The sequence below is a fragment of the Podarcis tiliguerta genome (genome assembly GCF_965153285.1).
Source record: "Podarcis tiliguerta genome assembly, chromosome: 6".
NCBI classification, from domain to species: domain Eukaryota; kingdom Metazoa; phylum Chordata; class Lepidosauria; order Squamata; family Lacertidae; genus Podarcis; species Podarcis tiliguerta.
This window is the reverse complement of record NC_139539.1, coordinates 88,388,534-89,381,302: the sequence shown is the minus strand read 5'-3', so window position 1 is coordinate 89,381,302 and position 992,769 is coordinate 88,388,534. Positions and strand designations below refer to the sequence as shown.

Genomic DNA, 992,769 nt, shown 5'->3' with positions numbered 1-992,769 from the left:
GCTAATTCTGTTTCCGGTGATAAAAACCCATCTGTTTCCACTAAAAAACCTTTCAGGGGATCGTTTGCAACACTTTGGCACCATTTTTGAGTGAATTCCAGAACGTCACATTTTTGCTGAAATTCTGACCGCGCGGCTTAGGGATTTTTTCAAAAAAAGTTGTTCAGACGTCGAGGGCTAATTCTTTTTCCGATGATAAAAACCCATCTGTTTCCACCGAAAAACCTTTCAGGGGATCGTTTGCAACAGTTTGGCACCATTTTTGAGGGAATTCCAGAACGTCAGATTTTTGCTGAAATTCTGACCGTGCGGCTTAGGGATCTTTTCAAAAAAAGTTGTTTAGACGTCGAGGGCTAATTCTGTTTCCGATCATAAAAACCCATCTGTTTCCACCGAAAAACCTTTCAGAGGATCGTTTGCAACACTTTGGCACCATTTTTGAGTGAATTGCAGAACGTCACATTTTTGCTGAAATTCTGACCGCGCGGCTTAGGGATTTTTTCAAAAAAAGTTGTTTAGACGTCGCGGGCTAATTCTGTTTCCGATGATAAAAACCCATCTGTTTCAACTGAAAAACCTTTCAGGGGATCGTTTGCAACACTTTGGCACAATTTTTGACTGAATTGCCGAAGTCAGATTTTTTCTGAAATTGTGACCGCGCGGCTTAGGGATTTTTTCAAAAAAATATTTTTCTGCCGGTTAAGTTGTCGAGGGCTGTTTCCTTGTCCTGTGATAAGAAGCCTTCTGTTTCGACCGCCAAACCTTTCAGGGGAGCGTTTGCAACCGTTGGGGACCATTTTTGAGTGAATTCCCGAAAGTCAGATTTTTTCTGAAATTGTGACCCCGGGGCTTAGGGATTTTTTCAAAAAAATTTTTTTCTGCCGGTTAAGTTGTCGAGGGCTGATTTCTTGTCCTGTGATAAAAAGCCTTCTGTTTCGACCGCTAAACCTTTCAGGGGAGCGTTTGCAACCGTTGGGGACCATTTTTGAGTGAATTGCCGAAAGTCAGATTTTTTCTGAAATTGTGACCCCGGGGCTTAGGGATTTTTTCAAAAAAATATTTTTCTGCCGGTTAAGTTGTCGGGGTCTGATTTCTTGTCCTGTGATAAAAAGCCTTCTGTTTCAACCGCCAAACCTTTCAGGGGAGCGTTTGGAACCGTTGGGGACCATTTTTGACTGAATTGCCGAAAGTCAGATTTTTTCTGAAATTGTGACCCCGGGGCTTAGGGATTTTTTCAAAAAAATATTTTTCTGCCGGTTAAGTTGTCGAGGGCTGATTCCTTGTCCTGTGATAAGAAGCCTTCTGTTTCGACCGCCAAACCTTTCAGGGGAGCGTTTGCAACCGTTGGGGACCATTTTTGAGTGAATTCCCGAAAGTCAGATTTTTTCTGAAATTGTGACCCCGGGGCTTAGGGATTTTTTCAAAAAAAAATTTTTCTGCCGGTTAAGTTGTCGAGGGCTGATTTCTTGTCCTGTGATAAAAAGCCTTCTGTTTCGACCGCCAAACCTTTCAGGGCAGCGTTTCAACCGTTGGGGACCATTTTTGAGTGAATTCCAGAAAGTCAGATTTTTTCTGAAATTGTGACCCTGGGGCTTAGGGATTTTTTCAAAAAAATATTTTTCTGCTGGTTAAGTTGTCGAGGGCTGATTTCTTGTCCTGTGATAAAAAGCCTTCTGTTTGGACCGCCAAACCTTTCAGGGGAGCGTTTGCAACCGTTGGGGACCATTTTTGAATGAATTCCAGAAAGTCAGATTTTTTCTGAAATTGTGACCCCGGGGCTTAGGGATTTTTTCAAAAAAATATTTTTCTGCCGGTTAAGTTGTCGAGGGCTGATTTCTTGTCCTGTGATAAGAAGCCTTCTGTTTCGACCGGCAAACCTTTCAGGGGAGCGTTGGCAACCGTTGGGGACCATTTTTGAGTGAATTCCCGAAAGTCAGATTTTTTCTGAAATTGTGACCCCGGGGCTTAGGGATTTTTTCAAAAAAAAATTTTTCTGCCGGTTAAGTTGTCGAGGGCTGATTTCTTGTCCTGTGATAAAAAGCCTTCTGTTTCGACCGCCAAACCTTTCAGGGCAGCGTTTCAACCGTTGGGGACCATTTTTGAGTGAATTCCAGAAAGTCAGATTTTTTCTGAAATTGTGACCCTGGGGCTTAGGGATTTTTTCAAAAAAATATTTTTCTGCTGGTTAAGTTGTCGAGGGCTGATTTCTTGTCCTGTGATAAAAAGCCTTCTGTTTGGACCGCCAAACCTTTCAGGGGAGCGTTTGCAACCGTTGGGGACCATTTTTGAATGAATTCCAGAAAGTCAGATTTTTTCTGAAATTGTGACCCCGGGGCTTAGGGATTTTTTCAAAAAAATATTTTTCTGCCGGTTAAGTTGTCGAGGGCTGATTTCTTGTCCTGTGATAAGAAGCCTTCTGTTTCGACCGGCAAACCTTTCAGGGGAGCGTTGGCAACCGTTGGGGACCATTTTTGAGTGTTTTGCCGAAAGTCAGATTTTTTCTGAAATTGTGACCCCGAGGCTTAGGGATTTTTTCAAAAAAATATTTTTCTGCCGGTTAAGTTGTCGAGGGCTGATTTCTTGTCCTGTGATAAAAAGCCTTCTGTTTCGACCGCCAAACCTTTCAGGGGAGCGTTTGGATACTTTGGGGACCATTTTTGAGTGAATTCCAGAAAGTCAGATTTTTTCTGAAATTGTGACCCCGGGGCTTAGGGATTTTTTCAAAAAAATATTTTTCTTCCGGTTAAGTTGTCGAGGTCTGATTTCTTGTCCTGTGATAAAAAGCCTTCTGTTTCGACCGCCAAACCTTTCAGGGGAGCGTTTGCAACCGTTGGGGACCATTTTTGAGCGAATTCCCGAAAGTCAGATTTTTACTGAAATTGTGACCCCGGGGCTTAGGGATTTTTTCAAAAAAATATTTTTGTGCCGGTTAAGTTGTCGAGGGCTGATTTCTTGTCCTGTGATAAAAAGCCTTCTGTTTCGACCGCCAAACCTTTCAGGGGAGCGTTTGCAACCGTTGGGGCCCATTTTTGAGTGAATTCCCGAAAGTCAGATTTTTTCTGAAATTGTGACCCCGAGGCTTAGGGATTTTTTCAAAAAAATATTTTTCTGCCGGTTAAGTTGTCGAGGTCTGATTTCTTGTCCGGTGATAAGAAGCCTTCTGTTTCGACCGCCAAACCTTTCATGGGAGCGTTTGGAACCGTTGGGGACCATTTTTGAGTGTTTTGCCGAAAGTCAGATTTTTTCTGAAATTGTGACCCCGAGGCTTAGGGGTTTTTTCAAAAAAATATTTTTCTGCTGGTTAAGTTGTCGAGGTCTGATTTCTTGTCCTGTGATAAGAAGCCTTCTGTTTCGACCGGCAAACCTTTCAGGGGAGCGTTTGCAACCGTTGGGGACCATTTTTGAGTGAATTGCCGAAAGTCAGATTTTTTCTGAAATTGTGACCCCGGGGCTTAGGTTTTTTTTCAAAAAAATATTTTTCTGCCGGTTAAGTTGTCGAGGGCTGATTTCTTGTCCTGTGATAAGAAGCCTTCTGTTTCGACCGCCAAACCTTTCAGGGGAGCGTTTGCAACTGTTGGGGACCATTTTTGAGTGAATTGCCAAAAGTCAGATTTTTTCTGAAATTGTGACCACGGGGCTTAGGGATTTTTTCAAAAAAATATTTTTCTGCCGGTTAAGTTGTCGAGGGCTGATTTCTTGTCCTGTGATAAGAAGCCTTCTGTTTCGACCGCCAAACCTTTCAGGGGAGCGTTTGCAACCGTAGGGGACCATTTTTGAGTGAATTCCAGAAAGTCAGATTATTTCTGAAATTGTGACCCCGGGGCTTAAGGATTTTTTTCAAAAAAATATTTTTCTGCCGGTTAAGTTGTCGAGGGCTGATTTCTTCTCCTGTGATAAAAAGCCTTCTGTTTCGACCGCCAAACCTTTCAGGGGAGCATTTGCAACCATTGGGGACCATTTTTGAGTGAATTGCCGAAAGTCAGATTTTTTTCTGAAATTGTGACCCAGGGGCTTTGGTTTTTTTTCAAAAAAATATTTTTCTGCCGGTTAAGTTGTGGAGGTCTGATTTCTTGTCCTGTGATAAAAAGCCTTCTGTTTTGACCGCCCAAGCTGTCAGGGGAGCGTTTGCAACCGTTGGGGACCATTTTTGAGTGAATTGCCGAAAGTCAGATTTTTTCTGAAATTGTGACCCCGGGGCTTAGGTTTTTTTTCAAAAAAATATTTTTCTACCGGTTAAGTTGTCGAGGGCTGATTTCTTGTCCTCTGATAAAAAGCCTTCGGTTTCGACCGCCAAACCTTTCAGGGGAGCATTTGCAGCCGTTGGGGACCATTTTTGAGTGAATTCCAGAAAGTCAGATTTTTTCTGAAATTGTGACCCCGGGGCTTAGGGATTTTTTCAAAAAAATATATTTCTGCCGGTTAAGTTGTCGAGGGCTGATTTCTTGTCCTGTGATAAAAAGCCTTCTGTTTTGACTGCCAAACCTTTCAGGGGAGCGTTTGCAACCGTTGGGGACCATTTCTGAGTGAATTGCCGAAAGTCAGTTTTTTTCTGAAATTGTGTCCCCGGGGCTTAGGTTTTTTTTCAAAAAAATATTTTTCTGCCGGTTAAGTTGTCGAGGTCTGTTTTCTTGTCCTGTGATAAGAAGCCTTCTGTTTCGACCGCCAAACCTTTCACGGGAGCGTTTGCAACCGTTGGGGCCCATTTTTGAGTGAATTCCCGAAAGTCAGATTTTTTCTGAAATTGTGACCCCGGGGCTTAGGGATTTTTTCAAAAAAATATTTTTCTGCCGCTTAAGTTGTCGAGGTCTGATTTCTTGTCCTGTGATAAGAAGCCTTCTGTTTCGACCGGCAAACCTTTCAGGGGAGCGTTTGCAACCGTTGGGGACCATTTTTGAGTGTTTTGCCGAAAGTCAGATTTTTTCTGAAATTGTGACCCCGGGGCTTAGGGATTTTTTCAAAAAAATATTTTTCTGCTGGTTAAGTTGTCGAGGGCTGATTTCTTGTCCTGTGATAAAAAGCCTTCTGTTTCGACCGCCAAACCTTTCAGGGGAGCGTTTGCAACCGTTGGGGACCATTTTGAGTGTTTTGCCGAAAGTCAGATTTTTTGTGAAATTGTGACCCCGGGGCTTAGGGATTTTTTCAAAAAAATATTTTTGTGCCGGTTAAGTTGTCGAAGGCTGATTTCTTGTCCTGTGATAAGAAGCCTTCTGTTTCGACCGGCAAACCTTTCAGGGGAGCGTTTGCAACCGTTGGGGACCATTTTGAGTGTTTTGCCGAAAGTCAGATTTTTTGTGAAATTGTGACCCCGGGGCTTAGGGATTCTTTCAAAAAAATATTTTTGTGCCGGTTAAGTTGTCGAAGGCTGATTTCTTGTCCTGTGATAAAAAGCCTTCTGTTTCGACCGGAAAACCTTTCAGGGGAGCGTTTGGAAACGTTGGGGACCATTTTCGAGTGAATTACAGAAAGTCAGATTTTTTCTGAAATTGTGACCCCGGGGCTTAGGGATTTTTTCAAAAAAATATTTTTCTTCCGGTTAAGTTGTCGAGGTCTGATTTCTTGTCCTGTGATAAAAAGCCTTCTGTTTCGACCGCCAAACCTTTCAGGGGAGCGTTTGCAACCATTGGGGACCATTTTTGAGTGAATTGCCGAAAGTCAGATTTTTTCTGAAATTGTGACCCCGGGGCTTAGGGATTTTTTCAAAAAAATATTTTTGTGCCGGTTAAGTTGTCGAGTCCTGATTTAGTGTCCTTTGATAAAAAGCCTTCTGTTTCGACCGCCAAACCTTTCAGGGGAGCGTTTGCAACCGTTGGGGACCATTTTTGAGTGAATTCCCGAAAGTCAGATTTTTTCTGAAATTGTGACCCCGGGGCTTAGGTTTTTTTTCAAAAAAATATTTTTCTGCCGGTTAAGTTGTCGAGGGCTGATTTCTTGTCCTGTGATAAAAAGCCTTCTGTTTCGACCGCCAAACCTTTCAGGGGAGCGTTTGGAACCGTTGGGGACCATTTTTGAGTGAATTGCCGAAAGTCAGATTTTTTCTGAAATTGTGACCCCGGGGCTTAGGGATTTTTTCAAAAAAATATTTTTCTGCCGGTTAAGTTGTCGAGGGCTGATTTCTTGTCCTGTGATAAGAAGCCTTCGGTTTCGACCGGCAAACCTTTCAGGGGAGCGTTTGCAACCGTTGGGGACCATTTTGAGTGTTTTGCTGAAAGTCAGATTTTTTGTGAAATTGTGACCCCGGGGCTTAGGGATTTTTTCAAAAAAAATTTTTTCTGCCGGTTAAGTTGTCGAGGGCTGATTTCTTGTCCTGTGATAAAAAGCCTTCTGTTTCGACCGCCAAACCTTTCAGGGCAGCGTTTCAACCGTTGGGGACCATTTTTGAGTGAATTCCAGAAAGTCAGATGTTTTCTGAAATTGTGATCCCGGGGCTTAGGGATTTTTTCAAAAAAATATTTTTCTGCTGGTTAAGTTGTCGAGGGCTGATTTCTTGTCCTGTGATAAAAAGCCTTCTGTTTCGACCGCCAAACCTTTCAGGGGAGCGTTTGCAACCGTTGGGGACTATTTTTGAATGAATTCCAGAAAGTCAGATTTTTTCTGAAATTGTGACCCCGGGGCTTAGGGATTTTTTTCAAAAAAATATTTTTCTGCCGGTTAAGTTGTCGAGGGCTGATTTCTTGTCCTGTGATAAAAAGCCTTCTGTTTCGACCGCCAAACCTTTCAGGGGAGCCTTTGCAACCGTTCGGGACCATTTTTGAGTGTTTTGCCGAAAGTCAGATTTTTTCTGAAATTGTGACCCCGGGGCTTAGGGATTTTTTCAAAAAAATATTTTTCTGCCGGTTAAGTTGTCGAGGTCTGATTCCTTGTCCTGTGATAAGAAGCCTTCTGTTTCGACCGGCAAACCTTTCAGGGGAGCGTTTGGAACCGTTGGGGACCATTTTTGACTGAATTGCCGAAAGTCAGATTTTTTCTGAAATTGTGACCCCGGGGCTTAGGGATTTTTTCAAAAAAATATTTTTCTGCCGGTTAAGTTGTCGAGGGCTGATTCCTTGTCCTGTGATAAGAAGCCTTCTGTTTCGACCGCCAAACCTTTCAGGGGAGCGTTTGCAACCGTTGGGGACCATTTTTGAGTGAATTCCCGAAAGTCAGATTTTTTCTGAAATTGTGACCCCGGGGCTTAGGGATTTTTTCAAAAAAAATTTTTTCTGCCGGTTAAGTTGTCGAGGGCTGATTTCTTGTCCTGTGATAAAAAGCCTTCTGTTTCGACCGCTAAACCTTTCAGGGGAGCGTTTGCAACCGTTGGGGACCATTTTTGAGTGAATTGCCGAAAGTCAGATTTTTTCTGAAATTGTGACCCCGGGGCTTAGGGATTTTTTCAAAAAAATATTTTTCTGCCGTTTAAGTTGTCGAGTGCTGATTTAGTGTCCTTTGATAAAAAGCCTTCTGTTTCGACCGCCAAACCTTTCAGGGGAGCCTTTGCAACCGTTCGGGACCATTTTTGAGTGTTTTGCCGAAAGTCAGATTTTTTCTGAAATTGTGACCCCGGGGCTTAGGGATTTTTTCAAAAAAATATTTTTCTGCCGGTTAAGTTGTCGGGGTCTGATTTCTTGTCCTGTGATAAAAAGCCTTCTGTTTCGACCGCCAAACCTTTCAGGGGAGCGTTTGGAACCGTTGGGGACCATTTTTGACTGAATTGCCGAACGTCAGATTTTTTCTGAAATTGTGACCCCGGGGCTTAGGGATTTTTTCAAAAAAATATTTTTCTGCCCGTTAAGTTGTCGAGGGCTGATTCCTTGTCCTGTGATAAGAAGCCTTCTGTTTCGACCGCCAAACCTTTCAGGGGAGCGTTTGCAACCGTTGGGGACCATTTTTGAGTGAATTCCCGAAAGTCAGATTTTTTCTGAAATTGTGACCCCGGGGCTTAGGGATTTTTTCAAAAAAAAATTTTTCTGCCGGTTAAGTTGTCGAGGGCTGATTTCTTGTCCTGTGATAAAAAGCCTTCTGTTTCGACCGCCAAACCTTTCAGGGCAGCGTTTCAACCGTTGGGGACCATTTTTGAGTGAATTCCAGAAAGTCAGATGTTTTCTGAAATTGTGATCCCGGGGCTTAGGGATTTTTTCAAAAAAATATTTTTCTGCTGGTTAAGTTGTCGAGGGCTGATTTCTTGTCCTGTGATAAAAAGCCTTCTGTTTCGACCGCCAAACCTTTCAGGGGAGCGTTTGCAACCATTGGGGACCATTTTTGAATGAATTCCAGAAAGTCAGATTTTTTCTGAAATTGTGACCCCGGGGCTTAGGGATTTTTTCAAAAAAATATTTTTCTGCCGGTTAAGTTGTCGAGGGCTGATTTCTTGTCCTGTGATAAGAAGCCTTCTGTTTCGACCGGCAAACCTTTCAGGGGAGCGTTGGCAACCGTTGGGGACCATTTTTGAGTGTTTTGCCGAAAGTCAGATTTTTTCTGAAATTGTGACCCCGAGGCTTAGGGATTTTTTCAAAAAAATATTTTTCTGCCGGTTAAGTTGTCGAGGGCTGATTTCTTGTCCTGTGATAAAAAGCCTTCTGTTTCGACCGCCAAACCTTTCAGGGGAGCGTTTGGATACTTTGGGGACCATTTTTGAGTGAATTCCAGAAAGTCAGATTTTTTCTGAAATTGTGACCCCGGGGCTTAGGGATTTTTTCAAAAAAATATTTTTCTTCCGGTTAAGTTGTCGAGGTCTGATTTCTTGTCCTGTGATAAAAAGCCTTCTGTTTCGACCGCCAAACCTTTCAGGGGAGCGTTTGCAACCGTTGGGGCCCATTTTTGAGTGAATTCCCGAAAGTCAGATTTTTTCTGAAATTGTGACCCCGAGGCTTAGGGATTTTTTCAAAAAAATATTTTTCTGCCGGTTAAGTTGTCGAGGTCTGATTTCTTGTCCGGTCATAAGAAGCCTTCTGTTTCGACCGCCAAACCTTTCAGGGGAGCGTTTGGAACCGTTGGGGACCATTTTTGAGTGTTTTGCCGAAAGTCAGATTTTTTCTGAAATTGTGACCCCGAGGCTTAGGGGTTTTTTCAAAAAAATATTTTTCTGCTGGTTAAGTTGTCGAGGTCTGATTTCTTGTCCTGTGATAAGAAGCCTTCTGTTTCGACCGGCAAACCTTTCAGGGGAGCGTTTGCAACCGTTGGGGACCATTTTTGAGTGAATTGCCGAAAGTCAGATTTTTTCTGAAATTGTGACCCCGGGGCTTAGGTTTTTTTTCAAAAAAATATTTTTCTGCCGGTTAAGTTGTCGAGGGCTGATTTCTTGTCCTGTGATAAGAAGCCTTCTGTTTCGACCGCCAAACCTTTCAGGGGAGCGTTTGCAACTGTTGGGGACCATTTTTGAGTGAATTGCCAAAAGTCAGATTTTTTCTGAAATTGTGACCACGGGGCTTAGGGATTTTTTCAAAAAAATATTTTTCTGCCGGTTAAGTTGTCGAGGGCTGATTTCTTGTCCTGTGATAAGAAGCCTTCTGTTTCGACCGCCAAACCTTTCAGGGGAGCGTTTGCAACCGTAGGGGACCATTTTTGAGTGAATTCCAGAAAGTCAGATTATTTCTGAAATTGTGACCCCGGGGCTTAAGGATTTTTTTCAAAAAAATATTTTTCTGCCGGTTAAGTTGTCGAGGGCTGATTTCTTCTCCTGTGATAAAAAGCCTTCTGTTTCGACCGCCAAACCTTTCAGGGGAGCATTTGCAACCATTGGGGACCATTTTTGAGTGAATTGCCGAAAGTCAGATTTTTTTCTGAAATTGTGACCCAGGGGCTTTGGTTTTTTTTCAAAAAAATATTTTTCTGCCGGTTAAGTTGTGGAGGTCTGATTTCTTGTCCTGTGATAAAAAGCCTTCTGTTTTGACCGCCCAAGCTGTCAGGGGAGCGTTTGCAACCGTTGGGGACCATTTTTGAGTGAATTGCCGAAAGTCAGATTTTTTCTGAAATTGTGACCCCGGGGCTTAGGTTTTTTTTCAAAAAAATATTTTTCTACCGGTTAAGTTGTCGAGGGCTGATTTCTTGTCCTCTGATAAAAAGCCTTCGGTTTCGACCGCCAAACCTTTCAGGGGAGCATTTGCAGCCGTTGGGGACCATTTTTGAGTGAATTCCAGAAAGTCAGATTTTTTCTGAAATTGTGACCCCGGGGCTTAGGGATTTTTTCAAAAAAATATTTTTCTGCCGCTTAAGTTGTCGAGGTCTGATTTCTTGTCCTGTGATAAGAAGCCTTCTGTTTTGACCGGCAAACCTTTCAGGGGAGCGTTTGCAACCGTTGGGGACCATTTTTGAGTGTTTTGCCGAAAGTCAGATTTTTTCTGAAATTGTGACCCCGGGGCTTAGGGATTTTTTCAAAAAAATATTTTTCTGCCGGTTAAGTTGTCGAGGGCTGATTTCTTGTCCTGTGATAAAAAGCCTTCTGTTTCGACCGCCAAACCTTTCAGGGGAGCGTTTGCAACCGTTGGGGACCATTTTGAGTGATTTGCCGAAAGTCAGATTTTTTGTGAAATTGTGACCCCGGGGCTTAGGGATTTTTTCAAAAAAATATTTTTGTGCCGGTTAAGTTGTCGAAGGCTGATTTCTTGTCCTGTGATAAGAAGCCTTCTGTTTCGACCGGCAAACCTTTCAGGGGAGCGTTTGCAACCGTTGGCGACCATTTTGAGTGTTTTGCCGAAAGTCAGATTTTTTGTGAAATTGTGACCCCGGGGCTTAGGGATTCTTTCAAAAAAATATTTTTGTGCCGGTTAAGTTGTCGAAGGCTGATTTCTTGTCCTGTGATAAAAAGCCTTCTGTTTCGACCGGAAAACCTTTCAGGGGAGCGTTTGGAAACGTTGGGGACCATTTTTGAGTGAATTACAGAAAGTCAGATTTTTTCTGAAATTGTGACCCCGGGGCTTAGGGATTTTTTCAAAAAAATATTTTTCTTCCGGTTAAGTTGTCGAGGTCTGATTTCTTGTCCTGTGATAAAAAGCCTTCTGTTTCGACCGCCAAACCTTTCAGGGGAGCGTTTGCAACCGTTGGGGACCATTTTTGAGTGAATTGCCGAAAGTCAGATTTTTTCTGAAATTGTGACCCCGGGGCTTAGGGATTTTTTCAAAAAAATATTTTTGTGCCGGTTAAGTTGTCGAGTCCTGATTTAGTGTCCTTTGATAAAAAGCCTTCTGTTTCGACCGCCAAACCTTTCAGGGGAGCGTTTGCAACCGTTGGGGACCATTTTTGAGTGAATTGCCGAAAGTCAGATTTTTTCTGAAATTGTGACCCCGGGGCTTAGGGATTTTTTCAAAAAAATATTTTTCTGCCGGTTAAGTTGTCGAGGGCTGATTTCTTGTCCTGTGATAAGAAGCCTTCTGTTTTGACCGGCAAACCTTTCAGGGGAGCGTTTGGATACGTTGGGGACCATTTTTGAGTGAATTACAGAAAGTCAGATTTTTTCTGAAATTGTGACCCCGGGGCTTAGGGATTTTTTCAAAAAAATATTTTTCTGCCGGTTAAGTTGTCGAGGGCTGATTTCTTGTCCTGTGATAAAAAGCCTTCTGTTTCGACCGCCAAACCTTTTAGGGGAGCGTTTGCAATCGTTCGGGACCATTTTTGAGTGAATTGCCGAAAGTCAGATTTTTTCTGAAATTGTGACCCCGGGGCTTAGGGATTTTTTCAAAAAAATATTTTTCTGCCGGATTAGTTGTCGAGGGCTGATTTCTTGTCCTGTGATAAGAAGCCTTCTGTTTCGACCGCCAAACCTTTCAGGGGAGCGTTTGGAACCGTTGGGGACCATTTTTGAGTGTTTTACCGAAAGTCAGATTTTTTCTGAAATTGTGACCCCGGGGCTTAGGGATTTTTTCAAAAAAATATTTTTCTGCCTGTTAAGTTGTCGAGGGCTGATTTCTTGTCCTGTGATAAAAAGCCTTCTCTTTCGACCGCCAAACCTTTCAGGGCAGCGTTTGCAACCGTTGGGGACCATTTTTGAGTGAATTCCAGAAAGTCAGATTTTTTCTGAAATTGTGACCCCGGGGCTTAGGGATTTTTTCAAAAAAAATTTTTTCTTCCGGTTAAGTTGTCGAGGTCTGATTTCTTGTCCTGTGATAAAAAGCCTTCTGTTTCGACCGCCAAACCTTTCAGGGGAGCGTTTGGAACCGTTGGGGACCATTTTTGAGTGTTTTGCCGAAAGTCAGATTTTTTCTGAAATTGTGACCCCGGGGCTTACGGATTTTTTCAAAAAAATATTTTTCTGCCGGATAAGTTGTCGAGGGCTGATTTCTTGTCCTGTGATAAAAAGCCTTCTGTTTTGACCGCCCAAGCTGTCAGGGGAGCGTTTGCAACCGTTGGGGACCATTTTTGAGTGAATTGCCGAAAGTCAGATTTTTTCTGAAATTGTGACCCCGGGGCTTAGGTTTTTTTTCAAAAAAATATTTTTCTACCGGTTAAGTTGTCGAGGGCTGATTTCTTGTCCTCTGATAAAAAGCCTTCGGTTTCGACCGCCAAACCTTTCAGGGGAGCATTTGCAGCCGTTGGGGACCATTTTTGAGTGAATTCCAGAAAGTCAGATTTTTTCTGAAATTGTGACCCCGGGGCTTAGGGATTTTTTCAAAAAAATATATTTCTGCCGGTTAAGTTGTCGAGGGCTGATTTCTTGTCCTGTGATAAAAAGCCTTCTGTTTTGACCGCCAAACCTTTCAGGGGAGCGTTTGCAACCGTTGGGGACCATTTTTGAGTGAATTCCCGAAAGTCAGATTTTTACTGAAATTGTGACCCCGGGGCTTAGGGATTTTTTCAAAAAAATATTTTTCTGCCGGTTAAGTTGTCGAGGTCTGATTTCTTGTCCTGTGATAAGAAGCCTTCTGTTTCGACCGCCAAACCTTTCAGGGGAGCGTTTGCAACCGTTGGGGACCATTTTTGAGTGAATTGCCGAAAGTCAGATTTTTTCTGAAATTGTGACCCCGGGGCTTAGGGATTTTTTCAAAAAAATATTTTTGTGCCGGTTAAGTTGTCGAGTCCTGATTTAGTGTCCATTGATAAAAAGCCTTCTGTTTCGACCGCCAAACCTTTCAGGGGAGCGTTTGCAACCGTTGGGGACCATTTTTGAGTGAATTGCCGAAAGTCAGATTTTTTCTGAAATTGTGACCCCGGGGCTTAGGGATTTTTTCAAAAAAATATTTTTCTGCCGGTTAAGTTGTCGAGTGCTGATTTAGTGTCCTTTGATAAAAAGCCTTCTGTTTCGACCGCCAAACCTTTCAGGGGAGCGTTTGCAACCGTTGGGGACCATTTTTGAGTGAATTCCCGAAAGTCAGATTTTTTCTGAAATTGTGACCCCGGGGCTTAGGTTTTTTTTCAAAAAAATATTTTTCTGCCGGTTAAGTTGTCGAGGGCTGATTTCTTGTCCTGTGATAAAAAGCCTTCTGTTTCGACCGCCAAACCTTTCAGGGGAGCGTTTGGAACCGTTGGGGACCATTTTTGAGTGAATTGCCGAAAGTCAGATTTTTTCTGAAATTGTGACCCCGGGGCTTAGGGATTTTTTCAAAAAAATATTTTTCTGCCGGTTAAGTTGTCGAGGGCTGATTTCTTGTCCTGTGATAAGAAGCCTTCTGTTTCGACCGGCAAACCTTTCAGGGGAGCGTTTGCAACCGTTGGGGACCATTTTGAGTGTTTTGCTGAAAGTCAGATTTTTTGTGAAATTGTGACCCCGGGGCTTAGGGATTTTTTCAAAAAAATATTTTTCTGCCGGTTAAGTTGTCGAAGGCTGATTTCTTGTCCTCTGATAAAAAGCCTTCGGTTTCGACCGCCAAACCTTTCAGGGGAGCATTTGCAGCCGTTGGGGACCATTTTTGAGTGAATTCCAGAAAGTCAGATTTTTTCTGAAATTCTGACCCCGGGGCTTAGGGATTTTTTCAAAAAAATATATTTCTGCCGGTTAAGTTGTCGAGGGCTGATTTCTTGTCCTGTGATAAAAAGCCTTCTGTTTTGACCGCCAAACCTTTCAGGGGAGCGTTTGCAACCGTTGGGGACCATTTTTGAGTGAATTCCCGAAAGTCAGATTTTTACTGAAATTGTGACCCCGGGGCTTAGGGATTTTTTCAAAAAAATATTTTTCTGCCGGTTAAGTTGTCGAGGTCTGATTTCTTGTCCTGTGATAAGAAGCCTTCTGTTTCGACCGCCAAACCTTTCAGGGGAGCGTTTGCAACCGTTGGGGACCATTTTTGAGTGAATTGCCGAAAGTCAGATTTTTTCTGAAATTGTGACCCCGGGGCTTAGGGATTTTTTCAAAAAAATATTTTTGTGCCGGTTAAGTTGTCGAGTCCTGATTTAGTGTCCATTGATAAAAAGCCTTCTGTTTCGACCGCCAAACCTTTCAGGGGAGCGTTTGCAACCGTTGGGGACCATTTTTGAGTGAATTGCCGAAAGTCAGATTTTTTCTGAAATTGTGACCCCGGGGCTTAGGGATTTTTTCAAAAAAATATTTTTCTGCCGGTTAAGTTGTCGAGTGCTGATTTAGTGTCCTTTGATAAAAAGCCTTCTGTTTCGACCGCCAAACCTTTCAGGGGAGCGTTTGCAACCGTTGGGGACCATTTTTGAGTGAATTCCCGAAAGTCAGATTTTTTCTGAAATTGTGACCCCGGGGCTTAGGTTTTTTTTCAAAAAAATATTTTTCTGCCGGTTAAGTTGTCGAGGGCTGATTTCTTGTCCTGTGATAAAAAGCCTTCTGTTTCGACCGCCAAACCTTTCAGGGGAGCGTTTGGAACCGTTGGGGACCATTTTTGAGTGAATTGCCGAAAGTCAGATTTTTTCTGAAATTGTGACCCCGGGGCTTAGGGATTTTTTCAAAAAAATATTTTTCTGCCGGTTAAGTTGTCGAGGGCTGATTTCTTGTCCTGTGATAAGAAGCCTTCTGTTTCGACCGGCAAACCTTTCAGGGGAGCGTTTGCAACCGTTGGGGACCATTTTGAGTGTTTTGCTGAAAGTCAGATTTTTTGTGAAATTGTGACCCCGGGGCTTAGGGATTTTTTCAAAAAAATATTTTTCTGCCGGTTAAGTTGTCGAAGGCTGATTTCTTGTCCTGTGATAAAAAGCCTTCTGTTTCGACCGGCAAACCTTTCAGGGGAGCGTTTGGATACGTTGGGGACCATTTTTGAGTGAATTACAGAAAGTCAGATTTTTTCTGAAATTGTGACCCCGGGGCTTAGGGATATTTTCAAAAAAATATTTTCTGCCGGTTAAGTTGTCGAGGGCTGATTTCTTGTCCTGTGATAAAAAGCCTTCTGTTTCGACCGCCAAACCTTTTAGGGGAGCGTTTGCAATCGTTCGGGACCATTTTTGAGTGAATTGCCGAAAGTCAGATTTTTTCTGAAATTGTGACCCCGGGGCTTAGGGATTTTTTCAAAAAAATATTTTTCTGCCGGATTAGTTGTCGAGGGCTGATTTCTTGTCCTGTGATAAGAAGCCTTCTGTTTCGACCGCCAAACCTTTCAGGGGAGCGTTTGGAACCGTTGGGGACCATTTTTGAGTGTTTTACCGAAAGTCAGATTTTTTCTGAAATTGTGACCCCGGGGCTTAGGGATTTTTTCAAAAAAATATTTTTCTGCCTGTTAAGTTGTCGAGGGCTGATTTCTTGTCCTGTGATAAAAAGCCTTCTCTTTCGACCGCCAAACCTTTCAGGGCAGCGTTTGCAACCGTTGGGGACCATTTTTGAGTGAATTCCAGAAAGTCAGATTTTTTCTGAAATTGTGACCCCGGGGCTTAGGGATTTTTTCAAAAAAAAATTTTTCTTCCGGTTAAGTTGTCGAGGTCTGATTTCTTGTCCTGTGATAAAAAGCCTTCTGTTTCGACCGCCAAACCTTTCAGGGGAGCGTTTGGAACCGTTGGGGACCATTTTTGAGTGTTTTGCCGAAAGTCAGATTTTTTCTGAAATTGTGACCCCGGGGCTTACGGATTTTTTCAAAAAAATATTTTTCTGCCGGATAAGTTGTCGAGGGCTGATTTCTTGTCCTGTGATAAAAAGCCTTCTGTTTTGACCGCCCAAGCTGTCAGGGGAGCGTTTGCAACCGTTGGGGACCATTTTTGAGTGAATTGCCGAAAGTCAGATTTTTTCTGAAATTGTGACCCCGGGGCTTAGGTTTTTTTTCAAAAAAATATTTTTCTACCGGTTAAGTTGTCGAGGGCTGATTTCTTGTCCTCTGATAAAAAGCCTTCGGTTTCGACCGCCAAACCTTTCAGGGGAGCATTTGCAGCCGTTGGGGACCATTTTTGAGTGAATTCCAGAAAGTCAGATTTTTTCTGAAATTGTGACCCCGGGGCTTAGGGATTTTTTCAAAAAAATATATTTCTGCCGGTTAAGTTGTCGAGGGCTGATTTCTTGTCCTGTGATAAAAAGCCTTCTGTTTCGACCGCCAAACCTTTCAGGGGAGCGTTTGCAACCGTTGGGGACCATTTTTGAGTGAATTCCCGAAAGTCAGATTTTTACTGAAATTGTGACCCCGGGGCTTAGGGATTTTTTCAAAAAAATATTTTTCTGCCGGTTAAGTTGTCGAGGTCTGATTTCTTGTCCTGTGATAAGAAGCCTTCTGTTTCGACCGGCAAACCTTTCAGGGGAGCGTTTGCAACCGTTGGGGACCATTTTTGAGTGAATTGCCGAAAGTCAGATGTTTTCTGAAATTGTGACCCCGGGGCTTAGGGATTTTTTCAAAAAAATATTTTTCTGCCGGTTAAGTTGTCGAGGGCTGATTTCTTGTCCTGTGATAAAAAGCCTTCTGTTTCGACCGCCAAACCTTTTAGGGGAGCGTTTGCAATCGTTCGGGACCATTTTTGAGTGAATTCCCGAAAGTCAGATTTTTTCTGAAATTGTGACCCCGGGGCTTAGGGATTTTTTCAAAAAAATCTTTTTCTGCCGGTTAAGTTGTCGAGGGCTGATTTCTTGTCCTGTGATAAGAAGCCTTCTGTTTCGACCGCCAAACCTTTCAGGGGAGCGTTTGGAACCGTTGGGGACCATTTTTGAGTGTTTTACCGAAAGTCAGATTTTTTCTGAAATTGTGACCCCGGAGCTTAGGGATTTTTTCAAAAAAATATTTTTCTGCCGGTTAAGTTGTCGAGGGCTGATTTCTTGTCCTGTGATAAAAAGCCTTCTCTTTCGACCGCCAAACCTTTCAGGGCAGCGTTTGCAACCGTTGGGGACCATTTTTGAGTGAATTCCAGAAAGTCAGATTTTTTCTGAAATTGTGATCCCGGGGCTTAGGGATTTTTTCAAAAAAATATTTTTCTGCCGGTTAAGTTGTCGAGGGCTGATTTCTTGTCCTGTGATAAAAAGCCTTCTGTTTCGACCGCCAAACCTTTCAGGGGAGCGTTTGCAACCGTTGGGGACCATTTTTGAATGAATTCCAGAAAGTCAGATTTTTTCTGAAATTGTGACCCCGGGGCTTAGGGATTTTTTTCAAAAAAATATTTTTCTGCCAGTTAAGTTGTCGAGGGCTGATTTCTTGTCCTGTGATAAAAAGCCTTCTGTTTCGACCGCCAAACCTTTCAGGGGAGCGTTTGCAATCGTTGGGGACCATTTTTGAGTGAATTCCCGAAAGTCAGATTTTTTCTGAAATTGTGACCCCGGGGCTTAGGGATTTTTTCAAAAAAATATTTTTCTGCCGGTTGAGTTGTCGATGGCTGATTTCTTGTCCTGTGATAAAAAGCCTTCTGTTTCGACCGCCAAACCTTTCAGGGGAGCGTTTGGATACTTTAGGGACCATTTTTGAGTGAATTGCCGAAAGTCAGATGTTTTCTGAAATTGTGACCCCGGGGCTTAGGGATTTTTTCAAAAAAATATTTTTCTGCCGGTTAAGTTGTCGAGGGCTGATTTCTTGTCCTGTGATAAAAAGCCTTCTGTTTCGACCGCCAAACCTTTTAGGGGAGCGTTTGCAATCGTTCGGGACCATTTTTGAGTGAATTCCCGAAAGTCAGATTTTTTCTGAAATTGTGACCCCGGGGCTTAGGGATTTTTTCAAAAAAATCTTTTTCTGCCGGTTAAGTTGTCGAGGGCTGATTTCTTGTCCTGTGATAAAAAGCCTTCTGTTTCGACCGCCAAACCTTTCAGGGGAGCGTTTGGATACTTTGGGGACCATTTTTGAGTGAATTCCAGAAAGTCAGATTTTTTCTGAAATTGTGACCCCGGGGCTTACGGATTTTTTCAAAAAAATATTTTTCTTCCGGTTAAGTTGTCGAGGGCTGATTTCTTGTCCTGTGATAAAAAGCCTTCTGTTTCGACCGCCAAACCTTTCAGGGGAGCGTTTGCAACCGTTGGGGACCATTTTTGAGTGAATTCCCGAAAGTCAGATTTTTACTGAAATTGTGACCCCGGGGCTTAGGGATTTTTTCAAAAAAATATTTTTCTGCCGGTTAAGTTGTCGAGGTCTGATTTCTTGTCCTGTGATAAGAAGCCTTCTGTTTCGACCGGCAAACCTTTCAGGGGAGCGTTTGCAACCGTTGGGGACCATTTTTGAGTGAATTGCCGAAAGTCAGATGTTTTCTGAAATTGTGACCCCGGGGCTTAGGGATTTTTTCAAAAAAATATTTTTCTGCCGGTTAAGTTGTCGAGGGCTGATTTCTTGTCCTGTGATAAAAAGCCTTCTGTTTCGACCGCCAAACCTTTTAGGGGAGCGTTTGCAATCGTTCGGGACCATTTTTGAGTGAATTCCCGAAAGTCAGATTTTTTCTGAAATTGTGACCCCGGGGCTTAGGGATTTTTTCAAAAAAATCTTTTTCTGCCGGTTAAGTTGTCGAGGGCTGATTTCTTGTCCTGTGATAAGAAGCCTTCTGTTTCGACCGCCAAACCTTTCAGGGGAGCGTTTGGAACCGTTGGGGACCATTTTTGAGTGTTTTACCGAAAGTCAGATTTTTTCTGAAATTGTGATCCCGGGGCTTAGGGATTTTTTCAAAAAAATATTTTTCTGCCGGTTAAGTTGTCGAGGGCTGATTTCTTGTCCTGTGATAAAAAGCCTTCTGTTTCGACCGCCAAACCTTTCAGGGGAGCGTTTGCAACCGTTGGGGACCATTTTTGAATGAATTCCAGAAAGTCAGATTTTTTCTGAAATTGTGACCCCGGGGCTTAGGGATTTTTTTCAAAAAAATATTTTTCTGCCAGTTAAGTTGTCGAGGGCTGATTTCTTGTCCTGTGATAAAAAGCCTTCTGTTTCGACCGCCAAACCTTTCAGGGGAGCGTTTGCAATCGTTGGGGACCATTTTTGAGTGAATTCCCGAAAGTCAGATTTTTTCTGAAATTGTGACCCCGGGGCTTAGGGATTTTTTCAAAAAAATATTTTTCTGCCGGTTGAGTTGTCGATGGCTGATTTCTTGTCCTGTGATAAAAAGCCTTCTGTTTCGACCGCCAAACCTTTCAGGGGAGCGTTTGGATACTTTGGGGACCATTTTTGAGTGAATTGCCGAAAGTCAGATGTTTTCTGAAATTGTGACCCCGGGGCTTAGGGATTTTTTCAAAAAAATATTTTTCTGCCGGTTAAGTTGTCGAGGGCTGATTTCTTGTCCTGTGATAAAAAGCCTTCTGTTTCGACCGCCAAACCTTTTAGGGGAGCGTTTGCAATCGTTCGGGACCATTTTTGAGTGAATTCCCGAAAGTCAGATTTTTTCTGAAATTGTGACCCCGGGGCTTAGGGATTTTTTCAAAAAAATCTTTTTCTGCCGGTTAAGTTGTCGAGGGCTGATTTCTTGTCCTGTGATAAAAAGCCTTCTGTTTCGACCGCCAAACCTTTCAGGGGAGCGTTTGGATACTTTGGGGACCATTTTTGAGTGAATTCCAGAAAGTCAGATTTTTTCTGAAATTGTGACCCCGGGGCTTACGGATTTTTTCAAAAAAATATTTTTCTTCCGGTTAAGTTGTCGAGGGCTGATTTCTTGTCCTGTGATAAAAAGCCTTCTGTTTCGACCGCCAAACCTTTCAGGGGAGCGTTTGCAACCGTTGGGGACCATTTTTGAGTGAATTCCCGAAAGTCAGATTTTTACTGAAATTGTGACCCCGGGGCTTAGGGATTTTTTCAAAAAAATATTTTTCTGCCGGTTAAGTTGTCGAGGTCTGATTTCTTGTCCTGTGATAAGAAGCCTTCTGTTTCGACCGGCAAACCTTTCAGGGGAGCGTTTGCAACCGTTGGGGACCATTTTTGAGTGAATTGCCGAAAGTCAGATGTTTTCTGAAATTGTGACCCCGGGGCTTAGGGATTTTTTCAAAAAAATATTTTTCTGCCGGTTAAGTTGTCGAGGGCTGATTTCTTGTGCTGTGATAAAAAGCCTTCTGTTTCGACCGCCAAACCTTTTAGGGGAGCGTTTGCAATCGTTCGGGACCATTTTTGAGTGAATTCCCGAAAGTCAGATTTTTTCTGAAATTGTGACCCCGGGGCTTAGGGATTTTTTCAAAAAAATCTTTTTCTGCCGGTTAAGTTGTCGAGGGCTGATTTCTTGTCCTGTGATAAGAAGCCTTCTGTTTCGACCGCCAAACCTTTCAGGGGAGCGTTTGGAACCGTTGGGGACCATTTTTGAGTGTTTTACCGAAAGTCAGCTTTTTTCTGAAATTGTGACCCCGGGGCTTAGGGATTTTTTCAAAAAAATATTTTTCTGCCGGTTAAGTTGTCGAGGGCTGATTTCTTGTCCTGTGATAAAAAGCCTTCTCTTTCGACCGCCAAACCTTTCAGGGCAGCGTTTGCAACCGTTGGGGACCATTTTTGAGTGAATTCCAGAAAGTCAGATTTTTTCTGAAATTGTGATCCCGGGGCTTAGGGATTTTTTCAAAAAAATCTTTTTCTGCCGGTTAAGTTGTCGAGGGCTGATTTCTTGTCCTGTGATAAGAAGCCTTCTGTTTCGACCGCCAAACCTTTCAGGGGAGCGTTTGCAACCGTTGGGGACCATTTTTGAGTGAATTCCCGAAAGTCAGACTTTTTCTGAAATTGTGACCCCGGGGTTTAGGGATTTTTTCAAAAAAAATTTTTTCTTCCGGTTAAGTTGTTGAGGTCTGATTTCTTGTCCTGTGATAAAAAGCCTTCTGTTTCGACCGCCAAACCTTTCAGGGGAGCGTTTGGAACCGTTGGGGACCATTTTTGAGTGTTTTGCCGAAAGTCAGATTTTTTCAGAAATTGTGACCCCGGGGCTTACGGATTTTTTCAAAAAAATATTTTTCTGCCGGATAAGTTGTGGAGGGCTGATTTCTTGTCCTGTGATAAGAAGCCTTCTGTTTCGACCGCCAAACCTTTCAGGGGAGCGTTTGGATACTTTGGGGACCATTTTTGAGTGAATTCCAGAAAGTCAGATTTTTTCTGAAATTGTGACCCCGGGGCTTAGGGATTTTTTCAAAAAAATATTTTTCTGCCGGTTAAGTTGTCGAGGTCTGATTTCTTGTCCGGTGATAAGAAGCCTTCTGTTTCGACCGCCAAACCTTTCAGGGGAGCGTTTGGAACCGTTGGGGACCATTTTTGAGTGTTTTGCCGAAAGTCAGATTTTTTCTGAAATTGTGACCCCGGGGCTTAGGTTTTTTTTCAAAAAAATATTTTTCTGCCGGTTAAGTTGTCGAGTGCTGATTTAGTGTCCTTTGATAAAAAGCCTTCGGTTTTGACCGGCAAACCTTTCAGGGGAGCGTTTGCAACCGTTGGGGACCATTTTTGAGTGAATTGCCGAAAGTCAGATTTTTTCTGAAATTGTGACCCCGGGGCTTAGGGATTTTTTCATAAAAATATTTTTCTTCCGGTTAAGTTGTCGAGGGCTGATTTCTTGTCCTGTGATAAAAAGCCTTCTGTTTCGACCGCCAAACCTTTCAGGGGAGCGTTTGCAACCGTTGGGGACCATTTTTGAGTGAATTCCCGAAAGTCAGATTTTTACTGAAATTGTGACCCCGGGGCTTAGGGATTTTTTCAAAAAAATATTTTTCTGCCGGTTAAGTTGTCGAGGTCTGATTTCTTGTCCTGTGATAAGAAGCCTTCTGTTTCGACCGGCAAACCTTTCAGGGGAGCGTTTGCAACCGTTGGGGACCATTTTTGAGTGAATTGCCGAAAGTCAGATGTTTTCTGAAATTGTTACCCCGGGGCTTAGGGATTTTTTCAAAAAAATATTTTTCTGCCGGTTAAGTTGTCGAGGGCTGATTTCTTGTCCTTTGATAAAAAGCCTTCTGTTTCGACCGCCAAACCTTTTAGGGGAGCGTTTGCAATCGTTCGGGACCATTTTTGAGTGAATTCCCGAAAGTCAGATTTTTTCTGAAATTGTGACCCCGGGGCTTAGGGATTTTTTCAAAAAAATCTTTTTCTGCCGGTTAAGTTGTCGAGGGTTGATTTCTTGTCCTGTGATAAGAAGCCTTCTGTTTCGACCGCCAAACCTTTCAGGGGAGCGTTTGGAACCGTTGGGGACCATTTTTGAGTGTTTTACCGAAAGTCAGATTTTTTCTGAAATTGTGACCCCGGGGCTTAGGGATTTTTTCAAAAAAATATTTTTCTGCCGGTTAAGTTGTCGAGGGCTGATTTCTTGTCCTGTGATAAAAAGCCTTCTGTTTCGACCGCCAAACCTTTCAGGGGAGCGTTTGCAACCGTTGGGGACCATTTTTGAGTGAATTCCCGAAAGTCAGATTTTTACTGAAATTGTGACCCCGGGGCTTAGGGATTTTTTCAAAAAAATATTTTTCTGCCGGTTAAGTTGTCGAGGTCTGATTTCTTGTCCTGTGATAAGAAGCCTTCTGTTTCGACCGGCAAACCTTTCAGGGGAGCGTTTGCAACCGTTGGGGACCATTTTTGAGTGAATTGCCGAAAGTCAGATGTTTTCTGAAATTGTTACCCCGGGGCTTAGGGATTTTTTCAAAAAAATATTTTTCTGCCGGTTAAGTTGTCGAGGGCTGATTTCTTGTCCTGTGATAAAAAGCCTTCTGTTTCGACCGCCAAACCTTTTAGGGGAGCGTTTGCAATCGTTCGGGACCATTTTTGAGTGAATTCCCGAAAGTCAGATTTTTTCTGAAATTGTGACCCCGGGGCTTAGGGATTTTTTCAAAAAAATCTTTTTCTGCCGGTTAAGTTGTCGAGGGCTGATTTCTTGTCCTGTGATAAGAAGCCTTCTGTTTCGACCGCCAAACCTTTCAGGGGAGCGTTTGGAACCGTTGGGGACCATTTTTGAGTGTTTTACCGAAAGTCAGATTTTTTCTGAAATTGTGACCCCGGGGCTTAGGGATTTTTTCAAAAAAATATTTTTCTGCCGGTTAAGTTGTCGAGGGCTGATTTCTTGTCCTGTGATAAAAAGCCTTCTCTTTCGACCGCCAAACCTTTCAGGGCAGCGTTTGCAACCGTTGGGGACCATTTTTGAGTGAATTCCAGAAAGTCAGATTTTTTCTGAAATTGTGATCCCGGGGCTTAGGGATTTTTTCAAAATAATATTTTTCTGCCGGTTAAGTTGTCGAGGGCTGATTTGTTGTCCTGTGATAAAAAGCCTTCTGTTTCGACCGCCAAACCTTTCAGGGGAGCGTTTGCAACCGTTGGGGACCATTTTTGAATGAATTCCAGAAAGTCAGTTTTTTTCTGAAATTGTGACCCCGGGGCTTAGGGATTTTTTTCAAAAAAATATTTTTCTGCCAGTTAAGTTGTCGAGGGCTGATTTCTTGTCCTGTGATAAAAAGCCTTCTGTTTCGACCGCCAAACCTTTCAGGGGAGCGTTTGCAATCGTTGGGGACCATTTTTGAGTGAATTCCCGAAAGTCAGATTTTTTCTGAAATTGTGACCCCGGGGCTTAGGGATTTTTTCAAAAAAATATTTTTCTGCCGGTTGAGTTGTCGATGGCTGATTTCTTGTCCTGTGATAAAAAGCCTTCTGTTTCGACCGCCAAACCTTTCAGGGGAGCGTTTGCAACCGTTGGGGACCATTTTTGAGTGAATTCCCGAAAGTCAGACTTTTTCTGAAATTGTGACCCCGGGGCTTAGGGATTTTTTCAAAAAAAATTTTTTCTTCCGGTTAAGTTGTCGAGGTCTGATTTCTTGTCCTGTGATAAAAAGCCTTCTGTTTCGACCGCCAAACCTTTCAGGGGAGTGTTTGGAACCGTTGGGGACCATTTTTGAGTGTTTTGCCGAAAGTCAGATTTTTTCTGAAATTGTGACCCCGGGGCTTACGGATTTTTTCAAAAAAATATTTTTCTGCCGGATAAGTTGTGGAGGGCTGATTTCTTGTCCTGTGATAAAAAGCCTTTTGTTTCGACCGCCAAACCTTTCAGGGGAGCGTTTGGATACTTTGGGGACCATTTTTGAGTGAATTCCAGAAAGTCAGATTTTTTCTGAAATTGTGACCCCGGGGCTTAGGGATTTTTTCAAAAAAATATTTTTCTTCCGGTTAAGTTGTTGCGGGCTGATTTCTTGTCCTGTGATAAAAAGCCTTCTGTTTCGACCGCCAAACCTTTCAGGAGAGCGTTTGCAACCGTTGGGGACCATTTTTGAGTGAATTCCCGAAAGTCAGATTTTTACTGAAATTGTGACCCCGGGGCTTAGGGATTTTTTCAAAAAAATATTTTTCTGCCGGTTAAGTTGTCGAGGGCTGATTTCTTGTCCTGTGATAAAAAGCCTTCTGTTTCGACCGCCAAACCTTTCAGGGCAGCGTTTGCAACCGTTGGGGCCCATTTTTGAGTGAATTCCCGAAAGTCAGATTTTTTCTGAAATTGTGACCCCGAGGCTTAGGGATTTTTTCAAAAAAAATATTTTTCTGCCGGTTAAGTTGTCGAGGTCTGATTTCTTGTCCGGTGATAAGAAGCCTTCTGTTTCGACCGCCAAACCTTTCAGGGGAGCGTTTGGAACCGTTGGGGACCATTTTTGAGTGTTTTGCCGAAAGTCAGATTTTTTCTGAAATTGTGACCCCGGGGCTTAGGTTTTTTTTCAAAAAAATATTTTTCTGCCGGTTAAGTTGTCGAGTGCTGATTTAGTGTCCTTTGATAAAAAGCCTTCGGTTTCGACCGGCAAACCTTTCAGGGGAGCGTTTGCAACCGTTGGGGACCATTTCTGAGTGAATTGCCGAAAGTCAGATTTTTTCTGAAATTGTGACCCCGGGGCTTAGGTTTTTTTTCAAAAAAATATTTTTCTGCCGGTTAAGTTGTCGAGGTCTGATTTCTTGTCCTGTGATAAGAAGCCTTCTGTTTCGACCGCCAAACCTTTCAGGGGAGCGTTTGCAACTGTTGGGGACCATTTTTGAGTGAATTGCTGAAAGTCAGATTTTTTCTGAAATTGTGACCCCGCGGCTTAGGGATTTTTTCAAAAAAATATTTTTCTGCCGGTTAAGTTGTCGAGGGCTGATTTCTTGTCCTGTGATAAGAAGCCTTCTGTTTCGACCGCCAAACCTTTCAGGGGAGCGTTTGCAACCGTAGGGGACCATTTTTGAGTGAATTCCAGAAAGTCAGATTTTTTCTGAAATTGTGACCCCGGGGCTTAGGGATTTTTTCAAAAAAATATTTTTCTTCCGGTTAAGTTGTCGAGGGCTGATTTCTTGTCCTGTGATAAAAAGCCTTCTGTTTCGACCGCCAAACCTTTCAGGGGAGCGTTTGCAACCGTTGGGGACCATTTTTGAGTGAATTCCCGAAAGTCAGATTTTTACTGAAATTGTGACCCCGGGGCTTAGGGATTTTTTCAAAAAAATATTTTTCTGCCGGTTAAGTTGTCGAGGTCTGATTTCTTGTCCTGTGATAAGAAGCCTTCTGTTTCGACCGGCAAACCTTTCAGGGGAGCGTTTGCAACCGTTGGGGACCATTTTTGAGTGAATTGCCGAAAGTCAGATGTTTTCTGAAATTGTTACCCCGGGGCTTAGGGATTTTTTCAAAAAAATATTTTTCTGCCGGTTAAGTTGTCGAGGGCTGATTTCTTGTCCTGTGATAAAAAGCCTTCTGTTTCGACCGCCAAACCTTTTAGGGGAGCGTTTGCAATCGTTTGGGACCATTTTTGAGTGAATTCCCGAAAGTCAGATTTTTTCTGAAATTGTGACCCCGGGGCTTAGGGATTTTTTCAAAAAAATCTTTTTCTGCCGGTTAAGTTGTCGAGGGCTGATTTCTTGTCCTGTGATAAGAAGCCTTCTGTTTCGACCGCCAAACCTTTCAGGGGAGCGTTTGGAACCGTTGGGGACCATTTTTGAGTGTTTTACCGAAAGTCAGATTTTTTCTGAAATTGTGACCCCGGGGCTTAGGGATTTTTTCAAAAAAATATTTTTCTGCCGGTTAAGTTGTCGAGGGCTGATTTCTTGTCCTGTGATAAAAAGCCTTCTCTTTCGACCGCCAAACCTTTCAGGGCAGCGTTTGCAACCGTTGGGGACCATTTTTGAGTGAATTCCCGAAAGTCAGACTTTTTCTGAAATTGTGACCCCGGGGCTTAGGGATTTTTTCAAAAAAAAATTTTTCTTCCGGTTAAGTTGTCGAGGTCTGATTTCTTGTCCTGTGATAAAAAGCCTTCTGTTTCGACCGCCAAACCTTTCAGGGGAGTGTTTGGAACCGTTGGGGACCATTTTTGAGTGTTTTGCCGAAAGTCAGATTTTTTCTGAAATTGTGACCCCGGGGCTTACGGATTTTTTCAAAAAAATATTTTTCTGCCGGATAAGTTGTGGAGGGCTGATTTCTTGTCCTGTGATAAAAAGCCTTCTGTTTCGACCGCCAAACCTTTCAGGGGAGCGTTTGGATACTTTGGGGACCATTTTTGAGTGAATTCCAGAAAGTCAGATTTTTTCTGAAATTGTGACCCCGGGGCTTAGGGATTTTTTCAAAAAAATATTTTTCTTCCGGTTAAGTTGTTGCGGGCTGATTTCTTGTCCTGTGATAAAAAGCCTTCTGTTTCGACCGCCAAACCTTTTAGGGGAGCGTTTGCAATCGTTCGGGACCATTTTTGAGTGAATTCCCGAAAGTCAGATTTTTTCTGAAATTGTGACCCCGGGGCTTAGGGATTTTTTCAAAAAAATCTTTTTCTGCCGGTTAAGTTGTCGAGGGCTGATTTCTTGTCCTGTGATAAGAAGCCTTCTGTTTCGACCGCCAAACCTTTCAGGGGAGCGTTTGGAACCGTTGGGGACCATTTTTGAGTGTTTTACCGAAAGTCAGCTTTTTTCTGAAATTGTGACCCCGGGGCTTAGGGATTTTTTCAAAAAAATATTTTTCTGCCGGTTAAGTTGTCGAGGGCTGATTTCTTGTCCTGTGATAAAAAGCCTTCTCTTTCGACCGCCAAACCTTTCAGGGCAGCGTTTGCAACCGTTGGGGACCATTTTTGAGTGAATTCCAGAAAGTCAGATTTTTTCTGAAATTGTGATCCCGGGGCTTAGGGATTTTTTCAAAATAATATTTTTCTGCCGGTTAAGTTGTCGAGGGCTGATTTGTTGTCCTGTGATAAAAAGCCTTCTGTTTCGACCGCCAAACCTTTCAGGGGAGCGTTTGCAACCGTTGGGGACCATTTTTGAATGAATTCCAGAAAGTCAGTTTTTTTCTGAAATTGTGACCCCGGGGCTTAGGGATTTTTTTCAAAAAAATATTTTTCTGCCAGTTAAGTTGTCGAGGGCTGATTTCTTGTCCTGTGATAAAAAGCCTTCTGTTTCGACCGCCAAACCTTTCAGGGGAGCGTTTGCAATCGTTGGGGACCATTTTTGAGTGAATTCCCGAAAGTCAGATTTTTTCTGAAATTGTGACCCCGGGGCTTAGGGATTTTTTCAAAAAAATATTTTTCTGCCGGTTGAGTTGTCGATGGCTGATTTCTTGTCCTGTGATAAAAAGCCTTCTGTTTCGACCGCCAAACCTTTCAGGGGAGCGTTTGCAACCGTTGGGGACCATTTTTGAGTGAATTCCCGAAAGTCAGACTTTTTCTGAAATTGTGACCCCGGGGCTTAGGGATTTTTTCAAAAAAAAAATTTTCTTCCGGTTAAGTTGTCGAGGTCTGATTTCTTGTCCTGTGATAAAAAGCCTTCTGTTTCGACCGCCAAACCTTTCAGGGGAGTGTTTGGAACCGTTGGGGACCATTTTTGAGTGTTTTGCCGAAAGTCAGATTTTTTCTGAAATTGTGACCCCGGGGCTTACGGATTTTTTCAAAAAAATATTTTTCTGCCGGATAAGTTGTGGAGGGCTGATTTCTTGTCCTGTGATAAAAAGCCTTCTGTTTCGACCGCCAAACCTTTCAGGGTAGCGTTTGGATACTTTGGGGACCATTTTTGAGTGAATTCCAGAAAGTCAGATTTTTTCTGAAATTGTGACCCCGGGGCTTAGGGATTTTTTCAAAAAAATATTTTTCTTCCGGTTAAGTTGTTGCGGGCTGATTTCTTGTCCTGTGATAAAAAGCCTTCTGTTTCGACCGCCAAACCTTTCACGAGAGCGTTTGCAATCGTTCGGGACCATTTTTGAGTGAATTCCCGAAAGTCAGATTTTTACTGAAATTGTGACCCCGGGGCTTAGGGATTTTTTCAAAAAAATATTTTTCTGCCGGTTAAGTTGTCGAGGGCTGATTTCTTGTCCTGTGATAAAAAGCCTTCTGTTTCGACCGCCAAACCTTTCAGGGCAGCGTTTGCAACCGTTGGGGCCCATTTTTGAGTGAATTCCCGAAAGTCAGATTTTTTCTGAAATTGTGACCCCGAGGCTTAGGGATTTTTTCAAAAAAAATATTTTTCTGCCGGTTAAGTTGTCGAGGTCTGATTTCTTGTCCGGTGATAAGAAGCCTTCTGTTTCGACCGCCAAACCTTTCAGGGGAGCGTTTGGAACCGTTGGGGACCATTTTTGAGTGTTTTGCCGAAAGTCAGATTTTTTCTGAAATTGTGACCCCGGGGCTTAGGTTTTTTTTCAAAAAAATATTTTTCTGCCGGTTAAGTTGTCGAGTGCTGATTTAGTGTCCTTTGATAAAAAGCCTTCGGTTTCGACCGGCAAACCTTTCAGGGGAGCGTTTGCAACCGTTGGGGACCATTTTTGAGTGAATTGCCGGAAGTCAGATTTTTTCTGAAATTGTGACCCCGGGGCTTAGGTTTTTTTTCAAAAAAATATTTTTCTGCCGGTTAAGTTGTCGAGGTCTGATTTCTTGTCCTGTGATAAGAAGCCTTCTGTTTCGACCGCCAAACCTTTCAGGGGAGCGTTTGCAACTGTTGGGGACCATTTTTGAGTGAATTGCTGAAAGTCAGATTTTTTCTGAAATTGTGACCCCGGGGCTTAGGGATTTTTTCAAAAAAATATTTTTCTGCCGGTTAAGTTGTCGAGGGCTGATTTCTTGTCCTGTGATAAGAAGCCTTCTGTTTCGACCGCCAAACCTTTCAGGGGAGCGTTTGCAACCGTAGGGGACCATTTTTGAGTGAATTCCAGAAAGTCAGATTTTTTCTGAAATTGTGACCCCGGGGCTTAAGGATTTTTTTCAAAAAAATATTTTTCTGCCGGTTAAGTTGTCGAGGGCTGATTTCTTGTCCTGTGATAAAAAGCCTTCTGTTTCGACCGCCCAACCTTTCAGGGGAGCATTTGCAACCATTGGGGACCATTTTTGAGTGAATTGCCGAAAGTCAGATTTTTTCTGAAATTGTGACCCCGGGGCTTTGGTTTTTTTTCAAAAAAATATTTTTCTGCCGGTTAAGTTGTGGAGGTCTGATTTCTTGTCCTGTGATAAAAAGCCTTCTGTTTTGACCGCCCAAGCTGTCAGGGGAGCGTTTGCAACCGTTGGGGACCATTTTTGAGTGAATTGCCGAAAGTCAGATTTTTTCTGAAATTGTGACCCCGGGGCTTTGGTTTTTTTTCAAAAAAATATTTTTCTGCCGGTTAAGTTGTGGAGGTCTGATTTCTTGTCCTGTGATAAAAAGCCTTCTGTTTTGACCGCCCAAGCTGTCAGGGGAGCGTTTGCAACCGTTGGGGACCATTTTTGAGTGAATTGCCGAAAGTCAGATTTTTTCTGAAATTGTGACCCCGGGGCTTAGGTTTTTTTTCAAAAAAATATTTTTCTGCCGGTTAAGTTGTCGAGGGCTGATTTCTTCTCCTGTGATAAAAAGCCTTCTGTTTCGACCGCCAAACCTTTCAGGGGAGCATTTGCAGCCGTTGGGGACCATTTTTGAGTGAATTCCAGAAAGTCAGATTTTTTCTGAAATTGTGACCCCGGGGCTTAGGGATTTTTTCAAAAAAATATTTTTCTTCCGGTTAAGTTGTCGAGGTCTGATTTCTTGTCCTGTGATAAAAAGCCTTCTGTTTTGACCGCCAAACCTTTCAGGGGAGCGTTTGCAACCGTTGGGGACCATTTCTGAGTGAATTGCCGAAAGTCAGTTTTTTTCTGAAATTGTGTCCCCGGGGCTTAGGTTTTTTTTCAAAAAAATATTTTTCTGCCGGTTAAGTTGTCGAGGGCTGATTTCTTGTCCTGTGATAAAAAGCCTTCTGTTTCGACCGCCAAACCTTTCAGGGGAGCATTTGCAGCCGTTGGGGACCATTTTTGAGTGAATTCCAGAAAGTCAGATTTTTTCTGAAATTGTGACCCCGGGGCTTAGGGACTGTTTCAAAAAAATATTTTTCTTCCGGTTAAGTTGTCGAGGTCTGATTTCTTGTCCTGTGATAAAAAGCCTTCTGTTTTGACCGCCAAACCTTTCAGGGGAGCGTTTGCAACCGTTGGGGACCATTTCTGAGTGAATTGCCGAAAGCCAGGTTTTTTCTGAAATTGTGTCCCCGGGGCTTAGGTTTTTTTTTCAAAAAAATATTTTTCTGCCGGTTAAGTTGTCGAGGTCTGTTTTCTTGTCCTGTGATAAGAAGCCTTCTGTTTCGACCGCCAAACCTTTCAGGGCAGCGTTTGCAACCGTTGGGGACCATTTTTGAGTGAATTCCAGAAAGTCAGATTTTTTCTGAAATTGTGACCCCGGGGCTTAGGGATTTTTTCAAAAAAATATTTTTCTGCCGGTTAAGTTGTCGAGGGCTGATTTCTTGTCCTGTGATAAAAAGCCTTCTGTTTCGACCGCCAAACCTTTCAGGGGAGCGTTTGCAACCGTTGGGGACCATTTCTGAATGAATTCCAGAAAGTCAGATTTTTTCTGAAATTGTGACCCCGGGGCTTAGGGATTTTTTCAAAAAAATATTTTTCTGCCGGTTAAGTTGTCGAGGTCTGATTTCTTGTCCTGTGATAAAAAGCCTTCTGTTTCGACCGCCAAACCTTTCAGGGGAGCGTTTGCAACCGTTGGGGACCATTTTTGAATGAATTCCAGAAAGTCAGATTTTTTCTGAAATTGTGACCCCGGGGCTTAGGGATTTTTTTCAAAAAAATATTTTTCTGCCGGTTAAGTTGTCGAGGGCTGATTTCTCGTCCTGTGATAAGAAGCCTTCTGTTTCGACCGCCAAACCTTTCAGGGGAGTGTTTGCAACCGTTGGGGACCATTTTTGAGTGAATTGCCGAAAGTCAGTTTTTTTCTGAAATTGTGACCCCGGGGCTTAGGTTTTTTTTCAAAAAAATATTTTTCTGCCGGTTAAGTTGTCGAGGTCTGATTTCTTGTCCTGTGATAAGAAGCCTTCTTTTTCGACCACCAAACCTTTCAGGGGAGCGTTTGGAACCGTTGGGGACCATTTTTCAGTGAATTCCCGAAAGTCAGATTTTTTCTGAAATTCTGACCCCGGGGCTTAGGGATTTTTTCAAAAAAATATTTTTCTGCCGGTTAAGTTGTCGAGTACTGATTTAGTGTCCTTTGATAAAAAGCCTTCTGTTTCGACCGCCAAACCTTTCAGGGGAGCGTTTGCAACCGTTGGGGACCATTTTTGAGTGAATTGCCGAAAGTCAGATTTTTTCTGAAATTGTGACCCCGGGGCTTAGGTTTTTTTTCAAAAAAATATTTTTCTGCCGGTTAAGTTGTCGAGGTCTGATTTCTTGTCCTGTGATAAGAAGGCTTCTGTTTCGACCGCCAAACCTTTCAGGGGAGCGTTTGCAACCGTTCGGGACCATTTTTGAGTGTTTTGTCGAAAGTCAGATTTTTTCTGAAATTGTGACCCCGAGGCTTAGGTTTTTTTTCAAAAAAATATTTTTCTGCCGGTTAAGTTGTCAAGGTCTGTTTTCTTGTCCTGTGATAAGAAGCCTTCTGTTTCGACCGCCAAACCTTTCAGGGCAGCGTTTGCAACCGTTGGGGACCATTTTTGAGTGAATTCCAGAAAGTCAGATTTTTTCTGAAATTGTGACCCCGGGGCTTAGGGATTTTTTCAAAAAAATATTTTTCTGCCGGTTAAGTTGTCGAGGTCTGATTTCTTGTCCTGTGATAAAAAGCCTTCTGTTTCGACCGCCAAACCTTTCAGGGGAGCGTTTGCAACCGTTGGGGCCCATTTTTGAGTGAATTCCCGAAAGTCAGATTTTTTCTGAAATTGTGACCCCGGGGCTTAGGTTTTTTTTCAAAAAAATATTTTTCTGCCGGTTAAGTTGTCGAGGTCTGATTTCTTGTCCTGTGATAAGAAGGCTTCTGTTTCGACCGCCAAACCTTTCAGGGGAGCGTTTGCAACCGTTCGGGACCATTTTTGAGTGTTTTGTCGAAAGTCAGATTTTTTCTGAAATTGTGACCCCGAGGCTTAGGTTTTTTTTCAAAAAAATATTTTTCTGCCGGTTAAGTTGTCAAGGTCTGTTTTCTTGTCCTGTGATAAGAAGCCTTCTGTTTCGACCGCCAAACCTTTTAGGGCAGCGTTTGCAACCGTTGGGGACCATTTTTTGAGTGAATTCCAGAAAGTCAGATTTTTTCTGAAATTGTGACCCCGGGCCTTAGGGATTTTTTCAAAAAAATATTTTTCTTCCGGTTAAGTTGTCGAGGTCTGATTTCTTGTCCTGTGATAAAAAGCCTTCTGTTTCGACCGCCAAACCTTTCAGGGGAGCGTTTGCAACCGTTGGGGCCCATTTTTGAGTGAATTCCCGAAAGTCAGATTTTTTCTGAAATTGTGACCCCGGGGCTTAGGGATTTTTTCAAAAAAATATTTTTCTGCCGGTTAAGTTGTCGAGGTCTGATTTCTTGTCCTGTGATAAGAAGCCTTCTGTTTCGACCGCCAAACCTTTCAGGGGAGCGTTTGCAACCGTTCGGGACCATTTTTGAGTCTTTTGCCGAAAGTCAGATTTTTTCTGAAATTGTGACCCCGGGGCTTAGGTTTTTTTTCAAAAAAATATTTTTCTGCCGGTTAAGTTGTCGAGGGCTGATTTCTTGTCCTGTGATAAAAAGCCTTCTGTTTCGACCGCCAAACCTTTCAGGGGAGCGTTTGCAACCGTTGGGGCCCATTTTTGAGTGAATTCCCGAAATTCAGATTTTTTCTGAAATTGTGACCCCGGGGCTTAGGGATTTTTTCAAAAAAATATTTTTCTGCAGGTTAAGTTGTCGAGGGCTGATTTCTTGTCCTGTGATAAGAAGCCTTCTGTTTCGACTGGCAAACCGTTCAGGGGAGCGTTTGCAACCGTTGGGGACCATTTTTGAGTGAATTCCCGAAAGTCAGATTTTTTCTGAAATTGTGAGCCCGGGGCTTAGGGATTTTTTCAAAAAAATATTTTTCTGCCGGTTAAGTTGTCGAGGGCTGATTTCTTGTCCTGTGATAAGAAGCCTTCTGTTTCGACCGCCAAACCTTACAGGGGAACGTTTGGAACCGTTGGGGACCATTTTTGAGTGAATTGCCGAAAGTCAGATTTTTTCTGAAATTGTGACCCCGGGGCTTAGGGATTTTTTCAAAAAAATATTTTTCTGCCGGTTAAGTTGTCGAGGTCCGATTTCTTGTCCTGTGATAAGAAGCCTTCTGTTTCGACCGCCAAACCTTTCAGGGCAGCGTTTGCAACCGTTGGGGACCATTTTTGAGTGAATTCCAGAAAGTCAGATTTTTTCTGAAATTGTGACCCCGGGGCTTAGGGATTTTTTCAAAAAAATATTTTTCTGCCGCTTAAGTTGTCGAGGTCTGATTTCTTGTCCTGTGATAAAAAGCCTTCTGTTTCGACCGCCAAACCTTTCAGGGGAGCGTTTGCAACCGTTGGGGCCCATTTTTGAGTGAATTCCCGAAAGTCAGATTTTTTCTGAAATTGTGACCCCGGGGCTTAGGGATTTTTTCAAAAAAATATTTTTCTGCCGGTTAAGTTGTCGAGGTCTGATTTCTTGTCCTGTGATAAGAAGCCTTCTGTTTCGACCGCCAAACCTTTCAGGGGAGCGTATGCAACCGTTCGGGACCATTTTTGAGTGTTTTGCCGAAAGTCAGATTTTTTCTGAAATTGTGACACCGGGGCTTAGGGATTTTTTCAAAAAAATATTTTTCTGCCGGTTAAGTTGTCGAGGGCTGATTTCTTGTCCTGTGATAAAAAGCCTTCTGTTTCGACCGCCAAACCTTTCAGGGGAGCGTTTGCAACCGTTGGGGCCCATTTTTGAGTGAATTCCCGAAATTCAGATTTTTTCTGAAATTGTGACCCCGGGGCTTAGGGATTTTTTCAAAAAAATATTTTTCTGCCGGTTAAGTTGTCGAGGGCTGATTTCTTGTCCTGTGATAAGAAGCCTTCTGTTTCGACCGCCAAACCGTTCAGGGGAGCGTTTGCAACCGTTGGGGACCATTTTTGAGTGAATTCCCGAAAGTCAGATTTTTTCTGAAATTGTGACCCCGGGGCTTAGGGATTTTTTCAAAAAAATATTTTTCTGCCGGTTAAGTTGTCGAGGGCTGATTTCTTGTCCTGTGATAAGAAGCCTTCTGTTTCGACTGCCAAACCTTTCAGGGGAACGTTTGGAACCGTTGGGGACCATTTTTGAGTGAATTGCCGAAAGTCAGATTTTTTCTGAAATTGTGACCCCGGGGCTTAGGGATTTTTTCAAAAAAATATTTTTCTGCCGGTTAAGTTGTCGAGGTCTGATTTCTTGTCCTGTGATAAGAAGCCTTCTGTTTTGACCGGCAAACCTTTCAGGGGAGCGTTTGCAACCGTTGGGGACCATTTTTGAGTGTTTTTTCGAAAGTCAGATTTTTTCTGAAATTGTGACCCCGGGGCTTAGGGATTTTTTCAAAAAAATATTTTTGTGCCGGTTAAGTTGTCGAGGGCTGATTTCTTGTCCTGTGATAAAGAGCCTTCTGTTTCGACCGCCAAACCTTTCAGGGGAGCGTTTGGAAACGTTGGGGACCATTTTTGAGTGAATTCCAGAAAGTCAGATTTTTTCTGAAATTGTGACCCTGGGGCTTAGGGAATTTTTCAAAAAAATATTTTTGTGCCGTTTAAGTTGTCGAGGGCTGATTTCTTGTCCTGTGATAAAAAGCCTTCTGTTTCGACCGCCAAAGCTTTCAGGGGAGCGTTTGGAAAGGTTGGGGACCATTTTTGAGTGAATTCCCGAAAGTCAGATTTTTTCTGAAATTGTGACCCCGGGGCTTAGGGATTTTTTCAAAAAAATATTTTTCTGCCGGTTAAGTTGTCGAGGGCTGATTTCTTGTCCTGTGATAAGAAGCCTTCTGTTTCGACCGGCAAACCTTTCAGGGGAGCGTTTGCAACCGTTGGGGACCATTTTTGAGTGTTTTGCCGAAAGTCAGATTTTTTCTGAAATTGTGACCCCGGGGCTTACGGATTTTTTCAAAAAAATATTTTTCTGCCGGATAAGTTGTCGAGGGCTGATTTCTTGTCCTGTGATAAAAAGCCTTCTGTTTCGACCGCCAAACCTTTCAGGGGAGCGTTTGGATACGTTGGGGACCATTTTTGAGTGAATTCCAGAAAGTCAGATTTTTTCTGAAATTGTGACCCCGGGGCTTAGGGATTTTTTCAAAAAAATATTTTTCTTCCGGTTAAGTTGTCGAGGTCTGATTTCTTGTCCAGTGATAAAAAGCCTTCTGTTTCGACCGCCAAACCTTTCAGGGGAGCGTTTGCAACCGTTGGGGCCCATTTTTGAGTGAATTCCCGAAAGTCAGATTTTTTCTGAAATTGTGACCCCGGGGCTTAGGGATTTTCTCAAAAAAATATTTTTCTGCCGCTTAAGTTGTCGAGGTCTGATTTCTTGTCCTGTGATAAGAAGCCTTCTGTTTCGACCGGCAAACCTTTCAGGGGAGCGTTTGCAACCGTTGGGGACCATTTTTGAGTGTTTTGCCGAAAGTCAGATTTTTTCTGAAATTGTGACCCCGGGGCTTAGGGATTTTTTCAAAAAAATATTTTTCTGCCGGTTAAGTTGTCGAGGGCTGATTTCTTGTCCTGTGATAAAAAGCCTTCTGTTTCGACCGCCAAAGATTTCAGGGGAGCGTTTGCAACCGTTGGGGCCCATTTTTGAGTGAATTCCCGAAAGTCAGATTTTTTCTCAAATTGTGACCCCGGGGCTTAGGGATTTTTTCAAAAAAATATTTTTCTGCAGGTTAAGTTGTCGAGGGCTGATTTCTTGTCCTGTGATAAAAAGCCTTCTGTTTCGACCGCCAAACCTTTCAGGGGAGCGTTTGCAACCGTTGGGGCCCATTTTTGAGTGAATTCCCGAAAGTTAGATTTTTTCTGAAATTGTGACCCCGGGGCTTAGGTTTTTTTTTCAAAAAAATATTTTTCTGCCGATTAAGTTGTCGAGGGCTGATTTCTTGTCCAGTGATAAAAAGCCTTCTGTTTCGACCGCCAAACCTTTCAGGGGAGCGTTTGCAACCGTTGGGGCCCATTTTTGAGTGAATTCCCAAAAGTCAGATTTTTTCTGAAATTGTGACTCCGGGGCTTAGGGATTTTTTCAAAAAAATATTTTTCTGCCGGTTAAGTTGTCGAGGTCTGATTTCTTGTCCTGTGATAAGAAGCCTCCTGTTTCGACCGGCAAACCTTTCAGGGGAGCGTTTGCAACCGTTCGGAACCATTTTTTAGTGTTTTGCCGAAAGTCAGATTTTTTGTGAAATTGTGACCCCGGGGCTTAGGGATTTTTTCAAAAAAATATTTTTCTATCGGTTAAGTTGTCGAGGGCTGATTTCTTGTCCTGTGATAAAAGGCCTTCTGTTTCGACCGCCAAACCTTTCAGGGGAGCGTTTGCAACCGTTGGGGCCCATTTTTGAGTGAATTCCCGAAAGTCAGATTTTTTCTGAAATTGTGACCCCGGGGCTTACGGATTTTTTCAAAAAAATATTTTTCTGCCAGATAAGTTGTCGAGGGCTGATTTCTTGTCCTGTGATAAAAAGCCTTCTGTTTCGACCGCCAAACCTTTCAGGGGAGCGTTTGGATACGTTGGGGACCATTTTTGAGTGAATTCCAGAAAGTCAGATTTTTTCTGAAATTGTGACCCCGGGGCTTAGGGATTTTTTCAAAAAAATATTTTTCTGCCGGTTAAGTTGTCGAGGGCTGATTTCTTGTCCTGTGATAAAAAGCCTTCTGTTTCGACCGCCAAACCTTTCAGGGGAGCGTTTGCAACCGTTCGGAACCATTTTTTAGTGTTTTGCCGATAGTCAGATTTTTTCTGAAATTGTGACCCCGGGGCTTAGGGATTTTTTCAAAAAAATATTTTTCTATCGGTTAAGTTGTCGAGGGCTGATTTCTTGTCCTGTGATAAAAAGCCGTCTGTTTCGACCGCCAAACCTTTCAGGGGAGCGTTTGCAACCGTTGGGGCCCATTTTTGAGTGAATTCCCGAAAGTCAGATTTTTTCTGAAATTGTGACTCCGGGGCTTAGGGATTTTTTCAAAAAAAATATTTTTCTGCCGGTTAAGTTGTCGAGGTCTGATTTCTTGTCCTGTGATAAGAAGCCTTCTGTTTCGACCGGCAAACCTTTCAGGGGAGCGTTTGCAACCGTTGGGGACCATTTTTGAGTGTTTTGCCGAAAGTCAGATTTTTTCTGAAATTGTGACCCCGGGGCTTACGGATTTTTTCAAAAAAATATTTTTCTGCCAGATAAGTTGTCGAGGGCTGATTTCTTGTCCTGTGATAAAAAGCCTTCTGTTTCGACCGCCAAACCTTTCAGGGGAGCGTTTGCAACCGTTGGGGCCCATTTTTGAGTGAATTCCAGAAAGTCAGATTTTTTCTGAAATTGTGACCCCGGGGCTTAGGGATTTTTTCAAAAAAATATTTTTATTCCGGTTAAGTTGTCGAGGTCTGATTTCTTGTCCAGTGATAAAAAGCCTTCTGTTTCGACCGCCAAACCTTTCAGGGGAGCGTTTGGAACCGTTGGGGACCATTTTTGAGTGTTTTACCGAAAGTCAGATTTTTTCTGAAATTGTGACCCCGGGGCTTAGGGATTTTTTCAAAAAAATATTTTTCTGCCACTTAAGTTGTCGAGGTCTGATTTCTTGTCCTGTGATAAGAAGCCTTCTGTTTCGACCGGCAAACCTTTCAGGGGAGCGTTTGCAACCGTTGGGGACCATTTTTGAGTGTTTTGCCGAAAGTCAGATTTTTTCTGAAATTGTGACCCCGGGGCTTAGGGATTTTTTCAAAAAAATATTTTTCTGCCGGTTAAGTTGTCGAGGGCTGATTTCTTGTCCTGTGATAAAAAGCCTTCTGTTTCGACCGCCAAACCTTTCAGGGGAGCGTTTGCAACCGTTGGGGCCCATTTTTGAGTGAATTCCCGAAAGTCAGATTTTTTCTGAAATTGTGACCCCGGGGCTTACGGATTTTTTCAAAAAAATATTTTTCTGCCGTTTAAGTTGTCGAGGGCTGATTTCTTGTCCTGTGATAAGAAGCCTTCTGTTTCGACCGGCAAACCTTTCAGGGGAGCGTTTGCAACCGTTGGGGACCATTTTGAGTGTTTTGCCGAAAGTCAGATTTTTTGTGAAATTGTGACCCCGGGGCTTAGGGATTTTTTCAAAAAAATATTTTTCTGCCGGTTAAGTTGTCGAGTGCTGATTTAGTGTACTTTGATAAAAAGCCTTCTGTTTCGACCGCCAAACCTTTCAGGGGAGCGTTTGCAACCGTTGGGGACCATTTTTGAGTGAATTCCCGAAAGTCAGATTTTTTCTGAAATTGTGACCCCGGGGCTTAGGTTTTTTTTCAAAAAAATATTTTTCTGCCGATTAAGTTGTCGAGGGCTGATTTCTTGTCCAGTGATAAAAAGCCTTCTGTTTCGACCGCCAAACCTTTCAGGGCAGCGTTTGCAATCGTTGGGGCCCATTTTTGAGTGAATTCCCAAAAGTCAGATTTTTTCTGAAATTGTGACTCCGGGGCTTAGGGATTTTTTCAAAAAAATATTTTTCTGCCGGTTAAGTTGTCGAGGTCTGATTTCTTGTCCTGTGATAAGAAGCCTTCTTTTTCGACCGGCAAACCTTTCAGGGGAGCGTTTGCAACCGTTGGGGACCATTTTTGAGTGTTTTGCCGAAAGTCAGATTTTTTCTGAAATTGTGACCCCGGGGCTTAGGGATTTTTTCAAAAAAATATTTTTCTGCCGGTTAAGTTGTCGAGGGCTGATTTCTTGTCCTGTGATAAAAAGCCTTCTGTTTCGACCGCCAAACCTTTCAGGGGAGCGTTTGCAACCGTTGGGGCCCATTTTTGAGTGAATTCCCGAAAGTCAGATTTTTTCTGAAATTGTGACCCCGGGGCTTAGGGATTTTTTCAAAAAAATATTTTTCTGCCGGTTAAGTTGTCGAGGGCTGATTTCTTGTCCTGTGATAAGAAGCCTTCTGTTTCGACCGGCAAACCTTTCAGGGGAGCGTTTGCAACCGTTGGGGACCATTTTGAGTGTTTTGCCGAAAGTCAGATTTTTTGTGAAATTGTGACCCCGGGGCTTACGGATTTTTTCAAAAAAATTTTTTTGTGCCGGTTAAGTTGTCGAAGGCTGATTTCTTGTCCTGTGATAAAAAGCCTTCTGTTTCGACCGGCAAACCTTTCAGGGGAGCGTTTGGAAACGTTGGGGACCATTTTTGAGTGAATTGCAGAAAGTCAGATTTTTTCTGAAATTGTGACCCCGGGGCTTAGGGATTTTTTCAAAAAAATATTTTTCTTCCGGTTAAGTTGTCGAGGTCTGATTTCTTGTCCTGTGATAAAAAGCCTTCTGTTTCGACCGCCAAACCTTTCAGGGGAGCGTTTGCAACCGTTGGGGACCATTTTTGAGTGACTTCCCGAAAGTCAGATTTTTTCTGAAATTGTGACCCCGGGGCTTAGGTTTTTTTTCAAAAAAATATTTTTCTGCCGATTAAGTTGTCGAGGGCTGATTTCTTGTCCTGTGATAAAAAGCCTTCTGTTTCGACCGCCAAACCTTTCAGGGGAGCGTTTGCAACCGTTGGGGCCCATTTTTGAGTGAATTCCCAAAATTAAGATTTTTTCTGAAATTGTGACTCCGGGGCTTAGGGATTTTTTCAAAAAAATATTTTTCTGCCGGTTAAGTTGTCGAGGTCTGATCTCTTGTCCTGTGATAAAAAGCCTTCTGTTTCGACCGCCAAACCTTTCAGGGGAGCGTTTGCAACCGTTGGGGACCATTTTTGAGTGAATTCCCGAAAGTCAGATTTTTTCTGAAATTGTGACCCCGGGGCTTAGGGATTTTTTCAAAAAAATATTTTTCTTCCGGTTAAGTTGTCGAGTGCTGATTTAGTGTCCTTTGATAAAAAGCCTTCTGTTTCGACCGCCAAACCTTTCAGGGGAGCGTTTGGAACCGTTGGGGACCATTTTTGAGTGAATTGCCGAAAGTCAGTTTTTTTCTGAAATTGTGACCCCGGGGCATAGGGATTTTTTCAAAAAAATATTTTTCTGCCGGTTAAGTTGTCGAGGGCTGATTCCTTGTCCTGTGATAAGAAGCCTTCTGTTTCGACCGGCAAACCTTTCAGGGGAGCGTTTGCAACCGTTGGGGCCCATTTTTGAGTGAATTCCCGAAAGTCAGATTTTTTCTGAAATTGTGACCCCGGGGCTTAGGGATTTTTTCAAAAAAATATTTTTCTGCCGGTTAAGTTGTCGAGGGCTGATTTCTTGTCCTGTGATAAGAAGCCTTCTGTTTCGACCGGCAAACCTTTCAGGGGAGCGTTTGCAACCGTTGGGGACCATTTTGAGTGTTTTGCCGAAAGTCAGATTTTTTGTGAAATTGTGACCCCGGGGCTTAGGGATTTTTTCAAAAAAATATTTTTGTGCCGGTTAAGTTGTCGAAGGCTGATTTCTTGTCCTGTGATAAAAAGCCTTCTGTTTCGACCGGCAAACCTTTCAGGGGAGCGTTTGGAAACGTTGGGGACCATTTTTGAGTGAATTGCAGAAAGTCAGATTTTTTCTGAAATTGTGACCCCGGGGCTTAGGGATTTTTTCAAAAAAATATTTTTCTTCCGGTTAAGTTGTCGAGGTCTGATTTCTTGTCCTGTGATAAAAAGCCTTCTGTTTCGACCGCCAAACCTTTCAGGGGAGCGTTTGCAACCGTTGGGGACCATTTTTGAGTGAATTGCCGAAAGTCGGATTTTTTCTGAAATTGTGACCCCGGGGCTTAGGGATTTTTTCAAAAAAATATTTTTCTTCCGGTTAAGTTGTCGAGTGCTGATTTAGTGTCCTTTGATAAAAAGCCTTCTGTTTCGACCGCCAAAGCTTTCAGGGGAGCGTTTGCAACCGTTGGGGACCATTTTTTTAGTGACTTCCCGAAAGTCAGATTTTTTCTGAAATTGTGACCCCGGGGCTTAGGTTTTTTTTCAAAAAAATATTTTTCTGCTGATTAAGTTGTCGAGGGCTGATTTCTTGTCCTGTGATAAAAAGCCTTCTGTTTCGACCGCCAAACCTTTCAGGGGAGCGTTTGCAACCGTTGGGGCCCATTTTTGAGTGAATTCCCAAAATTAAGATTTTTTCTGAAATTGTGACTCCGGGGCTTAGGGATTTTTTCAAAAAAATATTTTTTTGCCGGTTAAGTTGTCGAGGTCTGATTTCTTGTCCTGTGATAAGAAGCCTTCTGTTTCGACCGGCAAACCTTTCAGGGGAGCGTTTGCAACCGTTCGGGACCATTTTTGAGTGTTTTGCCGAAAGTCAGATTTTTTCTGAAATTGTGACCTCGGGGCTTAGGGATTTTATCAAAAAAATATTTTTCTGCCGGTTAAGTTGTCGAGGTCTGATTTCTTGTCCTGTGATAAAAAGCCTTCTGTTTCGACCGCCAAACCTTTCAGGGGAGCGTTTGGAACCGTTGGGGACCATTTTTGAGTGAATTGCCGAAAGTCAGTTTTTTTCTGAAATTGTGACCCCGGGGCATAGGGATTTTTTCAAAAAAATATTTTTCTGCCGGTTAAGTTGTCGAGGGCTGATTCCTTGTCCTGTGATAAGAAGCCTTCTGTTTCGACCGGCAAACCTTTCAGGGGAGCGTTTGCAACCGTTGGGGCCCATTTTTGAGTGAATTCCCGAAAGTCAGATTTTTTCTGAAATTGTGACCCCGGGGCTTAGGGATTTTTTCAAAAAAATATTTTTCTGCCGGTTAAGTTGTCGAGGGCTGATTTCTTGTCCTGTGATAAGAAGCCTTCTGTTTCGACCGGCAAACCTTTCAGGGGAGCGTTTGCAACCGTTGGGGACCATTTTGAGTGTTTTGCCGAAAGTCAGATTTTTTGTGAAATTGTGACCCCGGGGCTTAGGGATTTTTTCAAAAAAATATTTTTGTGCCGGTTAAGTTGTCGAAGACTGATTTCTTGTCCTGTGATAAAAAGCCTTCTGTTTCGACCACCAAACCTTTCAGGGGAGCGTTTGGAAACGTTGAGTGAATTACAGAAAGTCAGATTTTTTCTGAAATTGTGACCCCGGTGCTTAGGGATTTTTTCAAAAAAATATTTTTCTTCCGGTTAAGTTGTCGAGGTCTGATTTCTTGTCCTGTGATAAAAAGCCTTCTGTTTCGACCGCCAAACCTTTCAGGGGAGCGTTTGCAACCGTTGGGGTCCATTTTTGAGTGAATTGCCGAAAGTCAGATTTTTTCTGAAATTGTGACCCCGGGGCTTAGGGATTTTTTCAAAAAAATATTTTTCTGCCGGTTAAGTTGTCGAGTGCTGATTTAGTGTCCTTTGATAAAAAGCCTTCTGTTTCGACCGCCAAACCTTTCAGGGGAGCGTTTGCAACCGTTGGGGACCATTTTTGAGTGAATTCCCGAAAGTCAGATTTTTTCTGAATTTGTGACCCCGGGGCTTAGGTTTTTTTTCAAAAAAATATTTTTCTGCCGATTAAGTTGTCGAGGGCTGATTTCTTGTCCTGTGATAAAAAGCCTTCTGTTTCGACCGCCAAACCTTTCAGGGGAGCGTTTGCAACCGTTGGGGACCATTTTTGAGTGAATTCCCGAAAGTCAGATTTTTTCTGAAATTGTGACCCCGGGGCTTACGGATTTTTTCAAAAAAAAAAATTTCTGCCGGTTAAGTTGTCGAGGGCTGATTTCTTGTCCTGTGATAAAAAGCCTTCTGTTTCGACCGCCAAACCTTTCAGGGCAGCGTTTGCAACCGTTGGGGACCATTTTTGAGTGAATTCCAGAAAGTCAGATTTTTTCTGAAATTGTGACCCCGGGCCTTAGGGATTTTTTCAAAAAAATATTTTTCTGCCGGTTAAGTTGTCGAGTGCTGATTTAGTGTCCTTTGATAAAAAGCCTTCTGTTTCGACCGCCAAACCTTTCAGGGGAGCGTTTGCAACCGTTGGGGACCATTTTTGAGTGAATTCCCGAAAGTCAGATTTTTTCTGAAATTGTGACCCCGGGGCTTAGGTTTTTTTTCAAAAAAATATTTTTCTGCCGATTAAGTTGTCGAGGGCTGATTTCTTGTCCTGTGATAAAAAGCCTTCTGTTTCGACCGCCAAACCTTTCAGGGGAGCGTTTGCAACCGTTGGGGACCATTTTTGAGTGAATTCCCGAAAGTCAGATTTTTTCTGAAATTGTGACCCCGGGGCTTAGGTTTTTTTTCAAAAAAATATTTTTCTGCCGATTAAGTTGTCGAGGGCTGATTTCTTGTCCTGTGATAAAAAGCCTTCTGTTTCGACCGCCAAACCTTTCAGGGGAGCGTTTGGAACCGTTGCGGACCATTTTTGAGTGAATTGCCGAAAGTCAGATTTTTTCTGAAATTGTGACCCCGGGGCTTAGGGATTTTTTCAAAAAAATATTTTTCTGCCGGTTAAGTTGTCGAGGGCTGATTCCTTGTCCTGTGATAAGAAGCCTTCTGTTTCGACCGCAAAACCTTTCAGGGGAGCGTTTGCAACCGTTGGGGACCATTTTTGAGTGAATTCCCGAAAGTCAGATTTTTTCTGAAATTGTGACCCCGGGGCTTAGGGATTTTTTCAAAAAAATTTTTTTCTGCCGGTTAAGTTGTCGAGGGCTGATTTCTTGTCCTGTGATAAAAAGCCTTCTGTTTCGACCGCCAAACCTTTCAGGGGAGCGTTTGCAACCGTTGGGGACCATTTTTGAATGAATTCCAGAAAGTCAGATTTTTTCTGAAATTGTGACCCCGGGGCTTAGGGATTTTTTTCAAAAAAATATTTTTCTGCCGGTTACGTTGTCGAGGGCTGATTTCTTGTCCTGTGATAAAAAGCCTTCTGTTTCGACCGGCAAACCTTTCAGGGGAGCGTTTGCAACCGTTGGGGACCATTTTTGAGTGAATTCCAGAAAGTCAGATTTTTTCTGAAATTGTGACCCCGGGGCTTAGGGATTTTTTCAAAAAAATATTTTTCTGCCGGTTAAGTTGTCGAGTGCTGATTTAGTGTCCTTTGATAAAAAGCCTTCTGTTTCGACCGCCAAACCTTTCAGGGGAGCGTTTGCAACCGTTGGGGACCATTTTTGAGTGAATTCCCGAAAGTCAGATTTTTTCTGAAATTGTGACCCCGGGGCTTAGGTTTTTTTTCAAAAAAATATTTTTCTGCCGATTAAGTTGTCGAGGGCTGATTTCTTGTCCTGTGATAAAAAGCCTTCTGTTTCGACCGCAAAACCTTTCAGGGGAGCGTTTGCAACCGTTGGGGACCATTTTTGAGTGAATTCCCGAAAGTCAGATTTTTTCTGAAATTGTGACCCCGGGGCTTAGGGATTTTTTCAAAAAAAAAATTTCTGCCGGTTAAGTTGTCGAGGGCTGATTTCTTGTCCTGTGATAAAAAGCCTTCTGTTTCGACCGCCAAACCTTTCAGGGCAGTGTTTGCAACCGTTGGGGACCATTTTTGAGTGAATTCCAGAAAGTCAGATTTTTTCTGAAATTGTGACCCCGGGGCTTAGGGATTTTTTCAAAAAAATATTTTTCTGCTGGTTAAGTTGTCGAGGGCTGATTTCTTGTCCTGTGATAAAAAGCCTTCTGTTTCGACCGCCAAACCTTTCAGGGGAGCGTTTGCAACCGTTGGGGACCATTTTTGAATGAATTCCAGAAAGTCAGATTTTTTCTGAAATTGTGACCCCGGGGCTTAGGGATTTTTTTCAAAAAAATATTTTTCTGCCGGTTACGTTGTCGAGGGCTGATTTCTTGTCCTGTGATAAAAAGCCTTCTGTTTCGACCGGCAAACCTTTCAGGGGAGCGTTTGCAACCGTTGGGGACCATTTTTGAGTGTTTTGCCGAAAGTCAGATTTTTTCTGAAATTGTGACCCCGGGGCTTAGGGATTTTTTCAAAAAAATATTTTTCTGCCGGTTAAGTTGTCGAGGGCTGATTTCTTGTCCTGTGATAAGAAGCCTTCTGTTTCGACCACCAAACCTTTCAGGGGAGCGTTTGGAACCGTTGGGGCCCATTTTTGATTGAATTCCCGAAAGTCAGATTTTTTCTGAAATTGTGACCCCGGGGCTTAGGGATTTTTTCAAAAAAATATTTTTTTGCCGGTTAAGTTGTCGAGGGCTGATTTCTTGTCCTGTGATAAGAAGCCTTCTGTTTCGACCGGCAAACCTTTCAGGGGAGCGTTTGCAACCGTTGGGGAACATTTTGAGTGTTTTGCCGAAAGTCAGATTTTTTGTGAAATTGTGACCCCGGGGCTTAGGGATTTTTTCAAAAAAATATTTTTGTGCCGGTTAAGTTGTCGAATGCTGATTTCTTGTCCTGTGATAAAAAGCCTTCTGTTTCGACCGGCAAACCTTTCAGGGGAGCGTTTGGAAACGTTGGGGACCATTTTTGAGTGAATTCCCGAAAGTCAGATTTTTTCTGAAATTGTGACCCCGGGGCTTAGGGATTTTTTCAAAAAAATATTTTTCTGCCGGTTAAGTTGTCGAGTGCTGATTTAGTGTCCTTTGATAAAAAGCCTTCTGTTTCGACCGCCAAACCTTTCAGGGGAGCGTTTGCAACCGTTGGGGACCATTTTTGAGTGAATTCCCGAAAGTCAGATTTTTTCTGAAATTGTGACCCCGGGGCTTAGGTTTTTTTTCAAAAAAATATTTTTCTGCCGATTAAGTTGTCGAGGGCTGATTTCTTGTCCTGTGATAAAAAGCCTTCTGTTTCGACCGTCAAACATTTCAGGGGAGCGTTTGTAACCGTTGGGGCCCATTTTTGAGTGAATTCCCGAAAGTCAGATTTTTTCTGAAATTGTGACTCCGGGGCTTAGGGATTTTTTCAAAAAAATATTTTTCTGCCGGTTAAGTTGTCGCGGTCTGATTTCTTGTCCTGTGATAAGAAGCCTTCTCTTTCGACCGGCAAACCTTTCAGGGGAGCGTTTGCAACCGTTCGGGACCATTTTTGAGTGTTTTGCCGAAAGTCAGATTTTTTCTGAAATTGTGACCCCGGGGCTTAGGGATTTTTTCAAAAAAATATTTTTCTGCCGGTTAAGTTGTCGAGGTCTGATTTCTTGTCCTGTGATAAAAAGCCTTCTGTTTCGACCGCCAAACCTTTCAGGGGAGCGTTTGGAACCGTTGGGGACCATTTTTGAGTGAATTGCCGAAAGTCAGATTTTTTCTGAAATTGTGACCCCGGGGCTTAGGGATTTTTTCAAAAAAATATTTTTCTGCCGGTTAAGTTGTCGAGGGCTGATTCCTTGTCCTGTGATAAAAAGCCTTCTGTTTCGACCGCCAAACCTTTCAGGGCAGCGTTTGCAACCGTTGGGGACCATTTTTGAGTGAATTCCAGAAAGTCAGATTTTTTCTGAAATTGTGATCCCGGGGCTTAGGGATTTTTTCAAAAAAATATTTTTTTGCTGGTTAAGTTGTCGAGGGCTGATTTCTTGTCCTGTGATAAAAAGCCTTCTGTTTCGACCGCCAAACCTTTCAGGGGAGCGTTTGCAACCGTTGGGGACCATTTTTGAATGAATTGCCGAAAGTCAGATTTTTTCTGAAATTGTGACCCCGGGGCTTAGGGATTTTTTTCAAAAAATTTTTTTTCTGCCGGTTAAGTTGTCGAGGGCTGATTTCTTGTCCTGTGATAAAAAGCCTTCTGTTTCGACCGCCAAACCTTTCAGGGGAGCGTTTGCAATCGTTGGGGACCATTTTTGAGTGAATTCCCGAAAGTCAGATTTTTTCTGAAATTGTGACCCCGGGGCTTAGGGATTTTTTCAAAAAAATATTTTTCTGCCGGTTAAGTTGTCGAGGGCTGATTTCTTGTCCTGTGATAAAAAGCCTTCTGTTTCGACCGGCAAACCTTTCAGGGGAGCGTTTGCAATCGTTGGGCACCATTTTTGAGTGAATTCCCGAAAGTCAGATTTTTTCTGAAATTGTGACCCCGGGGCTTAGGGATTTTTTCAAAAAAATATTTTTCTGCCGGTTAAGTTGTCGAGGGCTGATTTCTTGTCCTGTGATAAAAAGCCTTCTGTTTCGACCGCCAAACCTTTCAGGGGAGCGATTGCAACCGTTGGGGACCATTTTTGAGTGAATTCCCGAAAGTCAGACTTTTTCTGAAATTGTGACCCCGGGGCTTAGGGATTTTTTCAAAAAAATATTTTTCTGCCGGTTAAGTTGTCGAGGGCTGATTTCTTGTCCTGTGATAAAAAGCCTTCTGTTTCGACCGCCAAACCTTTCAGGGCAGCGTTTGCAACCGTTGGGGACCATTTTTGAGTGAATTCCAGAAAGTCAGATTTTTTCTGAAATTGTGATCCCGGGGCTTAGGGATTTTTTCAAAAAAATATTTTTCTGCTGGTTAAGTTGTCGAGGGCTGATTTCTTGTCCTGTGATAAAAAGCCTTCTGTTTCGACCGCCAAACCTTTCAGGGGAGCGTTTGCAACCGTGGGGGACCATTTTTGAATGAATTGCCGAAAGTCAGATTTTTTCTGAAATTGTGACCCCGGGGCTTAGGGATTTTTTTCAAAAAAATTTTTTTCTGCCGGTTAAGTTGTCGAGGGCTGATTTCTTGTCCTGTGATAAAAAGCCTTCTGTTTCGACCGCCAAACCTTTCAGGGGAGCGTTTGCAATCGTTGGGGCCCATTTTTGAGTGAATTCCCGAAAGTCAGATTTTTTCTGAAATTGTGACTCCGGGGCTTAGGGATTTTTTCAAAAAAATATTTTTCTGCCGGTTAAGTTGTCGAGGTCTGATTTCTTGTCCTGTGATAAGAAGCCTTCTCTTTCGACCGGCAAACCTTTCAGGGGAGCGTTTGCAACCGTTCGGGACCATTTTTGAGTGTTTTGCCGAAAGTCAGATTTTTTCTGAAATTGTGCCCCTGGGGCTTAGGGATTTTTTCAAAAAAATATTTTTCTGCCGGTTAAGTTGTCGAGGTCTGATTTCTTGTCCTGTGATAAAAAGCCTTCTGTTTCGACCGCCAAACCTTTCAGGGGAGCGTTTGGAACCGTTGGGGACCATTTTTGAGTGAATTGCCGAAAGTCAGATTTTTTCTGAAATTGTGACCCCGGGGCTTAGGGATTTTTTCAAAAAAATATTTTTCTGCCGGTTAAGTTGTCGAGGTCTGATTTCTTGTCCTGTGATAAGAAGCCTTCTCTTTCGACCGGCAAACCTTTCAGGGGAGCGTTTGCAACCGTTCGGGACCATTTTTGAGTGTTTTGCCGAAAGTCAGATTTTTTCTGAAATTGTGACCCTGGGGCTTAGGGATTTTTTCAAAAAAATATTTTTCTGCCGGTTAAGTTGTCGAGGTCTGATTTCTTGTCCTGTGATAAAAAGCCTTCTGTTTCGACCGCCAAACCTTTCAGGGGAGCGTTTGGAACCGTTGGGGACCATTTTTGAGTGAATTGCCGAAAGTCAGATTTTTTCTGAAATTGTGACCCCGGGGCTTAGGGATTTTTTCAAAAAAATATTTTTCTGCCGGTTAAGTTGTCGAGGGCTGATTCCTTGTCCTGTGATAAGAAGCCTTCTGTTTCGACCGCCAAACCTTTCAGGGGAGCGTTTGCAACCGTTGGGGACCATTTTTGAGTGAATTCCCGAAAGTCAGATTTTTTCTGAAATTGTGACCCCGGGGCTTAGGGATTTTTTCAAAAAAAAATTTTTCTGCCGGTTAAGTTGTCGAGGGCTGATTTCTTGTCCTGTGATAAAAAGCCTTCTGTTTCGACCGCCAAACCTTTCAGGGCAGCGTTTGCAACCGTTGGGGACCATTTTTGAGTGAATTCCAGAAAGTCAGATTTTTTCTGAAATTGTGATCCCGGGGCTTAGGGATTTTTTCAAAAAAATATTTTTCTGCTGGTTAAGTTGTCGAGGGCTGATTTCTTGTCCTGTGATAAAAAGCCTTCTGTTTCGACCGCCAAAACTTTCAGGGGAGCGTTTGCAACCGTTGGGGACCATTTTTGAATGAATTGCCGAAAGTCAGATTTTTTCTGAAATTGTGACCCCGGGGCTTAGGGATTTTTTCAAAAAAATATTTTTCTGCCGGTTAAGTTGTCGAGGGCTGATTTCTTGTCCTGTGATAAAAAGCCTTCTGTTTCGACCGGCAAACCTTTCAGGGGAGCGTTTGCAATCGTTGGGCACCATTTTTGAGTGAATTACAGAAAGTCAGATTTTTTCTGAAATTGTGACCCCGGGGCTTAGGGATTTTTTCAAAAAAATATTTTTCTGCCGGTTAAGTTGTCGAGGTCTGATTTCTTGTCCTGTGATAAAAAGCCTTCTGTTTCGACCGCCAAACCTTTCAGGGGAGCGTTTGCAACCGTTGGGGACCATTTTTGAGTGAATTGCCGAAAGTCGGATTTTTTCTGAAATTGTGACCCCGGGGCTTAGGGATTTTTTCAAAAAAATATTTTTCTTCCGGTTAAGTTGTCGAGTGCTGATTTAGTGTCCTTTGATAAAAAGCCTTCTGTTTCGACCGCCAAACCTTTCAGGCGAGCGTTTGCAACCGTTGGGGACCATTTTTGAGTGACTTCCCGAAAGTCAGATTTTTTCTGAAATTGTGACCCCGGGGCTTAGGTTTTTTTTCAAAAAAATATTTTTCTGCCGATTAAGTTGTCGAGGGCTGATTTCTTGTCCTGTGATAAAAAGCCTTCTGTTTCGACCGCCAAACCTTTCAGGGGAGCGTTTGCAACCGTTGGGGCCCATTTTTGAGTGAATTCCCAAAATTAAGATTTTTTCTGAAATTGTGACTCCGGGGCTTAGGGATTTTTTCAAAAAAATATTTTTCTGCCGGTTAAGTTGTCGAGGTCTGATTTCTTGTCCTGTGATAAGAAGCCTTCTGTTTCGACCGGCAAACCTTTCAGGGGAGCGTTTGCAACCGTTCGGGACCATTTTTGAGTGTTTTGCCGAAAGTCAGATTTTTTCTGAAATTGTGACCTCGGGGCTTAGGGATTTTTTCAAAAAAATATTTTTCTGCCGGTTAAGTTGTCGAGGTCTGATTTCTTGTCCTGTGATAAAAAGCCTTCTGTTTCGACCGCCAAACCTTTCAGGGGAGCGTTTGGAACCGTTGGGGACCATTTTTGAGTGAATTGCCGAAAGTCAGTTTTTTTCTGAAATTGTGACCCCGGGGCATAGGGATTTTTTCAAAAAAATATTTTTCTGCCGGTTATGTTGTCGAGGGCTGATTCCTTGTCCTGTGATAAGAAGCCTTCTGTTTCGACCGGCAAACCTTTCAGGGGAGCGTTTGCAACCGTTGGGGCCCATTTTTGAGTGAATTCCCGAAAGTCAGATTTTTTCTGAAATTGTGACCCCGGGGCTTAGGGATTTTATCAAAAAAATATTTTTCTGCCGGTTAAGTTGTCGAGGGCTGATTTCTTGTCCTGTGATAAGAAGCCTTCTGTTTCGACCGCCAAACCTTTCAGGGGAGCGTTTGCAACCGTTGGGGACCATTTTTGAATGAATTGCCGAAAGTCAGATTTTTTCTGAAATTGTGACCCCGGGGCTTAGGGATTTTTTTCAAAATTTTTTTTTTCTGCCGGTTAAGTTGTCGAGGGCTGATTTCTTGTCCTGTGATAAAAAGCCTTCTGTTTCGACCGCCAAACCTTTCAGGGGAGCGTTTGCAATCGTTGGGGAGCATTTTTGAGTGAATTCCCGAAAGTCAGATTTTTTCTGAAATTGTGACCCCGGGGCTTAGGGATTTTTTCAAAAAAATATTTTTCTGCCGGTTAAGTTGTCGAGGGCTGATTTCTTGTCCTGTGATAAAAAGCCTTCTGTTTCGACCGGCAAACCTTTCAGGGGAGCGTTTGCAATCGTTGGGGACCATTTTTGAGTGAATTGCCGAAAGTCAGATTTTTTCTGAAATTGTGACCCCGGGGCTTAGGGATTTTTTCAAAAAAATATTTTTCTGCCGGTTAAGTTGTCGAGGGCTGATTTCTTGTCCTGTGATAAAAAGCCTTCTGTTTCGACCGCCAAACCTTTCAGGGGAGCGATTGCAACCGTTGGGGACCATTTTTGAGTGAATTCCCGAAAGTCAGACTTTTTCTGAAATTGTGACCCCGGGGCTTAGGGATTTTTTCAAAAAAATTTTTTTCTGCCGGTTAAGTTGTCGAGGGCTGATTTCTTGTCCTGTGATAAAAAGCCTTCCGTTTCGACCGGCAAACCTTTCAGGGGAGCGTTTGGAAACGTTGGGGACCATTTTTGAGTGAATTACAGAAAGTCAGATTTTTTCTGAAATTGTGACCCCGGGGCTTAGGGATTTTTTCAAAAAAATATTTTTCTGCCGGTTAAGTTGTCGAGGTCTGATTTCTTGTCCTGTGATAAAAAGCCTTCTGTTTCGACCGCCAAACCTTTCAGGGGAGCGTTTGCAACCGTTGGGGACCATTTTTGAGTGAATTGCCGAAAGTCGGATTTTTTCTGAAATTGTGACCCCGGGGCTTAGGGATTTTTTCAAAAAAATATTTTTCTTCCGGTTAAGTTGTCGAGTGCTGATTTAGTGTCCTTTGATAAAAAGCCTTCTGTTTCGACCGCCAAACCTTTCAGGCGAGCGTTTGCAACCGTTGGGGACCATTTTTGAGTGACTTCCCGAAAGTCAGATTTTTTCTGAAATTGTGACCCCGGGGCTTAGGTTTTTTTTCAAAAAAATATTTTTCTGCCGATTAAGTTGTCGAGGGCTGATTTTTTGTCCTGTGATAAAAAGCCTTCTGTTTCGACCGCCGAACCTTTCAGGGGAGCGTTTGCAACCGTTGGGGCCCATTTTTGAGTGAATTCACAAAATTAAGATTTTTTCTGAAATTGTGACTCCGGGGCTTAGGGATTTTTTCAAAAAAATATTTTTCTGCCGGTTAAGTTGTCGAGGTCTGATTTCTTGTCCTGTGATAAGAAGCCTTCTGTTTCGACCGGCAAACCTTTCAGGGGAGCGTTTGCAACCGTTCGGGACCATTTTTGAGTGTTTTGCCGAAAGTCAGATTTTTTCTGAAATTGTGACCTCGGGGCTTAGGGATTTTTTCAAAAAAATATTTTTCTGCCGGTTAAGTTGTCGAGGTCTGATTTCTTGTCCTGTGATAAAAAGCCTTCTGTTTCGACCGCCAAACCTTTCAGGGGAGCGTTTGGAACCGTTGGGGACCATTTTTGAGTGAATTGCCGAAAGTCAGTTTTTTTCTGAAATTGTGACCCCGGGGCATAGGGATTTTTTCAAAAAAATATTTTTCTGCCGGTTATGTTGTCGAGGGCTGATTCCTTGTCCTGTGATAAGAAGCCTTCTGTTTCGACCGGCAAACCTTTCAGGGGAGCGTTTGCAACCGTTGGGGCCCATTTTTGAGTGAATTCCCGAAAGTCAGATTTTTTCTGAAATTGTGACCCCGGGGCTTAGGGATTTTATCAAAAAAATATTTTTCTGCCGGTTAAGTTGTCGAGGGCTGATTTCTTGTCCTGTGATAAGAAGCCTTCTGTTTCGACCGCCAAACCTTTCAGGGGAGCGTTTGCAACCGTTGGGGACCATTTTTGAATGAATTGCCGAAAGTCAGATTTTTTCTGAAATTGTGACCCCGGGGCTTAGGGATTTTTTCAAAAAAATTTTTTTCTGCCGGTTAAGTTGTCGAGGGCTGATTTCTTGTCCTGTGATAAAAAGCCTTCTGTTTCGACCGCCAAACCTTTCAGGGCAGCGTTTGCAACCGTTGGGGACCATTTTTGAGTGAATTCCAGAAAGTCAGATTTTTTCTGAAATTGTGATCCCGGGGCTTAGGGATTTTTTCAAAAAAATATTTTTCTGCTGGTTAAGTTGTCGAGGGCTGATTTCTTGTCCTGTGATAAAAAGCCTTCTGTTTCGACCGCCAAACCTTTCAGGGGAGCGTTTGCAACCGTGGGGGACCATTTTTGAATGAATTGCCGAAAGTCAGATTTTTTCTGAAATTGTGACCCCGGGGCTTAGGGATTTTTTTCAAAAAAATTTTTTTCTGCCGGTTAAGTTGTCGAGGGCTGATTTCTTGTCCTGTGATAAAAAGCCTTCTGTTTCGACCGCCAAACCTTTCAGGGGAGCGTTTGCAATCGTTGGGGCCCATTTTTGAGTGAATTCCCGAAAGTCAGATTTTTTCTGAAATTGTGACCCCGGGGCTTAGGGATTTTTTCAAAAAAATATTTTTCTGCCGGTTAAGTTGTCGAGGGCTGATTTCTTGTCCTGTGATAAAAAGCCTTCTGTTTCGACCGCCAAACCTTTCAGGGGAGCGTTTGCAACCGTGGGGGACCATTTTTGAATGAATTGCCAAAAGTCAGATTTTTTCTGAAATTGTGACCCCGGGGCTTAGGGATTTTTTTCAAATAAATTTTTTTCTGCCGGTTAAGTTGTCGAGGGCTGATTTCTTGTCCTGTGATAAAAAGCCTTCTGTTTCGACCGCCAAACCTTTCAGGGGAGCGTTTGCAATCGTTGGGGCCCATTTTTGAGTGAATTCCCGAAAGTCAGATTTTTTCTGAAATTGTGACTCCGGGGCTTAGGGATTTTTTCAAAAAAATATTTTTCTGCCGGTTAAGTTGTCGAGGTCTGATTTCTTGTCCTGTGATAAGAAGCCTGCTCTTTCGACCGGCAAACCTTTCAGGGGAGCGTTTGCAACCGTTCGGGACCATTTTTGAGTGTTTTGCCGAAAGTCAGATTTTTTCTGAAATTGTGACCCCGGGGCTTAGGGATTTTTTCAAAAAAATATTTTTCTGCCGGTTAAGTTGTCGAGGTCTGATTTCTTGTCCTGTGATAAAAAGCCTTCTGTTTCGACCGCCAAACCTTTCAGGGGAGCGTTTGGAACCGTTGGGGACCATTTTTGAGTGAAATGCCGAAAGTCAGATTTTTTCTGAAATTGTGACCCCGGGGCTTAGGGATTTTTTCAAAAAAATATTTTTCTGCCGGTTAAGTTGTCGAGGGCTGATTCCTTGTCCTGTGATAAGAAGCCTTCTGTTTCGACCGCCAAACCTTTCAGGGCAGCGTTTGCAACCGTTGGGGACCATTTTTGAGTGAATTCCAGAAAGTCAGATTTTTTCTGAAATTGTGATCCCGGGGCTTAGGGATTTTTTCAAAAAAATATTTTTCTGCTGGTTAAGTTGTCGAGGGCTGATTTCTTGTCCTGTGATAAAAAGCCTTCTGTTTCGACCGCCAAACCTTTCAGGGGAGCGTTTGCAACCGTTGGGGACCATTTTTGAATGAATTGCCGAAAGTCAGATTTTTTCTGAAATTGTGACCCCGGGGCTTAGGGATTTTTTTCAAAAAATTTTTTTTCTGCCGGTTAAGTTGTCGAGGGCTGATTTCTTGTCCTGTGATAAAAAGCCTTCTGTTTCGACCGCCAAACCTTTCAGGGGAGCGTTTGCAATCGTTGGGGACCATTTTTGAGTGAATTCCCGAAAGTCAGATTTTTTCTGAAATTGTGACCCCGGGGCTTAGGGATTTTTTCAAAAAAATATTTTTCTGCCGGTTAAGTTGTCGAGGGCTGATTTCTTGTCCTGTGATAAAAAGCCTTCTGTTTCGACCGCCAAACCTTTCAGGGTAGCGTTTGCAATCGTTGGGCACCATTTTTGAGTGAATTCCCGAAAGTCAGATTTTTTCTGAAATTGTGACCCCGGGGCTTAGGGATTTTTTCAAAAAAATATTTTTCTGCCGGTTAAGTTGTCGAGGGCTGATTTCTTGTCCTGTGATAAAAAGCCTTCTGTTTCGACCGCCAAACCTTTCAGGGGAGCGATTGCAACCGTTGGGGACCATTTTTGAGTGAATTCCCGAAAGTCAGACTTTTTCTGAAATTGTGACCCCGGGGCTTAGGGATTTTTTCAAAAAAATATTTTTCTGCCGGTTAAGTTGTCGAGGGCTGATTTCTTGTCCTGTGATAAAAAGCCTTCTGTTTCGACCGCCAAACCTTTCAGGGGAGCGTTTGCAATCGTTGGGCACCATTTTTGAGTGAATTCCCGAAAGTCAGATTTTTTCTGAAATTGTGACCCCGGGGCTTAGGGATTTTTTCAAAAAAATATTTTTCTGCCGGTTAAGTTGTCGAGGGCTGATTTCTTGTCCTGTGATAAAAAGCCTTCTGTTTCGACCGCCAAACCTTTCAGGGGAGCGATTGCAACCGTTGGGGACCATTTTTGAGTGAATTCCCGAAAGTCAGACTTTTTCTGAAATTGTGACCCCGGGGCTTAGGGATTTTTTCAAAAAAATTTTTTTCTGCCGGTTAAGTTGTCGAGGGCTGATTTCTTGTCCTGTGATAAAAAGCCTTCTGTTTCGACCGCCAAACCTTTCAGGGCAGCGTTTGCAACCGTTGGGGACCATTTTTGAGTGAATTCCAGAAAGTCAGATTTTTTCTGAAATTGTGATCCCGGGGCTTAGGGATTTTTTCAAAAAAATATTTTTCTGCTGGTTAAGTTGTCGAGGGCTGATTTCTTGTCCTGTGATAAAAAGCCTTCTGTTTCGACCGCCAAACCTTTCAGGGGAGCGTTTGCAACCGTGGGGGACCATTTTTGAATGAATTGCCGAAAGTCAGATTTTTTCTGAAATTGTGACCCCGGGGCTTAGGGATTTTTTTCAAAAAAAATTTTTTCTGCCGGTTAAGTTGTCGAGGGCTGATTTCTTGTCCTGTGATAAAAAGCCTTCTGTTTCGACCGCCAAACCTTTCAGGGGAGCGTTTGCAATCGTTGGGGACCATTTTTGAGTGAATTCCCGAAAGTCAGATTTTTTCTGAAATTGTGACCCCGGGGCTTAGGGATTTTTTCAAAAAAATTTTTTTCTGCCGGTTAAGTTGTCGAGGGCTGATTTCTTGTCCTGTGATAAAAAGCCTTCTGTTTCGACCGCCAAACCTTTCAGGGCAGCGTTTGCAACCGTTGGGGACCATTTTTGAGTGAATTCCAGAAAGTCAGATTTTTTCTGAAATTGTGATCCCGGGGCTTAGGGATTTTTTCAAAAAAATATTTTTCTGCTGGTTAAGTTGTCGAGGGCTGATTTCTTGTCCTGTGATAAAAAGCCTTCTGTTTCGACCGCCAAACCTTTCAGGGGAGCGTTTGCAACCGTAGGGGACCATTTTTGAATGAATTGCCGAAAGTCAGATTTTTTCTGAAATTGTGACCCCGGGGCTTAGGGATTTTTTCAAAAAAATATTTTTCTGCCGGTTAAGTTGTCGAGGGCTGATTTCTTGTCCTGTGATAAAAAGCCTTCTGTTTCGACCGCCAAACCTTTCAGGGCAGCGTTTGCAACCGCTGGGGACCATTTTTGAGTGAATTCCAGAAAGTGAGATTTTTTCTGAAATTGTGACCCCGGGGCTTAGGGATTTTTTCAAAAAAATATTTTTCTTCCGGTTAAGTTGTCGAGGTCTGATTTCTTGTCCTGTGATAAAAAGCCTTCTGTTTCGACCGGCAAACCTTTCAGGGGAGCGTTTGCAATCGTTGGGCACCATTTTTGAGTGAATTCGCGAAAGTCAGATTTTTTCTGAAATTGTGACCCCGGGGCTTAGGGATTTTTTCAAAAAAATATTTTTCTGCTGGTTAAGTTGTCGAGGGCTGATTTCTTGTCCTGTGATAAAAAGTCTTCTGTTTTGACCGCCAAACCTTTCAGGGGAGCGTTTGCAACCGTTGGGGACCATTTTGAGTGTTTTGCCGAAAGTCAGATTTTTTGTGAAATTGTGACCCCGGGGCTTAGGGATTTTTTCAAAAAAATATTTTTGTGCCGGTTAAGTTGTCGAAGGCTGATTTCTTGTCCTGTGATAAAAAGCCTTCTGTTTCGACCGGCAAACCTTTCAGGGGAGCGTTTGGAAACGTTGGGGCCCATTTTTGAGTGAATTACAGAAAGTCAGATTTTTTCTGAAATTGTGACCCCGGGGCTTAGGGATTTTTTCAAAAAAATATTTTTCTGCCGGTTAAGTTGTCGAGGTCTGATTTCTTGTCCTGTGATAAAAAGCCTTCTGTTTCGACCGCCAAACCTTTCAGGGGAGCGTTTGCAACCGTTGGGGACCATTTTTGAGTGAATTGCCGAAAGTCGGATTTTTTCTGAAATTGTGACCCCGGGGCTTAGGGATTTTTTCAAAAAAATATTTTTCTTCCGGTTAAGTTGTCGAGTGCTGATTTAGTGTCCTTTGATAAAAAGCCTTCTGTTTCGACCGCCAAACCTTTCAGGCGAGCGTTTGCAACCGTTGGGGACCATTTTTGAGTGACTTCCCGAAAGTCAGATTTTTTCTGAAATTGTGACCCCGGGGCTTAGGTTTTTTTTCAAAAAAATATTTTTCTGCCGATTAAGTTGTCGAGGGCTGATTTCTTGTCCTGTGATAAAAAGCCTTCTGTTTCGACCGCCAAACCTTTCAGGGGAGCGTTTGCAACCGTTGGGGCCCATTTTTGAGTGAATTCCCGAAAGTCAGATTTTTTCTGAAATTGTGACTCCGGGGCTTAGGGATTTTTTCAAAAAAATATTTTTCTGCCGGTTAAGTTGTCGAGGGCTGATTCCTTGTCCTGTGATAAGAAGCCTTCTGTTTCGACCGCCAAACCTTTCAGGGGAGCGTTTGCAACCGTTGGGGACCATTTTTGAGTGAATTCCCGAAAGTCAGATTTTTTCTGAAATTGTGACCCCGGGGCTTACGGATTTTTTCAAAAAAAAAAATTTCTGCCGGTTAAGTTGTCGAGGGCTGATTTCTTGTCCTGTGATAAAAAGCCTTCTGTTTCGACCGCCAAACCTTTCAGGGCAGCGTTTGCAACCGTTGGGGACCATTTTTGAGTGAATTCCAGAAAGTCAGATTTTTTCTGAAATTGTGACCCCGGGGCTTAGGGATTTTTTCAAAAAAATATTTTTCTGCCGGTTAAGTTGTCGAGTGCTGATTTAGTGTCCTTTGATAAAAAGCCTTCTGTTTCGACCGCCAAACCTTTCAGGGGAGCGTTTGCAACCGTTGGGGACCATTTTTAAGTGAATTCCCGAAAGTCAGATTTTTTCTGAAATTGTGACCCCGGGGCTTAGGTTTTTTTTCAAAAAAATATTTTTCTGCCGATTAAGTTGTCGAGGGCTGATTTCTTGTCCTGTGATAAAAAGCCTTCTGTTTCGACCGCCAAACCTTTCAGGGGAGCGTTTGCAACCGTTGGGGCCCATTTTTGAGTGAATTCCCGAAAGTCAGATTTTTTCTGAAATTGTGACTCCGGGGCTTAGGGATTTTTTCAAAAAAATATTTTTCTGCCGGTTAAGTTGTCGAGGGCTGATTCCTTGTCCTGTGATAAGAAGCCTTCTGTTTCGACCGCCAAACCTTTCAGGGGAGCGTTTGCAACCGTTGGGGACCATTTTTGAGTGAATTCCCGAAAGTCAGATTTTTTCTGAAATTGTGACCCCGGGGCTTACGGATTTTTTTAAAAAAAAAAATTTCTGCCGGTTAAGTTGTCGAGGGCTGATTTCTTGTCCTGTGATAAAAAGCCTTCTGTTTCGACCGCCAAACCTTTCAGGGCAGCGTTTGCAACCGTTGGGGACCATTTTTGAGTGAATTCCAGAAAGTCAGATTTTTTCTGAAATTGTGACCCCGGGGCTTAGGGATTTTTTCAAAAAAATATTTTTCTGCCGGTTAAGTTGTCGAGTGCTGATTTAGTGTCCTTTGATAAAAAGCCTTCTGTTTCGACCGCCAAACCTTTCAGGGGAGCGTTTGCAACCGTTGGGGACCATTTTTGAGTGAATTCCCGAAAGTCAGATTTTTTCTGAAATTGTGACCCCGGGGCTTAGGTTTTTTTTCAAAAAAATATTTTTCTGCCGATTAAGTTGTCGAGGGCTGATTTCTTGTCCTGTGATAAAAAGCCTTCTGTTTCGACCGCCAAACCTTTCAGGGGAGCGTTTGGAACCGTTGCGGACCATTTTTGAGTGAATTGCCGAAAGTCAGATTTTTTCTGAAATTGTGACCCCGGGGCTTAGGGATTTTTTCAAAAAAATATTTTTCTGCCGGTTAAGTTGTCGAGGGCTGATTCCTTGTCCTGTGATAAGAAGCCTTCTGTTTCGACCGCAAAACCTTTCAGGGGAGCGTTTGCAACCGTTGGGGACCATTTTTGAGTGAATTCCCGAAAGTCAGATTTTTTCTGAAATTGTGACCCCGGGGCTTAGGGATTTTTTCAAAAAAATTTTTTTCTGCCGGTTAAGTTGTCGAGGGCTGATTTCTTGTCCTGTGATAAAAAGCCTTCTGTTTCGACCGCCAAACCTTTCAGGGGAGCGTTTGCAACCGTTGGGGCCCATTTTTGAGTGAATTCCCGAAAGTCAGATTTTTTCTGAAATTGTGACCCCGGGGCTTAGGGATTTTTTTCAAAAAAATATTTTTCTGCCGGTTACGTTGTCGAGGGCTGATTTCTTGTCCTGTGATAAAAAGCCTTCTGTTTCGACCGGCAAACCTTTCAGGGCAGTGTTTGCAACCGTTGGGGACCATTTTTGAGTGAATTCCAGAAAGTCAGATTTTTTCTGAAATTGTGACCCCGGGGCTTAGGGATTTTTTTCAAAAAAATATTTTTCTGCCGGTTACGTTGTCGAGGGCTGATTTCTTGTCCTGTGATAAAAAGCCTTCTGTTTCGACCGGCAAACCTTTCAGGGGAGTGTTTGCAACCGTTGCGGACCATTTTTGAGTGAATTCCAGAAAGTCAGATTTTTTCTGAAATTGTGACCCCGGGGCTTAGGGATTTTTTCAAAAAAATATTTTTCTGCCGGTTAAGTTGTCGAGGGCTGATTTCTTGTCCTGTGATAAGAAGCCTTCTGATTCGACCGGCAAACCTTTCAGGGGAGCGTTTGCAACCGTTGGGGAACATTTTGAGTGTTTTGCCGAAAGTCAGATTTTTTGTGAAATTGTGACCCCGGGGCTTAGGGATTTTTTCAAAAAAATATTTTTGTGCCGGTTAAGTTGTCGAATGCTGATTTCTTGTCCTGTGATAAAAAGCCTTCTGTTTCGACCGGCAAACCTTTCAGGGGAGCGTTTGGAAACGTTGGGGACCATTTTTGAGTGAATTACAGAAAGTCAGATTTTTTCTGAAATTGTGACCCCGGGGCTTAGGGATTTTTTCAAAAAAATATTTTTCTTCCGGTTAAGTTGTCGAGGGCTGATTTCTTGTCCTGTGATAAAAAGCCTTCTGTTTCGACCGGCAAACCTTTCAGGGCAGTGTTTGCAACCGTTGGGGACCATTTTTGAGTGAATTGCCGAAAGTCAGATTTTTTCTGAAATTGTGACCCCGGGGCTTAGGGATTTTTTTCAAAAAAATATTTTTCTGCCGGTTACGTTGTCGAGGGCTGATTTCTTGTCCTGTGATAAAAAGCCTTCTGTTTCGACCGGCAAACCTTTCAGGGGAGTGTTTGCAACCGTTGCGGACCATTTTTGAGTGAATTCCAGAAAGTCAGATTTTTTCTGAAATTGTGACCCCGGGGCTTAGGGATTTTTTCAAAAAAATATTTTTCTGCCGGTTAAGTTGTCGAGGGCTGATTTCTTGTCCTGTGATAAGAAGCCTTCTGATTCGACCGGCAAACCTTTCAGGGGAGCGTTTGCAACCGTTGGGGAACATTTTGAGTGTTTTGCCGAAAGTCAGATTTTTTGTGAAATTGTGACCCCGGGGCTTAGGGATTTTTTCAAAAAAATATTTTTGTGCCGGTTAAGTTGTCGAATGCTGATTTCTTGTCCTGTGATAAAAAGCCTTCTGTTTCGACCGGCAAACCTTTCAGGGGAGCGTTTGGAAACGTTGGGGACCATTTTTGAGTGAATTACAGAAAGTCAGATTTTTTCTGAAATTGTGACCCCGGGGCTTAGGGATTTTTTCAAAAAAATATTTTTCTTCCGGTTAAGTTGTCGAGGTCTGATTTCTTGTCCTGTGATAAAAAGCCTTCTGTTTCGACCGCCAAACCTTTCAGGGGAGCGTTTGCAACCGTTGGGGACCATTTTTGAGTGAATTGCCGAAAGTCAGATTTTTTCTGAAATTGTGACCCCGGGGCTTAGGGATTTTTTCAAAAAAATATTTTTCTGCCGGTTAAGTTGTCGAGTGCTGATTTAGTGTCCTTTGATAAAAAGCCTTCTGTTTCGACCGCCAAACCTTTCAGGGGAGCGTTTGCAACCGTTGGGGACCATTTTGAGTGTTTTGCCGAAAGTCAGATTTTTTGTGAAATTGTGACCCCGGGGCTTAGGGATTTTTTCAAAAAAATATTTTTCTGCCGGTTAAGTTGTCGAGTGCTGATTTCTTGTCCTGTGATAAAAAGCCTTCTGTTTCGACCGGCAAACCTTTCAGGGGAGCGTTTGGAAACGTTGGGGACCATTTTTGAGTGAATTACAGAAAGTCAGATTTTTTCTGAAATTGTGACCCCGGGGCTTAGGGATTTTTTCAAAAAAATATTTTTCTTCCGGTTAAGTTGTCGAGGCCTGATTTCTTGTCCTGTGATAAAAAGCCTTCTGTTTCGACCGCCAAACCTTTCAGGGGAGCGTTTGCAACCGTTGGGGACCATTTTTGAGTGAATTCCCGAAAGTCAGATTTTTTCTGTAATTGTGACCCCGGGGCTTAGGTTTTTTTTCAAAAAAATATTTTTCTGCCGGTTAAGTTGTCGAGGTCTGATTTCTTGTCCTGTGATAAAAAGCCTTCTGTTTCGACCGCCAAACATTTCAGGGCAGCGTTTGCAACCGTTGGGGACCATTTTTGAGTGAATTCCAGAAAGTCAGATTTTTTCTGAAATTGTGATCCCGGGGCTTAGGGATTTTTTCAAAAAAATATTTTTCTGCTGGTTAAGTTGTCGAGGGCTGATTTCTTGTCCTGTGATAAAAAGCCTTCTGTTTCGACCGCCAAACCTTTCAGGGGAGCGTTTGCAACCGTTGGGGACCATTTTTGAATGAATTCCAGAAAGTCAGATTTTTTCTGAAATTGTGACCCCGGGGCTTAGGGATTTTTTTCAAAAAAATATTTTTCTGCCGGTTACGTTGTCGAGGGCTGATTTCTTGTCCTGTGATAAAAAGCCTTCTGTTTCGACCGGCAAACCTTTCAGGGCAGCGTTTGCAACCGTTGGGGACCATTTTTGAGTGTTTTGCCGAAAGTCAGATTTTTTCTGAAATTGTGACCCCGGGGCTTAGGGATTTTTTCAAAAAAATATTTTTCTGCCGGTTAAGTTGTCGAGGGCTGATTTCTTGTCCTGTGATAAGAAGCCTTCTGTTTCGACCGCCAAACCTTTCAGGGGAGCGTTTGCAACCGTTGGGGCCCATTTTTGATTGAATTCCCGAAAGTCAGATTTTTTCTGAAATTGTGACCCCGGGGCTTAGGGATTTTTTCAAAAAAATATTTTTCTGCCGGTTAGGTTGTCGAGGGCTGATTTCTTGTCCTGTGATAAGAAGCCTTCTGTTTCGACCGGCAAACCTTTCAGGGGAGCGTTTGCAACCGTTGGGGACCATTTTGAGTGTTTTGCCGAAAGTCAGATTTTTTGTGAAATTGTGACCCCGGGGCTTAGGGATTTTTTCAAAAAAATATTTTTGTGCCGGTTAAGTTGTCGAATGCTGATTTCTTGTCCTGTGATAAAAAGCCTTCTGTTTCGACCGGCAAACCTTTCAGGGGAGCGTTTGGAAACGTTGGGGACCATTTTTGAGTGAATTACAGAAAGTCAGATTTTTTCTGAAATTGTGACCCCGGGGCTTAGGGATTTTTTCAAAAAAATATTTTTCTGCCGATTAAGTTGTCGAGGGCTGATTTCTTGTCCTGTGATAAAAAGCCTTCTGTTTCGACCGCCAAACCTTTCAGGGGAGCGTTTGCAACCGTTGGGGCCCATTTTTGAGTGAATTCCCGAAAGTCAGATTTTTTCTGAAATTGTGACTCCGGGGCTTAGGGATTTTTTCAAAAAAATATTTTTCTGCCGGTTAAGTTGTCGAGGTCTGATTTCTTGTCCTGTGATAAGAAGCCTTCTCTTTCGACCGGCAAACCTTTCAGGGGAGCGTTTGCAACCGTTCGGGACCATTTTTGAGTGTTTTGCCGAAAGTCAGATTTTTTCTGAAATTGTGATCCCGGGGCTTAGGGATTTTTTCAAAAAAATATTTTTCTGCTGGTTAAGTTGTCGAGGGCTGATTTCTTGTCCTGTGATAAAAAGCCTTCTGTTTCGACCGCCAAACCTTTCAGGGGAGCGTTTGCAACCGTAGGGGACCATTTTTGAATGAATTGCCGAAAGTCAGATTTTTTCTGAAATTGTGACCCCGGGGCTTAGGGATTTTTTCAAAAAAATATTTTTCTGCCGGTTAAGTTGTCGAGGGCTGATTTCTTGTCCTGTGATAAAAAGCCTTCTGTTTCGACCGCCAAACCTTTCAGGGCAGCGTTTGCAACCGCTGGGGACCATTTTTGAGTGAATTCCAGAAAGTGAGATTTTTTCTGAAATTGTGACCCCGGGGCTTAGGGATTTTTTCAAAAAAATATTTTTCTTCCGGTTAAGTTGTCGAGGTCTGATTTCTTGTCCTGTGATAAAAAGCCTTCTGTTTCGACCGGCAAACCTTTCAGGGGAGCGTTTGCAATCGTTGGGCACCATTTTTGAGTGAATTCCCGAAAGTCAGATTTTTTCTGAAATTGTGACCCCGGGGCTTAGGGATTTTTTCAAAAAAATATTTTTCTGCTGGTTAAGTTGTCGAGGGCTGATTTCTTGTCCTGTGATAAAAAGTCTTCTGTTTTGACCGCCAAACCTTTCAGGGGAGCGTTTGCAACCGTTGGGGACCATTTTGAGTGTTTTGCCGAAAGTCAGATTTTTTGTGAAATTGTGACCCCGGGGCTTAGGGATTTTTTCAAAAAAATATTTTTGTGCCGGTTAAGTTGTCGAAGGCTGATTTCTTGTCCTGTGATAAAAAGCCTTCTGTTTCGACCGGCAAACCTTTCAGGGGAGCGTTTGGAAACGTTGGGGCCCATTTTTGAGTGAATTACAGAAAGTCAGATTTTTTCTGAAATTGTGACCCCGGGGCTTAGGGATTTTTTCAAAAAAATATTTTTCTGCCGGTTAAGTTGTCGAGGTCTGATTTCTTGTCCTGTGATAAAAAGCCTTCTGTTTCGACCGCCAAACCTTTCAGGGGAGCGTTTGCAACCGTTGGGGACCATTTTTGAGTGAATTGCCGAAAGTCGGATTTTTTCTGAAATTGTGACCCCGGGGCTTAGGGATTTTTTCAAAAAAATATTTTTCTTCCGGTTAAGTTGTCGAGTGCTGATTTAGTGTCCTTTGATAAAAAGCCTTCTGTTTCGACCGCCAAACCTTTCAGGCGAGCGTTTGCAACCGTTGGGGACCATTTTTGAGTGACTTCCCGAAAGTCAGATTTTTTCTGAAATTGTGACCCCGGGGCTTAGGTTTTTTTTCAAAAAAATATTTTTCTGCCGATTAAGTTGTCGAGGGCTGATTTCTTGTCCTGTGATAAAAAGCCTTCTGTTTCGACCGCCAAACCTTTCAGGGGAGCGTTTGCAACCGTTGGGGCCCATTTTTGAGTGAATTCCCAAAATTAAGATTTTTTCTGAAATTGTGACTCCGGGGCTTAGGGATTTTTTCAAAAAAATATTTTTCTGCCGGTTAAGTTGTCGAGGTCTGATTTCTTGTCCTGTGATAAGAAGCCTTCTGTTTCGACCGGCAAACCTTTCAGGGGAGCGTTTGCAACCGTTCGGGACCATTTTTGAGTGTTTTGCCGAAAGTCAGATTTTTTCTGAAATTGTGACCTCGGGGCTTAGGGATTTTTTCAAAAAAATATTTTTCTGCCGGTTAAGTTGTCGAGGTCTGATTTCTTGTCCTGTGATAAAAAGCCTTCTGTTTCGACCGCCAAACCTTTCAGGGGAGCGTTTGGAACCGTTGGGGACCATTTTTGAGTGAATTGCCGAAAGTCAGTTTTTTTCTGAAATTGTGACCCCGGGGCATAGGGATTTTTTCAAAAAAATATTTTTCTGCCGGTTAAGTTGTCGAGGGCTGATTCCTTGTCCTGCGATAAGAAGCCTTCTGTTTCGACCGCCAAACCTTTCAGGGGAGCGTTTGCAACCGTTGGGGCCCATTTTTGAGTGAATTCCCGAAAGTCAGATTTTTTCTGAAATTGTGACCCCGGGGCTTACGGATTTTATCAAAAAAATATTTTTCTGCCGGTTAAGTTGTCGAGGGCTGATTTCTTGTCCTGTGATAAGAAGCCTTCTGTTTCGACCGGCAAACCTTTCAGGGGAGCGTTTGCAACCGTTGGGGACCATTTTGAGTGTCTTGCCGAAAGTCAGATTTTTTGTGAAATTGTGACCCCGGGGCTTAGGGATTTTTTCAAAAAAATATTTTTGTGCCGGTTAAGTTGTCGAAGACTGATTTCTTGTCCTGTGATAAAAAGCCTTCTGTTTCGACCACCAAACCTTTCAGGGGAGCGTTTGGAAACGTTGAGTGAATTACAGAAAGTCAGATTTTTTCTGAAATTGTGACCCCGGTGCTTAGGGATTTTTTCAAAAAAATATTTTTCTTCCGGTTAAGTTGTCGAGGTCTGATTTCTTGTCCTGTGATAAAAAGCCTTCTGTTTCGACCGCCAAACCTTTCAGGGGAGCGCTTGCAACCGTTGGGGACCATTTTTGAGTGAATTGCCGAAAGTCAGATTTTTTCTGAAATTGTGACCCCGGGGCTTAGGGATTTTTTCAAAAAAATATTTTTCTGCCGGTTAAGTTGTCGAGTGCTGATTTAGTGTCCTTTGATAAAAAGCCTTCTGTTTCGACCGCCAAACCTTTCAGGGGAGCGTTTGCAACCGTTGGGGACCATTTTTAAGTGAATTCCCGAAAGTCAGATTTTTTCTGAAATTGTGACCCCGGGGCTTAGGTTTTTTTTCAAAAAAATATTTTTCTGCCGATTAAGTTGTCGAGGGCTGATTTCTTGTCCTGTGATGAAAAGCCTTCTGTTTCGACCGCCAAACCTTTCAGGGGAGCGTTTGCAACCGTTGGGGCCCATTTTTGAGTGAATTCCCGAAAGTCAGATTTTTTCTGAAATTGTGACTCCGGGGCTTAGGGATTTTTTCAAAAAAATATTTTTCTGCCGGTTAAGTTGTCGAGGGCTGATTCCTTGTCCTGTGATAAGAAGCCTTCTGTTTCGACCGCCAAACCTTTCAGGGGAGCGTTTGCAACCGTTGGGGACCATTTTTGAGTGAATTCCCGAAAGTCAGATTTTTTCTGAAATTGTGACCCCGGGGCTTACGGATTTTTTCAAAAAAAAAAATTTCTGCCGGTTAAGTTGTCGAGGGCTGATTTCTTGTCCTGTGATAAAAAGCCTTCTGTTTCGACCGCCAAACCTTTCAGGGCAGCGTTTGCAACCGTTGGGGACCATTTTTGAGTGAATTCCAGAAAGTCAGATTTTTTCTGAAATTGTGACCCCGGGGCTTAGGGATTTTTTCAAAAAAATATTTTTCTGCCGGTTAAGTTGTCGAGTGCTGATTTAGTGTCCTTTGATAAAAAGCCTTCTGTTTCGACCGCCAAACCTTTCAGGGGAGCGTTTGCAACCGTTGGGGACCATTTTTAAGTGAATTCCCGAAAGTCAGATTTTTTCTGAAATTGTGACCCCGGGGCTTAGGTTTTTTTTCAAAAAAATATTTTTCTGCCGATTAAGTTGTCGAGGGCTGATTTCTTGTCCTGTGATAAAAAGCCTTCTGTTTCGACCGCCAAACCTTTCAGGGGAGCGTTTGCAACCGTTGGGGCCCATTTTTGAGTGAATTCCCGAAAGTCAGATTTTTTCTGAAATTGTGACTCCGGGGCTTAGGGATTTTTTCAAAAAAATATTTTTCTGCCGGTTAAGTTGTCGAGGGCTGATTCCTTGTCCTGTGATAAGAAGCCTTCTGTTTCGACCGCCAAACCTTTCAGGGGAGCGTTTGCAACCGTTGGGGACCATTTTTGAGTGAATTCCCGAAAGTCAGATTTTTTCTGAAATTGTGACCCCGGGGCTTACGGATTTTTTCAAAAAAAAAAATTTCTGCCGGTTAAGTTGTCGAGGGCTGATTTCTTGTCCTGTGATAAAAAGCCTTCTGTTTCGACCGCCAAACCTTTCAGGGCAGCGTTTGCAACCGTTGGGGACCATTTTTGAGTGAATTCCAGAAAGTCAGATTTTTTCTGAAATTGTGACCCCGGGGCTTAGGGATTTTTTCAAAAAAATATTTTTCTGCCGGTTAAGTTGTCGAGTGCTGATTTAGTGTCCTTTGATAAAAAGCCTTCTGTTTCGACCGCCAAACCTTTCAGGGGAGCGTTTGCAACCGTTGGGGACCATTTTTGAGTGAATTCCCGAAAGGCAGATTTTTTCTGAAATTGTGACCCCGGGGCTTAGGTTTTTTTTCAAAAAAATATTTTTCTGCCGATTAAGTTGTCGAGGGCTGATTTCTTGTCCTGTGATAAAAAGCCTTCTGTTTCGACCGCCAAACCTTTCAGGGGAGCGTTTGGAACCGTTGCGGACCATTTTTGAGTGAATTGCCGAAAGTCAGATTTTTTCTGAAATTGTGACCCCGGGGCTTAGGGATTTTTTCAAAAAAATATTTTTCTGCCGGTTAAGTTGTCGAGGGCTGATTCCTTGTCCTGTGATAAGAAGCCTTCTGTTTCGACCGCAAAACCTTTCAGGGGAGCGTTTGCAACCGTTGGGGACCATTTTTGAGTGAATTCCCGAAAGTCAGATTTTTTCTGAAATTGTGACCCCGGGGCTTAGGGATTTTTTCAAAAAAAATTTTTTCTGCCGGTTAAGTTGTCGAGGGCTGATTTCTTGTCCTGTGATAAAAAGCCTTCTGTTTCGACCGCCAAACCTTTCAGGGGAGCGTTTGCAACCGTTGGGGCCCATTTTTGAGTGAATTCCCGAAAGTCAGATTTTTTCTGAAATTGTGACCCCGGGGCTTAGGGATTTTTTTCAAAAAAATATTTTTCTGCCGGTTACGTTGTCGAGGGCTGATTTCTTGTCCTGTGATAAAAAGCCTTCTGTTTCGACCGGCAAACCTTTCAGGGGAGCGTTTGCAACCGTTGCGGACCATTTTTGAGTGAATTCCAGAAAGTCAGATTTTTTCTGAAATTGTGACCCCGGGGCTTAGGGATTTTTTCAAAAAAATATTTTTCTGCCGGTTAAGTTGTCGAGGGCTGATTTCTTGTCCTGTGATAAGAAGCCTTCTGATTCGACCGGCAAACCTTTCAGGGGAGCGTTTGCAACCGTTGGGGAACATTTTGAGTGTTTTGCCGAAAGTCAGATTTTTTGTGAAATTGTGACCCCGGGGCTTAGGGATTTTTTCAAAAAAATATTTTTGTGCCGGTTAAGTTGTCGAATGCTGATTTCTTGTCCTGTGATAAAAAGCCTTCTGTTTCGACCGGCAAACCTTTCAGGGGAGCGTTTGGAAACGTTGGGGACCATTTTTGAGTGAATTACAGAAAGTCAGATTTTTTCTGAAATTGTGACCCCGGGGCTTAGGGATTTTTTCAAAAAAATATTTTTCTTCCGGTTAAGTTGTCGAGGTCTGATTTCTTGTCCTGTGATAAAAAGCCTTCTGTTTCGACCGCCAAACCTTTCAGGGGAGCGTTTGCAACCGTTGGGGACCATTTTTGAGTGAATTGCCGAAAGTCAGATTTTTTCTGAAATTGTGACCCCGGGGCTTAGGGATTTTTTCAAAAAAATATTTTTCTGCCGGTTAAGTTGTCGAGTGCTGATTTAGTGTCCTTTGATAAAAAGCCTTCTGTTTCGACCGCCAAACCTTTCAGGGGAGCGTTTGCAACCGTTGGGGACCATTTTGAGTGTTTTGCCGAAAGTCAGATTTTTTGTGAAATTGTGACCCCGGGGCTTAGGGATTTTTTCAAAAAAATATTTTTCTGCCGGTTAAGTTGTCGAGTGCTGATTTCTTGTCCTGTGATAAAAAGCCTTCTGTTTCGACCGGCAAACCTTTCAGGGGAGCGTTTGGAAACGTTGGGGACCATTTTTGAGTGAATTACAGAAAGTCAGATTTTTTCTGAAATTGTGACCCCGGGGCTTAGGGATTTTTTCAAAAAAATATTTTTCTTCCGGTTAAGTTGTCGAGGCCTGATTTCTTGTCCTGTGATAAAAAGCCTTCTGTTTCGACCGCCAAACCTTTCAGGGGAGCGTTTGCAACCGTTGGGGACCATTTTTGAGTGAATTCCCGAAAGTCAGATTTTTTCTGTAATTGTGACCCCGGGGCTTAGGTTTTTTTTCAAAAAAATATTTTTCTGCCGGTTAAGTTGTCGAGGTCTGATTTCTTGTCCTGTGATAAAAAGCCTTCTGTTTCGACCGCCAAACATTTCAGGGCAGCGTTTGCAACCGTTGGGGACCATTTTTGAGTGAATTCCAGAAAGTCAGATTTTTTCTGAAATTGTGATCCCGGGGCTTAGGGATTTTTTCAAAAAAATATTTTTCTGCTGGTTAAGTTGTCGAGGGCTGATTTCTTGTCCTGTGATAAAAAGCCTTCTGTTTCGACCGCCAAACCTTTCAGGGGAGCGTTTGCAACCGTTGGGGACCATTTTTGAATGAATTCCAGAAAGTCAGATTTTTTCTGAAATTGTGACCCCGGGGCTTAGGGATTTTTTTCAAAAAAATATTTTTCTGCCGGTTACGTTGTCGAGGGCTGATTTCTTGTCCTGTGATAAAAAGCCTTCTGTTTCGACCGGCAAACCTTTCAGGGCAGCGTTTGCAACCGTTGGGGACCATTTTTGAGTGTTTTGCCGAAAGTCAGATTTTTTCTGAAATTGTGACCCCGGGGCTTAGGGATTTTTTCAAAAAAATATTTTTCTGCCGGTTAAGTTGTCGAGGGCTGATTTCTTGTCCTGTGATAAGAAGCCTTCTGTTTCGACCGCCAAACCTTTCAGGGGAGCGTTTGCAACCGTTGGGGCCCATTTTTGATTGAATTCCCGAAAGTCAGATTTTTTCTGAAATTGTGACCCCGGGGCTTAGGGATTTTTTCAAAAAAATATTTTTCTGCCGGTTAGGTTGTCGAGGGCTGATTTCTTGTCCTGTGATAAGAAGCCTTCTGTTTCGACCGGCAAACCTTTCAGGGGAGCGTTTGCAACCGTTGGGGACCATTTTGAGTGTTTTGCCGAAAGTCAGATTTTTTGTGAAATTGTGACCCCGGGGCTTAGGGATTTTTTCAAAAAAATATTTTTGTGCCGGTTAAGTTGTCGAATGCTGATTTCTTGTCCTGTGATAAAAAGCCTTCTGTTTCGACCGGCAAACCTTTCAGGGGAGCGTTTGGAAACGTTGGGGACCATTTTTGAGTGAATTACAGAAAGTCAGATTTTTTCTGAAATTGTGACCCCGGGGCTTAGGGATTTTTTCAAAAAAATATTTTTCTGCCGATTAAGTTGTCGAGGGCTGATTTCTTGTCCTGTGATAAAAAGCCTTCTGTTTCGACCGCCAAACCTTTCAGGGGAGCGTTTGCAACCGTTGGGGCCCATTTTTGAGTGAATTCCCGAAAGTCAGATTTTTTCTGAAATTGTGACTCCGGGGCTTAGGGATTTTTTCAAAAAAATATTTTTCTGCCGGTTAAGTTGTCGAGGTCTGATTTCTTGTCCTGTGATAAGAAGCCTTCTCTTTCGACCGGCAAACCTTTCAGGGGAGCGTTTGCAACCGTTCGGGACCATTTTTGAGTGTTTTGCCGAAAGTCAGATTTTTTCTGAAATTGTGACCCCGGGGCTTAGGGATTTTTTCAAAAAAATATTTTTCTGCCAGTTAAGTTGTCGAGGGCTGATTCCTTGTCCTGTGATAAGAAGCCTTCTGTTTCGACCGCCAAACCTTTCAGGGGAGCGTTTGCAACCGTTGGGGACCATTTTTGAGTGAATTCCCGAAAGTCAGATTTTTTCTGAAATTGTGACCCCGGGGCTTAGGGATTTTTTCAAAAAAAAAATTTTCTGCCGGTTAAGTTGTCGAGGGCTGATTTCTTGTCCTGTGATAAAAAGCCTTCTGTTTCGACCGGCAAACCTTTCAGGGCAGCGTTTGCAACCGTTGGGGACCATTTTTGAGTGAATTCCAGAAAGTCAGATTTTTTCTGAAATTGTGATCCCGGGGCTTAGGGATTTTTTCAAAAAAATATTTTTCTGCCGGTTAAGTTGTCGAGGGCTGATTTCTTGTCCTGTGATAAAAAGCCTTCTGTTTCGACCGCCAAACCTTTCAGGGGAGCGTTTGCAACCGTTGGGGACCATTTTTGAATGAATTGCCGAAAGTCAGATTTTTTCTGAAATTGTGACCCCGGGGCTTAGGGATTTTTTTCAAAAAAATTTTTTTCTGCCGGTTAAGTTGTCGAGGGCTGATTTCTTGTCCTGTGATAAAAAGCCTTCTGTTTCGACCGGCAAACCTTTCAGGGGAGCGTTTGCAATCGTTGGGCACCATTTTTGAGTGAATTCCCGAAAGTCAGATTTTTTCTGAAATTGTGACCCTGGGGCTTAGGGATTTTTTCAAAAAAATATTTTTCTGCTGGTTAAGTTGTCGAGGGCTGATTTCTTGTCCTGTGATAAAAAGCCTTCTGTTTCGACCGCCAAACCTTTCAGGGGAGCGTTTGCAACCGTTGGGGACCATTTTTAAATGAATTGCCGAAAGTCAGATTTTTTCTGAAATTGTGACCCCGGGGCTTAGGGATTTTTTTCAAAAAAATTTTTTTCTGCCGGTTAAGTTGTCGAGGGCTGATTTCTTGTCCTGTGATAAAAAGCCTTCTGTTTCGACCGCCAAACCTTTCAGGGGAGCGTTTGCAACCGTTGGGGACCATTTTTAAATGAATTGCCGAAAGTCAGATTTTTTCTGAAATTGTGACCCCGGGGCTTAGGGATTTTTTTCAAAAAAAATTTTTTCTGCCGGTTAAGTTGTCGAGGGCTGATTTCTTGTCCTGTGATAAAAAGCCTTCTGTTTCGACCGCCAAACCTTTCAGGGGAGCGTTTGCAATCGTTGGGGACCATTTTTGAGTGAATTCCCGAAAGTCAGATTTTTTCTGAAATTGTGACCCCGGGGCTTAGGGATTTTTTCAAAAAAATATTTTTCTGCCGGTTAAGTTGTCGAGGGCTGATTTCTTGTCCTGTGATAAAAAGCCTTCTGTTTCGACCGCCAAACCTTTCAGGGCAGCGTTTGCAACCGTTGGGGACCATTTTTGAGTGAATTCCAGAAAGTCAGATTTTTTCTGAAATTGTGACCCCGGGGCTTAGGGATTTTTTCAAAAAAATATTTTTCTGCCGGTTAAGTTGTCGAGGGCTGATTTCTTGTCCTGTGATAAAAAGCCTTCTGTTTCGACCGCCAAACCTTTCAGGGGAGCGTTTGCAATCGTTGGGCACCATTTTTGAGTGAATTCCCGAAAGTCAGATTTTTTCTGAAATTGTGACCCCGGGGCTTAGGGATTTTTTCAAAAAAATATTTTTCTGCCGGTTAAGTTGTCGAGGGCTGATTTCTTGTCCTGTGATAAAAAGCCTTCTGTTTCGACCGCCAAACCTTTCAGGGGAGCGATTGCAACCGTTGGGGACCATTTTTGAGTGAATTCCCGAAAGTCAGACTTTTTCTGAAATTGTGACCCCGGGGCTTAGGGATTTTTTCAAAAAAATATTTTTCTGCCGGTTAAGTTGTCGAGGGCTGATTTCTTGTCCTGTGATAAAAAGCCTTCTGTTTCGACCGCCAAACCTTTCAGAGGAGCGTTTGGAACCGTTGGGGACCATTTTTGAGTGAATTCCCGAAAGTCAGATTTTTTCTGAAATTGTGACCCCGGGGCTTAGGGATTTTTTCAAAAAAATATTTTTCTGCCGGTTAAGTTGTCGAGGTCTGATTTCTTGTCCTGTGATAAGAAGCCTTCTGTTTCGACCGGCAAACCTTTCAGGGGAGCGTTTGCAACCGTTGGGGACCATTTTTGAGTGTTTTGCCGAAAGTCAGATTTTTTCTGAAATTGTGACCCCGGGGCTTAGGGATTTTTTCAAAAAAATATTTTTCTGCCGGTTAAGTTGTCGAGGGCTGATTTCTTGTCCTGTGATAAGAAGCCTTCTGTTTCGACCGGCAAACCTTTCAGGGGAGTGTTTACAACCGTTGGGGACCATTTTTGAGTGAATTGCCGAAAGTCAGTTTTTTTCTGAAATTGTGACGCCGGGGCTTAGGTTTTTTTTCAAAAAAATATTTTTCTGCCGGTTAAGTTGTCGAGGTCTGATTTCTTGTCCTGTGATAAGAAGCCTTCTGTTTCGACCGCCAAACCTTTCAGGGGAGCGTTTGGAACCGTTGGGGACCATTTTTGAGTGAATTCCCGAAAGTCAGATTTTTTCTGAAATTGTGACTCCGGGGCTTAGGGATTTTTTCAAAAAAATATTTTTCTGCCGGTTGTCGAGTGCTGATTTAGTGTCCTTTGATAAAAAGCCTTCTGTTTCGACCGCCAAACCTTTCAGGGGAGCCTTTGCAACCGTTGGGGACCATTTTTGAGTGAATTGCCGAAAGTCAGATTTTTTCTGAAATTGTGACCTCGGGGCTTAGGTTTTTTTTCAAAAAAATATTTTTCTGCCGGTTAAGTTGTCGAGGGCTGATTTCTTGTCCTGTGATAAAAAGCCTTCTGTTTCGACCGCCAAACCGTTCAGGGGAGCGTTTGGAACCGTTGGGGCCCATTTTTGAGTGAATTCCCGAAAGTCACATTTTTTCTGAAATTGTGACCCAGAGGCTTAGGGATTTTTTCAAAAAAATATTTTTCTGCCGGTTAAGTTGTCGAGGTCTGATTTCTTGTCCTGTGATAAGAAGCCTTCTGTTTCGACCGGCAAACCTTTCAGGGGAGCGTTTGCAACCGTTGGGGACCATTTTTGAGTGAATTGCCGAAAGTCAGATTTTTTCTGAAATTGTGACCGCGGGGCTTAGGTTTTTTTTCAAAAAAATATTTTTCTGCCGGTTAAGTTGTCGAGGGCTGATTTCTTGTCCTGTGATAAAAAGCCTTCTGTTTCGACCACCAAACCTTTCAGGGGAGCGTTTGCAACCGTTGGGGCCCATTTTTGAGTGAATTCCCGAAAGTCAGATTTTTTCTGAAATTGTGACCCCGGGGCTTAGGGATTTTTTCAAAAAAATATTTTTCTGCCGGTTAAGTTTTCGAGGGCTGATTTCTTGTCCTGTGATAAAAAGCCTTCTGTTTCGACCGCCAAACCTTTCAGGGCAGCGTTTGCAACCGTTGGGGACCATTTTTGAGTGAATTCCCGAAAGTCAGATTATTTCTGAAATTGTGACCCCGGGGCTTAGGGATTTTTTCAAAAAAATATTTTTCTGCCGGTTAAGTTGTCGAGGTCTGATTTCTTGTCCTGTGATAAGAAGCCTTCTGTTTCGACCGCCAAACCTTTCAGGGGAGCGTTTGCAACCGTTGGGGCCCATTTTTGAGTGTTTTGCCGAAAGTCAGATTTTTTCTGAAATTGTGACCCCGGGGCTTAGCTTTTTTTCAAAAAAATATTTTTCTGCCGGTTAAGTTGTCGAGGTCTGATTTCTTGTCCTGTGATAAAAAGCCTTGTGTTTTGACCGCCAAACCTTTCAGGGGAGCGTTTGCAACCGTTGGGGACCATTTTTGAGTGAATTCCCGAAAGTCAGATTTTTTCTGAAATTGTGACCCCGGGGCTTAGGGATTTTTTCAAAAAAATATTTTTCTGCCGGTTAAGTTGTCGAGGGCTGATTTCTTGTCCTGTGATAAGAAGCCTTCTATTTCGACCGCCAAACCTTTCAGGGGAACGTTTGGAACCGCTGGGGACCATTTTTGAGTGAATTGCCGAAAGTCAGTTTTTTTCTGAAATTGTGACCCCGGGGCTTAGGTTTTTTTTCAAAAAAATATTTTTCTGCCGGTTAAGTTGTCGAGGTCTGATTTCTTGTCCTGTGATAAGAAGCCTTCTGTTTCTGCCGGCAAACCTTTCAGGGGAGCGCTTGCAACCGTTGGGGACCATTTTTGAGTGAATTCCCGAAAGTCAGATTTTTTCTGAAATTGTGACCCCGGGGCTTAGGGATTTTTTCAAAAAAATATTTTTGTGCCGGTTAAGTTGTCGAGGGCTGATTTCTTGTCCTGTGATAAAAAGCCTTCTGTTTCGACCGGCAAACCTTTCAGGGGAGCGTTTGCAACCGTTGGGGACCATTTTTGAGTGAATTGCCGAAAGTCAGATTTTTTCTGAAATTGTGACCTCGGGGCTTAGGTTTTTTTTCAAAAAAATATCTTTCTGCCGGTTAAGTTGTCGAGGGCTGATTTCTTGTCCTGTGATAAAAAGCCTTCTGTTTCGACCGCCAAACCTTTCAGGGGAGCGTTTGGAACCGTTGGGGCCCATTTTTGAGTGAATTCCCGAAAGTCATATTTTTTCTGAAATTGTGACCCCGAGGCTTAGGGATTTTTTCAAAAAAATATTTTTCTGCCGGTTAAGTTGTCGAGGTCTGATTTCTTGTCCTGTGATAAGAAGCCTTCTGTTTCGACCGGCAAACCTTTCAGGGGAGCGTTTGCAATCGTTGGGGACCATTTTTGAGTGAATTGCCGAAAGTCAGATTTTTTCTGAAATTGTGACCGCGGGGCTTAGGTTTTTTTACAAAAAAATATTTTTCTGCCTGTTAAGTTGTCGAGGGCTGATTTCTTGTCCTGTGATAAAAAGCCTTCTGTTTCGACCACCAAACCTTTCAGGGCAGCGTTTGCAACCGTTGGGGACCATTTTTGAGTGAATTCCCGAAAGTCAGATTATTTCTGAAATTGTGACCCCGGGTCTTAGGGATTTTTTCAAAAAAATATTTTTGTGCCGGTTAAGTTTTCGAGGTCTGATTTCTTGTCCTGTGATAAGAAGCCTTCTGTTTCGACCGCCAAACCTTTCAGGGCAGCGTTTGCAACCGTTGGGGACCATTTTTGAGTGAATTACAGAAAGTCAGATTATTTCTGAAATTGTGACCCCGGGGCTTAGGGATTTTTTCAAAAAAATATTTTTCTGCCGGTTAAGTTGTCGAGGTCTGATTTCTTGTCCTGTCATAAGAAGCCTTCTGTTTCGACCGGCAAACCTTTCAGGGGAGCGTTTGCAACCGTTGGGGCCCATTTTTGAGTGTTTTGCCGAAAGTCAGATTTTTTCTGAAATTGTGACCCCGGGGCTTAGGTTTTTTTTCAAAAAAATATTTTTCTGCCGGTTAAGTTGTCGAGGTCTGATTTCTTGTCCTGTGATAAAAAGCCTTCTGTTTTGACCGCCAAACCTTTCAGGGGAGCGTTTGCAACCGTTGGGGACCATTTTTGAGTGAATTCCCGAAAGTCAGATTTTTTCTGAAATTGTGACCCCGGGGCTTAGGGATTTTTTCAAAAAAATATTTTTCTGCCGGTTAAGTTGTCGAGGGCTGATTTCTTGTCCTGTGATAAGAAGCCTTCTGTTTCGACCGCCAAACCTTTCAGGGGAACGTTTGGAACCGTTGGGGACCATTTTTGAGTGAATTGCCGAAAGTCAGTTTTTTTCTGAAATTGTGACCCCGGGGCTTAGGTTTTTTTTCAAAAAAATATTTTTCTGCCGGTTAAGTTGTCGAGGTCTGATTTCTTGTCCTGTGATAAGAAGCCTTCTGTTTCTGCCGGCAAACCTTTCAGGGGAGCGCTTGCAACCGTTGGGGACCATTTTTGAGTGAATTCCCAAAAGTCAGATTTTTTCTGAAATTGTGACCCCGGGGCTTAGGGATTTTTTCAAAAAAATATTTTTGTGCCGGTTAAGTTGTCGAGGGCTGATTTCTTGTCCTGTGATAAGAAGCCTTCTGTTTCGACCGGCAAACCTTTCAGGGGAGTGTTTACAACCGTTGGGGACCATTTTTGAGTGAATTCCCGAAAGTCAGTTTTTTTCTGAAATTGTGACCCCGGGGCTTAGGTTTTTTTTCAAAAAAATATTTTTCTGCCGGTTAAGTTGTCGAGGTCTGATTTCTTGTCCTGTGATAAGAAGCCTTCTGTTTCGACCGCCAAACCTTTCAGGGGAGCGTTTGGAACCGTTGGGGACCATTTTTGAGTGAATTCCCGAAAGTCAGATTTTTTCTGAAATTGTGACTCCGGGGCTTAGGGATTTTTTCAAAAAAATATTTTTCTGCCGGTTGTCGAGTGCTGATTTAGTGTCCTTTGATCAAAAGCCTTCTGTTTCGACCGCCAAACCTTTCAGGGGAGCCTTTGCAACCGTTGGGGACCATTTTTGAGTGAATTGCCGAAAGTCAGATTTTTTCTGAAATTGTGACCTCGGGGCTTAGGTTTTTTTTCAAAAAAATATTTTTCTGCCGGTTAAGTTGTCGAGGGCTGATTTCTTGTCCTGTGATAAAAAGCCTTCTGTTTCGACCGCCAAACCGTTCAGGGGAGCGTTTGGAACCGTTGGGGCCCATTTTTGAGTGAATTCCCGAAAGTCACATTTTTTCTGAAATTGTGACCCAGAGGCTTAGGGATTTTTTCAAAAAAATATTTTTGTGCCGGTTAAGTTTTCGAGGGCTGATTTCTTGTCCTGTGATAAGAAGCCTTCTGTTTCGACCGCCAAACCTTTCAGGGCAGCGTTTGCAACCGTTGGGGACCATTTTTGAGTGAATTCCCGAAAGTCAGATTATTTCTGAAATTGTGACCCCGGGGCTTAGGGATTTTTTCAAAAAAATATTTTTCTGCCGGTTAAGTTGTCGAGGTCTGATTTCTTGTCCTGTCATAAGAAGCCTTCTGTTTCGACCGGCAAACCTTTCAGGGGAGCGTTTGCAACCGTTGGGGCCCATTTTTGAGTGTTTTGCCGAAAGTCAGATTTTTTCTGAAATTGTGACCCCGGGGCTTAGGTTTTTTTTCAAAAAAATATTTTTCTGCCGGTTAAGTTGTCGAGGTCTGATTTCTTGTCCTGTGATAAAAAGCCTTCTGTTTTGACCGCCAAACCTTTCAGGGGAGCGTTTGCAACCGTTGGGGACCATTTTTGAGTGAATTCCCGAAAGTCAGATTTTTTCTGAAATTGTGACCCCGGGGCTTAGGGATTTTTTCAAAAAAATATTTTTCTGCCGGTTAAGTTGTCGAGGGCTGATTTCTTGTCCTGTGATAAGAAGCCTTCTGTTTCGACCGCCAAACCTTTCAGGGGAACGTTTGGAACCGTTGGGGACCATTTTTGAGTGAATTGCCGAAAGTCAGTTTTTTTCTGAAATTGTGACCCCGGGGCTTAGGTTTTTTTTCAAAAAAATATTTTTCTGCCGGTTAAGTTGTCGAGGTCTGATTTCTTGTCCTGTGATAAGAAGCCTTCTGTTTCTGCCGGCAAACCTTTCAGGGGAGCGCTTGCAACCGTTGGGGACCATTTTTGAGTGAATTCCCGAAAGTCAGATTTTTTCTGAAATTGTGACCCCGGGGCTTAGGGATTTTTTCAAAAAAATATTTTTGTGCCGGTTAAGTTGTCGAGGGCTGATTTCTTGTCCTGTGATAAGAAGCCTTCTGTTTCGACCGGCAAACCTTTCAGGGGAGTGTTTACAACCGTTGGGGACCATTTTTGAGTGAATTGCCGAAAGTCAGTTTTTTTCTGAAATTGTGACCCCGGGGCTTAGGGTTTTTTTCAAAAAAATATTTTTCTGCCGGTTAAGTTGTCGAGGTCTGATTTCTTGTCCTGTGATAAGAAGCCTTCTGTTTCGACCGCCAAACCTTTCAGGGGAGCGTTTGGAACCGTTGGGGACCATTTTTGAGTGAATTCCCGAAAGTCAGATTTTTTCTGAAATTGTGACTCCGGGGCTTAGGGATTTTTTCAAAAAAATATTTTTCTGCCGGTTGTCGAGTGCTGATTTAGTGTCCTTTGATAAAAAGCCTTCTGTTTCGACCGCCAAACCTTTCAGGGGAGCCTTTGCAACCGTTGGGGACCATTTTTGAGTGAATTGCCGAAAGTCAGATTTTTTCTGAAATTGTGACCTCGGGGCTTAGGTTTTTTTTCAAAAAAATATTTTTCTGCCGGTTAAGTTGTCGAGGGCTGATTTCTTGTCCTGTGATAAAAAGCCTTCTGTTTCGACCGCCAAACCGTTCAGGGGAGCGTTTGGAACCGTTGGGGCCCATTTTTGAGTGAATTCCCGAAAGTCACATTTTTTCTGAAATTGTGACCCAGAGGCTTAGGGATTTTTTCAAAAAAATATTTTTCTGCCGGTTAAGTTGTCGAGGTCTGATTTCTTGTCCTGTGATAAGAAGCCTTCTGTTTCGACCGGCAAACCTTTCAGGGGAGCGTTTGCAACCGTTGGCGACCATTTTTGAGTGAATTGCCGAAAGTCAGATTTTTTCTGAAATTGTGACCGCGGGGCTTAGGTTTTTTTTCAAAAAAATATTTTTCTGCCGGTTAAGTTGTCGAGGGCTGATTTCTTGTCCTGTGATAAAAAGCCTTCTGTTTCGACCACCAAACCTTTCAGGGGAGCGTTTGCAACCGTTGGGGCCCATTTTTGAGTGAATTCCCGAAAGTCAGATTTTTTCTGAAATTGTGACCCCGGGGCTTAGGGATTTTTTCAAAAAAATATTTTTCTGCCGGTTAAGTTTTCGAGGGCTGATTTCTTGTCCTGTGATAAAAAGCCTTCTGTTTCGACCGCCAAACCTTTCAGGGCAGCGTTTGCAACCGTTGGGGACCATTTTTGAGTGAATTCCCGAAAGTCAGATTATTTCTGAAATTGTGACCCCGGGGCTTAGGGATTTTTTCAAAAAAATATTTTTCTGCCGGTTAAGTTGTCGAGGTCTGATTTCTTGTCCTGTGATAAGAAGCCTTCTGTTTCGACCGCCAAACCTTTCAGGGGAGCGTTTGCAACCGTTGGGGCCCATTTTTGAGTGTTTTGCCGAAAGTCAGATTTTTTCTGAAATTGTGACCCCGGGGCTTAGCTTTTTTTCAAAAAAATATTTTTCTGCCGGTTAAGTTGTCGAGGTCTGATTTCTTGTCCTGTGATAAAAAGCCTTGTGTTTTGACCGCCAAACCTTTCAGGGGAGCGTTTGCAACCGTTGGGGACCATTTTTGAGTGAATTCCCGAAAGTCAGATTTTTTCTGAAATTGTGACCCCGGGGCTTAGGGATTTTTTCAAAAAAATATTTTTCTGCCGGTTAAGTTGTCGAGGGCTGATTTCTTGTCCTGTGATAAGAAGCCTTCTATTTCGACCGCCAAACCTTTCAGGGGAACGTTTGGAACCGCTGGGGACCATTTTTGAGTGAATTGCCGAAAGTCAGTTTTTTTCTGAAATTGTGACCCCGGGGCTTAGGTTTTTTTTCAAAAAAATATTTTTCTGCCGGTTAAGTTGTCGAGGTCTGATTTCTTGTCCTGTGATAAGAAGCCTTCTGTTTCTGCCGGCAAACCTTTCAGGGGAGCGCTTGCAACCGTTGGGGACCATTTTTGAGTGAATTCCCGAAAGTCAGATTTTTTCTGAAATTGTGACCCCGGGGCTTAGGGATTTTTTCAAAAAAATATTTTTGTGCCGGTTAAGTTGTCGAGGGCTGATTTCTTGTCCTGTGATAAAAAGCCTTCTGTTTCGACCGGCAAACCTTTCAGGGGAGCGTTTGCAACCGTTGGGGACCATTTTTGAGTGAATTGCCGAAAGTCAGATTTTTTCTGAAATTGTGACCTCGGGGCTTAGGTTTTTTTTCAAAAAAATATCTTTCTGCCGGTTAAGTTGTCGAGGGCTGATTTCTTGTCCTGTGATAAAAAGCCTTCTGTTTCGACCGCCAAACCTTTCAGGGGAGCGTTTGGAACCGTTGGGGCCCATTTTTGAGTGAATTCCCGAAAGTCATATTTTTTCTGAAATTGTGACCCCGAGGCTTAGGGATTTTTTCAAAAAAATATTTTTCTGCCGGTTAAGTTGTCGAGGTCTGATTTCTTGTCCTGTGATAAGAAGCCTTCTGTTTCGACCGGCAAACCTTTCAGGGGAGCGTTTGCAATCGTTGGGGACCATTTTTGAGTGAATTGCCGAAAGTCAGATTTTTTCTGAAATTGTGACCGCGGGGCTTAGGTTTTTTTACAAAAAAATATTTTTCTGCCTGTTAAGTTGTCGAGGGCTGATTTCTTGTCCTGTGATAAAAAGCCTTCTGTTTCGACCACCAAACCTTTCAGGGCAGCGTTTGCAACCGTTGGGGACCATTTTTGAGTGAATTCCCGAAAGTCAGATTATTTCTGAAATTGTGACCCCGGGGCTTAGGGATTTTTTCAAAAAAATATTTTTGTGCCGGTTAAGTTTTCGAGGTCTGATTTCTTGTCCTGTGATAAGAAGCCTTCTGTTTCGACCGCCAAACCTTTCAGGGGAGCGTTTGCAACCGTTGGGGACCATTTTTGAGTGAATTCCCGAAAGTCAGATTATTTCTGAAATTGTGACCCCGGGGCTTAGGGATTTTTTCAAAAAAATATTTTTCTGCCGGTTAAGTTGTCGAGGTCTGATTTCTTGTCCTGTCATAAGAAGCCTTCTGTTTCGACCGGCAAACCTTTCAGGGGAGCGTTTGCAACCGTTGGGGCCCATTTTTGAGTGTTTTGCCGAAAGTCAGATTTTTTCTGAAATTGTGACCCCGGGGCTTAGGTTTTTTTTCAAAAAAATATTTTTCTGCCGGTTAAGTTGTCGAGGTCTGATTTCTTGTCCTGTGATAAAAAGCCTTCTGTTTTGACCGCCAAACCTTTCAGGGGAGCGTTTGCAACCGTTGGGGACCATTTTTGAGTGAATTCCCGAAAGTCAGATTTTTTCTGAAATTGTGACCCCGGGGCTTAGGGATTTTTTCAAAAAAATATTTTTCTGCCGGTTAAGTTGTCGAGGGCTGATTTCTTGTCCTGTGATAAGAAGCCTTCTGTTTCGACCGCCAAACCTTTCAGGGGAACGTTTGGAACCGTTGGGGACCATTTTTGAGTGAATTGCCGAAAGTCAGTTTTTTTCTGAAATTGTGACCCCGGGGCTTATGTTTTTTTTCAAAAAAATATTTTTCTGCCGGTTAAGTTGTCGAGGTCTGATTTCTTGTCCTGTGATAAGAAGCCTTCTGTTTCTGCCGGCAAACCTTTCAGGGGAGCGCTTGCAACCGTTGGGGACCATTTTTGAGTGAATTCCCGAAAGTCAGATTTTTTCTGAAATTGTGACCCCGGGGCTTAGGGATTTTTTCAAAAAAATATTTTTGTGCCGGTTAAGTTGTCGAGGGCTGATTTCTTGTCCTGTGATAAGAAGCCTTCTGTTTCGACCGGCAAACCTTTCAGGGGAGTGTTTACAACCGTTGGGGACCATTTTTGAGTGAATTCCCGAAAGTCAGTTTTTTTCTGAAATTGTGACCCCGGGGCTTAGGTTTTTTTTCAAAAAAATATTTTTCTGCCGGTTAAGTTGTCGAGGTCTGATTTCTTGTCCTGTGATAAGAAGCCTTCTGTTTCGACCGCCAAACCTTTCAGGGGAGCGTTTGGAACCGTTGGGGACCATTTTTGAGTGAATTCCCGAAAGTCAGATTTTTTCTGAAATTGTGACTCCGGGGCTTAGGGATTTTTTCAAAAAAATATTTTTCTGCCGGTTGTCGAGTGCTGATTTAGTGTCCTTTGATAAAAAGCCTTCTGTTTCGACCGCCAAACCTTTCAGGGGAGCCTTTGCAACCGTTGGGGACCATTTTTGAGTGAATTGCCGAAAGTCAGATTTTTTCTGAAATTGTGACCTCGGGGCTTAGGTTTTTTTTCAAAAAAATATTTTTCTGCCGGTTAAGTTGTCGAGGGCTGATTTCTTGTCCTGTGATAAAAAGCCTTCTGTTTCGACCGCCAAACCGTTCAGGGGAGCGTTTGGAACCGTTGGGGCCCATTTTTGAGTGAATTCCCGAAAGTCACATTTTTTCTGAAATTGTGACCCAGAGGCTTAGGGATTTTTTCAAAAAAATATTTTTGTGCCGGTTAAGTTTTCGAGGGCTGATTTCTTGTCCTGTGATAAGAAGCCTTCTGTTTCGACCGCCAAACCTTTCAGGGCAGCGTTTGCAACCGTTGGGGACCATTTTTGAGTGAATTCCCGAAAGTCAGATTATTTCTGAAATTGTGACCCCGGGGCTTAGGGATTTTTTCAAAAAAATATTTTTCTGCCGGTTAAGTTGTCGAGGTCTGATTTCTTGTCCTGTCATAAGAAGCCTTCTGTTTCGACCGGCAAACCTTTCAGGGGAGCGTTTGCAACCGTTGGGGCCCATTTTTGAGTGTTTTGCCGAAAGTCAGTTTTTTTCTGAAATTGTGACCCCGGGGCTTAGGTTTTTTTTCAAAAAAATATTTTTCTGCCGGTTAAGTTGTCGAGGTCTGATTTCTTGTCCTGTGATAAGAAGCCTTCTGTTTCTGCCGGCAAACCTTTCAGGGGAGCGCTTGCAACCGTTGGGGACCATTTTTGAGTGAATTCCCGAAAGTCAGATTTTTTCTGAAATTGTGACCCCGGGGCTTAGGGATTTTTTCAAAAAAATATTTTTGTGCCGGTTAAGTTGTCGAGGGCTGATTTCTTGTCCTGTGATAAGAAGCCTTCTGTTTCGACCGGCAAACCTTTCAGGGGAGTGTTTACAACCGTTGGGGACCATTTTTGAGTGAATTGCCGAAAGTCAGTTTTTTTCTGAAATTGTGACCCCGGGGCTTAGGGTTTTTTTCAAAAAAATATTTTTCTGCCGGTTAAGTTGTCGAGGTCTGATTTCTTGTCCTGTGATAAGAAGCCTTCTGTTTCGACCGCCAAACCTTTCAGGGGAGCGTTTGGAACCGTTGGGGACCATTTTTGAGTGAATTCCCGAAAGTCAGATTTTTTCTGAAATTGTGACTCCGGGGCTTAGGGATTTTTTCAAAAAAATATTTTTCTGCCGGTTGTCGAGTGCTGATTTAGTGTCCTTTGATAAAAAGCCGTCTGTTTCGACCGCCAAACCTTTCAGGGGAGCCTTTGCAACCGTTGGGGACCATTTTTGAGTGAATTGCCGAAAGTCAGATTTTTTCTGAAATTGTGACCTCGGGGCTTAGGTTTTTTTTCAAAAAAAATATTTTTCTGCCGGTTAAGTTGTCGAGGGCTGATTTCTTGTCCTGTGATAAAAAGCCTTCTGTTTCGACCGCCAAACCGTTCAGGGGAGCGTTTGGAACCGTTGGGGCCCATTTTTGAGTGAATTCCCGAAAGTCACATTTTTTCTGAAATTGTGACCCAGAGGCTTAGGGATTTTTTCAAAAAAATATTTTTCTGCCGGTTAAGTTGTCGAGGTCTGATTTCTTGTCCTGTGATAAGAAGCCTTCTGTTTCGACCGGCAAACCTTTCAGGGGAGCGTTTGCAACCGTTGGCGACCATTTTTGAGTGAATTGCCGAAAGTCAGATTTTTTCTGAAATTGTGACCGCGGGGCTTAGGTTTTTTTTCAAAAAAATATTTTTCTGCCGGTTAAGTTGTCGAGGGCTGATTTCTTGTCCTGTGATAAAAAGCCTTCTGTTTCGACCACCAAACCTTTCAGGGGAGCGTTTGCAACCGTTGGGGCCCATTTTTGAGTGAATTCCCGAAAGTCAGATTTTTTCTGAAATTGTGACCCCGGGGCTTAGGGATTTTTTCAAAAAAATATTTTTCTGCCGGTTAAGTTGTCGAGGGCTGATTTCTTGTCCTGTGATAAAAAGCCTTCTGTTTCGATCGCCAAACCTTTCAGGGGAGCGTTTGCAACCATTGGGGACCATTTTTGAGTGAATTCCCGAAAGTCAGATTTTTTCTGAAATTGTGACCCCGAGGCTTAGGGATTTTTTCAAAAAAATATTTTTGTGCCGGTTAAGTTTTCGAGGGCTGATTTCTTGTCCTGTGATAAAAAGCCTTCTGTTTCGACCGCCAAACCTTTCAGGGCAGCGTTTGCAACCGTTGGGGACCATTTTTGAGTGAATTCCTGAAAGTCAGATTATTTCTGAAATTGTGACCCCGGGGCTTAGGGATTTTTTCAAAAAAATATTTTTCTGCCGGTTAAGTTGTCGAGGTCTGATTTCTTGTCCTGTGATAAGAAGCCTTCTGTTTCGATCGCCAAACCTTTCAGGGGAACGTTTGGAACCGCTGGGGACCATTTTTGAGTGAATTGCCGAAAGTCAGTTTTTTTCTGAAATTGTGACCCCGGGGCTTAGGTTTTTTTTCAAAAAAATATTTTTCTGCCGGTTAAGTTGTCGAGGTCTGATTTCTTGTCCTGTGATAAGAAGCCTTCTGTTTCTGCCGGCAAACCTTTCAGGGGAGCGCTTGCAACCGTTGGGGACCATTTTTGAGTGAATTCCCGAAAGTCAGATTTTTTCTGAAATTGTGACCCCGGGGCTTAGGGATTTTTTCAAAAAAATATTTTTGTGCCGGTTAAGTTGTCGAGGGCTGATTTCTTGTCCTGTGATAAGAAGCCTTCTGTTTCGACCGGCAAACCTTTCAGGGGAGTGTTTGCAACCGTTGGGGACCATTTTTGAGTGAATTGCCGAAAGTCAGTTTTTTTCTGAAATTGTGACCCCGGGGCTTAGGTTTTTTTTCAAAAAAATATTTTTCTGCCGGTTAAGTTGTCGAGGTCTGATTTCTTGTCCTGTGATAAGAAGCCTTCTGTTTCGACCGCCAAACCTTTCAGGGGAGCGTTTGGAACCGTTGGGGACCATTTTTGAGTGAATTCCCGAAAGTCAGATTTTTTCTGAAATTGTGACTCCGGGGCTTAGGGATTTTTTCAAAAAAATATTTTTCTGCCGGTTAAGTTGTCGAGTGCTGATTTAGTGTCCTTTGATAAAAAGCCTTCTGTTTCGACCGCCAAACCTTTCAGGGGAGCGTTTGCAACCGTTGGGGACCATTTTTGAGTGAATTGCCGAAAGTCAGATTTTTTCTGAAATTGTGACCTCGGGGCTTAGGTTTTTTTTCAAAAAAATATCTTTCTGCCGGTTAAGTTGTCGAGGGCTGATTTCTTGTCCTGTGATAAAAAGCCTTCTGTTTCGACCGCCAAACCTTTCAGGGGAGCGTTTGGAACCGTTGGGGCCCATTTTTGAGTGAATTCCCGAAAGTCATATTTTTTCTGAAATTGTGACCCCGAGGCTTAGGGATTTTTTCAAAAAAATATTTTTCTGCCGGTTAAGTTGTCGAGGTCTGATTTCTTGTCCTGTGATAAGAAGCCTTCTGTTTCGACCGGCAAACCTTTCAGGGGAGCGTTTGCAATCGTTGGGGACCATTTTTGAGTGAATTGCCGAAAGTCAGATTTTTTCTGAAATTGTGACCCCGGGGCTTAGGGCTTTTTTAAAAAAATATTTTTCTGCTGGTTAAGTTGTCGAGGGCTGATTTCTTGTCCTCTGATAAGAAGCCTTCTGTTTCGACCGCCAAACCTTTCAGGGGAGCGTTTGTAACCGTTGGGGACCATTTTTGAGTGAATTCCCGAAAGTCAGATTTTTTCTGAAATTGTGACCCCGGGGCTTAGGGATTTTTTCAAAAAAATATTTTTGTGCCGGTTAAGTTTTCGAGGGCTGATTTCTTGTCCTGTGATAAAAAGCCTTCTGTTTCGACCGCCAAACCTTTCAGGGGAGCGTTTGGAACCGTTGGGGACCATTTTTGAGTGAATTCCCGAGAGTCAGATTATTTCTGAAATTGTGACCCCGGGGCTTAGGTTTTTTTTCAAAAAAATATTTTTTCTGCCGGTTAAGTTGTCGAGGGCTGATTTCTTGTCCTGTGATAAGAAGCCTTCTGTTTCGACCGCCAAACCTTTCAGGGGAGCGTTTGCAACCGTTGGGGACCATTTTTGAGTGAATTCCCGAAAGTCAGTTTTTTTCTGAAATTGTGACCCCGGGGCTTAGGTTTTTTTTCAAAAAAATATTTTTTCTGCCGGTTAAGTTGTCGAGGGCTGATTTCTTGTCCTGTGATAAAAAGCCTTCTGTTTCGACCGCCAAACCTTTCAGGGGAGCGTTTGCAACCGTTGGGGACCATTTTTGAGTGAATTCCCGAAAGTCAGTTTTTTTCTGAAATTGTGACCCCGGGGCTTAGGTTTTTTTTCAAAAAAATATTTTTCTGCCGGTTACGTTGTCGAGGGCTGATTTCTTGTCCTGTGATAAAAAGCCTTCTGTTTCGACCGGCAAACCTTTCAGGGGAGCGTTTGCAACCGTTGCGGACCATTTTTGAGTGAATTCCAGAAAGTCAGATTTTTTCTGAAATTGTGACCCCGGGGCTTAGGGATTTTTTCAAAAAAATATTTTTCTGCCGGTTAAGTTGTCGAGGGCTGATTTCTTGTCCTGTGATAAGAAGCCTTCTGATTCGACCGGCAAACCTTTCAGGGGAGCGTTTGCAACCGTTGGGGAACATTTTGAGTGTTTTGCCGAAAGTCAGATTTTTTGTGAAATTGTGACCCCGGGGCTTAGGGATTTTTTCAAAAAAATATTTTTGTGCCGGTTAAGTTGTCGAATGCTGATTTCTTGTCCTGTGATAAAAAGCCTTCTGTTTCGACCGGCAAACCTTTCAGGGGAGCGTTTGGAAACGTTGGGGACCATTTTTGAGTGAATTACAGAAAGTCAGATTTTTTCTGAAATTGTGACCCCGGGGCTTAGGGATTTTTTCAAAAAAATATTTTTCTTCCGGTTAAGTTGTCGAGGTCTGATTTCTTGTCCTGTGATAAAAAGCCTTCTGTTTCGACCGCCAAACCTTTCAGGGGAGCGTTTGCAACCGTTGGGGACCATTTTTGAGTGAATTGCCGAAAGTCAGATTTTTTCTGAAATTGTGACCCCGGGGCTTAGGGATTTTTTCAAAAAAATATTTTTCTGCCGGTTAAGTTGTCGAGTGCTGATTTAGTGTCCTTTGATAAAAAGCCTTCTGTTTCGACCGCCAAACCTTTCAGGGGAGCGTTTGCAACCGTTGGGGACCATTTTGAGTGTTTTGCCGAAAGTCAGATTTTTTGTGAAATTGTGACCCCGGGGCTTAGGGATTTTTTCAAAAAAATATTTTTCTGCCGGTTAAGTTGTCGAGTGCTGATTTCTTGTCCTGTGATGAAAAGCCTTCTGTTTCGACCGGCAAACCTTTCAGGGGAGCGTTTGGAAACGTTGGGGACCATTTTTGAGTGAATTACAGAAAGTCAGATTTTTTCTGAAATTGTGACCCCGGGGCTTAGGGATTTTTTCAAAAAAATATTTTTCTTCCGGTTAAGTTGTCGAGGCCTGATTTCTTGTCCTGTGATAAAAAGCCTTCTGTTTCGACCGCCAAACCTTTCAGGGGAGCGTTTGCAACCGTTGGGGACCATTTTTGAGTGAATTCCCGAAAGTCAGATTTTTTCTGTAATTGTGACCCCGGGGCTTAGGTTTTTTTTCAAAAAAATATTTTTCTGCCGGTTAAGTTGTCGAGGTCTGATTTCTTGTCCTGTGATAAAAAGCCTTCTGTTTCGACCGCCAAACATTTCAGGGCAGCGTTTGCAACCGTTGGGGACCATTTTTGAGTGAATTCCAGAAAGTCAGATTTTTTCTGAAATTGTGATCCCGGGGCTTAGGGATTTTTTCAAAAAAATATTTTTCTGCTGGTTAAGTTGTCGAGGGCTGATTTCTTGTCCTGTGATAAAAAGCCTTCTGTTTCGACCGCCAAACCTTTCAGGGGAGCGTTTGCAACCGTTGGGGACCATTTTTGAATGAATTCCAGAAAGTCAGATTTTTTCTGAAATTGTGACCCCGGGGCTTAGGGATTTTTTTCAAAAAAATATTTTTCTGCCGGTTACGTTGTCGAGGGCTGATTTCTTGTCCTGTGATAAAAAGCCTTCTGTTTCGACCGGCAAACCTTTCAGGGCAGCGTTTGCAACCGTTGGGGACCATTTTTGAGTGTTTTGCCGAAAGTCAGATTTTTTCTGAAATTGTGACCCCGGGGCTTAGGGATTTTTTCAAAAAAATATTTTTCTGCCGGTTAAGTTGTCGAGGGCTGATTTCTTGTCCTGTGATAAGAAGCCTTCTGTTTCGACCGCCAAACCTTTCAGGGGAGCGTTTGCAACCGTTGGGGCCCATTTTTGATTGAATTCCCGAAAGTCAGATTTTTTCTGAAATTGTGACCCCGGGGCTTAGGGATTTTTTCAAAAAAATATTTTTCTGCCGGTTAGGTTGTCGAGGGCTGATTTCTTGTCCTGTGATAAGAAGCCTTCTGTTTCGACCGGCAAACCTTTCAGGGGAGCGTTTGCAACCGTTGGGGACCATTTTGAGTGTTTTGCCGAAAGTCAGATTTTTTGTGAAATTGTGACCCCGGGGCTTAGGGATTTTTTCAAAAAAATATTTTTGTGCCGGTTAAGTTGTCGAATGCTGATTTCTTGTCCTGTGATAAAAAGCCTTCTGTTTCGACCGGCAAACCTTTCAGGGGAGCGTTTGGAAACGTTGGGGACCATTTTTGAGTGAATTACAGAAAGTCAGATTTTTTCTGAAATTGTGACCCCGGGGCTTAGGGATTTTTTCAAAAAAATATTTTTCTGCCGATTAAGTTGTCGAGGGCTGATTTCTTGTCCTGTGATAAAAAGCCTTCTGTTTCGACCGCCAAACCTTTCAGGGGAGCGTTTGCAACCGTTGGGGCCCATTTTTGAGTGAATTCCCGAAAGTCAGATTTTTTCTGAAATTGTGACTCCGGGGCTTAGGGATTTTTTCAAAAAAATATTTTTCTGCCGGTTAAGTTGTCGAGGTCTGATTTCTTGTCCTGTGATAAGAAGCCTTCTCTTTCGACCGGCAAACCTTTCAGGGGAGCGTTTGCAACCGTTCGGGACCATTTTTGAGTGTTTTGCCGAAAGTCAGATTTTTTCTGAAATTGTGACCCCGGGGCTTAGGGATTTTTTCAAAAAAATATTTTTCTGCCAGTTAAGTTGTCGAGGGCTGATTCCTTGTCCTGTGATAAGAAGCCTTCTGTTTCGACCGCCAAACCTTTCAGGGGAGCGTTTGCAACCGTTGGGGACCATTTTTGAGTGAATTCCCGAAAGTCAGATTTTTTCTGAAATTGTGACCCCGGGGCTTAGGGATTTTTTCAAAAAAAAATTTTTCTGCCGGTTAAGTTGTCGAGGGCTGATTTCTTGTCCTGTGATAAAAAGCCTTCTGTTTCGACCGGCAAACCTTTCAGGGCAGCGTTTGCAACCGTTGGGGACCATTTTTGAGTGAATTCCAGAAAGTCAGATTTTTTCTGAAATTGTGATCCCGGGGCTTAGGGATTTTTTCAAAAAAATATTTTTCTGCCGGTTAAGTTGTCGAGGGCTGATTTCTTGTCCTGTGATAAAAAGCCTTCTGTTTCGACCGCCAAACCTTTCAGGGGAGCGTTTGCAACCGTTGGGGACCATTTTTGAATGAATTGCCGAAAGTCAGATTTTTTCTGAAATTGTGACCCCGGGGCTTAGGGATTTTTTTCAAAAAAATTTTTTTCTGCCGGTTAAGTTGTCGAGGGCTGATTTCTTGTCCTGTGATAAAAAGCCTTCTGTTTCGACCGGCAAACCTTTCAGGGGAGCGTTTGCAATCGTTGGGCACCATTTTTGAGTGAATTCCCGAAAGTCAGATTTTTTCTGAAATTGTGACCCTGGGGCTTAGGGATTTTTTCAAAAAAATATTTTTCTGCTGGTTAAGTTGTCGAGGGCTGATTTCTTGTCCTGTGATAAAAAGCCTTCTGTTTCGACCGCCAAACCTTTCAGGGGAGCGTTTGCAACCGTTGGGGACCATTTTTAAATGAATTGCCGAAAGTCAGATTTTTTCTGAAATTGTGACCCCGGGGCTTAGGGATTTTTTTCAAAAAAATTTTTTTCTGCCGGTTAAGTTGTCGAGGGCTGATTTCTTGTCCTGTGATAAAAAGCCTTCTGTTTCGACCGCCAAACCTTTCAGGGGAGCGTTTGCAACCGTTGGGGACCATTTTTAAATGAATTGCCGAAAGTCAGATTTTTTCTGAAATTGTGACCCCGGGGCTTAGGGATTTTTTTCAAAAAAAATTTTTTCTGCCGGTTAAGTTGTCGAGGGCTGATTTCTTGTCCTGTGATAAAAAGCCTTCTGTTTCGACCGCCAAACCTTTCAGGGGAGCGTTTGCAATCGTTGGGGACCATTTTTGAGTGAATTCCCGAAAGTCAGATTTTTTCTGAAATTGTGACCCCGGGGCTTAGGGATTTTTTCAAAAAAATATTTTTCTGCCGGTTAAGTTGTCGAGGGCTGATTTCTTGTCCTGTGATAAAAAGCCTTCTGTTTCGACCGCCAAACCTTTCAGGGCAGCGTTTGCAACCGTTGGGGACCATTTTTGAGTGAATTCCAGAAAGTCAGATTTTTTCTGAAATTGTGACCCCGGGGCTTAGGGATTTTTTCAAAAAAATATTTTTCTGCCGGTTAAGTTGTCGAGGGCTGATTTCTTGTCCTGTGATAAAAAGCCTTCTGTTTCGACCGCCAAACCTTTCAGGGGAGCGTTTGCAATCGTTGGGCACCATTTTTGAGTGAATTCCCGAAAGTCAGATTTTTTCTGAAATTGTGACCCCGGGGCTTAGGGATTTTTTCAAAAAAATATTTTTCTGCCGGTTAAGTTGTCGAGGGCTGATTTCTTGTCCTGTGATAAAAAGCCTTCTGTTTCGACCGCCAAACCTTTCAGGGGAGCGATTGCAACCGTTGGGGACCATTTTTGAGTGAATTCCCGAAAGTCAGACTTTTTCTGAAATTGTGACCCCGGGGCTTAGGGATTTTTTCAAAAAAATATTTTTCTGCCGGTTAAGTTGTCGAGGGCTGATTTCTTGTCCTGTGATAAAAAGCCTTCTGTTTCGACCGCCAAACCTTTCAGAGGAGCGTTTGGAACCGTTGGGGACCATTTTTGAGTGAATTCCCGAAAGTCAGATTTTTTCTGAAATTGTGACCCCGGGGCTTAGGGATTTTTTCAAAAAAATATTTTTCTGCCGGTTAAGTTGTCGAGGTCTGATTTCTTGTCCTGTGATAAGAAGCCTTCTGTTTCGACCGGCAAACCTTTCAGGGGAGCGTTTGCAACCGTTGGGGACCATTTTTGAGTGTTTTGCCGAAAGTCAGATTTTTTCTGAAATTGTGACCCCGGGGCTTAGGGATTTTTTCAAAAAAATATTTTTCTGCCGGTTAAGTTGTCGAGGGCTGATTTCTTGTCCTGTGATAAGAAGCCTTCTGTTTCGACCGGCAAACCTTTCAGGGGAGTGTTTACAACCGTTGGGGACCATTTTTGAGTGAATTGCCGAAAGTCAGTTTTTTTCTGAAATTGTGACGCCGGGGCTTAGGTTTTTTTTCAAAAAAATATTTTTCTGCCGGTTAAGTTGTCGAGGTCTGATTTCTTGTCCTGTGATAAGAAGCCTTCTGTTTCGACCGCCAAACCTTTCAGGGGAGCGTTTGGAACCGTTGGGGACCATTTTTGAGTGAATTCCCGAAAGTCAGATTTTTTCTGAAATTGTGACTCCGGGGCTTAGGGATTTTTTCAAAAAAATATTTTTCTGCCGGTTGTCGAGTGCTGATTTAGTGTCCTTTGATAAAAAGCCTTCTGTTTCGACCGCCAAACCTTTCAGGGGAGCCTTTGCAACCGTTGGGGACCATTTTTGAGTGAATTGCCGAAAGTCAGATTTTTTCTGAAATTGTGACCTCGGGGCTTAGGTTTTTTTTCAAAAAAATATTTTTCTGCCGGTTAAGTTGTCGAGGGCTGATTTCTTGTCCTGTGATAAAAAGCCTTCTGTTTCGACCGCCAAACCGTTCAGGGGAGCGTTTGGAACCGTTGGGGCCCATTTTTGAGTGAATTCCCGAAAGTCACATTTTTTCTGAAATTGTGACCCAGAGGCTTAGGGATTTTTTCAAAAAAATATTTTTCTGCCGGTTAAGTTGTCGAGGTCTGATTTCTTGTCCTGTGATAAGAAGCCTTCTGTTTCGACCGGCAAACCTTTCAGGGGAGCGTTTGCAACCGTTGGGGACCATTTTTGAGTGAATTGCCGAAAGTCAGATTTTTTCTGAAATTGTGACCGCGGGGCTTAGGTTTTTTTTCAAAAAAATATTTTTCTGCCGGTTAAGTTGTCGAGGGCTGATTTCTTGTCCTGTGATAAAAAGCCTTCTGTTTCGACCACCAAACCTTTCAGGGGAGCGTTTGCAACCGTTGGGGCCCATTTTTGAGTGAATTCCCGAAAGTCAGATTTTTTCTGAAATTGTGACCCCGGGGCTTAGGGATTTTTTCAAAAAAATATTTTTCTGCCGGTTAAGTTTTCGAGGGCTGATTTCTTGTCCTGTGATAAAAAGCCTTCTGTTTCGACCGCCAAACCTTTCAGGGCAGCGTTTGCAACCGTTGGGGACCATTTTTGAGTGAATTCCCGAAAGTCAGATTATTTCTGAAATTGTGACCCCGGGGCTTAGGGATTTTTTCAAAAAAATATTTTTCTGCCGGTTAAGTTGTCGAGGTCTGATTTCTTGTCCTGTGATAAGAAGCCTTCTGTTTCGACCGCCAAACCTTTCAGGGGAGCGTTTGCAACCGTTGGGGCCCATTTTTGAGTGTTTTGCCGAAAGTCAGATTTTTTCTGAAATTGTGACCCCGGGGCTTAGCTTTTTTTCAAAAAAATATTTTTCTGCCGGTTAAGTTGTCGAGGTCTGATTTCTTGTCCTGTGATAAAAAGCCTTGTGTTTTGACCGCCAAACCTTTCAGGGGAGCGTTTGCAACCGTTGGGGACCATTTTTGAGTGAATTCCCGAAAGTCAGATTTTTTCTGAAATTGTGACCCCGGGGCTTAGGGATTTTTTCAAAAAAATATTTTTCTGCCGGTTAAGTTGTCGAGGGCTGATTTCTTGTCCTGTGATAAGAAGCCTTCTATTTCGACCGCCAAACCTTTCAGGGGAACGTTTGGAACCGCTGGGGACCATTTTTGAGTGAATTGCCGAAAGTCAGTTTTTTTCTGAAATTGTGACCCCGGGGCTTAGGTTTTTTTTCAAAAAAATATTTTTCTGCCGGTTAAGTTGTCGAGGTCTGATTTCTTGTCCTGTGATAAGAAGCCTTCTGTTTCTGCCGGCAAACCTTTCAGGGGAGCGCTTGCAACCGTTGGGGACCATTTTTGAGTGAATTCCCGAAAGTCAGATTTTTTCTGAAATTGTGACCCCGGGGCTTAGGGATTTTTTCAAAAAAATATTTTTGTGCCGGTTAAGTTGTCGAGGGCTGATTTCTTGTCCTGTGATAAAAAGCCTTCTGTTTCGACCGGCAAACCTTTCAGGGGAGCGTTTGCAACCGTTGGGGACCATTTTTGAGTGAATTGCCGAAAGTCAGATTTTTTCTGAAATTGTGACCTCGGGGCTTAGGTTTTTTTTCAAAAAAATATCTTTCTGCCGGTTAAGTTGTCGAGGGCTGATTTCTTGTCCTGTGATAAAAAGCCTTCTGTTTCGACCGCCAAACCTTTCAGGGGAGCGTTTGGAACCGTTGGGGCCCATTTTTGAGTGAATTCCCGAAAGTCATATTTTTTCTGAAATTGTGACCCCGAGGCTTAGGGATTTTTTCAAAAAAATATTTTTCTGCCGGTTAAGTTGTCGAGGTCTGATTTCTTGTCCTGTGATAAGAAGCCTTCTGTTTCGACCGGCAAACCTTTCAGGGGAGCGTTTGCAATCGTTGGGGACCATTTTTGAGTGAATTGCCGAAAGTCAGATTTTTTCTGAAATTGTGACCGCGGGGCTTAGGTTTTTTTACAAAAAAATATTTTTCTGCCTGTTAAGTTGTCGAGGGCTGATTTCTTGTCCTGTGATAAAAAGCCTTCTGTTTCGACCACCAAACCTTTCAGGGCAGCGTTTGCAACCGTTGGGGACCATTTTTGAGTGAATTCCCGAAAGTCAGATTATTTCTGAAATTGTGACCCCGGGTCTTAGGGATTTTTTCAAAAAAATATTTTTGTGCCGGTTAAGTTTTCGAGGTCTGATTTCTTGTCCTGTGATAAGAAGCCTTCTGTTTCGACCGCCAAACCTTTCAGGGCAGCGTTTGCAACCGTTGGGGACCATTTTTGAGTGAATTACAGAAAGTCAGATTATTTCTGAAATTGTGACCCCGGGGCTTAGGGATTTTTTCAAAAAAATATTTTTCTGCCGGTTAAGTTGTCGAGGTCTGATTTCTTGTCCTGTCATAAGAAGCCTTCTGTTTCGACCGGCAAACCTTTCAGGGGAGCGTTTGCAACCGTTGGGGCCCATTTTTGAGTGTTTTGCCGAAAGTCAGATTTTTTCTGAAATTGTGACCCCGGGGCTTAGGTTTTTTTTCAAAAAAATATTTTTCTGCCGGTTAAGTTGTCGAGGTCTGATTTCTTGTCCTGTGATAAAAAGCCTTCTGTTTTGACCGCCAAACCTTTCAGGGGAGCGTTTGCAACCGTTGGGGACCATTTTTGAGTGAATTCCCGAAAGTCAGATTTTTTCTGAAATTGTGACCCCGGGGCTTAGGGATTTTTTCAAAAAAATATTTTTCTGCCGGTTAAGTTGTCGAGGGCTGATTTCTTGTCCTGTGATAAGAAGCCTTCTGTTTCGACCGCCAAACCTTTCAGGGGAACGTTTGGAACCGTTGGGGACCATTTTTGAGTGAATTGCCGAAAGTCAGTTTTTTTCTGAAATTGTGACCCCGGGGCTTATGTTTTTTTTCAAAAAAATATTTTTCTGCCGGTTAAGTTGTCGAGGTCTGATTTCTTGTCCTGTGATAAGAAGCCTTCTGTTTCTGCCGGCAAACCTTTCAGGGGAGCGCTTGCAACCGTTGGGGACCATTTTTGAGTGAATTCCCGAAAGTCAGATTTTTTCTGAAATTGTGACCCCGGGGCTTAGGGATTTTTTCAAAAAAATATTTTTGTGCCGGTTAAGTTGTCGAGGGCTGATTTCTTGTCCTGTGATAAGAAGCCTTCTGTTTCGACCGGCAAACCTTTCAGGGGAGTGTTTACAACCGTTGGGGACCATTTTTGAGTGAATTCCCGAAAGTCAGTTTTTTTCTGAAATTGTGACCCCGGGGCTTAGGTTTTTTTTCAAAAAAATATTTTTCTGCCGGTTAAGTTGTCGAGGTCTGATTTCTTGTCCTGTGATAAGAAGCCTTCTGTTTCGACCGCCAAACCTTTCAGGGGAGCGTTTGGAACCGTTGGGGACCATTTTTGAGTGAATTCCCGAAAGTCAGATTTTTTCTGAAATTGTGACTCCGGGGCTTAGGGATTTTTTCAAAAAAATATTTTTCTGCCGGTTGTCGAGTGCTGATTTAGTGTCCTTTGATCAAAAGCCTTCTGTTTCGACCGCCAAACCTTTCAGGGGAGCCTTTGCAACCGTTGGGGACCATTTTTGAGTGAATTGCCGAAAGTCAGATTTTTTCTGAAATTGTGACCTCGGGGCTTAGGTTTTTTTTCAAAAAAATATTTTTCTGCCGGTTAAGTTGTCGAGGGCTGATTTCTTGTCCTGTGATAAAAAGCCTTCTGTTTCGACCGCCAAACCGTTCAGGGGAGCGTTTGGAACCGTTGGGGCCCATTTTTGAGTGAATTCCCGAAAGTCACATTTTTTCTGAAATTGTGACCCAGAGGCTTAGGGATTTTTTCAAAAAAATATTTTTGTGCCGGTTAAGTTTTCGAGGGCTGATTTCTTGTCCTGTGATAAGAAGCCTTCTGTTTCGACCGCCAAACCTTTCAGGGCAGCGTTTGCAACCGTTGGGGACCATTTTTGAGTGAATTCCCGAAAGTCAGATTATTTCTGAAATTGTGACCCCGGGGCTTAGGGATTTTTTCAAAAAAATATTTTTCTGCCGGTTAAGTTGTCGAGGTCTGATTTCTTGTCCTGTCATAAGAAGCCTTCTGTTTCGACCGGCAAACCTTTCAGGGGAGCGTTTGCAACCGTTGGGGCCCATTTTTGAGTGTTTTGCCGAAAGTCAGATTTTTTCTGAAATTGTGACCCCGGGGCTTAGGTTTTTTTTCAAAAAAATATTTTTCTGCCGGTTAAGTTGTCGAGGTCTGATTTCTTGTCCTGTGATAAAAAGCCTTCTGTTTTGACCGCCAAACCTTTCAGGGGAGCGTTTGCAACCGTTGGGGACCATTTTTGAGTGAATTCCCGAAAGTCAGATTTTTTCTGAAATTGTGACCCCGGGGCTTAGGGATTTTTTCAAAAAAATATTTTTCTGCCGGTTAAGTTGTCGAGGGCTGATTTCTTGTCCTGTGATAAGAAGCCTTCTGTTTCGACCGCCAAACCTTTCAGGGGAACGTTTGGAACCGTTGGGGACCATTTTTGAGTGAATTGCCGAAAGTCAGTTTTTTTCTGAAATTGTGACCCCGGGGCTTAGGTTTTTTTTCAAAAAAATATTTTTCTGCCGGTTAAGTTGTCGAGGTCTGATTTCTTGTCCTGTGATAAGAAGCCTTCTGTTTCTGCCGGCAAACCTTTCAGGGGAGCGCTTGCAACCGTTGGGGACCATTTTTGAGTGAATTCCCGAAAGTCAGATTTTTTCTGAAATTGTGACCCCGGGGCTTAGGGATTTTTTCAAAAAAATATTTTTGTGCCGGTTAAGTTGTCGAGGGCTGATTTCTTGTCCTGTGATAAGAAGCCTTCTGTTTCGACCGGCAAACCTTTCAGGGGAGTGTTTACAACCGTTGGGGACCATTTTTGAGTGAATTGCCGAAAGTCAGTTTTTTTCTGAAATTGTGACCCCGGGGCTTAGGGTTTTTTTCAAAAAAATATTTTTCTGCCGGTTAAGTTGTCGAGGTCTGATTTCTTGTCCTGTGATAAGAAGCCTTCTGTTTCGACCGCCAAACCTTTCAGGGGAGCGTTTGGAACCGTTGGGGACCATTTTTGAGTGAATTCCCGAAAGTCAGATTTTTTCTGAAATTGTGACTCCGGGGCTTAGGGATTTTTTCAAAAAAATATTTTTCTGCCGGTTGTCGAGTGCTGATTTAGTGTCCTTTGATAAAAAGCCTTCTGTTTCGACCGCCAAACCTTTCAGGGGAGCCTTTGCAACCGTTGGGGACCATTTTTGAGTGAATTGCCGAAAGTCAGATTTTTTCTGAAATTGTGACCTCGGGGCTTAGGTTTTTTTTCAAAAAAATATTTTTCTGCCGGTTAAGTTGTCGAGGGCTGATTTCTTGTCCTGTGATAAAAAGCCTTCTGTTTCGACCGCCAAACCGTTCAGGGGAGCGTTTGGAACCGTTGGGGCCCATTTTTGAGTGAATTCCCGAAAGTCACATTTTTTCTGAAATTGTGACCCAGAGGCTTAGGGATTTTTTCAAAAAAATATTTTTCTGCCGGTTAAGTTGTCGAGGTCTGATTTCTTGTCCTGTGATAAGAAGCCTTCTGTTTCGACCGGCAAACCTTTCAGGGGAGCGTTTGCAACCGTTGGCGACCATTTTTGAGTGAATTGCCGAAAGTCAGATTTTTTCTGAAATTGTGACCGCGGGGCTTAGGTTTTTTTTCAAAAAAATATTTTTCTGCCGGTTAAGTTGTCGAGGGCTGATTTCTTGTCCTGTGATAAAAAGCCTTCTGTTTCGACCACCAAACCTTTCAGGGGAGCGTTTGCAACCGTTGGGGCCCATTTTTGAGTGAATTCCCGAAAGTCAGATTTTTTCTGAAATTGTGACCCCGGGGCTTAGGGATTTTTTCAAAAAAATATTTTTCTGCCGGTTAAGTTTTCGAGGGCTGATTTCTTGTCCTGTGATAAAAAGCCTTCTGTTTCGACCGCCAAACCTTTCAGGGCAGCGTTTGCAACCGTTGGGGACCATTTTTGAGTGAATTCCCGAAAGTCAGATTATTTCTGAAATTGTGACCCCGGGGCTTAGGGATTTTTTCAAAAAAATATTTTTCTGCCGGTTAAGTTGTCGAGGTCTGATTTCTTGTCCTGTGATAAGAAGCCTTCTGTTTCGACCGCCAAACCTTTCAGGGGAGCGTTTGCAACCGTTGGGGCCCATTTTTGAGTGTTTTGCCGAAAGTCAGATTTTTTCTGAAATTGTGACCCCGGGGCTTAGCTTTTTTTCAAAAAAATATTTTTCTGCCGGTTAAGTTGTCGAGGTCTGATTTCTTGTCCTGTGATAAAAAGCCTTGTGTTTTGACCGCCAAACCTTTCAGGGGAGCGTTTGCAACCGTTGGGGACCATTTTTGAGTGAATTCCCGAAAGTCAGATTTTTTCTGAAATTGTGACCCCGGGGCTTAGGGATTTTTTCAAAAAAATATTTTTCTGCCGGTTAAGTTGTCGAGGGCTGATTTCTTGTCCTGTGATAAGAAGCCTTCTATTTCGACCGCCAAACCTTTCAGGGGAACGTTTGGAACCGCTGGGGACCATTTTTGAGTGAATTGCCGAAAGTCAGTTTTTTTCTGAAATTGTGACCCCGGGGCTTAGGTTTTTTTTCAAAAAAATATTTTTCTGCCGGTTAAGTTGTCGAGGTCTGATTTCTTGTCCTGTGATAAGAAGCCTTCTGTTTCTGCCGGCAAACCTTTCAGGGGAGCGCTTGCAACCGTTGGGGACCATTTTTGAGTGAATTCCCGAAAGTCAGATTTTTTCTGAAATTGTGACCCCGGGGCTTAGGGATTTTTTCAAAAAAATATTTTTGTGCCGGTTAAGTTGTCGAGGGCTGATTTCTTGTCCTGTGATAAAAAGCCTTCTGTTTCGACCGGCAAACCTTTCAGGGGAGCGTTTGCAACCGTTGGGGACCATTTTTGAGTGAATTGCCGAAAGTCAGATTTTTTCTGAAATTGTGACCTCGGGGCTTAGGTTTTTTTTCAAAAAAATATCTTTCTGCCGGTTAAGTTGTCGAGGGCTGATTTCTTGTCCTGTGATAAAAAGCCTTCTGTTTCGACCGCCAAACCTTTCAGGGGAGCGTTTGGAACCGTTGGGGCCCATTTTTGAGTGAATTCCCGAAAGTCATATTTTTTCTGAAATTGTGACCCCGAGGCTTAGGGATTTTTTCAAAAAAATATTTTTCTGCCGGTTAAGTTGTCGAGGTCTGATTTCTTGTCCTGTGATAAGAAGCCTTCTGTTTCGACCGGCAAACCTTTCAGGGGAGCGTTTGCAATCGTTGGGGACCATTTTTGAGTGAATTGCCGAAAGTCAGATTTTTTCTGAAATTGTGACCGCGGGGCTTAGGTTTTTTTACAAAAAAATATTTTTCTGCCTGTTAAGTTGTCGAGGGCTGATTTCTTGTCCTGTGATAAAAAGCCTTCTGTTTCGACCACCAAACCTTTCAGGGCAGCGTTTGCAACCGTTGGGGACCATTTTTGAGTGAATTCCCGAAAGTCAGATTATTTCTGAAATTGTGACCCCGGGGCTTAGGGATTTTTTCAAAAAAATATTTTTGTGCCGGTTAAGTTTTCGAGGTCTGATTTCTTGTCCTGTGATAAGAAGCCTTCTGTTTCGACCGCCAAACCTTTCAGGGGAGCGTTTGCAACCGTTGGGGACCATTTTTGAGTGAATTCCCGAAAGTCAGATTATTTCTGAAATTGTGACCCCGGGGCTTAGGGATTTTTTCAAAAAAATATTTTTCTGCCGGTTAAGTTGTCGAGGTCTGATTTCTTGTCCTGTCATAAGAAGCCTTCTGTTTCGACCGGCAAACCTTTCAGGGGAGCGTTTGCAACCGTTGGGGCCCATTTTTGAGTGTTTTGCCGAAAGTCAGATTTTTTCTGAAATTGTGACCCCGGGGCTTAGGTTTTTTTTCAAAAAAATATTTTTCTGCCGGTTAAGTTGTCGAGGTCTGATTTCTTGTCCTGTGATAAAAAGCCTTCTGTTTTGACCGCCAAACCTTTCAGGGGAGCGTTTGCAACCGTTGGGGACCATTTTTGAGTGAATTCCCGAAAGTCAGATTTTTTCTGAAATTGTGACCCCGGGGCTTAGGGATTTTTTCAAAAAAATATTTTTCTGCCGGTTAAGTTGTCGAGGGCTGATTTCTTGTCCTGTGATAAGAAGCCTTCTGTTTCGACCGCCAAACCTTTCAGGGGAACGTTTGGAACCGTTGGGGACCATTTTTGAGTGAATTGCCGAAAGTCAGTTTTTTTCTGAAATTGTGACCCCGGGGCTTATGTTTTTTTTCAAAAAAATATTTTTCTGCCGGTTAAGTTGTCGAGGTCTGATTTCTTGTCCTGTGATAAGAAGCCTTCTGTTTCTGCCGGCAAACCTTTCAGGGGAGCGCTTGCAACCGTTGGGGACCATTTTTGAGTGAATTCCCGAAAGTCAGATTTTTTCTGAAATTGTGACCCCGGGGCTTAGGGATTTTTTCAAAAAAATATTTTTGTGCCGGTTAAGTTGTCGAGGGCTGATTTCTTGTCCTGTGATAAGAAGCCTTCTGTTTCGACCGGCAAACCTTTCAGGGGAGTGTTTACAACCGTTGGGGACCATTTTTGAGTGAATTCCCGAAAGTCAGTTTTTTTCTGAAATTGTGACCCCGGGGCTTAGGTTTTTTTTCAAAAAAATATTTTTCTGCCGGTTAAGTTGTCGAGGTCTGATTTCTTGTCCTGTGATAAGAAGCCTTCTGTTTCGACCGCCAAACCTTTCAGGGGAGCGTTTGGAACCGTTGGGGACCATTTTTGAGTGAATTCCCGAAAGTCAGATTTTTTCTGAAATTGTGACTCCGGGGCTTAGGGATTTTTTCAAAAAAATATTTTTCTGCCGGTTGTCGAGTGCTGATTTAGTGTCCTTTGATAAAAAGCCTTCTGTTTCGACCGCCAAACCTTTCAGGGGAGCCTTTGCAACCGTTGGGGACCATTTTTGAGTGAATTGCCGAAAGTCAGATTTTTTCTGAAATTGTGACCTCGGGGCTTAGGTTTTTTTTCAAAAAAATATTTTTCTGCCGGTTAAGTTGTCGAGGGCTGATTTCTTGTCCTGTGATAAAAAGCCTTCTGTTTCGACCGCCAAACCGTTCAGGGGAGCGTTTGGAACCGTTGGGGCCCATTTTTGAGTGAATTCCCGAAAGTCACATTTTTTCTGAAATTGTGACCCAGAGGCTTAGGGATTTTTTCAAAAAAATATTTTTGTGCCGGTTAAGTTTTCGAGGGCTGATTTCTTGTCCTGTGATAAGAAGCCTTCTGTTTCGACCGCCAAACCTTTCAGGGCAGCGTTTGCAACCGTTGGGGACCATTTTTGAGTGAATTCCCGAAAGTCAGATTATTTCTGAAATTGTGACCCCGGGGCTTAGGGATTTTTTCAAAAAAATATTTTTCTGCCGGTTAAGTTGTCGAGGTCTGATTTCTTGTCCTGTCATAAGAAGCCTTCTGTTTCGACCGGCAAACCTTTCAGGGGAGCGTTTGCAACCGTTGGGGCCCATTTTTGAGTGTTTTGCCGAAAGTCAGTTTTTTTCTGAAATTGTGACCCCGGGGCTTAGGTTTTTTTTCAAAAAAATATTTTTCTGCCGGTTAAGTTGTCGAGGTCTGATTTCTTGTCCTGTGATAAGAAGCCTTCTGTTTCTGCCGGCAAACCTTTCAGGGGAGCGCTTGCAACCGTTGGGGACCATTTTTGAGTGAATTCCCGAAAGTCAGATTTTTTCTGAAATTGTGACCCCGGGGCTTAGGGATTTTTTCAAAAAAATATTTTTGTGCCGGTTAAGTTGTCGAGGGCTGATTTCTTGTCCTGTGATAAGAAGCCTTCTGTTTCGACCGGCAAACCTTTCAGGGGAGTGTTTACAACCGTTGGGGACCATTTTTGAGTGAATTGCCGAAAGTCAGTTTTTTTCTGAAATTGTGACCCCGGGGCTTAGGGTTTTTTTCAAAAAAATATTTTTCTGCCGGTTAAGTTGTCGAGGTCTGATTTCTTGTCCTGTGATAAGAAGCCTTCTGTTTCGACCGCCAAACCTTTCAGGGGAGCGTTTGGAACCGTTGGGGACCATTTTTGAGTGAATTCCCGAAAGTCAGATTTTTTCTGAAATTGTGACTCCGGGGCTTAGGGATTTTTTCAAAAAAATATTTTTCTGCCGGTTGTCGAGTGCTGATTTAGTGTCCTTTGATAAAAAGCCGTCTGTTTCGACCGCCAAACCTTTCAGGGGAGCCTTTGCAACCGTTGGGGACCATTTTTGAGTGAATTGCCGAAAGTCAGATTTTTTCTGAAATTGTGACCTCGGGGCTTAGGTTTTTTTTCAAAAAAAATATTTTTCTGCCGGTTAAGTTGTCGAGGGCTGATTTCTTGTCCTGTGATAAAAAGCCTTCTGTTTCGACCGCCAAACCGTTCAGGGGAGCGTTTGGAACCGTTGGGGCCCATTTTTGAGTGAATTCCCGAAAGTCACATTTTTTCTGAAATTGTGACCCAGAGGCTTAGGGATTTTTTCAAAAAAATATTTTTCTGCCGGTTAAGTTGTCGAGGTCTGATTTCTTGTCCTGTGATAAGAAGCCTTCTGTTTCGACCGGCAAACCTTTCAGGGGAGCGTTTGCAACCGTTGGCGACCATTTTTGAGTGAATTGCCGAAAGTCAGATTTTTTCTGAAATTGTGACCGCGGGGCTTAGGTTTTTTTTCAAAAAAATATTTTTCTGCCGGTTAAGTTGTCGAGGGCTGATTTCTTGTCCTGTGATAAAAAGCCTTCTGTTTCGACCACCAAACCTTTCAGGGGAGCGTTTGCAACCGTTGGGGCCCATTTTTGAGTGAATTCCCGAAAGTCAGATTTTTTCTGAAATTGTGACCCCGGGGCTTAGGGATTTTTTCAAAAAAATATTTTTCTGCCGGTTAAGTTGTCGAGGGCTGATTTCTTGTCCTGTGATAAAAAGCCTTCTGTTTCGATCGCCAAACCTTTCAGGGGAGCGTTTGCAACCATTGGGGACCATTTTTGAGTGAATTCCCGAAAGTCAGATTTTTTCTGAAATTGTGACCCCGAGGCTTAGGGATTTTTTCAAAAAAATATTTTTGTGCCGGTTAAGTTTTCGAGGGCTGATTTCTTGTCCTGTGATAAAAAGCCTTCTGTTTCGACCGCCAAACCTTTCAGGGCAGCGTTTGCAACCGTTGGGGACCATTTTTGAGTGAATTCCTGAAAGTCAGATTATTTCTGAAATTGTGACCCCGGGGCTTAGGGATTTTTTCAAAAAAATATTTTTCTGCCGGTTAAGTTGTCGAGGTCTGATTTCTTGTCCTGTGATAAGAAGCCTTCTGTTTCGATCGCCAAACCTTTCAGGGGAACGTTTGGAACCGCTGGGGACCATTTTTGAGTGAATTGCCGAAAGTCAGTTTTTTTCTGAAATTGTGACCCCGGGGCTTAGGTTTTTTTTCAAAAAAATATTTTTCTGCCGGTTAAGTTGTCGAGGTCTGATTTCTTGTCCTGTGATAAGAAGCCTTCTGTTTCTGCCGGCAAACCTTTCAGGGGAGCGCTTGCAACCGTTGGGGACCATTTTTGAGTGAATTCCCGAAAGTCAGATTTTTTCTGAAATTGTGACCCCGGGGCTTAGGGATTTTTTCAAAAAAATATTTTTGTGCCGGTTAAGTTGTCGAGGGCTGATTTCTTGTCCTGTGATAAGAAGCCTTCTGTTTCGACCGGCAAACCTTTCAGGGGAGTGTTTGCAACCGTTGGGGACCATTTTTGAGTGAATTGCCGAAAGTCAGTTTTTTTCTGAAATTGTGACCCCGGGGCTTAGGTTTTTTTTCAAAAAAATATTTTTCTGCCGGTTAAGTTGTCGAGGTCTGATTTCTTGTCCTGTGATAAGAAGCCTTCTGTTTCGACCGCCAAACCTTTCAGGGGAGCGTTTGGAACCGTTGGGGACCATTTTTGAGTGAATTCCCGAAAGTCAGATTTTTTCTGAAATTGTGACTCCGGGGCTTAGGGATTTTTTCAAAAAAATATTTTTCTGCCGGTTAAGTTGTCGAGTGCTGATTTAGTGTCCTTTGATAAAAAGCCTTCTGTTTCGACCGCCAAACCTTTCAGGGGAGCGTTTGCAACCGTTGGGGACCATTTTTGAGTGAATTGCCGAAAGTCAGATTTTTTCTGAAATTGTGACCTCGGGGCTTAGGTTTTTTTTCAAAAAAATATCTTTCTGCCGGTTAAGTTGTCGAGGGCTGATTTCTTGTCCTGTGATAAAAAGCCTTCTGTTTCGACCGCCAAACCTTTCAGGGGAGCGTTTGGAACCGTTGGGGCCCATTTTTGAGTGAATTCCCGAAAGTCATATTTTTTCTGAAATTGTGACCCCGAGGCTTAGGGATTTTTTCAAAAAAATATTTTTCTGCCGGTTAAGTTGTCGAGGTCTGATTTCTTGTCCTGTGATAAGAAGCCTTCTGTTTCGACCGGCAAACCTTTCAGGGGAGCGTTTGCAATCGTTGGGGACCATTTTTGAGTGAATTGCCGAAAGTCAGATTTTTTCTGAAATTGTGACCCCGGGGCTTAGGGCTTTTTTAAAAAAATATTTTTCTGCTGGTTAAGTTGTCGAGGGCTGATTTCTTGTCCTCTGATAAGAAGCCTTCTGTTTCGACCGCCAAACCTTTCAGGGGAGCGTTTGTAACCGTTGGGGACCATTTTTGAGTGAATTCCCGAAAGTCAGATTTTTTCTGAAATTGTGACCCCGGGGCTTAGGGATTTTTTCAAAAAAATATTTTTGTGCCGGTTAAGTTTTCGAGGGCTGATTTCTTGTCCTGTGATAAAAAGCCTTCTGTTTCGACCGCCAAACCTTTCAGGGGAGCGTTTGGAACCGTTGGGGACCATTTTTGAGTGAATTCCCGAGAGTCAGATTATTTCTGAAATTGTGACCCCGGGGCTTAGGTTTTTTTTCAAAAAAATATTTTTTCTGCCGGTTAAGTTGTCGAGGGCTGATTTCTTGTCCTGTGATAAGAAGCCTTCTGTTTCGACCGCCAAACCTTTCAGGGGAGCGTATGCAACCGTTGGGGACCATTTTTGAGTGAATTCCCGAAAGTCAGATTTTTTCTGAAATTGTGACCCCGGGGCTTAGGGATTTTTTCAAAAAAATATTTTTCTGCCGGTTAAGTTGTCGAGTGCTGATTTAGTGTCCTTTGATAAAAAGCCTTCTGTTTCGACCGCCAAACCTTTCAGGGGAGCGTTTGCAACCGTTGGGGACCATTTTTAAGTGAATTCCCGAAAGTCAGATTTTTTCTGAAATTGTGACCCCGGGGCTTAGGGATTTTTTCAAAAAAATATTTTTCTGCCGGTTAAGTTGTCGAGGTCTGATTTCTTGTCCTGTGATAAAAAGCCTTCTGTTTCGACCGCCAAACCTTTCAGGGGAGCGTTTGCAACTGTTGGGGACCATTTTTGAGTGAATTCCAGAAAGTCTGATTTTTTCTGAAATTGTGACCCCGGGGCTTAGGGATTTTTTCAAAAAAATATTTTTCTGCCGGTTAAGTTGTCGAGGGCTGATTTCTTGTCCTGTGATAAAAAGCCTTCTGTTTCGACCGCCAAACCTTTCAGGGGAGCGTTTGAAACCGTTGGGGACCATTTTTGAGTGAATTCCCGAAAGTCAGATTTTTTCTGAAATTGTGACCCCGGGGCTTAGGGATTTTTTCAAAAAAATATTTTTCTGCCGGTTAAGTTGTCGAGGGCTGGTTTCTTGTCCTGTGAAAAGAAGCCTTCTGTTTCGACCGCCAAACCTTTCAGGGGAACGTTTGGAACCGTTGGGGACCATTTTTGAGTGAATTTCCGAAAGTCAGATTTTTTCTGAAATTGTGACCCCGGGGCTTAGGGATTTTTTCAAAAAAATATTTTTCTGCCGGTTAAGTTGTCGAGGTCTGATTTCTTGTCCTGTGATAAGAAGCCTTCTGTTTCGACCGGCAAACCTTTTAGGGGAGCGTTTGCAACCGTTGGGGACCATTTTTGAGTGTTTTGCCGAAAGTCAGATTTTTTCTGAAATTGTGACCCCGGGGCTTAGGGTTTTTTTCAAAAAAATATTTTTGTGCCGGTTAAGTTTTCGAGGGCTGATTTCTTGTCCTTTGATAAAAAGCCTTGTGTTTCGACCGCCAAACCTTTCAGGGGAGCGTTTGGAAACGTTGGGGACCATTTTTGAGTGAATTCCAGAAAGTCAGATTTTTTCTGAAATTGTGACCCCGGGGCTTAGGGATTTTTTCAAAAAAATATTTTTCTTCCGGTTAAGTTGTCGAGGTCTGATTTCTTGTCCTGTGATAAAAAGCCTTCTGTTTCGACCGCCAAACCTTTCAGGGGAGCGTTTGCAACCGTTGGGGACCATTTTTGAGTGAATTCCCGAAAGTCAGATTTTTTCTGAAATTGTGACCCCGGGGCTTAGGGATTTTTTCAAAAAAATATTTTTCTGCCGGTTAAGTTGTCGAGGGCTGATTTAGTGTCCTTTGATAAAAAGCCTTCTGTTTCGATCGCCAAACCTTTCAGGGGAGCGTTTGGAACCGTTGGGGACCATTTTTGAGTGTTTTGCCGAAAGTCAGATTTTTTCTGAAATTGTGACCCCGGGGCTTAGGGATTTTTTAAAAAAAACATTTTTCTGCCAGTTAAGTTGTCGAGGTCTGATTTCTTGTCCTGTGATAAAAAGCCTTCTGTTTCGACCGCCAAACCTTTCAGGGGAGCGTTTGGAACCGTTGGGGACCATTTTTGAGTGTTTTGCCGAAAGTCAGATTTTTTCTGAAATTGTGACCCCGGGGCTTAGGGATTTTTTTAAAAAAAAATATTTTTCTGCCAGTTAAGTTGTCGAGGTCTGATTTCTTGTCCTGTGATAAGAAGCCTTCTGTTTCGACCGCCAAACCTTTCAGGGGAGCGTTTGCAATCGTTGGGGACCATTTTTGAGTGAATTCCAGAAAGTCTGATTTTTTCTGAAATTGTGACCGCGGGGCTTAGGTTTTTTTTCAAAAAAATATTTTCCTGTCGGTTAAGTTGTCGAGGGCTGATTTCTTGTCCTGTGATAAAAAGCCTTCTGTTTCGACCACCAAACCTTTCAGGGGAGCGTTTGCAACCGTTGGGACCCATTTTTGAGTGAATTCCCGAAAGTCAGATTTTTTCTGAAATTGTGACCCCGGGGCTTAGGGATTTTTTAAAAAAATATTTTTCTGCCGGTTAAGTTGTCGAGGGCTGATTTCTTGTCCTCTGATAAGAAGCCTTCTGTTTCGACCGCCAAACCTTTCAGGGGAGCGTTTGCAACCGTTGGGGACCATTTTTGAGTGAATTCCCGAAAGTCAGATTTTTTCTGAAATTGTGACCCCGGGGCTTAGGGATTTTTTCAAAAAAATATTTTTGTGCCGGTTAAGTTTTCGAGGGCTGATTTCTTGTCCTGTGATAAAAAGCCTTCTGTTTCGACCGCCAAACCTTTCAGGGGAGCGTTTGGAACCGTTGGGGACCATTTTTGAGTGAATTCCCGAAAGTCAGATTATTTCTGAAATTGTGACCCCGGAGCTTAGGTTTTTTTTCAAAAAAATATTTTTTCTGCCGGTTAAGTTGTCGAGGGCTGATTTCTTGTCCTGTGATAAGAAGCCTTCTGTTTCGACCGCCAAACCTTTCAGGGGAGCGTATGCAACCGTTGGGGACCATTTTTGAGTGAATTCCCGAAAGTCAGATTTTTTCTGAAATTGTGACCCCGGGGCTTAGGGATTTTTTCAAAAAAATATTTTTCTGCCGGTTAAGTTGTCGAGTGCTGATTTAGTGTCCTTTGATAAAAAGCCTTCTGTTTCGACCGCCAAACCTTTCAGGGGAGCGTTTGCAACCGTTGGGGACCATTTTTAAGTGAATTCCCGAAAGTCAGATTTTTTCTGAAATTGTGACCCCGGGGCTTAGGGATTTTTTCAAAAAAATATTTTTCTGCCGGTTAAGTTGTCGAGTGCTGATTTAGTGTCCTTTGATAAAAAGCCTTCTGTTTCGACCGCCAAACCTTTCAGGGGAGCGTTTGCAACCGTTGGGGACCATTTTTGAGTGAATTGCCGAAAGTCAGATTTTTTCTGAAATTGTGACCCCGGGGCTTACGGATTTTTTCAAAAAAATATTTTTCTGCCGGTTAAGTTGTCGAGGTCTGATTTCTTGTCCTGTGATAAGAAGCCTTCTGTTTCGACCGCCAAACCTTTCAGGGGAGCGTTTGCAACTGTTGGGGACCATTTTTGAGTGAATTCCAGAAAGTCTGATTTTTTCTGAAATTGTGACCCCGGGGCTTAGGGATTTTTTCAAAAAAATATTTTTCTGCCGGTTAAGTTGTCGAGGGCTGATTTCTTGTCCTGTGATAAAAAGCCTTCTGTTTCGACCGCCAAACCTTTCAGGGGAGCGTTTGAAACCGTTGGGGACCATTTTTGAGTGAATTCCCGAAAGTCAGATTTTTTCTGAAATTGTGACCCCGGGGCTTAGGGATTTTTTCAAAAAAATATTTTTCTGCCGGTTAAGTTGTCGAGGGCTGGTTTCTTGTCCTGTGAAAAGAAGCCTTCTGTTTCGACCGCCAAACCTTTCAGGGGAACGTTTGGAACCGTTGGGGACCATTTTTGAGTGAATTCCCGAAAGTCAGATTTTTTCTGAAATTGTGACCCCGGGGCTTAGGGATTTTTTCAAAAAAATATTTTTCTGCCGGTTAAGTTGTCGAGGTCTGATTTCTTGTCCTGTGATAAGAAGCCTTCTGTTTCGACCGGCAAACCTTTTAGGGGAGCGTTTGCAACCGTTGGGGACCATTTTTGAGTGTTTTGCCGAAAGTCAGATTTTTTCTGAAATTGTGACCCCGGGGCTTAGGGTTTTTTTCAAAAAAATATTTTTGTGCCGGTTAAGTTTTCGAGGGCTGATTTCTTGTCCTTTGATAAAAAGCCTTGTGTTTCGACCGCCAAACCTTTCAGGGGAGCGTTTGGAAACGTTGGGGACCATTTTTGAGTGAATTCCAGAAAGTCAGATTTTTTCTGAAATTGTGACCCCGGGGCTTAGGGATTTTTTCAAAAAAATATTTTTCTTCCGGTTAAGTTGTCGAGGTCTGATTTCTTGTCCTGTGATAAAAAGCCTTCTGTTTCGACCGCCAAACCTTTCAGGGGAGCGTTTGAAACCGTTGGGGACCATTTTTGAGTGAATTCCCGAAAGTCAGATTTTTTCTGAAATTGTGACCCCGGGGCTTAGGGATTTTTTCAAAAAAATATTTTTCTGCCGGTTAAGTTGTCGAGGGCTGGTTTCTTGTCCTGTGAAAAGAAGCCTTCTGTTTCGACCGCCAAACCTTTCAGGGGAACGTTTGGAACCGTTGGGGACCATTTTTGAGTGAATTTCCGAAAGTCAGATTTTTTCTGAAATTGTGACCCCGGGGCTTAGGGATTTTTTCAAAAAAATATTTTTCTGCCGGTTAAGTTGTCGAGGTCTGATTTCTTGTCCTGTGATAAGAAGCCTTCTGTTTCGACCGGCAAACCTTTTAGGGGAGCATTTGCAACCGTTGGGGACCATTTTTGAGTGTTTTGCCGAAAGTCAGATTTTTTCTGAAATTGTGACCCCGGGGCTTAGGGTTTTTTTCAAAAAAATATTTTTGTGCCGGTTAAGTTTTCGAGGGCTGATTTCTTGTCCTTTGATAAAAAGCCTTCTGTTTCGACCGCCAAACCTTTCAGGGGAGCGTTTGGAAACGTTGGGGACCATTTTTGAGTGAATTCCAGAAAGTCAGATTTTTTCTGAAATTGTGACCCCGGGGCTTAGGGATTTTTTCAAAAAAATATTTTTCTTCCGGTTAAGTTGTCGAGGTCTGATTTCTTGTCCTGTGATAAAAAGCCTTCTGTTTCGACCGCCAAACCTTTCAGGGGAGCGTTTGCAACCGTTGGGGACCATTTTTGAGTGAATTCCCGAAAGTCAGATTTTTTCTGAAATTGTGACCCCGGGGCTTAGGGATTTTTTCAAAAAAATATTTTTCTGCCGGTTAAGTTGTCGAGGGCTGATTTAGTGTCCTTTGATAAAAAGCCTTCTGTTTCGATCGCCAAACCTTTCAGGGGAGCGTTTGGAACCGTTGGGGACCATTTTTGAGTGTTTTGCCGAAAGTCAGATTTTTTCTGAAATTGTGACCCCGGGGCTTAGGGATTTTTTTAAAAAAACATTTTTCTGCCAGTCAAGTTGTCGAGGTCTGATTTCTTGTCCTGTGATAAAAAGCCTTCTGTTTCGACCGCCAAACCTTTCAGGGGAGCGTTTGGAACCGTTGGGGACCATTTTTGAGGGAATTGCCGAAAGTCAGATTTTTTCTGAAATTGTGACCCCGGGGCTTAGGTTTTTTTTCAAAAAAATATTGTTCTGCCGGTTAAGTTGTCGAGGGCTGATTTCTTGTCCTGTGATAAAAAGCCTTCTGTTTCGACCGCCAATCCTTTCAGGGGAACGTTTGCAACCGTCGGGGACAATTTTTGAGTGAATTCCCGAAAGTCAGATTTTTTCTGAAATTGTGACCCCGGGGCTTAGGGATTTTTTCAAAAAAATATTTTTCTGCCGGTTAAGTTGTCGAGGGCTGATTTAGTGTCCTTTGATAAAAAGCCTTCTGTTTCGACCGCCAAACCTTTCAGGGGAGCGTTTGCAACCGTTGGGGACCATTTTTGAGTGAATTCCCGAAAGTCAGATTTTTTCTGAAATTGTGACCCCGGGGCTTAGGTTTTTTTTCAAAAAAATATTTTTCTACCGGTTAAGTTGTCGAGGGCTGATTTCTTGTCCTGTGATAAAAAGCCTTCTGTTTCGACCGGCAAACCTTTCAGGGGAGCGTTTGCAATCGTTGGGGACCATTTTTGAGTGAATTGCCGAAAGTCAGATTTTTTCTGAAATTGTGACCCCGGGGCTTAGGGCTTTTTTAAAAAAATATTTTTCTGCCGGTTAAGTTGTCGAGGGCTGATTTCTTGTCCTCTGATAAGAAGCCTTCTGTTTCGACCGCCAAACCTTTCAGGGGAGCGTTTGCAACCGTTGGGGACCATTTTTGAGTGAATTCCCGAAAGTCAGATTTTTTCTGAAATTGTGACCCCGGGGCTTAGGGATTTTTTCAAAAAAATATTTTTGTGCCGGTTAAGTTTTCGAGGGCTGATTTCTTGTCCTGTGATAAAAAGCCTTCTGTTTCGACCGCCAAACCTTTCAGGGGAGCGTTTGGAACCGTTGGGGACCATTTTTGAGTGAATTCCCGAAAGTCAGATTATTTCTGAAATTGTGACCCCGGGGCTTAGGTTTTTTTTCAAAAAAATATTTTTTCTGCCGGTTAAGTTGTCGAGGGCTGATTTCTTGTCCTGTGATAAGAAGCCTTCTGTTTCGACCGCCAAACCTTTCAGGGGAGCGTATGCAACCGTTGGGGACCATTTTTGAGTGAATTCCCGAAAGTCAGATTTTTTCTGAAATTGTGACCCCGGGGCTTAGGGATTTTTTCAAAAAAATATTTTTCTGCCGGTTAAGTTGTCGAGTGCTGATTTAGTGTCCTTTGATAAAAAGCCTTCTGTTTCGACCGCCAAACCTTTCAGGGGAGCGTTTGCAACCGTTGGGGACCATTTTTAAGTGAATTGCCGAAAGTCAGATTTTTTCAGAAATTGTGACCCCGGGGCTTAGGTTTTTTTTCAAAAAAATATCTTTCTGCCGGTTAAGTTGTCGAGGGCTGATTTCTTGTCCTGTGATAAAAAGCCTTCTGTTTCGACCGCCAAACCTTTCAGGGGAGCGTTTGCAACCGTTGGGGACCATTTTTGAGTGAATTCCCGAAAGTCAGATTTTTTTCTGAAATTGTGACCCCGAGGCTTAGGGATTTTTTTAAAAAAATATTTTTCTGCCGGTTAAGTTGTCGAGGTCTGATTTCTTGTCCTGTGATAAGAAGCCTTCTGTTTCGACTGGCAAACCTTTCAGGGGAGCGTTTGCAACCGTTCGGGACCATTTTTGAGTGTTTTGCTGAAAGTCAGATTTTTTCTGAAATTGTGACCCCGAGGCTTAGGGATTTTTTCAAAAAAAAATTTTTCTGCCGGTTAAGTTGTCGAGGTCTGATTTCTTGTCCTCTGATAAAAAGCCTTCTGTTTCGACCGCCAAACCTTTCAGGGGAGCGTTTGCAACCGTTGGGGACCATTTTTGAGTGAATTGCCGAAAGTCAGATTTTTTCTGAAATTGTGACCCCGGGGCTTACGGATTTTTTCAAAAAAATATTTTTCTGCCGGTTAAGTTGTCGAGGTCTGATTTCTTGTCCTGTGATAAGAAGCCTTCTGTTTCGACCGCCAAACCTTTCAGGGGAGCGTTTGCAACTGTTGGGGACCATTTTTGAGTGAATTCCAGAAAGTCTGATTTTTTCTGAAATTGTGACCCCGGGGCTTAGGGATTTTTTCAAAAAAATATTTTTCTGCCGGTTAAGTTGTCGAGGGCTGATTTCTTGTCCTGTGATAAAAAGCCTTCTGTTTCGACCGCCAAACCTTTCAGGGGAGCGTTTGAAACCGTTGGGGACCATTTTTGAGTGAATTCCCGAAAGTCAGATTTTTTCTGAAATTGTGACCCCGGGGCTTAGGGATTTTTTCAAAAAAATATTTTTCTGCCGGTTAAGTTGTCGAGGGCTGGTTTCTTGTCCTGTGAAAAGAAGCCTTCTGTTTCGACCGCCAAACCTTTCAGGGGAACGTTTGGAACCGTTGGGGACCATTTTTGAGTGAATTTCCGAAAGTCAGATTTTTTCTGAAATTGTGACCCCGGGGCTTAGGGATTTTTTCAAAAAAATATTTTTCTGCCGGTTAAGTTGTCGAGGTCTGATTTCTTGTCCTGTGATAAGAAGCCTTCTGTTTCGACCGGCAAACCTTTTAGGGGAGCGTTTGCAACCGTTGGGGACCATTTTTGAGTGTTTTGCCGAAAGTCAGATTTTTTCTGAAATTGTGACCCCGGGGCTTAGGGTTTTTTTCAAAAAAATATTTTTGTGCCGGTTAAGTTTTCGAGGGCTGATTTCTTGTCCTTTGATAAAAAGCCTTCTGTTTCGACCGCCAAACCTTTCAGGGGAGCGTTTGGAAACGTTGGGGACCATTTTTGAGTGAATTCCAGAAAGTCAGATTTTTTCTGAAATTGTGACCCCGGGGCTTAGGGATTTTTTCAAAAAAATATTTTTCTTCCGGTTAAGTTGTCGAGGTCTGATTTCTTGTCCTGTGATAAAAAGCCTTCTGTTTCGACCGCCAAACCTTTCAGGGGAGCGTTTGAAACCGTTGGGGACCATTTTTGAGTGAATTCCCGAAAGTCAGATTTTTTCTGAAATTGTGACCCCGGGGCTTAGGGATTTTTTCAAAAAAATATTTTTCTGCCGGTTAAGTTGTCGAGGGCTGGTTTCTTGTCCTGTGAAAAGAAGCCTTCTGTTTCGACCGCCAAACCTTTCAGGGGAACGTTTGGAACCGTTGGGGACCATTTTTGAGTGAATTTCCGAAAGTCAGATTTTTTCTGAAATTGTGACCCCGGGGCTTAGGGATTTTTTCAAAAAAATATTTTTCTGCCGGTTAAGTTGTCGAGGTCTGATTTCTTGTCCTGTGATAAGAAGCCTTCTGTTTCGACCGGCAAACCTTTTAGGGGAGCGTTTGCAACCGTTGGGGACCATTTTTGAGTGTTTTGCCGAAAGTCAGATTTTTTCTGAAATTGTGACCCCGGGGCTTAGGGTTTTTTTCAAAAAAATATTTTTGTGCCGGTTAAGTTTTCGAGGGCTGATTTCTTGTCCTTTGATAAAAAGCCTTCTGTTTCGACCGCCAAACCTTTCAGGGGAGCGTTTGGAAACGTTGGGGACCATTTTTGAGTGAATTCCAGAAAGTCAGATTTTTTCTGAAATTGTGACCCCGGGGCTTAGGGATTTTTTCAAAAAAATATTTTTCTTCCGGTTAAGTTGTCGAGGTCTGATTTCTTGTCCTGTGATAAAAAGCCTTCTGTTTTGACCGCCAAACCTTTCAGGGGAGCGTTTGCAACCGTTGGGGACCATTTTTGAGTGAATTCCCGAAAGTCAGATTTTTTCTGAAATTGTGACCCCGGGGCTTAGGGATTTTTTCAAAAAAATATTTTTCTGCCGGTTAAGTTGTCGAGGGCTGATTTGGTGTCCTTTGATAAAAAGCCTTCTGTTTCGATCGCCAAACCTTTCAGGGGAGCGTTTGGAACCGTTGGGGACCATTTTTGAGTGTTTTGCCGAAAGTCAGATTTTTTCTGAAATTGTGACCCCGGGGCTTAGGGATTTTTTTAAAAAAACATTTTTCTGCCAGTTAAGTTGTCGAGGTCTGATTTCTTGTCCTGTGATAAAAAGCCTTCTGTTTCGACCGCCAAACCTGTCAGGGGAGCGTTTGGAACCGTTGGGGACCATTTTTGAGTGTTTTGCCGAAAGTCAGATTTTTTCTGAAATTGTGACCCCGGGGCTTAGGGATTTTTTTTAAAAAAAATATTTTTCTGCCAGTTAAGTTGTCGAGGTCTGATTTCTTGTCCTGTGATAAGAAGCCTTCTGTTTCGACCGTCAAACCTTTCAGGGGAGCGTTTGCAACCGTTGGGGACCATTTTTGAGTGAATTCCAGAAAGTCTGATTTTTTCTGAAATTGTGACCCCGGGGCTTAGGTTTTTTTTCAAAAAAATATTTTCCTGTCGGTTAAGTTGTCGAGGGCTGATTTCTTGTCCTGTGATAAAAAGCCTTCTGTTTCGACCGCCAAACCTTTCAGGGGAGCGTTTGCAACCGTTGGGGCCCATTTTTGAGTGAATTCCCGAAAGTCAGATTTTTTCTGAAATTGTGACCCCGAGGCTTAGGGATTTTTTCAAAAAAATATTTTTCTGCCGGTTAAGTTGTCGAGGTCTGATTTCTTGTCCTGTGATAAAAAGCCTTCTGTTTCGACCGCCAAACCTTTCAGGGGAGCGTTTGCAACCGTTGGGGACCATTTTTGAGTGAATTTCCGAAAGTCAGATTTTTTCTGAAATTGTGACCCCGGGGCTTAGGGATTTTTTCAAAAAAATATTTTTCTGCCGGTTAAGTTTTCGAGGTCTGATTTCTTGTCCTGTGATAAGAAGCCTTCTGTTTCGACCGGCAAACCTTTCAGGGGAGCGTTTGCAACCGTTGGGGATCATTTTTGAGTGTTTTGACGAAAGTCAGATTTTTTCTGAAATTGTGACCCCGGGGCTTAGGGATTTTTTCAAAAAAATATTTTTGTGCCGGTTAAGTTTTCGAGGGCTGATTTCTTGTCCTTTGATAAAAAGCCTTCTGTTTCGACCACCAAACCTTTCAGGGGAGCGTTTGGAAACGTTGGGGACCATTTTTGAGTGAATTCCAGAAAGTCAGATTTTTTCTGAAATTGTGACCCCGGGGCTTAGGGATTTTTTCAAAAAAATATTTTTCTTCCGGTTAAGTTGTCGAGGTCTGATTTCTTGTCCTGTGATAAAAAGCCTTCTGTTTCGACTGCCAAACCTTTCAGGGGAGCGTTTGCAACCGTTGGGGACCATTTTTGAGTGAATTCCCGAAAGTCAGATTTTTTCTGAAATTGTGACCCCGGGGCTTAGGGATTTTTTCAAAAAAATATTTTTCTGCCGGTTAAGTTGTCGAGGGCTGATTTAGTGTCCTTTGATAAAAAGCCTTCTGTTTCGATCGCCAAACCTTTCAGGGGAGCGTTTGGAACCGTTGGGGACCATTTTTGAGTGTTTTGCCGAAAGTCAGATTTTTTCTGAAATTGTGACCCCGGGGCTTAGGGATTTTTTTAAAAAAACATTTTTCTGCCAGTCAAGTTGTCGAGGTCTGATTTCTTGTCCTGTGATAAAAAGCCTTCTGTTTCGACCGCCAAACCTTTCAGGGGAGCGTTTGGAACCGTTGGGGACCATTTTTGAGGGAATTGCCGAAAGTCAGATTTTTTCTGAAATTGTGACCCCGGGGCTTAGGTTTTTTTTCAAAAAAATATTGTTCTGCCGGTTAAGTTGTCGAGGGCTGATTTCTTGTCCTGTGATAAAAAGCCTTCTGTTTCGACCGCCAATCCTTTCAGGGGAACGTTTGCAACCGTCGGGGACAATTTTTGAGTGAATTCCCGAAAGTCAGATTTTTTCTGAAATTGTGACCCCGGGGCTTAGGGATTTTTTCAAAAAAATATTTTTCTGCCGGTTAAGTTGTCGAGGGCTGATTTAGTGTCCTTTGATAAAAAGCCTTCTGTTTCGACCGCCAAACCTTTCAGGGGAGCGTTTGCAACCGTTGGGGACCATTTTTGAGTGAATTCCCGAAAGTCAGATTTTTTCTGAAATTGTGACCCCGGGGCTTAGGTTTTTTTTCAAAAAAATATTTTTCTACCGGTTAAGTTGTCGAGGGCTGATTTCTTGTCCTGTGATAAAAAGCCTTCTGTTTCGACCGCCAAACCTTTCAGGGGAGCGTTTGCAACCGTTGGGGACCATTTTTGAGGGAATTGCCGAAAGTCAGTTTTTTTCTGAAATTGTGACCCCGGGGCTTAGGGATTTTTTCAAAAAAATATTTTTCCGCCGGTTAAGTTGTCGAGGGCTGATTCCTTGTCCTGTGATAAGAAGCCTTCTGTTTCGACCGCCAAACCTTTCAGGGGAGCGTTTGCAACCGTTGGGGACCATTTTTGAGTGAATTCCCGAAAGTCAGATTTTTTCTGAAATTGTGACCCCGGGGCTTAGGGATTTTTTCAAAAAAAAGTTTTTCTGCCGGTTAAGTTGTCGAGGCCTGATTTCTTGTCCTGTGATAAGAAGCCTTCTGTTTCGACCGCCAAACCTTTCAGGGCAGCGTTTGCAACCGTTGGGGACCATTTTTGAGTGAATTGCCGAAAGTCAGTTTTTTTCTGAAATTGTGACCCCGGGGCTTAGGGATTTTTTCAAAAAAATATTTTTCTGCCGGTTAAGTTGTCGAGGGCTGATTCTTTGTCCTGTGATAAGAAGCCTTCTGTTTCGACCGCCAAACCTTTCAGGGGAGCGTTTGCAACCGTTGGGGACCATTTTTGAGTGAATTCCAGAAAGTCAGATTTTTTCTGAAATTGTGACCCCGGGGCTTAGGGATTTTTTTCAAAAAAATATTTTTCTGCCGGTTAAGTTGTCGAGGGCTGATTTCTTGTCCTGTGATAAAAAGCCTTCTGTTTCGACCGCCAAACCTTTCAGGGGAGCGTTTGCAATCGTTGGGGACCATTTTTGAGTGAATTCCCGACAGTCAGATTTTTTCTGACTTTCTCAGATTTTTCACAGATTTTCTCTGTGTTTGCAGGGCAGCGGCTGAAGAAGGAGCCAAAAGGGGTTTCTTGTGTGTGTGATTCTTGTGGCTGATTAGCTGCTTTCCCTGGTCAAAGGTCAGAGGGGGCAGGGTTTCTGTTGAGGCAGGTGATTAGCTGTGGGAGGAGCTTATCAGTGTTTGCAGGGCAGCGGCTGAAGAAGGAGCCAAAAGGGGTTTCTTGTGTGTGTGATTCTTGTGGCTGATTAGCTGCTTTCCCTGGTCAAAGGTCAGAGGGGGCAGGGTTTCTGTTGAGGCAGGTGATTAGCTGTGGGAGGAGCTTATCAGTGTTTGCAGGGCTGAAGGAGGAGCCAAAAGGGGTTTCTTGTGTGTGTGATTCTTGTGGCTGATTAGCTGCTTTCCCAGGTCAAAGGTCAGAGGGGGCAGGGTTTCTGTTGAGGCAGGTGATTAGCTGTGGGAGGAGCTTATCAGTGTTTGCAGGGCAGCGGCTGAAGAAGGAGCCAAAAGGGGTTTCTTGTGTGTGTGATTCTTGTGGCTGATTAGCTGCTTTCCCTGGTCAAAGGTCAGAGGGGGCAGGGTTTCTGTTGAGGCAGGTGATTAGCTGTGGGAGGAGCTTATCAGTGTTTGCAGGGCAGCGGCTGAAGAAGGAGCCAAAAGGGGTTGTTTGTGTGTGTGATTCTTGTGGCTGATTAGCTGCTTTCCCTGGTCAAAGGTCAGAGGGGGCAGGGTTTCTGTTGAGGCAGGTGATTAGCTGTGGGAGGAGCTTATCAGTGTTTGCAGGGCAGCGGCTGAAGAAGGAGCCAAAAGGGGCTTGTGTGTGTGATTCTTGTGGCTGATTAGCTGCTTTCCCTGGTCAAAGGTCAGAGGGGGCAGGGTTTCTGTTGAGGCAGGTGATTAGCTGTGGGAGGAGCTTATCAGTGTTTGCAGGGCAGCGGCTGAAGAAGGAGCCAAAAGGGGTTTCTTGTGTGTGTGATTCTTGTGGCTGATTAGCTGCTTTCCCTGGTCAAAGGTCAGAGGGGGCAGGGTTTCTGTTGAGGCAGGTGATTAGCTGTGGGAGGAGCTTATCAGTGTTTGCAGGGCAGCGGCGCGCGCCTATCGACGCGCGCAGTTTGAACCATCTTTTAGATTTAGGGGAGCTAGCCTCAAGCCCAAAGACACATTCTCAAGATGGAGGGGGAGGGAACAGCTGCAGTCGCCTGCGGTTCCTGCGCAATGTTTGCCATCTTGCCAAAGGTTGCAGGCAGCTTTACGTGCAGCAATTGCATGTTGATTGCCCTCCTAAAAGACAAAGTCCAGCAACTGGAGGAACGTGTAGCTACGCTCCAAAGAATTAGAGAGCTGGAGCTCTTCTTGGAAGCAACAGAGCACACCGTCTCCACCAAGGAGGAGACAGGGGACTCCCCTGAGGAGGCGGCTAGTTCACCAACACAGGAGCCCGATATGTGGAGAAACGTGACTCAAAGAAGTAGGAGGCCCAGGGTTCGCTCTGATTGTCTAGAAATACACAATCGCTTTGAGGTCCTCTCCCCTAGCATGGAAGACGAAGAGCAGACTCCATTTGAGGATCTCTCCCTCATTACAGTCGATCACGTATATGAAGATGAGCAGCAAAGTCAGTCCTCAGGGAATGTGCAGGCGACCTTGGAACGGACCGCTCACGGAAGAACCCTGACCAAACCTAAGAGAAGGCGTGTAGTGGTGATAGGGGATTCCTTACTGAGGGGAACAGAAGCAGTGATCTGTGGGCCTGACAAGATGTCTCGGGAAGTGTGCTGTCTCCCCGGGGCTAAGATCCAAGATGTAACTGAACGACTGCAAGGAATCATAAAACCCACTGACAAATACCCCTTCCTCTTGGTCCATGTGGGAACCAATGACACTGCAAGCAATAGCCTCCAGAAGATCAAAAGAGACTACGAGGCTCTGGGCAGGAAATTGAAGCAATTAAATGCACAAATCGTCATCTCATCTGTCCTCCCAGTTGAACGACGGGGCCCAGGGAGAGAGAGGAAAATAGTGGAAGTAAACAGCTGGCTTCGCAAATGGTGTAAACAGGAACGGTTTGGATTCTTAGATCACGGACTGCAGTTTCTTGAGGATGGACTTCTGGCAAGCGATGGGCTGCACCTCACAACGGTTGGGAGGAATGTTTTTGCCAAAAAACTAAGAAACCTCATCAGGAGGGCTTTAAACTGACTAATGCGGGGGAGGGAGACAGTGCTCCTGAAGGTAGGAGTCTATTAATTGATGAAGATGATCATCCAAATGTCATAGACCAAATGGAGCAAACAGCAAGCAGACCTAGTAGTGGGAGGAAAAAATCCTTAAATAAGAGACACGGGGGAATGACTAATGGACTTCAATGTCTGTACACTAATGCACAAAGCATGGGAAATAAACAAGATGAGCTTGAGCTCTTGGTACAGCAAACTAAATATGACATAATAGGCATCACTGAAACCTGGTGGGATAAGTCCCACGATTGGAATGTAAAAATGGAGGGATACAATCTATTTCAGAGAAACAGACCAGACAAGAAAGGAGGAGGAGTGGCGTTATATGTCAGGGATGTGTATACCTGTGAAGAGATCCAAGATTTAGAACCTCAAAGCCAAAGTGAGAGCATTTGGGTCAAAATTAAGGGAGAGAAGAATAATAGTGACCTCATTGTGGGAGTTTACTATAGATCCCCAAGCCAAACGGAGGACATAGATGATGCCTTCCTGGAACAGATGGCCAAGCATGCAAAAGGAAGGGAGATAGTAGTAATGGGGGACTTCAATTACCCGGATATTTGTTGGATGTCAAACTCAGCCAAGAGCATAAGGTCAAACAGATTCCTCACTGGCCTTGCAGACAACTTCATTGTCCAGAAAGTGGGAGAAGCAACAAGAGGAACAGCCATTTTAGATCTGGTCCTAACCAATGTCGATGACCTGGTTAATGGGGTAGAAGTGGAAGGATCATTAGGCGCAAGTGATCATGCTCTTCTGAAGTTTACTATACAACGGAAAGGAGCAGCCAAGCATACTAGGACTCAATTTCTTGACTTTAAGAAAGCCGACTTCATAAAACTTAGGGAAGTGCTGGGTGAGATCCCATGGACAGTAATACTAAAAGGAAAGGGAGTTCATGATGGCTGGGAGTTTGTTAAGAGGGAGATAGTAAAAGCACAACTTCAGGCAATACCAATGAGACGGAAACATGGAAGGTGCCTAAAGAAGCCAGGGTGGCTATCTAAAGAACTTTTAACTGAGTTAAGATTAAAAAAGGATGTGTACAAAAAATGGAAAAGGGGGGAAACCACCAAAGAGGAATTCAAACAAATAGCCAGCACGTGTAGACACAAAGTCAGAAAAGCTAAAGCACAGAATGAACTCAGGCTTGCTAGAGAGGTTAAAAGCAACAAAAAAGGCTTCTATGGGTATGTTCGTAGCAAAAGGAAGAACAAAGAAACAGTGGGGTCACTCAGAGGAGAAGATGGTGAAATGCAAACAGGGGACACAGAAAGGGCTGAACTCCTCAATGCCTTCTTTGCCTCAGTCTTCTCCGATAAAGAAAACAATGCCCGACCTGAAGAATTTGGAGGAAATGATTCAGCAGAGGAAACACAGCCCAGAATAACTAAGGAGATAGTACAAGAATACTTGGCTAGTTTAGATGTATTCAAGTCTCCAGGGCCAGATGAACTGCATCCAAGAGTATTAAAAGAACTGGCAGATGTGATCTCAGAACCACTGGCAGTCATCTTTGAGAATTCCTGGAGAACAGGCGAAGTCCCGGCAGACTGGAGGAGGGCAAATGTTGTCCCTATTTTCAAAAAGGGGAAAAGAGAGGACCCAAATAATTACCGCCCAGTCAGTCTAACATCAATACCAGGGAAGATTCTGGAGCAGATCATTAAGCAAACAATCTGTGAGCACCTAGAAAGGAATGCTGTGATCACCAATAGTCAGCATGGATTTCTGAAAAATAAGTCATGTCAGACTAACCTGATCTCATTTTTTGACAGAATTACAAGCCTGGTAGATGAAGGGAACGCAGTGGATGTAGTCTACCTTGATTTCAGCAAGGCATTTGACAAGGTGCCCCATGATATTCTTGTAAAGAAGCTGGTAAAATGCGGTCTTGACTATGCTACCACTCAGTGGATTTGTAACTGGCTGACTGACCGGACCCAAAGGGTGCTCATCAATGGTTCCTCTTCATCCTGGAGAAGAGTGACTAGTGGGGTGCCACAGGGTTCTGTCTTGGGCCCGGTCTTATTCAACATCTTTATCAACGACTTGGATGATGGACTCAAGGGCATCCTGATCAAATTTGCAGATGACACCAAACTGGGAGGGGTGGCTAACACCCCAGAAGACAGGATCACACTTCAAAACGACCTTGACAGATTAGAGAACTGGGCCAAAACAAACAAGATGAATTTTAACAGGGAGAAATGTAAAGTATTGCACTTGGGCAAAAAAAATGAGAGGCACAAATACAAGATGGGTGACACCTGGCTTGAGAGCAGTACATGTGAAAAGGATCTAGGAGTCTTGGTTGACCACAAACTTAACATGAGCCAACAGTGTGACGCGGCAGCTAAAAAAGCCAATGCAATTCTGGGCTGCATCAATAGGAGTATAGCATCTAGATCAAGGGAAGTTATAGTGCCACTGTATTCTGCTCTGGTCAGACCTCACCTGGAGTACTGTGTCCAGTTCTGGGCACCACAGTTCAAGAAGGACACTGACAAACTAGAACGTGTACAGAGGAGGGCAACCAAAATGGTCAAAGGCCTGGAAACAATGCCTTATGAGGATCGGCTAAGGGAGCTGGGCATGTTTAGCCTGGAGAAGAGGAGGTTAAGGGGTGATATGATAGCCATGTTCAAATATATAAAAGGATGTCACATAGAGGAGGGAGAAAGGTTGTTTTCTGCTGCTCCAGAGAAGCGGACACGGAGCAATGGATACAAACTACAAGAAAGAAGATTCCACCTAAACATTAGGAAGAACTTCCTGACAGTAAGAGCTGTTCGACAGTGGAATTTGCTGCCAAGGAGTGTGGTGGAGTCTCCTTCTTTGGAGGTCTTTAAGCAGAGGCTTGACAACCATATGTCAGGAGTGCTCTGATGGTGTTTCCTGCTTGGCAGGGGGTTGGACTCGATGACCCTTGTGGTCTCTTCCAACTCTATGATTCTATGATTCTATGATTCTATGATTTTCTGAAATTGTGACCCCGGGGCTTAGGGATTTTTTCAAAAAAATATTTTTCTGCCGGTTAAGTTGTCGAGGGCTGATTTCTTGTCCTGTGATAAGAAGCCTTCTGTTTCGACCGCCAATCCTTTCAGGGGAACGTTTGCAACCGTTGGGGACCATTTTTGAGTGAATTCCAGAAAGTCAGATTTTTTCTGAAATTGTGACCCCGGGGCTTAGGGAGTTTTTTCAAAAAAATATTTTTCTGCCGGTTAAGTTGTCGAGGGCTGATTTCTTGTCCTGTGATAAAAAGCCTTCTGTTTCGACCGCCAAACCTTTCAGGGGAGCGTTTGCAACCGTTGGGGACCATTTTTGAGTGAATTCCCGAAAGTCAGATTTTTTCTGAAATTGTGACCCCGGGGCTTAGGGATTTTTTCAAAAAAATATTTTTCTGCCAGTTAAGTTGTCGAGGTCTCATTTCTTGTCCTGTGATAAGAAGCCTTCTGTTTCGACCGCCAAACCTTTCAGGGGAGCGTTTGCAACCGTTCGCGACCATTTTTGAGTGTTTTGCCGAAAGTCAGATTTTTTCTGAAATTGTGACCCCGGGGCTTAGGGATTTTTTCAAAAAAATATTTTTCTGCCGGTTAAGTTGTCGAGGTCTGATTTCTTGTCCTGTGATAAAAAGCCTTCTGTTTCGACCGCCAAACCTTTCAGGGGAGCGTTTGGAACCGTTGGGGACCATTTTTGAGTGTTTTGCCGAAAGTCAGATTTTTTTCTGAAATTGTGACCCCGGGGCTTAGGGATTTTTTCAAAGAAATATTTTTCTGCCGGTTAAGTTGTCGAGGTCTGATTTCTTGTCCTGTGATAAAAAGCCTTCTGTTTCGACCGCCAAACCTTTCAGGGGAGCGTTTGGAACCGTTGGGGACCATTTTTGAGGGAATTGCCGAAAGTCAGATTTTTTCTGAAATTGTGACCCCGGGGCTTAGGGATTTTTGTCAAAAAAATATTTTTCTTCCGGTTAAGTTGTCGAGGGCTGATTTCTTGTCCTGTGATAAAAAGCCTTCTGTTTCGACCGCCAAACCTTTCAGGGGAGCGTTTGCAACCGTTGGGGACAATTTTTGAGTGAATTGCCGAAAGTCAGATTTTTTCTGAAATTGTGACCCCGGGGCTTAGGGATTTTTTCAAAAAAATATTTTTCTGCCGGTTAAGTTGTCGAGGGCTGATTTCTTGTCCTGTGATAAGAAGCCTTCTGTTTCGACCGCCAAACCTTTCAGGGGAGCGTTTGCAACCGTTGGAGACCATTTTTGAGTGAATTCCCGAAAGTCAGATTTTTTCTGAAATTGTGACCCCGGGGCTTAGGGATTTTTTCAAAAAAATATTTTTCTGCCGGTTAAGTTGTCGAGGGCTGATTTCTTGTCCTGTGATAAGAAGCCTTCTGTTTCGACCGCCAAACCTTTCAGGGGAGCGTTTGCAACCGTTGGAGACCATTTTTGAGTGAATTCCCGAAAGTCAGATTTTTTCTGAAATTGTGACCCCGGGGCTTAGGGATTTTTTCAAAAAAATATTTTTCTGCCGTTTAAGTTGTCGAGGTCTGATTTCTTGTCCTGTGATAAAAAGCCTTCTGTTTCGACCGCCAAACCTTTCAGGGGAGCGTTTGGAACCGTTGGGGACCATTTTTGAGTGTTTTGCCGAAAGTCAGATTTTTTTCTGAAATTGTGACCCCGGGGCTTAGGGATTTTTGTCAAAAAAATATTTTTCTGCTGGTTAAGTTGTCGAGGGCTGATTTCTTGTCCTGTGATAAAAAGCCTTCTGTTTCGACCGCCAAACCTTTCAGGGGAGCGTTTGGAACCGTTGGGGACCATTTTTGAGGGAATTGCCGAAAGTCAGATTTTTTCTGAAATTGTGACCCCGGGGCTTAGGGATTTTTTCAAAAAAATATTTTTCTGCCGGTTAAGTTGTCGAGGGCTGATTTCTTGTCCTGTGATAAGAAGCCTTCTGTTTCGACCGCCAAACCTTTCAGGGGAGCGTTTGCAACCGTTGGGGACCATTTTTGAGTGAATTCCCGAAAGTCAGATTTTTTCTGAAATTGTGACCCCGGGGCTTAGGGATTTTTTCAAAAAAATATTTTTCTGCCGTTTAAGTTGTCGAGGGCTGATTTCTTGTCCTGTGATAAAATGCCTTCTGTTTCGACCGCCAAACCTTTCAGGGGAGCGTTTGCAACCGTTGGGGACCATTTTTGAGTGAATTCCCGAAAGTCAGATTTTTTCTGAAATTGTGACCCCGGGGCTTAGGGATTTTTTCAAAAAAATATTTTTCTGCCAGTTAAGTTGTCGAGGTCTCATTTCTTGTCCTGTGATAAGAAGCCTTCTGTTTCGACCGCCAAACCTTTCAGGGGAGCGTTTGCAACCGTTCGCGACCATTTTTGAGTGTTTTGCCGAAAGTCAGATTTTTTCTGAAATTGTGACCCCGGGGCTTAGGGATTTTTTCAAAAAAATATTTTTCTGCCGGTTAAGTTGTCGAGGTCTGATTTCTTGTCCTGTGATAAAAAGCCTTCTGTTTCGACCGCCAAACCTTTCAGGGGAGCGTTTGGAACCGTTGGGGACCATTTTTGAGTGTTTTGCCGAAAGTCAGATTTTTTTCTGAAATTGTGACCCCGGGGCTTAGGGATTTTTTCAAAGAAATATTTTTCTGCCGGTTAAGTTGTCGAGGTCTGATTTCTTGTCCTGTGATAAAAAGCCTTCTGTTTCGACCGCCAAACCTTTCAGGGGAGCGTTTGGAACCGTTGGGGACCATTTTTGAGGGAATTGCCGAAAGTCAGATTTTTTCTGAAATTGTGACCCCGGGGCTTAGGGATTTTTGTCAAAAAAATATTTTTCTTCCGGTTAAGTTGTCGAGGGCTGATTTCTTGTCCTGTGATAAAAAGCCTTCTGTTTCGACCGCCAAACCTTTCAGGGGAGCGTTTGCAACCGTTGGGGACAATTTTTGAGTGAATTGCCGAAAGTCAGATTTTTTCTGAAATTGTGACCCCGGGGCTTAGGGATTTTTTCAAAAAAATATTTTTCTGCCGGTTAAGTTGTCGAGGGCTGATTTCTTGTCCTGTGATAAGAAGCCTTCTGTTTCGACCGCCAAACCTTTCAGGGGAGCGTTTGCAACCGTTGGGGACCATTTTTGAGTGAATTCCAGAAAGTCAGATTTTTTCTGAAATTGTGACCTCGGGGCTTAGGGATTTTTTCAAAAAAATATTTTTCTGCCGGTTAAGTTGTTGAGGGCTGATTTCATGTCCTGTGATAAAAAGCCTTCTGCTTCGACCGCCAAACCTTTCAGGGGAGCGTTTGCAACCGTTGGGGACCATTTTTGAGTGAATTCCCGAAAGTGAGATTTTTTCTGAAATTGGGACCCCGGGGCTTAGGGATTTTTTCAAAAAAATATTTTTCTGCCGGTTAAGTTGTCGAGGTCTGATTTCTTGTCCTGTGATAAGAAGCCTTCTGTTTCGACCGCCAAACCTTTCAGGGGAGCGTTTGCAACCGTTCGCGACCATTTTTGAGTGTTTTGCCGAAAGTCAGATTTTTTCTGAAATTGTGACCCCGGGGCTTAGGAATTTTTTCAAAAAAATATTTTTCTGCCGGTTAAGTTGTCGAGGGCTGATTTCTTGTCCTGTGATAAAAAGCCTTCTGTTTCGACCGCCAAACCTTTCAGGGGAGCGTTTGCAACCGTTGGGGACCATTTTTGAGTGAATTCCCGAAAGTCAGATTTTTTCTGAAATTGTGACCCCGGGGCTTAGGGATTTTTTCAAAAAAATATTTTTCTGCCAGTTAAGTTGTTGAGGTCTGATTTCTTGTCCTGTGATAAGAAGCCTTCTGTTTCGACCGCCAAACGTTTCAGGGGAGCGTTTGCAACCGTTCGCGACCATTTTTGAGTGTTTTGCCGAAAGTCAGATTTTTTCTGAAATTGTGACCCCGGGGCTTAGGGATTTTTTCAAAAAAATATTTTTCTGCCGGTTAAGTTGTCGAGGTCTGATTTCTTGTCCTGTGATAAAAAGCCTTCTGTTTCGACCGCCAAACCTTTCAGGGGAGCGTTTGGAACCGTTGGGGACCATTTTTGAGTGTTTTGCCGAAAGTCAGATTTTTTTCTGAAATTGTGACCCCGGGGCTTAGGGATTTTTTCAAAGAAATATTTTTCTGCCGGTTAAGTTGTTGAGGTCTGATTTCTTGTCCTGTGATAAAAAGCCTTCTGTTTCGACCGCCAAACCTTTCAGGGGAGCGTTTGGAACCGTTGGGGACCATTTTTGAGGGAATTACCGAAAGTCAGATTTTTTCTGAAATTGTGACCCCGGGGCTTAGGGATTTTTGTCAAAAAAATATTTTTCTTCCGGTTAAGTTGTCGAGGGCTGATTTCTTGTCCTGTGATAAAAAGCCTTCTGTTTCGACCGCCAAACCTTTCAGGGGAGCGTTTGCAACCGTTGGGGACAATTTTTGAGTGAATTGCCGAAAGTCAGATTTTTTCTGAAATTGTGACCCCGGGGCTTAGGGATTTTTTCAAAAAAATATTTTTCTGCCGGTTAAGTTGTCGAGGGCTGATTTCTTGTCCTGTGATAAGAAGCCTTCTGTTTCGACCGCCAAACCTTTCAGGGGAGCGTTTGCAACCGTTGGGGACCATTTTTGAGTGAATTCCCGAAAGTCAGATTTTTTCTGAAATTGTGACGCCGGGGCTTAGGGATTTTTTCAAAAAAATATTTTTCTGCCGTTTAAGTTGTCGAGGGCTGATTTCTTGTCCTGTGATAAGAAGCCTTCTGTTTCGACCGGCAAACCTTTCAGGGGAGCGTTTGCAACCGTTGGGGACCATTTTTGAGTGTTTTGCCGAAAGTCAGATTTTTTCTGAAATTGTGACCCCGGGGCTTAGGGATTTTTTCAAAAAAATATTTTTGTGCCGGTTAAGTTTTCGAGGGCTCATTTCTTGTCCTGTGATAAAAAGCCTTCTGTTTCGACCGCCAAACCTTTCAGGGGAGCGTTTGGAAACGTTGGGGACCATTTTTGAGTGAATTCCAGAAAGTCAGATTTTTTCTGAAATTGTGACCTCGGGGCTTAGGGATTTTTTCAAAAAAATATTTTTCTTCCGGTTAAGTTGTCGAGGTCTGATTTCTTGTCCTGTGATAAAAAGCCTTCTGTTTCGACCGCCAAACCTTTCAGGGGAGCGTTTTCAACCGTTGGGGACCATTTTTGAGTGAATTCCCAAAAGTCAGATTTTTTGCGAAATTGTGACCCCGGGGCTTAGGGATTTTTTCAAAAAAATATTTTTCTGCCAGTTAAGTTGTCGAGGTCTGATTTCTTGTCCTGTGATAAGAAGCCTTCTGTTTCGACCGCCAAACCTTTCAGGGGAGCGTTTGCAACCGTTCGCGACCATTTTTGAGTGTTTTGCCGAAAGTCAGATTTTTTCTGAAATTGTGACCCCGGGGCTTAGGGATTTTTTCAAAAAAATATTTTTCTGCCGGTTAAGCTGTCGAGGTCTGATTTCTTGTCCTGTGATAAAAAGCCTTCTGTTTCGACCGCCAAACCTTTCAGGGGAGCGTTTGGAACCGTTGGGGACCATTTTTGAGTGTTTTGCCGAAAGTCAGATTTTTTCTGAAATTGTGACCCCGGGGCTTAGGGATTTCTTCAAAAAAATATTTTTCTGCCCGTTAAGTTGTCGAGGGCTGATTTCTTGTCCTGTGATAAAAAGCCTTCTGTTTCGACCGCCAAACCTTTCAGGGGAGCGTTTGGAACCGTTGGGGACCATTTTTGAGGGAATTGCCGAAAGTCAGATTTTTTCTGAAATTGTGACCCCGGGGCTTAGGTTTTTTTTCAAAAAAATATTGTTCTGCCGGTTAAGTTGTCGAGGGCTGATTTCTTGTCCTGTGATAAAAAGCCTTCTGTTTCGACCGCCAATCCTTTCAGGGGAGCGTTTGCAACCGTTGGGGACCATTTTTGAGTGAATTCCCGAAAGTCAGATTTTTTCTGAAATTGTGACCCCGGGGCTTAGGAATTTTTTCAAAAAAATATTTTTCTCCCGGTTAAATTGTCGAGGGCTGATTTCTTGTCCTGTGATAAAAAGCCTTCTGTTTCGTCCGCCAAACCTTTCAGGGGAGCGTTTGGAACCGTTGGGGACCATTTTTGAGTGTTTTGCCGAAAGTCAGATTTTTTTCTGAAATTGTGACCCCGGGGCTTAGGGATTTTTTCAAAGAAATATTTTTCTGCCGGTTAAGTTGTCGAGGTCTGATTTCTTGTCCTGTGATAAAAAGCCTTCTGTTTCGACCGCCAAACCTTTCAGGGGAGCGTTTGGAACCGTTGGGGACCATTTTTGAGGGAATTGCCGAAAGTCAGATTTTTTCTGAAATTGTGACCCCGGGGCTTAGGGATTTTTGTCAAAAAAATATTTTTCTTCCGGTTAAGTTGTCGATGGCTGATTTCTTGTCCTGTGATAAAAAGCCTTCTGTTTCGACCGCCAAACCTTTCAGGGGAGCGTTTGCAACCGTTGGGGACAATTTTTGAGTGAATTGCCGAAAGTCAGATTTTTTCTGAAATTGTGACCCCGGGGCTTAGGGATTTTTTCAAAAAAATATTTTTCTGCCGGTTAAGTTGTCGAGGGCTGATTTCTTGTCCTGTGATAAGAAGCCTTCTGTTTCGACCGCCAAACCTTTCAGGGGAGCGTTTGCAACCGTTGGGGACCATTTTTGAGTGAATTCCCGAAAGTCAGATTTTTTCTGAAATTGTGACCCCGGGGCTTAGGGATTTTTTCAAAAAAATATTTTTCTGCCGTTTAAGTTGTCGAGGGCTGATTTCTTGTCCTGTGATAAGAAGCCTTCTGTTTCGACCGGCAGACCTTTCAGGGGAGCGTTTGCAACCGTTGGGGACCATTTTTGAGTGTTTTGCCGAAAGTCAGATTTTTTCTGAAATTGTGACCCCGGGGCTTAGGGATTTTTTCAAAAAAATATTTTTGTGCCGGTTAAGTTTTCGAGGGCTCATTTCTTGTCCTGTGATAAAAAGCCTTCTGTTTCGACCGCCAAACCTTTCAAGGGAGCGTTTGAAAACGTTGGGGACCATTTTTGAGTGAATTCCAGAAAGTCAGATTTTTTCTGAAATTGTGACCTCGGGGCTTAGGGATTTTTTCAAAAAAATATTTTTCTGCCGGTTAAGTTGTTGAGGGCTGATTTCATGTCCTGTGATAAAAAGCCTTCTGCTTCGACCGCCAAACCTTCCAGGGGAGCGTTTGCAACCGTTGGGGACCATTTTTGAGTGAATTCCCGAAAGTGAGATTTTTTCTGAAATTGGGACCCCGGGGCTTAGGGATTTTTTCAAAAAAATATTTTTCTGCCGGTTAAGTTGTCGAGGTCTGATTTCTTGTCCTGTGATAAGAAGCCTTCTGTTTCGACCGCCAAACCTTTCAGGGGAGCGTTTGCAACCGTTCGCGACCATTTTTGAGTGTTTTGCCGAAAGTCAGATTTTTTCTGAAATTGTGACCCCGGGGCTTAGGAATTTTTTCAAAAAAATATTTTTCTGCCGGTTAAGTTGTCGAGGGCTGATTTCTTGTCCTGTGATAAAAAGCCTTCTGTTTCGACCGCCAAACCTTTCAGGGGAGCGTTTGCAACCGTTGGGGAACATTTTTGAGTGAATTCCCGAAAGTCAGATTTTTTCTGAAATTGTGACCCCGGGGCTTAGGGATTTTTTCAAAAAAATATTTTTCTGCCAGTTAAGTTGTTGAGGTCTGATTTCTTGTCCTGTGATAAGAAGCCTTCTGTTTCGACCGCCAAACGTTTCAGGGGAGCGTTTGCAACCGTTCGCGACCATTTTTGAGTGTTTTGCCGAAAGTCAGATTTTTTCTGAAATTGTGACACCGGGGCTTAGGGATTTTTTCAAAAAAATATTTTTCTGCCGGTTAAGTTGTCGAGGTCTGATTTCTTGTCCTGTGATAAAAAGCCTTCTGTTTCGACCGCCAAACCTTTCAGGGGAGCGTTTGGAACCGTTGGGGACCATTTTTGAGTGTTTTGCCGAAAGTCAGATTTTTTTCTGAAATTGTGACCCCGGGGCTTAGGGATTTTTTCAAAGAAATATTTTTCTGCCGGTTAAGTTGTTGAGGTCTGATTTCTTGTCCTGTGATAAAAAGCCTTCTGTTTCGACCGCCAAACCTTTCAGGGGAGCGTTTGGAACCGTTGGGGACCATTTTTGAGGGAATTACCGAAAGTCAGATTTTTTCTGAAATTGTGACCCCGGGGCTTAGGGATTTTTGTCAAAAAAATATTTTTCTTCCGGTTAAGTTGTCGAGGGCTGATTTCTTGTCCTGTGATAAAAAGCCTTCTGTTTCGACCGCCAAACCTTTCAGGGGAGCGTTTGCAACCGTTGGGGACAATTTTTGAGTGAATTGCCGAAAGTCAGATTTTTTCTGAAATTGTGACCCCGGGGCTTAGGGATTTTTTCAAAAAAATATTTTTCTGCCGGTTAAGTTGTCAAGGGCTGATTTCTTGTCCTGTGATAAGAAGCCTTCTGTTTCGACCGCCAAACCTTTCAGGGGAGCGTTTGCAACCGTTGGGGACCATTTTTGAGTGAATTCCCGAAAGTCAGATTTTTTCTGAAATTGTGACGCCGGGGCTTAGGGATTTTTTCAAAAAAATATTTTTCTGCCGTTTAAGTTGTCGAGGGCTGATTTCTTGTCCTGTGATAAGAAGCCTTCTGTTTCGACCGGCAAACCTTTCAGGGGAGCGTTTGCAACCGTTGGGGACCATTTTTGAGTGTTTTGCCGAAAGTCAGATTTTTTCTGAAATTGTGACCCCGGGGCTTAGGGATTTTTTCAAAAAAATATTTTTGTGCCGGTTAAGTTTTCGAGGGCTCATTTCTTGTCCTGTGATAAAAAGCCTTCTGTTTCGACCGCCAAACCTTTCAGGGGAGCGTTTGGAAACGTTGGGGACCATTTTTGAGTGAATTCCAGAAAGTCAGATTTTTTCTGAAATTGTGACCTCGGGGCTTAGGGATTTTTTCAAAAAAATATTTTTCTTCCGGTTAAGTTGTCGAGGTCTGATTTCTTGTCCTGTGATAAAAAGCCTTCTGTTTCGACCGCCAAACCTTTCAGGGGAGCGTTTGGAACCGTTGGGGACCATTTTTGAGGGAATTGCCGAAAGTCAGATTTTTTCTGAAATTGTGACCCCGGGGCTTAGGGATTTTTTCAAAAAAATATTTTTCTGCCAGTTAAGTTGTCGAGGGCTGATTCCTTGTCCTGTGATAAGAAGCCTTCTGTTTCGACCGCCAAACCTTTCAGGGGAGCGTTTGCAACCGTTCGCGACCATTTTTGAGTGTTTTGCCGAAAGTCAGATTTTTTCTGAAATTGTGACCCCGGGGCTTAGGGATTTTTTCAAAAAAATATTTTTCTGCCGGTTAAGCTGTCGAGGTCTGATTTCTTGTCCTGTGATAAAAAGCCTTCTGTTTCGACCGCCAAACCTTTCAGGGGAGCGTTTGGAACCGTTGGGGACCATTTTTGAGTGTTTTGCCGAAAGTCAGATTTTTTCTGAAATTGTGACCCCGGGGCTTAGGGATTTCTTCAAAAAAATATTTTTCTGCCCGTTAAGTTGTCGAGGGCTGATTTCTTGTCCTGTGATAAAAAGCCTTCTGTTTCGACCGCCAAACCTTTCAGGGGAGCGTTTGGAACCGTTGGGGACCATTTTTGAGGGAATTGCCGAAAGTCAGATTTTTTCTGAAATTGTGACCCCGGGGCTTAGGTTTTTTTTCAAAAAAATATTGTTCTGCCGGTTAAGTTGTCGAGGGCTGATTTCTTGTCCTGTGATAAAAAGCCTTCTGTTTCGACCGCCAATCCTTTCAGGGGAGCGTTTGCAACCGTTGGGGACCATTTTTGAGTGAATTCCCGAAAGTCAGATTTTTTCTGAAATTGTGACCCCGGGGCTTAGGAATTTTTTCAAAAAAATATTTTTCTCCCGGTTAAATTGTCGAGGGCTGATTTCTTGTCCTGTGATAAAAAGTCTTCTGTTTCGACCGCCAATCCTTTCAGCGGAGTGTTTGCAACCGTTGGGGACCACTTTTGAGTGAATTGCCGAAAGCCAGTTTTTTTCTGAAATTGTGACCCCGGGGCTTAGGGATTTTTTCAAAAAAATATTTTTCTGCCAGTTAAGTTGTCGAGGTCTGATTTCTTGTCCTGTGAGAGGAAGCCTTCTGCTTCGACCGCCAAACCTTTCAGGGGAGCGCTTGCAACCGTTGGGGACCATTTTTGAGTGAATTCCCGAAAGTCAGATTTTTTCTGAAATTGTGACCCCGGGGCTTAGGAATTTTTTCAAAAAAATATTTTTCTCCCGGTTAAATTGTCGAGGGCTGATTTCTTGTCCTGTGATAAAAAGCCTTCTGTTTCGACCGCCAATCCTTTCAGCGGAGCGTTTGGAACCGTTGGGGACCATTTTTGAGTGAATTGCCGAAAGTCAGATTTTTTCTGAAATTGTGACCCCGGGGCTTAGGGATTTTTTCAAAAAAATATTTTTCTGCCGGTTAAGTTGTCGAGGGCTGATTTCTTGTCCTGTGATAAGAAGCCTTCTGTTTCGACCGCCAAACCTTTCAGGGGAGCGTTTGAAACCGTTGGGGACCATTTTTGAGTGAATTCCCGAAAGTCAGATTTTTTCTGAAATTGTGACCCCGGGGCTTAGGGATTTTTTCAAAAACATATTTTTCTGCCGGTTAAGTTGTCGAGGGCTGATTCCTTGTCCTGTGATAAGAAGCCTTCTGTTTCGACCGCCAAACCTTTCAGGGGAGCGTTTGCAATCGTTGGGGACCATTTTTGAGTGTTTTGCCGAAAGTCAGATTTTTTCTGAAATTGTGACCCCGGGGCTTAGGTTTTTTTTTCAAAAAAATTTTGTTCTGCCGGTTAAGTTGTGGAGGGCTGATTTCTTGTCCTGTGATAAAAAGCCTTCTTTTTCGACCACCAATCCTTTCAGGGGAACGTTTGCAACCGTTGGGGACCATTTTTGAGTGAATTCCCGAATGTCAGATTTATTCTGAAATTGTGACCCCGGGGCTTAGGAATTTTTTCAAAAAAATATTTTTCTGCCGGTTAAGTTGTCGAGGTCTGATTTCTTGTCCTGTGATAAGAAGCCTTCTGTTTCGACCGCCAATCCTTTCAGGGGAACGTTTGCAACCGTTGGGGACCATTTTTGAGTGAATTCCAGAAAGTCAGATTTTTTCTGAAATTGTGACCCCGGGGCTTAGGGAGTTTTTTCAAAAAAATATTTTTCTGCCGGTTAAGTTGTCGAGGGCTGATTTCTTGTCCTGTGATAAAAAGCCTTCTGTTTCGACCGCCAAACCTTTCAGGGGAGCGTTTGCAACCGTTGGGGACCATTTTTGAGTGAATTCCAGAAAGTCAGATTTTTTCTGAAATTGTGACCCCGGGGCTTAGGGATTTTTTCAAAAAAATATTTTTCTGCCGGTTAAGTTGTCGAGGTCTGATTTCTTGTCCTGTGATAAGAAGCCTTCTGTTGCGACCGCCAATCCGTTCAGGGGAACGTTTGCAACCGTTGGGGACCATTTTTGAGGGAATTGCCAAAAGTCAGATTTTTTCTGAAATTGTGACCCCGGGGCTTAGGAATTTTTTCAAAAAAATATTTTTCTGCCGGTTAAGTTGTCGAGGTCTCATTTCTTGTCCTGTGATAAGAAGCCTTCTGTTTCGACCGCCAAACGTTTCAGGGGAGCGTTTGCAACCGTTCGCGACCATTTTTGAGTGTTTTGCCGAAAGTCAGATTTTTTCTGAAATTGTGACCCCGGGGCTTAGGGATTTTTTCAAAAAAATATTTTTCTGCCGGTTAAGTTGTCGAGGTCTGATTTCTTGTCCTGTGATAAAAAGCCTTCTGTTTCGACCGCCAAACCTTTCAGGGGAGCGTTTGGAACCGTTGGGGACCATTTTTGAGTGTTTTGCCGAAAGTCAGATTTTTTTCTGAAATTGTGACCCCGGGGCTTAGGGATTTTTTCAAAGAAATATTTTTCTGCCGGTTAAGTTGTTGAGGTCTGATTTCTTGTCCTGTGATAAAAAGCCTTCTGTTTCGACCGCCAAACCTTTCAGGGGAGCGTTTGGAACCGTTGGGGACCATTTTTGAGGGAATTACCGAAAGTCAGATTTTTTCTGAAATTGTGACCCCGGGGCTTAGGGATTTTTGTCAAAAAAATATTTTTCTTCCGGTTAAGTTGTCGAGGGCTGATTTCTTGTCCTGTGATAAAAAGCCTTCTGTTTCGACCGCCAAACCTTTCAGGGGAGCGTTTGCAACCGTTGGGGACAATTTTTGAGTGAATTGCCGAAAGTCAGATTTTTTCTGAAATTGTGACCCCGGGGCTTAGGGATTTTTTCAAAAAAATATTTTTCTGCCGGTTAAGTTGTCGAGGGCTGATTTCTTGTCCTGTGATAAGAAGCCTTCTGTTTCGACCGCCAAACCTTTCAGGGGAGCGTTTGCAACCGTTGGGGACCATTTTTGAGTGAATTCCCGAAAGTCAGATTTTTTCTGAAATTGTGACGCCGGGGCTTAGGGATTTTTTCAAAAAAATATTTTTCTGCCGTTTAAGTTGTCGAGGGCTGATTTCTTGTCCTGTGATAAGAAGCCTTCTGTTTCGACCGGCAAACCTTTCAGAGGAGCGTTTGCAACCGTTGGGGACCATTTTTGAGTGTTTTGCCGAAAGTCAGATTTTTTCTGAAATTGTGACCCCGGGGCTTAGGGATTTTTTCAAAAAAATATTTTTGTGCCGGTTAAGTTTTCGAGGGCTGATTCCTTGTCCTGTGATAAGAAGCCTTCTGTTTCGACCGCCAAACCTTTCAGGGGAGCGTTTGCAATCGTTGGGGACCATTTTTGAGTGTTTTGCCGAAAGTCAGATTTTTTCTGAAATTGTGACCCCGGGGCTTAGGTTTTTTTTCAAAAAAATTTTGTTCTGCCGGTTAAGTTGTGGAGGGCTGATTTCTTGTCCTGTGATAAAAAGCCTTCTTTTTCGACCACCAATCCTTTCAGGGGAACGTTTGCAACAGTTGGGGACCATTTTTGAGTGAATTCCCGAATGTCAGATTTATTCTGAAATTGTGACCCCGGGGCTTAGGAATTTTTTCAAAAAAATATTTTTCTGCCGGTTAAGTTGTCGAGGTCTGATTTCTTGTCCTGTGATAAGAAGCCTTCTGTTTCGACCGCCAATCCTTTCAGGGGAACGTTTGCAACCGTTGGGGACCATTTTTGAGTGAATTCCAGAAAGTCAGATTTTTTCTGAAATTGTGACCCCGGGGCTTAGGGATTTTTTCAAAAAAATATTTTTCTGCCGGTTAAGTTGTCGAGGTCTGATTTCTTGTCCTGTGATAAGAAGCCTTCTGTTGCGACCGCCAATCCGTTCAGGGGAACGTTTGCAACCGTTGGGGACCATTTTTGAGGGAATTGCCGAAAGTCAGATTTTTTCTGAAATTGTGACCCCGGGGCTTAGGAATTTTTTCAAAAAAATATTTTTCTGCCGGTTAAGTTGTCGAGGTCTCATTTCTTGTCCTGTGATAAGAAGCCTTCTGTTTCGACCGCCAAACGTTTCAGGGGAGCGTTTGCAACCGTTCGCGACCATTTTTGAGTGTTTTGCCGAAAGTCAGATTTTTTCTGAAATTGTGACCCCGGGGCTTAGGGATTTTTTCAAAAAAATATTTTTCTGCCGGTTAAGTTGTCGAGGTCTGATTTCTTGTCCTGTGATAAAAAGCCTTCTGTTTCGACCGCCAAACCTTTCAGGGGAGCGTTTGGAACCGTTGGGGACCATTTTTGAGTGTTTTGCCGAAAGTCAGATTTTTTTCTGAAATTGTGACCCCGGGGCTTAGGGATTTTTTCAAAGAAATATTTTTCTGCCGGTTAAGTTGTTGAGGTCTGATTTCTTGTCCTGTGATAAAAAGCCTTCTGTTTCGACCGCCAAACCTTTCAGGGGAGCGTTTGGAACCGTTGGGGACCATTTTTGAGGGAATTACCGAAAGTCAGATTTTTTCTGAAATTGTGACCCCGGGGCTTAGGGATTTTTGTCAAAAAAATATTTTTCTTCCGGTTAAGTTGTCGAGGGCTGATTTCTTGTCCTGTGATAAAAAGCCTTCTGTTTCGACCGCCAAACCTTTCAGGGGAGCGTTTGCAACCGTTGGGGACAATTTTTGAGTGAATTGCCGAAAGTCAGATTTTTTCTGAAATTGTGACCCCGGGGCTTAGGGATTTTTTCAAAAAAATATTTTTCTGCCGGTTAAGTTGTCGAGGGCTGATTTCTTGTCCTGTGATAAGAAGCCTTCTGTTTCGACCGCCAAACCTTTCAGGGGAGCGTTTGCAACCGTTGGGGACCATTTTTGAGTGAATTCCCGAAAGTCAGATTTTTTCTGAAATTGTGACGCCGGGGCTTAGGGATTTTTTCAAAAAAATATTTTTCTGCCGTTTAAGTTGTCGAGGGCTGATTTCTTGTCCTGTGATAAGAAGCCTTCTGTTTCGACCGGCAAACCTTTCAGAGGAGCGTTTGCAACCGTTGGGGACCATTTTTGAGTGTTTTGCCGAAAGTCAGATTTTTTCTGAAATTGTGACCCCGGGGCTTAGGGATTTTTTCAAAAAAATATTTTTGTGCCGGTTAAGTTTTCGAGGGCTCATTTCTTGTCCTGTGATAAAAAGCCTTCTGTTTCGACCGCCAAACCTTTCAGGGGAGCGTTTGGAAACGTTGGGGACCATTTTTGAGTGAATTCCAGAAAGTCAGATTTTTTCTGAAATTGTGACCTCGGGGCTTAGGGATTTTTTCAAAAAAATATTTTTCTGCCAGTTAAGTTGTCGAGGTCTGATTTCTTGTCCTGTGATAAGAAGCCTTCTGTTTCGACCGCCAAACCTTTCAGGGGAGCCTTTGCAACCGTTCGCGACCATTTTTGAGTGTTTTGCCGAAAGTCAGATTTTTTCTGAAATTGTGACCCCGGGGCTTAGGGATTTTTTCAAAAAAATATTTTTCTGCCGGTTAAGTTGTCGAGGTCTGATTTCTTGTCCTGTGATAAAAAGCCTTCTGTTTCGACCGCCAAACCTTTCAGGGGAGCGTTTGGAACCGTTGTGGACCATTTTTGAGTGTTTTGCCGAAAGTCAGATTTTTTCTGAAATTGTGACCCCGGGGCTTAGGGATTTCTTCAAAAAAATATTTTTCTGCCCGTTAAGTTGTCGAGGGCTGATTTCTTGTCCTGTGATAAAAAGCCTTCTGTTTCGACCGCCAAACCTTTCAGGGGAGCGTTTGGAACCGTTGGGGACCATTTTTGAGGGAATTGCCGAAAGTCAGATTTTTTCTGAAATTGTGACCCCGGGGCTTAGGTTTTTTTTCAAAAAAATATTGTTCTGCCGGTTAAGTTGTCGAGGGCTGATTTCTTGTCCTGTGTTAAAAAGCCTTCTGTTTCGACCGCCAATCCTTTCAGGGGAACGTTTGCAACCGTTGGGGACCATTTTTGAGTGAATTCCCGAAAGTCAGATTTTTTCTGAAATTGTGACCCCGGGGCTTAGGAATTTTTTCAAAAAAATATTTTTCTGCCGGTTAAGTTGTGTAGGGCTGATTCCTTGTCCTGTGATAAGAAGCCTTCTGTTTCGACCGCCAAACCTTTCAGGGGAGCGTTTGCAACCGTTGGGGACCATTTTTGAGTGAATTCCAGAAAGTCAGTTTTTTTCTGAAATTGTGACCCCGGGGCTTAGGGAGTTTTTTCAAAAAAATATTTTTCTGCCGGTTAAGTTGTCGAGGGCTGATTTCTTGTCCTGTGATAAAAAGCCTTCTGTTTCGACCGGCAGACCTTTCAGGGGAGCGTTTGCAACCGTTGGGGACCATTTTTGAGTGTTTTGCCGAAAGTCAGATTTTTTCTGAAATTGTGACCCCGGGGCTTAGGGATTTTTTCAAAAAAATATTTTTCTGCCGGTTAAGTTTTCGAGGGCTCATTTCTTGTCCTGTGATAAAAAGCCTTCTGTTTCGACCGCCAAACCTTTCAAGGGAGCGTTTGGAAACGTTGGGGACCATTTTTGAGTGAATTCCAGAAAGTCAGATTTTTTTCTGAAATTGTGACCCCGGGGCTTAGGGATTTTTTCAAAAAAATATTTTTCTGCCAGTTAAGTTGTCGAGGTCTCATTTCTTGTCCTGTGATAAGAAGCCTTCTGTTTCGACCGCCAAACCTTTCAGGGGAGCGTTTGGAACCGTTGGGGACCATTTTTGAGTGTTTTGCCGAAAGTCAGATTTTTTTCTGAAATTGTGACCCCGGGGCTTAGGGATTTTTTCAAAGAAATATTTTTCTGCCGGTTAAGTTGTCGAGGTCTGATTTCTTGTCCTGTGATAAAAAGCCTTCTGTTTCGACCGCCAAACCTTTCAGGGGAGCGTTTGGAACCGTTGGGGACCATTTTTGAGGGAATTGCCGAAAGTCAGATTTTTTCTGAAATTGTGACCCCGGGGCTTAGGGATTTTTGTCAAAAAAATATTTTTCTTCCGGTTAAGTTGTCGAGGGCTGATTTCTTGTCCTGTGATAAAAAGCCTTCTGTTTCGACCGCCAAACCTTTCAGGGGAGCGTTTGCAACCGTTGGGGACAATTTTTGAGTGAATTGCCGAAAGTCAGATTTTTTCTGAAATTGTGACCCCGGGGCTTAGGGATTTTTTCAAAAACATATTTTTCTGCCGGTTAAGTTGTCGAGGGCTGATTCCTTGTCCTGTGATAAGAAGCCTTCTGTTTCGACCTCCAAACCTTTCAGGGGAGCGTTTGCAATCGTTGGGGACGATTTTTGAGTGAATTCCAGAAAGTCAGATTTTTTCTGAAATTGTGACCCCGGGGCTTAGGGATTTTTTTAAAAAAAATATTTTTCTGCCGGTTAAGTTGTCGAGGGCTGATTTCTTGTCCTGTGATAAAAAGCCTTCTGTTTCGACCGCCAAACCTTTCAGGGGAGCGTTTGCAATCGTTGGGGACCATTTTTGAGTGTTTTGCCGAAAGTCAGATTTTTTCTGAAATTGTGACCCCGGGGCTTAGGGATTTTTTCAAAAAAATATTTTTCTGCCGGTTAAGTTGTCGAGGTCTGATTTAGTGTCCTTTGATCAAAAGCCTTCTGTTTCGACCGCCAAACCTTTCAGGGGAGCGTTTGCAACCGTTGGGGACCATTTTTGAGTGAATTCCCGAAAGTCAGATTTTTTCTGAAATTGTGACCCCGGGGCTTAGGTTTTTTCTCAAAAAAATATTTTTCTGCCGGTTAAGTTGTCGAGGGCTGATTTCTTGTCCTGTGATAAAAAGCCTTCTATTTCGACCGCCAAACCTTTCAGGGGAGCGTTTGCAACCGTTGGGGACCATTTTTGAGTGAATTGCCGAAAGTCAGATTTTTTCTGAAATTGTGACCCCGGGGCTTAGGGATTTTTTAAAAAAATATTTTTCTGCCGGTTAAGTTGTCGAGGGCTGATTCCTTGTCCTGTGATAAGAAGCCTTCTGTTTCGACCGCCAAACCTTTCAGGGGAGCGTTTGCAACCGTTGTGGACCATTTTTGAGTGAATTCCAGAAAGTCAGTTTTTTTCTGAAATTGTGACCCCGGGGCTTAGGGAGTTTTTTCAAAAAAATATTTTTCTGCCGGTTAAGTTGTCGAGGGCTGATTTCTTGTCCTGTGATAAAAAGCCTTCTGTTTCGACCGCCAAACCTTTCAGGGGAGCGTTTGCAACCGTTGGGGACCATTTTTGAGTGAATTCCAGAAAGTCAGATTTTTTCTGAAATTGTGACCCCGGGGCTTAGGGATTTTTTCAAAAAAATATTTTTCTGCCGGTTAAGTTGTCGAGGTCTGATTTCTTGTCCTGTGATAAAAAGCCTTCTGTTTCGACCGCCAAACGTTTCAGGGGAGCGTTTGGAACCGTTGGGGACCATTTTTGAGGGAATTGCCGAAAGTCAGATTTTTTCTGAAATTGTGACCCCGGGGCTTAGGTTTTTTTTCAAAAAAATATTGTTCTGCCGGTTAATTTGTCGAGGGCTGATTTCTTGTCCTGTGATAAAAAGCCTTCTTTTTCGACCGCCAATCCTTTCAGGGGAACGTTTGCAACCGTTGGGGACCATTTTTGAGTGAATTGCCGAAAGTCAGTTTTTTTCTGAAATTGTGACCCCGGGGCTTAGGGATTTTTTCAAAGAAATATTTTTCTGCCGGTTAAGTTGTCGAGGGCTGATTCTTTGTCCTGTGATAAAAAGCCTTCTGTTTCGACCGCCAAACCTTTCAGGGGAGCGTTTGGAACCGTTGGGGACCATTTTTGAGGGAATTGCCGAAAGTCAGATTTTTTCTGAAATTGTGACCCCGGGGCTTAGGGATTTTTGTCAAAAAAATATTTTTCTTCCGGTTAAGTTGTCGAGGGCTGATTTCTTGTCCTGTGATAAAAAGCCTTCTGTTTCGACCGCCAAACCTTTCAGGGGAGCGTTTGCAACCGTTGGGGACAATTTTTGAGTGAATTGCCGAAAGTCAGATTTTTTCTGAAATTGTGACCCCGGGGCTTAGGTTTTTTTTCAAAAACATATTTTTCTGCCGGTTAAGTTGTCGAGGGCTGATTCCTTGTCCTGTGATAAGAAGCCTTCTGTTTCGACCTCCAAACCTTTCAGGGGAGCGTTTGCAATCGTTGGGGACGATTTTTGAGTGAATTCCAGAAAGTCAGATTTTTTCTGAAATTGTGACCCCGGGGCTTAGGGATTTTTTTAAAAAAAATATTTTTCTGCCGGTTAAGTTGTCGAGGGCTGATTTCTTGTCCTGTGATAAAAAGCCTTCTGTTTCGACCGCCAAACCTTTCAGGGGAGCGTTTGCAATCGTTGGGGACCATTTTTGAGTGTTTTGCCGAAAGTCAGATTTTTTCTGAAATTGTGACCCCGGGGCTTAGGGATTTTTTCAAAAAAATATTTTTCTGCCGGTTAAGTTGTCGAGGTCTGATTTAGTGTCCTTTGATCAAAAGCCTTCTGTTTCGACCGCCAAACCTTTCAGGGGAGCGTTTGCAACCGTTGGGGACCATTTTTGAGTGAATTCCCGAAAGTCAGATTTTTTCTGAAATTGTGACCCCGGGGCTTAGGTTTTTTCTCAAAAAAATATTTTTCTGCCGGTTAAGTTGTCGAGGGCTGATTTCTTGTCCTGTGATAAAAAGCCTTCTATTTCGACCGCCAAACCTTTCAGGGGAGCGTTTGCAACCGTTGGGGACCATTTTTGAGTGAATTGCCGAAAGTCAGATTTTTTCTGAAATTGTGACCCCGGGGCTTAGGGATTTTTTAAAAAAATATTTTTCTGCCGGTTAAGTTGTCGAGGGCTGATTCCTTGTCCTGTGATAAGAAGCCTTCTGTTTCGACCGCCAAACCTTTCAGGGGAGCGTTTGCAAGCGTTGTGGACCATTTTTGAGTGAATTCCAGAAAGTCAGTTTTTTTCTGAAATTGTGACCCCGGGGCTTAGGGAGTTTTTTCAAAAAAATATTTTTCTGCCGGTTAAGTTGTCGAGGGCTGATTTCTTGTCCTGTGATAAAAAGCCTTCTGTTTCGACCGCCAAACCTTTCAGGGGAGCGTTTGCAACCGTTGGGGACCATTTTTGAGTGAATTCCAGAAAGTCAGATTTTTTCTGAAATTGTGACCCCGGGGCTTAGGGATTTTTTCAAAAAAATATTTTTCTGCCGGTTAAGTTGTGGAGGTCTGATTTCTTGTCCTGTGATAAAAAGCCTTCTGTTTTGACCGCCCAAGCTGTCAGGGGAGCGTTTGCAACCGTTGGGGACCATTTTTGAGTGTTTTGCCGAAAGTCAGATTTTTTCTGAAATTGTGACCCCGGGGCTTAGGGATTTTTTCAAAAACATATTTTTCTGCCGGTTAAGTTGTCGAGGGCTGATTCCTTGTCCTGTGATAAGAAGCCTTCTGTTTCGACCGCCAAACCTTTCAGGGGAGCGTTTGCAATCGTTGGGGACCATTTTTGAGTGTTTTGCCGAAAGTCAGATTTTTTCTGAAATTGTGACCCCGGGTCTTAGGTTTTTTTTCAAAAAAATATTGTTCTGCCGGTTAAGTTGTCGAGGTCTGATTTCTTGTCCTGTGATAAAAAGCCTTCTGTTTCGACCGCCAAACCTTTCAGGGGAGCGTTTGCAATCGTTGGGGACCATTTTTGAGTGAATTCCAGAAAGTCAGATTTTTTCTGAAATTGTGACCCCGGGGCTTAGGGATTTTTTTCAAAAAAATATTTTTCTGCCGGTTAAGTTGTCGAGGGCTGATTTCTTGTCCTGTGATAAAAAGCCTTCTGTTTCGACCGCCAAACCTTTCAGGGGAGCGTTTGCAACCGTTGGGGACCATTTTTGAGTGAATTCCCGAAAGTCAGATTTTTTCTGAAATTGTGAACCCGGGGCTTAGGGATTTTTTCAAAAAAATATTTTTCTGCCGGTTAAGTTGTCGAGGTCTGATTTCTTGTCCTGTGATAAAAAGCCTTCTGTTTCGACCGCCAAACGTTTCAGGGGAGCGTTTGGAACCGTTGGGGACCATTTTTGAGGGAATTGCCGAAAGTCAGATTTTTTCTGAAATTGTGACCCCGGGGCTTAGGTTTTTTTTCAAAAAAATATTGTTCTGCCGGTTAATTTGTCGAGGGCTGATTTCTTGTCCTGTGATAAAAAGCCTTCTTTTTCGACCGCCAATCCTTTCAGGGGAACGTTTGCAACCGTTGGGGACCATTTTTGAGTGAATTCCCGAATGTCAGATTTATTCTGAAATTGTGACCCCGGGGCTTAGGAATTTTTTCAAAAAAATATTTTTCTGCCGGTTAAGTTGTCGAGGGCTGATTTAGTGTCCTTTGATAAAAAGCCTTCTATTTCGACCGCCAAACCTTTCAGGGGAGCGTTTGCAACCGTTGGGGACCATTTTTGAGTGAATTGCCGAAAGTCAGTTTTTTTCTGAAATTGTGACCCCGGGGCTTAGGGATTTTTTCAAAAAAATATTTTTCTGCCGGTTAAGTTGTCGAGGGCTGATTCTTTGTCCTGTGAGAAGAAGCCTTCTGTTTCGACCGCCAAACCTTTCAGGGGAGCGTTTGCAACCGTTGGGGACCATTTTTGAGTGAATTCCAGAAAGTCAGATTTTTTCTGAAATTGTGACCCCGGGGCTTAGGGAGTTTTTTCAAAAAAATATTTTTCTGCCGGTTAAGTTGTCGAGGGCTGATTTCTTGTCCTGTGATAAAAAGCCTTCTGTTTCGACCACTGTATTCTGTTTGTGCCACTGTATTCTGCTCTGGTCAGACCTCACCTGGAGTACTGTGTCCAGTTCTGGGCACCACAGTTCAAGAAGGACACTGACAAACTAGAACGTGTACAGAGGAGGGCAACCAAAATGGTCAAAGGCCTGGAAACAATGCCTTATGAGGATCGGCTAAGGGAGCTGGGCATGTTTAGCCTGGAGAAGAGGAGGTTAAGGGGTGATATGATAGCCATGTTCAAATATATAAAAGGATGTCACATAGAGGAGGGAGAAAGGTTGTTTTCTGCTGCTCCAGAGAAGCGGACACGGAGCAATGGATACAAACTACAAGAAAGAAGATTCCACCTAAACATTAGGAAGAACTTCCTGACAGTAAGAGCTGTTCGACAGTGGAATTTGCTGCCAAGGAGTGTGGTGGAGTCTCCTTCTTTGGAGGTCTTTAAGCAGAGGCTTGACAACCATATGTCAGGAGTGCTCTGATGGTGTTTCCTGCTTGGCAGGGGGTTGGACTCGATGACCCTTGTGGTCTCTTCCAACTCTATGATTCTATGATTCTATGATTCTATGACCGCCAAACCTTTCAGGGGAGCGTTTGCAACCGTTGGGGACCATTTTTGAGTGAATTCCAGAAAGTCAGATTTTTTCTGAAATCGTGACCCCGGGGCTTAGGGATTTTTTCAAAAAAATATTTTTCTGCCGGTTAAGTTGTCGAGGTCTGATTTCTTGTCCTGTGATAAGAAGCCTTCTGTTTCGACCGCCAATCCTTTCAGGGGAACGTTTGCAACCGTTGGGGACCATTTTTGAGTGAATTCCAGAAAGTCAGATTTTTTCTGAAATTGTGACCCCGGGGCTTAGGGAGTTTTTTCAAAAAAATATTTTTCTGCCGGTTAAGTTGTCGAGGGCTGATTTCTTGTCCTGTGATAAAAAGCCTTCTGTTTCGACCGCCAAACCTTTCAGGGGAGCGTTTGCAACCGTTGGGGACCATTTTTGAGTGAATTCCAGAAAGTCAGATTTTTTCTGAAATTGTGACCCCGGGGCTTAGGGATTTTTTCAAAAAAATATTTTTCTGCCGGTTAAGTTGTCGAGGTCTGATTTCTTGTCCTGTGATAAGAAGCCTTCTGTTTCGACCGCCAAACCTTTCAGGGGAGCGTTTGGAACCGTTCGCGACCATTTTTGAGTGTTTTGCCGAAAGTCAGATTTTTTCTGAAATTGTGACCCCGGGGCTTAGGTTTTTTTTCAAAAAAATATTGTTCTGCCGGTTAAATTGTCGAGGGCTGATTTCTTGTCCTGTGATAAAAAGCCTTCTGTTTCGACCGCCAATCCTTTCAGCGGAGTGTTTGCAACCATTGGGGACCATTTTTGAGTGAATTGCCGAAAGCCAGATTTTTTCTGAAATTGTGACCCCGGGGCTTAGGGATTTTTTCAAAAAAATATTTTTCTGCCAGTTAAGTTGTCGAGGTCTGATTTCTTGTCCTGTGATAAGAAGCCTTCTGTTTCGACCGCCAAACCTTTCAGGGGAGCGTTTGGAACCGTTGGGGACCATTTTTGAGGGAATTGCCGAAAGTCAGATTTTTTCTGAAATTGTGACCCCGAGGCTTAGGTTTTTTTTCAAAAAAATATTGTTCTGCCGGTTAAGTTGTCGAGGGCTGATTTCTTGTCCTGTGATAAAAAGCCTTCTGTTTCGACCGCCAATCCTTTCAGGGCAACCGTTGGGGACCATTTTTGAGTGAATTCCCGAAAGTCAGATTTTTTCTGAAATTGTGACCCCGGGGCTTAGGAATTTTTTCAAAAAAATATTTTTCTGCCGGTTAAATTGTCGAGGGCTGATTTCTTGTCCTGTGATAAAAAGCCTTCTGTTTCGACCGCCAATCCTTTCAGCGGAGTGTTTGCAACCATTGGGGACCATTTTTGAGTGAATTGCCGAAAGCCAGATTTTTTCTGAAATTGTGACCCCGGGGCTTAGGGATTTTTTCAAAAAAATATTTTTCTGCCAGTTAAGTTGTCGAGGTCTGATTTCTTGTCCTGTGATAAGAAGCCTTCTGTTTCGACCGCCAAACCTTTCAGGGGAGCGTTTGCAACCGTTCGCGACCATTTTTGAGTGTTTTGCCGAAAGTCAGATTTTTTCTGAAATTGTGACCCCGGGGCTTAGGGATTTTTTCAAAAAAATATTTTTCTGCCGGTTAAGTTGTCGAGGTCTGATTTCTTGTCCTGTGATAAAAAGCCTTCTGTTTCGAATGCCAAACCTTTCAGGGGAGCGTTTGGAACCGTTGGGGACCATTTTTGAGTGTTTTGCCGAAAGTCAGATTTTTTCTGAAATTGTGACCCCGGGGCTTAGGGATTTTTTCAAAAAAATATTTTTCTGCCGGTTAAGTTGTCGAGGTCTGATTTCTTGTCCTGTGATAAAAAGCCTTCTGTTTCGACCGGCAAACATTTCAGGGGAGCATTTGCAACCGTTGGGGACCATTTTTGAGTGAATTCCCGAAAGTCAGATTTTTTCTGAAATTGTGACCCCGGGGCTTAGGGATTTTTTCAAAAAAATATTTTTCTGCCGGTTAAGTTGTTGAGGGCTGATTTCTTGTCCTGTGATAAAAAGCCTTCTGTTTCGACCGCCAAACCTTTCAGGGGAGCGTTTGCAACCGTTGGGGACCATTTTTGAGTGAATTGCCGAAGGTCAGATTTTTTCTGAAATTGTGACCCCGGGGCTTAGGGATTTTTTTCAAAAAAATATTTTTCTGCCGGTTAAGTTGTCGAGGGCTGATTTCTTGTCCTGTGATAAAAAGCCTTCTGTTTCGACTGCCAAACCTTTCAGGGGAGCGTTTGCAATCGTTGGGGACCATTTTTGAGTGAATTCCCGAAAATCAGATTTTTTCTGAAATTGTGACCCCGGGGCTTAGGGATTTTTTCAAAAAAATATTTTTCTGCCGGTTAAGTTGTTGAGGGCTGATTTCTTGTCCTGTGATAAAAAGCCTTCTGTTTCGACCGCCAAACCTTTCAGGGGAGCGTTTGGAAACGTTGGGGACCATTTTTGAGTGAATTCCAGAAAGTCAGATTTTTTCTGAAATTGTGACCCCGGGGCTTAGGGATTTTTTCAAAAAAAAAATTTTCTGCCGGTTAGGTTGTTGAGGACTGATTTCTTGTCCTGTGATAAAAAGCCTTCTGTTTCGACCGCAAACCTTTCAGGGCAGCGTTGGCAACCGTTGGGGACCATTTTTGAGTGAATTCCAGAAAGTCAGATTTTTTCTGAAATTGTGACCCCGGGGCTTAGGGATTTTTTCAAAAAAATATTTTTCTGCCGGTTAAGTTGTGGAGGTCTGATTTCTTGTCCTGTGATAAAAAGCCTTCTGTTTTGACCGCCCAAGCTGTCAGGGGAGCGTTTGCAACCGTTGGGGACCATTTTTGAGTGTTTTGCCAAAAGTCAGATTTTTTCTGAAATTGTGACCCCGGGGCTTAGGGATTTTTTCAAAAAAAAAAAATTTCTGCCGGTTAAGTTGTTGAGGGCTGATTTCTTGTCCTGTGATAAAAAGCCTTCTGTTTCGACCGCAAACCTTTCAGGGCAGCGTTGGCAACCGTTGGGGACCATTTTTGAGTGAATTCCAGAAAGTCAGATTTTTTCTGAAATTGTGACCCCGGGGCTTAGGGATTTTTTCAAAAAAATATTTTTCTGCCGGTTAAGTTGTCGAGGGCTGATTTCTTGTCCTGTGATAAAAAGCCTTCTGTTTCGACCGCCAAACCTTTCAGGGGAGCGTTTGCAACCGTTGGGGACCATTTTTGAGTGAATTCCCGAAAGTCAGATTTTTTCTGAAATTGTGACCCCGGGGCTTAGGGATTTTTTCAATAAAATATTTTTCTGCCTGTTAAGTTGTCGAGGGCTGATTTCTTGTCCTGTTATAAAAAGCCTTCTGTTTCGACCGGCAAACATTTCAGGGGAGCATTTGCAACCGTTGGGGACCATTTTTGAGTGAATTGCCGAAAGTCAGATTTTTTCTGAAATTGTGACCCCGGGGGCTCAGCTATTTTTTCAAAAAAATATTTTTCTGCCGGTTAAGTTGTAGAGGTCTGATTTCTTGTCCTGTGATAAGAAGCCTTCTGTTTCGACCGCCAAACCTTTCAGGGGAGCGTTTGCAACCGTTGGGGACCATTTTTGAGTGAATTGCCGAAAGTCAGATTTTTTCTGAAATTGTGACCCCGGGGCTTAGGGATTTTTTCAAAAAATATTTTTCTTCCGGTTAAGCTGTTGAGATCTGATTTCTTGTCCTGTGATAAGAAGCCTTCTGTTTCGACCGCCATACCTTTCAGGGGAGCGTTTGCAACCGTTGGGGACCATTTTTGAGTGAATTGCCGAAAGTCAGATTTTTTCTGAAATTGTGACCCCGGGGCTTAGGGATTTTTGTCAAAAAAATATTTTTCTTCCGGTTAAGTTGTCGAGGGCTGATTTCTTGTCCTGTGATAAAAAGCCTTCTGTTTCGACCGCCAAACCTTTCAGGGGAGCGTTTGCAACCGTTGGGGACCATTTTTGAGTGAATTCCCGAAAGTCAGATTTTTTCTGAAATTGTGACCCCGGGGCTTAGGGATTTTTTCAAAAAAATATTTTTCTGCCGTTTAAGTTGTCGAGGGCTGATTTCTTGTCCTGTGATAAGAAGCCTTCTGTTTCGACCGGCAAACCTTTCAGGGGAGCGTTTGCAACCGTTGGGGACCATTTTTGAGTGTTTTGCCGAAAGTCAGATTTTTTCTGAAATTGTGACCCCGGGGCTTAGGGATTTTTTCAAAAAAATATTTTTGTGCCGGTTAAGTTTTCGAGGGCTGATTTCTTGTCCTGTGATAAAAAGCCTTCTGTTTCGACCGCCAAACCTTTCAGGGGAGCGTTTGGAAACGTTGGGGACCATTTTTGAGTGAATTCCAGAAAGTCAGATTTTTTCTGAAATTGTGACCTCGGGGCTTAGGGATTTTTTCAAAAAAATATTTTTCTTCCGGTTAAGTTGTCGAGGTCTGATTTCTTGTCCTGTGATAAGAAGCCTTCTGTTTCGACCGGCAAACCTTTCAGGGGAGCGTTTGCAACCGTTGGGGACCATTTTTGAGTGTTTTGCCGAAAGTCAGATTTTTTCTGAAATTGTGACCCCGGGGCTTAGGTTTTTTTTCAAAAACATATTTTTCTGCCCGTTAAGTTGTCGAGGGCTGATTTCTTGTCCTGTGATAAAAAGCCTTCTGTTTCGACCGCCAAACCTTTCAGGGGAGCCTTTGGAAACGTTGGGGACCATTTTTGAGTGAATTGCCGAAAGTCAGATTTTTTCTGAAATTGTGACCCCGGGGCTTAGGGATTTTTTCAAAAAAAAATTTTTCTGCCGGTTAAGTTGTTGAGGGCTGATTTCTTGTCCTGTGATAAAAAGCCTTCTGTTTCGACCGCCAAACCTTTCAGGGCAGCGTTTGCAACCGTTGGGGACCATTTTTGAGTGAATTCCCGAAAGTCAGATTTTTTTCTGAAATTGTGACCCCGGGGCTTAGGGATTTTTTCAAAAAAATATTTTTCTGCCGGTTAAGTTGTTGAGGGCTGATTTCTTGTCCTGTGATAAAAAGCCTTCTGTTTCGACCGCGAAACCTTTCAGGGGAGCGTTTGCAACCGTTGGGGAACATTTTTGAGTGAATTCCCGAAAGTCAGATTTTTTCTGAAATTGTGACCCCCGGGGCTTAGGGATTTTTTGAAAAAAAAATTTTTCTGCCGGTTAAGTTGTCGACGGCTGATTTCTTGTCCTGTGATAAAAAGCCTTCTGTTTCGACTGCCAAACCTTTCAGGGCAGCGTTTGCAACCGTTGGGGACCATTTTTGTGTTAATTCCAGAAAGTCAGATTTTTTCTGAAATTGTGACCCCGGGGCTTAGGTTTTTTTTCAAAAAAATATTTTTCTGTCCGTTAAGTTGTCGAGGGCTGATTTCTTGTCCTGTGATAAAAAGCCTTCTGCTTCGACCGCCAAACCTTTCAGGGGAGCGTTTGCAACCGTTGGGGACCATTTTTGAGTGAATTCCAGAAAGTCAGATTTTTTCTGAAATTGTGACCCTAATTGTGCTTAGGGATTTTTTCAAAAAAATATTTTTCTGCCGGTTAAGTTGTCGAGGTCTGATTTCTTGTCCTGTGATAAGAAACCTTCTGTTTCGACCGCCAATCCTTTCAGGGGAACGTTTGCAAGCGTTGGGGACCATTTTTGAGGGAATTGCCAAAAGTCAGATTTTTTTCTGAAATTGTGACCCCGGGGCTTAGGAATTTTTTCAAAAAAATATTTTTCTGCCGGTTAAGTTGTCGAGGGCTGATTTCTTGTCCTGTGATAAAAAGCCTTCTGTTTCGACCGCCAAACCTTTCAGGGGAGCGTTTGCAACCGTTGGGGACCATTTTTGAGTGTTTTGCCAAAAGTCAGATTTTTTCTGAAATTGTGACCCCGGGGCTTAGGGATTTTTTCAAAAAAATATTTTTCTGCCGGTTAAGTTGTGGAGGTCTGATTTCTTGTCCTGTGATAAAAAGCCTTCTGTTTTGACCGCCCAAGCTGTCAGGGGAGCGTTTGCAACCGTTGGGGACCATTTTTGAGTGTTTTGCCGAAAGTCAGATTTTTTCTGAAATTGTGACCCCGGGGCTTAGGGATTTTTTCAAAAAAAAAAAAATTTCTGCCGGTTAAGTTGTTGAGGGCTGATTTCTTGTCCTGTGATAAAAAGCCTTCTGTTTCGACCGCAAACCTTTCAGGGCAGCGTTGGCAACCGTTGGGGACCATTTTTGAGTGAATTCCAGAAAGTCAGATTTTTTCTGAAATTGTGACCCCGGGGCTTAGGGATTTTTTCAAAAAAATATTTTTCTGCCGGTTAAGTTGTCGAGGGCTGATTTCTTGTCCTGTGATAAAAAGCCTTCTGTTTCGACCGCCAAACCTTTCAGGGGAGCGTTTGCAACCGTTGGGGACCATTTTTGAGTGAATTCCCGAAAGTCAGATTTTTTCTGAAATTGTGACCCCGGGGCTTAGGGATTTTTTCAATAAAATATTTTTCTGCCTGTTAAGTTGTCGAGGGCTGATTTCTTGTCCTGTTATAAAAAGCCTTCTGTTTCGACCGGCAAACATTTCAGGGGAGCATTTGCAACCGTTGGGGACCATTTTTGAGTGAATTGCCGAAAGTCAGATTTTTTCTGAAATTGTGACCCCGGGGGCTCAGCTATTTTTTCAAAAAAATATTTTTCTGCCGGTTAAGTTGTAGAGGTCTGATTTCTTGTCCTGTGATAAGAAGCCTTCTGTTTCGACCGCCAAACCTTTCAGGGGAGCGTTTGCAACCGTTGGGGACCATTTTTGAGTGAATTGCCGAAAGTCAGATTTTTTCTGAAATTGTGACCCCGGGGCTTAGGGATTTTTTCAAAAAATATTTTTCTGCCGGTTAAGCTGTTGAGATCTGATTTCTTGTCCTGTGATAAGAAGCCTTCTGTTTCGACCGCCATACCTTTCAGGGGAGCGTTTGCAACCGTTGGGGACCATTTTTGAGTGAATTGCCGAAAGTCAGATTTTTTCTGAAATTGTGACCCCGGGGCTTAGGGATTTTTGTCAAAAAAATATTTTTCTTCCGGTTAAGTTGTCGAGGGCTGATTTCTTGTCCTGTGATAAAAAGCCTTCTGTTTCGACCGCCAAACCTTTCAGGGGAGCGTTTGCAACCGTTGGGGACCATTTTTGAGTGAATTCCCGAAAGTCAGATTTTTTCTGAAATTGTGACCCCGGGGCTTAGGGATTTTTTCAAAAAAATATTTTTCTGCCGTTTAAGTTGTCGAGGGCTGATTTCTTGTCCTGTGATAAGAAGCCTTCTGTTTCGACCGGCAAACCTTTCAGGGGAGCGTTTGCAACCGTTGGGGACCATTTTTGAGTGTTTTGCCGAAAGTCAGATTTTTTCTGAAATTGTGACCCCGGGGCTTAGGGATTTTTTCAAAAAAATATTTTTGTGCCGGTTAAGTTTTCGAGGGCTGATTTCTTGTCCTGTGATAAAAAGCCTTCTGTTTCGACCGCCAAACCTTTCAGGGGAGCGTTTGGAAACGTTGGGGACCATTTTTGAGTGAATTCCAGAAAGTCAGATTTTTTCTGAAATTGTGACCTCGGGGCTTAGGGATTTTTTCAAAAAAATATTTTTCTTCCGGTTAAGTTGTCGAGGGCTGATTTCTTGTCCTGTGATAAGAAGCCTTCTGTTTCGACCGGCAAACCTTTCAGGGGAGCGTTTGCAACCGTTGGGGACCATTTTTGAGTGTTTTGCCGAAAGTCAGATTTTTTCTGAAATTGTGACCCCGGGGCTTAGGTTTTTTTTCAAAAACAAGTCAAAAGTCAAAACCTTTATTGCATTAGCAAACTGCCATAGCAAAATAAGACAATACAAAAAAAAAAAAAAAAAAAAAGACAAACTAGAGACAAGCAACCCAGCAAAATTCAGGTGTTTTGGCTGGCGTAGTGACATTTAAGTTACCCGAAGACAATAATGCAAAGATATAATAGCCAGCGCCCAAAAACTAGTATGCGGGTATATATAAAGCACAAAATGGCCCCAGAACAGACTCAGCATATTGAGTTAAAAGTAATAAAAAGATTAAAACAGGTCCAGGTCTAGGGCACGCTACCCTGTCAGAGTAGCCCTGAGTTTCAGAGCCTGCACTATGAATATTGCCACCCCACGTGAGATTTGGGGATTTGCGTCCACAAGAAGCGATTTCAAACAGTCTTCCTTAGATGTAATGGTGGACGGGATCAAAAGGAGGAGCTTAGATCTTATTGGCTCATAAATAGGGCAGTAGAAAAAGAAATGTATGAAGTCCTCTACTTCATTCATTGTGCATGGACATAGACGCTGGGTAATAGGGGTCTTAGAATAAATCCCCTGCAGGAAGGCCGTGGGTATAGAATGGAAGCGGGCCATAGTAAACGCTCTTCTCAAGTTGGGCTCCGTCAGGTCTATCAAGTAGTTGGCAAGTGATCTTACCACTTTCACTTTAGGGAGCCACATGGAGAGGCGAGCTGAGGTGGACTGTGCCCGGTCCATGGCCTCGTCTCTTGTAAGAATCCAGGCCCGGATTTTATGTTTGTCCCAAGAGGACAGCGAGTCAAGATTTGGGAGAGAGTAGCGTGCAGTAATAGTCACCATGGCCTTGGACCATTTATTGCTTTGAGAACACGTTAAAAAGGCTTGCCTGGCTAGTAGGGGACCTGGGGCATTGATTAATTTACAATAAAAGCTAATAATTCTAATGTGGGCTCTCGCAACAATGGAGGGGAGGCCCAGTTCTGTTCTTAACTGTGCTGCAACCGAGCCCTTGGGGAGACCCAGTATCTTCCGTGCAAAAGAGTTTTGTAGAATCTCCAGCCGTTGTAGTGTTTTTAAATTCCACCCCCAGATTTCAACCCCATACAATAACATCGGGAGGACTTTGCTGATAAATGCTTTCCTGATTGGTGGAACCAGCTGGCCGCCTTTTGCATAGTAGAATTTCTCCAAGGCTTTGATGGTTCTGCGGGCAGCCAGGATGGTTGTATTTAAGTGAGCTGACCAGCTAAGCCCATGCTGAAAAATGATACCCAAATACTTGAATGCTGAACAATGTTCAATAGAATGGCCCTCAAAATTCCAGAGTGACTTCCGAGTTTTCATGCCAAAAGTAAGAATTTTGGTTTTGGCGAAATTAATTTTAAGGGAGTTGGTATCACAATATGTCATGAGCCCTCTGAGCATGTTGTTTAAGCCCAGCTTGGTTAATGACAGTATCACCATGTCGTCCGCATAGAGTAATATGGGGATCTTGAGCTGTTGTAAGGAGGGGGCAGATTGATTTAGGGCCTTCGTAGTTGTGACGATGTCATTGATATAGAAATTGAATAGAAAAGGGGCCAAGAGGCAGCCCTGTTTGACCCCTTTATTCAGAGGGAAAGAATCAGAAAGAGCTCCCAGAGGGCCGAATTTTACTCTGGCCGATATGTCATTATGAATTTCCATAAGAAGGAGGAGGAGTCTCTTATCTATGCTGGTATGACTAAGCTTCTGCCATAGCCTATCTCTGGGAATGGAGTCAAAGGCGGAGGTCAGGTCCACAAAAGCCGCGTGTAGTTTGCAGTTGAACCTGTTTAGGTATTTATCAATCAGGGTAAGTAGAACAAGACATTGGCCAGATGTGCTGTGACCTTTGCGGAAGCCAGCCTGTTCCGGATGGAATAGCTTTGTTTCTTCTGCCCACTCAATTAATTTCTCTAGCAAGAATCTAGAGTAAACCTTGTATGATATGTCCAACAGGCTGATAGGTCGGTAGTTGCGCGGATCTTGTGGGTCCCCCTTTTTATGTATTGGGATAACTATGCTCTGTTTCCAGTTAGGTGGAATCTTAAGAGTAGCATTAATGGTGGTAAAGAGAGATGCTAAGATAGGGGCCCACCACGACTGGTTCGATAAGAATACCTCAGGTGGTATCATATCCTCCCCCGGGGATTTATCCCCTGATAGCATGCTAATTAGTTGAGTACATCTCTCTGGGGAAACTGGCTCCCAGGTGGGCAAGGCAGATGCTGGAAGGGTGGTGACTACATTTACGTCAGAATCTGAGGTGGAATACAGCTGAGCAAAGTGAGAGTGCCAGCTGGCTGCTGTGATGTTATTAACAATGAATGAGGGGGGTCTTAGACCTGCATTAATTAAATTCCAAAATTTCTTGTCGTCACGGGTTTTAATGGCCACTGACAGAGCCGACCAGCGTTCTTTCGCAAAGAGCAATTTCTTATGTTGGAGCAGCTTCTTATAGTATGAACGAAATTGGGCTAACTCCCTGATTTTGCTCTGAGTGCTGTCTGCTTTCATGTCTGACTGGAGAAATCTAAGCCTACTTCTGCACTGTTTGCATTCTTGGTCGAACCAGGTTTGATTCTTCCAGGATAGAATCGCACGGGAAGGTTTCGTAAGCGACGGGAGCAAGTAGACTAGAATTTGCTGGAAAATTGAGAAATGATTCACATTCGTTGTTAACAGCTGAGCTTTCAGGGCTAGGATCTCAGGGGAATTTAGGAGGACTTTTATGTCTTGCTCCAGGTAGATGTCCCACTTCTTGCGTCCGGGGGCCAGGGTCGATGAATCCTGGGGGTGTGGTGAGCTGGGAGGCCCCAGCTGTGTGTGGTGAAAGGAGATGGCAATTGGAAGGTGGTCACTTTCGGTTCTGTTGAACACATTGAAACAGTATGCCTCATCATTAAATGCTGAGGAGGACCAGATGTAATCTATAACACTTGCCCCTCTAGATCCTAGAAAAGTATAGTATCCCCCGGACCAGTCTTTGGGTGTGCCGTGCAAGCTGTGCAGAATTCCAGAAAGTCAGATTTTTTCTGAAATTGTGACCCCGGGGCTTAGGGATTTTTTCAAAAACATATTTTTCTGCCCGTTAAGTTGTCGAGGGCTGATTTCTTGTCCTGTGATAAAAAGCCTTCTGTTTCAACCGCCAAACCTTTCAGGGGAGCCTTTGGAAACGTTGGGGACCATTTTTGAGTGAATTGCCGAAAGTCAGATTTTTTCTGAAATTGTGACCCCGGGGCTTAGGGATTTTTTCAAAAAAAAAATTTTCTGCCGGTTAAGTTGTTGAGGGCTGATTTCTTGTCCTGTGATAAAAAGCCTTCTGTTTCGACCGCCAAACCTTTCAGGGCAGCGTTTGCAACCGTTGGGGACCATTTTTGAGTGAATTCCCGAAAGTCAGATTTTTTTCTGAAATTGTGACCCCGGGGCTTAGGGATTTTTTCAAAAAAATATTTTTCTGCCGGTTAAGTTGTTGAGGGCTGATTTCTTGTCCTGTGATAAAAAGCCTTCTGTTTCGACCGCGAAACCTTTCAGGGGAGCGTTTGCAACCGTTGGGGAACATTTTTGAGTGAATTCCCGAAAGTCAGATTTTTTCTGAAATTGTGACCCCGGGGCTTAGGGATTTTTTGAAAAAAAAATTTTTCTGCCGGTTAAGTTGTCGACGGCTGATTTCTTGTCCTGTGATAAAAAGCCTTCTGTTTCGACTGCCAAACCTTTCAGGGCAGCGTTTGCAACCGTTGGGGACCATTTTTGTGTTAATTCCAGAAAGTCAGATTTTTTCTGAAATTGTGACCCCGGGGCTTAGGTTTTTTTTCAAAAAAATATTTTTCTGTCCGTTAAGTTGTCGAGGGCTGATTTCTTGTCCTGTGATAAAAAGCCTTCTGCTTCGACCGCCAAACCTTTCAGGGGAGCGTTTGCAACCGTTGGGGACCATTTTTGAGTGAATTCCAGAAAGTCAGATTTTTTCTGAAATTGTGACCCTAATTGTGCTTAGGGATTTTTTCAAAAAAATATTTTTCTGCCGGTTAAGTTGTCGAGGTCTGATTTCTTGTCCTGTGATAAGAAACCTTCTGTTTCGACCGCCAATCCTTTCAGGGGAACGTTTGCAAGCGTTGGGGACCATTTTTGAGGGAATTGCCAAAAGTCAGATTTTTTTCTGAAATTGTGACCCCGGGGCTTAGGAATTTTTTCAAAAAAATATTTTTCTGCCGGTTAAGTTGTTGAGGGCTGATTTCTTGTCCTGTGATAAAAAGCCTTCTGTTTCGACCGCCAAACCTTTCAGGGGAGCGTTTGCAACCGTTGGGGACCATTTTTGAGGGAATTGCCAAAAGTCAGATTTTTTTCTGAAATTGTGACCCCGGGGCTTAGGGATTTTTTCAAAAAAATATTTTTCTGCCGGTTAAGTTGTTGAGGGCTGATTTCTTGTCCTGTGATAAAAAGCCTTCTGTTTCGACCGCGAAACCTTTCAGGGGAGCGTTTGCAACCGTTGGGGAACATTTTTGAGTGAATTCCCGAAAGTCAGATTTTTTCTGAAATTGTGACCCCGGGGCTTAGGGATTTTTTGAAAAAAAATTTTTTCTGCCGGTTAAGTTGTCGACGGCTGATTTCTTGTCCTGTGATAAAAAGCCTTCTGTTTCGACTGCCAAACCTTTCAGGGCAGCGTTTGCAACCGTTGGGGACCATTTTTGTGTTAATTCCAGAAAGTCAGATTTTTTCTGAAATTGTGACCCCGGGGCTTAGGTTTTTTTTCAAAAAAATATTTTTCTGTCCGTTAAGTTGTCGAGGGCTGATTTCTTGTCCTGTGATAAAAAGCCTTCTGCTTCGACCGCCAAACCTTTCAGGGGAGCGTTTGCAACCGTTGGGGACCATTTTTGAGTGAATTCCAGAAAGTCAGATTTTTTCTGAAATTGTGACCCTAATTGTGCTTAGGGATTTTTTCAAAAAAATATTTTTCTGCCGGTTAAGTTGTCGAGGTCTGATTTCTTGTCCTGTGATAAGAAACCTTCTGTTTCGACCGCCAATCCTTTCAGGGGAACGTTTGCAAGCGTTGGGGACCATTTTTGAGGGAATTGCCAAAAGTCAGATTTTTTTCTGAAATTGTGACCCCGGGGCTTAGGAATTTTTTCAAAAAAATATTTTTCTGCCGGTTAAGTTGTCGAGGGCTGATTTCTTGTCCTGTGATAAAAAGCCTTCTGTTTCGACCGCCAAACCTTTCAGGGGAGCGTTTGCAACCGTTGGGGACCATTTTTGAGTGTTTTGCCAAAAGTCAGATTTTTTCTGAAATTGTGACCCCGGGGCTTAGGGATTTTTTCAAAAAAATATTTTTCTGCCGGTTAAGTTGTCGAGATCTGATTTCTTGTCCTTTGATAAAAAGCCTTCTGTTTCGACCGCCAAACCTTTCAGGGGAGCGTTTGGAACCGTTGGGGACCATTTTTGAGTGTTTTGCCGAAAGTCAGATTTTTTCTGAAATTGTGACCCCGGGGATAAGTTTTTTTTTTCAAAAAAATATTGTTCTGCCGGTTAAGTTGTCGAGGGCTGATTTCTTGTCCTGTGATAAAAAGCCTTCTTTTTCGACCGCCAATCCTTTCAGGGGAACGTTTGCAACCGTTGGGGACCATTTTTGAGTGAATTCCCGAAAGTCAGATTTTTTCTGAAATTGTGACCCCGGGGCTTAGGAATTTTTTCAAAAAAATATTTTTCTGCCGGTTAAGTTGTCGAGTGCTGATATAGTATCCTGTGATAAAAAGCCTTCTGTTTCGACCGCCAAACCTTTCAGTGGAGCGTTTGCAACCGTTGGGGACCATTTTTGAGTGAATTCCCGAAAGTCAGATTTTTTCTGAAATTGTGACCCCGGGGCTTAGGGATTTTCTCAAAAAAATATTTTTCTTCCGGTTAAGTTGTCGAGGTCTGATTTCTTGTCCTGTGATAAGAAGCCTTCTGTTTCGACCGCCAAACCTTTCAGGGGAGCGTTTGCAACCGTTCGCGACCATTTTTGAGTGTTTTGCCGAAAGTCAGATTTTTTTCTGAAATTGTGACCCCGGGTCTTAGGGATTTTTTCAAAAAAATATTTTTCTGCCGGTTAAGTTGTCGAGGTCTGATTTCTTGTCCTGTGATAAAAAGCCTTCTGTTTCGACCGCCAAACCTTTCAGGGGAGCGTTTGGAACCGTTGGGGACCATTTTTGAGGGAATTGCCGAAAGTCAGATTTTTTCTGAAATTGTGACCCCGGGGCTTAGGGATTTTTTCAAAAAAATATTTTTCTGCCGGTTAAGTTGTCGAGGGCTGATTCCTTGTCCTGTGATAAGAAGCCTTCTGTTTCGACCGCCAAACCTTTCAGGGGAGCGTTTGCAACCGTTGGGGACCATTTTTGAGTGAATTCCCGAAAGTCAGATTTTTTCTGAAATTGTGACCCCGGGGCTTAGGGATTTTTTTCAAAAAAATATTTTTCTGCCGGTTAAGTTGTCGAGGGCTGATTTCTTGTCCTGTGATAAAAAGCCTTCTGTTTCGACCGCCAAACCTTTCAGGGGAGTGTTTGCAATCGTTGGGTACCATTTTTGAGTGAATTCCCGAAAGTCAGATTTTTTCTGAAATTGTGACCCCGGGGCTTAGGGATTTTTTCAAAAAAATATTTTTCTGCCGATTAAGTTGTTGAGGGCTGATTTCTTGTCCTGTGATAAAAAGCCTTCTGTTTCGACCGCCAAACCTTTCAGGGGAGCGTTTGCAACCGTTGGGGACCATTTTTGAGTGAATTCCCGAAAGTCAGATTTTTTCTGAAATTGTGACCCCGGGGCTTAGGAATTTTTTCAAAAAAATATTTTTCTGCCGGTTAAGTTGTCGAGTGCTGATATAGTGTTCTTTGATAAAAAGCCTTCTGTTTCGACCGCCAAACCTTTCAGGGGAGTGTTTGCAACCGTTGGGGACCATTTTTGAGTGAATTCCCGAAAGTCAGATTTTTTCTGAAATTGTGACCCCGGGGCTTAGGGATTTTTTTCAAAAAAATATTTTTCTGCCGGTTAAGTTGCCGAGGGCTGATTTCTTGTCCTGTGATAAAAAGCCTTCTGTTTCGACCGCCAAACCTTTCAGGGGAGCGTTTGCAATCGTTGGGGACCATTTTTGAGTGAATTCCCGAAAGTCAGATTTTTTCTGAAATTGTGACCCCGGGGCTTAGGGATTTTTTCAAAAAAATATTTTTCTGCCGGTTAAGTTGTTGAGGGCTGATTTCTTGTCCTGTGATAAAAAGCCTTCTGTTTCGACCGCCAAACCTTTCAGGGGAGCGTTTGCAACCGTTGGGGACCATTTTTGAGTGAATTCCCGAAAGTCAGATTTTTTCTGAAATTGTGACCCCGGGGCTTAGGGATTTTTTCAAAAAAAAGATTTTCTGCCGGTTAAGTTGTTGAGGGCTGATTTCTTGTCCTGTGATAAAAAGCCTTCTGTTTCGACCGCCAAAAGTTTCAGGGCAGCGTTTGCAACCGTTGGGGAACATTTTTGAGTGAATTCCAGAAAGTCAGATTTTTTCTGAAATTGTGACCCCGGGGCTTAGGGATTTTTTCAAAAAAAAAATTTTCTGCCGGTTAAGTTGTTGAGGGCTGATTTCTTGTCCTGTGATAAAAAGCCTTCTGTTTCGACCGCCAAACCTTTCAGGGCAGCGTTTGCAACCGTTGGGGACCATTTTTGAGTGAATTCCAGAAAGTCAGATTTTTTCTGAAATTGTGACCCCGAGGCTTAGGGATTTTTTTCAAAAAAATATTTTTCTGCCGGTTAAGTTGTCGAGGGCTGATTTCTTGTCCTGTGATAAAAAGCCTTCTGTTTCGAATGCCAAACCTTTCAGGGGAGCGTTTGGAACCGTTGGGGACCATTTTTGAGTGAATTCCCGAAAGTCAGATTTTTTCTGAAATTGTGACCCCGGGGCTTAGGGATTTTTTCAAAAAAATATTTTTCTGCCAGTTAAGTTGTCGAGGTCTGATTTCTTGTCCTGTGATAAGAAGCCTTCTGTTTCGACCGCCAAACCTTTCAGGGGAGCGTTTGCAACCGTTCGCGACCATTTTTGAGTGTTTTGCCGAAAGTCAGATTTTTTCTGAAATTGTGACCCCGGGGCTTAGGTTTTTTTTCAAAAAAATATTGTTCTGCCGGTTAAATTGTCGAGGGCTGATTTCTTGTCCTGTGATAAAAAGCCTTCTGTTTCGACCGCCAATCCTTTCAGCGGAGTGTTTGCAACCATTGGGGACCATTTTTGAGTGAATTGCCGAAAGCCAGATTTTTTCTGAAATTGTGACCCCGGGGCTTAGGGATTTTTTCAAAAAAATATTTTTCTGCCAGTTAAGTTGTCGAGGTCTGATTTCTTGTCCTGTGATAAGAAGCCTTCTGTTTCGACCGCCAAACCTTTCAGGGGAGCGTTTGCAACCGTTGGGGACCATTTTTGAGTGTTTTGCCGAAAGTCAGATTTTTTCTGAAATTGTGACCCCGGGGCTTAGGGATTTTTTCAAAAAAATATTTTTCTGCCCGTTAAGTTGTCGAGGGCTGATTTCTTGTGCTGTGATAAAAAGCCTTCTGTTTCGACCGCCAAACCTTTCAGGGGAGCGTTTGGAACCGTTGGGGACCATTTTTGAGGGAATTGCCGAAAGTCAGATTTTTTCTGAAATTGTGACCCCGAGGCTTAGGTTTTTTTTCAAAAAAATATTGTTCTGCCGGTTAAGTTGTCGAGGGCTGATTTCTTGTCCTGTGATAAAAAGCCTTCTGTTTCGACCGCCAATCCTTTCAGGGGAGTGTTTGCAACCATTGGGGACCATTTTTGAGTGAATTGCCGAAAGCCAGATTTTTTCTGAAATTGTGACCCCGGGGCTTAGGGATTTTTTCAAAAAAATATTTTTCTGCCAGTTAAGTTGTCGAGGTCTGATTTCTTGTCCTGTGATAAGAAGCCTTCTGTTTCAACCGCCAAACCTTTCAGGGGAGCGTTTGCAACCGTTCGCGACCATTTTTGAGTGTTTTGCCGAAAGTCAGATTTTTTCTGAAATTGTGACCCCGGGGCTTAGGGATTTTTTCAAAAAAATATTTTTCTGCCGGTTAAGTTGTCGAGGTCTGATTTCTTGTCCTGTGATAAAAAGCCTTCTGTTTCGAATGCCAAACCTTTCAGGGGAGCGTTTGGAACCGTTGGGGACCATTTTTGAGTGTTTTGCCGAAAGTCAGATTTTTTCTGAAATTGTGACCCCGGGGGCTCAGCTATTTTTTCAAAAAAATATTTTTCTGCCGGTTAAGTTGTTGAGGGCTGATTTCTTGTCCTGTGATAAAAAGCCTTCTGTTTCGACCGCCAAACCTTTCAGGGGAGCGTTTGCAACCGTTGGGGACCATTTTTGAGTGAATTCCCGAAAGTCAGATTTTTTCTGGAATTGTAACCCCGGGGCTTAGGGATTTTTTCAAAAAATATTTTTCTGCCGTTTAAGTTGTCGAGGGCTGATTTCTTGTCCTGTGATAAGAAGCCTTCTGTTTCGACCGGCAAACCTTTCAGGGGAGCGTTTGCAACCGTTGGGGACCATTTTTGAGTGAATTCCCGAAAGTCAGATTTTTTCTGAAATTGTGACCCCGGGGCTTAGGGATTTTTTCAAAAAAATATTTTTCTGCCGGTTAAGTTGTCGAGGTCTGATTTCTTGTCCTGTGATAAGAAGCCTTCTGTTTCGACCGCCAAACCTTTCAGGGGAGCGTTTGCAACCGTTCGCGACCATTTTTGAGTGTTTTGCCGAAAGTCAGATTTTTTCTGAAATTGTGACCCCGGGGCTTAGGTTTTTTTTCAAAAAAATATTGTTCTGCCGGTTAAATTGTCGAGGGCTGATTTCTTGTCCTGTGATAAAAAGCCTTCTGTTTCGACCGCCAATCCTTTCAGCGGAGTGTTTGCAACCATTGGGGACCATTTTTGAGTGAATTGCCGAAAGCCAGATTTTTTCTGAAATTGTGACCCCGGGGCTTAGGGATTTTTTCAAAAAAATATTTTTCTGCCAGTTAAGTTGTCGAGGTCTGATTTCTTGTCCTGTGATAAGAAGCCTTCTGTTTCGACCGCCAAACCTTTCAGGGGAGCGTTTGCAACCGTTGGGGACCATTTTTGAGTGTTTTGCCGAAAGTCAGATTTTTTCTGAAATTGTGACCCCGGGGCTTAGGGATTTTTTCAAAAAAATATTTTTCTGCCCGTTAAGTTGTCGAGGGCTGATTTCTTGTCCTGTGATAAAAAGCCTTCTGTTTCGACCGCCAAACCTTTCAGGGGAGCGTTTGGAACCGTTGGGGACCATTTTTGAGGGAATTGCCGAAAGTCAGATTTTTTCTGAAATTGTGACCCCGAGGCTTAGGTTTTTTTTCAAAAAAATATTGTTCTGCCGGTTAAGTTGTCGAGGGCTGATTTCTTGTCCTGTGATAAAAAGCCTTCTGTTTCGACCGCCAATCCTTTCAGGGGAGTGTTTGCAACCATTGGGGACCATTTTTGAGTGAATTGCCGAAAGCCAGATTTTTTCTGAAATTGTGACCCCGGGGCTTAGGGATTTTTTCAAAAAAATATTTTTCTGCCAGTTAAGTTGTCGAGGTCTGATTTCTTGTCCTGTGATAAGAAGCCTTCTGTTTCGACCGCCAAACCTTTCAGGGGAGCGTTTGCAACCGTTCGCGACCATTTTTGAGTGTTTTGCCGAAAGTCAGATTTTTTCTGAAATTGTGACCCCGGGGCTTAGGGATTTTTTCAAAAAAATATTTTTCTGCCGGTTAAGTTGTCGAGGTCTGATTTCTTGTCCTGTGATAAAAAGCCTTCTGTTTCGAATGCCAAACCTTTCAGGGGAGCGTTTGGAACCGTTGGGGACCATTTTTGAGTGTTTTGCCGAAAGTCAGATTTTTTCTGAAATTGTGACCCCGGGGGCTCAGCTATTTTTTCAAAAAAATATTTTTCTGCCGGTTAAGTTGTTGAGGGCTGATTTCTTGTCCTGTGATAAAAAGCCTTCTGTTTCGACCGCCAAACCTTTCAGGGGAGCGTTTGCAACCGTTGGGGACCATTTTTGAGTGAATTCCCGAAAGTCAGATTTTTTCTGGAATTGTAACCCCGGGGCTTAGGGATTTTTTCAAAAAAATATTTTTCTGCCGTTTAAGTTGTCGAGGGCTGATTTCTTGTCCTGTGATAAGAAGCCTTCTGTTTCGACCGCCAAACCTTTCAGGGGAGCGTTTGCAACCGTTGGGGACCATTTTTGAGTGTTTTGCCGAAAGTCAGATTTTTTCTGAAATTGTGACCCCGGGGCTTAGGGATTTTTTCAAAAAAATATTTTTCTGCCGTTTAAGTTGTCGAGGGCTGATTTCTTGTCCTGTGATAAGAAGCCTTCTGTTTCGACCGGCAAACCTTTCAGGGGAGCGTTTGCAACCGTTGGGGACCATTTTTGAGTGAATTCCCGAAAGTCAGATTTTTTCTGAAATTGTGACCCCGGGGCTTAGGGATTTTTTCAAAAACATATTTTTCTGCCGGTTAAGTTGTCGAGGGCTGATTCCTTGTCCTGTGATAAGAAGCCTTCTGTTTCGACCGCCAAACCTTTCAGGGGAGCGTTTGCAACCATTGGGGACCATTTTTGAGTGAATTGCCGAAAGCCAGATTTTTTCTGAAATTGTGACCCCGGGGCTTAGGGATTTTTTCAAAAAAATATTTTTCTGCCAGTTAAGTTGTCGAGGTCTGATTTCTTGTCCTGTGATAAGAAGCCTTCTGTTTCGACCGCCAAACCTTTCAGGGGAGCGTTTTCAACCTTTGGGGACCATTTTTGAGTGTTTTGCCGAAAGTCAGATTTTTTCTGAAATTGTGACCCCGGGGCTAGGGATTTTTTCAAAAAAATATTTTTCTGCCCGTTAAGTTGTCGAGGTCTGATTTCTTGTCCTGTGATAAAAAGCCTTCTGTTTCAAATGCCAAACCTTTCAGGGGAGCGTTTGGAACCGTTGGGGACCATTTTTGAGGGAATTGCCGAAAGTCAGATTTTTTCTGAAATTGTGACCCCGGGGCTTAGGGATTTTTTCAAAAAAATATTTTTCTGCCGGTTAAGTTGTCGAGGTCTGATTTCTTGTCCTGTGATAAAAAGCCTTCTGTTTCGACCGGCAAACATTTCAGGGGAGCATTTGCAACCGTTGGGGACCATTTTTGAGTGAATTGCCGAAAGTCAGATTTTTTCTGAAATTGTGACCCCGGGGGCTCAGCTATTTTTTCAAAAAAATATTTTTCTGCCGGTTAAGTTGTTGAGGGCTGATTTCTTGTCCTGTGATAAAAAGCCTTCTGTTTCGACCGCCAAACCTTTCAGGGGAGCGTTTGCAACCGTTGGGGACCATTTTTGAGTGAATTCCCGAAAGTCAGATTTTTTCTGGAATTGTAACCCCGGGGCTTAGGGATTTTTTCAAAAAAATATTTTTCTGCCGTTTAAGTTGTCGAGGGCTGATTTCTTGTCCTGTGATAAGAAGCCTTCTGTTTCGACCGGCAAACCTTTCAGGGGAGCGTTTGCAACCGTTGGGGACCATTTTTGAGTGAATTCCCGAAAGTCAGATTTTTTCTGAAATTGTGACCCCGGGGCTTAGGGATTTTTTCAAAAACATATTTTTCTGCCGGTTAAGTTGTCGAGGGCTGATTCCTTGTCCTGTGATAAGAAGCCTTCTGTTTCGACCGCCAAACCTTTCAGGGGAGCGTTTGCAACCGTTGGGGACCATTTTTGAGTGAATTCCAGAAAGTCAGATTTTTTTCTGAAATTGTGACCCCGGGGTTTAGGGATTTTTTTCAAAAAAATATTTTTCTGCCGGTTAAGTTGTCGAGGGCTGATTTCTTGTCCTGTGATAAAAAGCCTTCTGTTTCGACCGCCAAACCTTTCAGGGGAGCGTTTGGAACCGTTGGGGACCATTTTTGAGTGAATTGCCGAAAGTCAGATTTTTTCTGAAATTGTGACCCCGGGGCTTAGGGATTTTTGTCAAAAAAATATTTTTCTTCCGGTTAAGTTGTCGAGGGCTGATTTCTTGTCCTGTGATAAAAAGCCTTCTGTTTCGACCGCCAAACCTTTCAGGGGAGCGTTTGCAACCGTTGGGGACCATTTTTGAGTGAATTCCCGAAAGTCAGATTTTTTCTGAAATTGTGACCCCGGGGCTTAGGGATTTTTTCAAAAAAAAAAATTTTCTGCCGGTTAAGTTGTTGAGGGCTGATTTCTTGTCCTGTGATAAAAAGCCTTCTGTTTCGACCGCAAACCTTTCAGGGCAGCGTTGGCAACCGTTGGGGACCATTTTTGAGTGAATTCCAGAAAGTCAGATTTTTTCTGAAATTGTGACCCCGGGGCTTAGGGATTTTTTCAAAAAAATATTTTTCTGCCGGTTAAGTTGTTGAGGGCTGATTTCTTGTCCTGTGATAAAAAGCCTTCTGTTTCGACCGCCAAACCTTTCAGGGGAGCGTTTGCAACCGTTGGGGACCATTTTTGAGTGAATTCCCGAAAGTCAGATTTTTTCTGAAATTGTGACCCTGGGGCTTAGGGATTTTTTCAAAAAAAAAAATTTTCTGCCGGTTAAGTTGTTGAGGGCTGATTTCTTGTCCTGTGATAAAAAGCCTTCTGTTTCGACCGCCAAACCTTTCAGGGCAGCGTTTGCAACCGTTGGGGACCATTTTTGAGTGAATTCCAGAAAGTCAGATTTTTTCTGAAATTGTGACCCCGGGGCTTAGGTTTTTTTTCAAAAACATATTTTTCTACCGGTTAAGTTGTCGAGGGCTGATTTCTTGTCCTGTGATAAAAAGCCTTCTGCTTCGACCGCCAAACCTTTCAGGGGAGCGTTTGCAACCATTGGGGACCATTTTTGAGTGAATTGCCGAAAGCCAGATTTTTTCTGAAATTGTGACCCCGGGGCTTAGGGATTTTTTCAATAAAATATTTTTCTGCCTGTTAAGTTGTCGAGGGCTGATTTCTTGTCCTGTGATAAAAAGCCTTCTGTTTCGACCGGCAAACATTTCAGGGGAGCATTTGCAACCGTTGGGGACCATTTTTGAGTGAATTGCCGAAAGTCAGATTTTTTCTGAAATTGTGACCCCGGGGGCTCAGCTATTTTTTCAAAAAAATATTTTTCTGCCCGTTAGGTTGTAGAGGTCTGATTTCTTGTCCTGTGATAAGAAGCCTTCTGTTTCGACCGCCAAACCTTTCAGGGGAGCGTTTGCAACCGTTGGGGACCATTTTTGAGGGAATTGCCGAAAGTCAGATTTTTTCTGAAATTGTGACCCCGGGGCTTAGGGATTTTTTCAAAAAAATATTTTTCTGCCCGTTAAGTTGTCGAGGTATGATTTCTTGTCCTGTGATAAAAAGCCTTCTGTTTTGACCGCCAAACCTTTCAGGGGAGCGTTTGGAACCGTTGGGGACCATTTTTGAGGGAATTGCCGAAAGTCAGATTTTTTCTGAAATTGTGACCCCGAGGCTTAGGTTTTTTTTCAAAAAAATATTGTTCTGCCGGTTAAGTTGTCGAGGGCTGATTTCTTGTCCTGTGATAAGAAGCCTTCTGTTTCGACCGCCAATCCTTTCAGGGGAGTGTTTGCAACCATTGGGGACCATTTTTTGAGTGAATTCCAGAAAGTCAGATTTTTTCTGAAATTGTGACCCCGGGGCTTAGGGATTTTTTCAAAAAAATATTTTTCTGCCAGTTAAGTTGTCGAGGTCTGATTTCTTGTCCTGTGATAAGAAGCCTTCTGTTTCGACCGCCAAACCTTTCAGGGGAGCGTTTGCAACCGTTCGCGACCATTTTTGAGTGTTTTGCCGAAAGTCAGATTTTTTCTGAAATTGTGACCCCGGGGCTTAGGGATTTTTTCAAAAAAATATTTTTCTGCCGGTTAAGTTGTCGAGGTCTGATTTCTTGTCCTGTGATAAAAAGCCTTCTGTTTCGAATGCCAAACCTTTCAGGGGAGCGTTTGGAACCGTTGGGGACCATTTTTGAGTGTTTTGCCGAAAGTCAGATTTTTTCTGAAATTGTGACCCCGGGGCTTAGGGATTTTTTCAAAAAAATATTTTTCTGCCGGTTAAGTTGTTGAGGGCTGATTTCTTGTCCTGTGATAAAAAGCCTTCTGTTTCGACCGCCAAACCTTTCAGGGGAGCGTTTGCAACCGTTGGGGACCATTTTTGAGTGAATTCCCGAAAGTCAGATTTTTTCTGGAATTGTAACCCCGGGGCTTAGGGATTTTTTCAAAAAAATATTTTTCTGCCGTTTAAGTTGTCGAGGGCTGATTTCTTGTCCTGTGATAAGAAGCCTTCTGTTTCGACCGCCAAACCTTTCAGGGGAGCGTTTGCAACCGTTGGGGACCATTTTTGAGTGAATTCCCGAAAGTCAGATTTTTTCTGAAATTGTGACCCCGGGGCTTAGGGATTTTTTCAAAAACATATTTTTCTGCCGGTTAAGTTGTCGAGGGCTGATTCCTTGTCCTGTGATAAGAAGCCTTCTGTTTCGACCGCCAAACCTTTCAGGGGAGCGTTTGCAACCGTTGGGGACCATTTTTGAGTGAATTCCAGAAAGTCAGATTTTTTTCTGAAATTGTGACCCCGGGGTTTAGGGATTTTTTTCAAAAAAATATTTTTCTGCCGGTTAAGTTGTCGAGGGCTGATTTCTTGTCCTGTGATAAAAAGCCTTCTGTTTCGACCGCCAAACCTTTCAGGGGAGCGTTTGGAACCGTTGGGGACCATTTTTGAGTGAATTGCCGAAAGTCAGATTTTTTCTGAAATTGTGACCCCGGGGCTTAGGGATTTTTGTCAAAAAAATATTTTTCTTCCGGTTAAGTTGTCGAGGGCTGATTTCTTGTCCTGTGATAAAAAGCCTTCTGTTTCGACCGCCAAACCTTTCAGGGGAGCGTTTGCAACCGTTGGGGACCATTTTTGAGTGAATTCCCGAAAGTCAGATTTTTTCTGAAATTGTGACCCCGGGGCTTAGGGATTTTTTCAAAAAAAAAAATTTTCTGCCGGTTAAGTTGTTGAGGGCTGATTTCTTGTCCTGTGATAAAAAGCCTTCTGTTTCGACCGCAAACCTTTCAGGGCAGCGTTGGCAACCGTTGGGGACCATTTTTGAGTGAATTCCAGAAAGTCAGATTTTTTCTGAAATTGTGACCCCGGGGCTTAGGGATTTTTTCAAAAAAATATTTTTCTGCCGGTTAAGTTGTTGAGGGCTGATTTCTTGTCCTGTGATAAAAAGCCTTCTGTTTCGACCGCCAAACCTTTCAGGGGAGCGTTTGCAACCGTTGGGGACCATTTTTGAGTGAATTCCCGAAAGTCAGATTTTTTCTGAAATTGTGACCCTGGGGCTTAGGGATTTTTTCAAAAAAAAAAAATTTCTGCCGGTTAAGTTGTTGAGGGCTGATTTCTTGTCCTGTGATAAAAAGCCTTCTGTTTCGACCGCCAAACCTTTCAGGGGAGCGTTTGCAACCGTTGGGGACCATTTTTGAGTGAATTGCCGAAAGTCAGATTTTTTCTGAAATTGTGACCCCGGGGCTTAGGTTTTTTTTCAAAAACATATTTTTCTACCGGTTAAGTTGTCGAGGGCTGATTTCTTGTCCTGTGATAAAAAGCCTTCTGCTTCGACCGCCAAACCTTTCAGGGGAGCGTTTGCAACCATTGGGGACCATTTTTGAGTGAATTGCCGAAAGCCAGATTTTTTCTGAAATTGTGACCCCGGGGCTTAGGGATTTTTTCAATAAAATCTTTTTCTGCCTGTTAAGTTGTCGAGGGCTGATTTCTTGTCCTGTGATAAAAAGCCTTCTGTTTCGACCGGCAAACATTTCAGGGGAGCATTTGCAACCGTTGGGGACCATTTTTGAGTGAATTGCCGAAAGTCAGATTTTTTCTGAAATTGTGACCCCGGGGGCTCAGCTATTTTTTCAAAAAAATATTTTTCTGCCGGTTAAGTTGTAGAGGTCTGATTTCTTGTCCTGTGATAAGAAGCCTTCTGTTTCGACCGCCAAACCTTTCAGGGGAGCGTTTGCAACCGTTGGGGACCATTTTTGAGTGAATTGCCGAAAGTCAGATTTTTTCTGAAATTGTGACCCCGGGGCTTAGGGATTTTTTCAAAAAAATATTTTTCTGCCGGTTAAGTTGTTGAGATCTGATTTCTTGTCCTGTGATAAGAAGCCTTCTGTTTCGACCGCCATACCTTTCAGGGGAGCGTTTGCAACCGTTGGGGACCATTTTTGAGTGAATTGCCGAAAGTCAGATTTTTTCTGAAATTGTGACCCCGGGGCTTAGGGATTTTTGTCAAAAAAATATTTTTCTTCCGGTTAAGTTGTCGAGGGCTGATTTCTTGTCCTGTGATAAAAAGCCTTCTGTTTCGACCGCCAAACCTTTCAGGGGAGCGTTTGCAACCGTTGGGGACCATTTTTGAGTGAATTCCCGAAAGTCAGATTTTTTCTGAAATTGTGACCCCGGGGCTTAGGGATTTTTTCAAAAAAATATTTTTCTGCCGTTTAAGTTGTCGAGGGCTGATTTCTTGTCCTGTGATACGAAGCCTTCTGTTTCGACCGGCAAACCTTTCAGGGGAGCGTTTGCAACCGTTGGGGGCCATTTTTGAGTGTTTTGCCGAAAGTCAGATTTTTTCTGAAATTGTGACCCCGGGGCTTAGGGATTTTTTCAAAAAAATATTTTTGTGCCGGTTAAGTTTTCGAGGGCTGATTTCTTGTCCTGTGATAAAAAGCCTTCTGTTTCGACCGCCAAACCTTTCAGGGGAGCGTTTGGAAACGTTGGGGACCATTTTTGAGTGAATTCCAGAAAGTCAGATTTTTTCTGAAATTGTGACCTCGGGGCTTAGGGATTTTTTCAAAAAAATATTTTTCTTCCGGTTAACTTGTCGAGGTCTGATTTCTTGTCCTGTGATAAGAAGCCTTCTGTTTCGACCGGCAAACCTTTCAGGGGAGCGTTTGCAACCGTTGGGGACCATTTTTGAGTGTTTTGCCGAAAGTCAGATTTTTTCTGAAATTGTGACCCCGGGGCTTAGGGATTTTTTCAATAAAATATTTTTCTGCCTGTTAAGTTGTCGAGGGCTGATTTCTTGTCCTGTGATAAAAAGCCTTCTGTTTCGACCGGCAAACATTTCAGGGGAGCATTTGCAACCGTTGGGGACATTTTTGAGTGAATTGCCGAAAGTCAGATTTTTTCTGAAATTGTGACCCCGGGGGCTCAGCTATTTTTTCAAAAAAATATTTTTCTGCCGGTTAAGTTGTAGAGGTCTGATTTCTTGTCCTGTGATAAGAAGCCTTCTGTTTCGACCGCCAAACCTTTCAGGGGAGCGTTTGCAACCGTTGGGGACCATTTTTGAGTGAATTGCCGAAAGTCAGATTTTTTCTGAAATTGTGACCCCGGGGCTTAGGGATTTTTTCAAAAAAATATTTTTCTGCCGGTTAAGTTGTTGAGATCTGATTTCTTGTCCTGTGATAAGAAGCCTTCTGTTTCGACCGCCATACATTTCAGGGGAGCGTTTGCAACCGTTGGGGACCATTTTTGAGTGAATTGCCGAAAGTCAGATTTTTTCTGAAATTGTGACCCCGGGGCTTAGGGATTTTTGTCAAAAAAATATTTTTCTTCCGGTTAAGTTGTCGAGGGCTGATTTCTTGTCCTGTGATAAAAAGCCTTCTGTTTCGACCGCCAAACCTTTCAGGGGAGCGTTTGCAACCGTTGGGGACCATTTTTGAGTGAATTCCCGAAAGTCAGATTTTTTCTGAAGTTGTGACCCCGGGGCTTAGGGATTTTTTCAAAAAAATATTTTTCTGCCGTTTAAGTTGTCGAGGGCTGATTTCTTGTCCTGTGATAAGAAGCCTTCTGTTTCGACCGGCAAACCTTTCAGGGGAGCGTTTGCAACCGTTGGGGACCATTTTTGAGTGTTTTGCCGAAAGTCAGATTTTTTCTGAAATTGTGACCCCGGGGCTTAGGGATTTTTTCAAAAAAATATTTTTGTGCCGGTTAAGTTTTCGAGGGCTGATTTCTTGTCCTGTGATAAAAAGCCTTCTGTTTCGACCGCCAAACCTTTCAGGGGAGCGTTTTGAAACGTTGGGGACCATTTTTGAGTGAATTCCAGAAAGTCAGATTTTTTCTGAAATTGTGACCTCGGGGCTTAGGGATTTTTTCAAAAAAATATTTTTCTTCCGGTTAAGTTGTCGAGGTCTGATTTCTTGTTCTGTGATAAGAAGCCTTCTGTTTCGACCGGCAAACCTTTCAGGGGAGCGTTTGCAACCGTTGGGGACCATTTTTGAGTGTTTTGCCGAAAGTCAGATTTTTTCTGAAATTGTGACCCCGGGGCTTAGGTTTTTTTCCAAAAACATATTTTTCTGCCGGTTAAGTTGTCGAGGGCTGATTTCTTGTCCTGTGATAAAAAGCCTTCTGCTTCGACCGCCAAACCTTTCAGGGGAGCGTTTGCAACCGTTGGGGACCATTTTTGAGTGAATTCCCAAAAGTCAGATTTTTTCTGAAATTGTGACCTCGGGGCTTAGGGATTTTTTCAAAAAAACATTTTTCTGCCGGTCAAGTTGTCGAGGGCTGATTTCTTGTCCTGTGATAAAAAGCCTTCTGTTTCGACCGCCAAACCTTTCAGGGGAGCGTTTGCAACCGTTGGGGACCATTTTTGAGTGAATTGCCGAAAGTCAGATTTTTTCTGAAATTGTGACCCCGGGGCTTAGGGATTTTTTCAAAAAAATATTTTTCTGCCGGTTAAGTTGTTGAGGGCTGATTTCTTGTCCTGTGATAAAAAGCCTTCTGTTTCGACCGCCAAACCTTTCAGGGGAGCGTTTGCAACCGTTGGGGACCATTTTTGAGTGAATTCCCGAAAGTCAGATTTTTTCTGAAATTGTGACCCCGGGGCTTAGGGATTTTTTCAAAAAAAAAATTTTCTGCCGGTTAAGTTGTTGAGGGCTGATTTCTTGTCCTGTGATAAAAAGCCTTCTGTTTCGACCGCCAAACCTTTCAGGGCAGCGTTTGCAACCGTTGGGGACCATTTTTGAGTGAATTCCCGAAAGTCAGATTTTTTTCTGAAATTGTGACCCCGGGGCTTAGGGATTTTTTCAAAAAAATATTTTTCTGCCGGTTAAGTTGTTGAGGGCTGATTTCTTGTCCTGTGATAAAAAGCCTTCTGTTTCGACCGCGAAACCTTTCAGGGGAGCGTTTGCAACCGTTGGGGAACATTTTTGAGTGAATTCCCGAAAGTCAGATTTTTTCTGAAATTGTGACCCCGGGGCTTAGGGATTTTTTGAAAAAAATTTTTTTCTGCCGGTTAAGTTGTCGACGGCTGATTTCTTGTCCTGTGATAAAAAGCCTTCTGTTTCGACCGCCAAACCTTTCAGGGCAGCGTTTGCAACCGTTGGGGACCATTTTTGTGTTAATTCCAGAAAGTCAGATTTTTTCTGAAATTGTGACCCCGGGGCTTAGGTTTTTTTTCAAAAAAATATTTTTCTGTCCGTTAAGTTGTCGAGGGCTGATTTCTTGTCCTGTGATAAAAAGCCTTCTGCTTCGACCGCCAAACCTTTCAGGGGAGCGTTTGCAACCGTTGGGGACCATTTTTGAGTGAATTCCAGAAAGTCAGATTTTTTCTGAAATTGTGACCCTAATTGTGCTTAGGGATTTTTTCAAAAAAATATTTTTCTGCCGGTTAAGTTGTCGAGGTCTGATTTCTTGTCCTGTGATAAGAAACCTTCTGTTTCGACCGCCAATCCTTTCAGGGGAACGTTTGCAAGCGTTGGGGACCATTTTTGAGGGAATTGCCAAAAGTCAGATTTTTTTCTGAAATTGTGACCCCGGGGCTTAGGAATTTTTTCAAAGAAATATTTTTCTGCTGGTTAAGTTGTCGAGGGCTGATTTCTTGTCCTGTGATAAAAAGCCTTCTGTTTCGACCGCCAAACCTTTCAGGGGAGCGTTTGCAACCGTTGGGGACCATTTTTGAGTGTTTTGCCGAAAGTCAGATTTTTTCTGAAATTGTGACCCCGGGGCTTAGGGATTTTTTCAAAAAAATATTTTTCTGCCGGTTAAGTTGTCGAGATCTGATTTCTTGTCCTGTGATAAAAAGCCTTCTGTTTCGACCGCCAAACCTTTCAGGGGAGCGTTTGGAACCGTTGGGGACCATTTTTGAGTGTTTTGCCGAAAGTCAGATTTTTTCTGAAATTGTGACCCCGGGGATTAGGTTTTTTTTCAAAAAAATATTGTTCTGCCGGTTAAGTTGTCGAGTGCTGATATAGTATCCTGTGATAAAAAGCCTTCTGTTTCGACCGCCAAACCTTTCAGGGGAGCGTTTGCAACCGTTGGGGACCATTTTTGAGTGAATTCCCGAAAGTCAGATTTTTTCTGAAATTGTGACCCCGGGGCTTAGGGATTTTTTCAAAAAAATATTTTTCTTCCGGTTAAGTTGTCGAGGTCTGATTTCTTGTCCTGTGATAAGAAGCCTTCTGTTTCGACCTCCAAACCTTTCAGGGGAGCGTTTGCAACCGTTCGCGACCATTTTTGAGTGTTTTGCCGAAAGTCAGATTTTTTCTGAAATTGTGACCCCGGGGCTTAGGGATTTTTTTCAAAAAAATATTTTTCTGCCGGTTAAGTTGTCGAGGGCTGATTTCTTGTCCTGTGATAAAAAGCTTTCTGTTTCGACCGCCAAACCTTTCAGGGGAGCGTTTGCAATCGTTGGGTACCATTTTTGAGTGAATTCCCGAAAGTCAGATTTTTTCTGAAATTGTGACCCCGGGGCTTAGGGATTTTTTCAAAAAAATATTTTTCTGCCGGTTAAGTTGTTGAGGGCTGATTTCTTGTCCTGTGATAAAAAGCCTTCTGTTTCGACCGCCAAACCTTTCAGGGGAGCGTTTGCAACCGTTGGGGACCATTTTTGAGTGAATTCCCGAAAGTCAGATTTTTTCTGAAATTGTGACCCCGGGGCTTAGGAATTTTTTCAAAAAAATATTTTTCTGCCGGTTAAGTTGTCGAGTGCTGATATAGTGTTCTTTGATTAAAAGCCTTCTGTTTCGACCGCCAAACCTTTCAGGGGAGCGTTTGCAACCGTTGGGAACCATTTTTGAGGGAATTCCCGAAAGTCAGATTTTTTCTGAAATTGTGACCCCGGGGCTTAGGGATTTTTTTCAAAAAAATATTTTTCTGCCGGTTAAGTTACCGAGGGCTGATTTCTTGTCCTGTGATAAAAAGCCTTCTGTTTCGACCGCCAAACCTTTCAGGGGAGCGTTTGCAATCGTTGGGGACCATTTTTGAGTGAATTCCCGAAAGTCAGATTTTTTCTGAAATTGTGACCCCGGGCCTTAGGGATTTTTTCAAAAAAATATTTTTCTGCCGGTTAAGTTGTTGAGGGCTGATTTCTTGTCCTGTGATAAAAAGCCTTCTGTTTCGACCGCCAAACCTTTCAGGGGAGCGTTTGCAACCGTTGGGGACCATTTTTGAGTGAATTCCCGAAAGTCAGATTTTTTCTGAAATTGTGACCCCGGGGCTTAGGGATTTTTTCAAAAAAAAGATTTTCTGCCGGTTAAGTTGTTGAGGGCTGATTTCTTGTCCTGTGATAAAAAGCCTTCTGTTTCGACCGCCAAAACTTTCAGGGCAGCGTTTGCAACCGTTGGGGACCATTTTTGAGTGAATTCCCGAAAGTCAGATTTTTTCTGAAATTGTGACCCCGGGCTTAGGGATTTTTTCAAAAAAATATTTTTCTGCCGGTTAAGTTGTTGAGGGCTGATTTCTTGTCCTGTGATAAAAAGCCTTCTGTTTCGACCGCGAAACCTTTTAGGGGAGCGTTTGCAACCGTTGGGGAACATTTTTGAGTGAATTCCCGAAAGTCAGATTTTTTCTGAAATTGTGACCCCGGGGCTTAGGGATTTTTTCAAAAAAAAAATTTTCTGCCGGTTAAGTTGTTGAGGGCTGATTTCTTGTCCTGTGATAAAAAGCCTTCTGTTTCGACCGCCAAACCTTTCAGGGCAGCGTTTGCAACCGTTGGGGACCATTTTTGAGTGAATTCCAGAAAGTCAGATTTTTTCTGAAATTGTGACCCCGAGGCTTAGGGATTTTTTTCAAAAAAATATTTTTTCTTCCGGTTAAGTTGTCGAGGGCTGATTTCTTGTCCTGTGATAAAAAGCCTTCTGTTTCGACCGCCAAACCTTTCAGGGCAGCGTTTGCAATCGTTGGGGACCATTTTTGAGTGAATTCCCGAAAGTCAGATTTTTTCTGAAATTGTGACCCCGGGGCTTAGGGATTTTTTCAAAAAAATATTTTTCTGCCGGTTAAGTTGTCGAGGGCTGATTTCTTGTCCTGTGATAAAAAGCCTTCTGTTTCGACCGCCAAACCTTTCAGGGGAGCGTTTGCAACCGTTGGGGACCATTTTTGAGTGAATTCCCGAAAGTCAGATTTTTTCTGAAATTGTGACCCCGGGGCTTAGGGATTTTTTCAAAAAAATATTTTTCTGCCGGTTCAGTTGTTGAGGGCTGATTTCTTGTCCTGTGATAAAAAGCCTTCTGTTTCGACCGCCAAACCTTTCAGGGCAGCGTTTGCAACCGTTGGGGACCATTTTTGAGTGAATTCCAGAAAGTCAGATTTTTTCTGAAATTGTGACCCCGGGGCTTAGGTTTTTTTTCAAAAACATATTTTTCTGCCCGTTAAGTTGTCGAGGGCTGATTTCTTGTCCTGTGATAAAAAGCCTTCTGCTTCGACCGCCAAACCTTTCAGGGGAGCGTTTGCAACCGTTGGGGACCATTTTTGAGTGAATTCCCGAAAGTCAGATTTTTTCTGAAATTGTGACCCCGAGGCTTAGGGATTTTTTTCAAAAAAATATTTTCTGCCGGTTAAGTTGTCGACGGCTGATTTCTTGTCCTGTGATAAAAAGCCTTCTGTTTCGACCGCCAAACCTTTCAGGGCAGCGTTTGCAACCGTTGGGGACCATTTTTGTGTGAATTCCAGAAAGTCAGATTTTTTCTGAAATTGTGACCCTAATTGTGCTTAGGGATTTTTTCAAAAAAATATTTTTCTGTCCGTTAAGTTGTCGAGGGCTGATTTCTTGTCCTGTGATAAAAAGCCTTCTGCTTCGACCGCCAAACCTTTCAGGAGAGCGTTTGCAACCGTTGGGGAACATTTTTGAGTGAATTCCAGAAAGTCAGATTTTTTCTGAAATTGTGACCCTAATTGTGCTTAGGGATTTTTTCAAAAAAATATTTTTCTGCCGGTTAAGTTGTCGAGGTCTGATTTCTTGTCCTGTGATAAGAAACCTTCTGTTTCGACCGCCAATCCTTTCAGGGGAACGTTTGCAAGCGTTGGGGACCATTTTTGAGGGAATTGCCAAAAGTCAGATTTTTTTCTGAAATTGTGACCCCGGGGCTTAGGAATTTGTTCAAAAAAATATTTTTCTGCCCGTTAAGTTGTCGAGGGCTGATTTCTTGTCCTGTGATAAAAAGCCTTCTGTTTCGACCGCCAAACCTTTCAGGGGAGCGTTTGGAACCGTTGGGGACCATTTTTGAGTGTTTTGCCGAAAGTCAGATTTTTTCTGAAATTGTGACCCCGGGGCTTAGGGATTTTTTCAAAAAAATATTTTTCTGCCGGTTAAGTTGTCGAGATCTGATTTCTTGTCCTGTGATAAAAAGCCTTCTGTTTCGACCGCCAAACCTTTCAGGGGAGCGTTTGGAACCGTTGGGGACCATTTTTGAGTGTTTTGCCGAAAGTCAGATTTTTTCTGAAATTGTGACCCCGGGGATTAGGTTTTTTTTCAAAAAAATATTGTTCTGCCGGTTAAGTTGTCGAGGGCTGATTTCTTGTCCTGTGATAAAAAGCCTTCTTTTTCGACCGCCAATCCTTTCAGGGGAACGTTTGCAACCGTTGGGGACCATTTTTGAGTGAATTCCCGAAAGTCAGATTTTTTCTGAAATTGTGACCCCGGGGCTTAGGAATTTTTTCAAAAAAATATTTTTCTGCCGGTTAAGTTGTCGAGTGCTGATATAGTATCCTGTGATAAAAAGCCTTCTGTTTCGACCGCCAAACCTTTCAGGGGAGCGTTTGCAACCGTTGGGGACCATTTTTGAGTGAATTCCCGAAAGTCAGATTTTTTCTGAAATTGTGACCCCGGGGCTTACGGATTTTTTCAAAAAAATATTTTTCTTCCGGTTAAGTTGTCGAGGGCTGATTTCTTGTCCTGTGATAAGAAGCCTTCTGTTTCGACCGCCAAACCTTTCAGGGGAGCGTTTGCAACCGTTCGCGACCATTTTTGAGTGTTTTGCCGAAAGTCAGATTTTTTTCTGAAATTGTGACCCCGGGTCTTAGGGATTTTTTCAAAAAAATATTTTTCTGCCGGTTAAGTTGTCGAGGTCTGCTTTCTTGTCCTGTGATAAAAAGCCTTCTGTTTCGACCGCCAAACCTTTCAGGGGAGCGTTTGCAACCGTTGGGGACCATTTTTGAGTGAATTCCCGAAAGTCAGATTTTTTCTGAAATTGTGACCCCGGGGCTTAGGGATTTTTTCAAAAAAAAGATTTTCTGCCGGTTAAGTTGTTGAGGGCTGATTTCTTGTCCTGTGATAAAAAGCCTTCTGTTTCGACCGCCAAAACTTTCAGGGCAGCGTTTGCAACCGTTGGGGACCATTTTTGAGTGAATTCCCGAAAGTCAGATTTTTTCTGAAATTGTGACCCCGGGCTTAGGGATTTTTTCAAAAAAATATTTTTCTGCCGGTTAAGTTGTTGAGGGCTGATTTCTTGTCCTGTGATAAAAAGCCTTCTGTTTCGACCGCGAAACCTTTTAGGGGAGCGTTTGCAACCGTTGGGGAACATTTTTGAGTGAATTCCCGAAAGTCAGATTTTTTCTGAAATTGTGACCCCGGGGCTTAGGGATTTTTTCAAAAAAAAAATTTTCTGCCGGTTAAGTTGTTGAGGGCTGATTTCTTGTCCTGTGATAAAAAGCCTTCTGTTTCGACCGCCAAACCTTTCAGGGCAGCGTTTGCAACCGTTGGGGACCATTTTTGAGTGAATTCCAGAAAGTCAGATTTTTTCTGAAATTGTGACCCCGAGGCTTAGGGATTTTTTTCAAAAAAATATTTTTTCTGCCGGTTAAGTTGTCGAGGGCTGATTTCTTGTCCTGTGATAAAAAGCCTTCTGTTTCGACCGCCAAACCTTTCAGGGCAGCGTTTGCAATCGTTGGGGACCATTTTTGAGTGAATTCCCGAAAGTCAGATTTTTTCTGAAATTGTGACCCCGGGGCTTAGGGATTTTTTCAAAAAAATATTTTTCTGCCGGTTAAGTTGTCGAGGGCTGATTTCTTGTCCTGTGATAAAAAGCCTTCTGTTTCGACCGCCAAACCTTTCAGGGGAGCGTTTGCAACCGTTGGGGACCATTTTTGAGTGAATTCCCGAAAGTCAGATTTTTTCTGAAATTGTGACCCCGGGGCTTAGGGATTTTTTCAAAAAAATATTTTTCTGCCGGTTCAGTTGTTGAGGGCTGATTTCTTGTCCTGTGATAAAAAGCCTTCTGTTTCGACCGCCAAACCTTTCAGGGCAGCGTTTGCAACCGTTGGGGACCATTTTTGAGTGAATTCCAGAAAGTCAGATTTTTTCTGAAATTGTGACCCCGGGGCTTAGGTTTTTTTTCAAAAACATATTTTTCTGCCCGTTAAGTTGTCGAGGGCTGATTTCTTGTCCTGTGATAAAAAGCCTTCTGCTTCGACCGCCAAACCTTTCAGGGGAGCGTTTGCAACCGTTGGGGACCATTTTTGAGTGAATTCCCGAAAGTCAGATTTTTTCTGAAATTGTGACCCCGAGGCTTAGGGATTTTTTTCAAAAAAATATTTTCTGCCGGTTAAGTTGTCGACGGCTGATTTCTTGTCCTGTGATAAAAAGCCTTCTGTTTCGACCGCCAAACCTTTCAGGGCAGCGTTTGCAACCGTTGGGGACCATTTTTGTGTGAATTCCAGAAAGTCAGATTTTTTCTGAAATTGTGACCCTAATTGTGCTTAGGGATTTTTTCAAAAAAATATTTTTCTGTCCGTTAAGTTGTCGAGGGCTGATTTCTTGTCCTGTGATAAAAAGCCTTCTGCTTCGACCGCCAAACCTTTCAGGAGAGCGTTTGCAACCGTTGGGGAACATTTTTGAGTGAATTCCAGAAAGTCAGATTTTTTCTGAAATTGTGACCCTAATTGTGCTTAGGGATTTTTTCAAAAAAATATTTTTCTGCCGGTTAAGTTGTCGAGGTCTGATTTCTTGTCCTGTGATAAGAAACCTTCTGTTTCGACCGCCAATCCTTTCAGGGGAACGTTTGCAAGCGTTGGGGACCATTTTTGAGGGAATTGCCAAAAGTCAGATTTTTTTCTGAAATTGTGACCCCGGGGCTTAGGAATTTGTTCAAAAAAATATTTTTCTGCCCGTTAAGTTGTCGAGGGCTGATTTCTTGTCCTGTGATAAAAAGCCTTCTGTTTCGACCGCCAAACCTTTCAGGGGAGCGTTTGGAACCGTTGGGGACCATTTTTGAGTGTTTTGCCGAAAGTCAGATTTTTTCTGAAATTGTGACCCCGGGGCTTAGGGATTTTTTCAAAAAAATATTTTTCTGCCGGTTAAGTTGTCGAGATCTGATTTCTTGTCCTGTGATAAAAAGCCTTCTGTTTCGACCGCCAAACCTTTCAGGGGAGCGTTTGGAACCGTTGGGGACCATTTTTGAGTGTTTTGCCGAAAGTCAGATTTTTTCTGAAATTGTGACCCCGGGGATTAGGTTTTTTTTCAAAAAAATATTGTTCTGCCGGTTAAGTTGTCGAGGGCTGATTTCTTGTCCTGTGATAAAAAGCCTTCTTTTTCGACCGCCAATCCTTTCAGGGGAACGTTTGCAACCGTTGGGGACCATTTTTGAGTGAATTCCCGAAAGTCAGATTTTTTCTGAAATTGTGACCCCGGGGCTTAGGAATTTTTTCAAAAAAATATTTTTCTGCCGGTTAAGTTGTCGAGTGCTGATATAGTATCCTGTGATAAAAAGCCTTCTGTTTCGACCGCCAAACCTTTCAGGGGAGCGTTTGCAACCGTTGGGGACCATTTTTGAGTGAATTCCCGAAAGTCAGATTTTTTCTGAAATTGTGACCCCGGGGCTTACGGATTTTTTCAAAAAAATATTTTTCTTCCGGTTAAGTTGTCGAGGTCTGATTTCTTGTCCTGTGATAAGAAGCCTTCTGTTTCGACCGCCAAACCTTTCAGGGGAGCGTTTGCAACCGTTCGCGACCATTTTTGAGTGTTTTGCCGAAAGTCAGATTTTTTTCTGAAATTGTGACCCCGGGTCTTAGGGATTTTTTCAAAAAAATATTTTTCTGCCGGTTAAGTTGTCGAGGTCTGCTTTCTTGTCCTGTGATAAAAAGCCTTCTGTTTCGACCGCCAAACCTTTCAGGGGAGCGTTTGGAACCGTTGGGGACCATTTTTGAGGGAATTGCCGAAAGTCAGATTTTTTCTGAAATTGTGACCCCGGGGCTTAGGGATTTTTTCAAAAAAATATTGCTCTGCCGGTTAACTTGTCGAGGGCTGATTTCTTGTCCTGTGATAAAAAGCCTTCTGTTTCGACCGCCAAACCTTTCAGGGGAGTGTTTGCAACCGTTGGGGACCATTTTTGAGTGAATTCCCGAAAGTCAGATTTTTTCTGAAATTGTGACCCCGGGGCTTAGGAATTTTTTCAAAAAAATATTTTTCTGCCGGTTAAGTTGTCGAGTGCTGATATAGTGTCCTTTGATAAAAAGCCTTCTGTTTCGACCGCCAAACCTTTCAGGGGAGCGTTTGCAACCGTTGGGGACCATTTTTGAGTGAATTCCCGAAAGTCAGATTTTTTCTGAAATTGTGACCCCGAGGCTTAGGGATTTTTTCAAAAAAATATTTTTCGGCCGGTTAAGTTGTCGAGGTGTGATTTCTTGTCCTGTGATAAGAAGCCTTCTGTTTCGACCGCCAAACCTTTCAGGGGAGCGTTTGGAACCGTTGGGGACCATTTTTGAGTGTTTTGCCGAAAGTCAGATTTTTTCTGAAATTGTGACCCCGAGGTTTAGGGATTTTTTCAAAAAAATATTTTTCTGCCGGTTAAGTTGTCGAGGTCTGATTTCTTGTCCTGTGATAAAAAGCCTTCTGTTTCGACCGCCCAAGCTGTCAGGGGAGCGTTTGCAACCGTTGGGGACGATTTTTGAGTGAATTGCCGAAAGTCAGATTTTTTCTGAAATTGTGACCCCGGGGCTTAGGGATTTTTTCAAAAAAATATTTTTCTGCCGGTTAAGTTGTCGAGGTCTGATTTCTTGTCCTGTGATAAGAAGCCTTCTGTTTCGACCGCCAATCCTTTCAGGGGAGCGTTTGCAACTGTTGGGGACCATTTTTGAGGGAATTGCCGAAAGTCAGATTTTTTCTGAAATTGTGACCCCGGGGCTTAGGAATTTTTTCAAAAAAATATTTTTCTGCCGGTTAAGTTGTCGAGGGCTGATTTCTTGTCCTGTGATAAAAAGCCTTCTGTTTCGACCGCCAAACCATTCAGGGCAGCGTTTGCAACCGTTGGGGTCCATTTTTGAGTGAATTCCAGAAAGTCAGATTTTTTCTGAAATTGTGACCCTAATTGTGCTTAGGGATTTTTTCAAAAAAATATTGTTCTGCCGGTTAAGTTGTCGAGGTCTGATTTCTTGTCCTGTGATAAAAAGCCTTCTGTTTCAACCGCCCAAGCTGTCAGGGGAGCGTTTGCAACCGTTGGGGACGATTTTTGAGTGAATTGCCGAAAGTCAGTTTTTTTCTGAAATTGTGACCCCGGGGCTTAGGGATTTTTTCAAAAAATATTTTTCTGCCGTTTAAGTTGTCGAGGTCTGATTTCTTGTCCTGTGATAAGAAGCCTTCTGTTTCGACCGCCAATCCTTTCAGGGGAGCGTTTGCAACTGTTGGGGACCATTTTTGAGGGAATTGCCGAAAGTCAGATTTTTTCTGAAATTGTGACCCCGGGGCTTAGGAATTTTTTCAAAAAAATATTTTTCTGCTGGTTAAGTTGTCGAGGGCTGGTTTCTTGTCCTTTGATAAGAAGCCTTCTGTTTCGACCGCCAAACCTTTCAGGGGAGCGTTTGCAACCGTAGGGGACGATTTTTGAGTGAATTGCCGAAAGTCAGATTTTTTCTGAAATTGTGACCCCGGGGCTTAGGGATTTTTTCAAAAAAATATTTTTCTGCCGGTTAAGTTGTCGAGGTCTGATTTCTTGTCCTGTGATAAAAAGCCTTCTGTTTCGACCGCCAAACCTTTCAGGGGAGCGTTTGCAACCGTTCGCGACAATTTTTGAGTGAATTGCCGAAAGTCAGATTTTTTCTGAAATTGTGACCCCGGGGCTTAGGTTTTTTTTCAAAAAAATATTTTTCTGCCGGTTAAGTTGTCGAGGGCTGATTTATTGTCCTGTGATAAAAAGCCTTCTGTTTCGACCGCCCAAGCTGTCAGGGGAGCGTTTGCAACCGTTGGGGACCATTTTTGAGTGAATTGCCGAAAGTCAGATTTTTTCTGAAATTGTGACCCCGGGGCTTAGGTTTTTTTTCAAAAAAATATTTTTCTGCCGGTTAAGTTGTCGAGGGCTGATTTCTTGTCCTGTGATAAGAAGCCTTCTGTTTCGACCGCCAAAGCTTTCAGGGCAGCGTTTGCAACCGTTGGGGACCATTTTTGAGTGAATTGCCGAAAGTCAGATTTTTTCTGAAATTGTGACCCCGGGGCTTAGGGATTTTTTCAAAAAAACATTTTTCTGCCGGTTAAGTTGTCGAGGGCTGATTTCTTGTCCTGTGATAAGAAGCCTTCTGTTTCGACCGCCAAACGTTTCAGGGGAGAGTTTGCAACCGTTCGCGACCATTTTTGAGTGTTTTGCCGAAAGTCAGATTTTTTTCTGAAATTGTGACCCCGGGTCTTAGGGATTTTTTCAAAAAAATATTGCTCTGCCGGTTAACTTGTCGAGGGCTGATTTCTTGTCCTGTGATAAAAAGCCTTCTGTTTCGACCGCCAAACATTTCAGGGGAGTGTTTGCAACCGTTGGGGACCATTTTTGAGTGAATTCCCGAAAGTCAGATTTTTTCTGAAATTGTGACCCCGGGGCTTAGGAATTTTTTCAAAAAAATATTTTTCTGCCGGTTAAGTTGTCGAGTGCTGATATAGTGTCCTTTGATAAAAAGCCTTCTGTTTCGACCGCCGAACCTTTCAGGGGAGCGTTTGCAACCGTTGGGGACCATTTTTGAGTGAATTCCCGAAAGTCAGATTTTTTCTGAAATTGTGACCCCGAGGCTTAGGGATTTTTTCAAAAAAATATTTTTCGGCCGGTTAAGTTGTCGAGGTCTGATTTCTTGTCCTGTGATAAGAAGCCTTCTGTTTCGACCGCCAAACCTTTCAGGGGAGCGTTTGGAACCGTTGGGGACCATTTTTGAGTGTTTTGCCGAAAGTCAGATTTTTTCTGAAATTGTGACCCCGAGGCTTAGGGATTTTTTCAAAAAAATATTTTTCGGCCGGTTAAGTTGTCGAGGTCTGATTTCTTGTCCTGTGATAAGAAGCCTTCTGTTTCGACCGCCAATCCTTTCAGGGGAGCGTTTGCAACTGTTGGGGAACATTTTTGAGGGAATTGCCGAAAGTCAGATTTTTTCTGAAATTGTGACCCCGGGGCTTAGGAATTTTTTCAAAAAAATATTTTTCTGCCGGTTAAGTTGTCGAGGGCTGATTTCTTGTCCTGTGATAAAAAGCCTTCTGTTTCGACCGCCAAACCTTTCAGGGCAGCGTTTGCAACCGTTGGGGTCCATTTTTGAGTGAATTCCAGAAAGTCAGATTTTTTCTGAAATTGTGACCCCGGGGCTTAGGTTTTTTTTCAAAAAAATATTTTTCTGCCGGTTAAGTTGTCGAGGTCTGATTTCTTGTCCTGTGATAAAAAGCCTTCTGTTTCGACCGCCCAAGCTGTCAGGGGAGCGTTTGCAACCGTTGGGGACGATTTTTGAGTGAATTGCCGAAAGTCAGTTTTTTTCTGAAATTGTGACCCCAGGGCTTAGGAATTTTTTCAAAAAAATATTTTTCTTCCGGTTAAGTTGTCGAGGGCTGATTTCTTGTCCTTTGATAAGAAGCCTTCTGTTTCGACCGCCAAACCTTTCAGGGGAGCGTTTGCAACCGTAGGGGACGATTTTTGAGTGTTTTGCCGAAAGTCAGATTTTTTCTGAAATTGTGACCCCGGGGCTTAGGGATTTTTTCAAAAAAATATTTTTCTGCCGGTTAAGTTGTCGAGGTCTGATTTCTTGTCCTGTGATAAAAAGCCTTCTGTTTCGACCGCCAAACCTTTCAGGGGAGCGTTTGCAACCGTTCGCGACAATTTTTGAGTGAATTGCCGAAAGTCAGATTTTTTCAGAAATTGTGACCCCGGGGCTTAGGTTTTTTTTCAAAAAAATATTTTTCTGCCGGTGAAGTTGTCGAGGGCTGATTTATTGTCCTGTGATAAAAAGCCTTCTGTTTCGACCGCCCAAGCTGTCAGGGGAGCGTTTGCAACCGTTGGGGACCATTTTTGAGTGAATTGCCGAAAGTCAGTTTTTTTCTGAAATTGTGACCCCGGGGCTTAGGTTTTTTTGCAAAAAAATATTTTTCTGCCGATTAAGTTGTCGAGGGCTGATTTCTTGTCCTGTGATAAGAAGCCTTCTGTTTCGACCGCCAAAGCTTTCAGGGCAGCGTTTGCAACCGTTGGGGACCATTTTTGAGTGAATTGCCGAAAGTCAGATTTTTTCTGAAATTGTGACCCCGGGGCTTAGGGATTTTTTCAAAAAAACATTTTTCTGCCGGTTAAGTTGTCGAGGGCTGATTTCTTGTCCTGTGATAAGAAGCCTTCTGTTTCGACCGCCAAACGTTTCAGGGGAGAGTTTGCAACCGTTGGGGACCATTTTTGAGTGAATTCCCGAAAGGCAGTTTTTTTCTGAAATTGTGACCCCGGGGCTTAGGGATTTTTTCAAAAAAATATTTTTCTGCCGGTTAAGTTGTCGAGGTCTGATTTCTTGTCCTGTGATAAGAAGCCTTCTGTTTCGACCGCCAAACCTTTCAGGGGAGCGTATGCAACCGTTGGGGACCATTTTTGAGTGAATTCCCGAAAGTCAGATTTTTTCTGAAATTGTGACCCCGGGGCTTAGGGATTTTTTCAAAAAAATATTTTTCTGCCGGTTAAGTTGTCGAGAGCTGATTTAGTGTCCTGTGATAAAAAGCCTTCTGTTTCGACCGCCAAACCTTTCAGGGGAGCGTTTGCAACCGTTGGGGCCCATTTTTGAGTGAATTCCCGAAAGTCAGATTTTTTCTGAAATTGTGTCCCCGGGGCTTAGGTTTTTTTTTCAAAAAAATATTTTTCTGCCGGTTAAGTTGTCGAGGTCTGTTTTCTTGTCCTGTGATAAGAAGCCTTCTGTTTCGACCGCCAAACCTTTCAGGGGAGTGTTTGCAACCGTTGAGGACCATTTTTGAGTGAATTCCCGAAAGTCAGATTTTTCTGAAATTGTGACCCCGGGGCTTAGGTTTTTTTTCAAAAAAATATTTTTCTGCCGGTTAAGTTGTCGAGGGCTGATTTCTTGTCCTGTGATAAAAAGCCTTCTGCTTCGACCGCCAAACCTTTCAGGGGAGCGTTTGCAACCGTTGGGGACCATTTTTGAGTCAATTCCAGAAAGTCAGATTTTTTTCTGAAATTGTGACCCCGGGGCTTAGGGATTTTTTCAAAAAAATATTTTTCTGCCGGTTAAGTTGTCGAGGTCTGATTTCTTGTCCTGTGATAAGAAGCCTTCTGTTTCGACCGCCAATCCTTTCAGGGGAACGTTTGCAACCGTTGGGGACCATTTTTGAGGGAATTGCCGAAAGTCAGATTTTTTCTGAAATTGTGACCCCGGGGCTTAGGTTTTTTTTCAAAAAAATATTGTTCTGCCTGTTAAGTTGTCGAGGGCTGATTTCTTGTCCTGTGATAAAAAGCCTTCTGTTTCGACCGCCAAACCTTTCAGGGGAGCGTTTGGAACCATTGGGGACCATTTTTGAGTGTTTTGCCGAAAGTCAGATTTTTAATGAAATTGTGACCCCGGGGCTTAGGGATTTTTTCAAAAAAATTTTTTTTTGCCGGTTAAGTTGTTCGAGTGCTGATTTAGTGTCCTTTGATAAAAAGCCTTCTGTTTCGACCGCCAAACCTTTCAGGGGAGCGTTTGCAACCGTTGGGGACCATTTTTGAGTGAATTCTCGAAAGTCAGATTTTTTCTGAAATTGTGACCCCGGGGCTTAGGGATTTTTTCAAAAAAATATTTTTCTGCCGGTTAAGTTGTCGAGGGCTGATTTCTTGTCCTGTGATAAAAAGCCTTCTGTTTCGACCGCCAAACCTTTCAGGGGAGCGTTTGCAACCGTTGGGGACCAGTTTTGAGTGAATTCCCGAAAGTCAGATTTTTTCTGAAATTGTGACCCCGGGGCTTAGGGATTTTTTCAAAAAAATATTTTTCTGCCGGTTAAGTTGTTGAGGGCTGATTTCTTGTCCTGTGATAAAAAGCCTTCTGTTTCGACCGCCAAAGCTTTCAGGGCAGCGTTTGCAACCGTTGGGGACCATTTTTGATTGAATTCCAGAAAGTCAGATTTTTCTGAAATTGTGACCCTGGGGCTTAGGTTTTTTTTCAAAAAAATATTTTTCTGCCGGTTAAGTTGTCGAGGGCTGATTTCTTGTCCTGTGATAAAAAGCCTTCTGCTTCGACCGCCAAACCTTTCAGGGGAGCGTTTGCAACCGTTGGGGACCATTTTTGAGTGAATTCCAGAAAGTCAGATTTTTTCTGAAATTGTGACCCCGGGGCTTAGGGATTTTTTCAAAAAAATATTTTTCTGCCGGTTAAGTTGTCGAGGTCTGATTTCTTGTCCTGTGATAAGAAGCCTTCTGTTTCGACCGCCAATCCTTTCAGGGGAACGTTTGCAACCGTTGGGGACCATTTTTGAGGGAATTCCCGAAAGTCAGATTTTTTCTGAAATTGTGACCCCGGGGCTTAGGAATTTTTTCAAAAAAATATTTTTCTGCCGGTTAAGTTGTCGAGTGCTGATATAGTGTTCTTTGATAAAAAGCCTTCTGTTTCGACCGCCAAACCTTTCAGGGGAGTGTTTGCAACCGTTGGGGACCATTTTTGAGTGAATTCCCGAAAATCAGATTTTTTCTGAAATTGTGACCCCGGGGCTTAGGGATTTTTTAAAAAAAAAATATTTTTCTGCCGGTTAAGTTGTCGAGGTCTGATTTCTAGTCCTGTGATAAAAAGCCTTCTGTTTCGACCGCCCAAGCTGTCAGGGGAGCGTTTGCAACCGTTGGGGACCATTTTTGAGTGAATTCCAGAAAGTCAGATTTTTTCTGAAATTGTGACCCCGGGGCTTAGGTTTTTTTTCAAAAAAATATCTTTCTGCCGGTTAAGTTGTCGAGGTCTGATTTCTTGTCCTGTGATAAAAAGCCTTCTGTTTCGACCGCCAAACCTTTCAGGGGAGCATTTGCAACGGTTGGGGACCATTTTTGAGTGAATTCCAGAGAGTCAGATTTTTTCTGAAATTGTGACCCCGGGGCTTAGGAATTTTTTCAAAAAAATATTTTTTGCCGGTTAAGTTGTCGAGTGCTGATATAGTGTCCTGTGATAAGAAGCCTTCTGTTTCGACCGCCAAACCTTTCAGGGGAGCGTTTGCAACCGTTGGGGACCATTTTTGAGTGAATTGCCGAAAGTCAGATTTTTTCTGAAATTCTGACCCCGGGGCTTAGGGATTTTTTCAAAAAAACATTTTTCTGCCGGTTAAGTTGTCGAGGGCTGATTTCTTGTCCTGTGATAAGAAGCCTTCTGTTTCGACCGGCAAACCTTTCAGGGGAGCGTTTGCAACCGTTGGGGACCATTTTTGAGTGAATTCCCGAAAGTTAGATTTTTTCTGAAATTGTGACCCCGGGGCTTAGGGATTTTTTCAAAAAAATATTTTTCTGCCGGTTAAGTTGTCGAGGGCTGATTTCTTGTCCTGTGATAAAAAGCCTTATGTTTCGACCGCCAAACCTTTCAGGGGAGCGTTTGGAACCGTTGGGGATCATTTTTGAGTGAATTCCCGAAAGTCAGATTTTTAATGAAATTGTGACCCCGGGGCTTAGGGATTTTTTCAAAAAAATATTTTTCTGCCGGTTAAGTTGTCGAGTGCTGATTTAGTGTCCTTTGATAAAAAGCCTTCTGTTTCGACCGCCAAACCTTTCAGGGGAGCGTTTGCAACAGTTGGGGACCATTTTTGAGTGAATTCCCGAAAGTCAGATTTTTTCTGAAATTGTGACCCCGGGGCTTAGGGATTTTTTCAAAAAAATATTTTTCTGCCGGTTAAGTTGTCGAGGGCTGATTTCTTGTCCTGTGATAAAAAGCCTTCTGTTTCGACCGCCAAACCTTTCAGGGGAGCGTTTGCAACCGTTGGGGACCATTTTTGAGTGAATTCCCGAAAGTCAGATTTTTTCTGAAATTGTGACCCCGAGGCTTAGGGATTTTTTCAAAAAAATATTTTTCTGCCGGTTAAGTTGTCGAGGGCTGATTTCTTGTCCTGTGATAAAAAGCCTTCTGCTTCGACCGCCCAAGCTGTCAGGGGAGCGTTTGCAACCGTTGGGGACCATTTTTGAGTGAATTCCAGAAAGTCAGATTTTTTCTGAAATTGTGACCCCGGGGCTTAGGTTTTTTTTCAAAAAAATATTTTTCTGCCGGTTAAGTTGTCGAGGTCTGATTTCTTGTCCTGTGATAAAAAGCCTTCTGTTTCGACCGCCAAACCTTTCAGGGGAGCATTTGCAACGGTTGGGGACCATTTTTGAGTGAATTCCAGAGAGTCAGATTTTTTCTGAAATTGTGACCCCGGGGCTTAGGAATTTTTTCAAAAAAATATTTTTCTGCCGGTTAAGTTGTCGAGTGCTGATATAGTGTCCTGTGATAAGAAGCCTTCTGTTTCGACCGCCAAACCTTTCAGGGGAGCGTTTGCAACCGTTGGGGACCATTTTTGAGTGAATTGCCGAAAGTCAGATTTTTTCTGAAATTCTGACCCCGGGGCTTAGGGATTTTTTCAAAAAAACATTTTTCTGCCGGTTAAGTTGTCGAGGGCTGATTTCTTGTCCTGTGATAAGAAGCCTTCTGTTTCGACCGGCAAACCTTTCAGGGGAGCGTTTGCAACCGTTGGGGACCATTTTTGAGTGAATTCCCGAAAGTTAGATTTTTTCTGAAATTGTGACCCCGGGGCTTAGGGATTTTTTCAAAAAAATATTTTTCTGCCGGTTAAGTTGTCGAGGGCTGATTTCTTGTCCTGTGATAAAAAGCCTTCTGTTTCGACCGCCAAACCTTTCAGGGGAGCGTATGCAACCGTTGGGGACCATTTTTGAGTGAATTCCCGAAAGTCAGATTTTTTCTGAAATTGTGACCCCGGGGCTTAGGGATTTTTTCAAAAAAATATTTTTCTGCCGGTTAAGTTGTCGAGTGCTGATTTAGTGTCCTTTGATAAAAAGCCTTCTGTTTCGACCGCCAAACCTTTCAGGGGAGCGTTTGCAACAGTTGGGGACCATTTTTGAGTGAATTCCCGAAAGTCAGATTTTTTCTGAAATTGTGACCCCGGGGCTTAGGGATTTTTTCTAAAAAATATTTTTCTGCCGGTTAAGTTGTCGAGGTCTGATTTCTTGTCCTGTGATAAGAAGCCTTCTGTTTCGACCGCCAAACCTTTCAGGGGAGCGTTTGGAACTGTTGGGGACCATTTTTGAGTGTTTTGCCGAAAATCAGATTTTTTCTGAAATTGTGACCCCGGGGCTTAGGGATTTTTTTTTAAAAAAATATTTTTCTGTCGGTTAAGTTGTCGAGGTCTGATTTCTTGTCCTGTGATAAAAAGCCTTCTGTTTCGACCGCCCAAGCTGTCAGGGGAGCGTTTGCAACCGTTGGGGACCATTTTTGAGTGAATTCCCGAAAGTCAGATTTTTTCTGAAATTGTGACCCCGGGGCTTAGGGATATTTTCAAAAAAATACTTTTCTGCTGGTTAAGTTGTCGAGGGCTGATTTCTTGTCCTGTGATAAAAACCTTCTGTTTCGACCGCCAAACCTTTCAGGGGAGCGTTTGCAACCGTTGGGGACCATTTTTGAGTGAATTCCAGAAAGTCAGATTTTTTCTGAAATTGTGACCCCGGGGCTTAGGGATTTTTTCAAAAAAATATTTTTCTACCGGTTAAGTTGTCGAGGTCTGATTTCTTGTCCTGTAATAAAAAGCCTTCTGTTTCGACCGCCAAACCTTTCAGGGGAGCGTTTGCAACCGTTGGGGACCATTTTTGAGTGAATTGCCGAAAGTCAGATTTTCTCTGAAATTGTGACCCCGGGGCTTAGTGATTTTTTCAAAAAAATATTTTTCTGCCGGTTAAGTTGTCGAGGTCTGATTTCTTGTCCTGTGATAAGAAGCCTTCTTCTTCGGCCGCCAAACCTTTCAGGGGAGCGTTTGCAACCGTTGGGGACCATTTTTGAGTGAATTCCCGAAAGTCAGATTTTTTCTGAAATTGTGACCCCGGGGCTTGGGGATTTTTTCAAAAAAATATTTTTCTTCCGGAGAAGTTGTCGAGGGCTGATTTCTTGTCCTGTGATAAGAAGCATTCTTCTTCGACCGCCAAACCTTTCAGTGGAGGGTTTGCAACCATTGGGGACCACTTTTGAGTGAATTGCCGAAAGTCAGAATTTTTCTGAAATTGTGACCCCGGGGCTTACGGATTTTTTCAAAAAAATATTTTTCTGACGGTTAAGTTGTCGAGGGCTGATTTCTTGTCCTGTGATAAGAAGCCTTCTGTTTCGACCGCCAAACCTTTCAGGGGAGCTTTTGCAACCGTTCGGGTCCATTTTTGAGTGAATTGCCGAAAGTCAGATTTTTTCTGAAATTGTGACCCCGGGGCTTAGGGATTTTTTCAAAAAAATATTTTTCTGCCGGTTAAGTTGTCGGGGGCTGATTTCTTGTCCTGTGACAAAAAGCCTTCTGCATCAACCGCCAAACATTTCAGGGGAGCGTTTGCAACCGTTGGGGACCATTTTTGAGTGAATTCCCGAAAGTCAGATTTTTTTCTGAAATTGTTTCCCCGGGGCTTACGGATTTTTTCAAAAAAATATTTTTCTGCCGGTTAAGTTGTCGAGGGCTGATTTCTTGTCCTGTGATAAGAAGCCTTGTGTTTCGACCGCCAAACCTTTCAGGGGAGCGTTTGGAAACGTTGGGGACCATTTTTGAGTGAATTCCAGAAAGTCAGATATTTTCTGAAATTGTGACCCCGGGGCTTAGGGATTTTTTCAAAAAAATATTTTTCTTGCGGGTTAAGTTGTCGAGGTCTGATTTCTTGTCCTGTGTTAAAACGCCTTCTGTTTCGACCGCCAAACCTTTCAGGGGAGCGTTTGCAAACGTTGGGGACCATTTTTGATTGAATTACCGAAAGTCAGGTTTTTTTAGGGATTTTTTCAAAAAAATATTTTTCTGCCGGTTAAGTTGTCGGGGGCTGATTTCTTGTCCTGTGACAAAAAGCCTTCAGCATCAACCGCCAAACATTTCACGGGAGCGTTTGCAACCGTTGGGGACCATTTTTGAGTGAATTCCCGAAAGTCAGATTTTTTCTGAAATTGTGACCCCGGGGCTTACGGATTTTTTCAAAAAAATATTTTTCTGCCGGTTAAGTTGTCGGGGGCTGATTTCTTGTCCTGTGATAAGAAGCCTTCTGTTTCGACCGCCAAACCTTTCAGGCGAGCGTTTGGAAACGTTGGGGACCATTTTTGAGTGAATTCCAGAAAGTCAGATTTTTTCTGAAATTGTGACCCCGGGGCTTAGGGATTTTTTCAAAAAAATATTTTTCTTGCGGGTTAAGTTGTCGAGGGCTGATTTCTTGTCCTGTGACAAAAAGCCTTCTTTTTCGACCGCGAAACCTTTCAGGGGAGCGTTTGCAACCGTTGGGGACCACTTTTGAGTGAATTGCCGAAAGTCAGAATTTTTCTGAAATTGTGACCCCGGGGTTTAGGGATTTTTTCAAAAAAATATTTTTCTCCCGGTTAAGTTGTCGAGGTCTGATTTCTTGTCCTGTGATAAGAAGCCTTCTGTTTCGGCCGCCAAACCTTTCAGGGGAGCGTTTGCAACGGTTCGGGACCATTTTTGATGGAATTACCGAAAGTCAGTTTTTTTCTGAAATTGTGACCCCGGGGCTTAGGGATTTTTTCAAAAAAATATTTTTCTGCCGGTTAAGTTGTCGAGGGCTGATTTCTTGTCCTGTGATAAGAAGCCTTCTGTTTCGACCGGCAAACCTTTCAGGGGGGCGTTTGCAACCTTTGGGGATCATTTTTGAGTGAATTCCAGAAAGTCAGATTTTTTCTGAAATTGTGACCAAGGGGCTTAGGGATTTTTTCAAAAAAATATTTTTCTGCCGGTTAAGTTGTCGAGGGCTGATTTCTTGTCCTGTGATAAAAAGCCTTCTGTTTCGACCGCCAAACCTTTCAGGGGAGCGTTTGCAACCGTTGGGGACCATTTTTGAGTGAATTCCCGAAAGTCAGATTTTTTCTGAAATTGTGACCCCGGGGCTTAGGGATTTTTTCAAAAAAATATTTTTCTGCCGGTTAAGTTGTCGAGGGCTGATTTCTTGTCCTGTGATAAAAATCCTTCTGTTTCGACCGCCAAACCTTTCAGGGGAGCGTTTGCAACCGTTGGGGACCATTTCTGAGTGAATTCCAGAAAGTCATATTTTTTCTGAAATTGTGACCCCGGGGCTTAGGAATTTTTTTCAAAAAAATATTTTTCTGCCGGTTAAGTTGTTGAGGGCTGATTTCTTGTCCTGTGATAAAAAGCCTTCTGTTTCGACCGCAAAACCTTTCAGGGGAACGTTTGCAACCGTTGGGGACGATTTTTGAGTGCATTGCCAAAAGTCAGATTTTTTCTGAAATTGTGACCCCGGGGCTTAGGAATTTTTTTAAAAAAATATTTTTCTGCCGGTTAAGTTGTCGAGTGCTGATTTAGTGTCCTTTGATAAAAAGCCTTCTGTTTCGACCGCCAAACCTTTCAGGGGAGCGTTTGCAACCGTTGGGGACCATTTTTGAGTGAATTCCCGAAAGTCAGATTTTTTCTGAAATTGTGACCCCGGGGCTTAGGGATTTTTTCAAAAAAAATTTTTTCTGCCGGTTAAGTTGTCGAGGGCTGATTTCTTGTCCTGTGATAAGAAGCCTTCTGTTTCGACCGCCAAACCTTTCAGGGGAGCGTTTGCAACCGTTGGGGACCATTTTTGAGTGAATTCCCGAAAGTCAGATTTTTTCTGAAATTGTGACCCCGGGGCTTAGGGATTTTTTCAAAAAAATATTTTTCTGCCGGTTAAGTTGTCGAGGGCTGATTTCTTGTCCTGTGATAAGAAGCCTTCTGTTTCGACCGCCAAACCTTTCAGGGGAGCGTTTGCAACCGTTGGGGACCATTTTTGAGTGAATTCCGGAAAGTCAGATTTTTTCTAAAATTGTGACCCCGGGGCTTAGGGATTTTTTCAAAAAAATATTTTTCTGCCGGTTAAATTGTCGAGGGCTGATTTCTTGTCCTGTGATAAAAAGCCTTCTGTTTCGACCGCCAAACCTTTCAGCGGAGCATTTGCAACCATTGGGGACCATTTTTGAGTGAATTCCAGAAAGTCAGATTTTTTCTGAAATTGTGACCCCGGGGCTTAGGGATTTTTTCAAAAAAATATTTTTCTTCCGGTTAAGTTGTCGAGGTCTGATTTCTTGTCCTGTGATAAAAAGCCTTCTGTTTCGACCGCCCAAGCTGCCAGGGGAGCGTTTGGAACCGTTGGGGACCATTTTTGAGTGAATTGCCGAAAGTCAGATTTTTTCTGAAATTGTGACCCCAGGGCTTAGGGATTTTTTCAAAAAAATATTTTTCTGCCGGTTAAGTTGTCGAGGTCTGATTTCTTGTCCTGTGATAAAAAGCCTTCTGTTTCGACCGCCAAACCGTTCAGGGGAGCATTTGCAACCGTTGGGGACCATTTTTGAGTGAATTCCAGAAAGTCAGATTTTTTCTGAAATTGTGACCCCAGAGCTTAGGGATTTTTTCAAAAAAATATTTTTCTGCCGGTTAAGTTGTCGAGGACTGATTTCTTGTCCTCTGATAAGTAGCCTTCTGTTTCGACCGCCAAACCTTTCAGGGGAGCGTTTGCAACCGTTGGGGACCATTTTTGAGTGAATTGCCGAAAGTCAGATTTTTTCTGAAATTGTGACCCCGGGGCTTAGGGATTTTTTCAAAAAAATATTTTTCTTCCGATTAAGTTCTCGAGGTCTGATTTCTTGTCCTGTGATAAAAAGCCTTCTGTTTCGACCGCCAAACCTTTCAGGGGAGCGTTTGCAACCGTTGGGGACCATTTTGGAGTGAATTCCGGAAAGTCAGATTTTTTCTGAAATTGTGACCCCGGGGCTTAGGGATTTTTTCAAAAAAATATTTTTCTGCCGGTTAAGTTGTCGAGGTCTGATTTCTTGTCCTGTGATAAAAAGCCTTCTGTTTCGACCGCCAAACCTTTCAGGGGAACGTTTGCAACCGTTGGGGACCATTTTTGAGTGAATTGACGAAAGTCAGATTTTTTCTGAAATTGTGACCCCGGGGCTTAGGGATTTTTTCAAAAAAATCTTTTTCTGCCGGTTAAGTTGTCGAGGGCTGATTTCTTGTCCTGTGATAAAAAGCCTTCAGTTTCGACCGCCAAACCTTTCAGGGGAGCGTTTGCAACCGTTGGGGACCATTTTTGAGTGAATTGCCGAAAGTCAGATTTTTTCTGAAATTGTGACCCCGGGGCTTAGGGATTTTTTCAAAAAAATATTTTTCTGCCGGTTAAGTTGTCGAGGGCTGATTTCTTGTCCTGTGATAAGAAGCCTTCTGTTTCGACCGCCAAACCTTTCAGGGGAGCGTTTGCAACCGTTGGGGACCATTTTTGAGTGAATTCCCGAAAGTCAGATTTTTTCTGAAATTGTGACCCCGGGGCTTAGGGATTTTTTCAAAAAAATATTTTTCTGCCGGTTAAGTTGTCGAGGGCTGATTTCTTGTCCTGTGATAAAAAGCCTTCTGTTTCGACCGCCAAACCTTTCAGGGGAATGTTTGCAACCGTTGGGGACCATTTTTGAGTGAATTCCCGAAAGTCAGATTTTTCTGAAATTGTGACCCCAGGGCTTAGGGTTTTTTTTCAAAAAAATATTTTTCTGCCGGTTAAGTTGTTGAGGGCTGATTTCTTGTCCTGTGATAAGAAGCCTTCTGTTTCGACGGCCAAACCTTTCAGGGGAGTGTTTGCAACCGTTGGGGACCATTTTTGAGTGAATTCCCGAAAGTCAGTTTTTTTCTGAAATTGTGACCCCGGGGCTTAGGGATTTTTTCAAAAAAATATTTATCTGCCGGTTAAGTTATCGAGTGCTGATTTACTGTCCTTTGATAAAAAGCCTTCTGTTTCGACCGCCAAACCGTTCAGGGGAGCGTTTGCAACCATTGGGGACCATTTTGGAGTGAATTGCCGAAAGTCAGATTTTTTCTGAAATTGTAACCACGGGGCTTACGGATTTTTCAAAAAAAAATTTTTCTGCCGGTTAAGTTGTCGAGGGCTGATTTCTTGTCCTGTGAGAGGAAGCCTTCTGTTTCGACCGCCAAACCTTTCAGGGGAGCGTTTGGAACCGTGGGGGACCATTTTTGAGTGAATTCCCGAAAGTCAGATTTTTTCTGAAATTGTGACCCCGGGGCTTCGGTTTTTTTTCAAAAAAATATTTTTCTGCCGGTTAAGTTGTCGAGGGCTGATTTCTTGTCCTGTGATAAAAAGCCATCTATTTCGACCGCCAAATCTTTCAGGGGAGCGTTCGCAACCGTTGAGGCCCATTTTTCAGTGAATTCCCGAAAGTCAGATTTTATCTGAAATTGTGATCCCGAGGCTTAGGGATTTTTCCAAAAAAATATTTTTCTGCCGGTTAAGTTGTCGAGGTCTGATTTCTTGTCCTGTGATAAGAAGCCTTCTGTTTCGACCGCCAAACCTTTCAGGGGAGCATTTGCAACCGTTGGGGACCATTTTTGAGTGAATTCCCGAAAGTCAGATTTTTTCTGAAATTGTGACCCCGGGGCTTACGGATTTTTTCAAAAAAATATTTTTCTGCCGGTTAACTTGTCGAGGGCTGATTTCTTGTCCTGTGATAAAAAGCCTTCTGTTTCGACCGCCAAACCTTTCAGGGGAGCATTTGCAACCATTGGGGACCATTTTTGAGTGAATTGCCGAAAGTCAGATTTTTTCTGAAATTGTGACGCCGGGGCTTAGGGATTTTTTCAAAAAAAAAAAATTCTGCCGGTTAAGTTGTCGAGGGCTGATTTCTTGTCCTGTGATAAGAAGCCTTCTGTTTCGACCGCCAAACCTTTCAGGGGAGCGTTTGCAACCGTTGGGGACCATTTTTGAGTGAATTCCGGAAAGTCAGATTTTTTCTGAAATTGTGACCCCGGGGCTTACGGATTTTTTCAAAAAAATATTTTTCTGCCGGTTAACTTGTCGAGGGCTGATTTCTTGTCCTGTGATAAAAAGCCTTCAGTTTCGACCGCCAAACCTTTCAGGGGAGCATTTGCAACCATTGGGGACCATTTTTGAGTGAATTCCCGAAAGTCAGATTTTTTCTGAAATTGTGACCCCGGGGCTTAGGTTTTTTTTCAAAAAAATATTTTTCTGCCGGTTAAGTTGTCGAGGGCTGATTTCTTGTCCTGTGATAAAAAGCCATCTGTTTCGACCGCCAAATCTTTCAGGGGAGCGTTCGCAACCGTTGAGGCCCATTTTTCAGTGAATTCCCGAAAGTCAGATTTTTTCTGAAATTGTGATCCCGAGGCTTAGGGATTTTTTCAAAAAAATATTTTTCTGCCGGTTAAGTTGTCGAGGTCTGATTTCTTGTCCTGTGATAAGAAGCCTTCTGTTTCGACCGCCAAACCTTTCAGGGGAGCGTTTGCAACCGTTGGGGACCATTTTGGAGTGAATTGCTGAAAGTCAGATTTTTTCAGAAATTGTGACCCCGGGGCTTAGGGATTTTTTCAAAAAAATATTTTTCTGCCGGTTAACTTGTCGAGGGCTGATTTCTTGTCCTGTGATAAGAAGCCTTCTGTTTCGACCGCCAAACCTTTCAGGGGAGCGTTTGCAACCGTTGGGGACCATTTTTGAGTGAATTGCCGAAAGTCAGATTTTTTCTGAAATTGTGACCCCGGGGTTTAGGGATTTTTTTCAAAAAAAATTTTTTCTGCCGGTTAAGTTGTTGAGGTCTGATTTCTTGTCCTGTGATAAGAAGCCTTCTGTTTCGACCGCCAAACCTTTCAGGGGAGCGTTTGCAACCGTTGGGGACCATTTTTGAGTGAATTGCCGAAAGTCAGATTTTTTCTGAAATTGTGACCCCGGGGCTTAGGGACTTTTTCAAAAAAATATTTTTCTGCCGGTTAAGTTATCGAGGTCTGATTTCTTGTCCTGTGATAAAAAGCCTTCTGTTTCGACCGCCAAACCTGTCAGGGGAGCGTTTGCAACTGTTGGGGACCATTTTTGAGTGAATTGCCGAAAGTCAGTTTTTTTCTGAAATTGTGACCCCGGGGCTTAGGGATTTTTTCAAAAAAATATTTTTCTGCCGGTTAAGTTGTCGAGGTCTGATTTCTTGTCCTGTGATAAAAAGCCTTCTGTTTCGACCGCCAAACCTTTCAGGGGAACGTTTGCAACCGTTGGGGACCATTTTGGAGTGAATTCCGGAAAGTCAGATTTTTTCTGAAATTGTGACCCCGGGGCTTAGGGATTTTTTCAACAAAATATTTTTCTGCCGGTTAAGTTGTCGAGGGCTGATTTCTTGTCCTGTGATAAAAAGCCTTATGTTTCGACCGCCAAACCTTTCAGGGGAGCGTTTGCAACCGTTGGGGACCATTTTTGAGTGAATTCCCGAAAGTCAGATTTTTTCTGAAATTGTGACCCCGGGGTTTAGGGATTTTTTTCAAAAAAATTTTTTTCTGCCGGTTAAGTTGTTGAGGTCTGATTTCTTGTCCTGTGATAAGAAGCCTTCTGTTTCGACCGCCAAACCTTTCAGGGGAGCGTTTGCAACCGTTGGGGACCATTTTTGAGTGAATTGCCGAAAGTCAGATTTTTTCTGAAATTGTGACCCTGGGGCTTAGGGATTTTTTCAAAAAAATATTTTTCTTCCGATTAAGTTATCGAGGTCTGATTTCTTGTCCTGTGATAAAAAGCCTTCTGTTTCGACCGCCAAACCTTTCAGGGCAGCGTTTGCAACCGTTGGGGACCATTTTGGAGTGAATTGCCGAAAGTCAGATTTTTTCTGAAATTGTGACCCCGGGGCTTAGGGACTTTTTCAAAAAAATATTTTTCTGCCGGTTAAGTTATCGAGGTCTGATTTCTTGTCCTGTGATAAAAAGCCTTCTGTTTCGACCGCCAAACCTGTCAGGGGAGCGTTTGCAACTGTTGGGGACCATTTTTGAGTGAATTGCCGAAAGTCAGTTTTTTTCTGAAATTGTGACCCCGGGGCTTAGGGATTTTTTCAAAAAAATATTTTTCTGCCGGTTAAGTTGTCGAGGTCTGATTTCTTGTCCTGTGATAAAAAGCCTTCTGTTTCGACCGCCAAACCTTTCAGGGGAACGTTTGCAACCGTTGGGGACCATTTTGGAGTGAATTCCGGAAAGTCAGATTTTTTCTGAAATTGTGACCCCGGGGCTTAGGGATTTTTTCAACAAAATATTTTTCTGCCGGTTAAGTTGTCGAGGGCTGATTTCTTGTCCTGTGATAAAAAGCCTTATGTTTCGACCGCCAAACCTTTCAGGGGAGCGTTTGCAACCGTTGGGGACCATTTTTGAGTGAATTCCCGAAAGTCAGATTTTTTCTGAAATTGTGACCCCAGGGCTTAGGGATTTTTTCAAAAAAATATTTTTCTGCCGGTTAAGTTGTCGAGGTCTGATTTCTTGTCCTGTGATAAGAAGCCTTCTGTTTCGACCGCCAAACCTTTCAGGGGAGCGTTTGCAACCGTTGGGGACCATTTTGGAGTGAATAGCTGAAAGTCAGATTTTTTCTGAAATTGTGACCCCGGGGCTTAGGGATTTTTTCAAAAAAATATTTTTCTGCCGGTTAAGTTGTCGAGGGCTGATTTCTTGTCCTGTGATAAGAAGCCTTCTGTTTCGACCGCCAAACCTTTCAGGGGAGCGTTTGCAACCGTTGGGGACCATTTTGGAGTGAATTGCCGAAAGTCAGTTTTTTTCTGAAATTGTGACCCCGGGGCTTAGGGATTTTTTCAAAAAAATATTTTTCTGCCGGTTAACTTGTCGAGGGCTGATTTCTTGTCCTGTGATAAGAAGCCTTCTGTTTCGACCGCCAAACCTTTCAGGGGAGCATTTGCAACCGTTGGGGACCATTTTTGAGTGAATTCCCGAAAGTCAGATTTTTTCTGAAATTGTGACCCCGGGGCTTAGGGATTTTTTCAAAAAAATATTTTTCTGCCGGTTAGTGGTCAAGGTCTGATTTCTTGTCCTGTGATAAGAAGCTTTCTGTTTCGACCGCCAAACCTTTCAGGGGAGCGTTTGCAACCGTTGGGGACCATTTTGGAGTGAATAGCTGAAAGTCAGATTTTTTCTGAAATTGTGATCCCGGGGCTTAGGGATTTTTTCAAAAAGATATTTTTCTGCCGGTTAAGTTGTCGAGGGCTGATTTCTTGTCCTGTGATAAGAAGCCTTCTGTTTCGACCGCCAAACCTTTCAGGGGAGCGTTTGCAACCGTTGGGGACCATTTTGGAGTGAATAGCCGAAAGTCAGTTTTTTTCTGAAATTGTGACCCCGGGGCTTAGGGATTTTTTCAAAAAAATATTTTTCTGCCGGTTAACTTGTCGAGGGCTGATTTCTTGTCCTGTGATAAGAAGCCTTCTGTTTCGACCGCCAAACCTTTCAGGGGAGCGTTTGCAACCGTTGGGGACCATTTTTGAGTGAATTGCCGAAAGTCAGATTTTTTCTGAAATTGTGACCCCGGGGTTTAGGGATTTTTTTCAAAAAAAAAAATTTCTGCCGGTTAAGTTGTTGAGGTCTGATTTCTTGTCCTGTGATAAGAAGCCTTCTGTTTCGACCGCCAAACATTTCAGGGGAGCGTTTGCAACCGTTGGGGACCATTTTTGAGTGAATTGCCGAAAGTCAGATTTTTTCTGAAATTGTGACCCCGGGGCTTAGGTTTTTTTTCAAAAAAATATTTTTCTGCCGGTTAAGTTGTCGAGGGCTGATTTCTTGTCCTGTGATAAAAAGCCATCTGTTTCGACCGCCAAACCTTTCAGGGGAGCGTTCGCAACCGTTGGGGCCCATTTTTCAGTGAATTCCCGAAAGTCAGATTTTTTCTGAAATTGTGACCCCAAGGCTTAGGGATTTTTTCAAAAAAATATTTTTCTGCCAGTTAAGTTGTCGAGGTCTGATTTCTTGTCCTGTGATAAGAAGCTTTCTGTTTCGACCGCCAAACCTTTCAGGGGAGCGTTTGCAACCGTTGGGGACCATTTTGGAGTGAATAGCTGAAAGTCAGATTTTTTCTGAAATTGTGACCCCGGGGCTTAGGGATTTTTTCAAAAAAATATTTTTCTGCCGGTTAAGTTGTCGAGGGCTGATTTCTTGTCCTGTGATAAGAAGCCTTCTGTTTCGACCGCCAAACCTTTCAGGGGAGCGTTTGCAACCGTTGGGGACCATTTTGGAGTGAATTGCCGAAAGTCAGTTTTTTTCTGAAATTGTGACCCCGGGGCTTAGGGATTTTTTCAAAAAAATATTTTTCTGCCGGTTAACTTGTCGAGGGCTGATTTCTTGTCCTGTGATAAGAAGCCTTCTGTTTCGACCGCCAAACCTTTCAGGGGAGCGTTTGCAACCGTTGGGGACCATTTTTGAGTGAATTGCCGAAAGTCAGATTTTTTCTGAAATTGTGACCCCGGGGCTTAGGGATTTTTTTCAAAAAAAAAATTTTCTGCCGGTTAAGTTGTTGAGGTCTGATTTCTTGTCCTGTGATAAGAAGCCTTCTGTTTCGACCGCCAAACATTTCAGGGGAGCGTTTGCAACCGTTGGGGACCATTTTTGAGTGAATTGCCGAAAGTCAGATTTTTTCTGAAATTGTGACCCCGGGGCTTAGGTTTTTTTTCAAAAAAATATTTTTCTGCCGGTTAAGTTGTCGAGGGCTGATTTCTTGTCCTGTGATAAAAAGCCATCTGTTTCGACCGCCAAACCTTTCAGGGGAGCGTTCGCAACCGTTGGGGCCCATTTTTCAGTGAATTCCCGAAAGTCAGATTTTTTCTGAAATTGTGACCCCAAGGCTTAGGGATTTTTTCAAAAAAATATTTTTCTGCCAGTTAAGTTGTCGAGGTCTGATTTCTTGTCCTGTGATAAGAAGCTTTCTGTTTCGACCGCCAAACCTTTCAGGGGAGCGTTTGCAACCGTTGGGGACCATTTTGGAGTGAATAGCTGAAAGTCAGATTTTTTCTGAAATTGTGACCCCGGGGCTTAGGGATTTTTTCAAAAAAATATTTTTCTGCCGGTTAACTTGTCGAGGGCTGATTTCTTGTCCTGTGATAAGAAGCCTTCTGTTTCGACCGCCAAACCTTTCAGGGGAGCGTTTGCAACCGTTGGGGACCATTTTGGAGTGAATTGCCGAAAGTCAGTTTTTTTCTGAAATTGTGACCCCGGGGCTTAGGGATTTTTTCAAAAAAATATTTTTCTGCCGGTTAACTTGTCGAGGGCTGATTTCTTGTCCTGTGATAAGAAGCCTTCTGTTTCGACCGCCAAACCTTTCAGGGGAGCGTTTGCAACCGTTGGGGACCATTTTTGAGTGAATTGCCGAAAGTCAGATTTTTTCTGAAATTGTGACCCCGGGGCTTAGGGATTTTTTTCAAAAAAAAAATTTTCTGCCGGTTAAGTTGTTGAGGTCTGATTTCTTGTCCTGTGATAAGAAGCCTTCTGTTTCGACCGCCAAACATTTCAGGGGAGCGTTTGCAACCGTTGGGGACCATTTTTGAGTGAATTGCCGAAAGTCAGATTTTTTCTGAAATTGTGACCCCGGGGCTTAGGTTTTTTTTCAAAAAAATATTTTTCTGCCGGTTAAGTTGTCGAGGGCTGATTTCTTGTCCTGTGATAAAAAGCCATCTTTTTCGACCGCCAAACCTTTCAGGGGAGCGTTCGCAACCGTTGGGGCCCATTTTTCAGTGAATTCCCGAAAGTCAGATTTTTTCTGAAATTGTGACCCCAAGGCTTAGGGATTTTTTCAAAAAAATATTTTTCTGCCAGTTAAGTTGTCGAGGTCTGATTTCTTGTCCTGTGATAAGAAGCCTTCTGTTTCGACCGCCAAACCTTTCAGGGGAGCATTTGCAACCGTTGGGGACCATTTTTGAGTGAATTGCCGAAAGTCAGATTTGTTCTGAAATTGTGACCCCGGGGCTTAGGGATTTTTTCAAAAAGATATTTTTCTGCCGGTTAAGTTGTCGAGGTCTGATTTCTTGTCCTGTGAGAGGAAGCCTTCTGTTTCGACCGCCAAACCTTTCAGGGGAGCGTTTGCAACCGTTGGGGACCATTTTTGAGTGAATTGCCGAAAGTCAGATTTTTTCTGAAATTGTGACCCCGGGGCTTAGGGATTTTTTCAAAAAAATATTTTTCTGCCGGTTAAGTTGACGAGGTCTGATTTCTTGTCCTGTGATAAAAAGCCTTCTGTTTCGACCGCCAAACCTTTCAGGGGAGCATTTGCAACCGTTGGGGACCATTTTTGAGTGAATTGCCGAAAGTCAGATTTTTTCTGAAATTGTGACCCCGGGGCTTAGGGATTTTTTCAAAAAAATATTTTTCTGCCGGTTAAGTTGTCGAGGTCTGATTTCTTTTCCTGTGATAAAAAGCCTTCTGTTTCGACCGCCAAACCTTTCAGGGGAGCGTTTGGAACCGTTGGGGACCATTTTTGAGTGAATTCCCGAAAGTCAGATTTTTTCTGAAATTGTGACCCCGGGGCTTAGGTTTTTTTTCAAAAAAATATTTTTCTGCCGGTTAAGTTGTCGAGGGCTGATTTCTTGTCCTGTGATAAAAAGCCATCTGTTTCGACCGCCAAACCTTTCAGGGGAGCGTTCGCAACCGTTGGGGCCCATTTTTCAGTGAATTCCCGAAAGTCAGATTTTTTCTGAAATTGTGACCCCGAGGCTTAGGGATTTTTTCAAAAAAATATTTTTCTGCCGGTTAAGTTGTCGAGGTCTGATTTCTTGTCCTGTGATAAGAAGCCTTCTGTTTCGACCGCCAAACCTTTCAGGGGAGCGTTTGCAACCATTGGGGACCATTTTTGAGTGAATTCCGGAAAGTCAGATTTTTTCTGAAATTGTGACCCCGGGGCTTACGGATTTTTTCAAAAAAATATTTTTCTGCCGGTTAACTTGTCGAGGGCTGATTTCTTGTCCTGTGATAAAAAGCCTTCTGTTTCGACCGCCAAACCTTTCAGGGGAGCATTTGCAACCATTGGGGACCATTTTTGAGTGAATTCCAGAAAGTCAGATTTTTTCTGAAATTGTGACCCCGGGGCTTGAGGATTTTTTCAAAAAAACATTTTTCTGCCGGTTAAGTTGTCGATGGCTGATTTCTTGTCCTGTGATAAGAAGCCTTCTGTTTCGAACGCCAAACCTTTTAGGGGAGCGTTTGCAACCGTTGGGGACCATTTTTGAGTGAATTGACGAAAGTCAGATTTTTTCAGAAATTGCGACCCCGGGGCTTAGGGATTTTTTCAAAAAAATATTTTTCTGCCGGTTAAGTTGTCGAGGGCTGATTTCTTGTCCTGTGAGAGGAAGCCTTCTGTTTCGACCGACAAACCTTTCAGGGGAGCGTTTGGAACCGTTGGGGACCATTTTTGAGTGAATTGCAGAAAGTCAGATTTTTTCTGAAATTGTGACCCCGGGGCTTAGGGATTTTTTCAAAAAAATATTTTTCTGCCGGTTAAGTTGTCGAGGTCTGATTTCTTGTCCTGTGATAAAAAGCCTTCTGTTTCGACCGCCCAAGCTGTCAGGGGAGCGTTTGCAACCGTTGGGGACCATTTTGGAGTGAATTGCCGAAAGTCAGATTTTTTCTGAAATTGTGACCCCGGGGCTTAGGGATTTTTTCAAAAAAATATTTTTCTGCCGGTTAAGTTATCGAGGTCTGATTTCTTGTCCTGTGATAAAAAGCCTTCTGTTTCGACCGCCAAACCTGTCAGGGGAGCGTTTGCAACCGTTGGGGATCATTTTGGAGTGAATTGCTGAAAGTCAGATTTTTTCTGAAATTGTGACCCCGGGGCTTAGGGATTTTTCAAAAAAATATTTTTCTGCCGGTTAAGTTGTCGAGGGCTGATTTCTTGTCCTGTGATAAGAAGCCTTCTGTTTCGACCGCCAAACCTTTCAGGGGAGCGTTCGCAACCGTTGGGGCCCATTTTTCAGTGAATTCCCGAAAGTCAGATTTTTTCTGAAATTGTGACCCCGGGGCTTACGGATTTTTTCAAAAAAATATTTTTCTGCCGGTTAACTTGTTGAGGGCTGATTTCTTGTCCTGTGATAAAAAGCCTTCTGTTTCGACCGCCAAACCTTTCAGGGGAGCATTTGCAACCATTGGGGACCATTTTTGAGTGAATTCCAGAAAGTCAGATTTTTTCTGAAATTGTGACCCCGGGGCTTAGGGATTTTTCAAAAAAATATTTTTCTGCCGGTTAAGTTGTCGAGGGCTGATTTCTTGTCCTGTGAGAGGAAGCCTTCTGTTTCGACCGCCAAACGTTTCAGGGGAGCGTTTGCAACCGTTGGGGACCATTTTTGAGTGAATTCCCGAAAGTCAGATTTTTTCTGAAATTGTGACCCCGGGGCTTGAGGATTTTTTCAAAAAAACATTTTTCTGCCGGTTAAGTTGTCGCTGGCTGATTTCTTGTCCTGTGATAAGAAGCCTTCTGTTTCGAACGCCAAACCTTTTAGGGGAGCGTTTGCAACCGTTGGGGATCATTTTTGAGTGAATTGACGAAAGTCAGATTTTTTCAGAAATTGCGACCCCGGGGCTTAGGGATTTTTTCAAAAAAATATTTTTCTGCCGGTTAAGTTGTCGAGGGCTGATTTCTTGTCCTGTGAGAGGAAGCCTTCTGTTTCGACCGCCAAACCTTTCAGGGGAGCGTTTGCAACCGTTGGGGACCATTTTTGAGTGAATTGCCGAAAGTCAGATTTTTTCTGAAATTGTGACCCCGGGGCTTAGGTTTTTTTTCAAAAAAATATTTTTCTGCCGGTTAAGTTGTCGAGGGCTGATTTCTTGTCCTGTGATAAAAAGCCATCTTTTTCGACCGCCAAACCTTTCAGGGGAGCGTTCGCAACCGTTGGGGCCCATTTTTCAGTGAATTCCCGAAAGTCAGATTTTTTCTGAAATTGTGACCCCAAGGCTTAGGGATTTTTTCAAAAAAATATTTTTCTGCCAGTTAAGTTGTCGAGGTCTGATTTCTTGTCCTGTGATAAGAAGCCTTCTGTTTCGACCGCCAAACCTTTCAGGGGAGCATTTGCAACCGTTGGGGACCATTTTTGAGTGAATTGCCGAAAGTCAGATTTGTTCTGAAATTGTGACCCCGGGGCTTAGGGATTTTTTCAAAAAGATATTTTTCTGCCGGTTAAGTTGTCGAGGTCTGATTTCTTGTCCTGTGAGAGGAAGCCTTCTGTTTCGACCGCCAAACCTTTCAGGGGAGCGTTTGCAACCGTTGGGGACCATTTTTGAGTGAATTGCCGAAAGTCAGATTTTTTCTGAAATTGTGACCCCGGGGCTTAGGGATTTTTTCAAAAAAATATTTTTCTGCCGGTTAAGTTGACGAGGTCTGATTTCTTGTCCTGTGATAAAAAGCCTTCTGTTTCGACCGCCAAACCTTTCAGGGGAGCATTTGCAACCGTTGGGGACCATTTTTGAGTGAATTGCCGAAAGTCAGATTTTTTCTGAAATTGTGACCCCGGGGCTTAGGGATTTTTTCAAAAAAATATTTTTCTGCCGGTTAAGTTGTCGAGGTCTGATTTCTTTTCCTGTGATAAAAAGCCTTCTGTTTCGACCGCCAAACCTTTCAGGGGAGCGTTTGGAACCGTTGGGGACCATTTTTGAGTGAATTCCCGAAAGTCAGATTTTTTCTGAAATTGTGACCCCGGGGCTTAGGTTTTTTTTCAAAAAAATATTTTTCTGCCGGTTAAGTTGTCGAGGGCTGATTTCTTGTCCTGTGATAAAAAGCCATCTGTTTCGACCGCCAAACCTTTCAGGGGAGCGTTCGCAACCGTTGGGGCCCATTTTTCAGTGAATTCCCGAAAGTCAGATTTTTTCTGAAATTGTGACCCCGAGGCTTAGGGATTTTTTCAAAAAAATATTTTTCTGCCGGTTAAGTTGTCGAGGTCTGATTTCTTGTCCTGTGATAAGAAGCCTTCTGTTTCGACCGCCAAACCTTTCAGGGGAGCGTTTGCAACCATTGGGGACCATTTTTGAGTGAATTCCGGAAAGTCAGATTTTTTCTGAAATTGTGACCCCGGGGCTTACGGATTTTTTCAAAAAAATATTTTTCTGCCGGTTAACTTGTCGAGGGCTGATTTCTTGTCCTGTGATAAAAAGCCTTCTGTTTCGACCGCCAAACCTTTCAGGGGAGCATTTGCAACCGTTGGGGACCATTTTTGAGTGAATTCCAGAAAGTCAGATTTTTTCTGAAATTGTGACCCCGGGGCTTGAGGATTTTTTCAAAAAAACATTTTTCTGCCGGTTAAGTTGTCGATGGCTGATTTCTTGTCCTGTGATAAGAAGCCTTCTGTTTCGAACGCCAAACCTTTTAGGGGAGCGTTTGCAACCGTTGGGGACCATTTTTGAGTGAATTGACGAAAGTCAGATTTTTTCAGAAATTGCGACCCCGGGGCTTAGGGATTTTTTCAAAAAAATATTTTTCTGCCGGTTAAGTTGTCGAGGGCTGATTTCTTGTCCTGTGAGAGGAAGCCTTCTGTTTCGACCGACAAACCTTTCAGGGGAGCGTTTGGAACCGTTGGGGACCATTTTTGAGTGAATTGCAGAAAGTCAGATTTTTTCTGAAATTGTGACCCCGGGGCTTAGGGATTTTTTCAAAAAAATATTTTTCTGCCGGTTAAGTTGTCGAGGTCTGATTTCTTGTCCTGTGATAAAAAGTCTTCTGTTTCGACCGCCCAAGCTGTCAGGGGAGCGTTTGCAACCGTTGGGGACCATTTTGGAGTGAATTGCCGAAAGTCAGATTTTTTCTGAAATTGTGACCCCGGGGCTTAGGGATTTTTTCAAAAAAATATTTTTCTGCCGGTTAAGTTATCGAGGTCTGATTTCTTGTCCTGTGATAAAAAGCCTTCTGTTTCGACCGCCAAACCTGTCAGGGGAGCGTTTGCAACCGTTGGGGATCATTTTGGAGTGAATTGCTGAAAGTCAGATTTTTTCTGAAATTGTGACCCCGGGGCTTAGGGATTTTTCAAAAAAATATTTTTCTGCCGGTTAAGTTGTCGAGGGCTGATTTCTTGTCCTGTGATAAGAAGCCTTCTGTTTCGACCGCCAAACCTTTCAGGGGAGCGTTCGCAACCGTTGGGGCCCATTTTTCAGTGAATTCCCGAAAGTCAGATTTTTTCTGAAATTGTGACCCCGGGGCTTACGGATTTTTTCAAAAAAATATTTTTCTGCCGGTTAACTTGTTGAGGGCTGATTTCTTGTCCTGTGATAAAAAGCCTTCTGTTTCGACCGCCAAACCTTTCAGGGGAGCATTTGCAACCATTGGGGACCATTTTTGAGTGAATTCCAGAAAGTCAGATTTTTTCTGAAATTGTGACCCCGGGGCTTAGGGATTTTTCAAAAAAATATTTTTCTGCCGGTTAAGTTGTCGAGGGCTGATTTCTTGTCCTGTGAGAGGAAGCCTTCTGTTTCGACCGCCAAACGTTTCAGGGGAGCGTTTGCAACCGTTGGGGACCATTTTTGAGTGAATTCCCGAAAGTCAGATTTTTTCTGAAATTGTGACCCCGGGGCTTGAGGATTTTTTCAAAAAAACATTTTTCTGCCGGTTAAGTTGTCGCTGGCTGATTTCTTGTCCTGTGATAAGAAGCCTTCTGTTTCGAACGCCAAACCTTTTAGGGGAGCGTTTGCAACCGTTGGGGATCATTTTTGAGTGAATTGACGAAAGTCAGATTTTTTCAGAAATTGCGACCCCGGGGCTTAGGGATTTTTTCAAAAAAATATTTTTCTGCCGGTTAAGTTGTCGAGGGCTGATTTCTTGTCCTGTGAGAGGAAGCCTTCTGTTTCGACCGCCAAACCTTTCAGGGGAGCGTTTGGAACCGTTGGGGACCATTTTTGAGTGAATTGCAGAAAGTCAGATTTTTTCTGAAATTGTGACCCCGGGGCTTAGGGATTTTTTCAAAAAAATATTTTTCTGCCGGTTAAGTTGTCGAGGGCTGATTTCTTGTCCTGTGATAAGAAGCCTTCTGTTTCGACCGCCAAACCTTTCAGGGGAGCGTTTGCAACCGTTAGGGACCATTTTGGAGTGAATTTCCGAAAGTCAGATTTTTTCTGAAATTGTGACCCCGGGGCTTAGGGATTTTTTCAAAAAAATATTTTTCTGCCGGTTAAGTTGTCGAGGTCTGATTTCTTGTCCTGTGATAAAAAGCCTTCTGTTTCGACCGCCCAAGCTGTCAGGGGAGCGTTTGCAACCGTTGGGGACCATTTTGGAGTGAATTGCCGAAAGTCAGATTTTTTCTGAAATTGTGACCCCGGGGCTTAGGGATTTTTTCAAAAAAATATTTTTCTGCCGGTTAAGTTATCGAGGTCTGATTTCTTGTCCTGTGATAAAAAGCCTTCTGTTTCGACCGCCAAACCTGTCAGGGGAGCGTTTGCAACCGTTGGGGATCATATTTTAGTGAATTGCCGAAAGTCAGTTTATTTCTGAAATTGTGACCCCGGGGCTTAGGGATTTTTTCAAAAAAAAATTTTTCTGCCGGTTAAATTGTCGAGGTCTGATTTCTTGTCCTGTGATAAAAAGCCTTATGTTTCGACCGCCAAACCTTTCAGGGGAGCGTTTGCAACCGTTGGGGACCATTTTTGAGTGAATTCCCGAAAGTCAGATTTTTTCTGAAATTGTGACCCCGGGGCTTAGGGATTTTTTCAAAAAAATATTTTTCTGCCGGTTAAGTTGTCGAGGTCTGATTTCTTGTCCTGTGATAAGAAGCCTTCTGTTTCGACCGCCAAACCTTTCAGGGGAGCGTTTGCAACCGTTGGGGACCATTTTGGAGTGAATTGCTGAAAGTCAGATTTTTTCTGAAATTGTGACCCCGGGGCTTAGGGATTTTTCAAAAAAATATTTTTCTGCCGGTTAAGTTGTCGAGGTCTGATTTCTTGTCCTGTGATAAAAAGCCTTCTGTTTCGACCGCCAAACCTTTCAGGGGAGCGTTCGCAACCGTTGGGGCCCATTTTTCAGTGAATTCCCGAAAGTCAGATTTTTTCTGAAATTGTGACCCCGGGGCTTACGGATTTTTTCAAAAAAATATTTTTCTGCCGGTTAACTTGTTGAGGGCTGATTTCTTGTCCTGTGATAAAAAGCCTTCTGTTTCGACCGCCAAACCTTTCAGGGGAGCATTTGCAACCATTGGGGACCATTTTTGAGTGAATTCCAGAAAGTCAGATTTTTTCTGAAATTGTGACCCCGGGGCTTAGGGATTTTTCAAAAAAATATTTTTCTGCCGGTTAAGTTGTCGAGGGCTGATTTCTTGTCCTGTGAGAGGAAGCCTTCTGTTTCGACCGCCAAACGTTTCAGGGGAGCGTTTGCAACCGTTGGGGACCATTTTTGAGTGAATTCCCGAAAGTCAGATTTTTTCTGAAATTGTGACCCCGGGGCTTGAGGATTTTTTCAAAAAAACATTTTTCTGCCGGTTAAGTTGTCGCTGGCTGATTTCTTGTCCTGTGATAAGAAGCCTTCTGTTTCGAACGCCAAACCTTTTAGGGGAGCGTTTGCAACCGTTGGGGATCATTTTTGAGTGAATTGACGAAAGTCAGATTTTTTCAGAAATTGCGACCCCGGGGCTTAGGGATTTTTTCAAAAAAATATTTTTCTGCCGGTTAAGTTGTCGAGGGCTGATTTCTTGTCCTGTGAGAGGAAGCCTTCTGTTTCGACCGCCAAACCTTTCAGGGGAGCGTTTGGAACCGTTGGGGACCATTTTTGAGTGAATTGCAGAAAGTCAGATTTTTTCTGAAATTGTGACCCCGGGGCTTAGGGATTTTTTCAAAAAAATATTTTTCTGCCGGTTAAGTTGTCGAGGGCTGATTTCTTGTCCTGTGATAAGAAGCCTTCTGTTTCGACCGCCAAACCTTTCAGGGGAGCGTTTGCAACCGTTAGGGACCATTTTGGAGTGAATTTCCGAAAGTCAGATTTTTTCAGAAATTGCGACCCCGGGGCTTAGGGATTTTTTCAAAAAAATATTTTTCTGCCGGTTAAGTTGTCGAGGGCTGATTTCTTGTCCTGTGAGAGGAAGCCTTCTGTTTCGACCGACAAACCTTTCAGGGGAGCGTTTGGAACCGTTGGGGACCATTTTTGAGTGAATTGCAGAAAGTCAGATTTTTTCTGAAATTGTGACCCCGGGGCTTAGGGATTTTTTCAAAAAAATATTTTTCTGCCGGTTAAGTTGTCGAGGTCTGATTTCTTGTCCTGTGATAAGAAGCCTTCTTGTTCGACCGCCAAACCTTTCAGGGGAGCGTTTGCAACCGTTGGGGACCATTTTGGAGTGAATAGCTGAAAGTCAGATTTTTTCTGAAATTGTGACCCCGGGGCTTAGGGATTTTTTCAAAAAAATATTTTTCTGCCGGTTAAGTTGTCGAGGGCTGATTTCTTGTCCTGTGATAAGAAGCCTTCTGTTTCGACCGCCAAACCTTTCAGGGGAGCGTTTGCAACCGTTGGGGACCATTTTTGAGTGAATTCCCGAAAGTCAGTTTTTTTCTGAAATTGTGACCCCGGGGCTTAGGGATTTTTTCAAAAAAATATTTTTCTGCCGGTTAACTTGTCGAGGGCTGATTTCTTGTCCTGTGATAAGAAGCCTTCTGTTTCGACCGCCAAACCTTTCAGGGGAGCGTTTGCAACCGTTGGGGACCATTTTTGAGTGAATTGCCGAAAGTCAGATTTTTTCTGAAATTGTGACCCCGGGGCTTAGGGATTTTTTTCAAAAAAAAAATTTTCTGCCGGTTAAGTTGTTGAGGTCTGATTTCTTGTCCTGTGATAAGAAGCCTTCTGTTTCGACCGCCAAACATTTCAGGGGAGCGTTTGCAACCGTTGGGGACCATTTTTGAGTGAATTGCCGAAAGTCAGTTTTTTTCTGAAATTGTGACCCCGGGGCTTAGGTTTTTTTTCAAAAAAATATTTTTCTGCCGGTTAAGTTGTCGAGGGCTGATTTCTTGTCCTGTGATAAAAAGCCATCTGTTTCGACTTCCAAACCTTTCAGGGGAGCGTTTGCAACCGTTGGGGCCCATTTTTCAGTGAATTCCCGAAAGTCAGATTTTTTCTGAAATTGTGACCCCAAGGCTTAGGGATTTTTTCAAAAAAATATTTTTCTGCCGGTTAAGTTGTCGAGGTCTGATTTCTTGTCCTGTGATAAGAAGCCTTCTGTTTCGACCGCCAAACCTTTCAGGGGAGCATTTGCAACCGTTGGGGACCATTTTTGAGTGAATTGCCGAAAGTCAGATTTGTTCTGAAATTGTGACCCCGGGGCTTAGGGATTTTTTCAAAAAGATATTTTTCTGCCGGTTAAGTTGTCGAGGTCTGATTTCTTGTCCTGTGAGAGGAAGCCTTCTGTTTCGACCGCCAAACCTTTCAGGGGAGCGTTCTGAACCGTTGGGGACCATTTTTGAGTGAATTGCCGAAAGTCAGATTTTTTCTGAAATTGTGACCCCGGGGCTTAGGGATTTTTTCAAAAAAATATTTTTCTGCCGGTTAAGTTGACGAGGTCTGATTTCTTGTCCTGTGATAAAAAGCCTTCTGTTTCGACCGCCAAACCTTTCAGGGGAGCATTTGCAACCGTTGGGGACCATTTTTGAGTGAATTGCCGAAAGTCAGATTTTTTCTGAAATTGTGACCCCGGGGCTTAGGGATTTTTTCAAAAAAATATTTTTCTGCCGGTTAAGCTGTCGAGGTCTGATTTCTTGTCCTGTGATAAAAAGCCTTCTGTTTCGACCGCCCAAGCTGTCAGGGGAGCGTGTGCAACCGTTGCGGACCATTTTTGAGTGAATTGCCGAAAGTCAGATTTTTTCTGAAATTGTGACCCCGGGGCTTAGGGTTTTTTTTCAAAAAAATGTTTTTCTGCCGGTTAAGTTGTCTAGGACTGATTTCTTGTCCTGTGATAAAAAGCCTTCTGTTTCGACCGCCAAACCTTTCAGGGGAGCGTTTGGAACCCTTGGGGACCATTTTTGAGTGAATTCCCGAAAGTCAGATTTTTTCTGAAATTGTGACCCCGGGGCTTAGGTTTTTTTTCAAAAAAATATTTTTCTGCCGGTTAAGTTGTCGAGGGCTGATTTCTTGTCCTGTGATAAGAAGCCTTCTGTTTCGACCGCGAAACCTTTCAGGGGAGCGTTTGCAACCGTTGGGGACCATTTTGGAGTGAATTTCCGAAAGTCAGATTTTTTCTGAAATTGTGACCCCGGGGCTTAGGGATTTTTTCAAAAAAATATTTTTCTGCCGGTTAAGTTGTCGAGGTCTGATTTCTTGTCCTGTGATAAAAAGCCTTCTGTTTCGACCGCCCAAGCTGTCAGGGGAGCGTTTGCAACCGTTGGGGACCATTTTGGAGTGAATTGCCGAAAGTCAGATTTTTTCTGAAATTGTGACCCCGGGGCTTAGGGATTTTTTCAAAAAAATATTTTTCTGCCGGTTAAGTTATCGAGGTCTGATTTCTTGTCCTGTGATAAAAAGCCTTCTGTTTCGACCGCCAAACCTGTCAGGGGAGCGTTTGCAACCGTTGGGGACCATTTTTGAGTGAATTCCCGAAAGTCAGATTTTTTCTGAAATTGTGACCCCGGGGCTTAGGGATTTTTTCAAAAAAATATTTTTCTGCCGGTTAAGTTGTCGAGGGCTGATTTCTTGTCCTGTGATAAAAAGCCTTCTGTTTCGACCGCCAAACCTTTCAGGGGAGCGTTTGCAACCGTTGGGGACCATTTTGGAGTGAATTGCTGAAAGTCAGATTTTTTCTGAAATTGTGACCCCGGGGCTTAGGGATTTTTCAAAAAAATATTTTTCTGCCGGTTAAGTTGTCGAGGGCTGATTTCTTGTCCTGTGATAAGAAGCCTTCTGTTTCGACCGCCAAACCTTTCAGGGGAGCGTTCGCAACCGTTGGGGCCCATTTTTCAGTGAATTCCCGAAAGTCAGATTTTTTCTGAAATTGTGACCCCGGGGCTTACGGATTTTTTCAAAAAAATATTTTTCTGCCGGTTAACTTGTTGAGGGCTGATTTCTTGTCCTGTGATAAAAAGCCTTCTGTTTCGACCGCCAAACCTTTCAGGGGAGCATTTGCAACCATTGGGGACCATTTTTGAGTGAATTCCAGAAAGTCAGATTTTTTCTGAAATTGTGACCCCGGGGCTTAGGGATTTTTCAAAAAAATATTTTTCTGCCGGTTAAGTTGTCGAGGGCTGATTTCTTGTCCTGTGAGAGGAAGCCTTCTGTTTCGACCGCCCAACGTTTCAGGGGAGCGTTTGCAACTGTTGGGGACCATTTTTGAGTGAATTCCCGAAAGTCAGATTTTTTCTGAAATTGTGACCCCGGGGCTTGAGGATTTTTTCAAAAAAACATTTTTCTGCCGGTTAAGTTGTCGCTGGCTGATTTCTTGTCCTGTGATAAGAAGCCTTCTGTTTCGAACGCCAAACCTTTTAGGGGAGCGTTTGCAACCGTTGGGGATCATTTTTGAGTGAATTGACGAAAGTCAGATTTTTTCAGAAATTGCGACCCCGGGGCTTAGGGATTTTTTCAAAAAAATATTTTTCTGCCGGTTAAGTTGTCGAGGGCTGATTTCTTGTCCTGTGAGAGGAAGCCTTCTGTTTCGACCGCCAAACCTTTCAGGGGAGCGTTTGGAACCGTTGGGGACCATTTTTGAGTGAATTGCAGAAAGTCAGATTTTTTCTGAAATTGTGACCCCGGGGCTTAGGGATTTTTTCAAAAAAATATTTTTCTGCCGGTTAAGTTGTCGAGGGCTGATTTCTTGTCCTGTGATAAGAAGCCTTCTGTTTCGACCGCCAAACCTTTCAGGGGAGCGTTTGCAACCGTTAGGGACCATTTTGGAGTGAATTTCCGAAAGTCAGATTTTTTCAGAAATTGCGACCCCGGGGCTTAGGGATTTTTTCAAAAAAATATTTTTCTGCCGGTTAAGTTGTCGAGGGCTGATTTCTTGTCCTGTGAGAGGAAGCCTTCTGTTTCGACCGCCAAACCTTTCAGGGGAGCGTTTGGAACCGTTGGGGACCATTTTTGAGTGAATTGCAGAAAGTCAGATTTTTTCTGAAATTGTGACCCCGGGGCTTAGGGATTTTTTCAAAAAAATATTTTTCTGCCGGTTAAGTTGTCGAGGTCTGATTTCTTGTCCTGTGATAAGAAGCCTTCTTGTTCGACCGCCAAACCTTTCAGGGGAGCGTTTGCAACCGTTGGGGACCATTTTGGAGTGAATAGCTGAAAGTCAGATTTTTTCTGAAATTGTGACCCCGGGGCTTAGGGATTTTTTCAAAAAAATATTTTTCTGCCGGTTAAGTTGTCGAGGGCTGATTTCTTGTCCTGTGATAAGAAGCCTTCTGTTTCGACCGCCAAACCTTTCAGGGGAGCGTTTGCAACCGTTGGGGACCATTTTGGAGTGAATTGCCGAAAGTCAGTTTTTTTCTGAAATTGTGACCCCGGGGCTTAGGGATTTTTTCAAAAAAATATTTTTCTGCCGGTTAACTTGTCGAGGGCTGATTTCTTGTCCTGTGATAAGAAGCCTTCTGTTTCGACCGCCAAACCTTTCAGGGGAGCGTTTGCAACCGTTGGGGACCATTTTTGAGTGAATTGCCGAAAGTCAGATTTTTTCTGAAATTGTGACCCCGGGGCTTAGGGATTTTTTTCAAAAAAAAAATTTTCTGCCGGTTAAGTTGTTGAGGTCTGATTTCTTGTCCTGTGATAAGAAGCCTTCTGTTTCGACCGCCAAACATTTCAGGGGAGCGTTTGCAACCGTTGGGGACCATTTTTGAGTGAATTGCCGAAAGTCAGTTTTTTTCTGAAATTGTGACCCCGGGGCTTAGGTTTTTTTTCAAAAAAATATTTTTCTGCCGGTTAAGTTGTCGAGGGCTGATTTCTTGTCCTGTGATAAAAAGCCATCTGTTTCGACTTCCAAACCTTTCAGGGGAGCGTTCGCAACCGTTGGGGCCCATTTTTCAGTGAATTCCCGAAAGTCAGATTTTTTCTGAAATTGTGACCCCAAGGCTTAGGGATTTTTTCAAAAAAATATTTTTCTGCCGGTTAAGTTGTCGAGGTCTGATTTCTTGTCCTGTGATAAGAAGCCTTCTGTTTCAACCGCCAAACCTTTCAGGGGAGCATTTGCAACCGTTGGGGACCATTTTTGAGTGAATTGCCGAAAGTCAGATTTGTTCTGAAATTGTGACCCCGGGGCTTAGGGATTTTTTCAAAAAGATATTTTTCTGCCGGTTAAGTTGTCGAGGTCTGATTTCTTGTCCTGTGAGAGGAAGCCTTCTGTTTCGACCGCCAAACCTTTCAGGGGAGCGTTCTGAACCGTTGGGGACCATTTTTGAGTGAATTGCCGAAAGTCAGATTTTTTCTGAAATTGTGACCCCGGGGCTTAGGGATTTTTTCAAAAAAATATTTTTCTGCCGGTTAAGTTGACGAGGTCTGATTTCTTGTCCTGTGATAAAAAGCCTTCTGTTTCGACCGCCAAACCTTTCAGGGGAGCATTTGCAACCGTTGGGGACCATTTTTGAGTGAATTGCCGAAAGTCAGATTTTTTCTGAAATTGTGACCCCGGGGCTTAGGGATTTTTTCAAAAAAATATTTTTCTGCCGGTTAAGCTGTCGAGGTCTGATTTCTTGTCCTGTGATAAAAAGCCTTCTGTTTCGACCGCCCAAGCTGTCAGGGGAGCGTGTGCAACCGTTGCGGACCATTTTTGAGTGAATTGCCGAAAGTCAGATTTTTTCTGAAATTGTGACCCCGGGGCTTAGGGTTTTTTTTCAAAAAAATGTTTTTCTGCCGGTTAAGTTGTCTAGGACTGATTTCTTGTCCTGTGATAAAAAGCCTTCTGTTTCGACCGCCAAACCTTTCAGGGGAGCGTTTGGAACCCTTGGGGACCATTTTTGAGTGAATTCCCGAAAGTCAGATTTTTTCTGAAATTGTGACCCCGGGGCTTAGGTTTTTTTTCAAAAAAATATTTTTCTGCCGGTTAAGTTGTCGAGGGCTGATTTCTTGTCCTGTGAGAGGAAGCCTTCTGTTTCGACCAACAAACCTTTCAGGGGAGCGTTTGGAACCGTTGGGGACCATTTTTGAGTGAATTGCAGAAAGTCAGATTTTTTCTGAAATTGTGACCCCGGGGCTTAGGGATTTTTTCAAAAAAATATTTTTCTGCCGGTTAAGTTGTCGAGGGCTGATTTCTTGTCCTGTGATAAGAAGCCTTCTGTTTCGACCGCCAAACCTTTCAGGGGAGCGTTTGCAACCGTTGGGGACCATTTTTGAGTGAATTTCCGAAAGTCAGATTTTTTCTGAAATTGTGACCCCGGGGCTTAGGTTTTTTTTCAAAAAAATATTTTTCTGCCGGTTAAGTTGTCGAGGGCTGATTTCTTGTCCTGTGATAAAAAGCCTTCTGTTTCGAAAGCCCAAGCTGTCAGGGGAGCGTTTGCAACCGTTGGGGACCATTTTGGAGTGAATTGCCGAAAGTCAGATTTTTTCTGAAATTGTGACCCCGGGGCTTAGGGATTTTTTCAAAAAAATATTTTTCTGCCGGTTAAGTTGTCGAGGTCTGATTTCTTGTCCTGTGATAAGAAGCCTTCTGTTTCGACCGCCAAACCTTTCAGGGGAGCGTTTGCAACCGTTGGGGACCATTTTGGAGTGAATTGCTGAAAGTCAGATTTTTTCTGAAATTGTGACCCCGGGGCTTAGGGATTTTTCAAAAAAATATTTTTCTGCCGGTTAAGTTGTCGAGGGCTGATTTCTTGTCCTGTGATAAGAAGCCTTCTGTTTCGACCGCCAAACCTTTCAGGGGAGCGTTCGCAACCGTTGGGGCCCATTTTTCAGTGAATTCCCGAAAGTCAGATTTTTTCTGAAATTGTGACCCCGGGGCTTACGGATTTTTTCAAAAAAATATTTTTCTGCCGGTTAACTTGTTGAGGGCTGATTTCTTGTCCTGTGATAAAAAGCCTTCTGTTTCGACCGCCAAACCTTTCAGGGGAGCATTTGCAACCATTGGGGACCATTTTTGAGTGAATTCCAGAAAGTCAGATTTTTTCTGAAATTGTGACCCCGGGGCTTAGGGATTTTTCAAAAGAATATTTTTCTGCCGGTTAAGTTGTCGAGGGCTGATTTCTTGTCCTGTGAGAGGAAGCCTTCTGTTTCGACTGCCAAACGTTTCAGGGGAGCGTTTGCAACCGTTGGGGACCATTTTTGAGTGAATTCCCGAAAGTCAGATTTTTTCTGACATTGTGACCCCGGGGCTTGAGGATTTTTTCAAAAAAACATTTTTCTGCCGGTTAAGTTGTCGATGGCTGATTTCTTGTCCTGTGATAAGAAGCCTTCTGTTTCGAACGCCAAACCTTTTAGGGGAGCGTTTGCAACCGTTGGCGACCGTTTTTGAGTGAATTGACGAAAGTCAGATTTTTTCAGAAATTGCGACCCCGGGGCTTAGGGATTTTTTCAAAAAAATATTTTTCTGCCGGTTAAGTTGTCGAGGGCTGATTTCTTGTCCTGTGAGAGGAAGCCTTCTGTTTCGACCGCCAAACCTTTCAGGGGAGCGTTTGGAACCGTTGGGGACCATTTTTGAGTGAATTGCAGAAAGTCAGATTTTTTCTGAAATTGTGACCCCGGGGTTAGGGATTTTTTCAAAAAAATATTTTTCTGCCGGTTAAGTTGTCGAGGGCTGATTTCTTGTCCTGTGATAAGAAGCCTTCTGTTTCGACCGCGAAACCTTTCAGGGGAGCGTTTGCAACCGTTGGGGACCATTTTGGAGTGAATTTCCGAAAGTCAGATTTTTTCTGAAATTGTGACCCCGGGGCTTAGGGATTTTTTCAAAAAAATATTTTTCTGCCGGTTAAGTTGTCGAGGTCTGATTTCTTGTCCTGTGATAAAAAGCCTTCTGTTTCGACCGCCCAAGCTGTCAGGGGAGCGTTTGCAACCGTTGGGGACCATTTTGGAGTGAATTGCCGAAAGTCAGATTTTTTCTGAAATTGTGACCCCGGGGCTTAGGGATTTTTTCAAAAAAATATTTTTCTGCCGGTTAAGTTATCGAGGTCTGATTTCTTGTCCTGTGATAAAAAGCCTTCTGTTTCGACCGCCAAACCTGTCAGGGGAGCGTTTGCAACCGTTGGGGATCATTTTTGAGTGAATTGCCGAAAGTCAGTTTTTTTCTGAAATTGTGACCCCGGGGCTTAGGGATTTTTTCAAAAAAATATTTTTCTGCCGGTTAAGTTGTCGAGGTCTGATTTCTTGTCCAGTGATAAAAAGCCTTATGTTTCGACCGCCAAACCTTTCAGGGGAGCGTTTGCAACCGTTGGGGACCATTTTTCAGTGAATTCCCGAAAGTCAGATTTTTTCTGAAATTGTGACCCCGGGGCTTAGGGATTTTTTCAAAAAAATATTTTTCTGCCGGTTAAGTTGTCGAGGTCTGATTTCTTGTCCTGTGATAAGAAGCCTTCTGTTTCGACCGCCAAACCTTTCAGGGGAGCGTTTGCAACCGTTGGGGACCATTTTGGAGTGAATTACTGAAAGTCAGATTTTTTCTGAAATTGTGACCCCGGGGCTTAGGGATTTTTCAAAAAAATATTTTTCTGCCGGTTAAGTTGTCGAGGGCTGATTTCTTGTCCTGTGATAAGAAGCCTTCTGTTTCCACCGCCAAACCTTTCAGGGGAGCGTTCGCAACCGTTGGGGCCCATTTTTCAGTGAATTCCCGAAAGTCAGATTTTTTCTGAAATTGTGACCCCGGGGCTTACGGATTTTTTCAAAAAAATATTTTTCTGCCGGTTAACTTGTCGAGGGCTGATTTCTTGTCCTGTGATAAAAAGCCTTCTGTTTCGACCGCCAAACCTTTCAGGGGAGCGTTTGCAACCATTGGGGACCATTTTTGAGTGAATTCCAGAAAGCCAGATTTTTTCTGAAATTGTGACCCCGGGGCTTAGGGACTTTTCAAAAAAATATTTTTCTGCCGGTTAAGTTGTCGAGGGCTGATTTCTTGTCCTGTGAGAGGAAGCCTTCTGTTTCGACCGCCAAACGTTTCAGGGGAGCGTTTGCAACCGTTGGGGACCATTTTTGAGTGAATTCCCGAAAGTCAGATTTTTTCTGAAATTGTGACCCCGGGGCTTGAGGATTTTTTCAAAAAAACATTTTTCTGCCGGTTAAGTTGTCGATGGCTGATTTCTTGTCCTGTGATAAGAAGCCTTCTGTTTCGAACGCCAAACCTTTTAGGGGAGCGTTTGCAACCGTTGGGGACCATTTTTGAGTGAATTGACGATAGTCAGATTTTTTCAGAAATTGCGACCCCGGGGCTTAGGGATTTTTTCAAAAAAATATTTTTCTGCCGGTTAAGTTGCCGAGGGCTGATTTCTTGTCCTGTGAGAGGAAGCCTTCTGTTTCGACCGCCAAACCTTTCAGGGGAGCGTTTGGAACCGTTGGGGACCATTTTTGAGTGAATTGCAGAAAGTCAGATTTTTTCTGAAATTGTGACCCCGGGGCTTAGGGATTTTTTCAAAAAAATATTTTTCTGCCGGTTAAGTTGTCGAGGGCTGATTTCTTGTCCTGTGATAAGAAGCCTTCTGTTTCGACCGCCAAACCTTTCAGGGGAGCGTTTGCAACCGTTGGGGACCATTTTTGAGTGAATTGCCGAAAGTCAGATTTTTTCTGAAATTGTGACCCTGGGGCTTAGGGATTTTTTCAAAAAAATATTTTTCTGCCGGTTAAGTTGTCGAGGTCTGATTTCTTGTCCTGTGATAAAAAGCCTTCTGTTTCGACCGCCAAACCTTTCAGGGGAACGTTTGCAACCGTTGGGGACCATTTTTGAGTGAATTGCCGAAAGTCAGATTTTTTCTGAAATTGTGACCCCGGGGCTTAGGGATTTTTTCAAAAAAATATTTTTCTGCCGGTTAAGTTGTCGAGGGCTGATTTCTTGTCCTGTGATAAAAAGCCTTCTGTTTCGACCGCCAAACCTTTCAGGGGAGCGTTTGCAACCGTTGGGGACCATTTTTGAGTGAATTCCCGAAAGTCAGATTTTTTCTGAAATTGTTACCCCGGGGCTTGGGGATTTTTTCAAAAAAATATTTTTCTGCCGGTTAAGTTGTCGAGGTCTGATTTCTTGTCCTGTGATAAGAAGCCTTCTGTTTCGACCGCCAAACCTTTCAGGGGAGCGTTTGCAACCGTTGGGGACCATTTTGGAGTGAATTGCCGAAAGTCAGATTTTTTCTGAAATTGTGACCACGGGGCTTAGGGTTTTTTTTCAAAAAAATATTTTTCTGCCGGTTAAGTTGTCGAGGGCTGATTTCTTGTCCTGTGAGAGGAAGCCTTCTGTTTCGACCGCCAAACCTTTCAGGGGAGCGTTTGGAACCGTTGGGGACCATTTTTGAGTGAATTCCCGAAAGTCAGATTTTTTCTGAAATTGTGACCCCGGGGCTTAGGTTTTTTTTTCAAAAAAATATTTTTCTGCCGGTTAAGTTGTCGAGGGCTGATTTCTTGTCCTGTGATAAAAAGCCATCTGTTTCGACTGCCAAACCTTTCAGGGGAGCGTTCGCAACCGTTGGGGCCCATTTTTCAGTGAATTCCCGAAAGTCAGATTTTTTCTGAAATTGTGACCCCGAGGCTTAGGGATTTTTTCAAAAAAATATTTTTCTGCCGGTTAAGTTGTCGAGGTCTGATTTCTTGTCCTGTGATAAGAAGCCTTCTGTTTCGACCGCCAAACCTTTCAGGGGAGCGTTTGCAACCGTTGGGGACCATTTTTGAGTGAATTCCGGAAAGTCAGATTTTTTCTGAAATTGTGACCCCGGGGCTTAGGGATTTTTTCAAAAAAATATTTTTCTGCCGGTTAACTTGTCGAGGGCTGATTTCTTGTCCTGTGATAAGAAGCCTTCTGTTTCGACCGCCAAACCTTTCAGGGGAGCATTTGCAACCATTGGGGACCATTTTTGAGTGAATTCCCGAAAGTCAGATTTTTTCTGAAATTGTGACCCCGGGGCTTAGGGATTTTTTTCAAAAAAATATTTTTCTGCCGGTTAAGTTGTCGAGGTCTGATTTCTTGTCCTGTGAGAGGAAGCCTTCTGTTTCGACCGCCAAACCTTTCAGGGGAGCGTTTGGAACCGTTGGGGACCATTTTTGAGTGAATTGCAGAAAGTCAGATTTTTTCTGAAATTGTGACCCCGGGGCTTAGGGATTTTTTCAAAAAAATATTTTTCTGCCGGTTAAGTTGTCGAGGGCTGATTTCTTGTCCTGTGATAAGAAGCCTTCTGTTTCGACCGCCAAACCTTTCAGGGGAGCGTTTGCAACCGTTGGGGACCATTTTGGAGTGAATTGCCGAAAGTCAGATTTTTTCTGAAATTGTGACCCCGGGGCTTAGGGATTTTTTCAAAAAAATATTTTTCTGCCGGTTAAGTTGTCGAGGTCTGATTTCTTGTCCTGTGATAAAAAGCCTTCTGTTTCGACCGCCAAACCTTTCAGGGGAGCGTTTGCAACCATTGGGGACCATTTTTGAGTGAATTCCAGAAAGTCAGATTTTTTCTGAAATTGTGACCCCGGGGCTTAGGGATTTTTCAAAAAATTATTTTTCTGCAGGTTAAGTTGTCGAGGGCTGATTTCTTGTCCTGTGAGAGGAAGCCTTCTGTTTCGACCGCCAAACGTTTCAGGGGAGCGTTTGCAACCGTTGGGGACCATTTTTGAGTGAATTCCCCAAAGTCAGATTTTTTCTGAAATTGTGACCCCGGGGCTTGAGGATTTTTTCAAAAAAACATTTTTCTGCCGGTTAAGTTGTCGATGGCTGATTTCTTGTCCTGTGATAAGAAGCCTTCTGTTTCGAACGCCGAACCTTTTAGGGGAGCGTTTGCAACCGTTGGGGACCATTTTTGAGTGAATTGACGAAAGTCAGATTTTTTCAGAAATTGCGACCCCGGGGCTTAGGGATTTTTTCAAAAAAATATTTTTCTGCCGGTTAAGTTGTCGAGGGCTGATTTCTTGTCCTGTGAGAGGAAGCCTTCTGTTTCGACCGCCAAACCTTTCAGGGGAGCGTTTGGAACCGTTGGGGACCATTTTTGAGTGAATTGCCGAAAGTCAGATTTTTTCTGAAATTGTGACCCCGGGGCTTAGGGATTTTTTCAAAAAAATATTTTTCTGCCGGTTAAGTTGTCGAGGGCTGATTTCTTGTCCTGTGATAAGAAGCCTTCTGTTTCGACCGCCAAACCTTTCAGGGGAGCGTTTGCAACCGTTGGGGACCATTTTTGAGTGAATTGACGAAAGTCAGATTTTTTCTGAAATTGTGACCCCGGGGCTTAGGGATTTTTTCAAAAAAATATTTTTCTGCCGGTTAAGTTGTCGAGGTCTGATTTCTTGTCCTGTGATAAAAAGCCTTATGTTTCGACCGCCAAACCTTTCAGGGGAGCGTTTGCAACCGTTGGGGACCATTTTTGAGTGAATTCCCGAAAGTCAGATTTTTTCTGAAATTGTGACCCCGGGGCTTAGGGATTTTTTCAAAAAAATATTTTTCTGCCGGTTAAGTTGTCGAGGTCTGATTTCTTGTCCTGTGATAAGAAGCCTTCTGTTTCGACCGCCAAACCTTTCAGGGCAGCGTTTGCAACCGTTGGGGACCATTTTTGAGTGAATTGCCGAAAGTCAGATTTTTTCTGAAATTGTGACCCTGGGGCTTAGGGATTTTTTCAAAAAAATATTTTTCTTCCGATTAAGTTATCGAGGTCTGATTTCTTGTCCTGTGATAAAAAACCTTCTGTTTCGACCGCCAAACCTTTCAGGGGAGCGTTTGCAACCGTTGGGGACCATTTTGGAGTGAATTGCCGAAAGTCAGATTTTTTCTGAAATTGTTACCCTGGGGCTTAGGGATTTTTTCAAAAAAATATTTTTCTTCCGGTTAAGTTGTCGAGGTCTGATTTCTTGTCCTGTGATAAAAAGCCTTCTGTTTCGACCGCCAAACCTTTCAGGGGAACGTTTGCAACCATTGGGGACCATTTTTGAGTGAATTGCCGAAAGTCAGATTTTTTCTGAAATTGTGACCCCGGGGCTTAGGGATTTTTTCAAAAAAATATTTTTCTGCCGGTTAAGTTGTCGAGGGCTGATTTCTTGTCCTGTGATAAAAAGCCTTCTGTTTCGACCGCCAAACCTTTCAGGGGAGCGTTTGCAACCGTTGGGGACCATTTTGGAGTGAATTGCCGAAAGTCAGATTTTTTCTGAAATTGTGACCCCGGGGCTTAGGGATTTTTTCAAAAAAATATTTTTCTGCCGGTTATGTTGTCGAGGGCTGATTTCTTGTCCTGTGATAAAAAGCCTTCTGTTTCGACCGCCAAACCTTTCAGGGGAGCGTTTGCAACCGTTGGGGACCATTTTTGAGTGAATTCCCGAAAGTCAGATTTTTTCTGAAATTGTGACCCCGGGGCTTAGGGATTTTTTCAAAAAAATATTTTTCTGCCGGTTAAGTTGTTGAGGGCTGATTTCTTGTCCTGTGATAAAAAGCCTTCTGTTTCGACCGCCAAACCTTTCAGGGGAGCGTTTGCAACCGTTGGGGACCATTTTGGAGTGAATTTCTGAAAGTCAGATTTTTTCTGAAATTGTGACCCCGGGGCTTAGGGATTTTTTCAAAAAAATATTTTTCTGCCGGTTAAGTTGTCGAGGGCTGATTTCTTGTCCTGTGAGAGGAAGCCTTCTGTTTCGACCGCCAAACGTTTCAGGGCAGCGTTTGCAACCTTTGGGGACCATTTTTGAGTGAATTCCCGAAAGTCAGATTTTTTCTGAAATTGTGACCCCGGGGCTTAGGGATTTTTTCAAAAAAATATTTTTCTGCCGGTTAACTTGTCGAGGGCTGATTTCTTGTCCTGTGATAAGAAGCCTTCTGTTTCGACCGCCAAACCTTTCAGGGGAGCGTTTGCAACCGTTGGGGACCATTTTTGAGTGAATTGCCGAAAGTCAGATTTTTTCTGAAATTGTGACCCCGGGGCTTAGGGATTTTTTCAAAAAAATATTTTTCTGCCGGTTAAGTTGTCGAGGTCTGATTTCTTGTCCTGTGATAAAAAGCCTTCTGTTTCGACCGCCCAAGCTGTCAGGGGAGCGTTTGCAACCGTTGGGGACCATTTTGGAGTGAATTGCCGAAAGTCAGATTTTTTCTGAAATTGTGACCCCGGGGCTTGGGGATTTTTTCAAAAAAATATTTTTCTGCCGGTTAAGTTGTCGAGGTCTGATTTCTTGTCCTGTGATAAGAAGCCTTCTGTTTCGACCGCCAAACCTTTCAGGGGAGCGTTTGCAACCGTTGGGGACCATTTTGGAGTGAATTGCTGAAAGTCAGATTTTTTCTGAAATTGTGACCCCGGGGCTTAGGGATTTTTTCAAAAAAATATTTTTCTGCCGGTTAAGTTGTCGAGGGCTGATTTCTTGTCCTGTGATAAGAAGCCTTCTGTTTCGACCGCCAAACCTTTCAGGGGAGCGTTTGCAACCGTTGGGGACCATTTTGGAGTGAATTCCCGAAAGTCAGATTTTTTCTGAAATTGTGACCCCGGGGCTTACGGATTTTTTCAAAAAAATATTTTTCTGCCGGTTAACTTGTCGAGGGCTGATTTCTTGTCCTGTGATAAAAAGCCTTCTGTTTCGACCGCCAAACCTTTCAGGGGAGCGTTTGCAACCATTGGGGACCATTTTTGAGTGAATTCCCGAAAGTCAGATTTTTTCTGAAATTGTGACCCCGGGGCTTAGGGATTTTTTCAAAAAAATATTTTTCTGCCGGTTAACTTGTCGAGGGCTGATTTCTTGTCCTGTGATAAGAAGCCTTCTGTTTCGACCGCCAAACCTTTCAGGGGAGCGTTTGCAACCGTTGGGGACCATTTTTGTGTGAATTGCCGAAAGTCAGATTTTTTCTGAAATTGTGACCCCGGGGCTTAGGGATTTTTTCAAAAAAATATTTTTCTGCCGGTTAAGTTGTCGAGGTCTGATTTCTTGTCCTGTGATAAAAAGCCTTCTGTTTCGACCGTCCAAGCTGTCAGGGGAGCGTTTGCAACCGTTGGGGACCATTTTTGAGTGAATTGCCGAAAGTCAGATTTTTTCTGAAATTGTGACCCCGGGGCTTGGGGATTTTTTCAAAAAAATATTTTTCTGCCGGTTAAGTTGTCGAGGTCTGATTTCTTGTCCTGTGATAAGAAGCCTTCTGTTTCGACCGCCAAACCTTTCAGGGGAGCGTTTGCAACCGTTGGGGACCATTTTTGAGTGAATTGCTGAAAGTCAGATTTTTTCTGAAATTGTGACCCCGGGGCTTACGGATTTTTTCAAAAAAATATTTTTCTGCTGGTTAAGTTGTCGAGGGCTGATTTCTTGTCCTGTGATAAGAAGCCTTCTGTTTCGACCGCCAAACCTTTCAGGGGAGCGTTTGCAACCGTTGGGGACCATTTTGGAGTGAATTGCCGAAAGTCAGATTTTTTCTGAAATTGTGACCACGGGGCTTAGGGTTTTTTTTCAAAAAAATATTTTTCTGCCGGTTAAGTTGTCGAGGGCTGATTTCTTGTCCTGTGAGAGGAAGCCTTCTGTTTCGACCGCCAAACCTTTCAGGGGAGCGTTTGGAACCGTTGGGGACCATTTTTGAGTGAATTCCCGAAAGTCAGATTTTTTCTGAAATTGTGACCCCGGGGCTTAGGTTTTTTTTTCAAAAAAATATTTTTCTGCCGGTTAAGTTGTCGAGGGCTGATTTCTTGTCCTGTGATAAAAAGCCATCTGTTTCGACTGCCAAACCTTTCAGGGGAGCGTTCGCAACCGTTGGGGCCCATTTTTCAGTGAATTCCCGAAAGTCAGATTTTTTCTGAAATTGTGACCCCGAGGCTTAGGGATTTTTTCAAAAAAATATTTTTCTGCCGGTTAAGTTGTCGATGGCTGATTTCTTGTCCTGTGATAAGAAGCCTTCTGTTTCGACCGCCAAACCTTTCAGGGGAGCGTTTGCAACCGTTGGGGACCATTTTTGAGTGAATTCCGGAAAGTCAGATTTTTTCTGAAATTGTGACCCCGGGGCTTAGGGATTTTTTCAAAAAAATATTTTTCTGCCGGTTAACTTGTCGAGGGCTGATTTCTTGTCCTGTGATAAGAAGCCTTCTGTTTCGACCGCCAAACCTTTCAGGGGAGCATTTGCAACCATTGGGGACCATTTTTGAGTGAATTCCAGAAAGTCAGATTTTTTCTGAAATTGTGACCCCGGGGCTTAGGGACTTTTCAAAAAAATATTTTTCTGCCGGTTAAGTTGTCGAGGGCTGATTTCTTGTCCTGTGAGAGGAAGCCTTCTGTTTCGACCGCCAAACGTTTCAGGGGAGCGTTTGCAACCGTTGGGGACCATTTTTGAGTGAATTCCCGAAAGTCAGATTTTTTCTGAAATTGTGACCCCGGGGCTTGAGGATTTTTTCAAAAAAACATTTTTCTGCCGGTTAAGTTGTCGATGGCTGATTTCTTGTCCTGTGATAAGAAGCCTTCTGTTTCGAACGCCAAACCTTTTAGGGGAGCGTTTGCAACCGTTGGGGACCATTTTTGAGTGAATTCCCGAAAGTCAGATTTTTTCTGAAATTGTGACCCCGGGGCTTGAGGATTTTTTCAAAAAAACATTTTTCTGCCGGTTAAGTTGTCGATGGCTGATTTCTTGTCCTGTGATAAGAAGCCTTCTGTTTCGAACGCCAAACCTTTTAGGGGAGCGTTTGCAACCGTTGGGGACCATTTTTGAGTGAATTGACGAAAGTCAGATTTTTTCAGAAATTGCGACCCCGGGGCTTAGGGATTTTTTCAAAAAAATATTTTTCTGCCGGTTAAGTTGTCGAGGGCTGATTTCTTGTCCTGTGATAAGAAGCCTTCTGTTTCGACCGCCAAACGTTTCAGGGCAGCGTTTGCAACCTTTGGGGACCATTTTTGAGTGAATTCCCGAAAGTCAGATTTTTTCTGAAATTGTGACCCCGGGGCTTAGGGATTTTTTCAAAAAAATATTTTTCTGCCGGTTAACTTGTCGAGGGCTGATTTCTTGTCCTGTGATAAGAAGCCTTCTGTTTCGACCGCCAAACCTTTCAGGGGAGCGTTTGCAACCGTTGGGGACCATTTTTGTGTGAATTGCCGAAAGTCAGATTTTTTCTGAAATTGTGACCCCGGGGCTTAGGGATTTTTTCAAAAAAATATTTTTCTGCCGGTTAAGTTGTCGAGGTCTGATTTCTTGTCCTGTGATAAAAAGCCTTCTGTTTCGACCGTCCAAGCTGTCAGGGGAGCGTTTGCAACCGTTGGGGACCATTTTTGAGTGAATTGCCGAAAGTCAGATTTTTTCTGAAATTGTGACCCCGGGGCTTGGGGATTTTTTCAAAAAAATATTTTTCTGCCGGTTAAGTTGTCGAGGTCTGATTTCTTGTCCTGTGATAAGAAGCCTTCTGTTTCGACCGCCAAACCTTTCAGGGGAGCGTTTGCAACCGTTGGGGACCATTTTTGAGTGAATTGCTGAAAGTCAGATTTTTTCTGAAATTGTGACCCCGGGGCTTACGGATTTTTTCAAAAAAATATTTTTCTGCTGGTTAAGTTGTCGAGGGCTGATTTCTTGTCCTGTGATAAGAAGCCTTCTGTTTCGACCGCCAAACCTTTCAGGGGAGCGTTTGCAACCGTTGGGGACCATTTTGGAGTGAATTGCCGAAAGTCAGATTTTTTCTGAAATTGTGACCACGGGGCTTAGGGTTTTTTTTCAAAAAAATATTTTTCTGCCGGTTAAGTTGTCGAGGGCTGATTTCTTGTCCTGTGAGAGGAAGCCTTCTGTTTCGACCGCCAAACCTTTCAGGGGAGCGTTTGGAACCGTTGGGGACCATTTTTGAGTGAATTCCCGAAAGTCAGATTTTTTCTGAAATTGTGACCCCGGGGCTTAGGTTTTTTTTTCAAAAAAATATTTTTCTGCCGGTTAAGTTGTCGAGGGCTGATTTCTTGTCCTGTGATAAAAAGCCATCTGTTTCGACTGCCAAACCTTTCAGGGGAGCGTTCGCAACCGTTGGGGCCCATTTTTCAGTGAATTCCCGAAAGTCAGATTTTTTCTGAAATTGTGACCCCGAGGCTTAGGGATTTTTTCAAAAAAATATTTTTCTGCCGGTTAAGTTGTCGAGGTCTGATTTCTTGTCCTGTGATAAGAAGCCTTCTGTTTCGACCGCCAAACCTTTCAGGGGAGCGTTTGCAACCGTTGGGGACCATTTTTGAGTGAATTCCGGAAAGTCAGATTTTTTCTGAAATTGTGACCCCGGGGCTTAGGGATTTTTTCAAAAAAATATTTTTCTGCCGGTTAACTTGTCGAGGGCTGATTTCTTGTCCTGTGATAAGAAGCCTTCTGTTTCGACCGCCAAACCTTTCAGGGGAGCATTTGCAACCATTGGGGACCATTTTTGAGTGAATTCCAGAAAGTCAGATTTTTTCTGAAATTGTGACCCCGGGGCTTAGGGATTTTTCAAAAAAATATTTTTTCTGCCGGTTAAGTTGTCGAGGGCTGATTTCTTGTCCTGTGAGAGGAAGCCTTCTGTTTCGACCGCCAAACGTTTCAGGGGAGCGTTTGCAACCGTTGGGGACCATTTTTGAGTGAATTCCCGAAAGTCAGATTTTTTCTGAAATTGTGACCCCGGGGCTTGAGGATTTTTTCAAAAAAACATTTTTCTGCCGGTTAAGTTGTCGATGGCTGATTTCTTGTCCTGTGATAAGAAGCCTTCTGTTTCGAACGCCAAACCTTTTAGGGGAGTGTTTGCAACCGTTGGGGACCATTTTTGAGTGAATTGCCGAAAGTCAGATTTTTTCTGAAATTGTGACCCCGGGGCTTAGGGATTTTTTTCAAAAAAATATTTTTCTGCCGGTTAAGTTGTCGAGGGCTGATTTCTTGTCCTGTGAGAGGAAGCCTTCTGTTTCGACCGCCAAACCTTTCAGGGGAGCGTTTGGAACCGTTGGGGACCATTTTTGAGTGAATTGCAGAAAGTCAGATTTTTTCTGAAATTGTGACCCCGGGGCTTAGGGATTTTTTCAAAAAAATATTTTTCTGCCGGTTAAGTTGTCGAGGGCTGATTTCTTGTCCTGTGATAAGAAGCCTTCTGTTTCGACCGCCAAACCTTTCAGGGGAGCGTTTGCAACCGTTGGGGACCATTTTGGAGTGAATTGCCGAAAGTCAGATTTTTTCTGAAATTGTGACCCCGGGGCTTAGGGATTTTTTCAAAAAAATATTTTTCTGCCGGTTAAGTTGTCGAGGTCTGATTTCTTGTCCTGTGATAAAAAGCCTTCTGTTTCGACCGCCAAACCTTTCAGGGGAGCGTTTGCAACCATTGGGGACCATTTTTGAGTGAATTCCAGAAAGTCAGATTTTTTCTGAAATTGTGACCCCGGGGCTTAGGGATTTTTCAAAAAAATATTTTTCTGCCGGTTAAGTTGTCGAGGGCTGATTTCTTGTCCTGTGAGAGGAAGCCTTCTGTTTCGACCGCCAAACGTTTCAGGGGAGCTTTTGCAACCGTTGGGGACCATTTTTGAGTGAATTCCCGAAAGTCAGATTTTTTCTGAAATTGTGACCCCGGGGCTTGAGGATTTTTTCAAAAAAACATTTTTCTGCCGGTTAAGTTGTCGATGGCTGATTTCTTGTCCTGTGATAAGAAGCCTTCTCTTTCGAACGGCAAACCTTTTAGGGGAGCGTTTGCAACCGTTGGGGACCATTTTTGAGTGAATTGACGAAAGTCAGATTTTTTCAGAAATTGCGACCCCGGGGCTTAGGGATTTTTTCAAAAAAATATTTTTCTGCCGGTTAAGTTGTCGAGGGCTGATTTCTTGTCCTGTGAGAGGAAGCCTTCTGTTTCGACCGCCAAACCTTTCAGGGGAGCGTTTGGAACCGTTGGGGACCATTTTTGAGTGAATTGCGGAAAGTCAGATTTTTTCTGAAATTGTGACCCCGGGGCTTAGGGATTTTTTCAAAAAAATATTTTTCTGCCGGTTAAGTTGTCGAGGGCTGATTTCTTGTCCTGTGATAAGAAGCCTTCTGTTTCGACCGCCAAACCTTTCAGGGGAGCGTTTGCAACCGTTGGGGACCATTTTTGAGTGAATTGACGAAAGTCAGATTTTTTCTGAAATTGTGACCCCGGGGCTTAGGGATTTTTTCAAAAAAATATTTTTCTGCCGGTTAAGTTATCGAGGTCTGATTTCTTGTCCTGTGATAAAAAGCCTTCTGTTTCGACCGCCAAACCTGTCAGGGGAGCGTTTGCAACCGTTGGGGACCATTTTTGAGTGAATTGCCGAAAGTCAGTTTTTTTCTGAAATTGTGACCCCGGGGCTTAGGGATTTTTTCAAAAAAATATTTTTCTGCCGGTTAAGTTGTCGAGGTCTGATTTCTTGTCCTGTGATAAAAAGCCTTATGTTTCGACCGCCAAACCTTTCAGGGGAGCGTTTGCAACCGTTGGGGACCATTTTTGAGTGAATTCCCGAAAGTCAGATTTTTTCTGAAATTGTGACCCCGGGGCTTAGGGATTTTTTCAAAAAAATATTTTTCTGCCGGTTAAGTTGTCGAGGTCTGATTTCTTGTCCTGTGATAAGAAGCCTTCTGTTTCGACCGCCAAACCTTTCAGGGCAGCGTTTGCAACCGTTGGGGACCATTTTTGAGTGAATTGCCGAAAGTCAGATTTTTTCTGAAATTGTGACCCCGGGGCTTGAGGATTTTTTCAAAAAAACATTTTTCTGCCGGTTAAGTTGTCGATGGCTGATTTCTTGTCCTGTGATAAGAAGCCTTCTGTTTCGAACGCCAAACCTTTTAGGGGAGCGTTTGCAACCGTTGGGGACCATTTTTGAGTGAATTCCCGAAAGTCAGATTTTTTTTGAAATTGTGACCCCGGGGCTTGAGGATTTTTTCAAAAAAACATTTTTCTGCCGGTTAAGTTGTCGATGGCTGATTTCTTGTCCTGTGATAAGAAGCCTTCTGTTTCGAACGCCAAACCTTTTAGGGGAGCGTTTGCAACCGTTGGGGACCATTTTTGAGTGAATTGACGAAAGTCAGATTTTTTCAGAAATTGCGACCCCGGGGCTTAGGGATTTTTTCAAAAAAATATTTTTCTGCCGGTTAAGTTGTCGAGGGCTGATTTCTTGTCCTGTGATAAGAAGCCTTCTGTTTCGACCGCCAAACGTTTCAGGGCAGCGTTTGCAACCTTTGGGGACCATTTTTGAGTGAATTCCCGAAAGTCAGATTTTTTCTGAAATTGTGACCCCGGGGCTTAGGGATTTTTTCAAAAAAATATTTTTCTGCCGGTTAACTTGTCGAGGGCTGATTTCTTGTCCTGTGATAAGAAGCCTTCTGTTTCGACCGCCAAACCTTTCAGGGGAGCGTTTGCAACCGTTGGGGACCATTTTTGAGTGAATTGCCGAAAGTCAGATTTTTTCTGAAATTGTGACCCCGGGGCTTAGGGATTTTTTCAAAAAAATATTTTTCTGCCGGTTAAGTTGTCGAGGTCTGATTTCTTGTCCTGTGATAAAAAGCCTTCTGTTTCGACCGTCCAAGCTGTCAGGGGAGCGTTTGCAACCGTTGGGGACCATTTTTGAGTGAATTGCCGAAAGTCAGATTTTTTCTGAAATTGTGACCCCGGGGCTTGGGGATTTTTTCAAAAAAATATTTTTCTGCCGGTTAAGTTGTCGAGGTCTGATTTCTTGTCCTGTGATAAGAAGCCTTCTGTTTCGACCGCCAAACCTTTCAGGGGAGCGTTTGCAACCGTTGGGGACCATTTTTGAGTGAATTGCTGAAAGTCAGATTTTTTCTGAAATTGTGACCCCGGGGCTTACGGATTTTTTCAAAAAAATATTTTTCTGCTGGTTAAGTTGTCGAGGGCTGATTTCTTGTCCTGTGATAAGAAGCCTTCTGTTTCGACCGCCAAACCTTTCAGGGGAGCGTTTGCAACCGTTGGGGACCATTTTGGAGTGAATTGCCGAAAGTCAGATTTTTTCTGAAATTGTGACCACGGGGCTTAGGGTTTTTTTTCAAAAAAATATTTTTCTGCCGGTTAAGTTGTCGAGGGCTGATTTCTTGTCCTGTGAGAGGAAGCCTTCTGTTTCGACCGCCAAACCTTTCAGGGGAGCGTTTGGAACCGTTGGGGACCATTTTTGAGTGAATTCCCGAAAGTCAGATTTTTTCTGAAATTGTGACCCCGGGGCTTAGGTTTTTTTTTCAAAAAAATATTTTTCTGCCGGTTAAGTTGTCGAGGGCTGATTTCTTGTCCTGTGATAAAAAGCCATCTGTTTCGACTGCAAAACCTTTCAGGGGAGCGTTCGCAACCGTTGGGGCCCATTTTTCAGTGAATTCCCGAAAGTCAGATTTTTTCTGAAATTGTGACCCCGAGGCTTAGGGATTTTTTCAAAAAAATATTTTTCTGCCGGTTAAGTTGTCGAGGTCTGATTTCTTGTCCTGTGATAAGAAGCCTTCTGTTTCGACCGCCAAACCTTTCAGGGGAGCGTTTGCAACCGTTGGGGACCATTTTTGAGTGAATTCCGGAAAGTCAGATTTTTTCTGAAATTGTGACCCCGGGGCTTAGGGATTTTTTCAAAAAAATATTTTTCTGCCGGTTAACTTGTCGAGGGCTGATTTCTTGTCCTGTGATAAGAAGCCTTCTGTTTCGACCGCCAAACCTTTCAGGGGAGCATTTGCAACCATTGGGGACCATTTTTGAGTGAATTCCAGAAAGTCAGATTTTTTCTGAAATTGTGACCCCGGGGCTTAGGGATTTTTCAAAAAAATATTTTTTCTGCCGGTTAAGTTGTCGAGGGCTGATTTCTTGTCCTGTGAGAGGAAGCCTTCTGTTTCGACCGCCAAACGTTTCAGGGGAGCGTTTGCAACCGTTGGGGACCATTTTTGAGTGAATTCCCGAAAGTCAGATTTTTTCTGAAATTGTGACCCCGGGGCTTGAGGATTTTTTCAAAAAAACATTTTTCTGCCGGTTAAGTTGTCGATGGCTGATTTCTTGTCCTGTGATAAGAAGCCTTCTGTTTCGAACGCCAAACCTTTTAGGGGAGTGTTTGCAACCGTTGGGGACCATTTTTGAGTGAATTGCCGAAAGTCAGATTTTTTCTGAAATTGTGACCCCGGGGCTTAGGGATTTTTTTCAAAAAAATATTTTTCTGCCGGTTAAGTTGTCGAGGGCTGATTTCTTGTCCTGTGAGAGGAAGCCTTCTGTTTCGACCGCCAAACCTTTCAGGGGAGCGTTTGGAACCGTTGGGGACCATTTTTGAGTGAATTGCAGAAAGTCAGATTTTTTCTGAAATTGTGACCCCGGGGCTTAGGGATTTTTTCAAAAAAATATTTTTCTGCCGGTTAAGTTGTCGAGGGCTGATTTCTTGTCCTGTGATAAGAAGCCTTCTGTTTCGACCGCCAAACCTTTCAGGGGAGCGTTTGCAACCGTTGGGGACCATTTTGGAGTGAATTGCCGAAAGTCAGATTTTTTCTGAAATTGTGACCCCGGGGCTTAGGGATTTTTTCAAAAAAATATTTTTCTGCCGGTTAAGTTGTCGAGGTCTGATTTCTTGTCCTGTGATAAAAAGCCTTCTGTTTCGACCGCCAAACCTTTCAGGGGAGCGTTTGCAACCATTGGGGACCATTTTTGAGTGAATTCCAGAAAGTCAGATTTTTTCTGAAATTGTGACCCCGGGGCTTAGGGATTTTTCAAAAAAATATTTTTCTGCCGGTTAAGTTGTCGAGGGCTGATTTCTTGTCCTGTGAGAGGAAGCCTTCTGTTTCGACCGCCAAACGTTTCAGGGGAGCTTTTGCAACCGTTGGGGACCATTTTTGAGTGAATTCCCGAAAGTCAGATTTTTTCTGAAATTGTGACCCCGGGGCTTGAGGATTTTTTCAAAAAAACATTTTTCTGCCGGTTAAGTTGTCGATGGCTGATTTCTTGTCCTGTGATAAGAAGCCTTCTCTTTCGAACGGCAAACCTTTTAGGGGAGCGTTTGCAACCGTTGGGGACCATTTTTGAGTGAATTGACGAAAGTCAGATTTTTTCAGAAATTGCGACCCCGGGGCTTAGGGATTTTTTCAAAAAAATATTTTTCTGCCGGTTAAGTTGTCGAGGGCTGATTTCTTGTCCTGTGAGAGGAAGCCTTCTGTTTCGACCGCCAAACCTTTCAGGGGAGCGTTTGGAACCGTTGGGGACCATTTTTGAGTGAATTGCCGAAAGTCAGATTTTTTCTGAAATTGTGACCCCGGGGCTTAGGGATTTTTTCAAAAAAATATTTTTCTGCCGGTTAAGTTGTCGAGGGCTGATTTCTTGTCCTGTGATAAGAAGCCTTCTGTTTCGACCGCCAAACCTTTCAGGGGAGCGTTTGCAACCGTTGGGGACCATTTTTGAGTGAATTGACGAAAGTCAGATTTTTTCTGAAATTGTGACCCCGGGGCTTAGGGATTTTTTCAAAAAAATATTTTTCTGCCGGTTAAGTTATCGAGGTCTGATTTCTTGTCCTGTGATAAAAAGCCTTCTGTTTCGACCGCCAAACCTGTCAGGGGAGCGTTTGCAACCGTTGGGGACCATTTTTGAGTGAAGTGCCGAAAGTCAGTTTTTTTCTGAAATTGTGACCCCGGGGCTTAGGGATTTTTTCAAAAAAATATTTTTCTGCCGGTTAAGTTGTCGAGGTCTGATTTCTTGTCCTGTGATAAAAAGCCTTATGTTTCGACCGCCAAACCTTTCAGGGGAGCGTTTGCAACCGTTGGGGACCATTTTTGAGTGAATTCCCGAAAGTCAGATTTTTTCTGAAATTGTGACCCCGGGGCTTAGGGATTTTTTCAAAAAAATATTTTTCTGCCGGTTAAGTTGTCGAGGTCTGATTTCTTGTCCTGTGATAAGAAGCCTTCTGTTTCGACCGCCAAACCTTTCAGGGCAGCGTTTGCAACCGTTGGGGACCATTTTTGAGTGAATTGCCGAAAGTCAGATTTTTTCTGAAATTGTGACCCTGGGGCTTAGGGATTTTTTCAAAAAAATATTTTTCTTCCGATTAAGTTATCGAGGTCTGATTTCTTGTCCTGTGATAAAAAACCTTCTGTTTCGACCGCCAAACCTTTCAGGGGAGCGTTTGCAACCGTTGGGGACCATTTTGGAGTGAATTGCCGAAAGTCAGATTTTTTCTGAAATTGTTACCCTGGGGCTTAGGGATTTTTTCAAAAAAATATTTTTCTTCCGGTTAAGTTGTCGAGGTCTGATTTCTTGTCCTGTGATAAAAAGCCTTCTGTTTCGACCGCCAAACTATCAGGGGAACGTTTGCAACCATTGGGGACCATTTTTGAGTGAATTGCCGAAAGTCAGATTTTTTCTGAAATTGTGACCCCGGGGCTTAGGGATTTTTTCAAAAAAATATTTTTCTGCCGGTTAAGTTGTCGAGGGCTGATTTCTTGTCCTGTGATAAAAAGCCTTCTGTTTCGACCGCCAAACCTTTCAGGGGAGCGTTTGCAACCGTTGGGGACCATTTTGGAGTGAATTGCCGAAAGTCAGATTTTTTCTGAAATTGTGACCCCGGGGCTTAGGGATTTTTTCAAAAAAATATTTTTCTGCCGGTTAAGTTGTCGAGGGCTGATTTCTTGTCCTGTGATAAAAAGCCTTCTGTTTCGACCGCCAAACCTTTCAGGGGAGCGTTTGCAACCGTTGGGGACCATTTTTGAGTGAATTCCCGAAAGTCAGATTTTTTCTGAAATTGTGACCCCGGGGCTTAGGGATTTTTTCAAAAAAATATTTTTCTGCCGGTTAAGTTGTCGAGGTCTGATTTCTTGTCCTGTGATAAGAAGCCTTCTGTTTCGACCGCCAAACCTTTCAGGGCAGCGTTTGCAACCGTTGGGGACCATTTTTGAGTGAATTGCAGAAAGTCAGGTTTTTTCTGAAATTGTGACCCTGGGGCTTAGGGATTTTTTCAAAAAAATATTTTTCTTCCGATTAAGTTATCGAGGTCTGATTTCTTGTCCTGTGATAAAAAACCTTCTGTTTCGACCGCCAAACCTTTCAGGGGAGCGTTTGCAACCGTTGGGGACCATTTTTGAGTGAATTGCCGAAAGTCAGATTTTTTCTGAAATTGTTACCCTGGGGCTTAGGGATTTTTTCAAAAAAATATTTTTCTTCCGGTTAAGTTGTCGAGGTCTGATTTCTTGTCCTGTGATAAAAAGCCTTCTGTTTCGACCGCCAAACCTTTCAGGGGAATGTTTGCAACCATTGGGGACCATTTTTGAGTGAATTGCCGAAAGTCAGATTTTTTCTGAAATTGTGACCCCGGGGCTTAGGGATTTTTTCAAAAAAATATTTTTCTGCCGGTTAAGTTGTCGAGGGCTGATTTCTTGTCCTGTGATAAAAAGCCTTCTGTTTCGACCGCCAAACCTTTCAGGGGAGCGTTTGCAACCGTTGGGGACCATTTTGGAGTGAACTGCCGAAAGTCAGATTTTTTCTGAAATTGTGACCCCGGGGCTTAGGGATTTTTTCAAAAAAATATTTTTCTGCCGGTTAAGTTGTCGAGGGCTGATTTCTTGTCCTGTGATAAAAAGCCTTCTGTTTCGACCGCCAAACCTTTCAGGGGAGCGTTTGCAACCGTTGGGGACCATTTTTGAGTGAATTCCCGAAAGTCAGATTTTTTCTGAAATTGTGACCCCGGGGCTTAGGGATTTTTTCAAAAAAATATTTTTCTGCCGGTTAAGTTGTTGAGGGCTGATTTCTTGTCCTGTGATAAAAAGCCTTCTGTTTCGACCGCCAAACCTTTCAGGGGAGCGTTTGCAACCGTTGGGGACCATTTTGGAGTGAATTTCTGAAAGTCAGATTTTTTCTGAAATTGTGACCCCGGGGCTTAGGGATTTTTTCAAAAAAATATTTTTCTGCCGGTTAAGTTGTCGAGGGCTGATTTCTTGTCCTGTGAGAGGAAGCCTTCTGTTTCGACCGCCAAACGTTTCAGGGCAGCGTTTGCAACCTTTGGGGACCATTTTTCAGTGAATTCCCGAAAGTCAGATTTTTTCTGAAATTGTGACCCCGGGGCTTAGGGATTTTTTCAAAAAAATATTTTTCTGCCGGTTAACTTGTCGAGGGCTGATTTCTTGTCCTGTGATAAGAAGCCTTCTGTTTCGACCGCCAAACCTTTCAGGGGAGCGTTTGCAACCGTTGGGGACCATTTTTGAGTGAATTGCCGAAAGTCAGATTTTTTCTGAAATTGTGACCCCGGGGCTTAGGGATTTTTTCAAAAAAATATTTTTCTGCCGGTTAAGTTGTCGAGGTCTGATTTCTTGTCCTGTGATAAAAAGCCTTCTGTTTCGACCGCCCAATCTGTCAGGGGAGCGTTTGCAACCGTTGGGGACCATTTTGGAGTGAATTGCCGAAAGTCAGATTTTTTCTGAAATTGTGACCCCGGGGCTTCGGGATTTTTTCAAAAAAATATTTTTCTGCCGGTTAAGTTGTCGAGGTCTGATTTCTTGTCCTGTGATAAGAAGCCTTCTGTTTCGACCGCCAAACCTTTCAGGGGAGCGTTTGCAACCGTTGGGGACCATTTTGGAGTGAATTGCTGAAAGTCAGATTTTTTCTGAAATTGTGACCCCGGGGCTTAGGGATTTTTTCAAAAAAATATTTTTCTGCCGGTTAAGTTGTCGAGGGCTGATTTCTTGTCCTGTGATAAGAAGCCTTCTGTTTCGACCGCCAAACCTTTCAGAGGAGCGTTTGCAACCGTTGGGGACCATTTTGGAGTGAATTGCCGAAAGTCAGATTTTTTCTGAAATTGTGACCCCGGGGCTTAGGGATTTTTTTCAAAAAAATATTTTTCTGCCGGTTAAGTTGTCGAGGGCTGATTTCTTGTCCTGTGAGAGGAAGCCTTCTGTTTCGACCGCCAAACCTTTCAGGGGAGCGTTTGGAACCGTTGGGGACCATTTTTGAGTGAATTCCCGAAAGTCAGATTTTTTCTGAAATTGTGACCCCGGGGCTTAGGTTTTTTTTTCAAAAAAATATTTTTCTGCCGGTTAAGTTGTCGAGGTCTGATTTCTTGTCCTGTGATAAAAAGCCATCTGTTTCGACTGCCAAACCTTTCAGGGGAGCGTTCGCAACCGTTGGGGCCCATTTTTCAGTGAATTCCGGAAAGTCAGATTTTTTCTGAAATTGTGACCCCGGGGCTTACGGATTTTTTCAAAAAAATATTTTTCTGCCGGTTAACTTGTCGAGGGCTGATTTCTTGTCCTGTGATAAAAAGCCATCTGTTTCGACTGCCAAACCTTTCAGGGGAGCGTTCGCAACCGTTGGGGCCCATTTTTCAGTGAATTCCGGAAAGTCAGATTTTTTCTGAAATTGCGACCCCGGGGCTTACGGATTTTTTCAAAAAAATATTTTTCTGCCGGTTAACTTGTCGAGGGCTGATTTCTTGTCCTGTGATAAAAAGCCTTCTGTTTCGACCGCCAAACCTTTCAGGGGAGCATTTGCAACCATTGGGGACCATTTTTGAGTGAATTCCAGAAAGTCAGATTTTTTCTGAAATTGTGACCCCGGGGCTTAGGGATTTTTCAAAAAAATATTTTTCTGCCGGTTAAGTTGTCGAGGGCTGATTTCTTGTCCTGTGAGAGGAAGCCTTCTGTTTCGACCGCCAAACGTTTCAGGGGAGCGTTTGCAACCGTTGGGGACCATTTTTGAGTGAATTCCCGAAAGTCAGATTTTTTCTGAAATTGTGACCCCGGGGCTTGAGGATTTTTTCAAAAAAACATTTTTCTGCCGGTTAAGTTGTCGATGGCTAATTTCTTGTCCTGTGATAAGAAGCCTTCTGTTTCGAACGCCAAACCTTTTAGGGGAGCGTTTGCAACCGTTGGGGACCATTTTTGAGTGAATTGCCGAAAGTCGGATTTTTTTTGAAATTGTGACCCCGGGGCTTAGGGATTTTTTTCAAAAAAATATTTTTCTGCCGGTTAAGTTGTCGAGGGCTGATTTCTTGTCCTGTGAGAGGAAGCCTTCTGTTTCGACCGCCAAACCTTTCAGGGGAGCGTTTGGAACCGTTGGGGACCATTTTTGAGTGAATTGCAGAAAGTCAGATTTTTTCTGAAATTGTGACCCCGGGGCTTAGGGATTTTTTCAAAAAAATATTTTTCTTCCGATTAAGTTATCGAGGTCTGATTTCTTGTCCTGTGATAAAAAACCTTCTGTTTCGACCGCCAAACCTTTCAGGGGAGCGTTTGCAACCGTTGGGGACCATTTTTGAGTGAATTGCCGAAAGTCAGATTTTTTCTGAAATTGTTACCCTGGGGCTTAGGGATTTTTTCAAAAAAATATTTTTCTTCCGGTTAAGTTGTCGAGGTCTGATTTCTTGTCCTGTGATAAAAAGCCTTCTGTTTCGACCGCCAAACCTTTCAGGGGAACGTTTGCAACCATTGGGGACCATTTTTGAGTGAATTGCCGAAAGTCAGATTTTTTCTGAAATTGTGACCCCGGGGCTTAGGGATTTTTTCAAAAAAATATTTTTCTGCCGGTTAAGTTGTCGAGGGCTGATTTCTTGTCCTGTGATAAAAAGCCTTCTGTTTCGACCGCCAAACCTTTCAGGGGAGCGTTTGCAACCGTTGGGGACCATTTTGGAGTGAATTGCCGAAAGTCAGATTTTTTCTGAAATTGTGACCCCGGGGCTTAGGGATTTTTTCAAAAAAATATTTTTCTGCCGGTTAAGTTGTCGAGGGCTGATTTCTTGTCCTGTGATAAAAAGCCTTCTGTTTCGACCGCCAAACCTTTCAGGGGAGCGTTTGCAACCGTTGGGGACCATTTTTGAGTGAATTCCCGAAAGTCAGATTTTTTCTGAAATTGTGACCCCGGGGCTTAGGGATTTTTTCAAAAAAATATTTTTCTGCCGGTTAAGTTGTTGAGGGCTGATTTCTTGTCCTGTGATAAAAAGCCTTCTGTTTCGACCGCCAAACCTTTCAGGGGAGCGTTTGCAACCGTTGGGGACCATTTTGGAGTGAATTTCTGAAAGTCAGATTTTTTCTGAAATTGTGACCCCGGGGCTTAGGGATTTTTTCAAAAAAATATTTTTCTGCCGGTTAAGTTGTCGAGGGCTGATTTCTTGTCCTGTGAGAGGAAGCCTTCTGTTTCGACCGCCAAACGTTTCAGGGCAGCGTTTGCAACCTTTGGGGACCATTTTTCAGTGAATTCCCGAAAGTCAGATTTTTTCTGAAATTGTGACCCCGGGGCTTAGGGATTTTTTCAAAAAAATATTTTTCTGCCGGTTAACTTGTCGAGGGCTGATTTCTTGTCCTGTGATAAGAAGCCTTCTGTTTCGACCGCCAAACCTTTCAGGGGAGCGTTTGCAACCGTTGGGGACCATTTTTGAGTGAATTGCCGAAAGTCAGATTTTTTCTGAAATTGTGACCCCGGGGCTTAGGGATTTTTTCAAAAAAATATTTTTCTGCCGGTTAAGTTGTCGAGGTCTGATTTCTTGTCCTGTGATAAAAAGCCTTCTGTTTCGACCGCCCAATCTGTCAGGGGAGCGTTTGCAACCGTTGGGGACCATTTTGGAGTGAATTGCCGAAAGTCAGATTTTTTCTGAAATTGTGACCCCGGGGCTTCGGGATTTTTTCAAAAAAATATTTTTCTGCCGGTTAAGTTGTCGAGGTCTGATTTCTTGTCCTGTGATAAGAAGCCTTCTGTTTCGACCGCCAAACCTTTCAGGGGAGCGTTTGCAACCGTTGGGGACCATTTTGGAGTGAATTGCTGAAAGTCAGATTTTTTCTGAAATTGTGACCCCGGGGCTTAGGGATTTTTTCAAAAAAATATTTTTCTGCCGGTTAAGTTGTCGAGGGCTGATTTCTTGTCCTGTGATAAGAAGCCTTCTGTTTCGACCGCCAAACCTTTCAGAGGAGCGTTTGCAACCGTTGGGGACCATTTTGGAGTGAATTGCCGAAAGTCAGATTTTTTCTGAAATTGTGACCCCGGGGCTTAGGGATTTTTTTCAAAAAAATATTTTTCTGCCGGTTAAGTTGTCGAGGGCTGATTTCTTGTCCTGTGAGAGGAAGCCTTCTGTTTCGACCGCCAAACCTTTCAGGGGAGCGTTTGGAACCGTTGGGGACCATTTTTGAGTGAATTCCCGAAAGTCAGATTTTTTCTGAAATTGTGACCCCGGGGCTTAGGTTTTTTTTTCAAAAAAATATTTTTCTGCCGGTTAAGTTGTCGAGGTCTGATTTCTTGTCCTGTGATAAAAAGCCATCTGTTTCGACTGCCAAACCTTTCAGGGGAGCGTTCGCAACCGTTGGGGCCCATTTTTCAGTGAATTCCGGAAAGTCAGATTTTTTCTGAAATTGTGACCCCGGGGCTTACGGATTTTTTCAAAAAAATATTTTTCTGCCGGTTAACTTGTCGAGGGCTGATTTCTTGTCCTGTGATAAAAAGCCATCTGTTTCGACTGCCAAACCTTTCAGGGGAGCGTTCGCAACCGTTGGGGCCCATTTTTCAGTGAATTCCGGAAAGTCAGATTTTTTCTGAAATTGTGACCCCGGGGCTTACGGATTTTTTCAAAAAAATATTTTTCTGCCGGTTAACTTGTCGAGGGCTGATTTCTTGTCCTGTGATAAAAAGCCTTCTGTTTCGACCGCCAAACCTTTCAGGGGAGCATTTGCAACCATTGGGGACCATTTTTGAGTGAATTCCAGAAAGTCAGATTTTTTCTGAAATTGTGACCCCGGGGCTTAGGGATTTTTCAAAAAAATATTTTTCTGCCGGTTAAGTTGTCGAGGGCTGATTTCTTGTCCTGTGAGAGGAAGCCTTCTGTTTCGACCGCCAAACGTTTCAGGGGAGCGTTTGCAACCGTTGGGGACCATTTTTGAGTGAATTCCCGAAAGTCAGATTTTTTCTGAAATTGTGACCCCGGGGCTTGAGGATTTTTTCAAAAAAACATTTTTCTGCCGGTTAAGTTGTCGATGGCTGATTTCTTGTCCTGTGATAAGAAGCCTTCTGTTTCGAACGCCAAACCTTTTAGGGGAGCGTTTGCAACCGTTGGGGACCATTTTTGAGTGAATTGCCGAAAGTCGGATTTTTTTTGAAATTGTGACCCCGGGGCTTAGGGATTTTTTTCAAAAAAATATTTTTCTGCCGGTTAAGTTGTCGAGGGCTGATTTCTTGTCCTGTGAGAGGAAGCCTTCTGTTTCGACCGCCAAACCTTTCAGGGGAGCGTTTGGAACCGTTGGGGACCATTTTTGAGTGAATTGCAGAAAGTCAGATTTTTTCTGAAATTGTGACCCCGGGGCTTAGGGATTTTTTCAAAAAAATATTTTTCTGCCGGTTAAGTTGTCGAGGGCTGATTTCTTGTCCTGTGATAAAAAGCCATCTGTTTCGACTGCCAAACCTTTCAGGGGAGCGTTCGCAACCGTTGGGGCCCATTTTTCAGTGAATTCCCGAAAGTCAGATTTTTTCTGAAATTGTGACCCCGAGGCTTAGGGATTTTTTCAAAAAAATATTTTTCTGCCGGTTAAGTTGTCGAGGTCTGATTTCTTGTCCTGTGATAAGAAGCCTTCTGTTTCTACCGCCAAACCTTTCAGGGGAGCGTTTGCAACAGTTGGGGACCATTTTTGAGTGAATTCCGGAAAGTCAGATTTTTTCTGAAATTGTGATCCCGGGGCTTACGGATTTTTTCAAAAAAATATTTTTCTGCCGGTTAACTTGTCGAGGGCTGATTTCTTGTCCTGTGATAAAAAGCCTTCTGTTTCGACCGCCAAACCTTTCAGGGGAGCATTTGCAACCATTGGGGACCATTTTTGAGTGAATTCCAGAAAGTCAGATTTTTTCTGAAATTGTGACCCCGGGGCTTAGGGATTTTTCAAAAAAATATTTTTCTGCCGGTTAAGTTGTCGAGGGCTGATTTCTTGTCCTGTGAGAGGAAGCCTTCTGTTTCGACCGCCAAACGTTTCAGGGGAGCGTTTGCAACCGTTGGGGACCATTTTTGAGTGAATTCCCGAAAGTCAGATTTTTTCTGAAATTGTGACCCCGGGGCTTGAGGATTTTTTCAAAAAAACATTTTTCTGCCGGTTAAGTTGTCGATGGCTGATTTCTTGTCCTGTGATAAGAAGCCTTCTGTTTCGAACGCCAAACCTTTTAGGGGAGCGTTTGCAACCGTTGGGGACCATTTTTGAGTGAATTGCCGAAAGTCAGATTTTTTCTGAAATTGTGACCCCGGGGCTTAGGGATTTTTTTCAAAAAAATATTTTTCTGCCGGTTAAGTTGTCGAGGGCTGATTTCTTGTCCTGTGAGAGGAAGCCTTCTGTTTCGACCGCCAAACCTTTCAGGGGAGCGTTTGGAACCGTTGGGGACCATTTTTGAGTGAATTGCAGAAAGTCAGATTTTTTCTGAAATTGTGACCCCGGGGCTTAGGGATTTTTTCAAAAAAATATTTTTCTGCCGGTTAAGTTGTCGAGGGCTGATTTCTTGTCCTGTGATAAGAAGCCTTCTTTTTCCACCGCCAAACCTGTCAGGGGAGCGTTTGCAACCGTTGGGGACCATTTTTGAGTGAATTGCCGAAAGTCAGTTTTTTTTCTGAAATTGTGACCCCGGGGCTGAGGGATTTTTTCAAAAAAATATTTTTCTGCCGGTTAAGTTGTCGAGGTCTGATTTCTTGTCCTGTGATAAAAAGCCTTATGTTTCGACCGCCAAACCTTTCAGGGGAGCGTTTGCAACCGTTGTGGACCGTTTTTGAGTGAATTCCCGAAAGTCAGATTTTTTCTGAAATTGTGACCCCGGGGCTTAGGGATTTTTTCAAAAAAATATTTTTCTGCCGGTTAAGTTGTCGAGGTCTGATTTCTTGTCCTGTGATAAGAAGCCTTCTGTTTCGACCGCCAAACCTTTCAGGGGAGCGTTTGCAACCGTTGGGGACCATTTTGGAGTTAATTGCTGAAAGTCAGATTTTTTCTGAAATTGTGACCCCGGGGCTTAGGGATTTTTTCAAAAAAATATTTTTCTGCCGGTTAAGTTGTCGAGGGCTGATTTCTTGTCCTGTGATAAGAAGCCTTCTGTTTCGACCGCCAAACCTTTCAGGGGAGCGTTTGCAACCGTTGGGGACCATTTTGGAGTGAATTGCCGAAAGTCAGATTTTTTCTGAAATTGTGACCCCGGGGCTTAGGGATTTTTTCAAAAAAATATTTTTCTGCCGGTTAAGTTATCGAGGTCTGATTTCTTGTCCTGTGATAAAAAGCCTTCTGTTTCGACCGCCAAACCTGTCAGGGGAGCGTTTGCAACCGTTGGGGACCATTTTTGAGTGAATTGCCGAAAGTCAGTTTTTTTCTGAAATTGTGACCCCGGGGCTTAGGGATTTTTCAAAAAAATATTTTTCTGCCGGTTAAGTTGTCGAGGGCTGATTTCTTGTCCTGTGAGAGGAAGCCTTCTGTTTCGACCGCCAAACCTTTCAGGGGAGCGTTTGGAACCGTTGGGGACCATTTTTGAGTGAATTGCAGAAAGTCAGATTTTTTCTGAAATTGTGACCCCGGGGCTTAGGGATTTTTTCAAAAAAATATTTTTGTGCCGGTTAAGTTGTCGAGGGCTGATTTCTTGTCCTGTGATAAGAAGCCTTCTCTTTCGACCGCCAAACCTTTCAGGGGAGCGTTTGCAACCGTTGGGGACCATTTTGGAGTGAATTGCCGAAAGTCAGATTTTTTCTGAAATTGTGACCCCGGGGCTTAGGGATTTTTTCAAAAAAATATTTTTCTGCCGGTTAAGTTATCGAGGTCTGATTTCTTGTCCTGTGATAAAAAGCCTTCTGTTTCGACCGCCAAACCTGTCAGGGGAGCGTTTGCAACCGTTGGGGACCATTTTTGAGTGAATTTCTGAAAGTCAGATTTTTTCTGAAATTGTGACCCCGGGGCTTAGGGATTTTTTCAAAAAAACATTTTTCTGCCGGTTAAGTTGTCGAGGGCTGATTTCTTGTCCTGTGATAAGAAGCCTTCTGTTTCGACCGCCAAACCTTTCAGGGGAGCGTTTGCAACCGTTGGGGACCATTTTGGAGTGAATTGCCGAAAGTCAGATTTTTTCTGAAATTGTGACCCCGGGGCTTAGGGATTTTTTTCAAAAAAAAAATTTTCTGCCGGTTAAGTTGTTGAGGTCTGATTTCTTGTCCTGTGATAAGAAGCCTTCTGTTTCGACCGCCAAACCTTTCAGGGGAGCGTTTGCAACCGTTGGGGACCATTTTTGAGTGAATTGCCGAAAGTCAGATTTTTTCTGAAATTGTGACCCTGGGGCTTAGGGATTTTTTCAAAAAAATATTTTTCTTCTGATTAAGTTATCGAGGTCTGATTTCTTGTCCTGTGATAAAAAAACCTTCTGTTTCGACCGCCAAACCTTTCAGGGGAGCGTTTGCAACCGTTGGGGACCATTTTTGAGTGAATTGCCGAAAGTCAGATTTTTTTCTGAAATTGTGACCCTGGGGCTTAGGGATTTTTTCAAAAAAATATTTTTCTTCCGGTTAAGTTGTCGAGGTCTGATTTCTTGTCCTGTGATAAAAAGCCTTCTGTTTCGACCGCCAAACCTTTCAGGGGAACGTTTGCAACCGTTGGGGACCATTTTTGAGTGAATTGCCGAAAGTCAGATTTTTTCTGAAATTGTGACCCCGGGGCTTAGGGATTTTTTCAAAAAAATATTTTTCTGCCGGTTAAGTTGTCGAGGGCTGATTTCTTGTCCTGTGATAAAAAGCCTTCTGTTTCGACCGCCAAACCTTTCAGGGGAGCGTTTGCAACCGTTGGGGACCATTTTTGAGTGAATTGCCGAAAGTCAGATTTTTTCTGAAATTGTGACCCCGGGGCTTAGGGATTTTTTCAAAAAAATATTTTTCTGCCGGTTAAGTTGTCGAGGGCTGATTTCTTGTCCTGTGATAAAAAGCCTTCTGTTTCGACCGCCAAACCTTTCAGGGGAGCGTTTGCAACCGTTGGGGACCATTTTTGAGTGAATTGCCGAAAGTCAGATTTTTTCTGAAATTGTGACCCCGGGGCTTAGGGATTTTTTCAAAAAAATATTTTTCTGCCGGTTAAGTTGTCGAGGGCTGATTTCTTGTCCTGTGATAAAAAGCCTTCTGTTTCGACCGCCAAACCTTTCAGGGGAGCGTTTGCAACCGTTGGGGACCATTTTTGAGTGAATTCCCGAAAGTCAGATTTTTTCTGAAATTGTGACCCCGGGGCTTAGGGATTTTTTCAAAAAAATATTTTTCTGCCGGTTAACTTGTCGAGGGCTGATTTCTTGTCCTGTGATAAGAAGCCTTCTGTTTCGACCGCCAAACCTTTCAGGGGAGCGTTTGCAACCGTTGGGGACCATTTTTGAGTGAATTGCCGAAAGTCAGATTTTTTCTGAAATTGTGACCCCGGGGCTTAGGGATTTTTTCAAACAAATATTTTTCTGCTGGTTAAGTTGTCGAGGGCTGATTTCTTGTCCTGTGATAAGAAGCCTTCTGTTTCGACCGCCAAACCTTTCAGGGGAGCGTTTGCAACCGTTGGGGACCATTTTGGATTGAATTGCCGAAAGTCAGATTTTTTCTGAAATTGTGACCCCGGGGCTTAGGGATTTTTTTCAAAAAAAAAATTTTCTGCCGGTTAAGTTGTCGAGGGCTGATTTCTTGTCCTGTGATAAGAAGCCTTCTGTTTCGACCGCCAAACCTTTCAGGGGAGCGTTTGCAACCGTTGGGGACCATTTTGGATTGAATTGCCGAAAGTCAGATTTTTTCTGAAATTGTGACCCCGGGGCTTAGGGATTTTTTTCAAAAAAAAAATTTTCTGCCGGTTAAGTTGTTGAGGTCTGATTTCTTGTCCTGTGATAAGAAGCCTTCTGTTTCGACCGCCAAACCTTTCAGGGGAGCGTTTGCAACCGTTGGGGACCATTTTTGAGTGAATTGCCGAAAGTCAGATTTTTTCTGAAATTGTGACCCTGGGGCTTAGGGATTTTTTCAAAAAAATATTTTTCTTCCGATTAAGTTATCGAGGTCTGATTTCTTGTCCTGTGATAAAAAACCTTCTGTTTCGACCGCCAAACCTTTCAGGGGAGCGTTTGCAACCGTTGGGGACCATTTTTGAGTGAATTGCCGAAAGTCAGATTTTTTTCTGAAATTGTGACCCTGGGGCTTAGGGATTTTTTCAAAAAAATATTTTTCTTCCGGTTAAGTTGTCGAGGTCTGTTTTCTTGTCCTGTGATAAAAAGCCTTCTGTTTCGACCGCCAAACCTTTCAGGGGAACGTTTGCAACCGTTGGGGACCATTTTTGAGTGAATTGCCGAAAGTCAGATTTTTTCTGAAATTGTGACCCCGGGGCTTAGGGATTTTTTCAAAAAAAAATTTTTCTGCCGGTTAAGTTGTCGAGGGCTGATTTCTTGTCCTGTGATAAAAAGCCTTCTGTTTCGACCGCCAAACCTTTCAGGGGAGCGTTTGCAACCGTTGGGGACCATTTTGGAGTGAATTGCCGAAAGTCAGATTTTTTCTGAAATTGTGACCCCGGGGCTTAGGGATATTTTCAAAAAAATATTTTTCTGCCGGTTAAGTTGTCGAGGGCTGATTTCTTGTCCTGTGATAAAAAGCCTTCTGTTTCGACCGCCAAACCTTTCAGGGGAGCGTTTGCAACCGTTGGGGACCATTTTTGAGTGAATTCCCGAAAGTCAGATTTTTTCTGAAATTGTGACCCCGGGGCTTAGGGATTTTTTCAAAAAAATATTTTTCTGCCGGTTAAGTTGTCGAGGGCTGATTTCTTGTCCTGTGATAAAAAGCCTTCTGTTTCGACCGCCAAACCTTTCAGGGGAGCATTTGCAACCATTGGGGACCATTTTTGAGTGAATTCCAGAAAGTCAGATTTTTTCTGAAATTGTGACCCCGGGGCTTAGGGATTTTTCAAAAAAATATTTTTCTGCCGGTTAAGTTGTCGAGGGCTGATTTCTTGTCCTGTGATAAGAAGCCTTCTGTTTCGAACGCCAAACCTTTTAGGGGAGCGTTTGCAACCGTTGGGGACCATTTTTGAGTGAATTCCCGAAAGTCAGATTTTTTCAGAAATTGCGACCCCGGGGCTTACGGATTTTTTCAAAAAAATATTTTTCTGCCGGTTAAGTTGTCGAGGGCTGATTTCTTGTCCTGTGATAAGAAGCCTTCTGTTTCGACTGGCAAACCTTTCAGGGGAGCGTTTGCAACCGTTGGGGACCATTTTGGAGTGAATTGCCGAAAGTCAGATTTTTTCTGAAATTGTGACCCCGGGGCTTAGGGATTTTTTCAAAAAAATATTTTTCTGCCGGTTAAGTTGTCGAGGGCTGATTTCTTGTCCTGTGATAAAAAGCCTTCTGTTTCGACCGCCAAACCTTTCAGGGGAGCATTTGCAACCATTGGGGACCATTTTTGAGTGAATTCCAGAAAGTCAGATTTTTTCTGAAATTGTGACCCCGGGGCTTAGGGATTTTTCAAAAAAATATTTTTCTGCCGGTTAAGTTGTCGAGGGCTGATTTCTTGTCCTGTGATAAGAAGCCTTCTGTTTCGAACGCCAAACCTTTTAGGGGAGCGTTTGCAACGGTTGGGGACCATTTTTGAGTGAATTCCCGAAAGTCAGATTTTTTCAGAAATTGCGACCCCGGGGCTTACGGATTTTTTCAAAAAAATATTTTTCTGCCGGTTAAGTTGTCGAGGGCTGATTTCTTGTCCTGTGATAAGAAGCCTTCTGTTTCGACTGGCAAACCTTTCAGGGGAGCGTTTGCAACCGTTGGGGACCATTTTGGAGTGAATTGCCGAAAGTCAGATTTTTTCTGAAATTGTGACCCCGGGGCTTAGGGATTTTTTCAAAAAAATATTTTTCTGCCGGTTAAGTTGTCGAGGGCTGATTTCTTGTCCTGTGATAAAAAGCCTTCTGTTTCGACCGCCAAACCTTTCAGGGGAGCATTTGCAACCATTGGGGACCATTTTTGAGTGAATTCCAGAAAGTCAGATTTTTTCTGAAATTGTGACCCCGGGGCTTAGGGATTTTTCAAAAAAATATTTTTCTGCCGGTTAAGTTGTCGAGGGCTGATTTCTTGTCCTGTGATAAGAAGCCTTCTGTTTCGAACGCCAAACCTTTTAGGGGAGCGTTTGCAACCGTTGGGGACCATTTTTGAGTGAATTCCCGAAAGTCAGATTTTTTCAGAAATTGCGACCCCGGGGCTTAGGGATTTTTTCAAAAAAATATTTTTCTGCCGGTTAAGTTGTCGAGGGCTGATTTCTTGTCCTGTGATAAAAAGCCTTCTGTTTCGACCGCCAGACCTTTCAGGGGAATGTTTGCAACCGTTGGGGCCCATTTTTGAGTGAATTCCCGAAAGTCAGATTTTTTCTGAAATTGTGACCCCGGGGCTTAGGGATTTTTTCAAAAAAATATTTTTCTGCCGGTTAAGTTGTCGAGGGCTGATTTCTTGTCCTGTGATAAAAAGCCTTCTGTTTCGACCGCCAAACCTTTCAGGGGAGCGTTTGCAACCGTTGGGGACCATTTTGGAGTGAATTGCCGAAAGTCAGATTTTTCCTGAAATTGTGACCCCGGGGCTTAGGGATTTTTTCAAAAAAATATTTTTCTGCCGGTTAATTTGTCGAGGGCTGATTTCTTGTCCTGTGATAAAAAGCCTTCTGTTTCGACCGCCAAACCTTTCAGGGGAGCGTTTGCAACCGTTGGGGACCATTTTTGAGTGAATTCCCGAAAGTCAGATTTTTTCTGAAATTGTGACCCCGGGGCTTAGGGATTTTTTCAAAAAAATATTTTTCTGCCGGTTAAGTTGTCGAGGGCTGATTTCTTGTCCTGTGATAAAAAGCCTTCTGTTTCGACCGCCAAACCTTTCAGGGGAGCATTTGCAACCATTGGGGACCATTTTTGAGTGAATTCCAGAAAGTCAGATTTTTTCTGAAATTGTGACCCCGGGGCTTAGGGATTTTTCAAAAAAAATTTTTTCTGCCGGTTAAGTTGTCGAGGTCTGATTTCTTGTCCTGTGATAAGAAGCCTTCTGTTTCGAGCGCCAAACCTTTTAGGGGAGCGTTTGCAACCGTTGGGGACCATTTTTGAGTGATTTGACGAAAGTCAGATTTTTTCAGAAATTGCGACCCCGGGGCTTAGGGATTTTTTCAAAAAAATATTTTTCTGCCGGTTAAGTTGTCGAGGGCTGATTTCTTGTCCTGTGATAAAAAGCCTTCTGTTTCGACCGCCAGACCTTTCAGGGGAATGTTTGCAACCGTTGGGGACCATTTTTGAGTGAATTCCCGAAAGTCAGATTTTTTCTGAAATTGTGACCCCGGGGCTTAGGGATTTTTTCAAAAAAATATTTTTCTGCCGGTTAAGTTGTCGAGGGCTGATTTCTTGTCCTGTGATAAAAAGCCTTCTGTTTCGACCGCCAAACCTTTCAGGGGAGCGTTTGCAACCGTTGGGGACCATTTTGGAGTGAATTGCCGAAAGTCAGATTTTTCCTGAAATTGTGACCCCGGGGCTTAGGGATTTTTTCAAAAAAATATTTTTCTGCCGGTTAATTTGTCGAGGGCTGATTTCTTGTCCTGTGATAAAAAGCCTTCTGTTTCGACCGCCAAACCTTTCAGGGGAGCGTTTGCAACCGTTGGGGACCATTTTTGAGTGAATTCCCGAAAGTCAGATTTTATCTGAAATTGTGACCCCGGGGCTTAGGGATTTTTTCAAAAAAATATTTTTCTGCCGGTTAAGTTGTCGAGGGCTGATTTCTTGTCCTGTGATAAAAAGCCTTCTGTTTCGACCGCCAAACCTTTCAGGGGAGCATTTGCAACCATTGGGGACCATTTTTGAGTGAATTGCCGAAAGTCAGATTTTTTCTGAAATTGTGACCCCGGGGCTTAGGGATTTTTTCAAAAAAATATTTTTCTGCCGGTTAAGTTGTCGAGGGCTGATTTCTTGTCCTGTGAGAGGAAGCCTTCTGTTTCGACCGCCAAACGTTTCAGGGGAGCGTTTGCAACCGTTGGGGACCATTTTTGAGTGAATTGACGAAAGTCAGATTTTTTCAGAAATTGCGACCCCGGGGCTTAGGGATTTTTTTCAAAAAAATATTTTTCTGCCGGTTAAGTTGTCGAGGTCTGATTTCTTGTCCTGTGATAAGAAGCCTTCTGTTTCGACCGCCAGACCTTTCAGGGGAGCGTTTGCAACCGTTGGGGACCATTTTGGAGTGAATTGCTGAAAGTCAGATTTTTTCTGAAATTGTGACCCCGGGGCTTAGGGATTTTTTCAAAAAAATATTTTTCTGCCGGTTAACTTGTCGAGGGCTGATTTCTTGTCCTGTGATAAGAAGCCTTCTGTTTCGACCGCCAAACCTTTCAGGGGAGCGTTTGCAACCGTTGGGGACCATTTTTGAGTGAATTGCCGAAAGTCAGATTTTTTCTGAAATTGTGACCCCGGGGCTTAGGGATTTTTTTCAATAAAAAAATTTTCTGCCTGTTAAGTTGTTGAGGTCTGATTTCTTGTCCTGTGATAAGAAGCCTTCTGTTTCGACCACCAAACCTTTCAGGGGAGCGTTTGCAACCGTTGGGGACCATTTTTGAGTGAATTGCCGAAAGTCAGATTTTTTCTGAAATTGTGACCCTGGGGCTTAGGGATTTTTTCAAAAAAATATTTTTCTTCCGATTAAGTTATCGAGGTCTGATTTCTTGTCCTGTGATAAAAAACCTTCTGTTTCGACCGCCAAACCTTTCAGGGGAGCGTTCGCAACCGTTGGGGACCATTTTTGAGTGATTTCCCGAAAGTCAGATTTTTTCTGAAATTGTGACCCCGAGGATTAGAGATTTTTTCATAAAAATATTTTTCTGCCGGTTAAGTTGTCGAGGGCTGATTTCTTGTCCTGTGATAAAAAGCCATCTGTTTCGACCGCCAAACCTTTCAGGGGAGCGTTCGCAACCGTTGGGGACCATTTTTGAGTGATTTCCCGAAAGTCAGATTTTTTCTGAAATTGTGACCCCGGGGCTTAGGTTTTTTTTCAAAAAAATATTTTTCTGCCGGTTAAGTTGTCGAGGGCTGATTTCTTGTCCTGTGATAAAAAGCCATCTGTTTCGACCGCCAAACCTTTCAGGGGAGCGTTCGCAACCGTTGGGGCCCATTTTTGAGTGAATTCCCGAAAGTCAGATTTTTTCTGAAATTGTGACCCCGGGGCTTAGGGATTTTTTCAAAAAGATATTTTCTGCCGGTTAAGTTGTCGAGGTCCGATTTCTTGTCCTGTGATAAGAAGCCTTCTGTTTCGACCGCCAAACCTTTCAGGGGAGCGTTTGCAACCGTTGGGGACCATTTTTGAGTGAATTGCCGAAAGTCAGATTTTTTCTGAAATTGTGACCCTGGGGCTTAGGGATTTTTTCAAAAAAATATTTTTCTTCCGGTTAAGTTGTCGAGGTCTGATTTCTTGTCCTGTGATAAAAAGCCTTCTGTTTCGACCGCCAAACCTTTCAGGGGAACGTTTGCAACCGTTGGGGACCATTTTTGAGTGAATTGCCGAAAGTCAGATTTTTTCTGAAATTGTGACCCCGGGGCTTAGGGATTTTTTCAAAAAAATATTTTTCTGCCGGTTAAGTTGTCGAGGGCTGATTTCTTGTCCTGTGAGAGGAAGCCTTCTGTTTCGACCGCCAAACCTTTCAGGGGAGCGTTTGGAACCGTTGGGGACCATTTTTGAGTGAATTGCAGAAAGTCAGATTTTTTCTGAAATTGTGACCCCGGGGCTTAGGGATTTTTTCAAAAAAATATTTTTCTGCCGGTTAAGTTGTCGAGGGCTGATTTCTTGTCCTGTGATAAGAAGCATTCTGTTTCGACCGCCAAACCTTTCAGGGGAGCGTTTGCAACCGTTGGGGACCATTTTGGAGTGAATTGCCGAAAGTCAGATTTTTTCTGAAATTGTGACCCCGGGGCTTAGGGATTTTTTCAAAAAAATATTTTTCTGCCGGTTAAGTTGTCGAGGTCTGATTTCTTGTCCTGTGATAAAAAGCCTTCTGTTTCGACCGCCAAACCTTTCAGGGAAGCGTTTGCAACCGTTGGGGACCATTTTTGAGTGAATTCCGGAAAGTCAGATTTTTTCTGAAATTGTGACCCCGGGGCTTACGGATTTTTTCAAAAAAATATTTTTCTGCCGGTTAACTTGTCGAGGGCTGATTTCTTGTCCTGTGATAAAAAGCCTTCTGTTTCGACCGCCAAACCTTTCAGGGGAACGTTTGCAACCGTTGGGGACCATTTTTGAGTGAATTGCCGAAAGTCAGATTTTTTCTGAAATTGTGACCCCGGGGCTTAGGGATTTTTTCAAAAAAATATTTTTCTGCCGGTTAAGTTGTCGAGGGCTGATTTCTTGTCCTGTGATAAAAAGCCTTCTGTTTCGACCGCCAAACCTTTCAGGGGAGCGTTTGCAACCGTTGGGGACCATTTTGGAGTGAATTGCCGAAAGTCAGATTTTTTCTGAAATTGTGACCCCGGGGCTTAGGGATTTTTTCAAAAAAATATTTTTCTGCCGGTTAAGTTGTCGAGGGCTGATTTCTTGTCCTGTGATAAAAAGCCTTCTCTTTCGACCGCCAAACCTTTCAGGGGAGCATTTGCAACCATTGGGGACCATTTTTGAGTGAATTCCAGAAAGTCAGATTTTTTCTGAAATTGTGACCCCGGGGCTTAGGGATTTTTCAAAAAAATATTTTTCTGCCGGTTAAGTTGTCGAGGGCTGATTTCTTGTCCTGTGAGAGGAAGCCTTCTGTTTCGACCGCCAAACGTTTCAGGGGAGCGTTTGCAACCGTTGGGGACCATTTTTGAGTGAATTCCCGAAAGTCAGATTTTTTCTGAAATTGTGACCCCGGGGCTTGAGGATTTTTTCAAAAAAACATTTTTCTGCCGGTTAAGTTGTCGAGGGCTGATTTCTTGTCCTGTGATAAGAAGCCTTCTGTTTCGAACGCCAAACTTTTAGGGGAGCGTTTGCAACCGTTGGGGACCATTTTTGAGTGAATTGACGAAAGTCAGATTTTTTCAGAAAATGCGACCCCGGGGCTTAGGGATTTTTTCAAAAAAATATTTTTCTGCCGGTTAAGTTGTCGAGGGCTGATTTCTTGTCCTGTGAGAGGAAGCCTTCTGTTTCGACCGCCAAACCTTTCAGGGGAGCGTTTGGAACCGTTGGGGACCATTTTTGAGTGAATTGCAGAAAGTCAGATTTTTTCTGAAATTGTGACCCCGGGGCTTAGGGATTTTTTCAAAAAAATATTTTTCTGCCGGTTAAGTTGTCGAGGGCTGATTTCTTGTCCTGTGATAAAAAGCCTTCTGTTTCGACCGCCAAACCTTTCAGGGGAGCATTTGCAACCATTGGGGACCATTTTTGAGTGATTTCCCGAAAGTCAGATTTTTTCTGAAATTGTGACCCCGGGGCTTAGGTTTTTTTTCAAAAAAATATTTTTCTGCCGGTTAAGTTGTCGAGGGCTGATTTCTTGTCCTGTGATAAAAAGCCATCTGTTTCGACCGCCAAACCTTTCAGGGGAGCGTTCGCAACCGTTGGGGCCCATTTTTGAGTGAATTCCCGAAAGTCAGATTTTTTCTGAAATTGTGACCCCGGGGCTTAGGGATTTTTTCAAAAAGATATTTTCTGCCGGTTAAGTTGTCGAGGTCCGATTTCTTGTCCTGTGATAAGAAGCCTTCTGTTTCGACCGCCAAACCTTTCAGGGGAGCGTTTGCAACCGTTGGGGACCATTTTTGAGTGAATTGCCGAAAGTCAGATTTTTTCTGAAATTGTGACCCTGGGGCTTAGGGATTTTTTCAAAAAAATATTTTTCTTCCGGTTAAGTTGTCGAGGTCTGATTTCTTGTCCTGTGATAAAAAGCCTTCTGTTTCGACCGCCAAACCTTTCAGGGGAACGTTTGCAACCGTTGGGGACCATTTTTGAGTGAATTGCCGAAAGTCAGATTTTTTCTGAAATTGTGACCCCGGGGCTTAGGGATTTTTTCAAAAAAATATTTTTCTGCCGGTTAAGTTGTCGATGGCTGATTTCTTGTCCTGTGAGAGGAAGCCTTCTGTTTCGACCGCCAAACCTTTCAGGGGAGCGTTTGGAACCGTTGGGGACCATTTTTGAGTGAATTGCAGAAAGTCAGATTTTTTCTGAAATTGTGACCCCGGGGCTTACGGATTTTTTCAAAAAAATATTTTTCTTCCGGTTAACTTGTCGAGGGCTGATTTCTTGTCCTGTGATAAGAAGCCTTCTGTTTCGACCGCCAAACCTTTCAGGGGAGCGTTTGCAACCGTTGGGGACCATTTTGGAGTGAATTGCCGAAAGTCAGATTTTTTCTGAAATTGTGACCCCGGGGCTTAGGGATTTTTTCAAAAAAATATTTTTCTGCCGGTTAAGTTGTCGAGGGCTGATTTCTTGTCCTGTGATAAAAAGCCTTCTGTTTCGACCGCCAAACCTTTCAGGGAAGCGTTTGCAACCGTTGGGGACCATTTTTGAGTGAATTCCCGAAAGTCAGATTTTTTCTGAAATTGTGACCCCGGGGCTTAGGGATTTTCTCAAAAAAATATTTTTCTGCCGGTTAAGTTGTCGAGGTCTGATTTCTTGTCCTGTGATAAGAAGCCTTCTGTTTCGACCGCCAAACCTTTCAGGGGAGCGTTTGCAACCGTTGGGAACCATTTTGGAGTGAATTGCTGAAAGTCAGATTTTTTCTGAAATTGTGACCCCGGGGCTTAGGGATTTTTTCAAAAAAATATTTTTCTGCCGGTTAACTTGTCGAGGGCTGATTTCTTGTCCTGTGATAAGAAGCCTTCTGTTTCGACCTCCAAACCTTTCAGGGGAGCGTTTGCAACCGTTGGGGACCATTTTTGAGTGAATTCCCGAAAGTCAGATTTTTTCTGAAATTGTGACCCCGGGGCTTAGGGATTTTTTCAAAAAAATATTTTTCTACCAGTTAAGTTGTCGAGGTCTGATTTCTTGTCCTGTGATAAAAAGCATTCTGTTTCGACCGCCAAACCTTTCAGGGGAGCATTTGCAACCGTTGGGGACCATTTTTGAGTGAATTGCCGAAAGTCAGATTTTTTCTGAAATTGTGACCCCGAGGCTTAGGGATTTTTTCATAAAAATATTTTTCTGCCGGTTAAGTTGTCGAGGTCTGATTTCTTGTCCTGTGATAAGAAGCCTTCTGTTTCGACCGCCAAACGTTTCAGGGGAGTGTTTGCAACCGTTGGGGACCATTTTTGAGTGAATTCCCGAAAGTCAGATTTTTTCTGAAATTGTGACCCCGGGGCTTAAGGATTTTTTCAAAAAAACATTTTTCTGCCGGTTAAGTTGCCGAGGGCTGATTTCTTGTACTGTGATAAGAAGCCTTCTGTTTCGACCGCCAAACCTTTCAGGGGAGCGTTTGCAACCGTTGGGGACCATTTTTGAGTGAATTGCCGAAAGTCAGATTTTTTCTGAAATTGTGACCCCGGGGCTTAGGTTTTTTTTTCAAAAAAATATTTTTCTGCCTGTTAAGTTGTCGAGGGCTGATTTCTTGTCCTGTGATAAAAAGCCTTCTGTTTCGACCGCCAAACCTTTCAGGGGAGCGTTTGCAACCGTTGGGGACCATTTTGGAGTGAATTGCCGAAAGTCAGATTTTTTCTGAAATTGTGACCCCGAGGCTTAGGGATTTTTTCATAAAAATATTTTTCTGCCGGTTAAGTTGTCGAGGTCTGATTTCTTGTCCTGTGATAAGAAGCCTTCTGTTTCGACCGCCAAACCTTTCAGGGGAGCGTTTGCAACCGTTGGGGACCATTTTTGAGTGAATTCCGGACAGTCAGATTTTTTCTGAAATTGTGACCCCGGGGCTTAGGGATTTTTTCAAAAAAACATTTTTCTGCCGGTTAAGTTGTCGAGGGCTGATTTCTTGTCCTGTGATAAGAAGCCTTCTGTTTCGACCGCCAAACGTTTCAGGGGAGTGTTTGCAACCGTTGGGGACCATTTTTGAGTGAATTCCCGAAAGTCAGATTTTTTCTGAAATTGTGACCCCGGGGCTTAAGGATTTTTTCAAAAAAACATTTTTCTGCCGGTTAAGTTGTCGAGGGCTGATTTCTTGTCCTGTGATAAGAAGCCTTCTGTTTCGACCGCCAAACCTTTCAGGGGAGCGTTTGCAACCGTTGGGGACCATTTTTGAGTGAATTGCCGAAAGTCAGATTTTTTCTGAAATTGTGACCCCGGGGCTCAGGTTTTTTTTCAAAAAAAATATTTTTCTTCCGGTTAAGTTGTCGAGTGCTGATTTAGTGTCCTTTGATAAAAAGCCTTCTGTTTCGACCGCCAAACCTTTCAGGGGAGCGTTTGCAACCGTTGGGGACCATTTTTGAGTGAATTGCCAAAAGACAGATTTTTTCTGAAATTGTGACCCCGGGGCTTAGGGATTTTTTCAAAAAAATATTTTTCTGCCGGTTAAGTTGTCGAGGGCTGATTTCTTGTCCTGTGATAAAAAGCCTTCTGTTTCGACCGCCAAACCTTTCAGGGGAGCGTTTGCAACCGTTGGGGACCATTTTTGAGTGAATTCCTGAAAGTCAGATTTTTTCTGAAATTGTGACCCGGGGGCTTAGGGATTTTTTTCAAAAAAATATTTTTCTGCCTGTTAAGTTGTCGAGGGCTGATTTCTTGTCCTGTGATAAGAAGTCTGCTGTTTCGACCGGCAAACCTTTCAGGGGAGCGTTTGCAACCGTTGGGGACCATTTTTGAATGAACTGCCAAAAGTCAGATTTTTTCTGAAATTGTGACCACGGGGCTTTGGGATTTTTTCAAAAAAATATTTTTCTGCCTGTTAAGTTGTCGAGGGCTGATTTCTTGTCCTGTGATAAGAAGCCTTCTGTTTCGACCGCCAAACCTTTCAGGGGAGCGTTTGCAACCGTTGGGGACCATTTTTGAGTGAATTCCCGAAAGGCAGATTTTTTCTGAAATTGTGACCACGGGGCTTTGGGATTTTTTCAAAAAAATATTTTTCTGCCGGTTAAGTTGTCGAGGTCTGATTTCTTGTCCTGTGATAAAAAGCCTTCTGTTTCGACTGCCAAACCTTTCAGGGGAGCGTTTGCCACCGTTGGGGACCATTTTTGAGTGAATTGACGAAAGTCAGATTTTTTCAGAAATTGCGACCCCGGGGCTTAGGGATTTTTTCAAAAAAATATTTTTCTGCCGGTTAAGTTGTCGAGGGCTGATTTCTTGTCCTGTGAGAGGAAGCCTTCTGTTTCGACCGCCAAACCTTTCAGGGGAGCGTTTGGAACCGTTGGGGACCATTTTTGAGTGAATTGCAGAAAGTCAGATTTTTTCTGAAATTGTGACCCCGGGGCTTAGGGATTTTTTCAAAAAAATATTTTTCTGCCGGTTAAGTTGTCGAGGGCTGATTTCTTGTCCTGTGATAAGAAGCCTTCTGTTTCGGCCGCCAAACCTTTCAGGGGAGCGTTTGCAACCGTTGGGGACCATTTTTGAATGAACTGCCAAAAGTCAGATTTTTTCTGAAATTGTGACCACGGGGCTTAGGGATTTTTTCAAAAAAATATTTTTCTGCCGGTTAAGTTGTCGAGGGCTGATTTCTTGTCCTGTGATAAAAAGCCTTCTGTTTCGACCGCCAAACCTTTCAGGGGAGCGTTTGCAACCGTTGGGGACCATTTTTGAGTGAATTCCTGAAAGTCAGATTTTTTCTGAAATTGTGACCCGGGGGCTTAGGGATTTTTTTCAAAAAAATATTTTTCTGCCTGTTAAGTTGTCGAGGGCTGATTTCTTGTCCTGTGATAAGAAGTCTGCTGTTTCGACCGGCAAACCTTTCAGGGGAGCGTTTGCAACCGTTGGGGACCATTTTTGAATGAACTGCCAAAAGTCAGATTTTTTCTGAAATTGTGACCACGGGGCTTTGGGATTTTTTCAAAAAAATATTTTTCTGCCTGTTAAGTTGTCGAGGGCTGATTTCTTGTCCTGTGATAAGAAGCCTTCTGTTTCGACCGCCAAACCTTTCAGGGGAGCGTTTGCAACCGTTGGGGACCATTTTTGAGTGAATTCCCGAAAGGCAGATTTTTTCTGAAATTGTGACCACGGGGCTTTGGGATTTTTTCAAAAAAATATTTTTCTGCCGGTTAAGTTGTCGAGGTCTGATTTCTTGTCCTGTGATAAAAAGCCTTCTGTTTCGACTGCCAAACCTTTCAGGGGAGCGTTTGCCACCGTTGGGGACCATTTTTGAGTGAATTGACGAAAGTCAGATTTTTTCAGAAATTGCGACCCCGGGGCTTAGGGATTTTTTCAAAAAAATATTTTTCTGCCGGTTAAGTTGTCGAGGGCTGATTTCTTGTCCTGTGAGAGGAAGCCTTCTGTTTCGACCGCCAAACCTTTCAGGGGAGCGTTTGGAACCGTTGGGGACCATTTTTGAGTGAATTGCAGAAAGTCAGATTTTTTCTGAAATTGTGACCCCGGGGCTTAGGGATTTTTTCAAAAAAATATTTTTCTGCCGGTTAAGTTGTCGAGGGCTGATTTCTTGTCCTGTGATAAGAAGCCTTCTGTTTCGGCCGCCAAACCTTTCAGGGGAGCGTTTGCAACCGTTGGGGACCATTTTGGAGTGAATTGCCGAAAGTCAGATTTTTTCTGAAATTGTGACCCCGGGGCTTAGGGATTTTTCAAAAAAATATTTTTCTGCCGGTTAAGTTGCCGAGGGCTGATTTCTTGTCCTGTGATAAGAAGCCTTCTGTTTCGACCGCCAAACCTTTCAGGGGAGCGTTCGCAACCGTTGGGGCCCATTTTTGAGTGATTTCCCGAAAGTCAGATTTTTTCTGAAATTGTGACTCCGAGGCTTAGGGATTTTTTCATAAAAATATTTTTCTGCCGGTTAAGTTGTCGAGGTCTGATTTCTTGTCCTGTGATAAGAAGCCTTCTGTTTCGACCGCCAAACGTTTCAGGGGAGTGTTTGCAACCGTTGGGGACCATTTTTGAGTGAATTCCCGAAAGTCAGATTTTTTCTGAAATTGTGACCCCGGGGCTTAAGGATTTTTTCAAAAAAACATTTTTCTGCCGGTTAAGTTGCCGAGGGCTGATTTCTTGTACTGTGATAAGAAGCCTTCTGTTTCGACCGCCAAACCTTTCAGGGGAGCGTTTGCAACCGTTGGGGACCATTTTTGAGTGAATTGCCGAAAGTCAGATTTTTTCTGAAATTGTGACCCCGGGGCTTAGGTTTTTTTTTCAAAAAAATATTTTTCTGCCTGTTAAGTTGTCGAGGGCTGATTTCTTGTCCTGTGATAAAAAGCCTTCTCTTTCGACCGCCAAACCTTTCAGGGGAGCGTTCGCAACCGTTGGGGCCCATTTTTGAGTGATTTCCCGAAAGTCAGATTTTTTCTGAAATTGTGACCCCGAGGCTTAGGGATTTTTTCATAAAAATATTTTTCTGCCGGTTAAGTTGTCGAGGTCTGATTTCTTGTCCTGTGATAAGAAGCCTTCTGTTTCGACCGCCAAACCTTTCAGGGGAGCGTTTGCAACCGTTGGGGACCATTTTTGAGTGAATTCCGGACAGTCAGATTTTTTCTGAAATTGTGACCCCGGGGCTTAGGGATTTTTTCAAAAAAATATTTTTCTGCCGGTTAAGTTGTCGAGGGCTGATTTCTTGTCCTGTGATAAGAAGCCTTCTGTTTCGAACGCCAAACGTTTCAGGGGAGTGTTTGCAACCGTTGGGGACCATTTTTGAGTGAATTCCCGAAAGTCAGATTTTTTCTGAAATTGTGACCCCGGGGCTTAAGGATTTTTTCAAAAAAACATTTTTCTGCCGGTTAAGTTGTCGAGGGCTGATTTCTTGTCCTGTGATAAGAAGCCTTCTGTTTCGACCGCCAAACCTTTCAGGGGAGTGTTTGCAACCGTTGGGGACCATTTTTGAGTGAATTGCCGAAAGTCAAATTTTTTCTGAAATTGTGACCCCAGGGCTTAGGGATTTTTTCAAAAAAATATTTTTCTGCCGGTTAAGTTGTCGAGGTCTGATTTCTTGTCCTGTGAGAGGAAGCCTTCTGTTTCGACCGCCAAACCTTTCAGGGGAGCGTTTGCAACCGTTGGGGACCATTTTTGAGTGAATTGCCGAAAGTCAGATTTTTTCTAAAATTGTGACCCCGGGGCTCAGGTTTTTTTTCAAAAAAAATATTTTTCTTCCGGTTAAGTTGTCGAGTGCTGATTTAGTGTCCTTTGATAAAAAGCCTTCTGTTTCGACCGCCAAACCTTTCAGGGGAGCGTTTGCAACCGTTGGGGACCATTTTTGAGTGAATTGCCAAAAGACAGATTTTTTCTGAAATTGTGACCCCGGGGCTTAGGGATTTTTTCAAAAAAATATTTTTCTGCCGGTTAAGTTGTCGAGGGCTGATTTCTTGTCCTGTGATAAAAAGCCTTCTGTTTCGACCGCCAAACCTTTCAGGGGAGCGTTTGCAACCGTTGGGGACCATTTTTGAGTGAATTCCTGAAAGTCAGATTTTTTCTGAAATTGTGACCCCGAGGCTTAGGGATTTTTTCATAAAAATATTTTTCTGCCGGTTAAGTTGTCGAGGTCTGATTTCTTGTCCTGTGATAAGAAGCCTTCTGTTTCGACCGCCAAACGTTTCAGGGGAGTGTTTGCAACCGTTGGGGACCATTTTTGAGTGAATTCCCGAAAGTCAGATTTTTTCTGAAATTGTGACCCCGGGGCTTAAGGATTTTTTCAAAAAAACATTTTTCTGCCGGTTAAGTTGCCGAGGGCTGATTTCTTGTACTGTGATAAGAAGCCTTCTGTTTCGACCGCCAAACCTTTCAGGGGAGCGTTTGCAACCGTTGGGGACCATTTTTGAGTGAATTGCCGAAAGTCAGATTTTTTCTGAAATTGTGACCCCGGGGCTTAGGTTTTTTTTTCAAAAAAATATTTTTCTGCCTGTTAAGTTGTCGAGGGCTGATTTCTTGTCCTGTGATAAAAAGCCTTCTGTTTCGACCGCCAAACCTTTCAGGGGAGCGTTTGCAACCGTTGGGGACCATTTTGGAGTGAATTGCCGAAAGTCAGATTTTTTCTGAAATTGTGACCCCGAGGCTTAGGGATTTTTTCATAAAAATATTTTTCTGCCGGTTAAGTTGTCGAGGTCTGATTTCTTGTCCTGTGATAAGAAGCCTTCTGTTTCGACCGCCAAACCTTTCAGGGGAGCGTTTGCAACCGTTGGGGACCATTTTTGAGTGAATTCCGGACAGTCAGATTTTTTCTGAAATTGTGACCCCGGGGCTTAGGGATTTTTTCAAAAAAACATTTTTCTGCCGGTTAAGTTGTCGAGGGCTGATTTCTTGTCCTGTGATAAGAAGCCTTCTGTTTCGACCGCCAAACGTTTCAGGGGAGTGTTTGCAACCGTTGGGGACCATTTTTGAGTGAATTCCCGAAAGTCAGATTTTTTCTGAAATTGTGACCCCGGGGCTTAAGGATTTTTTCAAAAAAACATTTTTCTGCCGGTTAAGTTGTCGAGGGCTGATTTCTTGTCCTGTGATAAGAAGCCTTCTGTTTCGACCGCCAAACCTTTCAGGGGAGCGTTTGCAACCGTTGGGGACCATTTTTGAGTGAATTGCCGAAAGTCAGATTTTTTCTGAAATTGTGACCCCGGGGCTCAGGTTTTTTTTCAAAAAAAATATTTTTCTTCCGGTTAAGTTGTCGAGTGCTGATTTAGTGTCCTTTGATAAAAAGCCTTCTGTTTCGACCGCCAAACCTTTCAGGGGAGCGTTTGCAACCGTTGGGGACCATTTTTGAGTGAATTGCCAAAAGACAGATTTTTTCTGAAATTGTGACCCCGGGGCTTAGGGATTTTTTCAAAAAAATATTTTTCTGCCGGTTAAGTTGTCGAGGGCTGATTTCTTGTCCTGTGATAAAAAGCCTTCTGTTTCGACCGCCAAACCTTTCAGGGGAGCGTTTGCAACCGTTGGGGACCATTTTTGAGTGAATTCCTGAAAGTCAGATTTTTTCTGAAATTGTGACCCGGGGGCTTAGGGATTTTTTTCAAAAAAATATTTTTCTGCCTGTTAAGTTGTCGAGGGCTGATTTCTTGTCCTGTGATAAGAAGTCTGCTGTTTCGACCGGCAAACCTTTCAGGGGAGCGTTTGCAACCGTTGGGGACCATTTTTGAATGAACTGCCAAAAGTCAGATTTTTTCTGAAATTGTGACCACGGGGCTTTGGGATTTTTTCAAAAAAATATTTTTCTGCCTGTTAAGTTGTCGAGGGCTGATTTCTTGTCCTGTGATAAGAAGCCTTCTGTTTCGACCGCCAAACCTTTCAGGGGAGCGTTTGCAACCGTTGGGGACCATTTTTGAGTGAATTCCCGAAAGGCAGATTTTTTCTGAAATTGTGACCACGGGGCTTTGGGATTTTTTCAAAAAAATATTTTTCTGCCGGTTAAGTTGTCGAGGTCTGATTTCTTGTCCTGTGATAAAAAGCCTTCTGTTTCGACTGCCAAACCTTTCAGGGGAGCGTTTGCCACCGTTGGGGACCATTTTTGAGTCACTTGCCGAAAGTCAGATTTTTTCTGAAATTGTGACCCCGGGGCTTAGGGATTTTTCAAAAAAATATTTTTCTGCCGGTTAAGTTGCCGAGGGCTGATTTCTTGTCCTGTGATAAGAAGCCTTCTGTTTCGACCGCCAAACCTTTCAGGGGAGCGTTCGCAACCGTTGGGGCCCATTCTTGAGTGATTTCCCGAAAGTCAGATTTTTTCAGAAATTGTGACCCCGAGGCTTAGGGATTTTTTCATAAAAATATTTTTCTGCAGGTTAAGTTGTCGAGGTCTGATTTCTTGTCCTGTGATAAGAAGCCTTCTGTTTCGACCGCCAAACGTTTCAGGGGAGTGTTTGCAACCGTTGGGGACCATTTTTGAGTGAATTCCCGAAAGTCAGATTTTTTCTGAAATTGTGACCCCGGGGCTTAAGGATTTTTTCAAAAAAACATTTTTCTGCCGGTTAAGTTGCCGAGGGCTGATTTCTTGTACTGTGATAAGAAGCCTTCTGTTTCGACCGCCAAACCTTTCAGGGGAGCGTTTGCAACCGTTGGGGACCATTTTTGAGTGAATTGCCGAAAGTCAGATTTTTTCTGAAATTGTGACCCCGGGGCTTAGGTTTTTTTTTCAAAAAAATATTTTTCTGCCTGTTAAGTTGTCGAGGGCTGATTTCTTGTCCTGTGATAAAAAGCCTTCTCTTTCGACCGCCAAACCTTTCAGGGGAGCGTTCGAAACCGTTGGGGCCCATTTTTGAGTGATTTCCCGAAAGTCAGATTTTTTCTGAAATTGTGACCCCGAGGCTTAGGGATTTTTTCATAAAAATATTTTTCTGCCGGTTAAGTTGTCGAGGGCTGATTTCTTGTCCTGTGATAAAAAGCCTTCTGTTTCGACCGCCAAACCTTTCAGGGGAGCGTTTGCAACCGTTGGGGACCATTTTTGAGTGAATTCCTGAAAGTCAGATTTTTTCTGAAATTGTGACCCGGGGGCTTAGGGATTTTTTTCAAAAAAATATTTTTCTGCCTGTTAAGTTGTCGAGGGCTGATTTCTTGTCCTGTGATAAGAAGCCTGCTGTTTCGACCGGCAAACCTTTCAGGGGAGCGTTTGCAACCGTTGGGGACCATTTTTGAGTGAATTGCCGAAAGTCAGATTTTTTCTGAAATTGTGACCCCGGGGCTTAGGGATTTTTTCAAAAAAATATTTTTCTGCCGGTTAAGTTGTCGAGGTCTGATTTCTTGTCCTGTGATAAGAAGCCTTCTGTTTCGACCGCCAAACCTTTCAGGGGAGCGTTTGCAACCGTTGGGGACCATTTTTGAGTGAATTCCGGACAGTCAGATTTTTTCTGAAATTGTGACCCCGGGGCTTAGGGATTTTTTCAAAAAAATATTTTTCTGCCGGTTAAGTTGTCGAGGTCTGATTTCTTGTCCTGTGATAAAAAGCCTTCTGTTTCGACTGCCAAACCTTTCAGGGGAGCGTTTGCCACCGTTGGGGACCATTTTTGAGTCACTTGCCGAAAGTCAGATTTTTTCTGAAATTGTGACCCCGGGGCTTAGGGATTTTTCAAAAAAATATTTTTCTGCCGGTTAAGTTGCCGAGGGCTGATTTCTTGTCCTGTGATAAGAAGCCTTCTGTTTCGACCGCCAAACCTTTCAGGGGAGCGTTCGCAACCGTTGGGGCCCATTTTTGAGTGATTTCCCGAAAGTCAGATTTTTTCAGAAATTGTGACCCCGAGGCTTAGGGATTTTTTCATAAAAATATTTTTCTGCCGGTTAAGTTGTCGAGGTCTGATTTCTTGTCCTGTGATAAGAAGCCTTCTGTTTCGACCGCCAAACGTTTCAGGGGAGTGTTTGCAACCGTTGGGGACCATTTTTGAGTGAATTCCCGAAAGTCAGATTTTTTCTGAAATTGTGACCCCGGGGCTTAAGGATTTTTTCAAAAAAACATTTTTCTGCCGGTTAAGTTGCCGAGGGCTGATTTCTTGTACTGTGATAAGAAGCCTTCTGTTTCGACCGCCAAACCTTTCAGGGGAGCGTTTGCAACCGTTGGGGACCATTTTTGAGTGAATTGCCGAAAGTCACATTTTTTCTGAAATTGTGACCCCGGGGCTTAGGTTTTTTTTTCAAAAAAATATTTTTCTGCCTGTTAAGTTGTCGAGGGCTGATTTCTTGTCCTGTGATAAAAAGCCTTCTGTTTCGACCGCCAAACCTTTCAGGGGAGCGTTCGAAACCGTTGGGGCCCATTTTTGAGTGATTTCTCGAAAGTCAGATTTTTTCTGAAATTGTGACCCCGAGGCTTAGGGATTTTTTCATAGAAATATTTTTCTGCCGGTTAAGTTGTCGATGTCTGATTTCTTGTCCTGTGATAAGAAGCCTTCTGTTTCGACCGCCAAACCTTTCAGGGGAGCGTTTGCAACCGTTGGGGACCATTTTTGAGTGAATTGCCAAAAGACAGATTTTTTCTGAAATTGTGACCCCGGGGCTTAGGGATTTTTTCAAAAAAATATTTTTCTGCCGGTTAAGTTGTCGAGGGCTGATTTCTTGTCCTGTGATAAAAAGCCTTCTGTTTCGACCGCCAAACCTTTCAGGGGAGCGTTTGCAACCGTTGGGGACCATTTTTGAGTGAATTCCTGAAAGTCAGATTTTTTCTGAAATTGTGACCCGGGGGCTTAGGGATTTTTTTCAAAAAAATATTTTTCTGCCTGTTAAGTTGTCGAGGGCTGATTTCTTGTCCTGTGATAAGAAGCCTGCTGTTTCGACCGGCAAACCTTTCAGGGGAGCGTTTGCAACCGTTGGGGACCATTTTTGAGTGAATTGCCGAAAGTCAGATTTTTTCTGAAATTGTGACCCCGGGGCTTAGGGATTTTTTCAAAAAAATATTTTTCTGCCGGTTAAGTTGTCGAGGTCTGATTTCTTGTCCTGTGATAAGAAGCCTTCTGTTTCGACCGCCAAACCTTTCAGGGGAGCGTTTGCAACCGTTGGGGACCATTTTTGAGTGAATTCCGGACAGTCAGATTTTTTCTGAAATTGTGACCCCGGGGCTTAGGGATTTTTTCAAAAAAATATTTTTCTGCCGGTTAAGTTGTCGAGGGCTGATTTCTTGTCCTGTGATAAGAAGCCTTCTGTTTCGACCGCCAAACGTTTCAGGGGAGTGTTTGCAACCGTTGGGGACCATTTTTGAGTGAATTCCCGAAAGTCGGATTTTTTCTGAAATTGTGACCCCGGGGCTTAAGGATTTTTTCAAAAAAACATTTTTCTGCCGGTTAAGTTGTCGAGGGCTGATTTCTTGTCCTGTGATAAGAAGCCTTCTGTTTCGACCGCCAAACCTTTCAGGGGAGTGTTTGCAACTGTTGGGGACCATTTTTGAGTGAATTGCCGAAAGTCAGATTTTTTCTGAAATTGTGACCCCGGGGCTTAGGGATTTTTTCAAAAAAAATATTTTTCTTCCGGTTAAGTTGTCGAGTGCTGATTTAGTGTCCTTTGATAAGAAGCCTTCTGTTTCGACCGCCAAACCTTTCAGGGGAGCGTTTGCAACCGTTGGGGACCATTTTTGAGTGAATTGCCAAAAGACAGATTTTTTCTGAAATTGTGACCCCGGGGCTTAGGGATTTTTTCAAAAAAATATTTTTCTGCCGGTTAAGTTGTCGAGGGTTGATTTCTTGTCCTGTGATAAAAAGCCTTCTGTTTCGACCGCCAAACCTTTCAGGGGAGCGTTTGCAACCGTTGGGGGACCATTTTTGAGTGAATTGCCGAAAGTCAGATTTTTTCTGAAATTGTGACCCCGGGGCTTAGGGATTTTTTCAAAAAAAGATTTTTCTGCCGGTTAAGTTGTCGAGTGCTGATTTAGTGTCCTTTGATAAGAAGCCTTCTGTTTCGACCGCCAAACCTTTCAGGGGAGCGTTTGCAACCGTTGGGGACCATTTTTGAGTGAATTGCCGAAAGTCAAATTTTTTCTGAAATGGTGACCCCGGGGCTTAGGGATTTTTTTCAAAAAAATATTTTTCTGCCGGTTAAGTTGTCGAGGGCTGATTTCTTGTCCTGTGATAAAAAGCCTTCTGTTTCGACCGCCAAACCTTTCAGGGGAGCGTTTGCAACCGTTGGGGACCATTTTTGAGTGAATTGCCGAAAGTCAGATTTTTTCTGAAATTGTGACCCCGGGGCTCAGGTTTTTTTTCAAAAAAAATATTTTTCTTCCGGTTAAGTTGTCGAGTGCTGATTTAGTGTCCTTTGATAAAAAGCCTTCTGTTTCGACCGCCAAACCTTTCAGGGGAGCGTTTGCAACAGTTGGGGACCATTTTTGAGTGAATTGCCAAAAGACAGATTTTTTCTGAAATTGTGACCCCGGGGCTCAGGTTTTTTTTCAAAAAAAATATTTTTCTTCCGGTTAAGTTGTCGAGGGCTGATTTCTTGTCCTGTGATAAGAAGCCTTCTGTTTCGACCGCCAAACCTTTCAGGGGAGCGTTTGCAACCGTTGGGGACCATTTTTGAGTGAATTCCTGAAAGTCAGATTTTTTCTGAAATTGTGACCCGGGGGCTTAGGGATTTTTTTCAAAAAAATATTTTTCTGCCTGTTAAGTTGTCGAGGGCTGATTTCTTGTCCTGTGATAAGAAGTCTGCTGTTTCGACCGGCAAACCTTTCAGGGGAGCGTTTGCAACCGTTGGGGACCATTTTTGAATGAACTGCCAAAAGTCAGATTTTTTCTGAAATTGTCACCACGGGGCTTTGGGATTTTTTCAAAAAAATATTTTTCTGCCTGTTAAGTTGTCGAGGGCTGATTTCTTGTCCTGTGATAAGAAGCCTTCTGTTTCGACCGCCAAACCTTTCAGGGGAGCGTTTGCAACCGTTGGGGACCATTTTTGAGTGAATTCCCGAAAGGCAGATTTTTTCTGAAATTGTGACCACGGGGCTTTGGGATTTTTTCAAAAAAATATTTTTCTGCCGGTTAAGTTGTCGAGGTCTGATTTCTTGTCCTGTGATAAAAAGCCTTCTGTTTCGACTGCCAAACCTTTCAGGGGAGCGTTTGCCACCGTTGGGGACCATTTTTGAGTCACTTGCCGAAAGTCAGATTTTTTCTGAAATTGTGACCCCGGGGCTTAGGGATTTTTCAAAAAAATATTTTTCTGCCGGTTAAGTTGCCGAGGGCTGATTTCTTGTCCTGTGATAAGAAGCCTTCTGTTTCGACCGCCAAACCTTTCAGGGGAGCGTTCGCAACCGTTGGGGCCCATTTTTGAGTGATTTCCCGAAAGTCAGATTTTTTCAGAAATTGTGACCCCGAGGCTTAGGGATTTTTTCATAAAAATATTTTTCTGCCGGTTAAGTTGTCGAGGTCTGATTTCTTGTCCTGTGATAAGAAGCCTTCTGTTTCGACCGCCAAACGTTTCAGGGGAGTGTCTGCAACTGTTGGGGACCATTTTTGAGTGAATTGCCGAAAGTCAGATTTTTTCTGAAATTGTGACCCCGGGGCTTAGGGATTTTTTCAAAAAAAATATTTTTCTTCCGGTTAAGTTGTCGAGTGCTGATTTAGTGTCCTTTGATAAGAAGCCTTCTGTTTCGACCGCCAAACCTTTCAGGGGAGCGTTTGCAACCGTTGGGGACCATTTTTGAGTGAATTGCCAAAAGACAGATTTTTTCTGAAATTGTGACCCCGGGGCTTAGGGATTTTTTCAAAAAAATATTTTTCTGCCGGTTAAGTTGTCGAGGGTTGATTTCTTGTCCTGTGATAAAAAGCCTTCTGTTTCGACCGCCAAACCTTTCAGGGGAGCGTTTGCAACCGTTGGGGGACCATTTTTGAGTGAATTGCCGAAAGTCAGATTTTTTCTGAAATTGTGACCCCGGGGCTTAGGGATTTTTTCAAAAAAAGATTTTTCTGCCGGTTAAGTTGTCGAGTGCTGATTTAGTGTCCTTTGATAAGAAGCCTTCTGTTTCGACCGCCAAACCTTTCAGGGGAGCGTTTGCAACCGTTGGGGACCATTTTTGAGTGAATTGCCGAAAGTCAAATTTTTTCTGAAATGGTGACCCCGGGGCTTAGGGATTTTTTTCAAAAAAATATTTTTCTGCCGGTTAAGTTGTCGAGGGCTGATTTCTTGTCCTGTGATAAAAAGCCTTCTGTTTCGACCGCCAAACCTTTCAGGGGAGCGTTTGCAACCGTTGGGGACCATTTTTGAGTGAATTGCCGAAAGTCAGATTTTTTCTGAAATTGTGACCCCGGGGCTCAGGTTTTTTTTCAAAAAAAATATTTTTCTTCCGGTTAAGTTGTCGAGTGCTGATTTAGTGTCCTTTGATAAAAAGCCTTCTGTTTCGACCGCCAAACCTTTCAGGGGAGCGTTTGCAACCGTTGGGGACCATTTTTGAGTGAATTGCCAAAAGACAGATTTTTTCTGAAATTGTGACCCCGGGGCTTAGGGATTTTTTCAAAAAAATATTTTTCTGCCGGTTAAGTTGTCGAGGGCTGATTTCTTGTCCTGTGATAAGAAGCCTTCTGTTTCGACCGCCAAACCTTTCAGGGGAGCGTTTGCAACCGTTGGGGACCATTTTTGAGTGAATTCCTGAAAGTCAGATTTTTTCTGAAATTGTGACCCGGGGGCTTAGGGATTTTTTTCAAAAAAATATTTTTCTGCCTGTTAAGTTGTCGAGGGCTGATTTCTTGTCCTGTGATAAGAAGTCTGCTGTTTCGACCGGCAAACCTTTCAGGGGAGCGTTTGCAACCGTTGGGGACCATTTTTGAATGAACTGCCAAAAGTCAGATTTTTTCTGAAATTGTCACCACGGGGCTTTGGGATTTTTTCAAAAAAATATTTTTCTGCCTGTTAAGTTGTCGAGGGCTGATTTCTTGTCCTGTGATAAGAAGCCTTCTGTTTCGACCGCCAAACCTTTCAGGGGAGCGTTTGCAACCGTTGGGGACCATTTTTGAGTGAATTCCCGAAAGGCAGATTTTTTCTGAAATTGTGACCACGGGGCTTTGGGATTTTTTCAAAAAAATATTTTTCTGCCGGTTAAGTTGTCGAGGTCTGATTTCTTGTCCTGTGATAAAAAGCCTTCTGTTTCGACTGCCAAACCTTTCAGGGGAGCGTTTGCCACCGTTGGGGACCATTTTTGAGTCACTTGCCGAAAGTCAGATTTTTTCTGAAATTGTGACCCCGGGGCTTAGGGATTTTTCAAAAAAATATTTTTCTGCCGGTTAAGTTGCCGAGGGCTGATTTCTTGTCCTGTGATAAGAAGCCTTCTGTTTCGACCGCCAAACCTTTCAGGGGAGCGTTCGCAACCGTTGGGGCCCATTTTTGAGTGATTTCCCGAAAGTCAGATTTTTTCAGAAATTGTGACCCCGAGGCTTAGGGATTTTTTCATAAAAATATTTTTCTGCCGGTTAAGTTGTCGAGGTCTGATTTCTTGTCCTGTGATAAGAAGCCTTCTGTTTCGACCGCCAAACGTTTCAGGGGAGTGTTTGCAACCGTTGGGGACCATTTTTGAGTGAATTCCCGAAAGTCAGATTTTTTCTGAAATTGTGACCCCGGGGCTTAAGGATTTTTTCAAAAAAACATTTTTCTGCCGGTTAAGTTGCCGAGGGCTGATTTCTTGTACTGTGATAAGAAGCCTTCTGTTTCGACCGCCAAACCTTTCAGGGGAGCGTTTGCAACCGTTGGGGACCATTTTTGAGTGAATTGCCGAAAGTCAGATTTTTTCTGAAATTGTGACCCCGGGGCTTAGGTTTTTTTTTCAAAAAAATATTTTTCTGCCTGTTAAGTTGTCGAGGGCTGATTTCTTGTCCTGTGATAAAAAGCCTTCTCTTTCGACCGCCAAACCTTTCAGGGGAGCGTTCGAAACCGTTGGGGCCCATTTTTGAGTGATTTCCCGAAAGTCAGATTTTTTCTGAAATTGTGACCCCGAGGCTTAGGGATTTTTTCATAAAAATATTTTTCTGCCGGTTAAGTTGTCGAGGTCTGATTTCTTGTCCTGTGATAAGAAGCCTTCTGTTTCGACCGCCAAACCTTTCAGGGGAGCGTTTGCAACCGTTGGGGACCATTTTTGAGTGAATTGCCAAAAGACAGATTTTTTCTGAAATTGTGACCCCGGGGCTTAGGGATTTTTTCAAAAAAATATTTTTCTGCCGGTTAAGTTGTCGAGGGCTGATTTCTTGTCCTGTGATAAAAAGCCTTCTGTTTCGACCGCCAAACCTTTCAGGGGAGCGTTTGCAACCGTTGGGGACCATTTTTGAGTGAATTCCTGAAAGTCAGATTTTTTCTGAAATTGTGACCCGGGGGCTTAGGGATTTTTTTCAAAAAAATATTTTTCTGCCTGTTAAGTTGTCGAGGGCTGATTTCTTGTCCTGTGATAAGAAGCCTGCTGTTTCGACCGGCAAACCTTTCAGGGGAGCGTTTGCAACCGTTGGGGACCATTTTTGAGTGAATTGCCGAAAGTCAGATTTTTTCTGAAATTGTGACCCCGGGGCTTAGGGATTTTTTCAAAAAAATATTTTTCTGCCGGTTAAGTTGTCGAGGTCTGATTTCTTGTCCTGTGATAAGAAGCCTTCTGTTTCGACCGCCAAACCTTTCAGGGGAGCGTTTGCAACCGTTGGGGACCATTTTTGAGTGAATTCCGGACAGTCAGATTTTTTCTGAAATTGTGACCCCGGGGCTTAGGGATTTTTTCAAAAAAATATTTTTCTGCCGGTTAAGTTGTCGAGGTCTGATTTCTTGTCCTGTGATAAAAAGCCTTCTGTTTCGACTGCCAAACCTTTCAGGGGAGCGTTTGCCACCGTTGGGGACCATTTTTGAGTCACTTGCCGAAAGTCAGATTTTTTCTGAAATTGTGACCCCGGGGCTTAGGGATTTTTCAAAAAAATATTTTTCTGCCGGTTAAGTTGCCGAGGGCTGATTTCTTGTCCTGTGATAAGAAGCCTTCTGTTTCGACCGCCAAACCTTTCAGGGGAGCGTTCGCAACCGTTGGGGCCCATTTTTGAGTGATTTCCCGAAAGTCAGATTTTTTCAGAAATTGTGACCCCGAGGCTTAGGGATTTTTTCATAAAAATATTTTTCTGCCGGTTAAGTTGTCGAGGTCTGATTTCTTGTCCTGTGATAAGAAGCCTTCTGTTTCGACCGCCAAACGTTTCAGGGGAGTGTTTGCAACCGTTGGGGACCATTTTTGAGTGAATTCCCGAAAGTCAGATTTTTTCTGAAATTGTGACCCCGGGGCTTAAGGATTTTTTCAAAAAAACATTTTTCTGCCGGTTAAGTTGCCGAGGGCTGATTTCTTGTACTGTGATAAGAAGCCTTCTGTTTCGACCGCCAAACCTTTCAGGGGAGCGTTTGCAACCGTTGGGGACCATTTTTGAGTGAATTGCCGAAAGTCAGATTTTTTCTGAAATTGTGACCCCGGGGCTTAGGTTTTTTTTTCAAAAAAATATTTTTCTGCCTGTTAAGTTGTCGAGGGCTGATTTCTTGTCCTGTGATAAAAAGCCTTCTCTTTCGACCGCCAAACCTTTCAGGGGAGCGTTCGAAACCGTTGGGGCCCATTTTTGAGTGATTTCCCGAAAGTCAGATTTTTTCTGAAATTGTGACCCCGAGGCTTAGGGATTTTTTCATAAAAATATTTTTCTGCCGGTTAAGTTGTCGAGGTCTGATTTCTTGTCCTGTGATAAGAAGCCTTCTGTTTCGACCGCCAAACCTTTCAGGGGAGCGTTTGCAACCGTTGGGGACCATTTTTGAGTGAATTGCCAAAAGACAGATTTTTTCTGAAATTGTGACCCCGGGGCTTAGGGATTTTTTTCAAAAAAATATTTTTCTGCCGGTTAAGTTGTCGAGGGCTGATTTCTTGTCCTGTGATAAGAAGCCTGCTGTTTCGACCGGCAAACCTTTCAGGGGAGCGTTTGCAACCGTTGGGGACCATTTTTGAGTGAATTGCCGAAAGTCAGATTTTTTCTGAAATTGTGACCCCGGGGCTTAGGGATTTTTTCAAAAAAATATTTTTCTGCCGGTTAAGTTGTCGAGGTCTGATTTCTTGTCCTGTGATAAGAAGCCTTCTGTTTCGACCGCCAAACCTTTCAGGGGAGCGTTTGCAACCGTTGGGGACCATTTTTGAGTGAATTCCGGACAGTCAGATTTTTTCTGAAATTGTGACCCCGGGGCTTAGGGATTTTTTCAAAAAAATATTTTTCTGCCGGTTAAGTTGTCGAGGGCTGATTTCTTGTCCTGTGATAAGAAGCCTTCTGTTTCGACCGCCAAACGTTTCAGGGGAGTGTTTGCAACCGTTGGGGACCATTTTTGAGTGAATTCCCGAAAGTCAGATTTTTTCTGAAATTGTGACCCCGGGGCTTAAGGATTTTTTCAAAAAAACATTTTTCTGCCGGTTAAGTTGTCGAGGGCTGATTTCTTGTCCTGTGATAAGAAGCCTTCTGTTTCGACCGCCAAACCTTTCAGGGGAGCGTTTGCAACCGTTGGGGACCATTTTTGAGTGAATTGCCGAAAGTCAGATTTTTTCTGAAATTGTGACCCCGGGGCTCAGGGATTTTTTCAAAAAAATATTTTTCTGCCGGTTAAGTTGTCGAGGGCTGATTTCTTGTCCTGTGATAAAAAGCCTTCTGTTTCGACCGCCAAACCTTTCAGGGGAGCGTTTGCAACCGTTGGGGGACCATTTTTGAGTGAATTGCCGAAAGTCAGATTTTTTCTGAAATTGTGACCCCGGGGCTTAGGGATTTTTTCAAAAAAATATTTTTCTGCCGGTTAAGTTGTCGAGTGCTGATTTAGTGTCCTTTGATAAGAAGCCTTCTGTTTCGACCGCCAAACCTTTCAGGGGAGCGTTTGCAACCGTTGGGGACCATTTTTGAGTGAATTGCCGAAAGTCAAATTTTTTCTGAAATGGTGACCCCGGGGCTTAGGGATTTTTTTCAAAAAAATATTCTTCTGCCGGTTAAGTTGTCGAGGGCTGATTTCTTGTCCTGTGATAAAAAGCCTTCTGTTTCGACCGCCAAACCTTTCAGGGGAGCGTTTGCAACCGTTGGGGACCATTTTTGAGTGAATTGCCGAAAGTCAGATTTTTTCTGAAATTGTGACCCCGGGGCTCAGGGATTTTTTCAAAAAAATATTTTTCTGCCGGTTAAGTTGTCGAGGGCTGATTTCTTGTCCTGTGATAAAAAGCCTTCTGTTTCGACCGCCAAACCTTTCAGGGGAGCGTTTGCAACCGTTGGGGGACCATTTTTGAGTGAATTGCCGAAAGTCAGATTTTTTCTGAAATTGTGACCCCGGGGCTTAGGGATTTTTTCAAAAAAATATTTTTCTGCCGGTTAAGTTGTCGAGTGCTGATTTAGTGTCCTTTGATAAGAAGCCTTCTGTTTCGACCGCCAAACCTTTCAGGGGAGCGTTTGCAACCGTTGGGGACCATTTTTGAGTGAATTGCCGAAAGTCAAATTTTTTCTGAAATGGTGACCCCGGGGCTTAGGGATTTTTTTCAAAAAAATATTTTTCTGCCGGTTAAGTTGTCGAGGGCTGATTTCTTGTCCTGTGATAAAAAGCCTTCTGTTTCGACCGCCAAACCTTTCAGGGGAGCGTTTGCAACCGTTGGGGACCATTTTTGAGTGAATTGCCGAAAGTCAGATTTTTTCTGAAATTGTGACCCCGGGGCTCAGGGATTTTTTCAAAAAAATATTTTTCTGCCGGTTAAGTTGTCGAGGGCTGATTTCTTGTCCTGTGATAAAAAGCCTTCTGTTTCGACCGCCAAACCTTTCAGGGGAGCGTTTGCAACCGTTGGGGGACCATTTTTGAGTGAATTGCCGAGTGAATTCAGATTTTTTCTGAAATTGTGACCCCGGGGCTTAGGGATTTTTTCAAAAAAATATTTTTCTGCCGGTTAAGTTGTCGAGTGCTGATTTAGTGTCCTTTGATAAGAAGCCTTCTGTTTCGACCGCCAAACCTTTCAGGGGAGCGTTTGCAACCGTTGGGGACCATTTTTGAGTGAATTGCCGAAAGTCAAATTTTTTCTGAAATGGTGACCCCGGGGCTTAGGGATTTTTTTCAAAAAAATATTTTTCTGCCGGTTAAGTTGTCGAGGGCTGATTTCTTGTCCTGTGATAAAAAGCCTTCTGTTTCGACCGCCAAACCTTTCAGGGGAGCATTTACAACCATTGGGGAACATTTTTGAGTGAATTCCAGAAAGTCAGATTTTTTCTGAAATTGTGACCCCGGGGCATAGGGATTTTTTCAAAAAAATATTTTTCTGCCGGTTAAGTTGTCGAGGTCTGATTTCTTGTCCTGTGATAAAAAGCATTCTGTTTCGACCGCCAAACCTGTCAGGGGAGCGTTTGCAACCGTTGGGGACCATTTTTGAGTGAATTCCTGAAAGTCAGATTTTTTCTGAAATTGTGACCCGGGGGCTTAGGGATTTTTTTAAAAAAAATATTTTTCTGCCGGTTAAGTTGTCGAGGGCTGATTTCTTGTCCTGTGATAAGAAGCCTTCTGTTTCGACCGGCAAACCTTTCAGGGGAGCGTTTGCAACCGTTGGGGACCATTTTTGAGTGAATTGCCGAAAGTCAGATTTTTTCTGAAATTGTGACCCCGGGGCTTAGGGATTTTTTCAAAAAAATATTTTTCTGCCGGTTAAGTTGTCGAGTGCTGATTTAGTGTCCTTTGATAAGAAGCCTTCTGTTTCGACCGCCAAACCTTTCAGGGGAGCGTTTGCAACCGTTGGGGACCATTTTTGAGTGAATTGCCGAAAGTCAGATTTTTTCTGAAATGGTGACCCCGGGGCTTAGGGATTTTTTTCAAAAAAATATTTTTCTGCCGGTTAAGTTGTCGAGGGCTGATTTCTTGTCCTGTGATAAAAAGCCTTCTGTTTCGACTGCCAAACCTTTCAGGGGAGCATTTACAACCATTGGGGAACATTTTTGAGTGAATTCCAGAAAGTCAGATTTTTTCTGAAATTGTGACCCCGGGGCATAGGGATTTTTTCAAAAAAATATTTTTCTGCCGGTTAAGTTGTCGAGGTCTGATTTCTTGTCCTGTGATAAAAAGCATTCTGTTTCGACCGCCAAACCTGTCAGGGGAGCGTTTGCAACCGTTGGGGACCATTTTTGAGTGAATTCCTGAAAGTCAGATTTTTTCTGAAATTGTGACCCGGGGGCTTAGGGATTTTTTTTAAAAAAATATTTTTCTGCCGGTTAAGTTGTCGAGGGCTGATTTCTTGTCCTGTGATAAGAAGCCTTCTGTTTCGACCGGCAAACCTTTCAGGGGAGCGTTTGCAACCGTTGGGGACCATTTTTGAGTGAATTGCCGAAAGTCAGATTTTTTCTGAAATTGTGACCCCGGGACTTAGGGATTTTTTCAAAAAAGTATTTTTCTGCCGGTTAAGTTGTCGAGGTCTGATTTCTTGTCCTGTGATAAAAAGCCTTCTGTTTCGACCGCCAAACCTTTCAGGGGAACGTTTGCAACCGTTGGGGACCATTTTTGAGTGAATAGCCGAAAGTCAGTTTTTTTCTGAAATTGTGACCCCGGGGCTTAGGGATTTTTTCAAAAAAATATTTTTCTGCCGGTTAAGTTGTCGAGGTCTGATTTCTTGTCCTGTGATAAAAAGCCTTCTGTTTCGACCGCCAAACATGTCAGGGGAGCGTTTGCAACCGTTGGGGACCATTTTTGAGTGAATTCCTGAAAGTCAGATTTTTTCTGAAATTGTGACCCCGGGGGCTTAGGGATTTTTTTAAAAAAAATATTTTTCTGCTGGTTAAGTTGTCGAGGGCTGATTTCTTGTCCTGTGATAAGAAGCCTTCTGTTTCGACCGCCAAACCTTTCAGGGGAGCGTTTGCAACCGTTGGGGACCATTTTTGAGTGAATTGCCGAAAGTCAGATTTTTTCTGAAATTGTGACACCGGGACATAGGGATTTTTTCAAAAAAGTATTTTTCTGCGGGTTAAGTTGTCGAGGGCTGATTTCTTGTCCTGTGATAAAAAGCCTTCTGTTTCGACCGCCAAACCTTTCAGGGGAGCGTTTGCCACCGTTGGGGACCATTTTTGAGTGAATTCCCGAAAGTCAGATTTTTTCTGAAATTGTGACCCCGGGGCTTAGGGATTTTTTCAAAAAAGTATTTTTCTGCCGGTTAAGTTGTCGAGGTCTGATTTCTTGTCCTGTGATAAGAAGCCTTCTGTTTCGACTGGCAAACCTTTCAAGGGAGCGTTTGCAACCGTTGGGGACCATTTTTGAGTGTTTTGCCGAAAGTCAGATTTTTTCTGAAATTGTGACCCCGGGGCTTAGGGATTTTTTCAAAAAAGTATTTTTCTGCCGGTTAAGTTGTCGAGGTCTGATTTCTTGTCCTGTGATAAGAAGCCTTCTGTTTCGACTGGCAAACCTTTCAGGGGAGCGTTTGCAACCGTTGGGGACCATTTTTGAGTGTTTTGCCGAAAGTCAGATTTTTTCTGAAATTGTGACCCCGGGGCTTAGGGATTTTTTCAAAAAAATATTTTTCTGCCGGTTAAGTTGTCGAGGTCTGATTTCTTGTCCTGTGATAAGAAGCCTTCTGTTTCGACCGGCAAACCTTTCAGGGGAGTGTTTGCAACCATTGGGGACCATTTTTGAGTGAATTGCCGAAAGTCAGATTTTTTCTGAAATTGTGACCCCGGGGCTTAGGGATTTTTTCAAAAAAATATTTTTCTGCCGGTTAAGTTGTCGATGGCTGATTTCTTGTCCTGTGATAAAAAGCCTTCTGTTTCGACCGCCAAACCTTTCAGGGGAGCATTTTCAACCGTTGGGGACCATTTTTGAGTGAATTGCCGAAAGTCAGATTTTTTCTGAAATTGTGACCCCGGGGCGCAGGGATTTTTTCAAAAAAATATTTTTCTGCCGGTTAAGTTGTAGAGGTCTGATTTCTTGTCCTGTGATAAGAAGCCTTCTGTTTCGACCGCCAAACCTTTCAGGGGAGTGTTTGCAACCATTGGGGACCATTTTTGAGTGAATTGCCGAAAGTCAGATTTTTTCTGAAATTGTGACCCCGGGGCTCAGGGATTTTTTCAAAAAAATATTTTTCTGCCGGTTAAGTAGTCGAGGGCAGATTTCTTGTCCTGTGATAAAAAGCCTTCTGTTTCGACCGCCAAACCTTTCAGGGGAACGTTTGCAACCGTTGGGGACCATTTTTGAGTGAATTGCCGAAAGTCAGATTTTTTCTGAAATTGTGACCCCGGGGCTTAGGGATTTTTTCAAAAAAATATTTTTCTGCGGGTTAAGTTGTCGAGGGCTGATTTCTTGTCCTGTGATAAAAAGCCTTCTGTTTCGACCGGCAAACCTTTCAGGGGAGCGTTTGCAACCGTTGGGGACCATTTTTGAGTGAATTGCCGAAAGTCAGATTTTTTCTGAAATTGTGACCCCGAGGCTCAGGGATTTTTTCAAAAAAATATTTTTCTGCCAGTTAAGTTGTCGAGGGCTGATTTCTTGTCCTGTGATAAAAAGCCTTCTGTTTCGACCGCCAAACCTTTCAGGGGAGCGTTTGCAACCGTTGGGGACCATTTTTGAGTGAATTGCCGAAAGTCAGATTTTTTCTGAAATTGTGTCCCCGGGGCTTAGGGATTTTTTCAAAAAAATATTTTTCTGCCGGTTAAGTTGTCGAGGTCTGATTTCTTGTCCTGTGATAAAAAGCCTTCTGTTTCGACCGCCAAACCTTTCAGGGGAGCGTTTGCAACCGTTGGGGACCATTTTTGAGTGAATTGCCGAAAGTCAGATTTTTTCTGAAATTGTGACCCCGGGGCTTAGGGATTTTTTCAAAAAAGTATTTTTCTGCCGGTTAAGTTGTCGAGGTCTGATTTCTTGTCCTGTGATAAGAAGCCTTCTGTTTCGACTGGCAAACCTTTCAGGGGAGCGTTTGCAACCGTTGGGGACCATTTTTGAGTGTTTTGCCGAAAGTCAGATTTTTTCTGAAATTGTGACCCCGGGGCTTAGGGATTTTTTCAAAAAAATATTTTTCTGCGGGTTAAGTTGTCGAGGGCTGATTTCTTGTCCTGTGATAAAAAGCCTTCTGTATCGACCGGGAAACCTTTCAGGGGAGTGTTTGCAACCGTTGGGGACCATTTTTGAGTGAATTGCCGAAAGACAGATTTTTTCTGAAATTGTGACCCCGGGGCTTAGGGATTTTTTCAAAAAAATATTTTTCTGTCGGTTAAGTTGTCGAGGGCTGATTTCTTGTCCTGTGATAAAAAGCCTTCTGTTTCGACCGCCAAACATGTCAGGGGAGCGTTTGCAACCGTTGGGGACCATTTTTGAGTGAATTCCTGAAAGTCAGATTTTTTCTGAAATTGTGACCCCGGGGGCTTAGGGATTTTTTTAAAAAAAATATTTTTCTGCTGGTTAAGTTGTCGAGGGCTGATTTCTTGTCCTGTGATAAGAAGCCTTCTGTTTCGACCGCCAAACCTTTCAGGGGAGCGTTTGCAACCGTTGGGGACCATTTTTGAGTGAATTGCCGAAAGTCAGATTTTTTCTGAAATTGTGACACCGGGACATAGGGATTTTTTCAAAAAAGTATTTTTCTGCGGGTTAAGTTGTCGAGGGCTGATTTCTTGTCCTGTGATAAAAAGCCTTCTGTTTCGACCGCCAAACCTTTCAGGGGAGCGTTTGCCACCGTTGGGGACCATTTTTGAGTGAATTCCCGAAAGTCAGATTTTTTCTGAAATTGTGACCCCGGGGCTTAGGGATTTTTTCAAAAAAGTATTTTTCTGCCGGTTAAGTTGTCGAGGTCTGATTTCTTGTCCTGTGATAAGAAGCCTTCTGTTTCGACTGGCAAACCTTTCAAGGGAGCGTTTGCAACCGTTGGGGACCATTTTTGAGTGTTTTGCCGAAAGTCAGATTTTTTCTGAAATTGTGACCCCGGGGCTTAGGGATTTTTTCAAAAAAGTATTTTTCTGCCGGTTAAGTTGTCGAGGTCTGATTTCTTGTCCTGTGATAAGAAGCCTTCTGTTTCGACTGGCAAACCTTTCAGGGGAGCGTTTGCAACCGTTGGGGACCATTTTTGAGTGTTTTGCCGAAAGTCAGATTTTTTCTGAAATTGTGACCCCGGGGCTTAGGGATTTTTTCAAAAAAATATTTTTCTGCCGGTTAAGTTGTCGAGGTCTGATTTCTTGTCCTGTGATAAGAAGCCTTCTGTTTCGACCGGCAAACCTTTCAGGGGAGTGTTTGCAACCATTGGGGACCATTTTTGAGTGAATTGCCGAAAGTCAGATTTTTTCTGAAATTGTGACCCCGGGGCTTAGGGATTTTTTCAAAAAAATATTTTTCTGCCGGTTAAGTTGTCGATGGCTGATTTCTTGTCCTGTGATAAAAAGCCTTCTGTTTCGACCGCCAAACCTTTCAGGGGAGCATTTTCAACCGTTGGGGACCATTTTTGAGTGAATTGCCGAAAGTCAGATTTTTTCTGAAATTGTGACCCCGGGGCGCAGGGATTTTTTCAAAAAAATATTTTTCTGCCGGTTAAGTTGTAGAGGTCTGATTTCTTGTCCTGTGATAAGAAGCCTTCTGTTTCGACCGCCAAACCTTTCAGGGGAGTGTTTGCAACCATTGGGGACCATTTTTGAGTGAATTGCCGAAAGTCAGATTTTTTCTGAAATTGTGACCCCGGGGCTCAGGGATTTTTTCAAAAAAATATTTTTCTGCCGGTTAAGTAGTCGAGGGCAGATTTCTTGTCCTGTGATAAAAAGCCTTCTGTTTCGACCGCCAAACCTTTCAGGGGAACGTTTGCAACCGTTGGGGACCATTTTTGAGTGAATTGCCGAAAGTCAGATTTTTTCTGAAATTGTGACCCCGGGGCTTAGGGATTTTTTCAAAAAAATATTTTTCTGCGGGTTAAGTTGTCGAGGGCTGATTTCTTGTCCTGTGATAAAAAGCCTTCTGTTTCGACCGGCAAACCTTTCAGGGGAGCGTTTGCAACCGTTGGGGACCATTTTTGAGTGAATTGCCGAAAGTCAGATTTTTTCTGAAATTGTGACCCCGAGGCTCAGGGATTTTTTCAAAAAAATATTTTTCTGCCAGTTAAGTTGTCGAGGGCTGATTTCTTGTCCTGTGATAAAAAGCCTTCTGTTTCGACCGCCAAACCTTTCAGGGGAGCGTTTGCAACCGTTGGGGACCATTTTTGAGTGAATTGCCGAAAGTCAGATTTTTTCTGAAATTGTGTCCCCGGGGCTTAGGGATTTTTTCAAAAAAATATTTTTCTGCCGGTTAAGTTGTCGAGGTCTGATTTCTTGTCCTGTGATAAAAAGCCTTCTGTTTCGACCGCCAAACCTTTCAGGGGAGCGTTTGCAACCGTTGGGGACCATTTTTGAGTGAATTGCCGAAAGTCAGATTTTTTCTGAAATTGTGACCCCGGGGCTTAGGGATTTTTTCAAAAAAGTATTTTTCTGCCGGTTAAGTTGTCGAGGTCTGATTTCTTGTCCTGTGATAAGAAGCCTTCTGTTTCGACTGGCAAACCTTTCAGGGGAGCGTTTGCAACCGTTGGGGACCATTTTTGAGTGTTTTGCCGAAAGTCAGATTTTTTCTGAAATTGTGACCCCGGGGCTTAGGGATTTTTTCAAAAAAATATTTTTCTGCGGGTTAAGTTGTCGAGGGCTGATTTCTTGTCCTGTGATAAAAAGCCTTCTGTATCGACCGGGAAACCTTTCAGGGGAGTGTTTGCAACCGTTGGGGACCATTTTTGAGTGAATTGCCGAAAGACAGATTTTTTCTGAAATTGTGACCCCGGGGCTTAGGGATTTTTTCAAAAAAATATTTTTCTGTCGGTTAAGTTGTCGAGGGCTGATTTCTTGTCCTGTGATAAAAAGCCTTCTGTTTCGACCGCCAAACCTGTCAGGGGAGCGTTTGCAACCGTTGGGGACCATTTTTCAGTGAATTCCTGAAAGTCAGATTTTTTCTGAAATTGTGACCCCGGGGCTTAGGGATTTTTTTAAAAAAAATATTTTTCTGCTGGTTAAGTTGTCGAGGTCTGATTTCTTGTCCTGTGATAAAAAGCCTTCTGTTTCGACTGGCAAACCTTTCAGGGGAGTGTTTGCAACCATTGGGGACCATTTTTGAGTGAATTGCCGAAAGTCAGATTTTTTCTGAAATTGTGACCCCGGGGCTCAGGGATTTTTTCAAAAAAATATTTTTCTGCCGGTTAAGTAGTCGAGGGCAGATTTCTTGTCCTGTGATAAAAAGCCTTCTGTTTCGACCGCCAAACCTTTCAGGGGAACGTTTGCAACCGTTGGGGACCATTTTTGAGTGAATTGCCGAAAGTCAGATTTTTTCTGAAATTGTGTCCCCGGGGCTTAGGGATTTTTTCAAAAAAATATTTTTCTGCCGGTTAAGTTGTCGAGGTCTGATTTCTTGTCCTGTGATAAAAAGCCTTCTGTTTCGACCGCCAAACCTTTCAGGGGAACGTTTGCTACCGTTGGGCACCATTTTTGAGGGAATTGCCGAAAGTCAGATTTTTTCTGAAATTGTGACCCCGGGGCTTAGGGATTTTTTCAAAAAAATATTTTTCTGCGGGTTAAGTTGTCGAGGGCTGATTTCTTGTCCTGTGATAAAAAGCCTTCTGTTTCGACCGCCAAACCTTTCATGGGAGCGTTTGCAACCGTTGGGGACCATTTTGGAGTGAATTGCCGAAAGTCAGATTTTTTCTGAAATTGTGACCCCGGGGCTTAGGGATTTTTTCAAAAAAATATTTTTCTGCCGGTTAAGTTGTCGAGGTCTGATTTCTTGTCCTGTGATAAGAAGCCTTCTGTTTCGACCGGCAAACCTTTCAGGGGATTGTTTGCAACCATTGGGGACCATTTTTGAGTGAATTGCCAAAAGTCAGATTTTTTCTGAAATTGTGACCCCGGGGCTTAGGGATTTTTTCAAAAAAATATTTTTCTGCCGGTTAAGTTGTCGAGGGCTGATTTCTTGTCCTGTGATAAAAAGCCTTCTGTTTCGACCGCCAAACCTTTCAGGGTAGCATTTTCAACCGTTGGGGACCATTTTTGAGTGAATTGCCGAAAGTCAGATTTTTTCTGAAATTCTGACTCCGGGGCTCAGGGATTTTTTCAAAAAAATATTTTTCTGCCGGTTAAGTTGTCGAGGGCTGATTTCTTGTCCTGTGATAAAAAGCCTTCTGTTTCGACCGGCAAACCTTTCAGGGGAGCGTTTGCAACCGTTGGGGACCATTTTTGAGTGTTTTGCCGAATGTCAGATTTTTTCTGAAATTGTGACCCCGGGGCTTAGGGATTTTTTCAAAAAAATATTTTTCGGCCGGTTAAGTTGTCGAGGGCTGATTTCTTGTCCTGTGATAAAAAGCCTTCTGTTTTGACCGCCAAACCTGTCAGGGGAGCGTTTGCAACCGTTGGGGACCATTTTTGAGTGAATTGCCGAAAGTCAGATTTTTTCTGAAATTATGACCCTGGGGCTCAGGGATTTTTTTAAAAAAGTATTTTTCTGCCGGTTAAGTTGTAGAGGGCTGATTTCTTGTCCTGTGATAAGAAGCCTTCTGTTTCGACCGCCAAACCTTTCATGGGAGCGTTTGCAACCGTTGGGGACCATTTTTGAGTGAATTGCCGAAAGTCAGTTTCTTTCTGAAATTGTGAACCCCGGGGCTTAGGGATTTTTTCAAAAAAATATTTTTCTGCCGGTTAAGATGTCGAGGTCTGATTTCTTGTCCTGTGATAAGAAGCCTTCTGTTTCAACCGGCAAACCTTTCAGGGGAGTGTTTGCAACCGTTGGGGACCATTTTTGAGTGAATTGCCGAAAGTCAGATTTTTTCTGAAATTGTGACCCCGGGGCTTAGGGATTTTTTCAAAAAAATATATTTCTGCCGGTTAAGTTGTCGAGGTCTGATTTCTTGTCCTGTGATAAAAAGCCTTCTGTTTCGACCGGCAAACCTTTCAGGGGAGCGTTTGCAACCGTTGGGGACCATTTTTGAGTGTTTTGCCGAATGTCAGATTTTTTCTGAAATTGTGACCCCGGGGCTTAGGGATTTTTTCAAAAAAATATATTTCTGCCGGTTAAGTTGTCGAGGGCTGATTTCTTGTCCTGTGATAAGAAGCCTTCTGTTTCGACCGCCAAACCTTTCAGGGGAGCGTTTGCAACCGTTGGGGACCATTTTTGAGTGAATTGCCGAAAGTCAGATTTTTTCTGAAATTGTGACCCCGGGGCTCAGGGATTATTTCAAAAAAATATTTTTCTGCCGGTTAAGTTGTCGAGGGCTGATTTCTTGTCCTGTGATAAGAAGCCTTCTGTTTCGACCGCCAAACCTTTCAGGGGAGCGTTTGCAACCGTTGGGGACCATTTTTGAGTGTTTTGCCGAAAGTCAGATTTTTTCTGAAATTGTGACCCCGGGGCTTAGGGATTTTTTCAAAAAAATATTTTTCTGCCGGTTAAGTTGTCGAGGGCTGATTTCTTGTCCTGTGATAAAAAGCCTTCTGTTTCGACCGCCAAACCTTTCAGGGGAGCGTTTGCATCCGTTGGGGACCATTTTTGAGTCAATTCCAGAAAGTCAGGTTTTTTCTGAAATTGGGACCCCTGGGCTTTGGGATTTTTTCTGAAATTTTGACCCCGGGGCTTAGGGATTTTTTCAAAAAAGTATTTTTCTGCCGGTTAAGTTGTAGAGGTCTGATTTCTTGTCCTGTGATAAAAAGCCTTCTGTTTCGACCGCCAAACCTTTGAGGGGAGCATTTGCAACCGTTGGGGACCATTTTTGAGTGAATTGCCGAAAGTCAGTTTTTTTCTGAAATTGTGACCCCGGGGCTCAGAGATTTTTTCAAAAAAATACTTTTCTGACGGTTAAGTTGTAGAGGTCTGATTTCTTGTCCTGTGATAAGAAGCCTTCTGTTTCGACCGCCAAACCTTTCAGGGGAGCGTTTGCAACCGTTGGGGACCATTTTTGAGTGAATTGCCGAAAGTCAGGTTTTTTCTGAAATTGTGACCCCTGGGCTTTGGGATTTTTTAAAAAAAATATTTTTCTGCCGGTTAAGTTGTCGAGGTTTGATTTCTTGTCCTGTGATAAGAAGCCTTCTGTTTCGACCAGCAAACCTTTCAGGGGAGCGTTTGCAACCGTTGGGGACCATTTTTGAGTGTTTTGCCGAATGTCAGATTTTTTCTGAAATTGTGACCCCGGGGCTTAGGGATTTTTTCAAAAAAATATATTTCTGCCGGTTAAGTTGTCGAGGGCTGATTTCTTGTCCTGTGATAAAAAGCCTTCTGTTTCGACCGCCAAACCTTTCAGGGGAGCATTTGCAAAAGTTGGGAACCATTTTTGAGTGAATTGCCGAAAGTCAGATTTTTTCTGAAATTGTGACCCCGGGGCTTCGGGATTTTGTCAAAAAAATATTTTTCTGCCGGTTAAGTTGTTGAGGTCTGATTTCTTGTCCTGTGATAAAAAGCCTTCTGTTTCGACCGCCAAACCTTTCAGGGGAGCATTTGCAACCGTTGGGGACCATTTTTGTGTGAATTGCCGAAAGTCAGATTTTTTCTGAAATTGTGACCCCGGGCCTCAGGGATTTTTTCAAAAAAATATTTTTCTGTCGGTTAAGTTGTCGAGGTCTGATTTCTTGTCCAGTGTTAAAAAGCCTTCTGTTTCGAACGCCAAACCTTTCAGGGGAGCTTTTGCAACCATTGGGGACCATTTTTGAGTGAATTCCTGAAAGTCAGTTTTTTTCTGAAATTGTGACCCCGGGGCTTAGGGATTTTTTCAAAAAAATATTTTTCTGTCGGTTAAGTTGTAGATGTCTGATTTCTTGTCCTGTGATAAAAAGCCTTCTGTTTCGACCGCCAAACCTTTCAGGGGAGCATTTGCAACCGTTGGGGACCATTTTTGAGTGAATTGCCGAAAGTCAGATTTTTTCTGAAATTGTGACCCCGGGGCTCAGGGTTTTTTTCAAAAAAATATTTGTCTGTCGGTTAAGTTGTAGAGGTCTGATTTCTTGTCCAGTGTTAAAAAGCCTTCTGTTTCGACCGCCAAACCTTTCAGGGGAGCGTTTGCAACCGTTGGGGACCATTTTTGAGTGAATTGCCGAAAGTCAGATTTTTTCTGAAATTGTGACCCCGGGGCTTAGGGATTTTTTCAAAAAAATATTTTTCTGCCGGTTAAGTTGTCGAGGGCTGATTTCTTGTCCTGTAATAAGAAGCCTTCTGTTTCGACCGCCAAACCTTTCAGGGGAGCGGTTGCAACCGTTGGGGACCATTTTTGAGTGAATTGCCAAAAGTCAGATTTTTTCTGAAATTGTGACCCCGGGGCTTAGGGATTTTTTCAAAAAAATATTTTTCTGCGGGTTAAGTTGTCGAGGGCTGATTTCTTGTCCTGTGATAAAAAGCCTTCTGTTTCGACCGCCAAACCTTTCAGGGGAGCGTTTGCAACCGTTGGGGACCATTTTTGAGTGAATTCCAGAAAGTCAGGTTTTTTCTGAAATTGTGACCCCGGGGCTTAGGAATTTTTTCAAAAAAATATTTTTCTGCCGGTTAAGTTGTCGAGGTCTGATTTCTTGTCCTGTGATAAAAAGCCTTCTGTTTCGACCGCCAAACCTTTCAGGGGAGCGGTTGCAACCGTTGGGGACCATTTTTCAGTGAATTGCCGAAAGTCAGATTTTTTCTGAAATTGTGACCCCGGGGCTCAGGGTTTTTTTCAAAAAAATATTTGTCTGTCGGTTAAGTTGTCGAGGGCTGATTTCTTGTCCTGTGATAAAAAGCCTTCTGTTTCGACCGCCAAACCTGTCAGGGGAGCGTTTGCAACCGTTGGGGACCATTTTTGAGTGAATTCCTGAAAGTCAGATTTTTTCTGAAATTGTGACCCCGGGGCTTAGGGATTTTTTTTAAAAAAATATTTTTCTGCTGGTTAAGTTGTCGAGGGCTGATTTCTTGTCCTGTGATAAGAAGCCTTCTGTTTCGACCGGCAAACCTTTCAGGGGAGCGTTTGCAACCGTTGGGGACCATTTTTGAGTGAATTGCCGAAAGTCAGATTTTTTCTGAAATTGTGACACCGGGACATAAGGTTTTTTCAAAAAAATATTTTTCTGCCGGTTAAGTTGTAGAGGTCTGATTTCTTCTCCTGTGATAAAAAGCCTTCTGTTTCGACCGCCAAACCTTTCAGGGGAACGTTTGCTACCGTTGGGGACCATTTTTGAGGGAATTGCCGAAAGTCAGATTTTTTCTGAAATTGTGACCCCGGGGCTTAGGGATTTTTTCAAAAAAATATTTTTCTGCGGGTTAAGTTGTCGAGGGCTGATTTCTTGTCCTGTGATAAAAAGCCTTCTGTTTCGACCGCCAAACCTTTCAGGGGAGCGTTTGCAACCGTTGGGGACCATTTTGGAGTGAATTGCCGAAAGTCAGATTTTTTCTGAAATTGTGACCCCGGGGCTTAGGGATTTTTTCAAAAAAATATTTTTCTGCCGGTTAAGTTGTCGAGGGCTGATTTCTTCTCCAGTGATAAAAAGCCTTCTGTTTCAACCGCCAAACCTTTCAGGGGAGCGTTTGCAACCGTTGGGGACCATTTTTGAGTGAATTGCCGAAAGTCAGATTTTTTCTGAAATTGTGACCCCGGGGCTTAGGGATTTTTTCAAAAAAGTATTTTTCTGCCGGTTAAGTTGTCGAGGTCTGATTTCTTGTCCTGTGATAAGAAGCCTTCTGTTTCGACTGGCAAACCTTTCAGGGGAGCGTTTGCAACCGTTGGGGACCATTTTTGAGTGTTTTGCCGAAAGTCAGATTTTTTCTGAAATTGTGACCCCGGGGCTTAGGGATTTTTTCAAAAAAATATTTTTCTGCCGGTTAAGTTGTTGAGGGCTGATTTCTTGTCCTGTGATAAAAAGCCTTCTGTTTCGACCGCCAAACCTTTCAGGGGAGCGTTTGCAACCGTTGGGGACCATTTTTGAGTGAATTGCCGAAAGTCAGGTTTTTTCTGAAATTGTGACCCCTGGGCTTTGGGATTTTTTAAAAAAAATATTTTTCTGCCGGTTAAGTTGTCTAGGTTTGATTTCTTGTCCTGTGATAAGAAGCCTTCTGTTTCGACCAGCAAACCTTTCAGGGGAGCGTTTGCAACCGTTGGGGACCATTTTTGAGTGTTTTGCCGAATGTCAGATTTTTTCTGAAATTGTGACCCCGGGGCTTAGGGATTTTTTCAAAAAAATATATTTCTGCCGGTTAAGTTGTCGAGGGCTGATTTCTTGTCCTGTGATAAAAAGCCTTCTGTTTCGACCGCCAAACCTTTCAGGGGAGCATTTGCAACCGTTGGGAACCATTTTTGAGTGAATTGCCGAAAGTCAGATTTTTTCTGAAATTGTGACCCCGGGGCTTCGGGATTTTGTCAAAAAAATATTTTTCTGCCGGTTAAGATGTCGAGGGCTGATTTCTTGTCCTGTGATAAGAAGCCTTCTGTTTCGACCGGCAAACCTTTCAGGGGAACGTTTGCAACCGTTGGGGAGCATTTTTGAGTGAATTGCCGAAAGTCAGATTTTTTCTGAAATTGTGACCCCGGGGCTTAGGGATTTTTTCAAAAAAATATTTTTCTGCCGGTTAAGTTGTTGAGGTCTGATTTCTTGTCCTGTGATAAAAAGCCTTCTGTTTCGACCGCCAAACCTTTCAGGGGAGCATTTGCAACCGTTGGGGACCATTTTTGAGTGAATTGCCGAAAGTCAGATTTTTTTCTGAAATTGTGACCCCGGGCCTCAGGGATTTTTTCAAAAAAATATTTTTCTGTCGGTTAAGTTGTAGAGGTCTGATTTCTTGTCCAGTGTTAAAAAGCCTTCTGTTTCGACCGCCAAACCTTTCAGGGGAGCTTTTGCAACCATTGGGGACCATTTTTGAGTGAATTCCTGAAAGTCAGTTTTTTTCTGAAATTGTGACCCCGGGGCTTAGGGATTTTTTCAAAAAAATATTTTTCTGTCGGTTAAGTTGTAGATGTCTGATTTCTTGTCCTGTGATAAAAAGCCTTCTGTTTCGACCGCCAAACCTTTCAGGGGAGCATTTGCAACCGTTGGGGACCATTTTTGAGTGAATTGCCGAAAGTCAGATTTTTTCTGAAATTGTGACCCCGGGGCTCAGGAATTTTTTCAAAAAAATATTTTTCTGTCGGTTAAGTTGTAGAGGTCTGATTTCTTGTCCAGTGTTAAAAAGCCTTATGTTTCGACCGCCAAACCTTTCAGGGGAGCGTTTGCAACCGTTGGGGACCATTTTTGAGTGAATTGCCGAAAGTCAGATTTTTTCTGAAATTGTGACCCCGGGGCTTAGGGATTTTTTCAAAAAAATATTTTTCTGCCGGTTAAGTTGTCGAGGGCTGATTTCTTGTCCTGTAATAAGAAGCCTTCTGTTTCGACCGCCAAACCTTTCAGGGGAGCGGTTGCAACCGTTGGGGACCATTTTTGAGTGAATTGCCGAAAGTCAGATTTTTTCTGAAATTGTGACCCCGGGGCTTAGGGATTTTTTCAAAAAAATATTTTTCTGCGGGTTAAGTTGTCGAGGGCTGATTTCTTGTCCTGTGATAAAAAGCCTTCTGTTTCGACCGCCAAACCTTTCAGGGGAGCGTTTGCAACCGTTGGGGACCATTTTTGAGTGTTTTGCCGAAAGTCAGATTTTTTCTGAAATTGTGACCCCGGGGCTTAGGGATTTTTTCAAAAAAATATTTTTCTGCCGGTTAAGTTGTCGAGGTCTGATTTCTTGTCCTGTGATAAAAAGCCTTCTGTTTCGACCGGCAAACCTTTCAGGGGAGTGTTTGCAACCGTTGGGGACCATTTTTGAGTGAATTGCCGAAAGTCAGATTTTTTCTGAAATTGTGACCCCGGGGCTTAGGGATTTTTTTCAAAAAAATATTTTTCTGCCGTTTAAGTTGTCGAGGGCTGATTTCTTGTCCTGTGATAAAAAGCCTTCTGTTTCGACCGCCAAACCTTTCAGGGGAACGTTTGCTACCGTTGGGGACCATTTTTGAGGGAATTGCCGAAAGTCAGATTTTTTCTGAAATTGTGACCCCGGGGCTTAGGGATTTTTTCAAAAAAATATTTTTCTGCGGGTTAAGTTGTCGAGGGCTGATTTCTTGTCCTGTGATAAAAAGACTTCTGTTTCGACCGCCAAACCTTTCAGGGGAGCGTTTGCAACCGTTGGGGACCATTTTGGAGTGAATTGCCGAAAGTCAGATTTTTTCTGAAATTGTGACCCCGGGGCTTAGGGATTTTTTCAAAAAAATATTTTTCTGCCGGTTAAGTTGTCGAGGGCTGATTTCTTCTCCTGTGATAAAAAGCCTTCTGTTTCAACCGCCAAACCTTTCAGGGGAGCGTTTGCAACCGTTGGGGACCATTTTTGAGTGAATTGCCGAAAGTCAGATTTTTTCTGAAATTGTGACCCCGGGGCTTAGGGATTTTTTCAAAAAAGTATTTTTCTGCCGGTTAAGTTGTCGAGGTCTGATTTCTTGTCCTGTGATAAGAAGCCTTCTGTTTCGACCGGCAAACCTTTCAGGGGAGCGTTTGCAACCGTTGGGGACCATTTTTGAGTGAATTGCCGAAAGTCAGATTTTTTCTGAAATTGTGACCCCGGGGCTTAGGGATTATTTCAAAAAAATATTTTTCTGCCGGTTAAGTTGTCGAGGGCTGATTTCTTGTCCTGTAATAAGAAGCCTTCTGTTTCGACCGCCAAACCTTTCAGGGGAGCGGTTGCAACCGTTGGGGACCATTTTTGAGTGAATTGCCGAAAGTCAGATTTTTTCTGAAATTGTGACCCCGGGGCTTAGGGATTTTTTCAAAAAAATATTTTTCTGCGGGTTAAGTTGTCGAGGGCTGATTTCTTGTCCTGTGATAAAAAGCCTTCTGTTTCGACCGCCAAACCTTTCAGGGGAGCGTTTGCAACCGTTGGGGACCATTTTTGAGTGAATTCCAGAACGTCAGGTTTTTTCTGAAATTGTGACCCCGGGGCTTAGGAATTTTTTCAAAAAAATATTTTTCTGCCGGTTAAGTTGTCGAGGGCTGATTTCTTGTCCTGTGATAAAAAGCCTTCTGTTTCGACCGGCAAACCTTTCAGGGGAGTGTTTGCAACCGTTGGGGACCATTTTTGAGTGAATTGCCGAAAGTCAGATTTTTTCTGAAATTGTGACACCGGGGCTTAGGGATTTTTTTCAAAAAAATATTTTTCTGCCGTTTAAGTTGTCGAGGGCTGATTTCTTGTCCTGTGATAAAAAACCTTCTGTTTCGACCGCCAAACTGTTCAGGGGAGCATTTGCAACCGTTGGGGACGATTTTTGAGTGAATTCCAGAAAGTCAGATTTTTTCTGAAATTGTGACCCCGGGGCTTAGGGATTTTTTCAAAAAAATATTTTTCTGCCGGTTAAGTTGTCGAGGTCTGATTTCTTGTCCTGTGATATAAAGCCTTCTGTTTCGACCGCCAAACCTTTCAGGGGAGCATTTGCAACCGTTGCGGACCATTTTTGAGTGAATTGCCGAAAGTCAGATTTTTTCTGAAATTGTGACCCCGGGGCTCAGGGATTTTTTCAAAAAAATATTTTTCTGCCGGTTAAGTTGTAGAGGTCTGATTTCTTGTCCTGTGGTAAGAAGCCTTCTGTTTCGACCGCCAAACCTTTCAGGGGAACGTTTGCAACCGTTGGCGACCATTTTTGAGTGAATTGCCGAAAGTCAGATTTTTTCTGAAATTGTGACCCCGGGGCTTAGGGATTTTTTCAAAAAAATATTTTTCTGCCGGTTAAGTTGTAGAGGTCTGATTTATTGTCGTGTGATAAAAAGCCTTCTGTTTCGACCACCAAACCTTTCAGGGGAGCGTTTGCAACCGTTGGGGACCATTTTTAAGTGAATTGCCGAAAGTCAGATTTTTTCTGAAATTGGGACCCCGGGGCTCAGGGATTTTTTCAAAAAAATATTTTTCTGCCGGTTAAGATGTCAAGGGCTGATTTCTTGTCCTGTGATAAGAAGCCTTCTGTTTCGACCGGGAAATCCTTTCAGGGGAACGTTTGCAACCGTTGGGGAGCATTTTTGAGTGAATTCCCGAAAGTCAGATTTTTTCTGAAATTGTGACCCCGGGGCTTAGGGATTTTTTCAAAAAAATATTTTTCTGCCGGTTAAGTTGTCGAGGTCTGATTTCTTGTCCTGTCATAAGAAGCCTTCTGTTTCGACCGCCAAACCTTTCAGGGGAACGTTTGCAACCGTTGGGGACCATTTTTGAGTGAATTCCCGAAAGTCAGATTTTTTCTGAAATTGTGACCCCAGGGCTTAGGGATTTTTTTAAAAAAATATTTTTCTGCCGGTTAAGTTGTCGAGTGCTGATTTAGTGTCCTTTGCTAAAAAGCCTTCTGTTTCGACCGCCAAACCTTTCAGGGGAGCGTTTGCAACCGTTGGGGACCATTTTTGAGTGAATTGCCGAAAATCAGATTTTTTCTGAAATTGTGACCCCGGGGCTTAGGGATTTTTTCAAAAAAATATTTTTCTGCCGGTTTAGTTGTTGAGGTCTGATTTCTTGTCCTGTGATAAGAAGCCTTCTGTTTCGACCACCAAACCTTTCAGGCAAGCGTTTGCAACTCTTGGGGACCATTTTTGAGTGAATTGCCGAAAGTCAGATTTTTTCTGAAATTGTGACCCCGGGGCTAAGGGATTTTTTCAAACAAATATTTTTCTGCCGGTTAAGATGTCGAGGGCTGATTTCTTATCCTGTGATAAGAAGCCTTCTGTTTCGACCGCCAAACCTTTCAGGGGAGCGTTTGCAACCATTGGGGACCATTTTTGAGTGAATTCCTGAAAGTCAGATTTTTTCTGAAATTGTGACCCCGGGGCTTAGGGATTTTTTCAAAAAACATATTTTTCTTCCGGTTAAGTTGTCGAGGTCTGATTTCTTGTCCTGTGGTAAGAAGCCTTCTGTTTCGACCGCCAAACCTTTCAGGGGAACGTTTGCAACCGTTGGCGACCATTTTTGAGCGAATTGCCGAAAGTCAGATTTTTTCTGAAATTGTGACCCCGGGGCTCAGGGATTTTTTCAAAAAAATATTTTTCTGCCGGTTAAGTTGTAGAGGTCTGATTTCTTGTCCTGTGATAAAAAGCCTTCTGTTTCGTCCGCCAAACCTTTCAGGGGAGCGTTTGCAACCGTTGGGGACCATTTTTGAGTGAATTCCAGAAAGTCAGATTTTTTCTGAAATTGTGACCCCGTGGCTTAGGGATTTTTTCAAAAAAATATTTTTCTTCCGGTTAAGTTGTCGAGGTCTGATTTCTTGTCCTGTGATAAAAAGCCTTCTGTTTCGACCGCCAAACCTTTCAGGGGAACGTTTGCAACCGTTGGGGACCATTTTTGAGTGAATTGCCGAAAGTCAGATTTTTTCTGAAATTGTGACCCCGGGGCTTAGGGATTTTTTTCAAAAAAATATTTTCCTTCCATTTAAGTTGTCGAGGGCTGATTTCTTGTCCTGTGATAAAAAGCCTTCTGTTTCGACCGCCAAACCTTTCAGGGGAGCATTTGCAACCGTTGGGGATCATTTTTGAGTGAATTCCAGAAATTTAGATTTTTTCTGAAATTGTAACCCCGGGGCTTAGGGATTTTTTCAAAAAAATATTTTTCTTCCGGTTAAGTTGTCGAGGTCTGATTTCTTGTCCTGTGATAAAAAGCCTTCTGTTTCGACCGCCAAACCTTTCAGGGGAGTGTTTGCAACCGTTGGGGACCATTTTTGAATGAACTGCCGAAAGTCAGATTTTTTCTGAAATTGTGACCCCGGGGCTTAGGGATTTTTTCAAAAAAAATTTTTTCTGCCGGTTAAGTTGTCGAGGGCTGATTTCTTGTCCTGTGATAAAAAGCCTTCTGTTTCGACCGCCAAACCTTTCAGGGGAGCATTTGCAACCGTTGGGGACCATTTTTGAGTGAATTGCCGAAAGTCAGATTTTTTCTGAAATTGTGACCCCGGGGCTTAGGGATTTTTTCAAAAAAATATTTTTCTGCCGGTTAAGTTGTCGAGGTCTGATTTCTTGTCCTGTGATAAAAAGCCTTCTGTTTCGACCGGCAAACCTTTCAGGGGAGTGTTTGCAACCGTTGGGGATCATTTTTGAGTGAATTCCAGAAAGTCAGATTTTTTCTGAAATTGTGACCCCGGGGCTTAGGGATTTTTTCAAAAAAATTTTTTTCTTCCGGTTAAGTTGTCGAGGGCTGATTTCTTGTCCTGTGATAAAAAGCCTTCTGTTTCGACCGCCAAACCTTTCAGGGGAGCATTTGCAACCGTTGGGGACCATTTTTGAGTGAATTGCCGAAAGTCAGATTTTTTCTGAAATTGTGACCCCGGGGCTTAGGGATTTTTTCAAAAAAATATTTTTCTGCCGGTTAAGTTGTCGAGGGCTGATTTCTTTTCCTGTGATAAAAAGCCTTCTGTTTCGACCGGCAAACCTTTCAGGGGAGCATTTGCAACCGTTGGGGACCATTTTTGAGTGAATTGCCGAAAGTCAGATTTTTTCTGAAATTGTGACCCCGGGGCTTAGGGATTTTTTCAAAAAAATATTTTTCTGCGGGTTAAGTTGTCGAGGGCTGATTTCTTGTCCTGTGATAAAAAGCCTTCTGTTTCGACCGCCAAACCTTTCAGGGGAGCGTTTGCAACCGTTGGGGACCATTTTTGAGTGAATTCCAGAAAGTCAGATTTTTTCTGAAATTGTGACCCCGGGGCTTAGGGATTTTTTCAAAAAAATATTTTTCTGCCGGTTAAGTTGTCGAGGTCTGATTTCTTGTCCTGTGATAAAAAGCCTTCTGTTTCGACCGCCAAACCTTTCAGGGGAACGTTTGCAACCGTTGGGGACCATTTTTGAGTGAATTGCCGAAAGTCAGTTTTTTTCTGAAATTGTGACCCCGGGGCTTAGGGATTTTTTTCAAAAAAATATTTTTCTGCCGTTTAAGTTGTCGAGGGCTGATTTCTTGTCCTGTGATAAAAAACCTTCTGTTTCGACCGCCAAACCTTTCAGGGGAGCATTTGCAACCGTTGGCGACGATTTTTGAGTGAATTCCAGAAAGTCAGATTTTTTCTGAAATTGTGACCCCGGGCCTTAGGGATTTTTTCAAAAAAATATTTTTCTGCCGGTTAAGTTGTCGAGGGCTGATTTCTTGTCCTGTGATAAGAAGCCTTCTGTTTCGACCGGGAAATCCTTTCAGGGGAACGTTTGCAACCGTTGGGGAGCATTTTTGAGTGAATTCCCGAAAGTCAGATTTTTTCTGAAATTGTGACCCCGGGGCTTAGGGATTTTTTCAAAAAAATATTTTTCTGCCGGTTAAGTTGTCGAGGTCTGATTTCTTGTCCTGTCATAAGAAGCCTTCTGTTTCGACCGCCAAACCTTTCAGGGGAACGTTTGCAACCGTTGGGGACCATTTTTGAGTGAATTCCCGAAAGTCAGATTTTTTCTGAAATTGTGACCCCAGGGCTTAGGGATTTTTTTAAAAAAATATTTTTCTGCCGGTTAAGTTGTCGAGTGCTGATTTAGTGTCCTTTGCTAAAAAGCCTTCTGTTTCGACCGCCAAACCTTTCAGGGGAGCGTTTGCAACCGTTGGGGACCATTTTTGAGTGAATTGCCGAAAATCAGATTTTTTCTGCAATTGTGACCCCGGGGCTTAGGGATTTTTTCAAAAAAATATTTTTCTGCCGGTTTAGTTGTTGAGGTCTGATTTCTTGTCCTGTGATAAGAAGCCTTCTGTTTCGACCACCAAACCTTTCAGGCAAGCGTTTGCAACTCTTGGGGACCATTTTTGAGTGAATTGCCGAAAGTCAGATTTTTTCTGAAATTGTGACCCCGGGGCTAAGGGATTTTTTCAAACAAATATTTTTCTGCCGGTTAAGATGTCGAGGGCTGATTTCTTGTCCTGTGATAAGAAGCCTTCTGTTTCGACCGGCAAACCTTTCAGGGGAGCGTTTGCAACCATTGGGGACCATTTTTGAGTGAATTCCTGAAAGTCAGATTTTTTCTGCAATTGTGACCCCGGGGCTTAGGGATTTTTTCAAAAAACATATTTTTCTTCCGGTTAAGTTGTCGAGGTCTGATTTCTTGTCCTGTGGTAAGAAGCCTTCTGTTTCGACCGCCAAACCTTTCAGGGGAACGTTTGCAACCGTTGGCGACCATTTTTGAGCGAATTGCCGAAAGTCAGATTTTTTCTGAAATTGTGACCCCGGGGCTCAGGGATTTTTTCAAAAAAATATTTTTCTGCCGGTTAAGTTGTAGAGGTCTGATTTCTTGTCCTGTGATAAAAAGCCTTCTCTTTCGTCCGCCAAAACTTTCAGGGGAGCGTTTGCAACCGTTGGGGACCATTTTTGAGTGAATTCCAGAAAGTCAGATTTTTTCTGAAATTGTGACCCCGGGGCTTAGGGATTTTTTCAAAAAAATATTTTTCTTCCGGTTAAGTTGTCGAGGTCTGATTTCTTGTCCTGTGATAAAAAGCCTTCTGTTTCGACCGCCAAACCTTTCAGGGGAACTTTTGCAACCGTTGGGGACCATTTTTGAGTGAATTGCTGAAAGTCAGATTTTTTCTGAAATTGTGACCCCGGGGCTTAGGGATTTTTTTCAAAAAAATATTTTCCTGCCATTTAAGTTGTCGAGGGCTGATTTCTTGTCCTGTGATAAAAAGCCTTCTGTTTCGACCGCCAAACCTTTCAGGGGAGCATTTGCAACCGTTGGGGATCATTTTTGAGTGAATTCCAGAAAGTCAGATTTTTTCTGAAATTGTAACCCCGGGGCTTAGGGATTTTTTCAAAAAAATATTTTTCTTCCGGTTAAGTTGTCGAGGTCTGATTTCTTGTCCTGTGATAAAAAGCCTTCTGTTTCGACCGCCAAACCTTTCAGGGGAGTGTTTGCAACCGTTGGGGACCATTTTTGAATGAACTGCCGAAAGTCAGATTTTTTCTGAAATTGTGACCCCGGGGCTTAGGGATTTTTTCAAAAAAAAATTTTTCTGCCGGTTAAGTTGTCGAGGGCTGATTTCTTGTCCTGTGATAAAAAGCCTTCTGTTTCGACCGCCAAACCTTTCAGGGGAGCATTTGCAACCGTTGGGGACCATTTTTGAGTGAATTGCCGAAAGTCAGATTTTTTCTGAAATTGTGACCCCGGGGCTTAGGGATCTTTTCAAAAAAATATTTTTCTGCCGGTTAAGTTGTCGAGGGCTGATTTCTTGTCCTGTGATAAAAAGCCTTCTGTTTCGACCGGCAAACCTTTCAGGGGAGTGTTTGCAACCGTTGGGGATCATTTTTGAGTGAATTCCAGAAAGTCAGATTTTTTCTGAAATTGTGACCCCGAGGCTTAGGGATGTTTTCAAAAAAATATTTTTCTTCCGGTTAAGTTGTCGAGGTCTGATTTCTTGTCCTGTGATAAAAAGCCTTCTGTTTCGACCGCCAAACCTTTCAGGGGAGCGTTTGCAACCGTTGGGGACCATTTTTGAGTGAATTGCCGAAAGTCAGATTTTTTCTGAAATTGTGACCCCGGGGCTTAGGGATTTTTTCAAAAAAATATTTTTCTGCCGGTTAAGTTGTCGAGGGCTGATTTCTTGTCCTGTGATAAAAAGCCTTCTGTTTCGACCGGCAAACCTTTCAGGGGAGTGTTTGCAACCGTTGGGGACCATTCTTGAGTGAATTGCCGAAAGTCAGTTTTTTTCTGAAATTGTGACCCCGGGGCTTAGAGACTTTTTCAAAAAAATATTTTTCTGCCGGTTAAGTTGTCGATGGCTGATTTCTTGTCCTGTGATAAAAAGCCTTCTGTTTCGACCGCCAAACCTTTCAGGGGAGCATTTGCAACCGTTGGGGATCATTTTTGAGTGAATTCCAGAAAGTCTTATTTTTTCTGAAATTGTGACCCTGGGGCTTAGGGATTTTTTTCAAAAAAATATTTTTCTTCCGGTTAAGCTGTCGAGGTCTGATTTCTTGTCCTGTGATAAAAAGCCTTCTGTTTCGACCGCCAAACCTGTCAGGGGAGCGTTTGCAACTGTTGGGGACCATTTTTGAGTGAATTGCCAAAAGTCAGATTTTTTCTGAAATTGTGACCCCGGGGCTTAGGGATTTTTTCAAAAAAAAAATTTTCTGCCAGTTAAGTTGTAGAGGTCTGATTTCTTGTCCTGTGATAAAAAGCCTTCTGTTTCGACCGCCAAACCTGTCAGGGGAGCGTTTGCAACCGTTGGGGACCATTTTTGAGTGAATTGCCGAAAGTCAGATTTTTTCTGAAATTGTGACCCCGGGGCTTAGGGGTTTTTTGAAAAAAAAATTTTTCTGCCAGTTAAGTTGTAGAGGTCTGATTTCTTGTCCTGAGATAAAAAGCCTTCTGTTTCGACCGCCAAACCTTTCAGGGGAGCGTTTGCAACCGTTGGGGACCATTTTTGAGTGAATGGCCGAAAGTCAGATTTTTTTCTGAAATTGTGACCCCGGGGCTTAGGGATTTTTTCAAAAAAATATTTTTCTGCCGGTTAAGTTGTCGAGGTCTGATTTCTTGTCCTGTCATAAGAAGCCTTCTGTTTCGACCGGCAAACCTTTCAGGGGAGTGTTTGCAACCGTTGGGGACCATTTTTGAGTGAATTCCCGAAAGTCAGATTTTTTCTGAAATTGTGACCCCAGGGCTTAGGGAATTTTTAAAAAAATATTTTTCTGCCGGTTAAGTTGTCGAGTGCTGATTTAGTGTCCTTTGCTAAAAAGCCTTCTGTTTCGACCGCCAAACCTTTCAGGGGAGCGTTTGCAACCGTTGGGGACCATTTTTGAGTGAATTGCCGAAAATCAGATTTTTTCTGAAATTGTGACCCCGGGGCTTAGGGATTTTTTCAAAAAAATATTTTTCTGCAGGTTTAGTTGTTGAGGTCTGATTTCTTGTCCTGTGATAAGAAGCCTTCTGTTTCGACCACCAAACCTTTCAGGCAAGCGTTTGCAACTCTTGGGGACCATTTTTGAGTGAATTGCCGAAAGTCAGATTTTTTCTGAAATTGTGACCCCGGGGCTAAGGGATTTTATCAAACAAATATTTTTCTGCCGGTTAAGATGTCGAGGGCTGATTTCTTGTCCTGTGATAAGAAGCCTTCTGTTTCGACCGCCAAACCTTTCAGGGGAGCGTTTGCAACCATTGGGGACCATTTTTGAGTGAATTCCTGAAAGTCAGATTTTTTCTGAAATTGTGACCCCGGGGCTTAGGGATTTTTTCAAAAAACATATTTTTCTTCCGGTTAAGTTGTCGAGGTCTGATTTCTTGTCCTGTGGTAAGAAGCCTTCTGTTTCGACCGCCAAACCTTTCAGGGGAACGTTTGCAACCGTTGGCGACCATTTTTGAGCGAATTGCCGAAAGTCAGATTTTTTCTGAAATTGTGACCCCGGGGCTCAGGGATTTTTTCAAAAAAATATTTTTCTGCCGGTTAAGTTGTAGAGGTCTGATTTCTTGTCCTGTGATAAAAAGCCTTCTGTTTCGACCGCCAAACCTTTCAGGGGAGCGTTTGTAACCGTTGGGGACCATTTTTGAGTGAATTGCCGAAAGTCAGATTTTTTCTGAAATTGTGACCCCGGGGCTTAGGGATTTTTTTAAAAAAATATTTTTCTGCCGGTTAAGTTGTCGAGGGCTGATTTCTTGTACTGTGATAAAAAGCCTTCTCTTTCGTCCGCCAAACCTTTCAGGGGAGCGTTTGCAACCGTTGGGGACCATTTTTGAGTGAATTGCCGAAAGTCAGATTTTTTCTGAAATTGTGACCCCGGGGCTTAGGGATTTTTTCAAAAAAATATTTTTCTTCCGGTTAAGTTGTCGAGGTCTGATTTCTTGTCCTGTGATAAAAAGCCTTCTGTTTCGACCGCCAAACCTTTCAGGGGAACGTTTGCAACCGTTGGGGACCATTTTTGAGTGAATTGCCGAAAGTCAGATTTTTTCTGAAATTGTGACCCCGGGGCTTAGGGATTTTTTTCAAAAAAATATTTTCCTGCCATTTAAGTTGTCGAGGGCTGATTTCTTGTCCTGTGATAAAAAGCCTTCTGTTTCGACCGCCAAACCTTTCAGGGGAGCATTTGCAACCGTTGGGGATCATTTTTGAGTGAATTCCAGAAAGTCAGATTTTTTCTGAAATTGTAACCCCGGGGCTTAGGGATTTTTTCAAAAAAATATTTTTCTTCCGGTTAAGTTGTCGAGGTCTGATTTCTTGTCCTGTGATAAAAAGCCTTCTGTTTCGACCGCCAAACCTTTCAGGGGAGTGTTTGCAACCGTTGGGGACCATTTTTGAATGAACTGCCAAAAGTCAGATTTTTTCTGAAATTGTGACCCCGGGGCTTAGGGATTTTTTCAAAAAAAAATTTTTCTCCCGGTTAAGTCGTCGAGGGCTGATTTCTTGTCCTGTGATAAAAAGCCTTCTGTTTCGACCGCCAAACCTTTCAGGGGAGCATTTGCAACCGTTGGGGACCATTTTTGAGTGAATTGCCGAAAGTCAGATTTTTTCTGAAATTGTGACCCCGGGGCTTAGGGATTTTTTCAAAAAAATATTTTTCTGCCGGTTAAGTTGTCGAGGGCTGATTTCTTGTCCTGTGATAAAAAGCCTTCTGTTTCGACCGGCAAACCTTTCAGGGGAGTGTTTGCAACCGTTGGGGATCATTTTTGAGTGAATTCCAGAAAGTCAGATTTTTTCTGAAATTGTGACCCCGAGGCTTAGGGATTTTTTCAAAAAAATTTTTTTCTTCCGGTTAAGTTGTCGAGGGCTGATTTCTTGTCCTGTGATAAAAAGCCTTCTGTTTCGACCGCCAAACCTTTCAGGGGAGCGTTTGCAACCGTTGGGGACCATTTTTGAGTGAATTGCCGAAAGTCAGATTTTTTCTGAAATTGTGACCCCGGGGCTTAGGGATTTTTTCAAAAAAATATTTTTCTGCCGGTTAAGTTGTCGAGGGCTGATTTCTTGTCCTGTGATAAAAAGCCTTCTGTTTCGACCGGCAAACCTTTCAGGGGAGTGTTTGCAACCGTTGGGGACCATTCTTGAGTGAATTGCCGAAAGTCAGTTTTTTTCTGAAATTGTGACCCCGGGGCTCAGAGACTTTTTCAAAAAAATATTTTTCTGCCGGTTAAGTTGTCGAGGGCTGATTTCTTGTCCTGTGATAAAAAGCCTTCTGTTTCGACCGCCAAACCTTTCAGGGGAGCATTTGCAACCGTTGGGGATCATTTTTGAGTGAATTCCAGAAAGTCAGATTTTTTCTGAAATTGTGACCCCGGGGCTTAGGGATTTTTTTCAAAAAAATATTTTTCTTCCGGTTAAGTTGTCGAGGTCTGATTTCTTGTCCTGTGATAAAAAGCCTTCTGTTTCGACCGCCAAACCTGTCAGGGGAGCGTTTGCAACTGTTGGGGACCATTTTTGAGTGAATTGCCAAAAGTCAGATTTTTTCTGAAATTGTGACCCCGGGGCTTAGGGATTTTTTCAAAAAATTTTTTTTCTGCCAGTTAAGTTGTAGAGGTCTGATTTCTTGTCCTGTGATAAAAAGCCTTCTGTTTCGACCGCCAAACCTGTCAGGGGAGCGTTTGCAACCGTTGGGGACCATTTTTGAGTGAATTGCCGAAAGTCAGATTTTTTCTGAAATTGTGACCCCGGGGCTTAGGGGTTTTTTGAAAAAAAAAAATTTCTGCCAGTTAAGTTGTAGAGGTCTGATTTCTTGTCCTGAGATAAAAAGCCTTCTGTTTCGACCGCCAAACCTTTCAGGGGAGCGTTTGCAACCGTTGGGGACCATTTTTGAGTGAATGGCCGAAAGTCAGATTTTTTTCTGAAATTGTGACCCCGGGGCTTAGGGATTTTTTCAAAAAAATATTTTTCTGCCGGTTAAGTTATTGAGGTCTGATTTCTTGTCCTGTGACAAGAAGCCTTCGGTTTTGACCGCCAAACCTTTCAGGGAGCGTTTACAACCGTTGGGGACCATTTTTGAGTGAATTGCCGAAAGTCAGATTTTTTCTGAAATTGTGACCCCCGGGGCTTAGGGATTTTTTCAAAAAAATATTTTCCTGCGGGTTAAGTTGTCGAGGGCTGATTTCTTGTCCTGCGATAAAAAGCCTTCTGTTTCGAACGCCAAACCTTTCAGGGGAGCGTTGGCAACCGTTGCGGACCTTTTTTGAGTGAATTCCAGAAAGTCAGATTTTTTCTGAAATTGTGACCCCGGGGCTTAGGGAATTTTTCAAAAAAACATTTTTCTTCCGGTTAAGTTGTCGAGGTCTGATTTCTTGTCCTGTGATAAAAAGCCTTCTGTTTCGACCGCCAAACCTTTCAGGGGAGCGTTTGCAACTGTTGGGGACCATTTTTGAATGAATTGCCGAAAGTCAGATTTTTTCTGAAATTGTAACCCCGGGGCTTAGGGATTTTTTCAAAAAACATATTTTTCTGCCGGTTAAGTTGTCGAGGTCTGATTTCTTGTCCTGTGATAAAAAGCCTTCTGTTTCGACCGCCAAACCTTTCAGGGGAGCGTTTGCAACCGTTGGGGACCATTTTTGAGTGAATTGCCGAAAGTCAGATTTTTTCTGAAATTGTGACCCCGGGGCTTAGGGATTTTTTCAAAAAAATATTTTTCTTCCGGTTAAGTTGTCGAGGTCTGATTTCTTGTCCTGTGATAAAAAGCCTTCTGTTTCGACCGCCAAACCTGTCAGGGGAGCGGTTGCAACCGTTGGGGACCATTTTTGAGAGAATTGCCGAAAGTCAGATTTTTTCTGAAATTGTGACCCCCGGGGCTTAGGGATTTTTTCAAAAAAATATTTTCCTGCCGGTTAAGTTGTCGAGGGCTGATTTCTTGTCCTGCGATAAAAAGCCTTCTGTTTCGACCGCCAAACCTTTCAGGAGAGCATTTGCAACCGTTGGGGACCATTTTTGAGTGTTTTGCTGAAAGTCAGATTTTTTCTGAAATTCTGACCCCGGGGCTTAGGGAATTTTTCAAAAAAACATTTTTCTGCCGGTTAAGTTGTCGAGGTCTGATTTCTTGTCCTGTGATAAAAAGCCTTCTGTTTCGACCACCAAACCTTTCAGGGGAGCGTTTGCAACCGTTGGGGACCTTTTTTGAGTGAATTCCAGAAAGTCAGATTTTTTCTGAAATTGTGACCCCGGGGCTTAAGAAATTTTTCAAAAAAATATTTTCCTCCTGGTTAAGTTGTCGAGGGCTGATTTCTTTTCCTGTGATAAAAAGCTTTCTGTTTCGACCGCCAAACCTTTCATGGGATCGTTTGCAACCGTTGGGGACCATTTTTGAGTGTTTTGCTGAAAGTCAGATTTTTTCTGAAATTGTGACCCCGGGGCTTAGGGATTTTTTCAAAAAAATATTTTTCTTCCGGTTAAGTTGTCGAGGGCTGATTTCTTGTCCTGTGATAAAAAGCCTTCTGTTTCGACCGCCAAACCTGTCAGGGGAGCGTTTGCAACCGTTGGGGACCATTTTTGAGTGTTTTGCTGAAAGTCAGATTTTTTCTGAAATTGTGACCCCGGGGCTTAGGGATTTTTTCAAAAATTTTTTTTTCTTCCGGTTAAGTTGTCGAGGGCTGATTTCTTGTCCTGTGATAAAAAGCCTTCTGTTTCGACCGCCAAACCTTTCAGGGGAGCGTTTGCAACCGTTGGGGACCATTTTTGAGTGAATTGCCGAAAGTCAGATTTTTTCTGAAATTGTGACCCCGGGGCTTAGGGATTTTTTCAAAAAAATATTTTTCTGCCGGTTAAGTTGTCGAGGGCTGATTTCTTGTCCTGTGATAAAAAGCCTTCTGTTTCGACCGGCAAACCTTTCAGGGGAGTGTTTGCAACCGTTGGGGACCATTCTTGAGTGAATTGCCGAAAGTCAGTTTTTTTCTGAAATTGTGACCCCGGGGCTCAGAGACTTTTTCAAAAAAATATTTTTCTGCCGGTTAAGTTGTCGAGGGCTGATTTCTTGTCCTGTGATAAAAAGCCTTCTGTTTCGACCGCCAAACCTTTCAGGGGAGCATTTGCAACCGTTGGGGATCATTTTTGAGTGAATTCCAGAAAGTCAGATTTTTTCTGAAATTGTGACCCCGGGGCTTAGGGATTTTTTTCAAAAAAATATTTTTCTTCCGGTTAAGTTGTCGAGGTCTGATTTCTTGTCCTGTGATAAAAAGCCTTCTGTTTCGACCGCCAAACCTGTCAGGGGAGCGTTTGCAACTGTTGGGGACCATTTTTGAGTGAATTGCCAAAAGTCAGATTTTTTCTGAAATTGTGACCCCGGGGCTTAGGGATTTTTTCAAAAAAATTTTTTTCTGCCGGTTAAGTTGTCGAGGGCTGATTTCTTGTCCTGTGATAAAAAGCCTTCTGTTTCGACCGGCAAACCTTTCAGGGGAGTGTTTGCAACCGTTGGGGACCATTCTTGAGTGAATTGCCGAAAGTCAGTTTTTTTCTGAAATTGTGACCCCGGGGCTCAGAGACTTTTTCAAAAAAATATTTTTCTGCCGGTTAAGTTGTCGAGGGCTGATTTCTTGTCCTGTGATAAAAAGCCTTCTGTTTCGACCGGCAAACCTTTCAGGGGAGTGTTTGCAACCGTTGGGGACCATTCTTGAGTGAATTGCCGAAAGTCAGTTTTTTTCTGAAATTGTGACCCCGGGGCTCAGAGACTTTTTCAAAAAAATATTTTTCTGCCGGTTAAGTTGTCGAGGGCTGATTTCTTGTCCTGTGATAAAAAGCCTTCTGTTTCGACCGCCAAACCTGTCAGGGGAGCGTTTGCAACCGTTGGGGACCATTTTTGAGTGTTTTGCTGAAAGTCAGATTTTTTCTGAAATTGTGACCCCGGGGCTTAGGGATTTTTTCAAAAATTTTTTTTTCTTCCGGTTAAGTTGTCGAGGGCTGATTTCTTGTCCTGTGACAAGAAGCCTTCGGTTTTGACCGCCAAACCTTTCAGGGAGCGTTTACAACCGTTGGGGACCATTTTTGAGTGAATTGCCGAAAGTCAGATTTTTTCTGAAATTGTGACCCCCGGGGCTTAGGGATTTTTTCAAAAAAATATTTTCCTGCGGCTTAAGTTGTCGAGGGCTGATTTCTTGTCCTGCGATAAAAAGCCTTCTGTTTCGACCGCCAAACCTTTCAGGGGAGCGTTGGCAACCGTTGCGGACCTTTTTTGAGTGAATTCCAGAAAGTCAGATTTTTTCTGAAATTGTGACCCCGGGGCTTAGGGAATTTTTCAAAAAAACATTTTTCTTCCGGTTAAGTTGTCGAGGTCTGATTTCTTGTCCTGTGATAAAAAGCCTTCTGTTTCGACCGCCAAACCTTTCAGGGGAGCGTTTGCAACTGTTGGGGACCATTTTTGAATGAATTGCCGAAAGTCAGATTTTTTCTGAAATTGTAACCCCGGGGCTTAGGGATTTTTTCAAAAAACATATTTTTCTGCCGGTTAAGTTGTCGAGGTCTGATTTCTTGTCCTGTGATAAAAAGCCTTCTGTTTCGACCGCCAAACCTTTCAGGGGAGCGTTTGCAACCGTTGGGGACCATTTTTGAGTGAATTGCCGAAAGTCAGATTTTTTCTGAAATTGTGACCCCGGGGCTTAGGGATTTTTTCAAAAAAATATTTTTCTTCCGGTTAAGTTGTCGAGGTCTGATTTCTTGTCCTGTGATAAAAAGCCTTCTGTTTCGACCGCCAAACCTGTCAGGGGAGCGGTTGCAACCGTTGGGGACCATTTTTGAGAGAATTGCCGAAAGTCAGATTTTTTCTGAAATTGTGACCCCCGGGGCTTAGGGATTTTTTCAAAAAAATATTTTCCTGCCGGTTAAGTTGTCGAGGGCTGATTTCTTGTCCTGCGATAAAAAGCCTTCTGTTTCGACCGCCAAACCTTTCAGGAGAGCATTTGCAACCGTTGGGGACCATTTTTGAGTGTTTTGCTGAAAGTCAGATTTTTTCTGAAATTCTGACCCCGGGGCTTAGGGAATTTTTCAAAAAAACATTTTTCTGCCGGTTAAGTTGTCGAGGTCTGATTTCTTGTCCTGTGATAAAAAGCCTTCTGTTTCGACCACCAAACCTTTCAGGGGAGCGTTTGCAACCGTTGGGGACCTTTTTTGAGTGAATTCCAGAAAGTCAGATTTTTTCTGAAATTGTGACCCCGGGGCTTAAGAAATTTTTCAAAAAAATATTTTCCTCCTGGTTAAGTTGTCGAGGGCTGATTTCTTTTCCTGTGATAAAAAGCTTTCTGTTTCGACCGCCAAACCTTTCATGGGATCGTTTGCAACCGTTGGGGACCATTTTTGAGTGTTTTGCTGAAAGTCAGATTTTTTCTGAAATTGTGACCCCGGGGCTTAGGGATTTTTTCAAAAAAATATTTTTCTTCCGGTTAAGTTGTCGAGGGCTGATTTCTTGTCCTGTGATAAAAAGCCTTCTGTTTCGACCGCCAAACCTGTCAGGGGAGCGTTTGCAACCGTTGGGGACCATTTTTGAGTGTTTTGCTGAAAGTCAGATTTTTTCTGAAATTGTGACCCCGGGGCTTAGGGATTTTTTCAAAAAATTTTTTTTCTTCCGGTTAAGTTGTCGAGGGCTGATTTCTTGTCCTGTGATAAAAAGCCTTCTGTTTCGACCGCCAAACCTTTCAGGGGAGCGTTTGCAACCGTTGGGGACCATTTTTGAGTGAATTGCCGAAAGTCAGATTTTTTCTGAAATTGTGACCCCGGGGCTTAGGGATTTTTTCAAAAAAATATTTTTCTGCCGGTTAAGTTGTCGAGGGCTGATTTCTTGTCCTGTGATAAAAAGCCTTCTGTTTCGACCGGCAAACCTTTCAGGGGAGTGTTTGCAACCGTTGGGGACCATTCTTGAGTGAATTGCCGAAAGTCAGTTTTTTTCTGAAATTGTGACCCCGGGGCTCAGAGACTTTTTCAAAAAAATATTTTTCTGCCGGTTAAGTTGTCGAGGGCTGATTTCTTGTCCTGTGATAAAAAGCCTTCTGTTTCGACCGCCAAACCTTTCAGGGGAGCATTTGCAACCGTTGGGGATCATTTTTGAGTGAATTCCAGAAAGTCAGATTTTTTCTGAAATTGTGACCCCGGGGCTTAGGGATTTTTTTCAAAAAAATATTTTTCTTCCGGTTAAGTTGTCGAGGTCTGATTTCTTGTCCTGTGATAAAAAGCCTTCTGTTTCGACCGCCAAACCTGTCAGGGGAGCGTTTGCAACTGTTGGGGACCATTTTTGAGTGAATTGCCAAAAGTCAGATTTTTTCTGAAATTGTGACCCCGGGGCTTAGGGATTTTTTCAAAAAAATTTTTTTCTGCCAGTTAAGTTGTAGAGGTCTGATTTCTTGTCCTGTGATAAAAAGCCTTCTGTTTCGACCGCCAAACCTGTCAGGGGAGCGTTTGCAACCGTTGGGGACCATTTTTGAGTGAATTGCCGAAAGTCAGATTTTTTCTGAAATTGTGACCCCGGGGCTTAGGGGTTTTTTGAAAAAAAAAATTTTCTGCCAGTTAAGTTGTAGAGGTCTGATTTCTTGTCCTGAGATAAAAAGCCTTCTGTTTCGACCGCCAAACCTTTCAGGGGAGCGTTTGCAACCGTTGGGGACCATTTTTGAGTGAATGGCCGAAAGTCAGATTTTTTTCTGAAATTGTGACCCCGGGGCTTAGGGATTTATTCAAAAAAATATTTTCCTGCCGGTTAAGTTGTCGAGGGCTGATTTCTTGTCCTGCGATAAAAAGCCTTCTGTTTCGACCGCCAAACCTTTCAGGGGAGCATTTGCAACCGTTGGGGACCATTTTTGAGTGTTTTGCCGAAAGTCAGATTTTTTCTGAAATTGTGACCCCCGGGGCTTAGGGAATTTTTCAAAAAAACATTTTTCTTCCGGTTAAGTTGTCGAGGTCTGATTTCTTGTCCTGTGATAAAAAGCCTTCTGTTTCGACCGCCAAACCTTTCAGGGGAGCGTTTGCAACTGTTGGGGACCATTTTTGAGTGAATTGCCGAAAGTCAGATTTTTTCTGAAATTGTGACGCCGGGGCTTAGGGATTTTTTCAAAAAAATATTTTTCTGCCGGTTAAGTTGTCAAGGGCTGATTTCTTGTCCTGTGATAAAAAGCCTTCTGTTTCGACCGCCAAACCTTTCAGGGGAGCGTTTGCAACCGTTGGGGACCACTTTTGAGTGAATTGCCGAAAGTCAGAATTTTTCTGAAATTGTCACCCCGGGGCTTAGGGATTTTTTCAAAAAAATATTTTTCCGCCGGTTAAGTTGTCGAGTGCAGATTTATTGTCCTTTGATAAAAAGCCTTCTGTTTCGACCGCCAAACCTTTCAGGGGAGCGTTTGCAACCGTTGGGGACCATTTTTTAGTGAATTGCCGAAAGTCAGATGTTTTCTGAAATTGTGACCCCGGGGCTTAGGGATTTTTTCAAAAAAATATTTTTCTGCCGGTTAAGTTATTGAGGTCTGATTTCTTGTCCTGTGACAAGAAGCCTTCGGTTTTGACCGCCAAACCTTTCAGGGAGCGTTTACAACCGTTGGGGACCATTTTTGAGTGAATTGCCGAAAGTCAGATTTTTTCTGAAATTGTGACCCCCGGGGCTTAGGGATTTTTTCAAAAAAATATTTTCCTGCGGGTTAAGTTGTCGAGGGCTGATTTCTTGTCCTGCGATAAAAAGCCTTCTGTTTCGACCGCCAAACCTTTCAGGGGAGCGTTGGCAACCGTTGCGGACCTTTTTTGAGTGAATTCCAGAAAGTCAGATTTTTTCTGAAATTGTGACTCCGGGGCTTAGGGAATTTTTCAAAAAAACATTTTTCTTCCGGTTAAGTTGTCGAGGTCTGATTTCTTGTCCTGTGATAAAAAGCCTTCTGTTTCGACCGCCAAACCTTTCAGGGGAGCGTTTGCAACTGTTGGGGACCATTTTTGAATGAATTGCCGAAAGTCAGATTTTTTCTGAAATTGTAACCCCGGGGCTTAGGGATTTTTTCAAAAAACATATTTTTCTGCCGGTTAAGTTGTCGAGGTCTGATTTCTTGTCCTGTGATAAAAAGCCTTCTGTTTCGACCGCCAAACCTTTCAGGGGAGCGTTTGCAACCGTTGGGGACCATTTTTGAGTGAATTGCCGAAAGTCAGATTTTTTCTGAAATTGTGACCCCGGGGCTTAGGGATTTTTTCAAAAAAATATTTTTCTTCCGGTTAAGTTGTCGAGGTCTGATTTCTTGTCCTGTGATAAAAAGCCTTCTGTTTCGACCGCCAAACCTGTCAGGGGAGCGGTTGCAACCGTTGGGGACCATTTTTGAGAGAATTGCCGAAAGTCAGATTTTTTCTGAAATTGTGACCCCCGGGGCTTAGGGATTTTTTCAAAAAAATATTTTCCTGCCGGTTAAGTTGTCGAGGGCTGATTTCTTGTCCTGCGATAAAAAGCCTTCTGTTTCGACCGCCAAACCTTTCAGGAGAGCATTTGCAACCGTTGGGGACCATTTTTGAGTGTTTTGCTGAAAGTCAGATTTTTTCTGAAATTCTGACCCCGGGGCTTAGGGAATTTTTCAAAAAAAACATTTTTCTGCCGGTTAAGTTGTCGAGGTCTGATTTCTTGTCCTGTGATAAAAAGCCTTCTGTTTCGACCACCAAACCTTTCAGGGGAGCGTTTGCAACCGTTGGGGACCTTTTTTGAGTGAATTCCAGAAAGTCAGATTTTTTCTGAAATTGTGACCCCGGGGCTTAAGAAATTTTTCAAAAAAATATTTTCCTCCTGGTTAAGTTGTCGAGGGCTGATTTCTTTTCCTGTGATAAAAAGCCTTCTGTTTCGACCGCCAAACCTTTCATGGGATCGTTTGCAACCGTTGGGGACCATTTTTGAGTGTTTTGCTGAAAGTCAGATTTTTTCTGAAATTGTGACCCCGGGGCTTAGGGATTTTTTCAAAAAAATATTTTTCTTCCGGTTAAGTTGTCGAGGGCTGATTTCTTGTCCTGTGATAAAAAGCCTTCTGTTTCGACCGCCAAACCTGTCAGGGGAGCGTTTGCAACCGTTGGGGACCATTTTTGAGTGTTTTGCTGAAAGTCAGATTTTTTCTGAAATTGTGACCCCGGGGCTTAGGGATTTTTTCAAAAAAATATTTTTCTTCTGGTTAAGTTGTCGAGGGCTGATTTCTTGTCCTGTGATAAAAAGCCTTCTGTTTCGAACGCCAAACCTGTCAGGGGAGCGTTTGCAACCGTTGGGGACCATTTTTGAGTGAATTGCCGAAAGTCAGATTTTTTCTGAAATTGTGACCCCGGGGCTTAGGGATGTTTTCAAAAAAATCTTTTTCTGTCGGTTAAGTTGTCGAGGGCTGATTTCTTTTCCTGAGATAAAAATCCTCCTGTTTCGACCCCCAAACATTTCAGTTGAGCATTTGCAACCGTTTGGCACCATTTTTGAGAGAATTGCCGAAAGTCAGATTTTTTATGAAATTGTGACCCCGGGGCTTAGGGATGTTTTCAAAAAAATCTTTTTCTGCCGGTTAAGTTGTTGAGGGCTGATTTCTTCTCCAGTGTTAAAAAGCCTTCTCTTTCGACCGCCAAATATTTCAGGGGAGCATTTGCAACCGTTTGGCACCATTGTTGAGTGAATTGGCGAAAGTCAGATTTTTGATGATATTGTGGCTTAGGGATTTTTTCGAAAAAATCTTTTTCTGCCGGTTAAGTTGTCAAGGGCTGATTTCTTGTCCTGTGTTAAAAAGCCTTTTCTTTCGACCGCCAAACATTTCAGGGGTGCATTTGCCACCGTTTGGCACCATTTTTGAGTGAATTGCCGAAAGTCAGATTTTTGATGAAATTGTGACCCAGGGGCTTAGGGATTTTTTCAAAAAAATCTTTTTCTGCCGGTTAAGATGTCGAGGGCTGATTTCTTTTCCTGAGATAAAAATCCTTCTGTTTCGACCGCCAAACCTTTCAGAGGAGCATTTGCAACCGTTTGGCACCATTTTTGAGTGAATTGCCGAAAATCAGATTGTTGATGAAATTGTGACCCCGGCGCTTAGGGATTTTTTCAAAAAAATCTTTTTCTGCCGGTTATGTTGTTGAGGGCTGATTTCTTCTCCTGTGTTAAAAAGCCTTTTGTTTCGACCGCCAAACCTTTCAGGGGAGCATTTGCAACCGTTTGGCTCCATTTTTGAGTGGATTGCCGAAAGTCAGATTTTTGATGAAATTGTGACCCCGAGGCTTAGGGACTTTTTCCAAAAAATCTTTTCCTGCCGGTTAAGTTGTCGAGGGCTGATTTCTTGTCCTGTGATAAAAAGTCTTCCGTTTCGACCGCCAAACCTCTCAGGGGAGCATTTGCAACCGTTTGGCACCATTTTTGAGTGAATTGCGGAAAGTCAGATTTTTGATGAAATTGTGACCCCGGGGCTTAGGGATTTTTTCAAAAAAATCCTTTTTCTGACAGTTAAGTTGTTGAGGGCTGATTTCTTCTCCAGTGTTAAAAAGCCTTCTCTTTCGACCGCCAAATATTTCAGGGGAGCATTTGCAACCGTTAGGCACAATTTTTGAGTGAATTGCCGAAGGAAAGATTTTTGATGAAATTGTGATCCCGGGGCTTAGGGATTTTTTCAAAAAAATCTTTTTCTGCCGCTTAAGTTGTTGAGGGCTGATTTCTTCTCCAGTGTTAAAAAGCCTCCTGTTTCGACCCCCAAACATTTCAGGGGAGCATTTGCAACCGTTTGGCACCATTTTTGAGTGAATTGCCGAAAGTCAGGTTTTTTATGAAATTGTGACCTTGGGGTTTAGGGATTTTTTCAAAAATTCTTTGTCTGGCGGTTAGGTTGTCGAGGGCTGATTTCTTCTCCTGTGTTAAAAAGCCTTCTGTTTCGACCGCCAAACCTTTCAGGGGAGCATTTGCAACCGTTTGGCACCATTTTTGAGTGGATTGCCGAAAGTCAGATTTTTGATGAAATTGTGACCCCGGAGCTTAGGGACTTTTTCCATAAAATCTTTTCCTGCCGGTTAAGTTGTCGAGGGCTGATTTCTTGTCCTGTGATGAAAAGCCTTCCGTTTCGACCGCCAAACCTCTCAGGGGAGCATTTCTAACCGTTAGGCACCATTTTTGAGTGAATTGCCGAAGGACAAATTTTTATGAAATTGTGACCCCGGGGCTTAGGGATTTTTTCCATAAAATCTTTTCCTGCCGGTAAAGTTGTTGACGGCTGATTTCTTTTCCTTTGATAAAAAGCTTTCTGTTTCGACCGCCAAACATTTCAGGGGAGCATTTGCAACCGTTTGTCACCATTTTTGTGTGAATTGCCGAAAGTCAGATTTTTGAGGAAATTGTGACCCCGGGGCTTAGGGATTTTTTCAAAAAAATCTTTTTCTGCTGGTTAAGTTGTCTGGGGCTGATTTCTTCTCCTGTGTTAAAAAGCCTTTTGTTTCGACCGCCAAACATTTCAGGGGTGCATTTGCCACCGTTTGGCACCATTTTTGAGTTAATTGCCGAAAGTCAGATTTTTGATGAAATTGTGACCCCCGGGCTTAGGGATTTTTTCAAAAAAATCTTTTTCTGCCGGTTAAGTTGTTGAGGGCTGATTTCTTGTCCTGTGATAAAAAGCCTTCCGTTTCGACCGCCAAACCTCTCAGGGGAGCATTTGCAAACGTTTGACACCATTTTTGAGTGAATCGCCGAAAGTCAGATTTTTGATGAAATTGTGACCCCGGGGCTTAGGGATTTTTTCAAAAAAATCTTTTTCTGCCGGTTAAGTTGTTGAGGGATGATTTCTTCTCCAGTGTTAAAAAGCATTCTGTTTCGACCGCCAAACCTTTCAGGGGAGCATTTGCCACCGTTTGGCACGATTTTTGAGTGAATTGCCGATAGTCAGATATTTGATGAAATTGTGACCCCGGGGCTTAGGGATTTTTTCAAAAACATCTTTTTCTGCCGGTTAAGTTGTCGAGGGCTGATTTCTTTTCCTGAGATAAAAAGCCTTCTGTTTCTACCCCAAAACATTTCAGGGGAGCATTTGCAACCGTTTGGCACCATTTTTGAGTGAATTGCCGAAAGTCAGATTTTTGATGAAATTGTGACCCCGGGGCTTAGGGATTTTTTCAAAAAAATCTTTTTCTGCCGGTTAAGTTGTTGAGGGCTGATTTCTTGTCCTGTGATAAAAAGCCTTCCGTTTCGACCACAGGGGAGCATTTGCAACCGTTTGGCACCATTTTTGAGTGAATTGCCGAAAGTCAGATTTTTGATGCAATTGTGACCCCGGGGCTTAGGGACTTTTTCGATAAAATCTTTTCTTGCCGGTTAAGCTGTTGAGGGCTGATTTCTTGTCCTGTGATAAAAAGCCTTCCGTTTCGACCGCCAAACCTCTCAGGGGAGCATTTGCAAACGTTTGACACCATTTTTGAGAGAATTGCCGAAAGACAGATTTTTGATGAAATTGTGACCCCGGGGCTTAGGGATTTTTTCAAAAAAAACTTTTTCTGCCGGTTAAGTTGTTGAGGGCTGATTTCTTCTCCAGTGTTAAAAAGCCTTCTGTTTCTACCCCCAAACATTTCAGGGGATTGGGATTGATCTTTATTACGGCCATTGGCCCGTTACACGACAGTTTCCCATACCAACATATTATACTTAAAACTCCAAATTTAAAATCGCCAAAGCTTACAAAAGACAAACAGTAACCAAAGCAAAACAAAAACAAAAACCACCATCATACAAAACAGGAACCACCACCATACATTGCAATAAATTTGTAACCTATACATCACCCTCTACTCATAAATTAATCAGGGGTATCAATGGTGATATCGCCCAAAACATAGATCATGATTTAAAACAATGGTGATATCACCTAAAACATAGGTCATGGTTTAAAGGGGTTGTCCGAATCACACAGGAGACCGTTTCTCTTCTTTAGGGATAGGACGCTGATCAGGAATCTGGCAACCATGAGTGATTTTAGGGGGTCATCATCAATTAGTAGATATCTCAGTTTGGCTTCAATTGTGTCATCGGCAATTCCCTTAAGATATTGAGCAAGAAACTTGCTCCTGGCCGGTAGGTGAAAAGCACAGTCAAAAATTATGTGACGCAACGATTCCGGTGCCCCACTGTTACAATCACATAAGAGCGATATCTGTCCATTGGAGAATCTATTTCTCAGCACGTTCGATGGGAAGGTGTTGAATCTTGCCTTTACAAAGGCATATCTATGAGCTGAGGAAGTTAAGGAATTCAAATAGTTTGGGAGCCTTAAGAGGGGTAATAAACCAAGATTTAGAGGTGAGCAGGTACCATTGCCCAAGATCATTTTCTGCTGCAAGTCCATCTCCTCTAGCTTACAGGTTACTGTTCTTTTAGCTGGGACTATGTCCTGCTCTAATAATTTGGATGGGGAGATTCCCATTGCCGTAATTTTCAGCTGTAAATTTTTTACCCATGGGCTCTGGAAATCATCTCTCCACATACATTGTATCAAGTACAAGTTTGGGAGATTGTGCCATAGAGATAACCAGTGACAGAGTATGTGCTTCCACAGAGCATTTTCCAGGGATACAATATTAAGTTCCATGCGTAACGCTGTATTACTTACACAGTTGGGTAGTTTCAATATCCCTCTTAAGAACTGATTTTGAATGACCTCCAGGTGAGATAGGTTGGCAAGGGTCCCCCAGATTGAGATGGCATAAGCTATTGTCGGGATCACCTTGGCCTTGAAGACTTTCAGCGCCGATGGGATATGAAGGGCCCCATCGGTGAAGAAGAATCGCAAGATCGCCAAGGAGATAGCTTTGGCTCTATTTGTAACATAGGCTACATGGGCCTTCCATCTGAGGTTATGTTGTAACCAAACTCCCAAATATTGGAATCTATAGACTTGTTCGATGACTCTCCCATCAATTCTCCAATTATGGAGTTTCCGGCTCTTTGAGAAAATCAGGATCTTAGATTTTCCATAATTAATTGTAAGGGAGTTTGCGCTACAGTATGATCCAAAAATTTTTAGGGCCCTCCTGAGACCTACTCTAGAAAAAGAAAGAATGACTGCGTCATCCGCATATAGTAACAAGGGGCAGCGATAAAGTGCTAGGCGGGGTGCATGAATCCTTTCTTGGGCCTCTATTAGGGGAGTCCTCATGTCACTTATGAACAAATTGAACAGGAGTGGAGCCAATATACAACCCTGTCGGACACCTCTGTTAATGGGAATTGAATTCGTGAGATCACCCTCCGGGGTGAATCTCACTCTGGCCGCTGAGTTCTCATGGAGTTTGATTATTAGCCAGAGAAGCCTTCTGTCAATGCCCCAGCGGATGAGTTTTTCCCAGAGGATGCTCCTGGGGATACTATCGAATGCTGCCTTTAGGTCAATGAATGCTACACAGAGTTGGCCACCCTTTGGGGTGGAGTATTTCCAGGCAAGATGCTGTAAAGTTAGAATGTGATTAATTGTTGACTGTTTTGGGCGGAATCCAGCTTGTTCGGGCCCAATTAATTTTTTCTCTTCGGCCCATTGGTTAAGTCTGTTCAACAGGAAGCGGGCATACAGTTTCCCCACTATTGAGAGCAGACTGATGTTTCTGTAATTCCCCGGGTCATCTGGTGAGCCCTTTTTGTGGATTGGAACGATAACAGCGTCCTTCCATACTTCCGGGATCATTCCAGAGTTGTTAACGGCATCGAAGATGGTCGCCAGAACTTTGGCCCACCAGTCCGCGTGGTATTTTATTGCTTCTGCCGGGATCAGGTCTGGCCCAGGCGCTTTCCCTGTTTTGAGTTTAACGATCAGGTCATGGATGTCTTCTGGATCGGTGGGGGGCCAGAGGGGAAGCTGATGTTGAAATTCATCTCTTATGTTAGCAATACAGTCAGTTGTGGCAAAGTAATTTTTTAAGTAAGATTCCCAAACCGGGGCAGGAATAATAGTCAAAGGGTATCTTTTAGTTCTTTTATTTACCAGGAGCCAAAATTGTCTGGAGTTCCGTGATGATGAGGCTTCTATGATTGCTCGCCATTGATTCACTTGCCATTCCTGTCTGGCTCCCTTTTGAATTTGCTTGTAGGCCGATTTTGCTTGGAAATATTCTTTTGGCAAGACCGTTGCCCCGGAGGCTTTATACTCTTTGTAGATGTTACCGAGAAGTTGTCTAGCCTGTTTACAAGCACTATTGAACCACAATGCACCTATCTTCCTTTGTGTTCGATTTATTTTATGCGTCGGGACAGAGAAGAAAGACGTTAGATCTTCCGACAGATTCGAGAATAGTCTTAAAGTTTGGTCATAATCATAATAATCCTCGGTTAAGCCTGAATATGCATGTTTTAGTCCTTGTTGGAAATATGCTGAGTATTTTTGGGCCTGTAATTCGGACCACTTTACACTTTTGATTTGCAATACTGAGTTCATAATCAGATGTGTTGGGTGTCTGTTTCCATCTGGGGTCCAGTCTATAGTCATTGTGGCGACCAACGGTAGGTGGTCGCTCAGATGAATATTTTCAACTTTGAAATGGGAAACTCTGGGGAATATGTCATGAGATACTAATATATAATCCAGGACACTGTTTGCAGAGGAGCTTATGTGTGTAAACTCGCCCGGTACGTCAGGCAGGCAGTTCCCGTTTAGAATCACTAAGTTTAGACGTAGTACCAATTGGTAAAGAAGGGTTCCCGCTTCATTTACCCTTTTGTCTTTGGAAAGTCTTTGATTATGGAGGGAGAGGTCATTAATGAATTCTGGGGTTATCCACCATTTGGCTTTAATTAAAGACTCCCAGTTTGTTGCAATGCGAGCGTTGAAGTCCCCTGCTATAACATTGGGTATATTGGGGTATTTGGCGTGGCAAAAAGTGAGATGTTCCTCCAAGGTTCCCCATTTATTGTGTAAGTCTGCAATATTGCCTCCAGGAGGAAGATAAACATTTGTTATAACAAGTTCAAAGTTTTCCCCCGTAATCAGGGCTGTAATTGCAAAGGTGGAAGCATTTACAAGCGTGAGTTTTGCCTGTATTTTCAAGGAAATTGCTATAACTAATCCTCCTCTGGGCCGGCCTCCTTTAGTAGACGGGCATGCCGGTAATGATGTAACATCAAAACCATTAATATCTACTCTCCCCTCTTCCCATGTTTCCTGCAAGAGGATTACTTGGTGTGAGTTTATTAGTTTTACAAAGTCCGGGTCAGATTTTTTCCCCTTCCAACCTGCTATATTCCAGCTTAAAAGGGAGAACGGGGGAGGATTTGACTGAGGTTTGGGTAGTCACAATAGGGAAGGGGGGAACGCTGGCCTTGGTGGGTTGTCAGATTTAAAGAAGTCAGTAATTTTCCTTTGACTAATAGTAGATGACTTCTCTCCTTTTGGCGCAGATGTACCTCTTGAGCTATTTGTAATTATGCTCTGCTCAGCCGGTCCTATAGGGGTAGTGTCCTGATTTGGTCTAGTCTCCTCTCTGAAATCCCTTGTTTTATCAGAGAGCTTATCACCTAGGGGAGCAGAGATTAAGTCGGTACAAGTTTTAACTATTCTTAGATTTCCCTTCCGTGGGTATGTCATCTTATTTATATGGCCCAAGGGGTCTTCTGTCCAGTCCATATCGATAGCGGTTTGAGCTTCTAAATCGTCAACTAGAGATTCTCCGCCCGATAATGATGACTCCAGGTCAGGCATTGAGGAGTGTGTCGAAATTTTGTTTACATTTTGCTGTTCTTTAGTAGGTGTGACCATTCCGGCTGGTGCCGGAAGAGCTGGTTCCAGATTGACTAATAGGGGTGGCGAGACGATTGTCTGTATCGTTGCCTTGGATTTTATGGGCCTATTTTGGGGCTGTGGGCTAAATTTGAGAAGGTCCACTGAGCCTCCAATGGCACTGTTGGTTTGAATTTCTTTGTTTCCTATTTTGCTTTTGGCCTGAGACATCTTCTCTCTTAGTTTATCTAATTTATTTATTATTTTTTCTTTTTCTTGTGACTGTAGTTCGTCAAATGAATTCATAAGGGCGCTTTCATCATTAGATATTCTGGAATCACCCAAGTTCGTTCCTGGATGTGGACTGCAGGCAATCTCCTCCGTTCTCTGTGGGGAAAGCAACATCTCTTTGTCTGGCGATTTTGTAGAGCTTGTTCCTGGATCTAATGTCTCTCTCTCTTTTTCCACAAGTAGTGGTTTTACTATGCTGTCCGCAAAAACCCTTGTGGGTATGATTTTTGTTTTTATGAATTTCCATTTTTGTCTTATTATTAATAAGGGTAGTCTCAGCGAACGGAAGGCTAAAATAACTTTGTAAGGGCCATTTGATTGAGTTAGCGGGAGTAAGGCATGAAGATCAATATGAACTATGCTTATTCTCAAGATTTTACTTAGGGCAATTTTAGCTCCTTCCAAGCTTGACCAGTCCCAAATCTCAGACCTTATCGTTAGGCACACCTTCTTAGGTTGCAATGTTAGATTTTGCTTACACATGAGATCGTTTAGTTTGTATTTTCTCATCCCCTTTGCCCCAGAGTTTGGTGGGGCTATCACTGGAGGTCCCCTCTGGTAGTTATTTTTGAAGGCAATTTTGGCGTCCATATCCATCACTTTTTCCGTTAGCTTGGAAATTGAGCACGTCAGAAAGTCTATCTTTTTAAATATGCAGTCCAGTGTCCTAATGACTAGTTGTAAATGGGAGGACTCATTTCCCAGCTGGTTCTCCTTATCCTGGATCTTTTCCCCATCCACATCGGGCCCACCCTTGTTGGGAGTGCTCGTTAAGTTACAATTGTGTAAGGTGGTATTTTGGGACTTGGGAATGTTATTAGCTACATCCAAGTCACTTAGTGGAAGAAATCTATTGTATGTGGTAACTGCTGCTTGAAAATTTGGCTGATCTCTTCTTCCTTTAGCTTGTAGCTTGGGGCTAGGGAGAAGCAGTAATTCCTCTGCTTCTCTGAGGCGTTTCCTCTTGCCCATAGCCACAGTAGATATGAGCTAAATAATGTGAGTAATACAGGAAAGAAGAAGGGGACTTCCTACCACAGTCAATGATTTAGCTGTACAGCTGAGTATTTAACTACAGGGATTTCTCCGCAGTTCGTTGAAGAGTGCTTTGTGAATTTCCAGGCTTTGTTTTGTTTAATTTAAACTTCCGTCTCCTCTCTCTTCACCCCTCTCTGCCAAAAGACTTCTTCACCTCTCAGAGTGTAATTCCAGCAACCCGAAGCCTCACAGCCTCACAGCTTTCCACTCTCGCTGTTAGGATGACGAAGTGCAGCTGGAGAAGACGTCTCAAGAGGGAGGCTGGGTCCTCAAGCCCGTCGGGTTCAACTGCCCGCCCAGGCCTATGATCTCCTCTGGTCCTCCCCTGACCTGGCTCCAAAACTTCGGCTTGGCTCTTTCCCTTCCCCGAGTATTAAAACTCCGCTCAGGCCCTGTCTCCAGGCTACAGCTACCGCAGAGGTGATCCAGTGCCCAGGAGTAATTTTAACCAACGCTTGCCTTCTAGTCTTCCTGCTCCGGCGGTCAAGATTGATGGCGTCGTTTATTATTCCTTATCTGCGAAGCGCTGACTCATCTGGCCGGTGGGGGAATTCAATGGGTGGGTTGCAGAATACCCACATAGGGAGTACAGGAGAAAAGGGTTCAGGCAGCCGTTGGATCTGTCACATCACAGGATGGCATGCGCTCAATATAAAAACAAGTGGAGGTTTCCTGAATGCATGTAAAGTGGAGGTTTCCTCTTTCAGGGGAGCATTTGCAATCGTTTGGCACCATTTTTGAGTGAATTGCCGAAAGTCAGATTTTTGATGAAATTGTGACCCCGGGGCTTAGGGATTTTTTCAAAAAAATCTTTTTCTGCCGGTTAAGTTGTTGAGGGCTGATTTCTTCTCCAGTGTTAAAAAGCCTTCTGTTTCTACCCCCAAACATTTCAGGGGAGCATTTGCAATCGTTTGGCACCATTTTTGAGTGAATTGCCGAAAGTCAGATTTTTGATGAAATTGTGACCCCGGGGCTTAGGGATTTTTTCAAAAAAATCTTTTTCTGCCGGTTAAGTTGTTGAGGGCTGATTTCTTCTCCAGTGTTAAAAAGCCTTCTGTTTCGACCCCCAAACATTTCAGGGGAGCATTTGCAACCGTTGGGCACCATTTTTGAGTGAAATGCCGAAAGTCAGATTTTTGATGAAATTGCAACCCCGGGGCTTAGGGATTTTTTCAAAAAAATCTTTTTCTGCCGGTTAAGTTGTCGAGGGCTGATTACTTTTCCTTTGATAAAAAGCCTTCTGTTTCGACCGCCAAACCTTTCAGGGGAGCATTTGCAACCGTTTGGCACCATTTTTGAGTGAATTGCCGAAAGTCAGATTTTTGATGAAATTGTGACCCCGGGGCTTAGGGATTTTTTCAAAAAAATCTTTTTCTGCCGGTTAAGTTGTCGAGGGCTGATTTCTTGTCCTGTGATAAAAAGCCTTCTGTTTCGATGGCCAAACCTTTCAGGGGAGCATTTGCAACCGTTTGGCACCATTTTTGAGTGAATTGCCGAAAGTCAGATATTTGATGAAATTGTGACCCCGGGGCTTAGGGATTTTTTCAAAAAAATCTTTTTCTACCGGTTAAGGTGTCGAGGGCTGATTTCTTGTCCTGTGTTTAAAAGCCTTCTGTTTTGACCGCCAAACATTTCAGGGGTGCATTTGCAACCGTTTGGCACCATTTTTGAGTGAATTGCCGAAAGTCAGATTTTTGATGAAATTGTGACCCCGGGGTTTAGGGATTTTTTCAAAAAAATCTTTTTCTGCCTATTAAGTTGTTGAGGGCTGATTTCTTCTCCAGTGTTAAAAAGCTTTCTGTTTCAACCGCCAAACCTTTCAGGGGAGCATTTGCAACCGTTTGGCACAATTATTGAGTGTATTGCCGAAAGTCAGATTTTTGATGAAATTGTGACCCCGGGGCTTAGGGATTTTTTCAAAAAAATCTTTTTCTGCCGGTTAAGTTGTTGAGGGCTGATTTCTTCTCCAGTGTTAAAAAGCCTTCTGTTTCTACCCCCAAACATTTCAGGGGAGCATTTGCAATCGTTTGGCACCATTTTTGAGTGAATTGCCGAAAGTCAGATTTTTGATGAAATTGTGACCCCGGGGCTTAGGGATTTTTTCAAAAAAATCTTTTTCTGCCGGTTAAGTTGTCGAGGGCTGATTTCTTTTCCTGAGATAAAAAGCCTTCTGTTTCGACCGCCAAACCTTTCAGGGGAGCATTTGCAACCGTTTGGCACCACTGTTGCGTGAATTGCCGAAAGTCAGGTTTTTGATGAAATTGTGACCCCAGGGCTTAGGGATGTTTTCAAAAAAATCTTTTTCTGCCGGTTAAGTTGTCGAGGGCTGATTTCTTGTCCTGTGATAAAAAGCCTTCTGTTTCGATGGCCAAATCTTTCAGGGGAGCATTTGCAACCGTTTGGCACCATTTTTGAGTGAATTGCCGAAAGTCAGATATTTGATGAAATTGTGACCCCGGGGCTTAGGGATTTTTTCAAAAAAATCTTTTTCTACCGGTTAAGGTGTCGAGGGCTGATTTCTTCTCCTGTGTTTAAAAGCCTTCTGTTTTGACCGCCAAACATTTCAGGGGTGCATTTGCAACCGTTTGGCACCATTTTTGAGTGAATTGCCGAAAGTCAGATTTTTGATGAAATTGTGACCCCGGGGTTTAGGGATTTTTTCAAAAAAATCTTTTTCTGCCTATTAAGTTGTTGAGGGCTGATTTCTTCTCCAGTGTTAAAAAGCTTTCTGTTTCAACCGCCAAATCTTTCAGGGGAGCATTTGCAACCGTTTGGCACAATTATTGAGTGTATTGCCGAAAGTCAGATTTTTGATGAAATTGTGACCCCGGGGCTTAGGGACTTTTTCAAAAAAATCTTTTTCTTCCGATTAAGTTGTTGAGGGCTGATTTCTTCTCCAGTGTTAAAAAGCCTTCTGTTTCTACCCCCAAACATTTCAGAGGAGCATTTGCAATCGTTTGGCACCATTTTTGAGTGAATTGCCGAAAGTCAGATTTTTGATGAAATTGTGACCCCGGGGCTTAGGGATTTTTTCAAAAAAATCTTTTTCTGCCGGTTAAGTTGTTGAGGGCTGATTTCTTCTCCAGTGTTAAAAAGCCTTCTGTTTCTACCCCCAAACATTTCAGGGGAGCATTTGCAATCGTTTGGCACCATTTTTGAGTGAATTGCCGAAAGTCAGATTTTTGATGAAATTGTGACCCCGGGGCTTAGGGATTTTTTCAAAAAAATCTTTTTCTGCCGGTTAAGTTGTTGAGGGCTGATTTCTTCTCCAGTGTTAAAAAGCCTTCTGTTTCGACCCCCAAACATTTCAGGGGAGCATTTGCAACCGTTGGGCACCATTTTTGAGTGAAATGCCGAAAGTCAGATTTTTGATGAAATTGCAACCCCGGGGCTTAGGGATTTTTTCAAAAAAATCTTTTTCTGCCGGTTAAGTTGTCGAGGGCTGATTACTTTTCCTTTGATAAAAAGCCTTCTGTTTCGACCGCCAAACCTTTCAGGGGAGCATTTGCAACCGTTTGGCACCATTTTTGAGTGAATTGCCGAAAGTCAGATTTTTGATGAAATTGTGACCCCGGGGCTTAGGGATTTTTTCAAAAAAATCTTTTTCTGCCGGTTAAGTTGTCGAGGGCTGATTTCTTTTCATGAGATAAAAAGCCTTCTGTTTCGATCGCCAAACCTTTCAGGGGAGCATTTGCAACCGTTTGGCACCACTGTTGCGTAAATTGCCGAAAGTCAGATTTTTGATGAAATTGTGACCCCGGGGCTTAGGGATTTTTTCAAAAAAAAATTTTCCTGCGGGTTAAGTTGTCGAGGGCTGATTTCTTGTCTTGTGATAAAAAGCCTTCCGTTTCGAACGCCAAACCTCTCAGGGGAGCATTTGCAACCGTTTGGCACCACTGTTGCGTGAATTGCCGAAAGTCAGATTTTTGATGAAATTGTGACCCCGGGGCTTAGGGATTTTTTCAAAAAAATCTTTTTCTTCCGATCAAGTTGTCGAGGGCTGATTTCTTCTCCAGTGTTAAAAAGCCTTTGTTTCAACCGCCAAACCTTTCAGGGGAGCATTTGCAACCGTTTGGCACCATTTTTGAGTGAAGTGACGAAAGTCATATTTTTGATGACATTGTGACCCCGGGGCTTAGGGATTTTTTCAAAAAAATCTTTTTCTGTCGATTAAGTTGTTGAGGGCTGATTTCTTCTCCAGTGTTAAAAAGCTTTCTGTTACAACCGCCAAACCTTTCACGGGAGCATTTGCAACCGTTTGGCACCATTTTTGAGTGAATTGCCGAAAGTCAGGTTTTTGATGAAATTGTGACCCCGGGGCTTAGGGATTTTTTCAAAAAAATCTTTTTCTGCCGGTTAAGTTGTCGAGGGCTGATTTCTTGTCCTGTGATAAAAAGCCTTCTGTTTCGATGGCCAAACCTTTCAGGGGAGCATTTGCAACCGTTTGGCACCATTTTTGAGTGAATTGCCGAAAGTCAGATATTTGATGAAATTGTGACCCCGGGGCTTAGGTATTTTTTCAAAAAAATCTTTTTCTACCGGTTAAGGTGTCGAGGGCTGATTTCTTGTCCTGTGTTTAAAAGCCTTCTGTTTTGACCGCCAAACATTTCAGGGGTGCATTTGCAACCGTTTGGCACCATTTTTGAGTGAATTGCCGAAAGTCAGATTTTTGATGAAATTGTGACCCCGGGGTTTAGGGATTTTTTCAAAAAAATCTTTTTCTGCCTATTAAGTTGTTGAGGGCTGATTTCTTCTCCAGTGTTAAAAAGCTTTCTGTTTCAACCGCCAAACCTTTCAGGGGAGCATTTGCAACCGTTTGGCACAATTATTGAGTGTATTGCCGAAAGTCAGATTTTTGATGAAATTGTGACCCCCGGGGCTTAGGGATTTTTTCAAAAAAATCTTTTTCTTCCGATTAAGTTGTTGAGGGCTGATTTCTTCTCCAGTGTTAAAAAGCCTTTGTTTCAACCACCAAACCTTTCATGGGAGCATTTGCAACCGTTTGGCACCATTTTTGAGTGAATTGCCGAAAGTCAGATTTTTGATGAAATTGTGACCCCGGGGCTTAGAGAATTTTTCAAAAAAATCTTTTTCTGCCGATTAAGTTGTCGAGGGCTGATTTCTTGTCCTGTGATAAAAAGCCTTCCGTTTCGACCGCCAAACCTCTCAGGGGAGCATTTCCAAACGTTTGACACCATTTTTGAGTGAATTGCCGAAAGACAGGTTTTTGATGAAATTGTGACCCCGGGGCTTAGGGATTTTTTCAAAAAAAACTTTTTCTGCCGGTTAAGTTGTTGAGGGCTGATTTCTTCTCCAGTGTTAAAAAGCCTTCTGTTTCTACCCCCAAACATTTCAGGGGAGCATTTGCAATCGTTTGGCACCATTTTTGAGTGAATTGCCGAAAGTCAGATTTTTGATGAAATTGTGACACCCGGGGCTTAGGGATTTTTTCAAAAAAATCTTTTTCTGCCGGTTAAGTTGTTGAGGGCTGATTTCTTCTCCAGTGTTAAAAAGCATTCTGTTTCGACCGCCAAACCTTTCAGGGGAGCATTTGCAACCGTTTGGCACCATTTTTGAGTGAATTGCCGAAAGTCAGATTTTTGATGAAATTGTGACCCCGGGGCTCAGGGATTTTTTCAAAAAAATCTTTTTCTGCCGGTTAAGTTGTTGAGGGCTGATTTCTTCTCCAGTGTTAAAAAGCCTTCTGTTTCGAGCCCCAAACCTTTCAGGGGAGCATTTGCAACCGTTTGGCACCACTGTTGCGTGAATTGCCGAAAGTCAGGTTTTTGATGAAATTGTGACCCCGGGGCTTAGGGATTTTTTCAAAAAAATCTTTTTCTGCCGGTTAAGTTGTCGAGGGCTGATTTCTTGTCCTGTGATAAAAAGCCTTCTGTTTCGATGGCCAAACCTTTCAGGGGAGCATTTGCAACCGTTTGGCACCATTTTTGAGTGAATTGCCGAAAGTCAGATATTTGATGAAATTGTGACCCCGGGGCTTAGGGATTTTTTCAAAAAAATCTTTTTCTACCGGTTAAGGTGTCGAGGGCTGATTTCTTGTCCTGTGTTTAAAAGCCTTCTGTTTTGACCGCCAAACATTTCAGGGGTGCATTTGCAACCGTTTGGCACCATTTTTGAGTGAATTGCCGAAAGTCAGATTTTTGATGAAATTGTGACCCCGGGGTTTAGGGATTTTTTCAAAAAAATCTTTTTCTGCCTATTAAGTTGTTGAGGGCTGATTTCTTCTCCAGTGTTAAAAAGCTTTCTGTTTCAACCGCCAAACCTTTCAGGGGAGCATTTGCAACCGTTTGGCACAATTATTGAGTGTATTGCCGAAAGTCAGATTTTTGATGAAATTGTGACCCCCGGGGCTTAGGGATTTTTTCAAAAAAATCTTTTTCTTCCGATTAAGTTGTTGAGGGCTGATTTCTTCTCCAGTGTTAAAAAGCCTTTGTTTCAACCACCGAACCTTTCATGGGAGCATTTGCAATCGTTTGGCACCATTTTTGAGTGAATTGCCGAAAGTCAGATTTTTGATGAAATTGTGACCCCGGGGCTTAGGGATTTTTTCAAAAAAATCTTTTTCTGCCGGTTAAGTTGTCGAGGGCTGATTTCTTTTCCTGAGATAAAAAGCCTTCTGTTTCGACCGCCAAACCTTTCAGGGGAGCATTTGCAACCGTTTGGCACCACTGTTGCGTGAATTGCCGAAAGTCAGATTTTTGATGAAATTGTGACCCCGGGGCTTAGGGATTTTTTCAAAAAAATCTTTTTCTGCCGGTTAAGTTGTTGAGGGCTGATTTCTTCTCCAGTGTTAAAAAGCCTTCTGTTTCTACCCCCAAACATTTCAGGGGAGCATTTGCAATCGTTTGGCACCATTTTTGAGTGAATTGCCGAAAGTCAGATTTTTGATGAAATTGTGACCCCGGGGCTTAGGGATTTTTTCAAAAAAATCTTTTTCTGCCGGTTAAGTTGTTGAGGGCTGATTTCTTCTCCAGTGTTAAAAAGCCTTCTGTTTCGACCCCCAAACATTTCAGGGGAGCATTTGCAACCGTTGGGGATCATTTTTGAGTGAATTCCAGAAAGTCAGATTTTTTCTGAAATTGTAACCCCGGGGCTTAGGGATTTTTTCAAAAAAATATTTTTCTTCCGGTTAAGTTGTCGAGGTCTGATTTCTTGTCCTGTGATAAAAAGCCTTCTGTTTCGACCGCCAAACCTTTCAGGGGAGTGTTTGCAACCGTTGGGGACCATTTTTGAATGAACTGCCGAAAGTCAGATTTTTTCTGAAATTGTGACCCCGGGGCTTAGGGATTTTTTCAAAAAAAAATTTTTCTGCCGGTTAAGTTGTCGAGGGCTGATTTCTTGTCCTGTGATAAAAAGCCTTCTGTTTCGACCGCCAAACCTTTCAGGGGAGCATTTGCAACCGTTGGGGACCATTTTTGAGTGAATTGCCGAAAGTCAGATTTTTTCTGAAATTGTGACCCCGGGGCTTAGGGATCTTTTCAAAAAAATATTTTTCTGCCGGTTAAGTTGTCGAGGGCTGATTTCTTGTCCTGTGATAAAAAGCCTTCTGTTTCGACCGGCAAACCTTTCAGGGGAGTGTTTGCAACCGTTTGGCACCATTTTTGAGTGAATTGCCGAAAGTCAGATATTTGATGAAATTGTGACCCCGGGGCTTAGGGATTTTTTCAAAAAAATCTTTTTCTGCCGGTTAAGTTGTCGAGGGCTGATTTCTTTTCATGAGATAAAAAGCCTTCTGTTTCGATCGCCAAACCTTTCAGGGGAGCATTTGCAACCGTTTGGCACCACTGTTGCGTAAATTGCCGAAAGTCAGATTTTTGATGAAATTGTGACCCCGGGGCTTAGGGATTTTTTCAAAAAAATTTTTTCCTGCGGGTTAAGTTGTCGAGGGCTGATTTCTTGTCTTGTGATAAAAAGCCTTCCGTTTCGAACGCCAAACCTCTCAGGGGAGCATTTGCAACCGTTTGGCACCACTGTTGCGTGAATTGCCGAAAGTCAGATTTTTGATGAAATTGTGACCCCGGGGCTTAGGGATTTTTTCAAAAAAATCTTTTTCTTCCGATCAAGTTGTCGAGGGCTGATTTCTTCTCCAGTGTTAAAAAGCCTTTGTTTCAACCGCCAAACCTTTCAGGGGAGCATTTGCAACCGTTTGGCACCATTTTTGAGTGAAGTGACGAAAGTCATATTTTTGATGACATTGTGACCCCGGGGCTTAGGGATTTTTTCAAAAAAATCTTTTTCTGTCGATTAAGTTGTTGAGGGCTGATTTCTTCTCCAGTGTTAAAAAGCTTTCTGTTACAACCGCCAAACCTTTCACGGGAGCATTTGCAACCGTTTGGCACCATTTTTGAGTGAATTGCCGAAAGTCAGGTTTTTGATGAAATTGTGACCCCGGGGCTTAGGGATTTTTTCAAAAAAATCTTTTTCTGCCGGTTAAGTTGTCGAGGGCTGATTTCTTGTCCTGTGATAAAAAGCCTTCTGTTTCGATGGCCAAACCTTTCAGGGGAGCATTTGCAACCGTTTGGCACCATTTTTGAGTGAATTGCCGAAAGTCAGATATTTGATGAAATTGTGACCCCGGGGCTTAGGTATTTTTTCAAAAAAATCTTTTTCTACCGGTTAAGGTGTCGAGGGCTGATTTCTTGTCCTGTGTTTAAAAGCCTTCTGTTTTGACCGCCAAACATTTCAGGGGTGCATTTGCAACCGTTTGGCACCATTTTTGAGTGAATTGCCGAAAGTCAGATTTTTGATGAAATTGTGACCCCGGGGTTTAGGGATTTTTTCAAAAAAATCTTTTTCTGCCTATTAAGTTGTTGAGGGCTGATTTCTTCTCCAGTGTTAAAAAGCTTTCTGTTTCAACCGCCAAACCTTTCAGGGGAGCATTTGCAACCGTTTGGCACAATTATTGAGTGTATTGCCGAAAGTCAGATTTTTGATGAAATTGTGACCCCCGGGGCTTAGGGATTTTTTCAAAAAAATCTTTTTCTTCCGATTAAGTTGTTGAGGGCTGATTTCTTCTCCAGTGTTAAAAAGCCTTTGTTTCAACCACCAAACCTTTCATGGGAGCATTTGCAACCGTTTGGCACCATTTTTGAGTGAATTGCCGAAAGTCAGATTTTTGATGAAATTGTGACCCCGGGGCTTAGAGAATTTTTCAAAAAAATCTTTTTCTGCCGATTAAGTTGTCGAGGGCTGATTTCTTGTCCTGTGATAAAAAGCCTTCCGTTTCGACCGCCAAACCTCTCAGGGGAGCATTTCCAAACGTTTGACACCATTTTTGAGTGAATTGCCGAAAGACAGGTTTTTGATGAAATTGTGACCCCGGGGCTTAGGGATTTTTTCAAAAAAAACTTTTTCTGCCGGTTAAGTTGTTGAGGGCTGATTTCTTCTCCAGTGTTAAAAAGCCTTCTGTTTCTACCCCCAAACATTTCAGGGGAGCATTTGCAATCGTTTGGCACCATTTTTGAGTGAATTGCCGAAAGTCAGATTTTTGATGAAATTGTGACACCCGGGGCTTAGGGATTTTTTCAAAAAAATCTTTTTCTGCCGGTTAAGTTGTTGAGGGCTGATTTCTTCTCCAGTGTTAAAAAGCATTCTGTTTCGACCGCCAAACCTTTCAGGGGAGCATTTGCAACCGTTTGGCACCATTTTTGAGTGAATTGCCGAAAGTCAGATTTTTGATGAAATTGTGACCCCGGGGCTCAGGGATTTTTTCAAAAAAATCTTTTTCTGCCGGTTAAGTTGTTGAGGGCTGATTTCTTCTCCAGTGTTAAAAAGCCTTCTGTTTCGAGCCCCAAACATTTCAGGGGAGCCTTTGCAACCGTTTGGCACCATTTTTGAGTGAATTGCCGAAAGTCAGATTTTTGATGAAATTGTGACCCCGGGGCTTAGGGATTTTTTCAAAAAAATCTTTTTCTGCCGGTTAAGTTGTCGAGGGCTGATTTCTTTTCCTGAGATAAAAAGCCTTCTGTTTCGACCGCCAAACCTTTCAGGGGAGCATTTGCAACCGTTTGGCACCACTGTTGCGTGAATTGCCGAAAGTCAGGTTTTTGATGAAATTGTGACCCCGGGGCTTAGGGATTTTTTCAAAAAAATCTTTTTCTGCCGGTTAAGTTGTCGAGGGCTGATTTCTTGTCCTGTGATAAAAAGCCTTCTGTTTCGATGGCCAAACCTTTCAGGGGAGCATTTGCAACCGTTTGGCACCATTTTTGAGTGAATTGCCGAAAGTCAGATATTTGATGAAATTGTGACCCCGGGGCTTAGGGATTTTTTCAAAAAAATCTTTTTCTACCGGTTAAGGTGTCGAGGGCTGATTTCTTGTCCTGTGTTTAAAAGCCTTCTGTTTTGACCGCCAAACATTTCAGGGGTGCATTTGCAACCGTTTGGCACCATTTTTGAGTGAATTGCCGAAAGTCAGATTTTTGATGAAATTGTGACCCCGGGGTTTAGGGATTTTTTCAAAAAAATCTTTTTCTGCCTATTAAGTTGTTGAGGGCTGATTTCTTCTCCAGTGTTAAAAAGCTTTCTGTTTCAACCGCCAAACCTTTCAGGGGAGCATTTGCAACCGTTTGGCACAATTATTGAGTGTATTGCCGAAAGTCAGATTTTTGATGAAATTGTGACCCCCGGGGCTTAGGGATTTTTTCAAAAAAATCTTTTTCTTCCGATTAAGTTGTTGAGGGCTGATTTCTTCTCCAGTGTTAAAAAGCCTTTGTTTCAACCACCGAACCTTTCATGGGAGCATTTGCAACCGTTTGGCACCATTTTTGAGTGAATTGCCGAAAGTCAGATTTTTGATGAAATTGTGACCCCGGGGCTTAGAGAATTTTTCAAAAAAATCTTTTTCTGCCGATTAAGTTGTCGAGGGCTGATTTCTTGTCCTGTGATAAAAAGCCTTCCGTTTCGACCGCCAAACCTCTCAGGGGAGCATTTCCAAACGTTTGACACCATTTTTGAGTGAATTGCCGAAAGACAGGTTTTTGATGAAATTGTGACCCCGGGGCTTAGGGATTTTTTCAAAAAAAACTTTTTCTGCTGGTTAAGTTGTTGAGGGCTGATTTCTTCTCCAGTGTTAAAAAGCCTTCTGTTTCTACCCCCAAACATTTCAGGGGAGCATTTGCAATCGTTTGGCACCATTTTTGAGTGAATTGCCGAAAGTCAGATTTTTGATGAAATTGTGACACCCGGGGCTTAGGGATTTTTTCAAAAAAATCTTTTTCTGCCGGTTAAGTTGTTGAGGGCTGATTTCTTCTCCAGTGTTAAAAAGCATTCTGTTTCGACCGCCAAACCTTTCAGGGGAGCATTTGCAACCGTTTGGCACCATTTTTGAGTGAATTGCCGAAAGTCAGATTTTTGATGAAATTGTGACCCCGGGGCTCAGGGATTTTTTCAAAAAAATCTTTTTCTGCCGGTTAAGTTGTTGAGGGCTGATTTCTTCTCCAGTGTTAAAAAGCCTTCTGTTTCGAGCCCCAAACATTTCAGGGGAGCCTTTGCAACCGTTTGGCACCATTTTTGAGTGAATTGCCGAAAGTCAGATTTTTGATGAAATTGTGACCCCGGGGCTTAGGGATTTTTTCAAAAAAATCTTTTTCTGCCGGTTAAGTTGTCGAGGGCTGATTTCTTTTCCTGAGATAAAAAGCCTTCTGTTTCGACCGCCAAACCTTTCAGGGGAGCATTTGCAACCGTTTGGCACCACTGTTGCGTAAATTGCCGAAAGTCAGATTTTTGATGAAATTGTGACCCCGGGGCTTAGGGATTTTTTCAAAAAAATCTTTTCCTGCGGGTTAAGTTGTCGAGGGCTGATTTCTTTTCCTTTGATAAAAAGCCTTCTGTTTCGACCGCCAAACCTTTCAGGGGAGCATTTGCAACCGTTTGGCACCATTTTTGAGTGAATTGCCGAAAGTCAGATTTTTGATGAAATTGTGACCCCGGGGCTTAGGGACTTTTTCAAAAAAATCTTTTTCTGCCGGTTAAGTTGTTGAGGGCTGATTTCTACTCCAGTGTTAAAAAGCCTTCTGTTTCGACCCCCAAACCTTTCAGGGGAGCATTTGCAACCGGTTGGCACCATTTTTGAGTGAATTGCCGAAAGTCAGATTTTTGATGAAAATGTGACCCCGGGGCTTAGGGACTTTTTCCATAAAATCTTTTCCTGCCGGTTAAGTTGTCGAGGGCTGATTTCTTGTCCTGTGATAAAAAGCCTTCCGTTTCGACCGAAAACCTCTCAGGGGAGCTTCTGCAACCGTTTGGCACCATTTTTGAGTGAATTGCCGAAAGTCAGATTTTTGATGAAATTGTGACCCCGGGGCTTAGGGATTTTTTCAAAAAAATCTTTTTCTACCGGTTAAGTTGTCGAGGGCTGATTTCTTGTCCTGTGTTTAAAAGCCTTCTGTTTCGACCGCCAAACATTTCTGGGGAGCATTTGCAACCGTTTGGCACCATTTTTGAGTGAATTGCCGAAAGTCAGATTTTTGATGAAATTGTGACCCCGGGGCTTAGGGATTTTTTCAAAAAAATCTTTTTCTGCCGATTAAGTTGTTGAGGGCCGATTTCTTCTCCAGTGTTAAAATGCCTTTTGTTTCAACCGCCAAACCTTTCAGGGGAGCATTTGCAACCATTTGGCACTATTTTTGAGTGAATTGCCGAAAGTCAGATTTTTGATGAAATTGTGACCCCGGGGCTTAGGGATTTTTTCAAAAAAAACTTTTTCTGCCGGTTAGGTTGTCGAGGGCTGATTTCTTTTCCTGTGATAAAAAGCCTTCTGTGCAACCGTTTGGCACCATTTTTGAGTGAATGTCCAAGGGTCAGATTTTTTATGAAATTGTGAACCGGGGGTTTAGGGATTTTTTCAAAAAAATCTTTTTCTGCCGGTTAAGATGTCGAGGGCTGATTTCTTGTCTGGTGATAAAAAGCCTTCTGTTTCGACCGCCAAACCTCTCAGGGGAGCATGTGCAACCGATTGGCACCATTTTTGAGTGAATTGCCGAAAGTCAGATTTCTGATGAAATTGTGACCCCGGGGCTTAGGGATTTTTTCAAAAAAATCTTTTTCTGCCGGTGAAGTTGTCGATGGCTGATTTCCTTTCGTGTGATTAAAAAGCCTTCTGTTTCCTCCTCTCTCAGGGGAGGTTTCCCTTTGTAGGAAACAGAGGCTTCTTCCTCTAAGTATATACAGTTGTACCTCAGGTTACATACGCTTCAGGTTACAGACTCTGCTAACCCACACATAGTGCTGGGGTACCTTTACCTTTTACCTGCATTGATTAATCTGAGCTCTCTGTTCTAATACCCTCAAGGCCCGCCTGGTCCGTGGTGGCGGCAGGAATGCTTTCCAAGGAGACTGAGTCTCTCAGTAGATACCGTAGATAGTTTTCACTCAGGTCCACATATGCAAATAAGGAATTGAAAGTGACGTTCAGTGATTGGATAGCAACAGAAAGTTGTTACTGTTGCATTGTAGTTGAGCTCTATCTAAGGAGGTTAGCTGAACCCTTCAGTTCTGTTCTGCCCTGTGAATAAACAAGAGCTGTCTGAAGAATTGTTGTGTCGTCTGATATGTTCACCCACAATTTAACTGTCCTCTTCTCAGGAAGGTTCAGGAGAAGGGGGAGGCTGGCCACCACCATTCCTCCTCAGTGCAGCCCCTGACAGTGCGTGTTGTGTGCAAACTACTAGCCCTTCAGAGACGCTTCAAGTATGGCTTACCTTTGGAATCTATTCCATGACTGCCTGTGAATCTGCATTACTTTGGGGGCCATGTGTCAGCCGTATCCCCGGGGTTGGATCCAGCCTGCCAGCGCAGCTTTCAGGCCCAGCCCGCAACGGAGAAAATACTGCATTCTTTCCCTTCCACCCTCTTGCTTCTGTGGCACAAAGCCTGCCGGGCCTGCCCACATCATTGCATTGTTAAAATGACTAGAATAGAACGAAACTTCAGATTATATAAGTGCTCTGTATAAATTCTTGCACAAAGCACAGCATATAGAGGAACGGCAGCCTGCATTCAGTGTGTGGGCAAGCGCTGTGGCAACGACTGCCTCCCCGCAGCCTTGGCCAGCAATGCCTGCTTGGTTGACAGAAGCTTGGCCACCAATCTTATATAGCAGGATTTCTTGTATATATTAACAATATCCAAATGTGGCCCCTTTGAGCAAGAGCTGAGGTTGCTTCGTGGGCAGAGGAGCCCTGCCTCAGTGACAAGCAGGGGGAAAGCCAGTTCCCAGGACTTAAAATGCTCTTGTCGTGTGGCTGAGATCAGGACACCTTGAGGGCTGATGGCCAAGGCTCTGCTCCTCACCTGCGGAGGCTGGGTGGAAAGCCAGCAGTTCCCCACAACCGGCAGAAATTCACCTAACCCTGTTGCTTCCTCAAATGTGCCTTAAATTATCTCGCACCTGCCCCTTTAAGCACCTGGGATGCACCCAGACATAGCAGAACAGCTTTAAGTATTTAATGGGTTATTGGGATCTGAAAAGTCTAACTTGGCATAAGAGATGTTCGTACGGGCAGCAGCAAAATTGTACCGGCATGTACCATTCTCAGAGAGAAAGCAGGTGTTATAAGAATTTTAAGGTCTCAAATATAGAATAAATATTCATAAGTGCACACATATCTGAATACATAAACCATGTATCTGAAATAGTACGAGAGAGCAGTCCTAAGGCTGTGGACCCACCTCCAGTGATGTATGTATGATGATTTTGGGGTGGTCTTTGGCTAAGGGGGTTGGGCAATGTCCAAAGTCTTTAAAGGTTCTTGCAATTAATCCAGAATGCAGCACCTAGACTAGTGACTGGGCGTGGCCACCGGGACCATATAACACCGGTCCTGAGAGACCTGCATTGGCTCCCAGTATGCTTCCAAGCACAATTCAAAGTGTTGGTGCTGACCTTTAAAGCCCTAAATGGCCTCGGTTCAGTATACCTGAAGGAGCATCTCCACCCCCATCATTTTACCCAGACACTGAGGTCCAGCACCGAGGGCCTTCTGGTGGTTCCCTCACTGTGAGAAGTGAGGTTACAGGGAACCAGGCAGAGGGCCTTCTTGGTGGTGGCGCCCTCCCTGTGGAAGGCCCTCCCACCAGATGTCAAGGAAATAAGCAACTATGCTACTTTTAGAAGACATCTGAAGGCAGCCCTGTTTAGGGAAGTTTTTAATATTTAATGCTGTATTGTGTTTTTAATATTTGGTTGGGAGCCACCCAGAGTGGCTGGGGAAACCCAGCCAGATGGGTGGGGTATAAATAATAAGCTGTTGCTGTTGTTGTTGTTCAGGGTCTCACCCTCCTAGGAAGGAGGGGAGGGAAGTCTGTTGCAACAGAAACATAAATATTTGCCTTGCTTTCCAGTGGATCCTGCCTCCATCCATTCTTCTCGGACCAATCATGGACTTAGGGGACTCAGAGTCCCATGAGGGGTTGGGCAGCAAAAGCCAAACCCCAATTTTTTACATCACAGGGAAGACAGTCCCATGCTGACATGGTGGCATAAGTCCCAGTGCAAAAGCTGGCAAGAGGAGCCTTGGATTGGTGCCCAAATGCATTCAGTATGTCCTGCTTTCAAACATACGGTACATTCTCCATCTCTGTCCTAGTCATGTCAAGTCAGTCCAGGCTGAAAATGTACATTCATATTGAGGAGTTATTCACAGAGCCCCATCAGTTAAATGACTCCATCCTTCCTAATGGTGCTGGCTGAGGCTATTCCCTTTCATTTTAGTTTCTGAGTATGTTCCTGCCCTCAATTCACTTCCTCCACTGTGTTCCCAGGGAACAAAAGATATGGAATGACAAGTACTCAACACAATCTTCTATTATTCTCCTTCACCATCACAACAAGCACAAGCACACAACACACGCACGACCTCGCTTCCCTCCAACACACACATCTCTCCCCAGGAGGACAATTTAGTTGTTTTTCTTTCAGGGGTCTTGTTCAAAACCACCTCTTATAATTTGTGCACAATTTCTAGCCTACCAGTGACAAGCAACTGTTTCTGCGAGAAGTGGCTCATTGCTGGCGCCAAGGACACAAGTGCTGTGAAGAAGTTCGCACGGCTGGCTTCCTGGCTGACGCTGACAGAAGGAAGAACAACACAGCATAGTCAGAAGAGTGAGCCTTTTGTATTTGAAACAGGGCTGGATCAAACTGACAAGGGCAATTTTTCAGCCACCTTGAAACTGGCTATCTCGTTCCGGCAATGTTTAGGGGGCGAGGTTGTTGAAGAGACTAGGAGCGGCTGCCCTTTGGCTTTCCCATGGAAACCCTGTCCTGTGATAGTTTTATTAATTTTGGGAAATTCAAAATGGCTGCCAGTATTAAAAAAAAATCACCCTTCTTTGTTGGGTTTTGCCATGACAGTGGACGGCAGCTGAATATTCCTCTAGAGAAACGCACACTTTTACAGAGTGGGGGAAGATTGTTCTTCCGGCAGCTCATTTTATTTGTGGGATACAGTGCTAAATACCCAGTCAAGGAAATCCACTGAAAAGCAATGGGTAACATTTGCTTGATGCAACGGTATCTAACCTTGACACAAACAGACTGGAATAAATGGGCATTCAGTAGCCAACCTTGTCTGACTTCTGTGCTAGCAAACCAGCTGTTTGTACAGGGCCGGATTTAGGTTTGATGAGGCCCTAAGCTACTGAAGGTAATGGGGCCCTTTATATGTCCAGCTGTCAACAACATATGGTCACTGTTTTTTGTGTTGAATATATGTTATATGGTAATTTATGGACCTAACAGGTAACTAAAGCCATTTGCACACAACAAAATATGTATTTTATCAAACTAATTGTTGAACTGAAATACAATTAAGAAGATGTATATTTTTTTGGGGGGGGGGCCAAGAGAGTGGGGCCCTAAGCTATAGCTTGTTTAGCTTATACGTAAATCCAGCACTGTGTCCAGATTATGGGTAAGCACCATTGCTAGTTGTAAAGCAACTTTTCCCCATCCTGTAATGGTTCTAGGGGTTGCTCGTGCGTAAGCCGGCGCAAACACCTGGCTGGGTTGCCTTTTCTGTCCGGACAGTCACTCACCCGTGGCTGTCTCAATCGCTGGCAGAATCCGTCAGTGGGCGTTTCTTAAACTTCTTCCAGCAAAGAAGCTCTTTGACGCCTAGTCTTCTCCTACTCTCTCTGCACGAAAGCCTTCCGCGCAAGGAGGGCGTAGGCAGCGGAGGACCTCTACTCTCCCCACTGGTCCCCGGCAAGGAGTCATGGGACCGCCTCGCCGCTTCTCCCATCTGCCCCCCTTCTCCACTGGTGCTACGCTGATTCTCTTCCCCAGAAGATGGGCTGCCTCTCCCAATCCCGGGACGCTCTCCGGAATCCCTCTGGATTTTGCTCTCTTCCTCTGGCACTGATGGCAGTTCCCTGACACATCCTTATAAAACACATTGTCCTGTCATACTGTTGCTTAATCTTTGGACCAACAGCACCCACGTTGATTTTCCTGTATCATAAATAGCATTCCTGAAGTACCTGTTCTGAAGCCTTGGCTTTTCTATATTTATATGCTTCCTCCTCCCCGCAGAACTATTATTAAGACGAATAATCTGCATTTCTATTGTCTCCAGTGCAGTTCGCATTCCCCCATCTATCATGATGAGATGATGACTCAGACTCTTGTCAGCTCCTCTGAGATATCAAACAATAGGGCTGAGGATTTGGTGCAATGGAAACCCTCTGAATGGGAGGATCTCCCTGCTTCATCATGCCACCTCCAATGCCAATGATTCCTGCCTCAGCTATTATATGCAAGCTTTCCAAAAGTATCTAATCTTTTGGTGGTGCTGGATGAGTGAATTGTGATAGGGCAGCTTGGGATGGAGCCCCTTTCCAAAAAACACATCACCAATGCAGGTGGCCATATGCTTGTGAAACATGGACCACTCATAAACGTCATCTCCAACTCCTCGAAAGATTCCATCAACGGTGTCTCCAAAAATTTTTACACATCACTTGGGAAGACAGGCGAACTAATACTGTACTGGAAGAAGCAAAGTTGCCCAGTGTCAAAGCAATGATTCTTCAACATCAACTTTGTTGGACTGGTCATGTTGTGCAGATGCCTGATGATCGTCTTCCAAAGCAACTACTCTATTCCAAATTTAAAAATGGAAAGCATAATGCTGGTGGTCAACAAAAGAGGTTTATTAAAGACTCTCTCAAGGCAAATCTAAAAATAAAAAAAATTAAAAAATGTAGAGTAGACACCGACAACTGGGAACCACAATGGCCTGTGAGCCCTCCAATTGGAGAACAGCCTTTACCAAAGGTGTCATGGGCTTTGAAGACACTTGAACTCAGAACGCAAGGGAGAAACGTGCTAGGAGGAAGTCATGCTTGGCAAATCCACACCGTGAGCAACTCCCACCCAGAAACCAATGTCCCTAATGTCGAAGGATGTGTGGATCCAGAATTGGCCTCCACAGTCCAAAACCGTGTTTATGGAAGACAGTCTTACACGGCTACGAGTGATCACCAAAGAAGAAGAAGAAATGGTGGCCTCTCACTTCATTTCTCCTGTGCTATATTATTCCTGGCAAGCTCTGATCCCATTCGTTCTTTCTGTGCAATTATAAAAGAGAGAGCTAAATCTTCAGTTAGATGATGTTTCTTCAAAGTAAGTATTGTCCCAATTTTGTCAGTGCATTTTCCCATCGTGTTCCACCAGGGCTGGATTTAGGTTTGATGAGGCCCTAAGCTACTGAAGGTAATGGGGCCCTTTAACTGCACAGCACCCAGCAGGAGAAGGAACGAAGAACTTGTTCTAGCTGACCTCTAGGGGTATTATAAAGGTAAAGGACCCCTGACAGTTAAGTCTAGTTGTGAACGACTCTGGGGTTGCGGCACTCATCTCACTTTACAGGCCGAGGGAGCCGGCGTTTGTCCGCAGACAGTTTTTCCAGGTCATGTGGCCAGCATGACTAAGCCACTGCTGGCGAGCCAGAGCAGTGCATGGAAACGCCGTTTACCTCCCCGCTGGAGTGGTACCTATTTATCTACTTGCACTTTGACGTGCTTTCGAACTGCTAGGTTGGCAGGAGCAGGGACTGAGCAACTGGAGCTCACCCCATCGCAGGGATTCAAACTGCCGACTTTCCGATCGGCAAGCCCTAGGCTCAGTGGTTTAGACCACAACGCCACCCATGTCCCACCTAGGGGTATTATACAGCATGGCAAAATACTAAGTTTAAATTTTTGCTGGGAACTTTGAATCTTCACCTTGTCTCCTTCTGTTCCAGCCCATTACCACTTACCATGACCTCAATTACCACTAATGACATCCATATTGCCTTCATTCGCCTTCATAGGCTCACTGCCATTTGTCATGTCTCCTTCAAGCTTTTTCTAGCAGCAGCAGCAGGACTTGAAGATCCTATCTGGTTTTTAAAATTAAAGAAAAAAAGTTCTAAGATGAGTTGAGCCATTTCCTTTATCTGGTATCAAGTTCCCTTATTGGCGCCGTTCCTGCGCAAAACCCCATTGTATTAAAAAGATTTAATTCCAACATAGACTAACAATAGACTGCTGATTGGAGAATGGTTCACGGGGCTGTTTTCTGCACAATCTAAGGTTGCGTTGCATAGACATAAAGTAAAGGTAAAGGTAAAGGGACCCCTGACCATTAGGTCCAGTTGTGGCCGACTCTGGGGTTCCGGCGCTCATCTCGCTTTATTGGCCGAGGGAGCCGGCATACAGCTTCCAGGTCATGTGGCCAGCATGACTAAGCTGCTTCTGGCGAACCAGAGCAGCGCACGGAAACACGGAAACACTGTTTACCTTCCTGCCGGAGCGGTACCTATTTATCTACTTGCCCTTTGACGTGCTAGGTTGACTGCTAGGTTGGCAGGAGCAGGGACCGAGCAACGGGAGCTCACCCCATCGTGGGGATTCGAACCGCCGACCTTCTGATCGGCGAGTCCTAGGCTCTGTGGTTTAACCCACAGTGCATAGACATAACTTGAGTTCAAATCAGGAACCTGCTCTTCCTCCCCTCCGCAGCTTGAGTCCTGCTTTCTCCTGCTTCCGCAACACATTTGTCAATCATTCTGGCAAGCAAACTGGACACAGGTAACTGGGCTTGGTGGTCTTAAGGTCTCCTTTTTTAGACGGCCATGTGTATTGTTTAACATTTTTCTTCTCTTTTTCCATGCTTTATATCTGCTTCTGCATTCAGTGGCGGAGCTAGCTGCTCGGGCACCCGCTCGGGCACCCGCTTGGGCACATCCTGTGGACCCAGGGGGGGAGCGGGGGGAGCCACCCAGGGGGGCAGGGTGATTGGCGCCCATTGGGGGTGATCAGCCTGGCGATTGGCACCCATTAGGGCGATCGACGCAGCCATCGGCATCGAGGGGGGGCGATCAGCGCAGCAATTGGTGCCCAGGGGGGCAGCGCAGCGATCTGCCCATGGGGGATTTTGTCACCCCCCCCCCAGGGATGACACCTGGGGCAGACCGCCCCCACCGCCCCCCCTTCGTACGCCCCTGTCTACATTCCTGATTTGTTAGAGCAAAATGCAAAGAGAAACAGTTTGCAAACCTGAAAGGGGGGGGGGGAGGAATACCTTTGAGCACGTGCAGTTCCGCATCTTAACCTCATTAAAACCGCAGCGTCATTATGACTGCAGGAAAACAAAGGGGTTCACTGGTTCTGCCTTGATGCTAAACACATTTACTTTCGATGAAGCACCATTTTAGGGAGAAAAGGATATACGCTTAAAGTAAAAATGATAAAATGAGAACCTACAGCCACTAATGCGCTAGCCGCCACCCCCACCCCCGATTATAAAATGTCTTTTAAAGTAAGAAGAAAGCATGCTGTGAGGAGGAGGAGCATTAATCCCAGTGCGCCACAGCATGCCCATCCTGTCCCAGGAGCTGATGTGGGACTTTTTTTGCTGTTGCTTCCAGCAGTTGCCCTTTAGAACGTCATTTGAGGGCCTCCTGAGCTGTGTGGCCCTAGATTTGGGCCCTGAGGTCAAGCCATAGCCATAGAGCTGAGTGACGCAGTAGGTTGCCTCCAGTCAAACTGTTTGCTGAGCTTTCATCCCTATTTGTTTACAGGGATATTAGATGACGTATCTTGCACTTTTCAAAGCCTTTCCCCCTCACTTTCCTTATTGCAAAAAGCCCCATCTTTGGGGAAGCTCCCTTATCCAGGGTAATTGCGCAATCTGAATTCACCTGTGGGCGAATTTGCCTTTCTTCTGCTGTTGCAGTGCACAGGTTCCCTAGGAAAGCCTAACTCAAAACTTCCCTGCTATTTCGGGTGTTTGGAAAATTTCCTCTCTTTCCCCTTTGCGCCAAATGTGCTGTTAGAATTGCCCTCTCTCGCATGAACCTCCTATATGCATAAACTGTAAGGCTGTTGTGGTGCAGCCCTCACTGGAGGATTTGTAGTGCCTCATCACAATCCTGGGTTTGCATCAAGTCAAAAGTGGAGGCAGGTTGCCCAACAGCAGCGGCCATGAAGAGAGCAAGAAGGGAGAGACACTGAAAGGGAGAAAGTGGTGGTTTAAAATGGCAATGGAAGTGTGAGTAAAGCAGGGACACTGAGAGGAAAAGGGTGGTTTAAACCAATGGTTGAGATTTGAGAAAAGTACCTTCTTACAGTGGAATATCTGCGGGCTCTTCAACCTTTCTCCCTCTCACACATGGGAGAATTGAGAAACATAAGGGGGAGGGGGGAGGGAAAAAAGGGAGTTAGGTTAAATTGGGGGTGTAAAGAGGGTTGGAATAAAGGCTGGAGTCGGAAGCGTGAGAGTGGGGTTAAAGACGAAAGCAGGGGTTCTGAAAGGGTCTGAAGAATAGGATGGGGTGGTTCTCATAATGAGCACCCACACTTTACATTGTGGGTGCCCTTTGCTGGATCGTGCGCGGTGCTACAGTTCCCTGGGAATTTAATGGCAAACAGGGACTGGCCTGCCTCTCTGTTATTATTTGGAGGTTCACGCCCAGCCTCAGTAGTCAAGTTTCATGGGGGGGGGGCAGTCCCATTTATAAATAGGGGGTGGAGCCAACAGTAGCCAGGCAGTCAGTTCAGGAGATTCAACCACCCTACCTTCCCTTAGTGTAATGTTTTCTTGTTTGCAGGTTAAGTTTTCCTTCCTGTTTAGCGGGCGCTGCTACGGTCTTTGACTGGTTGCTGTTGAAGGACCGGGAAGAATTTTTCCTGCATTGGCAGGTTTTGTCTTCCCGGTAGCAATTCGTCACAACTTTGGTGGTTATGGCCTTGGGTAGAATCCTTTAGTCTTTTCTTCCCTTTAATGGGGTGTGTGTGTGAAGTGGTGACTCATCCCCCCACGACGGCAATTCCAGGGTCCCCCTCTTAAAAGGTGTTATATAATGGGTGTCACTGGCCATACACTGAAAGGGCATTAGTGAACTACCCTGCGTGCGGGGATATGGGCTGGACAGCCTGCTACACTCACGTCTTCCACTGCACCCCCATATCCCATTTACCCTGATTTGCCCCAGTTCCCCCCGGCTGGGGGGCTGGGAGGGATACACGCCCAAGGCCTAAGCCAAGGTCTTCCTACATTCAGAAGTTTAATAAAGTTGTGGCCTAATTTTAATTCCATAACAGGTTCTCAGAGTCTTTATTCCTTTCTTACGATTGCTGGGGCTGGGGCTGTCTGGTCACACAATTGGGCAAAAGGTGAAAAGCGTGCTCAGAAGCAGTCAAAAGGTGTGGGAGAAGCAAGATGCAGGTCACCCTGAGAGGAGTTTGTGTGCAAGTGTGGGTTGCACAGGAGGAGGAAGAGGTGGTGACAATGGGGTGATAGTGAAAACAAGGGGTGCAAAGTGGACGTGAAGAACAGAGAAGAGATGTGGCTTCAGAAATAGTGTTGGAAAGGAGAAAGGCATGCTGGGCAGTCACATGGGGTGGGAAGGGGAAACTCTACAGCAGGGGTCAGCAACCTTTTTCAGCCCTGGGCTGGTCCACCATCCCTCAGACCATGTGGTAGGCCAGACTATATTTTTGAAGGAAAAAAATGAACGAATCCCTATGCCCCACAGATAACACAGAGATGCATTTTAAATAAAAGGACACATTCTACTCACGTAAAAACAACATGATGTTGGGAAAGATGGAGGGCACAAGGAGAAGGGGACGACAGAGGACAAGATGGTTGGACAGTGTTCTCGAAGCTACCAGCATGAGTTTGACCAAACTGCGGGAGGCAGTGGAAGACAGAAGTGCCTGGCATGCTCTGGTCCATGGGGTCACGAAGAGTCGGAAGAGTTGGACATGACTAAACGACTAAACAACAACAACAACAGATGGTAGGAACAGAAATAAACGGCAGTTCAAAGAGGGGGAAAAATAGCTCTGGGCTAGAGTAATTCTTTACAACAAGGTTTTATTTTATTTTATTTTTTTCTTTGACAAAAAGAAAAAAACATTAAAGTTTTACAGATTTGTAATTTTTTTTGTGGTTTTATTTTGGATCCAAACAAGCACTTATGTTACAATATATCCACCTCATCAACATGCAGCGCTGAATGCGGTATTTGGCTTTGGGCGGGTTGCCCTGAAACCACCCCAGGGAGCTGATACCTGGCTACTTCTAGGAAGAGCACGGACTGGCCAGAAGTTTCACACTGAGGAGAGCAAGGCAAGGGCTGTAGGCTGACGCCCAGCTTAATGCACGTCAGCACAGCATCAGTAAGGTAAATCGCAGCCTCCGTATTGTGTTTCGCTGGTCTTCCTGTGAAATTGAGATGGACGGCGGCTTCATGGGAGACTTGGTGCAGCCTCAGGTCTTCGTTTGCCATCCACACACATTAATTGGTGCCATTTCAGTTTGGTTTTATCTCAGTTCGGAGGCAAAAAGGGTCTCCCCCTCTTCTCCTATTCCATTTCATGTAGTTTCAGCGGAAACCGTTTCCCAATTGCTCCCTCTCCAAACTCACCCTCTCCCTTGGAATAGGCTATTATCCCTCCCCCTGTTGTGCACCTGCTATGTTGAAGTGGTCGTAGCAATTGTCTTTGGGCAGTTTAAAAATCCAAATCCCCTCCTTTGCAGAATGCTTTGAGGCACAAATATTCTTGGCACTTGACAGCAGACTGAGAGCTTCGTAGCAGAAAAAAGTTTGGTGATTTGAATGCCTTTCTTTAGAGTGGAAATAACTCTAATACCAATACTTAAAAAAACCCCAACAACCAAGGATGCTCAAACAGCCCTTCTTTTTTTGTAGGGTGCCTCCTCTTTAGTTTACAGATGCACACACAATTTTCCTTTGCAGCCAGTCATTCAGGGCGTCTGGCTGTTAACCAGAAGGTTGGTGGTTCGAGCCCACTGGGGGATGGCTGAGGGCAGGATTCCTGCATTGCAAGGGGTTGGACTAGATGGCATTGAGGGTCCCTTTCCAACTCTAGAATTCTATGCAGGGGCGTCTTGCCCATAGAGGCAAGTGGTGCGGGGCGCCAGGGCGCCAAGTTCTGGAGGGCGCCAGGGAAGAGGCAGAGGCTGGATGCAGCGCCTCCTGGCATCAGCTCGCTGCCCTCGCCCGCCTCTGCCATGCCGCGCCGAAGCAGCGCCACACCTGGAACCTCTGCTTGCCATGGCCACCGCGGCACGGGCACCTGGGAAGAGGCGGAGGCTGGGCGTGGCACTTCCTAGCACCAGCTTGCTGAAGCAGCACCGCGCCCGGAGCCTCCGCTTCCTCCCCACCGGAGGAGCCGCCCTTCAGCCACTGCCTGCCTCCTCCAGCCCTGCAAAGCTGCCAGCAGCACCGTAAAAAGGTCGGCAACTCTGGGAAACGGGGTGGGTGGTCATCAGAGGGATCTTTGCACCACGGCGCCAGATATACTTAAGACGGCCCTGATTCTATGGTTTCATCCTCCCAACACCTACTGCCTCCCATCCAGCACTAGGTTGAGCGTGATGACCAGCCCTGGACTGAACGCACTGCTGTATTTGTGATGCGTGTCAGTAATGTTGCACATGCACATACCCCATGATGGGTGCAAGTTTAAGAAATAAAAGCAAAGAACCCTATAAGAATGGAATCCATAAAAGTTCACATTACCACATGAAAGCAAGAACTCCCAGCCTTGCAGTTTAGTCTAACTTTGTATAAATAGCTTATTTCATATCAATGACTCAGTAGTGTGGGGGGTGGGGGTGGGGAATGGTCTCCAGTGCAACATGCCACAACTTTAGTAAATCTTAGGACTTGTTGACATTTGTGGTTTACCCCTGGCCAGTTATACTGTGACCCAGCTATTCAAGGGCTACTACAATAATATATACCACTATGTTTATTGAAATAGGTTAGTCTAGTGTGAATGTCTGTAGCCTATTACCGGTAAGTGACATGTTGAACTCGAGATTAGGAAGCACATTGAGCTATTTTTTAATATATAAAATTAGTTAATTGCACTTAAGTCTTGCTGATAAGCAGGCAGTGCTTGAAAAGGTCATTTAAAAATGGAACTAGTAATGGTTTACCCTATCCAAAAAGGAACTAGTTCCAGTTTGCCATTTTACAAAACAAACTAGTTCAGTTCAAGCTCATCCGAATGAACTTTTTAGCTGATAGAAAGTTCATTCTCAGCAACCTTTTTCCAACCTTCAGAATATTATGTTCTGCTGTGCTGAAGTATAGCATCCAAAACTAAATCAGGGGCCACACACAAGTAATAAGATGTCTTACAAGAAGACTGTTAACAGGTGAAACTTTCCCTATTAAAATTTCTAGTATTTCCCTAGTAGAATTTTCAAGTATTTCCATACTAGAAAAGGCTCACCCTGGATAATTTGTGGCAGCCACACAGCTGTTAAAGGCACAAGGCAACATTCGCTTCGTTCCTGCCTGTACTTCTTGCTGCAAGGTGCTCCTGTTGGGAGAAAGCAAATTTATTTAGGGAGGATACAGGAATGCTTTACATTCCTTTCTTCTGATGGCTTAGCAGTAAAGAAGTAGTGATTAAGTGGCAAGTGTCCTTAGCAAACAGCAGTGCCTGTATATCTGCTTAAAAAGCCTTAGAACATTGCCTCCATATTTTGATGTATAACTTTCTCTAGGGATGTCTATTTTTAAAAATGAAAGCAAAGACTCTGGGCCTCCTGCTTGGAGTCGAGGTGAGGGAATGAATGTGAAGGTGAACTAGAAAGCATACAAAGTTCCACCTCAAATCAACTTAATTCACCTTTAGTTCAATCAGCAATTCTGGGAACTGCTTTCACGTATAGTTCACAGATTTTAAAATTAGTTCAGCGAACTTTTTTCAACTAAACTAGTTCATTCCAATCACTGAATTCAGTGACAACTAAATTATATATGCCCCATTGCATTCAATATGATTTAGAGATGATTAGTCCATTTCCTGGATTAAGAGCTTTCAATTTTTACTGAACTCAGAGATAGGGTTCCTCTCCTTTTCTTCCTTCTTTATTTTTATGGTACTTTAATTGTAGTTTTTGATCATTTCCGCCCCTTCCTTGCCTGCCTTCCACACTAACATGTAAAAAGTAGAGTACCCACAGATCATGGAGCAAAGTCTTACTAGTTCATTGGCCACGATTCAGCTGCTCAAGATGGGTGCACCCTGTCTGAGGAGGAGAGAGGGGTACATCAAGCAGCCCCCTAACTCAAGCAGATGAGCTCTCACTCCTAGGAGAACCAGTTGACTCATCAAGTGCTTTCTACTCAGAGTAAAACCAGCAAATCAAGGCTACAGCCCAGCTCCAATATACAACAATGAGCCATGAAACTAGCAATTACATAGCTAACTAGAAGTTCTGAGGTTCCACTTATGTAACCACAGATTCGTCCAAACATGGCATCAAGGTTCTTGGGATAAAAGGCTGCATGAGGTCTCATCTGTAGCTCAGGAGCTGAGAGCCACCAAAGCCAAGCTTTCATACAAGAGATCTCCAGATCATAGGCTGAAGTGATACAAAACATGAAAGATAGTGTCCACTCTGCACACATACACCCTAAAAAGGTAGAAATATTTCAAAATTCTTATATAAACTTCTTAGCACACTTGCTGGTCTCCAAAATAAAAAAAGGCATAATTGAGACATTCTTCAGAGAACAAGGATCTTCTCTGCATTTCCCCCCACCCCACCCCAGTACGCACAAAGAAACTCCTTCCTTACATAAACCCAGCCCTCGTTGTGTATTTACAGAAAGCTTGGCTAATTATCAGAAGACCCTTTGCACTTAGAAGCTTGAGATGCCAACTCTTTTATTTACAGCCCATTTGGGGGGTGGGGGTGGAGCAGAGCCCCTTACGCTGCCATTTTGTGGCAAGCCAGCACCACTTCCTCCCGAAAGCTTTTATCATGGGGAAATCTATCTTGGCCAAAGGGCTCAAATCCCCACAGCCATGAAGCTCACTGGTGATCTTGACCTTGTCAAAACTGTTTGGCCTAACCTCTCTGGATCCGTAGCTCGGAGACAGATACCCGTTCCCTAGCAGAGAGATAAATGGCAGTCATGAATGACTGGGGAGGAGGTAGAAAGTGGGTTTTGGCATGAAGGCAGCAGGGTCAAGGAGGATCCTCTTCCAGTTAAACTGGGAGCCTGCCTGGGGAGGAGGAAAAGGGGGGTGTTATTTTAGTTTCCAGACTGACATCTGAGAAAGGCAGCACTCCTTGCCAAATCCTTCTGTAGCTCTCCATTTTAACTGAAGAGGCCTTTGATTGCTTCTGGGCAGAAATCTGATGTAGTTGGCATTTAGAGGCAAATCTATCTTAAGTCATGCTTTCCAACACAATACGCAGACCGAAACACAGCCATTCTTCAGAATTTGCACTGGCATCTCCAGGTAGGGCTGTGAAAGGCTTCTGCACTGATTCGGTATAAGGCAGGCTCTTAACTTTTCTACAAAAACCTGGCCCTTTTGAAATGGACCAGCGCTTACTGCATCTGCCATAGCAAGGGAAGTATTGGAGATCACATCCTGTGGTTGCTCTGTAAAAGTGATTCCTTTCCCCATACTCCCCTCTGGAATTGGATAATGAGTGGCAGAGGCACATTTTAACAACTATTAATGCTAGAACTGGTCCAAGTAAAGAAGGACAGCGCAGAGGAAATTTATGCCAGTCAAATGTAATTACCAGATCTATTACAAGCTGGAATGTAGCCACAAAACAGTTCCATATGCGGTTTTTTGTTTGAAACGTTACAAGTTCTGCAGAAAATCTTGCTCACACCTTTCTGCATTTACAACCAGCTGTAAGAACCTTACAGCATCCACATTCCCCTAGCCTACCAGATTGATTTCTGAGCTTGATCTTTTACTGCTGCATATTTCCATCCATTAAATATGTCTACCAGCTTTGAGAGACCGCGGCTCTCAAGAGACTGTTAGGCTGTTCTGCAGAAGCTTATGGCTACTGGCCTGTCGTTTCATACCTTGTGAGTTTGGGAGATGTCTGCCAGCATCTGGGACATGGCATTGTTGAATTGTTTCTTTAAATGTAAAGGTTCATCATTGTTTCACCTGATGTGTATATCTTTAAGGGGCCAGAGCAAGGGCCAGAGCAAAATAACGAGATCCAGCTTTACAGCTGTGAAACATAGCAGGTGCTGCTGAGTTGCATTGATTAAGCTGTGTCAGGAATTGGGTGCAGCACCTAGCTCTGCCATTACCCTGGGGGATGGGTTGGGTCATGTTTGTTTGTTGATGTATTTAGTGTAAAAGGAGTTTTTGTTTTTCTTATTAAAACCTTGTTTAAGTTATTTTTGAGTCCCTTTTTAATGCATGGTCTCCCCAGCAAGCTCTCTGCAGCGTTACTATACTGCAAAAAGCCAACAGGCATTACTCTCAAGTAAAGGCCATTTTGCCTCACCAACTTTCCTTCGCCCTCACCTTTCCTCTCTTTCTGGTGTTTCATTTTGCTTTCTGACAAAACCGTACGTGGGAACATCGTCTTACCAATCAAAATGCCACCTGCAATAAGTATTCCAGAGGAGATGATGAAGCAATGATTCAAAACTCCACCCCCCCCATCAACAAGCCTACTGTCTTCCAAGCTGAGGAAAGGAAAAGTCTGCTGCCCACCCCCGCAAACTGAGATGCTGAGCAAGGAGGGAGAGGAAAAACCAAGAACCCTACTCTGTGCCTATTGGCATATGCCACTGGCTACCAATTGGAGCTTGCTGCTGGTCCTTACTTGAAGGGCCATTCCTACAAGCATATAAGGACTTCCTGCTGGATTGGACCAAACCTACACCTAGAACCATTCGCAAAGGCGCCAGATATAAGGTGTCGTTGGTTCAAAAGTTGTCTTATTCCAGAGCCGTAACAATCCCATGGGAAGCAAATGTCCGAGGATGGCATACCCCTCTTTGTTGCCTCATCGATTTCTAATCAAAATATGGCTCAATAAACAAGCAGCACTGCACCTCTGCATGAAGCTCTTTCTGCTAGGGTGGGCAATGCCAAAGTACAGATGAAAGAGGGGAATCAGAATTTAGTGGCTTCTGTAACTAGCATCTCTTCTATTTTACGGCTCCCTGGGACAAAACGCTCCCTATTTTTTAGGGTCAGGGAACACATGGCCTTGGTGCTAGTACATGCCAGCTTATTAAAATAAATCTCTGCATGTGTGCATGTTTATATATGCTGCATATAAATACACGCATATATATATATACTTTCCATACACTCCAAACTCAGAATATAAAGACACATCTTGTGTTCAGCTCATCAGTAGTCCTCTCCTTTCCCCATCCTTAACCCACTGGTCTTGGTACAAAACACTCAGAGTCGGTTTCACACAAGCCAAGCCCTTCTCACTACGTGGTGGCGCCCCCTTCCCCGCACTCTCTCCTTCAGCTTCGCCAGAAGATCTATACGAAGTACAACCCCAAAACCACAGGTACTGCAGGAGGTCCGAATGCTGTGACTTCCTCTCTGGACAAATCTCTCAATCTCAACTCATCCCATTGGTTGAACGGCACAAGAGGGATCACCCAAAGGAGACAAGGTGGTCATCTCAAGAGAGATGACCTTGCAATTCAAACCACCAACTTGACTTCCTTCTCTGGTCTCCTTTTCTCTTTTTTTGCCAAGTGTCAAAGAGGCAAAACGCTAGTCTTCTTTTCAAATCCCCCCACACCCTAATATCCCTTGCTGTGCTTCTCGAGTAACTTCAGGCCTTCCTCGGCACACTCTCTTGGGATTTCTGGGGGACGGAGAGCCATGTGGCTGTTGGGTTGAAGGCTGCTGTTGCCATGGTTCGCTCTCACTCAACAAACAGGTGCACCTCTGCTGGGTCCATGGTTGCAGGAGCTAATCAAATGCTTCCCTGTGCAATTAAAAGGGAAGGGGAGAGGACAAAGAATCAGAGCTTTGGGCTTTTTTTGTTGTGGTTGCACAGAGGGTCTGTTTCTGCTGCATTTGATTTCCGTGTCATTCCGTTCCAAATGTGGCAAACAGCATGCGTCAGAGGAGAGCAGGGGAGGAGGGGGAGGCAGCCTCTAGCACTTGTCATCTTCTTCCGTATCACTGAGTACGTCGATGCCAGCCCCGCACATCACCCCCTGTGACGCCCCTCTCCTCCTCCTCCGGTAGTGCCCGTTTGGCATCTGCCAGCTGTGCCTCGAGCGAGGGCCTGCTGCAATGGTGTTGGAGCGGCCAAGGCTGGTGGCCACAGCAGCCTCAAAGGTGAGCGTCTCCTCCTCACCACAGTCTGAAGCGTGGGAGTCATCCTGGAGCATCAGGTAAGGCTCCGAGATATAGCGCTGAGGGGTGGAGAGAAGGCTCTGCTTTCCTTGCGGGGAGCTGGAAGACTCAGTCAAGCAGGTGTTGTTTGTCTCCAGAACCTCAGAAAGCAGAGGAGAGCCACCCTCGCTATCGTCAGGCTGTGGGGAGATGTCTCCACAGTGCTGCATCATAGCAGCGTAGGAGATGAGGGGGCGTGGCTTTGGTGGAACCGGAGGGAGCTGGCGGCGGCTTCGCCTTGGCGTGCTGGTGTCAGATAGTGATGGTATGGAACTCTCGCTCAAGGAGCCAGTGCCCTGCAAAGAAGAAGAGAAGGGCCTATGAGGCAAAATACCTTTTTATAATGGTAAAGAGCTTATGAGGGGATCCAACTCTGCGAGGCCACTTTCCCCAAATCACATCGGCCCACCCTTAAACTGACATCACTGATGACTGGGCATGAAGGGAGGGTTTAATCCTGCATTGGCTGTGCACCCTGTTCCATGTAGGGAACAAAACTGCACAGCCAAGGCAGCAGGATTTAACCCTGCTCATCAACTGGTGTGCAGAGGTTAAAGCCTTTTGCAAAAGCACTCTTTGAAGCAACTCCATGCCCCTCCTTTAAGTAAGCAGGTGGTTTGTGATTGGGGGGGGGGAGAGAAGAAAACTTCCTTGCCCCCACCCTCTGCCACCCAACCCCTTAAAGAAGCAGCACGGAGCTGCTTCAAAGTGTGCTTTTGCAAAGGGGTTTAAGGCATCAGTATATAGCGTACAAGATTATATTGTTTGGTGCGCTGTTGCTGTTGTTATTTGCTGTGAAGAGCTTCCTGGGTCACCATCTTAAGACTGTAGCATAACATAGGTAGCACTTCTATGACATCTCCTAACATCTTTTCCTTTCTCTCGGTATCTTGATACTAAATGCTTGCTCCGTGTTCTGTAATTTTTTTTTAGATTGGGTGGCACTGTGGTCTAAACCACAGAGCCTAGGGCTTGCCAATCAGAAGGTTGGTGGTTTAAATCCCCGCGATGGGGTGAGCTCCTGTTGCTCGGTCCCTGCTCCTGCCAATATAGCAGTTCGAAAGCACGTCAAAGTGCAAGTAGATAAATAGGTACTGCTCCAGCGGGAAGGTAAACAGCGTTTCTATGCGCTGCTCTGGTTCGCCAGAAGTGACTTAGTCATGCTGGCCACATGACCTGGAAGCCATACGCTGGCTCCCTCAGCCAGTAGAGCAAGATGAGCGCCACAACCCCAGAGTTGTCCGCGACTGGACCTAACGGTCAGGGGTCCCTTTACCTTTAACCCTAACATTATGATAATGTTCCTGTTTGCAAGCAGTGCCAAACTACCATTGAGTCTGTGAAAGTCTGCAAGATAACCTTTGGGGTCCCTTCCAACTCTGTAATTCTATGATTCTAAGTGTTGGTTTATACACGGAAATTTATAACTTGATGACTGTATTCCAAAATGGTAGGAATCGCCACTGCGGATCAAAGGACAAAGTGATCACATCACAGTCATCTCAAATACAAAGCTTGTAAGGTAAAGGTAAAGGTACCCCTGCCCGTACGGGCCAGTCTTGCCAGACTCTAGGGTTGTGTGCTCATCTCACTCTATAGGCCGGGAGCCAACACTGTCCACAGACACTTCCGGGTCACGTGGCCAGCGTGACAAGCTGCATCTGGCGAGCCAGCGCAGCACACGGAACGCTGTTTACCTTCCCGCTGGTAAGCGGTCCCTATTTATCTACTTGCACCCGGGGGTGCTTTCGAACTGCTAGGTTGGCAGGTGCTGGGACCAAACGACGGGAGCGCACCCCGCCGCGGGGATTCGAACCACCGACCATGCGATCGGCAAGTCCTAGGCGCTTAGGTTTTACCCACAGCACCACCCGCGTCCCCTACAAAGCTTGTAAGCGAAGTCATTTCACATATTCAAGCATGAATCACGAAGGGACATGTGGAATGCCTGCTGTTCAGTGTTTTAGCCAGATGTGCCAGGATCTGGCATTCCTATTCTCACCCCACTGTTTGCCCCCTAAATAGTCAGGTTTGGGGTCAGCTCCTTCCCATTTAGATTTCCCCCCTTCCCAAATACTTTTTGTACTCCTGCTGTTTCTCAGTGTTGCCCCATATGTTGGCATTCCCTGGCCAAGGTTCCAATTGAAACGAGGGATGAGATACTGAGTGATGTACAAGCACATGTGAACTGGCCCTAAATATTGGGAAGGGAGCAGGCGTGTTTGCTTCATTTCCCTCTTACCTACATTATTTTGCAACCTTCCCACTCACCTGTCTGTTGGGAGTTTGCGACCTGCCTTCACTTGGAGACCTGGACTGATGTCGTTCTGGAGAGTCACCATCTGCCTGTGGACTCCTTTCTTCTGAGTTGCAGCGGGAAATGTCTGGAGATAGTAGATGCTTGCGTTCCTTGGATCGGCCTCGCTCTCTGCCTCCTGACCGATGTGTGTCAGATCGATGGCCTACAGAGGACAAAGCCAGGCTTACAAGAAAGTTCCCTGAAGGGTCCTCATTGATTTGTATTCAGCCCCAAACCAGTATCTAAAAATTGTAGGATGTCTTCTTTATCCTTCTGAATAATCTTCGGACCTAGAAACCCTATTCCTTTTCCTGCTCCTCTGCAGCGTAGCCAAAACATATCCTATTTTTTCAGCCCTTTACTGTTTTATGGTCTCCCCTTCTGTCAGATTAGCAGTAAGGAACTCAGGTTCAAATCACAACTCAGTTACGAAGTTCAAGCGCTGACCTCAGCCTTGTTGTTATTCCTCACACTTAGCCTTTTTGTGTGAGGACAAAACATGGAGGTGGAATGGAGGTGGGAGAACAATGCGTGCTATCTTGAGGTCCTTAGCTGAAAAGCTGAATTATATGCAATATGTCAATAAGAGTATTTCTTTTTCATTGTCTAATCCCAGCCATTCAAGGATCCTAAAGTAAACACGAGGCCATCATGGAGCCAATTACAGTGGTTTATGTGGAAAGGCCAGTCAGAGAAAATGAGAGACTCCATCAGGCAAGGCCTTCTTCCACCTGCCTTGCCCCACCCTCTAGTCTCTGCTTCTCAATTTGTACAGTGGTACCTCAGGTTAAGTACTTAATTCATCCCGGAGGTCTGTACTGTGCTTAACCTGAAGCACCATTTTAGCTAATGGGGCCTCCCACTGCCGCCACGCTGCCGCTGCGCTGCTGCCGAGCGATTTCTGTTCTCATCCTGAACCAAAGTTCTTAACCTGAAGCACTATTTCTGGGTTAGCAGAGTCTGTAACCTGAAGCCTATTTAACCTGAAGCGTATGTAACCCGAAGTACCACTGTATGGTATTATTTTATGTACTGTGACTTGCCATTGTTTTATTGATTATAGTTTAGAAATTATTTCTTGTAACTTTGAGTGAATTTCTCTTTAACTTTTATATGTTATTATTATTATTTTGTACTATTCTAATAATTGTTGAATGTTACTTTATTTGATGTAGGTTGCTTATTTTAAAGTTTTGTTTTATTATCACATTCTTGTATTGCATTAGATTGTTATAAGATGTACATTTTTTACACAATGAGTCCCGTCTGATTGGCTGATTCTGCTTCCCTCCTGGAGCCTGATTGGTCTTCTCCTGCAGGCCAATCAGTTGTTGCATTCTACCATCCTACCAGCCTAATACACTGATTAACTTCCTCCTGGAGCCTGATTGGTCTTCTCCTGCAAGCCAATCAGTTGTTGAATTCTAGGATCCTACTTGCCTATTGTTCTAGGATCCAAGCTTAGTACATAACACCCCCACTTCTGCCACAGGGTTAAAAAGGTCAAAACGAAACAGCACCAAAAGCCTTATTTTCTTGCTACACCTGTTTGGTGCCAGAGTAACACAGCCTGAATAGTGGGTCATTTGCCACTTCTAAAATGGCAGATGAGGCCCATGTTCAAAGTGAGTATGGAACGGAAGTTGTGAAAACCAGAGGACAGACTGCCTAAGCATCCTTTTGTCTCGGGACCATACTTGCAGAGCTCCCAGTACAGCTGTTTGAAGGAGGTAATGCAGTTTTCATTTCCGCTCCCCTCGGTGCTGGCAGATCTGCTGATTTCCCCCTCGCTCAGCATAGCTTTGGAGAGAGCAGCGCTTTGTTATTGTTCCACCCTTGCCTAAACTTCTTAGCTCCCTTCTTTATGGCTGTACCAAACTGCAGCATGCCTGCACCTAGATGCGCAGAATGTTGCAGCCCACCTCTTCCCACACATACAAAGAAGCAAGTCTACAACACCCACAATCCTACATACAGCAACTAAGGCTCTGCATTCATTTCATGAGCACGTTCCAAATGATACTTTGCTTGCCAAGCTCTCTTTGGTTTTACTCCAACGTGTCCTGGTCTTAAATTGGCTGCTTGCTCCTATCTTGTTTCCAAGACCCTTCTCTGCAAAATTTTTCTACTTCAGTATAAGCTGAACTCATCAGTTAGGAAAGCTGGGCATGCAAAATTAAAGCTGCATACCTTTAAATTTAAGTCTTCCAAAGGCATAAACTCAAGGAAGATGAGCTATCCCTTTAAATCACAGCCAAAGCTTACCCCTGTGTGCTCAGTGGATTAATTGTAGCCAGAACTGAAATGTCTGCACAGTTGAACCGCCTGGAGGTGGTTGGAGGAAGGATGGTGGCTAATGGATTGAGGTTGAATCCTGATAAGACAGAAGTACTGTTTTGGGGGGACAGGGGGCGGGCTGGTGTGGAGGACTCCCTGGTCCTGAATGGGGTAACTGTGCCCCTGAGGTGCGCAGCCTGGGAGTCATTTTGGACTCACAGCTGTCCATGGAGGCGCAGGTCAGTTCTGTGTCCAGGGCAGCTTTTTACCAGCTCCATCTGGTTCGCAGGCTGAGACCCAGGAACTACAACTAATCCAGAATGTGGCAGCTAGGCTGGTGACTGGGGGCGGCCGCCGAGACCGCATAACACCGGTCTTGAAAGACCTACATTGGCTCCCAGTACGTTTCCGAGCACAATTCAAAGTGTTGGTGTTGACCTTTAAAGCCCTAAATGGCCTCGGCCCAGTATACCTGAAGGAGCGTCTCCACCCCCATCGTTCTGCCCGGATGCTGAGGTCCAGCACTGAGGGCCTTCTGGCGGTTCCCTCATTGTGAGAAGCAAAGCTACAGGGAACCAGGCAGAGGGCCTTCTTGGTAGTGGCGCCCACCCTGTGGAACGCCGTACCACCAGATGTCAAAGAGAAAAACAACTACCTGACATTCAGAAGACATCTGAAGGCAGCCCTGTTCAGGGAAGTTTTTAATGTGTGACATCTTAGTGTATTTTTGGTCTATTGCACCTTGAACTATTATAGAACTATTATAGAACAGAATTCACAATTGGCATTTGACAGTAACAATAAGGAGAGCAACAAGAGGTTATCTTGGTGGCGCCATCCTTAAAAAATATAATTAACAACTTGGACAAAACATTAAGGTAGGCTTGCCAAAAATCTGCAGTTAATACAAAGTTTACAGGTGACTCCCTACACTTTTGGCAACAGAATAATTCAGAAGGATTTGGCTGCAAATAATAAGATGGAATTCACCAGTGACAAATTTGCAATATCCACACACAAGAAATATACATAAAAGTGGGGAAGTGAAGAAAGACCACTTGGTACCTGCATTACAGAAAACAAGCTCTGTGAAGACATTGGAAGTAAACTAGAAGAGACTCAGTGATGTAGATAACCATTTCGGGATGTGTTGAGCAAATGTTGTAGATAGGAATAGTTCGGCTTTATTTAGTAGTAGCTAGGCACCAGCTAAATTACTGTGAAAAGCTGTATTTCATGGTGTGCACAACACTGTAAGATTTTGTAGAAAAAGATAGTAAAAATTGATTTAGCCTGTTAGGGGAATTTTCCGAGTAAGCTTGCCAAATTTCCTTTGACTTCACAAGCCAAGGTTAAAAATGCAGGTGCACAAAAAATGGGCATATTGATAAGCACTCTGTACCTCTGTTGTCAATGTGTTTCCTTTCCTTTGGACTATGTCAGTTCCATATATGATATATCGGGTCCACCCTTAAAGAGGGCACGTATTGCGGTGAGACCTGGAAAACCAACACCCTGTGTTGTGGGTGAGTACGATTGGTCAGCCACAACACCCGATTGGTAGGTCCCTCGAAGCTGGGTGCAATCTGGCCAATGGGACACAGTCCAAACGGTTTGAGGGACCTATTTATGGCCATGCACGTGACCCAGAGCTTCCTCTTTCGGTGTGTGCATTCAGAACACCTGCCCACCTCTCCCTATTTTTAGAGCTTTGTGCTTGACCTTGCCATGCCGTTGTGTGTCATCTGTCATTGGGACAGGGGCACAGCAGGAATTTTCCCCACTTGGCTGACTGGCTGTTGCCATTTGGGTTTCACCTGCTGCGTAGCAAATCGTCACAACTTGTAAGGTTGTGGATAGGCTCTGGTTCAGGTGATAGGGATGGGAGAACGCTCTCACCATCCCTATGTGAAGGGTATTCCGTTAAAGGAATCCAGGGACTTGATGGTTTGGTCAACCCCTGAGAGGGGGCTGTGCCTGTGCCTGAGTCCAGGGGGACATTTGGGTTCCCATTCCCAGCTTTCTGCTTATCCAGGTGTTCCCCCTTGGCTGACCTATGCTGGTGCCCTGGGTCAGTGCTACCTGCATGGCAGGGAGCTAGTCGAACCAGAGCCTATGCAACCAGTCACATTCTGTAATCAATAAAGTTGTGGCCTAAATTCTGCCAAAAACCAAAACCAAAATTTGAGTTAAGTGTGAATTTTTTTTGGGGGGGGGAGGTTTCTGGGTCTGAACACGCAAATGTAAAACACCTCTCACTACATCCCTAGGAAATGGCTTAGTTCCCCCAAGATCCAGCTAAAAGCAATTTCCCAGTGATGCTAAGCCAGAGGTCATGGATTTTAGCAGGAGAGGAGTTTACCGTGACATTCTCATTTCAGAAGTTAGCTATACAACCTGAGCAAATGTTAATGGGCCACATTCGTTTTCTAATACAAAGATACCTCTCCTGGCCTTTACTGGGGAAGGAATTGAGATGATGTGATCTCAGAGTCTCCAGTCTCAAGTGTTACTACAAATCAATATATGACATATATTTTTTTTTAAAAAAAGCTCCATCTCACCCCTGTTCCCATTTACCTGAATCTGTGTTGAGGCGCCTTGAAGACAGGTGCAGTGCAGAATGGTAACTGCGCCGGCGAGACTTGTAGGTGTTTTCGCTGCTCCTTTCCATGGAGAACTCATCTAACCAGGAGGTGTTTGTCCGCTTGTCTCGAATAGTAGAAAAGGAGCGTCTCATGGAGCCTGGATCTGTAACCACCTGGAAACGTATCCCATTGGGGGGTGGGGGTGGGGGCAGGATAGTTAGCAAGGGCCTGCTGCTATTCCGGAGGCAGATTTGCTATTACCAGTTCAGGATATATAATGTCACAAGGATTTACCTAGTTTGGGAAAGTGTAAAGACACTTAACAGCAGATGGGACTGGAGGAGCCGCTCCCACTGAATTTTGTGGCGGGCATATACTTCTAATTATGATTATGTTAACAGAATTAACATACTGGTGGAATGACAGCAACTGCCTCACTGATGTCCCAGGCTTCCTCCTAAGTAGTGACAGACTAGAATTCTAGATTGAAGGGTTGAATAAGACTCTGTTCCCCCCAATTTCTGATGGCAGCTACTGGAACTCATGTCCGGCGCGTCTGTGTAGATCCATCTATTACAGGATGTCCTCAACTTACATGAATGGACCAGCTCCTGAAATCTGCTGTGTCAAATCACATCAGCAGATTTCAGAGTCAGGCTGAAAACTTGCACAGAATCTGGACTTGGCAGGTAGAAATGGGTGAATATGGGAAATGCTATATTGTTAAGCAATAGCAGACTATATTTTATCTACTGGGTGCTGATAGTTCATTTCAAGTACCTCCTGAAACACTCTGGGTTTTCTCTTTTGAGGGAGGGCTGGGGTTGTCAATGGCAGAACAAAACTTAATAATTAAAGGGGGGGGGACTACATGGGAGTTTGAAAGGGGGAGTGTGAGCATCTCCGCCTTCCAATAGACTCTGGCCATTCTCATCTTAGAAAAGGAGTCTGGGCTCTGGATGGCTTGCTCTGGTCTGCTCAAGAAGGCTGATCGCTAGTTGAAATTCTGTCTTGGAACAAAAATGGTATGTCCTCCTGCAAATACTGCTATTGCCAGCAACACCCAGTGGCTCCCAGCTTCAGATTATCTGTCTGGGTCTGTTTTGAATCTGCTTTTCACTGAAATGGTGAGTGACAGTCTGAGCCCTACTATTTCAGTCGTTGGGGGACTGAATGCTTTCCCTCACTTAAAAATTCCCCAGGTGTAAAAAACTGTCCTCTTTCCCTCTGACATGCTGGTTTCTATATCCTGGCTGTTTCTTTTGTATGAAGGAACGCTTAATTCACACGAGCGCACCCTTGCAGTCTGAAGCAAGGCAGCCCAGATATAGCTTCACCTGTGAGAACGAGGCCTTGAATTTGAATAATGTCAAATTCTCCATTTAATTCCCATAGCTATCATTAAAACAAAAACAAAAACAAAAAACCAAACACCTCTTCTGGCAGTTTGCTCTTTCTCATTTATAAATCCAGTCCTTAATTTTCTGCTAGTAAAAACCTTCTTTTCCCCACTCCTAATTCACTTACTCATCATTTGCCTTTTCACCAAGTCCATTCTTAGCCTACTTCCTGCCCCCTTTCCGCCTTTGCTCCTTCGTTACTTTTGAGATTCCCTTCCCTTCCCATTCATTCTACCCTTCCATCTGGAAACTCCTGCCTTCTTGCAAAACTCTGGTTTTGCTTTCCATCGTTCTCCCTCCTGTGGGTTCAGCCAGCTGTTACTGGACGCCCCTCTCTGTGTCTAGAATCGAGGGGGGATGACGACACTTTAGGGTGCGATTTTCTGGAACTGGAAATCGTTGCACCAAGGGAGCAACAGCAGAACTCAGCTGTCAAGTTGCCATTGTTGTCAGGCACAGATTTCTCAGCAGAATGACTGAAGGGTACAAAGTCCCCGGTTCCCTCACAATTTGCTTATGCAAGCACTGCCAGGCTGACACAACAGACGTTGACAACAACTTTTGCAAACAAGGGCCCTTCAAGCTGAGAGTGAGAGTTTAATTACCACAAAGGAGCATAGGCTTAAGATTACAAACCTGGGAAAGTGTGTATCTCTCTGTTAATCAAAAATGATTACGAGACGGACAGACAGGGGAAAAAACAAACCCTGGCTCAACAGACAAAGAGATGAAGTATGGCCAAGACTGATCAGGACAGGACGCTTGGTGGCAGCCATGTAGACAAGTGTCTTAGGACAATGGGAATAGAGGCGGCGGCTATGTCAAGAAAATAAATAAATACTTTCCGGGTGGGAGAAGGGCTCTTCCAAACTGTCGCCGTTCTTGCTGCCACCAGCAACAGTCTTGGTTGAAGAAGAGCAGGAAGGTGGTTTTCTGCAAGGCACAAACCTGCTCTGATTCACTGCAGTCTTGGGGAAAGGTGGCAGGAAGGATTAGTGTGAAAGCTGAGCAACGGAAGGGCTGATTCCCTGCTTTCCCTCACGGTGGCCTTGGACAAGTTACTAATTCTGCATTCCAGTTCTCCATCTGCAAAGTGGGTGGTTAGAGAGTATATTCCCTGTCTTGGTGGGGCACCACAGAGCGTTCCAACTCTTTTGTCGAAGGGGATGGAGGTCTGCCTCCTAGGCGGCCAACCCAAATGACACCAGTGACAGATTTTAGCCTATGCACCCTAAAGCTAAGCATCAGCCTCCTGTGGGAAAGGTTCATGCATCTCACGTCATGCTATATTCCTGTTTGTTCAGTCATTGTTTCACTTGCTTTTACCTGGGGATCCACAGTCAGGCGTGGCATGGAAGAGGCCCTCCCAGATACAGCTCGTTCCTGAGTATCCACCGGGAGGTAGCTGCCACAGTTAGAGGGCTGCACTCTTTTAAACTCTCTAACCTCTGGCTCCTGGAAATAAACACACAGCCAAGCTCATGGGGTTTTGCTTGATCACACAGGTTGCCATCTGCTGCCAATGACTTTTTCATCAGTGCATTAGGAATGGCTTTAGAAGTGTACTTAAAACACAGTGCTTTATGCTGGCAAGAAAGGGAGCAGGTGACTGAAATCCTAAGCGCGTTGGGACTCACTAGCAAGCAAGGAAGTGTGCTTAGGAATATTTAACAGTAATTGTTGTTTGATTGGAGAACAGGTGCGTTGGTTTCAGTCTATCTGAGTGTGGAAATCCAGCACAGCTTTTTCTTCCTATTGGATGGTGTGTGTTTTTTTGGACATCAGTTTGGATTTAAATCAATGATATTCAAAGGGAACCACTGGGCTGGACTTCTGTGCCTTTCTGGTTTATCTCCAGCTGCAATTCTCAAAGCACTTTCACTGGCAGAAATGCTCTTGATGCCAGATATATGCACTCTGTGGGCTCTGTTCTTTGATTTTTTTAAAGCCCGGCAGATTATGTGTGTTTCTCTCTATCTGATCAATTAGTAACGACTTTTCCGGACACGCACAAAGTGTTGGGATATTTTTGTTTGATGTCCATTTTCATTATTTCTCTTTTTGTTAGGGGCAATAATGATAAATAATATAATTATTTTGTTGGGTGGGGGAAGATCAGGGAACAGTGGCTCAGATTGCATGCAACCACGGTTTAGCCTTGTGAGGGTGAGCGGCAGTGTGCCCTCGGTTCACATGTTATACCTTCCCTCCCCCCCAGCATGGCTGCAGTGGGGAGACTGAAAGCTTCAGCTTCCATTTTAGATAAACCATAGTTTAACATGTCATCCAAACCTTAAACTATGGTTAATCTTAACTATGGTTAGTGAGAACAAGCCAGAATCACAAACTATGGTTTGAAGTAGGCCTGTTTCCATAAACCATGGTTAGTAAAGGTACCCCTGCCCGTACGGGCCAGTCATGTCTGACTCTAGGGTTGTGCGCCCATCTCACTTAAGAGGCCGGGGGCCAGCGCTGTCCGGAGACACTTCCGGGTCACGTGGCCAGTGTGACGAAGCTGCTCTGGAGAGCCAGCACCAGCGCAGCACACAGAAACGCCGTTTACCTTCCCGCTATAAAGCGGTACCTATTTATCTACTTGCACCTGGGGGTGCTTTCGAACTGCTAGGTGGGCAGGAGCTGGGACTGAAAGACGGGAGCTCACCCCGCCGTGGGGATTCGAACTGCCGACCATGCGATCGGCAAGTCCTAGGCACTGAGGTTTTACCCACAGTGCCACCCACGTCCCCATGGTTAGGATTCAATAAACTATGGTTAAGATTAACCACAGTTTGTCCAGGATTCCATAAACCATGGTTAAGATTAACCACGGTTTGTCCAGGTTCAGACCACATGGTAAGATCATCGAAAAGAGAAGGGACACCATCTGAATTCCTTCTTGAAGCCTAAGGCTCACCTAGCCTTATACAAACCAGCCCAGTATGTCACTAGTAGGAGTGACATCACACAGAAGAGTCTGGCAAAAGATTGCCTGCAGTTTCTTGTTTCAGGCTGAAGTGGGAAAGAGTATGAGGATGCACACTGTATGTTTTGTGTGTGATACAAACTTTACACTCTGAGAAGCACACAGAGCAGACTGGAGAGGCACACTTATATAGCACTGAAGTGCAACAAGTGTCATGGGTGGCACACAGATGTGCACACACGCACAACCATATACACACACACAGACACTAGTGCTGCTGACTGAAAAGTTGAGTGTATGTTTGGGTCAGAGGCATATGTTCACATTTCTGTGATGTGACTAAACAGTTTAGTTTTGCAGCATGGACACCAGCAGTGAGACACGATGAACACAAACCCAGAAGCACTGGATACTGTTGTCGTTGTTTTTTTAACCCTGATGAAATGACTACAAAATGAGAGGAAACCAACCTGTGAAAAGACCAGCATTATCAACAGTTTCAATGAACAACAAATTTTTTTAAAACTAGCTTAAGCCAGAAGTAACCACTGATAGCGTCCCAAAGATCTGACTTGATTGTTAATCAGTAGTTTGCATACATTTTGCATTTCTAAACTTCTGCAAAACATGTCTGTCCATAGCCAAAGGATTTACAGTCGCGAGAATGATTGTGCCTTCCAGCAGGGCTTATCCATTCACTGATTCTCTAATTGCTAGAATTGTCACTAAACATTCATTAAGGTTAAAAGTCTCTTAGAATCTCTAAGAAACAGTTGAAAGCAACAGTTTTATGTGTTTTTATAATTGTATATTCTATTGTTATAACCCGCCCCGAGGCCTTATGGAGAAGGGCAGGGAAATAATTCAATGAATATGAATAGGTATAAAATAGTGTTGAAGGAACTCCTGCTTTTGAAAAGAAAAACCTGTCTGATTGCACATAATGCACAGATACAGTGCTACCTCTGGTTACGGACTTAATTCGTTCCGGAGGTCCGTTCTTAAGCTGAAACCATTCTTATGCTGAGGCGCGCTTTTGCTAATAGGGCCTCCCGCTGCATGCGTGCCTCTGGTGCGCAATTTCCATTCGCATCCTGGGGCAAAGTTCGCAGCCAGGAGCAGCTACTTCCGGATTAGTTTGTAACCTGAAGTGTTCCTAACCAGAAGCGTTTGTAACCAGAGGTACCACTGTACCGTGATTTATTTGGGTTTGAAGAGGAAGGGAAGGCAACATCCAGCGAGGTTCACGCTTTTGAATACAGTGGTACCTTGGGTTAAGTACTTAATTCGTTCTGAAGGTCTGTTCTTAACCTGAAACTGTTCTTAACCTGAAGCACCACTTTAGCTAATGGGGCCTCCTGCTGCCACCACACCGCCGGAGCACAATTTCTGTTCTCATCCTGAAGCAAAGTTCTTAACCCGAGGTACTATTTCTGGGTTAGCGGAGTCTGTAACCTGAAGCGTATGTAACCTGAAGCGTATGTAACCCGAGGTACCACTGTACATTTCAGATTAAAAGAAGGACAAAGCAATATATTTACTGAGCATCTGTCGTTACTTTAGTATACCTCATGAGAACCATAGTAAAGATAACCATTTAGTACCTTGATTCCTATCGGGAACAGACAAGAGGTCCTGCCTATCAGAAATCTCCTTTCTAGGTGGTTGTAGGACAGTGGCAAACTCTGATGGCTGAGTGTGTTCATTAGGCCTATCATAGTTGTGCAGCTATGACATCAGCACCCCTTGATAGGTCTCTAAGAGGAGAGACAAGGAGTGGATATTTCCCAGACGTATACCATTGCTCAGGTAGACAATTGAGCCTTGCCTGGCTTACAGAGAAGTTCACTCTTCTTCTTGTAAAACCTGCCCAATATTCAGGCCTGATCCTGGTTGTACTCTGTAGTCTAATCTTCTTCAAGTCAGCTGCTCTTGGCTTCCCAATGATCCTATCAGAGATGAATCCAGGAATGGCGGCACATGTTCCCAACAATCATCACAGGTCTCCTCCTTTTCTCTAACTGAAACGGCACCCTTGCCGTTCGACAAGAATGGCTCAGGGTGTGACCAGACAAAAATCTGGAGAACTCGTATTTTTTTAATCCTCTTATAAATAAACAAAGGTGAGGGAATTAAACCTGGCCCAGTTTCAATACAACAGCCCACAGGGTGGCTTTTGGAAAGACTGGGAGAATATTTCCTAGGAATAAAGGTCTAGAAGGAGAGAAAAGGTAAGATTAGTAAAGCCGTCTATATAGGCAAGCACACCAATGCTTGGACCCCAGACGGCACCCCCAAAGTGCCAGGATTTCACATGAAGCAGTGCAGAAAGCCACTTCCGCCCTTTGGAGGAGGTGGAGTTGTGGGCTTCACAGCCCCAACGTGCGATTGGGGGGATTCCTGGCTGCATCACCAGGACGTGGCCAGGGATCTCCTCTTTGCTGTCTGCCAGCTGTTACTGTTTTCCCCACCCTCCCACCCTATAAGGTTTTCGTTCTTTGACCTTGCTATGGACCTTGGTTGGTTGCCGTTGAGGGGCCTGGTAGGAATTTTTCCACTTGGCAAATTGGCACCAGCCACTTGGTTTTCGCCTACCACGTAGCAAATCGTCACAACTTTCTTGATATTGGCAGTTAGGCATTGGTATTGCTCTGTAGATGGAAGAGGGGAGGTAGAGCCATCACCTGTCCCGTATATTGAAGGGTAGTCCGATAAAGGATTCCGGGGTGTGTGGCCCTGTCCAAAGTCTATGGAGGCGAGGGCCTAAGGCACGCCCCTGAGCGGTGACCCCGCAGGAGTTCCTAGTTGATGTGCATCAGCAGGACTCCCCCTACTGGTGGTTAACCCTTCCTGGACTTCAAGCGGACAGGCTGAAGTCGGATATAGTTGGTTAGGACCAATGCCTAAGCCAATACCGCTCATCACCTGTAACCAATAAAGTTGTGGCCTCATTAACCTTAATAATTGTGTCATGTGTCATTATTTCCACTGGGGGTGGGAACTCGCCACGCAACAGGATACAAGAAACATTCATAAATGGACTTACCAGAGATTGCTGCTCTTGATATTCCCCATGGGACGGATCCATGCAAGCCAGCTGGAATATCTCTTGGGGAGAGAGCGGGCTCAGGGAAGGGAACCCACTCCTGCTGCTCCTGTAAAGTTAACCTAGCTTCAAATGAAAGGAGAACACAAAACTCTGATGGTCCAACACCTGTCGGTTATTTCTCTGACTCCCGCCAAACAGAAGATCTTGCAGCATTTCATTAAGAGCCTCACTCCACGATGAACAACACGCCTTCTCTGCGGCACAGTGGATAGCTCAGCTAGTAGAGCATGAGATTATTGATCTCAAGGTCGTGAGTTTGAGCCTCACATTGGGCAAAAGATTGCAGGGGGTTGGACTAGATGATCCTCATGGTCCCGTCCAACTCTAGAATTCTACAATTCTACGAAGATCTCCAGAGGCCACTGACATTAGAAGTAAATGTGGGGAGTTTGTGGAGTTCTCTTGGGAGAAGCCGCTGGTCCTTTTAAGGTGTTATGGTTCTATTACTATTGTTAAGCTAACCATATGATAATAAACACAAGGGGCATGATCCAGCCAAAGTAAGGCCCACTTTAATCCTGTTTATTCCAAGAGGAGAGGTTACACATGCAACTTAACTCTGTCTTATTAAACTCAATGGGTTTATGAACCTAGATTGTGCAGGAAGGATAAGAAAGCCAATTTTAATTTGCACACAGCAGCAAAAGATTAAAAAACAACGCCGTCTTCAAACCTGCCCCATCAGCTGTTTTGTTTCTTTAATCAATAGTGCCACCCGTACAGCTGTACCACCAACTATTTTTCCTTCCAAATAAATATGCCCAAGTAAATGTAGTGCTTATGGAACATGTACAGTTGGTTGACAAGCCAAAAGTGATTTAACAAGGGCTGAATCAGAGAAAACCTTTTCCACAGTGGCCTATATGTTTCTGGAATAATGTTTTGTACATGCAGGGGGTTTCTTTGAATAATATTTTCATTCGAAGTTATTTCTAGACTGCATGTAGAGTTCAAAAAATGCTATCAATGGATTGTTGTTGTTTTTCCCACATTCAGACTTTGAATGGCAGGGAAAGAGGCTATGCCTTGACATAGCACAGGATTTGGAAAACTTTGGAGGAGGAATGGAAAAGGAACCAGGGGCTATTCTGGCCTTTTCTCCCATTCAGCCTTCATGATCAGGGCTGGTTTCTTTGCAATTCTGCATCTTCTGTGGATTATATTGGGGGCAAGCTGAGTCTCTCCATAACGGAAAACACTGCTGATAGCACTGTACCCACAATTGCCTCTGTTCCCTAGAATGATGTGCTTGCCAGTTTATGGTAAGACCCAATTCAGATTTGTCTCCCATTTATTGGTCATTTCTGTTACGTCTTTTGGCACTTTCAGATGGTGAGCTGGTGTTGTTGTTTAGTCGTTTAGTCGTGTCTGAATCTTCGTGACCCCATGGACCAGAGCACGCCAGGCACTCCTGTCTTCCACTGCCTCCCGCAGTTTGGTCAAACTCATGCTGGTAGCTTCGAGAACACTATCCAACCATCTCGTCCTCTGTCATCCCCTTCTCCTTGTGCCCTCCATCTTTCCCAACATCAGGGTCTTTTCCAGGGAGTCTTCTCTTCTCATGAGGTGGCCAAAGTATTGGAGCCTCAGCTTCACGATCTGTCCTTCCAGTGAGCACTCAGGGCTGATTTCCTTCAGAATGGATAGGTTTGATCTTCTTGCAGTCCATGGGACTCTCAAGAGTCTCCTCCAGCACCATAATTCAAAAGCATCAGTTCTTCGGTGATCAGCCTTCTTTATGGTCCAGCTCTCACTTCCATACAGCACTACTGGGAAAACCATAGCTTTAACTATACGGACCTTTGTTGGCAAGGTGATGTCTCTACTTTTTAAGATGCTGTTAGCTGGTAGCATTCTCTTAATTGTTGCTTTCCCCTTTTATTTTGCAGCAGAGGATATATGCTGTTTCCCTGCATGCACATTCTGGTCACATAGCAGGTGCGAGCCTCCTCACCTTTCTCCCAACTCCTCCTCATGGTTACTTAATCATTTCTAGAAGTTGTTCCTTCTCCACCCACCCCTCTGCCCGCACACGCCACAGAAAACAATAAAGGACTTCATGCAGAGTGACTTTCTCTCTGGTTGTGAATTTTCTCCGCTAAAAGAAGAGTTAACGTTCTGCCCTTTCTAAGAAACTAATTCCTTCCTCCTTTGCAGCAAGAGTAATTAAACACACACACACACACACACACACATACACACGAAGCAACAGGAATTCTCTAATTGGAGGGGGGGTCAGATTAGCAGCAGTGGAAAGAGGAAGCAATTAATCAGGCAGAAACCAACAGGAGGCGCTTGAAGAAAAATAAGGGAAAATAGCAACAAGGAACCGCCACACCTGTGGAGTTTTTGCTACGGTTCCATTCTTTTCAAATCGGATTTTCCATGGTAGGGAAAAACAGGCAACAGTCGCTGGTAAAATATCGGCTGATTCCACAAGGGGATGGCAATATTGTCTGAACTGCTTGTGTTATAAGAATTCTAAGGTCTCCAATGTAGAATAAATATTCATAAATGGACACATATCTAAATATATAAACCAGGGGTCAGCATTTTTTTTCAGCAGGGGGCCACTCCACTGTCCCTCAGACCTTGGAGGGCCAGACTATATTTTTTTTGTTGGGGGGGGGGGAATGAACAAATTCCTATGCCCCACAAATAACCCAGAGATGCATTTTAAATAAAAGGACACATTCTACTCATGTAAAAACACGCTGATTCCCAGACAGCCTGTGGGCCGGATTTAGAAGGCGATTGGGCCCCATCCGGCCGCCAGGCCTTAGGTTGCCTACCCATGATATAAACCATGTTTCTGAAATAGTACAGGAGAGTAATCCTGAAGCGATTTTGACTCTCCCATTAACCTCAAAATATTCCTCTGCAGTAAGGGAGGCAAATGGGGAAAGGCTTCCCATTGTCTTTTCACCTACAAATCCTGTCTTAAGGGCATATTTGTGTATGAATAGGGTGAGCCAGTGACCTGGATTCAGGAACTAAAATATTAACCATCACCAAAGAATAGCCACGCTGCACAGGTAATGCAATCAGTGACCATTATCAGGTATCCTGGCAGACCGGATTTCTGCTGTAGACCGCCTCCTTCTGTGATGTATTTATGATGATTTTGGAGTGGTCTTTGGCTAAGGGGGTTGGGCAATGTCCAAAGTCTTTAAAGGTTCCTGCACACTTTTGTTCAGGGTCTCTCCCTCCTTGAAAGGAGGGAAGTGAACTCTGTTGCAACAGAAAAATAAATATCTGTCTTGCTTTCCACTGGATCCTGCCTCCATCCATTCTTCTCTGACCGATCATGGACTTGGGGGACTCAGAGCCCCATGGGGAATTGGGCAGCAAAAGCCAAACCCCAATTTTTACATCACCTGTAAACTCAGTTGAATGGCGTATGGCCGTCATACGTCAAGTGCCTCATTTGGAATACGGAAAGATGTTTATGTCAATTCTGGTTCCTCCGCTTCTCATTTCTCCATTCTTCAGTCATTTTTTGCCCCATTCCTGCAATCAGTTTGCGGTATCACAAAGATCTGCACTCTCCCAGCATATGCAGTCTTGCCTCATGTAGAATCACAGAATTGTAGACTTGGAAGGGACAAATCCAACCCCTTGAGATGCCGGAATCTTTCGCCCAATATGGGGCTCAAACCCACTTGAGATTAAGAGCATCACGCTCTACCAACTGAGCTATCTATGGTGACTAACACACACACACACACTTTTGAAAGCAATTTTCCAGCATGCATTTTTTGTGTGTGCACTTCCTCTTCCTCTTCCCATTTTGCATGCATAAATTTGTTGGAGAGCTGCCTCACAAAATGCAAACTGCGAAGGACAACTGAATGACGGTTCTTGTATTGGTTGTGGAGTGCAAATTAAGCAGGCCCATGTTAAAATGCAAACTGGATTATTTTCTTGCAGCGGAGGAGGGGAACAGTCTATCAGTTGTCCCTCTCCCTTGCTAAACTGCAGGCGGGACAACTCTCCCACAGATGCTCTCCTCCCCTGCTGATCACAGAAAGTCCAAATTTATAATTCTCTCCCACCCTTAGCCTGGGAAGAGCACATTGTATATTTAGTGCTATATAGAAAACAACACAACCGCAGCACGAATACGCAGAAATGCCTGCATGGACATGCCGTTTTACTCAAACATCAACACTTACAGTCCTGAAAGGGTATCTTGCTGGAGGTAAGGCAAAGCTTTGGCATTAGAAATGATCTCCTGAGGAAGAGAGGAAGGCTCCATGCGCTGGAACATTGGGGCATTTTTCTGAATTCAAAATAATAATAAAAAAGGGGAGAGGGAAATAGTCTCAGTTCAAAATACAGATTGGTAAATAAACAACAACACAGTGTTTCTTAAGGGTGAATCTAGTTGTGATAGGGAACTGCACCTCTTCGGCATGCACAACTGAAGTCGGTTGGGTGTGTGTATCTTACAACTAAAGGTGTGAGTGAGCTGAATCCTTTCCCCTGCCCTCCCCTCTCTTCCTCTGGCCATAGGATGCGGGTGGCACTGTGGTTTAAACCACAGAGCCTCTTGGGCTTGCCGACTAGAAGGTTGGCGGTTCGAATCCCTGCAACAGAGTGAGCTCCCGTTGCTCTGTCCCAGCTCCTGCCAACCTAGAAGTTCAAAAGCAGACCAGTGCAAGTAGATAAATAGGTACCACTGCAGGGGAAAGGAGGGGGGAACCACTAGAGTTTTCCCCAATCTGATCTGGTCCTGTAAGATGATCTGCACTGGGGGGAATTTCTAAGCCTTTGTGGTTACTTATAAGACAACTCATGCCTTCTCCATTGCTCATGAACTACAGTAAGGCTGTAAGCATGGTTTATATGAGGTGGAATGGGATGTCACAATCAATGGCATTCACTTCAGGGAATGTACCCCCCCCCCGGGGGTGGAGGCATTAATGTGACATATGCTATGGTTTGTTCCTTCTGGAATCCAGTATGAGAGACACAGTTGACCCCCTTCTGTGTTGCCCCCGCCCGTTTATTCCTAGGGCCACCATTGCCTTGTAAATTGCCTGAATGGAAGGCTAGCTGGGAACTGTACATAAGTCAAGATGAGCTCCTTGGAGAAACAGCAGAAAACAAGCCTAACAGTTAAGGCAATCATGAAAAACTGGATATGGAATGCATCAATAGGTTGGAAGTCATTTTTATCTCCTGCATAAATAACCCCCAGCTGCCCATGTTGACCTTCCATAAACTTTCAACCCTCAATGCCGTAGGATTGCTGTTACTTGCTGCAGTGGACCTGTACCTGTTCTTCCAGTTGCTGCCTTTGTTTTTTAGCTTTACTCTGCTTATAATAGTCCATTATCATCATGGCTGCATAGATTTTTCCAACTGTCAGGTCCGTAGCTGGAAGTAAAAGGCAGAGTTCTACGTTAACAGAAATGACGCTCTTCAGGTGTAATAGCAGCTGTGTAGAAAGTTGAATCAGGGGCATGCCTGTCATTGCATGGCTGTGAAGCAACCACACAAGTTCGTTACAGAAAGGAACGGCCTTTACTCTGTGAATCTTGAGGTGCCATTGGATATCTGTTTGAGGCACCTCCTGAAAAATGTGTCTTTCTGTTCAGGTCTAATTTTTGTTTTGCTAAAAATGAATTTAAAAGTGTACAGAATACTCCTCTTGCAGGACTGTGTGTGCGTGTGTGCGCGCGCGCGTGCAGGGGCGAAGAAAGGAGTCATGACACCCGGGGCATGGCGTGGCATCGCTACGTAGGGCGCATGTGTGGCATCGCTACGTACGATGCATGCGATGTACATAGTGACACCACACATGCGCTGTACATAGCAGTTTGCCGGCAGCACCGCTCCAGCGCCATACGGACGGTGCCAGGATTCTCTGCTCGCGGCTGCCGCAAACAGAGGATCCTCCATATGCAGCTGTGGCAGCGCAATGGCTGCTCGCATCGTCACGAGCCCCCGCAGGGTGCCTTCTTGTCACTCGCCCCCAGACATGGCGCCTGGGGCGCACTGCCCCCCTGACCCCCATTGTGACACCACTGTGTGTGTGTGTGTGTGTGTGTGTTTCTCTCTGTGTGTGACTTGCTCCAAAGGTTGGCTACTTGGAGGTGAGAATTAGCAAGAAAATACTTCAGAATTTCATTCTCATGTTTATGCCTGGGACCTAAAGATGGAGGATAGATGGTCACATTGCTTTAAAAAAAAAAAAAAATGTTTAGGGGTACTCTCGTTTTCCTACTCATATTGAAATACTGCCCCTCAATGAGGCCAAACTTATATCCACAACATGTTTAGAGGTATGTGTACCCCTGCGTACCCCCAGAAAAAAGCACTTGACAGTTGTATAAAATATCTGCAAAGTAAATGGCCAAGAATCAGGAGGTAAATGTGATCGTTTATCTCCCTTTCCTTTTTAACCCTTTGGCAATCAAGCATATTTATCTATGCATCCATCCATCCTTCCAACCATCTACAGCTTCCTACTTCTTCCAGTCTTCACCATCCTAGTCCTGTTATCATGGGGACCTTGCAGCCGCAACGCCTAAACAATAACTCACTTTTTGGCATAGGCACCAACAGGTCCAGCATTTTCTGTGAAAGGTGAGGCCAGATGGTCAAAATCTCTTTCTGGAGCTCGGAGTCCAGCTGTTGCCAGTCTGCACCACCTAGGAGAAAGCGGGTCAAAATGAAACTGAACAAACTGCTCAGATAAATGCTAGACAATGGCACGCATTACCAATCAGATCTGTACCCCACTCTTTCCCAAAGAAACTCAGGTGGATGTGCAGTACCTTCTATCACATGTGGTGGACCTGCCCCAAGGTGAAAGACTTCTGGGAAATGATTTATAATGAATTGAAAAAAAAGTTGAAATATACATTTATACAGAAACCAGAGGCCTTTCTTCTTGGAATAACAGGTTCGGAATTGCAGAAGAAAGCTGTTAAATTATTTTTGTATGCCACAACTGCTGCCCGAACCTTATTAGCTAAGAAGTGGAAAATGCAAGAAGTACCAACAGTGGAAGAATGGCAGATGAAGATGATGGATTTTTTGGAGCTAGCCAACCTGGCTGAAAAAGTCCGTGACCAGAAGGAGGAAGAGTACCAGGAAGACTGGACGAAATTTAATGATTATTTAGTTAAATATGTTAAGTTAATCTAATTAGAAAAAGCTTGCAATTGCCAGATAGGCTTAGGATTTAAATATGCAACGTGATTAATTAATATGTCTAATGCTGAATTGGAAAGAAAGAAAGATGTTAAGTGATTAAGTTAATTTTATAAGAATACTGATTTGAAAAATCATTAAAATGATATGCATTGAAATTCAACTAGGTGGATACGAGGAAGTCACTAAACAATGTTAATAAGATTAGTTTTAATAAGGTTATGATTTATGTTTGTTTATGTGTTTGTGTGTTTATAATTTTGTGAAAATCAATAAAAATTTTGAAGGAAAAAAAAAGAAACTCAGGTGGATGTGAGGTGGGTGGAGGGGTGTGTTTCATATTTTTTATCCTGACCACAACAGTGAAATATGTGAGGCTGAGAGCACGTGACTTGCCCAAAGGCCACACAGTCAGCCTCATGACTGTACAAGGATTCAAACCCCAGAATACCTGGCCCAAATGTAGACCTCTGGTCCACTATACCACAGTGCCACAGCAGGAAGAAATACAGAATTACCGAGAAGGGAAGAGTTCAGTACAGAACTGAACGCAAACATCAACAGAGGCCCATCAATGCACAGGGGCAACCATATACAGTATATTTAATCTAGAGCTTCTGCTGTCAACACTGGGCCTTGGAGGCACTCAGAAGAAGTATGGCTGATTTCGGGTACCTCCAAAGCTCAGAGCATCAAAGACAAGACTCCTCCCCTCTCTTGATGGAGAGGAGGGTGGAGAGCTAGCCCAAGACATGTCCCACTCCGCAAGATAAGGTACCCAGTGTTGGCCAAGTTATTTTGGCACGAGAAGCAGAGAATCTTAGAAGCACCTCTCCCTGGAACAACAAATTAAATAGCTAAAAAGGGTATCCTTAATGACATCCAAAATCAGATGTCTCACTCAGCCCTCATGGTCCTGGGAGAGAAACACCCACAGATTCTAACTAGATACCAAGGTCAGCCAAAATGAATGGACTCCTGGCATCAAGGTTTGGCACAGTTACCATTTTTCCTCCCATTGTGAGACTGTGGGCACAAGGTCATGGTAACTGTTAGAATTCCTGCTCCATGATTGCAGTCATGGGATTGTTGTCTATCATATGACGGTATATGTTTTGACTCCACAGAGTGGGAAGTGGCGGAGACAGGATGTTTGTGTTACTGTGTTCCTTGAAGTGGGACTATTGTCCTTTGTTCTTTCTCTTTGCTGTCTGATGCTAGAGAGAGGGGGAGCCATGTTGCAGTGCTCCGTGTGTGTTTATATGTAAATAAAGTAGATTAGCCAAAATGCTGAGTTGCTGAGGTCTGTTACGCAAGCTGCAAAGACTCTGCGGATCCCTAATGTCTGTTGGCATCGCTCGTTGTGATGTTCAGGCTAATGAAAGCTTTTGAAGCTCCTGAACGATCGACCAGGAGGGAGAGAACATGCCAGTCGGGCATGTGTCTCTGCCAGGGTCCCACTCAAGTGTAGGATGAGCACCTGACAGTAACTTGTCTTCATTTAGCAACGGTCTGGCAAGTTTAGCTCTGCAGGGGTCAAGTCCTGGCATCCCTGCCAAAACTAATTTCCACCTCCCAACCTGCAGGGCAGAAATGTTCCCCGCCCCCCGCTCCAGATTAGATCCTTTCACATACAGGAGAGCTTCAGAAAGCTACAACAGGTATCAAAACCAACAGTTCTTTCAGAGCTGCAAGTAAAATTCAAATGGTTGGGAATTAAGACACATTGGTGTCAATAATGCAGGAAATCTACTCCCCCCCTACATAAGTCCTACATACAACTTTCAAAATTATCTTATTATACACACTGCCGGTCCCTCGTTTAAGATACCAGGCCTACTGTAACCCACACAAGCCTTCTGTTAATCCCAAAAAGCTGATCCTGGTGGCTCCATTCAGATTCTGATCCTAAAGCCATCCCACACAGACCTGCTGTCACCAGCCTACTGCTTTCAGTGTATTTAGTTTTTAGGTCAGATTAAGAACGGAAAAGTTGTGAAGCCCTGGGAGAAGCTAAGCGAAAGCTTTGTGGATATCCCTAAACAACATGGGAAGACAGATGCCCCACTATTTCAGCGCCCGCAGGAAGTGACAAGCCAATAGGCACCCATCACATCTATAAGAGAAAAAGGGCCAGTGTGTTCCTAATTTATGCTGAATATCTGGAGAACGGATTTATTGGTGCTTGTCCCAGGGCTGGGGGAAAAGGTAGGTATGTCACAGGGGCAGGGAATGTACTTTGCTGCTCTTAAAATGTCGTGCTTTGGTGTGTACATACCACACATTTACAGCACATAAATAATTCTGGGGACTGTGGTTTGTTAAAGATGGTGGCGTAGGAAGGGGAGTGCGGTAGGGGCGGGTCGCCCGGGGTGCCACCACTGAGGGGAGTGACAAACTGGAAAAAATAAGTATTTTTAAAATAAACTTATTGAAGCTCCTCTCTGAGAGGTGGGCGGGGCTTCCTGGGTCCCGAATGCCACCCTCCTTGCCTTGGGGCCTTTGCCCCATCCCAAACCCAGCTGACCAATCAGCTGGAAGCACGGCAAAGGCAAGGCAAAGGCTGATTCTGCTGAGGCCAACTTCCTTAGCCCCCCACCAGCAGCAGGTGGTTTTTTTGGGCCGCTGAGGCGGCCTGTGGAGACCGAGGTGGCCGCCAATAGTGGCTGGGTTCCGGGGCGCATGTGGACGACCTCCTGGACTGCTAAGCCGAAGCTGCTTATGCTCACAATGTGCAGTAAATAAACCAGAAAATTACACTTGCCACTGTATCTTATTTTTCCTTCTTTTAATAATTTGAATGGGGGACGGGGGACGGGACAAGAAATTTTCCACACCAGGTACCACCTGACCTTGCTATGCCACTGGTTAAGGATGCTCAGAACTGTAGGCAAACTACACTTCCCATGATTCTTTGAGGGAGGCCATGTACTTTAAAGGTACAGCTTGTACACAGCCTTTATATTCACCCAACCATTTCTGAAGTGTGAGGGATATGGAGTAGACTGCCTAAACAGCTTTTTTCCCCTGCAGGATTCTCAGGCGTTGGACGATTGGCAAGATTCCCAAGCACTGGCCCCTTTGGCTGTTCCATCTCAGCCCCCTGCCCCCGCTGCTTTACCTTTAGCAATCTTAATGTCCAAAGCTGTTCGAATGAGCGCCATCAAGGTGGAGGAGAAATGGACTGTGTTGTCCTCGGCCACCGGCATATTCATCAGGACCAGCCTCTGCACAAGAGAGTGGGGGTGGGGAAGCGGGGGTGGGGGAAGCAGGCAGAAAACAATATCGAAAAACGTATCAGGGAGACACGAGAAAAGAGGGCTTAGAATGCATCAAGGAGGATAGCCAAAAAGGAGGGCAAGGATCGCCCCCTCCATCCCCCCCCCAGCTGGTATCACGCCCCCCCCCCCCCAGTGTGCCTACTTGCTGTCTTTTGCCATTTTTATTCATCTTGTCAAGCCTACATGTCGTTTTACTGACTTGGAGCAAGAAATAGGACTTTGCAAAGGAGAGACAGCCCCGGGGGATCTGTATCTCCATCTTTATCAGAGCCATTTTGTCTCTTGCCCCCTCCCCCGATTTTGTTGAATCTTGCACCCCAGGATACAAACTCAGGCCTCTCTGCGATAAACTTGCTACCCAGCTACATCCTGGCGCCCCCTTTTTGAGTTTGCGTTTAATTTATTTCAGAAGAAAGATTATGCTTGCAGAACATGATTGCCCATGCAATGGCTTGAACCCATCTCCAGTCTGAAGCGGGAGGAAAGAGAGAGAAAGAGCGGGTGCAAATGAAGAAAAACTGATGACCAAGGCAGGAGTGGGTAGGTCATGCTCCTTTTACCCCCAGGAGGGGAGACTGAAATGGCCAAATCCACTTCCCAGAGTGTACAGACTGCTTTGTATATCGTTCTGTGCTCCCCCCGCCACACCTATTCACCCAACCTCGTCCTTTCGGAGCCACCATCGACCCAAAACCATTAGGTGAAATTCAGGCTCAAAAGTAGTACAGTGGTGCCTCGCAAGGCGAAAAGAATCCGTTCCGCGGGTCTTTTCGTCTTGCGGTTTTTTCGTCTTGCGAAGCAAGCCCATTGACGGAGTAGCGCTATTAGCGCTATTGGCTAAAAAAGGGCTAAAAACGGCTTTTTAAGGGGGGGATTAGCGGTTTTGCTGCTAAAATGCTTTTAGCAGCTTAGCGATTCAAAATAAGGGGTTTTGAAGCAAAAAAAAACAAACCCCGAAAATTTTCGCCATTTTTCGTCTTGCGAAGCAAGCCCATAGGGGAATTCGTCTTGCGAAGCGCCTCTGCAGACGGAAAACCCTTTCGTCTTGCGGGTTGTCCGTCTTGCGAGGCATTCGTCTTGCGGGGCACCACTGTAAACATGCTTCTATTTGTGCAACATGTTTTCCCCCCTTGTGTGCTTCTTGCAACAGGTGAGCGTGAGTGCAAGTAAGCGCTGCCGTAAACAGAAACTAAAATCCTGGATAATGCCACAGACTGGCAAATCTGAACGGCTAAATGATATATTTTCAGCAGTTCTTCTCTTGTACAATCTGAACTCAAACGTGTCTAAGTCCTGAAGCTTTGGCTGCAACCCTGTCACAGAATGCACACAGGATGCCAGAATTTCCAGAATGGTGCGTTCTCTCACCAGATCATGGCCTCTAAGAACCTGGTCTGCAAATTCTTTCTGTTACTAACAAGGATTGAAGGACTGCTGCTTAATGCAGTCAACCACAGCACTCCGAACATCACAGATCCCTCTGTGGCTCAGTTCCAGAGCTGGGTGTTTCTGGCCATCTAGGCTGCATGAGTGCACCATGCAATTGTTAAGTCATGAGCTCTAGTCATGAAAAGTCTGAAGACAATTCAGCTTGGTGAATATTTCATGCTCTTTCTACAGCCTTCAGCCTTCCTTCCTTGTATTTCCATCAGTCAACACAGATTGAGCTGCACGTTTTTAGAGTGCTTGCCTATAATCTTTACAGTTAGTTTTCCATATGGCCCAACACAAGGGAACTAAATATATGCCATTCAGGACTGTAAAGGACGGCATATTTTATTGAGCTAGCTGGTTAACATAGAAGGGGAGAGCTGGAAGGGTCATGTTCTGGAAGGTTTCAGTTTTCAACTCTATCAGGCAGATAGTTGCTGCCTTGCCGGACATCTTTGGGAGAGGAAGAGGTTAAGGAATAAACCCTGCAGAAATCTGGAGTGGAGTCCCTAAGACAGTTGGATGATGTCTTGTGCACCTCCTTCTGGCAACTCCTGCAAACAAGCTAGTGCCAAATGTATTGCTCTGCTTTACTTTGGACCACATCAGTGAGGCCGAGAGTGGGGTCTTGTCTTCTGGGCAGCCCAGGACCTCCATACACACTGTCCAGGCTTGTACCCTAGAGAGGTCACTTCAGTGCTGCTAATGCAGCAGAATAATAATAATAATAATAATAATAATAATAATAATAATAATATTTATAGCCTGCCCATCTGGCTATGTTTCCCCAGCCACTCTGGCCAGCTTCCATCAAAATATTAAAATATAATAGTCCTTCAGATATTAAAAGCTTCCCTAAACAGGGCTGCTTTCAGATGTCTTCTAAAAGTCTGGTAGTTGTTTTTTTCCCCTTTGACATCTGGTGGGAGGGTGTTTCACAGGGCGGGCGCCACTACCGAGAAGGCCCTCTGCCTGGTTCCCTGTAACCTCACTTCTCGCAGTGACGGAACTGCCAGAAGGCCCTTGGCACTGGACCTCAGTGTCTGGGTAGAATGATGGGGGTAGAGACGCTCCTTCAGGTATATTGGGCCGAGGCCATTTAGGGCTTTAAAAGTCAGCACCAATACTTTGAATTGTGCCTGGAAACGTACTGGGATATGAGACAGGAGGCAGCAGTGACAAGTTACCGGTCTCTGCAGCCACAGCAGGTGCTGTGATTCTCTTGCAGATTCTCTTCACCCCTGGAGGCGCACTCCATTGTCACTCAAGACAGATGGATGCCAACAGCTATGCAATGCTACTCACCAGAGGTGGGGAATCTGTGGCTCTCCAGATGTTGTGGGCCTACAGTTCCTACCATCCCTGTTCATTGGTCAAGCTAGCTGGGGCTGATGGGAACCAATCTGGAAGGCTGCAGGTTCTCACCTTCTTGCTATTAAGTCCCAATGAGCTTGACAGGGCTTATTCCCATGCAAACATGCTGAGGACCATAGCCTTAACGAACGTTGCATAATCAGAACTTATTCTGATATAATGAACCATCTTGCTGCAAGGTGACTTATTTTCAGAGCGTTAACATAAATGCCTCATAAATGTGCTGAAAAACACATCCACCCATCAGATGGCAGAAGGTGTTCTAAGCAGGTGCAGATGAAACAATTGAGCAGGGTCCTTACTTGCTTGGAGGATTTCTGTTCATGTACACCTGTATGCATATAAAACGCCTTCTGACATCTGTTAAACACAGAGATGTTGAAGGAGTGTGGTAGAAGTGGACCTGCCTAGACCTTCTGGCCCTGTTAGCTCTTCCACATGGTCTTTCAACACACAGAAGGATTTGTGTGAACCATTTATGGAGTCAGGCCCCCTGGCACATTGATCCAGTAACATTCACTCTGTATGACAGTGGGTTTCTACGATCTCATATCCCAAAGGGCTTTGAACTGGAGAGGGCAGATGGAACTGGGATCCTCTGCATACAAAACATTTGCTCTACCGCTAATCTAAAGCCTCTCATACTTTATTGTGAGTCTCTCTGTTCTTCAGAACCGATAGCATAATAACTACGTGTACTAGCTAAAAATTACTGTATTTTTCCGTCTATAAAAGACACCCCCATGTATAAGACACCCCCTATTACCACTGTGTGTCTCCTACGCTGAAAAGGGATCACTTTAGCTTTCAGGCTCACTTTAGTTACACTGACATTACATACATTCCTCTCCTATAACAGCTTCCATTGCAGAGTATCGCACCTTGTGTGTCAGGTAAGTATTTCGTAGTGTGCAAGCAGACCAGTACTTAATGGTTTGTGAGCATTCGGTAGCCATAAAAAAACAAATAGTCCTTCCTTCCCCCCCCCCATACGGTCAGCCACCCGCACTTCCACCCCATGCTAATGTGTCCCCCATTTCTCACTGACCAGCAGCCCATAAAGGAAAGAAGGGTTTGTTCTACCTTATAAGCAACTTTGGAGGGACATCTCTTCCCGAGGCCTAGTGGTGGGGACATGAGAGTCAGCATTTCATACATCTCAGTGTAATGGATGCGGCCACTGGTCATGGAGGGGAAAGAGGACAACGGGAAAGGGAGGAAGATGCAGAGGAACGAAAGGAAGAAAAACAAGGCATTCCCAGAGACCCCAAAAATGCCCCCAAACAAAACAGAACACAGGGAACAGAAGAGAGAAAAGAACAGACAAAACAGGAAAAGAACAGGAAACCCATTAATCAATGCAAATCATACATGACAGCCTGTGCTGATGTGGATTTATATCGCCCCTCACACAGACCCAAGAATGGCACCGGCGTGTTTTGCCAGCCTTCCCATACATATTGGCTGGCGTTGGTGTCTTACGGCCGGTTTCCCCTTGCAGGTGTCGTGCCATCGCCCCACCTCGTTCCCAGGGCTGTGTGCAAGTGGTATATAAATCAAGATACACAACACTCCAACAAAGGGTTATTCAGGATATGGTGGTGCAGACGTCAGAGAATGGGCAGGACCTGAGCTGTTGGCAGAGCCTGCGTTCTTCCCCACCAAGTCCTGTCCTGAGATTCACGTTGTGGCATAACCCGTGGCTGAAGTGGCATGTACCGCCCGCCTCTGGCAGTGCCTATGCAACCGGAAAGCATCACCTTGCATAGGAGGGTAGTGAACCAGGCTCAAAGGAATGTGTTTCTTTTGCTTCCATCCAGCCCTGGGGATGGAGAACTTTCCCACCATGCACTGGTGCAAAGGCATGCTAAGTGGCTAAGAAAAGAAAAGCAGGAAGAAAATTCTACATGCCATGCTCTTCCCGCCCCCTGGTTCTTTCTCACATGCGGCTTCAAGTTTCACCTGGTTGGAGTTTAAAGAGTCTCGGCAGAGGCAGCTGTTTTGACCTTCTGAGGTTCAGGGTTCATTTGTGCTCCCCGCATTCTAAAGTAACCATAAAGGACACCCCCTGGCTACCTGAAGAAGTGTGCGTGCACACAAAAGCTTATACCAAGAAGAAAAAGAAGAGTTTGGATTTGATATCCCGCTTTATCACTACCCCAAGGAGTCTCAAAGCGGCTAACAATCTCCTTTTCCCTTCCTCCCCCACAACAAACACTCTGTGAGGTGAGTGGGGCTGAGAGACTTCAGAGAAGTGTGACTGGCCCAAGGTCACCCAGCAGCTGCATTTGAAGGAGCAGGGAATCGAACCCGGTTCACCAGATTACGAGTCAACCGCTCTTAACCACTACACCACACTGGCTCTCAAGTTTGCTCCAAGAACAAACTTAGTTGGTCTCTAAGGTGCTAGTGGACAATTTTTAATTTTTTTATATATTTTGACTGTGCCAGACCAACACGGCTACCTACCTGAATTTACTCCCTGGCTAGTACTCCCTGTTTTGTAACTTTGTCATTGCAGCGTCTCATCAGCCTATGCATAAGAGCTTCATGGAGAACAGCTATGTGGACTTCCAGTAGAAAAGGCACAACTACTGACTTGGGGGCTTTGTTTGGAATCTTTAAGCTCTTCCTCATCTTCCTGGGAAAAACTGACATGTGCCCTGGGCTAGTTGTTGTTGTTCAACGCCTCTATAAACGACTTAGATGAAGGAATTGAGAAGACGCTCAACAAATTTGCGGATGTCACCGCAAATAGGGAAGCGCATCTAATACCACAGAAGACAGAATCGGGACACAATATGTACTCAACAGATTGAAGGACTGAGCCCAGCCTAACAATAGGGAGAAATGTAAGGTTCCGCACTTAGACAGGAAAAAACAGATGCATAAATATAGGATGGGGACACCTGGCTTACTAGTAGGACATGTGTAAAGGATCTAGGGGTCTTGGTGGACCACAAGCTTAACACAAGGCAACAGTGTGATGCAGCAGCAAAAAAAAAAAAAAAAAGCTAATGCTATTCTAGGTTGTATCAACAGAAGTCTAGTGTCCAGATCAAGAGAAGTAAAAGTACCATGCTATTCTGCCTTGGTCAAAGCACACCTGGAGTACGGTGTTCAGTTCTGGGCACCACCATTTAAGAAGGATATTGTGCAGAGGAAGGCAACCAAGATGATCAAAGGTCTAGAAACCAAGCCTTATGCAGAATGGTTGAGGCAGTTGGGTATGGTTTTTCCCCAGGAGACTGAGAGAAGATGCGATAGCCATCTCCAAATATCTAAATGGCTGTCACATGGAAGAGGGAACATGGTTGGTTTTTTCCTGCTCTGGAGAGTAGGACCTGAGCCAATGGCTTCAAGTTACAAGAAAGGAGATTCTGACTAAGCGTCAGGAAGAACCTTCTGACAGTAAAAGCTGTTTGACAGTAGAACAGACTCCCTTGGAAGGTGGTAGACTCTCCTTCCATGGATGTTTTTAAGCAGAGGTCGGATGGCCATCTGTTATGGATGACCCTCAAGGTCCCTTGAAACTCTACAATGCTGTGGTTCTGTGGTTCTAAGTATGGGGATCAGTGGAGAAGAAGAATAAAGATCACTTCTCCATATTCTCATCATGGATGCTCTTACTAGCTTGCAGATGAGACAGACAAACAGAGAAAGAAAGAATGATATAGGTTCTAAGTGGTTCTAAGTATGGGGATCAGTGGAGAAGAAGAATAAAGACCACTTCTCCATATTCTCATCATGGATGCTCTTACTAGCTTGCAGATGAGACAGACAAACAGAGAAAGAAAGAATGATACAGGAGAAAATTATCCCAAGGTGCTTAGAAAGGGCTTCTCAAAGTGGAAAGCTAAGCATTTCTCCTTTGTTCCCAGAAGGAGACACTGGGAACTTCTGCTACTGGGAACTTGCCTCCTACTTCCTAAGTCAGGTCTTTGAACTTGCTCCAAAGGCCTTCCTTTTATCTTTGAACTAAGCAAATATGAGCACATTAAGAGCTACATCTACATTAACTGTATTATTTGTAGAGGTCATTCGTTGTTGGTTAGTCATTTAGTCGTGTCCGACACTTTGTGACCATGTCTTCCACTGCCTCCTGCAGTTTGGTCAAACTCAAGCTGGTAGCTTCGAGAACACTGTCCAACCATCTCATTCTCTCTCGTCCCCTTCTCCTTATGCCCTCCATCTTTCCCAACGTCAGGGTCTTTTCCAGCGAGTCTTCTCTTCTCATGAGGTGGCCAAAGTACTGGAGCCTCAGCTTCAGGATCTGTCCTTCCAGTGAGCACTCAGGGCTGATTTCCTTCAGAATGAATAGGTTTGATCTTCTTGCAGTCCATGGGACTCTCAAGTCTCTTAATTTCTTGTTTTTTGTTTGTCTTGTACTTGATCATTTGTAATGTCCACCTTCCCCCATTTTAAACATGGGCCCTTTATTTAACATGTCTAGGCAGTCCTTCTGGTGGCTTGCGCATCATGAAAACAGTTTTTACGGGAACTTCTACATTCGAGGGGAGCTTGGCTTGTTGATGTTTTTATCCAAGGACCGGCCTTGAAATGCTCTCCCTCCCTAAAAACTGCTAGTTTCAAAGTAAGACAGATATGTTCAAATCTGATTTCCTTCTCCCTCCCCCAGATATTAGGTCTGTAGCCCTGAGTGAAACATTTCAAACTGGGAATTATATATAATTTTGTGGTGAGCAATGAACTAAATCATAGCTCTGAGACCTTGCAGTAAAATCTTGTGAGAAACAGAAGGACAGGACATTGTGGGGGCAGAGATGGCAAACGACTGTGGAATAAGTGAAGTTGAAAACTAAGGGCAATTGGATTTTCATGACTATAGAAAAATGGCAAGTATTTGGATAAAAGCCTTTTTCTTCCAAAATGTTAGAAAAGCCAAATGCCAGTGAAAATCTGGCCAAGCCTTGGTCCTGTACACAGTAAATGCTACACAGGTAACTGTCAACTTGCCCAATGATCTTTTGATGACTGTAACCGATTGAATCCCTAGCCGGAATTAAGATTGCCGAAAGAAATATCAACAACCTCAGATATGCAGATGACACAACATTGATGGCAGAAAGTGAGGAGGAATTAAAGAACCTTTTAATGAGGGTGAAAGAGGAGAGCGCAAAATATGGTTTGAAGCTCAACATCAAAAAACCGAAGATCATGGCCACTGGTCCCATCACCTCCTGGCAAATAGAGGGGGAAGAAATGGAGGCAGTGAGAGATTTTACATTCTTGGTCTCCATGATCACTGCAGATGGTGACACCTGCTTCTTGGGAGAAAAGCAATGACAAACCTAGACAGCATCTTAAAAAGCAGAGACATCACCTTCCAACAAAGGTCCGTATATCTAAAGCTATGGTTTTCCCAGTAGTGATGTATGGAAGTGAGAGCTGGGCCATAAAGAAGGCTGATCGCCGAAGATTTGATGCTTTTGAATTATGCTGCTGGAGGAGACTCTTGAGAGTCCCATGGACTGCAAGAAGATCAAACCTATCCATTCTGAAGGAAATCAGCCCTGAGTGCTCACTGGAAGGACAGATCGTGAAGCTGTGGCTCCAATACTTTGTCCACTTCATGAGAAGAGAAGACTCCCTGGAAAAGACCCAGATGTTGGGAAAGATGGAGGGCATAAGGAGAAGGGGACGACAGAGGATGAGATGGTTGGATAGTGTTCTCGAAGCTACCAGCATGAGTTTGACCAAACTGCGGGAGGCAGTGGAAGACAGGAGTGCCTGGTATGCTCTGGTCCATGGGATCATGAAGAGTCGGACATGACTAAACGACTAAACAACAACAACAACAACAACAACCAATTGTTCTTGCTGTTGCTGCCAAGTTGGGAGAAAACCTACATGATTTCTATTATCTCTCCATGATCAAAAGGCAGTTCTGTAAACTCACTATGGGTTGTGAGTGTCAACCATGGAATGCAGTAAGTTCTAATGCTTTCTGAAACTGAACTGCATGAGTACGGAAAGGCAACAAAAGATTTGATTTAGCTATGAAAGATGCGTTTTAAGACCCAGGCATCTGGTGCAAAAAGAAAACATGGGCTGATACCACATGTTCTTCCCTCGCCGAGGGAAGCAGTGCAAGAACCATGAAGGATGGTCCCAAACATTAACGTATTGCAAAGATGCATTGTTGTGATTTGTGAAGCACATTGTCCCATGAGCGGCAATTCCTGTACAATATCAAAGGCAAGGTTTCTCATAACCCTGTCTCTTGAAACAGCTCTTTATTAAAAGGGACACACTGAAGTAGAAGCCTATTTGTTTTGAACATGATGGAACGATTGTATTGTACCTGCGGCAGATTTCAGACCAAGGAAAGAGTGAAATATGTCTCAGACAAGGGCTTCCTAAACAACCTCAACATTACTGGGTGATGTGTCAAGGGAACGGAAGATGCTGTTTCTTAGACATCTTTAGCCCTAGAAAGCAATGGTGAGGAGGACTTAAAAGCAAAAGGAAACAAAGAATGACTGGTTTGTTTACTTTTCAGGGCTGCGAAGGGGCTCCATTTACACTGCACAATAATATTACAGACAGCTGTTTATACCAGACAAAATTTGGTAGCCTTTTGCCATTCATACCAGTGCCAAAGGTTGTTGCTTTTGCTTATACACTACAGCTTATGTCTTATTTTAGACAAAATGATTCACTCTAGCACATGTGTAATAAGAGTATATTACACCATAATGTCACCAGGAAAATAATCAGTGACGTATTTATGTGGAGGCTGAACACTTGCTAAACTTACAGAGTTAATTATTCTGTAAGGTTAACCCATCTTGGCTGTCATTTGTTAAATCACAATAGAAATCATCGGGAGTGGGTTTCAAGAATGAGTTTTGGAACTGGCAAAGGAATAACACACAAATCTGAGGTTCTTTTGCAGCTTCTCTTATGGAGATGACAACTTAGATTGCGTTTTTACTTATTTATTTTGAAGTTTACTCAAATACAAGGGATGGAACAAACTTTAATCCTAGTCCTCATCTAAACTGAGTATTTTTTCCCCTTGGCATAATGAAGGTTGAAACCATTGTTTACTGACAATGACTTGGTTGCAAAGAATAAACAGCCAAAGCTCTCAAGAAATACAAGTGATCAGAGCTTGTAATTTGCAAAAATATAAGAACAGTCTAAATGCTTTCAAACAATCTGTCAGGTCAAAAAAATAAGAATTTGACACGTGTGTGTGTGTGTGTGTGTGTGTATAGGGAAAATAGAGATAGCCACATCGGGCAATGCTTTCAAATAAACATTCATTAGGGCCTAAGGTCTTACTGAGATGGCAGTCTGCATCATTTCAGACTGCATGGGAGATAGAGTCTTCTTTCATACAAAAAAATAAATAAAAAATATTCCTTCCACATAGAAAAATAGATATTGGGGGCAAGGGTTCTTCTAGATTAGCCTTCTATCACCTGACACACTAGTTTTCTTTGTTGAGTGGGGTTTTAAAACTTTTTGGATGAGGAGTAGTCAGCTGTATGAGCCCTCAGGGTACAGCAGATGTCACCAAGAGCTCGGCATAAATCAGGATGTTGAGTCTGGCAAACTGAATAGCAGTCTTAGGAGATAAATCGTGAACCCCAATGGCTTTACTCTGGAGGGCCAGAAACAGTGCAAGATTCGATAACCAGAGCTCCTGTGCTTAAAACTGTAACACCTTCACAACCGAGTCTCTGGTGATGACATCTTTCTCCCCATGTCCTCCTCGCTTTGCTTTTTGTCCCTCAACCCCTTGCCTCGCATTTTCTTCTGCATTTTTTTGTAGCCGCACTGGTTAAAGAGCAATAGCAATGCCCACTCGGAAGATAAAAGATGTGCCGTCAGAGAGGGCTCTGATCCGAGAGGCAAAGGTTGTGCTTCCCGGGTGTATTATCCGTGCGCAGGAGACACAACCCACAAAAGAAAAGAAAGGAAGGAAAACCTTTAGAGGACCAGAATGAATTTGCAGCTTAGGCAGACAAACCAAAGCCTTCTCCCCACCATCCCTTCCTGGCCCCAACAGCTGCTGGTTCTGAAAGGGTGTGGATCTCTTTAAACTCAGGTTAAAGCAATGCCTGATGAGGAGCAGTGGTGGCAGAGCAGAGGGTCGGGAAGGAGGGGTTTAACAGGATGTTCCCATTGCCGGGTTGTGGCTGGGGATCGGGAGGCAAACCTTGTACGCCACCCTGTAGGGGCAGTTCTCTCCCAGGCCCAGAGGAGGCGAGATCACCCGTACTAATGTGTACATATCCTTATACAGGATCCTGCCACTGGAAAGGAAGCACAGGTGCGTTAATAGGGCTGCTCAGGAAACGGGCAAGAGGATGCAAGTGCAAAACTAACTGATGGCACCAGAGATGTGCAACTTTCCCCTTCCGTCTCCAGCTCGGAAAAAGCTCTGAGTGGCTTGTGGAAAAGATAGATACTGCTCTGACTGGGAAGGTTGGTTCTACAGTGTTGGATCCCATCCCATTTGTCCACAAAGTGAGTACGAAAGGGTCAAAGTTGTCTTGATCTGAGGCTGAGAAAAGATGCAGCATATCTTAGCCCACATACAGACCCTTGTCCCTGGATCAGCCAGAAGAGTTTTGCAAAGCTGGTTATTTAAATAAAGTCAACACACTTTATTATTATTATTATTATTCTTTAAAAAAAAACACCTTTCTGGAGGTGCTAAATCGGTTTCGTTCCCATTTTCTGAAAGCGGAAAGTTTTGTAAGGAAATGTCAACGAGTTGCTCAGAGTTGCACAGTGAGAAATGTTCACTTTTCACAGTGAAATCTGACTTTAATCTTCTCATTCTTTTCCCATTCCTTCGACAGTTTTCCTATCTGGCAAATGACCCATAGGAGAGGTGTGAAGAAGTTCACAATGGATCTCCTATTTAATCCTGTTTCCCCACTTTGGCCTGTTTCTCACTGAGGTGATAAATCTGTGCCCTGATTCTCACGTAAAAAAACTGCCCATACAAATATATCTGTATCTGACCAGACAGAAAGCCAGAATATCAGGAAGAAAGCTAGGCTACAGAGCCCTTCTCGCTGATATGCTAGTTTTGTATGCAGACGCACATTTTGTGTATGTGGGGACACAGTCATGGGACCTGTTACAGCCCAAAGACAATTGTATCAGCCCAGAGAGAACCAAATTTCCAGTCATGGGTTGCAGAATTGGCCTATCGTGGCTTGCGAGGTGCAAAACCTTTGGTCTCAACTCCCATCAGCCCCTGCCAACGTAGACAATGGTCAGGGAGGATGGAAATTTGGCCGCAGGCTCCTCACCCCTGTTTGTTGTTACTTAAAATTACCACTTTAATTCAGAAACGCAATCATTACGCTGTTTTTTAAATAGACCGATTAAGCAAACGTGTGCCAAATATGAAGGCGGATATCCAATAATCCTGACTTCTCACAGCAATGCCAACTTTCAAAAAGAGAGTCTGAGCAAAGTGCAAGACTGCTAGGGGAATAGCAGTAGGAATTTCAGAGTCTGAGGGGGCAAGGTAAGAAAAGGTAAACCAATTTTTATATTTACACTAAGGTTACCAGATTTTTTTTCAGTGAATTCGGGGACACTTTTCAGCTTCAATGGATTTTGTATGGGGACTGATTTGTAAATCTGGGGACTGTCCTCGGGAAACGGGGATTTCTGGTGACCTTAATTTACACCCCAATTACCCCTCCCCCAAGAAAAAGCCAATTATTATTTTCCCTTTTGTTTAAACCCTAACTAATCCTATCAACTCCTCAATTGTTCAAGAAAATTTGACATTCCTGCTCAAAATGAGCTTGCGCCATGAAAAGAACAGTCTGATGCGACCATAGCTGTCAACTTTCAGATTTGAAAATAAGGGATCAGCAGCCTCACCTGCCCCGGAGACAGTCTATGGGATATCTAACAATCCGGGATAGTAGCAGGAAGCAGCGGGAAACGGAGCCGGAATAAGGGAATTTCCCGCAAAAAAAGGGAAGGTCGACAGCTATGGATGCTACTAAAAGCAGATACAGAGCTCAGAAGAGTAGATATGCTTGCCTGTGGGACCTTAAATACAAATATGTTTATTCCTAACTTTTCACAAGCTATTTCAGGGGCAGGAAGCAGAATAAAGCTGGTGGGCTGGGTCTCAGGAAAGCCCTTCTGAGACTGGCGCTCTCAAGCAGAGCAGATCCCTGCCCAAAGTGGGGTTTGCAGTTGGTGCCCATTGCAGCCATTGAATTGAGTGCAGGCATTCCCAGTTGGGTCTGCAGCTGCTACCAATCAGCTACTATGATGTCATCTATGACATCACATATGATGTCACGTGTGGGACAGGTGGGTGTGGCCTAGGAGCCTTGCCGCACCTGATTTAGGCATATGGACTGGAGGTTCCCCATGGCCGTGCTATTTGATAAGTAGGCCCTTGCCAATGAGTACCCAATGCCACAATATTTGTTTACTTATTTATTTAAAAACATTTTTAGACTGGTCTAAAAATATGCCTATCCAAATTGCCTATGCAAAGTGCTTCCCATTACTGAAATATTCTGCTTTAAAAAACCAAAAACAAAACACCACCACAAGAAAACAAAGTTTTCAGACATGCATTTTTTGTACACACCTTAATTCAAAATGCACATTTTTATATCCACTTGAGCCTAAAATACTATTTTTGGCACTTTTTTGAGACTAAATATTTGGAGAAGTGCAAAAACCAAAGGATAGCTGCATTCCAATTCATGAATTAGTTCAGGAAATGTAAATTGGGTCAGTTTACTTTTAAAGGTGGGCTCAAGCATCCTTCATTGTGTGTGATGGGTTTTGCTGGTATTTACCACTTCAGGCTGATGGTAAGGGACCATATGTTTGAATGATCCTCCATAATAATAATAATATAGCTACATACACAAATGTAGCGTATTAAAGCAATAGTTCCTGATGTTCTAGATATCTATGTGCAGAAATCTTTTATATATGGGGACATTTAAAAGATACAACCCCCAATGTGTATGGCATAAGTGGAATAGCCTAATGAGAGCTACAGTGTTGAGAATTTTTCCTGTGTGTTTCAGCTCTGATTTCAAAGGTGATAATCAAGATCAACTGCTCTTTATAACCCATATTCTGTGTTACATTCAAGGCTTGACATCAGGCATATCCAAAGTTCGTTTCAGGGGCCTAATCCGGCCCACCGGTCAGTTTATTCCGGCCCCTGTGGCAGTTCATTTCATGGGGTAAAATCCTAAAAAAACTCTCAACAACTTGGCCCTTCACTTCATCCAATCTGGCCCTCTTTGAAAAAAGATTGGACACCACTGCTTTACACCGTTGCAAAGGAAGAAAGAACTATGGCCGAAAAAATACAAAAGGTCACGCACCATAAACTAATAATATCAGGATCACAGCAAACTGGATGAATTCAGGTAAAACAATAAAACTAGGTTTCAGGTAGGCAAAGGCAGATTCACGGCAATTAGGGAGATTCCAGAATTGCAAGAGCTCCAGAGAGGACCCATCGCTTTTCTAGATTTGTGAACATTCATGCCGATTTTAAAAGGACTGGAATCTCAGGGTGGTCCAAGCCAGTTCTTGGAGAAAGATCAACATAAAAAGGCTTTCAAGTTCTCTGGCAGGAAATCTGAGGTCTCAAAAGCTTACTTGTGGCGGCAAACAAATGTCAACGCCACTTCAGGCTAAGCACTGGGGTCAGGCAAGTATGTTGAAATGCCCATGGGAGACATTCTAGAAAACAATATTTTCTGAAGCATGCCTGAAACTTTTTTTGGGGGGGTGGGGGGAGTAGTGAAGACCACCAGCCAGAGGGTGGCCACTCAGATGTGGAAGTGTGTGCAAGGAGTTGTTTGCAATCTCCATGCTGCAGACCCCAAAAGATGCCACAATAAAAGCAAAAAAGAAATCACAATCTTGCACACACCAGAGCTCTGATCAGACCACGGCTCATCCTCAGTGCGCTTAGTATAGGATACTTGTTTGTCATTCACATCAGGCATGTTTGCCGCAAGAAACATGGGTGCATCTCTGGCAGACCCAACTGCTTCATAAAATGTGAAACTGCTCTTTTTTTCATGGGATTCCCAGAGGCAGCTCACAAAAAGCATTACTATAAAAATGCAGAAAACCCTGACCTCAGAAAATATTAATAAATAAAACCTGAGCTTTAACCCTTAATTCAGACCAGCTCAAACTCTGCATTGTTTGGGTAAGCAAAACGTCTTCCAATGCAACTTCTAGGCGGCTTCCCATAGGCACATTTGGAGCCTGAAGGGTTAATTCCCTTCCATCCTGTTTGTCTTGGGCATCATTTCTAAACAGATTTTGCAGAGGGCTTAAAAACAGGGGGCGCCTACATACCACGCAGCTCTGTCATACTCTGCCCAAATCCGGACAAATTCGTCAAGGTGATGCGGTCCCAAGATGGAGGAATCTCGAGTCAGGTATTCAAAATTGTCCATGATGACAGCCACAAAGAGATTGAGCATCTTAAGTAGGGAGGAAAGAAGAAGAGCGTGTAACAAGGAAAGTCTGGAGAGAAATTGGCACAGTTCACATTTCAATGCAAACCTACCGAATTGATAAGTCCTCACCTCACACAATATCTTTTGAAATTCATATTTCATAATTCATTTTGTGATGCAACCAAAGCACACATTGGGGAAACATGTGGTTAAATTCCATATATTAGTGAAAACAACATAGAGAAAGGTATGTGTAATGGTTCTAGGGGTTGCTCGTGCGTAAGCAAACACCTGGCTGGGTTGCCTGAGTGAACCTTTTCTGTCCGGACAGCCACTCACCCGTGGCTGTCTCAATCGCTTGCATAATCCGTCAGTGGGCGTTTCTTAAACTTCTTCCAGCAAAGAAGCTCTTTGACGCATAGTCTCCTCCTACTCTCTCTGCGCGAAAGCCTTCTGCGCAAGGAGGGCGTAGGCAGCGGAGGACCCCTACTCTCCCCGTTGGTCCCTGGCAAGGAGTCATGGGGCCGTCTCGCCGCTTCCCCCATCTGCCCCCCTTCTCCACTGGTGCTACGCTGATTCTCTTCCCCAGAAGATGGGCTGCCTCTCCCAATCCCGGGACGCTCTCTGGAATCCCTCTGGATTTTGCTCTCTCCCTCCGGCACTGATGGCAGTTCCCTGACAGTATGTTGTTAGGGGAAATCGCTTTCAAAAACTGTGTGCATTGAGGCAAAGTTGCAAACAAACATGTGTCTGTCGGGAGAAATGTAAACTAGGATCCCGACCTATTTTCACAAGAGAAGGAGAAGAGTTTGGATTTGATATCCCGCTTTATCACTACCCTAAGGAGTCTCAAAGCAGCTAACAATTTCCTTTCCCTTCCTCCCCCACAACAAACACTCTGTGAGGTGAGTGGGGCTGAGAGACTTCAGAGAAGTGTGACTAGCCTAAGGTCACCCAGCAGCTGCATGTGGAGGAGCGGAGACGCGAACCCGGTTCACCAGATTACGAGTCTACCATTCTTAACCACACAAGACCCTTCAGAAAAAACATGCTAACCGATGTGGAAATACTGCAATCCGAGTTTTAAGTGTAGAAAGATGAGAAACTGAGAGAAACCAAAATTGACAGGCTCATCCATCCAAAAAGAGAAAGAGGACAGGGGTAAGCAGAGACAGAAGAGAGCAAAAGGGAATATAAATAGATGGAGAAAAAGAGGGAAAAAATACTGTCAAGCAGGTTCCTGTATGTGGCACAATGACAGCGAAATCCTCTCTCTCTCTGTTCCATGTGGAGGATCCTTCTGGATTCCATTAGGGGCAAAGGGGAAGGAAAGTGAGACTCACCAAAAAGGAGCAGAAGAAGATAAAGGAGACAAAGTATACGTATGCCAGATTTGTGCCACATCGCTCATTCTCGTTCTGCCCAGATGTTGCTGTGGTGTCCGACTCACATCCTTTCCCTTCCAGGCATGAAAGCATGATCTCCTGCCACGCCTCCCCTGTGGCGCTCCTGCACGCAGAACAAACACATCTTCCAAGTTTACTGCTTCGTTCACCAAATCCCTCGCAATTAATTGCTTCTTGCATCAGACAACCTCCGCTGCTTCAGTGGAAGGCATAGCCACATCGGAGCAGACTGCGCTTTGATTCCAGCAGTACTGTATTTTTCACTCCACAAGCCATACCTGACCTTAAGACGCACCTAATATTTATAGGAGGAAAGGGGGAAAGCACCGTGGTTTTTTTTGGATAAGCTCAAAGTTGTGCAGCTTCTTTTGCAAAGGGGAAAAGCCCCCTTTTTTAGGATCAGCTCAAAGTTGCTGAGCTTACTTTGCAAGGGGAAAAAATCCTGTTTTTATGGGGTTCAACTCACAGTTCTCAGCTTCTTTAGGAAAGGAAAGGGAGACGTTTCTACAGTTTCCAGACAGATAGTCCAATCATCCAGTCACATGTCGCTGGGGAAACAAACAGCCTCTGTCTGCAGAACATTCAACAATGGAGGCCTGGCCAAGGGGGTAAGGCTGGAAAGGGAGCCAGCGATCGACCACACATTCGGTCCATAAGACGCACAGACATTTCCCCTTACTTTTTAGGAGGGAAAAAGTTGTCTTATGGAGTGAAAGCGAAGCGGGTGGCGCTGTGGGTTAAACCACAGAGCCTAGGACTTGCCGATCAGAAGGTCGGTGGTTCGAATCCCCGTGACGGGGTGAGCTCCCGTTGCTCAGTCCCTGCTCCTGCCAACCTAGCAGTTTGAAAGCATGAACTGCAAGTAGATAAATAGGTACCGCTCCAGCGGGAAGGTAAACAGTGTTTCCGTGCGCTGCTCTGGTTTGCCAGAAGCGGCTTAGTCATGCTGGCCACATGACCCGGAAGCTGTACGCCGGCTCCCTCGGCCAATAAAGCGAGATGAACGCTGCAACCTCAGAGTCGGTCATGACTGGACCTAATGGTCAGGGGTCCCTTTACCTTTATGGAGCGAAAAATATGGTAGTTTAGGGTGTCTATGTGTGGCAGGTGGGGTGGGGGGGAATAGGATCTGCTGTCCCAAAAAAGCAGTGGTCCTAGTTCATGCACCATCAGGGTGGATTTGACTTAAACCAATTCAATTTAAATCACAATTTAAATCACTAGTCAGTAAGACTTGATTTAAATCTTTTTTTTTTTTTTTTTTTTTTTTTTTTTTTTTACAGAAAGACTCATTCTTGCTGGTATAAATCTTAATATTTACAACCAGATGAAGGTTTCCTTTTTGGACTAATAAATTTTCAGAGTAGCTTTTACAGTTATATCAAAAATTACTGATTTGGTTATACTATTAGAAATACATAGACAGATAATTATGAAATTATTGTGAGGTTCCATAAGTTAACTGTTTATATTTCGACAACTTTTCTGCTGTACTTTATTGGAAGGAGAAAAATAATCACTAGTAACAATTTAAACAATTTATTTAACTGAAACAATAACATTATAGCATATGTATCCATGTTTGTTAACTGATGTGGTTAAACAATTTTTTTAAAAAAAACTTAGACTGAGTTTTAGCACACATGAAAAACTTAAAACAAATCCTTATTTCCTGATGAATAGCCTTTGGACTATAATGTAATTTAAACAGAAAACTATCTTTAGAAAGATTTTTCCTCCAAAAGCATTTTATTTTAAAAATCCAATTTAAATTTTAAAAAATCCATTTTTTAAAAATCATTTATTTTTATCCACCCTGCGCACCATGTAGTGCCACACAAATAGGGGCGTTAGTGGCAGGGAAGGAGAGCAACAATTAACCCAGACAAGCACAGTCCGCACTGCTGAACAAATTAAACTACTTTTTTCAGATAGTTTACGATGATCCCACATTGATCCCACATCTAGTGAAGCTGATGAGTTATTTGGAAGTCTTTTATGCTGACCAGGGACCCCCAAGTGTGTGCTCATCAATTATCAGGATGCCTTCCAAAGCTGGTGCAAATGCCATTTCAAAATAGCCAACGTAAAACTGAGCATTGGATGTCATTATGTCATTATTAACTTATTGATTTGATTACATTCCATTAGATAGAAGAGAGGGAGGACACTTAACATAATGGATAATTAGATCCAATGTGCATGGGATGCTAATTATATGTAGTTGTGGTCATTCTAGCAGGATAGCTGTGTCTCCAACTTTGGCAATGAATGGTTTTACCATGTATTGGCATTAAGATTAAAAAAAAGGTAAAGGACCCCTGGACAGTTAAGTCCAGTCAAAGGTGACTATGGGGTTGTGGTGCTCATCTCACTTTCAGGCCGAGGGAGCCAGTATTTGTCCACAGACAGCTTTCTAGGTCATGTGTCCAGCAAGACTAAACCACTTCTGGCGCAAAGGAACACCATGACGGAAGCCAGAGCACATGGAAACACCGTTTACCTTCCCACCGCAGTGATACCTATTTATCTACTTGCACTGGCGTGCTTTCGAACTGTTAGGTTGGCAGGAGCTGGAGCAGAGCCATGGGCGCTCACTCCACCATGGAGATCCGAGCTGCCAACCTTCTGATTTGCAAGCTAAAGAGGCTCAGTGGTTTAGACCACAGCACCACCCGCGTTACCTGGAGTCAAAAGTTAGGAAGTGACTACAGCTGCAAACTCATTAGGAGATCCAAATTCTTGTAAATCCTGCCTGTTAGTTCAGCTAGAACAAACAACACACATTGTCCACAAAGCCCTTTGGGGTCCTTTCTAGGTAAGCTGCCCAAAGGGGAACTTTACTGATCCCCTCCTTCAGCTTCCAAAAACTTTTTGAAATCAGACTGGTAAAGGCAATGTCACATTTTAACCTAAAACATTGGAATTAATCCTTGTATGAGTGTTAAAAGTCTGTTTACCTGAAAAGAAGCATCAGTGAGCCCAGAAAGCTGCGGAAATTGTTGTGACGATTAATGTGGCTTTCTTCATCTAGTTTGATATTCCCAAAAACCTGAAGGCACAGAGAAATGAAAAACCAGTGGAGAAGATTTGACAACGACAAATACAGCAATCTCCCAGTTGGCTTAATACGAAGTGTACAAAGTCCTGACTTTATTTTATTTCCTCCAAAGTCCCATGGCACTAGGGCAAGGGAGATAAGTATAGATGGAGGAAGAGAGGTTAGTGTCTTTTTGCAACCAGAGACATGAAAGGCACAGTGAAAATGCCGTCACTGCTAACGGTGTATTCACTTATGCTACTTTTGTCTCTGGTTAACAGGTTTTTGTAGGGTGCCAGAAACCTGCGAAGTCTCTTTGACCTGCAGCAATCGTGGAGCAATGGAAATATGCATTAATTCCATGGAAAGGAAATCCTCTCGCAAACTGTTTGCCACTCAAAGGTCTGCCTCAAGGGAGGGTTTGCTCCAGATCATGCTAATTGGCAAGCAGTCCTTCACATGAAGAGTAAATTCTATACTCCTTTTTTGTTTTTAAAGGGCAATCTTTCATTTAGTCTGCATGGCTGAATACCAGGTTGAACAACTCAGCATCAGACAACAAATGAAACTGCTCTGCAGGTATAATAATAATAATAATAATAATAATAATAACAACAACAATAATAACAACAACAACAACAATAATAATAATAATAATATTTATACCCCGCCCTTCTTCCTAGGTTTCCCCAGCCACTCTGGGTAGCTCCCAACAGAATATTAAAAACACAATAAAACATCAGACATTAAAAACTTCCCTAAACAGGGCTGCCTTCAGATGTCTTCTAAAAGTCAGGGAACCAGGCAGAGGGCCTTCTCGGTAGTGGCGCCCGCCCTGTGGAACGCCTTCCCATCAGATGTCAAGGAAATAAGCAACTACCTGACTTTTAGGCAGCCCTGTTTAGAGAAGATTTTAATGTTTGATGTTTTATTGTGCTTTTAATATTCTGTTGGGAGCCGCCCAGAGTGGCTGGGGAAACCCAGCCAGATGGGCGGGGTATAAATAATAATAATAATAATAATAATAATAATAATAATAATAATAATAATAATAATTATTATTATTATTACAGTGGTACCTCGGGTTACAAACACCTCAGGTTACAAACACTTCAGATTACAGACTCTGCTAACCCAAAAGTAGTACCTCAGGTTAAGAACTTTACCTCAGGACGAGAACAGAAATCGTGCGCCGGCAGCGGGAGGCCCCATTACCTAAAGTGGTACCTCAGGTTAAGAACGGACCTCTGGAATGAATTAAGTACATAACCTGAGGTACCACTGTATCATCATCATCAATTGAGCACCTAATGGTAACTATTATTGTTATTATTCGTTATCAATATGTTCTGTCCTCAAACCTCTTAAACAGCCTCTAGCTCCTTTACCTGCCAGACACAGTCTTAGGTCTTTCAGGTGGTGCCTTACCTGCATCCCAATGATGGCGTAAATGAAGAAGAGCATTGCAATCAGGAGACAGACGTAGGGGAGGGCCTGAAAGATGCAGACAATGAAAGGGTTTGTTGTATTCAATGCACAGCATTTATTTAAAATGCCTTGTATTTTTGCCATGACATTGAGGTGCCCAAGTTGTTTAACACTGGCATTAAAAAAAAAAATCATTCAAACAATAACCCCAACAAACAAACATTTTGTTTTCCCTTTGAAATCTGGTGAGTTAGCTCACTTTCTGAGTTACTTAGAGCTACAGCAAGATGGTGGCTTTTATTGTTATTATTATTTATTGCATTTATATCTCACCTTTCCTCCAAAGAACTCAAGGTGGCATATACAGTCGTACCTTGGTTTTTGAACAGCTTAGTTCTCAAATGCAAATCTGGAAGCGAGTGTTTCAGTTTGCAAACTATTTTTGGAAGCTGAACGTCTGAATGGGCTTCTGCGGCTTCTGACTGGCTACAGGAGCTTCCTGCAGCCAATCAGAAGCCATGCTTAGGTTTGATGAGGCCCTAAGCTACTGAAGGTAATGAGGCCCTTTATATGTCCAGCTGTTTTTTGTGTTGAATATATGTTATATGGCAATTTACGGACCTAATAGGTTTCTAAAGCCATTTGCACATGCAGAATGTAGGCACCCCATATATAGAAATGAGTAAACCAGTGATATTTTAGGGAGCAGGCAAGACCCATTACTTACATCATAGGAGCCTACACAACACAAAACACTGTTGCTGTATGTAGGTTTTATTTTATTTGTTTTTATCTTATATTTTGGAAATGTACATCCAGGTGTTTTTTTCTTTAAATTTTTTTGGGGCCCCCAAGAGAGTGGGGCCCTAAGCTATAGCTTGTTTAGCTTATACATAAATCCGGCACTGCATAGGAACAGCTCCTCTCCTCCCAAAATATGCATTTAGCGGATGACGGATTCTCTGGTTTGCAGCATGGACCACCTTTTGCGCAGAAGGTGCCCTGAGAAGGTGTATGTCAAGTCTGAGTTTTTAATTCGCAAATCTTGGGAAGGAGACGAGCGGTCAGCCATTTTTTACCTTGAAGGACTGCACGAAAGTCCACAGCAGAATGCGGATGGTGTAGCCTTGGCGAAGCAATTTGATGAGACGGGCAGCCCGGAACAACTTCAGAAAGCTCATGTTGAAGCTGCTGGTATTGACCAGCTTTCAAATAGACACAGAGAGAAAGAGAGATGGAGAGAGATCAAACAGTTTAAACAAAAGCAAGCCAAAAAGCAAACACACCTATCTCTATGCCCTGAATTCCAATAATAATAATAATAAATAATAATAATAATAATACATTATTATTTATACCCCGCCAATCTGGCTGGGTTTCCTCAGCCACTCTGGGCGGCTTCCAACAAAAGATTAAAAATACATTAAAACATCAGTCATTAAAAACTTCCCCTCAAAGGAGGAGCAATAGAAAGGAGGAGAAATTCACCTTGCTGTCCGTCAAGATAATTTCTGTAATGCTGCCAATCACGGTGATGAAATCAAAGATGTTCCAGGTGTCGCGGAAATAATTCTGAGGGAAGATCGGGGGGAGGGGGAAGAATAAACCATGGTGTGAACATCCAAGCAACAGCAAATATAGGGTGGGTAAGTCCTTTAAAGGGACGCGGGTGGCACCCTGGGTTAAACCACAGAGCCTAGGACTTGCTGATCAGAAGGTCGGCGGTTTGAATCCCTGTGACAGGGTGAGCTCCCGTTGCTCAGTCCCTGCTCCTGCCAACCTAGCAGTTTGAAAGCATGTCAAAGTGCGAGTAGATAAATAGGTACTGCTCTGGCGGGAAGGTAAACAGCGTTTCCGTGCGTTGCACTGGTTCGCCAGAAGCGGCTTAGTCCTGCTGGCCACATGACCCGGAAGCTGTATGCTGGCTCCCTCGGCCAATAAAGTGAGATGAGTGCCGCAATCCCAGAGTCGTCTGTGACTGGACCTAATGATCAGGGGTCCCTTTACCTTTTTAAGTCCTTTAAAAGAGGCCCCGTGGATACAGAGGACAAATGTTCCACGGGCCTCTTTTAAAAGACTCACCCTGTACGAAGAGAAGCTGAAACCAATCCCATGAACAAGGGACAGCGTACATTCGTATGAGGTATATTCACTATAACTGGTTTATATTTATCGATGGAATTCACATTCTTGGCAGGTTTGCTCTCATTCTAGTTGGTGGCTGCCTTCAAGGAACAGGCACCTCTTGTTTTATCTTGTGGACCCACATCGAAGAGGGGCATAGCACAACATTCACCCCAAACCTAAGGGTCAGAATGGATATGCCACCCTTTTTTGCCAAGGCAACATAAGGAATTTTTTAAAAAAATTGGGGGGGGGGGATTATTAGGATTTATAAAGACAAATGCAAAGCTTAATATTAAATCTCTTTTTTTTGGAGGGTGTCCAAAACTAAAACATTGATCTACCTACACTAAGAACATAGGAAAAAAAGAGAGAGAAATAAAGAAGAAGAAATAGAGAAGAGATTAAAGGAATCTCTTAAAACAGGCTTCCTCAACCTCGGCTCTCCAGATGTTTTGAGACTACAATTCCCATCATCCCTGACCACTGGTCCTGCTAGCTAGGGATCATGGGAGTTGTAGGCTAAAAAATCTGGAGGGCTGAGGTTGAGGAAGCCTGTCTTAAAACAAAGCTGGGGCTTTTATTGAGGTCCTACAGATCCCAGTTCAACACTGTCAGACCACATACATTCTCATTAACAGATTCCAGTAACTAAACACATGTCAAATATATTGTACAATGGATTGTAAACATAACTTGCTCTTCAGGGGCCTCATGAAATATATCCCTCCAGAATCTGGCATCGAGTTTGTAGGATACCCAGGGAGCAAACAAGAGCTCTGTCAAACATCTGTCACAGCTTTCCTTCAAATTTATGGGAACTTGGGCATGTTGGAGAAATGATACTTAACTAACTCGATAAAAACTATTTATATGATCCAGCAGTACAGGGAATTTTTATTTGATGCAAATGAGTCTGCCCATCACCAAAAAGCTAATCGCCCCACCCCCTACAAACTCTGTAACTCACCAGAAAGCCAAAAGCTATAATTTTCAGGACACATTCCAATGAGAAAACCATGGTAAAAGCAATGTTCAGGTACTTCAGAGCTAGTTCGTAGGTGTAGGGAGCAGAATAGTACTGGCAAGAGAGAGAGAGAAGGAAAAGAAGAGCCATCATATCCTGGGTGTATTAAAACAATCACCCAAGAGGTTATATTTTCCCATGCGTAATTTGGATGCAAAATTCAGTTAGCAACTAAAGAAAAACAAAACTCCACACATCTTGGAGAAATCAAGTGAAACATCCGCACATAAAGTTCTCTAATTTGGAATAACAATGCCCAGCTTCTACATAACTGGTTTGTTTGAACATCTTGTTGAGACATTGAGTATGAGCAGTTTTTGGAGTGAACCATCAGCAGGTTGGCAACAAGCCAAGTTAAACAGATTACATGAGAAGTCTGCTTGGAGACAAGGAAGCCTAGCAACAGTTGGTGATTGGCCAAGTTCTTCCTTATAAGTAGTAGGACACTGCAGTTTTGTTGTTGGAGTGCTGAGTTTGGATAAGAGTTTGAATCTCACCTGTGTATATAGTAACTTGTACAAAGCTGTGCTTTACTCTGCTGTATATAATAAAGCTAACTAAAAATCAAGTTACTCATCAGCAAGTTCTGTTCCTGTTCGTCGTCCTGGAATTCACTGATTTGGCAGCTGGTAGCAAGAGTTATGGGACGCGGGGGGCGCAGTGGGTTAAACCACAGAGACTAGGACTTGCCGATCAGAAGGTCAACGGTTCAAATCCCCGTGATGGGGTGAGCTCCCGTTGCTCGGTCCCTGCTCCTGCCAACCTAGCAGTTCGAAAGCACGTCAAAGTGCAAGTAGATAAATAGGTACCGCTCTGGCAGGAAGGTAAACGGTGTTTCCGTGCACTGCTCTAGTTTGCCAGAAGCAGCTTAGTCATGCTGGCCACATGACCTGGAAGGTGTACACCGGCTCCCTCGGCCAATAAAGCGAGATGAGTGCCGCAACCCCAGAGTCAGTCACGACTGGACCTAATGGTCAGGGGTCCCTTTACCTTTAGCAAGAGTTATGGTTGAGATCCATCAACACATCTTTACCCAGTTTAGCATTCTCTGTGGCTTTTTATTCACTGTGAAGCTGCTTGGGACATCCATTCTGATTACAAAATGTGGCAAGTGATAAAGGCCCATGGAATTAATTGCCGCAGGGTGCCAGTAGCACAGAAGGCAGGCAATTGCTACACAGCCTATGAGAATATAACTGATGGGTTGTGCGTGTGCGCTTGCACATATATATATATATATATATATATAGGCATATGAGGGGAAGTTATGAAAACACTTGAAAGCACAATTGAAATACACATCAAGTGTGGTCTTATGATGTTATTGCTAAACAGATTGGCGAACAGCGAAAGCTGTAGGTGGACGCTTCACACGTTGCATGGCAGCAAGCTCAGGTTCAACAAAACTGCACATTTGACAGGGACGTATAAGAAGTGATGGCTTCCTGTATATATGTGCATAGGATTCGTGCTTGAGAATAAGCGCTGGTCACATTTACATGCTAAATAATTAAGTTAACGTATGTATGCTTAAATGACTTGAGAAGTCCATCCAAAATACAGTCGTACCTTGGAAGTCGAACAGAATCCGTTCCAGAAGGCCGTTTGACTTCCAAAACGTTCAGAAACCAAAGCACAGCTTCTGATTGGCTGTAGGAAGCTCCTGCAGCCAATCAGAAACCCATGTTGGACGTTCAGGTTCCAAAAGAACGTTCGAAAACCGAACACTCACTTCTGGGTTTCGGTCATTCAGGAGCCAATTTGTTTGGAAGGCAAGGCGTTTGAGATCCAAGGTATGACTGTATAGGATAAAAGTGATCCTTAGTTGCATCCCCAAATGTGGAAAAACCATTGCTTGGAGGTAGAGCATATGCTTCTTTTTCATTTAATGCATTTTTAACCCACTCTTCAGCCAGCAAAGGCTCCCAGAGTAACTTACATAAGATCAATAAGAAGACAATTCTTGATATTAAAATTGCACGCAGAAGGTCCATCTTCCATCCCTGGCACTCCCAGGGAGCAGGGCTGGGAAAGAACCTTTGCCCAAGACCACAGAGAGATGCGAACAATCAAATTAATCCAGGGGTGGGGAACCTCTGACTCTCAAGGTGTTACTAGACTCCCATTACCATCATCCCCAAGCTCTACGTCTAATGGTCAGGACTGATGGGAGATGTAGTCTACTAACATCTGGAGGGCATAAGGTTCCCCATCTGTGTGAAATGCTGCTCAGGTGCTTCCCATCATTCACAATTCTTAATTGCTTTGTTTTATAGCCAAGGAGCTGAATCAGGCGGGAAGAGAAGGCATCTCCCAGGGGGCAACCATGCTCAAAAGTGAACTTTCTGGTTGTGCCAGATCTCTGTAGTTGCCAGGAAGCCGGTCAATGTTGCCCCAGGTTCTCCTCACCTTCATCATTAGAACCACAGTGTTCAGTGCTATCATCGCCATAATGGTGTACTCAAACGATGGGGAGACCACAAAGTGCCAGACCCGGTACTGAAAGGTGTGCCGGTTTTGCGGCATGTAGCGGGTGAGGGGTTTGGCACTGATGGCAAAGTCAATGCATGCTCTCTGGAAGAAGAAGAAGAAGAAGATAAAGACTGTCAGTTGGCATCCAAATTATTACTCCCATTTCTAATTATTGTATTGTTGGGAACTCACAAAAGTACCCCCTTCCCAACTTATACAGTCATATCTCATGTTACATTAGCTTCATGATACGTTTTTTCAGGTTGCGTCCTGTAGCAACCCGGAAGTACCTGAAAGGGTTACTTCCAGGTTTCGCTGCTTGCGCATGCGCAGACGCGCAAAATGAAGTCACGTGCATGCACAGAAGCAGCGAATCGCAACCTGCATGTGTGCAGACGCGCCGCTGCGGGTTGCGTTCTATTCATGTTGCGAATGGGCCTCCAGAATGGATCCCATTTGCAACCAGAGGTACCACTGTAATCATGAGATGCCTCTAGCCAGCACTGGAATAGTGTGAATCCAGATGTTCAAAATGCTTTGGAAGTATCTGCCAAGCTTCCCAAGCAATAAATAACAATGCCACCCCTCTCTCACCACAGGCCTGCCCCATTTGCGCTTCAGCATTACCTCGTTCTTCTCGAGGCTGCACTCCTCCATCATTTTGTCTCCTTGCTCCTGGAAAGTGATGATGATGAGAGCCACAAAGATGTTAACAAAGAAAAAAGGGAAGACCACAAAATACACCACATAGAAAATGGACATCTCCATGCGGTTGCTTCGGCTGGGGCCGCGGTCCTCCTCAGTCACATCCACCGAATGCTGCAGAACCCTGGGAACACAAAGAGAGAGAGAGAGAGAAAGAAAGAAAGAAAGAAAGAAAGAAAGAAAGAAAGAAAGAAAGAAAGGTCACATAGAATCATAAAGCCAGAAAGGAACACACAGGACATCTATTCCAACTCCCTGCAATACAGGAACGTTTTGTTCAACATGGGACTTGAACCCATGACCTGAGATTTAGAGCATCACCCTCTACTGATTGAGCTATCGCCTACCATTTGCTGATGGCTCAACCATCCTAACAGCATTCCTAGAACACTGCACAAAAATAACGTGCGGCCCAGTTTAATAGCCTATCTACACATCTATTTATTTTTGAAAAACATTTACTGTATTTTTCGCCCCATAGGGCGCACCGGCCCATAGGGCGCACCTAGTTTTTTGGGGGGGAAATAAAGGGGGAAAATTATTTTTCCCCCAGGCACGGGGCTGGGGCGTGGGAAGCCCAAGCTTCCCCCGACCCCAGCCCCCAGAACAGGGAAGTCGCGCAGCTCTCCCACAGCTTGCAGAGAGCTGCGCGAAGCCCAAAGCCTGCAGGCAGCTCTCCATAAGCCGTGGGAGAGCTGCGTGAAGCTCGAAGCCTGGGGTGCGCTGAGCTCAGCATGCCCCAGGCTTCAGGATGCAGGCAGCTCTCCGCAAGCCGAGGGAGAGCTGCGCGACTTCGCGCTGGGCTCCCACAGCTTGCGGATAGCTTCCTGAAGCCTGGAGAGCGAGAGGGGTTGGTGTGCACCGACCCCTCTCACTCTCCAGGCTTCAGCGAAAGCCTGCATTCACCCCATAGGACGCACACACATTTCCCCATCATTTTTGGAGGGGAAAAAGTGCGTCCTATAGGGCGAAAAATACGGTATATGCCACCGTGTAAAAAAACACCATTGTGGTTTACAACAACAATTATAGTTCATAAAAACACATCAAGAATTTTTAATTTTGACACTGAAACATAAATGTGCCAGGCGTTCCATTATGTTTTGGACTAGTTAAGGCTAAGCTCAAACGCTTCCGCTACTAACCTCGCTGGAAAGGGCAAAAGGAAATACTCACTGCGGCCACCCCTCTCCGGTGGAGACAGTGAAGAGGGTAAGCAGAGCCCACATGATATTGTCGTAGTGGAATTCATGGCGCTTCCATTTTCGGCATTTCACTTCCATTGTGTTTTTCTCGTGGTCCACATAGTGGCCTCTGTAAGATGGAGAGAGATGGTGATTAGCCTTTCGCTGCCACACTGTCAGGGTGAAAGAGGTCTAAGCCGATACTGTAAACAACCCTGTGATCCTTCAAGGAAGTGTGGTACATACATTTCATAAATAATAATAATGACAGTAATAATATGGGGCCATTTGATTCTTTCCTTTTCTTTCCTTGAAAGGGAGGTCTTAAGTCCAAGTAAGTGTGCAAAACAGGACCCCAGGGGAGCAGAAAAGACCATTTATGTATGGGACCACAGCTGCTTGGATGCTATTGGCCCAGAGATGGAAAGAAGATAAAGTCCCGACCAGAGAAGAATGGCAGATCAAGTTGATGGATTATGCCGAATTGGCAAAAAAGAATCAGAAATCAGGAAGACCAATAAGGAATGGGGAAAAATATAATTTATCTTAAAAACCATTGTAAACAGTTAAAACTGTAAGCAGGATTGGAATAACACTTGTAGTTTAATGGTGAATTTTGGACATAATGGAGATGTAAAAATATTGGCTTATTATAAAAGATGCAGGAGGAAATGATTAACAATAGGACCCACAAAGGAGAGGAAGAGAAAGAAGAAGAAGAAGAGGAGGAGGAGGAGGAGGAGTTTGGATTTGATATCCCGCCTTTTACTCCCCTTCAGGAGTCTCAAAGCGGCTAACATTCTCCTTTCCCTTCCTCCTCCACAACAAACACTCTGCGAGGTGAGTGAGGCTGAGAGACTTCAAAGAAGTGTAACTAGCCTAAGGTCACCCAGCAGCTGCATGTGGAGGAGCGGGGAATCAAACCCGGTTCACCAGATTACGAGTCTACCGCTCTTATCCACTACACCACACTGGCTCTCCTGGAAGTCCAGGAGATTCCTTGGAATCTTGTTTCTATGTTATATATTGGATATGTGATTGTAAAACTTTAATTTGAAAACCAAATAAACCTTTTTTAAAAAAAATATGAAATAAAATAAAGGGAGTGAGAAAGGGGAGAAGCAGGAAGAAGACAACCAAAGGCGGGGCAATGCTGTATCTATAGTGCACAACCCACGTTTATGTGTTGGTGGCGGCAGCCTTTGTTAAAACTGGTCCTGCCCAAAGCAGGCAGGGGGGTGGATGACTCCTAGAGTAATCAGGTGTGAAACACAGCACACAGGGAGAGGAGGCTCTGAAATCCTCCCCCTGGTTGCAAATCACCTCCCCACAGTCTCTCTCTGAATGTCACTCTCACACTGCCCAGTCAGAAGGGTGCTGAGTTGGGGGCAGAAGTGCCGGTGGTAGTGAGGAGAGGATTACAGGGTGGCAGGCAGCCGATTCCAGGATGGTTCATCTTCCCTCCCCTGTGAGCATCTTTCACTCCAAAAACAGACCGTCCAGCACCCTCTGGAACTGAGACAGGCCCAGATAGTCTGAGTCTTGCAGTGGGGTTTATATCCAGGTGTGGTTTAGAGCAGGGAGATTACAGGTAAGACCTGGGTGTCCGTCCTTGCTCCACCACAGTAGGATTAGTGCAACCTGAAGGAAGATAAAACCGACAGATGAAGATCAAGCCTCCTGCTCTAAAGAAAAATGAGGATAAGAATCCATGCTTCTCCTAGGAGTTTTGGACCTTGGGTCATAGCATCATAGAACCATAGATCTGAAAGGGATGAACTGGACGAGGACCTGGAGAAGGCCCTCGGGTTTAAATGTCCATGGGGTTAAAGGGTAAAAGAGTATTGGGAAATGATCTATAATGAATTGGGGAAAAAATGTTTAAAATTACTTCCCCCAAAAAACCAGATTCCTTTTTGTTGGTAATAATTCAAGATGAAATCCCCAGGTGTCAGAAAAGGTTATTTGTGTATGTAGCAACTTTGGCCTGTGTTTTTTTTTAGCCCCCAAATGGAAAATGAGTGAGGTCCCAACCAAAGAAGAATGGCAACTTAAGTTGACAGAATACGCACAACTTGCAGACTTGGCAAATAGAATAAGAGAACAAGAAGACCATACATTTAGAGAAGATTGGATAACGTTTATTGAATATATGGAAAATAATTGTGTACAGCTGAAAATGCTGGCAGTGTTAAGAAAAATTAAACCGTGCAAATAAGTTTTGATGGATGCAGTAATGGACTACTGAATGGTATAGTTTTTGTAAAATATGCAGGGATTTAAGATATGTAAAATGAACCATGGAAAGAGAAGGGAAGTCACTGGTATCTTAAGAATGTAAAATGAATATCTGAAATTGTAAAACAGTAATATCTATCTATCATCTATCTATCTATCTATCATCTATCTATCTATCATCTATCTATCTATCATCTATCTATATCATCTATCATCTATCTATCTATCTATCTATCTATCATCTATCATCTATCTCCATGGAGTGGATGGGGGCAAAGTCTGCCGGCTCGGTGTGATCTATCTCGGGGGCGTACCAGCACCACAACCTGCCTTCCATTGGTCAAAGGGTCCACCCAGGTCGGGGGAAGCCCCTTACCTCTAGTGTACCCACCGGATCCTGGGCTGATGGTGGTGCCATCCTGCAAAGGCACCCAACCAGAGGTAAGTGTCATTGTGCCACGATGCAAGGCTAGATACTTACATGCAGTCTTTCTCTGTATCTTTTGAACTGTCCGTACAATAGAAGAATTTGCCCTTGAAGAGCTGGACGGCGATGACGGCAAAGATGAACATGAAGAGCTTGTAGACAATGAGGATGTTGAAGACGTTCTTCAGCGAAGTTACGACGCAGTCAAAGACGGCCTGAGGGGGGAGGCAAACCCAAAGGGTGCGATTCATCATAGGGAAAAGCAACCATGGACACAAATGGCCTCCTTTGTCAAAGCATTTTCTTCACCCGCATCAAGGCAAGCAGCACATACAGAAAGTGCAAATCAAGGAAGAACAGGCCTAACCAGCGTCTCTGGCAGTGCAGAGGGTGACAGAGGCTCTTGTAAGAGCTATATCAAAAAGAGAGATTTGAGCAAGTAAAGCTTCTCTCATCGCTGCAAAACAAAGGACGTATCTTTTCACCGCAGGTGTTAAACAGTCACTGCAAGGCCATCTAGGGAACTGTAGTTTTGCAAGTGGGGTAGGGGTCTGTCATACCCGATGGCAGTTGCCAGGATTCCTTGGGAAGCAGCCATGGCAGCTAAAATGATATGTACACCAACTAACTTGGTAATCCAGATTTGGTTGAATTGTACCTGCAAAATCTTCCTATTCTAATGCAACCGTTAGTGGGATAAGATCCCTGTTCTCCATTGCTCTTTGTTATGCTAGCAAAACAAGTGTTCTCTAATAATAATAATAATAATAATAATAATTTATTATTTATACCCCTCCCATCTGGCTGAGTTTCCCCAGCCACTCTAGGGAATCAAATGTTAAAAACAGTACAGCATTAAATATTAAAAACTTCCCTAAACAGGGCTGTCTTCAGATTAGATAAATATAGGATAGCTGCTTATTTCCTTCACATCTGGTGGGAGGGTGTTCCACAGGGCGGGTGCCACTACCGAGAAGGCCCTCTGTGTGGTTCCCTGTAACCTCACTTCTCGCAATGAGGGAACTGCCAGAAGGCCCTCGGCGCTGGATCTCAGTGTCCGGGCTGAACGATGGGGGTGGAGACACTCCTTCAGGTAGGTATACTCTTAACGAAAAAGGCAGCTGACAACGGCAGCGACTGCCCGACATTGCTCGGGGGGGGGGGGGGGATCTGCCCTGAACAAAGGTGACTCATCTGAGGGAATATCACAAGTCAAAGCAAGAATACCTTGAGTTTGGGCAACCGCTTGATGGTCTTCAAAGGCCTCAAGACTCGCAGAACACGCAGAGACTTAATAGTTTTTATGTCCCGACCTTTGTTCGTCCTGTACAGTTGAGAGGAGAACAAAACCACCCAAAACAAAAGGAAGAGAACAATATGAACCCTTCAAACACAGACTGAACTCAATGCGATGCCGCCGCAAATTATTACTTTCTGACATGTGCACAGGTTGAAGAAACTGGATCAAACTTCTGGGTGGGGTTAGAAAACACATTTATAATATTGCACTACTCCATGGTTTTTAACACAGAGGACACATTCCATGCAGACTTTCCTGTTGAGGAAGCGCTGTGCGTTGTAAGAGATTCTGGAGGGCGCACAACTCATGCAATGCGCGGCACATGCGAGCATTGTTGGGATTCACCCCGCCGCTTAGGACATTTCCAGCAATTTTGCTGCTGCCAGTTTGGAAATGGGGACTGGTGAACAGGCTGTCATACTGGGAAGCTTGCCTGCTCCCAGCGATGCTCTCGTTGCAGGATCACAGGGGTTTGCAGAATGCTGCGTGAAAACCACGGGGCCGTGTTTGAATCACGATACAGTAGGAACAGATTTTAAAATCGAAATGATGGAAACCGTGGTCACGAGCTTCGGGCAGCCTGAAACCATTAAAAAGCAAACAAACCGGCAACAACTTTCACTGACTGCCTATTATTGTGAGAAAAGAGTGAGAAAACAAGGTTAAAACAGATGACCTGCACTCCTGCTGAGTTAGGCCATCTGCCGCAAAGGCATCATGCCACCATGCTCTAGTGTCCTGAGCTCACATGCCAGGTACGTTTGAGCAATTCTCTTGCTCTCTCTTTTAATCAAAGCAAGAAAAAATGCCTCTTTCCCAGCATGCTTTAAAAAACAGTTCTATCGGTGTAATAATCTATAATTATAACCAGTGCTTTTTTTTCCGGGTGGGACGCATGGCCCTAAACATTTTGTGAATCTAACAGGAGAGGAAACTAAAAATATTTTTTGAAAAAATTCTTCTCTAGCACGGTGAATTGTCAGTTGCTACCTCTGATGGCAGCCTCATTTCCTTTCCCGGTGTTTCCTGAGCCTCAGACGGAAGCGAGTGTTTAATGTGTGAAGCAGTGTGGGACGTGGATGTGTGGTGTTTTTACTGATGAAAGTTGGGAGGATGTTAGTGCACACAACCTTATGCCAATGTGGAAGTCACTTGAGCTGTGTAATTGAGGTAATGCATGTTCTTTGTACCTTTGTCCATTTGCTGTATTTATTTTCCCCGATTTGAACTATAAAATGGTGGTTTTCTCGAGTCTAAATGAGAGTATCCCTAAACATTTTTTTTAGAAAAAAAGCACTGATTATAACACATTAATAGTCACCTCTTTCTTATATATAGTGGCATGCAAGGATAAGCATGTGATTAGGATGTAGAGTCTTCCACGCATGCTAGAATGATGAAATGGAACACATTTCCAACCCAATCCACTCATGCGGTGGGGAGGGGAGAAGGACTTAAAGTTCATGGAAGGAAAGTTTCCTGCCCGTCTCTCCCTTGGCAGCTCCCCAAAAGCCTTTCTGGAGCATGTGAGAGGACTGTTGGGGAAGTAGGGCATTATCCACAATTGGGCTTGGATCACAAGATCACTGTTAGCTTAAGGCAGGCATGGCCAAACTCGGCCTGCCAGATTTTTTGGGGACTACAATTCCCATCATCCCTGACCACTGGTCCTGTTAGCTAGGGATGATGGGAGTTGTAGTCCTGAAATATCTGGAGGGCCAAATTTGGCCATGCCTGGTTTAAGGGGAAATTTCCTGTCCTCTCCGCCTCACAGCAGCCAAATTTCCACCAGAAAGGCAAAGCACCTTTACCATGATCTAGCAAAGGCGATACAGTGGCACCTTGAGTTACAAACGCCTCAGGTTACAAACGCTTCAGGTTACAAACTCCGCTAACCTGGAAGAGTTACCTCGAGTTGAGAACTTTGCCCCAGGATGAGAACAGAAATCGTGTGCTAGCAGCAGCAAGAGGCCCCATTAGCAAAAGCACGCCTCTAGTTAAGAACAGTTTCAGGTTAAGAACAGACCTCTGGAACAAATTAAGTTGGTAACTAGAGGTACCACTGTACTTGCAAGGGGACAGGTATCCATTTCTAGATGACGCAGTTCTCATGCCAGCGGGTGATGTGTGCATCCCTCAGAAATGTTTGCACATCAATAATGCCAGACCCACGCCCCACCCTTCCCCATTATCTGAACAGCTGATCAGTGCTGTTTCTTATCTGACTGGAGGGAGCCTTGCTAGGTATTTAAAAGGTTTGGGACATGAGCCCACAGCCCCATTCCAGACAACAAATTTGGGGTCAACATTCTGTACCAGGCTTAAAAGTCAAATAATGTGGCAGCGGCAGTGGGGACAATCCACAAATCAAGTACAGATTTTGAAGAATGCAGTTAAGCAGCTTCGTTTCAGACTTCAATTAAAAGCCGAGTATTTAGTATACTTGAAGCTGCATGCAGGCTTCTGGGCGATCAAATTGTTCATCAGCTCTGAGAAAGACAGAGATCTAGTAGTTAAGTCCCACTGAGCTCATCAGGCCTCACTTTAAAGGAAACAGGCGCAAAACTGGCCTGCATGGATGCCGCGAATGGAGAAGCAAGGCAGGACTAGAAAAACTAGTCATGTAAGCAGAGACAAGACCGTGGGCTTCAAAATCCTCAGTTCAAATCTCGCCGCATTCGCAAAATTGTCAGCAAATCACTGTACTGCCTACTGTAATAACAGACGGGGGAGATGGGAAGGAGAGATGATTCTGTCCTCTTTGAGCAAGCTGCATTCCTGAAACTGACACCTGCACCAGGCGGCAGAAGTCTATGAAACAAGGCCTGCTCATTCAAAAGAAAGAGAAAATTTCCCAGGCGATATAATCGGACTTTTGGTGTGGAAATATGAAAGCTTTCGAATTACATAGGGCTCTATTGGGCAGGTACCACTATTTCAGGAGCACCTGCAGAATTCTATGAAACTTGAAAACTTGCATAATTCCAGCACTAATAGCCCAGGGAAAGATAGCACCTTGCTTACTTGGGACTCAGCTACACAGCTGCAAATAAAACGTTTTAAATGTGTTGTAAAGTGCAATATATTAATGTGACACTAGATGGCAACAATGAGCGATGCAAAACTCAATGTATTTTTCAAAACCTTTTTAAAAAAGCACTTTCACAACCTTTTTTATATGTGGGTAGATTCCACCTTGGTGTTTTTCAACATACTCACAACCAACTGTGTTGACCAAAATCTAAATATATTGTAATAAATGCCTTCTCCAAACTCACTCAGCTGAATTTATCTCCCAATTCAATTTTGAGGCTGAAGCAGTTTTCTTATTTTATTAAGAGTGTATTATTTCTGCAACAGTTGGTACAAATACCATTGTTCTTCTCTCTGTTTGAGTTCAGGGAGGTGTAGATTGCACCTGGTTTAAAGTCAAGCTTGTTGTGATATGAGACGTGTCGCCAAGAAGGCAGATTTGACAATACTATGGATCAAACATCTAAACTCTTCGTCTTATATCACCTCACTGTGATGAAGCAAATCACGGGATGTGACTCGTTTACAAAAAACACAAACATGTCCACAGGCAGGGGAACCAAATCATCACAGTAAACACATCACACACTTGATGAAAAACAAGGACTTAGCGGAGGTGAAATAGGGCACACAAACAGATCGAACTAGATTTGTTTGGTTAAGTTGGCAACGCTGCCCAGTTTCCTCCCACCCCATAAAGTCTGTAAAGAGGGGAGGAGGGAAGAAAAGATATCAGGTGCCATCCTGGTTCACCAGTCTCCAGTGGAGGCAGGAATAGAATAGAATAGAATTTATTATTTATACCCCGCCCATCTGGCTGGGTTTCCCCAGCCACTCTGGGAGGCTTCCAACAGAGTATTAAAATACAGTGGTCTGTTAAACATTAAAAGCTTCCCTAAACAGGGCTGCCTTCAGATGTCTTCTAAAAGTCTGGTAGTTGTTCTTCTCTTTGACATCGGGTGGGAGGGCGTTCCACAGGGTGGGCGCCACTACCAAGAAGGCCCTCTGCCTGGTTCCCTGTAACTTGGCTTCTCGCAGTGAGGGAACCGCCAGAAGGCCCTCGGCGCTGGACCTCAGTGTCTAGGCAGAACGATGAACCCTGGCCCTTTCTGGCAGAGCCCATCCATATGCATGGATGTTCATGCCAACCACCAAAGACACCATCCACAGTCTCAATCCAAAGGAGAAGCAGCAGCAGCAGTCAGTCTTCCCCAGCTCAACTTACCCTTGCTCTTCATGGCTTCAACTACCGTATTTTTTGCCATATAGAACGCACTTTTCCCCCTCCAAAAATAAAGGGGAAATGTATGTGCATCCTATGGAGCGAATGCAGGCTCCCTGGCTTCAGCGATAGCAACGCGAAGCCTCCAAAGCGCAGAGGGAACGCTCCCTCCGCACTCCGGAGGCTTTGCGTTGCTTTTGCTGAAGCCTGGAGAGCGAGAGGGGTCGGTGCGCACCGATCCCTCTTGCTCTCCAGGCTTCAGGGATAGCCGCCTGAAGCCTCTGGAGTGCAAAGGTAGCTCCCACTGCACTCCAGAGGCTTCGGGTTCCTTTTCCTGAAGCTGGGAGAGCAAGACTCTCCTGGCTTCAGCAAAGAGGGAGAGCTGCGCAGCGTCCTTTCAGCAAAGCGGGAGGAGAAATGGAAGGGGGTCTGTTTCTCCTGCCACTTCGCTGAAGGGGCGCTGAGCAGAGAGAGGGAGGTTTCTTTTTCTTGTTCTCCCCCTCTAAAACAAGGTGCATCCTATGGTCGGGTGCGTCCTATAGAGCGAAAAATATGGTAACATTGTGCACACAAGCTTTGTGAGAGCTGCCCGATCCAGCGCCAGTCAGAAGCAAAGGAGAAGGGGGCCCACCTAAGCCCGTTCCCTTCCCCATTTTTCTGTTGGTTTGGGGGGGGGGATTATAAAAGGAATAGAATTCCTGGATGCCAAGGTCCAAGTTTGGGGCAAGTATACTTTGGTGAGAGAACCCCAGCAGAGATTGAAAATCACAGAATAGGCAGCAAAGTAAAGCATGGAAATACAGGCTGCAAAAATGTTAAGATATGCCCTTCCAAATGTGTTAGAATAATAGAATCTTGGACTGGAAGGGACCCTGAGGGTCATCTAGTCCAACCCCCTGCAATGCAGGAATCTCAGCGAAAGCATCCAGGACAGATGGCCATCCAAGCTCTGCTTAAAAACCTCCAAGGAAGGAGAGTCCACGCCTCTCGTGGGAGTCTGTTCTACTGCTAAACAGCTCTTACTGTCAGAAAGTTTTTACGAATGTTTTGTCATTTCACGTAACTTGAAGCCATGGGTTCGAGTCCTACCCTCCAGAGCAAGAGAAAACAAGCATGCTCCCTCCTCCATACATGACAGCCCTTTAGGTATTTGAAGATGGCGATCACATCTCCTTTCAGTCTCCTCTTTTCCAGGCTAAACATACCCAGCTCCTTCAAGAGCTCATAAGGCTTAATTTCCAGACCCTTGATCATCTTGGCCACCATCCTCTGCACACATTCCTGGTTGTCAACATCTTTCTTAAATTGTGGTGCCCACAACTGGACACAGTATTCCAGGTGTGGTCTGACCAAGGCAAAATAGAGTGGTACTATTACTTCCCTTGATCTAGACACTATACTTCTGTTGAGGTAACCTAGAATAGCATTAGCTTTTTTTTTGCTGCTGCTGCTGCATCACGCTGTTGACTCATGTTAAGCTTGTGGTCCACCAAGACCACTAGATCCTTTTCACATGCACTGCTAATAAGCCAGGTGTTCCCCATCCTATATTTGTGCATCTGGATCTTCCTGACTAAGGGCAGAACCTTACATTTGTCCCTACTGAAATTCATTTTGTTAGCCTGGGCCCAGTTCTCCAATATGCTACGGTCATTCTGAATTCTGATTTGGTGTCATCTGCAAATTTGATGAGCATCCCCTCAATTCCGTCATCCAAGTAATTTATAAAGACATTCCAAACTTGTCCCCTTTAAGAGTTCCTTCCAAAGTTTCCCTCTTCCCCTAGCATAGGAAAAGACCACATGTTTGGTAAGTTTATAAAATGGTTTACTTACAAATTCTCCAAAGGTCAGATTCATGCGCCTTTCCATACATCAGTCAAAAAACGTGCACAGGCAGTAAAATGTAGCTTAGTGGTAAAAGTTCCTAAACTTTTGGTATAGGAACCTGAGAAAGGCTGGTGAAAGCCATGCTGCTGAGCTGGAGCAACCAAATCAGACCTTCTCACATGCTGAATTCTCAGGAAGACTGGGATGGGGGCGGGGTGGGGGGAGGACAAAGGCTTGATTACCTGTTTCCTCCCATGGTAAAGGGGAAGTGACATAGCTAAGCCTGGCAGAACAGTTTACTTTATGGTGTTAACTCCTTCATGCATTGATGCAATAACCAATTAACAATGTTGGTTATATGAGGCTGGTAAGCTCATTTTTTCTCACCTCCCAGCAAGCATGCACAGCTGTAGTTCCCTCACCCTCAGCAGGAACGAGGGAGAGGGATTAGGGTTGAGTCAGAGGAAGAGCACAATAACATGCCCAGATGCACAGAAAAAGAAAATATCCAGGAGAGGCAACTCCTATGCAAACCAGAGCATAATGTTGACAAATTAAAATTTAGAGAGAGAAAGAGAGAGAGAGAATTATGCAAGAGAACTGAGCTTTGTATTTTGAACTAGTTCCGAGCTAATAAAACAAAGCATGTGAGGTCTGTGAAAGAACCAAGCCCTCTATCAAGTATCCTTGAAAAGTTGCAGAAGTCCCCGACCTCAACACAAGACATGTGTATGGACAAGAAGATTAATACTCGTATACAAAAAACAAAACAAAAAACCCTTATAAAGTAGGGTTGCAAGCTTTAATTTGTTTAATTGGGAGATTCATTACCTAAACCTTCAGTAGTTAATTGCTGGGTGACATATTTGATCTGTTCAAGGTTATGGCCATCCAGCTCCCATTTAGACCGGGAGAAGTTTCTTTCGAATACTAAAATTTTAGATTTTTCATAATTAATGGATAAACCATTTTTTATCGGTGGTTGCAAGAACCAATGATCCCTGTCTTTAAGTCTGAACAAAATGTTTGTTTAACCTGGAGGTAGGCTGTCTGAATTGTGCATTGCTTTGTAACGATTTGTTGGGTCTCTGGACCGTAATAAAGATTGATTGATATTTAATCAGTAAGTTTTTATAGCCGAGGATGTGAGTTAAAGGAACTTTTGAGGCTTTCTTAGTTCTGAGTTGTTAATATAATAAGGCTGAAAAGTATTTTTAAAATTTTCTTTTCTTATTATTGCATTTATATCCTACCCTTCTTCCATTATGGAACCCCAGGTGGTGTATTTGCAATTCCTAAGCAGTGACCATCTGGGCACTTATCAGAGACCTGTCTGGCTCCAGCAAGATAGTAGCCTCATGCCTTCAGATCATTCTCTGGTAGAAGATTCATTCTATCAATAACTGGGATCCAAAAAACTACTTTAGGTGGATGCAATAGCTTGGGGCTATCCAGTAAGATACATGCTTTTTAATCTAACATAACATTATTATCAAGGACTTAACAATCCCAAAAACTCAGTGTGCATTAAATACTGTAGATTCTTTTTTTTAAAAAAAGAAATTAAAATTTTGAAAGAAAACTCAGCATTACTGAGGAGTTTAAAAAGAAGAAGAATTAGAACTTCAAATTCTCTTGAAGGAAGATGTATAGAACTGATAGGAAAACACCTAACCTCTTGCCACACATCACTCAGAGCTTTTCTCCTGTAAGCAGAAGGCTTCTTCTGTATGATGCCACAAGGCACCTTGGGAAGGCTGCTCTGTTTCAAAGGGATGGAGGACGCCCATTGCAGAAGCTCTCGCCCAAAGCTCCCTTGGGCATGCCCACACATACCGTATTTTTCGCTCCATAAGACACACTTTTTTCCTCTTAAAAAGTAAGGGGCAATATCTGTGCGTCTTATGGAGTGAATGTGTGGTTGATCGCTGGCTCCCTTTCTGGCCCCTTGCCCAGGCCTCCACTGTTGAATGTTCTGCAGATGGAGGCTGTTTGTTTCCCCAGCAACATGTGACTGGCTGAATATCTGTCTGGAAACTGTAGAAACGGCTCCCTTTCCTTTCCTAAAGAAGCTGCAGAACTGTGAGTTGAACCCCATAAAAACAGGATTTTTTCCCTTTGCAAAGTAAGCTCAACAACTTTGAGCTGATCCTCAAAAAACCGGGACTTTTCCCCTTTGCAAAAGAAGCTGCACAACTGAGCTGATCCCCCCCAAAATGGGGCTTTCCCCCTTTCCTCCTCTAAAAACTAGGTGCGTCTTATGGTCAGGTGCATCTTATGGAGCGAAAAATACGGTACTTCCCACAGTATCTTGAAAAAGGCATGCACGGTGATTCTTAGGGCTATATATATTTAAATGCATTTGACCAATTGGGTGAAAAGGCAGGCAGGGCCATCTTAAGCATATCCGGCGCCATGGTGCAAAGATCCCTCCGGCGCCCCACTCCCTTTCCCAGAGTTGACATTTTTTAAGGGCTGGAGGAGGCAGGCAGCGGCTGGAGGGCAGCTTCTCCAGTGGGGAAGAGGCGGAGGCTGGATGCAGTGCCTCCTGGCTCAGCTTGTCGCTTCGTGCCACAGTGGCCACGGCAGGCAGCACACCGAGCGAGCGGGCCTGCACCAAATAAGCGGGGGCGTGTGCGCTGCTCCCGCAAAGTGTCGGCTTGTTTTTTTCCCTTTTAGCCTTCTAGCGCCCTGCACAATTCGGTGCCTGCAGGCTAAAAGGGAAAAAACCGAGCCGACGCTTGGCGAGAGCAGCACATGCACCCTCGCTCACTCAGCGCGCTCGTTTGGTGTTCCCGGACTCTCGCCTGGGGCCCTCCAGAACTTGGCGCCGTGGTGCCCCACACCACTAGCCTCAATGGGTAAGACGGGCCTGAAGGCGGGTAATTTACAGTACAATCGTATTTGTATCCAGGCCTGTGGCCACCTAAACATCCCATTTCCCTTTGAATCAGTTTGTGGGAGGTGGGTTATTTGTTTGTTTTTTGTTTTACTATGTATTTTGTGATCTCATTTTGTGTTTTTATGCTGTGAACCGCCCTCTGATCTTCAGATGAAGGGTGACATCCATTTTTTAAATAATAATAATAGCTATTCAGTGCAGGGCCGGATTTAGGTTTGATGAGGCCCTAAGCTACTGAAGATAATGGGGCCCTTTATATGTCCAGCTGCCCTTTGTCAACAACAAATTGTCGCTTTATTATGCTGAATATATGCTATATGGTAATTTATGGACCTAATAGGTATCTAAAGCCATTTGCACATAACGAAATATGTAATTGCTGAACTGAAATAGTAGGTAAGTAGGTACAGGATTGCAGCCTTAATCAATTAAGGATCACCTAAGAATAGTTATGAAAATGCTTATACTGAGCCAGCACTGTGGGAAGCCAATAACCATACTGCCTATGCATGTGTCGCCATTTTCGTATTATTATTTGCCAGGGTCTTTTGTTCAAGTTCTTCCCTCCAGATACCCTTCCCAGCCACTCTGGGGCTGTTTCTCTACAAGCTGCTCCTCCCTAGGCAGAAGAATGCTTAAAATGATCCCGACCCCGTGGGCAGGGCCCCGTCAGAATGGCACTTTACCCTGGAATCAGCGCCATGCCAGGAGGGAACTGGCTTTTATCGAGAGATTATTAACATTAAACTGCAGCAATACGCACTCCCGGCGTTTCCAGTGTACTTTTAAGATTGCATTCCTGAGTGGTAACAGCTAGTTTCAGATCTAGCACTGTACAATGTATAATTAGAATTATAATTAATGCTATTTTCCCCCCATTGTGCATTACACTTATCAGTGCCTGGTGTCACCCACTGCTTTTACTGCTCAAGTGACCTCGGCTTGCGAGGTTCATCTGTAAATTTTCCCCAGTTTTCTTCCTCCACATTCACATTCGTCATCCTTTCCAGCATTCATCACGGCAATTCTCACATCCCTAAACAGAACAGGCCTCCCTACACATCTGTGGGGCACTTTTCTGTTTCACCACCTGTTCAGTAGTAAAAACAAAACAAAACAAAAAAAAACTTTACCTTACTCACAACTTGCTTTCTGGATGACAACCAGGTCCTAACTCTCCTTCCCTGCCTTCTTCCAGAACTAATTTTTCTGTAAAAAGATTTGTTGGCCAAAGACTTTCTTCTCTAGGGAATTCTTCTACACAGGAGTGGGGAGAAGGTAGATTGGGATCTACAGTGGTACCTCGGGTTACAGACGCTTCAGGTTACAGACTTGGCTAACCCAGAAATAGTACCTCGGGTTAAGAACTTTGCTTCAGGATGAGAACAGAAATCGCTTGGCGGCAGCAGCGGGAGGCCCCATTTGCTAAAGTTGGGCTTCAGGTTAAGAATAGTTTCAGGTTAAGAACGGACCTCCAGAACGAATTAAGTTCTTAACCTGAGGTACCACTGTACTGGAAGATCTCTAGGTCCTTTGAAATACAATGCACAACCACTATGTTTATGAGCTATCTGCACCTCAACCTTAAAATGGGGTAGTTACATAATACAGCGAGACAGCCCCAGCGATATTTTTAGCTTGGCTTATAACGTCTCTTGATTGAAGTTGGTTGCAGCTTCGATTGGAGAGCCTGCTATATTGATTGGTCTCAGAGGAAAGTGCAAATTTCTGCTTAGCCTCCTCTCCAGATCACACTGTGACCTGGATATGTTTTATATTATGGTTTATTTATATACTGCTTTTTGGCTCAGAGGTACCCAAAGCGGTGAACATAATACTGATGCAAAAGGAAAATAGTACAGAAGCACAATTGAATAAAACCAATCAAAGCAGTAGGCATCCACTCAATGCTGAACACAGAGCAGATAAAAAGAGGTGAACCATTCTTTGGCAAGATGCCTAAGACAGGTGGGGCAAACTATTCCCTGCCCCATGCGAAAATGCATGAGGACTCCTGCAAATCTGCCCTGCTCTCCGGAAAAGTCCCTTTGGATTTAAAGGCACACAACTTTTAAGTGCCAGTGGGTTTTGCTGATATTGTAATTAATCCTTAATAATAATAATAATGGGGCAATAATGGGACAATAATAAATTTATGGGACACGGGTGGCGCTGTGGGTTAAACCACAGAGCCTAGGACTTGCCGATCAGAAGGTCACTGGTTCGAATCCCTGCGACGGGGTGAGCTCCCAATGCTCGGTCCCAGCTCCTGCCAACCTAGCAGTTCGAAAGCACATCAAAGTGCAAGTAGATAAATGGGTACCGCTCCGGCAGGAAGGTAAACAGTGTTTCCATGCATTGCTCTGGTTCGCCAGAAGCGGCTTAGTCATGCAGGCCACATGACCCGGAAGCTGTACGCCAGCTCCCTCGGCCAATAAAGCAAGATGAGTGCCGCAACCCCAGAGTCGGCCACGACTGGACCTAATGGTCAGGGGTCCCTTTACCTTTTTAAGAATACTTTATTATTTATACCCTGCCCATCTGTCTGGGTTTCCCAGCCACTTTGGGCAGCTTCCAACCAAATATTAAAAACAATACAGCGTCAGACATTAAAAACCTCCCTAAACAGGGCTGCCTTCAGTTGTCTTTTCAAAGTAAAATAGTTGACATCTGATGGGAGGGCGTTCCACAGGGCAGGCGCTACTGCCGAGAAGGCCCTCTGCCTGGTTCCCTGTAACCTCACTTCTTGCAGCGAGGGAACTGTCAGAAGGCCCTCGGCACTGGACCTCAGTGTCCGGGCTGGATGATGGAGGTGGAGACGCTCCTTCAGGTGTACTGGGCTGAGGCCGTTTAGGGCTTTAAAGGTCAGCACCAACACTTTGAATTGTGCTCAGAAACGTACTGGGAGCCAATGATAGCGCTTGTCTCTTTATAAGCTCCAGGACAACCCAGTTTTTCAAGGATCCCTTCATCCACTGTCTCTGCTACCTGTTGTGGGATGAAACAAGGGGGTAGCCCTAAACACCTGTTTTAACAGACTAGTTCTTCTGGCTGCAGCAGTCATAAGGGAAAGACGGACATTGAGGCAGCAGGAGCTGCTGTCATTGTGAGCTTTCTAAAGAAACAGGCAACACCTCTGGGCAATAAGCCAGGAAACCTCAGTCGCATGCATAGAATAAAGGACAAACAAAAGCGTATTCAGATATGGAAACAGCTTTTAAGGAGTGCTCCTGTGTCTTTAAATTATAAAATGAGAAGCAACTATTACGAATTTCCAGTGAATTTCCAGTGCAGCTTTTGTGGAAAAATTGCCTTATTGTCTAGCTTGACTCACAATGTTTCTCTGAATATTTAACCTAAAAAGGGCCTCCCTGCAATTTCATCTCTATTCTTTATAGCAACGGAGAACAAAAACGTTCTGTCTTCTTAATGGCGGCTTTTAAACAACATCGGAAGATGAGCTACAAGCTCAAAACCCAGCTCAGGTATCGGGAAGAGTGGGAAAAAGAGCAAGGTGTCATCTTGGCTCCAGATTTTGCGGAGTTCAAAACTGCTGGGGGCAGGGAGGTCTCCTCCCCTGGGTTTCAGCTCACAGAGTTACTCTGGCTTACAACTTCCAGTCGCCTCTGTTCCGTTCACAAAAGGGAGCGAGATAAAAGAGAAAATAATTGCCTTCCATTTGTTTTGGACGTGTGCTGGTTTCTGTGTACGGAAATAGAGCGGGAATGACTGGCTGTGGTGTTAAATCCAATTGCCGTCTCACCCACTGCAACAAACCAATAATTTGAAAGCAACGCATAAAACAACTGACAATTTGCTGTCCATTAACAGTACCCAAACTCTGTGGCCTGAAGCAGACACATAATGAAGGCCTAACCAAATGCTATAGCAAAGGCGGGGAACCTGTGGCTCACCAGCAAGCAGGGTCTAATCTAATGGCCAGGGATGGGGAGCACTGTCATTCAGCACCATCTGCAGGACCAAAGGTTCCCCACCCCTGTGCTACACGACAGGACCAATATTGGATCTCTCTGTATCAGGCCCTCCAAGTGTCCCTATTTTCCAGGGAGGTCCCTTGATTTAGAGAAGCCATCCCGGTTTCTGATTTCAACCCCAAATTTCCCACTTTTCCTTAGGATGTCCCTATTTTCATTGGAGAAATGTTGGAGGGCATTGAGTTATGTGACCCCCGAGCCCCCTGAAGGAAATCCTGTATAGGGAAGGCTTTTTAAAAAAAACGTATTTAATGTTTTATTATGTTTTTATGTACCGTATTTTTCGCTCCATAAGACGCACTTTCTTCCTCCTAAAAAGTAAGGGGAAATGTCTGTGCGTCTTATGGAGCGAATGCACTGGACGGCAGAAGGGGTCCCTTGGCTGCTGCTGCAGTCACAAGCTGAGGGATGCCTCTGCAGCCGGAGCCATGGCTCCCGTCCGCCGCTCGCTGTAAAGCAAGCAGAGCAGAAGCCGCTGCCACGCTCTGCGCAGCTCTCACTTTTCTTGCTTTAAAGCAAGAGCCACAGAGAGCATGTCAGAGGCTCTTGCTCTGCTGGCTTTACAGCGAGGCAGAAGGAGTGACGGGCGGGAGCCATGGCTCCCGTCCACCCCTCCTCCTGCCTCGCTGTAAAGCCAGCAAAGCACCTGTCCCGGTGTCTCCTCCTCCTCTTCTTGCTCCAGCGTTGCCGCGCTTTCCAGCGAAGTGGGAGGAGGGATGGGCAAGCAAAGTGAGAGCTGTGCAAAGCGGGACAGAAGCCATACAAGCGGCTCTCGCTTTGCTTGCTTTAAAGCAAGAAAAGCGAGAGCCGCTTACACGCTCTGCGCAGAATGTTTTTTTTTTCTTGTTTTCCTCCTCTAAAAACTAGGTACACCAAGGTTTCTCTTGTCATTTGTGTATCACAAAAAAACAGCATAATAACTGTGGGAAAATATCTACAACATGTTTCATTGTTGGTGGCCAGTGTGTAAGTTCTTGGTTCATGAATTGGTTTAAAGCAGGGTTTGCCAACCTGGTCCCTACTGCCCGCTAGTGGGCGTTTCGGGATTCTAGGTGGGCAGTAGGGGGTTCTATGGCACAAGCTGAATCCTCCTTCCATCGAGCACCAGTGGGCGGTAAGGGAATTTTACCGTCAAGAAAGATTCATTAGTGGGCAGTAGGTATAAAAAGGTTGACTACCCCTGGTTTAAAAAATTAGGAAGAAAAAAGGGAGGAAGAGGAATGGTGAGTGGGGTGGGGAGTGAGGTGTCTTTTCTTCTATCCTTCTACTTACTGTATGTGTGGGGTTTTATGTCAGCTTTACTTGTATGGGTTCTCTTACTATTCACTTGTTGTATTTCCTTGGTGGTGAGAGGGGTTGGGGTGGCCTAGGGGGTGGGTGGTTGTCTTTGGTTGGCTGTAGTGAGATTTGTTTTTGTGTGTGAGTGAGATGTGTTTGGATCAGGTTAGCCAGATTGATTCATATGCTGTGGGCGGATTCTTGTTGTCTTGTTGGGCTGTGTATGTGATAAAGGGTAATCATACCAGGATGAAGGTGTCTTCTTCTATTTGTCCCCATGTCAGTTTCAGTTTATTGGTCAGTTTTTCTAGTAAGGCTGTTTCCCATACTATTTGATGCCATTGGTCCATGTTTACTCCTGACAGGTCTCTCCAGTGTCTGGCTATGATGCTTCTGGCTGCTGAGAGTAGGTAGGTTATGAGCTCTTTATGATGTGAGTGGGCATTATTATCTTGGAAGATGTTTAGTAGGGCCAGTTCTGGGGTGACTTCTAATACTTGTTCAGTTATTTTGCATATTTCTTGTATGATTGATTCCAGAAGAGTTGGATTTTGGGACATTCCCACCACATGTGGAAGTATGTGCCTGTTTTTATGTATGTTGGAAGCTGCCCAGAGTGGCTGGGGCAACCCAGCAAGATGTGTGGGGTATAAATAGTAAAATTATCATTATGGAATGGGACATCCCTATTTTCACTGGAGAAATGTCACAGGGTATGACATACTGTTGACAAAAAAACACTGTTAATTTTCAGAACTTTGGCTCTAAAATTACTAACCAGGTGGGCAAAAGCTGTCATATTATATGCAAACACAATAACTGCTCCCAATAATTACAAGAATAAGTTTTCTTCCATAAAGGCCAAAGTGCCGTTCTTGAAAGGAGTCTATCAACAAGTCTACCTTCAAGCTGATCCTTTTATCCAACGGTCATGCTAATAAATAATGATTCAAAGATCCTTTTGCATCTCCAGCACAGACACAAAGCCATTCCTCATCTGGTTCTTCCTTTCCCAAGCAACTTTGAGACTAATTGTTACCCGCATATCTCAGTATGGTGGCTTTGAAAATTCTGGGTATGAAGGTTTGTGAAAAATTGCAGGAGTTGGACGTTTAAAAATCTTTTACAAGGACCACTTGAAGTAAGATGCTGTTACAAGACTGATATTGGCTGAACAATTCTCGAGTGTTAATGGAAGTGTGGGTTTTGTTTTGTTTTTGGCACAGAAAGCTTCATATTTCATATGTGGTCCCCAGAAAGCATGAATCGGAATCAGAGCCTGTTCTATAATGAGTTCTCTGAATGAGTCTGAAGGGCAGTTACAAAGCACTTTCTGATAGCCCTGACTGCACAAAGCACTTTTCTCGAATGAAAAACAAGTCTATGTGAATGGATAGCAACATAACAGACATAAGCAAACCAGGTTCTTCCATTCAAGCCATGTTTCCCTCACGCCGTATTCCCCCAAAGAGAAACAAAAAGTATAATTACCCCAAAGCATTCCTGTAAGGGCCAGGATGTACAGTCAAAAGCCAGATCGATAGACAGATGGAAAGAAAACAGAAAAGATCAGGAAATGGGCCATCGCCAGAGAGCAAAGGAACAAGGAGGAGACTGTTGGAAGAAGATTTGCATCTGAGAAGAGGAAAAATCCCATCTCCCAGCCTTGCTATCCTGACATTCCACTCCTTCTGCCATCCCAGAACCCCCCCTTCCCCCCCCTTGCCTTGATTCCATTTGCCAACATTACTTTCCCTCCCTAGAGTTAAGAGCACACCTAAAAATGTGAAGAGTGAACACATCAAACATACACTTGCAAACACATGTATCATACAGTTAGACTCATAAGGGGTGGCTGGCTGTCTGGCTGCAGCTCCCTGATCTTCAGAGCAGCTGCCTGGCAGCTAATTAGTAAAAACACAAAACACTAATCATGAGCCCTAAGGGATAGATATGCAATGGCGCTTTGTATGTTTCCAGATGGAGGATGATTTTGGGCAAGCCGATGCAACCGGAATACAAGGAAGCCCAGTAGTAAGTGCCCTGATCAACCAGTGGTTCAGACTGCAGGCACTGGCAGCATGGACCAAACGTAGCATTGCTCATAATGGACAGAAAAGGGACTGCGGGGTGAGGAGGAGAATTTGGAGAAGGAGAATGTGGGCTAAGGGCTTCAGCACCCAGCTGCTGCTTTGCTCCAAATTGCCCTTTCCTGAAACAGTTATTCTTTACAAACCAAACCAAAGCAACCCAAGACCCTAGTGTTTTATTACATATACAGTGTAATGAATATATGTGTCCTCACTACAGACCCAAACTAGTTTGTTTTCAAAGTGCTGTGTTTCTAGAGGGGCAGGTAGGGATCCTAATGCAGGACTCATAGCTCTCAGAAAGCTCCATTCCTTTGGGGTTCTTCCTTAGCTCAGTTGGTGGAGCACGAGACACTTCACCTCAGGGTTGTGGGTTTGAGCCCCACGCTGGGCAAAAGGATTACAGGGGACTAGATGACCCCTGTGGTCGCCTCTGACTCTACAATTCTATGTAACGTGTAGTTTTAAGTTTGCCGTGTACATGTGCCCCAAGAAAAAGAACCGGCTGCATAAATAAAAAAGTACTTGTAGGGTTTTCAGGACGGAGTCTTACCTGCTTGGCCAATGAAGCCAAAATCATAAACATGTTGATATTGAATCAATGGAATATATTTCCAAATTTGAAAGTGCAATATATATGTCAATTGGGCACTCTTAGAAGGGATAGCTTTCTTGTGTTGTAGGGTGAATGCCAAGCTGATTCATGAGTTGGGTAGGGGATGGATGGATGGATAGATGACTGAGAGAATGGAAGGGGGTGAGGGATGTTAGAATTCCTGCTCCATGATTGCAGTCATGGGATTGTGTGAACATGGGGCCCAGCTCATGTATGTCTGGCTGTTCATTTCTTTATTCCTATTGCACATGTTCTAGGGGCGAAACCAGAACAATCTGGGGGCAGCTGGGGGCAGCCCTTCACTTTCCAGATTGCATTTTTTGTTTGTCATTTCCTCCCCTCCCGCCTTCCTGCAATGTCCTTGCATCATTGCAAACACCCCCCTGTCTCACAAATAAATCTCAAGCAGGTGACAGAGGCAAAGGCATTCACTGGATTGACAGAGCATAGATACCAACCTGGGGAGTGTCTGAGCCAGAGTTTCGCTGGCAGCACAGCCCTGAACTGCGCAAGAGCTATTGGAAAGGTGACAGTCTGAATGCTAACAGGGAAAGCTCTAGAAGTGCAGGCACTTACGCCAAAGCAAAGGCCATTAGGGCTCCGACCACCACAATGAAGTCCAGGATGTTCCAGAGATCTCGGAAATAGGAGCCGTCTTGCAGGATTAATCCCTGATCTATCATCTGCGGAAAAAGGTAGAAGCAACTTAGTCATAAAGTCATTGGAATGGGAAAGTGCCACTTTTGTAAACTAAATGTTTTTTGTAAACACGACGGTTTCTGCATCTGATCAGTAAAATTGAAGATAGTTGTATTGTTTTTCCAAGTGAGGTCTTCACTAAAGTAAACTCCCAGGAATTTAAAGGAAGAGACTCTTTCCACACAACCCACCTCCGAAATACAATGGGGCTAGTTCCCCTCTCTTCCTCCGAAAGTCCAACACCACCTCCTTTGTCTTGCTAATATTTAGGTGCAAGTTATTCTCTAGGCACCATGTAGATACTTTTTGAACCTCCCCCCTCTACGCTGATTCATCTCCACCTGTAATTCGACCCATTATGGCAGTATCATCTGCAAACGTAATAACTGCACTAGATGGATCAGATGAAATACAGTCATACGTATACAACGAGTACAGGCAGGGACTCAGCACACATCCCTGTGGGGTCCCAGCGCTGAGCTTCAGGGAGGTAGATGTAACAGGCCCAATCCTCACTGTTTGTGTCTGATCCCTCAGAAAGCTAGTGATATAGCCAGTAGCTTCTGTGACCTCCTTTTTAAAATGGACTGGATGAATTTATGGGAGGAACATTTCTCAACAGCTATCAGACGTAATAGCTAAATGGAATCTCTCCTTTTCAGAGGCAGCATGGCTCAGAAGACCACTCGCTGATTGGCAAAGGAAAAGGGAGACTTGCTTGCAAGTTTCCCTTTAAGCAATCAGTTGGTCAGTTTTTCAATGCAGAGGGGCCTTGAGTTTCCTTTCTCAGTCCCGACATGCCATACAAAATACACCTTTCGATGGTGTGCCCAGGGAAAAGGGCCTGCTTCATCACAGGGCCCTGATTTAGATAAGCCTCGGTCCCACTAGGAGCTTATGAAAACCAGAATGCCAATTTAGCTTCCCAACTGCCAATCTGGCGCCTAATTTTAGAAGCTCTGCTCTGTGGGAGTGACATTTGCAACATGACAGAGATGAGCAAAAGGTTCTGCTTTAAGGAGAGAGAGAGAGAGAGTGGGGTGGCGTATTCAATTTTCTCTTTCTACTCGAGAAACCATTTCACATTCTGTTCCACTGAGGCCAACGCTCATCACCCACAAAGAGGAAGTCACAGAACTTGTCGCTGTAAACCGAGATCGCACCAACAACTCACACCCACGGCTTCTCTTGCAGTGCCTAATTTTGGCAGACTCAGCAAGTGCAGAGAAAGTGAGATTATTCTTGGATTTATTTGGTGTGGGGGTTTCTTTTTACTAGGAAACTCTTCAGTTTTACCCCTTCTGCTTCCTTCCCCATTCCCCCACCAGCTTGTAGAGGAATTTCATAAACTGGACTCCAGCATATCAAGGAATTGGAAGAAAAGACTTGGGGAGGGAGGGAGAGAGAGAGAGAGAGAGAGAGAGAGAGATTGCATGTGGGCACAAATAGTTTGAAAGGTGACGCAGCAGCAGAAGTTCTTGGGTCTCCCTAATAATGTGGCGTCAGGCCCAGCCCACTCCTTGGCATTCCTCCCTCCTGTTATAAGAATTTTAAGGTCTCAAATGTAGTATAAATATTCATAAATGCACACATATCTAAATATATAAACCATATGTCTGAAATAGAATGGGAGAGCAATCCTGAAGCCATTTTGACTCTCCCAGTGACCTCAAATATTCCTCTGCAGTAAGGGAGGCAAATGGGGAAAGCCTTCCCATTGTATTTTTGCTTATGCATCCTGTCTTAAGGGCGTATTTGTGTCTGAATAGGGTTAGCCAGTGACCTGGACTCAGGAACTGAAGTATGAACCATCACCAAAGAATGGCCAGGCTGCCCAGGTAATGCAACCAGTGACCATTATCAGGTATCCTGGCTGACAGAATTTCTGCTGTAGACCACCTCCTTCTGTGATGTATGTATGATGATTTTGGGGTGGTCTTTGGCTAAGGGGGTTGGGCAATGTCCAAAGCCTTTAAAGGTTCCTGCACACTTTTGTTCAGGGTTTCTCCCTCCTTGCAAGGAGGCGAGGGAACTCTGCTGCAACAGAAAAATAAGTATCTGCCTTGATGTCCACTGGATCCTGCCTCTATCCATTCTTCTCTGACTGATCATGGAAACAGGGGACTCAGAGCCCCATGGGGAGTTGGGCAGCAAAAGCCAAACCCCAAATTTTTACATCACTTCCTCCCTCCCTATTTTGCTGACACATGTTACTTTGCTGGACCTTGCTATTGACATAGCTGGTCACCACCTTTGGGGACAGGTTGGAGTTTTTGCAGTTGGCAAATTGGCTCTGGCCCTCTGCCATCCTCATAGCAATTGTCACAACTTTGGCAGCTTAGGCATTGGGTAGGCATAGTCCTGAATGGTTGTAGCCTCTGCCCCCCCTTCTGAAAAAGGGGTATCCCATAGAAGAAGAAGAAGAAGAAGAAGAAGAAGAAGAAGAAGGAGAGGAGGAGGAGGAGGAGGAGGAGTTTGGATTTGATATCCTGCTTTATCACTACCCGAAGGAGTCTCAAAGCGGCTAACATTCTCCTTTCCCTTCCTCCCCCACAACAAACACTCTGTGAGGTGAGTGAGGCTGAGAGACTTCAGAGAAGTGTGACTGGCCCAAGGTAACCCAGCAGCTGCATGTGGAGGAGCTGGGAAGTGAACCCAGTTCCCCATATTACAAGACTACCGCTCTTAACCACTACACCACACTGTAGTTTGGGGAGATCCTTCTGTCTGCTCCCCAGGTGTAGTCCACTTGGGGGACCTACTCCTTGACGTAGGTCAGGGACTCCTTCACTTTTGGTTGACCCCAAATGTAAGTCCTGTCTGCTGGAAGGCTGGAAGTGGTGGGTTCTATCTAATGCCTATGCCAAACCTCTTACATCTGTAGTTGTGGCCTGATTTTACCCAAACAGTAGTAGGCATGTGACAGGGAACTGCCATCGGCTCAGAGGCGAGAGGGGGAAAGGCAGATGGATTACAGAGACCCTCCGAAAATCATGGGAAGCAGCACTTCCTCAGCGGAGGAAGGGAGCCACGTCTTCTAGTGGGGAAGAGTTGCAGGGCTCGGAGGATGCAAGGCGGTGCCAGGACACCTTGCCTGAGCAAAGCGGGGAGGAGGGAGGTCCCCCTTTACCCAAGCCTTCCTTGCACAGTAGGCTTCGTGCAGAGAGGGAAGGCGTAGGGTGGGGGTCAAAAAACTACTTTGCTGGGGAAGATTTAAGGACCGCCCACTATCAGATTCTGCTAGTGAGTGAGCAAAACATGGAACAGAGGCATTCTGCATTCTAAAGGTTTTAGCACCAATAATAAAGCTTTTGAAAAGACCAATGAGGCATCTTGCCTGATCGCTCTCGAGCAACCACCCAATAGCCATAACAGCATACCTTTTTATTCCTGGAATTTGGGTGGTCCAAAGGGCAGGGAGGTGGGAATGCATTGCCACACAAAGGAATGATGGCAAAGCACACTGTAGCAATATCAAAGCTACCATCTTTCCATTGATTTCACGATTCTTTCCCTTGCTTCTTACCTTGATAACCATCTCAAAGGTGAAGACGCCAGTGAAAACATAGTCAAAATATCTCAGGACCTGCAAAGAGAAGAAGAAAAGCTGAAGGATATATTTCTGATGAAAACACTCACATACTTAAGTATCAGCTGTATTATATGCATGTTGTTATGTTCTTTTTCAGAATTCCAAACAGCAGCGCTCACAAATTTTCTTCAATTTACCTGCATAAAAGACTGTTGCAGCAAAACCATAAAGAGCCTTGTGTCGTACCTCAGAGACAAATAAAATCATTATGGCATAAGCTTTCATGGACTACATACAGCTCACTTTACCAAACACATGAAAAGGACTCTAGTTCACAAAAACCTATGCCATAATGAACTTGTAAGGTGCCATAAGACACCGTGTCAGTGTCCCCCAAACTGGTGTTTGGAACTAAAGCAATGAGCCCCAGCTACCACAGCTTTTCTAGCTGAGGCTGGCTGGAATCTGTCAAAACAGGGGCAGTCAACATGGTGCTCTCCAAATTTTGATCCCATCAACCCCAGCCAACAGAACATGTCAAGGATGATGGGTGATGTAGTCCAGAAACATCTGGAGGACATTCTGGTGGCAACTTCTGGTCTAAATTATTTTGGGGGAGAGGCTGATCTATGTTTTTCTATGAATGATGAATCAATTTTATATACCAAAATGCACAATATGTAAAGACAGTGATCAGTGAAACCTTCACTACAGGTCCAGAATGAACACAGACTTTCTATAAGAAACATCTCTGGGCCTGAAGTGAGCAATGCGCAGGCATATTGTGTGAAAGGAGGCACAATACGCTGCTATTGGATGACCTGATTTAGAAAGTGTTTCAGAATCTCTATACAAGTAGAGAAACATAGGTAGTCCTGGAAAAACCATGGCGAGGAAAAAAGACCACAGTGACGCACAATCTGAACTTACGTTAAAATTCAAAAGCTACCATTGGCCAGAGACCTCTGTGGGCACACAGCAGGGTCACATGATCTCCTGGCACCTCAATGGTGAAAGCCATTTGCACTGGAAATTAGAGTGGAAATCAGCCCAGAGGTTCAACAAGAACTGTGCTGGCATGTGATCCCTTTGGGTCTCTTCCAAGAAAAATAGGTTACTGCCTGCCTGTTTCATGAGGAATTCTTGCTAGAATGGCCTGGCAAATTACAGGCAATGCATGGCTGCAATTGGTCAGAAGAGTACGTTCAACTCCCTTTGCTTTCATCGGGAGAGAGATAAGTGCCTCCTTGGTGTTGTCACCAAAGCCACTGACTTTAAAGGGTTTAAATGCCTAGATTGTGCTCCACCAAGGCATCATGTTTGCAGGGCAAAGTGAATAGGTCACCAAGTGGTTAATAGGGACCAAACATAAAAATATTGGCCTCTAGGCCCATTGTCCCATTTATTATCCCATCTGGAGTCTATAAAAACTACCAACAACTGTTGGTCATTACTGCTCCTTAGTCATCAACAACAATTTCATTTTTTTTCTGAAGTGAGTCACATCAGACTGAATGGTGCAGCATGAAGCAACTTATCCATTCTAAGTTCTTTCTTTCTTTTGCAATTATTTTGGATGTAGCTTTTTGCTGCCCCCAGAAGCAGAGAAACAGAAGGCAAGGCTGGTTTAAACAGATTCAGGCCCTCCTCCTTCTTTTGCCTCCACAGGAGATATGGGCAAACACTGTCATATTACATTTTTAAAAAATCATCATTTTATTATAGGCAAAGCTCCTAAAATAAGATGTGTCTATAAAACATAATGCGAACGAAGAGCAGCCCTGATTCTTGCACCAAGGGAGGAAGAAAATAAATAAATGCAGGCCTCAAGTACTGCCTGTCAGTTTAATTAATAATGATTAATAATAACTCCTTGGCCCTACCCTGGCATGAAAAGAAAGCGCCCTGGGGCGACCCTGGCTCCACCTTCCTAACAGCCCCCATCAGAGGAAGCAGGAAGACGCCAGGACAGACCATAGAATCATAGAATCATAGAGTTGGAAGAGACCATAAGGGCCTTCGAGTCCAACCCCCTGCCAAGCAGGAAACACCATCAGAGCACTCCTGACATATGGTTGTCAAGCCTCTGTGTAAAGACCTCCAAAGAAGGAGACTCCACCACACTCCTTGGCAGCAAATTCCACTGTCGAACAGCTCTTACTGTCAGGAAGTTCTTCCTAATGTTTAGGTGGAATCTTCTTTCTTGTAGTTTGGATCCATTGCTCCGTGTCTGCTTCTCTGGAGCAGCAGAAAACAACCTTTTTCCCTCCTCTAGGTGACATCCTTTTATATATTTGAACATGGCTATCATAACACCCCTTAACCTCCTCTTCTCCAGGCTAAACATGCCCAGCTCCCTTAGCCGTTCCTCATAAGGCATCGTTTCCAGGCCTTTGACCATTTTGGTTGCCCTCCTCTGGACACATTCCAGTTTGTCAGTGTCCTTCTTGAACTGTGGTGCCCAGAACTGGACACAGTACTCCAGGTGAGGTCTGACCAGAGCAGAATACAGTGGCACTATAACTTCCCTTGTAGGAAGACCAGCCTCTTTCTTCCATCAATATGCAGAGAAATATGGGGAATGAGGATGGGGAAGCAGCCAGCATGGGCAAGAGCCAGGGATGGTGGGAGAACTTCTGGAGGACAACAGATTCTCTCCTCCTGCTGTTAAGTGAAGCTGGCCAACGTGACGGAGCCAAGTGTCATCGAAGGCTGGCTGCTACATGCCATCAAAGGGGCAGCTGCAGAAGCTGGTTTGAAAGGTGGCAACCCTTGTCGGCTGCCAATGCTTTCAGGCCTGTGCCTTATGCCTCCTGTGTGCCCTGCTTTTCCTTCTCCTGGGGTCTGCTGCCCGTGGCCTTCCTTAAACCCTTTGCTCCCCTTGCTGCCTCTCATCTGGTCTGATTGCCTTTTCCCTGCCTCTTTGCCCTTAGCTTAAATGATACCCGTTGCCACCTACGCCCTGGCTTTCCCTTCCGACACCCACCCACAGCAATCGCTGCAGAGCAATCACAAAAGCGCTACTTGGAGCAGCCAAAAGCGTAGCCCCCACACACAACATGCATATTCTTCTAGGCCCACTTGTCATCAAGCGGAGACAAGCTATATACGGTTCTCCTTGTGACTAGGAACAGATGACCCACAGAAGGCTCTGTTTCAGGACCCAGCACTGCTATGATTCCGACATGAAAGCTCCGGCGCTGCAAGTATCATTTCCCCCTCCAAGCTAATTTGCTACGCACAATGGCTAACTAATTACCCGCCTCTGGGACCAGAGAAAACGATTCATCAGATTGAGGAAGCTGAGGCCAAGCATTCTCAGCCTCAGCGGGACAAAGGCTCCTTTTCAATGTTTAAAGTACAGTTAAGTCGGAAGATGCAAACTCCCGCAGGAGTGGAAGTTAAAATAAGATGCACAGCCAGCCTTCTCCCCATCTTTTACTCTCAGGGTTCCCAGGTACAGTTGACTTTCTTTCTTTGCCTCTCTTCCTGTCCCTGCTCTGCTGCTTAAGACAACTTAGTTTTAGTTAAGAATTTATTCATGACTTCTCCACTGTGAGGGTTAAACGTCAGAATGCAGTCCATCCTGTATACAGCCATCAAAAGGGAGCAACTACCAGGTGACAGAGAAAAGCAATGACAAACCTAGATAGCATCCTAAAAAGCAGAGACATCACCTTGCCGACAAAGGCCCGTATAGTTAAAGCTATGGTTTTCCCAGTAGTGATGTATGGAAGTGAGAGCTGGACCATAAAGAAGGCTGATTGCCGAAGAATTGATGCTTTGGAATTCTGGTGCTGGAGGAGACTCTTGAGAGTCCCGTGGACTGCAAGAAGATCAAACCTATCCATTCTGAAGGAAATCAGGCCTGAGTGCTCAATGGAAGGACAGATCCTGAAGCTGAGGCTCCAGTACTTTGGCCACCTCATGAGAAGAGAAGACTCCTGGAAAAGACCCTGATGTTGGGAAAGATGGAGGGCACAAGGAGAAGGGGACAACAGAGGACGAGATGGTTGGACAGTGTTCTCGAAGCTACGAACATGGGTTTGACCAAACTGCGGGAAGCAGTGGAAGACAGGAGTGCCTGGCATGCTCTGGTCCATGGGGTCACGAAGAGTCAGACACGACTAAACAACAACAACCAGGAGACAAGCTAACCAGCCAAGGAAGCCTCCTTGTAACAACAGGTGTGTCCTTGTTCAATCCAGTCTTCCCCTTGTTTCACCTCTGCTTTTACCTCATTCTGTCCTCCAAGGCACAGGAGCCAAGTCTGACAAGGGTTCATGCCACTGCTGACTCTTTTTCTATTGGCCATTAGAAATGTGCTGCCCAGTGTTCTCTGGTCAGCTCACAAAAATATGTTTTTATCTCCACACTTAATCTCTTTTTTGGGTCAGAGGGAACGACTCAATTCTCCACTGGCTGTGGACCAACTCCACTCCGAAAGAGTCCAGGGTGGTATTTAATTGGTGTGTAAGATCAAGATCAGCCACCTGTCCCTATAAAGCAGGGGTTAGCAAACTTTTTCAGCCGGGGCCAGTCCACTGTGCCCCAGACCTTGTGGGGGGCCGGACTATATTTCTTTGGGGGGGGGGAATGAATGAATTCCTATGCGCCACAAACAACCCAGAGATGCATTTTAAATAAAAGGACACATTCTACTCATGTAAAAACACACTGATCCCCGGACCGTTCACAGGCCAGATTTAGAAGGTGATTGGGCCGGATCCAGCCCCTGGGCCTTAGTTTGCCTACCCATGCTATAAAGGCTGCATTGTAATGGAGTTCTATGGTTGCTGCCCACCTCCCACCACCATGCAGTGATATCTGCAATAACTCCATGGCTCAATTTACCTGGAATTTTTTATTGTGAGAATTTCCAACTTTCAGTTGCCACCACAGAGCAGAAGACTAGCCAAGACACGCTTCTGCCCCTTTGCAGGAAGGGAAGTAAAAGTCACTGGGCTTTGCCAACGGAAGAGCAAAGAGCACTTTGGGGAACCTACTGTTTTGTTCCACCCGGCAAAAGTTCACTATTTGCCTTTTGCAATCAGAAGAATACTGTGGCAAATCTTTCCCTGTGACATTCAGTGTCTCTGTGTGTGTGTGTGTGTGTGTGTGTGTGTACTACATTGTCAGGGAGATGGTTAGGATAAAACCTCATGTGTGTATCTATATCAATCTATCATCTATCAAGACAAATATATAAGGTAAATGTAATTGGTAGGCAAACTAAGGCCTGGGGGCTGGATCCAGCCCAATTGCCTTCTCAGTCCGGCCCATGGACAGTCCGGGTATCAGCGTGTTTTTACATGAGTAGAATGTGTCCTTTTATTTAAAATGCATCCCTGGGTTATTTGTGGGGCATAGGAATTCGTTCATTCCCCCCCTTCAAAAATATAATCCTGCCCCCCACAAGGTCTGAGGGACAGTGGACCGGCCCCCTGCTGTAAAAGTTTGCTGACCCCTGGTATATGTGAACACTCAAACACGTAATCTCTAACTGCAGCCTGCAACAGTACAGCCCAGCAAGAGAACAATGTCTGTGTGTCTCGTAAGCATGTGGCCCAGTTCTATACTGGATGGTAAAGAGGGCCTATAGCTGGGAGAACTGGAGCTCATTTACATTAGGATCTCACAGTGGGGCAAGCATTGTCAGAAAAGCAACAATGGGGTAATCACTTTATTCCTCTCTGAGTTGGTCAGGACGGGGTCCTCCGCTGCCAAGGCAATGCTGCTGGCTGCAATCACCAGAAGGATGCACATCTCAAAATAGCGCAGGTTGACAATGTAATGGCAGACTCTTCGGATTCTGTCAGGGAAAGAACACAGAGTGGTCAGCGCGATATATGGTCACCGATCTCTCACACACAGTTCCGATCCTTTAAGGCCCTTCCATGTGCTCTAACTACCTTCCAAAATAGCATCCATTCTGGAACTTGGCCGCGACACTGGAATATGACAGAAATGATGCTGGATTTTTTTGGGGGGTGGGGGGGGGAGGACAATGACATTTTGCACACCAAGGTGATTCAAACTTAGATCTCCCACCTAGATAACAAACCAGCTCACTGTTCCCATTTCACTCACCAAAGTCTCCTAGGCCACTCGGCCGATGGGTCTTGAACTTTCTGTGGGGAAACCTACCCAAATCAACTTGTTTTCTGTGGAACCCTGGCATGTTGTAAAGGGTTCCCGGGAGTGTTTTAAAGCAAGCTTGAAAACCAACATATTATGCATTCCAAGCAGAAAAGCTAAGGCAGTGTATCTCACGGGTTTGTGGTGCTGAAGATAAACATCGAGCTGTGAGGCACCATGGGTTTGCCCACGGGTTTCTTCTTTTTCTGCTTCTTCTTCTTCTTCTCTGCCTCTGCTTCCTCCTCTTCCTTTGTCTCTGCCTCCTTCAAAGGGCTGGCTTCTCCATCTGTCTTGTTGCTAACTAGAAAGTGAACAAGGCCCATTACTGCTATAGCTGGCGGGGGAATGCATTTGACACAAAGCCTGAAGGGAGTTCATAGGCTGGGTGCATTACTTACCTTATAGTCCCAGAGTTTGGGAAAACGAGAGCAGAAAAGAAACAAAAATCGGGGGGGGGGGCAGCAAAAATATACTTAAAGATACTTAAAAAGATGCAATCATACAAAAAATGACTGCTTGCATAAACTCACAGCAAATAATGGATGCCGAGTCCTGTTAGCAGGACTGTATCTGTTGTGGGCTAAAAATATTTTTATGTGTGGGGGGGGGGGTAGGCTGGATGTCGAGACCCTTCTAATTCCTGGATGCAGCATGCATTCAATTCCTGGAAAAGCCCAGCTAGTTTCCTGGTGAGGCAATAGCCCTCTACGTATGATACAATACGATAATCTTTATTGTCATTGTCCCATACAGAACAACGAAACTGAAAAAATCTACATCAGACATTTTAAAACCAACAAGCCTGCTATCCCAGCTATCCCAGCCTGGTTAATGCCCTAAAAACTCTGATATCCCATAATTAAATACAATATACTCCCACAGAGACTACCTTACACTGCAGTTAAAACCAAAATCACATTTGGATAAAAACTGTTTCTCAGGCAGCTAGTCCTAGTCTTTATAACCCTGTCCCTTCTTCCAGAAGGCAGAAGATGAAAGAGATCGTTTCCGGGGTGCTCACTATCCTGCACTATCTCTGCAGCTTTCTTATGACACCTGGAAGCATAGATTTGATCCAAGGTGGGAAGAGGGCACCTAATTATTCTCTTTGCAGTATGGGCCATTAAAGTAGCAAAGGAAGTGGATCTATATCAGATGACAAATGAGGGGGGCTCTCCCTCAACACGCTGGTAGGTAGAAAGACAAAAACAAGAGTGGAGGGTTGAGTTGTATGTAAGCTGGAAGCTGGCAGGTTGGTTGGATGGAAGAGAGAGAGAGAGAGCCATGCCTGATTTCTGTTGGAATCCAAGGCTGTGGCTATGGGGTAAGCAAGACCCTCTTGGAGTTTTAATGCTGTGAAGCCCTCCATCACAGGCTCAGGTTCTGCATATGTGCAAATAAACCATATATCATAAAGACACCGCCGTCTCTGCTGTCCCCCATTCTCAAACCCGAACCCTGGGTAAGCTCCTGGAACCCCCCCCCCCTGGAATCTTACACCCCTCAGAGATTGGGGTGGCACGCAACAATATTAATAGCAACAACATTCTGCGCACCAGCAATCCAAATTACAGGCCAAAGAACATAGAATTCTGCAGCCTGTAATTTGCATAATTTATTCTGCAATTGCTCCTGTTTTGCATGAGATATTCTGGTCTAGCTAGTCATGGGAAGAACAAAGAGCTCTGCAAAGCTGGGAAGCCGTGCTCCCAAACACTTGACATTTTATTCAGCAATTATTCTAGTTTCCGAGATTTCAAGAGATATTGCCCACACACTGTGGGTGAATGCATAATCGCTTGATTATGCCTATGGCTGCCTATGTTGCCATTTCTCTTGCTTCTCCAGATCAGGTGCAGAAATATGGGCCAACGTTCTGATTCGCTTGGTAGAACCAGCCTAGTGCGCAACATGGAAAATTAACAATGGGAATATCACCATCTCTCCTCTTCCATAAGGGCTAGAAACCTTTTTAAAGCTGAACTGTGTATGCGCCCAGTGGCCCATACTGCACTTTTCTTGCGCTGCCTGAAGATTCACAGTCTAATTGCAGCTCTGTCTGTCTAACACTTCCTTCCCCAGCTGTTGCAATGCAAACGCAGCACAGGAGAACTGGCAGGTAGAGGAAGACATTTCTGCAGAAAAGGTGTGAGCAAGGGATTGCTGCTTTACATTCACACCTCCTGGTTCTGCAGTTAGTAAGAAGGTGATTAGGAGGAGATGAAATGGGAAAATAGAGAGAACATGAGAGGCTGTCAAGCACAGGGAAAGAGAAACGAAAGTGACTTGAGCAAGGCACTTTTCAGCGATGCTGATTAATTAATCTCCGTATTTAAATTCTTTCACCTGGAAGGTGAAGAAGAACATTCTTCCAGGTGTTTGTGAATGGCAAATGCTAAAGAAACACCCTCCTTGTTTCTGACAGCTGCCAGATCCAAGATACCTACTTTGAGAAGCTGACTGATCAGCTCCCAAATTATTCGGACGGTGCTTTTTACTGTTAAGGGGAAGGACGAGATAATTTCCTGGAGGAGAGAGCTCTTGTGCTCATGTTCTGCTCTGTGAGAACAGCATCCTGGGTCAGTGGTGTGATCCAGCAGGATCTTCTTATGTTCTTAGGAAGAACAATGAATTTCAGAGCCACACAGAGCTCTTCTTCTGCTTATAACTGTGACAAAGTTGGGCAAACCAAGAGAGTTTAAAACAGCGCAGAAACCACAACAATAGAAGCGAGCAGATTCATGTTGCATCGCTCAGCCCTAGCCTTCCGAAGCTTAAGGGCACCTGCAAGAATTGGTGTGGATGCCTTTCCTTGCTACCCACGAAAGCGGCCGGTCCTTTGCATGAAGGCTGACTGTCGCCCATCCCTGTGAGAGCTATATTTAGAGCAGAAGGTGCTTATATAAAGCTTTACCAAAGGCAGAGAAACAGGAAGATAGTAAGCGAAGGAATGGGAAAGGGGGAAGGACGCAACAAAGCAGGCGAGAAGAAGAAAGGAATCAGGAGCAGGTGAGATAAGGAACTGAAGAGTGGCTAGTGAGGACAACAACATGAGGAATTAGGGCAGAGCTCAATGGCAGAAAAGGTGCTAGGCTCAGCCCTCAGCACTTCCAGCTCCAAAAAGTAGTGGGGCAGGAGAAAGGAAAGTTAAGAAAGCCACTTCTTGTAGAGCCGATACCTGTTTGAACAGGCAGCACATGGACCAAAGTTCTAGGTCAGTAGCTCCATATAGAAGTAATGCTAAACTATGGGTTTAGGGTTACAAGAATGAACCACAGTCTCTGACTCACACACCCTCTCTCCTCTGGTGTGGACACAAGGTGGAGCTCGGAAGCTTTCACTTCCATTTTAGATCAAGCCACAGCTTGCCATTTTTGTCAAAAACGGTGGTGAATTTAAACTATGGCTTGCTTCATCCCGTCGGACCGCAGCTGACTTGCTTCATCTCAACTTCATAGTTAAGATGAAGCACAATTTAGGATCCAGGTGAGACGCCAAAATGTGGCTAGTTAGAATGAAAGCAGGAGCTTCTGGTCTTCTCCTTGAGGTTACGCTGAGGGAGCAGAGAGGATGGAGGAGCCTGTGTCCCTGGGGCTCACTGTGGTTCACTGTTGTAACACTAAACTATGGTTCAGCGCTATGTCAAAATGCAGCCAGTGTAAGGCAACATCATAGAATAAAAAGGAAAGGGCAACACACCTCAAGCAGAACTGGACGACAGCACTGAACTAGGTAACAAACTAGAAATAATAAAACTACGACGCTGAGTCAAGTCTGTGAGGTGAGTTAACAACATGCTTTGCCCACTCGGCCTACGGCAGCAAATGGTGTAGATCATGGAGGGTGGGGAAATCCACCATTCATTTTGATGTCATATCCTATGTTTCTATAGCTGCATGCTATGAGGGAAAGGAGAGGGAACTTGATGGTGGTTGCCATCTTGCCCCCCCATTAACCTAGAAGGATCAGGGCCCCCCAAACCTGCCAAGAGCCTTAAAAATATATTCTATCCATAAAACACAAACAAAGAAGAAAGTTCTTGCGTCTTCTGTGACCACAAGAACTTCCTTTCCGAATGGCCGCCCTGTTGTGGCATATGGATAAATAATTTGCTTCAAGTCATATAAACTCTGGCTTGGGGTGGGGGGAGGATTTTGCATCATATTTTAACAGCAAGAATGGAAAGAAAGCACTCATCAGAGAAGCACAAGACTTGAAATACACCAGAAAAATTCAGCAAGGAAAGAGAGTCTGCAGGACTTGGAATGTGTTGGATTTACATAACAAAAATTGTTTTGGATTCCTGTCTTGAAGGACAGCTTTCAGCAGCCCTTTCACCGATTTGTTCTATGGCTAGACAATAAAACTGACGGATTGAATTTGCTGTCGAGGGGCGGTTCTGCCTACACAGCCAAGAGATCAAATTCTCCATCTTTTGTCGCTGGGACTTAGGGTGCAACTAGACGTGACAGCCGTATTTTTCTGATAATGGACATTGGGCGGGGGGGGGGGGGGGCAAGTTAATATGCAGTGTGTGGGGGAAGAGGGAACTGAATGAGAAAAAACATAGCTTACTTTTTTCTACCACACCAGGAGAAAAATGGGGCTTAAAATGATCAGGTTTTAGGGAACGCCTGAGTGGAAAGAGGATTTAGCTTCCTGACCCCCCCCCCCCCCCGCTCTTGCTGCATTTCCAATTGCCCCTCCCCCCTGCTTTACAAGGATTTGGCAGCACACCCAGTTCTGCTCATGCGACTACCAACACCAGGTCCAATTTTGACAGGTCTCTCTTGGGAGCTTTGCAGCACCCCTGGCGGCTAACATCTATTGTGGCCCCACTGTTGCTCCACAAGCAAGCTGACAGAAGGAGGGGAGTGTGTCTGGATCAGAGCCTGGGACGAATATGAACCTCCAAAGCTCATAGATCCTTTGAGGTGGCTTTCTACAAGTTCATATCTGAAGACGTTTGCTGGCATCTCAGGTGCTGACTTCAGCAATCCCTGTGCAAGTGATGCTGCTACAATTGAAATCTGCTTCACACAAACAGCTCCCTACATGGATGTCAGAAATACAACCTCCCAGCTCTGTTTTCAAGGCACAAGCAGCCCTTCCTCCCCTAAGGGCCAGCAGGTACTTGTTCCCTTGGTCAGCAACTACTTTTGTCGCAGGGCCATGTTTGAAAGGAGGTTGGTCCTACCAAGCCATAGCTGCAACCTATCCCTCACACCGAAAGGAGTGTCCAGAAAACACATTCCACACAGCCATTTTTCCTAGCACATCCCTGTTCCATTTCCAGGTTGGCAGCTGCGCGGCTAAGCAGCACCTCAACAGCACCAGTTGCTGACCTCCTGTTATAAAAGGAAACAGACGGGTTTCTCGTTCACTGTCTGTCACAGTTGTGTATCGACTTAAAGTGCAGACTTCCATGTGTGAATTGGGCCATCCAACCTAGACAGCATCTTAAAAAGCAGAGACATCACCTTGCCAACAAAGTTCTGCATAGTTAAAGCTATGGTTTTCCCAGTAGTGATGTATGGAAGTGAGAGCTGGACCATAAAGAAGGCTGATTGCCAAAGAATTTATGCTTTGGAATTCTGGTGCTGGAGGAGACTCTTGAGAGTCCCGTGGACTGCAAGAAGATCCATCCTATCCATTCTGAAGGAAATCAGCCCTGAGTGCTCACTGGAAGGACAGATCGTGAAGCTGAGGCTCCAATACTTTGGCCACCTCATGAGAAGAGAAGACTCCCTGGAAAAGACCCTGATGTTGGGAAAGATTCAGGGCACAAGGAGAAGGGGACGACAGAGAACGAGATGGTTGGACAGTGTTCTCGAAGCTACCAGCATGAGTTTGACCAAACTGCGGGAGGCAGTGGAAGAAGGGAGTGCCTGGCCTGCTCTGGTCCATGGGGTCACGAAGAGTCGGACACAACTAAACGACTAAACAACAACAAGATATAATGCCACAGAAGAAACTTTAATTATCTCCCCTTGCTGCTTCAAAGTGTAGCACTTTTCAGTACAGCTGGATTGATACAACCTGCTGAAAATCATCCACGTGTAGAGAAATATGTGGGATGTGATACATAAGTAGCAGTCAAATACAACATTCCTTGTTTTGCTAGAGTGGACATGCAAGGGGATGTTTGGTCCAGCCAGTCGGAACTTCCTGTTTCCTCCTGGGCTGGGACATACTTCCTTTGCATGCGACTAGAGGTGGGCGTGGCCTTACCTGTGCAGGTAAGAAAAGCACAAGGCACGCAGCACTCTCTTGCTCTTTGACTTCCTCTGTCGTAGGAGCAACAGCTTTTTAGCTAGAGATGCTCTATTGGCTTTCAGACAATAGAGGACACTGGGATTATTCCCATATGGGATAGTTCCACATGTATAGCCTTTGTAACTAAGCCTGCCTTCAGGGATCCAACTGTGAACTGATGATGTTGTGAGTAAACTTCTTTTATTGACTTTAAATAAGATTGCTGTGTGTTTATTCTTTTGAGAGGGAGAAAAGGGGGACTTACCAGGAACATACAATTCAGTACTGAATTGTATGATAGTGAGAGGCTTAAACGAGCCTGCAACCAGCTAGCCGCTGTGCGTAAAAAGGAGAATGTAAAACTCTGCTAAGTAAAGGAACTTGCTAGTGCAAGTTAGGAAGGATGTTAACAAACAATATAACCTCTCCTGCCTCCCTGAACATTCCCACAAAATCAAGGCCTTTGAGATGCCCTGATCCCCCATCCCACAAAAAAATGTTTGGCAGACCCACACGGCACTATTCCTAGTCACCCTTGAACACCCTTGAGCTTTTTTGTTAAACGGGAAAAAGAGAGAGATCCTCACTCTGTACCACAGCAGAGTCTTGGACGTCAATCATGATGGTGGTGCTCTCGGTGGCTTTCTCCAGGTTGGTTGTGACGGAGGAGAGATCGGGTTCGCTCCTGCTGATAGTCCTGCCTGTCTCCATGGGCAGGTCCCCTAGGAGCGCCTGCTCACTTGTATCCAGGCTGCTGCCGTCCTGCTCAGTTGGACTAGCATCCTTGCCTTTGTCCAGCTCAAGGCGGCCTTCCGAGGGGCTTGGCTCTTGGGGGGCCGCTGCAAACTCGGCATCTTTTGCTGGGGCTTCATTGGTCCTACGTGGAGGAGAAGACAAGCTCACACAGAGAGGAAGTGGCAGAGACCAAGAAACTGCGCTGGTGGGCAGCGAGAACAAAAACATTGCCTACAGCATTTACATAACACTTCCAAAGCTTTTCCAGATACACCAACTCACAAATCATTGCAAAAGCACTGCTTGCAGGACTTCTGCAAGATGTGCCAGGATCCTGTTGGGCAGGTGGTGTAAACACCTCCACAGGGGTAGTCGCGGTAGGCGGTGTACAAAGCATATATTTAAAGCACACCTACATCCCCACAAAAGAATCCTGAGAGCCGTATTCTGTTAAGGGCTCTAGGAATTGGTGTAAATAACCTCTCCCAGGATTCTCCAGAGGGTTGTGATTTATATATATAAGCAGCCTTAGTTTGCGGCAGGAAAAAAAGTAACAACAAATGAGCAAAATGATTATGGCATGCTCTTTGTTGTTCCTATTGGGGTGGGGTTGACGTGGCTTCCCGAAGGTTGCCCTGTAAGATCTGAACTTGGAATGTCATTGCTCACAGCCCCTAAACTATAAAGGTAAAGGTAAAAGTAAAGGGACCCCTGACCATTAGGTCCAGTCATGGCCGACTCTGGGGTTGCGGCGCTCATCTTGCTTTATTGGCCGAGGGAGCCAGCGTACAGCTTCCGGGTCATGTGGCCAGCATGACTAATCCGCTTCTGGTGAACCAGAGCAGTGCAGGGAAACGCCATTTACCTTCCCGCTGGAGCGGTACCTATTTATCTACTTTGTACTTTTGAACTGCTAGGTTGGCAGGAGCAGGAACCAAGCAACGGGAGCTCACCCTGTCATGGGGATTCGAACCACTGACCTTCTGATCAGCAAGCCCTAGGCTCTTTGGTTTAACCCACAGGGCCACCCGCATCCCTCCCCTAAACTATAGCAGCTGCCAAGGAAAGTTGTGGGCTGGTTTAAAAATAGAGGAGGGGAGAGCGAGAAACTTTAGGCACATCTGCACTCAGCTCACACCATTTGATTGCAAACTTAATTAAAACCAGAATAATTAACACCTCCTGATTTCAGAAATTGGAACAATCATTCCACACAGAAGCATATATAAAAAAACAGTCACCCCCCTTAAGTGCTTGGATTGTTAATGCTGAATTTTAGTCTGTTAGAATACAACAAATCAAATTAAAAGTAACCTGAAAGTAAAAACCAGGACACCCCGAAGGTTGTTGAACTTTTTCTAGAAAGACCCCAAAAATTGTTGAGCTTTCTTTCGATTGACTTGCCTAAGATCCAGGACAAAGCGCCACATTTCTGAAATTTTCCCCGGACATCATTTCTGCCTTTGAAATCCCGGTTATGTCTGGGAAAATCCAGATATATGGTAGTCCTAATGTACTGCGAATGTGCAAAACGTCCCAGAAACAAAACGGGGAGAAGACCCCATCCACTTCTGAATCCCCTTCCATTACCTGTCCTCAATCACCATTTTCAAGATCTCCAGGGTCCTAAAAATATATTGCTTCATAGTATGTTGCTGGTGAATCGTGGGTGCTGCAAGCAACCAGTCACCTGACCAGGATCCAGATTCTAGGACCATCCTTTAAGGTCAGACCTGACTGAACTCTAGAATTCAGATTCGCGGGAAAGCTGCTAATTTCAGTTTGCCAGCTCCAGCTGCTCAGAAGCTTGCCAGGGTGAGGCTCAAAGACTGCGGAGGCTCTTAGTACATTGGCTTCAGAAACCATTCTGGTTCCTTCAGCCCTTATTAGATAGTCTTAACAACTGACTACATTCTTAGTGAACTTTCCTCACTGACTGCCAGAGACTGGGGTTGATGCATGTGGAATTTCTGGCCTCGTGTACCAAAATAACTTTCCCGGCCTTCGGTAATTGGGCAAGGTAAAGGACCCCTGGATGGTTAAGTCCAGTCAAAGGTGACTATAGGGTTGCGGCACTCATCTCTCTTTCAGGCCGAGGGAGCTGGCGTTTGTCCACAGACAGCTTTCCGGGTCATGTGGCCAGCAGGACTAAACCGCTTCCGGCACAATGGGACACCGTGATGGAAGCCAGAATGCACAGAAACGCCGCTTACTTCACCGCCACAGTGGAACCTATTTATCTACTTGCACTGGTGTGCTTTCGAGCTGCTAGGTTGGCAGAAGCTGGGACAGAGCAATGGGAGCTCACCCCGTCTCGGGGATTTGAACTGCCGACCTTCTGATTGGCAAACCCAAGAGGCTCAGTGGTTTGGACCACAGAGCCACCTGTGTCCCATGCACGGTAACTGGGCACCTTGGTTTGGTGGATGGGGGCATTTGCTGGCCCTGCTCAGGCAGCAGCATGTCTTAGGGGCCAGCAATGGGTTTGCATCATACATAATCGACAGGCACAAGAGCCGAGAAGGGAAGGAGGAGATGGGGGTGGCTGCGTATTTGAGTCTGTGTTCAGCAGCTTTGTTTGACGGCGCTGCTGCTTGTTGAGGAGAAGAACAAATACACAGATCCATCCATCACACTTTCCATCCCTGCATCTCCGGGCAGCGAAAAATTATTGCTTGCAACATGTAGCATGGCCAGACCAATAATTAGGAATCTGAGAGGGCACTGTTTTCATGGCCAACTAAAAATGTGTTTGTGTAACTTTGCTTAGAAAGAGGTGCCAAAAAAAAAAAAGGTGTCAAACCGCACAGAATGGCTTCTCTGAAAGTAATTCAACTAGCACACAAAGAAACAAGCCGAGAATTCAAAAGAGAAAAGACTCATACACAAAAGACAAATTTATAATAATATAAGCCTGCCAGCTTTAAGAAAAAATTCCGCATGTGCTTCTGCATTGTAGAGAGAGAGAGATGTTTTTGTTGTACTTTATTTGTTATGGGACAATAAAAATATCTGATTTTTTAATATATATATAAAAATTGCAGATGAATTATCATGTTCACTTCAGTCCTAGCGCTTTCCCTCTGCCTCTTGTTTTCTGTGCCAGGTGGTTTGGCTCTGGCTTTCAGCCACCTTGACAGCTAAAGGTAAAGGTAAAGGTACCCCTGCCCGTATGGGCCAGTCTTGACAGACTCTAGGGTTGTGCGCCCATCTCACTCAAAGAGGCCAAGGGCCAGCGCTGTCCGGAGACAATTCCGGGTCACGTGGCCAGTGTGACATCGCTGCTCTGGCGAGCCAGAGCCGCACACGGAAACGCCGTTTACCTTCCCGCTAGTAAGCGGTCCCTATTTATCTACTTGCACCCAGGGGTGCTTTCGAACTGCTAGGTTGGCAGGCGCTGGGACCGAACAGCGGGAGCGCACCCCGCCGCGGGGATTCGAACCGCCGACCTTTCGATCGGCAAGCCCTAGGCACTGAGGCTTTAACCCACAGCGCCACCCGCGTCCCTTACCTTGACAGCTACTTCATGCCAAAACAGCAGTTTGCCCACTCTATGGCCAAGCTAATACTGCTGTAATTCCTACATCATCTGAACGTGTAAAAATTCTCATTGCCCACCATCCAATGATGATCCAGCATGGCCAGTTAATGACTTCTGGGTTTGTTTGTTTTTACAAACATTATTTTAAACATCTTTTTCAATTCATTATATATCATTTCCTACGTGAGTGTTCTTGGTTTCCCCTTGCGCCCTTACCTTTTCAGCTCCTCGCCAACCACCGACTCCTTTTCGATCAAGCCCTCCTTTTCCTCCTCGTTCTTCTTCTGCTCCTGGTTCTGCTCTCCCTCTGCGGGGCTGACCGCTTCGGGGCCAGCCTCTTGGCTGGCTGACCTGTTCTCCTTGGCTTCCGTCCGCACCCTGCGATGTCGGCTACGCCTCTGGCTTTGCCTGAGCCGGGCCCTGTCCTCAAAGGTCACGCTCGCTCCGCCTTCCTGCTCATTCACATCACAGTTCCCGTGGAAGGATTTGTGGTGCCACGCGCTCTTCTGGTCTTCCTTGCTGCCTGGGCAGGGATTGGAACCTGGGATTTGCAGGGCCGGCCCTTCTTCGTTTGCCCGCTCTGACCTTTCCGTCCGCTCCTCCTCGTTCTTTTCGAGGCCGCTGTTCTCCAGCAGCCTTCTCCTCCGAAAAGCGTTGGCATGAGGGTTGAGAAGAGAAGGGTCGTCCTTGTTGATGCCCTCCTGGCTGGACATCTGCATGTGGCGGCGCAGCTGGCTGGTCCGCTGTTCCCACACAGACATATGATGCCTCCTTCTCCTCTCCCTCCTGGGAAAGGAAAACAAAGGGGTTCAGTCCACCTGCGCCCTGCCAGAAACACAAGAATACAAACCAGTACATACAGCATGCACCTGCCGCCATTCAAACATCACATACGGAGACTTGATTCTCTGCTCCCCTGCATTTCACAAATAGACAGCCCAGCCAATGGAATTTCTCAGCCCTTCGAAAATCACACCATCTGCAGGATCTGGAGAGAATCAGGCCCACTTGTATGAGATCCACAGATAACTACAAACCACCCCACCCCACATGTCCCAAGCGACAGGGGAATGCACATAAATAAACAGGACACAATCACCAAAACAAAGAAGCTTCTTTTTTTAACAATCCCTGTGATGGGGTGAGCTCCCGTCGCTCAGTCCCTGCTCCTGCCAACCTAGCAGTTTGAAAGCACGTCAAAGTGCAAGTAGATAAATAGGTACCACTCTGGCGGGAAGGTAAACGGCGTTTCCGTGTGCTGCTCTGGTTCACCAGAAGCGGCTTAGTCATGCTGGCCACATGACCTGAAAAAAATGTCTGCGGACAAACGCCGGCTCCCTCGGTCTGTAAAGCGAGATGAGTGCCACAACCCCAGAGTCGTCCGCGACTGGACTTAAAGGTCAGGGGTCCCTTTACCTGCCCCCGCCCCCACCATATAGCCTAAGTACATGGCATCAGTCTGCTTGTACCTTAATTTTAAATAAATCTGCTGTTCAGTTGAGCAAGGAAACATGTGCAAACAGCCATGTTCATTTGTGTGCTGTTGCGTGAAAGAACAGGGGCCAGACGGAGCCGGCCCATCTAGAAGGCAAATGGGACATTTCCATTACGGCTCTGCAGGGGATGAGGATCAGCCAGCAGGGGAAGGAAGGGCAGTGGGACCCATGCTCTGGGTGCAGGCAGGGACAGCAAAAGGGGAGGCATGCAGTGCCAAGCCTCAGTTAAACCACTATGTCTAGATCAGGCTTCTTCAACCTCGGCCCTCCAGATGTTTTGAGACTACAATTCCCAGCATCCCTGACCACTGGTCCTGCTAGCTAGGAATCATGGGAGTTGTAGGCCAAAAACATCTGGAGGGCCGAGGTTGAGGAAGCCTGCTCTAGCTGCTCAGCACCGGGACTTGGGAGCAAAGTCCACCCCAGACCAGTTAGAGACTCAAAGTCTTATCTTGAGAGCTGAGTAGTGCCTCTCACCTCTTGTTACCACCCCCACCCACTAAGGCTGCCATTCAAACTGATTCTCCATGGCACAAAGGGCAACTTATTTGTGAGTGAATGCACAGAGAATCAAACTGCCCAATATTCCCAGATTTTGGCTTTGAGTTTCTTGGGGCTTGAGCATTTTTAGTGAAGGTGTGCCATCACTCACAAAGCTAAACTCTCTGCGTAGAAATGTGGAGTTGGAAATGAGAACAAGAGCCATCTAGCCCTTGGAAGGCAAGAAACTTTTGCACAACTTGGGGCTTGAACCCATGACCTTGAAATCGAGAGCTTCATTCTGTACTGACTGACCTATCCGTCATTTCTGGCATGTAATGTTCATCTAGTCTCACGGCCGTTTCTCTTGATAGGATATTCCAAAGGGACTTAAAGCTCCGGTGAGATTTCTGTCACGAGAACGCCTGTCTGTAGCATGGACTATTCTGAGGGTGTTTTGTTGGGTTTATAAAATATTGTAAGAACTGCACACAGGAACACTGTGAACAGACGGACGTACCAACGCAGGCATACATACACACACAAAACACACACGCATACTGCTTGACACATGTCAGCAAGCACCCACACCCACAGAGTACAACTTAATTTTGCCTACACAAATATACATAGAGAAATGTGTGTGTGTGTAGAAATGTACACACATACACACACCCTGATAGTGATGTTAAGATGCTTCCTAGGTACACATCGCACCACCACACACAGGCACACAATGCGAACGAACACACGCACACACTTGTACAAATATAACACGCACAAATTATAGGCCCGCACTAATTCACAGGGGGTTGGTTCGCACACGTACCTACCTACATATTCACACGAAACAAACACAAGGTAACACACACACACACACAAACCTCACAAAGCAAGTCTTTCACGTACACACACAAAACCTCTCACAACAAGCAGTCACATGCACACATACAGGTTGCTGGTGCGCGGTTCCCACATCGACATGTGGTGTCTCCTCCTCCTGTCTCTTCTGGGGAAGAAAAACGCATGGGTTCAGTCTATGACATTGTCACGCAGTCTCCGCACTCCCAGGGCGTACAACTCCACAGATGCTCAAAGAGAGAGCCAGGGGTGCTCTATCACTTGTGCACAGATGTCATTCATAATCCACACCTCACTCAAGTACAGCGGTACCTCGGGTTACATACGCTTCAGGTTACAGACTCCACCAACCCAGAAATATTATCTCGGGTTAAGAACTTTGCTTCAGGATGAGGATAGAAATCTCGCGGCGGCACGGCAGAAGCAGGAGGACCCATTAGCTAAAGTAGCGCTTCAGGTTAAGAACAGTTTCAGGTTAAGAACGGACCTCTGGAACAAATTAAGTACGTAACCAGAGGTACCACTGTACAGGACATTAAATATGAACACAGGAGAGCAGAGGATATCCTCTTCTGCACAGCTAGGAAATGGCCATTATACAAAATATTAGGTACTTGAAAATAATTGCTCTACACTTGCTTATATGCACAGAGAGCTGCGTGGGCTGAGGGTCAAAGCTCAGAGGGAGGGTGTATGCTTCTGCCACCTGAAACCTGAGGTGATCCCCAGCATTTCAAGATAAGGACGGCCAGTAGCAATGCTGGTAAAGAGATCTGGGCGGTGAGAAAACAAAAGGTGTTTATTGCTAGCAAGAATGGCTCAGTGGGATCACTTTCCAAAAGCTGAGCAAGTCCCAAAGGGTGGGGCCTGCTTAATATACATAGCTGTTATCTGTTAAAGCAGTACATATGCATAAATTTCCTCCAATCTAAAGTGACAACACAATATGAATTATACCATGTATGGTCTTTCCTTCATTACCTATTCATTTCCGCAGGGCCTGTAAGACAGAGTTGTTCCACCTGGCCTTTGGCTTGGAGTCAATTTGATTCCCTCCCCCTCTTTCTTTTTTCCTTTCTCCTCCTGTGATGAGGCTGCATTTTAATGTTTTAATGTTTCAATGTTTTATTTTAATCTTGTTTTTAAGTTGTATTATTATTATTATTATTATTATTATTATTATTATTATATAAAATTAATTAATATTATTTATACCCCGCCCATCTGGCTGGGCTTCTCCAGCCACTCTGGGTGGCTTCCAAAAAATATTAAAATAATTTGATACATCAAAAATTAAAAGCTTCCCTAAACAGGGCTGCCTTCAGATGTCTTCTAAAAGTCTGGTAGTTGTTGTTCTCTTTGACATCTGGTGGGAGGGCGTTCCACAGGGAGGGCGGCACTACTGAGGGCGGCCTGGTTCCCTGTAACTTGGCTTCTCGCAGTGAGGGAACCACCAGAAGGCCCTCGGTGCTGGACCTCAGTGTCTGGGTAAAACGATGGGGGTGGAGATGCTCCTTCAGATATACTGGACCGAGGCCATTTGGGGCTTTAAAGGTCAGCACCAACACTTTGAATTGTGCTCAGAAACATACTGGGGGCCAATGAAGATATTTCAGGACCAGTGTTATATGGTCTCGGCAGCTGCTCCCAGTCACCAGTCTAGCTGCTGCATTCTGGAAATTAATTGCAGTTTCCGAGTCACCTTCAAAGGTAGCCCCACGTAGAGCGCATTGCAGTAGTCCAAGTCCATGTTTTGGATGAGCAGTGTGCTCTAGAGCACGTTCCAGAATATTCTACAGTGCACTGGAACTTTGTGATAGACACACAGGGGTTCTCTGGCAGACAATTTGAACTGGAAAGCTATGTGAAATGGAAATAGGCCCGGTTTTGAAGTTATGGGAGTAATGTGGTTGGCTACTTGTCTGCGGCTCCAACCTACCCATTCTGGAAATGTAAGAATACAGAAGACATGGAAGGAGCGCAGCCACTGGAGAATAATCAAGCCCCTACCAACACTTTTGATAGCATGAATAGCGGAGTACCATAGAATGAAGACATCAAAAGCAGAAACCACAATGTTTCTGAAAATTTAAGAATCCAGAATTCACAGAGGGTGAATTACCAGGATTCACTAAAGAATAGTAACTTCTTCTGCGCCTGTAGAATCAACCGTGAAGAAAGACACAAATATGCCTAAAATCTTGTATTATATGCAAGTCCATAGCCCACGGTGATTGGGGCTTTTCTGTACTAGGAGTGGCAGAAACAGGGGCATCATTTCAAGATTCAAAATGCATGTGAGGGGGTTATATTTCAACAAAACGTGTGTGTATGCATATGGTAAGATTCCTGTGTAATGTTTGAAGGCTGATTTTTGCTATTACAAAAAAAAGGATAGTGGATTTTAAGACCAATTTTATGATTCCGTTTTAATTCCTCATAATAACTAGAGATACACCGTTCTGAGGAGGGTGGGGGACTGACGACTGCTCCCCCCTCCCCCCTGGACCTTTGCATGTATGATAGCATGGACATATTGCAATGTGCACACATATATTGTAACACGTTTGTGTTACACGCAATCCCACAAAACCCATTTAATCTGTGAACACCCATGAAATTCAGCCTCTCAAATACAGCACATCATATCCACATACAAACCGCAAACCAATCCACCTGGAAACACTCCCTTGCGCCAGAGATGGAAGCTTGTGGGCACCATGCGCCAAATCCTTGTGGCCAGCACTCCCCCATATCCAGGCCCACACACGCCAAGATGCAGACATTCCAATCCTTTCATACATCAGCATCCAATCTGTTGTGCTTTTCAGCATGCAAGCACCCTTACTCTAGCATAGCCGTGGAACATTCGATTGGGATGTTTGTTACTTCTGGGACTTCTGCTGCCGCAACCAAGACTGGACCGGTTTTCCTTCACTGCCATTATTCAGAGCTTCTCATAAAACAAGGGAGCTTTTGCATATCACAACCCCCCCCCTGAAGTTTTGGCTCTCCACCCAGTTCCCAAGAGCTAGTACAAGGGTAGGCAAACTAAGGCCCAGGGGCCGGATCCGGCCCAATCGCCTTCTCAATCCGGCCCGCGGACGGTCTGGGAATCAGCATGTTTTTACATGAGTAGAATGTGCCCTTTTATTTAAAATGCATCTCTGGGTTATTTGAGGGACCTGCCTGGTGTTTTTGCACAAGTGGAATGTGTGCTTTTATTATAATGCATCTCTGGGTTATTTGTGGGGCATAGGAATTCATTCATTTTTTTTCCTCCAAAATATAGTCCGCCCCCCCCCCCCCACGAGCTCTGAGAGACAGTGGACCAGCCCCCTGCTGAAAAAGTTTGCTGACCCCTGAGCTAGAAGGACTTCAGTGAAGCAGCACCACTAAATATTCTTCAAATTCGCTTTGCAGCATTTTTATTACTGCTTCAAAGGTGGAGTGCATAGCTGTCAACCTTCCCTTTTTTGCGGGAAATTCCCTTATTCCAGTGCTATTTCCCGCTGCTTCCTGCTGCTATCCCAGATTGTTAGATATACCGTAGACTGTCCCCGGGACAGGTGAGGCTGCTGATTCCCTTATTTTGGAGGCTGTTGATCCCTTATTTTCAAATCTGAAAATTGACAGCTATGGTGGAGTGATCTACTGCAATGAATAGGTCTAGCTAACTGAATCTTTCTTCTCGACCCTCACTTCTTCCCATGCTTCTTCCCAAAGACACTCATAATTCCAGCATTTTCCCTGTGCCCTAGAGGCAGCAGGTTAGCAGTTGGACATAGTTGATGCTGCAGAGCTGGAGCCTTGTTTTTGGCTTCCCCACCTCACAGCTGATGTAAAAATATTTGCATCCCATGAGTAGACTGCATCATGTGGGCACTTTGCAGAGTTGCATCCATTTCCCACCAGGGCCACTGAAGCTAGATATGCAATACATTCTGGCTTACAAGTGTGAAATGAGGACATTCTCACAGGGTGGGAGGCGGCCAGAAGGGAGAAGCTGTGCTGGGGCAACTCTACCACCCCAATAACATATGAATGGGCTCAGGGTCTCTCTGGACAAAGTACTTAGGCCTGCTCTCTGGCTAAAGCCTGCACATGGTGGCTGCTGCCAAATGGAAAGCCATTGGGATGGAACAATTCAATGTACCCTCGGGAAAGGTGTGATCCCATTTAAAGGAATCCTACCTGATCTAGTAGATCTGACAAGCAAACATGTCAAGAGAAGGGACTTGGAGACCAGGTTCTAGGTCAGGGGTCATCAACCTTTTCCAGCCGTGGGCCAGTCCACTGTCCCTCAGCCCATGTGGTGGGCTGGACTATATATTTTTTGGGGGGGGAGGGATGAACAAATTCCTATGCCCCACAAATAACCTAGAAATGCATTTTAAATAAAAGGACACATTCTACTCATGTGAAAACGCACTGATTCCTGGACCGTCCATGGGCCAGATTGAGAAGGTGATTGGGCCGCATCCGGCCCCCGGGCCTTAGGTTGCCTACCCCTGTTCTAGGTGGCTATGATTAGGATTAATTTCCTCAATGATGGAGCAAATCTCCCCCTCCCCTTTTTTTAAAATGATGCTGGTGTTGGAATAGAGAAAGCCTTCCCAACAACTTGATGAACTAAGAACGTTTTCGTTTTCACAATGCTTTTAACCATCTAAACTCTTCCAGCCCTATGAATCCATGATGCTAAGTGTGCTACTTTCCTGCATCCCTCCTCTCCTAGCTTTGCACGAATGCTTGCAAGTTTCACGCTGCTGAGGTGTCTGCACAGTGCTAAGAATATGCAAAAACCTTCTGGGGAAATGTTGCTCTTCTGATCAAACCTCGTTGAGTTTCCACAAGATTTCTCAAGTGCATCAGCTGAAGAGGAACCTCCAAATCAACTTCATATTTTCCTTTCTGGTGGTAACCTAAGGATGCGCAGAAGCCACATGAAAAATGTAGAAGCCTCAACTAAACAGTATTTTGGCTTTCCTTGAAACCTCTCAGATCTTTCACCTGAGCGGTAACCACCAAATTTGCTTTAGGCTCTACAGAGGGATTTCTCTTTCTTTTGAATGTGAACGCAATCGTCATGACCATAACAAGTTTTCAGGGGGTGAGGAGAGGGTGCCTTATGATGGATGAGGCCACTCACTCTATAGCAGGCATGTTGGGAGCAGACATTGGACTGACTTCTTTGGCTTTCTGCAAGGCGTGCTTCTGATTAAAAGCCTCTTCTTCCTCCTGCTCATCCTAAATAATAAAACAAAGCAACAACAAACCTATGGTTACGTGAAACATACTCAATAAACACAACAAGACATAACCGGCTGCATTTTTGAATAAATAAGGTATACTATTCATTGTATCGAATTGTAGATTCCAACAGAAGTCTTATAAAGTTCAATGAAAAAAGCCCAGTGGATCAGTTCATTCATTCTATAGTCAGTTCATATTACATTTGAGCCTGTACTACTGATGAAGCCTAGGATAGCGAAACAAGGCTAATATTCCGGAAATCCTTGTCTTAGACTCTGTGAAAGGATTCTGTGGAACTGTAACAACCCTTCATGTGGATTATTGGACTCTATGAACAGACAGGTGGAATAGACACATACATGTATGGACCTTATGCATGAACTGACTATAGAATGAACTGATGCACTGGGTCTTCTGCTTTTTTCGTTGAACTTTATAAGACTCCCATTGAAATCTACAATTTGATACAATGAATAGTATACCTTATTTATCCTAAATAAAAGACAAAGGAGCTGGTTAAAAGGGAACATAGCAGAATTTACTATTTTCTCACATGTTATGAGCTTTGTTATAAGAGCAGCTGCCAGGCTGCAACACAGAGGTCTGCATGGTCACATTAAATCCACAGGTGTAACAGGCTTCTCCCATCTATCACACCACCACTGCTCTCCAAGTGCTCTGTTAAACAGCTGAAGTACTAAAGTGCTAGAGCAGGCAGGAAAAGGGAGCAGACAGCAGAGCCCAGGAAAGCTATGGGTGGCTTGTTCCTCGGTGCATCCTGGAATTCAAAGGGACACTGTGCATTTCCAGTTTGCAACCCACGAACCCCTAGTTATAAGACTGAAAATCACATCCAACTTTCATGAACAGAATTATCGGAGAGGTAACCACAGAGCAAGATGAGACCTGTGGAACCAGAGTTCTAGTTACAGGTGGGTAGCCATGTTGGTCTCCCATAGTCAAAACAAACAAACAAAAAAATTCCTTCCAGTAGCACCTTAGATACCAACTAAGTTTGTTATCGGTATGAGCTTTCGTGAAGTGTGCATGCAGATGAAAGCTCATACCAATAACAAACTTAGTTGGTCTCTAAGGTGCTTGCTGCTGTTGTTGTTTAGTCATTTAGTCGTGTCCGACTCTTCTTGACCCCATGGACCAGAGCACACCAGGCACTCCTGTCTTCCACTGCCTCCTGCAGTTTGGTCAGACTCATGTTCGTAGCTTCGAGAACACTGCCCAACCATCTCGTCCTCTGTCGTCCTCTTCTCCGTGTGTCTTCAATCTTTCCCAACATCAGGGTCTTTTCCAGGGAGTCTTCTCTTCTCATGAGGTGGCCAAAGTATTGGAGCCTCAGCTTCAGGATCTGTCCTTCCAGTGAGCACTCAGGGCTGATTTCCTTAAGAATGGATAGGTTTGATCTTTTTGCAGTCCATGGGACTCTCAGGAGTCTCCTCCAGACCATAATTCAAAAGCATCAATTCTTCGACGATCAGCCTTCTTTATGGTCCAGCTCTCACTTCCATACATCGCTACTGGGAAAACCATAGCTTTAACTATATGGACCTTTGTTGGCAAGGTGATGTCTCTGCTTTTTAAGATGCTGTCTAGGTTTGTCATTGCTTTTCTCCCAAGAAGCAGGCGTCTTTTAATTTCATGACTGCAGTCACCATCTGCAGTGATCATGGAGCCCAAGAAAGTAAAATCTCTCACTGCCTCCAGGTGCTACTGGAAGGAATTTTTTTTTTTATTCTGTGGAACCACTTATGACTCCAATTTTCAGCTGAAACCAGTTGTTTTTGAAATCAAATTCTTGAAGTTAAAGCTTTTAAAAATCTTGACAACACTGCATCACATGAAGGTGACCAGACTGGAACTGACTTCTAAGTCCTAAGACCTCAGTCCCAAGCATGAATACTTGGAAGCAAGTCACATTCATGGAGGCAGCTGCCCATTCAAACTGCCTCCCATTACATATCAGGCAGATGTGGTCTTTATCATCTTCTCAGAGCCTGTCGAAGACATTCCTTCTTCAACAAGCCTTTTAAGTGGAGTTTGTTTGTCTTTTAAATCCCAGATTGCCCCTGCATTTAATCTGAACTGTTCTATATGCAAAATTGTTTTATGTGTTATTGTTAAATCGAAGCGATTCACAAATGGAACTCAATAAACAAATGGACATTTCACTATCATCTCTGTTTACAGGCTTTGGAGATCCCTGCGGTTGTTTTTGAAGCTAGAAACTGATCACGAGCCAGCTTTTCTTTTGCAAAGAACAAGAAGTTGAAGTTGTGTTTGTGTGTGTGTCACCCAACTGGCACTTCACACACTTCCTAATTGATTTATGGAATTTGCTGCTACAAGATACGGTGATGACCACTAGAGGATTAGGGGGAGTTAAAAGCGGATTAGACAAATTCAGGGAGAATAAGCCTCTCAACTGGATTTTTGCAATGATAGATATACGGTATTTCCATGTTTGTGGCCTGAAAGTTCCTATCACTAGATAACTGCATGTGTGGGTGGGTATAACAGCAGGAAGGAGCTGTTGCCTTCAAGCCCCATTCTGGGCTTCCCAGTAGTAACTGGATAGGCATTGTTGGAAACCAGTGGCTGAGCTAGATAGATCTTTGGTCTGTCCCAGCAGGGCCATTCTTAAGCTCTGAAAAGCATTTTCAGCACACAGCTCTCTTGCAATGATGGCAGTTCTGGGTTCAGGACGCTCATTATCTGTGTTATCCAACAAAGTCCGTATATTCCATGTTCCAAATTTCAATTGCCTTTTACAACTGCTGGGTTGTGACGCCACTGGGCATGGTAATCCAGTCAGGGGGGAACGGGAGGCAGACTCTGTTTAGGGCACCTTTTCTAGCCCCTCCTGCTTTTCGGGGTGAGCAGAGTGGACCCTAAATAGGACTGCTCACTCATGAATACACATATAGCAAAAATTATCTGAACAGGGAGCTTCTTGTAAGTTGCGTTGCTCCCTGGGAACAGGGTGGGTGAGTGGGCACTGTCCTTTGGCCTGGAAAGGAGGTTGCATTTACTTTCACCTCTGAAGTTATTATTATTGTTTATCACACTTACACCCCACTCTTCTTCCAAACACCTCTGAGTATCACAGTCTTGGGGTCTGCTTAGGGCAGCTGCTTCTGGCTTTCATCACCAGAAGGAGACCTTCTTCTCTGTCTTCCCATCTGACCAGAGGAGCCCTGCTCATCACTGGGTGGGGAGATAACCTAGCCAACCAGCCTGTCCTCTGCACTGCCTCCTTTCCTTGACTTCACTAGAGGAGCTGAGGTCCTACCAAACCTTACCAAATCTGCCCTGCTTTGCCTCAGCAGTGCTTGTTTCTGTAGGTCAGCTAGAACTGAGTCACATACCTCAAGATGATTCTTGGAGCAATGCAGAAGGAGGGCATGACACTGCCCTCTACACAGCTGGTATATTTACAGCCTACTTCTGAATTAGGCAAGTTACCACCGCCATTCTGCTTCCACTTCCTTCTAGGTGTCATTTTTATTAATTATGTGGGCACAAAATACTGTGGGGAGCCCTCTCTCTCTCCTGCTGGGGAGATGCGTATTTGTCTGCTTCAGAGTTAAATTAGACAATGCCATCGATTACTACGCTCTATTACACCCACATTAGCCATGTCAGAGATACATTTGCACTGGAGAGTCTTGCTTTGAGTCCAGGAAGTACAAGTTGATGAATCTGTGCTGGAAATGGGAGATATGGAACAGGATCATTCCATTCCCACTCTGAGAGCGGGAACCGGCCCGGTTGCTTAGCTAGCTCACTGTAACCCGTGTGGTTTCCTGGAACACCGTCACACACCAATTCCCAGTGAAGCCTTCCTTGGCATGGCCCCAACTCATAATTGTTAGTTAATGATAACTGTTCCACTGTCAGATACCAGAGGATTTGGAGGAAAACAAATAACAATTGGGGCACGGTGCTTTCAGAGCACTGACTGTAATAAACCCTGACCTTTGTAATAAACGGAATGACTGTTGCCACCAAACAGGTAATCTGAGGGCCAGATGCAATGCCATACATGCAATTAGCAATTGTGTGAAAGGCTTTTAAAAAAGTGTGGAAAAATCCAGATCAGAAGAAGAAGAGGAGTTTGGATTTGATATCCCGCTTTATCACTACCCGAAGGAGTCTCAAAGCAGCCAACAATCTCCTTTCCCTTCCTCCCCCACAACAAACACTCTGTGAGATGAGTGAGACTGAGAGATTTCAGAGAAGTGTGACTAGCCCAAGGTCACCCAGCAGCTACATGCGGAGGAGAAGGGAAGCGAACCTGGTTCACCAGATTATGAGTCTACTGCTCTTAACCACTACACCACACTGGCTCCAGACTTTGGTGAGGTCCTCAGGACCACAGTAGCCTCCCATCCTCCACACAAGGGAGGGTCGCCATCTGGCTTGGGGCCCCACCCCAGCAATTTACGTTTAAGAAGCCATTTGCAGAAATGGTCATTTCATGAATGGTGTTGTACCCGGTTTGGACCTGAAAGGAAATGATCCCTTGGCAAATTCTCCTGCACAAGCCCCACAAGCCCTCCTGTCTCAGGGAAAGGTTGAGAGATCAAAAACAAAACTCAACCAGGCATGTCAGTTGCTTTTGCCGTGGTCGCAGAAAGAATTGGCCAGTCACATCTCACAGAAATTTAATCAGTGAGGGAAAATAATAGGTAGTGGGAATTCAAGGCAGTGAGAAAAAACTAGGAACAGGGCCTCCTTTGTGGGGGCACCTCTCCCTTGGAACTTTAGGGATGCTTTTAACTGCTTGTTTGCACTGTGTTGTTTACAGGGATCTTTGCTGCTTTATTCTCTTTTAAATCTTTATTCTCTTTTTTAATTGGGTTGTTTTCCGTGGTAATCTATTATCATTTTTAATACTCGCTGCCAGTCAGTATAGGTAACGCTGGGCTAGATGGACCAATGGTCTGTATTTTTAAAAACAATCTTGCATATTCCAGAGTGAGGACTTGCCACTCAGCATCTTCTGTGGTTTTGCTCTGGTGAGCAGGGGCTCAAATCGTGTCCCATCAAAATTATATCCGCGTCACTAAGAACATATTACAGTCTGAATGGAGCTAAAGTGGCTTTTCCCAAAGAAGTCTAGATTTACCTTTGTCAGCTCCTGCGCATTAGCTAGGTTATCCACAGCAATGGCCAAGAAAACATTAAGCAGGGTATCTAAAAGAGTTGAGGGTGAATGAAGCATCTGATTAGACCAGCTGGATGGACATCATGCAGACATTCCTGCCTTGTGGAAGAGGATAATGGCAACCCCCCCCCTCCCATATTAGGGGCCTATACTTCGCCAGGACGGGTTGAAAGATGGACTCTGACATGATCATGGGGGAGTTTTCTGTGTCTTCACTATACCAATCTAGAAACTTAGCAAAATGATGTGGTTATATCCCATGTGATCCTCCTTTTATATCTTTCCTTCAAATACCGTCAGCTTGGCATGGGATCCTGCCAACCACAGAAAAATGATAACAGCCTCACCTACCCAAGGGCTATGACTTCAAACACAGGACCACTTCTACAAGTGTCTCCTAGTGCCTAGACTCAGGAATATGGCGGAGCGAAGGGGATGGGCTGCTTATGACTAAAAGGACAGTCATTTGGGCCAAGCAGCAAGTCAAGATAAAATTCAAACTAGACAAGATGCCAGGAGATGCATTATCAGTCACCACAGAGCTTTTAAAAACTGAAATTCAACTTCTGGATCAAGGGAGATGGAGGAGGGTGGGGAATACATAACTCTCCCCCTCCAAGTATTCTTATTTTTTAAATTGGGCCTCTCCTGCTACTTTTACAAAGGAATTTTTTTCTCCTAGTGGGAGATAAAAAAAATGGATTAGAAAAATTGCCTGGGGAGAAACTGCAACTCTTCCTCCCATCCCCTCCTGTTTTGCAGCCGACCATGGCAACACTTTGGTACAAACAAACCACGGTGTAGAGCATGGGTAGGCAATCTACTGGGGGCCGGATCTGGCCTAATCACCTTCTTAATCCGGCCCATGGACGGTCCAGAAATCAGCATGTTTTTACATGAATAGAATGCATCCTTTCATTTAAAATGCATCTCTGGGTTATTCGTGGGGCATAAGAATTCATTCATTATTATTTTTCAAAATATAGTCCGGCCCCCCACAAGGTCTGAGGGACAGTGGACCGGCCCCCTTCTGAAAAAGGTTTCTGACCCCTGGTGTAGAGATTGATAATGCAGTTCCTCTTTGACTCTAAAAATCCAAGAAAATGCAGCAACATCGACAGAAGTGTTCTCAGGTTACTTCTCTCCATGGTGCTGAAATTTACAAAGTATCACATCAGAACCACCATCATGGCAGAGCAATAGGAAGGATACAGTTTCCAAAAAGTGTGAGGATGATGAAGTAGATGGACGACCACATTCCTGAGCTGACGCCACCTTGGGAGCGAATTCCATTGTACATCACTTCATTCCAGTCTTCCCCTGTCAAAATCTAAACAAACAAGCAGCTCTTATAACAACGTCCTTATTTTACACTTCAGAAGAGGATGTTTCAGTTATGGAGAGCCTACTAAGGCACTGAAACAAATGACACAAAGGGGGAAAAAAGGAAGGAATGAAATAAAGAAGGAAGGCACCTTTTCCTTCCTTCATCTAACCAACCATCCATTTTTCCTTGGCCCCAAATTCTGCCTTTCTTATATAACAATAAGGCAAAAGAATAGTCAGAACTGTAAAAAGGGGTACAGTCCTCCCTCAGAGGCCTTACTGTCTTACTGCCTAATTTAGAAAAGATGGGTTGGAAGTGGGGGCAAAGAAAAGCCCAATAAAAGAATAAAAAGTAAAGTAAAGGACCATTAGGTCCAGTCGTGACCAACTCTGGGGTTGCGGCGCTCATCTCACTTTATTGGCTGAGAGAGCCAGCGTACAGCTTCTGGGTCATGTGGCCAGCATGACTAAGCCACTTCTGGCGAACCAGAGCAGTGCACGGAAACACCGTTTACCTTCCCACCGGAGTGGTGCCTATTTATCTATTTGTACTTTGAGGTGCTTTCTAACTGCTAGGTTGGCAGGAGCAGGGACTGAGCAACGGGAGCTCACCCCGTCGTGGGGATTCGAACCACCGACCTTCTGATCAGCAAGTCCTAGGCTCTGTGGTTTAACCCACAGCGCCACACATAGACATAATAAAAGAATACTGGGAGCTAAAACTACAGAATCAGCTGCACTGAACATCTTCAGGCCGCAGATGGGGGAAACTCTAATTTCCGAATGGTCCTCCCAAATAAAAAAGAAAAAGTTCAAACACAGTTTCCAGTACATGCCAGTAGGTGGTTCCCCGGCACAGGGTGCTGGGCCAAGGGGACACAAAATTGAGAAGATCCATCATTGAGAAGATCCATTTGGGGGCACAAAATTTGGCCTCGCTCAGGGCACCATACCACCAAAGATTACCAAAGTCCAGCCCGGTTTATATCTAGTTCTACTGTTCTGCTCACACAGCAGACTTCAACTTGTGCAACTGAACAGCCAGGGGTCCTTTACCTTTACCTTTTTTACACACAAGTTAAATATGCAGGGTTGCTTCAAAAGAGCTCCTCACACATCAGTAAGTTTTTGCTCTTTCTGGGGTTGCTCTTGACCTGTGTTGACCAAGGATGTGTAAAACATCCACTTATTAGAAGAAGAAGAGTTTGGATTTGATATCCCGCTTTATCACTACCCGAAGGAGTGTCAAAGCGGCTAACATTCTCCTTTCCCTTCCTCCCCCACAACAAACACTCTGTGAGGTGAGTGAGGCTGAGAGACTTCAAAGAAGTGTGACTGGCCCAAGGTCACCCAGCAGCTGCATGTGGCGGAGTGAGGAAGCAAACCCGGTTCCCCAGATTACAAGACTACCGCTCTTAACCACTACACCACACTGGCTCTCCACACCTGTACAGATGAGAACAACACACCTGTACAGATGAGTGATGAGTGAGGGCCACCAGATTGGTTGCTAGGCAGCCTTCTCCACACAAAGTGCACATGAAATTACACGTTACTCTTCAATGCGTAGTACAATTTCTCTGCCTGTTGTTGCCTCGGTAGGGACTGGGAAATGTATCGTTTAATGATGTTAGGACATAAACTAAGTGTTGGGATGGCTCTGAGAGGCAGGATGGTATATATTATTTATCAATTATCCTTCCACTTACACACTTGAGTAAAATTAGCATCTAGTTTGGCAGAGTTAAAAATATACCATCCTTTGCAACATTAACATGGAAACTTGGGAGAAAACTTTCTGTAGCTTTCTGTAATTATCCACGTTGCCTCTGGCAGATAGAACCTTCCCATTTATTTATCCCTCTGCATAAATAACAACATCAAAGTCCTTAATGCAAGGACATAAAAATATTGTTTGCTTACATAAAGCTGCAGCCTCAACTTAAAATGGCAGTAAAACAAGTCAGGCAAAATATACAGTGGTACTTCAGGTTAAGTACTTAATTCGTTCTAGAGGTTTGTTCTTAACCTGAAACTGTTCTTAACCTGAAGCACCACTTTAGCTAATGGGGCCTCCTGCTGACGCTGTGCCGCTGGAGCACAATTTCTGTTCTCATCCTGAAGCAAAGTTCTTAACCTGAACCATTATTTCTGGATTAGCAGAGTCTGTAACCTGAAGCGTATGTAACCTGAGGTACCACTGTACTTCTAGATTACAAAACACATGGTTCAGATCAAAGATGGCACCTGTGCTTGGAAGAGCACAGACAGTGCATCCTACCCCTAAGGCTGCGTGATGAGAAAGAGAGTGTTTCTCAGGTGGGAGGAATTAATAAGGATTATGTTCCTTCCTTCCTGGGGAAGCAGAGGATGTGGCCTCACAAAAGTGCCCTCTAGGAATTTACAGGCAACTCCATGCGTCTTAACCCTTTGCTCACATAGCAAACATGGGATTTTGTATTTTGACAGGGACATCATTTCCCCACAATAAGCTGCGCTACACATTGCTGAGGAGAACTTGATTACCATTTTCAGAGGCAGCCTCGTGTCTCTCCTATCACCTGCCCTGAATCACAGCTGACTACTTTAACAGAAGCATTACTAAAGGGCACAGGCATCTGAGCTCATTTCTTCAGCTGCAGGCTCCTCGCCCCCAGAGTTATACCTGGAAAACTGTCATGATGGCTGCAGGGAAGGTGTCAAAGTTTGCAGAAGGAGTCCCATCCATAAAATTAAATCTGTAAAGAAGAAGTAAGAGGGGGAAAAAACAAGCTAGAACAAGCTTCTTCTTCTGGCACATCAGCAGAAGATTAATTTACCCAGCCTCCTTGTCCTCCCCTCTATCTCGTCTCCTGCTACTGTCATTTTGGTCATTTCCACATAGATATGATGAAAGTGGTGTGTATTTCTGCATCCCACTCTCCTGCACATGTTTATCTACTTTGTATACTCTATTCTGCAACCAAGAGTCAAGATTCGATATAATTCTCTATGTATTTTTTGCACGTGGAACAAGGTGGCAGCAGAGAATGGAGGGAAAGTTAAGAGCAAATAGTAGAAAAGATGAGCAAGATTCAGCAACAGGAGCCAGGAGTAAGGACCTGTTATACCTCCTGGTCCCTGATAGCACTGTCCAGATCTAGCACTGCTTTCCTGGGATCAAATACATGGCCTACACCAGGCATAGGCAAATTCGGCCCTCCAGGTGTTTTGGGACTACAACTCCCATGATCCCTAGCTAACAGGACCAGTGGTCAGGGATGATGGGAATTGTAGTCCCAAAACATCTGGAGGGCTGAGTTTGCCTATGCCTGGCCTACATATTTTCTCTACAGGAGTGAAGGCAATAACCCTTCAAAAGCGAGGTGGAACATTTCTTAGGAAAGCCAAATTCTGCAGCGATGAGTTAATTCAATGCCTGTGCAGCAAAAACCTACAGACACAGAGAACGCAGGCAACCAAGGCATGTAATTCTCTCCAGAAATCAGTAGGAACAGTGCTGTTTTTTCTATAAAAAAATTTTGGGGGGTACTCTCATTTTCCTACTGATATTGAAATATTGCCCCTCAATGAGGCCAAACTTAGATTCACAAACTGTTTAGGGGTATACTGGGGAAAAAAGCACTGAGTACAAATAGGCCACTATAAGTTGGAGGAATAAAGCAAGCAATTGCCTTAGGGTGCTTGAGAAGAAGCAAGTAGCTTTATGGATAAACAACCTGGTGAAAGCTAGTGAGGCAGCTTTATGAAACATTCTGATATACTGGTCGGCATTTCAAAAACAAGCAAACATGGCCTGGCCATCTACTTACCTGCCACCAAAGAGCTGCATCCCAAGCAGGGCAAAGACTACAATGAAGAGGAAAAGGAGGAAGAGGAGGCTGATAATAGACTTCATAGAACTCATCAGTGAGACCACCAAATTCCTCAAGGAAGCCCAATACCTGGAAAATCCAGATGTTACTATAGCATGCTTCCTAAAGCATTGCAATGCTCTTTCAACTTGGGCTGGCTTTTGTTAGCCAGCAGGTGTGTGCATGCCTGTGTGTCAGGGGCAGAAGGGGAGTTTCCATTATTTGATCAGTGTTGTCCAATTTATTTTTCTTTATTTAGCTTTGTTTAGCTACTTAGCCGGGTGAATTAAATGCTATCAATAGTACAGGTTACAAATGGGACGGGGAAGCTGGGTTGTCGATGGAACAAGGAGGAACAACAGGGTGACACAAGGAAAAGTGGGGGTAACATTTGCTCAGGGAACATTTTAGGAGAAAAAACAGGGACGAGCTCGTTTGTTTCACTCACTTTGTGATTTTAAATATCCTTAAAAGTCGCAGGGCTCGTAAGACGCTAATCCCAAAAGAGGTTCCAGGTCTGAAGATCGTCCAAACCACTTCAAAGATGCTTCCCACTGTGACCTGAGTCATCAAACACATACAGAAGAAACAAGCAATTGAATCACCTATGAATGGAAAGACGTAAATGAGCAAATCCACCCAACAACTCAACCACCTTCTCAGCTATCCTCTCTCAGCTATCCCAGAAGGGCAAGGTCTCCCTGACAAGAGACTTAAAAAAGTGAGCTGGACTGGGAAAAATTGTGGAAAGTAAATCTGAAATTTACAGATTATTCTCTTTTGAAAGAAAATTACATGAAGATGATGTACAGATGGTATATCACACCAGTACAAATAGCAAAAATGTACAAAACCGGGTCAAATATTTGCTGGAAATGTAAATAAAAAGAAGGTACTTTTTATCATATGTGGTGGGAATGTAGAGAAGTAAAAAAATATTGGGAAATGATATATAACGAATTGAAAAAAATGTTTAAAATGACATTTGCAAAAGAACCAGAAGCATTTTTGTTAGGGATTGTAAGACAAGACCTGCCAAGAAAAATAAAAAAAATCTATTTATGTATGCTACAACAGCGGCAAGAGTCTTGTTAGCACAAGGATATAAGAACGAGGAAATCCCAATGACAGAACAGTGGCAAGAAAAATTGATGAGCTATTAGGAATTGGCCAAATTGACATATAAACTGCATTGACAAGGACAATCGTGGCTTTAAGGAAGAATGGGAACTTTTTACAATCTACTTAAAAAGACAACAAAATGACTTGGACTCCTTGGCAGGTTTTGAATAAACACCCACAAATTTATTAGTAATAATAATAATAATAATAATAATAATAATAATTTATTATTTATACCCCGCCCATCTGACTGGGTTTCCCCAGCCACTCTGGGCGGCTTCCAAAAGAATATTAAAATACTGTGATAAATTAACCGGGAAAATCAGATACCAACGAGCCCATAAATTCATTGAGGACTGGGAAAATTTTTCGGAGTATTTGAAAGGAGTATGTGAAGAGCAAACAACGCTAGTAGGTTTTAAAGAAGTTTTGTGAGTAAGAAAAGGAATATTGCAAAAATGTAAACAAATTTGCTAAGATATTTATTTATGTATTTATTTGTTTATTTTAAAAGAAAAAGGAAAAAAGGGATAGAAAAATGGTGATATGGAGCTGGAGAAATGTGTAGATAAAATTTCTATTACGGATGATTGGCAGAGGAGTTGAGGGAAGTCCATATGAAAAAAATTGTAAATATGTGAATGGGAAATTTGTATGATTATATATATCTATGTAAAATCTGAATAAAAATGAAATGGAAAAAAAAAAAATACTGTGATACATCAAACATTAAAAGCTCCCCTAAACAGGGCTGCCTTCAGATGTCTTCTAAAAGTCTGGTAGTTGTTGTTCTCTTTGACATCTGGTGGGAGGGCGTTCCACAGGGAGGGCGCCACTACTGAGTTGACTATATGATAGACAAGGCAAGGATATGGACAATTTTATAATATGCAGAGAACAATATGTGCAAAGAAACCAGAGAGGGGAGCTGAGGAAAGTCCAGGGGGGTGGGGTGGGGAGGGAGGGGGGAAAGGGGAAAAAATAATGTAATTGAATTTTTGGATTGAGAAATTGTTATGTTGAAATTGTTTAATAAAAATATTTTTTTTTTAAAAAAGTGAGCTGGAAGAAAGGCCCTCCTTATGACATGTCTGTGGACTCCATGAATTGAATATATGAATGAACAATCTGTTTCATTCAAATGACTGTAATTCCTCCGCCAATTCCTGCACTGACAAGATGGTAATTTGGCTCTTGGAGGTGTTACAATAACACCACGTTTCCACCCCCTCTCCCCTTCCAGGATCTTCTACACATCAGTGCAATTCCCCAGAGAATCTTCTACCCCGCTCTGCCATTCGCACTTGTTCTGTTCTGCTTCTTATCTGCGCAGTGCTTACCCCACAGTCAAAGCAGTTGAAAGAAGAATGGAAATAGAGTCGGGGCCCCATCCCATACATCTTCAAGGACATCTCTAGGAGGAAGAGGCCCAGAAATATAAACTCTGCATAGTCTGAAAGAAAGAAATTCAGGTGTGTTCATTCGATCTCTGCTTCTCTCCATCCACTATTGCAACAAAACTTCACAGCACTGCATGATGAACCCACCCAGAGCTGGTTCATGCTGAGAAATTTCTCCCCATGCAGGCACACAACATGAACCAGGCCACAGGAACAGGGCTTGGTTGCCATCTTTGTAGCTGCAGCTTCTAAGGAAAATGTGGTGGTGAGAATAGAAATAGGCAACTTCCCTGCATGGGGCAGAAAGACTACTGGCCAATTTCTAGTTGACCACCTGGTACCTGCTGGGGAAGTCATGAGAAGAATGTTGGACCTTTGACCCAACCAGATGCTTGTTACCTTCCTTCCTAACCATGGTGCACATTCAGGATCACTGAACACAGATCACGCCTTCTGCGGAGAGCTCTTTACCACAGTTAAAATGCATTGGTGAGACCACACAGGCTCCATAAAATAAAATAAAAATAGACCACATGAGGTTGAGGTTGGCCCATCCTTAGCCTGACCTTTCTTCAAGAGATTAGTTTGATGGTGTGAATTGGTCGAAAAGCTGGAAGCAAAATTTGGGGACTTCAGTTCCCCAGGAAAACTCCTTGTCAGTTCTGCTATTTCTTCAGTCTGCTATTCTATACAACAACAGCTTTTTGTGAGGGCTTTCTAAACAATGTTGTGATCGGCCTGGCCAAACTTGTAGCAATTAAAGAGGTTGCTGCAGTGCTTGTGCCTGGGGGAGCCTGACAGTTGTCACACCACTAATGGTCCTTTCTTCTGGGCTCAGAACCAACAACTCCCCCCCCCCCCAGAATAAGCTTTTTTAAAAATGGTGCCCAGCAATATTGTGCTTACCAGTTGCTGGGGGTTTTAAAAAATGAAAAGTAAACCCCAAACAACACAAAAATGTAACACTAAAATTGAAACTGATATAAAACTAAAACAACATAAAAGCTTCAAACATTCATCTACATAATACCACAGAAGAAAGTTTACTGTCGTTTCAGGCTTCACTGTGGAGGGGTTTAAATAAATGTGATTAAATTAATAGCCAATTTCGTACCATCAGCCAGACTGGGAGAAGATATAGATTCAGGATACGCTCAGGCAGCAGATAACATTTTTATTACCTTTCCCTTATAAAATATGTTTTGTTCTTTGCACCAACATACGCACAGAATCTTGTCTGGAAATCTTATCAATATTTATGGGATCTAATAAGAACATAAGAACATAAGATTCTGATGAAGCTTTTTTTGTTGGCAGCTAGAAAAACAATAGCACGACAATGGAAAAACCTGGATAATGTGTCTTTGAAGATTTGGTGTGGAAACACATGGCGTATAGCAATATCAGAGAGAGAGAAAACACTTTATCCTCAGGTTTGATACAATGAAAAGCACACCCACAGGATTTTAGTGCTGTTTGGTGGGACTTTATTTGATGCACAATGGATAATAGAGAATAGGAGGCATTTCCAGAAGTGGCAAGAAGGGTATGTCAGGGTGATGTCTTAGACAATTGATTAGAGTACACTTAGAACCATAAAGTAAGATTTAGACAAGATATTTATGTGAGAGATGCTGTATCATTTGAACCCCCTCCATAATGGTTTTGTGGTCATATATTGTATTTTGTGGGAGTGGGTAGCGCTGTATTCTAACCACTGAACCTCTTGGGCTTGCTAATCGGAAGGTCGGCGGTTCGAATCCCTGCAACAGGGTGAGCTCCCATTGCTCTGTCCCAGCTCCTGCCAACCTAGCAGTTCAAAAGCATGCCAGCACAAGGTTAACAGTGTTTCCATGCACTCTGGTTTCCGTCACAGTGCTCCATTGCACCAGAAATGGTTTAGCCATGCTGGTCACATGACCTGGAAAGCTGTCTGTAGACAAACGCCAGCTCCCTTGGCTTGAAAGTGAGAAGAGTCACCTTTGATTGGACTTAACCATGCAGGGGTCCTTTACCTTTTACCTATTATATTTTGTATTTAATTTGTAGACTTTGAGATTTTTGTTTCTGCGTACTGTCAGTGCTGCCCTTTATGCATGAGAACAATTATAAATAAAACGACAACAGCACACCTATTTCTGTCTAATGTGGGCAAAACTGGAACACCACAGAGAAGATCTTGCAAGTGAGAGGCACAGTGGAGTGGCTACTGACCTGCAGAAAATATATTGTGTGCATAGGGCTCAAGTCAATACGATAATCTCTATTGTCATTGTCCCATACAGAACAACAAAATTGAAAAAAAAAACCCACTACATCAGACATTCAAAAATCAACAAGCCTGATATCCCAGCCTGGTTAACCCCCTAAAAACTCTGATACTCCATAATTAAATACAATATACTCCCACAGAGACTACCTTACACTGCGTTTAAAACCAAAATTGCATTTGGATAAAACCTGTTTCACAGGCGGCTAGTCCTAGTCTTTATTTATAACCCTGTACCTTCTTCCAGAAGGCAGAAGCTGAAAGAGATCATTTCCAGGGTGTGTTCTATCCTGCACTATCTCTGCAGCTTTCTTATGACACCTGGAAGCATAGATTTGATCCAAGGTGGGAAGAGTGCACCCAATTATTCTCTCTGCAGTCTTTACAACCCTGGACAGCATTGTTTTCCCCCCTGACCGTGCAGTTCCCAAACCACACACACAGACCATAAGTTAATACACTCTCAACAGTGCAATGGTAGAATGCCATCAAAAAGGTCGTTTGAGAGATTATTTTTCCAGAGGATTCTCAGAAAATATAAAGAGTCTAACACTCTTTCATTAGTGAGCAGATTTGTGCTGAATATTCGCCAGTTTCGAATACTAGCTCGGAAACAATCGCATTCCGTGCTGCCAAATTAACCAAAAGACGAAAACAACTTAACTTCGCCAAGCATTCACATTGTCTCAGTGCTTTTCAGCATCCCTTCATTCTCCTGGTTGCTGCTTCCTCTGGGCACCATGCTGGCCCACATGTTGTGGTTTTGAGGCATCCATGATGCGTCCACCACACCAGAAGACGCATCATGACATCATCCACAAAACCACTCACATTAATAGCAGTGAGAGTAAATGCGGTTGAGGGCAGTGAGGGGAAAGAAGAAAACATGGTGCACAGAAGGAGCAGCTAAAGAAATGAACGTGCCAAACAACAATGTGAATACATTTACCGTATTTTTTGCTCTATAAGACTCACTTTTCGCCTCCTAAAAAGTAAGGGGAAATGTGTGTGCGTCTTATGGAGCGAATGCAGGCTGCGCGGCTATCCCAGAAGCCAGAACAGCAAAAGGGACCGCTGCTTTCGCTGTGCAGCGATCCCTCTTGTTGTTCTGGCTTCTGAGATTCAGAGTATTTTTTTTCTTGTTTTCCTCCTCTAAAAACTAGGTGCGTCTTATGGTCTGGTGCGTCTTATAGAGCGAAAAATATGGTACATCATGTCAAAAAAATCTCTGAAAGCAGCCAGTGCTCTTTGACACTCACCACTGCGGTGCATGCTAACCATCAAATACAGTGGTACCTCGGGTTAAGTACTTAATTCGTTCCAGAGGTCAGTACTTAACCTGAAACTGTTCTTAACCTGAAGCACCACTTTAGCTAATGGGGCCTCCTGCTGTCGCCGCCGCCAGAGCACGATTTCTGTTCTCATCCTGAAGCAAAGTTCTTAACCTGAGGTACTATTTCTAGGTTAGCGGAGTCTGTAACCTGAAGCGTCTGTAACCTGAAGCGTATGTAACCATAGGTACCACTGTATGCAGCTAGAAAAGGAGACTTTTATCCTGCCTTGTGCCATTTTATTTGAACAAAACAACTTCACTGGGGTATATTTCTGATTGAAACCTGTGTCGGAACAGGATCAGGCACCACAAGCAGCCAAGACTGGTTGGGAGCCGCCAGTTCCTTGAAGAGATGGAACCAAGAAGGGAAGAAGAAGAAGAAGAAGAAGAAGAAGAAGAAGAAGAAGAGGAGGAGGAGGAGGAGGAGGAGGAGGAGGAGGAGGAGTTTGGATTTGATATCCCACTTTATCACTACCCGAAGGAGTCTTAAAGCGGCTAACATTCTCCTTTCCCTTCTTCCCCCACAACAAACACTTTGTGAGGTGAGTGGGGCTGAGAGACTTCAGAGAAGTGTGACTAGCCCAAGGTCACCCAGCAGCTGCATGTGGAGGAGCAGGGAAGCGAACCCGGTTCACCAGATTACGAGTCCACTACTCTTAACCACTACACCACACTAGCTCTGTGCCTGAATTTTCCCGGAAGAACATGTCCCTGCTTACACATGCATTTGGCTCTGGGGAAGAGTTTGCTCTTCCACTTTCTGCTGCTGCTGCATTAGCGGCACATCAATGACACAGAACCCCGTCACTTACAGAGGAGGTGCGTGAGCCAAGGAGGTTGGCTGTGATGGACGATGGCCACACAGGCCGTGTTGAGGGCCACGATGCTCAAGACAAGCCAATAGAACACCTGGGATTTCACCATGTGGCGGACAGAGATGCGCAGGAGCCGCTCCTTGTGTCGGAAGTACGAGGCGCCATCCAGTTTGGCGCTCTTGATGCTGGCCCGAGCGAGGGGGGTGCCTGCAACGGGATGGAAAAGAAAGACGGGAGATGTCAATAGAGATAAATGGTGCACGAACATTTCACAAAAGTAAAGACCAATTCCTTGCTGTCTCAGTGCTTTATGCATGCAAGGAAGTACTGTGAAGCTGTAGGCCAGGGTTGGGCCTATTCAGGCCTGCCAGTCATTGGAGGTTGGCTCTCCAGGACTTTTTGGGCAAAGTGTGCCCACTGTTCCTGTACCTGATATCATACATGATGTCTAAAATTGGACTAAAATTGTCAACCGAAAGCTTTACTTTTCCAGTTCATCACCACAACAGTTATTGGCACTGGGCTTCAGTAAAGCAAACAATTTAATTAGAGAGCACCTATACGATATCGAGCGACAGAATAATTTGGCGACGCTAAGGAAATTTTGTCCATAGTATGACTATTTTCCACCTAGTCATTTTGACACTTTGGCACCCTATTTGAAGAATTTAACCATTCCAAAATACAGAAGCGCTTTCACTTTCGAAAATGGAATATACTGTCTTTGGCTGTAGTTGAGGGTCAATTTCAAAAACCTCCACCAGAAAAAACGGTTATGTCCATGTGGAGATGGCAGTACTGAGTCAGTGGTTGATGTGACTTGCACTTTTTATAAAGATTTGAGGAGTGAGGTTATTAAAAGGTAAAGGGACCCCATTAGGTCCAGTCGTGGCCAACTCTGGGGTTGCGGCGCTCATCTCGCTTTATTGGCCGAGGGAGCCGGCGTACAGCTTCCAGGTCATGAGGCCAGCATGACTAAGCTGCTTCTGGAGAACCAGAGCAGCACACGGAAACGCTGTTTACCTTCCCGCCGGAGCGGTACCTATTTATCTACTTGCACTTTGATGTGCTTTCAAACTGCTAGGTTGGAAGGAGCAGGGACCGAGCAACGGAAGCTCACTCCGTCGTGGGGATTCGAACTGCCGACCTTCTGATCGGCAAGTCCTAAACTCTGTGGTTTAACCCACAGCATCACCCGCGTCCCCAAGGGAGGTTATTACCCCTCTACTATTGTCCATGTCGGCTGACTCAACCATTCCTACTGTGTCCTTTCTTTTAGCAGATCAAGATGATCAGGTGACAGCAAAAACTGCAAGGCTTTTAGCAGGGGCAATTAGAATAAGATCTATTATTGGATGTAAACCTCCAAAATGTATTTTGTATAGTTAAGTTTTTAACTCTATCTTTGGTACATTTTATTTTGTTTTGTTTTATTGCTATAGCTACTGGCTGATGCAAATAAAGATTCTTCTGATCTGATTTATATGATGTCAGGCATAGGAAGCTTCAAGCCACAGCTAAATGAAGGTTGTCAGATCCTGTTCCTTCCCTGCTCACTTGCTATAGACAAGCTCGGGCAAAATTTAGATCTGGCTGTATGATAGTCCTCTCTTGGACAGAAGAGAACAGGATGCTTCCTCCTTCTGGTGTGTGCATATATCAATGAATGAGGACAAAATTATGATTTTTTTAGAATCCAGCTTCTCCTCATTCAGTGCTTTAGGGCTTAACATTTGTTTAAGCTCATAGGAGCCATGAATTTCAGCAAGCTACCTGAGCTCATATTGACCCCTAAATACCATATCCAGCGGAGTCTGGCCAACTTGAGCTTTGTTAGACTTTTCCCTATATGCATACAATCATTTCTTGTGGTTTTTTTAAAAGAGTAATTACTAGTCTGAAACTCATCCTGAAAGATCTAAAGTGTGTGTGTGTGAATAAGCTGATAGTTTTTAAAGCATTAAACAGCACTTCAGACAATATTGCTCTCATTCCCAGAAGGATGCAGCTAATCGCCAAAACCATGTATTTATTACAAAACAGAGATAGTATCTCCGTCACATGTTTACACACACAGTATTCCAAAGAGTGAAGAATAAATCACACTGCAAACTTCCAAGCTAAAGAACCCAAAGGAATACTAGTGCCAATTATCAAGTCAATGCAGAATCTGAGTCCTTTTCTGGTACGCCAGATATTGGGACAAAAACACCTACTTTATTATACTCTGAGCAATACCCATGCTGAGAGCTGCCTAACAAAAACAGTTTAAAAAAAATTAAAATCCAAAGTTGAAAATCTACAGCATCAGGCCCTTCCCAAAACTGCAAGAGAAATTGTTTGTTCTCTGTGTTAATCAAGTCGGGGGCAGCTACTGGAAAGCGTGGCGCGGTTAATTTATTTCAATCAAGAGTTTGCAATTATTCCCTCATTTTGTGCCTCTCTTCCAGAACGAAGGCATGTCCTCCTGTCAGTCCCAAGATAACAGAATGAAAATGAGATGTTCTGCTTCTCACTTGAAGGAGTCACAAAATCCTGGATGATCTTGTGCCAACGCTTCTTTCTAGGGTGAGTCCACATGCAAAGGAGAACAGAGCTTTTGAACCTCTAAGACTTGCATAGGAATATTCCCCTTGGATCCAGCCCAATCGCCTTCTAAATCTGGCCCACGGACGGTCCGGATTTCAGCATGTTTTTACATGAGTAGACTGTGTGTTTTTATTTAAAATGCATCTCTGGGTTATTTGTGGGGCATAGGAATTCGTTCATTTTTCTTCTTCAAAATATAGTTTGCCCCCCCCCCCCCAAGGTCTGAGGGACGGTGAACAGGCCCCCTGCTGAAAAAGTTTGCTGACCCCTGGACTAGTGGGATAACATTGAACTAAGAAAGTTTGATTGTAATTTTCTTTCAAGATCAAATCAATATTATTTTGATCCATTGTTTCAGGGCACCTAAAAGGCGTGGGACCCATTGGCTGGTGCCTACCCAGCCTATTTGGTAATCTGGCACTGTCTTCCCCTGTTCCCTGCAGGGCAGCAGAAGTTGGAGGGACATGGCACTGGCACCATGCCCAGCTGACTGCATGGCAGCTTCAGTGCCCAGCTGACTGCATGGCAGTCTTGGACCCTAAACTTTTGTCCCTGCTTGTTATGTACTGAGCTGAATCCTAGAACAGTAGGATCCAGAATGCAGCCGTCTGATTGGTCTGCAGGAGCCACCCAATCCAGCTCCAGGTGGAAGTGAAACAGCGAACCTGATTGGAAGTGAAACAGCGATATGATTGGCCTGCAGGAGCAGCCAATCAGGCTTCTGGAGGAAGTGAATCACAATCCGATTGGCCTACTGTGCCCCTGAAGGACCAGGTGCGCAGCCTGGGAGTCATTCTGGACTCACAGCTGTCCAAGGAGGTGCAGGTCAATTCTATGTCCAGGGCAGCTGTTTATCATTTCCATTTTGGAATGCAGGCTGAGACCCTACCTGCCCACGGACTGTCTCGCCAGAGTGGTGCATGCTCTAGTTATCTCTCGCTTGGACTACTGCAATGCGCTCTATGTGGGGCTACCTTTGAAGGTGACCCGGAAACTACAACTAATCCAGAATGCGGCAGCTAGACTGGTGACTGGGAGCAGCCACCGAGACCATATAACACCGGTCTTGAAAGACCTACATTGGCTCCCAGTACATTTCTGAGCACAATTCAAAGTGTTGGTGCTGACCTTTAAAACCCTAAACGGCCTCGGCCCAGTATACCTGGAGGAGCGTCTCCACCCCCATCGTTTGAGGTCCAGCGCTAGGTCCAGCGCTGAGGGCCTTCTGGTGGTTCCCTCACTCTGAGAAGCCAAGTTACAGCGAACCAGGCAGAGGACCTTCTCGGTAGTGGCACCTGCCCTGTGGAACACCCTCCCACCAGATGTCAAAGAGAAAAATAACTACCAAACTTTTAGAAGACATCTGTTCAAGGAAGCTTTTAATGTTTAATAGGTTATTGTATTTTAGTGTTTTTTTTGGAAGCTGCCCAGAGTGGCTATGGAAACCCAGCCAGTTGGGCGGGGTATAAATAATAAATTATTATTATTTATTATTACAGGAGCAGCCTGGAATTAGCCAATCACGTGAGGCCCATTGTGTAAATAATGCATATAAAGCTAGACGTTTTGGGGAAAGTTTCATTCATTGCTACTATGAGCTGAATAAAGAGCATGAAATTCACACTTGACTCCGAGTATGCTTCTTCTGATTTCATTTCGGTGTTGCAGTTTCACGCTTTTTAGTGAAGTATTATTGTTCACCACTGGTCAGAGGCACGGAAGCGACATCTTTGGACGAATGAAGACCTGGGTTTGGAGGAAGAGCCCCAGGACAGGCATTGAATGTCTGCATCTTACCGACAGAGGAGATATCCACACGCTCATCGCTGGAGTCACGATTCATGACTTCTGTCCGATTCCTTTTAATGGTTGCCCTCCTGAGAACTAGGAAGGGTGGAGGAAAGGCAAAAAAATAATAATCATCATGTTAATATGCTATTATAAGAAACACCATAAACAAGACACATCCAAGAACAAAGGGAAACAGATGTCTCACAGATGTCATGGGTCATGTGGCCAGCATGACAAAGCCGCTTCTAGCGAACTGGAGCAGCGCACGGAACTGCCATTTACCTTCCCGCTGGAGCGGTACCTATTTATCTACTTGCACTTTGACATGCTTTCGAACTGCTAGGTTGGCAGGAGCTGGGACCGAGCAACGGGAGCTCACCCCGTCGCAGGGATTCGAACCGCTGACCTTTTGATCAGCAAGTCCTAGGCTCTGTGGTTTAACCCACAGCACCACCTGTATGTGGGGAAACTAGCCTAGTGGAAAAAGCAGCAGGCTGAAGAAGCATTCTACATCTCCCCATGGATATCAAATTTCAGGGTGCGTCCCCCCCTTACCTTCTAATGCCGATGTGCCAGAATTCTTGTTCTCTTCAGCCAGCATGACTTCCTCTATGTAAAGATGCAAAAAGATAATAAAAGAAGTTTAGGAATATATTTGTCAACTATCTAATCAGCAAAACAAAATGGACAATATTATTTGGCGATATGAGACTAATCACATCATGGCAGTGGTAGGACCATTTGTCCACATCTATTCTACCTTGTGGGGAGAAAAAGAATCTTATTCACTTGCGTATTTCTTTTTTCTTTTTTTTAAAGAGCATGTTATGTAGGTTTTATGTGAATTCCAAATGTCTTTTAAGCTGAAGATATAGTTTTAAAAATGGCACGGCATATTTGAGCAACATAGAAAACAAAAGGCAGGTGTGCACTCCTACGCAAGAGGCGTACAGTTAGGGAGCACTCAGCCAACAAACTAAAAAAGCCACTCTCAAACAACAAAACTTCAAGAAACTCACGGAATGTGACCGAAAATGGAAGAGTTTTATCACTATGTTCCAAACTGTATCCAGTATACGTCTATGGCTTGCAATATAACTGCATTCCACAAACTACAAAACTTCAGTGGCACCCAACGTGGTATTGCATTTCTGGCAGTGAAGCCTCTGACATTTGTTGAACGAGCTAGTACAAATCTATGGAATGTCCACAAACGTTCCAACTTCTCAGCAACAAAGTATTCACCGTAGAAGTTTAGGTGAGAAAGGATCGTCGACACAACAGGCACTAGGAGCTGCTGTGCAGAGCAGGCCAAGGAAACTGACTGAAGGACTCCTGCGCCACTGAGAGTTGCAAACAAGGGGCAATTCTGCCAGCTATGACTTCAGCAGCATTGTGATCTAGAAATCCTAAGGGGTAGTGGGGCAGAGGAACAGTGATAGGATGGAGCTCTGAATTAACTTCACGTTTTAACTTGAACTACTAAGCTAATACTTTGATCCCAGGCTAATGAGAATGCAATTGAGTAGATTGGAAGTCTAACTCAAAGGTGGGGTGAGGGGTGGTGGATGGTGATGGGAAAAGCAATTATCTGTGGGATTGAGTGTAGGTATGTTTAAATATTTTTAAGGATTGTATGAAATGTATGCTTGTATATTTGCAATAAGTGTGTATTAATGCTGAATTATTTTAATAATAAAAACTTTTTTTAAAAAAAGAGAATGCAATACTGTAATATTGCTAAGAGGACTTAAAGGTAAAGGTAAAGGGACCCCTGACCATTAGGGCCAGTCGCAGACTACTCTGGGGTTGCAGTGCTCATCTTGCTTTATTGGCCAAGGGAGCCAGCGTACAGCTTCCGGGTCATGTGGCCAGCATGACTAAGCTGCTTCTGGCGAACCAGAGCAGCGCACAGAAAGGCAGTTTACCTTCCCGCCAGAGAAGGTATTTATCTACTTGCACTTTGACGTGCTTTCAAACTGCTCGGTTGGCAGGAGCAGGGACCGAGCAATGGGAGCTCACCCCATCGTGGGGATTTGAACCACCAACCTTCTGATCGGCAAGCCCTAGGCTCTGTGGTTTAACCCACAGAGCCACCTGCGTCCCCATTAAGAGGACTTAAATTTCCCAAAATGGTTTTGCACTACAAGTCCTAGCGCATGCAAACTGTGCACTGAAAGAAGGCAGTTTCATGGCACAGAAGGGCAAGGGCTGTGTACACAGGTTTTCAGTCGTCGGCAGCTCTGGCTCTCTCCTGACGGTTTGCTGTTCTTCCAAGCTGGCAGCTGGATTGGCTCCACATCCTTCCCTGACCCCAGACCTACTTTACCTGCTTTATCTATCCAAGCCCGGTAGCCGTTCAGCTCCCGTTCAATCTGCTGCTGCCTCCTCAGTTTCATGAAGGCCCGGCGATTTTCCACTCGCTCTCTCTCTTTGGCAAATTCCCTGTAGAGGCAGGAAGGAGGCCAAGATCCTGTTAGAAAAAGACTTTCTGCAGTGCTACAGCACTGAGTTGTATACTGCATGACACAGCCATGGCACGGAGGGGTAGGAAGAAGGCTGTCTTAGTTTGCGACGGGGAAGGAAGGAGAAAACCCATACAGGTGAATCTGGAGAGAGAGAAGCAATGAGCTCAGAGCAGGTCAGCTGAAAGCGATTGCCAGGGGTTTGTATTTATTTATTCATTACTAGATTCCCAGCCCACCTTTGCCTCCAAGGAGCAAAAGGCGGGATACATGATTCCTCCTCCCCGTTATTCTCACAACACAGCAGGTTTGGCAGACTGGTTCAAGATTACCCACTGGGTTTCATAGCCAGGTATTTGAACCGGGGTCTCCCTGGTCCTATTATTTATTTATTTATTATTTTTTGCATTTTATTGTTTTATTCATTTAGTGTACAATGTTTACAAATAAAGACTTCACATCCAAAATAAAATCATAAATGGTAAAACCTTGAGTCTCGTGTTTTCATTTAGACTAATCTCTTCTCAGATTCTATTATTTTAATATTCCTGAATGTTTGTTTCCTTGTTTTAATTCCTTATTCTCAATCTCTTAAATCCTATATATATCTTTAACCATTTTTCAATTAGTTCCCTCATCTCCCTCCCCCAAGACCCATTGTTTCCCTCCACCCATACATACATACTGTTATTTTTTTTTGTTGCGTTACCTTCTGTTTATATTTGTTGTTCCATCTTTGTTATGATATTATCCTATCTCCTTGTGCCCTTTAAGCTATTGCATATTAATTTTTAAGCTCCAAAACCAACTCTTTTCATGTAGACCTTTACGCATTTCCACTCCTTATAAAGTTTTTGATTAGGACAACTTCTAATTGATGCTGTTAACTTTGCCATTTCCGCAAATTCGCAAATTTAGGCTCTCCATTCTAGTAATTCTGGTATTTTGTCTGTTTCCCAATTTTTCGCCAGGTCTCCCTGGTCCTAATCTAATCTCCTCTAACCTCTGTACCGCAGTGGATTGAGCTCAGGTGAAAGAAGGGCCTTTGCCTCACTTTCCCAACTTGTTTATGTGTATTTGTACAAACTGGACTAAGAGGAAGCCTGCAGCAGGCTGTTGACACCCCCTGAAACCAACTGATCCCTATCACGGCTCAGTGTTAACAAATCAAGCCAAAGGATCACTCGCTCAAAGCTCCTCCCCACTCGAAACCCACTGCAAGCGAGTGCAAATAACCATAACCAAACACTGGAGAGACCTGTCAGGAGTGAGAATGGACCAGTGGTACCAAATAGTATGGGAAACAGCCCTACTAGAAAAATTAACCAATAAACTGAAGCTTAAGGTAAAGGGACCCCTCACCATTAGATCCAGTCGTGACCGACTCTGGGGTTGCAGCGCTCATCTTGATTTATTGGCCAAGGGAGCCGGCGTGCAGCTTCCGGGTTATGTGGCCAGCATGACTAAGCTGCTTCTGGTGAACCAGAGCAGTGCACGGAAACACCGTTTACCTTCCTGCTGGAGCAGTACCTATTTATCTACTTGCACTTTGACGTGCTTTCGAACTGCTAGGTTGGCAGGAGCAGGGACCAAGCAACCGGAGCTCACCCCGTCACAGGGATTCGAACCACCAACCTTCTGATTGGCAAGTCCTAGGCTCTGTGGTTTAACCCACAGCACCACCTGCGTCCCTCTATAAACTGAAGCTTACATGGGGACAAACAGAAGAAGACGCCTTCACCCCGGGATCGCTCCCCTTTATCACATACACAGCCCAACAAGACAATGACAGGAATCCACCAACAGCCTATGAATCAATATGGCTAACCTGATCCAAAACACCCACCCACCCCACTCACACATGAAAACAAAGCTCACCACAGCTAATCACAAACAAACAACCACACCCTAGGCCAACCCCAACCTCTCTCAACACCAAAGGAACACAAACGAATAGCAAAGAGAACCTGCACAAGCGATGCTGACACAAAACCCCACATATACTAAGTAAAATAGAAACATCGCTGCCCGACCCCACTCCCACTTGCCTTTCCACCCTCCTCCTCTTCCCCCCTTTTCTTTCTAATGTAACACTAATGTTTCACAAACGAAACTGATCTGTAAAGATGTTACTTGTAAAAGAAAAAAGAGAGACACTGCTCATACTTTTGTAAACCAAGATTTTTTTAAAAAAATAAAAATACACTAAATAAAATAAAATAAATGCAAGTCCTCTGGGTGTGGGGAAGGGGTATTGGGGGTCTTTGCTGCCTGACTCCCCCACCTGCTTTCATTCTCAGCTTCCTGCAGACTTAAGTTCGCAAATGAGGGCGGAATAGATGCCTCCACTTTTAACTTATGGCTATTTTACTCATTTGCTGGGAGGATGTTTTCCTAACTCATCCCTTCCCTCCCGGCAACCTTTGCTGACCGCAGCTTTCCAAGGACAACTTTAAATGATGTGGGCTGCGCAGGTGGGAGGGCTGAAGCGTCGCTAACAGGCGAGCTTGGCAAAGGCAGGCGAGAGGAGGAGGGTTTCGAAAGCCACGCTTGAAAGCTGAAAACCTTGGCTTGCGGTCCAGGGGATTCGGAAGAGCATGAACGATAAAGTAAGACCTTGTGCATAATTCAGAGGGCAGGGCTGCTGCCTTCCTGCTGTCCGAACCAAACCTCTCTCCTGTCTCTTCAATAGATGCTTATAATTCCACACATTCGCTGCGCACTGACTTTCAGCAGGGAAAGGATTCATTCTCTCTCTCTTTCACACACACACACACACACACACACACAGGCTGATGGGGTGGGGGCGTGGATGCATTATTCAAAGGAAATGTGTTTTGCTGCAGCCATGCTGCAGAGTCGCAGAATCTTCTGAAGGTGTGGAAGGGTGGGTGGAAAGGAAGACAGGAGAGGGAGCAGGAGAATAATGCAGGTCCCCCTGGTAATACACCCAGGCTCCCTTGGCAACCACAATCCTCGCAAGGAGGAAGCTCTGTGGAGCCCACACAACACGCTGTCTTCTTCTCCATCACATCTGCAAAACTGACACTCCAGCACGGAAGCAAGCAGCAGCAGCACGAAAAACAACCCCTGGTGGCCCAAACGAGCACACGGTCTTCCTCTCTTCGCTTGTACAGCTCTGGGACCCCTTCCACTGAAATAAGTTCCAATTAACCTGACTCCACAAAAGGAGGGCCAGTTCACAAAGACAAGCAAGCCCATGTTAAGCATCTAACAAGCTCGGGCCAATGTATCATAGCACTGCTGATGCAAAGCAGGCATAGACTTGGTTGGGTTCTTCAATGGGGGTGGGAAGGAGGCTGACCGGGAGACCTCTATAAGGGCAGGTTGCAATTATATTTTTTGGAAATTGCATTTAAAAAAATAAAATAAACAGTCTATTCACGCATGATGCTTTGCAATGAAATGGACACTTGATAGAGAGCTACCATCAACCCCACCTTTCTAATTAGTATACCTGTTAGGTACACGTGTTTCCAAAAAATACACTTGTCTCATCTGCACATGACATTTCCTTTTTTTAAGTCTACAGTGTGCACCTTAAATTGGACCTAGATGGATTTATGGGATAAAGATACTGTTATCAGTTCCCACCACAGAAAGTTTAATTTATTGGTTTGTTGAATTTGTATCCTGTCTTTGCACCAAATGGTACTTATGACAGCCGGTAGCAATGTCAAAAAATAAAAGCAGCATACAATAAAAGCCAATCAAATATAAACTAAAAAAAAAAAAAACCCAGAAAAACAAGGCAGGTAAAAACATCAGTAAAAACAACCAGTTAAAACCATTTGCAAGTCTCTATAACACTGACTGATTTATAAAGAAAAGTTACGTGTTGTTGGCTGCAACGATAAACCCCATCAGAAAATTAAAATTGCCCCAAGAGCACAATTTGCTTTTTACGAGCCCAGTTCCAGTTCAGAAACCCTGCTGCACTTCCAGTTTCATCATCAGGAGTGTGGGAATGACTATGGTTTCTAGTCAAAAATGAAGGGCAGACCACACATCTGAAAAGCACTTACTCCTTTGGTCTGCCTGTATTTGTAGAAGAGAGTTCCGGGTACCTTCTGGTCTTCTTCACGGCTTCTACACAGCACTACATTGTAAAGTACCTTGAAGAACAGCAGCCCAGATTTTTTCCCCTCCCGTATTAAAGAGTACTCTCTGTCACAGTACAGTGTGGTGTAGTGGTTAAGAGCAGTAGACTCGTAATCTGGTGAACTGGGTTCGCTTCCCCGCTCCTCCACATGCAGCTGCTGGGTGACCTTGGGCTAGTCACACTTCTTTGAAGTCTCTCAGCCCCACTCACCTCACAGAGTGTTTGTTGTTGGGAACGAAGGGAAAGGAGAATGTTAGCCGCTTTGAGACTCCTTCGGGTAGTGATAAAGCGGGATATCAAATCCAAACTCTTCTTCTTCTATGATGTTCATGCTGTCCTTTAGAGAGTCTCTACACTTCTCGCTGAAGGGACGCGGGTGGCGCTGTAGTCTAAACCACAGAGCCTAGGGCTCGCTGATCAAAGGTCGGTGGTTCGCCGGCTCCCTCGGCCAGTAAAGCGAGATGAATGCCGCAACCCCAGAGTCGTCCATGACTGGACTTAAAGGTCAGAGGTCCTTTACGTTTTTACCCCTCTCACTAATCTGGCACTGACTTTGGAAAAATGACTTGATAACCTAGATTAGATGGATGGCGAAGGCCTATTCAGGAGTTCAAGGAATGTGTCGGAGAGATCACAGATGCCTGTTGAGTGGGAAGGTTTGAAGGGGGCTTCTTAACATGGGGATCTGGACGCAATTGGGAATCCCCTTCAGGATCATGCAGGATTCCCAGTTTTGGGAAGGATTCTCAGCACATTCAGCTGAATGTACAAAGAATTCTGCTTCAGGCATTGGGCCTCAGCTCTTAACATTGTCAATGGGGGCACTGGGAAACACATGCCCCCCCATGGTATTGCCACACATGCTATTTAAACAGCTGCATAGGGCTATAGTTGCTGCAATTTTGCCACTGAGGCTAAATTCACCACAAAATATCAAAAAAATCAATAGCTGCCACTACCTAATAGGCTGAAAGAGCAACAGGGGCTTTCTGCACTGAGGAAAAGTTTAACTAGGATATCAAATGAAACTCTGCCACCTTCCAGTCTCTAACCACCCATGACCTCAAAAGAGCAAAAGAAAGGGCACGGAGACTTGACCAAAGGGACAACAGTATTAATGTGGGAAGAGAGTAGTTGAGTTAGCAGCCTCTCTGATCAGACCTGCTGTTAAGTTTATTAACACAGAGAGAATTGTTGCGGGCAAGAAAAAAAGATCAAAATGATTTTAATGATACATACTTGCTCTAGCTGGCATCATCGGTGGGTCTGTTATGTTTTACTTGGCCGTAGAAGTTGTATAGCATAAAGCAGTAATTTTGACTCTGAAATTAATGTCTTTCTCTGCCATCTTGGCAGAAAAGGCAGAGTGGAATCCAGACAGAAGACTGTACATTAATTGGAAATTGATGTTAGGACACAATCTGATTCAGGAATCATTCTCAAATATAGGATGGGTGGGGGAAGCCAAGCATGTCCTTATCCGGGCCAATATACAATTAGAGTCTACGTTGAAAGAAATGGGAGCCTTGTAACCTTTCCACCAATTTACCTCAAACAAGCATGAACTGATGTGTAATTTCCTGGATTTCCCCATGATCCCTTTTGAAACTCTTTAAGAATTATCCAGAGGATCATAGAATAGAATAGAATCATAGAATCATAGAGTTGGAAGAGACCACAAGGGCCATCGAGTCCAACCCCCTGCCAAGCAGGAAACACCATCAGAGCACTCCTGACATATGGTTGTCAAGCCTCTGCTTAAAGACCTCCAAAGAAGGAGACTCCACCACACTCCTTGGCAAGAAATTCCACTGTCGAACAGCTCTTACTGTCAGGAAGTTCTTCCTAATGTTTAGGTGGAATCTTCTTTCTTGTAGTTTGGATCCATTGCTCCGTGTCCGCTTCTCTGGAGCAGCAGAAAACAACCTTTCTCCCTCCTCTATGTGACATCCTTTTATATATTTGAACATGGCTATCATATCACCCCTTAACCTCCTCTTCTCCAGGCTAAACATGCCCAGCTCCCTTAGCCGTTCCTCATAAGGCATCGTTTCCAGGCCTTTGACCATTTTGGTTGCCCTCCTCTGGACACGTTCCAGTTTGTCAGTGTCCTTCTTGAACTGTGGTGCCCAGAACTGGACACAGTACTCCAGGTGAGGTATTGTAGTTTGTATCCACCTGGATGTCCTAATTTGTTAAGTTTTAATTTGTCAATAATGCCTAGAGCATCCTCTGTTGACACCCCTATTGGTCTCCATTCTGCCTTCCTGACAAAGCTAGCTCACGGAGGTATGTTGATGGGAAAAGTGCTAACTGCAGGATGAAAAGACTGATCTTATTTGACAAGACATAGCTAAGCAAATGGATCCATATGTTCATGTTTTGCAGTTCCCTTTGGTTTTGAGAACAAGACCTCACAGTGAAGCTTGGCTCAGGTTCAATGCAGCTCAATGCAGCTCATACAGGTGATGTTTTGCTTAACGCGCACTTTCAGAGGATATTTTTATGAGCAGTTTCATTCTGTTATTAATAACAGTGAAGATTCACCTCCATCTTTATGCTCTAAGGTGTTCAACGAGAAGCTGACTAATGGCAGCAATTCAAGATAAATAGGTGGTTCTTTCACAAAGGCAAAATATCTTACTTACTTAAATACCTAGCTAACTGCAAGAGATATGTAAGAGAAATCAGACCAGGAGGGCCAGATCAGGCTGACATCCGGGGACTTGCTGCCATAAATGTTAGACACAAGGACTGATAAGCTCTGAGCTCTCTGGACTGCACCTGTGAAGTTTTCATACTAAAGTTCCTTTTTGCTCATGTGGACTACTGCTACACCTAGCCTTTCTGCCTCTGAATGTGCAAGTGAACCTTAAAAGTTGAGTTCTTTTTCTTCCAGAGAAAACCGATCCCAGAAAGACCACCCACAGCTTATTGAAGGCTGAAGATGAAAATAGTAGTGGAGTAGTCCTGTTCGCAGCAGGTATGAAACCTGAGTCAAGTTTCCTTTCTCACACAGTTCACTTCCTTCCTATATTGTTGTGAGATCATAAAGGATCTGGCAAGGGTCCCACCTAGGACATCATTCTGTTTCCAACTGTGGTCAGGCATATATACCTCTGGGCAGATGGCCAACAGCCAGGACTTAAAGGTTGCCAACAACTAGAACAGTCTTTCCAATGTTGTTTATTCCCAGCACCTGGAACTAAGAGATACACTACGTCTGAACGTGAAAATTCCATTGAGCTAATGGCTATTGGGATGCAGTTGGTGCTGTGGGTTAAACCACCGACCCTAGGACTTGCTGATCAGAAGGTGGGCGGTTCAAATCCCTACGACAAAGTGAGCTCCCGTTGCTCGGTCCCTGCCTCTGCCAATCTAGCAGTTCGAAAGCACTTCCAGCGGGAAGGTAAACGGCGTTTCCGTGCACTGCTCTGGTTCGCCATGCTGGCCACATGACCCGGAAGCTGTATGCCGGCTCCCTCGGCCAATAAAGCGAGATGAGTGCCGCAACCCCAGAGCCAGCCACAACTGGACCTAATGGTCAGGGGTCCCTTTACCTTTAATGGCTATTAGCCACAATATACTTGTCTTCCAAGAATGTGTCCACTCCTTTGTATAGCCATCTAGCCTTCTGAAAACAATTTTTGTGAATTTTTATGTTGCACTGAATAGTCGTGGGAGAACACAAGTTGTCTGTTCAGAACCTACTACCAATTAGTTTTACAGGGTGATATCATTTCTCCACACCACGATGTCATTTCGTACACACTTCCAGGTGTTATTTTTGTTTTCTAATCTAAAAGAATCCAAAACACTAATAGAGTTTCTTTGTAAGAAAGGACATCAACCTCTCGACCATTCTCATTGCCCCTATCGGTTGACCTTTTCCTGCTCAACAACATCTTTTGACATAAGCAAGAATGAAACTGGTGTGGCGGAAGGCTGGAAGCCCAATGGCAGATGGAGCTGGAGCACAGGACAGGCAGAGACAACTAATTCCAGTTTTGTACCCATCTTCCTCTCTGTTGAGTTGTCTTAAAGAGATATGGAGCCACCTCTGAAAAGACAATGTCCCTGGTTCTCGTCAGTTTGATGAACATTCACACTAAACCTATAAGCGAGATCTGTGAGGTGGATCTTAAAACACAGGCAGGAACTTTAGTAGAAGAAGAAGAGTTTGGATTTGATATCCAAGAAGGGAAGAAGAAGAAGAAGAAGAAGAAGAAGAAGAAGAAATAGAAGAAGAGGAGGAGGAGGAGGTTCAGATTTGATATCCCGCTTTATCACTACCCTAAGGAGTCTCAAAGCAGCTAACATTCTCCTTTCCCTTCCTCCCCCACAACAAACACTCTGTGAGGTGAGTGGGGCTGAGAGACTTCAGAGAAGTGTGACTAGCCCAAGGTCACCCAGCAGCTGCATGTGGAGGAGCAGGGAAGCGAACCCTGCGAGTCCACCGCTCTTAACCACTACACCACACTGGCACACGAGGGCATTAATGAGCTTAAGGAGGAGGAGGAAGCCAGAGCCAACCCAGGAATGGTTGTCAGTACAAAGGCAGGGAGGGTAGGGCTGGCTGAGGGGAAGGAAAGGGCTCAACCCACACTAAGGGCCTTCTTGGTAGTGGCACCCGCCCTGTAGAACACCCTCCCACCAGATGTCAAAGAGAACTACCAGACTTTTAGAAGACATCTCAAGGCAGCCCTTTAGGGAAGCTTTTAATGTTTAACAGACTACTGTATTTTAATACTTTGCTGGAAGCTACCCAGACTGTCTGGGGAAACCCAGCCAGATGGGCGGAGTATAAATAATAAATTATTATTATATTATTATTATAATTTTCACCTGTACTCCCCCCCTCTTTTTTTCTCCCCCCCCTTTTTTTTGCCCACTGCTTTGCCCATGAAAACCCGCTCTTTAACTCTTTGGCAATGTGCAGGAAACCCAAATTGCAGTTTGTGGCGCTGTGGGTTAAACCACAGAGCCTAGGACTTGCCGATCAGAAGGTTGGCGGTTCGAATCCCCACAACGGGGTGAGCTCCTGTTGCTCGGTCCCTGCTCCTGCCAACCTAGCAGTTTGAAAGCATGTCAAAGTGCAAGTAGATCAGTAGGTACTACTCCGGCGGAAAGGTAAACGGCGTTTCCGTGCGCTGCTCTGGTTCGCCAGAAGCGGCTTAGTCATGCTGGCCACATGACCCAGAAGCTGTACGCTGGCTCCCTCGGCCAATAAAGCAAGATGAGCGCTGCAACCCCAGAGTTGTCTGTGACTGGACCTAATGGTCAGGGGTCTCTTTACCTTTACCTTTACTTAGTCAGAGTTAAAGAGCAGGTTTTTCTGTGGGACAAAAAAACAAAAAGCACTCAGACAACAGACCAGGTATTTCAAATGCAACTGCACCACAACACCACAAATTTGTATAAAAGCATTCAGATAGTGGCACTTCACCTTCCACGACCAATTTCCTAATAAGCCTTAAAATGCTGCCGCGCACTGAGTTGACATTTTCATTGAGCTACCTGTATCCATATTTTCCGTTCAAAGATTAGCAGTTTCACATTTGCATCCTTCAAAGAACTCTCAGGTGAATGTCATCTGGCTCTGCTGACTTGTTAACTTGCAATTTGTCAATTAGCATTAAAACTCCATCATTTGTCACCTCTGTTTGACATAACTCCTCAGTTTCCCTGTCGCCTCGCAAAATAAGAGTTCAGATGGGGAAATGTGTCTCCATTATCTTCCACATGAAGACTCACCCATTTTGCCTCTCCAGAACCTGCTTTCAGTCCACCTTTTGTGGTTTAAACATCCTATCCTGGCAAGCTTAACTATCCCAATGCATTATTTTGAAAAAACAACACCCATGATTTTTTGGGTTTATGCTTTTAGCATAACTTTTTAATGCGAATCTTCTAGACTTTTAATGTCTTTCTTTACACTGCTGCTTAATCACACTAGCATCCTCTTTGAAGTCTTTATATACAGTCTAAATCTGCAGTAATATTGATGTTACACTTTGCTCCAAATCCATTAATATTTACTAAAGTACCTTCTTGCAATTTGATGCTACAATTTCTCTCACCATCTCCTGCAACCACATCAGAGCCATTATTCTGCATCCTGTCATCTTTCCATGGCACAAACTTTGCACCCTTCTCTGCCTCAATGCCTCAGCTATAAGTCCTCACTCAGGTCCTATCCTCCTGCACACCTTGGCCACCTTCCTGTAGAAATGGAATTAGACACTAGGAGAGAATCTATGGTTTAGTTATTATCCTTCCTTGCTCAAGCAAGTGAGATCCCTTGCAGCTTAAACTTGGAAGCCAAGTCAATGTTGATTTAACCTTCTAGAAACAATAATCCAGGATGCTGTGAGGCAGATTGTATTTTCCTGGTATTGCCCCCTTTCTCCCCCTTAAAAACAACAATCACACAAACATTGTTTTGTGAATAAATAAAGATATTATTTATTTACATAATCTATATTTCAAAGTGTTATGTACTGAGTTGAATAGGATCCAAACTGCAGCAGTCTGATTGGTCCTAGAACAATAGGATCCAAATTGCAGCAGTCTGATTGGTCCTAGAACAATAGGATTCAGAATGCAGCAGTCTGATTGGTCCTAGAACAATGCAGCAGTATGATTGGTTGGCAGGAACCACCCAATCATGCTCCAGATATAAGTGAATCCACAACCTGATTGGCTTACTGTAGAATTCCAGAATTAGCCAATCATGTGCAGCCCATTGTGTAAATAATGTATATAAAGCAGATACTTTGAGGGGACTTTCATTCATTCCTCCTCACCACTATGAGCTGAATAAAGAGCATGAAATCACTTTGCGACTCTGAGTATATTTCACAAAGCATCAGTTACTGCAGCCAAATGAAGGGAGGTTTATAACAACTATCTAAGTTACAAATGTATAAAATGTAAGTTCAAACTGGGGTCTGAGCTGCACGTGTTGTCAACTTGGCAACATGATGGAGAGATGCCCAGACAGGAAAGAAGCATGTTGTTTTACAGTTTCCTGCCAAAACAAAGGAAGTGACAGAGTTCTCTCTAGCAATTTTTATAGGACAGCTCAGGATGTAAACAGGAGTGGGAACCAGATTAAGCATCATTCCTTCTCCATGTTGAACTCTGCAAGTGTGCACGTGTGGAATCTCAAAAAGAGGATTCTCAGCAAACAACTATTGCCAGGATTCTTTTGGAGGAAACTATAAATCGAATAAAACCAATATACCTCTGTAGCAATACATGTGTATCACACATTGTTTCTTGAAATCTTGCCTGGAAAGTTTCTCCCTTTAGCAGTTTCTAAGAAGCAGGATGAAGGCACAGGGAGAAGAAATGGTAAGTGTATAGGGCAAAAGAACCTAAATATTATAACAGGAATGGAGAGCTTGAGAGGGTGGCAAGTAACACGCAGAGTATATTATCTGGTCTGATGGATCCACAAGTTGCAACCCATCTGCCATTCTCCTTGCTTGGCTCCCGCTCCTTTCAGTTTTCATAGGAATTCTCTTCTTCTTTGGCAATCCCTCATAGCCAAGTAAGATGGTCTTTCCATGAACACGGTCATAACAGTGAGACTGTAAGTGACTGTGGAGGCCAATTCTGGATCCACACATCCTTCCACAGTGGGGACATAGGTTTCCAGGCAGGAGTTGATCACGGTGAGGTACCGTGCCAAATGTACCTTCCTCTTAGCATGTTTCTCCCTTGCGTCCTGAGTTTGAGCGTCTTGAAAGTCCACAACACCTTTGGTAAAGGCTGTTCTCCAATTGGAGCCCTCGCAGGCCAGTGTTTCCCCGTTGTCGGTGTTTATACTACATTTTTTTTGATTTGAAACCTCACTCGCTGGAGCATCACCTTGTCGTGGCGAGTGGGCTTGCACGTTCCTATGACCCTTGTGAGCAAAGCCATGGGGAGTCTCATACTCCCAGCAGGGTCACTCAAGGTGGTAAGGTCGAACGGGAGGAACTAGACAAAGAATGATTCAAGAAGTCCTCAATGGCAGAGCAGATGGAAGCTAACAAGTGGCATGTTACAACAGCTGTGAAGGTGGATGAAGGCTGCAGCAGATAAGAATCTACTGGTCGTCGGGACACTCATGCCATCAGAACAGAGCCTTACTGCAAAGGCTGTGCATTGGTCAGCATGATCTACACACATAAAAACAAATTAACGCACAGGCGTCTTTCAACAACCCAAACTCGCCGTGCGAATTCTACCTCCCCATTAGCAAGGAACCGTCCCTCCCTTAAAGGAGAGAAACCTAAGTCCTCCACAGACCACAAAACAGTGTGTGCAGGGAATCTGATAGCTACAATCAGATACTAATGAACTCGGGAGCTCCAGCGCAGGGTGAAACTTTATTTCTGCAAGGTTCTTTGGTGAGGGATCTTAAAAACACGTTTTTGATTGTGAGAATTTCAGATCTGTTCTGTTGAGGGCACTGGACCAAGCTGGTCCTTCCGTTTAGCATGCTCCTTTGATTTAGTTCACGTAAAGCTTTGTTTACAGATTCAGGGTCTCTCACTGTTGTCATGACAACCCAGTCAGCAGAACATACCCACACACCTGCCTCCCAGGATGGCATGGTCTATAAAATATACATATCCATAGCCTAAGTGTGTGCGCACACATACAAGAATTAGCATACATGGACACGACTAATGCGTATATGTTTATTCATGCGTTATGCCGATACACAAGTCCTTAAAGCCTGCATAAAGCAATATTAACTAGCAAAGATGTGCGTTGGCTTTGGTCGTCTATATGCTAACCAATAACTTAAGAAAACCTGCATCAGACAGATCTTGGGATCTGAGATGCAACTCAAGTCAGTGATGTTCTGACTCAAGTAAATCAGATTTACGAAAATTCCAAGTTAATAACAATAAAACGTGCTGCCATCTGCCTTATTGCAGGGCAGATTCGAGGGTAAACCATACGTGGAATGAGTCTGCCCCTACAGCTTTATGGAGGTAGAAACTGTCTCTCATGCCTTGTTACGCTGCCATTTCTACAGGGATATACGCTCGGTATTTATTACCCCTGCTATGCAAAAATTTCCAAATGAATCCGAACATCAATGTCTAAAATCCCTGATAGAGGACAAGGATCCTAAGATCACATTAAGGGTAGCCAAATTCTGTGCGATTGCCATAAAACTTAGGGAACAAGCTGTGCTATCATAATGATTAAGCCCTTAAATGATAATTTTACGTTATATGTTGGTGACTAAATTTTAATTTATATATTTTTTAACTGTTGCTATATCTGTAGTGTCCTTGTTATACCTAATTGCAAATTCAAATGTTTCCCTATACATACAATATTTCCTTGATATTGTATGCGGGCTGGAACTGGTCTGTGACCGAAATTATTATTATTATTATTATTATTATTATTATTATTATTATTATTATTATTATTATTATTATTATTAATGTAATATTTATGTTAGCTGCTGACATGACTAATTTTGCTACAGTTTTAGGTTTATTTTTCCTGAAGTTTGCGAGCTGTTGTAAGGGACTGATAGTTTGGGAAAGCAGCTAGTAGGCTTTTGAGAATTAGTAAGGAACGAATCTAGTAGTTCGAAAGCACTCCCGGGTGCAAGTAGATAAATAGGGACCGCTTACTAGCGGGAAGGTAAATGGTGTTTCCGTGTGCGGCTCTGGCTCGCCAGAGCAGCGATGTCACGCTGGCCACATGACCCGGAAGTGTCTCCGGACAGCGCTGGCCCCCGTCCTCTTAAGTGAGATGGGCGCACAACCCTAGAGTCTGTCAAGACTGGCCCGTACGGGGAGGGGTATCTTTACCTTTTACCTTAAGGAACACATAGAGGTTAAGGCCTAAACATGAAATGATACAGCAATTTTGAATGTTCAGATAAGCTCTGCACATAGAAGCACAATGCATTTCCACATACAGAGGAGATTTGCACCTCCATGAAGGTTGGACTGCCTTCCGTCACAGGAATGAGGCAGACTTTTCATGACTGCAACATCTGTCCTTAAACACAGCACTTTGCCCCTTATGGAATCCACTGGGTGCCTGTTTCTTGGGAGGGGGGGGGAGGAGAAGGAGGTTTGGCTGCTTTATGTATTTATTTAAAATGAATTAAAAAATAAAATTAATATGCTGCTTGACTGTTCCCCAATAACCCTCCTGACTGCAGCCTGCTTTTCTCAGAATAGTTGGAGAGAATCCAAAGGTCCATTCCCTGTATATAATTTTTTTATCAAATTTTCAGTTTTACAATTTAAAGTGCTCATTTTTACATCCTTAATATATCGATCACTTCCCTTCTTCCCTTTCCATGGTTCATTTTACGTATCATAAATCCCTGCATATTTTACAAAAACTATACCATTCAGTAGTCCATTATTTCATCCTTCAAAACTTGTTAACACTGTTGAATTTATCTTAATGCTTAATTAATTAATTTATCTTAATTAATTAATTATCTTAATTAATTTATTTATTATATTAATTAATTAATTAATTTATCTTAATGCATTTTCAGCGATACACAATTATTTCCCATATATTCAATAAACATTATTGAATCGTCTTTAAACGTATGTTTTTCTTGTTCTCTTATTCTATATATTAAGTCTGCAAGCTGAACATATTCTGTCAATTTAAATTGCCATTCTTCTTTGGTTGGGACCTCGCTCGTTTTCCATTTTTGGCTTAACGAAACAACGGCCGCAGTGGTGGCATACATAAATAACCTTTTTTGACACCTGGGAATTTCAGTCTGAATTATCCCCAGCAGAAAGGACTCTGGGATATATATATATATATATATATATATATGCTTTCGTAGATTTTCACGGGTACAGGAATGCAGGTTTTGGTGTCCTCGGGTGTCTTCCCGTGTAAAAGTTGGTAATATATATATATATTACAACAAAAACAAATCGTACATTATTTTTCACATCCAAATTTTCACAAAATCTTTCTTTTCTGGACTTCCTTCAGCTTTTCCGTAAATCTTTCGTACACGTTATTGATTTACGCATTTCTTATGTTTATATTGTCATTATTTAAACCTTTCCCCCCCTTTATTCCCTTTAAACAATACGTCTCGCGTTTCACAGTGCTTTTTTAAATCCCTCTAGCGTTATTTGGCCCTCACTTATACTCTCCAGATATTTAACAAATTTTCCCCAGTCTTCTGTGAACATTTGGTCTCTTAAGTATCTAATCTTCCCAGTCATTTTATCCAACTCAGCATAGTCTAGCAGCTTCCTTCTCCATTCTTCCATTGTCGGTATTTCCTGTTGTTTCCATTTCTGAGCCAATAGCACCCTTGCCGCTGTCACTGTCTGGGATTTTTTTTTTTTTTTTTTTTGGGTGGGGAAGTACTTTGAAACATTTTTTTCAATTCATTATGGATCATTTCCCAATACTTTTTACCCTTTTACAAGTCTACCATATATGAAAAAAAAACTTTCCCAATGTTCCATTCCCAAAGGGGATCTGTAACTGTAACCATTCTTTCATATGGATAAGCCAAGCCTTGCAGGCACCTATGCGTTTACAGACTCCCTGGCTTGACGGCTGGAACTGCTCATGGAGCGGATCTATGTAAGATTTCTCTTCCGGGCTCATATCTGGTGTAGCCCATTCACAATGTCTTGACACACTGCAAGGAGCAAAAAGCCATAATGTGCTGGGCCCAGGGGTAACCCATGAAACGCAGTCCAGGACCAGTCCAGAATCCGAAGGTTCTGCTGGGAGTCAGTCCAACAGAGCCAGGGCAGGACAAGGGGCAGGAAACCAGGCAAGGACAGGTACAGGATCTCAGGCAGGATCTAGCATACAGCAATATTGCTCCTGCAACCTGCAGCGGGGTCTGACAGCCTTTTATCTTTGTCAGGGTAGCGGCTGGTCCTGATCCCCCAGCGACTCACCTCCCTGTTTCGCCCAAAGGTGAGCACTCCTCCTGCGAGTACTCAGGTCCCTCCTTCTCTCAGACCTCAGTCTCTGTAGCTTGGGAAACATCGGTGGGTTACTAGACCCAGAGGCCTCCTCAGCCTCCCCTGACTCAACTGGTAGTGGAGCAGCTGTAAGTGATGGCCCAGCTGAAGGCAACGAGGGAATCCCCGCATCTGGAGCCAGGGCAGGCTCAGGCCCCTGACTCGGCCCAGCTGGTGTTTGTTGCAGGGAAACCTGTGCAGACTGGGACTCTTCAGAGTCAGGCCCCAGACTTGGTTCAGATGATGCCTGAGGCAAAGGATCCGGTGCAGACTGAGACTCCTCTGGTTCCGAGTCTAAGCCCAAGTCCTAGGCCATCACACATAAGAAGGACCTGCCGGACCGGCAGCTTACACAGCTCACCATCCTGCTCCCAAGTTGGACAACGAGACGCCATAAATCTCCATGTGCCTTCGCATCCCATCTCACGTGAATGGCTCAGCAAGCTGTGGTTTGGCCATTCTTGCTAAAGTAGCCACCTCTTCATTTGAAAGGTTGAGGTTTCTGGCCCCCACATCAAAGCAATGCAGGTCATAGCTATAAAAAGAATGAGGAGTTTTTCACCAAAGCCAGGCCTGGAGCCTGTTGTTTTGGCTGCAAATATATTGGTCCCCAACCCTGCCAAAGCAAATACCAGCTGGCCTAGAGGCTCAGAAACATTCCCCACGGCAATTTTGCATAGAATGCAATTTGAAAAGTCAACCTTACTTTGGCAAACATTTTGGGAAGGTGCCTCATTTACTTCTAAAATAAATGTCTGTGAGCACATTCACATTTCTTCCCAGTCCGCCTTCTCCTCCTAAAGCACTTGGCAGGGGAGGATGTGTTGGAGAAATGAGCAGCAAAGGAAACAAGAGGGCCTTCAAAATGCCCTATGTAAGGAAAATGCCAGCAAGACAGTTGTATTTCGCAAGCTCAGCAGCTAATAGACCTAACCCCCCCCCCCCCGCTCTGAGTGAAAGAAGATGCTATTCCAAGAGTCCCAGGCGCTAACCCAGGGTTTGGTTTCCTTGGAATGAGGGACGGTGGAGACTGTAGTGTCTTTATGATACATGGTTTATTTACACATACAGTCACACCTCGGGTTATGAATGCTGTGGGATACTTCCGGGTTTCAGCGCTCATGAACAGAAGCACAAAATGACGTCACACGCACACACAGAAGCGCTGAATCACGTCATGTGCAGACGCGGCAATTCAGGCTGCGAACGCTGCGAGTTGTGAACATGCCTCCCACACAGATCACGTTCGCAACCCGAGGTGTGACTGTATATACAATTTGAGCTGGCAACTCCTGCAGCCAAGCTGGTGCCAAATTCATTACTCGGCTTTCTTTTGGACCACATCAGCAAGTCCAAGATGGGGGGGGGGGTGTCTTGTCATCTGGGTAGCTGAGTGCATCCATACACAATGCCCAGGGTTGCACCCCAAGGAGATCGCTTCAATGCTGCTAACACAGCAAAAACTACACAAGAGGCAGCCGTTACTAGTTATCGGTCTCTGCAGCTACAGCAGGCGCTGTGATTCTCCAGTGGTCTGACTTCCACCCCCACTCGCCAGAGGTACACTCCATTGACTCTCGAGACAGATGCCAACAACAACACAACCCAAGCCTACGATGGAGGGGCTCATAGCATTAGCACCACAGAAGGCCCTGCCTCTCCCATCGTCACAGCCTTGGATTCAAACTCTCTAGTTGCTGCCTGCTTCCAGCCCAGCTCTTTCAGCCAATTCTCTGCCTTTCTGTCTTTCTCACTGCCAGCTAGGAAAGGGAGAAGGTCCATGCATTTGCCCTCTGGAACAGAGCAACCTCCTTTGTTATACTAACTGCCATTATTCCTTGGCGATGCTTAAGTGACAACTGCAACCCTTAACTCACAAAGGATCTTGTTTGGCTACTTCAGCAACGGAATCCTCCACTAGATTTTAACCCTTGCTGGATCCAGGATCCCAGGAACTAGGAGGGACTCAGGCATCATAGAATCATAGAATCATAGAATCATAGAGTTGGAAGAGACCACAAGGGCCATCGAGTCCAATCCCCTGCCAAGCAGGAAACACCATCAGAGCACTCCTGACATATGGTTGTCAAGCCTCTGCTTAAAGACCTCCAAAGAAGGAGACTCCACCACACTCCTTGGCAGCAAATTCCACTGTCGAACAGCTCTTACTGTCAGGAAGTTCTTCCTAATGTTTAGGTGGAATCTTCTTTCTTGTAGTTTGGATCCATTGCTCCGTGCCCGCTTCTCTGGAGCAGCAGAAAACAACCTTTCTCCCTCCTCTATGTGACATCCTTTTATATATTTGAACATGGCTATCATATCACCCCTTCACCTCCTCTTCTCCAGGCTAAACATGCCCAGCTCCCTTAGCCGTTCCTCATAAGGCATCGCTTCCAGGCCTTTGACCATTTTGGTTGCCCTCCTCTGGACACGTTCCAGTTTGTCAGTGTCCTTCTTGAACTGTGGTGCCCAGAACTGGACACAGTACTCCACGTGAGGTCTGACCAGAGCAGAATACAGTGGCACTATTACTTCCCTTGATCTAGATGCTATACTCCTATTGATGCAGTCTGCGGGTGAGCCCCCTAAATCCACAACTAAGTATCATCTACCAACCAATCAACAGCTTGGCAAGTATTCTAAAATCAGCCATGCAGCTGCCAGGGAACCACTTGCCCCAAACACATCATTAAAAAAATGTCACCGAGGAGAAAGCCAATATGCTTAAGAAACGCATTAGGCAAAGCAGATGGCCAAGAAGAGAGGTTCTTAAAAAAGAATAGGCCAGGGAAAGGAAGCCAGGACAGGACCAGCTGGGTTGCCTAAGAATAGAGGGGAAGGAAGCGGCAAGAGACAAGGGGAGCAGGTGGAGGAGGCAAGAGAGGTTTGAGAGAAGGGGGCAGAGGGGGCAGCCGGCAGAGAGGAGGAGCCCGGTGGAAGGAGGAATGCAGAAAGCAGGGGCTTAAGAGAGGTGGCTCATAGGTAGTGATTGTGAAGAAATCTGGCTGGCACTCGCTGCTGTTAGAATATTCCGTTCCACCTTAAAAGGAGCAGGCATGATTGTCATGTGTCACATGCCTGTTTACACTCCAGCACACCACAGCTTGCTGGGAACTTCCGTTTGTGTATAGCTTTTGCTGTTTGCTTGGACACGAAGGGGAGAAGACATATTTTCCCCTTTGTCCTGATGCTGAATAAAATGCCTGTAAATATGCTTTACACAGCCTCTATCTGCCACTTCTGCTGCGTGTTATTCAATCTGCTGATTAGAGCGTGCTCAAGCTTCTGAAGGCTTCTGAAGCTATGAGTTGCTGTTTGATGCTGAGCAAAGGACCGGAGATCTCCTAGCTGCCGGCCAGTGGGCTGGAGGCAGCTGGGGGCCTGCAAATTGCCCCCGTTCCCTTGGACGCATCTCAACAGCTGCACCACTCCTCCTTGAGAGGGTTGACTGCATGCTCTGACAGTGTATATTGGGTTTACCCATGAAATCACCCACTCACAATACAAATTTATATTTGTAATCTTTCGATTGAATACCTATAGTTTTCAGGTTCCTTTACCTTGCTGTACCTAATAACTTTAAATGAGAGGTGTCTGCAAGGATCCTCAGCTTGCTCTCACTAAATGCACCATTTGCCACGACGAGAAGTGACTTCAGTTACAGGGAGCAAAATTTACATTCTCTGTACCAAGAGTCTGGAGATTTGAACACAAACCCCGGTCCCAACAGCTTTTTATATGCAGCACCAGATCCCTGCCACACTACCGCCAATTCCCATGTTATGGACCCTCATTCCTCCTGGCCGGGTAGCTAGTTGACAACTGTACCACAATGGCAGTATACATTTCTTAAGACAGCTACCCATCTTTTTTTTGTCAACCCTTGTTCTTAGCATTTGGTGGGCACTTCACAGGCAGTCTATTAAAGTGTGAAGTCTTCACATAGTTCAGAGGGGGCAGCCTACTCTTGCAAGCATGGGTAGAACTCCAAAAGTCCATGGAAACCAACTTTACCTTATCATTACTGACCCAGGGAACCTTTTTTCCATTGCAAGGACCACAATCCCCTCTGAGATACCTTCTGGGGGTCGCATGCTGGTGATGGGGAAGGCCAGAGGCAAAAGTGGAGAGTGCGGTGAATGCCATTTTTTTTATCAGAGTTCAAGGATCACATTCTAGTCAGGCAATAATCCTCAACGGATGGGGGAGCAAGGCTGGCAAAGGGTGTGGCCATTGGGTGAGAGAGTGTCAGGAATGGGCCAGCTCCAAGCGAAGGTTTGCAGTCAACTGCAGAAAGCAGCTTAGAGGCTTAGATGTTAGTCAGGCAGGGGAAAGCCAGCAGCTGCAGACTTCGGCTCTCCCTGACCTTGACGGAGAGACTGATAAGGCAGTAGCTGAGAGCAGACTGGAATACAGCCTCTCAGAACAGGAAGAGGTTGGAGCTGATCCACTGAGTCCAAAGAGTCGGAGAATGGGGGGGGGGGGGCCTGCTAGATAGTAAGCAAAACAAGAGACGTAAAGATCGTAAGTTCAATTTCTTCTGTCAATGCCGGAAAGTGTCTTCAGAAGGGTCATCTTGAGTAATGATGCCAGAGGCTTTGTCAGAGACGTCCAGAGCTATCTGTTTGTTTTTGCAATAAATCCTCCTTTTTAATTATCTACGCTTACTGTGTTATCAAGCTGGGAACCTGGACTCCTGACAGGGAGGGTGTGTAGCCTGGGAAGATTTGCAAGGGCTGGGCAGAAAGGCCTGGCAGCCCACATTTGGTACCCAGGTCACCTCTGATTCACATTAAGATCTAGTTTTCTGGAAATGACCTGGAGCGAAACTGGACAAAATCATGACCGGAGGGGGGGAGGGGGCGGAGAGAAATTCTCTGTGGGCGTTTCCTCTGGGCAGCAGCTCAGGGAGTTCAGACACAAGAGAATGGGATCTCCTGTGCTGCTTCTTCTTGGTTACTGAAGATGCCTCCAGGCTCTCTCAGTGGAGCATCTCAGCATCTCCGGCACTGCATCCCTCCCTCTTTGTTCTTGACTCCATCCCTCATGAGGGAATTCTTGGCGGGAGTGAAGGAGCTACGTGTTGCACTTCTGAATGCGAAAGCCTCAATGTGTACATAGAAGTCAAAGCCCGCTACAAATAAAGGCTTTGAAAACCACATTAATAAATACCACAGGGGTGATGGCCCCCCATTTTCCCCCAAGACTACAAACATCCAATATGCCGTTTAAGCGAAACCTTGCAAGCCTGTTCTACATATGCTCAATGGAGCACATGTTGACTGCTTTCATTATTCACCTCAGCCACAATACTGCAGCTGGTACAAAGCCCCGTTGGGAAGGAAGAGTTGGGGGTGGCGGCGGTGGGAGTTTGCTTTTCAATCCACACCCTCACCACAATTCTAATTGCGGAGCAAAAGAGGCGCGATTACGAAGAACAAATGGCCGTGTTCCTTCACAAGGAAAATGTCTCGCTCCTCTGAGAGCTCAGCGGTAACTTTTCCTACCCAAAAGGAATTCTAAAGAATTGGCATGTCTGCTCCCAGGAGGAACCGGGAGTTGATTAGTCAGGCTGAGCCTATACACACCGAAAACAGTGTGTGGGCATTTGTGTGAGTGTGTGCACAAGCACACGCAAATATAAGAGGGAAGATGTGAATGTTCTCATAATGCCTTGTTTGAGATCCCCAGACGATGCAATGAACTCTAATTTCACCTCGGGAGATATCTCCCACTGTTTTGCTCTCTCCCCCCTCCCATTCAATTACTCTCCCCACCCAATATATGGATGACAGACTGAAAATGGGGATTTTTCTACTTTCACAGAATGGAAGGTGAAGCGAAGGAGCCAGGGAAAGAGAGATAAATAAAAGAGAATGAGAGATGCTAAAGCTGGGGATGAAAACAGGACAAAGGGAAGATTCGAAAGAGGAAGGAGACGAGGCAAGGTTTTGATAACCCATTAGCAAATAAAAGCCTAAGCAAATAACACGATAGGGAAATAGCTTTATACCATTAGAGGAGAAGAAAAGCTGGGTGCCCATTAGCCTCTGTTCTGGCAAGCATCATCGAAATTAATTCACGACTTTCAGCTATTCCCAGTAAACAGACACTGAAAAATCACACTATTGATGGGAATTAGTTGTGGCCCTGGACCACGCTGATGGGATTCTGCCACATGGCAAAGTCCTTTGTCTCTGTTTGCATTATTTTATGATCAATGGTTGTTCTATTGCTGATGTTTTGATTTGTCTCCTTTGATATTGCTCGGTTGCCACGGGGACCACTTTAGGGTCATTTATGACAGAGAGTGGTATGGAAGAATCTTACATAGAGCATTATTATCCTCCTTAGGAGAACGCTGTGATGTTTGATTTCGTTTTGTATGGCGGCAATTTTAGCAAAATTCACCCAGTCAACACCCCTATCAGCTGGGACACAGATGGCCAGGAGTGTGGTAAAATGCATGAAACAGTACTAGAATGAAAAGATAATAATGGTAGGAAATGCTGTCCGGTTTCTGAGGCAGCATGGAAGGAATCATCCCTTGTTATATTTAAGTTATTGACAAGATGGCCCAATGTTGTTGAGGTTCTAGGCCTCAATTGTATCTTAATTATTTCTTTTAAGCAAGATAAGTCCAATGAGTAAGCAGCAGTGCCAACTTTTACAGGAAGCCTGAGCCTCTGACAAGCTACTACAGAAAGGGGATAAGAAAAGAAGTGTGCCTATATTGGCAGGACCTCACAAAGATCTGGAGTTCTTTTCTTCTCAAAAGAGCAACTGGTTCTCAAGAGTGTAACTCCAGTGCAAGGAAACCACATGGAATGAATGAAAAGACCTTGAAGCTATTGATCTTCAACATATTTTAAAGAGACAGATTCATCCCACTACGGGTATAAAATAGGCTTGTAAGCAGTCATTCGCCTAAACCTCTTGTGCTGAGTAAAACTGCATTGCGGTGACTAGCTAATAACTTTTTCCATGCCTGGAGTAGAAATCTTCTCTGCAAGTCTTAATGCAGGGACTGTTCCAAAAAGTTTCTAGTTTCTTACCCTCTGCATTGGAAACAAGATTCTTTCAAGTGACTGATTTTTTATTTTATTTTATTTTTTTTAAAAAGAATTTCGGCAGCTTGCTAATCTTTTTAAGATGAGCTAATTGCTTTTGCCCATTAGGAAAAGGAAAAGGAAAAAGGAAAAGAACGTTAAAATCTATTCAAAAGAACAATAATTCCATCTGAAAGAGGCACACTAGTGAGCAGGGCAGCAGTGGAGGCTGGTGATCTGAAAGCTGGTAGGCGAAACTGTCAGATCAAGAACTCTTCAGAAGATAGTACTGTATCTGAGTAAGAATAAGGGCGGTGAAGTACTTGCGGACAATGAGCCTTTGTTCCATGTTAAAAAGGGATATGCTCGTAAAATACTTTCTAAGTCTGTGTAAGCATTTAATGTGTGAATGTGAGAAGCACATGTTTGGAAGTGAATCACAGGCGACTCCCCACTTACATAGGGGTTACGTTCCATGGCCCCGCCCTTTAGAAGCTTCCATAACAAAAAGCAACCCATGTTGTACCTTTGCCTCCAGATCGAGAAAGGACAGAGAACAGCATGTCCGAGCCCACTGCAATACAGTGGTAAAAAGGTAAAGGTAAAGGGACCCCTGACCGTTAGGCCCAGTCATGACCGACTCTGGGGTTGCGGCGCTCGTCTTGCTTTATTGGCTGTGGGAGCCGGCGTACAGCTTTCGGGTCATGTGGCCAGCATGACTAAGCCGCTTCTGGCGAACCAGAGCAGCGCACGGAAACGCCAATTAGCTTCCCACCGGAGTGGTACCTATTTATCTACTTGCACTTTGACGTGCTTTCAAACTGCTAGGTTGGCAGGAGCAGGGACCGAGCAATGGGAGCTCACCCCGTGGTGGGGCTTCGAACCGCCGACTTTCTGATTGGCAAGTCCTAGGCTCTGTGGTTTAACTCACAGTGCCACCCACGTCCCAATACAGTGGTACCTTGGGTTAAAAACCTAATTCGTTCTGGAGGTCTGTTCTTAACCTGAAACTGTTCTTAACCTGAGGTACCACTTTAGCTAATGGGGCCTCCCGCTGCCGCCTCGCCACTGGAGCACGATTTCTGTTCTCATCCTGAAGCAAAGTTCTTAACCCCAGGTACTATTTCTGGGTTAGTGGAGTCTGTAACCTGAAGCGTCTGGAACCTGAGGTACCACTATACAGCTTCCTGCCCCACAGCTGTTGAGCACGGTAGCATCGCGGCATCGAGAGCTCCTATGGGCCATTTTGGAGGGCGTCCCCTTTTTGAAGCCTTTAAAACCTTTCACACTTCTTCCCAGTGCTGCTGCCCGTGACGTTTCTTCACTCAGCTTTTCTGAGTAAGATTCTTGGTGCTCAGATGTAAACAAAACTTTACATAGGTCTGGGACTGGTTAGAAGCAGAGGAATGGTGGGAGGAGCCACCTGGGTAACCCCCAAGGGAAGAAGGCTCAGAGCCCAGGGATTGGTGGTGGGACAACGCTGAGAGAGAAGAGAGAGAAGACTAGGAGGAGAAGGTGTCAAAAGCTGAAGAGGTAACAGGGTTTAGTGAGCAGGGAAAGGGTGCTGCAGAGAGCAGGCCAGACTTAGAGGCAGAAGTAGATGCTAAAGGGGAAGGGGGCAAAAGCAGAGATGAGGCAGGCTCAGAGATGAAGAAGCCAGTGGGTCTCTCCCTCCTGCTGTGGCCAGCTCCCTGCCCCTGGTTTCCCAGAACAAGAAGAGGTGTGAAGAGGGTGGAGCATAGATAGGCACACTGGCAGAGTCTCAGATTGCTTGAAAAAAACCCTGAGGAAGAGGAGGCTTAGACAGTTGTGGAAAGGCGGGGACCTCCAGTCCTCACAACTGCTTCATTGGGGCTAGTTCTACTGGGATGAGTTGCTGTGCTCACTAGGTCTGGCCTCCTAAGTCAGCCTTGTTTTCATGAATAAGGAGCTAACTTCACTGATGCTGTGTGATTTATTGGTGACCTGCTCCTGGTACCCGCCCATGACATTCGACCAGTGGATGGATTGGTCTTGACTTTCAAAATGGAAACATATCCTAGAGCACTGTTTCCCAATGTTGGGCCTTCAGCTGTTTTTGGACTACAACTCCCATCATAGAAGACCACTAGCAAGACCAGTGGTCAGGGATGATGGGAATTGTAGTCCGAAAACAACTGGAGACCCAAGGTCGGGAAACACTGTCCTACAGTCAAGACTAGAACCCTGAAAAAAATGCAGCCTGCTTTAAAACCTACACTGCCCTGTTCTTCACTGCCCCAGTAGCACCCTTCATCTACCGACAAATATCATGGCTGCTAAACTGCCTTGAGTATTTCTAATCTCACGTGAGCTTTGCCTATAAGCAAGGTATTTGAATCAAGCCATTGGAGGCGCTGAACATTGCCCTCTGAATATGACTGCATTCGTTTGACTATGTGGTATGATTTGTAAGGCCAAAGTATCTACAGACCCAACAGCAATTGGTAGCAGATTTAAAGGTTGTGATGGGAACCAGAAGAGCTCACTTAATCAGGGTCTTATATACAAGGGCACCATTGCAACAGCAACCCTGATCTGCCCAGGCATTTTGAGCCCAGAAAGCTCATCCTTCTTCCCTTTCCTGAAAACTCTCCTGATTATTATTATTATTGCTGTCCAGTACAATCTTGACATTCCTGCCATGTGCCAACATGTTGCGGCACAAGATCTGTGTTCTTAAAGCTGAAATCTTCAAAAGGTGCTTCCTTGTAAACCTTATTTTCTTTTTCCTGATACTCTTCTGTCCTAATTTAACACTCGCAAGGACTAACTCTTGGCATGGGCTCGCCCACACTTTCCCATGGGAAAACCTGCTTTTTACCACTGAATAGGAGCAATCAAGTTCTCCATGGATTGATGTCTGCTCTGATTCAGCAGTAGAGAGCGGGAAATGGGAATACCACTCCGCACTGTGCTTTCTAGGCATGGGACAAGTGGGACCGGACAAGCAGTTTGCAGAATCTTGGGCACCACCTTCATTGGGTTCTAAAGCAGAAGTTAGCCATGACTACTGGAGGCAGTGGAAGACAGGAGTGCCTGGCATGCTCTGGTCCATGGGGTCATGAAGAGTCGGACACGGCTAAACGACTAAACAACAACAACAGCCATAGCCTCTGCCTTGGCTCATCTCTTTTGCATGTGTTTTGAGATCTCTGCCATACCCTTGAACAACTGGGTGAATTAAGAATATAGTCATAACTGGGATAAATAGGAAATTCAGTTTTGTTATAGAATAAACGAAGTACCTTACAGGGCTAATACAAAGGCAAATACTGAGATAAAATACGTGTATGTGTTTGTGAAACATGGACCACTTATAAACACCACCTCCAACTCCTCGAAAGATTCCATCAATGGTGTCTCCGAAAAATTTTACACATCACTTGGGAAGACAGGAGAACTAATACCAGTGTACTAGAGGAAGCAAAGATCACCAGTGTTGAAGCAATGATTCTTCAACATCAACTTTGTTGGACTGGTCATGTTGTTCGGATGCCTGATTATCGTCTTCCAAAGCAACTACAGTGGTACCTCAGGTTAAGTGCTTAATTCATTCCAGAGGTCCGTACTTAACCTGAAACTGTTCTTAACCTGAAGCACCACTTTAGCTAATGGGGCCTCCTGCTGCCACCACGTCGCCGGAGCATGATTTCTGTTCTCATCCTGAAGCAAAGTTCTTAACCTGAAGCACTATTTCTGGGTTAGCGGTGTCTGTAACCTGAAGCGTATGTAACCTGAAGCATATGTAACCTGAGGTACCACTGTACTCTATTTCAGACTTAAAAATGGAAAGTGTAATGCTGGTGGTCAACAAAATAATAATATATAATAATAATTTATTTTTTGTACCCCGCCCATCTGGCTGGGTTTCCCCAGCCACTCTGGGCGGCTTCCATAGAAACCAAAAATACACTAAAATATCACAAGAGTTTAAAAACTCTCTCAAGGCAAACCTTAAAAAATGTAGTATAAACACCAACAATTGGGAAACACTTGCTTGCGAGAGTGCCAACTGGAGAACAGCCTTTACCAAAGGTGTCATGGGCTTTGAAGACACTTGAACTCAGGACACAAGGGAGAAACGTGCTAAGAGGAAGGCACACTTGGCAAACCCTCACCGTGATCAACTCCCACCCAGAAACCTATGTCCCCACTGTGGAAGGACGTGTGGATCCACAATTGGCCTCCTCAGTCACTTACGGACTCACTGTTAAGACCATGTTTATGGAAGACAATCTTACTCAGCTACAAGTGATTGCCAAAGAAGAAGAAAATATGTGTTTAGTATGCACATCACATTCAAGCACAACGCCTCCTAATCTCCTTTACTCTCTCCACCAGCATTTATTTATTGATTTATTTAATGTCTGTCCCATTCTTCCTCTCAAAGAAACGGAGGGCACAGAACCTGTTCCTGCGCCCCATGGCCTCAGCGAAATTGGCCAGAGGGATGAGGATTTAGGTCACGACCCTCCACAACGCCAGTAGGAAATGTCCCCTCATATAACTGGTTTGAAGCTTAATCAGACAACCCATCCTGTTATCTCAGTACTGAGTAGGGAAGAAGGCAGGTCACACCTTCTCAATAAATAACAGGCCAAGAAGACTAAAGGTCTCCTACTGAATAATCTGCTAGGCCCACACGCCCCCTACTTCCTTGCCTTATTTGCTGTGATTTATTCACACCGCATCAAGAGCCACATTGTTATTCCCATTCTCCGGGGGTAAACAAGGAACATGAGACTGTTTATAGAGGGCTCGAGACCTTCAGAGGGAAAGAGCTACAGAAGTGCAAAACACTCAGATCAGCTTCTTGAATATGGATGCCCATCTGAGCACTGAATATAGATGGGGGATCTCAAAGGTTCTGTTGCTTCAATTATAGAAAAACGTTCAAAGGGGACGGTGGTGAATGGCATCACAGCCACAATATACAGAATTATTGGGTCTACCCTTCGCCTCCATTTAGAGATGGGCTGTGTCGGATTCCCCCCGCCATCCCATCGACTCGGGATGCTCTGGGACCCCCGGAAATAACTTCTCCAGCGAGCGCCTCTCTCTTGCCACCCCATTTTTTCCTGAGCTGCAGCAGTAAGTGCTGCTCCCGTATTTCCAATGCACAAGGAGTTGAAAGAGGCCACTTCTGCAGCTCATTTCACCAAGTTGCCATGGCAACCGGAATTATTTCCAAAGTTTATTTTTCCTCCCTCACCCGATATTGCACTGCATATCCCAAAGCGCGTGCGTGCGTGCGTGCACACACACACACACGTACAGTACACACATTTGTACACAACACCACAGTTTCCTCTCCAGGAATTGAGCTCTTTAAAGGAACAGGAAGCCCAGTCCTCTTGGGAACAAATCAAGCCAATATGTTTTAGCTGCAGCCTTCCTCTCCCTCGCTCCATGCAATCTTTCTGCATTTGCCCAGGGATGATTCTCCAAACATCGCCCGCCTTCTTTCTAAGTAAACAACTCTCTCTTTGGCCATTTCTTTTCTAGATCCTAGCCACAAAAGAGCTCCAGGTTGTTGTTTTTTTTATGCAGCCAGAAAACCCCTTGTCCTTTACTGAAAATGTACACTGGTGCCTTTTAACGCTTTGATTATTAATTGCCGGAACAGAATCTTATCCGTCGTTTGCTCCGTATGCCTCAAAAATTGGCTGGGGAAAAACTTAAATAAGGCAAAGCAGAAAAGAGTGCAGCATTGGTTCAAAAGCCTCTTGGATTTGCAGAATAAGGTTCCCTTGAGATGGAAACTTGATGCGAGAAAGCCAGCCTGAAACTTAGCACAAAGAACTGTTGCCAAATTGATCCTTTAATTATAATATTAGCCTTTTTTTATCAAAGGCTTAGTGGAAGGGGGAAGAGAGAGCTTATAAAATGGAGATCGTCAGATTTAATTTTAGTCGGCAGAGGCCGACTAAAAGGGGGTTTAAATTACTCTCTGATTTGAAACAAGTGGAAGGACACATCTTCCCAATAGCGGGTCGCTTTCTGGTTTTAGCACATTGTAGAATTTGGGGACCTTCATCTCCAAGAATCTCCTGGGGCCAATCCTGGAGGTTTGACAAGCCACCATTGTTGTCTCACAACAGCAACTGCTAGTCAGGAGCTCACACAAGTCTCTCCTTCCTGGCCATCACTGGCCTCTTGAGCTGTTAAGAAGAGGCCACAACTGATAGCTCAGTTGGTAGAGCATGCGACTCTTAATCTCAGGGTTGTGGGTTCGAGCCCCACGTTGGGCAAAAGATTCCTGCATTGCAGGGGGTTGGACTAGATGATCCTTTAAAGGTAAAGGGTAAAGGGGTCCCTGACCATTAGGTCCAGTCGTGGCCAACTCTGGGGTTGCGGCGCTCATCTCGCTTTATTGGCCGAGGGAGCCGGCGTACAGCTTCCGGGTCATGTGGCCAGCATGACTAAGCCACTTCTGGCGAACCAGAGCAGCGCATGGAAACGCCGCTTATGTGGTACCTATTTATCTACTTGCACTTTGACGTGCTTTCGAACTGCTAGGTTGGCAGGAAGATGATCCTTTAGGTCCTTTCTAATTTCCAACAGCTCGCTGGAAGGACAGATCCTGAAGCTGAGGCTCCAATACTTTGGCCACTTCATGAGAAGAGAAGACTCCCTGGAAAAGACTCTGATGCTGGGAAAGATGGAGGGCACAAGGAGAAGGGGACAACAGAGGACGAGATGGTTGGACAGTGTTCTCGAAGCTACCAGCATGTGTTTGACCAAACTGTGGGAGGCAGAGGAAGACAGGAGTGCCTGGCGTGCTCTGGTCCATGGGGTCATGAAGAGTCGGACACGACTAAACAACAACAACAATTTCCAACAGAAGAGGAGAGCGAGGGAGCATGAGGGCATCATGTAATGATCTTTCCTTTTGGCGGCAGCTACACACTGACTTGAACATGAAACTTAAAACTGTGAGGCTTACGGAGTAGTTCACAACTCAGTTGAATATAAATTGGTTTTGTTTGGGGATGATATACTTTTGTTTATTACAAAACCTCACACTAGCGTCCCAAGGTTAATGCAAGCAAAATATATCGTTGCTCAAATCTCCAGTTCCTTTATTAACTGGGCTGAATTGGAACCGAAGCCAATAGGTGAAAAGGTGCTTTGATATTCATTTAGGAAATATCTGCTCCATATTTGTTCAGAATCTGTTGTGTTTAGGTATTTCAGTACCAAGTGACACAATCCAGTTAGTATCATGCGATAGGAATGATAAAAGAGGATTCTTTAGACATTGATAGACGGGAGTCACTACACCTAAAAATGAATATTATTTATGCTCTAAAAATGAATATTATTCTCAGCTTAATCTATTTTCAAAAATTAAATTCCTTATTCCTTAAATTCCTTATTCATTCTGTTAGAAACTTTCACACGCAGACTAAGCGATACATAAATTTTTTAAAAAGAATTTTTTTAAACAAAAACATGCTCCAACTCTAAAATGGAATTTGGCTGACAATTTAGCACTTGATTGGAGGGGAACAGAGGAGGGGCACTGTAGCCAAGTGAGCTGCAGGCAAAGCACAACTGTCACTCACCTAAAATACAAAGTGTTTTATTAAAAGGAAGTGCAAAAGTAGTTGAAATACAGATGAACAGAACTATTGGCTCTGGTCCCTAATTTGGTTCCTGAACTGATTAAGGTTCTAATATATAATCTGTTTTGAAACCAAATTACTATAAACAGGCTATGCTCTGCATCCACAGCTGGCGACAGTAATGCTTCTGAAAACTAGTTGCTGGAAAGGACAGGTGGGGAGAGGGCCCTTGTGCTTTAATCCTACTTGTAAAGGTAAAGGTACCCCAACAGTTAAGTCCAGTCGTGAACAACTCTGGGGTTGTGGCGCTCATCTCGCTTTACAGGCCGAGGGAGCCAGTGTTTGTCAACTTCCACAGACAGTTTTTCCGGGTCATGTGGCCAGCATGACTAAGCCGCTTCTGGCGAAACCAGAGCAGCGCACGGAAACGCCGTTTACCTTCCCACCAGATTGGTACCTATTTATCTACTTGCACTTTGACGTGCTTTCGAACTGCTAAGTTGGCAGGAGCTGGGACTGAACAACGGCAGCTCAGCCCATCGCGGGGATTCAAACCACTGACCTTCCGATCAGCAAGCCCAAGGCTCAGTGGTTTAGACCACAGCGCCACGCGCATCCCTTTAATCCTACCTGTAGGTTTCCCCAGAATCCTTTAGTTGGCCACTGTGAAAACAGGATGCTGGATAAGATGGGCCATTGGCCTGATCCTGCACAACCTTCTTACGTCTTATCCAGAGCAGGTCCACTGAAACAGGGTTTCCCGCTTGGACTACTGCAATGCACTCTACATGCGGCTACCTTTGAAGGTGACCCGGAAACTGCAATTAATCCAGAATGTGGCAGCTAGATTGGTGACTGGGAGTGGCCACTGAAACAATATAACACCAGTCCTGAAAGATCTTCATTGGCTCCCAGTACATTTCTGAGCACAATTCAAAGTGTTGGTGCTGACCTTTTAAGCCCTAAATGGCCTTGGTCCTGTATACCTGAAGGAGCATCTCCACCCCCATCATTCTGCCCAGACACTGAGGTCCACCTCCAAGGGTCTTCTGGTGGTTCCCTCACTGCGAGAAGTGAGGTTACAGGGAACCAGGCAGAAGGCCTTCTTGGTAGTGGCGCCCACTCTGTAGAACACCCTCCCAGCAGATGTCATGGCAATACACAACTATTTTACTTTTAAAAGACAACTGAAGGCGGCCCTGTTTAGGGAAGCTTTTAATGTCTGATGCTGTATTGTTTTTAATATTCAGTTGGAAGCCACCCAGAGTGGCTGGGGAAACCCAGCCAGATGGAGGGGGTATAAATAATAACTTATTATTATTATTATTATTATTAATTCCAGATTTCATGGCATCTCTGAATCCAAATTGGCTCAAAGAAACAGGGGAGCAGCAGCCAGTTATAGAATAAGTCAAGTGATTCCAAAGGTCTTCACAAGAAATACTTTCGAGAGACTTCCTGCCAGCAGTATTAGCCCCTGCCTTTATGCCAAATTCAGCAATGTCTGATTCAAAGTCTGAACAAGTGCGTGTGGCTCTTCTCAACTTTGATATATTGCTCCAGAAAGCCAGACGCTTCTCTTTCATTGCTCCTGTTCATTTTATCCAGGGAAGGGAAGGACTTGGCAATCAATACTTATTTCTTGGCAGCAAGCCACTGAGCATATTGAGATTGAGAGCATCAGAACAACTCAACGACATCAGACACCAAAATCAGCATCATGATGCTTTCAACTCTGACCAGGTTTGGATGCTGAGGAAAGTTGGCTAACTTTACATGCAGTAGCAGAAAACTCCAACCTTAGTTGTTTTCGGCAGAAGCAAGGGCACTGCTGAGGCAAGCAGAGGGGTGCAATGCCTCTTCTACTTTTTCAGACAACATCTCATTTCAGGACCACCTGTCTCTCTGCTCAACTCAGTGACTATATACATTAAGCAATCATTAAATTAAACGGGTCCATACACAAGCTATGCATGGCAAAAGCATGAATACCTTTTGCTTCGCAAAAAGGGTGAATGTGGTGTCCTACATTGATAACAGTGTTTTGTGTTATTTTGAGATTTTAAAAAGTAACTACAACTAGGACCCTCGTACCTACAGGACCGCGTCTCCTGGTATGCCCCACGGAGGACCTTAAGGTCCACAAATAACAACACTTTGGAGGTCCCAAGCTGCAAGATGGTTAGATTGGTCCCAACTAGGGCCAGGGCCTTTTCAGTACTGGCCCCAACTTGGTGGAATGCTCCGTCACAAGAGACTAGGGCCCTGCAGGACTTGACATCTTTCCGTAGGGCCTGCAAGACAGAGCTGTTCCGCCTGGCCTTTGGTTTGGACTCAGTGTGACCCTTATGTTTCCCTCCCCTTATGGTTTTGATTTATGGGCTACTATTAAAATGAGGCTGCATTTTAAATTGCATTTTAACTCGTATTTTAATAAACTGGGTTTTTGTTTGTTTGTCTCCCCCCCCCATTGTTTTATTGTAATTTTATTGGTGTTAGCTGCCTCTGGCCGGGGAGGGCAGGGTATAAATAAATTGTTGTTGTTGTTGTTGTTGTTGTTGTTGTTATTACTGTTTTGCAACAACTCCAGAAATCCCTAGAAAAAAAAAGAGAGCTAACAGTTATGTAAAGAAGACATCCAATCTATGTACTGCCATGTCTAAATACCCTTTAGAAGATTTTTAGCAGGTCACAGTCAAAATCCTGGGGAAAGTGGTTTATCTGTCACACAGCTATAATTCACAGCACCTTTAACAAGCTAGCTACAGTTCCCAGATCTTTTGGGGAAGCCATGTGCTTTTAATGTGCTCTAAACACACGAAATGCAGGCTCTGTGAGCTAGGAAACTTAAAATAAAGAGGGTCTGAGGTTGTTTGAATCCTGCCCGACTTTCCAGATTCCACCTGGCAATCCACATCTTATAATTTGCAGCACAGCTCTGGCCACGCAGAATGTCGGAACTCGTACCACCCAACTGATACTAAATCACAGGCATTTGGACTGGTGTGCCATTGTCTGCTCCAAGTTGGCAAACATTCCCCAGGGCATTACCTTTATGAAAAGAGACACAAAGAAGGAACACAGATCTAGAAGCTATTAGTGCAAAGCAACAAATTGGTCAGCCAAGTGAAGTGATACGCAGAGCACCAACACTACTAGAGAAGTCAACCAAAGAATATGACTTATCAAAACCTGAGATGTGCAGGGATGATCTTACATAGCATTGCATATTAGTATGTGGAAGGCTACCAAGTAAAATCTGTGGAGCTATTGTTCAGTTTGAAATACTTTACTTGGTGAAGCCACTTCCGCCCTTTGGAGGAGGTGGAGTTGCAGGCTTCACGGCCCCAATGCGTGATTGTGGGGATTCCCGGCTGAGTCACCTCCTGGCCAGCCAATCAGCTGGCTCTGGGGGTGTGGCCTGCCCTATTTAAACCAGGACGTGGCCGGGGATCTCCCTCTTTGCCACCTGCCAGCTGTTCCTGTTTTTCCCACCCTCCCACCCTATAAGGTTTTCGTTCTTTGACCTTGCTATGGACCTCGGTTGGTCGCCGTTGAGGGGCCTGGTAGGAATTTTTCCACTTGGCAAATTGGCACCAGCCACTTGGTTTTCGCCTACCTCGTAGCAAATCGTCACAACTTTCTTGGTATTGGCGGTTAGGCATTGGTATTGGTATTGTTTTGTAGCTTGAAGAGGGGAGGAAGCGCCATCACCTGCCCTGTATATTGAAGGGTAGTCCAATAAAGGATTCTGGGGGGTGTGGCCCTGTCCAAAGCCTATGGAAGTGAGGGCTTAAGGCACGCCCCCAATTGGTGACCCCGGGGGAGTTCCTAGTTGATGTGCATCAACAGGACACCCCCTACTGGTGGTTAACCCTTCCCAGACTTCAAGCGGACAGGCTGAAGCTGGATATAGTTGGTTAGGACCAATGCCTAAGCCAATACCGCTCATCACTCATAACCAATAAAGTTGTGGCCATATTTATCCCATTAACCTTAAAAATTGTGTCATGTGTCTTTATTTCCACTGGGGGGGGGGGAGAACTCACCACACAAATTGCATACTTTTAATTTATTGATCAATCAATTAAATCTGTGCATGTCTGCATATAAATAAAACAACATTTGGGGGGGGGATTAAATAATGCACATCCATACACAGCACAGCAAGCATAACCTTAAGAGGCATAAGAACATAGAAGAGCCCAGATGAATGATCTAGTCCAGCACTCAAGAATTTGAGGCCAATGTGTTTAAGAATTTGACCACATTGCTCAATGGTTGCTGGATTCATCCAACAGTGGCGTAGCGTGGGGGGTGCAGGGGGGGCCGGGCGCAACATCTGGGAGGGCGCGCTCGCACTCACAGCTCTCTGCCCCTACCTGGCTCACTCACTCTCTCTCACTGCAGTGCTGGCTGTGCGAATCCGATCGGAGCCGCCGGGTCGCCGCCCACTGTGGAGGGGAGGGTGCCAGGCGTGCGGTGCGGTGCGGAGAGAGAGCGAGGGACTATCTGGGGGAGGGACAGTACAGCGGGGTGGGGGGGGGCGGAAATTACTTGCCTTGCCCCGGGTTAGGGGGTGCAAATTACTTGCCTTGCCCCGGGTTAGGGGTCGCAAATTACTTGCCTTGCCCCGGGTGCTGACAACCCACGCTATGCCACTGTCATCCAACAACATATTGCTTCAACTACAGTCAGAACCCTCTTTGTTTTTTCTTTTCTTTGGTCTCAGTTAGGAACCAAAAATATGCACAAAGGTCTTTATTTTCCCCTTCAGCCAGGGCTGGGGAACCTTTTTCTGCCCAGGAGTCACATTCCCTACTGGGCAATTGCCAGTGGTGGGTGGTACCAGAGCAAAAAATGGGTGTGGCCAGAGGCCAAATAAGGTAGAGGTCGTGGGATCTGGGCGGAGTCCCAAGGTTGAAGGCCCAGATGGAGAGGCCTAGAGGACCACACCGAGCCTCTGGGTTGCGGTTCCCCATCTCAGCTTTAAGCCATTTCCCCATCTTTTATCAGATTGGGGGAGTTAAAGGAGAACCAGGCAGCTTGCTTGGGAATTGTCCCTTGTGGGGCTCAAGGAAACGTCCAAAGGCTTGCTTATTTACTTTTGGTCTCCCATCATACCATTTTTCAAGGATGTTTCTAGATAAGCTAGAGGCATCTTTCTACCTTGAAGTCCAAGAGTGCCTGACCACACAAGAATTTGTACCTATCCACAAAGAACCTTGGTATATCACTTAAACTCTCAAGTCATTGTCAGGGACGGTCTTTGGTAATATGGCCCCTGAGCAAGGACCAGATATGGTTCCCAACTTCAAATATTTCTTATTTCCACAATAATTCCTTTTGGCACAGTTGCTTTTTTATGGATCTTCTCAGTAGGTACCTGTATTATTATTATTATTATTATTATTATTATTATTATTATTATTATGGTAACTCGGGTTAAGAACTTAATTCGTTCTGGAGGTCTGTTCTTAAGCTGAAACTGTTCTTAACCTGAAGCACCATTTTAGCTAATGGGGCCTCGCTCTGCCACCACTGCACGATTTCTGTTCTCATCCTGAAGCAAAGTTCTTTACCTGAGGTACTATTTCTGGGTTAGAGGAGTCTGTAACCTGAAGCGTCTGTAACCTGAAGCATATGTAACCCGAGGTACCACTGTATTATTATTATTATTAGTCCCCTCGGCTCAGTGCCCTGAATCCGGCACTGTCACTGTGAATACCTAACAAACTACTCCTACCCCTTCTTTAAGAAAGTCAAATTCTGAACACTTTAACCCTTCCATATCTCTGTCTCTGTCACTCATTCAATCACCGATTTTGCTATTTCATTCTATCCTCCAGTGGCCAAAATCTGTGCCATTTACGTTTCAAGATGCCCTCTTGTACTTAGGCTTCCATTACAGCCTATCATTGTTATCCACCTACATTTGTATCTCTTCAGAGAAATAGCCACTCTATCTTGTTCGTGTATGCAGGGCGGGCTTTGTGAAGTGTTCACAAAAATAGATGCATGTATCCACTAACCTTCCCTCTATTTTGTAATAAAGCTGGAACCTGTTTCGTACCTGCAGTCAAAGTCTGTGTTATCTTGCTATTCCTACCTCCCAACCCCAACCCCACCCTGTAGTTGCTGTGCAAGAAAACACCCTTATGATGAATCACAACTCTAAGCTCAAGTTTCTGACAATCACACCTCTGTCTGTTGCTTGTGAGTAAAGGTACATTTGTGATCAAGGACATGTGTTAACAGCAGGTGTGTATTTATATATGTTTGTACTCATGCATGTATGTACAGAAGGGGACTATATTATGGCCACCAAAGCAATTTCCAGGACAGCTTATGAAATGCTAAAATACAACCAAACAAGTTTAAAACATACAAATTGAAAACGTACAAAAACGACTCCGTCCCCAAAAACTGACAGAAAGAAGTCTGCCAAATTTCAAAACTTTCTTACAGAAAAAAGCTGGCCAACTGGAAGGATCACAAACCAGCCTGGCAGTTTTCCCCACTCTCTGCTCACACACACCACCAGACAAGCTGTGCTCGAAACAAAATCCAAGACAGGAACTTGAGAGCTGAAGAGTAGCACAGCCCTAGGCTGACTCAGACGATGCAGAGAAGAGAGTTTTTCAGGACACTAATATGGTGCAATAGAACCATAATTGTCAGCTGCACAAATGTTCATTCTTCTGCCCCTCTGTGATAAAAGTAGCTAAACTTCCTTGGCCCAAGGGTTGCATTTGCTCTCGTCTACCAGCTCTTCAAGGGCTGTGTGCCAGATCTGGCTGTGGCCAAAGTAAAGAAGGTGCTCACAGACACAGCTCTTGCACCTAGACAAAAGCCTGGGCATGCACACACACAGCCCCCCAACCTGACAACGCTAATCTCTTCCAATCAGCAGAGGCACGGGAACAGGGTTTTCTTCTCAATTGCAAAACCAAGCTATATGGAGAAAAAGCTCTCTGTCCAACCCAGCACTGCAATGGGAAGGAAAATTGCTCCACCCACTATTTAGATGATCTCTGTAAAGCAGAAAGGGAAGTTTTCTCAACCATCCTGCCCTGACCCCAGTGGCGTAGCGTGGGGGGTGCAGGGGGGGCCGGCCACACCAGGCGCAACATCTGGGGGGGGCGCTCGCACTCGCAGCTCTCTGCCCCCTACCTTGCTCACTCACTCTCTCTCACTGCAGTGCTGGCTGTGCGAATCCGATCCGAGCCGCCGGGTCGCCGCCCACTGTGGAGGGGAGGGTGCCAGGCATGCAGTGCGGTGCGGAGAGAGAGCGAGGGACTATCTGGGGGAGGGACAGTGCAGCGGGGGGGGTGTGTGTGCAAATTACTTGCCTTGCCCCGGGTTAGGGGGTGCAAATTACTTGCCTTGCCCCGGGTGCTGACAACCCACGCTACGCCACTGCCTGACCCTGAAGTCCAGCAGTGATCAAGATGAAGATGCTACTAAATCTGTTAAGTTGTGGGTGAACATATCAGACGACACAGCAATTCTTCAGACAGTTATTGTTATTCACAGGCCAGAACTGAACTGAACTGAAGGGTTCAGCCAACCTGCTTATATAGAGCTCAACTACAAAGCAACAGTAACAACTTTCTGAAACTATCCAATCACTGAACGTCACTTTCAATTCCTTATTTGCATATGTGGACCTGAGTGAAAACTATCTACAGTATCCCCCTGCTGGCCCAGGGTGAGAACTTCTGTACATAACTATATTCAAGGCTGGCAGGCAAAAGTTCCCTGGACTAGATCCCACAGCACCATGGCTAGTTCTTGCCTATGGCTCGCAGTAAGCAAAGAGAGAGCTTAAGCACGAGTCCCTGTTCAGATAACACGTTAAGTCAAACCGTGGCTTCTCTCAGCACAGCATGGCAGTAGAAAGGATCAAGGAGGAACAAAGCAGCTGTGAAGTCCTCTTTGCATGGTCTTGCTAAACCATGCTTTGGCTTAATATGTTGCACAGACCAGGTCACTTGGATGCTGCTGCCGTAATGGCCAGTGCTTCCAGACCTTCATCTCCTCTCCCTTCTGTTTCCAGCTTTTCCATCTTCTTCTCGCTCCCTCAGCTCCCTCCCAGGCAATGTTTGGAGCATAAAATGAGATAGCCCCATCAGATACTTTAACCAGAGATCTTTGCAGGAAGGAGAAGGTATAAAAAGGAGATAAATAAGTTCCCCAGATCTGCAGCAGGATCTAGAAATCAGCCACGGCAATTTTGAAAAACAGGAAGCCACGAAGAATAGAATATCCAGGGGAAACTCATTAGGCAGAGCATAATTACAGAGTTTGTCAGGAGACTGGTTAATACCCCATTATTCGAGGTGAATTTAGAGAGTTCTCTTTCTTTTCTCTCTGAAATAAAGCATTTTTCACACTAGATGCACCAAGCTGAGACATTGATGTTGTGCTGACTGATCCCCAGACATTAATAACCTAGAAGTATGAATACCTCTGCGTGACCTAAGCAGACATTGGATGCTTACCGAAGGAACAATCCAGCCATCCCTACTGTTCTTTGGCTCCAGATGTAGCCACTTATTTGTGTTTACTCTCAAAGTCACCCATAAAGTTCGTCACAGCATTTCATTAATGTTTGGTGGCAAGACATGTAGTTGGTTTGGACAAAGTAAACGCTTGCCTCAAAGGACAAATGGAGTTTAAATGATTGGGCGTCACAGTCATTACCATGATGGGAAGGAATAAGATGCAGCATCTCAAACCTACAGGTTGTTAGTATTTTCATCCCTCCCATTGCAAGGATACCGGATCATGTTTGTTTTACTTTCTGTCTGTGAGAAAGGAGGGGGGCAAAAGCTACTCTTCCAGACTTCCATCCCTAGTACTGTGTGGGGGGTTTTTTTATCTGTCTAGAGACAAGATAGCTGTATCTCTCGTACATGTGTGCTGGGCCTGGGGATAACCCATGAAACGTGGTCCAGGACCGGTCCAGAATCCGAAGGTTCCGCTGGGAGTCAGTCCAACAGGGCCAAGGCAGGACACGAGGCAGAAAACCAGGCAAGGACAGGTACAGGATCTCAGGCAGGATCTGGCATGCAGCAATGTTGCTCCCACAACCTGGGGCGGGGTCCGACAGCCTTTTATCTTTTTCGGGGTAATGGCCGGTCCTGATCCCCCGACGACTCCCCTCCCTGTTTCGCCTGAAGGTGAGCACTCCTCCTGCAAGTACTCAGGTCTCTCCTTCTCTCAGACCTCAGTCTCTGCAGCTCGGGAGACGTCGGTGGGTTACTAGATCCAGGGGCCGCCTCTGCCTCTCCTGACCCAACTGGTAGTGGAGCAGCTGTAAGTGATGGCCCAGCTGAAGGCAATGAGGTAATCCCTGCATCTGGAGCCAGGGCAGGCTCAGGCCCCTGACTCGGCCCAGCTGATGCTTGTTGCAGGGGAACCTGTGCAGACTGGGACGCTTCAGGATCAGGCCTCAGACTTGGTTCAGATGATGCCTGAGGCAAAGGATCCGGTGCAGACTGAGACTCCTCTGGTTCAGGGCCGGCTGCTACCCTGACAAAGATAAAAGACTGTCGGACCCCGCCCCAGGTTGCGGGAGCAACATTGCTGTATGCCAGATCCTGCCTGAGATCTTGTACCTGTCCTTTCCTGGTTTCCTGCCTTGTGTCCTGCCTTGGCCCTGTCGGACTGACTCCCAGCAGAACCTTCGGATTCTGGACCGTCCTGAACCGTGTTTCATGGGTTACCCCCGGGCTCAGCACAATATATTTCAAGGCTCAGCCCTAGCATAGAATCATAGAGTTGGAAGAGACCACAAGGGCCATCGAGTCCAACCCCCTGCCAAGCAGGAAACACCATCAGAGCACTCCTGACATATGGTTGTCAAGCCTCTGCTTAAAGACCTCCAAAGAAGGAGACTCCACCGCACTCCTTGGCAGCAAATTCCACTGTCGAACAGCTCTTACTGTCAGGAAGTTCTTCCTAATGTTTAGGTGGAATCTTCTTTCTTGTAGTTTGGATCCATTGCTCCGTGTCCGCTTCTCTGGAGCAGCAGAAAACAACCTTTCTCCCTCCTCTATGTGACATCCTTTTATATATTTGAACATGGCTATCATATCACCCCTTAACCTCCTCTTCTCCAGGCTAAACATGCCCAGCTCCCTTAGCCGTTCCTCATAAGGCATCGTTTCCAGGCGTTTGACCATTTTGGTTGCCCTCCTCTGGACATGTTCCAGTTTGTCAGTGTCCTTCTTGAACTGTGGTGCCCAGAACTGGACACAGTACTCCAGGTACTGTATAAACAGATTCTGTGACACAACCCTGGTACAAATTAAGCATTCTAATCTCTAGTCTGGAGTCATAAATGCATTGTATTAGGGCTGGCTTGGCAGCAGGGTGGTATTAAATGGCTTGGTCATGTACACAGAAGGGAAGATGGCATAATCCCCAAAGACATAGAGCTGGCTTCAGGCACCAGGTCTGTTGGCAGAGCTGCTATGCATGATAAAGATGTCTGCAAACGTAACATGAAGGCTGACAACGTGAACCCCGCCATGTGGGAATCCCTTACAGACAACCACAGTGCCAGGAGAGAAGACAATCAGGTTGTGTATCCACAACACTGAACAGAGGAGAAATTACCACAGAGGTAAGAAATGCCACCGTGCACTTGTTGCAGCAAAACGAGACACCTTCATCTGCCCCAGTTGCAATAAAACATGTCTCTCCCAATGGTTTGACTTCACCCAGATGGCACACTCTTTCATTGTCTCCTGAGACAGATGGATACCAACAACTATATTAGAGCTGGCTTGGCAGCAGGTTGGTATTAAATGGAATCAGTTCAATGAGTTAAGGAGTGGCTACAAGGTGAAAATCAACTGTACACGTAGTATGTTTTCTCATTATCAAAACTACTAATTTTCTATCCCACTCAAAGGGCTCCTTCCTCCTAACACTAATGGGGGAAATCCATTTGGAAGTGGCCCTTAAACTCCTAGGGTGCTATTCAACTAAATAAAGGCACCAATGCAAAGATTGGAATGAGCACAATGGGATCCCCCTCTGTATCCCTACCACATGCAAATGCCCCTATCTTCTCTGGAGGGTCAGGGAAACCTGGGTAGATGAGAGGGGGAGACCATTCTGTTGTGCAAGAAATCCTTTTGCTGATGGAACGTTCAGTATGCCAAATGCAACCTATTGTTTTTTAAATTATTAGTAATTTACCTTTTGGCTCACAAATATTTTTAAAATCTAGGTGAACAGCCATATCCTGAAGATTTCATCCATAAATTCACTTGCGTGAATCATGACTCTCTAGAAAGTTAAATTATGAAATCTGGAAACACAGCTAATTTGAGCCCAGGGTGCAATACTGGCAGTTATCAATCCAGTGTACCTTCGTACACCTTGAGGAAGTAGAGAAAGAGAGGGGGGGAGAGCAAGAAGAGAGAGAGAGTCAGATTTCCTTGGGCTTGTTGTTCTCTCATCTTACTCTTCCGCACGCTCTGAGCTTCTGACAGCGTTTCAGAACATGCTTGCGTGGCCACATGGCTGGTTGCCATGGAGACCTGAAGCTCCGCATGTTTTCAGCCCCGGACTGATGGTTTGCATTAAACTCCCATTTCCTGGGGTGGAAAAAAATATATAAAGGTTACAGTGCTGCCATCTATATGCAAACAGAAGCAGCATTATCCTAATCTCATTCACTCAGGTCATGCCCACGCAATCATTCACCCCCACAGCCATTACCTAAACTCTCCCCTCAGCGGCTGCTCTGATTTCTTTCACAAACGAAGCCAGAGCCTTACACCAGCAGTTTTCAAAATGTGGAATGGTTTCCCCTTTGAGGAACATGAAATGCCAAGATTGGGGGCGGGGGCACCTCCCACGAAGGAATGTTAAAATAGGATCTTAGTGTCGGCTGAGGCCTTCCTTCTCTCACCTTGAGAGCCAGTGTGGTGTAGTGGTTAAGAGCGGTAGTCTCGTAATCTGGGGAACCGGGTTCGCTTCCCCGCTCCTCCACATGCAGCTGCTGGGTGACCTTGGGCCAGTCACACTTCTTTGAAGTCTCTCAGCCCCACTCACCTCACAGAGTGTTTGTTGTGGGGGAGGAAGGGAAAGGAGAATGTTAGCCGCTTTGAGACTCCTTAAAGGGAGTGAAAGGCGGGATATCAAATCCAAACTCTTCTTCTTCTTCTTCTTCACCTGTCAAGGCAGGGATGTAGGGGCAACTGTCCCCTCAGTACTCAACATCCCAACATGATTTGAAAATAAGGGAGTTTAGGAAGAACTGCTGCTTTGTTCTATGGAAAGATCCTCCTGTGTAGTTTCAGGATTCGCGGTCTGAGTTAATCTGTTTTATTCTTCTACTGCCAGTGTTAGATTAGTTCCCTGATCCATAGGCTGTCTACAAGGCTCTCCAAATATTCACCTGTGGAACAGATGGTTGGCACTGGGCTTTGGAGGGCGGTAATGCTTGAATCATAGCCAATGTGCAAGGGCAGCTTAATTAAGTCCACAAACCCCCAATTGTAGTCAAATCATGTCCTTCATCATGGAGGGCACGGTGAAGAAGAAGAAGAGTTTGGATTTGATATCCTGCTTTATCACTACCCGAAGGAGTCTCAAAGCAGCTAACATTCTCCTTTCCCTTCCTCCTCCCACAACAAACACTCTGTGAGATGAGTGAGGCTGAGAGACTTCAGAGAAGTGTGACTGGCCCAAGGTCACCCAGCAGCTGCATGTGGTGGAGCGGAGACGTGAACCCGGTTCCCCAGATTACAAGTCTACCGCTCTTAACCACTACACCACACTGGCTCTCACGTGTTGCGGTGAGATCACCTAAGCTGCCTCCCTGTTGTGGGGCGGGACTGTTTGGATAGCCACAACAACCCATTGGTTGCCACTCAGTTGCTGGGGCAGAAATTTGGCTTGTTGGGTCATCTATTGGCTACCAAGGGGCTATTTAAGATGCTGCACTTTGCTGGAAGCTTTCTCTTTCTTGCGACATGCATCGGATCACCCACCCTCCCACCCTATATTTAGGGCTGTTTTTTGGCCTTGCTATGCCTATCTAGGGGTCATCTTTTTTGGAACAGGGGCCCGGTAAGAATTTTGCCATTTGGCTGATTGGCTGTTGCCATTTGGTTTTTGCCTACCCTGTAGCAAATCATCACAACTTTGTAAGGTTGGTGGTTAGGTATTTGGTTCAATGCTTTGGGGAGGGGACGTGGTTGGCTGTGCCTGCCCCTCCATCGCTGCTGCTAGGGAATTCCGTTAAAGGAATCCAGGGGTTCACCTTTTGTCCGAACCCTGTCAAGGGGCTAGGGCCACTCCAGAGCCCCTGGGAGCATCTGGTGGGGTGAGCTGTGAGATCAAAGGAGTTCTCGCTCCCCCAGGATGCTTTCCCTTATTGACATATGGTGGTGCCCAGTGTCAGTCCTGTTCCTGCCACCGTGCAGGTTCAGGTAGTCTGGAACCAATGCCTAAGCAACCACTCACATGCTGTAATCAATAAAGTTGTGGCCGAAATGAATGCCGAAAACCTTAAACTAAATTCTGTGCCTATTGTATCTTTATTTTGGGGGTGGTTATAGAGGCCTTCACATGCAAATCATGGCCACCCTCTATCACAATGCTGCTGTGAATTATATAGCATCATATCAGCTGATTACTCTCAGATGAAGGGCAGAATCAGCACACCAGGGATGGGGGGAGAAGAGGCAGAGCTGCAAGAGAGGACAACAGGGGGGCAGAAGACCCATATGGCGAATGACCCAGAGAGATACAGCAAGCCACACTTTTTCCCATCCCCAGATTCCAGGATTGCACCCTCTGAGGGCAGTCCGTTTCCCATGGATGAGAGTGTGTTTCTATACAGCTTCTGACTGCCATGGCAATGTGGTACAGAATTTAGACAGCGCTAGGAGAGATTGTCCCAACTCCCTCTTGACATGTCAGGTGTCCATGAGCTTGCATCCTGTCAAAGAAAAGTGTTGACACAGCTGCAGTATCGCTAGATGATGTTCCTGCTCTGGAAGATAGGAAGCACATTCAGAACCTGATCAAAGAAGTTCAGATCAAGGGATGGAATCCAGTCAAGTGTCAGGAACGTTCCTTCCCAGAGTGACAGCGAGGGCTCTGAGGACCAAGGGGGGTGGCAGGCAGAAGGAGATGAAGGTTTGATTTCTTCACATGCAGAGAGCGAAGCGAGCCTCTCCAGTCCTGGAATGCAAGTTGTAAATTCCCAGGACAGCGTGAGGCAGGCAGACGGGCCTCAGCTTTCAGACTTGCTTTCAGGGGAGGAGGGGCAAACTAGACTATCTAGTCCAGAGTCCCCCTGTACTAGGAGGTTGGGCAGAGTTCAGGCTTGGCGTCAAGCCTACAAGAGGAGGAGCAGCCGATGGCGGATTTCCTGTTGGAAAAGAACCCACCCTCCAGAGCGCTCAACTGACCCATCGAGTGCAGAAGATTGAGCTGTGTGCTTGGACTGAGCTATTGTGTTCATACCAACAAATCTGAACGTTATAAAACCGCCAGCCTGCTTTCTCTTGGTGTGAGAGGGAGATTGTGAATCCTGACAGCAAGGACCAAGACGTTCCACAATGGAACAGGAAAGGTAGGGCAACTGTATTGCTTCCCATGGATTCTGGGCCTCTGCAACTGAAGAACCTCAGTTACAGTACTTCCAAGATCAGTACCCGACACCCAGACAATTCAGACAACCTATAAACAACAAGAAGAAACGTCCTGCATCACCTTATAAAAGATGTATTGAAAATATGCTTTTGCTGACCCCAGCCTACTTTGTCAGATGCAAGTGGACTCTATCTAATCCATGAAAGTTTATTCCATAATAAATATGTCACAGTGCAAATGCCATGTACTCAGAAACTCGAGTGAACTCAAGGGTGCTCACTTCCAAACAAGCAGGGTTAGGACTGTAGCAGTGTTACTCATTAAATTGCCACAAGACACTTTGTTTTTCTGCAAAGTTATTATCACATCATTTACAAGCTTTCTCACTTACGTTATGATAAGCAACCAGGTTCAGGAATTAACAGGCAGGCAGAGAGCAAGGGTTGAGACAAGCAATTCCTATTGAGTAAGGAAACGTCAAAGAATTCCTGTTTGCAATCTTTACCCATCAAAGAGGAAGAAGGTCTTGTCTTACCCAGAAAGCACTCCAAGGACGAGGTTGAGAACAAAGAAAGAGCCAATAATGATGAGGGGGATAAAGTACAGCCAGTTCCAGGTGGCTCCTAAGGCATCATTGGTCTGAAAAGAAAACACAAAACAAACATTTAAGCAAAGAGTTACAGGGCACTCAGCCTTGGTGTAACAAATGTGGTTATTACATGCCGATAAGCAAGAACTAAGGAGCTAATGTGGAAGTCATTTTTACAAAATGCCTTTCCCATAGTTCGCACCTCGGCAATTAAAACGAGAATGCCAAGGGTGGTTATTCCAGTTTCCACATCTGAAGTCATCAAGAGCATTGGTTAACATAAGGAGATAAGAGTGTGAGATCACAACGTGAGATGCTTTTGATTTTCTGGTCATGGACTGCCATGCTCGTTCTCTCCCCCCCCCCTGCATTATTATTATTTTTTGCAAGGTCACATGCAGCATAATGCTGTCACTGCTAATTGTGCCTGGCTATTTATGCCCAGAAAAATTGCATTATCCCATCCTAGCTGAAATCTAGAGGAGTTCAGATGCCCAGGAAGGGACAAGTCAATGCACAAGAGACTGACAGCTTAAAAGGCTTCTGGAAAGATTGCTCAAGACTGTAATATGGTTATTTATTGCCTTTTAATAAGGCCTTGCCCTCTCTCTACTTTCATGCTCTTTCCCAGACCCCATTTGTCCGCTTGGCAGGGAGTCTGCCCATGACGTCGGACAGCACGGTGATGCAGCAGAACGTGACTGTCTGGGGGACGCAGCATCAATCTTCCTAAAGTGAACGAAGCTTCTTCTTTTGTTTTCCTTAATGCTAATTAAGCCCTCGTCTTTGACTGATTCATCAGTACGGTGCTTCAAAATGGCCCAGTGCAGGAGCGAAATTTGAGCCTTTTAAGAGAAGCCATCCCCTAGGGAGGAAACGTTTTTTTAAAGAAAAATCTTTCAGTAGTTTTGGATCCTTGGGTTGTGCCTTTGTTTATGGTCTCAGATCTGCGTTCACCACCTTCCAACAGCTCCAGTTCCTTGTATATTGCTGGCATTTATTTATTTTTACTATTGTGAGGCAAACCAAATATAGAGCTCTCCTCTTCCCATCCCTTCACAGCAAAACAGTTACCCGGAAATAGCACGGTTGTCCTTAAATACAACCGAGTGGAAAGAAAGCCCTGGCATGAAAACTTGGAGGAGGGACAAATGTGGATGAAGCAGGGGACGATTCTATTCTCTGGCCATCCTATATCTGGGCTGGCCAGAAGCAGGGGCTGGTCTTGGTTCAACTCTGTAATGAGCCTCACTTGAGAGGCCTTGCTTTCCTGAAGCCCAAGAAGCCTACAAAGAACCTTCAGGCAGAAGCCTCCAGCTGGTAATAGCAGAAAGTGGTACTAAGAGGTGAGTCAGAAAGTGTGGCCCTGCCCTTGCTGCCATCCACATTCTCCTGGTTCCTTACCCTCTGGCAGTGTAAAGATTTGGAGAGCCGAAGAGGAAGAAGAAACTTGCTGTTGTGCTGCTATTTTCTTTTCTCTCTCCATGGTGCTGAAGGTTGATGTGCAAGCAAGCAGATGGGTGAAAGGCTCTCCAGTTTGGGGGCCACTAGGGGGTGCATTGGAAGTTGGCCAACAATACCATCTCTCCGACCCACACGGGTTAATTAAGAGGCTGTTATGGGAGTAGGCAGCCTCCCTTGTTGCCCCAAGGAAATGGGGAACACTGCCCTTGCCTGCTGTGCCCATAAATCACCCCCTAATTCGAAAGAAGGGGGTGAGGGCCCTAGGCAGAATGCCCCCGTGTGGACCTCGGCTCTCCTGGACGCTGTCTCTGATCACGCACTAGTTGCAGCAATTTGGAATAATTAATTACAAAAGAAGCAAATGCACATATTTCAAGTGAAGAAGGGGAGTGAAGTCTGCTAATTTAAGTGACCTCTGCGAAAGAAGACAACGGGCTGGAGAAACAGGAATATTTTACGATGAAGATACACCAAAGGCGGGGTATGTTGACAATGGGGCTGAATTGGGGGGGGGGGCTTTTTTACTTTCCTTCTATGTGATTTACAAGAACCCCTCCTCATTAGAACCGTCAGTTGAACTGACCCAAGCAGGATGATTAAGGTCTGTGTAGCGATAAACTTTAACCAAAAGTATGCTTTATGGAGACCGAGAAGCAATAAGAGCTTTTGGGAATGACGCAGCAATTAATTCGGAGTCGCCATCTTGCCAAAGGATTTAAAGCCGGGAGGAAGAACGGATTTGTTCTCAGACAGCATTCCTAGTGAATCTCCTCAGAGGTTTTGAGAAAGGAGGCAGATTGGTGAAGATTAATGACGCTAAGACTGTTTTGATGTATGGAAGTCATGTTATATGGAAAACGTCTGGATATGGCTACTGGATAAAAAAAATAATATCCACGCAGGATTACAAACTGTTCTAACCAGCTTGCGGAGACTATCAGAGGTCACAAAGAGAAAGGAAAAATATATGAAAATAACAACAAGAGATGTGGAAAAATAATAAGAAAGGACTGGATAGTACTGTGAACGTCATAAGGTTAGATTTGTGGACATTAAAACAGCAGTAAGAAGCAAGAAGTTGATTGGATCCCTTCGGAACTTGAAATATGGGTACCCCCAACAAAAATTTAAAATTCGGCTGTGTAATTTGGAATTTATGTAATTTGGTTTGATTTTATGTGATTGGTCGGTTAATAAAAAATTATTCTTAAAAAAAAAAGAAAGGCTCTCCAGTTTACTGGAGCACCCATCCAAACCACAGCTGCTACAACTGCCCTACGGCTTACGACCACAAAATGGCTCTTCCTAGGTAACCTTTGCAAACCAGTCCTTGGGATCATCTCCAGCACAGGCTGCTTCTGGCTCGGCAGAACAAAGAATGACATGGATAAATGCAACCAACCAAACCTTTAACTGGCGTTATCTCTGGCTTTTCTCCTGATAAGAGTCTTGTTGAGAAAGTGAGAAAATGGGGAGTGAGGGGTGGGAGGAGAACCATCACGACAGATGGTGAAAACAGTTTGGAGGCGGCTGCATACACCTGCATGGGGAAAGCAGTCTCAATTGCCAGCAATTCAAGGCCTGATGCACTAGCCTGGCCCCCCTCTCAGCGTTGAACCTGCCTAACTGGGGTTGCTGATTCCTCCTCCTCAAGTAAATTGTCACACATGGCAATTATCACGTTATTCCTCAGAAAGGAGGGTGGAGGGAAGAGACCAAGGATAGGGGAGGGGAAGGGGTTAGAAAGCAAAAGCTGCTTTTGCATGCGCTCCTCCATCAACGGGAGCTCTGACAGCCAGTGGTGTAGCATGGGGGTGCAGGGGGGGGGGGCACTCCCACTTGCAGCTCTCTGCCCCTACCTGGCTCACTCTCTCTCTCTCACTGCAGTGCTGGCTGTGCGAATCCGATCCGAGCCGCCGGGTCGCCGCCCACTGTGGAGGGGAGGGTGCCAGGCGTGCGGTGCAGTGCGGAGAGAGAGCAAGGGACTATCTGGGGGAGGGACAGTGCAGAAGGGGGGGGCGCAAATTACTTGCCTTGCCCCGGGTGCTGACAACCCACGCTACGCCACTGCTGACAGCCCCTACACAAGACTGAATCTCTCCATCTGGGTGTAAAAACAGAGGACTGCTGGGACAAAAGCAGTGTCAGAGCCAGGTTGGACGGCGGATGGCTGTGTCCAAATCTAGATTTCTCTCCAGTTGAGACTCTTTGCGCTCTGTTGACAGCATGGAGGTTAAAGTGACTATACTCTGCCCAGGCCGGAGCAAGCTCCTAGAATTTCTGCCCGCTAATGCTGATATTAGGGGGTGCGGGTGGCACTGTGGTCTAAACCACTGAGCCTAGGACTTGCTGATTGGAAGGTTGGCGGTTCAAATCCCTGCGACAGGGTGAGCTCCCATTGCTCGGTCCCAGCTCCTGCCAACCTAGCAGTTCGAAAGCACGTCAAAGTGCAAGTACAGTGGTACGTCGGGTTAAGAACTTACTTCATTCTGGAGGTCCGTTCTTAACCTGAAACTGTTCTTAACCTGAAGCACCACATTAGCTAATGAGGCTTCCTGCTGCCACCGCTGCGCGATTTCTGTTCTCATCCTGAAGCAAAGTTCTTAACCCAAGGTACTATTTCTGGGTTAGCGAAGTCTGTAACCTGAAGTGAATGTAACCTGAAGCGTATGTAACCCAAGGTACCACTGTAGATAAATAGGTACCCCTCTGGCGGGAAGATAAATGGCGTTTCCATACACTGCTTTGGTTTCGCCAGAAGCAGCTCAGTCATGCTGGCCACATGACCCAGAAAAACTGTCTGCAGACAAACGCCGGCTCCCTCAGCCAGTAAAGTGAGATGAGCGCCACAACCCCAGAGTTGTTCGCGACTGGACTTAACTGTCAGGGGTCCTTTACCTTTTTTTTTTTTTATGCTGATATTAGACACTCCTTTTGCACCTCGAGAGGGCTGTGGAGCCCACACAATCCCAAACACTGTCTGAGGGCAGTCCCAAAGACCTGTCTGTTTTCATCAGCAACTGCTCCTGACATGCCTCATTTGGCCTTCCATAAGGCTGCCATGAATTCATAATTCATAATGAACTTGAAGAACAGCCTTCCGTTGGATCTAAGAGCTCCACACAATTCTCCATTCCTACCACCCCAACCAACTTTCATGTTCAAAATCCACCATGCAATATCAAGAACAGACCACACTATTTCACCCATATTTTTGTGGGGGGTATTAGCTTGAGATTACTACCAAGTTAATCAAAATGGCAATTTCCTTCTCGTATTGAACACCAGTGGTCAGACTTGAGAAATGAACCAAAATAACGTTTCTGTTTTCCTCTAAATGTTAAAATTAGCCTTTCTGTAGCTCAGTAGGGTCTGACTCAAGGTGGCTTCAGACTGTCAGAACCACAGTTCTACACAAGCTCTTAAAATAAAGTTGTATTGGCTGCAACAGTGGTTGTACCTAAACTTAAGAAACCACACCTTTTACTCACTGTGGTATGGACTGAGTCAGCCCACACTTCACGATGCTAAAAGTTTTCATGCCCACAGCTATGTTGGGTTCCTTCCCACAGAGTGATTTAATCACCCTGGAATGATCTCACAAGTCTTTCCCGTGTATAAAACACATGTTGTGAGAATGATGAGCATATGCAGCTGCATTTTATAAATTCAAGGATCTAATTCTTTTCTAAAACCTTTTCCCCCTAATACAGTGGTACCTCGGGTTAAGTACTTAATTCGTTCCGGAGGTCCGTTCTTAACCTGAAACTGTTCTTAACCTGAAGCACCACTTTAGCTAAAGGGGCCTCCTGCTACTGCCGCGCCGCCGGAGTGAGATTTCTGTTCTCACCCTGAAGAAAAGTTCTTAACCTGAACCATTATTTCTGGATTAGTGGAGTCTGTAACCTGAAGCGTATGTAACCTGAGGTACCACTGTGCACACACACACACACACACACACACACACACACACACACGAGTTTCCTTGTTATAATTCCAGCTATAGGATTGACTTGTGGGAGCACGTGTATTTCAAAATGTCAGTCGCTGAAGCACAGGAGTTTGGTGTATGGTGGTGGGGAGAGAAATACAGGGGTCACCAAACAATACTAGGACAGGAGCAGTCAACAACCTATAGCAGCTTTTGCCAACCTTGTGCCCTCTAGATGCTGTGGAACTACAAAATCCATCAGCCCCAGCCAGCTCATATGTTCCTGGACATGCTCTACAACACTAGCAAACTGGAAACAGGGCCTCACTGATGGAAGAAAACTTCACTCGGTTGGAACAGAATTTAGTAAATGCTATGAGAACATTGGGATGCAGGTGGTGCTGTGGGTAAAAGCCTCAGCGCCTAGGGCTTGCCGATCGAAAGGTCGGCAGTTCGAATCCCCGCGGCGGGGTGCGCTCCCGTTGCTCGGTCCCAGCGCCTGCCAACCTAGCAGTTCGAAAGCACCCCTGGGGGCAAGTAGATAAATAGGGACCACTTACTAGCGGGAAGGTAAACGGCGTTTCCGTGTGCGGCTCTGGCTCGCCAGATGCAGCTTGTCACGCTGGCCACGTGACCCGGAAGTGTCTCCGGACAGTGCTGGCCCCCGGCCTCTTGAGTGAGATGGGCGCACAACCCTAGAGTCTGTCAAGACTGGCCCGTACGGGCAGGGGTACCTTTACCTTTTTATGAGAACATTGTCCCTTCATTTAGCCAAACACACCAGCAGAATTCCAATACTTTTTTTTAAAAAAAAAAATATGGCATCAGAATCCAAATTTGAGAACTCAGCCTATTTCAAAAATTGGCAAAAAAATTATATTTCAGCTCTGGGCTATGGCTTCTAACAATAGCCTGAGCACTTTACACATGGCAAATATTTGATCCAAGGAGCCTTTATTTATCCCCTGTTGAAATAAAATATAACTAATTGGCTCAACAGTAGAGCCACTTCTGCTTCTTGGCTGCCTAAGATAGAGCTAGCTTTGCCAGAGCATATCATCCAAGCTCTGTAAGAAGATTTGTACTATTACCACTTGGTTCTTAAAAGATCCTGAAAAACAAAATCTTGGGCACCGTAAGGGAAACTGTGGGGCACTAAGCCAACCAGGAAAAAAAATATATAATTCCATTTAGTAGTAGCTTCTTAATGCACCCCATTAAGATTTAGCTATCCAGCCTGATGGTGCTCTGCAGCCCATTTTATGTGATTTCCATCAAATCATTGCATAATATTAATAATTTCCAGGAAAGACAGATCCAGCCACGGAATTCATCAAACCATTTATAATGACTCACATAAGGATTATGACCCTTATTCCATGGTTAAAAGATGCTACCTGCGAGTACAGAGGGCATTTGAGGCTCAACAGCCAGAAGATTCTTCTTCCTTCCTTTGCCTAGCGAAGTTCCCTGCTATTGGGTAGGGGGAACCAAACCTTCAAGCTGAATAAGCACACTTCTCCTTTTCCATTATTACCATTTAGACTTCTTACCCTCTCAGGTCCCAGGGTGGACTGCAGAATTTTAAATACAGTGTTACCTCAGGTTAAGTACTTAATTCGTTCCGGAGGTCCGTTCTTAACCTGAAACTGTTCTTAACCTGAAGCACCACTTTAGCTAATGGGGCCTCCCGCTGCTGCCACTGCGCCGCCGGAGCACAATTTCTGTCCTCATCCTGAAGCAAAGTTCTTAACCCGAGGTACTATTTCTGGGTTAGCAGAGTCTGTAACCTGAAGCGTATGTAACCCGAGGTACCACTGTACAGTATTAAAAACCTCTGAAAGAAATTACAGTCAAGAGAATAAGGTGGGCCTTATCCAAACATACACCTCAGGTGCCAAAGGCCAGGATAAAGAGTTACATCCCCATGACCAAAAAAATAATAATCACATAATGAAGGTGCTAAATTCACCTCTGTGCAGAGGGAATTCTTGGTAGGGTTTTACAAGGAATATTCTCCCTAATTTCCTCTGAACTTTAGCTGCTTTGGCAAAGCCACCTTCCCATAATGATGTACCCAGTTTATGAGCACACAGAAGACAAATCAGATTTGTATTAGTCACATGAAATCCTGACCATTTCACAGAGCTCAATTTCTCTAAAACCAGGACATGCTCCAGCTCTCTATGCCTTCAGTCTCAGGAACCAGCTTCCAGAGTGAGATTTACGAACGGCAGACATTGAAAGGTGCTGATGCTGAAGTTTAAGCTCACACTATTCAGAGATACAGTTCTTGTTTGAAGGTGCAGGGCAACCTCCACACAATCTCTTGCCATCTAGGAATGCAATGTGATCTTGCATGCCTCTTCTGGTCCTTTCCTTGTTGTGTCCTGGGCAAGGGCACTTGTTGCTGCATCACTGGTATAAAGGTAAAAGCTAAATGTAAAGGACCCCTGGACGCAGTGGCGTAGCGTGGGGGGTGCAGGGGGGGCCGGGCGCACCGGGTGCAACATCGGGGGGGGGGCACTCGCAGCTCTCTGCCCCTACTAAAATCCACGGGTTAGGGGGCACAAATTACTTGCCTTGCCCCGGGTGCTGACAACCCACGCTACACCACTGCCTTGACGGTTAAGTCCAGTCAAAGGCAACTATGGGGTTGCAGCACTCATCTCGCTTTCAGGCCGGCGTTTGTCCACAGACAGCTTTCTGGGTCATGTGGCCAGCAGGACTAAACTGCTTCTGGTGCAATGGGACACCGTGACGGAAACCAGAGCATACGGAAATGCCGTTTACCTTTCCGCCACAGCAGTACCTATTATCTATTTGCACCACCATGCTTTCAAACTGCTAGGTTGGCAGGAGCTGGGACAGGGCAATGGGAGCTCACCCCGTCGCAAGGATTCAAACCGCTGACCTTCGGATTGGTAAGCTCAGGAGGCTCAGTGGTTTAGATCACAGTGCCAGCCGTGTCCTACCGCTGGTATAATACTGGTTTCAGTACCTCTTCCCAAATTCATCTCGACATTGGCACCTCCTGTCAAACCCCCTCTTTCTTTTGTGGCTCTTCAATTTGTTCTCTTGCATTTAAGTTTTACATTACATTTCATTACAGCTATCAGTTTCTTGTACCCCTCCACTATGCAGAAAGGGTTTCAGCAACAATGCTTAATTAAGGAGATTGGTAGCTTTCCCTCACAGAACAAAAGCTAGCCGGCTTAGAGGAGGCTGGATTGCTGCTTAAGGTTTCCAAACAGCTCTGAGGAGTTCAGCTTAGCGATAACAGGGAAGTCAAGTTCTGACTTTCAAGCCAAACCCATACTTTTGTGAAAAGTAGGACATCTCCTGGAATCAGATGCCTTCTTGCCCCCAAGCACTTCTCTACTTTCCATTGCCTTTATCGCTATGAAATAGTCATTAGTTTAGGATTTGAAAAAAGGCAGATCAGAGGGTTTGCAGTGCTGCAACAGTGAGCCTATATTTCATAGAGTGTATTTGAAGAAAAACACTGAAATAATGGTAAGGTTGGGTTTTTAAACAAAAATAAAATAAACACTATTCATTGTTCCCAAGGGAAGGAAAGGCACATTCCTTTAAGGCCAACATAGTGCTTCCAATATAACTTTTTGTTTCCAAGTTTAATTGTTGCAGGGTTTCGAGGGGTGATCTTACTGGTCATTGCAGCTAGGTAAACCATCCCTCTCTAGCTGCAGCCTCCAGGAGGATCACCCTACCCCAATGATGCCTGAGAAAATCAGAAACACTATTTTCAAGCTTAACTGCTTGGGTGGAGGTGGGGGTGGGGTGGAATGTGTGCATGTGTGTGTGGTTGTGTTGCGTGTGATGCCGAAGAAGAGGAGGAGGAGAGAAGAAGGAGTTTGGACTTGATATCCCAACTTTTACTCCCCTTAAGGAGTCTCAAAGTGGCTAGCATTCTCCTTTTCCCTTCCTCCCCCACAACAAACACTCTGTGAGGTGAGTGGGGCTGAGAGATTTCAGAGAAGTGTGACTAGTCCAAGGTCAGCCAGCAGCTGCATGTGGAGGAGCGGGGAAGCGAACCCAGTTCACCAGATTATGAGTCCACCACTCTTAATCACTACACCACACTGGTTCTCGAGTTTCTATGGCCTCCAAATGTACTCACCTATCCTCAAAGGATGGTGTTTTGTGCTTTAGGTTTAAGAGAAGAAAAGTGGGATAGTGGGCACACACCCTCTTTCAGTGTACAACGAAAGCTAAATAGATAGTCCAATATATAAACCAGGCATGGTCAATTTCCAGTTTGTAATTTATTATGCAGATTTGAGCTGCCACAACCATGAGAGTAAATGGAGTATTTAGCATGCACAGGAACTTCCACGTGTGCAACAGAATACACATCAGGCTCTGAATCCAAAAAACATTGTTGTTGTTGTTGCTGCTGCTGCTGCTGTTATTGTTATCATTATTCTGCTGCTACAGATGCATTCCTGGCTAATGAGGCATTCTGGAAATGTACTGCAGAGTCAGCACTCTGCTAGTGTTGTAAAAGCAGAGAGTTAGCCCTTTTCTGTCAGGTGCCCAATCACTATGAGACCAGTGTTATGTTAAAGATAATGCTTGCATCTTTGGGGCACAATACGTTTGGGCGTTTTCCTGCACGAGTCCACCTGACATGTGGCTCTTTTCATTTCAAGGGGGTTTGTGCAGAAGAACTTCTAGGTTAAGCTTTGCACCTTGCACTGAATCCTAGAATGGTAGAGTTGGAAGGGACCCTGAGGGTCATCTGGTCCAACCTCCTGCAATGCAGGAATCTCAGCTAAAGCATCCATGACAGATGGCCATCCACCCTTTGCTGAAAAATCTCCAGTCATTTGCATCTCCACTCCTGCATCATGATTTCTTCCCCGCCAGTCCTTAAGAGAGGCATATTGTGTGAGACATGTAAAGGTGAAAAAATGGTAATGTAAGCAGTACCTATTTATCTGCTTGCCCTGGTGTGCTTTCGAACTGCTAGGTTAGCAGAAGCTGGGACAGAGCAACAGGAGCTCCATGATTGCAGTCATGGGATTGTTGTCTTTCACATGACAGTATTTGTTTTGACTCCACAAAGTGGGAAGTGAGGAAGACAGGATGTTTGTGTTACTGTGTTCCGTGAAGTGGGACTATTGTCCTTTGTTCTTTTTTCTCTTTGCTGTCTGATGCTAGAGAGAGAGGGAGCCATGTTGCAGTGCTCCGTGTGTTTTTATGTAAATAAAGTAGATTAGCCAAAATGCTGAGTTGCTGAGGTCTGTCATGCGCATGATGCACAAACTCTGTGGATCTCTAAGTGTGCCGGTGTCGGGTGGCATCGGTCGCTGTGATGTTCGGGCTGAAGAAAGCTTATGAAGCTCCCGAATGATCGACCAGCAGGGAAAGAACATGCCAGTCAGGCACGTGTCTCTACCAGGGTCCTACTTGAGTGTAGGCTGAACTCCTGACAACACCATCATGCATATTCGAACCACCAACCTTCTGATCGGCAAGTCCAAGAGGCTCAGTCCAAGAGACCCAACGCCACCCACGTCCCATGCTGAGACATGTACACACAGGCGTGTTCCCCTTGCTCAGCTAATCCCATCCCTGAAATCTGCCATGATTTATGGCAGCATGATAATTCTATGCAACAAGCAGTCAACCATGACCCATCATTTGCCACCACCTTAAAAAAAAACCTGCACATTTTACAACAACCTGCCAACACAGAGGTCAAACAGTGGGAAACCAGAGTCTTAAAGACTAACTCAGTTCACAAGACCTTATGTCCTAATAGATGTGTTAGCCTTTAAGGGGCCGTGAGACCCTTTGTTGCTTTTGCTCCAACAACTAGCACACCGACCCTTCTGGGGGCAGAAATAAAGACAGCAGAGGGTTTTCTGGGCATTGAGAAAAGTTCCATCTGCTAAGATGCTGGGCATTTATCCTGTCATATAAAATGCTGAAGTAGGCAGGGTCAGCAAAAGAAAAGAAAAATGGTGGCAACTCCAATTCACTCCGTGTTTTGGAGTGAATCTGCATTTTTGAACACATCCATGGAGAATTTGATCCTAAGAGTTTTTTTAAGAAGCAGGCTACAGCAGAAATATTACCTATAAGGGCTGTAAGGCTGCTGGGCTTTTGTGCCTCTCTCCTGGTAACATCTAGTAAGAGAGTACGACCTCTTCTCACTCTGGGTTTCCAGGAAATCTCCTGCAGATGACAGCTGCAAGTAAAACGAAGGGTAGGGCAGGGACCGTTAGGATATTTCCGTTCCACCTTAAAAGGGAGCAGGATGTTTGTGTCACAGCCTGCGTATTTCCTGTTTCACAGGATGTTTCTGTTGTGTCTTTGCTTTCGTTTCTCTCTCTCGGTGCCGGAACACTGAAGCAGGCAGTCATGTTTTTCTTTGTTCTGATCAACGCAGAAATAAACTTGTAAATAATGCTCTCCTGAATGCTTCTTTCGCTGTGCATTATCTGCTGATAGAGAGTGCATCGGCTCTGGAATGTGGCAAGCTATTTCTGGAGCTCGTGTCGCTAATTGCTGATACTGTGTGTCTACGGGAGATCAATGGACGTCTGGAGACGATGTGGAGTCATGATGGACTTTGTCTCCCTGGCAGTATCCCAACAGGGACCACACATCTTTTACTAGGCATGACCAGGGAGATGGAAAACAAGGGATGGCTAAGCTCATAATATCCACTTCAGTCTTCGTAAGGAAGTGGGTAAAGTTGATGACACAGTCTCACAGAAGTATTTTAGGTTTTGCTGCCACGGGCGAACACTTGTCAGCTTGTTTCAGAAACTCCTCACAAATTAAAAGTCTCCTAGGAGAACTCTCTATCTCTCTCTTGCAAAAAAAAAAAAAAGTTTCCTGTGACAGATCAAAATGGACTTGTAGTGCTGTTGTGCTATGTTATAATGACTTAGACCCTGAGAACAATAACATTCCATTCATTTTACATTATGGGCTAGTTATGTAGATTTACACCTGGAGAATATGGGTTTCAGTAGCATCGCCAGTTAATAACAATCTCCGTGACTGCTCTGTGTGCATTCTCAGGCTGGCCTCCAACTCTGCTGCTCTTATTGGTGGAGTCAGCATTGAGATACTTGCACATTCTGGGCATATATGCTGCTGAGAGTGCTAGATTTGCACAGAAAAAGCTGCAAAGGAAATGAAGGCTGTTGGTGGTAGGGGTTTGTGTGTGTGTTTTAAGGTTTTTGGCACTTACAACAGAGGGTGTTGATTAAATTTTCATACCTACCTTGACAGACTGAACAGAGAGGGGAGGGGAGGAAAGACACAAGAAATGGGATTATTTTGCAAATGTTGCCAGCTCAAAAACTTTCAGGGCACAGTTCCAGCAGTTCACACAACCTCTCTGCATGCTCTAATAATTCAAGCGCACACTCCAGATCTCTTGGAATCATGTCACTTCCTCATCTTTTAAATCTCTTGTTTTTATTTGCGCTTATTATTATTTTCGGTTTTTTGTGGGGAATATTCACGCAGCCACTGGAATCAGCAGTGTAAGCTACTGCCTGGTATCACAAAAGAGAGGAAGTGGGGCGACCCCAAAAAGATCGCAAGAAACATCACTAAGCTGCAGAATACAATGAAAGACTATGAAAAATGTGCATATTGTTGGGTATCTGCCAAAACAGTAACATCATACTGATATTCTTCCAAAACTGCAAGAGTATGCTCCGGAAGTCCTACCAGATATGATATAGTTGAGATACCTGAATTGCAGGAGATTAGACTAGATGTCTCTCAGGGTCCCTTCCCATTTTACAATTCTATGATTTCATAATATAAATACACAGATTCCCATATGTGATTTCCCCCCACCAATTTTATTGTTTTATCTTTTTGTAAATCACTTTGAGGTTGCTGTCGGGGTTTTTTTACAATTACCGGTAAACGCTCTCTCGCTCTCTCTGAACTGAGCCATCCTTACATCATTTACCCTTTTCACAAATTCTGTTGCTAGCTATATCAAAATACATGTACTAAAGAGCTTTGGTTTCTTAACAACAGGAGACTAAAATAAGGAAGAGATAGAAAATGGGAGCCCCAGCAGTACAGTAGTACAGGGAAGGCTATACCTCTGCTCTAGGAAAGACTTTGGTCAAAGAATTAGATTTTTGAGGAGGGATGCGAAGGCAGAAACAGAAAGGTGGCTCAATAGGGATAGGCCAGAATGGGCTTCTCCTGCTCCAGACATGAGAAGTATCATGGCAGAAGGGATCAACGATGGAGCAAGAGAAGGGGACAAGAAAAGATGATAGGAAATTAACTTCCTTTGAGCAGAGACAGTAAGAAATGAAATGAATGTGGATGGACGAATGAAGACCGCTTTGAATTTGGTCTCAAACCAATTGAGCTGCCGCGGCTTCCCTCAGCAAATTCTGAGAAGGTGCTGTCAGGAGTCCCAGTTTCTGACCTGATAACACAGCAAGCGTGGCTAATTAAAAAGGAAGATTTATTGCAAAAACAAACAGAGTTCTCTGGACGGCTCTAACATGCCGTTAGTCTCATCAGTCTTGATGACCCTTCTAACTGCTTCCTGCAAGACCAGAAGCAGCTGAACTTTTTCCTCTGACGTCTTTTGCCCTGCCTCCTATCCTGTAACCCTCCCATTTGTCAAGACCTGGGACTAAGAGGGTGAGCTCCCGCCTCTTCCTCATGCTCTGAGGGACTGTCCCCTCACTCTTTCCCATCTGCTTCCTTCTCTATTCTCTGTCTCTTCTCAAGAGCTTGGCGGGCCCTCCCTTATTCTCTTATCAACTGGCATTCCTAAGGGCAGGGGAGTTGGCACTAAGCCCTAAATGGCCTCGGCCCAGTATATCTGAAGGAGCGTCTCCACCTCCATCGTTCTGCCTGGACACCAAGGTCCAGCGCCGAGGGCCTTCTGGCGGTTCCCTCACTGCGAGAAGCCAATTTACAGGGAACCAGGCATAGGGCCTTCTCGGTGGTGGCACCCGCCCTGTGGAACGCCCTCCCACCAGATGTCAAAGAGAAAATACAACTACCAGACTTTTAGAAGACATCTGAAGGCAGCCCTCTTTAGGGAAGCTTTTAATGTTTAATAGGTTATTGTATTTTAGTGTTTTGTTGGAAGCTGCCCAGAGTGGCTGGGGAAACCCAGCCAGATGGGCAGGGTACAAATAATAAATAAATAAATTATTATTATTATTATTATTATTATTATTATTATTATGCTCATCTTGCCTGGCAGTTAACCCTCCCTCTTCCTGGCGACTTCCTTCCCTGGGAGCTGGTTGCAACCCTTCCCTGGGAGCTGGCTCATTCATGACAGGTGCTGAGGATTCTTGGTTGAAAATCACAAGCTCCTTCAGAGAACTATGATTGCATGTCAGCTGATTGGAGAATTCATAACTGCATGTGGTCTGCATGTGGAAGATCCCAGGTTCAGTCCTAAGTATCTCAAGTAAAAGGATGTCAGGTATCAGGGCTGGAAAAAGACCTTGGAAAGCCACTTCCGGACAAGAGTAGACCATACCGGACATGATGGATCAATAGTCCCAATACAATAAGATGGCTTTGCAGGGAGCTATAATTGTTAAATAGGTCGGAAACCAATTAAAAACTGTATGTACGTAGGTGTGTGTGCAAGCCCATATGCCTTGAGGGTAGATTGAGAGGAGATGAAGTTTGGATTCAAGTGACTCACACACGCCTCATATATGTGGGCCAAACTTTTCTCCCCGCAACAGCTACTGCCTGCTTCTAAGTGCTGGAATCTTTAAGTGACAAATCCATCCCTGATAGCATCGTCACGAGGTAGGCAAAAAAGAACATCAAAATCCACCCATTGTCCAGGGAAGATAGTGGAAGGGCATTAAATGTTAGGTATAAGTGCTGTAACAGATATAGAATGATTTCATGCAGCATTAAAAGCTCCTTTAGGCTGCCATTCTGCATTTCCCTGGGAGCCATCCCAACTGGACCCTTCTGAACAGAAATGCACTACTTTTGTGTGTGAAAATGGGGTCCCAGAGTCTGAAACCATTTGCCTTATAGCATGCTGTATGTTCAGGGCCCTAATCTCTCAAAACCGGCAGGCTGTTGTTGCAACGTAGATCCAAACCACTGCTGTGAATCACATGCATGTTCTCCGTATGTTGACAAGAAGGCATCCATCTCTACAGCCCTTGTGCAAATGATACCACCAGGTTTTTTTTCCTAGCATGCCTCCACCAAGGGTCTTAGAATGCAGAAAGACCTCCCTTTGTCACTCTTCTTCACATGCTGTTGTTGCTGCTCCCACTATTACCCAGTAAAGAAGGGTGCTTTGGAGAGTTGGAGATCTAGCAGGGCACATGGTTTGAGGTGGAGCTCAGGGAGAACTGGCTCTGAAAATACTCAAGGCTTCAATCTTAAATCCGCTTACATCAATAAGCGGCATCAATAGGAGTATAGCATCAATAGGAGTATAGCTGCATCAATAGGAGTATAGCATCTAGATCAAGGGAAGTAATAGTGCCACTGTATTCTGCTCTGGTCAGACCTCACCTGGAGTACTGTGTCCAGTTCTGGGCACCACAGTTCAAAAAGGACACTGACAAACTGGAACGTGTCCAGAGGAGGGCAACCAAAATGGTCAAAGGCCTGGAAACGATGCCTTATGAGGAACGGCTAAGGGAGCTGGGCATGTTTAGCCTGGAGAAGAGGAGGTTAAGGGGTGATATGATAGCCATGTTCAAATATATAAAAGGATGTGACACAGAGGAGGGAGAAAGGTTGTTTTCTGCTGCTCCAGAGAAGCGGACACGGAGCAATGGATCCAAACTACAAGAAAGAAGATTCCACCTAAACATTAGGAAGAACTTCCTGACAGTAAGAGCTGTTCGACAGTGGAATTTGCTGCCAAGGAGTGTGGTGGAGTCTCCTTCTTTGGAGGCCTTTAAGCAGAGGCTTGACAACCATATGTCAGGAGTGCTCTGATGGTGTTTCCTGCTTGGCAGGGGGTTGGACTCGATGGCCCTTGTGGTCTCTTCCAACTCTATGGTTCTATGATTCTATGATACATGGGAGTTGATGTTGGCTTCCATCTGTCTCGAGAGACAATGAAGCACATCTCCGGTGGTGAAATCAAACCACTGTATAAGAAGTACCAAAGTGCTCTCTCATGGGTACAAGCCTGGCAGTGCCTATGGGGGCACTGGATTGCCCAGATGACAAGACACATATCCCTCAGCCTCGCTGATGTGGTCCAAAGGAAAGCAGAACAATATGTTTGTCATCAGCTGGGCAGCAGAAGTTGCTGGAAGGAAGGTATACAAGGCATCATTCAACCACCTTAGGGACTCTGCTCCAGATTTGTATAGGGTTTACTCCTTAGCTTTTCTCCTCCCAAAGCTGTCCCGCAAGGCAGCGGAAGTTCGGGATCAGAGTTTTCCTTCTCCTAGATGGGCTACTTTCCTGGGCTGACAAGACCCATCTGCCACTCACTTCCCTCTACAGGATGTGCAGAAACTGACTTCTCGACTGTTGGACCCAGTATTGGTCTTGTCTGCTCAATTCACCAAAGCCTGTCTTCGCATGTAGGTAAAAGGTAAAGGACCCCTGGATGGTTAAGTCCAGTCAAAGGAGACTATGGGGTTACGGCGCTCATCTCGCTTTCAGGCCGAGGGAGCCGGCGTTTGTCCACAGACAGCTTTCCAGGTCATGTGACCAGCAGGACTAAACTGCTTCTGGAGCAACGGGACACCGTTACAGAAACCAGAATGCACAGAAACGCTGTTTACCTTCCTGTCACAGTGGTACCTATTTATCTACTTGCACTAGCATGCTTTCGAACTGCTAGGTTGTCAGGAGCAGGGACAGAGCAATCAGAGCTCACTCTATTCCGGGGATTCGAACTGCCGACCTTCTGATCAGCAAGCCCAAGAGTCTCAGTGGTTTAGACCACAGTGCATGGGAAGTTCCTGACTCACCAAGGGTTTGAGACCCATCGGCTGCCGTCACCTGGTTTAGCTGGCCAGTTGAAGCCGTTTGCCAGGATGTGGCCGCTGTCACATGCTGACAGCTTCTAGGAGCCACAGGTGAGAGCTGAGTGCAGGATGGGGACCAAAGGCTGACAAAACGGAGCACAATGTGTCCCCTAACAGAGGTGTTAAAAAGGTAAAGGGACCCCTGACCATTAAGTCCAGTTGTGACCGACTCTGGAGGTGCAGCGCTCATCTCGCTTTATTGGCCGAGGGAGCCGGCGTACAGCTTCCGGGTCATGTGGCCAGCATGACTAAGCCGCTTCTGGCGAACCAGGGCAGCGCACGAAAACACTGTTTACCTTCCCGCCAGAACAGTACCTATTTATCTACTTGCACTTTGACGTGCTTTCAAACTGCAAGGTTGGCAGGAGCAGGGACCGAGCAATGGGAACTCACCCCGTCGCTGGGATTCAAACCGCTGACCTTCTGATCGGCAAGTCCTAGGCTCTGTGGTTTAACCCAGAATGCCACCCGCGTCCCTATAACAGAGGTGTTACACCTCCCCTAACACTCCATACACCTCATTCAGTGAGACTTACTTCTGATTACAGTCAGAATTGCAGCCTCCGACTGTGTACATACTAAAATATGCTTTCAGTGTGCTTTGAAGGTATATTGTGTATGAAAAGTCAGTGCACAGTGAGCAGGAGAATCCTCTCCCCCCTCTAGTAATCCCAGCTCATTATCAGCTTTCCACAAGTTTCTCAGGCCATTTAGCTCATTGCAGTTGAGAGACCATCCTCTTGAACTTTCCATCCCTGTGTCAGACTGCCTGTGAACAAGGATTAATCTTTCTTAATCCACTTTGCCTGCCCCGTTCCTGCCCTCTTTTTGTTTCAAATGTCTACATCTCCAGCTTCCCTGAGCAAGCATGGATTCAATTAAGCCTCGAAACTGTTGCTCTGAGATTTGCAACCACAGTCCCAGAGGACCCCCAGTGCAGTCCTGGAAAAGCCAAAGGCTGTGCCAGCAAAAGTCTCCTGGAGAGAAGAGCCTTCTCTTTCAACATCAAAGGGCGGCTGCCAGAAAAGGGAAAACGCAACACAACATTCCCTTTCATTTTGTGCCAAAGTGCAGAGAGAGAAACGGCCAGCGAGAGAAGCAGGGACAAACTGAAACCCTTATCCTAACTGCAGAAATTTCAGCAGTACCTTTTAAACAGGTGTGCATTGCTTCCGCCTTCTCACTGACATGGTGCAACAAACATTGATGTGAACGAAATGTGACCTATACCTTGCCTGTTATCTGAGGACCCAAGCTTGCGCATGGAACAAAATGAATAGCAAATCCTCCATCGATTTTTCGCAAAGCAAGAATGCAGACTAAGCAGACCTTTTCAGCGGGCTTGAAATGGATTTAAGTATTTTGCTTGTGTTCTGCAAGTAAGACCTGGGAGAGTAAAATCTACAGTTATGTGTAATCAACCTTGCGAAGATGGGACTTCTAAGGCAAATTGTGAAAATATCCCCCTCCTTAAAAAAAAAAAGTTTGGTGTGTGTGCAATGACAGTAGCTCAGGCATAGGCAAACTCCGGCCCTCCAGATGTGTGGGACTACAATTCCCATCATCCCTAGCTAACAGGACCAGTGGTCAGGGATGATGGGAATTGTAGTCCCAAACATCTGGAGGGCTGGAGTTTGCCTATGCCTGCACTAGCTATCATAGTGCAACTCATAGCTTTGGCTTGCTCATGTACCAAAATGCAGGCTTGCAAATAGTTACCCAGCTAGTCAACGTAGTCAGACAATAAGGCAATTGAGTCTTCCCCCTTTTGTCCACCAGTGCGTTACAAATAACTAACATGTGTTGCCCAATTTAAAATAAAATAAAATTGTGGTGAACTTATCCACATAATGTGAATGTACCGTTTCCTTTTATATAAAGCAAGTGGGCACAATCTAGTCAAAATTCACTTTTGAGCACCATTGATTTAAATGGAAGTGTTAAAACATGTGCTTAAGAATCACCTGTGGATATATAAATTGCATTTAAAAGTGCTTAAATTTGGCTGGATTGCTCTCTCTCTATATATATAACTGCACATTTAGATACTTATTATATAATGAAAGCTTTTAGGCTTTAATCTCATGCTTGCTTGGGAGTCATCTGCAATTTACTGGAGCCGACTTTCAAATAAGCATGTATTTGGGCTGCAGATTTTATCCTAGAAGGAAATATGCACATACATGAACACCAAGATTCAATCATATAATCCACTTGCCCACAGAATGATGCAGGCATTTGTTCTGGTTGCCCAGTCTGCAGGGCACACCATGTCCTGCCATATACAGATGTGCATTTAATCTTACCAGCCTGCAATTTTATATGTTAAAATACAACAATGACCTATTACTGGCATGACCTGCCTAGATAGTCACAACCTGCGACTGCCTTCAAGTTGTTAAAGAAGAACAACAACAACAGGTTTGATGGAAAAATCTAGGAACCTAGAGTTGTGATTGGCGCAAGTGGGCCCACTAGGCGTAAGTTTGCCTCAGGCGAACTAATTTTACACGTTTTATTACTCATGGGTGATAAGGCTTTGTAACTTGAACAATGACTCATATTCCCAATCAAGCTGTACGCTGAAATGCATAAAAACCATAACTGTCGCAGAGCAATTGGGGATTCAGTCCACAGTTCCAAAAAGGAGCCAGTGGGCTGGTTCCTGCTTCCATTTACTGTGATGCTATTGTTAATCTGGACTTCACACAGGGATTAGGAGCCAGATGTTGCCAGCCTTTACTACAGACTGGCGGGTAGGCTCAGAGCTACCTCATTCTGAGGTCAGAATGGAAACTTGGAGTAGCCAAGGGTATTTTCCTTTCTTCCGCCATCCTCCTTTAGAGGGCTTGCTAAAGCAGGAAGGGACATCGCACCACAATTTCTAGTGTGCAGTGGTACCTCTGGTTATGAACTTAATTTGTTCCAGGGGTCTGTTCTTAACCCGAAACTGTTCTTAACCTGAGGCACCACTTTAGCTAATGGGGCCTCCCGCTGCCGCCGCACCACCACCACACAATTTTTCTTCTCATCCTGAGGTGAAGTTCTTAACCCGAGGTACTACTTCCGGGTTAGCGGAGTCTGTGACCCAAAGTTTGTAACCCGAGGTGTTTGTAACCCGAGGTACCACTGTATTCCACACAAAGGTGGGGGCCTAGGGGGAGAAGGTGTGGGATGTATCATCACTGAAGCAGTCAAGTACAACATTATCCTGTTGCCTAGAGTGGACACACGGGGGAATGTGGCTCCAGAGAGGAAGGACTTCCTGTCATACCTGCTCTGGAGCATCCTCCCTTGTGTGTGGTCAGGTAGATGGGTGTAACACTAGCAGAGCCTGGAAAAAAGGCTAGCCATGCAGCCATCTTCCCTTTTTCCATTCTCACTTTTCGGACCCCACTTCTGGCTCTTAGCCAACAGCACATGGCTCATCCTTACAGAGGATGGAAGCCACAAGGTAGAAAGGTAGAAAGTCTTTGAGCTCTTTGCTCTCCTACTTTTAAGGCTCGCCGGGTTCTGGGAGATGGAAGGTCTGGAATGCTTTCTAATGACAACGTGTCAGCCAAGTGTTGTTCTGGCTCTCCCATGATTTCCCAGCTTTTCCCCTCATCCGCCTCTGAGCTGTGACCTCCCTCAAACCCCTGTTGTAAATCTATACTGTCTTCCTCTTCCTCCTCCCTGGAAGGGTCAGGATGAGGAGGTGGTTTCCACCATTCCTCCGCTGCCTGGTCACTGACACTTGTGTTCCTCTAGCCAGGATATGTCAGCATTCTGTGCATCTGAATGGTGAGAGCCCTTTTCACTGTTTATTGGTTTATTTAATGACTAGAACTCCAGAATCCTAATCCTGTGGATGAACAGGAAATTAGAAGAGGAACCATGTTGCTGAGTTAACATATGAACTAGAATACAGTGAAGGAAGGTGTGGGGAAGTCTGGGAAATAAGTAAATGCAAGGAATATTACGAAATGGAATTGTTTTTAATTGTTTCTCTGTTTCTTTTTATTTTTGTGTGGTTTTTTCTGTTGTTTTGTATTTTTGTATTTTTGTATTTTTCTGTTATTTTTTCTTCTTATGTAAAAACTTTAATAAAAAATATTATTAAAAAAAAGAAGAAGAAGAAGAACCATGCATTTGTCTGAGCTGTTGCAAACCTGGTCATTGTGATGGAATTGTGCCCGAAGTTAATGACCTCCCCGCCAACCACCAATCCTCTACCCAGAAACCTGGGCAACTTTCGTACACAAGCCGTACAAATGAAAGTATCAAGAATCCATTCCGGATATTTCACATATTCAATTTTCTTTTGTGGAAGAAAACATGGGTTTTTATGCATCCAGAATGCTAGCTGATTTCTCTCTCCTGCAACTTTTGCTTTTCCCAAACAGGAGAGTTTATTAATTGTGCATATAACATTGCACCATTCTGCTTGGTCTCTTTTCCACAACCTTGGATCTGCTCTAAGCGCCTTTGGGTACAAATCTGGTCTCTATTCTGTCTTTCTGCCTGTGCATGCATTTTAATTAGAATAACTTCTGCTCTCTCAGAGCTTGTTAGCATTCTCTTTTGGAAAGCAGGTGTCACTTGTTCTCTCTTTATGTATATCCCCTGACTCATGCCAAAGAGACAATGCTTCCAGCAACCACCTTGCCTGGAATTGATCATCACTTTCATCACAAATGTATCTGTCTCTAGCTTAAAGGTAAAGGTAAAGGTACCCCTGACCGTAAGGTCCAGTCGTGACCGACTCTGGGGTTGCGCGCTCATCTCGCTCAAGAGGCCGGGAGCCGGCACTTGTCCAAAGACAGCTTCCGGGTCATGTGGCCAGCATGACGAAGCCGCTTCTGGCGGACCAGTGCAGCACACGGAAACGCCGTTTACCTTCCCGCCGGAGAGCGGTCTCTATTTATCTACTTGCACTTTGAGGTGCTTTCGAACTGCTAGGTGGGCAGGAGCTGGGACCGAACAATGGGAGCTCACCCCGTCGCGGGGATTCGAACCGCTTAGGGGTTAGCAACTGGCAGCTCCTGGGCTGAATCTTGCCCCTGTGCTTGACCCCCACACTCTGCTGTCAACCCTCAAGTGAGCCAAGGATGTGGCAGTGTGCAGTGATAGGAAATGGCCTCCTGACCTGCCAGCCCCTCAGCCTCCCTCATGACAACCTCTAGCTTTTTGTGGTTTTTTGGAAAGTATTTTTATTAAAGATTTCTTGGTTTACAAAAGTATGCACAATGTCTCTTCTTTCAAGTTACATTTTCTACAGATCAGTTTTGTTTGTTGAGACATTAGCGTTACATTAGGAAGAAAAGGGGGAAAGAGGTGGAGGGGGGAAAGGTGAGTGGGGGTGGGGTCAGGCGGCGATAATTCTATTTAACTTAATGTATCTGTGGGGTTTTGTGTCAGCTTCACTTGTGCAGGTTCTCTTTGTGTTCCTTTGGTGTTGAGAGAGGTTGGGGGTTGGCCTAGGGTGTGGTTGTTCATTGCGATTGGCTGTGGTGAACTTTGTTTTCATGTGTGAGTGGGGTGGATGGATGTTTTGGATCAGGTTAGTCATATTGATTCATATGCTGTCGGTGGATTCTTGTCATTGTCTTGTTGGGCTGTGTATGTGATAAAGGGGAGCCATACCAGGGTGAAGGAGTCTTCTTCTATTTGTCCCCATGTCAGTTTCAGTTTATTGGTCAGTTTTTCTAATAAGGCTGTTTCCCATACTCTTCGACACCATTGGTCCATGCTTACTCCTGACAGGTCTCTCCAATGTCTGCTTATGATGTTTCTGGTTGCTGAGAGTAGGTGGGTTATGAGTTCTTTGTGATGTGAGTGAGCACTATTGTCTTGGAAGATGTTTAGTAGGGCCAGTTCTGGGGTTATTTCTAATATTTGCTTAGTTATTTTGCATATTTCTGTTGTCCAGAATAGTTGGATTTTGGGGTATTCCCACCACATGTGGAAGTATGTGCCTGTGGAGGTGCACCCTCTCCAGCATTTTGGTGAGGTTCCTGGGCGTATTAGTGCTAATTACCACCTGTAGGTGAGTTTTAGAGTGAGTTCTTTACTTTTTAAATTTAAAGACTATCTACAGAAATATTGTAAAATTAATGAATGTTAGAATGATGTTGGATTGAGGCTAAGGGGTTTTTAGTAATAATATTATGAAGGAATATGAAAAAATGGATTGTTAACAGGTGAAAATTTAAAGCTATAATATATTAAGACCAAGATAAGGATAAAGGTAAAGAGGGAAAGGATTTGCTGAATAAATAAATTGAACTGGAATACAAAGAGGGGAGGTCTGGGAAACAAGCGAATGTAAGATATGTCCTGAAAGATTGAATTGTTTTTATTTTATTTTTTATCTTTGTATTTTTCTTTTTTCTATTTTTCTTTTTGTAATGCTTTGGAAAAATTTAATAAAATATTTTTTAAAAAATAGAGTGAGTTCTTTACTTTTTGTTGATATGGATTTAAAGGGGGGTTTAGACCACATTCTGGTCCACTGAGTGGGGTTAATCTCATAGCCTATGTCATCCTCCCATTGTTTTTTTATTACATCTAGGGGGTTCATGGGGTTTTGGAGTAGTATTTTGTATACTGCAGATGACAACCTCTAGGTGTTGACAACAACCTCTAGTTGCTGACCAAGGCTCCCCTGAGTTTGCATGCGAACATGTTCTGCTTCTTTTTTCTTTTAAAAAAATATTCCATTTCTCAAACATTTGTTTTCTCATGTGAGCAATTACCCAAGTCTGTATAACAGCCATTGGCCTAACCTGCTTGCAAACATTTTGACAAAGGATGGAATTCAATGTTGCACTATGATCATAGAATCGTAGAGTTGGAAGAGACCTCGAGAGTCATCTAGTCCAGCCCCCTGCAATGCAGGAATCTCAGCTAAAGCATCCATGACAGATGGCCATCCAACCTCTGCTTAAAAATTTCCAAGGGAAGAGTGTCCACTACCTCCCAAGAGAGTCTGTTCCACTGTCAAACAGCATCATCTCTGGAAGCATTTCAGCTTGCCAGAGGGTCATTCCACATCAGTTCAACGCAGTCATGTCACCCACTGTCTTGGATTTTGGTGAAACTTGGTGTACACCCTTCCCTTATGGTTGAAAGAAACCCCCTTAAATTTTTTCCCTCTATCTCAAACAGTTTTAATTTTATAGCGCTTCAAAGTTTCATGAAATCTGCATTTCTGTCCCTCTTGAGATCCTTGGCCTTGTGTACATTTTTTTTTGCCTCCATAGCCAATGATCAGATCTCTTTGAAATTTTACACAGAGCTCAGTAACATGATGAGGATTTCAGGAAAAAAATACACCAGCACTCAAAAGATTTTATAAATGCCTAAAAAAATTATAAATGTAGTTTTTTTGCTGCAAAAATTAGGTTTAGAAAACCTCGATTTTAAGTGTGTGGGCATGATGGAATCAAAAGGTTTTGATGGTGAAAATTATTGCAAAGACATGCTCTTTCTCAGCAAAGAATGGAATTTACGGGGTTTTTATGTCTTGTAACAAAAGTTTACGTTTTTGGGACAACAATGGTTACTGGGTACATCTTTCCTACAATCCATAGCTGTGATAGAAAGAATTAATGAAACCTTTGTTTTTTGCGTTGATTTGATGTGGAATGACCCCAGAGAGAACAATCACACCCTCAACTTCACCTGCCACACACTCTTCTGGAGGTTCTCTCCATTTCCCCAGAGCCAATTGCAAGGGTGGGGGGAGGGGATGGTGAAAGCTCCAGTACTAGGGCTGCCATATGTCTGGGTTTTGCTTTGGGAATCGCTCAGCCAAATGGCGTCCAGGTGGATTTTTTTGTTCCCCCCAAAAAGATCAACAACTATGTGCACATTTTCACTTTGGGGAATATGGTAACCCTACCCATTGCATAAGCTGATGAGGCTCCTTAGGTGAATCCTGCCCACATTATTGAAATGGAATGATCTGTGATCTACAGTAGCTACTAGACTGCAGTGTGTTTCAAGGTGACAGTACACTTCTGTATAAAATGCATAAAATGACACTTTTCTTTAGTTAATGAGATTTCATGGTTTCACTGGCAGATACTGTGGAATTTAGAAAGTGTACTAGATGCATGTGGGGGCCAGGATTTTGGTGACAATGAAAACAATGTGGGTCTGATATCAAATAAAATGCATTTTCTGGGCTATAGGAAAAGGCAAATTTTGAAGCAAATGTTTCTAAAATCTTTGGGTGGGGAATGACACAAGACTCTCTCGCAGAGGTCAGCAACCTAAGGCCCATGGGCCTCAAGCAGCCCATGAGGATCGTTTAACCAGCCCACGAGCCGCTCCTGAACTGAGCTACCCACTCAGCGACTCCCCGCACACTGTGCTAAACCAGCGCAGCGTGGTGCGGGGACTTTCTTCCGTGGCTCCAGAAATCGCTTCTGCGCATGCCCAGATGTCAGAAATCACTTCTGCGCATGTCTGCCGTGCCGGAAATCGCTTCTGTGCATGCCCAGACTTCGAAAATCACTTCTGCGCAGGTGTGATTTTCAGCGTCTGGGCATTTGCAGAAGTGATTTCTGGTGCCGCGGACATGCACAGATGCAATTTCCAGCACCACACTGCATTTTTCCAGCCCATGAAGGATCTCCGCGGGAGTGATCTGGCCCATGCCTGGTAAGCCTTGCCGACCCGTGCTCTCTCACTACCAAGACCAGCTCTGACTTCAGGTAAACGGGCCAACTGTCCCTCAAGCTACTTGTCTTGGGGTGCATTGTGTGAAAGACGCACGAAACCCCTCTGGAAAAACTTAACCAAGCTGAGTTAAATTGTTTCAGATTTTCTCTAAAATTCCTATAGAAGTTTCACCTAATCCGGATCCTTCATTTTTGTATAAAACAGTCACTTTGGGAGAAATTCAATGGCACCAAATAGACCATTCATAGGCAGCCAGGCAAGGGGCTGTTTCAAACGAAATGACTAGCTGGTGCATTTTTATTCCACAGTGCTCAGCCCACACAAGGCTCTTGCAGCGAGTTACAGTAACATGATTCAGTCTGCACGAGGACCATCAGACTCTGTGTGCATTTATTTACTTGGTCTGCTGAAGCCTTATGTGAACGGCACCAGATTGCAGAGAGATGCCATCGCAGCAGAATAGCTCATTTGTCGATCAGAAACTGTAACCACAGTGAAATGCTGGGCTTCAGTTCAAGGAGTAGCACAGCCCTTTACTCTTTTGCCTTCTCCATCTTGCCAGCGGGCTGTTCTGAAAATATGATTTGAGTTAAATTGTAATGGGAAGCCACCCCCCTTGGAGATTCCCAGACTGAAAGGCTCTCCATATCTTATTATGTCTGTAATAAAGTCTAGGTCACTTTGATCCACACGGGACGTCCCAAAGTACTCTTAAAACCGTACAACAACTCAGTCATGTATAGAACCCAGATTTGCTTTTTGTATGTGGCAGTCATGAAGTTTAGCTTTCCTAGCAATGCACTCCATGCAGCTACAGAATGGGCTGTGCAACTGTGTTGCCCTATGCAATATGCAACATGCAAACAAGCTCTTGACATCACATTCCCATATGTTTGTTTCAGTCTTGAACACAAGCACACAAAAAGAAAAGTACAGTGGTACCTTGGATTACAGACGCTTCAGGTTACAGACTCCGCTAACCCAGAAATAGTACCTCGGGTTAAGAACTTTGCTTCAGGATGAGAACAGAAATTGTGCAGCGGGAGGCCCCATTAGCTAAAGTGGTACCTCAGGTTAAGAACAGTTTCAGGCTAGGAACGGACCTCCGGAACGAATTACCGTATGGTAAGTTCTTAACCCGAGGTACCACTGTATCAGCTCACAACACATGGCATCCTATCAGGTGCCAAAGGACAGCCTGAACCATGGGTATGGCAAGCTATTCACTCAGAAAGAATCACTTGAGCAAGCAGTTAGTTATGAGGCTGATTTACTTGATACTATAAAGCTCATCCATGATGAGACGACAGAATGAAAGCAGGAGCAGGTCCCACAACCCACAACCCAAATCTACTCAATCTAGGCAAATAAATTTGTTAATTAATTAAGGCATTTTAGGGTTCCTTTTAGGGCCAAGATCTCATAAAGTGAGTTACACCATATGAGCACAGAATATAAAGTTACTAACCTACAGGCATTGTTACTTGCCTGCTAGATACACAAACCAATCAGTAATTTGTGGTACTACAATGGCTTGAAAAGGAAAAGAAAAAGGAACCCATTCTTTTCCAATTTACAAAAGCTTCTCTGCTGGGACATCTGGATGTGATTTTTACTCTCCATAGGCAATCGGGCAAGTGTCATTTTCCAATCCTGATTCTATTTGTTCACTTGTTTTCACTCCACAATGCCCAGCACGCACAGAGCTCCTGCAGCAACTTACAAGCTAAACACGATTCGGTCCTTGCAGGTTCATTTTGATTTGGTGTGTATGAATCGAAACAGATTTTTCAGAGAGATCCCAGCAGAGCAAAAGATTTACTCATACATGGATCTGAAAGAAGATGTCACAGATGGGGCAGAAGCTTGCAGATAGAAACCAGGCGGGATGAAGAAGAATTTCAGAAATGAGAGATGGGGTGGGTTGATAACAAATGCTATCAGAAGCAGAAGACCCCAGATCGCAATGAGCTGAGTTCAGCCCTCATCTGAATTTCCCCTTGAATCTTCATGACTTAGCAGCAAAGCAGAGCTGAAATGTTCTCAGCAAAGAACTTCCATGTAAAATTTGGAGGAGAGCAAAAAGGCCTGGAGGCAATCCTTTAGAGGGTTGTTTGCTTAATGCATTTAAACCAATTTTAGATTTATTTTAATTCCAAAATAAATTTATTACCACAGCTGTGAAAATAAAAACTAATTTGTCATGCTCCAATACATTTCCGTGACCTTTTCAAATACCTTGATTCCCACCACTGCCCAATGAATTTTTTAAAAAAACATGCAAACAAATACAAATGTGATGTTTCTCCACCCATAACCGGTAATTTCCATTTGAACTGACGTGTTCCATTTTAATTTTGCCAAGTGGAAAATTGATGATCTCTCCCCTCCCCAGACTGACATTTTCCCTGTATTTTAGATAAAACAGAATACCTGTTCACTTGAGGTCAGCCATTGAGACCTCTAAACATTTGTTGCATATAAATGTGGTTTGATAGATGAATGACGTGCAGAAAGCAGCAAAACATACTTTAAAAAAAATCAGACTGCAATGATGCTGTCTCCCTGTTCATTTTTCACTAAGCTTATACTGACAATGACTTTAAAAAAACAAAAAACCATTTCTTTCTTGACCTGTAACAAGAACACAAACTGGATTCTGCTACACTGATGCCAACCGCAGTCTCAGAGTCCAGCCTCGCTTTGACTCCATGGGGACTTTATGTGAAGAACAGGACTGGGGCTGTGCAGAAACCTTTCATGTCACTAAGGACCCTGAAGAGCATGCTGTCACATTCAAGATGCCCGAATTCCCCCTCAAAACCCTTTGCCTGTCTCCCTCAGAGACACTCCCCCCTTATGCTGTGCTTGGACCCCTGGCCCAACCCCAGACTCACCCAAACCCCTTAGGACAAGGCCTGGCAAGAACACATTCTGTGGAGGAGCACAGCCACCATGCCTGCAGTTTGGCACCATTTCAATATAATTAAAAATGTATTATTTTTATTCCAAATGCCACCAAAGCTTTATTAAAACATGCTGCCATTTTGATAAGTCACTGTTGTTCAGGCTGCATTTTTCATTTGAAATTGTGTTGATCAGAATTTGTTGTCCTGCATAATTGTTGTCAGCGGCCCCGAGGTTGCTTTTTTTTGAAAAAAAAGGAATTGCATTGAAAAATAAACGGATAAAATAGAAGCAAATGAATGAATTCATTTCTTGATATTCATTTCCCTCGCAGCTTTGAACTGAATGCATCAAATAACTTTAGTCTCCTGAGAGAGTAGTCCAATCTCTCAATCTCTCAGAGACGAAACACTAATAATTATTCTCTACAGTAACCTTGCTGAGGCGCAAATGGTTGGTATTTGTAGTTATTTACAGCAGCACAGGCTGCAGGAACCAAGAAACAAGGGCTTTGTTTCCCAGCAGAAAGGGGAAGGCACCAATCTGAGCACTTAGCTGCTCTGCTCCTTCCCGGCTGGGGGAGCACAGCCACCACGCCTGCAGTTTGGCACCATCATTAAGAACTATGTTCTTTCTTGCTGCCTACCTCACCCAAGGGAGTCTGCCAAGCCTTTAAGCACAGTTACATGATCAGATTCCTATAGGAGTTGTATTGCATACTTATAATGGAATTATTTCACTTCAATACACGTACTACCGCAGTTCATGGCGGGGGGGAGGAAGAGATGTGAAGGGACAGGAAGAGTCTGATGGGGGTTGCTGAGAAGCCTTATTTTAGATAATTACCGAATGTGTCTGCCCTCAGAAGACTTGCTTTGTCAGGAGCCTAATCGCTGTTTCTAACTTGTATACCTTGCTAGTTCCCCCATGGCTGATGTTATGACAGCCCCTGCATGGCTGTACAGATCATGCCATATGGCTAAGTCACAAAAGAGGGGGGGAGCCTACCCAAATGCAGGTGTTCATCCGATTCTATTTTTATTCATCTGCAGCAGCAGCAACAAACCTAAAAGAACACTGGAACAGTGTCTTGCAGCTGAATATAGTTGTGGAGATTGACAGTGGTTTTCTAACAGACCTGATGTCATGAAACTGCCCTGCAAGTTAAGAGGAGGTGGCCAGGACGCACCCAGGTTGCCAACAGAGAAGATGTGGCTTAGGAGGCACCACACAGACCTAATGATCCAGCAGCACACATCTGGAGAGGAGTTGACCAGGGAGCACAACCAGACACAAATCATGGGTCCAGGTGGAGCTCCCTCAGCAGTCAGCCCCACCACCTGCCATGACCCTACATTTACTCAGTCCTTCTTGCCTGAGCACCTGCAAAGAAACCAACAGTGCACTGGATGAGTGCCATATTCTAAGCTAGATGTCAGGAGTCCAGGCCCCAGCTTGAGTGAGCGTAGTTAATTAAAAAGGAAGATTTATTGTCAAAAGAAAAGATAGCTCTGGACGGCGTTAACACAGCCTCCACCATCATCAATCAATATGACCTTTCTGAAGACTGCTCCCGGCGTGACCAGAAGCAACTGAACTTTCGCTTCATATGCCTTTTGTTTTGCTTCCTATCTTGCAGTCCTCCCATTTGTCGAGACCTCGGACTGAGTGGGTCAGCTCCCTCCTCTTCCCCATTCTCTGAGAAGCTGTCTCTTAACTCTTTCCTGCCTGTTTGTGCTTCCGGAGAGCTTTGACAACGTTCTAGCTTGCTCCCCGCCATTCCCTTATCAGCCGGCATTCCAAGGGGCAGGGGAATTGGCACTAGTCAATGCTCATCCTGCGTGGCGGTTAACCCTCCCTGTTCTTGGCTGCTTTCTTCAGTTGGCAACAACCTTTCCCTGGGAGCTGGCTCATTCATGACACTAGAGCATTTACAATTTAAAGAGGTGAGCCTTACTAAAGGGAGACAGGGGTCACTTCATACATCAGAGCCTGGTCGCCTTGGCTCTGGAAGTTGTCAAAGCACACTGTCAGTCGAAGATCTGGCAAACGTTCTGGAGCATATATCCTGCAAATGTTTCCCTTGAGAGGTTTTTTCTGCACCACCATCCCATTTTTATCCAGCTAAAATTTCCATTGCCTGAAAAGACTCTCCTCCCCGGAGGGGAGGGGAGTGGTTGTGGGCGGGAGCCCGGGCCCTGCCTCCCTGCTTACCTGGCTGGCGCACACGCCCATCGGCGGGGACCCAACCAGGTGCCGCCGAGGGGGCGTGTTCAGCAGCCTCTTATGCTGCGGCACCAGCCCTCCCTCGGCCTCACTCTTCGTCGTTCATCGTCCCGTTGCGAGTCACTCACCCTCCACTCCCCTTTTAGCTCAGGGTCTACGTTTTTTCTTGGCCTTGCTATGGACCTTAGGTTGGTCGCCCTGGTTGCCTGGGGGGCCTGGTAGGAATTCTTCCATTTGGCATTAGGCTTTTTGGTTTTTTCGCCTACCTCGTAGCAATCGTCACAACTTTTGTGGTATTGGTGGGTAGGTTAGGCATTGGAATAATGTGTTGTGGTGTGTCGAAGGGCTAGGTGTGGCCATCGCCTATGCCTTCAATTTTTGGGTATTCCGGTTAAAGGAATCTGGCGGTTGTGTATTCTGTCCGATGCCTGCTTGGCGGGAGGCCATGGCACGACCCTCACTGACATCAGGGGAGAGCCTATAGTTGGATTAGCATCAACAGGCTCCACCTACTGGTGGATAAACCCCCCTTGTTTTAGACATCTAATGCCTAAGCCAATACCTTTTCACTGCTGTAATCAATAAAGTTGGGGCCTTTTCTTGCCCATAAACCTTATATCACGTGTCCTTGTGTTTTCATTCCACATCGCGGGGGTCGGTTCCTCGAACCCACAACTTTCTCCCTGTCCTGTCCAACTCTGGTCTGTCCCACAGGCCCCCCCAAAACACAACAGATGTAAGAGGTTCGACAGAAGCATCCCATCCCATGATGTACATAGTATTTCACTTTTCCCTCTGTTGCCTCTGGTGCAACAGGTTTGGGGAGGTTTTTGAAATCCAAAAGCACGCAAAATTTACCAGAATTAAAAGCAAGAGGAATGTACGCCTCACGGGTTGTGATCCTTTCCCCAAGAAAGAAAAAGAAAAATCCTTAACTTTCCTAAAAAGAAAAAGTTATTAGTCTGCGAAACAAAAAAACAAAAAAAGGAAAGTTACCCTGCCCACTCACACATACAAAGAGACAACAAGAAGAAAACAAATAAATTATTCCAATTTTCAAGTTTTTTCACCTAGCAATCTGGAGGTACTTCTTATTCACTGCAGTCAACCACACACTGAGTCTATGCAAGCCTGCTGTCCACACTGACATCACTTCGGAAAAGGAGGCAGGTGTGGTTTAACATGATGCTACTGTACCAAAAACTAGGGGAGTCACAGGCAGGAAAACACTGCAGCTTCAGCTCACTTGTTAAAATAATGCCTGAGGATGTACCAAACCCCCACAACTCATGCACATCATACAATTTAATATAGAAGCATTGAAGGGAATAGATGTAATACTGTGGAAAAAAAGTAGAAACAAGCTCACTTGTTCACTAAATTGAAACCCCACAGGTCTACTGCCCTTAGTATCGCAAGATTGCCATGACAGTGCTTGGACTAAAATTGTCAACCAAAAGCTTTACTTTTCTGGTTTATTACCAGAACAGTTATTACCACAACAGTTATTAACAGTGGGCTTCAGTAAAGCAAACAATTTAATTAGACAGTGCCTATATGATATCGAGTGACAGAACAATTTGGCCACAATAAGGAAATGTTGTCCATAGTTATGATTATTTCCCACCTAGTCATTTTGACACTTTGTGTAATGGTTCTAGGGGTTGCTCGTGCGTAAATCGGCACCACACCTGGGTGGGTTGCCTAAGTGAACCCTTTCTGTCTGGACAGTCAATCGCTGGCAGAATCTGTCAGTGGGCGTTTCTTGAACTTCTTCCAGCATAAAAGTTCTTTGACGCCTAGTCGCCGCCTACTCTCCCTGCGCCGAAGCCTTCTGAGCAGGGAGGGTGTGGGCATCGGAGGACCCATGCTCTCTCCGCTGGTCCCCGGCGAAGAGTCTTGGAGCCACCTCGCCGATTCCCCCATCTGCCCCCCTCCTCCACTGGTGCTACGCTGATTTCCTTCCCCAGAAGATGTGCTGCTTCTCTCCCTCCCGGGACGCTCTCCGGAATCCCTCTGGAGCCCTATCTCTCCTTCTGGCTCCGATGGCAGTTCCCTGACACTTTGGCACTCTATTTGCAAAATTTAACAATTCCCAAATAGTGATGAGCTTTCACTTTTGCAAGATTGAGTATGCTGTACATATTCCACTGGAAAAATGGTTATGTCCCTGTGGAGGTGGCAGTATTGAGTCAGTGGCTCATGTGCTTCTGGCTTGCAATCTTTATAAAGATTTGAGGAGTGAGGCTATTACCCCTCTACTATTGTCCATGTCGGCTGACTCAATCATTGCTACTGTGTCCCTTCTTTTAGCAGAGCAAGATGATCAGGTGACAGCAAAAACTGCAAGATTTTTAGTGGGGGCAATTAGAATAAGATCTATTATTGGAAACCTCCAAAATGTACTTTGTATAGTTAAGTTTTTACCTCTATCTTCAGTACGTTTTATTTTATTTTATTGTTATGGCTAGTGGCTACTGCAAATAAAGATTCTTCTGATTCTGATTCTCACTTGCAGTGGGCATATGCTAAGCAAGGTGAACTGGGCAAGACCTGCGCTATATAGGAAATGGAGAGAAAAGAGGTGAAAACACCGTAATAATGGCAAACCAAGGACATAACAATGTAGATTAAGTGGAAGATCTAATTTATCTTCAGAGTCGTTCCTTGCAGGTTTTACTCACATTGTACAGCACTGTAGTCCATCCTTCCATGGTGATGCACTGGAAGACAGTCAACACAGCAAAGAGGATGTTGTCAAACTGAGTGATCCCGTCGTTGGGACCAATCCACTCTCTGCACTCATAACCTGCAGGGCATCCCTGCACCCCACAGGGATGAGGCGGGTCCAGCTCTTGCAATTCACCTGAAATCACACACAGGTTAAACCAATAGGACACAGGGGAATCAATGGAAAGCAAAAGGAATGTCCCCAAGAGCAGGGGAGACCCACAGTATTGTATAACCTTTATTGCAACCAACCCAAATGAATGAATGAATTTTATTATTACGGTCACAGACCAATATCAGGAAAATCATAAAACACAACAGGAATACGTTGAATTGCAATTCGGTATAACAGTGATAATACAGATATAGCGGCAGTTAAAAATATACAGTGGTGCCTCACAAGACAAAATTAATTCGTTCTGCAAGTTTTTTCGTCTTGTGAATTTTTTGTCTTGCGAAGCACGGTTTCCCATAGGAAATGCATTGACGATTTCCCATAGGAATGCATTGAAAAAGGCGCAAGACGTTTTCGTCTTGCAAAGCAAGCCCATAGGGAAATTCGTCTTACGAAGCAACTCAAAAAACAAAAAACTCTTTCGTCTTGCGAGTTTTTCGTCTTACGAGGCATTCGTCTTGCGAGGTACCACTGTATATTAAATTTTGATCACAAAAAATATAACCTAAAATTGTCATTTAAAAGCTTAATCATTTTCTTAGCACAGCTTGTTCCCTAAGTTTTATGGCAGTCACACAGAATTTGGCCACCCTTAGCGTGATCTCTAGATCCTTGTCCTCTACCAGGAGTTTTAGACACTGAAGTTCGGACCCATTTGGAGATTTTTGTATAACAGGAGTGATAAATACCCAGCATATATCCCCGTAGAAATGGCAACGTAACAAGACGTGAGAGACAGTTTCTACCTCCATCAAGCCGCAGGGGCAGACTAGTACTACGTATGGTTTACCCTCGAATCTGCCCTGCAATAAGGCAGATGGCAGCATGTTGAATCTAGCGAGGGTATTTGGGTATTTGTAATTTTGACAAATAATTTGCTGGGGTAAATCCTCTCCCATTATTTTTTATTGGTGGGTGTTTATTCATCTCGTTCACATGGCATTGCAGTTCCACATCCAACCCAAATATTACAGTGCTGTGGGCAAACTTCTGAGTTCTCCAGAACTCTTCATCTGTCAAGATACGGAATGAAACAACAAAAAGGAGGGGGCCATCACACACACACACACACACACACACACCACACCACACCACACCTCTTGTTTCACTGGACAACTGATGAAAACTTATAGGGAATTCAAAAAAAACTTGCTCACAGCTCTGTAACCTTTGGTTTGCCCCATAAAAATGTTGTGATGTTGTAGCTTTCCTGCAGCAAGAATTTCCATGGGAGCACAGTGCATCTCTGTGTGGTTAGCACACATGGATACACACTGCATCCACTCTCTGCAGGAGGCTGGGCCTCCGCAGCACCAGAATTTGGCTCTCATTGTGCATTATCCCCAACTGCAATGCACCCAGGAGGACTCTTGAGGTGGGTGGGTTAAAACTGCCTAATTGCTCCTAGAGACTTCCAGTTGCTTGCAGGAGAGACTAAGTATTGATCCTCCTCACATGGTCTCACCATTACTTTCCCCAAAGAACTCAGTGGGTGCAAATAAGAGCTGAGCCAACAACTATCCAACTAGCTTCACCCAACATCTCCTTGGGTTCAGGTTCTTTGCCACATTCGAGCGGGGCACTAGAGTGTTGCAAATTCTATATTACACACACACACACACCCTGCACAAAATGTGAGGATTCAGCAGAGTAAGTGATTTATGCTTCTGAATCTGTGCATTTAAAATATCCGTTCTCATAACCCCCTTGCCTTAGAAACCCAAAACCTTACAACCACAGCTGCCATCTGGCAGTGATTTGGTTTTCAACAGTATTCTGGTTTCCACTGGGTGGTGCTGGGTGGGGAGGTGTTACAACAACTCAGGATCCTTCCATTTCTCCCCCACCCTCTCATCACAAAATGATTCAGTTAGTGTTTTTGTCCTGAAGTTATCAGGGCTGCCTTGCAAATATCCATGCACCTCGCTGCAAAACACCTACAACTCCCAAAGCAAAATCCTCTCCTCTTGTAGTCGTTTTTGGTGTTGGGAAATCTGGCATAAAACTCCAAACTGTGTGTGCATGCGTATGTTTTAGGGTGAGGTCAGCAAAGAGTAAGGATATTTCCATGAGGATTTCAATTTGATGAACTTTTATTTGGCTTTGCTCTAGTTATCTCCCACTTGCCCTACTGCAATGCACTCTACATGGGGTTACCTTTGAAGGTGATCAGAAAACTACAACTAACACAGAATGCAGCAGTGAGACTGGTGACTGGGAGTGGCCACTTGGATCACATAACACTGGTCTTGAAAGACCTACATTGGCTCCCAGTACATTTCCAAGCACAACTCAAAGTGTTGATGCTGACCTTTACAGCCCTAAATGGCCTTGGTCCTGTATACCTGAAGGAGCATCTCCACCCCCATCGTTCAGCCCGGACACTGAGAACCAGCTCCAAGGGCCTTCTGGCAGTTCCCTCACTGCGAGAAGTGAGGTTACAGGGAACCAGGCAGAGGGCCTTCTCAGTAGTGGCGCCCACCCTGTGGAACACCCTCCCATCAGACTATCTGACTTTTAGTAGACATTTGAAGGCAGCCCTTAGGGAAGTTTAAATGTTTAATGTTTTATCGTATTTTTAATATTCTGTTGGGAGCTGTCCACAGTGGCTAGGGAAACTGAGCCAGATGGGTGGGGTATAAATAATAAGTTATTATTTTTTATTATTATCACGAGCAATGTTTCTGTTGTTATCTTCTTGAGCCTTTTGGGGTGGAGGTCTGGGGAAGGGGCGCTAGCTCCTGGGGGCCAAGCCCTTTTGCCCCCCCAGCAACATTTTTTGGGTGGGGTCCGCATCCCCCCCCCCAAATGTCCAAAAAGCAGAGAGGCAAGCATGGTGCGATTCCAGTGGCCAACTCCTTCACCTCCTCCTCCTGTTGTGGTAGGAAAGGAAAATCGAAGCATCCTCCTGCCAGCAATGGCACCAAGATGCAACTGGAGGAGGAGCCACATGCCGTAGGGTGAATCGGTGCCTTGGTAGCCACCCTGGAAGCCCCTGGTGGCTTCCTGTGTTTGCCATGGTGGCACCTGAGAAGTCAAAGGCTAGAACTAAGCTGGAAAAGGAGAGGCGATATGCAACATTCCTCACCTGAATTGTTTACGTAGCAAGCCCGGTGAAGCTTTCCACTGTAGAACTCCAGGCCAATGATGGCAAACATCAGGATGGCGAAAAAGAGGAGGAGACCGATCTGCAGAAGAGGGACCATTGCCTTCATGATGGATTTGAGCACAATCTGTAAACCTTGATGAAGAGAAAGGGGGAGAACGCAATTAAAAATAGAAGTGCCATTGCCAGATGCGGTTGGGACAATATTCCTCTCCTACCATTAGGAGTTCTGGAGGGAGGGATGGAAGGAGAAGGAGAAGGAGAAGGAGAAGGAGAAGGAGAAGGAGAAGGAGAAGGAGAAGGAGAAGGAGAAGGAGAAGGAGAAGGAGAAGGAGCCATTACAATATGAAGAAGTCAATTTGATTTTAATTAATTTTTATAATGAAAGGTTTTTAGAATGTTGGATTATTTTGATTGTTGTTAGCCGCCCTGAGCCCAGCTTCGGCTGGGGAGGGCGGGGTATAAATAAAATTTATTATATTATTATTATTATTATTATTATTATTATTATTATTATTATTATTATTATTAATATAAGGCTTATCTCCACTTCCCCTTTGCCCTGCACTTTCCAGGCATAGTTCCATGCTTTAAAACTCCATGTCTTTTGCCCCAGAGCTTTCCCCACATTCGGGTTTTCTGCATATTGCCATTTGCTTCAATCCAGCTTTAAAGAGTGTGGGTTTTTTGCTGGAAAAGCTCCGGAGCAAAAATAAAGGGTGCTCAGGGACAGAGCTTTGAAGTGCAGACCATGCCCAGAAAGAGCAGTGGAAAAGGTAATGTGGATAAGCCCAAAGACTGAAGCGGTTACAAAAAATCTTGTCTGGAAAGCTAGCTACTACAGTGCTAAAGCCTGAGGGAATCAAAGTAAAGTAGGTGCTGGTCTGGAAGCACATCACAGAATTGGTAGAAATGGGACAATCATTAGCAGAAGGAAGGGCTATCCACCAGAACCACCCTTAAGAGCATCTTATGGGATGCAGGAGGCAATGGATGTGCCATGCAACAAAGGTATTTGCGCAAGAGAAAGATGCTTGTGCAAACAAGCCAGGCAGCGTCACAATCTTCAGGTTGTCTCACAGACTGCTGACTCAGCGGTGGTTTTATAAATTATGGAATTCGAAGCACGCCCATGAAAACTCTGACCTGGCTCTTCAGCCCAACCAAGCGGTGTTTTTTAAACAGAAGATGGAGAGTTCAGCAAACAACACCAGCCTGCTCATTCACTTGCTGGCTTCTGCAACTGCCTCCCCCATGTATTCACTTCCCCCAGCCCACTGGAGCTGGTAGCAATGTCTTGACCACTAAGACGTGGCACTCCCCTGCTTTCCAAGATTTCTGATCAAGTGGATCAAGGCATGGTGATGTTCTCTCCACTTGACAGGGTAATACACACCACGGGGCTCATGAGGTGATGATATGCACACTCCGGACAAACGAAAATAGCATTCTCAGCATAGTATCTCCAGAGCCAGGCCTGATAAAGTGTGTTTGCTGTATGCTCCAGCCCCATGTCTCTCAGACTTCATCCCTGAACTAGTTGGCATAGCCAGTGTGGGAGCCCACCTACTCTTCAGCCAGGATTACCGTATTTTTCGCTCTATGGGACGCACTTTTCCCCCTCCAAAAATGAAGGGGAAATGTGTGGGTGTCCTATGGAGCGAATGCAGGCTCCTTGGCTTCAGCAATAGCTACGCGAAGCCTCCGAAGTGCAGAGGGAGAGCTCCCCCCGTGCTTGGAGGCTTCACATTGCTTTCACTGAAGCCCCCGGAGCGCAGGGAACCCCCACTGCGCTCCAGGGGCTTCAGGCAGCTATCTGCAAGCCTTTGGAGCATGGCAGGAACTCCTGCTGCGCTCCGAAGGCTTGCGGATAGCCACCTGAAGCCTGGAGAGCGAGAGGGGTCGGTGCACACCGATCCCTCTTGCTCTCCAGGCTTCGCTTCGCTGGAGAGGCGTTGCACAGTTTTCCCTCTCTGCACAGCGCCCCTTCAGAGAAGCGGGAGGAGAAATGGAAGGGGCTCTGTTTCTCCTGCCGCTTTGCTGAAGGGGCGCTGAGTAGAGAGGAGGAGAATTCCCCCCCCCCCCGTTCTCCCCCTCCTATGATCCGGTGCGTCCTATAGAGCGAAAAATACGGTATTTTATTTTTTTCCTGGCCTGCCAGGTGGCCTTTCCTGCATCCACCAGGCTCCTCCGAGGGGCTCAGGTTCATGAGAACTGGGAACCCAGTTTTTAGCAATCACCCCATATGCAACATCCCAGAATGTGTGAACCCCGGACTTTCCTGCACATCATCTGCTGCAGCAATTCCCCCTGGCTGCGTAAGGCACTTCTGCGAACAGCACAGCGGGAAATGAAGGATTCACGCTGTAAACACCAATGCTGCTCAGCTAGGAAGCAGGAGGAGGGAGGGAGGGAGGGATGGGGAGAAACAAGATGCTTACTAGGAATGCCTGAGACAAGCTTCAAGGGTCTGAGCACTCGCACTGCCCGCAGCGTCCTCAGGTCCACATGGGTGTTGAAATGGGTCCCTGCTGTGGCGAGGATGCTGGAGACAAACAAGAAGAAAAGTTACTAAACATAGATCTCGGGCAATGCACATATGCCTGCCTGCCTGCCTGCCTGCTTGCAGGAGGGGGCGTTCCGCACACCAGGCACCTGACAGCCGGAACTGGTGCACCTTACCCTCCGCTGTGAGTCAACAGCCATTTCTCGGTCTAAACTTAGCATCCTTAAGCTGAGCAGCAATTAAAAGATGCACACTGGTGCTGAGACTCACATTTTCCAGCTCAGCCTGATCCAGCCAGCCTTGCATCCGTACCAGCACTCACGGACTCGACCGGTTCCTCTGCACTAGGGGGGACTTGAACTGGGAGATGAGGGTGGGGTGGGGGGCATGGACAGTGTGACCTCCCAGGCCTCAGAGCTCTCTCCAGGAAAAGAGAGAAACAGGGCTGTGCTCCCCCTGTTCCGCAAAGCCTCTGGCACTACCTGTCTTCATCCCAAGCCAAGGCAGAGCTTAAGTACCAATTGTTACTGCATCTGATCATAATGATGACTCTTTTTAAAAAAGATATTTTAGGCTGGCCTCTCTCTTCCCCTTCTCTCTATACAGTGGCGTAGCGTGGGGGGTGCAGGGGGGGCCGGCCGCACCGGGCGCAACATCTGGGGGGGCGCTCGCACTCGCAGCTCTCTGCCCCCTGCTAAAATCCACGGAGGCGCAAATTACTTGCCTTGCCCCGGGTGCTGACAACCCACGCTACGCCACAGTCTCTATACACTCCCTCTGCTGGCTCCCCAACTGTTAAAATTTAGGGTCAAATGCACACCACATTCTTTGCACTGTTAAAAAACACAAAAAACATGAAAAGCAGCCATGGGAAGTACAACTTTCAATTCTGTATTTTAACAAAAGGGGGGGGGGGACAACTGCTGGCTGGGAAACGATGCGCCCTAGAGTTTTGTTTTATGTAGTTGTTTCATAAAGTCTCATCCTCCTTTTCAAGAAAAACAAACAAACCCAGAGCAATTCGCGATCCACGTGTCATAGAATAGAACACAATTTAGCACCTTATTAGAACACTCCAAAAGCCTCAAAATATTTCAAAACACTGCCGAAACCAAGTTTTGACAAATATAAAATTATCAAAACCAGCCAGAGATATTGGTTTGGCACTCACAACTAATTAGCTGCTGAAGTTTGCAACAAAGAGGTAGGCCTCTAAGATAGGGGCCTCTAAATTTAGTTTCAAACCTGAAAGTGATAGAGCTGTCCTGATGCCCAGAGAATCACATCCCGCAATTGTGGGGCCACCACTGAAAAGGCCCTTGTGTCTGTGTCCTTGCCACTCTCACTCCCTTTATCAGGCAGGCATCTCAATAGAGTTTCTGGGGCAGGTCAAAAGGTACAGGGAGCCATGCGGGAATAGCCTCAAAAAAAATCCCCATCTTATTTGTGGGCAGAGAAATTCACAAAATTTCTCTAGGGAGGGAGAAATCACCCCACAGTTTCTCAGGGGTGGGGCTCATTAGCAGTGCCAAAAGTGCCATCTTCTTTCATTTTTCCATTCTGTTCCTTTCCTTCCTTCCTGTTCTGGAAGGGACAGTAGCAGTAACTGTGTTGTTATAGACAAACTCCCATTCCATCCTCCCCAGGGCTTTTGACCGAGCAGTGCTTTTTTATATATTTTTTTTAAGTTTTGGGGTACTCTCATTTTCCTACTCATATTGAAATACTGCCCCTCAAGGAGTTGCATAGGGCTTTACCTACATCTGAAATCCATAAAGTTGTGGTCATTTTCAAACTCAGCCAGTTGTTGTGTCCATTCCTTTACCCCTCTTAGTTAATGCGCACCGGGGCTGCTGGCAGATGTTAGGAATGTCCAGAAGCCACCTGGAAAATTTTGCAACTCTTAACGAGCCTTTTTCTTTCTTCCTTTTACTTCCCTTCGATTGTACCCTCAAAAGAGGAGCTCCAAATTTGATTCAAAAATTCACTTATAATACAGAGAAGATGGAAATCTTTGTTGAATACATGGATTTCTCCAGTGTCAACGTTTATCTATTAGTTTTATATTTATTCTTCATTTTAGATCAAGGGAGAAATGCATACAAGAACAGATTGCTGATTAAACACATTTTTAGACGTTATTGATCGGGGAGAATTTGTAACATATGCAAACTTGCATGTAAAGCTAAGCAAAGAAAACTCATAAAATCTGCGAATGAGAATGTTCATCATGTTCACACACATTTTAACAAGGTAAAAAGGGACTTGATGGGGGGGTTGCACCTGTGTTTGAGCTGCAGGTGGGGGTTTGATTATGAACAAACCTTTACATGCACAACAATCCCCACACAGTGTTATTGTCATTGTTTTTTATTATGTATTATGTATTTTGTGTTTTTTTTTAATCTTTTTTGTGAACTGCCCTGAGATCTATGGGTGAAGGATTTAATCAATCAATCATTACTATTAATAGGGAATAAATCCCACTGAACCCAACAGGTCTTACTCTGAGTAGACAATGTGTAGAATTGAGCTGTAATATATTATAAAGGTTGGATTTCAGAACTGTACAGTGTTTATGGGTTTGTTAGTACATTAAAAGGGAGCAGGATTAAGAAACAGAACTCATGAAGGAGGGCTCCATTATTGAGAGTGCTTCTCTCTAGGAAGTTAAAGATAAGATTATTGAATAAATGGTATATAACCAGTGTAAATTAGATATATATGTAAAAAAAGGTAATGGGGTTTATTGGAAATGATGTGGAGAAAGTCTATTTTATTCCAAAAATTAATGCTGAACGGTGGTCGGAAAGATATGTAATGTTGTGTTTGCAAAAAGTCTTTTCATTCATTTGCTAATAGCAACAAATTTGTGCGTAGCCAATTATATGATGAGACACGGTAGTTATGTAAAAGCTATAAAGATGTTATGCAGACAGTTCAAGCATGTTGGAAGAAAAGTATGTCTGAGTAACACACTTGAGTAAGGCCTTCTAAATCGCAGGGGGATTTATTTCTGAGTAGATATGCATAAGACCGTGCTGTAGGGCTCTGAAAAATTGGACTCCCTTTTTGAGTCATACAATGTTGATGAACAAGAATCGCCTAAGAGAAACTAGTGTTCCATATAGTGTCCAGATCAAGGGAAATAATAGCACTGCTCTGCCTTGGCCAGATCCCACTTGGAGTCCTGGAACCTGTACAAAGAAGGGTGACTAAAAGTTTGGAAAGCAAACCTTATGGGGGAACTGGGTAGGCTTAGCCTAGATAAGAGGAAACTGAGAGGAGATGCGACAGCCATCTTCAACTATCTCAAGGGCTGTCACATGGAAGATGGACCACACTTGTTTTCTCCTGCTCTGGAGTTTAGGACCCGAACCTTCAAGCTACAAGAAAGGAGATTCCAACTAAACACCAGGAAGTGTTTTCTGGCAGTAAGAGCTGTTTGGCAGTGGAACAGACTCCCTTGGAAGGTGGTGGACCTTCCTTGGAGGTTTTTAAGCAGGGGTTGGATGGCCATCTGTCATGGATGCTTTAGTTGAGATCCCTACATTGCAGGGAGCTGGACTATATGGTCCTCAGGGTCCATTCCAACTGTCCAAAACATTGTATAAGGTAAGAAAATATGTTATGATTGTTGGGAATTATATATATATATATATATATACACACACACACACACACACACACACATATATATACAGTGGTGCCCCGCAAGACGAATGCCTCGCAAGATGGAAAACCCGCTAGACGAAAGGGTTTTCCGTTTTTCAATGCGCTTCGCAGGACGAATTTCCCTATGAGCTTGCTTCGCAAGATGAAAATGTCTTGCGAGTCTTGAGATTTTTTTTCGCTCCCCACCCCCTTTTTCTAAGCCGCTAAACCGCTAATAGCCTTTTAGCAGCTAATCCCCTAATCCCTTAAGCCTTTAATAGCCGCTAATACCGCTAATAGCCGCTAAGCCGCTAATAGGGTTGCTTCGCAAGACGAAAAAACCGCTAGACGAAGTGACTCGCAGAACGAATTAATTTCGTCTTACGAGGCACCACTGTATACATTTACATATATATATTATATATATATATATATATATATATATATATATATATATATATATATATGAGGAATCTATCAAAATGCTTCTGATCTCCTCAGTGCACCATGTGAAGTGAGGATGGCAAAACTTGCCAAATCATGCCTCTGGAATTGCCTCTGGAATTGTTCCAGAACATCTGTATCTCATTCCTCTGCACTGAACAACATACCGATCCTCTGCTTCAAAGGTCAGAGTATTCAGGGGAGAGCAGAAGCAATGTGCAGATGACAATTTTGCTGAGGGTCATTAAGGGACACCAAGTGGAACAAGAGTAAGAAACCCAATTCTGTGGACCAGGTATACTCAATTACAGTAGCCTTCCACCACCAGGCCACTACAGAATTGTGCCAGTCCATTTGCCGTCCTGTGTAATTATATCCTAGGCTCCCAAACCAGTCGAGACGTTGCTCTTCAAAATTGCTACTTTTCTTTATGGCATCAATTTAATCTTCCCTCAGGGCACAATCAATCCTACGAGGAGACAGCCCAGGGAAGGCAGAAGTCTCTCCCCAGGTAACAAGCGACAACTTCTCAAGATTAATATTCTTCAAATCAGAAGGTGCATGCTCCTTTAAGACATCAACGTCACAAGCCAGTAAACAAGCAGCAGTGATCCGCCAGGAGGAGTTTAGCAAAAGGGAAGTGGGCAGAAGTCACAACAGCTGTGATGAGGACCAAACTCTGCCAGGTTGGCAAACAGGTCCCAGAGACTGAAGCTCATTCAGAGGACGGGAGCAGTGAAGATAAGCCACAGAAAAAAGGCCAGTAATATCTGTAGAAACAGGGTAGGGTGTAAACACACACACACACACACACACACACACACACACACACAAAGTACGGGATGACATGGGAACAAGAGCATATATCATTTTTCATTTCACCTCTAAAGCCACCTGTTAGGGTTCCAAGGGGTTGCTCCCTGCTCGGCTGTGAAGCCTTGCTTTTGATGCCAAAATAAACTTTATCTGTCCAGAGCGTCACTCTCCCATGGCTGGCTCATTCACTGGCAGGATCCGTGAGTGGGCGGTCCTTAAACCTTCCCCAGCAAAGTAGTTTCTTGATGCCCAGTCTGTGCCTCCCCTCTCTGCGCGAAAGCTTACTGCGCAAGGAGGGCGTGGGTAACAGAGGACCTCTCTCCTCCCCGCTTTGCCCAGGCAAGGTGTCCTGGCACCGCCTCGCCTCCTCCGAGCCCTGAAGCTCCTCTCCACTGGAGGCGTGGTTACTCTCCTCCACTGAGGAGGAGCTGCTTCCCATGATCTTTGGGGGCTCTCTGTAATCCATTCGGCTTTTCCCCTCTCCCCCCTGAGCCGATGGCGGTTCCCTGACACCACCCCTTTGTATTGAACCCTAAATGTGTCTGAGTGTCAGGACTCAAGCATCTTGAACTGTGCCTCCAAGCAGGGCCAGATTTAGGTTTGATGAGGCCCTAAGCTATTGAAGGTAATGGGGCCCTTTATGTGTCCAGCTGTCTTTTGTCAACAACAAATTGTCGCTGCTTTTTGTGTTGAATATATGCTACATGGTAATTTATGGCCCTAATAGGTATCTAAAGCCATCTGCACATAACAAAATATGCATTTTATCAAAGTAATTGTTGAACTGTAATACAATTAAGAAGAAGTATATTAATAGTGAAATACAATGTTTTAGGGATTGGTTTTAAAAGTCTGGAGCGGATTAATCCGTTTTGCATTACTTTCTATGGGAAAGCGTGCCTTGGTTTTGGAACGCTTTGGTTTTGGAACAGACGTTCGGAACAGATTAAGTTTGAGAACCAAGGTACCACTGTATATAGAAATGAGCAAACCAGTGATATTTTAGGGATCAGGCTAGCAGGCGGGGCCAATTACTTACATCATAGGAGCCTACACAACACAAAACATTGTTGCTGTATGTCGGTTTTATTTTATTTGTTTTTATCTTATATTTTGGTACATCCAGTGTGTTTTTTCCTTTAATTTTTTGGGGGGCTCCCAAGAGAGTGGGGCCCTAAGCTATAGATTGTTTAGCTTATACGTAAATCTGGCACTGCCTCCAAGACAACAGAGAGATAGCATGAATGCTGGATCACTTGCATAAAATGCTCTAGAGGGATGTGTATGCAGTCTTCTGCTGATGTTCTGCACCAGCAAAAGCTTCTGAACCCTTTATAAAGGCAGGACTAGCTACAGAGGCAGCTCCTCTGGACAACCTTAGAAGTCAGCATTATCTCAGTTTGCTTGCACAAAGCTTACACAGAGTTTAGACAACTTCCTGTCTTTATTGAACATCTTGTTCTGATTTGCTTAGATATATGACAATCAGCATTCATCCTGACTTGCTTGCAGGGTGCTCACGATTCTTCCCACTAATCATTCACCCCACACTTTTCTTTTCTTTTTTAATATATTTTTTATTAACACACTAATCAAATCACATTAATTCCAAATTACAAAGCCAAATTTTTAGATTTTTGTTGGGGGTACCCATGCTTCGAGCTCAGAAAGGGATCCAATCATCTCTCTTGCCGCTGCTTTCATATTCACAGTTCTGCCCAATCTTCTCTTTATTATTTTCTTCATCTTCTTGTTATTATCATATATTCCTTTCTTTGTGACCTCTGATAGTCTCCACAAGCAGGTTGAAAACTGACTTGTTATATCCTGTGTTGATTTCCCATTCCTCCAAGAGCCATATTCGAACAGACAGACGCCATTTCAACACTTCCGTACAAAACATTCTCAAAGTCTGCCCATTAATCCACAGGCCTGTCATACTCTCCTCAAACTTCTTAGGGGTTCTGCCAGGTCAAACTCACAATCCGATATCATAACAAAACCATGGTCTCCTCCCCCTCGATCATAAATCTTGCCACCAGGCCTGCTTCCTAACGAATCTCTTTTTATAACTGCATCATTCCAAAGGTCTTTGATTCATTCACCCCACACTTTTCAATGCATTTTCTCATCACTTTCCAAACTGCAAAAAAAAAAAAAAATCTGCTATTTAAATAAGTGGATTTATTGTGCAGGGACAGCAGAGCATGTTGATTCCCTTTAATTGAACAAACCTAAAAGTCTAGTTCCTGCCAACCTAGCAGTTCGAAAGCACATCAAAGTGCAAGTAGATAAATAGGTACCTCTCCGATGGGAAGATAAACGGTGTTTCCGTGTGCTGCTCTGGTTCGCCAGAAGCGGCTTAGTCATGCTGGCCACATGACCTGGAAGCTGTATGCCAGCTCCCTCGCCCAATAAAGCGAGATGAGCGCCGCAACCCCAGAGTCACCAGCGACTGGACCTAATGGTCAGGGGTGCCTTTACCTTTACCTAAAATTCTAGTACATGCTTGAATTCCTCCCACAAAATACTGACTGGTCTGGATACACCCAGAGTGCAGTGCAGTTGACCAAGAGCTGCAGATTTTCCTGCCCTGGAAGACCTTCTAGACTACGGATGCAATGTAGGCTTCCAGGTGTCATCATATGACATGGTGACATTCTGCCAAAAGGGTGCTTATGAGAAATGTAGGGAAGTCACATCTGCCAGATTCAAAAAGAGTCTCTGCCAGCAGAGTCAGGCAGAGATAGGAAGCAGCCTTTCTGAGTTTTGCGCAGCCGTCCAGAAACCAGAGAAAATTGGGTCATTGTTCTACTAATTCACCTAATTACAGGCCAGCACAGCTCTTGGCTATGTCTCCCTTGCTGGGCAATTAACCACCTTTATTTCTTCTTATTATTATTTCCCTCTCCGCAGTATACAGTTGGATAAAAATCTGGCTCTGTTCAGAAACAAGAGTTCCGTTTCCTTGGATACCAAGACAGGAGAAACTCTTTCACATCAACCGAAGAAGCTGTGGCAACAGATTTGTTCCCCCTCTTCTCCTCCTGTTTATTATGACAAATTTGAAAGGGGAAAAAGGAAAGGTATAGTTAGTCCATCCATCATTAGGTTAACCAGAAATTTGACTGTGGCTGAGGTTCTTGTCAGTTGGCCTTTGCTGAAAACGCTTGCCAAAAGCTCCATACAAGCAGGGCTGTGTGTGTGTGTGTGTGTGTGTGTGTGTGTGTGTTTGTGCAGTGTGCTCTAAGTCCATGGGAATCCCAGACAGCCACGAACTGTGGCACTTGACTCATGAATACAGCTTCCAAAAATTTGTTCAGCAAGTTTCTAACCTTCATGGTCATAAAGATATGCTTGAAAGTATGAAACTGATAATATCAATAACCAAAAATTAACACGGCTACTCAAAATGAAACGGCAAAACAAGTGTATTTTTTAAAGCATTCTTGTGGTTATTTCAAAACAACCAGACACAAATGTGATTCTCACAAAAATCAATTGTACGTGGTCTGAAGCATCCAGGTGGAAACAACTGCCGTACATTAAGGTTGCCAGATTTTTTTCAATGAATACGGGGACACTTTTAAACTTCCTACTAAATAGATGGGTTTTTGTAAATCCGGGGACTGTCCCCAGGAAACAGGGATGTCTGGTAACCTTACCCTACATCCCTCCCTAAATCATATCCCTGAAGCCACTTGCCACCTGTTGGCAACTTTACCTATACTTTCTACCACAAATATTTCTGCCATGAAAATAAATTTACCAAGTTGTAATCCCTTTTCCTTGATGTTCAGAACTATAATGCAAATGGTACATTTGCATATTCCTGGTTCACCCAGCACATTAAACCAAGGCGTGGTTTAGCACAAACAGATAAGCAGCCAGGCTCACAGCGGGTTTGCTCCTCACCAGTCCCTTTTGCTGTTGCACCATGCTAAACCAAGGTGTGACTTAAAAAGTTGGCTGAACATATAAAAGGATGTCATATAGAGGAGGGAGAAAGGTTGTTTTCTGCTGCTCCAGAGAAGCGGACACGGAGCAATGGATCCAAACTACAAGAAAGAAGATTCCACCTAAACATTAGGAAGAACTTCCTGACAGTAAGAGCTGTTCGACAGTGGAATTTGCTGCCAAGGAGTGTGGTGGAGTCTCCTTCTTTGGAGGTCTTTAAGCAGAGGCTTGACAACCATATGTCAGGAGTGCTCTGATGGTGTTTCCTGCTTGGCAGGGGGTTGGACTCGATGGCCCTTGTGGTTTATTCCAACTCTATGATTCTATGATTCTATGAGCTCCTGGTTTAGCCCTCTCCAGACTAACCATGAGCTCTAACCAAGGTTTGCTCTTGGTTTTTGCCTCTTGGTTAGCTTGGGAGAGCTGAACTGCAAAGCTGGGTTTGGGCTAGGTGCTAAGCTACAACGCAGTACCGAAAAGGCTCAGGAAAGAGCGAAGTGCCCGCGAGCCCATTTCCAGGAGCTCATGAGTTTACACTAAGCCAAGGTTGCCCCTTGGAATGACCACAGATACTTAAAGCGTGCATAGAGACATTTCCTAGGGATGCCATGCGGCAAGAGGGGAAAATCCAGGCACAAAAACGTGTTGAGCAATCACCCAATAGCCCCTCTGCCGACGCTGAGCCCAAACCGCCCATGCCAGAGCCAGAGCCCGGGTTGCCTATGCCAGAGCCTGAACCAGAGCTGCCTGCATGCACACACACACAAATTTAAACCCCAAATCCAGGAGATTTGCTTTAAAATGTAAAATACCCCCAGATGGGCATTAGGACCCCACATTGAGGACATTGAGGAATTCCTGGATGTATGGCAACCCTACATTTCCTTAACATGCAGAAAGCCAGGTCCTTGGCCAGGAGCTAAATAACTTGCAGGGGGATTTGTCCTGTACCGTTGCCAACCCACGACAGTGGGCAAGGGAGGTGGGCAAGGGGCAACACAGCACTCCTCTCAACAGGCCACACGTTCCAGATTGGGGTCCTATGGGTGCCTTTTTTCCAGAAAGAAAGGTGGCCAGTTTATGCAGACTTCTATGAGAAGTGTCATGAAGTATCATGAAGAGAAGGAAGCACAGGATGTATAACAAAAGCAACTTTATTACAAAATGTTTTGTTTCGTTTTGGAGAGCGAAACCATACAGCAGACTGATGCTTGTAATGTAGAACAGAAACTGAGAGCACAGGACCTGAGAAATGTCTCAGGCATTTCCATGTATAGAAAGTCAGGAAGGCCAATACACTTTCACTTGAAAAAATATGTAGATGTAGCTGGCTGAGAAACAATTGTTTTGTTGTCTGCATAGATGGCCCATAGTCCTTGGGAAAAGGTTCAAATCTGAAGCCTGCCCCACACAGTCCTTTCCCATTTAACTAGAAACCAATTAAAGGCCCGGCCTTGGAACCTGTGTTTTGAGCCACACTTAAAAATACAGCTAAGAAGGATAATTTCGAAACAATGTCAGAAGTGATTTTGTTCACAATCCAGCTACAGAATAGGATACAATTGAGCTAAGAGCAGATAAAAGCTGACGATGATTAATACAATAAAGTGTGACTCTTTGTGGTGGGTGGATTATGCATGTCACAAAATATGGAGAGGAGTGGGCTGGGGAAAAGATTATAGAGAAGCAATCCATGTGGATGCAGATCCAGAAGAAGTCCTCTTTCAAAGATGGATTGATGGAGTATGAGAAAATTGGTAAGGAATAAGAAACCTGCACGCTTGCAGGCAGCGCTGACCCAGGGCACCAGCATAGGTCAGCCAAGAGTGAACACCTGGGTAGGCGAAAAGCTGGGAACAGACTATGTTCACCACCCAGATGTCCCCCTGGACTCAGGCATGGGCACAACCCTTTCATGGGGGTTGACCAAACCAGTTGAGTCCCTGGATTCCTTTAATGAAATACCCTTCACATAGGGACAACAAGTGCATTCACCCATCCCTATCACCTGAACCAGTGCCTATCCACAGCCTTACAAGTTGTGACGATTTGCTACGCGACAGGCAAAACCCAAATGGCAACAGCCAATCAGCCAAGTGGGGAAATTCCTGCCATGCCCCTGTCCTAACAGCAGACGACACACAACGGCATAGCAAGGTCAATCACACAATGCCCTAAAATTAGGAAGAGGTGGGTGGGTGTTCCAAATGCACAAGCCGAAAGAGGAAGCTCTAGGTCATGTGCATGAGCATAAATAGGTCCCTTAAATGGTTTGGACTGTGTCCCATTGGCCAGATTGAACTCAACAATGAGGGACCTACCAATCGGGTGTTGTGGCTGACCAATCCAACCCACCCACAACACAGGAGGTCAGTCTCCAGGTCTCACCACAACACGTGCCCTCTTTAAGGGAGGACACGATTTACCATCTCAGCAAAACGAAGCCTGAGAAAACAACTTCAATGGATCTCGAGAGATAATTATGGGAGGAAGTTGTTTCTTAAGATATCTTCAACCCAAGTCATTTGGAAGATTCCTCCGCTTCAAAAGAAAACAAGTTTGACTTGGGAGATTTCCATGTGTAGGGAGTGGTTAGGTTTTTCCCAAACATCAAATGGGAACATCCAGTCATCATAACACACGACCCATATCCTGAGATGTTCCGTCCCATAATGATTCTTCCGGTGCATGACAGCTCCTAAAACTCTCATATCCGTGCCTATACCAGCCAGTTAGGATTTCTCCATTCCCCAACAAATCATTTCCACGTTCGGATTTTCAAAACCAAAACAAAACCAAAATGTAACCACCACCTGAGTAACAAACAAATGAGAATAATCCTGAGAAGGGAAACACCAGGATCAGGCAGCACAGGGAGGGGAACTGGATATTTGCTACCTCTGGCTTCAGTCCAAATAGCTTCCAAATAGGATTTTTGTATTCAAGGGCCTCTTTGGCTCTCGTTCCTACCTCCCACAATCTTTAATTATATGACACACCGGATTATAGAGAGAGCCTGTGTCAGATAGGCACACAGCCAAGACTGGCGGCCTGGTTCTATGTCGAGTTAGTGGCACTTAAGCCATTGTTTTCAGGGGAATGGGCGCACCTAACTGTGCCTGGGATTGGGCTATTAGTGGTTATTATCATCAGTAGTTATCATGTCATGGATCACAGAATTTGCCTTTTACTTCTGAGATCGAGTACCAGGTGACGACTCCCGAGATCCCCACCTTTCTTTTCCGCCATCCTAGAATGTCCCTACTTGATGCGGCAGCCATCATTTGAACAGGCAGCACAGGGGGACGTGGTGACTCACAGGATTTGGAGCTCTGGCACTGTTTGCCATGGTGGATCAACGTTTAAGAGAGGAAAAACACAGCCGCCACTCCCAGTGAGCCCTTTGCTCCAAAATGCTAAGAGTTCCTCCCCAACTAGACAGCAGTTTTCACTTCCCTCTTTCATCCCCACCTCATGAATTCAGAAAAATGTTGCTCTGAAGAATCTTTGGTTCATCTCTAAAATACCATATTTTTTGCTCTATAAGACTCACTATTCCCTCCTAAGAAGTAAGGGGAAATGTGTGTGCGTCTTATGGAGAGAATGCAGGCTGCGCAGCTATCCCAGAAGCCAGAACAGCAAGAGGGATTGCTGCTTTCGCTGCGCAGCAATCCCTCTTGCTGTTCTGGCTTCTGGGATTCAGAATATTTTTTTTCTTGTTTTCCTCCTCCAAAAACTTGTGGTCTGGTGCGTCTTATAGAGCGAAAAATACGGTATTCTCCAGTTGTTCTCTGAATACTCATAATATTTGATAGCCGCTTCCAGCGTATTTGATACCTGTATTTCACATCCCATTGTATTTTATGTCACTATCTGATAGCTGATAAGCAATAGTATTAACAGCTAAAAGTATCTGAGAGTTGGCCTGCAACGTCATCTGACAACATTGGAAAGATGGTGTAGAACGTATTTGGCAGCTGGAAGCTTATGAGGAGGAAGAAGAAGAGTTTGGATTTGATATCCCGCCTTTCACTCCCCTTCAGGAGTCTCAAAGCGGCTAACAATCTCCTTTCCCTTCCTCCCCCACAACAAACACTCTGTGAGGTGAGTGGGGCTGAGAGACTTCAAAGAAGTTTGACTGGCCCAAGGTCACCCAGCAGCTGCATGTGGAGGAGCGGAGACGCGAACCCGGTTCACTAGATTACGTGACTACCGCTCTTAACCACTACACCACACTGGCTCTCAGTCATGTTTGAAGCCTACAAATCCTGTTGGGAATAAAGCCTATGGAACTCAATGGGACCTACTTCCAATAAGACATATCGGACGGCACTAAAAATGACTCATGTTTTGGAGGTAACATTTCAAGTTCAGAATATGAGTTTGAATTTTGAATTTGAGCTGGTGCAATGCAATGCTGATGAACTGAGCTATGACTCAACAAATCCCTGGATCAAATCTCACCTATGTAATCATGAACTCAAAAAAGTGGTTGTGCACATGCGACTCTCTCTCAGCGATATTGGGATAATAATACTGACTTTCTTTGCTGGTCTGTCAGACGATTACAAAAGGATAATGTATGTGAAGCACCTTCCATACTTACGAACGCTATCCGGATGAATGCTCAATAAACAGGTCATCTGCAAGAGGCCACAGCAAATCTTGCTGACTGTATGTGAGCTAGCTGTAACTCAGCCTGCTCTATAATTAAGCATAACCAGATCCCCTGTGAGATTCAACATTCTGTAATTCTTAAATTTAAGAGAGGAAATTATTTACTCAGAATCCTTTCAGAAATGCACAACTTAGGGCAGTCTCTGCCAGCCTGACATACACCCCCTGCAGATGTTTTGGCCTGGCAGAGGGTGTTGGGAGTTGTAGCACGGTACACCTGAAGGACATCAGGTTGCCACCAGCTGCTGTAACAGTGTGGTCTTGGGTGTGAGAACAGGAGTGCTAAGAGGAAGGCAAGCTTGGCAAATCCACACCGTGATCAACTCCAACCCGGGAACCAATGTCCCCTCTGTGGAAGGACGTGTGGATCCAGAATGGGCCTTCGCAGTCACTTACAGACTCATTGTTAAAACCATGTTTATGGAAGACAATCTTACTTGGCTACGAGTGATCGAGGAAGAAGAAGAAGAAGAAGAAGAAGAAGAAGAAGAAGAAGAAGAAGAAGAAGAAGAAGAAGAAGGAGAAGGAGAAGAAGAGGAAGAAGAAGAAGGAGAAGAAGAGGAAGAAGAAGAAGAAGAAGAAGAAGAAGAAGAAGAAGAAGAAGAAGAAGAAGAAGGAGAACAACAACAACAACAACAACAACAAGAAACTTTCTGTTCATCAATGTGTCTCCCTTTCCTTCTGTGAAATATTGGTGGGGATGGCTGAATCTGGGGTGAAGGTAGATCCAGATGTCCTTTTTTTAAGACACTGGTAGTCATCATCAGCACTGATAGCTTCCCTCTGATGCCACAGCACAGTTGGTGTGCAAATGAGCAGCGCATGTGCCCTACTTAGGCACAAACGGAGTTCCATTGATCTCAACTGGGCACAAGCTTCAGTGCTTGCTGACCTGGGGGTCTAATTAAGTCAAAGATGCCCAGAGCTCTAAGAAGATGTGCTTTGCTTAATTGGTTCTAATGTCACCAACCACTGTCTCTAATTCTGCAGATCTCACCTCTTCCCTTGAATGGTAACTACAGCCTTAAAGCAAAGGCACGGGGGGTGGAGATGGGAATGAGAGAGTTGGCAGTTTTCCGATGCCATTCAAGGAAGCAGAGTGGGGTCCAAAAGTCAGGGCTACCAGACCTATATAGAGCCTTGGGGCAAAGTCTGAGAGCTGAAAGGTGGCGCTCAGATCCTGATGGGACAGAATGAAATCCAGCAGGGGTGAGAAGGAAACGCCTGGCTGGTCCGTGCTGGTGGAATGAATGGCAAAAGCCCTCAAGTCAGAAAGGAAAATATACTCCCACACCATTCTAGCCCTCCACCTTAAGGTTTTCATGCTTTCCCTATTGATTGAGTCTGAGAAAAGGAAAGCTGACCCCATAAAACTTCAGCTTGAACAATGAACGATGGGGTACCATGAAAAGGTTGTGAAGAACAAAACTTAAGCCTCAGAGAGGGTGCGTAATCTGCAAACAGGTCGTCTGCAACAGGTCTTAAGTTTTCTGATCTTCCCCAGAAAGAGAAAACCCAGACTAAATAGGGGTGGGGGTGGGGGTGTGATGGGCCGGCATTTTGTGGACACCACAAAAAAAACTTGCATGTCTACAGGACTGCAACCCTTCACCTGGCAGAAAGGCCTGACATCTCCCATTCTGTAGACATAACCAAGCCAGTGTAGATGTCACTGAGACAGGAATGCAAACATGCTGTGGATCTGGGCTTGGGAGCAGGGCTGTCTTAAGCATATCCGATGCCATGGTGCAAAGCCCCCTTCCGGGGGCCCCCACCCCCTGTTTTCCAGAGTTTTTTAGAAAGGACGGCGCTGCCAGTGGGGCTGGAGGAGGCGAGCAGCGGCTGGAGGACAGCTCCTCCGGCGGGTAAGAGGCAGAGGCTGGACGCAGTGTCTCCTGGCTCAGCTGGGCACTTTGTGCCACAGTGGCCACGGCAGACGGAGGCTCTGGGTGTGGTGCTGCTTTGCGGTGCATGGTGGAGGCGAGCGAGGGCAGCAAACTGATACTAGGAGGTGCCGCTTCCACCCTCTGCCTCTTCCCTGGCACCCTCCAGAACTTGTTGCCCTGGCGCCCTGCACCACTAGTCTCTATGGGTAAGACGCCCCTGCTTGGGAGAGCACATCATTGTTTGAGATTCTGCCCTGCCATGCGATGCCCCAAATCTCCCTGACACAGCGCACGTGGAAGGCATTGAGGCATCGCTCCTGGAGGGCGTATGTTGCCCACGACTCACTTCCATAAAGTAGCGTGCTCAACACTTAGTCCAGTGACGAAGGCGGCATAAACACTTTACCGTTAAAGTCAATTGGGAGCTATCAAGAATTTTGGGGTACTGTGGCTTGTTAAGGTTGCGGGGAATTATAATTAGCACCTTCGGGAGGCTCAACAATCTGCCCACTATCAAGGCTGATTCGTGTCTTACTCACTGCACCTTTTAGTTATGTGTGGCATCATCATAAGTGCTCTTAAATTCTCCATAAAGAATGCTGGCACGCACACACATGTATGTATGTATGTATGTATGTATGTAAAGGGACCCCTGACCATTAGGTCCAGCCGTGACCGACTCTGGGGTTGGGACACTCATCTCGCTTTATTGGCCATGGGAGCCGGTGTAGAGCTTCCGGGTCATGTGGCCAGCATGACTAAGCCGCTTCTGGCGAACCAGAGCAGTGCACGGAAACGCCGTTTACCTTCCCGCCGGAGAGGTACCTATTTATCTACTTGCACTTTGATGTGCTTTCGAACTGCTAGGTTGGCAGGAGCAGGGACCGAGCAATGGGAGCTCACTCCATCGCGGGGATTCGAACCGCTGACCTTCCGATCGGCAAGTCTTAGGCTCTGTGGTTTAACCCACAGCGCCACCTGCGTCCATATATGTGTGTGTGTGTACCTGAAGTTTAAATGGAGGTTTGTGCATACTCAGCACTAAAAAGTTTAAATCTGCATCTGTGTCTGGAAATCCGTATTCTGCACCACCACCCCACAATTAAGTGCATAAATTATACAAATCTGCACAATTTCTTATTTTGCATAATCTTCCTCAGTTTTCATATTTTGCATATTTCTAGTTATGCTTGGAAGAAAGTGGTGCTGGTAATATTAGAAACCACCAAAGGAAAATGTAGCCACCACCCTCTGACTTCTGAGATTTCAGCAGCTTCTTTGTGCTAAAATAGGATAGAAATAATAGCTTTAAAATAAAGGAAGGAGAATATAAGGAAGCTGAATGAAGCCTACACCAAACCCAGTACCAGAATCTGCACCTTTTCTGCACTCTCTTCAAATTATAGCATACACAAGCCCTGTTTAAATATTTTCCCTAGATCAAAGCAGTTTGGTTAGCATAACAAGATGGCACTGGATCAGTGCCTGAACTTAGCATATTTATATGTCTACAGAACTGTAATTTATTGATGAAATATTTTTCTTTTCATTCAACTAGCATTTGGGTCTCTGTTTCCTACAATCTCAGTCTACTTCGGGGGGGGGGGGGAATATGACACTGAAATCACAATCTCACAAGTTCTTCTGACTATTTTCATCTTTGCCATGTTAAAACATTTGCAGTGTGAAAAAGAGTGGTTTTAAAAAAAACAAAAAACCTCCGCCAACTTGAGCAAAATACGTCAAAATGAAATAAGGGAGGGGGCAAGGAGGGGGAAAACGCAGAGACAAATCTGAAATGATGCTGAGCAGAATGTTGGAATTTAGAGAGCATATCCTCTACAGCATATATGGATTCAAGATGCAAACCAACCATTAACAGGGTGGACTAAGGACTCTCAGAGCTTATGAAAAAGCATCCACCCAACTGCCTCGTGAATCTCTGGGCTGCTGCCAGACTCTTGCAGAAAGGCTGGGCTCATAGCATGAAACGGTGTTATGAATCCATAACACCCCTATTTTGGTGAGTGGCAGAAGGAATTTCTTGCTCTACTGCCTTTATTTATTCAAGACATTTCTATACATTCCTAAGTGGTCACATAAAGCCACTTCTGAGATAAGGAGGAGGTGGGGTTGCGGGCTTCACACCCCTTCCCCAAACTCACGGGGGCTGGCTCCAGCCCACGCAATAGCAGAGGGAATCCTCAGCCGCGTCATACCCAGGGCCAGCCAATCGGCTGGCTCCGGGGGCGTGGCCTTGCCTATTTAGGTCTGCCGCGGCCGAGGCTCCTCCTCTTTCCTTCACCGCAGCTGATCGGGTTTTCCCACCCTTCCCACCCTTTAGGCTAGGTTCTTTGATGTTGCTATGAACTTCTGTGGTCGCCATTAAGGGGCCTGGTAGGAATTTTTCCAAATGGCAGATTGGCACCGGCCATTTGGTTTTCACCTACCTCGTAGCAAACCGTCACAACTCCTCGGTATTGGCGGTTAGGCATTGGTGGGGGTACTATTATTGTCATGCAGATGAATGGGGGGGAATGAGCGCCATCACCTTCCCCAAGCAAAGAGTAGTCCGGTAAAGGATTCCGGGGGGCGTGGCCTTGTCCTAAGCCTAAGGAGGTGTGGGCCCATGGCACGCCCCCACACGGTGACACCGGGGGGAGGTCCTAATTGACGTGCCTCAGCAGGACTCCTCCCGCTGGTGGTTAACCCTTACCGGCCATGAAGCCGGTTAGTTGTTAGAACCAATGCCTAAGCCAATACCGCTCAATTCCTGTAATCAATAAAGTTGTGGTCTAATTCAACCCATTAACCTGAATTCTTGTGTCCTGTGTCTTTATTTCCATGGGGGAGACGGGAACTCGTCACGCCTAAGTGGTGCACCTAACAACAATCCACAAAAAATGGGACAATAAATCGACAAAAATTATCATGAAACCAAAACCATTGCCAGAATCAAGATCATTAAGGTCTTGCAAGACACCCTAACAAACCCAACCTAAAATATATTTTGTTGTGGCAATACTGGGGTTGCCATATTTCAAAAAGTGAAGATCTAGAGGGGCTTTTGGGGGGGTGGGGCCTAATCCAGGACATATGGAAGTCCTAGGCAATACTGAATGTGATTCCTAAACCTTGGGTGACTGAAGATGGTGGCCAAAATTGACAGGACTCTAGATTAGTAAAGGTAAAGGTACCCCTGCCCATACGGGCCAGTCTTGACAGACTCTAGGGTTGTGCGCCCATCTCACTCAAGAGGCCGGGGGCCAGCGCTGTCCAGAGACACTTCCGGGTCACGTGGCCAGCGTGACATCGCTGCTCTGGCGAGCCAGAGCCGCACACGGAACACCGTTTACCTTCCCGCTAGTAAGCGGTCCCTATTTATCTACTTGCCCCCGGGGGTGCTTTCGAACTGCTAGGTTGGCAGGCGCTGGGACCGAACAATAGGAGCGCACCCCGCCGCGGGGATTCGAACCGCGATCTTTCAATCGGCAAGCCCTAGGAGCTGAGGCTTTTACCCACAGCGCCATCCACTCTACTCTAGATTAGAGTTAGCGCTAAATATTAGCCAAAACAAAATGTTGGGATTTAGATATCTTCGCTCCGGAGAAAAGTCTGAAAAGTTTGAAGAAAAACAAAACATTACAGAAAGACTTGCAAAATCTCTTAAGGGGGTACTGCGAATCCTTAACCACTGCTTCATCCACCCACAATTTGGACAGTAATTCTACAGGAACCTAGCAGTTACAACCAACTCACTTTACACAGGCTGGTTCTATTAATAATGAAAAAATATTTCTTATTTTTAGATAAGAGGCCCACATTAAAATTACATCTCACCACCCGATTTAATTTGGAAATGCTGCTAGGTTTGATCTATAAAAAAATCTCAGTGATCTCATGCTTTTTCATCATACGTACTAAAAGTGAGAGTGGGGGGGATTTTATTTTTATAGGTCAGGTGGGTAAAAGGATATATTGTAACTCCTTCAGGAAAAAAACGAGAGAGGAAGGAAATCAAAATAGAAAACAGCTACTAAGATCTATTTCAAAAATGCCAATTAAAACAGAAGCAGGGGAGAAACATGCTAAAAAGAAACATGCAAAAGACCAAGGTTGGAGGCAAGGGAGAGGATGAGGAACATGGAACTAGGCTATGCTTTTATTCATGCACATTTTTTTTTAAAAAAAGAATTACAAAACTTCCTTATTTGGCTATTTTATCTTGACACATTGGGAAGAATTCACCTAACAAGCCCCAGATCAGTCAAGGATTTCCACTTGTGGAATGGATCTTTCCCACTTTGCCCTCCTCTCCCCGAAATTGGATCGGGGTGGTGGTGGTCAGGAGTACCAACAAGACAATGTGCAAGGGGTCTTGTTCCACCTGGCAAACTGTTTTAAAGAGTAAAGGTAAAGGGACCTCTGACCATTAGGTTCAGTCGTGACTGACTCTGAGGTTGTGGCACTCATCTCGCTTTATTGGCCGAGGGAACCGGCGTAAAGCTTCCAGGTCATGTGGCCAGTATGAATAAGCAGCTTCCGGCGAACCAGAGCAGTGCACGGAAATGCTGTTTACCTTCCCACCGGAGCGGTACCTATTTATCTACTTGCACTTTGACATGTTTTCGAACTGCTAGGTTGGCAGGAGAAGGGACCGAGCAACAGGAGCTCACTCTGTCATGGGGATTCGAACCACCGACCTTCTGATCAGCAAGTCTTAGGCTCTGTGGCTTAACCCACAGCGCCACCCATGTCCCTCGTTTTAAAAAGAGGACACCACAAATTCATGGAAGATAATTCAGTGAGCATTAGCCATGAGATGTCAAATAGGGCTTCTATGATTAGAAGAAGCATGTCTCAGAATATGAGATGTTGCAAAATAAACAACAGGACACAGTAGCCTTTTCATGGAATGGAAGTGCCTCGATCCCATGGTGCTACATTGCATTGTATAAATTAGGCAAGCCTGGTTTTTAATGTTTATTGTGATGTTGCATCCTTTTCCTATTTTTTATTTACTTCTTCAGCTACTCCTGGGGAGAAGCAAAGAGTAGAACTGACCACATAGAAGACCTGTTGATCTCATACTTTTGGAATTCTGGACTAGAAACTGTTTCAAAATAAGAACGGATTCTCATGAAGCGCCGGTTCGGTACCCGATTGCACATAGCACTTTCTCAATGCTCCCATGGAGTTGTAGATTCCACACAGCCCTGTTTTAATGTCCACAAATGAACCTGACTAGTGATCCAACCAGAGTCTAAACCAGATAAAACAATAGCAAAATGTGGCAGAAAATAGCTTAGCCACAGATTAATATTTATAATTAAAATGAAGTGGCTGTAACAACCCATATAGGGATTCTGTCCTGGGCAGGAGTCCTGTCCCCTGCCCCCATTTACTGTATTTTTTGCTCTATAGGACGCACCCAACCATAGGACACACCTTGTTTTAGAGGGGGAGAACAAGTAAAAAAAATTCTCCCCCTCTCTGCTTAGCTCACCTCTGCTCCTGCTCACCGAAGCGGCAGGAGAAATGGAGCCCCTTCCATTTCTCCTCCCGCTTGGCTGAAGGGGCGCTGCGCAGCTCTCCCTCTCTGCTGAAGCCAGGAGAGTCTTGCACTCCTGGCTTCAGCGAAAGGAACCTGAAGCCTGCGGAACGCAGCGGGAACTCGTGCTGTGCTCCAAAGGCTTCAGGCGGCTATCCCTGAAGCCTGGAGAGCGAGCAGGGTCGGTGCGCACCTCTCGCTCTCCAGGCTTCAGTGAAAGCAACACAAAGCCTCCGGAGCATGGATGGAGCGCTCCTTCTGCGCTTCGGAGGCTTCGTGTTGCTATCGCTGAAGTGAAGGAGCCTGCATTTGCTCCATAGGATGCACACACATTTCCCCTTAATTTTTGGAGGGGGAAAAGTGCGTCCTATAGAGCAAAAAATACAGCAATACTGTTGGGATAATGGCTAAAACAGCACTTATCCAGATTTCTCCAAAATGTATTCATTTTAAACAAGTTGTCCCCCATAGTCTTCCGAATTCCAGCCCAGAGGCTCTTGCATAATGGTCACTTTCCCTCTTCATTTTATATCTTCCGTTGGGCACTTAAAGCCTCAAGTTATTCCACCACTCCATGGCAGCAGAGCTGAAATCTTTTAAGCAAGAGAACAGGGAAGTAATGCAAAGCCAAATGCACATTCCTCAAACTCCATTCTAAAAAAGATTGCCACTTGAGAATTATTATTATTGTTGCAATGAGTGACATATGAGTCAAGCATATGCCAAGAATTCCTGTGGGACTGAATGTTTATTAGAGCCAAGAGGACGAGATTTTCAGAATCTGCAATGCATGGATACGGTTGCCATATTTGGAGAAAACTTATTTTATAATGTTTTGTTGCTGTCATCTCCCTCGCATCTGGTAGGAAGTTCCGGAAACAGAACATTTAACAACAGGGTCCCTTCCCCCCAAAGTTCAATATTTTATGGGTCTAAATTCATTTTGACCCATGTATCTTCTCTATTTGTAATTTTTAGTTTTCATTTAGGAAAAGACGGAGTACAACAGTACATGATATTTCAGTTTCTGCTGCACCATCCAGCTGTATAAGGGAATTACAATACTGATTTTCCTTCCAGCCTCTTTTGCAGCTGCTATACACCCAGTTGATGTTTTCAGGGAGCTCTCCAGCAGAACTCTCAATTAGATCTTGGGGTTGTGGCGAACAGCAAATGGAATTCTAAATCTTTCCCCCAGCAAATATACTTTTCGAACCTGGGGGCAGGAGTTGGGAGAGAAATTTATATTAAGGATTAAGACATTCTGGGAGATGATTTACAATGAAATGAAAAAGGTATTCAAATATACCTTTCTGAAGAAACCAGAGGCCTTTCTCCTGGGCATGGGCATTGGTGCTAAAGAAGGATAGAACTTTCTTTATGTATGAAACAACAGCAGCAAGAATACTTATCGCGAAGTATTGGAAGACACAAGATCTACCCACCCGGGAAGAATGGCAGATGAAGTTGATGGACTATATGGAACTGGGGGAAATGACTGGCAGAATCCGAGACCAGGGAGAAGAGTCGATGGAAGAAGACTGGAAAAAGTTTAAAGATTATTTACAGAAATATTGTAAAATTAACGAATGTTAAAAGATTCTTGGAATGAAGTTATATGGCTTTAGTAGAAATGTTATAAGGATTTAAGTATAAATAGCTTAATGGAATTTTAAAGGTAAAATAAGGTTAGAATGTCCTAGGATAATTATAGGACAGATAACAGAGGAAGATGGAAAGGAATTGCTGAAACAATTGACAGAAGTGGAATACAAAAAGGGAGGTGTGAGGAGGTCGGTGAAATAAGTGAATGAAAGATAAGATATTGAAATTGTCTGAGTGTTTTAAATTGTTTTTGTTTGGTTTTGTTAGTTTAATGTGTCTAGTGTTATGTAGTGTATTTATATTGTATTGTATTGTTCTTTTTTCTGTTTTTATTTGGTTTTGTAGTGTGTAAATTGTTCAAAAAGCAATAAATATTATTTAAAAAAGAGAGAGAGAGAGAGAAATTTATATACACCCAGAGCTTTTTTTCCTAAAAAAAATGTTTAGGGGTACTAAATTAATAATAATAATAATAATAATAATAATAATAATAATAATAATAGTTGTTGTTTTTATTATTATTCATACCCTGCCCATCTGGCTGGGTATCCTCAGCCATGCTGGGTGGCTCCCAACCAAATATTAAAAACACAATACAGCATTAAACATTAAAAACTTCCCTAAACAGGGCTGCCTTCAGATGTCTTTTAAAAGTAAGATAGTTGCTTATTGCCTAGACATCTGATGAGAGGGCGTTCCACAGGGCAGGCGCCTCTACCGAGAAGGCCCTCTGCCTGGTTCCCTGTAATGTCACTTCTCGCAAAGAGGGAACTGCCAGACAGCCCTCAGCACTGGACCTCAATGTCTGAGCTGAACAATGGGGGTGGAGACGTTCCTTCATGTATACAGGACCGAGGCCAATTAGGGCTTTAAAGGTCAGCACCAACACTTTGAATTGTGCTTGGAAATGTACTGGGAGCCAATGCAGATCTCCCAGGACCAGTTAAATGCTCTCGGCGGCCACTCCCAGTCACCAGTCTAGCTGCCACATTCTGGATTAGTTGCAGTTTCCGAGTCACCTTCAAAGGTAGCCCTATGTAGAGTACATTGCAGTAGTCCAAGCAGGAGATAACTAGAGCATGCAGCACTCTGGCAAGACAGTCTGTGGGCAGATAGGGTCTCAGCCTGCATACCAGATGGAGCTGGTAGACAGCTGCCCTGGACATAGAATTGACCTGTGCCTCCATGGACAGCTGTGAGTCCAAAATGACTCCAATGCTGCGCACCTGGTCCTTCAGGTGCACAGTTACCCCATTCAGGACCAGGGAGTCCCCCACACCCACCCGCCCCATTTCCCAAGAAATGAATTTCTGTCTTGTTGGGCTTCAACCTCAATCTGTTAGCCACCATCCATCCTCCAACCAACTCCAGGCACTCACACAGGACCTTCACTGCTTTCACAGGTTCTGATTTAAAAGAGAGGTAGAGCTGGGTATCATCCGCATACTGGTGGACATCCAGCCCCCCCCCCCCGATGATCTTCCCAGCAGCTTCGTATAGATGTTAGAAAGCATGGAGGAGAGGACTGAGCCCTGAGGCACCACACAAGTGAGATCCCAGGGGTCTGAACACTCATCCCCCAACACCACTTTCTGAACATAGCCAAGGAGGAAGAAGCAGAACCACTGTATAACAGTGCCCTCAGATCCCAGCTTCTCTAGACAGTGCAGAAGAATATAATAATCTATGGTATCAAAGGCAGCTGAGATCCAGAAAGACCAGGAAACAACTTCCACCTCTGTGCCTAGCCCACTGGAGATCATCAACCAGCATGACCAAGGTAGTTTCAGTCCCATGATGAGGCCTGAATCCCAATTGGAAGGGATCCAAATGGTCTGCATCCTCCAGGCGTGCCTAGAGTTGTTCAGCAACCACCCGCTCAATCACCTTGCCCAAGAATGGAAGATTTGAAGCTGGGCGATCATTGGCCACAATGGCCGGGTCCAAAGATGGCTTTTTAAGAAGTGGTTTAATAAGTGCTTCTTTAAGCAGGTCTGGGAAGACTCTCTCACAGAGGGAAGCGTTCACCACCCCACAGAGCCCATCACCCAGTCCTGCCTGGCTCACTTTTATAACTCAGGATGGGCAAGGATACAAGAAGACAGGTGGTCGGTTTCACTTGTCCAAGCAGCCTGTCCACATCCTCGAAGGTAACAGATTGGAATTGATCCTACACAATTTGACTAGACAGGACTCTGGGAGCAGGGAAACTGGGATCAGGGCCAGTAACAAGGCAAGGAATAAAGATCTACATTGGGAACAAGGATGAGAAGAGACCATCCTTCTCAGAAGTATGTAAAGGCAAGGGGGGGGGGAGTGCCGGTCCTTAATGGCACCCACCTGAGAGGTGCTGGAACTGTGCTCTGGTGCGCTCCTGCTTTTAAAAAAAACAAACCTCCTATCAGCTCCAGTCTGCACAAAACATCAAGTGGGGGCACCAGTTTAGTGAAAGCTGGGGTGGAACATCAAAGGAAACCAAAACAATTGCCCCAGCACTAGAAAGAATTCCCAAGAATTCCACGCATTCCAATATCACAAATGAATACACCCAGTAAATATAAACACATTGTAGAAATACAGTTTGAAGACAAAAAGTATGGCAGGCAGAAATAATGAATGCTGTACCACAGAATACCACACAGAGGCCACACATATATGGCAAGGCCAGCTTTCAACCGTGGGGTTTGGGAAGTTTGGATATGACCCAAAACAAAAGCCCCTTAATAATATCAAACATTCTTTGCACCCTGAAAAGTTTGAATTCAGGTAACATCCTGCAACATTAAATCCCTTCCTACAGGAGAGTTTTCAACACCTCTATCCAAGACGTGTGATGCTGCAACTGTGTCAGCTGATCTCACCTTTTCTAGCAGTTGGGGTTTTTTTTTTTTGCTTTCTTTTTAAATAAGAAAAAGAATATTAACAGTTCTGTTTGAGCTGTGACTGGAGCTGTGAAAACGAAGAGAGATCCCTTCCCCCAATCCCGATACTGATCTCTCATTTTGCATCTTATTTAATGAGTTTTCACTTTTGCTTTCTACCCTTCTACACGAGAGCCTCAAGGCCAGTTCACAAGTTGCCCAATTCCTACAAAAAAAGGGCCCTTTTAGATGGGTATCAATATGGGAGCCGCATGTTACATTGTGTAATGCCCCCAACACACAAAGCAGTGGAGGTTGATCCATTAGAGCAGGGGTCAGCAAACTTTTTCAGCAGGGGCCCGGCCTACTGTCCCTCAGACCTTGTGGTGGGCCAGACTATAGTTTGGGGGGGAAATGAAAAAAATCCGACCCCCCCCCCAAATAACCCAGAGATGCATCTTAAATAAAAGCACACATTCTACTCATGTAAACATGCTGATTCCTGGACCGTCCACGGGCTGGATTTAGCAGGCAATTGGGCCGGATCTGGCCCCCGGGCTTTAGTTTGCCTACCCATGCATTAGAGATACATTTTAAAAAAGGTAAAGGACCCCTGACAGTTAAGTCCTGTCGCAAACGACTCTGGGGTTGCAGTGTTCATCTTCCTCATCTTGCTGACATTTGTCCGTAGACAGTTTTTCCAGGTCATGTGAGCAGCATGACTAAGCTGCTTCTGGCGAACCAGAGCAGTGCATGGAAACATCATTTACCTTCCCACCGGAGTGGTACCTATTTATTTACTTGCATTTTGACATGCTTTCGAACTGCTAGGTTGGCAGGAGCTGGGACTGAGCAACGGGAGCTCACCCCGTCGCAGGGATTCGAACCGCCAAACTTCCGATCAGCAAGCCCTAGGCTCTGTGGTTTAGACCACAGCACCACCCGTGTCCGTTACATTACTTTAATGTATATTACAATACATTAATGCGATACATTAGTATCCCATAAACTTGGCTTTGGCTCCACCAACTGTTTGGACTCCCTGAATTCTGCCATGCCAACCTTGATGGGCACCAGCCACTAGAAGTGCCATGGTTGTACATAGATGTCATTTGCACACTTGAAGCCACAATTGTGCAAGGCTGGCCTGAATCAGACATCCAGACTTCCAGGAACATACTTTGCGTGCATACAGTTCAATTCAGGTGACTCTTCTAGTCTTCCCCAATCCCCAGTTGTTATACACAATTGTTGTTACACACTTTTGCCTATTATAGGACACAAATTTCCGAGGTTTGGGGGTGGGGACAGAAGCTTCCATCGATGTTGGCCTGATTGCCACCATTTTGGATCAAGATGGTAATCCAAAACATAACTTTGGTATGGCTGTGCCTGATTTTTGGTGTAACAGGCTAAGCTGCACTGCTTTGCATGCCTCTGAAGATATCGGTGCTCCATTTGGCAGAGAATCGCCAAAGTTGGTGTGTGTCATGGGCCATGAGTCAGCTTCACCTGCTGAACAGCAGCCAGAATGGGGAGAAGGAGGAATGAATGACTCTACCTGGAGAAGGCACTGGTGAGAACCAGCTGGCTTCGGTCATTTTAAACAGAGCTCTCAGCAACCATCAGATGCTGTGGTTCCTGGTCCGACGTTGCTGCTTCCTGGTCTCCATCTAGACACTTGTCTGTGATCATCTGAATTCCCCGACCTCTGGACTATTTAACTTTGTATGTGGATTCTGCTCTCAGGCGAGTGTTCCTCAGAGACTCCTAGCCCTTGCTTGCTCAGCAACAGGACTCAGACGGGGCTACGACAGTGTGACAGGCCCAACTTGTGGTAGTTTGGACAGCTTTGAAGATACTATTGCAATATTTGGTGAGATGATACTCACCAATTTGGATGCCTCTGAAGTTATCAGCATGGGTCTCTCTGAGGGGGAGATGGTGGCCTTCTTCTACGTTTGAATGCCAGGCACTATTCTGAATCAAAATAGCGGACCAAAACGTGACTTTGGCACGAGTTTGCCCAGTTTGGTGCTAAGGGTCCAAAACTGCACTGATTGGAAGTTACTGTTGTCTAGTTTGACTTGACTTTGCCGAATATGGCATGACGGTTCCAACCAGCACCGATCTACAGGGGCTCTGAAGGCATTTCTGCCCAACTTGGTGAAAGGGTTACCATGGTAGAGGAGGAGGTATTTGTGTTAGATGCCAGATGCCCTAATTAAACATTAGCAACCCTCTCACCCCCAGAAAATAATTGGGGGCCAAACTAGATGTTCCCTGGTCAGATTAGAGCCCTGGCTTGCGCACGTATGTGTGTACAAACAGTCTACAAACTCACAAATTATGCTATCTGTTCAAACATCACTCTCTCTTTGTTTCTTTGAATTCCCAGGCAGTACAGGGCTGTCCCTTATAGTAAATAATAAAGCAGAGAATTAAAAAATGAGTTGGAATGGGGAATTGTGGGTTTAGCTTGTCTATTCTAAGCACTTGAGGAGTGCAGCCAAATTCACCTCGAGTGGATAGAAGGAGACACCCGCCCAGAAACACACCACGGAGGCAAGTGGCAAGCTTACAAACAGAAGGAAAGCAACTGCAGCAGTTTGATCTGTGGGATTCAACAGGCAAAACCGCCCAAGGCATAGCAGATAAGCATTATCACATGCTAATGTCTGCTGATGAAGCTGTTGTTAAAGAGATTGGTGCAGGAGGAGGCAAAGATGTTGTCAACCCAAAGTACCATTGCTCTACTCTTCTTCCATTTGGTGGAAGGAGAACAATAGTGCTCTGTGCACAAGGGCTCTTGCTCTCTCTCTCTCTCTCTCTCTCTCTCTCTCTCTCTCACACACACACACACACACACACACACACGCATCCTGCCACCCTAGCATATGGCCTATGAATCATTCACAAAGTGGGCAAATTAATTATTCATCCAAACCAGAAGACCAAACACTTTGCTAATTGTCTGGGAGAGGGAGAGGAATGGAAGGTTTCATGTAGGTAACTGCCAGGCGTCATGATTCACAAAGAGAGAAGGAAGGGGTGGGCAGGGGGTATGGGAAGGAATGAAGGTCTTGCCTGAGCTGATCAGATAATTAGTTTGTGCTGTCCACTGTTTGCCTTTTAAGACAGACCCCATTCATCAGCAAAAACGAGCTATTTGCACGTGGGCCACACTGCATGCTAAGCCAGGGCATGCTGAAAACTGGCCTGATCCAGAATCAGAGATCAGGGAGAAGAGACGGTGGAAGAAGATTGGAAGAAGTTTAAAGACTATTTACAGAAATATTATAAAATTAATGAATGTTAGAATGACATCGGATGGAGGTTAAAAGGTTATTAGTAATAATGCGGTGAAGGAGTATGGAAAATTTGAAGGTTAAAAGATGCAAAATTAAAGGTTTAATACATTAAGATATTAAGATAAAGATTAAGATCAGATAGAGGGAAAGGATTTGCTGATTAAATATTTGGACTGGAATACAGCGAGGGGAGGTGTGGGGAAGTCTGGGAAATAAGCAAATGTAAGAAATATTATGAAAATGGAATTGTTTTTATCTGTTTTTCTTTTTATTTTTGCATTTCTGTATTTTTCTTTTCTTTTTTTTCTATGTAAAAATTTTAATAAAATATTATTAAAAAAGAAAAAAGAAAATTGGCCTGATCCAGGGGTTGCAGGCAGAGCTCAAGGAGTTGCTGGGTGCAAATCCCAGCTTGCAAACAGTGCCCTGGGCTGGCGTTTTGAAAGGGATTGCCATTTGCTACCAAAAAAATAAGAAAAGAAGAGAGCTCCCTTCCTCTTGAAACAGTCTGAAATGCAAGAATCAAAGGAGTGAACTATTTCCCAGCATCCAAATGGTTTTAAAAATGGCTAAGCAATATTTTCAAGTTGCTCCTTTATTTTAAAAAATACTTGGTTCGTAAAAAAAGCTCCACCTGCAAATCTGTGTTTCTCTGATGGTTGTTAAATAAGTAGGACGAAGGGTAGGGTTGGGGGCAGGAGGTGGCAAAGCATTCTCAGCCGAACCTTCTCCATCTGTAAAACTGGAGTAGCAGCAACCCAACAATTTAGAGTTGTTGCCAGGATTGGCAATTTAGAGTTGTTGCCAGGATAGAGTTGTTGCCACGAACAAATCAGCTCCTGAACGCCGCAAACCCAGAAGTAAGTTCCAGTCTGCAAACGTTTTTCAGAAGCCAAACGTCCAATGAAGCTTCCGCTTGAGTACAGGAAGCTCATGCAGCCAATCGGAAGCTGTGCCTTGGTTTTTGAACGGCTTCGGGAGTCGAACGGACTCCCGGAATGGGTTAAGTTTGAGAACCAAGGCACCACTGTAATAGGACTGACAGTAAACCTAACTAAGAGTTTCTTAGTCCTATCCATGGCAGGATTTGATACATGCAATTAGCATGCCCTTGGATGAAACAGATTATTTACATTCTTTTCGATTTGGTTTTAAGGTTGGTCTAAGAACTGGAAAGGTGTTGGTTGACCTAGTGTATGGACAGGGATAATACAATTGATTACCCATCAACCATGGTATCCTTGTGGAATGCTTAGCTGAGACAGAATTGGGAGCATCACAGATGCTGAGACAGAATAGTGACATCAGCTGACGGTCAGATTTGGCCCACCAGAGCTGGGGAAATGATGATCTTGCCTGCTGAAGAAGTGTGCATGCACACAAAAGCTTATACAGTGGTACCTCGGGTTACAGACGCTTCAGGTTACAGACGCTTCAGGTTACAGACTCCACCAACCCAGAAATAGTACCTTGGGTTAAGAACTTTGCTTCAGGATGAAAACAGAAATCGCGTGGCGGTGGTACGCTGGCAGCGGGAGGCCCCATTAGCTAAAGTGGTACCTCAGGTTAAGAACAGTTTTAGGTTAAGAATGGACCTCCAGAACGAAATAAGTTCTTAACCCAAGGTACCACTGTACCAAGAACAAACTTAGTTGGTCTCTAAGGTGCTACTGGACTTTTTTAAAATATATATATATATTATGACTGCATCAGACCAACATGACTACCTACATGAATCTAGAACCATGGAAGGCATCACATTGAGCCACATGAAATGGAAGTCCATCAACCTCACAAAGAAACTCGCACAGGTACAGACTGATATCTCCTTTCTGACTAAATGCAAGAACGTGGACATTATACCTAAGGGTCTTAGAATTAAGAACCCTCTACAATCAACCTATCCTACTGAATATGCAAAGAAACTTTGCCACACTTTCTAAAGAAGCTGCTCAAACATCTTATCAGCGTTCTGTACTCTAAACAGGAGGAACTCTGTACTGAACAACTCTACAAGGAATCACCCAGCTTGGCAAGAGTTCCACAAGGAAAGACAAACCATTTACAACTCTCAAATGGAGTTGCTGAAAAAACTGTGCATCTGAAGAAGTGTGCATGCACACGAAAGCTTATACCAAGAACAAAATTAGTTGGTCTCTAAGGTGCTACTGATGGGACGCGGGTGGCGCTGTGGGTAAAAACCTCAGCACCTAGGGCTTGCCGATCGAAAGGTCGGCGGTTCGAATCCCCGCGGCGGGGTGCGCTCCCGTTGCTCGGTCCCAGCGCCTGCCAACCTAGCAGTTCGAAAGCACCCCCGGGGGCAAGTAGATAAATAGGGACCGCTTACTAGCGGGAAGGTAAACGGCGTTCCGTGTGCGGCTCTGGCTCGCCAGAGCAGCGATGTCATGCTGGCCAGGTGACCCGGAAGTGTCTTCGGACAGCGCTGGCCCACGGCCTCTTGAGTGAGATGGGCGCACAACCCTAGAGTCTGTCAAGACTGGCCCGTACGGGCAAGGGTACCTTTACCTTTACTTTAAGGTGCTACTGGACAATTTTTTTATTTTTATATATATTTGATCCTGCCTACCGGCAGTGAAAGCTTCCTTAACCCTGCCCTAAACTGTGAAATTCCATCCCAACAGAGGTGCATCCGACAAAAACACACTTCTTCACACCGGCCTTTGAAACCTGAGGGATATTTTCCAGAACCCATGCTATTCTCTTGGTGTCAATTGCTTTAGCTAATTCTACTATTGTATTTTTATATCATTGTAGCCTGCCTTGGGACGTTATGGCGAAGGGTGGATAAGAAATCCTATGAATAAACAAATACCTTCACTGCCCAAGTTATGCATCTGATGAAGTAGGTTTTTGGCTAGGTAAAGGGACCCCTGACCATTAGGTCCAGTTGTGGCTGACTCTGGGATTGCGGCGCTCATCTCGCTTTATTGGCCGAGGGAGCCGGCGTACAGCTTCCAGGTCATGTGGCCAGCATGACTAAGCCGCTTCTGGCGAACCAGAGCAGCACACGGACACGCCGTTTACCTTCCTAAGGGAGCGGTACCTATTTATCTACTTGCATTTTGACGTGCTTTCGAACTGCTAGGTTGGCAGGAGCAGGGACTGAGCAACGGGAGCTCACCCCGTTGCAGGGATTCGAACCGCCGACCTTCTGATCGGCAAGTCCTAGGCTCTGTGATTTAACCTACAGTGCCACCCGCATCCCTTTTAGGTTTTTTTTGGTTACTTACCCTAATATATGCTACTGCTTCATTCACATACCTCCCTCACCCTGTGGATATCATGCCACAGGTAAACTGTGGCTGTGTGTACAAATGTATATGAAAGGGGAAACACATGGGCTTGTAAAAAGGATATTACTAATTCATGGAGCTATAATTTAGCTATAACAGTCAATGGAGACTCCATAACCACAGCCGGTCCATTTGCCTCTGTTGTTTGCCCCCATCGTGAGGGAGGCCTTTGCCATTATACCCTGTGTACTCAATGCTCCTGTGGCAACAGAATGGTCAAATAGATGGGTCCGATTGCACCTATGAAAGCCTAGGTAAAAAGATAAAGGACCCCTGACAGTTAAGTCTAGTCATGGACGACTCTGGGGTTGTGGCACTCATCTCGCTTTACAGCCCGAGGGAGCCAGCGTTTGTCTGCAGACAGTTTTTCTGGGTCACGTGGCCAGTATGACTAAGCCACTTCTGGTGCAACAGAACACTGAAACCAGAGCAGCACACGGAAATGTCGTTTACCTTCCCGCCAGAGTGGTACCTATTTATCTACTTGCACTTTGACGTGCTTTCGAACTGCTAGGTTGGCAGGAGCTGGGACCGAACAACAGGAGCTCACCTCATCGCAAGGATTCGAACCTCCAACCTTTTGATTGGCAAGTCCAAGAGGCTCAGTAGTTTAGACCACAGCGCCTTCTTCAGAAGTTATGGTCCACACAACTACAGCCAGGTAGACTGGTGGAGCAGGCCGACAGTCCCTGCTCCCACCACTGTGTTCCTAGTGGCCTTGCTCTGCCATTGCTCCACACTTTGAGGCAGAACTAGGGAGCTTGCTGTATTCCTGTAAACTCCCCACTTGATTTACACCCCTTCAGCCCCAATGCATGGGAGGTGGACGGGCCCTCTCTGCTTCACGCAATTATGATCATGCAAAGGGGCTGAATGCCCAAACTGCTACAATCAACCGGGACACATGTCTGTTCTTGAAGCACTTCTCCATCTTTGGATTCTATCAAATATTTTGTTCCTCTGCTCATCCAGCACCCTTTTCAGCCACAACCCACTCAGAAGCCACTTTATAGCAAAATAAGCAAATCTCTATAGCAAGGTGGATGGAAGCAAGCAAGTGCATTCTGTAGAGACAAATCTAAACTCTTTTTTGGACTAAAGGGGGGGGGGGGAATCCAATACATGTTGAGTCCAGAATGACTGTACCATTGTCTCCTCCTGTAGGGTTAACTGTGCCTATGAACGAGCAAGGTGCCCCGTTGCAGACCATATCTGCAGGGCTCGGTTTGTAAAAAGAATATACGTGAAATATATATACCCTACCTTTAGTTCTGAAATATCCCTATCCCAGCTTACAACCCTATCTTGGTGGTGCAACAACTAGGAGAGAAGCTGGGATAGCACACCCACAAACACACCCACACCCACATGTGATGTTAAAGCTCCCCCCCCCCAGATCTCTGGTCCTCTGCTGTCCCAGCAACAGCTGTCTTTATGGAGCCCAAGGGAAATAAGTCCACTTCAGAGAGCAGGGGTATAACCATCATTCAAGCCTGGAGCTTATTCTTATGAAGCCACACACCCCCACACACCTGCTCATGTTTGGGTGGTGGAGCAACTGATAGCTGGCGAGGCTATGATGTTAGATCCTCTTCCAAGCCTCCTGGTTCTGTTGTTATCCTCAGAGAACTGAGCTCAGAGGAAATACCACCACCCCCAGCAACTGGGTACATATTTTAAGGGAGGGTTCACGACCCAATCAGACATGCATTCTATGATAAATTCTGGATAGGCAGCCAGGCTGATTTTTGCTTGCAAACTAACAGATTTACTGCGATATAAGCTCTCATGGAGCGGAATCCACTTTGTCAGATGGATGAGCAGGGCTGTCTTTAGCAGATGCAGTGCCAGGGAGCAAATATCCACCCAGCGCCCCCAAATGATCACAGATAGGGGTGGCCGTAGCTGCGCACTGCCAGCCATCCGGGGGTGCAACTCTCCCCCATGCCGCTGCAGGAGATCAATCCTCACAAAGGCTTGGGGGTGAAGTTGCGCCCTTCCCAAGCCTCCGCGGGAGGAGAGCACAGCTTCCCTCCCAAGTCTCCTCGGGAGGAGAGCAATCCCCGCAGAGGTTTGGGAGGGAAGCTGCCTGCCCACCAGCCTTATGGTAGCGGGCGGGCATGCAGGGAAAGGGAAGACCACCGGCAAAGCCATGCAGCAATCCCACTTGCTTTGGCACCCCTGAGATGCCAGGGCCCTGGTGTGACGCATCACTAAGCCCTATGCGAAAGACGGCTCTGTGGATGAAGAAGTTCTGTGAAACTTTTTTCTGAAACTGGCCAATGGACAAAAGAAACCGGGCAGTTCATGGCTCTGTTTTGCTCCTCTGTCGAGCTGGCAACCAGACAGCAGGTTTGGTATTCCCAGGGCTCAAGTCTCTAAACAGAAGATGAATGCTGAGCTCTGGGAAGCCCTGCATATCTTTATGGGGCTACCTCACTGGTAATTCCATACTCTAATAATCCCAGATGACTTCCTTGCTCCTCAGGACCATGGGTAATTTCCCATCTGTGTCCTTCTGGCCTGCTCCCACCCACCCTTTCAGAGGCTCCGTATCCTTTGTCTTCTGCTTTGCAGGGAGCCTAACATGAATCCCAGCCTGAGACAAAGAGCTGCAAATACCAAGGAACCGCCTGGGGATTGATTGGTAGGTTAACTGAATTCCGGTCTGCAGAGGAAAGATCCCCCTAGAAGATCCAGTCTGTGCTAGTTAACATAACACTAAATATCTAATGCGAGGGGGTGACACACTGCAATAGCCACCTAAGAAGGTCAGGGACCCATCCAAAGGTGGCTTAAGGTTCCTGAGGAAGGAAGCTCAAAGGGCACTGTCCATAATTGTAAAAACAATAAGCTAAAAGCCAATTGACCGTTTTGCTGTCCCTTTATGGTGACTCAAATCTGTCGCCAGAGACAGTCCACTTCACCCTCGACTAATTCTGTAGCCCCAACTAATGTTTCAGCCTGCTGCGTCCGTGGGACAGGGTGGGGCAGTCTGCTTGCCCATTCATTTCCAAAGAAATCAGAAGTTATATTCAGCATACCATCAAACATTATTAGGATGAAAGCAGTGACACTTCTGCTGACATTATATATATATATATTTATAGTGATGTTAAATTCTCAAGAATAATCTTTTGGAGAATATTCTCATTGTCGAGAATATTCTCCGGAGAATATTCTTACCTCATATCACTATATATATATATTTAAAAAACCAATATATCCCCCAAAGGGGATTTTTCCAGAACAGATACAAAAAAGGAACCATTTCTGGAGAAGCCGATGTCATCACTGGTGCACAGGCAGCTGAGAATGCAAGGATCTGGAGGTGTGAACCTTAGCAGAAGGGGATTAGGAGAAAGGGAGGAATGCTGAGGCAGATCTTACTGGAGGCTTAGGTAATGCTGGAAAGACCCAAGATATTTTTATTGAGCATTTCTCCTGATTTTTTTTTTTTTTTGCAGGGAAATTAGCTAGTGCTGGCTGTTCATAATGAGTATTCATTCTGATTTGGTCATGATGTGCCAAGCAAATGCTGCCCCACACTTTCCATCACATTTCCCCACCACAAAAATTCTTTTTGAGGAAGCAGCGTTGTTCAAGCAAGACCCCTCAATCAGCCGCAATTGCACAACTTGAATTTGCTGGTCCCTGACTGAATCACAGCCCAAAATAGCGACAGTCTGGAAGAGGCCTGTAACAAAGAGGCCTGTTCTCTTGTTCTCCATTCTGCTTTAGTAGAGCAGTCACATCTCTCCTGGAATCCACAATGCACAGAATAGGTTCTGTCTGGAAGGGAGACAATCCAGTGGGAAATTAACACACCACTAGCCATCTCCCCATCTCTAGAGACGCGGGTGGCGCTGTGGGTAAAACCTCAGCGCCTAGGACTTGCCGATCGTATGGTCGGCAGTTCAAATCCCCGTGGCATGGTGCGCTCCTGTCGTTCGGTTCCAGTGAACGCCAACCTAGTAGTTCGAAAGCACCCTCGGGTGCAAGTAGATAAATAGGGACCGCTTACTAGCGGGAAGGTAAACGGCGTTCTGTGTGCTGCGCTGGCTCGCCAGATGCAGCTTGTCACGATGGCCACGTGACCCGGAAGTGTCTGCGGACAGCGCTGGCTCCCAGCCTATAGAGTGAGATGAGCGCACAACCCTAGAGTCTGGCAAGACTGGCCCATACGGGCAGGGGTACCTTTACCTTTAGCCATCTCCCCTAACCAAGGCCGGATTTAGGTTTGATGAGGCCCTAAGCTACTGAAGGTAATGGGGCCCTTTATATGTCCAGCTGTCCTTTGTCAACAACAAATTGTCGCTGTTTTTTGTGTTGAATATACAGTGGTACCTCGGGTTACATACGCTTCAGGTTACATACACTTCAGGTTACACACCCCGCTAACCCAGAAATAGTGCTTTAGGTTAAGAACTTTGCTTCAGGATAAGCACAGAAATCGGGCTCCGGCAGTGCGGGGGCACTAGGAGGCCCCATTAGCTGAAGTGGTGCTTCAGGTTAAGAACAGCTTCAGGTTAAGAACGGACCTCCAGAAGAATTAAGTACTTAACCCGAGGTACCGCTGTATGCTATATGGTAATTTATGGACCTAATAGGTATCTAAAGCCATTTGTCCTAACAAAATACATGATATTTTAGGGAGCAGGCTAATAGGAGGGACCCATTACTTACATCATAGGAGCCTACACAACACAAAACACTGTTGCTGTATGTAGGTTTTTTCCTTTAATTTTTTTGGGGGCCCCCAAGAGAGTGGGGCCCTAAGCTATAGCTTGTTTAGCTTATACGTAAATCTGGCACTGCCCCTAACAGCGATGGATTTCGGTAATAGCACCCTGGGCAAGGCCAAAATTGGGTGCCCCTAAATGGATCTTGGGGACGCAGGTGGTGCTGTGGTCTAAACCACAGAGCCTAAGACTTGCCAATCAGAAGGTCGGTGGTTCGAATCCCTGCGATGGGGTGAGCTCCTGTTCCCTGCTCCTGCCAACCTAGCAGTTTGAAAGCACATCAAAGTGCAAGTAGATAAATAGGTACCGCTCCAGCGGGAAGGTAAACAGCATTTCCGTGTGCTGCTCTGGTTCGCCAGAAGCGGCTTAGTCATGCTGGCCACATGACCCGGAAGCTGTACGCCGGCTCCCTTGGCCAATAAAGCGAGATGAGCGTGCAACTCCAGTGTTGTCCGCGGCTGGACCTAATGGTCAGGGAGGTACCTTTACCTTTACCTTTTAAATGGATCTCAGTTATGGGCCTTCTCAGTTTTGCACCCCCACAGCTCAGAGCCCTGTGTGGGGAACCGCATGCATTGCCCAAAATCCTGCGCTATACCTGACTTTCAAAAGGTGTCCAACCTGGGTTCCCAAAACCCTTAGAAGTGACTGTTGCATATGGTCCTTTATCACTCTTGATCCCCACAGCCTTCAACTGATGCCTGCAGCTGCTAACACCAGAGGTGACCATGGAGAATGAGAGCTAATCCACACTTACCTTTTCTCTGCTCTTCCCAGGGATGCATTGAAAGCTCTGTGTCCTAGAACAACCCCCTTTTTTTCTTAAGCTCTGAAGCTTTCCCTGCAAAAACCCATTATTTAAAGCTCAATCAGAGCAAACATCAATCCATAGAAAACCCAAATTGATGTTGGCTCAGCTTTCAAGAACGTGTTTTCATGAGAAAAATAAAAATATAAGTACTCAGACACTGAGCATTAAACCGTGTACCTCTGCAGGAAAGAGTAGGGCAAAAGGTAAGAGTGGATAAGACCTAAGTTTTGCAAATGTAAATTTGGACTAGTGTAGAAACAGTTAGACCAATAGTCTGGTATAGTACTTTATTTCTAATATAAGCTTTACTAGTTGTTCAAGTGTCAGGGAGAGCAGGAGCGGAGACTGGCTAAAGTTGCCAAGCAGGAGAACTGGAATTCAGCCAGCTGTTTCCTTACTCCCAAGGAGATCACAATCAGGCAGTTGGAACCTGTGCCCCTTGCCCTAGTCAGAAAACTTTTTCAGCAGGGTCCACTGTTCCTCAGACCTTGGGGGGGGGGGCAGACTAGATTGGGGGGGGGGGAATGAGAAGAGGAGGTTAAGGGGTGATATGATAGCCATGTTCAAATATATAAAAGGATGTCACATAGAGGAGGGAGAAAGGTTGTTTTCTGCTGCCCCAGAGAAGCGGACATGGAGCAATGGATCCAAACTACAAGAAAGAAGATTCCACCTAAACATTAGGAAGAACTTCCTGACAGTAAGAGTTGTTTGACAGTGGAATTTGCTGCCAAGGAGTGTGGTGGAGTCTCCTTCTTTGGAGGTCTTTAAGCAGAGGCTTGACAACCATGTCAGGAGTGCTCTGATGGTGTTTCCTGCTTGGCAGGGGGTTGGACTCGATGGCCCTTGTGGTCTCTTCCAACTCTATGATTCTATGATTCTATGAATGAATTCCTATGCCCCACAAATAACCCAGAGATGCATTTGAAATAAACGGACACACGCTGATTCCTGGACTGTCCGTGGGCCAGATTTCGAAGGCGATTGGGCTGGATCCGGCCCCCAGGCCTTAGTTTGCCTACCCATGCCCTAGGTGATGCTTGAGCAGGTGGGAGAAGCAGAGACAAAGAAAAAGATGGGACTCCAAGCCCTACAAAAAGCTGTAGCAGACCCATCCATGCACAAGAGTATACTACAGAAAATATGAGTTTGGGGAGACATGAAAGGAGGAGAGCAATTTTACGCTTAAGAGTTAATTTTTTATGTTTGGGTCCAACCCTCCTTCCAAAATGCTTAAAATGGCATCAAGTATTCTCTCCACCAGGGACGCGGGTGGTGCTGTGGTCTAAACCACTGAGCCTAGGGCTTGGCAATCGGAAGGTCGGCGGTTCAAATCCCTGCGACAGGGTGAGCTCCCATTGCTCAGTCCCTGCTCCTGCCAACCTAGCAGTTCGAAAGCACACCGGTGCAAGTAGATAAATAGGTACCACTCCAGCGAGAAGGTAAACGGTGTTTCCGTGCACTGCTCTGGTTTCGGCAGAAGCGGCTTAGTCCTGCTGGCCACATGACCCGGAAAAACTGTCTGTGGACAAACGCCGGCTCCCTCGGCCATTATAGCGAGATGAGCGCCGCAACCCCAGAGTCGTTCGCAACTGGACTTAACTGTCAGGAGTCCTTTACCTTTACCTTTATTCTCTCCACAACCTCCCAAATTATATCCTCACAGCAAGCTTTCATAGTGTGTGAACACACATGAACATGTCACAGGGAGGTGGTGCCTGCATATTGAATTCTGTGCACACATATACGTTGCGAATGAATTGTGAAAGCAGATTTGGATATATGCCCGTTAAGCAAGAATCACACAAAGATGACTGGCACCAATCTGTAGGGTCGCATGTACTCCAGGGTGTGTATTGGGATGTGTGTGTTTGGCGGGGGGCGGGGGGGGGCACCTCCCAGCTACTATTCACAGGTGAAAGCCATTCCAGAGCACAGAAAAAGCATAGCTGTAGATATGTATTTTGACAACAAGAGCTGTAAGAAACTCATTTTCCGAGAGCAGATCCTCCCAGCATGTTTTCCCTACTCAGGGAAAGGGAAAGCAGTTATTAATCTATTAGAGAAAGAGCAGAATCAGAAGCAATGGGTTAAACAACTGAGAAGCATGTTTTTGGACAATCATTAGGACAAACCTCCCACTGGAATGCCTACAAGAGATGTTTTAAAATAAGCTTAAGCTGGCAAATCTCTCTCATTAGAAAGAGATTTATGATGATATCTCCCTAAAAGTTTCCGTGCCATTGTTGCAGAAATCAAGAAATCAGACATATTAAAACAAGGGTGTTCTCTAGGCTAACACCTGATGCCCAGAAAATGCTTGCTTTATGAAGAGCATTGGTGGCTTCTGATTGCTGCTAGCTACGAGCTGCTAGACCGGGGTTGGCAACCTAAGCCCCATGGGCCACAAGCAGCCCACGGGGGTCGTTTAACTGGCCCACGAGCCACCCTCAAATTGAGCCGCCCGCTCGGCGAGTCCCCACGCACTGCACTAAACCGGCACAGCACGGTGCGGGGACTCGCTTTCACAGCGCTGGAAATCACATCTGTGCAGAAACCGAAAATTGCATCTGTGCAGACGCAGATGCCGGAAATCGCGGACACGCATGCAGTCCGGCCCAAGGAGGGATCTCCGCTGGAGTGAACCGGCCCAGGCAAGGTAAACCTTGCTGACCCCTGTGCTAGACAAACCCCACCCCCACAAGATTGGCTGGAGAGAAGCAGGTTGAAAGTTGGAATGTGTCCACTGAAGGGGATAGCAGTCGGAGTTTTGCAGTTGGCTGGCAAAAGGCACCACGGGGAAGAAGAAGAAGAAGAAGAAGAAGAGGAGGAGGAGGAGGAGTTTGGATTTGATATCCCACTTTATCACTACCCCAAGGAGTCTCAAAGCGGCTCACATTCTCCTTTTCCCTTCCTCCCCCACAACAAACACTCTGTGAGGTGAGTGGGGCTGAGAGACTTCAGAGAAGTGTGACTAGCCCAAGGTCACCCAGCAGCTGCATGTGGAGGAGCGGGGAAGCGAACCCGGTTCCCCAGATTACGAGACTACCGCTCTTAACCACTAGACCACACTGGCTCTCAGTAGGAGATATACTAATATATGATACTTGCTTTTCGTGGCACTGAGAAGCACACAGTTCCACTGCCTGCTTGCCCCACATCAGTCCTAGGGGGACTAGTCTTGTCCTCTAAATGTCCCCTGGCGCCTCTGTCCCAAAGCCCAGGAAGCTTCTGCCCAGCTTAGGGAGGGAGGCATGATGCTCCAACAGGTCCAAGAGGCCTGGCACCTTCTTCTCCCACCCCAGGAAGCTAGTCCCCCTAGCTTAGGGGCGTCATGATGTTCACGCGTGTGTTGTCACACACACCCCAGGGGCGAAGGAAGGCATCGTGACACCCGTGGCGGGCGTTACGACGTAGGGCGCATGTACGGCAGTGCTACATACACTGCACATGTGCTGTATAGCTTTTTGCCACCAGAGCCACTCCAGCGCCGTACGGATGGTGCCGGGATCCCTCCATTGCCGCTGCAGCCACGTACGGCACTGGAGTGGCGCCGGCGGCAAACCACTATACAGCACATGTGCAGCATCGCTGCGTACAGCGCATGTGTGCAATGCCGCACATGCGCTGTGCTTAGCGGATTGCTGCCAGCACCGGGATCCTCTGCTCGCGGCTGCAGTCACGAACGGAGGATCCCCCCAAAGGCAGCTGCAGCGGCGCGATAGCTGCTCGCGCCGCCACGAACCCTCGCAGAGTGACTTCTTGTCACCCCCACAGACATGGAACCCAGGGCGTACCACCACCACCACCCCGCCCCCATTGCGACGCCACTATGCCCCCCCCCAATTGTCTTCGCAAGCTGGCACCTCTGGCCCCAACTATTCATCTGCGAAAAAATTCACCACGCGCCATTGCCCACAAAATTCATCTCTTTGTGTGCCCTGTCCAAAGGAGGCCTAAAGGGTGGCAGTACAATAATGGGCTTTTTCCAGTGGTGACTCCCTGCTTGTGGAATGCTCTCCCCAGAGAGGCTCTCCTAGTGCCATCTTTATCTATTTTTCGGCAACAGGAAAACCTTTTCTTTTTGCTGGGGATGTTGCCCTGTAATCTGAAGCGTTTCAAGTCCCTTTGGTCTCTTTTAGTGGAGCAGGTTTTGCAAGATGTGTGTTCTGTTTGTATAGATGTAGGGCTTTTGTGTTGTTGGGGTTTGGGGGGGGGTTGCTTCCTTTGTTTTAACTGGTTTTAGTGTTTATACTTTTGTAAGTCACTGGATGAGTCACTTTTGTAAGTAAAGCAACTAAAAGCAACTTGTGTGTGTGTGCGCGCGCGCATGTGGATATATATATATGGCTTTCCAATTCTGAAATATATATATTTTTGGTTTTATATAGAAAACAAAAATAGCATGATTTTAAAACACCCCTTTCTGAAATAGCTTCACTTCTGTTGGCCCTGAAAATTCATATTAATTTCAGAAGCCGTGAAATAGTACCAACATAGACCTCTACCTTTCACCAAGAGCGTTTGACTACATAACACCTCGGATCCTTTTCAACTTTAGAATAACTTATACTTGTTTTTGTTGGGATACTGCCAGGGAGAAAAAGTCCATCATGACTCCACGTCGTCTCTGGACGTCCATCGATCTCCCACAGACACGCAGTATCAGCAATTAGTGACATGAGCTCCAGAAATAGCTTTCCACATTCCAGAACCGATGCACGCTCTATCAGCAGATAATGCACAGCGAAAGATGCACCCAGGAGAGCATTATTTACAAGTTTATTTCTGCGTTGATCAGAACAAAGAAAAACATGACTGCCTGCTTCAGTGTGCCGGCACAGAGAGAGAGAAACGAAAACAAAGACACAACATAAACATCCTGTGAAACAGGAAATACGCAGGCTGTGACACAAACATCCTGCTCCCTTTTAAGGTGGAACAGAAATATCCTAACAATTTATCCTGTGCCACCCATCCCACGCCAATTCTGTAAATCGAGCGAAACATGTCTTCTCAAAAGAAATGCCTTCGCACAGGAGCCAACTTGCACAATTTATTTCCGAGCGCGCAATGAGAGCTTTCTTTGACATGGAGTAATGGAAGATCGCAGGCAAGGCAAACCCAAGGTAGAATGAAAAACTCAGCTGAAAGTCCTGTATCACTCTAGGCGACCCTCTGCTCAAGAGCAGGAGCAGATTCAGAAGGAGGAGCCACAACGTCGCTCTCACATACACCTCTTTGCTTTCTCGGCAGCTCCAGAGAACACATCAAACTTTAATGGGCTCATTCCTCAGCAGCTTCACAAGCTACTGAATATAGATGGACAGCTGCAGAACATCTTGACAGCTTTTAATGGCAAGGAGGAATGTCAGAAATAAGATGCAGGGAGGGAGCGGAAATCAGTGGGAAGGTAGTTAAGTCCCAAAAGAAGAAACACAAAGACTGCAAGATATGTGCAAATTGAATCTGACCTAAAATAACAGATACAACTTGACTGCAGAATCCAAATGGGTGGCGCTTTAGAAGGATAAATGGGGCATTCACCCCATGGAATTCACCTGGAAAGGAGCACAAGCTGTCACTGGCTACAAAAAAATTGGAAGATTGGAATCTAACAACAGCTACATTTCTCCGAAGAAGGAAAAGACACAATTCTGAGCCTCAAGTAACTTTGTTTTCTTCCAGCATGCACACCTAGACACATCCCACCACAGTGAGGACCTACCAAAAAATGGTTTGACCCACGTTCATGCCCAACAGGATATTGGCATAATGATCCTGACCTACAATAGTTAACTGTATGGCAGAGGAAGGGGGGGGGGTTCATGTCACTCCCCCCTTGCCTGGAACCCATCAAAAAGGCAGTATTATTATTATTATTATTATTATTATTATTATTATTGGGACACGGGTGGCGCTGTGGGTTAAACCACTGTGCTGCTAGGGTTTGCCGATCGAAAGGTTGGCGGTTCGAATCCCCATGACGGGGTGAGCTCCGGTTGCTCGGTCCCTGCTCCTGCCAACCTGGCAGTTTGAAAGCACATCAAAGTGCAAATAGATAAATAGGTACCGCTCCAGCAGGAAGATAAACGGTGTTTCCATGCTCTGCTCTGGTTCACCAGAAGCAGCTTAGTCATGCTGGCAACATGACCCGGAAGCTGTATGCTGGCTCCCTCGGCCAGTAAAGCGAGATGAGCACCGCAACCCCAGAGTCATCTGTGACTGGACCTAATGGTCAGGGGTCCCTTTACCTTTACCTTTTACTACTACTGTATGGATTGCTTAGATACCCTTCTCTCTCTCTCTCTTTCTCTCTTTCTCTCTCTCTCTCTCTCCCTCCCTCCCCTCCCCTCCCTAGACCATCATTTGAGAAGACACTTCCCTTGTTAAGTCTGAAAGGAGTGAAATGTCAGTCAATGCCTCTGACACATAAACCAGAGACCTAACGTATAAGAAGAGTTTTGCTCAATAAGCACATGCAGCAAAAAGGTTGACGTCTTGCAGCTGTCATATCAAAACCAGGATTCAGTCTCATTCTTGATTTTTGTAAATGTATTTCTCTTCCGATGAAAAGGAATGTCTTGCTTCTCACCTTCTGTTGTCAAATTATTATAATTATTACAAGGAGACTATACATGTTTGTGATACCCAAGGATATCAACATTCTGAGCAAACACTTTGTTGCCTCGAAAGGATGTTTGATTTAAGAGGAATGGCTTCGAAAAGTAAACATCTATAGAATAGAAGCTTTACTGTTTGTAGGGGCCACAATATGAAGACTCACACTCTCCATTGCACGGGGTTGGACTAGACGACCACTGGGTACCTTCCAACTCTATGATTCTAATTGCATACACCTAAAGGAGTTTTTGGGATGCAGGTGGCGCTGTGGTCTAAACCACTAAGCCTAGGGCTTGCTGATCGGAAGGTCAGTGGTTCAAATCCCCGTGATGGGATGAGCTCCCGTCGGGTTGTGAAGGTCCCTTATCTGAAACCTTGAAGCACAACTCCTAGCCAGTACAGCCAATGCCAGGTGAGGTGGACCACGAATCGGATTCTGTGCAAGTCAGCTTTGTAAAAAAAAAAAAACCCTAAGTCAGGACCAGGTCATCTTTCTCCACTTGAGAGCCCCATTCCTTCCAGGACCCACATGCCATTGATGGGAGAGGCAAACCTGAGCAGAGCAGCAAATGTGAATTTTGCCTTTTTACAACAGGCTGGTTTGTCCTCACTGACACATGCCTCTCAATCCTTCATCCAGCACCAGATTTAGGAATGGTGCAGGAAGTTGTCCTGCACAGAGTGATGAGCCAAGGGAGTGCAAGGGACGCAGGTGGCGCTGTGGTCTAAACCACAGAGCCGAGGGCTTGCCGATCAGAAGGTCGGCAGTTCAAATCCCCGTGATGGGGTGAGCTCCCGTTGCTTGTTCCCAGCTCCTGCCAACCTAGCAGTTTGAAAGCTTGCCAAACTTACTGAAATAATGTGTGAACTGAAACTCATCTAGCCTTCAATATTCACAATTCTCTGAATTTTGCAATGCAGCGCTCCAGCCCAGTGTGTGAAGAAAAAAAAGCATATGACAGGCTGAATCAGTGTGATTAAAAATGCATATGATAGTGAAAATAACATACAAAAATGCATTGCAGCAGGAAAAAGCTGCATTGCATTAATGTACGTATCAGCGAAAATTGCACTAAAAAAATGTGCATACTGGGAGAAATTCACATCAAAATGCTGGTGGATTTTCGTGAGGAATTAATAATAATAATAATAATAATAATAATAATAATAATAATAATTTATTATTTATACCCCACCCATCTGGCTGGGCTTCCCCAGCCACTCTGGGCAGCTTCCAACAAAATATTAAAATACAATAGTCCGTCAAACATTAAAAGCTTCCCTGAACAGGGCTGCCTTCAGATGTCTTCTAAAAGTCTGGTAGTTGTTTTTCTCTTTGACACCTGGTGGGAGGGCGTTCCACAGGGCGGGCACCACTACTGAGAAGGCCCTCTGCACAAATTGATGTGGAGATGTAGAGGATCATACTTACAAGATTGAAAAAGTGAAAAACTGAGAAAAACTGAAATGGAAGGATTAGCCCACCCCCTTCTTGGGGACTTAAGAAGGATCTGAGCAGACTGCAGCAGGAAACAGGCCAAAGTAGCAGGGTAAGTCTTACTACCTCTGCTACAAACCCCACATCACATTCGGGTGGCTGAGGTTGGAGCTTTGCAAAGGCTATCTGGTTAACCCCATCTCTGAGCTGAGCTTGGAGCCAGAGGTCTTCTGCTTTCATAGCTTGCTGTCTCAACCACTCTGCTGCAGATGCAACACAGTCACCCACAGCGTCTCACATGGCCTGGTGGGTGAAATATCACAACCCCCATCCTACTCCTTGGGGAACATAAAAGAGTCAGGTCCATTCATTCCTCAGATATTGTTCCTGCTGAGACTGAAAGTAAAATATAGTAATTAGAGTCACTATACAAGTAATTAGAATAGTGTCCTATTTCCCACAGATACTGAACGCTATGACTGCACACATGCTTAATAGGCAACTTTCTATTGTTGATAATTATGCTAATTAGAATCTAATGTTTTTCCCCCATATTTGATCCCACTCAGTGATTGCTAATGGTTCAAGTTTCAAAGTTTTGGTCATTTTTTGAGCTGCATACAAAATCAGTTGTTTTTTTCAAGTTACCACAAAGGGAAAATAATAATCCTCCCCCTTTTCTCAAACTCTTTCTTTCACAAACGTAGTTCAAGACATCAAGGTGTTTTGTTTTTTTTAGTATGGTGACCAGCAGGGTACCATTTAGAAAGGGAGGGGTGAATACCTGTACTTTGTTTTAGAATAGTGCGTTTATTCCCCAGGAACACCCTTACATTTGATTATTATTCAAAATTAAGAAAATTAAGGTGCAATCATAACAGAATTTCTAAAGAGCAGGGAACTTTGGGACAATACACTAGGGAGGGGGAGGTTGTGCCTATCAGTTCTGAACAGTGTTTATAAAGGCGTTTTGTTCAGAACCTGGCAACGTGAATAAGGTCCATAGAAACAAAAAAAAGCAGATTTTTGCATTTCAAAAATTGGCACCCAAATGGCAGCTGATCAGAACTGGAAAGGGGTCACTCTGGAGCTCTGCCGCTATCTAAATGTCAGGTACTGAGGAGTGCCAGAGAAGAACAGCACCTGAATGTATCGGGGGCTTTCCTACTGCACAAACCTTTTAATCCATCCCCATCCCACTTGAAAAATCCCCTCTTGATTTTTGATGCAGAAAACATTTGTAAAATGCACCCAACTCCTGGTTCAGCTAAACCTTAATAGATCATAAAACAAGTTGGTAATTAGATGTTTGTGGAAACAAAGTCCTAGTAGAAATAGTTATACAGAAGCCTTGTATCTTCCAGAAATGTCTGTTCCTGAATCTAAAAAAATGTAGTATATACACCGACAACTGGGAAACACTGGCCTGCAAGTGCTCCAGTTGGAGAACAGCCTTTACCAAAGGTGTCATGGACTTTGAAGATGCTTGAACTCAGGATGAAAGGAAGAAACGTGCTAAGAGAAAGGTACGCTTGGCAAACCCTCATCGTGATCAACTCCCGCCTGAAAACCTATGTCCCCACTGTGGAAGGACGTGTGGATCCAGAATTGGTCTCCACAGTCACTTACGGACTCACTGTTAAGACCGTGTTCATGGAAGACAATCTTAATCGGCTATGAGAAGAAGAAGAGTTTGGATTTGATATCCCACTTTATCACTACCCTAAGGAGTCTCAAAGCGGCTAACATTCTCCTTTCCCTTCCTCCCCCACAACAAACACTCTGTGAGGTGAGTGAGGCTGAGAGACTTCAGAGAAGTGTGACTGGCCCAAGGTCACCCAGCAGCTGCATGTGGAGGAGCAGAGAAGCGAACCCGGTTCACCAGATTACAAGACTACTGCTCTTATCCACTACACCAGAAGAAGAAGAAGAAGAAGAAGAAGAAGAAGAAGAAGAGGAGGAGGAGGAGGAGGAGGAGAGAAAGAGGAGAAAGAGGAGAAAGAGGAGAAAGAGGAGAGAAGGAGAAGGAGGAGAAGAAGAGAAGGAGAAGGAGGAGGAGGAGAAGAGAAGGAGAAGAAGAGGAGGAGGAGGAGGTGGTGGAGGAGAGGAGGAGGAGGAGGAGGAGAAGAAGAAGAAGAAGAGGAGGAGGAGGTTTCTGCCTTCATTTACATAGCCTTGGTTTTCAAAAGCATATGACCTCTGCTATTAGATTAAACACAAGTTTACTGTTACAGAAAGAAGAAGCTCCAGGTCCACCTGCAGCAGCACAACCAGACGTCTTCATCTGCCTTCAAATGCAGTTTTATAAACATATAAAGCAGTGGGGAAATTCTCCACCAGCGAGCTCAGACATCCCTCAAAGTGAAGTGCCATTTTCAGTTCACGCATCTTCTTTCTTGGGTCCCTTTGCTCCTCTGTCCACCTGACCCATCATCTTGTGCCCCTTTTTGGTCAACTCAAAACTGCCCGTCCTCAAATGGCCTTTCCGCACTGCCCCCTCCAAATTGCATTGCTCAAAGAATGACAGAGGCAGGGGACAGGAGCAAAACAAATGTCAAGAAGGCCCGTGGAGAACAATGGGACCTTATTTGAAGGTCTGTTGTTGGAGTAATGGTAGCTGTGAACATCAGAGGGATGACTGGACTCCATGGAAATAAATGCAGGGATTGATTGCAGCAGAGCCACCTGCACTGCTGCCGAGAAGGAGGGATGAGATGTCAGCAAGGTACCACTCTTCCTCCTGGAACACTACAGAAACACAGGTGGCAGGAGATCAGGTGACCACAGCCACACACCGCAACAACCATTGCTACTGGATGTGTTAATGGGATGAAAACCTGATGAGATATCGATTGCCCACTTGAATAGCTTGGCACAGCAAATGGACAGAAGGCCGTCTGGAAATTTTCCTTACAGCTTATTGCACTGTTTCTGTAGGTAGAAAGAGGGTGGTGCTGGGGAGAATCTCACCGTGTCTTGTTAAATACTTAATAAATAAGAGAGGACTTTGGACATCAAGGGGGAAATGAGAAAGTTGGCTTGCTTGCACTTGCTTTGACGATTCTCATATGCTGCATGTATTCGATGAATCCTTTGCGAATTCCTCTTTCTTCTTAGTCTACAGTATATTATTATTAGAATTTATATACCACCCTATAAGCGGAGGTCTCAGGGTGGTTCACAGAACAAAATCATCATATAAACCACAATATATAAAATCAAAATAAAAACAACAACCCAATAACACCCCCCCCCCCGAAAAGAGTCACATTTTAAAAGGGCATAGGCTGTCAATCAGATCAGCCAAAGGCCTGGTTAAAAAGGATTTTGCCTGGCGCCTAAAGGTGCATAATGAAGTTGTCTCTATGGTGAGACAGGAAGGCCCAAGGTTTCAATTCCAGTTGTGAGATTAGGTCTGTACCCAAAGAGCTGAAGAGATTCGGGGTGAGTGTATGTGTGTGATGCCAAAGGCTAAAAGAAATGCACAAAGGCAGCTTAAAGAAAGGTAATGCTGATTTCTCCCACGTACACACAGTGAGGCTTTTGCTGTCTAATAGCATCAAGGAACAATCCCCAGTACCAGTGGCGTAGCGTGGGTTGTCAGCACCCGGGGCAAGGCAAGTAATTTGCGCCCCCTAACCCGTGGATTTTAGTAGGGGCAGAGAGCTGCGAGTGTGAGCGCCCCCCCAGATGTTGCGCCCAGAGCGGCCGTCCCCACACTGCATCCCCCACGCTACGCCACTGCCCAGTACCAAAAAAAAAAAAAAAAAAGGAAAAGTCTACAAGGTGACACACCACATTCAATCTCTTGTGCACAAGCACACAATTGCCACAGACAGACCACAGGTGTGCACACACAATTCACATTCTCTTTGCCCAAGTTTATCTTTCTCTCTCTCACAAATGGGAATCCACAGGATTTTTTGGGGGGGGGGGGCAGTCCAAGGAAGAGGAGAGTAAAACATTGGAAGGTCAGAGCAAGTTGTTTTCTCACACAAAAAGAGAGAAGAATGGTAGAGAAGTTTACTTGGAAAAAAAGGAAGAAAGCAAGCTGGGAATCTGGGGCTTGTGGTTCATCCCAGAGGCACTAAAGAACGTTTCACAGCCACCAACTGTCAACCATAAAACACCCAGTGTCACTTAAGTTAACGTCGCTCAAAGAAACCAAAGCAGCTTAGGCAGAGTGATCACAGCGACTCTTCCCAGCAGGTCTTGCCCAAATGTGGCAGGTTCCTGCCTTCCCCCAGTTCTCTAAGTCTCCTTCCTTCCCCAGGTGCGTCCCAAGCAATCTAAGACTTATTTGCCTTGCCTGCCTCTGCTTTTTGTGTTCTGGGAGACTGGGGAGGGGAGCTGGTCACAGCAGGAGGGGAAGACTCCCTGGCTTCTTCAGCAGCATGCCTGATCTCTGCAGCCTCTGCTTCTGCCTCTGATATTGTAGTGCTCTCTGACACAGGCTCTTCCTGCTCACTAACACTGATTACCTCTTCAGCTGCCGACACCTCCTCCTCCCTGGTTTCTCCCCCTGACCACTCATCATCCCCACCACCACCACTCTCCTGGCTCTGAGCTATCTTCCCCTAGGGTGGTGCCTCCCAGCCAGTCCATGACACCAACCACGTCACCCATGGGCGCCAGGCTGGCAGCCAGTGGAGTCAATTATTATCTAGACATTTAACGATGGGATGCATTTATCCCTGTATTGCTTTTACGATGCAGTTTGTATTTTTATGAATGTTTAAAAGTGCTGTTTCTCATAGTTAAAAGCGTCCATCTGAGTTAATTTCCCACCAGTGAAAATTCCTTTGAAAAAGCACTGGGACTGAAACAGGCTGTGCAAAAACAGCAGAGGAACAAACAAGCAGGGCCAGATTAACCTGCATGCCAAAAATATTATAGATCAGGAAACAGTAGCAAAACAGGTATCATTAAGATACCTATCATTAAGCTAGTACAACCTTAAGTAAAGGTAAAGGGACCCCTGACCATTAGGTACAGCCGTGGCCAACTCTGGGGTTGTGGCGCTCATCTCGCTTTATTGGCCGAGGGAGCCGGCGTACAGCTTCCGGGTCATGTGGCCAGCATGACTAAGCCGCTTCTGGCGAACCAGAGCAGCGCACAGAAACGCCATTTACCTTCCCACTGGAGCAGTACCTATTTATCTACTTGCGCTTTGTCTCATTGCCTTAACCTCTGGAGTACACCAAGGAGCCAAGCAGGTGCCACAAAGCAGCAGAGGGCACTCAGGAGTGATCATATCAATGGCTCAGGCCATTCGGATGTTCCAGAGGTCAGCCAGGGCTTTAACAGGAGGTCCCGTCAGAGCAGCCAGAAAATCCCCCAGAATTGTCTGGAAACTCATCAGCCTCCACGGGCAGAGCATCCTAATCGGTCCCATGTCTCTTCAGAGGGGAAAGCCTAGATCTCAACAGAAAGTGATCTGTTCATTACAAGGGACTGATGTCAACATCCCCTACTTTCAGATCACCTTCTTCCTGCCCAGTTGAGAAAACATGGTTCAGAGTGTGACCTGCCACATGCGTTGGGCCAATCACCTGTTGAGACAGTCTCATGGTCATCATGGCAGCCATGAAGTCCAGAGTTAGTCACCACAGTATGAATGTTGAGGTCCCCCAGAACCAACAATCTGAGTCTTCAACACCGCCCTGAGACCAGCTCTGCAGGCAGGAAGACTGTCAGCAACAAGGCAGGCGGTAAACCAGTTGAATCAACCGTCCCCATATCCCAGTGCTAGGAACACACATCTTTCATAATACAAGTGTTGGATTAGTGACCAAACCCACAGATGTGGATTGTAATGGCCTGGGATTCAGACTCGGAGGCTGAACCTGAGGAATCCCAGCCTTCACAGGAGTCCCTGCCTCCAGAACCAGCTGAGCCGGGCTGGGGCCTGAGCCTGAAGGGCCCTCACCTGTGCTGGATCCTCAGGTGCAGGCACCAGCTGAGTCTTCTCTGGCTCCTGAGGTGATGGAGGACCCATTGCCTGCAGGTGCTCCACTCTCAGCCCCGTCATGGGAAGCTGAGGTTGCCTCTAGGTCCAGTAACCCTCCAGCCTCTCCTGAGCTGCGGAGGCTCAGGGCAGAGAGGCAGAGGGAGCTAAGTTCCCGCAGGAGGAGTGCTCGCCTCCAGGCCAGGAGAGGCGAGTCACCTGTGGACCGGGGCCACCCTATGCCTTGGAGCAGATAAAAGTCAGCCAGCCCCAGGTTGCGGGAGCAACTTCGTTGGTAGCCTTTTCCTGCTTGCACCCTGTCCTGCTCTTCTGCCAGAGTTCCTGACCTCACCCGACTCCCTGCCCTGGACCCAGCTTAAGCCTTGACGGACAGCCTCCATACCGCACCCTCGACCTCAGACTGGACTCGGACCTCGCCACATGGTTAACCCTCGGGACCAGCACACAGATGCATACATCAGGGCACGGAGTGCCAGACATCTCAGAACAGGACCTCCAGCAGACAGCATGTTGGCACCAACATCACAGTATAGCATCTCTGCAGAAGGAGTTGCTGAGAGCATCGTGCTGTGCAGAAGGAGCTTTGCAAGTCCCCCTCCTCAAGTGGCCAAGAAGCCAGTGCTGCTTCCTTTGACTTTTTACAATTCCTGCCATTTGCTCTGAGCAACCAGCCTTCTGGGTTCCAACTCTTTCCTCTCTAGTAGCCCTGGAATCAAGATTACTTGCTTGCCTCTGGCTCATCTGTTCCTCCACAGCAGTAGCAGCTGCTTCAAGACTCTGACCTTTAGTCTCTGCTATTTCCTTCTGGGCGTCACCTGGCTGGTGACTGGTTGCATCTTGACCGTGAGACTCTGATTCTGTCACAGCTCAGGAAGGCAATTCTCAATAGATTCAGATGTCCTTGGCCGCAGGCATGCAACTGTATTAGAATTTTGTGTGCTGAAAAGACGGCCGTGGGTGGGTGGGTGCTGAGTTCGGAAAGTTTGACAGCAACTAATAAACAACACAGCACAGACTCTCTAATACAGAAAAGCTGCCATCTGGCCCTGAATGCATCCTCAATATTGAGCATTATTTCACCACAATCAAACTAGATAGGCACCTCTTAATGCAATTACATAAGCTTGGTAAAATTCAGCTTAGTTCCTTCCCTACCAAAGTGAAAGTTAAAACAAGCAAAAGTATTGCATTGTAACATGAGTCATCCCTCTAAATTACAATTTCTTTGTTATTATATTCTTACATTTCTATTCCCCCGTTCTTGTACAATGGGACCCAAGATGGTGTTCATATGGTTCCTGGGCAGACGCCCATCCAGACCCTGACCACACTCAGACCTGCTTAGCTTCAGTAAAGTGGTGTCCTCATGTGCCTTCAGACCCATGCCCTGGAACTAGGACTGTCTATGCTGGTGGTGGGATTCACCCGCTCCCTTTCCCTTTCAACACAGTTAATTGCCTGCTGCTTCAGTAACTTTCCGTAATTCAAAGTTAGGGGGCTGGAGGAGCACGGCTTGGTTACCCTGGCTGACCTATCACGGGCAGTATCTCCATAGCAACATCCTGTTGTTTTCTGAAGGTACTGAAGCTAGAGGGACCAACAATACTCGCATACTGAAGCGAAGGACAAAACATCTCCTCCTCCTCCTCCAGATGCAGCCAGGCAGACAGGTGAGGAAAAGGGGAGCGGAGAGAACTGCTATCAGTAGTAGAAGAATATACACACACAAACATACTCACACACACAATACAGTTAGAAGCCATCGATATATGATGAACATGTCAAAACATAATGCAGCCGTACGATGAGTCAGAACATTGGTCCTTCTACCCCAGTATTGTCTATTGTGACTAATAGCAGCTCTCAATTTCACAACCATGAGCTTTCGAACGAAGGCATGAGAATGCACAAACAGAACCCCTTTGTTTTTCTTGAAATAAAAACAGCTTGGGAAGAGGTCATTTTTGAAGCTGAGAACCACCCTGTGGTGGTTAGTTGGCTTGAGGGTTGATTTATTTATTTTACTTCATTTATTTCATTTTGTATCCCACCTTTCCTTCTCAAGTAGCTGAAATTGGTGTGCCTGGTTCTCCCACTCCTCACTTAACCCCCACAACAACCCTGTGAGGTAGGTTAGGTTGAGAGGCAGTGACTGATCCGAGGTCCCCCAGTGAGTTTCATAGCCAAGTGGGATTCAAACCCTGGCCTCTCAGGTCCAGGTCAGACCCTCTAGCCACTACAACACACTGGCACAGAAGAATGGTGGGCAGAGAAAACATGAAACAAATCTCCTCCCTTCCCTATTCCAGATGTTCGCCACCTGGAGCTGCTTTTGCTTTAAGATGCCATTATCACACACACACTGACATCCTCCCAAGCAAAATCTATCAGCTGAATTCAGATTGACACCTTCAGAACTGAGCAGCAGCAGATTTCACTAGAGAATGAGAACTGTACCAGGTTGGTAGTAGAGGACATTTTCTTCCTGCTTCCGGAGGGAGGAAGCAGAAGACCTGCCCTCTACCCTGCAAGTTCAAAATATATGTCACAAGACTCTATCCCATCCACCATAACACAGCCTCCAGGAACGTAGAGAAGAACTTACCCACTCAGGACCACAATGAAATCCATGACATTCCATCCATTCCGTAAGTAGGAGCCCTTGTGGAAAACGAACCCCAAAGCGACTATTTTAATGCCAGCTTCAAAGCAAAAGATCCCAATGAAATAAGGTTCTGTCTTCTCCTACAGGAAGGGAACAAATTAGCAGGTCAGAGAAGGAAATCGACAAGTATTATACCCTGCCTACATGTTGGAAAATATCTGGTTGCTTCTTGATGCCAGACCCTCGGTAGGCTTACTCAGAAACAAGCCCCACTGAGCTTAATACATCTTACTGCTCAATGCTTACTTCACAATCTCAGGGACAATGTTTGCTGTCCCGTTAAATCAAATCTAACTAGCCCCACTGATTTTGCAGGGCTTTCCACATTCCAGGTCCAGAGAATTGCACCCCAGTGCTAGGACCAAATGTTTCAAGCATTAAGCCTGACGCACTTTCCCCCCAAAATGGAAGCTCTCCCAGTAGCCTGCCCTGGCTCCCCAAAGATGATAAGTTTGGAAAAGTGGGACTAGGCAATGGAGAGCAAGGTTCACCACACCTCTTTTTAACTAGGTCTAACTTCTGAGGGTGTCTGGGCCTGGTTCAAAAAGAGAGGGGGCTAGTGAACTGGAGGAGTTTGTTCCTTAGCAACCTCCCAGTTCCAGCTGTTGCTGCTGTCACAGCTGAAGACCCCTGAAGCTGCTTGAAAGGAACTCTTTTAAGTGGAAACTCTAAACAAGAGAAAAACCAGGCAAACAGTCAAACTCAAATATGGGAATAGTTCTTTCTAAGCCGCCTACGGGTCAGTTCTCAGTGAACTGGTTATCTACGTACATGCAATATGTCCTTCCAGGAAGAGATGTTCAACCAACAGCTCAGGGTTCATGAGTCTTTCGTTATAAAGGCATGAATATTGACATGTGAGAAGATCCCACTGACCTGTGGACTTATGTGCTTCATTGGGGCTATGTCGCAGAGTGCCTCCTCTGCATCCATCTGCATACAAGTTTCCCCTTAAACATGCAGTTGGTACTACCAGTCTGGGATCAGAGCCAACTCCTAGGGGCTGAGGTCCCTTCAGCCTCCTCAAAAACATATTAGAAGGGGTCAGGTGCCCCAAAGTTGATGGGCATTGCCATTCAAATGGTGGGTGGGTGCCACTTCTTGTGATTTATTATGTGGGGTGACTTACTTGCCCTCACCCCCATATTTTATTCAGGTTGGTACTCCTGCAACCTGGGAACTAGGAGTGAAACTTTATTTCACAAGCTCCTGTGCTACTCTGATGGCATTTCTGCATGCGTACTAATAGATTTTGAAGCATGGCATGTTTCAGCTGAACACCTGCAGTATTATACCCCGGAACCCAATCTTATTATTATTATTTTTTAGTTCTTTCTATGCTTCTAGGAATATATGGAACTCCCTTCCCTGTCTTCTCATTCTGACAACAATTTTTTTCTAATTTATTGTTAGATTCACTCTAAATACTTTACCTGAGTAGAAACCTTCAAACTCACCTCAAATTTCAAATTTCTTTGAAAGTTGAGGTGTAATTCAAAAGCAACGCTACTCACCTCCACATTCTTCAACTCCTCGCACCCTCAAAGCTCCCAGGGTATTTAAATAAATGAAACACTGTTCTAGTGACCCAGAAGTTTTGCACATGTGCTACCATTTTCTGGTGCCTCATAGCCAACAATGTGGCAAGTTAGCCCTGGACTAAATCACAGCCGGGATAACAATTGTCTATCAAGTTTGCATCTCACCCAGAGAATGGCAGTTACTGGGCATCTGCTAAATTAAGTAAATAAATAAATATAATAAGAGTGCCTTTTGTTGATTAGGTGCCCTGGGCTAATGTTCTGTCCATTCAATGCAGAGACTAGAGCTGGAAACAACAAATGTCCTTGATCTATAGAAACACCAGTCCCAGCCCTTGTCGAAAGACTGAGGAGCTATTTCTGAACCATTATAACACTGAAGCCCTGAGGTACATCCCATTAGGTTTTCCTGTTGGGTATCAGAGTTTCCTTTGGCACTCAAGATACCCATCACCCTTGAGACTGAAGGTTTACAGTGGTAAAACCTACTTGAATCTACATCCAAGAGATGAAGTGGTGGAATCCATAAGAACCAACCCCCACTCCCCCCAAAGTCAACTTACTAATCTCCGAGACATAGGTGTCTTGTCGTCTTCAGGAAGGTGCTGTTCCAGGGCCAGAACGATGCAGTTTGCAATGATGGTTGCCAGAATCATGTATTCAAAAGGAGTGCATGAAAGGGTTAAGGAATACACAGAGAAAAAACAGAAGCATGACAAGATTCTAGCTTCACTGCCTTCCTTTCTCAATCACTGGGCCAACCCTTCTGTCACTATATCCATGGCTGTTCAATGAACCTTCGCAAATCTCACATACAATAGGAAGTTAAGCCTTCAATTTTTGCGGGCAGGACCATGAAGCATTCTGATAAGGCTATTTGGAAGCGACAGGAGTGAAGGAGGAAAGAGCCAAGTATATTGACAGTTGTCTCTCTCTCTCTACTGATACGAGTTCCTTGTTATTAACAAGCAACCTCAGCAGTTTCAAGTTCTGCTGGAAAGCCAGTGTCGTCCAGCAGGAAAAAGTGGAAGCACCCAGGTTCAAATCCTTAAAGGTAAAGTTAAGGGACCCCTGACCATTAGGTCCAGTCGTGACTGACTCTGGGGTTGCGGTGCTCATCTCGCTTTATTGGCCGAGGGAGCCGGCGTACAGCTGGTCATGTGGCCAGCATGACTAAGCCGCTTCTGGCGAACCAGAGCAGTGCACGGAAACGCCGTTTACCTTCCCGCTGGAGCGGTACCTATTTATCTACTTGCATTTTGACATGCTTTCGAACTGCTAGGTTGGCAGGAGCTGGGATTGAGCAACGGGAGCTCACCCCATTGAAGGGATTCGAACCGCCGACCTTCTGATCGGCAAGTCCTAGGCTTTGTGGTTTAACCCACAGCGCCACCCGTGTCCTGTGTTCAAATCCTTACTCAGCCCCAAAGTTCACAGAATTGTTGTGAGGATAAAATAGGATAATTCCAAGCATTCGGTCTGGAAATCCTTGGAGGAAGGGTGGAATAAAACATGAGGGAATGAGTTTTAGCAAAGATCTAGACTGCATTTTAAAAAGATTTTTCTTCAGAAAAGGTGTATAATAATCTCCTATTGTGGTGGCCCCAGGGCAACTGCATCAATCTCTCTAAGCCATTTTGTGACATAAAAAGCAGCGAGTCAGACCTGGCTCATTGCCATCTGAAGAACAGCACCAGTCTGCATCCCATGCTGATGCCATGCAAGAGGGTGGTGGGGTTTTTTTGCATTAAACTAAGTGCTCCAACATGGGCAACTGAAAAGACTAATCTGTCACCTTCTGCTCTTGGCAGCTCAATTGTTGCTTGGGGGTGGGCAGGAAGGGAAGTTGTCTCTGTGAAAAGTGCTTTAGAAAGCTGCAAAATATGATTATTATTGTTGCTGTTATTAATATTACCTGCTGCAGAGTTCCACTCCTGACTGGCTGCGTAGGAGGAGATTGACTTTAAAGTGGCTTTAAAGAGTTGTCAAGGTCATTGATGCAAGGATGAACCAATTTCTCAAACAATTAATGCTTCAAGTCCAAAGGGGCAGCTTCTGACCTCCTCCAAACCTTCCGCTCCTTCCGTAAGTCTGCATTAGGGCTCATTCCCCGTCCACCCCAAGTCCAATCTTGCTCATATTTTAATTTCCACCCCTCTTCTTGTAACACGGTCAACACAGCACTTCAACAATCTTCAAGACTATGCCAGTTCAGATTTGTTTCCTGTACTGGGCATTCCCTGTTGGCACTCATTCAGTACAATGGCAGACATGTACAGCAGACATGGCATGTTCACGGCAGTACAGGTGTCTGGATACACACCAGCAAAACATTAGGAGAGAGGGAGAGAGAAGGCGCACTCAGCACCAAGGGGACCATGTGTGAGGTGCTCAGCACCATGGCCATCTCAAAGGACCACACTGGAGCCCTCAGCAGCCATACTCACATCTGAAGCCAGGGAATGTGTTCTCCTCCAGCCTAGGGTCACCAAGAATAGAATAGAATTTATTATTATTTATACCCCGCCCATCTGGCTGGGTTTCCCCAGCCACTCGGGCTGCTTCAAACAAAGTATTAAAATACAGTGGTCTGTTAAACATTAAAAGCTTCCCTAAAGAGGGCTGCCTTCAGATGTCTTCTAAAAGTCTGGTAGTTGTTCTTCTCTTTGACATCTGGTGGGAGGGCGTTCCACAGGGCGGGTGCCACTACCAAGAAGGCCCTCTGCCTGGTTCCCTGTAACTCGGCTTCTCGCAGTGAGGGACCGCCAGAAGGCCCTCGGTGCTGGACCTCAGTGTCCGGGCAGAACAATGGGGGTGGACACGTTCCTTCAGGTATACTGGACCGAGGCCGTTTAGGGCTTTAAAGGTCAGCACCAACACTTTGAATTGTGCTCGGAAACGTACTGGGACCCAACGTAGGTCTTTCAAGACTGGTGTTATGTGGTCTCGGTGGCCACTCCCAGTCACCAGTCTAGCTGCTGCATTCTGGATTAGTTGTAGTTTCCGGGTCACCTTCAAAGGTAGCCCCACATAGAGTGCATTGCACCAAGGCAATTTGCAAGAGCTGGAGAGGGCATTTGGGAACTGAAGTGTAGCAGGCAGAAAGTACTGCTTTATTGACCAGGCAGCCAAAGACAGAAGGCAAAGCCACTGCTATTCATACAAGTTCTGGTCAATCCAGAGGTCTCATGTGGCCATGGACTGGTTGGATACAGAGGAATGGTGGAAGGAACAGCTGGGGAAACACCAAGGGAAGAAGGCACAGAACCCGTGGTGGTGATGGCACTGTTAGAATTCTTGATCTTTGATTGTAGTCATGGCATTTTTGTCTTTCACATGACGGTGTATGTTTTGACTCCACAGAGTGGGAAGTGACGGAGACAGGATGTTTGTGTTACTGTGTTCCGTGAAGTGGGACTATTGTCCGTTGTTCTTTTTCTCTTTACTGTCGGATGCTAGAGAGAGAGGGAGCCATGTTGCAGTGCTCCGTGTGTGTTTATATGTAAATAAAGTAGATTAGCCAAAATGCTGAGCTGATGAGGTCTGTCACGCAAGGTGCGGAAACTCTGTGGATCTCTAAGTGTGCTGGTGTCGGTTGGCATCAGTCGCTGTGATGTTCAGGCAGAAGAAAGCTGATGAAGCTCCCAAAAGATTGACCAGGAGGGAGGGAATATGCCAGATGGGCATGTGTCTCTGCCAGGGTCCTACTCGAGTGTAGGCTGAACTCCTGACAGGCACAACAATGGGTAGTCAGATAGAGAAGAGGGAGAAGACTGGGAAGAGCAGGTGTTGGAAGCTGAAGTGGTAACAGGGCTTAGTGAGTTGGGAGAGACTGGCAGAGAGAAGTTAAGAAATAGAAGGAGGAGAATGGGATGAGGGAGGTTGAGAGGCAGAGAAGGAGGGCAAGGTTGCAATCTACACCTCTCAGCCATATGGAAGAGCACTGAGCCAAAAAATCAAGCATTTAAAAAATTTGTGACTCCCAGATTGATAATTGCCAGAAGTCCTGCCTCAACATTAATTGAGGCTTACCGAAAAAGGTCCACCCCAATTACTGCTTTTAAAATCCTACCTTCCAAAACTGCTTTAAAAAAAGGTTGTTGAGGCTTCTGGTTACACCCCCACCTCCCTGCTACTACAGGTGCAAATCACAGAAGGTAGATGGATTTGACGGTCAGTCTACTACAAACTTCTGATTTCGGACCGCGTAAAAATCAACATATAATTATTCTTTCACTAAAATTTTGGGAAGGGGAAATGTTGACTTCCTAATTATTAAAAGCAGATAGAAGCACAGGGCCCAGATCCCTTGAATCCTAGCACCAGCATTTAAGAAGTCCAACATATGAAGGAATAATTCTCACTGGCTATGTCTGGCTGATTGCCCAGCAGAATGAATACAGCAAGCCTGCAACTTGCGTGCATTTAACTTGTGTGCATTCAATTCGAATAAAAAAGAAAAAGGGAGCAGGAAAAATGGCTTTGGCGATCCCACCTACCATTGAACCCAGTGTCGTTTGACTATAAACGATTTTGGCTTTAGGCGTGATGCATGGAACGTAATTCCCACGTAAATTGAGAGCGTACTGTACTGCACACCCATAAATCAATCAAACCAGAAAAATCCCCCTAATCCTCCATTACCTTCAAAAACTCTTGGCAATCAAAACACTATTGTCATGAATTTATAAGTAACAATCGGACACAGCTAGATTAGGATTACTTCCTCCTGCGAAACAACCCCCCCCCCCAAAAAAAAAAAATCCACACACCTGGTGATGGGAAGCAGAAGAATAGAATCTTAGTCACAATATAATTTGGGGGCAGAGAATCATGAGGCTTCAGAAACAATGGGAAACCAAGAAAGCTAAATCCCCTCTTCTTGCTAGAGAGGCAGGTCCTCAGTGCCTCTGTGCACCAGAAGCAAAATAAGTCTGTGACTCAATTGCTGAAGAGACAGGACTTATGAACCCTGCCAACAACCTCCAGCTGGTGACAAATAGGACCTGTTGCACTCGCTTGTTCCAATTGCCTTTTTTTTTTTTTTTTTTTTGTGGCTTTCAAAACTATTGACTGTGAAGTGCTGGTGACACAAGGGGAAATTTGGCAGGCTTTTGTGGGACCACATCAAATCACCTATTTGATGGCAGATGTTTGCCACCATCCTAAGCTGCATGGAACCCTGGATGTAAATACCAAAGTAATGTTTTATTTGAATGGCCCCCCAAACTACCATTAAGGCAGGCATAGGCAATCTCAGTTGTCCAGATGTTTTGGGACTACAACTCCCATCATCCCTAGCTAACAGGACCAGTGGTCAGGGATGATGGGAATTGTAGTCTCAAAACATCTGGAGGGCTGAGTTTCCCTATGCCTGATCTAAGGCTGCTACCACACACTCACACACAGTATATTTGTTCTTTTGCAAGATAGATGGATAGATAGATTATGGATAGACAGATGATAGATTAGATAGATAGATAGATAGATAGATAGATAGATAGATAGATAGAGATAGAGATAGATAGATAGAGATAGAGATAGATAGATAGAGAGAGAGATGATATAGATAGATGATGATAGATAGATATAGAGATAGATAGAGATAGATAGATACATAATAGATAGATGATAGATAGATAGATGATAGATAGATAGATGATAGATAGATAGATAGATAGATAGATGATAGATGATAGATAGATAGATAGATAGATAGATAGATAGATAGATAGATAGACAGATGATAGATAGACAGACTGGCAGCCCTTGTTCTCTGGCTGATACATGGTACCAGAGCATTATTAAGACACTACAATCTTTAAACTTGTCCTGCAGCAGGCTTCCTCAACCTCGGCCCTCCATGTTTTTTGAGACTACAATTCCCATCATCCCTGACCACTGGTCCTGCTAGCTAGGGATCATGGGGGTTGTGGGCCAAAAACATCTGGAGGGCCGAGGTTGAGGAAGCCTGTCCTACAGGAAATTCCAGAAACTGGTGGTCTGGAATGGGGTTGGTGATCTCCATGAGAAAACCCTTTGCACTTCACCAAACTACAATTCCTGGGATTCTTGGGGAAGCCATGCCAGTGAAAGTGAACGAAGCCAATACAGTGGTACTTCAGTTTAAGTACTTAATTCATTCTGAAGGTCCATTCTTAACCTGAAACTGTTCTTAACCTGAGGTACCACTTTAGCTAATGGGGCCTCCCGCTGCTGCCACGCCACCGCCGCGTGATTTCTGTTCTCATCCTGAAACAAAGTTCTTAAGCCGAGGTACTATTTCTGGGTTAGTGGAGTCTGTAACCTGAAGCGTATGTAACCCGAGGTACCACTGTATATGTTTGTGCAGAAGGTATACCCGGGAGCAAAGCTGGAGGATTTAATTTAATGATCAAAATCAAGAGGGTGTCAAATAGGAGGCTAGGAAAAGCCGCTCGAGAGCAGAGAAGGAATACATCATACCAATACAACATGTAAAGGTAAAGGGACCCCTGACCATTAGGTCCAGTCATGACTGACTCTGGGGTTGCGACGCTCATCTCGCTTTATTGGCTGAGGGAGCCGGTGTACAGCTTCCGGGTCATGTGGCCAGCATGACTCAGCTGCTTCGGGAAAACCAGAGCAGCGCATGGAAATGCCGTTTACCTTCCCGCCAAAGCGGTACCTATTTATCTACTTGCCCTTTGACGTGCTTTCGAACTGCTAGGTTGGAAGCAGCAGGGACCGAGAAACGGGAGCTCACCCCGTTGCGGGGATTTGAACCGCTGACCTTCGGATCGGCAAGTCCTAGGCTCTGTGGTTTAACCCACAGTGCCACCTGCGTCCCTCAATACAACATGTAGTCGGTTCATGATATTAACTGGGGGGAAAGGCCATCACTCAAGCAGCCTGCTTTGCCTGTGCAAACCAGCATTTTTGCTTGTCATAATACAGTCTTGAAACAAAGATCAACCCGATTTCCGGCATCAGAGAAGATGACGGTCATTATGGGTGATTCTAGGCTGAACATTTTCTCGCTGCCATGCATTACTTGCTAAGTAGCAGTGGCTGCAAGTCCACAGTGTGCTGTTTCCCCTGTCCCTCCCGCCCTCAATGAAAACAATATGAACGTTGGCACATCAGGGAGCCAGCGCTGACTGTTTATATTCCCATTGTGCAGCAGATGCATCTGTAATGACAGGGTCAAAACTGACCTGAGCCTGTTAATAGCGTCAAAGGTCTCTATGTGTCACAGAATTATTGCGTTGGAAGGGACCCCAGGGGTCATCTAGTCCAACCCCCCTGCAAAGCAGGAATCTCAACTAGATCACACAAGACGGATGGCCATCCAGGCGTGTTACTCTGTTACCTATTATGTGGACGACCTGCATGAACCAGTTATTTGCAGGATTGAGCCTGCTGTAGTTATAGGGGCACCCCAAGGTCTCAACTTTACACTAAAGATAGTGCATTAGTTAAAGTTGTCCAGTTATCCAAGTATTTTTCCCAGAAGACTTCTCTATCCCATGCAAGATGATCTAAACTAACTGGTGGTATTCACAGTATATGTATTTCTTCTTCTTTCTTTGGTGATCACTCGTAGCCGAGTAATAATAATAATAATAATAATAATAATAATAATAATAATTTATACCCAGCCCTCCCCAGCCAAGACCAGGCTCAGGGCGGCTAACACCAGATATAAAACAATTGATTGAAATACAACTTTAAAAACAAGATTAAAATGCAACATTAAAATGCAGCCTCATTTCAGCAGAAACTCAAAAACCTTTTGGGGGATGAAAACGTCAAGTCTTCACCAAGGCTAACTATCCAGACTGGTCCTACGTGGGCCAGAAAAAAGCCAGAGAAGTCCCCAAGTAGGAGTTCCATCACAGAAGGAAAAAGGAAAAAATATAGAGGGGGAGGGGATCAAGTTAATTCCAAGCCAAAAGCCAGGTGGAACAGCTCTGTCTTACAGGCCCTGCGGAGTAAGATTGTCTTCCATAAACACGGTTTTAACAATGAGTCCGTAAGTGACTGTGGAGGCCAATTCTGGATCCACACGTCCTTCCACAGTGGGGACATTGGTGGGAGTTGATCACGGTGAGGGTTTGCCAAGCGTGCCTTCCTCTTAGCACGTTTCTCCCTTTCATCCTGAGTTTGAGCGTCTTCAAAATCCATGACACCTTTGTTAAAGGCCGTTCTGCAACTGGAGCGCTCGCAGGCCAGTGTTTCCCAGTTGTCGGTGTTTATACTACATTTTTTAAAATTTGCCTTGAGACAGTATTTAAACCTTTTTTGTTGACCACCAGCATTACACTTTCCATTTTAAAGTATTTAACCTGGTAAACATAATCAGCAAAAATGTCAACTTCCCCAAAAGACATGGAAAACAAAATCATTTGAACTAGAGCCACTGGTCTATTTATATTTTTGGTTCATTTTCCTCTTCATTTCCCAAAGAACCTGCAATAATAATAATAATAATATAATAATAATTTATTATTTGTACCCCGCCCATCTGGCTGGGTTTCCCCAGCCACTCTGGGTGGCTTCCAACAAAGATGAAAAATACACTAAAATGCCACATATTAAAAACTTCTCTGAACAGGGCTGCCTTCAGATGTCTTCTGAATGTCAGGTAGTTGTTTATCGCTTTGACATCTGATGGGAGGGCATTCCACAGGGCGGGTGCCACTACTGAGAAGGCCCTCTGCCTGGTTCCCTGTAACTTGGCCTCTCGCAGTGAGGGAACTGCCAGAAGGCCCTCGGAGCTGGACCTCAGTGTCCGGGCAGAACGATGGAGGTGGAGACACTCCTTCAGATATAAGCAACTAACACTGGCTTAAAAGGAGAGAAACAAAGACTTCACTAGTGTTGCTGCTGTCAGATGAGCCCTCCGGGTAAGAGATGCACTTGCCTAACTTAGAAGTGAAGGCAGAGCAGGCAAAGAGGCACTCAACATTAATGTTTCTTCCTTGAAATTCAATTTTATCAACGTCCTTTATTTTCCCACTTTTAACACAACATATAGCACCATCCATGTAGAAGAGGCAGGTGGGGAAGAATAGGAAACCTTCCGACTAAAGGAGGATGTCAGGGAACTGCCATCAGAGCCAGAGGGAGTGGGAGGGCTCCAGAGGGATTCCGGAGAGCGTCCCGGGAGGGAGAGAAGTAGCACATCTTCTGGGGAAGGAAATCAGCGTAGCACCAGTGGAGAAGGAGGGCAGATGGGGGAATCGGTGAGGTGGCTCCAAGACTCCTCGCCGGGGACCAGCAGGGAGAGCACGAGTCCTCCGATGCCCACACCCTCCCTGCGCAGAAGGCTTCCGCGCACAGAGAGTAGGCGGCGACTAGGCGTCAAAGAACTTTTATGCTGGAAGAAGTTCAAGAAATGCCCACTGACGGATTCTGCCAGCGATTGAGACAGCCACGGCCGAGTGGCTGCCCAGACAGAAAGGGTTCACTCAGGCAACCCACCCAGGTGTGGCGCCAATTTACGCACGAGCAACCCCTAGAACCATTACAGAGGAGGAACCCGAAAATAGTTCAATAAGGACTCAGCATGCTCACTGATCACAGAATTCTACTGTCTGTTGCAGGAAAGAAGGAATATTGGACATAACTGAGGCTGGGGGAATAAACCCTGAGCAGAAGCACTTCACACTGTGGCAATTTGTTGCCGTTCCTACTTGTACCTATTTTTGGAACTGTGCTCTGTTCTGTTTTCGGTTTTTCTTATTTTTTAAAATTTTGTTCTAATACTTACTTGCTGGTTTTAAATTGCATTTATATTTTATTTATTAGATCTGAGAATTAATTATATTCTCACTTTTGCACACTGCCTGGAATCTTTTAATGAAATGGTGGTGAATAAATATTCTAAACATTTTCTTTAACTCATTATATACCATAATGCGTTAAAGAAAATGTTTTTAAAATACTTTTGTTGAAAAGCCGGAAGCCTTTTTATTGCGCGTAGTGGCTGAAGAGATACCAAGGGAAGATACAAGACTGTTTATGTATGCAATGACTGTAGCAAGAATTTTTTTAGCCCCAAAATGAAAACCACAAGAAGTACCAACGAAAGAAGAGTGGCAGGTGAAGATGATGGACTTTGCGGAATTGGTAAAGCTGACAGGAAAAATCAGAAACCAACTTGATCAAGCTTTCCAAAAAGACTGGAGTAAATTTATACGATATCTGAAAGATTATTGTAAGCAATTAACATCACTAACAGGGTTGTCTGAAGACTTGTAATGAGAAATTTTCTACCTTTCTATATTTATTGAAATGTTGAGTTATTTTGTAATGAGCGTAATTAGAATTGGAAAACGTACCAAATGCAATGATACAAAGGTTAATTTTGAAAGCCATGAGGAGGGAGGGAAGGAAGTTATTAGGCTCTAAAGAGCCAATGAGGTAAAGTGGATAATAATGATGTGAATGTATATTATTAAATGGAACACACACACACACACACACACACACACACAGTGGTACCTTGGGTTACAAACGCTTCAGGCTACAGATGCTTCAGGTTACGGCCTCCGCTAACCCAGAAATAGGACCTTGGGTTAAGAACTTTGCTTCAGGATGAGAACAGAAATCGTGTGGTGGCAGCAGAAGGCCCCATTAGCTAAAGTGGTACCTCAGGTTAAGAACAGTTTCAGGTTAGGAACAGACCTCCAGAACGAATTAAGTTCTTAACCCAGGGTACCACTGTATATATGCCTGTTCATGGTCACTGGGCCCATCACCTCCTGGCAAATAGAAGGGGAAGAAATGGAGGTAGTGAGAGATTTTACTTTCTTGGGCTCCATGATCACTGCGGATGGTGGCAGCAGTCACGAAATTAAAAGACCCCTGCTTCTTGGGAGAAAAGCAATGACAAACCTAGACAGCATCTTAAAAAGCAGACACATCACCTTGCCGACAAAGGTCCATATAGTTAAAGCTATAGTTTCCCCGGTAGTGATGTATGGAAGTGAGAGCTGGACCATAAAGAAGGCTGATCGCCGAAGAATTGATGCTTTTGAATTATGGTGCTGGAGAAAACTCATGAGAGTCCCATGGACTGCAAGAAGATCAAACCTATCCATTCTGAAGGAAATCAGCCCTGAGTGCTCACTGGAAGGACAGATCCTGAAGCTGAGGTTCCAATACTTTGGCCACCTCATGAGAAGAGAAGACTCCCTGGAAAAGACCCTGATGTTGGGAAAGATTGAGGGCACAAGGAGAAGGGGACGATAGAAGACGAGATGGTTGGACAGTGTTCTCAAAGCTACTAACATGAGTTTGACCAAACTGCGGGAGGCAGTGGAAGACAGGAGTGCCTGGCGTGCTCTGGTCCATGGGGTCACGAAGAGTCGGACACGACTAAATGACTAAACAACAACACCACCACTATACAGTGGTACCTCGAGTTAAGTACTTAATTCGTTCCGGAGGTCCGTTCTTAACCTGAAACTGTTCTTAACCTGAAGAACCACTTTAGCTAATGGGGCCTCCCGCTGCCGCTGCGCCACCAGAGCACGATTTCTGTTCTCATCCTGAAGCAAAGTTCTTAACCTGAGGTACTATTTCTGGGTTAGCAGAGTCTGTAACCTGAAGCGTCTGTAACCTGAAGTGTATGTAACCTGAGGTACCACTGTATATATTCTAAACAAGCAAGCAAGCAAGCAAACAAACGATATACACCTCTAATTCACACAAGGTTCCTAAACAGTAATAAATTAGGTTGCCAGGTCTCTTGAGTTTAACCTTCAAGGTTTTGGTCATCTTCTCAGGGTCTCCAAGAGAAGGACTGAATTCCTAGGACAATGGGTCAGGCTATTTCCTTGCTTGGTTTGAGAGCTTCTGTCATCTGATCCTCCTTCCCCCAAGTCAATCCAGTGCCAGCCTTTAGAACTTCGCAGAAGCAGGTTCTTCCCCACCAAGGTGCCATACTCTCTCCCCTCCCTCACCAGACACCATCATGCCCCACCACTGCCACCAAGCTGCCAGCCACTCTTCCTTGCATACCTACTAGGCACCACTCCCTGAGCCTTAGAAAACCTGGCAATTTCTGGGTAAAACAGATTGCAAGCAGGGCTATCAACCAATTATAGCTTCAAGTTCATAAGTGTATTGCTCTAGCCAAAGGCGGTTACAAACTTGTATTAGGCAGTCATATTAATAAACTAATACAGAACATGCGTCCATAAAATAAAAATCCATAATATAAAAGAAGACTTTGCCAAGTTCCTGAGCATTAAAACACATTTTCCTTTGTGCATCACAGCTCCAATTCTCATATTATTTTGCCTTTCTAAAAATCCAATTTGCCAGCATCCATGTCAACCAATTATGGACATTTTAGCCAATTCACTGCCTGCCTTTTTTAAACCAAATACTCATTTGATGGCCGCTTTCCCACAACCCAGTAAGCCATAAACCACAGTTTATTGTTGAACAAGCAGTCTGCTAGCGCACACTGCCAGATCACTCCTGCTGCACTTTCCCAAGCAGAAGCAACAAACCACAACCTTGCTGAAATTCTCTCTTTAACACAATTGTTAAATGAACAGTACAGTAGCTCGGTCCTCTGTTTTCCCCATCTGGCCAACCAAAGGATCAACAGGGTTGCCATCTCACAACCCCAGAGCCAGGCATGTGCCACAGAATCTCCTGTCGCCTACCTTCCCCTGCCTCCATCTCCCCTCCTGTCTGTCCAGCGCAGGGGCAAAACTGGACTTTATTTCACCTGGTTCAAAGACCCAGTGTGGCACACACACCCCACGTGCATTTGCGTACGTACACACTCAGGCTGGGAGCCTCAAAGGGGCCCCTCTGGAGGCTTCACCTGGGGCAAAACACAAAAAACAAACCCCTAGCAAAAGTTTGTTTTTCTTGCACCCCTCACCTCAAAAAAACATTTTCAGTACGTTTCCGAGCACAATTCAAAGTGCTGGTGTTGACCTTTAAAGCCCTAAACGGCCTTGGCCCAGTATACCTGAAGGAGCATCCCAACCCCATCATTCTGCCCGGATGCTGAGGTCCAGCTCCGAGGGCCTTCTGGCAGTTCCCTCACTGCAAGAAGCCTAGTTACAGGGAACCAGGCAGAGGGCCTTCTCGGTAGTGGCACCCGCCCTGTGGAACGCCCTCCCATCAGATGTCAAAGAGAACAACAACTAACTGACATTCAGAAGACATCTGACGGCAGCCCTGTTCAGGGAAGTTTTTAATGTGTGACATTTTAGTGTGTTTTTTGTCTTTGTTGGAAGCTGCCCAGAGTGGCTAGGGAAACCCAGCCAGATGGGTGGGGTACAAATAATATATTGTTAATGATGATGATGATGATGATGATGATGATTTTGCCAAGTATTATCCACCATTTTTTTCAGATGGTTGCCATCTACCCTCTCCAACTGACCCTGGAAAGACACTAGGCCTGGGCCACAATGAAGGATTCGAAATGGTGGCCAGTCTGCCAACACAACTGCCACTGCTGACAATTGCAGCAGCAGTAAAAAAATAAAAACAAAACAGCCCATTTCATGAAGATAATATACATGAGTGAAAGAGCTGACTGAAGGAAAGTAGAACGTAAGAGCTGAGCCAGAGCCTGTTGCTAATACAATGAGATTGCTCAGAAGGATTTATGGTTCTGATATTGCACCCATTTGCAATATGCCCAAGTGGCTGGAAGGAAGCTCTGGACAAGGGGCTGCTGTGGGCCCTGCCTGATTCAATTCGACCATTTCAACATCTACGTCTATATACTTTGCTGATGTATAAGCAGCGAGATGCTGCGAGCTCCCTTCAGAACGGAGAGGTCCTGATAAAAATATGTAATTGATTAGATTAAATCAGAACTGGAATCTAGCCAGATAATAATAATGAGTGGGATCGGGAACAAAATGTTGCAGTACTCAATGCTACTGTTCACCCAGCCAGGCACACCTTCTCTTCGTATATTCCACTCCTCCTCCACCCCCCGCCTCCCCACAGACATCCAGCATGCTCAGTCCTCTATGTGCTGTGGGGGGAGGGTGGACCATCTTAGTTTCTCTCCCCACCCCCACCCCCAGCCAGTGCTTTTCTTCTAGAAAAAAAAGGTGCCAGTATTGCGTACCCTTGATTGCCCCCCAGAAAAAAGCACTGGTCCTCATATATATATTTTTCTTCTTTTCCAAACCTTGGGGTTCCCCCTGAGCATAATGATGCCTCCCTTTTTAGCCTCAATACAGTGGTACCTCGGGTTACAGATGCTTCAGGTTACAGACTCCGCTAACCCAGAAATATTGCTTCAGGTTAGGAACTTTGCTTCAGGATGAGAACAGAAATCGTGTGGCGGCAGCGGAAGGCCCCATAAGCTAAAGTGGTGCTTCAGGTTAAGAACCGTTTCAGGTTAAGTACGGACCTCCAGAACAAATTAAGTACTTAACCCGAGGAACCACTGTACTCCCATTTTGGGGATGCGGGTGGCGCTGTGGGTTAAACCACAGAGCCTAGGACTTGCCGATCAGAAGGTCGGCGGTTCGAATCCCCGCAACAGGGTGAGCTCCCATTGCTCGGTCCCTGCTCCTGCCCACCTAGCAGTTCAAAAGCACGTCAAAGTGCAAGTAGATAAATAGGTACCGCTCCGGCGGGAAGGTAAACGGCGTTTCCGTGCGCTGCTCTGTTTCGCCAGAAGCGGCTTAGTCATGCTGGCCACATGACTCGGAAGCTGTACGCCGGCTCCCTCGGCCAAGAAAGCGAGATGAGCACCGCAACCGCAGAGTCGGCCACGACTGGACCTTTACCTTACCCCCATTTTGAGTTCATGGGCTTTAAAATTCAGCACCAGAGCTGCCTATTGAAATAGCAGGAGTGCCAACTTTTTGACCGCCCCTGATGCTATTCCTGTAACAGTGACTGGATCTGCAGTAATGAGCAGGGGGCGCATTTCATGGCACCTGAATGAATGTTTTCATTGCCTGTCGGCTGCAGTTGGTCAAAGTGAGTGCAACTAGGGGAGAGCTTCACCAAGCTTCCAAGTTTGAGGATCTGCCAAGATAAGCCACGATAATGGCTCCAATGTACTGTTGCTCCCAGGATACTGTGGGAAATTAAAATGGTTTCCACTAAAGTGGAAGGATGTGGGTAATTAAATGATGGGCAGCTCTTAGACCCAGCCTCCTTGCCATTATCAGTGGTTGGTTCTGGCGGTTTCCCAGGAAGGCTGGGGGAAAGGGCCGTCTGCGTTTAGCATTGCAGCCTTCACTCTAATACAAGGCAGCAGAAGAACCAAAGCAAATATGTTCTGCTCTGGTTTATAGACCTCACCCCAATAGCCTTAAATTACCTTAGCTACGTGTAGGCTCACCAGCCGGGAGAAGTACTTTATGGATACTAATTTCAGTCACACCTTTGTTTTCTCAAAATCTATTTTTTCTTTCCTTGCTGCTAGCAGTTACCCAGCAGTGATCCAGATTAGTGAATTAAGTGCATTTTGAGCCCACCTCTTGCCTCGTGCTCAGGGTCAGATCAGGAAACAGGACACTTAAAAAAAATAAAAGCAATTGTTGGCATCTGTCTGTCCCAAGAAAAAATGGAGTGTGCCTCTGGAGGGTGAGGTCAAATTGCTGGGGAACCAGAGCAACTGCTGTGGCTGCAAAGACTGGTAACTCTTAACTGCCGCCTCCCACTTTGTTTTTGATGCTGTAGCCACACCAAAATGACCTCTCCTGGGCACAAGCCTGGGCAGTGTGTATGGAGGTCCCCCTGGGATGGCCAAAAGATGTGGTCCAAAAGAAAGCAGATAAATACATTTGGCACCAGCTTGGCTGCAGGAGTTGCTGGAAGGAATCATACAAGACACCAAGAGCGCGTATTACGCAATAACCCCAACTAGGTTAAAGCCAAGCCTTTCATATCAGCTCAGGGTTAGACCATGCCTGGGAACCTCTCCTCCACAGCCAGCAGAGAAGGACAGGCGAAAAGACAGCAGGCTGGGAGACTCTGCTGCTGCCCTGTTTCTCTTTTCAGCTGTGCATGTAAAAGCCATGGAACAATTTCTGGATTGTGTAGCTTGGCAGCTCTTTATAACCTTCCTTTTGACTACCCAAAGCTAGTCCAGCAAGGTCTCGCAACCCTACTGAAAAGCGCTCTGGATTCTTGTGGGAGGAGAGGATTTTCTACCTGCAGAGCAGCCATCAAAAACACCTCCCTCGTGTGAAATTAGCACTTTGAAGTGGTAGGGACCGGAAGGCGCTGTTTTGTAAATGACAGTGTGTGGCAAGGAACAGAGGGATGCAGGCTCAAGCCCAGAACAGCTTTTAGGAAGCAGAGCAGCAGTGGCGCTGCATGCGCAGGGCTAGGGCAGCCTAGGGGGGTGGCTAGGATGCTTTCCCAATCTCACCCCATTCCTGCTGTGATTAGTGCCATGCTGCAGCCTGCCACTGCTGTGGCCCTCACCCCCGACTGAAGCAAGGTAGAAGGCATATTTGGGGTGATAGGGGAGGAATAGCACCTCTGTTGTGGGGTACATTGTGTTCCTTCTAGGGTAGTCCACCTTTGGTCCCCACCAGAGGTGCCAACTTGAATAGAATATGGGGGGGGGGGAGAGATAAGCCAAGCCCTTCGTAGTCAATCATGAGATGCAGCACACACACACACACACCATTTGAATGGCAATGTCCATCAACTTTTTTGAGGGGGCTCAAATATTTTATTGATGGGGCCAAAGGGACCTCACCCCCTAGCAGATGGCTCTTATGGTTCCCTCCTGAACTCAGCTCTCGCCAGCGGCTCCTAAAAGCTCTCAGCATGTGACAGCAGCCACACCCTGGGAAATGGCTTCGACTGGTCAACTAAAGGAGGTGATGGGTCTCAAGCCTTCAGTGAGTTAGGGACTTCCCCTGCATACAAAGACATGTTCTGGTGGGCTGAGCAGACAAGACCAATAGTGGGTCCAACAGTCAAGAAGGGGGTTTCTGCACATGCCGTAGAAGGAAATGAGGAACAGATGGGGCTCATCAACCTGGGAAGGTAGGAGAAGAAAAGCTCTGGTCCTAAAGCTCTACTACACTCATCCATTAGAAAAGCTTCGGGAGTAAACCCCAAAGAAAAATCCATACCCACTGCCTTGTGGGACAGCTTCAGGGGAAGAAAAGGCTAAGGAGTAAACCCTACATAAATCTGGAGAGGACTACCTAAGACAGTTGGCTGGCACCTTGTACATCTCGTTCTGGTAATGCCTGCAACCAAGTTGGGGCCAGTCTGCATGGATGCATTCTGGGGTGGGTCAGTCCAAATTGTCATATCCTGCTGGCCTGGAGATTGCAGCCTGTATGACACAGATCATTCTCTCTCTGCTATTCCATTGGAGGGCAGCAGGAAGAGCTCAACACCTTGAGTACAGGCTCCATTTAATCAAATTTTCCCATCACTTTGGACTCTGGATTGATTTGCCAGATGTTCATGCCTACACAGTTCATCCGTGATGAACACCCAAATAGAATAGCTCTATGGACTCACTCTTCCATTGTCTCCTGAGACTGACAGATGTCAACCAAAATGTTGACTGGTTCTAACAAGGATTGGAAAGGCAATGTGGAACTGGACAGAGACAAACTGTAGCAGCACCATCCTCAGCCAAGCATTTCAACAGCAGAGAAGAAAGCCCGCTTCCCTAGTTGCCAAGAAAACAAGTTGCCCAGCAGAATATCAGCTTCTGCTACAAAGTGGAACTTCAGGCAGAGAAAGATTCTGGCTTCCTCTACAGCTACTTACAGCTTTAATGCACCAGGGATGAGAGCGAGAGACTCTTGGTATCTCTGTCCTTTTCATCATCCCCTCCTTATTTGAAAAACAAGGTAAGAACCTTTGGGACAAGTTTAATGTGATGAGACCCCAAAGAAAATGTAAAGTCCCATGCTTGTATTCATTTAAACAAGGATGGGAAGAATGTGGTCCTCCAGATGTTGTCAGACTTCAATGCTCATCCATCACAGCCGGCATAGCCAATGGTCAGAGATGCAGTGGACCGATACAGGAGAGATACGGGACATCCCTGGCTTAAGTACATCACCTTCCTCATTCAGGTCCAGATCTTGTCCAGGAGTTTGCTTCCGATCGGAAGGTCGGCGGTTCGAATCCCTGCAACGGGGTGAGCTCCCGTTGCTCAGTTCCAGCTCCTGCCAACCTAGCAGTTCAAAAGCACATCAAAGTGCTTCCAGTGGGAAGGTAAACAGCATTTCCATGCACTGCTCTGGTTTCACCAGAAGCGGCTTAGTCCTGCTGGCCACATGACCCGGAAAAACTGTCTGTGGACAAAAGCCGGCTCCCTCGGCCAGTAAAGTGAGATGAGCGCCACAACTCCAGAGTTATCTGCAACTGGACTTAACTGTCAGGGGTCCTTTACCTTTTTACCTGGTATTTAGAGACATACTGTTTCTCAGCTATCATGGCAAATGTTACTGATAGGAAGGTAGGTCTACCTTCCATGTAGTCATCTAAATCTTTCTGAAAAGTCATCTCAGCCTGTGGTCATTGCTGGATCTTGTAGCCGTGAATTCTGTGGCTTAATTTCATATTGAGTATCAGGCCTGAAACTATTGCCAATCAGCTTCACCATGGAGCCTCGAATTCTGGCATTATGAATCTAAGCTACTTTAGCAGTACGTTGTACTTAATTCTTCTTCTGGGGCGAGGAAAGAATACTCTTTATACATTTTAGCTCCATTACTCTTATCTCAGAACAAGATGTTTAATAATGATCCAGCTGATCTTAAACCTCTGATAACCGTCTACCTATCAAGCCACAATCTGCCTTGATGCTTGAAAATCTTAGTCCCTTCTGGATTTCTCGTTCTCCAAAGGGTATCATCCTACACACTTGCATTTTCATTGGGCAATGGAGAACGCCACTTGAAAACACTGTCATCAAAGCTCCCCCTAGGCAAATGCCATACAGAGTCCTTGATCTATTGTATATACATATGCATTTCATAGATACATTTGAATAAATGCATAATATCCCACACTCCAAAGGGACGCGGGTGGCGCTGTGGGTAAAACCTCAGCACCTAGGACTTGCCAATCACATGGTCGGCGGTTCGAATCTCCACGGCGGGGTGAGATCCCGTCTTTCGGTCCCAGATCCTGCCCACCTAGCAGTTCGAAAGCACCCTTAAGTGCAAGTAGATAAATAGGTACCGCTTTATAGCGGGAAGGTAAACGGTGTTTCCGTGTGCTGCTCTGGTGCCGGTTCGCCAGAGCAGCTTCGTCACGCTGGCCACGTGACCCGGAAGTGACAGCGCTGGCTCCCGGCCTCTAGAGTGAAAAAGGCGAAAGATTTATACGATCTGAGGAGAAGCCAGAGTGAGATGAGCGCACAACCCCAGAGTCTGTCAAGACTGGCCGGTACGGGCAGGGGTACCTTTATCTTTACCTTTATCCCACACTCCAAGGCTTGTTGCAGTCGATTTGCCAAGGGATCATGGTAAAAAAACAACAACACCAGGTTTAAACCACCAAGAAATATCACGGTCAGACAGGAGCTCCCAAAAAGCATCGCTCTGCTGTCAAACGTTCTAGGTCAGGCCTATACAACCTGTAACCTACCAAGTCAGATGCTGATACAAGGCTGAGAATATCCAAGCCCTCTTTATACAAAGCTCCAGGCTACCATCTATTCCTCCTTTATATGCTTCTAAAGCCCCATACAATGACCTTGCAGAAGACACTTGGCTGAGTTCATCCTTTTTGACTGTTCAGAGGAGACAGGTGGAACCCACAACAAAAGGCTGCAGTCTATCCATCTCTGCCCCATGTTTCGTTTTTCATTCGCCACGCTATACAGTGGTACCTCAGGTTAAGAACTTAATTCGTTCCGGAGGTCCGTTCTTAACCTGAAACGGTTCTTAACCTGAAGCACCACTTTAGCTAATGGAGCCTCCCACTGCCGCCGCGTCGCTGGTGCACGATTTCTGATCTTATCCTGAAGCAAAGTTCTTAACCCAAGGTACTATTTCTGGGTTAGCGGAGTCTGTAACCTGAAGCGTCTGTAACCAGAGGTACCACTGTATTCTGCAGCCATGTTCCATCCTTGTCTGCCTGTTGTTTTCCTGCGAGTGGGGAGGTTGGAGGCTCTGTGATTTAAAATAAATAAATAAATAACGTGCTTCTGCAAACTGCAAGGTCCCCCCCCCCCGAGCGTGCCACTGCCTCCCTCTTGATCCTGAGTTTTGTGTCCAATCCTGCACACCACCTGAGTTTGCTTTTTGTCGAATAAACTGGAATGGCATGAGCCTTACTGGGTTGCGCTGCTGAGTGTCTGGCAGGAAACACTTGGCCTGAGCTTTGATGCTGCCCTTTTTTTAAAAAAAAAATGAAGCGGGATACAGTTGTTTTAAAGAATGAAAAATAAATAAATAAAAGGCATTCTGCACCTCCCTAGTCAAAGCAGCAGCTGCCTTAAGAGACCACCAATGCAGGCATAGCTGTTTGGAACAGATAGGCAGGTCCAGGCTGATCTAAAGGGATTTAAAAAATAATAATAATAATTAAAGGCTAGTTTTAAGCCTGGGATTGTTGGTGCTTGTTTATTTTATTTTATTAATCATGTTGTGATCTTTTAAGAGTCCGTTTTCACCTGAGGTTTTTAACTATAGTAAACTGCTTTTAACCTTTAAGATTGGGTGGGATAACAGATCTAAACAAATGCCAACACCAGCAGTTCTGCATAAATCATGGTTTGTGTTTGGTCATATTCCGTCATCTGTTTCTTAACTGTACAGGGAATTATAAATGGTTGGGGTTTTTTAAGATGAACCTGCCACAGATAAATAGCAGTACATTAATGTCCTTTTGGCCCAGAAGGTGTTCTGATTTCCAATTCCTCATTAAAACAAAAGTATACCATGTGGTTTTCTCCTTACTTGCCTTATCAGAATTAAAAAAAAAAAAAAAAGAGCTTCAGTTGCCATAGCAATTGGATGCAACTTGGCATCTCCATGACAACTACTGCCTCTGTTTCAATTCACCATCTGACAAGGCGCCTTTCTCCCTCCCTCCGTTTGCTTCATCTGTCAAAAAGATGGACCGACCATCATACCTACTCCCAAACAAAGCTTAAAATCTAATGAATGAAAGGCAAAAGAAACAGTACTGTGTAAGAACAACAAAAACATTCCAACAGGCTAGAGACAACTGGTCCCAGATGGTTTTCGTTGCCATATATTTTTGTTGCATGATCTTATTGCACCACGAGATGCGTGCAAATATCAGCTAAGGATGGTTGTTGAATATGTTCAGTTATTCTGTATGAACATAACCCTCAAGATTCCAGGGCACTATCCATTAAGGTGTTTTCCTACACAACCCCATTGAAGATATGAAACAGGAGAGCTGCTGTAGTGTAATGGATAAGATATAGGACTGGAGCCACTTTGGGGTCAGACATGAACTCTCAGCCTAACCAGTTTGACGTGAGGATGAAGGGGATAAGACTTGTGTACACTCTGCCTAGCTCCTTGGGGATGGGATGCAAAACAAATGAAATCATTCTCAAAGAAAGCAGAAAATCTAATTACTGTATCCTGGTCATTGGCCAACGATATCCTGTTTCTTCCCCCGCCCCTCATGCAGCAAAATAAAAGCACATTAATTCGGTCAATCATTTATTTGCGTAAAACCAAGGGTCAACACAAACTAACCATTGATTTGTTTTAAGGCTTGAAGCATGATCCACCGGGAAGTCCTGCTCTACAAGTCTAATTTAAAGAATATGAGCTGAACTAGAACACAAGAACACTGATTGGATCAGTGGCTCTGGGGAGCCACCCAGAATGGCTGGAGAAACCCAGCCAGATGGGCAGGGTATAAATAATTAATTAATTATTATTATTATTATTATTTATTTATTTATTTACCAGTCATCTTTAGTTTTGGGGGAATGTATTTGCTCTTAGGCTGCATCAGCTGTTTACCTTCCCACCAGAGCGGTACCTATTTATCTACTTGCACTTTGACGTGCTTTCGAACTGCTAGAGTGGCAGGAGCAGGGACCGAGCAACGGGAGCTCATGCCGTCGCGGGGATTTGAACCACCGACCTTCTGATCAGCAAGCCCTAGGCTCTGTGGTTTAACCCACAGCGCCACCCGCGTCCTGTACTGACAGTTACTGTTACCTTAATGTGAGCTGACAATGATTGTTGTTATCATCAATGATGTAGTAAGTCTTTTTCTTTCCTTCATTTTTATTTTATTTTCTCTTCTGGGTTACATTTGCAGATTAAAAATTAATAATAACAAAAAAAACAACAACCCCGGGATGGTCAGAGTTGTAGTACAGCAGCCTCTGGGGGGATACAGCTCCCATATCTCTGCTTGGAAGCAACTCAAAGTAGTTAAAAGCCATCCTTGAAAATAACTCCACAAAAGTGACTAGCTCACAAACTCATAGATATTTATTGGCCTAAAAGAAAAGAAAAACCTGGTTTTAAAAATAAAACTTCCCTGCCAGCTAAACTACAGACATTTCTTATGCCAAATGATAGAATATGTCCAAGGGCAGTTAATATGGTATAAAACCAATGTAATTCTCTAATCCTAACCCCAGTGTCTAGTGAGTAAGACTCTTTGGCCTAAGTGGTACTTCCTTCTAAGTAAACCTGCACAGGATTGTGTTGTAAATGGGTTAGGGAGTGTTACAACTGTGTAATACTCTGCCTGTTGAGAATTAGGAAGGCTCCCCCACCAACAGGCAAGAAAGTTGGAAGGGACAAAAAACTTTTTCATTCCATTATTTCACTCCCTTCTCTCTCCTCTGTGTACCTAATTTTCTCTTATTCCTCTCTTCCCTCCAACACACAGGGAAAATTAGCTGTGCAGAGGAGAGAGAACAAAAAACTCAGAAAGGAAGCCAGCGACTCCTCCTTTGCTCTCTGAATGTGCATTTTCTGTCCCCTCCAACGTTCTCTGTCTGTTGTCAGGGGAACATTCCAGATTTGAATCAGGCAGGGCTTTTGCATGTGGGGTTGCTATCCTATGGCAAATGTCGTGTGTAGCTCTAAAGGTCTTGAGCCTGTGGAACAACTGGAGACAGTCCGTGCTTCCTGTTTTAATTGATCAGGTGGTGAAAATTAGGCAGCACAATGTTGTTCCACAACAAGTTGTCTTCTCTTTCCTGGCCCAACTAGATTGGAAGTCTTCTCTAGGTCAAGCCATACAGGAACCCCTCTTTATATTATCTCTTGCACTGTACTGTATTAACCGCAGCAATACCCAAAGTCTACCCATATTGTGCAACTGTTGGACAGTCTAATGCTCTTATGTAATTTTGCTGCATCATGTGATACTCTCCTAAGTCACCGACCAAGCTTCCACAACCTTGCATCACACACTGTTAAGAGTACTTGAATGGGCAATGCAATGCTACTCCTGCAGGCCACAATTCTGAGTCCTGGTAGGTGATTGCCTGGAATTGCTGGACGCACCTAGGCTCTGAGCAAATTTCAGTGCAACCTTTCCCACCCTTGAAGGAAACAGCAAAATTCCAATAGGGCATTATTGTGGAGCCCTTTCCCCTGCCTGCAACCAACCAACCTTGGTCAAATGCATGTTCTGATGGGCTCATAGCACTATATCTGTCCATTGCTGTGAATGGGAGGTCCATCTGCGTCTCCCACTGAGGAATCCAGTGGCCTCCTCTTTCCTAGGGTTCTGATGCACAGGCTCCTAGCTTGCACACATGCATAAAGAGCCCTGAGGAGCACAGCCAATGGCAGATGTGGATGAGCCTCCCATTCTGGGCAATGGTCAGACAGTGGCTGGGTAGTGGCTGAGGACAAGGTGCGGGATGAAGGCATAGGAAGAGTAAGGGGGTGTGGTAGGTGTGGTCCGCCCCGGGTGTCATCCCTGGGGGGGGGTGATATTGCCATGCCGCTTCCCTAGGATGCTGGCCCTGCCCCCACAAGTGGCTAGCCCCGCCCCTCAGGTGTACAGCATGTGTGCCGCTTCAGGTGCCAGAGCAGCTAGCTCCACCTCTGGATGAAAGAACTCCATAATGCCTTTGGGCATGGGTAGGCAACCTGTGATGGCCTGGGAATCTGATTCAGAAGCTGAATCTGAGGAGTCCCAGCCTGCACAGGAGTCCCCGCCTCCAGGGCCAGCTGAGCTGGGGCAGGGGCTTGAATCTGAAGGGCCTGCACCTGTGCCGGATCCTCAGGAGCAGACACCAGATGCATCCACTCTGGCTCCGGAGGTGATTGAGGACCCATTGCCTGCAGGTGCGCCTCTCCCAGCCCTGTCAGGGGAAGGTGAAGCTGCCCCTGGGTCCAGTAACCCTCCAGCCTCTCCTGAGCTGCAGAGGCTCAGGGCAGAGAGGCGGAGGGAACTGGGTTCTCTCAGGAGGAGTGCTCGCCTTAAGGCCAGGAAAGGTGGGTCACCTGTGGGCCAGGACCGTCCCTGGCCTCAGAGGAGATAAAGGCCAGTCAGCCCAGTCCAAGGTTGTGGGAGCAACAACGTTGGAAACCTGTTTCTGCCAGCACCCAGACCTGTTTTTCCGGAGATCCCGACCACACCCGGCTTCTTGCTTTGGACCCCGCTTCGCCCTTGGTGGACAGTCTCCAGACCCTCAGCCCAGGACCGAACTTTGACTACGCTTCACGGTAACCCCCCCCCCGGACCAGCACACAACCTAAGGCCCGGGGGCCGAATCTGGCCCAATCGCCTTCTAAATCCGACCTGCAGACGGTCCGATAATCATCATGTTTTTACATGAGTAGAATGTGTCCTTTTATTTAAAATGCATCTCTGGGTTATTTGTGGGGCGTAGGAATTCATTCATATATTTTTTTCAAAATATAGTCCGGCCCCCCACAAGGTCTGAGGGACAGTAGACTGGCCCCCTGCTGAAAACGTTTGCTGACCCCTGCCTTTGGGGATCCTCTGTTATGCATTTGGATGGATCATTCCCTTCTTATTTTTTCCCAATGAAAGTTGAGTTTCTCAGAATCTGAATTCTGCAACACAATGCCTTGCGGAACTGTAGAATCCATGTGGCCCACAGCCAGCAATTCTCTCACAGTGTGCATCACACATGGTCATTTCATTGGGTTAAACTATTTCTCCAAAAAAAGCCCACGCCTCTCCCCCAACTCCAGCTGAAGGATCTGGCCAGTCAGCAATGTACACCACGTAATCTTGGCAGGAGCCCGGATTGTCAATGCGTAATTCTCCAAGGCATCCAGTGCTCCACGCTTAGTCTTTGTAAGGCCAGGACATTTGTTTTGGGCCTCTTGTTGTGGTCAAATATGATTAATAGAAGATGAATTTAGCAGATATTGATGGGTTGCGCTTTCCATCTCACAGCCTAACCGAATTGTAACTTTCCAAGCAACCATGTAAATGAAATCAAGGCAGGAGGCCTGGCCACTGACTGCTGCTCAGCTGATAGACAAGAGGTTGGCGGTCTCTGGGTTTGCATTAGATTTTCACTCAGGGTTCAATCGATTCATTCTTTTCTATATCAAACTGCCCAAGATGCTTCCATACCATAGCAATAGCCGAAATAAATGCAGTTTGTTGCTACACACATTAACAGCAAAAAGAGCCGCTCCACTCGGATGTCACTAAATCTGGCTTTTAGGCTTGAAATGCCCAGGGACCCGCTTGCTTCCCAGGAAACAAAAAACCATTGTCTCATATTTCCAACCTATGCATCACCCTATATTTACATTGGAGAGCAAAACGGCACAGGCTGCTGGAATAATTACACATTTACCCAGCAGATATGCAGAACTGAATCACCACCTCCTAGTTATTTTTATCCTTATTACCTAGTCAACTGGATTTGGATGAGAAACCCAATCTTTCCTCCACCACTATGATCCCCAGTTGGTTTTCTTCTAAGTCATCCATGGAAGGGCAGATTTGTGGAATTAGCAAAATCAGGCAGCAAAGCTTTTCCCTAGACTATACCACATCAGGCTGCAAATGACAGGCTGCATGGTAAGATGTTTTCAGCCCCTTGCCCACAAATAAACCCTCCCTAAACACCAGGAAATGAACCTGTCAGGGAAAAGGGTTCAGCCTAGCATTCCTTTTGACCTTCTACCTACCTGCATGCAGGGAGGTTTTTCTGCTAGAGGATAGCATTTACTCACGCACTGTCCCATCCTCCCATCTGAAGTGGCACCATTTATGAAGAACCTCACTGCCCGATGCTGCTGATTGCAGAAAACAGCCCTTCAAAAACCATCATTGAAAAGAGCAGATTCCTTTCAGATTGATTAGATCCAAAAGATACCTCTCCAAAGCAAGTATGATTGAGGGAAAGTGACAAAGAAACCCGTGGGGGGTTCGAATTTGCAGTGCCTCAAAAGGCTGTTCAGACAGAAGCACGCAAGTTGTCAAGAGGTGGTTAAAAGCTACCAAAACTGATTCCCCCAGTGTACAATTACAAAAGAGAAAATAAGTAGGCATTGCTACATTATCTGATAATAGTATGCAATTACAGTGCCCCCTCATTAGAAGAATGTTGGTAAAGTTCGCTCTGTCCTAAGTCATCCCACTTTCTGCTTTGGTTCAAAGGAACTGACAGGTAGGCAATGCTGGCATGCACCTTCTAAACATCCCAGCAAAAACTAGTTTCAGAGACCCCAGGATTTGACCACAGCCAGCTGCAATGTAGAGGAGAAAGAGGAGTGGCATTCTCTTTGCCAGCCTCAAGCATGGCTGCAACCAGTGGTTTTCTTTCAGATGGCACACAAGGGTACGAAGTACCAGCACCTTTATGTTGTTGTTGTTGTTGTTGTTAAAAAGTGTGGCACTTACTGTAGCAACTTCATGTAGCACCTATAAGCACTGGCTGCAACACAAGATCTTACCTCACTGGCCTGGGCATAATTATTTTTAGGTTAGCCTGGGCTTCTTGCTTGGGCAACAGCTAGCATGCCCTTGCCTGCCTGGTGCACACTTTATACAGCATCTGTTCCCAGCCTGTCTGTTTCTGGGAGATGCTCCCCACTGTGCTGAATGTAAGCTCTGGTCACATTGAATCTCTCAGCTCCTTTGTCTCTGTATCACCAAGTCAACACATGTTGCTAATGACACAAGCATGTTGCTTTACACATAGGACCAGAGAGAAGTGATACTTGGAGATTTCTTTCATCCTGAACCAGTCATCGTATGTCACAAGGAATGCTGCAAAGTGCCCCGGTTGCTCAAATTACTGGTTATGTGATGATGCAACTGGGGTGGAGTATACAGTCAACTAACCTCACCTTGCCAACAAAGGTCCATATAGTTAAAGCTATGGTTTTCCCAGTAGCAATGTATGGAAGGGAGAGCTGGACTATAAAGAAGGCTGATTGCTGAAGAATTGATGCTTTTGAATTATGGTGCTGGAGGAGACTCCCATGGACTGCAAGAAGATCAAATCTATCCATTCTGAAGGAAATCAGCCCTGAGTGCTCACTGGAAGGACAGATAGTGAAGCTGAGGCTCCAATACTCTGGCCACCTCATAAGAGAAGACTCCCTGGAAAAGACCCTGATGTTGGGAAAGATGGAGGGCACAAGGAGAAGGGGATGACAGAAGACGAGATGGTTGGACAGTGTTCTCAAAGCAACTAACATGAGTTTGACCAAACTGCAGGAGGCAGTGGAAGACAGGAGTGCCTGGCGTGCTCTGGTCCATGGGGCCACGAAGAGTCGGGCACGACTAAGCGACTAAACAACAACAAACCTCAAGGGTCACGACACCAACTTCAGCTAAATTTAAAAAGCCCTGGCCTCAACACTTAGTCCTCAGTCTGAGGCGTTCATCTCAGAAAAGAATGGCCTTTGATACATAAGCTCCTACTCCTACTCTGCTGTTTTTGGGAAGCTCAACCCCTACTTGCCTTAAACCTCCACCCCTTGACCTTTCATGCTCTCTCTCTATAACTTCACCTCTTGCCCACCTGGGACAGCATAACCTGCCCCAGGACCCTTTGAGCCTTGACCCCCTCAGGACCCTGCAATCAGGTTCCCCTAAAAGCCTGGATCCTGCTGGGCCGTGATGAGCTATGTGCTTCTAAATAAATAGGACACAATCAGTACAAGAGAGATACCTGTGTCATACAATAAGAGTTCGGGAATTTCTTTGAAAGCTTTCCGGTTTATGAGCTCCTGGAAATAAAGGGGTTGGTGCCTGCTCAGTGAGTTTGCACGAGGATGCAGAAAATTAGAGTTTCATCCTTTCTAATTAAGACACAGAATGGCATCTGAGCAGAGAATGGGGGCTTCTGTTGACTGAAGAAATAAGGAGGTCAGATTCCCAGCTCATTATGAATACTTAGGCGATGATTAACCACTTTCATTCAATATTTAATTCACATTTATGAAGCATTAGCTGGAACTTTACATTTGGCTTTGGGAACAATGCATTTCAGGTGCTCTATTCCTTTCCTTGTGTGGTAGGCCGGGTGGTAGGCCGGGTGTGTTGAACATCAACCAAGGAGATAATTGTTGACCTCTGCAATGCATCTTACTGGGTGACCTTCAACCAGTCACTAGAGGGCTAGATCAAAAGCAATAAATAGTCCTCTGGTTCTTTACAGATTTATTGTTGTGACATAAGCTTTTGTGGACAAGAGACCATTTCATCAGCTGTCTGAAATCATACACGTGCAAACGCACGGCAGGGCGAAGATTGAAGGTGAAGTTGAATGTCCATGAAAAACAAGAAGGACAGAAGGTTTATCGGTTTTTAATCATTGTCTAGATTTCTTTCAAAAACTCTCTGCTTATTTTATCCCAACCAAGAATAACATTTCATGCATCCGATGATGTGGGCACTAGTCCACAAAAGCTTATGCCACAGTAAGTCTGTTAAGGCTTTATGGTCCTACCAGACTTCTTTGCTGGCTTTTTGCTGCAAAAAGTTCAGCATGGTTATCCCTCCAGGAAGATGTTCAGGCCTCACAAACAACGAGGGGACTGCCATGGAAGCAAAATGGGACAACCTCATAGATGCTCCTCTGGTTGGTTACAAATACGATTTCTAATGTTATAGACAAAGGTCTTGGAAATATTATGGCTTCTGCCAAGCTTTAAGCCACAGCACCTCCCCCCCCCAAAAAAAATATGAATCAGGGCCAAGCCAATGAATGCCATCAGTTCAGTATGTATTTTTAGACAAACCGCCATCCATATTTTGCCACTAGACCTTTGATAACATACATGAGCCACCATTACTGCTCCGTAGGCCTGGAGAGAGCTCTGAGGTCAGAATAGTGAGGGCTGCATTTGACCACTGGTTCCAAAGTACCCCACCTCTGCCCTAACAACGGTTTATGTTCCTAGAGTCTTGATGCCATCAGTGGAAATGCAACAAGACTGCCTTCCGCAAGGAATGGTGGAATGCCAGTGATCTGAAAACACACACTCCACTTTTCATCGTTGTAGAGGACATGCCAATAATCAATACGAGGTAGGGAAGCTCATTGCTAGAGGTAGAGTGCATGTTCTTCATGAGAAAGGGGCCACCTCCAATCCCCAGCCTCTCCAGGTCAAGGATCTCAGATAGCATGGGTGGAAATAGGCAGTAATTGCCTGGATGGCCCCAATGAGTGTAGGGTACCTGCTTATGTGCATGTGTTTAATGCAGTATGGGTGAGCCTGCCATGAGACAAGAGGTGGAGTAGTAGATTTTGAGTTCCATTATGGGCAGCAAGAGAGGGACTGGGAAGCTCTGGTCCTCCTGTAGAAGCAGTGCTGAAATGTGCCACAGAACATTTAGAGGCAGCATCTAAATTTTCCTACGTCAAGCAACAAAATGTCTTCAGCAGACCCTGGTATGCATTGGAATTGGGAAGAATTAGAATAGCTTCCATTATAAGAATTAGAAGAATAGCTTCCACTTTAAAGACCATGGGTAGGCAAACTAAGGCCTGGGGGCCGGATCCGGCCCAATCGCCTTCTCAATCCGGCTCGCGGACAATCCGGGAATCAGCTTGTTTTGACATGAGTAGAATGTGTCCATTTATTTAAAATGCCTCTCTGGGTTATTTGTGGGACCTGCCTGGTGTTTTTACATAAGCAGAATGTGTGCTTTTATTTAAAATGCATCTCTGGGTTATTTGTGCGGCATAGGAATTCGTTCATTATTATTTTTCCAAAATATAGTCCGGCCCCCCACAAGGTCTGAGAGACAGTGGACTGGTCTCCTGCTGAAAAAGTTTGCTGACCCCTGTTAAAGACACTCTCAAGACAAATCTTTAAAAAGGTAGCATAAAAACACCGACAACTGAGAAACACTGGCCTGCGAGTGTTCCAATTAGAGAACAGCCTTCAGCAAAGGTGTCGTGAACTTTGAAGATGCTCGAACTCAGGACAAAAGGGAGAAACGTGCTAAGAGGAAGGCACGCTTGGCAAATCCACACCATGATCAACTCCCGCCATGGAAACCTATGCTCCCACTGTGGAAGGACGTGTGGATTCAGAATTGGTCTCCACAGTCACTTATGGACTCATCGTTAAAACCGTGTTCGTGGTAGGCAATCTTATATGGCTACGAAGGATCGCCAAAGAAAGAAGGAAATGGAAAGCTATTAATGACACAGGAAAGTAACAAACCCCTTCAGCAATGTACAAACTGAAGATGACTAATACCTTGGCTAATTCTTGGCAATGAAACATGTTAAGCTAATAAATGGTAGACCCCAAAAAAGAATTGCATGGGTGGTGCCTTTTTTCTGCTTCTTTTGCAGGATAATATCCTGTGCATATGTCTGCTTAGACACTTCGTCAAGCCAGAACCAAGGAGACTGAAACTGTCAGAGCTTCAGAAAGAAAAGCTGCTTACTTCTCGACTTCACCTACAGGCTTTAGGGGTGCAGGCTGGGCTACTACGTGCAGCCTTTGAAATTTCCCTTCACCAAATCAGGATGGATATATTTGGAAAATGCACACGGAAACATTTCCCCCTTGCCCACGCCTGCCAGCATGACTTTCTCAGTGTAAATGTACAACATGCTGTAGGAAAGAAAATGGAGCTGGTTTTCTTTTTATAAGCTTCATTCTGAAAACGTTCCGTTACAATGAATTTCCAAATACATAAGCGGAACTCATTCTGAGTACAGAAGTAAAGCCCTGCTGGATCAGACCGAGGGACCATTGAGTCCTGCATCCTGTTTCCAACAGTGACCAACCAGATGCTTCCAGGAAGCAGGGCAGGAAAGCAATAGCATCCCCCCTGGGTTGTTCCAGCATCAAATATTCAATGGTAGGCTGCCTCTGAACACAAACTTTTCATTTAGTTGTAATGGCTAGAAGCATTGATCATCTCCTTTCCAGTGTGTTCCAGCATCATCAAAAAGCATATTAATTAGGAAGAATAGCTAGAAATGTTTGAAATAAGTTTTTTTCTTCCTTTTATCAAGTTCACTTTATGGTGGGTGGGGGAATTCTTCTTCAATATTTTCTTCTTAATGGGCCTAACCTACAGGCTATGATTCACAGGACCTATTGTGTGCTCATGCACACCTATGAATATGCATGAACATGTTTCCATTAAACATCATGCAAGCATTAAACAAAGGGCTCATCCACACCTCTGAAAACTGCTGAATCAAACCAAAATGATTTCCCATGGATTGCTGTTTTTTTTCCGATTCAGTGGTGAAGCGTGCATTTTTCAAGGGAAAGCTGCGGAGCAAAGGCAAAACTGCTTGGACGTATGCCTGGAAAGCACGGAACAAGCAGAAAACCACTCAAAACCATGTTTTCTAGGCACAGGACAAGCAGAAGCATGGACAAGCCCTCATTTAAGAAGGTAAAGGTAAAGGTAAAGGTACCCCTGCCCGTACGGGCCAGTCGTGTCCGACTCTAGGGTTGTGCGCCCATCTCACTTAAGAGGCCGGGAGCCAGCACTGTCCGGAGACACTTCCGGGTCACGTGGCCAGCGTGACGAAACTGCTCTGGCGAGCCAGCACCAGCGCAGCGCACGGAAATGCCGTTTACCTTCCCGCTATACAGCGGTACCTATTTATCTACTTGCACTTAGGGGTGCTTTCGAACTGCTAGGTGGGCAGGAGCTGGGACCAAAAGACGGGAGCTCACCCCGCCGCAGGGATTCGAACCACCGACCATGCGATCGGCAAGCCCTAGGCGCTGAGGTTTTACCCACAGCACCACCCGCATCCCTCATTTAAGAAGGTAGGCAAGGATATAGAACTCTTTTGCATAGTTAAGTCATTGCACAAGATGCATGAACTGGAGGACCTACAGATACAATACGCAGCTAAATATTTTCAGCAGATTTGTACCCAGCTAAATATGAAAGTGCCAGGAATATTGCATATTTGCTTCACGCACACTGGCAATGAACAACCCTCCCATACTGGGCACCATTTTCACCACAAGCTCCACTGAAGTAAAAGAAGACCTGTAAAAAGAGCTCCAGCGGGGCACCTGCTGGATGGTGCCCAATTGCTGCAAGTCAGCAAAAGTAAGTACTTATTGAATTGCCTAGTGCACACATCCAGCCAGGTTTTCCGGGTGTTTTACAGAGACATTAAAAGCAAAATGGAATCCCCGAGAAAATGCTAAAACCAGGAAAAGATGCATCACAACAGGGAGAACCCCACCCAAATAACTTTATTTTATTTATTAGAAACCAGCATAAAACACAGCAGCAACGCCATAGGGAGGTACTTAGCTTTTAAACTATTCAATATGGCAGAGCAAAGCCTAATTAACACAAAAAGCAGGACAAGTGGAACTGCTTTGATGGGTTGCGTCTCCTTTACCACCGGGCACAACACCTAGCAAGCAAAGACCAACTCTTCCATGGGAGGCTGAAAGTGTAGAGGGCCTCCAGACCAAATGGAGGCATGCACTGAGTGAGGCTTAGTAAACAAACACATTCACATAAGCCCATTGTGCCCCACGTTTCTCTGTCCGGGGAGCCTGCATGCAATTCCCAGGTGGGGTGCACTTGTCAGTGGGCTGACTCAAGGAGCGAAAATCTCCTCACAGCTTCATGGTATGTTTTATGGTCCATGGGACCACCCCTTCGGTTCTCAGCCTCCTCACCAAGGTCACCCATGGCCAGGGCTATAACTAGGACAACAGTGCCAGTTCCTGCAGCCAGCAGGAGGGAGTGCTCTGTTGTTTAGTTGGGAGCAGATGGCCAGGCTCCTAGCATTTATAACAGAACTGGACAACCCAGAGACTTTGGAACACCTGCCAGCTACGAAGGCTAATGTTGCACCCTCTTATTTATCTGCTGCGTCTGATGAGGCTCTGAGACACGAGCACACAGAGACATAGAGAAATGATCTGGATAAGCCCCGGCCAAAAGCCACCATCATGAAGGCCAAGCCCCAGTGTCTGGGCATGTATGAAGCATCTAAAGAAGATGGCAATTTCTGGCTGCAACATGGCTGCAACTCTTGGTAGCACCATATCAGCCTTTCTTGTGCTTCCTCTTACTTCCCTTGTTGTTGTGTACAGAGACAGAGGAGAGAATAAATGTTCTAGGACAGGGGTGCACGACCTGCGGTCCTCCAGATGTTTCTGGACTACAACTCCCATCATCCCTGATCTCTGGCTACGCTGGCTGGGGCTGATGGGAGTTGTAGTCCAGAAACAACTGGAGCGGCACAGGTTGTGCACCCCTGCTCTAGGAACATTGTTTTGAGAAGCATGAGGAGGGAGGCCTCCACAAGGAAGCTCCAGCTGCTGCTGCTGCTACTACAGGTATGCCCTGGGCTTGTTTCCCCCCTCTAATGTTGCTTCCTAGACTATGTGGTCATCTGCTTATTGTTACGTTGGCTGGTTAAGAACTTATGGAACTGTCCCCTGCACCTGGAAATACTCTATGGGCCAATGAAATCCTGCTCCTAGATTCTGCAGAATAAGGCACTCTGGATATTTTGCTTTCTGGTCATGAAAAAGTGGCCGGTGCTGAAAAACGTGTGTTGTCAAAAATGAAGAGAAAGCATGTCATTGTGCTATAAAGAATGGCCATCTACCTTCCTATCCTAGGTGCCAACTCCCTGGGGCCCTGGGTGCCCGGACACCCACAAAATTCCCCAAGAAAGGACCGGGCACCCACAAATATGGCTGCAAGAGCCAAGCTGGCAGTCCTGCTTCCTATAAAAGTCAGTATCTGGATTTGACCACACACTAGATTCACACCTGAGGATAAGCAAGAGACAAATGCCAGGGTGGGGCTATGAAGGTGAAGGAGCAGACAGAAGCAGGATCAGTTCTCAGTAGTTCCCGCTGAGTTCTATAGAGAGGAAACAGGGGGCGAGCTGAAACACTGTGGAGAGAGGGACAAGCCTTGCTCCAAATGTTGCAGTCATTCCCATCCCAGGAATGTCTCCAAATGCATCCCTTCTACTTTCTCCTCGATGTGGATGGGCTGTGAAGGAACACTTACACTTAGGGGACCAGTTGCAGTGGAGGTAGAACCTGCCTTTCACGTTGGACGCTGGGTGGTTTAGTCTCTACGACCAGGAGGATGCAACATGTCTCTGTGAGCCTAGTGAACGGGGATGCTTATTCTGTGCAGGCCCTCCTTCCACACAAACACACACCCTCGGCCAAACAGAGAGAGAAATCCAATGAACCAACCACTCTTGGAGAGGCACAGTTCTGGGCAGGGCTGCCAACAGCAGCAAGAGGCTTCCGATGCAGTCCACACCAAGCTTACGCGAGATCGCACACGCCTTCGCTCTGAATATATGCCCATTTGGCAAAATCGGTAACTCGAAATAGAATTCTCGCTGCATATATCGACATTCTCTGAAATGGCGAGACCTAGCCGTTGAATATTCTTTAGCCAACCTCACAACAGCAGCAGCAAAGGTAGAGTGTTAAGTGTCACAACAGCCTTTACCAACCTGGTGCCCAGCCCAGGCCTGTGGCCGATGGGAGTTTTAGTGCAAAACATCCGGAGGGCACTAGGTGGGCAAAGGCCGCATTAAGAAATCTAGAGTATGTGCGAGAGAGACAGAGACAGAGACAGACAGAGAGATCTGGGAGCTGTCCTTGGTGCTGAATGGAGAGGGCTGGCGGTCTCTGGTTTACCTTCCGCAGTGTTGATTGCGACCTCAGTATTGCTTAGGCTGCTGAGTTCAATGAGACAAAGGCACAATCCCCTCGACAGCGAGGGGCAGCCCCCTCAACTGGCAGCATGGGTGTGCCAAGTGCAGCGAAAAGAGCTGTTTGGCGGAATAGCTAGAACTGGAAATCAGCAATACAAAAGCCTGGCAGGGAGAAAGGGTGGGCGGCGGGTGGGCTTGAGGCAGTTAAGGCACTTATGCCATGCATCAGTGTCTTGTGCTTTGGAGTCCAAAAGGAGGGGGGCAGAGGGCTCCAGCTCCAATTAGTTAATGGCAAACTATCAGCAAATGCTGCTGCTGTAAATAGCAAAGGTGTGTGTGCAGAGCTCAGTCCAATTTAACTCGCAGTTGGCTTACTCTGGTTCAGGTGCCCTAAGCTCAGCCTCCTAACTCTTTGGAGTCCATTCGGTGACAGAAGAGCACATGGCCTCTTCCACCCAGAATGATGTGGTGATGCTGGCAAGCAGAGTGTGGGGCTGGCAATGCCTCACCTGAGCAGCACACCTGTTCCCACAGCCAGTTCTATAGGAGTGCTGTTACAAAAGAGTCAGGGTGCAAACAAAGAGAGTTTGGCAAGAACCGCATGACATGTTGGTCATCAGTGTGCTGACTTATGGTGAATATGGTGTGCAAAGTGAATTGAGATTAAGGTTTGTTTGTTTTTTTGTTTTAAATCAATTATTTACCGCAGAGAAAGAAAAGGATAGGAATTTTGTTTGTTTGTTTATTTTCAAAATTTATAAATCACCCATTTAACCAGTGGGGTTCTACTCTGCTCAAGGGACTGTTTGTGTCAAAAGAGAGAGAGGGTGTTCTGCACATATCTCCATTTCAACCAATGGCAGGCAATTCTTACAACCAGGTCAACTTCCATTGGCGCAAAAAAAAGGATGCATTTCCTTGCCTGATGAAGAATTCTGTGCCATTTGAAAGCTTGCCTACTCTTGCACCACACCAGAATCAAAGGCACCACAATGCCCACTTGGCATGTATTTGTTACAAAAAGGCCAAATGTTTTACTGAGGCAGGTAGTGAAGCACCCCGATTAAGTCCCAGGGAACATTTCCATTTCTTGAGAAAATGAGAACCTTGGCTTTTGCATGTGGAACTAACGATTAAATACGAACTCAAGTTCCCCTTTGCTCAGCCATTATTTTGCCATCAGAACATGCCCCTAGTCTTTAGAGTTGGCTGGATCCTATTGCATTCTATTCCAGATCTCTTCAGCCAACAAGCTGGGCTGTGGCTGTCTCAAAAGAGCCAAGCCAGTCTGTCCTCTGCAGCCCAGCCCAGTGCAAACTGCTGGAGCAAGGTGAAGAGGAATACAGGTTCCCCAAGCAGCAAGGCTAGAATTGCAAGCATGCCTAGGTGGGCTAGTGGGGATGGGAAGGAAGAGAGTTGGGACATGCATGTGGTTTGGTCTCACTCTCTCTCGGTGTGGTCCTCCAGCTACATAATGGAATGGGAGACGGAAGCTTACCTTTGCCCACAGTTGCTGGCTCAGCAGGTACCAGTCACGGGAATACATTGGGGGGGGGGGGTCAGATGGAAAGGGGACACAGGGGAAAAGGATATGGCCAGTCGATCAGCTTCTTGGCATATTTCCTGACAATGTTGTCTTCCCCAAAAATGAAGAGAGATCTGTTGACTGTGAAGCAGTTCTGACGGACGGGTATAGGGTTGTACAGTGCCATAGTCCTGGCCCGTTGGGCTTTGGTTTGCTTGTACGCTACCGGGGTCCCCCCCGAAGGGGCAGGGGCTCCCTGGCGGTTCCTGTTCTGCTCGGCAGCTCCATCTCCGGATCCCAGCCTGCCTGCCATCGCCTCTCCAAAGCGAGCCATCCTGGAAGGAAAAGAGAGAGGTGATCCGATCAGGGCCCCCTCCTTTCCACAAAGTAGCAAGCAGCAGTAAAGGTGTGTGTGAGCGGGGGGGGGGGGTGGCGTTCCCACCAGAGCACCTCCTTCTCTCTCTCTCTCTCTCTCTCTTGGTGATGCTTTTAAAACCCCGCTTTCAACGACTCCTCCATTCCTCTGGAAGCAACGTTTAGCAGAGAGGCATGCAATCCTTTTAACACGAAACACAAGGCGTTGCAAAAAGAATGATGATAAAAATCACCCCAACCCAAATCGGCCAACCCAGCAAGCAAAAAGAGCCATGGTGTAATTTGCAGGAAATGTTCAGGTTTCTCCTAAAAGGAAGCAGGTGGTTGCTGTCGCTTTTGCTGGGGAGGCGAGCTCAGATTCTGCCTCTTTTTACGTGGAGCTCTCTGCACCGAGGCTTTAAATCAGACCCGTCCTCCTCCTCCTCTTCCTCCTCCTGGCTTTGTTTAGAGGCAACAAAAAAAGAAAAGAAAAGAGGGGGGGCTTCCCCCCCTCCACCTCCTTGCTTGGACCTCCGCGAAGGATCCAGTGCAGAGGCACTCGGGGTGCTTGTCAAAATCAGACAGCAAAGGGGCTGCGATTCAGGCTCTCCCATCTGCCCATCAGGAAGGGGAGGGGGGACTGCAATTGGGCGAGAGCCTATGAGAAGAGGTGGAGAAACAGGTTGCAACCCACTCCAGCCTAGTTAGGGAGCGAAGTGTTTAACTTCCTCGCAATCGGCTCCATCTTTCTCCTCCTAAAGAGAAAGATCATCTCTTTTTCCACGAAGAGAGAGAGAGAGTAGGAGGGGAGCCCGCATATCCCCCTCCTCCATATGTACCTCTCCCAAGAGAATTAATCACATTTGTGTTGCGGAGCTGGGGCGGTTAGAGGAGTGCTAACAATGGGTTTGACTAAGCTTTTCATGCCCGCAAGCTTTAGGAATGGTTGGTTTTCCTCTGTTTGTGTGTGTGTGTGTGTGTGTGAGAGAGAGAGAGAGAGAGAGAGAGAGAGGGTTGCTTCTGTTGAGCAACCAAATTAGTTCTTCTAACGGAGGATGAGAAAGGAGGGGTCTACGACTGAACAAAGACATCACCTCGGAGTCCCTGGGTAGCAGCGGAAGATTGCTGAGCAGCAAGAAAACGCAGCCTGTCAAGAGTTCTTCTCCTCAGCTGGTCGCTTGAGGAGGCTGGAGTTGGCTCCCCTGTTCCTTATCTGAAAAATCCCAAGCGCCTTACCCAGCTCAAGAGGAAGGTGGGTTGAGAACTGGGATTCGAAGAGCAGCTCCCCTCCGCACCCACAAACTTTGAAATACTCCAGATCTTTCCTTCAGGCTTCCCTGAAGATTGTCCTTCATGGGCTGGTCTTCACCACTATCCCCTCCCAAGACACGTTTGGTGCACGCTGCTGCCCCCCTCCCCAATCTCTCACATGAGGAACAACATATGGGTAAGGAACTTCGGGTTTTAACAGCTCTGTGCATCTCTGGTCAACTCTTCTATTGTATTTAGGGACGTGGTGGCTGAAATGGAAGAGCGAAACTGAAATGGAGGAGCGAAACTGACCTTCTGAAAATGATAATTCAGTGTTTACAGCCAAGATGCCCTTCTGGTCCCTAAACCATCCCTTCTCCAGAGATACTCCTGCTTCCTTCCAAAAGGGCACTTTGGTATTTTAACTTGGAGTGGAGTCAACTTTCATTTGGGCTATACTTGTGAATTTTAATGGTTGATTATTGCCTGGGCTGGTGCTTGACATTTGAACTTTGGGGAAGTTCTTATCTGTTTGTAATAGCCTTTTGTGTTGTGCTTCTAAATGCTGAGTTCTTCCTTGAGCAAGGTGGAGAAGGTTGTCTATAAATGTCATAATACATCAAGAAGCACATACATATACCTAGAAGTGGCAGAACGGAAAACCTGGATCTCTGTACAAAGAGGTCAGCCAAGAGACAGCCTCTGTTGGCATCTTAAAGCCTCTCACTGCAGCCATCATTTGCTCACCAAAACAGCCAGTCCCACAGATTCGAAGGATCCTGGGATAAGGCAGGATTGGGGGATGGAGCTGAATGACATTTGACAGCTAACACAGGGCTGGACCCTGAGAGGTCATCTAACTCAACCCCCTTCCTGTCTTATAACAATATTGTGACATGTGTTTCCATGCGTAATGTAAATCTTTGTGAGAATGCTGGTTGAAAAGCAGGTTATAAATCTGTAAGTAAACTAGAAAAATAAAATGGGCAAACTAGTGCTAAATCTCCAAGATGATAAAAGATGCAAGGGTTCAGAGTCAATGGGTGATTTTAGACCATAGACTTAATGATCTTAAAATCATGGTGGGGAGAAATCTATGTGTTCTGAAGCACACAACAAACACTTCTCACTTCCCTCCCACTGTTGTTCCGTGCATCCCAACTGCTCCTATGTATGTTGGGGGGGGGGGGACAAATCAATAACAGCTTGCCAAACTTGATTTTTATTTATTTTTTAAGAAAAGAAAGAATTTGCATTTCCCCCCCCCCAAAAAAAAAAAAAAATTCTGCACAAACACGAGCTTCTGAATGTTTTAAGGATGGCCCCACGAGGAGCTCATTGCAGCAGCCAACCCACCAGTTGACTGCAGCAATGCAAAACATGTCACTTTGCCTGACACTCCCAAAAGGCACACTTTCACAACTTGCCACAGCGGAAAATAAGGGGACTGGGAGAAAAAGATGGTGTGCCATTTTGTTAATCTAGAACTGTGATCTATGGGCTCTCTTCTGCCCCCTTGACTCAGTTCCATTTAAGTCTGTAACTCCTTCCGTCCCAGAACACTTCCACCTCTCTCTCTTTTATCATGCTCACCCTAATCACCTTGTCCATGAAACCTTTGGCTCAGCCTATTAATCCTCACTTCTCTAATTTAATTAGAGTAAAGCCTACTTCACAGCCTGCAGCAAGGATCCTCATAATAGTTTGTTCTCTACGTACAAATAAAACTCCACACATTTTAAAAAAAATAAAACTAGATGTCACGGAGCCTTCTCCCTGACATGCTAGATTTCTACCTGCTGGGATTCTACCACCGCCCCTCCTCTCCCACTGTTCCAAGGATGTATTGCCTCCTAGCGGCAGGCTGAAGTGGAGCAATCCAGGAACAGTTGTGCAATAGCATCTGGTGTGTGAGCTAGATGCAAAGTTTGTATACTCACACTTGTTCACTTTCATCCTTTACTCTTCCCTTTGTACCCTGTGTCCCTGCACATTTACACTGTAAGCTCCTGGGAGGCAGGGACCTCTCTGTGCACCATGCACACGGATGACACTTGTGGAATCTGCAATCTGAAGTGGAAATGGCTGTGCAAATCAACATTTGGAGGAAGCAATGGGCTTTTCACCGCATCTTGTGTCTCAGGGTGCTTTCACACAGCACAGTTTTAATTGGCACTCGTGATGAATGCAAAGGTACTCTTGGTTTCCTGGAAATGCCTCATTTCTGCAGGCTACCTGCCTGCTTAATAGCCATTTCTCCTGAGCATAATTGGGGCGCGGGGGGCAGAGTGGGGGGAGAGTTTACAAGCAGCAATAATTTTACAGGTGACTGAATGAAGACTGCAAGCTTAGTACACCGAAGTCCATTCTTTCTTCCTAAACGTCCTCTAAAAGAAATCTTAGCAATGTCTTGACACTTTCAAAAAAGAAAAAAGAAAAACACCATCTCAACTGGAGTTGTATAAATATTTCAAAACTGATTTCTCCTCCCCTTCCCCGGTGCGGCAGTGTGCGCAGTAGCACGGGTATCTTGTAAACCTGCAAACAAACTGTATGTGCATGCAATGCCAGCCTTAGCATTAGGGGGCTCTGGGAAGATGATTAAGCAGCAACAGCAAATGGAAGATTCCTTCCCTTCTGTGCAGCTTCCGCTGCTGCTGCCAAGAGGCTGGGGGAGTGGATTGTAAACTAGGAGTGAAGGACAATGGTTAAGTCAATCAGGTATTGAGGGGTTAAAAGGTAAAGGTAAAGGGACCCCTGACCATTAGGTCCAGTCGTGACCGACTCTGGGGTTGCGGCGCTCATCTCGCTTTACAGGCTGAGGGAGCCGGCGTACAGCTTCCGGGTCATGTGGCCAGCTAAGCCACTTCTGGCGAACCAGAGCAGTGCATGTAAATGCTGTTTACCTTCCTGCCGGAGCGGTATCTGTTTATCTACTTGCACTTTGATGTGCTTTCGAACTGGTAGGTTGACAGGAGCAGGGACCGAGCAACGGGAGCTCACCCCGTCGCGGGGATTCGAACCGCCGACCTTCTGATCAACAAGTCCTAGGCTCTGTGGTTTAACCCACAGCACCACCCGTGTCCCTTGAGGGTTAGAGCTCAGTAAAAAGCAAAGAGCGGTGGGAGTGGATACAATTGGCTTTGGAAAATGGGCTTCAAATCCATGCTCCTTCATGAAACTCATCAAGTGGTCTTGGGCAATTCATTCCGTTCGTATCTAACCTGTGTCACAGGTTTGTTGTGGAGATAAAATGAAAGACCCTCCAAGTATGTCGTCCATAGTGTCTTAGAGAAAAGGAGATGAAACAAGGAAGGGAGAAGGTGCAGAGTGCAGTAAGATCAGCACTAGAAACAGGAGGTTAAAAAAAGGCAAAGGACCCTTGGATGGTTAAGTCCAATCAAAGGCGACTATGGGGTGCGGTGCTCATCACACTTCAGGCCGAGGGAGCCGGCGTTTGTCCACAGACAGCTTTCCGGGTCATGTGGCCAGCATGACTAAACCACTTCTGGTGCAACGGAACACCATGACGGAAGCCAGAGTGCATGGAAATGCCATTTACCTTCCCATCGGAGCAGTACCTATTTTTCTACTTGCACTGGCATGCTTTTGAACTGCTAGGTTGGCAGGAGCTGGGTCAGAGCAACGGGAGCTCACCCCGTGGCAGGGATTTGAACCGCCAACCTTCTGATCAGCAAGCCAAGAGGCTCAGTGGTTTAGACCACAGCGCCACCCACATCCCTTAGCAGCAGGAACATCTGGGTGACTGGAGGAACATCTGGGTGACTGGAGAAGAGGATTTACCATCTTCGCCATTCCCCAGCACTTACATTTGCTGCTGCCAGCCTCCTCTGGAGGAGAGATGAGGACACCAACTAGCCTGCGAGCTATTTAGCCTGGAGGGACCTCACCCATCCTGAACTGTGTTTAAGCCAATCTGCTGCGGCAAGACTAGTAGCATGGGTTAGCTTTATTTTAATTTTGGACAGATGCTTTTGAATGTTCTCTGTATTATAAGTATGAAGTCTATGCTGTTTCATTGCAAAATTGAAATTAACATATGTGTATTCAATTGTCCCATCTACTAATGGGTTTTGCAACAAAGTGTTTTCTGTTTTCACCAGCTAAGGTTTATTGTGAGCCATGTTAGACACAGTTTACTGGGGGGAATGGCATATAAATAAAGGGTGAGGAGTATGAAAATGCTCAAGTGATAAACCAGTGAACAGGAAGATGGATGGGTTAGGTGGAGAAGGTGCAGCTGTACCTGTGTGAGAAGAGTGGGTGGGATGCTAATTTAATGTCTGAAATAAGCCAAAAAAATAAAACCAAAGGAATTCAGGCCCTTTCCTCCTCCTGCATATCTCATCCCTCTGCATATAAATTGAATAAACGGATGTTATTTATTATTTAAGTAGTGATAGGCCTCTTCCTCACTTTGAAAAGCAGCCTACAACCAAGCAATTGCGTCACAAAGCAGCCATGAAAACCAATCCATGCACCCATAAAACAGAAACAGCAAAGAAGGGGGGGAGGTGAACCAGGAAAATAATCTATTTCATAGAAAGCAATCAAAAGCAGCAATCATAAGCAGCAAAGTGCAAAATATAAGGCAACAGCAGATTACAGAGCAGATGCTAAAAGCTCTGCTGAATTAAAAACAAAACAAAAAATTATTTTAACCTGCCAACTAACTTCAGCTACTCTAGAAGACTCCTTAAGAGCATTCCATAAGTGGGATGTCACCACAGAAAAGACTCTCTCCATGGTGGCTACCCAGCTGGTCCTGGAAGGCAAGGCAGTGGCGTAGCGTGGGTTGTCAGCACCCGGGGCAAGGCAAGTAATTTGCGCCCCCTAACCCGGGGTAAGGCAAGTAATTTGCGCCCCCCCCCGCTGCACTGTCCCTCCCCCAGATAGTCCCTCGCTCTCTCTCCACACCGCACCGCACGCCTGGCACCCTCCCCTCCACAGTGGGCGGCGACCCGGCGGCTCGGATCGGATTCGCACAGCCAGCACTGCAGTGAGAGAGAGTGAGTAAGCCAGGTAGGGGCAGAGAGCTGCGAGTGCGAGCGCCCCCCCCCAGATGTTGCGCCCGGTGCGGCCAGCCCCCCCTGCACCCCCCACGCTACGCCACTGAGGCAAGGTACCCAAAAAGGATCTCTGCTGCAGGACCTCTTAAAGTTTCATGACATATTTTGACATGCCACCCCAGTCTCCACAAGTGGTGCAAGATTCCAGGGTTCCAGGCATGCTCATCCAGGCTCCGTACATCCTTTTGGAAAAGGAGGCACAGCAAAGACAGTGGTGCCTTTATAGCACACTGTTTCTTCTCACATACATGCAGCCTAAGTCCACAATGGTGGGGCTCACAGCATTCACACTCCAAGTGGGTCCTGCTTCTCCCATAGTCACAATCTACAAAAATGCAAACACAAGATGCTGGCTAATAACTGTTAGTGAATATATAATAGCTTATGATGTCATTAAAAATATACGAATAAGCCACTTCAAAATGATGTATATATTATTTTATATTTTATATTTATTTTATATTTTATATTTTATATTTTATATTTTATATTTTATATTTTATATTTTATATTTTATATACTCCACCCTCCCCAGCCAAGACCAGCCAAGATGTTGTTGTTGCTGTTTAGTCGTTTAGTTGTGTCCGACTCTTCGTGACCCCATGGACCAGAGCACACCAGGCACTTCTGTCCTCCACTGCCTCCCGCAGTTAGCCAAGATGCATCTCACAAAATATACGAACAACTACAAGTTGTTATATGCATCAGAGTCAACCAAAGAATCAAGCCGTCTCTCAAAGGAAGATGTCTCACAAAAGTCTCAAAGGAAGATGTCTCTCTGAAATTTCAAAAGAACAGTATATCCGGAATAGTTCAACTGTTTCAGAATACCTCGGGTTACATACGCTTCAGGTTACAGACTCCGCTAACCCAGAAATAGTGCTTCAGGTTAAGAACTTTGCTTCAGGATGAGAACAGAAATCATGCTCTGGTGGCATGGCGGCAGCGGGAGGCCCCATTAGCTAAAGTGGTGCTTCAGCTTAAGAACAGTTTCAGGTTAAGAACGGACCTCCGGAACGAATTAAGTTCTTAACCCGAGGTACCACTGTAAAGTCTTCATCAACAGATAATTATCAATGAAATATTCATACTAGAAGGAATCGTGCTAGTGGACCAGTGCTCACATATACATATAACAACTTGTAGTTACTTGTATATTTTGTGAGATGTGTTGTATGATATATACCGTATTTTTTGCTCTATAAGACTCACTTTTTCCCTCCTAAAAAGTAAGGGGAAATGTGTGTGCGTCTTATGGAGCGAATGCAGGCTGCGCAGCTATCCCAGAAGCCAGAACAGCAAGAGGGATTGCTGCTTTCACTGCGCAGTGATCCCTCTTGCTGTTCTGGCTTCTGGGATTCAGAATATTTTTTTTCTTGTTTTCCTCCTCCAAAAACTAGGTGCGTCTTGTGGTCTGGTGAGTCTTATAGAGCGAAAAATACGGTACATCATATACAATGGTTATTAGCCAGCATGTTGTGTTTGCATTTTTGTAGATTGTTACATTTTGCAACACAGGGGTTTTGTGTTTGTTCTCCCATACTCACAGCAGCCTTGGATTCAAAGCGGCACCAGCCACGTGTCTCTTCCTTTGCCACCATCCCTGCCCTAGGTAGTGCCCAGAGTTACTGGATTACAATGCCAATGCCCACCAGCATTGAGGGAAACAGACATGGCAGTCCAGTGCTGACTAAGGGTGTGGTTGCAGTCCTCCCAGCTGTTGCTAGTTCTCTGCTCCGTATATGGCTGGTTGGAAGTATCGACGGATGACTAAATAGAGTGATTTATTCCTTCTGGGCCCAGATGCTGCCGTAAACTAATCAAATGTGGTCTGTAGAGGTCTCTCCCCTCCCCCTTCTCTCCCTCTCTGCCCAGCATATTAAGAATGATGGTGTAGATCCTGCCGCTGCAACTCCTAACATTTATGTTAATTAAGCTTGTAGCGTGGCCAGGTGCCAAGTAACGATCCCCACTCCCAGCCAAAGTCTCGTTTCAGCCTGATAGCGTCCCAGTCTCCCTGACTTGATATGCCAGCAGGCAGCAGTGCTAGCGTTGCCTCGTTCATTCGAAGTCAGCAAATCAGATTTCTGTGCACCGAGAGCGAATACAGACGTTTTCTGTTTATTAATCGCAACGGCCTTTGGCCAAGGCGATAACCGACGGTTGCACAACACAAACACAAAAGTTCTTTCTAATAAAGGCATTCATTGCATCCCGCCGTGAAATCTTGCACGTTTTTTCCTTTCCTCCAGTAAACACAGCTACTGTGATTAATGTCGCCTTGTCATTCAACATGTCATTAAACAAGAAGGTTAATTGGGAAGGAGTAGGCACATAGGCTACAATATCCAGAGTCGGCCCGAAATAAATGACTCTGACCTCAAGCTACTAGGAAGAAAACGTGTTTGGTTCCTATTCCCCGGTTTGCCCAAACTCAATTCATGGGTCGTTGTCTGAAAAAGTGATGTCATGCACACTCCCTACCTTCTCACCCCAATGTTTCTGCATCATTAAATCCCTCCTCAGCCTTTTTGCATTGAGTGGGTCTGAAGGGGCCTTCTGATTTGTGTGACTGCACAGAGAATCCGTCACATAACCTGGAGTCCCCAAGAGTGCAATACTACTGTTTGTATGGAGGATCCTAGGTGGGTTTGCCCGAATGCATTTAGGTTGCTTCTGGGTGATCTGTTTCTTCAGCATTTATCCCAATTTGGGTGCACAAAGTTTGTGGGGAGCTTAGGTATCAGCAGTGGCGTTGCATGGGTCGTCAGCACCCGGGGCAAGGCAAGTAATTTGCGCCCCCTAACCTGGGGCAAGGCAAGTAATTTGCGCTCCCCGCTGCACTGTCCCTCCCCCAGATAGTCCCTCACTCTCTCTCCGCACCTCACCGCACGCCTGGCACCCCCCCCTCCACAGTGGGTGGCGACCTGGCGGCTCGGATCAAATTCGCACAGCCAGCACTGCAGTGAGAGAGAGTGAGTGAGCCAGGTAGGGACAGAGAGCTGCGAGTGCCCCCCCCCCAGATGTTGCGCCTGGTGCCGCCGGCCCCCCCTGCACCCCCCACGCTACACCACTGGGTATCAGCTGCCTATTGAGCATTCCTTCTGATTTGTTTGTAGTGGGGTTATAAAGGTAAAGGGACCCCTGATTATTAGGTCAAGTCGTGGCCGACTCTGGGGTTGCGGCGCTCATCTTGCTTTATTGGCCGAGGGAGCCGGCATGCAGCTTCCGGGTCATGTGGCCAGCATGTTCTGGTGAACAAATGGGAGGCGGGTGGCGCTGTGGTCTAAACCACTGAGCCTCTTGGACTTGCTCATCGGAAGGTCAGCGATTCGAATCCCTGTGAGGGGGTGAGCTCCTGTTGTTCGGTCCCAGCTCCTGCTCACCTAGCAGTTTGAAAGCACGTCAAAGTGCAAGTAGATAAATAGGTACCGCTCCGGAGGGAAGGTAAACGGTATTTCCATGAGCTGCTCTGGTTCGCCAGAAGCGGCTTAGTCATGTTGGTCACATGACCCGGAAGCTGTCTGCGGACAAACACTAGCATCCTCGGCCTATAGAGCGAGATGAGCGTGCAACCCCAGAGTCGTCCGCGACTGGACCTAATGGTCAGGGGTACCTTTACCTTACAATGTCTTGCCAGGCAATTGTTATCCCACACTTTTCAGTACAGCTTCCCATAACTTTCCTTATCACAAGAAGCCTGTCTTTTGCAGGTAGGGAGAGAGTTTGTTGAGCCAAATCAACTTTAACTGCTGATCTGTGATTGAATCCCACCCCAAAATAGCAACAGTATGGACGCTTCCTTGGAAGCCCCCTTTGGACTTCCCCACTCAGTGCAAAAGGGTTAGGGTGGTCAGGGTGGGTCCAGTATGCACAGGAACACTCTTGCAAAACAACCAGACGGACAGAAGAACTCAAAAGCTTACTCACCATATTACGTGCTTTTTGTTTATCGTAATAAATGTACAGTGGTGCCCCGCAAGACGAATGCCTCGGAAGACGAAAAACTCGCTAGACGAAAGGGTTTTTCGTTTTCTGAGGTGTTTCGCAAGACGGATTTTCCTAAGGGCTTGCTTCGCTAGACGAAATGGCCCTGCCTCTTGTGTCATGGCGACGGTCACTGCACGCACGCTCGCTTCCCCGCTCCTCCGGCTCCCTCCCACCTTCCGGCTGACGGCTCCTCTGGCTCCCTCCCACCTTCTGGCTGACAGTTAGTGCCTCGCGCCGCTGACCACCCCCCTCGCGCGCTCCCCTCAGGAGCCGTTGCCGCCAGCAGCCAGCGTTGCAGCCAGAGTCGCGCTCCTGAGCCCCGCCGCCCTCCAGCAGCCGCGTCACGCGGTGGCCACAACGCACGGGTGAGTCTGAGGTACCGGCTGTGGCAGCTATCCTGCTTCTCCCCGCCCCTCCCCACCATTGTTAGTGTTTAAATGCAGTGGTGCTTTGCAAGACGAAAAAACTCGCACAACGAAAAAACTCACGGAACGAATTAATTTCGTCTTGCGAGGCACCACTGTATTGCCCTATGGTGGATTTTGGAACTTTCTCCTTTAATGATGCATATCAATAATGACATCATATTAATAACTAATGTCTAACTCTCTAAAATGAGATTCCAAATCTGATCAAGCATTAGGCTAATAAAAAAGCATTCGACTAATAAAAAGTGAACATTAATATTAATTATATCCATTACAGCCCCCAAATATGTCATTGAACAGGGTCATTCATTTCCTTTCATCTAAATTACCCATACACACACAATTACCCATACTAACATGCAACATAACCAACATATTAATCCAATCTCCTAAAATATTAAACATATTACAGCAAAAAACCTCCAGTGTTGCAATTTACTTAAACATATATTACACAGTTAAAACTGCAAATCCTACATAATAAATGACATCAAATTTATTTTGCTCGTAATTTAACTCAGTCTCATAAATACCATGATGCTTCAACTCACATATTTAATGAGTATTGACCCTATATGACTCATCCTATTAAAAGAAATGGCAAGCAGTGCTATTTCCCAAGAAGAACTCGACAAAGCATTTGAACATATATATCTTCATGGGAAAATATATCAAATTACATTGGGTGCTTCTAAACGGAACTCTCCCCATGCAAGCTGAATCCGACAGTAGAATGGACTTTTCCCACTGCAGAGGGCATTTTGAATGTACAACCACACTAATAGGTGTCCCATAGTCATGCAAGCAGGGAGGGAAGAATTCACTTGTCCATGCCAAGTTTGGATCAAGTTTTCAAAGTCACTTTTTCAAATCTGTACACCACCGCAGCATTATTATAGATTACTTTAACGTTTCATAGAGGAAATTGGGGATTTGAAATCTGCAATTTTATGCAGATGTTCTTGTTATTCAGTAATCCAGATCTGAAGCCCGCACAGTGACGTTTTCCCAACAGCACCGTGAAGGACGAAGAGGCTCCACTGTAAATCCAAAATGTCTTGGTTCCTTCCTTCCTGCAACTAAGGTGCCATCTACTGGCTATTTTCAATAGCATCACTGAACGACAGCCAAATCAACCTGCAAAATCCAGTGGCTAGGAAATGTAAGGATCACGCTGGTCAATTGAGAGGTGTATGATAAGTGGTGTCTCTGCCCCAACAGGATGTTGCTGAACTACAACCTCCATCAAATTGCTCCCAAGACCAAATTGCTGATGGTCCGGTATCTTAGGAGTCGACCACATCTGGATGGTAGCATGTTGCCTACTCCTGCTAAGGTCAGAACAAAAAGACTGAGTTTGCAGGCACACATTATCCAGCCCAATTTGCATAATGTGGGTTGAATAATATGCAACGATGTGAACAAAATCTAGAAAGTCGCAATTTTAGATTGTTCCCTGGATAATTCGCCCAGGTTAATGGAATAATGTTTCCAATTGCATTTAACATTTCAGGACCATTATTTTTACATTCTTTGTTCCTATCGGTCTCTCGCAGAGACAGCATTTTCTGACCTTGCTTGAAAAGATTCTCATGAAACTTGCAGGCGTGAGATGGCCTTCTTGTGGCCCAGCTGTAGCATCTCAGCAGGCCAATGAGGAAAGGCTCGCTTGAGAGTGGCACCGCATCAAAATATCCCTGCGCCAAGGAAAAGGCAGGGTTGGAACAGCGCTGATGGGGAAAGTCTGGTTTGAATTTGTGCATGGCGAGACAATCATCCACAATGGTTAGCACTGGGGGTGGGTGGAGATAATGAACGTGTGAAGCAAACATAGTTCAGGGCGCATGGATGGGTAAGCAAGCATCAAACTTCAGGAAATGGCCAGTTGGGGAGAGACCAGAGAAATCCAAAGCTTAGAAGAGAAATTTTGCCAGACAAATGAAAGCTAGCAATTACACAGATGAAGCATCTTATCAGAGCAACCGTGGCTCTAGAGAGTATTAAGCACCCATATGAACTGCAACAAAACATTGCAGTGTGGTGTGCTGAGTGTCCCAGACAGACATAAATGCCCTCTTCCAGAATACTTCATTTCCAGCTTGCACCCACAGCCACTCAGCGTTCTGTGGTCAGTGAATGTACTCAGTTCACAATGGGCTGTTTGGGATTGTTTTGAAGGCAGGGGAGGGGTGCCTCTTTAGGGGTGTGTCCCCCAACACACATATATTTTGTACTTCCACAAACCTTGTTGTTTCCCCAAAGCGGGATGGCAGTGGCGTAGCGTGGGTTGTCAGCACCCGGGGCAAGGCAAGTAATTTGCACCCCCTAACCCATGGATTTGAGCCCCCTAACCCATGGATTTGCGCCCCCTAACCCTAACCCCCAGATGTTGCGCCCGGTGCGGCCGGCCCCCCCTGCACCCCCCACGCTACGCCACTGCGGGATGGTACCTCCTTCTTGTTTCTCTGTGACTCTGTTTTGGTTACAAGGCCATAGGCCCTGAGCAGCACCTGAATTTGCTATGAGAGGGAGTGATTATTTTCCAAGGAACAGACAAAACCGATATGTAGGAAACCCAAGTTTGATTAGTTTTACAACAGGAGCGATTGGGTAATTTAGTAACTTTGCTGTAAAACATCAATTCTGTAATGAAAATGGGAGAAGAACATCTTCTCCTTCCCACGAGAAGATCTCAGCTAGACTGGACTAAAGCTTTCACCTCGTTTGGCTTTTTGTTTCCAGCAAGGAAGGCTAATCACTACAATAACAAATCCTCTCCTAGTGCTATTTCCATTCCCACAGCCTGGTATCTCTCAGGTTTAGAATCTGCTGAAAGTTTTAAGTCTTGACACTATAAAACTTTGGGAGCAGGTGAGTGGGGGAACAACGGCTTGACAACTCAAACTATCTCACTGATTTGGAAATTAGCTACAATGTCCTGAAGGCAAATTTCCCAGGCTGAGATTGCGACCAGCTTCCAGAATTAGAACCCAAGACTTGTTGGTATTGCGAACCCCAAGGCGAGCTGGCATGCCCGGGCTGAGGAAACATGCTGCTAAGTGCAAAACCGAAGGGAGGTGCAAGCAGCCCAGCATGATGGGAAAGCAGCCCCAAATCCTACCTTTTGTCACACTTTTTCTTTTTTTAAAGTAACAGTGGGGAAATGTTTCTGAAGATGCGTAAGGGCTGACGTCAGCAACACAGCAGGCAAAATGTTACTTATTATTGGACCAACTAATTGTTTCAGAAGTGCAGTGAGCTTGATCTCCTTGAAATTGTCATCAGACATAGGTTTTCCGAGCAATTTAAACAACAGATTTTGTTACACATTCTATTTAAAAAAAGAAGAAGAAGACAGAGAGCAGCAAAGCGCAGATGGCTAGCTGCCTGGGGGTCTGCGCAGAGAACAAAAAAGAAGCAAGAAAGAACACACTCCGTAGGTTTGACCATAGTTCAGCTTTCCTGAGACATAAACAACATTTTCCTGGCAATTGTAGATCACACATTTCAGCTGGGAAGGTGTGGGTCAGTTCTCTCTAATCCATCTGTTATGTACTGAGTTGAATAGGATCCAAAATGCAGCAGTCTGGTCCTAGAACAATAGGATTCAGAATGCAGCAGCCTGATTGGTCCTAGAACAATAGGCTACAAAATGCAGCAGTCTGATTGGTCCACAGGAGCCACCCAATCCAACTCCAGGTGGAAGTGAATCCGCGACCTGATTGGCCTACAGGAGAATCCCAGAATTAGCCAATCACGTGGGGCCCATTGTGTAAATAATGTATATAAAGCAGACATTCTGAGGGAACTTCCATTCCTCCTCACCACTATGAGCTGAATAAAGAGCATGAAATCCACTCTCGACTCCGAGTATATTTCACCATCTATGCAAGACACCTGCTGCCATCATCCAACTAGCAGGCGGAGCTGAAGGGAGACTTAATACAATATGCCCCCTACCCCAATATAAGGCGTTGGCACCATCTTGTTGGTCAGAGTCGTGCCCACAGGGCTGATAACACACACGAGTCCTAAATTGAGCCTCCATGTGGTCAAAAGCCCCTGGGTGATTGTGGCAGGTCATGTGGCCAGCAGGCCAGCGAACCAGAGCAGCGCATGGAAACGCCGTTTACCTTCCCACCAGAGCAATACCTATTTATCTACTTGCACTTTGACGTGCTTTCCAACTGCTAGGTTGGCAGGGGCAGGGACCAAGCAACGGGAGCTCACCCGTTGCGGGGATTCGAACTGGCAACCTTCTGATCGGCAAGTCCTAGGCTCTGTGGTTTAACCCACAGCGCCACCCGCGTCCCGGAGTTACCTATTAGGCCCATCAATTACCATATAGCATATATTCAACACAAAAAACAGCAACAATTTGTTGTTGTCGAAGGACAGCCAGACATTTAAAGGGCCTCATTACCTTCAGTAGCTTAGGGCCTCTTCAAACCTAAATCCAGCCCTGTTTGTATTCATTGATCAGAGCTGAGGGCTCCTAAATGAAGGGCAAATAGTCCTTGAACCTATGAAAGCAGTCTGCGCACAGCCCCCTAGAGCAGCCTTTGCCAACCTGATGCCCTCCAGATGATTTCAGGACACTGCTCCTGAAAGACCTACATTGGCTCCCAGTACGTTTCCGAGCACAGTTCAAAGTGTTGGTGCTGACCTTTAAAACCCTAAATGGCCTCAGCTCAGTATAACTGAAGGAGCATCTCCACCCCCATCGTTCAGTCCTAGGTCCAGCGCAAGCACCTTCTAGCGGTTCCCTCACTGCGAGAAGTGAGGTTACAGTGAGCTGCCTGGTTCCCTGTAGCTTTGCTTCTCGCAGTGAGGGAACCGCCAGAAGGCCCTCGGAGCTGGACCTCAATGTCCGGGCAGAACGATGGGGGTGGAGATGCTCCTTCAGGTATACTGGGCCGAGGCCATTTAGGTTAGGTCTTTGAATTGTGCTCGGAAACGTACTGGGAGCCAGTGTAGGTCTTTCAGGGCTGGTGTTATATGGTCTCAGGGGCCACTTCCAATCACCATTCTAGCTGCTGCATTCTGGATTAGTTGCAGTTTCCGAGTCACCTTCAAAGGTAGTCCCACGTAGAGTGCATTGCAGTAGTCCAAGCAGGAGATAACCAGAGCATGCACCACTCTGGCGAGACAGTCCGCGGGCAGGTAGGGTCTCAGCCTGCGTACCAGATGGAGCTGGTAGACAGCTGCCCTGGACACAGAATTGACCTGTGCCTCCATGGACAAGTCCAAAATGACTCCCAGGCTGCACACCTGGTCCTTCAGGGGCACAGTTACCCCATTCAGGACCAGGGAGTCTGACTATGCCATAGCAAGGCCCTCCTTGCTCTATCTGGACATGTCATGACTTCTGCTATTGCTGCTGTTGCTGTGCTGCTTGTGGCTCTCATGCCGCATTTCAATCACTCCTGTGATGGATTCAGCCACCCTTGCCAACTGTAGGTGAAAAGAAAGTAATGCGATATTCTTTGGTGGACTGATTTCTTCTGTTGAAAGGGCGTATAAAAGCATTGTGCTTATACTTAAACTGGCATATCAGAATCTAAAGGACTTCCATATGCCAGGCCCGGCATGTGGTATATACCTAACTCAACACAGCAGATGTCCCAATGGTAACTACGTGGGTGAAATCAAACAGGCCTGAAGTCCTGAGCAAACTCAAACCAGATTTTATTTTGTTGTTTTTTTAAAACACAACAGATTATAGAGATGAACTGCTTGTTAGTCTGTGGGTGAGTCTTTTTTCCCCCATCTCCATTTTACTTTTCAAACCACAACTAACGCAGCCATTTTCTCCTATGGACGACGCAGGTATGTTTAGATTCCTATTGAGGTAACACGTGAAAAACTGTGCTGGTCTCCCTAGCAAACAGGGCTCCGAAGGAATCACCAACAGAAACTGCCTCTTATGCAGAGCTCAAGGCATATTACATGCACTCTCTCAGTGGCTCAGTCACCTTGCAAGGCAGTCTGATGTTATTACAAGTGGCAGTCTGCATAGAGGTTTGAGTCTTACAGGGCCTTCTCGGTAGTGGCACCCGCCCTGTGGAACACCCTCCCTTCAGATGTCAAGGAGATAAATAGTGATTTAGATAAGATACACTCAAGTTTCTTGAGACGTATCCTCGGGTTCCCAAATTCAATCACGTACGAGACAATGTGTGCAGAACTAGGTATAGACATGAGGGAATAGCACTATAAAATACTGGCTGCGTTGCCATTTTTGCTCCCAACCTTCGAGTCTGCTTTCCGATTTACTTAAGGACTCCTATAAATCCAGATGGCTCCAGCTCATACACAGCAAAATTTGATCTATTGGTATTGACTTGGAATTATTGTATAATTCTAGTGCGCAATATATGTATCGCAATATCCAAATTAGATTAAGGGATATTGAAAAAAAATGAAACATTGTCAGCTGTAAATAAAATCTGCTCCCCCAAGTTCTATGGTTTGAATACAGCTGATAACAGGATCACTTATATCTCAAAGTTAATCATTGCAGCCCAAAGCAGGGCATTTATGTTCACCTGATTTAACGTTTCCCCCCTCAGCTTTTGTTAAGGGCAGATAAACATCCCTAGAAATGATAGACACTGCAGATGTTATTTGAATGTGCCAGACCCCCTAAAACACATTCTTTTCTACTGTCCACTGTACAACCAGCTACACAAACATGTGTTATCCCTCTTTTTGGGCAGTTTAACATCATGGCACAATGAAAATATCAGATTCTACCTGTCTGATATGAACCCGGAGGTAACTGCAAGGATGGCTGAGTTTTTGTCAATAGTATCTCTTAGAGTGGTGAATGCCACCGTTTAGTGGGAAGACGCGCCAATGAAAATTTCTGTTACTATATATCTTTTATGGCTGCTTCTTTGTATATATTTTAAAAATTTTGTATATGGATGTTTTAAGACGGTCAATATCTGTAATGCCTAATAAAGGTTTGGAGAAAGAAGAAGAATTGCACAACTTTTAGAAGACATCTGAAGACAGCCCTGTATCGGGAGGTTTTTAATGCTTGACGTGTTTATTACATTTTTAGATATGCTATAAGCTTCCCAGAGAGGCTGGGGAAACCCAGGCACAGAGAACCTGCCAGTTCACCCACTCCATTCTACTGGTTCTCAATGTCCATGCAGATCTCAATTCAAGATTGCAATGATGATGATGATGATGATGTTTGAGAAATCTGCTTTCGTGTGCTCTCAGGTCATTTATCCTAAAAGCAAACTTGAATATCTATGCATTCATAATACTGTGGGCATTCATCTCTTTTCATCTCAGGGTCATACTGCTGCTCAGTGAATTCTTATCTATAGTCAAAGCATTAATGGTTGTATAATTGCATGACCAGGCGGCAACAGCCCCAGCCCCCAGGGATTGTAAGGAAAGAATAAAGAATCTGACCACATTATATGGAATTAAAATTAGGCCACAACTTTATTAAACTTCCGAATGTAGGAAGACCTTGGCTTAGGCCTTGGGTGTGTATACCCCCCAGCTGGGGAAAACTGGGGCTCATCAGGGTGAATGGGATATAGGGGTGCTCTGTGAGACATAAGTGTAGCAGGCAGTCCAGCCCATATCCCCACACGCAGGGTAGTTCACTGACGACCTTTCAGTGTATGGTCAGTGACACCCATATACAGTCACACTTCAGGTTAAAGATACTTCGAGTTAAATCTTTTCAGGTTGTGTCCCACAGCGACCCAGAAGTACCGGAAAGGGTTACTTCTGGATTTCGTTGCTTGCACATCCACAGACGCACAAAATGATGTCACATGCATGCGCAGAAGTGGTGAATCGTGTCTGTGTATGTGCGGGTTGTGTTCTGCTCAGGTTGTGAACGGGGCTCCGGAACGGATCCCATTCGCAACCAGAGGTACCACTGTATATAACCCCTTTAAGAGGGGGACCCTGGAATCGCCACCACAAGGAACAAACCCCAGGCAGGGGTAATGGGTTTGGTGGGTCTGTTGTCACCCTGGGCTCCCAAACAGGAGGAGGAAAGGAGGCTCCCAATTATGAACCTGCAGACAGGTGGCTCCCTGCGTCCTTTTAATCATGCTTGTATCCAGAATCACAGCCTGTGTAGCTCACAGTGGCAAAGTGGGAGCCATAACACAGTATAAGGGTGAGCGGTGAAATGAAAGTCTTGCTGTTCTGAAAATGTCAAAATATTTGGGGACTGTGTTTCCATGAAGCTGTCAAGGGGCAAATGCCAGAAGCCATTCTCACTATTTGACTTGAAAGCAAGAAACCTTTGCTTCGTAATTCTAATTTCACCGGGTGCTTAAAAAACAAAAAAAATCCCCTCATACAGTCATACCTTGGGTTACAGACGCTTCGGGTTGCACGATTTCGGGCTGCACACCGCACCAAACCCGGAAGTACCGGAATGGGTTACTTCTGGGTTTTGGCAGTTGCGCATGTGCAGAAGCACTAAATCACGCTTTGCGCATGCACAGACGTACCTAATCACAACCTGAGCGTGCGCAGATTGTTCGGTTTCTGTTTGTGCCACTGGCAGTGCTTGGAGTCACAAGACTCTGTTTACATTCCAGGGATTCCAGACTGTTGGAAGTCTCACGGGAGACAGGAGACGGATGTTGTTGTTACTGGTTTCCTGTTTTCTTTGTTCCAGTTGCCTCTCTGCTCTCACAGAGAAAGGATGTATTTTTCTTTTCTGTCTGCGTAGTTAGAAAATAAAACTCTTAGCATGTAGCTCATATTTCTCATCTTTCCCTGCTGCTGTATACTCTGCGTAATGGGGAAACATGCCTGGAGCCTCATCAAAGGCTCAGGTCATTAATCACGTCAGAGGAGTAGTGCGGTTGAACTCAAGTGTGACACAGATGCGGCGCTGCGGGTTGTGGACACTGCGGGTTGTGAACGTGCTTCTCGCATGGATCACGTTCGCAACCTGAGAGTCCAATGTATTAGTTCTGAACTATTCTTTTTTAAAAAAAGTCTGATTCTGGGCTTGTCTCTGCCACAGACTCTCCCTTCTCACTAAGCCCTGTTACCTCTTTAGCTTCTGACACCTCCCAGTCTTCTCCCTCTGACCAGTCATCGTCATCCCACCACCAATCCCTGAGCTCTGAGCCTTCTTCCCTTGGGGGTTCCCCAGCCTCCCACCTTTCCTCTGTGTCCAACCAGCCCATGACACTTGGACCCATGCCTAGATAACATGGGGCAAGTGGGAAACTTCTCAGACCCAGGCTTTATAGGCACAGGACAAAGGGAAGTGAGGATGAGCCCATAATTACAAACCGGATGACATCTGGATCTAGCCTCTGTCAGACTTGGTATGGGCTGCAGTGTCTGACAATTTGTCAATGGCCACCATCTGGAACTAACAGAAGGCTGCTCTCACGCAGAGATGGCATATGGCTCCTCCGATCACCTAAAAATATTTGTCATTTCAGTTGATTGACACAATATTCTCAGCTCCGTCTCCTGGAAAACATGGCAATTTCCTGGGCTAAGCCTTAGGCAAGTGTGTTTCAGCACGATATCCAAGGAGGCACAAAATAATCACCTATTATTTAGTATATTGTCTGATGCCCCGTACTTCGCTTCGAAAGTGGAAACTGTCAGTCTTTAAATAGAATTTCAGAAATGCATCTGCTGTTGAGACTCACATGCACACATACTGAGAACGATAAATTCAGAAGGGGGGGGGGGGGGAATACAGTCTGCACAAATGAAACAGGTGTTGGCATTTTAGGAACGTCCTGCTAACAGATACCCACAGCCCTACATACAGCCCCAAAAATAATTTCTAAAAGCTATGTAACAGGAAAGTTTTTATGTAAGACTCTGTACAGTATCAGATCACTACAATTCCTGTGCACTGAGGACAAGCAAGTCCTGAGCTGTACACTTTGGTTCAGATTCAGTGTTTTCAGACTGCCAGTGTTAAGGTGAGAAATATGAAATCCAACACAACAGTTGTGCTAACGGAAGCTTGTTGTGCAACCAGTTGTGCAACAGCTGGCATTGGGGCTACAGCAATCTGTTGTGCAACCAGCTACAAGATCCATGCTGGCTTCTTGCCCTTCTCTCGTGCAAGCCATTTCACTGGTGCAACTAGCACACCGCTAAGGGACTTTACTACAGTGTTGAATTCACCCCTGAGAGTGTGACTCTCAAATGATGCAAAAGAAAGATCTATTTTTGTCTCCAGGGGCACCACCGCTGTCACAAGATAGTTCCCTTCCTCCCCATTTTATCCTAACGGTGTGGTTTTGCTGAGACTGAGGCTGGATCTACACAGATCTGTAAAAACACTATTAAAGGCTATTTTTAAAAAGTTATATAGCTCTCGATGCAATTTCCCACTGCTGATGGATCGCTGCTCTGCAGCACCCTCTGGTGCCACATTTTTATAACGCATTCTTAACATTATAACTGACTAGTGTAGATTCGCCCTGAGTGGCCCAAGTCTCACCCACCACCAAGTTACATAACTGAGTAGGAAATGAACCCTGGACTACCAGTTTCAACACTCTAACCACAGTACCACCCTAGATTTGCAATCTGGTGCCAATCTTATTTCCCTACACATGCAAATATAATCATGCTTTTTGCTTTTGGACGCTTCTTCTTTTCCACATTTAGTTTCAGATTCTCTTCATTATTTTTAAATGTGTCTGCTCTCTAACCCTATTGATCTTACTCCTCTGATTTTTCTGTATTCTCTTTCTTGGTTTTTGCACCCTTCGGACACTTTGTTGCTTATTAAACACCTTACTTCTTCCTCTGTTTTTCACTGTGGTGCCTTTTCTCTTCTTGTTCCATCTGAACTCTTTACCAGCAGTTACCCTTGACTGATTCTGTTTTGAAACAAATGTCTAGACTTATTTATTTCAGCTAGTGGATGTCTAATTACGTTTGGCCTTCCCCTCCTCCCCCAGTTTCTAGCTTTGAGATTTTATTTTTAGCATAGTGTTGACATTACTGTTGTCATATAAATCAAACAGGAGGGAGGGCCAGTATATATTTATGCCTTTTCTACCGCACCTATGGTTTTGTGTTGTTGTTTTAAACACCATGTAATGTATTGCAATTAGCAGCATGTGCATTTGTGTTGGTGGAGGCAAAACTGATTTCCTTGGAGACCACACATTGAGCATGCAGAAAGTCCCAGGCTTCAGCTCCTAGCATCTCCAACTAATTGGTTAGAGAACTGGGAAAGAAATCAGACCGAGACTCTAGAAGGGTGCTGGCCCTGGGAGCAGACAGTCCTGGCCTAGACAGACCAATCCTCTGACTTAGGAACAAGTTGGCTTCCTAAGTTCGCATACTAAGCATGCTCGTCTAATTACAAGACTGCAACCAACCAAAGTCCACTGAGTGCATTTCATCATTGTTCACTCATTCGTTTCTTTCATGTTCCATTAATGCAAACAATACGCACAAACAGAAAAGCAATATTAACAGACCCTCCAAGTGTCCCTATTTTCCAGAGACAGTCCTAGATTTACAGCAGCCATCCTGGTTTCTGATTTGATCCCAGAATGTCCCGCTTTTCCTTGAGATGTCCCTATTTTCATTGGAGAAATGTTGGATGGTATCAGTGGCGTAGCGTGGGGGGTGCAGGGGGGGCCGGCCGCACCGGGCATAACATTTGGGGGTTAGGGTTAGGGGGTGCAAATCCACAGGTTAGGGGGCGCAAATCCACGGGTTAGGGGGTGCAAATTACTTGCCTTGCCCCGGGTGCTGACAACCCACGCTACGCCACTGGATGGTATGTATTAAGCATCAGTTGCTATAATTTTCTTATTAGTTAACAATAATAAGAATTTCTCAGATTTGATCAAGTTCTTGCTTGTCAAGAATTATAATATTGACCAAATAGGTGCTCCTGGGAAGTTCACAAGCAGGCTGGGGCTGGAGGAGGTCTTGCAATCCATCCAAACCAGCCCCTGTTTGAGGACCTCCAACAAGAGAGAGCCTTCTCCTGCTTCTTGTTGGTTCCCAGTATCCAGTATTATTCAGAGCCAGTTTGCAACAGTGGGGAGAGTATGACCCCTATGGCAGAGCTTGCAGCATGTTATAGAGGATGCTACTTACTAAAACCCAAAGAAGTCAATCAGCAGCAAAAATCAACGTTCTACTGCACACAACCACCCTTTTGTAGAAGAACAGGGGTGCTTCTATTGATTTCAACTGATGACTTCTGCTTTGATGGCAGAGGTTACCGAAAACAGTAATCCACTGACCAGTAGCAACTTAGGAGCATTTTTAATCATCCAAAGGAAGGGGACAGATGAAAGTGTGGACACATCAGGAGTTAAGCTGATCTGGCTTGTTCTTACTAGACCAGAGTGCACAGAACAAAGCTGATGTCATCTGTAAGATCTGATATCATAATCAGAGAAGTGAAAAGCTCTTCTGAGAGATTTGGTACCTTTCCCCTTGAATTTTCCAGTTCTGGGGGATTGCAGCTAAATGTTACTTTAACACAGTATTTTGCTGATTAAATTCTGTCTTTGGAAACCATGGGCAGAGCATTAGTGACATGAATACCAAAATAGGGAGGATATAACAGCCATAACTCTTGGTAGCTGAGACCAAAAGGCGCCTACTGTCTAAATAATGAAAGTGTGGTCTGCTCTATTAATTAGATCATTTATAATAGCCATGACCATTAAGAGCAGAGTACAAGCACATGACCTGGATACTGAACTTTGGATTGAAAGGGTTATTTTCCAACTATCTGATATACAGTCATACCTTGGATTTCGAACAGCTTAGTTCTCTGAACGTTTTGGCTCCTGAACACCACAAACCTGGAAGTGACTGTTCCTGTTTGTGAACCATTTTTGGAAGCCGAACGTCCAACGGGGCTTTGGCAGCTTCCTACAGCCAATCAGAAGCTGTGCTTTGGTTTCCAAACGTTTTGGAAGTCGAACGGACTTCCAGAACAAATTCCATTCGACTTCCAAGGTATGACTGTACTTTGAAGGCCTCTTTATATATATCTTTGGATATAGCAAAGGCAATTTAAATGCCGGACACCTAAAAAGGTAAAGTGTGACTGTATTTAAAAACATACTGGCTGTGAAATCCATTAGCAAAACTATGATGATTTTTTCAGAAGGATTGGCTGTGCTTTGTCTTTTGTAGCAAAGGCGACAAAAAGTGTTTTTACAGTCTCACCCCTATAAACTAAGGATGACACTTCATACATCTGGTGAAATGGACTGCAGTCCATGAATGCTTTTGCCATAACAGAGTTATTAGTCTTTAAAGGTGTCACAAGACTCTTTGCTGTTTATGATGAAGATTTATGCATATTCATCCCCCAGTGTCTTATCCCTCAAGGAATGATAGCAGAACATGTAAACTGTCCCCAAGAAAAGTATTTTATTTCACACATTACGGAATATGAAACTATCCTTGGTGGTGCTTGATCTACAGTGGCTGTTTCATGTGAAGAAACTGTCAGTCAACAGTGCTGCAACCAACAAGTGATGAATTGTGTGCGTTCTCATCGCTCCAGAGCTGAGGGCAAGTCTATAGTTCAGCAGTTGAACACATAATTCTGAATGTGGAAGATCCCATGTTCAATTCCTGGCAGCTCCACCCCCCAACCCTGGGGGGGTGACATCACTGCACTGCCCCCCGGGACACTCGCCACAGGCGGCACTCCCCTGGGATGCTTGCCCCGCCCCCATGGGCAGCGAGCCGCACCCCCACAAGCAGCTAGCCCCTGTCAGGAGCTCATCCTACACTTGAGTAGGACCCTGGCAGAGACACATGCCTGACTGGCATGTTCTCCCCCTCCTGGTTGATTGTTCAGGAGCTTCAAAAGCTTTCTTCAGCCCGAACATCACAGCGACTGATGCCAACCAACACTGGCACACTTAGGGATCTGCAGAGTTTGCCCAGTTGCATAACAGACCTCAGCAACTAAGCATTTTGGCTAATCTACTTTATTTACATATAACACACACAGAGAACACTGCAACATGGCTCTCTCTCTCTCTCTCTCTCTCTCTCTCTAGCATCAGACAGCAAAGAGAAAAGGAACAAAGGCCAATAATCCCACTTTACGGAACACAGTAACACAAACATCCTGTCTCCATCACTTCCCACACTGTGGAGTCGAAACATATACCGTCATGTGAAAGACAACAATCCCATGACTGCAATCATGGAGCAGGAATTCTAACATCCCCACCCCCGGGTGCACAGCATGTCCGCTGCTCCAGGTGCCGGAGCAGCTAGCTCCACCTCCGGCTCCACTTAAAAGGATCAGATAGCAGGTGATGTGAAAGACGGCTCTGCTTGAGACACAGGAGTAGCTGCTGCAGGTGGAAGTGGAAAGCTCAGGACTAGATTGGCGATTAGTCGATCTGTTATTAGGCAACTTCCTGAGTTTCTATGGGGATATCTGGCAGAATAAAGGTGGGAGCAGGCATCAAGGTGCTCTGAGCCACTGAGCTCATTTGGGCTTGGAATAACACATCACGGATGCAGGAGAACAGTGGGAGGAACCAGTTGGGGAAGCCGCAAGCGAAGGCGGCCCAGAGACCAGGGATAAGTGGTCAGAGAGAGAAGAGGGAGAAGACTGGGAGGAGGTGGTGTTGGAATCTCAAGAGGTAATAGGGCTTAGTGAGCTGGGAGAGAGAAGTCCAAAATCAGAGGCAGAAGTTGAAGAAGGAGAGGAGGGAGGCCAAGATGAGAGGTGACTCCAGCTGGTGAAGAGATATGGGTGTCTCCCCCTCCTGCTGCAACAAGCTCCCCTTCCTCCTGGTCTCCCAGAACTAGGAGAGTCATGAAAAGGGCAGAAAAGACTGACAAAATCCGATACCAGGGAGAAGAGACGGTGGAAGAAGATTGGAAATTTTTAAAACATTATTTAGTATAATATTGTATAATTAAGGAATGTTGGGAGATGGTGGAATGAAATTATATGACTTCACTTGAAATATGATAAGGACTTAAGATTTTAGGATTTAAGGGTTAAAGATTTAAGGCTCTTTATTCCCCCTTTATTAGAGTGAAGTATAGATAAATTTTAAGATGTTGATGGGAAGATAAGGTTAAAATGGATTAAGATAATTTAAATGACAGTAAGCAGTGAAAGATGGAAAGAATTTGCTGACTTAATTATTAACTAGAATACAAAAAAGGCAGGTGGGAGGAGGTCGAGGAAATAAGTCATTGAAGGATAGAATTGTGAAAAATGGAAGGGTTTTAAAATTTATTTATTTTTTGCTTTTTCTCTGGTGGGGTGGAGGGGTTGTTCTATGTATTTTTTAATTTTTTTATTGTATTTTTTCTTCTTTTTCCTTCTGTAATTATTAAATTTCTAATAAACATCATTTAAAAAAAAAGGGCAGAGGAGAAATTAGCTTCATGCAGGTGCAAGTTGCTGTAGGAAATGCTGGAGAGGAAGGGGTTTGGCAGCTGTGGAGAGGCAGGTACCTTCAGTCTCAGCAACTATGGTATTGTTCCGTGTACAAGACAATTTTTTTTATTGTTTAAAAATGTTAAAAATTGGGGGTCGTCTTCTACACGGATAGTGCAGAGGGGGGACGGATGATTGGTGGCAGCTGCAAGCAGGAGATTTTCAGCGGGTGGCTGTGGCAAGGCCTGCCGGTCATTGGCTGCTGCGGCAGCAATTGGGCAGGGGTTTGGCGGTGGCTGGCAGACGATTTGCGATTTTGTTGAGGTGTGTGATTGACAGCGGTGGTCAGGCAGGTGAGCGATTGTCAGCAATCCCCTCCCCCCAAAAAAGATCTACAACTACGGGAAATCTCCTTCCATTTCCTTAATTTGGAGTCTCAAAAAATAGGGGTCGTCTTATACACGAAAATATCTGGCACTTCATGGGTGCAAGACTTACTAGAGATGAGTTGCTGTGCTCATGAGGCCTGACACTCCTGTGCAGACCCTGGTTTTGCTAATAAAGAGTTAACTCCACTTTTTTGGTGTGATTTACTGCTGGCTCACTCCTGTCATGACAGTGATAGATCTATGAACACCCCCAAATTATGCAACTATTCCTTCCAAGCGAGTACAGCCCAATTTGATCTTGCACACAATGCAATTCCTGGACCTGGGAACTGCCCTTCCAAAGGGTCTCAATCTGGTCACAATTCTGCTGAAGTTTATCAGCCCTTATCCAGAACATGACTGCATCCAAAGCACCTGTTTAGGACACGCACAGCTTCTCATGTTTCAGGTGTTAATAGAGCTGGGTGTCTGCTGGAGAGCCAGTGTGGTGTAGTGGTTAAGAGCGGTAGTCTCATAATCTGGGGAACCGGGTTCGTGTCTCCGCTCCTCCACCTGCAGCTGCTGGGTGACCTTGGGCCAGTCACACTTCTCTGAAGTCTCTCAGCCTCACTCACCTCACAGAGTGTTTGTTGTGGGGGAGGAAGGGAAAGGAGAATGTTAGCTGCTTTGAGACTCCTTAAAGGGAGTGAAAGGCGGGATATCAAATCCAAACTCTTCTTCTTCTTCTGCAGCATACGGGCGACACATTGCCCCAGATCTTCTAATGACTGCCCTCAGGGGCTTTATATAGATATTAAATAGCACTGGGGACAAAATTGTACTCTGTGGCACCGTGTAGATCAACTGTCAATATTACAGCCTGGAACCTGTGGATAGGAGCGAAGCTGCCCTAAATTGATGGCCCCAACTCCATTAGGATACTTTGGGGTCAATGGTCTCTAAAGCCACTGAGAGATTCAGGTGAATCGACAGGACTGAACACGATAATCCAATGCTGCAAAAACACAACATCGTGTGGGCTTACACTGATGTAGAGAGAGTGATGTGTGTAAGCAAGCTGAATGTGTGTACACATGTGAATCTATTTTTAAATATTATTCCTTTTAAGCCAATCACTTGCTTTTTGGAACAGATGGAGCTACTTGAAGTTGAGAGGTATCTAGGCTAATACTTCAGAAAAGCTAATTGCTCACGATTAATGTATTATTTTTTTAAAAAAACACGATGTTTATACATGGCGTGGGAAGCATCTTCAGCCTCGAAGGCCAGACAAATAAACTTATCACCGGTGGAAGAGCCATACCTAGCCTTTACATTCTTTTTGCATGCAGTTAGTATAAGCGGGCATGTTGTTGTCATGAACAGGTAACATCCTTGTCACAAATGGTACAGATTTTCGCAAAATTGATCCTGGAAGTTACAAAATGGCCGTCCTTACCGCAGACGAAGCAATGATTCTGTAGGGATGCAGAGAAAAACCTGCCCCATGCTATGCAGGCTACAGCCTGTCTAGAGCCCTATAAGCCCTGGCAACAGGGAAGGCCTAGTGAGACCTCTAGGCATTTGGTGAACTTCCATTCCCACCTGCAAGCAACTTAGCTAATGTGTCTGGAAAGCTAGAAATTCTAGGCAACCCTGGCTCAGGCTGGCTGTTTTCTTTGTGGAATTTATCTTCTAAATTTCACATGGGTAAAGCTAAAGGGACCCCTGACCATTAGGTCCAGTCGTGACCGACTCTGGGGTTGCGGCGCTCATCTCATTTTATTGGTTGGGGGAGCCAGCGTACAGCTTCCAGGTCATGTGGCCAGCAGGACTAAGTCGCTTCTGGCGAAACAGAGCAGCGCACGGAAACGCTGTTTACCTTCCCGCCGGAGCGGTACCTATTTATCTACCTGCACTTGGCATGCTTTCTAACTGCTAGGTTGGCAGGAGCAGGGGCCAAGAAATGGGAGCTCACCCCATCACAGAGATTCGAACCACCGACCTTCTGATCGGCAAGTCCTAGGCTCTGTGGTTTAACCCACAGCGCCACCCAAGTCCCTAAGTTTCACATACGTCTAGAAAAAAATCCATTTTAACTGAGGCAGAGATGGTCTTTCAAGCAGAGTGTTCCATTATCAGGTATCTGTTGCTTCACCTTCACTGCTGCCAACTGCTTAACCCCCAGCTCCTCAAAATCAAGCCTTATTTCCTTCACTGTGCATTGGTTCTATTTAATTCCCTTTGCTCCTCCTCCATCCCCCATAAAACCTGAAATGGCCTTTGCTCAGTGGTAGGGACTGAAATTCCTGCTTTGCATACAAATGGTCCCCAGTTCTTTCCTGGCACCTCCATGTCAGATTGGGAGAGACCCATGTCTGAAATCAGCTCTCCAGGGTTTCCCAAACTTGGGTCTCCAGCTGTTTTTGGAAGACAATTCCCATCATCTCTGGCCACTGGTCCTGCCAGCTAGGGGTGATGGGAGTTGTAGTCCAAAACAAGCTGGAGACCCAAGTTTGCAAAATCCTGGTGTACGGCTTTGATGACCTGACAAGACAGCTTCCTATGCAACAAACCCCAAACTCAGCTCAGTAGCAAAACAAGCAATTCCAGGGCATTGGAGACAGTGGGTAGCCTGTGAAGCGCCACAGTGATTAAGCTTCTCCTTTCTGCACACAAGATGAAGGAGCTCTTCTCAAAGGCACATCTTTGAGTTGGCCTGCAAAGTCGGTGAGCCCCCAAGCCAAGTGCCGCTCATCAGCCATGCATTGTGTTTGTCACTCACATACCACAATATCCCTCCCCACACACATGTACCAAATGTGGCAACAAAAGCTGACTTTCTGAATATTTGGTGGGCCTGCTATGTCTGCCTGGTGAGTCACGATCATGTCAGTGGATCACAAGTTCTTCACTTCTGCATTTTCCACGCCGTAGAGATGCACAGATGGATCTCACATCCAACCCAAACCGATGCCCCTGATCAGGCAGCAAAGACGGTTGATAGATGTCATTAGTATCAAACAGGACGACAGGGTGTTAATTAGAGAAACAGCCGCTGTAGGTATTAAGCTGCATATTAATGAGTGGCCCCCCTTTCCTCTGTCTTCTGCCTGCCAATTATTTATTAATTTGAGACACGGACACACACACACACACATACACACACCCCTCTGGCTCACTGCCAGTAATAAGGCACTGATCTTGCTCCTGAAGCTTGCTCAATTCCATTTCATATCTATCTTGTGCCCAAAGTCACATTGCACTTTTTCTAGTGCCAAAGGGTAAGGAGAGGCTTAAACTTGGGAAGTAAAACAATACCAATTACATATATACATATAATGAGCTTGAAAGAGGAAGAAGAGCAACTCCGTTTGCTTTTCACTAAGGTCCACTTCACATATTAAAGGTAAAGGTAAAGGTAGCCCTTTAAGTCCAGTCGCGGACGACTCTGGGGTTGCGGCGCTCATCTTGCTCTATAGGCCAAGGGAGCCGGCCTTTGCCTGCAAGCAGCTTCCAGGTCATGTGGCCAGCATGACTAATGGTGAACCAGAGCAGCGAACGGAAACACAGTTTACCTTCCCACCGGAGCGCTACCTATTTATCTACTTGCACTTTGATGTGCTTTTGAACTGCTAGGTGGGCAGGAGCAGGGACCGAGCAACGGGAGCTCACCCTGTCGCGGGGATTCGAACCACTGACCTTCTGATCGGCAAGCCCTAGGCTCTGCGGTTTAGACCAAAGCACCACCCACATCCCAGAGGCAAACCTGAATTTCCCCCAAGTACTGTATATGGTATTTATGTTACAGATAGTGTGGAGCTACAGCCAGTTCTTGCCTATGTCTGTATCTGGTGCATTTTTTCTATTTAGCTATACACCTAAAACCTATAATGTTTTAAGAGGCCCTCGAGGCTTTATGAAGAATGAGACCCCCCAAAAAAAACAATGCGTTACAGAAGCACCACCACGGCTATGGGATCAGTCTTGATTTGCGAGCAGCCCCACAACCAGACACCAAAACAGGTGGAAGGAAGAAGTGAGATTTCCACAATAGCTGGAGTGGGGTAAACTGCTGCTCCCCAACCCCCAGCTCCTTGATGTATTTTTGCCATTAAATCTTGATGCAAAGCAAGATCTCCAGGATTTGATATGGGGCAACTGGGACCTTCTGTGTGCAGAGAGCTCTATCACAGAGCAGTCGCCCTTTCCCACTGGCCAAGAGCACAGTTATCAGCATGTGAATTGCAGGTCTCCAATGCAAAGCTAAAGCCAGCATGGCAGGAGCTTCTCCCAGCTCTTCCTGCAGCCCAATCCTGGCTGGGCTAAGAGGCACAGTGCCAATTCACCTCCTAGTACAATAATTACAATATAAGGAGCTGCTACTATCACATAGTAACATCCAAATATTAAGGTATTCAGAAACTGAATGATTCAACCCACACTCAAAAAGTACTGGTTTAAACATTTTTGGTACAGTAACTAGAACTATGGAGATTTTTGCACTTCGATCCTCCCAAAGCTCTCGTGGAGGCTCTGCACATGACTTAACAGCCCTCAAGTAAAGGATGACACCAGGACAAGGAAGAATACTAAAAACATTTAGCCCTTCTATCACCGCAGATGGTGACAGCAGTCACAAAATCAAAAGATGCCTGATTCTTGGGAGAAAACCTAGACAGCATCTTAAAAAGCAAAGACATCACCTGGCCGACAAAGGTTCTTATTGTTAAAGCTATGGTTTTCCCAGTAGTGATGTATGGAATTGGGAGCTGGACCATAAAGAAGGCTGATCGCCGAAGAATTGATGCTTTTGAATTATGGTGCTGGAGGAGACTCATGAGAGACCCATGGACTGCAAGAAGATCAAAGCTCTCCATTCTGAAGGAAATCAGCCCTGAGTGCTCACCGGAAGGACAGATCCTGAAGCTGAGGCTCCAATACTTTGGCCACCTCATGAGAAGAGAAGACTACCTGAAAAGACCCTGATGTTGGGAAAGATGGAGGGCACAAGGAGAAGGGGACGACAGAGGATGAGATGGTTGGACAGTGTTCTCGAAGCTACCAGCATGAGTTTGACCAAACTGCGGGAGGCAGTGGAAGACAGGAGTGCCTGGCGTGCTCTGGTCCAGGGGGTCACGAAGACTCGGACACGACTAAACAACAACAACTCTTGGAAAACAGGGTTTTACTAACCTGGTCAGGAAGGCCCGGATTAAACATTTTTTTGTGGGGAGGGGATAAAACAACCTGCAGCAATTAAGTAAAACTCGTGAATTCCAAAAAATCTAGAGATGGGAATTTGATGATGAGAATTACATGCCCTCCAGCCACGTCCTTTGCAAAGTGCAGCCACAGGAGAATTTGAGGAGAGGAGTGATCTAGGTTACCTTCTCCGGTCATCCTAGGCAAAGCCCAACCCTGCACTCTGTGTGAACTGGCTGCGCACTCCATCATGCCACTAGATTTCTTTGCAATCTGCAAGGATTTCAAGGCAGGTGCAGGGAGGCATCTTGGCAGGCACTGATATGTGAAAAGTGTTCCTCCCCAACCTCTGCCTTACACCCTCGGTTGCTAGTTCTGTCAAATGCTAATCAACATTGCAGGCCAACCAGCCAATGCCGACAAGCAGCAGCAGTCAAAATATTGACATAGTGAAATCAAACATCGGTGGGCATTTTTAAAAAAACAGAGATCCGGTGTTTGGATAATACTTGAGCCTCCAGAAAATGGCTGGAGAACACTCGACTTCAAAACGTGCAGTGAAAAATTTCCAGACCTTTTGTTTTGCAGGGATGAAATCAGTCAGCTCTACAGTTGACAGTTTGGCCAAGCCCTTTCCCTGACAGCTGATCTCTACCATTTGATGGTGTCTTGAATCCGGCACGAGACCAAGCAGCTGAGGTGGCAAAGGAACAGAACAGTTACACTGCCACATGAAAAGGAAGTCTCATTTACTCCAAAATGAGGCAAGGCCCTGACAACTTCAGCCTGGCAATACCTGCCTGCCTGCCTGCCTTGTTTTATCCAGTTGGGGCAGCTCTGCCCAGCGTGAAGGACCAGGTGCGCAGCCTGGGAGTCATTTTGGACTCATAGCTGGCCATGGAAGTGCAGGTCAATTCTGTGTCCAGGGTGGCTGTCTACCAGCTCCATCTGGTATGCAGATTGAGACCCTACCTGCCTGCAGACTGTCTTGCCAGAGTGGTGCATGCTCTAGTTATTTCCCGCTTGGACTACTGCAACACGCTCTATGTGAGGCTACCTTTGAAGGTGACTCGGAAACTGCAACTAATCCAGAATGTGGCAGCTAGACTGGTGACTGGGAGTGGCTGCTGAAACCATATAACACCAGCCCTGAAAGACCTATATTGGCTCCCAGTACGTTTCTGAGCACAATTCAAAGTGTTGGTGCTGACCTTTAAATTCCTCAGCCCAGTATACCTGAAGGAGCATCTCCACCCCCCATTGTTCAGCACTGAGGTCCAACGCCGAGGGCCTTCTGGTGGTTCCCTCACTGCAAGAAGCAAAGTTACAGGGAACCAGACAGAGGGCCTTCTCAGTAGTGGCACCCACCCCGTGGAACACCCTCCCATCAGATGTCAAAGAGATAAACAACTACCTGACATTTAGAAGATTTCTGAAGGCAACCCTATATCGGGAAATTTTTAATGCCTAATGTTTTACAATTTTTTGTGTGCTGTAAACCGCCCAGAGTGGCTAGGGGAACCCAGCCAGCTGGGTGGGGTATAAATAATAAGGTTGTTGTTGTTGTTATGTCATTGGCTCTGGCTTCACTGAGTGCCTTGTTAGAATTTCTGCTCCATGATTGCAGTCATGGGATTGTTGTCTTTCACGTGATGGTATGTTTTGACTCCACAGAGTGGGAAGTGATGGAGACAGGATGTTTGTGTTCCTGTGTCGCGTGAAGTGGGAGTTTGTCCTTTGTTCTTTTTCTCTTTGCTGTCTGACGCTAGAGAGAGAGGGAGCCATGTTTCAGTGCTCCGTGTGTGTTTATATGTAAATAAAGTAGTTTAGCCAAAATGCTGAGTTGCTGAGGTCTGTTATGAAACTGCACAAACTCTGCAGATCCCTAAGTGTGCCAGCGTTGGTTGGCGTCACTGTGATGTTCAGGCTGAAGAAAGCTTTTGAAGTTCCCAAACGAAAGACCAGGAGGGAGAGAACATGCCAGTCGGGCATGCGTCTCTACCAGGGTGCTACTCAAGTGTAGGCTGAGCTCCCAGCATTCTGTCCTACCATTCCCAAGGTACACCAGCTGCTGGTGCGAGGAAATGCCCAAAGAGAATTTTTGCCTGTGTCTTGCCTGGGAGAAGCAGCTGAGCTGCCTCATGAAAGGGGAGTCCTTTGGGGTTGAGGGCTGTGCTGAGGTCAACGGCAAAGCCCTGGAGGCCACACAAAGTCACAAGGCTTCTGTCTAATATTAATGTGTCTGTATATTCACAGCCCCTGTTTAAAAGAGTCGCCACGGTCTCCAGGGGTTGAGGAATGCAAGTTCCCAGTTGCCTAGCAATGCTTGACAACGGGTGGGGTGGGGTGTTCAGGAACAACTCTCTCTATTTGTTCTCCAGCGCAATTAGGGAGAGGGGGCTCTTTCCCCCCTTCTGCTCAAGGCCTGACTTATTCAAGGCAAAGCTGCCATGGAGACTGTCTCTTGCTTGGCAGCTAACGTCAACGCAAGCAGACAGATTCCATGGCATCCTCGGAAAGGTTTCTCAAAAGGGGGAATCAATCCCACCAGAGCGTTTAGACCACGCCAATCCCACCTCCCAGAAAGCTGCCAAGTTGAGTATGGCACCCAACCCCGCCACCCACTTCAGGTTATGGGAGGTCTGTGACCAGGATCCCTTGCGTGCCTTTTTGCAATCAAAGAAGAGGGCAGTTATGAATTGGGACTGTGGCGCTGAGAGAGAAGGGCACTTACCCTTTTTCTACACACACCATTTTCCCCACTGAACTCCCTTCTACTAAAACTATCATTTGCCCTGCAGGGGAAAACAAAACAGGGTTCATGGGTACTTGTATGTTTCCCCCTGCAGATTAAACACAACTTTATTGAAGCGTAAACTTTCAGAAATCATTATATAGGGTGGAATTCAATGTCATGCTATTAGGAACATTTCAGCCCACCAGACAGTATGACACCCCCTGCCCACCTGTATGCTGTTCTGGGGTTTCTCTTGACCCCCGCCTTGAGCCAATTTGGAGGGGGGGGGCGAGATGGATTGAATAAGTGCAAGTCCTTGCACAGGCTTCTGCTGACAGAGCTTCTTAGGTGAATCCCAACTATAGCATATGAATTATCAGTATATTAGTATGTAATATATCCTATGCATATCATAGAATTATAGCAAACATCCTATATACAAATGGCAAACTCAATTCTCTGAATATGGATCCGTATAGAAGCAAAATGGAATGCCACCCCACCCCACCCCAGACAGAATATATTAATAGGCTTGGGCATGCCAAAAGGCTTGAGGTGCAACAATATTTAGGAAAGTAAGTCCTAAGTTTGTGTAAACACTAAAGCAGCTCAATAAGGACTGTCCATGCTGGCTGACCATTGGAGGACAGGCAAAGGAGAAATGAGGGGACTGAAGAGCTGTGGCTGACTGGATCAGGAACATTGGGGGGGGCCCTGTAAAATACTCCTTCCCTCCCTTATGAAACTGGCTGCACTGTCTCCAAAGCCTTCCAAGAGTTGAGTGCACTAGATTAAGGTTACCAGATTTTTTTCAATGAATCCAGGGACACTTTTCAACTTCCTACTAAATAGATGGATTTTGTCAGGGAACTGATTTGTAAATCCGGGGACTGTCCCCAGGAAACGGGGACATCTGGTAACCTTGCATTAGATCAGACCAGAACTCAAATCCATCCAGCCTGGGAAATGTTTTGCATTTTTTTGTTTGTTTGTTTCAAAATGGGAGCATAGGGAACCAGAACATTCTGTGCCCTGCCCTCACAATGCAAAAAGTGGCAGATTCAACCCTTGGCATCTCCAGGTAGGGCTAAGAAATCCCTGGAGAGGCCCTGCCAGTCAGTACAGACAACAAACACCAAGCTAGCTGGCCCAATGGTTGGATTCAGTAGAAGGCAGCTTCTGGTACTCTTAGAAAGCTGTGGATGGAGCTTCAACTTCACTCTGAGGATGTTGACCAGCTGCCATATTTTTGGAACAGCTTTCTTCGAGATCACTGACCCCAGGTTGAGTGCAGACAGAGAAGAATGGGTGGGGAGATGTGAACAAGAGTTGCATTTTGATGTGATGTCCACATTGGTCAAGAAGTTCATAGAACTGTAGAGTTGGGAAGACTCCAAACGGTTAAACCTCCTGCGATGCTGAAGGTTATCATCTGAAAACAAGGAGTTGTCCTCCAGTGACTTCTTGCTCCCTCCAGCCTTGCTATCACCATTATTAAAATTTATTGCATACTTTTCTACTCGAAATGCAAGGCATCACACAATAAAATCAGGTAAGTACACAAGAAGCTGCCTTAAACCAAGTCAGACCATTGGCTCATCCAACTCACTATTATCAACACTGGGTGCCACAGCTACTCCAGGTTTTTGGGCAGCCCTGCCTGAATTTGGCCAGGAATGAACAGGGGATAATTTGCATGTAAGGCATGTGCTGTACAAAAAGTAGAATTTAACAATCCAAATACTAAATAAACATATTGTGACTCCGTAGCAACAGTAATATCAAGCAAAGCCAGATGGCCCACGCTGGTGAAAGAACTCTCTCCCATACAAGCAGTCAAGTTGGAATTACTGTATTTTTCGCTCCATAAGATGCACTTTTTTCTTCCTAAAAAGTAAGGGGAAATGTCTGTGCGTCTTATGGAGTGAATGTGTGGTCCCTGGAGCCAAATTGCCCAGGGGCAAAAAGCAGATCATGTTTTGTTTTGTTTTTTAAAGAGGGAAGTGGGTGTTGGAACAAAGCTGCTGATTGTTTGCTGATCGGGGAGAGAGATAAGGGACGCTAGAGATAAAGGAAGCTACCTGGGAGGGGGGAGGTAAAGACAGCAAACCTGCAAAGGGGAGAAACAGGAAGACTAAAGCAATAAGGAGAGAAATTAGAAGAAAAGGAGGAGCAAAAAAACTGTTCCAGCTAAGGAAAAGACACTAAGGCAAACAAGAGGGAAGGGAGTGTTGAAAGTAAGCAGCTGATCAGTGGGATTGGAAGAGAGATAAGGGACTTAGCAGAGGCTGCCTGGGAGGGGGGAGGTAAAAGCCCATGGGTCCTCAGGATTTTTACATTGTGTCACCCCAAATTCACCCCCAAATTCACCATCAGGTCACATAGCATGTCCATGGCTACAGCCTGCACCAAAAAAATCATGCAACCACGTGGGGCTGCAATGGTGCAAAAATGTGGTTACAAAGCACGGATCCACATGGATACTCAGGATTTGTGCATTGGGTCACCCCAAATTCACCATCAGATCACATGTCTGTGGCCACAGCATGAACCACAAAAATCATACATCCACTGTTTTGTTTGGGGGAAAAAAATTTTTTTCCTCCTCTAAAAACTGGTTGCGTCTTATGGTCAGGTGCATCTTATGGAGCAAAAAATATGGTAAATGGTGACATGGCCTCTTCCTCACACTCCCAGGCAGCACCAGTTCAGGTACTGGGAAGGGCTCGGCAAGATACCATTAAAAACCAATTTGAAATCTGTATCATGCTATAAGTTTCATAGTTTTTAACCTGGCAATATATCGCGAATCATGATCCATGTATGTACGTGCTATGCAAAAATCACAATGTGGGGAAAACCATGAAACCAGCCAATGTTTCTACAGAGCTCCATCCTCAGTTCAGACATTGTGATATACAGTACTTTTTTCTAGAAAAAGTGGTGCCAGAACTCAACATGAGCACCTCCCTTGTTCTCTTATAACGGCAATGGTGCCCACCTGAGAGGTGCCAGAACTGAGTTCCAACGAGTTCCAGCTGGGGGGGGAAAGCCCTGGTGAGATATCAATATATCACGATGTTTAGCTGGTGATATATCACAATGTTGAAAACCAGGTATCACCCAGCTCTAATGTAGTCATACCTTGGAAGCCTTGGCACCCATAAGTTTTCGCTCCCAAACACCACAAACCTGGAAATGAGTGTTCTGGTTTGCAAATGTTTTTTGGAACCTGAACGCCTGGCGTGGTTTCTGAGGCTTCTGATTGGCTGCAGGAGCTTCCTGCAGCCAATCGGAAGCCACGCCTTGGTTTCCAGACATTTTGGAAGTCGAACAGACTTCCGGAATGGATTCCATTCGACTTCTGAGGTACGACTGTACAGTGGTGCCTCGCAAGACGAAAAGAATCCGTTCCGCGAGTCTCTTCGTCTTGCGGTTTTTTTCGTCTTGCGAAGCAAGCCCATTAGCAGCTTAGCGGATTAGTGCTATTAGCGGCTTAGCGGGCTTAGCGGATCAGCTGATAAGCGGCTTAGCGGATCAGCTGATAAGCGGCTTAGCAACTTGGGAAAAAGGGGGGGAGGGGGGAAAAAACCCACAGGAACTCGCAAGACATTTTCGTCTTGCGAAGCAAGCCCATAGCAAATTCATTTTGCGAAGCACCTCCAAAACGGAAAACCCTTTCGTCTAGCGGGTTTTCCGTCTTGCGAGGCATTCGTCTTGCGGGGCACCACTGTATTGAGAAGTCCCTGCTCCGAGCCGCTACCAAATTTCACCTCTGGAAAGGAGGGGACTAAGAGCCTATTTCCCTGTCAATCTCAGAGGACGGGGAGGAACAGTCTGTGACCTCAGCCATGTACTTACTCCCACTCCTTCCGCCTCGCCTGCGGCGTGCTCTGCATCTTGTGGGCTTCATGCGCCTTGATGATATCTCGCTGTTCAATCAGGCCCCCTCGCCGACGCTTGATGACTTCTGGGCTCACGGGGATGAGTTGGCTCTGCCCCACATCCAATGTGCTGCCACCCTCCAACCCCAAGCTGGATTCCCTCTCCTGGGAGCGCAGTTCGTAGAGGCCGTCGAAGCTGGTGGTGCGCGAGACGAGCGTGTCCGTCAAGGTCTCCGGCTCCAGCAGGCTGCAGGACTGAGCGGGCTGCATCAAACCCAGCCGGTGCTTCCGCCATGCTTCTTCCTCTGGCAGGGCCAGCATGCACCTCTGCGAGTCGCTATCCAGTTCAGGGCTGCTGCCGGGAGGGTAAGAGCCTGATTCGGGGAGCATGTGAGCGCTGAGAGAGCATGTGCCAAGGCTGAACATCATGGACGCTGCTGCAGAACATCACTCTAGGGACAAGGAACAGAAGGGCAAGAAAAGTTACCAGCAGGCTTCTTTCTGGGACCTGTTTTGAGCGGGGGGTGATTCAGGTTGCAGAACTGGATGCTGCCCTCTTTATAAATTGTGTCCCTCAAAAAATATCAACACAAAGCAGAAAAATAACCAAGGATCAAGGCCCTGTTGGGTTGAAATGCCACAGTCATTACCCAACACCTCCAGTAGGGTCATATGAATTTTTCTCTAGCCTGCAAGGGTTAGGAGAGGACATACATAGGTTCAGGAACAAACACACCCACCCCATCCCACAAATGTAGTTGAGCACAGAATTTGTATCCCACGTCCCATGTTTTGCATGCAAAAGAGCTCAAGTTCAACCCCCTGGCATCTCGCCAGAGTAGTGCATGCTCTAGTTATCTCCCGCTTGGACTACTGCAATGCGCTCTACGTGGGACTACCTTTGAAGGTGACCAGGAAACTACAATTAATACAGAAGGCGGCAGCTAGACTGATGACTGGAAGTGGCTGCCGAGACCATATAACATCATTCCTGAAAGACCTACATTGGCTCCTAGTACATTTCTGCAAGTTTCAACTCAGAAAGCAGTATTCAGTCATCGGTACCACATGTACCAAAAGGAATGATTATGAAAATAAGAAATAGGGGCACAGGGCAGATTTTGTCCTCAGGGCACCACATCTCCAAAATCTGCCCCTGCACCCATTGGGGCAAGCAAGAAGCATTATCAATGGAAATGTCGTATATTATCATTTATGGAGAAAGTTGCTTCCTCGTGGGACTATGTATGGCTCCTTCAAGTCAACAGCACCTGCAGTTTTTACTCCTCCAATTAAGTTATCTGGAGGAACGCTGTCTACCAAGAGGGAGGAAGAAACAGATTATGACACACCAACCTCTTATCAGGGTTCAGTGAATTTGTGAAGGGACTATGTGGCCTGGATCACACCTTCTCCCCCCACCCCCCCCCAAAAAACCCCCTCTGTACATTCCACTGTATGTTTTCTGCACCTGATGAACGGAAGGATTTTCCAACTCTCTGAGAGAGGTGACCCAATGAGTTCAATAGCCTTTTCTAACATGGATTTGGGGTGTGAGGGGGGAGAAAATGGATCTGTGGGAGCCGAACTGAATCTTATCAGATGTGTTTTTGTGCTTAAGTGAGTTTCAATTCAGCGGGTGAGATAGGAGTTTCGCAAGGCACAGCCACAGAACGACACTAGGCAAGGGAATTAATGTGTACACAATCCAATCCAAATATAGGTCAAGCAAAAGTGTGGATGAGCCCTAGTCTGGGTCCATTAAACATAGCTGGATACAGCTTATCATCATCATCACTACCGTTAATAAGTCATAAGGTGATTAGCATGCCACCTTTTGATGATCAGAAATGACAAAAATTTAGTTGGGGGAGGCAAAGGATGGGGCCACAGACCCCCTGGGTGTGTTCCACAGACCCCTAATTGTGAACCAATGATCTACTCCAGCCCCTTGCAGTGCAGGAATATACAGCTGCCCCATATGGGTATCGAACCTGCAACCAACAATCTAAGCAGTTGAGCTACCATTTCCTCCATGCTTCCATAGACAGCCCCAACACTGGTGGGGTCCTCTGTTGATGCAAAACCTTTATATGTAAAAAATAGCACCCTACAATAAAGAGTTCCAGCAGTGAACATATAAATTCAGTTTGATGAAGTGGTCAGTTAAATCAGGCGACCTGGAACAAAACTTTCCTAACATTTCCCGGCGATAGTTGCTTACTCCCTTACTGGTGCCTCTCTGCTCACTGACACAAACTGTCAAATGCTAATCAACTGTCAAATGCTAATCCGCCTTAGCAAAGTTATCTTAAACGTTGAAAGGTGCAAGATGGTATCTCAAGCAGTAGGTGGTGCTGTACCTCAAGATACAAAACTCTCCCCTGTTACCTGCAGCGTTTGTTTTGGTTCTTGTGTACTGTGGGATCTCATTCCCCCACCTGAGCACATTTGCAAGGACAACACTGTTAATGAGTCAGCAGGTTTTGGAATGAAGTGGGACAGAATGACTCTTTGTGGCATTTGAGCAGATTTTTAGTGCAATGGAGTAAGGAGCAAGGAGCATGAATCTAGCAGGACTCCTCTGAGCAATCAGGCAGCTTTCCACCAAAGGAAGCCATGGAACTAAACCAGATCAGCCATAGGGTCCAACTAGCTCCTCTGCATGAAGACCAGAAGGCTCCTGGTTCAAGTCCCAGGTTCTGTCTGCAGGTGGGTGGAATGCAGTCCCGGAATTCCTTGGCAGACAACACAATACAGGAAAGGTTACTTAGAAGTTTGAGGGTGGTGGGTGCTGCCATAGTCTGTTTCCCAAAGTGTAGAGATTGGCCGTACAGCCCCAAAGGCCTCACAACCTTTTTGGTAGAATGAAATGTCACCACTCTTAGGAGCCTCATCAGCTAACTTGACATCCCACCCCTGTTCATCTTTCAGACATCCAGTCTGCACATTTTAGCATGTGGAATCAGGAGTCATTGTAAACAAGGGTGGCTCCTAACTTCACCCAAAAGCACAAGTGGTACAAAACCCAAAGGATAACGCTGATATGCCAGTCTCACTGTCACCACTTTTACTGTCTATTAGGTAATGTCTAGGGATGCTCCACTGGTGAGGGAGGAATCTTATCGTACTGATATCCCTTTGCTGCATCTTCATCATGAAAAAGACCTCACCCTCCCTTCTTCCCCAAAGCAACCATTGGGAGGACAGGGAGGAATGAGGGAGGTGGTCAACCCACAACTTGAGCAATGCTGTTTTTAACTCCCCCTTAATCCTGCAGGATTACCAGCCACAAAGCAGTACACTTCAGCACTGTGGTGGTGGGTTGTGTTTTTTAAGCGTGGTTCCACAGGGCTAGCCAGGTCCCTTGTTTCTACAGAAATAATCAACGGACACAAAGATGACACTATAAATTGCAATATTCAAAAAAACTGCAGGGAGGGGGGTGGCAAAATACTTTGACCGGCCAGACACTCTGCAGAATGACCACCTTCAGGTCAGTTGCAAAGAAACTGCAAAAGGGAACTGCTGAATTTCAACAGATCAAGAAGTTTGGCGCTATCAATTGTTGATTGAATCGGTACAACCGGTTGTGTCAATTGCCTTGCCTGTGCCAGGATGTCTGCATTATCAACAAGTGTTTTGCAAATTGCCCTTGTTAGCTCCATAATTCCTACTCCCTCTTTATTTTCTGCAATTCATTTCTCTTTGGCCTCACCATTTACAATTCCCATGCCCAAAAATAGCCACCATGCATACCTACACAGTGGTACCTCGAGTTAAGAACTTAATTCATTCTGGAGGTCCGTTCTTAACCTGAAAATGTTCTTAACCTGAGGTACCACTTTAGCTAATGGGGCCTCCCACTGCCACCACACGATTTCTGTTCTCATCCTGAAGCAAAGTTCTTAACCCGAGGTAATATTTCTGGGTTAGCGGAGTCTGTAACCTGAAGCGTCTGTAACCTGAGGTACCACTGTACTTGTAACTCATACATTTAAAGAAGTGGACCATGCTCCATAGAAGCTTATGCTATAATAGGTTTGTTAGACTTTAAGGAGACACAAGTCTACTTTGTCATATTTGTTGTGGTGGTTGTTGGGTGGGGGCAGGTGGGCCATCATTTTCACCATGATCAGAACTTTATATTGCTTCTTGTGTTGATATGGGTTTGTTATTTTTGTAGTAGTCTGCTAGGCCTTTGTATAAGCCTTTGGCTTGCCATGTTTTTATCTGGAGGTTTTGTGCTGCATGGTGGAATAGTGGGTGGTGTGCCTGGGGGGGGGGGGGCTTAGTGGGGCTGGGGTTGGGGACAGTCTACCTGCGTCTTCCTTCCATGCTTTAAGCAGGGTCTGTGTGAACCTGTTTAGTGTTGTGGGGATTTTCCTTAGCTTGTTTGGGAGGAATGGGCATGCTATGGTGGAGGTACAGTGGTGCCCCACAAGACGAAATTAATTCATTCTGCGAGTTTTTTCGTTCTACGAGTTTTTTTGTCTTGCGAAGCACCAATGTGTATTGACGGTTTCCCATAGGAATGCATTGGCGGTTTTTTAAAAAAAGGCGCAAGACGTTTTCGTCTTGCAAAGCAAGCCCATAGGGAAATTCGTCTTGCAAAGCAACTCAGAAAACGGAAAACCCTTTCGTCTAGTGAGCGAGGCATTCGTCTTGCGGGGTACCACTGTATTTTCGATTATGTCTCTCTCCAGGTGTACCCATCATTTTGTCTCGCCTTCTAGAATGTATGGGATTATGTGGCACACTTGGTTGGCTATGTAGTATAGTTCTATGTTGGGGATTCCCCACCCTCCTACTGAGGAGGGAAGGTGTAGGTATTTGGGGTTTATTCTTGGGAGGTTTGTGAGGGAAGATAAACGAGTGTAGTTTTTTCCCCCCTGTCATTTGCGGAGTTGGGCTGGGGGGATCCAGATTGGGAGGGTTGGGAACATTTGGGAGGGTTTGAAAGTATGTTTCCAAGCACAATTCAAAGTGTTCATGCTGACCTTTAAAGCCCTAAATGGCCTCAGCCTAGTATGCCTGAAGGAGCATCTCCATCCCCATCGTTCAGCCCGGACACTGAGGTCCAACGCTGAGGGCCTTCTGGCGGTTCCCTCAACGCGAGAAGTGAAGTTACAGGGAACCAGGCAGAGGACCTTCTCGGTAGTGGCACTCGCCCTGTGGAATGCCCTCCCCACAGATGTCAAAGAAATAAATAACTATCTGACGTTTAGAAGACATCTGAAGGCAGCCCTGTTTAGGGAAGTTTTGATGTTTGATCTTTTATTATATTTTTAATCTTTTGCTGGAAGCCACCCAGAGTGGCTGGGGAAACCCAGCCAGATGGGCGGGGTATAAATAATACATTACAGTGGTACCTCGGGTTACATACGCTTCAGGTTACAGACTCCGCTAACCCAGAAATAGTACCTCGGATTAAGAACTTTGCTTCAGGATGAGAACAGAAATTGTGCTCCGGCGGTGCGGCAGCAGCAGGAGGCCCCATTAGCTAAAGTGATGCTTCAGGTTAAGAACAGTTTCAGATTAAGAACGGACCTCTGGAACGAATTAAGTACTTAACCAGAGGTATCAATGTATTATTATTATTATTATTATTATTGGAATAGGTAGGTTAATTTTTGGAGGGTGACCACTAATGGTGGGATAAAAGTGCCTCCCCATGTTCACACTGCTATCACACATACACCGGAATATGCCAGAGACTTCCCCAACCCTGCCAGAGGCAAAAGTTGTGAATCATTCTTTCCCAGAACACAGCTGAAAGAGGGAGTTGCAGCAGCAACAAGAAAGGATAGGACAATATAATTGCACCCGCTGCTTACCCAGTGTGGCCGAGGGGGTAATAAAGAGCTGGAGATGGAAACCCACAATCTAGCACAGCAGTAGCTCCTCTTTAACGCAGGCAGAGCCCTGCTAAGTTCTCTTCTCCGTGCTAGAATTCTGGGGCATGCCAGGAAGCAGTTAAAGAACAGCTGCATCGCCTGCCAAAAGGAACACCCTGAGCATCTTCAGGCTTAGCTGTCAAAGCCCATAAAGGATTAATGATGCTGTCTTGTTATCTACAGGAGACAATTGGCAGAGGGTCTGAGAGAGGCACCACCACCTTTCTTGTGTAAGAGACACCCTGCGTAGCGGCAGAAGTTAAAACAGTTTCAGCACCATCTGCATTTCTTAGCCAGATGCCGGAAGGGGAGAGAAACATTGCGCACATCAAGAAAGGCAGCCTGGTGTATCTCTGAACCACTTCAAATTGACTGGAGCAATAGCAGTGGTTCGGAGCTGGCTGAAGCAATGAAGCTGCCTCGGTGGATGCAAAGGTCAAGTGGACCACAGCCAAATTTGAAACAGGGCCATGCGGCTTTGTGAAATTGCACCTACTTGCGTTGGAACAGAGGATGCAGCTGGAGCTGCAAACTGGGCATGTGATGAAGCAACAACAGCCAAGATAAAATGGACTTGGAAGAGCGCCACTCAACAATATCCCCTTGCACTTGTTTGTGTGTGTTGGCCATCAAAGGCAGGTTTTAGCACTCACATTTTTCAATCTGTGCACAGATTTTTCACTTTTTGTGCTGTGGGGGTCTGGGAACGGCAACTAGATTATCTGGAGGAACCTAAAAGGTTTTGTGGCAATCTGTCCCTTTGGTGGCGAACCCCAATGTGGCGACTAAGGGGTCCATTGCAAAGAGGGCCTCTTAATACTCATTATGCCAGTGTGGTGTAGTGGTTAAGAGCAGTAGTCTCGTAATCTGGGGAACTGGGTTCGCGTCTCCGCTCCTGCTGGGTGACCTTGGGCCAGTCACACTTCTCTGAAGTCTCTCAGCCTCACTCACCTCACAGAGTGTTTGTTGTGGAGGAGGAAGGGAAAGGAGAATGTTAGCCGCTTTGAGACTCCTTCGGGTAGTGATAAAGCGGGATATCAAATCCAAACTCTTCTTCTTCTATGCCATGCGCTAGTTGCAAGTGCCCATGGTGGACATTAGTCAGCTGACTCGGTACTTAAAGGCAGTTGGCTCCCTCAGTCAGTATTGTGGGGCAGCCTAGCCAGGGCTGCAAAATGGATGTCAAAGATCATGTAATACATTGAAAATTAAAATAGCTTTACATTCCGTCAGGTTTTCTCTTCCATTTGGAATAAACAGATTTTCAAAGTGGGTAATGAAACACTTGGTGTCAGGGACCGGGCAGAGGAGGAATGGTGGAAATCGCCTCCCCGTCCTGACCCTTCCAGGGAGGAGGAAGAGGAAGACAGTATAGATTTACAACAGGGGTCTGGGGGAGGTTGCGGCTCAGAGGCAGATGAGGGGAAAAGCTGGGAAATCATGGGAGAGTCGGAACAACACCCAGCTGACACGTTATTAGAAAGCATCCCAGACCCTCCATCTCCCAGAACCTGGCGTGCCTTAAAAGTAGGAGAGTAAAGAGCTCAAAGACATAGCAGCACCTGTAGAAGTGACGAATGAGGAAGCGGGAGAGACGGGGAGGGGTGGAGATTCACTCGGGACAATGCCATTATCCAAGAGGCTGGGTTCTATAGCCTCCCTCTGTAAGTATTGAAATAAAAAAGGACAGTAAGGAACTTTTCCTTGTCTTTATACTTTCCTGGGCAATCAGCCAGGAGCCCCTGACACATGGTGGGAGCAGCAGGTCATGCAGAGCAAAAAGAGTACAGCAGTTGTCTAATAGCAGGTCCAGACACCCAATGGGTCCCCAGAATATTGTCTTACCATCAGTGGTGGAATAATGCAACAGACCTTTAAGGCCATGGGTGGTTCCAAGCACAAAAATCTGCCAGAGGGTTTCCTTGGTAATTAGAACAAAACGAATTTGGAATTAGCAATACGGGATAATCTGCTTTGGAAAGGAGAAAGGAATTATCAGAAGCTTAGCACACACGTTCACTTTCTGGTCTTTCTCTGTTCTCGCATTCATGTGGCACAGAGCACGTAGAATGGAGCAAGAGTGCTTTAAAGCATCTTGCGAAAACAGAGCTTGGGCCATTTCAATAAGGTTGCAACCCTAAACACACTTACCAGGGTAAACGACCCCTTAAAGTCTGAACATAGCTGTCAACTTACAGATTTGAAAATAAGGGACCAGCAGCCTCAAAAATAAGGGATCAGCAGCCAAAATAAGGGATCAACAATTACTTTGATGAAATACATATTTTGTTGCGTACAAATGGCTTTAGATACCTATTAGGTCCATAAATGACCATATAGCATATATTCAACACAAAAAAACAGCAACAATTTGTTGTTGACAAAGGACAGCTGGACATAGAAAGGGCCCCATTACCTTCAATAGCTTATTTAAGGGACATCATCAATAAGGGACAGCAGTGGGACATGGCACTGGGATAAGGGACTGTCCCGCCAAATAAGGGACAGTTGACAACTATGAGTCTGAAATATGTGGCACCTGTTTCTGAACTGCAGTCTGAAGTACCGAGGGTATAAGAATAAAAATTACCAGTCTTCAGAGGATACCACTCTCTGAATTTCATCGTACAATGTGATGACTCCTCCTCAGAAGGAGGCAATCCCAGGGCAGGGAGATTCAGGCTAATACAGAATGTACAGGATCCTCAGAGGAACCTCAGTCTCCCCCGTTGCAGCAGAATCACCCTCCATCATGCATAGATGCAACAGGCTGTAGGGTTGCTGCTTATGCATTGTCTAAACTGAGAAAATGCATCAACTACAAAGGGGAGGTCAAAAGAGGACACAGAACTGCACAACATATATGCCAATTTAAACATAGAGGTGCAGATTTGGAAATTATTACTGTGCTTTAACGGGAAATACATCTCAGCCTATACATCTCAGCCTTGCGGGAAAGACTGGGATCAGGAGTGCACCTGCTCAGCTTGCTGTCTGTTGCCCTGCGCCCCCTGCTCTCCCCTCTTAAGCATCACCATTTTTCAGCTGGACTGTCCTCTGATTGTGCTTCGAACAGAAGACACGTGGCTACTGTTATAAGAATTTTAAGGTCTCAAATATAGAATAGATATTCACAAATGCACACATATCTAAATATATAAACTATGTGTCTTAAATAGTACAGGAGAGCAATCCTGAAGCCCTTTTGACTCCCCCAATGACCTCAAATATTCCTCTGCAGTAAGGGAGGCAAATGGGGAAAGCCTTCCTATTGTCTTTTTACTTATGCATCCTGTCTTAAGGGCATATTTGTGTAGGAATGTGACCTGGATTCAGGAACTAAAGTATGAACCATCACAAAAGAATGGCCAGACTGCCCAGGTAATGCAATCAGTGACCATTATCAGGTATCCTGGCAGACCAGATTTCTGCTGTAGACCACCTCCTTCTGTGATGTATGTATGATGATTTTGGGGTGGTCTTTGGCTAAGGGGGTTGGGCAATGTCCAAAGTCTTTAAAGGTTCCTGCACACTTTTGTTCAGGGTCTCTCCCTCCTTGGAAGGAGGGAAAGGAACTCTCTTGCAACAGAAAAATAAATACAGTCATACCTCGTGCTACAGACTTTCAGCTTACAAATGTGGCAAACCCAGAAGTGTTTACTTCTGGGTTCGCCACCCACACATGCGCAGAAGCAATCTGTACGCTTCTCACACGCGCAGAAATGCTCGATCGCACCATGCACATGTGCAGAAGAGGTGCTCTAGTTGCTGACTTTTCAGGGTGCGAACGGCACCCCGAAATGGATTAAGTCTGCAACTAGAGGTCCCACTGTATCGGCCTTGCTTTCCGCTGGATCCTGCCTCCATCCATTCTTCTCTGACCGATCAAAGACTTAGGGGACTCAGAGTCTCATGGGGAGTTGGGCAGCAAAAGCCAAACCCCAATTTTTACATCACTACCTTAAACTGGGCTGTGTCCCCCTCGAGGAGGGTTCACTCCTTCGGTCTGAAAAGAACCTTTAAATCGCTTAATGGGTTTCCTTCATGCAGCAGCGCATTGGCAGCTCTCCTCGGTCATGCATCCTGGGAATTACTGAAGAAGCTTTGAATGTTTATTATTACGGCCAAACAGCCAGAATATAATGAGGAAGGGATATCCACCTTCTCCGTTCTGGCTTTCTTAAGTGGCTTTGGAGCCAACATCATTAGCTGCCCAAGCACTAGCAGAACAGATCTGCTTAATCTCGCTTGGATTTTTCACAGACAGATGAATACACAGTCATTTCCATCCTCAAAGATGCAAATCCAGCCTCTTGGGTGATATTTCTCACATCAAAAGAAGCAACCCTAGGGCGAGATCTAACAGCATTGGGAAAACAGTGTGCACCCAAAGGCTCATGACAGAGACAGAGAACCTTTTCCAACTACATTCCCTTCTGGGCTACTTTCTGAAGGCAACATGCCAAAGTTGGGGGAAGACAGATGCAACTAAAGTGGCCACAGCAATGAATAGTTCTGGTGGAACTAATTTGTGTGTGCAGGGGGCGGGGGTGGGAACGACCTGTAGTTCAGTCAAAGAACATCTGAACGAGTGTCTCCACCCCCATCATCCAGCCCGGACACTGAGGTCCAGCTTTGAGGGCCTTCTAGCGGTTTTCTCCCCGAGAGAAGTGAGGTTACAGGGAACCAGGCAGAGGGCCTTCTCAGTGGTGGCACCCGCCCTGTGGAATGCCCTCCCATCAGATGTCAAGGAAATAAGCAACTATCTGACTTTTAGAAGACATCTGAAGGCAGCCCTGTTTTGGGAAATTTTTAATGTTTGGTCTTTTATTGTGTTTTTTATTGTGTTTTTATCCCCAGCCAGATGGGTGGGGTATAAGTAATAAATTATTATTATCTGTGATGCATGCATCCCAGATTCAACCCCCTGGAATCTCCACGTAGGGCTGGGAGAGGCTCACGACTGAAACCCTGGAGAGCTGCTGCCAGTCCGTGTAGATCAGGCATGTCCAAAGTCTGTTTCAAGGGTCTAATTCGGCCCGCCGGTCGGTTTAATCTGGCCCCTGTGGGGGTTTATTTCCCGGGGTAAAATCCGAAAAAAAACTTTAACAACTTCAATCCTAACAGAAGTTCAACAACTTCAATCCTAAAAAAAAGTTCAACAAGTTTGGTTGGCCCTGTGGTTGGCCCCCACGGCTCTTCACTTCATCAAATCTGGCTCTCTTTGGAAAAAGGTTTGGACACTACTGGTGTAGATAATATTGAGCAGCGTTATGTACTGAGTTGAATAGGATCCAAAATGCAGCAGTCTGATTGGTCCTAGAACAATAGGATTCAGAATGCAGCAGTCTGATTGGTCCTAGAACAATAGGCTTCAGAATGCAGCAGTCTGATCAGTCCTAGAACAATAGGCTTCAGAATGCAGCAGTCTGATTGGTGCTAGAACAATAGGATACAGAATGCAGCAGTCTGATTGGTCCACAGGAGCCACCCAGTCCACCTCCAGGTAGAAGTGAATCCGCAACCTGATTGGCCTACAGGAGAATCCCAGAATTAACCAATCACATGGGGCCCATTGTGTAAATAATGTATATAAAGCAGACATTCTGGGGGAACTTCCATTCCTCCTCACCACTATGAGCTGAATAAAGAGCATGAAATCCACTCTCGACTCCGAGTATATTTCAAGCAAGGTGGACCAAAGGCCGGACTCAGTATAAGCTGGCTTCCGGTGTTCCTATGGATTTTGCCTTTGCACAGTAGGCTAGTTCCTACACAGACTCACACACCCTTTTTTATCCTCCACCCAGGCAAGGAAGAAGCAGAGTTCCAGGAGACATTCCAGCCAGGCAAAAACTCCCACGAAGGGTGTGGAGAAGGCCCCAGTGAGGGGCGTTGCAAAATCCTCATCCTTGGCTTATGAGCTCCCTGCAATATCTGCTTATTTATAAATGCAGGTGCTAGAGAAAAAAGAAAAAAGGTAAAGGACCCCTGGACAGTTAAGTCCAGTCAAAGGCAACTATGGGGTTGCAGAGCTCATCTGCCTTTCAGGCTGAGGGAGCTGGCGTGTGTCCACAGACAGCTTTCTGGGTCATGTGGCCAGCATGACTAAACTGCTTCTGGCACTACAGAACACTGCGACGAGTGCCAGAGTGCACAGAAACGCTGTTTACCTTCCTGCTGCAGTGGTACCTATTTATCTACTTGCACTGGCGTGTTTTCAAACTGCTAGGTTGGCAGGAGCTGGGACAGAGCAACGGGAGCTCACTCCGCCATGGGGATTCGAACCACCGACCTTCCAATTGGCAAGCCCAAGAGGCTTGGTGGTTTAGACGACAGCACCGTCCGTGTCCCAGTTGCCATAGAGAAGCAGCCAGGAAGCCAGGCATAAAATCACCCTCAGTTCTCCCCAGAGCAAAGAGCAAGTCTGCCTGCTCTGGCTTCCTGCACAGCTCCAGAAACTCAACCTTTGTCTGCTTTGCTGACTAATCCAAACTGCCAAATAGTTGCTTTCCAACCCTACCCAAGCAGCTGAAGTGTGTGCAGCAGCTGGTTGCCACCAGCCACCAGTGTTCATCAGAGCAAACATCTTTCTAGCCACTGAGGCTTATTAAATAAAATATCCAGCTATTAACCGTACAAAGAGGCAAGAGCAAAAGGCCATTCCCTTGGTTTGCCTGGCCACAAATTCTATATATACAGGTTGTGTCAATCTCTACCTCCAGCCACCTAGGAGTGGTGGTCTACTATGTTGTGGAATCGCTGGTCAGGACTTTATTGGCACCTCCAGACAAACTATTTATTCAGCAGTCACCCTGAATGGCTTGCACAAAGCTTACACAGAGGTTAGACTATATCCAGTCTTTATTAGGCATTACTTCTGATTTAGCAATGACAAACCTAGAGACATCACCTTGCCGACAAAGGTCCGTATAGTTAAAGCTATGGTTTTCCCAGTAGTGATGTATGGAAGTGAAAGCTGGACCATAAAGAAGGCTGATCGCCAAAGAATTGATGCTTTTGAATTATGGTGCTGGAGGAGACTCCTGAGGGTCCCATGGACTGCAAAAAGATCAAACCTATCCATTCTGAAGGAAATCAGCCCTGAGTGCTCACTGGAAGGACAGATCCTGAAGCTGAGGCTCCAATACTTTGGCCACCTCATGAGAAGAGAAGACTCCCTGGAAAAGACCCTGATGTTGGGAGAGATGGAGGGCACAAGGAGAAGGGGACAACAGAGGACGAGATGGTTGGATAGTGTTCTTGAAGCTACGAACATGAGTTTGACCAAACTGCGGGAGGCAGTGGAAGACAGGAGTGCCTGGCGTGCTCTGGTCCATGGGGTCACGAAGAGTCGGACACGACTAAACAACAACAACTTCTGATTTGTTTTCAAGATGGTTATATGACAATGAAAAATTCATCCTCATTTGCTTATGGGGTGTTCATATATCTCCCCATTAGTCATTTGTGCAACCCATACTTTCCAGTGCTTTCCCCATCACTTTCCAAACCTCAAAAAGTCCCATTCTTTTTAAAAGCAGATTTGTTGTGCTTGGGCGGCAGAACCCTTTAATCCACTTTCATTGCACAAACCACAAGTTCCGAATGGTGCCTGAATTTCTCCTGCAAAATGGGGACAACTTGGAGGCACCCTGTGTCAGGAAAGAAGGGATCGGTGTTAAAACTGTGAAGCAGGGGGGAAAAGAAAGGAAGAAACAGAAGATTGCTGGAACGGATTGATTAAGAAGATAGCAAAGCAGAGAGACTATGTCATCAGTCAAATTACCCAGCCTTGCTAACCAAAATGGTACCAGATCCATCACCTCTAATGGAGCAAATGGAGCGAACAGTGCAGCTTTCGTTTACTGCAATTCAAAAGAATAATGCCACAATTTGGAAAATCAGGTTTCTGGAACTTCAAGCAGAATAAACAGACACATTTGCTGAACGGCTTCTCTTTCGATCTAATAATTCAGTTAAACAGCTTACTCAAAGCTGTCTTGTTCATGCTAGATTAGGCGTTCTAATTGCAAAACAGGTAAATGCATTGTAGGGAGAGAATTGGTACTGGACTGCCCCCCTCATTTGCCTGGAATTGCTGGATTGCAACCCAATAATTTACTCTCCCACCAAAGCAGCAGCTTCTGCTCTTTTCTCTCTAGATCAGGGGTCTTTTCAGCAGGGGGGCAGTCCAGTGTCCCACAGACACTGTCAATTTCCTGAAGTGGTTGACAGTCGCTGGGATTGTACAAGGGATGGGAAAAGACCTGGGAGGTCAGAATAGGGTTGAAAAGGACCTAGGGATGGAAAATAAGATATAGTGATGAAAATTTAGTTAGTTGTTTTTATACAATTATTTTTGCAGTGTCAAAAAAATAATAATTTAAAAATCCCTTGCATGTGATTGTAATGTCTGGAGACAGACAGACTGGTCAGGCATTCACAGCAGTGACCAGAGGAGGAATGACCGCTGGAAGGAGTGCAGAGAGAAGAAAAGTCATGGTGCATCTGCAGCAGAGAAACCGGACACATTTAATTGCCCCAGCTGCAATGAAACATGTCTCTCCCATATAGGTCTCTACACCCGTAACAGGCTCTGCAACCTTCTGTCGCGAATTCCTCGCGCACTTTTTAGCGAAACGCTCAGAGTCCCAGGTTTCTTTTCAGTGCAGTCTTTTTAATGTGAGCTATATACAAGTATTTACAAAAACAGTCCATACAGAGTACCTGCTCCTTAAGGCAAACAAATACTCTCCACCACAGCAGCACCACAGCACAGCACAACCACAACAGTTACTGTTGAACAGGCTTTCCTTTTTAAAACAGGTGATAGCCAATCACATTAATCACACTCCTGCTGAGTCACTCTGACCCAGCACTTCACAGAGTATTGCCTCATCCTGTTGAAGCCTGCAGACTTACTCAATATCCTGCAAATCCCAACACCTTCCCCCCATGTGACGTCACCCCGAAAGGCACACTCCTCCATTGTCTCCTGAGACAGACAGATGTCTACCAGTCAAAGGAACAGAGTGCTTTCCCATGTATAAGACTATGTTTTCCCCCTTAAAAACCATGCTAAAAAGTGGGGGGTCGTCTTACACATGGGTAGTACATGGGGTGGACATTTGATTGGTTGCTGCCATGGCTGTCAGTGGCTATTGTGCTTCTCATTGGTTGCTGCATCAATGGGTGGTGTTGATTGGCCGACGCTGCGGCAGTTGGGCAGGCGATTGGCACCTTCTGCCGGTGAGCAGACTGTCGGTAGGCATTATTTGCATAATCCCCGCCCGCCCCCAAAAAGCTCAAGAACTCTGGGCAACCTTCCCCAAAAAAAGCTCAAGAGCTTTTTGCCATTCCCCCCCCCCTCCGATTTTCTGAAATTTAAGTCCCCCAAAATAGTGGGCCATGGAGGCGTCTTATAGATGGAAAATTACGGTAATTCCAAACCCCCTCTTATATTGATGCTTCTTGACTTTTTCAGGACATTGTAAATGATTTGGGTTGAAGTCAAGGCTGCTTAGTAAGCTCATTGATGGGGTCATTGAACTCAGGGTTTGGGAACCCCTGATTTAGACTGATGGTCGCTCTCCAATGCCTCAAGGCAGAAATATTTCCCTGATTTGATTAAGATGCATTAATTGGGGATCTCACGAACTTCTGCATGTAAAGCGCTAGGTCTCGACTCCATCCCTGTACTTTACTAGACTACACTTCGCCTTTGCCAACCTTGCACACTCTGGATGTTTCAGACCACAACTCCCATCAGCGCCAGCCAGTCATAAGCGTATGTGTTTGAGGCTGGCAATGTCACTCTCAAACCATGTCACTGCTCTTAAAACGTTACATCTGCCTTCACCCTCCGAATGCCTGGACCTGTCTCCTGCCACTCCAGAATTTCTGCTTGTCTCTCAGCTGTCTAAATCACTTCACTTCTCCACTATATCTTGGGCCAGGTAATTATCAAGGCAGCTAATCTATTTTTCTGCTCCCCGCACATTCTATTTGAGCATACAGCACATTAGTCACTGGTCACAGGCAGGTGAGAGGAAAGGGAAGAACTCATTTAATGAGGCAGAGCGAGAGGGGAAAGAGCGCAAAAGGGTGAGACGGATAAGAATGAATTAAGTCCAACAAGCCCCTACAAAAGAACTGGGCCACTCAGGGCCTCTTAGGCGGCTGAATGACTAAGAACTGTTCTGCTAGACTTCTTATCTTAATTTTCCAAGTTGTAAATTGCCCTGTCGTGCCTGGGCTTCCTAGGAGGCTCCAGCAGCAGGGGAGCTGCTCAGAGCACAACGCACACAGCTACTTGGAAATGCAAAGCTGTTATTTGCATTGCACAACCAACCCAGAAGCGGAGAGCCTGTGGCAGGAGGCCGCTGTGCCCGGAGGTAAGAGTTCAGATTGGACTGATCCTGGCAAGTGCTGTCAGCCAGAAAAACAAAACAAAGACAAAGCAGATGAAAACAGGGACATCCTATTTCCCATGGACAGTCCTGGAATTACGAAAGCCAGCCCAGCTTCTGATTGATCCAAGAATGTCCCTGTTTTCCCCACCAATGCCACTGCCACCGAGCTCAGGGCGGAGAAGAGGCTGCTGGTGCTTGTCCTCAGGGACTGCAGCAGCAACAGTGGTGGCTGCAAGGAAGCTTCCCTGTTGCCTCTGCATGGCCGCTGCTGCCGGCCTCCTCCTTTGGGCAGTTCGTAGCAGCTGCTGGAGAGTGGATCAGGATGAGAAGAGGCTACCACCATTGAGGCCCAGCCCCCATGATGTGCCAACTGTTAGGATATTTCCGTTCCACCTTAAAAGCAAGCAGGATGTTTGTGTCACAGTCTGCGTATTTCCTGTTTCACAGGATGTTTATGTTGTGTCTTTGCTTTCGTTTCTCTCTCTCTATGCCAGAGCTCTGAAGCAGGCAGTCATGTTTTTCTTTGTTCTGATCAACACAGAAATAAACTTGTAAATAATGCTCTTCTGATTGCATCTTTCGCTGTGCATTATCTGCTGATAGAGCGTGCATTGGCTCTGGAATGTGGGAAGCTATTTCTGGAGCTCCTGTCGCTAATTGCTGATACTACATGTCTACGGGAGATTGATGGACATCCAGAGACGACGTGGAGTCAAGATGGACTTTGTCTCCCTGGCAGTATCCTGACACCCATGTTGGTGTTGGATTTACGATGTCCCTCTCACACCAAAGACGCTGCAAGCTGGCGGGTTTATTACGCTTAGGGTGGCACTAAACCACCACTCTGTCTAAACCACAGAGCCTAGGGCTTGCCGATTGGAAGGTCGGCGGTTTCCGTGCACTACTCTGGTTTCGCCAGAAGTGGCTTAGTGATGCTGGTTACATGACCCGGAAAAATTGTCGTCTCCCTCGGCCAGTAAAGCAAGATGAGCGCCGCAACCCCAGAGTTGTTTGCAACTGGACTTAATGGTCAGGGGTCCTTTACCTTTTTCTTTTCACACAGTAGTTTCAGTCCGAGCTCACAGCTCAATCATCTTCTGATGAGGACGTTGGACTCACTAAATGCGGGTTCATTTCTAACAGGATATACTCCATCGGCCGCTGCTCCTCCTCCTGTTGAACTGATACCAAGCCTGGACTCTACTCCTCCGCCATGTCCATAGGGACAGTCTGCCCATCCCTCTCCTGAGCCGCGTCAAAAGGCTGCCGTTCCTCTGAAGCAGCGTCTGTCTGGCCTACGCTGTCTTGGGAATTTACAACTGGCATTACAGGTTGGAGGGGCTTGCATCACTCTCAGTATGGGAAAGAATCAAGCCTCTGCTTTCCCCAGCCTACCCCCCCTTCCTCTCCGGAGTCTTTGCTGTCGCTCTGGGAAGGGACCTCCCTGACAATGGGCGTAGCGAGGATTTTTGTTAGGGGGCGTCGCTCCCAAGGCACCTCCCACCCCCACTGCTGCAACTGCCCTTCATGAGGTCAGTCGCCAGCAGCTCTATGGTGGAAATCCGAACTGTGGCTCCTTTTCCCACTCCCCCCCCCCGGAAGAAAAGATTGATGCACACACATGATGGACAGAGAGGGGCTTGTCTCGAGCAGCCGCCCACCTCACTTTTGACCCCCAAGCCTGGCTGAGTTGCAAAAACCATTGTCCCCACGCGCACTAGGCCAGCTGCCGGAATTTCCGGACCATCCGCTTGCCAGATCTAGAAGGCAATTGGGCCTGATTCGGCCCATGGGCCTTAGTTTGCCAACCTATGGTCTTAACCCATGAGGAGGATGTCAGAGTCATGACAGAGCACAACATCGTAGAGGAAGATCATTAGTGGTAGATTAGTGCTAGATCTTTCAGCTATTTCTTTCTTTGAGGTATACTTTTCAGGCTTCCAAACATCCCAGATTCCCTAAAAGACTTCTGCCAGTAGCACATAATATATGGCAATACCTGATGGTTGGCATGCAATAACATTTGCCCATATTTGAAGCTGACATTCTGTAGCATTTACTGTTTGACAACATTTGATAGATACCACGCAGCGATAATTCAGTTCACATTTATTTGTCTTGGACACAAACCACAACACAGTGGTAATTAACATTTGACAGTTGGCAGCTTATGAGATGTCATATTTGAAACCTGCCAGTGTAAAAACAGTCAAGAGAAACAGCAAGTCTAACACATTCAAAATTTAAATTCCGAGGTATCAAGTTGCAAATTTGCCTCGACATTTCTCAGTTAAAAAATGCTGCACATACAAAATTAGGAAATTGCCCAGTCCTTGAATATTTACAAATATTTGTTTCAGCTAGGAACAGGACAGGGGTCAGCAAACTTTTTCAGCAGGGGGCCGGTCCATTGTCCCTCAGACCTTGTGGGGGGCCAGATTATATTTTGGAAAAGAAATTTAATGAATTCCTATGCCCTACAAATAACCCAGAGATGTATTTTACATAAAAGCACACATTCTACTCATGTAAAAACACCAGGCAGGCCCCACAAATAACCCAGAGATGAATTTTAAATATTAATAATAAACATTCTACTCATGTAAAAACACACCGATTCCCGGACCATCCATGGGCCGGATTCAGCCCCCAGGCCTTAGTTTGCCTACCCATGAGACTAAGGCTCCAAGTAGGCTCAAATACCAGCAAGGGCCCTTTGGAATTCAATGGGATTAACTTCTGAGTAGGCATGCCCATCATTGTACTGTGAAACTGTTACACTATAATAGAATCTTACGGCTCACACTGGAGAATCTTTGAATTCACACTGTTTATGCTCTATGAATTTTTAGCTGCAAATCAAAAACCATACAGGACAACTTAGGGCATGCACATTAGTGGCACTAAAACACTAAGTTTCTTCCCCCCCTTCCTTCCTCCACGCTGTGTTTCAAGCCATGGTTTACATTGCTGTACACATCATTACCTGACCTGTTTTCCTGCACTTGAAATAACGCCAAATGCCTAGTCCATGCGTACTCAACTTCGAACACCAGTAGCGAGAGTGCACTGGAAAAGGAGTAAATGCACAGCCTTACAAGAATAGGCAATTATGGGGAAAATGGTAGCACATGCATTTTGGTAGCACATGCATTTTGTTTTTTGACGATATACAGTGCAACCCAATGCATGCTTATGCAGAAATACCCTACAGGTAAGTGTTGTTAGGTCTGTAGCTTGTAAAACGGCCAAATTAAGAGCAAGCTGCCGTGAATAACATAATTTAAAAGCAAAGAGCGTATTTGTTCTTTTGATTAAATAAAATATATGCTAGAAAAATACAGATTGTCCCACAATATGCTGCCCTACTTATGAATTCAAAAGAACAAACCAGCTGCACTCTATGAAACACTGCCTTATTGTTCATGGCACTTGCATTTAGATGAACTAAAGTCAGGCTGAATCCAGGCCGTACTCAGAGACCTGGAGGACGGGGCTGGAAACTGAAGCTCTTGTGTATGCACATGAAACTGTGTGAAGCAATGTACAAAATCTCCCCTAACATACAGTAAGGGCAAAACACAAAACACTATTAGTCAAGGGAAGATCTCAGAAGACGGGAGTCTGGCCTTGGTAACATGAGGGCCATTGGTACACATGCTTGCTGATTTCTTGCATTTGGGCACCTGCCAAACCTCAGAAAGAATCCACACACAAAAATTAAGCTCCTTCCTCTAGTTCTGAAGACCCCACAGTGGGAGATTGCAGTCAAATACAACTAACAAGCATAGGGCTAGTTAGTACATGAAGGGGTTAAGAAAGTAGAGCTGTGTTCCTAGACTCCCAGTAAGGGAGGAAGTGAAGTCTTATCTTCCTGTTCCCTGTCTCTCCCTGCCATGTAACTGACTGATGAAGACCAATGAAGCAAGCTCCAAGCTTATTTACCACGTTTGACGCTATCTCTCTGCCTCTTCTATCCAAAGAGTAATCTGCCTGTGTTCTCCTTGCTGCAACTTGGATAAATGCATGAATCAGACCTTTGAAATGTTTTGTAAGTAAAACATTTTAAACTTACTTAACAGTGAGTGGTCTGTTCAGTGCTAACAGGAGTAGAAAGCAAAGCCCAATTTGCAAGTAGACTAAAGGGGATATGTAAAAAGTTTAATAGTTTACATTCCTAATGCTTCACTGTACTGCTTAACTTTGTGAGTTTAAACTTTGCTACTGGGGGGCTCTCTTCTGCTGGAGAGTCAGTTTAGCATACAGCCGATGTGGGTCATGGGAATTCATACTTTCCTCCCACATCCACTACCTAGCATGACTAAAGCAAAGCCAAGGAAAGGAAAGAAGGTGTTTTAATTTATTATATTAGATTAAAATTGAAACCACTGAAATCTTCACATTGTCCATCTACACCCCGCTTTGCACAAGAAATCTTTGTGGGAAAACATTGTTTTTTTATATGAAGAAGAAAATGAGTGAGGGGTCTTAGTGCTGGTTGGTTGTCTGTAAATATAATGCCAGGATTCTTTCCAAGTAACGGCAAGTTCAGTTTTAAAAGCAGGACTATTTTTCAGACAGAGCATAAGATTCTTTGAAATTTTCCACTGTGTAAAGAGAAGTATTTTGTTGAAACTGTGGGTAAAGTGAAACAATGGTGAAAGAGGAGAAGAAAAAAGGCAACATGTCTCTGTGTGTGTGTGTGTGTGTGCTTTTTTCTGGGGGGGGGGGACGCAGGGGTATGCATGTTGGGATACTGCCAGGGAGACAAAGTCCATCATGACTCCACGTCGTCTCCGGACGTCCATTGATCTCCCGTAGACACGCAGTATTAGCAATTAGCGACACGAGCTCCAGAAATAGCTTGCCACATTCCAGAGCCGATACACACTCTGTCAGCAGATAATGCACAGCAAAAGATGCAGTCAGGAGAGCATTATTTACAAGTTTATTCAGCGTTGGTCAGAACAAAGAAAAACATGACTGCCTGCTTCAATGTTTCCGGCAGAGAGAGAGAAACGAAAACAAAGACACAACAGACACATCCTGTGAAACAGGAAATGTGCAGGCTGTGACACAAACATCCTGCTCCCTTTTAAGGTGGAACGGAAATATCCTAACAATGCATACCCCTAAACATTTTGTGAACCTAAGTTTGGCCTCATTGAGGCGCAGTATAGCAATATGAGTAGGAAAATGAGAGTACCCCTAACCATTTTTAAAGGGGGGAGAAGCACTGCGTATACTGTATTTTTCGCTCTATAGGACGCACCTGAACATAGGACGCACCTTGTTTTAGAGGGGGAGAACAAGAAAAAAAATATTCTCCCCCTCTCTGCGCAGCGCCCCTTCAGCAAAATGGAGAAATGGAAGGGGCTGCGCAGAGAGGGGGAGAATTTTTTTCTTGTTCTCCCCCTCTAAAACAAGGTGCGTTCAGTGCGTTCAAGGTGCGTTCAGTTGCCTTCAGTGAAGGCAAACCGAAGCCTCCGGAGTGCAGTGGGAGTTCCCGCTGCCCTCTGGAGGCTTCAGGTTCCTTTCAACCTGCTCTTTGGGGCTGGTGGGGGGAAGCTCATCTCGCTTTACTGGTCGAGGGAGCCAGCGTACAGCTTCCGGGTCATGTGGCCAGCATGACTAAGCCGCTTCTGGCAAACCAGAGCAGCACACGGAAACGCCGTTTACCTTCCCACCTATTTATCTACTTGCACTTTGACGTGCTTTCAAACTGCTAGGCTGGCAGGAGCAGGGACCAAGCAACGGGAGCTCACCCCGTTGCGGGGATTTGAACTGCCGACCTTCTGACTGGCAAGTCCTAGGCTCTGTAGCTTAACCCACAGCACCACCCATGTCCCTCTAGAACCATCTATACTGAACCATCAATCCAAAAGAAAACACAGGCGTCTGAAACTCCTGGAATCTCGCACCCCTGGGAGACTGGGGTGGCACATAAAAATATTATTCTCTCGCTCTGCACCCCACCCACCACAGTGCAATCATTCAGGTCTTCTTACATATTCATTTAAAACATTTTTAAAAATATTGTTTTCCAACCAAAAACTTTTTCCAGTGCTGCAAGCCTACAAATGCCATAGACAGAGTCTTTGCTTGCAGGCTCACTACTGAAAAGGCTGGACAGAAAGGAAAAGGAGAGACTGGGAGGAAGAAAAAAGCAATCCGAATATCGTTTTACCACCTTCTGTTGGCTTTTTTTGTTTTTTACTGTTACTACTGGTTTTGTTTTTAATTAACTTATTGTTTGGTTTCGACTGTATGCCACTTTGGAAGTTTGAAGCTGAGTAAGAATATTAATATATTAACTTCCTAATTGCTTTGTCAATAAGGCGAATTTGTTTTCTATCTTATTAGCTGTGTGCTTGGATTTCTTAGGCTGAATTAATATTTTTTATTTTGCCTTCAATGTGCGACATGGGAAGTTATTTAATACAGAGACAACATCAGAGGCTATAAAATTTGTAATAAGACTTGAGGAACAAAAGAATGTATTTAAATCGAGAAGATCATTAAAAGTAACTTCTCACCCATTTCCCAGAGACTTCTGTGATACCAGTACTTGTGATATCAAACACACTTTTTGCATTAACAATTTTACGGGTAATTTGTATTTTGGAAATTAATAACCTTTTGAAGGGATTTCAGGATTAGAACAGAAAGGAATCTATCATTTAATATTGTTACAAGGTTAAATATAACAATAATTTGCTGTGCTTGGCTGTATGTGTTTCACAACCGCTCTATGGCAACAACTTTTTTTATAGAATCCATGGGTTGTCTTCAACTAAGTCCTACACACAGTAGACCCCCTGAAATTAATGGACTTGTTAGAACAAGTGAGAAAGAGCCATTGGTTTCCAGAAACTGTGAGAAGATTCTTGAAGATTCTAGAAGCATCAAGGTGCAAGATTGTTTAGTCTACAGCAGTTATGAATAGCTGTGGAGCACTTATGCAGGGACATGCGCGATTCCTACAGGGGAGAAACTGCTGAGTTGTGTGCATGAAGAACTGAATTGTGTCTCACTATCTGTGTGGTAGTAAAGTGGTAAATAGTCTACTGACAAGAATAGATATTGCCTTTCAAGTAAACAATGCTTGACTGAGCTTTACTTCTGCCGTGAGTGTTTCATTGGCATTGGCCATGCCCAACTTGATCCTTCAATGCGAAGCTGTGCGATTACTCTGTAAGCTAGGAAGTGTTGCTGTACCACCCTCAAGATTTATGGTTGGAGATCATGAAATCTTCTTCAAGTTAGTCATGGGTCCATTAACTTCAATGGGTCTGCTCTGTGCAGGGCTAGTAATGAACACCACTCTTATCGGTGCAACCAAATCTGTTTCTGGCCCTGGGACCACCGTCAGAACATTTGTGTTCCTGAAAAGAGAGCCACTGGCCACCCACAGTTTGAAACAGAAATGCAGTGCCAATAAAACTCACTGAGCTAAGTCTTTTTGAGTTAGTCATTTAGATGCTTGAGGCAAGGTCTCCATCCAAGACAGAATATTTTCCCTTGGATTTTTTTCTTTCACTTTGGTTTATGAACACTTCTGGCCTGAGACGTAAAGAACAAATTAATCAAGTTCAATTTCCTCCTTCGTTATTCTCTATGGAGCGCTTTCTGGCCGAAGCAGACATTTCAAGACTTTAAAAGGTGCCAGAAAAGAGTAGAGACATCACAAACATACCTGCAGTATTCACCAGGGGAAACCATATTATTTCCAATTACCTGTAAACTTACTAACAATATGCAGTCCTCATTTATTACAATTTGTTCCTAGTAAGATGATAGAGGGAGCAGTCTCAGCCAACGACAAAACCACTTGGCAACCACTCCAGGATCACCCAGCCACATTCCTGCCTTCAGTCTTGAGAGCATCTGTCTCCTAAGATGGCTACATGTCCTAATTTACAGAGGACACATGTTTGAGGGTGTTCCTCCATTGGAGGGTGTCCTCTGTTGTAAATAAAACACTGGTCCCAAGACTCGGGGTCCTGGGACCCTTAAAATAAAATCTGAGCAAAGTTGGTGAGGCAGCAAAGAGTTTATTGATTTTACATTTTTGCAAGGATGGGTGTCTGTCCGAAAGCAGGCACACCCAAATTCAGTAAAACACAACTTTATATCACCTTCCCCGGCACGCAAAATTCCCTCCCTTGCGTCCCTATTGGTTAGGGATGTGCAAGGTTCACAGCCTATCACGATCACCTAATTAGAATACAGTGGTACCTCGGGTTACAAACGCTTCAGGTTACAGATGCTTCAGGTTACAGACTCTGCTGGTTGGAGCTAAACAGTATAAATTAAGAGCATTTGCAGATGACCTAGTTTTGACACTACAGGAGCCAGAATCTAGTGTGAAAAGAGTCCTAGAACTGATTCAGGAGTTTGGTCGATTGGCAGGTTTTAAATTGAATAAGACAAAAACAAAGGTTTGGGGAAAGAATTTAACAGAAATTGAGAAAGAAGGGTTTCAGAATGAGACAGGCTTGACAGTGGTGAAAAAAGTGAAATACTTGGGAATTACTATGACTGCAAAAAATGGGAATTTATATAAAGATAATTATGATAAATGCTGGATGGAGATAAAGAAAGATCTAGAAATATGGTCAAATTTGAAACTCTCACTATTGGGTCGTATTGCTGTGATAAAGATGAATGTATTGCCAAGAATGTTGTTTTTATTCCAGACATTGCAGATAATTGATAAAACTGATTGCTTCAAGAAGTGGCAGAAAGACATATCCAGATTTGTCTGGCAGGGCAAAAAGCCAAGGATAAAATTTAAAATACTAACGGATGTAAAGGAAAGAGGAGGCTTTGCCCTGCCGACTTAAAACTTTATTGTGAAGCAGCAGCTTTCTGCTGGCTGAAGGAATGGCTACTTCTTGAAAATACAGATATATTGGATCTAGAAGGATTTAACAATGTGTTTGGTTGGCATGCATATTTATGGTATGATAAAGTTAAAGTGCACAGAATGTTTAAGATTCACATTGTCAGGAAAGCATTGTTTAATGTATGGACTAGATATAAGGACCTACTTGAAAATAAGACCCCAAGGTGGTTGTCTCCAATGGAAGCAAAAGCTTTAAAAAACTCAATATGGAGGCCAATTGGCCAAAATATTGGGAGATCTTAGAACAAGATGGAGATAAACTGAAATTGCAGAGTTTTGACAAATTAAAAAGCAGAGTCCGTGATTGGCTTCATTACCATCAGATAATGGAGGCCTACAAATTGGACAGAAAAATTGGTTTCCAGGTGGAAAAATCAAAATTGGAAACAGAACTGCTAGAACCCAAAACTAAGACCTTGTCAAGAATGTATAACTTGCTGTTGAAATGGAATACACAGGATGAGGAAGTGAAATCAGTAATGATTAAGTGGGCACAAGATGTTGGTCATAATATAATGCTGGCTGACTGGGAACGGTTATGGACCACTGGTATGAAATTTACGGCATGTAATGCCCTCAGAGAGAATATTATGAAAATGATATACAGATGGTACATGACACCAGTCAAGCTAGCAAAAATTTATCACTTGCCCGATAACAAATGTTGGAAATGTAAAGAAACTGAAGGTACATTCTTTCACCTTTGGTGGACGTGCCCAAGGATTAAGGCCTTCTGGGAGATGATCTATAACGAATTGAAAAAAGTGTTTAAATACAGCTTCCCGAAGAAACCAGAGGCCTTTCTCCTGGGCATGGTCAGCCAACAGGTGCATAAGAAGGATAGGACATTTTTTATGTATGCTACAACAGCAGCAAGAATACTCATCGCACAGTATTAGAAGACACAGGAACTACCCACGCTGGAAGAGTGGCAGATGAAAGTTATGGACTATATGGAATTGGCAGAAATGACTGGCAGAATCAGAGTCCAGGGAGAAGAGACGGTGAAGGAAGATTGGAGGAAGTTTAAATACTATCTACAGAAACACTATAAGATAATGAATGTTTGATGACACCAGATTGAATGTAAAAGGTCATTAGTAAAAAGTTTAAAAATTATAAAAGATCAAATATGTTAAGATATAAGGAAATGTAACTATATTAAGATATTAAAACTATGATAAAATTAAATTAAGACAGAGGGAAGGAATTTGCTGACAGAATTTATGATCTGGAATACAGAGAAGGAAGGTCTGGGGAGGTCGGAGAAATAAGTTAATGCAAAGAATATAATGAGGATAAAAATTGTTTTTATTTTTTCTATTTTTCTTCTTGATCTTTTTCGTTGTTTTGTGTTTACGTTATTGTATTTTTCTACTGTTTGTTGTGTTGTGTTTTATTGTTTTGTTACTTCATACCTATTGTAAAACTCAATAATTTTTATTTATTTTTTTAAAAAGGTTACAGACTCTGCTAACCCAGAAATAGTATCTCGGGTTAAGAACTTTGCTTCAGGATGAGAACAGAAATCGTGCTCCAGCGGTGAGGCATCAGCAGGAGGCCCCATTAGCTAAAGTGGTACCTCAGGTTAAGAACAGTTTCAGGTTAAGAACGGACCTCCAGAACGAATTAAGTTCTTAACCCAAGGTACCACTGTATTAAACTCTCAGCTCCTGTTTACATCTCCCATTCCCCTGAATTTAGGGACCATCACCCTCAATTACTTTTGCCCAAATAGGGAAGTGTGTTCCTATGCTCTCACACATTTACCCCAGCGATAAAGCCAAGTTCTACCCTGCTAAAGCGTCTAGATAAACCACATTCTAGCAGCAAGCAGCCCTGTTTTTCTGAGTCCTTAATCACAAGCCATCCTAAAAAGAAGCTCTGCGGTTTTACTTCTGTTGCAACCTTTTAACCTCTCATGAAAAAGCAACAATTTCATGCCTTATATCCTCCATTTGAAGGGCTGTCTGGTCCAAGTCTGGCTTAAAGATAAAGAACTATTTAAAAAAAATGTGAAGCATAACTTCAGGGGCCTTGAAACTACCCACAGTTATCATGAAGCATGAACTCTTCCCTTCCTCCGAAATGCAGTCATGTTCTGCTCATTTAGTTGCAGAAGCAATCCAATATCTTTTTTATTTTTATTTTCAGTGCTTTGGTTATTATACTTCCACCTACAATCAAAAACAGTGCCAGTCTAATGCCACAGACCCAGAAGTACTAAGAACCAGCAAGATCGAGTTGTGTGCTGTGTCTAGTGGTCTATAGCTTATGGCACTGGTTTTCAACCTTTTTGAGTCCACAGCTCACTTGACCAACCACATTCTTTCTGCAGCTCTCTTAGCACACGACTAGCAGAGTCCAAGCAGAAGCCGAGCCTTGAGGTGTAACATCTAAGCCTAATTTATTGCGCGCAAAATCAAACGTAACAGAACAAAGAAAACATGGCTTCTCTCTCTGTCTTTCTTCCTCAGAGAGAGAACTGCAAAAGCTATACAGAACGGAACATCGTGTCTCAATTTCCGTTCACAAGACTCCCAACAATCAGTGCTGGAATGTAAACACAGACACGTGACATGTAACAATCCCACACATCTGCAGCGCGGGAGAAATGGAATTCCCAACACAGGATACAAGAGAATCCCAGCTTAAGCAGGGGTTCTGTTCTGGGCCACTGCATGAGCATAGCTGGGAACTCCCCAGTGTCATAGCTTGTGGGGGGAGTTTTGCCCTGGAGGAGCACCATTGAGGCTCCCAGCCTGCCAGCCATTTACTGTCTGAGCTTCAGGCATTGGCTTGCATGCCCAGCCTTTGCCATTCCTTTCCCCGTAAAGCAGAAGAAGGGATGTCCCTAGGGAGAGACCGTAAAGCAGAAGAAGGGATGTCAATAGGGAGAGACCATTGAAAAACCCACAATCTCTGACTAGTAACCATGCTGCCTGGGATTGATGGGAGTTGTAGTCTGGAGGGCACTATGTTGGCTACCCCTGAAATATAGCACGGAAAGCTACATTTGCTGAAGTTCTTTCTCCCACACAAGTATGAGAAGGTACAGGAGCCCTGACTTCTTTTGCATGGTGCAGATAATGCCAACGTCGCAGGTTTGATCCCCCTTTGGGACAGCTACATATTGCGGCATTGCAGGGGGTTAGACAAGATCATGGGTAGGCAATCTAAGGCCCAGGGGCCAGATCCGGCCCAATCACCTTCTAAATCCAGCTTGCAGATTGTCCGGGAATCAGCATTTTTTTCTACATGAGTAGAATGTGTCCTTTTTGTTAAGTTGTGGGGTGAACATATCAGACGACACAGCGATTTCTGCAAAGCAGCTCTTTATTTGTAAGCTGGAACAGAACTGAACTGAAGGCCTCAGCCAGCCTGCTTATATAGAGCTCCAGAACCTCGTTACTGTAACAACTTTCTAAAACTATCCAATCACTGAACGTCACTTTTGATCCTTCATTTGCATAACTATCTGCAGTATCCCCCTGCTGGCCCAGGGTGAGAACTTCAGTACATAACACTTTTATTTAAAATGCATCTCTGGGTTATTTGTGGGGTAAAGGAATTCATTCATTTTTTCTCCCAAAATCTAGTCCGGCCCCCCACAAGGTCTAAGGGACAGTGGACCAGCATCCTGCTGAAAAGGTTTGCTGACTCCTGGACTAGATGGTCCTCAGGATTTGCTTCCAGCTCTACAATTCTATGATCCTATGATTCATTATCATACAAGCATTATACAATAAATTATTATTATTATTATTATTATTATTATTATTATTATTATTACTATTGGAAGTTTTTAATATTTAATGCTGTATTGTTTTTAACACTCGATTGGGAGCCGCCCAGAGTGGCTGGGAAACTCAGCCAGATGGGCAGGGTATAAATAATAAATTATTATTATTACTATTACTATTATTATTATTATTATTATTATTATTATCCATGAAATATTTCATTAACTGCTACTGTGGGAATAATCTGATGTTACTTGCTTAGTAGAATAGATGCTGTCTCCCTTCCTTCCAGGAGATAGTCCTCTACGACTGCAAAGCTCTCGTCTCACCAGCTCCACCGCACTCCACCCCCTAAAGATGCCAACAAAAATCTAAACAGTTTGAGTGTAACAGGGGAGGGTGGGGTAAAGAACTCAGAATCTCAGAATATATATATTTTTCTTTTTTTAATTCAGTCTAAGGCTCTAATTAAACACGCAACACTCTGGGAGTGTAGAGCGCCCGTGTCCTTGACAAGAACAAAAGCTCTCTGAAAAACCAACCACCGCTTCAGGCTTCATTCTGCACTTCTTCCTTGCAGTCCTCATAATCCGCCGGGATTTCTTACTGCTCTTTTCATGTCTGCCTCCTTCCCCAGTAGACTCCCATACTGTTCGCACAATTAATAATCACCATCATCATAACCAAGTTCTTATTTAACTGTGCGGAGCCGTCTAGGACACGTTCTCATCGCAATTGTTGCCGTTTGCCACAGTGACTCACAAGCCACAATATATGTCATTACTTAAATCGACCTACTAAGGCAATTATGAGATCATGCCAACATCATATTCAGCAGCACACAAGAGTCAGGAGAACACTTTGGAGAGGCTAGAACAATAGGATCCCATAGAAACGGAAGCTCAGAGGGGTTTGTGCGGGGAGGAGCACATCTTTCTCTCAAACAAGGCTTTTATTGTTCGGGAAGACATCTGTAAAAAAGGCTCACCCTACTCCAAAGTCCCCTGCGTTTTTCACAAAAGGCTCACTAAAGGCCCATGCCTATCAAGTTTCAAGGAGCAGCGGGAGAAGCATTCACTTATATGGAACAAAAGTTCCATAAAAAGATAGCAGACTTTGTTCCATGTATCCCAAGGCAGAACCTCCCTTGAGAGTTGGGTTCACCAGCTTTTGGAGGCAGGTAGGCACTGTCAGGAGTTCAGCCTACACTCGAGTAGGACCCTGGCAGACACACATGCCCGACTGGCATGTTCCCTCCCTCCTGGTCGATCGTTCGGGAGCTTCATAAGCTTTCTTCAGCCCGAACATCACAGCGACTGATGCCAGCTGACACCAGCACACTTAGGGATCTGCAGAGTTTGCCCAGTTACGTAACAGACCTCAGCAACTCAGGATTTTTTGCTAATCTACTTTATTTACATATAAACACACACGGAGCATTGCAACATGGCTCCCTCTCTCTCTGGCATCAGACAGCAAAGAGAGAAAGAACAAAGGACAATAGTCCCACTTCACGGAACACAGTAACACAAACATCCTGTCTCCGTCACTTCCCACACCGTCACTTCCCATATACAGTGGTGCCCCACAAGACGAATGCCTCGCAAGACGGAAAACCCGCTAGACGAAAGGGTTTTCTGTTTTGGAGGTGCTTCGCAAAACGAATTTGCTATGGGCTTGCTTCGCAAGACGAAAATGTCTTGCGATTCCTGGGTTTTTTTTCCCCTCCCCCCCCCTTTTCCCCAAGCCCCTAAGCCGCTTAACAGCTGTTAGCTAAGCCGCTTGACAGCTGATGGCTAAGCCGCCTAACAGCTGATCTAAGCCGCTTATCAGCTGATCTAAGCCGCTAATAGCCTTTTAGCAGCTAATCCGCTAATCCCTTAAGCCTTTAATAGCCGCTAATAGCCTTTTAGCAGCTAATCCGCTAATCCCTTAAGCTTTTAATAGCTGCTAATAGCCGCTAAACCGCTAATAGCGCTAATAGCGCTAATAGCGCTAATCCGCTAATGGGCTTGCTTCGCAAGACGAAAAAAACCGCAAGACGAAGAGACTGGCGGAACGGATTCTTTTCGTCTTGCGAGGCACCACTGTACCGTCATGTGATAGACAACAATCCCATAACTACAATCATGGAGCAGGAATTCTAACAGGCACACGCTTGTCTTTATGATGGACAGAAAGTGGTCGTAGCAGAGGTAGGGTCTGTATCAGGGACGACCCAAGACATTTTGTCACCCGAGGTGAACTATAAATTGGTGCACCACCTCTCCACCAGGGAAGAACGGGTGAGCAAAGATCTCTATCAGGAACAAGTGGGGAGTACATATCTACATCGGGGTCTGCTGCCCCTCTGGATATTGGAGCCTGAGGTGGTTGCCTCCCCTTGCTTCATGGGTGGGCCGACTCTGGTCTGTATACTGTATATCCCTGAGAGAGAAGAAGAAGAAGAGTTTGGATTTGATATCCCGCTTTATCACTACCCGAAGGAGTCTCAAAGTGGCTAACATTCTCCTTTCCCTTCCTCCCCCGCAACAAACACTCTGTGAGGTGAGTGGGGCTGAGAGACTTCAGAGAAGTGTGACTGGCCCAAGGTCACCCAGCAGCTGCATGTGGAGGAGCGGGGAATCGAACCTGGTTCACCAGATTACGAGTCTACTGCTCTTAACCACTACACCACACTGGCTGTGGTGGTACGCGCACCTAAGGGCAGATGAAGACAGATTTTGCTCTCACTGCAAAAGGGTTCTCAAAGTACACGACTTTATCTCTTACCATAGGAGTGACTGGCAGATGGGTGTGAGGGAATTAATATACAAGGATGTGTACACAGGGATTCAGTTGGGGTGTGAAGCAAGTCTACTTTATTCTCCTGCCGAGTCCTGAAAAGATAGAGGGGAGGGCATTTTTGTGGCAGCCCTTAAAGGTAAAGGACCCCTGACAGTTAAGTCCAGTCGCTAATGACTCTGGGGTCGTGGTGCTCATCTCGCTTTACTGGCCGAGGGAGCCGACGTTTACCCTCAGTTTTTCCGGGTCATGTGGCCAGCATGACTAAGCCACTTCTGGCAAACCATAGCAGCACATGGAAATGCCATTTACCTTCCTGCCGGAGCGGTACCTATTTATCTACTTGCACTTTGACATGCTTTCGAACTGCTAAGTTGGCAGGAGCTGGGACCGAGCAATGGGAGCTCACCCTGTCGTGGGGATTCGAACCGCCAACCTTCCAACTGGCCAGCCCTAGGCTCTGTGGTTTAGACCACAGCGCCACCTGCAACCCATGGCAGCCCTTAAGCTGTGGAATTCCCTTCCCACAGAGTGTCTCGTCTGGCTCTGACAACTTCATTATACAACTTCCAGTGAATGCTGAAGATGCATCTCTATACAGTGGTACCTCGGGTTACATACGCTTCAGGTTACAGAAGCTTCACGTTACAGACTCCGCTAACCCAGAAATAGTGCTTCAGGTTAAGAACTTTGTTTCAGGATAAGAACAGAAATTGCACTCTGTCGGCGCGGCGGCAGCAGGATGCCCCATTAACTAAAGTGGTGCTTCAGGTTAAGAACAGTTTCAGGTTAAGAACGGACCTCCAGAACGAATTAAGTACTTAACCCGAGGTACCACTGTACTCTGGCTTTTGACACTTTTGATGTAGAGTTATAAGACTTGCTTTATTTTTGTGATTCATCCTGGGACCTTTGGGCGAAGGCTGGGTAAAATAATAATAATTACTATGAGTTATGACACCTTACTATTAGTTTTCCCAACAGAGAACGAACAGGCTCTGCTTTTCTATGCACAAATTATCTTGCTGTCTCCCTCCCTCACCCTGCTTATATTTGTTAATTTTACCATACATGCCATGTCTCAAATTCTAACCAGCCACTTATTAATTAGAGACAGGAATGGGCATTAACAGTTTTGGCACCTTGCCATTTTAGAAGCAGTCAACAGATGAGCTGTCATTTCACAGTCCTAATTTGATATCATGGTGTTGTTTTCAGATACCTGCATAATATTACAAGGGGATCTCTAGGAAGAATTTTCATTTATTTATTTCTAGGCTTACAAAGATTCACAGCATTTGCTGACCCCTGGACCAGCCCATAAAATACTGAAAAATAGCTCTGGATGCCTGGTATTGCCAACATTGATCACTTATCCTCAACGAGATCTTTCTCCAACTGGTGTTAAATGCTACCTAGCTAATACGTTATTTTTTAAAATCTGTAAAATTAATACAAGGAGTAGAATTGGAAAATGCTGTTGTTGTGAGGGAACATAAAAAGCTTTGTCTTAGAAGTCCAACTGGAACTGAAAACCAAAGTTATCTAGGGGACAACGGACAGTGCTATTTTTCCAGGATGAGGTTCAGGAACTGAGTCCCAGCAAGTTCTGGCTGGGGAGAAAAGCCCTGATGAAAGTTAAATGAAAAGAGAGTATAATGGGAAAGGCAGAGAAACAGAGAAGCAAGGAAGGGATGGACTGATGAACAAGAAAGGGGTAGAGACAAAATAATGGCTGCTGGGGAGCCAAGAGGACCTGCAGTTGCAAGCCTAGCTTGCATATCAAGGGGAATTCAGCCAGTAAGTCTGGAATATGCAGAAAAGGATAAACTTACCAGAAAAATAAGAAATCAAGATAAAAAACATTTTTTAAAAGAATGGAAATAGTTTATTGGATATTTGCAGACAAAGTGTAAAGAGGTAAGAACATCAGTGTGACGAATGGAAACAAGAGGAAATGCCGACGATCGAAGACTGGAGACTGAAACTAACAAACTATGCAGAATTGGACAAATTAACTGGGAAAATAAGATATCTTAAGGACCAAAAATTCATCGAAGAATGGGGGAAATTTGTAGAATATCTGAAAAACACATGTGATGTTCAAACAACGTTAGTGGGATTTCAAGAAGCACTGTGAAAGCTGAGATGTATTGTTAAAAAGAAATAAGAGTAGTGGGAGGGAAGATTAATGGCCATGCTAAGAAAGGAATGCGTAACCAAGAGGCAGAGATGGATGATTGACAGAGAAGCTGAGGGAAGTCCAGAAAAAGAGAGAATTTGTTTGTCAAAGATTGGATAAAATTGTATATTTGTGTTGTAAATCAATAAAAATTATATATATATATAAAAAGAACATCAGTGTGACGTTAACATATATGAGAGAGTGCTGGACGGGAAATAGTTAAATAGGTTGCACAGACAGGATCCAGGGGGGTGGAGTCAGTGGGTCTATAAAACTAGTTCTGGGAGGAGTTTGTTGGGAGTTGTGGGTGGGTAGTTGGTTGGATTGCATGGGTTGGCTGGTTGGGAAAGGCAGTTGGTAATAGAGAAACAATTAGGGCAGTTGGTCCTTGAGTGTGGGGAAGATAGCAGAGATAGAGAGAGGAACACAGAACTAAGAAAGTAAAGAGGAACACCGTTTGGAATGCTGTACAAGTTTTGTTTTATATCTGAAATAAAAGACACTCTTCTTTATTAATTGAAAAGCTGACTGAGACTGAAGTGATTTTACCAGGGAGGACCTGGTTGGTGGCAGTGGATTAGTGGTGTACAGGTCAATAGTCCGTGAGACAACCGGGGGCTCCGTACGAACGCCACAATCAGCTTCACAATCTGCTCACTGGAAGGACAGATCGTGAAGCTGAGGCTCCAATACTTTTGCCACCTCATGAGAAGAGAAGACTCCCTGGAAAAGACCCTGATGTTGGGAAAGATGGAGGGCACAAGGAAAAGGGGATGACAGAGGACGAGATGGTTGGACAGTGTTCTCGAAGCTACAAACATGAGTCTGACCAAACTGTGGGAGGCAGTGGAAGACAGGAGTGCCTGGTGTGCTTTGGTCCATGGGGTCACAAAGAGTCAGACATGACTAAACGACTAAACAACAACAACAAGAACATCATCGGGATTATTGTAATAAACTGCAGAGTCATAGGAGTATGTATTTAAAGTAGATGAGTAAATGAACAAAATACGTCAATTTGGATATGAAGAAGATGTTAAAAATAAATTTAAGGTAGTGCAGAAAGAGGGGGAAGTAAATCGAGTTTTGAAATGTTAAAATGATTGTAAAATTATTGAAATGTATAAACCTGAAAATCGTAAATAACTTTTATTTTATTTCTTTTTTAAAAGGGGGAATTCAGCCATTTGCGACTTCTTTGGAAACTGGAGTACTGGGAGCTAGCGACTGCATAAGAAGGCAAGGAACACCATGCTGGATGTGACCAAAGACCAATGTCATCCAGCATCCTGTTCTCCCACAGTCGGAAGCCCACAGACAGGACCTGAGTGCAGCAGCGCTCTCCAGTGACTCAGAGGCATACTGCTGCCAGCAGTTGCAGTAGAACACAGCCATCATGATGGCAAGGTGGTCTAAGAGGTAGAGAAGGTCTGGCAAGACCTTGGGAAGCTGCAGAGGTGCTGGATCTAGCTGGCCCACTCCCTGGCTGGAGGCTTCCATTATTGTCCAAAGTCAGCTTGACCAGCCTGAATGCTGCTGAACATACAGTTCCAGAATTGCAACCTGCTGCGTTCCCCTAATTCTTGCCCTGGCCCTTCAAGGGATGGCTCCTGCTCTTGCCAGTCAGCTCTTCCATCTCTCACCATGGAGCCTCATGGCCACAATTAGGCAACTCTGCTTCTCAAGTTTGCAGCTTTTATTTCCCTTCTCGCTCTCTTTGTTCCACCTCCTGTTGCGCTCCCTCCTGTCTCGGTGCAATTTGCCACTGATGAATAGGGGATTCTGTTCTTTCTGCTGACGCAGATACAAAAAGAGCTCAGGCTTTTGAAAAAGAAAAGAATCTTCAATCCCAGTTTTATCACATCCTCAGCTTTGTTCACTATGAAAATGGGGGGCGGGGAGATAAATATGCATGAGAAGGCAACATTTCAGCAATAATAATTCCATTTAAACCAAAGCGTTTGTAGCTGCAGCAAAGGTAAAAAGCTAATGCCAATATCCAGAGTCCATCTTCAGCACCGTCTGCTGCATCATGAATAATGAGACATTGCTGGGTTTCTTCTGAGGTAGCCACTCAGTGATACACAATGTACTTAAGTGGAAGCTTCTTTGGTGCTGCCAGAATGGTTTGGAAGTTTCTGACTATGGATTCATGATAGCCAACGAGGTGCCCTCTAGAATTGTTGAACTACAATTCCCATCAGCCCCAGTCAGTGTTGCTAATGGTCAGGTATGACAGGAGTTGTAGTCTAACATGTTGGCTACCGCTGCTTAAAGGTAAATATTGCCCGGATGAAGAAACTGTTAATCCAAAACGTATTCCATTATATCTCTCTCACCCCTGCAATAATCCTTTGCCAAGGCCTTTAGCCCCTCAGCAACTGATTATGTCAGAAGTTTGCATGTGGCCTGGAGCAGCAGGCAGTGTACAAGCCATGTTTATCCACACACAGTCCTTGAACGTGCATGCATGTTATGTACTGAGTTGAATAGGATCCAAAAGGCAGCAGTCTGATTGGTCCTAGAACAATAGGATTCAGAATGCAGCGGTCTGATTGGTCCTAGAACAACAGGATTCAGAATGCAGCAGTCTGATTGGTCCTAGAACAATAGGATTCAGAATGCAGCGGTCTGATCGGTCCTAGAACAATAGGATACAGAATGCAGCAGTCTGATTGGTCCACAGGAGCCACCCAATCCAGCTCCAGGTGGAAGTGAATCCGCAACCTGATTGGCCTACAGGTGAACCCTGGAAATAGCCAATCACGTGGGGCCCTTGTGTAAATAATGTATATAAAGCAGACATTCTGGAGGAACTTCCATTCAACCTCACCCCTCTGAGCTGAATAAAGAACATGAAATCCACCCTTGACTCTGAGCATATTTCAATGCACTTTGATGGATTATGAGCATCAGGGAACTTTAGCCAGAACAAGCCGAAATACTCCAGACATTGTATCAATTCCCACTGTGCAGGACATAGCCATTGCAAAGGCCAACAAGACTCCATGTGTCAGGGACTGGCAAGATACTGATGGGTGTGCACCGGGAAAAGGGGAGCTGGAATCTGCCTCAGAAGAGATAGGCAGCAATTTGTGGGGACTTATACCAGCTGAAGGGGACACAGGTGGCGCTGTGAGTTAAACCACAGAGCCTAGGGCTTGCCAATCGGAAGGTCGGCGGTTCGAATCCCCGCGACGGGGTGAGCTCCCGTTGCTCGGTCCCTACTCCTGCCAACCTAGCAGTTCAAAAGCACATCAGAGTGCAAGTAGATAAATAGGTACCACTCCAGCGGGAAGGTAAACGGCGTTTCCGTGTGCTGCTCTGGTTTGCCAGAAGCGGCTTATTCATGCCGGCCTCATGACCTGAAAGCTGTACGCCAGCTCCCTCAGCCAATAAAGCGAGATGAGCGCCGCAACCCCCAGAGTCGTCTGCTACTGGACCTAATGGTCTGCTAATGGACCTTTATACCAGCCAAGAGAGAAGATTTAGAGGCAGGGGAAGCTTCAGAGCTGGAGCACAGGATGGGCTGGAGGAAGAGGAAGGTCAGGTAAGGGCAGGGTGCTTCCCAACCCTCTCCTGCACCACTGTCTCCCAGAACCAGGGGTGGAGGATGAGGGGGCGGTAGGGGCAGTCCGCCCCAGATGTCACCACTGAGGGGAGTGACAAAATGCCAAGCGGCACTTACCAGGGGACTGCAGCATGCCCAAACTATGTGTCTCTCCTGGGAGTGAAGCGGTGGCTTGGGTGCCCGCAGGCTCCACGCTGCCCCAAACCGTCCGCCCACTGCCTCCCCCTCAGCTGTAGGGCGGCTGAGTGGGAGGAGGCAGGCAGACTCCTCAGAGGCCCCACGGAGCATCCAGCCCCAGCTGGCCCCACCCCTGGGCGTAGGGCACACACGCCGCCCCAAGCGCCCAATTGGCTTTCTCTGCTGCTGCCCAGAACCAGGAGGGGACTGAAGAGGGGTGAGCAGAGGACGCTTCCATGCAGGCATAGTCTCCAGTTGCAAGTGCACAGCCCACCAGTGGAAGGTGCATGAACTGCTGGAGGGGAAGTGGTTCCTTCTTGCTGCAACTGCTCCATAGAGCGCAAACCTAGGAATAGCTGCCTAGACGCTAGATTGCTGAGCGTAGGTATTCAGAGCTGTAGAAGCCACTGCAATCTTTGACAATAGGTTAACTATCTGCCATGTGCATTTATTTGGCCAGGAAGCACACATGACATAGTGAGACCATGATATTGGTGCATGCCAAAGTGTGTTCTCCTTCATGGAGAGCACGTGTTGCGGTGGGGTCTGCTGAGCCACCCCTCTGTTACCAGGCAGGGTCTCTAAAGATGGCCTGGGGCAGTGATTGGTTCACTGGGTTGCTGGGGTAAAAGTTATGTTGCAATTTTAGTGGGAGGGGTAAAATGTTTAAATACTCTGCACGTAGCCTGGAGCTTTCTCTTTGCTGTATGCAACGGATCACCCGCCCACCCGCCCTTGAGTAAGGGGTTGTTGCATTGACCTTGCTATGCCTGTCATGAGGTTGTCTGCCGTTGGGGCAGGGGCCTGGTAGGAATTTTGTCCATCTGGCTGATTGGCTGGGCCATTTGGTTTTTGCCTACTGCGTAGCAAATCGTCACAACTTGTAAGGTTGCGGTTAGGCATTGGTTATAAATTGGTGGAGGAGGGGTTAGGATAGGCTGGGCCTGCCCCTCCATGGTTGCTGCGGAAAGGGAATTCCGTTAAAGGAATCCTGGGGCTTGCCATCTTTTCGTCCACTCCCTGGAATGGGACAAGGGCCGGCAAGCCTTCGGGGAGCATGCGGATGAGAATTGTGGGTCTGTGACTCAGCTCCATTTCTCACCGACTTGCTTTCCCCTGCAATGTCTTTTGGTGGTGCCCGGAAGTCAGTTCTGTCCCCAGGCGGGGGGACAGATAGTCTTAACCAATGCCTAAACAACCACTCACGGTTTTGTATTTAAATAAAGTTGTGGCCAAAATTATGCCAAAAACCTTAAACAAAATTAAGTGTGCGTTGTGAGATATTTGGGGGGGTGGCTTGGGGACCTCGACACGCAACAATGCCCTGCACATGACAAGCCACCCACAAACCCTCTGAGTTTCCTATAGTTACTTTAGCTTCATTATCCGTTTTAAACTTATTTGGCATCAAACAGACCGTAAATTTAAGGCACATTCCCCCATCCACAAGATTCAAGTAGCAAAATACAGGAACCGTGATTCACCAGGGAGAGGCACCAGAAAAATCAGACTTCTCCTAAGCAAAATAGAGACAACTGGAGAATATGCTACAACAGATTATCTATCCTTGGTTTCCCCATTTATTCAGCTCTGTGAAAAGATAAACGGCCACCATATCTTAAAACATGCACAGTATTAATCTTTGGCCTGCCCTACTATTTTGCAAGGAGGTTATTCTCCTCAAAAGTTACAGAATTCAGTCTTCAAGTAAGCAGTCAGTCGCTGATCCCAGGGGGATGTGCCATTGTGCACTCACAGGATAACAAAGAAGCAAGATATTTAGCTGGTATTTGCTTTAGCATAGAGACATTCCCTATCGTTTCAAACACTTGGCAACCATCCCGGCAAAGCTCAGCTAGTTCTATTACAGCAGGAGTTTGCAACAAATAAGATTGCTCAGCACTGCAGAACTTTAAAGGGTAGAATCCTACAGTTTTTGTTTTGCCCTTCCTAAAATCAGGGCCACACAACTTGCAACTCTCCAAGTCAAACACACCCAGTGGCGTAGCGTGGGGGGTGCAGGGGGGGCCAGCTGCACCGGCCGCAACATGGGGGGGGGCGCGCTCGCGCTCGCAGCTCTCTGCCCCTACCTGGCTCACTCACTCTCTCTCACTGCAGTGCTGGCTGTGCAAATCCGAAATGAGCCGCCGGGTCGCCGCCCACTGTAGGGGGGGGTGCCAGGCGTGCGGTGCAGAGAGAGAATGAGGGACTATCTGGGGGAGGGACAGTGCAGCGGGGGGGGGGGCGCAAATTACTTGCCTTGCCCCGGGTGCTGACAACCCACGCTACGCCACTGAACACACCTCACTGGCCATATATAATGTGCCACAGAGGGTTTAAATAACCACCTGCCCAACACTGGAAAGGATTGTGTGTGTGTGTGTGGTGTGTGTGTGTGTGTGAGAGAGAGAGAGAGAGAGAGAGAGAGAGGGAGAGAGAGAGGGAGGGAGGGAGCTGCCTTACATGGCTCAGGAGACCACAAGTTGTGTTGGTCTGCTCTCAAACTCAGCACTACCAATGGGCAACTCTGAGGCTTCAACTTGCAGCTTCTTGGCCTGAGGCTGGGACAGACTGAGAAACGTACCTGGAACTCTGTGTGCTCATAGCTTGATGGCATGACAGCTCTTACTCTCTTCTCTATTTTGTTTCCCTTCAGCCAATAGGGGCTTTGGGCTCACTGCAAAGGATCAGCTGCCCCGTTTGACATTAGCAGCCCAACCTATGACATTAGCAAAGGGTGAGAGAGAAGGAGCAGGTGGATTGTTTGTGTAAAGAGGGCAGGATCCTGGAGTAGCAGCATCCGTCCGTGTGCGTGTGTGTACTCAAATGCCTGATTTCTGCATTTAGCACCAGTAGGACATACAGTGGTTGTTGTCTTGTTGTTTAGTCATTTAGTCATGTCCGACTCTTCGTGACCCCATGGACCAGAGCACGCCAGGCACTCCTGTCTTCCACTGCCTCCCGCAGTTTGGTCAAACTCATGCTGGTAGCTTCGAGAACACTGTCCAACCATCTTGTCCTCTGTCATCCCCTTCTCCTTGTGACCTCCATCTTTCTCAACATCAGGGTCTTTTCCAGGGAGTCTTCTCTTCTCATGAGGTGGCCAAAGTATTGGAGCCTCAGCTTCACGATCTGTCCTTCCAGTGAGCACTCAGGGCTGATTTCCTTCAGAATGGAGAGGTTTGATCTTCTTGCAGTCCATGGGACTCTCAAGAGTCTCCTCCAGCACCATAATTCAAAAGCATCAATTCTTCGGTGATCAGCCGTCTTTATGATCCAGCTTTCACTTCCATACGGGGAAAACCATAGCTTTAACTATACGGGCCTTTGTTGGCAAGGTGATGTCTCTGCATTTTAAGATGCATACAGTGGTACCTTGGGTTAAAAACTTAATTCGTTCTGGAGAACTTTTCTTAACCTGAAGTACCACTTTGGTGGCTAATGGGGCCTCTTGCCGCCGCCCCACCACCCCACGATTTCTGTTCTCATCCTGAAGCAAAGTTCTTAACCTGAAGTACTATTTCTGGGTTGGCGGAGTCTGTAACTTGAAGCGTCTGTAACCTGAAGTGTCTGTAACCCGAGGTACCACTGTACCTGGCTTCCTTAGTAGCATGAAATGGGAAATGGGGCACTGTGAGGCCTAGAATTTAAGAGACATACCTTTCTGCGTGTCTCATTTAGTGGAGACAAGAGGGAGAGAGGTCTGAGGAGGAAAGGGACCTCTACTCATAGGCAAACTGCAAGCTCAGCCATCCCACTAATACTTGCCAAAATGGATTAAACTAATAGAAATGTTCATGGATTTTATATCTAACACTGCCTGTGTAGCCTAAGCCATCCTGTAACCATAGCCATCCTTTCACACAATGCAAACTGACGCCTGTGCCCCATAGGCCTGTAATGTACAAGGCTAAAAATGCTAATTTTGCCTCTTAATGTCTCCCTGATTAAAGGATCCCTTTCTGTGGGCCAAAAGCTTAAATCCAAACACTCTGAACTTCATCAGGCACAGCCTGACAGAAGTTGTTACCCAACTTCAAGACACTTCTGTTAGTGACTTCTTGGACTCTGAGACCAAGCCAAGGTTGTCTGGCTAGAAATTTGCATTGTTCTTGAATCTGTTCAGCCCAGAGTCTGAACTGGTACTCATTAAAGCTCTGGCCAATTCTGGGTGGGGAAACATTTCCCTTGAAGCAACAAGTTTATAGCTTGGTGGTACTCCTGCACCCTGCTCAAAGGTTGCAGCTGTGGCTAAGAGTGTTTTTCTCCAGCTTTGCTCAATGTGCTACTCAGGGCTATAAAGTGCCAGCCAAGGTCATATGCATCCTGCTAACCTCTCTAAATGTTGGGCTGATATAATGTGTTTTATGTGGAGTTGCCATGGAGACAAGTTCAGCTGCTGCAACCAGTGATGCTTGGGGAAGAACATGTCCACTATGCGTTTCTATAGAAAGTTTTCAATAGATAACAATGCATTGCCGCATAAAATTCATTGGCAACATAACAAATGGATACAACACTAGTTAAACCAGGCAGGTTCAAAGTTGTGATGAACTTTTTCGGATGAATGTCCCTAAATCACAAAGCAGTATCTTTTCTCATTTATATACAGATCTGAAAATGATAGTGCAGTCAAACCTCCATCCATTTAGGATGCTGGAAAAAATTATCAGCAACCCAAGTGGCTGAAACTGGTCCAGAATGCAATAACCCAGTTTCTGAGTAGAATATGGTTGGGCTGATCATATGAAGCCCACCTTAAAACCTGCACTGGTTGCCAGATACTTCATGGGCCCCTTTCAAAGTGCTGCTTTTGTCCTTTAAAGCTTTAAAAAAACATAGCAAGTCCTCAATAGCAAGTCCTGAGCTTGAGTCTCGACTAAAGATTCTGAGCCCCTGTGTTCTGATTCGATACATGATATCCAATCACAGAACACTTCAGGATTTCGGCCTCTGCCATTGGCCCTTAAACCCTGAGTCATGATTCGCAGCTTGGAAGTTTAGACAGCCAATTGCGTTGGGAGTGGGAACGGCCCAGGCCTTCAGAAATGTATAAAACCAGTTCCTTTGCCCCTGTTGTCCAGTTCTGTTAGTTCAATAAAGGTTCTTGCTGTGATGACTGTATGTTGCCTCGTGGGAACCCACCTACATTTCACCCACCATCTGAGGTACACTACGAAAACAAGGTTGAAGGCCTTCTGGGTGCTGGTACCTGCTTTGCTGGGGTAGAACACACTTCTAAGGGAAGCACATCAGAACAGCAGACACCTCTGTCCCACCAATCTTCAGAAACCTAGTACAGATTTACCTCTTCAGGAAAGCATTTTCTGGACCAGGGAAGGTTTTGGCTGACCACCTGCTACTTAGCAAAATTGATGTTTTGTCGAGTAATTCTTGTTACTTTAATTAAAAAGGACCCAGCTTTACAATCTCTAATTAGACGGTTCAGCTGGGTTGCATTTGTTATTGCGCGTTAAAACCCTTGCAGGATGCTTAGAGGGCTTCAGCTGTAAAACCAGATAGGAATTAAATAATAAGTGCAGGCAGTGATGCCACATCATGCGAGGCAGGCATGGACTACAATACCCATCACCCCTGACCACTGGTCCTGTTAGCTAGGGCTCATGGGAGTTGTAGGCCAAAACATCTGGAGGGCCAAAGGTTGCCTATGCCTGGTGTGAGGTATTGTTCAGGCCCTGTTAAGGAACATAAAGGGCTTAGCTAGCTCAACATCTGACTTCCCTGGAAGGTCCTACTTGAAATCTTCCCACACTCAGCATACAGTCTGATCCTGGTTCTATAAGCCAAAATTTGTTCCCCCTATACAGGTGGAACAAATACAGCGCAGGTGGCACTGTGGGTTAAACCACAGAGCCTAGGACTTGCCGATCAGAAGGCCAGCGGTTCGAATCCCTGTGACAGGGTGAGCGCCCATTGCTCGGTCCCTGCTCCTGCCAACCTAGCAGTTCGAAAGCACGTCAAAGTGCAAGTAGATAAATAGGTACCACTCCAGCGGGAAGGTAAACGGCGTGTCCGTGTGCTGCTCTGGTTCGCCAGAAGTGGCTTAGTCATGCTGGCCACATGACCCGGAAGCTGTACGCCGGCTCCCTCGGCCAATAAAGCGAGATGAGCGCCGCAACCCCAGAGTCGGCCACGACTGGACCTAATGGTCAGGGGTCCCTTTACCTTTACCTTTTCATACATTAAATGAAAACAGTTCCCTGTAAAGTGACTCCAGATGAGGCTCACTACTGGGTTTGTCTTGGCATCCCATAGCCTCATAGGACAACAGGAGGTCAAATATTTACTTGCTGTGTACCTGTCACATGAATTGGCAGACTTCAAATGAGCCATAGGTGTTGGTATTGGGGGCTGGCCAAGGAGGTCAGCTTGCTTCCTCTTCGCCAATATGCCCCACTGCAAAATAGCCTCAACCGACACACCAACCTCCCACAGGTTAAAGTGGGAAAAGATTTCTACACAGTTGCACGCCTCTGTTTTAATTGTAGCCTGGCAACCTGACTTTATAATAAGGTAGGAACAAGACCTAACAATGTAAACACCTGAATGAAAAGCTATGCCCTTTCAACAACTTGACAGCTGAAGGGCCATGAAATCATCCCAACCACCACTACCACCCCCCAAACGAAGCAAGCTCAGAACACATTCGCCGCACCAGTTGCTAACCTAGTATCAGCCCCATTACGGAGCCAAGGGAACATGGATCCACCTGCCACACAGAGATCCATTCTCAGCAAGCCCTTTTAGGAATGCTAGAAGCTGTCTAGATGCCTGCACTGACTGGCAGTGTCTCAGCAGGGTTCATGGTAGGTGTCTCTCACAGCCCAACAAACAGAGGATGCAGAAAAGGAGTGGCATTATTATTATTATTATTATTATTATTATTAATTTGTACCCCACCCATCTGGTTTCCCCAGCCACTCTGGGCGGCTTCCAACAAAGATTAAAAATACATTAAAATGTCACACATTAAAAACTTCCCTGAACAGGGCTACCTTCAGATGTCTTCTAAAAGTCAGGCAGTTGTTGTTCTCTTTGACATCTGGTGGGAGGGCGTTCCACAGGGCGGGTGCCACTACTGAGAAGGCCTCTGCCTGGTTCCCTGTAGCCAGTGGCGTAGCGTGGGGGGTGCAGGGGGGGCCAACCACACCGGGCGCAACATCTGGGGGGTAGGGTTAGGGGGCGCAAATCCACGGGTTAGGGGGCGCAAATTACTTGCCTTGCCCCGGGTGCTGACAACCCACGCTACGCCACTGCCTGTAGCTTTGCTTCTTGCAGTGAGGGAACCGCCAGAAGGCACTCTGCACTAGACCTCAGTGTCCAGGCGGAACGACGGAGGTGGAGACGCTCCTTCAGATATACTGGACCGAGGCCGTTTAGGGTTTTAAAGGTCAGCACCAACACTTTGAATTGTGCTCAGAAACGTACTGGGAGCCAATGTAGGTCTTTCAAGACAGGTGTTATGTGGTTTCGGGGCCGCCCCCAGTCACCAGTCTAGCTGCCACATTATGGAATAGTTGTAGTTTTCGGGTCACCTTCATAGGTAACCCCCCGTGGAGTGCATTGCAGTAGTCCAAGGGAGATATAACCAGAGCATGCACTCTGGCGAGACAATCTGCGGGCAGGTAGGGTCTCAGCCTGTGTACCAGATGGAGCTGGTAGACAGCTGCCCTGGACACAGAATTGACCTGTGCCTCCATGGACAGCTGTGAGTCCAAAATGACTCCCAGGATGCGCACCTGGTCCTTCAGGGGCACAGTTACCATATTCAGGACCAGGGAGTCCTCCACACCAGCCCGCCCCCTGTCCCCCAAGAACAGTACTTCTGTCTTGTCAGGATTCAGCCTCAATTTTGGTACACCAGAATGTACTTAGTCTTCATTCCACATGCATCTTTCCCTCAGCAAAAGTGACTTCTGCTCAAAAACGGATCCCGTTTCTCTCCCTCAGCTTTTCGACAACCGTTTTCCAGCACAATGGGCTGTCAACGAATTAAAGAATGTTCAGTTAATCTCTAATCGCTGCCTTTCAGTGATATTAATTTTAATTTGCTTATCATCACAACCTAAATATAGGCACTTTGAGATATCGGAGATCAGCATTAAGCTGGCTTCCATTTATTAATTTTCAAGTTGCCAATCATCAGAAGGGAAATAATCAGCAATATTTTCTTTTTCATTCTCTCTTACGTTTTGTAGCAGCACTCGAGAACAGAAACAGACTCAGAAAACCACCTGTAGTCAACTCATCATCACAGCCCCACCAATTAAAATTGGGTCCGATTAATCAGCTGAATACTACATTAAGGCAGTTTAGGGGCGTTAACTCATTGAACTAAGTGAGATTTACTTATGATTACACACATGTAGGATCAGGATGCAGATTAAACAATAGTACAGTGGTGCCTCGCAAGACGAATGCCTCGCAAGACGAAAAACTCGCAAGAAGAAAGAGTTTTTCGTTTTTTGAGTTGCTTCGCAAGACGAATTTCCCTATGGGCTTGCTTCGCAAGACGAAAACGTCTTGCAAGTTTGTTTCCTTTTTCTTAAAACCATTAATACCCAGGGTGCATTGCTTGAAGAGGTGCAGTTGCGACTTGACTTCGAGGAGCAACTCATAGCACGCGGTGTGGTAGCCTTTTTTGAGGTTTTTGAAGACTTTGGTGATTTTTGAAGCTTTTCCAAAACTTCTTTTGCAGCCATTTGGTAAGTTAAACTTTTAAAACTTTTTTTGGGGGGGTTGGATTTTGGGTTGTCCCCCAGAGTCTTATAAAATGTGTGTACAGTACACTTTGGTGATTTTTAAATGCTTTTCTGTCATGTTTAGAAACTTAAATTATTGTTCCTTCAATTTTTGAAATGCTCTTTACAGTATGTGTGACTTTAAAGAGCACTTAATAAACTCTTTTTGTACCAAATTTGGCTTTGTTTGGACTTTTTTTGACCATAGGAACGCATTAATTGATTTTCAATGCATTCCTATGGGAAACCGTGCTTTGCAAGACGAAAAATTCGCAAGACGAAAAAACTCGCAAGACGAAAAAACTCGCAGAACGAATTAATTTCGTCTTGCGAGGCACCACTGTATACCAAAGGGAGTAGGAGAGACGTTCAAGTCATTTGGGGATGGGGTGGGGTCTTTGGATCTCCTGCACCCAAGGCCTCACCCATCACACCCCAGAGCACCTCATTTTCAGACCCACCACTCACAGCTCAGCTGGTAGCACGGGAGTCTCTTAGGCTGGATCTAGACACATCAAAAGAGCGTTTCATGAAAACACGTTCAAAATTTCATGAAGGGAAATCACGTTGGCAAAAGACAGAACCCATCTGGTGTCACAGTATTAATAACGCAGATTTTTCTTTGCCAGTGTAGCTGAGTCCTTAGTCTGAGGGTTATGGATTCGAGCCCCACAGTGGGCAAAAGATTAATGCATAGAAGAGGGTTGGACTTGATGGTCCCTTCCAACTCTACAATTCCGTGATTCTATGACTCTGAGAAAGGAAAGAGAGCTCACTCCAAACAACATCAGTTTCTGTATGAAGAGATGAGGATTCCCATTGTTTAGAAGTCTATATTGTGTGCAACTCTGAAAAGGTAAGCTGTGGAGATGAAAATGTCAGGGACACCGTTTGTTCTTCTGCCATGTTGCTTGGTGCTTTGCTTGGTCTCTATTCATTCTGTACTGTCTGCTTCTCTTCTCCAAACCTACCCACCCCACAATTTTCTCATTTTCTTTCTGCTACTCAAGCTTTCTCAAGCTTCCCAAAGAGATGGATCCATGGGGCAGAACCAAAAGGGTTAGCAGAGGCGTGTTCCACCCTTTGACATCATACACCCAGTGCCGGATTTACATACAGTGGTACCTCTGCTAACTCTGCTAACTCAGAAATAGTACCTCGGGTTAAGAACTTTGCTTCCGGATGAGAACAGAAATCGCACGACGACAGCAACGTGAGGCCCCATTAGCTAAAGTGGTACCTCAGGTTAAGAACAGTTTCAGGTTAAAAACGGACCTCTGGAATGAATTAAGTTCTCAACCCGAGGTACCACTGTATAAGCTAAACAAGCTATAGCTTAGGACCCCACTCTCTTCCCCCCCCCCAAATATACTTCTTCTTAATTGTATTTCACTATTAATATACTTAGGGACGCGGGTGGCACTGTGGTCTAAACCACAGAGTCTAGGACTTGCCGATCAGAAGGTCGGCGGTTCAAATCCTCGCAACAGGGCGAGCTCCCGTTGCTCGGTCCCTGTTCCTGCCAACCTAGCAGTTCAAAAGCACATCAAAGTACAAGTAGATAAATAGGTACCACTCCGGCGGGAAGGGAAGGTAAACGGCATTTCCGTGGGCTGCTATGGTTCGCCAGAAGTGGCTTAGTCATGCTGGCCACATGACTCGGAAGCTGTACGCTGGCTCCCTCGGCCAATAAAGCGAGATGAGAGTCAGTCACGACTGGACCTAATGGTCAGGGATCCCTTTACCTTTACCTTTATTAATATAAGGGTAAAGGTAAAGGTACCCCTGCCTGTACGGGCCAGTCTTGACAGACTCTAGGGTTGTGCGCCCATCTCACTTAAGAGGCCGGGGGCCAGCACTGTCCGGAGACACTTCCGGGTCACGTGGCCAGCGTAACAAAGCTGCATCTGGCGAGCCAGCGCAGCACACGGAAACGCCGTTTACCTTCCCGCCAGTAAGCGGTCCCTATTTATCTACTTGCACCCGGGAGTGCTTTTGAACTGCTAGGTTGGGTGGCGCTGGGACTGAGCAACGGGAGCACACCCCGCCACGGGGATTCGAACCGCCGACCTTTCGATCGGCAAGCTCTAGGCGCTGAGGCTTTTACCCACAGCGCCACCTGCGTCCCATTTATTAATATACTTCTTCTTAATTGTATTTCAGTTCAACAATAACTTTGATAAAATACATATTTTGTTATGTGCAAGTGGCTTCGGATACCTATTAGGTCCATAAATTACCATATAGCATATATTCAACACAAAAAACAGCAGCAATTTGTTGTTGACAAAAGACAGCTGGACACATAAAGGGCCCCATTACCTTCAATAGCTTAGGGCCTCAGCAAACCTAAATCCGGCCCTGCATAAACCCCAACTCAAAGATGCGGAGTTACCTCCATCACATCCTCCTGTCAGTGTGGAATAAACCAGATGCTGGGTTGACACCAAGGGTGCAGAGACCCCATTGTCAGGGTGAAGAGACCTAGCAAGCCCCTCCAATTCGGAATAGGGTCTACTTGTTTGCCCAGTCCTGTGGCTAAGACTGCTTGCCCCACCAAGTGCAATGCCCACCAGTGGCGTAGCATGGGGGGTGCAGGGGGGGCCGGCCGCACCGGGCACAAAATCTGGGGGGGGGGGGAGCTCGCACTCGCAGCTCTCTGCCCCTACCTGGCTCACTCCCTCTCTCTCACTGCAGTGCTGGCTGTGCGAATCCGATCCGAGCCGCCGGGTCGCCGCCCACTGTGGAGGGGAGGGTGCCAGGCGTGCGGTGCGGAGAGAGAGCGAGGGACTATCTGGGGGAGGGACAGTGCAGCGGGGGGGGGGCAAATTACTTGCCTTGCCCCGGGTTAGGGGGCGCAAATTACTTGCCTTGCCCCGGGTGCTGACAACCCACGCTACGCCACTGATGTCCACCCCATCCTTCAAACAGGTGGCACACAGGGAATGTCACTTGCTGGATCAATCCCTTCACTTGGACCTAGCCATGCATCTATTCCTCTTGCGCACCTGCCGAACCTTGCGCCCTACCTATGTACTTCTCTGATTTCACACATTAAAAACTTTGGCAGAAACCAAGCTGAGAGTTTGAGTTCTTCATCCAGCAGTGAGGTCAGGGCAACATGTAGCAAAGGAAGTCCATTTGAGCCCTCCACATGCTTTCAGGAGGGACTGTGTCCCTGGGTTGTTGTTTTTTTTTCTCCACTAAAATAATATATTCTCTTTTTATCCTTGCCAAGTTCTGCACTTGGGGACCATAGGCAATTGCCTTGTGCTTAATTTAAGTTCCCTTCAACGCAGGGTCTTACTCACCAGCCATCAATATTGATGCACCCGGACATTTCCACCCGTGATTTATTTCTGTTTCCCAATAAGAATCAGAATTCAATATTGCTTGGGAATAAGAGCTATAAAACTTCCATATGCTGCCTGTGGTTTCAGAAGACAAACATCCCCCTTATCTACTTAATCTTGTCTGCGGTAATAAAGGAGACAATGAATTATTAAAAGTAATGGATGGATAAGAGAGTTCAGATGACAACAGCTACAAGTTGCTGCTTCTGCTATCAGTACAGCTGCTAAAAATGAAGACCTCGTGACCGTCTCAGCTTGTGACCACCTAGGCTACTGTCCAACTGTAGCCACAATGGACAGTGCATATCCACACACCTTCCTGGCTGCTTACGGCCACATTCATGCATTTAAAGCACTATGATACCACTTTACCATAGCCATGCCTTCCTCACAAGAATTCTGGGAGCTGTAGTTTGCAAAGAGAGCCAAGAGTTGTTTGGAGACCACTATTCCCTCGCAGAGCTGCTATTCAGAGACTTCCCTGTGAAGAAGCTGAGAAAGGGTTGTTTTCAGAGGTCCTATCACCTGTCCTTCCCTCATCAGAGGCTGGATTTGTGGCCTTTGGGGAGGGGGTATTTTCAGCCACTGAGTCAGAACTTTCTTTCCAGGAAAGAGTGTTGACATTTCCATTCCACCTTAAGGAGCAGACATATGGAATTGTTGCGTGTCACATGTCTGTTTACATTCCAGCACAGCTTGCTGGGAGCTCCCATTGTGTATAGATTTTGCTGTTCTCTCTGAGATGAAAAGCGAGAGAGATGACATGTTTCTTTGTCCTAATTTATGATTAATAAATCTGTAGTTGTATTATGCTTTCACAAGCCTCACGCCTATCCTGTGGGAGCAGTTCAATCTGCTGATAGTGTGCCCTGGCTCAGAAGCCCGGGTCACTGATTTATGTTGGAGCAGAGGCAATGGTCTTCGCAGCGGGAAGGAGATGGAGCAGCCAGGGCTAGCCAGCTTACAACCTAGCCCTCTGCATGCCAACAAAGAGTGGTTGGCACCCTCACTTCTTCCTGTCTTTCAGGAAACAATGTGCAATGGTTCAGTTTCAGAATGCTTTTGATGGATGAGTATTTTATATTGCTGTGTCTCATCCCTCCCCACCTGCTTTCTCTCTATGTGTGTACACATTTCCATTTACTTCAGCTCCACTGTGCTTATGCTGGTATTTGAAGCTGTGTGTACACGACATTAGCTACAATCCACATACATCCTGTGGTTTCTTGAGAAACAATCATGTTTGATGCTTCCTCCCTTCAAACCAGTTCTCACTGAATTTGAAAACATTAGCTGCTGTTAATAATAATTATTATTTATACCCTGCCCATCTGGCTGGGTTTCCCCAGCCACTCTGGTCAGCTTCCAACAAAATATTAAAAATGCATTAAAACATCAAACATTAAAAACTTCCCTAAACAGGGCTGCCTTCAGATATCTTCTAAAAGTCAGATAGTTGTTTATTTTCTTGACATCTGATGGGAGGGAATTCCACAAGGCAGGCGCCAAAACCGAGAAGGCTCTCTGTCTGGTTCCCTGTGACTTGGCTTCTCGCAGTGTGGGAACCGCCAGAAGGCCCTCAGCGCTGGACCTCGGAGTCCGGGCCAAACGATGGGGGTGGAGACGCTCCTTCAGGTATACTGGGCCGAGGCCTTTTAGGGTTTTAAAGGTCAGCACCAACACTTTGAATTGTGCTCAGAAACGTCCTGGGAGCCAATGTAGGTATTTCAAGACCGGTGTTATGTGGTCTCAGCGGCCACTCCCAGTCACCAGTCTAGCTGCCGCATTCTGGATTAGTTGTAGTTTCCAGGTCACCTTCAAAGGTAGCCCCATGTAGAGCGCATTGCAGTAGTCCAAACCGAAGATAACTAGAGCGTGCACCACTCTGGCGAGACAGTCCACAGGCAGATAGGGTCTCAGCTGGTGTACCAGATGGAGCTTGCAGACAGCTGCCCTGGACACAGAATTGACCTGCGCCTCCATGGACAGCTGTGAGTCCAAAATGACTCCCAGGCTGCGCACCTGGTCCTTCAGAGGCACAGTTACCCTATTCAGGACCAGTGAGTCCTCCACACCTGCCTGCCCCCTGTTCCCCCAAAACAGTACTTCTGTCTTGTCAGGATTCAACCAATTGGAATCGTTGATTAGATTTTAACTCTTGCTGGAGCCAGGGATTAGAAGGGTCCCGGAATGCAGCCTACCCCCCCCCCCCACACACACACCCAAAAAACAAACCCTCATAACAAGTGAATTGGAGTTCAGCAGCAGGAAACATATCTGGTAGTGCACATCTGGTGAAGACAACCCTGTGCCTTCACTGGTGCCCACAGCAACATAAAAAAGCAACTTTAAATGCAGCAAGTGGAAACTGCCCTGCTGCATTTTAAGCCACTGAAGTGTACATAACCTATCTTTATGCTTCTTCAGTTTTTTAAAATGTTGGGTTGGATTTATATTTTCCTAATGCATATGGTTTTTGTGGTTGCTAGCTGCCTTGTGCACCTTTTTTAAAGAAGAAGTGAAACCTAAATGATGATGATGATGATGTTTATTATAATATTAGGATATTTGCCACATTTGCTCTTCCTTCAGAGAGCTCAGAGCAGTGTGTCCTAGCAACCCCATGGTACAGCTTTAACGTTCTTATCCCACCTTTCCAAAATATCAAGGTGAGATACCACCCAATATTCAAATAGGGTGTCCAAGTGTCCTGCTTTACCCAAGACAGTCCTCTATCTGAAGGGAGGTCTGGTCCATCACCAGTATAAAGAACCATACAACATCAACAGTGAGCACCTAGGCAACAGACTGAGCAGCCAGCACAGGTCATCTGGCCACAGCTTTCCTGACTATGGTGAAACACATTGTAGAGCTACTTAAATTACATTGATAGTCTAAATTTATTGCCCGACAATAAATGTTGGAAATGTAAAGAGACTGAAGGTACATTCTTTCACCTTTGGTGGATATGCCCAAGGATTAAGACATTCTGGGAGATGATTTATAACGAAATGAAAAAGGTATTCAAATATACCTTTCTGAAGAAACCAGAGGCCTTTCTCCTGGGCATGGTTGGCCAATTGGTGCTAAAGAAGGATAGAACTTTCTTTATGTATGCAACAACAGCAGCAAGAATACTTATCGCGAAGCATTGGAAGACACAAGATTTACCCACCCGGGAAGTATGGCAGATGAAGTTGATGGACTACATGGAACTGGCGGAAATGACTGGCAGAATCCGAGACCAGGGAGAGGAGTCAGTGGAAGAAGACTGGAAAAAGTTTAAAAATTATTTACAGAAATATTGTAAAATTAATGAATGTTAAAAGATTCTTGGAATGAAGTTATATGGCTTTAGTAGAAATGTTATAAGGATTTAAGTATAAATAGATTAATGGAATTTTAAAGGTAAAATAAGGTTAGAATGTGCTAGGATAATTATACGACAGATAACAGAGGAAGATGGAAAGGAATTGCTGAAACATTTGACAGAAGTGGAATACAAAAAGGGAGGTGTGAGGAGGTCGGTGAAATAAGTGAATGAAAGATAAGATACTGAAATTGTTTGAGTGTTTTAAATTGTTTTTGTTTGGTTTTGTTAGTTTAATGTGTCTAGTGTTATGTAGTGTCTTTATATTGTATTGTATTGTTCTTTTTCTTTTTTTCTTTTTTTTCTCATTCTGTTTTTACTTGGCTTTGTGTAAATTGTTCAAAAAGTAATAAATATTATTTAAAAAAAGAAAGAAATAAAGAAATTAAATTACATTGATAGTCTAAATTTAGAACCACGTATCTTTTGCTGATATCTAAGCTTGTGCAGCCCAGACCTTGCTCCTACCCTGGCTCCAGCCCTGTCCAGGTACGCTGCAAGGATGCCAATCAGGAGGCAGGCTCCACCCCATAACACAAGCTCCTGTGGGTGGTACACAACCACGTTTCGAAGCCCTAGAGATAACCTTTGCTGGAATCATCATGCCAAAAAAGGACTTAACCCAGGTGATTCTGGTCCAACGCCCTGTCCATGACATGGCATTGGCGAAGAAGAAAAAGAGGAGGAGGACGAGGAGGAGGAGGAGGAGGAGGAGTTTGGACTTGATATCCCACCTTTCACTCCGCTTAAGGAGTCTCAAAGCGGCTAACAATCTCCTTTCCCTTCCTCCCCCACAACAAACACTCTATGAAGTAAATGAGGCTGAGAGACTTCAGAGAAGTGTGACTAGCCCAAGGTCACCCAGCAGCTGCATGTAGAAGAGTGGGGAAGCGAACCCGATTCACCAGATCACGAGCCCACCTCTCTTAACCACTACACAATGCTGGCTGAAGACCACTAAGACTGAATTTGGTAAATTAGTACACATTACATAGCTATATGTGCAGCAGTGCCCTAAACAAGTTCTTAATCATTTCCCAGCCTGGAATTTCTCCACTACAAATTGTGGCTTGATGCCTCCCCTCCACACCACAGGGTTTCAAAAGCTTGTCTTCAGACAAAAGTCAAGTGGGGAGGTCTCTAAGCACTCTTCCAACACCCTGCTGTTTCTCTGCTCTGTATTCTGTCCTCCCCAAGTTGCTTTGCTTTTTAATCATAGGTGTCAGGACACGATTGCACACATCAATGTGGAGCATGAAGTTAAGCTCCTTGGAAAGTCGTTTTTTGAGGCGCTTACAGTGAAGCGTCTGCTGAGGCCTGCAGGTCAAGCAGCTGCATGGCAAGTTTAAAGAGGCTGAAACGTTCAAAACTATAAGCAGCAGCTGAAAGACATGTCCAGTTTGCTCTCTCAAGTAGCCAACTGGACAAAGATGATGTCCGAGAAGGCTGTTGCATAAATGATGTGCCAGCACCAAGAGGATGATGCTGCAAACAGCACCAACCCATCTCCAGGAACAGGGAGACATGTATCAAAGCTGTTCCTCCTAAACGCAGGATGAAAGCCACCAATTGTTTTAAAGGGCATAGCCACCAGGAAGATCTTTCTGTTAGGATATTTCCGTTCCACCTTAAAAGGGAGCAGGATGTTTGTGTCACAGCCTGCGTATTTCCTGTTTCACAGGATGTTTCTGTTGTGTCTTTGCTTTCGTTTCTCTCTGTGCCGGAACACTGAAGCAGGCAGTCATGTTTTTCTTTGTTCTGATCAACGCAGAAATAAACTTGTAAATAATGCTCTCCTGAGTGCATCTTTCGCTGTGCATTATCTGCTGATAGAGCGTGCATCGGCTCTGGAATGTGGCAGGCTATTTCTGGAGCTCGTGTCGCTAATTGCTGATACTGCGTGTCTACAGGAGATCGATGGACATCCGGAGACGACATGGAGTCATGATGGACTTTGTCTCCCTGGCAGTATCCCAACACCTTCAAAGGCAGGCTTAAATTTGAAGCTATCGCTTAATATGGAGGTAGGATCGCAAGTGCAGCATGCAGCCTAGAACCAGATTTAGGTTTGCTGATGCCCTGAGCTACTGAAGGTAATGAGGCCCTTTATATGTCCAGCTGTCCTTTGTCAACAACAAATTGTCCCTGTTTTTTGTGTTGAATATATACTATATGGTAATTTATGGACCTAATAGGTATCTAAAGCTATTTGCACATGACAAAATATGTATTTTATCAAAGTAATTGTCGAACTGAAATACAATTACAAAAGAAATACAAAAGAAGTATATTGGGGGGCAAGAAGTATATTGGGGAGCAAGAGAGTGGGGCCCTAAGCTATAGCTTGTTTAGCCTATACATAAATCTGGCACTGATGCAGCCAAGGGCATGGGACATGCCCAATGACATTTTTTTACTTGTTTCCTTTAATTGCAGGCCTCCGTGCTGTTTTTAAAACTTGTCCCCAATTTCAAAAGAGGTTTTCTAGGTTGTGTGCTATTAGAGCAATTCAAACCCAAACCTCCCTTGAGCATAATTTCCATAATAGCCAATCAGGGTTTGCCATTGCCCTAGTACCATGATGTTGATTGAAGGAGATCACCAGTGTTGAAGCAATGGTTCTTCAACATCAACTTCGTTGGACTGGTCATGTTGTGCGGATGCCTGATGATCATCTTCCAAAGCAACTACTCTATTCCAAACTTAAAAATGGAAAGCATAATGCTCATGGTCAACAAAGGAGGTTTAAAGACTGTCTCAAGGCAAATCTTTTAAAATGTAGTATAAACACCAACGATTGGGAAACACTGGCCTGCAAGCGCACCAGTTGGAGAACAGCCTTTACTAAAGGTGTCATGGGCTTTGAAGACACCTGAACTCAGGACACAAGGGAGAAACGTGCTAAGAGGAAGGCACACTTGGCAAATCTACACCATGATCAGCTCCTGCCCGGAAACTAATGTCCCCACTGTGGAAGGACGTGTGGATCCAGAATTGGCCTCCACAGCAGTGGCATAGCGTGGGGGGTGCAGGGGGGGCCAGCCGCACCGGGCGCAACATCTGGGGGTTAGGGTTAGGGGGCGCAAATCCACGGGTTAGGGGGCGCAAATCCACGGGTTAGGGGGTGCAAATTTCTTGCCTTGCCCCAGGTGCTGACAACCCACGCTACGCCACTGCTCTACAGTCACTTACGGACTCATTGTTAAAACCGTGTTTATGGAAGACAGTCTTACTCGGCTACAACTGATCTCCAAAGAAGAGTGAAGGAGTGGGTGGCTCATGAAAGCTTTTGGCAATGCAAAACTGCAAGCATTTGAATCATTCTTTCAAACTAGGAGGCTTGTGTGTAAGACTGATGTAGTTGGGTGGAATATAATAATAATAATTTATTATTTCTATCCTGCCCATCTGGCAGTCTTTGATATACGATTTCTCTGCACATGTTTACACCAGAAGCTTTCAGTGGAGAGAGATTTCGCCGCATTCCCCTCTCAGGAGGAGTCTGTCCTTTGTGGCAGACCAGCACTAGATTCCCAGATGTCTCCCAGCTTTGCCTTCAGCCATCCTGCCAAGATGGCCTCTGCCTGGAGTTCTGGGTCTACTTTTCTCGCTCCAAGCAATTCCTCCCCATCTGTCTGCTCACCCCGCTTATCCAGACCTCTGTTTTTCAAACAGAGCACATTTTTCCTGTGTGACATCCCACCTCCTGTAATTCTCCCCCTCCCAATTCTGCTATTGATCTACCCAACACACACATTGCTATTTTTCTAGAAAAAGAGGTGCTGCAACTGAACATGAGCCATCTCCCTTGTTTTCTTATAATGCCAATGGCGCCCATCTGAGAGGTGCCGGAACTAAGTTCCAGTGAGTTCCAGCTGGGAAAAAAGCCCTGAACACACAGCACCCGCATGGTCAATTGTTCTTTATTGTCCCAGCACTTAGTTCTCCTTGTGTTCTTAATGGCATCGCCATTAATGATCTCCTGAACAGGAGAACAGGTTCAGCACATATTTTAAATCAGTGGTCAGCAACCTTTTTCAGCTGTGGGCCGGTCCACCGTCCCTCAGACCATGCGGTGGGCCAGACTATTGGGGGGGGGGGATGAACAAATTCCTATGCCCCACAAATAACCCAGAGATGCATTTTAAATAAAAGAACACATTCTACTCATGTAAAAACACGCTCATTCCTGGACCGTCTGCAGGCCGGATTGGGAAGGCGATTGGGCCCCATCCAGCCGCCAGGCCTAAGGTTGCCTACCCCTGTTTTAAATCTAACATCTGGTATCTAAAGTCTATTATTTATGTTACGGAAGAATCTAGGTGTGAGGCTGCTCAGTCACCCAGCTCTTCGGGCAGAGCCTGCGGAATAAAGGAGTAATCCAGCCACCAACTGGAGCAAATAGCTGTAGATCAGTTTATTGCGCATCAGGTTCAAAGAGGAATTTTTGAACCCCAACGATGGGGTGACAAAGACTTTTAAAACTTTCCCACCATATCCCAGATAACAGTTTGTACAGCATCATTGCTACATGATTTCTACATCACTGATGTGTCACAAAAGGGGAGGGGTTAACCTTGGCAAACATGTCCAGACAAGTCCTTGGTACAAGATTAGCATAAGCAGACATGGCAGGGCAAGACTCAGGTATAAGATTAGCGTAGACAAATATGTCTTAAGTACCCACCACCCAAAAGTACAACAGAACTTCCTTTGCATGTCTGGAGCCTGAGGCAAGTCAGGTGATGAGATTTGGCTTCCCTTGGCTAACAATGAGCCCAGCAATTGTCACCTCTGGGAACTTCCTGGAGTCCTTTTTCAAGGGGAAAATAGCTTTGGAATGGAGGAAAATGGCAAAGGAGTTGATTTTATATTATTTTTGAAGCTAGGTAACTTCCCTGAGCTGTCAAGTTGAAAGGATACATTCAGGCATAATATTTGTAACATTTGACTTTAAACATGTGCCCCCTCCCCCGTAATTTTCATAACATTTATTAATTTCTAACATTCACTAACTCTTAGCTGTTATGGGTTCCCTTGCACCCCCAAACTCTATTGCCCCAGATCTGTAACAGTATTTAACGCTCAGGATTTTTCTTCACCATCTGTATGTGATGAGGGATACTAACAATTCCTGATAATTATATTGCGCCAAGTACAAAGTGAGAGGCTGCATTGAAAATCACAGATTTCATTGGGTGAATTTTGTGGCTGTCTGCAGCACTGGCCTGCTCCAAGCAAGGCTGGGGTGTGAATTAATGCTTTAATTATCTAAGAATCTTCCCCAAAGGCCACATTCTCCATTTTAATTTGGACTGCGGTGGAATACACCAGCTCTTTCCCCCTCTTGATCTTGTCATCTGTAACGCTGGAAACATCCCTGAGGGAGGAAGAGCAGGACACAAACGAATGAAGCCCTTTTATAAATGCTGAGAAATGTTGCAAAACGCGAGAGACAGAAAATGAGGAGGAAGGAGCGATTTCTGATGTGACATGTCCACATAGTGGTGTCATCATAGCTGTCAACTTACAGATTTGAAAATAAGGGACCAAAGGCCGCAAAAATAAGGGATCAGCAGCCAAAATAAGGGATTTTCCGGGCAAACGTATGTTCGACTTCTGAGCCCCTCCGAGCCAAAGGCAGAAAGCCCAGCCAGCAGCCAAATGAAGCCTCATCAATAAGGGACAGCAGCGGGACATGGCGCTGGGATGTCCCGCCAAATAAGGGACGCTTGACAGCTATGGGTGTCATTTGGTAATTTTAGCCTCTGGACTTGATGGTCTTATGCAGATCTCACCTCCCGCACCTTTGGGACACCAAGCGCCAGGATGACTTGGGCTGACGAAATTTAGGGTGAGAGGGGGCTAATGGGTATTGTGGGACTGGGCAGATGGAAGGGCTTGGGGCATGGGCGTAGCCAGGATTTTTGTTAGGGTGGAGCAGGCCTTTTGTTAGAAGGGCAAAACCTCAGCTTGCTATGTATTTTGATTGAATTTTATTGATTATGGGGGGCAGCTGCCCCCCTGCCCTCGCCCCTTGGCTAGGCCCATGGTTTGGGGTACTGAGCCTCCTCAGACCTTTGTGTTGATGTCTGCCACCTGGACTAGTGAAGTGTGTGTTATTCTCTCAGACTGTATTGATGGATATGTTAGGAGGCAATGTAAGTTGAATGGCTAACGTGCATAACAACCATTGTGAACGTTCTTCAGGTCTCATTGATAATTAATTATTTTTTTATTGATTGATTGAATTTATGTACCACCCTATACCCGGAGGTCTCAGGGTGGTTCACACAACAAAATCAGAAAAAAATGTTGTTGTTGTTGTTATTATTATTATTATTATTATTATTATTATATTTATATTTATATACCACCTTTCCTCCAATGAGCTCTAGACGGTATTCATAGTTCTGCCCCCTCCTTTTTATCCTCATTACATTATAACTTTATCATTTACATCCCATTATGAAAAACTGTTAACAGACACAGTAACAATCTGAAGCCCACCTCCCAAAATTCCACATGCCTGAGGAGCTACTGGGCTACACCTGGCTCACAAAGCCATAGCTACCATTTGCCAAAAAGATATGCATTAAACATACACCATACTTCAAGACAATAAACTTCACTAGAAGTAAGCCCAGCTAATAACATGCTTACCCAAACTGGGGGTGGGGGGGGGGAACGGTGACCATCTAAGGTTGCACACAGATAATATTTACTTTTTGAAGCCACAGATAGATGGGCTGCCAAGAGGGAGGAAATGCATCACCAGGAAAGAGGGCCAAGGGTGGTACAAATTTGCATATGCAAATTTAGATGTCTAGAAGCAAATTTAGAAATTCTTAAAATACATCTCATAGTGGGGACGACCACTAGTGTGTCTGCTTTAGTTGCACTGTACCCTGAAAGCACATTTGAAGTACATTTCTCCTATAGTTTGTTAAGTGTTTTGGGGAACTGTAATTTTGTGAGAGGAAGTGAGAGCTGGACCATAAAGAAGGCTGATCACTGAAGAATTGATGCTTTTGAATTATGGTGCTGGAGGAGACTCTTGAGAGTCCCATGGACTGCAAGAAGATCAAGCCTACCATTCTGAAGGAAATCAGCCCTGAGTGCTCACTGGAAGGACAGATCCTGAAGCTGAGGCTCCAGTGCTTTGGCCACCTCATGAGAAGAGAAGATTCCCTGGAAAAGACCTTGATGTTGGGAAAGATGGAGGGCACAAGGAGAAGGATGAGATGGTTGGACAGTGTTCTCGAAGCTACCAGCATGAGTTTGACCAAACTGCAGGAGGCAGTGGAAGACAGGAATGCCTGGCGTGCTCCGGTCCATGGGGTGACGAAGAGTCGGACACGACTAAACGACTAAACAACAACAACAACAACAATTTTGTGAGTGGGAAATTACAGTGGCCAGCATACTTTGAGGGTGTGTGTGTGCTTCAAATGTGCTTTAATGGTATTGTACAAACACAGCCTCAGGGTGCTGTCTGGGTGCTACCTATTAACCGGCCACTTCAAGGCCCCTGTTTTCTCTTCTTACACTTCTTCATCCTGAATAGCTTCAGAAGACTGTCCTGTGTAGTAAAGTAGGGCACATGATGGCTGCCCTACCTGCATTCTTTTCAAAAGGTCAGCAAAGAGGAACACTGATTAACCTCCTCTGCAAGACTGTGGAAAACTTCGGGGCCACCACCAAAAAGGTTCTTTCCTTTCCCACAGAGATTCTCATCACTGTAGAAAACTGTAGGCAGAGCAGGGCCTTTCCTGATGTTCTGAACAGGTGAGGAGGCTAGATATCTGACAAACAGAATATGCTTTATATAAATTTGCCTGTTTCTACATGCACAAAAATTAAGGGCTTAAAAGGTTGGGCATCCATTTTATACATTTATTTTCTCCACAACAGTAATCTCTGCATTTTTTCACCACTTTCCACGATCTCAGACAAAACAGCTCTTCCGTTATCTAATCAACAAACGGTATTAAGCGATTCATCTTCTATTTAATTGTAGTCATCAAACAATATACAAAACTGCCTACATAATAAATCAGTCCTCCCCATTCCCCAAAATAAGATATTAACCAGTTTTATGTTGTGCTTATTTAATATTTGGCCAAAGGGACTGCCTGCTTTATTGGTAATGTTCCTGTGATGTTCAATTAGTAGCATTTTTGCTTTCTGGCTTCTGTGATATATAATTACACAATACACATAACTGTAGACACCATATAAGTTGCCAGGCATGTAGCAAATTTTCCGAAACAGTATTTATACCCATCTGGTGATGGATTCAGACGGGAAGTTGGATTTTGGTGCACAGGCAATTCCATTGCTACATGATCATTTTTCTCTCTTTGCAATTGTGTGGAGCATAGCACAAGCTTGCATTTTATACAGGTTTTATTTAGGCTTACCCAGATTTCCCAGGCTGTACAGTACTGCCAGTCACTGCTCCCTGAAAAGCACAGGTGGTTTAAACCACTGTGCTGCTTGCAGTTGCTAGTCGGAAGGTCGGCGGTTTGAATCGGCAAGTCCTAGGCTCTGTGGTTTAACCCACAGCACCACCCGCGTCCCGATATGCAGTATATACATTTATAAAATACACAAGTGTGCATAGGTCGAGAACAGAGCCTGCTATAAGTTTGGCCCCTCATGGATATTGGTTATAGTGTTTGAAAGGACAACTTTGCAGACATGTGTATCTTACAGGTATACTTTTCAAGGAGCAGTGACTGGCAGTACTGTGCAGTCTGGGAAATCTAGGTAAAAAGGTAAAGGACCCCTGACAGTTAAGTCCAGTCGCGAACGACTCTGGTGTTGCAGCGCTCATCTCGCCAAGGGAGCCGGCGTTTGTCCGCTTCAACAGACAGTTTTTCCAGGTCATGTGGCCAGCATGACTAAGCTACTTCTGGCAAACCAGAGCAGCTCACGGAAACGCTGTTTACCTTTCCACCACAGCGGTGCCTATTTGTCTACTTACACTGGTGTGCTTTCGAACTGCTAGGTTAGCAGGAGCTGGGACAGAGCAACAGGAGCTCACCCCGTCACGGGGATTCGAACTGCCAACCTTCTGATCAGGGGTTTAGACCGCAGCACCAAATCTTATCTAAGTGGTGTCATTAATAAAATCAGTGTAATATTATAAGATGAAAAATAAGAACTTCTGAAAGGGGCACTGTGCATACAGGCATATGCATAGGATTCTCTCTCCGTATAAAAGTCAAGGTCACATCTATCTGGAAAGAGATCTCAACTTTGTGTGTACAATTGTACACATAAGGGTTCTCTACAGTTCTGACACATATATTTAGGCTGGGGTAGTGCCTGCCACCACCGTATTATGCCCACCCCTTCCACCCTACATACATATTCACTATGATAATGGGTCATCTGAAAGAGGACACCTTCCATTTTTTAGGTAAACACCTAACGTAGAAAGTGGTCAGATACCTGTGGTAATTTGCTGACAGCACTTTGCTGGATAGTGTGTGAAAACACTCATTGTGTGGATTCCAACATCATCCCTGTATGCCTTCAAAAACAGGAGAAAGATTGAATACACTCCTACGTTGGTTTTCGAACGGCTTAGTTCACGGACAACTTGGAACTCGGACGGCGCAAACCCGGAAGTAGGTGTTCCGGTTTGTGAACTTTGCCTCGGAAGCTGAATGTCCAGTGTGGCTGCGGCAGAGGCAGAGGCGGCGGACATGCTGTGCACACGGGGCAGCACGGCAATGTCACCCACCCACCTCCTCAGGGATGACACCCAGGGCACACACCCCTTCCTCCACCAGTGCCCGCAGCTTCCTTTTATATATATTAGGTAAAGGGACCCCTGGCCATTAGGTCCAGTCACGGACAACTCTGGGGTTGCAGCGCTCATCTTGCTTTGCTGGCTGAGGGAGCCAGTGTACAGCTTCCGGGTCACGTGGCCAGCATGACTAAGCCGCTTCTGACTTACCAGAGCAGCGCACGGAAACGCCGTTTACCTTCCCGCTGGAGCGGTACATATTTATCTACTTGCACTTTGCTTTTGAACTGCTAGGTTGGCAGGAGCAGGGACCGAGCAACTGGAGCTCACCCCATTGCGGGGATTCGAACCGCCGACCTTCTGATCGGCAAGTCCTAGGCTCTGTGGTTTAACACACAGTGCCACCCATGTCTCTCTCTCTCTCTCTCTCTCTCTCTATATATATATCTTTATTAAACATTCGACACATATTTACACAATAATTTGTCATATTACAGTTTATGCACAAACACTACACAAGAAAAAGAAATATACAACAAAAAATAAATAAAAAGGAAAAGGAAATAAAAAATGAAAGTAAGAAGGATTGTTCTCAAAAAAGTGAATCTCATTTGTTATTTTTTTACACAATATAATAGTATTATACTTTGTTTCCTTAATTTCCTTCAGAAAAATATTCTTTATTTTGTTGTCTATACATTACAAGAATCATTTAAGGTCTGCCAGGACGTTTTTGCTACCATAATAGGTTTTCAAATATTCTTTAAATACTGCCACACATCCCTTCCTCCACCAGGGAAGCTCCTGCAGCCAATCAGAAGCCGTGCCTTGGTTTCCGAACGTTTCGGAAGTGGAACGGACCTCTAGAATGCATTCTGTTAGAAAACCAAGATACGACTGTAGAGGGAACGGGGAAGAAATCAGAATTTGGCTAAGCATTAAGGTAAGTGATAAAAACGCACATACAACTGATGTGTTTCACTGCTTAATCTGCCAATTGATCTTGATATAAGTGTTGCCTCACTGGGTGATGACATTATTCTAATGAACCAACGTGGCTTCCTACACTTTGTGTAGATCTAAGCCATTGCTAACCAATTAATTTAACACATGCAAAACACACACACACACAAAGACTAGGCACTCCAGCCCCACTGCTTCCCACAATTCCTTCCTAGATTTATCTCTCCCTAGCCATCCTCACAGCTGACTGACAGCCTTGATGACTCTTGTTGCAGGCAGCTTCTCTAGGTTCAGAGGGAAAGGTCTTGCTTCACGCAGTATGCGCTGGGCTTTGGGGCTCTCTTCCTGGTCTCCATTTCCCTGCAGGTTCAGGTAGGGTCTTCTGTCACCGAGCTTTTGCAGGTTTCAGACAGAGCCCTCCCCAGCTGACGGTTTTCAGCCATCACTTTACACTTTCCCTGCTCAGGGGTCTCTCTCCCAGTTGACCTCTCCTCCTCTGATTTCTTCTGTTCCCGTGGCAACCAGAACCTAGCCAGCAGCCTGCCTTTCATCCTGGATTAATTCATAGCCAGCCAATCCTTGCACAAGGTTCACCACAGCCCTAAACATTCGTAATTAGAAGTCTGGCTCCCTAGACGCAATACTTGGGACCTCAAACTTGTCTCTTCCCTAAAATGCCCCACCTACCCACACTGGTACACAGGCACAAAATTCCATTGCAGGCAAAGAGATTCGGATGGGTTCTCAGCAACAATGATAGCAATTATTACGATAATCTTTGCCCTGCTCTTAGAGCACCCAAGCCGTTTATATTAAAAGGAATGCAATACATTTAAAATCAAAACTCATAATTTCAAAACAATACAAATGAATCTGAAGGCAACAATCAAATTAAAAAACAGTTTAAAACAGGGGTCAGCAAACTTTTTCAGCAGGTGGTCAGTCCACTGTCCCTCAGACCTTGCGGGGGGGGGGGGCTGGACTATATTTGGGGGGGGGGGGATAATGAACGAATTCCTATGCCCCACAAATAACCCAGAGATGCATTTTAAATAAAAGCACACATTCTACTCATGTAAAAACATGCTGATTCCTGGACCATTTGTGGGCTGGATTTAGAAGACAATTGGGCCAGATCCAGCCCCCGGGTCTTAGTTTGCCTACCCATGGTTTAAAACAACAGCAGAAATTGCCCATCAAAAGCTTGTCAAAAATAAACACGTTTTCGGTGTCAGTCTAAAAAAGACCAGGAACCCAGCAAACCTCCTCCGGGAAGCTATTCTAGAGTCACCAGTAAGAAGGCCCTGTATCTTTCTCACTTGCCTAGCAGTCTGAAATAATTACACCACGAGCAGGCTCTCTGAGGCATATCTTGAAGTTGGTCTGTGTGGAAGCAGACAACCTTTCAGATGCCCACATCCAAGGTGGGTCTTTAGAGTTGAAAACCAGTACAGTGGTGCCTCGCAAGACGAAATTAATTCGTTCTGCGAGTCTCTTCGTCTAGCGGTTTTTTCGTCTTGCGAAGCAACCCTATTAGCGGCTTAGCGGATTAGCGCTATTAGCGGTTTAGCAGCTATTAGCGGCTACTAGCGGCTATTAAAGGCTTAAGGGATTAGCGGATTAGCTGCTAAAAGGCTATTAGCGGTTTAGCGGCTTAGAAAAAGTGGATGGGGAGCGGAAAAAAATATCAAGACTCGCAAGACATTTTCGTCTTGCGAAGCAAGCCCATAGGGAAATTCGTCCTGCAAAGCGCATCAAAAAACGGAAAACCCTTTCGTCTAGCGGGTTTTCCGTCTTGCGAGGCATTCGTCTTGCGGGGTACCACTGTACTTTAAAATTGAGCCTAGAAATGAATAGCAGCCAATGGAGATGAAATAAAATTGGAGCTTTATGCTCCAGTTGGTCAGGCACCCAACAAAAATCCAACCACCACATCTCAGAACAAATGATTTTTTTCTGAGCCGTTTGCAAGGGCAGTGCCCCATAGCGAACATTGTAGCAGCCCAATCTGGAAGTAACTTAAGCACTCGATACGATACGATAATCTTTATTGTCACTGTTTCATACAGAACAACGAAATTGAAAAAATCTACATCAGACATTCAAAAACCAACAAGCCTGCTATCCCAGCTATCCCAGCCTGGTTAGCCCCCTAAAAACTCTGATCCCCCATAATTAAACACAATATACTCCCATAGAGACTACCTAACACTGCATTTAAAACCAAAATCACATTTGAATAGAAACTGTTTCTCAGGCGGCTAGTCCTAGTCTTTATAACCCTGTACCTTCTTCCAGAAGGCAGAAGCTGAAACAGATCATTTCCGGGGTGCGCACTGTCCTGCAATATCTCTGCAGCTTTCTTATGGCACCTGGAAGTATAGATTTGATCCAAGGTGGGAAGAGTGCACCCAATTATTCTCTCCACAGTCTTTACAACCCTGGACACCATTGTTTTTTCCCTGACCGTGCAGCTCCCAAACCACACACAGGCCATACACATTCAGGGCTGTCTTAAGCATATGTGGCGCTGGGGTGCAAACATCCACCCAGTGCCCCCCCCCAGGTTGCCCAGAATTGTCAACCTGTTTTAGGGGGGCAGCGTATTAAGGGCTGACCATTGAGGTGCGCAGGCAGGGCAGAGCAGGGCACAGAGGAGCGCGAGGAGATGGCGCTAGGCTGAGTGCCTTGTCGGGTGGGCCCTACGCCAATCCCAGGTGCACAGGAGGGCGGAGTCAGCCGGCCACCTCAGCGCCTCGCTGGCTTGCTCACCCCTGAACTCGCTGCGTAGAGCTGCCCATAGCAGAAGAGCCTGCCGCGGCGCTCCAATGGGCGGGCTCTTCCCCAGACTCCAATTCTCGGGCCTCGGACTCTCAGCCTGGCGCCCCTGAGAGCCCGGCGCCCGGGTGCCCAGCACCCCTAACACCTATGATAGTTTACACCAGGCCCATCTTCTCTGAGAAAGGTCACAACTAATGAATCAGCTGAGCAGCCAAGGGAAAAGTCAGACCCCAAGAAGTTTACACAGCTGAGCCTTCAGAGGGAGTGCAACTGAATCCAAAAGAGGCTGTCAGAACGCAAGAACCCCCTCATCAACAGTGCCTCTGTTTTGCTTGGTTTAAGTTCCACCTTGTTCACACTCATCCACTCCACATTACCGACACTGATTTATCACTTCCATTACCTCCCTGGAATCAAATGATGAACATGAGAAACAAAACCGTACACGTCATGGGCTGGGACCTCCTAGCAGGGTGCTGACTCTTTTCTTGAGACCCACCCAATGAGTCCTTGCACAGTCATCCTCCACCCACATGGATGAGTTATTTAAAACAATATTCCAGCCACGTCACGTCACTGCAGCTCTTGGGCAAGGGCTGGGGACTCGAATACAGCTAGGAAAACATTTTGAGGGTCCCACAGGTGGGTGGGCTAATGACGCTTGATACATCATCCTCTTAGCCAGATTTGGTTAAAAGGCTGAGGGCAAAGGGCATCTCAGCATTGGCAGGAAGGCATACATGCATGTGACTGCCTAGCAGTGAGCCCAGAGAATGGGAACAGGGGCAGGAATTCTGAATGCATGTTCATCTCTGAAGCAGCCAGGCCAGTCTGTGCTTAAGATCAAAATTAGACCTGGCACTTGCACTGAAAACTCACTATTGGAAAATGCAAATAGCTGCTGTTGGGGGTGGAGTGGAATTTGCTGATAATTAGCCAGATTGCAGGTGGCAGAGAGCAGGAGTTTAACCCTTCCCCTTTCCTGCTGTGTTAACTGGTTAGAATTGCTTCTTCAAGTATGCTTTTAGAATTGGGAGGAGAGCTTCAACTGATGTCAGTGAGACCTTTCCTTCCAGTAGATAGAGCAGCTTTGGGGGAGCTATTTTAGTCAGCTACACAGCAGGAGAAAGAAGGGGTTAAACCCTGCCTGCCTGACTGCCTTACATGCAAGGAAGGAAACATTAAACTGTCAGATGTAGCTTGGCCCTTAGCCAGTACCTGGATGGGAACCCTCTGCTCCTTGAGGAAAGGGTGAGATATAAATGCAACAAAAATTAACAGCTCCCTCCATGCTGAGATTGTCAATGGAAGGAAATTTAGCTAGGACAACTGTGAGCAGGGAATTGAAGGAAGGAAATGTCTTAGGAAACAACAAGGTAGGATGCCTGCTTTTGCCAGTTTCACAGCAGCTAGGCTTCCTGCTTTGATATCTTGTCTGCATTGCTTCTTTGTCCAAGTATCCTTTGGTGGCGGCACCTGGAGCACTGGGCACAAACTGGAGAAGTCCTCAAAGGGCTTCCTTAATCTTCCTCTGAGACCTTTCTGCCTCTTGCAGCAAAACCAACTGAGAGCATTGTGACACCTTAAAAGGCATTTTATTGTGGCATAATACCTTTTGTTAGTCTGGAAGGAAGCGGATGGCGCTGTGGGCTAAACCATTGTGCCGCTTGGGCTTGCCGATCGGAAGGTCGGCAGTTCGAATCCCCGCCACAGGGTGAGCTCCCGTTGCTCGGTCCCTGCTCCTGCCAACCTAGCAGTTCAAAAGCACATCAAAGTGCAAGTAGATAAATAGGTACCGCTCCGGCGGGAAGCTAAGCGGCGTTTCCGTGCACTGCTCTGGTTTCGCCAGAAGCGGCTTAGTCATGCTGGCCACATGACCCAGAAAAACTGTCTGCGGAAGCGGACAAACACCGGCTCCCTCAGCCTGTAAAGCGAGATGAGCGCCGCAGCCCCAGAGTCTTTCGTGACTGGACTTAATTGTCAGGGGTCCCTTTACCTTTACGCTTAAGGTGCCACAAGACTTCTGTTGTTCTTCCGCCTTAAGATTGTCCCCTGTTGCAGTCAAGTGAGTGTCTGGTCCTTTAGCAAAGATACCACTCTTTCTCTTCTCCCCGTGCTCCCTTTTCTTTTGTTTAACGCTGAAAGATAGTTCTGTGAAAGCAAACTCACTACAGTGGTGCCTCGCAAGATGAAAAGAATCCGTTCCGTGAGTCTCTTCGTCTTGCGGTTTTTTCGTCTTGTGAAGCAAGCCCATTAGCGGATTAGTGCTATTAGCGCTATTAGCAGTTTAAGGGCTATTAACGGCTATTAAAGGCTTAAGGGATTAGCGGATTAGCTGCTAAAAGGCTATTAGCAGCTTAGCGCTTTAGAAAAAGGGGGTGGGGAGCGGAAAAAAACCTCAAGAATCGCAAGGCATTTTCGTCTTGCGAAGCAAGCCCATAGAGAAATTCGTCCTGCGAAGCACCTCTGAAAACGGAAAACCCTTTCGTCTTGCGGGTTTTCCGTCTTGCGAGGCATTCGTCTTGCGGGGTACCACTGTACTAGGGAGCTTTCAGTTAGCCCTGATTAATGCTAGTGCTGCTGTTTGAGTGTATCCATAGTATAGCTCAGTTGGCAGAGAATCAGACTCTTAAAACTCAGGCTTGTGTTTTTTGCCCTTCATTGGGCAAGAGATTTCTGCAGGGCAGAGAGTTGGACTAGATGACTCTTGGGGTCTCTTCCAACTTTACAATTCTGTGATTCATATGATGGATTCAAAAAATAATAATTCACATTGTTATTATATGCTATATCTCACTTTTCCTCCCAAAAGCTGTTGCCAAGCTTCTCCAAGGAAAATATTGATGAGCTGGAACATGTGCAGAGGAGGGTGACCAAGATGATCAAGGGTATGGAAATTAAGCCTAATGAAGAACAGTTGAAGGAGCTGGGTGTGTTTAGATTTAGATTTTAGATAATTTATTACGGTCAAAGACCAGCTCACATAACACAATCAAAACAGCGTTCATAAAGATAAAATATACAATCAGAGCAGATTGCAGCAATAGCTCAAGAGTTAAAATAGAGATATATACATACACCCGTACAACTGAGATTTGGGCTACCATATAAATTGACCCTGAGGCACCCCAAAGGGCAACTTCAGCATTTCCCTAGTCAGCTATTTTATTCTAGAGGATGATCTGCGCCTACAAAATCTGGGCACAGAATCTGGCTACCAGCCAGGTGGTCTTGTGATCTAAGAGGAGAGAATTAAGTTTAGACTTGTCTGAAAGACTGACAAGCCTCTTCAGCAAAGGATGAATGGTGTCTCTACGAATCTCAACATGAAAAGTGTTGAATAGTGGAAAAGATGGATGAAGGACACAGCTCTGTTGGATTCACAGCTCTTTATTGGAGCAGTTAGAACTGCTCCTGGAATCAGACTGACTGCAACCTAGCTGGCTGCTTTATATAATACTAAGTAACTTGAAACAGTAACAACTCACAACAAGCTAACCCATCAGGAGCGACAGTTTTCAATCCTTCATTTACATACTGGTGGCCCTGAGTGAGAACTGCCACTAATCTTAATACATAACAAAAAGGACATCAGAAAAATATGTGTTTGGGGCTTCCTATTTCCCCTAATGGGCAGGCTCAAAGTCTCTGTGCGTACGGGACTCTTCTATAGGAGCCTTCCAGAACCGGTGAGGGCAAGGCCGAGCTTCTAGCAAGAGTGAAAGCCCTTCTTGCATTTCTGGATGCGAGGAAATAGAGATATGTTGATGGAGCGGCTACGTATCTCCCCTTTTCTATGATTTTATAATCCTGTTGTCTCTCTGTGTCCAAGATTCTTTGCCTAACCATGGATCTAGCTTGCCCCGGGCCCATAGCTATGAGGGTTTGGGGAGAAGGCCCAGTTTCTGAAGAGTAAACACTACTGTCTGCCAGCCAGACTGAAACTGGTTGCTCAGAATCAATGGAGCTATTCCTCGGGGGAGCAGTTTCAGAGTTAGCCACTTCTATATTGATGTTAGATTAATATGAACTTCATGGGTGTGTTTAGCCTGGATGAGAGGAGACTGAGAGGAAATATGATAGTCATCCTCAGATATCTTCAGGGCTGTCACATGGAAGACAGAGCAAGCTTGTTTTGCGTTGCTCCAGAGGGTAGGCCCCAAACCAATGGATTCAAATTTCGACTAAACATCAGGAAGAACTTTGTTTGGCAGTTGAACAAAGTTCCCCGTGGAAGGTGGTGGACTATATCCAACGTTTCAACTTTGCTGTGAAATCTTGCCTCCCGCCTCTCAAGCCTGAAATGGTACCCCTGACTCAAAAACATTTGCTCAGCCTGCAACTCAAGTTTCCTTTCTAGATCAGCCATCACCACCCAGACTTGGGCAATTCTGCATGCGTAAAAGACCCTGAGAAAACACCCAACCTGGTATGATAAGAAACGAGTGCATAAAGGTTTTGAAAACCACATTATTCGAAGATCTCTCATTGAAGTATGGGATAGGTATAAAAACCTACTGGAGCCAAAAATTCCACATTGGTTATCTCCTTTGGAGGTGATGAGTGTTAAGAAGATAAATATGAGGGGGAGGTGGATAACATATGGGAATTTAATAATTAAAGAAGGAAGTAAATGGAAATTGAAACCATATGAGGAAGTGAAAGAATATGTAAATGATTGGCTGCATTATTTTCAGATTAATGAGATGTTTAAAAAAGAAGTATTAGAAAGAGGTTTTTCTGATAAAGAATCTAAGTATCAACAGGAAATTTTGAACAATGATGCTAAAATTTTATCTAAAATGTATAAAATATTATTAGAATGGTGTACAAAGGATGAAGAGGTTAAATCGGTTATGATTCATTGGGCCAAAGATTTTGGATATAATATACAACTAAATGATTGGATAAAACTGTGGAATGAAGGAATGAAATTTACTGCGTGTACTACAATAAAAGAAAATGTGATGAAAATGAAATATAGATGGTATGTAACACCAGTAAAATTAGCAAAAATGTATAAAGTAAGTAATAAATGCTGGAAATGTAAAGAAAAAGAAGGAACATTTTATCATATGTGGTGGGAGTGTAAAAAAGGGAAATGTTTCTGGGAAATGATATATAATGAGTTAAAAAAGATGCTGAAATATACGTTTGTTAAAAAACCAGAAGCATTTTTGTTAGGAATAATAGGAAATGAAATTAATAAAAAAGAATGGAAAATGTTTTTATATGCAGTAACAGCAGCAAGAATTTTGTTGTCCCAAAAATGGAAACAAGAAGAATTACCTACGATTGAAGAATGGAGAATGAAATTAATGGGCTATGCAGAACTTGATAAATTAACAGGAAGGATCCGGAACCGGCGAGACCAGAAATTCACTGAAGACTGGAATAAATTTACAGATTATATGAAAACTATATGTGATGACCAGATAACGTTTGTAAGCTTTCAGGAAGTTCTGTGAAAATGTATTGTAGAAATATTGTTTAAAAAAGAAAGTAAAATAAGATACTAATGTAGTGCAATATTTAATTAAGAAATGTGGAGGAAGTGATCAAAACGGAGAATTATCAGACATGCTGATGGAAGTCCAAAAAGAGGATGTTGGTGATAAATTGGATGTATTGTTTTGTATAATTTTATATTGGAAATTAATAAAAATATATTTTTTAAAAAGAGAGAGAAAACACCCAACCACTTGGAATCTTGTGATCATATCAATCCCAGTGACTTGTGAGCAAGGCTGTATTAGGTGCTGCTGTGTTCCCATTTGCTATGTAAGCAGAATTTGAACCCCTAGAGGGTGAGATCACACAAGTTCAGACTCAAAATAAAATGACATTTCATACACACACCGGATGAGGAGGAGGAAGAAGGAAGTTAACTGCCTTCCTTCAGGACTGCCATGGAAAGTTTCCTATCCCATAAACCCAGAAATAAGTCAGATCATCATAATGATGCTTTGTTTCTTCGTGACTTTACGAACAGACAGGGATAATAGCAGTGGCATTTGAGTCTTTGCTACATCATCTTTACAAGCTATTTCACAGACGCAAGCCTTCCAGCCCCCACTTCCCTTTCACTCAAGTCACATTTCAGTATGTACGCAAGGTTTCAGAGCAGAAGCACTTTCATTCTTCCCACGGCCTGTAATGATTGTTATTGCACAATGACAGCAAACAAAGAAATGTGGCTGCGTCTTCTCCTGAAAAGGCTGGAGGGCAGCACCATGAAGAACATGCAGCACAAACACAGCCCCCTCAGACATGCTCAAAGGGAGCAAACCTAGGCTTTTAATTCCACAAGTACGTGTGTGGCAGGTGAGACGTGAAGTTCGGCTTATCCATATAGCAGAATCAGAAGTTATCTATGCTTTCCCTAGGCTGTACCACTTCAGTCATCAGAGGGAAATTGGCATGTTTGAATAATAATAATAATAATAATAATAATAATAATAATTACTTTTATTATTTATTTATTCCCCAGCCACTCTGGGCAGCTTACAACATATATAAAGGTAAAGGGACCCCTGACCATTAAGTCCAATCACAGACGACTCTGGGGTTGCGGCGCTCATCTCGCTTTACTGGCCGAGGGAGCCAGCGTTTGTCTGCAGACAGCTTCCGGGTCATGTGGCCAGCATGATGAAGCCGCTTCTGGAGAAACCAGAGCCACACACGGAAACGCCATTTACCTTCCCGCCGGAGGGTATCTATTTATATACTTGCACTTTGACGTGCTTTCAAACTGCTAGGTTGGCAGGAGCAGGGACCGAGCAACGGGAGCTCACCCCGTCGTGGGGATTCAAACTGCCAACCTTCTGATCGGCAAGTCCTGGGCTCTGTGGCTTAACCCACAGCACCACCTGCATCCCTATGGCAAATGCAGCCACCAAAAATATAAACGTATCAACCATCACAGGCGTTGAGCTTTTTGAGGAAGGTATGTAAACCCTGTCTCCAGTCTATTTCAGAATTTCTTTCTAACCTCAGAAAAGCAAAAGAAAAGAAAGAAAGCTTTTCTTGACTGGAGTGACAGCTATACAGATGACTGTCAAGGCCAGGTTAACTCCAAAGTGATGTCACCAGCCCACACACACAGCCAGAGCAAGTGAGAACATGTTCCGGCCCCTGGGGGCAGGGAGAGAGAGAGGTGGCCTTCAGCCACTCTATTTTAAAGAACAGGAATCAATTTGCACTCATTAAAAGGAATAAAGCTAAAAAGTCTCTTCTGTTTACCTACTTAGTAATCCCCTGGGCAAGCAAGGAAATGCCATTTAATCGCCTCAGTTCAAAGGCTGTTCAGTATTATACGCACATCCCTTGGTTGACAGGGCATCCGCTTTCGCTCTGACTCTGTCATTCCTTTTCCCCCTCCTTGCTACCTGCCTGAAATTAGGCTGACTCAATGGTTTCAGGCAGGGGCACAGCTAACTGCTCCGGCACCCACAGCAGCGGAGGCAAGGCAAGTCAATCAATGCGTGGGGGAACGGGGGACGGCGTGGCGAGCTGCCCATGGAGTCCGCCTGGCGGACACAAGCCCCACGCTGCTGTTTCAGGTAGCGCCAGGCCCCGAGCCACCACATCACTCCCAGGAGAGATGCGTGGCTCGGGCAAGCTGCAGGCAAGGCCCACCACTGTAAGTGCCACCCCCACCCCCTGTGGTGTGCTATTTTGTCACTTCCCCCCTCAAGGATGACACCCAGGGGGCTGCACCCACAGCCCTCCCCTTCCTATGCCCTGGTCTCAGGTTGCCTTCCACAGCCAACATCCATGCAGGAACAGCTGGCAGGCGACAAAGAGGGAGATCCCCGGCCGCATCCTGGTTTAAATAAGGATGGCCACACCCCCAGAGCCAGCTGATTGGCTGGCCAGGAGGTGACGCGGCCGGGAATCCCCCCAATTGCACGGGCTGGGTTCCAGCCACCACGGTGTGAAGCCCGCAACTCCACCACCTCTGGCTGGCGGAAGTGGCTTTTTCAAAATGTCTTTTGGGGCATCTATTGGCTCTTTGACACACTACATCACACACACAAAGGCATGTAATTGGTAACCCAGCGTCCCTTTTCAAACTGAAAAGAAGCCATTTGACGAGAGGAGGAACTGGACTGGAGAAGAGACAGGGGGAAAGTGCCTGACCCTTTTCCCCGCTCACCATTTTTGTGCCCCAACCTCCCAGGTCCTCTCCCCACCACACACAAAAAAAGATTCCAAACACACATGAGGTGAGTGGTGGGTGGCAAAGGATTAAGGACCCCATCTCCCCCACTTTCAATCCCTCCCAAACGGAGTTGTTCCAGTTTAAAAGGGGCACTGGGCTTTTTGGCAATTGGCCCTCAAACTCTGTGGTTCTCTGTTCAATCCACCAGCCCCCCTTTCAGCGAACTGTCGTCTCCTTGGAGCCTTCTAGTCCTGAAGTCTGGGGAGATGGCTTTCCATTCCATCTGAATGTATGAAAAGTGTATTGTCCTCAGATTGTGGGTCTGCCTATCTTTTTTATTAAAAAAATTTATTTTCACCACAATAGCCTATGCCCTTGAAGCAGCTATCCAATCCCAGTTTTGTCTAACCTGATGTACAGCATCTTTCCTAGGTCTCAGTTCAGTATTGCAAGATCCTTTCGATGAGAAATGTGGGGGACTGGACTTGGTGGTTCTTGTATATGAACATGAACATGAAATTTATTACGGTCAGATATCAGCTTGAGAAACACAAATGGAACTACAATCCCAATAGCAAAACAAACATTTAAAACAATATACAACAATGGATTTTAAGTTTAAAAGTGTGATAGGCATATAAGTTCTTGTACAGTGGTACCTCGTCTTAAGTACTTAATTCGTTCCGGAGGTCCATAGTTAACCTGAAACTGTTCCTAACCTGAAGACCATTTTAGCTAATGAGGCCTCCCGCTGCTGCCGCGCTGCCGGAGCACAATTTCTGTTCTCATCCTGAAGCAATGTTCTTAACCTGAAGCAATATTTCTGGGTTAGCAGAGTCTGTAACCTGAAGCGTATGTAACCCGAGGTACCACGGTATATGGCTTTTCCATTTATATACAGTATAGACATGCTCCTAGCCCCCTCCTTTTAAACATATTAGCTTTATTAAATTGTTATAAATAGTTTAATCAAGCTATCTTATGAGTCATCTTGACATTACGGACAAAAATCAAATAACACACATCAGCCACTTAGAGAACATCAAATAAAGCATATTGGTTCTATTCAGTTCTATATTAGCTGCCTATTATTTCAGTACAGAAGAAAAGACAAAGAGAAAAAGAGGGTTTGGGGGTGGGAAACAGCCAAGCGGAGCTGTCCTTGCAGTGCGAAGCAAGCCAAAAAGGGCTGTTCGGTTTCCACATAATTGCTTTCCCTCTGAATAACCTCCCCTCCCCCCCCCGCCCTCATTGGCAGCTAGAAGACTGACAGCTCCAGGAGCCAAGTTTTATAACTCAGGAGAGTCCTAGATTTCCAAGCCCTTAAAATAATTTGCTTAGCAATTAAGGAAGACCTGATCAGCTTTCTGATTAATACCAGGGACCCAAATGGCTGGGAAACATCATAATATAAGATGCAGTGGCATAAACGTACTGGAGTGCAGAACACATAATTTATCCATCTAATCATGCCTTCTCACAATGAGTAAATTATTTTACAAGTCGACAGACAGCATATGCAACAGATCTGCCTCTGGGGTATTGGAGTGCGAAACAGGAAGCAGATTCAGTTACTGGAGTCCTAACCAGTAGGAATGGTTTAAGAACTAAAAATAACCTTTGCTGTACGAAGCATAACCAATGATATCTAACCAAAAGAAGATGTCCACAGGTGTCCACCAAACCCTTCATTCCATACCAGTTGCAAAGATTCAAAGCTGAAGAAGCATTCTTTTGGCATCCAGCTATATTAAAAGATGCAGTGGATCCCAATGAATGAAATATTTCCTTGCATGTTCAGACCCAGAAGCCTCCCCCACTTGACTCAAAATTTTGGTTTTGGTTCTTGGCAGAATTTAGGCCACAAATTTATTGATTACAGAAAGTGACTGGTTGCATAGGCTCTGGTTCGACTAGCTCCCTGCCATGCAGGTAGCGCTGACCCAGGGTTCCAGCATAGGTCAGCCAAGGGTGAACACCTGGATAAGCAGAAAGCCGGGAATGGGCTATCTCTGTCACTCCAAATGTCCCCCTGGACACAGGCATGGGCACAACCCCCTCTCAGGGGTTGACCAAACCGCTTTGGAAGGATCCTTTTAACGCTTGTCACAACCTGCTTGGCATTGTGGTTGGAGAGGTAGCATGTGCGCATATTGAATATTGGTACAAACCTAGACAGCATCTTAAAATCAAAGACATCACCTTGCCGACAAAGGTCCGTATAGTAAAAGCTATAGTTTTCCCAGTAGTGATGTATGGAAGTGAGAGCTGGACCATAAAGAAGGCTGATCGCCAAAGAATTGATGCTTTTGAATTATGGTGCTGGAGGAGACTCTTGAGAGTCCCATGAACTGCAAGAAGATCCAACCTATCCATTCTGAAGGAAATCAGCTCTGAGTGCTCACTGGAAGGACAGATCCTGAAGCTGAGGCTCCAATACTTTGGCCACCTCATGAGAAGAGAAGACTCCCTGGGAAAGATCCTGATGTTGGGAAAGATTGAGGGCACAAGGAGAAGGGGGCGACAGAGGACGAGATGGTTGGACAGTGTTCTCGAAGCTACCAGCATGAGTCTGACCAAACTGTGGGAGGCAGTGGAAAACAGGAGAGTCGGACATGACTAAACGACTAAATAACAACAAAAAATTATGCACCATCAAAGAAAGCTGCACGGGCAGCTATCTGATGTAGATCCCGCCTTCTCCCCCTTCCTCTCTCCACCCCACCCCACTCATCAAAGGAAACCACACAGGCAGCTATCCAATATATATCCCTCCTTCTCCCCCTTCCTCCCTCAGGGATGACACCCAGGGCAGACCGCCCCCACTGCGCTCCCCCTTCCTCCACCACTGTCTCCTTCACCTCGCTTACTGCAGAAGCATGAAAAGGGAGCACTGCCATACCTTCCTCGCAGAGGGGGAGGGGACAAAATGCATCTCCAAATAGCTCAGGTACTTCCACACCAACACGAAATGGACATTTGCTAACACATGCAGCTGAAGATAAACAGTGTACTAAAATACACTAAAAGACAGGCAAGTCTTCAAAATGCAGAGGCCGGTGCACTTGTGCAGAGTGTGTGCTAGAGTCAAGCGCAGCCAGGCGAGGACTAGAAAGTTTTGTTTTCCCCTTCCACATTTTAATCAAGCCTCATATTTGAAATGTCATTCCTGGAGCATCTAGGAACTTGCAGAATGGAGGGTGTATTTACAGCTAAGCCTAAAGATCCATGGGCTTCCTTGTTTGCTTGTCTGATTCACTGATGGGGATGTCAACATGGTTGAAATGCTTCCATGACTGGAAGTTAAGATTTGGTGCATGGGAAGTCGGCTCAACAGACCTCAAATGCTAGAAAGGTGTGAAAACAGGGTATTATTTGCCCTGGCCGTTATGTACTGAAGTTCTCACCCTGGGCCAGCAGGGAGTTACTGTAGATAGTTTTCACTCAGGTCCGCATATGCAAATAAGGAATTGAAAGTGACGTTCAGTGATTGGATAGTTACAGAAAGTTGTTACTGTTGCTTTGTAGTTGAGCTCTATATAAGCAGGTTGACTGAACCCTTCAGTTCAGTTCTGTTCTGGCCTGTGAATAACAATAACTGTCTGAAGAATCGCTGTGTCGTCTGACATGTTCACCCACAACCTAACACCGGCCTCCTTTGGAACTCAACACAGAGCATACCCTCCAGGTGTCCTGATTTTCTGGGGACAGTCCTGGATATAAAAGCCATCCCAGCTTATGACTTGATCCCAGAATGTTCCACTGTACCAGAAAGGAAGATGAGCCAACACTCTGTTGCCTCTCCACAGCTGCCACGGCTGCCCCCCTCCTTTGGGCAGCTTGTAGCAGCTGCTGGAGAGCAGGCAAGGAGGATGAGGCCATCAATACTGAGGCCAAACCTCCCATTGGCTCTGAGGGGCAGGCAGAGGGCAGGACCGCCCTGGGTGGGAAGAAAGGAGGAGCGGGGTCTTAATTTTCTTAAGGAAATGCTTTGCATGCCCACATCTAATATTGCCCCTTTCTAAAATTTATTCATCGGTGTGTGTTTTCCTTTTTGTAAATCTACAAAAGAATAAAATAAAATAGAATTGGGATAATGGGGTTTTCTCAGGACATGTGCTGTGTCCTGTTGGCTTCATGGTGGGGGCACATTCCCTTCTTCAGATAGGAAATGCTCTGCAGGGGGAGGACACATATAAGATGGGGGGGGGGTCGAGGAGGGTCAGTTGGGAGGGGAGTAAGAAATATTGGTGGTATGCAAGGGTTTGTCTCATAACGATGGCCAGCACCACCAACACAGAGGAAACCACGGCAGCTCCAGATGGGAGCTCCTGGTCTTCTGCTTTTTGCCTTCCTTACATGCCGGCTGCCTGGCAATTCCTGCATTCACAGTACAGTGGTACCTCGGGTTAAGTACTTAATTCGTTCCGGAGGTCCGTTCTTAACCTGAAACTGTTCTTAACCTGAAGCACCACTTTAACTAATGGGGCCTCCTGCTGCTGCCGTGCCGCCGGAGCCCGATTTCTGTTCTTATTCCGAAGCAAAGTTCTTAACCTGAAGCACTATTTCTGGGTTAGCGGAGTGTGTAACCTGAAGCGTATGTAACCTGAAGCGTCTGTAACCCGAGGTACCACTGTACCATTCTATTTCTTCTTTTTTGTAATATTTTTTATTGAGTTTCTTTTTTATAACACTTAAGCACATCCTCGTTATCCACTTAAATTCTTTTACTCTTACGAGCTTATCGACTTCCTCTCGCCCGCCTCTTGGTTTTCGGAGTTAATCTATATATCATGGCAGTTATACATTATGTTTTGCTCCTTCAAAATATCCCAATTATTAAATAAATATAAAAAGGTACAAACAATTATCATTACATGCCCGCAGACGGTCCAGGAATCAGCATGTTTTTACATGAGTAGACTGTGTCCTTTTATTTAAAATGCATCTCTGGGTTATTTGTGGGGCCTGCCTGGTGTTTTTACATGAGTAGAATGTTTGCTTTTATTTAAAATGCATCTCTGGGTTATTTGTGGGGCATAGCAATTTGTTCACTATTTCTTTTCAAAATATAGTCCGGCCCCCCACAAGGTCTGAGGGACAGTGGACCGGCCCCCTGCTGAAAAAGTTTGCTGACCCCTGGTTTAGTGCATGCACAGCCAGCTAAAGGAATCTGGGCCTTCTTTCTCTCTCTCTCTCTCTGCCCAGGATGTCAACTACTTAGCACAAAGGTGAAAAGTGAGGATAGGGGTAGATGGGAGCTCAGTATCAGACTGGCAGTTTGACACACATTCCTCTGCGCACATGCCTCTCTTTCCCCCTGCAAACCAAGCTTGTTTCTCAGCCTGACGCACACACCTCTGTGGCAGTTCCCTGGGCAGGAGGCCTCGCAGCTGTGACTAATGGAATGTTTTGACACCTCCGAATTATTCTAGCGGTTCTTTTCAGCTATAGGGAATAGGAACAGAAGAGGGGGAAATGCAGCGATGGAAGCCCCAAGGAGCCACCCCAGTGCTAGGAGCGGTCTTGCTTGACAAGACCCACACACAGCAGGGGAATGCATACACAACAACACCACAACAGCAGCATCATCATTATTATTATTATTATTATTATTAAAAAGACAATATGCTGAGGGACAGAATCTCAATCTCCCCAGCTCCTCCTTTCTTCCAAAATTAGAGCAACTAAAGGCAAAGAAGGACAGTCCAGTTCATGGGTAGGCAAACTAAGGCCCGGGGTCTGGATCCGGCCCAATCGCCTTCTAATTACGGCCAACAGATGGTCCAGGAATCAGCGTGTTTCTACATGAGTAGAATGTGTCCTTTTATTTAAAATGCATCTCTGGGTTATTTGTGGGGCATAGGAATTCGTTCTTTTTTTTTTTCTTTCAAAATATAGTCCGGCCCCTCACAAGGTCTGACGGACAGTGGACTGGCCCCCTGCTGAAAAGGTCTGCTGACCCCTGGCCCAGTTCCTTTGGCTTTCCGGGATTGGGTATTTCAGGAGACAAGCTATACCTACCCCAAATCCCTTTTCCACAAGAGTGTGGTTATGTATCAGCTATTCCCTCACAGTCTTCACCATGCACGTGCAGCACACACACACACATACACACACACATTGCAGGGCAGCCCCAATTTCACAAGGGTTGATACACAAGGTTTCAGGATTTAAGAGTCACCAGTCTACAGTGGAAGGGACGCGGGTGGCGCTGTGGGTTAAACCACAGAGCCTAGGACTTGCCGATCAGGAGGTCGGCGGTTCGAATCCCCGCGACAGGGTGAGCTCCCGTTGTTCGGTCCCTGCTCCTGCCAACCTAGCAGTTCGAAAGCACGTCAAAGTGCAAGTAGATAAATAGGTACCACTCTGGCGGGAAGGTAAACAGCATTTCTGTGTGCTTTTCTGGTTTGCCAGAAGCGGCTTAGTCATGCTGGCCACATGACCCGGAAGCTGTCTGCGGACAAACGCCGGCTTCCTCGGCCTATAGAGCGAGATGAGCGCTCAACCCCAGAGTCAGTCACCACTGGACCTAATGGTCAGGGGTCCCTTTACCTTTAGTCTACAGTGGTACCTTGGGTTAAGAACTTAATTCGTTCCGGAGGTCTGTTCTTAACCTGAAACTGTTCTTAACCTGAAGCACCACTTTAGCTAATGGAGCCTCCCGTTGTTGCGGCCGCACAATTTCTGTTCTCATCCTGAAGAAAAGTTCTTAACCCGAGGTACTATTTCTGGGCTAGCGGAGTCTGTAACCCGAAGCGTCTGTAACCCAGGTACCACTGTACTTTCAGAAAAAATGCAAGCTGCGGGAGGCACACACAATGCCCTCTCTGCTCCATGACCTCTTCCCTCTTTCGTTATCCCTTCCACAACTCCTCCCCCCTCCTCTGTCATTCACTCACCAAGGGTGGGGGGAGAGGGAGGGCTGCAATCGTGGGGGAAACCTTGAACAGAGAACACAAACCACTTTTCCAGCGTACAGAAGATTGTAGTGGGGTGTTATGTACTGAGTTGAAAAGGATCCAAACTGCAGCAGTCTGATTGGTCCTAGAACAATAGGATCCAAATTGCAGCAGTCTGATTGGTCCTACAACAATAGAATTCAGAATGCAGCAGTCTGATTGGTCCTAGAACAATAGGATCCAAATTGCAGCAGTATGATTGGTTGGCAGGAACCACCCAATCATGCTCCAGATATAAGTGAATCCACAACCTGATTGGCTTACAGGAGAATTCCGGAATTAGCCAATCATGTGCAGCCCATTGTGTAAATAATGTATATAAAGCAGATACTTTGAGGGGACTTTCATTCATTCCTCCTCACCACTATGAGCTGAATAAAGAGCATGAAATCACTTTGCGACTCTGAGTATATTTCATGGGGGCAGCAACAATCTTGCCAAAGACAGCATCATAAACTAGTCTCCTCACACCCACTAAGTATCATGGAGGGGTGGGTGGTCGAAGCTAATGACCTACGTTGCAGGGTTGTAAAAACTACCTAAGGAATGCGTGCGAGAAGTGTTATATAAACCCTGACAATGACGGGGATGGTCGTTGTTCTTGTTGAAGCAGGGCCTCCATCCTACTCTGCATCTGTTTACATGATCCATAACGCTATTCAATGAACTCTTTCATATCCCCTGTTTTCTTAGTAATCCTCCTCATATGCTTTCCTCAGGGAGCATTTAGCAAGAAGGAAGCGGGTGGCGCAGTGGGTTAAACCACAGAGCCTAGGACTTGCCGATCAGAAGGTTGGCGGTTCGAATCCCCGCGATGGGGTGAGTTCCCGTTGTTCGGTCCCTGCTCCTGCCAACCTAGCAGTTCGAAAGCACGTCAAAGTGCAAGTAGATGAATAGGTACCTCTCTGGCGGGAAGGGAAACGGTGTTTCCGTGCACTGCTCTGGTTCACCAGAAGCAGCTTAGTCATGCTGGCTACATGACCTGGAAGCTGTACGCCGGCTCCCTCGGCCAATAAAGCGAGATGAGCGTCGCAACCCCAGAGTCAGTCATGACTGGACCTAATGGTCAGGGGTCTCTTTATCTTTACCCTGGAAAAACCACCCAGGAGAACATCTTAAGCCTGCTCCTCTTCTCTAAGTTGTATTTGTGATCTATATTTCAACCTGCTTTGTATTGTATGATGTGCATTGCCTAGTTTGACTACTCCCGCTATTGAAACTTACATTGGCCTGAGTTCTTGGTGTGCTTTTTTCTTGGCATATTTAATAACAAGAACTCCAACTTATTTATCGCCTAGTTTGAGACCTCTATATCACACATGTGTTTCCACAAACAAACATATTATGCCTAGCAGCTCCATGACCGCTGATGTAAAAATTGGGGTTTGGCTTTTGCTGCCCAACTCCCCATGGGGCTCTGAGTCCCCTAAGTCCATGTTTGGTCAGAGAAGAATGGATGGAGGCAGGATCCAGTGGAAAGCAAGGCACATCTTTCTTTTTCTGTCGCAACAGAGTTCTCTCCCCTTCTTTCAAGGAGGAAGAGACCCTGAACAAAAGTGTGCAAGAACCTTTAAAGACTTTGGACATTGCCCAACCCCCTTAGCCAAAGACCACCACCCCCAATACATCCATACATCATAGGAGGCGGGTCTACAGCAGAAATTCTATCTGCCAGGATACCTGAAAATGGTCACTGATTGCATTACCTGGACAGCCTGGCCATTCTTTTGTGCTGTTAGTATTGCTTGAATCCAGGTCACAGGCTCACCCTATTCATACACAAATACGCCCTGAAGACAGGATTTGTAAGCGAAAACACAGTGGGAAGCCTTTCCCCATTTGCCTCCCGCACTGCAGAGGAATATTTGAGGTCATTGGGAGAGTCAAAATGGCTTCAGGATTACTCTCCCACACTATTTCAGGCACATGGTTTATATATATTTAGATATGTGTGCTTTTCTGAATATTCGTTCTATATTTGAGACCTTAAAATTCTCCTAACACCGCAATGTCTTCTCTTTGCACTAGATTGTGAGCAGGGGCCTTGGAAACCGGAGCCGCGTGGGTTCAGCTGGCTTAATTGCCAGAGTGACTCCTCTTCCCAACAGAGAGAAAACAGCGTGATTGGAAGGCAAGAGGCCAGCCCTGGTGCAGCCCAGAGCCTCATCCTGCAATCCAACCCAACCTGACAGGGGCACAGCTGGGGGTGCAATCAGCACAGCATCGAGCCAGCGCACCCCCTCCAAGCTCGCTTGCTCCCTTCCCTCCTGCCACTGGAGTCTCTGGAATCAAGCACAGTACGAAGGAGTGGGGTGGGGAGACAGGCAGTTAATTAACAAGCCTCTTCTCCTTGTGAAACCCACTTACGTCCGGTCCCAGGAGGCAGGCTCAGAGCAGAGGAGAACAGAGTGCTCCAGCCACCAGCTGAGCAGCTGACTGTCACCATCTGGTGTGGCAGCAAACCTGAAGGGAGGGGGGTTAAAAAGAGCAATCAAGAGCATTTTGGCAGCCCTGGACTGGCAGGAGGGGAGCGTTCCACTTGATCAGCAAGATGGCTTTTGTCTGGGGACATTGTCACTTGTGCAGGGATGCTCCTTCCAGGGCGCTTTGCAAGAGACAAGACCTTTTCCTGCTCTTTGCTGCAGATAGTGGGTTGTTGGTGTTGTTGTTTAGTTGTTTAGTCAGTGTGGTGTAGTGGTTAAGGGCGGTGGACTCGTAATCTGGGGAACCGGGTTCACGTCTCCACTCCTGCACATGCAGCTGCTGGGTGACCTTGGGCTAGTCACACTTCTCTGAAGTCTCTCAGCCTCACTCACCTCACAGAGTGTTTGTTGTGGGGGAGGAAGGGAAAGGAGATTGTTAGCTGCTTTGAGACTCCTTCGGGCAGTGATGAAGCAGGATATCAAATCCAAACTCTTCTTCTTCTCCTCTTAGTCGTATCTGACTCTTCGTGATCCCATGGACCAGAGCACGCCAGGCACTCCTGTCTTCCACTGACTCCCTGCAGTTTGGTCAAACTCATGCTGGTAGCTTCGAGAACACTGTCCAACCATCTCTGTCGTTCCCTTCTCCTTGTGCCCTTAATCTTTCCCAACATCAGGGTGTTTTCCAGGGAGTCTTCTCTTCTCATGAGGTGGCCAAAGTATTAGAGCCTCAGCTTCAGGATCTGTCCTTCCAGTGAGCACTCAGGGCTGATTTCCTTCAGAATGGAGAGGTTTGATCTTCTTGCAGTCCATGGGACTCTCAAGAGTCTCCTCCAGCACCATACAGTCATACCTCGTAATAAATATGCTTCAGGATAAGTATTTCCGGGTTGCGCTCCGCAGTGACCCGGAAGTAATAGAGCGCGTTACTTCCGGGTTTTGCCACTTGCGCGTGTGCGGAAGCGGTGAAACGCGACCCGCGCAGATGCACTGTCACGTCTTACGTTCTGTTCAGGATGCAAATGGGGTTCGGAATGGATCCCGTTCGCATCCCGAGGTACCACTGTAATTCAAAAGCATTAATTCTTTGGCGGTCAGCCTTCTTTATGGTCCAGCTCTCACTTCCATTCATCAATACTGGGAAAACCATGGCTTTAACTATACGGACCTTTGTCAGCAAGGTTATGTCTTTGCTTCTTAAGATGCTGTCTAGGTTTGTACCAATATTCATTATGCGCACATGCTACCTCTCCAACCACAATGCCAAGCAGGTTGTGACAAGCGTTAAAAGGATCCTTCCAAAGCGGATCAACTTGGTGAGGGAAGAGCCGATGAGATGCAGCAGAAGGAAATGCAAGCAACAAAAATAACAATCCGAATTTCACATTCATGCTTCTTAGATCTAATTTCCCTCTAAAATATGAACAGTGTGCACAGGAAAAATTCAACTCTCTTCTCTCTCTCTCTCTCTCTCTCTTTCTTTGCTAGACCTCCAAGTCGTCTAATGAATGTGATTGGCAAGCGGGCTCCAGAGAAACAAAAGGAAGTACTTATTCATGCAATGCATAATTTGATTATGGAAGTCATTGCTAGAGAATGCAATAATGGCTACTAGCATAGATGCACTCAAAATAAGGACTCTTTGGTTAGCCATCTAGATTAGTCATGGATAAGTAATAACGGAAGCTGCACACTTAGAAACTGTGAGCTTCTGAGCAGCAGATTTAGTGCTTGAACTAAAAGCGCAGGAAACAGTCTGGCCTGTTCTTCTGCTTTCAAGAGTGGCTTGATATGTGCAGAACTCTGCAGGTGAAGCTTTCAACGGCACAGAGACTAAGCCTTTGTTCACCTGCTGGTGTCTGCCGTTAAAGGCACAGCAACAGAGGCCAGATGAATATGTGCCAATCCCAGAACTAATGCCACAAAAAAGTAGCATGGGGTTACCTGAAATTTTGCATTTACATGGTACTTTAGAGTGCTCAAAGCACTTCAAAATCGCTCATTAACTCTTACAACAAGCCTGTACAATAAGCTACTGCCATCACCTCCATATTGTAGAGAAAGGGTGGCTTGCTTAAGACTAAGGTTCAAGGTTGAGATTTGAAATCAGTCACTTTCCCAGTTCACACTCTTACCACACTATCCTAACCATGTCTACTCAGAAGTAAGTCCCATTGAAATTACTGGCCAAGGTCCACAAAAGACGAATGTATTTCAAGGTGAAAACTTGAATGTTCACTTTAAGTCATTAACTGGATATTTTGGAAGGGATTGGAAGGGGCAACTTTTATGATATGGTACCAAAAGGTGCAGCAGACTGCTTTAAATGAAAACTTACAAATAAGCAAAAAATGGCAAGAAGATATATAACATGGATAAACTTACGGCAGAATGGTGCAATTTTATTACACACATGAACAAGCCATGCAACAGTGGGCTTCCTATGTCATAAAATATTTTGCCTGGTTTGGCTTCTGATACTGAGCTATTTTTCTTTTCTTTTACCAGGTAACCTGGATTTCGTACTTTTTTTACTTATGTTCTATAACATGGCTATATTCTGCATTGCATCACAGTTATCGAGGAGTGGAGGATTTGTGTGTTGCTGTTTAAGCTTTACAAAGAAAAGCAATATGTGTCTTTTTAATAAAAGTAAGTCCCATTGAATTCAATGGGGCTTACTGCCAGGCAAGTGGGGTTCGGACTGCAGCCTAAGCCACTGTATTGTGCTAGCTCTCGGTTCATAAGAGAAGTCCAGCTTCTCAGCCTGTTGTTTGAACTTGTGGTGATCAGTGCCAGTCCCTACGTGGCTTGTGGCTACAGCTTGTGCCAAGTCAGAGAAACCCCGCATCTGAAAATGTTCTTCCCACACACTTTGGCGATGCTCAGAGATCTTCTCCTTATGCCAAGAAAGCTTCTTTTTGAATGGAACCAAATTTAGTATGCAAACTGAAATCTCTCGGGTACAATGAGCATCCTTCCAGGTGCAAGGTCTTTTAAAGAAATAAAAAATGGCAAAATAAAAATTGTGCCTTTGCAGGGCTGGGAAGGCAAGAGTTCACCGGCGCAAAGCAATCACAACATTAGACAGTTATAACGGTGTGGTGTTAAAGTGTCAAAGTGTGCTGCTCAGTGAGATCTCTCTGTCTTCCTGCAAGTTTCACTGAAATCTTCTAGATTTGTAGGCGTCAGCACAAAAATGCCAGTTTGTCTGGGACAAGAGTCCTCCTAGGCTTTTAATGCATAGGGGAGGATTTTGATGGGGGTAGCTTCTCCTGCCAATGCAAGAAACACTACAATGAGAGGACTTGCTCCCAGTTTATTTGCTGGATTTATTCGCTGCCTCTCTCCAAATGTCTGAATTTATGTACTACCAGATGCATATCTGCAAACTTGTAATGAATAAATTCACCTATGGAATTCACTGCCAAAAGCCAGGTTGAAGGCCACTCATTTATATGGCCTTTTTAAAGGGGGGGGCGGAGGGCGGAGCTAACAGCTCAATGGAGTCTCCATATTCAGAGGATTGGATACTTGGATGCTGGGGGTGTGGAGAAGGAGGGCTTTTCCCTTTGTATGCTGCTCAAAAGCTTTCCAGACCAACCTGGCCCACAACATTTTGCCACCTGAGGCAAGGGCAAAGATGGTGCCACCCAACACCACCAATTCCACATACAAAAGCCAATTGGATTGGCAGAAGACAATGGCAGCAGGACAACACTGTCCACTGCAGTTGAGGGCAGCGGACTATTTTAGAGGGACGCCAAACAGGCTCTACAGCACAGATAGCTCTGTCCTTCAGCACCTCACCAAGGCTCCTTGCTCCTCAGCATTTTCTGCCTCAGTCTGCCAAATAGTAGGGCCGGCCCTGTTAGATCAGATCACCTTTGGCTTGATAAAACAAGACCTATCTTATGTCTGTTTCTCCCTTTTCCTGTTACATCCTGTCCAGAATTGAATCTAACAACCTTACCCCAAGGTGATCCTTAGCAGCCATTCTGTTATGTCACTTAGCATAAACCAGCTCTACTTCCCAATTTCTTTTCTTCCCTGCAGAGTAAAAGGTTTGCCATAATGTAACCAGCTAACATCAAATTTACCCTTATGACACTCAAGCCCAAGAGAAGAAGCTCTTGACGTTATGAGCACAAGACAGCATTCATTACACAACTGCTCTCGTGTTATGCTCCTGTTGGGAAGTACATCTTGGGAGATGTTGTCCCCCTTCCCCAAGTCTTCTGTTTGCTTTAAGTACAAAACAGAGATAGGGCTCTGAGAGAAAGGGGGAAGGGTAGCTTTTAAAAAAAAATGTGTGGCTTTAAAAACAAAATACATTTCAGCTGTCACTAAAAAGTCATCAGTGTCTCTTTGAGTGAGTGAGTGATTCACACCCCTGTATGAAAAGTTTCTGAGTCATTGTATGGGATTTAAGTGGGTGGGCTGCATTGACTCAACCTTCAAGCGGGGGTGTGGGGTGTTGAGAGAGGTTGCAAGTCAATATCAATATAAGAGTTATATTTATATTGAATAAGATATTGATGCCCTCCCACTGGGCAGTATTCAGTTCAGGTCCTGGGCTCCAATTTCTTTCCACCACAAAGCTCTGCAGGGTGAGCAAGACTGAAAATGGGAGGGCAATTCAATCCAGACATTGGCAAGGGGGTGTCATTATTCTGTTAAGGGCTATCTGGACCTCCTCTACTCCCAGCCCTCTGTCAGAATGCTCCATCCATGTATCTCAGGCTTATGTTTCATTTTTCTCACTGAGAATCCAGAATGCTGGTTTTGACCAATACAGAGTTTTATTTGACTCTGGGCTATGATACCTTTCAGACCACCTTTCAGCTGGCCTGACCCTCATCATTGGAGACCCTTCTGTGGATGCTTTTTCCAAGAGAAGTAAAGAAGGGTGGTGACAAGAGAAGGGGTCTTTCCATTGGAAAGCCCCACACCCTCAATTTGTAGATCATTCTCCCCTGGGAGACTTACCTGGCCCTGACATTGTCATCTATTTAGCACCAAGTGAAGAAGGCTTTATTCTCCCAGGAGTTCGGAACTGGAAATTGTTCTGGTTGTCATCTTATCTGGCATCAGCTTGTGTTCACCCAGTTGTTGAGTGGGGAGGTTTTTTTTCCTGCCTTGAGACTGGTTTTTGTGGCGAATTTTTAAAGTACTGTTTTTCAACAGGTATATTTTATGCCTTGTCATTAGGAGTTTTGCTACTTCTTTTAGCTGTTTCATTCATTCCTTCATATACGTGCATGCATACATCAATGTTTTTCTTTCAGAACACTAATATGCGGGACAATGCTCCCTCTGAAATGCACTGCTTCTTCTACCCCTTAGGTCAAGGGGATTTTGTTTTTTTCTGGAAGCAATGAACACAGAAGTGACTGCTAAATTTCCACTATATTTCCAGAAGTGCACTTTACATCACGTGAAAGATAACATGAAATGCGGATGCAGCCTAAGTTTACAAAGTGCAGACCTGCCTGAATGGAACATCCTTAGAAGGCAAGGCAAAACATTCACCTCTAATGAAAACACTTAGTAAAATTGTTTGAGGAACGTTTAACTCTGCAGACTGAGCAACTGCTCTTTGTGCTAGGAAAGAAACACTAGCCACGGGAGGAGGCACTAGGCTGGAAGCTGTATGTGATGGCCTGGGAATCCGATTCAGAGGCTGAACCAGAGGAATCCCAGCCTGCACAGGAGTCCCCGCCTCCAGGGCTGGCTGAACTGGGGCAGGGCCTTGATTCTGAAGCGCCTGCACCTGTGCCGGATCCTCAGGAGCAGGCACCAGGTGAATCCACTCTGGCTCCGGAGGTGGTTGAGGACTCAGTGCCTACAGGTGAGTCTCCCCCTGGGTCCAGTAACCCTCCAGCCTCTCCTGAGCTGCAGAGGCTCAGGGCAGAGAGGCGGAGGGAACTGGTTTCTCCCAGGAGGAGTGCTCGCCTTAAGGCCAGGAGAGGCGGGTCTCCTGGGGCCGGGACTGCCCCTGGCCTCAGAGAAGATAAAGGCCAGTCAGCCCGGTCCCAGGTTGTGGGAGCAACGTCGTTGAAGAGCTGTTTCGGCCAGCACCCAGTCCAGTTCCCCCAGAGTTCCTGTCCTTGCCTGGCTCCTCGCTGTGGACCCCGCTTCGCCCGTGGAGGACTGTCTGCCGACCCTCGGCTCAGGTCCTGGACCTCGCCCCATGGTAACCTCCCCTCTGGACCAGCACAGTGTACCTGGGATCCGAAATGGCAAACATGTTATGTTATGTACCTGGCAAACATAAGCCACAGAAACCCTTCAGCAACCATCACGCAGATATTTTCAGCAGGAGGTAGAAACTTCCTCTCTCTTGCCAGACAACGCCACTACAAAATACAGGGGTATTTGCTGAAGGAATAGTGTAATTATTCAAGCTGGCCCAATTCCTAGATTACAAGCTGCTATTTCACATATCATTGAACAGCATGTGGCCCTTTAGCACATGCTAGAACAACTGACTAGTTACTAGAAAAGTGGTCCTTTCCAATAGCGGAATGCCATATCCACTGGCAGGATATACATGCCTCCCTGTACCCAGCTTGCTCCAGCTTTTATTTCACACATGGACATCTAATTTTGGAGTCCTTATTTAAAGTGCCCAGTTCTACTTTTAAAATCTTTTCAGTTTATCTTACACCCTGCAAAATGAGCATTCTGTTGGCAATTGGTCTCCTTTAACAGATGCAACTGGACTGTTTTGAGGTACTTATTTTAAAATAAATAATAGTAATAATAATGACTAACACCGTAACACATGCGCAGTTTTGGAATGCTTGAAAATAAAGAAGAAGAAGAAGAAGAAGAAGAAGAAGAAGAAGAAGAAGAAGAAGAAGAAGAAGAGTTGTTGTTTGGATTTGATATCCCGCCTTTCACTCCCCTTCAGGAGTCTCAAAGCGGCTAACATTTTCCTTTCCCTTCCTCCCCCACAACAAACACTCTGTGAGGTGAGTGGGGCTGAGAGACTTCAAAGAAGTGTGACTGGCCCAAGATCACCCAGCAGCTGCATGTGGAGGAGCGGAGACACAAACCCGGTTCCCCAGATTACGAGACTACCGCTCTTAACCACTACACCACACAGCTCAGTTACACTGCAAAATCTAGAACACAGCATCTAAGATAGGCCTGGTCCTCACCAAGTCAGTAAACCAATGCCAGGGCTGTGGATAAAGGGACCATATGATGCATTGCTCTTACGAAGAAAGGCCTTAGATCAGTGATAGAGCGCCTGCTTTTCATGCAAACAGTCCCACGTTCAAACCCCAGCATCTCCCGGTAGAACTGTGGGAGCCCCCCATCTGAAATCCTGCTGCGCTACTGCAAGTCAACATTGGCAATGCTTTTCTAGACGGACCAACATTTTGTTTCAGTATGTGGCAGCTTCCTTTGAGCCTTCCATTTGAGGAAAACAACATTAGAGTACAGGTTTCAGAGTGACGGGATTGCCTTCTTCCTAACTTGTCAGTTTTCTTTGTACTATTGGGCTTTGTGTGAGCTCCCACCTGCAGTTTGACACAAGTTGACCATGGCAGAGAAATCTGGACCACAGAATCTGGTAGCATCCCTTGGGGACTAGGAATGAAGCACACTGTATGTTTAATGCACATTCAAAGCACATTCCTCCAGCCTCAAAGAATTGTGGGCAATGCAGTCCACCCCTCACAGAGCCAAAATTCCCAGCCACCCTTAATGAACTATGGTACCCATAATTCTTTGAGGGGGAAATGTGCTTTGAGTGTGCTGTAATGTATAGTTCTCTCTCTCTCCCCCCCCCCCCAAAAAAAAAACTTCTGTAAAATGTTATTACCAAGAAAATGTGTGCAATATCTTTAAGATGGGGCAGTGAGAGAACATCACTAGAAGTGCAGAGGTGTTGCAGAAAAATGGCAGAGGGGCGCGCAATGGCGAGAGGTAGAGTTCCACCCCAGAACTCATGTCACAAACTACAACGACAACTATTAAGTCAGAGGGAGTAGCACAGCACCACACTCCACAGTTCAACTCATGGTGCAACAATTGTGACGGGGGCGTGCATGACCCTTCGCCCCAAACTACCCCAGTATTGGAGATACCCCCATCCCTGTTGAATTTTGTGAAGACTTTTGAAATTTCAGCAGTAAGCTTTTCTGATTTTATGGTTAATTTTAACTGATTTATCTTTCGTAAGCTTATTGAGTGCTCCATAAAAGCTACGCTGTTGTGAGTATATAAATGGTTTAGATAAATAAATGAAAATAGAAAGCTTTTTTAAAAAAGTAAAATAAGCAATATGAGAACTTTGGTACTGTTTTGGAAGATAACATTGTCTGGACCACTGATAACAAATGAGTGAGCTAACACGATTTGCATTTGGGGAAAGCTTTCCTCAGAAAATAAGAGAAGCTGGAAACCTTTGGACATACAACACTAGAATATCTTTTAGACTCCCCACAGGCCTTGTCTGCATGTGAGCATTGTTAATGTGGGGTAGAAAGTGCATGATCATGCTGTTTGAAATTTCTAGCAAGTATACAGTGGGCATGCAAATTTCAGACATGGGCAATGCACCCTACACTGTCTGGTGTGAATGTGCCTCTAGCTCCTTAAAAAAAAAAAAATAAGTGACTTGGATACACAGCCTTGGCTGCTCTCCATGGTGCTGAAATTCTGCCTCTCTGTCCCACATACCAACTCACCCTTAGCAAAGAATGAACTCTTCTTCCCTAATTTATTGGTTTTTAAAAGAAAGAAATATAAACTCCACACACACACCGTCACTGCCGCCAAAAAAAGCCAAAGAAATTGACAAAAGTTAGAACCCATTCTGAGCCTCAAGGATTCTTGTGAAAATCATTTCCAAGTAAACATACACAGTTTTGGGGCAGCATATCATGGAATTAACCAATATACCCAATTTACATAATTGTTTTAGCTGCTGCATTTTATAGCATAGTCTGAGAATTTTGGTTACTTTAGTACAGCATTCTAGAACTCCCTAAATGTGCCTCAGTACCCCAAGCCAAATTAGCCTACATAATGCATATTGTAATGGGGGCATAAGCGGAGAGGTTGTGTGAGCAAGATAAGCTAAACCCTTGGTGCCCCCAGGGAAAAGCTACATTTTACATGGATCTCCATATTCCAGTAAGTCAAGAGAAGGAGGGGCAATGTGCTGCAGCAGGGAGAAGGAAAAAAAGGAAAGCGATGGCCAGCCAGGGTTTCCACAGCAGCATATTCCTGAGACGTCGCTAGTGAGCTGGCTGCAGCGAACACCAAGCCTTTTTGTGTTATGATCCACAACCCACTTTTGCCAGGTCTAAGAAGTTGGCACTAAAGTAGATTTACTATATATCTATATCATCTATCTAATGTATATCTATCTATCTATAAGGTAAAGGTAAAAGGACCCCTGACCATTAGGTCCAGTCGTGACCAACTCTGGGGTTGCGGTGCTCATCTCGCTTTATTGGCCGAGGGAGCCGGCGTACAGCTTCTGGGTCATGTGGCCAGCATGACTAAGCCGCTTCTGGCGAACCAGAGGAGCACACGGAAACGCCGTTTACCTTCCCGCTGGAGCGGTCCCTATTTATCTACTTGCACTTTGACGTGCTTTCAAACTGCTAGGTTGGCAGGAGCTGGGACCGAGCAATGGGAGCTCACCCCTCGCGGGGATTCAAACTGCCGACCTCCTGGTCGGCAAGTCCTAGGCTCTGTGGTTTAACCCACAGCGCCACCCGCATCCCTATCTATCTATATATATGAATATATATATAGACTCTCAATAAAAAAACATGCTGAAGTTAAAATGTCGGGCAGCTCAGGGTAGACTAGTAGGTGTGAGCAAAGTCACATTCACTGTATTCAGCTGTACTCTGCGTATTTCTGAGAGACATTCTCTCTTGCATAGGTTTAACTTTTGGCCTTGCTTTGTATTTAAAAATGACAACTTCTCTCAGAACTCAGGGTATGTGTGCCTGCGCATGGAAACATGCATCTGACAGAGTGGGCTGTGTTTGGTGAGATTTACTTACTAATAAGTGTGTTTAGGATTGCAGCCCAAAATCTGCCATTGCTGTTCTGCTCTCTTTGCTAAAGTTAATTGACTTCCTCCTCGCTATATGCAAATCTTACCTGGCTCAGTTTAATCAGATTGCAGAGGGAAACTCTATAGCAACTGAGTTCAAAAAAAATGCACCTTCCCTCTTTATGCTACAATGTGACATTTGGCTTTCCTAATGATCTTTAGTATTCTACTCACCTGATTTAAGTCTCTTCCAGATATACTGCGCTGCTGCTTCTCTATTTGTATTTGTACTTCTGTTATTTTTATTTTATTGATTTGTTTGACTTCAATAAAAAAAAATTAAAAACATAAAAGGTTTTTTTTTTTACAAATTTAATTAAAAATGGTTGTTTTTATTGCACCTTGTTTATTCTACGAATAACTTTATTGAGGAAACTTGTTTTTTTAAGCAGCAGCACAATTTTGTTGAAATACATCAAAACAAAAGCAATCTTGAAAAGGTAGATAATGTCCACCAGTAATATACTGTAGAAAGGTAAATGATAATCCTCAAATTGCAACACCCCCAAAAAAAGACAGAATAGATCTGGCAAGTTTTAAGAAGCTAGTACAGCAAGCAAGGCAATCTGATTAGAGGAAGTGGTTAAAAAAAAAAACACACCAGCTTCCCTAATGAGTGAGTGCCTCAAGAGTGTGTGAAGCACTGCACAGATAAGCACGTTCAACATACCGTAAGTCTAACCTGAATCTAGTTTAGGAATCAAATAGTTGAGGATTGGGGGGCAATAGAAGCCCTGGTAGCTGAAAATGCAACAGCTATTGGCAACAGTCCTGTGGAAAACCTTTCGGTACATAAAATGCTACTGAATTTGACTATCTATCCCATGGGTAGGCAAACGCCTTCAGAATCCAGCCCACGGACAGTCCGGGAATCAGCGTGTTTTTACATGAGGAGAATGTGTGCTTTTATTTCAAATGCATCTCTGGGTGATTTGTGGGGCATAGAAATTCATTCGCTGGAGGACAGTGGACTGGCCCCCTGCTAAAAAAGTAGTTTGCTGACCCCTGATCTATCCCATGAATGTTGAACCTGTGGTGCTCCAGGTGGTGCTGCACTACATACAACTTCCATCATCCTGACCACTGGCCATGTTGGTCGGTGCTAAGGGCAACTGGAGAGCAGTACATGTGAAAAGGATCTAGGAGTCTTGGTTGACCACAAACTTGACATGAGCCAACAGTGTGACGCGGCAGCTAAAAAAGCCAATGCAATTCTGGGCTGCATCAATAGGAGTATAGCATCTAGATCAAGGGAAGTAATAGTGCCACTGTATTCTGCTCTGGTCAGACCTCACCTGGAGTACTGTGTCCAGTTCTGGGCACCACAGTTCAAGAAGGACATTGACAAACTGGAACGTGTCCAGAGGGGGGCAACCAAAATGGTCAAAGGCCTGGAAACGATGCCTTATGAGGAACGGCTAAGGGAGCTGGGCATGTTTAGCCTGGAGAAGAGGAGGTTAAGGGGTGATATGATAGCCATGTTCAAATATATAAAAGGATGTCACATAGAGGAGGGAGAAAGGTTGTTTTCTGCTGCTCCAGAGAAGCGGACACGGAGCAATGGATCCAAACTACAAGAAAGAAGATTCCACCTAAACATTAGGAAGAACTTCCTGACAGTAAGAGCTGTTCGACAGTGGAATTTGCTGCCAAGGAGTGTGGTGGAGTCTCCTTCTTTGGAGGTCTTTAAGCAGAGGCTTGACAACCATATGTCAGGAGTGCTCTGATGGTGTTTCCTGCTTGGCAGGGGGTTGGACTCGATGGCCCTTGTGGTCTCTTCCAACTCTATGATTCTATGATTCTATGATTCTAACTGGAGCCAACAACATCTGGATGCCAAAAGGTTTGGCATTTGTTATCTCTAGCCCATTATTATCGGCACTGTGTGGCAAATAGCTCTCAGGTAGAGTCCCAACCTTGCACCCAGAGGTTTTTTAAGAAACAAAAATGCCAAGGATTGGACCAATGACCTTCACATGCAAAGGAGATTCCCTGTCATTCAGTTATGGGCTCCCTCTGATCAGCCATGGCCATTAGGCACGGATGGGCTGTCCACCTCAGGCCCCCAAATGTCTCTGGTCATCAAAGAGGTCCTCTACAGGACTAGCTGTTCTTAATGGAATAGTAAGGATGTGGAATTTGCCAATTCCAACTAGAATTTGCCACAACTATTACTCTTGAGCAGCTCTGCTAAAATCAGCAGGACCTTTTGTCCGGCAGTAGTTAAACCACAGAGCCTAGGGCTTGCCGATCAGAAGGTTGGTGGTTCAAATCCCCACAATGGGGTGAGCTCCTGTTGCTCGGTCCCTGCTCCTGCCAACCTGGCAGTTCAAAAGCACACCAGTGCAAGTAGATAAATAGGTACCGCTCCGGTGGGAAGGTAAACGGCATTTCCGTGTGCTGCTCTGGTTTGCCAGAAGCGGCTTAGTCAGGCTGGCCACATGACCCGGAAGCTGTACGCTGGCTCCCTCGGCTAGTAAAGTGAGATGAGTGCCGCAACCCCAGAGTTGGTCATGACTGGACCTAATGGTCAGGGGTCCCTTTACCTTTACCTATCAGCAAGGCCTTAAGGAGCTACCCGGGTGCATCATTCTCAAAAGAATTTTCCCGATTTTATTGGGGCGCCTAGGTTCCCCACTCCTGCTCAAAAGCGCTTGATGCTTTGATTTTTAAAAGGGTTAAACACAGGTCAAAAGGTTTTAGAACAAGGCTGGACATTTCTCTTTTGGGAGGAGAGCATTATAGATTGTGGTCTATCAGTTGCCATTTTGCTGTGCAACCTGACTCCTCAGAAGTGGTATGGCTCCAAAATAAAGATTGTGCCATCTGCCCATTTGGAATTCACAATTATGAAGAGCATGTGTTCAGGCATAGCATTAGAATAAAAAAAATCAGTGAAGAGATTCAAGACTAAAACATACAAGATCTGTGTTCCTTTAAAAAGTTTGCCTGTTGCTGCTGCTGCTGCTGCTGCTGCTGCTGCTGTTGGGGGGGGGGGTTCTGGGGGGGACTTGCAACCGTTCCTTGATTAAAATTTGATGGAGTTGCTAGGGGCCAGATAAAAACTGCCCCATGTATGTATTATGGGTAGCCAATTTGCCAATCCCAGTTTATTTAAATGATAATGGTCCAATATCCAATATTAATTGGATATTGGGTCAATTGTCGGGACTTTGCAAGTCTTCTGAGGTTACTGGTGAGACCAGCATGACTAGCCAGGGGTCCAGCATAAACGTCTTGAATTTTCTGCTACTGAGGAAGACCAGAGTGAGTCAATTTTTTTCTAATGAAAAACATTTCGTGACTGTGCTACTGCGACTACAGAACATTGCAGTAGTCAAAGCTTTTTATACGTTTGTCCCAAAGAACAGTGCTCTCAAATCTATCCCTAATTGTACAGAGAAGAGGATGAGATCAAGGAAAAAAGCTTTCAGAAAACTGATTCACCCAACGAAAGGAGAAATGATTCATGTATGGTGTGATGGGAACACTTTTACAAAGCACATGGCTGGAATGTGACATGAGTTGGCTAGGAAGCCCTCTCCAGGAGCCCCAATGAATGGAGGTCCAAAAAAATTGTGAATGGAAGCAGATGATGACAACTCCAACATTAATGAGGCAGCAATTAAACAACTAAACAGCTGTGTGATGAAATATGCAAAGCAATATGATGCTAACTTAATTGTGGGGTAGGAGGGGGGAAGAAAAACTAAGGCATAAGAATTCAAGCAATTAAGGAACCATTTCTGCAAGTTCTGAAAAGGGTTAACCGTCCAACCATCCACCTGTGACTCTGGTGGATTTCTTAGCTGCAGTTCACCTTAAAAGGATCCACCTTAAATGAATGAGTAACCTCCAAATGTAGGAAGGCTACCTTAATAAAAACTTTCTCCAGCCAGAGCAAAAGCATCTTCCTCTTAAAAGTTCCACTTACAAACTTTGGGTGGGGGATGAAAGTACAAGAAAAATCTACCTGTAAAAGAAGCCAAAGTAAAGCCCCAAGAAACACATGGCCAGTATAAAACAGAAGACGATACTCCTAAGGATTGCAAAGAACCCGTTCTGACCAGGTTACTGTACCTCTACATCAATATTAGTAGAAAGCACCTATGCATAATTCCAAAGTTCCTAGCATTGCCATAAAGAAATGATAGCACAAATGCCAAAATGATTGGGGATGGAATTCTGCAACGATTAAAATCTATCCTTTAGATTAAATGCAAAATGTAGCCACAGTTCACTCAAAGGGAAATTGGGGGAACTGGAAGCCAGCAAGCCATTCCCCTCCAACAGGTAGCAGCAACATTACACTGAGATTAGCTACTACTCTAGGATTCCTTCTTCTGCAGGGTATAAAACACAGAACGCCAAACAAGGGGGGGAAATTAAAGAGGCAATACCTACTTTTTAGTAAGCTAGCAATCTACCCCAGACAGCCATTATTGCAAACAGAGGATCTAAAATAAGCTCTTACCTTGAATAACATGCATAGCTCCTGGAACTAGGCTGTGATATTATCCCAGAGACATTATTTGTAATAGAAAGATAAAATAAGACTGAAGGAAGGAGGAGAGACGGAGGGGAAGAGAAGAGGTGGAGGGAAATAAATAATGAGAAGAGGACTGGGGAAGGAGCGGAAAAGGGAAAGGAGGAGAGGTGGGAAGGGGCAAAAAGGAAAGGAGGAGAGGGGAGGAAATGAAAATAGAGACAGTAAAAAAAATCTGTCTCCTGCCCACACGGTGGAAAAGAAATTTCTGACAAGCAAAAAGAGAGAGAGAGAGAACTCACACACATACCAGAGGGGGCAGACAGGCGAATAACAAAGCAGAACAAGGGAATCAAGAGGAATAAAAAATGGTAAGACAAATGTCTAGACCTAAAGCATACAGAGGAGATGGGGAGGTGGAGAGTGAAATTGAGGGTTTGCCGGGAGTGCCATGCTATTTTGCATAATTAGAGTAGTAAACAGCCATGTGTCTGGCAATTTAGGTCAGCTGAGTTGTTAAGAATGTGGGTGAATTTGACAGGGGGAGCGTGGACCGATCCAATATCACACCAGACTTCTCAAGAATAAAGAAGAGAGGTCATGTTGAGCCTCTGTTATTTGGCTGCAAGTTGCAAAAAGGACGGACGTTCAAGGCAGAAAAAGTGCTGTCTCTGGGAGAGCTCTCCATAATGGGCATGCACAGGTATAAGTTGCTGTGCAAAATCTGATATTGCTAAAATGCAAAACAGTGTGGCTAACCAAGCGCTCTTTCAACCTAAATCTAACCCTTTGTTGCTCACATTGTGTCCAGCCGTAACACATCTATGGCTCAGTTTGTCAGAAAGAGCACACACTTGTTGCTTCCACAAATTTCCATGGACATTTTCTGAGAGCAATGTTCATTTCCTCTGGATCTTTTTTTATTTTTATTTTGGAAGCTCCTAAATATGCTAAGTATTTGATCAAAATGAAGCAACCTGATAGCCCCAGGATACTTAAAGAGTTTTATGGGTCATTAGCAGTGGCAACAGCAGCTTGAGATGAACCCAGAAGCCACAAGGGACCATTGCATTATCTTGCAGCTTTCTTCCTTAACAATAAGATTCAGCCAGCCAGTTGGAGTGATAAAGCAAGCAGGAACATCATATTACCTCCCCATGGCCATCTGATTCTCAGGACCAGGATTCTGATCTCTGGCATGATCTATTCCAGTTTGAACTCAATGCAACACAGAGCAGTTGTGTTCTTCAGAAGGTGGAAGGGTTGAAGGCATGATATGCCCCAACTTCTCCTATTTACCAAGACAGCCCTCATTGTCTGGCAACTCCTGCTGCCCTTCTTTTTGCAGATGCCTTGCTCAAAAATGTCTGATGTTGTCCTTCAGCTCCCTCCCCAGGGTCTCAAGAAGTTAAAATCCTAACCCTAACCCTAAGACTACTTAGCACTGGGCTTCTGGGTTGGAGATTTCTTTCCAACACTCTTTGCGGGGTGACCAGATGGCACCGTTTATGGAATTCCCACCCCAGAGAGACTTGCCTGGCATCAACATCGCTTTTGTTTCAGTGCCAGGAAAAGAAGTCTGTATTTCCCCAGGTTTTTAAATGTATTAATACATTTTTAATGCTGCTAAGGGTTGTTTTTTGGGGGGGGTCGGTATATTTATCTTGCTTTTCTCAACTGCTCTGGAAGCACATCTAGTTTTCTATATTCTGGTTAATCTTGGCTGCTTGTTAACAATGGAAGAGTTTTTAACCCTTAACCCACAATCTGAAGTTGGATAGTGAAGGAAATAAAGTTCGATCTCTTTGTGGAGGAGATTGGTCAGGTAAGTGCAATATTAACTGAAATGCAATAGCACCTCATTATTCTCCTCTCCATATCTTCTACATTTTCTTTTCTTTTTATTTTTGATTTTGACATTACTAGCAACCCAAAAGTGCACTAGCCGGGTGTGGCATCATACCATAGAGCAAGCAAAATAAGCAATAAATATTAAGAAAAGGAAATGGTAACAAACTAATGTAAATCAAGATACCAATATGCCCCAAGTTGATATGGATGGTGAATACTGAGCCATCTATATGAGAAGCCTTTCCTAGACAGTTGACTGTTGGCTCTGGTGCAAGAAATGAGCAGCAGAGGAACTGGGTGTGCTCAAGGCTCTGGAGTGGCTCTGGATATTATGGAGTAGAGGGGCCTAATTCCTGTTTTCTCCAATAATAATAATAATAATAATAATAATAATAATAATTTAATATTTATACCCCGCCCATCTGGCTGGGTTTCCCCAGCCACTCTGGGTGGCTTCCAACAAAACACTAAAATACAGTAACCTATTAAACATTAAAAGCTTCCCTAAACAGGGCTGCCTTTAGATGTCTTCTAAAAGTTTGGTAGTTATTTTTCTCTTTGACATCTGGTGGGAGGAGGTGGTGTAGTGATTAAGAGCGGTAGACTCGTAATCTGGGGAACCGGGTTCGCTTCCCCGCTCCTCCACATGCAGCTGCTGGGTGACCTTGGGCTAGTCACACTTCTCTGAAGTCTCTCAGCCTCACTCTGTTAGCTGCTTTGAGTAAAAGGTATCAAATCCAAACTACTACTACTACTACTACTCTTCTTCTTCTTCTTCTTCTTCTTCTTCTTCTTCTTCTTCTTCTTCTTCTTCTTCTTCTTCTTCTTCTTGTTTTTAGGTGCCAGCTCAACCAAATTGCTGTTCAAGCAGGGGTTCAGCCTGGCCAATGGTTGGCAATTTTAGAGCCCTCCGGATTATTATTCAGTGTTCATCTGATTTGCATTCATGATGTTATCAAGAGGGTTATACACAAGTGTGATTTGAATACCATTTGTGCCTGCTTCTTTGTTTCAATAGGTGCGCGTCTCATACTTTCCTGCTAAACTCTTCCAACTTATTGATCCATAAATATTCCAGGGAGAAGCGGTGTTGTTTTGGTTTGTGTCCACTGGGGAAGAATTGTAAACAACAAATAAAGCAGAATGACGTGTGAATGATCCAGTATAAATCTAGCACAAGTGCACTATCATTGTGTAAATGACATATTGCAGAATATACCCACAAAGAAAACACCAGTCTGCTTTTTATTTCTGTCTCTGCTGACGTTAGATTCTTACTTTGCTTTTTATTGTGTTTTGAGTGCTCTTCACAAACAAAAAAGAGTGATAACTGTACATACACACACACACACACACACACACACAAAACTTTGGAGGCTGACAATTCTCCCTCATGAACTGAAGTTTCATCTGGCTCTGGTTGGTGGATCTTGGGGTTCTTGCGGGGGTTGGATGGGCAAACGGATCCAGCAAAGTTGAAATCTGTCCACTCTGATGTACACCAGCCAATCAGGTGTGCAAACTCTTGTCCTCTGAGGATCAGTGCCCTTTTAGAGGTACCAGACCCAACCAACTGTGTTAACTGCTGCACACATACGATTGGTCCTTGATTTTATTTAGTTATGTTTTAAAGTATTCCACGGACTCAGTGCAGATTGCAGCCATTTCATCAATAGTTATCCCCATCTCCAAAGGGATCTCAATTTAGATTTTAGATTTAGATGGCTTAATAATAATAATAATAATAATAATAATACATGTACTCCACCCATCTGACTGGGTTGTCCCAGCCACTCTGGGAGGCTTCCAGCATATACAAAAACATAATAAAACATTAAACATTTTTAAAAACCTCCCTATACAGGGCTGCCTTCAGATGTCTTCCAAAGGTTGTATAGTTACGTATCTCCTTGACATCTGATAGGAGGGCATTCAACAGGGAGGGTGCCACTACCAAGAAGGCCCTCTACCTGGTTCCCTGTAACCTCACTTCTCGCAGTTAGGGAACCACCAGAAGGCCCTCAGAGCTGGACCTCAGATAATAATAATTTATTATTTATACCCCACCTATATGGCTGAGTTTCCCCAGCCACGCTAGGTGGCTCCCAACAGAATATTAAAAACATGATACAGCATTAAACATTAAAAACTTCCCTAAACAGGGCTGCCTTCAGATGTCTTCTAAAAGTCGGATAGTTGTTTATTTCCTTGACATCTGGTGGAAGGGCGTTCCACAGGGTGGGCACCACTACCTAGAAGGCCCTCAGCCTGGTTCCCTGTAGCCTCACTTCTCGCAGCAAGGGAACCGCCAGAAGGCCCTCAGCGCTGGACCTCAGTGTCCGGGCTGGATGATGGGGGTGGAGATGCTCCTTCAGGAATACTGGACCGAGGCCGTTTAGGGCTTTAAAGGTCAGCACCAACACCTTGAATTGTGCTCAGAAATGTACTGGGAGCCAATGTAGGTTTTTCAGGACCAGTGTTATAGGGTCTGGGTGGCCGCTCCCAGTCACCAGTCTAGCTGCCACATTTTGAATTAGGAGACAAAGGACAGCAAATAACCATTCCTTTCCATTCACAATTTTCTTGTACCATACCCCTCCTTTTCTTCCCGAAATCAGCCCTCGCACAACATACACTTTGTTCTAATTCCATTCACCGCTGCCAGCTTTGCTTCTACAGAGCTAGAGGAGAAACATTTGGAAATGAGAGAGATGGCATCAAGATGTTCTGTGAGAGAGATGTGATATCGGGGGAGGAGGAAGAAGGCAGCCCTTTGAAATAAGGAAACACTTTTAAAAATAAAATACGTCCGACTCCTTTCCTGGTTACATTACCAAACACGTTTGACTCTTTCATCCAAGGATCTTGAGGCAGTTATTCCATTTTATCCTTGCAATAGCAATGACAAACCTAGACAGCTTCCTAAAAAGCAGAGACATCACCTTGCCAACAAAGGTCCATATAGTTAAAGCTATGGTTTTCCCAGTAGTGATGTATGGAAGTGAGAGCTGGACCATAAAGAAGGCTGATCGCCGAAGAATTGATGCTTTTGAATTATGGTGCTGGAGGAGACTCTTGAGAGTCCCGTGGACTGCAAGAAAATCAAACCTCTCCATTCTGAAGGAAATCAGCCCTGAGTGCTCACTGGAAGGACAGATCCTGAAGCTGAGGCTCCAATACTTTGGCCACCTCATGAGAAGAGAAGACTCCCTGGAAAAGACCCTGATGTTGGGGAAGATGGAGGGCACAAGGAGAAGGGGACGACAGAGGATGAGATGGTTGGACAGTGTTCTCGAAGCTACCAGCATGAGTTTGACCAAATTGTGGGAGGCAGTGGAAAACAGGAGTGCCTGGTGTGCTTTGGTCCATGGGGTCACAAAGAGTCGGACACGACTAAATGACTAAACAACAACAACATCCTTGCGATAACTTAATGGTGCGGTGCCCAAGACAACCTCAGCAAGACTCATGTCCGAATTGGAGTTTGAACCTGGGTCTTCCTTGTCCAACTTCAAGACTACTAGCCCATGCTAGGCTGACTAGGGGGGAAGATAGAATATTGGTCCCCAACAGTACCTGTGCACCTTCTGCGTTTTTCAATGGTCCTGATAAAAAGCACAGTCTGCTCTTGCAACTGGGCACAAAACAACCGCTCTAACCCCCCATGCTGTGAGACAGGTCAGAAGCCTCTGCAGATCTTAACAACAGTTATCTGTGTCCTGTCACTCAAAACAAACAGAGAAAAGAATAAATAAGGCTCACAACTGTTCATACAGAATCTCCCCCGTGGATTTATTCACTCTTGCCCACATGCAGAAAGCCAGGACTCCCTACTAGCTTGGGAAGAAACTGCATTTGTCCGGGTGGCTGAGAAGCCAGTGTATGCCAAGTCCATGTTTTTCCTAGAATAGGGATGGAAAGGAGACCGGTGGCTCTCCAGACAGGGTTGCCACCATTGTTCTGGCAAAATACAGGACAGGACAGCAGTGGCGGAGGAAGGGGTTGCGGGGGTGCCATCCACCTGGGGTGTCATCACTGTAAGGTAAAGGTAATGGGGCCCCTGACCATTAGGTCCAGTCGTGGCCGACTCTGGGGTTGCAGTGCTCATCTCGCTTTATTGGCCAAGGGAGCCGGTGTACAGCTTCCGGGTCATGTGGCCAGCATGACTAAGCCGCTTCTGGCGAACCAGAGCAGCGCACGGAAACGCTGTTTACCTTCCCGCCGGAGCAGTGCCTATTTATCTACTTGCACTTTTATGTGTGCTTTTGAACTGCTGGGTTGGCAGGAGCAGGGACCGAGCAATGGGAGATTCAAACCACCAACCTTTTGATAGGCAAGTCCTAGGCTCTGTGGTTTAACCCACAGTGCCACCTGCATCCCGTCATCACTGTAGGGGGTAACAAAATGAGTATTTTTTAAAAAAAAAATGGGCTCACAAAATTTTTTAGGAGTGACATGGCAGCTTTGGTGCCTGCAGGTTCCGCGCTGCCTAAAACAGCAGCATGGGACTTGCGTCTGCCTACTGCCTCTCCCTCAGCCGCCCTACAGCTGAGGGGGAAGAGGTGGAGAGGCTCCAAGCATCAGAGAGGCTCGCCCCGCCCCATGGGTGCATCACTCCACCCCCACGGATGTGGATCGCCCCACCCCCGGCTGCAGAATATGCCCCCCCACAGGCACCTGAGCGGCTAGCTATGTCGCTGCAGGACAGTGCGGTAAAAAGGGTCAAGGTAAAGGACCCCTGGACGGTTAAGTCCAGTCAAAGTCAACTCTGGGGTTGCGGCGCTCATCTTGCTTTCAAGCCAAGGGAGCTGGCGTTTGTCTGCAGACAGCTTTCTGGGTCATGTGGCCAGCGTGACTAAACCAATTATGGCACAACGGGACACCATGACGGAAACCAGAGTGCACGGAAATGCCATTTACATTCCCGCTGGAGAGGTACCTATTTATCTACTTGCACTGGTGTGCTTTCGAACTGCCAGGTTGGCAGGAGCAGGACCGAGCAAGGGGAGCTCACCCCATCATGGGGATTCGAACCACCAACCTTCTGATCTAAATTTGCAAGAAACCGCGAATAAAATTTAAGATATTAACAGATGCTAAAGAAAGAGGTGGATTTGCCCTGCCAGACCTTAAACTTTATTATGAATCAGCCACATTTTGCTGGCTGAAAGAATGGATGCTTCTTGAAAACACTGATGTTTTGGATTTGGAAGGTTTTAACAATGTATTCGGTTGGCATGCATACTTGTGGTATGACAAGGTTAAGGTCCATAGGGCCTTTAAGAACCATATTATCAGGAAAGCACTGTTTAATGTTTGGATAAGGTATAAGGATTTGCTAGAAAATAAAACCCCAAGATGGTTGTCACCAATGGAAGCGAAAGCATTAAAAAAACTCAAGGAAATGGCCGAAGTATTGGGAAATTCTGGAGCAAGAGGGAGACAGGCTAAAACTGCAGAGTTTTGAAAAATTAAAAAACAGAGTGAGAGATTGGCTCCATTATTATCAAATAATGGAGGCATATAAATTGGACAAAAAATTAGGCTTCCAGGTGGAAAAATCAAAATTGGAAACAGAATTGTTAGAACCCAAAGTTAAAAATTTGTTGAAATGGAATACCCAAGATGAAACAGTGAAATCTGCTATGATTAAATGAGCACAAGATGTTGGACATAACATTATGATGGTTGACTGGGAACAGTTATGGACCACTGGTATGAAGTTTACGGCATGTAATGCCTTAAAGGAGAATTTAATGAAAATGATTTATAGGTGGTACATAACACCAGTCAAGCTGGCAAAAATTTATCATTTGCCCGATAACAAATGCTGGAAATGTAAAGAAACGGAAGGTACCTTCTTTCACCTTTGGTGGACGTGCCCAAGGATTAAGACCTTCTGGGAAATGATATATAACAAAATGAAAAAGGTATTCAAATATACCTTTCTGAAGAAACCAGAGGTCTTTCTCCTGGGCATGGTCGGCCAATTGGTGTTAAAGAAAGATAGAACTTTTTTATGTACGCTACAACAGCAGCAAGAATACTGATCGCAAAGTATTGGAAGACACAAGAGCTACCCACCCGGGAAGAATGGCAGATGAAGCTGATGGACTATATGGAAATGGCAGAAATGACTGGCAGAATCCGAGACCAGGGAGAAGAGTCGATGGAGGAAGATTGGAAAAAATTTAAAGTATATTTACAGAAATATTGCAAAATTAATGAATGTTAGAAGAATATTGGAATGAAGTTACATGGTTTTAGCAGAAGTGTTATTAAGAATTATATGAAAATTAATTCTCAATGTGCCAATGTGGAAAATTTAAGGTTAAATCGTGTTAGGATAAATTAGAGAATAAAAACTGAAGAAGAGGGAAAGGATTTGTTGAACCAGCTAATTTGAACTAGAATACAAAAAAGGGAGGTGCGAGGAAGTCGAGGAAATAAGTAAATGAAAGATATAGATATGAAACTTGGATGTGTGTTTAAATGTTTTTGTTTTCTTGTTGTATTGTTGTATTGTATCTTTTTTACTGTTGATGTATTGTCTGTTGAATTTATGTATTGTTTTTCTCTACTTTTCTTCTTTTTATAACTATAAAACATTTAATAAATATTATTATATATATAAAAAAGAGAGATTGTATTTTCTGAGAATCCTCCAGAAAAACAATCCCTCAAAGGACCTGTTGATGGCATTTTACCATTATACTGTGGAGAGTGTATTAACTTATGGTCTGTGTGTGTGGTTTTGGAGCTGCACGGTCAGGGGAAAAACAATGCTGTCCAGGGTTGTAAAGACTGCAGAGAGAATAATTGGGTGCACTCTTCCCACCTTGGATCAAATCTATGCTGCCAGGTGCCATAAGAAAGCTGCAGAGATAGCGCAGGATAGTGTGCAGCCCAGAAATGATCTCTTTCAGCTTCTGCCTTCTGGAAGAAGGTATAGGGTTATAAAGGCCAGGACTAGCCGCCTGAGAAACAGTTTCTATTCAAATGAGATTTTGGTTTTAAATGCAGTGTAAGGTAGTCTCTATGGGAGTATATTGTATTTAATTATGGGGTAACAGAGTTTTTAGGGGGCTAACCAAGCTGGGAGAGCTGGGATAGCAGGCTTGTTGGTTTTTGAATGTCCTATGTAGATTTTTTCAATTTCGTTGTTCTGTATGGGACAATGACCATAAAGACTATCGTAACGTATTGTAATTCTTATCAGAGCTTGCTTGCCTGCCTGAGATCATTACATCATGATGGTTGTCGTCAGTGCTATACAGTGGTACCTCGGGTTACATACGCTTCAGGTTACAAAAGCTTCACATTACAGACTCCGCTAACCCAGAAATAGTATTTCGGGTTAAGAACTTTGCTTCAGGATGAGAACAGAAATCGTGCTCCGGCGGCACGGCAGCAGCAGGAGGCCCCATTAGCTAAAGTGATGCTTCAGGTTAAGAACAGTTTCAGGTTAAGAATGGACGGACGGACGAATTAAGTACTTAACCCGAGGTACCACTGTATTTCTAGAAAAATGGTGCCAGAATTCATAATGAATGACTGCCTTTGTTATGTACTGAAGTTCTCACCCTGGGCCAAGCAGGGGGATACTGTAGATAGTTATTCAAATGAAGGATCTAAAGTGACGTTCAGTGATTGGATAGTTTTAGAAAGTTGCAACAGTTACCTTGTTCTGGAGCTCAATATAAGCAGGCTGACTGAGCTCCTCAGTTCAGTTCTGTTCTGGCTTTTGAATAAACAAGAGCTGTTTGAAGAATCACTGTGTCGTCTGATATGTTCGCCCACAACTTAACACCCTTGTTCTCTTATAATGGCAATGATGTCCACCTGAGAGGTGCTGGAACTGAGTTCAGGTGAGTTCCAGCTTGGGGGGGGGGGGGGAGAAAGCCCTGGCTTTGTTTCAGCTGCACTGTAAACCAATCGCTGAGATTTACAAGTGGGGTGAATGCTGCAGCACTCTGGTCCTGCTTGGAATAATAGAATCATAGAACTGTAGAGTTGGAAGGGACCCTGAAGGTCATCTAGTGTAACCCCCTCCAATGCAAAATGCACTTGACTATAACACAAACAATGTTTAGTACAATATTCTTCTTGGCCATAGTAGAAATCATTGTTCAATTAAAAAAACAAAAGAAATGCCAATTTGATCAGAACAGGAAAAAGGCAAAGGAGCAAAGAGACAATTATGTATTAACACACAAAAGCACTCATAAAAGAAGCACAAAGCCCACACCATAGACCTGGGGGGGGGGGGGGGAGGTAACTGAAGGAAAGAGAAAAATTACAGGTGCAGCTGCTGCGTTGACCTAATGGGCACACAGTGTCCAAAACTGCACCACGCTTGAGCGAGGCCTAAGATTATAGCAGTATCTCTGCCATTTAATTGTTTGTAACTCTACCCAACTTAATAATGCAAGTTCAGCCATCTAACTAGTACAGTGGTACCTCGGGTTAAGAACTGAATTCGTTCTGGAGGTCCGTTCTTAACCTGAAACTGTTCTTAACCTGAAGCACCACTTTAGCTAATAGGGCCTCCTGCTGCTGCCGTGCCGCCGGAGCACAATTTTTGTTCTCATCCTGAAGCAAAGTTCTTAACCCGAGGTACTATTTCTGGGTTAGCGGAGTCTGTAACCTGAAGCATCTGTAACCTGAAGTATATGTAACCCGAGGTACCACTGTACCAGTACTAACTAGTACGTGGGTGGCGCTGTAGGGATGCGGGTGGCGCTGTGGTCTAAACAACTGAGCCTAGGGCTTGCTGTTCAGAAGGTCAGCGGTTCGAAAATGAACCATGGAAAGAGAAGAAAGGGAGTCACTGATATCTTAAGGGTGTAAAATGAGTATTTTAAATTGTAAAACAGAAAAATTAATAAAAATTATATTTTTAAAAAAATAGATGGCCCTTTTGCCTGATCCTGCAGGGCTCTGCTTATGGTCTTATTAACAGCATAATCCTATGCATGTCAGCTCAGACGGCTAAAATCGTGTGCGCCGTTGCCTGGCTGATAAGTCAAACTCAGTAGGGCTTTCTTGTGAGCAAACACGCACAGAATTCCACAACCAGAATTCCTTCTTATGTTACAGCGATATCAATGGATGTGGTGGGACTCCTTCCCACAATGCAAAGTTAATCTGAAAAAGTTTGGGCACCGAGGAAATGCTGGCATTTGAAGAAATGAAGTTTTCTTATACCGAGTCAAATCATTGGTCCCTCTATCTATTGGACATCTAGTCCAACCCACTCCAAACACAGCTCAAGAATCCCTGACAGGTGACCACCTAACATCTGTTTTTGAACTTCCAATGCATGCCGTACTGGGCAAGACACCCATCTGCGGCAGGTTCTCTGTGCTCCTGAAGGACCAGGTGCGCAGCCTGGGAGTCATTTTGGAGGCGAAGGTCAATTCTGTATCCAGGGCAGCTGTCTACCAACTCCACCTGGTACGCAGGCTGAGACCCTACCTGCCCACGGACTGTCTCGCCAGAGTGGTGCATGCTCTAGTTATCTCCTGCTTGGACTACTGCAATGCGCTCTACGTGGGGCTACCTTTGAAGGTGACTCGGAAACTACAACTAATCCAGAATGTGGCAGCTAGACTGGTGACTGGGGGCAGCCGCCGAGACCACATAACACCGGTCTTGAAAGACCTACATTGGCTCCCAGTACGTTTCTGAGCACAATTCAAAGTGCTGGTGTTGACCTTTAAAGCACTAAACGGCCTCGGCCCAGTATACCTGAAGGAGCGTCTCCACCCCCATCGTTCTGCCCGGACGCTGAGGTCCAGCACCGAGGGCCTTCTGGCGGTTCCCTCATTGCGAGAAGCAAAGCTACAGGGAACCAGGCAGAGGGCTTTCTCGGTAGTGGCGCCCGCCCTGTGGAATGCCCTCCCATCAGATGTCAAGGCGATAAATAACTACCTGACATTTAGAAGACCTCTTAAGGCAGCCCTGTTCAGGGAAGTTTTTAATCTGTGATATTTTACTGTATTTTTTGTTTCTATGGATGCCGCCCAGAGTGGCTGGGGAGGCCCAGCCAGATGGGCGGGGTACAAATAAATTATTATTATTATTATTATTATTATTATTATTATTATTATCGCAGCCTTTTTTAGTGCTGCACAGTGTGGTATAGTGGTTAGAGTATTGGACTGCAGTTGGGTTAAGAGACTCATGGATTCAGACCCCTCTCAGCTCTAAATCTGACCCAGCCTGGCCTGCCTGGTGCAGTTGTTGTAGGGAGAAAATACGGTGAGTGGAACACAGCCCTTGTGGAACACAAGGAAGAAAGTCTTGTGCATGAGGGGCGGTACACGTGCACAAAAATTCTATATATATAGAGAGAGAGAGAATTTGAAGGGTCTCCTGAGGGTCATCTACTCCATCCCCCTGCAATGCAGAAATCTTTTGCCACTCACCCCCCCCCCCCCAAAACAGACAGAGTTATTTAATAGCATTTCTTAAGTGCTTAATATTTAAAATCTGTTAAGTCATCTACAAAAAGGGCTGTAGCCGCCTAAGGCTTAACTCAAGTGTGGAGCCTAAATTAGGCATGTCCATTCATTCAGCATGAATGGATCTATGTGCCTCATTTTTTAGGGTATATCTGTGTTAGAGAGGGGAGGCAGATTTATCTATTGACAAAGGGAATCTCTATGGTATTATTTATTTATTTTGTATACTGTCTTTCATCCAAAGATCTCAGGGCAGTTCATAACATAAAAATAGTTAATATTGGAATGATACAGCTTGAACCTTTTAATGATAGCATGTGTACACATATACACACACACACACACACACACACACACACACACACTTCCTTTGGATTTAATTTAATTTTAGGCAATTTTTTTTAAAAAAAAATTACTTTGGATACAGTGGTTGTCGATGGTTTTCTGGTCTGTACGCAGCTCTTAATCACCGGTCACTGTTATTCTGTATGTGATATGCGTCATGCGAATCACTCAATTTAAAAGTTTGTGGGGCAGAAATGAAGATACAAGTCCCCATTTCCATGTTTGAGCTACAGGTGGGACTTGGGTCTGAAAGGGTTGTTGTCAGTCATGGCTGAATTCTCCCAGAGAATTCTAGGAACCGGAGTTTGTTGAGGTTGCTGTGAGTGACGTCACGGGTGCCACTGGGACCCATAACCTGGGGCTCAGGTCAGCGCCCCTGGTTTAAGGGGAGAAGACACAGCTCCAAATGTGAGGTACAGGGGAGGTCCCTAGTTTCTCAGATTCTGGCACATACTACCTAACAGAAGATGGCTTTATGGATTGGACCATGGGTAGGCAAACTAAGGTCTGGGAGCCAGATCCGGCCCAATCACCTTCTAAATCGGGCCCACGGATGGACCGGAAATCAACTTGTTTATATATATGTGTGTGTGTCTGTGTGTATGTGTCTGTGTGTTTAACATACCATTTTCAACAGTAATTAAACATATTTTTACATCTTATTAAATTTTTTGACTTCCATCAGTCCGGTCTGAAAATTTTCCAATCTAATCTCTTAGTATACATTTCTTATTTTCCCTGTTACATTTAAAACTCATAACCAATATCTCTATTCTTTATCTACTTTGTAGCACTTCATATATTTCTCCTTACAAAACTTCTTGTAGGAAATCAGCTTGTTTTTACATGAGTAGAATGTGTGCTTTTATTTAAAATGCATCTCTGGGTTATTTGTGGGGCAAAGGAATTCGTTCATTTTATTTTTTTCAAAATATAGTCTGGCCCCCCACAAGGTCTGAGGGACAGTGGACCGGCCCCCTGCTGAAAAAGTTTGCGGACCCCTGGATTGGACCAATAAAATACTAACTCTGTGGCAACCATAAGCAGCAGGGAACAAATAGGCTGCAAAAGACTTGGACCTGGACCTGTCAAGCCAGCACACAATGGAAGAGGGAGGGATGCATCAGAGAAAGCTTCTCTCAGCAGTCTGGCGAAGGCGTTTTCTACACAAGCAGCACCACCTATCTTGACTTTCTTACAATGGCTACGAAGGGCAGGCCTGGTTTAATAATTCAGCACATGGATTCCATTTCAGTAGTCATGGAAACCTAGCTCTCTGACATCCAGTTGTGGGGAAAGGGAAAAGGGGGGGGGTAGCAGCAGAGAAGACACACGTACATGTGATGATAAGCGAGGCTTCTTTGCTAACCTAGACGGCCTGATTATTCATAGAATTGTAGAGTCGGAAGGGACCACCAGAGTCATCTAGTCCAACCCCTGCAATGCAGGAACGTTTGGCCCAATGTGGGGCTCGAACTCACAGCTCCGAGATTAAGAGCCTCATGCTCTGCCCATTGAGCTATCTCACATGTCTACCTTCCTCATTATTAGCACTTGATTAGTCGCAACTCTGTTGCTTCAAACATGATGAAAATAGGGACGTGCTATTCTAATAATAGTAATAATAATAATAATAATAATAATAATAATAATAATAATAATAATTTTATTTATACCCCACCATCTGACTGGGTTGCCCCAACCACTCTGGGCCACTTCCAATATAAATAAAAACATAAGAAACCATTTAGAAACTTCCCTATACAGGGCTGCCTTCAGATGTTTTCTAAAGGTTGTATAGTTACCAACCGAGAAACGACTCTGCCCCTGTGGAGATGGCAATCTGGAAACAGTGGCCCATGTTCTCCTGTCCTGTCCCCTTTATAAAGATCTGAGGAGTGAGATCATCACCCCACTCCTACTCACCATCCCAGGCCACCCATCTGCGGCCACATTGTTCTTTCTGTTATCAGGTCAAAATGACCAGACAACAGCAAAGGTTGCTAGGTTTATCGAGGGTGCATTGAGATTAAGGGCCACTATCTGAACGATAGGGACGCGGGTGGCGCTGTGGGTAAAACCTCAGTGCCTAGGACTTGCCGATCGCATGGTCAGTGGTTTGAATCCCCACGGCGGGGTGAGCTCCCATCGTTCGGTCCCAGCTCCTGCCCACCTAGCAGTTTGAAAGCACCCTTAAGCGCAAGTAGATAAATAGGGACCACTTACTAGCAGGAAGCTGAACGGCGTTTCCGTGTGCGGCTCTGGCTCGCCAGAGCAGCGATGTCACGATGGCCACGTGACCCAGAAGTGTCTCCAGACAGCGCTGGCCCCCGGCCTCTTGAGTGAGATGGGCGCACAACCCTAGAGTCGGACACAACTGGCCCGTACGGGCAGGGGTACCTTTACCTTTATCTGAATGATAGTCCTGATCATTTGATTGTCTTTTTGATCCATTGTTGTCTTTTTAATTGTATATATTGCTGGTTTTGTGTTGCTATGGCCGTTGGCTAATGCAAATAAAGTTTCTTATCTATCTATAGCTACTTATCTCCTTGGCTTGGGGGAGGTCGCAAACCCTCCAACGTTTCTCTCTAAGAAGAAGTGGGACACTCCAGGTTCAAATCAAAAACTGGGAAGGCTGGAAAGTATGGCCAAAGAATGTCCTCCCCAACCTTCAATCTTATACCAATATGTTGCTTTTCTCTGTCATTTAAAATCTTAAATATATTCTATAGTAGGCCAATGGTATCTCTCTCCTTCTCCCCTCCCCCAGTGCAGGTTCCCTAACTCTTACTGTAATATATCGTGTCCTCCATCATGGAGGGCACGTATTGTGGTGAGATCACCATAAACTGCCTCCCTGTTGTGGGGCGGGACTGTTTGGATAGCCACAACACCCCATTGGTTGCCCCTCAATTGCTGGGGCTGAGGTTTGGCTGGGTAGGTTGCCTATTGGCTGCCGAGTGGCTATTTAAGAGGCTGTACATCACTAGAGAGTTTTTCTTGCGACGTGCATCGGATCACCCACCCTCCCTATAGTTAGGGCTGTTCTTTGGCCTTGCTATGCCTGTCTAGGGGTCGTCTGTTTATGGAGCACAGGCCCGGTAGGAATTTTGCCGATTGGCTGTTGCCACTTGGTTTTTGCCTAAGGTAAAGGGACCCCTGACCATTAGCCGACTCTGGGGTTGCAGCACTCATCTCGCTTTACTGGCCAAGGGAGCCAGCATTTGTCCACAGACAGCTTCTGGGTCATGTGGCCAGCATGACTAAGCCCCTTCTGGCGAACCAGAGCAGCACACAGAAATGCCATTTACCTTCCCACCGGAGCGGTACCTATTTATCTACTTGCACTTTGATGTGCTTTCAAACTGCTAGGTTGGCAGGAGCAGGGACTGAGCAACGGGAACTCACCCCGTTGCAGGGATTCGAACTGCCAACCTTCTGATCGGCAAGTTCTAGGCTCTGTGGTTTAAACCACAGCGCCTCCTGCATCCCTGGTTTTTGCCTACCTTGTAGCAAATCATCACAACTTTGTAAGGTTGGCGGTTAGGCATTGGTTCAATGTTTTGGGAAGGGGATGTGGTTGGCTGTGCCTGCCCCTCCATTGCTGCTGCTGCTAGGGAATTCCATTAAAGCAACCCAGGGGCTCGCCTTGCTTTTGTCCGAACCCTGTCAAGGGGCTAGGGCCACGCCAGAGCCCCTGGGAGCATCTGGGGCAAGCTGTGAGATCAAACCCAGCTTCTCGCTCCCCCAGGATGCTTTCCTTTACTGACATATGGTGGGGAAGTGATTGAAGGCAAATGAAATTACTGAAGGCCGCATACAGCATACTATTAGAATGGGAGACAAAAGATGAAGAGGTAAAATCAGTCATGATTAAATGGGCACAAGATGTAGGTCACAACACTATGATGGAAGATTGGGAAAAAATTGGAAAAACTGATTTAAAATTTACAGACTTTTCCCTGTTGAAGGAGAATTATATGAAGATGATGTACAGATGGTACATGACACCAGTGCAGTTAGGGAAAATGTCCAAATCTAGTTCAAATATATGTTGGAAGTGTAAGGAAAAGGAGGGGACATTTCATCATATGTGGTGGGACTGTAATGTAATTAAGAAATTTTGGGAAATGATATATAATGAATTGAAGAAAATATTCCATCTAACATTTGTCAAAAACCGTGAAGCATTTTTGTTGGGGATCGTAGGGAAAGACCTGCCAAAAAAGCTGGAAAACATCTTCATGTATGCGACAACGGCCGCGAGAGTACTAACAGCACAAGGATGGAATACTGAAGAAACTCCAGCTAAAGAATCATGGCAAGAAAAACTGATGGACTTTGCAGAACTGGCAAAATTGACACATAAGCTATGGGACAAGGGTAACTGTGACTTTAAAGATGAAAGGGAACGCTTTACAAAGTATTTGAAGAGGCAACAAAGTGAACTGGAGTCCTTGGCAGGTTTTGAATAAACTTTCACAAACTTTTTATTGACAATAATTTAAGGATCTATACAACTTTGTAACATGCAGAGAACAGCATTTACAGAGAAACCAAAGAATGGAACTGAGGGAAGTTGGGGGTGTGTGGGAGGGAGGGGGGAGGGAGGAAAAATGGGGGAAAGTTAAGGATGATATGTTTTTGGATAATATGTTTTGGTTAAATTTTCAATAAAAAAATTTAAAAGACATATTTTGGTGCTCAATGTCAGTCCTGTTCCTGCCACGGTGCAGGTTCAGGTAGTCTGCAACCAATGCCTAAGCAACCACTCACATGCTGTAATCAATAAAGTTGTGGCCAAATTTAATGCCAAAAACCTGAAACTAAATTCTGTGTCTATTGTGTCTTTATTTTGGGGGTGGTTTGGGGGGTCCTCACACACAAATGGCCAGTCCAAACACCCTTGCGTGTCATCCCACAAAACATCTAAGTACAGCAAGCCACCCTCTCATCATCATCATGGCCTTGGCCCCTGGATTCTTTGAAAATTATGTTTACTATTGTTTCTTTTAGAGTTGCTCAGGGACTAAGCAATGCTTTGGAGAATGAGGTTTCCATGGTTACTTTGTGTAAGGGGTAATTGAACTCTTGGGGTTCAATGCTGAGCAGGTGTCTTTGCATATCACCCCCTATAATAACTTTGTGCTTTTGTATATAAACCAATATGAATTCTCTGCTCTATAGGAATGACCCAGAATGTTTAGCCTTTTCTCCCACAGCCAACCCAATCCCCCAAATGTTTGCTTTCTTCCCAAAATTCATCTACAGCTGCAAGCCTGTGCATAAAACTGGGAGAAATCCACATTGAATTCAATGTGGCACACAGCATAGGATTGCACTGTGACACATGGGGGAGAATGCAATTTCTTACCCATCCAACAGGTAGGCTAGCCGAAGTATTGGTCCTACTTAGAGCACTGTAACTTGAAAAGCGATGACAAACCTAGACAGCATCTTAAAAAGTAGAGACATCACCTTGCCAACAAAGGTCTGTATAGTTAAAGCCATGGAAATGAGAGCTGGACCATAAAGAAGGCTGATCACCGAAGAATTGATGCTTTTGAATTATGGTGCTGGAGGAGACTCTTGAGAGTCCCATGGACTGCAAGAAGATCAAACCTCTCCATTCCGAAGGAAATCAGCCCTGAGTGCTCACTGAAAGGACAGATCCTGAAGCTGAGGCTCCAATACTTTGGCCACCTCATGAGAAGAGAAGACTCCCTGGAAAAGACCCTGATGTTGGGAAAGATGGAGGGCACAAGGAGAAGGGGACGACAGAGGATGAGATGGTTGGACAGTGTTCTCGAAGCTACCAACATGAGTTTGACCAAACTGCGGGAGGCAGTGGAAGACAGGAGTGCCTGGCGTGCTTTGGCCCATGGGGTCACGAAGAGTCGGACACAACTAAACGATTAAACAACAACAACACTGTAACTTACTTGCATGCCAGTCGCTAGCAGGCATTAACAGTGCTGAAATCTCTGCCCTGACCTTATGTAGACCTGTCAAAAAAGTTCACAGGTGCACACAAATTTGGGGGAGACCTTTGGGAGAGTCTGTCTAGATTGCTCTCCTAGACCTCTATTACAACAGCAGAATTAAAACCAAGCTCATATCTAAATCCACAATACATTGAACTTCAAAGCTGGGAGCAGGGGCTTCGTGCCAGATTTCACTGGCGACGGGAGGTTTAAAAATAAGGCTTGGTCTTGGAAGGACTGAAGATCAGATTTTGAAAAAGCAACATATTTTAAGAGTGTTTATTGGTGGTCTCTTTTTATACCTTGCAATAAGCTATTGCACTGCTATCAAGCTAGGGAAAGGAGTTGTAGTTTAGCATGCACGGGACCATCTAACAATTTCTAAGAGCAATCCAGTCTTGCGGCACCTTAAAGACTTAACAATTTTATTATAGCATATGCTTTCATGGATCGTTTGGCTGTTTGGTGGCAGCATCAATTCAAAAGGAAAACACAAACCCTGTTAAGTTGATATGTCTACATTTAAGAGAGCCCTTGCACATGTGCCGATAACAGCGCATGCACTGATGAATAAGAGTCCATGGGCCTGCAGGGACATGGAAACAAAACATCAGCTGTTTTGTGCATCAGCTGAAAACATCATCACTCCCTCTCTGGTAGGTACAGCCAGTCTTGACAGACTCTAGGGTTGTGCGCCCATCTCACTCAAGAGGCTGGGGGCCAGCGCTGTCCGGAGACACTTCCGGGTCACGTGGCCAGTGTGACATCGCTGCTCTGGCGAGCCAGAGCCGCACACGGAAATGCCGTTTACCTTCCCGCTGGTAAGCGGTCCCTATTTATCTACTTGCACCTGGGAGTGCTTTCGAACTGCTAGGTTGGCAGGCGCTGGGACCGAACAACGGGAGCGCACCCCACCTCGGGGATTCGAACCGCCGACCTTTCGATCGGCAAGCCCTAGGTGCTGAGGCTTTTACCCACAGCGCCACCTGCGTCCCTATTGGTATGTCTACTCAGATGCAAATTGTGTCCTAATGAAAACTCTAATTGTTGCTATAAATTGTTATAAAGATAACAGTATACACATCCTATTTCTCTCTCTCTCTCAAGGTGGATATATTAAGCAAGGCACAGAGAGCTGAAACCTCACATGGCAGTAATGCCAGAACTAAATTAATGAGGATGGGCAATGTTTTGCTCAGAAGCAGTGAAATGAGACTGCTTGTTCCAGAACCAAGATGGGGGGGGAGGGGGGAAGAGAATGCTCACTAAAATACATATATAGCAGGCATTTGTGTGATGAAAAAGCTAAGCAAAGGGCAAAAGCTATTTTGTTCTTTTCCTGGGAGATGGATGGCTAGAGCAGGATTAGTAGCTGATTGTGATCGCTGTGACTACAGAGTGCAAACAGAAAGCAGAGAGAAGATGCTAAACAAGAGGAGAAATTAGCCTTTTAGATAACAAAATAAAAGCCACAGTCTCTGAGAAACCAACAGAGCTATCTGCATTCAGGCAAGACTTCTGAAGTCAAAGTCCACAAACAGAAAATACTGTACAGAAAATCTGCAGGGAGGAATAGATCTACACACTAGGCATGTGTTTCTGTTAATGTGTCACCAAGTTTGTGCTGGCAATACCCTTCTATAATAGTAAGCTGATCTCTTGATTTTAAAATTTTAATTTTTTAATTGCATGGTTTTATGTATTATTGTATTTTGATTTTTTTTAATGAACAGGAATATAGAAATCTTTTTATAAACAAATAATGAGGAACACTCAGGAAGGTGCAATGTCCTCTATAGTAACAACAGTAAGGAAGTCCTTTGTTAATAAAACAGGGGTGGCGAACTTTTTTTAATCCTGAGGGCTAGATGGCCTTTTCCCCCAGTTTCTGATTTGATCCTGGAATGTCCCACTTTTCCTTAAGACGTCCCTGTTTTCATTGGAGAAATATTGGAGGGTATGGAGTTAACCAACCCCCAAGCCGTCTGAAGGCAATCCTGAATAGGGAAGGTTTTTTAGTGTTTAATTATGTTTTTGTATATGTTGGAGGCTGTGCAGAGTGCCGGGGCAACCCAATAAGGTATTTGGGGTATAAATAGTAAAATTATCGTTATGGAACAGGACGCCCCTATTTTCATTATAGAAATGTTGGAGGATATGCACTCACAATGCCTAGTTCAACACCTCCCGCATTTAAGTTTTCAGTACTTTTATCACCTTCATCCCAGTGGGGAGGGGAGATTCATTCCAAACTGGTCCCTGCTCAGGTCCTGTCAGCTTCCCATTCAGTTTAAAAGCTGCTCTGCCACCTACTTAATTTTAAGCACCAGTAGGCTGGGTTCTATCTCGGTTCAAGTGAAGCTTGTCCCTTTCTATCCAGCACAAACTTGTTCATCTTTAATGGAATTGTTTCTCCTTGATTGCTAGCTGCCGAGGGAATTTTTTTGTTACTGGGCAATGTAAAACCCTTCAAGTAAAAACAAATAAATATACTTTTATGCACTTCCAGTAAGAATTTCCAGGGGCACCCCCTACGGTTAGCTTCCTTCGGATGAGAGATAACATGCTCTTTTGGAAGTATCTTCTTGATTTGCAGGAACCAAGACGACCAAAACTTTAATAAAGAATGGGGGGAAATTATAATCTACTTAGGAGAGCACTGTAAGCAGATGAAAACATTAGCAGGATTCCAATAACACTTGTAATGTAGCAAATATTTTGAACAAAATGGAGAGATATAAAATCTGGATTACGAAATAATATGCAGTTGAAAAGGTTGACAATAGGACCCACAAAGGGGAAGGTGGGAAGTCCAGAGATTCAGAGAAATATCTAAATGTGGATATGTATTTTGTATTGTTATAATTCTATACGTGTAAAATCAAATAAAAATTATTTCAAAAAAACAGGAAGTATCTGCTTGATTTTCAAAAAAAGGAAGGCAAATTCAGCCAATCTCACCCCTTCTCTCTCTATAAATTCATGCTGCAAACTTTGTCTGTCTGTCTTTCTGTCTCACTTTCTCTCTCTCACCCTGCCCCACCCCACCCCACCCCACCCCACCCCAAGGAGCAATGGTCCGTAGATTTCACCCTAGAGGCAACCTCCTAATTGAAGAAAAACTACCCAGTGTCACTGTACACAATTACATTCTTTTGTCAAATCCCTGACTCTCACTGGGCAACACTGTAGGCAAAACCGCAGTGGCAGACACATTCAATGTCGTAATAATCCAGAGCGATGGACACATTCAAAAGAGCCCTGCATGGGGAGGAAGAACCAAAGGAGATGGGGAGAGGCCCCTTAAATTCACCTCCTTTTCAACTTTAGCTGATAGAGCAGGTGCTCTACATAATACTAGCCGTAAATCACCTCTGGCCTTGTTACTATCTGAGCTGCTTCCTTCGAGCAAGAGCACATTGCCTTGTTCAGATACGTTGTGTTACCATTAAACACTTGAAAAGCAACATCTCTGCAATTAACAATCAATTCACTCTGCACCAACAAAGCGCCCAAGATCTGGGTCACTGCCTGCTGATCTTCAAGGCATGGGGAGAATTGTCTTCACGCGCATATAACACACCAGGGGGAGGGTTTTGCTCTTGCTCAGGATGGCAAATTTGACCATGTGCATCTTAAGCTTTTTTTTCTTTTCTCTTTTTGATGCTGAGGAGCCAAAGTTGTTGAGCTTTTTTTGGGGGGGGAGAGACACTAAGTCATGGGAAGAAGACACTACTTTGTTCAGATTTTTTTTGGGGGGGAGGAAGACCCAATTTTTTTGATTGATAGATCAGGGTCACGCAATCAACCAGGGATGCCCCGCGATTGACTGGTAGGTTGCGATCGACCAGTTGGACATGTCTGGTCTAGGGCAACAACCAAATTTTAAAAATGTAAGAGGCAAGACATTAGACAGGGCTCCATAAATTCCGACATGGAAATTTTGATAGGCAAACTAACCCCAATTCTGTAATTATGTCACATCAAGCATCCTTGCATATATTTGTGGCGATCACACAGGGTCCCTGGACGTTTCACCGTCTATTGATCCCTGTGCCACCACTTTATTTCTCGCTGCCACCACCCAGGCACTACCTGGTACAATACTGAGTCCAGTCAGGGTTAAATTAGGAGCATAAACTTCTGTTTGTTTATTGCAGTTTAACAACCGTGTGGTTTCATAAACGGTATCGGTCAATTACAGTCATGGGGTGCCTATCCAGACCTATAACTTCCGCTACCTGCTCTCACTCACTAAACCACCTCTCAGATATTTTCTTGACTTCCTAGCTCCTAACTGTTCCTGACTCAACTTATTTCGCTACACTAACTCAACCCACCCACAGATTCTATCCCAATTCACTCCCGCTCCAACCAACCACCCAACTCCCAACGAACTCTCCTTTTGCCCCTCCCAGAGCTGGTTTTATAGTCCCTCTGACTCCACCCCCCTGGGTTCTGATTGGGTAACCTGTTTAACTATTTCACCTCCAGCACTCTCATATGTTAACGTCACAATATTGTCTTATTTTCAGTCTCACTGAAAGGGGCAAAAAGTTATGCAGAACACCCTCTGGATCTGTCCCCTGCTTCCTCGCACCCCAGACTTTGAGATTTTACCACCATGTTCTCATGTTATCAAACATACTTTCACAGTCTTGTGGACCAGAAAATTGATTTTGCTTGGGTTTTTAAAAAAATATTCTGAGGATGTCGAATTCCGCAGCCAGTGCCAAGTTCTGCATAAGTAAATGCAGTCAGAATCTGTAACGGAATACAGTTAAATCATAGGCCTACTCTTAAGATTATTTTCATTTTTCAAGGAATAATAGGGCATTGTTTTAAATGAGTTTTGTGGGGGAAATGGTTACCTTTGAACATTATGGCACAGCTGGGGAAGGCAAATTGTTCTGAGCAGAACACCATAATTGGTAATAACATGAGCTTGGAGACCTCAGCTCATCTGCATAGTTTGGCTGTAAGTGGCACTTTGCATAATTTGTAGATGTGTTACAGGAATACTTCAGATGCTACAGTGAGTAGGCATAAAGCACTCAGTTCTTTAAAAAATAAAATAAAATAACCAAGAATTGTTAAGATACATACATGTGCCAAAACTTCACATGACTGAACGTTAGAATTGCCCTGCTGCTGGAGCCAGAGGCCTAGTTTATTCAGTGTGGTTTTCCCCACAGTAATTCCACCTGCTTTCCACCAAAATGATCACCTGAGGAATTATTAAAATGTTCATTTTTCAGTAAAGCATGTTCTCTTTCATAGAGAGCATGTGTTGTGGTGGGCTCTGACAAGCCACCCCTCTGTTGCTGGGCAGGTTAGTATGGATGACCATCCACAGTGATTGGGCGGTTGGGTTAGTGGGCAAATTTTGGTGTTGCCATTTGGGGGGACGGACCAAAGCATTGACTGGGCTCTTTTGCTGAGGATCACCCATCCACCCTCCCTAACCTAGAGCTATTGCGTTGACCTTGCTATGCCTGTCATGGGGTCGCCTGCTTCTGGGGCAGGGGCCTGGTAGGAATTTTGTCCATTTGGCTGATTGGCTGGTGCCATTTGGTTTTTGCCTACTGTGTAGCAAATCGTCACAGCTTGTAAGGTTGTAGACATTGGTTAAAAAAATGGTTGGTGGAGGGGTAAGGACTGGCGATGCCTGCCCCTCCAATGCTGCTGCGGAAAGGGAATTCATTAAAGGAATCCAGGGGCTTGCCATTCTTTCGCCCATACCCCTGAATGGGGCTTAGGGCCGCACAAGCCCCCGGGAGCATGCGGGGGGGGGGGGGGATGAGGGTCTGGTGCCCGGCTCCATGCTCTCCCCAATATTGTTTTCCCTTACTGGCTCTTGCTGGAATCTGGAAGTCAGTTCTGTCCCCGGGCATGGGGACAGATAGTCATAACCAATGCCTAAGCAACACACACTCACATTTATGTATTTTAATAAAGTTGTGGCAAAATTATGCCAAAAACCTTAAACAAAAATTATGTGTGAATTGTGAATTATTTAGGGGTGGCCTGGGGGACCTCGACACACAACTGGACAAACCGGTATTTGAAAAGGGGTTATATCTGCAGGTGATTATTTTTTACCAAAGCACTGTTGCCATATGCAGAGGTATCCAGAGGTAGCAATGGGGAAACAGAATGTGGCCTAACTCCGCAGCGCCATATTGCTGGAGGGGAGCCACTAGCAGAAGGAACTGGCTGGACGGGAAAGCATCAAAACAGATAAAGAAAGAGCATGGAGGGAAGAAGCAGACCAAAGACCAATGTGGATTTCAAGATGGAGCAATCTGTTGGGGTGCAGCCAAGGAATTGGGGGCAATTGGCAGGCCCCCAGCTGGCCCCAGCCCACCAGCCGGTGAGCTGGGCGATCTCCAGTCCTTGGATCAGCATGAAACTGCGACCCTAGCTTCAGAAGCCTTCAGAAGTGGCAGGGAGAGGCTGTGTTGAGCATATTTACAAGCAGTTTATTCAGCGTAAAGGTAAAGGGACTCCTGACCATTAGCTCCAGTCGCGACCGACTCTGGGGTTGCAGCGCTCATCTCACTTTATTGGCCGAGGGAGCCGGCGTACAGCTTCCGGGTCATGTGGCCAGCATGACTAAGCCGCTTCTGGCTTATAAACCAATGCCTAACCGCGAACCTTACAAGTTGTGACGATTTGCTACGCAGTAGGCAAAAACCAAATGGCCCCAGCCAATCAGCCAGATGGACAAAATTCCTACCGGGCCCCCGCTCCAAAGCAGACGACCCCATGACAGGCATAGCAAGGTCAAAGCAAACAACCCTATTCTAGGGAGGGGGGGAGGGGCAATCCGATGCATGGGCGAAAAGAGGAAGCCCTAGCCTCGTGCAAGGAGTTTTAGTATTTCTGGCTGTCAATCAATAAATGGCAACATTAACTTCTTCCCAACAACAAGGGAAGCCCCAATCGCATCAGTGGCCAACAATCAATTAGCCCGCCCTCCAACTTTGGAGTGTCCTGGAGGCCCCCACTGCAACACGTGCTCTCCATGAAGGAGAACATGCTTTATTTGATTGTAATTGAAAGCTAATAAAAATTATTATAAAAATAGGATGTGAATCTGCCTTGAACCATTAGGATGTGAATCCTCCTTGAACCATCGGTCGGTCGGCCTAGTGTAGCTGACACGACAAGAGCCAGAACTCTGGCTTAGCAAGAAAGACAGGAATGGTCATTCTGCAGCGGAGCCTTTTCATTCGGCTTTGCTTTCAGACCAGCGCAGGCTGTGCACTAACATTATCAAGCAATTTCTGTAAAAGCGGCCTGAAGCCTTACACGTGAAACACCCATAGATTCCCCCTCGCAAGCTTTTCTTTTTGGGGGAGGGAGCAAAAAAAACTAAATTCTCAGAGAGGCTGCCTACAGAGGAAACCATCATGTCAGAAGAAATTGTTCTGTGACAGCCTGTCGGGCCGAACGCCAGCACAGACTTCAACATGGTAATTGTCGCTCCCAAAGGATACCTGGAAACACAGTTTCGTGGGAAGCAAGGCATCTCTGACGGAGAATTCTCAGCAAGTGGAGGAAGCCACAACAATTAGAGCAGGTAGAAAAAAATAAAACACCACACACCACATAAGAGGAGCGCTTCTGGATCTGACCCAAGAAGCTACATAGTCCAACCACATGCAATGGGCGAAAGGTGTGGGACATAATAATGGATTGGGAGAGATTATGGGAAAGAGATCTGAAATTTACAGCATGTTCTTCACTGAAAGAAAATTATATGAAAATGATGTGTCAGTGGTACTTAACTCCAGTAAAACTAGCAAAGGTGTACAGAACAAGTACCAATTTATGCTAGAAATGCAAAGAAAAAGAGAGTACCTTTTATCATATGTGGTGGGATTGTACTGTAATTTTAAAATTTTGGGAAATGATATATAATGAAATGGGGGGGGGGAATGTTTAAATTAACATTTGTTAAAAGACCAGAAGCTTTTTCATTAGGAATTATAGGTACCGAGATCCCAAAAGATCAGAAGAAACTGCTCGGATGTTGCTGAAAGGGACAACCCTAACTAAAGAGGAATGGCAAATCAAGCTGATGGACTGTGCTGAAATGGCAAAGTTAACTGGGAAGCTCAGGGACCAAGATGACAAGAAATTTATAAAAGAATGAGAAATGTTTATAATGTATATACAAAAATATTGTAAACAGATCAAAACATTAGCAGGCTTCTAAATACACTTGTAATGAAATAGAAAGTGTGGATAACTTAGGAAGATGACATAATTGGAGAAATATTGATATGCAAATAAAATAGAATTGAGAAGAAGAAGAAGAAGAAGAAGAAGAAGAAGAAGAAGAAGAAGAAGAAGAAGAAGAAGAAGAAGAGGAGGAGGAGGAGGAGGAGGAGGAGGAAGAGGAGTTTGGATTTGATATCCCGCTTTCTCACTACCCTATGGAGTCTCAAAGCGGCTGATATTCTCCTTTCCCTTCTTCCCCCACAACAAACACTCTGTGAGGTGAGTGGGGCGGAGAGACTTCAGAGAAGTGTGACTGGCCCAAGGTCACCCAGCAGCTGCATGTGGAGGAGCGGAGAGGTGAACCCGGTTCCCCAGATGGACCCATTGATGGGGTGGAGGGGAAGTCAGTGAGATTCAGAGTAATCTCATGTGGAATTGTAAGATTTTTGATGAAAATTTAGCTTTTTCTTGTGTTCCTTTCTCTTTTTTCTTTTTGTTTAGTTTTGGAAATTCAATTTAAAAAATGAATTTAAAAAACCCACAAGCCTCTGAACTGATGAACAAGACATGTAGGAAATCATTGTCTCCCTTGTCCTTCCCCAGGGTGACAAGCATGCAGTGCCATCCTGCCTCTCAAACTTGTTGGGATACTGCCAGGGAGACAAAGTCCATCATGACTCCACGTCGTCTCCGGACGTCCATCGATCTCCCGTAGACACGCAGTATCAGCAATTAGCGACACGAGCTCCAGAAATAGCTTGCCACATTCCAGAGCCGATGCACGCTCTATCAGCAGATAATGCACAGCGAAAGATGCACTCAGGAGAGTATTATTTACAAGTTTATTTCTGCATTGATCAGAACAAAAAAAAAACATGACTGCCTGCCTCAGTGTTCCGGCACAGAGAGAGAAACGAAAACAAAGACACAACAGAAACATCCTGTGAAACAGGAAATACGCAGGCTGTGACACAAACATCCTGCTCCCTTTTAAGGTGGAACGGAAATATCCTAACAAAACTCAGTATAAATTTGTAGCGCAGTAGATCATTAAACTCTTACATCTCAAGATGATTACAAATCTCAGCTGGCTGAAATGTGACCAGTTACGCCGTAATCTTGTTTCGAGCGATTAAAATATTCACCTCTGTGGAGAACCTTGTTCTGTCAGACCTATATCAGAGGCGTGACAGGCTGCTTACCCAGCTGAAATCCTATCTCCACTCGCCTGGGTAGAAACCCAATTGAACTCAATGGGACTTCTAAGGAGAGCCAGACCAGGGTCTGGCGTTGCAGTCCCTCAGAACTCCACCAGAGGGCTGGAGCCTCTCTCTGGTTGGCTACCAAGACAGCAGGTCAGAGGGGGGTGGAGCCAGCACTTTGGGCAGGAGAATAAAAGGAGCCATTTCTGAGGGAGGGAGTTGCATAAAGCTGGAATTGAGATGAGGGACTGGGAGAGGGCTTGTCTGAGAATCGGTTAAAATTTGAGTTGAACATCTCTAGGCTCCTCCAGATGATCTGCTTATTGAGCATTTATCCTGACTCATTTGCACAAAGCTTGTGTGAAGGCATTCTTTTGTGTTTGCTTCAACAGAATGAATGAATGAAACTTTATTTGTGTCAGCCATCGGCCATAGCAACAAAAGAACATTGGGATATACACAGAACAAAATAAAAAGTCGATTATATAAAGCACAGTTTAGGGTCATGAATCGGCAAACAAATAGTGGACCTTATTCTGATTGCCTCAGAGGTTTTCCCAGCAATTGATTTCTATCCCACGGTTTTTACTGTATTCTATTGCCTAATGGTAAAATGTCTGTTGTTGCTGCTCTAAGTAGATTTTTGGTGCGAGAGCACTTTAATCTGCTTTAATTAAACAAACCTAAGTTTACAGTGGAGGGACGTGGGTGGCGCTGTGGGTTAAACCACAGAGCCTAGGAATTGCTGATCAGAAGGTCAGCTGTTCAAATCCCCACAATGGGGTGAGCTCCCATTGCTCGGTCCCTGCTCCTGCCAACCTAGCAGTTCAAAAGCACGTCAAAGTGCAAGTAGATAAATAGGCACCTTCTGGCAGGAAGGTAAATGGCATTTCTGTGCGCTGCTCTGGTTCACCAGAAGCGGCTTACTCATGCTGGCCACATGACTCGGAAGCTGTTCGCTGGCTCCCTTGGCCAGTAAAGCGAGAGGAGCGCCACAAGCCCAGAGTCAGTCACGACTGGACCTAATGGTCAGGGGTCCCTTTACCTCAGTTTACAGTATGCAATTGAATGACTTCCACAAAATACCAACATCCTGAATAATGATCAAATGGTGTTGTTTTATCTATTATAGTGTATTAATTTTGTTTGATTTCCTTTTAAACTGCTTAGCTTTTTTTAAAAAAGAGTCTGTGTGTAAAATACTACTATTGGAAATCATAATAAATATACATGCTAACTCTTTAACACTGGTTTACTACTGTTTCTATCTCTATGTTTGCATGTCACCAACGGTAGTTTGGTGTTATATTATAATTGGCAAATTCAGCAGCAGCTCCACTAATCTTTTTCACTGGGCTAAGAGAATATGAGAGAGAGAGAGAGAGAGAGAGAGAGAGAGAGAGAGAGAACAAATGGTTCAGGAATAGAATGTAAGAACTTCTGATTCCCAAGTATAAATAGCTGAGCAGAGAGTTTCCTTTCCAAGTGTCACCCAAGCACACTTAATCAATAAAAAGAAAATATAGAATACACACTACTTTCCATCCGGTGGGGGCGGCAGACAGAGAATAGAGAAAGTGTTCACTCACGGATAAAAGGTTTATCCACCAATGAGGTGGCGCCACAAACTGCATAGAAAATAAGCACTTTAACGCTCAAGTGAATGTGAAAATAATTTGGTGCTGTTTAGAAAGCTAGAGGTGAACACATCTAGCTCACCTACTGTGTGTATCTGTGTCTAAACAGCTCGAGCAGCAGATGGGACCTCAAGGTCTCTGTGTTCAACATTATAATTAAGCTATTTCAACGCAACACTCAGCTTTTTACTCTTTAACCACCAATACAGTATGTTACCTTTCGCCAAAAACAAAGAGAACAATGCCATTCTTCAGCTGCTCCCTAGCCATCTGTATGAGGCTGGGTGATGTTCCAGCTACTATTAACTCCTTCGGTGGGCTGATGTGATCTGGAAGTATTGGTGAACTGTACCTCACCCTGAAAGGAACAGCTGGACAACAGTCTCCCTCCAAGTTCTCACCACTGTTCATTGCCGAGTCTGAAAGAGATGTGGCTGGTTTATTCAAGGTGAAGGGAAAGACCTGTTGCTTTCTAGACAATTCTTTTGCTGTCCACCCATCACTCTTTAGTCCTTGTCTCTGTTTCACCCCTTCACCCCTCCCTCCCTTCCTTCCTTTCCTGTGAACTTCCAGGAGTTCTTCAAATCCAGATGAAGCGTGATGGCCTTGTGCAATCCTGAGGTGGCCTTTGCATCCCATCTGAAGTGCAGAAGTCCAGTTCTAGTCCAGGGGCAGCCCGTTCTCTGCTCTCCACTTCTTCCCTCGCACCAACAGGTCTTTCCCTCTTCTGACCCAAGAGGAGATGGCAGAAGCTCTGGATGGCAGCCCCTATGACCTGAGCGACCGACTCGTTCTGGACCTGTTTGAGAGCAGCCACTGCTCCACACCCGACTTGCAGCTGATAAGGAGAACTTGACCAAGGACACCTTCCTCCTGAAGCACTTGCAGAAGAACAGGATGGGCTTTGCCAGCATTAAGCTTCTGAAGTCTTTCAAAAAGGTGAAATATTTAACCAGAGATTGGCAGGTGACCTTTTATGCACTGCGGTTTTCAGAGCTGCTAGAGGTCAACGAGGAAGGGCAAAGGGGCAAAGGAAGACCCCCGTTCCCGAACATCTGGTGAACATCCCTTCAAGCAAGATGCTCCTGGCCTGGAACATCCTTTCCCATGAGCAGGCCACCCACAGCTCTTTCCAGTTCCAGATGACCTTCCCCAACAACATCACCAAGCTGCTCAGCCCCGTTGGTGACATTGCCTCCATGCGAATCCTCCGGCCTGGCAAGAAGCTCCCTTCAGATGTAAGAAAGTGCTCATCACAGTACCCTGAGTGTTGTGACCATGGGTGTAGCTAGCTGCTCCAGCAACCGGAGCGGCGGGAGTGAGACGAGCCGTTCATGGGGGCAGGGCGGCAATCTGCGCACAGGGCGGGGTGTCCATCCATACACAGTGGCACTGCACGGGGGTGCCACGGTGATCCGCGCATAGGGGCGGCATGGCGAGCTGCCCAACGAGTCCGCCAGGTGGATGCAAGCCCCACACTGCCGTTTCTGGCAGCGCAGGGCCCTAAGCCACTTCATCACTCGCAGGAGATAGGCGTGGCTTGGGCGCGCTGCAAACCAGGCCCCGTGGTCAGTGCTGACCCCCATGGTGTGCCATTTTGTCACCCCTCTCAAGGATGACACATGAGGCGAGCCGCGACCCCCCTTCCTACACACCTGGTTGCAATGGGTGGAGACCTAAAGGAGAGAACATCACATGTATGTGATGATCTGGCTGAGATAATAGCGAATGACATTTGTATGACAATCCTTCAGGAGATTAAGCAAAGTACTGTATTTTTCGCTCTATAAGACACAGTTTTTCCCTCCTAAAAAGTAATGAGAAATGTGTGTACGTCTTATGGAGCGAATGCAGGCTGCGCAGCTATCACAGAAGCCAGAACAGCAAGAGGGATTGCTGCACAGCGATCCCTCTTGCTGTTCTGGCTTCTGGAATTCAGAATATTTTTTTTCTTGTTTTCCTCCTCCAAAAACTAGGTGCGTCTTATGGTCTGTCCTCTAGAGTGAAAAATACGGTACTTTTCTCTTATTGTTGACTCTACCCCAGATATTTCTCATACAGGTCAGTATGCATGAGGGAGGGGTATTTTTGTGTTTTGTGCCAATTGACAGCCACACTGTATAAAACTTACGAGAAACTGTCATCAGCAGGCTTCAGAAGTATGGTATTGACATCAGTAATTGCAAGGAGCAAACATATGATAAACAAGGAATACAAGTGATTAAAAACAGGGTCTGCATGTGTGCACAGTATGAAGAATTATGCTAAGCGCTTGCCATTACCTGAGCCTAGTTGCCCAAACAGCATGGATGATGATCTTTATACAGTGAAGCTGTTCATGTTTCTTGATGCTTTATATGCCTCCCACCCCCCCAGTATCTATGTACAGATGGCAATTACCGTATTTTTTTGTGTGTATAAGACGCTCCCATGTATAAGGTTACCCCAAATTTTTTAGCCCCAAATTAAGAAAAAATAATTGCAACATTTGGGACGACGCCCAATTTTAAATTTAAAAAATTTGGGAGGAAATATAGTCTTATACACAAAAAAATACAGTACTTCAAGACAATACTGACCACTGGTCCAACTCCTCACTCTGCCAGAAATCCCCCCTGCCTCCTGTCACAAGCAAGCAGTCCTGCAGTGAAGATGTCTCTTTATCTGACCGTATTTCAGAAGCCTTAATAAAGATAACCAATGATTCCAAAGAGAAAGCAGTGGTTAAGTTAGGAGTAAACTCTTTGGTAAAGAAAACGAAAACATTTGGAAATTTCTTTATGGCATTCTTTTGGCAAAAGGTCCTTCACAGATTTGACTATGTCAACAAAATCTTACAAAAACCAAACCTTGATGCTGTGTCAGAGAAAAATCCTTTCTCCCATTATCACCTTTATCCATGGCATGTGGAACAACTTCAAAGAACTTGAGGAAGATGCAAAAGAACTAACTAAGTAATCAAGAGGAACCCACATATTCAGTTGAATGACCAATAGCTCAGGGACAGAAATCAGTTTCTGCAGAAAACTGAATGCAGACTAACAAGCTGAGACAAATTCAGGGCTGAAACATACTACAGTGCCTTAGATACAGTAAACTTCAGGTGGAAACGGAGAACCCCCCTTGTGCTTACGCAGAAATTGTGAATCCATTTGGATTCATGGCAAGACTGGGCCATTCTTCCTAAAATCATGCTATGCTGGCAAAGGACACAGAAGCTTTAATGAGAGCTCACCCAAATGATCTGCACATTTCTCTGCTCTCCAAACTCAAATATTTTATTCATTTCTTAGATACTGCAAAGGTATGTGATGGATCTGAGACTACAGCACATAGATAATTTACAGTAAGGTTGAAGCCTTTCCAAATATTACCACAGCTCCCCGCCTTTATCGAAGCCTGCTAGTTTTGAATTGTGAAGGAAAAGAGCATCTCCAATGTAGACTTTGTTAAAAAAAAAAAAGTTATGTTCCACAATACTGCAGTCAAGACTGTCATTATCTGTTCTAGCCATAATAATGATGATAATCTCATCTCTGAATTTGCAGCAAGAAAAGCAAAAAAATAAAATAAAAAAATGAGACAACTTTTAAAATATTCTGAATATAGTTTGTCATTGAGTATAAATATTTTCATAAAATCTTTCATAAATCTTAACATCCTGCTGTCAAATATAGCTGTTTTTTGAAAGTGCTATATGCACACTTTTTTTCAGCTGAGGGGAAAAAATACCACTGACACAAGGTGCTGTTAGGAGGAGGAGCTTGGCCTTTGAGTCTCTCTTTCTCCATGTTGGTTCCCCCGCCCTCCCTTCCTCAGTTTAGGGTTGTTTGTGAATGGGATGACCTTGCTATGGATAATGTCAGTCGCCATATTTCTGGGCCGGGCAGGAATTTCCCCAGCTGGCAAATTGGCACCTTGGTTTTTGCCTACTTCATAGCAATCATAACAACTTTGTAAGGCGGATAGGCATTGGGTAAACTTAGATCTTGGTTGGAGAGGAGGTTGTAGCCTCCACCTGCCCGTCCACAGGTAAGGGTATCTTGTTAAAAAGATCTGAGGGGAGTGGCTCCTGTCCGACGCGCAGACGAGGGCTAGGGCCATACCACTCCTGCAATGAGGACCATGTGGAGGGTGCCCCAATTTGATATAGGTCATAGGGCATACCTTCTGGTTGGCCTTGCCCTTAGTGACACTGCCAGCAGGAGTCCCCAAACTAAGGCCCGGGGGCCGGATATGGCGCTATCGCCTTCTCAATCTGGCCCACGGATGGTCTGGGAATCAGCGTGCTTTTACATGAGTAGAATGTGTCCTTTTATTCAAAATGCATCTCTGGGTTATTTGTAGGGCATAGGAACTCATTCATTCCCCCCCCCCAAAAAAAAATATAGTCCGGGGCCCCCACAATGTCTGAGGGACAGTGGACAGGCCCCCTGCTGAAAAGTTTGCTGACCCCTGGTATAAACAGTTGCTTATCCCAATGACTATGGCCAAAACCTTCACATCTGTACCCAATAAAGTTATGGCTGACTGTATTTGATTCCATAAAAGCAATATTCTGTGTACTGTCTAGTTAATCCTTAGGGAACAGGGTGGTCACAGGGTCTTGACACGCAATTATCAATGAGAAAACCATGAAGTCAACGTAACTGCATAACCAGAGTGGCTGAAGGTGAGCAACTGAGAGCTCTTCAACACAATGCCTGCTGTTCTTCTTAATTAGATCTGGTGGTGTGTGTCGTGGCCCCGTGCTGCCAAGCCACGGCACAGCTCAGTAGCAGGAGAGGCCAGCCAACCTGCCAAGTTTGGGGGGGTACTTACCTGGAGGCAGAGTCCGTATGCAAGGTGCAGTCCAGTTCTAAGGTCAGGAGTATCTCAGTTCACATAGTCAGATGGTCCAGGGGTCAAGAAAGTCGAAGGTCCAGGGTCATTGCAAGAAGGAGCAAGGTCTGGCCAGGAACAACAAATGTTGTTTCCAGCAACTGACTGAGGCTGAAAACCCTGCTTGAGAAACCTGAAGCCAGCTGGTTCTCATCAGGAGCAAGAAGGCTGATCAGCAGCAGGTGGAGTTGCTCTGCTTTCTGCTCCTTCAGGCTGCTGCTCAACAGGTGAAACTGATTCGTGGCCCATGACAGTGCAACAGCAAACTCTCCATTAAGGTGTGTCCCTTTTTGTAGACATTGCATTTCCCCAAACTGAGATGTTGCTGGACTGCAACTCCCACAATCTCTGGCTATTTGCCTTGCTGATTAGGTCTGATGGGAGATAAGAGTCCAAAAATATCTAGAGAGCCACAGATTTCCCAGCTCCTCTTTATACTGTCTGAAATCCCAGATCAGAATTAGAATTCTAAACTATCACCAGAATGACAAACAGCATACAGATACAGAAATAAAGAAGGAAAGAAGGCAATGTAAAAGACCAAAAGAATCCAATGTAATTCAAATAACATGTTTTACTGGAATCACAGTGACAATGGATAGCAGGTTTTTGGGTTGCACAGAGCACTTCTTTCCTCCCTGAGGAATTCTGTGACATTTTAAAGATTGTCAGACTGCTCTGTCAAATGTTTGGTCTAATAAAAGCTAACATCCGAACCATTTCTTACTCAATGTGAAAAGCGTTATTGGCAATGTTCAATTCTCACTCTACTGCTTGTGTCTACAGGGTGGCAGATTAGCATTTTGGGTTTTTTTCAGTTTACAATCTAAATTTCCATTAAGGCCCACACATTGCACAAGCCCTCTTGAACAACTCCATAACGTTCTTGTCAAAAGCTGTAAAAACTTCATCGGTTCTTACCACTCCTCCAGTTAATGGCATTTGTCATAGAGTGGAGCAGCCTGACAAGAGAAGTAAAAACCACCCAGCTGCCGCTATAAACCTGCTCCTCACAGCCAAGCACATCTGACCGTTGTTGAATAACGTCCCACCATTTGTCTTGCATTTACCAGAACAGAAGGGAAATCTTCTCAGGTTGCAAAGGTGCCCTGAACGTGGAAGAGGGCAAATGTAATGTGCCTGTTAACAGACAATGGAAACAAGCCAGCAAAAATTAATCACGCCTAAAGGGCTAACTAATGTGGAACTGTGCTCCCACATATTTTTCCCTTTTTTAAGCAAATGGTCTTTGGGAGAGAGAATTTAAAGCAGAGAAGTGGTAGGAGGAGGAGGCTGTGCTTTGCAGTCTCCTTGCCCACTCTTTCACCATTCAGAATATAAAAACTGTTGCCTCAGTGCTATGCACTATTATTAATATTGCTGTTGTTGATCTTGCTTCCTTGGGATATATTATAGCCAAAGGGCTGGCCGCCACTGATGAATTCAATTCATCTTTGTACGGGCTCCAGCAATTTAAAAATAGTTAAATCAGTTTACAACAAAACATTAGGGTAGGACCTGAAACTATGCATCTTGGATGTCAAATATGTATCTTCCACATGGAGTAAACTTCTCTCTTTCCGGTCCAACAGTCCAGCAGTCAAGAAGGCAGTTTCTGCATGTGCTGTAGAGGGAAGTGAGGGGTAGATGGGGCTCGTCCACCTGGAAAGGAGAAGGACAACTCTGATCGTAAACCTCTGCTGCTTTGCAGATTATCTTTGGAAGAAGAAAAGGCTTAGGAGTAAACACTACACAGATCCAAAGTGGAATCCCTAAAGCAGTTGGGTGGTGCCTTGTGTGCCTCTTTCCAGCAACTCCTGCAACCAATCTGGTGCCAAACAAACTGCTCTGCTTTCCTTTGGACCATGTCAGCCAGGCCAAGAGGGAGGTCATCTTCTGGGCAGCCCAAGACCTTCACAAACACTGCTCAGGCTTGAGCCCTGGAGAGGTTATTTTGGTGCGGCTAACGCAGCGGTTTGACTTCATCCATTATCTCTCGAGACAGAAAGGTGCCCAAGAGACCCAGGCTGTTAATGAACAGAGCTAGTTCAGTTATATGACATAAATGAAAACACAGAGCCGTCTTCCCCATTGGGTTTACTGGTGCGTTGCGCCAGGGCGCCGGCCTCTCAGGGGCACCCCAGCGAGTGGGGGAGCTGTGCGGCTTTGCCAGCGGCCTCCCCTTTCCCTCCTGCACACCCGCCAGCTGCACCCTGTCAACCATATGGCTGGCGGGCATGCAGCTTGCCTCCCAAGCCCCCGCGGGAGGAGAGCGATCCCCACAGAGGTTTGGGAAAAGGTCGATAACTCTGGGAAACAGGGGGTGGTGTGCTGGAGGGATCTTTGCACCATGGCGCTGGGTATGCTTAAGATGGCCCTGAACACGGTTCCAGAGGGCGTTGCTTAGATGGCAGTACCAGAGGCCACTGCTTTAAGGGGAGGGGAAACAGATTTTGTATCCCTTCGCAACTGTACATGCAGCACTGCTCCCCCAACCTCAGGTCTGTCCTCAGCAAGCTCCTACCTGCCTTCCTTCTTAGAACCAGCAATGGGTTGGTTCTGCCTACCATTGACTCTGACTGAATGGACAGTTGGTTTCCTTGCCTTCCAGTCCCTACCAGTCTCAATAGGCACCAGCCAGCACCTCTTCTGCATGCTGCATTTTTACTTGCTCTCATATGCTTCACTGAGAGCCAGTGTGGTGTAGTGGTTAAGAGCAGTAGTCTCCTAATCTGGGGAACCGGGTTCGCATCTCCGCTCCTCCACATGCAGCTGCTGGGTGACCTTGGGCCAGTCACACTTCTATGAAGTCTCTCAGCCCCACTCACCTCACAGAGTGTTTGTTGTGGGGGAGGAAGGGAAAGGAGAATGTTAGCCGCTTTGAGACTCCTTAAAGGGAGTGAAAGGCGGGATATCAAATCCAAACTCTTCTTCTTCATCATCTGTAGGAAAAGAAAACCACTCAAGTTAGAACTGCTCTTAAGTTTTAAAAAAAAAAAAAAACACCCAACACCACCCTCATTGATATTCTAGGATACACACTGTATTGAGTGTTGAAAAATTGTAGGCAAGTGACAGCAGTTCAAACGATAGTGGTAATCTTGTGCCATAGACCAGTAAAACAACGAGTGCTCAAAATAAAATTAAAAAATTATTTCCACTTGAGGTTGAAAGTCCAGATTACTTTACTTCTCATTAATGAGAAACTGGTTCTTGCCTTCTGGAGCAAACACTCAGGTTAAACCAATCCATGAATGACAGGAGAGGAAAACAACAGTCGTAGGATATTTTGTCACTACTTGACATAGCTTAAAATGCTCTCCTGAAACTTGCACAGCTCCTGCAGAAAGGGAAGAAGAAGAAGCCACTGTTGAACTAAGTGTACCTGTCTTGCTCTCCTCCAAAGTGTACCTAGAGCTGAAGCTTTATTTATTCTGCAGTGTTTTACAGCTACTGTGACTTTCCTTGGAGCTGTCTACATTTCAAGAAAATATCCTCTTTATACAGGCCGCCTGCCAGTTTAAGAGATGTTCCTCCCATGGACACTGCTTCTTACAGGGGCATATTTATCGCTAGTTTTTTGGTTTGTTTGTTTTTTAATTTTCCCTGGTTAAAAAAGTTGTATGCAGGAGAATACTTATGACAACCAAGGGTGGGGAGTTTAGCAAATCGTGTGTGTGTGTGTGTGTGTGTGTGTGTGTGTGTCTTTTAACTGAATTGTAAGAAAAGGAAACGTTAAAAATGTTGGTGGAGTTTTAATGAAGATTCCAAAAGGGTCTTGGCTGGTCTGTTAGGGCGAATAGGATGGTGCCCCAGCAACTCTGGTTTGTTCTCAGCCAGCCCTCATCTGCCTGCCCTCCAACATTATTATTATTATTATTATTATTATTATTATTATATTTATTTATTTATACATACATACATACATACATACATACCCCGCCCATCTGGGTTTCCCCAGCCACTCTGGGCAGCTTCTAACACAATATTAAAATACAATAATACATCAAACATTAAATGCTTCCCTAAACAGAGCTGCCTTCAGATGTCTTCTAAAAGTCTGGTAGTTGTTGTTCTCTTTGACATCTGGTGGGAGGGCGTTCCACAGGGCAGGCACCACTACCGAGAAGGCCCTCTGCCTGGTTCCCTGTAACTTTGCTTCTCGCAGCGAGGGAACCGCCAGAAGGCCCTCGGTGCTGGACCTCAGTGTCTGGGTTGAACAATGGGGGTGGAGACGCTCCTTCAGGTTTAAGGCTTTAAAGGTCAGTACCAGGACCTTGAATTGTGCCCGGAGATGTACTGGGGGCCAATGTAGGTCTTTCAAGACCGGTGTTATGTGATCTCGGTGGCTGCTCCCAGTCACCAGTCCAGCTGCCGCATTCTGGATTAGTTGTAGTTTCTGGGTCACCTTCAAAAGTAGCCCCACATAGAGCGCATTGCAGTAGTCCAAGCAGGAGATAACTAGAGCATTCACCACTCTGGTGAGACAGTCCACAGAGAGATAGGGTCTCAGCCTGCATACCAGATGGAGCTGATAAACAGCTGCCCTGGACACAGAATTTACCTGCGCCTCCATGGACAGCTGTGAGTCCAAAATGACTCCCAGGCTGCGCACCTGGTCCTTCAAGGGCACAGTTAGCCCATTCAGGACCAGGGAGTCCTCCACACCCTCCTCATGTCCTCCAAAAACAGTATTTCTGTCTTGTCAGGATTCAACCTCAATCTGTTAGCTGCCATCCATCCTCCAACCGCCTCCAGACACTCACACACGACCTTCACCGCCTTCACTGGTTCTGATTTGAAAGAGAGGTAGAGCTGGGTATCATCCGCATACTGATGAACACCCAGCCCAAACCCCCTGATGATCTCTCCCAGCGGCTGCATGTAGATGTTGAAAAGCATGGGGGAGAGGACAGAACCCTGAGGCACCCCACAAGTGAGAGCCCAGGGGTATGAACACTCATCCCCCACACCCCTTTCTGGACACGGCCCAGGAGGAAGGAGCAGAACCACTGTATGACAGTGCCCCCAGCTCCCAGCACCTCTAGATGGTCCAGAAGAATGTTACGGTCGATTGTATCAAAGGCCGCTGAGAGTTCCAGCAGAACTAGGAAACAGCTCTCACCTTTGTCCCTAGCCCACCGGAGATCATTGACCAGAGCGACCAAGGCAGTTTCAGTCCCATGATGAGGCCTGAATCCCGACTGGAAGGGATCCAAATACAGTCCATGAGGTGGCTCTGGCTGTCAGCTTCCTCTTCAGAGTTGCCATTATAGCAATCAGCTGGGACGAGTATGGAAGCAAAACTGGAATTAGTTGGTTCTGCTTGCCAGTGACTCTGGCTCTATGTACTGTTGGCTTCGCTGCATTTTTCCCTAACAGATATTATGGGCACCAGCCTCTGCTGGTCAGAAGTGTAGCCAGGGCCCTTTTTACCCAGGGGTACAAGGGGTGCAGGGCATCTGGGCGTCAAATTCTGGGGGGCGCCAGGCACCTGCCGCTGAAGCCGCCTAAGATTATGTTACGTATTGTATTGAGCTGCAGTGGGGTCAGCTGCACCTTTGACACAATTGATCTCACACCGGCGGCAGGCAGGCGGCACGAGATCAGTCGTGTCAAAGGTGCCACGAGTGAAACACTGCAAATTGTGTTTTAATTTCAACATTTAACAGTTCAAATTCGTTTAGAGAAATAGTTTTAAAAAATAGTGTTTATTTTTGCTAATTGTTGGCAATTTCCTTGACTAACTACCTACTACTTAGGGCTCTGCTACACATGCGATTCAGCACGGCACGGTTTTAGTTTTCCATTTCCGCAAAAACACGCCTAGAGCACACACTATGAATTCAGCGAGCTGTATTTTTTCTTCATTTTATGACGAATGGCAAGCGAGAAACACATTTTGGAGTAATTAGAAATACATCCCAAAATAGATTTTAAGCGTGGTGTCTGACATACGCATAATAAAAGTTAATTTGGAGGCTAAACTAAATTTGGGGGCGCTGGGCGGATCTTTGCACGACGGAGGCACATATGCTAAAGACGGCCCTGAGTGTAGGGATAGCTGGAGTGGCATAGGTTGAGATGTCTACTGAGAACAACAGACCAGGGATTCGTGTGAATGGGGCTGAGGTCCCAGGAGGAGATTTAAGAGGCCTTCTAAATTATAATCCTGCAAATACAGTCTTGATGACATAGAGGCAAAAGAAACTATTATGCACTCCATGGGAAGGCTGTGTTAGAATCATAGAATCATAGAGTTGGAAGAGACCACAAGGGTCATCGAGTCCAACTCCCTGCCAAGCAGGAAACACCATCAGAGCACTCCTGACATATGGTTGTCAAGCCTCTGCTTAAAGACCTCCAAAGAAGGAGACTCCACCACACTCCTTGGCAGCAAATTCCACTGTCGAACAGCTCTTACTGTCAGGAAGTTCTTCCTAATGTTTAGGTGGAATCTTCTTTCTTGTAGTTTGGATCCATTGCTCCGTGTCCGCTTCTCTGGAGCAGCAGAAAACAACCTTTCTCCCTCCTCTATGTGACATCCTTTTATATATTTGAACATGGCTATCATATCACCCCTTAACCTCCTCTTCTCCAGGCTAAACATGCCCAGCTCCCTTAGCCGTTCCTCATAAGGCATCGTTTCCAGGCCTTTGACCATTTTGGTTGCCCTCCTCTGGACACGTTCCAGTTTTTCAGTGTCCTTCTTGAACTGTGGTGCCCAGAACTGGACACAGTACTCCAGGTGAGGTCTGACCAGAGCAGAATACAGTGGCACTATTACTTCCCTTGATCTAGATGCTATACTCCTTTGATGCAGCCCAGAATTGCATTGGCTTTTTAAGCTGCCGCGTCACACTGTTGGCTCATGTCAAGTTTGTGGTCAACCAAGACTCCTAGATCCTTTTCACATGTACTGCTCTCAAGCCAGGTGTCACCCATCTTGTATTTGTGCCTCTCATTTTTTTTGCCCAAGTGCAATACTTTACACTGCTCTGCTCCAGCTCTCTTAAAAACGATGGTCTTTCACAAGACTCACATAACCACTGATTATTATTTTTTCTGCAATCAAGCGGCATATAATATTACATTATGAAATGAAATAAATGGATAAATTGCTGCTGGTCCCCCTTGCTTCTTTCATTTACTCTTGTTGTTGTTACCATGGTGCTACTTTTGAAAGGTGGCTCGGAAATTGCAACTAATCCAGAATGCAGCAGCTAAACTGGCGACTGGGAGTGACTGCCGAGACCATATAACGTGTTTAAGTTTTTACTCTGCTAACTATACGTTGCTCTGGATCAACATTGAGTTGAATTTCAATGACCATATTTCCTTAACGGCCACAAGATTTCCATATAACAGTGATCCAGATGTTTACAGCTGGCTGACTACAGTGCCTTTGGCAGCAATTATTTTCCTCTTTCCCTGGCCTTATTTATACATACATACATACATACATACATACATACATGTGGACCTGGTCATCTTAGTTAGCATCCCATGAAGATGAGAACAACTGCTGAACAACTCAACAGAGGAAGTTGCAGATTTCCACAGAGGCACTGTGTGAAGTAAATCTTTCTCCGCAAGAGGCATCATCCCAGCTATTTGCCCATTATAGGTTTATTTTATTCCCCTCCCACCGTCATTCACATTTCACTTCCTTTGACAGAAATCTAAATCTGCATGCGGATCAAAGCAAAGAGTTGCTATATTTATCCAATGAATAGGTGTGTGTGTATGTGTGTTTATTTCTAAAAGGCATATGTTGCCAAAGCAACTGATGTCTTAAAAGTCCCCTCCTCCAACTCCTGGCCCAAGGAGATTTGTTTGCTTATGAGAACAATATGAAATCCATGTCTTGGCTGAAAACGGCAATTGTGATGAACTGCGGCAAGTATATTATGTGTATGCATTCACACATGTATAGCATTTAAGGCAGACATGGCCAAGCTGATGCCCTCCAGAAGTTTGGAACTACAACTCCCATCATCCCCAGCCAGCACAGCTGTATGATGCTGGAACCGGTGGAAGTTGTAGACGGAAACATCTGGGAAGGTACCAGCTTGGTAAAAGCTGTTTTAAGGGTTTCTTCATTTTAAGGTTTGCTTGGGGGAGAAGAACTTTATTACCCTCTCCCTCCCCCCACCCCACCCCACCCACAATCAATGTCACATCTAGTAAAGGGCCCTACAACTGACAGAGGATGTGTAACTTAAAGCACCTTGTCCTAGACAAACATGCCACAGAAAAGCATGTCAACCACCCAACCAAGCCATAGAAGGGTTCTCCCAGTGGCCTATCTACCTGGATTCACTTATTGCCTCATCTAGGACTGGTTTCAGTGATGAAAATGGATGACATCCATCTCAGATATACCACACCAGTGGCGTAGCGTGGGGGTGCAGGGGGGGCCGGCCGCACCGGGCGCAACATCTGGGGGGGGCCGCTCGCAGCTCTCTGCCCCTACCTGGCTCACTCACTCTCTCTCACTGCAGTGCTGGCTGTGCGAATCCGATCCGAGCCGCCGGGTCGCCGCCCACTGTGGAGGGGAGGGTGCCAGGCGTGCGGTGCGGTGCGGAGAGAGAGCAAGGGACTATCTGGGGGAGGGACAGTGCAGCGGGGGGGTGCAAATTACTTGCCTTGCCCCGGGTTAGGGGGCGCAAATTACTTGCCTTGCCCCGGGTGCTGACAATCCACGCTACGCCACTGTACCACACTGAAGAAAATAGACTTTCAAGCCCGTGTCAATTCCATTCAGGAACTTGACCAATTGAAAACTTTGGAGGCAAATCTGTTATGAATTGTGGGCAGAGGGACAATTCCATCAAGGTGATCTACAAAAGATGAGCCTTACTAACTAGTGGACCACAGCAAACCGTTTGATGACCATCCTTACATTCCCCTCCCAGTTACAGCATGCACACGAAAAACGATCCTTTAGTCCTTTGCGCAGGGTGAAGACATGGCTATGCTTGACAATGAGCGAAGATCAATGTGTTTGTGTTCGCTGAGTGTCCATAGTGAAAAACTGGAGATCTATCCCAAGGATAAAATTACTGTACATCCTTCTAGTGCCTTACTCAGTTACTGCTTATTGGGGAAATAAAGCAATTTGTTAGCCATTAGTTCTGAAATGTATAATCCCGTACAATGCAATAGATCACCATTGCTTCTCTTCAGCACCACGCAGTGGTGGGTGGGGTTCGGTCGCAAGTCGACAACCTGTAGTTATAGACCTCCCCCCCCCCCCAAATTATTTCTGCAGACAACCACGGCTGTGGTTGCAAAAACTGCTTCTAAGTCCAAGCTGTGACAGAGTGTTTGCTTGGTGGAAGAACTGCCCCCAAGTCATAATGCAACTCGGTAAGAAAATTCTTGGCAGCGAGAGACACTTTTTCCTCCCAGCACCAGCTATGCAAAATAAACGACATTTTTTCTTGGGCAGGCAGCAAATGAAGGTAAGGACAGATGGAATGGCTAAATTAATGCCTGCCTGCGGGAGGCTGAACACTTTGGCCATTTTAGTTTGTTGTTCTTACGTTGATGTTCAGAGAAGAACAATTATTGATTAACTGCAACACTGGGCATAAGATTACCTTTCACAGGCATGCTGTCTTAGTACTGTGGACGCACGGGTTGCGAACGTGATCCATGCGGGATGCACATTTGCAACCCGCAGCGGCACGTCTGCACACACGCGGGTTGCGATTTGGCACGTCTGTGCATGCACAAAGCACAATTTAGCGCTTCTGGGCATGCACGGCCGCCAAAACCCAGAAGTAACCCGTGGTTTCGGCGGTCCGTAACCTGAAAAAACACAACCTGAAGTGTCTGTAACCTGAGGTATGACTGTATTTGCAAACAGGGATGTGGGCAGGGGAGCAATGTTGTTTAGCAAGCGAAAAAGGAGAAGAAGAAAACGACATAGATTTGCAGAATATCAGCCTTCTGACTCCTAACAGTTTAATAATGGTAATAGCAGAGGAGGCCAACCAAGATGATCAAGGGTCTGGAAACCAAGCCTTACAAGGAACAGTTGTGAGGGCATTAGGTACGTTGACCCTGGAAAAGAGGGGACTGAGAGGAGTTGAGATAGTCATCTTCAGATATCTAGAGGGCTGTCCCATGGAGGATGCAACAAGCTTGTTTTCTCCTGCTCTGGACCTGAACCAATGGGTTCAAGTTACAAAAAGGAGATTCTGCCTATTATTATTAGATTTTATTTGTACCCTGCCCTCCCCAGCCAAGACCGGGCTCAGGGCGGCTAACAGCGGTATAAAAACAATGGATTGAAATACAACTTATAAACAAGATTAAAATACAACATTAAAATGCAGCCTCAATTCAGTAGGAACTCAAATCAACAATTTTTGGGGGGATGAAAACATCGAGCCTTCACCAAGGCCAACTATCCAGGCTGGTCCTACGTGGGCCAGAAAAAAGCCAGGGAAGTCCCCAAATAGGAGTTCCATCACAGAAGGAGAAAGGAAAAAGGAAAGAGGGGGAGGGGATCAAGTTGATTCCAAGCCAAAGGCGAGGCGGAACAACTCTGTCTTACAGGCCCTGCGGAAAGAAATCAGATCCTGCAGGCCCTGGTCTCATGAGACGGAGGGTTCCACCAGGCTGGAGCCAATGTTGAAAAGGCCCTGGCTCTGGTTGAGGCTAATCTGACTTCCTTAGGGCCTGGGACCTCTAGGGTGTTACTATTTGTGGAAGAACCTTCTAACAGTAACAGTGGAACAGACCAGAGGGGGGTTAAGGGGAGCACAACTGGTTCAGTAACACTGGGTGTAGACTCTGTCACTATGATTTAGAATGGAGAGGTGGAGGGGTGCTGAATTTGGGTGTCCTACAGGGTGCCACAGAACTTTGAGACCCCAAGATACACCACTGAACAGACTCCCATGAGTGGTGAGGGACTCTCCTTCCTTGGTGGTTTTTAAGCAGAGGTTGTGTGGCAAATTCAGGGATCAAGCACGGAGAACAAGTCCTGGCTTTCCCACTGCTGTGCCTTAGCATCACCACCATGGCTGCCCAGAGAGCAATATATGCTCTCTATCTCTCTCTCTTCTGACCAACTTCCCTTCGCTTCTTCCTGTCCTGGAACGGGATCTCTCCGGAACCAGCCTGAAAACTGTCTGGTTCCTCAGAGCACTTTAGAAAGCCAAAATTAATTGCCAAGACTGGGGTTCTGGCAGCAGCAACCCAGGGGCTTCAGCCTTCTAGATCTGCTGACGCTCACTATCTGCACCCACTTGGACTCCTGCTTGGACTACTGCAATGCGCTCTACGTGGGGCCACCTTTGAAGGTGACTCGGAAACTACACCTAATCCAGAATGCGGCAGCTAGACTGGTGACTGGGGGCGGCCGCCGAGACCACATAACACTGGTCTTGAAAGACCTACATTGGCTCCCAGTACGTTTCCGAGCACAATTCAAAGTGCTGGTGTTGACCTTTAAAGCCCTAAATGACCTTGGCCCAGTATACCTGAAGGAGTGTCTCCACCCCCATCGTTCTGCCCGGACGCTGAGGTCCAGCGCCGAGGGCCTTCTGGCAGTTCCCTCATTGCGAGAAGCAAAGCTACAGGGAATTGCGAGAAGCAAAGCTACAGGGAACCAGGCAGAGGGCCTTCTCGGTAGTGGCGCCCGCCCTGTGGAACGCCCTCCCATCAGATGTCAAAGCGATAAATAACTACCTGACATTCAGAAGACATCTTAAGGCAGCCCTGTTCAGGGAAGTTTTTAATCTGTGATATTTTACTGTATTTTTTGTTTCTATGGAAGCCACCCAGAGTGGCTGGGGAGGCCCAGCCAGATGGGCGGGGTACAAATAATAAATTATTTATTTATTTATTATTATTATTATTATTATTATTATTATTATTATTATTACTACTATTTAATACAGCAGTAACAGCACTGGTACTGCCTCCCAGGGCTGTGGTATAAATGATGGCGTTGAGTATATACATGGAGTATTTGGAATACAGCAGCTATTCCATCTGACTGCTGCAGGTGGAGAGCAAAGCCCACCCCATCAGCTGTGCTGAAAGGAAAAATGCCTTGGCACTGTGGGTTAAACCACTGAGCCTAGGGCTTGCCGATCAGAAGGTCGGCGGTTCGAATCCCCGTGACAGTGTGAGCTCCCGTGGCTCAGTCCCTGCTCCTGCCAACCTAGCAGTTTGAAAGCACGTCAAAGTGCAAGTAGATAAATAGGTACCGCTCCGTCAGGAAGGTAAATGGTGTTTCTGTGCGCTGTTCTGGTTCGCCAGAAGTGGCTTAGGCATGCTGGCCACATGACCCAGAAGCTCTCTGCAGACAAATGCTTGCTCCCTTGGCCTGTAGAGCAAGATGAGCGCCACAACCCCAGAGTCGTCAGCGACTGGACCTAACGGTCAGGGGTCCCTTTACCTTTTATCCCTGAACTGGCTCCGTTCAAGCTGGTAATTATAAGAACTTTGAAACTTTGGGCACTGATGTCTGGGTTTTATTTTTCCTTCTCATCTCTGCCCTCTTTTCACCTAGGAGAAAAGAAGCCCCACCAATCTGTCCATGCTGGGCAAAACATAATTATGATTATTTACTCTCTTCCCAGGGGACTCTTATGCCATCCACCTGCACATAGCCACCAATTCCTTCTCTCCTCTCCCCCTCTAAATTTGCCTTGGCTACGGTATTGACTGATCATTGAGCCCAAGCGCTAATTGCTTCCGACATGAAGGACTGGCGCAGGATGCAAACCAAGTGGGACACAGCAAGGCAGGGAAGAAACTTGCATAAACCACCGAATGGATTTGCACCAGAGCAGCTAGAAACAAGGAAACAAGCGGCTGTAATTTCCACGGAGAGTCATAAAAGCAGACTTCCAGCACAATAGCCAATTAGTTCACCAGAGTCGAAAGAGTTCCACTTTCAACGAGAGCAAGTATCTTGTTATGTACTGAAGTTCTCACCCTGGGCCAGCAGGGGGATACTGTAGATAGTTATGCAAATAAGGGATCGGAAGTGGCGTTCAGTGATTGGATAGTTTTAGAAAGTTGTTACAGTAACGTTGTACTGGAGCTCTATATAAGCAGGCTGACTGAACCCTTCAGTTCAGTTCTGTTCTGGCATCTGAATAAACAAGAGCTGTTTGAAGAATCGCTGTGTCGTCTGATATTTTCACCCACAACCTAACATATCTAGCCCTCAAAGTGGCAGGACAGCTTTGAGGTGCCTTCTAAAAGCTTTGAGGTGCCTTCTAAAAGGTATTTCTGGGAGACTGCAGCCTTAGTGCAATCACTACAAGTCTCATCCCTTCTTACAAACTTCAGCTCCTTTACCGATCAATGGGACTTTATTTCTTTTTCTCCCCCCACCCAATACTGTATTATTTCAACATGTTTCCTGCATGCTTTATTTCAATTTTATTTTATTTTCAAAGTTTCAAAAAGAAAAAACATTTTTTACGCACACCGTGTTTACATTAAACCATAGTCCATATCAGTACCTTTATTGGGTTCCCTGAACCCCCAGACTTCCCTCCCCCCCTTGGCTTCCGAAATTTATCTTCCTTTTTTTAACTGCATCTAATTGTATTTATCCAAATTATTGTACTTCGTTTTTATCCTTTGTTGTTTTAAATTACAAGTGCTGTGTGAATCCTGCTAACGTTTTTAAATTTTTACAGTTCTTTAATATATTCTATAAAGTTATGCCATTCTTTATTAATTTTTTTGTCCTCTTTGTGCCTGATTTTCCCGGTCAGCCTTGCCATCTCTGCATAGTCCAACATCTTTATTATCCATTCTTCTCACAATGGGGCTCTTTCTTCTTTCCATCCCTGGGCAAATGGTATTCTTGCCGCTGTCGTTGCATACATAAACAGTACTCTCTTATTCTTCAGTAATTCTTCTCCTATTATACCTAATAAGAAGGCCTCTGGTTTTTTTAACAAAAGTTATTTTAAACATTTTTTTCAGTTCATTATAAATCATTTCCCAGAAGACCTTAGCGATTTTACAGGGCCACCACATATGATGAAATGTACCCTCTTTAACTTTACACTTCCAACATATGTTGGTCGTGTTCTTATACATTTCCGCTAGTCTTGCAGGAGTCAAATACCATCTATACATCATTCTCATATAATTCTCTTTTAATTCTCTTATACAGCAGGCGCATGCTCTTTTCACCAGGCAGCCTACAAGGGTGGCAAAAGTTTTTGGCTCCATAGGCACTGGTGGAGGAAGAGGAATGCGGGGGAAGCGCACCACCCCCAGCAGCGTGATCCCGGTAGGGTACCATCATGGCTGCCCCTCCGCCCACGCTGGGCACCACGCCCCTGCAGGTGATGTGCCCCACCCCCAGGATGCACGCCACACCCCTGTGGGCGGCACACCCCCAGGACACGCACCACGCCCCTGCAGGGGGTATGCCGCACCCCGGGATGCACACCAGACCCATCTCCGCCTGCTCTCCGCCCCCCGGTGCTGGAGCATGAAGCTCCGCCACTGTCCATAGGTCAGGTCCTTTTCTGCTCACAGTTTCATGAGCCAAATCTGTCAGGTGGGTAGAGACAGCCACCTGTCAATCATCTGATGTGACTGGGCGCTTTGAAGTCTCAGAGTCAGGACTTCAAAGCACCATGTGGGAGTTACAATGGACCATGTACAGTGCCCTAAGGAGGCTGAGACTGAGGCCACAGCCTGCTTTCCCTTGTGAATACAACACCTGAAAAGCTCTTCAAGGCTCCTGATGGTGCATCAGCGGTCATGCCTCAACCTGCCCCACACCTGACATCACATATGACCAGCAGGTGTAGATTGGGGGAAATGACCTTGTTGACCAACTGGCTAAGTTTGGCCTGCAGACCAGAGGTGTCCCCCTGCCCTTACAAGCCCCATCGTAATAGACTGAAACCTCCTACTGGTAGCAGATGCCGAGAACAACCCAGAAGTAGCAGGGGGCTGGGCGCTCCCGTCCGCCCTCCCCATATTCTCCATTTACCGCCTCCCAAAATGGCTCCAGAACCTGTACAGTCTGGGCTCTGATCTGTGTCTTTTTGCAAATCCCAAGTTTCCTTTTCATTTGCATGTTCAGACCCAGAAACCTCCCCCCTAAATAAATTCACACATGACTCAAATTTTTGGTTTCAGTTTTTGCCAGAATTTAAGGAACAACTTTATTGATTACAACAAGTGAGTGGTTGCATAGGCTCTGGTTCGACTAGCTCCCTGCCATGCAGGTAGCGCTAACCCAGGGCACCAGCATAGGTCAGCCAAGGGGGAACACCTGGATAAGCGGAAAGGCGGCAATGGGCTAACTCCACCACCCAGATGCCCCCCTGGACTCCGGCACAGGCACAGCCCCCTCTCAGGGGTTGACCAAACCATTGAGTCCCTGGATTCCTTTAATGGAATACGCTTCACATAGGGATGGCGAGAGCGTTCTCCCATCCCTATCACCTGAACCATCTGCAACCTGACAAGTTGTGATGATTTGCTACGCAGCAGGTGAAACCCAAATGGCAACAGCCAATCAGCCAAGTGGGGGAAATTCCTGCCGTGCCCCTGTCCCAACGACAGACGACACACGACAACATAGCAAGGTCAAGCGCAAAGCCCTAAAAGTAGGGAGAGGTGGGCGGGTGTTACAAATGCACACGCCGAAAGAGGAAGCTCTGGGTCACGTGCATGGGCATAAATAGGTCCCTCGAACGGTTTGGACTGCGTCCCATTGGCCAGATTGCACCCAGCTTCGAGGGACCTACTAATCGGGTGTTGTGGCTGACCAATCGTACCCACCCACAACACAGGGTGTCGGTTGTTCAGGTCTCACCGCAATATGTGCCCTTTTTAAGGGAGGGCCCGATTTGCTGAGCTCCGCCGAAGCAACGGCAGCTCCCTTCTCCCCCCTCTGTCTTGGAAGGTCTGGGGCAAGACAACAGAGGCTCTTGGTTTGGTCTTTCACAGCAGGCTGCCTTCAAGACACTGACATTAAAGGTCACTTGTTGGACCTTATTATACATGACTGGCAGAGAAAACATCTGGAGCTTGGCTTATTTCCCCTTTCTTTCGAACTGCTGGCCACTCTCCTGGGGGCTACCTCTATTTCTGAAACGTCTATGGTCCCCCGTAGCCTCAGACAATGCCGTTAAGAAAGGCAAACCTGGCTGGCTGCATTGATTTTTTCCCTTGTTACTAACCTTTAGAAGCCAGGAATTTAACTCTTAAGTCAATGTGGTTGTATTACCAAGACTGCTACCAACGAGCAAGCAGAGAGTTGGGTCTAAGGCAGGGGTCAGCAAACTTTTTGAGGAGGGCCAGTCCACTGTCCCTCAGACCTTGTGGGGGGCAGGACTATATTTTGAAAAAAAAAATGAACGAATTTCTATGCCCCACAAATAACCCAGAGATGCATTTTAAATAAAAGGATACATTCTATTCATGTAAAAATGCTGATTCCTGGACTGTCCACAGGCCAGTACTCTGAGGAGATGGAGTCTCTGTTGGGCTTTCTTAACCACCTGGGTTGTATTGATTTTCCAAGTAAGGTCTTCACTGAGATAAACTCCTTTATACCATTTTTATACCATTCTTCCATTTTATATTCACCTTGTCCCTTCCACTTCCTAGCTATAATAACTCGTGCGACTGTCAGTAAATTTGTGAGTAAGTCCTTTACAACCTGCGAACTTTCCACCCCATCATAAATTGATAATCATGCTACATCTGGACTTACGGTCAGCTTTAACCCAGTGATTTCTGTTATCTCCTTAAACACCCTTTGCCAAAAAAAATGTATTTACACCCCCACCACATGTGAACGTAAGTCCCGGTTTCCTGGCATCCCCTCCAACATAACACAGAACATAATTTTAGGACACATTATTCACAGCACAGTCCTATATATGTTTACTCGGGAGTAAGCATCACTGTGTTCTATGGCTTCTGCTACCATGCAAAAGTGTACTGGGTTGCAGCTCCAATTCCATGCACACTTTCTTGGAAAGAAGCCCCACTGAGCTCAATAAAAGTTACTTCTGAGTAGATGTGTATAGGATTGTGCTGTAAGACTTTTTGCCAGGCATTTGGTTCTCCTGCTGGGTTGCTTCCTGCTTAATATGGGCTCCTTTTAAATGGGTTTAACCAATATTTTACCTTTGCAGTGTTGCTCAGTATGTAAATTTTAAGTTTTAGCCCCCTCGGGAGCCCTTTTAAGGTCTAAAGAGCAGGTTATAATTCAGGAATGTGCAACCTGCAGCTCTCCAGATGTTGCAGAACTACATCTCCCATCAACCCTGGCCACTGACCACAGGTTAGTTACTGAAATATACTCGGAGTCGAGAGTGGATTTCATGCTCTTTATTCAGCTCATAGTGGTGAGGAGGAATGGAGGTTCCCCCAGAATGTCTGCCTTATATACATTATTTACGCAATAGGCCCCACGTGATTGGCTAATTACGGGATTCTCCTGTAGGCCAATCAGGTTGCGGATTCCCTTCCACCTAGATTGGGTGTCTCCGGTGGACCAATCAGACTGCTGCATTCTGGATCCTATTGTTCCAGGACCAATCAGACTGCTGCATTCTGAATCCTATTGTTCTAGGACCAATCAGACTGCTGCATTCTGAAGCCTATTGTTCTAGGACCAATCAGACTGCTGCATTCTGGATCCTGTTCAAATCAGTACATAACAGCTACCGTAAACCTTTCAAATAAATTGGAAAGTTGTGGTGAGCTGCTTAAATAAACACGCACCTGTTGCATTGAGCTTTGACTCAAAATCCAAGTATTACGGTCCAAAGAAAATGACTGCCATTGACTGCAGTCATAGAAGCGACCTGGAAGCAAAAGGCAGCCTCTGTCTTATCTCTTAGACTAGCATGAAGTATCCTTTAGGGCTTTCACAGGTAGAAAGGGAAAAGGCCCACCGTGGTACCAGGGAGTAGAAGCAGCTGAACGAGGCGATGAGGAAAATCATTGGTTTTGCTCAAGCCATTCGCACAGCCTGCAGGCTTTTATTTTATTATTACTCCGGTGATGGCAAAGGTTAATTCATTGATCAGAGGAGGCTATGTTGTCCCAACAATTAAAATTAATTCTTGCCTCTGTGTACAGGAAAGAGACAGATGGCAAAGATGTAGGAGGGAAGGAGGAAAAAATGCAGACAGGAGAGAGGAGGGGGGGGGGAAACAGCAAGCAATTTGTCTTATTTTTAAGAAAGAAATATTCCTCAGACTTGAACTAGAGGTGGCTGGATTAAAGATCATTTCTCTCAAACCACTGAGGATAAAGATTTGAAGAGCACCAGATTGCAGATCGCACAGTCTCTATGCAAACGCATATTCTGGCTGCCCAGATTGCTATTTAGAAATCAATTCCTTCCTTCTGTTGCGCCTCCCATGTGATGCTGCCTGAAGCAGGTGGCATCAGGGGGCCTTGAATATAGGCACATAAAACATACTCTCAGATTACAGAGTTACACATCTGGAACATCTGGGGAGAGGGGAAGATGGGAGGAAACCAACAAACCTGCCAGGCAATACTATTGCCCAACACTTTTCTATCAAGGGGTAATATGTGGAAGGCAGAGCAAGAGAGAAAAGTGTGCAGGGTTAACTAATCCAGAATAAAAAACTAATCGAGAATAAAAGTAATCTGCAATGTGGTTTGTTTGGGTTTTTTTTACAATTTTTTAAATCAATGCTGCATTTGGTTGTTCCGAAACGACATAGAAAGGGGGGGAGCACTTTAAAAAGCCAGAAAAAATAAGGAGGAAATGAAAATGAAGGAACTCTGATGGGATGTGTTATAAGAATTTTAAGGTCTCAAACATAGAATAAATATTATTCAACATCAAATTCGTTGGACTGGTTATGTTGTGCCTGATTATCGTCTTCCAAAGCAGCTACTATATTCCAATCTTAAAAATGGAAAGCGATATGCTGGTGGCTAACAAAAGAGGTTTAAAGACACTCTCAAGGCAAATCTTTTTTAAAAAATGTAGTATAAACACCGGCAACTGGGAAACACTCACCTGCGGGTGCCCCAATTGAAGAACAGCTTTTACCAAAGGTGTCATGTGCTTTGAAGACGCTTGAACTCAGGACGAAAGGAAGACATGTGCTAAGAGGAAGGCACGCTTGGCAAACCCTCACAGTGATCAACTCGTGCCCGGAATCCAATGTCCCCACTGTGGAAGGACGTGTGGATCCAGAATTGGCCTCCACAGTCACTTACAGACTCATTGTTAAGACCGGGTTCACGGAAGACAGTATTACTCGGCTACAAATGATCACCAAAAAAGAACAGTATTTGAAAGAATGGATTCCATATACAGTGGTACCTGTACCTGAATTCTTTCTGGAGGTCTGTTCTTAACCTGAAACTGTTCTTAACCTGAAGCCCCACTTTAGCAAATGAGGCCTCCCACTGCTGCCACGCCGGAGCACGATTTCTGTCCTCATCCTGAAGCAACGTTCTTAACCCGAGGTATTATTTCTGGGTTAGCAGAGTCTGTAACCGGAAGCGTATGTTAACCCGAGGTACCACTGTATCACTGAATTTGTCCATGGCAAGTCTGCGTTTATCTGCAGGTTGTTCATATGTTGTGAGTTTGTATAAGTCTTCAATCCAATCATAGAAGGGAGACGCATTTTTATTTTTCCAACTCACCAGTATCAGTCTTTTTGCTGTGGTAAGGGCACAGAGAGTCCACTCATATTGCCCCTTTGTCAGGTTCCATGTGCTGGGTGTATAATTCGAAAGGATATTTTGCTCTGTAAAGGTACATTTGGCCTCAGCGATGGGAGTCCAGCAATGAATCATTTAGCCAGTGCTTTGGAGAAGGAAGACGTTGAAAATGCGAGACTTACTGGCACCTGTAGCAGCAGCAGCAGCAGCTGGAGTGTGGCCTGCAGTGCCACCTGGTGGCCCAACTCAGAACATCCATGCCCATCCCAGATTTAAAGCTTTAGGCATGTGTTTTACACACACACACACACACACACACAGACCAATAATTCACAAGCAGGAAATATCCGAAACAGCTCTTCCCCTGAAATATACTCGGCGTCGAGAGTGGATTTCATGCTCTATATTCAGCTCATAGTAGCAAGGAATGAAAGTTCCCCCACAATATCTGCTTTATATACATTATTTACACAATGGGCTGCACGTGATTGGCTAATTCTGGGATTCTCCTGTAGGCCAATCAGGTTGTGGATTCACTTCCACCTGGAGCTGGATTGGGTGGCTCCTGCGGACCAATCAGACTGTTGCATTGCTCTAGGACCAATCAGACTGCTGCATGTTGGATCCTATTGTTCTAGGACCAATCAGACTGTTGCATTTTGGATCCTATTCAACTCAGTACATAACATCCCCACAAACCACCCCCAAATTTCCCAACATAGGAATAGTGTGAGTGGAGGCTGGGTGCACCACATTGGAGACCTCAGGCGGAGTAGTAGGGGAATCTCATCCTTTACTTCCACACAAGGGTGACAGGCCAAATCATCTGTCAAGATAGCTATGGTGGCCACGATTTCGCTGAAAACCTGACGCCTTAGGATTCACAACAAAGCAACGGCAAACACCTGCTAAAGAACCCCTGAAATGTTTGGCAGTGAAAACCCCACATTTCATGGCACCCCAAAAAAAGAGCCTTTGGCGCCCTAACTCACGGGATCCCAATTTCTCCAAAAGTCAGTGGGAACTCCTGCTGTGCTCGGAAGGCTTGCGGATAGCTGCCTGAAGCCCCCAGAGCGCAGCCTTTGAAGCCTCTGCAGAGCAGTGGGGTGGAGGCTTTGCGCAGCCATCCCCAAGCTAGAACAGTGAGACGGAGCGCTGCCAATGTCAAGAGCCCTGCTGGGTCAAGATATCGAAAAAATCCAACCTCAGCCGAATCCTTTGAGGGGCGCTAAGCTGCGGGGGAAAGCCTCTGCAACGTTTGTCAAGAAAACACTATGTTTTGCCAAATGCTTGGAGAAGGCCCCATGCTACATTTGGCAGTGAAAAAACTACGTTTCAGGGCACCCCACAATATGAGCCCTCGACACCCTTACCTGCAGGGTAAAGATTTCGCTAAAAACACGACATTATCCGATTGACTCCAAAGCGGTGCCAAACTCCAGGAAGAGCCCCTGTAAAAATACGATTCACAGCTCCCCCCCCCCCAAAAAAACCAGCCATCAGCACGCTAAACAGCGGTGTCAGGATCTTGCCAAAAATCTGGGGTTGTCCGACTAACTCGAAAGCAGAGCCATATGCTGGGACATTTGGCAATGAAAACACACTATTTTCCTGGAGAGAGACCTGTTGCATAATGTAAAAGTGCTGTCTAAAATGTATTAGAATCATAGAATAGAATCATAGTTGGAAGAGACCACAAGGGCCATCGAGTCCAACCTCCTGCCAAGCAGGAAACACCATCAGAGCACTCCTGACATATGGTTGTCAAGCCTCTGCTTAAAGACCTCCAAAGAAGGAGACTCCACCACACTCCTTGGCAGCAAATTCCACTGTCGAACAGCTCTTACTGTCAGGAAGTTCTTCCTAATGTTTAGGTGGAATCTTCTTTCTTGTAGTTTGGATCCATTGCTCCATGTCCGCTTCTCTGGAGCAGCAGAAAACAACCTTTCTCCCTCCTCTATGTGACATCCTTTTATATATTTGAACATGGCTATCATATCACCCCTTAACCTCCTCTTCTCCAGGCTAAACATGCCCAGCTCCCTTAGCCGTTCCTCATAAGGCATCGTTTCCAGGCCTTTGACCATTTTGGTTGCCCTCCTCTGGACACGTTCCAGTTTGTCAGTGTCCTTCTTGAACTGTGGTGCCCAGAACTGGACACAGTACTCCAGGTGAGGTCTGACCAGAGCAGAATACAGTGGCACTATTACTTCCCTTGATCTAGATGCTATACTCCTATTGATGCAGCCCAGAATTGCATTGGCTTTTTTAGCTGCTGTGTCACACTGTTGGCTCATGTCAAGTTTGTGGTCAACCAAGACTCCTAGATCCTTTTCACATGTACTGCTCTCAAGCCAGGTGTCACCCATCTTGTATTTGTGCCTCTCATTTTTTTTTGCCCAAGTGCAATACTTTACATTTCTCCCTGTTAAAATTCATCTTGTTTGTTTTGGCCCAGTTCTCTAATCTGTCAAGGTCGTTTTGAAGTGTGATCCTGTCCTCTGGGGTGTTAGCCACCCCTCCCAGTTTGGTGTCATCTGCAAATTTGATCAGGATGCCCTTGAGTCCATCATCCAAGTCGTTGATAAAGATATTGAATAAGACCGGGCCCAAGACAGAACCCTGTGGCACCCCACTAGTCACTCTTCTCCAGGATGAAGAGGAACCATTGATGAGCACCCTTTGGGTTCGGTCAGTCAGCCAGTTACAAATCCACTGAGTGGTAGCATAGTCAAGACCGCATTTTACCAGCTTAGATATTATGGGAAAGGGATTCCTCCATCAGAAGGGGTTGGACTAGATGGACTAGAAGTTGGGCATTTCTCTCCACCTGGCTCCACCAGATATTGCTGATGGCCAATGAAAGCCCAAGTAGGGATTCCTCATGGGGGATGTTGCTGTGGTATATTGGAGGAGCAGGGCCAGGAGGCTAACTTGGACACCTGAGAACACAAAAAAGCAGCAGCAAAACAACTACATGTTTCCTTTTAAATGGACCTTCCTGCTGAGTGTAAAGCATAGATCCTCATTTTTAAAGGGAAAAGGGAGACAAGGCTTCTCCCAAAGTGTTAGAAGGCCACAAATAACGTAACAATAGAACAAAACAAATGTGCCATTTCATGTGATACAGAATCCTATGTGCAAATCTGTTAGTTTGAGAAATTTGTATTAAATAAGAAAAAAAAAATTAAAGGTGTGTGCTTGCAGGTAAACAGATTGGAGATTTCCTGCAAGATGAAGAAGAAGAAGAAGAGTTTGGATTTGATATCCCGCCTTTCACTCCCTTTAAGGAGTCTCAAAGCGGCTAACATTCTCCTTTCCCTTCCTCCCCCACAACAAACACTCTGTGAGGTGAGTGGGGCTGAGAGACTTCACAGAAGTGTGACTGGCCCAAGGTCACCCAGCAGCTGCATGTGGAGGAGCGGGGAATCGAACCCGGTTCCCCAGATTATGAGACTACCGCTCTTAACCACTACACCACACTGGCTCTCTTGTGAGATCTCATTGAAGTCTTGCAAGATATCTAGGAGAGCAAAATATGTATTGAGATTTGGGAGAGATCTTGCATGCTCTTTCAGGGACCAAAGCCATCACTGCTGCAGTGCCAAAGGCAGGTGGCTTAGTAGTGCTGAGTGTCCCACGGGGCGAAATGGGACGTACCCCCCCCCCCTCAAGCTCAGGATTCCAGAACTAACAACTGTCAGTTGGGAGGGATGGAAGGCAAGGACCCACAGCCCAGGTGGGGCTCACTAGCTTGGGGAGGAGGTGTGTGATTCCTCAGCTGGAGTAGATACAGGAAAGTTGAGGCTCACATGCCTCATCACCGCAGAAGCTATAACTGGAAAGCTGTCCTGGCCAGGCCTGTGTCCTTTGGCTCCAGTTGGGAGTGAAATGGACGATGTCTGATTTTTGGCAAAATATATTTTAAAAAATAAATAAATTATGATTTTCAAGTTTATGCATTTCAATAATTTTGCAGTCATTTTAACATTTCAAAACTTGACTTCCTTCCCCCTCTTTCTGCAGTTCCTTAAATTGATTCTTCATATCTTATGCATATCCAAATTACCTTAATTTCTTCATTTATGCATCTGCTTTAAATATATAATCTTATTAAACTGCAGGTTATTCCAATAATCCTGCCAATGTTCTTATCTGTTTACAGTTTGTAACTATTCATTAAACCATTTCCATTCTTAAATAAAAAGTTTGTTCTCTTGCTCCTAGAAACGGTCAGCATGTGACAGAGGCCACATCCTGGGAACGGCTTTGACTGGCCACCTAAACCAGGTGAGGGCAGCCAAGGAGTCTCAAATGCTCAGGATCTTCCCCTGTGTGCAAAGACAGGCTCCAGCAGCTTGAGCAGACAAGGCCAAGCGTGGGCCCAGTGGTCAAGAAGGTGGTTTCTGCAGTGCTGTGGAGGGAAGTGAGGGGCAGATGGGGCTCATCCACCTAGAAAGGTAGCCCATCGAGGAGAAGGAAAACTGATCCTAATATGCCTTGTGGGATATCTTCGGGAGCTGAAAAGGCTAAGGAAAACCCTACACAAATCTGGAGTGGAGTCCCTCAGGCGGTTGGATGGCGCCGTTTACAACCCCTTCTGACAACTCCTGCAGCCCAACTGGTGCCTAACTCTGCTTTCCTTGGAGACACATCTGCAAGGCCAAGAGAGGGAGTCTTGTCATCTAGGAAGCCCAGGACCTCCAGACACACTGCCCAGTCTTGCTCCCTGGAGAGGTCCCTTTGGGACTGCTGACACCGTTGCTTGACTTTTGACCTCACCCCCAGAGGCGCACTCCATTGCTTCTCAAGACAGACAAATGCCAACATTAAAAAACTGTTTGAAAGAATTTCATTTCATTCACAAAAGGAAATATTGCATGTCAAAGAGATAAACAGCTACCTGACAAATCATCCCAGCTTTTCAGAGCTGGCTGTCATGGCTTCTTTAATCTTTGTGTATTGCTCCACCATGTGGCTGAATCATATAAAGCACTGACCTTTACATATCTCTTGACCTCTAACTTGGATTATAATCTTTATAAATTGGAGTTGTGGAGCAGGTCCTCAAGGGGGGGCTCCCACCATTCCTCCTCAGTCCAGCCCCTGACAACCATGTGGGTTACGGCGTCGAGGGCTCATTTTGTGGGGCGATGTGAAACATAGTGTTTTCACCCCCAAACCTTGCAGGGGGCATTCTCTGGGTGTTTGGCGCCGCTTTGGAGTGAATCGGACAACGCCTGACTTTTGGAGAAATTGGGATCCCGTGAGTTAGGGCGCCAAAGGCTCATTTTTTGGGGTGCCATGAAATGTGGGGTTTTCACTGCCAAACATTTCAGGGGGCCTTTAGCAGGTGTTTGCCATTGCTTTCACCTGTCCTCACCTCCTTCACTGAGGTACTCCAAATAGTACTATGGAGCTAGGGGATCTCCCCACACCATCCCTTAACTGGTTTGGGAGTCTTCTCTTTCTAGAAGATCTCTCCCCTCCTGACTCGAACGCGGCTCCTCCAGTTCACTCCTGTCTGAATACTCTCCCTAAACACTCAGTCTAGAGACTCCTTTCTCTAGCTGTAGGTATTTCCCTCAGGGTGGATGTGAAACACTCTTTTCCTAACTCTACCTCACGGTTTCTCTTAAACTACCTCCCTATCGCTATCTATATCTATCTGGCATGAGCGCAGCCGTGTGTGTGGCAGAGCGGGACAGCTGCCCCCCTTCAAATAAATAAATTAAATCAATACAAACTGAGGTTCTGCCCCCCCCCCCAACATACATTCTGGCTTTGCCCATGCTAGCTGGACATTCCCTCAGAAACGGTTCCTTTTATTTTCCCTCCAAAAGTGCTGCTCCCCCTCCCCCTCCTGGATGCCTTGGTAGCCAATCAGAAAGAGGCTACAGCCGTCTGGTGGGATTTCTGAGGCACTGCCTCACCAGACAATCTTCTCTGGCTCTGCTGTCTGTCACACCAGGCAAACCTCCTGGCCGGGTGGTGGTGGTGAGGAGGATTGTATGAAGTCCGGGGGCCAAGACTGAGAAAGCCCTGCTCCAGTAGTCACTACCTGCTGCGAGGGAGGGGGCCTTTCAGGAAGGCCTCTTAAGATGACCGTAAGGTTTGAGCAGGCTCGTGTGGAAAAACCCTGTTCCTTATAGATTAAAGGTAATTAAAGGTAAATCTGACCATTAGGTCCAGTCGTGACCGACTCTGGTGTTGCAGCGCTCATCTCGCTTTATTGGCTGAGGGAGCTGGCGTACAGCTTCCAGGTCATATGGCCAGCATGACTAAGCCACTTCTGGTGAACCAGAGCAGCGCACAGAAACGCCGTTTACCTTCCCGCCGGAGTGGTACCTATTTATCTACTTGCACTTTGATGCGCTTTCGAACTGCTAGGTGGGCAGGAGCATATCGATGTATGTGATTTTTATTTCTTAATTATATTTAGTGGTGGTATGGCTGTATTGTTTTTTGTAACATGAAACCATTCAATAAAAATTATTTTTTTTTAAAAAAAAAAAAAGGGTGGGCAATGTATTTCAAGCAGTTTTGTTGGCAGGGTTGGGTTTCATCTAATCCGCAGCAATGCGTGTGGAGAGGCTAAGCAGCCTTCCCGATGTCAGTGGCTCTGCTGCTGCTTATCTGAATAGGGAAGGGGTGAGGTCGAGGCTGTGCAGCTGCACCAGTGGAACTGCCACCAGCAATTCCGCACTCCAGGGCATCCTCCAACCTCACTGTCACCCGGCCGTCCAGGTAAACAGCAGAATTGCTTTGGGATGCAACAGGCATGTGTTCAGACATAAGGCTAACTAGATTATTGTCTTTGACAAGCTAGTCTGTCTGGCAAGGTGTAGATGAGCTTATGCAACGAGATGTGGTGATGATGTCTGACGTATTCATCTTCCTCTGCTGAGTTTTAGGATCAGCACTGGGCATAGCAGAATCGTAGAACTGTAGAGTTGAGTCATCTAGTCCCACCCCCTGCAGTGCAGGAATCTCTGCCTCGACCCTGAGATTAAGAGTCTCGTGCTCTACTGACTGAGCTGCGCAGTGGTTTTGGTATCTTTCAGAAAGCCTTTGGGCCAGATTTATGGAACGTAGGTCTATGAACAACTTTCAGCCATGAGAGGAAATGGAACCTCCATGTTCAGAGGCAATGTACCCCTGAGCGCCGGATGCCTGGGACCTTCATTCTGCTGATACCCTGCTGCTTGTGAACTTATGGAAGAACCTGACTGGCCATCTTTGTGTTGAGCTAATCCACCAGTGCGAGTAGATAAATAGGTACCGTTCTGGCGGGAAGGTAAACGGCGTTTCCGTGCATTGCTCTGGTTTGCCAGAAGCTGCTTAGTCATGCTGGCCACATGACCCGGAAGCTGTCTGCGGACAAACGCCGGCTCCCTCAGCCTATAGGAGCTGGGGGCACTGTTATACAGTGGTTCCGCTCCTTCCTCCTGGGCCGTGTTCAGAAAGTGGTGTTGGGGGATGAGTGTTGGGCCCTCACTTGTGGGGTGCCTCAGGGTTCCGTCCTCTCCCCCATGCTTTTTAACATCTATATGAAGCCGCTGGGAGAGATCATCAGGGGGTTTGGACTGGGTGTCCATCAATATGCATTTGATACCCAGCTCTACCTCTCTTTCACATCAGAACCAGTGCAGGCAGTGAAGGTTCTGTGTGCCTGGAGGCGTTTGGAGGATGGATGGTGGCTAATGGATTGAGGTTGAATCCTGACAAGACAAAAGTACTGTTTTGGGGGGACAGGAGACGGGCTGGTGTGGAGGATTCCCTGGTCCTGAATGGGGTAACTGTGCCCCTGAAGGACCAGGTGCGCAGCCTGGGAGTTATTTTGGACTCACAGCTGTCCATGGAGGCGCAGGTCAATTCTGTATCCAGGGCAGCTTTATACCAGCTCCACCTGGTACGCAGGCTGAGACCCTACCTGCCCACAGACTGTCTCGCCAGAGTGGTGCATGCTCTAGTTATCTCCCGCTTGGACTGCTGCAATGCGCTCTACGTGGGGCTACCTTTGAAGGTGACCCGGAAGCTACAACTAATCCAGAATGTGGCAGCTAGACTGCTGACTGGGGGCGGCCGCCGAGACCACATAACACCGGTCTTGAAAGACCTACATTGGCTCCCAGTACATTTCCGAGCACAATTCAAAGTGTTGGTGTTGACCTTTAAAGCCCAAAACAGCCTTGGCCCAGTATACCTGAAGGAGCGTCTCCACCCCCATTGTTCTCCCCAGACACTGAGGTCCAGCGCCGAGGGTCTTCTGGCGGTTCCCTCATTGCAAGAAGCAAAGCTACAGGGAACCAGGCAGAGGGCCTTCTCGGTAGTGGCACCCGCCCTGTGGAACGCTCTCCCATCAGATAAACAACTACCTGACATTCAGAAGACATCTTAAGACAGCCCTGTTCAGGGAAGTTTTTAATGTGTGACATCTTAGTGTATTTTTGGTCTTTGTGGAAGCCGCCCAGAGTGGCTGGGGAAACCCAGCCAGATGAGTGGGGTACAAATAAATATTATTATTATTATTATTATTATTATTATTATTATTATTATAGAGCGAGATGAGTGCCGCAACCCCAGAGTCCTCTGCGACTGGACCTAACGGTCAGGGGTACCTTTACCTTTACCTAATCCACCTGCACTTATATTTCAGTCAAATACCGCCACCTAATGGCACCTTATGTATACTTGAGAGATAATGATACATGTGGCCAATGAGCAACCAGTGCAGATGTTTTAACAGGGGTGTCCTAGGCTGTTGGCTACCTAGCTGCTTCATTCTTTGCTCTTCTGCAGGCTTTGTTGCTGTAAATGTAGTGGTAGTAGGTTCAGTTTTTGCTCAAATAGTGGAAAAGAATGCAACAGCAGTGCAAGGAGATTGGGGCAAGAATGCCCTAGTTCAGATGTTTTCATCTATGGCAACAGATGGCAAGCCAATATATCAGGGTTCCCCCCCCCCCCACTAAACCCCCTTTGTTTCTGCCGCTCTGTGTGGAGGCCAAATGCTTTGGGAAGGCAAATTTGTAGTGGTAGTATGAGATCATTTGGCCTGGGGTGGAGGCAAGCTTTGCGAAGGAGCTACACTGCCCCCTTCTTGAGATATGTAGGGTTGCCATCTACTAGTTCTTTTCTTTCCCTTTTTTTTTCCTGCAATGATTCCTCTTGCTACCAACCTATCATGCAATTGCAGAGCAATGTGAAAAGCTTCTTATGCTTAATTCCTACATGCCATGTTACAGTTAAAGGAATAGGAACCAAAGCAAGGGGGTGGGGTTGTCAACCTGTGGGTCTACCGAAGACTCTGTGCTGGCAAGGTACAAAACAAGCCTGGAAAATTGTGTTTTGGTTTAAAGAGACACAATATGTGCAGGCATACACTGTATATGCAAAATGGCTTGTGCTTGGCCTGTCATGATGTTCACCAATCTGAACTTATTCTATGGTTTATTTCTGTAGACTGTGGCATCATTAAAGTTGGCATAACTTTCAGTACTGTTGTGGCTTTAAAATTCAGCTCTCTTCTACTAAGTATTATGCAAGATTTTCCTCATTCTGATGCCACCCATTTTTGGCTGAAGCAGGGTTCACTTGGGAGCTTGTTTCCTATCATTGGGTTGTATACTTCCTGAAGGAAGACGATGTGGAGTTTCATAGTGTTTACAAAGTTGGCATAACTTGATATATAGTGTATTCCCCTATGAACTCTCTTGACCCTGGTGCTCGTCTTTATCTTAAATGTGACCTGGAAGGCATGCATGACATTCCTGACTTCTTAAGACCTAAAGCACAGGGCTTTTGTGCTACCAGCAAACTTTAATTATCACCTCCTGTAAAAAGAATGGCTTCCATGCAATACACAGAAGGCAGGATTCAGGAGACATACAAGATAACCAGTTAAGTCATTTCCCACATATAGTGTGTGTGGAGCCTGTATTTACTATTTAAAACACTTTGTCCAGTAGATTCCAGGGTGGTTTACAATAAGCATATATCTTAATCGAAAATAGAAATAAAAGCAGCTTGCACAAGTTAGTGCCCTTGTCCCCATGTTACAGACTAGCAATGGGTCTGCTGTTTTCTACCATTAAAACTGCCCTTTTTGGCTGCCCCGTGTGACAAGGTGCGTGCCATATCCTGGTTCCAAAATGGGGTTGCCATATTCTAATTCCACAAAAAATCTCATGAGGTTGGCTGCCATTCTATGAACACTTCCCTTGGCACAAGCTGTATTAAACGCCGTGGGACAGTTTCCTGCGTCAGCTTGCCTTAAATCATTACCGTTATCTCCCAACTGTATAGTTTTCTGCAAGGTGCCTTTAGGTGGCACTGTTCGACTGAAACATAAGCACTGCTGGATTAGCTAACTAGCCCAGGTGTGCCGAACCATTGTCCCCCCAGATGTTGCTGAACAACCTCCCATCCTCAAAGCTCCCAACCTCCTATCAAAGCTCCTAACCTCACATCAAAGCTCCCAACCTCCTATCAGCTCTAGCAAGCATAGCCAATATCCAAGGATGCTGGGAGTTGTCCTTTGGCAACATCTGGAGGACAAAAGGTTCCTCCTGCGTGATTTAGTCCACCATTCTGTTTCCAAAAGGGGCAGCGACGTATCTTGTTCCCATCTCCTCCTCCGGCTTCTCCTCCTCTTTCGCCTACATGCCCTGACGAAGGCACAGGAGGAGCTCGGCCATATAGTGCTTCCCTCCGCTTGCGGAGCTGCAAAAGACGCAAGGGGGAGAGAGACACGGAGACTCAGGTGGGCGCTCCGGGGACGGTGGTGATGGGACTCGGACTGGGGCGAAGGGCGAGGGGCGGCGAAGGGCCGGGAGAGGGGGCGCAGGTACCCCTCCTGAATCTCCCCGGTCGCCCTCGAGAGGGAGCGATGGCGTGCGGGGAGAGGAGAAGGAGCGAAGGAAGCCTGCTGGTTCCCTCTTCCTCCTCTCCTTTCCGTGCGTAAAGGCTGAGCCCACCGGGTTCCAAGCTGGGAAGTGGGAGCCATAGTTTTCTAACTTGGATGAAATGGAAAACTTTGGTTATTTGATTTCTGGTTTAATTACAGCTTGGGGGAAAGGGCTGTGTAGTTGGGCAAAAGGTTTGTTAAGGATCATCAGAACTGGCAGCAAAAAAGTGCTGTGTGTGTGTGATTTATCCCACCAAACTGAGATGTCACCTTAAACACAAGGGCTGCAAGTGGCGAAATCGTATCCTTATGGAAGATTTTAAAGGAACAAAGATCGGGTCAGATAACATTTCCTGCAATTTTAACTTCCATTAATAATCAACCAAAACAAATCTTTTGAAAGATACAAGTTTAAGGCAGCTTTTTAACCATACATCCTGAGATGTATACAAGTCCCATCATTCCTACCTAGGAAGACCTGTGGTCAAAGATGATGGGAATTGTAGTTCAACAACATCTGGGGACCCAACCAAGATTGAGAGAGGCTGATTCAGAGAGTGAAGGGAACAGTTTGTGGTTTTGAACAAACCCTATCCTCTACTTTCACAACTTTCATCAGTCTGAAGTGGTGTATTTAGAAATGTTTTCTGGCAGCCAGGAGGCCTAGGGACTTATTTTGTAAAAGAAAGTTTCAGAGAGCACTGAGGTTCTTAGAATGATTATAATTATACATCATATAATAAAGAACGATAAGTGCATGGTCATAAAAAGCTGAGGTACTTCATAAGAGTAAGTTTTCTCCTCTGCAGTGTGTTAGCCTGACACCATGGTGGGTGAAGAAAATATCTCCGTCAGGAATCGCCGATCAACTTATGAGACTGCAGAAGAGAAAGAAGACTTGTCAAAGAGGCATGAAGCAGACTGGTCTATCCCACAATCAAGCAATGGTGAGATTTCTTCATCAGTAACTGCAGAGATCTTATCTGATTTAGCAGATGAAATGATAAGCAGTGAAATGATTTTAAATCTGCATGTGATCAAAAGATCTGAAGTAAATATGAATCCAATTGTTTCCAGTGTTCACCATGTTCAGCGGGTTTACTCTGAATCAAACTTTGTAGACTACAACCAAGTGCATGTATCTTTGGTGGTGTAGTTCAACGTGGTACTCAGCCAGTTCTGAGTGTGTTTGCCTTGTGCTAATAACTTGACCTTAGCACTGTATTTGTTCCCTGACTACTTTTCTTTTAGCTGTGTGCCAGATTTGTGAAGCCACCGGAGGGGATTCTTCTAGAGAACTTTTATGACCTGACTAGGAAACGTATCTATACCTAAATTATCCGTGTTGTAGTTTTTGTTTCAACAGCTACCAGATATTTGCCTCAAGATGTGAATACTGTACTGGCATTCATTGCTAAGCTTGTTTACTCAGATTCAAGCTGGGTGTGAAACTGCCTTCTACTGAGTTGGACCAGCAGTTCATCTGACATAGTACTGCTTACTCAGACAGGCAGTAGCTCTTCAGACCACGTTATTGTGGTCAGGTGGGATTCCACCAAGTCTTTGTGTGCGCAGAATGAGGTCCACTCGCCCAACCACCCTTTCCCTGCCCGCGGGTTGCCAATCCCTGGTGTAGATGTAATTATGAGATTTCTTTATCAGTAACTGCAGAAATCCTAACTGAATAAATATAAGAATTTATCAGTGGATTTATTTTGAATCTGCAAATGAACAAAAGTTCTGAAGTACAGTAAATACGAATTCTTCCTCAGGTCTTAAATAATGGATTGTTTCCAGTATTCACCATGTCCAATGGGTCTGCTCAGAGGCAGATGAGGGGGAAAGCTGGGAAATCATGGGAGAGACAGAACAACACTCAGCTGACAGGTTGTTATTAGAAAGCATCCCAGACCTTCCATCTCCCAGAACCCGGTGAGCCTTAAAAGTAGGAGAGCAAAGAGCTGAAAGACAGAGGACACGTAGCAGCACCTGTAGGAGAGACGATGCGAATGGCGAATGAGGAAGTGGGAGAGACGGGGGGTGGGGTGGAGATTCACTCGGGACAATGCCATTATCCAAGAGGCTGGGTTCTATAGCCTCTCTCTGTAAATACTGAATAAAAAGCGGGCAGTAAGAAACATTCCCTTGTCTTTACGTTCCTGGGCAAGCAGCTTGACACCTTGCTCAGAAAACTGATATTATTCCTCATAGACTTTTCTCTTAAGTACTCCTTTGTATCATTACTACTTCGTTCACAAATTCCTTGACTTGATGTCCTAAACAAAATAGACTTGAAAGACTCCATGTTAGGTGTTGAAAGGCAGTGTAAAGGGGGGCGGGGAATACCCATCAATGTAAATTCCAAAATAATTGTTTATGGAATCCCATTTTGGGACATGTTGAGTTTGTCATGCATAATGAACCCTCTTATGTCCATGTATCTTATCTCCAGTTGTAAAGATCGTTAGGAGAGGTGCTTCTTGAGGTTCCATAGCCAGGAACAGCGCATTGTGTAGTAACAGTGGGACACATATAGTCCTTTCCCTTTGGTGCCAACTTAAAATGGTTTTCCCTGGCATTTACATGATGTAAATTCTGGAACTGCCCACATTTTTAAAGGTTTTTCATATCTCCTCTTCTCCAGGCTAAACATACCCAGCTCCCTCAACCGTTCCTCATAAGGCTTGGTTTCCAGACCCTTAATCATCTTGGTTGCCCTCCTCTGTACACTTGGATAAACTCAGGATTAAATTGATAAAAAGCAACCAGTGCATTCCATCAGGATTTCTTGTTGGTTATGAAGTTTAAAAAACTTTAGCAATGTTATTAACTCAGGTCACATGGCCACTCTTTTCTTGAGTAAAAAAAAGCCTTTGTGCCTTTGATGTGAATATACCCGTTTAAGTGTTCACACCAGCAGCAACCACCCTCAAGCTCCCCTCCATGGGTGGGAAAGCAATTAATCACCTCCTCCCACCCCCATGTTGCTGTTGCAATCTGTTTAACAGGCCCCTGCCTGGTTTTCCTAAAATTCCTCCTCACAAGAGTCTGGAGGGTTGTCATGCACTTCTGTCTCCTTCTCTGCCTTCTCCTCGGTTGGTAATGCACGAGACTCTTAATCTCAGGGTTGTGGGTTTGAGCCCCACGCTGAGCAAAAGATTCCTGCCTGCATTGTAGGAGGCTGGACTAGATGACCCTCGTGGTCCCTTCCAACTCTGCAATTCTATGATTCCCCTGTAATTTTAGTACTGTATAGCAACAATAGGCTACATTGCAGGGCGGTAGTAGCCCATGCTTCCTCAGGCACAGTACTCCCTCTGCAACATGGATATTGCTTGTGTGATAAATTTCTTTCCAGCACTTGCCAGTCACAGCTCTGACTTCACTCATTGGCTAAAATCACTAAAATGTAGGAGCAGGCTCAAATCTCCCAAAACAATTTCTTTGAATGGTGTCTGTGTGCTTTGCTTTAAAGCTTTCATTCTACAAGGGCTCAAGGGCTTGCAGAGTGGGGTGTGTGTGTGTGTGTGTGTGTGTGTGTGTGCTGATGTCTCTGCATGATACCTTCCAACTGGGCAATTAGCTGTTGGAGAGGGGAAGCCCATGCTGGCAGTGACTGCCCAAAGGTTCTTGCCAAGGTACGTGGCTTTTTAGATCCTTCTGTCACAGAAGGATGACGTGTAGTTGCTCCCATCTTGTTTATATGGATTAAAATCACTGCAGAGGGCTCCGAGGGTGAGAGGCATAGCTGGCAGGGATGCAGAACCGCTTGTCCTCATATTGTTGGACTCCCAACTCCCAGGATGGCTAGTGGTCAGGGAGCTGGATACCATCTTAACAGAGATGCCTAAGAAAGATAAAATCATCCTCCTGGGTGATTTTAATGCAAGAGTTGGGTGAGATTTTGATCTGTGGCCTGGAAACATTGGGAAAGAAGGAATTGGCAACAGCAACCAGAACGGAATCCTACTTTTAACTCTTAAGACCGTATTCATGGAAGACGCCTCTCAAAAGTAGGTGATGATACAAAAAGATATAAGATGCATCTAGGTACAGTGGTACCTCTGGTTACGAACTTCATTTGTTCCAGAGGACCGTTCTTAACTTGAAACCATTCTTAACCTGAGGTACCACTTTAACTAATGGGGCCTCCTGCTGCTGCTGCACCGCTGCCGTGCGATTTCTGTTCTCATCCTGGGGCAAAGTTCTTAACCCCAGGTACTACTTCTATAACCCAAAGTGTTTGTAACCTGAGGTACCACTGTATTCCATGCCTACAGCAAGGAGAAATTGCACTTGCATCATCGTTCCAGGTGAGTGTCCCTGCTGCAGCCCCCTTGAGCTTGGAGATAAAGAGGGATATGTTGAAAATGATATGATAGGCGTATGGTGCTTGGAGTGTCTTGTATGCACAGCGGAACATAAATAAGCAGCCTCTTTCCTCCTGCCTCTTGGAACTATGCCCATCAGAAACTACTGAAGAGGGAGGCATCATGTGCGCACATTTCCGGCACATCTTCCCTGTTACAAGTGGCTACCCATCCTGTTTGCACATGTCTGCAGAGCTTGTTGCAACAATTAATTAATATTTGTTGCAGTAATTAAGACATACCTTTGGCAATGTATGTGATGTAGCAATAAATGATGTTCAAAGATGTTTGTCACAGTGCCAATGATACAGTACGTTTTGTGGAGGACTTGGAACTAATTGCTGAGGCCACCGCATTTCTGACTGTTGTGAAAGACAACCTTCAATACCCAGAGAAGAGTTTGAATTTGATATCCCTCTTTATCACTACCCTAAGGAGTCTCAAAGCAGCTCACATTCTCCTTTTCCCTTCCTCCCCCACAACAAACGCTCTGTGAGGTGAGTGGGGCTGAGAGACTTCAAAGAAGTGTGACTAGCCCAAGGTCACCCAGCAGCTGCATGTGGAGGAGCGGGAAATTGAAATTATAGAATAATTTTTATTAAGAATTTCAGCATAACAATTTATCAAAGACATATCATGCTAATTTCCCTCCTAATTTCCCCTCCCCAGGATAAAATTTCACTTTTTGAAAGCAAAGCTTCACCTGAAATGATAGCAATGACAGGTGGTGAGCGTTAGGTGTAATGAGCAGTAACCAAGCCCATCTTTTCATCTTAAGCGATCTGTATTTAATGAATCTTGTGGTGCCATAACCAGGGATTTAACAACCGGTAAGTACAGTATGCTCCAGGGATGGTTTTTTGTTTTTTTTTCCCCTTCAAAAAGACATGCTATCAGAGGACTCAGTTAGACTGATAGAGAAAAAGCAATTTATATGTGTTGTATGTGCAATTTAACATTTTGCCACCAGATGACAACGTGGAGTCCTGTTTTTCTCTACCTGTTTTAAATTTACAATGCTTTAAACTGAAACACTTCTTTGATGTGTCTACATCCAGCCAGAGTTTAGTGATCTAGTGTATTTTTATTGTTTACTTGATGTTTACTGTTTGATGATTGGGGTCCCACACTTGGAGGAGAAAACAGTTTCTTGTGGGGTGCAAGAAGCTCAGACCACAGCAAAACATGTGAAAGGAAACAGTTATAGCTTCACAGAACACAGAAAGATTCAACACCTCCAATTATAGCATTCTAGTATAAAAAGGTAAAGGTACCCCTGCCCGTACGGGCCAGTCTTGACAGACTCTAGGGTTGTGCGCTCATCTCACTCTAGAGGCCGGGAGCCAGCGCTGTCCGCAGACACTTCCGGGTCACGTGGCCAGCGTGACAAGCTGCATCTGGCGAGCCAGTGCAGCACACGGAACGCCGTTTACCTTCCCGCTAGTAAGCGGTCCCTATTTATCTACTTGCACCCGGGGGTGCTTTCGAACTGCTAGGTTGGCAGGCGCTGGGACCGAGCGACGGGAGCGCACCCCGCCGCGGGGATTCGAACTGCCGACCTTTCGATCAGCAAGTCCTAGGCGCTGAGGCTTTTGCCCACAGCGCCACCCGCGTCCCCTAGCATTCTAGTATACGTGGCCTTTATATCATAAGGCACCCATCATGCCAACTCCTGAGGGATGCACATTGTGATCAACATGCTCTTGCGTGATCAACTTGTAGGCAGCTGCACTTTGATACTCCTTTTTTTGTCATACATTGCTTAAGCAAGCATTGCCCAAGTTATCATCCTAGTAATATAGCAAGCTCAATAGTTCACATAGCAAGTTCTTCACTTATCAAGCTGGTGGTTTAAAGCAGAACCTCAGGCATACCTGGCACATTTCTACACGCTTACTTAGAGCTCAGCAAAACCAAGCTAAAGGGGATTTCATCAATAAAAAGCATTTTTATTTTTCATTGATTAATATGAATGTTCCCTTCCCTAGTTTGGCTGGAATTTTGTTCAAGATATGCCCAAATACAATTGCTGAATGATTGTTTAATGAGAGGAATTTCAAGAAGAACCATCTAACTGCAATTCTGCAGAAACAAATTTGTTTCTGTTTTCAGAAAAACTTATTTCTATGCATTGTACACTCGTCTTGTCACAGTTGAATGTCTTGTGTGCACCGTCTCTGCCGTCTTGTTCTCACTTGGCTGGTGAACTGGTGACTGGGCTGTACCACTTGAGGGTGCAGGGGGCAAGCGGTGTATGGACGGTTGAATCATACAGATGTCCGGCAGGTGGCCAGGCTAGAATCCTTCTCCCTAGCACCTCCTTTTTTTTAGTATTTGGGTAAAGGGACCCCTGCCCATTAGGTCCAGTCTTGACCGACTATGGGGTTGCGGCACTCATCTCACTTTATTGGCCGAGGGAGTGGGCGTTACAGCTTTCGGGTTATGTGTCCAGCATGACTAAGCCGCTTCTGGTGAACCAGAGCAGCGCACGGAAACGCCTTTTACCTTCTCACTGGAGCAGTGCCTATTTATCTACTTGCACTTTGACTGCTTTCAAACTGCTAGGTTGGCAGGAAGTGTTTGGGTAGATAAGTTTAAATGATCTGCCCCAATTAACTATGGTTTTAATGCACTCTAGGAAGCGAAGCCTTGGAAATTGGAATAGGTTGTTTTTCCTTTTGGCCAGTAGCGGACAACTAATACAGGTACCTCTGGGTAGGGGAATAAGTGAAATTTTGAGGGCTAGTAACATTTGTGGACTTATTTGCAGCACCGATATTAAAATACTTTAAATTTCCAGTTTGCATGCTTTTCCTTTTTTGCCTTTCATACTTGCGGACAACTTATATTTATTTATTTATTTATTTATTTATTGTATTTATCATTGAAAATACAGCAACGGTTTGTTTTTCCCCCTCTTAGGTCATGTTGACGTTGACCATTCGGTCACTCGAAAGATGCAGCTTTTGGTGGAGGCTGAGGTAAACTTATCTGAATTGTAGTTAATATGAGTTGACAAGGAGGAATCCCTAGACAGCAAAAGAAACCTCCCATTTGTGACAGATCTATGCATAGAATGGGCCTGTTAGAAATCCTAAATCCTGTAAATTGGGAGTCACTGAGTCTGGGGCTGCTGAAAGATTTCCTCAAATGCAAAAATCGTAAGCAATGCTCACTTTCCTGTGAGCTCTTTTAAACTATCTAATCATGCTTCCTGAGAAAATCAAAACTAGGGCTTCTGACATTTTATTTTATTTGAACCATTACAGTCCTTTGTACTTTTATTATCCCCAACCCTTCAAATGTTCATGCTTTTCTCTGATGCCGTAGAAACCTTCAGCTGCTGTTGTAGGGCACAGGAGGTGGATGGGCTGCTTTCATCCTCTAGTCTGTTAGCAAGTGAGATGCTTAAGGAATTCATTCTTTGTGAATTCCAGTATGAATAACCTGATTTGGTTTGGTCCCCGGAGGCACACTCCATTGTCTCTTGAGACAGATGGATGCCAACAATAACAACCTGATCTGCACCTCCTGGCCAGATTGAAACTTAAACCATTCACCCACTTCCACCTTTCTCAAATATTCCAGTTCTTCGCTAAGAAAGCATATCAAAATGCATTTAGAAATCTTGAGAGAAAAATGTGTGTTTAATTGCATTAAAAGAAAAAGCAGGACAAAAGAGAATTGTGAGTGCATAAGAAATCAGATAAGTTCTCAGATATTTGCTGTTGTATGTGAAAAATAAAACTCTTTTATTTTAAGAAGAAGAAAGTCTCACAGACTGGCTATCCATCACTAGCCAAAGCATTGCTGCTCGTATTTAGTGCAGCTAGAGCCACAATAGCTGCATATCCATGTTTTTGTAAACTGGGACTGGAAGGCTGTGGGGTTAGGCTGTTCCGGCATGCTACTGCTTTGGACTGTAGGGAGGATTCACATGTGGCTCTGGAACTATTGCTGGGTACCCTTTTGAGTCTTTGAACTTGTCAGGAATTAATTAGTGGGAGGATGGTGGAGAAGCTTCCCTGGGAATCGGCTTATCCACCTACCGACTTTTTCCTGGTAGTGAGCAGATAGAGGAGAGCAGGATACATCTTCCTAGTTTCAGGTGGGGCAGCAGTGAAGCCCAACAAAGCCCAACAGGTGTTGCCAGCATGTCAACTGCCTCAGGGAAAAGGAGCCGCAAAGTACACACATTCCTTTCCTTTTGGGGCTGTGTCTGCAATATGTGAATGGATAACAGCAGGTGACCTCATTCCCCAGCCAAATTCCCAGGGCTACATTGAAAGCAAGAACTCTGTTGTTGCCCAGGTGCTGTTTGCCCTGTGCAGCCCAAACTCTGTAGCTTGCTTTCCCTTCTCTTGGTTTTTTCTCTTTGTTTATTTTTCGCTCTCTCTTGGCATCATTCTTTGTTGACTGTGTGGAGCGGCAATGGCAGATCAATCAAACAAACAAAACACCCTGTGCTTTGTGAACACCCTGCGCTGAGCAAAGCAGCCCAGAATCATAGAATCATAGAGTCATAGAGTTGGAAGAGACCACAAGGGCCATCGAGTCCAACCCCCTGCCAAGCAGGAAACACCATCAGAGCACTCCTGACATATGGTTGTCAAGCCTCTGCTTAAAGACCTCCAAAGAAGGAGACTCCACCACACTCCTTGGCAGCAAATTCCACTGTCAAACAGCTCTTACTGTCAGGAAGTTCTTCCTAATGCTTAGGTGGAATCTTCTTTCTTGTAGTTTGGATCCATTGCTCCATGTCCGGAGCCCTCCGTGCCCTTGCCCCTGCCACCCAAATAAAATGCCACATCAAAGCAATCTTAGTGCTAAACTTCTAAAAATGCGTGGGAAATCCTAAGTGAAATGTGTTTCCCTGTTTAATTTCTTTAGACATTCTTCCCTCCATTGGGAAGAGTTGTGAGAGACCTTTTTGTTGGGTTCTGCTAGCCAGGGCGCCACCTCTAAAGGAACTTCATTAAACTGTTAGCTGTTCATTTTTAAAGAATCTGTGTGTGTATGGTGCAGAGTTAACCAGAACTGAGCATTTTGTGGGTGACCATGGTGCCTTCTTATATCCTGTTCTTGGACTTCTCAGCTTTCCTTAAATTTAATAGACTAATAGAATGTGTTTTGCATATGGTTGGTATTTGACTAGTAAAACAAAAACAAAACAAAAAGCTCTTGCAGAACAAGTCAGTTTTCTGGTCAGATTTCTGTCAAATATGTTGAGTGTAAGCAAGATGGGAGGCAGCTAGGCTAACTATGATTTTCTTAGAAAGGCTCTGCAGTTGGCTACTTTGCTTCCTCATTCTTGGGGAGCTGCTGATAGGTGGCTTAAACCAGGAATGGGGAACCAGATGTTGCTGGACTAGGAAATCCCATCAGCGCTGACCATTGTCCTCACTGGCCGTGACTTTGACTGGGGTCCAAGAATATGTCGTCAGTTGTCAGGAAATGAGACACGTTCATGATTTGTTGTTAGCATGGTGTTAGGAAGTCAGCCTTGCATTTGAAGGTAAAGAGTAATATGTCATTTTAGCAGGCAAATTCCAGGCAATACTTATCAATTACAGTGGTACCTCAGGTTAAGTACTTAATTTGTTCCGGAGGTCTGTTCTTAACCTGAAACTGTTTTTAACCCAAGGCACCACTTTAGCTAATGGGGCCTCCTGCTGCTGCTGCGCCACTGGAGCCCGATTTCTGTTCTTATCCTGAAGCAAAGTTCTTAACCTGAAGCACTATTTCTGGGTTAGCGGAGTGTATAACCTGAAGCGTATGTAACCCGAGGTACCACTGTATACTTAAGGTGTTCTCTTTTTTATTCCTTCCTCCCTCCAAATTTTATCAGCAAATGAAGCCAGCTTTCATGCAGCGGATCGACAGCCACTTTACAGAATTCATAAATGGCTTGATTGCAAAGTCTGTGCAGCTTGAGACTTCACCCCCTGCCTTCTCAGCCGTGTGCTCAGAGAAAGACGGTGGCTTCAAAAACAAGTATGTTGGTTCTTGGCTAAGCCTGAAGCAGAGTTGATATGTTAATTTGTTGCTGAATATTTGTTCTTTTCACAGGGAATTAAGAGCACCTCCAGAACACGGAAAAGTTTTTGTTGCTAGAAAGTCTGTCTTGGAGTGAGTATATTAATTAGATTTTAAATTTTACTAGAGCCCCTGCTAAAGTTAAAGTTGCCTTGATCCATTGGGTGGCGTATCTGCACATCTCGCTTCTCCCTCCCAGTAGATCCCATTCATTTTTATACTGTGTAGACTGAAAGTTGGTATTCCTAACCTTGTGTTCTAGCCCAGGCTTCCTCAACCTCAGCCCTTCAGGTGTTTTTGGCCCACAACTCCCATGATACCTAGCTAGCAGGACCAGTGGTCAGGGTTGATGGGAATTGTAGTCTCAAAACATCAGGAGGACCGAGGTTGAGGAAGCCTGTTCTAGCCAATTGGCTATTGCACATCCCAAATTCTAACTTGGATGTGGCTGGATTCTGGATTCACAGAGGCTGTTCTGTGAAACTGGTCAACAGAATAGAATAGGCATCCCCAAACTCGGCTCTCCAACTGCTTGGGGCAGGGGTCTGCAACCTTTAAGACAAAAAGAGCCACTTGGACCCATTTCTGAAGGAAAAAAAACCTGGGAGCCGCAAAACCATTGCGACATTTAAAGCATGCGCGCCGCTGCCCTCCGATCTGACAGCGGGCGGGAAGGTGACGTCGCCGTCACAGCCAGTACAGTGCCCACCACAGTGGGGAGTGTGGGGCGCACAATGCGCCTCCTCCCCTCGCTAGTATCCGCCCCGGAGCCGCGGCAAAGGTGTAAAAGAGCCACATGCGGCTCCAGAGCCGCGGGTTGCAGACCCCTGGTTTGGGGACTACAACTCCCATCATCCCTAGCTAACAGGACCAGTGGTCAGGGATGATGGGAATTGTAGTCCCAAAACATTTGGAGGGCCGAGTTTGGGGATGCCTGGAATAGAATGTCTATTGCTGGGTAATCCAAACTCCTCATGGGTGGTCTGGTTCTCCAATAAAGTTTGTCCCTAACTTCTTTTATATACTGCCTAGGAGAACCCATAACGGAATGGTACCTTGGCCCATGTAGGTTCAGGCTTGGATATGATACAGTCCTGTGTTCTCCAGGCCTCCTTTGCAGGCCAGGTGGGATTATCAATTTAATAATAAAGGAATAATAAGCACTCTAAGCCTGTGAGACCCAAATATTTACATAGCATGGAGTGGGGATTACAAAAGGCTTCAGTTGGTGCAAAATGGGAGAGTGCCCAAGTGAAATGTGGTCTACAGCAGCTCTGTGGAGTTTCTGGCCTGTTCCGGCATCCTAATTTGACCCGCAAGGCCACCTTCCTCAAACTGGGTACACCTGTGGGACAGGTAAAGATGCCGTTCCCTGCTGAAAGCAGGTTTGCTGGCACCACCAATCAGCTGATTGGCAGTGCCAACGAAGCCCTGTGCCTTTGCTTACGTGATTTGATTTCAAACCACGCAGGCACAGGAAACTAGGTTTGCTGGCACAGTTGACCATTGGTGCCTGCAAAGCCTTGTCCCAGTTTTGATTTCAAACTGCATGGGCAAAGGACTTGCCCTGATGTCATTATTACAGCAATAAGGGTTGCTCAGGCTAGCATGAAAATTAGGAATCAGGGGTCTGGGTTAAGTTGAGGCATGTCACTAAGGGAAGAAGATTTCCCTCTCTAGCTTAAAAGGCTAGTGCTGTAAATTAGCTTCTTAGTGATGAGGAGATTATTGTTTTAGATCATGCTTCGAAGTATTTGAGGGGTGTTGATTCTACTACAATAGGTAGAAAGCTGTGGTTTGATCTGCAAATTTCTGAACATTGGCCATAAAATAGGCCCGGGTGAGATGTAATTAAGGTTGTTTGATTTAATTGACCTGGGACTGCATCTGTTTTAATGCCGAGTGCTGGAATTGCCCATGAGTGCAGGATATCTTCTGCTGAGATTAAAACTCAGATAGGGGATTCTCTTGGGACTACAACTCGATGATCAACTTCTAGTAGGTGGAAATTTCCGGGATGTAGGTCGTATGTTGGGACTATGTAGGAGTCAAACAGCAGATTTTCATAGTCTGTATAGTCGTAGCTTCAGTATCACTGGTGGCCAATGGCTTTAATAGTTAAAAGAGGGTTGTTAATTTCATCTATTTAATGAAGGATTTCGAGGGAGGGGAGTGCAATTAGGATTAAAATGATTGCGGGGAGGATAATTCAGATTATTTCCACTTCTTGGGCATCTATAGTATTAGTGTGAGTTTTGTTGATAATATAAGACTAATAATATATAGTACCAAGGCACTGATTAAAACAACAATTATTAATGCATGGTCATGGAAGTGAAGAAGTTCTTATATCATGGGGGAGGCTGCATTTTGGAAGCCTAGTTGTGCTGGGTGTGCCACATAGGCTTGATTGACCTATAATTCAGCGCTGACAGAGCTATGTAATTTATTTACTTGGACCTCATAAGGAGAGAAACTTAAGAGGCTGTGTGACTGGCTTGAAAGTGGTTAGAGGTGGTTCAAGTCACCCCTCCCTTGAGGTTTGTACATAGGTTGATTCTTCGTAGATATGATATGGGGGCGGGCAGCCGAGAAGTCATTCCAAGTTTGTGTTTGTTAATTCGAGGGTAAGTACTTAATGTTTAGATGCCAGAGGTTCTCAGATAATAAATATTATTATAATTACTGCTGTCAGTGAAATTAAGGAGCCAACTGATGAAACAGTATCGCAGAAGCCGCTGGATAGTCGGAGTAACGTCAGGGCATGCCCGCTAATCCAAGGAAATGTTGTGGAAAGAATATTATGTTGACTTCAGTAAATATTATGCCAAATTGAATTTTTGTTCATGAGGACTGCAAAGCATAACCTGGCCACAGTGATCCATGCGAAGGTCATCTCCAGGCTTGACTACTGTAATTCGCTCTACGCGGGGCTGCCCTTGAAGCTGACCCAGAAACTCCAGTGGGTACAGAATGCTGCAGCGAGGCTCCTCACGGGGTCTCTGCCATGGGAGCATATTCACCCAGTGCTTTTCAAACTGCACTGGCTCCCGGTGGAGTACAGGGTCAGATTTAAGGTGCTGCTTTTGACTTTTAAAGCCCTTCACGGCCTAGGACTCTCATACCTACGGGACCACCTCTCCCGGTATGCCCCACGGAGAGCCTCAAGGTCCATAAATAGCAACACCCTAGTGGTCCCAGGCCCTAAGGAAGTTAGATTGGCTTCAACCAGAGCCAGGGCCTTTTCAACACTGGCCCCTGCCTGGTGGAATGCTCTGCCTCACGAGACCAGGACCCTGCAGGATCTGATTTCTTTCCGCAGAGCCTGTAAGACAGAGTTGTTCCGCCTGGCCTTTGGCTTGGAGCCAATTTGATTCCCTCCCTCTCTTTCTTTTTTCCTTTCCTTCTTCTCCTGCAATGAGGCTACATTTTAATATTTTAATGTTTCAATATTTTAATGCTGTATTTTAATTTCGTTTTTAAGTTGTAATCATTCAACTTGTTTTTATTATTGCTTGTAAGCCGCTCTGAGCCCGGCCTTGGCTGGGGAGGGTGGGGTATAAATAAAAATTATTATTATTATTATTATTATTATTATTATTATTATTATTATTAAAGAGCAGAAATCAGTGGGCAAATCCACCTATAATTGCAAATACAGCTCCTATTGATAGGACATAATGGAAATGGGCAACTTCATAGTAGGCATCATGAATAATAATATCTAATGAGGAGTTGGCTAAAATAATACCTGTAAGGCCGCCTACCGTAAATAAAAAAATGAATCCCAGGGCCCAAAATATAGCGGCATCCCATTTAATTGTTCCGCCGTGAAGGGTTGCAAGTCAACTAAATACTTTTACTCCAGTAGGAATGGCAATAATTATTGTGGCTGAGGTAAAATAGTCTCGGGTGTCAATGTCCATACCTACGGGAAATATGTGGTGGGCCCATACAATGAAGCCTAGAAAGCCAATTGATATTATGGCTCACACTATACCTATGCAGCCGAATGGTTCTTTTTTTCCTGCATAGCATGTGGCGATATGGGAAATTATGCCAAAGCCACAGAGAATGAGGATGTATACTTCTGGATGACCAAAAAAAATTAAAATAGGTGTTGGTAGAGAATTGGGTATCTTCCTCCTGCTGGGTCAAAAATGATGTGTTTAGGTTTCGATCTGTTAGTAGCATTGTAATTCCTGCGGCCAAGACGGGAAGCTTAGTATAAGTTAAGTGCATGTAACATATTAGGCTTAGTAAAGTGGTTAAGGCCAGGGCAGTTGCTAGAGGGATGAGGTGGTTGGTAGTTAATTCTTCTAGAATTAATCATTTAGGTAAGAAGCCAGTTAATGGGGGGAGTCCCCCTAATGCTATAAGGGTAATTATTGTGATGGTGGAGAGTGTTGGAGAGATTACTCATATTGTTCCAAAATCTTTGGCGGTTTTTGCAGTTGAAGTGATGAAAATTAGGAACATGGAGGTAGTTATTAATGGATAAATTATTAAGGTTAGAAGAAGAAGTTTCTGGCAGATAGGGGAGATGGCAGCTATTCAGCCTAGGGGTCCGATTGACGAAAATGCTATGATTTTTCATAGTTGGGTTTGATTTAGTCCAGATCATCCTCCAGTTAAGGTAGAGAAAATAGCTAGTAGTAATAAAATTGTTGTTGGGAGTTGATTAGAAGTTATATATAGTAGAGATATTGGTGGTAATTTTTGTCATGTTGCAATAATTAGAGCAGTTGTTATGCCTTGTATGACTTCTGGGAGTCAGAAGTGTATTGGAACCAGGCCCAATTTTATGGCTAGGGCAATTGTTAGTATGGTGGAGGTTGGTTGTGTGGTGAGTAGAGTAATATCTCAAATTCCAGTGTGTCGCATTAAGAATGCTTGAAAATAAAATGATGGATGAGGCCATTGCTTGATTGATAAAATATTTTGTTGCGACTTCAGTGGCTCGTGGATGATGTTGTTTGGCCAGGATTGGGTTAATGACTAGGGTGTTTAATTCTAGTCCACTTCAGGCTAGAAATCAATGGTAGCTCTGAGGGCCAAGCTGGAAATTAAAATGGATAAGATGTAGGGGCTCATTAGTAAAGGAAGGGTGAAAGAGGTGATGACAGGTGACCCCACCTAGGCCCGAAGTCACCCCCTCAACCAGGCCTCAAAACTGTCCAAAATTCATTTCTGTCTTCTAAAAAATCCACAGCTAAAGTTTTCCTCTGTTTTCTCACAAGATGCATAGGAAAAATGTTATTCTTTTATCAGTACAAGAAGGCTTCAAAAGGCTAATGAGTAGGCTCTGTCATTGCCAAGAATACTCAAGTCTGAGAACTGACTTTATTTCATTCAGTTGCAACATCTTGAGCACTCTGAAACCCCTTGGCTTCTCACCCCCCCCCTTTCCTGGGAAGAGTCCCAAGACAGGAGCTTTCTGTTCATGCTCAGGGGAACTCATGGGGCAGGACTCCTGAAGAGGAGGAGAAAGGGGAGGGAACTGGAAGGGAAATATATACTCTGTGCAAATGGCTGTGAACCCGTGCTCGTTTGTGAACTATCACACTTGCTCCTTCTACCAGTTCATGGATGGTAGAAATAAAGCGTTTTCTCCGAAACTATTCCTTGAGTGTCTGTTTGACTCCCACTCCCTCTCCCGGGCGCAATATTTTTTCCCACCCGAGGGCAAAGCCTCATAAGGCTACAAGGGTTTAACCAACATTTTTGGGATATGGGCCCAAGAGCTTTGTTAGCTGACTTTACTAGAAGGTAGTATAGTGGGAGCAGAGGGTCTTGGAGTCTCAGGTGTGGGTTCGAATCCCATTCTTTTAGAGGAGGTGAGGGATTATAAATCCCTGTGGTTTACTCTATCAAAGTAATCCCTAATTTCTCGGGCACACAGCTTGGTAATAGTTATTAATTTAGTGGCGGGAACCCTGATAGTGAGATTCGAAGTGAGATATACCACAAGTATGGTGCTAGTGTGGCAGGGAAAAATTGTTTTCATAGGAGGTGTATTAATTGATCATAACGAAATCGTAGGTAAGAGGCTCGAGCCCATAAGAATCCAGTGGTAGTTTTTGCTGTTAGGTTAATTGTAAATAATTCTGTTTGTGTGGTTATGGTAGGGCTAAAGAATAAAATACATGAGAGTGTGCTTATCATCAAAATGTTTATGTATTCGGCTAGGAAGAAAAGTTCAAACGGTCCTGCCGCATATTCGACATTAAACCCTGAGACAAGTTCAGATTCCACCTTAGTTAAATCAAATGGTGCACGATTTGTTTCTGCTAGGGTTGATACGAATCATATTATTGCGAGGGGTTATGTGGGTAGGATTAGTCAAATGTGTCCTTGCATAATGGTAAGGGTGTGTAGTGTGAAGGTGCCAGTCAGTCTAATAATTGAAAGTGGAATAATGCCCAGGGTAACTTCATATGAGATTGTTTGTGCAATGGCTCGTAGCGCCCCTATTAGGGCGTATTTTGAGTTAGATGCTCATCTGTTTTGTTTTTTTGTTGTTGTTTTTTAAATGATATTTATTAGAAATTTAATAATTACAGAAGAAGGAGAAGGAAGAAAAAATACAATAAAAAGGGGGTGGAAATTAAGAAATACATAGAGCAACCCCCCCACCCCACTAGAGAAAAAGCAAAAAAATTTAAAAACCCTTCCATTTTTCACAATTCTATCCTTCAATGGCTTATTTCCTCGACCTCCTCCCACCTCCCTTTTTTGTATTCTAGTTAATAATTAAGTCAGCAAATTCTTTCCATCTTTCACTGCTTACTATCATTTAATTATCTTAATCCATTTTAACCTTATCTTCCCATCAACATCTTAAAAATTATCTATACTTCACTCTAATAAAGAGGGGGGGAAAGAACCTTAAATCTTAAACCCTTAAATCCTAAAATCTTAAGTCCTTATCATATTTCAACTAAAGTCATATAGATTCATTCCACCATCTCCCAACATTCCTTAATTATACAATATTATACTAAATAATGTTTTTTAAAAATTCCAATCTTCTTCCACCGTCTCTTCTCCCTGGTGTCGGATTTTGTCAGTCTTTTCTATCAATTCAATATAGTTCATCAACCTGGTGCTCTTGTGCCCAAGGCTCTTAACTCTTCTCCCTGCCCTGCCTGCAAGTTTCTTTTAGTGCCAAAAATTAAGTCCCAAAGGGCTTTCTTCTCAAGAGCTCCTTTATCCCATCTCAGCATGTTTGCCCATGCTCCATATTCAAAGTTGTAATCCAAGAGATGTTCCAAGGCATACTCCACAGGCTTTTCCAGTCTTTCCCACAGTGCCTCCCTCCAACAGATAATCTACCCATCTTGCCTTATTCAGTCCAAGCGGGGCACTGTCTCTCCAATTCTGGCTCTCAGACTCCATCACCTCAGAATTCAACTTATGTCCATCAATTTGATTCAGTGGGGCCAGGGCCTCCACTTGAATTTCTTCTTGAGGAGCAGAAACAATTTGTTCCATCTTCTTCTCCAAAACTTGCTGTTTCAAAGTTGGTTCCTGAATCACATCCCGAGCAGTTCCTATAGAATTACTCACTTTTTGTTCCAAGTCAGATACACTTTGTTCCAAGTCAGAAACACTTTGTCCCCAAGTGTCCAATTTCTTTATCGTCAAGTCCGTCTTTTCATGTAGTTGCTCCAACAGAGCATTTATTTTATCAAGCGCGTTCACTAGAGCTTCTTGTTTTTCCATTCTTATCCAAAGACTTTCCAAGGTCGCTTATTTCTCTGCCTTTGTTTCTTAGTGGAAAATTCCACTTCGCAGTTATAACAGTTGCAAAAGTTTCAGAAGCTCCCTCTATAGGCAACAGTTTCTATTTTTGTTATTCCAAATCAAAATCCAGTAACAAAATTACTATTCAGCTTTTCTTCTTTTTAAGTAACACAAGAGCAATGCAAAAAAAGTATATATCTCAATTCAACCGTCCATCAGGATATATTCCATTCCCCATTGTTAGTTTTTTTCAGATCATAAAACTTTTTGACAGCCCGATCCCAGGCTCGAGACAGTGGTAAATTAACTCGTCTCCTTCACTCTCCTGCAGGTTTAAATTGTCCACAAAAGGTTCCCCCCTCTTCCTCTGCTTCCAAGGGGGTATTCAATATCTTAAATGGTGAAAGTTTAGTACTTTACAGAGTACTTTTCCCAGGCTTTAGCTTGCGACGTCTTTGCTTTGATCTTTTTACAAAACAGAAGGCGGACTTCCTGTTTAGACCTTCACGTTTAAATGCCGAATTTAAATGTTTGGTAATCCAATTTTCTGTTTACTTACGAATATTTACTTAGAGTCCAAATGTCCATAGGAAAAGTCGGCGCTTTCTGGCAACAGCAATGTGGCTTCACTCCTTGAAAATAGCGGTTGATTCGATGTACCGCGCCACTCACCCCACGTTGCTCCGGAGCCCTGAAACCGGGTCTCCCCGTGAGTAGGGGAGGCGCAAAAGGTACCTGCCGAATCCCAAGTCCACGGGCTTCTTCCGCCCGTGGTTTCTAGCGGGTCTCCGCCTCGCCGTGGCGGTCAGACCCTAGTTTCCAAGGAGCAGATTCATCCGAGATGGAGGAAATCCGCCATTACCAGAGGCGCCAACCCGGAAGTCGAGTTAGATGCTCATCTGGACCATAAGATTGTGTAGACTATTATGCTTAAGAGGGCATGAAGAAATAGAACGCCTATGTTTATGTCTGCTAGGGGGTGTGGTATTGGTACTGGAGTTCATATTATGAGGGCTAATAAAAGGGCTAAAGTTGGTGCCAGGATAAATAATATAGGGGATGTATATGTTGGGTGAATGGGCTCTTTAATAAATAGTTTTACTCCATCAGCAATTGGTTGTAAAATGCAAAAGGCCTACTATGTTTGGACCTTTTCAGAGTTGCATAGAGCCTAAAATTCTGCGTTCAAGTAGCATTAGAAACGCTACAGCAATGAGAATGGGAATGATGTATGTAACAGGATTAATTATGTCATAATAATAATAATAATAATAATAATAATATAATAATAACAACAACAACAACAATAATAATAATAATAATTTTTATTTATATCCCACCCTCCCCAGCCAAGGCCGGGCTCAGAGCGGCTTACAAGCAATAATAAAAACAAGTTGAATGATTACAACTTAAAAACACACTTAAACACAACTTAAAAATGCAACATTAAAATCTTGAAACATTAAAATATTAAAATGTAGCCTCATCACAGGAGGAGAAGGAAAAGAAAAAAGAAAGAGAGGGAGGGAGGGAATCAAACTGGCTCCAAGCCAAAGGCCAGGCGGAACAACTCTGTCTTACAGGCCCTGCAGAAAGAAATCAGATCCTGCAGGGCCCTGGTCTCATGAGGCAGAGCGTTCCACCAGGCGAGAGGCAGAGTTGAAAAGGCCCTGGCTCTGGTTGAAGCCAATCTAACTTCCTTAGGGCCCAGGACCACTAGGGTGTTGCTATATATGGACCTTAAGATCCTCCGTGGGGCACACCGGGAGAGATGGTCCCATAGGTACGAGGGTCCTAGGCCGTGAAGGGCTTTAAAAGTCAAAAGCAGCACCTTAAATCTGACCCTGTACTCCACCGGGAGCCAGTGCAGCTTGAAAAGCACTGGGTGAATATGCTCCCATGGCAGAGACCCCGTGAGGAGCCTCGCTGCAGCATTCTGTACCCGCTGGAGTTTCTGGGTCAGCTTCAAGGGCAGCCCTGCGTAGAGCGAATTACAGTAATCAAGCCTGGAGATGACCGTCGCATGGATCACTGTGGCCAGGTCGGGGCGGGAAAGGTAAGGGACCAACTGCTTGATGCGGCGAAGGTGGAAAAATGTCGCCTTGGCTGTTGCTGTAACTTGCGCCTCCATGGAAAGGGAGGCGTCAAGGATTACACCCAAACTCTTAATGGAAGGCAACGGCACTAATTGGGATAATGTATATTTAATTTTTCATGGGGTAAATCAGTTAATGCACTATATACATAATAGTAAGTAGATAATCACCTGTAGTAAGTACAAGTAAAGTGGCAGGTGTAGAAGGAGGCAAAAAAGCTGCATAAAGCAGCAGGATGGCGATGATGGCGGATAATTTTATAGAGGTTAGCATAATAGTTGGAGTTGGTTTTGTTGGTAAAATAGTGGCTATGAGGATTAGGCCTGTTAGAAGGCTTCCAATGGCAAGACGAATAATGGGGTTAGTAAGGGTCAGGGGTGTTTCATTTATAATGGATGTTGTTGTTTGTGGTGTATTTAATTGGACGTAAAAAGTTATTCGTAAGGTGTAGGTTGCGGTTACTATTGTTGCAAAAAGTGTAAGTATAAGGGCTCAGGCGTTTAGGTGGGAGTTATTTATGGTTTCAATAATTGTATCTTTTGAATAGAAGCCCGATAAAAAGGGAGTTCCTGTAAGGGCAAGATTTCCGATGGTTAAACAGGTAGCTGTCGCTGGTAATATTTTTTGTATGCCCCCTATTTTTCAGATGTCTTTAAGTTGTGACTAATTGCGCCGGAGCATAAGAATAGTATAGCCTTGAAGAAGGCATGGATTGAGATGTGAAGGAAGGCGAGTTGAGGTTGGTTTAGGCCAATAGGTATCAGGCCTAGTTGGCTAGAGGTTGAAAAAGAGCAATCCCGGTGGGGTGCCATCGCAGCTGCGCCCCCAGAAATGGTGTGCCACGCCCCCCCAGGACACACGCCAGCTACGCCCCCACCTGCTCTCCGTCCCCCGGTGCATGAAGCTCCGCCCCTGCCTGCTTGTTGGAAACAGTTTGGGAATCTCTTTCTCTTGTACAGCGGCACCTCTTTCCATACTACCCCCTCTAAAAAGTGGTGAAGGCCTTATATTTGTTGACAGATGAATTTTGCAGAACATATGCAGAGAAATTGCACTGAAAAAGAGTGATCGCATGTTACATTTGAAGGGAAAAAAGCAAATGGCCCAGGGAAGCCATGGCCATATCCTCCGAATCTTCTGACCATATTCCTGTTGCTTTCAGCTCTTAAGTTTAATCACTGGAAGTCCTGGAGTTTGTCCCCACCCCCCGAAATGTTCTAATGTACTTCTTATAATTATTTTCCTCAGCGAGCTATTTGAAGTGAAAGACATCCAGACCTTACATCATGTGTTCATTGCTTTCTTCATCATGATCATTCTCAGCACCCTCATAGTAGACTCCATTGATGAAGGAAGGTAGGAAAATATTGAAGGGATCAGCTGGAGGTTGGTTTGAAAATGTATCTGCATGCAAAGTCTTGGAAGATGTGGAGCCCTCCCAGTACTAACTGAAAGGCTGCAGGCTATGCCACAATAACTACAATTTCCCCACATGCGTGTGCTTATCCAAGGGGTCCTGGATCTCTGTAGGGGTTGTATCTGTCTGTATCTCTCTGTTTGCTTTCTTGCTTTAGAGTGTTCTGTGCAATATAAAACCTTAAGGGTGTATACTTAAGTTCAGTATTTGTTTCATAAGATTTATACACTGCCTGATTCTAACCGGCTCTTGGCAGCCATTGATGAGATCGTGCCTAAGCGCCCTCTGCGACCCCGTCGAAACCTGGCACCTTGGTTTACTGAGGAGCTCCGGAAAATGAAGCGGGATCTCAGACGGCTAGAGCGAGTATGGCGATGGACTCGTGACGGAGCCTCAAGAACATCTTATAGGACGCTTATGAAAGCCTATGAGATGGCTATGAAAGCTGCTAAAAAATCTTACTTTGCAGCTTCCATTGCATCCGCTAGCTCAAGCCCGGCACAACTTTTTAGAATAATTAGGTCATTAACATCCTTAGGAGGACAACCAAATCTAAGCACAAATTCGACCCACAGCTGTGAGGCATTCGCGAGCTTTTTTGCGGAGAAAGTCCTGTTGCTCCGCCGTGACCTCCCTGCCAATTTAGATACAGTGACTGAACTGGAGGCCCCTCGACTGACTTCGGGTCCAGTGTTGGACCATTTCGATCGGATACTCCCTACTGATGTGGATAGATTCCTCCAAGTTAGTAGGCCCACCACCTGCCTCCTTGATCCGTGCCCGTCTTGGCTGATTAGGGAATGTCCAGATGTTGTGCGGACCCCCCTGGCTGAAATTATCAATTTGTCCCTTGACATGGGGACATTCCCAGGGGAACTGAAGGAAGCAGTGGTGTGTCCACTCTTAAAGAAAACTTCATTAGATCCCTTAGACCTATCCAATTACCGCCCAGTTTCAAATCTTCCATACCTGGGTAAGGTAATTGAGAGAGCGGTTGCTGAACAGCTTGGTAGGTTTCTGGAGGAAACATTGGCATTGGATCCATTTCAGTCCGGTTTTCGTCCTGGTTTTGGGACGGAGACGGCTCTGGTTGCCCTAACAGATGATCTCCGTAGACAACTAGATCGAGGGGGGTCAGGACTGCTGATCCTTTTAGATTTGTCAGCAGCCTTTGACATGGTCTATCATTATCTTCTGGACCACCGCCTCGCAGACGTGGGGATACAGGGCATAGCCTGGAACTGGTTGTGCTCTTTTATCTCTGGTCGGGGACAGAGGGTGGCACTAGGGAGGGAAATGTCGTCGCGCCACTCCTTGGTGTGTGGAGTGCCGCAGGGCGCAATTCTCTCCCCGATGCTTTTTAACATCTTTATGCGCCCCCTTGCCCAGATTATCCGGAGCTTTGGGCTGGGCTGTCACCAATATGCTGATGACACTCAGCTCTATCTGTTGATGGATGGCCACACCGACTCGAACACACTGACCAGATGTTTGGAAGCTGTGGCTGGATGGTTTCGTGGGAGCCGATTGAAACTAAATCCTTCGAAGACAGAGGTCCTATGGCTGGGTCGGGATGGCATGGGGATGAGGGACCAACTCCCTTCTCTTGCGGGGGCCCAGTTAGTGCCATTGCCTTCCGTTAAGAGTTTGGGTGTAATCCTTGATGCCTCCCTTTCCATGGAGGCGCAAGTTACAGCAACAGCCAAGGCGACATTTTTCCACCTTCGCCGCATCAAGCAGTTGGTCCCTTACCTTTCCCGCCCCGACCTGGCCACAGTGATCCATGCGACGGTCATCTCCAGGCTTGATTACTGTAATTCGCTCTACGCAGGGCTGCCCTTGAAGCTGACCCAGAAACTCCAGCGGGTACAGAATGCTGCAGCGAGGCTCCTCACGGGGTCTCTGCCATGGGAGCATATTCACCCAGTGCTTTTCAAGCTGCACTGGCTCCCGGTGGAGTACAGGGTCAGATTTAAGGTGCTGCTTTTGACCTTTAAAGCCCTTCACGGCCTAGGACCCTCGTACCTACGGGATCGCCTCTCCTGGTATGCCCCACGGAGAGCCTCAAGGTCCATAAATAACAACACCCTAGTGGTCCCAGGCCCTAAGGAAGTTAGATTGGCTTCAACCAGAGCCAGGGCCTTTTCAGCTCTGGCTCCGGCCTGGTGGAACGCTCTGCCTCATGAGACCAGGGCTCTGCAGGATCTGATTTCTTTCCGCAGGGCCTGTAAGACAGAGTTGTTCCGCCTGGCCTTTGGCTTGGAGCCAATTTGATTCCCTCCCTCCCTCTCTTTCTTTTCCTTTTCCTTCTCCTCCTACGATGAGGCTACATTTTAATATTTTAATGTTCCATTATTTTAATGTTGTATTTTATTTTTGTTTTTAAGTTGTAATCATTCATCTTGTTTTTATTATTGCTTGTAAGCCGCTCTGAGCCCGGCCTTGGCTGGGGAGGGCGGGGTATAAATAAAAATTATTATTATTATTATTATTATTATTATTATTATTAAAGGAACCTCAAAGCGGTTTACGAAAGATAAAACAAGAAAACCATGGAAAAAATCACAACCATACTCTAAAACATACAAAACTTAAAATACTAAAAAAGATTAAAAGTACCTCAACTTTTATTATAGAATTACTTAGCTGTTACTGATTTAACCTGATGGAATATATATTTTAACCCAAGTATATGATTTTAACTTTCTGTGTTGTTTGAATCTCTTTTGAAGGTTGGTGGTGAAGTTTGATCTCCTGGGCTACGCTTTTGGCAAATCCTCTGTCGTTGCTTCCACTTGGCTTTACATGTTCCTGTCCACCCTGACTGTGCCCTATGGGCTCTTCCTGCTGTGGGCCCAGGGCTACCATGGTTCCTCCCACAAGACAATCCGCTCTGCTTTCTTTGGGGGTCTCCTCATGATCTTCCAAATATTTGCGCTTGGAGTGGTTCCAGCTTACATTGTCATTGCCTACCGTTTACCACCAGCCTCTGCTAGCATAGTGATCTTTGAGCAGGTGAGTTTCATGTGGAGAGCTAGTTTCTTGTGGATGTAGCTAAAGGTCATTTCACAAAGCTTGAATTAGCAAAATTCTGCTTTATGCCAGGATTTGAGTCCTTAGCTAACCTGTAATTTTGTGTACACATTCTACTTTTGCTTCTGCCTGACTTGGGGAAATATTAACGGTGACAAGTTTTCATTTTTCCCCAGAGATTGAGCCTGAGGGTATTAGAAATGGTCGGATGCAAAAAGAAATGCACCATAATTCTTAAGGTCTAGTAGGTACTTCTGTTTTCAGATACGCTGATGGTTTAAACCACTAATAACTTGCTGCAAACACCCTCTTTTTGAGCACGATGAAGGAGAGAGCAATGCCAGTACAACTGGAAGCATTCTTGGAGGATACTGATTATCTCGACCTCTTGCATTCTGGGTGCAGACCTGGCTTGAGACTGAATCTGCTTTGGTCTCACCTTCATCAAAAGAGGGGCAGAGGAGCTTTTGATGCTATTGACCATGGTATCCTTCTGGACCATCTCTCACTTAATTGTAAGATGTCAAATACATTTTATCTGTTATTCCACTCCTTTAGGTGCGCCTGCTGATGAAAGGCTACTCTTTCATTAGGGAGAATACTTCTCGAATACTTTCCTTTACGCCACAGAAGACAAGTGAGTGACTGTTTCCTACAATAATTGTACAGCTGTGGGGATGAAGGCACCCTCCCCTCTTCCTGTTCTGAGGGTTGGGTTCTGTGACATGGAGACAATTCAAAGACCTGTTCTAGTTCAGAAGAATGTGTGTATGGGCCTCCCCATGTTTGGCAAGATTACCAATGCCATGCAACTTGTCAGTCTTCTAATGCTTATTGGAATAGGAGTACACATCTTGCAAAGGAAATAAGAGAATCCTGGGTTTAGTGGAACAGGGGAAAGTGCTCTGACAATAGGGGGCTTATTTGGGGTGGGAGGGCGTTAAACCTGGGGTGGACTAGAGGTAAGGGACTTGTCACAGACTTGCCTTACTCATTGGGGGGGGGGGGTAGAATAAGTATGGCATACAAACCATCTCATTGGACTGAGAAATTGTATAAATTTATTACTGCTAAACTCAAGCATTAATGAACAGTTTGAGACCCATAGAAAATAGGATGGAACCCTGTGGGTTTATTTTTTACTGTGTGGCATTATCTGGTACTAAACGACTCTCTCCCTTCTGCTTTTTCAGACACCGTCCAAGTTCCTAAAGTTTCCCAGTACCTGTATTTCCTCTTTGCTCCCACCCTTATTTACAGAGATGCCTATCCCCGGTAATGTCAATGTAGTTGCTCCATTGTGACTTGGCAGTTCTTATAGCCATTGTGATGGTGAGGTTGGACTGGATGCATGCTTCATAATGGAGGGCATAACACACGGGTTGGAAACCTCAGGCCCAGGGGGCAGGTGCAGTCCTCTGCAGTGGCGTGGCATGGTGGGGTCACAGGCACAGTTGCCCTGAGCGCTAAATTGTTATGGCACTCGGGGCAACCTCAATATAACTGCACATTCTGTCGCTGGGGTCCATTGAAAACAGCTTCTCCATGCGAACCAGAGTGACCTCTCCAGACCCTAGAACGACTCTTCTTATGTCTCCTGGGCGATGCAGATAGTATTAGGCAGTTGAATGGGTTTCTCTCCCTCCCACCCAACCTCTCCACACGGCCCCAGGCAACCCACGCTACACCACTGGCCTCTGAGCCTCTCTATCTATTGCACTACCCACTTTTGCCTCTGACCCTACCCACCGCTGGGTCTCTAACTTAACTCATGGTCCTGAATTTCAGTGGGTCTTCTCTGAGTAAAGGTTACTTGAAGACAACCATTTGTTTCTCTGAATTTTCCCAGAGCAGGCCTAGTAGGATCCAAAATGCATTGGTTCAATGCATATCTCTTTTGAGCACACCAGAGCTTTTTGCTTCTGGTTCCAATAACAGGTGCTGAGTCTGACCATTTTGGCTTTAAGATATTCTACACTTCATGGGTTTTGATGGGATTTTTATATATAAGGTTCTAGAGTTCCTTTGTAGAAGTTGCTGTGTTATACAGGGTTGTCTTTCTATTTTCCATGGTATTCCACATTCTCCAGTCTGTATATCCTATTGCCCTCAACTACTCCTTTCCTTCTTTATGCAAAATAACAAACTGATTTAAAAAAATAGTAGTGCAGCTGCACATTTAGTAAAACATGACATTTGAGCAAAATCATAACTAGCAAACAGACATTCTTACATTAAATATTTGCTGTTCTGGAATAGATATTGGATTGTGTTTACTGCAGACTACGTCAGCTTTGCTGTTATTTTTTTATTGCACTTATTAGTTGCTTTTATCATGGAAAGTAACTCAAAGTGATTTGCTGTCTAGCAGTTTTTGTAAAATTCTCGCAAATTGGGTTTCAGTTGATGCCAAGCAAGTTCTTAACTTGATTTATGTGTAATGACTGTGATTTCCTTTTCTTTTCAGAAATCCTACAATAAGATGGAGCTATGTAGCTACCATGTTTGCAGAGGTTAGATATTTCTGTTCCTTTGGGGATTTCTGTGTTTCAGCAGATAATTATACAGCCTTGAAAGCTGATAAGAGTTACTGGTTCATAAAAATATGTACTAGCCTACCAGACTGCACAAGCTTGTATTAGTCATTTTTATTTTGGCATTAAAAAAATAGACACAATGCTTTCTGAAGCTTCCATGCCTGTTCACCTGGAATTGCATCCTATTCCCTTAGATTTGGATCACTGAATGAATAATTACCCCTAAACTAATGGCAAACACACCTTCCAATTCTAAGATAAATAAAAGAGTTTCACTTCTCTGAAGACAGGATACAATAGTACTAAACGACAAGCCTTCCTAAACCGACTTTTAACCGATGCCTGTGTGCTAGTCCTCTTATCATCTGTAAACATTTTCCAGAGTTTAGGAAATTATGAACAGTGCAGCAATCTGTATAGTGTATTTTTATTTTGCCGAGTGGAGCAGATCAGCTAATTTCAAGCACGGTCGTATTTCTCAAATGGAGACGTAGTCCTTCCCTGGGCTGGGCTAGCCGTGCAGTGTCACATATCCTAAAAGTTCAAAGGACAATCTTGGATAAAAAGACTACTCTACTCTACTCTACTCTACTCATGGGACCTGCTCCTTGCAGGACAATGAAACCGCTCCCACGGCAGCTGCTGTCAGTAAAGCAGGTGTTCCACCTGGGCCCCTCCACATATACACATGCCAGCAGCGCACCTACCCAGGCCTCCCAACTGCTGGCATAGTAATTCTGCACATGGTGGAGCCCACGTGGAATGCCGTTTATCTGAAAGAAGCAGGGACTATCGTAGTGGCACTGAAACCTTTGGTCAGCTGTTGCCTACGGCTGCATACACACCGGACATTCAAAGCACCTGGCTCCCCCCACAAAGAATCTTGGGAACTGCAGTTTATTTTTATTTTTTTTAATTTAATATTTATTGAATTTTCATGATATAATATGAAAAAACATAACTAAACAGACAAGCAAAAGAAAAAATACAATAAAGAAAAAAACACATTAACATATAAAAAAGAATAAACACACAAAATAACAACAGTTAAAAACAGCTTCATCTTTCAAAGGGAATCTTACATTAGCTTTTTTCCTGGACTTCCCCGTACCTCCCTCCTTTGTATTCCATTTCCATTGTTCGATCAGCAAATCCTTTCCCTCATTTACTTTCATCTCAATTCTTATCTTAAGATTTTGACTTTACCTTTCCCTCACTTTTACCACTATTTTTCCATAAACTTCATAGCTTTCTTACTATAAGCCACTTATTTTAAATCCAGTATCTTTCTAACATTCCTTAATTTTGCAATATTTCTTTAAATTTCTTCCAATCTTCTTCCACCTGATCTTCTCCCTGGTCTCGGATTCTGCCGGTCATTTCTGCCAGTTCCATATAGTCTATCACCTTCATCTGCCATTCTTCCACGGTGGGTAATTCTTGTGTCTTCCAATACTGCGCAATCAGTATTCTTGCTGCTGTTGTGGCATACATAAAAAAAATTTCTATCCTTTCTTGGCACCAATTGGCCGACCATGCCCAGGAGAAAGGCCTCTGGCTTCTTAAGGAAAGTATATTTAAATACCTTTTTCATTTCATTATAAATCATTTCCCAAAAGTTCTTAGTCCTTGGGCACGTCCACCAAAGGTGGAAGAATGTCCCTTCAGTTTCTTTACATTTCCAACATTTATTATCAGGCAACTTATAGATTTTTGCTAGCTTGACTGGTGTCATGTACCACCTGTATATCATTTTCATAATATTCTCTCTTAAGGCACTACATGCCGTAAATTTCATACCGGTGGTCCATAAATGTTCCCAGTCAGCCATCATTATATTATGTCCAACATCCTGTGCCCATTTAATCATAGCAGATTTTACTGTTTCATCCTGCGTATTCCATTTCAACAGCAAGTTATACATTCTTGACAAAGTCTTAGTTTTGGGCTCTAACAATTCTGTTTCCAATTTTGATTTTTCCACCTGGAAGCCAAGTTTCTTATCTAATTTATATGCCTCCATTATTTGATGATAGTGAAGCCAAGCACACACTTTATCTTTCAACTTCTCAAAACTTTGCAATTTCAGTCTGTCTCCTTCTTGTTCTAAAATTTCCCAATATTTCGGCCATTTGGCCTCCATATTGAGCTTTTTGAAAGCCTTCGCTTCCATTGGTGACAACCACCTTGGGGTTTTACTCTCAAGTAGATCTTTATACCTTATCCAGACATTAAACAATGCTTTCCTTACAATGTGGATCTTAAACATTCTATGCACTTTAACCTTCTCATACCATAGATATGCATGCCAGCCAAAAGCATTATTAAATCCTTCTAAGTCCAAAATGTCAGTATTTTCCAGAAGTAGCCATTCTTTCAACCAGCAAAAGGCTGCTGATTCATAATAAATTTTCTGGCCTGGTCTGCAGTTCCAGACCAGGCCAGACGGGAACTGCAGTTTATTAAGGGTGCTGGGAATTAGAGCTCGGGGGGTGGGTTAAAGTGCATGTCTAAGGATTCTTTGGGGAATGTCATGTGCGTTAAATGTATGATGTTTACTCAGCTTAGATCTGGGCATATTGGTAACTGGGATCAGCTTTCTCTCTTACGGATTCCTCCTGTGCTACTTTTATAATCAGGGGCTTTTGTTTTTACTCCTGTCTAGGCCCTTGCGTCACTCTTCTATTTGTACTATATAACTGAAATATACACCTATCCTACATTTCGGAAATATGGCCGAGAGCCCTTTAATGTACGAGGGATGGTCCTTTGCATCTTGAACACCATGCTTCCAAGTGAGTGCTTTTGCCTATCACCCTGGCCCCTTTTAATTCTGGAATTTTTATAAGCAACAAATAAATAATCAGATACAGTGATGATATTGGCAACAACTGGCAGTGTATGGCCTGTTGGATATATGATCTTAGCTTTGTGGTTCCCTGACTTGTAGGGTTCCTGAAAACCTTTTACTGGCACAACAGCTGACGCTGAGCGTGAATCTCATTGTTCTGAGAGAGAACATGGGAAGTTGCCTTACACCGATCAGACCACTGGCCCATCTAGCTCAGCGTCGTCCACACTGACCAGGAGTGGATCTCCAGGGTTTCCAGACAGGGAACTTTTCCTGGCTCTACCTGGAGATGCTGCAGATTGACCTTTTGCATGCAAATGCCTTCCACACTTCCAGAAAGTTCACCATCTTCAGGTCAACACAAATAAACTACTTATGCTGATCATAACCAATTTTCTCCAGCACGTACTTCACTGCTTCATAGTTCTCCTTCAGTGTACTCGAGTGAGCCAGGGGTATAGAGGCAAACTGGTTGCCGTTGTGTAGCAGAACACATTTCAGTGATCGCTTGCTGCTGTCAATGAACAGTCTCCAATCTTTGGGTTCGTACTGTGGCACTCCAAGCTTGAGCAGAAGCTGTGCAATATCTGCACAGTACACCAAGTCCTTCTCTTCCGAGAAAAAACGGAGGTACTCTTGATGCCTGTTGCGGAAGAAGCTGATGCGAGCACTGTCAGAGAGGAGGTTTTTTTCCTTCAATCTGGATGCCAACAGTTCGGCAGAGTCCTTTGACAAGGTGAGGTCGCGAACTAGATCATTCAACTCCTTTTGGGGAAATGGATGTGGAGCATCATCTTCAAGAACCACTTCTTCTTCTTCATGTCCTTCAACACTGGAGGCATCTTCGTCACTAATATCAGGAAGTTCTCCGAAGATAGGCACTGGAATTTCATCACAATGAGCTACAGGATGATGTGCTGATTGAAGATCAGGATTAACTTAGTTTTGATCCCCCAACTTTATGCTTTGCCGCACCAATTTATGGAAGATTTCGAGGTTTTATGACTTCAAACTGATCCCTTTTTGACATAATCAACCAGAACTATCGGACCTGAATACTTCTTGTCATTAAAATAATCATTTCCAATCAAAATAATTATTCGACATGGCATTTTACCCCCACCAACGTCTTCTAAAATGCTCCACACAAGCGTACATGTGAACAAAAACGTAAAAAAAGACATGTGCCCATAGCTCAAAAACTTGACCTGATTGAGCAAAACCAATGTGATTTTTGAATTCAGTGCATCAGATTCGTCCTAAGTCAACTGAAAAAATGCAGACAACAAATTTGCTGTTGACCAGTGTTATCCTCTTTACTAAGGACTTCTTTATCTTTCCATTTCTGAGCATAAAGAATCCTAGCTGCTGTAGTTACATACATAAACAACTTAACCATCCTTTTTTTGGGATTTCTAACCATATAATCCCTAGCAAAAAGGCTCCAGTGTTTGTTTGCTTGTTTGTTTTTGGTAAACTCATTTTTTATCTTTTAAATTCCTCATGGAGTCCCCCCCCCCCCGAGAGATGGGAAAGTCTGCTTGCTCAGTTCATGGCCTGAAAACAGAAGCACAACATTATACGTCTTCTATTTATATACCGTATTTTTTGCTCTATAAAACTCACTTTTTCCATCCTAAAAAGTAAAGGGAAATGTGTGTGCGTCTTATGGAGCAAATGCAGGCTGCGCAACTATCCCAGAAGCCAGAACAGCAAGAGGGATTGCTGCTTTCACTGCGCAGCGATCCCTCTTGCTGTTCTGGCTTCTGAGATTCAGAATATTTTTTTTCTTGTTTTCCTCCTCCAAAAACTAGGTGCGTCTTGTGGTCTGGTGCGTCTTATAGAGCGGAAAATATGGTATATAAAGGTTCAAGCTAACTAATACTTTAGCAAATATGACCAAAGCAACTAAAATACATAGCTTTACATTTACACATTAACAGTCTTTAATGATCTTTATTGCTAGGCCCATTTCTTATCCTTGCTAGCTTATTTGCTGTCATTTGCCCCTCACAAAGCTTTTGCAGTACAGTATATGTGGCATATACGCGGGTGGCGCTGTGGGTAAAACCTCAGTGCCTAGGACTTGCTGATCGTAAGGTTGGCGGTTCGAATCCCCGCGGCTGGGTGAGCTCCCGTCGTTCTGTCCCAGCTCCTGCCAACCTAGCAGTTCGAAAGCATCCCTAAGTACAAGTAGATAAATAGGTACTGCTTTATAGCGGGAAGGTAAACGGCGTTTCCGTGTGCAGCGCTGGTGCTGGCTCGCCAGCTGCAGCTTCGTCACGCTGGCCACGTGACCCGGAAGTGTCTTCGGACGGCGCCGGCTCCCAGCGTCTTGAGCGAGATGAGCGCGCAACCCTAGAGTCGGACACGACTGGCCCGTACGGGCAGGGGTACCTTTATATGTGGCATAAGATCAACAAATATAAGATAAGATCAACAAACCTTTGCCCTGTATTACACTGTACACTGTATTAGCAAATGGCCAAGAGCAAACATCCTCAGATTTTGTCCTAAGCAAGGTCAATCAATACTTTCATTGCTTCTATTTCAAGTGTTTGCTATTCTAGAGCCTTTATGGAAACTTGGGGAGCAATACAGAGGGAGGAGGGCAAGCCATTTCCCCCTCCACATGATTGAAATAAATTTGTCTGAAATACATGTTTTCTTCATTGCTCCACAGGTTTATTGTCAACATTAATCTTCTTTTTTTTACTCCTTCACTGCTGGCTGAATGCTTTTGCTGAGATGCTGCGCTTTGCTGACAGAATGTTCTACAAGGTAACTGATGTGCAAGGCTCATGATATCTCTCTCTCTCACACACACATGCACAAAACACAACACACAAAGAAGTATTTGCTATCAGTTTTAGAGTGTACCTTGGTTCGTGGAACCCTCCATTTGCTAGAAATGTGTGTGTGTGTGTGTGTGTGTGTGTGTGTGATTTTGCCATTGATGAGGTTCCTCCTGCCTAGAGAGGCTGATCAGATAGCATCAGTTTTCTGGACAACCTGTTAATACATTCCTTTACCTCTGGTGAAAAAGGGAGCCTGTGCCTTTTTTTCTGTTGACTTTCCTGATTCAAAAGCATTTTTGCTATGTGTTGTGTTACTGGGCTTTTTGGATAGAATTTTAACCTTGCTGTGACTTTTAAACAAATGTAAATAGTTTTGGGTATGGCGTCAGGGAAGAAAAGTATGTCCACTCTATAAATTATTTAGCAGAACTCACCTGCAGAACTCCGCCTTCTTTTAGTGTTGGCATATACTGGCGCCTTTATTTTATTTTTTTAATATATTTTTTATTGATTTTCACAAAATTATAAACAAAACAAATAAACAAATAAACATGGATCACAATCTTATTAAAGTTACACTTATTAACATTGTTAATTATATTAAAATCAAACATATTGATTCATCACTTAACTTATATGAAATCCTAAGCCAATTAAATATCTGCAAACTATTTCTAATGAATTTAATTTTATATGTTTATGTTATGGTTCTTGGGATTGCTTGTGTGTAAATTGCCTTTACTCGTGGCTGTCTTGCATGGTTGAACCCTTTCTGACAGAGGAGCCTCTATCTCGTGGCTGCCTCAGTCGCTGGCAGAATCCGTCAGTGGGCGTTTCTTAAACCTTTTCCAACATAAAAGCTGCTTGACGCCCAGTCTCCTCCCCCGTTGCCTGCGCGAAAGTTTTTTGCACACTGTGGGTGTGGGCAACGGAGCACTTGTCCCCTCTCCGCTTGTCTCAAGCGAAGAGTCCTGGAGCCAAGTCTCCGCTTCCTCTATCTCTTCCCCTTCTCCACTGGTGTTGCGAATTTCCTTCCCCAGCGTATGGGCTATCCCTCCTCCTACTGGGACCCTCTCCACCATCATCCGGGAGCCCTCTCACCTCCTCCCGCTCCGATGGCAGTTCCCTGACAGTTTAACTAAATAATCATTAAATTTTGTCCATTCTTCCTGATACACCTCTTCCGTCTGGTCACGGACTCTTCCAGTTAGGTCGGCTAGCTCCGAAAACTCCTCATCTGCCATTCTTCCATCGTCGGTAATTCTTGCATTTTCACTTTTTCACTAATAAAATTTGAGTGGCAGTTGTGGCATACAAAAATAATTTAACATCTTTCTTGGGCAATTCCAAACCTGTTATTCCAAGAAGAAAGGCCTCTGGTTTCTTTATAAATGTATATTTCAACATTTTTTTCCAATTCATTATAAATCTTTTCCCAGAAGTCTTTCACCTTGAGGCAGGTCCACCACATGTGATAAAAAGTTCCTTCTTTTTCTTTATATTTCCAACAGAAATTATCACAATTATGATATATCTTTGCTAATTTAACAGGGGTCAAATACCATCTACACATCATTTTCATTATATTCTCCTTTAACATTGTACATGCAGTGAACTTAACCCCTTTCTTCCACAATCTTTCCCAATCCTCCAACATTATGTTATGTCCTACATCTCTTGCCCAATCTATCATTACTGTAATGGTTCTAGGGGTTGCTCGTGCATAAATCGGCGCCACACCTGGGTGGGTTGCCTGAGTGAACCCTTTCTGTCTGGACAGCCACTCGCCCATGGCTGTCTCAATCGCTGTCAGAATCCGTCAGTGGGCGTTTCTTGAACTTCTTCCAGCATAAAAGTTCTTTGACGCCTAGTCTCCGCCTACTCTCCCTGCGCGGAAGCCTTCTGCGCAAGGAAGGTGTGGGCATCGGAGGACCCGTGCTCTCCCCGCTGGTCCCTGGTGAGGAGTCTTGGAGCCACCTCACCAATTCCCCCATCTGCCCCCCTTCTCCACTGGTGCTACGCTGATTTCCTTCCCCAGAAGATGTGCTGCTTCTCTCCCTCCTGGGACGCTCTCCGGAATCCCTCTGGAGCCCTCCCTCTCCCTCTGGCTCCGATGGCAGTTCCCTGACAATTACTGATTTAACTTGTTCATCCTTTGTATGCCAGTACCTTATACATTTTAGACAGATTTTTTTTCCAGATAATTTATTATTATTTTCTTCATATAATCTTTTCCCAGCAATTCTAATTATCACAATATAGTCCCTTTGACAAAGTGGTAAGGACCTAACAGAAGCAGATGACATCAAGAAGAGGTGGCAAGAATACACAGGAATTATACCAGAAGTGGTCAGAGGACTGGAGAAGATCAGTCTACATCCCAATCCCAAAGAAGGGCAGTGCCAAAGAATGCTCCAACTACCGCACAATTGCACTCATTTCACACGCTAGCAAGGTTATGCTTAAAATTCTACAAGGAAGGCTCAAGCAGTATGTGGACCGAGAACTCCCAGAAGTGCAAGCTGGATTTAGAAGAGGCAGAGGAACCAGAGACCAAATTGCAAACATGCGCTGGATTATGGAGAAAGCTAGAGAGTTCCAGAAAGACATCTACTTCTGCTTCATTGACTATGCCAAAGCCTTTGACTGTGTTGACCACAGCAAACTATGGCAAGTTCTTAAAGAAATGGGAGTGCCTGATCACCTCATCTGTCTCCTGAGAAATCTCTATGTGGGACAAGAAGCTACAGTTAGAACTGGATATGGAACAACTGAATTAGGAAAGGAGTATGACAAGGCTGTATATTGTCTCCATGCTTATTTAACTTATATGCAGAATTCATCATGCGAAAGGCTGGGCTGGATGAATCCCTAGCCGGAATTAATATGGGCGGAAGAAATATCAACAACCTCAGATATGCAGATGACACAACCTTGATGGCAGAAAGTGAGGAGGAATTAAAGAACCTTTTAATAAGGGTAAAAGAGGAGAGCGCAAAATATGGTCTGAAGCTCAGCATCAAAAAAACGAAGATCATGGCCACTGGTCCCATCATCTCCTGGCAAATAGAAGGGGAAGAAATGGAGGCAGTGAGAGATTTTACTTTCTTGGGCTCCATGATCACTGCAGATGATGACAGCAGCACGAAATTAAAAGACGCCTGCTTCTTGGGAGAAAAGCAATGACAAACCTAGACAGCATCTTAAAAAGTAGAGACATCACCTTGCCAACAAAGGTCCGTATAGTAAAAGCTATGGTTTTCCCAGTAGTGATGTATGGAAGTGAAACCTGGACCATAAAGAAGGCTGATCGCCGAAGAATTGATGCTTTTGAATTATGGTGCTGGAGGAGACTCTTGAGAGTCCCATGGACTGCAAGAAGAACAAACCTCTCCATTCTGAAGGAAATCAGCCCTGAGTGCTCACTGGAAGGACAGATCTTGAAGCTGAGGCTCCAATACTTTGGCCACCTCATGAGAAGAGAAGACTCCCTGGAAAAGACCCTGATGTTGGGAAAGATGGAGGGCACAAGGAGAAGGGGGCGACAGAGGATGAGATGGTTGGATAGTGTTATTGAAGCTACCAGCATGAGTTTGACCGAACTGCGGGAGGCAGTGGAAGACAGAAGTGCCTGGCGTGCTCTGGTCCATGGGGTCATGAAGAGTCGGAAACGACTAAACGACTAAACAACAAAGTCCCTTTGACTCTGCCGAGTCTTGACTTCCCTCTCTCCTGGTAGCTGGTATATACATCACATTCTTATCGCGTATATTATTCTCGTATCCCTGCTATTTTACATTGAAGGTATTATTCCAGCATTTTAGACAGATTTTTAACTTTAGATTCCAGCAACTCCGTCTCCAACTTGGATTTTTCAGAAGCAAAACCATTTTTCTTATCTAGTTTATACAATTCATTAATCTGGAGGTAGTGTAGCCAATTTAACTTATCTTTAACTTGATCAAATGGTTTTAGTTCGTATCCTTCATTATCCTCCAATAATAAATCTGAGTATCTCAACCATTTGATTTCCATGTTTAACTTTTTCTGGGCCTTCGCCTCCATTGGTGAAAGCCATCTGGGCGTCTTCCTTTCTAAAAGATCTTTGTATTTTATCCAAACATTGTACAACGATCTATACATCATTTTCATTATATTTTCCTTTATACTGGCGCCTTTAAACGTCCGCAATAAAGTGTTGCTATATTCCTTTTGGCACCTGCTAAAAACATTTTGCCTATCCAGACATGTAGAAATTGAAATGTGTCTTAATATGTATTAGCTTATCTGCTGATTTTATCTGATGTTTTAAACTTTTATTGGCAATTTTAATGCCTTATGTATAATGCTCAGAGGTTCTATTTGTAGTCAAGCAGTATATATATACATGTTGTTAAATAAATGAATAATTCCAAGGGATCATACAAATATGTGTTCTGATCCTGCTGCTGCTTCTTTTTTTAAAAAAATAATATTTATTAGAAGTTTAATAGTTAAAGAAAAAAAGGAAAAGAAAAAACAATTAAAAATGTAACAAACAATACATCAAAAATAAAAACAAAAACAAAAAAAGACAATACATCAAAACAACAAGAAAAACAAAAACATTTAAAAACACATCCGATATTTCCATATCTTTACCTTTCATTTACTTGTTTCATCGACCTCCTCACACCTCCCTTTTTTGTATTCTAGTTCAATTAGCTATTTCAGCAAATCCTTTCCATCTTTCTCAATTTTTTGTTCTATAATTTATCTTAACACAATCTAACTTTAAATTTTCCTGTTTGGCCCGATCCTGTTTGAGCAGTTTAGAGGACAGTGATAGAAAAGGCCTCTGAATTTCAAGTACTTTCTATATTTCTCTTTTCTGAATGTGGTTTGCAGGTTGCCCCCCCCCACACACACACACATTGAATTAGTGTTCATGTAGAGAAAATGTCACATTTGATTTAGCTCTGATCATTTTGTTTTTGTTTGTTTTTTAAATTCTTTTTATTAATTTTCTATGCCAAACAACAACAAAAACTAAAAAGACAAATAAACAGATCACACCAATAATAAAAAAAGGAAAAAAACATCAACCAAAACAGAAAATATATACAAACCATGAGACAGACATCGGTTAACGCAAATAAAATAGTAATTCTAATCTGCAGTTTTCCTTTTATGTCATCTAAACATCGCAAGTGTTATATTAAACCTACTGTGATTTTTATATCTCTAGAATTTGATTCCATGTATAAATTTAGTCCAATCGTCAGTAAACTTTGTACCTTTTTGCTGTCTGATATTCTGCGTCATTTTTGCCAAATCCATATATTCGAATAATTTAATTTGCCAATCTTTAACGGTCGGGATATTTGGGGTTTTCCAATTTTGTGCTAACAAGATCCTGGCAGCTACGATTGCATATTGAAACATTATATGATCCTCTTTCTTAATCTCGTCTCCGATCATTCCCAGAAGAAAGGCTTCGGGTTTTTTAACAAAAGTGTATTTAAGTATTTTTTTCAGTTCATTGTATATGGATTCCCAAAATTTTTTGATTTCTTCACACTTCCACCACATGTGGAAGAAACTTCCTTCTTTGGTTTTACACTTCCAACACCTATTATCTCCGGTCTTATACATTTTTTGCAGTTTCACAGGGGTGATGTACCAATGGTACATCATCTTTTCCATATTTTCTCTAAGGGTGGTGTAAGCTGTAAATTTCATTCCTTTAGTCCATTTATTAAAGTCCAGATTGTATCTGAGATCTATTGCCCATTTTGTCATAACATCCTTAACCTCCTCGTCCTTGGTGTCCCATTCTAATAGCTGATTGTACATTTTGGATAGATGTTTGGTTTTACTTTCTATTATCTCTACCTGGAACTTAGATTTTTTTTCTCGTTCATTCCGATCTTTTTATCTTCCTTCCATAATGCATTAATTGGATGGTACTGCAGCCAACCTGATAATTTACTTTTTAACTCTTCATATGGTCTAATTTTCCATCCTCTTTCTGATCTTTCTAGGAGGTCTTCATAGGTCCATCTCTCACCTTCTATATTTGTTTTTTTAATAGTTAAAATATCTATAGGCGATAACCACCAGGGGTTTTTTTCCCCAATAGTTTCTTATTCTTTTCCCATGTTTCTAACAATGTTCCTCTAATAATATGGTTCGAGAAGCCTTTATGCACCTTTTCTTATTCTGCCAGAGATAAGCATGCCAACCGAATCTTATATGTTCCAGATATCTAGTTCCTTTTGGATATCCTTCCAGGTATTTATATAGTTATCAGCCATTAAATTAATGTTTTTCATTGTAAGCCACACTCCTAGGTATTTTACCTTCTTTACTTCTTTTGACTTCTTTTGACTTCTTTTGACTTCTTTACTTCTTTAATTCCTGATTGAAGTTCTAACTGCCTCCTTAAGTCTTCCCCCATGTTCTTAACCATCATTTTAGTTTTAGTTTTAGTTTTATTTAGCATAAAACCCGCTACTCTCCCAAATTCCTCTAGAAGTACCAGGACTTTGTCAATACTTAGTTTTGGGTTCTCCAATGAGATTACCAAGTCATCTGCGTATGCTTTCAGTTTGAATTCTTTCACCCCAATTCTGATTCCTCGTATCTCTGGTGTTTTCCTTATCTTATTTGCGATTACTTCCAATACCATTATGAAAAGAAGCGGTGAAAGGGCAGCCTTGTCTCATACCCTTGGAAATCTCGAATGTATCAGTTAAATTGTTGTTAATAATCAATTTGGCTCTTTGACTAGAATAAATTGCTTTGATTCCCTCCATGAAGGCACATTCTATCCCTGCTGTCTCCATACACTTTACTAAGAACTGCCATGATACATTATCAAATGTTTTTTCTGCATCAATAAAGATTAATACTGCAGGGATTTCATTCTTCCTTTCCAGGTATTCGATGATATCTATTATATGCCTAACATTATCTTTTAGTTGTCTATTAGGAAGGAATCCAGCTTGATCCGTGTGTATTACATTTTTTAGATAATACTTAAGTCTGCTTGCCATAATTTCCACAAATATTTTATAATCATTGTTAAGAAGCGATATCGGTCTGTAGTTTTTTATACTCGGTTTGTCTGACTCTGCTTTGGATATCAACGTTATGTGGGCATCTTTCCAGGAGTCCGGTGTCTTCCCTCCTTGTAGGATGTTATTCATTACATCACATAGCACCGGGACTAAATGTTCTCCAAGATTTTTATAATATTTGGCCGATAAGCCATCTGGGCCCGGTGCTTTCCCTAGTTTCATTTTCTTTATTGCTTCTTGTACTTCATCTGTTGTTATGGACTTGTTCAATTGGGTTTTCTCTTCCTCCGTTATGGATGTTATTCTGTTCTTTTCTAGATATTTTCCTATTTCTATTATGTCTTCTTCTTTTTTGTATAATTTTTCAAAAAAAAATTAGGAAGTTTTTCTTTATTTCATTTGGCTCTTCCACAAGCCTTTCTTCTATTTTTATCTTATTGATCACATTTTGCTTTTTGCTTTTTCATAGTTGCCAGGCTAAAAATTTTCCCGTTTTGTTTGTGGATTCGAAAAAAATTTCAAAGCTCTGATCATTTTGGATCTGAGCCTTGGAGACCTAGTGTAGCTACAAATACTGGGACACCAGTGACTTATTCTCAGGGTGGCTATTTGGGAAGGAAGAGGTTAGGATTTAATGCCTGCAAATGAGCTCTTCGGGAATTTCAGTTATACATTGCAACAGTACACCAGATGTTCATAGAGATTGTATTGCCAATTGCTCTGTCACGGCTAAAAATTGGCCGCTGTTTCTTTAATGCTTAAAAAAGCTGGGTCAGCATGAGTCAGCAGCCTGCACCAAGTTGTATATAGAGAGTGAGAAATGTTAGTTTGGTGTTGGGTTGGTTAGTTAGTTAGTTAAGTGAGTGAGTGAGTGAGTGAGTGAGTGAAAGCTGGTAGTGTTGATGTGTGTACAGTTGGTCAGTCGCTTTTGCAGAAAGACTTTTAAGAATAAAAGCAGAAAGCACTCTGCAAGGATACTTTTCTCGTGGACTCTTTTATGCCGACAAGGGTCCGAGGACCAGGCTGAGGCAACAAAGGGAGGTCAGAACCTTGTTTTGCTTTTTACAAACACTGACATGCTCTAAAACACTTGAGCTCTAAAACACTTGAGTAGCAGGAATGCACTTGGCACTTTGATCCTGCAGTTTTAAACACTGACTCTAAGGTCTCTGCTCTTTTTACTTCCCTTCTCTTGCAGGACTGGTGGAATTCTACATCTTATGCAAGGTATTTCCGAACCTGGAATGTGGTGGTGCATGACTGGCTGTATTACTATGCATACAAAGATTTCCTTTGGGTAAGCAACCATCTTTTAATGCACCCCCTTGCTTCAGCTCTAAAAGAAAGCCATTTTTTAAATGGAATGGCAGAGATCTTTACATTTCCCCCCACAAAATGGTTTTATTAAAGTTCTAGTGTAAAGGTGAATTACACAACATGTAAAATACCTAGTCACTTTACCCATACAGAGATCTGACAGAAGGTGGAAAGAGAGAAGCTTGTACTTATGCAGTCTGGTTTGTATCCCGTATCTGGGAAGTCACTTTTTTTTTACCAGTCTACCACCAATTTCACCTCTCTATGCCGTATCCCACACTGTTCCAGCTCTCACGTTAAGTGTTTGTGGGGCTCCATTGAGTAGGAGGGATCAGCAAAAATGAGCTGCCCTGCCTTGTGCAAGCAAGAAGTCCTTTTGACAGCAAGGCCACCACTGGAGACAACCCTCCCTGTGCAATAAATGTGAATGGGCAATTTAAGGGTGGTTATCACAAGCTGTTCACTGTTGTTTTTGAAAATTGGATCTCCTCTGATACATTCACCTATCAGTGAGTCACCCTTCCCCTTGTTTGTCTGTGTCTCTCTCTCACCACCAGTTATTTGGGAAGAAATTCAAAGCAGTCGCTATGCTGTCAGTCTTCATTTTTTCCGCTGTTGTGCACGAATACATCCTGGTGATAAGCATTGGTTTCTTCTATCCAGTATTGTTCTCCTTCTACATGTGTTTTGGAAGTAAGTACCAAATATAACAGGGGGTGCGGGTGGCGCTGTGGTCTAAATCACACAGCCTAGGGCTTGCTGATCAGAAGGTCGGCAGTTCGAATCCCCGCGACGGGGTGAGCTCCCATTGCTCGGTCCCTGCTCCTGCCAACCTAGCCTTTCGAAAGCACATCAAAGTGCAACTAGATAAATAGGTAAGGTAAACGGCGTTTCTGTGCGCTGCTCTGGTTCGCCAGAAGCAGCTTAGTCAAGCTGGCCACATGACTGTACGGCGGCTCCCTCGGCCAATAAAGCGAGATGAGCGCGCAACCCCAGAGTCGTCCGTGACTGGACCTAACGGTCAGGGGTCCCTTTAGTTTACCTTACCAAATATACCTTCCGGCAGCAGCAGTTTCTGTAAATTCTGAGGATTAGCTTTTAGTTGCCATCTGTACTTAATGTTCTGAGATGCAAGGGGCTTGTGTTGCAGCCTGCCTTACCATTTGCTGCCTCTAAACCTAGAAGCCTCTCCTGACCCTGGTTAAATCTCCATTTTCTGAGACTGATCATGGCCAGAGTAGGAGGGAGGGCTTCCTTGGCTTGGCTAAGGAGTAAGTTCTGATACTGCTCCAAACTGTAATATGCGGCTTTCTCAAAGACTTCTGAGATGATCCTTGCTTTGGAGGTCTTCAGCTTGCAACCTGAAAAGAGGTGCCCTTTCCCCCTGCTTGACACTGGCAGTATCAACCATCTGTCATGGTGGACAAGTATTTCTCCTATCATATAGCCAACTTTGTTTCATATGAGTAGGTGGCCCACTGATTTTTCTGTGTGATTTAAAGGGAAAGCCCTGTCTCTTTTCCACTGTAACTCCAAAAAAATGTTGAGAGCCATTTATTTCTATGGAAAGAGGTACAACGTGTCATACTGATACGGACACTTTGCTAACTGGGGATCAAGGAAAGAATGCTGCTGGTGTCCTTAACATGAATTTTGAGTGCATTTAAATTTTCTTCCGTCAGTGCTTTTCAACTTCATTATCAGTGACCGTCGGAAAAGCCCCATTTGGAATGTGATCCTGTGGCTTACGCTTGGGGTTGGTATAACTATGGTACATTACCTCTACAGCCTGGAATGGTATGCTTACAAGCACTGCCCTTTGAAAAATGTGAGTATACCACTTGTCATTGGAAATAAGAGGAACAGAGCTGAGCTGCTATTCTGGACTATTCATTCAAGCCCTAAGATGTGAACGTAAAATTCGAAAACCAGATTTTTAGAAGGTTGCATTCTGCCCAGAATAGCTACCGTAGAGGTTTCTTTCTAACAAGAATAACAAGCAGCAGGGTCAGAAAAAAACCTTTGAAACTTCCTCCATGTCTTTTGATATGAATAATGTAAAGCTCTGAGCGAGTTTCTGCCCTTCTGGAGAGGTGAAAGCCAAAGGTTCTCAGAGGATGGAAGGGGGCAGTAAAGAAGGGAGGGAGAGGAAGGTAATGGAAAAGAGTGAAAGGCCTTAGTGGAGCACAGTGGTTTCTTCATTCTACTTGCTGTGTTCTCTGATTCAACTGCCACCTTTGGATCTGCAGGGTTCAAACAGAGAGAATTCACTACATCTTTGCTGCATTTAATATGAGGTGCCCACTACCTTTCCTCATTTAATATGCAGTGCCAGATCAGCCCACATGCATATGCATAACCCCCTGGGGCTGGTTCTTGGACTCATAGTAGCTGGAGCCAAGTAGGATTGTAGTTTCAGGATTGCAGACACCTTAGCAATTCTGCTTGACCTGGAAGACCTGCCATTCAGAGAGTTAAAGCGTCTGGGTGAAGCTGACCCAAAGAAAAGCCAATTTGGCGGTCTTACAGGGAAAGGCAAGCCTTTTCCCACCCCACTTCTAATTGCCTAGATTGGCTGTTGCAAGTTGGGTGGCCGCCCAGGCTTGAGAGACAGCAAACACTTGGGTTTCATCACTGGCATTTGTTCACATGGCTAAGGGATAGCTCTACAGAAGTGAAAGTGCCCAGCATTTCCTGTCTAACATTACTGTTCCTCTTGTGTTTTATAGCCCACTTTCCTTGACTATGTGAAACCGCGTTCCTGGACTTGCCATCTTAAGTTCTGACACCCTTTGGGATATCCCTCCGCGTCAAGGCCAGAAGATGCTTGTCTTTTAAACAATGACAACAAGTTGGGCTAGCGTGTAAAAACGACTGCAGACTTTTTAAAGGGAAACTGTCTTTAGCTATGGCAAAAGTGGGTGCTGTCTGCTACTAAGGGCTGTATCATTCCCATTTTAACCAGAACCAGTGTCTTCAGGGGTTCCTGCTCTCTAGCTAAGGACCCAAGCGGACCTGATGCTGTTTATGCAATTAGTTCTTTTGAAAATAAATAGCATCTATCAAGCCCCAATTGGAATTGAGGCATAGAGCTGAGGAGCTTTAACAATAGGCTGCCAGTTTTGATCAGGGGGATCCCCACAGTGCTATGTGGATTAAATTTTTATAAGCAGCAAAGTGCTGCCTTTTGCTTACATGTCCAGTTTTAGGTTTCTTGCATTCCTCACTGATGATACTGTAGCGATTTGGAGGGCAAATGCAGTTTGTGTTGAAGAACCTAGAGAGTGTGTTGGCTTGCAATGATCATGCTGCTCCACTGAAAACGCTGGTTTACTTTGTGAGACAGCCTTGGGTGGGTGGTGTGCTTAGAGCTACAGAAGGAGGGACTGTGTCATTGTGAAAAACAATGCCCCTATATTGCTGACTGCTCACTGTGTAGTCTATAATCTGGAGCTTTTCTCTCAGCCGCCCTAAAGTACATTTCTGACATGTTCTAAGAGGGGGGGGGCTATATACTAGCGTAGGCACATAGGGGAAATGCAAGTTTTTTGTGTTCTTGAGCTGCTGTCCTTTGTATTGTCCTAAATTTGGTGCCCTAGTAAATTCTAGGTGCCGGCGGCTTTTCTCATGTCATTCTAACTGCAGCAAAAAATAAAAAGAAACTTAATTCTGATTTATACTGCAGAAAACAGTTTATGTGATAAGTGTGCTAATTTTAATCAGTACTTTGATATGACCCAAGTGTATTGCCATTTAGCTAAGCCATGTGCTCCATGTTTATTTGACTAAGGTGGGTGTGTCATTGATAATTTTTGTGGATTTTGGGGGAAGTGCCACCTGGATTGAATATTATGAACAGTAGTTTCAAGATGCCAAACGTCAAGTACAGTATTTAATCTATTTCAAAACTTTAAAAATTCACTGAAACAGTATCCCCTTTTGGAGAAAGATGAGGAAATATGAGCATCTGAATTTGGATCAACATCCTGTGTAAGCTCTGAAGGAGTCTGATAAGTACCCTTCACAAACACACTGTTTTTAGAGGCTACTCACTTGCAGGTTCTAGATAGAGGTGTGAGGGAGATTTCTGTTCCTAGAACGTTACAAACCATATGTGCAGATTGTAGTATTGCTAAATCAGTGTTAACATGGTCGACTCATCCATTCCAAAAAGCTTTTTGCTTTTGTTTTTAAATTGTCTATGATGGCACTGTAATTGTCATTATAAGATGGCCGGGATCCACCCAAAGAATTTTCATCGCATTGTGTCCTTTTCTGCTGTTTGTTTAAAGAGAAACACCCCCCCCCACACACACACAAACCTCTATCTTCAGAATATAATTTGAGAATTTTATCAAATAAATCCTGTTGTCTTTGGGAAATACGTGTACTTTTTTCTAAGGGGGATGTGTGGGAAGATTAGTATACTAATTGTAATCAACCTCATGCTTTGGGACTGAATCTGTGAATGTAAACTGAATGGGCACAACATGGTTGCAGATCTCTTGCGAATGATCTACACAACTGATTGTAAGGAGGCATCCTGTTAACCTGGGAGGTGCTGGATTGCAAGGCTGTAGTTTTCCTCTTTCTCAGAGTGAGCAATGGGGAAATTTTCTTGCACAGATGGTGGTGAGAAGAGGACAAACTGTACCTGACACTGGAATGGTCTTACCAAGCCTCACTTGCATCTTTCGTAATATGGAGAACGTTGTGGGTCAGGGAAGGTTGTTGATGGTGGGATATAGAATTGTTAGCCGATTCCAAAATGTATTGAACTGTCTGTTGTGACCTATTCTGTTACTTGCAAGGGATTATGTGATCTATACTGTACTACAGAAATTGAAATATATTTTGCTATCCATGAAACTTGTCTGCCTGCATTCATTTCAGCCTCGATGTACTGCACCTAGACAACGAACTGGTTGAAAGTGTGGTACAATGGTACCTTGGGTTACATACGCTTCAGGTTACAGACGCTTCAGGTTACAGACTCTGCTGACCCAGAAATAGTACCTTGGGTTAAGAACTTTTGCTTCAGGATGAGAACAGAAATTGCGTGGCGACGGCGCAGCAGCAGTGGGAGGCCCTATTAGCTAAAGTGGTGTCAGGTTAAGAACAGTATCAGCTTAAGAATGGACCTCCGGAACAAATTAAGTACGTAACCAGAGGTACCACTGTATTCTCCATTCTATGTTTTTGTTTTATGGTTTATTTTGTATTCTCATTTTGTATTTTTCTGCTGTGAACCGCCTGGGATTTTGGGATGAAGGGTCAGCTACAAATCTAAATCATCATCATCCTGATCATCAATGTGCATCTGTGGTGTGCATCAAGATGTGGAGTGTGTCTGTTCAGTGTGCTAGTCCAGCAGGGCTTCAGCCATTATCATTTAGTTTCCCCTTCGATTTTCTCTTTCTCTGCTCCCCTCCCCATACACTCTGCATTCTATGCCTACCGGGGTGTTGCCTTGAATAAAATGGGGGGGCATGTAAGCCCCATGCTTCAAAACTGATCACATGATGTGGTGCACGCACACTATTTGAATGCCCATCAACTGGGGGGTGGAGGGTGGCCACCTCAAATACTGGGGGTAGTGAAGGGACCTTTGCCCTTAGGCGTAGGCTCCTATGATGCCCACCAAACAGGTTGAGTTTGCCCTACTATGATTCCCCTTTTCCAGGCAGAAGTGGTAGATGCTTTTACAGTGGTACCTCGCAAGACGAATGCCTCAGAAGACGAAAAACTCGCAAGAAGAAATAGTTTTTCATTTTCTGAGTTGCTTCGCAAGACGGATTTCCCTATGGGCTTGCTTTGCAAGGCGAAACGTCTTGCGCCTTTTTTTTTAAACCACCAATGCATTCCTACGGGAAACCGTCAATACGCAGTGGTGCTTCGCAAGACGAAAAAACTCGTAGAACGAAAAAACTCGCAGAACGAATTAATTTCGTCTTGTGAGGCACCACTGTATATGTAACCCATCTAAGGGGCCATCTGGATTCATAGCAGAACCTAGCATGAAGAGTAGGCCTTTATAAACCAGTCACCTATTATCCCTAAATGGGAGGTTGGGGGTGGGCTATGGTGAAAAGGGTTAAAGATAACCCGCTGATAATTTTTGCAGGTTTCAAGGGTGAGATGAATAGCAGTGGAAAGATCAGGGCAAAACCCTGGCATGTCTTCTAGTGTTGCTATCCCTACACTGCAGTTTGGGGGACAGGGTGGGGCAGAGCCCTGGAGGACCCAGCAATACCCCGTGTTTTATCCCTATCTCGCTTGGAGGGCAGGAGGGTCCCACAAGCAACCCGGGTCATGCTCTCTGCCTTGTCAAATGCGGGCAGGGGGCAAGACCGGGCCTTTTTCCTGCTGGAACTCCCCAGAACTGAGTTCTGGCACCTCTCCAAGGCATAGCTGTCAACTTTTCCCTTTTCTTGCGAGGAATCCTATTCGGAATAAGGGAATTTCCCATAAAAAAACGGGAAATGTTGACAGCTATGGTCCAAGGGGCACCATGGCCAATTCTAAGGGAACGAAGAAGGCGATCGTGGCCAGTTCCGGAACCTCTTTTTCCAGAAAAATATCCTTGGGCAATAATTACAACTGGCAGACATCAAGACTGGCATCTGTTCGATCTTAGTAAAAGCAACCACAACTGCTCAATAGGCAGGTCTCAGGGAAGATTTTCCAGTGCATGCTGCAGTTATGGCATTACCCCCTCATAAAATTAGGGGACCGCAGGCGAGTGTGGGGTGGTGACTTTGAGTAGGGTAAGGCATGGGGCTGCAGCGGAAGCGATCTCCAGCCCCTCCGATCCCAGAAAGGGCCACTCCGCCTTCCTTAAGTTGCATTCACAGCCACGGGTCTTCTGACCGGCAAGGGGACGCAAAGCACTTTCTAAATTGGGTTTTACTATTCGTGCCATGGCTGTCCACTTCCCCCTTTTTTCAAGGGAAACCCCTTTATTCTGAATAGGATTCCTCGCCAGAAAAGGGAAACGTTGGCAGCTCTGCTTTGACTCAGTCAATATAAAAGGGACCCCTCCCTCTGGGCGCATGTCCTAGGCCTGGAGGGGAGGCGGACACGTCACTGCCCCTCCCTTCCTCCTCTCTCTTTGGGCACAAGCGCAGCGGACCGGCCTTTCCTGGCGCGCATGCTCCGTTGCTTCTTAGGGCAAGGACCCTTCCCGGCTCCCATCGCCGTTGTCAAGGCATCTAACTCGGTGCCTTAAGACAAAACAAAAAACCTTTCTAAAATGGGGCGTGTGAGAGAGAAGCGGGCGGATAGCGGGGATGAAAGCAGGGAGCACCTGGCGCAAGTCCTGGGTGGAAGCGGCCTCTGCCCTGTCAGGCGCTGCGAGGGAACGCCTGCCAGAGGCGCGCGCGGTTCCCATGGCAACAGAAGCCGGCGGGAAGCGCATGGAGAGAGGTAAAAGGAGCCTCCACTTCTCCTCCAGTGAGAGCCAGTGTGGTGGTGTGGTTAAGAGCGGTAGTCTCGTAATCTGGGGAACCCGGTTCGCGTCTCCGCTCCTCCACATGCAGCTGCTGGGTGACCTTGGGCTAGTCACACTTCTCCGAAGTCTCTCAGCCCCACTCACCTCACAGAGTGTTTGTTGTGGGGGAGGAAGGGAAAGGAGAATGTTAGCTGCTTTGAGACTCCTATCTGTTCACATGACACACTTCAACTGACACACTAACGTGTTGCGACACACAGTTTGGGAAGCTCTGCGGTAAAGTAAGAACTCTGCGAATGTAACATGGGCGTAGGCAGGATTTATTTTAGGGTGGCAGTCTTTATGTGGGGGGCAGGTAGAACTGAGTTATCTGTGATGCCATTGATCAGTTAGTTAAGTATATTTATTTATTTACTTGATTGAGGGTGCAATTGCACTCCCATGCACCCCCTGGCTACGCCCATGGTATGTAAGTGGATATTTTCTCTGTTGCTGCTGCTTCTTTCCTCCTTTAGCAATGCTCCTACTAAACAGCTATAGCAGGGGCTTCTGTAATTTTACTCGAAGACCAGTTTATATTAGGCATAAATATGGATTTTTAATGTTATTCTTGAGCACTAACATGAAATGTGTGTGACAGAATTGTCAGCTTTAATGGGGGTTTTTTGGGGGGTAGAGATAATCTGCTGCCACCACCAATTATTAACAGTTACTGTAGTAAAGTTAGTGTTTGCTTAGTAGCTGTTCCTTGGTCAAGTAACGAGAGTGAGGCCTTGTGGGTAACCAACAAGCCACAAGAACCATGGGAAATAAGTTTTGTCCCTTTAACCCAGACTAACAGGCGTCCAGGGTGTGAAAGGTTTATTATGAGAAAGGAAACCCCTGATTTAATGGAAGGTTTGACACCTGGGTCCGAAGTTATGTGCATTCCCTCAGTGATGTTACCTGCCTTGATTGCCTGAGAATGTGCATCTGCATAAGCTCCACGGAAAGGGAGGAAACCCCTTTGATTTAGGCTCTGGGTTCTTAATTGGCCCAGCTGCCAGAAGTTAGATTGATTAGCCTGCAAGCTCCTTCTTCAGCCGCTGGCCTGCAAGCTCCGATAAGCTCCTCCCACAGCTAATCACCTGCCTCAACAGAAACCCTGCCCCCTCTGACCTTTGCACAGGGAGAGCAGCTAATCAGCTAATCAGCCACAAAGAATCACACACACAAGAAAACCCTTTTGGCTCCTTCTTCAGCCGCTGGCCTGCAAGCTCTGATAAGCTCCTCCCACATGTGAAGGACAGGACATTCTTTATGTACGCTACAACAGCAGCAAGAATACTCATCGCACAGTATTGGAAGGCACAAGAATTACCCACGCTGGAAGAATGGCAGATGAAAGTTATTGACTATATGGAATCAGCAGAAATGGAATCAGCAGAAATGACTGGCAGAATCAGAAACCAGGGAGAAGAGACGGTGAAGGAAGACTGGAGGAAGTTTAAAGACTATTTACAGAAACACTACAAGATAATGAATGTTTGATGACACCAGATTGAATCTAAAAGACTATTAGTATAAAAAATTAAAGATTAAGAAAGATTAATAAGTTCTAAGATACATGGAAATGTAACTATATTAAGACACTAAGTTTATGATGAAATTTAAAAATGACAGAGGGAAGGAATTTGCTGACAGAATATAGGATCTGGAATACAGAGAGGGAAGGTCTGGGGAAGTCGCAGAAACAAGTTAATGTAAAGAATATAAGGAGACAATAATTGTTTTTAATATTTTTATTTCTTTTTCTTTTTTATATCTTTTGTTGTATGGTGTTTACATGTTGTTGTATTGTCCTTTTTGTTTTGTTTGTTTAGTTGTATTGTGCTCTTTTTGCTGTTCATTTATTGTAAAACCTAATAAAATATTATTAAAAAAAACAAAAAACAAACAAACCGGGGCATGTGAAAGCAGCTTGCCCTCAGCGGGGTAACAAGAAGCCTCCCGTTCTAACCTCCACCCCTGCCGTGCGAATGATCCATCGGCCGGAGGAAGACTGGGAGGAGGAACAACCAGAACCTGGAGCGGGGGAGAGGCCGGCCCTGGAGGAGAAGGGCAGGGTGGTTCCTGATGTTAATAATTCTGAAACACCTGCAGTCCCTGTAACCACTGTTACCGTGGGACCTGTGAGTACTGGGAGTAATTTGAAAATACCCCATGTGAATTGGGCAAACTTGGAGTTCTCTGCCCCTATTGAAATCAATAAAACTATTGTGAACTCTTACCGGGACACTGGGTCTGATATTACCAGCATGTCTAAGAATCTGGTTTTACCCAGCCAGATGCAGGCTAAACCCTTAAAGATTAGTCCTTATGGGGTGGAAGAGATCTTTCAGCCAACGGCAATAGTCCCCCTTAAGTACAAAGGATATAGTGGGGACCATCTTGTGATTGTCCATGATCCAGAGGTTTGTAAGAGTCCAGTTTTGGTCGGGAATGATCTTGGGTTCCAAGTTTACCTGCAGCAACAGTTAAACGTGAATCCCGTAACTGTAAGCAACTCCCCCCACTTCAGTCCAGGCAGGGAAAGACTCGGCTGAGTCCAACCCAGGGCTGGATGGAAAACCCGGAGGGGAGGGAGAGTTATCCACTTTTACTTTGGAACCCATGAAAGACTTTGATGCTTCTGTTGAACTGGGGGACCTGGGGGAATTTGCGGCAGAGCAAAGAGCAGACCCCTCCCTGCAGGATTGTTGGGAGGTGGTTGACGCTCCCCTCTGAGGAGCAAAGAGGGCCCAATTTGTGTATAAAAAGGGACTTTTGTATCACCAGTTTGTACCAACAAAGAGGAAGGACAAAGATTTGGTTTTACAGGTGGTGGTTCCGGAAAAGAAGCGATCAACTGTCCTTAGCCTAGCCCATGAAGACGGCTTAGCAGGACATATGGGGTTGCAAAAAAGAGAGAGACTAAGTCGTTATTTTTACTGGCCTGACGTTCTTGTTATATGTCAGAAAGTAGGAAATGACCGTGATAACTTGCCCAATGAGTTACAAAGTGTCCCCTTGGAAGCGAATGTTTTGGAAAAATGGGGAATTGATCTGGTGGGTCCCTTACCAAAAACCCGCTCAGGAAAGCAATATATGTGTGTATTAATAGATTATGCTTCTCGCTATGTTTGGGCAACAAGTCTAGCCAACACTTCTGCTAATAACTTGGTAAAAGCTTGGATTTCTGCCTTTTGCTCCCTAGGAATCCCTAAAGTTTTGGTGAGCGATTTAGGGACTAATTTGATGGCTAAGTTAACCCGAGGTTTTGCGATTGTCTGAAATTCGCCACCATACCTCCATTGCGTATCAGCACCAGGGAAATGGGTTGGTGGAAAGAGTGCAAAAGACCTTAATTCAGATGTTGCGTAAGTATGCCCTAGCCCATAGTTCCAGTTGGGACCAGGATTTACCTTTGGTGGTGTCCGCTTACAACGATGCGTACCAAAGAAGCCTTGGGTTCGCACCCAATCAGTTAATTTTTGGCAGGCTTTTGAATACCCCTCTCTCAATGCTTCGAAAAGAGTGGGAAGGGTCCGAGGAAGAGATAAAGCTGCCTTCTGTCAGCGAGTATTTTGCCCAATTAAAATGATCTCTGGCAGACACCAGATGTGTTTCCCTTACCTAGGATTGACACGTTGATTGAGAAGCTGGGCCGTCGAAGTTCATTACAGTCATGGATTTGACCAAAGGGTATTGTCAAATCACTCTCTCCCCTGAAGCTTCTGAAAAATCTACCTTCATTACTCATGTAGGCTTGTACCAGTTTAAAGTGTTACCGTTTGGATTGCGAAATGCTCCTGCAGCCTTCCAACGGTTGATTAATTCTTTGATCCATGACATGAGTGAGTTCTGTTGTGCCTATTTGGATGATTTAGCCATTTTTTCTGAATCGTGGCCAGAGCACCTTAAACATGTGCAGAAAGTTTTGGCCCGTTTACAAGAGGCAAATCTGACTGTTAAAATGTCAAAATGCCAGTTCGCCCAAGGAGAATTGGTGTATCTGGGATTCAGAGTGGGGTCGGGAAACATCAGATCTTTAGAGGCCAAGGTGCAATGCATTCAGGATTGGCCCCGCCCCGTAGTGAAAAAAGATGTGCAGTCTTTTATAGGGCTGGTAAATTACTATAGGAGGTTTGTCAATCATTTTGCCACATTGGCTACTCCTCTTACCAACCTTTGTAATAAGTCATTGCCAGTCAAAGTAGATTGGACTGAGGAGTGTCAAAGGGCTTTTGATCTGTTAAAACATGCCCTTGTGAGCTCTCAAGTTATGTTGGCCCCAGATCAGAGACGTCCATTTGTGGTGCAAAGTGATGCGAGTCAGACCGGGCTGGGAGCAGTGCTGCTCCAAGAAGATGAAGAGGGAAATTGGCGTCCCGTGGTTTACCTGAGTAAGAAATTGATAACCCGGGAGCAAAATTATTCCACCATTATTCCACCATTGAGAAAGAGTGTTTTGCTTTGGTCTGGGCTCTGACCAAATTGCGTCCTTATCTGTGGGGCAACACCTTTGAAGTCCAAACAGATCACTCCCCACTTTGTTGGCTGGAGAGAGTAATGAAATCCAACCAGAAATTGCTCAGGTGGAGTCTAGCCTTACAGGATTTTCAGTTTAAAGTCACACATATTGCTGGGAAGGACAATGTGGTTGCTGACACCTTGTCTAGGATGTATCAATCAGTTAAATGAAGTATCTGTATGTGTTTTGTCTGAATCCTCAGCTGAAAAAACTATTGATGATTATTGTCCTACAACTGTGTAAATATCTGACTGGGGGATGCTGCTAATGATTTTTGGAGCTGCTGCCTTCCCAGACTGAACCAACTACCTCAATGTATATATATTTTGTTGGATGAAATTGCGGGACTTAACCCTGTAATTTCATCTTAGGGGGGAGGGTGTAGTAAAGTTAGTGTTTGCTTAGTAGCTGTTCCTTGATCAAGCAACGAGAGTGAGGCCTTGTGGGTAACCAACAGGCCACGAGAACCATGGGAAATAAGTTTTGTCCCTTTAACCCAGACTAACAGGCGTCCAGGGTGTGAAAGGTTTATTATGAGAAAGGAAACCCCTGATTTAATGAAAGGTTTGACACCTGGGTCCGAAGTTATGTGCATTCCCTCAGTGATGTTATCTGCCTTGATTGCCTGAGAATGTGCATCTGCATAAGCTCCACGGAAAGGGAGGAAACCCCTTTGATTTAGGCTCTGGGTTCTTAATTGGCCCAGCTGCCAGAAGTTAGATTGATTAGCCCGCAAGCCGGTCATTGGAGAATTTGAAAATAATCCAGAGTTATGATTGGTTTCGGGGGTTCTGACGCCACGTGCAAATTGGGGATAAAAGATCTGGGAAATGGCTGAGAAAGCGCGCTCTGCAATCCGCAACTCGCCCGGCTGCTGATGTTCCACCTAAGTAGCCGTCATTTCGTCCTTTGTGATGGAGAATTGCTGAAATCTTTGTGTGCGGATCACTAGAAGGACTCTAACTATCCTATCTGTCATTTAGTTGTGAGTATGTAAGTTAGTTAGACTTTGCAATGTTCTTATTTTTCTTACCTGTAAGTTTCAAAAGAAGTGCCTGCTATTTTAGCATGTTTTCTTATGTTCTTTTAAAATAAATTTTAAGAAAGAAACTGTTCTAGTTTGTGTGCCTTTCTGGGGGGAAAGCTAATTCCTAGCCTTACGCTTGGTTGCGCTCTACCGTAGAATTTCTGTCTGCAAGTCTGTGGATACAAATTGTGGAGTGGGGATAACCGGCAATAACGGGGCACAGCCTTCTCCCTGGGTTGTGGCTCTGGGTTCCCCGGGACAAAGGGAGTGGTGGCAGCCTTACCAGTGTTATTTTGTCCTGTTTCTGTAAAACGTAAGCGTGCCTGCCAGCCCTGCTCAAGAAACCTGATCTGGCCGGAGAGCAAAGACAGGTGAGGGAGGAGCGAGTGGCTGGGGGCAAGATTACCACATGTTGGCAGCGTGGTGGGATCGAGCTTCCCTGCGGAAAGGCACTTTGATTTTTTAAATTGGCACGTATCTTTTGTGGGTTACAGGTGGTTTTTTTGGGGGGGATAGAGATAGTTAGGAAGGATGGAGGAGGCCGCAACTTCTCAGGAAAATACAATGGAAACGTTGGACCAGTAGGGATTAGTGGGAGAAGGCAGTTCCCTTCCTGTGGAGACCAATCCCCCCCAAGCTTTAAGCCCCAGAGCAGAATCCGCCTCCTGGTTTTCAGAAGACCCTGAATCAGAGGGGGAGCTGGTGGATGCCAGCGAGTTAAGTACTGTCCGAAAGGGTCGGCGAGAGTCCTGTATTGTGGAAAGAGCAAGGGGCCCGCCAGTTACCCAACCCCTAGCACATCGTGAGGAAGTGGAAGCTGGGATGGCCTCGACACGTCCTAGGGGGAATTATTTTGTTTACACAGAGCCTAAAGAGATGGATTTCTCAGAAGGTTATGATGTGGAGTGGATACGAGATCTGGTGAATGGTGGATTCCGTTGCCGAGAGAAATATCCAAAGATGGGCCAGTCCATTCTGATGGGGCCGAGAGTCAGCCGGATGGCGTATGACTACCAAGACCTGCCACACCAGCTGCAGGAGGTGACTGTGGGAGACTGCCGCCGAGAAGCGTGCGAGCCCGACGTCCGCCGGATCGTGAGACAGCATTCGCTCAGCCCGGGTAGAGTCTACTCGCCAGTCAGAGCTCAAGAGGTGCGCGTGCCGGTGCGACGGTATGTGGCAGAGGAAGAGGAGGAGTTTTTTCAGAGACCCAAGTGTGGATACGCAACGGCAGTTGAACCGTTACGTCCGGAGGGGCAGATGCCTCAACACCCTGCGCCGAGGTATGAACTGAGAATGCTGTCTCAGCCCTTTAGATATTTGAAGATGACTATCATATTTCCTCTGTCTCCTCTTCTCCAGGCTAAACATACCCAACTCCCTCAATTGTTCTTCATAAAGCTTGGCTTCCAGACCCTTGATTATCTTGGTTGCTCTCATCTGTACACATTCTAGCTTGTCAATAGCCTTCTTAAGTTGTAGACACAGTACTCCAGGTGGGATCTGACCAAGGCAGAATAGAATAGAACGTAGGTAGCATTGTGGTCTAAACCACAGATCCGGGCTGTGGTGACCCTTGTTCAGGAAGTTCCAGGATCCAGCCTGGGCCGGTGCTGTTAAGGGGGTGCCTAGTTGGAGAGGAGGAGAAAAAGTCTGCAGTTGAGCCCAGTAGTGTCACAGAAATCATGACGGCGCATGGAAGGTACCCCCAATATTTCATGTTCCTCCCTAGGCAGGAGGAAGAAAAGGCTGAAAATTTGTGGTAGTGTCAATTATGGCAGCCATCAGCAAGGCAGGATAAGAGTCTCATGTTTCTGTGAACAATTTTTGTAAAATAGATTGGAAAAGAGAAGTGTGGGCTGTTTGAAGGCATGCAGTAAGGCCTGGGCCACTTCAGGCTGAGTGGGAAGGTAGGCTGAGGCTGGGTTGTTTGGAAAGTTTCAAGTTGGGTTGGGACAATCGTGTCTCTCTTTGGCCCATGTCGCTTTTGCGACATCACTAGGGATGTTGGAGGATTCCGATGGAAACAGAAACAGGTACAAAAATTGTTGCTCTTCACATCTTCTCTCATTTTCAGGAGCAGGTTCACTTCATGTGAATGAAAGCAGCGTTGACTGACACCACTGTTTGTTTTTTCCAAAGCTGTGAATGTTACGTAATAACATTACAGAAACTTGATTACGTTCCTCACGTTCAAGCTCCTTTGAACCCAGTGGTATTTCCTTTGTTTGAACATGCATCAGATTACCCTGTAAATCTCTGTGAGGCAATTGCAACTTCACTTCCGCAAGGCACCTAGTGTTTCCTACTGAAACAGTTCCTGTAACCTGGAGTTTCTCCAAGCCTTTTAATCCCTGCCAGTCATGTCTTCTGCAGTGTGCAATCTTTTTTTGCGCAATATTGTGTGTTTATACAATCTGCTGCTATTACTGCATGCTGGGAATTGAAGTGTGCCCACATTGACATTAGAAGCCTAACAGAGCAGGCCTAATCCTATCTTATCAGAAGTAAGTCCTATTGAGTTCAATGAGGCTTGCTCTCAGGCAAGGGGGTTCTAGATGGGATTATTTATTTATTGAATTTATATCTTGCCCTGCCTCCCAAAGGAGTTCAGGGCAGCAAATTCATAAGCCCTGTGATATGAGAAATAGCTGGTTCCAAACAAAAAGGAAGTTGGAATGAGTCTTAAGAGCACAGGCTAGACTCCTAACTATGTCTACTCAGAGGTAAGTTGCATTGAACTCTATTGTGTGAAAGCCAGCCTCATTTGGTGGAAAGGCAGGAAACAAATATAACAAATAAATAGGTTCTAGTAATCAAATCAGTCTGATAGATGTGGATCAGTGCAGTTCAGGTCAGAATTCACAAAGACTGAATTCCTGGGTGGGATATTGGGATTTTGGAACGCTGGGGCTCTCTGGAGGAGATGTTGCATAGTGATAGCGATAGGGGCAGGGCATTGGCCCAATGGGACTTCAGGTTTTAGCAGGCCTTTAATAGTCATCCCTCTTAATCTCCATTTATGACAACAGTACCACTGAGAATGTAAGAAATAGTGTTTTTCATTGGTGGGTGTTACACAAACACAAGCAACCACAACACACCTGCAATTAGGGCAAGGGTTTTCCAACCCAAAGGCTGTTACTCCCTGGGCAGCAAATACATGGACCTATCGATGATAGTACAGGTGTGAATGACAGGTCACAGTATGCATTTGCAGGGAAGATAATGGCTGGGATTAATGGCAGACCTCTCAAAAATCCTTGGCCTCCTACAAAGTCCAGCTCCACCTACTGCCCATTTGGGTTGGGAAGCTGAAATGGAGAGCCATAATGCTGAGCAAAACACAGAGCCATATGCTAAGCAAAACATTGTACAACTTCCTCAAAGCATAGTTCAACATAAGCAGCTCTGTTTGAGCCCTCTGGAGGAGCACCACAGGGCAATTGTTTTTACAGTGGTACCTCGGGTTAAGAACTTAATTCGTTCTGGAGATCCGTTCTTAAGCTGAAACTCTTCTTAACCTGAGGTACCACTTTAGCTAATGGGGCCTCCCACCCCCGCCACACAATTTCTATTCTCATCCTGAAGCAAAGTTCTTAACCCGAGGTACTATTTCTGGGTTAGCGGAGTCTGTAACCTGAAGCGTCTGTAACCTGAGGTACCACTGTATTTCCCTTTTGGTGATTGGTTGCTTCTTTCGCTCTCGCTTTTTTCAGACAGAGTGCTTGGATTGGATTGAAACCTGCAGCCTCCTCCTGTCTGGGATGCAGACCACTCCCACCACTTTAATCAGCCAAGAAGACCTGGTTGGCCTGTTTGGGTTAGAGGTACTGGCAGAAATAACCTTTGGCGTGACTGGTGGTGGTTGGGGATTTTTTTCTCCCTCTGCTCCCCCGCCCTCCACCTCTCTTCTGGCGCAGGGCGATATCTCAGAAGGAGAATTTCACTTGCAACCCTTTTGCAGGTGCTTCAGCTGAAACGACAGCGGCCTCCTCGTCCGGAGCAGAGAGTGGAAAGCTCCTCCACCACAGATGTACCTGTGGAGGAAGAGAAAAAAGACAAAGAAGCTGTGGACGTTCTAAAAGATCAGGAAGCAGCAGAACAGAAGCAAGCGTTAGAAGCCGAGGTGAGCATCTCCGTTAGGAAATGTACACAGCTGTCCCTCTTCTTTCAGGGCTTCTTTCTTTTTCGCTGGGGCTCGTGGCCGTGTGTTTATTGCTATCTGGTGGAAGTTTTGACATCATGAAAAGGGAAGCCTGCAGTTTACAAACAGAAGAAATATATCTATCTATCCCTCATGACTATGGAGAAGAGACTGGAGACATATTGTGGATGCTACTTGAAAAAGCTACTTCCAGTAGGCCACACAGAAGTTATTAATGGTACCAGGAGTGGCATCACGGCTGGGCTCCTGGGTTGGTAGTGTGAAGGGAGCAGATTGCATGGATGCGGCTGGCAACGTGGCTGTTTTCCTTACAACTCCGTCCCGCGTGATAAGCTTCCTTTACATATTAACAGGAGCAATGGGGTATTTGTTGGCTGCATCACATTGCTGGATATGTATGAACTGCCCATTTAATGCTTTGCGTTCTCCCCTTCTGTGACTTAAATTCCTTGCTGTTCTGATCATACATCCAACACCTCCCTCTTTGATCACTTCAATTGCAAAAGCTTTGAAAAATCCAAGGAATTGGAATTTGATACCAGTAAATACTGGTAACTGAACTGAGAATTCCTTGCTACAGATTCTGGATTCTGGTTTCTTCTGGTGCAGAACATAGGCAGGACTGTGGGCAATGCAGCAAAAGCAAGCCTCACAAAGGAAAGGCACCCCCTTTCTCCAGCTGTTGGTCATAAAGTGTCTACTTGAGTCAGAAACTTTATGGTACAAAGTTGTATACCACTTAGCTTTCTCACAAAGCATCCTGGGAACTGTAGTTTGATGAAGTGCTGAGGATTCTCTTTCCAAGGGTGGTTGAGCATGTTTAAATATGGAAAGTGGATAAGCCAAGACCATGCATACGCTTCCGATTCTCCAGCAGCAGAGAATCAGCCCCAGAATTCATGCATGGTCTGTGAACCAGGGGCATAGGAAGGGGGGGCGGAGGGGGCAGGTGACAAGATGGCCCCTGCATCCTCCCAGCTGTAGAGCGGCCAAGGGCACGCGCAGTCCATATGGGCACAGCTTGCGCGGTGTCCATACAGGCTGCCACTCACGCGACATCTGTACGGGTGTCCGTATGGGCTGCCACGTGTGCGCACTCCGTACGGGATGCCGCTTGTGCAGCGGCCTGTACGGTCGCCGTGCAAGCAGCCGCCCGTATGGATGCTGCGTGCAAGTGGCTGCCCGTACAGACTGCACATGTGCAGCATCCCATACGGTCACCGCACATGCGCAGTCCATACAGGATGCCGCACATGCGCACTTCGTACAGGCTGCCGTGCCCCTGGTGCCGGAGAGGGTTCCTCCGCCACTGCTGTGAACACTGACTCCAGGAGCTCCAGAACTACAATTGACTACAAACTGCAGCCAGGAAAATCACTTTTTTGGTTGTTCTTTATTATAAAGTGTATCCTGTAAGTAGAATGTTAGCACGGCAGGGAATGGACTAATCTAGAACTTTTCTCCCTGGTGTGTTAGGTTTCCACTTTCAGAAACCTATTCCGAACTTAAAAATAGAAAGCGTAATGCTGGTGGTCAACAAAAGAGGTTTAAAGACTGTCTCAAAGCAAATCTTTAAAAATGTAGTATAAACACTAACAATTGGGAAACGCCTGTGAGCACTCCAATTGGAGAACAGCCTTTATCAAAGGCGTCATGGGCTTTGAACACACTCGAACTCAGGACGCAAGGGAGAAACGTGCTAAAAGGAAGGCACGCTTGGCAAATCCACACCGTGATCAACTCCCACCCGGAAACCTATGTCCCCACTGTGGAAGGACGTGTGGGTCCAGAATTGGCCTCCACAGTCATTTACGGACTCACTGTTGAGACCGTGTTCATGGAAGACAATCTTACTCAGCTACGAGTGATCGCCAAAGAAGAAGAAGAACATTCTTCCATCTGCATTGCTGAAGTGGCACAACCCATTATGCATCCTCAATCTGCTACATGGATATTCATCATCATCAACCTTTTATTCGACCGTCAGTCAGAAAAAGGAACATTTGTCAGTACACAGTTAAAACATCAAAAAAGATTTTTAAAACTTAGCCAACACTAAAATGGGCTAAACGGATAGCCCCATATCAATACAGTCAATTATAGTCTTACGACGCTTAAAAGCTAAAAAAAGAAATTTGGCCACCAAGGAAGGTATAGCTCTAGTGACATTATTCAGCAAGTGTAAAACCTGGTTTTCTCCGGGTAGGAAGCTAAATTGACATAGAAGTGGGTCTATAAAATTTTGTCTAAGCTCTGCATAAGAAGGACAAGTCAAGAGAATGTGTTCGGTGGACTCAACCACACCCATGGCACAATGACAGATTCTCTGGGCGTATGGTACTCCCCTGTACCTTCCCCACAATATCGCAGAATCAAGGACATTTAATCTAGCCGCTGTAAAAAGTCTGCGGTATTCCACGTAGTAGATTTCTGCAAGGTAGGGGACTGGTATGGTCCGGTAAATCTGGTCCCCTAGGAACATCCCTGGTTTTACCTGGGCTATGTCCTCTTGCCTGGCAATGTCACTCAGTCTCCGGGAGATCACAGCTCTAGCTTGATTATACGTCATAGACTCAAAGTAAAGGTGAGACAATCCGCAGGATTGAACCTCATTAATGACCTCCCTTTCCCACGATGATTGGAAATCGTCCCTCAATATCAAGGGGGCAATACCCACTGGTTTAAAACAAAGCTTGAGCCATAGCCAGAGCTTCGTCTTCAAGGCCACATACCATAGAGCTTGCCAGCCGACCTCTAATCTCATAACCGCACCCGCTACCAAGGGGGGAATCCTAAGGATGGCTCTAAGGAATCGCGTTTGAATAGAATCCAGTTTCAAAAAATCCCTATGGGAGCCTAAAGAGATGCCCACCAAAAGAAGGGGGAGGACTTTCATTTGAAAGAGTCTCAAAGCTATCTTTACTGATTGAGCCTGATTCTTATCATATAGAGATCTAATCTGGATGGCTGCTTTAGATGCATTAGTTGTTATATAGTCTCTATGGGCCAGAAAAGACCTATTTGACCATATTACTTGTCCCAGATATTTAAAGCAGTTAACCTGCTCTAGGGGGATCCCGTTCATCGACCATCGATGGATTCTCGGTCGGGCAGAGAAGACCATGATCTTGGTCTTAGCATAGTTGGGTTGGAGCTCATGCTGATTACAGTATTCATGTACACCTTGCAACATTCTCCTCAGTCCAATAGGGGATCTGGCAAGAAGTGCGGCATCATCCACATACAGAAGAACATTCAGAGATCGGCCTGCTAATTTGGGGGGGGTGGTGGAATGCATCATTGGCCATGTGAGTCACCAGTGAATTAATGTAAAAGCTAAACAATGCTGGGGCCAATAAACAACCCTATCTTACCCCTCTAGTGGTGGTAACAGGGTTGGAGACTAGGCCTTTATTGTCTAGCCTGATTCTCAGAAAGGTGTTTGTATGGAGGCTGATAATCAGATGAAGGAGACGACGATCGATCTGTGTAGCGGCCAGTTTTGACCATAGCTGCTTTCTAGAGATTCGATCAAATGCCTGCTTAAGGTCAATAAAAGCCACATGAAGAACCTTTGGGGCTTTGCCGGCATACTTTTCCGCCAGGTGATTCAAGGTTAATATTTGGTCTGTGGTAGATCTTCCAGGGCGAAAACCCGCCTGTTCATCGGCAATAATATTGTCGTCCTCCATCCATTTCGATAGTTTGTTTAGCAGGTACACCGAGTAAATCTTCCCAATAACATTTAGCAAGCTGATTGGCCTAAAGTTGCTCGGCTCTGTACGTGGGCCTTTCTTATGTATTAATATAATCAACGCAGAGCCCCAGCTTGAGGGAAATTTTGCTGTTTTGTTTATATGCGTGTAGAGTGCTGCTAAAAGTGGGGTCCACCAATCTTTATTTGCTTTGATGGCATCAATGGATATAAGGTCGTCACCGGGGGCCTTGCCTGCTTTAAATCGATCTATGAGAGTTTCAACTTCAGGGCATGTAACTGGGTCCCAATCGGGCAGTGCTTCCGGCTCCACCGTGTCTCCGCAGGCATCATGGGCTGCATACAGATCGGCGAAGTATCTTTCCCAAGTGTCCGCTGAGATGTGGGGTTCTATTCTTGCAAGCGGCCTACCCAGGTATCTAGAGATTAACTGCCAAAAAGAGGCTGGATTTCTATTCTCTGCAGCTATCAAGAGGTTGTTCCAATTGTTTCTTTCTGCCTCAAGCTTCTTTTCCTTTAATAGGGCTTTGTAACTTCTCCTGAGGGTGATAAGGCGGTTATTTGGCATGGGGTCATTTGATGCTCTGTATGCCAACCATTCATTGTACAGATGATTCTTGAAGTTTTTGCATTCCTCATCGAACCATTTTTTGTGGAAAAACTGTTTACCATGCTTTGTGGGGGACTGAGCTAATGTTGGTTTTAGAAGTTCTACTAAATCATCATATATTGGTAGAGGCTCATCCGCCTGCATAAGGGAAGCCCTTTTTATTTGGAGCTGATCAGACCAGAGAAGTTCGTTCAACTGCTGGGCCGAGTTGGAGGTCCATTTAAGGGCTGTAGGTCTTATCTCCAGATGATCATTTGATAGGTGCACAAAGGAGTGCCTATCAAGTTTGTCAGCCAGAGTCAAGGAAATTTCTAGAGGGAAATGATCACTCTCCAATCTTGTAGCCACCTTAAAGCTGGATATTTTGGGGGTAAGGGCGGGAGATATCCATACAAAATCAATAGTGGATGCACGTGAACCTGACCAATAGGTGAATTCAGCAGGGTAGTCTGAGCTGACTGCCCCATTTAGCAGAAGGAAATTGAGGGCCAGCAAGGTTTGCCTGCATTTAAAACCTGCATAAGTGGCTATGTTATCTTTGAATTTCCTTGGTAAAAGGTCTGTAGTCATAAGAGGTGAAGAAGGGCACTTGTTAAATTTAGAGAATAAGATTTGGTCAGTATGTGACAGGCGTCCATTAAAATCTCCCGCCAACAGAAAAGTGGCTTCTGGGTATTTATCAAAATGCATTTCCAATATCACTTGGATTTCCTGCCATCTCAGATCAACCAAATCTCTCTTATGAGTTGGACATAGGTAGATGTTGATCACTACTATCGTTTCCTCTGCTGTTTGCAACTTTATAACCAGCATGAGTGACGACTGGATGTCGATTTTTTCGGCCTGAAGATTTATGGCTAAGGAAACAAAAGTAGCCAAGCCTCCTTGCAGTCTACCATGTGATAACGAGTTCTGCGTGGCATTCAGGTAGAAGCCCTTGTATCCTGTTAGATAGAAGTCCTCACAGGCCCATGACTCTTGGAATAGAAGGATGTGGCTGCCATTTATATAGGCAACAAATGATGGATCTCTGTCAGTTTGGATTTAATACCAGCCACATTCCATGATAGTAGTGTAAGAGGCCGCTTTGTGATTCCCTCAAGTCATGATTTCTCTTGCGTGGTTAATCCTGGAGAGTCCAAATGGGGGTGCATGCTGCGTGAAGGGGCAGTAGGGTGAAAAAAAGCAGTGATTTTTGGTTGCTTGCATTTCAGGTTCAAGTTATCACATGGCACAGGAGCAGCCAGTGGCTGGAACAAATTTATAGATCGCTGTAAGAGAAAATCTTGATACGAGGGGGTGTTACTAACCGACAAGTCCATAGACTCGTCGTTTGTCATATGCTCTATAGTTACAGGAGTCGTGCCTTGAGGATCGAGGCTTGTTGCTGGGAAGGCACTATGTAAGACAGAAGAAAGACAGCCTTTTCGGTTAGCTTCCAGCAGCTTGTTTAGCCTTGCCACTGCCTCAGTGTTTGTCCAGAGGGCTACTGGGTCTCCCCGTGTCTCTTGCGTCGTCATGGTATCAGCACAGGGAATGCAGCCATTTTGAGGATTGGAGATCGTTATCGCTGCAGGGGGGTCCACATGGGCTTGTGTTTGCCAATCTTTAGGAGCATCTATAGTGGCCAAGGCTGGACCCATCAAAGCTCTACCCCTTAAGGCAGTCCTTTCTTGCCGGTGGGATGGTCGGCTAGTAAATCATGGAGAGGGGTTCATAGGAAGGGACCGTTGCTGCGAATTTCGGTCATAATCCTCAATCCTCCTTGTAAAATGGCTGACCAAATTTGCTGAGTTTGGAATTTTCCCAATAATGCCCCTACAGTTGTTAAAGAAGCATCTTTGTGGGAAGATTCCATACCAGTTGAGGCGATTTTGAAGTTTTCTCAAAAGTGCAGGAGGCCTGGGAGAATCGAAGTTGAGCAACAAGCACTTAAATTTTGGAGTCTCTGGCAGCCATTCTAATGATAGGAGATCACCCTGGGCCAAGTAGGACCTGGTCAACATTCGCAGTGAGATCACAGCAGCTTTACAATTTCTCTAGGCATAGTAGGGGAAGCAGGCGTGAGCGATGTTCAAGCATATATTGTTGGGGGTGAGTTGGAGGTTTACTAGCTGCTGCCCCCTACTTAGGCTCTGTGCCTCATGATTATCAGGTCCCTGGTGATTTAATGGCGGATTCAAAATCGAGGTAGGGGTTTTGGTGAAAGCATTTAGCTTTCCCTCTAACATATTGACAGAAGCTGATAGTACCTTTATTTCGTCAGCCAAGTGCAAGCAATATTTCTGCAAAGTCCTCAGCTCCACTGAGTGTACTATATCATATAAAGATTTACAGTGAGAGTCGGAGTGGGGAGAGAGGCCGTCTGGGCTGGAGGTTATATCCAACAGCGGTTTGTCTCCTGGCAAGGGAGTATTTGAGGTGGTTGCGAGGTCATATGGACAATCTACCTGCTTGGAGGTGTTTAAAAGGTTGTTTGAAGTCATTGCAGGATCATGTAGGCAGTCTAACTGCTTAAAGGTAACAGGCAAAGGAGGCACAAGATTGCAGAAAAACTCCTCCAATGATGAAATAGAAGGCTCTAAGGTCTTAGGTGGTAAATCCAGCCCAGTAGGTTTCGAGATCTTAGACATAGGTTCTAAGGCATTAAAGGAAAGGTCTTCCACAGAAGAGGTACGGCCACGTTTTAGGTTCGTCATGCTGAACCCCTTGAGCAGCTCGGTTATCTAAAAGTCCTTCAAAGGCCAAGCAAAAGCTGGTGGAAGGCCAGGGAAGCGCGGCTGTTGGCTGCCCAAGTTACAGCTAATCAGGTTGTTAGTGAAGCTCATTAAGGAGATTTATGGCGCTGAGATTGCAAGCTTCCACAGGGTGAGTTCCTGGCGTTAACATCAAACCATTTTCGTGCCAACTTCTAGAGAAAAATAGGAGCAGAGTAACTTACAGCATGAACTGGAAAGGGGAGCTCCGGCAAGCGCGTCTTACTTCGTCGCCATCTTGGCCCTGATAGAAAGGACTGACATAATCCGAGACCAGGGAGAAGAGACGGTGGAAGAAGATTGGGGGGGGGGGGATTTAAAAATCTATTTAGAGAAATATGGTAAAATTAATGAATGTTGGGAAATGTTGGAATGAAATTACATGACTTTAGTAGAAATATTATAAGGAGTTAAGTATAAATAAACTTTAAGGTTTTGATGATAAGATAAGGTAAAAATAAATTAAGATAACTAAAAGATAGAAAGCAGTGAAAGACGGAAAGGATTTGCTGATATAATTAATAACTGGAATACAAAAAAGGGAGGTGTGAGGAGGTCGAGGAAATAAGTTAATGAAAGATAAGGATTTTGATATATTGTGTTTTTTGGATGTATTGTTTTCTGTGTGTGTGTTGTGATGTATTGTGGGTTTTTTTGCTTTTTTTCTCTGTAATTTTTTATTCTTTTTTTTCTCTTCGCTTTTCTCTTTTTTTTCCTTTTGTGTAACTTTTAAACTTGTAATAAACATTATTTTTATTTTTTTTAAAAAAGAGCATGTTTAAATATGGAAAGTGGATAAGCCAAGAGTGTATACGCTTCCGATTCTCCAGCAGCAGAGAATCAGCCCCAGAATTCATGTATGGTCTGTGAACCAGGGGCATAGGAAGGGGGGGCAGAGGGGGCAGGTGATAAGATGGCCCCTGCATCCTCCCAGCTGTAGAGCGGCCAAGGGCGCGCGCAGTCCATATGGGCGCAGCTTGCGCAGTGTCCATATGGGCGCAGCTTGCGCGGTGTCCATACAGGCTGCCACTCTCACGCGACATCTGTACGGGTGTCCGTATGGGCTGCCACGTGTGCGCACTCCGTACGGGATGCCGCTTGTGCAGCCGCCCGTATGGATGCTGCGTGCAAGTGGCTGCCCATACAGACTGCACATGTGCAGCATCCCATATGGTCACCGCACATGCGCAGTCCATACAGGATGCCGCACATGCGCACTTCGTACAGGCTGCCGTGCCCCTGGTGCCGGAGAGGGTTCCTCCGCTACTGCTGTGAACACTGACTCCAGGAGCTCCAGAACTACAATTGAATACAAACTGCAGCCAGGAAAATCACCTTTTTGGTTGTTCTTTATTATAAAGTGTATCCTGTAAGTAGAATGTTAGCACAGCAGGGAATAGACTAATCTAGAACTTTTCTCCCTGGTGTGTTAGGTTTCCACTTTCAGAAACCTATTCCAAACTTAAAAATAGGAAGCGTAATGCTGGTGGTCAACAAAAGAGGTTTAAAGACTGTCTCAAAGCAAATCTTTAAAAATGTAGTATAAACACTAACAATTGGGAAACGCCTGTGAGCACTCCAATTGGAGAACAGCCTTTACCAAAGGCGTCATGGGCTTTGAACACACTCGAACTCAGGACGCAAGGGAGAAACGTGCTAAGAGGAAGGCACACTTGGCAAATCCACACCGTGATCAACTCCCACCCGGAAACCTATGTCCCCACTGTGGAAGGACGTGTGGGTCCAGAATTGGCCTCCACAGTCATTTACGGACTCACTGTTGAGACCGTGTTCATGGAAGACAATCTTACTCAGCTACGAGTGATCGCCAAAGAAGAAGAAGACCATTCTTCCATCTGCATTGCTGAAGTGGCACAACCCATTATGCATCCTCAATCTGCTACATGGATATTCATCATCATCAACCTTTTATTCGACCGTCAGTCAGAAAAAGGAACATTTGTCAGTACACAGTTAAAACATCGAAAAAGATTTTTAAAACTTAGCCAACACTAAAATGGGCTAAACGGATAGCCCCATATCAATACAGTCAATTATAGTCTTACGATGCTTAAAAGCTAAAAAAAGAAATTTGGCCACCAAGGAAGGTATAGCTCTAGTGACATTATTCAGCAAGTGTAAAACCTGGTTTTCTCCGGGTAGGAAGCTAAATTGACATAGAAGTGGGTCTATAAAAATTTGTCTAAGCTCTGCATAAGAAGGACAAGTCAAGAGAATGTGTTCGGTGGACTCAACCACACCCATGGCACAATGACAGGTTCTCTGGGCGTATGGTACTCCCCTGTACCTTCCCCACAATATCGCAGAGTCAAGGACATTTAATCTAGCCACTGTAAAAAGTCTGCGGTATTCCACGTAGTAGATTTCTGCAAGGTAGGGGACTGGTATGGTCCGGTAAATCTGGTCCCCTAGGAACATCCCTGGTTTTACCTGGGCTATGTCCTCTTGCCTGGCAATGTCACTCAGTCTCCGGGAGATCACAGCTCTAGCTTGATTATACGTCATAGACTCAAAGTAAAGGTGAGACAATCCGCAGGATTGAACCTCATTAATGACCTCCCTTTCCCACGATGATTGGAAATCGTCCCTCAATATCAAGGGGGCAATACCCACTGGTTTAAAACAAAGCTTGAGCCATAGCCAGAGCTTCGTCTTCAAGGCCACATACCATAGAGCTTGCCAGCCGACCTCTAATCTCATAACCGCACCCGCTACCAAGGGGGGAATCCTAAGGATGGCTCTAAGGAATCGCGTTTGAATAGAATCCAGTTTCAAAAAATCCCTATGGGAGCCTAAAGAGATGCCCACCAAAAGAAGGGGGAGGACTTTCATTTGAAAGAGTCTCAAAGCTATCTTTACTGATTGAGCCTGATTCTTATCATATAGAGATCTAATCTGGATGGCTGGTTTAGATGCATTAGTTGTTATATAGTCTCTATGGGCCAGAAAAGACCTATTTGACCGTATTACTTGTCCCAGATATTTAAAGCAGTTAACCTGCTCTAGGGGGATCCCGTTCATCGACCATCGATGGATTCTCGGTCGGGCAGAGAAGACCATGATCTTGGTCTTAGCATAGTTGGGTTGGAGCTCATGCTGATCACAGTATTCATGTACACCTTGCAACATTCTCCTCAGTCCAGTAGGGGATCTGGCAAGAAGTGCGGCATCATCCACATACAGAAGAACATTCAGAGATCGGCCTGCTAATTTGGGGGGGTGGAATGCATCATTGGCCATGTGAGTCACCAGTGAATTAATGTAAAAGCTAAACAATGCTGGGGCCAATAAACAACCCTGTCTTACCCCTCTAGTGGTGGTAACAGGGTTGGAGACTAGGCCTTTATTGTCTAGCCTGATTCTCAGAAAGGTGTTTGTATGGAGGCTGATAATCAGATGAAGGAGACGGCGATCGATCTGTGTAGCGGCCAGTTTTGACCATAGCTGCTTTCTAGAGATTCGATCAAATGCCTGCTTAAGGTCAATAAAAGCCACATGAAGAACCTTTGGGGCTTTGCCGGCATACTTTTCCGCCAGGTGATTCAAGGTTAATATTTGGTCTGTGGTAGATCTTCCAGGGCGAAAACCCGCCTGTTCATCGGCAATAATATTGTCGTCCTCCATCCATTTCGATAGTTTGTTTAGCAGGTACCCCGAGTAAATCTTCCCAATAACATTTAGCAAGCTGATTGGCCTAAAGTTGCTCGGCTCTGTACGTGGGCCTTTCTTATGTATTAATATAATCAACGCAGAGCCCCAGCTTGAGGGAAATTTTGCTGTTTTGTTTATATGCGTGTAGAGTGCTGCTAAAAGTGGGGTCCACCAATCTTTATTTGCTTTGATGGCATCAATGGATATAAGGTCGTCACCGGGGGCCTTGCCTGCTTTAAATCGATCTATGAGAGTTTCAACTTCAGGGCATGTAACTGGGTCCCAATCGGGCAGTGCTTCCGGCTCCACCGTGTCTCCGCAGGCATCATGGGCTGCATACAGATCGGCGAAGTATCTTTCCCAAGTGTCCGCTGAGATGTGGGGTTCTATTCTTGCAAGCGGCCTACCCAGGTATCTAGAGATTAACTGCCAAAAAGAGGCTGGATTTCTATTCTCTGCAGCTATCAAGAGGTTGTTCCAATTGTTTCTTTCTGCCTCGAGCTTCTTTTCCTTTAATAGGGCTTTGTAACTTCTCCTGAGGGTGATAAGGCGGTTATTTGGCATGGGGTCATTTGATGCTCTGTATGCCAACCATTCATTGTACAGATGATTCTTGAAGTTTTTGCATTCCTCATCGAACCATTTTTTGTGGAAAAACTGTTTACCATGCTTTGTGGGGGACTGAGCTAATGTTGGTTTTAGAAGTTCTACTAAATCATCATATATTGGTAGAGGCTCATCCGCCTGCATAAGGGAAGCCCTTTTTATTTGGAGCTGATCAGACCAGAGAAGTTCGTTCAACTGCTGGGCCGAGTTGGAGGTCCATTTAAGGGCTGTAGGTCTTATCTCCAGATGATCATTTGATAGGTGCACAAAGGAGTGCCTATCAAGTTTGTCAGCCAGAGTCAAGGAAATTTCTAGAGGGAAATGATCACTCTCCAATCTTGTAGCCACCTTAAAGCTGGATATTTTGGGGGTAAGGGCGGGAGATATCCATACAAAATCAATAGTGGATGCACGTGAACCTGACCAATAGGTGAATTCAGCAGGGTAGTCTGAGCTGACTGCCCCATTTAGCAGAAGGAAATTGAGGGCCAGCAAGGTTTGCCTGCATTTAAAACCTGCATAAGTGGCTATGTTATCTTTGAATTTCCTTGGTAAAAGGTCTGTAGTCATAAGAGGTGAAGAAGGGCACTTGTTAAATTTAGAGAGTAAGATTTGGTCAGTATGTGACAGGCGTCCATTAAAATCTCCCGCCAACAGAAAAGTGGCTTCTGGGTATTTATCAAAAAGCATTTCCAATATCACTTGGATTTCCTGCCATCTCAGATCAACCAAATCTCTCTTATGAGTTGGACATAGGTAGATGTTGATCACTACTATCGTTTCCTCTGCTGTTTGCAACTTTATAACCAGCATGAGTGACGACTGGATGTCGATTTTTTCGGCCTGAAGATTTATGGCTAAGGAAACAAAAGTAGCCAAGCCTCCTTGCAGTCTACCATGTGATAACGAGTTCTGCGTGGCATTCAGGTAGAAGCCCTTGTATCCTGTTAGATAGAAGTCCTCACAGGCCCATGACTCTTGGAATAGAAGGATGTGGCTGCCATTTATATAGGCAACAAATGATGGATCTCTGTCAGTTTGGATTTAATACCAGCCACATTCCATGATAGTAGTGTAAGAGGCCGCTTTGTGATTCCCTCAAGTCATGATTTCTCTTGCGTGGTTAATCCTGGAGAGTCCAAATGGGGGTGCATGCTGCGTGAAGGGGCAGTAGGGTGAAAAAAAGCAGTGATTTTTGGTTGCTTGCATTTCAGGTTCAAGTTATCACATGGCACAGGAGCAGCCAGTGGCTGGAACAAATTTATAGATCGCTGTAAGAGAAAATCTTGATACGAGGGGGTGTTACTAACCGACAAGTCCATAGACTCGTCGTTTGTCATATGCTCTATAGTTACAGGAGTCGTGCCTTGAGGATCGAGGCTTGTTGCTGGGAAGGCACTATGTAAGACAGAAGAAAGACAGCCTTTTCGGTTAGCTTCCAGCAGCTTGTTTAGCCTTGCCACTGCCTCAGTGTTTGTCCAGAGGGCTACTGGGTCTCCCCGTGTCTCTTGCGTCATCATGGTATCAGCACAGGGAATGCAGCCATTTTGAGGATTGGAGATCGTTATCGCTGCAGGGGGGTCCACATGGGCTTGTGTCTGCCAATCTTTAGGAGCATCTATAATGGCCAAGGCTGGACCCATCAAAGCTCTACCCCTTAAGGCAGTCCCTTCTTGCCGGTGGGATGGTCGGCTACTAAATCGTGGAGAGGGGTTCATAGGAAGGGACCGTTGCTGCAAATTCCGGTCATAATCCTCAATCCTCCTTGTAGGCCGGCTAACCGAATTTGCTGAGTTTGGGATTTTCCCAATAATGCCCCTACAGTTGTTAAAGAAGCATCTTTGTGGGAAGATTCCATACCAGTTGAGGCAATTTTGAAGTTTGCTCAAAAGTGCAGGAAGCCTGGGAGAATCGAACTTGAGCAACAAGCGCTTAAATTTTGGAGTCTCTGGCAACCATTCTAATGATAGGAGTTCACCCTGGGCCAAGTAGGACCTGGTCAACATTCGCAGTGAGATCACAGCAGCTTTATAATTTCTCCAGGTATAGTAGGGGAAGCAGGAGTGAGCGATGTTCAAGCATATATTGTTGGGGGTGAGTTGGAGGTTTACTAGCTGCTGCTCCCTACTTAGGCTCTGTGCCTCATGATTATCAGGTCCCTGGTGATTTGATGGCGGATTCAAAATCGAGGTAGGGGTTTTGGTGAAAGCATTTAGTTTTCCCTCTAACATATTGACGGAAGCTGATAGTACCTTTATTTCGTCAGCCAAGTGCAGGCAATATTTCTGCAAAGTCCTCAGCTCCACTGAGTGTACTATATCACATAAAGATTTACAATGAGAGTCGGAGTGGGGAGAGAGGCCATCTGGGCTGGAGGTTATATCCAACAGCGATTTGTCTCCTGGCAAGGAAGTATTTGAAGTCGTTGTGGGGTCATATGGACGGTCTATCTGCTTGGAGGTGTTTAAAAGGTTGTTTGAAGTCCTTGCAGGATCATGTAGGCAATCTAACTGCTTAAAGTTAAGAGGCGAAGGAGGCACAAGATTGCAGAAAAACTCCTTCTGAAATAGAAGGCTCTAAGGTCTTAGGTGGTGAGTCCAACCCAGTAGGTTTCAGAATCTTAGACATAGGTTCTGAGGCATTAAAGGAAAGGTTTTCCACAGAAGAGGTACGACCACGTTTTAGGTTCGTCATGCTAAACCCCTTGAGCGGCTCGGTTATCTAAGAGTCCTTCAAAGGCCAAGCAAAAGCTGGTGGAAGGCCAGGGAAGCGTGGCCGGTGGCTGCCCAAGTTACAGCTAATCAGGTTGTTATTGAAGCTCATTAAGGAGATTTATGGCGCTGACATTGCAGGCTTCCACAGGGTGAGTTCCTGGCGTTATCATCAAACCATTATCGGGCCAACTTCTAGAGAGAAATAGGAGCAGAGTAACTTACAGCATGAACTGGAAAGGGGAGCTCCGGCAAGCGCGTCTTCTTCGCCATCTTGGCTCCTTCCCAATCTGCTACATGTGTAGCTCTGGCTTGAATAGGTGATGTTTCTGTTGAAAAGCAGTGTGTTGTGGGGTGAAAGGAAAGTTCTTCATTGCTTAATAATGTCATAATTCACATGTCATAATTCACTTGATGCTGCAATCATGAAGTAATGAAGATGCATGTTATGAACCAACCCAGGGAGCTGAAGAAGCAAACTGCATTGCACTGGCTAAGAATGTGAGCAGGGAGGTCCCTAGTTGAACTCTTACCTAACCCAGTTGGTGGTCCAAGCAAGCATTTATCAGCCTAAGCTGCTCGTCTGCAGCGTGATACTGGTCGTATCAGGATTGTTGATTTACTTTGAACAAAGTACTATGTACATGTCAGAGATCAGTGTGTCTTAGATCATTGAAATAAGTGGGGTTGAGCACATAATGCTCTGTTGGAATATTCCCATTATGGATGAGGTTCTCACTGAGAACAGGTATACTTATGAAGTGTGGACATGACAAACATGGGTTTGTGGATGCATATGCTGTTTATAACCATTCTTTGGGCAGCTGGGTTTGGTCTTGATTCCCTCAAGGCTATGCTTGGGCTGAAACCTGGACTTGTCGCAGAGTAGAGTATGAGGTTTCTCTGAGCTACTAGTTCTCATATTTTCTAGGTGTTGACAATGTAAGTGTTTAAGTGCTTCTTGCTGTGCATCTGTCGTTGCAGAAGTTGTCGTTAAGGAACAAACTGAATCACCTTCACAGCCCAGCACTCCTAAGCCACGAACGAAGAAATTCCCCAAGCCCAAACGCTGAAGAAGAGGGTGACCTTCAGAAGGCCTTTGGCTCCTGCTTGTAGCTGGCACTGGACACAGATGGAGGGTTGTGCATTAGTGGCTACTTGGAATTCTCCCAGCTCTGTTAAACTATTGGTTCAGTACATGGAAAGGAGTTAACTCAACCAAGTGGGATCGATTCCCAGTTTCTGTTATTTATGTAGAACATATTCAAGGTCTAGGTTGGAGTTGCCCTGATATTTCACTGTGTTTACCTATACAGGTTGAATTTAAGAATAACTCAATAGGAAATATTTGGGGGGTTTGTTTGAACTCCCCCCCCCCCAAAAAGAACACTCAATCCGTCTTAGGAGTTTTTCACTAGTAGATGCATTGGGGGTATCTTGGACCAGACGGTTTAGTATCCGGTAATTACTTGGCATGGGACGTGGGTGGCGCTGTGGGTTAAACCACTGAGCCTAGGGCTTGCCCATCAGAAGGCCGGCGGTTTGAATCCCTGCGATAGGGTGAGCTCCCGTTGCTCGGTCCCTGTTCCTGCCAACCTAGCAGTTCGAAAGCACACCAGTGCAAGTAGATAAATAGGTACCGCTCTGGCGGGAAGGTAAACGGCGTTTCCGTGCGCTGCTCTGGTTCGCCAGAAGCGGCTTAGTCCTGCTGGCCACATGACCCGGAAGCTGTACGCCAGCTCCCTCAGCCTATAGAGTGAGATGAACGCCGCAACCCCAGAGTCGTTCGCGACTAGACCTAACGGTCAGGGGTCCCTTTACCTTTACCTTTAATAACTTGGCATGATTCCCTTCCCTCAAGTTCTCTAGTACTCTAGTACAGTCATAAAGGTAAAGGTAAAGGTCACAAGTCATCAGGAAGAGATGTCCCAACACTGCATCCATTCTACAGCCTTCTCTGAAGAAATGTGTCTTCATAGGGGAACATACTTTGCCCCTTTGTCTTCTGCCTCATTGCCACCCCATTCTTCCTTCAGGGGGAAATATGAGCTAGCATGGTATTTTGAACAGGAAAGCAGAGTAAGCCAAAGTTCGGCTGCGTACACCTGTTCATGGCATTGTAAAATCATGGCCAAAAGACGCCATCTAGCAGAAATGAGCAGAAATGCAGCTTGATTTATTTAAGTACGTTCCACTTTCCTTTCTGCAGAGAACATAGAAAGCTGCTTTGTATAATTACTTCATCTGACCGGTGCCAGATCTAGATTGGAGCTGAATGGTTGCAAAATAGCAGTGTTACTAATACCTGTATTTACTTGGTTGCCTACTCACAGTTAAGCCCTGGTCAGACAGGCGATTGAGTTGCCACAACTATGACATAGTGCACTTGAGAGCATGTGCAGAACAGAAGGTGAGGGGGGGGGGAGAAATACTGGAGGAGGCACTAAATTTTGTTTTTGCTCAGGACATCATACCAAAGTCTGCCCCTGATCTGACACAGCATTCTCTATTTTCAGTGGCAACAGCTCTCTAGAATCACAGGCAGAAGTGTCTTCTGTTCCCTGTTCCCCAAGAGCCTTTTAATTGGAAATGCATGAAATGGCTGCACCACTGAGCTATAGGTGCTCCATGTGCTGCTCAGTTGGAGACTTCATTTAAAATGAGATTAATATAGATGCTGGAGGAAATGCAACATCACTCAGGCTGGAGATAGGTTTAAGATTCTCAGAGTGCTTTCCCTCCCAAACTGCTTTGGTTGCTGTAGCTTTCATCCTGCCCCAAAAGCTGGGCACCTGTAATGAAGACAAGCGAGGGACCATGTTTCTATGGTGGTAGTCAGGGAGGAAGGAGTCTTGCAATAAAATAATAATAATAATAATAATAATAATAATAATAATAATATTTATACCCCGCCCATCGGGCTGGGTTTTCCCAGCCACTCTGGGCGGCTTCCAACAAAATATTAAAATATAATAGTACATTAAAAGCTTCCCTAAACAGGGCTGCCTTCAGATGTCTTCTAAAAGGAAATATATAGGAAATTATAGGAAATAATGCCTGTTTGCTTATTTTAGAAATATTTTTTAATACCAGAGGCCAGTGCCGAAGAAAGGAAGGACACTCTACCCACTAAAATTGTTAAAAGAAGAAAGGAAATTTGCACATTCAGAATATTATATTTATTATTATTATTACTTTAAATATATAATAAGCTGCTTTTCAGCCCAGAGTCTCCAAGGGTGATGTTACAAAGTTCACATAATATCAGAGCACATAAAAACCACAAAAATACTAAAACAAGTAGCAGTGAGGCTGACAATAAGAACAGACAAAATTTACCATTCTAAAAGCTCTTAGCAAGAGCTGATCAAGTAAGAAGGTTCCACCTGACGCTGAATATGCCTCGGATTTAGCACATATTAGATGAATTTGTTGAATAGCTTGAGCTTATTCTTTTGCAGAATTTGCCATTTTGTGTTCAAAGTTTTTCTTTTGTTTTGATGGGAACAACAGAACAGAACAAGGGCTAACCTCAAGTTGTGTTTGTGAGGAAGCCCCACTCAGGTACTCCTGTGTTTTCCTTGCGCTCGGCAGAAACTATCCATTTGTTTTTTTGCTCCTTCCACTAAATCATATCTACTGGAGGCTTAGAAAATGAGTCTGAGACTCTTGGGCTGCTGATGGCACTGCCAGCCTGCAGTGTCCAGGCCCAGCCCAATTCTTGTCCCTCTGCTGAAAGAGATACAGATGGTGTCCCACCTCTGTTGGCTTTAATGATAGATGGGAAGGGAGGGCTACTCCCTGAGCCAATTAACAATTAAAGCAAACAGACAGCAAAGAGCTTTCGCAGCAAGTTCCCAAACTTCGTTTGTGCTGTGCTGCTCACTTTCACTCTGTGAACTGCCTCAGGCAGGACACACCATTTTCAGCCCCAAGGAGGTGGGAGGACTGGCCTTAAGCTTCTTGCGCTCCACCACCAACACTTCTTATCTTCGTATCTTGCAATGGTATCTGCCTTTCGAAATAGGGACAAGGAATGGAATGACTAGAGAACAGGAACGCCCAAAGGGTGACCTTATTATCCAGCCCTTCATCCAAGATGTTAAAAGGAAGCATGCATTAACTTTCTCCGTCCCTGTTGTTGTTGTTGTTGTTTATTCATTTAGTTGTGTCCGACTCTTCGTGACCCCATGGACCAGAGCACGCCAGGCACTTCTGCCTTCCACTGCCTCCCGCAGTTTGGTCAAACTCATGCTGGTAGCTTCGAGATCACTGTCCCACCATCTCATCCTCTGTCGTCCCCTTCTCCTTGTGCCCTCCATCTTTCCCAACATCAGGGTCTTTTCCAGGGAGTCTTCTCTTCTCATGAGGTGGCCAAAGTATTGGAGCCTCAGCTTCACGATCTGTCCTTCCAGTGAGCACTCAGGGCTGATTTCCTTAAGAATGGAGAGGTTTGATCTTCTTGCAGTCCATGGGACTCTCAAGAGTTTCCTCCAGCACCATAATTCAAAAGCATCAATTCTTCTGCGATCAGCCTTTTTTATGGCCCAGCTCTCACTTCCATACTTCTCTACTGGGAAAACCATAGCTTTTACTATACGGACCTTTGTTGGCAAGGTGATGTCTCTACTGAGCAATTATGACTGGTTCAGGGTCACCCAGTGAGCTTTTCAGCAGAATAATAATTTGAACTCGGTATTAGATTTTAACTGGGAATAATATCACATGGGGGTGGTTAGATACCTAGTAAGCTTTGACTGTGCATCTAAAAATATAATGTGGAAAGAAACAAATACACATTTCAAAAAACGGGGCTGGGATGCACTCCCCCCACACAGCTAGGACTGGCTGCAGTTCCCTGTTTTATACACTTGGTGGCAAAGCAGCCGCCCTCATCATATGTAGCCCAGCTGCCGACCTCTTAGTTCAGGAGTTTAAAAGTTTAAGCAGATTTAATTACAGGGGGCCCAATAGAGGATCAACCATGACTATATCAGCTAGTTTGAAATGCAGGTTATTGACTTCCGGGTTAGCGCCTCCGGCAATGGCGGATTTCCTCTAATCTGGAGGAACCCGCTCCGTGAAAATCAGGGTCTGGACCGCCACGGCGAGGCGGCGACCCACTAAAAACCACAGGCGGGAGAAGCCTGTGGACCTGGGATTCGGCTGGCACCTTTTGCGCCTCCCCTACTCGCGGTGAAACCCGGTTTTGGGGATCAGGAGTGACGTGGGGTGAGCGGCGCGGTGCTTCGAATCAACTGCTTCTTTCACGGAGTGAAGCCGCATTGCTGTTGCCGGAGAGCGCTGATTTTTTCCTGTGGACAATTGGACTTTAAACAACTACTCGTGAGTAGAACGGAAAATTGGATCTTTAAACATCGTAATTTGGCACTGAAACGGGAAGGTCCTAAACAGGAAGTCCGCCTTCCTTTTTGTAAATAGATCAAAGCAAAGACATTGCAAGCTAAAGTCTGGGAAAAGCCTTTTGTAAAGGATTAAATTTTCATCATTCAAAAATACTAAACCCCCCTTGGAAGCAGGAGAAGAGGGGGAAAATTTTGGACTGTTTAAGCCTGCAGGAGAGAGAGTGAAGAGAGATAAATTACCACTGTTTTGAACCTGGGACCGGGCTGCCAGTAAGACTGACGGATTGGGAAAATTCATTGACTGTGAATAGAACATATGTTGACAGATAGCTAAATAAGAGATATACATTGTTTCCATTGCTTTCCTCTGCATTTAAAAAGGAGAAATAGTAACTGAAAATTGAAAATTAACTTTGTTGCTGGATCTGTGTTTAAAAGGACAGATACAAATAGAAATTGTTTCCTCTAGAGGGAGCTTTTGAAACTGTTGCAGGAGTGGAGTGGAGCTGGGGAATTTTCCAGCAGTAGATCAAAGACCGTGAGAAATAGAGTGACCTTGGACAAGAATGTCAAAACAAGAAGCCCTAGTGAATGCATTTTGCAAGATAAGTGCTTTACTGGAACAACTTCATGAGAAGACGGATGTGATGGTTATTAAAATTGACAATTTGGGACAAAAAACAACTGATTTTGGACAAAAAGTGAATATTTGTATAGAAAATATTCAGGCATTGACTCAGGAACCCATTTCGAAATGGCAAGCTGTGGAGAAGACGAAGGAAAAAGCTGCTCTTGAATCTCAAGCAACACAAGTGGAGGCCTCGTCTTCACAGAGACAATTTGATGGATATAAGCTGATGCCTTGTGTGATTGATTTTGAAAGTCAGATTTGGAGAGATGGTGTCCTGCTTGGATCGGAGAAGGAAAGTTGGACAGACTCCCTTATGAAGGGATGCTCTGGACTTTGTGATTTGGATTTGGGTCAGGGGGAGATTGGAGTTGTGGAGGCCTTTAGCCTTGAAGGGACTTTGGAACATGTCCTGAAACATCTTTCGGACTTTAGTTCTGACTGTGGAGTATGGGCTGACTTGTCGAGAAGAAATAAAGGAATTGTCAAGATGGAGTTCCCCCGGGATCTACTCCTCGATGTCAAAGGAAGGAAACTAAGAACAAGTTCAGCAGAAGATAAAGTAAAGTGTATGTATAAATATGAAGAAGATCTGCAGAAGGGACATGGAAAAGAGCTAAGAGCCTCGGATAGAAGATCACCAGGTTGATGGGCTATATGGAACTGATAGAAAGGACTGACAGAATCCGAGACCAGGGAGAAGAGATGGTGGAAGAAGATTGGAAAAAAATTAAAAACCTTTTTAGAGAAATATTGTAAAATTAATGAATGTTAGGAAATGTTGGAATGAAATTACATGACTTTAGTAGAAACATTATAAGGAGTTAAGTATAAATAAATTTTAAGGTTTTGATGGTAAGATATTGTTAAAATAAATTAAGATAATTAAATGACAGAAAGCAGTGAAAGAGGGAAAGGATTTGCAGATATAGTTAATAACTGGAATACAAAAAAGGGAGGTGTGAGGAGGTTGAGGAAATAAGTTAATGAAAGATAAGGATAAATATTGGATGTGTTTTTAATTGCTTTTGTTTTTCTTTGTGTTTTGATGTGTTGTGTTTTTTGTTCTCTTTTTATGTATTGACTTTTTTTTTTTACTTTTTTCTCTTCTTTTTCTTGTGCTTTTTTTCTGTAACTTTTAAACTTCTAATAAATACTATTTTAAAAAAAATGAAATGCAGATTATTCTGCCGAATTCCTGTAGTGGAGAGGCAAAATGTATTCAGACCAAGGGCCACATTGCCTCATAAGCAGCCTCCAAGGGGCCGCATTCTAGTAGTGAATGGGGCCCAGGGCAAACGCGGACAGAGCAACAGCTACGAATTTTGCCTTCATCCAATAGGCAGTTCCTACACAGACTAACATCCCCTCTCTCTCCCTCCATCCAGGTGAGTTCAAGGGCATATTTCAGCCAGGCAAAAACACTTCAGGAGGGTGCAAAGCAGGCGGGTACGAATTGTGGACTAGGCAATGGGTTATGGCCTGAGGAGCTGGACAGAGGCTTAGATGCTGCACCTGGTTTAGTCCTACAACATTGGGGAATCCTTCGCCTTTGGAGCCTCTGGGTTGCTGGCAGCATCTGAAGAGCGGTTGCAGCCTGTGGATTTCATGTTGTCTCCTGATGAAGGATTCATGAGGTCAAGGGGGAAAGGAAGAATAAAGGTGGACGGCTTCTCTGCAGACAGGCTTTGGAGCATGTGAAGGTAGCGGAGCTGGAGGGCGGCTGGTGTGTGGGAAAGCACCTCTGCTGCCACCTTCAGCGATTCGGAAGCAGCCTTTTCTCCTTCAGCAGCTATGACCTAGAACACAAGGTATTTAGAAGATCTTCCTTTGGGGCAGGAGGCAACGAAGTTTTGCTCAGAGTAGACCCCTTGATATCAATGGGACTAACTTTGATGGGTTCATTAATCTCAATGGGTCTACCCTGAGTAAAACTTTGTTGAGTACCGCCCGTGGTTCCTTCCATAATGGTGCCCTTCAGTGTTGTAGAAGCAGCTGGAAGTAAAACGAAAACAGGTTCTGCACAGCACTTAAAATAGTGCTACGTTGAATGCTCACTCTCAAGGCCAAAAACCACCTCTAATGTTTCCTCAGAAGCAAGTTCAACTGAGTAAAAGCCCTCCAGTGTTAATTAGATACTACTTATGTGCAGGTTCTGGGCGTTTGTTTCTTCCTGAGGTAATTTCCTCTTGTTAGTCAGCATTTGTTCCTATTCGGAGGAGAGCAGGGATAAGTGATTTATTTCCTTGCATTTTTTTTCTTTTTTAGTAAAACAGCACTGTTTTCCTATAAAAAGTAATAAAATGGTGGTGGTGGGGATAATGAAAAGAAACTTGTAATTAATTCCTACCACAGGGGAACAACTGGCTTATAAGGGACAGCAGCTAGACAATATCTTATTCAAGTGGCAGCCCATAATCCCCTGTCAATGGATTTGGATTTTCCCAATCTCTGGATAATCCATTAAAGGAAGAAAAGTCAATATAAAGTCACTTATTACCTGACTTTATATTGGATGTTTTGAAGTGTGTTACATGTGGTGATATTTTCCTGGGTGCCACATCACTTCAATTTCCATTTTGTTTCCGACAGCCCAAAGGAAAACATGCAGGGTTAGTGTGGAAGAAATTTATTTCATTCTTGTGCTGCGTAGAATTGAAACAGTCTGGAGCTTCCATTTTCCAGTGTAGCTCCCAAACAGCCTTCGTGTTGTACCTCCTCCATCTCTTAGGTTTCCAGCCAAAGGAAATGGATTTACATTAAGTACCTGTTGTGTATTGAGTCAAAGGATTTTATATCTGTATTATTATTGTCTATATTTGCATTAGGGTAAAGTAACTGCCTTTTGGTTTCAGGGGGTACAGCTACTATTGGTTCATTTAAACTGCTGTAATTGGATCCTCTGTCTTATTGGTTTCCTCCAAAAGGCAGGACTGTGATTGCCTGATATTGTTCCCTCCAAAATGTATCCTTTCTAGCTAGTCCCCTGTCCCTATAAATGTAGCTTTCCCCTCCTCAGTCTTCAGTCTTGTTTGCTGTAATAAAGAAGTGTTACTAGAGAACTGTCTCCAGCAGATTATGTCAAGAGAGCTGAAATCACAAACCCCACGTCACAACAACTGGCGACGAAGGTGGGATCCGGAATGCTGAGGAGCGGTTAAACGCAGCCCTGCCTCAGAGTCCGGATTGCAGCTAAGAACAAGACTCACTGGCCAGCTGAGAAGACGACCCTGCCACAGGACAATGGAGAGTCCAAGGGTATTGGAGCCCTTCCAGCCATCAGAGCCCCACACGTGGGAAGACTACGTCGAACGCTTCGAGTTCTTCGCAGTGGCTCAAGGGATCACCGATGCCAGCAAAAGAAGGGCCACATTCCTGAGCTACTGTGGGCCTGAGACCTTCAAGCTGGCCAAGGCATTGCTTGCTCCAGCGAAGCTAAGTGAGACATCTCTCAAAGATATTCTTGCCTGCCTAACAAGCCATTTGGCGCCTACTGAGACCAAGATGGCCCGGCGGATGGAGTTTCATGAGAGGCAGCAGCGTGCTGGGGAGTCTGTATCTGCATTTCTAGCTGAACTGCGGAAGCTCGCTCAGCACTGCGACTTCCAAAATCTGGAAGAGACTCTCCTGGATCGGTTTATCGGTGGTCTGAGCAGCAAGAAAGCCAGAAGACGCATCGTGGCTAAAGAAGAGGTTACCCTTGCTTCAGCCTTGAAGGAGGCCACCGCCACGGAGAATTATGAAAGAGAGGAGCTTGATGCCAGTCGCAAGGCCCCTAAGCCACAGATAGAAGTTGCGCATGCCATGGACGAGCTAGAGGCTACTCCGAGCCAGAGCCCAGTCCGTGGGGTCGAGTCAGTGCGTCAGGCCTGCACAGTGCACAAAGATCACCGAGGCAGGTGTCCAGGTTGTGGCGGAAACCATGAGCGGAAGAGTTGTCGTTTCCGGGATGCTATGTGCCGGACGTGCGGGAAGACAGGTCACATCGCCAGGGTCTGTAGATCGGCGGCGTTGGGAGCGACAGGAACACCTAGACTGGAGCATCGCAGACCGCCCACAGCAACCCATTTTCTAAAGGACTGCCACTATGTAACGGAGATCAACGGGAGGGTCGTGCAGTTCCCAGCGCAAGGCAAGGCACACGTCAAGGTGAAGATTGAGGGTCAGCAGTGCGACATGGAGGTGGACTCCGGATCTGGATTCACTATCGTGTCGGACCAGACCGCGAGGACATTCTTCCCCAGGGGTAAGTTGCCCCCTCTGGAGCCCTTCCCGGCAACCTTGCAGTCATACTCAGCGGGCCGCATCCATGTTATGGGAATGTGTGCCGTGAGAGTTCAGTTCCGGGACAAACAGGCTGTACTCAAACTGGTGATTGCGAAGGGCAGTCGCCCCAGTCTCCTGGGCACTGACTGGTTCCCCGCCCTGGGACTGAGTATATCAGGGCTTAATTCAATCCAAACCTGCCCTGAGATGAGCGAGGCATTATGCAAAGAGTTTGCTGGTCTCTTAAATGGAAAACTGGGTTGTTATAAAGGGCCCCCAGTTGACTTCGAGTTGGACCCTGGGGTGGCCCCAATCCGACTCAAACCAAGGCGAGTGCCATTTGCACTGCAACCCAAGATCGAAGCAGAGCTGGATAAATTGGTCAAGCAGGGAGTTCTCTCACCCGTGGACTCTGCTAAGTGGGAGACTCCAATCGTCACGCCCCTTAAAGCAAATGGGGAAGTCAGGATCTGTGCAGATTACAAATGTACTATCAATAAGGCACTCAGGGGAAACTCATACCCCATTCCAGTCGTATCACATCTGTTGGCTAAACTGGCTGGGGGCAAGGTGTTTGCCAAAATTGACCTGGCACAAGCCTACCAACAGCTGCCAGTAACCCCACAATCAGCGGAAGCACAGACTATTGTCACACATAAAGGGGCGTTCAGAGTTAACAGATTACAATTTGGAGTTTGTGTGGCCCCAGGGATTTTTCAAGGGCTCATGGAACGCCTGTTAAGAGGTCTGCCGGGGGTCTTGCCATTTTTTGATGACGTTTTGATTGCTGGAAAAGACCCACAGGAACTGGTTGCGCGTGTCCGTGCAGTGTTGCTCAAGTTCAAGGAGGTGGGGTTGCAACTGAAAAAGGAAAAATGCAGTTTTGGGGTGCCAGCTGTGGATTTCTTGGGGTTTAAAATTGATGCATCAGGCATCCACCCCACAGATGCTAAGATTAAGGCCATCATCGAGGCGCCACGACCACAGAACAAGACGGAGTTGCAGTCATTCCTGGGACTTATTAACTTTTATCATTCGTTCTTACCCCATAAAGCTTCGGTAGCTGAACCATTACATAGACTGTTGCAGAAAAAGAATGTGTGGCGATGGGGGCAGGGGCAGCAGAAGGCTTTTGACTCCTTGCGAAGAATGCTGAGTAGCGGGAGCGTCCTTGCTCATTATGATGAGTCAAAGCCGCTGGTCCTGGCATGTGATGCCTCTCAATACGGCCTGGGGGCGGTGCTGAGTCATAGGGAACTGGATGGGTCGGAAAAGCCCATCTCTTTCTATTCCCGTACGTTGTCGCCCACGGAGCGCAACTATGCTCAAATTGACAAAGAGGCGCTTGCAATTGTGGCAGGAATCAAAAAGTTCCATGATTATGTGTACGGTCGCCATTTCTCCATTGAAACGGACCACAAACCACTGTTAGGGTTGTTCAACCCGAACAAACAAACGCCACAAATTCTCTCCCCCAGAATGTTGCGTTGGTCTATATTCCTGAACGGGTTCCAGTACACCTTGACCCATGTGCCGGGGAAACGGTTGTGCCACGCTGATGCGCTGAGTCGATTGCCCCTTCCTGGCGGGAGCAATGAGGATCCCACTCCAGCGGAGCACATAATGATGCTGGAAACACTTCCGGGGGCTCCTGTAACGGCTACTGATATAGCTGAGAAAACGAGGAAAGATGCTGTTCTCTCCCGTGTGCTCACTTGGGTGGGGAGGGGGTGGCCAGGTGGTCCGCATGAAGACAAATTCAGGCCTTATGCGACAAGGCAGCACGAGTTGTCCATGCATAAGGGTTGTCTCCTGTGGGGAGATAGGGTGATCATCCCAGCACCACTGAGAAACAGGGTGCTTGAGACGCTTCACATGGGACACCCGGGAATGGTCAGGATGAAGTCGCTAGCCCGATGTTATGTGTGGTGGCCTGGAATGGACCAGAACATAGAACAATGGGTACGAACATGTAAGGCATGCCAAGAGGTGCGGCCAGAAGTGGCCAGAGCACCAGTTCACTGGTGGGAGCAGTCCAGATCTCCCTGGAGCCGGCTGCACTTAGATTTTGCTGGGCCATTCCAGGGGAAGGTCTTTTTGGTTGTCGTCGATGCATATTCCAAATGGTTAGAAGTGGCGATGGTCCCTAGCATGGCATCAGCTGCCGTAATCAAGGTGTTGAGGCAGCTGTTTGCAACCCACGGGTTACCTGAGACCATTGTATCAGATAATGGGGCAGCTTTTGTATCCCAAGAATTCAGGGCATTCTTGGCTGATAACTTCATAAGAGGGGTCACATCCGCGCCCTTTCACCCATCCTCCAATGGGCAGGCTGAGCGCATGGTAAGAACAGCCAAAGAATCCATTGCGCGCTTAATGGAGGGTAACTGGTCAGCTCGCATCGCGCGAATGTTATTTTTGCAGCATGCGACGCCGTGTACTGCGACGGGCAAGTCGCCAGCTGAGCTGCTCTTGGGTAGAAGACTGGTAACGGTGCTGGATTATGTCCACCCGGATAAAATGCCAAACCATAATTCAAGAGCAACCCCCCAGGCTGAGACTGACACAACAAGGTATCTCGCCCCTGAAGATCTGGTCTGGGTGAGGAACTATTCACGAGGTTCGCGGTGGGTGGCTGGTGTGGTCACCCGGGCTAGTGGACCTGTGTCCTATTATGTAACCTTGGAAAATGGGCAAGTTTGGAAGAGACATATAGATCAGCTGAGGCGCCGGGCGCTCAGCAGGGAGGAGTCAGATAATTCATCCCTGGCTAACGACGCAGAGCTGCAAGACCAGAGTGAAAATGGCCCAGAGGTGCAGTCACCAGGGGCTTCAGCAAATGAACCAGGGTCTGCTAGTCCTCATGATGACGAGGTACAGGTAGGGAACCCTGAGATGTCTGGGACTCCATCTGTTCCTGAGGAAACCCCTATAGCAGCCCCTCTACCACAGGTAACACCCAATCCAGAACCGGCAACGCCTGTTGTCAGGAGATCAAGTAGAAGTTGTAGGACCCCACAGTACCTGAGAGATTACGTCTGCTGTGCTCACTAGGGGGGGAGGGGTGTTGTGTATTGAGTCAAAGGATTTTATATCTGTATTATTATTGTCTATATTTGCATTAGGGTAAAGTAACTGCCTTTTGGTTTCAGGGGGTACAGCTACTATTGGTTCATTTAAACTGCTGTAATTGGATCCTCTGTCTTATTGGTTTCCTCCAAAAGGCAGGACTGTGATTGCCTGATATTGTTCCCTCCAAAATGTATCCTTTCTAGCTAGTCCCCTGTCCCTATAAATGTAGCTTTCCCCTCCTCAGTCTTCAGTCTTGTTTGCTGTAATAAAGAAGTGTTACTAGAGAACTGTCTCCAGCAGATTATGTCAAGAGAGCTGAAATCACAAACCCCACGTCACAACAGTACCTATAAATTAACTAGTGCAAACGAGAAGAGCTCATTGCTTTAGATCAGGCGTCCCCAAACTCGGCCCTCCAGATGTTTTGGGACTACAATTCCCATCATCCCGACCACTGGCCCTGTTAGGGATGATGGGAGATGTAGTCCCAAAACATCTGGAGGGCTGAGTTTGAGATTGGCTGCTTTAGATTAACAAGAGCTGGATAACCAACAGAATTAGTTTTGACCAGTGACCCACTCCCATGTGCTGTGAGATGCAGGCAGAAGCATGGCCAACGCTTGTCTGATTAGACCTGAAGAGAAGCAAGCTTGGGAGGACAGCATCTCTCTCCCATAGCTCCCTCCTGCCCATAGCTTGCAGTAATAAAAACATACCGTGTCAGTGTATTGCCTTACCCTCACTTTGGCCTGTCTCCGGGCTTCCGCTTGTGCAGCCAGGGACTCCTGAAGCTCCGTTGGCAACCGCACATCTTTACTGAAATGAATGAAATTAATGAAATCTGGGACTGCAGACCCAAACTGGAAACAGCGTACAGTCATACCTCATGTTACGTTTGCTTCATGATACGTTTTTTCAGGGTTTGTCCTGCGGCGGCCCGGAAGGGGTTACTTCCGGGTTTCGCCACTCGCGCATGCACAGAAGCGCTAAATTGCACTTTGCACATGTGCCCAAACACCAAATCGCGCTGCGCACCTGCACAGATACGGTGCTTCAGGTTGCAGGCTTTTCATGTTGCGAACGGGCCTCTGGAACGGACCCCGTTCGCAACCAGAGGTACCACTATAAATGATTTTCTGTTTAAGAACACAAGAAGAGCCTGGCTGATGCATCAGACCAATGGCCTATCTAGTCCAGCACCCTGTTCTCACAGGGCCAACCAGATGCATGTGGGAAGACTGCAAGCAAGACCTGAGCATGGCAGCACTCTGCCCACCTGTGATTGCCAGCAGCTGGTATGCAGAGGGTGGAGGGGGAACATAGCCACTGTGGTTGGTACAACCACTTAGCTCAGGAAGGAAACTTTGTACTACACCGGGGGGGGGGGTGCTAGCTGTAGCTGGCCAGCTAGTTACCAGATTAAATGGGACCTTTGTCTGGGATGCCAGCTGAAAAGCCAGTCACTAGTAGAAAATGACAGTCACGGAACCGAGAAATTGCACAAAACAAATGAAATAAAGGTTTTAAAAAGTTTAAGGTAAAAATTAGAAAAACCTAGAATTGAACAAAGCCTTAATAAGCTGGATGGTGTAAATAATGAAGAAAACTCACATTTCTTAATGCAAAAGGTAATAGGCCTGGACTGAACAGGTAGAGAATCCAGCCTTTTTAGTTTGGCAGCAGTGCTTTTTTTGGAAGCTGAAGATGTAGAACAGAGGTGTGTGTTGTTGTAAGAATTCTAAGGTCTCAAATAGAGAATAAATATTCATAAATGCACACATATCTAAATATATATAAACCATGTACAGTGGTACCTCTGGTTACGTACTTAATTCGTTCCGGAGGTCCGTTCTTAACCTGAAACTGTTCTTAACCTGAAGCACCACTTTAGCTAATGGGGCCTCCTGCTGCCACTGCACCGCCAGAGCACGATTTCTGTCCTCATCCTGAAGCAAAGTTCTTAATCCGAGGTACTATTTCTGGGTTAGCGGAGTCTGTAACCTGAAGCGGATGTAACCCTAGGTACCACTGTATCTGAAATAGCATGGAGAGAGCAATCCTGAAGCCATTTTGACTCTCCCAATGACCTCAAATATTCCTCAAATAAGGGAGGCAAATGGGGAAAGCCTCATTGTCCTTTTGCTTACAAATCCTGTCATGAGGGCATCTTTGTGTATGATTAGGGAGAGCCTGTGATGATTCAGGAACTAAAGTATGAACCATTACAAAAGAATGGCCAGAGTGCCCAGGTATTGCAATTAGTGACCATTATCAGGTATCCTGGCAGACAGGATTTCTGCTGTAGACCGCCTCCTTCTGTGATGTATGTATGCTGATTTTGGGGTGGTCTTTGGCTAAGGGGGTTGGGAAATGTCAAAAGGACTTACAGGTTCCTGCACACTTTTGTTCAGGGTCTCTCCTTCCTTGAAAGGAGGGGAGAGAACTCTGTTGCAACAGAAAAATAAATATCTTGTCTTGCTTTCCACTGGATCCTGCCTCCATCCATTCTTCTCTGACCGATCATGGACTTAGGGAACTTGGGCAGCAAAAGCCAATCCCCAATTTTTTCATCAGTGTGTGTGTGAGAGAGAGATTGATCATGCATGTATAAACAGACACAGACACAAAATTTTTAGTTTTGCTGCTGTTTCTGTTCAAACAGGTTTCTGAAGTGCTATAAATCTGAATGGGGAGATGTTCTGACAAACTTTCTGGCCTCCAGTTTCAGACTTGTTCAAAGGAACCTAAAGCTGTTTATTTTTCCAGCCTGTGGGGTAAATGCTGATAACTTTGATCTCCTTGCTGATAACCTTGATCTCAATTGTGTCTTTAATTGAGTTTAATTGACCCAACGGTGCTGGCTCATTCAGCAAAACTCTTTTTTTTTTTCTTTTTTAAAAGATATTTATTAAAAGTTTTATAATTACAGAAAAAGGTTTAACAAACAATACATCAAAAATAAGTAAGGGGGAAAAAGAACAATACATAATAAAAAGAAGAAAAAAACACATCCAAATTCCATACCATTATCTTTCATTTACTTGTTCCTCGACTTCCTCACACCTCCCTTTTTTGTATTCTAGTTCAAATGCTAATTCAGCAAATCATTTCCCTCTTTCTCAATTTTTGTTCTATAAATTATCTTAACTCAATCTAACTTTAAATTTTCCACTTTAGCCCATTAACAATCAGTTTTTACTTAATTCTTTATAACATTTCTGCTAAAACCATATAGCTTCATTCCAGCATTCTTCTAACATTCATTAATTTTGCAATATTTCTGTAAATATACTTTTTTCCAGTCTTCTTCCATCGACTCTTCTCCCTGTTCTCGGATTCTGCCAGTCATTTCCGCCATTTCCATATAGTCCATCAGCTTCCAGCAAAATTCTCTTTCTCATTCATCTGTCTAACAATCCTGAGTCATGATTGTCCTATTTCTTAGACTTATAATGAGTGTTATTTGCCCTGAAGAAACTGGTGGTTTCATGGGCCCCATAATGGGCTCACGTTAGTGCCTGGGCATCGTCTGTCCTGCCTGGTCTCTTCATCCAAGCACTCTTCCTAAACCGTGCTTGGAGAAGGCCCCATGTGACATGTGGCAGTGAAAAAACTACGTTTCATGGCGCCCCACAATATGAGCCCTCAACACCCTTACCTGCAGGGTAAAGATTTCGCCAAAAATATGACATTATCCGATTAACTCCAAAGCGGTGCCAAACTCCAGGAAGAGCCCCTGTAAAAATATGTTTCACAGCTCCGCCCCCCCCCCCAAAAAAATGAGCCATCAGCACACTAAACAGTAGTTTCAAGATTTTGCCAAAAATCTGGGGTTGTCCGACTAACTCGAAAGCAGAGCCATATGCTGTAACAAGGCCCCATGCAACATTTGGCAGTGAAAACACTATGTTTTCCTGCACCCCACAAAATCAGCCCTCAGCGCCCTAACCCTCAGGATCAAGATTTTGCCAAATATCACAACTGGAGAGAGACCTGCTGCATAATGTAAAATGTATAAGATATTAAGGGAAAGGGATTCCTGTGCCGAGCACTGGCAAAATGGCCCTGCAATGTTTAGCAGTGAAAACCGCACGTTTCACAGCGCCCCACAAAATGAGCCTTTGGCGCTCTAACCGAAAACCTGACGTCATCCGATTAACTCTAAAGCAGCGCCAAACTGCGGAAAATGGCCCCCTGCAACATTTGGCAGTGAAAATAGATACAGCGGTGCCTCGCAAGACGAAATTAATTCGTTCTGCGAGTTTTTTCGTTCTACGAGTTTTGCGAAGCACCACTGTGTATTGACGGTTTCCCATAGGAATGCATTGGCGGTTTTTAAAAAAAGGCGCAAGACGTTTCGTCTTGCGAAGCAAGCCCATAGGGAAATCTGTCTTGCGAAGCAACTCAGAAAATGAAAAACTCTTTCGTCTTGCGAGTTTTTCGTCTTCCGAGGCATTCGTCTTGCGAGGTACCACTGTATATAAAAGTCAGTGCTTTATACGGTTCAGCCATCAGGTGTAGCAATGCACAAAGATTAAAGCCACGATAGCCAGCTCTGAAAAGCTGGGGTGGTTTGTGTTTTCTGAGGCATGGCCATGAGGCTTGGAGTTAATGACTTGTAACACATCACAGTCATGTTGACACCATGAATCATGTTGACACGATTTAGCGCTTCTACGCATGCGCGAGTGGCGAAACACGGAAGTTACCCTTTCCGGTACTTCCGGGTCACCGCGGGACCCAACCTGAAAAAAGGTAACATGAAGCAAATGTAACATGAGGTATGACTGTACTGGAAGAAGCAAAGATCACCCGTGTCGAAGCAATGATTCTTCAACATCAACTTCATTGGACTGGTCATGTTGTTCAGATGCCTGATTATTGTCTTCCAAAGAAACTACAGTGGTCACCCGCAAGACGAATGCCTCGCAAGACGGAAAACCCACTAGACGAAAGGGTTTTCCGTTCTGGAGGTGCTTCGCAGGACGAATTTGCTATGGGCTTGCTTCGCAAGACGAAAATGCCTTGCGATTCCTGGGGGTTTTTTCCCCTCCCCCCCTTTTTCCCAAGCCCCTAAGCCGCTTATCAGCTGATCTAAGCCGCTTATCAGCTGATCTAAGCCGCTTATCAGCTGATCTAAGCCGCTAATAGCCTTTTAGCAGCTAATCCGCTAATCCCTTAAGCCTTTAATAGCCGCTAATAGCCTTTTAGCAGCTAATCCACTAATCCCTTAAGCCTTTAATAGCCGCTAATAGCCGCTAAACTGCTAATAGCGCTAATCCGCTAATGGGCTTGCTTCGCAAGACGAAAGAAACTGCAAGACGAAGAGACTCGCAGAACTGATTCTTTTCGTCTTGCGAGGCACCACTGTACTCTATTCCAAACTTTAAAATGGAAAGCGTAATGCTGGTGGTCAACAAAAGAGGTTTAAAGACTCTATCAAGGCAAATCTTTAAAAATGTAGTATAAACACCGACAACTGGGAAACACTAGCCTGCAAGTGCCCCAATTGGAGAACAGCTTTTACCAAAGGTGCCATATGCTTTGAAGATGCTCGAACTCAGAACGCAAGGGAGAAACGTGCTAAGAGGAAGGCACGCTTGGCAAACCCTCACAGTGATCAACTTGTGCCCAGAATCCAATGTCCCCACTGTGGAAGGATGTGTGAATCCAGAATTGGCCTCCACAGTCACTTACGGACTCACTGTTAAGATCGGGTTCGCGGAAGAGAATATTACTTGGCTACAAATGATCACCAAAGTATTTGAAAGAATGGATTCCATATACAGTGGTACCTCAGGTTAAGAACTGAATTCGTTCTGGAGGTCTGTTCTTAACCTGAAACTGTTCTTAACCTGAAGCCCCACTTTAGCAAATGAGGCCTCCCACTGCTGCCACGCCGGAGCACGATTTCTGTCCTCATCCTGAAGCAACGTTCTTAACCCGAGGTATTATTTCTGGGTTAGCAGAGTCTGTAACCGGAAGCGTATGTTAACCCGAGGTACCACTGTATCATTGAATTTGTCCATGGCAAGTCTGCGTTTATCTACAGGTTGTTCATATGTTGTGAGTTTGTATAAGTCTTCAATCCAATCATAGAAGGGAGACGCAATTTTATTTTTCCAACTCACCAGTATCAGTCTTTTTGCTGTGGTAAGGGCACAGAGAGTCCACTCGTATTGCCCCTTTGTCAGGTTCCATGTGCTGGGTGTATAATTCGAAAGGATATTTTGCTCTGTAAAGGTACATTTGGCCTCAGCGATGGGAGTCCAGCAGTGAATCATTTAGCCAGTGCTATGGAGAAGGAAGAGGTTGAAAATGCGAGACTTACTGGCACCTGTAGCAGCAGCAGCAGCTGGAGCGTGGCCTGCAGTGCCACCTGGTGGCCCAACTCAGAACATCCATGCCCATCACAGATGTAAAGCTTTAGGCATGTGTTACAGAAACGCAACTGTTTCGCCTGGTGATGGCGACAGTTCCAAAAAGAAGCATTTGGCAGAAGTGTCTGTGCTCAGGGCAGCCGTGCTGTTCTGACCACAACTCCCTGCAGTTACTGACTGGCTACCAGCTGAGCCAAGCTGCCAATCGCAGAATCTGGGAGAGCAATCCGGGTTGGAGTTGACCAGGAGTCAGCAAACCTTTTCAGCAAGGGGCAAGTCCACTGTCCCTCAGACCTTGGGCGGGCGGACTATATATTTTTTTTTGGGGGGGGGGGGTGAATGAATTCCTATGCCCCACAAATAACCCAGAGACGCATTTTAAATAAAAGCACACTTTCTACTCATGCAAAAACACCAGGCAAGACAATTAACCCAGAGATGCATTTTAGATAAAAGGACACATTCTACTCATGTAAAAACATGCTGATTCCTGGACCGTCCGATTTAGAAGGCAATTGGGCCAGATCCGGCCCCCTGGGCCTTAGCTTTCCTACCCATGTACAGTGGACGCTTGAGTTGCGAACGTGATCCGTGTGGGATGCACGTTCGCAACCCACAGTGGTGCATCTGCGCACGCGCGGGTTGAAATTTGGCACTTCTGTGCAAGCGCAAAGTGTGATTTAGCGCTTCTGTGCATGCGCGACCCCAAAAACCCGTAAGTGACTCGTTCCGGTACTTCTGTGTTTCAGTGGGTCCGTAACCCGAAAAAACACAACCAGAAGCATCTGTAACCCGAGGTATGATTGTTTTTGACTCTTTATTGCAAGAGTCAAAGGGAGGACAAGGGAGACAAGCGATGCCAAAGGACGTCAGAAGACCTGGAGGTAGCAGGTAGCATGGCAAAGGGCATTCCCCACCTCAGGAGCGGCTGGCATGGCATCCTATGGGGCCATGTGCAAAAATGTCCTGGCACTCTTACATCTAACAACAACAACAATTTATTTATATGTCACCCGTCTGACTGGGTTGCCCCAGCCATTCTAGGCGTGGATCTGAACACGGGAGGGGGGGGGACGCTATAAATAAGTCAGAAATTAGATAGTTTTAACAACAGAAAAAATCCCAAGGGAGCAGAAAAGTCTATTGACATGCATGACCATGGCTGCGCAGTTGTTATTGGGCCAGAGATGGAAAGAAGATAAAGTCGCCACCAGAGAAAAATGGCAGATCAAGTTGATGGACTGGGACGAAATGGCAAAAATGACAAAAATGACTGGAAGAATCAGAAATCAGGAAAACCAAAGTTTTTATAAGGAATGGGGGAAATTTATAATCTATCTTAAAAACCATTGTAAACAGTTAAAATCGTTAGTGGGGTTGGAATAATGGTGAGCTTTGGATATACAGTAATGGAGATGGAAGAGATTTGGATTATTATAAAAGATGCCGGAGGAAAGGACTAGCAATAGAACCCACAAAGGTGAGGAGAGAAGCCCAGGAGATTCTGTGGAATCTTGTTTCTATTCGAGAAGCCGCCATCTAAAGAGCAAACTTTTCTGAGTGGGGTTGAGGGGCATGCAAAGTACCGTATTTTTCGCTCTATAAGACGCACCAGACCACAAGATGCACCTAGTTTTTGGAGGAGGAAAACAAGAAAAAAAATATTCTGAATCTTAGAAGCCAGAACAGCAAGGGGGATCGCTGCGCAGTGAAAGCAGCAATCCCTCTTGCTGTTCTGGCTTCTGGGATAGCTGTGCAGCCTGCATTCGCTCCATAAGACGCACACACATTCCCCCTTACTTTTTAGGAGGGAAAAAGTGAGTCTTATAGAGCAAAAAATACGGTATCTCAAGGAGACAGGAGGCAATTAACTCCAATGGGAAGAAGGCCAGGGAGCTGCGGTTGCTTGGAACAGAATTATTTCTGTAAGGCCACCATTAAACAGCTCCTGAAAACGAAACACAAATAATCCCTTAGACTCATTCAGTCATCGCTCAAGAAAGCTTTAAGTACCGTTTGCTATTTACATGGCATCTCAAGGAGTCAGCGGTTGTAACAGCAGGCAGAGTAGAAGCCGTGCCTGAGAGATCCAGCAACTACAGTGGTACCTCAGGTTAAGAACTTAATTCGTTCCAAGGGTCCGTTTTTTAACCTGAAACTGTTCTTAACCTGAAGCACCACTTTAGCTAATGGGGCCTCCTGCTGCCGCTGCGCCGCCACTGCATTATTTCTGTTCTCATCCTGAAGCAAAGTTCTTAACCTGAGGTACTATTTCTGGGTTAGTGGAATCTGTAACCTGAAGCGTCTGTACCCTGAAGCGTATGTAACCTGAGGCACTACTGTATACATCTGGCAGAGAACAAGTTCTGGCCGGGTATGGCAAAGAGTTTCCTTGCCACATGTCGGCAACCACACCTACTGCGCCACAGCTAGCTCTGCCATTAGGCAAAGTGGTGATGCAGGATCAGAATTGGGGCAGCAAGACGCTGGTCAAGAAAAAACCCTCTCCGCTGTAGACTCCAAGTGTAAATATGTGTACAATAAACCGTACAGTGGTACCTCGGGTTAAGAACTTAATTCGTTCTGCGGGAAGAATGGCAGATGAAGCTGATGGACTACATGGAATTGGCGGAAATGACTGGCAGAATCTGAGACCAGGGAGAAGAGTCGGTGGAAGAAGACTGGAAAAAATTCAGAGTATATTTACAGAAATATTGCAAAATTAATGAATGCTAGAAGAATGCTGGAATGAAGTTATATGGTTTTAGCAGAAATGTTATAAAGAATTAAGCAAAAACTGAATGTTAATGGGCCGAAGTGGAAAATTTAAAGTTAGACTGTGTTAAGATAAATTATAGAACAAAAAATTGAAAAAGATGGAAAGGATTTGCTGAAATAGCTAATTGAACTAGAATACAAAAAAGGGAGGTGTGAGGAGGTCGATGAAACAAGTAAATGAAAGGTAAAGATATGGAAATATGGGATGTGTTTTTAAAATGTTTTTGTTTCTCTAGTTGTTTTGATGTATTGTTTTTTTTTCTTTTTGATGTATTGTTTGTTAAATCTTTTATTGTTTCTTTCTCTCTTTTTTCCCTGTAACTATTAAACTTCAAATAAATACTTTTTTTTTAAAAAAAAAAAAGAACTTAATTCATTCTGGAGGTCCATTCTTAACCTGAAACTGTTCTTAACCTGAGGTACCACTTTAGCTAATGGAGCCTCCCGCTGCCAAAGTACTATTTCTAGGTTAGCAGAGTCTGTAACCTGAAGTGTCTGTAACTTGATGCGTCTGTAACCCAAGGCAACACTGTATTTCTTAGAGACACTGCTCTGCAGGGGCAGAGGAAAGGGGGCAGTGTGGGTGGTGTGCCCCGGGTGTCACCACTGAGGGGGGTGACAAGATGCCAGGCAGCAGTCACTGCAAGGCCTGCAGCGTGCCCAAGCCATGCAACTTTTATGGGAAAGATGTAGTGGCTTGGGCGCTCGCAGGGTCCGCACTGCCCAAACAGTCCCCCCGCTGCCTCACCCTGCTCTGAGTGGGAGGAGGCAGGCAGACTCCAGAGGCCCCGCAGTGTGTCCCGCCCCTATGGATGGCTTGCCCCAGGCACCCGAGCGGCTTCCTCCATGACGGCTGCTGTGTCTCAATTTTCCCAGTGGAAACTTAACTCAGTTATTTCCCCTTCCGAAACAAAGCAAATGGAATGATCAATAATAACAATAATTTATTATTTATAACCCACCCATCTGGCTGAGTTTCCCCAGCCACTCTGGGCGAGTGTTAAAAACAATACAGCATCAAACATAAAAAACTTCCCTATACAGGGCTGCCTTCAGATGTCTTTTAAAAGTCTGGTAGTTGTTCTTCTCTTTGATATATGGTGGGAGGGATTTCCACAGGATGGGTGCCTGGATCCCTTTAACCTCACTTCTCGCAATAAGGGAACCGCCAGAAGGCCCTCGGCGCTGGATCTCAGTGCCCAAGGGTCACAATTTCATCAAAAATCTGAGGTTCTCCAATTCACTGAAAATGGTGCCAAACGGTTGCAAATGCTCCTCTGAAAGGTTTGGCGGTCAAAACATTAGGCTTTATAACACAGGACAAGAAATCAGCCCTTGGCAACTTAACCGGCAGAAAAAGATTTTTTTGAAAAAATCCCTAAGCCCCGGGGTCACAATTTCATCAAAAATCTGACGTTCTCCAATTAACTCAAAAATGGTGCCAAACGCTTGCAAATGCTCGCCTGAGAGGTTTGGCAGTTGAAACAGAAGGCTTTTTAACACAGGACAAGAAATCAGCCCTCGACAACCTAACCGGCAGAAAAAGATTTTTTTGAAAAAATCCCTAAGCCCCGGGGTCACAATTTAATCAAAAATCTGACGTTCTCCAATTCACTCAAAAATGGTGCCAAACGCTTGCAAATGCTCCCCTGAGAGGTTTGGCGGTTGAAACAGAAGGCTTTTTATCACAGGACAAGAAATCAGCCCTCAACAACTTAACCGGCAGAAAAAGTTTTTTTTGAAAAAAATCCCTAAGCCCCGGGGTCCCAATTTCATCAAAAATCTGACTTTCGGCAATTCTCTCGAAAATGGTGCCAAACGGTTGCAAATGCTCCCCTAAGAGGTTTGGCGATCGAAACAGAAGTCTTTTTATGGAAGGAAAAGAAATCAGCCCTCGACAACTTAACCGGCAGAAAAAGATTTTTTTGAAAAAATCCCAAGACCCGGGGTCACAATTTCATCAAAAATCTGACTTTCGACAATTCACTCAAAAATGGGGCCAAACGGTGGAAAATTCTCCCCTGAAATGTTTGGCGGTCGAAACAGAAGGCTTTTTATCAAAGGAAAAGAAATCAGCCCTCGACAACTTAACCGGCAGAAAAAGATTTTTTTGAAAAAATCCCTAAGCCCCGGGGGGTCACAATTTCATCAAAAATCTGACTTTCGGCAATTCACTCGAAAATGGTGCAAAACGGTTGCAAATGCTCCCCTGAAATGTTTGGTGGTCGAAAGAGAAGTCTTTTTATGGAAGGAAAAGAAATCAGCCCTCAACAACTTAACCGGCAGAAAAAGATTTTTTTTGAAAAATTCCCTAATCCCCGGGGTCACAATTTCATCAAAAATTTGACTTTCGGCAATTCACTCAAAAATGGTGCCAAACGGATGCAAATGCTCCCCTGAAATTTTTGGTGGTCGAAACAGAAGGCTTCTTAACACAGGACAAGAAATCATCCCTCGACAACTTAACCGGCAGAAAAAGATTTTTTTGGAAAAATCCCTAAGCCCCGGGGTCACAATTTCATCAAAAATCTGACTTTCGGCAATTCTCTCGAAAATGGTGCCAAACGGTTGCAAATGCTCCCCTAAGAGGTTTGGCGATCGAAACAGAAGTCTTTTTATGGAAGGAAAAGAAATCAGCCCTCGACAACTTAACCGGCAGAAAAAGATTTTTTTGAAAAAATCCCAAGACCCGGGGTCACAATTTCATCAAAAATCTGACTTTCGACAATTCACTCAAAAATGGGGCCAAACGGTGGAAAATTCTCCCCTGAAATGTTTGGCGGTCGAAACAGAAGGCTTTTTATCAAAGGAAAAGAAATCAGCCCTCGACAACTTAACCGGCAGAAAAAGATTTTTTTGAAAAAATCCCTAAGCCCCGGGGGGTCACAATTTCATCAAAAATCTGACTTTCGGCAATTCACTCGAAAATGGTGCAAAACGGTTGCAAATGCTCCCCTGAAATGTTTGGTGGTCGAAAGAGAAGTCTTTTTATGGAAGGAAAAGAAATCAGCCCTCAACAACTTAACCGGCAGAAAAAGATTTTTTTTGAAAAATTCCCTAATCCCCGGGGTCACAATTTCATCAAAAATTTGACTTTCGGCAATTCACTCAAAAATGGTGCCAAACGGATGCAAATGCTCCCCTGAAATTTTTGGTGGTCGAAACAGAAGGCTTCTTAACACAGGACAAGAAATCATCCCTCGACAACTTAACCGGCAGAAAAAGATTTTTTTGGAAAAATCCCTAAGCCCCGGGGTCACAATTTCATCAAAAATCTGACTTTCGGCAATTCTCTCGAAAATGGTGCCAAACGGTTGCAAATGCTCCTCTGAGAGGTTTGGCGGTCGAAACAGAAGGCTTTTTATCACAGGACAAGAAATCAGCCCTCGACAACTGAACCGGCAGAAAAAGATTTTTTTGAAAAAATCCACAATTTCATCAAAAATCCTACATTCTCCAACGCACTCAAAAATGGTGCCAAACGGATGCAAATACTCCCCTGAAATGTTTGGCGGTCGAAAAAGAAAGCTTTTTATCACAGGAGAAGAAATCAGCCCTCGACAACTTAACCGGCAGAAAAAGATTTTTTTGAAAAAATCCCTAGGTCACAATTTCATCAAAAATCTGACGTTCTCCAATTCACTCAAAAATGGTGCCAAACGATTGCAAATGCTCCCCTGAGAGGTTTGGCGGTTGAAACAGAAGGCTTTTTATCACAGGACAAGAAATCAGCCCTCAACAACTTAACCGGCAGAAAAAGATTTTTTTGAAAAAAATCCCTAAGCCCCGGGGTCCCAATTTCATCAAAAATCTGACTTTCGGCAATTCTCTCGAAAATGGTGCCAAACGGTTGCAAATGCTCCCCTAAGAGGTTTGGCGGTCGAAACAGAAGGCTTTTTATCAAAGGAAAAGAAATCAGCCCACGACAACTTAACCGGCAGAAAAAGATTTTTTTGAAAAAATCCCTAAGCCCCGGGGTCACAATTTCATCAAAAATCTGACTTTCAGCAATTCACTCGAAAATGGTGCCAAAAGATTGCAAATGCTCCCCTAAGAGGTTTGGCGATCGAAACAGAAGTCTTTTTATGGAAGGAAAAGAAATCAGCCCTCGACAACTTAACCGGCAGAAAAAGATTTTTTTGAAAAAATCCCAAGACCCGGGGTCACAATTTCATCAAAAATCTGACTTTCGACAATTCACTCAAAAATGGGGCCAAACGGTGGAAAATTCTCCCCTGAATTATTTGGCGGTCGAAACAGAAGGCTTTTTATCAAAGGAAAAGAAATCATCCCTTGACAACTTAACCGGCAGAAAAAGATTTTTTTGAAAAAATCCCTAAGCCCCGGGGTCACAATTTCATCAAAAATCTGACTTTCGGCAATTCACTCGAAAATGGTGCAAAACGGTTGCAAATGCTGCCCTGAAATGTTTGGCGGTCGAAAGAGAAGGCTTTTTATGGAAGGAAAAGAAATCAGCCCTCAACAACTTAACCGGCAGAAAAAGATTTTTTTTGAAAAATTCCCTAATCCCCGGGGTCACAATTTCATCAAAAATCTGACTTTCGGCAATTCACTCGAAAATGGTGCAAAACGGTTGCAAATGCTGCCCTGAAATGTTTGGCGGTCGAAAGAGAAGTCTTTTTATGGAAGGAAAAGAAATCAGCCCTCAACAACTTAACCGGCAGAAAAAGATTTTTTTTGAAAAATTCCCTAATCCCCAGGGTCACAATTTCATCAAAAATTTGACTTTCGGCAATTCACTCAAAAATGGTGCCAAACGGTTGCAAATGCTCCCCTGAAATTTTTGGTGGTCGAAACAGAAGGCTTCTGAACACAGGACAAGAAATCATCCCTCGACAACTTAACCGGCAGAAAAAGATTTTTTTGGAAAAATCCCTAAGCCCCGGGGTCACAATTTCATCAAAAATCTGACTTTCGGCAATTCTCTCGAAAATGGTGCCAAACGGTTGCAAATGCTCCCCTGAGAGGTTTGGCGGTTGAAACAGAAGGCTTTTTATCACAGGACAAGAAATCAGCCCTCAACAACTTAACCGGCAGAAAAAGATTTTTTTGAAAAAAAATCCCTAAGCCCCGGGGTCCCAATTTCATCAAAAATCTGACTTTCGGCAATTCTCTCGAAAATGGTGCCAAACGGTTGCAAATGCTCCCCTAAGAGGTTTGGCGGTCGAAACAGAAGGCTTTTTATCAAAGGAAAAGAAATCAGCCCTCGACAACTTAACCGGCAGAAAAAGATTTTGTTGAAAAAATCCCTAAGCCCCGGGGTCACAATTTCATCAAAAATCTGACTTTCGGCAATTCACTCGAAAATGGTGCCAAAAGATTGCAAATGCTCCCCTAAGAGGTTTGGCGATCGAAACAGAAGGCTTTTTATCACAGGAAAAGAAATCAGCCCTCGACAACTTAACCGGCAGAAAAAGATTTTTTTGAAAAAATCCCAAGACCCGGGGTCACAATTTCATCAAAAATCTGACTTTCGACAATTCACTCAAAAATGGGGCCAAACGGTGGAAAATTCTCCCCTGAAATATTTGGCGGTCGAAACAGAAGGCTTTTTATCAAAGGAAAAGAAATCAGCCCTCGACAACTTAACCGGCAGAAAAAGATTTTTTTGAAAAAATCCCTAAGCCCCGGGGTCACAATTTCATCAAAAATCTGACTTTCGGCAATTCACTCGAAAATGGTGCAAAACGGTTGCAAATGCTGCCCTGAAATGTTTGGCGGTCGAAAGAGAAGTCTTTTTATGGAAGGAAAAGAAATCAGCCCTCAACAACTTAACCGGCAGAAAAAGATTTTTTTTGAAAAATTCCCTAATCCCCGGGGTCACAATTTCATCAAAAATTTGACTTTCGGCAATTCACTCAAAAATGGTGCCAAACGGTTGCAAATGCTCCTCTGAGAGGTTTGGCGGTCGAAACAGAAGGCTTTTTATCACAGGACAAGAAATCAGCCCTCGACAACTGAACCGGCAGAAAAAGATTTTTTTGAAAAAATCCCTAAGCCCCGGGGTCACAATTTCATCAAAAATCTGACTTTCGGCAATTCACTCGAAAATGGTGCAAAACGGTTGCAAATGCTGCCCTGAAATGTTTGGCGGTCGAAAGAGAAGTCTTTTTATGGAAGGAAAAGAAATCAGCCCTCAACAACTTAACCGGCAGAAAAAGATTTTTTTGAAAAAAATCCCTAAGCCCCAGGGTCCCAATTTCATAAAAAATCTGACTTTCGGCAATTCTCTCGAAAATGGTGCCAAACGGTTGCAAATGCTCCCCTAAGAGGTTTGGCGGTCAAAACAGAAGGCTTTTTATCAAAGGAAAAGAAATCAGTCCACGACAACTTAACCGGCAGAAAAAGATTTTTTTTGAAAAATTCCCTAATCCCCGGGGTCACAATTTCATCAAAAATCTGACTTTCGGCAATTCACTCGAAAATGGTGCAAAACGGTTGCAAATGCTGCCCTGAAATGTTTGGCGGTCGAAAGAGAAGTCTTTTTATGGAAGGAAAAGAAATCAGCCCTCAACAACTTAACCGGCAGAAAAAGATTTTTTTTGAAAAATTCCCTAATCCCCGGGGTCACAATTTCATCAAAAATTTGACTTTCGGCAATTCACTCAAAAATGGTGCCAAACGGTTGCAAATGCTCCCCTGAAATTTTTGGTGGTCGAAACAGAAGGCTTCTTAACACAGGACAAGAAATCATCCCTCGACAACTTAACCGGCAGAAAAAGATTTTTTTGGAAAAATCCCTAAGCCCCGGGGTCACAATTTCATCAAAAATCTGACTTTCGGCAATTCTCTCGAAAATGGTGCCAAACGGTTGCAAATGCTCCTCTGAGAGGTTTGGCGGTCGAAACAGAAGGCTTTTTATCACAGGACAAGAAATCAGCCCTCGACAACTGAACCGGCAGAAAAAGATTTTTTTGAAAAAATCCCTAAGCCCCGGGGTCACAATTTCATCAAAAATCCTACATTCTCCAATGCACTCAAAAATGGTGCCAAACGGATGCAAATACTCCCCTGAAATGTTTGGCGGTCGAAACAGAAAGCTTTTTATCACAGGAGAAGAAATCAGCCCTCGACAACTTAACCGGCAGAAAAAGATTTTTTTGAAAAAATCCCTAGGTCACAATTTCATCAAAAATCTGACGTTCTCCAATTCACTCAAAAATGGTGCCAAACGCTTGCAAATGCTCCCCTGAGAGGTTTGGCGGTTGAAACAGAAGGCTTTTTATCACAGGACAAGAAATCAGCCCTCAACAACTTAACCGGCAGAAAAAGATTTTTTTGAAAAAAATCCCTAAGCCCCGGGGTCACAATTTCATCAAAAATCTGACTTTCGGCAATTCTCTCGAAAATGGTGCCAAATGGTTGCAAATGCTCCCCTAAGAGGTTTGGCGGTCAAAACAGAAGGCTTTTTATCAAAGGAAAAGAAATCAGCCCACGACAACTTAACCGGCAGAAAAAGATTTTGTTGAAAAAATCCCTAAGCCCCGGGGTCACAATTTCATCAAAAATCTGACTTTCGGCAATTCACTCGAAAATGGTGCCAAAAGATTGCAAATGCTCCCCTAAGAGGTTTGGCGGTCGAAACAGAAGGCTTTTTATCAAAGGAAAAGAAATCAGCCCTCGACAACTTAACCGGCAGAAAAAGATTTTTTTGAAAAAATCCCTAAGCCCCGGGGTCACAATTTCATCAAAAATCTGACTTTCGGCAATTCACTCGAAAATGGTGCAAAACGGTTGCAAATGCTCCCCTGAAATGTTTGGCGGTCGAAAGAGAAGGCTTTTTATGGAAGGAAAAGAAATCAGCCCTCAACAACTTAACCGGCAGAAAAAGATTTTTTTTGAAAAATTCCCTAATCCCCGGGGTCACAATTTCAACAAAAAACTGACTTTGGGTAATTCACTCAAAAATGGTGCCAAAGGGTTGCAAATGCTCCCCTGAAAGGTTTGGCGGTCGAAACAGAAGGCTTTTTATCACAGGACATGAAATCAGCCCTCGACAACTTAACCGGCAGAAAAAGATTTTTTTGGGGTGACAATTTCATCAAAAACCTGACGTTCTCCAATTCTGTCAAAATTGGAGCCAAACGGTGGCAAATACTCCTCTGAGAGGTTTGGTGGTCGAAACAGAAGGCTTTTTATCACAGGACAAGAAATCAGCCCTCAACAACTTAACCGGCAGAAAAAGATTTTCTTGAAAAAATCCCTAAGCCCCGGGGTCACAATTTCATCAAAAATCTGACTTTCGGTAATTCACTCAAAAATGGTGCCAAACGGTTGCAAATGCTCCTCTGAGAGGTTTGGTCTTCGAAACAGAAGGCATTTTATCAAAGGACAAGAAATCAGCCCTCGACAACTTAACCGGCAGAAAAAGATTTTCTTGAAAAAATCCCTAAGCCCCGGGGTCACAATTTCATAAAAAATCTGACGTTCTCCAATTCACTCAAAAATGGTGCCAAACGGTTGTAAATGCTTCCCTGAAAGTTTTGGCGGTCGAAACAGAAGGCTTTTTATCACAGGACAAGAAATCAGAACTCGATAACTGAACCGGCAGAAAAAGATTTTTTTGAAAAAATCCCTAAGCCCCGGGGTCACAATTTCATCAAAAATCTGACATTCTCCAATTCACTCAAAAATGGTGCCAAACTGTTGCAAATGCTCCCCTGAAATGTTTGGTGGTCGAAACAGAAGGCTTCTTAACACAGGACAAGAAATCAGCCCTCGACAACTTAACCGGCAGAAAAAGATTTTTTTGAAAAAAATCCCTAAGGTCACAATTTCATCAAAAATCTGACTTGGGCAATTAACTCGAAAATGGTGCCAAACGGTTACAAATGTTCCCCTGAAAGTTTTGGCGGTCGATAAAGAAGGCTTTTTATCACAGGACAAGAAATCAGCCCTCGACAACTTAACCGGAAGAAAAAGATTTTCTTGAAAAAATCCCTAAGCCCCGGGGTCACAATTTCATTTAAAATTTGACTGGGCAATTCAGCCGAAAATGGTGCCAAACTTTTGCAAATGCTCCCCTGAAAGTTTTGTCGGTCGATACAGAAGGCTTTTTATCACAGGACAAGAAATCAGCCCTTGACAACTTAACCGGCAGAAAAAGATTTTTTTTGAAAAATAATCCCAAGCCCCGGGATCACAATTTCATCAATTCCAAAACGCCAGATTTTTGCTGAAATTGTGACCGCGCGGCTTAGGGATTTTTTCAAAAAAAAGTTCTTCAGACGAGGACGGCTAATTCTGTTTCTGATGATAAAAACCCATCTGTTTCCATCAAAAAACCTTTCAGGGGATTGTTTGCAATAGTTTGGTACCATTTTTGAGTAAATTCCACAATGTCCAATTTTTGCTGAAATTCTGACCGCGCGGCTTAGGGATTTTTTCAAAAAAAACTTCTTCAGACGTCGAGGGCTAATTCTGTTTCCGATGATAAAAACCCATCTGTTTCCGCCAAAAAATCTTTCAGGGGATCGTTTGCAACAGTTTGGCACCATTTTTGAGTGAATTCCAAAACGCCAGATTTTTGCTGAAATTGTGACCGCGCGGTTTAGGGATTTTTTCAAAAAAAGTTGTTCAGACGTCGACGGCTAATTCTGTTTCTGATGATAAAAACCCACCTGTTTCCACCGAAAAACCTTTCAGGGGATCGTTTGCAACAGTTTGGCACCATTTTTGAGTGAATTCCAGAATGTCAGATTTTTGCTGAAATTCTGACCGCGCGGCTTAGGGATTTTTTTAAAAAAAAGTTGTTCAGACGTCGAGGGCTAATTCTCTTTCTGATGATAAAAACCCACCTGTTTCCACCGAAAAACCTTTCAGGGGATCGTTTGCAACAGTTTGGCACCATGTTTGAGTGAATTCCAGAATGTCAGATTTTTGCTGAAATTCTGACCGCGCGGCTTAGGGATATTTTCAAAAAAAAGTTGTTCAGACATCGAGGGCTAATTCTGTTTCTGATGATAAAAACCCATCTGTTTCCTCCAAAAAACCTTTCAGGGGATCGTTTTCAACAGTTTGGCACCATTTTTGAGTGAATTCCAGAATGTCAGATTTTTGCTGAAATTCTGACCGCGCGGCTTAGGGATTTTTTTAAAAAAAAGTTGTTCAGACGTCGACGGCTAATTCTGTTTCTAATGATAAAAACCCACCTGTTTCCACCGAAAAACCTTTCAGGGGATCGTTTGCAACTGTTTGGCACCATTTTTGAGTGAATTCCAGAATGTCAGATTTTTGCTCAAATTCTGACCGCGCGGCTTAGGGATTTTTTTTAAAAAAAGTTGTTCAGACGTCGACGGCTAATTCTGTTTCTGATGATAAAAACCCACCTGTTTCCGCCAAAAAACCTTTCAGGGGATCGTTTGCAACAGTTTGGCACCATTTTTGAGTGAATTCCAAAACGCCAGATTTTTGCTGAAATTGTGACCGCGCGGTTTAGGGATTTTTTCAAAAAAAGGTGTTCAGACGTTGAGGGCTAATTCTGTTTCCGATGATAAAAACCCATCTGTTTCCACCGAAAAACCTTTCAGGGGATCGTTTGCAACAGTTTGGCACCATTTTTGAGTGAATTCCAGAATGTCAGATTTTTGCTGAAATTCTGACCGCGCGGCTTAGGGAGTTTTTTTAAAAAAAGTTGTTCAGACGTCGACGGCTAATTCTGTTTCTGATGATAAAAACCCACCTGTTTCCGCCAAAAAACCTTTCAGGGGATCGTTTGCAACAGTTTGGCACCATTTTTGAGTGAATTCCAAAACGCCAGATTTCTGCTGAAATTGTGACCGCACGGCTTAGGGATTTTTTCAAAAAAAAGTTGTTCAGACGTTGATGGCTAATTCTATTTCTGATGATAAAAACCCACCTGTTTCCGCCAAAAAACCTTTCAGGGGATCGTTTGCAACAGTTTGGCACCATTTTTGAGTGAATTCCAGAATGTCAGATTTTTGCTGAAATTCTGACCGCGCGGCTTAGGGAGTTTTTTTAAAAAAAGTTGTTCAGACGTCGAAGGCTAATTCTGTTTCTAATGATAAAAACCCACCTGTTTCCGCCAAAAAACCTTTCAGGGGATCGTTTGCAACAGTTTGACACCATTTTTGAGTGAATTCCAAAATGCCAGATTTCTGCTGAAATTGTGACCGCGCGGCTTAGGGATTTTTTCAAAAAAAAGTTGTTCAGACTTCGAGGGCTAATTCTGTTTCCACTGATAAAAACCCATCTGTTTCCTCCAAAAAACCTTTCAGACGATCGTTTGCAACAGTTTGGCACCATTTTTGAGTGAATTCCAAAACGCCAGATTTTCGCTGAAATTGTGACCGCGCGGCTTAGGGATTTTTTTAAAAAAAGTTGTTCAGACGTCGACGGCTAATTCTGTTTCTGATGATAAAAACCCACCTGTTTCCACCAAAAAACCTTTCAGGGGATCGTTTGCAACAGTTTGGCACCATTTTTGAGTGAATTCCAGAATGTCAGATTTTTGCTGAAATTCTGACCGCGAGGCTTAGGGATTTTTTTTAAAAAAAGTTGTTCAGACGTCGACGGCTAATTCTGTTTCTGATGATAAAAACCCACCTTTCAGGGGATCGTTTGCAACAGTTTGGCACCATTTTTGAGTGAATTCCAAAACGGCAGATTTTTGCTGAAATTGTGACCGCGCGGCTTAGGGATTTTTTCAAAAAAAGTGTTTTAGACGTTGATGGCTACTTCTGTTTCTGATGATAAAAACCCACCTGTTGCCACCAAAAAACCTTTCAGGGGATCATTTGCAACACTTTGTCACCATTTTTGAGTGAATTCCAAAACGCCAGATTTTTGCTGAAATTGTGACCGCGCGGTTTAGGGATTTTTTCAAAAAAAGGTGTTCAGACGTCGAAGGCTAATTCTGTTTCTGATGATAAAAACCCACCTGTTTCCGCCAAAAAACCTTTCAGGGGATCGTTTGCAACAGTTTGGCACCATTTTTGAGAGAATTCCAAAACGCCAGATTTCTGCTGAAATTGTGACCGCGCGGCTTAGGGATTTTTTTTAAAAAAGTTGTTCAGACGTCGACGGCTAATTCTGTTTCTGATGATAAAAACCCACCTGTTTCCACCGAAAAACCTTTCAGGGGATCCTTTGCCACAGTTTGGCACCATTTTTGAATGAATTCCAGAATGTCAGATTTTTGCTGAAATTCTGACCGCGCGGCTTAGGGATTTTTTTTAAAAAAAGTTGTTCAGACGTCGACGGCTAATTCTGTTTCTGATGATAAAAACCCACCTGTTTCCACCGAAAAACCTTTCAGGGGATCGTTTGCAACAGTTTGGCACCATTTTTGAGTGAATTCCAGAATGTCAGATGTTTGCTGAAATTCTGACCGCGCGGCTTAGGGATTTTTTAAAAAAATGTTGTTCAGACGTCGACGGCTAATTCTCTTTCTGATGTTAAAAACCCATCTCTTTCCACCGAAAAACCTTTCAGGGGATCGTTTGCAACAGTTTGGCACCATTTTTGAGTGAATTCCAAAACGCCAGATTTTTGCTGAAATTGTGACCGCGCAGCTTAGGGATTTTTTTAAAAAAAGTTGTTCAGACGTCGACGGCTAATTCTGTTTCTGATGATAAAAACCCACCTGTTTCCACCGAAAAACCTTTCAGGGGATCGTTTGCAACAGTTTGGCACCATTTTTGAGTGAATTCCAGAATGTCAGATTTTTGCTGAAATTCTGACCGCGCGGCTTAGGGATTTTTTCAAAAAAAAGTTGTTCAGACGTCGACGGCTAATTCTGTTTCTGATGATAAAAACACACCTGTTTCCGCCAAAAAACCTTTCAGGGGATCGTTTGCAACAGTTTGGCACCATTTTTGAGTGAATTCCAGAACGCCAGATTTCTGCTGAAATTGTGACCGCGCGGCTTAGGGATTTTTTCAAAAAAAAGTTGTTCAGACATCGAGGGCTAATTCTGTTTCCAATGATAAAAACCCATCTCTTTCCACCGAAAAACCTTTCAGGGGATCGTTTGCAACAGTTTGGCACCATTTTTGAGTGAATTCCAAAACGCCAGATTTTTGCTGAAATTGTGACCGCGCGGCTTAGGGATTTTTTAAAAAAAAGTTGTTCAGACGTCGACGGCTAATTCTGTTTCTGATGATAAAAAACCACCTGTTTCCGCCAAAAAACCTTTCAGGGGATCGTTTGCAACAGTTTGGCACCATTTTTGAGTGAATTCCAGAATGTCAGATTTTTGCTGAAATTCTGACCGCGCGGCTTAGGGATTTTTTAAAAAAAAAGTTGTTCAGACGTCGACGGCTAATTCTCTTTCCAATGATAAAAACCCATCTCTTTCCACCGAAAAACCTTTCAGGGGATCGTTTTCAACCGTTTGGCACCATTTTTGAGTGAATTCCAAAACGCCAGATTTTTGCTGAAATCGTGACCGCGCGGCTTAGGGATTTTTTCAAAAAAAAGTTGTTCAGACATCGAGGGCTAATTCTGTTTCCAATGATAAAAACCCATCTCTTTCCACCGAAAAACCTTTCAGGGGATCGTTGGCAACAGTTTGGCACCATTTTTGAGTGAATTCCAAAACGCCAGATTTTTGCTGAAATTGTGACTGCGCGGCTTAGGGATTTTTTCAAAAAAAGTGTTTCAGACGTTGATGGCTAATTCTGTTTCTGATGATTAGAACCCACCTGTTTCCACCGAAAAACCTTTCAGGGGATCGTTTGCAACAGTTTGGCACCATTTTTGAGTGAATTCCAGAATGTCAGATTTTTGCTGAAATTCTGACCGCGCGGCTTAGAGATTTATTTCAAAAATGTTGTTCAGACGTCGACGGCTAATTCTGTTTCTGATGATAAAAACCCACTTGTTTCCGCCAAAAAACCTTTCAGGGGATCGTTTGCAACAGTTTGGCACCATTTTTGAGTGAATTCCAAAACGCCATATTTTTGCTTAAATTGTGACCGCGCGGTTTAGGGATTTTTTCAAAAAAAGTGTTTCAGACGTCGACGGCTAATTCTGTTTCTGATGATAAAAAACCACCTGTTTCCACCGAAAAACCTTTCAGGGGATCGTTTGCAACAGTTTGGCACCATTTTTGATTGAATTCCAGAATGTCAGATTTTTGCTGAAATTCTGACCGCGCGGCTTAGGGATTTTTTAAAAAAATGCTGTTCAGACGTTGATGGCTAATTCTGTTTCTGATGATTAAAACCCACCTGTTTCCACCGAAAAACCTTTCAGGGGATCATTTGCAACAGTTTGGCACCATTTTTGAGTGAATTCCAGAATGTCAGATTTTTGCTGAAATTCTGACCGCGCGGCTTAGGGATTTTTTCAAAAAAAAGTTGTTCAGACGTCGACGGCTAATTCTGTTTCTGATGATAAAAACCCACCTGTTTCTGCCAAAAAACCCTTCAGGGGATCGTTTGCAACAGTTTGGCACCATTTTTGAGTGAATTCCAAAACGCCATATTTTTGCTGAAATTGTGACTGCGCGGTTTAGGGATTTTTTCAAAAAAAGTGTTTCAGACGTCGACGCCTAATTCTGTTTCTGATGATAAAAACCCACCTGTTTCCGCCAAAAAACCTTTCAGGGGATCGTTTGCAACAGTTTGGCACCATTTTTGAGTGAATTCCAGAATGTCAGATTTTTGCTGAAATTCTGACCGCGCGGCTTAGGGATTTTTTTAAAAAAAAGTTGTTCAGACGTCGAAGGCTAATTCTGTTTCTGATGATAAAAACACACCTGTTTCCGCCGAAAAACCTTTCAGGGGATTGTTTGCAACAGTTTGGCACCATTTTTGAGTGAATTCCAAAACGCCAGATTTTTGCTGAAATTGTGAACGCGCGGCTTAGGGATTTTTTCAAAAAAAGTGTTTCAGACATTGATGGCTAATTCTGTTTCTGATGATAAAAACCCACCTGTTTCCACCGAAAAACCTTTCAGGGGATCGTTTGCAACAGTTTGGCACCATGTTTGAGTGAATTCCAGAATGTCAGATTTTTGCTGAAATTCTGACCGCGCGGCTTAGGGATTTTTTCATAAAAAAGTTGTTCAGACGTCGAAGGCTAATTCTGTTTCTGATGATAAAAACCCACCTGTTTCCGCCAAAAAACCTTTCAGGGGATCGTTTGCAACAGTTTGGCACCATTTTTGAGGGAATTCCAAAATGCCAGATTTCTGCTGAAATTGTGACCGCGCGGCTTAGGGATTTTTCCCAAAAAAAATTGTTCAGACATCGAGGGCTAATTCTGTTTCCAATGATAAAAACCCATCTGTTTCCTCCAAAAAACCTTTCAGAGGATCGTTTGCAACAGTTTGGCACCATTTTTGAGTGAATTCCAAAACGCCAGATTTTTGCTGAAATTGTGACCGCGCGGCTTAGGGATTTTTTTAAAAAAAGTTGTTCAGACGTCTTCGGCTAATTCTGTTTCTGATGATAAAAACCCACCTGTTTCCACCGAAAAACCTTTCATGGGATCCTTTGCAACAGTTTGGCACCATTTTTGAGTGAATTCCAGAATGTCAGATTTTTGCTGAAATTCTGACCGCGCGGCTTAGGGATTTTTTAAAAAAATGTTGTTCAAACGTCGACGGCTAATTCTCTTTCTGATATTAAAAACCCATCTCTTTCCACCGAAAAACCTTTCAGGGGATCGTTTGCAACAGTTTGGCACCATTTTTGAGTGAATTCCAAAACGCCAGATTTTTGCTGAAATTGTGACCGCGCGGCTTAGGGATTTTTTCAAAAAAAGTTTTTCAGACGTTGACGGCTAATTCTGTTTCTGATGATAAAAACCCACCTGTTTCCACCGAAAAACCTTTCGGGGGATCGTTTGCAACAGTTTGGCACCATTTTTGAGTGAATTCCAAAACGCCAGATTTCTGCTGAAATTGTGACCGCGCGGCTTAGGGATTTTTTCAAAAAAAAGTTGTTCAGACATCGAGGGCTAATTCTCTTTCTGATGATAAAAACCAACCTGTTTCCACCGAAAAACCTTTCAGGGGATCGTTTGCAACAGTTTGGCACCATTTTTGAGTGAATTCCAGAATGTCGGATTTTTGCTGAAATTCTGACCGCGCGGCTTAGGGATTTTTTCAAAAAAAAGTTGTTCAGACGTCGAGGGCTAATTCTGTTTCTGATGATAAAAACCCACCTGTTTCCGCCAAAAAATCTTTCAGGGGATCGTTTGCAACAGTTTGTCACCATTTTTGAGTGAATTCCAGAATGTCTGATTTTTGCTGAAATTCTGACCGCGCGGCTTAGGGATTTTTTCAAAAAAAAGTTGTTCAGACGTCGACGGCTAATTCTGTTTCTGATGATAAAAACCCACCTGCTTCCACCGAAAAACCTTTCAGGGGATCGTTTGCAACAGTTTGGCACCATTTTTGAGTGAATTCCAGAATGTCAGATTTTTGCTGAAATTCTGACCGCGCGGCTTAGGGATTTTTTCAAAAAAAAGTTGTTCAGACGTCGACGGCTAATTCTGTTTCTGATGATAAAAACACACCTGTTTCCGCCAAAAAACCTTTCAGGGGATCGTTTGCAACAGTTTGGCACCATTTTTGAGTGAATTCCAGAACGCCAGATTTCTGCTGAAATTGTGACCGCGCGGCTTAGGGATTTTTTCAAAAAAAAGTTGTTCAGACATCGAGGGCTAATTCTGTTTCCAATGATAAAAACCCATCTCTTTCCACCGAAAAACCTTTCAGGGGATCGTTTGCAACAGTTTGGCACCATTTTTGAGTGAATTCCAAAACGCCAGATTTTTGCTGAAATTGTGACCGCGCGGCTTAGGGATTTTTTAAAAAAAAGTTGTTCAGACGTCGACGGCTAATTCTGTTTCTGATGATAAAAAACCACCTGTTTCCGCCAAAAAACCTTTCAGGGGATCGTTTGCAACAGTTTGGCACCATTTTTGAGTGAATTCCAGAATGTCAGATTTTTGCTGAAATTCTGACCGCGCGGCTTAGGGATTTTTTAAAAAAAAAGTTGTTCAGACGTCGACGGCTAATTCTCTTTCCAATGATAAAAACCCATCTCTTTCCACCGAAAAACCTTTCAGGGGATCGTTTTCAACCGTTTGGCACCATTTTTGAGTGAATTCCAAAACGCCAGATTTTTGCTGAAATCGTGACCGCGCGGCTTAGGGATTTTTTCAAAAAAAAGTTGTTCAGACATCGAGGGCTAATTCTGTTTCCAATGATAAAAACCCATCTCTTTCCACCGAAAAACCTTTCAGGGGATCGTTGGCAACAGTTTGGCACCATTTTTGAGTGAATTCCAAAACGCCAGATTTTTGCTGAAATTGTGACTGCGCGGCTTAGGGATTTTTTCAAAAAAAGTGTTTCAGACGTTGATGGCTAATTCTGTTTCTGATGATTAGAACCCACCTGTTTCCACCGAAAAACCTTTCAGGGGATCGTTTGCAACAGTTTGGCACCATTTTTGAGTGAATTCCAGAATGTCAGATTTTTGCTGAAATTCTGACCGCGCGGCTTAGAGATTTTTTCAAAAAAAAGTTGTTCAGACGTCGACGGCTAATTCTGTTTCTGATGATAAAAACCCACTTGTTTCCGCCAAAAAACCTTTCAGGGGATCGTTTGCAACAGTTTGGCACCATTTTTGAGTGAATTCCAAAACGCCATATTTTTGCTTAAATTGTGACCGCGCGGTTTAGGGATTTTTTCAAAAAAAGTGTTTCAGACGTCGACGGCTAATTCTGTTTCTGATGATAAAAAACCACCTGTTTCCACCGAAAAACCTTTCAGGGGATCGTTTGCAACAGTTTGGCACCATTTTTGATTGAATTCCAGAATGTCAGATTTTTGCTGAAATTCTGACCGCGCGGCTTAGGGATTTTTTAAAAAAATGCTGTTCAGACGTTGATGGCTAATTCTGTTTCTGATGATTAAAACCCACCTGTTTCCACCGAAAAACCTTTCAGGGGATCATTTGCAACAGTTTGGCACCATTTTTGAGTGAATTCCAGAATGTCAGATTTTTGCTGAAATTCTGACCGCGCGGCTTAGGGATTTTTTCAAAAAAAAGTTGTTCAGACGTCGACGGCTAATTCTGTTTCTGATGATAAAAACCCACCTGTTTCTGCCAAAAAACCCTTCAGGGGATCGTTTGCAACAGTTTGGCACCATTTTTGAGTGAATTCCAAAACGCCATATTTTTGCTGAAATTGTGACTGCGCGGTTTAGGGATTTTTTCAAAAAAAGTGTTTCAGACGTCGACGCCTAATTCTGTTTCTGATGATAAAAACCCACCTGTTTCCGCCAAAAAACCTTTCAGGGGATCGTTTGCAACAGTTTGGCACCATTTTTGAGTGAATTCCAGAATGTCAGATTTTTGCTGAAATTCTGACCGCGCGGCTTAGGGATTTTTTTAAAAAAAAGTTGTTCAGACGTCGAAGGCTAATTCTGTTTCTGATGATAAAAACACACCTGTTTCCGCCGAAAAACCTTTCAGGGGATTGTTTGCAACAGTTTGGCACCATTTTTGAGTGAATTCCAAAACGCCAGATTTTTGCTGAAATTGTGAACGCGCGGCTTAGGGATTTTTTCAAAAAAAGTGTTTCAGACATTGATGGCTAATTCTGTTTCTGATGATAAAAACCCACCTGTTTCCACCGAAAAACCTTTCAGGGGATCGTTTGCAACAGTTTGGCACCATGTTTGAGTGAATTCCAGAATGTCAGATTTTTGCTGAAATTCTGACCGCGCGGCTTAGGGATTTTTTCATAAAAAAGTTGTTCAGACGTCGAAGGCTAATTCTGTTTCTGATGATAAAAACCCACCTGTTTCCGCCAAAAAACCTTTCAGGGGATCGTTTGCAACAGTTTGGCACCATTTTTGAGGGAATTCCAAAATGCCAGATTTCTGCTGAAATTGTGACCGCGCGGCTTAGGGATTTTTCCCAAAAAAAATTGTTCAGACATCGAGGGCTAATTCTGTTTCCAATGATAAAAACCCATCTGTTTCCTCCAAAAAACCTTTCAGAGGATCGTTTGCAACAGTTTGGCACCATTTTTGAGTGAATTCCAAAACGCCAGATTTTTGCTGAAATTGTGACCGCGCGGCTTAGGGATTTTTTTAAAAAAAGTTGTTCAGACGTCTTCGGCTAATTCTGTTTCTGATGATAAAAACCCACCTGTTTCCACCGAAAAACCTTTCATGGGATCCTTTGCAACAGTTTGGCACCATTTTTGAGTGAATTCCAGAATGTCAGATTTTTGCTGAAATTCTGACCGCGCGGCTTAGGGATTTTTTAAAAAAATGTTGTTCAAACGTCGACGGCTAATTCTCTTTCTGATATTAAAAACCCATCTCTTTCCACCGAAAAACCTTTCAGGGGATCGTTTGCAACAGTTTGGCACCATTTTTGAGTGAATTCCAAAACGCCAGATTTTTGCTGAAATTGTGACCGCGCGGCTTAGGGATTTTTTCAAAAAAAGTTTTTCAGACGTTGACGGCTAATTCTGTTTCTGATGATAAAAACCCACCTGTTTCCACCGAAAAACCTTTCAGGGGATCGTTTGCAACAGTTTGGCACCATTTTTGAGTGAATTCCAAAACGCCAGATTTCTGCTGAAATTGTGACCGCGCGGTTTAGGGATTTTTTCAAAAAAAGGTGTTCAGACGTCGAGGGCTAATTCTGTTTCCGACGATAAAAACCCATCTGTTTCCACCGAAAAACCTTTCAGGGGATCGTTTGCAACAGTTTGGCACCATTTTTGAGTGAATTCCAGAATGTCTGATTTTTGCTGAAATTCTGACCGCGCGGCTTAGGGATTTTTTCAAAAAAAAGTTGTTCAGACGTCGACGGCTAATTCTGTTTCTGATGATAAAAACCCACCTGCTTCCACCGAAAAACCTTTCAGGGGATCGTTTGCAACAGTTTGGCACCATTTTTGAGTGAATTCCAGAATGTCAGATTTTTGCTGAAATTCTGACCGCGCGGCTTAGGGATTTTTTCAAAAAAAAGTTGTTCAGACGTCGACGGCTAATTCTGTTTCTGATGCTAAAAACCCACCTGTTTCCGCCAAAAAACCTTTCAGGGAATCGTTTGCAACAGTTTGGCACCATTTTTGAGTGAATTCCAGAATGTCAGATTTTTGCTGAAATTCTGACAGCGCGGCTTAGGGATTTTTTTTAAAAAAAGTTGTTCAGACGTCGTAGGCTAATTCTGTTTCTGATGATAAAAACCCACCTGTTTCCGCTGAAAAACCTTTCAGGGGATCGTTTGCAACAGTTTGGCACCATTTTTGAGTGAATTCCAAAACGCCAGATTTCTGCTGAAATTGTGACCGCACGGCTTAGGGATTTTTTCAAAAAAAGTGTTTCAGACATTGACGGCTAATTCTGTTTCTGATGATAAAAACCCACCTGCTTCCACCGAAAAACCTTTCAGGGGATCATTTGCAACAGTTTGGCACCATGTTTGAGTGAATTCCAGAATGTCAGATTTTTGCTGAAATTCTGACCGCGCGGCTTAGGGATTTTTTCAAAAAAAAGTTGTTCAGACGTCGAGGGCTAATTCTGTTTCTGATGATAAAAACCCACCTGTTTCCGCCAAAAAACCTTTCAGGGGATCGTTTGCAACAGTTTGTCACCATTTTTGAGTGAATTCCAAAACGCCAGATTTTTGCTGAAATTGTGACCGCGCGGTTTAGGGATTTTTTCAAAAAAAGGTGTTCAAACGTCGAGGGCTAATTCTGTTTCCGACGATAAAAACCCATCTGCTTCCACCGAAAAACCTTTCAGGGGATCGTTTGCAACAGTTTGGCACCATTTTTGAGTGAATTCCAGAATGTCAGATTTTTGCTGAAATTCTGACCGCGCGGCTTAGGGATTTTTTAAAAAAATGTTGTTCAGACGTCGACGGCTAATTCTCTTTCTGATGTTAAAAACCCATCTCTTTCCACCGAAAAACCTTTCAGGGGATCGTTTGCAACAGTTTGGCACCATTTTTGAGTGAATTCCAGAATGTCAGATTTTTGCTGAAATTCTGACCGCGCGGCTTAGGGATTTTTTCAAAAAAGGTTGTTCAGACGTCGACCGCTAATTCTGTTTCTGATGATAAAAACCCACCTGTTTCCGCCAAAAAACCTTTCAGGGGATCGTTTGCAACAGTTTGGCACCATTTTTGAGTGAATTCCAGAATGTCAGATTTTTGCTGAAATTCTGACCGCGCGGCTTAGGGATTTTTTAAAAAGAAAGTTGTTCAGACGTCGAAGGCTAATTCTGTTTCTGATGATAAAAACCCACCTGTTTCCGCCGAAAAACCTTTCAGGGGATCGTTTGCAACAGTTTGGCACCATTTTTGAGTGAATTCCAAAACGCCAGATTTCTGCTGAAATTGTGACCGCGCGGCTTAGGGATTTTTTCAAAAAAAAGTTGTTCAGACATCGAGGGCTAATTCTGTTTCTGATGCTAAAAACCCACCTGTTTCCGCCAAAAAACCTTTCAGGGGATCGTTTGCAACAGTTTGGCACCATTTTTGAGTGAATTCCAGAATGTCAGATTTTTGCTGAAATTCTGACAGCGCGGCTTAGGGATTTTTTTTAAAAAAAGTTGTTCAGACGTCGAAGGCTAATTCTGTTTCTGATGATAAAAACCCACCTGTTTCCGCTGAAAAACCTTTCAGGGGATCGTTTGCAACAGTTTGGCACCATTTTTGAGTGAATTCCAAAACGCCAGATTTCTGCTGAAATTGTGACCGCACGGCTTAGGGATTTTTTCAAAAAAAGTGTTTCAGACATTGATGGCTAATTCTGTTTCTGATGATAAAAACCCACCTGCTTCCACCGAAAAACCTTTCAGGGGATCATTTGCAACAGTTTGGCACCATGTTTGAGTGAATTCCAGAATGTCAGATTTTTGCTGAAATTCTGACCGCGCGGCTTAGGGATTTTTTCAAAAAAAAGTTGTTCAGACGTCGAGGGCTAATTCTGTTTCTGATGATAAAAACCCACCTGTTTCCGCCAAAAAACCTTTCAGGGGATCGTTTGCAACAGTTTGTCACCATTTTTGAGTGAATTCCAAAACGCCAGATTTTTGCTGAAATTGTGACCGCGCGGTTTAGGGATTTTTTCAAAAAAAGGTGTTCAAACGTCGAGGGCTAATTCTGTTTCCGACGATAAAATCCCATCTGCTTCCACCGAAAAACCTTTCAGGGGATCGTTTGCAACAGTTTGGCACCATTTTTGAGTGAATTCCAGAATGTCAGATTTTTGCTGAAATTCTGACCGCGCGGCTTAGGGATTTTTAAAAAAAATGTTGTTCAGACGTCGACGGCTAATTCTCTTTCTGATGTTAAAAACCCATCTCTTTCCACCGAAAAACCTTTCAGGGGATCGTTTGCAACAGTTTGGCACCATTTTTGAGTGAATTCCAGAATGTCAGATTTTTGCTGAAATTCTGACCGCGCGGCTTAGGGATTTTTTCAAAAAAGGTTGTTCAGACGTCGACCGCTAATTCTGTTTCTGATGATAAAAACCCACCTGTTTCCGCCAAAAAACCTTTCAGGGGATCGTTTGCAACAGTTTGGCACCATTTTTGAGTGAATTCCAGAATGTCAGATTTTTGCTGAAATTGTGACCGCGCGGCTTAGGGATTTTTTCAAAAAAAGTGTTTCAGACATTGATGGCTAATTCTGTTTCTGATGATAAAAGCCCACCTGTTTCCACCGAAAAACCTTTCAGGGGATCGTTTGCAACAGTTTGGCACCATTTTTGAGTGAATTCCAGAATGTCAGATTTTTGCTGAAATTCTGACCGCGCGGCTTAGGGAGTTTTTCAAAAAAAAGTTGTTCAGACGTCGAGGGCTAATTCTGTTTCTGATGATAAAAACCCACCTGTTTCCGCCAAAAAATCTTTCAGGGGATCGTTTGCAACAGTTTGGCACCATGTTTGAGTGAATTCCAGAATGTCAGATTTTTGCTGAAATTCTGACCGCGCGGCTTAGGGATTTTTCCAAAAAAAAATTGTTCAGACATCGAGGGCTAATTCTGTTTCCAATGATAAAAACCCACCTGTTTCCTCCAAAAAACCTTTCAGAGGATCGTTTGCAACAGTTTGGCACCATTTTTGAGTGAATTCCAAAACGCCAGATTTTTGCTGAAATTGTGACCGCGCGGCTTAGGGATTTTTTTAAAAAAAGTTGTTCAGACGTCGACGGCTAATTCTGTTTCTGATGATAAAAACCCACCTGTTTCCACCGAAAAACCTTTCAGGGGATCGTTTGCAACAGTTTGGCACCATTTTTGAGTGAATTCCAGAATGTCAGATTTTTGCTGAAATTCTGACCGCGCGGCTTAGGGATTTTTTCAAAAAAAAGTTGTTCAGACGTCGACGGCTAATTCTGTTTCTGATGATAAAAACCCACCTGTTTCCGCCGAAAAACCTTTCAGGGGATCGTTTGCAACAGTTTGGCACCATTTTTGAGTGAATTCCAGAATGTCAGATTTTTGCTGAAATTCTGACCGCGCGGCTTAGGGATTTTTTTTAAAAAAAGTTGTTCAGACGTCGAAGGCTAATTCTGTTTCTGATGATAAAAACCCACCTGTTTCCGCCGAAAAACCTTTCAGGGGATCGTTTGCAACAGTTTGTCACCATTTTTGAGTGAATTCCAAAACGCCAGATTTCTGCTGAAATTGTGACCGCGCGGTTTAGGGATTTTTTCAAAAACAGGTGTTCAGACGTCGAGGGCTAATTCTGTTTCCGACGATAAAAACCCATCTGTTTCCACCGAAAAACCTTTCAGGGGATCGCTTGCAACAGTTTGGCACCATTTTTGAGTGAATTCCAGAATGTCAGATTTTTGCTGAAATTCTGACCGCGCGGCTTAGGGATTTTTTCAAAAAAAAGTTGTTCAGACGTCGAAGGCTAATTCTGTTTCTGATGATAAAAACCCACCTGTTTCCGCCAAAAAATCTTTCAGGGGATCGTTTGCAACAGTTTGTCACCATTTTTGAGTGAATTCCAAAACGCCAGATTTTTGCTGAAATTGTGACCGCGCGGTTTAGGGATTTTTTCAAAAAAAGGTGTTCAGACGTCGAGGGCTAATTCTGTTTCCGACGATAAAAACCCATCTGTTTCCACCGAAAAACCTTTCAGGGGATCGTTTGCAACAGTTTGGCACCATTTTTGAGTGAATTCCAGAATGTCAGATTTTTGCTGAAATTCTGACCGCGCGGCTTAGGGAGTTTTTTTAAAAAAAGTTGTTCAGACGTTGAAGGCTAATTCTGTTTCTGATGATAAAAACCCACCTGTTTCCGCCAAAAAACCTTTCAGGGGATCGTTTGCAACAGTTTGGCACCATTTTTGAGTGAATTCCAAAACGCCAGATTTCTGCTGAAATTGTGACCGCGCGGCTTAGGGATTTTTCCAAAAAAAAATTGTTCAGACATCGAGGGCTAATTCTGTTTCCAATGATAAAAACCCATCTGTTTCCACCGAAAAACCTTTCAGGGGATCGTTTGCAACAGTTTGGCACCATTTTTGAGTGAATTCCAGAATGTCTGATTTTTGCTGAAATTGTGACCGCGCGGCTTAGGGATTTTTTCAAAAAAAAGTTGTTCAGACGTCGACGGCTAATTCTGTTTCTGATGATAAAAACCCACCTGCTTCCACCGAAAAACCTTTCAGGGGATCGTTTGCAACAGTTTGGCACCATTTTTGAGTGAATTCCAGAATGTCGGATTTTTGCTGAAATTCTGACCGCGCGGCTTAGGGATTTTTTCAAAAAAAAGTTGTTCAGACGTCGAGGGCTAATTCTGTTTCTGATGATAAAAACCCACCTGTTTCCGCCAAAAAATCTTTCAGGGGATCGTTTGCAACAGTTTGTCACCATTTTTGAGTGAATTCCAAAACGCCAGATTTTTGCTGAAATTGTGACCGCGCGGTTTAGGGATTTTTTCAAAAAAAGGTGTTCAGACGTCGAGGGCTAATTCTGTTTCCGACGATAAAAACCCATCTGTTTCCACCGAAAAACCTTTCAGGGGATCGTTTGCAACAGTTTGGCACCATTTTTGAGTGAATTCCAGAATGTCTGATTTTTGCTGAAATTCTGACCGCGCGGCTTAGGGATTTTTTCAAAAAAAAGTTGTTCAGACGTCGACGGCTAATTCTGTTTCTGATGATAAAAACCCACCTGCTTCCACCGAAAAACCTTTCAGGGGATCGTTTGCAACAGTTTGGCACCATTTTTGAGTGAATTCCAGAATGTCAGATTTTTGCTGAAATTCTGACCGCGCGGCTTAGGGATTTTTTCAAAAAAAAGTTGTTCAGACGTCGACGGCTAATTCTGTTTCTGATGCTAAAAACCCACCTGTTTCCGCCAAAAAACCTTTCAGGGGATCGTTTGCAACAGTTTGGCACCATTTTTGAGGGAATTCCAGAATGTCAGATTTTTGCTGAAATTCTGACCGCGCGGCTTAGGGATTTTTTTTAAAAAAAGTTGTTCAGACGTCGAAGGCTAATTCTGTTTCTGATGATAAAAACCCACCTGTTTCCGCTGAAAAACCTTTCAGGGGATCGTTTGCAACAGTTTGGCACCATTTTTGAGTGAATTCCAAAACGCCAGATTTCTGCTGAAATTGTGACCGCACGGCTTAGGGATTTTTTCAAAAAAAGTGTTTCAGACATTGATGGCTAATTCTGTTTCTGATGATAAAAACCCACCTGCTTCCACCGAAAAACCTTTCAGGGGATCATTTGCAACAGTTTGGCACCATGTTTGAGTGAATTCCAGAATGTCAGATTTTTGCTGAAATTCTGACCGCGCGGCTTAGGGATTTTTTCAAAAAAAACTTGTTCAGACATCGAGGGCTAATTCTGTTTCCAATGATAAAAACCCATCTCTTTCCACCGAAAAACCTTTCAGGGGATCGTTTGCAACAGTTTGGCACCATTTTTGAGTGAATTCCAAAACGCCAGATTTTTGCTGAAATTGTGACCGCGCGGCTTAGGGATTTTTTCAAAAAAAGTGTTTCAGACATTGATGGCTAATTCTGTTTCTGATGATAAAAGCCCACCTGTTTCCACCGAAAAACCTTTCAGGGGATCGTTTGCAACAGTTTGGCACCATTTTTGAGTGAATTCCAGAATGTCAGATTTTTGCTGAAATTCTGACCGCGCGGCTTAGGGAGTTTTTCAAAAAAAAGTTGTTCAGACGTCGAGGGCTAATTCTGTTTCTGATGATAAAAACCCACCTGTTTCCGCCAAAAAATCTTTCAGGGGATCGTTTGCAACAGTTTGGCACCATGTTTGAGTGAATTCCAGAATGTCAGATTTTTGCTGAAATTCTGACCGCGCGGCTTAGGGATTTTTCCAAAAAAAAATTGTTCAGACATCGAGGGCTAATTCTGTTTCCAATGATAAAAACCCACCTGTTTCCTCCAAAAAACCTTTCAGAGGATCGTTTGCAACAGTTTGGCACCATTTTTGAGTGAATTCCAAAACGCCAGATTTTTGCTGAAATTGTGACCGCGCGGCTTAGGGATTTTTTTAAAAAAAGTTGTTCAGACGTCGACGGCTAATTCTGTTTCTGATGATAAAAACCCACCTGTTTCCACCGAAAAACCTTTCAGGGGATCGTTTGCAACAGTTTGGCACCATTTTTGAGTGAATTCCAGAATGTCAGATTTTTGCTGAAATTCTGACCGCGCGGCTTAGGGATTTTTTCAAAAAAAAGTTGTTCAGACGTCGACGGCTAATTCTGTTTCTGATGATAAAAACCCACCTGTTTCCGCCAAAAAACCTTTCAGGGGATCGTTTGCAACAGTTTGGCACAATTTTTGAGTGAATTCCAGAATGTCAGATTTTTGCTGAAATTCTGACCGCGCGGCTTAGGGATTTTTTAAAAAGAAAGTTGTTCAGACGTCGAAGGCTAATTCTGTTTCTGATGATAAAAACCCACCTGTTTCCGCCGAAAAACCTTTCAGGGGATCGTTTGCAACAGTTTGGCACCATTTTTGAGTGAATTCCAAAACGCCAGATTTCTGCTGAAATTGTGACCGCGCGGCTTAGGGATTTTTTCAAAAAAAAGTTGTTCAGACATCGAGGGCTAATTCTGTTTCTGATGCTAAAAACCCACCTGTTTCCGCCAAAAAACCTTTCAGGGGATCGTTTGCAACAGTTTGGCACCATTTTTGAGTGAATTCCAGAATGTCAGATTTTTGCTGAAATTCTGACAGCGCGGCTTAGGGATTTTTTTTAAAAAAAGTTGTTCAGACGTCGAAGGCTAATTCTGTTTCTGATGATAAAAACCCACCTGTTTCCGCTGAAAAACCTTTCAGGGGATCGTTTGCAACAGTTTGGCACCATTTTTGAGTGAATTCCAAAACGCCAGATTTCTGCTGAAATTGTGACCGCACGGCTTAGGGATTTTTTCAAAAAAAGTGTTTCAGACATTGATGGCTAATTCTGTTTCTGATGATAAAAACCCACCTGCTTCCACCGAAAAACCTTTCAGGGGATCATTTGCAACAGTTTGGCACCATGTTTGAGTGAATTCCAGAATGTCAGATTTTTGCTGAAATTCTGACCGCGCGGCTTAGGGATTTTTTCAAAAAAAAGTTGTTCAGACGTCGAGGGCTAATTCTGTTTCTGATGATAAAAACCCACCTGTTTCCGCCAAAAAACCTTTCAGGGGATCGTTTGCAACAGTTTGTCACCATTTTTGAGTGAATTCCAAAACGCCAGATTTTTGCTGAAATTGTGACCGCGCGGTTTAGGGATTTTTTCAAAAAAAGGTGTTCAAACGTCGAGGGCTAATTCTGTTTCCGACGATAAAAACCCATCTGCTTCCACCGAAAAACCTTTCAGGGGATCGTTTGCAACAGTTTGGCAGCATTTTTGAGTGAATTCCAGAATGTCAGATTTTTGCTGAAATTCTGACCGCGCGGCTTAGGGATTTTTTAAAAAAATGTTGTTCAGACGTCGACGGCTAATTCTCTTTCTGATGTTAAAAAACCATCTCTTTCCACCGAAAAACCTTTCAGGGGATCGTTTGCAACAGTTTGGCACCATTTTTGAGTGAATTCCAGAATGTCAGATTTTTGCTGAAATTCTGACCGCGCGGCTTAGGGATTTTTTCAAAAAAGGTTGTTCAGACGTCGACCGCTAATTCTGTTTCTGATGATAAAAACCCACCTGTTTCCGCCAAAAAACCTTTCAGGGGATCGTTTGCAACAGTTTGGCACCATTTTTGAGTGAATTCCAGAATGTCAGATTTTTGCTGAAATTGTGACCGCGCGGCTTAGGGATTTTTTCAAAAAAAGTGTTTCAGACATTGATGGCTAATTCTGTTTCTGATGATAAAAGCCCACCTGTTTCCACCGAAAAACCTTTCAGGGGATCGTTTGCAACAGTTTGGCACCATTTTTGAGTGAATTCCAGAATGTCAGATTTTTGCTGAAATTCTGACCGCGCGGCTTAGGGAGTTTTTCAAAAAAAAGTTGTTCAGACGTCGAGGGCTAATTCTGTTTCTGATGATAAAAACCCACCTGTTTCCGCCAAAAAATCTTTCAGGGGATCGTTTGCAACAGTTTGGCACCATGTTTGAGTGAATTCCAGAATGTCAGATTTTTGCTGAAATTCTGACCGCGCGGCTTAGGCATTTTTCCAAAAAAAAATTGTTCAGACATCGAGGGCTAATTCTGTTTCCAATGATAAAAACCCACCTGTTTCCTCCAAAAAACCTTTCAGAGGATCGTTTGCAACAGTTTGGCACCATTTTTGAGTGAATTCCAAAACGCCAGATTTTTGCTGAAATTGTGACCGCGCGGCTTAGGGATTTTTTTAAAAAAAGTTGTTCAGACGTCGACGGCTAATTCTGTTTCTGATGATAAAAACCCACCTGTTTCCACCGAAAAACCTTTCAGGGGATCGTTTGCAACAGTTTGGCACCATTTTTGAGTGAATTCCAGAATGTCAGATTTTTGCTGAAATTCTGACCGCGCGGCTTAGGGATTTTTTCAAAAAAAAGTTGTTCAGACGTCGACGGCTAATTCTGTTTCTGATGATAAAAACCCACCTGTTTCCGCCGAAAAACCTTTCAGGGGATCGTTTGCAACAGTTTGTCACCATTTTTGAGTGAATTCCAAAACGCCAGATTTCTGCTGAAATTGTGACCGCGCGGTTTAGGGATTTTTTCAAAAAAAGGTGTTCAGACGTCGAGGGCTAATTCTGTTTCCGACGATAAAAACCCATCTGTTTCCACCGAAAAACCTTTCAGGGGATCGTTTGCAACAGTTTGGCACCATTTTTGAGTGAATTCCAGAATGTCAGATTTTTGCTGAAATTCTGACCGCGCGGCTTAGGGAGTTTTTTTAAAAAAAGTTGTTCAGACGTTGAAGGCTAATTCTGTTTCTGATGATAAAAACCCACCTGTTTCCGCCAAAAAACCTTTCAGGGGATCGTTTGCAACAGTTTGGCACCATTTTTGAGTGAATTCCAAAACGCCAGATTTCTGCTGAAATTGTGACCGCGCGGCTTAGGGATTTTTCCAAAAAAAAATTGTTCAGACATCGAGGGCTAATTCTGTTTCCAATGATAAAAACCCATCTGTTTCCACCGAAAAACCTTTCAGGGGATCGTTTGCAACAGTTTGGCACCATTTTTGAGTGAATTCCAGAATGTCTGATTTTTGCTGAAATTGTGACCGCGCGGCTTAGGGATTTTTTCAAAAAAAAGTTGTTCAGACGTCGACGGCTAATTCTGTTTCTGATGATAAAAACCCACCTGCTTCCACCGAAAAACCTTTCAGGGGATCGTTTGCAACAGTTTGGCACCATTTTTGAGTGAATTCCAGAATGTCGGATTTTTGCTGAAATTCTGACCGCGCGGCTTAGGGATTTTTTCAAAAAAAAGTTGTTCAGACGTCGAGGGCTAATTCTGTTTCTGATGATAAAAACCCACCTGTTTCCGCCAAAAAATCTTTCAGGGGATCGTTTGCAACAGTTTGTCACCATTTTTGAGTGAATTCCAAAACGCCAGATTTTTGCTGAAATTGTGACCGCGCGGTTTAGGGATTTTTTCAAAAAAAGGTGTTCTGACGTCGAGGGCTAATTCTGTTTCCGACGATAAAAACCCATCTGTTTCCACCGAAAAACCTTTCAGGGGATCGTTTGCAACAGTTTGGCACCATTTTTGAGTGAATTCCAGAATGTCTGATTTTTGCTGAAATTCTGACCGCGCGGCTTAGGGATTTTTTCAAAAAAAAGTTGTTCAGACGTCGACGGCTAATTCTGTTTCTGATGATAAAAACCCACCTGCTTCCACCGAAAAACCTTTCAGGGGATCGTTTGCAACAGTTTGGCACCATTTTTGAGTGAATTCCAGAATGTCAGATTTTTGCTGAAATTCTGACCGCGCGGCTTAGGGATTTTTTCAAAAAAAAGTTGTTCAGACGTCGACGGCTAATTCTGTTTCTGATGCTAAAAACCCACCTGTTTCCGCCAAAAAACCTTTCAGGGGATCGTTTGCAACAGTTTGGCACCATTTTTGAGGGAATTCCAGAATGTCAGATTTTTGCTGAAATTCTGACCGCGCGGCTTAGGGATTTTTTTTAAAAAAAGTTGTTCAGACGTCGAAGGCTAATTCTGTTTCTGATGATAAAAACCCACCTGTTTCCGCTGAAAAACCTTTCAGGGGATCGTTTGCAACAGTTTGGCACCATTTTTGAGTGAATTCCAAAACGCCAGATTTCTGCTGAAATTGTGACCGCACGGCTTAGGGATTTTTTCAAAAAAAGTGTTTCAGACATTGATGGCTAATTCTGTTTCTGATGATAAAAACCCACCTGCTTCCACCGAAAAACCTTTCAGGGGATCATTTGCAACAGTTTGGCACCATGTTTGAGTGAATTCCAGAATGTCAGATTTTTGCTGAAATTCTGACCGCGCGGCTTAGGGATTTTTTCAAAAAAAAGTTGTTCAGACATCGAGGGCTAATTCTGTTTCCAATGATAAAAACCCATCTCTTTCCACCGAAAAACCTTTCAGGGGATCGTTTGCAACAGTTTGGCACCATTTTTGAGTGAATTCCAAAACGCCAGATTTTTGCTGAAATTGTGACCGCGCGGCTTAGGGATTTTTTCAAAAAAAGTGTTTCAGACATTGATGGCTAATTCTGTTTCTGATGATAAAAGCCCACCTGTTTCCACCGAAAAACCTTTCAGGGGATCGTTTGCAACAGTTTGGCACCATTTTTGAGTGAATTCCAGAATGTCAGATTTTTGCTGAAATTCTGACCGCGCGGCTTAGGGAGTTTTTCAAAAAAAAGTTGTTCAGACGTCGAGGGCTAATTCTGTTTCTGATGATAAAAACCCACCTGTTTCCGCCAAAAAATCTTTCAGGGGATCGTTTGCAACAGTTTGGCACCATGTTTGAGTGAATTCCAGAATGTCAGATTTTTGCTGAAATTCTGACCGCGCGGCTTAGGGATTTTTCCAAAAAAAAATTGTTCAGACATCGAGGGCTAATTCTGTTTCCAATGATAAAAACCCACCTGTTTCCTCCAAAAAACCTTTCAGAGGATCGTTTGCAACAGTTTGGCACCATTTTTGAGTGAATTCCAAAACGCCAGATTTTTGCTGAAATTGTGACCGCGCGGCTTAGGGATTTTTTTAAAAAAAGTTGTTCAGACGTCGACGGCTAATTCTGTTTCTGATGATAAAAACCCACCTGTTTCCACCGAAAAACCTTTCAGGGGATCGTTTGCAACAGTTTGGCACCATTTTTGAGTGAATTCCAGAATGTCAGATTTTTGCTGAAATTCTGACCGCGCGGCTTAGGGATTTTTTCAAAAAAAAGTTGTTCAGACGTCGACGGCTAATTCTGTTTCTGATGATAAAAACCCACCTGTTTCCGCCAAAAAACCTTTCAGGGGATCGTTTGCAACAGTTTGGCACAATTTTTGAGTGAATTCCAGAATGTCTGATTTTTGCTGAAATTCTGACCGCGCGGCTTAGGGATTTTTTTTAAAAAAAGTTGTTCAGACGTCGAAGGCTAATTCTGTTTCTGATGATAAAAACCCACCTGTTTCCGCCGAAAAACCTTTCAGGGGATCGTTTGCAACAGTTTGTCACCATTTTTGAGTGAATTCCAAAACGCCAGATTTCTGCTGAAATTGTGACCGCGCGGTTTAGGGATTTTTTCAAAAAAAGGTGTTCAGACGTCGAGGGCTAATTCTGTTTCCGACGATAAAAACCCATCTGTTTCCACCGAAAAACCTTTCAGGGGATCGTTTGCAACAGTTTGGCACCATTTTTGAGTGAATTCCAGAATGTCAGATTTTTGCTGAAATTCTGACCGCGCGGCTTAGGGATTTTTTCAAAAAAAAGTTGTTCAGACGTCGAAGGCTAATTCTGTTTCTGATGATAAAAACCCACCTGTTTCCGCCAAAAAATCTTTCAGGGGATCGTTTGCAACAGTTTGTCACCATTTTTGAGTGAATTCCAAAACGCCAGATTTTTGCTGAAATTGTGACCGCGCGGTTTAGGGATTTTTTCAAAAAAAGGTGTTCAGACGTCGAGGGCTAATTCTGTTTCCGACGATAAAAACCCATCTGTTTCCACCGAAAAACCTTTCAGGGGATCGTTTGCAACAGTTTGGCACCATTTTTGATTGAATTCCAGAATGTCAGATTTTTGCTGAAATTCTGACCACGCGGCTTAGGGAGTTTTTTTAAAAAAAGTTGTTCAGACGTCGAAGGCTAATTCTGTTTCTGATGATAAAAACCCACCTGTTTCCGCCAAAAAACCTTTCAGGGGATCGTTTGCAACAGTTTGGCACCATTTTTGAGTGAATTCCAAAACGCCAGATTTCTGCTGAAATTGTGACCGCGCGGCTTAGGGATTTTTCCAAAAAAAAATTGTTCAGACATCGAGGGCTAATTCTGTTTCCAATGATAAAAACCGACCTGTTTCCTCCAAAAAACCTTTCAGAGGATCGTTTGCAACAGTTTGGCACCAGTTTTGAGTAAATTCCAAAACGCCAGATTTTTGCTGAAATTGTGACCGCGCGGTTTAGGGATTTTTTCAAAAAAAGGTGTTCAGACGTCGAGGGCTAATTCTGTTTCCGACGATAAAAACCCATCTGTTTCCACCGAAAAACCTTTCAGGGGATCGTTTGCAACAGTTTGGCACCATTTTTGAGTGAATTCCAGAATGTCGGATTTTTGCTGAAATTCTGACCGCGCGGCTTAGGGATTTTTTCAAAAAAAAGTTGTTCAGACGTCGAGGGCTAATTCTGTTTCTGATGATAAAAACCCACCTGTTTCCGCCAAAAAATCTTTCAGGGGATCGTTTGCAACAGTTTGTCACCATTTTTGAGTGAATTCCAAAACGCCAGATTTTTGCTGAAATTGTGACCGCGCGGTTTAGGGATTTTTTCAAAAAAAGGTGTTCTGACGTCGAGGGCTAATTCTGTTTCCGACGATAAAAACCCATCTGTTTCCACCGAAAAACCTTTCAGGGGATCGTTTGCAACAGTTTGGCACCATTTTTGAGTGAATTCCAGAATGTCTGATTTTTGCTGAAATTCTGACCGCGCGGCTTAGGGATTTTTTCAAAAAAAAGTTGTTCAGACGTCGACGGCTAATTCTGTTTCTGATGATAAAAACCCACCTGCTTCCACCGAAAAACCTTTCAGGGGATCGTTTGCAACAGTTTGGCACCATTTTTGAGTGAATTCCAGAATGTCAGATTTTTGCTGAAATTCTGACCGCGCGGCTTAGGGATTTTTTCAAAAAAAAGTTGTTCAGACGTCGACGGCTAATTCTGTTTCTGATGCTAAAAACCCACCTGTTTCCGCCAAAAAACCTTTCAGGGGATCGTTTGCAACAGTTTGGCACCATTTTTGAGGGAATTCCAGAATGTCAGATTTTTGCTGAAATTCTGACCGCGCGGCTTAGGGATTTTTTTTAAAAAAAGTTGTTCAGACGTCGAAGGCTAATTCTGTTTCTGATGATAAAAACCCACCTGTTTCCGCTGAAAAACCTTTCAGGGGATCGTTTGCAACAGTTTGGCACCATTTTTGAGTGAATTCCAAAACGCCAGATTTCTGCTGAAATTGTGACCGCACGGCTTAGGGATTTTTTCAAAAAAAGTGTTTCAGACATTGATGGCTAATTCTGTTTCTGATGATAAAAACCCACCTGCTTCCACCGAAAAACCTTTCAGGGGATCATTTGCAACAGTTTGGCACCATGTTTGAGTGAATTCCAGAATGTCAGATTTTTGCTGAAATTCTGACCGCGCGGCTTAGGGATTTTTTCAAAAAAAAGTTGTTCAGACATCGAGGGCTAATTCTGTTTCCAATGATAAAAACCCATCTCTTTCCACCGAAAAACCTTTCAGGGGATCGTTTGCAACAGTTTGGCACCATTTTTGAGTGAATTCCAAAACGCCAGATTTTTGCTGAAATTGTGACCGCGCGGCTTAGGGATTTTTTCAAAAAAAGTGTTTCAGACATTGATGGCTAATTCTGTTTCTGATGATAAAAGCCCACCTGTTTCCACCGAAAAACCTTTCAGGGGATCGTTTGCAACAGTTTGGCACCATTTTTGAGTGAATTCCAGAATGTCAGATTTTTGCTGAAATTCTGACCGCGCGGCTTAGGGAGTTTTTCAAAAAAAAGTTGTTCAGACGTCGAGGGCTAATTCTGTTTCTGATGATAAAAACCCACCTGTTTCCGCCAAAAAATCTTTCAGGGGATCGTTTGCAACAGTTTGGCACCATGTTTGAGTGAATTCCAGAATGTCAGATTTTTGCTGAAATTCTGACCGCGCGGCTTAGGGATTTTTCCAAAAAAAAATTGTTCAGACATCGAGGGCTAATTCTGTTTCCAATGATAAAAACCCACCTGTTTCCTCCAAAAAACCTTTCAGAGGATCGTTTGCAACAGTTTGGCACCATTTTTGAGTGAATTCCAAAACGCCAGATTTTTGCTGAAATTGTGACCGCGCGGCTTAGGGATTTTTTTAAAAAAAGTTGTTCAGACGTCGACGGCTAATTCTGTTTCTGATGATAAAAACCCACCTGTTTCCACCGAAAAACCTTTCAGGGGATCGTTTGCAACAGTTTGGCACCATTTTTGAGTGAATTCCAGAATGTCAGATTTTTGCTGAAATTCTGACCGCGCGGCTTAGGGATTTTTTCAAAAAAAAGTTGTTCAGACGTCGACGGCTAATTCTGTTTCTGATGATAAAAACCCACCTGTTTCCGCCAAAAAACCTTTCAGGGGATCGTTTGCAACAGTTTGGCACAATTTTTGAGTGAATTCCAGAATGTCTGATTTTTGCTGAAATTCTGACCGCGCGGCTTAGGGATTTTTTTTAAAAAAAGTTGTTCAGACGTCGAAGGCTAATTCTGTTTCTGATGATAAAAACCCACCTGTTTCCGCCGAAAAACCTTTCAGGGGATCGTTTGCAACAGTTTGTCACCATTTTTGAGTGAATTCCAAAACGCCAGATTTCTGCTGAAATTGTGACCGCGCGGTTTAGGGATTTTTTCAAAAAAAGGTGTTCAGACGTCGAGGGCTAATTCTGTTTCCGACGATAAAAACCCATCTGTTTCCACCGAAAAACCTTTCAGGGGATCGTTTGCAACAGTTTGGCACCATTTTTGAGTGAATTCCAGAATGTCAGATTTTTGCTGAAATTCTGACCGCGCGGCTTAGGGATTTTTTCAAAAAAAAGTTGTTCAGACGTCGAAGGCTAATTCTGTTTCTGATGATAAAAACCCACCTGTTTCCGCCAAAAAATCTTTCAGGGGATCGTTTGCAACAGTTTGTCACCATTTTTGAGTGAATTCCAAAACGCCAGATTTTTGCTGAAATTGTGACCGCGCGGTTTAGGGATTTTTTCAAAAAAAGGTGTTCAGACGTCGAGGGCTAATTCTGTTTCCGACGATAAAAACCCATCTGTTTCCACCGAAAAACCTTTCAGGGGATCGTTTGCAACAGTTTGGCACCATTTTTGATTGAATTCCAGAATGTCAGATTTTTGCTGAAATTCTGACCACGCGGCTTAGGGAGTTTTTTTAAAAAAAGTTGTTCAGACGTCGAAGGCTAATTCTGTTTCTGATGATAAAAACCCACCTGTTTCCGCCAAAAAACCTTTCAGGGGATCGTTTGCAACAGTTTGGCACCATTTTTGAGTGAATTCCAAAACGCCAGATTTCTGCTGAAATTGTGACCGCGCGGCTTAGGGATTTTTCCAAAAAAAAATTGTTCAGACATCGAGGGCTAATTCTGTTTCCAATGATAAAAACCGACCTGTTTCCTCCAAAAAACCTTTCAGAGGATCGTTTGCAACAGTTTGGCACCATTTTTGAGTAAATTCCAAAACGCCAGATTTTTGCTGAAATTGTGACCGCGCGGTTTAGGGATTTTTTCAAAAAAAGGTGTTCAGACGTCGAGGGCTAATTCTGTTTCCGACGATAAAAACCCATCTGTTTCCACCGAAAAACCTTTCAGGGGATCGTTTGCAACAGTTTGGCACCATTTTTGAGTGAATTCCAGAATGTCTGATTTTTGCTGAAATTCTGACCGCGCGGCTTAGGGATTTTTTCAAAAAAAAGTTGTTCAGACGTCGACGGCTAATTCTGTTTCTGATGATAAAAACCCACCTGCTTCCACCGAAAAACCTTTCAGGGGATCGTTTGCAACAGTTTGGCACCATTTTTGAGTGAATTCCAGAATGTCAGATTTTTGCTGAAATTCTGACCGCGCGGCTTAGGGATTTTTTCAAAAAAAAGTTGTTCAGACGTCGACGGCTAATTCTGTTTCTGATGATAAAAACCCACCTGTTTCCTCCAAAAAACCTTTCAGAGTATCGTTTGCAACAGTTTGGCACCATTTTTGAGTAAATTCCAAAACGCCAGATTTTTGCTGAAATTGTGACCGCGCGGTTTAGGGATTTTTTCAAAAAAAGGTGTTCAGACGTCGAGGGCTAATTCTGTTTCCGACGATAAAAACCCATCTGTTTCCACCGAAAAACCTTTCAGGGGATCGTTTGCAACAGTTTGGCACCATTTTTGAGTGAATTCCAGGATGTCTGATTTTTGCTGAAATTCTGACCGCGCGGCTTAGGGATTTTTTCAAAAAAAAGTTGTTCAGACGTCGACGGCTAATTCTGTTTCTGATGATAAAAACCCACCTGCTTCCACCGAAAAACCTTTCAGGGGATCGTTTGCAACAGTTTGGCACCATTTTTGAGTGAATTCCAGAATGTCAGATTTTTGCTGAAATTCTGACCGCGCGGCTTAGGGATTTTTTCAAAAAAAAGTTGTTCAGACGTCGACGGCTAATTCTGTTTCTGATGATAAAAACCCACCTGTTTCCGCCAAAAAACCTTTCAGGGGATCGTTTGCAACAGTTTGGCACCATTTTTGAGTGAATTCCAGAATGTCAGATTTTTGCTGAAATTCTGACCGCGCGGCTTAGGAATTTTTTTTAAAAAAAGTTGTTCAGACGTCGAAGGCTAATTCTGTTTCTGATGATAAAAACCCACCTGTTTCCGCTGAAAAACCTTTCAGGGGATCGTTTGCAACAGTTTGGCACCATTTTTGAGTTAATTCCAAAACGCCAGATTTCTGCTGAAATTGTGACCGCACGGCTTAGGGATTTTTTCAAAAAAAGTGTTTCAGACATTGATGGCTAATTCTGTTTCTGATGATAAAAACCCACCTGCTTCCACCGAAAAACCTTTCAGGGGATCATTTGCAACAGTTTGGCACCATGTTTGAGTGAATTCCAGAATGTCAGATTTTTGCTGAAATTCTGACCGCGCGGCTTAGGGATTTTTTCAAAAAAAAGTTGTTCAGACGTCGAGGGCTAATTCTGTTTCTGATGATAAAAACCCACCTGTTTCCGCCAAAAAACCTTTCAGGGGATCGTTTGCAACAGTTTGTCACCATTTTTGAGTGAATTCCAAAACGCCAGATTTTTGCTGAAATTGTGACCGCGCGGCTTAGGGATTTTTTTCAAAAAAAGTGTTTCAGACATTGATGGCTAATTCTGTTTCTGATGATAAAAGCCCACCTGTTTCCACCGAAAAACCTTCAGGGGATCGTTTGCAACAGTTTGGCACCATTTTTGAGTGAATTCCAGAATGTCAGATTTTTGCTGAAATTCTGACCGCGCGGCTTAGGGAGTTTTTCAAAAAAAGTTGTTCAGACGTCGAGGGCTAATTCTGTTTCTGATGATAAAAACCCACCTGTTTCCGCCAAAAAATCTTTCAGGGGATCGTTTGCAACAGTTTGGCACCATGTTTGAGTGAATTCCAGAATGTCAGATTTTTGCTGAAATTCTGACCGCGCGGCTTAGGGATTTTTCCAAAAAAAAATTGTTCAGACATCGAGGGCTAATTCTG

The 992,769-nt window shown here is 44.5% G+C and overlaps 2 protein-coding genes and 5 long non-coding RNA genes across 13 annotated transcripts; 6 read left to right on the top strand and 1 right to left on the bottom strand.

Annotated features, from left to right (window-relative positions):
- Positions 1–349,833: 349,833 nt before the first annotated feature.
- On the bottom strand, positions 349,834–794,480 carry CACNA1E (calcium voltage-gated channel subunit alpha1 E). 2 transcript variants are annotated; one of them, XM_083445434.1, is made up of 50 exons: positions 794,164–794,480; positions 695,356–695,830; positions 656,750–657,015; positions 620,663–620,769; positions 618,499–618,638; positions 564,170–564,273; positions 561,711–561,863; positions 558,402–558,583; positions 524,446–524,549; positions 478,384–478,499; positions 476,610–476,663; positions 476,061–476,147; positions 471,672–471,881; positions 467,198–467,310; positions 465,184–465,296; positions 464,694–464,825; positions 463,547–463,619; positions 460,768–460,885; positions 459,517–459,584; positions 454,270–454,367; positions 449,209–449,265; positions 446,497–447,066; positions 442,592–442,881; positions 435,885–436,050; positions 435,294–435,423; positions 429,606–429,665; positions 425,957–426,063; positions 424,166–424,177; positions 408,343–408,439; positions 407,170–407,330; positions 404,443–404,580; positions 403,189–403,390; positions 402,499–402,663; positions 400,033–400,143; positions 398,427–398,510; positions 398,018–398,143; positions 396,939–397,004; positions 395,431–395,522; positions 392,408–392,573; positions 390,961–391,088; positions 379,678–379,774; positions 375,630–375,735; positions 371,896–372,003; positions 370,626–370,726; positions 369,520–369,626; positions 365,282–365,390; positions 360,639–360,767; positions 357,905–358,085; positions 353,020–353,210; positions 349,834–351,044 (listed from the first exon to the last, which is right to left on the bottom strand). In XM_083445434.1, the coding sequence occupies exons 2-50, from the start codon at positions 695,805–695,807 to the stop codon at positions 350,505–350,507; spliced, it is 7,287 nt and encodes a 2,428-aa protein (XP_083301560.1). In that variant the 5' UTR covers positions 695,808–695,830; positions 794,164–794,480; the 3' UTR covers positions 349,834–350,504. The 2 variants fall into 2 exon arrangements, with proteins under 2 accessions (XP_083301560.1, XP_083301561.1); XM_083445435.1 differs by lacking the exon at positions 424,166–424,177 and having other exon boundaries at positions 794,164–794,479.
- On the top strand, positions 706,552–706,939 carry LOC310679483. Its single transcript, XR_014512289.1, has 2 exons — positions 706,552–706,711; positions 706,760–706,939. It is a non-coding gene; the product is annotated as an uncharacterized lncRNA (long non-coding RNA).
- On the top strand, positions 730,905–732,175 carry LOC310680225. Its single transcript, XR_014512704.1, has 2 exons — positions 730,905–731,908; positions 731,997–732,175. It is a non-coding gene; the product is annotated as an uncharacterized lncRNA (long non-coding RNA).
- LOC310679786 (sterol O-acyltransferase 1-like) lies at positions 791,196–905,496 on the top strand. 4 transcript variants are annotated; one of them, XR_014512534.1, is made up of 17 exons: positions 791,196–791,308; positions 860,175–860,312; positions 866,658–866,716; positions 869,584–869,729; positions 869,805–869,864; positions 880,862–880,969; positions 883,763–884,045; positions 884,622–884,700; positions 885,257–885,338; positions 886,531–886,576; positions 889,266–889,395; positions 892,135–892,232; positions 900,509–900,607; positions 901,185–901,320; positions 902,310–902,455; positions 903,357–903,663; positions 904,962–905,496. XR_014512534.1 is itself a non-coding variant. In XM_083445436.1 (16 exons), the coding sequence occupies exons 2-16, from the start codon at positions 860,192–860,194 to the stop codon at positions 903,411–903,413; spliced, it is 1,650 nt and encodes a 549-aa protein (XP_083301562.1). In that variant the 5' UTR covers positions 858,933–859,221; positions 860,175–860,191; the 3' UTR covers positions 903,414–904,880. The 4 variants fall into 4 exon arrangements, 1 of the variants encoding a protein (XP_083301562.1); XR_014512535.1 differs by lacking the exon at positions 791,196–791,308 and adding an exon at positions 858,933–859,221; XR_014512536.1 differs by lacking the exon at positions 791,196–791,308 and adding an exon at positions 859,294–859,414.
- LOC310679787 lies at positions 848,236–918,821 on the top strand. 3 transcript variants are annotated; one of them, XR_014512537.1, is made up of 4 exons: positions 916,127–916,163; positions 916,263–916,382; positions 917,376–917,486; positions 917,624–918,821. It is a non-coding gene; the product is annotated as an uncharacterized lncRNA (long non-coding RNA). The 3 variants fall into 3 exon arrangements; XR_014512538.1 differs by lacking the exons at positions 916,127–916,163; positions 916,263–916,382 and adding an exon at positions 848,236–848,311 and having other exon boundaries at positions 917,318–917,486; positions 917,624–918,818; XR_014512539.1 differs by lacking the exons at positions 916,127–916,163; positions 916,263–916,382 and adding an exon at positions 916,430–916,856 and having other exon boundaries at positions 917,624–917,809.
- Positions 918,822–932,207: 13,386 nt separating this feature from the next.
- Positions 932,208–933,112, top strand: LOC310680502. The gene is made up of 2 exons (XR_014512819.1): positions 932,208–932,395; positions 932,879–933,112. It is a non-coding gene; the product is annotated as an uncharacterized lncRNA (long non-coding RNA).
- A 1,092-nt stretch (positions 933,113–934,204) lies between these two features.
- Positions 934,205–940,418, top strand: LOC310679789. Its single transcript, XR_014512540.1, has 2 exons — positions 934,205–936,907; positions 939,070–940,418. It is a non-coding gene; the product is annotated as an uncharacterized lncRNA (long non-coding RNA).
- Positions 940,419–992,769: the final 52,351 nt, after the last annotated feature.

Excerpts from the sequence above, each read along its gene's own strand:
- CACNA1E (XM_083445434.1), bottom strand. The coding sequence starts at position 695,807 with ATGATGTTCAGCCTTGGCACATGCTCTCTCAGCGCTCACATGCTCCCC. Across the intron at positions 447,067-449,208 it reads GAACCGCGCACCAGCAACCT|GAGGGAGAGGAGAAGGAGGC; the intron begins GTATGTGTGCAT and ends TTCCTTTCCCAG. Across the intron at positions 426,064-429,605 it reads CCTTTGAGATGGTTATCAAG|ATGATAGATCAGGGATTAAT; the intron begins GTAAGAAGCAAG and ends CTTTTTCCGCAG.
- LOC310679786 (XM_083445436.1), top strand. The coding sequence starts at position 860,192 with ATGGTGGGTGAAGAAAATATCTCCGTCAGGAATCGCCGATCAACTTAT. Across the intron at positions 885,339-886,530 it reads TACAGAGATGCCTATCCCCG|AAATCCTACAATAAGATGGA; the intron begins GTAATGTCAATG and ends TTTTCTTTTCAG. Across the intron at positions 901,321-902,309 it reads CTTCTACATGTGTTTTGGAA|TGCTTTTCAACTTCATTATC; the intron begins GTAAGTACCAAA and ends TTCTTCCGTCAG.